Source organism: Cardiocondyla obscurior, linkage group LG05 (genome assembly GCF_019399895.1).
Source record: "Cardiocondyla obscurior isolate alpha-2009 linkage group LG05, Cobs3.1, whole genome shotgun sequence".
NCBI classification, from domain to species: domain Eukaryota; kingdom Metazoa; phylum Arthropoda; class Insecta; order Hymenoptera; family Formicidae; genus Cardiocondyla; species Cardiocondyla obscurior.
In genome coordinates this window covers 903,395-1,943,793 of record NC_091868.1, presented here as the reverse complement: position 1 = coordinate 1,943,793, position 1,040,399 = coordinate 903,395, and the positions used below count along the sequence as shown (strand labels likewise).

General features: G+C 42.2%; 51 protein-coding genes, 3 long non-coding RNA genes and 1 other non-coding gene across 145 annotated transcripts; 31 read left to right on the top strand and 24 right to left on the bottom strand.

Moving 5' to 3' along the window:
* Window positions 1-1,502: 1,502 nt before the first annotated feature.
* On the bottom strand, window positions 1,503-2,366 carry LOC139102753 (ankyrin repeat domain-containing protein 39). Its single transcript, XM_070656877.1, has 2 exons — window positions 2,192-2,366; window positions 1,503-2,044 (listed from the first exon to the last, which is right to left on the bottom strand). The coding sequence occupies exons 1-2, from the start codon at window positions 2,364-2,366 to the stop codon at window positions 1,503-1,505; spliced, it is 717 nt and encodes a 238-aa protein (XP_070512978.1).
* An 80-nt stretch (window positions 2,367-2,446) lies between these two features.
* Window positions 2,447-7,783, bottom strand: LOC139102501 (uncharacterized). 3 transcript variants are annotated; one of them, XR_011545706.1, is made up of 5 exons: window positions 7,507-7,783; window positions 6,676-6,780; window positions 6,165-6,389; window positions 4,807-5,015; window positions 2,447-4,127 (listed from the first exon to the last, which is right to left on the bottom strand). XR_011545706.1 is itself a non-coding variant. In XM_070656431.1 (4 exons), exons 2-4 carry the CDS (start codon window positions 6,755-6,757, stop codon window positions 4,933-4,935), a joined length of 390 nt encoding a protein of 129 aa, XP_070512532.1. In that variant the 5' UTR covers window positions 6,758-6,780; window positions 7,507-7,783; the 3' UTR covers window positions 4,031-4,932. The 3 variants fall into 3 exon arrangements, 2 of the variants coding, with proteins under 2 accessions (XP_070512532.1, XP_070512533.1); XM_070656431.1 differs by having other exon boundaries at window positions 4,031-5,015; XM_070656432.1 differs by having other exon boundaries at window positions 4,031-5,050; window positions 7,507-7,778.
* Window positions 7,784-8,115: 332 nt separating this feature from the next.
* Window positions 8,116-12,254, top strand: Rab14 (RAS oncogene family member Rab14). Its single transcript, XM_070657149.1, has 7 exons — window positions 8,116-8,404; window positions 9,302-9,414; window positions 9,826-9,952; window positions 10,099-10,216; window positions 10,302-10,420; window positions 10,529-10,597; window positions 10,756-12,254. The coding sequence occupies exons 2-7, from the start codon at window positions 9,309-9,311 to the stop codon at window positions 10,871-10,873; spliced, it is 657 nt and encodes a 218-aa protein (XP_070513250.1). The 5' UTR covers window positions 8,116-8,404; window positions 9,302-9,308; the 3' UTR covers window positions 10,874-12,254.
* Window positions 12,255-12,456: 202 nt separating this feature from the next.
* On the top strand, window positions 12,457-15,228 carry LOC139102935 (uncharacterized). The gene is made up of 3 exons (XM_070657144.1): window positions 12,457-13,408; window positions 14,261-14,594; window positions 14,671-15,228. The coding sequence occupies exons 1-3, from the start codon at window positions 12,657-12,659 to the stop codon at window positions 14,878-14,880; spliced, it is 1,296 nt and encodes a 431-aa protein (XP_070513245.1). The 5' UTR covers window positions 12,457-12,656; the 3' UTR covers window positions 14,881-15,228.
* Window positions 15,229-15,259: 31 nt separating this feature from the next.
* LOC139102933 (uncharacterized protein C05D11.1) lies at window positions 15,260-20,084 on the bottom strand. Its single transcript, XM_070657141.1, has 14 exons — window positions 19,809-20,084; window positions 19,421-19,662; window positions 19,144-19,312; window positions 18,898-19,061; window positions 18,160-18,666; window positions 17,824-18,075; window positions 17,540-17,713; window positions 17,166-17,396; window positions 16,910-17,090; window positions 16,553-16,799; window positions 16,237-16,423; window positions 16,023-16,166; window positions 15,597-15,901; window positions 15,260-15,519 (listed from the first exon to the last, which is right to left on the bottom strand). Exons 1-14 carry the CDS (start codon window positions 20,017-20,019, stop codon window positions 15,450-15,452), a joined length of 3,084 nt encoding a protein of 1,027 aa, XP_070513242.1. The 5' UTR covers window positions 20,020-20,084; the 3' UTR covers window positions 15,260-15,449.
* Window positions 20,085-20,090: 6 nt separating this feature from the next.
* On the top strand, window positions 20,091-27,889 carry LOC139102940 (protein N-terminal glutamine amidohydrolase). The gene is made up of 5 exons (XM_070657153.1): window positions 20,091-20,336; window positions 20,676-20,837; window positions 24,414-24,567; window positions 24,648-24,918; window positions 25,044-27,889. Exons 1-5 carry the CDS (start codon window positions 20,242-20,244, stop codon window positions 25,196-25,198), a joined length of 837 nt encoding a protein of 278 aa, XP_070513254.1. The 5' UTR covers window positions 20,091-20,241; the 3' UTR covers window positions 25,199-27,889.
* On the bottom strand, window positions 21,098-22,916 carry LOC139102938 (isochorismatase domain-containing protein 2). Of its 3 annotated transcripts, XM_070657151.1 has the most exons (6): window positions 22,765-22,916; window positions 22,313-22,522; window positions 21,893-22,036; window positions 21,590-21,775; window positions 21,352-21,504; window positions 21,098-21,279 (listed from the first exon to the last, which is right to left on the bottom strand). In XM_070657151.1, the coding sequence occupies exons 2-5, from the start codon at window positions 22,439-22,441 to the stop codon at window positions 21,352-21,354; spliced, it is 612 nt and encodes a 203-aa protein (XP_070513252.1). In that variant the 5' UTR covers window positions 22,442-22,522; window positions 22,765-22,916; the 3' UTR covers window positions 21,098-21,279. The 3 variants fall into 3 exon arrangements, with proteins under 3 accessions (XP_070513252.1, XP_070513253.1, XP_070513251.1); XM_070657152.1 differs by lacking the exon at window positions 22,765-22,916 and having other exon boundaries at window positions 21,098-21,294; window positions 22,313-22,560; XM_070657150.1 differs by lacking the exon at window positions 22,765-22,916 and having other exon boundaries at window positions 22,313-22,559.
* Window positions 27,890-28,114: 225 nt separating the features above from the next.
* Window positions 28,115-42,373, bottom strand: Pcb (Pyruvate carboxylase). Of its 2 annotated transcripts, XM_070657139.1 has the most exons (14): window positions 42,006-42,373; window positions 37,246-37,832; window positions 36,546-36,865; window positions 36,266-36,416; window positions 35,457-35,668; window positions 34,927-35,129; window positions 34,503-34,764; window positions 33,960-34,278; window positions 32,775-32,825; window positions 31,464-31,931; window positions 30,900-31,289; window positions 30,246-30,681; window positions 29,775-30,171; window positions 28,115-29,679 (listed from the first exon to the last, which is right to left on the bottom strand). In XM_070657139.1, the coding sequence occupies exons 2-14, from the start codon at window positions 37,376-37,378 to the stop codon at window positions 29,431-29,433; spliced, it is 3,591 nt and encodes a 1,196-aa protein (XP_070513240.1). In that variant the 5' UTR covers window positions 37,379-37,832; window positions 42,006-42,373; the 3' UTR covers window positions 28,115-29,430. The 2 variants fall into 2 exon arrangements, with proteins under 2 accessions (XP_070513240.1, XP_070513241.1); XM_070657140.1 differs by lacking the exon at window positions 32,775-32,825 and having other exon boundaries at window positions 42,006-42,253.
* Window positions 42,374-42,473: 100 nt separating this feature from the next.
* Window positions 42,474-51,061, bottom strand: LOC139102936 (uncharacterized). Of its 3 annotated transcripts, none has more exons than XM_070657145.1 (4): window positions 50,632-51,061; window positions 49,214-49,666; window positions 48,440-48,855; window positions 42,474-46,530 (listed from the first exon to the last, which is right to left on the bottom strand). In XM_070657145.1, the coding sequence occupies exons 2-4, from the start codon at window positions 49,653-49,655 to the stop codon at window positions 46,327-46,329; spliced, it is 1,062 nt and encodes a 353-aa protein (XP_070513246.1). In that variant the 5' UTR covers window positions 49,656-49,666; window positions 50,632-51,061; the 3' UTR covers window positions 42,474-46,326. The 3 variants fall into 3 exon arrangements, with proteins under 3 accessions (XP_070513246.1, XP_070513247.1, XP_070513249.1); XM_070657146.1 differs by lacking the exon at window positions 50,632-51,061 and adding an exon at window positions 50,369-50,623; XM_070657148.1 differs by lacking the exon at window positions 50,632-51,061 and adding an exon at window positions 50,380-50,623.
* A 210-nt stretch (window positions 51,062-51,271) lies between these two features.
* On the bottom strand, window positions 51,272-57,358 carry LOC139102934 (probable methylmalonate-semialdehyde/malonate-semialdehyde dehydrogenase [acylating], mitochondrial). The gene is made up of 8 exons (XM_070657143.1): window positions 55,932-57,358; window positions 54,030-54,099; window positions 53,709-53,908; window positions 53,538-53,616; window positions 52,859-53,226; window positions 52,299-52,727; window positions 51,849-52,127; window positions 51,272-51,714 (listed from the first exon to the last, which is right to left on the bottom strand). The coding sequence occupies exons 1-8, from the start codon at window positions 55,962-55,964 to the stop codon at window positions 51,613-51,615; spliced, it is 1,560 nt and encodes a 519-aa protein (XP_070513244.1). The 5' UTR covers window positions 55,965-57,358; the 3' UTR covers window positions 51,272-51,612.
* A 25,170-nt stretch (window positions 57,359-82,528) lies between these two features.
* On the bottom strand, window positions 82,529-111,771 carry Tis11 (Tis11 zinc finger protein). Its single transcript, XM_070657154.1, has 2 exons — window positions 111,082-111,771; window positions 82,529-89,906 (listed from the first exon to the last, which is right to left on the bottom strand). The coding sequence occupies exons 1-2, from the start codon at window positions 111,139-111,141 to the stop codon at window positions 88,773-88,775; spliced, it is 1,194 nt and encodes a 397-aa protein (XP_070513255.1). The 5' UTR covers window positions 111,142-111,771; the 3' UTR covers window positions 82,529-88,772.
* Window positions 111,772-111,913: 142 nt separating this feature from the next.
* LOC139102942 (uncharacterized) lies at window positions 111,914-125,382 on the top strand. Its single transcript, XR_011545799.1, has 6 exons — window positions 111,914-112,248; window positions 112,456-112,559; window positions 113,503-113,688; window positions 116,133-116,296; window positions 124,348-124,664; window positions 124,873-125,382. It is a non-coding gene; the product is annotated as an uncharacterized lncRNA (long non-coding RNA).
* A 24,833-nt stretch (window positions 125,383-150,215) lies between these two features.
* On the top strand, window positions 150,216-275,599 carry LOC139102991 (neuroglobin). 5 transcript variants are annotated; one of them, XM_070657277.1, is made up of 11 exons: window positions 150,216-151,450; window positions 151,525-151,629; window positions 151,732-152,024; window positions 152,141-152,183; window positions 211,660-211,705; window positions 222,367-222,683; window positions 222,797-222,836; window positions 235,193-235,802; window positions 236,101-236,141; window positions 269,069-269,300; window positions 272,424-275,599. In XM_070657277.1, the coding sequence occupies exons 9-11, from the start codon at window positions 236,110-236,112 to the stop codon at window positions 272,577-272,579; spliced, it is 420 nt and encodes a 139-aa protein (XP_070513378.1). In that variant the 5' UTR covers window positions 150,216-151,450; window positions 151,525-151,629; window positions 151,732-152,024; window positions 152,141-152,183; window positions 211,660-211,705; window positions 222,367-222,683; window positions 222,797-222,836; window positions 235,193-235,802; window positions 236,101-236,109; the 3' UTR covers window positions 272,580-275,599. The 5 variants fall into 5 exon arrangements, with proteins under 5 accessions (XP_070513378.1, XP_070513379.1, XP_070513380.1 ...); XM_070657278.1 differs by lacking the exons at window positions 150,216-151,450; window positions 151,525-151,629; window positions 151,732-152,024; ... (2 more) ...; window positions 222,367-222,683; window positions 222,797-222,836 and adding an exon at window positions 234,551-234,637; XM_070657279.1 differs by lacking the exons at window positions 150,216-151,450; window positions 151,525-151,629; window positions 151,732-152,024; ... (2 more) ...; window positions 222,367-222,683; window positions 222,797-222,836 and adding an exon at window positions 234,747-235,088.
* LOC139102982 (echinoderm microtubule-associated protein-like 2) lies at window positions 170,164-196,406 on the bottom strand. Of its 12 annotated transcripts, none has more exons than XM_070657235.1 (19): window positions 195,655-196,405; window positions 187,381-187,485; window positions 181,102-181,332; window positions 179,139-179,295; window positions 178,826-178,939; window positions 178,335-178,463; window positions 177,797-177,865; window positions 174,377-174,682; window positions 174,209-174,281; window positions 173,913-174,119; window positions 173,542-173,779; window positions 173,277-173,434; window positions 172,917-173,174; window positions 172,671-172,808; window positions 172,398-172,514; window positions 171,944-171,967; window positions 171,537-171,624; window positions 171,221-171,447; window positions 170,164-171,108 (listed from the first exon to the last, which is right to left on the bottom strand). In XM_070657235.1, the coding sequence occupies exons 1-19, from the start codon at window positions 195,785-195,787 to the stop codon at window positions 170,983-170,985; spliced, it is 2,898 nt and encodes a 965-aa protein (XP_070513336.1). In that variant the 5' UTR covers window positions 195,788-196,405; the 3' UTR covers window positions 170,164-170,982. The 12 variants fall into 12 exon arrangements, with proteins under 12 accessions (XP_070513336.1, XP_070513339.1, XP_070513340.1 ...); XM_070657238.1 differs by lacking the exons at window positions 187,381-187,485; window positions 195,655-196,405 and adding exons at window positions 182,348-182,645; window positions 182,884-185,819; XM_070657239.1 differs by lacking the exons at window positions 187,381-187,485; window positions 195,655-196,405 and adding exons at window positions 182,348-182,645; window positions 183,487-185,819.
* On the top strand, window positions 198,892-198,973 carry Trnas-cga (transfer RNA serine (anticodon CGA)). Its single transcript has one exon. It is a non-coding gene; the product is annotated as a tRNA-Ser (tRNA).
* LOC139102995 (MD-2-related lipid-recognition protein) lies at window positions 199,574-201,562 on the top strand. Its single transcript, XM_070657285.1, has 4 exons — window positions 199,574-199,751; window positions 200,798-200,917; window positions 201,039-201,205; window positions 201,384-201,562. Exons 1-4 carry the CDS (start codon window positions 199,589-199,591, stop codon window positions 201,465-201,467), a joined length of 534 nt encoding a protein of 177 aa, XP_070513386.1. The 5' UTR covers window positions 199,574-199,588; the 3' UTR covers window positions 201,468-201,562.
* On the bottom strand, window positions 203,571-242,504 carry LOC139102981 (uncharacterized). Of its 4 annotated transcripts, none has more exons than XM_070657233.1 (15): window positions 241,575-242,504; window positions 221,276-221,568; window positions 216,441-216,578; window positions 212,178-212,245; window positions 211,267-211,559; window positions 210,049-210,356; window positions 208,933-209,552; window positions 208,263-208,801; window positions 207,821-208,001; window positions 207,169-207,299; window positions 206,907-207,055; window positions 206,579-206,758; window positions 206,389-206,493; window positions 206,106-206,306; window positions 203,571-205,940 (listed from the first exon to the last, which is right to left on the bottom strand). In XM_070657233.1, exons 2-15 carry the CDS (start codon window positions 221,357-221,359, stop codon window positions 205,779-205,781), a joined length of 3,159 nt encoding a protein of 1,052 aa, XP_070513334.1. In that variant the 5' UTR covers window positions 221,360-221,568; window positions 241,575-242,504; the 3' UTR covers window positions 203,571-205,778. The 4 variants fall into 4 exon arrangements, with proteins under 4 accessions (XP_070513334.1, XP_070513335.1, XP_070513332.1 ...); XM_070657234.1 differs by lacking the exon at window positions 241,575-242,504 and adding an exon at window positions 233,981-234,378; XM_070657231.1 differs by lacking the exon at window positions 241,575-242,504 and adding an exon at window positions 223,756-225,719.
* Window positions 275,600-275,721: 122 nt separating the features above from the next.
* On the top strand, window positions 275,722-278,332 carry Brms1 (breast cancer metastasis-suppressor 1-like protein). Of its 2 annotated transcripts, XM_070657284.1 has the most exons (4): window positions 275,722-276,206; window positions 276,612-276,834; window positions 276,904-277,352; window positions 277,926-278,332. In XM_070657284.1, the coding sequence occupies exons 2-4, from the start codon at window positions 276,617-276,619 to the stop codon at window positions 277,928-277,930; spliced, it is 672 nt and encodes a 223-aa protein (XP_070513385.1). In that variant the 5' UTR covers window positions 275,722-276,206; window positions 276,612-276,616; the 3' UTR covers window positions 277,931-278,332. The 2 variants fall into 2 exon arrangements, with proteins under 2 accessions (XP_070513385.1, XP_070513384.1); XM_070657283.1 differs by having other exon boundaries at window positions 276,904-278,277.
* A 672-nt stretch (window positions 278,333-279,004) lies between these two features.
* Window positions 279,005-322,880, top strand: LOC139102996 (multiple coagulation factor deficiency protein 2 homolog). Of its 2 annotated transcripts, XM_070657286.1 has the most exons (10): window positions 279,005-279,112; window positions 279,456-279,751; window positions 280,620-280,667; window positions 312,724-312,851; window positions 313,019-313,334; window positions 313,443-313,486; window positions 321,756-321,918; window positions 321,986-322,072; window positions 322,151-322,263; window positions 322,378-322,880. In XM_070657286.1, the coding sequence occupies exons 6-10, from the start codon at window positions 313,477-313,479 to the stop codon at window positions 322,512-322,514; spliced, it is 510 nt and encodes a 169-aa protein (XP_070513387.1). In that variant the 5' UTR covers window positions 279,005-279,112; window positions 279,456-279,751; window positions 280,620-280,667; window positions 312,724-312,851; window positions 313,019-313,334; window positions 313,443-313,476; the 3' UTR covers window positions 322,515-322,880. The 2 variants fall into 2 exon arrangements, with proteins under 2 accessions (XP_070513387.1, XP_070513388.1); XM_070657287.1 differs by lacking the exons at window positions 279,005-279,112; window positions 279,456-279,751; window positions 280,620-280,667; ... (1 more) ...; window positions 313,019-313,334; window positions 313,443-313,486 and adding an exon at window positions 319,130-319,707.
* Window positions 283,498-301,022, bottom strand: LOC139102465 (homeobox protein unc-42). The gene is made up of 6 exons (XM_070656364.1): window positions 300,507-301,022; window positions 295,239-295,366; window positions 294,886-294,993; window positions 286,527-286,709; window positions 284,905-285,004; window positions 283,498-283,773 (listed from the first exon to the last, which is right to left on the bottom strand). The coding sequence occupies exons 1-6, from the start codon at window positions 300,724-300,726 to the stop codon at window positions 283,667-283,669; spliced, it is 846 nt and encodes a 281-aa protein (XP_070512465.1). The 5' UTR covers window positions 300,727-301,022; the 3' UTR covers window positions 283,498-283,666.
* Window positions 322,656-325,173, bottom strand: No66 (Bifunctional lysine-specific demethylase and histidyl-hydroxylase NO66). Of its 2 annotated transcripts, XM_070657256.1 has the most exons (7): window positions 325,091-325,173; window positions 324,727-324,897; window positions 324,287-324,638; window positions 323,936-324,213; window positions 323,139-323,865; window positions 322,882-323,065; window positions 322,656-322,794 (listed from the first exon to the last, which is right to left on the bottom strand). In XM_070657256.1, exons 2-7 carry the CDS (start codon window positions 324,890-324,892, stop codon window positions 322,732-322,734), a joined length of 1,770 nt encoding a protein of 589 aa, XP_070513357.1. In that variant the 5' UTR covers window positions 324,893-324,897; window positions 325,091-325,173; the 3' UTR covers window positions 322,656-322,731. The 2 variants fall into 2 exon arrangements, with proteins under 2 accessions (XP_070513357.1, XP_070513358.1); XM_070657257.1 differs by lacking the exon at window positions 325,091-325,173 and having other exon boundaries at window positions 324,727-324,907.
* A 188-nt stretch (window positions 325,174-325,361) lies between these two features.
* Window positions 325,362-327,849, top strand: LOC139102992 (mitochondrial nicotinamide adenine dinucleotide transporter SLC25A51). 3 transcript variants are annotated; one of them, XM_070657282.1, is made up of 3 exons: window positions 325,362-325,454; window positions 325,861-326,136; window positions 326,240-327,849. In XM_070657282.1, exons 2-3 carry the CDS (start codon window positions 325,990-325,992, stop codon window positions 326,948-326,950), a joined length of 858 nt encoding a protein of 285 aa, XP_070513383.1. In that variant the 5' UTR covers window positions 325,362-325,454; window positions 325,861-325,989; the 3' UTR covers window positions 326,951-327,849. The 3 variants fall into 3 exon arrangements, with proteins under 3 accessions (XP_070513383.1, XP_070513381.1, XP_070513382.1); XM_070657280.1 differs by having other exon boundaries at window positions 325,380-325,557; XM_070657281.1 differs by having other exon boundaries at window positions 325,380-325,579.
* Window positions 327,850-328,703: 854 nt separating this feature from the next.
* Window positions 328,704-340,104, top strand: Syn2 (Syntrophin-like 2). 2 transcript variants are annotated; one of them, XM_070657267.1, is made up of 11 exons: window positions 328,704-329,016; window positions 329,355-329,616; window positions 333,996-334,100; window positions 334,233-334,431; window positions 334,937-335,062; window positions 335,143-335,304; window positions 335,378-335,562; window positions 335,669-335,827; window positions 335,935-336,159; window positions 336,228-336,431; window positions 336,586-340,104. In XM_070657267.1, the coding sequence occupies exons 2-11, from the start codon at window positions 329,554-329,556 to the stop codon at window positions 336,691-336,693; spliced, it is 1,536 nt and encodes a 511-aa protein (XP_070513368.1). In that variant the 5' UTR covers window positions 328,704-329,016; window positions 329,355-329,553; the 3' UTR covers window positions 336,694-340,104. The 2 variants fall into 2 exon arrangements, with proteins under 2 accessions (XP_070513368.1, XP_070513369.1); XM_070657268.1 differs by having other exon boundaries at window positions 328,705-329,016; window positions 334,236-334,431.
* A 356-nt stretch (window positions 340,105-340,460) lies between these two features.
* LOC139102983 (leukocyte receptor cluster member 8 homolog) lies at window positions 340,461-346,507 on the top strand. 3 transcript variants are annotated; one of them, XM_070657249.1, is made up of 6 exons: window positions 340,461-340,937; window positions 341,646-342,073; window positions 342,189-343,405; window positions 343,538-343,871; window positions 343,960-344,167; window positions 344,843-346,507. In XM_070657249.1, the coding sequence occupies exons 1-6, from the start codon at window positions 340,786-340,788 to the stop codon at window positions 345,003-345,005; spliced, it is 2,502 nt and encodes an 833-aa protein (XP_070513350.1). In that variant the 5' UTR covers window positions 340,461-340,785; the 3' UTR covers window positions 345,006-346,507. The 3 variants fall into 3 exon arrangements, with proteins under 3 accessions (XP_070513350.1, XP_070513349.1, XP_070513351.1); XM_070657248.1 differs by lacking the exon at window positions 344,843-346,507 and having other exon boundaries at window positions 343,960-344,477; XM_070657250.1 differs by lacking the exons at window positions 340,461-340,937; window positions 344,843-346,507 and adding an exon at window positions 340,957-341,349 and having other exon boundaries at window positions 343,960-344,477.
* On the bottom strand, window positions 346,474-357,571 carry Pka-r1 (protein kinase, cAMP-dependent, regulatory subunit type 1). Of its 3 annotated transcripts, XM_070657273.1 has the most exons (6): window positions 357,321-357,571; window positions 356,023-356,051; window positions 349,019-349,256; window positions 348,662-348,928; window positions 348,321-348,524; window positions 346,474-348,223 (listed from the first exon to the last, which is right to left on the bottom strand). In XM_070657273.1, exons 1-6 carry the CDS (start codon window positions 357,553-357,555, stop codon window positions 348,051-348,053), a joined length of 1,146 nt encoding a protein of 381 aa, XP_070513374.1. In that variant the 5' UTR covers window positions 357,556-357,571; the 3' UTR covers window positions 346,474-348,050. The 3 variants fall into 3 exon arrangements, with proteins under 3 accessions (XP_070513374.1, XP_070513372.1, XP_070513373.1); XM_070657271.1 differs by lacking the exon at window positions 356,023-356,051 and having other exon boundaries at window positions 349,019-349,328; window positions 357,391-357,571; XM_070657272.1 differs by lacking the exons at window positions 356,023-356,051; window positions 357,321-357,571 and adding an exon at window positions 353,134-353,583 and having other exon boundaries at window positions 349,019-349,328.
* A 50-nt stretch (window positions 357,572-357,621) lies between these two features.
* On the top strand, window positions 357,622-360,196 carry Cstf64 (cleavage stimulation factor subunit 2 CstF64). 2 transcript variants are annotated; one of them, XM_070657269.1, is made up of 8 exons: window positions 357,622-357,867; window positions 357,960-358,038; window positions 358,138-358,703; window positions 358,800-358,965; window positions 359,031-359,057; window positions 359,136-359,233; window positions 359,375-359,571; window positions 359,960-360,196. In XM_070657269.1, exons 1-8 carry the CDS (start codon window positions 357,807-357,809, stop codon window positions 360,077-360,079), a joined length of 1,314 nt encoding a protein of 437 aa, XP_070513370.1. In that variant the 5' UTR covers window positions 357,622-357,806; the 3' UTR covers window positions 360,080-360,196. The 2 variants fall into 2 exon arrangements, with proteins under 2 accessions (XP_070513370.1, XP_070513371.1); XM_070657270.1 differs by lacking the exon at window positions 359,031-359,057 and having other exon boundaries at window positions 357,624-357,867.
* A 51-nt stretch (window positions 360,197-360,247) lies between these two features.
* On the bottom strand, window positions 360,248-499,675 carry Qin (tudor domain-containing protein qin). Of its 3 annotated transcripts, XM_070657226.1 has the most exons (28): window positions 499,570-499,675; window positions 497,860-498,295; window positions 497,000-497,281; window positions 496,840-496,922; window positions 496,550-496,753; window positions 496,398-496,478; window positions 366,930-367,154; window positions 366,691-366,821; window positions 366,380-366,525; window positions 366,035-366,160; window positions 365,810-365,974; window positions 365,288-365,564; window positions 365,047-365,197; window positions 364,744-364,857; window positions 364,561-364,651; window positions 364,243-364,415; window positions 363,965-364,182; window positions 363,270-363,879; window positions 363,018-363,166; window positions 362,582-362,910; window positions 362,255-362,424; window positions 362,054-362,173; window positions 361,858-361,962; window positions 361,189-361,737; window positions 361,023-361,116; window positions 360,765-360,918; window positions 360,498-360,657; window positions 360,248-360,389 (listed from the first exon to the last, which is right to left on the bottom strand). In XM_070657226.1, the coding sequence occupies exons 2-28, from the start codon at window positions 497,978-497,980 to the stop codon at window positions 360,261-360,263; spliced, it is 5,157 nt and encodes a 1,718-aa protein (XP_070513327.1). In that variant the 5' UTR covers window positions 497,981-498,295; window positions 499,570-499,675; the 3' UTR covers window positions 360,248-360,260. The 3 variants fall into 3 exon arrangements, with proteins under 3 accessions (XP_070513327.1, XP_070513328.1, XP_070513329.1); XM_070657227.1 differs by lacking the exons at window positions 497,860-498,295; window positions 499,570-499,675 and adding an exon at window positions 497,608-497,803; XM_070657228.1 differs by lacking the exons at window positions 496,398-496,478; window positions 496,550-496,753; window positions 496,840-496,922; ... (1 more) ...; window positions 497,860-498,295; window positions 499,570-499,675 and adding an exon at window positions 368,112-368,363.
* LOC139102464 (uncharacterized) lies at window positions 369,230-420,221 on the top strand. Its single transcript, XM_070656363.1, has 7 exons — window positions 369,230-369,280; window positions 369,322-369,373; window positions 369,652-369,785; window positions 370,236-370,422; window positions 370,675-370,716; window positions 408,902-409,093; window positions 419,276-420,221. The coding sequence occupies exons 1-7, from the start codon at window positions 369,230-369,232 to the stop codon at window positions 419,620-419,622; spliced, it is 1,005 nt and encodes a 334-aa protein (XP_070512464.1). The 3' UTR covers window positions 419,623-420,221.
* On the top strand, window positions 443,916-496,138 carry LOC139102985 (uncharacterized). 4 transcript variants are annotated; one of them, XM_070657254.1, is made up of 5 exons: window positions 443,916-444,116; window positions 444,224-444,267; window positions 460,500-460,540; window positions 493,524-495,019; window positions 495,160-496,138. In XM_070657254.1, the coding sequence occupies exons 3-5, from the start codon at window positions 460,504-460,506 to the stop codon at window positions 495,496-495,498; spliced, it is 1,872 nt and encodes a 623-aa protein (XP_070513355.1). In that variant the 5' UTR covers window positions 443,916-444,116; window positions 444,224-444,267; window positions 460,500-460,503; the 3' UTR covers window positions 495,499-496,138. The 4 variants fall into 4 exon arrangements, with proteins under 4 accessions (XP_070513355.1, XP_070513353.1, XP_070513354.1 ...); XM_070657252.1 differs by having other exon boundaries at window positions 443,916-444,267; XM_070657253.1 differs by lacking the exons at window positions 443,916-444,116; window positions 444,224-444,267; window positions 460,500-460,540 and adding an exon at window positions 464,824-465,512.
* Window positions 499,676-501,973: 2,298 nt separating the features above from the next.
* On the top strand, window positions 501,974-571,763 carry LOC139102987 (protein tramtrack, beta isoform-like). 8 transcript variants are annotated; one of them, XM_070657262.1, is made up of 8 exons: window positions 501,977-502,065; window positions 502,156-502,251; window positions 504,926-505,032; window positions 506,570-506,658; window positions 521,912-522,465; window positions 523,311-523,490; window positions 526,539-526,662; window positions 529,981-530,328. In XM_070657262.1, exons 3-8 carry the CDS (start codon window positions 504,959-504,961, stop codon window positions 530,292-530,294), a joined length of 1,335 nt encoding a protein of 444 aa, XP_070513363.1. In that variant the 5' UTR covers window positions 501,977-502,065; window positions 502,156-502,251; window positions 504,926-504,958; the 3' UTR covers window positions 530,295-530,328. The 8 variants fall into 8 exon arrangements, with proteins under 8 accessions (XP_070513359.1, XP_070513363.1, XP_070513365.1 ...); XM_070657264.1 differs by lacking the exon at window positions 529,981-530,328 and adding an exon at window positions 564,913-571,763 and having other exon boundaries at window positions 501,978-502,065; XM_070657266.1 differs by lacking the exon at window positions 529,981-530,328 and adding an exon at window positions 561,117-563,570 and having other exon boundaries at window positions 501,979-502,065.
* Window positions 571,764-574,549: 2,786 nt separating this feature from the next.
* Window positions 574,550-617,357, top strand: Tmod (tropomodulin). 15 transcript variants are annotated; one of them, XM_070656696.1, is made up of 11 exons: window positions 576,041-576,167; window positions 576,272-576,435; window positions 603,102-603,254; window positions 603,328-603,495; window positions 603,650-603,776; window positions 603,859-604,079; window positions 604,163-604,317; window positions 604,404-604,500; window positions 604,629-604,776; window positions 606,745-606,824; window positions 610,439-610,954. In XM_070656696.1, the coding sequence occupies exons 2-10, from the start codon at window positions 576,349-576,351 to the stop codon at window positions 606,819-606,821; spliced, it is 1,233 nt and encodes a 410-aa protein (XP_070512797.1). In that variant the 5' UTR covers window positions 576,041-576,167; window positions 576,272-576,348; the 3' UTR covers window positions 606,822-606,824; window positions 610,439-610,954. The 15 variants fall into 15 exon arrangements, 13 of the variants coding, with proteins under 13 accessions (XP_070512799.1, XP_070512798.1, XP_070512797.1 ...); XM_070656694.1 differs by lacking the exon at window positions 576,041-576,167 and adding an exon at window positions 589,662-589,882 and having other exon boundaries at window positions 576,211-576,435; XR_011545735.1 differs by lacking the exons at window positions 576,041-576,167; window positions 576,272-576,435 and adding exons at window positions 577,086-577,569; window positions 616,122-617,357 and having other exon boundaries at window positions 610,439-610,494.
* On the bottom strand, window positions 617,278-837,988 carry Fas1 (fasciclin 1). Of its 3 annotated transcripts, XM_070656682.1 has the most exons (14): window positions 837,424-837,988; window positions 700,914-701,049; window positions 676,490-676,683; window positions 668,100-668,230; window positions 667,417-667,513; window positions 665,187-665,352; window positions 664,736-664,896; window positions 637,865-638,107; window positions 637,449-637,478; window positions 629,978-630,192; window positions 627,854-628,016; window positions 627,575-627,716; window positions 627,144-627,185; window positions 617,278-624,287 (listed from the first exon to the last, which is right to left on the bottom strand). In XM_070656682.1, exons 1-14 carry the CDS (start codon window positions 837,526-837,528, stop codon window positions 624,097-624,099), a joined length of 2,016 nt encoding a protein of 671 aa, XP_070512783.1. In that variant the 5' UTR covers window positions 837,529-837,988; the 3' UTR covers window positions 617,278-624,096. The 3 variants fall into 3 exon arrangements, with proteins under 3 accessions (XP_070512783.1, XP_070512785.1, XP_070512784.1); XM_070656684.1 differs by lacking the exon at window positions 627,144-627,185 and having other exon boundaries at window positions 837,424-837,987; XM_070656683.1 differs by lacking the exon at window positions 637,449-637,478 and having other exon boundaries at window positions 837,424-837,986.
* Window positions 680,107-685,448, top strand: Orc3 (origin recognition complex subunit 3). Its single transcript, XM_070656685.1, has 14 exons — window positions 680,107-680,456; window positions 680,933-681,064; window positions 681,143-681,263; window positions 681,454-681,626; window positions 681,699-681,856; window positions 681,945-682,053; window positions 682,131-682,295; window positions 682,366-682,563; window positions 682,884-683,000; window positions 683,098-683,382; window positions 683,567-683,800; window positions 684,270-684,389; window positions 684,920-684,987; window positions 685,223-685,448. The coding sequence occupies exons 1-14, from the start codon at window positions 680,433-680,435 to the stop codon at window positions 685,314-685,316; spliced, it is 1,998 nt and encodes a 665-aa protein (XP_070512786.1). The 5' UTR covers window positions 680,107-680,432; the 3' UTR covers window positions 685,317-685,448.
* A 38,291-nt stretch (window positions 837,989-876,279) lies between the features above and the next one.
* On the bottom strand, window positions 876,280-882,231 carry LOC139102542 (sodium-coupled monocarboxylate transporter 1). The gene is given in 16 exon segments (XM_070656507.1): window positions 876,280-876,484; window positions 876,486-876,515; window positions 876,694-876,895; window positions 877,065-877,169; window positions 877,513-877,601; window positions 877,682-877,768; window positions 877,845-878,031; window positions 878,147-878,256; window positions 878,329-878,437; window positions 878,501-878,641; window positions 878,807-878,961; window positions 879,163-879,230; window positions 879,698-879,749; window positions 879,827-880,041; window positions 880,853-881,130; window positions 881,376-882,231. Coding segments are annotated over 15 exon segments (1,878 nt in total). The 5' UTR covers window positions 881,118-881,130; window positions 881,376-882,231; the 3' UTR covers window positions 876,280-876,421.
* A 126-nt stretch (window positions 882,232-882,357) lies between these two features.
* Window positions 882,358-884,293, bottom strand: Prosbeta1 (proteasome beta1 subunit). The gene is made up of 5 exons (XM_070656516.1): window positions 884,099-884,293; window positions 883,343-883,410; window positions 883,140-883,271; window positions 882,799-883,073; window positions 882,358-882,719 (listed from the first exon to the last, which is right to left on the bottom strand). Exons 1-5 carry the CDS (start codon window positions 884,189-884,191, stop codon window positions 882,592-882,594), a joined length of 696 nt encoding a protein of 231 aa, XP_070512617.1. The 5' UTR covers window positions 884,192-884,293; the 3' UTR covers window positions 882,358-882,591.
* Window positions 884,294-884,683: 390 nt separating this feature from the next.
* Wdr62 (WD repeat domain 62) lies at window positions 884,684-901,326 on the top strand. 7 transcript variants are annotated; one of them, XM_070656482.1, is made up of 26 exons: window positions 884,685-884,878; window positions 885,090-885,228; window positions 885,646-885,794; window positions 887,899-887,990; window positions 888,215-888,437; window positions 888,573-888,788; window positions 888,870-889,052; window positions 889,139-889,299; window positions 889,381-889,717; window positions 889,833-889,999; window positions 890,070-890,394; window positions 890,477-890,687; window positions 890,793-891,042; window positions 891,137-891,590; window positions 891,869-891,934; window positions 892,122-892,232; window positions 892,643-892,812; window positions 892,901-893,191; window positions 893,287-893,434; window positions 893,533-895,921; window positions 897,263-897,399; window positions 897,474-897,678; window positions 897,754-897,880; window positions 897,999-898,189; window positions 898,447-898,467; window positions 898,585-901,326. In XM_070656482.1, the coding sequence occupies exons 3-26, from the start codon at window positions 885,714-885,716 to the stop codon at window positions 898,965-898,967; spliced, it is 6,939 nt and encodes a 2,312-aa protein (XP_070512583.1). In that variant the 5' UTR covers window positions 884,685-884,878; window positions 885,090-885,228; window positions 885,646-885,713; the 3' UTR covers window positions 898,968-901,326. The 7 variants fall into 7 exon arrangements, with proteins under 7 accessions (XP_070512586.1, XP_070512583.1, XP_070512580.1 ...); XM_070656479.1 differs by lacking the exon at window positions 885,090-885,228; XM_070656481.1 differs by having other exon boundaries at window positions 884,685-885,228.
* A 152-nt stretch (window positions 901,327-901,478) lies between these two features.
* Window positions 901,479-906,169, bottom strand: Glys (glycogen [starch] synthase). Of its 2 annotated transcripts, XM_070656503.1 has the most exons (12): window positions 905,982-906,169; window positions 905,086-905,232; window positions 904,810-904,994; window positions 904,476-904,672; window positions 904,201-904,393; window positions 903,852-904,114; window positions 903,481-903,691; window positions 903,243-903,379; window positions 903,037-903,169; window positions 902,459-902,845; window positions 902,183-902,383; window positions 901,479-902,109 (listed from the first exon to the last, which is right to left on the bottom strand). In XM_070656503.1, the coding sequence occupies exons 2-12, from the start codon at window positions 905,222-905,224 to the stop codon at window positions 902,077-902,079; spliced, it is 2,079 nt and encodes a 692-aa protein (XP_070512604.1). In that variant the 5' UTR covers window positions 905,225-905,232; window positions 905,982-906,169; the 3' UTR covers window positions 901,479-902,076. The 2 variants fall into 2 exon arrangements, with proteins under 2 accessions (XP_070512604.1, XP_070512603.1); XM_070656502.1 differs by lacking the exon at window positions 905,982-906,169 and having other exon boundaries at window positions 905,086-905,260.
* A 148-nt stretch (window positions 906,170-906,317) lies between these two features.
* On the top strand, window positions 906,318-909,035 carry LOC139102545 (nonsense-mediated mRNA decay factor SMG9). Its single transcript, XM_070656515.1, has 9 exons — window positions 906,318-906,447; window positions 906,628-906,803; window positions 906,877-906,920; window positions 907,087-907,273; window positions 907,352-907,645; window positions 907,911-908,055; window positions 908,313-908,433; window positions 908,524-908,635; window positions 908,905-909,035. The coding sequence occupies exons 1-9, from the start codon at window positions 906,445-906,447 to the stop codon at window positions 908,981-908,983; spliced, it is 1,161 nt and encodes a 386-aa protein (XP_070512616.1). The 5' UTR covers window positions 906,318-906,444; the 3' UTR covers window positions 908,984-909,035.
* Window positions 909,036-909,301: 266 nt separating this feature from the next.
* On the bottom strand, window positions 909,302-913,996 carry Nc2beta (negative cofactor 2beta). 2 transcript variants are annotated; one of them, XM_070656519.1, is made up of 2 exons: window positions 913,804-913,996; window positions 909,302-909,838 (listed from the first exon to the last, which is right to left on the bottom strand). In XM_070656519.1, exon 2 carries the CDS (start codon window positions 909,829-909,831, stop codon window positions 909,328-909,330), a length of 504 nt encoding a protein of 167 aa, XP_070512620.1. In that variant the 5' UTR covers window positions 909,832-909,838; window positions 913,804-913,996; the 3' UTR covers window positions 909,302-909,327. The 2 variants fall into 2 exon arrangements, with proteins under 2 accessions (XP_070512620.1, XP_070512618.1); XM_070656517.1 differs by having other exon boundaries at window positions 913,777-913,967.
* Window positions 909,774-913,247, top strand: LOC139102541 (vascular endothelial growth factor receptor 3). Of its 2 annotated transcripts, XM_070656505.1 has the most exons (9): window positions 909,774-909,858; window positions 910,526-910,788; window positions 910,859-911,081; window positions 911,172-911,335; window positions 911,416-911,659; window positions 911,741-911,841; window positions 911,926-912,025; window positions 912,105-912,689; window positions 912,769-913,247. In XM_070656505.1, exons 2-9 carry the CDS (start codon window positions 910,529-910,531, stop codon window positions 913,183-913,185), a joined length of 2,094 nt encoding a protein of 697 aa, XP_070512606.1. In that variant the 5' UTR covers window positions 909,774-909,858; window positions 910,526-910,528; the 3' UTR covers window positions 913,186-913,247. The 2 variants fall into 2 exon arrangements, with proteins under 2 accessions (XP_070512606.1, XP_070512607.1); XM_070656506.1 differs by lacking the exon at window positions 909,774-909,858 and having other exon boundaries at window positions 910,132-910,788.
* A 280-nt stretch (window positions 913,997-914,276) lies between the features above and the next one.
* Window positions 914,277-929,247, top strand: Hyd (E3 ubiquitin-protein ligase UBR5). 2 transcript variants are annotated; one of them, XM_070656478.1, is made up of 37 exons: window positions 914,277-914,474; window positions 915,564-915,764; window positions 915,861-916,182; window positions 916,406-916,614; window positions 916,883-917,049; window positions 917,140-917,339; window positions 917,430-917,698; window positions 917,974-918,128; window positions 918,242-918,508; window positions 918,610-918,723; window positions 918,807-918,988; window positions 919,067-919,184; window positions 919,338-919,492; window positions 919,569-919,854; window positions 919,950-920,084; window positions 920,213-920,380; window positions 920,485-920,617; window positions 920,798-921,020; window positions 921,162-921,400; window positions 921,493-921,617; window positions 921,786-922,021; window positions 922,133-922,299; window positions 922,432-922,763; window positions 923,065-923,473; window positions 923,546-923,894; window positions 923,988-924,327; window positions 924,632-924,864; window positions 925,097-925,618; window positions 925,756-925,938; window positions 926,033-926,401; window positions 926,588-926,773; window positions 926,875-926,997; window positions 927,080-927,286; window positions 927,420-927,775; window positions 927,886-928,092; window positions 928,261-928,639; window positions 928,755-929,247. In XM_070656478.1, the coding sequence occupies exons 1-37, from the start codon at window positions 914,413-914,415 to the stop codon at window positions 928,965-928,967; spliced, it is 8,541 nt and encodes a 2,846-aa protein (XP_070512579.1). In that variant the 5' UTR covers window positions 914,277-914,412; the 3' UTR covers window positions 928,968-929,247. The 2 variants fall into 2 exon arrangements, with proteins under 2 accessions (XP_070512579.1, XP_070512578.1); XM_070656477.1 differs by having other exon boundaries at window positions 915,840-916,182.
* A 365-nt stretch (window positions 929,248-929,612) lies between these two features.
* Window positions 929,613-933,877, bottom strand: LOC139102539 (protein bunched, class 2/F/G isoform). 3 transcript variants are annotated; one of them, XM_070656501.1, is made up of 4 exons: window positions 933,772-933,877; window positions 930,938-932,866; window positions 930,722-930,773; window positions 929,613-930,644 (listed from the first exon to the last, which is right to left on the bottom strand). In XM_070656501.1, exons 1-4 carry the CDS (start codon window positions 933,780-933,782, stop codon window positions 930,441-930,443), a joined length of 2,196 nt encoding a protein of 731 aa, XP_070512602.1. In that variant the 5' UTR covers window positions 933,783-933,877; the 3' UTR covers window positions 929,613-930,440. The 3 variants fall into 3 exon arrangements, with proteins under 3 accessions (XP_070512602.1, XP_070512601.1, XP_070512600.1); XM_070656500.1 differs by having other exon boundaries at window positions 933,754-933,797; XM_070656499.1 differs by lacking the exon at window positions 933,772-933,877 and adding an exon at window positions 933,637-933,683.
* Window positions 932,796-934,945, top strand: Trmt112 (tRNA methyltransferase subunit 11-2). Its single transcript, XM_070656525.1, has 4 exons — window positions 932,796-933,852; window positions 933,937-934,410; window positions 934,485-934,586; window positions 934,659-934,945. The coding sequence occupies exons 2-4, from the start codon at window positions 934,333-934,335 to the stop codon at window positions 934,851-934,853; spliced, it is 375 nt and encodes a 124-aa protein (XP_070512626.1). The 5' UTR covers window positions 932,796-933,852; window positions 933,937-934,332; the 3' UTR covers window positions 934,854-934,945.
* A 682-nt stretch (window positions 934,946-935,627) lies between these two features.
* On the bottom strand, window positions 935,628-944,218 carry LOC139102543 (uncharacterized). 4 transcript variants are annotated; one of them, XM_070656508.1, is made up of 11 exons: window positions 943,884-944,218; window positions 943,522-943,666; window positions 942,360-942,470; window positions 942,012-942,211; window positions 941,495-941,704; window positions 939,224-939,395; window positions 939,095-939,161; window positions 938,867-939,026; window positions 938,620-938,760; window positions 938,430-938,543; window positions 935,628-938,355 (listed from the first exon to the last, which is right to left on the bottom strand). In XM_070656508.1, the coding sequence occupies exons 1-11, from the start codon at window positions 943,955-943,957 to the stop codon at window positions 938,133-938,135; spliced, it is 1,617 nt and encodes a 538-aa protein (XP_070512609.1). In that variant the 5' UTR covers window positions 943,958-944,218; the 3' UTR covers window positions 935,628-938,132. The 4 variants fall into 4 exon arrangements, with proteins under 4 accessions (XP_070512609.1, XP_070512610.1, XP_070512612.1 ...); XM_070656509.1 differs by having other exon boundaries at window positions 938,620-938,757; XM_070656511.1 differs by lacking the exon at window positions 941,495-941,704.
* A 630-nt stretch (window positions 944,219-944,848) lies between these two features.
* LOC139102752 (uncharacterized protein C9orf85 homolog) lies at window positions 944,849-945,202 on the top strand. The gene has a single exon (XM_070656876.1). It carries the CDS (start codon window positions 944,849-944,851, stop codon window positions 945,200-945,202), a length of 354 nt encoding a protein of 117 aa, XP_070512977.1.
* Window positions 945,203-945,263: 61 nt separating this feature from the next.
* Trpm (transient receptor potential cation channel, subfamily M) lies at window positions 945,264-955,262 on the bottom strand. Of its 5 annotated transcripts, none has more exons than XM_070656489.1 (20): window positions 954,943-955,262; window positions 954,521-954,851; window positions 954,047-954,081; window positions 953,515-953,597; window positions 953,180-953,366; window positions 952,751-952,964; window positions 952,423-952,582; window positions 952,050-952,186; window positions 951,825-951,981; window positions 951,566-951,719; window positions 951,160-951,468; window positions 950,419-950,962; window positions 950,108-950,319; window positions 949,850-950,017; window positions 949,207-949,266; window positions 948,425-948,634; window positions 947,910-948,258; window positions 947,615-947,760; window positions 946,943-947,533; window positions 945,264-946,761 (listed from the first exon to the last, which is right to left on the bottom strand). In XM_070656489.1, the coding sequence occupies exons 3-20, from the start codon at window positions 954,074-954,076 to the stop codon at window positions 945,415-945,417; spliced, it is 5,058 nt and encodes a 1,685-aa protein (XP_070512590.1). In that variant the 5' UTR covers window positions 954,077-954,081; window positions 954,521-954,851; window positions 954,943-955,262; the 3' UTR covers window positions 945,264-945,414. The 5 variants fall into 5 exon arrangements, with proteins under 5 accessions (XP_070512590.1, XP_070512591.1, XP_070512589.1 ...); XM_070656490.1 differs by having other exon boundaries at window positions 954,668-954,851; XM_070656488.1 differs by having other exon boundaries at window positions 954,047-954,217; window positions 954,943-955,261.
* Window positions 955,263-955,371: 109 nt separating this feature from the next.
* Ada2b (Transcriptional adapter 2B) lies at window positions 955,372-962,010 on the top strand. 2 transcript variants are annotated; one of them, XM_070656512.1, is made up of 10 exons: window positions 955,372-955,615; window positions 955,713-955,810; window positions 956,427-956,486; window positions 956,571-956,712; window positions 956,819-957,036; window positions 957,113-957,342; window positions 957,426-957,657; window positions 958,575-958,624; window positions 958,968-959,304; window positions 959,392-962,010. In XM_070656512.1, the coding sequence occupies exons 1-10, from the start codon at window positions 955,609-955,611 to the stop codon at window positions 959,494-959,496; spliced, it is 1,479 nt and encodes a 492-aa protein (XP_070512613.1). In that variant the 5' UTR covers window positions 955,372-955,608; the 3' UTR covers window positions 959,497-962,010. The 2 variants fall into 2 exon arrangements, with proteins under 2 accessions (XP_070512613.1, XP_070512615.1); XM_070656514.1 differs by lacking the exon at window positions 959,392-962,010 and having other exon boundaries at window positions 955,374-955,615; window positions 958,535-958,624; window positions 958,968-959,249.
* A 1,104-nt stretch (window positions 962,011-963,114) lies between these two features.
* On the top strand, window positions 963,115-965,027 carry LOC139102548 (ejaculatory bulb-specific protein 3-like). Its single transcript, XM_070656520.1, has 3 exons — window positions 963,115-963,271; window positions 963,836-964,045; window positions 964,682-965,027. The coding sequence occupies exons 2-3, from the start codon at window positions 963,838-963,840 to the stop codon at window positions 964,876-964,878; spliced, it is 405 nt and encodes a 134-aa protein (XP_070512621.1). The 5' UTR covers window positions 963,115-963,271; window positions 963,836-963,837; the 3' UTR covers window positions 964,879-965,027.
* An 823-nt stretch (window positions 965,028-965,850) lies between these two features.
* LOC139102549 (ejaculatory bulb-specific protein 3-like) lies at window positions 965,851-967,198 on the top strand. 2 transcript variants are annotated; one of them, XM_070656522.1, is made up of 3 exons: window positions 965,851-965,991; window positions 966,100-966,306; window positions 966,897-967,198. In XM_070656522.1, the coding sequence occupies exons 2-3, from the start codon at window positions 966,102-966,104 to the stop codon at window positions 967,091-967,093; spliced, it is 402 nt and encodes a 133-aa protein (XP_070512623.1). In that variant the 5' UTR covers window positions 965,851-965,991; window positions 966,100-966,101; the 3' UTR covers window positions 967,094-967,198. The 2 variants fall into 2 exon arrangements, with proteins under 2 accessions (XP_070512623.1, XP_070512622.1); XM_070656521.1 differs by having other exon boundaries at window positions 965,852-965,991; window positions 966,070-966,306.
* A 27-nt stretch (window positions 967,199-967,225) lies between these two features.
* LOC139102552 (protein sneaky) lies at window positions 967,226-971,116 on the bottom strand. The gene is made up of 8 exons (XM_070656526.1): window positions 970,636-971,116; window positions 969,851-970,066; window positions 969,415-969,716; window positions 969,014-969,201; window positions 968,750-968,921; window positions 968,145-968,499; window positions 967,666-967,994; window positions 967,226-967,591 (listed from the first exon to the last, which is right to left on the bottom strand). Exons 1-8 carry the CDS (start codon window positions 970,924-970,926, stop codon window positions 967,270-967,272), a joined length of 2,175 nt encoding a protein of 724 aa, XP_070512627.1. The 5' UTR covers window positions 970,927-971,116; the 3' UTR covers window positions 967,226-967,269.
* Window positions 971,116-973,367, top strand: LOC139102550 (ejaculatory bulb-specific protein 3-like). Its single transcript, XM_070656524.1, has 2 exons — window positions 971,116-972,160; window positions 972,478-973,367. Exons 1-2 carry the CDS (start codon window positions 971,965-971,967, stop codon window positions 972,675-972,677), a joined length of 396 nt encoding a protein of 131 aa, XP_070512625.1. The 5' UTR covers window positions 971,116-971,964; the 3' UTR covers window positions 972,678-973,367.
* Window positions 973,368-976,217: 2,850 nt separating this feature from the next.
* Window positions 976,218-988,261, bottom strand: LOC139102554 (uncharacterized). The gene is made up of 4 exons (XR_011545716.1): window positions 988,176-988,261; window positions 987,996-988,101; window positions 987,557-987,878; window positions 976,218-987,452 (listed from the first exon to the last, which is right to left on the bottom strand). It is a non-coding gene; the product is annotated as an uncharacterized lncRNA (long non-coding RNA).
* An 808-nt stretch (window positions 988,262-989,069) lies between these two features.
* LOC139102553 (uncharacterized) lies at window positions 989,070-989,699 on the top strand. 2 transcript variants are annotated; one of them, XR_011545715.1, is made up of 3 exons: window positions 989,070-989,185; window positions 989,339-989,514; window positions 989,612-989,699. It is a non-coding gene; the product is annotated as an uncharacterized lncRNA (long non-coding RNA). The 2 variants fall into 2 exon arrangements; XR_011545714.1 differs by having other exon boundaries at window positions 989,339-989,506; window positions 989,612-989,696.
* Window positions 989,700-990,889: 1,190 nt separating this feature from the next.
* Window positions 990,890-1,024,833, top strand: Ptc (protein patched). Its single transcript, XM_070656492.1, has 12 exons — window positions 990,890-993,095; window positions 1,003,224-1,003,416; window positions 1,012,816-1,013,005; window positions 1,013,789-1,013,858; window positions 1,015,919-1,016,016; window positions 1,016,201-1,016,420; window positions 1,019,462-1,019,869; window positions 1,020,094-1,020,738; window positions 1,020,984-1,022,183; window positions 1,022,331-1,022,822; window positions 1,022,961-1,023,084; window positions 1,023,457-1,024,833. Exons 1-12 carry the CDS (start codon window positions 992,895-992,897, stop codon window positions 1,023,594-1,023,596), a joined length of 3,981 nt encoding a protein of 1,326 aa, XP_070512593.1. The 5' UTR covers window positions 990,890-992,894; the 3' UTR covers window positions 1,023,597-1,024,833.
* A 999-nt stretch (window positions 1,024,834-1,025,832) lies between these two features.
* On the top strand, window positions 1,025,833-1,038,667 carry Pbl (epithelial cell transforming 2 pebble). 5 transcript variants are annotated; one of them, XM_070656497.1, is made up of 17 exons: window positions 1,025,833-1,026,308; window positions 1,027,504-1,027,714; window positions 1,027,840-1,027,978; window positions 1,028,075-1,028,284; window positions 1,028,690-1,028,836; window positions 1,028,951-1,030,117; window positions 1,030,649-1,030,783; window positions 1,030,865-1,031,069; window positions 1,031,254-1,031,363; window positions 1,031,446-1,031,845; window positions 1,031,927-1,032,379; window positions 1,032,464-1,032,618; window positions 1,032,839-1,032,924; window positions 1,033,389-1,033,481; window positions 1,034,485-1,034,659; window positions 1,035,013-1,035,042; window positions 1,035,273-1,038,667. In XM_070656497.1, exons 1-16 carry the CDS (start codon window positions 1,026,248-1,026,250, stop codon window positions 1,035,031-1,035,033), a joined length of 3,768 nt encoding a protein of 1,255 aa, XP_070512598.1. In that variant the 5' UTR covers window positions 1,025,833-1,026,247; the 3' UTR covers window positions 1,035,034-1,035,042; window positions 1,035,273-1,038,667. The 5 variants fall into 5 exon arrangements, with proteins under 5 accessions (XP_070512598.1, XP_070512594.1, XP_070512596.1 ...); XM_070656493.1 differs by lacking the exon at window positions 1,035,013-1,035,042; XM_070656495.1 differs by lacking the exon at window positions 1,035,013-1,035,042 and having other exon boundaries at window positions 1,025,834-1,026,308; window positions 1,033,389-1,033,427.
* The last annotated feature ends 1,732 nt before the right edge of the window (window positions 1,038,668-1,040,399 follow it).

The window sequence follows — 1,040,399 nt, the reverse complement described above, 5'->3', positions numbered from 1 at the left end:
TCGTTCCCTTTTCCGACGCTCTCGCTGTCCTTGTCTATCGCGCCCGCTAGTGCCCCGTTTCTCGCGATCTTACAGCGGTGTCTATCCTTCCTCGGTCTCGCTCGGTCTTTCACCACGCACGCAGGAGACACGACCGTGCGATCGCGCCGTTTCCCTCTTCTCTCTCACTCTTTCTCTTCTGTCCCTCCGTGTATTGCGTATAATGACGGAGCGCGCGAGCGGGGACGGAGAAGGCGATGGAGACGTAGCCGACGAACGAAGAGCGCGCGCGCGTGCTGTCCGCTCTGGGTCCGTGTTGAGTTCGGCGCGCGCGCGCTGGTATGTGTGTGTGCGCGCACTTCTCGATTAGCGCGACCCGACGTGCGTGACGTCACAGCGCGGCGACGTTACATCGCCGCTCTCCGCGCGGATGGATTGTCACTCGCGCCGCGAGATCGGCGATCGCCGCGACGGGAAAGCGGAGGCTCTCGCGCGCGGCCGCTCACGACGAAACGGAGCGAAACGGGCGTGGACGAATACGCGGCGGAGACACGAAGGCACCGACGGCCAACGGCGGTGGCGACGACGGCGCGCGAGCGCGCGGGGGCCTCGATTCCGGCCCGCTCAGTAAGTATCCTCGGCGACGGCTGATTATCCGCGGCACTCTGTCACGGCGACGTGTCCCGCCGTGCGCCGTGACGTTACGGGACAATTATACACCGTACGTTTAAATACGCGACGGGACGGGGCGCGAGCGACGCCACGCTTGCTTGACGGCACGCGCAAACAACCCGCGGTTGGTACCACTCGTGAAACGACTGACGACTCCCCGTCGCGCAACGACTGGCGCGGCCGCACCGCGAACGACGACACGGGAGGCGGGCGCGCCGCTAGGTGGCAGCGCCGTTTACCGCCGCGACTTCACTCCGCGATATCCACGACGAGCTTCGCGTTGCCGCGTACCGCAATTCACCAGCACACGAACACTACCGAGTCGCCGGGAACACTCGACCACCACCGGACGCGACCGAAGCGGTGCGAGCCGCTTCAATATCAAGTGCACGACCCTCCGGCTCCGACCGTGCCGTCCGTGCGTCTGACTGTCCGTCCATTCCCCGCAGAGTCTATATACTCCCGGCCTTTCGCCGGCAACTTCGCGCCGTCGCGGCGCTCTAAAAATTCTGTAGTAAACTTTAGATGCATTGAATTTTTCACGAAAACTCAGCGAAACTCGTCAGAATATACTGACAAAGAGAGTCTCTCGCCGGTTATCACAAAACACCTAGCATTAACGGGAAAAAATGTTTTCTTTTCAGGACACGATTTATTAATCACCGTTATTTTTATTACATCAGACTTCGAAGTAATCATCTCGAATTATATAAGTTTTATGTTATTACTCGAACGCGAGTCCTTTTCCAACGACAGTTTCTCTGACACACGTACGATAAAGATTCGCTTTAGTGTATTCGAAAGTACAAAAAGCATTATAAATCTTGCCGCAATTACATATAATTACAAATCTAATCTTTGATGTCGGTATCTCGCGCAATTTCCGATTCTCTCGTAGATATTGATTTCTCGCCGCACCGATGAAACAACGTTTCCATTGTTTTTACTTTTTCGCTATCGCTCTCCGTCTTTTTCCAATGTTCAAACGCATCGTCGACCGTCCACCCATGATTGTCCTTGATACGGCGATCGGTAATCGGCAGCAACATCCTAACGACCTCGAGGCCTTCGGCGGAGCTGGTCGCCGTTAGGATTGCTCGATGTAGGGCTGTCCTGCTGTCTTCATCCTTCAAATTGGACGTCGCGCCGTGGCGCAATAGCAGCTCAACGATCTGGACATGGCCCTTGGAAGCCGCGCGATGCAACGGCGTTGCTTTCATGCCGCGGGTACATGCGTCCACCTTCGCTCCATGGTTCAATAAAATTTCGCATACATCGATATGGCCAGCCCGTGTTGCATAATGCAGCGCCGTGTAGCCGGCGGAATCAGTCGCGTCGACGAAGACGCCCTTCCTTAGCAGCTTATTGACGCGATCGACATCACCCTCCAGCGCTGAAATTGCGCGACCCGCAGAAAAAGAATTAAAAAACCAAAACTTAGAAACCATCGATGTTAACTTTGCGCACCCCGAACGCTTCATTGCATGCTTACTGTTAATTTTAATCAAATCAAACGTTCGCGTGTCACACTTTCGTTTACCTGCTGTCCAAATTCCACGTTCGAAACCAATCTCGTCTACTGTTTGGCAGACGTTGTACCGTGGAACGCTCAATTCGCAACACGTTTTGTGATCACGAGTATGTTCCATTGATTTTCTAAACCTGCAAATAATTGTTAAAAGTTCTACATTGAGTTCGGACCAGCTGGGGTGCATTCATAATTCGTCTTAATTAATTAAAAACGCTTCGATTCGGATACAAAGATTTTTCGACGTGTATAAATTGTACGACAAACTGCACTCTTTAGTGATGTATTTATTTTCTTGCACATTATAACGTACACGATCATGTACAACGTTCAATTATACTACACATATGACTGTTGTACATGCAAAACATAATCTAACATGTGACAGATATTATTGGCTACACATTAATATCAAATTTATCGCATCGATTTAACGCAAACCGCAAATGAATCGTACAAACTACTCAGACTGTCAAATTATAATACTATATACTTTACTCTCGTTCCCATCACCAACTTAGGCCTTTGATTTTTGTACTTATACACAAATTAACATAACTGTCACATCACAAGATAATTGCTCTTTACAATGTTACTTGATTTTCCAATAGATTCAACTTTTAACGAGCACGTAAACCTTCGTTACAATCAAAATAGAGATTTACAATTTGCAGTAAACTTTTCAAGATATCTTTAAACATTTATAATTTTGCAATAAGATTCATAAAACGGTGGCACGAGTAAACAACGGCACAAACTTCATATCAACTGGTTTTTTTTTCTTTTTGATTGGTTTTATACTCTTAAACTCTCTGGACCGTGATCGATCCGGAGGAATATCTCGCATGTAACAACAACAATAATTGCATGGTAGATCACCTATTAAAGCACATGGTGGGAAAAGATATTGCATAGACGCTATTACATAATGCTATCCTATATAAAGATATATATAAATGTATTTGCACATATCGTAGTTTCGTTTTCCATAAATATAAATAGACGGAGCTTGAATCCAGTCTAGGCCAATTTCGTACAAGACTGTGCCAATTTGGCCCAATCTGGATTCTACAAGACTCACGCAGACCCTCAATAAAGCATAAAAAAACCCATTTTCCATGCAACGAGGTAAAGATATCACAAATCATTGTATAATTAATACTTCCGTATTGCATATAATGGACATAATGCAATCGACGCACGTTCCTTTGGTCTGAAACTTCCACGTTCGCAAAATTATTATTGCAACGCCATTAATTTGCACGTCGCTAAAGTATTCACGTGGTTTAATCTTCGAAATCATATCTTCCTCCCTTTCCAACAGTCTTATCGTGATTACAAAATTTTACTGCGTTACTCTTTTAAAAGTTATAAAAGAAGACGTCCGGCATCGCCGCGGTACACAAAATCTCTTACGTTCGATTACGTAAACAACCTTCGATTTCTAACAAATCAGCGTGTTAGTTTCTTTAAAGAAAAATGGAACATCTCGTCCACTATTCTAAGACTACGCTTCATATACGTACCATCCAATTTGGCAAAATACATCGATTTGAAAAATAAAGCCTTTTTAATTGGTCCGCACGTATATAAATGTACATTTTAATGTGTAATAAACTTTTGCCGAAGTACAGTTACAATCGTAGTTTTAAATAAATAGACATTCATATTTTAATATGAAAAAGTTAAATACAAAAGAAATATGATGTTGCAAATCTGATCGAATTATCGATACTAATTTCTAAAGATTCGTAAAGACACACACATGTATTTGTAAGTCGTAAGATAGACATTTAAATATGTATATATTATATCGCTTGCGGTAAGGTCGACTTTTTATAGTGTTAATTTTCCCGCTGTAATGTCCAAAGTGTCTCAGATTCCCCGGCACTACAAATAACTCGATAGCCAAGCTCAGCTAAAGCATTTATGACGGAGAACGGTGCGCCTGAAATCAATAATGTGCGTAATGTAAGTTTTTGAGAGTTATTCTCTCAAGAATTAACATGATTGTTATTACTTTAATTATAAAAAATTTTGTCTAAATTTGACTGATCATTATAATATTTATAAATAATTAAGTTTTATCTGTCATCTCTCATTTTAAATTAATAAAACTTAAATATTCAACAACCAAATCTCAATAAATCGTTTTTTTTTTATCCTTTATGAATCTCCTTGCTACGAAAAACCTTAACGTTTGCGCAATATAATATTTCTTTTCCATTATAAATCACTGATATACAATTTTACAATTACTAATTATGCGTGTTAATAATTGTAATAAAAGTTAATAATTAAAAGTGCCTGCTAATGATTTTATACAATCCAAGCTTTTAATTAAAGCTGATTCACGTTTAAAATCATGACTTTACAAAATTTAATTATGCAGGTTGTACAAATTTCTTGTATTTGTCTGCAAGCGAGTCTATATGAATGACAAATATTTCATAATCAAATTGAATACCACCGTATACTCTCCGACATGCATGTCTCAGCAATGAGTTAACGTTCGTGCGTGAACAAAAATCTATTTCGCAGTCGTGAGAAAGATCTTGCATCTTTTTTGGATATCGCAAAACCGGTCCATGCAATTGTTGGCGACGTTGAAATTCTGGATCATTAACCTTTTATCTTAACTCCATTCAAGATATCTGCGTTAGCGGGGGACAGCGGGAAGCGACTGCGTATAGCCGATACCTCCTTCGGCGACAAACCGAAGACCACACATTCAGGCGCAAACGGGGACGCTTTTACACCGATGTAATAGAAAATGTCGTCTTCTTCGTCGGCGACATCCTGCTTCTTGGATGTTGATGTTGTTGCCATTGTCGCGCTAAAAGTATCGTTATACCTCGTTGTGCTTTACTTCTAGAAGAAAAGCAAACGTGACGCACGTGAGTGACGATCGGAGCCGTTTATCTCGAAAGTGATACAAAAATCACTTCGAGTTGTCGGGCAGTTTCTTTATAGAATTTAATGGAAAAATCAGAAAACTATTGCGATCAGGAGGCACTCTAATTATCGTAAAACCTCCGTTTGTGATATTTTCTCCCTTTTAATAAATATTCTGATAAAATAAGAAGCTTCTTTTCTAAACTAATATTTTAAAAATACGATTAACATAAAAATGGTACTCGAACAAAATATATTGCAAAAATATTAAAATAATTTGTAAAGCTACTTTCAGGATAAATGGCACATTCCGATCAAATGAAACATTGAAGCTGATACATTAACATGAGACATTGTATCTCGATCCAATAGGAAACAAATAAAAGAATAAAGTATTGAAAGAATGATAATGAGAAGACAATTTTTTATCGGAATAACAAGCACTTCGAAACAGAAAAATGAAAACTGATTTAGCTATAAATCCAATTATTCTCTGTTGTCTTTTTGTTCTAAATAAATTTCTTTAAATATTGCAAATAATTTATAAATAATTCTTTTTCTATTAGGAGAAATATAGCACATACAAACGGTACACACAATGCATTAAGCAAGTAATAATGTTAAAACTATGAATTTTTAATGAAAGCTCGTATATTTTCCAATTATGCATAAAATTCTGAATAAAAAATATTACTGGAATCTTATCAAATAATACTAAATAATAAAACAAAATTCAATACATCGCCAAATTATAATTTTATGCATACGTTGGAACTTATGCGAACTGCCGTTATAACTTATAACATAATTAACTGTTAAAGTGCAGAAACCAAATTGTTACGTACACGTGTGCAAATTAAAATAAAGATTTTGTAAATGCCATATAATATACGTAAATCCTTGAATTAATTTTAATATATGCACATGCCGTAACAACTTGTTTACTTTGCGAGAGTGAATTGAGATTATTAAATCAGATAATGAAGTGAGCTTTATCTTAGAAGCATTAGAATGATCGTGCCTAATGAACGTCACACTTATACTACATCAGGTGCTCTTGAAGTAGCAGTATACGAATTTCGAGCCATACCAGCCTTTACGACAGTTTCAGGTTCGGGTTCTGAGAATTCTTTTCTCATAGTCCACATGTACTCATTATAATCCTGCTTAATGCTAGTACTCGAGGATGCGACGACTTTGTAACCGAGTACCTCTAAAGCAGTCAATATTATGCAAGGATGTTGCAAATACACTATCGTCGAGTCATCGCAATATCCAATTGAGGAGAAGCGACTCAACTGCTCTATGTCAGCCGCTACAACATAATTGAATATTACTTTCACCTAAAAAATCTTTATTTACCACGCCTACAGTATTTCTAACTATAATCTAATTTTCCGAGTATATCAATTCAACCGACGCGTATACGTTACGGCCCGCTATCTTACTACGTTTCATTATCTGTGTGTAGAGATTACTAAAAATAGATAACGTAGAGTTCTTTTAAATATGACGTGTCGCGTTATCTAATTGAAAAGATTGAATAAGCAAAAGCGTAACATGTGCATTTGCGTAAAGGCGAATACAGTGGATATTCGTACCTTTGAGCCCTGATACTAAAACCCTCCAGGGATACTTATGACTGTACGATGCTAGGTTACCACGTACTAGAATGTATGGCATCTGTAATAGTCGGCTAAGACAATCTGCAATAGACGACATACTATAGATATATGTAACACGTATTCAAGTAAATGTGTAAATCTCTTTACGACTGTTAACATCTCTCCGATTCCATGTGACGGTGAGAATTATTAAATTCATAGGCGTACAGTAATTAATGTACAACTTTGTAGCGCACTTACACTAGAGCTTAGCTTATCAAAATCGAGCGTTAGAAATATTAAACAAAGTCCAGAGAGTTTAGAAAGATCGTCATATCGCTCCGAACGTCTTTACTGCCGATACTTTATTATTCTTATTGCAAAATTGATTGGGCTAATCGTACTGATCAATATTATTTGTTTTGAACCACACCTGAGTACATATACTCCCATTTTGTAAGAATTAAGCGATGAAAGCTATTACAGAAAATCATCAGGCGAAAACGTGACACAGTGCGCTGTATAAATCGCCATTTCACGGGACAATTATAATTAATAAATTTAAACGTTGTTACAGTTACTTTCCATTTGGATCAGAGCTTATACAGAGATAATTTTTATTTGCGACATCACTCGACCTTTGTTGTTTAATAAACGTTAAATAATGTCGCAAGTGATAATTAATAGGCAGAATAATGTCGCAAGCGATAATTAATATAATTTTCATGTAAATAACAAAGTAATTAATGTGATCTAAGAAAAAAATAGTTTGTCTCGACACATGCGTCGTATGAGTTCTAATTGACATACATGTATATCGATTCTTACCGATAAACGAAGACGAACGAAGAGACTCGAGCCTCGAAAAAATGTGCGGCTTACAAAATTCAACGCCTTCTCAGCGGTACAATTGGAGCAATCGGCCACGTACGTGATGTTGACTCTTTTATCCTGTCCCGGCCTCCGTTTTTCACCTGAACAAAGTATTATTTTACGTTAAAGATCGCTCTAATCGCTACGTGTTTGGATTCACGAAGGAGAATGAACGCAAAAAGTACGCAGTACTCTGCTCGGTGCGCTCGATGCCAGTAATTGGTCATAGACGCAAGAAACGAATTAGATACGGAGCGCGGTGTCAAATGGGGAGCCCTCGTTCTAATTGGTTGCGTCATTTGCGTATATTTTTGTCGACGTAAAATAATTTCGGAACTCGAGAAATTAATTTTACTTCGAGATTTAAATAGCCTCGCTTTAATTTGAAAGGATAGGTAAAGCTTTCTGAAAATTGAAACAAACGGCCTTAATAATTTTATTTCAGACTAACTTTGGAACGTCTCGGCGACTCTGATTCGCTCCCGGTGCTCGCGTGAATTTAGCTGACAGCGCCACGCGGCAGGTGAAGTTACGCGAATGCGCGGTGGATCGAGCGAGGCTAGTTGACGAACGAACGGACGGACTTGTAGCGAGTGACAGGTGGTTTGACGTTTCGCTCGTCGCCATCGTCGGTAACGCGGCCTGCCATATTGCGCGTGATATCTCCGGGGCGAGCGTTACGTCCACGTCGTTGTCGCCGTCGCGACCCGATGACAGAGTAAGCCCGCGCGCGAGGAGCACAAGCCCGCGAACGCGCCGTCAGCCGCGTTCCACTGTTCACACCCCTCGGTCACGGGCCAGCGGTCGCAGGCGAGCAGCCTTCCACTACATACAGCCGTTCCACGAACCGAGCGTGAGTAATCGGAGTAACGACATTGTTGACATCGGTGACTCCCACCGCCAGTTATCGACATCAGCCCCGGTGATCGAATATCGCACGTAACTCGGACACGCCGTCGTTGTCGAATCTCCCACGTATTCTCCGTTGATCGCGTTAATTAGGCGTAACGTAATTATGGGAGTGGGCGGCGCGGGTGCATTGTTGACGCTGCTAGCTCGGCGGATCCGCGTCCGCCGAGGACTCGAATTGTGACAAACGCATATATCCTCGCTTAGGGAATAGTAATCTATTTCGAAACTGAAGTAATTCGACAACGACGGATTTGCTAACGGAGTATCCGGCGTTGAGAATAAAAAAAATAGAAAGAGGAAAAAACTTTTTCCCAGCGATTCGTGAATTATTCATGAATTTGTAAAGGTTTCTCCACGCGTTACAAAGCTCGCTATCGCATATTAGTCTTTTTAACAACTTTTAGACTTTTTGTATACATTTTGTCATATGATATATTAAGGAAACTAACTTGTAAAACTGTATAACTTATTTTACAAAATTAATAACTTTAATGTAACATATATTGATTAACCTAAATTGATATCAAACTTTTGAAGCATTCTTAGAAATTTTCCAATTATGTTGCAAAGCTAGTTGTTGAGATTAATACCATACTTTGAGATATACTGACCTATTGTTGAAGCACTGTGAGTCATGTATCTTATCTCAGGTTAAAAGACACAAAAGGCTGTGGGATATTCTGCAAAGTATGAGATTAATTTAATCTATCTCAGATCTCTCTTGGCAATATTAAGTTTCTAACAATAAGCTGCAAATGCATTGTTTATAAGAACTTTTAGCTTATGAGTAATGATTAAATAAATGCAATAATACTATCATTAAAAATTTTAATTGCAGGTGCAAAATGTCAACCGGTCCATATAATTATTCCTATATCTTTAAGTACATCATTATAGGGGATATGGGAGTGGGCAAGTCATGCCTGCTTCATCAGTTCACAGAAAAAAAATGTGAGTAACAAAAAAGATATATATATACTATATATAGATGTATATATAATTGCATTCATTTGGCCTCAAATAAAATTATTTATAAAATTATGTCACATTAATGCTGTGACTTATCATTGTCTTTTATGACACATCCATAAAGAATGTGCTGTAATCATATGTCTACATAATTTATGACTACAGTGCATCATACTGTATGTACTATTATGCAGTGTGCACAACAAAAAAAACATTTGTAATTGCAGCAGTGAGCTGACTTTGTAAATTTGTAATTAAAAAAAATTATTTTTTAATTAAAAGAATTATTAAATTCTTTATCTTTAGATATAACTATCTCTTTTCAATGCTTGGTTTATTATTAATGATATGTGACGTAATAATGAATAAATTAAATGGTTTTTGAAATTTTAGTCATGGCAGATTGTCCACATACCATTGGCGTCGAATTTGGGACTAGGATCATAGAAGTAGCAGGACAGAAGATAAAATTGCAAATATGGGACACTGCTGGACAAGAACGATTTAGAGCAGTTACTAGGTAATCAATCACTCGCGTTAAAATATACAGTCGGTCTCTTACATTAGGACATCGCCGTATCTCTTGATGACTACAATGTCTTAAGCTATAATTGTATCAAATAAATATAAAATTCCAAATATAAAGTAGAAAATATTTCTTTTCAGATCATATTACCGCGGTGCAGCTGGAGCGTTAATGGTATATGATATTACACGCCGTTCAACATATAATCATCTTAGCAGCTGGTTGACAGACACAAGGAATTTAACAAATCCGAGCACTGTATGTATATTATTGTACTACACAATTTATAATATGTAACTGATATGTAATATAATATGTAACTGAATAACAATTCTGTGTGCAGGTCATATTCTTAATTGGTAATAAGAGTGATCTTGAAGGTCAGCGCGACGTTACCTATGAAGAAGCGAAACAGTTTGCTGACGAACATGGCTTGATGTTCGTCGAAGCTAGCGCAAAGACGTGAGTGCTTTTAATACATTATATTTTTTATCTTTAAATATGTTTAAATAGATAAATGTTAATTTTAAATAATTACAAATGGAATCGTGTATTCTTTTGTTTAAACAGAGGACATAATGTAGAGGAAGCTTTCTTGGAAACTGCAAAGAAAATATTCCAAAGTATACAAGACGGACGGTAAGCCTAACAATATTTTACGATTGCATAAGATAAAAGATATATAGTACAATATATTGAATATAACTTGATTATTTTTAAATTACAAAAAAAAAAAAATTAATACATATTTCGAATAGCATTTATCTATAAATTAGTTTTATATTTCTTGTTGATAGATTGGACCTAAATGCAGCAGAATCTGGTGTACAACATAATCCCAGTCAACCGGGTCGCACCAGTCTCCAAGGTGTAACCAATGAACAGCAGGGAGGAAAAGATTCCTGCTCCTGTTAGGTCTTATTATTTGTTTGTATATAGATATATTAATTGATCGGTACTATTAATGCATATATGATTTGTACTAAGTGTAGTTGACAGATTGTCTCGTAGTCTGTATCCTCCCTTTGATAAGCAAAGTCCACTTGAAGAAAAAGAATGAAATACGTTAAAAATGTTCTTTTTGTTAATTAGCATCAATTTAAAATGTTCAAATATGATAGGTACTCGACACATAAAAATACTGTAAAAATAATTCCGATAATACAACTAACTTTTGACGCGCGAAGAGTCAGTGATTTGTCGATTAAATAGCTTTGTATAATTATTGCAATTTATATACTGTTTTCACGTAGACGTTTTGTATACTTCATGCATTTTTTTTTGTGAAACCAGGTAAAAAAAAGAAAAAAAAAATTTATTTAGAATATACATTTAACGACATATGTAGAAGCACATATGTAGAAGCTGATCAAACTTTCTCATATGTTTGACTGAAAATTTCTATTAGAATGATTTAAAGGCGAACACAAGCGATAGAATTTATATTAAACTAATTTATTTTTGCATGGGAGGATTGCATATTTGTTGTAACATGTGAGTTCTTGCTTAAAAAAATTTAATCAATGAAAATTAAATTATAAGCGGCCAGATTTTTCTCAATCACACTTTTTAAACCTGCTTTACTTTATAAGATATGCACTTTCATGCGCGTTAATTTCAGTTATCTTTCAAACTAATTATAGATGGAAAGAGAAAGTAGGGATCAAAAACTTACTTTTTTTTTAATTAATATATAAGATATATCTCTATTCTTGATGAGACAAGAGTCTATACATATACATACACTCACGCACATATATATGTGTATATATGTGTAAATTTAACATTGTTTTTAGTGACAAATTAAAGATGGAATTATTCATCTTTTATTTGTGATATTAATTAAAAATCCATTTTTGGTTTGTAGAGTTTAAACTAGCAAAAATAGTCGTATATATATGTTACTTGAATGTTACATGAAAAAGAATGTAGCTTAATTAAAATATTGTCACGCGTTTTTTTACATTTTTTATCTGCCCAGAAAATTAGCATTATTGTCTTTTACTAAAAGTTCTTAATGTAATTTTTGGTAGAATCTCTGTTTCGTTAATTAATTAACCTATTATAATCGCATTTAAGACTTGTATAATAAAGGGTTTAAATTTTCGCATTATCATAGACTAGGATAATGTAATTTCTCAAAAAATCTTTTTACTACAATCGATTAACTCTTTATTCTTATAATAAAAAGTATGCATTTGAATGTTAATCAAGTTTTACTTACCAAAAGGGGTAATTAATGATACTTGAAAACATGTATAAGCAAAGCTTCATTAAAAATAAGTTGATAACTGTTCCTTTTATTAGAAATAACTTTCAAAACCAATAATGAAACGATCGATCATTTGCAAATTCGATAAAAGATAATGTAAAAATATTTTATACATACCATAGTCATGTCAGCAAACTTTTTTCTTTTTCTTTCATCAAATAATTTTTTGTAATTATTTATTGTATATAAAACAAACCGATAATTTTTTAATAATTTCAATGCTCTGCTTGAATATAATCACTGTGTCGCAGCGTGTTACGCATATGTGTGTGTGCGTACGTAATTCGCATGCGCACTACGCGGCTAACGCGGCAGCAAAAATGGTGTCTCTCTTGTTGGACTTCTACTGGGTGTAAGTCCTGTAACGGAGTAGCATATTACACGTGACACAGTTTATTTAGCGGGCGTTACAATCGTGATTTCAAGATGCCTCAAATTTTTAACCCACAAATGCGAGGCCGGATCGTCGGGCTCTGGCAGGGAGGGAAAACTGTGCCAGAGATCGCCGCCGCCATCCCGTGTTCCGAACCAACGGTACGACGATGGATAAAGAAATATAGCGCGGGTGGCGATGTTGCTTTATTGGATCACCGTCGGAACAATACGGCCCCACGTAAAACCACGGCGGAGCAAGATGGTGCGCTGATAGCAGCGATTATCGATAAGCCCTTGAGCACCATCCAAGAAATCATCAACGCGACGAACATAAACATATCCCCGAGGACCGTACGACGACGTCTGATTGCCGCCGGGTATCGGCTATCCAAAAAGAAATACGTTACCTCTAAACGAAGGAGATCCAATCATGTAACCGTCAAGAAAATCAAATCCGCCAAAGAACCCAAAAAAAGCGAGAGCACAGAGAAAACTGAACCCGTCAAAGAAGTCACAGAAGCTGAGACAACGGAGGCAGTCGAAAGCACCGAAGAAACTACAGAGACCTTTAAAATAGAGGAAGCCAAAGTCATCGAAGAAGCCCAGAGAACGGAGAACGTCGAAAGCATCGAAGAAGTCGAGGGAACGGAGGCAATCGAAAGCACCGAAGAAACCACAGACGCCTTTAAAATAGAGGAAGCCAAGAGCACCGGAGAAGCCCAGAGAACGGAGAACACCGAAAGCACCGAAGTAGTCAAGAGAACGGAGAAAATCGAAAGCACCGAGGGACTCTATTTTTGCCGGTGCGTTACATACAATTTTCAAACGACTTGCGCGATCACATTATTAACGAAACATCAAATATCCATTGCCCTGCATCATCGAGAAGTGGGCGAACTCTATTTAATTCGCGTCGTCTTCGAGGAAAAAAGACCTAACGCTATCGAAACATGAGTTGTTTGCGAGCGATCGCTACTCTTCTCCTAACCTGTTACCTTGTGAGAGGGTGAGGTGTAAACGTTGCTTCTTTTTTTGCTTTATTGCTTACGAAACGTACGAAAATCATGCGTATAGGTTATGCACAATCACGGGTCCATAAAAGAAGTTGAAAATCGTACGACCAGTGACTTTCAAAAAAAGATATGAGGATTAAAAAATTAATGAGACACCTAACCTCTCCCGCTGCAAATAAACAATAAATTCTCATTCCCTGTTTAGCCTTGCACATTTTAATGCGCGTGATTAACCTTGACGAAGACTTAATCGCGTAATTAAATATTTATTAATTTCAGCCCAATTATCAAAGCCTACATGTAATTCTATTTATAGTTTGATGTGCATTATAACATATATTTTTTAATACACTTTAGCTGTGTTTGTCATGTTCGCTTTTAGACTGTCAGCATTGTAATATATTTTTGTTACTTATTATATAAGCAGAAAAAAAATATATATAATGACACTGATAAGATAAAAGTGAACATGACAGTCTTTATATAAATGCATTTTAATTCTTTTAATATACTTCTGAATTATAAAGCACATAAAATTGTAAGTAAAAGTCTATTCTAAATTTTGAAACAAAAAAAAAATTATTTTTTAAATAAAACTATGAATTATAAATTAACATATGTTAATATTTGGATTTTAATTAGGGATCAAATACTTTTCGATTTCACCACTTTGCAAAATGTGGACGATTGGTATGAGATGTCTGACACTGTGAGGACAGAAGGAAAATCGAAAGCCATCTTAGTGCTCCAAACAACTGAGCTCTTCCAGTTAGCAGTCTTTTTCACACTACTGAATCCACAGCCAAATGGTGCTGGGTTTGCTGGTGTCAGAACATTGACAAATTTGGATCTATCACAATTTAAAGATATCGAGATTACTTGCAGAGCAAAAGGGCAAAACGAGCACTACAAGATCGTCTTGAAACATCGAGGACAAAATTCTCACGAAGACTTTAGCTACGAACAATTCTTCACGGTAAAGCTTCAAAATCTTATTTCTTTTTCTTTCAGTTTCTTTCAGACGAAATATACCAAAAAAATTTTTGTTTTAGATACCAATATCGGATACTGAGTTTTCCAAAATAATCTTACCTTTAAAAGACTTTAAGCCTTATTATCGTGGACGTGAGATAACAGACGGTGAGCCTTTAGATACAGCAAATATTACTATGTTTGAATTTCAAATTTATGGCGGCGTTTATTTACCCATCAAGCAACGTGGTGTGTCGGCGTTAGAAATAAAAATGGTAAAAGTTTCGTAATAATCGTCATCTAATTATGAAAGTAAAAATATAACATTTTTTTCGAATTTTTATTTACGTACAAAGCAAATATTAATAGCAGTACTATGAATGATATATATGTATATATATGAATATATATATAAAATATATGAATAAAATAAAAATAAATGAAATATATATATATATGAATATATATACTATGAATGATATATATATATCTGATATTTTATATTAAAAATAAATAATTATTTCTATATTCTTGCAAGTATCAATAAAATTTAAACTCCTAAAAATTGTAAAGTTTTATGTTTCGATCATCTCGTTGTATATGCAATTATAATAAAAGTATACTATTAAAATAATAAATTACGTTATTAATATTATTTACAGATAATACTGATTGTATTATTACATTATATAAAACACTTGTATATTAAATATAAAATTAGCATGTTCTCACATTAAATAATGTTTCCAAATAAATTTTTCTAAAAACATAATACGCGTTTAAATAAATTAACTATTTTTCAAAATTTTAATTAATTAACCTGTATACCTTTATTTTATTGACGTTTCTCCAAGTGCCTTTACCTTTTTTCAGATAATATTGAATAAGCTTCTTTAAAATTGTTGTATATATTAAAACTGTGATGCATTCTGTGCAAAAAAAATTAATATGTATAATTTTTGTACTTAAAAATAAAAAGAAAAAACAATATAAGAATTTTACTTACTTTTTAAAACCGTCGTCTATTGCCGAAATTTTAGAAATGTGACATACGGTAATCGTCTTACACACTTCCGGATTGAATAATGGCATGATATATTGATTCCCTACGCGAGTCATATCGTCTTTGGTAACGGCAGAGATATGTCGTATCAATGGAAGACAATAATCTAGTGGTATACCGCGACAACATCTTAATAATTCATTCGCTCTACTTCCTACGGCAGTTTTCATTTTTATAATCTGGAAAATCATGAACGATTTGGCCGATTCGCAAAGGTTGTCGACCCAATGACCAGCTACTCGATTTTCCTGCAACAAGAAATTTGTGACGTAAAATATTCTTTTTTTTTATACAGCTTCTACTTTCTTTCATAATTATACATCCATATTATATATTTTATTATTGCGTATAATTTAGTATTGCTCGTACCACATTTGTTTTGACTTTTATGTACGCGCTTATCAAATCTGTAGCGTCATCGATAGCCAGGTACAATAGCCCTTCGTGCAACGATACAAAAAATTCAAAATCTCGTGCACGTTCAGAGTGTCGAATTAATAGCGATAAAGGTCCCTGAAATTATATATCTGTGAAATGGCGACGACTAATTGTGTTTTCGATTCAAAAGTATCTCGGCACTTACATCCATTTGATCGAGGTACATCAAGCACACAAGTAAAGCTGGAAGATCGGGGTTTCGATAGTCGTTTATACATGGATAACTCCGCAAAAAAAATTCCTTTGTTTTGTCTTCTAATCCCACAATACATCCATTAATAGCAACATGATTCGTCAGAGTCATCAATGTCCAATCAGCAGTAAAATTGAGCCTAAAATTTTAATTTTTTTATTATTATATATGTATTACGTATATGTATATTTGAAAAATAGTCCTTTACACATCTTATACTTCAATTCTATAACTTTAAAAAATTGTTTAAAAATATTTAACGATTTACTTGGTCTTTTCTATAACCATTACATCAGAAAAGGACGTTTTCCACGGAACATATACATTTGGAACTTCTTTTATTAATTTTGTGACATTAACAGTCATATGCAATTCCATGTTTTTTAATAATGTTAAAGTTTTTCTGGTTGATTCGATATTTGCGATAATATCATCCGCATCATATTTTAAACGTTCTATGATGTCAGTAAGCAATTCTTCTTGTTCCAATAAACTGAACATGAAAGGATTGCTCTCTGTAAATTAATCGAAAAATATAAATTGCATATATTTTATTTATTTAATATATGTATTTCTATAAAATATATTTACAAAATTAAAAAAAAAATTTAGAAACGAGATTTACCTTCATTATACAGTAATATTTTCATTAAGTCATCTGCAATTTTGTTACCCATTGTCTTCTGTCGAGCAATATCATTTATTTGTCTTGTTGCTACTGCTTTTAATCTGTCGACTGTTAACACAGTGTTATACAAGAGCTCTTTAATCCATTTTACGCCTTTCTCATATTTTTCGTATTCAAGCTATACAGAAAAAAAATGCAATTTGTAAATGAAGAAAATGTAATAATTTAACACCACGTCTAAAATTATACATACTTGAAGCATCAAATAAACACTAGAAGAATTATATGAGAATCCTGTCGGCTTATGAGTACTAATTTTAACAGCAGCCACTACAGTATCTGCTTTTAATTCATCTAATACATCCTCATAAGAAATCATTTGATCATCTCTTTTTATTGGAGATTCCATAATGAGGTCTAACAGTAGTGGAATATATTTTTTGTGCTCCCTATTAATGGAAGTAGTGTCCATGACGACAAACATCTAAATTAAAATACAAAATAGTTAATTATTATATTTAATATGATACAATAACTTAAAATTATCGCAAATATAAAGATATATTTTTATGAATTATGCTTTTAACAGAATTTTATTACAAATATAATGAAAAGTATGATACTCACATAAACGAAATTTGTATCGATGTGATCTAGATAAGTAAACAATGGTAGTTGAGTCACATCTAAATCAGGATGCTGCTCCGGGATTTCCGTACTGTAACTTTTAATGTGATGGAAATCAATGGAATCTGTGCCAGGTACAGGTATACTTTCTAATACTTCGTCGGGTATATGTGACTTAAGAAAAAACATCATCAATAGCAAGAATTGCCAGTGATAAACTTTAGATATAAAATACTTCAGTTAGATAAATATTTTAAATTCTTAATAAAAATATATATACATACATTTTCATTTATCGCTTGGAAAAAGAGTATATCGTTTCTCGCTAAACCAAGCATGCCGAATTCTTGTATTCGATCGAGTTTCGTATTTCTCTCCTCTTCCAAAAATATTTTTAACATTCCACGACTAGGTGTGCCTTTTACCACAATCATTGGCGCACCAACAAAATATTTTTTATAAAGATTTGTCCAGTAAGATTTAGGCTCATTTTCTAATTTTTTTAGATAATGTATAACATTCAATCTATAATCTAGCTGTTAACAAAGATAAATCAATTATAATTAGTATATTCGATAAAACAGCTTACAAATAAATCAATAAATGCACGACATACACACATCTTTGTTTGTTTTCCCATATAACATATGTTTAAATAGTGCAGTTGCGATTGTAGTATGCAGATTATTTTCAAAGTCGCTTAAAACTTTAATAATATATCTGCGAATTACGGTTTTCATATCTTTTAATTCTATCCCAATATCAGATATATGTTCAAGTACTTTCATCACGGACTCCGTGATTAAAGGAACTTTGCTACCTGGCACATTCGGGAACATCAAACTTAAAGCTGAAGTCGAAAATTCGTGTAAATAATACTCGTAGCTTATCTGTTCCTTGACAAATTCTTTTTGCAATGCACCATCGGTTGTGTCAGTTAAATATTGTGAAAGTAAGCAGAAGCCGAAATAATCGTACAGTTTATTAACCGTGGATGGTCCTTGCCACGCAATACGAACATAGGCTCCAGTACGGGAGTAGCAAGGATATTGAAACTCCACGTCTATGCTTTTTGCAAGTGGTTTAATTGGATTCTGCCAGGGTTTTTTGAACACATCTTTCTCTCCCTAAAATATTGAGCCTAAATATTAACATTATTGCCAAAGAAAAAAAAGAAAAAAATAAAGAATATAAAGAATATAATGTTAAACTAACAGCCACCTCTCTAATTCAATCGTAATATATAATAATAATACGACTATATTTTTTTGCTTACTCCTGTTTCTCTCATTTTTAAAATTAACAATTTTAATCTAATTATGATATATTAAAAATAAAACTGAGTATTTATAATTTACCTTTGATATTATTTTCTTTTCCAAAGGCTTTAACACTTCCAAAACTTTTTCGTGTTCTACTTGACCTACTATTAACACAGTTAAGTTTTCTGGTCTGTAATATTTCTCATGATACCGTTTTATATTGTCAAGAGCGAGATATTGCGATATGTACGACGATGTACCTAAAAATTTAAAAATAAATTACGTTTTCGGCAGAATTACGATTCAATAGCATGTTTCTGATATCCATTGTCTTGCATATACCTTGAACGATCGAGCTATAGCCACAATTTTCGGGATACATCGCTTTCATTAATTCGATATAAGTTACATGTTCTCCATCTAATTCTTTATTCTTCGTATTTAAATATAATGTACCCGCGTCATCACCGTATTTAGTGATACGATGTATGTCTACAATATATGCTGCTTCCTAAGACCAAATATAAAAATATAAAAAAATGTTAAACATTTCTCTATATCTAATATAATAATTTATGTATTATTTTTTCTAAAATTGATAAATAATTAATAAGTTTACTTTAAGAGTGGGGTAGAGAATATGATCAAGATATATAGGCAGTAAAAAGAAAAATCCTTCACTCCCACTTGCTTTCATGCTGTAACAAGTATAATCCTGAAACGTATGAGTTTCGGTGCCAAGTGAGAGGCATCTGTAAGACCAGCGGTTTAAAAGATTTGTATAGGGATACTCTTCACTACCAGCAAATAAAATATGTGCTACCGCCTCAGGAAGCCCTTCGTCATTAAGCACTTCTGTAGCTGAAAAAAAAAAAAATTAATATTAATAAAAATGACTGAAAAGGTTTTGGAAGTGGCTGAACGTGGAAATTAAATCATAGACGTAGCAAAGCAGAAAAAAAAAATCGCTGTGCTATCCTCTCCTAACGTAGGTGAACAAATATTACCAAGTGCGAAGTGACAGTTAACAATTGGGCCTTCTACATCCGCGATACAAACTGTCAAACCAGTTCTCGCGGATTTATACATAGAAAACGGAATCGTGTCGTTGATCCTTAACGAGTGCACCAGCCTGAACATCTCCGTGTCTTCCTCCTGCGGATTATCAACGGTCCCCGCGACGCGGGGACCGGGATACATGAGCCTGGCGAGGTTCATTCAGAATTGTTCACAATTTCGGCTCCGTGTACTCTTGTTACGGTTGACTCCCATCAGTACCACGATATGATAAAAGGCAAATAAGGCGGACAGCGGCTGCGCAGCTGTTACCTAATTTAGCGGGAAACCGGCGGGCTAACGTGGTAATGGTATAGCGTGACGTTGTGTCGGGCACTCTGTGAGGCAAGCTGTGAGAAATTCGTGAAAGATAACGATCTCATTATGTCAGGGAGCGTGCTGAAATTCGCGAAGCTGTCGGAAAAGGCTTTCGCGCCGTCGAAGGGCTCGGAATACGCGGCGGGCTACGACTTACGAAGGTAAGGTTGATTTTCCAAATGAGAGCTCATTTTACTTTTACGTTACTTTCTACTAACAATTGCCAGTAGCTATAAATAAATGATATAATTGTAACATTGATTCGTAATTGCTAGATTAGTTACGGACTTTTCGAATGTTGCATATATTACGTATAAATACTTTTAATAAACGATTAAGTAATCTAAGAAACATAGCCAAAAAATTAAGGAATCTGACTTGAATTAATGTTAATTAATGTATGAGCAGTGCAACTTTTCTTCTCTGCCTACGATTATTATAAAAGTTCCATCAAAATTATTTACATTTTTATGATATGTGGTTTCTTTTATGTTACATAGTGCATACAAGTACATTATACCAGCCCATGGAAAAGAATTAATCAAGACTGATTTGCAAATAGAAGTTCCTTTTGGTACATATGGCAGGATTGCACCAAGATCTGGTTTAGCATTAAAAAATCATTTAGATGTTGGTGCAGGAGTCATAGATGCTGATTATCGGTATGTACAGCTGTAGCTTGTGTATTTTTATATCAATATAATATTGAAATATTGTCTTTACTTTATTTTTTTTTTACAGTGGTAATGTTGGTGTAGTACTATTCAATCACAGTAAAGAAGATTTTGAAGTATCACCTGGTGATCGCATCGCCCAATTGATATGTGAAAAGATTACTTACCCCAAAATAGAAGAAGTAGATACTTTAAGTGATACAAATAGAGGTGCAGAAGGATTTGGTTCAACAGGCATGAAGTAAAGATTTTGAGAGAAACTTAATCTTATTCAACTTGTGAAGACCTAATTGAGTTACTTATTATATCTTAAGCCTTTTGATATCTTATATAAATAAAATACAGTGATATTTTGATAAAATACAGCTGTTTTATTTTTTTTAGAGCTCCTTACCATCCATTGATTGCAATATGTTCCCATTATATAAGCCTAGAAACAAATAAACTATATATATTGTAGCTACATAGAAAAAATATAAAAGAATTTCTTTTTTAAGAATACCTAAATCCTTGAAACAGGGACTAGTCCCGTATATGGACTTGGTGTTTTTATGAGACTGAGAATAGTTTTGAATTCTTTGCGGCTTGCATCTCGCATATACTTAAATATAATACTTTCAGAAGTAGCTATGTGACATCCTATGTCTCGCATTCTCTGTGAAAAAATTTTAGAAAATAGACGTAATGATAAAGACCATTAATTTGATATACACGAATATTTAATAATTTATACAACATACCTCTAGAGCTAATAATCTGTCCTCTTGGGTACGCGACGAGCAACAATCTGCCACTGTGTGAACTTCATAACCGTATCGTCTCAAGTCAACAGCTGTGTTTTCTACGCAGACGTGTGTCTCGACGCCTATGAGTATAATAGACTCAGGTCTTTGTCCATCACATAAAGTTTCAAGTTCATTATTGATCTAAAAAAAAAAAAAACCTACACTTATATATCAAAATAATCAATATAAAATTTATATTATATTATAAATATTATTCAGCATTAATGTTATATGTAGAAAAATAAGAAAAATACTTACTTCAGAAGTGCACATACTAAATTGCATCTTTGAGAATGGTCCTTTGGCTCCAGATATATCAAATTCAGGTATGGTTCCTCCCAAGGATTTTGGATTTTGTTCAGAAACCAGCATTGGCACATTGAGAATTTTTAGAGCATTGATCTGTAAGCAATCATTTTATGTTATGACAATAGGTAATGTCCATTTATGTCAAAGCTCAGATAATTTTTACTTCTGACATTGTATTATTTTCTAAATAAAATAATAAATATATAAATAAACAAATTGACATCAGAAGTGAGATTAATCAGTTTTGATGCAAATAAAAAGCAGGAAGTGTAACAATAAAAATAAAAATGTGTACTTATGAAAAAATAATCTAACTTTAACATATATATGATACAATGTAACTCGTAAGTATACAATTTGTAGATTTACCAGTTTCGTTGAGTTTTTAACTATCGTATCGAATTGAAATATAGCCTGTCTGAATTTTTCCTGCACGTCACATATAAACAGGGCGGTTTTTCCTTGCCGAAGTATCGCTCTCGCCGGATTTATAGCCATTTGTGCAATTGTTATTTAACTAATTGTTTTTGGCGTGTGCGAAAGATGTATTAATCCAACGACCGTGCAGAGAGCAAAACACTGAAAAACAAGTATGATATAACGTTTACGTGTTAATATATGTGTGCATGCAGTCATGTGATATCCGGAGTCCAAGGTTTTACCACTATCAACGTTATCAACAAGTGATTTCAACATATTCTGAATAAATAACGAAGGCCAACGGTAGACGTTTTTTTTCTATAAAAAATACATAGCTTGCGATAACGTTTGCCTATTGCAAAAAGCATTAAATAAAAAACAGTAAATTGAAAGTAGCTTACTTTTTATGTTCTCGCTATTTTTGTCTCAGACTTCTCACAATCTGCATTTCGTGGAGGAAAAAATCTACACGCCAGGGAGAACACCTGGCGTATCATCTGCGCTTATCTACAGTAAATCTGATCACTCGTGTGACCTCGTTCCCATCTTCAGAAACCCCTTGCCTAAGCTTTGCCGACTTGCTTTCTGTCTTTTTTAAATCTATCGACCTCTGTCCTCGATTCATATCTGCCGCCGCCTGGCGTTCTGCTTCTGATTGTCGCGCATACTTCGTTCGCCTTCGAGCGACTGCTTTGTGCGCGAATGATTTGCGAACGGGACGTTTGATCTCGTGGCTTTTAGCCAATAAACTACTGGTAATCTTGGCCACAATGGCCGAGGTCCTACCCGGGCGCCATCTCAGGGAATGAGAAGAAGACCGCGCGAAGGTAGCCGAGCCGAGGTTCAGTAGTCAAACAATGCTCCGCCTGGCTGGAAGTGCACGTCGCAGCTAAAGGAACGAAAGCTTTGTCGAAGAGATACGCGAGTCGTTTATCTCGTTATGAGGCGCACGGGGTGTTCGGCGCGGTCCGCTTAACACTTGCGTTTACCCGCGATCCCTGCGTGTGTCTTTGCGCAGTTCTCGGGCAGTCGGCCCGCATTTTATCCCGTACCAGGAACTTCCGTGGAAAGAAGACGCGATGGCTGAGACCCGCGGGAACGCGAAGCCCCTGGTGCCGCTCTTCACGAAGGCGTCCGACTGCGTCAACACCAGCTGCTATTGGTAAGCGTTGACGTTCTTTTTTTCTTTCTTTTTTTTTTTTTTGCACGACCCAGAGTACCCCGACCCGGTCGGCTCGCCAATCGATCCTCGGACAAACAAACTCGCCGTATTGCGGCATGCACCGTGCCCCCTTGCGATCGATACGCGTTGCGACGGTGCGGACAACCGCGCGCGCGGCCATCCTCGCGGCGTGCGCGCGGCGCGTAATTCGAAGCCCGATATTCGTTTCGACATCGATTTCGGAACGGCGCCTTTGTCTCGCGGATGGAACTGATCTCGCGCGATCTTGATGTGTAAGTATTAACACGGACATAATTCTCAATTAAGTGAGAGCTATAAGTATATAGGTCAGATTTAATGAGAGCATCGTATTTCCCGCCCGACTGCTGCTTCTGCGAAATAAATGGTTTTCTTTTTTCTTTTTTTTGGGAGGGGGGGAGGTGGAGGAGGAAAGCAGCCATCGATACACTGGCGGCACACTGACACCGCGTCGTTTGTTGCCGGCAAGCGCTCGTTCACGTGTTGTTTAAGCAGCGCGAAATACACGGAACCTGCTTTTATTACAATTAATAATGCATGCAATAAATAATGTGCACGAAACGCAGCGGCACGCAAAACCCGTTGTCGCGCTTAGCACGAGCGTGATTATGGATCGGTTTCATTTTTCTCTCGTAATTGCACGCGACACGTAACCCGGTTGGAGAAAGAGAGCAATTAACGTGCATAACTCTCATTTCTTCGCCAGCCTATGAAAAATTGTTCCGGTGAATTATCTACTTCAATTTAAAAAGAAATTATGAAAATAGGTTTATCTCTGTAGAATCTTGCACCCAGCGAATGACTCAAGTCGAGTATCACCGATAAATGTTTTAACGTGCTCGATTTCAGTGAGGAGAATATATGGAAACTTTGCCAAGATGTAGCGACCAGGCATCCCTCCGAGCTGCAGCATTGTCACGTCGTTTTTGTGAGCAACCAGCGACGAAGCGTTCCCCTTTGGCGTCAACGCTCTGGAAAAGACGAAGATAAGTTAGTTGTGTGGGTCAGTATCTCAGCGAGACGGTAACGAGACCAAGAACGCAGTCTAACGTTTTACGAGAACTTTGCTCTGTCTCTCTGTAGGACTATCACGCCATTCTCATCTACGCGCCCGACGAAAGGGCGGTGGTGTACGACTTAGAAAGCTGCCTGCCGTTTCCCACGCATTTCTGGAAGTACGCGACCGAGACCTTTCGATCGGACGAGGCATTGCGGCCCGAATATCACAGAAGATTCCGCTTGGTGCCCGCCAGCGTGTACTTGCAGCAGTTTGCATCGAATCGGCATCACATGAAACGCAAGGACGGCACTTGGATCAAGACACCGCCTGATTACCCGCCGATTTCCACGCCAAGTACGTAAAATATCTCACCAAAAAAATCACACCAAGAGCTTCTAAACTACACATATGTATGCGTATAACGAAACAATTTAGTCTCGACATTTTTTTATTCATTAGTTATATTTCATACCTTTCAGCCTGCAAGGATAATCTCGACTCGTTCATCAACATGGAGCCAGGAACTGGACTAGGCGTTGTCTTGAGTTTGAAACAATTAGTTAACCGATTTTATAGGCCAAATGTCAACACACAGGCGCCGACGCCGCCTCAGCCGCAAGCCACAGCGACTTAAATCCCGACATTTGTACGCTTTGAAATTTAAACATCTTGGGAAATCAATTGTATGGCCTAAGGGTATCGGTGCGCGCACCTCCGTGGGCTAAGATATTTGATCGAAAATTTGATAATGTCAGTTAAACGCTGCTAACTACGGCAGAATTTCAAATATAAAGTCGTTGTACTGCTATTTTAGCGGAGTTTGCACGGAGATCGAATTGGAACCGAGGTAGTTTTAGCTAAATTAAATTTGTTATCGTGCTGCGGATACTTTTGTCAAAGTTTCGCCACGTTGTGAGTAAAAGTTTTAGATAATTCAGATAAGTTTGACAATTGTTATTATTTTCTTATTTCTTTAAGAGAAATATTGCGCGAACCTTCGGGTAGCGTAAAACCGACAAGTACATTAAATTATCAGTACAAATATTAATTATTTATCCGTTATTATTAACCGAAATGTCTCGGTTCTAGGTAAAGATTAAAAAAAAAGTCTCGTGTTTTATTCACAATCAAAATCTACGTATATATTGATGATAACAGAATACGCACTTTTTGCAATATGATAACAGGATTGAACGTCTTATTCTCCAGTCGAGTGATTTGGCTTACCGCGCATGAAGAACGATTCTGCTAAGCTGCTTTTTGAATACTCTCGATAAGTGCTTATGCATCGTATTAATGGACTCCATTGAAATCCATTTTCTCTCTTCTACTAAAAATCTCCTTTACGAAATTTACCCGGAGGGGGAATTCCGCTCTCTGACAAACGTAGCACATTGCATTTGATCACCTTTCTGAACTCGAATCGTATTTTATATAAGTACTTTCGTCTTCATGCCATAAAGCGATATTTCTCACGGCTTTATTCTGTCAGTGGTGTTATTATAATTATTGTGTCAAAGACTGATGTATTTACAGAGGATTATCCGACTTGATAGAGATCCCTTTGTCTATTGGCGCGCGTGCTCGAAGCGCGGGACGCGATTAAAAGCGCTTATAATTACTGTGCGATCGATGTAGTAAGGTCAAGAACTTAATCTTTGCGACGTAACGTAATTATTACGATTATTGTAATTCTTGTGATACTTTACACTTTCTACTTTGAATACCTACGCTATACTTACCTACTGTTTATACTAAAAGCCGATTCTTAAGAGATACACGTTCGCTTGTTGAGCGGCTTCCCTAACTGGTGTTTTAACTCGAATGAATATGCGACATCGTCACGCGACCAATTGTTAACATCGAAGAACCTGTTGACTCAACGAACGTCGCTTTAGTGACGATAGGAAGTTTTACAACGAAATGCTTTAGATTCTCTATCCGTTTCGACAAATAAGATTAGCAAAATACGTATATTCTAGAAGAGATTTAAAATACCTTTTCTTTAATATAAAGATATTTAGTACTCATTAAGTCCGTTGAATCTGTTACCTTATATTCTAGATTTTATCAAAAAAAAAAAAAACTTTGTGAATTTACGAATTACTCTTTGCGATACAAGTGTGAATAAGTAATATACGTTTAAACGTTCACGATTACGGAGAAGTGGCCTTGATACATCAGAATAGCCAGCCGACTTTGATATAAGTGCAAAATAAGTGTAAAGTGTTTGCCACCTCCGATCAGCATGATGGAACCTTGGACGCAAAGGGTTAAATCGCGTGTTATGCGCATTTTATCAGATGCGACAACCTTGAAAGTTCAGCCTTTGTGCGGATTTTCTCCCCTCGTGTACTTCGTATTATTTAACAATGGTGACGATGTGGAAAAGTTACGTATTTGAGGAATATACCTATGTCCGTTTTGATTTTACTTTTTATTAATTACTTTATTCGGACAAGTGAAACGGGGAAGCTTATCAACAAGCAATTGTTATCGAACTATCGATTCGACGAGTTGGTTCCACGAGTGGTGTGCCAATCATTCGTGAAAAGACCCACCGGTCGAGTCGATAGTTCTTAAGAGTTCGTCCACTCTTTGCCTTCCAAAGTCTCTTACTAGTTCACTCTACCTTTCTCATTGATACTTATATTTACCTCCGATTCACATATATCATGTTACTACGAGCGTACGTACTTGTAAGTGGAGGAGTTTACGGTTTCAAAGTATCTAGTCACCGAAAATCGCTTTAGTGTAAATTGTATGACAGCAGTCTATGCGACAGGTTTCTTTTAACGGACACGCGACGCGTGAAAAATTCGGGACCGATCTTTTTAGCGAGTAATCTTGAAAAAACTTTATCAAAATACAAAAATACCGTAAAAAAGATTCTCTTTATCGTTCAGACAAGATATTGCTAAATATATCAGAGCAGAATTATTACGATTATGATATATATATATTGTACACATATACATATATATCGATATTTCATATTTATTATACAGATATATTGTAATTATATTGTATCGATTTCGATACGCCGATAAGAGTTTAGTCGGAAATGTTAACTTATACAATGTTTTATATATATACATATATATTATATATATATTTGTCGGCGTTCGGTGACATATTCTCTTACCATTGTCATTTACGACCTGTAAATGCCTAGACTTAAAAATCATAAGTCTATTGCCACGTTTTCGCATATTTGCAGAGATTCATGAAAACTTCTTTACGATCTTCTCCTTTCGAGTATATGATGGGTTATTACAATAAATGGATGCACTCCGTTCGTCTAAGCTTCGAATTTTAAAGAATACTCTCAAGCTTTTTGATTATTTCCTAAACTCCAGTCCTCACCTTTTTCATTACTGGTTTTCTATTAGGATAATTTTATGATACATTATTTTAACCTTTTTATTAAAAATACTTGGGATTAAAATTATAACGAAGAACTTGTGTTATTCCTGCTGAACTTTGGTTAAAGGAAATATCTAAAAATATAAATAATATATTTTTTAGCCCAGGAACAAAATATTATAGATTTTCAAAACGATTAAAGTAGAAATATATTGATACAACAGATATAAAACATTTTACATTTTTATCATATATTAATACAACTTTTTTATTTCGTTGCTTTCTAAGAAAAGCATTTTTTTTATATATATTATATATTAACATTGCATTTACAATAATAAATGTTACAGTAAATGCACACGCATTTATACAATCAAAATATTATATTATCGTTTATGGCACAATTATATACATATTTATAGATTTAATTAATTACACCTTTAGTGTACACATTTCCTAATAAACTTTTATGTTAAGATAAAATAATAACAAAATTTTTTTAGAATTTTAGAACATATTTTATGTTAAAATAATTTTTTTCTTCGATATTTAATTGATATATTAATAGATATACATTTAACATTTGATTTTGATCTCGGGTAAAGACAAAGGTAAAGCCTTTGAGAATTATTCTAGTCTTTGTTCCTTGAATTATTTTTTCCACGCACTTGTTAAATCGTTCGTGAAGGCTCAGCTCGATATTGTAATTAAATTATCATGGTAATCGCTTATATGTACATGCTATAATTAATATAGAATGAAGCTAAGGAAGATACTTCTTTTTTTTTCCATCTTTCTGTACGTTGTTCATAACAGATAAACCAGATCATATCAATATAATTATGTTTGTACAAAAAAGATGCATTTAAATATTGATACAGACGCATCGAAATCAATTTTTTGAAACAACTTTTTTTTTTTTTTTTATTAATACTAATTTTAAGTAAATCGATTTTGAATTTATCACAATTATTTCTATTTATCTTAGAAATTTAATTACGTTTCTACATATTAAAGAAAGTTTTAATGACTTCTACACAATTAAATGTGTGAAAGCGTTTACTAATTGTTTATAAAAATTTCTAGAATGTATTATAGTAAAAAGTTTGTCGTGGTATTATTGTCGATTTTTTTTAACTTTATCGCTTAAAAGAATGCATGCTATACACTTGGTATGATAAATAATGGTATTCTTTTAGGCAAGTTCATTTAGTTGTATCATAGTAATCACATTAGTAATGAATAAATTAAAATTGTAAAGTTTAACAAGTTGATAGATAATAATTATTTCTGTTATTCAAACAATCGATGATTTTAATTAAGATATTAATTATCGAATGTTAAAATAACGTCGAATAAAAAAATCTCAATTCAAGCTCTGTGCGAAAATTGCTGAAGATCTTTGTTTTCCACACGTGCTATCGAATTAAATATAGTAATAAATATTTGGTGTTACCTTAGCATGATTAATTTTTCGATCCATCTTACCAACGTGATAATTTATTCGAACGTCAGAACAAGATCGTCTCCTTCCAATCTCATTCCCAAACTTATGTCAAGACTTTTGATTTTTCCTGCTTTAGGCGCTTGCACAACCATTTCCATTTTCATGGCAGACAGTACGACTAATGCCGCACCTTTCTCTACAGTGTCACCCACTTTTACCCTAATGTCAATCACTTCGCCGGGCATCGGTGCTCCCAATTGATTGAGGTTGCCCTTCTCTGCTTTCGGATGTACATGTAATTCCTGCGAAAAAAATAAGATAGTTTATCTTGCGTTTTGTGTTTGAAATATTAATTTAATCTCAATTTAATCGTTTGATCTAATTAATTTCAATTTACCTTAACAGCCTCTTTATCTTTGATAAACACAGATCTCAATTGACCGTTCATCTCGAAGAACACCTCACGTAAGCCATTTTTCGTGAGATCTTCAGCAACCGCCAGAGTTTTGATACCGAGAGTTTTACCCTTCTCAATCGTCACGTCAAACACCTCGCCTACTTTAGGCCCCGTTAGGAAGATTCTTGTTTCCAATTTATCTACCGGGCCAAACTGTTCCTTGAAGTTCAAGTAGTCTTTTGTTACGCTTGGATACAGTGCAGCCGACATGACGTCCTTCTCGGAAACGTGCGGGTGAGATTCTTTTAACTCTTTCTTAAGGGCATCGAAGTTCAGTGGCGCTAGACTTGCGCCTGGTCTGCCTTGCACGCGTGGCATGTCTTTGAGGACTTTCGACCTGATAAAATTGTAAATGTTAATTTAATTTTAACGAAAAAAAAACTTTACATCTGTACGCACATAAAATCTCACCTAAGAGGCTCAGGGAATCCGCCGTGAGGTTCGCCAATTGCACCTTGAAGAAATTCGACTACCGATTTGGGAAACGATAACTCCTCTGCTCTGTTGAGAACATCATCGGCAGTCAATTTATTTTGAACCATAAATTGCGCTAAATCACCAACAACTTTCGAGCTTGGTGTGACTTTGATAATGTCGCCGAGCAAGAGATTGGCTTGCCGGTACGCTTTCTTCACATCCTCGAAGAACTCACCAAGACCGAGCGAATAAGCTTGAAATTGCAAATTCGTGTACTGACCACCGGGTATTTCGTTGAGATAAACGTCAGCGTTTCCGGATTTCATCGTTGTCGTGCATTCGAAGGGTGCATAAAGCGTTCTCGTTTGCTCCCAATATGCGGAATACTCGGAGATGTCAGAAAGATCCAAATTCGTATCAATGTCTCCTCCTATCACAACATTAATAAAAAATTTGTTTTTAATGTTAATTAAATTATAATGTAATTTTAATTCTTAACGTGTTCAATAAATGTAATCAGAATGACCTGATAAAAAAATTGCGGTGTTATAATAATAAAATTAATAATTGTAAAGCTATCTGTTATTTAAATTGAAATAAAGTTTAGAAATCTTTACATGCAGGTGTTGAAAATTTATTGAACTGTACCTTGAAGAGAAGCAACGATAGCACCCATAGAAGGTTGACTGGTCATGCCGGACATGCTGTCAACGGCAACATCTACGACGTCGGCACCGCTCTTCGCACAAGCCAACATAGAGGCTACTCCGGCTCCGGCAGTATCGTGCGTATGTATATGAAGAGGCACATCTGGATGCTTTTGCCTGATTGCGTCGATCAACATCTCGGCTGCCTTCGGTTTGAGCAATCCAGCCATATCTTTAATTGCCAAGACATGAGTGCCTACTTTGACTAATTCATCCGCCAAATCGGTGTAATATTTTAAATTGTACTTAGTACGACTCGGATCGCTTACGTCGCCCGTGTAAGAAATCGCTGCTTCGACGACACCCCCGGCATTTCCGGCGGCCTCCATACCTGAAAAAAAACACAAAAAATATTGTGTTCAACAAAAGAACTGTACCGAAAATTGACAAGTCAAGCTACTTATTATTTCATAAATGCCTTAAAATTAAAATTAATTAATTACAGAATTTTATTTTATTATTTGTATTAAAGTTAAGTTATACGTTCGAGCCGTTTTATACTCACCGACGATAAGATTCGGTAAATAATTAAGCGAGTCGAATACTCGAAAAATGTCCATTCCCGTTTTCACAGCCAGTTCACAGAACTTAAAGACAACGTTGTCGGGATAATTCGTATACCCGACAGCATTAGCACCTCTTAATAACATTTGGAATGGAATATTAGGGATGGCTTTGCGCATATCTTCCAGCCGTTCCCAAGGGCACTCGTGAAGGAATCTTAAGGCTACGTCGAAGGTCGCACCACCCCAGTTCTCCAGCGAATAAAGATTGCTGAATTTGTGAGCGACGAATGGAGAGATCATCAGTAAATCATGCGATCGTACACGGGTCGCCAAAAGAGACTGATGTGCGTCGCGGAACGTAGTGTCCATTAAAAGTAGACCCTTGTGCTGCCTAATAGCCTTGGCAAAAGCTTCTGGACCTTGCTCTTTATAAATATGACGAAATCCTTGCGGAGGATCCAAAAGATCTGCAAAAGAGCACAGAAAAGAATTAGTAAATGCTTTTAAAAAGAGTGCATTAGCACGTGCTGTTGTTAATAGGCGTGAAAAATGAATTTATGATAAGCGGTGGATTATACATTTATCATTAGTAAAATATAAGAATAAAAAATACCTTTTCTTTTTTTTTTTTTGTTAGTTTTATAATTTAGTATTAATATTTTTATGTAACTACATTTAAAATAAAAAATTTTTTTTATTTTTAAGTTTAAATATTATTTTATGTATTATATAATGTCATTAAATACTTTTTACTTCAAAACAATCTTTTAAAATGTAATAAAAATTTTGTAAGCCAAGCATTTATAAATCAATATATCGCTACAAACTACCTAACTTAATAAATTAATATTTTAATATACTTCATAGCAATATATATTTATATTGTTAATTATATTACTATACACGAGAAATAATCAAATAATTTTTGTTAAAGCTTTAAATAAATTAAAGGTATTTAAAAATAATTTATAGTAATGAACTATCTTTGAATATTTTTAATTTATCTTAATTATCAATTTTAAATAAAAACTTTTTAACGATTTCTTATAACTTGTTCTGTTTTCAAATACTGGCGTATTTAATATATTGAAATAATAGCACGGTTAAATTTAGAAAAAGGAATAAAAAATTCCAATAAATATCTGCCAATCTGAAAGAATAATAACAAATTAAAATTTTATTTATGCACAAAATTTTGTCGTAACATACCGGTGTTCAGCTTTTAGCTTCTCAATCTGCACAATATTAAATCTTTAAAAAATACAAATAAAGAAGGGGCATTATTAATATAACACTGTATGCAATCATACCTGGTATGTCGAGATCATTGGTCTCTTCTGCAGCTGCAAGCTTAGCAAAGTCTAAAAAAATTGCCAAACAAAAAATAAAAGCATGCGATAAAGAGAGAAGTGTGTAGAGGGAAATTAATATTTAAAAATGTAAGTCATTGTACATTATTCAAAAAATGATAATAAGTCGAAGACGTCAAAAATTTTTGAGACTTATTTCGATTGAATTTATCGATTAGATGTATCCCATTTCGTAAACGCACAGCGTATATCAATGACATCTTAAATATTAATGAGTTTTGCATATAAAATGAAATATTGAATTATTGACGAATAATACTAATCGTTAACGTTAAACAGCATGCTGATTTATTATCACTTGTTATTTAAAAAATGATAAGTAGATACGTATGAAGATGTTTCGTAACCCCATTTACGAATTCGCGTAATGTGCAGTGTGCTTGATGTAGCGCAGTGCAATACTCACGGAATTTAGACACAAGAACACACCAAAAATAAAAAGTAAAGTAAAATAAAATAAATAAAAAAATAAAATTTTGTAACGGTTAACCGAGTGTTCCTATAAACCCAGCAGAAAAGCGGAAACGATTTGTTACTTATAAGTAAAAAGGATGTTTACTATTTTTTTCGTAGATATATTTTAATGGATTAAAAATTAATAAAAGATAATATAATTTCCTAATGTATAAAATCACGTATTTCTGACAATGCTTGATAAAATAATGTTATCATACATGTAAAACGGAACAAAAATTAATTTATGTTTTAAATATCTTTTTAATTTATGGTTAATAACTTTTAAAAATTAACACAAACCTTTGAGAAATTGTATTAATACTTAAACATTTACAGGATTAATTTGCAATATTTTCCTGCAAACATTAATTAATTAATATCACTGTACAATTAGTAGACATCCTGTTTACATTAAAAAAAAAAATAAAAGAGAAAAAAAAATCATGACCCCTGTTTTGTTGACCCACGCAGGAAAGTACATCCTCGGTAAGCCTCTGTTCTAATTACGGCTAGAATAATTTTGTTATCTAATGTGGAGATTATCTAATTCAATATTTAATGTCAAAATTCAATTCAAAGGATTCAACTAACAAACTTCTATGGGTATAATTTAAAGGGTGTATTACCCTTGATTATCACCATCATATTAGTTGATAGTCGATCATGTACCTAGAGCAATTTGTGGAATATGTGGCTTGATGTCCGCTGGTTTCAGCTGAGTTGCTAATGGCGTGCTGGGACCGTTCACCAAAACGGTACCAAGGTAATTGAGTAGCTTCTGAGCGCGATTCTGACTCGGTTGTAACTGAAAGAGTTGAGGATTTTCGTCGATGAAGTACGTGTCGACGATACCGTTGAGGAACTTTTGATTTTCCAGGACGTTGAGTAAGAAAGGTATATTCGTCTTTACACCGCGAACCCGAAATTCGCGAAGGGCTCGATTCATCTTGGCGCAAGATGATTGAAGATCTCCGGCATGAGCAATGACCTAAAAAAAAATTGACAATATTATTTGCAGTCTTCGATTGGAGTTGTTATCTCTATGTCAAAATTTAAACATCTTTAAAATAAAAAAAATTGATTAAACCACGTTAAAATTAAAAAATATTATTGGAATAAAAATCTTAACAATTTATACTAAATTTGTTATTTATAAAAGTTAAATGTAACTGATATATGTGTAATAAAAATATTGCTTTGTATAGTTCTCACCTTAACAAGAAGTGAATCATAATACGGTGAGATTATAGCACCGGCAAATGCGGAAGCTCCATCTAATCGGATACCCATACCTTCGCCGGAACGAAAAACTTCTATTCTTCCGGTGTCTGGTTGAAAGTTCTTAGCTGGATCTTCCGTAGTTACTCGACACTGAATCGCAAATCCTTGAGGTATAATTTTTTCTTGCGTCATTCCTAGTTCCGGTAGTGTCATACCTTCGGCAATTCGAATTTGGGATTGTACGAGGTCGATTCTAAAAGATAATAAGTATAGAATAATTGATATTATTACGGTAAAAATCAAATGCGTACGATTAATTATATAATTATTTCATTATTACAAAAAAATATTAAATTAAAATAACAAAGTAATGTAAAAAAAAATTTATTTTTCTTTTAAATATCTGTTTCATTACCCTGTTATTTCTTCGGTTACTGTGTGCTCGACTTGTAATCTGGCGTTGACTTCAATAAAATAGAAATTTCCAGCTTCGTCGACTAAAAATTCTACAGTGCCGGCGTTCGAATAGCCAACGTGTTTTGCTAATTTCACAGCGTATTCAGTCATTTTCTCGCGAACCTTAGGCGATAGTGCTGGAGCTGGCGCAATTTCGACAACCTACGAATATTATAAAAGTTTTGTAAAACAAATCAAACTTACATTCAAACTTATATATTAATTAAATTTTTTTAAGACGAGTCTTAAATTATTATGTAAATTTAAAGATTATAATTATAAACGTCGTATATGGTTGCGTCATTGTCCTTGTTTTCGTCAAGACGAACGAACGCAATCGCGGTGAATGTACTTTCCTTTCAAGCAGCCTTGAGAAAAAATTCTTCTCAAGGAAAAAAAAAAAAAAACTGGTAACTCACAGTTTTTATATTACGTTTGTGTAACGACAATATTTTTATCATATACTTTATATATACGTTAGGTGCTCACTTTTTGATGCCGACGTTGCACGGAACAATCGCGTTCAAATAAATGTACAACATTGCCAGCGTGATCCCCAAGCAATTGAACTTCAATGTGACGTGGTCTCTCGATAAATTTTTCAATAAACATTGCCCCATTTCCAAAAGCGGACGCTGCCTCGGAAGACGCACGATCGAACATTTCACGAACTTCCTCCATCTGCCTTACAACCCTCATACCTAATATGTATAAATTAATTTAATAAAAATTCTAAAATATTTTGTAAGACCTAAATCCATGTACAGTGTTACGTCTAAAAATATCTCTGCATGTTTTATATAACGCTTTTAAGTGCCCATAATTATGTTACTTGTAAGTCGGTTATCTCACAGCTATACATACATATACATATGTCATTTTACAATATTTCTCGCCAGGTAACTTGGCGTAAAATGTAGTTTGAGTGCAAATAATTTGTGCATTGTTTGATAAGAAATAGACGTATTTCCAATATGTGTAAAATGTTATTCGACGAAAGAAACATTCCTTGTCTACGAGATTCATATTTACAACATCCTGTGGCTAGAGCCGATTATACTGTTTCACGGTAAATGTACTTTTATCTCCTATTTAAAGTGTGCATAGCTGGTCGTTAGATGCTTTACGTACGTATGAATAGCATATGTGAAACGGTAAAACCTTTTCCAGTAAATTCGTTAATTTTTGCAGTAAAAAAAGAACTTTAGAATCTTTTTTTAAGTACTTTTAAGCAAGGAAAAATTAAAAATCTAATGTTCTCTTTTTATGATCCAGTTCTTAATATATCTTAAATGTACCTCGTCCTCCACCTCCATAAGCTGCTTTAAAGATAACTGGTAAACCGTGTTTCATACAGAACTCCATTGCCTCGTCAGAACTCGTTACCGGTCCATCTGTTCCTGGAACGATGGGTACTCCGGCTTCAATCGCGGCTTGTCTGGCAGCTACCTATCAATATTAAATCAATAATAAATTATCCTGACGCTATTTTAGAATTTTCATAGTGCTGCGTGTAAGAATTTTTTAAGCACGAAGTATTTACGAATAACGTGCACGTAAATATGTATCAATAATTACCTTGTCGCCCATTTGTCGGACGACTTTAGGACTAGGCCCGATAAATCGAACGCCAGCATTAGTGACCGCTTGAGCAAAGTCCGCCCTTTCGGAAAGAAATCCATACCCAGGATGTATAGCGTCGACATTGTTCTCTTTGGCTACTTGGATAATCTCGGAAATATTTAAGTAAGCCTGAACGGGTGGTAATCCTTTGCCCACTAAATAGCCCTCGTCTGCTTTTTGCCGGTGCATCTGCATTTTATCCTGCTCTGAATAAATTGCCACGGAACGAATGCCGAGTTCCGAACAGGCGCGGAATACACGAATGGCAATTTCTCCTGAAATGTTAGATTTTTCACGTTAAGATTTTATGTACACATCGCGAAACGCGCCGAGATACATCACACGCATAATTTATGGGTTAATTAAGTCGAGTGCTTGAAATGTGCTCTTCACATATTGATTAATCACGCGGTTTCGTCTTACGTAAATCAAGAAGACGCCGGATAGCTGAAATTTATTAGTTCAATATTCGAGTAGTGCCGTTGTATCGTACTCAGCATCAGTGAAAGTAATGACAATTGCTTTTAATGAAAGTAGCAATTACTTAAAATGTGCTAATGCTATTATTCCCACGGCATATTATTAGCGAGATCATGCATGAACTTTATGACTGTTGTATTATCGTATGAAAATTTTTTAATAATATATTACTCACCTCGATTGGCGACAAGAACACTTCTGATCGGTCTGTATTCGACATCTGTACCAAAACTTTTCGAGGCAATTTTCCATATTTGTAAAACAATTTTGTGCTTGTTTAACGCTCGATGAGCACGAATGGAATGCATTTTGGTGATCGCTATGTATTTTTGTTAAGTTCACAATATTTTTCCTTTTTTAGCTCTATTTAAGTTACATATAAAAAAAAAGAAAAAAAAAACCAAAAACAAACTTCCACACTTTTTTTTTACACAAAATGGATCGTTTAAATATTTTTGTGACAAGTGCTCTATGGGCGAGTTCTGGAGCTTTTACTTTTTCTTCGATTATCCCTGCTTTCGTTCGAGTTCAAACTCCAAATGGTCTTGGTATAGGCGCGATAACGATGTCTTCGAAAGTTATCGCTAGACGCAACATCCAATTTCTCAGAACATACGTTCTACGGCATGATAATTTCTATTATTAATTTAAATATCCTTCGTCTGACTTATTTTCTTGGTTCCTTTTGTTTCCTGTTGCTTAGAATACTTCTTTTTGTTTAAGATACCGTTTCGCTATTGCCGTCAAGTATTTCTAATAATTCTGAAACAGAAAAATTTTATTGTAAGTACATATTAAAAAATAAAAAAATAAAAAAAAAACAAACTTTATTGCTAAAGAAATAATATTAATATTTAATAAATTTGCGAGATTAATTCTTGTCGTAACATTAACTAAAATTTATCCGCAAATTGACTCGTTGACGCATTGAGTACTGTTGACATTGAGCGTGAGTCTGGTAAACTGCTAGTGCATCTGAACAGAGAACAGTAGAATAGCGTTCGACTTACTACGCATGATACATCATATGTATAACATTCGTTGACTTCTCTTTTCGGCGTGCAAGCCAACTGTGGGAATTATGTGCAATATTTGCACAATTTATTTTTATAAAAAACACGTGATGCATTCTTGCAAAAATCCCAGACTTTGCGTCAGGCAATTAATAAAAAATTATCGAACGTAAATGTACTTTTTTTTTTTTTTCTTATATATGCATTTTTAGTATTTAGATAAAACTGCACTGATTTACGATGACGATTATCTACATTCTGTTGTAGCATGATCAATGGTCAACGACCATTCAATAAGTCATCAATTGAACTAGCAAACTGCATCAACAGTCTTATATTGTTTCATACCTTCGGCATAGAAACGTTCGTTTAAATTTGTTTTTTTTTTTTTTTAATAAAAAATATATTTATTAATCGGTTGTCGCAGATACGCTCCAACCGAGCGTGTTAATACGTGGACCGTTGCCAATTAAAGATTACAATACGGCAAATTAATTAAATAAATCATGAGAGTACAGAGAAAAAATCGAGACGCAGTTTTTTTTTTTAATAAAACATATCGACATTATATCTTGTAAAACGGTATAAAAATAGGATTTATATTCTCTTCTTTAGACATCGGTAATTTATATTGTCTCGTGTCTGCTCGTTATTCTTACTTGACGTATACGATAAGGAGGGAAAATGGCGTGTAAAACCAAGTATTGTCGGAAAATCATCTGTCACGTTGACAAGACGTACATTTTCACATCGATCGAATCTACGAGCTTAATTGAAATTACTTTGATGTCTCAGCGTGAACGGAAGAGACTCTCAGGATGATAAATATTAAGATGCCATTGTGATAATTAAATATATTCGGGAAACTTCAACCCACGTTTTGTAATAGTGACGACAAGTAAATGCGATTATGTATCATAATATTTTGTTCAATATCCTATTTTTTTTTTAATTTCCTCTTCTAGCATGCGCGATGTAAAAAGAACTTGACGCGATTTATTCCGATAACGTAACTGATATCTGTACCCCGTGCTCGCATACGTTATATTGTACAAGAAATTATAATTAATAATTTACATAAGATAAGATAAAGAAGAATAAAATGTAATATGGTTAACATATACGTTGATAAGACAGTCAAGAAATTTAAGGCATATTGTACACATTTATATAACCTTCAATAATGTCCATCGAGAAAGAGAACGTTTAAAAATACATAAAATAAAAATAAGAAGTTATTTATTAAGAAGAAAAAAAAAAGAAAAAAGGAAAAAAAAAGGAAAAGAAAAAAAATAACTAAGATTTGAATATTAATTATCTTGGAAATATCTAGCAAATAACTTTTTGTTTTACAACCTGTTTTTGCTAATTATTTTTTTAAATGTTTATAACCTTAGATATATATTATCCAAGTATTATAAATATACCCAGAGCGTTTCTATACACGTACGTATAAACTCTAACGTATTGAGAGCACTTTGCGTCATCGACATGGTAGTCGATTTACGAATAAAATCATCTCGCGGGTTACAATTGACATAAATCATATTTTACCACATCCCTAGCGTAACGATTATTGCAGTCACAACTTGCATCCAACAAACCGCGGCGGTATCAATATCTCTTGAATCTTAAATAGCTTCGAACGCTATAAAATAAATGTCTCATCGCTTTGTTATTAGTTATTATTTAAATCAGGGATGCAAACGAATCAGCGGGCAAAGAAATTAATTGTAGCTACAATGACGATGACGACGGAGTACGCGGAATCGTACGATATCTGTTTTTCACCTGCGACATAATTATAGGATAGCGTTCCAATCAGAGAACCGATGGCCGGCTTCATTTTCATCAATCAACCTTTTATGGTTTGGGTAACAGGCTATAATTGAGTTTCTATATGTGTCGACTGTCGTTCAATTACGTACACTCGGTTGCTTCATCGCGTGCTCGTAAAAAAACAAAAAAATTATTATAACGATTATTTTATATTTTAATACGTTTAGCTTTTAATCTAACAATATCGCGGGGGAAGCTCGCGATAGGTATTACATGCTGAACGTGCAAAAACACGAATTGGTTTCGTGATACGTATTACAGGTCAAAGTCGATAAACACGAATCGGACTCGTCACTTATCTGCTCTTAATTTTTTTTTATTCGCTATTTTCCCTGGTCTATCAGAATTTACGCGGCAAAGTATCAACGTGATTGTAGGTAAATGAGAAGAGAGAAGGTAAAAGTAGAATATGCCACAGTTCATTGGCATCATTTCTTGGCAAGTCTTAAAAGAATGATTACATATATATATATCTCACGAGTGGGTCAGTATGTGCGCTGTATTGATTCCACACAATGTAAACCTCGCCCACATAGTTTCTGTCGAAAAAAGCTAATTTATCATCATCTACATACTTTCAACTTATACCAAGATAGCTTGGAAAATATTGTCAAGTAATTACCAAAGATTCATTTAAGTTTTCTCTGGTTAACGCGATAGAAATGTATTTTAAAGTACAGATAGAAAAAAAAATAGTGAATAAAAATATCAAACGATTTGCGTGGACGCAACGTGAGTGTGTGGAGTCATGCACGTGTTGTCTGACATGAGCTGTCTCCTCTTTTTATGACGCGTCAATCGTGCGTACGTGAATCAACGTAATATATTGCGATGAAGGTTATCTTGTTAGATGAACTGATAGTCTACCTTGATTATCTAATTCATTCATCACTTTCATTAAAAAAAAAAAAAGAAAAAAAATACTAATAATAAAAAATAATAAAAAAATAAAATTAAATAAAGATAAAAACTGAATGATTCCATATCTCGTACACTTCGTAATATTTATACATTTTATTTCTAGCACGAGACGCGCGAATAAATAAATTTTTCACCGCAATCTACAGTTAACGAATAAATAAATCAGTTATGCGAATCATTGATCCGACATCGATCATGCGTTCTCAGGTGATTTGTTTTCTTCGCAACACTCGAATACTTTATGAGATGTACGCACGGTAAATATTCAAATCTAAATTTCTATCTTTGACATTAGTATCGGCGCTCTTGAGTGATAAGAACGTTATTCCTTTGATAGCGAAAAGCGCGATCTTTGGACCTGGACTAATACGGCAGGCCACTATGATTGCTTAAGGATTTATACCGTTATCCAGTAATGTGCAGCTTTCGCGACTTTAATCAAATTGTTAACACTTACGCAAATACGCGAGTGATATAACACCCAGTAACGTAGAGCTCAAGGGATTCTTTATCGTGAAAAAAAAAAAATTGTCATTACATTCAACCGCTTTCGCGTTCCTAAAATAAATTAAAATTTTTTTGCAAAAATCATTCCCGAGTCCGAAAAAAATTTATATTCGTTAATAAACTAGAAATGACGTACGTAGAAAATAATTAGCATAATAACACAATAATCAATAAAATTCAAACACGTATTGAATAATAAAAAAGATTTTGTTTTAATTTTCTAAATAATTTTTATCGCCCCGAACGATGTTAATGTTAAATATATTCTATCCGATTGCGAGCCTTATTCATCAATTCCAACTTACTATCGTATTATTAATTAAAGCTGCTACAACAGAAATTATGTAAGCGAATTTAAAAACAGGTTTCATCGCCTTCGTTATGTATTCTGTACGCACGTGATGTCGACGGAGTGTTCGGAAAGAGAAAAGCCATCGCGTGGTTGAAAAACTAGTTTCCTCAATGCGAAATAATATATGTATGTCACATGTTTTTTTTTTTTTTTTTCTTTTCTTTTTCTTCGCGATTACATCGTTCACCGCGCACACCCGAGTGTGAGGTTACACTTCGGTTTCCCTGAACTGTCGTCAGGCACCCAGTCGACCCAGGTGCTAATAACGTGCTGGTCTAGATGACTACCGATGTCTGTACTTACTGTGTCATTCATCAAGAGCGAAGTATAGCCCCAGACTCCGTCCGGCTGAAGTCCAAGCCGCACTGGACACTAAACCACACTGAGCCCCTCTGGCACACGCGCTCGGCGCTTACAGAAATAGAGGCTATTAACAGTTGAACCTGCGCCATGCGCTGTCAGACTGTCCGCTTTGACGCAACGATCGAGTGTGCTGCTGCCATCTTTTGGAAAATACCTGCTAAAGCTATTTTAATTATTATTTAATTTAAATGTTGGCGGGCATAATATGTTCTGACGAATATATTAATATAAATAAAAATTGCGAAATACCTTGCGCTCAACGGGAAGTTACTTCACAGCTCTTGTAAAAATCGTTATTACGATTGACGGTCTGAATTCAATTGAAATTAAGAACAGACGGTAATCGAAATGTACATAAAGCAGCTTAAAAGTAAATTAATCGCCGCGCTCGAACGCGAACACTGGAAATGTTTCTCAATGTTTTATTTGTCTGTATACATTTATAGGCCCTAATTAGGCGTGAGCTAGTCCATTCCCCAACTTCAATTAACAATTCGATTCTCAATAATAAACGGACCACGATCGGTAAGCCGCATCGTGATTGTCGTAGACATACGTGTAGGATCGAGGTGTCCGAGGAGGATTATGGCGGATTAGCACATATGTGGAGTTTTAGCGGATCGATATTAGTTATCCGCCTCGCGAAAAATCACATTTTGCTCGATAACTCTTAATAGAATAAATATATTTGAACGTGCGAAAACGTTCGAATATATCCGCGCGCGTGTATCAGTTTCTTCTAATAAATAAGATTTCTATTTGCTGCCGTCACGAAAATTTCTTCGCTATCCTTAGTTTAATTAAATTTAAATTAATAATTTCGTCATCTGCCATAAGTGTTTTTAGCGGACACTTCGAATCTGCGCATATACAATGTTTATAATATATATATATGTATATATATATACGGAATTATTTTTGGCCTATCTAAGTTAGTTAATTTATATAAACCGCGTAGCGTTGATCCAATATGGACCGTCACATAATAATTTAACACAGCAGCCTTGTAAACAATCTTGTATGCAAATCAGTACACGTGATTGTTTTTTCTAAGCTTGCAATTAGCGCCGGTAAATTAAAGCGATCGAATGCGCCACACAGTTTTATTTAAACTGTTTAAAGTATGCGTGTATATATACATATATATATATACAATAATCCATTACAATTTCATCATATATATATGTATTTTTACATGTATATATACGTGGAAGTCAAAAATTAATAAAGTTAAAAAAATATAATCTTTAAAATAGAAACTATAACCGTTTTTCTCTTCGGCTACAACGCTATTGTGTCACTTATGAAACTCTTGTTTCCTTCAAAAACGCATCGAACATTTTTCTTCTTTTATTTTTTTTTTGTATATATGCTCTACTAGCTAGTGCATACTGCTGTTTATCGACGCAAAGTCCACGGGACATTTGTCTTTCGAAAATCGCACAGTCAAATCTAGAATAAATCCTTTTCCATTTTTATGCAATTTTTACGAAACGACGAAGGTTCTGAAAATTATTCATTTGAGCTTTAATTTTCTTTCATTAATTCTCAAACAGATATTCTAAAAACCGACCTATCACATTTAGATAAATACATGTTCTTGTCTCTATATTGTGAGTATATTTTTCTTTTTCTTTTTTAATTATTTGGTAGGTGCTTTATAAATAATTTTTATAAACTATAAGCTTCTGAAAGTGCCGCAAATAAATATCGCAGTTTGTGCTTGAATAAATATTGTAAGAGTTTGATATATGAAAAATTACGAATAATTAATATGTCATTCAAATTTTAAATTCTTATTTATTTCTTAAATATCCCTCACTGAATTTTTCCCGCTCTTTTATTAATTTGCAACGTAATAATTACAGTTTATTCATAATTTTTACTGCGGGTTTGCAATCTTGTTGTTTACTGTAGAAATAATTTAGTGATAAAACAGATTTTAAAAAACAATAAGTATCTTGCAAGTTAGATAGTTCTTGTTATCGTCATTGTGTAATAAATACATAATAGTTTTTTTTTATGTGCTTGCACAAACATTTCTCTTTATCGAATAGCTAATATCGTCACAATTTTATCTTGTGCGCTTTACTTTGAATGAAATAATATGGTGATATTGACTCTTGGAGTCAATTTTACGGAATGTTCTTTACCAAAACTCGGATAGTTGAGTTTCGTTTTGCGGTACCATTCTAGATCGCTTGACAATGTTTAAAAAATTAAAATTTTACGTTAAAAGAAAAAGCAAAATTAATTATTAAAAAATTTGTCAAGCGTAATTATTGTCAAATTTCAGTTAAAATAAAAAGTTAATTAACATAAATATTAAATAGTTTCTAACGTTGTTAAATCATGTAAAGTAATAATTGTAAATATTAGACAAGAGATTATTACACCTTTCAAAATGTTACTTTAGCAGTGTTAACATGTCCATTTAGCGTAGACACATTATATTTTTAAGCACTTAATATTTTGCGACATATTTCTTTTATGACAATATTAACGAGCACGATGTGTACTCACAAGTGTTTAATTTTCCTCCGTAAAAGATATAATCTATACGAAAATATATATCAATTCCATGAAACAATTCTGTGTCCTGATTCTGCCGTCACATAAATGTCGTTTTATCGAAAAGGATACATTGACGAAACTGCCAGTAATTAAACTTTCAGTTACCACGCAAGATTCGCGATTAATTCAACATTTCTGTTATACAAATATTTCTGGCGTACTTTCCATTGGAAGTATTGCATTCGATATCGTCAATCTACTCGTTACATTTTGCAAAATATGATATTACGTTTCTCCGTGCGACAGATATCACTGAGTAAACGGCGTGCGGGTATCGATTAAACGATACACCTGATAGCACGTTCATCAAACATCACTTTTAATTAAACGGGGGCTAGAAAGCGGGCCCTTTATTGTAGCTGGCAGTACGGCTACTTTTGTACGCAAATAGAATTCGATCGGCGTCAGAAAGTTAAAAAAGCACTTTTGCTTTTTCGAGATTCTAAAAAAGTCGATGACACACATATAATACCTTATAATCGTATATCGTGTATTTATATACGTATATCGTGTACATTATAGAAAGTTTAGCAAATATAGGTGGCCGAATTAAGGAGACATTATTTTTTTTTTTTAGGTTTCAAAATTGTTCACCGGCAACGTGTCTTGATTCTAAGATGCCTTGCGATATGCTCGTTTTTAACATTTACTTTTTCACACTAATGCGCGCACTACGTTTGAAAACTTTCTTCTAAATCTCTTGGTTAATACCTTTCGGCAGTATATAAATTGATTATTATGTAAAATTATTTTCAATTTTTTGCACGTCTCTTTGCACAGAGTTCTTTGAGCAAAAACTGCAGATTTATAATTTTGAAAGTGTCCCTTTTCTCTTTTTTTCTTTTTTAACCTTAATCAAATTTGTAATTTTATAGGAACTTTTAAAGAAATTTATAAAAAGAGTATATTAACAATTTACTACTTTTTAAAAATAGTTTATAAATTTTGGTCTCCTTAACTTGCCAGTGAGATACGTACTTTTTTCTTATTCTTTTTATTTTTTATTTTATTTTTTTTTTATTCTTTTTCTTATTCTTTCTATATATATATATTTATATACTATATATATAGTTTGTTCAACATACACAATTGTGCGCCCGTCATGGCGGGTTTGTAAAACCTGCCGTGCCTCATGGCAAAACTTAAACCTGTAAATAACAATAATATCTTTACATAAGTCCAAGTATCGCAAGATTAATTCTATATCAGTATCGTTACATAATCATGTCTCTAATCGAACTATGGCATAACTGTGACCAACATATAAACAGTCCGTCGCCATAATTTTAACGAAAATATCTTAATATCAGTAAGATAATCAGACACTTTAACGAAAACGTCGTTAACGGTCGTACGGCAGAATTGTTTTTGCTCGTAAGAAGCCTCGTTAAAAAAATTCACCGTGGCAAAGATGAACCTGTGAATTTAACAGCAACGCAGTAGGCAGTTTAACAGAAAATGAATGCAGATTCTTACCTCGTTTCAGGCGGAACGGTTCACGTTGTTCGTGCATTTGTACCGCGATTCTCTACAGCTGGCTACGTTGTACAAAAAATTCCTCTCGCCTACGTTTATCAACTTTCTATCTCTTGACGTGGAAGACGCCTAAGCCTAACCGACGTGTGTTTGTAAAAATAGGCAAGTCTTACGCGCGCTATGTACGGGTGCGTCGTGTTCGTCGCCGGGATTACTCCTTTTCCTCGGTCTCTTGGCCCTCTGCACCCAACAAGGTCGACTCGTGCTCGTCGATCTCTGGCTCCTCGACGTTCTTTCCTGCGCGTTTGAATGCCTTACGTTGCACGTGGATCATCAGAAGGGTGAGGCCACACGCTGTTACGCACATTCCTCCGAAAATTGCATAAGCTGTTATCATCGGGATATGGTTCATGGCCTGCAAATTCAATGAAGCAACGTTATTTCCAAGCCAACATCTTTAATCTGTGACGCTTAATGATAAGTGAAGAAGCATTATTCCATCAGTTTTTTGGACCTTGCTGTTTTTTTTTTTTTTTTATGCATTAAAGAAGTCTTATTCTAAAATGATTGAATACTTCTTTTTTAAACATCTTGCAATTTTTCATGTTGACGGTTATTAAAATATTCTTTAGATCGATTGTTCACCGACTGCTTTAATTTGCTATTAGGTTGAAACCAGCCTGCTGGTTTGCGTGCATGATAATACGTTTTCGCCAACTCCCGTTGGCCATCGGCGCAATAACCTGCTTGAAATTCTGATTTGTGCACCCCGTAATGCACGGAATTCACGATAGTGTTCCGTTTAATACCATTGAGCCTCCCCGTCTGAACAGCTATTTGCGTCTGTCGTTTACGGAATTTGATTTAATATTTCAATCGAGATGTAATTACTAAGCATATGAATGCTTGCGATCAATTCGCTAAATTGAAAGGGCATAAGGAAAATATGTTATATAATAATTTTCTTAAAACACAATTCGTAGCTACATATTTGTAGCAAAAATAATAATTCCACCGTAAATTGAACACTTTGTTCGTAACTGTGGTGCGCAGGATGCATTGTAAAATAGAGCGCATTGTTACACAGCGTGCACAATTTATGAAAATTAGGTGAAATAATAAAATTTTGTTTAACCAGTGGCTGTTGGCTCAATAAGTTCGCTTACATTAATAATGGCATGAAAAAGCGAAAGCTTGAAACATGCAAAAGCCGAGCACGGGAAAATATTTAATAAAAAACAATTTTTGCAAAAAAAAAGAAAAAGTTTCAGTAAAAACGTTGAGAAATCGCTTCTCCCGACGGTGTATGTTTAACAGGAAAATTGTATTTTTTAGTGAATAAATTTTTATTGAAGCTGTAAAATATATTCTGTCAGCAAAAGTAAAAACTTTTTTTTTTTTTTTTTTTTTGCAAAATTATTACCTTTCCAATCCTTTCATAAGCGCGTAACACGTTTTACGCGATTGCTTTTCCCTAATTACGTTCTGTAGTTCGCTAAAAATCTTTAAATGCAGCGCAAGCATTTTCAGGCAACGAGTAAGCATTATCGGCTTAAGGGAGAACACGCGGCTTTTATATTGATTGGCCAGCGAGGTCGACGTTTCAAGAAAGCAACTTCTTTCTCCTCTGTGTGTAACTTTGTTTACGCGAAAATGTGAAAGATAAAAAAAGCGAAGCAAAAAAAAAAGAAAAAAAAAAAGGAAAGAAATATACATCTATATATTCATACAAAAATATAAATATAAATATGAAATATGGCATTGTAAAAAATGTAGAAATCATTATAAAACGTCATGTCCTACAATTCCCCAGGAAGGAAGTAAAAGTACGAGTGGTGTCCCGATGGGAAACACGCGGGGGAAAATAAAGGCTCCGAGCAATTCCTCGTCCGCTTTTAGATTCACGAACATGCTCTGCCTATCGATCGGACAGAGTACTTCAGTTTTAGATATCTTTGGTGCAACGCGATCAATATTTATGCAGGACGCGAAAATTTGAATTGGCGGTCGGGCGATCATTAAAATTAAAAACGTAAAAAAAAAAAAAAAGAAAAAAGAAAAAAAATGTATACAAAAATGGCATGATGAAAGCTGCAAATTAAAGTTAAAAATACATAAAATTAGTTAAAAGAAAGAAAACTTATCAAGGAAGATTTGAGAGACAATTTCGGAACTGGAAAAGTGAGATGTGAAGAGTTAGCAGTTTTTGCGTAGGTGATTCGAGTGATCGATACGCTTTATCAAAATGCAAGGCACTCCAAATCCTCTTAAACGCAACTCCCCTAGAACGTAGGAGCGCTCGATCAAGAAATACGAGCACTTACAAACACTTTCCACGTCTTGACGTCGGAATCGGAGGGCTCGCCGAAGAACCACTTCTGAGACCAGGGTTTTATCGTGCCTTCCGGCGTTTTGAATATCAAACCCTCGAGACTCAGGCGAGGCGCTAGGACGCTGGTGGTGATGTTACCCTTCTTGTAGGAGGCTATTCCCGCCTTCACGTACATCTGCGGTATAGTCTCGTTCTCCCGCAGCTTCAGAGTTACTCTCGGCATTTTCAGCTTTTTAGGTGTGCTTAATACTTTTGTGTCTTCCGTCGTAACGCCCGGGGACGCCTTCGACGTCGTCGACGACGTCGAAAAAATTGTCGTCGCCGGTGGAACGGAAGTTGTTGCCATTTGACGGTCCCTTGTCGACGTTTCTATGCTCGAAATCACTTGTGTGCTGAGTTCCGACGTGTCTGAAAAGAGAAAATTGTCTGTATATTTACGCAATCGACGATGATGTTAGGTCAAGTGTGATATCGGCAACAGAGGTTTTAAATAAATTATATATACATTTATGTAAAGCTGAAAATCTTATTTTACACCCGTTGTTTGTACGCTTTATCACAACCCACTGAATCACTTCTCCGGCAGAAATTAAGTTTCGTGCCCGGTCTCATAATGTTCGTCTTAATTTAAGCAAGTAAACAGAGGAAAGTTTTAGCCAAAAAAAAAAAAAAAAATTATTTACAATCAAAATATTAAAAACTACTGCAATATTTTACTAACATGTAATTATCAAGATTTTCTTTGAAAATTTGAACAAGACAATACCTGATAAAGTGGCATCATCGACTATTGTCTCCTCTTCTTCCTTCTCACCCCGAAGAATTGCGTTGAAGGAGGTCGTGCCGTCTTCGAGGTCTTTTCTTCTTGTCACTTCGATCGCCGATGTCGTGGCAGGTGAAATTCTGCCTCTGCTCTTACCTTCGCTGACGCTTCTCGTTTGGTTTCGCGACGTGTTCCGGACTGGCTCCGCTCGGCTGATAGCTCGCATCGTGCTTGCGAAGAGGTTGTGATCATTCTGGTTCATCAGAAACGGCGTGGCTACGCAGGACAATATGATCAGCACCATTATAGTCGCCATCGTGTACTTGATGATCCTCGGCCGTGGCTTGCCGGAAGCCTGCGGGAATCCGCCGGACGAGAACTGATCTGTCTGTGGCAGTATCGTGTACTGCAGACTGGCATCACCTTTCCGCACCGTTTTGTACATAATTATCCAACCTGTCGGAATAGAGATCTCGTTAGAGATACACGGCGGCGATACCCCAGCTGGCCGGAGATATATGCTTCTGTCAGTTAAACGATTTCTCGTATTTATTTTCGCGAGAGCGGCTATTCAGCACGGGATTCTGCACTGTAATCGAAATATTCAGTTTTATTGAGGGAGAAGAAATAAACCAACAATTTACAGCATATAAATTGAATTTACATCCTGCAAACAAAACGGAAATTAAACGTAAATTTTATACGAGAAATTTAAATAATAATAAAAAAGAAAAAAAAAAATTATAAGCGACAGAAACTTTCAAATTTTACAATTATTTTGTACAAAAATATCTTGCAGAGTGTATACCTAATATATCTGAGTGAGATATTTTCTAAATCAACATCTAAAATATATATCGAGCTCAAAGATGTTAAACGTAGAAACTAAAATCCTTGTAATTAAATATTATATTTAAATTAAAAATTTGTTAATCATAAAACGTATTCAAATTGTACTTTTTTATAGTATTATATATAGCAACAAGTACGCTCGTAGTCGTAACATTAACGCTATTTGTCATCGTGATAAAGTACAAGTCTGCCTAATAAACACGACGTGCCAGAAATTAGAGCCAAAACGGTCAATTACGTTTCCGTTTAAGCCAGTAGCCAGTACCGACGGTGTAAAAAGAAAGAGGCAAAAAAAAATAAAATTACCGAAAAATTACCGTGCTTCAGCTGATGAGAGAGACCAGCGTCAATATTTTTCAATTAATAATTCCCAGCGTTGACGCACGCCGAATATTTAATCGCGAAGAAATTCGATAAAACATCAATAGCCTCTCACGGTAGACGGATAAATTATTCTCGACGCGTCTATCTGTCCATCGGATAAAGCTGACCCTCGCGAAAGGAAACAAAAATAAAGGTTAGATAAGGCCGCGATTGGTATGCGATGGCAAGTGTGCCGATGTACTCACGATATGTGAACGGTGGTTGTGGGTTTTCCCTTGGATTTCCTGCCGGCTGGCCTGTCGGCGAATACACGACAATCCGGGACAGGCAGAACCTCGCCTGTGAGGGAAACTCGACTGGAAAATGCGCAGATGCGGCTCGACGTCGGCGACGACGACGACGACGACGACGGGGGGTTGCGCGCGTCGACGCATATTTTCCTCCCGATTGCCGGAAGTTGATTCGAATATCGCCGAGGAACGAATGTCCGCGCGGGTACCGCGGGGCCAGGGGGTTCAAGGACGAATCAGGAGGTGTCGACCATGAACTTCTTTCGGCTTATGCCATCGAATTTTAGGCGTATTTTCGCCGACCGCCGACTCGCACGTACAAGTTGTTAAGCGAGAGTTAATCAATAAAAGCAAAGCTGCGGATTGTCATTCGACAGTTTATGCTACTTGAATTTATTTTAAAGATACCTAAATTAAATTTAAAATTGTTATTTTTTTTGTACTGCACTTGCGAGGTTGAACGAGATATTTGTATATCAAACATGCATTCAATGGGATAAAAGTTATTAATTTGTTATTTAATTATATACATTATATGTTAAAAGGTTTTCTACTTAATGCCATAAAAGTTTTGTTTCTTGGCATAAATAAAGGATTTATATTTAAATTACATTTTATTGCAGTATAAAAAAAAGTATATATCTACCTATTATGGCCACAAAAATATGCTTAACACTTATAGGAACAGATTTGTACATAGTAATGGAAGACATAGTTTATAACCATGTAATAAATCGCAGAATTAAGTTTTATGTTCTTACTTATAAAAAAGAACATAATAATGTTGAGTATAACGTAAAGTAGTGCATTACCTTTAGTTCCCATCTAAACATGTTTCTATCTTTATCTATTTAAAAAGTAAGATAAAGATAGACATATGATTAATTAATAAGTAAATTTACCACAAAGCCGGAACAATCAGATCTAAATACAGTCTCATTGCATAGTCGGCATCACCGTCGACGATGCGATATTGGTAGCATCATCGGATCTCCACAATTGCGTTATAGTCTTTGTTTGCGTATGGAAGTTCACTCCCTAAAATAAAATTAGAAAAATATATAATATGCACGCAATGTGCAATAATATTATTTTTCGTAAATAATTGTGATTTAAATTTTTTTAAGTTAGAAATATGATTTATTATAATTAAGACACGCGAGATTACTCACGTGTTTCCCATAAAAGTTTATATCGCCGAGGAAGGAGCCCTTGTTACCAGTAAAACTGAACATCGGCAGAGGAACGGGTATGGGAACGTTGACGCCAACTTGGCCGGCTTCGATTCTGTTTACGAATGCCCTGGCTGTCGCGCCATTTGTCGTGAAAATTGCCGTGCCATTGCCGTACGGGTTTTTATTAATGATGTCGACAGCCTCATCGGTAGTATCAGTGAACATGCACGACAAAACGGGGCCGAATATTTCTTCCGTGTAACATCTCATTGTAGGCTGCAACGTAAATTTCAAATAAATTATTTAATAACAAAATTTTTTAAGATATAAAATTTTTTATCGTCGACGAATACTCGTGTAAAAACTTTTCTAAATTTCTAATTTATATTTTAATTTACAAGAACTAAAATAAAAAAAAAAATTTCTTAATTAGCGTAACTATTTTACCTTAACGTCAGTTAACACCGTGGGTCCGACGAAGTTCCCGTTTTCGTAACCGGGCACGACGACACCTCTTCCATCAAGGTCCAATTTCGCACCGTCTTTAACGCCGCATTCTATCAGCTCGCTGATCCTTTGTTTTGCCTGCGGCGATATGACAGGTCCTAAATCCGTGCCAGGTACGTGTCCGGCGTTTACCTTTAACCTTTTCGCCGCTTCCACTAATTCGGGTATCCACTCCTTAGATTTGCCCACAAAAATAGCCACCGAGAGTGCCATACATCGCTGCCCGGCGGCGCCGAAAGCCGCTCCGATGATTTGCGACAACGTTTTGTTCTTATTCGCGTCTGGTAGAACGACGCAATGATTTTTCGCGCCCAGGTTGCATTGCACCCTTTTACCGTGCGCGCTGCTCTGTTTGTAAATGTACTTGCCCTGAAAAAATAAAGAGTCTTTTTATTATTTGCACTATCGAACAATTTTAAAAACCGCAGACTACGAGGCGAATGTCGAATAAATATAGAAGATAATTCCGATTTCTGATTCCGCTTTACGCATTCACTTACCGCCTGATCAGAACCGACGAACGAGACAGCCTTAATGTCGGGATGCTCGCAGATGAAGTCTACGGCTGCATGCTGGCCGTGTATTACATTTAGAAGGCCAGCTGGGGCACCGGCTTTCGTGAAGAGATCAGCGAGGATCATGGACGCACCTGGTACCCGTTCAGACGGCTTCAGGATCGCGGTATTCCCGCACGCGATCGATATTGGAAACGACCAAAGCGGTATCATGGCAGGAAAGTTGAAGGGACAAATAGATGCGGTGATACCGAGAGGCACTTTGTACGAGATAATGTCCATATCCGTAGCGATATTGGCCGAGGATTCGCCCATTTGCAGCATCGGGATCGAGGTGCACATGTCGACGACCTCTGAAATTGTTTAGTTAACAATAATTCGATATCTACGGAAGAGAGCATTAAACACCGGGTGTAATTACAATTTTAATTAGTAATACGTTATTGCATCTTGCGCAATTTCAACGTGACCGTTTCCTTTAAATTATAATTAAAGCAACCTGCGCGCATCAAGGTAATTAACTCCTCTCATATTTATTTATTGTCTCATTATTGTCATCCAACATTTTTGATTAAATCATTAAGGAGCGACGAATGAAATACTAAACTGAAGCTTCGTTAATTTATATGATAATTTATGTGACTGTTCAACGGGATATACTTACGAAGACCTCGGAGCACATCTCCCTCCGCGTCGGCCATCGTCTTACCATTTTCTTTCACGAGGTTCGCCGCGATATCTTTCTGCGAGTGACGCGATAAAAAGAAAAACAAAATATTTAAATACAACAAAACTGTAGCACAAAATATTTCCTGCCGCTAATTAATGTACTAACCGAGTGCTCGCGAATGAGAGCCTGATACTTTAGCATTAAATTTTGTCTCGTTAGCACGCTGGTGTGTCGCCACGTCTCGTATGCCTTTCGTGCACTCTGCACCGCACTTTCCATTTCGTCTCTCGTGCATTTTGGAGTACGACATAACAATTGATTAGTCGCCGGATCATGAACATCCGTGTATTCGGTACCTTTTGACTCTGAAAATTAATTTAGATTAATCAACGTCATTCTTGGGTATTTTTTAGAATAATTCTAAATTCATAAATAATAAATATGTGATTAAATTTTTGTATGACAAATTTTTGCAGCGATAATTACCTACGAATTGTCCATCGATGTACATTTTAACCGTTGAAGCGGCATTGCTATAGGATCTGGTAAAACGTGCCTGGAATATTTTTTTACTAATTGATACACCTAAAATATTATATTTCGTATTTTTGTATCAATTATTTGTTATATACGCTAATCAATGAAATGACACGTACTTGCTATAAATTGGGATATCAACAATATCCTATTAATTAAATCAAATCAAAAGTTAATTGGTGATTACTGAGCCAAGTATAATTAACAAAAATTGTATAAAATCATATATAATATATTGTATGTATTATAAAAGTATATACAGTTAGTCATAAAAGTCTACATACATGATTAAAAGTCGGCGGTGCCTTTTTACATTATTTGAGCTTTTTGTTCCTATGTCCAAAGTGGTGTGCGTTGTTTTTTATGACTAACTGTATATACGTACGTTAAAAAAATTTATATTTAAAACGAATTTACGATACTTTTTTTTCTGTAATTTTATTATACATATTGTACGACCGTATGATCAATATGTATTGATAAGTCAGTGAAGCTACGTCATTCCATGTATTTGAATACCGTTAAATGACAAGCAAATTTACATGATAATACCTGCAGGTTAATAAATTTATGACCGTTCGCTTTTTGCTGGCAACTCATCGTGTATGATACACAAAGTTAAAAAGCTCTACTGCGCCAGAAATTAATAATGGTGTTTTTCCCCTTACAAACGTCATAGTCGTGAGGATCAATTGGTCAATTTGACAATTGTCACTTCGTAAAGTTTATTAACACCCTGATATATCCCAAACAATCAAGACAATAAAAAAAAAAAAAACTTTGCATCCTTAAATTTAATATAACATATTTTAATTTAATAAAATAAAACAATCCAAAGATGCAGATAATTAAATTTTTTTTAGAGTTTTTTAAATATTAAACTCATTATATATAAAATAAGAAAAAGAATATATAATTTAAAAAATTAATAATAATTATTAACCTCGAATAAAAACTGTTTTCTTTTTGGGGGAAAAAAATATATTTTACAATCAATTTCAATATTTGACATTTAAACGTGTTTTTCTAAGTTATCGGATTATAAATGTCTCGGTTGTTATGTACGATCATAAATTGTTGATAAGTGTGCTCGGCGAGATAACGCTTGCAGAAACCACGTTTGATCGTGCCACACACGAAGATTTTCTTTTAAACGTAACATTTATCGTACCAAAATGCTAATGTCTGTAATTTAATTACAACACAATAATTACAAATAAATTAATATATCTAAGAATTTTGATTGAAAAGATCGAGAATATTGTAGCGCAAAAAAAATTATGACATGCGCCAACAACTGTGCACATAACGTTGTTAGTGACATATCATTAATAAATTAGCATCTGACATACTTGCAAATCAACTCACTACTTTTATTCATAGCTCACGGGCATAATAAAAACCGTGATATTTTTTCGATAACATTTGTATATTTTTAGAGAGCGATCCAGTTAATTATTATTATATTAAACCAAAAGAATAATAATAATAACAAATAAAAACAATTATCACATCTCAATTCAAGATCAAATATCTGAATCGATGCGTGAGGACATTCGATATTCGCCGGTACGATTGCGAAAGTAATCGTTTAGATTTAGATGTTTACCAGCGGAATAAAAAAAAAAGAAAAAAAAAAGTATCAAAGCACGAATCTTCGGGATCGATTTTCGCGGTAAGTCGAGCTTTCGCAGTTCGTCGGATATCCACTAGATGGTCCGATTTCCTGCGTGAACACGGTTTAAATGCAGCTTGCAAGCTGCAAGCGCGACGAGGCGAATTTTCGGAGAGCAAGAACGACGATCAGCCGTCAGCGTTTCGGACGCGACGGCGACGTCGTTACTTTCATACCTCATACTTGGCGATTCTAGCGAGGAGCACCATGCTATCAGTCAACACGTACGACGGAGCGGCTTGGAACTGAATGATTCACGTGGAAAAGATGACCCTGCATTTAACTCGCTGAGCAAACGACGTTTTTCGACAAGGTAGTACACGTTTGTTTGGAACGTCCCGTACAGCCGAACGCCATTTTGGATCAACAGCTGAGAAGCCCGCAGCTGTAATTACCCGCTGGTAATGAAAGTGATAACACGATCTTTACCGTCGGATAATATAACACGAGCTTTCCTTTGTCGGTCCAAAGATGGCTCTGCTGGTGATAAGGCACGGCGTCTTATCAATAGTCAGCTGATCGCACGTTCTCTCGCTTCGCTCGCTTAATTAATGATATTAAAATAATCACTTGAAAAAATTAATACGATCGATATCCGAATGTTACATATATATATTATGTATATATATATGTATAATGAAATTAGAGGTGCTCGAGTACCATGCAAGATAAATATACGATAAACTCGTAGATCGCGAATGCGAGATAATTGTGCAGAAAGCTAGAATCCTGCTCCGGAACGGCGACAACCGAACGCGTCCACCGTTTTCGCATCGCGGTCGCGAACTGTCGAACGGAATAATGAAAAGTGAAAAGCACCGGGGCGAAATATGCGTTTCTCGTAAACGGGAGTCGGTTGTCAGGTCGCCGTGTGACATAACGGCGACGATAATCTCGCCGGGCGCCGATCGCCGCGAGCGAAATACGGCGCGTACACGGTTGTTTTCCACGCGTCATTATTGCGTTTCGCTTTGCCGAGAACGATGCCGAAGCCATTAGAGTTCCCTAATCAAGTTGCTTTATCAAATTGGATATTGTCGGAATAACAATTTGCTCGGCGTATCGCGTTAATCCTTTCGGCGACGTTCCCACGATTAATTCCGCGCGACTGCAATGCGATGCGCGTCGAATCCGCGTCCTCTTTGGTGTTTTTATAATAATTCCCTGCGCGAAACAACGGCGCTTAATAAACGGGATATTTTTCGCGAGGCTCGTCGCTATCGCTGATCGATCTAATCTAACCGTATCGATGGGTGGCGGCTAAGATAAATTTACATATTCGCACGCATTTAATATGGTCGCATTCTGGTTCCTTGCGCGCAGATAAAAATTAATAAGATAAATTAAATCGATGATATTAGATATCGCGACGAATGATATTATCGTTTAATTTCATGCGGGTCTTGCTATCGCTGAGAAATAAAATGTAGGACTGCGTACGAGGATCGGTAAAAGATCTTTCAGCCGCGGCGAAGTACTTGTTCTTCGATTCGTAGATCGAGCACGTACGCATTTTACGAACGAAACGAAGATTTCGGGTTTGGAGAGGCTTCGATTCTAGAACGAACCCATAAAGAGACGAACGTGAAAGTTCGTCACCTATCCTAGACAAAGAGTAGAAAGTTTTTTTTTTTTTCCTTTTTCTTTTTTTTTTTCTTCTTCCCTACACTCACACGTAGGAGCCCTCACGTACAGCGGACAGTTCATGACAATTGTGTAAGCGTCGTATTTACGGCTTATCCGCCTTTATGCGCGAGTATTTATAATTCATATCGATATATTTCTCGCTAGACGATAAGGGATCACGTACGCACGCACGTGTGCGATCGAATAACGTATACGTGGGCCGTCGACCAGCCACGTGCGATCCGATTGTCAACGAGAAAATAATTCTTATAATGCTGATCGCGTAGAGAATGCTTCGAAGATTGACTACGGGATATCGTGTGTCATGTTTCTTTTTTTTATTTCTTTTGTTTCTGCAATAATTGATTACTTTTTGAATCATACTTTTTTCGATAAAAGCAAATACCTTGTCGGATCCTGTTATTTTTTTATTATTCCTAATTGATAATATATTATATTTTAGTTGTAACTGCTTATTGCGGTGAAATAAAGCTTGTTTCGTAATGATTTTAATTTTACATGGCTTTAATATTTATTATTTCCTTCGACGATTCATAATTGTTCTCGGAATATGACTTTCCTCGCTACGGCGGAGGGGGGGGGAGGGGGAAATTAATATGTGGAAATGGCATTAAGTTTTATGCGGTTCTTGCGTATGCATTAATTGCACAAATGAGCGTGTGCACGTGCACGTAGGAGGACTCCTGCTTCGCGTGTTCGCGGACAGGACACGAAAACGGTTCGCGTCGCTCTCGCGTAACACCGGCTTTAATATTCAGCGCGACGAAACGGCCCGATTACGAAAGCGTGTTGCAAGACACCTGGTAATTCGATAATAATGCACGTGGGTAAGACGCGTGACATGCCATAAGACGACACCAGCCCGAGGACGACGGGAGCGTTTCGAAATTTCGGTGCGAGAGGCTGCGGCACGCAGCACGATGCGCCGCAGGTGCGTTTTTCCGAGGCGCGCGGCCGTTTCGTGCACGTACATTCGTGCCGATCCGCGACGTCGATCGTTCGTTTCCTTCGATCGAGAAGGACAATTTCGGTGTCGCAATTCATTCGCTCGAAACATCGTTTCAGCCGTTCAAAGACGCGAATTTCCGCACGAGACTTACGGCGGACTCGTAATCTCGAGATCCGCTCCGGCGGACCGTTTCGCGGCTGGTCCCGCACGAATAAAAATACCCGACGGAATATAAATCGCGAAAGTACCGCACTGTAATACACGCGTTCGAGTTAGTCTTAATATGCAACTCGGCGAAGCGATCTAACGATCATCCGAGGCTTGTGACGTCGAAAAACAACGAGCCAGTCGGTGACGTACGAAACGCGTTTCGCGACGTTTACACGGTCCGCGGAAGATTCTCAAGATTCTTGGCGATCGTCCAAACACACAATGAGAGTTAAAAGTCGCTCTTTCTCTCGCGAGCTACTGGCTACTGGCGGCGAGAAATTTGCAAGTTCAATTCGTCGTCGTCGTTGACCCCGAGCCTTCGGTTACCTCAGGTCATTACGAAAGTAATTATCCATTATTAGACCGGACGTTATAAATAATTTCGCGTAAATAAATTTCATAATTGTACAATCGAGAGATTTCCTATTTTTTTTTTTTTTTATGGAAAAATTTACGGACTCATATCTTATTTTTATGTACGTACACTTCTTATTACAATATATCGTCGAGTTTTTTTTCTTAACTACTCGATACTGATTATTGTTATCAAATTTCGATAACCTCGAAATTACTGATAATATTCTCCCTTTATCAGTAATTTATCTATTATTAATATGATTTAACGTTAAGATTTCAATGGTAGAAATAAAAATTGTGTCGCTTAAATAAATGTAGATTAAAAAAAAAAAATAATATTTCTATTTACGCGTATTAAAGCGCATTAACAGCTAGATTGGATTAGAACGCGAAGCTTTAATCGTTTCGAAACAGCTCGGCTTTTAATCGCCGGCTCCGTGCCGACAGTTACTACAACGATTTACCTCGCGAATACGTAATTACGGAAACGCGGAGGTTGAAGTGTAATTATTTCTCCAATTTGCGATCCTAAAAGACGGCGGCGGCCGGCTTATCCCGGTGAGTTATCCGCGCTGCTAAATATTTTTAGAATGCGGAACAGGGAAACCGGCCTCAAGGTCATTACGGCGACGACTGGCGAACCCGGCGCGAAGAACGCAACCTCCGTGACGCGCGACTGGCACCTTTTGGAGAACGATCAAGGGAACGTCCCCGTCGGTGACTTTTATTACGTTCGCCTGCGCACAGCGTCGCGGCCTCGCCTTAATCCCTAGTCGGCGATGAGAGACACCGTCTTCCGGGGTCCGGTTGACCCCGCGTGCACAGTCGATTTATAGCACTCGCAATCAGCGAGCTAGCCTAACGGCTTCGGACTCCAGCATTATTCGGACATTTCTTTCTCGTTCCTAGGTAAGACGCGGCCTCACCTGCAGGAGGCAGAGCGAACGAATTCGCGATCTTATCTGCGCGTGTATCTTATCTCCCATTTAATTACGCGAAAAACGCCGCCGCCTATCGACCTACCGGCATCTGCCAATCTGTTAAATACCAGATTCTTTTAATTACGGCGAATACAGCCTCGTTGCTGAAATATCGCCTGTATTTCTAAACCTCGGAGGGAATCGAGCGTCGAGACGAATGCACGCGGCGTGAATTGTTAATTAAAAACCTTTGAATTATTATCGAATTGAATTCAAGCGAAACTTTCGACCGCCGGCGAAACGGGCGGGACAAAATGGAGCTGTACAAACCTGATCGCGGCCGCGTTATTGTGGCACGATGCAATAAATATCGATAGCGGGACGCTTGTTAGCTATAAATCACGAGGTAACAATGAACGCATAGATGGTCTTCCGGTACCAAGCGCGCCGCACAAAGCCGATGTGCAGTGCCAATTACCGGGCGTTCCAAACTAATTGAAGCACGCAGATTGATACGCGGTATTCATCGCGCGATTAACGCGGCGCGATACTTTAAACGAAAATGTCGCCTATTGACACCGACGACGGCCGATCTCTCTCAACAACCGCGTATTTACACGCGCGGTTAACTGGCGAATATGGAACATGTAAATGAATACCGTAATTGCGCTCTGAGAATAGGATCATCAAGGTGAGTAATGCGCGCGCGCGGAGGGGGAAAAAAAATCGTGGTATTTGTAATTATAATTGCAGCTCCGATCGACCGGTATATTTTGACGCGTTCGAGCGGATCAGAGGCTGCGCCCGTTAATTTTACAAAGTACGGTTAAGCGCGTCAAAAATCAATTCAATGGCCTTTCTGTAAGAGATTAAACCACTTTGCCGCGCGTGCCGTATATGGACGCGGAAGAAATTACACTTCAATCGAGAACGCACGGGCGAGGCCTGGAAGTTTTCGCGCGTTCGAATCGCTCGTTGCTACGGCTCGCAGTCTCATTGTATTTTTAGCATTCTACGAGTGCGTACGCGGATCTATTTTTCCAACTATCGTAACGCCCACGTGTATTCCGCGGCGAGTAATACCCTCCCGTTCAGCTTCGCGACGCCAGTTTCGCCGCCAGTCGCGTTTAAGAAAAATTAAAAGGTCGCTGTTAGTTTTTTGAAATAAAAAGAAAAAAAAATTACACATTATTTGTACGGTATGGCAGGATGATTGGTTAATCGAAATATTCTATTAAAATACTTGGACCGCTTACTCGTACGTCGTACTAATGCGATGTAAATGCCGTCTGTAACAATAGGCTGCACGTAACGAGCTGCAAGAGCAAAACCTACTAACGAAGTCGCTTCAACTTCTGCAAACTAAGTGACTCATTCCTGATTCTTCATTTACACGCGATTCGCATTATACGCGGTAGGAAACGTAATTATAGCCTTCCTGGGAGCCTACAAATTCGCACACGCTCGCGCACCGTTCCCAAACGTCGTAACGCTCCTATTTCGATCAGGTAAGAAACACGGGGCACGCACCAGGCCCCCGCGAGAGGCGCCGGGATACTTCATTTTTATCTCCAACGTAAATACGTACTGTAAATAAAACTTAATCTTCGCAGATGCCTCGCGAGCGATATATATTATCGAGCGTTCAAGGGCGACCCGCCTACCCTCCGAAAAAACCGAGCCGAGCGCAATCCAGTCTACGTTTTATTAGACCGGTCCGCGCGCTGCTATCACTATCGTTAATCCAGAGAATTCGTTTCAACGCCACGGTACGCGGGGACTTTCAAACGCGACTCGTTACAATCGCGGACCACGAAAGTCTTAACAGCGGCGAGGAGTAAGTTTACGCCAACGAGGGCTGCTTGCCAACCGCGTGGCGTTAACCGTTTTTGTCAGCTCGCGGCTGAACGCGAGGCTCCGCTTCTGCGCCTATTGCGAAATACGATTCTACGTGCTATCTCGTATCGGCCGGCAGATTTCGCACCGCGGAGCTGCTCCCCTATCGCGCGTATACGCAATCCCGCGCCGCGCGCACGCACGAAACCGGGCGTTGTTTGCCCACGCATATGCCGCGGACTTTTTCACGCCGCGCCGCACAATATAACTCTCGTCCCGTAGAGCACATGCTTGCGGAGGTCTACTCGGGGCCCGAGCCGGGAGGTTTTGCCCCTCGCGCGGTTTCCTTTTCAGACGAGCCACACCGCCTCTCGATATTTCAGCCCCGTCATTTTCCTCTCGGCTCGGCTCTCGCCGATCTTTTCAGCCTTTCGCGCGCACCGCGACCGGCCACACGCATTTCGGAAGATTTTTACGCCTCTCGGTGCAACTTAATTACATCGCGATGCCTCTCGCACGACCGATCGCTAACGCAATAAATTATCAAGCGCGCTTGAGTAAAAGTGTGAAAAATATGTTTTTACTTTCTCGTCTTTGTTCGCGATAATGGCCAAGTTTTTCCAGCAGCTCGGAAATTGGCGTAATAAGTTGCTCGTGTCGGCGGTGCTACGCTGGTCAGAACAGCCCGAGTATACTGTAGAACAATAATTGCTTAATTACCTCCTCGTTACTGTGCGCCTCTACTCGCTCCGATCGTCCAATTAAACTCCGCCGACTCGAACTTTAATCGTCTCGATTCCCGCCATCGTATGCGGGAGCGTGTAAACGCGAGGGCCTAAAAAACGTCGACGTTACAAGCGAGCTCGTAAATGTCAGTGACAATAGGCGTTTAGCGTGCAAAACGTTAAATCGAGAGCGGCCCTTGACATCCAATTCTCATTCCCCGCGCAATTAACGTGCACGTCGCTCCATCGTTAGCGCTTTCACACAAAACACAATGTCCGTAATAAGCGAAAGCGTTATCCGTTAAAAAAAAAAATTCGTAAGAACGCGGCGGCTAAAAATAAAATAAAAAAAAACCGTAATCTTGAATCAAATATATAATACGCTCGGCATAACGTGACGTACAGCAGCGAGGTAGATATTTATTTTATAAAATAAATAAGAAGCGATTTAAGTAATTTTTCCGGCATTCTCTCCGCGTTCGAGAACTTATTTTATTCTTTCTCCACGCGAGTATAACGCATAAGAAAAGAATGAAAGTTATTTGCTGATATCAAATGGAAAAGAACATCGTTTCAAGGATAACATTATCATTCGTAACGTAACAAGAATTTCGATAGCAACGATAGACCGAGAATATCTTATGTTAGCCGGAAGATTCTCGCTTGACTTTCCGAAGGAAGAATTCACGAGAAGATAAAAAAAAAAAAAACAGAAGAAGAAGAAGAATAAAAGATTTGAAAATGGCGAACGCGTTCTTCCTAACTGGACCCGCCGCTCCGCGTGCGGCACGGCGATTTGAAAATAGAATCAGGGAGCCGCGAAACTCGTCAAGGTCGGCAGGCCGAGAGAGCCGAGGGACGAGAAGAAGCTCGGCGGATTTTTCGTGGCCAGGGCTACGCAGCATCCGGTTGCCCAATGTTTTTGTCGCGTAAACGCGCGCGAGAAAGCGCGCGGAAGAAGACTTTCGCTTTCGAAAGCTGCGCGCCACTTATCGGTCGAACTTTCTTCTCTTCTTGTTCTTTCGGCGAAGAGGCGCCTTTGGTCCTGCCGTGCTCGATTTCCGAACGGGTGGCCCCCGGCGAAAATCTCACTGCCGGTGACGCAAAGAGAGCCAGGTAAGAACACCTTTTTTTTTTTTTTTTTTTTTCCTTTGATATTTGGATACATTTCGAGGTCTACGTGCGCAGGTAGCTTTTTACGGGGCATAAACGGTGCCGTGCCGGTACTCTTAGTTTTCTTTTTTAATCTACTCGGATTCTCGATTCTCTCGCGGGATGCTGCGTTACGTCTGAAAGCCTAAACGAGCCCGCGATCTTTTCGTAAAGCGGGGAGAGAAAGCCTTTGCGCGAGAAACTCCTTTAAAATTCTTAATTGTCGTCTTGTTTAAAATTAAAAGAAAAATTAAGTGAATACGATACAGTGGAGCAAATAAATGTAATGTTCTGATGCTTAAGCCGTGCAAACGAGAAAATTACACAATTGAAACGAGATTTATGATAATTGCGCGTGTTAGCTTTCGCTTTCGAAAACGTGCGTTTTATTGCTAAGCGCTGCTGAAATACTTTTTCTCGAAAGGAGCGTTTAGATGCGGTGCCATAAATGCTGGGTACGAGTGTCATGCAAACATCGAGGGGAAAATCCACCGGAAACATCAGATATACACAATGACTGCACATAACCGAAGACGAAGTAACGCTAGGGTGGCGCGTAGTTGTCTGCGTTTTATTTTTGAACAGACAGAAGTAAATGGCTTTGACTGGCGACTAGTAAATTACTCTTATTACTCCGATTGTTGAACGTCATATGGATACAATTTTCTTTCCCAAAATTTACAGACGCGATAACATTAAATTTTAATAATTAAACTTGACTATTAAATATACAATACGTGAATGTAGTTTCATTAAAAAATACCTTCAACGTAAAAATTTACTTAAAACGATGCCATTAAAATAATTTTCACTTCCTCGTATTTTTATTATAATTTTAACTGTTATGATCTTTAGTTTATAATATCGAAAAATCTTTTTAATTATCAAAATCAAAAGCAAAATAACGTTTGAAGAAAATCCGAGTGATGATAAAAGTGTCCTTTGAAAAACGAAAAATGTTTCACGATAAAACGTAATCTTTCGAATACAATGTGCTCCTGATAGAACACGTATTTGTGCTGGACAATACGATAAAGATACGCAACGTCGAGAAAGGAAAATGATTTTCCGGCGGAGCGAGATATTAATGTGCGTATTTAATATTTTTTTTTTATCGCGAAGCGTGGCCGCCTCATTTATTGATACCGATGTTATTGCTAAGCTAACGTTGGGTGCGTCGCGTATCGCCGGTTATCCAGTGGAAAAACACTCACGTCAATCGAAAGTGCATTAGCCGCACTTCCTTTTCACGCAATCGAAACGGAGCAATTAGAGTCGTTGACGTGATTAAAAGGCTCGTCGCGTGTTTGACACAATGCAAAGAGAGAGAAATAAAAAGAGAAAGAGACACTATTGTGTTCCGTAACAAATATTTGAGGAAAAAAAAAAAAGAAAAAAAAATACAAAAAAAAATACAAATAAAAAAATACAAATCGACAATCAATGTGTACTGAAAATAAGGCGCTTTAGATATAAATCATAGGCAAAGTAGCTTTTATCATTTATTCATCTGCGTGGACACGCGGGACAAGGCTACTCGCGACAAACATATTATGCTAATGCTACCCCAAGTCCTATTTGTGACGAAATGTCACGTGTAATAATCACATGACGAGCTGTAGCAATTTTACACCGTTTAATACGCGGATTTAAAAGTATAATTAAAAGTACAGATGATGCGTACGCCTAACATTTGTTTAACAGCGCCTCGCGTTTAATCTGTTATTTGCATCTCATCAAATAAAGGTAATACAGCGGACTTATTTGCAGCGCGGTAATAATAACATACGACACTTCGAAATTACTATCGTAGACATATAACAGACAATATTATACACGGATAAAGTTACTTCGCTTATTTCCCCGCATTGATATATGCCATTTTGCGTAACAAGGAATTTTATTATTACGAGAGCTGAACGCGCATATAAATTTACAACATGTTACACGCACAATGAGACCCTTCTAATCACAATTTATGTTGCTTTTTATTATGCTTATATTATTAGTAGAATTACGCGAGAATTTATGATCATCGTATTGTAATTTTACTAATTCGCGGTAGTATTTGCAAGAATCATTTTTAAATAAAGATTTCCCTTTTTATCGTCATGTTTTTTTCTCTCTCTTTACATTGGATTCCTCTTCCCGCATAATTTTTACAAATATCTTACACATTATTTATGTCAGAATCAACACGCGCCGCGGCAAAGTCAACTTTTGTAATTTTGCAAGCATATTGACTTGGCACGCTGTAAAAATATTTTTTGAGAAGACTTGTTTCTTTTCTAAGAAAGATTTTTCCGAGATTGCGTTTATATATATATTTATAAAAAAATATATTTCTTTTTTTTTCTTTATTGCGAACGTTCTCTGCGATTTGACAGTTATATAAAATTAATTTATTTTTATCCGCAATCCTACGGTTCCACGGCGATTACGAAATCATGGCGTGAAAGTTTATCGTGATAACATAACGTGGATAATGGATTACCGGAGCGCGTCCACGAACGCTCGTGCATTATCGATTAGTGGAAAAATTATGCTGTGACGCAGCACTGTATCAAATATCTGCAAATGTGATAAAAAGAAAAAAAAGAAGGAAAAAAAAAAAAAAATTGACTACTCGCATTACTCGAAACAAACAAAAATCAAAACGTAATGAATCTTGTCTTTCGATTTGACGGACTTGAGTTTCCTCCATTCTTTCGATTACGTACGCGTGAATTCACGCGGATCAAATGTAATACGAGTGGGTTGCATTTCGCTCTAAGGTGATAATATATTGCGATAAAGTCATTCATCGGTTTAGAGAGAAGCTAAAGAATTAAAGTGAAGGGAAATATTGAGAAAGCGGATAACTAATCGATGATGAACCAGTGCTGGAAAAAAATTTCCCCGATTTTTTTACGAGTTTATTACGAAAAAGACTTATTCGCGTAATGCGCGCTTCAGTGTAAACAGCGTCGAACTGAAAGCACAATGGGTCCGGTTTGAGACGCAGCTGATATTGGCATACCGAGGCCTCTAGGTAATACCTTGCTCTCTTTTGTTGTATGCAAATTAACCGCGAATATGATATCGCGATACAAAGGCTGCCTTGCCACTCCTCGGGCGCGTCTTACGCTCTAAGAGTGGAATTTCTCTCGGCATTAACGCCATGCAAATTTATTCCGTAAACATGTGATTGCAAAAAAAAAAAAAAAATATGATCCGACGCCTGAAAATTTTGCCAACGAAACCGGACACGTCACGGTTTGCGAGCTCGACGAGAAATTGCACTTTGATCGCGCTTGAACCGCGTGTACTCGACTCTTTTACAACGCGAAATATTTCACGTTTCTCGTCGCCGTAAAGAAAAAAAAAATTTTAATTGTGTTCTTTTTTTTTTAATGGGTCGGTGTTTCAAAACTCGAAATAGAAAACTGGTTTCTCAATGCGTTCTGCAACACGTAATACGTTTGAGCGAGGTGCGCGTTACGAGGCTGAGAGGGACTTCCTTGAACTTTAAAAGTTAAATGCAACTTCATACACGGAGCAAGATTTTATTTAAGCTACGTCTAATACGCATCGCTTATTTTTTTCTTTTTTTCTTTTTTTTTTTTTGCTACGTTCTCTCGAGTCTCGCTATTTTAGAACTGTACAGATATCTAGAAGACAGTCTTTTCAATATAATTTGTTACGCGTTTCGTCATTATTAAAGATTACACCTGTACACACCGTAATTTAAAAGTTAAATGCAACTTCATACACGGAGCAAGATTTTATTTAAGACTACGTCTAATACGCATCGCTTATTTTTTTCTTTTTTTATATTTTTTTTTTGCTACGTTCTCTCGAGTCTCGCTATTTTAGAACTGTATAGATATCTAAAAGACAGTCTTTTCAATATAATTTGTTACGCGTTTCGACATTATTAAAGATTACACCTGTACACACCGTAATTCAATTCGATTACACCTGCGCTTGTGTAATAAACATATTTGAAATGTATAAAGGATACCTCAGGATGTCAAAATATATTCTCGTATATTTTACTTGAATTTTAATTCGTAATCGTGTTACTTTATATTACGTAAAATTTTTGTAACGTATATTTGTCTTATAATAACGAAAGAATACTAATTAAATGTTCTTAAAAGCTTCATCTTTTCCATCTACGGTTTGTTAACAGAATGCATTTACGGACCACGATTGCCCCAACGAACGTCGTTTGAAAGATTCATTCTTATCAGCTGTCTTATCGCCCGTGTGCCTTATCGCGTGTTGTTTAATATGGTAAGCTTCATTATCTCGTTATTATGCCGCCAGCGAAGTGAAGTCGACACGAGTCTTGACGTCACTTTTATTTTACTCAACTTAGCGCTATTGTTATTACAATCAAATAAAAAAAAATGCGAATGCAGACTGCGTGCGCGGCAAGAACGGAACGAAATGTACGAATCGAACATCGAGCGAGCCACGATTATCTTAAATCAACTGGTTTTTTTAAACATACAAAAAGAAGGGTATCGAAAAAAATTAATTAAAATCAACGCGGCTGTAAAGTGTAAATTTTATCTTTGTCGTCAGATATGTATCTTCAATCTCACGTCGTGTTATTCTTTATGCCGCGAACGTTATCGTGCTAACTGGGCACGAAGCTATTTATTGCCGCGCGCCGTGATTTAGCGAGCGCGGAGTATCAACTACGATATCCATCTTTTGGTTGCACAACGTTATCGGTTTATTATTAGTTGCGCGAGTTTTATCAGCCACGTTTTACGTAACCCAAGTGCCTGCGTGCCGGTCGTGGGGGATCAACAGTTTTAACAACACCGACTGTTTACAAAGTCGCTTCAGCCGTATCAGCTAGCCGCATTAAAATGCACGCCGAGGCAAAGGTTAAGGCGCTATTAAGAAATCGGTAGTACGCTCGCGTACGCTGCACCGTCGTGTAACGAAACGTATTTATCTACGCCAAAACAACCGGCCGTCGAACACGCGTACGTTGCTGTCGATCGACCCGAGCGCGTTCCGCCAGCAACGAAAGAGCGAGTTAGCGCGAGAGCATTCCGCGGACTGGCAGCTCTCATTAGCGGTTACGTTGTAAAAATAGGACCGTCGCATCTCTAACGTGGAATCCTTTGTCTCCGCGACGCGTGTTTACGAGCGCGTTGCAGTTTCGTTCGGCGCCTCTGACGAATGTGGGTCGATTTCTCCCCGACGAAAGTGTCGAAATGCGTATAACGAATTAAACGAAATTAAAATAAGAGTTTCTTTCGACGGCGCGGGTTCCGTGGTGGATTTATGTTTTATTGTCAGGAGGGACGCACGACGCGGCCGACTAAGTAGCGCACTTGTGCCCGCGAACCGACGCGAACCGACGCAGGAAAACGGAGGGTATTGTTCCGAGACCGTTCGCTGGAAATAGCGCGCGAATTCGACGAACGTGTCCCTTGTTCTCTCAATAACCGCGCTGACGAGCCGCCGCTAAAGCGGACGGCGGGGGAGGGAATGCTTGACTCGCGCGCGTTTCATTAATAGAGTTTATGAAAACACGAGACCGTCCTTGTCGAGTACGTCGCTCCCTCGCGCGCTAAATGACAGCAGCCTTGTTTCCAAGGAGCACTTGCTCTCCAGAACAAATTGAGCTAGCGGTGCTTTTCTCGTCGCAAAAGACACAATTCTTTTTGAAAAAATAAAACCGACAGGAATATTCGCAGCACTAAGATATGTTTCTTTCAATTTTTAATGGAGAAACTTGAAGAAGCCATGCGAGCGCTATTTTCTAAGAAGCTTCAATTGCAAGATACAAAAGAAAAGAAAAGCATGCGACTCACCGATCTGCATGAGCTTCAGCGGAGTTGTAGAATTCTGGCGTTGGCTGAAACATAAAAGAAAATATATTATTGTAGACATTATTATGTAAATTGGTTCATAAAATTAATTAAAAAAAAAAAGGGTAAACGTTTTTATTTTATATTTTATTTTAAGAAATGTATATTCACCTAAGAGTTGCTCCGCCGGTGCAGGATGCCCATCCTGGGCCTGCTCCTCCACTCAGATGGGACGTGACGAGTCATCCCTCCGCGCACATGTAACTCGCGACCGCGCCCGGGTGAAGTTACAATCGCGAAAATTTTTTAACACTGCCGCGCGATACTTCTCGGCACTCCCGCAACAAAATAAACGTTAAAAAAAACGCCCGACAATTGGTGGCACTTCCGAAGCGACCGACGAACCAGCCACGGTTCGTGTAATTACATATCGGCGTGCGGCACTTTTTTCCACTGCACAGCAGCGGAGGTCCTCTTGTTCTGTAACAGAAAAGTAAAAAAATTATTTTGTAAATATTAAATGTAATTAAATAAAATAATAAAAAACAAAAAAACCTTGTGAATAATCTAAGCCATTTAATTATAAATAAAAATTAATATTTACCCCGGGGTTGCTCCGCTGGGGCAGGATACCCTTCCTGGGCCTCCTCCTCCTCTCAGATGTGACGTGTTGGGTCATCCTTCCGCGTACGACATCCGTGATATAGTCCACGAGGCTCCCGTCCGTCAAGTTCTCGATCACGAGACGATGAAGCTGGCCGTCACGTAAAGCGAAGTCACCTCTTGATTCACGCCGGCGGAATGAACGGCGGCCGAAAACTTTTGGCAAGCGTCGAACGAGACGGGCCGCGATAATAAAATGTTCCCCGCGCACTTTGTCTTCTTAAAGTTCCTTAATAATTATTTGCTCGAAACGGATTGTCTGTGCCGCGACGGAGACGACGCGCGAGGTGCAGACTTGACGCTCTCAAAATGGCGATCGCCGGCACTTGACGGGAAAAAAGTTGTAATGGAAGCCGAGAGTCCAAAATGTCCGAGTAATACGCGGCGCAATTCACGTCGGACGCTTCGCAAGCTGTCCGCGGCCGCCACGTAACCTCTTGTCGTTCCGAAGCACTTTTACGACGCCCAAAACGAAGCGCAGAACGACGAATGGAATGAAGCACGAGTACGGAAAATGATCGCCCGTTCCCGACTCGGCTACGCCGACACGTATGCGTATGCGAGACTGTCCTTGTCGCGGTCAAAAGTACGCGTAATTGGGGAGCAATTAACGACACGTCCGCACTCCCGAAGCTCCGCAATAAGACTCACTATGTGAGATATCGGCCCTTAGGTAGAAAGAGACGACCGCATAAAAGAAGTGAGACGGCAATATGTCCGATCGTTGCTGTCCTTCTCGCGCAGAGCAATATACATCGAATGTTCCGTGTCAGCTGTGCCCACTGCGTATCCTTGTCGTTCCGAAGCACTTTTCCGAGGCACAGAACGACGAATGGAATAACGTAGGAGTACGGAGAATGATCGCCCGTTCCCGACTCGACTACGTCGACACGTATGCGTATGTAGGACTGTCCTTGTCGCGGTCAAAAATACGCGTAAATGCAGAGCGATTAACGACACGTCCGCACTCTCGAAGCTCCGCAATAAGACTCACCGTTTGAGAATTCGGCTTTTAGATAGAAAGAGATGACCGTATAAAAGAAGTGAGACGGCAATAGGTCCGATCGTCGCTGTCCTTCTCGCGCAGAGTAATGCACATCGAATGTTCCGTGTCAGCTGTGCCTACTGCGTGTCCTTGTCGTTCCGAAGCACTTTTCCGAGGCACAAGATAACGAATGGAATAACGTAGGAGTACGGAGAATAACCGCCCGTTCCCGACTCGACTACGTCGACACGTATGCACTTGCGAGACTGTCCTTGTCGCGGTCAAAAAAACACGTAATTGCGGAGCAATTAACGACACGTCCGCACGCCCGAAGCTCCGCAATAAGACTCATCGTTAGAGAAATCGGCCCTTAGGTAGAAAGGGACAACCGCGTAACAGAGTGAGCCACCTGCCGTGCTCACGATTCGTCGCCCGACTACAACCACGCGGCATCTATGGCGGCGGAATACAGAACTAATCGATTCACCTTTAGTTGCCCGGTCGAGTGTCGGTAAATGGACAGCGGCGGTGTCCTGTGCAAGGTCCACTGCGTTCTCAGGACGCAGCGAGACGTAGGTGAGCCACAATAAACCGCGGGAGAACACGCGTACATGCCTCTCGACATCTTTTTCTCGAGAGCCGATGCTGACCGCGTGGCCGACGTACCTTCTCGACTGCGCAGCGTGTCGAGCACAAGGAGCGAACAGGCGATCGATAGAGCGCTCTGATTGGTCGGCGCGGTCGGGTCACCCATCTCTTCACGTCAGCACTTTTTTGCCGCTTAACCCGCGTACGATCACTGGCGGTTGCGAGTAAAATTAAATTAAATATTAAAATTCAATCAAAACGCGAATCTCGACCGCGACGAAGAAGCCGCCTACGAGTGCGCGAATCTATTGCGGCGGAATGCAGAACTAATCGATTCATCTTTAATTGCCCCGGTCGAGTGTCAGTAAATGGATAACGGCGGTGTGTCCTGGTGCAAGAAACTGCATTCGTAGGACAAAGCGAGACATAGGTGCACGAGAATAAACCGAAGGAACCGCGAGGGAACGCACGCAGATGCCTGGACGTCCGTTTCGAGAGCCAGAGCTCTCTACGTGGCATCATAGATAAGGTTAGATTTTCCGAGTATATCTCTCGATTTTCTCTCGACGAAGAAAATATATCGTTGCATCAGGCGCAATTTATGCAGCGCTTGCGACACGCTGTATTATTCATCATCTCGTTACAGTTAGTCTCGAAACGGTTGTGAAAATACGCACATATATACGCGATGGTCCAATGAAAAGTACTCTCATTTATTATTGCGACCAAGGAGACTTGAAATTATAAATAACGAACGGGGATAACGTCGACAAGAAATGTTGTAATTACCTTTTTAAAATTCTTCTCGATTAAAATCCTGATTGATGAATACTAATGTCGAAGACTTGTCTACAGTCCGCGCGTATGTGTAACGCATGTCGCACGTTTAATCACTCTTTTCGTCGCGCAGTGCGTTTCCCTACGTTTTCCACGGAGTCATGTCCTCCGCGATCACTGGCATCTTAATGGCTTTTCGTTAGATTTATCGAGGAGCTTAAAGAGGATCCGTTATATTAATTGCGCTGTGTCTCGCAATTATACGAGGCGCGTTATAGCTCGCGCGTTTACGGCCCGCGGCCGCGAGACATTCTAATTAAATTAACCAGTCGGAAAGGTCTGTTCTGTTCCATTCTATTCTACTGCGGATTATAAATTAGATTCTACCGACTGACTGTTTACAAAGTCAAATAATTGAGCGCGATTAACGCGTTAATTACGCACCGGCGGTGCGTACCATACGTTTTTACTTCGCCCAGACGATGAATAATAACTGTGAACTAAACTTTTACGGTCCTTTGATTGTGCGCAGGTGCAATTATCTCGAGATAGAACCCGATAAGAGTCTACTTAATTAATGGCTCGATACTAAGTGTTACTTCCGTCATTATTATTGATATAGCGTTACCAAAATAGTAAATGCAGCGCGCGTATCGAAATCGGTTTGGCGCGCACGTAAGAAAGGCAATTAAAGAGAATTAATTTGTTAAAATTAAATATTGGTACTTTTAGTCGAATGGCTCTTATTATTTATTAATTAAAATTGAAAGTCCCGGAGATTGATAATATTTTTATCCGTGATTAAATTATAATTTGTTTAATTTTTTCTTTTACAAGGGCATAATTTGGAAGATCGCGACACGGTAATCGAGCTCACGTGGAGCGTATCGTACACATCGCACGCACGTCAAACGCATATCGCCCCGCGATAAGCAGTCGCGCGATCGAACGCGGCAAGTGTCGCGTATATTTCGATGCACTCGCGTGCGGTAACAAAAAAATCCTTCTCCGCCTTTGTCGATCTTTTCCCTTTCTTTCCTCCCCCACCGCTTTTCGCCTTCCCTTTTCTTTTCTTTTCCTTCTCTTCCTCCCGTCGTCGGTTGCGTGCACGCGTCTTTTTCCCTCACGAGACGAGCCCGTCCCCTCGTCTTCCCGTTTTCTTGCGAGCACGCACACACCGGCGAACGAAGAGTCGAAGCCACGTACACGGTGGCTTATACGTACAGTGATACTGTTATCTCGCAGCATTTCAGTATATTTTTTTCTCTCTCTATCTCTCTGTCTCTCTTTTTTAGCACAAGTGAAAGTAGTGGATAAAATTAAGTTAGACTTGTTCCTTAAGGTGTTTCTTAAAATACGTATATTTACGACACGCATGTGAACAAACTTGACTCGTAAGCAAAGATAAAACCTTCTCGGATTCGTTGATTTTGTAACATTTTAACCTATGATAACTGCGCGATACTTGCGGTCTCATTAATAAACGCGGCAGAAAACGTTGCGCAAACTTGTTTCCGATTTGGTATTAACGCAGCTTGCACAAGGCTTTATCGTAAAGTATAACTTAATAAATTAGCTAGCATTCCCTCTGATATTATGACACGAGATAGAGAAAGAGATAGACAAGTTATTTCTCAGATAAGTTTGTCCAGCACTTAATAAAGAAGTGAGGAAACCAGGCAGCGCAAACGAATAATGCTTTTACGTTGAACTATTTATATTCGACTTATGTAATGTTGAATGAAATACTTAAAGACAATTACGCAATGTAAAAGCAATGGAAAATAATTATCTTTTTTTTTGTCGCGATTCATTAAGAAACGTCAGAGATAAAATTACATTTTAATTACACCAAAAAAGTTGATCGTTAATTCTATTTACATGCATCCTATGCGCGTACTATATTAACGGATTGAAATAACAAATTATATTTAAACTGAGTTATGTGACGCGTGAAAGATACAGGTAATTACACCAATTAATGTTGCATATTCAGCTTGTAATAATATAAAATAATATAAAATAATATTCGACGGCGACGTTTTTTTTTTCTTTTTTTTTTTAATATCTCACCGTATATACTGTTGCTTCTTTAAACAGGAGATAGAGTCCGTCTACCGTAACCTTGCACGTGGAATCAAGTGTTGCTAACTGCGGTAACTTACCTCGTAACCTAGAACGTCGAAAAATACTGTCGACGAGCGGCATGTACACGCTAAACAGTGTAATTTACCTTGGCGCGTCTTAATCGCGTTAAGATCTCCGATTTGGTCCTTGCGAGGCGACGTTACTCAGGAATTCACGAATGTAGAATCGTGAATCGCAATCTCAGTTGCGCAATGTGCAAATTAATCTCGAAACGATTCCCACAGGCGGTCTGAATATTTCCTGACTCTCTATTAGTCGCTGCTTATAAAAAAAAAATGAAAAAGGGAAACTTACTCGTCGCGACCGTGGCAACGTTAATTTTTAATATTAATACTGTGATTTGAATCCTTCATACTTGAATTGCGCGCGCTACAAAGTATTTCGCGTTTGTAATTAGCCTTATTATGCTCTAATTATATTCAACCGCGATCATTGTCGGCGGGGAAAATAGTCTGGGGGCTCTGCGGCCCGTTATGGGTCTCCGTCAGTAATCATTAATCTCTTGGGGCAACGTATCATTTCATAATTACTTGTTAATTGTTTGCGACACACGCCTTAGACATGACCCTCTAATCGAAATCGATGATAACGATCGGCATCTCCCACGGGAATTAGATTGTACAAATACAGCCGCTATTTTAATGGCACGGAAAAGAATACGACGCGCGCGTACACGCGTGAAGAAAAAAAAAAGAGATAAAGGCACGAAACAATTAGTGGTTTCTTATTAACTACTTATGCGCTTCCTCAATTCACTCTCGAGATCGTTACGAGAGAGGCCTGCAGGAGGTAGTCAGTTCCTTCCACGTGAATATTTTTAATATCAAAAGTAAAAGCGCGTGCGTGTGCTTAGAGGAGAAAGTTTACGACTATTGGAAGTGATAAAGGAAAAGAATAATTTTCGAAACGATTTTGAAAGATCAACGTTAATTATAAATAGGCACCGAAATAAATTGTCCGATCGTTTAGTTCGTAGTCATTTGTGTGACAGAAGAAGCGTGTTTCAATCTTTTTTTTTTTTAATTATCACGGCAATTATAATAAGCCGGTAGGTTAGCGAGCAAAAAAAAAAGATAGCGCTTCTCAAGGCGCGCGTTGATCGTAAGAGGGAAAGAGGTTTTTTTTTCCTAGCTTGACGTAAAAAGATTGGCAATCGTCTCCTTGCGCTCAATGCAAATGCAATCGACGAGCGACGTGGCCGTCAATATGTGCTTTATTAAATATATCACACGTTCGTTCACCCCTCTCAATCTTTTTATCTCGCGTGTCCCATCTCTCGACCTCCGATTGTTTTTCCCAGATACTGTTCTGGTATTATCTGACATCTTTATGGCAGATATCTGACGAGTTTGCGGCAATTTTTTTTTTTTTTTTAAATGATAATACGTATTATTTTATCAGTTTGATTTAAATTTCTAGTCACGTTTGATATTTACCGCAAATTTTGATTTTTCTAAATGCAAGACATCATCGCGATATACAATGTCGGATAAGAGAACCGTCCTCATCTACGTGTTACACAGTCTAATAGCTTTAGTTGCGGTAGTTATTACAAGTGAAATACGGAAGTTACCGAGTCGAGATGTACGTACGCGGAACGTAAAAAGTGGAAAGCTCATTTTCGCATCGGTAAGCTCAATCTAGTCCGGCTCGCGCGGTACGGTGCGGCCCTGACGGAGAAGATGGACCTTGGTGAGATGAGTATGTTTGAAAATGTGACCGAGGAAGTGTAAGGGGGAGCGGGGAGAAGGCAGAAAGGGAGGAGATACTGGCGTCAAGAAGTGAAACGGCAAACGAAGAGACGGAAAGAAAGGTGGAGGTTGAAAGGAGGAAAGCGTGCACGAGAGACGTTCAGACGCACAAGCGCGAAAGGGATGATTGTAGCAACGAACGGCGAAGAGAAGAGGACAACGAGAGATAAAGAGAGAGAGAGAGAGAGAAAGAGAAAGAAAGGAGGAACAGGAATACGGGAGAGAAGAAGAAACAAGGAGAGGAGAGAGCGAGATAAGCGAAGGCGAGTCAAATGTTAGCGAGTGCACGGCGATGGAACGTCTTTAAGACCAAGGAGGGACTTATATAAGAAAGCAAGATGGCAACCGGTTGTCCCTGAGCCGCGACCGGCGTTTATTCGCACATTTTTATCTATTTTTCGAGCAGGCCAAAAAACTTCGCGCAACCAGTTCGGTCAACGGCGCACATGAGCCCGTCCGCCGCGAACGCCGGAGAGATTTTTCTTTTCCACGTTCGTATGCGCTCGCATTGTCAACCGGGAAGAACACGTCCGCCAGTTACAACGAACTAATCATCGATATCAGTATCGAGGATATTACCGTCAGTCTTTTACGATGTTCCTGATTTAATACATTTTTTTTTATTTTTTTTTTTATTTAAAAAATTGAGCACGCGGTGTAACTTAGTGGGCACTTGATACCGGTGCTAATACATTCGAACATATTTTTGTTGAAAGATAAAAGAAAAAAAAGGAAAAAAGAATCACGGCGCTGCACCTATTACGATGGTAAAAAATTTACATTAACGTTAGCGTGAAATGATAATCCGCCGCTAATGACAACGCGCTACTGTTTGCCCATCGCAGATGTCCATTCTCATTTACATGTGCATCTGGGGGTATATCGAGGGTCTCGGTAGTAATTTTCGTACAAATACAAATCACTCGTTCATCTCGTGACGTAATATTGAAATAACCAACGGTCTCACGTCGTACCTTGGTAGGCACACACGTCCGATCGTTTGCTCTGCCTGTTTGCCCACATGTGACGACGCTCGCGCGCTTTTTTGCCGTGCCTATCAACCTGAACGAAGTACGCGGAGCACCGATGCATGCTCCCGATACTTTGGTACGCGATCACCGACCCGCTCGCTGAATTATTGATCGCTATTTTACAAGAGCGCAGCTTAAATACCAGATCAAACTAACATTGAAAGCGACGCCGAAGGTATGCGGTCTACGTTTTAATTCGTTCAACCGTGAAATAATATTATTAATTCCGCCCACTCGCGAACGTGCGTACGAAAATTCCCAGTCATTGTTCAAATGTCGAAATGTTGAAATACTTATCTTAAATGTTATAGATTGCACGGGCAATAATATATTTCGTCATTCCGTAGAGATATAATTATCTGTTACAACGCAATCTCGTTGATTTACCTTCGGCGCTGACTAATTAGTCAGAGTAATTTTTTTTTTATCTATAGCGACTGTGTTACGATACCGATTTTAGCATCTCGTTGGACAAGTATATGATAAATCGTAAAAAAAAAATTGTGAGATCCTTCATCACGAGAAAAGAAAAGCTCGCTATCGAGGGACGATTAAACTGATGCGTAGTAAGATTGTAAAAAAAAAAGAAAAAAAAACCGGGGTGCGTTTTAGAAAAAGATGCAATTTCTGGTACCGATACGGCCGTTATCATTATCTCGGGTAATTCGAATCGTGTCCAGACAATCAAGATACGCGGTTTATGTAATTCTGCCGTTAAGGCGAGGCGTGCACACCCGGACGTTAAAGGCTGCGCATAGATCCGCTTCGCGTCGTGCTGTTACCCGCGGACGTTTTATTCGCCGTATGAAATTAGCCTTTCGTGGAAATTACTCGAATTCGAACTCGCCAGTCCTTTTAAATTAACGGTAGTTTATGACACGTAACCGTCACTCGCCGCACATCGTGCACCGCGCCGCGTAATGCAGCGTGCAATTGCTCTGGAGAACGCAATTGTACACCGTATACGGGTAATCCTAATTTTACAACGAGGTTTCCTAGCAGGACTCGGGAGATTCGTGCTTTATAAGCAGGGAGACTCGTTGCGACGCCAGGAAATGAAAAAAGTTACACCGCAACACGTATAAAACAACAAGTGACTCTTAATAATAATAATAAAAAGAAAAAGAAAAACGTTAATTTCGGACTCTCAAATTAAAACTTGTGCAATAATATAGCTGTCCTTCTGATTATACCCTTTTGCCGAGAGACGCTTGTAATCTTTGTAACGCGAGCTTGAGGATTGCACGTCTGCAAAAATTTGCAATATCGATTAAAAGGGATCCCCGTGATGGGACGATCCATTTCGGAAACCGGACATACTGAAAACGGGAGTGAATTTATTACTCGGTTCTCGACGTTTTTGCGGAGAATAAAAACAAGATACTATTACTCCGCGGGCAATTCCTACGGTGACGGCAATCGGTTTCTTACGCCGACTCCCGCTCGGGCTCCGCGGCACGGCGTAATTATAAATTCTTATTAACTTTATGCCGTAAAAACGCGCGTACGTGTGCGCCTGCCATTAACTTTGGGCAATCAGAAATGCGATAAAGGTAAAAAGACCCGAAGAAATCGGGAGATCCTTTAACGAGGTCATTTATTTAAAAAACGCCGTTCGCGTAAGCGAGCAAAAATGAAGATGGCCTCGTAAATCATTGGTATCTCACTTCAAAAGTTAATACGCGCCGTGACTTTTATACCCAACGAGGCACGGGTTTATGTAACAGATTTTGCAAGAGGTGTTACAGGATTATCTACGCTTTACGCGACGATGAGAATTATGATTTGGTGTTAAACGATATTGCACCGATGATAAATTACGTTACTGAATTATTCAATTACTTTTTTCTTTTTAATGTATATATATTAAAAAAAATTTTTTTTTAATGCTCCGCGAATGGAATCGAAATATTGTAAGTCTCACGTGAATGTATGTATGTACCTTGAGCGGTCAGAGTTTTTAAATTTTTTTTTTTTTCTCCGCGATCTCCGCCGCGGTCTGTAACCGAGTAACCAAGTAACCAAGCGACCAAGTGGCCACGAACTCTCGGGATGAACGAGGGGGAGACCGAGATAAGCGAAGAGACGGGCTGAGCATAGAGAAACTTGGAAGAGAACAGCGCCGGTCTTAGACGAAGGGCTTGCGAAGGGTGGGAAGAGACGCGGAGCGAGCGAAGAAGAGAAGGAAGAAGCGGCGAACGGCAGACGACCGGGCAAAAGCCCGAGAAGAGGAGCACGAGGAAAAAGAGCGATGGAGGAGGTTAACGGCCTTTGGAACACAGCCGTGATAAAGAGCCGGGAGTAACGCAGTAACGGAAACCGCAGGGAATTTGAGCCAACGTGATGTCTACAGCGACTAGTTTCGTATTTTTCTCTCTTTTTTTCTTTTTCTTTTTTTTCCCCGTAGCAAAACAAATCACTGCATTTATAATAAAGTTTCGGTTTCACGCTCGCCCTCGGCAATCTTGTGCGCTGTCCACTTCTCGAATCTCGGCAATTGGATATCGGAAAGGTCGACAACCTGCAGGAGACACGAATGCAGGAACGAGGGATGAAAGCAAAAAATTCAGACCGACCTCTAAAACCGCGAAGACTAATTTTGATATTTAATAATACTCGACATTGAAAGTTGAGGAAAGATATATCGTCCCTACTTAACCCAATTTGCCGGAAATTCTATTAATCCTTTTCGTTTCGAAAGTACGATGTTTAATTACAAGTCCGTTGATTTCCAGATCGTTAAATCCAGCGAATCAGTTTCTGCAAAGTAACGTAGCGTCGTAACAGTCGCTGCTTAGATGCTAATTAGATTTAGAAACGGATCCGTTAATAGAAATCAAGCTAGCGCATTCAGATTCGTTATACATTAATGCACCGTATGGCGTGGCTGAGCACTGCGCCCACGTTAAATGTAACCGGATGTGCAAACCGTACCAGCGAGCCTTGGAACGTGACTCCGCGCGCGACATGTCAGACCGCTCGAGTACCGTTTTCAAAGATGCTTTCAGCTGACACTGACGCCTAAATATAATGACACGCGTGTAACCAGGCTCGAAATCTCGCCTCTTTCGATCACGCATTGTTCAATTAAAACAAATTTCCCTTTTTCTTTTTTTTTTAAACTCGCAAAAAATTTGTCAAGATCCCATCTTGTTCCCGCGTCCGTTGTGTTTTATTATAATTACGTCTAGAAACTAGTATGCGCGCAGCATTGATTAAGACAGTTCATTCAATTAGTTAAGTATCACCGGGTGATAAACTCGCAAATTAGGTCTTTTTCTGCATAATCGTCGGCTGCAGTAAGCAACGAGACCGGAACGGTCAGGGCCGGCGAGCAAAGACCTGATATGATCGAGGATAACACGTCGTTGGTTATAACCACTGACGTGATAACTCGCGACGTGGTTTATGTTTGGTTCAGTTATGTATAATAATGATGTTTAACTCCCTGGCGAATGACGCATCGCGTGGTGCCGCATTGTTAAATAAAACCAAACTTACAGACACGCAAATATCGTTAGTATTAATTAGCTATGTTAATCAATATGATTAATCATTATTAAAAAATACAAAACGCGAAATAAAATTATGTTTCTAAAGCGTAACGTGTAATTACAGAAATGTAATTACATTTAATACGACACGGGAAAGAATAAATCGAGAATATGCCATGCGTTTCGTTATTATTTGGCTAAGTATGCCTTTGCATTTTAGCGTAAATTTAAACGCGCAATTTTTTTTTTTTTTAAGTCACGTATTATTTAATTATCGCGATGCAGAATAAATAATAAATTGAGTAATTTTAATTGTAATAATTTATGTTGCTCGGGTTTCTACGAGAGAAAGGTGCACGCGAGAGGCGGGAAAGGGAGGAGAGATGGAATGCGAATAAATGCTGACTGCAGAACGAGTGCAGCCTTGCTTATACGTGTCACTGATCGAATTCAGTTACTACGTTGTGCATAAAGATTCGTAAAAATGTCTTGACGTAACACGTGACGTTTCTCAGCTTTACATCAGGCACGTTCGGGCTGAAAAATAGAAAAACATAGATGGAAAAAAAAACAATTGTACGGAATGCTGTCCATTACAAAAGCCTGCGCATGACGGTGAGCGCAACTTGTCGCGTCGCTTTCCTCCAACTTCCATTTCACTTACAATCTTATCGTGAAACTTGCACGAGATACTTTCGACGAGAGCAATTTGAATTAACATTTCATCGCCGCGTTACATTTAGAAATGAAGAGAGAATGCGTCTTTTGGTAAGAAATGAGAGAAAATACGTCGCGAATATGAAAGGCGAGACGGTTTCCGTTTGTACGCCTTGCAATCAATTAATTCCTAACGAGGTTCAATAATCTCATTAAATTAATTCGGACATTATTATCCAAATGGGCGAGGTGTGGCAATAAAGACGCTAATGAATGATTGACGAGATAGTATACGAATATAAAACAGATTCGCAATTGATTCACCGGCCAATTTTAACGATGATTTACGTATCGTCGCACTCGTGTGTCCAATCGAATCATTTGGTTGCGCATATTGTCGGCGTGTAAAATATTACTAGACGTCTCGTAGTCGATGGGGCTTACGTCAGGCGGCTGTTCAGCAAGCCGCAAACTAGGAAGCTACGCCGATTGACCTTGTGACGTTATCCAGTTTCAGAATGAGAAAATGAGCTGACGTAGGCAACGCAAATGACGTCGGGGTTAGCACGGAATGATAGATAAATCAATCGGAAGCCAATCAATGTCAAAATGATCAACACGCGATGAGGTACTAAAATGACGAATCGTTCTCTCTTCGATATGACAGTTAATAATCGAGCCAATATTCCATTGTTGACTCCTATTACTATTGCCCATTATAGGAATTATATCTCAGAGAACCATCGCTATTTTTCAAGTATCAAAATACATTTCTCATTTTAAAACTTAAAAAAAAAAAAACATATTTAAAGTAATTGCAATATGAATATCAATGAAATAAAAAATTGCGACAAGGCGATAAAGTAAAAAAAAAATAGAAAAAAAAATTTAATATGTGCAAAATAATGGGAAATATTAAAATAATATGAATTAAAATTAAATTAAAGATCACGCCGCATGTGATTAATATAATTTTTTAGTAACGCTAAAATATAAAAAATAATGTTTAACGTACCTGTTGCTGTGCAATAGGGAAGAAGATCTAAATAACATCGTCGGTCCCATTATTTTGTAATAATAAAATGTATTAAATAGATAGTGTTGGCAATACTTATCAAACTACATTTTACATTTCCGTGTGTTACATGAGACTTCGGCTCTGTATACTTGGCGTATACCGAGCATATTACTTCGCATAACAAAACAAAAGAGAATAATTATCGGGGGAGAGGAAACGACCGGCCGAAGGTCTCGAAGTGGAAAAACCGAAACGGAAAATAAAAAATTCAAATAAAAAAATCGACACACTGTACCCCTCTTTTTCTTCGGGATCTCACTTCGAAACGAACGGCACTTCTCCACTTCCTCTTTCCGTTACAATTTTTTTTTTATTTTTTATTTTTTTTTTTTTATAAGCCCGAGTCCTTTGACAACGAAAATCTAAACGCATTTCACGGTTATCATTGGTTACATGGTCCCATTGTGGATTAGACCGAAGCCGTTCGAGAATACCCGTTATGGAGACGATCTTTTACGGAACTTTCAGCGACCGCCAGTTTTTCTAAATTTTATCAAACAATTCGTTTGTTCATTTAAAATCAATTTTATGTTACGAAAAAGTATATGTCAAATCAAACGAATTTGCACGATTTGCGCAGAACCAAATCGTTTAAATAAAAATCAGGGGAAAAAAGGAAGGGACAGGAGGCAAAGAAAAAAAAAAAAAAAAAAAGAAAGAAACGAAAAGGTGATCGCGACGAAAGTTCGGAAACAATGAATTTCTCTCCGCGCGAGTGAAACTCGAACGACTTCCGCCAGCCTATCAATTGGCTCCCGTTGTTTCATTTCGATTGTCGCACAAATCTATAATATATATTTAGTATGTATCACCGAAGACACTTTTCTTTTCACAGCTAAATACCTTACGTGCAAAAGAGAATACTTTTCTCTCGTGCGCGCGAGGATAATTGGCCGTGTATCACATTTAAGGCGTTAAGTATACGCGAAAAGCTTTCGCTTTCCTCTCTGTTTTTCGCTTTCGCCGTGCCTCCCGGCGGCTATCTTCTTGACGGCCGGGAAAACGAATTGCGCTGGCCGGCGAAAGGAAATCGGAAAAGGGACTCGGAAGCGTTACAAAGGAAGAAACGGGCCGCGAAAACGTACGCGGGATGTTTGTCGCGCATATGTCGTGTGTGTTACGTACGCATGTGTGTGTGTGCTTGCGCGTATGTGTACATATATTTACAATATATACATACACATACACCCTACGCGCGTGTGCGTGTGTATGTTGTGTGTGTGTGCACAGGCGGGATATATCGGTTTCCTCTGAGAGCCAAGAGATCGACCTGTTTCACATTATATCGTAACGCGCATTACATATATAGCGTGTATCTAATCTGTGAAGAGCGCAGTATAAAATATTGTATAAATATATAAATACTTGATTGAAAAAATAAATATATTAAATTAAAAAAGAGACATACACGTAAGGTAGATTATTTGTTATTTTAATTATTTATCCTTAGATATTTATACGCTGAAAAAGTATTAGATATTTGATATGCAAATCAAGTCTATAAGTAGGACAATAAACGCGAGGGGTGGCTGGATACATATGGAGTCCATCCGATGCGTCTTAGCTCGGGTGCAATTAACCCTTTAGTTGCGATACGTGAAACGATATCTTTAAAGTTCACAATAAACGAAATGCACCGGTACGACGTAATATAATAAATTTACTATTTCTCTAGTGGCTAAAATAAAGTAACGCTCTACCAAAAAATTCATAACGAGGAAAAAAATTTAATTCTAAAGTTATGTATTCGTTTTTGTTAAAGAACTTTTCAATTCAAACGTATATTAAATGTATGTACACACGGCAACTAAAAAGTTAATAAATTTAATGGTTGAAATGTTTTGAATAAATCCGAAATAAATCAAAGTTTACAAAAGAAAAAATAAAAGAAAAAAAAAAGGCAAACATAGAGCTTTATTCTAAAAGAAAATAAATTGAAACTTTAATTTAATCTTTTTTTTTTCGCATTAAGCGATGTGAATAAATCTTATTCTATAAGCAAAGAGCGTATGAGAATAAGAGATATCGAATTAAGAAAATAATTTTAATTCGAAAATAATAATGATACATTTAATTTGTAATAAATAAAATTAAGAAAAAAAAATTATATTAAAAATAAAATGTATTAAAAAAAAAAAAAGGAAACATCTGTCTTAGGAACAGAAGTAGCAATGCTTCCCGCTTATTCGCGGGTCTTGCACATTAAAGACAAATAAAGAAACAAAACACTCGTGTGCATGCATTCAATTCTGTAAAAAAAGAATCTTTCAGATCCGATAAGGATTAAAGATGAGCAAATTAATCGGAGAGGATCTGTGAGTTTCGTTTGGGCGATTAGATTCGAACGGGAAATCTGAAAGCGCATTTTCGGGACTCCACGTGATGCGTCCAGCCGCTATGCTTCGACCGGAATGCCGTCGTCGCTTTCACGTATGCCCACCGACGATGTCGCCAAACTTATATCCCGAGCTCGCGACGAGCAACATCGATTTGTATATTTTTTCTACAACTGCCTAGCGGACAAATAATTCCGTGCTTTTTTTTTTCGCGAATCCCTCCGGTCCTCTCCTACGATCTGCGCGAACGTCTTGTAACTTGTCTCGTAAGGAGACTTTCACTCTCCGCGTCTGTCTCAGTCTGTCCTCGTTTCACTCTCTCTTTCTTTCTCTATTTCCGTCCCCGATTTCTAATTGCGCGACTGGCACAACATTGAAGGTGTTACTTTAGCAGCAATTTCAATTGCATTTTCCCTCGAGTAAAGAAATATGCACAACCGTACAAATCACACTGTTAAATCTAAGCGCAATCGGAGCGAGTTCAAAATTACTTTAAAATTAAATTTTGTGCAATCTCTTAATTTTTTTGTTTTTTTTTTTTTGCTTATTTTCGTGAACTTTACTATTCAAGCTTCACCATCATCTTATTATCAGATGTTATTTCATGTCGAAGTAAAAGCATAGTTTAATTACACACGTGCGACAATTAAACCTAACGAGTGTCAGAACAAAAGTCACAATTAAATTATTATCGTTAAAGTATTAATAATACAAATCGTTTACGTTATAAAACGTATTTGTCGTTAATAATTTTATGTAATTAATTATGAAGAACACGGGGCCTTTTTGGTTCGGCGACGACGGCAATGAGATATACATAGAAGTCGATTGATGGAGGAATGATTGCTGCTAACTAGATTAGATGCTTAAATAAAGCAAATACATCGATCAACATAATAATTATGATACATATCAGTAAGACAATATATTAGTTGTGAGACACAATATTAGCGTTACGTTAGAACGCCATTGATATCGCGCTCGCATGTAGATAACGATCAGCTGATGTATTTTGCGGTGGATAAAAAAAGCACTCGCGTTTATTTCTTTAGAAAAAAAAGAAAAAAAGAAACGAAATAAGGAGACAATGAACAGAATCTACTTTTTATAGTTTGCTGTTGGAAGGGAACTGATTATGAAGTGATATTAATTGCGAATAATAATAATATAATGATAGAGCAATAATTATAGAAATTAGTTAATAATTAATAATAAAAATAATTATATTAATAATAATAATAATAATAATATAATAAAGTAAATTTATAATAACAAAGTTGCATCCAAGTATAAATTAAACGAAAACATTTCCTTGTGTAAGCATAAGAAAGAGTGTAGCGCTTATGTACAAAATGATATCGATTTTCGAAAACCACGTCAGTTTGAAGGCCCCTTTTTTATTTTCTTTCTTTTTTTGTAATTGTTAATTCACGTCGAAGCGACACGGCGTCGATGCTCCCCCGCCGAGATTTGCGAACAATCGACTTTTTTTTAGACCTTCCTAATTTAAACTTAAGTCGGTTCTTTTAAAAGAAAAATGCCACAAATGTCTCCTCGAGAAATCACGCGGCCCGCACGAGCGTTTCGACTTCCGCCTCTTACGCTATTTTCTTTCTCTTTCTTTCATTCGTTCACTCATTCATTTAATCAATCTCGTTCATTCTTCTCTCTCACATTTTTATCTTTTGCATTTTCATTATTATAGCATATTTTTTTTTTTTATAATAGTAAATATTTCTATATGCAATAGTTACCACATTTTTTTTTTAATATAATATTACAGTTATCACATTTTTTGTTGGGAAAGGGCAATACATACGAAATAAATCGGCATTACCATAGTTCTGTCGTTCGCGCCAAAGTGAGTCTCTCTCTCTCTCCTCGTCGCGATCACGGGTGCAACATATACCGTTAAATATGTAACATATACATGTGTACGTAAAAAAAAAAAAGAAAAAAAATTGAAAGGTAGAAATCAACGAGCCTCGCGACGAGAAAGAAGTGTTTTCTTTTATCCGAGAAGAAGAGAAACGCCGGACGAGTGCCAGCATTCCAAACAATTCGACAATACGAAATGCGTAATTTTCTTCTTTCTCGGGGTGTATGTGTGCGTTGGTGCGTGGATTTTTTCGTGTATCATGTATATATTTTATAAAATATATACATCTAAAATATATTTCTACTTATTTCTCAATACACTTATTTTAATCAAACGCAATACACACTCAATCATATTTTTCATTATTGATACTTATCAATTTTTGTTCTCTCTCTTTCTCTCACATTATCATCATCCTCTTTCGCACTGCGTAGCCTATTCATTGTAATATGGAAGACAATTGAAGTTTATAAAAGGCACTCACTTGCGCGATCCAACGATCGCTCTTGCACTGGAAACGGCGTCGCGATAATCTTTTCGAATGTTTCATAAAAAGTAAAAGTCAAATCTTTATTCGCCACCTAATTTCTTACTTTTCGCGTGACTGATAAAATAAAAAAATAAAAAAGCAAAAAAAAACGAAAAGAAAAGGGGAGGGGGGAAAAAAAAGAAAAAAAACGACTCTAAACTATTCTACAGTTTAGTCCATTTATGAAAATTGCCAGGAATAAAAACCTTTTGTTCTAAAAAAGAAAAATCGCGACGTTCGTATTTAAAACAGGGTCACGCGTATGTTCGATAAATACAGTCATCGTATTCTCGCGTAGTGCGAAACAAGAAATATATTCTCATAAATTCACGGCGTCGATCTCACTTATCCGCGATGCTCTAATTTTTTTTTTTTTTTCTTTCCTTCGAGATCAATAGGTGATCGCGATAAATCATGTTCAATTGAGAAATGAAATTTTTCCGGCAAACGACGCCGTTCACAGTGCGTTAATTGGCTTCGCGTATATCACTCCTCTTTCTCTTATTCATTTGCTCACTCATACACTCTGTCATGCACTCTCCTTCTTCTATTCTCTCTCTAGTTATTTCGCTCGGTCGCTGGAGTGCTTGTTCTCGCCTTTACTTTCACTCTCGAGACAACTTTCCTCACCCTTCCTCCTCCGAAGAAGAAACTCGACGAAACGTTATCGTATATGTTATTTGGATATTGCAACATTTTACCTGCCCCGGATTTAACGACGCCGCTACGTTCGTAACTCAAAAAACTTAATGGGGGGGAAGAAAAAAAAAAGGGCAACGGAATACGGACTTAGTAGGTTAGTGAGGATCGAACGGCGCAACGAGGATCTACCAAGTGAGATCAATGAACAACTTGCACGGAGGAAAGTCACGTTTCGGAATAAATTTACGCTTGGTATCCTCTGTCGCCTACTGACCCATCCACCAATCCCTTTCCCCTCTTTTTTCTCCGATCATTTTAATTTTCGAGCGTAAGCGAGCGGACTGAGACTTCCGGGCTGATCTCACTTTTCTGCTAAAACGTCATTCGCATCTAACGATAGAATATGAGAAAGAAGAAGAAATAGATAGATTATAAGACGATAAATATGTATTAATAATAATATGATAATATAATATATGTAGTAATATAGTAATATATTACAATAGTACGATGATATATATGAAAAGATTATGGTTATAATAATGTATAAAAAAAGAGGGAAAGGTTCAAGGATAATGAAACCTGACGTGTGTCTAAATTGTTTCTCAGGATTAACGATCGATGATAAGAAATCGCACGCAAACGGTGATACTAGATGTGTAGAAAAAAAAGAAAGAAAAGACGTTAATTCGACCTCGCGAAAATCTGCGGGAAAGTTACCCCGTCTAAACCTCGTGTCAATCCACGTGAAAAATGTCTTTTCTATTCCGAGCGCAAAGACTCGCGCGGACGAATTTCCGTCTTTCTTCTTTACGGTTCGCGGCGCGGCGATCATAAAACCGGCCTAAATTTTCAGGTTCTCGAAACTGTCCAGGGTGCTGCTGATCCTATTGAAAACCGGCAACCTGGACTCCGTGTTCGGTGACAACGGGGAGGGTGTTCTGGGCGCTACCTCGTCGGAAGCGAGCGAATGACATACGGCGTTATTGCGCGGACTCGGGCTCTGTCTCGAGCAGGCGAGCAAACTAAAGTCCTGACCGAAACTGAACGGTGTCGTTTGCAGATTCGTGCATGAAACCGTTTGCTGGCTGCAGTCGTCGCTGAAGAAGCTCGCCATGGAGTTGGTTGGTGACTGACTGAGGCTAGACGACGGTGAAACCGAATCGGCGGAACTGCCAAGTGAAAACGTCGGGCTAAGATTGAGCGGCTTTGGCTTCGTTGCCCCGATCACCGAATTCGCGCAATGATGATGATGGTGTACCTGGTGGTGATGATGATTCGTGGCCAGGCTCAGCGACGATCGTTGCGTAGTAAGAGCAGTAATTGGTAAAGTGAAGGAATTCGTTCGCATGAGGTTTGACGTTGTAGCAGCGGCTGCCGCGGACGACGCCGCGAGTTGCTCGAGCAGGCTGACGCTCACGTTGACGTTGTTGGCATTGACACTGTTGCTCGTGACGGTGCTGTTGCCGGTCGCGGATACTACCGCAGCAGCGGCCGCTGCGCTCATCAGCGGATTTAACCCGACTATGTTAGGCTGCGTCGAGCCAAGCTGAGCGCTCACCTTCTGATTGTGTATACGCGCCTCTTCGAAATTGTGGATAAAGTGGCAACGCGGACCGTACGGGCAAAAGCCAATCGTGTGGAAGGTGCGGCATAGCTCGGTCTTGTACTTCGGATGGCGAGCCAAGTTGCGCAGCTCGCCGTAACCATGCGCGAATTGGCATTTATCGCCGTACTTACACGAGCCACTTTCCTCATACGGACGGCAGAGCTCTGTCTTGTAGCGCGAAGTCGGCTCGCTCACGCTACGGTCCAGTTTTCGATGCTGTTCCATTAGCGTGGTCATCAAGGAGGTATAGGTGCGTTTCAAAGGCGCGTGTCCGTTGCCGACGTTGTTGCCACCGGCGATGCCGCTGTTCGTTGGGTTCGTCGTCGTTGGAGATGACGGAGGCTCCTTCGCCTTAGTCGAGCCAGCATTCTGCAATCAAAAAGAAAGGCGATGGTTCGGTTAGCCATATAATTTTGAAATTCCTGTTATTTACGCGCGATGTCGCGACGACAGACGCGTTATCGTGTAACTGAAATTGCCGCGTGAGTAATTTGATGCTTCAAATGGCGGTGCGGACGATAACTTGAGAATTTCGCGACGGCGAGAGCAGATAGCGTGTCGAGTAGACCGGAGACGAGACATATCGAAACAACTTCTTCAAGAGCCACCGAAAAAAAATATCAAACAAAATTTTTTATTTTTTAAAAGAAACTTTTTACTCTTTATAAACTTTAAAAATTGTCGAGAGTGTGACCCCATGGAGGATTTTCTCGCGTAGATCGCTTCATATCGCGAAAATAATTGTTAACTTTATTTTTTATTACGTTGAATATTTTAATTCGTTTGTAATATTCCGTGTAAAATTGAAGAATATAAAATACAAGCGACTACCTCTTTTATTATCACAATAAGGAACGAATATCTTTATCGGATAAAAATGATAACGCAGTTCAACGGACTAAAATGGGCTTATGAAACATACAGGCGTATGAAAAATCTGAATAAGATTTAATTTACGAGTCTTTATCTCTCTTCACTTCGTAGTCCATAGATAATAGAAAACAAATACAAACAAATAAAATTGTAGTGTATCTGAAGTGATGCCACTTGAATTGCAGCTGCGAATAATTCGTTTAACAATTTTTCGTTGTTTAACCTAGATATTTTCTCGTGCAACTTTTTTTTTTTTCTTTTAATTACATCAACAGCAAAAATTAAGATAAGTTAACTGTAGATTTAAAGAGCGATAAACCTCTTTAAGACTGATAAATTACGATAACTAAACAGCGAACATATGCATTAAGAGTTTTTTTATAATCTTTCAACTTATTCAAAGAAAAAAAAATTTATTAACATTACAAAAACAAATGTTCTACTTCTAATTACAGTATTTTTTTTTTTATATATATATTATCTTGAAAAAGTGCAACATATATACATATAATGGAAGAATAGTGCTCGCTGTTAAACAGTAAGATTAATTTTTACCATAAAGCTGGTTTAATTCTGACACGACATATTTCGCTATTAAGAATGAAATATTAAGACATGCGTGTCTAAGAAATATGAATATTACAATGGAGCGATTCATTCATTATGCCGTTGACTAATTCGATACGGTCTTTCACAAAGATTGATGCGCACGAAGAAGCATCGACGAACCGCCTTGTGCATCCTATTTCCCGGAATCACGTGTAGCTTCTCCGAGGTGTAATTACTATTATTGTCGAGCAACTGGACGTTTCTACAAAGTTATGTTCGAGAAGGCTATTCTGATTCACCGTACGCGAAACGTCCTTTAAATAAAATAAAATGAAAAAACAGAATTGTCATACTTAAGTCATGCGTTTACATCAACGTGACGCGATAAGTCTTGTATTTTAAGAGTATTGGAGAGTCTCGGAGCATACACGTGTTTAAAATTCACGAACAAAATTTTAAAGAAATTTACATCTTAAATTGAATCGACTGAAAATAGGCAGGTGTTTAAATAATCGTATATTATGGAAAATTTTAAAATACTATTAAGTAACCACTAATAACATGAATATTCATATGTTATTGATCTTTTTCAGCATTAATGAAATATTGCGAGCTAATAATGCGATAAGTCACGTAAAGTATACGAGGTATAATAATCATACGTAACTTGACTAAAAAAAAAATAACTTAAGTAAAACGTGACGCGTACAAAAAGCACGTAGCGATAAATAACCGATCAAACATATTGACGAGGCAAGTCTACGTACGCCGAGATCCATCAATTTTTTAAACTTTTTCATAAATAATCTGTAAAAATGCAAATTCGCATAGCTGCAATGCAAGTTTTGCGTCATTTAATTACGTCATTAATCACAGAGAAAATAACATAGTATCTCCCACACCTCTTTTTTTTTTTCTTTTTTTTTGTCGAGTAATAATCACTTTACCGAGCGTAATATTAAATATTTTAAAACGCTTAGATAATATCGCGAAGGTATTATCATCGTAGATTACTCGATCTTTTAATCTTCTTTATATCGCGTAATCGATCAAGGCGTGATTATCGAGATTTTATTGCATCAGAGATCAGGGATCAGCAACTTTGACGATAGTAATTGTCCTTTTTAACCATACTTTACTGCAGAAGACAATGAAAACGGGACTTCCATAGTAAAACATCGTTAAAAAATCGAGCGAGCAGTATAATACGTATTAATCTTTTAAGATTGCTTGGTGAATTATTAGACATTTTATAATAGGTTTGTTCCCATATGAAAGACTATTAGATTATCCTAGACTTCCGCGTTCGCTGCAAAGTTAACGTTTTCTCGTTCTATTTCCGAAGATGTTCAATAAATGTATTATGTACTTTCCTGCTTCTCACAGGGTTATTTCATTTTACTAAATCTTTGTAATCTGTTACAATAAAGTAATTTGTTGCCCGACAAGCGGACGAGCATCGCGACAAACGGCGAGAAAAATACTCACGCAACTTTCTTCCATTCGATCGCGGTACTCTCGACTAATTATTAAGCGCCTGCTCGATGACGTGTGCAGAAAAAATCCGACATTTTTTTTTCTTCTTTTTTTTCCCAAGCGTGAGATCGCATGCGAGGATTCACGAGAGTCTGGAAATTTCCATCAGCACGTGCGCATACGTGCCAGAGCGAATTTGTTTGTTTCATTTGTCAGTATGCGAGCGCGGAGCGCGCGCACGCACACATACGCACGTACGAACGTTACTTCTTCTCGTAATTATGCCCACGTAGCCTCCGTACGTTCGAGTGTGTGTTTATCATAAGCGCACGATCGCCAGTATTCGTTCGCACGCACACGCACGACTGTTTTATCGTTCACGCGTACGCGCGCGTATTCATGATTACGAGTATGCATAAATCTTCGCGCCGCGCGCATGTTACACACCCGACGGGAATATATCGCGTTTCTAAGCGCATCGATTTGCACACTCCGCACACGAGTATTGTCTATTTTCGACGCTATCGGGGAAGCGAATTGAAGTCACGTGTCGAATTTAGGGAATACAACTATTTTAGACAGTAGTTTATTTTTATAAAACTTGGACGAGTATTCCGTACGATTTTCGAATAAAATAATAAGTCTTTCGTAAAATAAGCATGTATTATCATATATTATAATTAATGGGTGCCTTTTAATAGAAAGTTTATTTTAAATTTCAAATAACTATTTAAACGTAGGCGTAAAATCTCTTTATTAAAACGAGAGAAAAGAAGTTTAAGATTGGTTGAAAAATTGTTCCCGGAAATAGATTTGTGCTCATAAAAGAGCCGTGTATGTATGCCTCTAACGCAGACTTTTGACTGTACGTGTTCCAGCATCTATGGCAGGAGGAAGTGCCGCCTGTATTGGTAAGGAAAAAAAAATAAACCGGTTGGATTTTCTTCGTAGATGTTGCGATCCTACGAAGCCAACAGCGTATGGTTACGAGCGAGGCGCTTCCTCCACCACCGTCGTCGACGAATCACGATAATAGACTGACTCGCTCCGAAAAAGCGTGGCGTAAACTGTATTATCAATTATTCAAAGATAAACGCGCAATTCCACGAATTTGATTTTTATGCTACACGTCGCGACACATATGACGAAACCGTTCGTTCATTTCGCTGACGTGAGTCGATAAAAACAGCGTCTATTTTCAAACCTATCCTGAGATACAAAGCCATCTAAACTCGAATTAAAATATTCGTGCACGTAAGAATAACAGTATCGCTTAATAAACGCATTTTATATAATTTTTTTTTTTTTCGTAGGAAAAGTACTTCGATCTTTCGATAGATTTATATTTTATTAATAATTTGAATTTTTTGAGAAAAGAAGGTTGGTATCTGGTTGTCAAGTGTCTCGCGCTTTATCACTTATTTTACATCTACTTTACATATTTATTGATTTTTGCAGCTGGATGAAATAGACTTTGAAGCATTGCTCGCTCGCTCGTGAAGATATAAAAATTTAATCAATTCTGAGTCGATCAACTTAAGACTTGCGATTACATAAAAAAAATATATGTTATATATATGTATGTATATTTTAAGCAAATTAAAAAAATAATTTTTTTTCCTCCGAGAAGATACTATTGTACAAGATACTTTAAAATAAGATATTATAATAAATGTTTTTTTTCTTTAATGAAGCTCCAATGTAATTTTCACTTTGTCCAATTTTATTTATTCCTATCCATCTGCATTCTTCGAACGTTGCTAGTTCAAATGCATACAACGACACCAGCAGTGTGTTCAATTATAGCCGCGCGTGTTACTAGTTCCGCTTTATTTGCCCTCTTACTCACTTAGTGAACTTAATATTCGCATCATGCATCGCGTTCCGCGTATCGAGTGTTGAACAATGACGATTATTTAACAGTCTCTGTTTGTAGATATCGATCTCAACAGTGCGAGGGCAAGTTGATTTTGCGAAAGTGGCGTGATGCGCGCGACACGTCACATGCATGATTCATGAGCATTTATATGCCAGGGCCAACAAAAAGATTATTTTTAATATCATTGCGATAATGGTTTTCAATAGAAAAACGATAATTTTGAAATTCTTTTTATACGCCCATAGTAAGTAATGTAATAAAAAACGCGTAAAAAAAATATATATATATTAACCGACGACTTCTTTTCAATAAATAAAATGTTTCGGAATTAAAAATGCAGATATTGGTCGAGATAAAAAAAAACTTTTGTCAGAGTCGAGCGATAGAACGCGCTTAAGTGTGCTGTAATAACAGCATTGAACGGTTACGTACTTCATTTATTAAATATACATACGTCAATTGCGATATTTAACGCTTTTGTCTTGCAAAGGTTCATCTCTGCGCTACGCGTGAGGCAACCGCGGAATATAATTTTAACGAAAAATTTTTTTTAACTAATAAGATAATTTATCTTCAATATCTATGACGTAAGATAACTAAAATGTTCTATAATTGAAGTGCATTATTGTGCATTATTGTACTCTCCGTTGGATCTCGGTACTGTACGGCTGTAATAATTATAGACGTGTCATAAGTGTCCGTAAGAATTTCGTAATCGCGCGAGGGACGTTAATGACAAAAGATGTTAAAGTAGCGTCTTCGTATGAAAATGACACGTGCCATTTCGAGAGATCAAAATTGTGAATAGAATAGGTCAAAGGTGAACCCTCAACGCGGAGAAAACTTGCCCGTTTCAAATCTTACATAATAAAAATGGTACAAGCGTATTATTTTATTCATTCCTAAAATGCATACAGAATACTCAGATTGTTCGAAAAGAGAGGGGAAAAAAGAAAAAAGAAAAAAAAAATGAAGATGGCTCGTGTGTATTGCACTTTCACTTCGCGGAGATAAAAATGCGCGATGCTCAAAGAGTTAGATATTCAAGGTCGGCCGACAGTGAAAGTACACTCGTGAATTGAAATGTTAACAGACGATTTATTTAAACTACCGTACGATGTATTTTTGGCTATACCATTTTCGCGAAGGTATTTTCGACAAGTATTCCGAAGACGAATGCAAGCGAAAAAAGTAATTTATTCTTTATTATGAAATAAATCACGTTATATAAATTGGGGATTAAATAACTTGAAAAATTTGCGATGTGTTCCACTTAATGAAGATTATCCTATTTAATTGCAAGTTCAAATTGAGGAGGAAGACGTGACCGCGTCAATCGCTTCACGGCGCGTACTCGCGTTAGAAGAAAACCGCGCACGTACCCCGCGGGTTAAGAACGTGGATCCCGAAGGTCAAAGGTGAAAGTAACGTGGAGAACGAGGCAGAAGGCGCGAGATGAAGAAAAAGAGATGGAAAGAGATGGGGAGAAACAGGCTGAAGAACGAGCATGGCGCCGGCCGGTCGACCGACTGAATGGAACAGCGGCGCTTCGCGCACTGATTCTTACGTAAGCACGGCGCGGCGCATCGTCGGGACTTCTAATTATTCTAATTATTCGCTTGTCCGGCATAGAACCGCCCTGACGTCCGTCTTAAATTCCCGCGTTGATCGCCAGCTGCCTGGCCCAAAGGACCTTGCCTTTACAGCCGGCCGAAAAAAAGAAAGAAATTTATTCCCTCCTCGCGCCTCATTATCTCGCGTGCATTAACGGAGCTTCACATAGATTTACATTCATTATCTGAACGTTCTCTCTTTTTAATCGCACGTAGTTGCTCGTAACGTTTATTGATTCAGCCATGATAATTTAGCGGTAACGATTCAACAATAAGTTCACGCGTTTGGATATTTTGAGGTCCGAGAGTTAGTTTTGCGAACCTGATCGCGAATGTAAATAAAATCTCAAGTAATTTATTAATAACGCTTTGCCGCCGTTAAGCTCGTGTGTACAGTTACGTTAAATTTTTTATTTAATCGCACGCGTGAAAGAGAACGTCAAATCAATTATAATGCAGTATGCACACTTTTTGACAGCCGATTAACGTCGTGCTCGACTGCGATTGACCTTTCGATTGGACTTTCAACGATCGGCATGCAATGTATTTTGCACGCGCGAATTGTGCACAGCAATGGATTGTCAATAAGTATTGATCGAGATCAATTATATCGATTTTTATACGTCTTTCTTTTTCCTTTCTTTCATTCATCGAAAAGCGAACGGAAAAAACATGGAAGAACCGACATGGGATTTCGTTTTCCGGCCCAGAAGAGCGTGTCGCCCCTTGAAACTCTCCCGTATATTTTTTTTCTTTTTTTTTGTGAATTTCTCGCGCATAAAGCATGCGAAACGAAAGGAAGTCGCATTACGAGTCTGAGAGATTGCATACAAATTTCATACCAGTAGGCACTTCTGACATATACATAGATTATCTCAGAAATTCTGCGGTTTCTCTGAATCATAATTCGGAGAAGATTATTTTTAACAGATACGACTGACTAGAATAAAAAAAAAATATTCAATACTAATAATTTTCCCAAAACAATGTTCATTTAAACTTATGCTAAAAATTACTTGAAATATACGCCTTAAAACCCATATTTGTAAGTATAAACATTATATTAAAAGTGTTATTATTCATAATTAAACGCAAGGTTTCGCTGATAATACTCAGAGTACGCGCATATTATTAAAAAATGTCGCTCGCTACGCAGTTCATGCTCACGTACTGACTTTATGACGCAGTGGCGAGTTTCGGAAAAAAAAAAATAAAAAAGATTACCAGCATTAACATTCGCCAATACGAGAAGTGCGGCTTTCCACTCTACTTCCTCCGCGAACCTTGCGCGGTGCACGAGCGCAAGACTGGCCGATCGGAGTGCGCGGTGAATAAATGATAAATATGAATCACGTACTCGGTAGCGCGAGTCATAAAGAAACCGCACGCGGAAACCGTGAGTGCGTGTAGCGCGCGCCTCCGTACCGCAACAATGCAACTTTGCGCACTTCGCGCAATTATCCCGCGCGCGAGCGTGTCGTATGCACAACGGCGAAAAGTGAAAGTAGGCACAGTGTGAACTTTAATTTCTTTTTCTCCCCCTCCTTCCTCCCCCTTGTCCCTCCTTCCCACCCTCTTCTCGCGAGCGGGAAAAACACTCCCAGGATCGAAGGCGAGGCGAGAGACGAGAAAACGATTAGGAAACTCGGGATAATGATTGAATCGCATAATTTATGCCTGGATAATCAGAATGTAATAGCACGTTACGGTGCCCGTACGTGTAAGTGTGTTGCATCGTATCGCGTGAAAAAGAAGCCGCGGAAAGAGAGCCGCGCCGGCGAATCGCCGCGGTAACAATGGGAATCGGAGCGGCAGATATACATCCCGCCGGAGTATCGTAACGACAAAACGACGAAAGCATGTAACGCCGAATTTTTTTTTTTTTTTATGAAAGAGAGTATGAATCATCGCGGTGGATTAATCATACGGCAATAAAACGCTTCTCCGAACGCGAATGTATTTTTAGCAACCATCATTTACATCTTTTTTTTTCTTTCCATCGCGTCTTTATGATATCGATGACGTAGCGCCTACTTGTTTAAAAGAAAAAAAAAATTTTTATATAAAAAAATAATAAAAGAAGTGAAGCGATTCGTACAAGTGTAATAATCACTTCCTAGTTTATATTTATACGGACATTCTAGATCGGACAGCTGATGACTGGCACCGCCTTTCCTCTTCGATAGAAACGCGCGAGTGCGCTCGCGAGCGAAATAATCGCGATCCAGTGGCTTTCCGCGAACTTTCCACGTGGCGGCCTTCGCAACACGTTGCGTTTCGCGGAAGCGTTTTCATTGTGCCAGCCTGAATTGGAGAACTGCGGGGCTTTTCGCGCGGTGGTTTTCGCGTTTCGGTCACGGTTCACTCGACTCATCGGCTCGCTTTTTCCCTCGCACGCCGGTAACAGCGAAACGGCATCGGTTGTAAAAGAGACCGGGCAAACGATCGAGACTAAACTCGTTCGCCTACGTTCGGTAAAGAAACGGCGCGTAGAAACTCCGACAAATAAGACAATTGCGCCCGTTGCTATATAATAAAAACGTCGGAAATTAAAAATCCAAAAGAGATAAATGGCGCATCTCTAGAGAACAATTACCGCAGCGTGAAACGGACAAGATGCGCAGGAGAGAGCGGTTCTTATTTTGAAAAGAAGATGTAGAGATCTACTAAACGATGCGCGCGAGGTGCGCTCTGTAATGCCTAGTGTGCTAAAATGAAGACTAGTAGTCGGTAATCGTGTTCGTTAAGTTACGATATGAGATGTGTCAGATTTTATCGGTGATTTAGTGCTCTTAGCTAGACATCCTTCGGTTTATCAGTCGTGAATCTAATATAGTAACGTTTGGTGGTGCTGCTGTACGTTACGTTGTATCAGAACGTATTACCTAATAAAATAGATAAAAAGGAAACGGACTTGTTTGATTAACGGACGGCGTTCGCCTAACAAAGTCCGTGCTACGCGCTTCTATAAGCAATAAATAATATATAAAAATTAAAAAGTAATTGGAGCTTCCTCTTTTTTTTTTTTTTTCTTTTTTCAAGTTCAAACAGAAACAAGTAACAGCTTTATTTTTTAAGAGTTACGAGATAATTATAAACTACCGTAAACTGCGAAGGAAAGCAGCGGAGTTATAGTGATTCAGGAGGACGTGCATTATTTAAATATCTCGTTCCTTTCCAGTCAATAATGAGGAGTAAATCTTTAAGTTATTAAACACTTTTTCGGCACGGGTAATAATTAAAATTGTAGAGTAATAACGCGAATGGGTTATTGCAGGCTGCAGCGGTTGTTGACACTGTCATCGTACCGTCAAGGATCAGTCACGGTTCAGTCGGTCACGACTGCCTGCGCATGCACGTGTAGGACGTGCGCATTTGCGTGTGTAGGACGTTCAATTGGCGAAGCCGAAGCTTCATGAAATACGTTACTGGCGAATAATATACAATCACCGAGCGATCATAATTCACGAGAAAACAATACGGCGGGCAACTCTATTAAACTGCCTCGTCATAAATAACGCTCTTAAAACTGGACGTGAAATTCGCGTCTCGGTGTGTACATATTTTTCTCAACGACGCTTATGCGTTATTTACATACAGCTGTTAAAATGTCTCCCGCACGCCAAGTGCGATTATAATAAAAGAATGTCAGTTTACATTTTTTTTTAAACGGCGGACTAGCGAATGTAAGCGGCTGCGACACGAAAAAAATATTTCGCGATCGAGCTGAATAACGGCGTTGCAGAAAAGTGCGCGTCACGTAAAAGATAATTTTTACGTGTCGTAACTCCGGCATTGGTAACAGCTGATTTTGTATATTACATATATCGTCTCAAAGTTCAAGGGATCGGCATAAATCTGCGACCGGGAAATTTGTAATCACAGTTCCGCGTGTCTCGTTTCACGAGAATCGCTGTACGGCCGACAATGAGCACGCCAGTCACGGTTGAATAATCACGGATCCGGCGACAATTTCTTTCTTTTTTTTTTTTTCTCCGCTGCGTTCCATCGCGCGCCCGCGATAAGGTTTAATTGTTCGCGAAATACGTCGCCGCATGATTCAGACTCATCGGCGTATCGCGCTAATGACTTCAAGGTGCATTAAATCGACGCTCGTACTACGGCAGACACTATAATTTAAGGTACTCTCGACTAAACTCAAGTAAGGGTCATGCTCTGTACAATCCGTCGGCGCTCGTTTCTTCTTCTCGCAATTAGCAGAAAAAACAGACACGGTACGTTCGTTACGCGTTCCACCGTTTTCCCCGTGACTCGTCATTAAGTAGATGAAATGATAGAATTATCGTCGCGCGGGAAACAATGCCTTTCTCCTGTATTATTACACGTTCAATACAAAATGAAGCAAAAGGAAGGATCGTCGACTTTCAGCACGGTCCCGGTACGTAATACTAGAGATTATCCAATCGCAAAAAGACGTAACGCCAATGGAAAAGAAAAAAAAAATTGTGATATAATTATAAAAACAAGCAGTGCGTCTAGCGTATAAAGGAGTAAAATAAATAAATAAACAAATCGGGACCGGCATGCATAATGCATCTGCCACGACTGTTGTGGATTCCCCGGTGAATTCAATTAGTCTCCGCATAGGAGATTTTATCACATGCAAATTAATCGGAAATTAAGCGCCGACATTCCCGAGTTCGCGAGATGTTCGAGATGCGTCGAGCGCACCGGCGCGGCGATTCGCGTGCAGCGCGCATCGCACGCATGATCGTGCGCGCGATGAATAAATAGGCGCGCGTCCGACGTGCGAGGAAAGTGGCATCTTTTTCCTCTTCTGGGTTGGCGAGGAAGTTGCACTCGTGCGCCGATTCGCGATAAAGAACAATGTAATGGAACAATAGAGCGAGGCGGGCTGCGATCGTCGTGCCGACGTTGCACGCTAAATTTATCCCCGTGAACCACGCCGGGCTGACGGCTGCCGAATATACGCGACAAGCCGTCGTTACTGCAATCAGTTTTGATGAGCGAACAAGCAATGAAAGCAGATGACGCGACTTAAGCCCGTATTCACACGTCTATTCGAGTCGTCGAGGAGCAAAGTGGCGTGACTCACTGCCTTAACAATTGTAGCGGCTAGAAATCGTTGAAAAATTATTCGGTGGGACGATAAACAGATCGTAAAAAAAAAGAAAGAAAAAAAAAGAAAGAAAAAAAAAAAGAAAAAATTGCATCAAACGCTTCAAAACCGCTTTCTCGTAAGATAAAGTAATTTCAACCGCGCCGTTGATTGCGTAAGTGAAGATATAGGTTTCTCAAATATGGCCGAGAAATTTAACTATCGCAACCGGTCGAGTGTCAGGCGACATTGATGCTCCCGCGTGTGCGGTGAACACACGCGGATGATATATGGATATACTAAAATACGCGTGTGCAAGGCCCCGGCCGCTCGTAAAATAAGACGCGTGATTCAGGCGTCGGTCGGCCGCGTGACCGCCAAGACTTTCCTGCGCGTAAAAGACGTGCGTGGCGGGCACACGTGCGTTTACGAGCGGCCGTTGCATACACAACGCGCGGGTGCATACGCCATTCGCAATGCGCCGATGCGTCACTGTATTGCGCGTACGTGTGCGTGCGCGTTTACATTCACGAAGAAGGGCTGCGCCTGTTTTCAAGCCGCCGGCTCTCCCTGGGCTCCTTTGTCTCTCGCGTCTCTCGCTCCGCTTCTTTTTTTTTTTTCCTCTCTCTCTCTTTCTCCCCGTCGTGACCCCACGCTCCTACCTCCGTACTCGTACTCTCTCCCGCTTTGCTCTTTTTCGCAGAAAGCCGAGGAAGAAAGAACGTGGGAGACTTTCAAGCCCGCAAACTCCGCGGTTTTTCATCCTCGACGAGCGACACCGAGACGCCACGTCATTATGCGACAAACATCGGACGATCGAAGGCGATCCGCGATTTTTATGCACGATCAAGTCACTTTATACTGGGAAATACGCGATCGGAGGTGGAATCATTCCGAGAACTATTTGTGGTCGTGAAATGAGCGCGTGTGTCGATCAGAGAGGAAATGTCCCTCGTTCTTTTTATACACTTGCGTAAAAGATTAAATATTTTACGATTACCCTCGTACTATTTATTACAAACGTACCAGAAACGAGCCGCTTAATTTCGAATGCATAATCCAGCGATAATAATATAAAAAAAAATTTATAACTGAAATTTATTAATACACGATTGACGATTCAATACTTTGTTGTTGCAATTTCGAAAAGAATGCGCGAAATAAAATAATCGTGAACGTACAAGATTTTATACGTTTGAAAAACTTCCCTGGCGAGAGGAAGAGGAATGCAATTTCGCGTCTCCAAAGAAAAAAAAAATAAATAAAAATAAAAAAACCCCTCGTCGACAGATAAGAAATCTTAATGCTGACGCGTGCAATACCTAAGCTTATATATGTATAAGGAAGCGTATAAAAGACAGCTTCAATTATTTCCGATGATCGTCCGCGACAGAAAAATAACCGAGTTGGCATATCGCCGGTATCACGGAACGAATTAACGGTAATACAGCGTTTCCGGCATCGGTACGAACCGTGGAAAACACTTGATTGCAGTCACGTGCGATCTGGTACTGTAAGTTTCGATGTACGATCATCTCGAAAGCAAACGGTGAATACAGACAATTATTTCGCCAGAAGCGATACACCGATATACATTTCCGTTTCGCATTAATGCATGCGTATTATTTCGCTCTTTACTACTATCGTGGAATTAATGGCGCTTCGACCGTAATAATCGGGACTTTGTCTTACGCTAGCTCGTAAAAGGAAACGCGTCTTTTTACCCGTATGTAAATTCAAATCGCAGACTCACATTTAAGGATGTACAGAGTACATCGCATTACGGATGCACGATTTCAGATTTAACCGACTTAACTTGTTTTGCCAAACACGTCTCGTGCAGAGAGTATATCTTATCTATTTTTTTTTTCTTTTTTTATTTCTTTAACAAAATTGCGATTTCACTGGCCCGTTTAATTTTCAGCGCTTCAATTCCAAGTATCATAAGCATGACCAAGGTGACAGGCAGTGATAATAGTCAATAAATACGTTTACGGATTACTGCTTTTATCTTTTCTTTTGTAAATCGTAATAAAAAGTGTAATAAAAATATGCACGCAACATACTTTTTTTTTTCCTCGAGTTGCCGCAAATTTTCTTTCCTATAACTTTTATAATTCGATCGAAGTAACAGCTGATCAGAAAACACCGAGTTCTGCTTCATGCCGTTTCCCGTTTGGACAGGACAAATTTACAATTATTAACGGTAATTATTAATCGCTTACGTCACACTTTCTCGTCGTGAAATAATTTTTAAATAACGCCGAGCCTCCGCTTTATTACTTCATAAGAAGCACAAGAGAACACACTTCGTAAATCAAAATTGGAGACAGGAAATATACTGTAGCAGGAAATATGAACGCTGTCGTCAAATGACCAAAAATTGGTCAGCGATTTTTTTTTTTTTTTTTTCGTGGAAGAACAGACGAGCTCGAACGAGTAATTTAAGCGAACGGAAACTGCGATGCAATTTAATATTGCAAAAAATCGCAAATATTCACGCGGACGAATCCGTGTAATTTATCATTGATATCTTAACGTTGCCGGCCGCAAGATAAATAGCATCGATAAAATGCAACATATAATAATGGCATATGGAACGGGTGTATACGAAGATTAGCAATTAGCAATTTTAATCAGGAAGAAAGTATAACGGCTGTAAGTCAGGGAAATTTCTTCTAGCCTTAATTAAATTGCGCGTTTGTTAACTCTTCCACGTGGTTCAGCTTAATTCATCGCAGCGTCAAGAGCGAAGAAACAAATTTTATACAGCAGTAATGGATTTTAATTAAATACTTTCAAGCCGACGTGACTTACAATAATAACGTGCCGTATGTAATGGCCTAAATGTTCCTCAGACTTTTTTTTTTCTATTCTCAGTCTTTTTAAAATTAAATTTAAAAGAAAAAGAAATTTATTCTTTTTATTAAATAAATTTAACAGAAGACGTAACGTCTGTGATTGCATTATAATCAGTAAAATAATAATGATTCGGTTTTGCTACGTGCAAGCAGAGACGAAAATTACTTTCGGATTTATCTTAGAGCGTAATAATCAATGGATTGCCGAAACAACTCGTATCGACAACTTGGAGAATCATCGTGTAAATCAAGCGTGAAAGTGAAATCGAGAGCCGTCGAGAGACCCGGTACTCTCGCTTTCTCTCGTATAAGATAAAATTTAACCCTTTGAAACTCAATAATCGATACCAGTGCTTATCATACGATCGTTGCATTAACATTTCACAATTGATACAAAAATATCATAACTCTTATTTTCTTTTTTTTTTTTTTAAAGAAATATAATAAATCAAAGAAAATTAATAATTTTACTTTATGCAAAACGGCACCACTTTATAAATAAAAGAATCTAAAAATTCAAACGTCTCGAACGTAAAATAATTAAAATTACTTTTAATGACTTCCATTCCGCAAGTTTTCAATATTTTTTGATTATATAACGTGTTATTGCACGTAATGAAAAAAAAAATCCATTACGTTACGCAACAGTGACAATGTTGTCGTAAACATAGGGCGTTTAATGTGATATAATTTCTCCAAATTATCTCGGATTGCGAAAGATTAAGCTGACGTTAGAGGAGTAAGCCAACGAAGGCGAGCTAATGCAGAAAGTGCAAGGTGCGCGGAAATGGCTCGTGTCCTTCCTTCTATGTCTTTTGTTCGCTAGTCCCTTTTCATGAATACGGAAAAAGGGTCGGGCTTTATCGTGAAGAGAACCCGTTGCCGTTTGCGTAGCCTGTCACGAATTTACGATGAAAAATAACGACGAATGTAAACCGCTTTGCAACGTTGCGGGCAAATCCCATTGTTACCAATAAAAATTCAAATCTAATTAAAATCTAATTTAAATTAATTTAAAAATGTGATTTAAATATCTTTCGAAGCATTCCACGTGTAAATTAATATTTGTATTTTAATTTTTACAAAATTAATAAAGCCTAACGTCGGCTACGCAATGATTTCGTCAGGATTATCGAACTTTTTACAAACGTATCTGAAACTCGGGCATTTTTGCATCGTGAGAAGTATTCCTGACAGACGAAAACAGGCCATAACCGCCTAAAAGATCGGGATCGCACAGAAATCTCGGTGTAAAAACCGGCCGAACCTGCCTCACAATGCCTCGCGAAAAAGCAGTTTCAGAAGCCGATGCAACGAGTTGCAGAAGAAACGGCCGGGGTTCTTCGCGTTATCCTTTTGTGATCCGTGCAGCGGATCTTTTCAAAAATATGGGAAAATTTGTCGTGCCGAAGGGAAGCCCAGGGAATACAAAAGAGTAGGAGGAGGAGGGCTACGAGAGCACGCTACGCCAATGCTGGTCAGAGTCGGGGCACAGGAGGCACAGGGGCAGATCGGTGCACAAAGAGGGGTTCCCCGGGTGTCCCTCCTTCCTTCTCTGCTCCCTTTCATTCTCTCGATCACTCCTTCACCACTGGCAAACCTGAAGCAACAGGTTCCTACGCCCCTTCTTCATAGCTCGCGTTCACCAAGCGGCTTTTTGTTGCCGCTGCCAATGTACGGGCACGCCGCGCGCTCGGGGCGAGGTTTTCGCTTTTAGAAAAATCTTAAGGATTCTGTTGCCGCGCGTACGTATCTCTGCTCCCGAGAGCCTGCTCCGCGAGAGGGTGTCGAAAGAGGTGCCTATATTAGATACACACGGACTCCGCAAGTCGTATCAATCGGACTGGCCAGGCTGCTCGTAAACGTTAAATACGGAAACGCGTACTTTTCCTAATCTCAGATTTGTTTCATACAAGAACGTTATCGGGAAACGCTTCCTAGCCGTTTCATTTACTTAAAATTATATTGCAGTAAAGTACAGAGCTATTTGCTTCAATTGTTTAGTTTTATTTTTTACGTCTGACTCAACTTCCTGATAATCTAATTGTCTCGCATATATGTATAGTGAGCAATTCGAAGTGACTCATCAGGTCGTTCGGTGTTTCATCGAATGACCGAAACGTCGTTGAGACCTAATTAACATTCGGATTCAAATTAACCGATCGAATTAATCTACGTGGAAACTTACAAAAGGAACTGATTTTTTTTCTTTTTTTTTTTTTTCAGTGGAATAATGAGTCACGCATGGTGTTCTTCCTACCAAAAATTTTCACATCTCGTCAAGATGATTTTGACTGCGCTCGTGGCCATCGAAATATCGAAAGTCGAAAGTCCACCTGATCGAACGAGTTTCGAAATCGAGCCGAGGAGAAATTGCCGAGGAAAGTTACGCGCGGTTATCGTCCAAAAGGGAGAAAAAGAGAGACACATCCGCAGCGAAACACAAGGTTGAAAGGAAAAAGAAAATATCTAAAAAAAAAAAATTTATAGCAAAAACTATCGTCTGGAAACATGTCATAAACTATGAATCTTGCGACCGAATTAAAAACCGAGCGCCGCGATATCCAAACGGGGAAAAAAAAAAAATATTTCCCAGGGACTGCAGAAAGTACCGAGTAATCATATCACGACGGCAGCACGTATCTACAATTGCGAAAGCAATATCGGTAAAATAAATTCTTGCCGTCGCGCATGTGGAAAAAGTACGTATTTTACGTTAAATGACGCATTCGCGCTATCGCAAATAAACAAAGACTGTTTTTGCGCGTTTGCGGTATCGTGATTTGATTTCTCGCAGATTATGCGCGGGCTATCATCATTAACAAAGGTCGACGTGGCAGTGGCATCGCGCGACAATTATTTCCGAGGCAGTCCGTTTCTCTCTCTCTCTCTTTCCTATTTTTCTTTTGCAGAATTCGCGTACGCTTAATCGTATACGAATGATAAGACGGGAAATGACAAGTGAGCCAGCGGCGCGCAGTCGCGGACCGGAAATCGCATGATACCACGTGCGCGCGCGGGCGCCACGCATAATTACGCGACGAAGAGACGCGTAACGACATATGGGTACGCTTGCAAAAAAAAAAAAAATAAAGTTAGCGGTGACACGTCGACAGGATTGTCGCGACGTTCTTTCTGCTTCCGCGCGCTTGATGCAAGATGTTCGAGAACGACTGGACGCCCTTTCAACCGCAAATAAAGTTAAAAGAAACGCCGGTGGCAATGTTTTTCTTTTCTTTTTTTTTCTGTCTTTTTTTTTTGCCAAGAAAGATTGAGAATTCCATGCCGAATGCGCATGCGAACAATCGATTTCCCGTATGCGCGTTACAACGAACCATACGTCGAATTGAATAAGACAAGAGGCTACACAAAGCACCGGCCTGTCGATGTTTCATTCGCTTGAGCCTTTCGAGTATCAGTTACAGCGACGATAACGCACGGGCGATATCGCATCGTATACGCGTCGGGAAAATGGCGGTTTCGCAATACTTCTGCATGAAGCAACGCCGTATCCTTGTATTATTCTCTGTAATGGACGAGCGAAGGATAAACAACGGATGAAAACGATGTTTATGGAGAGATCGTAATCGTTCTTTCGTAATATTATATCGTCTGTTAATTATATGATGTATGTCGGAACATTTTAAAATGCTTCTTACCCAGTATTTACTTTATCGAGTCCTATTCTCTATCTGATTATATTACGCAATTATAACAGACATTTCATTGAATCGGAATAATCCGGATAGAATGTACCGTGCCGGTGGAACGGGCTTATCGTACCGAATTTCGCACAATGGATCACGCAAATGAGGCAAGCAGACAGTTTAGGCCGAGGTCAGATCGGCAGCGTACGTAAATACTCAAAACCGCACACGGTACAAACATGCAAAAACGTATCGCACCATCCACGTGGCACGTGAAACTTGAGAATTACCGAAAGAGAACGCGACTTCAACAGTCTATCTAACCATTTAGATATTGAATTCCAATACAGGAATTTTTTTTATTCAAAGCATCACGCTTATTGCGTTAATTAATCGTTATTTTATTCGTTAAACCGTATAAGCGTGCATGTAATATTTAGAAAGTCCTCAGCAAAAGACTCACCGACGTGCCGGTTGCCGCGAAGAGAAAATAGCAATCCCGATAACAAAAGCATCAGATTGTCATCCCACGTCGCTCCTTTCCTTTTCATTAGTAAAATTACGCTTAATAAGCACGACTCGCGAAACAGTTTGTTAACGACACATTTGCTTTGTTCCGCCAGAGAGCCAAGGCTCGTTTAATGTCGCGTCACCGTTAATGTACATTCGCGTTTTTCCAAGCGAGATATTCATATACATTTGCCGGAACGCTCGAGAGGAACGCTACTGAGCCGGGTCGCGTAATAAATGCAGCTTTTTTTTTCCCCGTCTTCGTCGTGTTCCACGACGGTGCGCGATCGAGAACGCGCGCGGCAAGAACGCAATCGCGAGTGAGACGGAGCGCATTTGTTAATTTAACACGCACCAATACACTCGCATCCGTAAGCGGTACCACCGAGTACCAGTGCGATTCCGCGCGTAAGAATAGCGCGCGAATTCTCATCGTGTGACACGTGCGATACCGATCGCATCCTCCACGTAAAAAAAAAAGAAGGAAAAAAAGAGAAGGAAAAAAAAAAAAAAGAAAAAAGAAAGAAAAAAATTAACACGTAATACGACATTGAAATAATACCTTATTTGCGGATCAAGAACACGGTTCTCTATTTTCTTTATTAATTTTATTTTCAGAGAAACCATCCGCTCGTTAGCGGACTCGTAACAATGTCGCGTCGACGTGCGTCGAAGCGATGTACGAAATCGAAGAAATTGCCTTTACTCTGCATTTCTTTTTAAATCGACGAGAGGCGGTAGTGAGACTCGACGAGAAGGACTGACTTCGCCGTCACACAGAGAAATTCACTCATCGGAGGAGAAACCAAAGAGAGTGTTGTGCCTAGTTCTCTCTAAGGTGAGAGTCTCCTCTAGCTCGACTCGCGATGGCCTTTTATTTACGTCGTGCGAGAACGCGCGACCGCCCGGCCGAATGATGAAGGCCTTTCGACTTATCGACGCGAAACGGAGAATACGGCGCGTGACTGGTAGCGATTACTGTTAATAACATTCGACTGACGATTTGGTTTCGATCTCGCCGGGTAGTAATAAATTCGCGAGCCCCTCAAATTAAATTCAACTCGCCGACACCTCGAATCACGTATGCGCCCTGCGTTCAAACGGTAAATTCAACAATCGCGTTTCGACTATTTTTCCAACAGTGTTTTTTTTTTTTTTTAATTTGCTGCTCGAGAACGGACCTCGTGAACTTGTCATTTAAAATGATCGAGAAAACACTTGAATCGGCAAAGAAAACTCTCGAAAAACACTCGCTATTGTATCGCATTACAATTCGAATGCAGATAGCGATCGATATATATCCGTTAAAAATATTGATACTTCCAGATTATGCATATCTGACAAGATAATACTAATAAACTGATAAGAAAATTTTAACACGATAAATTTTCGAATACATCGTACATGTAATTTGTCATCTCTATTTAACTTATGAGACAATTCCGATAACGGCGTCCAAGCGTTGATCAAAAACGTATTTGCGATTAGGCAACCGCGGTCCCCGATTTAGAGGTTCGTGAATTATCCGTTGCGAAATCCTGTACCACCGGGTACTTCGGCGTTTCGTCTCGCGATTGATAATGCGGTGCAATTGTCGGCAACACCCGGGATGTCGCAAGGCGGAGGGGTACGACGAGGTTGGAAAAAACGATTTATACATCGAGAAACCACCGGCGGTCAATAAGCGTCGCGTTTCAAATCACGATACACCTGCCGATATCCCGGAGAAAATTTCTTTCGCTTTCTAAATGTCGATATTTTCTTGCTGTTTCTAGCGGCGCAGCGCCTATTAGGCACACAAACATAGGCGAGCGTTGGCGCTCTAAGGTTCTCCATTCTCGATCCAGTCACCCGTTGCCCGATATTTTTCCCGCTCGCATGCCCACGCTCTATCTCGGGTTACGAGCGTTTGTTCCCGTGTCACGGTAAGATCTGAAATCGCGCGTGTCGCGGCCTCCTGCCCCTCCCCTCAGAAAACGCAAATGACGGTGCGACATGGAGCTCGAGATTCACTCACCCGGGAACATCGTTCCGAAACGATACGATCAAGGATTTTAATATCCCGTCGGCGGTTATCTTCGCTCCTCATCGCGTGAAATAATCTCCCGCGAAAATAAAACATTAGAAAAAGATCGATAGATCGACGCGGTTCGTATAATTACACGCGTGCGGAAGGACTGGCTACGATCGGCCCTTCAATCCCAAAAAAGAAAGAAAAAAAAGGAAAAAAAAAATTGTGAGAATTTACGATCAATAAGCGTACGTGTAAAATTAAAAAAGTTTTTCTTTTTTTAACGGTGAAAATTTTTAGCTCCGAAAAAAGCAAGTTTATTTTTTTATATTAAAATAATTTAACTGAAAACGATTGATTTGAAAAAAATGTTTTTTTTTCTGCAAAATTCTACTTGATAATAATTTATAAATCGCACGACAAAACCGAGCCATCTACTTTTTCTTTCTCTCCATCTCTTTGTCTCTTTTTCTTTTCGAAAATATATGCGTGCGAGCAAATCAATGCGAGATATGGCTTATTCAACTAAATTTCTTTCTACACCAAGTTCTGCCGAGCGAGCCAATGCATGTTTTGCTGAAATTCGCATTTGTTGCTCGTCCAATGTATACCTGCCGGAGTAGAAAAATCTACCTGCGGATATCCGGCTGCAAGCTACTCTCAAATGGAACGGCACGTGGGACAAAGCGAAGAATAATACATCAAAGAGAATTTTCGAAAGAAAAAAAAAAGAGAAAAAAAAAAAAGTCCAGTAGGGAGTCCTAGTTATATTTATATCCTTCGGTATTGCAAAATATTCTATCCAGTACCCTTCAAGGGTCAACGTTTACAATACGAGAGCCTAGCGTGGCGAAATGTCTACGTCGTCGTTTCTTTGTGCACATTGTTATCAAGCACGCGCAAATGTTTCGAATAATAATCGGGGAAAAGAAAAATAAAATCTGCTTATCGGTGACCGTTGAAGTGACTCGGGCAGCGACGCGCGATAACAAGTTGTAAATAACGCGCGGGAGCGTAGATCGGAATAAATGAGGCATAGTCTTACCTTAAAGAGATGCTCGCTGCACTCGAAGATGGAGGTGTTACTCATGACGGCGGTCGACATGTTCCTCAGGTGTCGCACAAAAACACACTTAGTACTCAGAGCCCGTTTGTCCGATCCTTTTCTCTCCTGTTCACGTCCCTCGGCGACGGTGGCGGCGGCGAAAAAAAGAAACGAAGCGAGGAATCGCGTCGGCGGTTGCGCGCGGGAGACGGCGGGGTGAGGGGAAGGAAACAAAACTCCTCAGAACACAATAAAACTGCCACTGCGACCGTACGCGAACGTCGCCGTCGTAGCTCGCATCTGAAGCACCCACGCGTTAAGAAGCAGGACGTGTCCCGGTCGACACGTGTCCCCGGAGCAGCGATAAAAAAGAACGAACGCGCCCGAACGCGAGTGTGTACGCCTTCTCGAGGTCTGTGCTTCTCTGGCACGGCTTGACCGGCTCTTTCCGTTTGCCTCTCCGTTTCTCCCTTTCCGTGCCGACCTTCCGATAAGCTCCGTCTCCTCGCGTGTTGTCAAATATCACGGCCCGTCCCGTCGATCGTCGTCGCGTACAAATCAGTAGACGACTCTTTCGTATCGAAATAACTAGAACTTGACACTTTTGTTCGTCGCCCGTCTTACGGTGAGGAGAAGATTCTTACCGGGGAGAGTGCGTGCGTTCCGGTATATCTCACCGTAGTTTCACGTTTAAGACAGAGCCTCCCGAAGCTGACTGAGAGCCGACTGAAAGTCGCAGCTAGTACTCCGAGCAAAGTCACGCAGGTCGCAGGCTCGACTGGCCGGGCGGCCGGGGGCTCTCTGCGCTGCAGAGGCGCCGGCCAATCACGGCCCGGCTCGACGGTCACGTGACCGATGGTGGGGGAGCTGGGCCGCTTCGCACTAGCTTGCACTGCTCGTACGGCTGACGCGAAGTAAGGTACGCCGGTCGGCTTTCAATTTTCCATCTACCAAGCCTCATCCACCGTATCGCGCCGTTCCTACCACCCGATCCTGAGCTCCCCCATTGGCCAGGATTCGGGGTCGCATCCCTCCGCAGCGTGAAGCCTCGTCTTGATCCAGAACTGAATCTCGCCGAGACGCGGGGATCCGGGTATGCACGTAATGGCGATGCCGTGCGTTCTCTCATCGAGCGACGAAGCCGGCCCCTCCTCCTCCCCGCGCAAGGTAGAGTATCCCGTGCGACTTAAATATTGCCGATTCTTTTTGCCCTACATGACGATTAGCGGGGCAGAACGGCGAGAGCGCGAGTTACGCCAGTCTTTCTGCAGAAAACGATAATAGGATCGTAACGGCGTAATAGGACGTTACAAAGAAACTAACAACTTTTTATTGAGATTCCGACGACCTCGTTGTAAAAACGTTACGTTTCAGGGAAGTGCTGGGATCCTTCGCGAAAGGGACGGACTCGCAGGAACATCGCGGCGCATATTGTACGAGTTATGAACGAGCGTAATCGGCATTTTATCATATCAAATGTAAGAAAAAAAGACGAAAGTAATAACGTTGAATCAGCGATGATACAGTCCGAAAGGAACGTCCGTTTATTAATGCGACCGCAAAATCAACCATTGCGATATCCTTTTCTTTTTCCTTTTCAACTGACAATATCGTAGGTAGAATCGTTGTGTACGCCGGTAACGGTCCGAGATATCACGTAGCTAAATAATGATATTTGTCTTACACACGTCGGCAAAAACTTGCACGATCAATTTCCAGATCGTCGTTATTTAGTCGTTACTGCAAAGACTCAGCGGGAGAAAATGAGTACGCGTTGAATACAGATACAGAAGACCGTTTTCTTCCTCCTCTATTGCTCCGAAAGCAAAACTATAACTCCAGATACTGCTCTCTCAATCGCCCGACAACTCGAACACATTCCAGCGGTCAAACAGCATGAATGAAATTCATGCTTTTATTCACCTGCGACGTAGACCGCAAGATTCTAAGCAGTAACTGTCTACGTTTGTTATAATTTTTTGTACTGCGATTCACCGTTACGATTTTCCGACCACAAACGTAAATTGCGCCGCCAGCAATTGTTCGTAATTTAATAACGATTCGATTCATTATCTTTTACGTTATGTTAATAACATAGAAATGTAAATGAAACTTTTATATGACGTACGCATAATAATCGGCGTCGACTGCAACTTGTGTATAGGAAATCTTTTCAAGAATGTCTTTTCAAAAATTATTAATGTCAGCTGCCGCGTAAAGTTGACTTGATTCTGTTATCAGCGTGTTTTATATGTAATTTTCGCGTTTAATTATAGAAATGCGTATAACGTGACACGTGAGACAAAAATGTATTTATTGATTTAGGAAGAATGTCACGTATCTGGTCGAGTTAATTATAATCGGCTATTTCTTTTTTTTCTTTTCCTTGGGCGTGTAAAACAGGAACAAACGTTTTTACAGAATTTCACACGTACCAGCAGCGCTGTTAATCGAAGAAGGAAGTGACATTTCGCGAAGGGAAAGCCGGAAGTTTGGCTGCCACGAGGTCGCAAGAGTAGGAAGTGAGACTCCTGCCGATTTCACAGCGGTCCAATGTCAAATCCTGATTGAAATTCTTCCCGACAATGGAAAATTTTTTATTACAAAGTAAGCAATGAATGATAAAAGAAAGAGCCACTTCAGATAAAAAAATGATGTATGAGTTATTAAGAAAAATTATCTTGATCACAATTAATTATTATTTTCAGGATTAACAGAGACTTTTTGTCTAACAAAAATGATTTACTGTGTAACGTTTAACTGATACGTCGGCCACCGTGATTCTCACTCCTTTTATAAAAACTTAAAAGCTCAATACGATAATTAGTTAACGATATCAATGTATTAATCACGCGGTAAGACTCGACTATTTTATTGCTTCATATATAATTGACCATATGTGGTAGCTACTGAGAAGTTTGACTCGCTGTCTAATTAGGGAGTGTCATGATACACGATGTAACATACGGGTCTATGAGGGTGAACTGTCGAATCTCATGGGGAGGTGTTTTCAACCCCGAACAGATTCTCATGGTACTAAATATAACATCTAATGGGAGTCAGTTTCCGTCATGGTGGCCGAACTGTATTCAGAGATATCACCCTGGGGTATGCGGGTTCTTTGTGAGAAGTATACATGAGAGTACAAGAGAGAAAGAGAGCGGCACTCCCATTTCTGCGATAGGTTTATAAGCCGTGTATGATTGAGCGTGAAATTTGAAACTTGATAAGATGTACAATAATTTCTTGCAATTTTTTCCCCGTTAATTGTCATTTTGTTTTTTTTTATAACATATATCAATTTTTTCAGCCTCGGTTATTAAGCTCAAATAATTAAATTTTTTATAGATAATTTTAATATTTTAATAACTATAAGATTGTCGTCATGAAATAGTCTTTGTACGTATTCGTATTCTTTAGGTATACAACTTAATCATGTATTAATGACGTAAGCGAAAAGATATGCATCTTATTGTTGAACATTTTTGAATGAATGTAATTGTCGAAGATAAAGCACTTCAGGTAAACTAGTTGGCTGTAGAATGACTATAAGATTGTACAAAGGAACGGTTACTTCCTTTTTAGCTTCTATGGGTTCTTAAAGTATAGAATATAAAATTAAAAATGTAGAAGTTGTATCCATACAAAGACATTACAATGTTAGGACAGCTTTGCAGCTTTGACACGTGTTCTAAGAACTATCAAAAAGAGAAAATGTCGAAATTTTTTTCATTTGCGGATGTTCGGTATAAAGAATAGAGAAAAATAAAGGGAAAGATAGCGGCAAGTATCCGTCACGTGCGCAGCGTATGTATTCATTATTGCGGGAGAGCACGTGAAATGCGCACGGATGTGACATGTGTTACGCAGAGCAACGTTGTGCTTAACCAGGAACTTTTCTTGCAACTTTGCATCTCTTGTACGTTCGTAATATCTCCGACAGCGAAAGAAGTGTGCGAAGAGAAACAGGCAGCGAGAACGATTGTATTTAATTTTATTAAACTATGTACAATCTGGCGAGCAATTTTAAATTAATTTGTTAATCTTCTTTCTTTTAATTTAATTGGATAAATTTAACAGTATTCGAAGCAGTAACATGTGGAAATACCTTTCATCGAGTCTCGTGACATCATATGATTTTTTTTGCGTTGAATCTTTCTTTGAAGCATCACGTTAAGACACTGCGCTTTTTCTTCTCGCTTGCTCTTTCGTTGACGTCATGGTCTGCATTCTTGCATGAATACAGTAATGACGCATTTAAAAAACTGAACGTCATTCGAATTTTCACCGCACAGGGTTGATAACGTCATTTAGTTGAATGTACGTCACGGGTGTGAGTCAGAACGAATTATGAGTTAAAGAAAATTTACGATAATGTCGACGGAATACAAATGTTTAAACATCAGAGTTTAATGTTAGGATTTTACGGTTTTTTGTTCATGCGTTTTTCAGTTTCTTTTACTTTTATTATTCTCGAGAACAATGTGAAGGTTCTTTCAGCTTTTTCTTTGACCATTTTTGATGTAATATGTATAGGAAGTTTATAGCTTTTTTTTTCTCTTTTCCTACAACTTAGAAGAAAGTTGAAGCTAAAATTTAAATTTAATTTTATTCTTCTCTATTCTTTGTGAAAAAAAACGCGAAAAACGTGAGATATATAAAAAAAATATCGTGGCTGCGATAAAAATTTGTTATGTAATTGGAGAATTACAGACTAAAATGTCACGATGAAAATGTCAGAGCGAGGTGCAGAAGAAGCTGTCGTGGTATTAATCAGCGTTGATTCTGCATCATGTTGCAGTCTATTATACATCATAGTTTAGTCGTGTAGGCGCGACATCAAAAGACTTATTAATATAACTAACGTCTGAATCATTCGCGCGATTAAAGCTGATTATGGTTATCGAAAATGCTATCGACATATTCTCTTATTAAAAATGTTTCTTTGTTATGCGCCATAAATGTTTTAATTTATACAATACATAAGCTTTATAAGAAGCAACTTGGAAAACAGTTAATCTTACATTTTTGAAATATGGTTTATTTTTCAGGTAAAAACTCAGCTGAAGTACCCTCTTAAGCAAACCTTCTGACTGATACCTTTGGCGTCTCTTCGTCATGCCCATGATACCTGCGTAGATCTCAAATCGATAGATCGGTGCAGAAATCGTTCTGGGAATCGCAAAGGCCAAGGTAATGGCAGGCAGGAAAGCAGGTATGTAACGACACGGGTAAATGCACGCGGCTAAACCGGACCGAGCGGAATGACGGCTCATGCTGTACCGGCTTATGGTAGCTCTTCTAGAGTCTGTTTTGCGAAAAAAGTTGTCGTTATTGGCGCGTTATTGGTTTCTTCTCCCACGCCGCGACAGTACCTCGTAAAGCTCTACTTGAAACGAAACACACGCGATTCTTCTCAGATATACGTACAAGTAACATCGAGCTAGCCAAGCTTAAAATCTTTGATTTTGATTTACATCTATTCGACGCAGCACAGTTTAACGACTTAATTTTAATATCGCACATTTAGAAATGTCAGTGCGTGCGAATAACGACGATATTTTTACGTAATGCTAATGTCACAATGCTATTGGGAAGTGAGGAAATTGAGAATTACCCAGAATGACAAGCAAACCAATAACATTTATCTGCATCGTAAGCGCATAAGTTTAATAGCGCCTCTTGACATACTTTTTCGAAACATTTATCATTACGTGTCGTTGTAGCATATGCTTTACATAGTAATTTTACATCTTTACATAATTTACTTAGTAGACATAGCACGCGCTCGCACACCATCCGTACCCAGTAATGGTGCGTATTGTGCGTATACGTGCTTACGTACACTGCAGTTCACGCTCTTACTTTCTTATCCTCCAGTATTTCCGTGGCCAGGCGCCACTCCGATTGGAACTTTCACATTTCACATTAATCTTACAGTAACGACAATCGTGAGGGTTGCATAAATCGCTATAATTTCTCCTGTTGCACGGAGTATAGGCTTACAATTGTACGTTTGACACTTTTATTTTATTTTATTTTTTTTCTTATATATGATAGTCGATAAATGAAATTTTAGCATCATGACCTACGTACTGTTGAAACACGATCGAGAAAAGAACGATTTAAGTTAACGAAATTTATTTAGAAAAAAATTAATAATTAATAATTTATTTTTACGTTAAATCTTATTTAATTTACGCAAGGATTAGAAACGGTAATTATGCATTAGAAACAATTTGTTTGCAACAATCAAAACGGTTTCATCCGACGTAATGCGTTTCGATGGCACGGACAGACTCGCGAGCGCGGATTATTCCGCTCATTGATGCCAATGGGTTAATGACCGCCTGCATCAGTAATGTTGGTTAGGACTAAATGCCATTATTCTATTTCACCAAGCCACAATACGGCTTGGTGAATGGCTGATTTTACGCTATACATCATACACGTGCGCCGAATAAAATACTGTATTTTTTTTAAGTATCATTATTTCAACATTAATAATTTACTTAAATCAGCGAGTAAATTATAGCGAGTAAAGTTTAAAACAAATTCTTTGTCGTTAGACGAGATGCAGATAAATGTTTTTGGTAGGACGTCTATCGTCATATCGCGTTGCAACGAATGATCGGTGTAAGGTATCGCGTAAGGCTCTAAAAGTCATTGCACTTTGAGCTGCAGCGACTAACGAACGGCACTTATATCAGCGACGTGTACGTATACGCGTGACTCTCTCGTTTTCCTACCGGCGACAATGGTTTCGCACTCGAAGAGACCGCCTATCGCTACAGCACGCAAACGCAACGCGAACTTAGCGCAGCCGCAAGGTTTTCCTTCTATCCAATACGCCGGCATGGGTCGTCACGTCTATTGACTTTTGTCCCTGTAATGTACGCGCATCTTGCAAAAAGGGTCATTTTAATGGAGTTTATCGTTATGCAATAAGATGACAAATATTAAGTAGGTTTTCAAACAAGTAAACTTTACGAACGTCTAGATAATTATGAAAATTCGTAATTTAAATAACCAGAGCGTTCATTGCTAAATATGACGTTGAATATTTAACGATATCATATATTTTAACACACAGTTAAACGTAGGTGAAGCACGAGTAAAAAAAAAAAAATAAATGAATAAAAAATCAGACGCAGTAGTCGATGCAAAGTTCACGTTCGAGTATTAACATAAAATATCTACCGAGAGGTTTTGGATATTACCATAAGACCCTCCCACATCCTTTTTTTCTGACTTCTATCGGTTCTTTCCATTCTACTGCCCTTTTTTCCTTCACGAACTTCAAACTCGCGTCTCCGTTCTCTTTGAAAGAACCCGTTGCATGATGCAGCACCATCCGCATCATTCATTAGCACTTGCAACGTTCGCGGGACAGCTCATGTTTAACCATCTCGAATTGTCGGTTTTTTTCTTTTTTTTCTTTTTTTTTTTCACGGTTGTGCACTCAGTGTTTCGAGGCTTTCGACTCGTATGTCTCTACGTTAGAACGGGAAGGAACGAACGACAGATATAGAGAGTTAGATTGAGATAGACGATCTGGTGTGCACTTGATCAAACAACGGAACCTCTATTGGACCGCGCGTTTATTGGCGGTTCTAATTTGGGGGGCGGAAATGGTCGAAAGGCATAGACGAAAACAGGCCTCGCGTATTAAAATAGCCCATAAGGGCAACTGACTTAAGCGCTTTGCATTAATAATTAACGTGATCCATTATTAGCACTTGTGGCTATTCTTGTCTGCAATCTGTCGTTTCCTTTTCGATAGAAAAACACGTTTATTTGCACGGTTACATATAATTTTTGAATAATATTTTATATGCGATATATATTGCAATATTCTTTTCATATATCAATACGATTTTAACTCAAAAAGCAGTAATAAGTAATTTGAAATACTTGTTCAATCAATCAGAGTGCTGACGCAATATAATATTGAAATGACATCATTAATTTTATTTACATCATATTACAAGTTTGCGTTGACGTTATAGGAAATAGTTTTATGCGAAAAATATATGCTTATTGTAGAAATGTAGAATTTTATTATTTACAAGTAATTTATCATTATAATGTGAAATATAATATACTTTGATGCATACTTTGATCATAAGAAGTAAACATATTACATGCCTCGAGAGAACTATTAATTAAAATTCTTGTTGTTATTAACTCTAGCGTTAATGAATATATTTTAAACCGGTTTTTAGTACATTATAATACCCGGCTAGTGTGATATTTATTCACACACGTTTCTAGTGGTGTCACATTCGATGTGCATGCGAGATAAATTCTTTAACGTTTCCTATATTTGGTTTTTTTTTAAATATTTTGGAAAAATTATAATCACGCACAATTATTTTTATTAAAAAAGTTTCCTTCGAATACTTTTGAAAAAGAAATAAAGAAAAACATTTATAAAGAATAAGATCGTTTATCATGTTCGTAAATTGCATTTATCAAATTCATAATTCTAATATTTTTTGATAAATAAATTTTACCATATCATTTCCGTTCGAAATATGACACGGTTTTTTTTTTTTTTTTGATAAAGCATGATAAAGCATGTTGGTTGTGATTACATCTTTAGTCATCTTTTATATTACTTGCGCGGAGAGCATATCACGAGATTACACATATCTAGAAAATTAACACAGTCTAGGAAGACATACACAAATATTACGCAAGAAATTATTCATTCTTAGGAAAATAAAAAAAGGAGGATTATCGATTAATAATTGATAACGTTTCTCGAGTTAAGCAATAAAAGTTATTTTTGTTACAGAATTATAGTTACTGAGTTTTATCTGGCATAGTCTTATCTTTATTTAACGACATAGTCTTATCTGATCTGAATCGCTGGCATGATTAAGAGTTTAATTTTTATGATGAAAATTAACAGAAAATTTTAAGTACCGGTTTTAAACAAAAACATGAAGACAGGTTATTTCGAAAAAGAAAAAAATACATTAAAATATCTCAAACGTTATATAATTTTATGATGGAACAACGTATGCGGTAACTTCTGTGAGACTTGTAGCGATAGAGCTTTCGAATAGCAAAAATAAACGGCCGGGAGATTAATCGCAGGCGCACGCTTGTTGAACGTTGGAATAAAGTATCTTTCTGACATTTAATGCATATATACACGCACACGCGGGCAGGCACGTTTGAAGCTTTCCAGCGTCAATTATCGAATTCTAAATTCGCGGATCATTCGCGAGCACGTGAGCGTAAACAGTCGAGAGACGGCCGTGCGCGATCCGGAAGTGGGCCAACAGATTCTTCCGATGCCAGAAAGAGCAAGCCGGTCAGCCGCGCGTCCAATTACCTCCACTCGCGCCATAGAGAGAAAGGGAAAGTCAATCGGGTGAAAGTCACTCGCGAAGATAGTTTTGCCTCTGTTTATATCCGGTGGAACCTTACGCAGCGAGAGTGTACAGTTGTAAAGCTCGTTACCGGCTTCTTTTTCTTCGTTCCTTCCCGCGCGGCATTTAAAGAGACGGGCGGCTTCATAGAATTTGAATATTTTAAAATCGTACGGAACGAAACCCGTGCGGCGCTATCTGTGTTATCGGGTTGATAAGAGATTAGATACGGGAATGAGTCGAGCGCCTCGCCGAGTATTTTTTTTTTTTTAACGGAGCGAGTAACGCGTTGTAGCAATTTGCGAAGAGACCATTCACGCTCGTTGCTGTAACATTGACCTAAACCTGCGACGTTAATCGCGCCGTTCTACCTAATGACGCATAGTGAAAAGGAGGCTTTCATTAACATAAATTGTTTCTCAGACCTTTGCGATTTTTTTTTAATCGCGTGCCGCCTGCAACGACGGAACGAGCGCGAGCGTGAACGTGTGCACGTTCGCGATCAGAAGGTATATTTACCCGCGTTCATGCCTGCGTTACCTCGTCATCTTCCACTGCCACTATTACAATATTATAATAGCGCGACGCAAGAGGTATATTAGATACCGCTACGCTTTGCAGCCGATTAAAGATTTTACGGACGGGCGTACCACGGCGATATTTATCCGGTCACATTGTACGCGATGTTTTAAGCTCTCAGCTTTTTGCCGTTCGTCCCGCGGGCAGTTTTGATTACGCCTTCCATCCCGACGTTCATGGCTGTAACAGCGTTAAATCTCGCGATTTCTTGCTGAAAAACTATGCATTCTGTAACACGACGTGGCCTGGTCGCGCATGAGAAGTTTATCGTTAAGTAATATCTATTATTCAACGTGATTTAACGTTGCTCAATGTTTACCGTTGAATTTTATCAAAATGTTGTTGCAGCTTTTCAATTCCCTCAGTAGCGATACTCTGCAGACGTTACATTTACGCTTAATTAATTTCTTTTTTTTTTTTGGCGCCTGAGTTTAATTTATTTATCACGAGATAGTTGACACGTAACATTTAATTAAAAAATTATTTTTAACGACGGTACTTAGAATATGACAGGCTCGTGAAAGCGGCAGCGTCGCGTGATTTCTGACGATAGAGTGAACACGCGCTTCGGGCGACATGTATTTTATGCGTGATGCATGAAGAGGGTAGACCCCGCTACGGTGGCGGTTGGAAGATGTTATGGCCCGCGATGCATGGCTGTGAATACACCCCCGTGGCCTCGCTGATATCTGCTCGCGCGTTTCTACGTACGTATGTACACGGAGAGAAAGATATTGCATTTGCCGCGGCGACCGGCGGCTAACGCACGACGCTATCGTGATGCGCGTCGATCCTCACGCGGGAAACCCATAGTTAATAATGTAATGCAAAGCGCCGGCCGGTAAGAACCGCCGAGAACTGAGGGCGAGAACAGTCCCATCGCTTCCTTCCCCCCTCGTCTTCTTGATCCACCACCCTTTAGGCTCGGCTCAGATTAATTCCAGCTAAAAAAAATTTTATATCGATACCAATACTGCCAGTTATCCGTAGCAGTCGTGTATTAGCATGCTCATGTTCATTCCTTGGTATTCTTTTGACAAAATCGAGTCCAAGCGCTTCGTTTCATAGATATTCTAATGGAACCGGTGTTTACGATATTTTTGAATAAAATTTTTAGTTTTATCTCGCCGTACGCATGTCGCAATATTACATTACAATACGCGCTCCCCTTCATTGACTTTAATGACGAGTTAGAATTCCGCTTCTCGGCGAGTCGCCGCATCGGTTTCCGACGCAAACAGCGATCGAATTATTCCCCGTATCGATCATTGCTTCGCGCACTGAGCGGCATCTTTTTTTAACGAGAAGAGGCGGGGAATTGTCAATGCATACTTTCGCCGTTTAAAAAGTCAAATACGCATATCCAATGCGGAGTGGGAAAGGAAGGAAAGAAAAAGAAAAAAGAAAGAAAAAAAAAAAAATAAAAGAAAAAGGAAGAAGAAAAATCGGCAGTTTTATACAAAGCTATGCGCTGGGTTATGTGGGTTAACTTGACGTTACATATGTATGACGGAATACAGAGTGTCGTTTAAACTATACTAACGCATCGCACGAACTATACCTACGCGATAAACTTATCGATGACACATATATTCGCGAGTACGAGGAGAAAAGAATGAATTCGCTAATTATACCGACGGCTTATCACGCTCGCTTCGTAACTAGTATCGGGAACGATAGTATTATTTTTATTAGAACGAAACGTTATAGATCGCGCATTCACTTACGCTTACTTTGTTTCAGAATTCGACATAATGTTCGTTGTAATATTTGGCGCGCGAGTTTTACGTACAGCGCGTTAACCCGCGTACGTTGGGGTAGAGGTGAGGGTGGGAATGATAAACAAAGTCGCCCGGCTCAAGGCCTAGCGCGCAACTTTGTTGTCGAGAGTCCCGCATTCCTTTGCGGTAGTCGAGCGGAACACAACTCGCGGATCTCCGCGTGGACACGTGGCTGTTAAATACTTGTGTATTATTTAATTTTGGGAATAGTACGCGAGTTACGTTCTCGACTCTCTTCGCGTGCGCCGACGAGTAGCAAGCGGAATAGTTTCGGAATTTTCCTTTCGGATAGTTACGCGTAATTAAAAGCGATATACGCTTTGACGAATGACCGCGATTAAGGCTTATTTCCCTCTACGGTTGTTCATCTTTACGTAAGTGCCGCTTCGAGGATCGAAGCCCGGCGCACGATGGCTAATTCACTGTTCTCGCCAAATCGATTCCGTCAGGCAATATCCTTTCATAAACGGTGGTCGCATCCGTGATTCGTCGCGCGCGGTCCGATCGCAATAATAAGCGGTCTCTTACGACGAGCTCGCCTCCGCGATCCCCCAACAAGAAAACTCACCGTCTAATCCTCACGCGCATGTTGCGAGCGTACTTCCGTAAAGAGAAATCGTCACGGCGCTCGGGAAAAACCGTATGATTACCGGAAATTGTTCGCCTAATTAATGTCCGCTGCTCGTAGATTACGCCGTTACGTAAGATGTATTCACATTGACTACCGTCACTTATTGCCGCACGATGCGCGATTTGCGGACCGATTTTCGTCAACGTCTGAGTATACAATAGCGTTGGAGATTGCGAGTAAAACACTCAACGGTCGCTAACATCTCGCGAGGAATAGGTAGAGAAAGCCGGAGCCTGACTTCGGTTGACTATAATATCACGGCGAGTATCTAAGGTAATTAAAATTCCGCGTTACTACAATATTCGGCTTATGTAAAGGAAAAATTGATGAGGCGAGCGAAACACGTAACTCCGCAATACGCGTAATATCCTTAATCCGTCGCGGGAAAAAAGAAGCTTGGCCTTTCGATTATTTTTCTGCACCCTTCGTCTATCTCGTTCGCCGTCTTCTTCGCAATTTTGCACTCCCGTAATGAGATCCTTATCGCGAGATTATCGTGGACCCGCCGTGGCTTCTCGATCGCGCGAGCTCCAAATGGGATAACGATCACGCTAGATGGGTTACCTAGTAGCAATTTTCGGAGCAAATAAATCGTCCATTGGTTTTGCGGACGACAAGGGTGTTATGATCGAGGAAAAATTGCCGGGAAATTAATATCATTATTAGAAGAGGATGAAGCGATAATTCCGGTGCGAGGTAACTACCTCCGTGTCCGCGGTAATTTAATTTCGCCGGGAATAGTTTTTATCGCACGATGCTTCGACGAGGAGAAAATCATAATCGAAAGCATCGCTTCCACTTTGATCGTTACATGTTACAGTTATATCGAGACAATACAGTGTAACTTATTAGACGTTACCGCAATCCATTTTATTTTTTTTTTCTTTTTCAGGAATTTCGTTTAATCGGGCGTTATGATTTGAAATTGATTATTATTATAATCATTAAAACGGGAGTGCCGCACCGCGTCGCGCGGATTTAATTATCCGCGCGAGTCGTAAAAGTAATTTATTAAACGAACTGCAGCCAGTTCGTCGGGCGTATGTTTCGGGAGTGTCGTATTCGCGCGATTATATTTTATTATCCTGGATTGCGACGAGGGTCTTGTACACGAGGATACTTTTGTGGAGAGAGGATTCGACATCTCAGTCACCTGAGAGGAGGAGGCGGCCTAAGACAGGCATCAGGCTTCGGCGGAGCAACTTTAAGGTGAGGGTTATTTTTTTATTTATTTAATAACAGTTTTTCGCTGTTTATTAAGATTATTTTTATAAAAATTAGAAACAATAATTAAAAAAAAATTTTTTACAATTTAAAAAAATTGAATCTATTAGACGTTTAGATATAATAGCTAACTTTAATTTTAATATTAAACTGGACAACTCTACAATTTAAATTATTTATTTGTATGTTACAGTTTCGTCATAACTCCGCCGCTGCGCATCGAACCGGTGAGTGAAAAACTGTTTTACATTTATAACGTTATGAGGTAATGGTATCTGTATAAAGATATAATAATATACAATTATTGTACGCTCTGTAGATTTTATTTTAACAGAAGAAAAAGGGCTTCTCTTTCTTTCTTTCCCCTTTTTTTTTTTTTCTAAAATTTTGAAAACAAAATTTCATTATAAATGCTTAATAAGATAGCTGATGCGTAGATCCGTGACCTCATAACGGCCTTCGTCGTTAGACGTAAACGCCTAGGGGTACTTTTTTGCGCGAACCACATGTGAAAACAGACCTGCGCACCCCCATAGGCAACTATGAACCATCCAACGATCATTGGATGAACGCTGTGGTCGTGGGAAAGACTTTTATGACACGGAATTCTTTAGACCGATCTATCTTCGTGTTGCAAGGGATACGCAATTGAGCTATCGAGTTATAAAAAATCGAGTCGTATAAAGCAGGCACGTTGTTCGACCACATTTCTTTTTCTCTAATTAAAAATATGAGATCGCGATAAAAATCACTAGCGCGTAAAAGCGATAGAAAGCGACGTTAGGCGGCCAATAATTATCCGGTTGAGATGCATACATATGCGTCTTATCCCTAACATGCAAGACGTTAGCAAGGGCGTAGATGTATTTTGAAATAGATCCCTTTGCGACAAACTCCGCGACCGAAATAAATGTTTGCACGAAAATAAACTTGACTCGGGGAACAGTCTGAAGTATGATTTGAAGTATAATATTTGACTGCAGTCTAGGGAGGGAATATCGAGACCGATTAAAAATTTTCCACAAGCATCGGAAGTAAATCATGTATTTTTTTTAAATACGTACTTTTACCAACTTTAATTTTTACTCCGTTAGAATTTTGTGACAAGTAATTAACCGACACTAATGTTATAAAATTATTGATTATATTTAATATTAATAAAAGTAATCGTTTATAATTTTACGATCTAAAAGATATATTTTAATATTATGCGACGATTAAAACATTAGCTTAACCGTCATTTCGCTGCTTGAGATTAAATTGATTATGTATGAAAAAGAAAAAAAGAAAGAAGGATAGGGGATAAGGGTTCTTCTTTCATTTTCTTTCTGTTTGATTTTATATGCACGAACCGTCATCAATCGCGTTACCATAGAAATACCGTGGTCCTTTGGCCACGCCATTGGATAGATACGAGGGGTTAGCTAAGACCGCAGCACCTGCGGCTTTCATCCCTATGTAGGTGGCTGGAGTAAAGTATCACGATAAAAACGAGTGATTTTGATCGAAGAAATCGTTTTAAAGGTCTAATGCGACGGGTTCTACGGTTGATCAAATTTCTCGATTTAATCAATTGATGGCTTTGCAACACAATCGTGAAATGAGGGAGGGACTACTTTATTTATACATATGTTAACCAAGTTAATATTTAAATAATATTAGATATAAAAAAAAACTTTTGCACTCGTAAATTATTTTTTAGTCAAATAAGTTATATTCCACAATTTATTTGAAGCGTTGTACTTGAAGCTTGAAATTTGAAGCACTAACTTTGTGACTTTCTAAAAAATGCCATTTTCTTAGACCTTCGTTTTCCTATGTCATGTATATTTTTCACTTTATATCGAACGTGTCGAAAACTCTTTTCTTTGCGGAAACATATGTGGGAGCGTACGCAATCGAGTAAGACGTGGTAGGGGAAACGTGAAAAGGGATGCAACGGAATATGCTGTGTAGGGAGCCTTAGGGTTTTTCAGGCCTCTTTAAAAAGGAGGATCGTGCTGCGAGCTCTAGTCCCTTGCCAGACCCATTTAGAGATGCTTGCATGTCATTGGTGACGCGCATAACATTCTCCCGTTCCTTTTTTTTTTTTTTTTCCGTTTTCTATGAGACACCTGTGTGCCCGACCGTCTCGTCTATATATTTATTTATCCAGCCGGTAGAATCGACGCGACCAACCTGCATTATGAAACTTGTGAATGCCCCGACCCGACGACGGTGCGTCCCCGCCGAATAAGCATGGCGATTGTCCCGGGGGGAAATGAGACGCCTTCTCGCTCACGTATACGTCGCGATACAATCTGGCGAATTTGATTTTACACTCGAAGATGAACATGCAATAATACGAATTTTAAATGCGCGCGGGAAATCGATAATAATTTTTATAAAATATTACTTTTCGTATAATAATTTTATACACGTGTTGTATGTGCCAGCAGCAGCTTCGATTCTTTTTGTAAATCTGTGGAAAGTTAACGTCTTACAAAAAGGGTTACTATAGAATAGGTTCGATCGAGGAATGCTACTGCAGCATCGTAAAGCAATATATATATATTCTTTTTTTCTTTTTGTTCGGCGACCCTTTTTCCGTCGCGTCGCGCAGGATAACAGCTTAGACTTGGGAATCTTCGGGATTTATTTAACAATTTTCAAATCGTATGTTCCTCCTACGGAAGATTACAGGAACCGAGATCAGACAAGGAACCGGTCCGCATCTCTGGCGCGATGTCATCGTGTCGTTTGCGCGTGTTCCATTCGTATACGGAGAATTATGCATGTCTATTCTCTTTTTTGTAACATTTATTTATATACTTATAAAAATCAAGAATAAAATTATACAGAGCACCGTGATATTCGGAATAACAGTGTTATTTTAAACATTAATTTTTGCTCTTGCGACTTAAACACTTTTTTTTATTTTAATAATTTAATGTGCAGTAAATTTATTTCTATTTTTTTTTTTTTTTTTTCTAAAATCTCGAAAAATATATTTCTTTTTTTCTTCAATATGCTACTTCTCCAAAACCGTCGCGCCTTTCGAAAGAGTCCCGAGAAGAGAGTACTTTCTCCGTTTCAAATATATATAGTATACGTATATACTTACATATACTTCTGCTCGCGATCGCACGAATGAAAGTCGGAAGCGAATCGTAGGAGTTTCTAATTTCGACTTGACCTTCGAGAAGTGGGTTAAATCATAACAAGGCACAATCTTCTCGGACAGTCTCGCTTCCGATTGCCGGATCCCGCGATGACGTACGTAGATGAAAAGAAGCTGCAACGCTGGCACTCAAGACGTCGTGATTTATTAGTCTGACGACTTTCGACTTTGGCGTCAAAGTGAAATAATTATTTTTCTCAGTCATTATTGTCATTGACATTTTTTATTAAAAAGCATGCGACGTATATCGTAAATTACTTTTTTTTTTCTCGCTAGCTTGAGATCACGTTGCATTGTTTTGTATTTTGTGAAGCAGCGCTTCAAGATAATTCATATAAATTTACACGTGATATTTATAGAAGACAGATTTGTAAAATATTTTATCACGTCTTGAATTAAAAAAAGAAGTGACTTTTTGATTTTTTTAAAAATCGATAAAATAAATCAGCGTAGTTTGCGGGTACTATGTATGGCAGATGGTTACACCTCGGTTTTCAACGGTTAATGAAGTCGTAAGTTCTTCCCCTGACGCGGTAAGGATCTAAGTTTCTATTATTACACGAGAAACTCGAGTTTAAGTCGGCGTGCACTTGTTGCGTTCGCGATCGCGGGACAACTCGTTCCCCCCTCCCCCTCTCCCGCGATTCCGCTTAATTAGCATCGCGCTCGATACCCCGTGCGTATTCTCAGCGTCGAGAAACGATCACGAGAAGAACCGGCCGAGCATTTTGAAGCTGGTATCACCAAGTTGATACCGGGCGGCCAAGGTGTTTACGGTCCTCTTAAGCCGTCCGACACTCCTAACTTCTCCCGGTCCATCTCTCTCTATACACACCCGTATATATATCTCTCTCTTTCTCTCTCGTTCCCCGGAGCCGTGGTCCAACGTGGCAGCCATATTGAAGGTCTGACCTTGAAGGGATAAAAAATCTCCCCTGAGATGCCTCAAGGCTCGAGGCACTTTTCCCTCCTCGTCTCGGCCGCTCGGTCTTTCTTTCGCTCGAGCCAGACTTTCCTCCACTCCTTCAATCAGTCACTTCCTCCTCTCTCTTCTTATCGTCTTCGCCTTTTATCTCTCTCTTTCTCTCTCTCTCTTTTCTTCTCCGTGCTGGAGATCTCCCTTGTTCCCTCCGACTCTCTCCATCGTCTCGCAGGATCTTCAGTCTTCGTTCAAGTGTACGTTTTCATTTCTCTCTCTCCTCACTTCGATCCCGCCGAGCGGTGCGTCTCCCTCGATCTGACGGGTCGTTCGTGTCCCTCGTAATCTCATCTTATGGATCCGAGCCTCTCTCTTCCACTCCCGTCGCGCGTCTTTCTCACACGGGTCTATCTCTCCAGCTCGAATCTTACGGTGGGTTTCTGTCCCGCTCGTTCCGACATTATGAGTAGTTAGTCTCCGTCTCTGCCGCTCCTTTCTCGCTCTCGCTCGTTCCCTCTCACTTCCACCCGTATCTGCGATATCAGGCCAGACGCAGGCGGGACTTGGTTACACGTACGCGAAGGGCCCGGTGTGGGTAGGGTTATATCAATTTCTCTGCAATAACAGAACGATAGCAGCGGTACAGCTGCTTCCAAAAATTACGCCCCGCGATCGAAAATACACGGAGCCTTCCTCGCGGTTCGATTAATCGCCGGACGTGTCGAGCGTATAGAGAATAAATTAATCGAGCTCGCAGGAGAGAAGTTATCTTCGCAATTCCGTAGGTATAGATTTGCAACGTTATCAATAAGAGTTAATTGAAATGTATGATCGCGTTGCGTCACGCCGGTCGGGATTCCATTGTGGAAACCGTGTCTACAGTCATATAAATCATATAAACTGACTAGTCATCTACGATACGCGCCTTCACTTTTTGTTAACCCAGGTTAGTAATAAAAGTCTAGCAACTTGTTGCAGCACTTAACCATGAAATGTTCTACTACTCTAATACGACGCGGTCTCATGCAGGATGTCGACGCGTGTGTGTACGCCTCTCACTCTCTTTATGCCCCACAATATAATAACGCTTAGCGTCTCACGCGCGACAATTAAGCCCGAGGACGTCGAAGGGTTAAAAACTTTAGCGAGGAAAACGACAGCGTAATTAAAGTCCTTCCTTTTTTTAGAGAAATTAATAAGCAAGCGCATTTAAGCAACGTTGGACGAATTTTAATTTTGCTCGAGGCTTACCCGCGAAACTTTTATTATAATCGTGATAAGTTTACGTTAAATGTTACAATATTCGGTTGTCGTATCGGTGGAATCGCGGTTTAAAAATTATTACGAAATAAAGAAGTCGCTGCGATAATTTAAATAAAAATAAATTTAAGAATCTGATTAGGTTGATATTAGAAAAGTCGATTCCCCGGCCACGTCTTTCGTGACACACATACCGCGTGGTGATGCAAGGACGCGATTGCAACAAGGCAATTTCGCAAAGATGCGAGCGAGTTTTCGAATTCCATTCGTGAGATCTTCCATTCATATCGCGTGTCATCGGTCGACTCGCGTGGCAGAACTTCTGCGAGCTCATCGATCGCAATCGATCACGTAACCGTGACATTGTTCGTCGCAATCTTATTTCTTTTTCTTCCCTATTTTTTTTTCTTTTTTTTTCTCGCGCAAAGAGTCACACCGAAAGATTCCATTTGTCACATCGAATTCTATTTGTCGCGCGGATCGGACGATTAACGGTAGTAAAATAAAAAAAAATCGAGGACGTCGGTATTTACGAATTGCGTGGAAAAAAAAAAAATGTATCGCGACGGTTCGCGAATGAGTGCGCTGAGCAAACATGATTTTGCAATTGTGAACGAAACGTATTTTGTAGAAACGATCCGAGTATATCTCGCTTCGGGCTCGATTGTATTTTTTATGTGTGCAAGAAATTTTAACGATACGGTAACTGGGTCATTATTTGCTTATCACTTGGGCATTATACGCCGACGTCTTTGAAATACGAACGAACCCGACGTCCAGCTTCTTCGGGATGTCATGTTCGATGGCACTCGTAATACGCAAGAGGTGGCTCGCCGTAGTGCTCCAACCAGGGAAATCCATTATCATACGCGATACTCTATAGGTATACACGCAAAATGCCGTTGTAGTACACGACGAAAGACAGCGAGGAGGATATGAATATAAATCCTTTCTTTTGCGCGTCGGGTCTCTTTGTATTGCAACGATACCGCTGCTTGCAACTTATTTTTCGTCTAAGTTAATATCATGCGATCGATATGTGTTTACACAATGTAAAAAAGATTGCATAAATATTCAATGCTGAGGCAAAAATAAACAACAATGTAAATGGCAGTGATTTAAATAACAGGCTGCAAAGTTTTTGCATTTTTGCAGTTTTTTTTTTAATGAAAGGTCTTCTACATTTTTTATTACATTTAAATAATTTAGTTTCGCATTTGTTGTTCAGCGTTAATTATTATACTTGAAACTCGTCGCAAAATAACAAGAAAGTATATCTTTATTTGATTGTTTAAACGTGAAAGAACGAGAAGTTTAACTTACACTTTCGAGAGTCTTTTGGATAATTTTGATAGTAAATATTCCACTCGTGTTTGTACTAATCTCGGAAAAAGCTATCGAAGGGCTAAGTAATAAAAAATACCTGGGATCATATTTCCGTAAATCATAAGATTGAAATCGCGTTAGGATGTTCGTATATCAGGAAAGTTCGACCATGCGGAATTTTAACGTAGATCGGTGACGCTTTTTGGTCCACCCTGATGGCTCGTTGGCCGGACCGAGAGCTAAAATCCGACGGTCCTGAACCTGTGGGAGATTCATTTTTCAAGGGATCTTAAGGACCTGCTCGTTCGACCCTCCTCACCATTCTTCTCTCTCCCCGAATCTATCCCCTCCAATAATCTCGTTCTATCTTTCTCGGCCTTCTCACTTCGTGAGCGTCTTCCTTTCCTTTATCGGAATGAAAACCTGTTTCTTTTTTACCTCTTTTACCTGTTACCTTCCGTCATAAAATGTAATAAATCGACTGAGATCGAGAAATATGATCCATCGGCATTATTTTTGATAATTTTTTTAATACCGGCGTAAAAAAAAAAAATAAAAAACGAAGCAGCACTTTTGCGTCGAGTTGTACGAGCCAACGTTTCTGTAACTTCTAGCAGGAACTGTACAGTGTACCATGCTCAGTTGTTTACATTTTAACCGATGGCGATGTTGCCAAGTCTACAGACCTGTTGCCGGTTCGACGCCGAAGAGATCTTTCATTAATTAACTCTTTAATGACGCATGCATCCAAATTAATCCGTATCTTACGATGTCCGAGTAATCGACGATCGCTTGTAAAATTTAAATATCAGATTTGTAAGTCTTACCATACGCGTCGCATGCGAATTTACAGAGAGATTCGTCGGTATCAAAATACGTTTTCGATATTCAATCATATTTCACTTATCAATTTTTATTTTACCTAATCTGATCGATAATAATTTTGCAGAGTTACGATTTTAATTTTATTTAATTCTATTATTAGTACCCGTGAGATAATCTGCAACACAATAATAGTTAAAATTTGAACGTATAAATCTAAATCAAGCTGACGAATCTCTCTCGACAAGACTTTTCTATCTTTCGCGGTAAACACTTAACAAACAACGATAAAAAGACTTTTCTGATAACTTCCACCTTCGAAAATTTCGTCTCGTTGCGATAGATAGCGTATCTTACATCATTTTATACTCATAAAGAGAAAAAAAGAAAGAAAAAAAAAGAGAGAAAACGTGAGAGTCGATTACATGTTTATAGGATGCAATTTTTAACGAAGCACAGTAACATTCATGGAAAAACAACGTTCTAATATCGCATAATGGCGTTTAATTAAATAATATGCATATTATAAGGTCGCGTTTAAAAATTAAAATAATCTACTTGGCTCCATCGAGGTTTATAAACTTCGCATATATTTTTCCTACGAGTTATTACTCGCTTGGCAATGTTACGCTATTAATACAAATTGACTAAAGCAATAAGGTAAATCCTCAATTCGTTCCGTTCGAAGTTAAATGACTCGTAACGTTATAAAATTAATGGTATGCGCAACTTTATGCATGAGAGTAACGAAAATACTTAAACATGGAAATGCAAGCAGTAGACCGTCGAAATTTATTTTTTTTTTTCGTCCGACAGATTATTATTTTGCTGCGCGTTATGATATCGATGATACCGAGACAAATATTTTAATTAATTTAATATTTGCCAAATTTGGGAACTTAGTTGACTTTGATTCAATGCTGTTGCTTTGAACGAATGTCTTTTGCGTTGGGACAACTAATATCGCAGACTTTCAAGCACACGCCGGCCGTTGATTATTCGCAGCATGCGTAACGTAACGCAAGTAAAAGAAAAAGGAAAAAAAAAAAAAGAAAAAGAAAAATGTTTGGTTGTTGCGACGGTAAATTTGCATCTTCGCGAATCTCTCTCGGTGCCCGTTGCCCCTTCTTTTACGACGCGACTCCGTCGACCTCTTCGCACCGTGGAAACGTTTTCACGTCCGAAAATATCTCCCAGCCCGTAAACACTTTCCGACGTGCAAAGATATTTCCATACGTAAAGCAAAACAAAGCGGTGCGCGTGGAAAATATTTTCTGAAGCGTGTCGCCTCCGCGAAACTCAAAATAATGAAACATATCGCTTTAAAACATTTTACATGTACTATTACGTTTATCGGGTTGAGAATAAGTAGATACATTAACGGAGAATATAAATCTTCGAAATGCAAGTCGCATTCGTCTTTTAAATAAATTTTTTTTTTTTATCGAATTATATCTCTTTCTTCTCCGATCTCGGTACGTCGGAATCTTTATTAAACTTTTCTCAATCGTTTCTTTCTTTTTTATTTTTTTTTATTTAGAAGTCTTTGAATAATTATGAAACGTATCTCGGGGATTGATAAAGCACCACATTGTTTTTTATCGCTCTTGGTACAATTAGAGCACTTTGAAGGTCTTTTAATATAGAACTCGCATCGAAGTCCAAAGAACTCGTATCGCACCAAGTTTCCCAAGTATATCCGCGGCCAGTGAGATATATCGGGTGTGCGAGCGATAAAGGAGGTCTGTGTACGCCGAGACCTCGTATGTGTGAACCCACCGTCCGTGCCCTCGAACGATAATTCCTTATCGTATCCGGCTCCCCTTACGCGCACGTTGTCAGTTACTGGAACTTAATACGGTACGCTTCGTATGAATCGGCCGAACGACTTCAACGTATCGTCATGTTTTCGTAGAGTTTGCTACCGTTTATGCGACACCGACATCAAAGACGCTTGCAACTCGGAAGAGCTTGAGAAACGCTGATGCAGTCGCACATGGTACTCCGAATTGCTTTCGAGCAGATAGTACCTGCGAATCTGTTTACCGTACCGTTCACCTTGTTTCTTCCTTCTCTTAAGTACAGAAAAATTTAAATTAAATTATAGAATGTTACGTTAAAAAAAATGCCCGAGGGTTTTTTTTTTTTTTCTTAGCAAAATACATAAATGTTATTAATCAATATCGTCGACAAATCGAATTAAAAAGGTAGAAGTGACACATTGAGGTATAGAATGTCGCACGAACAGTTATACGATAGAAATTGCAAGTTATTGCTGTCGGTCACGTGTCGAACGATTAAATGTACAGACAATGGTACACGAGATGCATTTCAAACAATAGCGTCTGCAATCGAGCGATAAATTATCGCAAATCAGCCGGCTTTTTAACGTATCGGCGCATGTCGGAGATTGGCAGTAACGCGATTAGGGAGATGAGATATAGACCGGCATATCGGAGGAGCGGGAATGCGAGGCAGGAGCAACGTCTTCGGCGACCACGCCTTCGATCAGCGCAACGGGCCGCCAACAATAAAGCTGAGGACTAGAAATAAAAATCGCGGCGACCTATGCGTTGCCTCGTAACGCCTCGTTCCCGTTCCCCCGTCCCCGCTCCCGCCTCGCCGCGCCGCGAAACTCATTAAAACCCGCCGAGATACCCCCGGCCACGTTTATGCAGGCACGTAACGACGAACGAGAACAACGTCGGCGCATGCATTTACGAGCGGCATCGTCTTTATGCACCGGCGCGACGCGTTGAACCGGCGACACCGACCGTACCATTCGCACGGCGAAAAGTCGCGACCGCAATCGCGTGAATATCGCCGTCTTAGAATCTCCTATCGTTCAAACATTGACACTTCCGGCTCAAACGTGCCCAGAGAACAACGGTAAATTTTTCTTTTTCTATTTTTCTTTCTTTTTCGTTTCGTTTAAATCTTTAAAAAAAAGCCTCCGACAAATCGGGTTATCTGTGAATTTATTATTTTAGGCGTATGGAACGGTTGTGCCCGTGATACGCAGATTGTAAATTGTTTCCTCGAGACGCGTTGATAAAGTTCCCTTTTATTGTTGCGTTAAAGTCCGCAAAAATAGAATCATTTTCACCGGCTTGCGTAGGCAATCAAGAGACGTAACGAGGAGCGGAATGAAGTATCTCTTACGCGATCTATCCTTCTATTTTTTTTTTCTTTTTTTTTTCCCACATAACAACAAGGCGCTACGGCTCGTGTCCTGTTCACCCATTTTCGAAGGACCTTAACCAACCATGACCGAAGTGGCTCGCGTGGGGCTCACTTTAATTCTATAGTCTTCCACAACGTAGTCTGCATATGTGTGCGTACCACGCAGTTTTCCTTATATACACGGTGTACCTTGATTACCGTGCCCGCCATACATGGCGCTACAATTTCGATGTGCGGATTACTGAGAAATTGCGCTCTCCAAAAGAAGTCGATTTATTAGAAGCACCTAATACGGCGCCGCGGCGAGATTTATCAACAATCTGTTTATTTTATGCAATTTTTCTTCCTTGTCATCGTTATCCAATACCTCGCGCAATGCGAATAGCGTAGCGATAGCAAACGGTCCGCAGGAAATAAATTCTATTTGCGCCGGACGTTCTCGGGATGCTGTTGCTCAGATCGCGGTGCACGCGGATGCGCAATTTGATGTTTAATTTAATCGAAATTCTGTATCGCACCGCGATCGATTAAGCGCGCCGGGTCGGCCGAGCCGGCTGGTATCGCAGCTAAATGCACGGATTTACGGATGTTGAGCACCGAATGCCGGAAATCCTTGAGTGACGTTGACGGCGCGCATCTAGATGGCTGCGCCAAATAAATGCATAACTGCATCGTTACGTGATGAAAACGGTGTCCCCTACGGATTAATAGTCGACAGGACGACGTGGCTGACAGGCCGGCGAATTGAATTACGTTAACTGTGACGATCGCGCAACTCCCGATGCCTCTCGTATCGAGCGCGGAATTTTGCGATAGACTGTGGCGCGTTGGCATAAAGCTCTGCTCGCGACCTTGGAAACTGATGCATTATTCGAGATGAGAAATTGCGAAGGCGGGCACCGCTGAAGTTATGATGAATGAGAAACGTCGGGTTCCTTACGTCGAACAAATCCTTTGATAAAAATAACGGCTGTATTATTTCGTCCCGCAAGATTAATTTCAATCCTATTCATTTAGATTAAAAATCGCTGTATTGTTTAAAGTTTTAAGTTACGCCTTGATGTTCAGTAAATTGAAAAAGAAAAAAAAAAGAAAAAAAAAGGAGAAAAGGGGACCAGCGATATCTATGTGGAGCAACTTACTGTTGCAACAACAAGTTAATTTATCAAATCTTGTTCTAAGAATATTATTTCTAGATTCTTATATCTGTCTGTGTATGCTACAATTATCGGCGCTTTTATCCAACGACAAATATTACGCTTTTTATTCGATAATCTCCCCCTTGAAGTTTGCGAAGTTAAGTTAATAATACATATTTACCGTGCTTAACTTCGAACGAATGCCTATTCTCTTTTTACTCGACAAATATTTTATATTTTGAATCGTTGCTATTAATTCTTTCGTAGACACAAGTCTGTGAAACTGATAAGATATTTCTGCTCTTTTCACCGCGATTAAATATGTACGTAAACAGGCCGTAATCTGTATGCGCATCAAAATATGTTAAGTCACGATGACACAAATATAAATAGAAAATTTTCCACGATTTTCCAAATAAACATCACAGACACCCGCGTGTCGGTTTTGTCGCGGCTATTTATTGTTAGGTAAGACTCTGAACAAGGCGAAAATTTATAATATTCGCAATATTTTATCGCTTGTACTTTTCTCCTTTTTTTTTAATTTTTTTTTACGTTAATTTTGTAGAAAAGATAATATTTTCCGGAAAATCAATTGGCCAGTTGTCCGTGAAAAACGTTTAGCTGTCATTATGTGTATTTTCCGAGGCGATCGCTGCCTCCATCGAGATTCGAAATTACACGTTTGCTCTCGTGGCTCAAGGTTGATCGTCGGAAACCGTGCGTTTCGCGAGAAAAGCGCCCTGTCAGCTAATGACAGGTTTGTCAGGTGAGCGTCGAAGAAATCTCCATATTTCCTTCGAGCTCGGGCAAACGTATCGCCCGTCCTCGCCGATTATTAGTGCAAATGTTTTGTCTTTCGTTCGATCCCCGTGCCCCGCCGCGCCGCTCACGCTTCTGCTGTAAAGTGATAACCACACCAGTTTAACCGAATCTTATATTACAAGTCGTAATCAGGATCGTATGGTCGCTCGGAGTTTAACGACGTCTTGCCCTTTCCACGAAACGCGATATTTTCGGGTGGGTTGATTTATGGAAACAATTCGCTCCTCGAGATTACGCACATATTTAAAAATAAGAATAAAAAATAAAAATAATTATCCAAGTTCGCGCGAGATAATTGTTATCGAGACGCACATGTTTTTCAATCGTCTTTAAAGAACAAATAAAAAAATATGATTTTTTTCTTTCTCGGTTAAAGCGTGAAATATCGTTTTATTTCCGCGTTTCTCGTATTTTTTTGCCTTTGAAATATACTTTTAATCCAGAGAACCACGCGGTCGTGCTCGAGGCACTCCTCGGAGAAAGAAATTGCTCTTCACGAGGGAGAAGAACGGCCCTCTCTTCTTCCCATTCTTTTCTCCTTTTTTTTTTTTCTGGCTACTCCCTGCGTGCCCTGCACTTGCCGCTCAGCATGGGGTCGTTAAAAATGAAAGAATCGCTACACTCTCGTGTCTTCTTTGATTTTATTTAAGCGTCGCAGCTTACCCCCTCACGAATTTTATCATCTATCATTTGCGAATCTATTACTGGTACATTTAAGACGTTAAAAATTCAAGTAAGACTTTCACGAAATTACACGTACCTGTATAAATATCGGGCGAGCGTTTCGCGTAATATAATTACATAATACGGTTGATGAGTCCGTTGTGACATCGAGCTATACATATAGAGACCAACGTAGCGTTGCGTCTGCAACGATTCCTTTTGATTCGTTTGGCGAATAGTATTTCGTACGCGGCGATACGTGACGTGGATACCGAACGGACGGGCGAACCGTTTCTCTTGATTTTGCTTACGATCCAGCCGGTCTCATGTAGTATTAATGTAGCATTAATTTCGCCGATACGTACAATAAAAATTTATGTAATCTTTTGTCCGGGAGATGCATAAAACATCTGCGCGCACGGTGCATCTACTACTTATTACAAGCAGATGCGAGCGAGTCGCGAAACATTTCGTTTGTCGTACGCGTTTAGCGTGCGGTATCGGGTGTAAAACGCTGGTTATAAGATGCAACTTCGTCGTTGGACTTGGATATTTTTTTTTATTCCTTTATGGTGCGCAGCATCCGTGAAACTTCGGTCAAATTCGAAAGCGAATGAGGTAGATTTTTATCTTGAACGATCACGTCGTATAATTTAGCTAGTCGTTACTTCAAAACAAATGCTGTTCTTTTTTTATTTTATTTTATTTTTACCTCTCCGTAAAAATAATAATCTGTTTTATTATCGAATGAATAAAATTGATTTCTAAAGAGGAAACAATTTTATTTTGTTCGTCGAGCAATGCGCCCACGTGATCGATAGGTTTCTTTTCAAGTTCGTACAATAAGTAATTATACATTCATGTAACCGTGACATATCGCGTGGCCGATTAATCAATGAAGACTATTTATACGTGGTTGTATACGTGCGGAGCGTGGCAAAACTCAATGGATTGGCACACGATATTAAGTTTGTTCGTGACTATTGACTCGTTTGCGGAATATCAAAATAGAATTAAATAATTAAACGATGAAATTGATATCAACGTCACGATGTAGGCAATACTGTGAAAGTCGTATTAGAAAGTTTAAAAAGTTTTTGAATCGTTAATAAACGGAAATAGATTTCGTAATTTTTCTATAAAGATCTAATTATAAAAATACATGTATGAAATTTAATTTGGAATCGTAGTTGTCGTTATTGAAAATTATGAACATATTATTCGCGATGATGTGAGAGCGTTTGAAAAATCGGTTGAAGTTAGGTATCGGATTTGGTTTTATTTCGTAAGCAGTATTTAAAAAAATTGCCAGCTAAATGTGAGTCCGCACTCGAGCGGACGGATAAAGAGGGAGGTCTGTAGCGTAAACTCGAGACCGGGTCTCGCATATCCATTCGAGGAATGGTCCAGCCAGGGACTAAGACAACACAGTGGGGTATCCACTCGTTTTAGATGTAGCTCGGCCTCGGAACGACCGGCTAGGATAAAAAACCGGTCCGAGATAGGTTCGGGGTTTGTTTTAGCAGGTCAGAAACCATCTCGACCTGTCACGTCGACCACTTCGAAGTTCCATGCAGGCTAGAAATAACGATCGAGTTTTCCTTGTCGCACTCTGTCTCCCTGGGGATTTCCCTTTTTTCTTTCTCTTTATGGCCCTTAAGGTTCCCTTCAAAACGGTAAAATCCGTGATATGAAGCAGACGCCAGGAATACATTTCTTGTGCATTAAAAAAAAAAAGAAAGAAAGAAAGAAAAAAAAAACTCGAGAGTAGAAGTCGTTTATTAAGCCGTTATCAAGGGACCCCAAATTATTATTTTGTTTCGGTTCTCAGTTTCGGTAGTTTTGACCTTCCAGTAATACAATACACAGTCCTATTTCTTTGTCAGGGTGATTTAACGTTCTCTTATCAAACTTAATACTTTTACAAAAGTAAATTTCGTAATTTCTTTATTCAGAGTTAAATATATAATTTTTTTTTTTTAAATCATTTTTATTTCATAATTATCATGTAAACTTGACGAATCACAAACTTAACAAAGAATCAAGCTCTGACGTTTCAGTGGTCGTTCCATTTTTTTTTCTTCTTCTTCTTTCTTCTACCCAAACAAAACTCTTTTACCTTACTTTGTTTTTTTTTTTTTTTGCGTTCGTGATTTCTTTCTGATCAAGCGATGCTCTCAACCTAGTCCACCATTTGTAGTTCTCCTACGATCTGACTTTTTATTTTATCGAAAAAATAAGACGTAATGATTTATTATTAATGCATATTGATAACGATGTTATTTATACATATAATAATTATTATTGATGTGATAAATTACAATGATTTTGCTTAAGAGATTCTCGATAACTTTTACTGAACAATAACGTTTATATGTATATTATGACTACTGTCTCTTGCAGTAGAAAGGTGTTTTCGAGATGATAGAGAGTGTCCTACGCATGAGAGATGGTCATGATGCAATAAACCGGTTAAAAAAAAAATCGAGGCAGTTATAATGAAAGATAACTGCACGGTAGTCGAAGTATGCGCTACACTAGAGCGATGCTAATTACAGGTTGGCTGCTATATATTAGCGTTTATTCGCTAGATGCGAATTCTTTTTGCCAAACGTTTGCAGAGTCGCTTTCACTATTATAAATTTTGTTACGATTAAACTAATGCACGTCTAGCACGATGTCACTTTTGATAATAATATTTATTAGTCCGCAATTATGCGGTTAAAAATATTTTAAAAGTATCTGAATACACTGAGAGAGAAATGTAGTTAATTTTGGAACCAACTATAATTTGATGATATGTCTAACGATAAATATAATTGGCTGAATCATATTTATCGTTGGAAATAATCTAGGAAATAATATAGAAATTATAAAATTGTGGCCGAGTCAAGAAGCAACTATGTTCTTCTCTCACAATCGGTGCAAGTGAGATTACTGCCAAAAAAAAATATTGAAAACGTGCAGGTGTACCGTAATACGCGGCTAAGATTTTCGCGTGAAAAATAGAGACCTCAGAAACACGCTTGAAAATTTCGAGAGGCTATATGAGGTTTATAAATAGCGATATTCGTTTCCATCCATTTGCGCGGCCACGCACGAGAAAAAAGTCTTTATCTTTCCTATTTTAGCGCGGATTTTGGCGTCCATTCAAATTGGCGAAAACGCTCTCGCGAGGCACCGATGTCGAATGTGTTTTTCCCCCAGCCGAGTCATCGGAAATACGGTGAATATACAGATGCGAACGCGGTCGTTGAGTCACGTGGGCGCTTCGGAAACTCGTTCCGTACTTTTTGATAAGGGCACGGTATTTTTAGAGCCGCGCGTAAGAGGTGGTTTATTCGCGCGACTCGCTGTTTCGCAACGTTCAAAAAAAAAAAAAAAAAATAAAGTTGAGGAGAGGAGGCTTTTAACCATACACGAGAATGAATCTGCGAAACAATGAGCGTAGTACGCATTACCTTGAGCTCCGCGAACGCATTGAAACGGTGCCGCTGCACCACGGCCGGAGAGATCGGGAGATTACAAGCATTGCAAAACGATCTTCGTTATAATCGGCTGTATATCCGCGAAAGGAGAAGCATGCGAAGTAAACGGCATTACCTATGCATGAGACGCAATTACAATAATTGTACTATTATGTATATGTGCGCGCCGCGGATTGATGTTGCAAAACACGCGCGGATGTTCAGGATGCACACGCGTGCGTGCATACGTGCGCGCGTACACGTTTTACACACACGCGTGTCCCCCCCGTGTTTCCCTGAAATAGTTTATCGATTCGTGGGATTTCTAATCGGTAAACAGTCTCATCCCAGCACGAAGAACAAGTCACGTTACCATCTCATCGCCGTCTCATCGGCCTGGCCGTTCTTGCGCGTTCTTTTTGCACATATGCCATGTAAGTTCAACGAAATCGCCCTCCTTCTTAGAACAACTATTTCCAAGTTAAACATATTACGCGGTGTTACGTATGGCGTAGTACCGCCGCTTGATTTTTTATTTACGTTAATTCGCGCGAAAATTGTTCGAGACTTAATAACGCATTACATTAAAAGTTTAATAATTGTATAAAAAGGAAAGAATTATTATTTAAGTATTTATACTTTGCCTAGATTGCGCGATTAATGCGGAAGGATTTCTGTTAAAAGCAAATACGAGATATACCAAAAGAGAGAAAGTTAGAATAGCTGCTTTTAGTACGTCCGATTTGCTTCGCGTCATTACATAGTGATTGCAACTTTTTCGTAAGAGAGGAAATTTTCATCTCGATAGAAATAAATCCTAAATTACTCTTTAATAAACCCGGATGTGATTTCCTGAGTTTTTTTTTTTTTTTTTTTTCTTTTAATTTATAATAATATGCACTGGACAAAACAACTCTATAAAAATGCAAATAAATGTAATTTTCTTAAATAAGTCAAAAAAGTTTTGACGACGGCGGAGTCAAAGTTTGCCGCGCGGAATTAATTTCTTTCCTTAATTTTAATTTTTTACTACAATAAAGTCGTTCTGATTTGCATATATTTGCGCATTAATTATTTTAAATTATTTGTTTTCGAGTCAAGGTTGAAGTTTTTAACGTTTACCGAAGTCTGAATATTTTTTGAAAATGAGGAAATAACATTCGGGCGAAGTATTCCTAAGTTCGCGCATTAATTTCATTATCCCGCCGCAACCGAATGCGCGAGCAGCGCGAATCGAGAGAAATGGAAAGTAAACGTTTTCAACATACGTGAACGGTTTTCGCATTATCCGCGGTAAACGCCGCTCCTTTTTTCTTTTTTTTTTTCTTTCGTTTTTTTTTTTGCAGCGCGCTTTACCACGCAAAAAATTATTGGGAAATGTATGCGTGACATAGCAAACTTGTTCGCTTTATCGAGGAACCAGTTTGCAAAATCCTACGTACGGTTGTATGCGACGCTAGCGAGCATGCTACACGCATCGCGGAGCGCAGGCAGGCTTTTAATGCGTCAAGTCGATCACGCAACCTCACCATGCAAATTGACTATTAATTTCGCTATTAGTTAGCCGTCTAAGTAGAGAATATCGCGAGAAAGCATCGTATTTTACACTCTTAATACCATTAGGAAAAGAAATAAAGAAATAACTGAGGGATTAATATTGTTACATATTAATATAATCGAGAGTTAGAATAAAAATAATTCTAATAAAAAAAAATTAAGACCACTTATTTTATATTTATCGCAATATTTTACTTGAAATACAGTAAAGAATGGAGCACATAAAAATATACGAAATAATAACGGCTTTTATTTACCGATTGTTGTTGCAAGCAATAATTTAAGAAGCTGTTTAGAACAGCTGTCAGCTAGAATAGCCATGATGATATTCGATCCACGATAGAATATCGAACAAAAAAAATCAACCTGCTACTGCAAAAACTTTGAGTGTTTTTCTTAGCCTGACAGTTTTCTCAGAATTTTAGAGTTTGATTACATAACGCGTTTATGGATAAAGTCTGCGCTAAAGAATTAACAATGTGAACAATAAACACTTGATGAGCAATAATATGTTTCACGCTGTGTAATAATGGCGTGTCATCTTCGAGGAAGTCGTGTAATCGTTTTCTAATTTTCACTATTTGACATAAATAATTAATTGCTAATAATTTTCGCAATTATGGCAATTGTAAGAGTAAACTAAATTAAAAAAGAAAAGAATTTAAAATTTGAAGATATCTACATATACTATTACATATTTAAAAAATTCGTATAAGATTACGACATTTAGCTTGAAATTTATATTCAATGAGGAGTTAATGTTGAACAGCGAAAATAATAATTTCCTCGACATTTAGATGTTATAGCATTGTTCAGAGATATTTGTTTCTTTTGATTATAATCAATAACGCTCGGCAGAGCTTTAATCCTAAAATAAATCACGATTTCTTCGATCACGCGACTATGGAAATAATCACAGGGGAATAAAAAAAAATAAAGATCGTTAGACGAACGGGTTTTTCCGCGTTTCTCGAACCTGGTCCTGCCGGACACCGACGGTGTCTGCGTTGTTTTCTCGATCGATTTGTTTGCCGTAACGTTATGGCAAACTGTCAGTAAATTGAGAATAATGTTTTTCACGTTGTTCGCGGTTCTCGTTACGACTAGAGCTGTGGTGAAACTCTCCTCGGTGCAGCGCGGCTCGACGTTCTGCATTGATGCACTCGTCAATTGTCGATCGTGATACAAAGAAGTTATCTCACGTTAGAGTCTTCCTTATTTTTGCATTGATCCTTGAGTGCGTATTGTATAATTTTTGATATCGTTAATAGAGTAATTACGCGTGTCTACGTTACGTTACGTTTATTATTCTATCGTCAAGCTCGGTACTCGCAATTAGATAACTTGTGCGTTATGAGTGCGCTCTGACGTGATTCGTATAATTTAACAGCATAATTTAACAGCAACGACTTGTCGAGGTGCGGACAAAAACGGTCGAGAAACGCAGAAACATGCTTCGGGAAAAAAAAAAAAAAAAAAAACGCCGGGAGATGAGAACGTAGCTGTCCGGGGACGAAGAAAAGGAAGCAAATGAGAGACTCCTTGACGTTTTTCTGTTCGTTGGTTAGGGAGGGTAAAGAGGAGGATTATATGCGCCAGATATGTGACATCATCGTGAGAGAAAAAGCCAACCATTTCAGCTGTTGCGGCATACGACTCGTTGATCGTACACACCTCTTAGATGACTGAGACTAATTAAGTAGTCATAACGTACAGGGTCAAATTAAAATAACGACTGGTCGAATAAATAAAATTGACTTTAAATGTATTTTTGATTTGCCGATTAATAGAGAAGTTATAGTCATAATACTTTCAGAAATAATATCTTGAATTAAATTAATTTAATATTTTGAAAATATTCAAGCCAAAGTTCAAGTAGTATTTTTCTTTAAAGTATTACATATAAAGACGCCTCCATTTTACAGACGAATCTTTTCTATTCTCAGATGATGTCACGCATAAATATACATAAAAAAAAATATTTATATCATACATACATAAAATATAAAAATATATACATACATATATACGTAGGAAATATTGCGAGGGATGCTGCGACATTTCCATTTGTATCTCATTAAAGAATTCATCTCAGACTGAGCCGAAGACGAAGTTCGTGACACCGGCATAAGAATAGCATAGCTTCTGGCGTGGGAGGAAGTCGTACTATTACCAAAGCTTATCGCGCTCTCTTTGTTCGTCAATGACGCCAATGTCGGGCCACGTGTGGCCGCCGTAGGAGGTCGTGCGTATAAGTCGTAAAGCATTGGTTTCTTTCTCGTACGCATATGTTATATATCCGTTATATGCACGCAGGTAGGTGTATCGCGCGTGTCTATGGTCGCCCGGCGAAGCAGATTCTGCTCTTTGTTCGCCGATGAGCGACCACGTGAAACTGGGGTCAGACCCATGTGTGGTCTACTTCGCGTTAATTGCCGTGCCCAGGTCGATGATCGTTAGACCCGAATCGTTTCTGCTTTCTGAAAACATCCACTGGCGAAAATAATTAAGATAAGAAATAAGCACGAGGTTTCTCCTAACGAACCATTATTGTTAAAATTAATTATTACCGGAATAAACGAAACCGAGCGGTACCGGTGCCAGGTTGAAACAATGTATAATGATTTTAAAGTACGTCTTTTGTAATATTAATAACTATTAACTTGAATTTTATCAGTTAATTACCGCGAATAACAAGATGAGCTCCGTTATTTTTAATTGAAACCCATAATCAACCTCCGGCTTTTGCTATTACTTATCTTTATTCTGATGATATCCTTAAATATTTTGAATATCCTTAAAACAATCTAAAGCTACACATGTCTTTATAACATTTCGACGCAGTAAACTCACCTCATGACTTCACCTTTCATCTTTAGATCAGAAACGCAAGTCACGTGTCGAGATATCACTAAATACATATCGTAAACTGCTCATCTAATCTATCTATAGCAGCGAAAACGTTACTTACGTAAAACCGGATGCAAGAAAATACTCGCGTAAATCAGCTGTTTGCGGAAATAAAGCATGCGCTTATCGCGTCAATAGAATAATCATTAATACCGGGAACATCCAATATGCGCATATAAAAACAAAAAAAATAAAAAGAAAAACATTTTTTTCCTTTTTTTTTATATTACACACTTGTATTATTTTGCTCGCATCGGACTCTTTAAAAGTTCGTTCTCAAAGTGGATTCTATTTTACGATGTGATCTCAAGTAAATTTTACTAAACTCCGTACGGCACATATAACAAGGAGCTTGTTTACGCTCAATCAATCGCTGAAAAGACGTCAGCATCACGCGAGGACGCTGCGGGAATGCAATGTAAATGACATTGAGTAATCAGAAAAACTTCTCGGAGTGTGATAATCGTTATTTTTTTAAATTTTTTTTTTCTCTAAACCTCGTTAATAGATAAAAAAAAAAGTATAAAAAGAAAACGATTGATAATGTCTCATGGTTTTTATGAAACTCTTACATTTTTATCCTCTGAATTATTATTCCGCGGAAATCTTTCAATGATTATTAATCTTTTGATAAATTATTGGTTTGATTATTTATTGTTAAAAAATTATGACTTTGTTTGCGTTGGTGAAATTGAATTTACGACGATTGTTTACGATGGTTCGAAGATTATCAAGCTGGTAACAATTATTTTAATAATATATTAAATTTATCAGCGCGCTCGCTGCTAAAATCGGCGGTTGCGGTAAATTGCTGACACATTGTTGTTATGCCTCTACAATGACGCATAATTAAACGCGATAAGGGAACTGGAGACGAGCAATCAACATTTTTTAATTATTCCTACTGCGCTAATTTATGTGATACCGCACGTTAAAGCATAATATATTGCATATATTTATATATCGGAGCACCAAGCTAAATCGTATTCCCACCAGCTTAATTGAGAAATTAACGTAAAATAGTACACGAGCGAGCCCGTCGTTTGTACGGTGAATCCGTATGTAAATGAAAATGCATGAATGTTATGACATTATATCCTGTTAAGCGCCCTTTCGATCGGAGGCTGCGCCCGCTTCGGACAAATGTCACGGCGTTTTATGAAAAATGCATACAGCGGTGCATTATATGATCCTTTAGTAGGAGATCGCGTATCGAATAGGCTTATCAGGATGCAAATAGCCGCTGTTTGGAAAATGACGATGCGAGCCCTTCGAGAAGTCGCCCCGGCCTGTACGCGTCGAACGAACGGCACAAGCCACTCCTTGTCTCTTCCTCTTCGACAGTCCCTTCACGGTTGCGCGGGATCGTCGACACGAAGGGAAAAAAAAAATCCCTTTCATGAATATGCCTCTTTCATGCTGACGCGGACACGGAAATAAAGCAAAAAGGCCGAGCATCGCGCGCGAACGGCGATAGGAAGAGCCGAAGGTGTCGATCGGTTGGAAAACAGGACCGACTTGTTCGTACGTGTCCTTCGCTTCTTTCCCTTTTGATTTTGTCATGTCGCATCAAAATAAATTATAATAATAAAGTATCGTCGCGTGAGATTTCGCAAAGCCGGAGACGCCCGCGGAAAGTGTCGGGGGAGGGCAGAATAATTCGATCGGAGCACGTAATTTGCCGACTTCTTCGTAATCTGCGTAATTAATGGCACACATATTTTTTACGCGGAACAAACACCAGAATTAATTCGACGTTCGGGAAAAAAGTTTGCTGTATAATTTATATCTATACTAAAATTATACTTGCACTTGTCATCAGGCTCATAAATATTTTACTTTATCCGCGTTTTGCACTTACATTAACGTCGCATAAGCGAGTATTTTTTTGTATTTACATAACGCCCATTTTGCATATTGATTATCGGGGTCATCGGTACATTTAAAATTGAAAATTAAAGCCTCGCGCAAGCGAAGGCGTTTTTATTATATATCCACGACTTGCAAATTAAATCATTTTTGCGCTGAAAAAGAAACGAAAAAAAGGAAGACGGTGACGGTGATATTTGATTTATTATCCCGTCGATAACGCGGAGTCGGAATTAATTCATTTAATTCAATAATTGCTTTTAAATTCGCGGCAACGTGCACCGGCCGGTCAGTCGATTCAGCGGCGGTCTAAAATATGGAAAACCCGGGGAATCGGAACCGCGGCGGTCGTGCGTAACAATAGGAAATCCGCAACGGCGCTCGTTTCCTTTTTCACGCGGGCGACCTCCGCGACTCGCTTTGGTCATTCGCCCGCGACCGCCGGCGATGTCAAGGAACTTTCATGAATATGCCCGACTGGTAATGCGCGCATTTCCACTACCAGCCAACCCATCGAGCACCCCCGTTGCCCTCCGCCGTCAGGAACCCCCTTCACTTTTTCCGATGACTGTACGCTTCTCGGAATTACGGATCTCGCATGAGAGCGCGTGTCCTGTGGCGAGCGTGACGCGCGTGTGCGTGTGGGTCTGGGTCCATTGGATGTGAGCGGCAGTGTTTCTCAGACACTAGACGCCGAAGGCTCCGCGTACGCCGGTTTTCTCTCCCTTTTCTCCCCGCGACCGAGTAGAAAGTCCACGGATCCGGACGACTTTAAACAACCAACAGCAATTAAAGATTGCGCAACCGTACGCGTTCGATTTTGCGCGCAAATGTAACTCAGTGTTACGCGTACGTAAGTTTAGTTACCATTAGCGTATAATTTCCGCGAGGTAGGAGAAAGCGAACGGAGGAGAGGGATGGGGAGGAGGGGGAGGGAGAAAGAGAAAAAAAAAAAGAACCCGAGGAATCATGCATGTCTGAGTTGAAAGTCGCTTCGCGCTATCGCCACTCATGTTCATGCATTTCCTTTGTTCTGCTATCAGAGGAAAGGGGTGGACAGCGCCCGTCGTTCTCGCGAGCTCGCTCTTTTAACATGGCACCCCGTCCCGCCATGTAGATGTTTTAGTTATGAACGCCGCTGATAACAGCTCCTCGCTTCAAGACGTCAAGTGGACGCGTACACGTATAAACGTCTTCTTTTCTTACTTACGGCGTAAAAAGTAAATTTCCATGTTTGTAAAATAATAATAGAAATTGCGAAAAGTTAATTGAGCAGGTCGTAGATAAAAATTAATTTCGCGCGTACATTTTATAAATACGCGTCGTTTAATTTCTCGCTTAGATGATGCATAGCTGCAAGTTGACGCGAATATAATCTTTCAACTTCCTGACATTCGATACAGACTTATATTGCCGCTTGCCGCGTACGTATGTTCACGAGTCATGCGTCTCGTACGCGAGTTTGGCTCATTATTAAGCCGGCTCGGGATGCGTTTCCTGGTGGTGCACGTCGCCTTGCTCGCGAACTCGGAATTTTCACGTATCTGATAACGAGCCGTAAGTTTTGATACTTTTTCGACTCGGCACAATGCAAAGATATACTCTCGAATCAGGCCAGGCCAGTTCACAGCTGTATCAACGAGCTTTCCATAACTCGCGAGTCCTCTCGAAACGTTAAAAAGACGTAACTGAAAAATATTCCAGCACCTCCAACCGCGGCGGTCTTTTCACGCGCAAACTTGCGTTGTAGAAACGAAAGTATAAATAATATTTCACAACGATAGGTCGCTAATCTACTTGACACAAAAAGAAATTTTGAAATTCCCTGCTGATAAGGAATGTAAATTACGAAATGTAAATGTCTCGTTGCGCGAAGAAACAATGCAACTGTAAACAAACCGTTAGGCTCAAATTAAAATATAAAAAGAGATAAAATTAAGTCAATTCTATACAGTCTCAAAATGTATTCAGCATGAAGCTCTCTCAGCAAAGTCTTTTATAAGGATAGATGCAAAGTTCAATGACCTTCTTCGACGGTGTGATTTAATTGGCATCGAGATAAAGAAACTTGAATTTCAAATGCGTAACCCTAAAACCAAGAAAGAAACAATTCGGTAAGGTTACCGTTGATGTCATTTCTATCCTACATTTGGCTGGGCCTTTTTCCCTACAATACGGTTAGCATACTGATTGAATGAAGAAACTTGTTATCGCGTGTATAAAGAAAGCGCATTCGATCAACTCCACATTTTTTAATTATATTAATTTATTTTATTACAATACACATTATTAAAGAACAAAAAAATTAAAATCATTTTTATGTACATTTATTTTACGTAGGTAATAGTTGACAATTAATGTAATTGGGTTTTAAATATATGTTCTGGCAAAGGCAGTCGTCGCGAATTTCCCGCGTTTCACCTGCACAGCGCTCGGGAGCGGGGAGCGCGGGGAGGTGAAAGAAGTCCCTAGCGCGCCGACCAATCACAGCGCGCTATCGATCGCCTGATCGCGAGCTCGCAACGGGCCTGCGTGATTCTGCTGCGAACATGGAGATGAGCCAGCCACGTGGAGCCACAGAAATTTCGAGACGAAGATGTCGAGGTATCCGCGTTCTCGTCGTCGTGTACCTATATCGTTCTTTATTCCGCCACGAAATCTATCTATTCAAGTGCCGAAATCTGTAACGATGAGTCAATCTTATTGCGGAGCTTCGGGCGCGAGCACGTGTGCTGATCGCTCCGCATTTCCGCGTATTTTCGGCCGCGAGTAGAACATTTCCGCGTACGAATACGCGTCGACGTCGTCGACTCGGGGACGAACGAACATTTTCCGTACTCGTGTGCTACTCTACTCATCGTTCCGCACTTCGTTTTGTGCGTCGAAAAAGTGCTCCGGAACGACAAGGACATGGCGGACGCAGCGCGCGCGAAGCGTCCGACCTGAATTGTGCTGTGCGTCCGGCAGTACCAACCCGCGTTACTCGCGATCTTCTTCAGCGAGTTCCGGTGACCGCCATCGTCAGAGTTCTTGCGGAGCTTCGGGCGCGAGCACGTATTGCTGATCGCTCCGCATTTCCGCGTACCTATTTTCGACCGCGAATAGAACATTTCCGCGTACGAATACGCGTCGACGTCGTCAACTCGGGGACGAACGAACATTTTCCGTACTCGTGTGCTACTCCACTCATCGCTCCGGACTTTATTTTGTGCCTCGAAAAAGTGCTCCGGAACGACAAGGTTACGGCGGACGCAGCGCACGGAGCGTTCGACTTAAGTTGCGCCGCGTGGTTTGCGTTACCAACCCGCCTCGCTCGTCACCTCCTTCAGCGGCACTCAGCAAGTTCCGGTAACCGCCATTGTTAGAGTGTGAGATCCGCATCTCGCACGTCTTCGTCGTGGCTAAGATTCCCAATCCGATCCGAACAAGTGATTTTTGTGGATCATTCGACACGTCCCATCTATCCTACATCGGCGGAGGAACCTCGAGGAGCACGGGGAAAGGGGGACGGGTCGCTAGCGGCAGTCAGCCGCTGCTTCGCATTGCGTAGGTTCGGGAGTCAACGGCGGTAGGCACGGGGAGCGCGGGGAGCAGGGAAGGGAGACGGTACGCCGCTAGCTTTGCTAGCGCTGGTATTTACGTTCGGTCACCCGCACCAAAACACGGGCGCGGTAAGATAAAAACAATACGCCCTGAATAACACATCGAACGGAATAGAATATTCACTTCAATCTTTTTGTTACAGATAATATTCCACCATCGAAGAAGGACCACCACGACATCCCGCGGACATCCTGAGAGGAGGAGGAGGCCCAGGAAGGGTATCCTGCCCCGGCGGAGCAACCCATGGGTATATATCAATTTTTTCTTTGAATTTTTAATAAAGTTTTTTAATTTTTCATTTAATTAAATTTAATATCTATTAAATAATTGTTTTATTTTTTTGTTTCAGGTCAAGAGAAACTCCGCTGCGTCGCATCGCTCAGTGCCGCTCGCCGATTCGAAATTATACGAACTGCAGCCGGTTCGTCGGTCGTTCGGGGCTGCCGATAGTTACCGGGCGTTTTTTTACGATTTTTTTAAATACGGGAGTGTCGAAAAATTTGTTAAGTAATTTTCGGGATTTTAACTTCACCCGGACGCGGTCGCGAGTGACATGTGCGCGGAAGGATGGCTCGTCACGTCCCATCTGAGAGGAGGAGCAGGCCCGGGATGGGCATCCTGCATCGGCGGAGCAACTCTTAGGTAGATATACATTTTTTAAAATAAAATATTAAATAAAAACTTTTGCCTTTTTTTTTTATTTTATTTTATGAACCAATTTATATATTTACAATAATATATTTTATTTTATGTTACAGCCAACGCCAGAAATCTACAACTCCGCTGTGTTCATGCCGATCGGTAAGTCACAAAATTTATTTTTGGAAACATACGTTTCTGGGATTATTGCGAGACCGAATTTATTGTTAGAAAACAATCTTTCGCGTATAAATACGAGTTTGCGAGAGGCGCGATGAGTCCGCGAAATTCTTTCCGAGCTGAAACGCCCGGATCAAAGGTTCTCGCCTTTCTCGTGCAATCTTGACGCACGCCTTGCTAGAGAGAAGCTTCCTCGATGCCAGGCCATTGATAAACTCCTAGCTATCACGCTTTTATCCCATCTTATCCCGTAGGTTGCGTAAATCCCTACCGCGCGCGGATGATTCGACGTATGACACTGTATCGCGGCTCAGTACGTAATTTACGACGGCTGAAATTAGTCAGTGACCGTCTGAGCGCCGTTCACGTTTCCTTGTGCGAGATCACAGGTGGCAGGTTAATTAATTTTCGCGCCCCGGAAACAGCCAGGATCGCGTGAACTTATTTTCCGCGAGCGCGCCCCTCGACGACTCTCTTCCCACGTTATTATCCCCAACATCTTCGTAATTGCGGATCGAAAACTCGTTGAACGGTCAATCGCTCGGTTTCAGCTTCTGAAAAATCGAGCGTTGGTTCAATAAAAAAATGTCTCGAACTCTTACATTAATTGCTAAATAAAATAAGAGGAGTAACTTAGGTATGAAACAATATAAAATAAATCATCACGTTTATCAAGCTCACGCGTCAAACAATATATTCCGTGGCGTTTACAATTTTCACATAAGATGTACAGAAAGATTGAAAGGCAAACATAGCCTTCCTTGATTTTCTGTAACGTGCGTTATCTTGTCTACAAGGGGTTATCTTCGGTTATCGCAAAATTAATTTGAATAACACCAACCGACATAATCGACTGATCCCCCGTTAAAGCAGACCGATGCCGTTTCTACCGCGAGTTGTAATTATACGTGCACGATAAATCGCGTGTCGTCATCGCTCGGCGATTAACTAACCGCGAGAGTTCCATGCAAACAAAGCTTCCTGCAATGGATGCAACGTGTAATCAATCCGACGCCGAAGTTGTTTCGAGAGGAGTAAAAATAAATAATGACCGGCAGCACGAAGCCGGATTGAAGACGAGTCAGATATATTAAAATATCCTCCGAGAACATTATCGTATTTTCTCAGATTTATACGCGTATAAATTGCACAAAGTATATTAAAAAACAATTTTTTTTTTTAAATAACAAATTACATGTAAAAACTGAAAGCACTAATTGCGCGACGCGAAATTGCAAAGCAATTAAAAAGTTATATGTAGATATCTCGAGACTACACATATATTGTGTACGTTACGTGAATTGAAATAGCGATATAAATACTTATGCGGTACATTCTTGCGTCGGACTTTTCTGACATTTTACAACAAGGCAGGCGACAGCACACATTGCAGGATTATCCTCCGCGTATAGAATAAGAGTAGCGATTGTATAAGCCACGTCGAACTATAGCTTGACCTCTTCGGAGGCTGTCCGATAACTTTTCAACCGACTCCGCAAAAAAAAAAAAAAAAAAAAAAATAAGCATCAACGGTCGTGTTATCGCGCGGCTCGCCTACGTCAATCCGTTATCTTTGCCGCGGATGTATGGCAGGAACTGCCATGGTGGCGTCTGCAACAAAAATCAAGTTCTTCTGCACCCCCGCGTTTGCGATATTGCTATCGTTTTGCTCATCGAGTGTTCCGTGTACTTGTAAGCTGTTCTGTACTTTATCGCGAAACGATGGGTTAATAAATATTATCGCGAGAAGCGTATTATACATCTTCATTTTCTCGACGGACATTTTTATGCGGTATCAACAATTGCGGCTCGCGCTTTTTATATTCGCTGATATAAAAGCTATGATTTATATTGTTCTTAATAGCTCATGATTCGTCATAATCGAAGAGATAATTTATACGTAAAATACAGAACAGAATACAATTTGATAAAAGCGTCATGCGCGCGGAGACCAAGTTGCAGCAGCATCGTAACAAGTAAGATCTGTGCCTTATGAGCCAGACTGTACGTAAATTTGTATCAATTGCCGGTACAGCTGCTTCAATTTATTGTGGGATTAGAAACAATGAGTGGGGTCAAATGGTCCCTTCTTGTCATAATGTACCAACCCTCGTTGGCGTCGGCCATGACGTCACTTTGCCTTTGAAAATTATCAGTCGTTCATTTAATATTTTTGCAATCCCGACGATTCCGTTGCAAAACTTTGTTTAAAATTAGTTAAGGCTAAGTGATAATTTTCGAAACATTAGCGTGACGATACAATGCAGGAAAGAAATCTATTTTATCTGTTGCAACGACGTTAGGGAAAAAGTGACAAAGGTAATAATTAAGAAAGCAAAACAAAACGGTGTAGGTAGTTATCGCATTGGGAACAGGATCACGTCGTACTAGTTAAAAAAAAAAAAAAAAAAAAATACACACAACATTAAAATACGCATTTTCAGCGTGATTGTTTTTTCGTTTAAAAAGCGGGAATTGTAGGCAGCGTGCAGCGCTCGAGCGGGAGCAAAAAGTTCCTTAAGGATGCATTACATATGCAAGAGACAGAACGAGCCGAACGTCTCGTCGCCTCTTGATCGTCGTTTCTTTCCACTGCGCTCTTCTCCCTCGTTTCTTTTTTTCTTTTTCTTTTTATTATCATTTCTCGTTTCTTCGCCCCGGGTTGACATCGCCGTCACGTAGCAGACTTCCTATGAACCGCGCGCTTTCCTGAATACCTAACGCTCGGCCCCGCCGCGCGTCGCGGCGATCCCTCACGGAATCCGGAATGTATATATATATATATATTTTTTCTATAAAACAGGATTATGCGTATGTGTAACGTGCTTTTCTACATGGTACTTTCACGGCGAGTCGTTACAAAGGGCGGGCCGGTGTTAGCGAAAACGGCCGTCACGTACAATTTTTCAACTCTTTCTTGCTCTGATGAGCGTGCCGGCGCGTCGTCTGCGTTTTCACCGGCGGAAGAATAGACGATAGGCGAAAGTATTTTCGATCTGATAAAAAACCGACGGAGCGTGACGTATTACGGAGATACCCATACGGCACCGAGAAATACGAGCCCGATACACATAAGCGCGTAACGAACTGGTATACTCGCGGACGATCTGCTTACCGCGTCCGCTAATTCCTTCGCAATTTACATCCCGCGTCTTCCCGTATCGGAGTGTAAATCCCGCTTGGCGCGCGCATCACGTCGTAAAAGATACCGCTCGCATTTTCGCGGACGACAGGCGATACGTTCGTGCACATTATTATCCTCGCGATCGGGAGTAAGCCTTATCGCGACTTTTATTACCCTCGAAAGTAATCACATTTCCCTGCAGTCTGCGCCTCAATAATTCTGAGCCGGTATACCTCTTCTCGATTTATTTAATTTATTTTTAAATTTATTACTAAAGTGAAAAGTATTTTAAAGAAAAAAAAAAATAGAAACTTGAGATTTTATAAATCTGTCGTATATTTGCGTATCTTTATATAAAAATTGAGGTTGGAATTGAATTCTCTGTCCGCGATTCGATAATAGGCCAGCTTGAAGACGGTAACGTTTAAAATCCCTTGGTCATCGGGACGATCGATCGTCTGGCGGTGATCTGGCAGTAGTCTAGTCGCACTTTTAATCGCCGTCTACCACAATGGTGTTCTCTAACGGTTTCGCGTCTGTAAAAATGCATCTCGTTCGCTTCGCGTCCAACGGCCGCGGTGCGTGTATATGTCGCACACGTTACATTGCGGTGCTGACCGGAGCGGCACGCACAAGACTCTCTTTCGATACTCACTCCTTTTCAAGGTGAGTCCCTCGGTCCATTCACACGCGCGCCGCGCCGTCGTCGTTGCTCGTGTGCTTGCGCGTACGTGCGCACGTCACAAAAACCACAAATTAAGTCTCACACGCGAGCTCCTCACCGACACAATCGAGCACGAACACGGGCTTTCAAAGCGACTTGGGCAAGGTACAGTCTCGCTGACAAGTGCGCCTTCCATTATGGGAAAAAAATGCACGCGTATGTTGATCGTCTCTTTCACCGTTATGCGCATCGAGATTTAACGCAAAGGCTATCGTTTGACGTTCGATCCGAAAATAAAACTAGCAACCGAGTTCCCAAGCAGCTAATCAAATGAAACGTGAAATAACTCGGTATCTCGCTTTGAAAATTAAATATAATTAAATAGCCGTTGTCCGACGCATTAAGAGAGCTAATTACCTAGTAATAATTACCCGGCATTAAAGCGAAGCAAAAATTCGTACCGATCGCGTGATTGTCGGAATAATGAGACGGGATATGTACGCGCTTGTTGCTCGTTATACTACACGTGTCCCGTGAAAAAAACGTTTCCTCGACGAAGGATATGCGCTTGCACGCGGGACAAGCCCGCATTTATATTCTTAAACGGGACATCCTGCGTGTAAAGCCCAGCGGCGGATACGCGCGGTTGTCGCCGACAAGGCGGAGAGCGAGAAGACAAGACCGGGTCCGGCCGCGCGGCGGCGGCTTATTGAATCCGCGGGGCCGCATCGGGGAACAACCGCGGCAACTGCAAATGACAAGATTCGCGGCTGCAAAAATCTTTCTCCCGACCGCATCTCCGCGAAACCCGCGAAAGAACATCGCAGCGATATAGTGTTCAGGAAAGATCGAGCTCTTCCCGTTTTTTTTTACTAATTTATTTATTTATTAATTTTTTTTTTTTCAATGAAATAAATAAAACGCAAATCTTTTCTTCATTAACGAGATGAGGAAACTTATCTTCAACCGCTTACGGTAAAAATACTGAAAACCAGTTTTTTTTGCCTTTTTTCTCTCCTTAACATTTACATAATTTTTTATTTATTCACTTGTTGATCATGTCAGTCGGTCTATTTTTGAAAGAAGGCACTCGGTTCGAACTTCCTGCGTGGATTTTTTTTATCTTTTTTCTTCCTTTCGTACGTCATCGGAATAAGTTTCGCCGCAGCTTGAAATACTCGGAATGCGAATGTGAACTTTGTGATGGCGACACTGCCCTCGAGGAAATTAGATGCCACGCTCATTTTCCTGATTTAACGCGGCTGGCAGATGGAAGCGGGTAATAAGGTAGTTCGCGTCTTGTTCTCTTTCTTCGCGCTAGAAGTTTATGTAAATCAACGGCTCGGTGCAAAGTGCTCGCGACTCGGGAGAGAAATGATTTTCTATCACCATTAAAAGGCGGGTGAAGTACGTTGGTTCCTTGTTACAGAAATAGAGCTGCATGTCAAACGTCTGCTATTACTAAAGTTCGATTAAGTTCTCGCGAGCCTTAAGCGCAAAGCAGAATATGATGTTTCTTCCATTATATATTCAACGTATTCTCATGCCATATATATCACGCAAAAAAAAAAAAATGTACAAATTATAAGTTGCAATCTTGCTTTATTTTATTTTATTTTTATTTATTTTTTTTTTAATAAACAGAATGTCAATCTGCGGCATCAAAATACTTGAACATTTTTAACGAGCTAGCTTGAAAGTTGTTGTAAATATCTCCATTAACGAGCTATCAAATTAATTAGTAAATAAATGAGGCAGGCGTATGCAGATTAAATCTGAAATTATCTTTCGAACGAATAATGCCGTCGTTATTTTTAGTCTACTGTGCAACGAATATTCATCACAAGTATTCTAGAAAACCGCGACCTGACATATACGGCGTCATGATGATTCTTCACTTTTAATCAGTCGTTGATACATATTTATAAATAACCGGCACGTTGTAATATGAGATTAGTGCATTGCTAAATGACCGATGATACGCCATATGTTTATCAAAAAAAGAGACGCGGCTGTGTGCGCGCGTAAGTGGCAAATTTTCCACTAGATTGTGATACACCTATTTTTTTCTCCCCAATCGAACGATTGTACGTACATCGATTTTGCAATGCGCGGCGTAAAATGTCGAAATAACATCCAATAAATAGGGCAGATATCGCATTAGAGAAGCCACCTCAAGAATCATTAAATCAACGCGCGCTGTAATTAATCCCGCGTAAATATCTGCAGCTCTAATGTCGCCGAGAAATTCTTCTCAATTAAATCGCGACGTCTCCTCATCCGCGTAGGTGCCTCTTTAATCAACGAGATTTTTTTCGAAAACGTCTTAGCACCTGTCCGCTCGTTCCCGGAAGAAAGATCAGATAATATTTCGCAAATCCCCTTAATAAAATGCTCCACTATTTACAAAAGGGCGAGAGGCTTGGTACACGCGAAAGGATACGCGCCGCTCTTGGATTTCTTCTTATCGGCCCCCGGTCGCGATTTTCCTTGTGCCCGTGCACGCGTGTGCGCCGCGCGTGTGCGTGTATGCGCGGCTGCGTTCGTCCGTATCGCATTGATATAAGCGAGCGGTGGACTGCAGACACGATGCGATAAAGAGAATTACGATACTCTGCGGGGCTACGATGCTGAACGCCCCGGGTACGACGTTGCACTATTCATAACGCGATCTATATCGGGCGTTGGCGACTGAAAACTTAAATGCGAATCGAAATGAATGAAATTGCGTGCCGGAATGTAGAAGGCGGTCGACAGGTGGAGTTTACGCCGCTCGAGCGAGCCTCGCTACGGCTTTGTTCTATTTATAAACCTTCTCCTATACTTCAACGGAGCCGGTAAAATTGATTTCAACACTTATTTAATTATTGTAAGAATTTCTTTTTTCCCCCCTCGCGTTAATGTCAACGTTCGTCGAGGGCATCGCGGGTTAAAACGCGGTTTTAATCGCCCGTAGTAATTTTAATTGATTTATTTAATTAATTTAATAAAAAATTCTACAGTAATTATCGGTTCGAAAGAAATTGCAGCCGCTTATTTAGGGCTTGTAAAACTTTGCGAAACAAATATAACGCGAAGCGTAAAGCGTTTACGAATGCATTTTATCGTTTTGGCATAGTGTAGGCGCGCGTAAATGTGATTTAGAGTGCGTTTCATTACAAGGCACTTTGCAGCTTGTTATTATTACACGTAACATGTAATTTACGGTAAATATAAATGTAGTGACGAGACGTTAGGTATACAAAATCATTCACACGGAGGAAACCCAGGAAGCGGCTATCCTTGCGGCCTCGAACGGCTACCAATCTAATACCCGACGGCGACAGGCGCGTAGATGAGGATGTTTAATCGCGTTTGCCCGTAACCGGGAGTTAATCGCCCGGCGTAATATCTCACAATCGACGTGAGAATTTCGATGAAGCGGGGCCGCCGCCCCGCGATCGGCGAACTTAAAAATCCGGAAACAAAGTGAAGCAAAAGAGATAGTTGAAACCCCGGGGAACAATTAATCGGTACGACGTGGGGAGGGGAAAGAAAAAGAAAAAGGCTTTTACCGTTGATTAAGGATGCCACACGTGGCATAAACCGCGGGTAAGACGAGCGCGGACGCGCGCCGCGTATTAGAGAATTAGCCGCGCGCACTCGCGCGTTAGACCTCCGGCCAGGACGACGGTCGTATTTACAGGCCGCGATTGGCCGATTCGCTTTAAGCGTGATGGCCTCAAGTGGTTAAGAGTGACGCTGACGTTTAATGACAAGCGCCTGCTGTTGAAAATTGCCGGCTAACAACTGACTACTTACAAAGTCCGCTGCGGGTGACCGTTACATTAAGCGAGTCGTAAAAGCGATCGGCGAAAAAGCACCGCGCATCGCACCGTCGGCGTGGCGTACGACCCGTTAGATCCGCAATCGCGCCGGCGAACCGCGGTTCACTTTATACCGTTCATACGGGTAAAAGTGATGCTAATGCGGAAGATAGGAGCAACATCGGTCAATTTCAAAACCCGAGTTTAATCGGTTTCTCGTCCGCGTATTCGCAGCGACGAAGATTAATCCTACGGGGTGGGATATAGGAATGTATCGCGGGGCCTGGTTGCGGAAAGATCGCCGGAGATATCGCCGGCTTTGAATTTCTCGCGCGCTTCCTTTTACGGTTTCGTAATTGCGCGAATTTACCGGGAAAGACAACGGTGATAGCGATATTATCTTTTCGCGGATGAAAATACGCGCGTGCAAAGTATCGGCGATAACGAATAAGGGTATAATAAGCAATAAGGAAACGGTAAAAATCGCTGCGCTCGCACGCAATAGCCTACGCCTTGCACCGAGCAGTCGATACGATTGACATGCCGTGGCGTGTTCTCTACGACGTCCGTGCATTACAAAGAGCTCGTCCGTGATAGAAAAAAGGGACAATGGATTTTCTACTCGAAAGTGTCATTGAACCTCGGGCAACGTTAAAAATGTTATGTAAGAAAATTGTTAAAGTAGATGCGCCGCTAACGTTTAATCGACAATTTTAATTCAACGTCGAGTGACTTTAATTACGGCTGAAATGTGCCGCAGTCGTATCGACGCCGGTGCGTACGCGCGACGTTTCTGCGACTTCCTCTCGCAACCGGATTAAACAGAAAACGAAGTAAATATACGCGGACAGGCCGCGATTCACCAGGTCCGCGGAAGTTAAGAAACCTCGCGGCGGATCCAAGGCAAACTGGAATGGCGGGCCGTGCTGAAAACTCGCCCGGCTGTTTACTCAATCATACTTACGAGGGGATACGCGAACACGTATCCGATCCTGCTCCGTGTAATGATATGCGGCCGGCGGATGTATGCTGATAAATAATGACACGTCGGATTAAACGAACCAGTCGCGCGCTGGCTTCGGCGCGGCGACTTATAAAACGTGGATGGCCGGCTAATAAACGCTGAGGGATTAGCTTTCGATCGTGGCGATGATCAACGCCGATGCGTCGCCGATTCGATAACGGCGCTCGTCTAAGCGCGAACGACCTAACCATTGAATTGCAATTCCGAGCCGCTTAGTTTCGTCATTAACGAAAAGCTTAATATTTAGTTATTTTATCTGTCGACATAACTATTGCAAGTTTATGCTAATTGATTTTTAATTTCCATTATTTACTTAGATAAATATTTTCAAAGCGACTTATACAAATTGATAAAGGCGATTAGAAATGAAAATGACAACACTAGCAAGATCGAAATCATTTGAAATGAAAAAAGTTTAACCTGTTTGATTAAAATAATTACGAGAAAAAAATGTGTGTTATTTTTTTTTCTTTTTTTTTCGATGTGAGGCAACTTTGTAATTCTAATCTGAATTAATTATTACATATTTATTAGTCAATCGGATACAGAGTTTTTATTCATTTTCATAAATTATAATATGTTTCGACCTTGTTCAACGTGCTACTAATTAATATAGAATGAATTTATAATACGAATCTTATTATATGAGAAAAACGCAACTCTCACTGTAATTAAATATCTAATAAAAATTAAATCAAGGCTTGTAACGATTACTTTTTCTCCGTTGTGAAACTTTGCTTACTTTTTGTGAGAAAATTAATTAATAATTTACTATAAAGTTTACTTTAAAAATCGGATATAAGCAATTTGAGTTTATTTTATATTAATACTGGTGGTACAAAAATAAAAATGAATTTAATAAGTCATTATGTGTAATAACGCAAAATAGGATAATTATGAGAAGGAAGTGAAATAAACTTTTTGTAGGATTGCGTTTAAGGATTAAGGTAGAAAGTTTCCAAAGGTCGCGTTTCCGTTTCGTTGAGTATATACTTCTATCTATTAATTCGATCTTTTATTATCGTAATTTTATTTTATTACTATCGCATCGCAAGAGAAAAAGACTCGCGCGATTCAGTGATTGGAGTAATAATTATCGCGAGATTGGCATTTGTCTGCATAACAGACGAGGCGAATATACAATAAAAAATATAATAATCCAAGATAATTGGCACAGCCGACGTTATTCTCGTATATTTTGACGCACGCGGGACATCCTGTACGCAGAACTTGGAAATTGAAATCCCGTGAGAATCTACGGTAGCTATTCGATTGTGAATTCACGTCGCGCGAAAAACGTCGATCTGCTCGTTTTCTCCGATTTCCCATTATTACTACAGCCCGCATAACGGCGCCACCCCATTTAAATGTGATTCAGAAATTGCCCGCCTCACTCGCGCCCTATCCGTCGAGGACGGGCCACCCTTAAGTTGTATTAATGCCGCGGTACCAGACGGGCCAGGTCGCGTGTTGCTGACATACGGGCTCCTCTCAATTGGTATAAATTGCCTCGGACTGTCGGCGATAAGAGTGTTTTGCCGCGTAGTCCCGTATTGTCGCGATGCCATACGGCCGTATGTATACCCAGTGCGTCACCGAAAGAAAATGAAACTGTCATGCGAGCGAAGTAATAATGTTAGGATTTCACGAATTCCGCGGCTCGAATCCTCGAAAACGCACCGCAACGAAAGCCAGAGCCGAGAGAGTAAAAGAAGGAGGAGGAGGAAGAGGAGTAAAGAAAGAAAGAAAAAAAAAAGAAAAGTAAGGAGAGACGCTCGGGGTCCAGCAAAGCCGAGGGCCGCGAGGGAAGAAGTAAGAGTCGTAAAACGGGTTCTCCTGGCCCGCAGGGGTCGTTTCTTGTTAGCCTTTTTAGACGGGGGCCCCTCCGCGATCTTTCGTGTTAAACATCGCGATGCTTCAACGAGCGCCCGCTCGCGCTGCACAAACGTAGAAAAGCTCGTCGTCCACGCGATTTCCGGTTTCGAGAACGTCGCGGATTTTCTCGTCTTCCGAGATCGAACTCGCGAACGGTGATAATCGACTTGTCGCCGACGACGTGAGACAGGCATTTAATTAGATCGAGACGTTTTTATAAGAAAGATTTAGTCGCGGCACAGTAATTCAAAAAGTGACAAAGTTTTCTGCCTCTCTTTTTTTTTCTTTTGCAAAAAAAAAAAAAAAATACCAGCGATAATTTTGTTGAAAGTAGCTTGAAAAATTACGTGAACTACTGACGTTCTTGAAAGGCGCGAAATGTAGGACTCAGATGACAAACGACAACAATCATGAAGACACATATGAAACGTAAATACAGGCTGCGTGCTGAATTGGTACAAATTGCTCCAAAGTAGATAAAGGCGTTTCACCCGGGTCTACGCGGCTCCGAAGCGCTACGCGCGCATTATGCAGTTACGCACATCGGGAGAGACACGGTCGGCATACGCGGCTCGGCGACGTACCCGACAATTTGCGTTTATGCTAGATTACACCTAGCAATTTCTCGTTACACCAGTCTGAAAACTGGGTGAAAGTCCATTAAACGCAACAGGTGCAGCGGCGTCAAGGTTCCCCGTAGCGCGTAGACAACTGATTTTTATGACGGAGGCGTTATATTTTTATCTTTGAAACGGTCGGTTATTCAATCGCTCGCGCGTCATTATATGCTCTTCAAAATTAAATTAGAAGGAAGGACAGTTGTCGACGAGATAGGAATTAATTCGGTCTGGAGGAATAATAAAATGCGTATCAAACCGAGCGATCACTTTCGTCTTCCTCGTCGTTTCAAGGCTGCGTTGTGCCCGAGACCTTGTACCTCTCGCGAGATGCTGCCCGTTTTCGGCGCTGTCACGGAGCTCGTTCTTTCAAAAGCAACAATAAATGTTTGCATGCGCGCACCGTTACGCCATCGCCGTGCGGGCGATCGGTATGTATCAGCGAGGCGCATTACAATGTGACGGGAACGGAATACGTTATTGCAAACATTAGCGAATAACACAACACGTCGTGTCTGCATTTTTTTTCTTCTTTCCGCGTTTTCTCGCTTTAAACAATTTTTATTGGCTGCCTCGCGCAACATCGTCGACGAGGCGCGGACTTTTCGAATTGTATTCCCGACCGGAAGGAAGCGCCGCGACCGCCGGAAGCCGTTTCCGTGTTGCCGATAATAAGTGGACACGACCGATTGTTAAGGACGTGCGCGACAGACCGCGACATACCCTATATCACATCTAGAGCTTGACCAAGAATCACGTATGTGCAACGAAAATTATTATTCTGAAATAATGCAAGTTCTCCTTTCGATCCCGCAATATCGTGCGACGTGAACGAGATTATTTATTATTTAACCCTGTAATAATTCAGACTCCGAAGAGTTTTACTTGCGCGATCGTTTTAAAAACTATCTGCGCGTCGCGTGAGGACGCACGGTGATTTCAGCTCGTCGTTAAGTTTGAGCTCGCTGATTCTATAACAAGTATATGTTCGCGCGAATCGAATAAAATTGTATAATACGTCGGGACGGGAGACGGGCTGTCAACAATTCCTCTCGCACTTTACGCTGCAGCCTTGCATACGAATTCGAAATAGAATACCTCCTTGGTTATTCCTCTCCGACCATCGCATGATTTCCTTCGGGCGAGGATTTCGAGAGGTAAAGTCCGGTGCGCGATTCCGATCTCGAAAGACACGATCTTGGCGAAACATGCTGCGACGAAGTAAAAGACGCGCGCGTGAGTCTCATTCGCCGCGAAAACAGTCTTTCTCTTTCTCCCGAAGAAGGTGGCTTCGAAAATTTAAATTACCGAGTCATAAGGGAGGGATAAAAAGTTTTGCGCGAGGGGCGGGTCCTTTGCGGAGCAAAAAGCGTTCACGGGAGAGGCGTTTCTCTCTTCCTTCTCCTTAAGGATCCTCGCGCGCGACCCTTGACGGAGTTCGATCACCTGAGCGCGTTTGCGATTCGCAAAAGAAATAAGGCGAGCCTCGCCGCAAGACTCTCACGATCGGGGAAATTGTCCTTTTAAGTGGGCGTGCAACGAATATTCAGCCGAAACAGGACAACGTGACGGGAGGTGTTATTAAAGAAAATTAGGTTTTTTGAGAGGTTTATACTTTGAGGAATATCATACTCTATTGTAAAACGTATAAATTGCATCTGCAAAACGTGTGCATGCAATATAATAATAGCATTAGCAGTTTCGTATTTTACAAAGATTTATAATATTTGCAAGATTAAAAAAAAAAGAAAAAGAATTTTTTTCGATACTTTTAATCTGATTATTAATTTTTCGTAAGCATTGCTTTAATCTTGCAGCAAGCTATGATACGTCTATAGTTACTAATATAAAAAACGGCGGTAAAGTAAAGTAATTTTTTTTTCTTTTTTTTTCTTTTTTAAATTCAGAATATAAAAGATCTAGTTTATTTCTATCAATCGACCGAACCCTCGCGTATCGTTCTGCGAGACTGGATTCTCCGATCCTCTCCTCTCACCTTCCTAGGATAACAACGCGAAGGTCTTGAATCTGGTCCATCTTAGCCGTGACTTTTGGGCATCTCTTGCCTCGAACACCTGCGAGAACCCGGCCGGTAGATGAAAAGAGGGGTCGATGGGGCTATTGGAGTCGTGGGAAGGGGGATGGGCGAAAAGGGAAGGGAGAAAAAGGAAGGATACGCTCGGGGGAAAAAGGAGGCTAAAAGAAAAAAAAAAAAGGGAGGGAAGAAAAAAAAAAAATTACGACGCATCCCGCGGATGGGGGTAGACCGGTTCGTCTGGTCCTTGATTTGAAGCCAAGAGAGTATCCTCCTTGGTGTTTTTTTTTTCTTTATCTTTACACTTCCCCTCTGCCTCGACCCGCATCCCGCCCGCCGTGACGTCCTTTTCCGAGAGAGCCTCTCTTGCCACACTGTCGCCATCACCGTCGTTCTCTCTCCGCTTTTAAGGGCGTTGCCTGCTACCGTCCCGGGTGGTTGCAACGCACATCCCGTGAGATTTATATTTACCCTCGCGACGTATGAAGCTTTTCTCTAATTGGCTCGATGGCCTCCCTTCTCCTCGCGTCGCGCAGTTAAAAATGTCGCCCTCGCCGAGCAGGAGAAATGAAAGGGTTAATATAAGTTCGAAGATAACACGGAATTATTATTATTTTTTTTTCCACATTCAAACTGATTGCGTAAACCGCGTTGAAAAAGCGTCAGGATGGAGACGTTTATAGCAGGAGTCGCTCGCGGTTCAATATTTCGCACGTGAAACCTAACGTTTGGTCCCATCGTACTCCGTAATTATCGCGGCTTTTCGGTGTACAGTTAGTCAATCCGCGTCGCGGAGGAAGAAGCTGCTTAATTGTCACGGCGATTTTATCCTGCATTCTACGTAAATATGCATACCGCGCTGTAAAACGGCTGCAGTGATACGCAATAACTTTACGGCTAGAGAGAGAGAAAGAGAAAGAGAAAAAAAAAGAGGCGCGTTTAAAGGTCTATTAACATTTTATGTATTCGATACGCATCGCGAGATCTCTGCTGTTGAACGCTAATGATATGCATTATAGGACAAAATATTTATAAATACAAACGCGGTATTAACGTCATTAATGGCTATCCGTTTACGAGCGATTGCGTTGCGCCGGATGAAACTTACTGTAACACTGGCCCGTTTTATTTCCCGCAGCCCGTTCCAAGCATAATTAAAATACCGATTTTGCCGGGCATAGAGTCATGCGATTCATTCATGAAATCTTGCGACACATTTACGCCACGTTACACGCTCGATTACATAAAAGCGTGTCCCGAACGAGTGGTACGCATAGGTGCGTTCGCTCGTGACGTTGCAACTACCAGTCTCGCGGTAGTCCTACTCACATTAGCGATGGTAGCGCACTATGGCGCGACGATAGCGAGCGCGGTGTTGTGTCTGTACAACGGTAGTGGGCACACAAGTAGGACAGCACTTTCCCTGAGTAGATTGCTCGGCTCGTTCTTTAAGCGAGATCCGCTCCGACAAATTCGAAAATGATACAATTACAATTCGGAGTCGTTGAAAGTGGCGGGATAATGCCGAAAAAAAAATAAGGAAAAAAAATAAAAGAAACGAAGAGCGGTCGCGAGGCAGGTAAGAGCGATTGTCGGAGGCATTAAAATAATTTTAGCATTAGGCGGATAATGAGGAGAAAATTTCCCGCTGTGAGTATACCCTTAGGTTTTATTACGCGTATACGTATGTGGACACGTCAGCGTGCGCGAGAGTGAGCAAAACATACGTGCGCACGGGCCGAGAACGAGAGTTGCTTTAAAGCTCGAGCGGATTCGATGTAATCGACCCTTCGCCGTGGGAAACGGCTACTTTTTCCTTCTGACTGGCCGGGCGCTACTTCGCACGAGAAGTCATTTTTATCGTTAAACCCGTACGTCGTTAATTGCTTTGTTCTCGATAAATAAATTGAGGTAAGGCGAGGCGTCGGCGGTGCCTCCGGTTGCTAATACGAATTTAAATGCACACACGTTTTCTTCCTTCGATTAAAAAAAAGAACGTAATTTGTCATACGCTGCTAAACTTAGCGTACGCTTAATTTAAAACGCCACGCATTTGATGAATATTTTAATTGCGTTAGAAGAATTATAATTACGTAAGACGAAATTATTGAAATATTATTCAGTGGTTTTTACAAAGCTGTTACGGACTTAGCGTCTTAATTACGTTGAACTTAAGCACTTCCTGGTTTTTTTTTTTCAAGCTATCTGTGTCGCGAATGCCTAAGCGAAGAATTGACGAAACGATAGAATTGTCTTTGCGGCATACACTTTCGTTTGATGGCGTAAGATTTTCACTACCGTTTCCGCTCCAATTCTGTGCGATTCTTTTCGTATCGTTCAGCGTGTGCGTTAGACTTTGTGCGCCCGTAAAACAAAATCCCGCCAGGAACTAATTATTATAATAATTAAAACAATGGAAACGTCGAGCAGTTTTCCCGTGAAAACTTTTGCAAGATAGCTCTACTTTACGAAATGTTAAATGCGAAACATCTTGATAAATGTTTAAACGAAGTAAGTAATTACCGCGTTTTTTTTTCTTTTTTTTTCCGTAACGCCCGATTTATGAATAGCGTTATCGAAATTTTCAATCACTCGCAGCGTCGATTTTTCTTTGTTAAAGACAAGGGGAAACAATGCGTTCCCTTATATAATCGCGCGAATCCCGCTAAGGTATCACGCGATGCGCAAAGCGAGAGAATCCCCGTGCGATAATGAGCTTCTCGGCAGGAATAATTGCGAGTCCGAAACTTGCATAAACCAGGGCGCAATCGTGACATCATCTTTGGTGAGATTTTTTTCGTTGCACTTCTTTCGCAATGCGTCGATTAATTTCACTTCTCTAAATTAGAACAGTCGCTGCCGATAAACGACGGTCGCGTATTTTTTTATTTTTTTAATTTCTTTTTTCAATCTCTTTTTTTTTTCCCCTGCTACGTTATTTGGTTCCCGATCGATAGATGCGCATAATGTATTAGCACATGACAAGGTGATATCGGCGATGCGGCCGATGGACGCAATTAAGCATGATCGATGACTTGAACGGCCGAATGGCCAAGCGGATCCAGAAGTGTTTAACTGCTCGGCGAGACGGCAATGTGTTGTTTCAAAACTGTTCGACAGACCGCCTCGATCGGCTCGAATTAAATCTGAGAAGTACACGTCGTCATTTTTTGTAATGCAATCTCGTTTGCCTCGGGCGGAAAATAAATGATCCTTATTGGCGTAGCGAATTCGAATTTTATCTCGCTGCTCATTCATTTCCAAACCGGGCTCGATATCATTATTACGTCAGGTTGAATAATTAATTTTTGTAAATTTTTTTTTTTTGAAAACAATATTGCGTAATAAAGGTACAATATGGTTTTAGTTATCGAATTATGATTATCGTAGTAGTTCATTTTACAAATGATCGTTCTCGTTATTTTTCTCGGCAACCTCTTCTCGGTGATAGATAAGATTGTTTCGTTAAAAAGAAATCTTCCACGTGCACCGTTCGCACGCGAAGGACTAATTAACGAGTAATTTATCGAGCTGCTCGTCGGCGATGAAAAGTGAACGGCAATGACAATGTGAGACGGCTGCGGCGAACGTAGGGAACAGCTTGCCAGTTCGCGTTCATTCATGGCTGTTGGCGATCCACGCGTCATCGAACAAAGCAGGATTATTTATAAAGCGAACGAATTCGATCCTGCCGTTTCTCGTGAGCGAAGTTATTTTCGAAAGCGACTTCGGGGGTCCCCGTCGAAGTTGAACCCTCCTGAAATCCGCCGTGGCGTTTTCAAACTCTCTCGTGTCACTGTTAGAAATTTATTTTCGTGATCACGTGGAAAAGAAATGTCGACCGACGCCTCGTACGAGCGGCTCCGATCGTTACGCCGACAATATTGTAAATTTCTCTTTCGCGCGAACGTAAATTTTACGACCGTGGATGTCTCGGTCTTGCCGCGCTGTCCCGAGGTTATCTCGTTTTCCCGGCGCATAATTTTAACAGCGCCGGCACGTTAGGAAAAAGGCGTTCGACCGGGGACAAAAACTTTTCGAACGCGAGGCAATTAACTTGGAAAATCCTTTGCGCGAACTGGGATACGCTTTCATTCCCACGCAACCTTGACCTTTTTCGTCGCGTTTCTTTCGGTCCCGCTTACGACCTTGAAGTTTAACGGATCGGTATTAAACGTCTGCACTTTCACCGCTTTCGATGTAAACCGCATTAAGTGCCATCTTTCCCAACGTGTCGCCATAAAACTGCCATTGAGAGATTTATAAAAATTTGAAATTTTATTAAAGACCATTTTCACGTCAGAGATATCAATTTAAAAGTTAACTGCTCGGACGAAAATAGAAACGGGAGACTATTAACATTGCAAATGCAACAGTAATGGATAACAATAAATATTATAATTTTTATTTGCATTTAAAGAAATTATTTTTTTTTTTTTATTTGAGAAGAAAAATTTTTATTGAAATTTAATGAAAAATATTTTTATTTTAGGCAGTCATTAGAATGTAAAATCAAGATATTTTACATTATTTTACTTAGAAAGTTTAAATAATTTTAGACTTAGTGGTATCTTAATTTAAATACTTCCTTATTTTCGAGTTATTTGTGTCACGAATGTCGAGCGAGAATATTAAAGAAATGATAGAATTGTATTCGCGCCAGACACTTTCACTTGGTGATCAAATATTTTTACTCTCGTTTCCGCTCTGATTCATTGCAATTTTTTGTATTATCCACCATGTGGAATTGGACAGTCTACGCCGCTAAAATCAAGGTTCGAAAGTGGTATAGATTGAAGTAATAACATTGCGTAACGTTATTTTAAAGATATTTTATTATCTATTGAAAGTACATGCACATGATGTATACGTATACACGTTACCGTGACATAAATAAAATATATAGGTAATAATATCTTACACGTTGATAAAGAGTGAAAATAAAGTGATTATTCTTGTTCTGTTAGACTTTGGTAAAATAGTTTATACCAAAAGGGAGGTAAATGAGAGAAGGCTTACGTGTATATGTAACGCGTCGAAGACAGACGCTTTATGATGCGAGCTCTTTGCTATGTACATTTCACGTCAGGTATACAGCCGAAAAGTATTTTTCATTTCTTATCCGCTCCTTTCATTACCCTTATTAGTTGTAACAAAATCCGTCGTCGAAAACACTCGTCGTTTCGCGAGTAATGCACTTTTACGTACTTTTCTACTGGACGGTATATTACGGCACTGTGAATCGTGAGAGCGATACGAGGAAACACGCCCGTACATACACACACGGTGCATTTGCGGCACACGAGAATATATATTCGAAAATATCTTGCATCCGATGACATCGGCATTAATTTAATTCCTGACTTTCGAAACGAGCGGACTCCCCTTAAAGCACTCGTGACACTTATCGTAATAAAATACATCACGGAACGAGCATACGGTACGAACGTCGAGAAATTGAGGTGTCGGGAACGATTCCGCCGATCGAGACTCGTTCAAGTACAAAAGCAGCGACATCCGGCCGCGATTAAGTAATCCATGCAATAAGTTAAGCGTCGCGGCATCGGCATTCTTTTATCTCCGTAATTCGATCTTGAAGTGCACTTTTAATAATCACTCGCTCAACAATCGTTCGTTTAGTTTACTATCCATTGAAGAACACTGGTGTCGCCGCCGCCGGTCGACACCAATCGGGAATCATCTTGCAAGAACGAGACATTCGTTACGTGACTCGAGTGGCCGCCGTAAGAATGGTAGAGTGACTGAAATAGAAAATTTTATATTAATACTAACGGTACGTCTTGGCGTTTAGCTCCGAGTTTCGATGATACGAGATAATAGTACGATGGGAAATAATTTAAAATTATTCGTTACCTTCGGCTGACATGCTGGGTGGGAGAACAATTTGACTTTTCCAAAATCGTCACCCGTAGCTAGTAGCTTGCCATCGCCACTTCGCGCGCAATTATTTACGTCAGTCCCATCGGCGCCTTCTGGCCAAATGCCTATTGTCTCGAACGATATCACGCAGGTATGACTCGCCCAATCAACATTCCTTAACATCGAAGACTGCGGTATTTGACGACATACTCCGGGATTCCCTGAAAAAGTCATAAGTGAAATAAATAAAAAATACTGGCTTGTTCTTAAATTTTTTTTTAGTTAAATTATTTAGAATAGATTCGCTTACAGTAAAGCAATTCGTAGTCTCCGCTGTTACTGCGTAAGTACTGGCCATCCACTGACCAATCCAAATGAGTTATAAAACTGGAATGTCCCTGAAATTGAGAAAAATATATGTATTTATTCGGTACGAACATGTCATCGTAACAAGCGATTGCAGATACGTGTCGATACTAGCTATAGAACCTTTTAATGCTTTATGCAAGCGATGCTTAATATGCGTGCGGGTGCTAAAGAGTTAATTGGAATTTAACTACGTAATTAATGTTCTACAGTCACGTATGAGAATAAAGCGGCGGACGTCGCGTTGCCTATGAATTGTACGAAAAATAAAATCCGTAAAAAAAAATAGAATTTCGTGTACAACGCGACATCCTTTCTACGTTTTTCGAGTGGCCGAAACACAAGTCTTACTCCGTGCCTTCGAATCCGCTTTGGCTAGAAATGGAAAAAGAAATTATATTGAATAACATTAAGCTCAAGAGCGCTGATCCAAAGTACTAATAAAACGTATTTTGTTATATTTGTACGATTAGTTTGATAAACTTACTGAGACGGCAAAGAGATTTTCTAATTATTTACAGTTTTAAAGCAAATATTTTAAATACATATCATTTAGTTAATTATTATAATAATATATACAATACATATAATGGAAGAAAAATTGATATTTTTTATCGCAATATCTTTAATTAAACCAATGAATTATTAATGAATATATATTTGAGAATTATTCATTCAAGGAAATAAATATGCACACGCATTTAAGTTTGTTATTTACAACACGTCTATTAATAATATAAAATATGCTACCGCTGAAACGTCAGAATAAAATATTACCGAGTTATTTTCAATCTTTACAACTTACCATACACCGTCCAACTCGGCTATATTTGGTTGCGTCCTCGTTCACTTGATAGATATAAATGTAATTATCTCTGGAGCCAAGTGCGAGCAAAGAACCATCGGGCGAGAATTGAACGACCTGAAAATTATAAGGACGATGTCATAAAGTACAATTATAATATAAAAGCAATTTTTAGTTGTAAATTTCTATGATAGTGTGTCACGCTTTCGAGCAAAGATTTGAATTATTATTTTAAAATTATTAGTTACGTAATTTTATATTAATTAAACGTACCTGAATAGGTTCAGAGCCGTCGCTGTGATGTGTGTATAATTCTCGCGTCTCGCTATCAATTGCCAACCATTTCCCGGACACACAGCCAACGACTATGATATTACCATCCGGCGAAAACGCAATACTTTGTGCTTGTTCCTAATATAGAAAAAAAAGAAGTATTGTTTACGATAAAATCAATTTGTCAAAATTTTCCTTTTCTGCAGAAACAAAAGCAGATTGTACTGTTAGATAATCGATACGTACCCCGATATCTTTGCTCCACACCACGGTATGACTTAAGCTGTCCCACATTTGCAATAATCTGTCGTGTCCCGCGGTAGCGAATTGAGGTAGAGTCGGGTGAGCTGCAAGTCCCCAAACTTCCTCGGCGTGACCTAACATTGCAGGATTGAAACCCATGTCATTTTCGCCGACGAGAATGCAGTTCCTTGTCGTGCCAATTAATAATTGAGTGCCCCTTCCTTCCGAAAGCGTTCGAATTCCACCGAAATGATCTTCAATCTAAGCAGTTTTTTTTTTTTTTAATTGCAAAATACGAATTTAATTATTGACAAAAATTAAAAAAAGAAAATTAAATTAATTTCTTAAATTTCTTCGACTTACTTGAGCTTGTTCTCCCGTCAAATTTAAAGACGCGTCAAAGTACAAAATTTTACCGTCCTTTCCACCTCCCGTGATAATGTTTCCGTTTTTTAGAACACATATAGAGAAAATTGATCCTTCGTGAAGATTTCTCACTAGCCTTGTAATTGTGTTAGTACCTGAAAATGAAAAGAGATACAGTCAAACAAATAACGATCTTTTATTCCGAGAACAAATTAATTTTACCACTTTAGTTTTTTAATTTAATTAATGACGCGTTGATTACCTCGAGCCCAAACGATGATGTTGCCGTTGCTGTCGCCGGTAAGGACGTCGCCGTTCTGATTAAAGGCCACGCAGGTGACGTACCTGGGTTTGTCTCTGCTCTCGAAAATTCCCATACGTTTATATAGCATACCGCTGTTGTCCAAGGACCAAAAAGACACGTGTCCTTTTCCGCAAGAGACGATCTGGTTACGTTCCAGTGGATGCCATTCGGCGCAAACCACCGTGTCGACGGAGCACTACGATCGATAATCACTAGCTGTTAAATCGCCTGCTTCCGACCGGAATACGCGCGAATCATTTGCGATACGTTATAAAATATATGCCGCGTGTTTTAGTAATTTTATGAGCACGTGGCAAATTATCGTTTACCTTCGTTTCGGTCACTTTAGTCCCGCGTTCGCTCTTTTGCCAGTCCCAGATCGATATATTGTGATCGGATGTTTCGTCGATTGCGCATAAATAATTTCCACCATCGGCCTTGGAGAATGACAGGCAACAAATCGATCCGTCGAATTCACCGTTGCCAATTACGCTGAGAGTCGTCAAACTCACGGAGTTCCATATTCTTATGTGCGGCTGAAATTTATATCGAACACATTTTTAGTATTCAGCAATTTTACATCTATGTTTTATTATATGTAATTGCGGCACTTGTTTAATTTTACCATTGCGTCTCGACGATCTGTCCCGCACACCTGCCCGGTCGCGACAACCAATTTGTTAGGGTGGATCGCTATGCTATAAAAAAAAAAAGAGATGGTTTATTTTTTTTTTTTTTCTTACGTTTGTACGGTTTATTACGCTTTATTTTAAATTTTTCACTTTGCACTTACCACTTGACGTCGTCTGTATGACCCAAGTAATGTCTCTGGCTGTGTTCCTCCATGTTGTACAGAACAACGACCGCCGCGACGAAATATACGATCTCACCGGTCGGCAGCAGGTGTAAATTGCTACGGCAATCGCGACCGCGGTAGCCGTAAACCCAGTCGAGCTTCAATTTGCTCTGTGGCGGTGTGCTAACTTTGTGAAGGTCGTAGGACTCCATCATGGACGTAGGGACGTAAAGTAGAACCGGCCGGCCGCGCAAATACATGCGAACGGTGCCTTCCTCGTCGTTATACTGCATGTCTCTAGTGCTGCAAAAAAGATTGCTCATTTATTTTATTGTTCTTATTTTATTATTCAAAATTTTGCAAAATAGATTTCGTTTTATTTTTTTTTTATTACTTAATTTTTTTACGATTCTGCTTATTTCTTGAAATATTTCTGTTGTTTAACGTTTGTACTTAGAAGAATACGGTTCCAAGTTACAAAAGTCAATCGATTAAAGCTGGCCCTGTATGAGCTTTCTCTCACGTGTTGCAAATCGATAAGGATGATAATTTTCACTCTGTACGAACTGCCGAAAGTTTCATTCGAGTTTAGTTTGGATTCGTGTTTTAACCGGCGTACTCTCCGATCGCACTGTTCACACTGTACTGAACGAATTCGCCAAGCTCTCTCTCTCTGGGGTCTAGTAACCGCGACGAATGACTCACGCTAATAATGAGCTCCGACTTTATTACTCCGCGAGGCATGCTGTGTCATTACCTTAATTTATTATTTTTTTTTTCTTTCTATTTTTAATTATTCTGATATCGCACTATCACGCACAAGGTGCTCAAGTCAATCCCGAGTTTGTTCGAAATCCTTGGGCTCGTTTTAATTTAATTTGGCACAAATACGAGAAAGGTTGCTCCATATGGCAACGCGTAAACGGCGTCTTTTTTTTTTTCTTCTCTTTTTTGCACGCAAATTCTAGTCCGTTTATCTCGGTCTTTTAACTTATAAATCGCGCTTCGGCGAAATTACGAATTTCACGAACGGCAACAATTTCTGATTCTTTAACGCGGCGTGAAGCATATTTGAGGAAACGATGCCATGCGGTGAGTAAATGCCGAGTAAAGCGAATCAATGTGGGTACAAAACAAGGTAGCGGAGTATCGTAGCCTTGACCAAATTCTTAGTGGAATGCGAATTCGAAGCCTTCGCTGTTTTTCTCGAATCGTTAGAATTTTTACAAATCTTTATTCACTCGCAAGACGCGCGAAATTATTTATCAAGCGAGGCGATTCTTACCTATTACATTGTATCATTTTACGGTCGAGATAAACGATAATAGGCTGTTATATAAAATTGAGCGTGCACTTTATGATTACGTTGACTCCGTCGGATCAATAAATTCAAATTAAGTACACTCGCTAGCAACAGGGTAACGAGCGGGCGAGGTAGAGTACTTCCTAGTACATTTTTGACATTGAATGATGCAGGGGGAGGGAGGGCAACAGGTATGAAAAAGGAGGACCACGTGGTTAACGGCTCATTTAACGCCGTGGTGCGAAGCGCGGCATTGCGTTATCGAAGAAAGTGAATCACGATTCCTCCTGCTGTTGCACAACCATGCGTGCTGCGTTTCCTGGTGCGCACGACGTCACGGCGTCACGAGCACGCCGGAAACGTCAGCGAAAAAAAAAAAAAAGTAGAAAAAAGAAAGAAAAAAAAAAGACAACGTTGTCTCGAAGCGTTTCCCGGTTCGGTGATTTTTCATTTTCATATGTTTACAGAGAATAAACGATCGCGATTATAATACGCCAATTATAAAAATGCTCCACCGTGTTAAATTAATAAAGCTTGTTTCCGTGACAAAAGTAAATTGAAATAAAATACGCGGATAAAATCGCTTATTCATCTTCTGGCGGCCGTAGAACACGCTTGTCTTTAACATACATTGCACTGCAGAATCGCATTACGACAGAACTCTGTACATGTTTATTATCAAATCGCTCCCACGAACAGTTTCCGTGAAGTATAAATTCTGGTTGTATCCTTCGCCTGTTTTGTTCGCACGAAAATAATTTGCAAGCACGATAAGGCATTTTCCAGTACGCGCAGCAGTTTCCTAAACGACTAATCATGCAGCTTCTATGGGAATGCGATTGAAACGTGCGATTAACTTCGGCCGCGATCCGATCGCGGTGCAAAACTGTCTCAGGCGCGACATTTAAATTTAAAATGCGGCTCTCGTACATACCGTGCGTACGTCCCCTTTCAACTGCGCTTTTGCCAGGCTAGAAGTTCCACAAGCTTCAAGAAAATCCGCGTACCTTTGCATGCGGGATCGAAGGTTGAAACTAACGCGTGCTATGACGATTACCCGAGTGGAAATTAATTCTTAAACATTTTTCACCGCGTACTAGTCTAGTACGATTTGTTCTGATCTTACGCAACTCTCGACTGCCGAATCCGCCGGACCCGCTGACCGCCGCGGTAGTGTGAGTACTTGCGTGTTGTTGACATCTAGCCGGCAGCCTTCGCGTTCCAAGAATCCTAGTTCGCAAGGTGGAGGACGCGCGGTGGCGGACGGCGAGAACCGGTTTGCCCGGCGAATTCGGCAGTCCAGCGAGCGTTGCGTAGGGTCAGCACAACAACAGTAAACAAAGTACGCGGCGAAAAAACGTTTAGACATCTATTTACAAACACGGTCCGGAAAATCAGATAAGCTGGACGAATTTCCACTCGGGTAATAGCGTGCCGATGCGGTGATATATACACAATACGTGCAGCTATACTACGTGCGAGCGCATACGGTGACTTTTTCGTTTAACGGATTGCAATACCGATTGAGAAATCGGCAAATGTTAGAAGACTGATACTTATCAGCGCAAAGCAAACTCCCCTCTCCCTCCCCGCCGCGTTGATAAAAATTAACAGTGCAATAAAATTAGTTGATCTTCATACATCGTCGTAAAAATATTTAAATTTCAATTTATCAGAGTGTTTTACCAAATTATTTGCGATATTTACATTTGCGAGGCCCCTCTTTCAATATTCCTCGGGTTTCCAGCATTCACTTGTAGAGGCGTAAATTGTAATTCGATCGCGTAATCTACGAGGCGAGATCGAGATCAACCGCCTCCGCGATCGCATATCCCGCGGATCGGGTGTCATGCAGATATATATCACGGTGATAGCTTGCAGGAAATTCTACACGTGCGTTTAACGCCCGTGTTTTAAGCGCGGCTCTACCGGGCGAGCTCACCTGCGGAGGGACGAAATTGCATCTTAAAGACCGTTCGACGTGCACGTGCATCGGCGAAGCGCGTGCACGTGCGACCTCGCGAGCGTCGCGCGGCGGGTCGTCTAAACGCGGCATGCGAGGAGAAGCCGGGTATACATATAAGTTCTGTAAAGTAGTCTTGTAGATTATTTACCCGTGCTTGACGTTGTTCATCGCCGGCGGCTTGAACAGGTTGAACAGGGACTTGGTGGACGCAGACAATCTATAATGAACGAAAATGCAAACGAAAACCATGCGGTGCAAAACAAAACGTAATAGAACGAAAGGGAAGAGAAATCGTCTCTTAAGCGATCGGCGCGGTTTTCCCATATGCTCGAAGCTCCGATTCGCGAAGCGATTCTCTGCCGATTCGGCAAAATTAAAATAACGAGTTTCCTCTTTTCTGTTTAATTTTAATTTAATTAAATTTAATGTATCGCGCAGATGTACAAAAAAAAAAATTATATATAGCATCGCGGAAAAGATAAAGTAAATTTTCTAACAAATAAAATATGAGGGACGGCAGGTTCTGTGGGAAAACGCGTTCGATCGCCTCAGAGAGGAAGCAAGAAAACTGGCGGTGATAACAAAAAAAAAAGTTAAACTCGTGTGATCAGTGAAATGTGAACAAAATCACAAATAGCAGGCAAACGGTGCGTTTTACTGTTAACGTTTATTAGCTGCGAGCTAACCTGGTACCGACGAGCTGGGAATTGCTTCCCTGGTTTTGCGGGCAATGTGTAAAATCGCCAGTGGACGACCATCTCTTCGCTCTTCTCAGGCTACTTTGTGGCGGTCCGTTTGATCTCGCTGTGGGCGATCTAAGACATCGAATTCAATTCTCGTACAAAGGCGTCATGCATATATACATTGCATCACGTGACGACGTAATAACGCGCCGGGGGCATTAAATGTATCGCTACTAATTAAGCAGCGAGCGTTCGTTAACGGCAACAATAAGAAAAACATTCATGCGCATATTTATTAAAAATTATACACGCAACGCACAATTAGTAATGCAATGAAAAATTACCTGAGTTCTTGCAATTAGAGCGGAAAGTCTACTAGTTTAAACAGATTTATATTTAATATCGTTATAGCTCCGACTTCTATTCTGCGACATTAAGTACAACATCTATTTTATATCGAGTTGAAAGTTAGTTTGTTTTTTTTATTTCCCTACCTGGCTACAGGCAGTGGCGTAGCTCTAGGGCTTGGCGATGGCACCGGAGAAACACTACTACTACTCGGGCTGTCGGAATGCAGAGATCCCGTTGACTGATAGTGGACGGATCTCCTAAAGCAAAGAATAATTAATTAAAAACGAAGCGCAAATTAAAACTTTGGTTAGAATACTTAATTAATCGAAGGGAGAGGGGGGCATGTAGGAACAGCTGTGAGAACGATTTAGGGCTTTCAGATTGCAAACTGTTCGTCCCAGTTTTTAATTTCTCGAACCGATATCAGTTTACGGTGTTAGTTTTCACGATTCTTACCTTTGAGGAAGCTGGGAGGGATGTACGTAACTGGCAGGCCGTCTCGAGCTGGACGTTGCATCGCGAACGTCCTGCGACGATCCCGAAGACGAGGAATTTCTTAGGCCGCCGGTCTGGCGCAGCCTTAAGTCTTTTTGTGGCACCGAGTTTTGACTACCTGAAAACAGTTCTATCTTTTACATTTGAACTTAAAGCGAATGTAAAAAAAAATATATATATATATATATATTCCGTTGATAAATGCCCATCTGTTTAAAGCGTATAATAATTAATCTTAATTTCGGAAGGCACCGCTTCGAGTTAAACTTTAATAATACAACGTGGCTGCAAATAACGCGATATGACTGCGGAACATGTAGCCCGGCGTGATTAGGTTTCAATAGCAGGCCGTAACGGATCGCGATATTCACGACGCCTTCCGCATGTATTACAGCTAGCTTTTTCTGCGTTCATCAATCGCTGAGAGCCGAGATAAGGATGCTGTCGGTGTAGTAATTTATGCACGTCAGCGATTCTCGTTTTCATTTCCTGCAGATCTGTCAGGCAGGGGTTAAAAGGAACATTCGCGTGCTTTCAATCGCGGGAACGCGGAGAGAACAATTAGGAAACTTCGACGCCTCGATCGCGCGAAAGGAGTTAACGAACGTGAGACAAGGATCCTCACGTCGTCTTAATTACATTACTTTCTCCGCGGAACTTCGACTATAAATTTTAATAACAAATCAAATTAACGAGATTATTTTTAACGCAAGCGGCGGGGTCACGTCTGGAATTTACGACAGTCTTCGGCGTAGATTTTTTTATTTTTTTATTTTCTCCGTTAGCCTTGCGATGAATTTCAATACTCTTTTCGATCATTTTTTGAATTCTCTCTCGTGTAGAATAAAGAATTCTCTTCCAAGGTTTACACGAATATCGAAGACCAGCGAATAATTACGTGAATCCATTCACGTTCGCGAGCAGGTTTCGCGGTCGCGACGGACGAAAACCGACGAACGTGACCTTAAAAAAGCCGTCGCGTGCCAACAGGTACAAAACCCGGCTCGTCCAGATGCTCGAAGACGCTCGTGATACCTCGCGAGGCTTCCTCGCGTCCGCAATTCCCGTCGTAACGTACGAAATTTTAGAGGTAGCCCACGGTAGTCGGCCGGAAATGCACGCCTGACTTGGGTTGCATGTCGTGCACGATCGCCGCCTGCTCTTACGCCGACATATTAATTTGCACTTTGCAATAACATCGCGATGAATCCGTGCCACGATCTCACGATGCGATATTACGTGCCAGGGTAAAATGGTATATCCTTTGTAAACTGCACTGTAGATAATCATTTAATAAAAAAAAAAATAATAAAAAAAGAGCACTTGCATTCCGATTAAAAGCATTGCGATTTGAAAAAGAAGAAGTCTTGATATACCGTACTTGACTTTTCTTATTGCGCGATTATAATATAATTCAATGGTGAAGTAACGAAACAATTGAAAGATTCAATTGGCGATCACGAGAATTAGGGCGTGTATTTTTGACCTGGTTACCGGCGAAGGTGCGGCAAATCCGATGATCGCTTTAAGAGTTACACATTGATAGAATCACGCTTTCCTTTCCTTATCGTGCACGAATGATATGATCTTACAAGTCGTGCCTGCCAGTTATCGATTTAGGTATTATTATCATGAAATCCGAATTATATGCGATTCTCACGAAACGCAATTATCGTTTATTTAATTTAATTTAATTTTTTTTTTATTTCTATTACACCACGGAATTAAAAAAAATTATATAAATTGCCTCTTCAGCAATCTTCACTCCAATAAATAAATATTTTCGTACATCTAGCTACATAATAAAAAATTGATAGTGTCGCTCTTCTGTTTACGTTCGTTGAATTAAATTAGAAATTATTTAAACGGCCCGTACGATCGTTATCGGGCTTCCATAATCAATCGTGCAATTTTGTCAACTTACTTCTGAGAGGTACATGGCCGTTCCTTAAGGGCGAGGACACCAACCTCTCGTTTCTCCTCTCATTCCTGTCATCCTCTCGCTTTTCTCTTGCCTCGAGCTGAGCGATTCGCCTTAGCGCGTCCGCCAGAGTGGCGCGAAGACAAACTATCTCGTCCCTCTGTGCCAAGGATTGCCTTTCGAGGTCCGCCACTCTGCCTAAAAGGGATCCAGTCTCACACTCCAGCATCTCATCTGGAGACATAAAAGGAAATTCCGTTTAGCTGCAGTTACTTGACTCCACTTGAATTTCATCTTTTGAACGATCCGTAATCGACATATTTCTTTTTATTTATCAAAATTTTCTTGGAGCTTCGTTGTCAAAAAAAATTCAGTTTGCAATCAGAAAGCAGTACCGTTTCAAACGGCTTTTTAAAATATATATTTCCGTTACTATTTTCGCGAGTAACTCCGTTAAACACTTTAACATCACTCTTATCAGTCGCACGATAGATACACTAACCAAACTTTCCAGCCAGCGATAACATTCGTATTTTACAATATTGTATATATAAATAGATTTAAATGTTCTAACTTATAAAGTTCAGCTGGCAACGCAGAAAGCACGCGATGCATTCAAGTATCCAGCGTGTTATAATACTGACGGTTTGCGAAAATTTTTTTTTCTTTTTTTTTTATACAGAAATGACGCAAAATTAGGTCACGGTTTACTACGCGGTGCCAAGATAAAAATTAATCTCCTCGGGACGGGCGAACCACGTGGCACCGACTTATGAATTGTGCATGCGTGTGTTGGGCATTTAATTTTGCATGCCTATCGGCTGAATCTTTCGTACTTCATATCCACGAATAGTACGAGTATCTAAAAGAAACGTTGCCGCACAATTTACTGCTGCGCCATGTTACTTGGAGAACGACATTTACCATTCATGGAATATATTAAACGAAAGTCGGCACAGTAGTTCCAATTATTATTTTGCATTTTGTTTTATTATCCGACAAAGTAACGTATCGCTGTAACAAATGCAAGACGATCTATCGAGACTGTTAATAATTGCTCTTTAAAAAAAAAAAATATATATAAGATAAATTTGCTGGTTGTGACTTATAATTTATTTATTTTTAAATATTATTTTGCTACGCCGCGCGCTGTAAAAAATTTTTTGTTTCTGGAAACTTTGACGACTCGAAAATTCCGACGTCTAAAAAAAGAAAAAAAAACAGCTGACCAACTTATTTTTGTACTCACGCCACGCTTGTTCCGCTTCGTCGATGGTGTCCATCGTGTCCGGCGTGGACATTGCGATTAGCTCTCGCGATGACCCCGGAGTATTAATACGTTATTTAATTGAACTGATTACCGAGCGCGAACAGAACCGACGCACTTTCCGCGAGCATGTCGCCGCAGTTGTAGCAATTCTTCTTTAACACTAGTACCCAGAGTTCGTGTTTTGTTTTATTTATTTATTTATTTTTAATTCCTTTTCCGTTTGACGAATCGGCTGGTTTACTCGCGACTAAAGTGGCTAATCGTACCCGCATATTTGCTAGAAGAAGAAGTCAATAAGATTCAGTGTAAGAGGCTGGAGAGTCACGCGCAGCTCGAATGATAGAAAGCCAAAAGAAATGACGCGACGGGAAGAATGTCTTTCGGCTATGCTCACGCGCGAGACATACGTTAATTGTGTGGTGAAGTTTGGTCACGGGACTTCTACGATGTTAATAATTATTCCCAAACAAAGGTGGAACGTCCTGTCTTTGTAGAATTAATTATCGGATAATTACCTCATTATCCATCTGCGACGTCCGCATTTTTAGTAAAATGTAGAAACTATAATAATTATATTTGAACGTACAAACTTCTATAATTTTAATCAGGCAACGCGGAAAAATGTTTTCAAGATTAGAAGTTGCAAAATTATTTTTTATCAATTGGTAGTTTATTAAGAAAAAAAATGAGCTATTTCGAAGAAGGTTATATTGCAGATACGTAGAAGTTTTACGCAAATATAGTATAATTTCACTGCACTAACGAACGCACTGTTATTAAGTAATTTAAGTGCTAATTACCGTCCCGCAATTAGCACAGGAAGAAATATTGAATTAGCGCGTTCCTTTTGTCACCTTTGTGGTAAAAAAAAGGAAAATAAAAAACGGAAGAAATCATAAGAAGCGCAAGGCGGAACGAGCACGGAGTAGAGTATTATTTTCTACTGTCGATACTGTCAAAACTGAAACGCGATAGAATTCCTACATATCAAGCGTGTCACGTCCACGTGACACGCAGTGACGCGTTTTCGAGTCAAACCGGCGGCATCGCCAATTAACGGTTCGTATGTTAAACAGTTGTACTTTAAGAGTAAAATAAAAATTGACATTCACACGTACGATTTTATGTAAATGCACGCCACGTTTCTCTGACACTTATAAATATTCATTTTGTACACACGAGCACGTGAGCATTGTCACGAAACTGTCGCGTCTTCTTTCGGCCGCGAATTCTAAATAAATTTTTCGGCCGATCTCGAATTTACAAATGATATATTCTTAATTTACACGAATGACCCAAAAAAAAGAACTATCGCGAAGCGAGTGATATTTGCGAGAATATCGTCAAAGTTACGTAAGCCCGGGTATCGTAACTTGTACGTTTCGCAGAGAGAGCCCGAGGAAAGGAAACATGGAATTTTTGCTCCTCCCTTCCTCCGCGTCAGTGCTTTCCCCACGAGAAGATGCGATAACCACTCGGCGAGATGAACGATAATCGATCGTAGGCTCTTTACCCTCGCACTTACACGAGCACCGCTTTGTGTCCCGTGCCTTCAACGCTTTTCAGAAAAAGTCCCTGTGATCGATAGAGTACTAACGCGGAAGCAACTTTTTTTTTTTCTCTTTCTCTCTCACTCTCTCTCTTTACGAGAAGGGATATAGCATCGACGGAAATTTCTGTTGGGGTAAATATTCTCGGTATAAAGCATGAAAAATTGGATTTTCCACGGCACGTTTCCCTTTTGTTTGCGATTGAGATAAAAATTTATCGTCAAAAATTATTACACACGAGTTTCACTCGACGAGTACTTTGCACGCTGCGCTCCGTGCATGTGCCGCGACGTTTCTAATTAATTAAACGTGATAAAGTACAGCTGTGTGTACCGATAACCACTGATCACCATCGCTTAAAACAAACGCGACGTGTAATCGGCACTAGAGTCGTTTCCACCAGCGAGTCAGCACAACGAAATCAACCCCGGTCACCGTCGGGAAAACCTTTCACTTCGCGCACGGCACGGTAAGGACTGTAAAAGGGACAAAACGATCCGCGCGATTAGTCTGGCCGAGCAGGATTTCTATGTCCGCGCGCGTTCGAGTAAAAGCGATTGATCAAGCCGTGGAAGGCAGAGCTCATCGAACCTGCTTGCGGCGGGAATTTCCGCGACGCGTTTCACGAGCGACGGAAGCGCTGCGGAGAGACGCTTCCGTCCTGGAGATACGGGAAACGGGAGTCATCCGTGTGATCCGTGCGATCGGTGTGCCGGCACTCGATTTTAACGATTCCGTTCGCCCCTCGTAAGGGACGACGCCGAGTCCGACTCCATTGTAACGCCGCGCGTGTAACACGTGTGTTTTCCGTACGGCTGCCCCAACGTAACTGTCAGACCGACTCCAGCTGCTTAGGCCGCGATCAATACGGTCTAGATAGTCGAGATGATTCAGATGACGGCGGGCCACGCCGTGCCATTGACTGCGGATAAAACACGTCGCGGATTCGCATTGGTGATAAACGGTAAGGTGGCTTACTCGGTTCGAAAAAGTTTAACCGCAAAATAATATTCTAATTAACTAATAAATTAAAATTTTTATTTTATTAAAAAAAATATATATGAATTATATTTACGTTTCTTAGAAAAAAGAAATTTTTTTTTTATTAATGGATATATGTTATTTATCGGTATTTGGACCGTTATATTATTTTGTTAACGAATGTCGTTTATTATCTTTAGTTTTCACTCCGCACGGTTCTCCCTTCGCGATCATTCTAAATAAACGACGTATCATATCCTGTCTAACGGCACGGCGCACCCTCGCAATTCTTCGAAATGGTTCTGTCCTATATCGCCCATATCGAACTAACCCATTAAAAACGTTACATCATCTCCAGATACGATGCTCGCCGGCAAATCGACACGATATATGGTCGGGCGTTGTCCCGGGCTTTTGTTGCAAAATTGCACTACATTCGAAAAGAATTGATAGACGAGGAACGGAAACAAGGGGAGTGAATCGACTTCTATATCGCGTGACTTTGCAACTGCCGTCGATTAAAAAAATCGAAACGGAAGAACGGCTATCGTAGCTGATACCTTTTAATATTCGGAGAAAAAAAAATCTACCGCACGCGTTATAATTATAATCGTTAAATTAACGATCGAAAATTTATAATGCTCTAGTTAGTGTTACGCAATTTTTTTTTTTGGCAAAAGCCAATGGAGGGATTGGAAAAATACTACAAACGTGAAACGACGAAAGTCTATTCGGTTTCCAGGATTACTTCGAGACTTTCGGAATAATAATTTACGTCGAAGACAATGCGAACCTTAATTACATCGAACTTAATTACTGCGTACGTGCATTCTAGCTGTATCTTACTCTCTTTCTCAGTGCTATCGGCTTTCACAAACTTTCAGGTTGTATAATGGCAGCACATACTATTATGAAAGTAACAACAAAAGAAAAAAAAAAAAAGTGATGTACTTTTTGAAACAATATTTTAATTCGTGCATCAAAATTTTTTAATTTGTAAATTACAAAAATAAAAAATTAATATATTAATAACAATTTATAAGTTGTGACTTTTTAAAATGATAATTTCAAGTTTGTATGTTTTATATATATTTTAAATAAATCTTGTTTCCAAGTATTGTGTAAATCGAGAACTGTTGGAGTAATCGACTGAAGGTTTGTTATCGACGATATTTTTAGATAGAATCCGCAAGTCGATACGTGGGTGTAGCGCTTCACTGTCGCTCAATTAAGCGAGTAACGTTAACAACGGAACGAACTCAATTGATGTTCATTACTTATAAACCGCCCACTTTACACTTCCGCATTAAATCAATAAGTTATTGAAACTAAGCGAGTTATTTTTTTTTTTAGAATTTAATTCAGCTTAATATTGTTATGTATAATTACTTGAACTCTCCGCTTCTATTTAATTTCTCTTTATTCTTACTTTTTTTACATCCAAGCAATCTGTTTTACAGATGCGTTATGTTGCTTGCAAAACTCTACAAGTTTTATTTTTCCTACCGTTTCGTTTTCTATATCTACGTATATCTACGCGTACTTTTATTTGTACCTTCACTTTTCAAATCAATGAAATGTAAACGAATTTACTTTGCCTATCGTGTCCGCGTGGGCTGTCAGTATCAGATTTAAAATCAATTTTTCACGATGACGATAGCGAAAAACGGTCTTGGAAGGCAGTCGCGCGTTTGACGAAGCGATTTCCCTTCGGGGAAAACCGATCGCCGTTTTCCGCGCTAGGTGCAATGTAGCGTCGTAATTCCGCGATAAGGGAATCGAGCAGATATCTGAAGCGCATAGGATGCTCGGGGACGAAGGGGAAGGCGAGGTATTTCGTGAAATTCCAGAAGGCACCGTTAGCTACGCCGCGAGAAGCCGGTAGATAGTTATTAATGAAAGAACAGGATGAGCTCTGTGGGCGCACCTTCGAGTAGCGTCATCGTACCACCTTGAATGGCTTATGTAACGAACGCCACCGTGCCGTAGACAATACGTACGTTACGTGACGCGTGTGCGAGCATGCACATCGTCTCGATTTGTCGTCGGGTTTTTTTCTTTTCTTTTTTTTTTTTCCAGTCAAGGCGCGTCCTTGTACGCGAGAGGATTCCATCGAATTCCATATAGCGTCTGCGATTCAGCCGAAGACGATTTATCACTCCGTTAGAAATCAACCGATACATAGGCCACGTTGATAGAGAATCTCGTTCGATTCAGTTAACGTGAAATTATATTGCTTTTAATTTAACAAGCGCGCGTGTTTTTTTTTTAATTTTTTTTTTAATGCATTATTAAGATTCTAATTTTTTAAACTCCTGTCTTTCATCCGAAGTATCTCGCTAACCTCGGGCACTCCGATTGTAACGTGCAATTGGAAATGCGCTCTAATTATCTCAATGAAGGGGACACCGTGAATCTATTGTGATTTTCAATAAGTGATTCGTCACGACAGCGCCGCATTGTACGAAAGCTCGGTCTTACCCATTTCTTGCCTCGCACTCTGTTCCGAATGCCCGTTTACGCGCATCGTTGACTTCGGACTTTCCTTTTCATACTTGTGCAACGCCTTGATTGAGAATCCCTCGTCTGCAATAAGAAAAGAGCGTTATTATTATGCGCGCTTCCACGCATTGCGTGCCGCGTCGTCGTAATGCGGTGCGACGGAATAATATCTCACGCGCTTCCGATCGCGTCTTCCTATTAATTGTTTCCGTAATTACCGGAACAGAGACCGCCATTGTGCGAAATCATTGTTCGAAGACAATGGTCTTAGCCGTAGGTACCGTACTTAGAGATTGCCGATGGCTTGGATGGAAATTATCCGGCGTGAAGACGGATCGTTTTAAAACGACTCGCTACGTGATCGGAAATCGAGCTAGTAAGACGGCGAAGATTCGATTCCTTAACTCCTGCGTATTGCGAATAATATAATAAACTCATACGTACAACTTTCAGGCGAAAGATAAGCGTGCCGGCGCGTTCAGCCTTTACAAAAATCTCTCGACTCTTAAACGGCGCGCGTTTTTCCGCGGCGTGTTTTTACCCGCGAGCACGAATCGCCAGCGAATTTCGCTCGAAAGGAGAAACATCGACGTATAAATGACCTTGGTCAATGAAAACGAATGGCACGGAGTGTGCGTGCATAAAGAATCGCCAGGGAAATGTAGGGCGCGTTGCACCTTTCGTGCTTAGAGTGACCGCGAAAAGAGATCGCAACGAATTTTGATTAAATCCTGTAAATTGTTTCACTAAAGATTCATGCTTTATGGATGGATTTCTGTTACGATTACAAATACAGCAGCCTTCGATTTTGCTTTTGATTATCGGTTCCATATAAGGAAGTACGTCTAAAGAATGCCGGCCTTGAGCGTACGAAATGTCTTCTCTGGTACTCCGGGCTTATGAATACGCGGCGGGTATATATATATTTTTTTTTCGGCATCCTTTCGCAGATCTTTCGCCGCGTTCCGCTTTCGCGCGATTTCTCAATCGCTCGAGAACATCATCTCAACTTGTCCCCCGTCGTCGTCATTGTAACCGGCTCCATTTTTGCGTCTCACGGTACTCCGCTTTTGCGCGTTCCCCCGCGACTATCGATATCCACTCGCGACTCGAGCGGGCTTCAGGCGAATGTGTGTCGGAAACGCAGAGATCTAAAGTGCATTATCGCGAACTGGGACACAGTGAGCATATTACTCGGCGAATATGGTCAGGGATCCAGAGCCGATGGTTTACGATCTCGCTTAATGCAGCCAGACGTCTCGACCGTCGTCTCTCGAATCAAAGAGGCTACCACAGTTTTGATCTCTAGACTCCTTGTGCAATAACGATCCGTAATATATACAAAAAAGAAATTAAAAAAAAAAAAAATAAAATCTTTTTGCCTTAAATTAACGTTATGTAAAAAGACGCCACTGATTTCTAGTAAGCGATGCGTTCTCGGAACGGCCGTTTTTGTATTTCTATTTTATCGAGCGAGATAAGTAATCTGTTATTAACTACCGACGGCTGTCGAAAAGACGAGGCAGGGGAGCGATGGAAAGAGTGAGTCGAAACGCGAAACCAGTAAGCATTGACTCGGCCACAATGCTGCCTTATTGGTGTGTAAGGCCGGACCTCACGGTGCTTATTTTATGAGATCTCGTTGCGCACACTGGATGCGTGCTCGCCGTACGCCGTGACGCCATACGCGGCCTTATACGTATTACATGACATGGGTAATTGGTTCACCGTTCTGTGTCCGTAGGCAGCCCCGCGCTGTTGAGCCAACGTTAAGACTTTCGAGCCGGTCAAGTGACATTAGGTTTACATTAATAGCCGCGCCTATGATCACCATATCGCGTTATATTTCTCCCGGCGTCCACGCAGACTTTGTACATTTGCCGATTTGATCCGAGTCGTGAAGCTGCTAATAAATTTCACGATAATCGCGTAGACCGGTGGAAACATTGGCTGCGTTTATCAGGAAAAAAAAAAGCTCGAGGGTATGGTTCTAAATTAAATCCAAAATTAAGAGCGTACGAAAATCTGATTCGCAACTTTTGCCACAGCATCTTTCTCCGCTGAACGCGGTTATTGTCGCGCTACGTTGGCCTGATAAACCGCGTTTGTTTGACCGAATATGTCTCAGACTCGTAACGGGAACGACTATATAAGGATACTCGAGTCGAAAATAGCGGAGAATGTTTCGTAGGTGAGGGCGATTGCGCTATGACAATGTGAAACGAATTTGCATACGCGCAAATTCATGTCGCGAGACGGAGAACGGCGTCGTCGGAGCGGTAATAGTGCTTAGTTAGCTCGAATGAGACTCGTTAAACACAGCTGGTAGTTAACAGACAATCTGCCAACGAAAGTGGACCAACGTTGAATTTATGGCGGCGAGAACGCTCGCAGTTCTATGACATTTAACTGTTTTATGTTCAGAGTAAAAGTCATAAATCTAGTCGAGACTATTTCTTGTAACGTGACGCTATTTACCGTGTTACCTGACAATTTTGTTGTAATACGCGTGATAATTTCCACACAAACGTGCAAAACTATAAATAGCATTATTTGGTATTTTTTTTGATTTCTTCTAATCTCGTGGAATTTTCATTTTCGCATTACAGCTAATGAAGAAACTCCTTAATTAATCTAGAACGCTTTATGTAAACATGATTCGACTCCATCAAGTTGTACATTATCAATTAGTCTTCTTGAGAATGGCAGCGTGTAATTTCCAACGGGGAAAACACGATTAAGAAAAGTATAAGCGTCAAATATCTTGAGCGAGAATCTCATAAATCTCTGTTCAGTCTCAGCGAACTTGTAAACAACTCATTCGCGCATATTCTTCTTTGCTCGGTATTCATAAAAATGTGAATAATTACAATAATAATTCAATTTGAATTAGAAGGAACTAAGTTTGTACAGGAAAAAATATTTCTTTGCGGCCACAGAAATGTTTTGAGAATATTCATTAATATTTGTCATATCGCGTGCAATATTATATATATTTTTGTTGCCGATGTGCGGCGGGATAATCTCTTCGGCATACTCATTGAAATCTCCTTTCGGGCAGCAATATGTAGGTAGATGTTATGTAAATTTTGGTGGCTCATCCAAAGCGCTAATGGCCGCCCGTGTAGTCACCGCTAAATAAAACAGAACGCTCGGTTCTCTTGTTTCTAGTTTCTAATCACGCGTATCCTTTTACGCACGCTGCATCCACGAGGAGACTCGCTGGATTCCGATGACAATCTTGACCCTAAACTTGACGGCGCGTTGTATATTTGTATCTTCTTTACGATTAAAAGCGTATTAAGCGTATATTAATTTCTAAAATTTTCAAGCCGAGCCACTTCGAGAACATATCGCGGAAAGGGATGAAACAGAATGCGTTGCAACGTAAATTAGCGATTCAGTTTAATTAGCAAACATTACGCCACTGCCAATCAGAAGGAAATGACGTTAAACCACTCGCGTCTCGTGTTTAGAGCTGTTTCCAGTTAACAAGGCGTAGGCGGCTGTTATGCAAATTTTGGCGCAGCATCCTTCGCGTTAATGGCACGATCGTGAGAGCAGCGCGATTCGCATTGAGATAAATAAATAGGAACGGGACACGGAACTGCGGATGTACGTGAAATCGAACATATTCCGTCGCGCGTTTAAATGTCGTCGTGAAAGAGTAAAGAGCAATAAATTAAAAATAGAATAGTAAATTAAATTAGCTAATTAATGATGCCTTCGAGCATTCGGGGTATTTATACGGTCGATTGTAATGCCGAGGGAATGTAAGACCCGTTTTGATTTACAAGGACGACATGGATCGATAACGTTATCGGCCACGAGATCCCGTTGGAGAGAGGCTCTTCATTTCTCCTGGCACTCGAATCTCGCTCGGGATAACAAGTTGCAACAGGATGTTACGCGGAAAATATAGACGCGTATCCTTTATGCAAATTAACGTTCGCGAAGCAGGTTCGGTCTTTTTCTTATCTGACAAACGGCGCGGCAAGCGTTATGTGAGTCGGCGACGATAAGCATTTCTGCGGATAATAATCGCAGATTGAATTTATATTAAACATTGTGATTTCTTAAAATGCAAGCGCGTGATATTAATGGGATCGAAACCGCGTTACGTCTCGCGTGCTTGTTGTCCGAATTGATAAGATAAGGTATCCGGTATTCTATATACGTCATATCAATAAGTTTAAAAAAAAAAAACATTCGGCCATGTGAATTTCTCATGCGATATCTTAATGCCAAGGCTGTGCGACATTTATTCGCGAACTCCTTGTATAGTAAGTGTAGGTGAATGGACGGGAAAGTAAGTCAATTTAAAAGTAGAAGAACGCTCACGCATCTATTTCCATTTGCTTCAAATTATAAGTCATTTTACTTAATAAATATATTGGTTTAATTAAATTGCGACTTTACTGTTTCTTCAGTATTTTTTTTTCTTCTTTTTTTTTTAAAGCAAATTAGAAATCAATTAAAAATGTCGGATAATCTTATTTAATGTGCATAATACCTTGAATGAAACAGAGAATTTGCCTAACCATATCTAAATGTAACTGTATATGTTTATGGAAACGAGCGTGTATCATCTTTCGTAGCCAGCGAAGCATGTAGTTATCATATGCTCGGTCATTATATTTTTCTTGAGGCACCGATATTGAATTTTAATCTACTTTACCTTTTAGATTTAATTACGCGCTCTGCTTTGTGCTTTATACATATTAATATATCGCTTCGAGTAATACATATCAATTAGTTGCAATCTCAGTGATTCTGCACACGAAATGTCGCCGTTTAATGTTCGCGTATAAATTCTGAGCATATTACTTTAAGATCAACTTACGCGCGCGCATTACCTAAGAGTGATTCGTGTATCCTTGCCAAAATATCGCCGATATTCCGAAAGCTGTTTACCGGCAAAGATTTGGTCGCGCGGGAAATAATATTTTAATGAGATGCACGCGCGCTCCTTTGATGTGTGACGCACCGAGCTGTTATTTATTCAGTTTACCGAACGGTTTAATAACGAGAAAGTCGCGGGAGTTGCGTAGGAAAGGTTTACGTGTCAATCCCGCGCATGCAAACGCATACCTTACATCGCGTTGCAGTTGATTGACCTCAATGTCCACTATGCCGCGTAGCCATGACGGCGAGATAGGTGGCACCTATCGAACTCGCGCCAATAATTTGCATATGGAATCTGCGGTTCCATATTACATTTATTTAATTTATATGGCTTTAATAGATTTTTGTAAATTGAGAATATTTTCTATTTTATACGTATATTACTATTTATCGTATTTTCTTTTTTTTTGTTCTTTTTTTATTACGAATTTTTTAAACTTTGTATATTTCTTTCGTAAAAAAATATGCGGTTTGTTCCAAATGCAAATTAATTCCCTCACCTTGGAGAGCTGTTGTACAAAGTTAGAAAGTCGAGAGATGCATTACGATATTTCACACTCGTAGTTTTAAAGTGCAAAAACAAATTTATTGAAACCGCCCATCGACCTGCAATCGCGATCTCGCGGATAATCGAGATGTTCTTGATATGAAATTCAAATGAACGTTTCCAGCGCGTTCGAATATCTGAAACGTACGTGCAGGTAGCGAAGCCTATTAGATGGATATCATATTTTTACAAACCGCTATTGTATATTCAGCTTTGAGGTAACGAATTTGATATCCGGTTGGTCTTCATTTTTTGGAATTGAGTCAGATTCGCAAAAGAAAAAAAAAAGAAAACGCAGAGAAATATTTTTCTTAATTTAAGTTGCTAAATTCAAATTGGCCTTCGCATTTAATAATAGAATCACCCTCAAAGTCTCGTTTTAATGCAAACACTGGTCCAATATATCGTCCCGTGTATTGTGCGTATGCAAAACAGTTGCACGGAGAACCACTGGTAGGGCAGAAGAAATTTCTTTTCTTATACTAAGAAGGTCTAATGTTCTGCATGTGTTTGCCAATGCATGTGGGTTCAGGTTGTGCATAGGATACCGTCGAAGTCTGGGTTTACCTCGAGCGTCGGCAGACATTAAACAGAGCTGAAACAGCCTGAGCAAGGCGGAGGGAAAAATAGGTAGCGAGAAAATATTAATATTTTCGCAATTATAACGGCAGTACAAGGAAAGAGAAAATTGTAAGAAAATTTTTATAGCTTCTACAAAAATATTTTTAATTAAATATCTCAAGACTCCGTCCGGGTTCCCGAATAATATTCCGTCAAAAATCCTCGTGTCATTTTTTAAAGCATGCGACGAGCGTAAATCGTTCGGAGCAGCATAATGCGTGAATATGAATGTATTCAGAATTATCAGTGGACTATATTCGATACATTTCGCGACTTAGTCCTCCGACCTCTTGAGCGTCATAAACATGTCACTCGGGCGTTTGCATATCTCGTTCCACCGAGCATTGCGATACGATGCGAGAATGTGTTTCCTACTCATTCGTACAACCGTCAGCTATAATTAGTCGTTTTGCCCGTCGCATTATCTCGCGCGGGAGCGCGGATAATCGGTCGCGATTGTGTCGCGTCGTCGCTCGCAGGCTCGCAATGACGAGATGCCTATTTCCGTCGCGTCTCGTCGATAATAAAAATCGGACCACGTTCCTCCTCTTCGGCGAGGATTGGAGAGCGCGGAAAAAAAATTCTTTTTTTTTCTTTTTCTTTTTTTTGTCAGCACCGTTATGCCCCCCTTTTTCGTTGCGTTTATGGGAGCCAACACTCTCTATACGCGACTCACGACTTAGACAATGGCGAGAGAAATTACGCCGGTGAATGTCGTGAGAAACCCGGTTGTGCGCGCCGTTGGCTCATATCGTCGGAGCAGGTCGTGTAATTGGCGACTGCGCTCGAGATCTTTGCTTTGCTCATCCCGCGCCAAATACGCAAGCGTACATTACGTGCGAAGCGGAAACGCACACGTGATTTCGCTGCAAAAATACCCCTTCCTCGCTCGCGAATTGAACAAGTGCCAAAGAAATAATCGTCGCTCGGCAGTTTTTTTTTCAATCCGAACTATAAGCAACTCTCGAGGATACATCTCCATCGCGTATTTCTCTATCGTGCGTGATTAGATAACGCGTAAAAGGAACGTTTGCTTATTTTAAAACTTATGTGGATTTCCCTCCGTGAAAGATTTTTACTGCATCGACAACATTGACACTATTCACGCGAATCGGTTTTTATTTTATTTTAGCACTTACGTGATAAAAAAGTGAGCTAATTTTAGTCACAGTCACGTCGGACGAGTATATAAAATACAAGTAAAATTTCATGAAAGTAATTCTTATTATTATTTTCATTTATTTATTCGTTTCTTTTCGATAAAAATTTATTTCTTAAACAACGTTTAAAAAAATGTTTATGCCGTGAATAATTTATAGAAAAATCTTTGTGCTGCATAGAAAGAATTCGCTTTTATACCGCCTATCGGGATATTAGCGGAATAATTATTAAAGGCAAGTTATTGTTTCCCGCAAAGAGTTTCGAAACGCTTGCGTGAGCAGCGAAGTTTTCTCCTCGATCTTATCGAATTATCGCATCGACAGTTTGTAACAACTTTAACATTCCATCTTGTGCGAAGGTCCGTTAAATGATTTCGTGTAAAAAAAATGCAAAGTACGTAAAAGTAATATTAACACACGAAACATATAAAATAGTTGCGTTCTTTTAAATTTTTTACGGAATAATTTGTGCACATTTAAAAAATATTTATAAGACATTATAAATATATATCGAGCGTAATATAATACCCACTGACATCGCTAGTAACATGATCTTTGATAAGTAATAAATAAAAGAGCAATTTTGCAAAAAGTTAAAACGCTTTCATTAAGCGATTTACTTTTTTCTTTTTTAACAATTAAAAGTCGATGCATTTATCTATAATTATCTACGCGATATTGCTGTAATCTTGAAACACAGATTTCCCGTTAATTGCAGAAGAAACGTCGTCCTTAAATAAATGTGACTAAATGAGCCTGCGGCAAATTATGTCATTGTCGAGATTAATTTTTCATGGCGTACTGTACGGCGTCGTGGAAGCATAGTTTTCACATACACGTCACTTTTACTCGTCTCAAGGTAACTTTTCCGAAAGTCAATTCCCGCGGGGGGGTTTTTATTTTTCTCTCCCCTGACGCTTCGACGGATTCACGCGCGGAGGTTCGCGTCGTTATTAGATCTCGTTCGCCGCGAAAATGTCGCACGTACGGGCGGAGGTTGCGCGAATTTGAAATGCATACCTGGGTAAGACGGCGAGAAATCCACATAAGGGGCAGGGCTCTCCCTCGCCCCCTTCCCGCACCGAGAAGGGGTGATCGCGCTCTCCTGGCCGGCAACAACCCGCGGGAGGATGTTTCCGCAAGGTATTTGCATACAATCTGGAGACGGGGGCCGACGGCGGTTCAGGAATCCGCGGAAAGCGGCCGACCGGTTAGCTTCTCCGTCCGCCTTCCCTCCACTTCGTCCGGTCTCCTCGATGCCTCGCGTTCCTTCAGGGCGGATGGGCTTCGTTTCGGAAGAGAGAGAGAGAGAGAGGGGGGTCCCGCCTTCCGGTTCCTTGTTCCGGCGCCGGATGTGTGGACCTCCAGCCGAGGAGAGGCGGCGAATTCGGGTTGCGCGCGCGCTCGCGAGAAAGAATAGAAAGACCGCGCTGGACGACGAAAGAATACTAGGAGAACGTAAGGTCCGTCGCTTCGTCAGCAACGTCGGGCGAAAGGTGCCGCGCGGTCGAGAACCCAGCAAGTACTGCTGAGGCCAACAGGTGAGCCATGCCAGCGGTTTACGGCCAGTGGCGTATCACACTGGTATCCTGCCGAGGGCAACAGGTGTGACGACGCAGCGAGATATCAGGACCGTAACTTGCTCTTTTATCTATTATTTATTGCTTATCTCTTGCCCGCCGCTTCCGACTAATTTAATAAGAGCGCGGGGAGGCAGCGTTGCACCGAACCTTCGCGTCCGCGAACGAAAAGCGGAGGTGCATTACTTGAGGACTTAATTATTTGAGAGGAAACTGCACAATAGAGCGAAATCGCAAACTCATTCTGCGACTGAATATTAATCGAATGCACGTTAATTCTTGCTTTTGTGTTTTTAAGTAATCGTGATTCAGAATTTTTATTAATCGCGTTATTTAATCGCGGTCTCAATTTTCGTAAAAAAAAAAAACAAAGGTATCCGCTAGGATTAATAAAAACTGAACGGCAAGAAGTAACGAATGGGGATAAAAATAACGTTCAGCGGAACATCAAAGTAAATCGCGCGCAATGAAATATTTAATTGGAATCCTTATTGAACCGGCCTTGAATTAAGCTGTAGAGCTTTACGGATGGGAAACCGGTTACCTCCGAATCCGGAAGAAACATATGTTGAGCAAATGTTCTCGGATAATTCACTGACACTCCGCCGGTTCTCATAAATATCGACGAGCGCGGCTTCCGACGCCTAACCTTCTGCATCCGCATTTCTACGTGACACGTGCAGTTTACAATCGCGAGGAAATATCGCGCGAGTATTGCTCGTAACGAGCCTTCGCGGGGAAAAAGAAGTCAAGGGAGAGAAGTGGTAGAGGCAGAATAAAATTAGAATTGCGTGCTTATCTGAAAATTGCGATTTCTTCGTGTTTATGAAAGCATATTGCCTCGACTGCGTTAAAAAGTAATGAGAAATTCAGGCAATTTCTTTTCTTATTAATATGCACATTCTATAGTTCATCTAACAACGCATCGACTGCTGTCTCATTATAGCCGCATCGTGCTCTAATATTAATGTACCGAGAAAGATCTCGAGCGAATGGAGTTTTTCACAGGGAGAAAGATTAAAGCGCGCCGCTTTTTTTTTTTTTTTTTTTAACGCACGAATTCTTATTTAACTCGATTAAATTAAATCTTGAATAAAAGACTTGGAGTAAAAACTTTGACGATGATGGAAAGTAATCCGATACATCGCAACAAGCGTGATTTCAGAATCTAATGCTGGGTTACACATTCACTCGCCTAACACCGGCCGCTTCCTTTAGAGGCTTTTCTTCCCGTGCGAAGTAAAAGTGCTGGCACGAGAGGCGTCGCGCGTGGCCGGCTGCCTTTTTGCACAACATTCTTATTCAAATCATCCGGCCGATTTCGCATTCTTAAGAGCCACCGCTTTATTATAATAGTATCTCCCGGGGAGGGAATTCTCCGATCAATCCGCCTACACCTTCCGCGTAAATAATCTTCGCGAGTCGTTTTTGCTTCCTGCAATAATTATACTGCGTTCCGTGTCATATGCAGACGCAGATTTTTTTTTATTTTTTTTTAGTCGTGGGAGTAGAAATTTTCCTGTGTTTGGACGTGGCGCCACGTGTTTTTTTTATTTTTTTTTATATGTGACGTTTGCGTGAGTTACGTTTACGTAATCCGATTCTTCGCCTCGAGAAATGTTTACAAATGCGCAAAAAATATATTTGCCTATGATTTCGCTTGATTCGTCAATAATGTAAAAATCATGTCACTGATACCGAAGAAAATAACTCAAGTTTAAGTGTACAATCGGTTTTAATCTTTATCTTTTAATATAACTTTGAAATTCGTATTATTCCGCATCGGCGCCTCCGTATCAGAGGTATGTTTATTTGATATCCCCCCACGTCATACGCTTGCTGACGTAATTTATGTCATTGTGAATCATGTCAGTATTGCAAAGATAATATATCAGAGAAGTGACAAACATTGCATTATTGTACAAGTATTTAGCGAAAAATCAAAAGTTACAGCTTGCAAACATTCGTGCTGTATACTTGTAACGATAAATTAAATAGTTTACTACGGAAACGATAAAAAATACGTCAGTAAAGCAATCAATGAAACAGATGTTCTTGTAAAATAATAATATATCGGTTTTTGATATAAATTTATTTTGAACGCCACTAAATTAATATAATCTTGTGTGTATAATACACACATTATTTTTATTATCTTACCGATAGAGTATGACGAGAAGAAACGTTGTCACTTATTTATGTCTGGCCAACAGATGACGCTATCTTGAAAGAATCTTTGTGGTATATTATTGAATTTTTAAATTTATTAAAGTAAATGAATAATTTGTCTGAAAAAAAGATATACAGAAAACGCAAAAAAATATTATAGTTTATACATAAGCAATATTGATTTTTTTTATTTATAATTTTTAATAAAATAATTTTCTTTTTTAATTATAGAATATATTTTACACATTTGTGTATTATGATAAAAATTTAATTGTTAAAGTCAAAACTTTATCTATTTTATCTATTTTATGCGAGTATTATGTACTTATCTTTTGTCGAAATTAATTTATTTGAAATGAGCTGTTACGAGACTGGGTTTGTGTTATTACTAGACAAGTGCATTTATATATATATTATGTCGCAATATCTTTTTTTTGGTTGACTTAATATTGTTGTTGGGATGATCCGAACTTCTCATCTACGATTGTACATACACCTGATACCAACAGCTGCGGTGTCCGAGTGGTTAAGGAGTTGGACTCGAAATCCAATGGGCTTTGCCCGCACAGGTTCGAATCCTGTCCGCAGCGATTTATTTTTTAATATTTTTTTCTTTTAATTATATGCAATATTTAGTTTAAAAAATAGAACCTGCTTAATAAAATTGTAATTATTTTATTTTTATTGCTTAGTTATACTACAGAAAACTTTACTTAAAATTTTGCATTTAATATCGATGAAAGATTTTCTTAATTTTTTAATAGAGAAACTATAAAAACGTTTTATTTATATAATTAGGAAAATTAATTTTGTAATATTCACTTCAATAATTAATATTTTACATTAAATTAACGCCAAGAAAACAATACGTGGATGATGTCAGCTCGTATCGAACAGATATATTATAATATTATTCCGATAAGAAAATTGGATCATCTTCAAAATTGAAAATAAAAAAAAAAATACCACGAATATTAAAATATTATTGAAATATCTCCGTCATCCCGGGATGAACGTGGGTTATCGCGGGACCGTTTAGCTGTTTAGTCATCAGAAACATAAAACGAAATTTCTGTGACGCGATTCCACGGAGAAGGAGACACACGGTCGTCGCGCATATAGGTTCCATCGCGGTTAAGACGCTATCTCAATTGACCTGTGGCCCCACCACCATCCCGCGAGCCCTCCTTCTCATTATTTGTGATATGCATGGACCGACCCTCAAGTCGATCTTCTTTCACTTCGCTACGAACCGTCGTACATCGAAGATGAACCGAAACATCGCGCTTGTCACGGCCGCCGTTTTGGTCCTGGCCCTATCCGCGGTCCACGCGGAAATCGTTCACTGGACCCCGTGTCAGACTTCCTGTAAGTATTCCCCTTTATTTTAAATAGCCGTCGCGATCTGGTTAATTAAATAGCGCGCACGTTATCTTAAAAAAAAAAAAAAGAATCTGGAAACGAGTTCCTTAACAGCGACGGAAGTGACAACGTATTTCTCGCTCGTGATGTTATCAACGATGACCCTTCGCGCCCGTAATCGATAGAAACTGAAAAAAAAAAATTGGGTTAAATCGTTTTATTCGATAAATACGATTAATAGTCTTTATCACCCTCGGAGCGACGAACTCTTGTTTAATGCAATTGCGATGTCTCGACAACGTGTAAATACGCTGGACATATTTGAAACAGGATGAGTTTTATAAATTTACGCACTATTCTTTTTTCTGTAATACGGTTATACATTTGTTAAATGAGGTTATTCATGAATTTGACATTTAATGAAATTTATTTGTTTTTTTTTTTTTTGTGGGAAAGAGAAATTTTGCAAATAAATTACTTCCGAAAGGAACATATTAAATTAATAAAGTAATAAAACCTCGATGTAGCAGAGATATGTTGCATAAGATAGTTTGTTTTATAAATTTTTTTGTTTGCTTATCGGAGAAGTGCCTTTTAATATAATTTGCTCGTTGTAACTTATAACCGAGTTATGTTTAAAGAATAAGTCCAACATCCAGTTTGTAATTTTGCAGAAAATTGTAGAAAGAAAATTAAAATATTCATATCTAACTTCTTTCGGCAGAAATTTCGCAACATCGAATTTTGCATTGATCCGTTAAGATTACAACGTCAGCAGCACGTGTCTCGTCATTGCAAGCGTATTTCTTTCTCTTTTTTTTTTAATTGCTAAAGTTCATATATGTTTATCTTATTAGTTTTAAAATAACGTAAAATAAAAACGAAATTTTTGTAGATTACATAAACACGTGATGATAACTTATCATTTAAATTATTTTAGCTTTAATTTAAAAATAAAAAAATATGAAAACGAATTCTACCGCGCGCTTTGCCGAAATAAATCCTTTTTATCGGTTTGAAATATATTCTACATCTTATTACTTGCATTTTAGCCGAGGTTCAATGCACCGTGCATGAAGTACGTGTCGATCCATGCACAGAAGCCGCAGAGAAAAAACCGTGTTCGCAAAAGAGGGGTCGCAATGCAACGATAAGTTTTGACTACACCTCTCGTACGTGTGCTCGAAATGTTATACTCTTATCTTACTGCTTGATTCTAGAGCCAGAGATATTTTTAAAAAATATATTCTCGGAGCTCAATCACGTAAATTATATAAACATACTTTATTTTAGAATTCGGTGGATCGTTATCCAGTAGGGCATACTGGGCATCTGAAATCGTGGATTTGCCATTTTTAGGCATGTCAACTGACGCCTGCACGTCCACTGTTTGTCCAGGCACACCTGGTCAAAAGCAAACCTATACAAACGTTATTCATATCTCTAAGAAATTCCCTCCGGTAAATAATGTTTCAATCTCTGCTTCGATCTTTCTCTCTCTCTCTTTCTCTCTTTTTTTTCCACAAAAGTTTGTTAATATTCTACGTTTCTGCACTAAAATAATGGGAAAGCTGAAGCTTAAACATAATCGGTTTTAAAATATTTTTTACTCTTTCACGTTTTCTTTTTTTATTACAGCGAACGTATGACGTTAAATGGAAGCTATGGAATGAACAGGAACAGGAGTGCTGTTTCATATTTCAAATTAAATTGATAAAGTAAAACTGTTATTAATAAAAATTTAATATATCTTCCGCAATGATTATAATTTGCAAACTACTAATTTAATAAAATAAAAACTATATTCATATCAGTTATACATATAGTTTTCTATTGCACCCGTCTTATATCAAATACAAGAGCTTATCTCGCTTAATATTTTTTTAAATAAAAATATTACAGTAAATAATAACTTTTAATCAGTTTGCAAGAAATATCTTACGGAACTTATAATATGTTTCATATTAATTTGGTTTGAAAAATGGGCTCTTTTTTTTAATTTAAATTCTTAAAAAATACTATAATTATTTTTAATTACAAAAAAGAAAACTTAATTGCAAATAATATCGTAAAATAGATGCGTATTGCGCAGAGGAAGCGAGATAAATATCTTTAGTCAACGTATTTAAAAATAAATCCACTTTTACACTTGCCAAGTCTATATTCAAGTCTATATAGGGTATTTCGTCAGTAAAAGAGTTAATAATGTCACTGTGTGACTCGGTCTGTATGCAAAACATCCTTGGCCAGACAATGTAAGAGTTCGACACAATGCACGATCGTTCGTTTAATCATACGCGATGACACACGGAGCGTCACAAAGGTTCACAACGTGGCGCGGTCTCAGATGTCCAATCAAAGACGAGACCGCTAGAAAAATAATTGGCCACAATTGTTAAATTGTGCATTTCCTGATAAAAGTGGCCGGAAGGCGGTCTCGCCGTCGATTCTGTCGAAATTTACAATACGTGCTGAGCGACGGCGTGTGGCGAAGTTCATTTAAATCGCGGGGTCCCTTCAAGCCGTTTTAGACTTAATCGCATTGACTCTTTTATCCGCGACAAAAGAGAGGAGAAATGTGGGTCGTTCACCGGACACAATCGGACGAATTATCTTTTTATTCGATCGCGAATTAAATTCGCCGATCCAAGGATTCTTATTTGTCCGCCCATTAGATAATTATTCCCTTTAATCACTTTTCGCGATATTATAAATTTATTCGCTGGCGGGAGAACATATATACCGTATCAGTTTTATTTATCTTCATACCGTTACATCCATCCGCGGTGTCTGCGATAATTATATTCGTGGCTTGCGTAGGATTAGGACACGCAGCAGGTGAGCGACCGAATAAATTGGATTAACGGCGACGAGGTAAAAATGAGATTAATATATATATATATTTTTTTTAATTTTATTTATATTCCTTTGCTGCGAAAAATTTTATTCTCAAAACACTTCAACATTAATTAAAATACAATCAGTTTTAAATACCACTAAGAAGCTGTGTCCTGGCATTTTACTTATCGCTGATGAGGCCATCGTTATAAGTTAAGTAATTATTTCGCCGATTATCACGGCAGCTGTAAGACGCGCGTATATCCGATAATTAAAATCCTCGTTGTGCATAAAGGAGGAATTTCCGGTCCTCGTAACAATCGATCGAGGATAACCGTAAGCGGAATAATTATTGTCCGGAGCGCCGGCACGGGTTGGCGTGGCGCAGCCCGAGGTCAGGGGCCATAATAACAGATCACTTGATTCGACTCGTACAACACGCGTTGTAACAGTTAATGTACAATTATTCAATTGGTGGCGGTTAATTCACGCAGAAACCGGCTACGGCAAAAATTTCAGGAAACGTGTCGCGTAAACCATACGAATTTTCGCGAAGCTAGCTCGAGGACTTTGTCGCGGGGAACTTTGCTCCGTCGACAGAAAATTCTAACAGTTGCATCACAGAACGTGTAACGTGGGAATTTCGTAGGTATTAACAATACTTTAAGTATTATATTTTAACCGTAATTCAAAAGCTGTTACGTTGCACCGGAATTTCTGCTAATAAACTTCGGCTTTAAGTGAAAGGAACAATGCTGGGCGCGAAACGTCCTATTAGTTCTGATATTCCCGACTGTATTGTTAAAACAGCTTCTGCAAGCCGCTTAATATTACTATTGCTAAATGAAAATTTATCAGCACAAAGTAAATCCTGGAAAAGTTTTACCTGCAATAATATTATTTATTAAATATCAAATTTTAACAAAACATGACATATAATAATTATTATAATTATTATTATATTAATAATAATGCAAATATTGTAGTGAAAATAATATCAATAATAGTAATTTAATATTTAAAACATTTGCGGCGAGTTAATTAACTGTACAGTACTCGATATGTCGTCGGAGGATAAATTGAAAATAGAAACACGTAGCACCTGCTAGAAAAAAAAAATAATAATAATAATTTGCCTACCATTCTTAATATATTAATCAGTAATTGTTGTAAGTACAATCTCGCATAATCGGATTTATTAAACAATGATACTTATCGTTCATTAATAACGCTACGCCTACAGTTTACTTACACTCTCGTGTGAGAATACTTTTACTATCAAAGTGGCGTGTCTCTTCGTTTCTGCGGCCTACGATCACAAGTAACGGTTATCGTTGTCGTTGTCGTTGTCGTCGTCGCGACAAGGGAACGGGTATCGATTCTTTGGTATCGACATAATGCGGCGCATGCTGCCATGCGACCGAAATTTCGGATAGTGAAAATAAAGCGAGCAAAAAGTCCTTTATGCCGTGAGATATATGTATATCTAATTGCTCCGTATAAATTATCTACGTCTACTTCGAGAAAAAAAAAAAACAGAATTACTGAAATATCGCGTAACGCCCGATAGAGATATAAAGCTGGTAAAAAAAACAAAAAGAATCTCAATTAATTAGTTCCCCCGTTTCATAAATAACGCGTTTCAGAGGGGAAAATAAGCAGAAAAATAACGTTCTGCAAAATTAGATATCGACTGCTATGCAATAATTGGATATATTGATATTTGGAAACGCGCGATGTTATCGAAAAGAAGATATTGCGATGTATTGGAATGCGTTTAATGGAAAAAATCTCGGCCATGCTACTTCGACGATGTCCGTACGTCTCTTTGGCAAACATTGTGCGAGACTCATTGTTCCCAATGTGCGCGGCTCTCCTCTCGGGGTCTAATTGGTGATTTTTATCAGCGCCACGAATTAACGGGTACGATCGTGCCGTAACATCGGCTTTAACCCGCACGATTTAATCTAAGTCTTAACGTAGTCCTTACAGTAATTTCATTATTAACGGACGATACGAGAGATTAGTTAGGGCCCTCGTGGATCGTCATTGTATCTCTACTCTCCTTTTCTTGTGTAACGCAAGAATGGTGCAAGTCTACGAAATTGCGCTACCGATAGGCATCAGTAGTATCATATTTACATTTTGATTGGTCCTCTCGCGTTGAATTTGCAGTTTACTTTATCTAAACGTTACAGATCGCGACGATACGTTTGAACCCTCGCTTTGCATTTATTTCTATTCTTTCAGCGCAGCAGAAGAATTTTATAAAGCAACGTTAGGTTTGTAACGTAAAGCTGACGACGTCTACGTTTTTCAAATCTCTATTTTAATCCCCCCAAGCGTACGCTTTAGCTTCCACCGTAAGCCAATTATTTCGCAATATTCGAAGAAATGCATTATCGATTTACGATAATGAGAAAATGCGAAATATTCCAGAAACGATGACAATGATAACTGAGTCGCATAAATATATTCGAAACAAATACGGTTTAAAATTAACTTAAAAAACAATCAATATATAATGCATTTTCGACAAATTTGTTTGAAAAGCCAATATATGTATGAATATACAATACTATTAGCATTGCAAAAACATATAAATACCATTTACGTGATAACAATAAAATAAACACTTCAAAAAATTTTTTAACTTTTTGCGTTAGTAGCATTTTTCTATATCAAGTTTTTTTTTTCTTTCTTTTTATTTTTTTCTTTTTATTTAAATGTGCAAATATACATTTTAACAAATTAATTCTTTCAAATTTTAATTTATACCAGATAAAAGTATTTTTACGTTGATCAAATTATCAAAATTTTCTGCACGTTCTTGTACGTATGTATATGTAACATTGCCAGATCTCTTTCTCTTGGAATTAATGCGGCGAACTCACGAAACAAATCTGTCGACCTAAAGTCGTGGCGAAACAATTTCAGCGTTTCAGTAAACGTAGTTTTCGGACAGCCAGTGATTGAGCCGGGAAAAAGAACCGTCGCTCAAACGGACCGTTTTCTACCTCGAAAGTTTGTTCGCGAGAAACGCCTCGAGAAATATCCTAACGCGTACATCGGTCAACGGCACAGAAACAAATATTCCTCGGTAGAATCTTTAATTCTTCGTTTTCTCTTTAATCCGTATTTTATCCGCGATTCCATTTGCTCGCGTCGCAAAACGTTTTCATCCGCCCTAAGGATTTATACTACATAAATCGGATCCTTGCACACGGAGATCCTTGCTTCCTGAAGAATCCTTAGCCTCGGACCCAGGGGAACTCCCATCTTTTGAAGTCTTTCCTCGCTCAGATAAGGCAGCTCCACCATTCCGACTTTTTCTTTCTCGAAGGCGGCCGCGTATTTCTAAAATTAGTTGTCGTTAAAGATAATAATTTTAAAGATTAATGCAGTCTTTTAATTAAAACGTGCATTATTCAGAAAAATGCGATATTATTTCTTTTTAAAAAAAATCGATTTTTAATTTAAAGTTACTATATTAATTTAATCGAATTGAATGGTGGTGCATACCTCATACCCAAGTTCCCTCAGGAACAGTCTGATGAGCGGTGGCTCCGTGCCGAAGAACTTGGTCAGTTTCTTCACCCGTGACGGATTCGAGAGCGCCGGTAGTTCCGAATCCTTGATCAATGGCTGCGACTGCGATCTCACCATCGCCATGCTCGTTTGCGTCCTGAGAGTCGCAATCTCGCACTTTATACTCTCCATTTCCTGCGAAAACCTGATAGTAGTAGAATCTTGGAAATTCCTGCTCGTCTTGGTACCAAAACTATACGTAAATCATTTTTCTTACCTGAATCATTAAATGTTGAGTCCTCATCTCAGAACTCAAGTGAGCCACCGATCTTGCCAATGTCACGACGTGCGACTCCAGTCGCTGAAAACGCTTGTTGATGCTCTAAGAAATTAAATATTAATGAGTATTAATTATCATTAAATTGATTGATGAAAATTAATGTCAAATATGTAGAGGTAAATTTCACCTTAATGTCTTTGGCTTTCTTCATTCTGTCGTCGATCACGTGAGATCTGCGTTTGTCGTGGTGCCTTGTAACAGGCCTTGACGACACGGAAGACGTCGGCAACGATGAAACCGAACCGTAACTGGTGAGTCCTCTCGCCTTCCGCCTCTTTTTCACGCTGCCGCCGAGTAATTTAAGTACCTGCGACAATTTTTTTTCATATGCAAATTGAAATTAATTCAATTAGGCTCCCGCCATCCTGAAAACTTTTCTGCGCACAACGTTCTCGTTAACTTTAGCATAAGGCGTCATTTCTGCGACTCTCAAAAAAAAAAAAAAAAGTACTCACTTCGCTATACATATTTTCCAATCCTTCCAACTGCTTTCTAATTGTTCTCGCATCGGTAGTACTGAGATCGGAATCGCTTCTGTCTAACATAGAATCTAAATCAAGTCCCGTCGTGGTAGACGTTAAATCAGCGGCTTCTACTCCAAACACTAAAAGACGGTTTTGATATAGAGATAAGAAATTTAATATGTATATCTTGCTTAAAAAGAGGCAAATAATAAGAATGATAAGAAAAATATTATAACGGTGCGTATATACTCACGATGGGAAAACTTTTTCGCAGCTTCTTTTTTAGACGTCGAGGCACCGCGATGTTTCGTGCTGCTCGCAAAACCTCTCTTTTCTATAGCCTTGTTATAATCACTGTAATTTGGTTTCGATCCATATGGTAAACTAAAATAAAAGCATTTTTATTAGTACGGCAATCTCGGCGGTGTACGCGGCTCGCGTGCGCGGCGTCTGGTCATCGCCTCGCGCAAGATATTTAATATATAATAAATATATAATAAAGATATAGAATAAAAATTATTTAAAAAAATAATAATAAATATTAAGGGCCGGTTTCATCAATTCTACTTAATTATTTTGACCGGTGTGAAAAACTGCTTCGTAAAAATAATTTATTAAAAATATTGTGTATATGTAAGATAATTTTTTATTAGAATAATGATGCAATTAAAGGCTAACGTTTTATCGAATCAATATCTTGCATCCAACTCTCGCGTGACTAATAATTTAAGAGTTGCAACAGAAAAGTGTTTATTTTTAACGTCGTAGAGGCCACTTTTCGACCAGACACCGATATCGAAATTTCGATACGCGAGAAAGGTAACAGAATCGGAAGTGACTCGAGGCGATGACCGGAAGTAACACCGGTTGCATGAAGAAGAGAAACCTGTTTGAAGTTGGGTTACCTCGTTGAGTATCGATTTCTCGGTGTACGTGGGCTATCATGGGGTGACAACGGTGGTAGAGGCGGTGTTACCGAAGATACACTTTCGGATAAAGTGGAATGCGCCATCGCTGGAACATCTCTAGGCTCTAAAATACTCCTCAACTCTGATTCCACTATGTCCACCCATTCGGAATCTTGTACTGCGAAAGAAAATAGAAATTACAGATTCCGACAGAGCAATCGATATTTTTAACTTTTTAATTAATTTTGAAAATAGAATCATGTGTTATAAATAAAAAGATAATTTTTTTTTTATCGATAGTAAAGGATAACTTTATACGAAATTAAAATAATTTAGCTAGATTTTTATAACGTACAAATTATTATTATTCTTTTACTTTTATGAATTGAAATAGAAGTATTAAAAAAGTAGGTTCAAGTAGAATAAAATTGATTCTTACCTTGCGCCAAAGTTTGATCGTCAGGCGGCGGGCGTCTTCCACTCGAATAGACTGCGGAGCCTCTTCCAGAATCGACATTCGAAGAACTCTGGCCGGCCTTATCGTAATCCGAGCCCGAACCTTGATTCTGGATCTTCAATCGGCCGATACCCTGCTCCAGATCGTCTTTCCTATCTGATTTCATGGCAGGCTCCTTCCCGCTATATTGTCCGCCATCGAGCTTTTTCGATGCTTCGCTAATCATTTTCGTAGCCAGGCCGACCCTTAGGCCGTCCGCGTCGTCCTTTGGCAGCTTGGAGTTAAAATGACCATCCTGCTCGACTCTCTTCTGCAACTCTTCGATTCTCTTTTGTACGGAGTTTCCCTCCATCGTATCTTGACCCATTTCTTGGGCCGATCCTTGCTCTTGATCTCTCTTTGAGGCTCGTGTCTCGTCTTTCCGAATGCCGAAACTGGTTTCCGGACGGTACTCCTCATTTCTTTGTAATCCATTTCTTCCGGGCTCGCATTGACTTCGATCTTCCACTGTAATCTCGTATCTAAAAAATCATATTATTCTTAGTTTTAAGCATAAAAAAAAAAAAAACTCTAGAATATATAATTTTTTTTTTACGTTCATTTTTATTCGTTTAGTCTAAAAAATATTACAGATAATTCTTTAAAGTCCTACCTTTCTTTATCCAGCGGATCCACCGTCAAATTTTTCATATTCTCTGCGGGATTTTTCGAAATCTCAGCGTTTCGCTCGTCCTCGTAACAAAGTTGCGGCTGCGAAGCCGCTTTCTCGATACCCTTCGCAGAGTTCCGCCTCTGAAACTCGGTTTCCTGATTGCTTTCGGTCTTCATGTATACCTGGGGAACGCCATAACGAGGTCTTCCTTGAGCATAATGATAATAGACCTCTTGCCCCGATACCCGGAGCTCTTGCGCTTGTCTTGACGTGCTCGGAAGATCGATCTGCGACCTTGACATCGCCTGCCGCGCCTGCTGGTACTGCTGATAAGACACGCTGTTAGGGAAGTATGACTGCTGCACGTTTCGGGCGTTTGCAGTCTGCGAGTTTTGCTGGCTGGCCATTTGCTGCTGATGCATTTGTTGAATTAACTGCTGACGCTGGTGCATGTTCTGGGCGTGCTGTTGCGCGAACCGCGGACTCTGGTGATGATTCTGGTTCTGATGCAGTAACTGCTGAGAACTCTGGAAGCTCGGACTCGTCGGCGGCATCGCACTGCCCACTTGATGCTGTTGTACGGATAGACCGTGCGGTTTTTGCACTTGCGTGCCTTGCCCCTGAAGCAACGAACCGGCTCGTTAACAATAGCTACCGTTAAGTCGTGAATGCCTATCTACTTTTTTGTAGAATCTAACGTATTGGAAATCTCCTTTAGCTGGACTTTAATTATCCTACACGGACGTGAGAATGGCTTGGCGAATTTACTCATTCTTAAAGTTTAATAACTTTCCTTCTTACGTTTTAAATAGAAAAATTACTAACATTTGTGAGATTCTGTTTCTAAATTTCGAGTCAATAAAAAAATTATTGCTTAAATAATTTGCATATTTTTTTAAATTAATCGAAACGTTTAAACACTAATTTTAAAATAATTTTAATAATAATTTCAAATTTTATTGGCTCGTTTATTTTATAAAACTAATCTCTTTCAAAATCTTAGAAGTAAATTATTTATCTTGGGGAAATTGTTAATTTGTCAAAGACCCGCATCATTTATCCATTTGTCGTGGCTAGATATCGACGTGAACATTCATCTTATCTTGCGAGATATACCTGTGTTTGCGTGGGATTCTGATGGATTCCTTGATGTATTTGCTGTCCGGTCATACTGCCCGGTGTTTGCACCATGTATTCTCTTGTAACATTTTGCACCTGCTGCGCACCTGTCGCGGTTTGGCCGAAAGCAGGAACTTGAGTTTGATGAACTGTTTGAATTCCTCCCGGCGGAGTGTGGTGGGTCACATGAAGCTGAGCGCTCTGTCCGGGTAAATTCGGCTGAATGGTCGCGGTTGGCTGCAGTTGGCCTGGTAAAGGTACATTTTGCTGGTTGCTTTGATAGCCGTACGAATGACCATACTGACCTGAGCAAAAAAAATATTCTATTTAATTTTTATTATAAAAAAAAAAATTTTGAGATATATTACATAATAAGTACGCACCGCGTATTATGTAAAGACTTAAATTACTTTAGGATTTACAAAAAGTAATTTTTTTTTCTTTCCTTTTTCTCTCTTAAAAAGCTTTCAATTATTCCCGCGTTTTATTTGACAGAGATACCGGCGAATTTATTAATTTCACATCCGTTCGAGGAGAAATTTGACCCTTAATCTCGGTTTGAATAAATGATTAGACGGTGAGACGTAACGCGTGTATTACAGCTTACGGTAGATCGCGAAATAATGACGGCGATATTGCGCGTGCGAGACTCTCGTCTCTGCTGTGAATTTATAAGTTTGCACAACAAGCTAGTGCGAATAACACGCCGAGCAAAAAGGAAGAAAGTCACGTTGATCTCACGTCGCGTGCATGTTGTAAGCGACAAGTTGTGAGTTACGAGAATAGCGCGAAGTGGGCTAGCTTATTAAATAAAAATTAAATATATATAATCTAGTAAATTCGTACATCGATCATCAGTTACGACAGATATAATTTTACATTGAACGCCGTTCTTAGAAAACAACTTTAAGATATGAAAGAGAGCTCATCGTTATTTATTCATTTATTAATGTTTTTTATTTTTCTACAAATTAATTTTAAACGCAAGCTCGTGCATCTTGAAAGATACCGGTTGCTATGTAGTCAAGCTATGCACACACGCTGTTTCATATTTATAAAACATGCAATTCCGCCATTTAACATCTCGCTTAACAGGCTCTTTTTTCAAATTAATTCATCAACATTTATGAGTTAATTAACGGCACCTCGCTGAGCATCGCGCCTTAATGCGCTTAATTGCCCGGCCAACATCTTCCTCGGTCGCGTCCAACTTACCGTAAGTATTCTTCGAATATTGCTGCACATTAACCGACGGCTCCTGCACGCGGGGTTTTCCGTAAATTCCTTCCTTTTTCCTGGCCTCGTCATCGTCGATGCTTCTGCTCGACTTTCGCAACTCCTCCGTGACGTTGTTCAAACTGGCTTCCGGTTCCGGCTCGACGTCCTTACGACTTGGCCCGAAACGGCTCGAGATCATGTCTTTAATCGTGTGATAAGTTCTGGAAAGTGACTTTGTCTTTTCCTCGTCGATCTTCGTCGTTCTCGGTACCGCGCCGCTCGACGTTGATCTGATTAACAATAAGAAAAAAATAATAATCTAATATAATATAATAATAATAAGCTTAATACTAACATGTCTACATTAACATGTTTTATTTTATGTTACAGTTGTCCGCAAAACTTTACAACTCCGCTGAAGCTCCGCTGAAGATTGGTAAGTCGCATATATTTTTTTTCTTTCATAGTTTGTAATCGTAATTATCGTACAAATCATTATAATTAATTAATGTCCCCACTTATAACAACGCGCACGAATAGGGACCTATCAAAAAATAGCGCACGCAGAGCGTGCTCATGATTTGTTCTAGTAAGAATAAAAGATTTGATCTCTCGAAGATATATACGCACCGCGGATACGATAATATACTGCTCCGTCATTGATATTGCTAATTTACAAGCAGGAAATGATTTGCTCTTATTTAATTTTATTTTTTAATTTAAATTGCATAAATCGACAATGCGGAAAAGAAACAAAACGTGAAATTAGAGAAAAAAAAGAAAAAGAAAAAAAATTAATAACTAAATAAAGGCTAGGATTTGAGATCGAACGGGAGGCACGCAGAGGCCCTTCTCTTATATCCTCACGCGTAATTCACATGAGCGTAAAATAAGTATGAAGCAATTACGAGTAGGCGTCCTGTGACTGATAGCTCCTCGCTTGGCCGTCCTGTCTTACTTCCTGCATCTGAGTTCCCTGAAAAAAAGGAAAAAAAAAAATTATATTCGCCTGGTGAGCGCACGTCGTTAATGATCGGCACACGTCGTTAATAAAATATCCTTTATAAACGTGCAAATTATATACGGGGCGTGTAACGTTCTACGTAAATCCGCAAACTCCGCAACGGCGGTTTCGTTAGATGCGTCCAATTAAGCCGTCAAACGAGGAGCGCGTAATTATGCACATCGGCGGCATCAAAAACGCGACGGCACTCGCACAACTTACGCATCGAGGAAACTTGTCTTCGGGTTAAAAACGCCTAAATACGAGAGAAGATAAAAGTCTAATTAAAATTGAATAACTTCTCCACCCGGTAGTTAGCGAGTTGATATATTAAATTATTCGCCACTCATGGGCATACATTAATTTGCGTTAAGGGAAAGTTGTTTACGTAGTTTGTTCAATGGGGGAATTGTACATTAGGCTTTCACGATAATCAAAAGTAATCATAAAAGCTTTGGAGTTCGAAAAAAAAAAAAAATAGTTTACACTAGAAATATTTGACCGCGTTGAAAAGAATCGATGGCTAACAAATTTTAATTTTTGTCTGTAGTTTAAAAAAATTATAATTTTATTACGTTAAAAAAATTTTTTTTTATATGTTTAATATGAATTTCGAAATAATAATTCCCCCTCAAGTCACTGTTACAAAATTTGCGAAATATAGTAGCACTTTTCTTTCTGTGCTGCGCAAAATGACTAATAAGGAGCGTCAATCGCGACGTAATACCTTAATTTCGCGCGCGGTTCGTCAGAAATTGTTCTCTTAGAGAGACGATTCATGGCACGAAGCGCGCACTTACGACGTAAGTAGTGTCCCAAAGTCGTCTAACTTCCAGCAAGCGGGACTCATTTGAAGTTTGTTTCTGAAAACGTGTCTCCTCACTAAGAATCGTTTAATAAAAGTGGCGGCACCGGCGAAATAAGCCCTCGCGAATTTTAACGATCGCAATTTGTGACGAACCACCGCTAGATTACGCAAAGTCAAACTATCTCGACTACATAATCACGCAGACAAGTAAAAAGTCAACAGTTACATAGCGACCATAGAAGGGATTCGTAGTTCAAACGGATGTCGTCGGGACGTAATTTGCGGGATTTATCTTTCTTCGCAGAGTGGACTTTCAAACGAGTAACGTTTCGATAAACCGCGTGCTTTAACGAACGCGCCGTTGAAATCAAAGTTTTATAAAGATACCGCCAGTTAAAGCAACTTGAAAATTGAAAACGTACCGTAGGATTAATTAAACGAGGTTTGGGAAAAAAAAAATTAATTATGCATTAGAAAAGCGAACAAACAGAAAAGAAACGATGTTAACCGATCGCTACGACCATAAACTATAAACTTTCCGCTATATTGATCTTCCTAACGCAGCGTCATTAAATTAATATAGTTAACTCTTCGTGTCGCAACGTATGATATTATGGATAAGGTGATGCGATAGGAATATGAGTCGATTCGGTTGTGTAACGACGGCGCGGTGGTCGTAAAATAAAGTAATATGTTATCGACCTTCCCTAGGATAGAATAGAATTTCCTTCGAAAGAGGACATCGGCTAACGGCCACGGTCCCTGGCGTGCGTTGCCTCGGCCGCACGGGGAATTTCAAAGTTAACGCACTGAATTCTACGGTTCTCGGGAAGAGAGAACCGTAGGAAAGATGAGCCTGGAATAACAACGGCCGCGCGCGCGTATAGGGCCCTGCGGACACGCATCGCGCATACGGAAAAGGCTCTCTGACTTATGGCCGCGCTGATACCGTGCCGGGATTACAGCCGTAGAAAAGATAAAAGAGAAGTTTTTCGTACGCGGCGGGCTACCCATCGAAAAGTCACGGCTCCCCGATGACGCGTTCGAAAATTTTTTATTCAGCCGGAGAAGGTTCTTTCAAAGCGGAAAGAGTTTAAGGAAGACAGACGATCGAAAAGATAGTGTTCTCGTATTACATAAAAAAAAAGATTGTCTTATCTTAAAAAGTTGGTGCGTTATGCATGATATAGTTTTTTAATTGTTGCCCAAAGATAGATGAGATAAGGTAGGAAACTAGAACAAACCAGATTTTTTTTTTTTTTTTAATTTAGTATAACATCTTTTGGATTATTTTTCTTTTGGAAAATAAAAATTATATTATATAGAAAAATTATATAGAATTATATATTATATAGAAAAATATCGCGCGCGCAGCACGCGCATGGTTTGTTCTAATACATATATTAAAATCGACGGAATACGTTTAATCCATGTTCATCTTTCGTATCGCTAAAGTAGACAATTGAATTTTTAAAACTCTTCTTTCTCATACTTTACCGAAAGGGAACTGCGATGCAAAGTACACGTATAGAAAAATATTGAAGAAAATAGAGATAGGAAAAAATAAGGTGGAGGGAGAAAAGGAAAAATAACGTTGCATTTTTTACGCGTTTTATTTTATGATCGAACTTTTCAATACGTTTCCACGTTAAAAGAGGAACTTTCACGGGGAACATGTAGCTCCGGAGCGGAGACGTCTCCGTATGTGACGTTGAAAAGAGAAAACAAGGTTGAAAGCTACACGTGGCTTCCACAAAAGTAGAGAAAAATTTATTTATGCGGAATCCTCGAAGTTAGTAACACTCGAGGTTTCTGAGAACGTTCGGAAAGAGGTTTACGAGCTGTGTGAATCTACGACGTGCCTCATATTTGGCACGCCGCCGCGAACATCTTCAGCGTTGATTAAGCGTCGTTTCGCACGATAATGTGTATTATGCAAAATAGGGTTTAAGTAATTCGAAAGGCAACGAAAGTTGGCCATTCTGCACGCCGGAGCGTATCGAGTTTCGTGCGAAATCGCGAAAAGGTGAATCCCTTCGGCGCGCCCGCCGTTATATTCGTATCGCAATCCGCAGCGAGTTACAAATACTTGATTCTCGCCTTTATTAAATTCAACAGCGACGTTTTTCACCAAGATATTTTAAGAAGGAAAAAAAAAAAGAGAGAAAAAAAACAGAGAAAATAACTTAACCGAGAAATTCTTCAAGGGTCGGCTCGTAAAATATAACGTGATAACTTGCGGCGTGGCTCGTTGAATTTCCGAAGAGACGGTGGAAAACTCGTTTATTTCGCCGCGCAGAACGGAATAGTTTGACGACGAAGTTGACTAGTTAATCGTAAAATGGGTGTAATATTCAGGGAGAATACCCTGCATTTATTGCGTCGTTGGGACACGCAACGTACTCGAGCTGCACAATCACTTCAGAATCGCCCGGAGTGTTCTATAAACGAGCCACCATCCCAGGATCAATGAAACCAACCAATGACTATCCGAGGACCGATAACTGCAGTCCGCCCCGCGTGCAAACTCGTAAACAGAGGAGGCCGATTCGCGGCGTACTTGCAGTGCACTATAAGCGTAACTGTTAAAGGCCGTCGTGTTTTTATAACGCACACGGGACTGTCATAACACCCGGCAATGTCGTCTCTCTTTCTCATGGTACGTCGTTAACGCAAATCTTGCTGCCGATCGTGCCGGATGTAATTTACTCGAGCGGACGATCACGAAGACGCTTCGTCCTTAAGTAGTAACGAGTGCGAGGCATGGGGGATGTTAAATAAAAGAAAAAAAAAAGGACTCGGGATTTAATAAAATAATTCGTCGGGGGAGAAATGAAAAGAAAGAAGTAATATATGCTTATCGATCCGGTATCAATTTCTGTACCCATCCCTCAAGTTATTAATACGTAACCGGGAAAAGGAACGCCTGACACGCGTGTCTGACGCCTACTGACGCTCGCTCGTAGGTGGCACGTGTACGTAACGTTGCGCACACGTGACACCCGATTAATCGAGGGATTTCGTAATGATCGTTAGACAATGGAGCCGTTCTCAAAGTGGGACGAAAACTCCGTCGTCCCGGCTACCGTCGGAAGTTTATCGACTTTGACGAGCGCGAAAATCCGTTAAATTATTAACCCGTCGAGGAGGTCGAGGATTTATATTTAAATAATAAGAAAACGCGAGAAATTTAAGAAAAAAGAAAGAGAGAGAAAAAAAAGAAAACGTATTAAAACGGTATTATACAATAGCTTCTCGTTACGCTAGCAACTGTTCTTGAATGGAAAAACGCGAAAAAAGAAAAAAAAAAAAATTATTGCGGTTTATTCACCGTGAGTTATCAAAGAAGATCGGACTTACTTCTTGAACCCAGGCCTGTTGCTTGACCGGCGCATCCGGCGCGATGGCGACCCTTCCGGCAGCTCTCTGTTTGTACTCGTGAAGAATAGGAATCTTAGAATTCTTGTCTCCCGACGACAGGATCAGCTCGCGCTCGATCTGCAATCGCAATGAACAGAGCACATTTATTTAAATTATTAGCATGCCTTCCTGCAAGTGGCATTATTTGGGGAATTATTTATCGAATAATCTATTATTAATAAGCCGTTTATTCATTCAACTATGATATATATAAATAGCTAATTGAGATGAATTAATAGGCAACACCGAAAGATTTATCGTTAATTAATGTAATTAAGCCAGCGCAATATGATCATCGTTATCGGCTCAGGCGTGTTTATCCTCATTCCTTCAGTTTACGATATTTAATAATATAATTTCCGTAGGTGCAATTTTCGCGAGGCTCCCTAGAAATACAAATATAAAATAATCGAAACAAACGGTCGGATCATTATTTTATTTAATTACACTTTTTAGCTCGCGCAAATTAAACGTTCTGCTTTTCCGAGCGCATTTCTTATTTTATTTTCTTTCCTTTTTCTTTTAAATTTTGATACCCTAATTTCCAATCCCGCAATTACTTTCAAATTGCTTTTCCAACGATAACTGACGCGTTAAAGCAAATTAATCCGCAGCCGGGCTTCTTTTCTTAGCTCGCGCGCAACCGAGCGCGCCCCCGAGAGGCGTGCTGTAAATTGTGTCCAGGTAAACAGAGCAAAAACAAACGGACGGTATAGAGTAGCCCGCAGACGGGCGCCGTGCCGAGGGATTTTCCGTGCGGCTTTCTCGTCCACGCCAGGCGGAGCATCCGTGTCGAAGCGAGTTCGCACGCACGGCACGGCGATACGCAAAGTGCGTGCGTGCACGGCCGCGCGCGGCGTACGCGTACGTTGCGTGCGCGTAATAACGCGCCGTGCGCCGAGCAAGGTGTCACTGAACTAAACTGGCTGCAAGCTGCAGCATCGTCCGCGGCAACGGACGGCGGGCATCGCGCTCGGAAGAAAGCAAGCGTGATGAAACGAGCTACTGCCGCGGAAAATAAATGCACGCGGATAGGTAAGCCCCCGTGCATAATCACGCTTGCGGATACATAACGACGCGCCGCGTACGTGCACGTATGTGCGGTCCATGGCGCGCGGCCTCGCGCGAGGATTATTCCCTCGAGACTCGCGGCCGCCGATCGCCACGGCGATCGGGACGCGATACGTTCGCTTGCAAATTACGATCGCGATCTCGACGTGAAAATAAAAATATCCTGTGTGATATTGCGAAAAATACAACAACAGAAAAGAGAAGAAAAGAAAAAAAAATTAGCATGTGTGTATATCCGCGACACGATTTTCTTTATTTAACGATTTCTTCGTACCGCGTGATACGTTCTTTGCTCCGCTCTTTCTCTTGGAAGTCATCCAAATGACTGCGCAATTTTATTTTTCAAAAAGGACACGATAGTTGCATTGGCATCTTCCGCAGGGCGGCCGGCGGTATTGTGACGTCATACGTCGACGAGCGCGCACACAAGTATGCGTGGCGACGTGTTGCGTCATAAAGCTCGATTATAAAAAAAGCTCGAGGCACGACGATGTTTTGCGAAAGAAATAAAGCGTGCTAATAGAGGAACGGCGTTTACGGGAACGCGCGTAACGCGGTGCGTCGGGGCGTAAGCTCGCGTGTAAAAATACCGATCGATTTGCGCCTTCCGGGGGATGATAATAGGACGTGATAGAGCCCCGAACGACTGGACCTGCATCACTGATATTGGATTACCTTCTAACTATCTCTCTTGCGCCCGGCGCTTAAGAGACATTGAATCTTTGATGGAGGCTGATCTTTAACGGGTGGTTCCTTTAGTAGCAATAATCTCGAACGCTACCGCTATTGTTGTTCGGACACGGTCATACATTCCGAAGCCTTTAATCTTGCATCTTCAAGCTTTAATGATACATAAACGTGTGCATGTGCCGCGCTCGAGATGTTCTATAATTAATCCGAGATAAATCTCGCGAAGAATTATTTATGTGTAAAATAAGTTTTTTTTTATTTTTTTTATTAGCCACGGGTGTTTCTTTTTTTCTTTTTTTTTTTTTTTTTTGCATTTTAGTTTACCTCGTGATTAGACGTAAAATAAGAAAGCAGCGGGTCGTTATTTGTATCTCATGTATATTACTCATTAGTTATATCGAAATCTCAATAACCTCACGCGAAGCTCATCTATCAAAGTGCAGAAGTTTGCCTTAATTATTTTTAGTCTATTCAATTCATTAAACAGAATGTTCCGCATTATAATTGAATTTCTGTTATAAAGCACAAAGCAACGATTCAAGCACGAGGATGTAATCACTCTTTCTCTGTCAAAGGAAAATTAATTCGCGAAAGAGTCCGTAGGCTATGCGTCACGCGATAATTAAAACGCTATAAGACAATTGATCGCGGCACGACAACATTTTACGTAGAAAGGATAAATTAATGGATTTGCGATCGGATATTCCGATCAATTAGCATGATGGGTTGCTTTTAGAATTTTCTTTCTTGATTGGATGAATTCGTGAACGGAGACATGCCCCGTGATATACATCGACAGGCAGCCGCGAAGCGCCGGCCGTTGAGAACCACCGAAAATCGAAGGAGAGAACTTTGGGCCCGGCCGAGGGGGTGGTGATCGAGAAGACGAGGGAGGAAGTAGTGAGACTGTTCTCTCTCTTAGTTCTCGGTGGTTCTCAGCGGCCGGCGTTTCGCGGTATATTTAACTAAGAGTTTCTTATGAGGATCGACGCGCGTCACGATTTACCAGCAGCACTGTGAGAATTGATAATAAGGGCACTCGCGAAACAGCAAAGATCGAAAGGTAAGACACTGAATTACCCCGATTTATTCTCACCTGCGGTTGTGCCGATTCTTGCGGAGAAATGCGGTGTGTATCTAAACGGCTATCGCGAGTAAAGCCCCCTTACCCGACTTCCGGCGAACGGTACGCGCGTATGATGCCCCCTTTGTCTCGGTGGGGAACCTCTGAGAACCTTCCCAAGAACAACGTAACTAGCGTACAACGAACTGTTACCGAAGATTTCTCCATGGACCGCGCGCTAATTCCTGACGCCGAAGGCGGAAGATCAACGTGCGCTATTCGTGCCGCGTGATTACACGAGCGCGCTCGGTTAATTAGCGGGAATTGACTGAGGTCGGGCAATGAGAATCGAAAGACAGGCCACCGTAGACAATGGGGAAAATTAGAAATTAAAAATGAGTTACATACGCCAATGGAAAAATAATAATGCGATGATAATTGATGGCCGAGATAAAAATACGTGATAACTGAGCCCGGTTCATCGTATCTAAGAAACCTATAAGTATAATTCTAGAAAGCCTGACCGTTTATACCAAATAAAGCATAACGGAATGAATTCTACTCGTTTCTTCTCGTTGCACTTAATTCCGGCCTCCGGAAAGAAAGAAAAAAAAAACACACGTCTAAATGTACTCCTGGAATTTCCTTATTAAGATAGTCGCGCACATTTGTCGCGTCATTAACGTGACGAGTTGATAATTGCATGAAATCATTGAGAAATGGCAACATTACTGGTGTTTCTATAATTAATTAACATCCGATCGAGAGTGTAAACGATGATGGTTATAAATAACGTTCGGGGGAAAGAAAGTCGAGTTTCGTGTCGCAGATATGTATCTTAAATTTGAAACTTTCGTTTTAATAACGAGTTTATTAATGAAAATGAAATTATTTTCTCCGTAGAAAATTTTAAGTTTTCCATATTTATTAAAAGAATTTTTTTAATTAAATAAAAGTTTTTTTTTCTTTTAATAGTTTATGCGTTAAGCTATTATCAACATTAAATTATATGTGTACGTTTCATTATAAAGCCGTCTGTCATTGGCTCTGATCTATTTTCATCAATTTTGATGAAAACGTTTGAAATTAATGCGCCTGTTAATTACTTTGTTAATAACCATATACAAATTACTATATTTTAACTTATTTAAAATCAGGAAATAATTTAAATTACTGTATAAGAAAAAGCATAGTACTTGCATAATTACCATTAATATTGTTACTTTGATGTAAAAATTATACAGGAATATCTTTTATGCAAATGAGTATAATTAAATGGAAAAAGTTGCGCGAACAATAATTTATTTTCTTTATTTACCAGGCGCAAAAATTAATTTATCAAAAGCAACGTACACGACATTCTTGCAATAGACGCTTTAATTTTTCAACAAGCAAAAATGAACGAGCGTCAGACCGCGACGGCTGCGTATCCGTTATGATAAAAATTTTAACAGAGTAAAAAGCCATACCGTTGAAAGCGGACATAAAGGGGAAAAAAAATTATTGCGAAATGCAAATACATACGAGGAGAACGTGAAAAGATGCATTCAGCACGAGCGTATAAAAAAAAGAAGAAGGAAAAAGAAAAAAGATAATTCATGACAGCAAAGATTTAGAGCCATTATACGCGGCGACTTCGCTCAGTTCTTTTTCGTCTCATTGTCTCTGGTACATACAGGACGACACGAACCGAACAAGGTGTTGTAGTCGCTCTATAGGATAATTAGCAACCTGTTCCTTGAGCGAAGGTGCAGTATGTTCCGAACGAGTTCCGAGCTCAGACGCGATAATATTGAAAGACATAATTTTATTTTTATAACTTGAAAAATTAATAATAAAAATAATAAAAAAAAAAAAACTGCGGGTTTGCAAAGAAACGTCGAGAAACACGGTAGGAAAAATTAAATAACGACGCTTCGATTTCATCGTCGATGCGGATTATCGCACTTACCGGAAACTTGCTACTGTGAGTTTGCAAACTGGCTGCCTGTTGAGCCTGACCCGAGCTCTGCTCCTCGCCGTACAAGGGTGGCATCCTGTATTCCGGTGCGAAGGGCTGCCCGGCTGCACTACGAACCTGCCCGTTCTCCGCGACGTTAGCTCTTTCCGGGCCGGAAGTCGTACGCAATGATAGACGCTCGGCTACCGACTGCTCCCGATGCTCGTTCTGCTGAACATCCTGACTCTTTTGATTGTTCGGCACCGGTTTCGGTGGTGGCACTGGTTTGTAAGGCCCTTCTTCATCTATAAGAAAAAAAAGAAAAAAAATTGCACAATCCCTTTTAACATTTTACCCCCAAAGTTCGATAAATCATTAATTTAAATTGAGACAAAAAGACACTGTGAATTTAATCCTATCTTAAAAATTAATTATTACCGTTTAAAACCGACGCCGATTAGTTCTCTCTCGCTTGGCTTGCATCACGCCAAGCGAGAGTCAACGTTGGATTGTAAAGTCGGCGATTTTCAGGTTGGATTTAATTTTAATATTAAATTAATGCGTACAGGCAAAGACGGAACGAGAGTAACGAATAGATAGCCGCGGAGGGGGGAGCGGGGGAGAGAGCGAGCGCGGAATATTCTCTAGATAGGCGCGGGGTGACGGGGGGAGGAACGGGGTGAGCGGTAAGCGTGAGTCTACGTGCCGCGCGCTAGGTGTATTCCCCCACTACTCCCACTCTCGCTTTGTCCTTCTCCAGCGGTCGGGCGAAGCACACGTACGCATTACGCAGCAACCGCGTGTTCGTGCCGAATTTGCGTTCAACGAAAACGTCGCGATACAAGAACTATATTCTCCTCTCCCATTCTTCGTGTGTGGAGAGCACGTGTGATACTCCGTGTGAGGAGAGCACGTGTAATTCACTGTGTGAGGAGAGCACGTGTGATCCTCCGTGTGAGGAGAGCACGTGTAATTACGTCTCTTTCCTTAGAGTAAGTTATTTCCTTACGCGTTCATCTCCGAAGTAATCTTTTATTTCAGAAGCTAATTAATTGATTCTATTGTTGACGTTTATTAAATTATATGTATTTTTTTTGTTACAGATTAACGCAGCTGCATCCGCTGCTATCGACGAAGAAAGTGTCGTTACCGCCGATATCATTAATTATACGAGCCGCAGCCGGTTCGTCGGTCGTTCCGCGAGCTTCGTACAGTACTCGGTCGTATTTTTTTCGCACGTCTTTATTTTAAACGCGTCGGACAAGAAAGCGCGAAAGTGATTAATAATTTTCGCGATTAGTAAAATCACGGTCGGGGTGTTCGCGAGTTACTTGTGCGCGGAAGGATGACTCGACACGTCCCATCTGAGAGGAGGAGCAGGCCCAGGAAGGGCATCTTGCATCGGCGGAGCAACTCTTAGGTAAGAATAAATTTTTTTAATAAAATCTTTATCAAATAAAAACTGTTATCTTTTTTTTTATTAATTTTATTAATTAATTTACACGTCTACATATTTTTCTTTTTCTGTTACAGTCACCAGCAGAATACATCAACTCCGCTGAAGCTCAGATTGGTGAGTCAAATAATTTTTTTTTTCGTACTTTGCAATTGGGGTCTTAAAAAAAATAGCGCGCGCTCGGTTTTCCTTGTTTAAATTTTTTATGAATTTCTTTACGTAGAATAGAATGGAAATTAATATTAATTATTTTTTAACGCGTATTGACAATTTTTCTGGCTTACTTTAATGCAAAATAAAATTGACAAAGGAAAGATTTTCATGCATATAAGAAGTGTGAAATAAATATTAATATATTCATCACCATGATGCATCCTGAAGTGAGCCTGAATGTGTTAAACGACTTATTTAAATGAAGAGCATGTACCTAGGAAATTCCTATGTATTATACATAAGATTTATTTAAACTGTATTAAAAGTAAAGAATTTATTCGCGAATAGATAGGACAAAGCTACATCTTTATTTAAGGATTATAAAAATCTTGCTCGGCAACATTTGCGTAAGCCGATCGTTTGCTCGATAAAATATCCAAAGCGCGTAAAGTCCGTGAATAAGGTAATTCGATGACTCGCGATAAGACGCTATCTAAATTACGATTATCGCGCGCTAATTGAAGTCTCATAAATACATTACTTCTTCGCTCAGCTCGTCTCTTCTTCGTTTTTCTCAACGTTTCGCGCGCCGAAGTCTCATAATATTTTCAATGCAATTACAGTAGAACGACAGTTATCTGACACGCGCGTGTATGCTCCGTTGTTAATGTCGTATTATATTTCTGCTACATCCTAACTGCTCCACATTAATTCCAAAGGAGGTGCGATACATGCGTTTCGTTGTAACATAACCGCGATGAAGGTTCCCTCGGAGATAAGGTTGTTCAAGTTGCATTATGAATTTACGTTCTTGAAGAGCACCCAGTTCTCCTTTTGTTAACGAGATACCCAACGTTCGCGACTAATATGTATTTACGCGTACCTTGACTCTGATTCTGCCGCCTGAGACGATTTTCCTGCTTAACTTTGCGGACGGTGGTGGCCATCGCGTGTTGGCTGACCATCTCTGACGAGTACTTTCACAAATGCACTTCGAGTCCCCTGTTTTCACCCTCGATGGTCACCCCAGCGAACGAATTATCGGCAACGACAAGCCCCGCGTCTGCTCACGCTTGATACATGTCGCTTTGGATAATGGATATTCTCGGATGAAATCCTTTCGCTCATAGTCGGCGCCGATTACTATAATCGTCGCTTTACGGCGGCATAAACTGGCTCGTAAATTATATACGAAAAAAAAAAAAAACGAGAGTATACCGCGCGACAAAAAGAGTACGGATGATAACTGAGATTTGAGGGCCACCCAAGACGCGATTTCTTGTACAAATTGAAAGTCTTTTCGTCGCGCGTCAGCAAATTCTTTGTTTTACACGAGGAGTCCACGGCGATGACAGACTGCCAGCTGTCGCGTCGGACACGCCGAGAGCACTTTATAAAATTACAAAGTTCATTAGTTCTCCTTCATTAAGACGTTGCAGCAGTTTATCTCAAATTAGTTTCGCTAATTTCTTCGCAGGCTGCTTTACTCGTTGGGATACACTAATTCATATTTATGATTCCGCGCAGTCTTTTTTCTTTTTTTTTTTGTAATTGACGCACGAGACAATGATTTCACTTTAATTAAGGAAACGCCGGGTGATAACACAACGAATTAAAATGTATGCCCGTTTGTTAACGCAACTTCGAGAGGAATTGGGTTAATTAGCATTCTTCGTCGCGACGAACTTCCGCTTCGCACACTAGCTTTTGTCTCGCCCACGAAAATCACATGTATCTTTTCCTTTTTTTTTTTTTTCTCAAAGGCCGTCATCATCTTGTCACTTTCACGCGAAAATGCTTATTGTTCGGCACAGTGAAAACTCCTCTATTTTTCATGCGGCTGCGCACGAAAAGAGAACGCGTTTGAAGTCTTGCGCGGAATAACTTTCCTTCGTTCAGCAGGTTTTATACGTTCCGCGAAAAAAAAATTCACGCTGACGAACCGAAATGTTCAACGTATTCCGCCCCGGGATGAAAACTGCAGAAATTGGCGCCGATCGTTTTCTCTGATTTTCTCGATAAAACCGTGGACAATTTATCATGAACGCTTTCAAATTTTCGCGTACCGACTCCGAAATGGAAGTTAATGTACAAGGTCCCGGAAATTTATCGTTTCTCTTCCTTCTCGCGGAGAGAAAGCTTTTTCTTTGCCACAGCTTAATGGCGACTTTCCTTATGCGTCTTTTTTCCACCTTCCTTTTCCTTTCCCTCCCTCGACGGTTCTTGTAATATCCCCGATCCAATTTATTCAACCGCTGCCTTGATTACTCGACGATGTTATTTGCTGCTCCTCGAGACTTCCGGCGCTTCACAATAAAATGCACTTTGTTTGCCACGATAATGCAACGTCAAATAGGCGCTTCTCCTAGATTTCTTATTTTCCATCAATTCAACAGTTTACACAATTTTTGCGCCCGTAGCGACGAAAAAGAAGACAATAGAAAAATTTAATTAAAGCACTCAACCATTCACTTATTGTTTTCCGAATTAATTATCCGTTCAGCTTCTATTCCGATTCACCGTTCGTTGACATTTCGTCGAATCCCGCGGCACGTACACTAACAAAACGGTACCGAAACTCAACTACTCGCGATTCGGCCTTTTTAACGTCCCGTAGAATTTTTCGAGCTTTCACTCGCGCCGAGTTATCCAACTAGCTTTCTTTGAAACACCACACTTTCGGCGGTACTCCTCGCGGAGGAGATATCGACGCGACTTTTCCTCGGCAGCTGCTCGCGCGTGACTCGCGCTCGCGCGAATGCCGAGCTAGCCGGTCGAAAGAAGCGGATTTTCCTTGGCGCGCACGAGAGAGCGTGTACCAGCCACCTTAGACCAGCCCGCGCCGGTGGAGCTCGAACTTTCCATTGAGTGAACGTCGTGGTTCCGCCGTTCTGACTTCACTTCCGGTATCGTCCCACCACGAGGAGTCATTATAGACGCACCGGCGGTGGGAGCGAGAAAGACGTAAGGACCGAATACGGGGAGCGATCGCGAAGCGGAATGAGATAGGTTCGTCGGTGAGAGAAAGCGCGAGAAAGAGGGAACGGCGCGAGGTAAAAAGGGAGAGAGAGAGGGACACGTTGGGAGATCGCAGGAGTGACCAGACCGAGATAATTTATTCCGCGCTCATACGCGGCCGGGCTCCGCGACGCGCATCCGACGAATATCAAGCTGCCTCGCCTCCGCTACCGCGGCCTCTCGATCGTCGATCGTTAGATTCGCAGCCCGAAGGAACGCACCGGCTCCGCGACAGATTTTCGTACGCCTCCGTTGTAATATCAGTTCCCTTTCGAGCCGCAGGTCGTGTTCTTTAAGTGGATCGATCATTTCTTTCTTCTGCGTGATAACGCAGAGGAAAGAATTATATGTACTTTATTCGACTGAGGTTCCAATAGTTTCTCTTCCACGGTTCGGTGATAAAGTTCGTGTGCACGTGTGGTTTTAAAGATGGTATCTCGCGTAAATATAGTTCATTATGTTAAATCAAGGGGTGGGATCTGAAGTTTCTTGGCCGAATGCTCGGCTTTCGTTTAGGGATTAATAGGAGTTGGTGAGAAAGTTTCTTTTGTAATTCCTTTTATGAGCTTAATAACTTAACGAAGTTATAAAGTATAACGTAAGAAGTTAGTCAAAGTTTAATCATTTCCTGACATGCCGAATTCAATGACGATTCGCTCGGTTTTTAAATAAAAAAATAATTTACCCTTGGCTTTTCGTGCGATAAATCTTAATTGGTCAATTAGGGACTTATTTAATGTGCAATCCTTATTAAAAAAAAATGTAAGAACAGAAAAAAAAGAGTTGTAGAGATTTCATATTTTTCAAATTTTAATTACTATTAATTTTCAACGAGTAATATTTTTTTTTTTCCAAATTTAACATACTTCTCGTCTAGTTTTTATTAATTAAAAAAATTAATTCAATTAGAAGAGATAACTTATAATATGTTTATTTATTGAACGATACAAAATAATCTCATTCGCTTGACGGATCGCTTCCGTTCTTGCAATCTTATATTAACGAAACCCGCATCAATTGCGAGCGACATTTTGAATGGGAGATAACTTAACGTTCGAGACAGCAGTATCGGGGCGAATTAAGACCCGTGATTCGAAGGGAGAAAATAAGGAAAAGTCCAAACATCGAGTACTTGTTTTATGGCTCGGTGAGATTTCTACCGCTGGTAATAACACGCTGCGGTGCACGTCAAAAAAAAAAACAAAACAAAGAAAAATAAAAACACGATCTCGGAGCTCAGATTAGCGGTTGCCGATTGCGTAGAATCATTATCAGAATGTGGGGCACACCGGAGATAAGAGCAAATCGAGCGATCTTTTGCGGTGATCGGGGAAAGTCGGTTCGAAGATGAAGAGGCACCAGCTTGATTCCGCTCCTTTAATTCCTACCTCGATCAAGCCGTGCGCTCAGCGTTCGAGCACTGTTGATTATCGTCTTAATCATGCTTAACACATTCCTCGATACATTTCTAATGTGTGTCGGAATTAAATAGATCTGGTCGCGAGATTCACTCTCGAGATAACAAATTTAATTAATGACTCTACGATCACGCACCGCTTGGTCTCTATCGCTTTTATAAATAATCCATTCGTCAATTAATATTTATAAAAAAAAAATTGCTTGTTCGTCCGGATCTCGATTCCAGCTTTGCCTTTACAATTTGATCGTTAACGTAACGCGTTGATGATTAATACGCACAGTTCCGCAAGTCGATTTCCACGCTGACATCTCGAGAGAGCGTTATCCGCGCCTTCGCTCGCGGGATAAGAAAACGATAAGAGTCTCGTCGCGGTTGAAAAATTTCGCATACATTTGCCTACTACGCTAGCTCTATCCTATCCGTCGAGTTTAACCGCGGTGATGGATCATCGCCTCGACGCGACGGCGTGGATTACCATCTTCCTTCTCGGTGCCTCTCGAGATCAATCGGCGGATAAGGATTCACGGTTGTTATTGGCAGAACGCGGATTTCAGTTTACGCCCACCTGTCAATTCCGCCGCTTCGGTTTAAGAGGGTTCGAAAAATTTCCTCTCGTATAAATTTCCTTTCTCATCGCTCTCAATTCGGAGTCTGCAATTACATTGATCTCGGCGCTCGCAAGCCGCGCCGATCCCGCAAGATCGCCGCATCCGAATACGAAATTTAGATCGACGAAGGTGGACAGCGTGCCGCGCGATTCGATCGAAAGTCGTCAGGCAGATCTCGGTAAACGCCATGCGCTTTAGTCGTTTCCTATTTACTCTCGGCTCTTCCCTTTTCCTTCGCGAACTCGTTTCTCGACGAGCGACGATTCAGCGCGGCGAGAACGCGGTCGAGCCGATCCTTGTCGACGCGGGATTTTTTAGAAAATCACATATACTTGCCGCGTTTACTCGTTTCGCGGTTGAGTTGACGGCCACTCGTCGTAGCCACTATCGATTTCTGCTATCGAGCCTGATTATGCTCGCGCGAAGACGCGTAAAATGCACTCGCGAGATTACACACGTGAGTGAATGATATTTCTAGAAAAGGTTTAAGCGACTCCGTCCGATAATGCGATCGTGAAGCGACATATCACGTTATCGAGAGAAATTAAAAATTTTTTTCTTCTCTTTTTTTTTTTCACCGACTTGTCGCAACTATTGATAAATAATACTTGTTATAAAAATTTTTCTGCGTCGGTGTACGTCACGTTTATTATGCAACACATTTCTCTGAATATAAATTATGGGATATTACAACGGACGAAAATGTATTTTCCATGATAATAATATCGCGTTATTATGCAGATCTTGTACGTATAACTTTCGCAGTCCTGTTATTTCTCCATTTTGTTTACAAGTTTCGCTATTTGTGCTTCATCGTGGAAGAAGTTATCGCTAATAGTCGTTGTAACGTGTTCACGTTGTAATCTCTCTTGGCACGCAAATAGTGTCGTTAGAATGTTAATTAGAATGCTATTAATTAGTATGTTAATTAAAATTGTATTTTACTGATTGCTTAGCAACGTGGAATTCATATCTTTGATAAAAAAAAGAGAAAAAAAAAAAGTAGATTCAAACGTTGATTTAAAGAACGACGATGCACGAAATCTTTATTTAGAAAACACCTCGAAATTAATATTTTTTAATCTTTGAATAAAAAGCTAGGTGCAAAAAATCACGCTGTGCTTGCAAAGTGATGAAATAAGTTTCACGTACGCCTTTCCAATTTACAATCGCATTATTAAAATACCGCTAACACCCTGGATTTCAATGCAAAATCGATCCTCCCGGCATTCCTAACATCTTTCCCGCTGATACTACCATTAGTTTCGCACCGTATCGCTTCTCTCTTCGGGACGTCGCTGGAATTAAACCCCCACACGATTCCCGCTTTCCAGATTCTGACTTGATATCGCGGCAATAGCGTTCCATTTAACCGGTTCGCTATCGGCGACCGATACAACGTCATCGAAAGATTCACCGTGATGTCCGATGACGCCGCTCGTTCCCCGTCGTTCTCTCGGGCCGCTTCGCTATGCGTTTTACGCACTCCCTTCGTCCCTTTATCACCCGCTCGTTACCACGGTACGCGCGACGAATACGTGGGAAATATGCGTCGAACGCACCGGGATGGCGAATTCGTTTGACGCCACCATATGCTGTCGCGCCCGATGTTGACTTTACTTGTCGAAGTTATCGGCGACCCTCGTCGAGTTCCAACTTAAGCTCGTGTTCTATCGCTACGCTCGAAAAAGGGATGCACGGGACAATAAAGAAACGCGAACGCACGCACAATACCGAAAGCCTGAGAGAGATGTTGATAGCTCTTGTGAGAATAAAAGAAAAAAATATTAAGTATAGTTATTTAACTTTATGCGCGTGAAATATAAGTAAAAAATATTTTTTTTTAAAGTGCTATAAATTAAATATTTAGGGGGAACAAAATAATAATAATAAGTTATTTCTTTACGTATTAAATTAATGCTCGGTAATGTATTTTCTGCTCGAAATTTTCATCTCAACGAACGTCTTTAGAAAGTTGAAGTAAATCGTTATTTTAACAAAACAGGAGGAATAGTTTCATTATCGTAATTATGATAAGTTATAACAAGCAAGTTACTTATACTTAAAGTAGAGCAACTTCCATCCATAAATTAAACATATAGTCTGCAGGTATATTTCTTGCCTCTATAATACCTCTATAATAAAGAACCGAGATAAATATTTATTCTACTTTTTTCTCTCTTGTTCCTTTTTTTTTTCTTAATCTGGCACGGCTCATCACTGAATTAAACTTAAACGAAGAACTTGAAAAATTTTCCTCACACTTTTTTTTTAAATTACATTTTCGTCAATCTGTATAATCTATAGTCTAGAGTAAAATAAATTTATCCCTGTAAAGAATCTTGGGCCGGCGATCTGAGTAAGTAATGTATTTGAGAGCTAAGCGTGATCGCAGGATTAAACAGACGGTAATGGAGATTGTATAAAAAGAAAACGCGCGGCACCTGGAATTCAGAAATTTCTTTAATCCCGTTAATGTCGCGTAGGACGATTTATGCGATTAACGACGCCGGGGCGATGCTTAACGTTATTTATTTAGAGATTGATTGGAGATTGGAGTCCTCTACAGAAGTACTGTCGCGCAGGTCTTAAAAAGATATCCTCCACCTGGGTATGCGGCGTGAGCGTTCGCCGTACCGTCCTTTATTCCGGTACGCACAAACGGCTACAGAAACAGCCGCTGTTTACGAATCCCCGTATCGCAGACTCACGTAGGCGATCGCATTCGCCAGCCGCTCGAATGTCCATTGACGACGATAATAACCGACCGTCATAGAAAGAGAAAGGGAAGAAGGAATACATCGTCGTTCTGTGACGCGAAACTAAGCGGCGTCGTGCCGGAGATAGATATTTTGCGTGCCTCGTACCTCGGCGGGTTTTCTCGCCATCATCCGCGTTGGAGGATCGATAGGATACCTTATTGTTGTTCGGCTTTACTCTCGCTTTACTGTCGCGTGGGCGTCCGTGATGCCCGACAAATTTCCCGAGTGGGCGAAGGAATTGCGTTCGGCAGAGCTTGATAGCGGGCTCTCATCTCGGTTACGAGAATGCGTGCAATTTGAAGATTAAAATTATATATTTAAAAGCCATTTAGAAAACGGTTACGTTCGAGAAAAGGGTCGCCGTAAGTTGCCGGGGAATTCAATGGCGGTTACGCGATACGTCTTTACAACGATATTAAAATATATAATACGCGAATCGCGCTGTCACCGTCCTTACTTCGGATCGACGGAACTGTCAATTTTAAATCAACCGCGAACACGAGGAAGCTCGTGCGTGAGCGCGGAGATAACGTCCGATTAAATCTACGGATTGCATATCTGCTCTCCTAACGGTATATCGCTGGTCGCGGAGGAAACGCAGAACGCGGGAAATGTAGCGGTCGCATGGACGTACCGTGGGCAATGGGAAATAAGAGGGTACGGCGACGAGGGAACGGCGGGTCCGTCGCAGGCGGGGTGGATTCCATTGACCGGGGGACACGACGGTGGACACACAACGGTGCTCGTGAGAAAATACGTTTGCGGAGGTGGAGGAAGAAACGGAGGAGGAACCCGATGTGCGCGCGTCACGGTGAGGAGTTTATGTGGTGGGTCGGCCAAGGAACTAGACTTCCATGGGTGCACTTAGGCGACTCAACCATGCGTACTTCCCCGCGCACTCGCGAGCGTCACAGGTGAGCTGAGGGACGCTCGCCGCGGAACGAGTCCCGCCGCGAACGCGCGCGGAAGAGGAGGAAGAAACGCACGGGCGGCCAGATAGGAGAGGAACGAAGCCTCCCGCTCGCTAATCGCCGCTCCGAGATAAGAAAAATACGCGCGCCGGGGACGGTGACTCGGGGTTCATTGCCCACCCCTCGGCGGTTTTTAACTCCCCTCGTCGACGGGGCTTCTACGCGATTTTACATCTCGCGATGACGCAACAGACGTTTCTTTTGTTAGAAAAATTCCGCGGGTCTCAAAAATATTTATCGCCTCCTTCATAACGCTCCTCCTCTCTCTTCTCTCGATTTTCCTTATCGCAGCCTCTTATCGCGCAATATGCGACAAGTGAGCATACACACGCCGGAGCAATAAGAAAATACGAGATTTATGATTAGTCCTCCGACGAGGAGGAAGGCCGCAGCTGGTTCGAGGAAACAGATCGCTCTACGCTACAGTGCACTCGTGCAATCGTTAATCGAACCTCGCAGTCTTTCTTCGCCGCGGGAACGAAACTGTGTCGATACTATCAGTAGGCACCAAAGGCGAGTGAACTGACCGTAACGATGCCAATAACGATTTGCAGAGGTATCGATCGTAACCGTTTTATCAATGCGATAGAAAACACCCTCGAAGATAATTAAATTACCGTTCAGCCATGCAAATCGTAACGAAACCTCGCGAGAGATTTTCGATCGCGGCGTTGCTTATCACTTGAGGCCTGAGCGCGATATAAATATTACATAAATACATTTCTAGTACGTAATATTTTCAATTAACGTCTATAAAATTAACGTTCGTATGAATATTCGATGAGATGCTTTATTTATAAATTCATGATGCAGCTGAGAGAGACAAATAAGATTGACATCGATATTTTATATCGAATTAATAAAACAGATTTATGGAATTAATGAAGGGGGGAGTCCGCGCGGCATTCCGGATATCTAATTAAGACGTATAATATCGTCGATGAGATGACAAGATCGCCTGCCGCGATAGAGAACGCGAGGTTGATAGGACGACGGCATCGGCGGTGGACGCGAAAGTTAAAAAAGCTGCATGAACGGGTATAGGACGTTGATGGTATAACTAAACTCTTTTCCCGGGAGCCGGATCCCGAGCACGTTGTTTTACGTTATATCGCCGTGTTACCAAACCAGTTGACTGAGCTAACCGATACACTTTATAATGCTATTCCGTTCGCTAACGTACTTCATATCACGGGCTTATTATTATGTCGCAGCTTAATGCCGGTCTCTTTATAAATGCACGCAGAAAAATATATATTATTAGAACGTCTTTTGAATATCCAATTTTAACAGGAACCATGCATAAAATATAGCGTAAGTGAGAACTGGGTCAAAGATTTTTAGCACAATTTCCATTCTCCATATATAAGTATAGAAACCGCCGGCGACTTGGACGGTTTTAGCAGTGATAAATTTTTCTTTCTTTGCAAAAGTAGATTATTTGACGAGTAAAGCATTGCTGTCTTAATTTAAAAAAAGAAAAAAAAAAGAAAGAAAAAAAAATACGCGCATGATCAGTTATTTATTATTATACTTGCGAGATTATACAGTAATCAGATTTGAATAGAAGAAAGTTAATTTTTTAACAGCGATGTGTCAAGATATTTTCGATTAGTTGCATATGTTACGTTAAATAAAAAATACCAATAATTTTTAGAAATCTTAATTTAAGTAACGGTAAAAAGGATCTCGTTTTTATTTATTTTTTCTTTCTTTTTTTAATTTTCGCGCGAAGGATTGTCTTTGAGGGTAAAAAAAAGAGATTTTGAGACCGACGACACGTGCGGTCGTTCTCTGCAAAATCATTTTGTCCCGGCTGTCTTAAGATTCATTCTTTTCTCGCCGTGACCAACCTTCCAAGTCGCCTCGACGCACGCATCCGCTTTATTTTACTCCTATTCTACTGGGTGAACGGGCGAGCGAACCCGTCCGTCCTCTTGCTCGCTCATCGGTCCTGCTGCGTGCTACAAACGGCTTTTGAATAGCGTCTAGTTTTTGCCAGGCAACTAGTTTTACCGGCGGTTTTCATTCTTCGCTCTATCCGCAAGGCACGCCGAGCAACCGTGAAAATTAATCTCGTCGGTTCTCTCAACGCCGTAAAATTCGAACGAAAGTGAATGACGTTCCGGAATCAGATAAAAATAAATAAAAAAAAAATGTCACGACTACCAATCACCGTCGATTGATCTACATATTCAATTTATATTGAATTTCTCTAAGTCATTCATTCATATATTATTCAATCTGACCGTAACGCCGCGTAAACGAGTCCACCCAATATAATTGTAGTTTCCTCTTAGAATATACATATAATTAAGCTTTTCGGTACCTTCTACTGGCGACAGCTGTCTCGCGGTTCTGTTACTCCGTTACCGGGCCAAAGGTTCTCTTTCCTTTGCGAGTTGGCGGCTGCGACGTGAGAGAGAGATAAAATAGAAAACGCTTGACGCCAAGTATCCTTCCACGGTCCTAGCTCAATGTTCGTGGTCGTGTATTCTTCCGCGGCTCTTTCATAATCGTGAAACTAGCCGGGACGCAGCGCGGCACTTGTCGTCCGCATACATCTCTTATACACACACACACACGTATACATTAGTATAATAACGTAACGACGTGCCGCAGTTCGTTCGTCGAGATTCGCGAAAAATATATTACTCGAAGTGAAAATATGTAAACGTAACAAGTAATTCGGAACGTACAAAAAGTCGTAACTAGCACGCATACATCCGCACTTGTTTGTGTATGGGCCTGCGACGCGCCGAAAAAATCGAAGCGCCTGAAGCAACCTTGCCGCGCTATTATTCACGCGCGCCCTCTCTTCCCCTCGCCGCGCGACGGCGGTACCGCTCCCGCGCCCCGCGCCCCGCTCTTCCACCGAGAAATGCGAGCCGGCAGCTGCCTCACTCTGTTCGCTTCGCTCCTCGTGCGCGTGAGGTTATCTTTCGGTACGCAGTTCATCCACGACTATCGAATGCCAGTACACGTGGTAATTAAGCTCTCTTCATTAACGATTCCTTATTAACAATACGTATCGAGAGTAAATGCTGGCTTTAATGTGCTCGCCGGTACGTGCATCACGCGACGTTCTTTCGCGACGGATATCGAGACCGCGTATACGTTCGAGGCGTGGAAAGAGACGCAATATTCGAGCAGCTGATGAAATCGGTCGCGTACGGTCGAGAATATTCGATTGTTCTCGTATGCAGTCGAGTAGTTGATCCGCTTACCGCAAAGTTCCGGTACCTTTCCACGCGCCGTGCGCCACGCGGTTGGCGGGGTTCGTAGGTTAGATTGTCGCGGCGTGCTTCTTTTTTTCGGGCGATAATCACGTGTCTAACCACCGCGGTTTGTCGTTCTCGCTCGCAGTCGAGTAGCTGATCTGCTTCCCGCAGGTTCCGGTGCTTTTCCACGCGCCACGCGGTCGGCGAGATTTATAGGTTAGGTTGTCGCGGCGTGTTCCTTCTCGGGCGAAAGGTTCTCGCTCTCTCGCCTACGTGCCTCTTCCGTTTTAACTAACGAGCTCATTGTGTCTTTATTTCAGTGGTAAACCAGTGCGAAGATGAAGCGAGTGCCGAAGTCGAATAGTGCGCGTGACGAACGTAACGAAATATCGAGACTTGCAAAGCGAAACGCGACCGTCGCGTCGGGTTCGGTTCGTGCGTGTCGTGTAAATAACCGGGCGGAAAATCGATGGTATATGATTTTCATTTAACGAAATCTTATAACACCGGGCGAATATCTCTCATTCGGGCGCGAGTATCGTGTAAATAACCGGGCGGAAAATTTATGTTATATGATTTTCGTTTAACGAAACTTTAAAACACCGGGCGAATATCTTTTATTCGGGCGCGAGTATCGTGTAAATAACCGGGCGGAAAATTAATGATATATGATTTTCGTTTATCGAAACTATAACACCGGGCGAATATCTCTTATTCGGGCGCGAGTATCGTGTAAATAACCGGGCGGAAAATTCATGATGTATGATTTTCGTTTATCGAAACCTTATGACACCGGGCGAATGTCTATTATTCGGGCGCGTATCACGCGAGTATCGTGTGCGCAAGAAGAAATGAGCCGACATTCCAGACGTTTCAACAACAGGAGGAGGAGGAAGAGGAGAGGTCTTGCATCAGCGGAGCAACCCGAAGGTGAGAATCATCTCTTATTACATAAAATTAACGGACTTCCTTCTGTTTATCATACTAAATTTGCTGTCTCAATAATAATTCTGAAAACAATTAAGAAATAATTAAAAGAGAAATAGATCTTAACTTTGAGAAAGATTTTAATTCTTAAAAATTTTATTTAGAAAATAAACTATTTTTATCAAGTATTTAATTGAAAACTGAATTAAGAACGCGTTAATATTTTTTTCCTTTTTTTTTTTCAAACTATGGACATTATTTTGAACGTCTTTTTAATTTGAATTTAATTTTTCTGTTACAGTATCATCGTATGTTGCTGAACTCCGCTGTACATCATCTCCGGTGAGTCAGAAACTTTTTTATAAATTTCTATGTTGCGAGAATCCACGTGTACTACACGTGGACGAGTAATATTAACGAGGAAAGTAAAAGCCAAGCGAGCAAATTAGTCATTGTCGCGGAAAAACCACAAATTAAATCTCTACATTCTCTTCATGTCTGTTTAATTATATAATACGTATAATATTACGTTGATAAATGATACGATGGTAGGTGAAGTACTCCGAACAATGTAGGTGAAAGATATTCAAAGTAGGCGTACAATATGTAAATATATATATATATTTTTTTTTTTTTTCGCAAACGTGCGATCATACATAGTCCAAGGCTCAATAATGCCGTCGTATTAAGTTCCAATCCCTCGCGAGTTAAAATCTTGACTTATTGCAAATTAAATTCTAATTCGCACTTCATTTCCCGGGTTCTCCGAGCAATCGCGAGTAAAGGATCCTACTGGGATTAGTCAGCACGTAGGGCCTCTTCATAAATTGCGTATCGTATCCGCAATCGGTGTACCATACGGGATTATAGCCAGATATAAATATAGATGGGTGGAATTCGAATAGGATTACGAGTAAACAAGATAAGGGCACAGGAACGTAATCTAATTTTTACGAAAATAAATGTAGGCTGATGTAATCGGAGTTTTAAAGAGTTACTCGTTAGTCTTTTTTTTTTTTTTTTAATCGGGCGATGTTGTCTTTGTTACAATTGAAGGAGGACTTTTTCTCGCTGTGGCTTGTTAGTTGTATTTATTAGTTTCGCATCGAGTTCTAAAACGTTCTTTCTACTGTTGTTACTCTTCTTTTTCGACCTCGTCAAGGCAGTCGTTCTTATCATCTTATTTATTTCGAAGCGAGCTACATCATTGTCGCTTCGTTAACGCTTTCTAAGCTATGTTTATTTCCACACGAAGGTATTTCTTGCGACTTATACAATTTATATTACCGGTCTAAATAATTCCGATCCTACGTATTAAAATAGAAATTAACTAAAAATTTTAATCGCTCTGTATGAAGTCGAAGTAAAATTATTTTTTTAAACTATAATTTGACGGTATATTAAATTATATATTTTTAATAGTCGGACAAATAAACGTACAAATACTTTTTTTTTCTTTTACGTAAACGACGCAAGAAAGATCGAAAGCATTCTTCGACAATTGAATTAAACGGTAAGACGGCGAGTTGACTCGATCAACTTGCTCTTCCTCGGGAGAGTTTTTTCCCCGTCGTGATATTTTCTAATCCCGAGCCGCTTCGCCACGCGATTACGCGGATTATCCGGAATAATTTACACTCCGCTGCGCGGATGTAATTTATACGACCGGTAGGAAAAACTGGCGTTACCCGCTTGTTGGGCAATAGCATACCAAATTTACGAAGTTGTGGGCGCGTACGTGTCTTATCTTGTTCGGTTTAATCGTATTTACTTTTTTTTATGCTACTGGTAATTTATAAATAAATACGACCGGATGTTAAATATGTTAATTACCATTAAATGGGGTCTGTGACCGGCATTCGCTGGCATTGCATTTACTCAAGCTTACTGCCATTCAACCTGACTCTTGTTTGCACACTACAACCGCATACTGGTTTTCTAACTAATACGCATATTGCACGCACGACGAAGCAAGTGTTCGTGCTATTAGGAATAAACGAAGGTAGCAAGTGTTAATGACTCTTACGACTCTTCCTGCACGTATCCTTCAGTCGCAGTCCCCTCGAATCTCTAATTATTTTTGTCTCCGGCGTTATCAGTTTCCTCGAGAGCTGTAGAATTGATTTTTACTCCCGTTTGCGTTCAAATTAAAAAATCCGACCGAGAGAACTGCTTTCAGAAATTCTTACATACCAAATAATAAATTCTTTATACGTTTCTAATTGAAGAAAACAATGCGCGTTCGTTTCCACGTCCTGGCCGATTTCACACGGCATAATCTCAACGCCTTAACAAGTCGTTCTTGTAAGAACTAGTCAATTATTAATGTCTTTACTACGAGTTTCACGGTTAATGTCTCGTTTCGAATCGCGATCGATTTCACATGTCGCGACTTAATTATTAATCAATTTAAAGCGAAAATGCATTTTTTTTATTTCTTTTCTATTTTATTGTATAATTTGACGAAATAAATTCTGTTGCAGAAAATTGAGATAAATCGCCTGAGCTAATTAAAAAGCATGCAATTAATTTTCGTAATAAAGTTTTTATTTATTTCACTTTCGGCGCTTTGTACGGCACGTAGTTTCAACTTGGTGCGTAGGACCGATGTCCGAATTGTGATCTAGAAATCATTAAGGTATTCGTGTAGCTCATCTCGTAGAATAGCGCTGTACAGTTACTCGAAACGACGCGGTATATGAGAGGTAACCGACAGATGTTCGTACCGTTGAAGAGTCGGGATGAGTCGACATCCTCCTAGAGTGTCCTCGCGAGGAAGTCATCTCCGAGCAATGCGACTTGTTCGTCACAGAAAGGATATGATAAATGCGAAGCGGCGTGTCGGCAGGTGTTGGCAGATCGCGCACGGAATTTTCGCAGATATGAAATGCGCGCAGATATAGGCGAAGCGTAGAAGCGGTTATCAAATGCGGCCTTTAGAAACGCGGACGGTTCTGGGAATAAAAGGAAGCGGAAAAGGTGGGAATATAGGACGCACCTGATGGGAAAATTTATTTACGCGTTCACGTTGAAAAATATCTAAGGAGCGTGGCGGTGGCACTAATATATTTTCGAAAGGTTCTTAAGACTGATTTTTATACCGCGCGTGAAGATTTATTATGAAGACTGCGTTAAGAATGGCCTCGTTCATACGTGTGTGAGCTTGAAAATTTATTCAATTTTATGAAGATTGCTTGAAAATGAAAAACTGAAATATTAATTTTAAGAATAGCTATCTTCTAACTTGCTGACAATTTTTTTTGTCAATTAGTATTTTTAAAATAGAGAAAAATTTTTTTTTTTGTTAGGCATAATTTACATTTTGAATAAAGCCGAAAAGAGGAGTTAATAAACATAAAAATAGATAATCTAGTACGTCTTTTGTAGTTAGCTTGAATTTATCTCGGGTCAAAGATTAAAGCATAGTCTGACGGCATTAAATTAGTAAGCATGTTGCTTACAAAGTTGTTGAACTATATGCTCGGCTTGTCACGACAAAATACATGTTGTGGATGCACCGTCGCACGCTAAAGTACTAACGACGGTACGTTCGCCACTCTATACGGCCGTCTAATTAATTACGAGTGGTAAAGAGCGTCAGCTACCGCGGATAACGACACCAAGAATAGCCGAATAGTATTCGGTACGCGCAAGGGCATCGTGAATTAAGCACCTCGTTGTCTCCCTCGCGACGCCGCGATTCAGAGAATATTCCTACGTTTCCTTCTGGCTTGGAACTTTATTACGACCTACCTTGGTTGTAATAACGGGCGAGTCTAAGAACCTAACCGCGTCCTCGTAATTTTATAGAATTTATGCAAAAAGAGCTAGGTCGTAGCATTGTAATGATTTGACGTGAGGGATACAAATAACATGCGCAGTTTCCGCATTACGCGAATACAAATGTTTTTGGAATTATTACGTGGGAACTAGAGACTCGTTAGTTTACCGAACTCGAATCCAGGTAACTCCAAGCTCGTTCACGTACAGCTAATAAAATTGCAAATTATGAGCTTCTCTGTTTTAATAAATAACTAATTTTTTAGAACACTAGTTTTTTTTTTTTTTTTTTTTAAGTAATTAAGAGGTATAATAAAATTGAATTTTTATTACTTTCTTTCTCTCTCTCCCTCTCTCTCGTTTGGTTTTTTTTTTAAATCAATGAAAAGTTAATAACAAAACATTGCTTTAATATGCCAGCCACAAAGTTGACCGCGACCGGAGTTTGAAAAATTTTAACTAGGAAAAAAAAGCCAACGGGAATTGTCTGGATTTCCAACAATTCAAACGAAACACCGTTTTATTCGCATCAATCGATAGCGATTTTTATGACACAATTCCTCGGTTTAGCACAACGATGATTCGATGATAAATTGAACTATCTAGGAGCTAACTGTACTTGAATTTATCCCACAATGCGATTCAATCGAGTGCGTACCGGGGGCAATAAAGAAAAAACACTCAATTGTGACTCGTGCCATCAAACCGGTTGATTTATGCATTGTTAACGATGTTGTTCCCATACTTGGCATTCTCAATTTTAAGATACTTTAAAGTTTTGCATTAACATTAAACTTAGTTCGTAACTCAATAATAAAACTAAAGCATTTCCAATATTTATTAAAGTAAAAAAAAAAGAAAAAAAATTGGTTATATTTATATAGGACATTAATCTAGTTTTCAACTGAGTGTTGTGTTCCGCAAATACCAGTAACTTTAGCTCCGCGTTTTCGAGGATCAGAAAACGGATGCGTTCCATTACGGGGGCTATCGCATTTCCTTGTCGCGTTAGGCGGCAGGAGCCGCGATCGAAATAACGTCATCGGCACAGGTGATGGAGAAAAACGGATTCTCTCCCGCGGGCAAATATTAATATACCCATAAATCCGAATACGTCCTCGGAACGGGATTTATATAAGTGCTTGATCGAATCGCGGCCAACACATCGCCATTCGGGATTCGTGCCAGTAGATTACGGATAATCGCTACGGGAGAGTCAAAAATATGCTGTCGGCATCCGTGACGGACGTGATAAATATGTATCGCCACATTTTTTTATATTTTTTTTTCCTCGCGACGCATAATTTCCGAGAGAATAATAGCGAGAGAGAGCCTCTGCTAACGTACGTTAACAATTTTACACGCTGAATGGATCGGCAATTCTAGCTAACTGCCTAAATAATAGATAATTGTTTAAATTACTCGAAAGAAATAATATTAAAATGTTTTTCTGCTTATAATATTTTTCCCTACATACAATTATTAATTTAATTTCAGTTTAATTTAGATAAAATTTTCTATATTAATAATAAATTGTAATTATTACGAGCAATTTGCGTTTCTGTAATGGTGATCTATTATTAATTTTAAAGCTACATATTAATTATTTATTTATTTATAATATTAGTGTAATGATTATTTCTTTCATAATTGTTGCACATGTTTATTTTATTTTATTATTATTATTATTTTTTTAATATTTTGTTTTATATCTTTCGGAAGTCGTTTTTGATTAAAAGAAATCGTGAAAAAGAAAGGATTAAAACAGGAGAGTTAGAACAAAAAAATAATTCACTTGCGACCTCTTGTTACAAAGTATAAATTTCCATATTAAAGTTTCTTGTTATTAAAGTTATGTTATTAGAGATCTAAATGTTTAAGCCCCCCTCCCCTTTTTTTTCATCAGAGAAGCATATAATTCCCGCGGTAATAAATGTAAAGATATGTGAGAGTAGGTAAATTATACTTCTTTAAAGGAGAAGTCATTGGACTCACAATGATAATTCCGAGCGGCTGCAATTTCACGTTTTACTCGGTCGTCCTTGAACGCAAGTATGGATAGGCAAGCAGGATTTTCCAGTAGCCGGTGAAGAGGCACCTCCTCTTCCTTTTGCCTCACCTCCCGAGCACGTTCTTCACACGTAAAAATCCGGTTTTCCGAGGCGCAGAGAGTATCTCTCTTTTCGACACACGCGTGAATATCTGGTTTTAACGAGCGGCACCACTTTTATTAAAACCGTCCGCGTCACTCGCGCGTGTGCAGGGTTCCGCCGATGACAAAACTCCGCGATAACAATACTCGATGAGTTCGTTTTAGCGTTCCCTCACTTTTTGCCGCGCGAGTCTCGGCGACATCACGTAGACGGCGAAGTCCTCTTCGAGAACGGCCCGTGCGATGATTCACTGTTCGCGAACGAGAGATCACGTACGGAAAGAACACGTAGAGTCTCGGCCCGTCGCTTGATTCTTTTACGCAGGGTGGGTAGAGAAAAAGATTTTTACCGCGAGATTTTCTCGGGACGACACACGCGCGAGAGCTCGAAGAGAGGACACGCACCGCGCTCGCGGACCGACGCGGTACTTGGGTGTCTGAAGGTGCCTCAGGTGAGACGCCAGGTGGGTACCGGGAGAAAAGGCGCAGCAGGCCTTCTCCTCTCCTTGTCTCGACCGGTCCCACCGCACCCGGCGAGTTACAAGGTTTATGGCGAACGAACGGAATCCAAGCGTTCTCTTCTACGTTCTGGGGAAGGGCGGAGGCGCCTCTGTGTTAGGTCCGATGATCCTCCTCGCGGGGCCCGGGCCCCGTCGAAGTTCCCTGCTTTATCGGTGAAAAGGAGAACCTCGACGAACGCGTAAATTAGGCGCTAAGCAAGCGAACGCTCGGCGAATCGAAGTAAATAATAATTAATAAAAAGTAAATGAGTTTACGGCATCGAACGGTTTAACTTTATCTTAGGGAGCGATTATGTAACTGATTATTAATTTATTTACGAGTAAGCCGTCGGTTGTGATTAATTATATTGTGAGAATAATACGGACGTTACGTCACGTACGAATGTTTCCACATTCCCTATCTGCGCTAATGATGCGACGAATGCTGGCGCCACAATTAACCGGATGTCGATCTATCCCTGTTATTACCGTGATTGCGATAACTGTAATTAAACTCTCGGAATTAAAACGAATTGTTGCAAGAGGCCTCATTTAGATCCCTCGCGTGATCATCGGCAAATTAGAATCATAGTTGAGCAATAATAAGTTTTCGTTCCACCTAAAAATCATCGCCACGGTTTACGGCGAGCGCCTAGGAGGGAGCTCGGTTCTTTTGCACGCATCAGAAACGAAGAGGCCTCTGCCGAGTTCGATGATCTTTACGCGCCGCGAGCCTCGCTTCCGAGATCTCTGCCTTATCGATCACGATATCGAGGTTTCCTCGATCCCTTGCTCTATCTAACGAAAGCCCTAATAGGAAATTATGTGGCGCGAACGCGTTTCACCGACAACAAGTGGCGGCGAGCATGAGTTACGAGCTGCAGCGCAAGCTAATTGCACTCGAATGCTAATTATATCGCGAGTCATTCGCCAGGCCGGACGTCACTTGTGATTTATTTTTTAAATTTCCCTAGTGATAGCGCAAATATTTAATTGCGATACGAATCACGCATGCATAGTAAAATTGCAAATTAAGTGAATGAGTCCGTTGATGAAAAAAAAAAATAGAAAGAAAAAAGAATCAAAAAAAGGTTTGGATAAAATTTCCTTTGAGGCTTTCTACCTTGCCGGTGCTTTATACAACTTTTTTCATTATGGATGAAAATATTCCCCTTTTCGAGGTCTTAAGCAAAATTCTTTAAATAATTTGTTTAAAAAGTTGTCTTAAAAAAAAAGTTAAATTATTTACTTAGTATGTACCTGTAACGTTTCTTTTAACAAACTTGAAGATAACTGTATGAAAACGTGCAATGAGCAGAATTTGTACTTTTTTTTTCTATTTGTTAAAGCAAATTATTAGAGCCTTCCGCTTCTTTTCTGCTTCGTGATTTTTCATGTAACTTTCAAAGATAGAATTGACACAGAAATTTGCTTTCCTCTCGTTTAAGAGGCAGATAGTTTAGCGGATAAAAGCATACTTACTTCCAGTCGGATAATCAAGTTGGCGTTTCTGCAACATATATAGGATAGAACACACGTTAAATTAAAGCGCGAGTGAAAACGTTTGAAAATACAATTTCGCAATAAATTTAATTATAATAATGCATTTGTTAGCACAAGCTGCATTTGTCTCAGCAATAAATAAGAAAGTATCGTAAACAATTAAACTAATTGACATCGGATTAATTTTAATTTCTACGTAAAATAATTTACTCAAATTTACTTAAAAAAAAAAAAAAAGAAAAATACGTACGTCGTAATCGCGCGTTGGAAGATTCACGTTCTTCGTCTGCATACTCTGGAACTACAAGAAAAAGAAAAACGATTGTAAAATTGCATCGAGGTGCATTCTAATTTAAATAACTTGCGAAACAGGTGTTGTCGGGTATTTTTCTGCCCGGGCGTGTTTACAACATACACGATCGATCGTAGCCGTAAAAATGAGAGGCGAACGGTACGCGCGGGGACCGTAGTGAAATTTGCGCAAACAACGGCGAACGACGCCGGATGCTGCACGGGTGGTTGCAACGTGACCAACTGCCATCGCGCGGCACGGTGCGATTTATGAATCAAATTCGCGTCCGACAAACTTTACGTGTAAACAAGGGAGGAGCATACCGCTCTTCCGACCAAGAAAGAGGAGCTTCCTTCGGTTCCGTGACCCGCAGCCATTATGCGCCGGAGCATTTTCTCACGAGATACCCCGCTCTAATTATATGTCTAGCCTCTGCTCCTGAAACCTACGGCTTTATTGCTAAATATGCTCGCGCTACGAAACGGGAGAGAGGGGGGAGGGGTAAGGTGGCCCCCGGAGGAAAAAATCTAATTTCTACTTCGTGGCCCGTACTTAGGGAGCCCCCTGAAGTTTCGCGGGACCAATAGCTGCGAGTTCGAAAAAAAAAAAAAACGCGGCGGCCGGTTCGACCGCGCGGCCCCGGTAGGATTCTCAACGGCGGTATAATCTCGGGGTTAATCGCATAATTCCGACGGCCGCGACATCGTAAACGTGCCCTACCGACGGACGGGGAGAGCGTCGGCCGCTTCTCGTTTCGAAAAGACGCCCGAAAGCGTTTCCAGGTAATTAATCCTTTTGCCCCGTCGGCTATCTATCGTACCAGCGCACTCCAAAAGCAGCCGAAAGCGCTATCCTCTCTCGTGGAATACTACACTCGGATCGCATTATTCCCAAAACACTGGGCCGCGAGATCAATAAATAATAAAATATAATACGCCGCGTGCACTCGTTATATTTTACTTGTAATTAACCGGTTTGTAATCGCAGATCCAACGATATACCCTGAGAATGTTTAAACGTTATCGATAAAACATATTACGAGACATTAAATACAAGCATTATTATCGTTATTATCGATATGAAATTACAATAGAAATAATTGCCACGAGCGTTGCCCGAAACTCATTTACGCTTCGCGTACTGCATGAATTCCTCAATATTGTGGATGATTTATTTTCAATGAGTTTTTAATTAAAATTGATTCTTCTCGTGATTTTTTAAGATTTCATTTTAAATAAGCTCTATTAAAATCTCTATTTGACATCAACATTAAATTAAACTTTTTTTTTTCTTTTTTCTTCTTATATTTTTCAAGTTTATTTCTAGCTTCTAATTGAAAACTCGCACGTAGAATCTTCCTACGCGAAAACGTGATCGTGTATCACATTTGCGACGCACGTTTGCATATACATAATGGAAGGATATAAATTTTGACGGTTTGTACATCGGCGACCGTAAGGTTGACTTCACTTTTGAATGAGATTAGAGTATACGCTGGATGTTTATGGTCCAGGCAATAGCCAATCTATTCCGTCTACGTAAAATGCGTGATGTAGTAAAATATTCGAGTGCCGAGGACTCGGATCTACCTCTTTTCACAGAGGAATCGGGAACGGGCGCTCTTATGTTTATAGAACTTAAACTGGAAACTGGAGTACTACTGTTCTTCCAATAACGGGTTTCGCGTGTGCACGCGCTTGCATGTGTACGTTAGGTATATGAGCACGTATGCACGCACGTATGTTCGAGACCGCTACACGCTCGATAATCAACCGAATTGGTGGAACCGTGCGTTGTGTATCTGACAGGATATCCTCCATCAGCTCCGATCGGGATGCTTCTTTTTTTTTCGCGGCGAAAAAAAATCTGGCGCTACATCCGTTCCCTTGTGAGCCTCTTTCCTCTCGATAATTTCGATTTCGGCCACCCTATCGAGTCTTTCGTCAAACTTAACCCACTCGGTCGGAAATTCAAATCGAAAACTTCGCTATTCTCCTGGCGGGATTATTGGATTATCTAAATCGTTTTTTTTTATTTTGAGATTAAAAAAAAAATCTGACGATTAATAAAATGCGTTGGGTGGGTAAAAAAAATTTATTTCTTTATTTTTAGTTATTTAAAGTTTGATAAAGCGTGCATATGTTTAATATTTATTAGGTATAAAACGTTTTTTTTTTTTTTTAAATAATTATTAGGTACTTGAAACGCATTTTCCTTTCTCTCAAATTTTCTATTCGTTATTAGTGTACGGCGCTGTTTGTGGCCGAGCAAGCGGATCGGTTAATTTTAAACTCGAATCACAACTGTCCCCGAGTCGTGCAAATTTACGCTCGCCTTGGATATCAAAAGTTTAATAGGCTACAGGTCGCGAGATGAAACTCGGCGCTAGTCAAATACGGATATTTTCTCTGTAATGAAACTCCGCGTTTATGTTGGCCGCATGCGCATTTAATTAATTAATTCGTCGGGTGGTCGATTTTCCTAACGTCTTCTAAATTCTCCCACATCACGAGCAAATTGAATTTCCGCTTGCAAATAAACATAATTAAATCGTATGTGCAAACTTGATCAATAGGACGTACGTGTACGTCAACTCATTCTGTTTCTTGCGTTTATAAATATATCAGCTAAATTAATATTTAAAATTGCGTTTGTACTATTTACGATTTGATTTTTTTTTTATATGCAAGTTGTTATTGAATTAATTTACGAGTATCAAAAATTAATTTTTAATAGAAATTAAATAATAGCAGACGTGCAAACGTATGAAAAAAAAAAAAGAAAAAAAAATAGTTAACTCAACGGATCTTTTTTATTCTCGTTAATGCCAGGACACTGAAGTGTTACCTATCCCGAGTTTCGACCTCTCGAGGCCGCGCCTCTGCCTAGAATTATAATTTATCCGGAATGAGGATTCTCGGAAGAATTCCCTAAGCATTCCACCGCCGTCAATCGAGCAAGTACGATACGATCTGCGATAAGAAAGTCACAGACTTGAATTTACTAAAAAAAAACTACTTTTATCCCAAGATCAAAGACCTCTTCGTAAAAATTTTTTTACCTGTATTGCACGAGAACTCGCGGCGATATTAATTTATCGAATAAGCAAACGTAGAATTTTTTTCAAAATTAAAAAAAAAATTTTTTTTTTTCTTAAAACCATCCAGCAAGTCAACAAGCTGGAAGAGATTAAAGAGTTGTTAACAAAAGTGATCTTACACAAGCATCGTAAGAGTTCATGAACGTTGTGCAATTAAGAAGCTTACAGGTATCAAGATACGCTTTTGTACCACGGCGGTATTCATTCAATGATTAACGATCTCGATTATATTTTCGCGTGGCTGTATGCGTTACGGTCGTGAACACGCGGATCGTGCGTCCAGTCGTGCGCTTTAAACCGTGGTTGCAACGCGAGCGCGGGCCGCGCGCGTCGCAAAGTAGACTGTTCTCCACTTAAAGGATGCGTCCGATGGCAGGTATGGTCAATGCAGAGCACGCACCGTAGAGCGTGATACTCGTCGGAAGTAACCGACCCGTTACAATTGCAAATTACATCCACCCGTCGTCGTGACTTTCCTACTCTCGGGTAAACAACAAGGACAAATAGCGTTAGATTGAATATTTGCTCGTCGCGGTATCCCCGCTGCTGTCCGCGCGTGTTTGAATTGTTAATCGAGTTTGCTTAATAAAAATTGCATATCAGTCGTTGGCGCATTGGCGGGTTAGAGCAGAGGCATCGAAAGGGAAAAAAAAAATATAAAAAAATAATAATAATTTGACGGTACGTCCCGCGAGTCCACGATTGACGGACAGTAAACATAATAACGCGACGAAATAAATTGAAGCAATTACGCATTACAGATAATTAAGCCTCTAGTAGGATATTTTATTGGGTGATTATAGTTTATTTGCTAATTAGATTTTCTGCCACTGTTACATATTCATGTCTCAAGTTTTGTTGACTAAATACATATTTTTCTCAATTTTTTATTGGCCTGAAACAGTCATAAGTGCGTTTCAAATTTTTTGAATTAAATAAATATAATCTATTCTTTCTAGATATGAAACTATTTTTTTTTAATAATGTGTGCTACTTTGTTGGCACACATTCGACTAGCGAACAGTTTAATCTTTCTAAAATAGAGGTTATTAATTAAAAAAGTGACCGAGCAAAGATAAGCACTCGGTTGTTACGTAAATGTGATACGGATATAAATGTGAGATATATAAAATTGTGATTTTAACATATAATTTTCTCAGCTTTGAATAAAAATATAAAATAAGGATTAATATTTAATCACCCTCGCGCATCGACGAGCTTCGAAACATGCGTAATTAAAATAACTGCCGCAATTGATAAATTGTCAATTAAGCTAACATTGTTTAGAGCATTAATCGGCCAAATAGATTACATCTGATATAGAAATAGGTGTGGCAGTATATAATTAATTAGCGTTATTTTGAAAATTGGGTTAAAAACTTATCTTGAAAGCTTAAAGACTTTGTGTAATATTTACGTGATATCAGATATTGACTCGATAAAGTCGCAATGAAAAAATTAAAAGGGGAAAGTTTAAGTTGTCCGATGATAGAAAATAAACGGGTGCACCAATCTTGCGCTTTGTATGCTCGTGATGAAACTATTTTAACACTCCGCTCTAGTTCTCCATTCGCGTTTCTAAGCCGTAAAATACAATAGGTATAACGCATCAGCGTCTCCAGACTAAATAAACATTCTTCGCGAATTTCGCCTCGAAAATATTTTGATCATCGGAGGATTCGCCGGCGGACGATGTTAACGTCGAGTCACGAAATTACTCGCATGCATCAAGTAGGTAGAAATTAGAATCGCTATTGCGTGCGGCAACTAATTATGGCGTAATCATTTCAATAGTCCAGGTGCCGGCAAAACCGAGAGGCTTTTCATGCGAAACATTATTATTAAGCGCATAAGTAATTTTACCCGTAATTGCGTATCAAATAACAAAATACATCTTTCCCGTGTAGACTTTTTTCCATGCCGTGAATCTTCTTTCGGCTTTAATATTTCATAGATTTTAAAAGAAGTGAGTCTTGGACACGATGCAATTAAGCACGAGATAATGTAAATAAATATCGTAATGCACTAGGAAGAAAATAGAATGTTTAATGCCATAATCCATTTAGTTCATATAATCCTTTAGTTTAACCTTTTAATGCAATTACGATATATAGTACTGTAAATTTTAATTAATAATTACATGTGTAATTTATTGCGGAGATAATGGAATAGGTAATTTAGCTTTTCTAAATTAGTTTATTTTCATGTTACAATATTAATTCAATGCTCCGATGTTCTGTTTTATATAACTTTTGCATATCCAAAACTGTTTTTAAAGCCCCTATTTTTGAAGCTTTAGCTAGGAAAATGCAGTTCGCGCGTCGCGGCATTCCGCGATGCAATATGGCCGCGATGTAAAAGCAAAGAGATTATGAACCCATTTACCGTAAATTCCGCTGAAAAATTTATGCACCGCTACTTCAGCGGAATGTCGCGGTCAATTATGAGAACGAGCGATTCCTTGCTCTTTTGCTATCTTCGTGAAGCGAATAGAAAGACGCGAGGTAGAATAAGACCGTAATAGAAAAAAAAAAAAATAAAATAAAAAAGAAAAAGGGAGAAACCTGGAAATATTCCGAAGGGTGATTTATCTAGATACTTTTCTTTCATGAATACACCCCGTTTCCGTGGAGAAGTGGAGTGCATTTAAATTAACGTCAAAACCGACTACCAGATTATTTAATCACGATATTTTACAGCTTGTAAATAAATTACGGCAGTAAACGACCGTATTTTTTTTTTTTTTTTTTTAAGCTTTATACGTAATAAAGTAATGTAGATGTATTAAAAATTTTTTTAATTAAAAAAATTTAATTTTAATTTTAATTTTAATTATTTTAGATATAATTAATATCGTTTTAACATGCAACGTCAAAGTTTAATATTACAATAAAAAAATATCTGTTATTGCAGAAATAAATTCAGGTCGTTTTAATTTTGACGAGTTTAATTTTCGATACCGCAGATAAAAAAAAAAAGAAAAAAAATAATTTATCTTGCGTCAAATGTCTGTAAAATCACGATGAGCTCGGGGTAAAAAATATTAAAAACTGGTTACTCGCATTTCCGATGACGAAACCGCGAAAGTAGATAATATGAGAGAAAGGAGAAATGGAATTCATATCAAATTAATTGACATCAAAGCATTTTTATGACGGAAAAATTTTAATGGCATTTTTCTAAGTAAATTACATCGAATGCGAAAAAATAGATTATGGAGAATGTATCCAATGAACGCGCATCATTCTTTCTATGGTTCGTTATAAAAAGAATGAAATATAAAAAAAGAAATAAAATTATTTTCCGAGAGGGAAAATTTGTTTTAAACAATGGACTTACCAATACCACTTCAGGAAATTTCCACAACGCCGCGTTGTACTACACGACATTCAGAACTCGCGCACTCAATGGCGATTATTACGAGACAGAATGTAGCTTGCTCACGCTTCACAGAAAGTATGACTTGTTGAAAACCGTTGGCACGTATCGAAACTTTCAATCGGTGCGACGCAACAAATTCGCGGCGCGGTATTACGTTTGAAATTAATGAACTATGAATATGCATAAAATAAATTACAAAATTATGCAAAATATTACGAAGGTGGTAACGTTCGGGTGGCGCCGCGATGCGTCTTCCAGATTGCGGTTCGTCTGAAGATCCCTCGCGTTATACGAAAACGCGATAAACCTCGGGGTGTTTCGTTTTATTGCGTGACGGATTTACCGGAAAGACTATCGAGACAGCGTCAGTTCGTTCAAACGCGCGCTTCGTGACAAACTGACTTTAAGAACGGGCGTGTGGAGGCAACGGAACCTTGCGGCTTTCGGGCGGGTTAATACGAGTCCTGATTGGAAGTCTGCCTCACGCGTAAGTTCCTTCCCTTCTTTGTTCGACCCTTCTTACTCGGGTTTTAAACCTAAGGGCTCGGACAGTGATCCTCGGTAACGCTGCAGAAGCTATACGCCGGAGGATTACATTCACGTTATATTTTTAATCGTTTATCTTGCGTCTCAAATGTATCTGTCGCTTTCTGAGACATTTGCGTAGTATCTTACGAGTTTTTTTCTTTAGGTAAAATGACTTTTTCTAAAAAAGAAAAAAAAATACTTAAGTTTTATTATTTATTTTTGGCAACAAATTACGTCTTCTTTTTAAATAGCGATTTCTGAAGGTTATACCTGAGAAAGCGAGAATTTTTAGTCTTTCATCATTATATTACAGCACGCGATTTTGAAAATAACTTAGGCTTATATGAGGAACTGGAATTTATGTAACTGATACATATATATCGGAGCTTCGATGAGTCACGAGTGAAGTGAAACGTTATTCATATCTAAAATCATTTTGTATACTCGTAAAGTTCAAACTGATGGATTCAGGTCGACGAAGTTGCGTTGTACGATCCCGACAGGCTTGAAATTTTGAGAAACTTTTCGCGCCGGCTTATAATTCGAGGTTCATTTACAGTATCCGGCAAGGTAGTGCTCTTTTTTTTGAGTTATTTTTTTTTTCTTTATTTTTTTTTTTTTCCTATTTTTGACGTACAATTTACAGACGAACGAAAGTTTGTACTTACCGACGATGAGTTATCTCGTCGGGAATACGTGTCAGAGGAAAATCCACTCTTCGGAGCTTTCGTGATCCTTAAAGCGCTTTTCAAAAGGTCAATCTCAATGGTTGTTCCGAGGTCAGTCATATTACAATTTTGCTCGAGACTTTCTTTTTAATAAGGAAGATGACTTTAAAGAACAAAGAAATTGAAGAGGCTGTTTAGTAAATCCCACTCGTGGATTAAAATTTTCACAGCGATAAAACGAAAACTTTACGAACAAATTAAATAGCTAAATTATTTTTAGAGTATACAAGTAATACCTTGCTTACAAATTAAGGAAAAGAGGAAAGATAATAATAATGAAAAATAAATTAAAATGTTCTCCGATCACGTTTCCGAACCCCGTACATTAGAAATAAGTTTAAGAGCTACAGAATTATGTTGACAATATCATCTCGAGTATATTGGTTCCGCATGTTGATCTCAGAAAGCATTCTGCGATCATGGCAAGTCTGTTAGGCAACTTGCGGCAACTTCCATGACAGCCCTGTCACGTTTAAAGTAAAGTTCGTGAAGTGCTGATAATTCCGAACTAGTCCGATCAAAATGTAACGGTTACGTTAATGCATTTAATGCTTGCGAGCCGCTTTCTCTCTCCTGACACGTTTGTGAAAATGTCTCTCGAGTGTATGCGCGTACGCGATAATACCGCCAGGTAGCTGATCGATATTCGCATCTACGTAGACGGACGTGAATATTATATGTGTGTACGCAAGCGAACTCCTCTCTCACTTTCTCTTTCCGTGGATTAAACTTGCAGAATCTCGCGAAGACACGCGAGTGGACAGCTGGAATAGCATCCGCCGATGGTATAAAAAATTGCTGAATCAAATACGAAGTGTACGCTTAAAAGCGGCCGCGTTTATTTAAACTTTTATCATCGCCGTGTATATTTCACCCCTTAAAAAAAAGGGAAAAAAAGTAATAACATTAAAAAAAAAAAATGAAATTAATTCTCGTCACTTCAAACGTCACGTTCGGTGTACACATCGTGCTACGATTCTGAAATAGCCGCTGCAAAATATTCGTACTCTTTTTGAAGATTATGCCGGGCGCGCTTTGTATGGAATTATATTTTGCATATGAAAATTCATGCTGCATTTATACAAGGATTGAAATTTCTACAATTTTCGTTTAATGAGTTTGCGAGCCCGAGGTTGTAAACACACGAAAATGATATATCTACGGCTGTTTTCTCCCGTGATCTCGCAAACACAGGAGATTATAAGAATTAAAATGACGCGAATATATTTAACTCATAATTTTTAATACTTGGCCCGGGCTTTAGCTAATATTAACCGTGGAGCTGACTTTATGCGCGACTAATAAAAGTTTAAGCTTCCGGGGCGACCGTTATAAGTTCCTACAGAATATTTTTATTTACAAAAAAGAAAAAAAAAATTGTATTACATATTTTAAAGCGACACAAAAAATTGACGATTAACGTATAGTAAAAACACGTGTCATCTGTCAGAGTTTAATCCACGAAATATATATTTGCAAAAATGATTTCCCAAAGTGATTATTATGAACAATTTATTACCTCGAATACGCGAAAAAGATTATCGCCCACCTACGAGGTGAGGAGGAGGGCAAGTTTTCTCGTTCGGTGGTTGAAAGGCGGTCAAAGCATCGCGACATCGCGCACGGAAAAGTGGAAAGTGGCTGATTAATTGTCGATGAGGAGAGAGAAAGGGAGAAAGTCGGAGGAACGACGGTGTGAGAAGGAGAGAGAGAAAGAGAGAAGGATAACAGAAGCCGTGAGGGACAAGAGGAGAACGGAAGCGGAGGAGCGTGTTTGACACGAGAGCGCTTGCGCGTCGTTCTCGGGAACGCTTGTTGTGGAGGCTCAGTCTCGGCTCGCCTGGGCAGTAGGCAACACGGCCGACGTCGGAGTACCGCGGCAAGCATCCGGGGAGCCCCGGGGACGTTCTAAAGATAGAAAAGCGCGCGCTGCGGATGTGCTTCGCGACGAGAAAAGCGCGTCTCGCCGCGCGACAACGTGGGCCGACGCGAGCCACTACCGAGCAACGATGAAGAGGTATCGCGCGTGACCGAAAACGTAGGATTAAGGACGGTGCGGCGTTAAGCAGCGTGAACAAAAGGGCGTTTTGAGATCGTTGATTCCTCGGCACCCCCGGAAACAACACCGGTGCTACGCGGCGAAAACGCGGATGACAGACGCGCGGAATCGATCGGGCGAGACGATACGCGAGTGGAGCTGAAAGTGACGAGAAGGGCCACTCGATCCGCCGCTCGGTGCGAACATCAGTCGACTCGTTTCGAGCCGCGATTAGATAGGGAGACTCCGCAAGAATTATCTAACCGTGCCACCCCGCTGTTCTGGCTTCTTCGGTCCATCTCCAACAAATCACCTCGCGATCCGATAGCTGATCCTCGGGCCGGAACGGAACTCGGGAATGTCGAAATACAGATAACGCTGTCCCGCAACGGAAATTGATAGAGATGCGAAGTTCAGTGATATATCGCGACAACGTGCTAGCGCGTCGCATTGCTCGAACGCGTGACGGGAATCCGCAGCTATAAGCGAAACCAAGTGATTTTCGTCTCGTAAGTTGTTTATCTTCCAATAGTGGCGCGTTTGTTTGCTCTTCTCTTGATTCCTCGGGTATAAATGCGTTCAAGGCTGGATGGGATCGACCGCTATTTCTCACGTTGGCGTTAGTCAAACGAGGCAGCATTTGCGAAATCGGCGTGCGCGATATAGCGCCTTTTCCAAAACATATTGCTAGTAATTTGACGTTGGATGTTTACCTGGTGGGAATCGTGATTGCGGTCTGTTTGTGTAAATCACGTAATTTGATTGAAAACTATACGCGTGTAGAATTATACCGCTAATACTTTGCATTAAATGCGTTAATTGCATTAACGGTCACGTTACGAAAGTATATTGAGTATATAAGTACGTTTTTTTATTTATACAAATTTTTTTTTCTTAGCTATAGATGTTTTAATTAATTAGACTTTTATTTTCGAAAACATAGAAAAATTAATAAATCTTAACGTGTAAATAATTACCGACTTTGACGATACGACTTATAAGGTTACACTTATATAAATGAAAATGAAGAGAAAGATATCAGTAATTTAGTAATGAAGAGCATAAAATATTATGAAAAGATCGATTCCTTCTCCCTCTATACAAAAGAATTTACAGATAAAAGAAAGGTCAAAAGTTCAATACACTAGACATTTAGATGCACTGCTATCTCAAGCGCATAATTTTTAAAACAAATTAATCCAATTTATCATCTCGTCTTTGATATAAATTTTATTAAAAAATGATCGCGTATCCGCAAAACGGTGAAAATTTATATAACGTAAAATACTCGAATTCCCTCTCGAGTTTCTCTTCGGAATAAGTTAAAATACCGACGACAAGACATTGTCGTCGTGTGATTGAGCCAATTTCGGATTTACAACGATTCAATTTGTCCGCTGTTATAATCCCCCTCGAGTCTCATTTTCTAGATGTTGGCATCGATTTTAAACTCCAACGATAACGCTTATCGCGCCGCTCGGTATTGCACACTGTCGTACATATATTCTGACAAAAGGAATAACCGAATGAATACAAGTACAAATGACGAAATTGCACCCCCTTTTTTTTTCTTTCTTTTTTTAACAGTCGCATAAATAATTCCCACCTTTTTTGCAAAATTTCGAATCGATAGAGTGACGCGAGAACGCGCAAGGTAGACAACTTTCAGCTGGCATACGGTTGTAAAAGCCGTGAGGGAAGGGCCGCCGTTCATTGGTATCATCGTACAGCTGCTACGGCGGACTTTCGTTTCAGCGAGACACTACTTATACTTTTTACGTCGGAAACTTGGAAAGCCATCTAAGTTATCCGTGTTACGCCCAATGCGCGTTTCTTACTTACTATGCCACTGCTTAACTTTACTGGCGATGCTTATCAGCGCGCTGAGAACGCTCGACATTTCACGAGACGGACAACTCGAACGTAAAGTTACCGGTGTACAGCCCCCAACGGGACTAACGAACGGGGAAGTCTTCCCCCTCGTTCCAGTCACGCCCGGCTGCCTTATAACGCTTTCATCTACTTATCGCCGCTCTCGCGCTTTGTACCTTCTCCCTGTTATCGAACGCAGGGTGCTACCGCGCGATCTACGGGTTTCGTGGCGCGGGGTGGTGATCATCCCCCGTTGTGGGTCGCCTCGGTTAGTGTCTTCCGCGACTCGCGGGGTCGCGCCTGAGACTCGCCGCCGCAACATGGGCTGCGAACTTACTAAACTGGCCGCCACGAAATCGCGCAATCAAGCCGGAAACGATAGTTCGTCACCGCCGTCGCTACCGGCCTCCACGGATCCTCGGCTTCCGCTCACGGCCAAGCAAAAATATACGGTTATCGCGAGCTGGAAAGCGGTCTCTAGGGCACTGGAGCCCACGGGTATATACATGTTCATAAGGTACGTAACCTTCATTAACGCCGTAATACCATTGCGTGTCAGTGACGTAACATTATATCCGGCAAGATTATACTTGCCAGTTTCAACAATATCGAAAACCGGGATATTAAACAAATTGGAATGTATATTGATTATGTAAAAGCGAACGTGTGGCTGATTTCAGCGAAATAAAATTAAAACTGTTCGCACCGTTCTCAAATTAAAAGCTCACATCCCAATGGCCGGAAAACTTTATTTATCCGGATAGAATTTTAATTTAAAATTATACTTTCAACCTGAACTTAATTCGACGTCTTTTATTAAGATAAGCTCGGTGTAATTTGTCCGCGAATTGAAATCGATCTAAAATGCTGTCTTTAAAAACGAGTTATTAAAAATATTAAAAGAAAAAAAAAAAAAAGAGGTTTTTTAATTATACAGTCTTAAAACATAATTCTATCAACAAAAATGGTCTCGTATCGATCCGTGGTTAGAGTTATATTGAGCGTAATTACTTTTCGGGTTTTATTTCGCTCGTATGGATTAAAAAGACTCCCGCGACATGTCGGGCTAGGTCATCTTTGCGAATAAAAGAAAATCTGACACAATTTTCACGTTGAACCATTTCGGTGTAACCATTGGCTAACTCAGCTTCGCGTTCGTGCTTCGTATATTGTGAAAACGCCAATATCAGGAAATGTATTGCGCACCGACTAGACGGCAGAAATGGCAGAAAGAGCTCGCGCGTGTTTTCAGAGCAGAACTTCAACGAGACTGGTTACAGGTTACTAATTATTCGTGTGTAAAATAAAATGAAAAAAAATATTCACGCGGTCGAAAAGAAAAGCGAGAAGATTAATGGAAATAAAACTGAATATTTAAAATCGAAAGGAAATGAGATCGATGGAGGAATTTAAAGAGAATTACGCTTGTTTGATTTGATCGTGGTCACCGGCGATGGGTTTAATTACAGAATTGAAACGGATTCATATATTCGAAGATAATAACTCATTCTTTCAACCAACTGGTTTATCCCTCGCCTGAAAAGAGAAAGCCACCGTCATCGTTTTCACGTTAAAATATCATATCTACGGGGAGCACGTTCTGTTCTTTCGTCGCGTGTTCTCGGCGTGCCCCAATATCGCGAATCCCGTCATTTGCGCACGAGCAAATAGACGAGACACGGAAGATACCGCCGATGAATACGAAAGAAATGGTATGTTTGCGGGTATACACCGTGAAGTTGATTGAGTTGAGGTATCAGACCAACACGAGATTTATCGCGCTCTGATATTCCCGTTTATCGTTTTATTATTCTCCGCAGAAGAAGAGCATTAATGCGACTTAATTTAAAAAAAAAAAAAAAATCTTACGTAACGTTAATATTTCTAAAAAAAATGATTAAACCAATAAGAATACTTGAACTTGAAAAATTGCATTGAGAAAGCATTCTTATAATTATATTCGAAATCGCAATAATTTTTCTACCCCATTGGTGGGACGTCACACTGTCCTAGGCAGCCTTGAACGTTTTTTTTTTCGCATTATTCCTATTTTAAGCAACCGGAACATTGATCCCGTTCTATTGTTTCTCACTCATCGCCTGTCAGACGCACTCGGTGCGCCTTTGTGTGACAGTCTTTCTCTTCTCATTGGTCAATAATAATAAAAGTGTCCTGGTGTTTTATAGCGAGTGCGATTGCCGCGGAATCTGTCAGACAAAATGTTTTTCCGCGAATCTTCTGTTTTCACGGGCGAAACGCGAAGACACGGAAAACAAAAAGAAAAGAAATGGGTCGTTAGTCGATAAAGAGACATTAATCGCATTTGTTGAAAGAAAACATTGCAACTATGTCATTCTGAAATTTGTACACTTCTATTCAACCTTCAATAAGAAATGGATTTCTATTAATAGCCGTTCCGTTAAAAACTTAATAAGAACGTCGATTGGATCTTCATGTTTTTAATATTGCATATTTGGCTGGAAGTAATCATTTTCGTGATAATATTTTAAAGAATACACGGATAATAGAATAAATAATTAAAACAAAATTCCTCCCAAAAAAAAGAAAAAAAAAATAGATATGAGCTTCGCGAACAAAATAAGGTTATTCTATTTGATGGAATAAATTTTATAGCAACTCTTCGTGAGATTTGCCCCCTTGTATGTACTATGTATCAGAGTTACGTGGATGCTCAGGAGTGCGCCGATACCAGGAAATCCCTTGTTTCCCGAAGGATAACGGAAATGGCAAGACAAAGAAAGGAAGATGGAAGAATGGTCTCTATCAAAACCGACAAGTATAGAAAGAAAATACGAATAACCGGTTGTTTATCCGTAATTCATTGAAATATGAACGTAATATAGAACGTCGAATCGTTCCGATATATCGTCCTGACTTTTAACGGATCATTTATCGTTTCAAATGGAAACTCAAGTACGGAATATACCGAACTTTAATGCGTTCATTTTGCTTTAGTTACCTGTTGTTTGCTCGTTTCATTTCAATAATAATATAAAAAGACAAAAAGAGAAAAAAAAAACAATTGCTACAGCTTATTATTCAATTAGGTTCGAAAGAAAACTTTGAACTGGTAAACGTCACGTTCAATAATTCAGTGCAGGCGCATGTATATAATATCATGTTTGATATTTAGAAAACTTTTCGCAAAAAGCACTTCATAGTTAATTTATGAGCAATTTTCTATCGCAGCAAAGCCAGACGAGAAACGCGTTCTGTGCATTTATATAGAATAGGAAATTGCCGTAGCGTCTGTAAATATTTTATCAGGTTCGTGAGTTACCTACGTTTATATTTCCTCGTCGATTCTACGATTAAAAGAAATTGTTTTATAAAATAGTCCAACAGAGTTTTTAGCGCAGCACAAATTGTATAAATAGCAATAGATAAAATGCGAATAAAGTTAAATTAATTTTTTTTTTATTTAATCTGGGACGAGCTCGAGCAATCGCTGATAAACTGAAATAGATTTAAAACGATCAAATCGCTTAATAAAATTAATTCAGGATATTTAATTAATCTCGTTGTGTAGAAAAATCAAAGCTAGCATCGACTTTAATCGTTTAAATAACATTTCACGCTTTCAACGTCAATTCTTAGTGCAAATTTTCTTTTTTCATGAAATAAATAATGACGATAAAGAGGAAATATCTATAAATTTATCTTTATCTGCTTTATCTTTATGTGTTTGTCGGGAAATTAATTAGTATGAGTTGCGAGGGTTAAATGCAAGAAGTAGCATGACGAAAATTATGTTTGAGTGCAAATTTTGTTTGTTTAATAAATCAAGTGTGGTAGACATTTATTTTAACTAAGAGTCGGCTGCCGAGCTGTATATCTTTTGGTTTCTATTTTATTGAATTAATTCAAATTGAACATTTTATAAATGAAACATACGTTGTTTTTCTTTTCTTTTTTTTCTTACTCTCCCCTTTTTGATTTTCCTTGATTCTATGCTATTAACTGATACTATCCTAGATCATACCGCTGTCACAAACATTCCCCGTTGTATAGCAGACCTCCTTTTGTATCGCGATTTTCTAGAGCTTGTCGGATAACAAAAGTTGTCGTTCAAAGTATGTGTCGCGATATCGACATTCTGTAAGTAGGTGTGTGTGTCAGTTAAACAAAGCGACGGATGGGTCAAGTGTGAGTTCTAGCTTACAAGTTATAATAACAGTTATTGCAAAAATTTTGACGCCTAAAAAAATTTTTTTTTTACGTCTATTTTAATTATAACGATATAACGTTTTTAATGCATGGCGGATCATGCACTCCAACTTCTTAGTTGCATTTTTTTATTTCCTGCCAGATATCCTAAATATCTTTTGCAATAAGATTATTAAAAATGAATAATAAACGTAATATAAACCACTTAGTATCAAACGAGAATAATGGTTGATTTCATTACTTAATGTCGCCATTATAATTTATAATACTCCGTTTTCCCATGATATCCGTTACTGTGATGAAGATCGAACGAATACACGCAATGGAGAGAAAAATTCAGGATGGGGTCAAGTGTCAATTCACCTGATGGAAAAAAAAAAAAAAAAAAAAAGAGAAAACGAGGGGAAGATAAGAGCGGACAGCCTGGGCTATGCTCACCGATTGTTCAGCTTGCTCGCTGTCAATCCAATATCGTTGATGGAAACGGGCACGATCGGGTTCGTACGGAGCTTTGATTTGAAGAACTTTAATCTGACAAGGGTCCACGCACGGCGTCCTCGAGCAGGACGTAATCTCGTTTACGGCATATTACTATTCGATCGATGTCCGATCGTGCCCGTTGAAGGTAAACGTCGCTTTCAGCTGCCCCCTGGCCGTATGCCTCAATTAAAACCGAGAGACCTTCTGGAATTCCGATTATAGCCCATTATAGAATAACGCTTATCGGGACTCCCGAGGATTCCCTTTGTCGACATTACTGCAGTATTGGCGTACTGTGTAGCCAGGAATACAATACGCTCCTTTTGCAACATTGCGGCCGCTAGAATTTACAATTTAATAGAACGACGAAGAGATTTATGCAAAAATGTTTGTTTTTATAATACAACTTTCATTAATTTTATTTTGTTATTATTTCTTTTTTTTTTTAATAAAATTTCTTTGCAACGTCTGCACGTTTCGAATATCGCTGCTACCGTAAGATTAAAAATAGTAATGGAATCGTTTGAAAATTTTGGAGGATTCCGATAATACCGTCTACTTCAGAGCACGCCAATCTGACTTTATTGAACTTGAAGTGCCTTAACGCAAACGAAAAAACTTTCGAACTACAGACTTAAAAACCGTTCGCCGGCAATTCTGCGCGGATACGATCGGCATTTCCGACTTCCTTCAAAAGTTAACGAAAGGCAATCCTTCGTATATATTCAGCGAATAAAATTTAACTCCCTGGACTCGCGATCGAGGGGCAAAAAAATTCGCTTTTTCGCGCTTCTCCATCGTCTTAATAACACTTTTGCGAAGGGTAAATCTACAATATTTCAGATGACTCTCCTAACACCGACTATTGGCTACTTTTGAGGCTTGTTCCGAATTCTAGCAAAAATTAACAGACGGAACTGTCGATTTCTTACGCCAGCACTTAGCAAACTAATCATATCAATGAATTTTCGCAGGCTCAAACTGAGCGTTCTTCGCGAGGATTTTCGCAGCGCAACTAAATTTATTTCCCATCAAAATAATCTCGTTTTTAAGTACTTCAGAGAAAGAAAAGCGTATCTATATTATATTGGGTCAGTTATTTATAGAAGCTTCTTAATTCCAGGTCATTTGCAACATTTATGATAACTAATTTAGCGTTCTTATCGTCGATGATGACGAATCATTTTCTTCTAAAATATAATGCACCGATTTTTTCTTTTTTTTTTTAACTGTTATACGTAAAGGCGATAAAAACAAAAGTCTCCATCATAATAAATAAAAAATAGTATGTATTTTAATTGTTATAAAATGCTGCAAATATAATTCTAATTTATTTTCTTGATTAACGTAACGATAAGCGAAATAATAAAATAATAAAATAATTACGAGTGAAATTATCTCATTTATACGAGCCATAGATTTATGCTTTCGCATATAATCCGCGGTACGGTTTTCTACGATCAAAACAGTTCCTAGAAGGAAGATTATCCCTCAGTTCGTTGCACGAGCGATGACACAGACGACACCCGGTTTACGATCTATCGATAGGCTTTCGCTGTGCAAAGGAACGTCAGTGAAAACGGGCGTGAAGGAGGCGTAAAGATCGACGGGTACATCTACCCTTTCAGGGTTGCGTCTGACGTTGATGACGGCCTTGAAGAGCCTAAACACTCAACTAATCATGTAATGACGCTTGACGCGGGGCGAAGTATACTGCGGCCTAACTTCGGAAAATGCACGAGCTATATCTCCTTACGAAATTCAGCGGGATACCCGCGGCTGAACTTCAGGATATCCCTTTCAGACGCTAAAGACACCCTCGGGAGACAAAAGTGATCTTTGGCGAAATCGCAAGAATGTTACACCGTAATGAAGACTTATTGTCGTGCGGAAACTTCACCTACGCTAACGTATGACACTTGTGGCTTTTACGGTACGAACTTTGTACTATTGCTAGAATCTGAAGAATTACTTTAATAAAAGAAATAAAATAAAATAAAATAAAGTAAAAAGAAAAAAAAAATATAGAGAAAGAAAGAAAAAAAGAATAAAATTAATAAAAACGCAGAAAATAAGATTAAGCTGTTTTCTTTCAAAACTAACGGGTAAAAAAATTACGTCGAACGTTTAGCCGAATATACATATATCGATATGCGTGTCACGTTTTCGCGGGAAGATAAAAATCGTCCGGTCAGCGTCACATGTTCGCTCGTCGTTTTTCTGGTTATTTCGACGAGCCGTAAAACCTTATCGTATACTTGACAATTTAATTATTCGTCCATGCAAGCGAACGCGATGCAAATTTCTACTAAATTTTTCAGATTACTCCGACGTAATACATCGATATAATTAAAGCATTTGATACATTGTTTTAATGCAGAGTGACAAAAATATTATCAGACACGTTAATTGACGTGAATCCGCATCGCTCAGGTAAATTTCAACTTCGCGGAATGCTCAGTTATTTATTCCGCGATAAAAAGCCGAATAAAAACATTTGAATTAACAAATTTATTAACAAACGCATTATAAATGTGGTAAATATTTGCGACGCTTACGCGCGGAATATTTACGAGATAAAATTAAGTAATTAATTAAAGAAATAGAATTTTATTTTTTAATAGAATTAACATACGTTTTAAAAAATGAAAATTTCTACTTTTCACATTTTGTACTTCATAAAGACTTAATGCGCGGAACGGGGGGATCTTCTTCCAATCTTGAAATGCCTATATAGATTGCTCGCGTGTTCAATAAAGCCGAGATGTGACAGTGATTGCCCTCGGATAAGATTAATCTGGGAATTCCATTCTACCTCAACGTTGGCGAATCTGCCACGCTACTATATGCATTCCATGCGAACGTGCGCGTGCCTCGCGCGCAATTTGCATCTAAGGTATAGATGAGCGGAATAGAGGCTGCGTATCTCGTAAAATAAGATAGCGACAGTGACGATCGTATTGGCATATTATCGCAATAAATAGGTTTCATTCATTTTCCAAAATAATCGTTGGTTCCTTTTTCTTTTTTTTTTTTTTTTTTTTTTAATAAATCAGATTCCCCTTGTCGTACTCTTTCTTTTTCTTCGACATACTGCCGGATACTTGTTGCTCGTACAAAAGTAATTTTATCGAAATTATATTCGGAGACGCTTCATATTTTAGAAACCCGGGTGGTGAAGAATTCAAGTAATTTGCTGTAATATTTAAAAAAAAACTATTTAATTAAATATAAGAACTTACGTTTTCTATGTTGATCTTTTGATCTTTTAAAATAAATTATGAAGACTTTTCTTTTAAACACTCAATCAAGTGTTTGTAATATTAACGTTTTATTGCGACGTGTTTTTATCTGTCGCTATATAAAATGATTACAAATTACTTTTTTCCAAGCTAAACAGGTATATGTCGTATTTCCCTACACATTTATGCGTATACATGTATACGTATATACGCGTCCATCGATTCCCGTCGGGCATCCAGCTTTAAGGTAACTTAATTAAGCTCGGTCTAGCTATACATGACATCCTCAACAGCTACGACAGAGAGAGAGAAAGAGAGAGAGAGAGAGAGAGAGAGAGAGAGAGAGAGAGAGAGAGAGAGAGAGAGAAAGGGATGGGAATGAGAGAGAAAGCGGAACCAGAGTAGAGGCCTTTGGTCCAGCAGCAGCCTCGGAAATCAATAAATGACTACAAGCGTGCGATATCGACGCGACGCGTTGATCGCTTTTTTTTTTTTTTAAGTGGCAAATTTTTGCTTCAAATGCATTCATCAATATCTCGTCCCGGTCAGTAAAATATAGGCGTTATGTTTCAGACTGAATGAAATATTTAAATGGAGCAATATAGGTTGTAGCTGATTGTACGTTTAATACATAATAACATTTCTAAATTAATCCCCAGTTGTTTACAGTAGTTCCCATTTATGCGGGTACTCTTTATTATTGAAATCGCAGCGGTTGAAAATTTTTTTTATTGTGTAATAATTTTAAATCTAAAAAAAAAGGTAAAGGATTTTTGTAAATGTCAAAAATATTAATTATTTTAAGTAATTATATGCAAAATAGAAAATAATTATGTGATATTGGATACTAAAAATATCTTTTATTTAGTCATTGAAGAGTTAATAAAGCAGCTACACACGCTGAATGTAGGTATTCGAAAGTAACTTTGATGCTCATGTAAAAATAAACGGCTTTTACAAGTAAAGGTAGTTTTATGTTTTAGTATACATATAACGTGCATAAAAAATACTGCCGTTGCTTTCTGTAGTTAAGTGTCACGCAACAAGATAATAATAATACAATGCGAAATAAACCGCTCTTAAAGATTTATACACGGGGCATGATTATTATCCCATCAAATTAAGGATTGTGTTTACCCGAACGCAGCGCAAGTTAATCAAAAAATAGATAAATGTATAAGCGAAGTGTAATCCATTACATCAAATATTCACTTTGATATTACAGTTCATTATTCGAAAAGAAAAAGAAAAAGAAAAAAAAATTATTTCGTCAAATACAACATATTATATTTACAATCTGTTAAATCTTTCATACGTCAAAAGACAATATCAATCCTTTTATATAAAAAGCTAAAAAAAATTTTATGACTGTGCAATGAATAGTTTATCTTTTCCAATCTTAATAATTAAAAAGAATAAAAAGAAGAAAATGTAGATAGAATATTGAAGCAACACGCTGCTTAACAATTTTCTTTTTTTTCTTTTTTAAAATGGACTTGAAAGTGAAATTCGTTCCCCTAACAAAACGCACCTTTTGGCGCTTGATTTATGTATTGCAATTTGAATATTATTATAAGCTGGTAAAAATGTTAACATATAAATGATGGGATTTGAATTATGCATGTCGGGCGGAATGCATATTCGGGTTCATCCCTGTTGCGGCAAAGTGGAGAATCCTTTGGAAAAAGAGAAGGTTAGGCACGTTTCACCGATTCTTTTGGGGTGGTCGTCAGAGAAACTGGAACACGTAGTACTCTTAAAGAGAATGGATCATATCCGCCGAGCTGGCAACGGCCAAGTGGCAGGCTGTGCATATTAATAGCTTTGCGATGAGTGAAATCGCTCGAGGAAAAAAAAAAAAAAAAAGAAAATTATTTCTCTACGAGACATTGTGCTCTAAACAAAACTCGCGTACTCAAGCGCTTTTATCCGCGCGAATACAAATATGAATTTACGATTGCTGCGATTTAATTGAATGTTTGCGCGACGATAAACGTCGTGCTTCTTAATATCTAACAGCGCGCGTCCCCGCATTTAGTAATCCTGTGCTCTTTCTCAAATGGTTCATTGGCGCAAATTGTTTTTTTTTTTATCGTAATGATTTTAAAGCCCAGTTTTTCTTGGCGTAATTAGAAAATGGTTGTACGTGTCAAACATTCGCGGCTGGATTTCGCCGCGGGGGTACCTTAATGGAAATACAAGGCATTAATTACATCGGGCTCTACTCAAACGTGGTAATATCCGGGCGCGTTTGGTACGTCCTTTGGAGAAGTTTCCTTAATTACTGACTTAAGTCAAATTAATTTTACTATATTCGACCCCCGGCGATAATTGATCCCCGGGGTTACGCGGCAAAATGAAAAGAGCAACCTGTTTCTTCCTTCAAGTATGCGTTTTTTATCCGGCTTTTCATCGTTGAACAAAAGTTATAAGCCATCATGCCATTGTTGGGAAACAGTCGCAGCGTGGCATCGGTATCAATATTCAATGCAATGCTGATAATTACTTGTTGCCGTATCGATCATTAGGGTTGCTTTTTTTTATCAGATTATGGGAGCAGCACGGTGGAAAAGCTGACGTCGCGCGCGCGCGCTGAATCGACGACAGGGATCGTTGTTTCTCGTTGCTTTTAAGTATCTCCTACGGGGAGAGAATATGGATTTCCGATACAAAACTTTTCAATCCGTTCCCAGACGATAAGAACCAGCCGAACTTACCGAGTGGATACTGCCGTACCGTTTATTGCCCGGCGGGGGAGCTGCATTTAAAAATATTTTATCGCACCCGGTCAATACTTGGGCCCGCCGGGAGTGCCTTTCGGTCACGTCGATTTCATTTGCATCGCGGTGACTTACATGCAAATCTGCGTTTACGCGCTCTTTAACCCTCGTCTTCGACCTGAAATTGCTATTTTTGCTTCGTTTAAAGAGCGAGCTATCCACGTTTTCACTGAGGCTCAGGGATAGATAACCATTTTTTTTTATTTTTTATTTTTCTTTATTCTAAAACGTAAAGAAATTAAATTCAAATTAATCGAGAGAATGTTAATCAAGGTTTATTAATTGCTTGTTATTAATTTAATATATTTTGTAGTGCTTTTCTTGCATATTTATTAAGTATTAAGCACAAATGGGACGTACTTAAATAGAAAGTAAAATATATCTCGTTGGACTAGTTTACATTTGCCTTCGTTATTTTCTTGGAAAAATATTTTACGTATACTTAAATTTACGGAGTTTTTAACATTATTGCGATTTCATACGCTTGCGCATTTCTGACTCTTTCCTTGTGGACATTTATCTGCCAGGCTGAAATACATAAAACTTGGCGTTGTAGTCGGCAGTATAACGAGTTTGCATGTCGCAGAAAATCATGACGGACAGGTACCACGCAGAATGCTATTTTCCTTCACGAAAGATAATTCATACGGATTCTATCTAAAAAAAAAAAAAGAAAAGAAAAGAAGAAAAAAGTCGTGTCATATCGTATCGAATTTATTATTGCCGCTTTTCCACGATATTAATTTGTCCTCTCGCTTGGCTTACTTTCTGCCGCAAAAGTAAATCTCAATTTTAATTGTTCTTAATACTTATTATTTTTTTTTAGAAATTTTTATTTTATATCTTTAGTATGTATATTAATTATATATTAAATATCTCGCGCGAGGCGATGATCAGACACCGTGTACGCCGTCGAGATCGCCGTAAGTCCCGCGCTTGTCGCAGATCTTGTCGTGGTCGGCCAGCTGAGCCGGGCGTTGCTCTCGCAACGCGCGCGCGACACGCATACGGCCGTACGGCCCCGTTCCCTCGGTCGCTGGCGTATGTGTAAGAGTAGGTCTCTCGCGCGTTAGTTGACCTACCTCAAGTGCCGCGTGGCCGGCAGTCTCGGGCATCATGCCCGATGTATAAACACGGCGAGCCACGACGCCGGCTACGCAACGTTAGCGCGATAGCAAGCGCGTACGGCTTGTTGTTATTTCTCTAAAATTTCGTGGCCGTAATTTGTTGTTGAAAATTATTCAGTGGAAAATTGTTTCCTTTTACGTAGAAGAAATAAGAGTAAATGATGCACGCGAAGCACGCGTTTCTGTAATATCTAATAGGGAAAAAAAAAAATAATAAAAATGGAATTGCGAGCGCGGAATAATCTTGATGGGATATCGAATCAATTTGAATATCGACGATTTCGTAATTTTCTTTCCTAGAGAATACGTCGAGTTTCTTGGATATCTCAATTAATTTCGTATATGCTTTTCTACTAATATTTTTTTAATTGCGTACATATGTATAAATAAATATGTAACGCGGAGGGAAAACTTTATTAATGTACTTTTTTTTTTATTGTTTATAAAAATATGATTGCATAAAAACAAGCGATATATTTTGTAAGCCGATACCCGAGAAAAGTGAGTGTAGAGGCACTTTACTTGCGTGAAGATTGCGACGTGTACTTATTAACTATTGGAACCGTCAAGGATAGAATAACATAGTTTATATTTTCTCTTGCGCGTACAATTTTTTTTTCTTTTTTTTTTTCCTAAACAGACAAGCGCGAGATTGGAATGCCTCGTTGTATAAAGAGGTATTTCATGAATGGCTGAGAGCAACCTGCCATCCACGGAACGAAAACATTTTTGTCGAGTTGGTATAACGAGACCCACGTGAACTCGTTACTTCAACGAGTACAAAACCTGAAGAGAAAAAAGTTAACCAAATTTTTGCACAGCTCGAAAGAACCGCGAACGAGGTAGGGAAAGAGAAAACTGGGTGCTCGAAGATTGTAACGAAATTTTTTCAATAAATTCCTATTGACTCGCGCGCGTTACACGCTCTTGTTAACGGCTCCGTACGTTGATGCATTCTGACGAACAAGGGATTGTTTCGAGATTCCTTAATGGTTAATAAAACTGGCTGTTATATTTTTATCTATATGTATATTTCGCGTGCAAAAGCGAGGGAAATAAATGTCCCAGAGAAATCAAATAGATTGAGGACGAGTCCAGTTTGCAAAGTGAAAACAAATAACGCATATATTTCCTTAGAAATCGATTCTTTCCTCGAGATGTATCCTCGTAGATATACGCCGACGTTAGATAGCATGAAGTTTAGAATTCGAGATATGTCACCCGGTTTGTCCCTACGCTCATCTTTCGAGCAATGAAAAATAGAATACGTCGCGAGGGAAGGTATCGTGAAAACGTCTTCGAAGGGAATAAATTTTTCTACGCAACTTTTGAGTGCGCGAAACATTCTTGGGGAACTCGAACAATGTTTTTTTGGAAAGTATCGGGAAATATTTATTTCCAAAATCGTCGAGGAAATAAGTTTCAAATTTTACGATTCTTATAGAAGAAATGATTGATAGTTAATAAAAATTATATGCCGTAATGTCTTTTTTTTTTTTTTTTTTTTTTAACACTTGTATTTCGATATATTAATGAATTTTAACGTTTCTAATAATATTATATATTACGTGATTTCAGGTTATTCGAAGAGAATGCGGAATTGCTAAATATGTTCACGAAATTTCGGGAATTAAAGACGAAAGAGCAGCAGAGTTCGAGTATGGAACTGGCCGAGCACGCGAAAACGGTCATGTCCACTCTCGACGAAGGTATCAAGAGCCTGGACGACATGGATGCATTCCTGACGTATCTCCACGAGGTTGGGGCCTCTCACACGAAGATCCCCGGCTTCAACCGGCAATATTTCTGGGTAAGTCCTTCATCAATGGAAACGCAAATCGCCCACGCACGTTCCTTGCTATATTTATACGCGACATATGACATGGTGAAGCATGCGATGAACAGGCGTGTCCCAGTTATCGAACTATTAACTAGAGAAGAAAATAAAGCAATTGTATTATAAGAGGGGAAGAAAATAGGACAATGTACGGAGTACAAGATTAGCTTTATTATACGAACTCCCCTAATAGGATTTCGGTAGATTAAGAAACATTAGCCCAGGTATACGATAAAGATAATGATTCATTTTTGTATCTTTTATTACACGCGCGCAGAGAGTACACGCAAAATGTTCGTGTATGAAATTAAAAATAAAAAAGTTATTCCTAACGATTGAACGAAAAAATATTAATTAAAGATAAATCGTGTATTTACAGCAGTTAGATTAAGTGTTTATTCGATAATAACGCAGGAATAAAATTAGAATATTTAGAACGCTTTTCAAAAATGTATGCTTTTCCGTAAACAAGATGGTCGGATTTGTTTGACAGTTCTAGACGGTTTGCTTTAAACTACCGACGTTAGAGTATCGGTAGTTTACCTCGGGAATATACGAGGGAAACGCGCGAGAATTCCTCACTTGTCAGAGATACGTCTCCCATCTTCTGGCGTACATTTTCTCTTTGTGCCTTGCTTATCTCTCGCCGCATGGAAATCAAAGAGGCTAAAGTGAAAACTTTTAGGAGTAACTGTAAACTATTTCAGTACCGCTGTTTCTGCCCGCATACAAGAGATTTATCCACAATTTATGCACAATTAAAGTATAAGAACGCTCAAACGTAAATACAGAATAAACTTTCGTTACGTTTTCTCATAATCTACGAGCACGTTTTAACTTTTGCACCGCGCTGCACGTTTGATTTCTTCGCTCGTTTAGGTGTTATAGATTTTTTATTAGATTCTTTTTTTTTTTTTTTTTTAATTCCTCGAAATTTATGCCAACTTTTCGCAACGAAGAAAAATTCGCAGCCAGTGACATTGCATAATAAATGTTGAGACTTTATTTCACATGATATAACACGTCCGTGTTTTGCTCGCTTATGGTTCTTTATAATCCGCTACGCAGCTGGTGTCCGTTATTTGTTTTCTACGTTGTGATCCTGTATGATATCTAATAAGGCAATTTTTTTTTCTTTAATTATTTTTACAATTTGAGAACATGTAATGAAATATCATTGCGAAAGATAAAACGTCAAAATCTGATTTAATAACATTTAATATTTGGCAAAGTCATAATTTTGTCGTCGTTAAAAATACGTAACGTAAGCTTCTTTTGATATAAATATTTTTGTAATACGAAAAACTTTGTGATAGAAAAAATAATACTGGACTTTGATTTGATTCTCGCAAAGTACTTGAGAAAAAAAAAGATAGCCGTTGCTCATAGGACTTGTAAATATTTTATAACTTTATTTGCGATCCTATTAGTTGAAAATACTTTGGACGCAGGGCACAAGGATCGATGCAATAATGCTTCGGGCGTCTGCTTCGTGTAGATTGTAACGCGAACATAAATAGTACTGCGAAACATGAATGATTAAACAGCACGAAATCACATTTTTGCGATGAAAGTGTGGAAAATCAGGGGAAGTTTTGACATTTTGTCGAGTATAATCGAACATTATACAGTCAATCGTTCAGCTTGGTTGAATAAATTTGATAGCTACTCATGTACAAACAAATGTCGAATTCATTGAATTAATTACATTTTAATGAGAGAAATGCATTTTCCCAATACGAATGCATTAATATAATCGTGTGTGTTGAATCAACTGGCATTTCGTTACACTGAATGTAATTTTCTCAATAGGTCTGATATTTGTTTGAACGAAAGCACACGTCAGTTTTATTCATCCAATAAATCTGTCTTTTTTATGTATCGATAATTTCACGTATGTATAAATAAGCATCATCAATTTAATCTTGCGCGACCGAAAGGATATAAAAAATTTTAAATGATGTCGCGCGCAACAATAAATTCAATTGGATTTAAAAATATAAGCGACAATATATATTGATAGATGTGGTGGAATACAATTGGTAATAAAAGGTAATAATCCACGTGAAAAGAGCACGTAAGTAAGAAAAGGTGGGAAAAAAAAATATCATTAAAAAAGCATTTCAATACGTAAAAGTAATAACGTTTCCGGACTCTCTCGCATATGCACGCGAGTTTTTATTACTCTTACGACGATCGAAATGGAATTTTCTTTGTGCACGTGAGAAGGAAGCCGTGCTGGAGGCCCTTGCCGTGTCGCTTTATCTTCTCGCCAAAGAAAACGAATAAAGGCATTACGTAGGAAAAGGCAAGCGTAAGAATACTTAAAAAATGTGGTTATAGCGAAAAGAACGTATTTTATTGGAATAAAATACAAGATAAAGGTATCAAAAATTTTTTTTTTCTTTTTTTTTCTTCACGCGATATTATTCCATAATTAAATTCTTATGTGTGAATGTCACATCGCACAAGAGATATTTTTTTTTGGAATTAATTTCAATCGAGGATAGCACGGTTTTGTTATTTATTTCTCTCCTTAAATTGCCTTACGTTCTTTCTGATTTTTTAAATATTTTTTTATAGACAGAAATAAGGTCAAGTTATTTGCGAAGCGCGTGAACGGAAATCGAAGGTTTACATCACGGAATGTCGCATTTATTCACAGTGCGAAATGCTTGTTTACGGTTTCAATCTCTTGGCACGAAATCAAATCTGGTTCGCGTCTTCCTTTCCCATCTAAGTTCCTTAGACTTAGTCACTGTACAGGATTGATAATTCCTGTCGGGCAATCCTAGGAGGTCCATTGTGAACCGTGAACATGACGATGGCAACACAATCGTCCAGTCAATCGCCGGTGCTCGCTTTGTTGGCGACCACGCTGTTAGAGATAGATCGAGACTTAAATATTTGCTGTATCGATATTATTTTATTTTCCATATTCAAGAACGATAGTAGCTTTATATTTTTTTTTTTAATAAATTTAAAACAAAACATAATTCAAAATAATATATTTAATTGCTTTTATCGATCAATTTATACAATTGTTTTAAATTTATTCTAGCGCAAATATATTCACACGCGTTGTTTTGTTCACAGAAAATAGAAAAGCCGTTTCTGGATGCCGTGGAACGCACGTTGGAGGACCGATATTCGGAGAACGTGGAAAATATCTATAAGCTGACGATCAAGTTCATCATCGAGACGCTGATCGACGGCTTCGACAAGGCACAGAGCGACAAGGCTAAGTCCTAGTCGTTCTAGTCCCAAGGATCCGGCACGCACGCGATCGCCCTCGATCCTGCGAGATGTTAATTGCCCGTGGGTCGGCTTAGTCCTCCCGACGCCTGGAACGGAAGAAAACTAGCCGGCGATTCTCGAGAAAATGACGTTCGAGGACAATTGCTGTCCTTGCGTTGATTCGCGCGGCGTCAACACGTCGCTGCAACGTTTCTCCGCGAATTCCTGAGAAACGCGAAATGCGAGCGCGTGGCGTTTTACGTCATTTCACCCTTCGATCGTCAAAAGAGTCGCGCGGCTCCTTCGCATCATAGCGTAGTTTTTGCGAAGAGATCTCACAGGATTCGGAATCGTGTTCTTAATACTCGGAGACGTTCAATGGCGAGACCCGCTCGAAGGGTGCTTTTTTTTTATCCGCTTCATCTTTTTATCAATTTGACAAACAAATGTGATATAAATGTTTGGTAATTTTGTAATTGGTAATTTTGTAATGGTATGATTTTTGGTATGACAATAGTTTAATTCTTAGATTGGTAATGGTTTAATTTTTAAATTTGTAATAGTTTAATTTTTAATTTCGTACCGTCGATCAATTATAAAAAGTTGATCGATCACTTGATAGATTTCTCATTTCCTCGCAGTATCAGTTTGTTCCGTCTTGCTTTTGTTATAAGTCATAGATAAACTACCATCGTGTAAAATCGATCAAGTTTTAAAAATTAAGTTGGATCACAAGATGAGAGTACGAAACCTTCCAGCGTTCACCCTATGTACTCGCGAAAGAGAGAGAAAGAGAGACAGGCTCCTTGTTAAATACTTCTTGCGGTAGCGTGTTTCGAACACGCTAAATATTAATGTCGCGCCAAAGTCGCGTGTGGGGGCGAATGATAATTTAAGTCCAGAATGGAAATTGCCGTTTTGTGCGCGAAACGTGGGAGCTCGGGGCGCCTGGCGTTTACTACAAGTGCGGTATCGCAAAAACACATCCTGTCTTCGTTGGAAAATCGATTTTCGCAACACGTTTCGTTATTTATCGTCGTTTATCGTTACCCGCAGGAAGTTCCTCTGCGCACGACGGTTAGTTTGATTATTCGTGGTACTACGGTTAACGAAGTTAATGACTGATAGGGCGGCCGGTAATGTGTATCGTCCTGAAAGGCAGCTCCATCGCTTAAATGCATCGTCGGTGAAAGAACAAAAATAAATTTCATTATCTTCTTTCTCTCTCGCGGTGCAACCTGGGCTTTTGTTACCATCTATTGGGCTTCTAATTATTCTCGATTAAAGGAGAAAACGCAGGGAATTCCAATGATATATTTTAAGATTAATAGCACAACGCGATGTTAAGTTAGAATCAACATTTCTTTTTTATTTTGCGTTGCATGCACGTCTCTCTTGAAAAAAATGTGGTCTTTAGGGTAACGAGCCCTTCGCACAATTGTCAATTTCCTGGGAGGTCTCGAGAAGGCAGAAGGCCTCCTCGTCTCTGTATCTTCCTCGCCGTCTTTATCTATCTATATTTCTCTCTGAGGACGATTCGCGCCCATGTTACTCTCTCTTTCTCTTTCTCTTTTTTTTCTTTTTTTTTCTCTATACTCGGACTCGAGCGAATCATTACGTACCCTAGAAAAGGGCTGCGACGCGAGCGACCGCAGGGTACGTGACTTACAGGGAGACACATCCCAGAAGCGTGACACGCGATGCGAATTTCATTAGGACTCGCTATATGTAATGGTTTAATTTTTAATTTGGTAATAATTTAATTTTCCTTGGATATTTGTTTTACGGCGTCTGAAAACGAGTTTCATCAATTTGACAAACAGTTGTGATAAAAATGTTTGGTAATTTGTAATTGGTAATTTTGTAACGATTTAATTTTTGGTATGGTAATGGTTTAATTAATTTTTAATTTGGTACCGTCGATCGGTTGTAAAAAGTTGGTTGATCACTCGATAGATTTCAGATAAATCAGATAAACTTCGAATTACAGCGCTTATGGGTTACCAAATTAAAAATTAAGCCCGATTTAAGTAAAAGAGAAGAAACCCTTCTCGTCGAGATCATCGATTTACCGCGTGCCGTGGTACCTTTTTCACAAACGTCGATTAGGGTTAAATCGTTCGGATTTTTAAGCGATTCGTTAATTAAGGGAATGGCAATTTGCGGCACGCGCAATGACGCAAATCTTGTAATGGTTCATTGAATGTTATGCGATTTACGATCTCTCAAAAGCAGGCTATTTTACATCCCGTCGAGTAAAAGCAGCTTAATGTTATTACGAGAATGAATAATCGTTATCCGTAAAAAGCCTTCGGCTTTGGCAGGGAAAGCGCGTAAAAAAAAGAAAGAGGAATGAACGACGGCATCTTTTCTTTTCACGTCTAATACCATAAATTCGTGGATTCATTACGTGGGGTGGTTACGCTTAACGAAAAAAATCGCCGTCTATACGCATTAAGCTGGTTTTATAGCGCATTGGCTAAGTTGATGAGAGTTCTTGCGACGGTAATAGACCCTTAAACCGATATTGTGCGCGACATTAGCGGTTGATCGAACCTTGTTCCGTTTGTAATGGTATCGCAATAAGATTTTTATTATAATTTTATTTCGGCCTATCCTCTCAGAAGCGAGGTGGTATATAGTTGACCGAAGTTATGTTTAGTAATCCTCTTAAGATCGGTCTCTCTGTAAAAGAGAAACTCCTCTCCCACCTTCCACCTTCTAATTTCGTGTCTGATCAATAACGACGTGTGTGTCACTTTTGTGTCATGTGTGTGTACCTTCTTTTCTTGCAAAAATCGAAAGACCTATCTAACCGAAAGTCTTCATGAAACGCGCAGGAAGCACACATGAGAGAAAAATATATATTATTATATAAATATATATGAGATAAAAAAAAAAAAAAAAAAATTGCTAGTATACCTTGCAGTTATACGAATGTTGCATTGTCTAACTGTTTGTTCCATACAAATCCAGATGTATTATTGTATCCGATGGAGTATTATATATCAAAATATATAATATATATATATACATTCTCCCGTGGACCTTCACAGTCAATCCGTTTTCTCCCGATTTCTTGAGCAAGCAAAATAATCTCGAATTGCACTTAAGTTTTAATCTTATATATATTTTGTTAATTTTCTGTAAAACCTAATCTAATTTAATCTCACAATAAGTTACAAAACAGAAAAGTTATATACTGACACTTATCAAGGAAATACGTTTAAAATTTTAAATATTTAAATTGTCGATAAATTGTATTAATTTTTATTAATGTATTATAAGATAATTGCCAAGAACTATTAAAAAAAAATTAGCTTGACTAAATTTCGTACACTTAGCGTCATCTGTCGTTACTAAATAAAACTTTTCTGTAACTAACCTCCATGTGACTTGAATGGATATTTCAAATATTTTTTAAACAATTAATTATATACATATTTGATTTATTTAGAATGCAATGAACGTACGGAATTTTAATGGGACGATTGTTAACATTAATATTTTCACTAAATTAATGTCTTTTTCGTCGCGTAGTTGGTACGACCGCTTTCGCGCCGTCAGCTACTTGTCAACAGTTGTCAAGCGTCCGTCGTTGACACAATCAAAAAGGAGCAACGGATTTAAAGTCATCACATAGTAAGTACAAGTGGCGTCGTGAGAATTTCACTACCTCGTTTGATTTAGCTTTTAGATCTTCGTGATATGCGCCAGTAAATTCTTCGGGAACCTAGAGCATCTCTATTCGACCGTGTCTTAAAATGACATCTAACCTCTCGCTCGACTGTGCGCTCGAATTATTCTGCTTGTACGTTTAAATGAAACACGCGATATACTAACTTCCACGAAGGCCGCTTACAACTGCACACGAAATTATTTCTCAAATTGGAATGCTCCGTGCGCTCCGATTAAATTGTTTATGCATAGGTTATGTTGTAGGTACTCTGTATCTTTTTCTTCTCCTGCCCATAGCATTTCTTTAGAATATTTGTTTCTGTCACGTAAAATGTATATATGTACTAACGGCAAACTCTTTTCTCATAGAATAAATGCCAAGCGTTAAGGATGAATCTGAGAACGAGGGGGAGGAGATGTCTCATGACAGCAACGATAGTAACCAGAGCTCGGCATCGTGTGACAGCAGTGCCGAACACTCGGACAGCGATGACTCGTCCGAGATGGACGAGGACGAGTGCGAAAGGAGGCGCACCGAGTGTATGGAAAATTTACTTGATTTGGAAAGGCAATTTACTTTACTCAAAGAGCAGTAAGTAACACAGTACTTGTTGAAAGATCATTGATCGTTGATATGTTACTAATTGTCATTTATTTTCAGATTATATCGAGAAAGAATTACTCAAGTGGACACGAAGCTCGGAGAAGTTCGCGTTGGAAAATCCGAAGAGTATCTGATACCCCTAGAACGATTAAAAGAAAATATGAAAACGAAAACCGAAGTAGCTGGGATATTGAAGCAATACAGACTACAAAATATCCAGAATAAATTTCTAGCAGAGGAACTCGCTGCATTTCAAAATTTCGAAAGCGAAAAAGGCTTAGTTTGGGATTGTATTCATAACGATTTACAGGATAAGATACGCCGCTTGGAGGAAGATAGAAATAATGTGGATATACATGCGGATTTGTGGCTCAACACGACTGGAAGAAGACGTAGAAACCATTCGGAGAGAAGACGAGCTGTTTCCGTTGCAGGTCCCTACATCGTTTACATGCTCAACGACGCTGACATCCTGGAAGATTGGGCGTTAATAAAAAAAAGTCTAGGTAGTCGTAAAGCGGAAATAATGTAAATTATATTTCGAGTACGTTAAAGAGTCGTTGAAGAAAAAGCTTTTTTATATTACATGTTCATCTTTGATATGAACAAAAAATTACGTCCAATGGGGAAATGATCTAAATTGTACAAGTTAACTATCATCCATTCAGCATTTAATATCTGTACAGTGTGCCTTGATAAAAATAGCGGTAATTATTTTCTAATCTAAATAATTACCGAATTGAAATATCACGTTTGCTGAGAGATGTACTTTTTGCGGTACACTAGTGCAGGAAAATGATGTACAATTGTGTCATTGACAAGGGAACTTAAAAACCAAAATCAGATTTATTGTATATATTAATTTTAGTAAAGAAGAAAATTTACATCGTTAATCGAAAGATTTAATTAATCCATACTGTCAGAAATAATTGACTTTTATATTCGGTGTATGACATTTTCTTCTTCTTTCTTTTCCTTTATCCGTGTACAAACCTATTATCACGCTTGTATTTTTTTTTTTTTATTTTATTATTTCGATAATTCATGATTTATTTCTTGTGTATGTTATTATGATCTAGTCTAAAGAAGTCTATAGTGCTTGAACTGGGCAATCTTGGCATGCGGTGTCAAAAACTGATCGTTGTAGACGAGATAGAGGATAGGACGTCTTCCCGCTGTTCAACATTAGCTTCGCTGCTTGTGAATTGCCACGAGACTCCATGTCTTCTAAAGTATTAATATTGTATTAATATAAAAATATTAGAATCTCATTTAAAGACATTTTAATGCGTGTACTTCGTTTAGTTCATAAAATTTGTATGCGACATAAATAATGAGCAGCGTGGTACATTATCTGAGAAAGAAAAAGAAATTCGTAAACGAGAAAACTTTGTATAATGAATAAAGCGCATTCTAACTTTTTCATAATAATTTCAATATGTTTAATGTTAGAACACTTTAAATAAATAATGCGTTGTTACAGGTATCGGTAAAAATATATTAATGCGGGCGATCGAGCAAGCGAGTGAGGTGCGTACATTAAAAAGCGGATACGGCATTAGATGCGACGACGATATTCAGCGTACGTGACTCTCCGTCTTCATCCCCACTCTCGGCCGCCGAGCGCGGGGAAGTGTAGAGTGGGGAGAGGCCGCGTTCCCCCTTAGTCCTCTCTGACCCGTGCTCCGCAACATATCTACGCGCGCGCTTCGTGTGAGATTCGACGCACACCACGGCAAAATTACGTACGTTGGACGCCGTCGCCGTGGCTACCACCATATCCGCTATTCAATGTACCTTGCATTCCTCGAACATCTACCACTCCGGAGTCTGCGCCACGCTACATTTTCCCTCCGTCCTTTCAACCTCCCCGACGCTCCTGGACACATGTACGTATCTTATTTGGCATGGACAAGACCGAGAGTCGGCCGTGTTTTCTCATAACCCGCATTCCATCCGTACTGTTCCAGTAGGAGCCCGGTAGGATTCCAGTTGGAGTCCAGTAGGAATCTTTTGGCGTAGCGTGATCTCCAAGATTCTCCCTGTGACGTCACGCGATTAGAAATCGCCGGCGGTGCGTGCGTTCGTTCGATTTGTATTTCGTGCACCCGAGCGTCGCCGGCGCTGCGGTCGGCGCTTGAACACCTTCCGCAGCAACTTCATACGTACGCTATCGGGGAAGAAATCATGGCGGCGGACGACGATGTCTCGGAACGTTGCAGATATCGTTCTTCGCACCGGGCTTGGAATTCTTCACCGAGCGCAGGTATTATTTGGGAACTCAAGGTCGCACGATAACCGGCGACTGTTGCGAGTCGCGAACACCTCGCGTAATGGTAAATTATTACGCGATCGATCAATTAAATATTATTTCTATAAAGTTGATTACGGGAAGCATAACTTGCGAAAGATTTACTCGATTACGAGAACTACAAGCAAAGAATTTGTAGCTAGAGGATTCGTTGCGGTATTCGTCGATTAAATCAATCATTTGTATGTAATATTAAAGTATAAAAATATGATTCTTTTTTTTTTCTTGACTTTTTGTCGCAGCGGGTGGGTCTAGTATCGTAGAATAGTTTCTAACTAAAATTTGTTTTCTGTTTCAGGTGGAGATTTGAAGGCAAATACACTTTCGTCGCCGCCATTAATAATTACACAAACTGCAGCCAGCTCGTCGGTCGCGTTCTCGCGAGTACCGTCTAGTAATATCGCGCGAAACGGTTTCAATTTATAAGTTTGTTAATTAACTTTTATGAGTAAATTCATCCCGATCGCGGTTTATCGCGAGTGTTCAGTGTGTGCCTCATGTGTGGAAGGATGGTTCAGCCCCACGTTCTCAACACCCTGAGAGGAGGAGGAGGCCTCGGAGACAGGCATCATGCTTCGGTGGAGCAACGTTTCGGTAAGCATCATTTTTTTATTTTTGTCGAAGTTGAGATTCTTCGCTATTTATCCTGATACACGAGTGGAAATGTATTCAGCTAATCTGACTTTACAGCCAGAGATTAAATCGCGCAGATTAAATGTATTTCTTAACTGTCCAGCGTGGACCATGTATCTAAAAAAATATCTAAACGTTTTTCGCCGCGTACTTGTTTACTGTTGTGTGTTGATCTTACGCTACGCTTGCTCGACTGCCGAATTCGCCGGGCAAACCGGTTCTTGCCGCCCGCCACCGCGCGTCCTCCACCTTGCGAATTTGGAAGTCTTCTTGGAACGCGAAGGTTGCCGGCCAGATGTTGGCACACGCACGTACTTACACTACCGCGGCGATCTGCGGCCCAGAGATCAGCAGTTTCGACAGTCGAACACGCGTTGAATAGGTCAAGACGCGCAGTAGACTCTAGTACGCGGCGAAAAAAAGTTTAGATGTCTAGCTTTTCTCGCTCGTTTTGATGAGTGTTACATTTCTGACTCATTGCTAGACAGTTTTGTTAGACAGCCACGAGATAAATTACGAATTGGCTGTAATAACTAATTATTAGGTAACGGTGGGAATCAATTTCCACTCGGGTAGTTTTATCTCTTTGATAATAATTTAAATAAAAAGTTTAAAAATTAATACAGAAAATAATTTGACATTTACACAATTTTAGAAAATTTTACTTTATTAGAAATTTTGTTTGAATAATAAATAATTTAATTTTTTTCTTCAAAAAAAAAAAAAAAAAAAAAAAAAATAATTTAAGCCTCGTACAATTTTTTTTTAAAAATAATATAGATATTAATCTGAACATCTCTGCAATTAATGTTTTATTTGTATGTTACAGAATCTTCGCAGTTCCGTTGCTGTAACTCCACCGCTGCGCATCGAATCGGTGAGTGACAAATACTTTTTTATAGAACCGTTATCATGTCAGGGTTAATATTAAAATCATATAAAATAATATAAAAAATAATACAATATTATTACAAAATAATAACTCTAAATTAAACCACATAAAAAATATTAACTCGTCGAATTACGACATCGGCACAGTCGTAAGCTGGCGCTGTTTAGAAATTCGGGAGGGAAAGAAAATCTTAAACGGGAGGGGAGAAAGAAGGATAATTTTAAATGTAATTTTTATTTAGGCTATGTACAACACATACGTACAATACGTGACCCTTGCTTAAAACTATGTTACGCTCGTCCGGTATGCATTTCCACTTAATTTTTAATCTTGTCCTCTCGACATAACGCGACGCGTGTAATTCCGTGTGTAGGACGCGCGGACCATGTGCGCGTCCACGCACGCTTATCGTGTATCCTGGACGTGTATATGCGTGCGCGCGTGTATGTATGCGTGCGTGTACGAGTGTACGATATGTTACAAACTTTTTTTTTAGGAACATTTCTCGTGGAATGCCGCGAGCGGTAATAATAAGGTTCGCAGCGAAACTACACGAAAACAATGCGCAGTCGTCTGCAGCTTCATCCTCGAGTCGATATATTGATTAGACAGTTATCGAAAAATGACACCAATATAGACGATTGTTGACTGGACAGACTCCGAATATTTATCAGTGAAAGGCGCCAGGGAAAAGTCACGGGTCGCGCGTTAATTAACCGTTTGCAAAATCCTTCTCCGACGTCCTCGCGGATTACACAATTTGCGATAGGTACTAGAACGAATGGGCGTTTGCGTTTGTCACGAAAGAGTTCAGCAAGCAAAAAGTATGCGCGCGTATGCGGCGTCGTTTCTCAGGATCGAATGCATTAACGGAACAATAGCCTCGCCGACAATGCTTTTTTCCTCTCCTCCTTTATAAGAAAATTGTGCAAAGCCCCGCGCACTTGCAAAACGTATACAATAATAACACTCGTAATGAAATCGATGGGGATTCTCGTCGACGTGAAAGCCCCCCGGTGTGCAAACGGTTAAAGCGACGAAAGCTCCGATTCTGCTTTTACGCGGGAAAGCATCCGGACGACGAACGATCGCAATAATTAACCGGCTTGCGGCAACAGAGTGAATAATGCACGCTCGGCCCAACCGTCTCATCGACGATTTTCACTGCGTGATATTCGCAAATTACCTCGTTAATAACGCATAATCGTCCGACCGTATCGCGCCGTACTCTGGCGACATCGGCCGCGGGGTCGCCCGGCCTGGAATCATTCGCCTGTTGACGCAGTCGGTTTCACTATTACGAGAACAACATTGTTACACGATACGATCTGTTAGCGATAATTACATATTTAACCCTGGATATGGAATGAGATAGAGTGCGGCCACCATCTTTCCCATTAAAATTTCGCGAGCCTCGCGATCGTGGGCCTGCGCGCATCCGTCGGCCTTGCAGGACATATAATACTTACAGTGTAGGCATTTTACATGAAACGCAGGATCGTCACTCGTTAATTTTATTTATTTATTTTTATTTTTATTATTATAATTATCTTTTTTTTTTTCCTTTTCTTTTTCCTTTTTCCCTTAAGTCGACACGGCGTGTGATCTTCGTGTCGATTTGCGCGCGACGTCTGATCCGCGCGAAGGGGTGAGTTTCGGCAGTCCGTTCGTCGCGACGGGGAAACCCTGGCGCCCCTCAAATTTCGAACGCAAAAACATTGTCGGATCCTCACTCCGTCTCCTTCCAACACTCCCCCTCTTCCGCTTTCTTCTTCTTTGATTATCGTGGTCAACATAAGCACACAAATCAATGCCTAATATCATTCACTAAGGGTATGCTTACACTTTTAAAAGGACATTGAAAAATCGCATATGCTAGAGTATCTGCCGATTACGCAATCTCTATGTATCTATCTCTTCCCTTTCATCCGCTTATGTACAGTACCGTCCCCTCTGTTCGCCCCCCCCCTTTTCTCTCGCCTTTCAATTAACGAAGGTGTGGCACGTATCGTTGTTAGGAGATTAACGAAATGCCGCGCGCGGATGCGTTACGTGCTAGTGCGACGCGCCTCACGAACGAAAAGTACCGGCCGCGTTCTGGAAAAGAAACGCGCTTTTTGCCCCTCGCGCGTAACAAAAAGGAAGATAGGTTTAGTTTGTACCGCGAGTCTCGAACGAACCATCTAATTAATAATAATAAAATTCAAATCACTTCTCTTTCGCGTCGTTTAACACGTTTCCGTTCGCGCAATAAGAAATCAAATTAAATGCGATTAAAATTTTAATGCCATTAAAATTAATAAATTCGACAAAAAAAAAAGCTAAAGTTATTGTTAACGCTAATTGAGAGGGGAAAAAAAAATAAAAGAAAAAACAGTGCGATACCAAGGGCAATCTTAAATCGATTATAATCCTAAGCCGCGGCAATTACGCGAGAATCTAAGTGGATTAATTGATATTCTGGAACGCACGTGCGCGTTGAACCGTCGAATAAACGCTCGAGATAAACACAGCCACGCCGATTTATCATCGCGCTTATTACAATCTTTAGCGCCGCGAACGATCTAGCGTTCGGTGCGCTCAAACGGTGACGAAACGCGAGGGCGTCATCAAAGCGAGAGCTTTTTACTTCGCGACATACGTTCGCCGTTGCGCGAGTCGAGCTTGCCCGGTGCAAGCGAGATGCGTGGACGCATCGCGAAATCGGGATGTCTGCGCGCAAGCCGATTAGGCGTTAACGCAAATCGATTCCGCCCCCCATCCCCCTCTTCCCCTCCCCCGTCCCTAAACCCTCTCGTTTCTTTTCTCTCATCCTCGTCCTTTCGCGAAACGGCAAAACGTCGATCGGGTCTCGTCGAGCTCGTCATATAACTTCCCTTCTTTATCTCTCCTTCGCCGATAAGCACCGGGGATCGGCTCGATCATAGGTACGCCATCGGATTCCTGACGAGATCCTCGAGTCGCCCTCTCGCCTCCGTTTACAATTATGTTTGATACTGCAGCATCGGCGCGGCCAGATTCGGGTGGTGGGCTGTGTTCATTCTCAGAGCCGAAATGCTCTTGTTGTACCACTCGTCCTCCGCGGACATTCCTGAAACGTAAAAGAGAACGGGTATGTTCAAGCGAGGGCCCAGAACTTCGGACCCGGATCGCGTTAGCTTTGAACGAAACCGGGGTCGTTCGCGGTTTAACTTCCGTCCATCCTCGAGACACGCGTCCGGTTAAACAGCCAGGCGTCCGATAATGCCAGCTTTAATTAGCGCAGGACGGACCCGCGACGTTTATCGTGATTCCCTTTTCCCTCGATAAGTTAAAGCCGGACGTCACGCGGACGCGGCGATTCGAGAATTTCTTTTCTATCGCGAAAGAATCCCGGAGTGATTCGATTTAACCGACTTTCCGCGGTGCTTTATCGAGTCTCCGCTAATCGGTCGATTTGCTATCGCATTAAGACGTTAAAGAGAGAGGACTTTAAGTCGTTAAGGAGAGTCGGCGAGATTGCAAGCGCGGAGAGTTCGTACAGCAATCGCTCGCTCGCTCGCGCCTCGTGCGACCCCCGGCGAGGTGAGGCAATTCGCGAATAGTCTTGATTCGATTTAAAAGCGATATTCCATCTCGCGCCGGAAATGGTGTAAGACGGCGCTGGGGCGGAAATGGAGAGAAACGTCTTGGAGGCTGGCGGGGACCAGAGAGCGCGCGCGGTGCTCTCTTGCTCTCCCGCACGGGCGTCGGATTCGCGCCATTTCCGCTCCGGATTTTTGCGGAGTCATTCGATAACGTCGGGTCAGCGCCCGAGGACGGCTCGAAAAGTCGCCGCTGGACAAGAAAACGAGGCCGAAAGAAATTAGTTTACGTCCGTTCCGCGTGATCTCGCGAAAGGATAGGAATTTAGAAAATATCAGATACGAATTGAAAGACGATTAATTAAAAGAGTTTCGACGGCACAGCGCGTTTGATATAACAAAAAAAAGAAAAAAAAAAAAGATTCCAAGTAGCCACGAGATTAGTAGAACGATTATGAAATGCAACGCGTGGCCGCAGTTTCGTCCGTCGCGAAAAAGTGAAATTGTCCGAACGCGAGGGCATCAAGGATATTTGCGGGATTAACGGGATTTGCATAACCCTTGACCCAAATGAGCGCAGCCTCGCTTACGAGCCATTCACCGTCGTACTTATTTCACGCACACCGTGAACGCCTGGCGTTGCATTATTTATGACTCACCCATTGCATCTTGTCGCATGCCGGTGACAGCCGACATATTCGACGCTGAATGCGACATGGAGAACGGTTGGGTCATGCTCGGGTAAGACGTCGTGCCCATCTGAAACATACGTTCGTTACAATTAACAACGTTGGCGAGAGTGGCGAACCTCCGATTTCGCGACTCTCGCACGTGGTTCGCCGCGATTCATTGCGTCGTTCCGCAATTTCATCGTACGGCGATATTAATTGCAAACTGTATAAAGTCTGACGCGCTTAAGGAAAAAAAAATTAATAAATAAAGGGGCGGCCACGCGGTGTTAATGTCACGTGTAATTAATTTCCGCGAGCGTAAAATGAGCGAACGAGCGAAAATGGATTCCGCGCGTGATATATCAATGAGATTACGGAGTTACCTGCGCGGTTTGAGCGGCCGAGCTGGAACAACGAGAGGAAAGTAATGCGGTAATTAACGTGTGTGAAACATAATTATCGGCGAGAAACCACTCTTACGTATCCCCGACTCGTCGGCGGCGGCGAACGCGAAATCGAATGCGACGGGTGGTTTCATTATAAAAATTAACCGTGTAATACGTTCGGAACTGATGGAAATTAATAATGCGCCGCGGTATCTATTTCCCGACTGTAATCAATTTTCCAACGTGTTACGTGATTCTACGATGATATCACGATTATTAAGTACAATTCCCGGCGAAGGTACGAATGAAAGAAATCTCTAAATCGTAAAAAAAGCGCGACGGGGTGATATAATTTTATTGTTACTGCGCTTTTAAACATCCATTTCACAATTATTATTATTAATTATTATAGAGTTATCAATTATGAAATAATCATTAAACGTTGGTTTTCCTTATTTCAAATATATTTAACGCCGCTAATGCATTATCAAATATTCGGACCCGCCGTTAGGAAAACGGAAAAATTTTTAGATTACTGTCTCAGATGTTTATGGGTCAAGACTTGAACCTAAAAAATGACGGATATAAATCTCTTCTTTAATTTTTTTTTTTTTTTTTTTTTCAAAGGGGGGAAACCGAAATACGCTTGCGAATTATCGGCTCAATTAAAGCGGTAGGCATTCGGTAATCCGGCCGACCCAACTAATCAGCCGAAATGCAATTTAGCTATATCGACCGATAGCGATGCGCCGGACGTACGCTCAGGTGCACTCCAATTTAATACCTCGGTTAAAATCATTAACGAGAAACGCATCGAATTCATTCCCGATACGCGGGACCTTCGAAACGACAACCGAATCTACGATTGCGCCGAAATCTTTTAATTTCCGGGCTCCGTGTCTGCGCCGCTTTGGCGCGATCGCTATTCACGAGGACCACCGTCGGCTTATCGCGGCTATCGCGCGTACTCGAGAAAGTAATAACGACACGTAACGGCGCGAAATAATAATAGTAATAATTATAATCACGCGTTAGCGCGAAAGCGGAGCGCGAGGAAATAATATTCACATCTTTAGAGCGGCAATTATAATTGTTTATCTTATTTATTTGCCATTATCGAAGATACGCGTCTTCGCGCTGAGTATATTAGTGAGCGTGCAAAGCGGTGGGTATCGATAATAATGAAATTTCGGAAGCGTCCTGCGCGTCGTAAGGGAGCCTCACCTGGGGATAACGATTTATGCCATTTATGCTGTTGTGAGGATGGGGGTAGGGTTGATAACCTCTGCTAGCACCAGGATAGATATTCCTCATCATGGCACCTTGGCAGGCGGGAATTGGTGTCAGAGCTTTCTGCAGCTGCTTCTCCTGCTTCCGGTATTTCGCTCTTCTATTTTGGAACCAAACCTACGGAGAGAGACGAAATGACGTAAACAAACGATCGCGATGCAATTTAATTAGTATATAATTATTCCGATCACTGCGTGATGCGCAATGTTGTTTGCGCGTTTAATATCGCGGGCGAAGTTCGCGTCAGCTTTGCTTCAATTTCTGGACGAGACTTTAGATAGGTTAATCACTATTTTAATTAATTAAGTATATTAGTTATCTGGAGAAATAGGATTTCACCGTACGCTCGCGCGCGAAGCGCGCGTCAAAAAATTTTTTGTACACAGGGAGATGTTTGTAGGAGCAATTGTTTTAAATTTGAAGCAAAATGGCGACTAAAAATTTAATAAAATAGCGTACAGTATAGACGCGTGAGGTACTCGGGAGCATCGAGTTAATGGTTCTCGTCGATGAAAGAAGGGACACGGCCCTCTTGGGCGAAAAATACCCTCTTTTTTTTTTTTTTTTTTAATTCTTTACTCAAACGGGATCCTAAGTTTACCCTCTCTTCTCGGGCTCGACGGTTTCATCCGGCAACCCAGGGCGGTTTACCTATCGCCATTTTGCATCGGGCAATTTCCATTGTTTCGCGGGATTAGTAAACCCATATTGGGGCTTGCCTGAGCCGCCACCGGCGACTCACCCCGGCATCCACACCGGCGCGCGTTTCCGTACCCTCACTCCCCTTATCTGTTCTCCTCTCTCTCATTCCCTCCACCCGTCTCTTCTGTAACCCTCGACAATCTCCACTCCACTCTCGCGCCCCGCCCTGCCGACCGACCCCTCTTTCCAGCGCACCCCCGCCAGAAAGAGAAAAGCCTGCGGCTTCTCGTCCCGGATCGGGGTTGGGTTGTTTCCACCCTCACCGGTGACGTCACCGGCGCCACCCGATTGGCCGATGCCGCCGCGGTGACGTCACATCGGGCTCGCTCATTGGCCGACACGTTTTATCGACATTTCTACTGTACACCCTCTCTCATCGCAGAAGTGGGTGACACGAACCAGGGTGGCTCGAACGAGTCCGTTCTCTCTCAAACTCTCTCTGTTTCTGTCTCTTTCTCTCATACACGTGCTCTTTCCGTCTCTTTCTCTCTCTGAATCTTTCACCCTCTTCTCGGCTCTATCACTCTTTGTGTGGAAGCATGGCGCTTCCGAAGAGTACCTCGTGAAATATCCGCAACGATATTCTCATATCAAAAACCGGGTACGAGAAGAAAAAAATATCCCGCGTATCTATAAGAAAAAAAAAAAAAAGGAATTTTTATTATGAGAACGCATACAAGCGCATCTTTCGTTCATTATTCCTCGAATTTAACAGCTTCGCTTATTTTTTTATATATTTTAAAACTAATTTTTTATTACTTAATTATTAACTTCGTCTGGAATAGCTCAACATCGCGCTTCTTATTTCGTTGAATATTTTTAATCGTTGAGAACGGACGTCGCAAAAAAAAAAGAAACAATACTTTTGATTGTTTCAAGAAGGTTGTGCATTAATTGGTGAGATCTTTATTTTAACGCCTAACGTAAAAAGAGATTTTATAATCATTTTAGTTACTTATCTCAGTTAATTATAGAGTAATCTTTATGCTAATTTATTAATTAGCGCAACGTCAGACGGCGCAAGATAAAGGTCGTCACCTACGTCAAGATCTATTTCGCGTCACCCACGCCGAAGAGATCGACGCCTACACTAGAAATTAATGGTCCATCAACGATGGGATTATTTCCGTTAATGATCGCATATATTACAAAGCGTTACCATATCTCTTGACGTCACGATCAATCTTTACACGCACGTTAATCTGCAAGTTTCAACACACAAAAAATAATAACACATCTAATATGCTAGCAAAGTACTTTACGCGATTTATATTTTAACACGACGCACCGCTGTGAAACAAAAAAAAATAGGAAAGAAAAAGAAAACTAATTATTCTATTAAATTTATCTAGACGAATAAATGTGTACAAGTATGATATTGAGAGCCGAACAAATTAAGCAAGCAATTTCACGCAGGTACAATTGAATTTTATTTAGATTGTCTTGTCGCTACCGAGCCGAGTGCAGTCGTAAGTCGCGGGATCAGCGGATTGGTTTCGATATTAAATTGTTATCTCGAGAAATATACGCGATTCACAACCTGGTTATTTAAATCGAGGATAAATCTACAAGTTTTCAGTTGCTTCTTTTTTTTTTTTTTTTTAATATAAGAAATTTTTTTTTTAACGAGACGATTTTATACCGCGTTAATATTACCGGTCAGATGTAGCATAGAAGCACGATGCAATAAACAAATACATTTTCGCGCGATAATCTTAGAAGATTGCGACGCGTAAAAGTTTTACAGTGGAAATGCCTACACTCGCGCCGCGCCGGGGTAAATGGAGTCTTATTTAGATTAAGTTCTTGCCGCGAAATTGGCTGGAATCCGGAATTACTTAGCCGAGAGAGACAGAGAGAACCCAATTCGGATATGAAATATTATAGAGAATCGGGACGATTATCGAAACGCGAATGATAATCGGAATATTAATTCTGAAGTTGAATTCAAGATCCACGCCGAAGAGGGATCGCTGGGAGCTCGGTGGCTGTGGATTACAGCGGAATTATAGGCATTACCGAGTTTGATACTTCTTTTTAACGGCGTTACATAAATTTGCAAGTAAAGCGAAAGAAATATTCGCGTCGGTCCGCGGCGGAGCGAAACGCGAAGGGGTGGGACGAAAACGTGCGGGTTTCGAAGGTGGCCGGGAACGTTTGAAGGCTCTTAACAAAGGGCTTGATTAACATTTTCGCATGACGAGCGTGCATCGTTCTAACTCACATGTATGGAAATGGCGGTACGTGCAGGGAAGTCACATAATCAATCTCAATCCGCATTGGAATTCACGCCGCGGGACGATTTGCAATTGCATAAAACACGCTCGGCTTTCGAATAAATCTGGCATTACCCGCGTCCGGCGTGTATCAGCCGAGGCTGCCGGCTCTAAATATGCATGCGCATAGAAAATATAGTATCGATACCGAATAACATATGTGATGGATTTTTAAGAGCCCCGAGTACCTATAATGTTCCACACGAGATAAAAAGATAAAAAAAAAATTACGTAAATACAGCACGGCATAATTTTACCAGGTATTTATGAAAGATCGTTGAATAAATATATTTCTCGTAAACTTGTGAATCGTGCAATTTCTTTTTTTTTTTTTTTTAAATATTAATTCTTGCTAAACTAACGAAGTATCTAATTTTCGTGCCCATTGGGTACACGCGAACAGTTCGATTTGATAGATTATTAATATTTTCGCAGCTTTTCTGAAAATTCGCGGCCAAGAACTGTATTTATTCCCGTACGTAAATTCTCTCCAGGAAGTTTTTTTTCGTATACGTGCTTGCATTTTTGCTATGCATATGCAAACGACATTGTCTACACTTCGTTTGGCCCGATACCGCGCGTTCCCCTAAAATCTAAAGCGAAGCGAATCTTCGCTATCGAAAATATCGTTGCGAATAGTCATATAAATATGTATATACGCGCGTAGCGCTTGAGAATTGACAGAAACTAATAGAGAGCCTGGAATTTTCAATTATTATATGTATCACGCGTGTGTGTCGCGGATAATTGTTCTCGAAATGGACCTATTCTTATTTATTTCAGCCTTTTTAACTTATATATTTGGTATTTTTTTTTTCTTTTTTTTTTTTTACGCTGGTTAAATTAATATCAGAATTTTTCGACTCGATACGTGCTCTCTCTTTCGAAAGTTTCAACGATGCCGTTCACTTTCCCAAACGGCGCGCCCCGTTCGTACCTTACGCATTTACGGGCCGGGTAGAACAGGTTGCACGAAGAGATCCGGTAAAAGGGCGATTCCTTTTATTTGCTTCTTCCCTAGAAGAGCTTTTCGCGAACATACTTGCGCGCGCGAGCGAGCGAGCGAGCGCGCCCGCGTCCCTTAAGGCGCGCACTCTGCAAGAACTGGAAAGCTAAGAGTTCGTAATTCAATAACCGCGCTCTCTTCTCCTCCCGCCGTGTTCGCTCATAGAGAAAGATAGACCGGATAGGGTGAAAGAGGGCGAGGAGGAGCGAGACGGCTGTCCCACGGGGATGCGCGGCTCAAAATGTCTGCTACTTTGAGGACCGCGACCGAGAAAACTATCCTCCCGTATGCCTGAGAGAATACTGCACTCTGATAGCTAACCCACATACTAAACCCAGGAAAATGGATACATTCCCAGTAATGGCTTTTTCGTTGAAAAAGATGAGAGGAGGGTAATGTTTGTGTAATATAAGGTTATACTACTTGCGCATTTACTTCGAAAACTATGAGCCAGTTACCACGCACGACAACGTTTGTGGTTGCGCAATTCGAAATTGACAAAGGGATTAATTTAGACCGCATTTTTTTCCTTTTCTTTCTTTCTTTTTTTTCTTGTGAAATTAAGATGCAAGTCTTGAAAGTTTTAATTAATTAAAAAAAAGAGTTAAAAGCGTGATACCTCAAAGTATTTAATAATTCGTATTGAATCATGGAGCTGCGTCGTAAGTAAAATTGAAGAGTACGGTGTACTCGTAGGCTATTTTTACTACTCCCAGAAAATTCCTTGTTTCCTGTCGAATAGGAAGCCGATTTCTTGTAAAACGACCGGCAGGTAGGCTTCGATCGGAAGTCGAATCGAAGTAAAAAGGTCGAATGAAAACTCGGCTAACTCAATATCGCGGAGCTCGGAGCCTCTCCTTTCTTTTTCCTCGGCGTAATGGGATTTCTTGTGCGGTGATTCGAGAATTATTCTCTTACCATTGGGTGTTACCCGATTTTTTACTATTATTATCGTTACCGTCACAAATACTTTGCGCGATCCCTTCGCGTGAATTACAAACGACGTCCCTCACAATGGAACACATCGTGACAGTTAATAATTTTCCTATTCTCCCGTTAAGCACTTTAATTAAAAAATTTATTAAAATAAATCCGCTAAAGAGAAGAGAGAGAGAGAAAGAGAGAGAGAGAGAGAGAGAGAGAGAGAGAAAAAAAAGGAAACCGGAAGAGTGAGGTTCTATCTGCTTAGGAAAATTTTTTTTTTTTAATTCCAAATAATTAAATGGAGTTATAATTATTTCATTTTCATTTGTAGTTGTTAAGCAATCGTGGAAAACATTCGTTCCGACCGAGTTTTGCTTTACCCTCCCATTAAATTTATTTGCATGCCTGTGTATACGAAGCAGCACATTACATCTTCCTACCAAGTTTCCTGCAAACCTCACTCGAAATGACATAAATGGACGGAAACGATCCCGCGCAAGGTGTACCATGTTTCGCCTGGAAAACGCTCATTCAACGCGCACTAATACGTATTTGCGCGTTTAGAGAAATTGCAAATCGCGAGGCGAATTTGTGTTACCGTTAGGGACCGATCTGCATAGAAACTTAAACGCGAGTTCTCGAAAGGAATATTTATTCTTGTCTAAAAATAATTGCTCGGAATGGCGCGACCGTTTAAAGGCGCATGTCACAATTTCAGAAATAATTTAAATAACACTGCAATTAATTAGTAACTCGAAAAGAACTGTTCACAATTTTTATATCTTCATCCCGTTCACGTTTAGCGCATGATTTACGTTGCACGGATCTCGCGGAAGAAAGTTACGCGTGTCTGGGGTGCGGGATCAATGTATTTTTTTCTTTCTTTTTTTTTTTTTTTCGCGAACACCGCCAATCGAGCGACATCGCTGGATGTAGGAGAGAGAGTCGTCCCTTTAAAAGCTACCGCGCTAGTCACGGCATTCTGTTTCCTCAAAGATAGCGACACGGGCCGTGGAGGCGAGGACGAGAGAGAAATAGACGGCGAACGAGGGTGGCAAAGTTGAGATGAGTTGGGCGCGCAGGGGGTTGGGTGACGCTGTACCGGAGGCTGCCATTATATCTGAGCCGCCATTTTAAATTGAATTTTCTCCACCCTAGATAGATCTGAAACGTCTCAGGCTTGCCGGGCTTGCTATTCCTTCCACTACGAGACGAGAGCGACGACGAGGGCGAAATGGCGCCGGGACGCGGGGAGTAGGAGGGCGGGGGGAGTGGGTGGGAGGGTAGGTGGGAGGGTAGGTGGGCGGGACGCGGGGGGGAGGAAGGATGATTCTGGAAAGAACACACCCGGAAAGAGCGAGGGAGACAAGGGCCCCCCTTTTCTTCCACGGGCGTCCGGTCTTTTTCCCTCGTTGAGAACCCCTGCCGTGCGATAGATACCTTCCTAAACCCTAAACCGGCCCTTCGATTCCTCCAGGGGACGGCGAAATTTTCATTCGCCCTTCGCGTCCGAGTACGAAATGGTATATAGAAGGGACGCGGCCTCTCCGAATTTTGCGCGGATACAGTATCAGGTACTGTGTATTGCGGTTCATCGATATTACCTCGTATCGAAATTGATGTGTCCGAATTGGATTACAATCGAACGCCATTTTGCAATAACCGATCGCTATTTTGGGAGATTTTTAACCCCGCGGTCGCGCAGGGCTAATTAAGACCGAGGAACTAATTTTGCTCTAGCGTTATACCCAGAGTAATCAACCGGTTCGCAATCCATTTTAAGTACCTTTTTCGATATTTAATGCGCCGACATTTATCGACGTAATCATTAACAAAACGCAGTTATTCCTTATGCAATTAAACAAAAATTTATATTAGATATTTATAGCCCGCGGAATAGATGGGCGTTTTAAAAACGAACGATCGTTAATTTATCGAGGAGTAAGAAACTAGCAGAATCGAGGGAGAGGAAACAGATAGAGAGAGAGAAAGAGAATTCACCGCTTGAGGTAAAACTGTCGCTGGTCGAAAGTAGTCGAAACGCGCGCAAATCCGCGATGACGCGAGCGTTAATTACGGCGCGCGCTTTGCAGGTTACAGATAATTGGCCGATTCTAGGGCAGCCGCGCGCCGGAAAACCAGCTACTGGAAATGACATTTAAAACTGCGAAATCCACCCTCCCCTTCTCTCCCTCGCTCTCGTTCTCTTTCTCGCGTTTGAGGTCGAAACGAGCACAGGACCAGCCGACGCGGCTCCTCGCGGGCTGCACGGCCCTCGGCGGCGGACACTTTGTGCATCGGTTATAACCAGCGAGCGACGAGCGCAAACCGCGTTTTACTTGGCATCGCAGTTTAACAGGGTTAAGTCGCGGCGGTTCCCGGGCTTTTAACTCAAACAACACCCCGCTGCATTATATATCAAAAGAGCGCAACGCACCGGCGACTGTTTTAATATGTACCACTCGGAATTCGGGGCCCCGGCGTGTACGCGAAACTGGTCCCCGGCATCGTTCCGCTCTCTCTATCTCTCTCCCTATCTTTCTCTTTCGCCCTTTCGCCTCTTCACTCCACATCCTGTCCATTCCACCACCTTCCCGACGACCCCTTTCTACCTCATTACCAAATCCTCCACCCTTAATGTCATCACAAACCGCACTACTGTCGTAGCATTCGCGTTTTCCATGTCGAAGAAATTAAAAATTTGAACGGCATAATTCCTCGTAATGCGCGACGATTTTCTCTTCGTGTAAAAATGTATATACCGTATTAATAATGTATCTCCCGCTTCGATCGAAATCGGGAACGCTGCCCAAATTATATTCACTCAGTTTAGATTCTTCGGCGTACGTCGGGGGAGTGTGTTGAAAAACCTCACCGTCCCTTCTGATCGATTCCGCGACCCTCAAAGAATATAGGGTGTCTTGGACCGACATTTGCGCTCGTAATTTTATTTCGTCGCCCCACATGCGTCTTTGATTCAATTACGCAGTGAGTCACAGTCAAAAAGATAGGCGGGAGATAAGTAGTGTGTCTAAATTTTTTTTTTGTCCGCGACAAAACTTTGGCGAGTGTGTCGCAGCGAAGTTTAAAAATCCACCTTCGACACGAATGTTACATGATAACTGTGACATTCAATTATTTAATATTTTAATCGTAATGTATCAAAATCTACCGTGGTTCGCTTATTAATTTAATCTATTTTGAGTATCGAAAACCAACGATATTTAGATTCTTCCTTCCCTCCCCCTTTTCGAAAAATACGAGAGCGGTATCGTTCATCGAGTTGAACGGCATAAAAATGATTTTTCGGAAACTACGAACGAAAGAGAAAACGGTTTGTTTTTTTTTTTTTTTTTCTCACGGCGGCGAGAAGCGACGCACTCACCTGAATTCTGGCCTCGTTCAATTTGGTAGTCCTCGCCAATTCCTCCCTGCAGTATATGTCCGGGTAATGGGATTTTGCAAACGCCGATTCCAATTCTGCCAGCTGCTCCTGCGAAACAATTGGAAAACCGTGGTAAAGGCCGATTTGAGCTATCCGACAGGAAATTTGTACGCGGTACGAAAGATTGGAGGTAATCAAAACGCCGTTATCGACCAAAGAGCCCGGCGTTTACTAAAGAGACGCACGGCGTTTCTAAAATGTTTCCGAAACGCGTACCGTTAGGGCGAAAGATGTAGGCGAAGTCGATGCGTCGTAAGAATAGTAAGAGAACTTTTGCAAATTTTTTTACCAACCTGAGTGAAGGTGGTCCTGTGCCGCCGTCGGGCGGGTGTTGGACAACTAGCTGTGGTAGGTGTGTGGCCAATGTGAGGACTGGAGGCGCAGGGATCGGGCTTCAACTTCTTGAAAGCGCCTTCGGCTCCTGCGAAAGTAGAAAAGCGACTTTTAAAATTTTTCACGAAATTGACGAATAAGTTGAGACCATCCGCATGTCGTTCGTTGGGTTATAATTATTTCCTTAAAAAAAAAAAAAAAAAAAAAAAAAAGAAATAGAAAAATTAAATTAAATTAAAAAATTGCATCAGCCATTACTTTACGTTAAACTGCGATAATGTCTATGTCAATGACGTCAGATAAATTTCAACTTCATTAACACTGAATTGCACAATTACATTTCGAGTGTATAATTATTTTGCGCATTTCACAAATTAGATTATCCGTCGATTGCGCTTGAAATTATTTTGATGGCGTATTAGTGGCGAGTCAAATAATATATTGAGTTGCAAAATTGCACGTCGATTAGATACCGCAATAACGGCGCGTTAAGTTGCAAGTAATTTCGTTTGGCTTGCAAAAATAATCGTCCCGATAATTCACCTTGCGTAGCTTCACAGTCTGCTGTCTTCTTCTTTAAAGCAGCCGCGATTTGTGTCCTTATAAAAATAAGAACTTTCGTAGATCCGCGAATTCGTAAACAAATCGCGACGTAACTTCACGATCGTCGGTTCGCGTCCACGAGAGACGGAAAATGCGGTAAGCGCAGTGGTACCAGAACGAAAGAGAGAGAACTTTTTTTTTTGCTCCCCCTCCTCTCCCTTCCCCCCCGGGTGAAACAAAGTTACCTGACATTTTCCCAGGCCTCAACGTAATAAACAAACTCCGTTAACGACGTCCGCGCGTAAACGCTTTTCACGCGTGGAAAAGGAGGCTGCGGATCCTCTCGTCGCGGATCTCTCGTGCGTATTGTCCGCCGATAAAGGCGACGAAGGAGCCAAGAACGGCGTCGAAACGGCCGAAACTCGATTTCCCGTATCGCCTTTCATTGCCAGCAAAATTCGATATTCGACGGAAGGCGCGATCCGCCGAACTTTCGACCTCCGACACGAGAACTCCGTGGCCGCCGCCGCCGCCGTCGTCGTCGTCGTCTTCGCCCGCGCGGCACGGCACGGCGTCGCGACGCCGGCTTTATGAACGAACGTAGATACCTACCAGGTCGCACCGACCCGGGGTAAGCGTGGCGAGCGAAGTCCCTCGCACTATGCTAACTTGGTTAGGGCGTTAATGACCTAATCATGTTACATGCTGATTCAATGTTCAAGGATGAATGCTGTCCACTTTACATACCTTGCCCGGTTACCCGATGAACGAGGAAACTCGGTCAAGTTCAGCGAAGAAGGCGAAGGGCCCCGTGCGACCCGCTTCTTCGATTACCCCTTTCCCCCGCGTTTATTACATGTGCGTACGTAGTTTTTTTTTTTTTTTTTTTTAATTTATATTCTTTCACTTCTTTTCTTTTGTTGAGTTTTTCTTCTTGAGATTCCCCTAAACGTTTAACTATCGAGAGCTTGAAGTATAATAAAAATGTAAAGGTACACCGACAAAAAGATAATGAGATAGTTATTTAAGACGGTCTTTTTCGGATTTATTCGATACGAATATGTACGAACGTGGAGAAGAGTAGGAATTGAAAAAGTAACAGTCCGAGAAGTACTCCGCGGAGTATTCGATGATACATAACACGTAATTAAATTCTGAAAGTTGTGATAACGGGAATTGGAATTACTTTGTTCCATTAAAATTATATCCCGTTATAACGCAATTAAAAGCTCATCCTAATTTTTTCGCGCGGGTACAGACTGAAACGTGATTTTCATAAATGATACGAAATAAAATTAATGTCTCATAAAAGGTATTGGCAAAAAAGTGTTTTTCGCGATCTTTATGATGTCGAAATTAATTTTTCTCATTAATTCATATGTGATAATGAGGTGTCCATTATTAAGGCACCGTGTATTTCTCTCTTTTTATTCTTTCACACATTTCACAAAATGTAATATTATAATGTGCAACATATTAAAAAAAAAAAAAAGTATTAAGTCTCGCGTTATCAAAATTCTTTAATTAATATTGACCCGGTCTTATAGAATATATTGATTTTGTATATTTAGTTAAAAAAAAAAAAAAAAATCGAATAGTTTATTATTGGACCGTAAATCTAAATTTGCGAAATATATTTGCGCATTGCCGTTTCCATATATCCGGGATGTGAATCCGCTTTTATGCAATTACGGAGTTTTCGCGATTGCAGAAAATAACCAATTTACGGTCGTCAGTTTTACATCTTTGACATAAAATCTGGTCAAAAATTTTATTCTTGCAAACTACATCTGTTAAAACGAGTACGCTATGAAAATAGAATAAAAATAAGATGCTATTAAAAGAACAATAGATATTATAACGATCGCAAGATTGCTGTAAAAAAAAAAAAAAAAGAAAATTATAACCTTAATAATTATATTCAAACGTTATTACATGAATATTAAAGAAAACAATTAGAAACATGATATAAATCGATTTTCTATAAACGTCACAAATATAAAATATTTTTAATTTATCTTTTGTTGGAATCGAGATGAAAAGAAACTCGAGTTTTTATGAAACCCAATAAACCGGAGAAAATCTTTCGATCTTTGTAATTATCAAAAATATATATTCCGTTCTATTTTCAAGTAATTAAAGATGGGCATTTAAAAACTATAACGCACCTTCGTTACTCGCGACGGTAACAAGCTCACGGATCGAGGGAGGGCAAAATAAAGAGACAATAAAATATCAGCGAAACGGCACGGTGGCCGGCCAGCCGTTCACAGCCGAGTTAACCCTTTGTTAAGGGCGAAGTTACAAGCTGTTCGCCAATCTCGACGAGCGGCACTCGAGAAAGGCACGTCGGGAAAGAAAAATGCGAGGGTGCATTGTAGACAGCGCGATGAACATCTGCCCGCGCGGATTCGTAGACGGCGTAGGGGCTGGAGGTAATTAGCGGTGATTTTAACGCGGTGGGATCTGACACGCGCGACGAACGATACGTTTTACAGGATTACTGGTAATGCGAGCCGCGGTAGCCTCTGACCTACAGCTGCTGTCCGTCGGCATCTGCTGTCACATTAGGACGTATTATCGGGCAAAAGTGATAGGCGCGTTCCCCGAATTTATTCAATATACACCGCGTACCACGAGTTTTATTCATCGTAACGTTGCACCCGTGCGTGCAGATATATTGCGTTAATCTGTCCCTTTTTAATTTAAATAATAACTTCGTAAAGATTTTCACCGGCGATATTACGAGCATTCTACCGTACATATATGATTGAATTTTAAAATATTAACGCGTGGCTTAATTCGTGCAGAAAAAAAAGAAAATTTATAGCGAATTATTTAACGTTAGTTGGAGCAAGAATTTTTTCCGTGAAAAGTTCTTCCAGCTTCCTCTTCGAGAAGTAAGACAGATAAATAAAGGAACTATTTAATTTTGAGTACTTAAAAAAGAGTTTAATTGTAAATTTAGTTATCAAGACGTATCAAACTTTGAAAGTAATAAAATTAATGTAAATAGTAAACTTTCACTGATCATTCCGCTAAGAATTTTTATTAGTTTAAAACAAAAAAAGGAAGAAGGTAAAAATTTAATTTGTTTTCTCGCGACTGTCAAAAATTATGAATCGTGTTATCAGCAACGTGAAAAATGTAATGGGCAAAACAAATTAATTTTTCTGCGAGTTACTGTCGCAGTTGCGGGCCAATGATGTTACGGGTCACTCGACAGGAAGCGAACGCCTCTGTTTTAAGAAGGACACGGGAAACGCGCGCCAGAAGACCGCCGCTCGAGTACTTTTAATACCCGGGAGAACGCGCAAGGGGGTTAACGACATTAATTTTTCCCTCCGCTGCCGTCCCGTTCTCGTTTTATTCCGCTACCTCTTTTTCCTCTCGTCGCGAAGCGGCTGTCGGATTTTCATTTGCATGAGAATCCCGCGGTAGTCTCATTTCGTTTCCGGAAACCCTGACCTTGAAGGGTGCGGCGAAGCGTAGGATATCGCCGTTTGCGGATCGGGATACCGCCGCGCGAAATTCATTTTCGGATATAATGAGGTTGAAAAAAACCCTGATAACCGCCGTTGCGACCGACCTGTTGAACTCCATATTCATCGAACGCCCACGTCTTTTGCGCGAAAAATAAAAGTACACATTTAAAAACTTGTTACAAGAAAACGTGCTTCAATTAAGAATAATTATAATCGACATAATTTAATTAATAATTTAGATAATTGATACAACAGTTTTATGGGAAAGCACTTAAGTCTTCTTGTTCAAAGTTTTATGACCCTACTTCGGATTTATTTACTGAAAAATTTGTAAGAGGATGACGGCAATTTTAATTAACATTGAAAGTAACTTGTAATTGCGATACAGGAGCGCGGCGTGTGTTTCGCGGTAATTCTGCTTTTCACGTAACAAGTGGTAGGATTATCTCGGTGAACGTCAACGCTCGGACTGTATCGCGAGGCGCGTTATATGAAATATGAATGTCACGACTCGTTTATCGGCAGAAGTGAGAGGAAATTGGAGACGAGCCCCTTTTCATTCGATCCCGATTCCACGTCTATCGAATCGTCGAGACCAAGTGCGAGACTCGTCACGCGTTCAGGCTTACGTCCGACGTTTCGGGCCCACCCCATTAGCGGCACCCTTGGTGCTAAGCTCCCTTAAGCCCCACTAGCACATAATAATAGTCCATAGAACAGGTACTACCATATGTCTGGTCCACCCCGATCCATTGTCGACACTTCAGACTGGTCGTGTTGCACCGCGAGCGCGTGCTCGAGGCTCAACAAGCGGAAAATACGTCTATCTCGAGATGACACGATGTCCATTTCTTTCCTAATAGCGCAAAAACGCGACACCTCCGAAATTACAGACGCGCATCGAATTACGTGACTCGAGATTAATTTTATCGCTCTCTTTTATTAAACACTATCCACTTGTTTATCGAAATTATTTATTCCTTTTTATAATAAAATGTTGGAAAATTATTAAAATGTTCGGTATAGTTCTGAAGTCGACAATGAAAAGAATTGCGATTAAAAATTAACATTTATGCTTCGAATTAAGTACGTTTAAACAATCACAAACTTATCGCTTGCCAATTTATTTCCGTGCGCGAAGTCAGCAAAGCAGGAGACAAAACTAGCGAAATTTTCGACGAAATAACGCGCGATACTCACCGACGGTGGTGGTAGCCCCGACGCTGCTTCTACCGGGCGTCGCGGCGGGCGTCGGCGGGCTCGCCTCGAGACCCTGGTGCACCCCGTACAGGCCGAAGTCCTGCTCATTCGAGCTGGCGCTACTGCACTTCCTCTTCTCCTGATTGTGGTTCAGGTGGAAGCTGTCGTTCTCGACCAGGCCGACGCCGAGGAGACCAAGGTTCGGCCTGAGCTCGTCCATCAGCTTGTTCTGGCCGCAATTGGCAGCCGCCGCCGCGGAGAAGTTGAGCTGACGGCTGAAGATCGCCGGGAATATGTTGAACTGTTGGTGGTCGAGGCTGAGAGCGGTCGTCGGCAGAGACGAACCGCCGCCGCCACCGCCGCCGCCGCCGCCGCCGCCGACGGAGGTACCACCGACGGAACCGACGCCGCCCGCACCGGGACCCCCGGTACCTCCGGACAGATCGTTAGCCAGGGTGAAGCCGGGGTGACCTGGTCGAGGTAGCGCGTAGCTGAAAGCACCTGAGCGAGCACTCGGCTACCTACGAAGACATCTTCCGACGCGAGTCTGCGATGAGGGCGCGCCGCGTCCGCCCTGCGGGTACGCACCGTCTTATTCTCCCCCGAGCGCCGAGTAAATATCGAGAAACCCTCGGCGGTTATCCTGGAAACTCGTTATTCCCTGCGTCGACGGTGATTTTAACGAAGGGCTGGGTCGCGAGCTGCGAAAGATTTTTTCGTCGTTCACCCTTGGCGTTTTCTCAATTAGCTCACCCTTGGTATTAATTAATTAGAACGACTCGTTAGAGAGGCGGCTATATTTTGTTTGGATGATTACGCTTTTATAAGTAGTCCAGTGGAACGACTGTGGATACGTTTCTCTTCTTGAGCATTCTTCTCGAAACACTTTTGAGAAACTGCACCGCCTCTGGTATCACTACTATCGCAGATAGTTCTTATTTTTGGCGATACTCGTTATGATAAATTAGATTTTAATACTGAAAAATATTGCTTGTCGATTTAACGTTAAATTAGTCCGAGCTTCAGTTCCTGAGCTTTTTAATTTTCAAAGATATGTTTCGAAGATTTATTGAATATTAAAGAAACTTCGGCAATCTTCGTAAAAATCTACAGGCAACAATAGATTCGTACAGCAGTTATTTTTATTTGCTAGTAACAATTTAGTCCAGGTCCAACTGGCGGTCCATTTTGCATTCAACAAAATGGGCATTGACGTTAAAAAATTATTTAGTAATAAGAGAGAATTAATTATGATATATTTTAGCTATGTTTTTTTTTTTTTTTTTCTTCTTTCTTTTAATAATAGCAGTTCTGACGCACTCTCGATAAAAACAGATACGCGTTTCTTGTATCTTCACTTGAGAACACAATTCTTCTTCTCGTACCTCTGGAAGATGGTTACGTCGGTCTCTTCAAGAACTCTTCAGTTAAGAAATCCAATTTGAAGACACACGTGTAAAATCGTAGACATGCACTTCTCCCTTCGATTATTTTTTTTTTTTTCTCGCCGATCGTCCGTTATTTCAAAGTCTTTTCGATCTTGTTTCTTGATCGTGACACGACGAGTAATCGGAACAGATACACGGTACCAGTTGCTGAACCGACGAGTACACGGGAGGAATACACGAGTCGCGGCAGATGATCGACGCGAATCTGGAATTCGGCCGCGATTCAAATCTGATTATCCCGTCGATCCAATTAGAAGGGTGCGCGGACCCCCGCGTGGGAGGGGGCAGGGTTCGTTTCGCGTCAAACGCGCGATCAGCTGGCCTTGAAAATTCAAATATCGAAGTAATTGGCGAGAAAGGGCTCGGTACGAGGAAATGGCGCGCACCGCGGAACAACAACGACGACGACGAGGACGATGACGAGGACGATGACGACGCCAACGCCAATGGCGAGGACGACGAAGACGACGTGTACGACGCACCCTTCCGTCCTTTCTTCCTTCCTTCCTTCCTTCCTTCTTTTCTTCCTTCCTTCTTGCGAAGGACAACGCGGTGGGAAAACCCGGAGACGACAAGAGCGGAGAGCGAGTCAGAGGGGGCGACTGCTCGCCGTGAGTTCTTGTGGGATTCTGTCCGCGAAATGCAGTTATCCCGGTGACTCCGCGCGGGGGTGAGTGAGCAGAGTACGCGTACGAGGGGGTTGCCTGCCTGCCTCTCAGCCGTCGTCGTCGCTTGTGGTAGGGGTTTGTTGCTCGTAACCGGTCGCTATCACCCGCGCCTCCATCCCTCGTTCTGTCCCCGCGCGCCGCCGCCGTCGCCGCCGCTACCCCCGGCGACGCGAGGGTGCGAAGAGCTTGGCGGACGTGCTGGATTGGCCCGGCAAAGGGTACGTCGCCCGGGCGACGGCCAATCGCGGGGGTTGTCGGGATGCCCGCGGCAACCCCACCGTCGCCGCCAACATGGCGCGCGTACCAATAAAAATTCCTCCAGAAAATAGCCTGCGAGCGATTTTCTTTCCGGGGCTACCAGCGTGTAGCGCTTTTCCGACCACGCACACGCTTCATCCCAGTCACCAATACGCGCGCTAGAAGGGATATGGCGTAGGAGATCCTGCGAGCCATCCCCTGTCCTCGTCATCGTCGTCCTTCCCACCCTCGCACTTTAGTTTGTCTCTCTCGTCTCCATCACCATCTTTGCCGCCGTCTCTATTTCTCTTTTCTCTCCTCTCTCACTATCGCGCGCTGCTCCGCGTTCTCGTCCTTTCTCCCTTGTCCTCCTCTCTTCGCGGTGTCCCTCTGCCTCCGCGCGCGCGCTCGCGGCCGCCCGCGTGCACGTTGCTCTCGTCTTCGTTTTTATTATCTCGCGGCAGATAGCTTTTTTAATTCTTTTCCTCCCCCTTTTTCGGGGATTTGATTGTAATGTACACCCACCCGCCTGTGACCCACCTGCGTGCCGCACGTATATAGCCGCACCGCGCGCGCTGTTGGCGCATCGTTTGCGCCGTGAGATGCATTCGGCGCTAAATGTCTTTGTGTACCTCGCGCCCCGGCTTTTTCGAAGGATTTGTAATTTGGAGACTCGGGCTCCGCTCTCTCTATCTTCCGTTTTCCAACCCTTTCACACCGCTGCACGTTCCGCCCTTTTTTTTTCTTTTTTTTTCTTTTTTTTTTTTCTACGTCGAGTCGTGGTAGATTGCGTTTCTTGATTTCCTTCCTTTTTCGAGATTTTGTCGAGATCGCCCAAGCCTGCCCGTGGTTTTGGTAGTTCTGGCTTGGCAAACCCCCGCGGGCTCGCTAATCCCATTAAAAAAAAATCTTTCTGGATTCCATCGATAACCAATTTTTATTTATTGGAAAGGAGCTCGATTGTTTCAATTATTTTGTGTGTTCCCGGACGTCAGACTTTAGACGATAGGCGGTTTCGTATTTTCCCTAAAATTGACAATCCTCGCGTCTCTCGCGCGCAAACGACGAAGTTTAATTTAATATCATCCAACGTTCAACATTAATAGGAAACTGGCCATTAGTAGAAGAATATCTGTGAAATTCCTAAGGGCGGCAATTATGCCGAGCAGCATGGATCATCTATTCTAGTTGTGCGTTCGCCACGTTCTCATTCCCGGCGTCCCTTCGCGATTTGCATCGTCATAGCTGTCGGCATTTCCATTTTCATTTCTGGCTTTCTTTGCCAGAGCCGGAGCTACCTTCACTTTGTCTCACGGTGGATATCATTTTTAAGTCTCCCACCGTCTCTCGCGCGCGCCTTTGTACGTTTCTGCTTTCCTCTACTCTCGTTTGTTTTATTTTTTTTTATTCTGTTTTTTCTTTTCTCTTTTCCCGAGTGTTTTTTCTTTGTTTTTTCTTTTTTTTTTTCTCTCTACCCTCTCTTGCTTTTCTTCGCGGCGCGCATTTTCTTTTCTCACGAGCGTCGCGGAATATGCGCCCTCGAAAGAGTCGTCGCCTTCTCGCTCTTCGATTTTCTGCGGATCCTTCGTCCTCACAACCTCCTCGAAGCATCCCTTGACGCGCACAGGACGGGACCCGCGAGAGAACGAAGGGATTTCCTCGACCGCGCTGAGGGAAATCGATGAGCTTCGCATCGCGAGATCGAACGGAGAACGACGAAAGGGAGCACGACGACGAAGAAATGTAAAGTTTCGAGAGCTCATTCGGAGCGTCGGCGTCTCAGAAGTTGCGCGGCGCGCTTTCAAAGGCTTGGATGCCGTTTTCATTGAACTGGCAAAAGTCAATTTGCTGGCTTCCCGGAAACTGGGCCACCGACATTGCTACGGCTCGGCCAAAACAAGATAAACAACCAATCCGCGATTTAAAAAAAAAGAAAAAAAAAACGGACCAAATTCTTAAAAAAAATATTTATCCGGAATAGTAGCAATTATAAAAGTATTTTTGACTTTCTTCTTTCACAGTTATGTTTAATCGTAATAAACTGATTAAATAAAACAGTTACGAAAGCGAAAAAAAATTTTGACATAGATATAAAACCGTTGAAATTGCGTTGTGTTCAATTTGCATCTCCGTTGCGGATAAACGTAGGAAATATTTTTCTCTGTTAAGAGTGCATTAAAATAAAAAAAAGTTTTTTTTTTATTTACGCGATAATTTTCGCAATTACGTGTATCCGATTTGACTAAACGACGCCTTGTGTCTTAAGACTTATATCCAGTTTCTTCATACCTTTCGATAATTATCTTTCAGATAAAACATCCATGCATCTTTGTCTAATTCTAAGTATAAATAAAAATCGGCATGTATTTTATCTGGAAGATAAACTGATCTACGAGTGAAGAAACCGGCTCTTAGGCACCCTTGTTAAAGATACATTCAACGTGAAGCGGGACGGAAACATGCGGTGCCGGAAAAGTCGCCACGCTCGGATCAAAGCCAGTAATTTTTCGATGCGTGGATCTAAGGGTAGTTAGACAAGGGGTACCATATCGGCAGGGCGTGGTCGAAATCTGTCACAGTAGCCGCGAATAAACTGCGCCTAGTAAGGAACGATATCGAACTTCAAAATAGAGGGAACATTTTATTCTTCTTCGATTATTTATTCAGCAATTATCGATAGTATTTAGCGACAGTTTGCGATCGCCTAGAATCAGATATCGTGCGTGGCGCAAAACTCCTTGCGAATTCTAAAAAAGAACGGAAGGGACGAATAAAACGCGCCGCTAAAAATAAAAAATAAAAATATATATATGCAAAAAATGCTGCAAATTTATTATAATAAATTTTACATTCGTCACGCTTTCATACATTATTGTATTTCACGTCTGTGATTACAGTTTTTCATAAGCCGACGTGGCGTAACGTTTTTCTAAAAAAAAATGTCCCGAACAAAAGTTATTATCTACACTTTTGTAATTATACATAGATTTATCTACGTGCGCACATGTGCAGCATTTGACATTAGTGGGCGGTTTCCCCATATGGGTAGAGCCCACGATTGCCGCTCGTATCCGATTTCAAACAATGATCAGGAATATTCTTACTAAAAACGTTTTATCAAACGTAATCGAATGTATCTGCATTATTTTCTTTTTTTTCTATTTTTTCTAATGCTCTTCTTTCTTATTTTAAACTACATCCGCTCGCATTGCGTGACTTAAAAATTTATTAATAATCTATGCTCGTATCTGGAGCCGACGTCCTTCATTTTTAATTCTACTTGTAAGTCATCGGGGTGCCGCCAACTACCCTTACAAAGTATCGCATGCATATGGTCCGTGCGATGAGGCTGGCGCTCCATAAAATCTAATCTCGATCATCTACCCTTTGCGAATTAGATCGATCAGACAGCGGTCGTGTACAAACAGTGGTTTGACGTTACATAGAAATCCACGTGGAATTCGTAGTCGGCGCCGAAGCGGCCATTCGCGTGCAACGAGATGCACGCTTGCATTATGAAGGGATGAAATTATCGAGTACTTTGCCTTCGTCCATCTTTCTTCTCTCATCTCACGCACGTTACGGCAATTAATCATTACGCTCCGTTATAATATACGATGCACAAATACAAAATGCAGTGACTTAAAAAAAAAAATTCTCTCTTTTTTTTTTTAAGACAGAAAACTAAAGTATTTTTATTTTTATTTATTAATTTTTTTAATTTTAATTTTATTTTTTTCTCTTTACGGTTTATTCGCATTCTTTGTGATTCTTTGAAACGGATGAACTCGCAGCAAACATTGTGCGACAAACAAAAGAAGTAGCCAATAAACATAGTGGAGGAAGCGGACCGCGAACCATGGGAACGTACATAGACGAAACGTGGCCGTTAAAGCAAATTATTACGGTAACATCGATAGAAACCTCAAAGGGGCCCAAGTCCGGTCTTGAATTGGCCCGCTTTGCCAGAGTTTTAAGCGCTGTCGGAGAAAATTACAGCCCTCGAAAGTGTCGACACGCGTTCGTGGGCGTTCTGTTTTGAAGGAATTGAAAGAGGCGGAATTGCCACGCTACCGGTGCGAAACTTTCCCCTTTGTGCGTCTCTGACAAAGGCTGCGACTTCGAATTTCGTTGACGTTGCACACTTCGCTCGGTATTCGCGGCCGTCGCCGTTGTCTCGCGAAATCGTACAGATACCGCGAAACCTGCTGCAACGCGGTTGAAAAAATTCACGCAGGAAAATTACGTGCTCTTAAGCAGGAGAGCGAGATTTCGGAATTAAAAACTGCGCCTACAAGGTCTCCGCCGTGTAAAGTTTGGGCGTGTTTCGGGTTACGCAGCTTAGTAATTGGCCTATTCAGATCGAGTGCAATATTTTGACGTGGTTTCGTCGGTGACACGTGCGACCGACAAATTGGCAAGCACGTGCCGGTCGACTTGTGCGTAAGGGAGAACCTTTGTCCGATTTAAACGTTACCCCGTCTGCCGCGCGTAATGCGGCCGTAGGTGCGATCGGTTGATTCTTTATATGAGCGTGATTAACTTAATCTTATTAACGCGAACTTAACCGATCGGTCGTTACTGTTGAATCCGGGGGGGGAGCGGTCCCGTTCTTTATAATAAAGAAAAAAAATATAGAAAAAAAAGAAAAACGACAGCGGGGGTCGGAGAGGAGCTTTCCGTCATCAAGAACTCCGTCTCGAATATAGTGTAAGCCGAGAAAGAGCGCGGGGCCCGCGATGGCGCGGCTAGCAAAGGGAATAAACGATGCCAAGAAATATCGGCAAAAATTACGACGCGTAAAAAAAGCAGCAGAGGAGAGAAGGCTCCTCTCTCGAATGCTTTTTCGTTCCCGTCGTCGTCCTCCTCGTCCGAGCCGTGAGATGATCAAGGGTCCGACCTCCCATTCGATCTCTCGATCTTCGACGTGCACCCCCGACCTACCCCGCTATCCTCCTCCGGACGTTTCGCGCGTCCGTTCCTCTCTCGTCGTTTTCGTACCCTCCACCTTACTTGATCTTCTGTTCTTTCTCCTCCGCCTCCTCCCTCCTTCTTACTCTTACTATCTGTTCACTTTCTGTCTCGCACATACATACGCGCACAGCCATACACATTATTTCTCTCCCTCTCCATCGGCGTCTTCTTCTTTTTTCCTCCCTCGCGTGTTTTGCCAAGAGCCCTCACGGGCGGAAGCGTCACGTACTGCTCTGAAACAAAAACGTAGCGACGTCAAATGCGATTACGAGAGCTGCGAGAGCAGCTCCAGAACGCGGATGCTGCGCTAGGTTAGGTGGAGAACGGCGGTGAAGGTGGGCGATGGCAAGGGGGACGAAACGGGGCGAACGGGAGGATGAGGAGACGAGGCCGACGAGGCGAGGGGGACGGTTCGTGTCGAGAGAGGACGGTTACGGGGCGGGAGGGAGACGAGACGATGAGAGGGTCGCGCGCGGGTGAGTGAGAGGGTGGCAGGGGACAGAGGGGGGGAACGCGGACGCTTATCAGGGGGATGGAGAATTGTCGGAAGGGAGGACGGGGAACGAGAGAGCGAGCGAGAGAGAAAGCCGGGGTTGGGCGAGATTCTGCGAGGGCTCAGAGCGATGGCTCGGGTGAAACGTGCACGTGTATATGTGTGCGCTGCACGTGTGCGTGCGTTAGTACACGTACGTGCGCACGTATGCCTGCATGTGTGCACGTACGTGTGTGCAGCACGCACGTAACACCGTGGACCCGACGTTCGCGGGTGTGGGTGCGCGTACGTGCGTGCGAGAAAGTTTAGCGCGCGCGTCCGGATGCGTGCGCGCTCACGCGCGTGCACGCGCGCGAAAAATCGATCCTCGCCGTTCGACGCGTGCAAATCGTGGACACCAGGCTGCGAACCGGTAACTCCGGAGGTCCGTGCGCCGGTTAATTACTATTATCTCGAATTTCGCCGCAGTATTATAGTTAAGCAATTTCTCGCCTCCCCCTTCCCCTGTCCCCGTCTCCGTACTTTTCTTTTTTTCTTCTGTTGTTTTTTTTTCTCCGTGACGGAATAACGTAAAAAAATAATGAACTTGCATATTCTTCGACCCTACCTTCCCATATATTATTTAAAAAATCTGTTCCTTAGCAGTTTTTTTTTTCGTAAATTAAAGGAACGTTCTCTAGAATCAAGAGGGAATCACTAAAATTGTAGAATTTTTTGTAAGAGATAGAGAAAGAGAGAGAGAAGTAAGGGATCAATAATAATTATATATTAGCATATTTTTTTATTACGCTAATAGGTATATCACCTTTGTAAATTTTTTTTTTCACGAGCGCGTATTGAATAATGGATAAAATCTAGCTGAAGTTTATATCGAATTAATATTTTTTTAATATCACCTTTTACATTATTTCTGCAAATTGATATTAATAACAGAAATAAATGCAACGCTTTTTCAACGCAGGATTATTTCATGAATTACTACCAAAATAGATTAGCGGTATACAAGATCGATCGATTTACTTAGAAACTCGTGAAACGCTTTACCGTGGTCTGCGTTTACGCTTGCGTCTCTTTTACGTTGCATCGTAATTAACAATAACGATGGCACGCGATTTCTGAGGCATTTTAATCCGACGACGGCCTCGCGTGTTTCTTTCATTGAAGTGGGACCGGGGGGAGGGAGGGAGCGGGGGGGAAAACGCGTTTTCTCCATTCACGAAAGCGAAACGGAGTAACTTACTTTTCGGCATGACACCCGTTAGAATTAACGTTTCAACGTTGGCGACCGGGGCTGACGATGGTCGCCAAGCCTCCATTAAAAAGTTGTTAAACGCAGCCTGACGGCGCCCCGCGGCAAATTGGAACCCCATCATAAGTCTTCCTTGTATATAATGTACATGGCTATTAGAGCAAGCTATCTACAAGATAGTGAGATCGAAGTAATTAAGTATTCGACGGAGATATTTTGATCAGGCCGAGGAGGCCGACCGATAAATGTGTGTGCGTGAGGGAAAATGAGAATTTCCTCCCTCGCGGCTGGAAAAATACGTTAAAACGGGATCGTTTAATAAGTTCATTACGTGCAATCGGCATTTCCAACGATTTCTTGATCATTGTCTTACGTATACGTTCAATTGCAAATTTTTTTTTATAAAGACAGTATAATTTAAAGCTTTAAAAATTAATAATTTAGGTACAAGGAACTCGCGGTCGATCGGCAAGCATTTTTGCATTTAGAAATTAACAGCGCGTTTATTATTTAAAACGAGAAGAAAAGCATCTATGGTTGTAAGATTCCACGCCGCGAAGACTCAATAAATTTGTTTGACATTTTCCGTTCATTCCTCGCTCAGCGCCACTTCTTTTCCGGGAGAGGAAAAGCTCTCGAACAAGTTCAACGTTTTCTACGTAACGCTGACTGGAAACTCTTGGCCAGGCCAACGGAGAGGTTCAAAATAAGAGAAAAGCACCGCGTAAAAAGCATCGAAGTGGTACGGCGCCTGGCGAGGGAGAGGATGGTTTAAAAGTACATAGGATGGAAAAGGTGTGTAAAGGACGTATAGGTAATACTGTAAAATGTAAAGCTGTGCACGCGCACCAAAATCTACTTCTCGCCTAATGGAAAAGTCACTTATTATAACAAATAATGTACGTAAATTTTGCCAGTTTTTCCCGAATAGTTTGTCGGTGGATTCGCGTAGCGAAGATACGTAAAATTAAGAATAAAACGAAAAGAAAAAAAGTGTACTTTTGATTAATTAGCACTTTACGTCTTCCGTTTCTTCGAAAATCAGTCCAACGATGGTGCGTCCGAATTAATTAAATATTAATTTTAATTTTCACGATCAATGATATTTGATTCAAGCCGAGGAATTATTCCCCAGAAACATGACAATTTAAATAAAATATTATTATATATATTAAAAAATAATAAAATTCGGTTACGTTTCTTTACTCGCAAAAAAAAAAAAAAAATCCCTGATATTACATTATCAGGCTTCGCGGAATGGAAGCGCATAGCAATACTTTAATTACTTATGAGGCTAATCGCTGTCGAAGATTAAGGCGGTCACTCGAGGGAAGCTGACACGTATGTTACATCCACACAAGAAAGTAATCGACGCATGAGGGAGGGAGAAGGGTCTGGAAACCGCGACAAGTCGAAAAACCGCCGTGCGGCATTTCCAATTCTTTTTTTTCCTTCTTCCTCCGGGATAGGCCCTGCACGCGCGTCGGCGCGGCACCGGGTCAGCTTTCAGGCTCCTAACGCGGTTAAGAAAATATTTTTAAAATAATTTTGCACTTAGGTCCCCCCGTGCCGTTGCCCGTCGCCGGACGGAGAAGCAACATACGTAATGTGCCGCGAGAAAGAACGGGAAAGAGAGAACGGGTAAAAGAGTAGTACGGGAGGACGCTTTACAGCTTTACCCCATTCCCACATGTCTCGCCCCCTTACGTGTGTTTAACGAAAAAAAGGAAGCGAGAGAGAGAAAGAGGGAAAAGAGAGCTAGTCGGTGCGGGATGTAACGATATTTCTATCATTTAACACACCGAGTATAATCCGGACGGAATTATGCGGGCCCGTCACGTAGATTAACGCGAATGTTTGCGACCGATTGCGACACGTACAGCTAGGTGTTGTTTAATTACCCGCGAGTGCAGCTGAACCCGTGGACCGGATTGATCGCGCGAAAGTAGTAATTAATATGTAACGCAGCTCGAGATAATCAGATCTGTTTGGGCGATTCGAGCGAATCGAGCCAAATATCAACGATTGAAAAAAAAAAAGAAGAAGGAAAAAAAAAGAAAAAAGAAAATAGAATCAAATTTAATAACGTCCCGAAATTAATTAAAATTATTCATGTCGCGTGTAAGTCGAGAAAGATAAATATCGAAATAATTCTCCAAAGTGAGAAGTATTCTGGCAAATTAATATTATTACGTCTTTTTTTCTTTTTTTCTCGAGACGAACTTTTCACGGAAAGTACAATGCATAATTCCTCATGTATTCATGTGTCTTCGTAAACTTTCTTTGCTATCTCGCACCTGTCGAAAGTTTTGATGTATTATCATTTTTACTGCGAGGCTATAAAGAATTTCACAGGCAACGTAATACTTCTGCAGAATTATCTCATCCTTCTTTTATCTATATAAAACAAATTAATTTCTATTAACAATCAATCGTACTGAAACAATATCTGTATTCGCAAGAACGTCTCTATCAAATCCGCGCGAGTGAGTCGAGCCGAATCGAAAAGAATACTCCTTCAACAAGATTTATTTCTGAAATTGACAATACTTAAATTAAAGACCGATTAGAAATTAACTACGAAGTCAGTCAATTAAAACGATCAGTATCCTATTAAGAAAAAAAAAATACTTCTACCAGATCGTTCTCGATCTCGACGCAAGAAACTAGCCACGATGTAAAGCGAGGTCCTTTTAATTCTTCGGTCGATCCGTAATATTACAATTAAATCGAACGAAAGTAATGGATAGATAGCCGCGCGGGGGGCGGGGCGGGGAGGAGGAAACGGGGTGAGCGGCAAGCGTGAGCCTACGTGCCGCGCGCTAGGTATATTCCTCCCACTACTCCCACTCTCGCTTTGTCCTTCTCCAGCGATCGCGCAAGCACATGTACGTATTACGCACTGTACAGCAACCGCGTGTCCGTGCCGAACCGTAATACGTATTTGCGTATAACGAAACCTCCCGTCGCGAGAACTATCTTCTTCTCATAATTCTCCGTGTGAGGAGAACGCGTGCGATCACTTCTCTTTACCTTAAGTAAGTTATATTCTTACGCGTTCATCTCCGCGAGGTAATCTTTTCGTTTTAGAAGTGTGTTGCGTAGACTCGCGCAGCTTTAACTAATTATTTGGATTTTTTGTTCGCAGGGACCAGTACGAGGACCAAGTTTAAGCGGCTGAGAGGAAGCTAGAACTGTTCACTCTGACGGGAGGATGTTCTGAGAGGAGGAGGAGGCCTCGGATAGGCATCGTGCTTCAACGGAGCAACTCTAGAGGTAAGAATCTCTTTTTTGAAACGCTGAATTAATTACTTGTCGTTATAGAAATACTTTATTTTTAATTATTTATCTGATACGTCGCTTAGAAGCGCGTGCATTCTTTTTTAAAGACTGAATACTTGTAGCATCTTTATACTTTAATTTTATTTTTTTTTTTGTTTCAGATCGACGCAGCTGCATCCATCGCCGTCGACGAAAGTGTCGTTTTCGCCGATATTGAGAATTATACGAACCGCAGCCGGTTCGTCGGTCGGTCCGGGAGTTCGGCATAGTATTCGGGCGTTATTTTTTGGCGTGGCTTTATTTTAATCGCGAGTGCCAGACGGAAATGCGCGACAGTGTTAAAAAATTTTCGCGATTGTAACTTCACCCGGTCGCGTTCGCGAGTTACTTGTGCGCGGAAGGATGACTCGACACGTCCCATCTGAGAGGAGGAGCAGGCTCGGGAAGGGCATCATACATCGGCGGAGCAACTTATAGGTAAGCATGAATTTTAAAAAAATAAAAAAAACTTTTATCTTTTTTTTTATTAATTTTATTAACAAATATACTGGCGTGTCTACATTAATGTTTTATTTTATGTTACAGTCACCGGCAGAATTCTTCAACTCCGCTGAAGCTCATGCAGATTGGTGAGTTGCATGGTTTTCTTTTCCGTAGTTTATTTGGTGGTAATTGGGATCTCTTAAAAAAATAGCGCACACACGGTTTTTTCTAGTAAAATAAAATGAGATAAAGACAAATATTCAATTTCGCAATTACAATCTTTAAAATCTTTACCAACTTCTTGTTTTTCGCACAAACCTCGGCATAAACTTCGTTAAATTATATTCGTACTTCTATTATATATATATTTTTCTCTCTCACTCTCGTTTGTCCTCCCGATCGGTCGCGATTCGTGCACGGTCGATCGAACTAACGAAGGGGGGCACGGTAGAAATTGAGGAGGAAACCTTCGTCCCCTTTTTTTTTCGTCCGATGCGCGATTCCAAGCGGAAGAGAAAGATAGAGAAAAGCAAGGAAGCGGAGAGCGCGAAAATCGCGGAGCACGAAAATCGGGGAGGAAATGCGGAAAATCGCCTTGGTCGTCTGCAATCACGCTGCCGGTGAGAGAAATTGCCGCGGACTATAAGGGAACGCTCCCGTTCTTTCTCTCTCTCTTTCCCTTCCATCCCTTTCGCTCTCCCTGCATTTTCCTCGACGACGAGAAGACAGCCTGATTATCGCAAGAATACACGTGTATGAAGGTGAATCGCACGGAATATTACGTCAGTTGCTTTCCTCCGCGTAGACATTCGTCGAAATGATCCTGTCCCTCTCGAGCCGCATAAATATGTCGATCAGACGTCCGCGGCTATCATCCCTTAGCAATCGCGACGGTGCGCGGCCCGTTATCGATACTCAATATGCGCCAATAGTACACATTAACGAGTTTAATTAGCGCTCTGAGGGCACAATTTGTGCGAGCCCTCGAATCCGGAGCGAAGTTCGCGGGCACCCCGAGCCTCGTCGGCATGCAAGACCGTATGTACATTGAGAAATGACAATTTCGACGGATTTGGGGCTGCACGTTCGTCAACTCTTGCTAATTCGATTTGCACGCTTTACGAGCCCGCTTAGGCAGCTTTGCGCGGATAACAATAGCGGGATAAATATATCAAAAAATAAAAAAAAAAAGAGAAGGGAAAAAAAAGAGAGAAAAATTTGAAATACTTAAACGCTGCGAGCGTGTGAAAAAGTCTGTTGGTCTTTCCATTCGATCTGCAAACCGTTCGCAAAATGCAGCGTATTTGCAGAAGAGATTAACCCGTGCGCGATAGGTTGCCTCGTACGGAAAATGCATACGCGTCCGCGAAATGTCATGCGGAAAATATACACACAAGTCGCCGTTAATTGCCGGCCTGATGGCACACGGCCTTACGCGGGGCACGCGAGATCGAACGGAATGGGGCAATGGCGCGTGAAAAGCTCCAGATAACACAGCGATATTTCGAGCGGCATATCGGCAAAGCTCAAAGAGTTAATCGTATGTCCGCGAGGCAGAGGACAGGACGGGGGAGGCAGGGAAGGGGAGGAGAGGGAAAAAAAAAAGCGCCGCGAGCCGGCCGCGCGTGTATTTTCGATAATTATTCGACAGTCGATTTGCGTGCGGATGGACTGCGCATTGCGGGGAGGACGGGAGGGAAATCGGGCGAAAGGGGGACGCACGGGGGAGTCGAACGAGACCGGACGAGAGCGGTGAGCGGGTTGCCAGGGAGGTTCGAGGGGCCGAGCGGGGGGGTCCGGGGGGGTAGACGCGATTGTGGGGTCGCGGGGGTGGTTTCCGAGAGTCGCGTTCAACCATCCGGAAGCTATGAATATATTATTTGACGGGCAGTTTCGGTAGACTCCGATCGGATGGAGCATCGATCATGGCTGGCGCATCCCTTTGGGCCATTTTCATGCGTCAGAATGCGACACGCCTGTGATCGAGCGATTGCCGCGAAAATAAAAAAAATAAAAAAAATAAAAAAAAAAAGAGTCAAAGAGACGGGAGGAAGACGGGTCGGAGGGGAAAGGGAGAAACGCATACGCGGACGCGTGTCGCGAAAACGCTCGCAAACGCAAACAATGCTGGCCGCGTAACCAGAGCGATATTTTTCTCGGGCAAAATAAAAAGGGAAAAAAAAATAAATCATAGAGAGAGAAAGAAAGGTAATCGCCGAACGGTGCGATGTTAAAAACAAATTAGATGCCGAGCGGCACCCCGATCCCCTCGTTCCTTCGGGACGTAAGACAGTCAACAGGTAAGCGGAGCACGCGAAGCACGCAAATGCACATCTGCGAAGACCGATACGCGAAGATAATCGAAGAGCTACTCCACTGCGACTCCATGCGCCCTCCTTTTACTTTTGTTTCCTTTTACCATTGTTTTCCTACCGTTCAATTGGTAATTAGAATCTATTTTGCACACGTTTCTTTTTTCTTTTTTTTTTAAACTCGGTGATACACATATCGATATTTTCACGCCACACATCGCTTACCACGTTTGTCGTGCAATTGAAATTTGTAGAAACCGATAAACAATCCGCTGATTAAATTAATTCCATTCGTATAATTATTAGAAGAATCTCGTCAAAGGCTACTTGTACCTTTTCTAATTAAATAGTTTGAAACTGCAGTTGTTGGCCGAACTTAAACAATCTCGGGCAATGATAATCGGAATTTTCGCAAAGATAGATTGCCGCTCGGAGAAAGGATGAAGATAATGAGTAATTAAAATTACAACGAAATCTCCGTTCGGCAGAACGTTCCGCTTTCTACAGCACACCGAGAGCTCACATTTAAATGCTATGAAATGTAGTATTCTCTTACTTTGTAAATGACATGGGAACTTCTGAAGTAATCTTTAACAATCGCATGGATTATAGGCTTTGATAAATTAATTTGTGAAACAAATACAATTTTGCAAAATTACAACAAATACAAGTCATTTAATCGATTGATTCGACCGAAATTTTTCTCGGCGAATTTAATAATAATTTTATGCACAATGTAATAAGTTCTTTTTTTTTTTTCTTTTTTAATATCGCGAATGCCGTGAAAATTATCGCGCCATTTTCCGATAATATTACATTTATTATTACAAATAACGGTAGTGATAAAAGAATAGAGGCTCTGCGGAGAAATCGATTTCCGTGCGAAGAGAGATAAATTTACTTAAAGTTATTCCATTATTAAAAACTTTGTTAACGTGATCTAACATTCCGGGAATCGTATGATTAAAACGCATCCGTGGGCGGTAAGCTGTTCATGGAGAAATCACGATGGGTGGTCCTTTCTTCGCAGTAATCGAGTAGAAAATTCAATCGCGATCTGACTTTCGCATGGCTAGTTTCGCTCATTGTTATTGATTCGATTTTCAAAAGATAGCCTCTGCGGGAGGAAGAAAGGAGTGTTTTCCAATCGATCTCTTTCTTCGTTCTGCACTTCGTCGCAGCTGTCAGCATTGGGTTTCGTTCGGCTGCGCATCGATTTACCTTCCGTTTCCCGTCATTTTTCTCTCCGAAATGTCCATGCGTTCCTTGCGCGCGTCAAAATGACGTGGGGAATTATACGAATCCGTAATTTTTTTAGCAAAATTTTAACGCCAGATAATGCGATCTACATGGGTAAAACCACATAAAACGTATGAGAGTAACTCGGTGGAAAAAATTTTTTTTTTTTTAATAATTTAATTACAATTAAATTAAATATGTCTCATTAAAAATGTAGAATAATTCCAACTAAATTTTTTAATAAATTTATTAAGAAATTTTTAGGTTTAGTTCGCGATCATTGATATTTAAGAAAGATCTTCATTAGTTAGGGCTGTTAGGGGTCGAGGGTATAGTACGACACCAGAATTAATTTATCGCAATTGCGAGGGATCATAAGCATAGTGTTAAGCACACGAGGGAGCACGATGACGTGAGGTGCACCCCCGAAAAATTCGGTACCGCGGCGCGCAAAGGGGGGGCGGAAGGGCGGGGGACGGGGGAAGGGGACAAACGCGGAACTGGAAGATGCAGTCCGACGTAACCTTTGACGTCGGGTCGCGTTGCGTTATAGTCAGCGGGGCGCGCTTTGAAGTCGCGTGTATTTTAATGCAACGGCGAACTGTGCATATCGAGAGACTGCTGAATTAATCGCAGGGCACTCTGCGCGGGACGAGGCAGGGCGGGAGGGAGGAAAAGAGAAAGAGAGAGAGAGAGAGAGTGAGAGAGAAAAGGGGATGAAACGGGGAAAACCGACCGGTAGAGTGGGATAAGCGGGGACAGGGGGACGGGGACGGAGGGTGAAGCGCGGACGAGACGGCCCCGCTTTTCTGGGGCACGTGCCCATGGGTATCGGTATTTCGGGGTGCGTTAATACCTCACTATCCAGACGGATAGAGAGAGAACAGAGCGAAACATCCACTCCTGCACATTGTTTGCGGCTTGGAATCAATAAAAGCATAGCTTTAGGCTACGATGGTCGCCATGGCAACCGGAGACCCATCCGTGTACTATCCTACTCGCCTCTCTCTCTCTCTCTCTCACACTCGCTCTCTCACACACTCTCACACTCACTCTCTCTCACTCTCACTCTCTTCCTCGTCCTTTTTCCTCTTCCCCGTCGTTCCTACGTCACCCCCGCGTTGCCCGCAAACCCCCGCAGTTTATCTCCGTCCCTCTTCGATCTTCAAACACGCACACCCTCTGTTCTTCTCTGTTCTTCTCTCTTTTTCTCTCGCACCCCTTTGAACCGTCGCATCTGCGTGATTCTCCCTTTCTCTTTTCTTTCTTTCCACCGACTCCTCAAAAATTCTAGTTCGATCAACAAAAATTCGTAGCCATGAAGCAGTGCCCTTAAACTTGCATCGTTCTTACGATTTTATTACGACGTTAACTGCGATTTAGATTGTATTTCTGATAGACCAATGGCTCGGTGTTCTCTTTGCGTTTATATTCAAAAATAAAATCTTAAACTTTTGTCGCGCGCCTAATATATTTTAATTGAAAAATCTGCGGATTTATTGCCACGAGAATAACGATGAATACAATCCGAAATTACTGTTATCTTTCGCGTAAAATTTGCATTCGTGCAGCAAGTAAATAACGACGACATTAATAAATATTGTCATTATTTGTGTCGTTGCACGAACGTGGACGCATGCAACGGGATATTTTAATATCCCCAAAAATATATATTTACCTGTGCCGGTATGTAGAAACAGTTATGTAACAGCGCATAATAAAAGGCTGAGTTTCCGTACGCGGAGCTTTCAGTTCTTGCCGTGCGGAATGAAGGGGACCGAACCGCAAGTAATAGCAGAAATATTACTGACGGTACCACCGCGAATTTTGTCTATATAAAATTTTCTGTAAATGTAATATTACAGCTTTGCGTAAGTAGTTATTGGCTGCGCCCACATGAAAGGAGTGCGAGGGGGGGAAAAAAAAAAGTCTCTCTTTGAGACTTTCCCAATTTTCAGGCACTGTCGTTCATATTCATTTAGGAAAAATTAAAGCACTTTTGCATGCAAATTTTAGACAGATTTAGTTCACGCAGTGGACCTTGCTGCGTTTACGATCGTGTGGAAAAGAAAGTTAAAAAGTTCACTAAAGTGTTAAATAACGGTATTGAGAAAGGTAAAAAATTTTTATTGAATTAATATTTTTTTTTTTTATTTTAATAAAGTTTAAGAACATATCTAGAATGTATTTGTAATTTTATAAAAATTATTTTAGATACAGATATAGATATATATATACAATATATTTTATATTTCATGAATTTTACATTTAACTTGATCGACCTGCGGTTGCCCTTTTTCTCGCGGAATAAAGGCAAGACCGGCGAAGGGTTGATTTCGACTGAAATTCCCTGAGTTCCGGTAAAATTCCCTGACAATTTCCCGGCTTCTCTGTGAAATTCCCGGGGAATTGTAGACTCCCCGGGTTCTTTTCTGGACGGTGGACGCTGAGCGCGGGCCGAACGAAGTAATCCGCGCTCTTATTCCGCGCGGTAAAAGAAGCGAGATGATCGGATTAGCCGACTTTTCGCAGGGATTTGGACGAAAAACCAAACGAGAGAGCCCGCTCAAAGAGAGCGGCCGTACGTTCGGAGCAACTCGTCTAGCACGCAAACTCCGCTGCAAAAACGTCGATAAGCGCCGCGCGCTTCTCGGTGATCAAGTACGGAGAGCGATAGCGGGGCATTCGTGGAATCGCGCAAAGGGATCGAGAGAACGGAGGGTGGATCGAGCAGTCGATCTTCGCGGGCGGGGTCGGATCCATCACCGGCCGGGTCGATCGGCGCACCACCGCGGGGCATCGAGGACAGGGCAAAGGTAAACGCCGTTCGCCACCTGCGCTGTGAGATTCCGGGGGTGCGCCGAGAGGAACCCAGGTTAAGAGCACCCGATCTGGCGCTCCATCTATGCCGCACGGGGGGTGGCGAAACCGCACTCCGCGAAGGGTAGTTCCGGCCTAGCGAGACGCGCGACACCCGTCGATATAGTCACGGCCAACACCGAATGTCCACCAGGATCGAGTAATACGGAATATATCGGGTTTCGCGACGGCAGTTTTGCGTATTGTTGAGACATATGTCCGATCTCGCTCTCCTCTCTTCCCTCCCCCTTTCCCCAATGACGCTGATAAACTTATCGCGGATGTATAAGCCCACATTCGAATAGCACGTATACACGTGTCGCGATATGCTTGACGTCATCTCACAAGTAATTTTTTAACATTAAAGGTATTTTTTTTTTTTTTTAATTATTAGTTGCATGTTTCTTATTTTTCAATTTTTTTTTTGAGTTAAAATATTAAGCGTGTTCTTTTTCATACCGCGATTTTTATAGGATGACCTAATATGTAATGCAATTAATATGCTATTACATGACGTATAATGAAAATATTATTTATGCGCGCCGGGTAATGACATATTTGCGTTTTATTGTTCCGATTCTAAAGCCGAGAGTTGTATCAGCAGCGAAATAACGATTCCCTCATTTAGATTATTCCAATTAAAATTCTTTCGAAAATTTATACGACCCAGAAATTGTTGATAAATCACGCAAGATGTTAACAAAAAGCAGAGCATATTACTTTAGAAGTAATAGAACATTTTAGTTTACTAATTTTTTCGAAAATCGTGAGATTAAATAAATGAAACGGAAATATAAAAAGAAGAAGTCTATAAAATCAGCGTTATGATCCCGTTAACACCTGTACGTTGCTAATCTCGCTTCACGAGACAGATTACCATCAAATCCGTAGATTCACTCGCATTCACGAGATCGTCATCGGTCTCGACGATCGGAGAGGATTTCGAGTGAGTGCAAGTCCCCTGTAAGGCGACACAGGTACATATGGGCTCTCCCATTGTGAATGGACCAAATGATATAAATTATTTATAGATTTCGACACCCAAAGAAAGAGAGAGACAGAGGCGAGAGCGAAGGGTACGCGGAATTGGGGTGCGTCGGGACGGACCCTCCGGGGGTCCGCTCGCGCATCGGAAACCCCCGGGAGACTCCCCCGCTCTCCCCTTAGCATATGCATTCTCGCTTCGAGATCACCGTAAGCCTATATAAAATTGATTTCTAAGTACCCCATATTCGTGTCGGCCTCGTGTGTCCTTTAACACCTACGTACATCGGTAGTTTGTCCCTTTCGGTCCCTATTTCTTTTTTTTTTTTTTTTTTTTTTTTTTCGACACGCTGCGACCAGAATAAATCGTCTTCGCGACGAATAAATAATTGATTAACAAGAAAAAAATGTTTTAGTGTTTTTCATAAAATGTTAAAGTATTTTAGGCGTTATCGAATAAACATTAAAGTAAAAAAAAAATATCGTGCGGTCGAGAGTTGAGATCTTAGTTTAGTTGTCTTGAGAAAAGTTTGTTGAATGCACGTCGAACACTTTCAAGCCTAGTCTTGTAGCAAATCGGGATGGGCCCGTGATCGTGCAGCTCGGCCCCCTGGGGTCCAATCTAAATCAATGGGCTTGTGGGTAATCGCATAATAATTACCGTGGACCCCCTCTACCGCCCATCTGTCGCTGGTCGACGGGGTGTTCGACCCTCGGAAGAAGCAGGCACTCCACACACGGCGACACACCCGATGAACATGTCCCAGCAGGTCCCATTGTCGATGGGCACCGCTCGGAATGTCGCGGAGTGGAAGACGCCCCTCGGCAGTCGCCGCTCTTTCCGAATTACACACACCCGATCAGTACAAACCACCGTAAAATGCAATTCTCAAACCAATATCTTACTTCAGCTTACAAATTAACTTGGTCAGAAATCGATGCGCAACTTGTAGCATACTCATTGTTTTTACAAAGTACACGTGGTAAAAGATACAACAGCGCTATCAACATATTGTTTCAGTTAGCGAAATGGGAACGATATTCCTAATCAGCATTTACCTCGGCCTAGTGACCGGCCACTTTCGTGGACCCCATCATCCAAGAAGCAGCGTGTCCCACCATCATTACACGCCGCAAAATGATGTGAAATTGACGCAAGACGCCGAACTTCTTCACGATGCAACGTGAGACGATTAAACAAATTAATTTTCTAAATAAATTTAATTTCTCACTAATTAATTTTTTTTTTAGACATCTGCAGGAAGATATGGGTGCCATGGCCGATACACTTGACTTTTCGAAAATGACTGAACAAGAAATAGAGTTCCACTATTTTCAGTACATAAAAATTGCTTTATTTATTCGTGTATATTAAAATCAATTGCGTATTGCTAACTTGGTTTTTTTTTATTTTAGGATTCACGACATTGACAATAATACCAAGTTAGACGGATTAGAAATTTTTCATGCTCTTCAACATACTTTGCACGAAGAAGACGAAATGCAAATGGATTCAGACTTCATTGTTGGTACGTTTAAATAAGATTCAGCATTTAAAAAAGTTATATGTACACTTACGTACTACGGCATTTCGTGCTAAAGTAGGTATGGAATAAAATTGTCGAACGCTCGTTATATTTTAGGACTAATAGATAAAGTACTAGAAGAGGATGATTTAAACAATGACGGATACTTAGAATATGTCGAGTTTGTGCTGGGAAGACAAAGAGATCACGTCGCGCAAGAAAAACGAAATAAGCTCAGAATCGGAACAAATTAAAACTTTTATAAATCCTTAAATCACCGAGAGTGATCTTTAATTATATAAATATTACGACGTACGATTAAAAATATAATGCTAGTATCAGCTTCATGAAAAAGAAAATTAAGAATTTATTTTCAGGGCAAATATATATTTCATACTTGTATATGAATAGCTTTGTATACAGTTCTAGCTTTTGGCTTCTTTACTTTTCCTAAAAATATGAATTTATATATCAGCATAAAGGATGTTCCGTTAAGATTAAACCCTTTTCCCAAAGGTCTTTCATTATTTGAATCTGTAACACATTCGAAGGTACATTAATCGCTAAATCGCACACAACATCTCTCTAAGATATCACAAGCAATATATAATTTATTATTACCTTTTCGTCTTCATTTTGTATTTGCACTTCTTTTACAGATATAAAATCAGGATAGGAATTTATCAGTTGCTTAATCCCAAGAATAAATTTCTCGTCAACTTCGAAAAACTGTGGCTCATATTCGTGAAATTCTTTAGAATTTTCGGTAGAATAATATACCTTATATGTATCTTCCTTTATTAATCTGAAACAGTAATAGTTATTATACTCTTAGTTTAAACACATCTTAAAATTATTTAACTTTTGTTGGAACTCACCTTATACAATGCAGTCTTAACAATCGTATCCTTGTCTCAGGCGTTATTTCTGCATGATTTTGGACACGTCCGTTATTAGTCATAATCTCACCGTCTTCCGCCACCGTACACTTTCGTTCATTTTTAAAAAGGAAAGGTGGCAGAAAATCATGAATATGATTCTTGGCCATCAAGTCAGCCGCGTTATCAATATCAATATGTTCTAACAATAAAGTAATTAAATTTTTAACACGATTCTTAAAAATATCTTTGTGAGAACTCGCGTCATATGCAGCGCCAACGTATGTCAAGTAATCTAAAGGTAGTCCTTCACGAAAACGGCAATCATTTTCAGCAGCTTCTTTTAAAGCTTGTGGAAGCACTTTTTCAAGCAAATCAGTCCAACTATTTTTTTGATATACGCTCAATGTAACATGCAAACTATGAGTATTGTCAACAGTCATTCCTTGGTGAATAGTTCCCCGCGGTAGATACAACAAATCTCCAGCTTTAACAATCGTGTCCAATATAGGCTTTCCAATTTCCGACTGATCAAAATTCTTAGAAGAATACCTCGGTAAATACTCATTCTTATTAAGCGGACGGTACAGCCTCCACCTCTTTTGACCCTCAATTTGCAATATAAATGCCTCTACATCGTCGTAATGTGGTGCGAAACCTTGACTATTAGGTGGTGTGAGATATAAATTGGCACCGACAAAGCATCCAAAGAATTCCTGGAGGGTAGCTGCAAAAAGTAAGAAAAATTAAAATAAAAAAAAAACAAAATTTTTTTATTTTAACATTATATTACTTACCATTTAACGAGTGTATCATGGGTATATATGTTTGAGGATTTAACATTCTCACTGAACATTTATTCTGATAATAATCCCAAACAATGCTTGGCAAGGCACGACCGGGAGGATTGTGAGTCTCTCTTACTCCATTAGAATAGGATGTTATATCGATATTTTTAGTGAATAGAATATGATTGGTTCTCAACATCTTATCTAATAAAGGTGTTGATACAATATGTTTATAATAATTATGTACATCCCTTTTCACATACACTGGAGTCTTTTCCCAATAATTACTGGTTTAAATAAAAGAAGAAAAAATATTAATGTGTAATATAAAATACATGTAATTTTAAAATATCAATTTACCTGAGAAATGTTTCTATATCTATAGGATCCAATATCCACCTGAATAATGCTTGACTATCTTGAATAGGATTTCCATTACTATGGTATTCTTCATTTGTTTCGTTGCTTATGTTATTTAAATGACTTACACAATTTATATCATTTGAATTGTTCTCACTGTCTTCAACCCTTTCTTTTAATATTGTGCCAGTTATCTGAGTAGATTTTTTTTTAGTCTTTTTAACTTTCTTATTTTGCTTTTTCATGATTTTTAATTTTAACTTTTTATGTATATTTCGGCTGTCATTTATCTTACCTTTTAATTTTATTTTGTTATTGGCATTATTTAATTTTTTTATGGATTTTATCTTTTCTGCAACAAACAAAAAATAGACATTTTAATTACTAAATAATCTTGATAACAATACCACTGTCACTCTTTGCAATAGTAATCAAGGTACCTTTAGGTTGTATCTGCAGATTTGCACCTTCAGTTTGTTTCCCAGCTTTCTGTTTTTTACGCTTTTGATTGGAAATTTTCTGCGAGTTTCGTTTCCTTTTCCTTTCGTTCAACTCTTTAGCGTTTTTACACTTTGAGTATGCTGCAAAGGCTGATACTGGCTCCATATTATCTAATATTCGTAACAAACATTAGCATTAATTTAAAACATCTCAGTAGAATTTCTAATACATAAAATATTATTTTAATTCGTTGCTTCTCGTTCGTCAAAGTAATCCGTCAGAAGCAGGTTAGATCATAGCACGTTACATTAAAATAATACAAAAAATTGTTAAACCAGTTAAGTAAATAAATTATTATAAAACCTTAGTTTTCGGGAAAATTACAACGTGCTTTTTTACTGTTGCACACAATAATTTTTATGCACTTCTGTTTTTAATATGCGTCCACGTGAGCACGAGAAATCGCTACTTACTTTTCCGTTTTTCAATCCGCGAACATCTACTACGAGTCGCCACCGTCGTAGGGAATGTAGGAACCTTCGTCGATAACTTAGCTACTTAGTTGACTGGTCGAGAACGAGTCCACGTTGATACGTCATGACTCAAGCCAATCGCACTCTGGCACATTATGGGCCGGCAAACTCGTTCGAACGCACTCTATAGTAAGTGATACAGAAATGGCGTTGATTGAAAACAGAAGTGATAAAATCATAATTTAAAAAATGCCGTGAGTAGCGTTGAGTTGTCGAGAGGAATATCTCCGAATAATACGAGTGTCTCAAATGGGTTGAATGACGAAGTGAATATACGTAGATCGAAAGTAAATGGAAGTACGTGGATACGTGTGAATAGGTTATATAATATTCGTGATTTTTATTGTAATTTTTATCGCGTTGGACATTTTTTTTATCAAATAATACTTTTTAATTTAATCAAGATATGCGATACATCTACATATAATAGATATTTACATAATGAAAATATTATATATGTATGTATTGAAGTAGCTTTTAATTATAATATACATAAGTATTAATTATATTAAAAAAATTATAAATATGTTAATTGACATGCATGCAAAAAGTGAACGTTTTAGATATTTATTATTCATTATTTTACTTTTATTCTTTCAGATAAAGGATGCCTACTCCAATTTACAATATTCAGTAATCTTGAAGAATGATAAAGCACATTTAGAATCAGAACAATTCTTCTAGAATTTATTTTTGAAGGTATTTAGTGCTTGTAAAAGTTATACTAATATGAGTAACATTACATCAGAGAAGATTTCGTTCCATTCAGTCCTAAGAATCAACAATAATGATGTTAAAGAATTTATTTGTGGTTGGGGAGCTGCTGTTATCAATGTTACTGTCACTTTTCCAATTAACAAAATCATATTTAGACAGGTATGTCTTGTTTTAATTTTTTATATAATGTAAATGAAATATAAATGGCACAGAGACATTCAAATATATATGCTAATATAAATGTTTGCATTATGACATGCAGATTTTGGAAGGAGTACCAGTGGATACTGCAGTTGGACAATTATCACAAGAGGGAGTACGTTTACTTTATCGTGGAATATTGCCACCTTTATGTCAAAAAACTCTTTCTCTCAGTCTGATGTTTAGCATGTATGAAGGATGCAAGCAGAGACTTTGCCTATTAACTGGTAATGTCATGCTTGCTAAAATATTAGCTGCAAATATAGCTGGTACAATGGAAGCTATTCTTATGCCACTCGAGAGAGTGCAAACGCTATTACAAGATTGGCGGTATTACAGCAAGTTTAAGAATACATCCCACGCGTTTAGATACCTGCTAACAAATCATGGAATAACGGAGTGTTATCGCGGCATGGTTCCTATAATTTATAGAAACGGTTTGTCCAACCTGATGTTCTTCACGCTGCGGGATCAATCGAAAGTACTGCTGGGCGAGCAAGAGTCACTGCTGACGAACTTTGTCAGCGGCGCCTTGATTGGCGGCTTTACCAGCACGGTGTTCTATCCGATGAACGTAATCAAGATACACATGCAGACGAAGATCGGCGGCGACTTTGAGAAGTTTCTGGCTGTCACTCGCGAGGTATATGTCTCTAGGAATCGAAGTTTAACTTCTTTTTACAAGGGCGTGCACTTAAATTGCATGAGGTCCTTTATCAGTTGGGGTGTGATTAACGCGGCGTATGATTTCTTGAAGAATATTATTTTTTAGATTATTTCGTAATAGGAAAATGCAATTTTATTTAGATTTATCTACAGGATACATTTCTTACTGTGTATATGTACTGAATACTTTAGATGATAATAGGAAATTGTACATACTTGTTTTTAAAAAATTGCGAATGTTGTCATTGCACATATTTCCTGCTGAATATGCAGGATTGCACATTGGAAGAAAGGTTTATTATATATAAAAACTGTGCTGTTATTTAATATGTATTTAAAAATATTAATTGACTGACTTGTTCTTTCTTTTTTTTCTTTTTTTTTAATGAACAAGAGTGAACAAGAATCAATTGTAATAAATTGGTGACTTTTTTTTGTTTATGAAAAAAGTTATAAATAAGCATAATATATTTAAGAAAACTTGATAATATTCTGCCTTTATAGACACATTTGGAAGTCATATAAGTAAATGTATAAACACTTAAAACATATGTAATCAATAAGGCAGAAAAGGAAATAGTAATAGGATTAAATTTAGGTAGACAATTTGTTTTTAATCATGAGTAAAGTGTTACCATAAAATTTTTATTATTTACGTTTATTTTAAAAATAATATATGTATAATCAAATTATCCTGTGAAACATCTTTTAAAATATTAAAAGTTTCAGAATATTTAAAAGCAAATGTTGATATTCAACAATAAATATGAACAATAATACCTGATGTAATATCGCGTCACAAAATATTCAAGTGATTAAAATACAGAAAATGTTTGATATTAATATAGCCTATATATACATATGTGATATTAAAAATGTGTCGAAGACTCGTCTCTTACAAAACGACGTTTTATTGGCACACATAGCGGGGAATCGAAGCAAAGAGATATATGTACATATAATTAATTATTTTAAATATAACAATATTTTTTTATACACCAATAATTTTATATATTATCTGTATAGCAATGAGACTTTTATTTCGAAATGTATGTGAAAGTTTACAATGTTGTAGATATAGTTTGATCAGAATAGGTACAACTCCAAGCGATGTACGATATATTAATTGCGTTATTTAATAAATTATTTTACAGAAAGTAGAAGATACGTTAAAGATCAATACGATACTCGAGACGCTGTGCCGCTACTCGATTGTCGGATAAAATCTGGGACCGAACTCAAGATATCTTAAAGATGAGATGACGATCAATCCCTTTTCTTACGATTTGGGACGACCAAGCCCTGGCGAACTTAATCGGCGATTGATTCAACTAGCGGAATCGTACAAAGCGAAGGCTCGTAATTATAATTCGTCACCCTCGGCGCGGGGATCTTTCCATGTATCCGCCAAACGGTATAATTATTCCGCGTTAACGTAATAATTCGGCTCTCGCCCTGAAAGTTTAATGATCGTTTAGTCAGTCCCGACGCCCTTTACGAATCCAATTTCTGCCTCGAATCCGGGAGGACGTCGTTCCCCGCTCCTCGAGGTAACAAAACGGAGCATTGTGCTGCCGAGGGACGTGTGGTAGAACGTGTTCGTAATTAAAAACGGAGTTATCTCGCGAAAATTTGATTGTCCCGAAATATCCCTCCTGCGTGCGCGCGCGATTCGAGGAAAAGGGCGCGATGGCGAAGGGGAGTGAGAGGGTAAGGGGAAGGGAAGTCCGGGCGACGTAAACCCTCCGCGACAAGGGGGCCCGCGCCGCGGTCCGCGCATGAGCGGGTGCCGCTTATGCGCGGTGCCCCGCGTAAATCGATGCGCGTCCGCCGCGACTTTCAGCCAGCTTGGCGAGCCAGTTCGCGCGATACGTGTGTGCGCCGGCAGCTCGGCAGCAGCTCGGTGCTTTTCGCGTCCGCTCTCTCAGAGCATTTCTCGTCTTATTTCCGCCGTCTGGGCCGCACATCCGCCACGGTTCGCGCCGGCCACTCGGTCACGTCACTTAGATAGGAACTGCGAGACGTCGGAAGGGCCTACGGGAGGTTTCTTTCGCCCAATCTCGCCGCCCGGGACCAGTTCACTTCGCTCCCGCGGTCGTCGTTCCGGCCTAGCCGAGGGATTGAACCCGAAGATCGTTTGGGAGCTCTGGGGAGAAATGATCGAACCGGTAGGTTTGCCGAGGAGCGATAACGGTAGAGCACGAAGAGAGGCTTCGAAAACTAGGCATACTTCCTCGGGGGAAACGATTCTTTCTCCGGCAGGAATTATCTGTCGCGAGTTTCGACTGTTTCCAGGCCTCTTCCGAGTGGCTCCGATGCCGTGCGTTCCGCTCGCGAACCCACGGCATCGTGGCGTCCGAGCTCTCGAGGCCGCTTCCTAGAAAAGGTTCGGCGCGAGAACTCGCGGAGACTGAAAACCGGCCGATCGCGAATCCAACCTTCTTTCGCCAGCTAAGGTGAGCGTCTAACTTCGTTGTCTAATGTCCGGCGCGGTTATTTCTCGCAGGTAGAGCCCGTGCCATGAAGGGACGTCGCCGTCGTCGTCGCGAAGAGTGACTCACCAGGAAGCCGCCGACGGGAAGGCACCTGCCGATGTCACCGGGGGTGGCCGTCACCAGCCTCTACGTCGAGGCCAGCGACAACCGATTAAGTCCTCGAGGCTACGCCGGGCCCAAGGTGCCGTCACCTCACTAATCGCTCGCGAGAATAATGAGAATCAACGCGACGAAGATGAGCACTCCGATCGAGGAGAAGATTGACCAAAAGCTGAAGGTACGAACTTGCTCTGAGAATCAGAAGCGACTGGATTCAATTCCGGTCTTTCTCTGATATCTGCCTTTCTTTATCTGTATTTTATTTTTCACGCACAAATCTGTATCTCTCTTTCTCTTTCTCTCCCTCTCTCTGTCTCCCTTTGTCGATCTTCGATGATCAATAATGCATCTGTATTCGTATTCGCACTCATCCGCATGCTTGAGATGCAGCACGCGTGCATAATCCCGGTCGGGGAAACTCTGCTCGCTATGTGGCGCAGATGTGCGCCGGATATTCCTGGACGCCCCCCCGTGTATTCGGCTTATCGAACACCTCGGACGAAATGAATCGAGAAACCGCCTTGGAATTAACTTGGCAACTACTCCCTAAGGATTGGGTTGAGATCCTCCGATCGATAGAGCTTGTAGGCGCTTGTAAGAACCGAACGCGTATCTGTTTAATTGAAGGATCAAGCGAAAGCCAGAGAGACTCGTTTTTTTTTTTTTTTTTTTTCTTTCTTTTAACAAAAATTAGTCATACATTTTATTGTATTTTTTTTAATGTTTAAACGTTGACCAAAGCTACAATCAAATTATATTACCGCGTTAAAAGAAATATTACATTATTTTTAGTTCTTGGAAAAGTAAATTAAAATGAAGCCACCTGGTTTTTCCAATTTTTCAGGTGACTCATTAATTAATATGTTACTGCTCTAACATATGTAATGTAACATATTTATACGCGTTTACATGTTATTTAATTTCGTTCGTGTCTATCTAGTGTTTTACGTTTTCAGTTTTCGAAGGTTTTCAGTCAACGTTACCGTCTATCATAGTCACGACGGCATTTACCGCTAGGCACGATACATGAACCGAGGGCCTGGGTGTTTTTGCATACGATAAAAGCGGATGAAAGGTCAAAAGAGCCGTGTATGCGAGCGTGGTGCAATTTAGACGGGTCGCGTTGCATGTAATTCGCGACGGTCTCATTACCACCGTCGTTCCCGGCGTAGATACACGCGTGCATACTGATGAAGCAATACCATCGGAATTTCCCATAATTAGGAGGATACGTTTGGATCCATCGGTCATTCGGGCGAAGATAATTTAACGCCGGGAAAGAAAGGGCTCAGCTTAAAATTCGTAGCGCCTTCGGGGAAAAAAAAAACAAAGAAAAACAGATTCAATTTTTAAATACCAATTCCTCTTCATTACACAAATAACTGTTATCTCGCACTACACGTAAAACGGGACACATTCCCCGTGATTCAAAATGCAAATGGATGAATGGATTTTAACATTTCATCGTGTTTTTAGAAGTTAATCGGATGAGAGTCGCGCTGTTCGCGCGCACAAACGGAAGAAACGCTGTTCGGATTTGGAAAATTTGCGGGCCATCGTCCCTTGATGTATCCCGCGCGTACATCATCCCCCGGTCATTCCCGATGAAATTCCCGACGCTACAGGTGCACGAAATGTTTTTCCAATCGCGCGACATTAACGCCGTTAATCTTTCGCGGACGACCGACAGTTCGCCAATTGTCTGAAAATAACGGGGGGATAGCCTCGCGCTCGCTTCCACGGTCTCTTCCACAAAATCAATTGCGGCCTCACCAATTTCCTTCTAAATTGTAGCGACTGCGATATAGATATAGGATGCGATAAACTGCAGGATCGATATTGATAGAAAAGTGCTGACCGACATTGGTAGAATCGACCCGTGAGCCGTTCCCATAAACGCTAGTTAAAGATAAGTGAAGTTTAAGCGACTCCACGTCCCCTTTTCTAAATGTATAACCGGAGAGAGCCGAGAGAATCGGTTAAATCCTTGCTAACTTTAACGAACGCTCGTTAGACAGAAATGCCCCTATGCGTCGAAATTGGCTCTTTCGACGCTTTAATACCGCTGCGATCCTATATGCTGCGTTTTATGGCCTGGAAAACCTCGAATAGCGCTTAATTGATGTCTTCGCAGAAATGAGCCTTATCACGAGCTTTGATAAATGCTCCCGCATACCCCAAATTGGCAGTTCGGTGTCTGCATCGTTTAACACAACTTCGCGGACGAGATCGATATCCCCGTGTCGCGGTACGGTATGTTTAATTACTTCTGCGTTAATAACGAGTAACGTCGTATCGCGTACTTTTGGATTATAAATTTATATAGGCGGCGATATTGCGGCGCGGCGCGTCACGTTACGGAGTTCGCTTTTATCTTCTTGGGAACATTGCGATTTTGTCACCCAGTTCGTTTTACGCGAGGGCGATAACAGTTTGTCACGTCGCGGCAAAGTTCTCGTCTTATAACGAGTGTCGCGCGTTTGTTTCGCCGCGCGAGAAAGAGAAGGGCACGAACGTCGATCATTTTCGCATTGCACTTTCTAATCATTTGTTACTGTAGGAAAATTGCTGTAATGAGAGAAACGCAAAACTGATAATATCGCACGCAACGTGAATCTGCAAGGAAAATGTATGGCGCGAAAAAAAAAAAAGGGTTTTTGCCGAGATTGCAGTCAAACTTCTCTTTGCCATTAATTTTTGCGCGAAATGTAAAATTAACATTTGCAATTAAGAAGGACGCGCATACAGTAGTAACGAGAGATTAAACTTACGATTGTTTTAAAAATATGTAGCTAGGCGTAGAGGAAGAAAAGTTTATTTTATGGATTTCATAAAAATTTATTTCTGTCTCGCGAAAAGTTATTGACTGGTTTTTATACACTTCGATGGAGCGTTGACGCTTCAGCGTTTCCGGTAATAATTAATTAGCCCCCGGATTAATTGGAACGGATGAATTGTTAACGATGATAAATGATGAATTTACTGCGGGCGCTTCGCTAAAAATACGGTACATAATTTGGTTAAAATAGATCTCCCGTGTCCCGTTTGGCCGATTTAATGATTCGAAAATCTCTCGTTTATCGGCCACGTTTCCAATTAACACTATATACACGCTACGCCAAATTGACGAATTTAGCGTCTTTTTCGGAACGTATTCGGGGCCAATCTAGTGCAATTTTCTTTGACACGAGCGAAATCGATCCGTTCGCCGTGAAGCATAGATTTACTTTACTCTTTTTCGCGGATACCTTCGAAATCACTTTTTCATATTCATGGCATATTAAATTCCCATGAAATAAATTTACGTGAAACGAACGCTCTTCCTTCCCCGGTATATTATACACTTTGTATTACCTTATTATCTTCGCGTTTTAATATTTATTTAAAGCGAAACGTTGGCGCACGCATAATAATTATTAATTCGATGACAAAACTGACGATTCTCGCGTGAGAGTCTCTTCACCATTGACGTTCTTACGGAATTCTATTTGGGATTGAAGAACATTAACGAATGATGCCTCGTTGAAATCCCGTCAAGTAACGATACGTCTGCGAACGCTAGCTTCCTTAATCATTTAGTTATTTTTCCTGCCATCACTTATAGTTGTCATCAACGGAGGAGAAAGAGTATAACCGGAGTCAGATTGCGAGCGAATAATTTAAAGGGCCTTCGTTCGCGTATTGAGAAAAGGAAAAATCGATTATTTGAACAAAGAGCACAACGGAGTTGTCACCGAGATGGGGAAATCCTAGCGGATGTATTCAAATCACGGGGACGTGGAGTGGCGGCTGTTTCTCGAGCCGCACGATAAATTGACAAATATGAATTAATTTAAAGCGATCTATTGCGGTCTTGCGGGTTAACTAACAGGGGTGAACGTGTCGTTCCGCTGGGCAACGAACGGGAAAATAACATAATAACGCTAATGCCATTTGGAGTAATTAGGGACGATCGTCGCTCAATGAATACGGATATTCAATTAAGAAAATTTATCGAAATACTTTCTCATGCATAAATGCATGCTACGGCCGTACAATGACTTTACACGGTTTAGTCAATCAATATTGGCATAGCTCGTTATCGTTATCGGCGTTAACGGCAACGTCTTTTTCCTTTAATCTCCGCGCTTGCCTCTGCGCGGAGTGCATTTGCTTCTGAGAACTCTAAAATAACTTTTTATTCCTTCTCTTTGCAATCCCGCCGGGTCTTGCTCTTTCTACTTCAATTTCCTGCTGCAAATGCAAACTGCTTTTTGCACAGAGTTAAAATAGGAAAGATAGTATTTGAAAGATTGTTTAATATGTTAGTTTTTATACAATTTCAATTAAAAATGGTTATATAGAGCGTCTTTAATCGAACGTGATAAGCTGAACGAATTTGTCTAATAATAAAATCAACCGATAATTGGTCTTAATTTGATAAAACTGCACTTCGTATAGCTCCGCTCTTAGATATAAACGCATATTTTATTTTCTTTTTTCTTTTAACATTTTAAGCGAATAAAATAGCAATTTCACGGCAAGTAACTTTTGTCAATTGGATTTTATTCTCGACAGGTACGAACGGGGATGGTGACGGTTAGCGATGGGAAAAGCAAACCCGTGCCGATGCGTCTGCACTTGTCTATGGAGGTATTGAAGCTTCAACGAGAGGATCTTGAGGTAGAGTGCCTTTTGATAATCGTATTATCATATATTTCCCGAACGAATAACGCTTATACGTCTTGCCGGCGTGATGCTTTATCGATTATGGACGCCTGTGAAAAACGTGTCAAAGACAAGAATATATTTTAGCAGGCAGCGAATCACAATAAGCCACCTCTGGACGCTAAAGAACGCATGGTGCAAATTACCAGGCAAAAGGTCGGCGGTTTAGGACTGAGCATAAAGGGTGGAGCGGAACACAAGCTTCCAGTACTCATATCGAGAATTTATAAGGGTCAAGCTGCTGATCAGTGCGGCCAGCTATTCGTAGGAGACGCAATTATCAAAGGTATTTTCAACAAAAAATTTTCACATTAATCTACGGATCCTTATTAATTCTTTTTTACCAATTTGAGATATCTTTTACAGTTTATTTAATGTATCATGTGTATACTTTTGTACGTTGCTTAAAGTATCTTTTTACTTTTTATTGGTTAATTAGAAAAAAAGAAAAAAAAAACATTTTTTAATCTTGCCTGAATTCTTTAAGTTTAATGATATTTCTGTGTAAATTATACTTTGCTAATAAGAGTTATAAAAGTAAGATATCTTCTATTAATATTTGTTTCTCGTTATTTTCACCGATTGCAGTTGCACGACAGTCGACACTTTTACGATAGTTCAACGGCACTATATACAGTTAATGAGTATCGATTTCAACTGTGCCAATGCCTGTTCTTATTGAAGCAAATATTGACTTTATCTCTACTCTATATATTCGAAACCATAAAAATTTATCACGTACGATTCTTTGTTTATTAAATAATTCAATTAATCTGTTATAATTTTTTTAGTGAACGGCGAATATATCACGGCGTGCAACCACGACGACGCCGTCAATATTTTGAGGAATGCCGGTGATATAGTAGTTTTAACGGTCAAACATTATCGAGCAGCCAAGCCATTTCTACAGAAAAATGGTACTGGAATATTATATATTATCGCAAAAACGTAACAATGAGGATATGCATCTCATATATTGATTGATTCTTATCAACAGAAAAAGAAGAAAAGCTGGATAACGTTGCCAATGGTACAACAGAAGATGGATGGATATCGCCTAACAGGCAAGGGGGTAGTCCCAGATGCAGCCATAGCCGTCAAAGTTCCAATGCATCTTCCAGTTCAATGCAATATAAAAGATGGGTGGACGTAATCACAGGTATTATATAATACTTTCTTTTATGAATTCAAAATATATTACTTGTGATTTAAATAAACGTGGTATTTTTCAGTTCCATTAATGATGGCATACGTGACGAGGTACATATTTGGCACTGACAAATTAAGGAGAAATGCATTTGAAGTAAGAGGACTTAACGGGGCACGTACGGGAGTAATACACTGCGACGATAGCGCTATTCTCAGCCAATGGTTAAAATATATAACTGATAACATTACAGGACTGACGCATTTGCAGGTGATACAAATAATGTAACTGTAATATTATCTTGCCTGTTTTCTACGTGGTATTTAATTGTTTCAATAATTAAACTATTTAATGATTAGATGGAATTCAATTTCAGATGAAATTGTACAATCGTAATTTCGGGGTCGGTGAACGCATAGAATACATGGGCTGGGTTAATGAGGCAGTGAGCAATAGTAATCAACCGTGGCAGAGTTACAGACCGAGATTCCTGGCATTAAAAGGACCGGACCTATTGTTATTTGAGACACCTCCTGTATGTATCAATTCGTACGTTTAATTTTATTTATTTTTGCCTTTTAAAATTGTTGGTTTATTCGAAATGTAATTGTCGATTTAAATCGCTCTTATTGCCATTTTTAGTGCAACATAGGCGACTGGTCTCGATGCGCGTTAACTTTTAAAGTATACCAAACGATGTTCCGCGTTATGCGCGAATCGGAAAATGTGGACGAGCGACAACATTGTTTTTTGGCGCAGAGTCCGGGTAAACCGCCGCGTTATTTGAGCGTTGAAACTAGACAAGAACTTCTACGTGTTGAAGCGGCGTGGCACACCGCCATATGTTCAGCTGTTACTCATTTAAAGGTACATTATGTTTCTGCAAAGTATTTTTAATGTCGTTCTTTTCTAATGTCCTTTTTTCCTCGTTACAGAGTAAAACTTTCCCGGTAACTTTCAATAGCAGAAGCGCAGGTTTAACGTTAGAATGGACTCAAGGATTTACGTTGTCGTATGAAGGAATCGGCGAGATTGTATGGCGTTATAAATTTTCTCAATTGAGAGGGTCCAGCGACGATGGTAAAAGTAGGCTTAAATTACATTTCCAAGAACTAGATAGCATCGCTATCGAAACGAAGGTAAACATAAATTTTTTAACGAAGCTGAAAGATGCATTGCAACATATTTCTTAAAAAATTTTTTTTTAGTTAATGTTGCATTCAATTTTTCACCTTTCATTTTTTATATATATGTAGAAAAATATGTATTCACGCTTTGTGTATGTTTCGACAGGAATTGGAGTGTTCCCAGTTACAAAACTTATTGTTCTGTATGCATGCGTTTCTTACCGCGAAGGTAGCCGCGGTAGATCCTACGTTTTTAACGTCGACCACTCCGTAAAGGGATATAATATAGATATAATAACGTTATTGCCGACGAAATACCGACGATTATTTTGTGTTTTATCATCATTGTGCGGATTAGACCGAGTGCGTGCATTGGAAAGTTGCTGGAAGAAACAAGAGAAGAACAGCGAGGAGACAGAAACTAGTCAATATATCCAAAAGGTATTTTTATCATTTACATATAAAAATCACCACGCGGTACTATATACTCCACTCATCCTACCAAAAGCCAATTTCACTAGTATATATATATGAATATAATATATGAATCTAACGGCTATTATCGTATTGTGCGCATCTAGATAAGAATTCTCGTAAGTTTGTAGGATCGGCAGTATGCATTTGCGAATGATTGCCCGATTACGATACGATTATATTATCTGCTTTTGCTACATATATTTAATCGTTTTTGAATTTTTTTTAAGAATAGGTAATCTCAAGTATGCATCGTGTGTGCTTGTAATTAATTTTTTATGTACATTTTAATTATATTGTTCAGTAATATTGTTTTATATATCTTACAATTAAATTGTACTCTTGTAATATAATTTATCTTAAATTTCAAGATAATAATTTTAATTTATATATATTCATAATAGGTTTTTCATTTTTAATTTAATATGCCAATTAATTTCTTAATTATAACAAAGTATATATGTATATTTACATATTGTATTGCGTACCATACATATATCAGGTGCCTTAAAGACCACGAACAAGAAGTAGCTAAATTAATGGAGGCATCAACTTTCCGTTTCTCAATGAGGAGAATCGTATTACATATTCATACATTTAGAGTATTTATAAAAAAGAATAAAAGTTGTTGCATTTCGAAAAAAAAAATATTTCTAATTTGCAACATTAAAGAAATGCTTTAAAGTATGTAATTGAATTGACAGAAATAATACTCGTCCATCCGACAAAACGTCAAACAAATAATTGCTTTTACAGCAATAATTATAAATCTATAATTAGGTGGCTCACTGAAATATTATAATGTCGGACTTGGAAATAGTTTGTTTATCGATGCAGTATTATCGATGGGGGCAATAAGTTTTACAAATTAAGAAGCATGGATTTAGTATCGAGCTACAGTTATTGAAATATTTGTAACTGTTAGCTGTACTTCCCTGTACTAGATGCAATAGTTATATTCTACAAATCGTGTAACGTACTATCCGCGAAAGTTCATCTATATGAATAACTCTGATTGTGAAAGAATGTGCGGGAAGATTATTTGATACGTAATGAATATATAAATGTCATGTTTCGACAGCTCGACAGATCTATAGTGTCTTTAAATATATCAATTATCTCTTTCCAATCACTAGCTATAGCGATATAGACAACACTGTTTATTGTGTGACTATCTTGCATTGATTCGCAATTATATTTAAAGCAATAAATCTTTAATGAACGAACAACTAGAGAGAAATAATGAGAGAGTAGGAGTTATATATATACACACAAATATATATATATATACATACGATAAGAGAATTGTATACAGTAATACAAGATAAGAAAAAAAAGTATGATTCTCGTGTGCGCATGCACGCAATAGCGATTTACAAAATATTACACGTTTTTCAACGCTCGCCTAATTTATATTTTAATTTCCTAAGTGTAAGACGAACGACGACGTTGCGTCGCATAGAGATGATGTGAACTAATTTTAATGTCAGAGGAGACGTTTTGATTTTCATTACGCGTTTCCAGAGTCTCCGGTTACTCGTAGAAAGTGCCTACAAAGTAACATAAAGAAAACATAAAAGAAAGGTCCGCGCTTCTGTTGTATCGCAGCGTATTTAATGCCGATTAATACTTTTCTAGTCTACAAAACGTCAGGGTCTTTTACGTGATATTTACGATCAAGGCATCTAATTATCGCTCGTCTCTCCGACCGCGGGAGCGAGACACTCGGACGAAAAGAACCACCGTATTCTCGAATTTGTTATCGTCGTTGTATGAACGTTTATCATGTAAAAGGATACCTATCTCTGAACGTTTTTTTTTTCACGATCGATATAATCGTATATCGTAGTAATGTAAAATAAGAATTAACGATATCCGATCTTAAATTTAAGTACAGAGCGATATTAGCGATCTAGTCATTGTTTTATGATTTTAAATTCATACAGTTTTTGTCATATAATGATTTTTTTTTTTACATTCTGAATCGTCCATCGATGTAATATTTAATTTTTTAACTTATTAAGATGTTTAATTTACTAAGCTTTTAATATTTAATGATGTTAAAGGACCGTTTCCTTTTCTCGGCAATTTATAATAGTCATCGTGCGTTCTCTGTGCTTAAACTTGAGAGACTTGTCAAAAACTGCACAATTATTCTATATAAGTAAGTTGATTAAGCAAGAATGAAATAGAGCTGGAGAAGATCTGAAGTTCAAATCAGATCAAGCTTATAATCACTTGTCGAAACTACAGGTTGTTCTAAAACTAATGGATCGTTGAACCCCATTGAATCAGTATAATAATACTATATTCTGAATCGATAAGCGAATCGATTAAATTTTCCTTATATTTATTAAAATAAAAGTCCTTTTATTCAGATTAAATTGTATAGGAATAAAAGTTTTTGCGACTACTGTTAACTCGTGGATCGTCTTCGTATCCGTTTAAAGATATATATATATATCTCTTTTCGAAATCTTCACTTTCCTAATTCAGCTTATTTCATAAGTTAAACAAATTAAGAAAAGTAATTGTACTTTGCTATACACTCGCGACGTACTTTGCCTACAAACTCGCTGTGAATATTCAACTATTTTCTTTCGGCGAGTGTTCGCGGATTCCGAGTCCTGTCGATTGTGTCTTCACATTTGTATGTAAGATTTTTTTTTTGAGATTTTTTAAATTTTGTTTTTGTCTTTACGCATGCTTGTATGGGATGGAAGAGCGAATTTGCGACCCCGGCTAACATTCACCATCGGAATCTTAAATTTCGAAATATAGTTTATCTATTATAATGTCTATATCCCCCATTGACAATATGTTCCAAAATATATCATTGTTAGAAGTTACAAACCGGGCGCGTCCTTTTTTAATTATTCCTTTCGCAGATCTTTAATTTATTATAATATTTCATCATAACTTTGTTGCCTTAATAAAAAAAGAAAAAATAAAAGAACACGTAACTTTACGATTCGATGCGACGATATGCATAAAATGAAAATCTATTTTAAATATAATTTTTGCACGCGGTTTTAATTAGATTTTTTAAAGAGCTTTAATTCAATGATATAATGATCTATATTCTTTTTCTTTTCCTTTCAATAATTCTTTAATTAATTATTTTTTGAATAATAAGATTAGTTAAAGAAATAAAAAAAAAAAATTATTACGTTGATAAGGTTAATATAATTAAAAAAGGATATTTACTCAAACGTTGCTCTGTCGATGCCCGATGTTCATCCTGGACCTGCTCTTCCTCTCAGAATTCCAAGTGACTCCAATCCACATGTCACTCCAATTCACACGTCACTCACGACACTCGCGGATTGATAATTAAAATGATTAAAATTATTCGCGCGATACTGACGGCACTCGCGTTCACCAAGTATAAATAATTTTCGGTCACGTGAAAAAGATTGAAGAAATTAACCAATCATATTCATCACTTTCTTTAAGGCTTAAGATTCACTATACGTAAATCGGCCTTTAGATTTCCAATGTAACAAATTCGGAGTAGGTTTTTGAACGCGTTTATGTAAACCGCGTTAGGTTCCGCTCCGTTCCGTTCATTCCAGTCAATCGCCTTTCACGCTTTCCCGAGTGTCGTGCTGCGCTGTAAATCGTGCACGCGTTTATAGAAGCATATTGTGAATACGAGAGCACGAGGACGAGCGGGAAAGCCGCAGGCGGCGAGTTTTTTTTTTCCCTCAAGTGAATTCTCGTTCGAGTTTTCTTTTACCCGATTTCTTTTTTTTTTTCCTTTCCGTTCGAGCACACGCACGCCCGCGACCCTACTCGCGGGTCGACTCGACAACGCGCCACGAGTAGGGAAAGGGGCGGGAGAGGGTAGGTGGCCATCTCCGAGTGATTCTGTTATTTTTTATTCCACGGTATGTCAGAAGGCGAGGCTTTGTCGCAGAAGAAACAGCAGCAGCAACCGTCGTTTCACCCGCAGCAGCCGCCGATCGGAGCAGCTCCGATGGCGAATATGGCATGGCAGTATCCGTCGAACAGCATGCACAACATGTTTCCGCCATACCCAGGGTGAGTCAGGACGCCAAGGTGCTCCGAGCAACAGCACCTTAACAGGGTCGGCCATTTTAGTTGATGTGACAGCCATTCGAAATCCGATCTGCATGCATCAAACAGACTCCTGAGTCACAAATGTAATCGCCCGAAGTACATGATACCATTTCGATTTAAAAAATTGTCCTCGAATTGATTGAAATAACGAATGCAGGCGAGGGGCCTGTTCTCCGATACGCCTATGTATATACAGGATGAATCATTCGTTTATCGCGTCATAAACAAAGTCGAGTCTTGTCTCTGACCTTCTTTTTTTTTTTAGGCAAAATATTAGCTAGAGAAACATCTCATTTCTTTGTAAATGTGTTAGGTGTGATGTTAGTAAGGTAGAATTTGAAAAAACTTTATTTGAGAGGTATATTGTATGTGGGTGAGTGACATTTGTGACCTAGTTCTTTGTCTGAAAGCAATTTGGCCAGGATATTATTTTAATATTACCGACACATTGCTAAATGTACAATAAAAGATACTATGTTACTGAATTGTTAATATAATGCAATAATAATTTTTGTTTTTCAATTTTTTTATTTTTATATCTTGATACATGGTGATAATATAAGTATTTTGTTCAATTAACAAAATGTAATATTTCTCGTTAACGTTATCGAATATTAATATAAAATAAATTTGCTAATTGTAGCCTTTGCATTTTTTTTTTTTTTGCAGCCAAATATATAATCCAGCATACCAAGGAGTGACACATCAAGGACAGATGTACAATTATTATCATATGATGCCAGGATATGGCCAAGCTTTTAATCCTCAACAGATCCAGCAGCATCATCAACAGCAGCAGCAACAGCAGCAGCAGCAGCAACAGCAGCAGCAACCACAACAGCCACAGCAGCCTCAACAGCAGCAGGGAAATAATCAGACAAAACAGCAGCTGCATCAACAGCCTCCTATACCTGGTACCCCAATGCCTCTAGATGATGAATCTGATCTTCCACCATTGCCACCTGGCCCACCACCATCAGTTCCACCAGCTCAACAACATAACAATCACGTACAACAACAGTCGATGGCTTATTCGGGAATGATGTACAATTCATTTCCTTATGGTAACTGGAATGGAATGCACAATGATGGTTCTCGTAAGTGTTACATATTTTTTTTTTTTTTTTTTTTTTTTTAAAGATAAACTAAAATGAGCGAAAAATTTGTCGATTGAATGTATAGCTTTAAAATAAGTATTATTTTTTTTTACAGAATATAATAATCCAAATGCAATCCGTTTCAATTTACCGAACAAGAAAACGGGTCTTGGGTACACGCCATCCGGTAATAGTGGTGCCGCGAAGAAAAAACGTAAGCGGAACAAAAATTTAGCAGCTCAATTCAACAATAGCTTTCAGGGAAATGCTTCTACCACCGGTCCTTTTATACCTAACGGACCGAATGCGAAACCTGCGGAACTACCGCCGCTGCCTCCCACGCAATGCGAAGTGGCGGCTCCTCCGCCACCGAGCGAGGAGCCTCCCAATCCTGTCGTGCCGGTCACCACGGCTGTTAGTAACACAGTTTCCAGTGCTGGTACCGTTTCCTCCATTGCCCACAGCCCGGTCGGAGACTGGCCCGACAGTTTGAAGAATTATGTGAATCGATGCTACGAAAAGTGTAAAACGGCAGTTGATAAGGATCAGGTTGAAATCATATTGAAAGGCAAAATCACACGCGCCGCGAACGACGGCTCGCTTTGGGTGAAGGACTGGGATAAGGAACCTCTACCTAGCATTCACAGCGAACGTATGACCATGACGATCAAGCCTTCGAAGCCGGCATTAAAACTGGCGAATCCTCTGGCGAGCCCACTGGTCAATGCACAGGGAGGCCTGCGCAAGCCTGGCCTTTCCAGCTCGCTCGGGGCTCGGCTTGGCGCGCGTCTCTCTGTGACACACAGCAGGCGTTCGAGGACGAGGTCGAGATCGAGGTCTAGATCAAGATCAAGATCAAGATCCAAATCGAGATCGCGATCCCGGTCGCGGTCACGGTCGCGATCACGTTCAAGGTCGAGATCGAAGTCGACACGTTCGCGTACACGTAGTCCACCGTCGCGCAGGTACAACAACAGGCGCAGCACGTCCTCGTCGTCGAATATTAGCGATCGGGAGCACGATTACAAGGCACTCAAAGTGAAAAAATCCGCGCGCAACAAGGCAAATCACGGCAACAAGAAATCCAAGAAGACTAAGCAGGCTAAATCGCATTTCTATTCCGAATTTGGTTTAGCTACAGGCAACACGGATGAGCTGGGAACGAAGGAGAAGCTACAGCAGCGCGCTGCCAGATTCAACGGCGGAATTTCCAGGACAGTCGTTAGCAGCGTCGTTGTTAGAGACGACTCCAACTCGGAATTTGATTTTACCGGGCTTCACATCGTCGGCACGTGCAAGGATTTAGAGAAACCTTACTTACGTCTCACATCGGTACGTATAAATATTCAAAATTATTTACATTATATTTAGAATATGAAATAATTTATTAAAAACTTTTGTAAAATTAATTATGTCATAATTTGTGATTATATTTTTTAAGAAAATTATGTAATATTGTTTCAGGCTCCTGCCCCTTCTGCAGTTCGACCGGTAAGTGTACTTCAAAATTCTTTGGTCCATGTCAAGAACCGTTGGCTAGCCGATCAGGACTACAGATATGCTTGTGACCAATTAAAATCCATCCGGCAAGATCTTACCGTGCAAGGTATCAGGGATGCGTTTACAGTTCATGTATACGAAACTCACGCTCGTGTAGCTTTAGAACGTGGTGATCATGAAGAATTTAATCAGTGTCAAACACAGCTGAAAATGCTGTATCAGGATCTCGGTGGTGAGAATCGATGCGAATTCATTGCGTATCGAATTCTCTATTATATCTTCACAAAAAATACTCAAGGTTAGTAACGGAGTTAACAATGTAGTAAATTAATATTTCTGGAAATTATATTTTTAGAATATTCTATGATCTATATTTTTTATTTCAGACTTAACAACAATTTTAGCGGCACTTTCTGCAGAGGATAAAAACGACGAGTGTATAAAACATGCATTAAAAATACGATCGGCTTGGTGGTTGGGTAACTTTCACGCTTTCTTCAAACTGTATAGGACAGCGCCGCGTATGTCCGCTTTCTTGATGGACTGGTTTGTTGCAAGAGAGCGAAAGAAGGCATTGAAATTCATGATAAAGTCGTACGTATTAAACATTACTTATAGATATTATTTTAATATGTTTGAATTAATTTTTGTGTTTAAAAATAATATTTTTATTGAAGGATTGTATACTTTTTATGTTAGAAAAAAATTTATACTAATTTTAATTAATGATTTAAATTTGGAATTATTAATTACTTCAATTTGCGTAATATTCATGATCAAAATTATAAAATTCACGAAGTATGCTATTGTATCTCACGATAATGACACAGTAAAAAGTATACAATCGCATAATAGATTTTTTAGAAAGAAATTTCACTCTTAGATGTAAAGAACAACTATATCAGTAAATGCAATTGTACGGATTTTTGTCCGTATATTGCATTTGTTTTCTAAAAGGAAGTTTATTCCTGAATTATGATTTATCATGATAAGTGAACAAGTATATCGAAACTTATTCGGCATACTTTAATCGAGCTGTGATTTCTTTAAATATTTAATTCAATTTCAGCATCATATTTTAACGAATGAAGAGACATGGATTATGTGAACTATAATTACAGATTTCTGTTACAGGACATCGTAGGCGAAAGTTAATTGCATATTTAATTCTTTATTTTTTTTTAATTTTTTTTTTCCTGTTATATGTATTCACTATCATGTTACCATATGCGATCATTGTCTAACATTTGAATTTCTTCTGCTGTTTAGCTACCGGCAAAATTTGGCGGTTCATTTCGTCGTAGCGGAATTGGCCTTTGATTCTTTGGACAAGTTTTATGAATTTGTCAGCGAGTTCAGCTTGGTTTACGCTGATCTCGCTCGACAGCAAATCGACTGCAAGGCAAGCAGTGGTAGTCTAGGTGGTTGGTAGGAGGCAACGCCACTTTACTGTCCCACCTTTACCCTTTGTGGTGGAAGATAATTTAATAATGCGAGAAAGAAGGGCCACACACACACGTACACGAATATATACACATCACATATACACACGCATCTATAAATCTCACGTGTGTCATATTACGTGTATATGCATATGTTTCTGACACGTGCGCTTGTGTGACTCATATGCATATATGCATATATATCCATTTCATTCCGCTAGAGTATACATGTTTCCGTAAATTTCTCTCACTCTCGGAAGTTCCGTGTGCTGGCTTTACTTCTCGCAAATGATCTTCAGATCATCGTTTCACGATGGTGGCATAGTTTCATCACCGTCGAATGCAAAATCAAAAACTTGGGACTTCGACTACAGCTTCGACTGTGAATTTGTACATACACGTTCCCTCGTTCGATTTCCCCACATGCAATTGTACATTATTACAAGAGGACGTACATACGACTCGCCGGGGACTCTTGGAAATTGTACAAAACTCGAGACAGATGATTGTTTCTGTTCATTCGGCGCTACCTCGCTAAAAAGATTAGATGGAAAAAAAAAGCTTGTTATAACATCGAGGATCATATTTTCAACGCAAATGCAGTCGCAGTAGAAAAAAAACTCATCTTTTATTCGTTCTCAACTTGGAACGATTTGTCAACAAGATCGCTCTCTCCTTTTCAATTGTTTGTAGTTGTGATGCGCATGCACGCTTCACTGCTACGATATTTGATCAATTTTCTAAATGTTCTTTCAAGTATTACCACATGACAAACAACCTATAGTTCCAACCGAGCCGCAATGAAAGCTTCTGCAGTTTTGAAGAGAGAAACGCTCCAAAAAGAACGCTGATAAGGATTTCATTTCACAAATTCAGAGGCCGAATCGCGTTTGAAGGGGAACTAACCGTAGTGACTATGCTCGAAAGACCCTTTCCTCGGTCAGCAATGAATAGAACATTCTTGGTCGCGACAAGTGTTATCTCTTGGACAAGCCCGTGACAAACCGATAAGATCAGGCAGAAGGAGGAAGTAGCAGACTTGTTTTCCAGAACATCCGTTACTCGTGGAGTTGCATATCGAAAGAATTTGGGGACGAAGACTGAAAATCAAGAGGAGACAATCTTTACTGCAACATAATCTAACCACGCGACGAGTGATTTATCACCATCGGTTCTTGTCGCGTGTCGAGTGATCTTGTAATTAATTAATTAATTAATTTTAACCAGTGTCTATGCGCAGCGCGCGATGCGACGATACTCCCTTCGACGTTAGAATCACCCCATTCTTATTAGATTCTTTAAGTAGTCGAGATTCTTTAATCCGCTCGTTTTTCTTGCATTCGCGCACGTACGTTTGCTCGCTCGTGTGCGCGCATAGAATGTGAATATATCAGTTTGCATTACACGAATTCGGAAAGGGGAAATGACTATTGTACCATACTTGATCCGAATACGATGTTGTGCATAATAAATTATTTAATTTTCTGACGTACCTCATTTTTGTCTCACATGTCGTACTATAAACCTAGCGCACTTTTAGAGGAGACATAGATTGCGACTCGTTTTGCTTCGACGATGCTTCACTTAATAATAAATACCACGGTCGACAGGCTTCCCGACGTTCGCAACTGCAAATTGCGACCGACATTTACGTTGTCGTTGCTAATTATATATCTAAATATTGGTATCGATTAATAATCGGATAAAAGAATTTAAATGCTAAATAATTTAACAATCCATGAGACAACATAGAACATTTAAAGTATATAACAGTAAACGAGAAAACGTCACACTTTCAAACGCCGATTCTCTCGCTGCTGGATAACATTTACGGCTCCTGGCTCGTCACTGTATATCGGGTTATCAGAAGCGAAAATTTCCATGCATGTTTTACGTAATATTTATACATCATGTTTGCGATAAAGTCAGTTTTTGCATTGCGCTAGTTTTATTTGACAGAACAGGTTTATGAAATTCACTAAAGATTTTCAAAGTAAAAGCTGTGAAAATTTAATTGTGAATCGTGAAACTTTTATTTAAAATTTAAACTATATGAATTCTTTATTATTATAGATGCAAGAGTCATAGAAAAACTTCAGTGTATTTGATCAATCTATTCCATCAAAAGAGGAGGCAGGAATTTATACAATTCTTTTTTTTTCACTTCTGATAAAATAGAAGTCTTAAAAATGGTTTTCGAATAATTTACCGTGATTCAATCACGTTCGCGGATTTGTGTAGTAGCACAAACTTGATGAGCGTCTAAGGCCCGGTTTCATTAACGCGAGTTAATTTAATTGGTATGAAAGTTAATCTACCGATAAGATTTATTCGCGTTGGTGAAACCGGACCTGTCTTGGTGTCAGGATGCAGTTTAAAACCACGTCTCGGGACACACATCGATCATAAATCTATACAATGCACTCGAGTTGTATGCAACGTGCCATTAACCGGATTAACCCGTTAGCGTCCTCAAGCAAAAAGGTACATAATCTCGTAAATAAAAACTTGTCTTTTAACTTGTATAACCGCTAGTATCCAGCTTTGCGGTTTTTTTTCAGATTTAATCGCAATTTCTTTTTTTAAAAATAGAATCTCAGCCCTTCGAAAAAGGTCAGACGTTAACGGATTAATTATTTCTCGCGCACGTGAGAATCTCACACGAGTAGAAACAGATCGCGCGGAAGAGATGAACGTCAATATGAATTCGCGTGCGCGTCGGCATCGAGTCGCGAGCTACACAGTGCGTAAATAGCCTTACGGTAAATATATTAACAGCGTCTCTCTAATGATACAGTTGTGTGTATGATTGTGTGTATGTGTGTGTGTTTGTGTTACATCTGATTGATAGCTGACGTAATACATTAATTCACTTATATATAAATATTAATCAAATTAAAAAAAAAAAGATTTAACTATGATACGGTGAAATAACGTAGCCCTCAGTGGAAACGAATTGGGCATGATTGGCAGCGTTGACTGCAATGATTTGAAGAGGAAGGAGAGAAAAGAGGATGCGGAGAAATAGAGTTCGTTTACACGGAGAGGGACACGAAACTGTTATATTGGGTAATGTTGCGTTTCAGAATATCGGCACACGGACCTAAGACCCGCTCAAACCGTGCCCGATCTAGTTTCACACACTTCAACGGACCTCTGGCTACCACAGTCGCTGCTCGGGGCCTGTCCAGCAGTAGTGCTATTTCTCCTGTATTAGAAAAAAACAATTGTATATATTAATTCTTTTTTTTTTTTTTTTTTTTTTAAATAAGAATTTATCATCGCTCCGAGGCGCTGAATATTACCGAAATAATCCGATGGTCCCAAACGGCCGACCTCTGCGGGTTCATCCCCCTCCGAACGTTGCTGAAGGACAACCGCCGTACCTTCAACGATTATATAAAAATCTTCACCCGGTTCGCCCTGTCGGACTATCGTTTCACCATCGTCGAACGCCACCGGCTCCAGAGCATCTGCCACGGTTAGTCTTTCCCATTTATCCAAAGATTCTGCCAAGTGCATCAGAATAACAAAATTACAAAAATCCTATTATCCTCAATACTCAGATATCAGATATCTCAATTGATTTACACGAGCGAAAAAGAGCAGCAATGCTCCAGAGAATAAAGATTCCGAGCAAACTCACCCAATATTGAAACCCTGGATAAAAATTCCTCGTACATTTTCCTTTTCCTGATAGTGGAGCCCATGAGAATTCTGCGGTAAGAATCCCTGTCGATGCCCCAGAGCTTCACGTCGGTCTTCGCTCTGACCGTGGCCGCGCGCGGAGTACCATAAATTAACGCCAGCTCGCCGAAGCTTCCACCCTCGCCGATCGTCGTCGCCAGTTCGCCGTTGACAAATATTTCGACTTCTCCTTGATCGATTACGTAGAAGTTGTCACCCTCGTCACCTTAAGAAATACGTAATACTCGTTTATTTCACGAATTATCTAACGAGATAAAAACGCAAGACGATGCGCGCTTGATCGGCAATCACACACCTTGACGGATAATCGCCTCGCCGGGTAGAAAGGTCACGGGGAACATCGCATCGAATATGTCGGAGCGCTCGTTCTCGTCCAAGTGCGCGAACAACACATTCTTAGCGATGGCCTTACTCAAGGCAGCCATCGTTTTGTAGTCTTTAGGTACGACTTTCTTGACGTAGCTAGTGGCATCCTCCTCGGAGACCGGCTCCGCTGAGATTCCGCCTCTCCGACGTGGTACCTGCGGACCTTGCTGTCCTGCAGGCATATCCTCCGTGTCCTCGGGACTCGTGGCAATCTGTTGTTTGGCATCGTGAGCTTGTTCCTGCACATGAACGAAAATCTAAGTCATTTATTATAGACGAGCACAAAGCGCGATCGATTAAGCCGCTATTAATGAGGTTTCGAAATCCTAGCTCTCGACTACGAAGAAAATTCATTATTGACGTGCGATAGCGTTTGTTTGTTCCCATGTTCTCTTGAAAATTGTTTTCGGCACTCAATTCATTCAACAACGTGCCTTAAACTGCTTTAGATCTTTGACTGCGCAGTATGAGATTCGTACATGAAATATAATCCTAGCAGATAACATCATTGAGATAAGTTGCACACGGAGAATCTATTCTTTTGTTAAAAACGCAGAAGTGCAACTTAGCATAGACTAATTATTAATCATATAGAATTAAAAACTATTGTTATACGTACATTATTACTCAATTCTTAATACAAAAATAACGTTTACGAAATACATCAATCACATTAAATATATTATCTACCTACTTCTTTAAATGTAATTAATCATATCGATTTCGCAGTCTCGAAGGGATTAACTCGATAAAGATGGAAGCTCCCTGGCCATAATTAATACAGTCAATTAATACAGAAAGAAAAAACGACATAATATATTTCTACGAGAATCGGTTATCGATTGGTCTGATAAATAATATAGAAACCTATCTTGGCAACGAAGGAGTGTACAATAAATTAACACGTTTGTCACGTTAAATATTTTACGCGCTAAATTTGGAACATGTTTCGTTTTTAATTAATGTTTGGTAACTAATTTTCGATTGAGTTATACGCTGCTAGGCACTCTTTCAGTTTGCAATAAAAAAAAAAATGATTGCTGTGTCAGATTCCGTCACGAAGAATAGAGCAACGCGTTAAGGTCATCGTGTGTTGCACAAACGAGTTTCGGAGTACAAAATTACTAAAAAAAGAGAACAGGGTGCAAATTAATAATTCATTAAACACCGGGCTTTTCGCGTCGCTACGTCTATCACGCATATAATTACCGTAAAATTATAAATTATGTAGGTCTTTAGATAAAACCTCATATTACCGCTTATGTACATGGTGCACGGTGCACACACCGCCAGGGCAAGAGAGGTAAGCGAATAATGCCATAGGTCAGCTGGCGTTTTCACGCACGATCGCGCCGTCTCTCTTCGTGGCGAGCCTCGTCGGCGTAGTGCATCGCGCTAACGAGTATATTCAAATCAGTGCAATTCGCAATTCTCCCTTTAATTGCCATGATAATATGCCGGCGCACGCTAGCGCTACTCGCATATGAAAAGCCATCGCGATGGCATCTATTTCAGGGTCTTACGAGCCGAGGAACGGTTTACGAGTGCGACATTTTTATGCATCGTATAAATCACATGTAAAGTAAAAAAGAGAAAAAGAATATTTTCTCGTCAAGTCGTATAAGCAATTCAACTTCTTTAAAAAAAAAATTAAGATGCAATGAAGCGTATCTGTTGTCTAATTATTCGTAAGAAACGCAAAAGTAATACTGGTCATTCTCTAACGAAAAACTTAAGATGATTTTAAAGACGTAGAGTGAATCCTACTCCGATTGTTTGTAATTAATCTGTTTCCCGTAAGTGAAACTCTTCAAGATTATTTTTTAGACGTCGGTGCTCTTAATGAGGAAAGCATTACGAGTTTTAATTTCAAAATAAGTTACTCGACGACGTCACTAGATTTACGAACGGCAATTATCGATGCTACTTAATCTCGATTCATTCATTTAATGATCGTTCAATGTAACGCGGCTTCTAATGAGCCTATAAAACTTGGCGATCCGATAAATTCTCGTCGCTCATCTCTCGCTTGCAAAGACGTGTCTAGGCGTCCGACATGCGCCTCTGTTGTGCATTAAAAATAGAAGAGCAGAACTCCATTTATCGGAATTATCCAACAGATACGCCAGATGAAATCGCATCTCTCAGAACCGCCGTCATTTGTTTGCACTTGTTAATGTTTAAGTTCGTTTCATAAACGATCTTTAAAGCGGCACGAAATCTTATATGTAATTTAATCCGACCGGATTATTGCATTAATATATATAAATTATAAATTAAATAGAAATACTTTTTACGTTTCGTTAATAATAGATTTAGATTACAATTGCATATAAATGTCGCACATGTAGAATTAGATTCATTTATCTGTTCTCTTATCTTTAAAACCGTCTGCACAGCTTATTACTATCGCAGACTGCATTTGCATGCAATAACACAATACGTATTATGTCACCGTTATCACAAACAACATATATACGTGACTGAAATTTCGAATCGCAGACGGTAGTTATTAAACTTGTCAGTTTACCACGCATACCTGGCGTGCGCGCGAGCTTTCGACCCGCAAAAATAGAACTCGTTCTAATTCCGTAGATACAATTCCGATTCCGCAATTCCGTTTTATGTGTTACATCGGAGGCGCAAAATTATGTATAAAACTTTTGTCACGGAGAGGAATTATCGATCGTCTAACTAAAGCGAAGAATTATGCACCCAGATGATCGGAATGAGAAACGCGTGCAAGCGCGAACAACTAAGTAAACTATGCGTACAACTATGTGTAACTTGTGTGCACAATTATACATAACGCGTATTAGATTCCACTCAAAGTCATCAGAATCAGCGAACAGACATACGCTCTCTTTTATACAATCTCCACTCAATGAGGACATATACGTACATATGTATAGTTATCAGCTGCGACTCGTAAGAACTTCCACACATATATTCCTACTACACACACACACATCCGCATCTTCAAGCACACTTTCGTCACGAGAAAATCTTACTCTCGTCATCTCGGCACACAAGTGTTTTTCAAGTTTATATCTTTTTTTTTTCCCCCCCAGTGTGCGAATGGAAATATCTCAAGGATGACTAGAAAATACACAAATTTTATTTCTTAGCGGCTTTCTTTACTTTAGAAGATTTTTCTTTGCTTAAAGAGGGAACTTCTAAAAACGTATGAGTATCTTTTTCGGTGTGTACGACCCAGAAGAAAATGTGCTTGGAACGCTGAGAAAATAAATTAATAAATATATAAAGTACATTCTTGAAAACTTAGTTTGAAATGCGGAAAATGTTGAGAGTTTATATTAGTTATTTCGCGAGATGACTGGACCGTAAGAATTCTTCAGTCGAACGAGTGATCGACGAGCATTCCTCACATTAATTTTCTTCTCTCTTAAAAGCATTTTTTTTTTCTTTTTATTTCAGGATGACGTAAAAGGACTATGTAAATGTCATATTTTTAGAAAATTACTTTTCGTCGAGTAAGGCTTCTCGTGCGAACGCGAGCGGCATAGTAAATAACTAACGTTGCCATTTACGAGCATCTATCTCAGTGTACGAGAGAATATGAGGCGAAATTAAAGAATTCTTTGCAGAATCATAAGTTTCGAAACAAATGTGATACGTTTAACATATTTACTGTTCACACCTATAACTTTTAATTTTAGTCTTTCTCAGTAGTATTTTTTTAAACAATTATAGAATTTTATCAGAAAAATCAATCTTTACTTCAATAAACATAGAACTTTTTATAAAATAAAAATTCACATTTTAAAAACGTTTCTTGAAAGATGAAAATCTTTTAACTCACAAAAAAAAATTCATGAATTCTTTTCTTTTGCTTCACATCACAAGTTTGCAGACGCATAAAATCGTTAACTTTTTTTTAATATAAAAAAAGAGACACGGAACTTTAAGACGCAAAACTCCGTCATCGGTGATCAACATTGATCTAGTGTTCAAGATCAATTATTACGCGCGCGTAAGTTGGACGATTATGGCCGGCGTGTTCATTCTTCCTCTTGCTCGTACCTTATTCATCATTCTTCTCGATCCTCCTCCTGTTTCTTCGCTTTCCTTCTCTCCGTCTGCCCCCGTGTTCTGCTTTATGAGGATACGTTAACACTCGGAAAACAACCGCTTTTCGCGGTAGCGCGTGCCGTAGGTCGGTGATCTCGCGATATGTCGCAAACGCACAAGAAAGCAGATCGTCTCTGCGGTTACCACCGCCGCCGTCGTTGCTGTACACGCGATCTCGCGCCTTCGCCGCCGTCGTCAGCCTCCTTCTCCTCTTTCTCCTTCTTCTCTCGGGCGCCTCGCGATTTTATAAGGCCTCGGACGGAATCCGATTAGAGGTCGGAGGCGATCTAGCACGCGCGCGCGTCCGTCGGCGCGACAGCGTCGGTACGCGTACTGCTGGTGCTCGTTTGCACGCTCGCTTGCCGCCGGACTTGGCGCCCGTCCGACGATTCCTGGACAGAATGGATACGCCGCCGAGATGCTGTCTCGTGGTAGTCGGTAAGTAAGGTCTTCCGCTCGCGTTTACGCGTGAACGTAAGCGGCTGCGGTGCGGATCGATCCACGGCGGCGACGGCGGCGGCGGCGTCGATGATGACGACATTTTTCAAGACCTCTGCTCGTAAACTGCGGGAGTCGTAATACACATACTTGTGTAGAAAACATGTTTCACTGACACTGCTTTACTTTCCATTACTTCACATCCAGCTACATGTATTTATCACTGCCACAGCTGGATCTGCAGTTAAAGAACTAGAGATTAGAGGCCTTAATTTTGTAACCCAGTTGTAAAATTAAGAATCACGTTTGTCTATAATAATCATTTCGTTTACCTTTCGGTTCTTTTCTATTTTACGCGTTTACCTTGTGCAACCAAATGTTAAGTTAAAAACGTCTCTCTGAATTCTGATTTTGCATTCGTCGATACATCAATTTACATCTCCTGTCTCCGAAATTGCCACATAACATCGTCAGTTTCCGGCGATGTATTGTCAAACGGAGATGCTTGAATATTTTATTGTCATAAATTCAGGTGCCGCGACGCCACCACTCCGACGTTCCTGGTGATGACGTCGGAGGAAGATCGGCGCCGTGACGCACAGGAAGAGGACAATCCGATGGCGGCTGAATTCCCCTTGGTCGTGGCATTCCATATTTTTGCCGACTCCTTTCGACGTGCTGCTTCTTTCTCTCTCTTACCTTCTTCTCTCGACTATAAGGTTGCGCCTCGTTATATTTCGAGCGTACTCTATGTTTAGATCAACTGTCCCTATATCGCGCTCTCTTTCTCTCTCCTTTTACGCGCACCACATACACGCGCACACATGTATATACGCATACAATTACAAGTCCTCTCATCCCTCCACAATGTCGCCTTCCTTCTTTTTCTTTCCGCTTTCTCTTACTACGCCCTTCCTGTGGTCAGAATTACTATAAAGGGTGTTTTACGATCTCAGCAAGTTCCTGAGAAAAAAGTTTCTACGATTATTAAAGAAAAATAATTCTTATCCAAGTATTGCGCTACTAGTTCAATTAATGATAAATTATCTGAGATATCTGAAGTCTGTCTTTACCACATGGTGCTCGAAATGCCGTGAAATAATAACAAAATTAACATTTTCACAGAGTTACTAAAAAATTAGGTTTCTTCATACAATTCTCCACTGAAACATATATAGGTTGTTTGCGCGCTTGTTTATTCCCAGGCTTTCTTATATTCGCATCGTAACTTTCGCTCCCGCATTTCTATTACGTCCTCGAATCCTCTCTTCTTGCGGCGTCTTGTGGTTATCGTTATTTTCCGCAGACATCGTATCTGTTGTTACCAAAGAATTTTTAATCCTGAAGGATTTTTATTTCTAAGAAATAGTTCTTACTTTTATTCTCCAGCGCATATTAATGTATGTCACGTATGGTAATACGCACATATACTCTCTCTTTCGCTCTCTCTTTTTCTCTCTCATTGGCGCAGTTTTTTTGCCATGTACACCGCATAAGCACGGAAGGCAAACACGCGAGGCGATGATCCGCCGTCCCGCGCGCGTCTTCGCTTTCCGCTCGACGGCACCGTGTCGCTGCACCGTCACGTTGACTGACGTACGCGATACTCGATCGAAGACACCCTCGCGTGATCCTAGATCTCCGTGGCATTGTGAGAACGGAAACGATCATTCCCAGGCGACTACTCAAAAGAAACAAAGCAACCCGGTTGGGCAAAATGTTAACGATATACTAGCAGCTTGCCAGTGGAACACTGCGACAAATTGATATCATCTGCGCCCGCATTAAATTAATACTTTGCCTATCTTGATTCTGAGCGTTTGTTTTAATTCGGTAGCAGACTTTTGCTAATAATCTCCCGTCAAGATACGCTTTCAATAAATCTAGTTGCTTTTATTCATTTACCTTAAAAAGAAAAACACATATTAATTCTTTATTTTGTTAAAAGAAGCGTAATTGAAAACGACTCGATTAAATCCTAAAATTATACGTAAAACGGATTATATAAAGAGTAAACGCCTGCGAAAAATAAATTTAATACCGTGAGATCAACGTTGGAGGGAATTAACGTCATCGCCTTAACGAAACTTTGTTCACTCATATCGATTCCCTCCGCAACAGCGAAATGCCTCGTCGTCGTATTTTGCTTCCCGTCTCGGTAACGGCCTTCGGCCTACACAGTTCGCATGATAAACATTACGTCATTACATAGATTCCAAATTCTTTGTCCGTGGGTGTCGTTCTTCAACGGGATAAGCTCCACATCAATTTTTTACTTATTTCGTGGCGTCCATCAGCGATCTTGAACGCTTCTATTTCCGCTTTTAAGAGCAACACGCGTCCCTGGGAGTTCCTTGCCGCGTGGGTGGCACGAACGCTTAACGTAATTGCCATGTCGCTTACGTTAAATGGGAAAGGTAACGGTGAAAGGTCTCGACCTGCGGGAACCGTATCAAGGATCACGCCAGAGTGAAGGCATAGCTTCGCCGAATCATTACATCAATGTAAATCTTGTTTACGAGACATTCCTGTTTCGCAAATCCATTTCTAAATCCTTTAATCACGCATAAAAATTAGAATACCTTCGATGATCCTTTGATTAAGCGAAAAACCTTTTTCAAGGCAATACTTACTTTACTTTTGCGAGAAGATCACGCATCTTGTACCTATTCGGTGTCATTTTTAATTTGAGATTTATTCCCTTGTCTCGGAAGCTTCTTTCAGAAATATATTCTTGCGAGAGCGTCGAGCGGAGAGAGTCCATTATGATTTATGTACGTTACAGATTTATTACCATCCACGTCGGTACGTCGGGCACTTGCGTTATCAGTCGCACGAGTTGAAGATGACGGGTACAGATGACGGCACTTGTCACGCCGCGCGTGTCCCACGATGCCGTCATTATAGTAATTAATTACCTCGGCGCATCAACAATACATAATTATTTTATAACTGAATAAATTGAAACAATATTGTATAAAAAAATTATTTTCGCAACATACAAAACGTTCGCTGACCCGCACGAATATCTCGCAAAGTTTTTGCAATGCTTCCAGCTGAGTTTATAAAGTAAACATTCATCTGTCTCATAAAACTTAACCAATATAAAATTCACAATTTCTCTTTACACTAAAAATATTAATAATCTTAAATATTTTAAAGAATAATTTGTTGTTTATTAAAAAAAAAAATTTCTTTAATTCGATACACTAATTTTAACGCGTTGCACAGCTTCGATAACACTTCTGGTTTTTCCGAACAAAAACCGATCTCCGTGGAATCAATGCAAGCACTTTTTGCACTTGGGCTTCGATATTTTTCTAACAATGAATGAGAAATCAGAGGGCAAGAACCTGCCATTACATATCTCTTTGCGCTAAGTAGCTTCTTTGAAGAGAAAGAGAAGGAGAGGGAGAGAGAGAGAGACAGAGGCAGAAACTCTTCACGAAACAAAGTCTGCAGAATTAAAAATCACAGAAACACGATAAGGACTTGAGGGGGAGGGGCGGACGTTTTTCAAGAACAAAGCTGGCTCTGATTACGTCCAGGTCTCGCGCGAATTACGCCGTTGTTGCACCGACGGAGGGTCCGTGTTCTAGCGAGGTTATGTCGCAAAGTTTCGATCCTTCGTCCAAGGTAACCTCGCAAGGTTGCTCGCATGAAAGTGGAGGGTCCTGGACATGCAAATTCGCGGCGTACACCTGCCTCTCTCCTTCTCTTTCCCGCGATCAGGTTAATCGCGGCCGCGCGACGGCCGCGGGGCACACGTACCCTTTCCAGCTTCTGGAAGTACTCCCGCAGGAAGGAGATCGGGTTCTCGGGCCGGCCCACGCACAGTTGCACTATACAGTCTTTCAGGACCTGCTGTATATTGTGCCTCTGCACGTATTCCTCGCACTCGCGTAAACTCTGCTCCTCCTCGAGATTTGCCGCCATATTGATGATGCACGGCGCGCCGCTTTATCGGCGATACGCTCGTCGTCGTGTCCCCTTTCTCCTCCACCGCACGGCGGCAGCAGTATCTCGTGTTTCCTTGCGATTCCCTTGCTCGTAATCTCACTTGCAGCCACGCCGATTCACGTAGCGTGCGTAAACTTTGCCTCTGAGAACGCGTTTTAATCGCGCGTCGCTTTTGAGATCGCTGTCGAGTGCTCTCTCCTTGTTAGGCGAAAACAAAAGGCGCAAAAATGAGTAATTCAACTATTTCGGATCAATCCCTGATGGACAAGTCGATGCGGAGCGTTTTCGGTGGGTGATTCGTCGTATGGGCCAGAGCAGAGCTGCTGCTTACCGCATCGGTATTAACGATGTAATTAATACAAATTCTGTTTCTTTTGCAGTCGGGAATATCCCGTACGAGGCCACAGAGGAAAATCTAAAGGATATCTTTAGCGAGGTTGGGCCGGTGCTTTCCTTCAAGTAAGCCGGCTACTTTTTTTTTTATTTAATTGAATTAAACGATCGTTTAATTAACAAAAGTTTTGAGAATCTTTATACTTAATTCAATCGCAATTGCAGATTGGTATTTGACCGCGAGACTGGAAAGCCCAAAGGGTATGGCTTCTGCGAATATAAAGATCAGGAAACAGCGTTAAGTGCTATGAGAAATCTAAATGGATACGAAATCGGTGGACGAACGCTGCGCGTGGACAACGCTTGTACCGAGAAAAGTCGCATGGAGATGCAAAGTCTTCTACAAGGCCAGAACACAGAGAATCCTTATGGAGAGGCTGTTCAGTCCGACAAAGCACCAGAGGCAATAAGCAAAGCAGTGGCATCTCTACCGCCTGAACAAATGTTCGAATTGATGAAGCAGATGAAGCTCTGTGTGCAAAATAATCCGAACGAGGCACGTCAAATGCTCCTGCAGAATCCGCAGTTGGCCTACGCTCTTCTTCAAGCACAAGTCGTCATGAGAATAGTTGACCCACATACAGCTGTCAGTATGTTGCACAAAGCTAACCCTATCCCGGGTGTTCTTACACCGTCAGAGAAACCGATACCGCAGGTACAACCACGAATTGAAGAGCCGTGGGCACCGAGACCCATGCCACCCGTCAATCCTCCAGCGCCCATTTTCGCAGGTAATTTATTATTATTAAAGGCTTAATTACAATTTTGATTTAAGAATTATATTAGTAAGTATTGTGTAAAATTAAAAATTAAATTTTTTTAAATAGGCCAAGATGTAGATCTTCGATTAGACAGACAGTTAGATCCGCGTGTCGCTCGAATGGATCAAGATTTGAGAGGCTCACCGCAAACACAACCTGCCCCAGTTAGCGCGCCATCGGTAACAACCACTGCCGATCCTAGAGGAGCAAATGCGTTTAACGTTACGGACAGGTAAATACAAATTGCGTTAATAAATAGATTTCTGACCGCATAATTAAACACCTTTTTTTTTATAGCATTCTTCCTGTGGAAGGAATTGAGAGGTTTCATACACATACATATATATTTAAATAGATTTAACTGTACTTTTCTTATATTAAATTATTATTATTACTTTTCAGCTTCTACCGCGATCCGAGAGCTGAAAGATTTAACAGAGATTCAAGAGATCTTAGAGATTCCAGGATGCCCATTGATCCTAGAATTACAAAGTCTAATCGTATGTTTCTTAATTTTTTTTTACACATGTGATTATGTTTGCATTTTATAAGTTTATGAACTTTGTTATATACCTAAACTTAACAAGAATTATTTTTTAATAGAACACACGTTAATTACAATTTTTTTTTTTAATTTTTAGCGACTCCTGTGGCACCACCGATTGTTCCACGACCGGTTGCCGCACCAACTGTGCCAGCATCAAGCGCTGTGACTAGCAACACAACCGGCTCCTCTGCAGTTGCACTTTCACAGTCTGCGAGTTCCGCGACATCGAGATTAATGGCTGGAATGTCTCCAGCGGGAAATATTCCCAGTGGTGCGTCGGATCAGGAAAAGGTATGTAGTAAAATACTTTTTTTTAACAAAGATCAATTTTATTTCTTACGTGTTTTTATCAACAGTGAAAAATTGTTAAGTGATTACATTTTAAACAAAACTTTATAATTCCTATATTTCTTTAAAATAAAAAAATTAAAGTTATACTCGTACAAAAACTAAATAAGCTCGTAATACTTCTGCGTAATACTCTAAAAGACACATGTAACCTTGCACTTTTTACTCATTGTATTTCATTGTACTATTAAAAAATTTGCAGCACAGTGAAATACAAGACATAATTCGTGTGATAAAGTATATCAGTATATAAAATACAATAAACTAAAACATAACTGTTAAATAAAATATCTAACCATATAACTTTGGTGTTTTAAATGATTTTTTACAGGCGGCTTTAATAATGCAAGTTCTACAATTATCAGATGAACAAATTGCAATGTTACCACCAGAACAAAGGCAAAGTATCTTAGTACTAAAGGAACAGATTGCAAAGAGTACACAGCGTTAATAATAATCAAAGACTATACGCTAATGTATAATCTTTAAGTCTTGAATTTAATAAGTATGAAACATAACCGCTGTGATCGTTGCATTTGTATAAAAAATAAATTTTTTATGAACACTTCTCTTATTTTATAATATATCCTAATTCTTATTTATACTAAAAAACAAGTTATGATTATATTTATTTAATGACTATCTTTTTCAGCCTCTTCAAATTTATACAAACCTTCTTCTATTAAATTAGCATAGAAGAGTTCTTCGCACGTTTTATCCTTGTATATTTCGACCACCAGATTATTTCCATTAATAATCTCCTATAACAATTAGTATGTTTTTTTTTTTTCGGGTAACAATAAAATCTCTACATATCCTTTTTAAATAAGGATACTCTTAAAAATAAAGTAAATTTTTAATAGACTTACTTTAATCCGAGCTACAACCACTTGATTGTATATTTCATTTAATCTTGACGCTAATAAAAAAATATCATCGGAAGCAAAATTCAGTCCCCAAAATGTGCATTTAATAGCCATGGCCGGCAATTTTAACCATTCTTCTTTCGGCACGTGTAAATTGTAATTACTAGAATATTTTAGTTTCATGTACTACATATTGTATTTTTGCATTACACAAATAGCACAGAAAATTTAAATAAATAATTTAAAAAATCGATAATATTAATATCTTACTTTGAGAATATGTCGAGCATTATTTCTTCGTGATTGCCGAAATCGACGTAATATAGTGAAATCTTGTCATACTGAGGATTTGAAGTTTCTTCAATATTCGTAATGATGCATCTATACCACGAATCATCGGTAAATTTGGCAATACATGGAGTATCTATAAAAAAAAAAATAAATTAAATATTAGTAATAAAATATCGTGTCGTGTAATCAATTGAATTATATAATTTATTTTAATAATTATGCTTAGGCATTACTTACTCTTTTCAAAATTTTGAATTAATGGTTGACGACAAGTATCGGTTTGTATCTCTGCCATAATATCTGTGTACTGTAGATAATAATTGTGTAATTCCTAAAAGATAGGTACAAATTAACGTTTTTTATGTTATAATAAATTTAATATACTGAACTCGCGTATACCTACATTAGAAAATATATCGTCCTTATTTTCTGCCAATTGTGCGTATGAAGTGATGGGATCTCTATTACAACATAATATTAGTTCTATATATTTTGTTTTCTGGGGAATTATCAATTGTTTATACGAAAAAAGACAATCCTCTTCTTCTGATTCTAATTGCGGTGTTGAACAGATTAGCTTTTTGGGCAAATTAATTGTATCTATTGAAGATATACTTTCGATATCAGATGTCTGCTTATCCTCAAGTGATTTGTCAGTCTTTAAAGATATCATATTGCCACTGATCATGTTCTCGTTCAGTGTAACATTCGACTTGCATGTGTCTAATAAAGATTTATTAGAAGTATCTGCTACATTTGAATTGTCATACTCGCTTAAGGTTTCTTCAACAACAACATCTTTAGTAGTTTCCCAAGATAGTGATATTTTATTCTCGGAATTAATCGAATCATTCCATTCCTTACGGTCAATTATAACATTCGTATCCTTTACGTGATTTGCTACATATACCAGAAAATCGCACTTCCACGGTTGTAATAATGTTATCGCTATCTGTAAGATAATATGCACAACATTATTATAATAAATTAAAATAAAATATTAATTATCGAATTAGGAGTTTCAAATTAAGGATTTGTTTGCTAAACTATTACTAACATAGATGTAACTTACAAGCAAATGTGTATCTTCTCGTTGTAAAACGGTTATTTTACATTCTTTTTCGACGAGAAGTGCGTGGAAGCGGTCTAAATCGTGAATTTGCCATACACTTTTCTCCTGTTATACAAGTTATACGAGATGTTTAAAAATACGTACACACAAATATAATCATACAATAATTTAATATTGAAAAATAAAATAAAATTACCGGTTTTATTCCACTAATTACACACTTTGTGCACTGGATAGGAATACCTGTCAATATAATTTCATCCGTGAGACAATCCATCTCGCATTCTTCCACATTGCCATAATCAACGAATTTTACCTTGATACAGAGAACATGATCAAGAAAACATTAAAGTAAAAATAATACTTAAAAACTACTACCGACATTACTAATTCTTACCTGCACTGTATGTTCTGAAACTTTAACAACTTTACCTCTATACCACTTTTGATTGTAATGATATTTAGCGATACATAACTCTCCTTCTTTCCATTGCTTCTCTTTATTTATTTTAATTTTTTTAGAATAAGTTTGTAATTTGCTCTCTATATATTGTAGTATAATGGCATCTAAAAATATAATGGTAATATAAGTACAGTTTTTCAATAAATAAACTATTCTATTACAATATAAATCATATAGACATAGATAAAGATAAATCAATGAAAATCTGTGCAAGATTCCATTAAGAAGAAAGTTTATATAAATAATTAATAAGCGGCGTACTGTGGTTTTTAGAATGTAAGTGTACGACGCATTGATTATCCACGTATGTTGGTATAGCGTAAAATACTTCTTCCGTTATTTCAATTGGCTGTAACCACTCCGACAATTTTGTGCATTCGTGATGATTTAAAGTAGTCATGTCATTATTTGTATTGCAAAACGTATTATTTTTAAACAACAGTGGATTATCCATTTCGTTCACAGTATCATTCTCGTTCATCACTTTGGGATTCCACTTTACGTCTTCTTCGAACGGCATAAATGAACAATTATTCTCCAATTGTTGTTTAAACTCTGCAGCGAGAGTCGAATCTGCTTCCACAAAGTAGCTATTGAATTAAATTAAAGATACATTATTGAAATATCGCATATAAATTAAGTATGCCTTGTTACATATAAATTAAATACAAAATTGGTGAAACTTCTTTTTTCTTACTTCTTAATAGGTAAGGCCACACCAGCTTCCACCAACATTCGATTGATAGAATTTATTTCCACTTTAGCTGGTGCTAATGGTCCAGGTATTTTTAATTGTCTTACCCAAAGTTCAACAGGTACTGCGTCATCGCAAAATTCTTCTTTAACCTAAATATAAAGTAAATTATATTTTTAAATTTACAGCTTTATGTTTTAGTTACAATAAAATTCATAGATTATCGTTAAAAAGAAAAGAAAAAAAGTTTCTTACCGGTTTAGTAATGTAAAATTTACAACCTGTATTGTTTCGTATAATCTCAGACAGCGTTGAACAGGATAATGATGGCCATATAGATGATCCACCGCACGGTAAAATTCCGGCCAATTTTACTTTGAAACAATACGTTTTTTCCTTGGAAAAGTTTGGATGGAGAGCTTGTATATCATTCAACGTCACAGTTTCCTCGATACCCACATCATAAAAATAGACGTCCACTTGTATCGGAGATTTTATCTTCAATATTTTTGCTCGAAAGTAGGACTTATCTTTTGCAGAATATGCAGTGCACAGTGTGCCTTCATTCCATTTATCGCGCTTTTCGGAGATATAATTATTGTAGAACTTTTGCATCGAATCCAACAAATTTGTAATAGATGTTGCACATTCTGTCTGTGCAACGAAAATGCAGTCCGGCGTAGTCACCCGCTGAATACATACTTCTACTTTGAATGAATCTTTAGATGTCTCGTCTTTTGATTTATTATTCTCTGTTAGCGTATTGTCCAACAAAATGGTAAAATCATTGACAGTTTCAACGGATTTGTCCAGCGATGAATAAACAGGTTTTAATAATTTCTTGTTAGACCGATTTTTAAATTTACTACATTGAAAAATAGACAAAATAATATCCATAAAAAATCGTATATTACATTTCAAGTAACAAGTCTTTTTATATGTATACTCACGGATGATAATAGTTGACAACGCCTACTTCTTTTAAGTAGCGGCTGACGTCCTGATTATCAATATACATTATCCCACTATATCCCCAAATAGTTTTTCTCTGAGGATACACGAAGATACAGTTCGAATTAATTGTCATTGCTTTTATAAGTTCTGTAGCTTCCGGTTTCCAACTTCCATCAGGTTCAGGCATTATATACATTAATGAATATTTTATACTCTAAACAAGAGAAAATTATAAGCCTTTGCGATGCTATGTACAGAAAAGAGATCAACTTACTTGTGCTCTTAACAGAGTGAACTCATACGGAATCTCTTCTAACGTGTCACGATGTTGAATATTGGTTTGACCACAATCCACGAAAAACACTTTAACTTCAGTTTCATTAATTATTTCCGTGATCTCACCACGATACCAATTATTGTCTTTTAATTGTACAGCGCAAGGTAAACCTAATAAATTTACATTAATACTAACGTATATATAAAATATTCAGCTATATAATTAATAGGATTATTAGTATTATTAGTATAATAGTATTGTTGACTAGCAATGAAATAATTATTCGTCAATTAAAAAATATAAATGAAAACTAACCTTCCTGTGGCGTTTTAATTACTGAAGTATTATGTTTATAATACTCAGCTAAGTTATTTTGTAATTTCATCAACTTTCTTTCTCGTTGAGCCTATAAAAATAGTAGAAAGTAGTACTTCTTTTCTTTCTTTAATAATTATGACAAAATAAATATTGTAATAATATTACTATAAATTACTTTACCTTTATAAAATAAATTTCGTTTGGTGATTGAATAACATTTATTTTAACTATTAACTTTTTATTGAAAATAACGTCTTCTTCAGTATAAACGTACGTAGAATTTAATATTTGGTTCTGCAAAAGAATACAAGTATTGCAATCATTGCATGTGACAAAATATAAAAAAAAGTAATTATGATTCAATGGAATGCAAATAATCTCTGACCTTCTAAGAAGGCTTTAAGAAATTAACTAAAAATCAGTATAATAGTAACTTATACATGTATAGAAGAATTAATAATATTAATTCTTAATAATACGTACCGAACTTTGGCAAGTGTTTAAACGTGCATGATCCATAACTATCATAGTGGTACACATCGATTGCGGACCCATGTTACTATTCTTTGGAAGAAAGCAAAGATCGACATATAAAATATCAGAAGTAGATTCAATGACTGACACAGTACAATCGCTGTAACATATAACATTTTAGGAAACTGTTAACAAAGGCATTTACTTTTCTCGAGTGCACTAAGATTCACAAAATCGGCTGATGGCTTACGCTTCGTTTAGCAGTTTCTTAAAGTCGTTCGTGCTCGCGTCTGTCCAGTGAAAACTTTTAGGCGCCACGCCATGCAAACTGCATTGGATTGCTTGCGGTGGCAATACTTCCAAATGCTCAGGGATACGTTGCACTCTCGAAACAGGTATGTTACACTCTTCGTTGCCGTAATCTAGGTAATATACGTTGTACGTTTCGCCATTTTTAGTAGCGTTTACTGCTTTCACGTATCCACGAAACCATTCGCCTTTCATTTGTCTTACAATACATTTGTCATCTGTAAAAAAACATAATAAGCCATTCGCATAATAAGTCATTCGCTTGTCGCTCTTACGCTAGTAAAAAAAGTATACATTAAATTAATTGTTATTGTCTATCCACAAATTACAAGAGTGACATGCAAGACTGGACACTATGCGCACGGTTTTTATACATTGAGAATTTTCTGTGCCTGCCGTGCGCAATTCGAATATAATATATCATACATATGATTGCGAATAATGTTGCCGTGAGCCACTGTACCTTGTTTAATGTTAAGCGACGTCTCTACATCTACAGTCTGATTTTCTCCATAAGTCATTAAGTCTTTCTCCAACTGCAGAAATATCGATTTTGTGGCCGCTTTTCGGATAAAAAATAATGATGGATTATGAATAGACACAATTTCCACCTTGAATTTAGAACAGCCTAAAAAAAAGAAAAAGAATCGTTTAGGTTGAAAATTTAAGATTAGAAAAATTAACTTACTCTGTTGGCTTTCAGGTTCAATTTTGATATTTTGATTTTCTTGATCTTGCACCGCTTCTTTTTCTTCTTTCTTCGTTATTGATGTATCACTTTGTGGCGGTACCAGCAACGGTTGCATGAGTTTCACTATCAATATCATTTTACAATTTAACATTGAGTTTTTTATTTTTCACAAATCATAGTTATATTAATTAATAATAAGCTTGTAATAATACTCTATCAAATTTATCAAAAATATTGGCTCGTAGTTCATACAAAAAAATGTTATATGACGTAAAAGCTTCAAAGTGGAGATGCCACAATTTTAATAATACTATTAAAATTTATAAAATTAATTTTCCTCACTTGCACGTAGTTTTTTTGTGAAAGATGACATTAGATAACTTTCAGGTAGCTCATCTTTTTTTACAAGACTGTAGGACGACACTGATGGCACTTGGACTGAACAATGATTTTCGATGGCTGAGATAATCGAGTCATCAACGTTAAAGCTGTGGAAAAAAATATCTTGTTGTATTAACGAGAAAAATTATTTGCAGGTACTCGTGCTTGTAAAATTAACTCGACGTTTACATATGAAAAAGTCGAAAGTGCTTTTAACTAAAAAGAAAAAAAAAAATACTCTAAAATAAACTCCCTTTAAATAATTCACTTACGTTACATTTTCGTTCTTTGTACACTCGTCTTTGTACATCAGGTGACAAGGAACATTTATCATCTCTTTCAGAATGGTTATCGTGCTTTGTATGTCTATCTTATGGAAGGTGTTCTTTGCATACGTGGCTATCTGCAAATAAATTTTAAAAAGTTTAACTTAAACTATTAAAAAAGCACTGATACAAGTTTCAAGTGCCTATAGTTCTTTATAAAAAAAAAAAAATAAGAAACCATGTACCTGCATCGCCAAATTCAGTTTTTCTTCTTGCATTTGAAGCTGCATTTTGAGGTCGGCTAAATTTTTCTTAATGCCTTCATTTGGTTTGTGCAATTGATTTATCAGGTTCGCTTCCATGTTTTGGAGAATGCCATGTAAGTGAGCAAAATGTTGAGAAATCGACGCCTCGGTGTCGTCTCTGTTTTCTATTTTATCCGTATTGGATGAAATCGCCGATTTTATTTTCTGAAAGAGTACACAAATATATGTTAATGTTATTCGTATTACAAACGAGACTTGTTTTTCGATAAATGAGTGAAATAAAGTTTTCGTTACAAGCTAATCAGAAAACTTTCGTAGAAACAACGTGAAAGTCGAAATAATTTTACAAAGAAAAATGCAACAGGTTCTCGCTATCAAATATGTAAAGTAACAAGATAGATCTTCGATTTAGAGAGTGAGAAATGGAGTTCGGAAGTGTGCAGGATGTGAGAAGGGGTCGGCAAAATGTATGCATGCCCATTTGCGCAAATGGTTCGATATGGAAAAATATTATTATTACGCGAGCGCTTCGGAGTCGCGTAAGAGTCCCTCGTGAAGTATTTTCACGAGTTTCGATTCAGGTTCGTGAGGGAAAAATTTGTCATGTCACTTGACGCCTGTTTTTACCTTTCTTTTTAAAGAAAGGTACTTTCGTACATATTATATAATTAAATAAGTTACTGTCGTAATATTGCTCGTGGTTTGCACACGTCTTTTACTCTCGCTTTTTCTACGTTAAAAAAAAGTATTTTACATTTAATTATTTTCAGTAATAAACTACGGACGGACGTATTTTATACGGTACCCTTAAACGCTTCTCGTTCTTTTAAATGTAATTTATATATACAATTAAACATTAATTATATTCATTTCCTTCGGTTAATTATCTATATTAACTACAAGTAAATGATCTAATCTATCAAATACTGTATCTATTAATTATAGACCCGCGATAGGTATCGTAATTCATCATCTGATTAATGTTTCATATGATATTCTGGGTATAATTTATTTTTGAAAGCATTTTTTAATGGTTAAAATCGACAATCATTGTACTTGCAGGCATGAGCAGCGCGAGCAGCGCATGCGCGGCGGTGCCGTTGGCTGCGAGCAGCGACCGATCCTCATTCCCCCTCTGACCGCCACATGGTTAAGACTTACGCAAGTTACGCTCCGTTTTCGCCGGAAGTTTCGTGCATATCTGGCCAAAGACGATGCAACCCCGTCGAAAAGTATCTTCTCCTGTCTACTCTCTACGTTTTGAGAATCCTCAACATCGAATTCCCCTTGTTTGCAGTAAGCTATTTCCATCTATTTAACGTAAAATATATTCGCTTTTCTAGCCCGGTCCCGTAATCCGAGAGTGATCAGTTCAGATATACTTCGATCGAGCTTCAAGCAAGCTGATCGACGATTAACTTTAATACTGTCGACGACGTTTCTGCTGGCCACAGAATTTCCGTATCACGGCCGATAAAAATATCAGTGGTAGGACTGAAGGTCAATCGTCGATTAGCTCGGGCAGAGCTCGCTCGAAGTAGGATTTTATCTACGATTAATGCGTTTTAGTTAAAAGTTCTTTTCGTATAACATAGTGAGCTGCGTAAAGGGCGAACGACGTGCAAGCGGAGGCGGCGGTGGCGGCGGCGGCGGCGGCGGCGACACGGGCGGCGTGCGTGGCTTACGCAAGGTACGTTGCGTAGCGGGCGAACGACGCATAAACAGCGGCGGCGAAACGGGCGGCGTACGTATAGGCAAGTACGTACATACGTAGTTTGCGTGGCGCCATTTTCATGTAATTGAATCGTGTAAAATGACCGATCATACAGCCGCGCCGCGCCGGCAGACCACCCTGGTTGATATCGCGCGGACTTACGGCAACTTAACGGCGTAGGAAACTCACGCGCGAGTTCACGTTAATTACATCGCGTTGCACGTAATGGCGGAATACGCAGTTAATGTACGCGAGGTCTCTACAGATGCCGTGAAATAATTGTAATTTTTTCTTTCTTAGTATATTCATAGTTGATTAGTTAATAACCAACTAAAATATTTTATTTATTTCAGATCTAGAGGAGAGTAACCCTTCTAGTCGTTGTTACTACTTGGTGGGATCCGGAGCTTAACATCCTAACAGGATAAGCCTCGAAGAAGCATCGTGCAACCCCAAAGTAATTTTAATAAAATTATGTAAATGAAATAAAAATTACGACTTTCCGTGCGCGACATTTATCCTTGTTTTCCCTTTTATCATTTTAAATGTAACACATATACAAGATATGTACAGTAATACACATTACATTCTGTCCTTTCTATTGATTTATAATGTCGTAAGTACTTATAATCTTATAACATGTTAAACTGCTTGCAGGTATCAACGCAAAACATAAACACGGGCGATCAAGCGGTGCCTCGCTCACTGTGTACGTCGCATTTGTCGGAACTCCCGTCCTTCAGCGGTTGTGCAAGCTAGATCACGCAATTGGCATAGCCAGCACCAGCAGCACTACGTAGGAAAGGGCACTCAAGGGAAAAGGCAATCCGTTTGGAACGCCGAAAAGTAATTAATATTCTAATTACAACTACATACTTTTACTACGTCTATTACTCTCGTTTAAAATTATGTATAAAGTCTTTCTCTCCGTTATTACGCTCTTATCGCGGTAAGAATGTTATTAACTAAATATTCTTTTTTTTTCAGATGGAAATCCGGAGCAGCCAGCGTGTTTCGTGCGGAAAGAAGACCGAGGCCGACATCCTAAACCCGATCTTAGACGTTCTGAGAGGAGGAGGAGGTCCAGGAAGGGCATCGTGCCTCGTCGAAGCAACCCCAAGGTGAAGAACAGTTTTATTCCAATAAAATTGAATTTTTTTATATTTATTGGAATTATTTTGTATTTTAATATCAATCCAAAATGAATTTTGTTCATTATTAAGTTCATTATTAAGTTATATTAAGTTATATTAGTAAGGAAATAAAGTTGCGATTCTATAGAAAGATTTAAGTATCTTAGAATTTTAAGTTTAAGTGTTTAAGTAAAAGATAATCTCAATTGTTCTAATTGTTTAACTGAAACATCAATTAGAAGCGCCAAAAAAATTATTTCTTTTTTTTAAACAGTGAAATTTACTTTGATCTCTCTACAATTAAAAATTTATTTGTTTGTTACAGGACAATTGTGGATCTAAAGTGTTCTCGTTCGCCGGTATTACTAATTAAACGAACTGTAGACAGTTCGTCGGTCGGTTCGGAAGTACCGAAGTATAGTAAACGGGCGATGAAATTTTACTGTATTCGATTTTTGCAAACGGGAGTGCCGTAGAGTCACGCGCGGAACAATAATTATTTCTCGCGATTGTAAATTCACGGCCGCGATTATCGGGAGTTTCCTGTGCGCGGAAGGAAGACATCCCAAACTGAGAGGAGGAGGAGGTCCAGGAGGGACTCATGCTTTGGCGAAGCAACGTTCCGGTGAGCATAATTTTCTATTACATAAAATTAACGATCATTGTCATTTCGATTATAATTAGAAGCAATGGTAAATTTAAAAATTAAAAAAATATGTTTCTACATTTTAAATAAGTTAAATGTATGAGATTTTATTTGGATAACTTTCTGTTTTATTATTTATTTGAAAAATTAATTAGAAGCGTGTAAAATTTTTTTTTTTAACGATGGACATTTTGAACGTTGCTACAATTTATATTTTATTTTATGTTACAGTATCTTCACAACAGAGTCACTTCGCCACTGCGCATCGAACCGGTGAGTTTGTAATATTTTTTTATTTGTATGTGCGTGGAAGCGAATTACGTCTAATTGATAATCGCCGATCGTTAGGAAATTAGGCTAGAAATTATATTATCTCTTGGATCAAAGAACCGACTCAGCTATTAACAATGATTCGAAAATCAGTAGTACAAAGACGGGTTAGCTGGTAGTATTTGCCAAGCAAAGGCCTAGGTAGGCAAATTTGCGAAATCTTAGAAAAAAATCACAAAATAAACGTTTCCGTATCGCTGTGGTAAAAGCTAAAAATGCAACGTTCGAGTACACTATCGTTTTTTACACTAAAATTCGGCAGATTCATAGCAAATAAAAAAATACGTGAGTATGTAATGCGTTTAAAAATAAAAAAAAAAACCCAATTAACGGCGCTTTTCCGCGAGAGTAAATGTCAGTCTAAATTTTATTTCTCTTTTTTTTTCGAAATTTAATGAAGGGTGGGTCAACTTTGCAGACATGCTTAAATGAAATAATATAAAATATCTATGAAGTCCCCGTATATTAAACGAAAGCAGAAAGTCGGTTAACGTCGGTCTCCTCGCTCCGAGGAAGATTCCTTCCGGCCGTAGAGTAAAAGAGAGACCTCTCTTGTCGAAGCAAAGAGATTGGAACGGCTGGGAGAGGCCTCGTGCACCCAAGTGGGCCGCAGTGCGAGGCTATTACCACTTGGGCAGCGCGGGCCTTTCCTCAGTCTTTCACGTCCCGAACGGCCGGTCGTACCATCCAGCCGCGAGACGGTTGTGAAGTTAAATTCGCCGGCGCGAGTGAACTCGCGTCCTCGTGCTTTCGCCGTGCCGCGAAGTCAGATCGACTCGACGATGTGTCCGCGATCGTAGATTCTCGTTCTTCGGTGTTAACGCGGAAGGGCACGGGTCAGATCGCGAGTAGGCAACTGTAGAGACGAACAAGCGGAGAAAAGGGACATTGTATATAATATGAAGCTCCTCTGCGTGGCGATTGCCATCGCGAGTGTAGCGTTTCTCTCGACAATTGTCTCAGGTGAGTCTCTTCTCGTCATTTGAACGTTCCGGGCGACTGTCAAGATTTTGCGAGAATACAGGCCGGGTCGCGAGAAAACGAGATAATCTCGGGATGAAAGTTGCGAGCGTTTCTGCTCCGCTTGTTACACCTTAAGCTTCAACTATCTCTTTCGTAATATCTAGTCTCTTTCCTTCTCGATTAAATTTTTACGACGTCGCGCTCACTTCGGGCCCTACGAGCCCGTTAATTTAGACCAGCCGCCACCCGTAATTCATTTAGGCGCTGAATTATTACAAAAGTGAACGGACGTCGAAGACGCTCGCGAAGGCCATCAGCTTCTCTAATTAAACGCGCGTAAACCGTGAATCGATCCACAGACGGTGCATTTTCGTCGGATAAACTTAATTTGCCCCCTCCTCCCCCTCTCCCCCTCCTCTGGCTGTTCTTCGTTTGAGCAAACCGCGCCGATACCCGCTTTCTTCGGGACTACTCTTTGACTGTTTGCGCAGTATAATTAACATCGCACCGTGAAAACGTTAAAGGAAGTTTTCGACGACCGATTTATTAGGTTAAACAAGATCGCGCCGACTTCTAAAGAACGACCCGCGTTCGAGTTACAAATGCCCACCCAAAAAACAGCATTTTACCTTCGGCTAATTTGTTTTTCTCATCCGCCGACAAATTATTCCCATTTAAAATCAACTCTACGAAAAACCGGAAACTTAGCATCTTATCGCGCCGCTTCGGAAACGAATATATTCGTTTCCGAAGCTGGCTGAATATATACATTCAGCCGTTTCCCTTTCTACATTTTTCTCGTGAAAAAAATTTAGAAAATTAAAAGAATTTCTTTCGCCCGAGAAACGTTTGTCCCGAGTTGTTACTCCGACAGTCAATTCCGGTATAGGGATAAGTTGGAAAGACGATAGTCGTAGGGACGTGAACTCATCCCCGGAGGATGTCGCGATAAACGGGGGAGGATTCAATCGGTGACGAGGCAGAAGCTCGAGCCGCATACGAGAGCATCATCGGTCCGCGATCTTTCTTGCTTTTATTTCCGTCGTTCGCGACGGGAATGTCCGTGGGCATCGCGGCGGACCCCCCCTCCTCCCCTGCCGCCCCCGCGATCTATCTATTTATTTATCTACGTGCACCCGAGTATAATGGACAATAAAACCGTTTCATGCGCTAAAAAGCAATAACCGCACGCGTGTCGCAAAAAATCGGCTGGTTAGCGAAGGCAATGGTTTTACGCTCTTTCCCTCGGTCGCGTTCTCCACCTCCGCGTCTACCTCGCGCTCTTTATTTTTATCATCCCTTGGGCACGACATCGATCGAACGGTCGACGCAAAGGATAGCAAAAGGAGAAAGGGGAAGAGCCTCGCGCGGGAGGCTAAGACCCGGAACACGTCGCCGGGGCGGGAGAGAATGGAAGTAACACGGCGGGTTTTTTCTGAAAACAAACCGTCCCCCACCGGACATTGTCTCAATTACCGCTTGAACATCCCTTTCCAAAGGCGGATTCTGCCGGAGAAATTCTCTCTCGTCTGTGTCTCGCGAACGGGATCGCGGGATCCGCTTGTACGACAAAACCCGACGACGGAAATCCCGTGGTATCGCGGGAGAAAGTCGAACGAAACGAGGAAAATTAATGACGGGGGAAAAGGGGCGATAACTGTCATTAGGCATCGTGTTCTTTGAATCGACCTTTAAATGAAATTTTTATTCCATATTCCCCGCGCAGTCGACTGACAAAAGAAATACGAAAGAAAGTAATATGATTGCGATCATTAATATTGTAACATGTCATCCGAGAAAATGAGGGAGGCGGTGAAATAGATTCGCCGGCTTTATTTCGACATTACATCGATGTAATATTTATTCTACCGTCCACGGGTTCCGCGCGCGGCAACTCCCGCGGAAAAAAAATATTAAAAAAAAAAATAAAAAATCAGGGAGATCTGTCCCGCGACTGATTCGAAAGGCGCGTTCTACCTCGAGCCTGTTTACTCGGACGATCTAGATAGAGAAACGCCGTTCAAGGATCTCCCGATCTCTCGCCTCGTTCCCTTCAAGGATGATTGCAGTAGATTCACCTCCGTATACTCGCGACCGACGCGGGGAGGAATAATAATTACAATTAATCAGACCGCGAATGACCGCGATTTTCGCTCGCGGACTTTCACCCGCCTCTGTAAACCTTTTTGGACGACAATCGCGCCGTCGTTCCGCAATTCGCGTTCTCAACTCGCGATTGCGCACATCTCAGGTCTATTCAATAAAAAAAAGAAAAAAAAAATCGCGTGTCTCAAATGTCCAAACGTACGTTGTAATAAACGTTAAAAGCGCGACTGAGCGTTTCTCCGGACAAAACCGGACGACAAACCGTCCCACCTGTTCGATTTGACAAAAACGCGAGTTGCGAAACGCAGGCCGGATCAACACTGGAGATGCTCGTAGGGATAGGAAATATATACGTCCTGATCGTACGTTCGCGACGAGCGCATCCCCGCGATTATTCGACTCGCATTATTTCTTCTTCGTACGCTCCGCGATATGTAATAACGCCCACGTTGATTGCGCGCTGGTCCACGGTACTGAACCGGTTAGAACTTCTACGAAGCGATCGAAGATCCGCAGGCCAGCGAAAGAAACTGAAAGAGTTTCTTTCTGCATTTGTCGATTGTATATTTTAGCATTTATTAAAAAACTTTGCATTTTCTATTAAACTTACAAGTTGCATAGCTTGTAGAAATAAAGAAAAAAAAGAAAAAAAAAAATCGAGCTCGTTAAAATTTTACTCTAGCAAACGATATCATCATTCAATTTCTGCCTCCTATTTGCCTTGCAATTTTGCTCCTTTTTAGTTTCGACAATTTAGCGACAATATTTTGCAATAACGAAATGCATTTACTGCGAATAGCGCGCTTGTTTTAGCAAAGTAATCCGTTGCTTTTAGCTTGCTCGGTAAAAAGTTTCCCTTCTCCCCCAATTTTTTTTTTCGCACGAAATAGATGTCAGCGCAACGTCAAGCATTTAGTTGTCATAGGAAGATTTGTTTCTCTTTCTCCTTTGGATTAAATATACGGTGAGCGGCGGTGATTTTACCACGATGGTTAGATTATCTCTCCCGTGTGGGACGTCCTCGTTTTTCAAGTTACAAAGTCACTCGGTCTGCTTATTACAAATATACCGCTATAGTAATCGCGTTGCTCCGCATAACGCGATCTCGTGCAAGTCTCGCGTCGTGAAAACGTAATGTCTCTTCCGCTCGTGTGTGAAACGCATGCCGACGATAATGAATAGGCGCGTATCACTCGGGAATAACGTATTGCTCGACGATTGTATGTGTGTGCGTCGGTGAGCATTTCGCATGAACAAATTATTCATCCGCGTACGTCGAATTTTTATGTACCTTCATACGAATCATCGCGCTTTCGGCAAGTAGCCTCCAAAACTTTTTCGGCCGCAATCGCAAAAGGTCTCCCTCGAAAATCTTTCGGCAGATTTTTATCGCGGACGTTCTTTACACCCTAAATTTCTGGAAAGCTTTCAGAACGCGTTTGCGATATGAAATATTTTAATTAAAAAAAAAAAAAAATATATTGAAATTAATTGACTTTGAAATCTTGCACTCGCGAAAAGTTAAAATGTAAGAACGTTAGGTTTTGATTGAACTCGGCAACAAATCGCGATAATCCACGGCTAATTTAAAAGACGAGTGATTTTCTTAGTCGTGATGACTCACCGCGGTGGTATCACGGCGTTCAATTACGTTTCGACATCACGGCGGCGACAATAAGGCGCGCGCGAGGCCCTTCGTAATCCGGGCATGTAAACGCGCGTGTACTAATTACGACTTGCGGGCTTGCTCCGCTCGCTTGCGCCACGCTCCAGCCGCGAGATCGTGCATGACAATCAGGAGGAAACCCGCGGTCGTGAGCCGAGTTATGAATTAAATTTCCCCTCCGCGTAGTCTTTGGGTGGGAAAAGAAGGCGCCTTCGCAAGGGCCGTTTCTATTCAGAGTATGTCCACGTGCTCCGCGAACGCGAAATCATCCTCGCTCCGTGGTGCAAGTGCGTTCTCGACGACAGCACAAATATACAGACATCAAATGACCACCCTCCTGTTTTTCGGGGGCAAAGAAATGCTTTTCCCTCGTCTTATTTTCCGGAAAAAATATAAAAAAAAAGAAAAGAAAATATCCGAGATCTTGACGAGTTTATTTCGATGAGACCCGCTGAGAAAACTGAATAGAATCGAGGGTATGACCCTCGTAAAAACGCACCGAGAACAAACGTGGAGCTAACGAGGGAAGAGCATCGCTCTGCCGGTGCGCGAATGTCATTACAGTAATACAGTAATGGTGTTATTAACGGAACGGCAAAAAAAAGAATCCGCTCCAATTATATCTCCCAGGATCTCCGTCGGCGCTACCAAAGAGAAATCTATTTCCATTACAGTCATACCGCGCGCGCATACATATTTCATCTCTTCGCGGGACGAGTCTTTGAGAGAGGCGCGCGATACACGTATACGCAACGCGCGCACACATATATACAAAACGATCGATGACGCCGTTGCAAATATTATTTTATGGGCGTCGACCAGGCGCGCGCAATAGCGCGCGGGCTCCGCCGAAGTGTCGATTCGCGAGATCGATGCCGGGAACCGCGTGATTGCTGTCGAAATCAGTTAGAGAAGTTATTCATTTCGCGCTGCCGCCGCCGCACGCCTAATAAACATATTCACGACGACTTGCCCGGCGTCATTGTGAATATGAACAGGCGAGCGGGCCGCGGTATTATTCATGGTAATTATTAGCAATAATTAATCTGTAATCATAATAGATAATATCCGCGGCTCTCATTACTCGCGCCGGTGTGCGGCCGATACGGAATTTATAATTACCAAGGTTTTTTTTTTTTTCGGGAGGACGGGGCGACACGCGCATTCGCGTCACGCCTTCTTCACCGGCGGCGGTGGATCGATTAATTGAAATCGGTGGTCGGATGCATCGGCGGCGACGACGATGACGAGATGAGCTAAAGACGGGGGGGAGGGGGAGGGCAAGTTTCGAAACGTCCCATCGCGAAGATTAGGTCGCGCTCAAAGAAGCAATTTACGGTTCCCTGCACCTCATTGTTTGTAAAGCAAACTCGAATATGATACGGAAAACAAAAACCAAAGAAAAACCCTAAAACAAAAAAAAAAAAATGAGCGAGCACAAGCTGCAATTTTTCTCACGATTGAATAATGTATTTTTGTTAAAGCTCGAAGAAGATAAGCGAAATTTAGTTATTTATGAGCGCACGTTACTTGGAATAACGATACTGTGAATATTGCATCGACGTTATGTGCTTTTCCACTTCAGTAGTTTAATTCGCCAAGTGTCGTTAAAAATTAATAAAAATAAAAGTATGTCTTTTGCGTAAAAAAAAAAACCGAAGAAAAAAAAATTAAAAAAAAAAAAAAAACTTTGGCCGTTATATCCGAGTTTACTCTAATCCGGCGGTCTTTTTGTTCGGCCGGAGAGAAGTACGAGGTGGTTCGCTTAAATCCTACTTATACGTACTGCGGAGAGAGAGCTTGGCTCTTCTCTAAAGACGAGGGGCGCGAACGCCGAGAGAAGCGAGGTAACAATTTACGGGCGCGGAATAAACGGAGTTAGTTAAAAACACCCGAGTTCTTATCGCTAAATTACACGGTAAAGATTTCATGAACGGTTCGGTGTATAGCAACGAAAAACGAAGAGCGAGGGATGAGGCTGCGGATTAAAATTGTATTGACGTCACTGTCATTGCCGCGCGCCGTCATCGTTAGAGGAGGGTGGTTATTTTTTTTTTTTTTTTACGCGAAAAAAATTGAAAAACACGACCGGATTTTTCCCTCCCCGTATTTTTCTTTTTAATGTACCGCGTTACATATACCGCGACGCGCCCATTGATCTCGCGATGCATTCATCGCGACGAAGTAATTTTATCTCGTCGTACAATCGCCAGGGGAGAATTTCGAGGTAAAAAATTATATCACGTCAAAAATCCCGTAAAAGCCCCGCAGCCGTGAGAGACGCGGCAGGCCGGAAAAGCGGCGTTCCGTCTTTCTTTCCTCGGTCCGAGGCCCGATCTTGGCCGCCGGTCACGTAATCTCGTCGTCGTCCGTCGAGTAAATCCCGTCCGTCAATGACCCTGGCCCGAGTCGTAGCGCCGTATCCGAGATTTACATTGGGAAATCCCGCGAAGGTCGACCGTTCCGGAAAATCAGGTTTGCGCTGGCAGTGGCGGGCGGCGAAGAGCGTCACGCATTAACGAATCCGCGAAAGTAAGCCCCGAGGATGCTTGTGCGGCGCGCGTCGAGCGGGGAAAATTATGCGCGCGTAACAGCGAAGAAGGAAAACAGAAACGAAAGTGTGGCCGTTCGAACGGCCGGCGCGAGAATACGGCGACCGATCTCGGGTTGTAGTTGACGAAAGCGAGCTCCAAGGAGCGCCGCCGCGATCGAGAGGTCCCGCCCGAGTCACGATTTTCATAGAGCCGTTCGTACAACGAACAAAGGCGAGCGTAACGCCGTGTAACGCCACGCGGCGAGCCTCGATAATTTTTTTTATTTTTTTCTCTCTCTCTATCCGAGATTCCTTATCGCTCAACCGCGCGTATATAGCCTAGATACCGTTGGATAGGGCGCAGATCGGGGATTAGCGCGTCGTTTTTCCAGATCTCTCAGGGAGAGCAGCGCGAGCGGCCACGGATGAACGCGCACTTTGGCGTCGTAACGGGGGCTCGCGATCACGCGTTACACATGGTGAAAGGAAAAATGCATTATTTCCCCTCCTACGTAGACGGCGGGCGGCATATTTTTCTGATTGCATCAAGAGGTTACGTGTTTATTCGCGTGTATTGCGCCGCGCGATGCGTTCCAACGGACAATGCGAGACGTAGCGGTAAAGAAAAATTTAGAAGCGACGAGGAAAAGTAACGTCGGGCGGGTAAAGTAATGCGCGGCGGAACGATAGCTGCAGCTGCGATCGGGAGGCACTTTACGGAGTGCGTCAAAGAGCGAGGTGTACCCCGACCGGTTTGCGTCGCCCGGCCGTCTAAAACTGCAAAGCCGTACGACCGATCTCGCGATCGCTTTTATTAATCCGTTCGTTACTCCAGATTAATCGGAGCGTTCGAAGAACACTCGAGCTGACGCAATTACAAATTGCAAGGCTTCGGATAAGGATTTATGGCGCGCAGGCCAATTTTCGCGTTTCGAGTGGCTTTACTCGGCTCTATAAAAGATACACGTGAACGTTACACGAGCGGTTGTATTGTCTACCTCTCTGCCGTTCTACGAGTCAACTAACGACTCGCTCTCTCGCTAGTCATTGTTCATTGTTTTACAACGTTAGTCGCCGCGATCACATCTATCGCAATTTCCCTTTCATCTGGCTTCCCTCCCTCGCTTAAACTCCTCGTCGCGCCCTCGCCGTTCTTTACTCGCTCAAGAGAGTCGAGTAGAAACGCCGTCAAGTTATTACAGAAATAATACGGTGGGGTTTTAATTAACGGAGTGACATTAATTATCGAAAATTATATTCATCAATGAGCCGACAGACGTTCTCCGCTCAACCGTATCCTCGCTTCTTCCTCTTCGAGCTCTGTAGAAGCGGATGGCGATTTTTACGAGCGCGTGACGCCTCGATTCATCGATAATTATCTTCCTTTTCTAGTCCCTCTCCCCTCCACTGGTAATTCTTACAATATAACTCTTGGACGTAGACGTTAACGAAGGTAATTAAATGCTTACAGAGACAACAATGGTATAGAATTTGTTTGCCGGCGCGTGAAAGTTTGTCGCGAGGGGTTTCATATCAATTCGATTCCCTCCCTTTGGCGTTACAAGCGCCGGCGATGGTTCGTGAAAGTTTTCGCAACGTAACACGCGGCTACCGATTGAATTATTGGTCGCGCTCACGTCTCGGGGACAGACGGCGGGATTCGATGGAATTGACAATGCGATCGGGCCAATGATCCTCGCGAGATCGATATCCGTGGAAATAACTCGGTCGCGGGGGTCGTACGGAGGGGGGGATTTAATTTCGCATTCGCGGGTAATGCAACGGGAAAGTACGTCGACGTCACTTTACACGTCGTGTATCCGTGTATAGAGGATGTGGGCGAGGGATTAGCGTATATTGGAACCCAGCTCTTTAACTCACTTCCAAGCCCTGCGGCTTTCGAAGCCGCGTATCTCACCCTTTGCCTCTTCTTTGCTTTCTTCCGTCCGACCGGGGAGGAAGGCCGGGGGTACGCGGCTTTTCCTTCCTTTCGTATTTTCTGCGGCTTTTCTCCGAGGCGCCGCCGCCCGCCTTCCTCCCGTACCCCGCTTCCGGTATTCTTTCGCATTTTCCTTTCAGCTCTCCTTTGCCTCCCTTCGTTTTCCGCTTTCTTCGCCGCGCCACGACAGCTTTGACAAATTTCATCAGAGACACGAACGTTCTCGCGAGACGGCGCCAGAACTCAACGAGATTAGCCACCGTAGAACGTGTACTCGCCAAATTATCTACGGCATCGCGCGAGCCATCTTCATCGTCACGTCGATTCTCTAGATCTCGACGTGGAGTTCTTCGCGCCGCGAAAGATAATCGCCCGAACCCGATCGGGAGAAAACCGTTGCCGATATGACACCGTCGGATAAATCGCGTCACCCCCCCGGGGACCTTTCCCTCGCGCGTCGTTTCCAACTTTCGAACGGCCGTTTACTTCTTCCGACGCGAGCGGACGTTTCGTAACGTCAAGCCGGCATGCGCGATGATGCCGCGGCTCCCTGGATTATCGAAGCGACCCGGGAGTACATTCTGCTCATAAGTAATCCGATTAAGACCGCACTCTCTCAGGTAACCCGGCTCGCCCGCGGATGTTCTTATTAATCCTATGAAACCGAAGCACGTGTAACGAGCGCGCAAACTCTCGGCGAATTAATATCGCTGACGAGGGCGCGCGATAAATCAACGACTTTTACGGCGGAACTCAAATAAACGACGGGACGAAACTTTGAATTAAAACTTGTATAACTCCGAATCACGCCGAACGTCTTCCCCTCGCGTTTTTTTTATTTTTTTTTTTTTTGCGACACCCTCGCGTTTTTTTATATATTTTTTTTGCGACACCCTCGCGCACGCTTTTTACGCGAATGTCAACATTGACGATTTTTCGTTGACTAATCGACCTGTACGGTAGCCTTGGTGGAATTATTCTACCTTTGCGGGGTGTACGGAGAGAAACGGCGATGATATCCCGCCGTCACGATGATAAATCGCCCGGCACAAAGAGAACTTGCCGTTCCCAAAAGTATTAAGTTAAAGGTAATCTGGTATAACGAAGACGTCGTCCTTGATCACGCGATCTGCCCATCCTCGGGCACATCTCGTAGCTATTATTAACCGCGAAGCGGGGCCCCGACGGCGTAACGTTTCGAGGATACATTTCCCCTTTTCGCTCTTAGGAGAGGAACCGTTGACGAAACTCCGCTGTATGCCGCGAAGTCCTTGAACCGAGAGCGCGCCGGTTATACCCGCGATACCGTGGCTGAGAAAGGCTCGATTACGATTGATGGCCGGGCGATCCGGCCACGCTCATTGTCGGTTCCGGCAATAACGCCGCGCCGATATCGCCGTCGTAAAGAGTCATAAACACTCGTGCCGACTCCGATTACTAAATGGAGCGTGTAAATTGCAGAATCGGCCGCGACGCTGCGTAGAAACCGCGCACCGTGAAGCCAACGACTTCTCCCGCCGCGCGAATTCGCCTCCGAACGTCTGCTTCTCGCGAGCCGCGAACGTTGAGAGAAATTAGCCGGGCTCGAAGGAAATCGAAATGATTGTTTAAGATGACGGGGATTCGCCTCGAGATCGAAAACTGGCCCTTGAAGACGCGATTAACTCGGCATTTCGATGCGGCCTTCCTCCAAGCCGCACGCGTTATCACGCGCGAATCGTTAATTATTTAACAGGCGCGTAGGCGGACCGGTATCGCGGAGAGTCGTTCGCGTGCATTATTATTTTGCGAACGTGCTTAAAACATAGGGGACGGGAGGGAGCACCGTCAGCGTATTGTGTCGTTAGCGGCCAATTACAGAGTTCGAGTATCGTTCAATAATATCCTTCGCGTCGGGTTCGGGGGGAGGGAGGGAGGAGCGGTGCATTATGCAGCCGCCATATAGCCACTAACTTGTAAGTAGTAACTGTCAAAGTTATAACGCGAAAATTACAATCCCCGCGGTATGCGGCTGTATAATGTAGCGGCACGCAACGTGAGCGTATTAATTTGCAAAGCGCGCCCACGTACGCTCGTGATTTCCGCCGCGGAGAGCGGCTCGCCCACGCCGGTCTCGTTCGCATGCACGTTTTCTACGGTCCTTCAAACGCCGTCGGTCTCGTATCGAAGTTTATGTCACGCATTCAGCCGACATTAAACGCGTATTCGTCATTTCGCGTTGAACTTGACGACAAATTTTCTCGCGATCTCTCTTTTTTGAATTCAACTGAATCGTTTCCGATTCCTCACAGCGCGCTTTTTTTTTTAACATCGAACATCTTCGGAACACCTTTCGTGTGACTAGCCGACATCGGGGGATATCATCAATTTCTCTCCGGATTTTTAGCGTACTTTTCTTCTTTTCGCGTAGCGGAGTAACAGATGTTACGAAATCGATCGACCTTATCCTACGTACGCCACGAAAGGAGTATTGCGTTGAAATCGATCGGGAATCGAGAGATCGTGAGATCGGGGCGTGCTGGTATCTCCCCGGCTTACCTCGGCTCGCCGAGGAGACAGGCCTTAATGACTTAGAACGATCGACAGATCTCTCAGAACGATCCGTTTCGCTGATCCGGATTGCGATATCTAGATCGGGTCGTTAAGGCGACAATATTTCGGTCTCCGCGAACAGCGCTTAATTATTCAACCCAAAATGCCAATTCGACTGCGCCTTCGTCGTCCCGTTCTTACCGGCAGAATTGTGCAATCGCTTTAGAAACGTGACAGCTTGCGGAAGCGTTGGCGGACGGTTGTATTAGTCGTGCGTGATGGACACGTACCGTGAAAGTTGATAAACGAATTTCGCGAAAATGCCAATCGAAAATTCCTGGCCAGAAGTCTCTCAGTCTTCGCATGTGCCTTACGTCGTGGACCGCCCTTTCGTATATTTCCGTCGGACCGCGCGCGATTTCCACGTGCGACGCAACATCTCCCGATAAATACAAAGCGCGATAAGCGAGCGACGGGCGAGCAGACTGAACCCCCGTGCGATCGTCGAAATAACGTTAATTCCGGCCTGGGCCGGGCAGGCACGTGCAAACCCGGACCGAGAGGCCCTCCCGCGCCGAGAAACGTCGAGGTGCGCGCGAACACGCTTCTTTTCTATCTCAATTTATTTCCTCTATTTTCCCTTCTTTCGGTCGCGCCCGTTCCGCCGGGCTCGGTGCCCGGCTCCCTTTCTCTCTCACTCCGCGCGGGCTCCTTTTATTTTCCCCGTCGAACTTACGAGCAGCAACACAGAAGAAACGGCACGGCATTAAAGAAGAATTTAATCTTCCAACGAGATTATTTCTATCGATTATTTCTCAGCCCGCTCGAGTCAATTTGAAAGTTTAACAATCCAGAGTGTTTCACTCTTGTCCAATTTATAAGAACCAAGGGGTGGGTGGGAGGGGAGGAGAGAGATCTTGGCTGGGAATCAACTTGGTCGCGGGTGTAATTAGGAATATGAATGTCCTGCAAATCTCGTGGAGTTAACTCGAAATTGCGATTAGCAATTTAATATCGCTACGTTTCCAAATCTCACGGCGACGTCTCGGGCACGCGACGCAACGGCTCCTCGAAACGACGCGGTTGAAGATAATAACGGGGGGAGGGAAAGAGAAGTCGCGCAGCGAAATCCGCGCGCGAGTTCCGCGCCGGCGAGTATCGCGCAACCCCACATCCTGCTGCATTAATCTATAATTCTGCCGAATTTAATCTATTATTTCGCGCGGAGAGATCGGCGCGCGGCGAGAAACCGGTTTATTTCAGGTCACCTGCCTTTCCACGAGGCGCGAGCTCGGACGAAAATAAAGCCCGCGCCGGGAATGACGGATGATTAAATGTGACTCATTTTTACGTTCACGCAACAACGAGGAAACGCGCGCCGCGGGCTAGAAGCGAACGGGTTAATTGCGCAAGGCGAGTCGCCGCGCGGCGGCTTATCGGCGAATTCCAGAAGTCCCGGCGCGCCTTTGTCTCCTACTGCGCGTTACATTCGACTGAATTCTAACGACGTGAAAGACGTCATCTCCGCTCGGAAAAGTAAAACGTGAACCCTACGAGAAGATCGTGATTGAAATTCTTCGACCCCGCGGCTCTTTTCTCTTCAACGCGAAATATTCGTAATGAGAGTAACAACGAGAGTGCCGCGACAAAATAACGTTTTTATTTTTTTTTTACATCGTTAACCCGTTTAAACCGGTATCGGCGTTATAGCGAGATTCCTCGTTACACGATCGCATTGATTAATGGCTAGGTTGCAGGCGAGCGGGGAAATAAAACATCGGAATGTTAAGAGAAGGTAATTTAAATCGGCCAATGCGGCAAAAATACTGACGAGCGCAGTTCGGCGGGAAAGAGAGCTCGAAGGTAAAAAAAAAAAATAATAAAAAAAAATGGGAATCTCATTTCAATGAAAACGTCTGCGCTTCATACCGATAAATGCAAAACGTCGTCGAACGTAGTCAATATCGGCGCGTACGAGGAACGGCGGCGCATCGGCATAGCCAGAATATTTCCCGCTCGGTTTCTCATTCATCGCTTCCACCCGTCATCGTAGAAAATTGCCCGCGCGTCGCGTAAAGCAAGTCAATAAATTTCTTGGCAAGTATCCCACCCTCACCTGACTTTAATCACCCGCTGGCCATATCGTTAATTTCCCACCCCGTGTTTATCCGCGCGTTACGGAGGATGAATGAACACGTTCTCTTCGTAGATCCCTTCCTTCTCGAAAACGAGGCGCGAGTCCTCGGTGTTTCCTCAATCGTTACAGACCGGTGGCGTCTACCGTATAAAACCGACGTCGAGCTCGTAATATAAATTGCGGTCCGTGACTTTTGACAAATTACGTATTCGCAGCTCGACTTAATTCGCCAGAAGAGCCGCTCTGTTCGCCTGAACTATATGTAGCACTTTCGTGTCGGTATAAACGAAAGGTCGTAAAGCGAGGGTTTCTATCGACAACTTTGGACGAGTGCAGGGGCAGTCCCTTGTCTTTTTCGCTCCCCTTTTCTCTCCGTTTGACTCTCGGCTGAGCTCGAGAAATAGCGTGCACCGCCTCTTGGACGTACTTCCATGCTTTCCGAGACCCAAGCGCAGGCGTGGTACGCGCGCCGAAGGTTTTATAGTATTAACTGAAATTGCAACAGTCCCCCGTAAAGTAGGAGGCTTTAGTAGCACGGCTCCAGATATGTGTGCACGTGCATATACAGGGTGGCCCGAGAACGAAGGCGCGCCCGCTCGTCCGCATTTCGACGGGAAAATCGATGACTTTCTCCTCGCCGGTAGTCATCGGCCACTTCCGAGCCGGTTGTCATCGCAACAATTCCGGCGATCGTTTTCCTCGCCCGGCGCGGTGGGCCCGGGGATTAGCCCGCGCGATCGATTGTCACCGCTGTTAAATCTAGATGTAAATAATTGATCGTAATTAAGCCGACCGAGTTTGAGGGGGATTTCGATCCGCGGGGGCTTTAGAAAGGGAGTAAGCTTCCGCGAAAGAGCTGTTCGTACAAATCCGCGTGTCTTCCCGTGGCAGTCTTAATAATTCCAATTATTTTTTTTTTTAAGTAGAAAAGGAAATATATCCTTTCGGAGGGGATAATCTCGGATTACGGCCACCGGAGGTGAGCGCGAAATCTGCCCGGTTGCTAGTAATCAAACGAGAACGTCGTCCGATTTTTTTTCTCTCTTTTTTTTTTTTTTTTTTTTTTTCCTGGCCGCCATAACGAATACTACTTGTTTACACGTTTTACGCCGATAATCATCGCGGCGGCGATTGAATTGCGAACGGGCCACCCCGAACGTGAATATCTGCGTCGCCGAGCCGGGAGAGCCCGGGCTTTTTCCAGTGACGAGAGGGGATCAGGGACGCGCGACAGTAAAATCGAAATTGTCAGAGTTGCCGCTTTAGTTTTAGAGCCTTGGGTTACTGCCGCCGTCGAATCCCGCCGCTTCCAATCCCCGTCGGTTTTCGCCGAGCCTTGCCCTCCACCCTTGGCGCCCTTTTCTTTCTCGCGCGGAAGTAATAAGTATCGTCGAGACCGTGCGGCTCGCCCGCTCCGCTCTGCCCCCCCTTCCCCCCCCCTCTTACGAACACGCCGGAATTCAATCAGAGAATTTCGATGTTGGAAGCGAGAGAGGAGCTCGATCGTGCGAGAACGCTGGATGACTTATTCTCAATGCGCGATGATCTAATTTTTATGCCAACGGGGCTACGGCGGAAAGAAAAAGGGGAAAGGAAGCCCTGGACCACGACGGGCGCCTCTTTCTCTCTCCCAAGCGCCTTTCTCTTTATAACTACGTTTTATTGGGCCGTTACGTTTCACGAACGGGAAATTTCAATGCGGCTCTTTAAACCGGGAAAATTTCAAGAAGCGCTCTCCGCCCGATCTCCGTCCGTAGACGCGTCTCGCGGATGGTATTTCCGCCGAACCTCCTAACGAAGCGAGTCTCTCTCGTGGAAGAGTTCACCCGGCAGTTCGAAAAGTATCGCGAGCTATCAAAAATCGACTTCGGCGAGTGGCCTGCAGCTGTACAATTTTCTTTTAAAGCGCACGTCAGAAGTTTCTCCGAATTCTCCTCGAAGCACATTCTCCGCGTTCGCCTTGACGTTTCCCTCGACGACGCGTCGATAATGAGCGGTTAATGAATTCGTTGGCAATTAAAAAAAAAAAATTGAAACGGCCGATCTTTCTCCAGGGAGATACGAGCGATTAACGCGCATTAATTAAAGCCCGCGCGTCGAAGCGATAGAGGAGAGGGCGGGTGGCCTCGGGGGGATTAACAACGTCGTTTTTTTTTTTTCATACTGCAGTAAGGTGATTCGAGGTATCAATTTTGGTTGGGAAAATACTTTAAATAAAAGAGAAACGGCCGGTGGTAATTAAGATAATCGAAAAATTAAAGAGCCGGGCAGTACGTTATCAAAAATTAATACAATTGAATGTCCCCGGCGGGCGCAGATGTAGTCGCGTCGGACGTGTTAAATCCGATTAATGTTGCAGCGGTGAACAAAACTGGGAAACTGGAACCTTTCCGGTACGATTCGGTAAGCCGCTTAAAACTTGATGCGCGAAAAGTACTTGTGTAACTGATCCTCCGCGGGAGGTGGAAAAAAAGAGGGAGGAGGGAGTAATCACAAATTATCTGGGAAACATGATGCCCCGGATTTGTCTATCGCATTCCAGAGCGAATTCGGTAAAAGAGCCGCTTCGCTTTGTCGTCCTCTCGATGGTCACGCTAGCGCCATTAAACGCTGTCATTAGAATTAATTCGAGAGATTTTCTGACGCGCATCCGGCTTTCTAATATTTTTATCGCGTGTAACTCACCGTTTCTCATAAAGTGTCGTTACGAATAAATTGGCGAGAGAAAAAAGAGAGAGAGAGAGAAAGAAAGAGAGAGAAAAACTAAGATTTCTTGTAAGCATCTGTCGCGAAGAGGATATCTTTATTTATTTAATTTGAAAAACTCTCCGTGTGCTCGAAAATATCGGTCAATTTTACACTTTCTCGCTGATTCGCGGTAAAATCGAATCATTACTGTTCACACGCAACGTGATCGTTCTTTTTTTCTTTTTTCTTTTAAACGACCGCCTTTTTAGAAGGCTGCATCAACGTCCTGATAAATGAACACCGATAAAGCTCGTTCCCCGAGGGATCACGTCAGGTGTAATCCGACTCACGCTACGGCGTATCCTGATTGCGTAACACCCGCCCCGAGCAGAAAGAACGAGAAAACGCTCTCGCGCGACATTGACCCCGTTGCCGAATGCTTCGCGTTCGGGCCGATGGCGTGTAGATGCTTATCGTTGCGGATCCTGTTCATTCATACAACCCGCGAGCGTATCGATACTTCGCACTCACGCGTTATACGCGAAGCAAAAAGTCGCCTATTTACGAACGTCTTGCGTCACAGCGTTCGATAGATCCGCCAGCAGGACTTATCGCGAATCACGCGCGCTGGCTTCTCGCTCTCGTTACCAGTTCCTATACGTATGCGCGAGATGAACGAAATCGCGAATGACTCTGCGCGAACGCGGGCACATATCCCGCGGTTAGTAGACGTTTGCAAAGCTAACAACGGCGAGACGTAACGTTACGAGGTCTGAACGCGACGCGGGATATTACAGCTGTGAGTCGCGAAGAGCTAGACAGGCGCGTCGCTCGTTTCGCAAGGAAAAGATCTTTCGCATTCGTCTTTATTCGCACGGGAAACCCGCGATTTCGAGTGCACTTGAAGCGCCGAGATGAAAAATCCTGCCGTGTTCCTCTTCGACGATCAGGCGCGATAGATGCGGGATAATTTTGTTTTTTTTCTTTCTTTTTACGCGAAGTGGACGCTCGCGGCGTGTAACACATCGCCGTTGTGTGCCCGTTTGACGCTCCACGACGACATTATGAGAGCGAGCGCGCGCGATATCGTCCATCAGCCTCGAACTTTCACTTCTCCATGCGCGACCGGCGGCACACGATACGGTGCCGTACGTGTGCACGTTACATACGCCTTCGCTCATCGCCTCCAGATCTCGTTTCACCGCGAGAAGAAACGCGGCCAATTATGCCGCGGCAGAAGCGCGCCGCGTCGTTTTCATTTCGAAAACAAGTCGGCACCGCTCGACTCTCGGTTTCTTTTCTTTCGCACGTTACCCGCCGGCTCGCGAAACGGTGCACTTGACTCGCGGTGATTTAGCTTTACGCAATCGCCGATCCCATCGCAGCTCGTCCCTTACCTCGCACCCGTCGTTTCAGGAACTGTAGAATATGTTAAACGAACGCGAAGAGTTTAGCGTACCCGCCGAAGTTAACAGTTTCAGCAAAAGCTGTTATCGTGAATTTCGGTGTCTCATTCTTTTTTTTTATTTTAATTTTTTATTATTTAAAAAAAAAAAAAAATATTTGCCAGTCACTTTGAAGGGTTTCAGCGTCACAAGTGCACTTGACACAAAGCTCGGAAAAAGTAGTCGGTCTAACAGAATGCCGTTTTCATGTATCAATGAATTTAAATGCGCGGCGTTTGCAATGCAGATGCCCATATTCTCTCTTTGCGAGAACGATCGGTGGACCGAAGTGACAAGCGAAAGGGTTAAGAGCAGGCCTCCGTGAATGAATTCTCGAACCAGGCCCGACGCAATCTCCGGCACGCACGTTCTTTCATTATACCGCCATCCTCGCCGGCGCGGCGTCTCTCCGTGAAATCTCGTAAGGGGACACATTTCCTACTTCGAGTTTTCACGCAACTCCATTCTCTACATCTAGAACCGCGGAAGGCGGCGGCGGCGGTAACGGTAAACTCGGGCAACCAAATCACGTATAGCTAAATTGCAAAAGTAGTATCGCGGAGGTGAGAAACCGGGGGACGAGACTTGAAGATAAATTGAAGATAGGCGCGCGGATAACTGGAGCTCGGTAGATTCGCGCCATTAGAACCGCCGTGTTAACGAACTTTCGGCGTGCATTTTGCCTAACTTGTCAATTTGCAAGTTACGACGTAACGTCTTACGTCAAGTCGCCGTTGCGAGAGCGCCGAGCGTAGTTTCGGACACGTGGGGGAATCAGCTGCCGTTCGCGAGGCAATAAAAATTGAAACAGAAACTGGCGATGGCGGTCGTAATGATCGAGTATGCGGAAATATCGACAGGCGGATGGAGCGGCGTTAAGATGATAGAGCGAGGCGAACTGTAATGTATATTATACAGGGTGTCTCAAACAGCACGTCACTCTTGAAAACTGTGATTAGGAAATTAAAATTGAAGACAAAAAGTATCATAAAAAAAATTTTTTTTTAACAATTATAATTAGAATAGTCGAAAAATTAAATCGACGATCAAACCTAATCAATTTATTTGTAAAAACGAGTTAACTCCGACATCAAGTCGAACAGAATTTTTTTAAATTATTGCCATCGCTAGGAGATTAAAAACTATAATTTTAAATTTAAATATATGATGTAAAAAAAAAGAAAAAAAAATTTGGGACACCCTGTATGATATAAAGTAGCAAAACGTGGTAATGTACGAAATAACATGCCGCGATGGCGTAATGGAGCGCGATAGTCACTCAATTTGTACGTCAGACGTCGCCGCAACCTGATGGATTTTACGAGCTTCTTCGAAGCCGTAGCGATTCGTTCACCATTTTCCACTCTTTTTTTTTTTCTTTTTTTTTTCATCGCGCAGCCACAGCGCGGTATTTTAAGCATTGACCAAGATATCGATCGCCAGGACTCTTTTGGTTTCCTCCCCGATTTCTACTCCATTATGTCCGCCCCGCTCGAATAAAAGACCGCGCTCGTGCGGGAGTAACGACGTGCCAAACAAATGTAGGAGGTTGAAACGTCGATGAGACGTTCGGCGGTCATCGTCGTCGCCCCCTCGGTGACGCAACGACGTCGGCAATGAGCGTTTCTCTCGCAAAACAGCTATGCCTGTAACCTGTTGCTCGCTTCTTGAATTTGTCCGCGTTTAAGCCTTTCATCGGAGCCGACGCGTAAGCGACCGTGAAAACTCGCGCACATAAGTCCATTACTAATCTATTTCCAAGGATTCAGAAATCACCTGGAATCCGATTAGAGTCGCGTCGCGACCGATCCTTCAGCGCCCCGGCGATAATAAAACCTTTCGGGAAGCTCGTCTCGAGCTCAACAGATCGAGACTTCCTACGAAATTTGATAGGTATCGCGGAAATTCAAACATTTTTATTTCCCGTTCTTTTTCTTTTTTATTCTCTTGAATCTCTCGTAAAACTGTGCCTTACGAAACTTTGCGCGCTAATTAAAAACAGGCGAGATAAATAAATACGAAGAATACGTCTACATTCTTTTTGCATAAGAGAATACTGTGGTCTTCCATAATTCAACCAGACAATTGCGCAACATTAAGCGCGCGATATTCTCAGAGTTTCGAAAGTAGAAGGGGGAAGGCTTAAATTGCAAACGGGACTAATTTCCGAGATCTCGGTACGGTATGCAAAGAAGGTTTCTAACTTTAGTGGCGCGCGGGGTTTAAGGTGGCGCAACGAAAAAAGGCTCTATCAGTCTCGCGGAGAGGAGCGGTTACCGTTTTTGGCCACCGTAGGCCTTTTTGGGATATCGGCGCGCGTTCTTGCGAAGTTTCATTGTGGGGAACAAAGTCCGGCTGCGCAAGAAGCCATCGGTTAGCGTTGTGAAACACTGTCACCGTGTCGAGCGACGGAATTCCGATGCGCGCCGGCTCTCTCTCCTCTCTCTATCTCTCTCTTCGTGTTAGCACGGCAGACATAGCTGAGCGAAGTCACGTTTCTTGTCGACCACGAGGAAGAAGACAAAGGAGAGAGATACCGGAAAACCGGAGAAGTTAGAGTCTGAACTCTCTTCACAGACATACGTTCCGATCGAGACTTACGGGACGAGATTTACGTTCACCCTCGACCGAGATTTCCGGCTCTAGAGATGATCCCTTGTAAAAAATTTGAGGTCAAACGACAAGAAACGTTGTCGAGAAATGTGAATTACGAAGTGCCTTAAGCTTTCAATGAACTTTTCTCCTTCCTTTTTTACTTTCTTTCATTTTATTTTACTCTTTAATCCACGTTGCACGTTAAGGACGAGCGATAATTGATTTTACCGAATATCTAATGCGTCTAACGAGAAAGCGTTTTGCCGAGCGAATTCGTACCTGAGCACCCATAAATCACCTGCGCGATCAGCCCGACGAAAAGGATGATGCGCGCAATTTGACCGCCAACGTAATTCCGACGTTCCGTCTAAAAACCCCGGCAATTTATCACTTACGCGGCAAAATAACTAATCGTTCTCTCGCCGTGCGCCGCGCAAAATCTTATCGCGGCGGTGATTACGCAGCGATCAACGTCCATCGTAATGCATAAATAAAGGGGGACCAACGGCGCGAGAGTGACACACGCGGTTACTCTCCCTATATTAATTTTCCCCGCTAATCTCATTATTTCGCTAAATCATCGGATTAACGAACCGAGGCATAAAATGACCAACAGATGTAACCGCGCGATATTCCAGCGAGAAATTCTTACGTCGCGACGCCGAGCCCCGGGGTGAGAGACTGGCTCGGGGCACCCACACCATCGCGCTCGCGCGCTAAAATTTCAAGCACGCTCGCCGAGATCTACGCGGGATATCGCGAATCGGCGCCTTTGCCGCAGACGCGCGGCAGCAATTATGTGACCCGGCGGGGGTCTCGCCGGGCGATATCGAAAAATATCGGTGCGATCGGGATCGTCTGTATCGCAGACGTTGTTGGCCGCTGCGCCTGCAGCGCGTTATTCCACGAGTACCGTGCAACGACTGCGAAGTCGTCTCCTTCGGCGTCCAGAAAGTCATTAAAGGCTACGGGCTACGTGCGCGCAGAAAGGCGCCTCGAGTCTTATATCATCTCGCGATTCTTACGACTTCTACGAAGTTACGCTGTTTACTTTCGCGACCGGGGAGGATTAGGGAAGCTTCGCAGTCGACCGATTGTACCCGTCCACGGGGTGTCCGGAAAATGCCACGGGCGTGAAAACATCGCGTGTATCCGCGACGATTAAGAAAAGAGCAAACGAAAACTGCGGGCGTTTAATAAAGATAGAGATAATGTCGATTTTCTTCGCGAAATTCTCTCGACAAGTAATTTCTGATACATAAATATATATAAAAAAAAAAGAACAAAAAAAAGTTCGAAATAAAAAATCGCGCTCAATACAATTCTTTTTATACCAACAATAATAGTAATAATAACTTGAAAAGAATCCCCACAGACGCTCGGCGGAATAAATCTAAATGGATGCCGTGACGTTTTCACGAGAGAAAGAGCGACAGCTTTTCTTTTAGCCCGCGCAAATCTCCGCGCGGAACAAACGACTCCAATATAGCCCGGCATCGCTGGCCGAAATTTAATAAACGCCGCGTTTCCTACGGGCGTTGTCCCTCGGGTAACTTGTTTCCATCAGCGTCGACAAATTGTTATCCGATCGCCGGGCCATCGCGAACAAATTATCCGCGTCTCGGTTGGGGATAATCGACAACGGCTATCAAACATAACAATTGCACCGCGATTGTCCGAATAATTATCTCGCCGTCAGCCGCTGCTCGTCGCCCTGCAAGGAAGGCGGGTCGGGTGGGTTAATTCGAGACTTTTTCGACGACCAATTAACAACGCCGCGGGAAAAGAAATTCATCAAGACAAACACGGCGATCCGTTGTAATTGTTCCAACAATCGCGTACGAGTAACTCCCGCGTATCCAGGCTGCTCCGTTCGACTCCGTCGGCTATTTACATAATACCTACTAAATTCGGACGAATATCCCCGCGGCCAGCGAACGTCGGCGGAGCCCCTAATTGGCGGTGTAAGCGAAAGTACTTAATACAGGCCGAGATACTCGAGGCCATTATGCTCGTTAACGACGTTCCGCGACTGACCGCTCGGCTAATCCGATATAAGCGTCTCAAGGCACGCGCGTTATCAATCGCGGAGAGAAATTGATCGCTGTATCGTTTCTTCCGCGGAAGTTTGGAGGCGGGATTAAAAGACCGCTGACTTTTTCCGAGGAATCTACTTGGATCGTGCACGGTCCGTGTTAATCGCGATTCGATCCCGTTGTAAGTTACTTATAAATTCGCCGCGAAAAAAAAAAGAAAAAAAAAAAGAATAGGGGGATGAAAAATAAGAATCGCGGCCACCTACGACATGAATTATTTAGGACGCCGCGTATAACGCGGTTTGTCAAATGACACGCGTGGTCAGCGTCGTCCGTCCAAAGTTCTTCTTTGTTATGCATATACAGCGTAATAAGCGCGGCAACTAACAGCACGAGGGTGGTGCTGCATTATGCACGCGTCGCGCGAAAGGAAAAAGAAAAAGAGAGAAGGGAAAAAGGATGCGGCGACGCTTTGCAACCAAATGAAGCCTCGAGACCTCGAGGTGGCCACTTTCATCAAGCTCTATCTATTTATCTTTATATCTCTTCTCTCCGTTTCTTTCTACCTTTTTTTCGGCTCTCCTTCTTCCGCAACGTCATAACGGGGCGATCGTCGTGCTACGCACGGGATCTACGCACGCGTGGAGAACACGCTCGCTGCAGGTACGCGTACGAATTCGCTTACGTCGTGGCTTTCTTTCACCCGGATTGATTCTCGGGAATTTCGGGGGGAAAACGAGCGAGAAAAAGTACGAGGCGAGTCTTGGAGGCGCGAAAGAGGAAGAAATCGCGTACGCACGCACGCACGCATACAAAACGGCTACGCGACGAGATTCCTTCCGTTCGCGCCACGTATTACCGCGTGAATTCGAAGTTAGCTGTGAAAAAAGAAGAAAAGGATAGATATTGCGGCGGCGAGGACCGCAACAGAGAAATAAGACATATCCGTGCGCGAAAGTTTGCTCCTCCTCCCACATTTCCTTCGATATCGCGTGAAAGACACCTTCCTCATGTACCATCGGGTTTTCCAGTACGTTTCCAGGGAATGCGCGTATATTATTATCAAATTGCCGGCAGATTTACGCGTGTGAACGAGTTGACCTTTCGCACCAACGCCCATCTCGAACGCGAACGTAACGGTGGAAACAACGCTAATAATTTACTCCATTATTGTGGAGTAATTAGACGGGAGTCGCCGCAGAATGCGTTGAATGGCTTAATTCCGCGCGAGCGTCAGGAAGCCCCGGTGCGGGATCGGGTGATAAATCACGGCGAGCATTAACGAAACGAGGGAAAACGGTTCGCGCAGATGCCCGGGCGAAGTCGAAGTTCAACAAAAGGCAGAGGAATGTTCATTGAAAGAGAGAGAGAAACGGACCCGCGCTCGGTTACGCTCTCGCGCCGCAACGTCACGAGATCTTTCACCGCGCGCGCTCGCGTCTAACTCCGCCGCCAGATTACGTAAGGCCGCGTTTACGTAAGGTATTAGCCGTCGCCGGTTCGCCGTCAAACGTACCGACCCGATCTCTGTCCTTTTTTACGCGTGCGTCCAGTTTGACCAAAAGAAGAACGAGATCCGCGTCGGTACCGTCCGCGAAAACTTGCCGGATGAAGTGGCGAGACCTACGTACTTCTGCGATCGACGCGGGTCTCGGGATTCCGCATAATACACCCGCACGAATTCGCCGCGGTACACGTAAATTATCTCAACTTTGAGGAGAGCGCCCAGCTTCACCCAGTTAGCACCGCGACGTCGCTAATTTTGGCTAATATTTCCAACCAAGGGACACCTATCTCGTAATTTTCAATGACGTGGGTTGCGGCACGATATGAGTCACGCTGGTGTTTCCCGCTGTCAGGTAGTTGGTGGTAACGCGCGTCGAGACTCTTCCGGAGAGAAACTATCTCGTGCACCTAGCCAGGGTTCCATTTCCCTCGAAAGTGCCTCCAAAATAGCGCTTAACACACCGTTCGGAACGACCGTTGCCAAAACGGGGCTCGTTGCAATGTTCTTCGGTTCGGAGGAAAGAGAGCGCTTGAAATTGCGAATGCACTCGCGTCACTTACGCGTCTCAAATTCGAAAGGCGCAAGAGGCTTAAAAAAAAAAATTACGGTAAATCAATGATACGAAAGTCCGTTCGGCGCAGGTGTAGCGCGAAAATGCATCGCTGGGACAAATCGAGAGTGTATTTCCCCCTCGTTCCCATCCCTCCTCTAAAAAAGTAAAAAAAAAAAAAAAAACATGTACCTTTTTTGCATACGAGAAATACTGCCGCGAAAAACAGAGATTTGCATTACACCTCGTTACCGCGTGACGAGCTGCCTTTGAATTCCGCGATACAATTCCATTTGGAGATGCAGGTAGCTCCATATATTTTTTTTTATTCTCTCTTTCTCTCTCGCTCTCTCGTCCTCCCTCCTCCCTCGACGGGTGGACGCGGACGCGCTTCGCTAATGGACTTCGCACGCGGCACCGCATTCGATGTGTCTGGTGGTATTGTTTCTTTTATGACACTCATTACGCCGCGTATGCGTGAGCCGTGCTACATCATGTACTTAATAACGCTGAGGGAAGTGCATTATACAAAACAGCGGCGGTTATGAGGGAAAAAATCTGCCTCTTTATACAGGTTGTTACATCTTAATCTATCATCGCGCGACAAACACTTAGTCGCGTTCATCGAATCGTTCGTGTTCCACCTTGTCCGTTTCGTTTAACGTAGATTAACGTTTAATTCCGATCGCTCGCGATCTTAATAATCATCGGAACACGTACGCTGATAATTTTAACGCGTTTCGGCGCTAGGTGGTCAATTTCAAGATTTCAAAAGGCCGAACGCCATTCATCGCTTCAATTCGCCGTACCTGCCGAGGTCCCGCGATAAATTAAATCGATACAACGCGGTACGCGCGAGCGTGCGATTCGATCGCGGCGTCGGCCAAATAAAAACACCATTACTACGGAGCGCTGACAAAGGCGCCGCGAGATCTTTTACAGCAACCTCCATTATCCGGCGGCGGGCGAGTTTTCACGCTTGGGAACGGAACGCCCCGTTAAACGCCTTCCCGTATCCTTTGTCCAGAAACTCGTCCTCGTTTCGGGGATACGTGGACGCCGGAATTCCTCGCGTATCGCGCGACAACGTAGCGTTTTCCTCCTCGCGTCTTGCCGCCGGGGCGGAACGTTCGCCAGTTTCGATTTCGCGGTAACGACGATTGCGATTACTCCCACCGGACGTGAAGGTGGGTACCTGTGCTTCTCCGTCGACATTGTCACCCTCCCTTTTCACCCCGTCTCGCTCGGAAGGAGAGGATGCATAATTCGGTAACCGATATTAAGTCTCATTGTTGCCCGGATTCGATAAGCTCGCGAACGTTGGTATACTAGCCGATGGAACGTGCCGATAGAGCGAGAAATATCCGATGTAGGAGAACGTAGTTGAATCGTGCGGCAGGAAGGAAGGAAGGAAGAAAGGAAGGAAGGAAGAAAGGAAGGAATAACGGAAGGAAGGAATAACGGAAGGAAGGAAGGAAGGAAGGAAGGAAGGAAGGAAGCAAGAAAGGAAGGAAGGAAGGAAGGAAAGATAGAAGGATGGATGAATGGATGGAGAAGGAAGGAAGGAAGGAAGGATGGAGAATAGCACTTCGAGAGATGGAAATGACATTTGTATGCATTGCGATTCGTATTACAGTACAACCAACTCGATTCCAACATCTCTTTCTCTCTCCTACTCACGCTCTGTCTCTTCTCTCTATCTTTCTATGCATCGAGTCCTCATCTTCTACAAGTTACTCCATGATTACTGTTTTCCTATGCCGCAGCGGGCGACGCCTTAGTTGTTCCCGCAGAGAAACCGCGTTGTGTAGCGACGTCACGCCGCGTTCCTGTTCACGTTCGCGTGCGAAGATGACAAACACGTGGAGAGCTGACTGACCCCGCGGTGCGATTGTAAATTCAGTCGAGAATTATAACAAGCGCGAGTTCACCTAGTTATAAAAAAAAAAAAATATCTCGATCTTCAATTCTGCGGGACTGGAATGAATTCCGCAGCGGGAAAAATTGACGATATTCAGGTTCGACACACTATCGTATCTTTAAAATAGCATTGAAGTATCGTACCGTGCGCCTAATACATCACTTTTCCTCTTTTCGTATCGTTACTCCGCACTCTCGATACCGTTCTCCAATATCGCGCGGTTCTCTCTCTCTCACTCTCTCTCTTATCGGTGCTGCAAAAGGTCCTCGGCGCCGCCAAGAGGGACGACGCATGAGTATTTGATCCTTGAACTCTTCTCCCGGGCACGCAAGAAGGAAACTGTCGAGACGAATAAGTGTTCGGTGGTCTGGTAGAGCTTACGCGGAGGGGTTTCCTTCGTGCACCGAGCGAGTTCCTGATCTAGAATTTCTATGGAAACTGGCGCGCACAGTAGATGCGAATATAATCCTTAGATAGAAATAATATTCTCCGCAAATTACGCGGTTTGTAAAAAATGCAATTTTCGTAAGGAAAATAAAAGTAATCATCGTGGAAAAAAAAATGCGTCGCTCTATAATTAGTATATTCGGAATGAGGGAGGGTCTCAGAAAAATCATACAAGAACTAAATCTGTTATCCTAAAATAAAATTAAAAAAATAAACCATTTAAATTAAAAGGGAAGAGGTGGAATTAAAATTAAAAGTAGATTTTATGTGCGTTTCGCAAAGAGCATGCAAATAACTGATTTATCTCTGTCGGCTAAAAGAAGTTCGCGGGAGAACGATGATGCGTGACGCTGCGAATCAATTAGTTTTTACTGAAAAGTATGAAAACAGAAGAATGGACTCGAGATTCGCCACAAAAGCAAGAAAAAGAAATAAAAAAAAAAAATATAAAAAAAAAAGAACTCGGATAATGCATCGCGCTGTCGGTCGCATTACAAGCGCGAACTCGTTACAGGAATACCATCTATCAAGCGGTCCGACTGCGGAAGATTTATCTTTGCGATTATCCGGGGATAAATCTTCGTTGGCTCATTTTCGGCGCCCCATAGTAGTGGTAGACGGCCCCGGGGTCAGACGCCGACGTTCATTTTCCACTTTTTCGGTCGCGCTCGCGCGTATGCAGAACGGCTTCTTCGCAAAACAATGACGCAGCTCAAAGTTGATGGACCGACGCTTGCAGAGTCATTCGGTGATCGTTGAAAGAGGGAACCGGTCATTGGCCGCGAAAAGGATGGGAAATCGGGCCGGCGCGACTCCTGCGGGACATCGTAGCCCCGCGACCGCAGAGGCGAGCCTCTGGCTTCTCTCACTTCGAATTCCCTGTACGTTCGGTTTGCGATTGAGCGCGAGGTCACGCACGGCATGCAAACGCAAACGCTGAGAGAGCTCTCGCGCAATCGTCGCGCGAGGCGCGAACGGCGTACGTGAAGAGACTGGCGACAGTTTCTAGTAATCCGGCGCCTGTGGACGGGAAATTAAATGCAATCTTCCAGAGCATTACTCGGTTACGCGTCTATCGAGCGGTGGCCACTTATCGAATGTAATACTTTTTATCTCGAAGATGTAACGCGTGCGGTTAGGGACGAGAGCGGCGGAGGAGGCTCGGCGTTTCCTCTCTCGGACGTATTATTTAATTTAATTAAATTTATTATATTTTAATAAATCGATACGAGAGATTCGTAAAAGTTATTCCACTTAGCGAAGAAACACCGAACGAACGAGGCGCGTTATCGATGTTATTTTTTTAGTAACTAATTTATTTATACATAAATCTTCGTCGCGTTGGCGTCGGTTCGTAGCGTGACGCCAGAGCGAATACCGTCGTGTCTAAACGAACGTACTTTTTAACGATGTCACTCGCAGCGGATCGACGATACCGTTGCGAAACGAAACGAGCAGTGTCTGCAATTCGCATAACGCCCGGATAATGCTCGTCATTATAAAAAGGTTCTTCCTGCTGCTCCTCCGCCGCCGCGCTAGCAGTGCGCCAAGATGTAATCTACTTTATATAATAGGATGAAATTTTTATTGGTACATAATTTGTGACGTACCCGAGCGATTTAACCAGACTGAAATCAACATTAATATGATTTCGCCATCCTGCGAAGCCTCGAACGGCCCTCTTTGCTATATTTATTGAAGTCGGCTGTCGCACAGCTGTCACTAAATCTTACTCTAATAAAGTCGCCTTTGATACTTTTCGGTAAATTGAATTTCTAATGGCACTCGTGACCGTCGATCGATTTCGACGCGCCAAAAAGTTACTTAACTACGAGGATCGCGGTATCAGTTATCCGAGCGACGGGAAACAACTCGAACTCACGGAACAAGATCGTTATAAGAGAAAACGAGGAGACTTTGCGTTAAAAGCCACGGTAGACTTTATATAAAACCGCGTTATTGTACCTGTGACTTCGTCACTGCCGATGCAAATCGAGGCCCTTCCGGCCGTATTTTCGTCAAAAATATTTCTCTCGCACGCGAGACGACCGCGCGCCTCCGCCCCGTTTCCGTCCTTGTCTTCTTTTTTATATAAATTTTACCTTATTGATTTCTACATCGAAAAAAACAGCTCATTCTCTCGTTTGCTTGTTCGCTCGCGCGCCATTCACAGAGCCCCGTTGAATCTCCATGGAAACCGCAAATTAAACACGCGGCGTGGAGTAACGGTAGGCGAATCGGTCCGAAGGGTAAACCGGATTTTAAATTAAAAGCTCGCATGCTGCCTAGCTTTCGCTGAAGGCTTTAACTTACTGTACTTGCCAAAAAGCTTGCTTTTTCATGCTGTGATGCGTAGTTCGATTTGCTTTCAATTATTACAATATTGAGAAAAGAAAGTATAAAGTCTCAGCGATTCTTGCGAAGTAAAAAAAAAAAAAAAAAAAAAGAATTGAAAAACATGCAATGAGTTTTTATTACTATTAAAAAATATGGAAAAATATTTTTTCTCCGCGCTGGATAGAGTAACTTTTAAAAATCATATTAATCATTGCGACGAGTAACAAATATTTTAAATTTTTTAACCAATTTCGAAATTAAATTTGCCAACGCATATCTTTCATTAACAATCACTTTAACAATCACCTCAACGTTTATTAAAAAGTTTTCCCCGCGCTGTCCAGGATCGTTTAAAGACGTTGATAAGCTCGGATCTAATCCCTTGGCTTCTAACTGACTGACGAAAAATGAGACGGCTGTTACAAGAGCTCATTCTGGACGTTAATCCCTCGCGACAGAAATTATGCCCGAGTTTATAAGGAACGTGGCTCTCTCCTCCGCTCAGTAATTCGGTATTTCATCGCGCAATCACGTTTCGGCGTAAAAATATTAATAAACTCACGCGTAATCACGACCAATTTCAAAACGCGGACGTAAATTTCGCGCGGAATGGCGAAAGCAAAAGAATATAAACTCTTACGAAAGGAATTTCTTAAAAATAAACGTCGCCCTTGTTATCGGACGTAGGTGCGTACGAAAGAAGCCGCACGTTATAACATCCACTATTTTCTTTATGGAAATTTCGCTGATTATGATGGCGCCGGGGGAAACTTTTTCCGGTCGCGGAAAAGCGGCGCGGCCGCGCTACCGTGTGCGAGTTAAGTTCGAAATCGTTGAATTGACGTAACTTCGGAACTCTGACTCCGGGCCGGCCTCGTCACTCTTTTCTTTATGGAATAATTAGCAAAACTTTTAGAGCGCCCCTGCGCCCGACAGGGCATCTACCTTGTCATGTTCCGTCGACATGCACATTTTTGCTTTACCGCGTTGCTCCGCGGGACGTGTCCCTCCTAGAAAAAAAACCGTGAGAGGGCCATCGGAACGTCAAGGCGTTTTTGGTAAAACTGTCGAGTCTGCGGTAGCCGTAGTGTGCTAATTTCTAAAACGTATCAGTAACAATTGCGAGTCCAGATTTAAACGAAGGTAAAGATTTGCTTACGAGTTGCCTCGCAATAATCTTCTAAAAAAATATTAAAAAAAAATATTGTGAAAATAATTATTTCGTACGATATAAATTGTATTAAATAAGGAATCACGTTATTATCGAGTTTTATTTGCTGATGGTGATTTACGATCTGAACCAGAAAGGTACCAAGCGGCGAGTTTAAAGAAATGCACACACTCGTATTTCTACCGGCGTTAACGCGACGAGTTGCGGGTTTCGTTATTAAGGATTACGCAAAATAGTGCGCGAACACTTGTATACAAAGGATGTAAAATCTCCTTAGGTATTACCGCCGCGAGATAATAACCGAAATTATAGCGGAGGCAACTTATTTTCTTTCGAGGTACGATCGCGCGGGATATTTTAGGAAACGATACGATAAAAATCCGCGGCTGCGCCCAGCGGTACTCGCCGGTAAATTCGACACGGCGATTACAAGGGTGCCCCCGTGCGAGGTTTATTTCGCTTTACAAACACAGCGCGTGTCTCATTTATTCATACCTGTTGGCGATTAATTATACCGCGTATAATACACAGCGGCGATTAAAAATTAAAATATTGTAATAACTCCCAGTGAAAGAGAGAACGAGAGAGGGAGATCGTGCGCGCAATGAATGTCGACAGACCGCGGGACGTGCCTAGTGCGTTATTCACGATACGCTTGTACATGCAAGTTAATGCGGTTCGGTAGCATTATGCTACTAACCGTGTATTTTAGCGAGATTAATGAGTTCAAAATATAGAGATCATTAATAACAAATCGCACCGCGCACCCACGATGCCACGGTTAAGCGAGGTTTTTTTTTTCCGCTCTCGCAGGTGTGTCCATAAACGTCATTACGCATTTAATAATAATGATGCTATCATTATGCTTTATTATGTGCCGTAAACCGTCAGCTGTTCGTCACGGACGAATTTACGTAACACGAGAGATGGGGAGAAAAAAGAGTCGAGGTCCAGGCTGTAATCATAATGACTACTCATCCCAAAAGATCCGCAGTTTAACCACAAAAAAAAATAAAATAAAAAGAAAAGAGAGGAGGGCGTATTAATAATTTGCGTTTTAATTAAGGGAAAGATTAAAACTCGCGACGGAATTTTAGCGTCGAAAGGATCATTGCGGCGAAGAGTTCAGAAGCGCGAAAATCTAAAAATTTCACAGTCCGAAAGAGAAAGAGAGAGAGAAAGTTTCGCTCATCCTTTGGTCTCGTATCGCGATTTACCTCTGCGGAAGAAAAACGCATTTATCTGCGCTCAATGCGTAAAAGTCATTTCGACTCGTCATCCCGGAAAACCTCAGAAAATGCATCGTTTATGCGGAACCAGGAAAAGGAAGGAATCCTCGGTAGTCGGGTGGTTCGGATCGATTAATTATTTAACGAAACCCCCTCCCGCGCACCGCGCACCTTCTCTTCCTCCTGCTTGCCCACCCCCATCCACTTCCCGTTGCTCTGCCGGCGTTTTAGCCCCGAAGCATCGGCCGCTCGTTCCGTCTATGTTTCCATCCCGTGTACACCCCCTCAGTTTCTCTCTCTTTCTTTCTCTCTCTCTTCCGCTCTGTCTCTCTGTCTTTTACCTTTTGCGCGTCGACACCCTCATCGACCCCGCCGACCGCCCCCGGTCTGAAATTTCATCGTGAACACGAGAATCGTAACTTCGATCGCAGCGTAGCCCTCGACCGTAGTACCCCCCGTCGAATGCACGCGAGGGGGATGTTGCTACAACAGATACGTAATTACGTACCTTTTGACGAGGAATCTTGCGATGTTGCGCTTATACGCGTATATAGAACGACAGTCGACGCAATATTAAGAAAGAGATTGGTAATTAAGTTCGAAATTGTACAACGTGAGTCGTAAGACCATGAAAGGTAAACCTGACAGACGCGGAAAGTGTGCGTTACCGATAAAAAATCGTCGGTACCGTGACTGATGAGTGTAATCAATAAGCGATTGACTTGAATGAACGAAGTACACTTAGAGAGAAAACGCTTGAAGGCGCGAATGTACCGAAAGTGTCGGCGAAGAAATATGAAACTCGAAAGACTCGGATACACGGGGAAACGAAAGAGGGCGAGAAACGAGAGGGCAGCCTAAGGAGGGGATGGTCGGGCGTGATAAGAGGGTAGGGGCGCAAGGATGCACAGACGCACACAGTTAAATGGCTCGATAGCTGGTGGACGAGGCGAGGGTGCACAAAGGCGGCGGATCGTTCTTTGCGCTGTTAAAAGGCCCTCCTTCTAAACGACCATGGCGAAAAGGTTCTTCCTCCTCGTCGTCGTCGTAAACACCGCGCGCGCTGCGACCTCGCCTTCTCTCTCGTTCTATTTTCTCTCCTCATCCCTTATCGCCCGGGCTGCACGTCGCTCCGGCTCGTTCTCGCGGCCGGGAGAGCGAGAAAGAGAGGGAGAAACGCTCCTCCGCTTCTCTCTCTGTCTCCCTTTACTCTTCTCCCCCCTCCCCTCTCCGGCCGCCCCCGTGAATTTCTTCGCGCATCGGAGAGACGACTCCACCTTCCTCCACGGTGTCTCGTTTCCGGGGTGACGTCTTTTAGCAGAGTCAGCGGCGAAGCGCCTGACGTTCGCGGATGCCTACGGACCCGATACGCGCGAGATCATCGTCTTCTCGACCCTGGGATTGGGACGCCGGGATTTTTCAAGGCGCGCGTCGAGAGACCGCCGAGTGATCGAGAGTGGCGGTCCTCGCCCTCGCCCGCGTCGATGCACTTTGAGGGGGATACTTAAAGGAGACCCCCGAAAGGGCGGGCAAACACGTCGGTGGCACGACTATCGGTTAAACAAGCATTACCCCATCCTCCATCGTTTCCCTTATCCACGTACCTGTCTCCTCGTATTTCCTTTGCGGGTTTACCGCCGCTTACTGTTTACCGCGGTATCATATTTACTGCGATTTATCCGTGGCGTTATCGCGCCTGCGGTTTCACCTTCCTTTCACCGCCGGAATATATATTTTACGATTACGAGTTTTTTCGATTTTTTACATATATATATATAATATTCGTAAAATGTTAGAGCCGAAATTTAAATAATACGCTCGAGATGAGGGAAGAAAATAACACGTTATAGAGTAACGCATTCGGCGGTCTTGGAAAAAAGATTCCTTCTCCAACGCTGACTGGAAAGTCCAACTATTTTTTTGCACGAGATTTCACGAACCGGAGGGCAATTTCCAGTGTCACGGTAATCGATAATCACGACGGCCGGTTCGTCAAAGTTTTTCCAAATTCGCTCGACGAGAACGATTCTCGCGGTGAGAGAGCAGGGCAAACTTGAAGTTTTCCGCGTCAATGATTATTCACCCGTTTTTAAGCGCGTCGATCACGGCGTTTCCTCTAATATGAAAGAACGAACAAGGGAATAATTAGGCCACCGAAAATGCAGCGGCTAATGGAGAAGCGGTACGATCAATAGTTAATTATCACACGCAGACAGCTGGCCCCGGGTCGCCGCGGTGCAGCAGCGACGGCATCATATCCCGATTTGTCTTTCGGAAATAGAAACTCCCTCTCCCCCTTTCCCCTCCAGCTTCTCTCTCGCTCTCTCTCTCCTCTATTTTTAATTCAACCATTCGCGCCGTCCTCGGGGCAGGCCGAATCGATTCGCAGCGTCCACGCATCCATGCGTTATTACACACCCCGCTGCGGTAATTTAGTTCGGGTCGAGTACGCTTAATACCTACTTTTGCCGCCGGTACGTATTTGATAATTATTCGGCATCCGACCAGATCGGCCGAATAATTACACCTGTTTGTCCGTGGCATTTAATATAACAAATGTTATTTGATCCCGCGGTCCGATACTTGCATACGAGCGCCCGTATTTTATCATTCGATATCAGGGAGAACGCAGCGCAACGCGGCGCATCTCAGTCACATAAATTCGCGCAAATCCGAAATTCGTCGTTTATTTAAAAAAAAAAAAAAAATCGTGGGATCGCTCGTTTTCGCGCCCGCGGCTTCGCGCGGCCGAAAACCTTTTTCGCGAAACTGAATATTTCGACGTAACCGCGTGGTACCGGATAGCCATTCTCCCCGTATTCCCGGGATCGAACCGCCTCCGGGATCTTCGTGCAAGCTCGTTAGAGTTACCGTACGGAAATATCGGCGACAAGCCACGTTGCAGAGCGGCGAAGATCGATGCGGCGGAGCAAGGGGGGAGGGAGGGGTCAACGCGATTCGACACCGTCATACATATTTAATGTCCTTTAAGCCGGTTCCCCGTCAAGGAAACACGATGTTCGGATAATAGGCGTGGTGCAGCATCGCCGCATGTTGTCTCCGCGCGGGTGATTACTTCTCCCCCCTGCTATGACCTCCGACCCGGCCCGGGCCGGCCACGGTAACCCGCGGTTCGAACAAACCGGACGCGTGCACGATCGGCCTCGCACACGGATAAATACGAGAATTAGCGCGCGATTCGTACCTATGTTTGCGCATCGGCGCTTTTTCCGGCGTGCGCCGCGACGCGGTCGCGAGATTGCGGACGGCCGGCTTTCCCACGCAGCACGCACGCACGCGGGAACGCGCTCGGTGAAAAACGATCGTACTCTTGTTTCTCGTTTCTTTGCATTCTTCGCCGCTCCCCTGTCCCTCTTTTTCCTTTCTTTCTTTTTTTTCTTTTTTTTTTCCTTCGTCGATTCCTTTGCAGTTCTCCCACTGACTAACCCGTCTGCGTCCGTTTCTTTCTTTCTTTCTCGCGCTTTCTCTTTCTCTCGGTTGGGACTCTCTTGGTGAATTTTCATGCAGCAGCGAGATATTAAAGCGCCGTTTCCCTGGGATATTTGCGCGTCGAGTGAAACGCAGAAAATAGTTACGACGCGGGGGCGCACGCGCACGCGACTCTTTTTCTTCCACGCTCCTTTCTGCTCCTTTAATGGGAAACGGAGGAGGACGGACAGATAGACAATATTTATTATACTCCGGAACTCGATCCACCTTTTGCGAGCGGCATAAAGTAAATACGCAGCGAAATGAAGCTACGAGCGACACGGTGGAAATTGTAAAACTAGCTGAAGAAGTAACGATACTTCAAAGAGGCACATCCACGGCACGGATGATATCGTAATAATCTCAGGCGGCTCTGTCATAAAGGGTTATTGAACGAGAAATCGATACCTGACAGAGGGGCGGGAAAAAAAAGACTGCGTTTGTTAAATTATGCAAGGATCCTAACTTTCGAGCGAGCATTTAGCGAACAGCTCGAACGCGATAAGAAACGTGTCAGTCATCCGTGTAAATTCTCGCGATCATAGCGATTACTCATCAATGCTACGAACGCGCCGTTGTCTCGGAAAGAACAAAAAAAAAAAGCCCTCCCCTCGGCAATATTTTATCGTGCACGTTCAAAGCACATTAAACGGCATTCGATTCGTACACGCGGACTGGAAATATTTCGCGATATTTAATAGTGTTTACAGTGAGCATTTTCGGAAACCCTCCCGCGTAACATCGAAATTGTATTTCACGCGCGATCAACAGCGAAATTCACGCACGAAGGAAAGGAGAGGAACGAGAGATAAAAAAAAAAAAGAGAGAGAAAAAAACAGAAAGAAAATCGGCAACATATTATAGCGATCGCAAATCCCGCGCGCGTAAGCACGTATTGTCCGCGAGCGCGAATTAAACCGCAGCGTTTTGACGCATAAAGTTCGGCTTGTCGATGAGCCATTAATTAGCTTCCGCCGCACGGACGCGGCGGTCGGTATCAAATGGGATGAACACGGTATCCCGTCGAGCTTTCGTAAAGCGACGTAACACGTACGCCATCCCCTATTCGCGTTGTGCCCTACTAAGGATTCATAGCGCGATTACGTGGTCGAATTTATCGCATTAATCACGAATTCTCTCGTTTATATTTATCGGCGCGACGCAATAACAAATCGTTTTCGCGCCCGGGGACAAAAATCCGAAGGAAAACCGTTCGCGAAAAAAAAAAAGCTCAACGTCGACGTCGACGCTGAGTTCGGATCGCGAGTTGTATTTTTCATCCTCAATTTTTACGACGACTCCGATCGATCGACGGTTCAGATTAATCAAGGACCGCGCGATAAAATTCTCTTCCGCGTCCGTGATTCCCAAATCTTTGCTCGGAATTTTACTCCGAATTTTCGTTTCCTCACTCGGGTGTGAAGGCTTTTTTTTCTTCGCGGCAGGGCGCGGCAGCCACTTTTATTCGACGAGTGGGAGACTCTGCGAGACACTCGGGGACTTGACCCAGTCCGTCGACGCGGAACTTGGCCCATTCACGCCGGCAGCGTCTAACGACGCGAAAGTTTCGCGAGATACACGTTTGCGGGCCAGAGAGAGAGAGAGAGAGAGGCAACCGCCGAAGTTTCGCGTTGACCCGCGCTTCGCTTCTCAGCCGGCGTTATTCAAAATATATATTTGCGATGTACTGCACGCGGTCGAAGTGATCCGGTCCCGTGCGTTGCCTGGGCACTTGATCGAAATTAACGCGCCTCGGAAGTTCGGAGGGGAGGGGAGCTAATTAATTTTCGAGCGACCAGACCCCGTCGTTAAAATTACCACCGTTATCGTTTCTCACGCGCGCTCGTACTGGGAAAGTTATATGGGAAGTTATTGAATGTTTGACGTGGCGTCGAGAAATTTCAACATTTTACAAAAGACACGTTCGCAAAGCTACTCGCCGCGGCGGCTGTCGTTGAAGCGCGAAACGTTCCGGCGCGCCGTGCTTCACGAAAATCACAGCCCGGGTATTAATATTCAGCGAGAACGTAACAATAAGAGGAATTCACGTACGGTGGGAGGGCGGCGGGATCCGGAACGCAAATACCGTTGTGCATCTGTACCAAAGGTGGAGGAAGAGAAGCCACAGAGCATTAGGCCGGCGGTGTTTCTCCCGGGAGGAAAAACAGCGCGCGGCGATGAACAACATCGATTAAACGTTCCCCCGCATGAATTAAAGAGACTGTAAAAATTTGTTTACCGCCGGGAACCGCGTCGTGACGGCTGGCCGCATTTTCAAATGATTTAAATTTTAGATTGCTCAAATGACCAAAACCCCTCGAGGTTTCGACGGGTGGCGGCGACGCCAACGTTTCTTTCGTTTTCTCACTTCTCTTCGGCCACCACTTTTGTTTCTCCCCTCGCAGAGAGGCGGACTCATCAAGAAGGAAATAACAGTAGACCCGGCACAGCGTTTCAATCATGCGAATTAATAGGAAGAGAAAAGACAGTGCAATTAAAAGGATAACAGAACCATTAGTCTCGAGGCGCATCAGATCGACGCAAACTTTTGTAAATTAAGACGCTCAACCATTTAAACGTTCAAGTAAAAAAGAAAAAAAAAAAGAAAAAAAAATTTAGACTGTCGAATTCTTTCCGACCGCAAAGCGGGTTATATCTACGTGAATTCGTCGCCCTTTCCTTGCGAACTTGACGTCGAAATAAATAATAAAAATTTTAACATCTAAAGTACTAAATTATATAATATTTAAGTTAATCATTTTTACGTCGTTCCCTTTCACGGCTACTTGTATGTTAAAAAAAAATTATTTTTTTAATCTAAGAGTTGGCTTTTGCAGGCGGCGTGCGTGGAGGTCGGGGCAACAAGGTGTCGAAGCGAGCGAAGCCTCTCGATCCCGACGAGGACGACTATTACTACGATGATCCCGTCGACGAGAGGAACAATCCGACGAACGAGGCCCCGGTCGTGCCGCCCGGATTCCTGAGCCCGTCCGTGCGGGAGTACCTCGATCTTGGTAAATCGATACCCGGTACGTAAACAAGATCATCTCGCGCAAAGTTGTCCCTTTGTGAACTGCTTTGTCGGGCAAAGGGTAGAGAGGCAGGACGCGGCGATCCCCGGTGAAAGTGCAACAGTCTCGGATCTATCTCGTCTTACGCCCGTATTTCTACGCGCGCAAGCTTCCCCATCCTTACCCATCAGCCTCATTCGCCTTCTTCTTCCTTCCGTTTTCTCCTCGTTCCGCGCCGAGTGTTGCCTCCTTTGAAATCGAGAGTGGACGGCGTCGCGTAAAAGCCGGTCGATTGTTATTTCTCAACTGGCGAGAAACAGACGGAGGAAGGGGGGCAGAGAATTTTGCGCGCAGGGAAGCGGCGGGTATCGCGAGACGTTCGCGAGAACGATTTCCGCCAAGTAACGGGAAATAATGAGGAAATGGAGAATGCAAGAATATGATGAAACACGGCAGGAGAGGAGACAAGTCGATTGCGTAGAAACTCTCTGTCGAACGCGCCTTTCGTATTCTCGGGTAGAAAATATTTCACGCTCGGCGGTGCCAGACTGCGAGAAATGTCAGAAACGCGTGGAATTGACCCTTTACTTTAAAGTACCGTCTCCGACCATTTATAAGGCGAACACTACCGAATCCGCGAGAAAGACGTAACTGTATATAACGGTTGAGTAATCTAATGCATTCATGGAATCATCATTTCCGAGGGAAGTTTCGTGCGGAAAGATATGCATCCCGGAGGAAAGTTTCATTAATCTTGATCTACTTGCAGCACAATGCTGATATAAGCTTGGCAAAGTATACAGGGTGGCCCGCAAACGCGTAAATGATAACTTAGAATAGAAAATCTCCGTTAAAAATTTTCAAGTCAAAACTTTTCTTGAGGAAAAAAAAAAAAACAAAAAATAAACCAACAATAATATCAAAACTTCGATAATTTAATTGTCAATTAAAAAAAAAAAAAATTCGTAAATAAATATAAAGATTAATTGGAGAGATACTTAATTGTTACAAAGCTAAAAAAAATGGCTAATAATTAATTGAAAGAAAAATCGGTCGTACAATGCTAGAAAGGATTCGCGATCCCTGGCGGTTTCGGGACACCCTGTGCAGCCAATTTGCGAGATGGCGATCATACGAAAACGTACGGCGATATGCCGCTCACGGCGAAGTCGAGCGGCAAGTCGAACGATACGCTTTGTCGGCTGCGATTATACAAGATTTGCTGGCCGGAAATGGATGGGATTTAAATCTAGACGGACGACGCAATACCGCCCAGCGTTCATGAACACCCTTCAGCAGGTAATCCGGCCGACAATAGACGCCGGAATGAAGAGGTAGATGCCGGTGCGAGGCGGAAGTATAAGGAAATACGTAGCCGCATACCTCGACGAGCAATAACTTATCTTCCACCCGCTCCTTACCTTTTCCTCCTCGTTTCCGCAATCGCATAAAGCGCGCCCCGAGCCGGAGAAGGAACTCGTCGAATATGAAACACCGCGTCGCGCCCGTTTTCCGCGGAGATAACGGCAATTTCACTGATATTCCACGTCTCGGATGAGACAAGAAGGGCACACCGCCGACGTAACGATCCCGTTCGCCGCTCGATTTCTCAGCCACGTTTCTTTATTCCCCGGTCTGCAAAAACACCCTCTTAATTGATTCACTAGCTCGAACTTTCGTCGGGGTACTTTACTACGTCGGCAAAAATCGGCCCTTTTTATTAACCCCCACGATTTCGTTCCCAATTATCGAGGTCTATCGGAGATTTTTTAATTGGCTGTTTTCGATATTAACTTAAATATCATAGATTCGTATAATTAAAAAAAAAATATATATATGTACAATTAATATTATACGATAGTGTGTGAACTTGGAGCTCTGTATTCAGTCAGGACGAGGCTTCGTCAACAAGTTTCACGGCATTAGGAGCTTCGACGGGTTAAATCTGCTTGGCTTAAGTAGAAACTGCGACGGATTTGTCGATAAGCGCTTTAACAGATCGACCAGAATTCTCAAAATTGTTCCGCGATATTATCATTATTTTAAATCAATTATAACCGAGCTGAATCGCGCGGCAAAGTGTAGCGAGAGGCTGCGAAGGGACGAAACGAATTTAGGCCATCTGGAAGGGAACACTGTCGCGCGTTCAGTAATTTTTGCAATTAGCGCAAAACAAGTAAACCGCTCACTAATGGGATTCTGTAATTTACACTCTGCGAATTACGCGTGATATATCGTCTCTGGTTTTTTTTTTTCTTTTTTTCCTTTCTCGCGCTATCCCTCCGGCACGAAGTGCAAAGAGAAGCGGTCGCTTTTGGTTTTAAAAATCATTACTTCAACGTGAGAGATAACTGCATTATTAGTAGCATCATAAATTCACGTCAGTGTAACCGAACGAGAAACGCTATTAATCTCGACTTTATCAGCGATGCTTTTTACTCCTCGACACACACCTTTCTATTTCGAGGAAAATTTGTACGATAAATCATAAAAAGATTAAGAATACGATTAGAGAATCAATTTTCGTAAAAGGATACGATGGACAAGTGCGAGACGACACCGCGACGAGTAAAGTTTCGTCACGACCAAACGACGTGCTCCTCCGCGGAAACGGAAAAATTCGCGCTGCCCGAAGGAGGGGCGGGAAATTAGCGGGGGGAGGCATTTTTAAGCGCGGCTTATTCTCAAGTACCACCGTAATAATCTTGTTAGTCATTAAACCCGCGGTTATACCGCATTAAGTGCGATTTATGTCACTTTGTGCCGGCTAATGGGTTCTTTGAAGGCCCGCTTTGAATTTCAACGCTGACCTATCGTAACGCGAGCAGGCGAACGGCATCCGCATCGACTTGCCACGACGGTCGCCCTGCTAAGGGCGAAAACACCCGGCCGGCGGAAGCGCCTCGTTCCCTTTAGTCGATCGATCGTAAAATATTTGCTGCAGCCTTCGCGTATAGGAGGGAAAATTCCTATAATGGAGTTTGCACATCGCGCTACCGGCAAGGGTAGATAGAAGAGGTTGAAGAGAGGCTGCTGTGCGGCAAGGCAACCCCTGCGTGTGCACGTTACACGCGATAGAGAACGTCGGGCGGGCTGATTTATAAGCGGGCAACACGGGAAAGGGCGTTCGGCGCGCATAAAATTCATACACTAAATTAAATACGACCATAAGTACCTGAAGTACTCGCGTGTGCCCGCGTACTCGTGAAACTTTACGGAACCGAAAGCGATCATTTATCTCGGGCTCACGCCCGAAGGGATACGCTCGCCGCCCGCCATGGAAACGCGAATAATATACGTGGTTAATCCTGCCGACCATTGTTCTACTAGATCTGATTATTTGATAACGCGTTAAACGTATTTCGTCGCGCGATTAAATCGATCACGGGCGCGAGCGACCGCGGTGTAACGTGCGATTGTCGCGCTTAATTCCCTGGCTGCTTTATAACCAGAGGCGATAATCGTCTCGCGTTGATAAACGTACGAACGAACATTGGCCGACATGCGAATTTCGGAAAGCAACGCAGCACCGTGCGCGATAAAGACAGGCAACGTCGCGATCGGTAGGTGTACTTTTTAGCCGTGGGGTAATTTAATAATAATTCCTCCGATATTTGAAACATAAAATCGTGGATTATCGGTGCGTCGATTTCCCCCGAGCGATCCGATAAATGTGCAGCGCGACGATCGGGCCCGCGAATTTGAGAAATTTGCGAGGGCGCCGGAGCGAAATTCCGCGAATATCCATCGATGACGAACGAGATCGTAGTCGACGTTGACGTCAATCTTGCAGCGAGGAGCGACAACGATGCGACGGCGACAATGTCGTCGACAACGACGACGTCGGCGCGCCTTTCGCCGACGTGACGAGGACCGATTAGCGCGCGCAAATTCCCAAACAATGCACGAGGAATTTACGACGTCGTCGCTCCATCGTAAACTCCAGTGTGCGGCTAACTGCCGTGACACCCTTCATACAAGGGCTGATTATGCCGCCCCGAAGCGACTGAATCGTTGCAGGGCGAAAAGGGAGCGAAGCCGAGTCGATGGGGATAATTGCGTAGTATAAACGGCGGAGGGCAATGCCTTGGGGAAAATAGCGAAACAGATAAAGAACAGAGAAAGGGGGAGGAAGGAGGATACAGAAATATAGAGAAATAACGAGACAAAACAGATAGCGAATAACGAGAAGAGATTGGAAATAGAAAAAAGCGGATGTGTGCGTAAAACAAAATGTATTTTTAAACAAGGGAAACTAAATCCGAGTTAGTTTTTCGAAACAATCTCGACCGCGTCGTATACAGTTTGTATCGTGGAGATGACATTTAACAGGAACGTTTAGGAAGTACCGCAACGAACTTTAAAACACAAAAAAAAAAAAAAAATTAATAATTAATAACGGAGACGAAATATATTGTATTTTTTTTATTTCTTTTTTTTTACATTAGTTTATTCCGGAGCTTACAGTTTGTGGACCTTTACACCTTCGCCCGATCCATTCACATACCCGAAAAGATTTTAGTTGTTAAAAAAGTAGCTTGCGTAATCACGAAAAAAGTCTGTTTTAGTTTATGGCTCGGGCGAGCGCAATGAGATCATCCCTAAAACGAGATACGCGCAGGAAGGGATAGACCGCGACATTAAATCGATATAATAGCGTAAACTTATCTCATTGACTTAACGGTTCTCAATTCACCCCGAAGGGTCGCGCGGAAGCGGGCGCCCTGCCCGACGTCACCCTCCGCCCCGGGATCTCGGTGTGCCACTCTCGGATAGGATAATGAAATAGTCCGACCCCGGATGAACTCTGCACCGAGCGTGGGTGCTCTCCTCGATGTCACGGCGGTGCGAGAGCAGCGGAGAGAGTCGCGGGTGAAAACGGAACGGGCAGCGCGAGATGCGAGGGAACGGGGGATGGAAATACGGGGGTCCGTTACGCGAGTCTCGCTTTTATTCCCCTCGGCTACCCTCTTTCCCGTCTTTTCTTCCTTTCCCGCTTCGTGTCTCCTCCCTCCTGCCCTCGTGCGAACCTAACCAGGTACGTCTTTACGCGCGTTTCATGACATACGGACAATGGCGGGGAAAACGGGGGCGGTGGTGCCGAGGGTGGCGCGGCAAGGGGAGAGGGTAAGGGTGATATACAAAGGGGCGTACCGCTGAGGGGGAGGGAGGGACGGAGACACGGTAGGAGAGTCGGAGGACGGAGGGCGACGGCGGACCGCGAGTGCATCGGAGAAAGACCGACGGAGGAACAATGCGGGGTGAAGGGTAGTTGTAGCAAACCTCGTCCCGTGCGCCCGGCTGACTTTATGACGATGGCTGAGACGTAAAAGAGAGAAAGACGGATGCCGGACAGGCGGAGGGTAGCGGAAGGGGACGGATCGTGCGCGATCGTGGATCATGCGGACGTCGAAGGCCTTCGCCCTTCGTCCGCGAGACGTGAGCATGAGACTGCGCGGGATGGTTACGTGAAAAGCGAATTTATGCAGAAAGGATATTGGCCGGACGTTACGTACAAGCAGCCGATACGTGTTCAGAAATAGATGCATAATAAATATTTATACGATTAATTTATATAAAACAACCACGGACGTAGACCGCCGTCGTTAAATTTTTTCTAAATCCTTCGCCGCCGCTCTATGATTTACTAATGACCCATCGAAATCGGTTCGTCAATGATTATTAAATTAATTCTGTCGAATAATATATGTATATAATTCCTTCAATATTTGAAATAATGCTAAAAGATTCACGAGCACCAGCACACGCGTATTCCCGAATTTATGAGAGAGACAGGAGAGAGAGACAGCGAGAGAGAAAGAGAGAGAGAGAGAGGAGGGAGAAAGGGAGATGACAGAATCCTCGCATGTGCAATTAATGCCGCGCCACGCCGCGCCGTTCGGTCCGCTGAAAGGATTAATATCCCGCTCGTAGGACAAACGCATCCGAAGTGTAAACGAACAGCTGGATAATCACAGGAAACGGCTGTTTAATCGTGTTCGGTACGATTACCGAAACCCGTATGACCATTTCGGTTCTCCGTCTCATTACGCGCCGCTCGAATCCGCTCGACTCGGCCGTAGTTCGGCGCTGCTCAGCTCCGGAACTATTTTGTTGCACGTGATAACGCTCGGGCATTGCATATCTATTCCAAAAGCGATTCGGTTCCGTCCGCGTGAGTACACTCGCACGCACATGGGAGAGCTTCTCTGAGCAAGAGCCTCCGGACATGTTCCGGATTAATCGAGACGCGCATTCTCGCACGCTCTCTCTCTGTCTCTCTCCTTCTCTCTCTCTTTCTAGCTTGACATCTGGTTGTTATATGCACAAAGCAAACCATCTCTCTCGCCGGATATCGACGTTCGATCATCTGCCAACTGCACAAGGCGCTTAAATATGTACTTGCATCCGCCCAATGCACACGCAAGAAATGTTAGCGCCGAGTCGCGGCGCGCAACGTTGAGGAAGTAACGATCGCGTTATCTCGAACAAGTCGTTAAGCAATTTACGCGTCTTTCATTTAACGGACGGGTCGCTTCGGGGGAAGGTGGGAGACAAAAATCTCTGACGCTGGTGAGCGCGACCCGCTGCTGGCCTTCCATCGCGAACCGCAGCTGCTTCGACGTTGCATTTTTCGCTGCTTGTTAGCCGTCACTTTTACAGCGACGCTAAGAAAAGGAAGTGACGGTCGCTTTATCTCTCGCGAATGGCTCGACTCAGACGAGAGCGAGAAAGGGAAAGACATGACAGCACCGCGGAAATTCGATGTCTTTGTAATTGTCGGCACTAATAATAACGTCAAACGATTGCGAGAGAGAAGAGCGTCTATTATCGGTACTGTGCGTTAAGAACTTGCGCGGCGTAAGAAGCGAGGAAGAAAGGCAGAGTCAAAAAAAAAAAAAAGAAAAAAAAGAAGATGAAGGAGACTAGAGGGAGGGAACTCTGATTCGCGTACGTCCCGTTTTGCTTATTTATTCTGCTTCAATAATTCGAGACAGAAGTTCCCCGACGCGATCCAGTTTTCTACGTGAACTTTTCATCGCATCTCTCCCGATACATCCGAGATAGTTCGCGATTCGCTCGGAAGAAATATCGACTTTGTGAGCGATGCGCGCAACTCGAGCTGCAAAAGGGGATCGCGCTACCAAACAACAGGTAGTACAATAGGCAACAAAGCGAAATGATCGTTTGTACGCGCGGAAGCACGGCGATCTTACATTGTTTAAAATATGAAAGTAGTTAGCGTACCATTAAAGAAATTACGTGCACGATGTCTTCAGACGAGATTTTTCGTATTAAAATAAAATAAAATTAAATTAAATTAAAATTACAATTTTTTCGTAACTCGGTTTGCAAGCTCGGAATCAGCCAACCGAAACTGAAAGATTCGCGTAAAAAGACTTAAGAAAAAGTTAAAGGTCGGAGCCAGAAAACCGCCGTGAATCTCGCGCGTTACCGGATGCAACCGTTCGGCGATGTATAGCCTCGCGATGCGTGTCTGAGTCTTTGATTTTAAGAATTCCTGTTTCACTTCCAAAAGAGAGGAAAAATGCACGACTCTTATAAGATTACACACGGAAGGAAAGAGCATGCTGATCTCTCAACGGGAAAGATAACAAGACCGGTCTCGTCGCCGCGCGGAAAAGACGTTGGTCGCGTGCCAACGCGTAAAATTCGCGCAAAAATGGAATCGCTGAGCCCGCACGGCTTCCTTAAAGTAATACCGGAAAGTATTCGGATAACAAATACGGTGGCGAGCCAGCATTTTCTCTGATTAACGAACCGAATTAAAAATGAGGCCGCTCGCTTATGAAGAAAGTTCCTTCGTTAGCCCCGGGGAAAGATTACACCCTGAATGTAGGGATAAAAAGGTATTCAACATTTTAAATCGTACTTTAAATGTTCGGCTTTGCCTCATTAATTATATCAAAAAATAAATTTAAAAAAAAAATCTTTCATAGCAATATCGCCCGATAACTTAATTTAACGAAAGATATAATTAATCAGTTATATCTCTTTTACTATTAAAAATTGTTCGATCTCAAATTATTTCGCTTTAAAAAAATTTTATCTATAACTCGCCGCGAGCACGTGCGTGTGTTTACATCGGCCGGCGGTCCTCGCGCTCTAAGTTCGCAAGGTGGAGGACGCGCGGGCAGCGGACAGCGAGAACCGGTTTGACCAGCGAATTCGGCAGTCGACCGTCGCGGTAGTATTTAGTACGTGCGTGTATTTACGTCTGGCCGGCAGCCTTCGCGTTCCAAGAATCCTAGTTCGCAAGGTGGAGGACGCGCGGGCGGCGGACAGCGTGAACCGGTTTGACCGGCGATTTCGGCAGTCGAGCGAGCTTTGCGTAAGGTCAGCTCAACAACAGTAAACAAATCACGCGGCGAAAAAAGTTTAGTATTTTTAGACAGCCACGAGAGATAAGCCACGGCGAAGAAAAACGTAGCTACACTTTCCACGCTTAACGGCGGCGTAAAAAAAAACTTCCAACGAGCACCTTTCGACTAAAAGGATCCAGCCGGGTTTGAATTTAACATGCGTTATTATATTGCGTTGTTCGGCGAATCGAGAAATTTCCCGCGTCAGTTTCACTCGGCGGAAGGCCGTTTCACAAGTTAGCTGGAAACAGTGGATTGGCCAGGTTTCATCTCGAGCGCCTGCAGGAATACCGATGCGACACAACGTCGATGGGATGCGACGCGACGGGATGCGATGCGATGTGATACGACGAAATGGACCGGTCTGTACGCGCGCAACAACCCCGGGAACGTATACAGAACGTGCAACCTACCGACGCGGTCGCATAAACTCGACCGTACTTCACCGAGACATCCATATGAAATTCACACCTTGCGTCGCTTGTCCGATCTGTTTTGTCAGCGGAAGAGATTCTGCGTACCCGTACGGAATAAACGCTCACCGTCCCGCTTTCGCCCGCTAAACTACTCGCTTCTGTCCTTTCTCGCTTGCGTCTCTCGCTTTCTCTCTCTCTCTCTCTCGTTTTCATCCCGGTTTGCGGTTTGGTCGCGTAATTATAACTTCGGTAGAATCTACGACAACACCAGCGTCGAACGTATTCTCGTTCTCAAGCTATTCACCCCTTTCGAAGGTGTACCCTATGCTTCGTGCCCGGTCTAATTATTTCGTTTTCCGCCGTGCTACGAACGATGGGGTGAAAAAAGACGGCAACGAGGAGGACAGACAAGTGGCGGTAAGGACGTGAGAAGGGGAGGACCCCGAGGATGCTTTCTCGGGCTATTTTAATGGCGCTTTCGAACCTCTTTCAGCCACGACGTGAACAGCTTCGAGTTGTCTATCCTTTGTTTCCACTTCTCCTTTGATCGCCCTAGGATGATCACTTGTTTACGCTTACCGATATTAAATGGGAAACACTTTAATTTTGATCTCGAGAAAACTTCCGAGTGCGCCATGCAGCATTTTAATAAAGTTAAGAAAAAAAAAAAAGAAATTAATTCACAAAATTAACTTTATACGTACAGAAATTGCTTTCAGTTCCTTTAACAGAGACGTAAGATTTGACAAGTTACTGAGCATTCGAAATATATATATTTTTATCGTTTAACTTCTGCTTTATCTCGGATTTAAATGTCTGATCTAGACAAAATACTCCGTTCTCAGTTTCCGATTACACAATCGCACCATTGCTCGAGAAAGGTATGTGAGAAGCTGCGATTTTCCGATGAAATTCGAATGGCTGCGGCTACAAACGAAGAGATGGAAACGGAAATAGAGAAAAGGCAAAGAACCGTGGTTGCACCGAGTCGTTTAACCCCTCCGCATCCGTTCATTTAAGTAGCTAACTCATCCAAATCGCCCGGCGCTTTATGTGCGCTTGCGGGCTTCACGCAAAGGGAATCCGTGAGCATTGAAATTGCAGCCGGAATAATCCGTGAATTATTTAGTCTCGAATATACGATTGAACGCGATATTAGGGAGATACGATGAAATGCATTCGAACACCAAAAACCGCATTATTAAAATATTAATTATTATTTTTATTCGTTAAATGTAGCCGTTAATAATTAAGAAACATTAGTAATTAAGGAAAAACTCTATGTAACGTGTAATATTAATTACAAACGTCGGTTTAAATTTAGTAAAAATAATTGCAATGTCGCGAACAAAAAAAAAAAAAAAAAAGAAAAAAACTTACGGCAATCAATTCAATTACAGGTCGACCGGGCACGGATTATCCAGTGCTGGGGAAGGTGCCTTACACAAATTTCTATTGCGACGACCAGTCTTTCCCCGGGTTCTTCGCCGACGTGGAGACGAGATGCCAGGCGTGGCATTATTGCGACATAGACGGTCGACAAGCAACATTTCTCTGCCCGAACGGCACGCAATTCAGCCAGGCAGTCTTCGTCTGCGACTGGTGGTTCAACGTGAGGTGCGAGCTCAGCCCGAAGCTCTACGCCATCAACAGTCGACTTTATGGTACGCCCACCGAGAGCCCAACCAGACCTCACCGACTGATCACGAAGGAACTCCTCGAGAACATCTTCGTGCGTAGGAAATGAAGGGGGCGGGCGAGCCGGCACGCGATACTCGTCTCGAAAAACGAAGAGGAAGCGAGGAAATAAGGGAAAGCGGGCGCGATCGTTGTCATCCTGGGAGGAAAGTACTTTTCCTGCGACGCGAGGAATCGCGACGAGGGGCGTTGGATTACCGGCGCGCTTCGAAAAAACATCTCGCGCGTACGCCGGATACGGGGCGCGCAGAAAATTGTCCTTTCTCCTCTTTTAGAGAATCGTGACTCTCGGGCTCTCGGAGTCTTTTCTTCGAAATGCGGAAGCAATCGCAGTCACCTAACTATTCTATCACATCGATCAGGAGGAGAGCCGGCGCGAGACTCGCTCCATGGGCCCTGTCACGGCTGCGGAACTTTCAAAGGAAACGGAGAGACATTCGAGAGCATCCGACGATAGCCGTGGTGTGCTGGTAAGACGGGCGCGATTATCCGCGACAATCGTGGATTTCTGCGGAAGATCGTCGCGTGAGAGAGCATCGCCGCCGACGAAGGCGCACTCGAGGCTCCGCTGAATCGCGCGATGAACGTTCTCGGGAGATTACCGGTGGATAAATCTTTGCCCAATGAATATCGAAGAGATCTCCGCCGAAGGCGAGGAGCGGGCTTTCCCGCTCCGGGAGGGCGGGGGAGGGAGGGAGGAAGATACGTTCGTTGCGATGAGCACCGCTGCGTCAATAAAAAAGGAATCGGTGGTGGAGTTTGACTTCCATCTGCGATCAGTCTTCCCTTCTGACGGAAGGAGCCGCCCGACGCGGGAGAGCATTCCGCACCCTCGATGCGGTTCTTAATCGTTGATGAAATCCCGGGATGGCCAAGGCACCAGGATCTTCTCCTTTACAAATGTCTCTCGCTGACGGGTGTCTTTTCGTCTCTCTTTTTTTTTTTCTACCGCACGACGGAGAAGAGATCTCGGAAATTGATCGTCACGGCGGAAGTGGAAGAGTTAACGACGCGGGCAGTACGTGCCACCAACGCATATACTTGTGAGGAAAGTGAACCGAGCGCTCCATGATCGATCATTGAACCCGGGCACGATCCCGGACGCCTCGACTGCGTTATAATTTATTTGACGGATATATCGCGGCTTCCGTTGCGTTTTTCGACAGTCGCGGCTTTGCACGTTAAATTTTATTCGTCGATCTGTAAAACGGCGACCGACGTCGTTAGATTCTGCTGTGAGGGACTTGACCCGCGCCTTAGTTGCACCCTCTGTTGTCTCGCGGTCTCTTCGCCGAGAAGCGAGTCATCTCGGCGAGCAACGAATAAAAGACGTAATAGTCTGTTATCGCCAAATTATTGTTACTGCGTTATTATAGAAGTAATCGTCGATTGCAAGCGCATAGAAGATTAGTTGAATGTACCGTTAGCTTATTAATATTATACCCAGCTACATCAATAAAATACTAATATTGCGTACTCGTTAGAAGTGTAAGAAGATGATGAGCCTTCGAACGATTATCCGGACAGAAGAAGCAATCGAGTTTTTCGCAATAATGAGACAAAACGTCGCTCGCTCTGCACCGAGCGCCGCGGTGAAGAAAGAAATCGATGTATTTTCATGCGCGGACGGCACCGGCATTGACGAGCGTCCCAAGTCGACGCTTCCCGAAATCGGTAACCGATAATACGATTGTGCATGTCCGCCGATTGTGATACCCGAATAAAGTAGCGCGCAAGCACGCGCGTAAACGTGACAACGGCAGACTTGCCGGCAATTAGCAATGATGCGTCGCGCCGATATTGTTGCGGCCCGTGCGAAAAAAAAAAAAAAAAAAAACTAATAATAATAAAAAAAAAATTAAAAAAAAAAATAAAAAAGTGCCGAACAGTGCGAGCAGCGACAAATGAAAGCGATTTCTGCGACGGAATGACCATGTGCCTTTACCCAACGCCCTTCGCACCCTGTAAATAAGGTATTTACTTAATGATAAGCTATCGCACCGCCGAACGGCGGCTTTTTTGCGCTTAACGTTCGTAAAAACGTGCGAGCTGGATCGACGCGACGTAACGACAAGTCCAACAATTTTCAAGTCAAAATTAATAAGACGGGATAATTGAAAATAAAGACGCGCGATTAAGTAAAGTGTCCCGCCGTGCTTACGGGATAGTTGGCTTTCTTCGATCCTTTGGCGGTATTCGGCGGGGAATGTAATCTTCGCAAATTGGATGCTGTGCAAGAATGCCATTACTGAAAATTTTATTTAATATAAGGAAGGGAAAGAGAGCGAGAGAGCTTTTACGAGAGGAAGTTACGGCAAATTAGTTCGAAAACTTTTCGGTACGGGCACGGTGTATCTTTAATGAGGGATGCCGACTTTTGCTGGCCAATTTGCTAATGAAGAACGGTTAACGGAGACAATCTTCAGTGAAACTAAAGATTACTTTTTAAACGAGTGACGGGATTTAAGCCGAAGAGTCACACTTAATTCGATTATATGCCACAGGGAAGAAAATCTCAAGTAATTCCTTCCGTTCGCGGTTTATACATAGCGCGATTAAGCTTTCGTTTGTTAATTGACAGCGGCGTCTTTAATCGTCTTTTATCGCGTATCGAGCGCTCTGATTTACGTTTAACTCAATTTAAGCATCGCGTCGGTCAGTCTGTTGTCGCAAAAATAAGAAAATATGCGACGACAATTAATTTGGTGCGACATTCGGTCGGATCCATTCTTAGAGTTTCCAAGCTTGAGGAGTTTTGCGTGCTATTGAAATATGTATTTTAAAAGCGAATAAAGTATCGATATTTTAAGTTATCTGACGGGACATCTCGTTGAGATAACGCGTACGTGTAAAGTTTCCCCGCGTAGGTACGATTAAAAAAATATTTATAAAATAAAAATAAAAATAAAAAAAATGATATGAGTCAGACCCAGTGCAAGAGAAAATATTACATGTAAAAATAATTAAATATTGGTACAGCGATTTCGAATAATTTAATTCTAAAATAAGAAAGAGAATAGATTAACGGATATTATGATTAAATAACGTGCCAGGAATAATTCATTCATTTCCACTTTCCCGATTTAAGTGAAGCGGTTTGGAAATCGTTCTATTAATTTATTTAACATTTATTCCGGTTCGCTAACATTTTCTTTTACATATAGAATTGGTCGCGTTGCCGGAACAAGTATTACCTTTGCAACAACGGATTGACGCAAAACAGATCGCATATTGTCGCGTAATGCAACGCGATAGGCTATTAATGGTCGCACCAATGTCGGGGCCATCCTTTTGCGTAACGCGAGAATTGAAAAAAAAAAAAAAAAATAGTCGTGAACATTGTTGGTGGATCGACAGTGGCCAGTGCGGTCGCTGTGACCGCAACTGATTCAACCCTCTACACATCGGTGGACAGTTTTATATAAAATATCAGGTAGCCGCGTTGCGTTAAATGAACCGCAAGCTGCATTCCGCAAAATAATTGGTTTTGCCAGCGTATCAGAATTTTTTTTCCCCCTCCTCTCCCTCCCCCCCGCAAGCTGAGTTAGTACGGCGCTATGGTTTGAGGTTTGTTTCTGGTTTCTGTTTTAATTTCATTTCTCCACTCCCTTCCCTTCCCTCCGATCGTTATTAGATTTGTTTCGAATTGCGCGGCTGACGTTCACGTCCGCCTGTGAACATCCTCGCAATTACGCAATCATCGTGCCTAGGCGTTTCTCTAAACGCGACAATTTACCGTCGGTATCGCGACGTTTCTTATATATACGAAAGTGGTTTTCCCAAATCTTGCCGTTACGGGAAGCTTCGCTCGCCCGCTCGCTTCGCGCGAATGTTGATCTAAAATTATTGTTCCACGTCTCGGCAAACTTTTCGGTTCAATCTGCCCCGATTATCTCGCGCGCCAGGGTTGCGCGCAATTCGCAGACGCAATAGATTCATGCGTTTCGTGCGCTATCACGCGCGGTTCTCATTCGGCGGAAGGTACGCCCGGTGTACCAAAATCATCGATTTATTAAAAAAAAACTGGCCGTAAAGAGCAATCGATCGGTATTGGGGAGCGTTTAGAGCCACTTTCGCGGAGGGTGGACAATCGCGTATCGGAAAAAGCGGGAGGGAGACCGACAACGAGGACCGAGCGGGGTAGTTTTCCGTAAAGAAGGAGAGGAGAGATCTAAGAATCCATCAGCGAAACTGGTAATCAGGTGGAACCAGCACGAACCACTTTCTGAGATCCAATCTCGCTGGGAGTTTTGCCCCTTCCCCTTGCATTTTTCTTCTCACCCCTATTTCGTGCGAATGCAGCACGTGTGTGCGACGTCGTCGTCGTTCGTCCGTTTCTCTAACCCCTTTCCCTCAATCCAGTGCAATGATTCGTCCAATTTTGCGGGCGAGTCTGATTCGAACGGGCCGTTCAACGTGTTTGAGACCGTGCGTTACTCACCGATTTCAAGCCTTTTCGATGCCGGGAGAGAAAAATGGTGTATTAATGAAGTGGTGCAACGCGTATTCAACATCGCGAAAATAACATGCTGCTCGCCGTCACGAGCGTGTGATATCCGATAATCGAGAAAAAAAAAAAAAAAAAAAACCGACTAATTGGCAATTGTTTCAGCGGACGAAGTTAACGATTTTTGAACGTCACGAGATCGAGCGGAGAAGATTTCTGATATCTCTCTACACGGTGGAAACGAACGGGAGATTTTACGAATTGACATCGACGAAAAAATCGACGATGGGGAGAGAGCCAGTATTCGCGAGGACGCGCTACGGCCGCGCCTTTAATTGCAAGATTCTTTTGATAGCACTTTTAAAGCCGGATGCAAATGGGCCATAAAACCGAGCGTCCAGGTGGCTTTCATTTACGAGTGCGGAAAGTTTTTAGGTCCGCCGCCACCGGAGTGAGAGAGGGCCTGTTTTATCGGTCTGCGACTTCGAAAGTAATTCTCTTACTTGACGGTGAAACCAACAGGCCGCGCGAATTCGAGGCTAATTTCGCAGAGAGGTAAGTCTTTCGTTCTCCGTTCACTTTAACTTCTTTACCGATCACGCTCGCTTCAGCGGTACCCCTACTTTGCGTCGGTGCTCGACGTGTGACGCCGCTAAAGCTTTTATATCGGCCACGTCGGGAAAAAAAGAAAGAAAAAAAAAAAAAAGAAAATGCAAAGCCTTAGTTGATCTTTCCAAGATTTAATTCCGTTCATTCAAGATATCACGCAGAGTGTCGAATTTTCGCGAGACTAGGCGACGTTTGTGATACGCCGCCGTGAATTTGCGTACACGTATCCCCGCGCTTATTTTCGCGCCCACGTCGGACGAGGAGACGGACACGCGGACGAATTATTTTCGTCCGCATAAACAAAGCCGCGACTTGAAAGGGGAATTTAAATTGTTCGCTAGTTTTACACGCCCGCGGCGCTCTGTCGCTATCCTACTCGCCCACTCGCTCACCCTCTGTTCGTTTCATCCCTCTGCCCTCTCTCTCCCTCTTTTATCTATCTCTATCTAATTCTCGATATGCATCCTCTTCCCTCCCTATTGTTTCGCTCTTTCCTTCACCTCGCACCCTCCCGCGGGGTGGGCGCGTGTTGTTGCTGCTGTGCCGCTGTCCATCAGGAAAGATCCCGGGATGCGAGCCTGCGCTTGAAGCCCATTGATTAACCGTTGTCTGCCACATGCTGCGAGCAAGAGAGGACGCAGAAAAGCTCTCTCGCGAGGGACGAGGAAAGGTGAGAGAAGAGGAGAGAGAAAAAGAGAAAGAGAGAGAGAGAGACGCGCGCGTTCAGCGTGCCCACGAGCAACGTTTATGAAAACTTTGTGCATCGACTGCGCCGCAGCAACGAATAAAATAACGCCCTGGATTATTCCGCCCGTCTCTGTCTCTCTCTCTTTTTCTCTCTTCCTTCTCTCTTTATCGCACAGTCCATTCCCCTCGCCGTCTCGATCGACCGTGCGGAGGGCTCCACGCTTAAATTATCAACGTTTTCCATTTTGTATCGCCGATTACTTGCCCCGAAGCCCATCGTCGGCGCCGTCGATAAGCAACGTCAAAGAGTTCTCCGAGCTAGCTACGGTCAAACGCTGCGTGTCCACCCCGCGTTATTGATGAAGCGCGCCTCTCTGGCTGCTTGTTATTCAATATTTATATTTCCTATCCTACCAAAATGCAATGCCGATTTTGCGCTAAACGAATCTGCGGCGCTGAATCACGACGCCGATGACAAATGACTCGATCCCGGGACAAAAAACCACGGGAAGAAATTTGTTCCTTTTGTAATTGCGAATAAAATGTAATCCCACTGCCTTCGTTCGCTCTCCGGAACGAGCAGCGAGCTCCGATTAGCTGCTTCTCTTATATAAACTAGCCCCTCGGCATATGCAATGTAAGTACTTTCCTTTCGTACGTTCAGGAAATAGCTTTTCCCTGGTAAACTGCATGGATTTTCAGAGTCCTTATACATAGCATTTACGGCGTTCACGCGGTATTTACGCTGGTCCCGATATTTTCGCTCGTCGCCAAGGATTAACCTAACAATTGGTTCGATCGCGTATATTACGTGAAATCCGACGCGACATGATGTTAACACGCTGGGCTTATGAGAATGACAGGCAAACGATGCTTTTGTGATCGATTAACGGATGAATTTATCCGAATAAATTTTGAACAATTAATTAACCCATTGCATTCCTCGATATAAATATATTAAAAAGCAAGCGGAGAAATAAGAATCAGATGTATCACTCACCAATAAAAGACTGGTTTAAATTATCGTTGCTTACCTGAAACAAAAAAAAGACAGTGGTCAATACTTTTGCAAATACATTTCATAAAAAAAAAAGAAAAAAAACCGAGTCGAGATTGTTGAGCGATATTAAATATCGTACAAAACCTTCGCGCGAAAAGTGGAAAAGTAAGGGCGACTCCGCGAGGTTCGGGGGAAAAAAAGGAGGTTGAAGGAACGCCGTGGAATAATGATACGAGCGCATGAAACGACGGGGGCGGGAAATGCGATAAGAAATATGGCGAGGCGAGTCGTCGCGCAATTAAAACGAATTTCGCGAAATTCCCGAGTATTCCAGTGGGCAAGTAGAAACCTTCGTTTCTATGCCGGCGAGGATGATCGACGTGATTCCGCGTGCAAAAACGGACGAACGTGATACGCAGAGAGAAACGAGAACACAGAACCGCCACCGGCCTTCCAGAGATCGGAGCGAGACGGATGGAAAAAAAAGAGAAAGAGAGAGAGAGAGGGAAAAGAGAGAAGAGAGCGAAGCACCCTCCGATTTTTATTCTCGCCCGCCCGCCCGTCCGACCAACCGACCGACCGACCGACCGACCGACCGGCCGGCCGGTCGACCCATTCGCTCCGCTCGTGCGCTTTCTCCCCATTTCGTTCGGTTTTTTAATTCGCGCGATATTTCCTGGTCGTTCGCATGTTAATTTTCGACGACCAATGACGCGGCAGGCCCGCGAGGCACAGACGCCGATGATATTTCGCGTGTTTCGAGTGCGGGTCGAGAGCAAAATTCCCGATCTGTTGGACGCGCAACCAATCCCTCTCCCCGTTTTGTTCGCCCTCTACCTCTCTTCTCTACCCTCTGTCCACCCTCCGCGCTGCACCCCCTTTTTCTCGTCGATATCGATACGAGCGAATGCGGGCTGGGTCCTTACCGCGCGCGGCAGTGCGCCATCGTGTGCGCGTACGTGCGAAGAAACGTGGAGGGACCGGAATTAACGAAGGGTCCGCGGTAACAATTGCCCGCCCGCGCCAGGGCACTCTTTGATCACGGGGCATTATGGCGTTTTATAACGCACGAAATGTTTTCGAACGGCAAATATTAGTACTGACGCAAATTATGCTTTCCTTCACATATTAGTTATGAAATAAACAATGCTTCGTGCGGGAGCATAATCGCCCGCGCGGTGCAATAGTTTATGCAGCCGACGATAACGCTAGGCCGGAGCCAAATGCAAATTAAATTTTATTCGTTTAATTATTCACGCAGATTCGCATGCCGGTTGTCGTTCCATTAATTAAATAATTAATTAGATATTTATTGAACAGTAATTGCTTACGCGGTGAAAGGCCGACAGGCGCAAACTTATTGCCCACTTATTTTTCCATACGACCATTCAATTTTCCCTCTCGTTCTATAAATATTGATGGAACTCGATTTCAAAGGAACAATCTGCCAAAATAAATAGCGCCCGACGTTTAATCGTGGAATACATTCAAGGCGGGGGAGGTGAATACTTCTCACCCCCGTTATTATTATTGCGGTATTTAACACGGTTCCCATCGCGATACACATTGTGCAATCGATGATGTAATAAGTCATTAACGTAGAATAACGCGTCCGTATGTAAACCTCTGCTGCCTCGGGTGTTTGAAAAATGCAATAACGCGTGATGTTATTACGATTAAAGCGCTGCTGGTAATTAGCTGTCAGTGTTGGGCAAAATTCGAAACAACACTATTATAACTCTTTCGAATATTGAAGGTTTTACGTACGCGAATAAGGTTTCCGGTCGAGAGATGCGACATTTCGGTAGAGAGCAACATAAGACCGGAAATGATTTCGATGTGTCGCCAATACTAAAAAACAAAGCCAAATGGCAGTCGAACTAGTGTTGGAGATTTCGATGCCCGAATACAATCGACAAAGAAGCCCCGGGTGCCAGGCATCGGAGTCGCTCGTTTCTTGTAACACAATTTACATCGACTAATTTCCCATTAAATTTATTAGAGCTCCTAAATTATTTGTAACGAAATATACGACACCTGTCGCGAAGAGAAAACGGCTCTCCGAAATATTCTGCTTAATTAAATCGGATGAATTAAAATACAAACGATACTATTCTCTTAAGAATCCGCAAGGATCAATTAGAGTATTGTCGAAGGATAAAGGATTGCATTATAAAAATTATAAAATTAATTTTTCACGCAATAAATGTATTCCGAATTATATACAAATCGATCCGTATGTTATATGCATGTATAAAAACACGCTGTATTTTATTTTACGTGAAAGTTCTCCTCCAATTTAATTATATGTTATATATATATAAATAATATATGTATATATAATAGTGGCATATATGTAACAAACACGGATTTACGTATAACAATAGTCATTGCAGTCGTGCCCCGATTGCCAAACACGTCGTCAAACAAACATCTATTTCAAAGAGTTGTGCTTGAGCGTGTTATAAATAATCCACGTAGCTAAAAAATCACCATGGTTTATGATTAATCCGGCAGTATTTTTTCTCGTTGATATATTGTTCTCCGGCAGCGCGCACACAATGCGGCTGCACCAAGCTGCAACCCCGCGAAATGGCCGCGTATACCCGCGTGCTTGATTATTCACAGTTATTCCAATGGATTTCGGCTTTCGATTTGACTTTCGAAATTCCATTTTTATGCGTCGCTGCCTGTTCATCGTTCTTCTGCTCTTATAAAAAATTTACGGCAACGTCGAGCGTGTAACATCGGGGAGGGAGGGGAGGGAGGAATCTATTGTGAATTTTTTAGAGGCTAACAAATAGAACGAAATAGAATTGTTCGTATTGTTCGCTTCGATTATTATTTCGCAGGCGCTCAAATACGTTTTAGGAATATCCCATGGTTTAATTCGACGAAGAAAATGTAATAATGACTTACACGAATGTACGTTTTAAAATGACTGAAAATCCCGAGCTCCTTAAACTTATTTTTTACTTTCAATGTCAGATATTCTAAGTTCCGCGCGCAAGAATCTGATTGCATACATTTTTATAAGTCGCGCATAGTAAATCGTGATTTGAAGAGCGAGACAGAGTTCTACTCTACATACATAACTTAAATAGTTTACGGAAGCGAAATAAAACGACGGCGCTGATCGAATAAAAGATAGAAAAACGCGGGACTTTGGGAAAAGTTGGATGTCTAAACGAGAGAAGGCTCTTATTCGCCACCTGTGCATAGCTAATGAATTCTCGCGCGACGAAGAGAAAGCCCGTCGTAACAAGGTTGGCCGACATAAGTCACTGGGTTGCTTTCTTTGTAATAAAATTTTTCGATATGTTCGAACATCCCATAAAGTGTGAGAAGCGACACGAAAGTACGGGACTATTTGTGCGTAAACAAATACGGTGAAAGTGGGTAAAAGCGCGTGATTGCACCTTTCTATTAATTTAGGAAAAAAAATCCTATCTTAAAAAAATAGTATGACGTTTTGGTATGAGTACATTGGTTAATTGTTACCGCTTAAAACCGACTGTCGAGTCGGAGATTTAATGTTCGATTTAATTTGCAACTGGGATCTTTCGAAGCATACGTAAAAAAAAAAACGTGAAGCGTGCGCAAAATTTGTTCTAGTAATTTAAAGAAAAAGATAAGGGTAAGCGGCGTACGTGCCGTGCGCGAGCTACGTTCCCCCACTACCTTCCCTACTACACACTCTCGCTCTGTCCTTCTCTAGCGGTCGAACGCGACGTACGTACGCAGCACGTGCTCCGTACATATTAAAAGTCTACGTAAAATCGACGGGCCAGGGGCACGAAATCTGGCGTGAATAATCTTCCCGGATTAATTATGCGTCCCGGCGACTACATCGTGATACCAAGTAAGTTAAACCTCGTGTACGTGTACGTTAAATTCGCGTATTTTTGTGGCTACGCAGTGATCGAGAATAGAGATCGGTGGGTCGCGCGCGCGGCGGAAGAAGCTCAAGGAGCATGGGGAAAGGGGATGGGTGCTCGCTAGCGGTGGTCAGCGTGCTCGTATCTCATCCGTATTGCGTAGGTTCGGGGCTCGACGGGTGTGGGCGCGAGGAGCGCGGAGAGTAGCGGGGACGGTGCGCGGCTAGCTGTGTCGCTGCTATGTGCGTCCGGACACTCGGCACCAAAACACACGCGCGGCGAGATAATAATACGCGTTGAATAATCATTGAACATTGAACAGAACAGAATATTAACTATGTTTTCTGTTTCAGATAATACTCTATCATCGAAGGACCACCCCGACATCCCGCAGACATCCTGAGAGGAGGAGGAGGCCCAGGAAGGGTGTCCTGCACCAGAGGAACAGCCCCAGGGTAAGTATCAATTTTTCTTCTAAATTAAATAGTTTAGACTTTTGATAACGTTGTTTCATTATTTTATTTAATTAAATTAAATATCTATAATATAATTTTTAATTTATCTGTTACAGATCAGAGAAATTAAAGTACCGTACGCCGAAATCAGATTATACGAACCGCAGCCGGTTCGTCGGTCGCTTCGGGAGTGCCGCTAGTTACCGCGCGTTTTTTCTTACGATTCTTTTTTTACGAAAGTACGTTCGCGAGTTACTTGTGCGCGGAAGGATGACTCGTCACGTCCCATCTGAGAGGATGAGCAGGCCCAGGAGGCATCCTGCCTCGGCGGAGCAACTTTTAAGTAAGCATGAATTTTTTTAAATTAAATCTTAATTAAAAAAAATTATTACCTTTTTTTTTATCAATCTTATTAAGTTTCTAGCACGTCTACATTAATATTTTCGTTTTATGTTACAGACACCGGCAGAATTTTACAACTCCGCTGTATGCAGATTGGGTAAGTCTGTAACTTGTTTTCAGGATTTTCTTTTTACAGCAGTGCCGAAAAGTAACGCGAGCAAGTGATTAATAAATTTCGCGAATGTAAAATCACGGTCGCGTTCGCGAGTGTCCAGTGCGCGAAAAGATGGCTCGTCACGTCCCATCTGAGTGGAGGAGCAGGCCCGGGGGGCATCATACATCGTCGGAGCAACTCTTAGGTAGGCATAATTTTTTTTTATAAAATCTTTATTAAATAAAGACTATAACCTTTTTTTTTACTAATTTTTTAAACAAATATACATGTCTATATTAATATATTTCTTTTTGTTACAGTCACCAGCAGGACTCGATAACTTCGCTCGAGCTCATACAGATCAGTGAGTCATATAATTTTTTTTTTGCGATTTATAATTAGGATCCCTTAAAAAATAGTGCGCGCATGATTTCTTCTAATTAAAAAAAAAAAAAAACCGAGAGAAATACATAAAACGTCAAATAATTAACATTTTAAAATACGAAAGTACCAAATGTACCGCGCCTTGTAGTTGCTTCGACGATTCAAATAAGCAGAGGTTTATGATCTTGGGACAAACGCGAAACGCAACGGGATCGGGAAACGGAACGGGAGTCAAACGAAAAGAGGAACGAGTGAGCGAGGAGAGGAATGATGGAGTTGTACGTTGTTGGTTGGCGTTGCCGTTGTTGCTCCGGTGGCTTAATCGCATTCAAACGCCTGTGAGCACGTCGGAACCCATTTCCCTCCTCGCTCGAACACGTGTTTCTCCGATTTCATCCGATGCTACCCGCCCACCCGCCGCGTGCTACCCGCCGTTGGGTACCGTCTCCCCGTTTTGCGCGTATACGCTTCGCGGGAACGCATCGGGTGCATTTCGTTCGCGCGCGATACGTCCGCGTTGTGCCGCGTGCACGCAACTGTGTCGGAGAGAAGCGAGAAAGGCGCAAATCTTGTTTTGGACCGCTGGATGTATTTGCTCGCTCGCTATATAAAAGAGTATCTGAATATGGCAACTCATTTCGTCCGCGCTCTCGCGCGGCGCCGCTTCGATATTTCTATCCCTTTATCTTGTAAACCGTGAACCCTTCCTCTCTCTTCCTCGGGCGCACGTTAAAACGGAGATCTCTATAAATTCACCAGCGCGCGAGCGATTATTACGCTATCGATGTTGCGTTGTGCCATTACAGGCGTGGTGGCCGCCTGCGCGGTTATCTAACCGGAAATAAATCCGACGCGGTCCGATGAAACGCAACGAAACGATATATAATAATCGATTCTAAACGGCGCGCTCCGCGCGACCAGTAAATAAATCTCCGCGTACGATGAGCGTAGATTTAACAGTCTCCCTCTCTATAATTAGATTACGTGGTAAACAGAGATTTCACGAGGCTCGATAACCGCGAGATAGGAGTGTAATTATTAAAACCGCTGTCAATTCGCGTGCGCGTGTAAAGATATTGCGTGCGTGACGCAATTTTTTTTTTTTTTTCTTAACGTAGCCACAAAGTTTCGCAATCATATTAGGAAACTAATTTTGTAGGAAAGACGCATTTGCAATCGGGCGAGATTACGTTTCGTCTGCTTGCAAGTTGGAATGATAACGACGTCGCCCGTCGACCAATCGCTTAAGAGAGTATTCGTGTTAAAATCTACATAACTAAAGTCCCATGCGAATAAACGTTTCCGTGTCCAGTGCGGGTAAGTTTCAAACCCGCACGAGTGCCGGGGGTCCTTGGAGTCCATGGTTGCTTGGGTATTCGATAACTTCGACAAGAAGGGAATGGTCGGTTGCTTAAATCGGGGTTAATGCTACTCCCTTTATATTTAGATTCAAAAGAAAAAAAAAAAAGGACCTGAGCGGGAGATCCACGAACACATAAAGTCCAATAGATATATTGAATATTAATCGAGTATTATGCAACGTTTATAAAACATACAGATTTATGAAGATCGCGAAATCTCGACTGATCGGGTTATTCGAGAATCGCGTTCGTTCGATTGCTAATTAATTAATTTTTTTTTTCTTGCGTGAAGACTTTCGAAATAAAGACGTCGCGATCACTCGCGCTTACCGATTCACTTACAATTAAATGTTAATTAAATGTTAAACGGCCACATTTCGTGAATGCGTGTGTAATGTGCGGAACAACCTGTTTTTCTGTCCTGCTTTTTAGCGGGTAGCCTCTTTTTTCCCTGTAAACCCGTCGGGTGTCTATTATACTTCCTCGCTTTGCCCTCGTTCGTTTTTTCCACTGTCGGTTCTCTCTTTCGTCCCCTTTTCGCAACGACTCGTTTACATTCTCCCTCCTGTACGACAAACGTGTTCTCGCGAATGCGGTGGGTGCAAGGTGACGATAGCACGGGCAGATTGCAGCGATATATCGAGCAGATGTCGGGCGCGGCAGTGTTGGGCGCACGATGGCCGGTTTTCCGATGCGGATAGTTATTATTTCGTTACATTGCACGCGCGATACACGGCATGCAGCAAAGGATTATTTTATCGGGCACTTCCGCTTCGCCGCACTCGTCTGTGACCGATACAGCGAGGCGGCGTCGGGTATTAATTTTTTTCGACGCTCTAATTGATTATACATTCGCACGGATAAAGGGAAAAATATCTGTCTCTACAGTTGCCATATTACTTTATAAAAGAAGCAGATAACAAATTGTAGATATTAAAAAAAAAAGAGAGAGAGAAAGAGAGAATAAAAAAATTCGAGTTCTTTATTTCCGAAATACGAAACTAATTCGAAAAGAGCTCAACGATTTTCGATTTCACTGTTCGTTTTATTTTATTTTACACGGGCTCCCGTCACTTTTTGATCAAAGACTCGTAATCTCGCGGATTGAATTTTTGTAAATTCCGCACAATCTATCCTGCCGGCCTCTTTTGTACATACCGGGCGCACGGTGGCAATATCGATTTCAGCGACGACGCAGCTTGACGTGGATCTGATAACTTTTATTACGCTCGTACCGCCGTTGTCTCCCACGGATCTGCCGTCGAGTCACTTGTAATTTTAATGACTGACGCTCGGATACCTCGTCGACCAAGGAACGGTCGATGGGGCGTTCCACGAGACCCGGCGACAATCCCTCATACGTACCGTATATCCGCATGTACTCGTCTTTTAAACTTAGAGAAAAAAAAAAAGAAAAAAAAAGAAATTGTTTAAAAAACATCGCTTGCTCGGGCACGAGAGAATGGAGTCATAAATTTAATGCCGAGTATTTTCCTCCCCTTCCCTTTTCCACCCCCGCCGCCGCATATTATATGTTTTCATCACATTGCAAGCACTCAGCCGCGTGTCGATGGAAAACATAAATCCATATTCAGCCAGATTACACGCGCGGCTCCCGGTTTATACATTTGCGACTCTGAGAGATATAATTCTGTGCATTTCCGTCCTGTCTCTCCCATTAAGTCTCCTCTTTTTCCATTTTTAATCCTACGGTTCGTAATGTATTTATACGCGGATAAAAAAGAACAGTGAAAAAGCAGCAGATCGCGCACCGTAAAAGGGGAGAAAAAAAAAAAAAGGTTAAAGAAACGTATTCGCGGGATGTTTCTTCTGTGCTGGAACAAATGAAACTTTCGATAAATCTTGTTATTTTTCCGATTCAATGCGATGTACAGCGCATTCACGCATGCAGGCACGCATGCATTCAGCCGGTTTATATCTCGCCTCGCAAATTTAATCCTTTCGACAAACTCTTGTTAGGGCAAAAATCCGTATGCATTTTTTGAGTCTATTGAACTGTCGCTCATTGAACGATTCGACATTTATTCGTGTATTATGACGCGTTCGCAAACATTTGTGCAATTCCTATCGTACCTGAAAAATAACGCCGCCTAGCACAATACTGCACATCGAATCGAACACTATAATTCCCAAAACGTAGCTCTTTCATCTTTTTTTTCTTCTGTCTTTTTTTTTTATATTTTCGTTATTAAATTAGTCTTTATTTTGTCGGTATTTCCCTGCGCCATTCCCATTTTATAAATCGCATTGCGCGATTCTAGTCCAATTTCAAAAAACATACTGTGTGACGCGTGTTGCGTGCATCAGTTTATCTGATGATTAAAATCGGCCACGGTACCGTGCAGAAATTTTTTTTTTTCCCCTATGTAGCGTCCGCGTATTTGTGAGAGGGAAAAAAAGTAAATTTAACATTTCACTAAGCAAGCAATGTAATAAAAAAAAAAAAAAATTTAGCAGAGTGCGCTTTACATTAACTTTACATTAACTTCGTAATTAATGCGTGCAACGAGATTATCGCCCTGAAAGGTATTCGTATGAATTATTCTGTGACATAAATCTGAATTTTCTATTTGAATTGGGACCGAAAAAAGAGGCGCGTTTTAACATGTATTAAAATCGATTACAGAGTTTGGAAGTGCGAATAAATAGAACGCGCGCGAACAGAAAGTTTGTCTTTATTTCACGTCGACAATCTGACCGCAGGTCGGTTTGAGCTTGCGGGATGTTGGGAGTTTCGAGGCGGGATGAAAGAGTTTCTCCCTGTTGCGTGTGAAGAGGCGTGCAAGGCCGGAATGGTCGGAGGGTGACGGACGGCTAATTAGAGGGTGCCAGCTAAGGTTCGCGAGATATCCCGGGTGGGGTTTGGCCGAGTGGCGGCTGCGCCAGAGTAGGAAAAGTCGCGATTATCGCCGGATAAATGCGGCACTCGTAAATGAGATCCCTCCCTCTTTGGTTCCTCCGATCGAACGCATCCTACGAGAGCGGAACTCGCGAGTCGGCCGTCACCCTCTTTTCCGCGACGGGGTCAACGACATTATCGGGGGCGCGGGTTACGACTCATCAGCCGGGATTCGAGAAAATGAGATTTCAGAAACACTGAGCCACGTAGACCTGGCCTGCGAATTTCAATTCTCCCAGATTATTCTCCCCTTTTTCGCCTTTATCGTGGATCACTTTTCAGTTCTCTCCTCTTTTCCTCCTATCGTAAATTGTGGAACGGTTACCCCGCATTTTTCTCCGCGACGATGAAGTTAAATACCGGTCAATCTCAATTCCCTCGAATCTCGCAATTCGTGGATTTGCTCAAGTTAGTAAAAGAAAATTTTCCGGCTAAAAAGAAAACAAAAAAAAAGAAAAAAAAAACGAAAGAAATAAACAAAAATGATATTTCTCACGAAACGCGAATGTAGCTTGGATAGAAATAACAGTCGGTCGATCTTTCGCTGCGCTTAAAACATCCGTCCGGCTATGTGTGGAAAAATCGCAGACTCACAGCTTCGAGAAATTCTTACGTGCTCACTTTGACGTTGAATAAACGCCCCGGGGGAAAGGTGTATTGCTGGAATTCCTTTTTTCCGACGAAAGAATAGAAGGAAGCGGGGAAGTTGCCGGAGCGACGTGAGTGGGATCGTTGCCGGTTTCGCGCCGCCGTCTCGCGCCCGGACGAATATTCTCGCGCGCCCGTCTCTGTTCTCCGCGCTATGATTACCGTAAATGGTTTAGTTGTCAAGGGGTAGGTGGAGAAACGAGGGACCGGGAGTCGCGGGACGAACGTTACACGCTCGATGTCGGGAATACGACGGGGGTATACCGAGAAGTTAGCTGTGGCCTCCGTCCGGGGTCGTAAGGTTGCGACGCCGTCCCGGGAAAGTGACAGACTGTTAATTAGCGAGACATCGCCGTGTCTCGGAGAGCGCCGTGGAATCCCGGAGGAGATTTCGGCCGGGTTGGGAGCGTGTGGGCGGCTTCGCCGCGCGCTGCCCGTCTAATGTAATCTTAATGCGAATAAATACCCTCGCTAAGCCCCAGGCCGCAGTTGCGCGAAACTCGTGGACGGTCGAACAAGCGCGCCTTACTCGCGCGTCGCCGCCGCGACGCGCGGGGTTGACTTTCGGCCAGAGCCCGGGTTGGACAACGCGACGTAAAGGAACATCCCGAATGTATCATCGCTCCCTTTCTCCCTTCCCCCTCCTACCCTTCTTTACTTTCGCGATCCTTTAGTTACACGTGGACTCTCGGGACACATCGTTTAGTTTGTCAATTTACTTTACGAGCTGGTAACCCTCGGGTGCGCAAGTTTGCGCGCGCTCGCGACGTGATTTCGCAGCGCATTACTCGTGGATTAAATTTTCGTGCCGCTACTTTCACGGTGCGCGCACGCCAAATGTGTGTTCTTTTCAAAACAAAAGGGTAATTGTACGTACGGCGCTCCGGGTCCGCGTAGTACCCCTCGCGTTTTCCTCTTCCGCGAGCGTTTCTGCCTCAATAAACTCGGATTCTACGTCTACGGTGCGTTCTAAAACGTTCGTTTACGAAGGAGCTCGCCTGCGAATCGAATTATTTGCCCACTGCGTTACGCGCAAATGCGAGAGTGGTCTGATTGTAAAGACGAAGATGATTGAAATGCCGGGGAAGCCGGGTGAAGGCTCGCAAGCTCGAATTTTCAACTTCGGCGAAGTTTCGCTCCGACATTTAATTGATATTCAAAGCCGGCGGACGCGAGTCGCAGTCGCGCAGACGACTATCTGCTCCACGCTCATTTAATTAGCCGTAGAATAATAACTCACGTGACTTAAGTCACTCGGTTTACCAGTCCCCGCCGCGCGGAGGCGAGTTACTTAATAAGTATTAAGTAACGCGCCAAGATTTCGTGTCGCGCGGTAGGATAGCTCCCGCACCGAAATGACATGCATGTCCTTTAACGATAAACGCGGTAATAAAACATTGCAAAACGCAGCTGGCCGAAATGTCGCTCGTTACGCCGGGCGAGAGGTGATTTCTCGCAATTTTTCGAGGGACTGGGGAATCAACGCGCGCCGCTGCCTTTCCTCGCCGGGGATAACACCTAATGGAGAACATTAATAATTACCGCGAATTGCAAAAGCGGATTTAGCCGCCGCTGAACGAATCGGCACGTCATACGGTAAGCGGGGGCACGGGGCGAGGAAGTGATCAAATACTTGGAATATTCAAGCGGAATATCTGCGCTAATATCGGCAGCGCGCACGTTGCGCCAGCGCGAAACTATCCCGAAAATCCCGAAATACGGGAAAATAATTAATTATTCCAAGCAAAAGAAACCGGGAATGCGAGCCGCACGCGATATTATAAATCGCCATCGATGTTTTTCAACGCGTTCGCGTCCAGGCAACGTCTCGCATGTGATGACGCGAGCAGCTTAATAGATTCGATGTCTCTTTTTTTTTTTCTCTCGCTCTCTCTATCTCTTTTTTTATTGATTAACTAATATATCCCGAGCAAAATTCGTGAGGGCGGTTTACGACGCGCAGAGGAAGGGTTCCCTCTCTGATTCCGTAATTTTGAATGTGAAAATCGATTAATCGCGCCGCAACGAAAGCCGCCGTTATCGGCCGCGCTTGCCCAGATCCGCTGTTTATCGCACATTTAACGGATAAACAATGAACTGAGGCAAATACGCGGCGCGGGGGAGAATTGGACGATGGCGTGCGCGGGGTGCGGAAATAAAGACTAAACGGAGAGCGGAGGTGGCGGAAAGAGAAGAGGGAAAATGTTAGCCGGCCGCGCGCGGTACTGCCACGTCACGGAATCGTGCTGTACAACAAATCCCATGCATATTTAATCAGTCAGAATTATGGCTCGTCATGTAGCAGTTTTAACGGATCATCCGTTGCTACGCGATCGCCCGCTTTTTCGCGTGGAGGCAGGCGCCACGTACACCGTCCCCTTCGTCGACGAGAGAACGGCAGAAAAAAAAAAAATATATATATATACAAAAAAAAAAATAAAACTTTCTCGTGAAAAACATGTCCGAAAAGTAATGTTCTAAAAAAGAAAAAAAGAAAAAAAGGGGTAAGAAAGAAAGAGAGAGAGAGAGAGAGAAAAAAAAAAAAGAAAAATATGAAGCAAATTTAATTGTTAAATTTCACAATCAAGTAAAATTTCCCGAAATGTTGGGAATTTCGAGAGATAAAAGGGGGGGGGGAGGGATGATCTCGAGACCGCGAAACCCATCGGCGCTTTCTGGAGCACGAAATACGGACTGCTCCCCGGAGTTTCATCGACCGTTCCATTAAAGCGGCCGCAGGAAGATTAAGATACCCGAGAGCTTCGCGAAACCGGGCGGCGAAGGAGGTCTCGAATTCGCGGTGCGCGCACCAGGCAAGTCGGATATAAATAATTAATTCCACGCGCACTTATAGCGACGCAATTATGTATAGCGTCGCAGAAACGCGGTGGCGGCTGCCGCCGCCGGGATGGTCCGTCGACGTCGGCCGGTTACTTTACATCGTCCCGCGGGACGTGGCCGTGGTCTCTTATCTCGGGAATCATCGTGCGCGAACGATGCTGCCTACTCATTTAATTTCGTGGCTGCGAAACCGGGATGGATGTACGATCGCGCAGAGAACCGCCGCGGCTCGCGTGCACGGTCAAGCTCTCGACGTGTCTCTCTCCTCTCTCTTTCTCCACAGAGTCTTTTAATTTCCATTTTTAATTAGTAAATCCAACGGACCGTTTACCCTGTCTCTCTCGCTGTTGGCCTTTCCCCTGTTATAGCTAGCCCTGCGGGGTTTTTCCGTAAAAACGAGAGTATCGTCGTGTCCGGTTGGCTTCGAAAAAACGTACTGCTTGTATCGGCATCCGTATCATTTTGCCAGAAATAAAAAAAAAATAAAAAAAAAATTAAAAAAAAAGTAAAGAGAGAGAAAGAGAAATAAACAAACGGTGGATAGCGCACGGGGCCGATAAAACATGATTTTTCCCGCGCAATGTCCCTGGTAAATGCGCCAGAAACTGTCGGATTTTCGACGAATTTTTTTTTTCTTTTTTTTTCGCCCGAAATTCTCATAAAGTGCACAGGTCCTGGCTTAAAACAATATATTTTGCGCAAAGCTAGTACCGTACGTAATCGACGAACAAAGCGTTCCGAGAAATAGATAGTTCAAACGGGAACAGTTCAGACATCTGCCTAGCCGAATTGATAACGCTCAGATTCGCTTCGATAACGCACATGCGTCACGTTTTATCCACAATTATTTTGCATATTCCTACGCGTAAAGAACTACGAGAACGTCGACAGCCCCGAAGTTTTTTTCCCTCTTCCGATGAAATATTAGAACATTCATAGTAAAACATTCAAGAGTCTCCAATTTCGTTCCTGCCCGAGAAATTAATATGTAACGCTGGAACGCACAACGCGGAGGCTAATTCCGACGCGTTTATATCAGCCCCGACGCGCGAGGCGCCCGAGAAACTTCAGACATATGCCGTTTGTTCCAATCCGCTCCGACGCCGCGAATTAATCAAGGAGCAACGTGCAACCGATACAGCTCGGCCGTTGTTAAGAAATCTCTTATATAACTAATACACGCTTCCCAGAGCGGGGAGGCAAAAATGATCCGGTACAGTTACATAAATCTCTGCGTCGCCGATGAAACGCACAGCGGCATGCATCGGCGGCGTTTTTCGCGCGGCGCGCAATTTGGCTCGCTGAAATTTACGGGTAGCTAACTGAAAAGTGTAAGCCGAGGGTGGCCACCGGCGACAAACGCGCCGCGGAAGGGTAGGAAAGGGGAAGGTGTCATTCGCGATATTTCACTCGCCGCGCTCACCCGATTGCGCCCATACACGAATAAATCCGTCGCGGAGGAATACAGCCAAGGTTGCTACGGTCGCCTCTGAATATTCCAGTTAATTAGACTTTTGCGCTCTCACGCTCCGAAAATAGTCGCCGAGCGCGTTTGTGCCATCGCGCAATAACAAGCTGGGCTCTCGAGGAGAGAAAGGTGGAAGAGAATTCCTCTCCTCGATACCTCGCGACCGGATCCGGTGGCGCTCTGATGTCAAGGAAAACGGTTCTGCCTTGTCATCGGATAACTCCGCGAAGAACGAGAAGTTAAAGAAGGGGCGCTCTGCTCTTGCGCATCGAAGGCGAGGTTGCTCAAACTTTTAATTGGCACGTGGAGAGCGCGAGACACCGACATAAGCATACGTGCGTCGCGACAGAATCGCGGATTTCCGTTATGCGTACAAATAAGTTCCGCGTGAACGGTTGAGCGCACGTCGCGATATCGGTCTCGCAGAGGGGAAATAAAAGAAAAAAAGAAAAAGAAAAAAAAAAGAAAAAAAAACGCGTAGCGCACGTAATAACGAGGGTACCGTAGTGACGCGCGTACACGCACGTTCACTTTCGCGTAAGTTCAATGATGACTTTCGAGTGGAACGCGGCGGCATCGTCCGTCCATTGCGTAAGCGAGGTGAGTCGGTGCAAAAACCTGATCAGCCGTAATGCGAGCGAATACTTTTAACGCTTTCGCGGTAACGAGAAGCGCGAAAGGGCGCGTTATGTCAGTGGAAACGGGCCGCGAGAGGCAGATACCGGCGAATTGCCAGGCGGGACACTTGGATTAGGTGATCGCATTGATGACCGGATCGGAGTCAATCGAATCCGACATTAACTACGCGCTCCTTTCTAAATTACAAACGCGGTAATGCGCGAAGAGTCTAAACAAGACAATGATTTAAATTTCGATTTTATAGTCCGCTATACATAAACGAGAGGAAAAGAAAAAAAAATAATATTAATCTTTAATTTCTAAAGATAATATTTTTGCGGGAAGAAAGAAAGGTAAAGAAAACGAAACGTCGGCAGATCGAAGAGGAATTAGGAAATCTTAGATCGCGTCCGAAAGTGAGAGGCGGAAGGAGCGATATAGTTGCTCGTAGTTACATTCACATCGACGTGCGAAGCGTGGAGAGCTCGTAGAGATCGGACAGCCCGTACCGTGGCGATTAAATTAGGTCTCGGAGTTGCTGCGAGTGGCGTGTTCCTTAAGGCTGTTGTCTACCATCTTCCTCGAGAGCCAAACTTCGTTCAACCACAAGGATGAAGTACTGTTGATTAGACGTATACGCCGAGGAGTACGGCGCATAAGTAAATTTCAAGTTAAATATACAGCTATGCAACGTGTGCAAGCAGATGTAAACGGATATGCATCCGCCGGCGGTTTATCACAAATCTTTACGTGAACGTGATTTAATTAATGCCTAGGAAACTACGTATAATTCTGGGTTGCAGCTAATTTAATCGCAAACATGCTTGCGCTCGCGCGCGCTAAATTTTTATTTCCTATACCTGTATACATATAAAAATAGTTTCCGACCTTTCTAATTTCTTTAACAGACTCAAACAGTATGCCGGAACAAATTTTTTTTTCTTTTTCTCTCTTCTTTTTTTTTGTTCCCAAAAAGAGAAATTTATCGCGGCTTACCGTAATGATAATTGCGACCACTTTTCCGACAATAAACGTTGGCTTCCGACAGCGAGGCCACCCGCGACTTTTATTTCTTTTTTTTTTTTTTTTTTGCACTCGGGATCGACTATTTTAATTTGACCTACCTAATGAATAACGCCTAAACGTCTGACCGTGAGCAAATCAACGGGCGTGGAATCGCAACCGCAGGATCGAATTTGTTCGCTAGCTCTCGAAGTTGCGGCGATTTTCAGAGAGGTGCATAAGCGAGAGGGGAGGGAGCGCGCTCTCGAAGAACGATCGGTGTTGCTGACAGCCCGCCGGCAATTTAGTCGATCAAACTTCCCACCGCAGGGTTGTCGAAGGTAGATTAGTAAGAGGTAGAGGGCAACCATGAGGAGGAGGGCGAATACCCTACGAACCTGCGCTCCGGTGAAGTAAGTTCCTTTCCCACGAGCTATATGCTGCGCGCGTCATCGTGTGCCGTTTGCACGAAGACTGACGGCGTGCGGCTACGAGGACATATTAATTAAGGTCGCGGCAACGCCCGGGCGGACGCGTTCCGTTTTCCGCCTCAAAATACGAGACGAAACGTGACTTTTCGTACGCTCGGCGGCCCCACGCGATCGTTATCGCGTCTCGCTTTCGTTCCATGAAGATTTTTCGAAGCCACGATCTTGCCGCTTTCAAAAGTGCTCCCCGAGCGTGGGTACTTAATAAAATCAGATGAATAAGCAAGGCGATGGAACCAAAGTGGTCGCCGCTTTGTGTTCCCGCGAGTTTCTTTAGCGAGAAGTGCACCGTTATTCAGAAAATCTGGGAAGGCATGTTCGCGAGTAAAAAGACCGCCACACATTTACCTATAAATTATTCCAAGTATTCGGCGATTATCGTCGCGACTCGATCTTTCGTTTTACGACGACAAACACGCGTTATCAATAGATTTCTAGCAATTACGAGCGCATCGAGCTCGCGACTGCTGCATTATTCATCTTTTTTTTTCTTTTTCGTCCCGCTTTAGAAGGCACGACCGCTTACTCTTGGCCAAGACACAGTATTCCTTTTCTGGCCTTCGATTCCCCTCCCGTCTCCTCGTCGCTTACTTCATTTTATGCTTTCTCTGCGGCGCGCTTGTTACGAAAACCTCCACCTTACATCGCAAATAAATTTAGCCTCGACTGACCAAACTGTATTTGCTCCAATTCCCGCGTCCTCTCTCTTTCTCCACGCCGTGCATTCACTTTTCAGTACTTTTCTCTTCACACTATTATAATTAAATCCGAGCTTTCAATAGCTTCTATAGTAAAAAAAAAAAAAAAAAGGAAAAAGAAAATCCTATCTTAAAAAATTGTGTGACTGCGTGTGTGAAGCGTGTGCAACTGCGTTACTTACTTGTAACGCAGTACGTTTAATTTTCGTCATTTTTACTAACAAAATATAATTTTTTTTTGTTTCAGATAAAAATCCAAAGAAAGACTTTCGTCGAAGGAGAAGTCTCGCACGCCAAAATTATACGAATACGAACCGCAGTCGGTTCATCGGTCGCTTCGCAAAGTATTCGGGCTTCATTCTTTTATATTAACATTTTTTTACGGGAGTGTCGCGGACTTAATCGTGCGAATTAATTAATTTTTCTGACAATAATTATTAATTAATCAGGCGCGTTCGCGAGTGTCCAGGATGACTACACGTCCCATCTGAGAGGAGGAGCAGGCTCGGGATGGGCATCCTGCATCGGCGGAGCAACTTATAGGTAAGCAGGAATTTTTAAAAAATAAAAAAAAACTTTTGCCTTTTTCTTTAATTAATTTTATTAACAAATATACTGTCTACATTAATATGTTTTATTTTATGTTACAGTCACCGGCAGGATTCTTCAATTCCGCTGAAGCTCATGCAGATTGGTAAGTCGCATGATTTTTTTTCCGTAGTTTATTTGATGATAATTGTAGTCTCTTAAAAAATAGTGCGCGTATGATTTCTTCTAAAATAAAAAAATAAAAATGAAAAAAAAAATATATAAAAATTATACATGCGCATCGTTCGACACGTATTCACGACGTAGCGTCTTTCGGCTTTCTGGCGTTCAACAGTACCGTGCTTTCCTCAATCGAAATACACTCGGTTTGTTCGACAAATCATTTAAACGTCCGATAATTTTCGCTCTAATCCGCCTCAATCAGCCTTAAACTACATACGACGGATACGCAATTACATTCTCGGCGTTTCCTTCTTCGCGCGCCTCTGCAAGGCTCGCCTTGCCCGAAGGCGAGAATAGACTGTGCTCTCGAGAGAATAAACATTTCTTCTCTTCCCGTCGCCCATTCGCGCGTCGTGCAGCAAACCACCTTAATCGGTCGCTCGTGCAGGTCGATTCTCGATCGACTAGCGGTGTCTTGGCGACGCTTCTCGTAAATAGAACACCATCACTTTCCCGGGTCGCCTTTGCATCAGCGTGCACATCTGACGGGCCGTATGCAGCTCTCCCTGTCCCTTCTCCTCTCCCTCGCCTCCTTGAGCGCGCCTTCACTGGGTGGGTTCTCCTTCGTGTATCGCGCGCGCACATGCAAACACACACGCACAACTTTCCTCGTGCTCCAATAAAAAGGGATGAGGAAACTGATAGCGTGCACCGCGGTTGCATTATACGCGCCTGACCTATAAGGAGAACGTTCTCGCCGGATGAGAAGAGAAACACGAGACGCGTGTTGGAACACCGGCGTTATACATCCTCTCTCGCTCACTCCCCGCCGCCCCTTTATTCCGTTGTTGTTCGTTACGGTGCAGCGGAGGCCTCGCGGTATAATATAGGGAGCTTCTTGTAAAACACCGGCCCGCGTAAAACGTGCCGTTTATCTGGCGTTTATCGTTGCACGTGAAGCCCCCGCGCGTTCCACGCGCGCGACGGGAGTTTCGCAAATCGGTTTCGCGACGACGTCGGCCGCGTACGTTATACTTATACCGTAAACGGTACGTACTAGCGCGGAGACGTCCCTTAAATAATAGCACCGAGCCGACGCACGTCTCTTGGAAAAATGTAAAGTCTGTTTTACTTTGCTCCCGCGGTCGGAATAGTCCCTAGATCCTACGACGGGATATCGAAGGCGGGAACGAGACGGCTCCTCCGTCTTTTCCCTCTTTCCGGTCTACCGCCCGGAACGTCGCCGTGAAAATTAACGCGGCGTAAAAATAAACGCGCGAGCCACTTCGCACGCCGTCTCCATCGCGAGTAATTGAGACGGAATATTTCAAAGGGGGAGGGGAAAAAAAAAATTGTATTATAAATCGAATTCGGCGTAACGCGCGAATGAAATTTCATTCGGTTGGAATTCGTATATTGCATTCTTGCGCGCGACGCTTTAAAAGTTGTCTAATGAAAAACTGACGTAACGTTATCTACCGATCGAATTAAAAAAGAAAAAAAAATATGACACGTTTCGGTTTACTCTTAATTAACGAATGCACGAATTGCGAAACGGTGTAAAATAAAAAATATTAGTTATTTAGTGACTTCCTAGCTAGCGTCTAATCGTTACTTTATAAAATTCAGAAAGTGAGGTTTCGTCGTTTAAAAAAAAAATCTTTCAAAAAAATATCCATCTAGCCACTGTCCAGCGCGAGCCATGTAGCGAGACAATTATTACCGGCTAATAACGAGAAAGAAAGAAATAGAAAAGCGCGCTCGACTGGCGCGTCCGCCGACCGCCGCGAGCACGTGCGTGTGTTTACATCGGCCGGTGGTCATCGCGTTACAAATTCACGTGGCGCCGGCCGCGGGCCTGAGGGTCAGTGACCGCGGCAGTCGAGCGCGCGGTAGCCATAGGTCAGTACGTACAATAGGCTAGTACGTGGCAAAAAATATTTAAATATAAAAATAGTAATAATTCTCTAATATCTAAAAGTTTTCGAGCATTACATTTCTGGCACAGTGCTGAACAGTTTTACTGACAGCCACGGGAAAAACCACGAATTAATTAGCCGGTCATTATACAACGGTTAGGCTCAATTACCACTCGGGCTTTTTTTTTGCGGAGAAGGGTGCGTGAAGCTAAAGGGGTGTGTAAAAAAAAAAATTAATCCCAGAAAAGGACGAGAAAGTAAAGGGTCGAACAAGCGGGAGTGAAATATCGAACTCGAAATGAATAATAAAATTCGGAGACGAAAGAGGTGAGAGTCTCCGTCGAGGGTTTTTAAAAATTTAATCCACACGTCAGGGACACGCGCGTACAACCCGCTCGGCCAGAAACGAAGAGCAAGCCGGCGCGACGCATTAACGCGCTGCTAAAAGCCGAATAAAATCCGGCCGCGAAAATGACACTCAGAGTTTGACGTTTGGTTACGCGGGGCGCTAAAGCGCGGGGGCTTTACTGCCCGCATAACTCGAAGGTGTAAATCCGTTGTCCACTAACGATTCTCGCGACGCCGTCACGGGTTAGATTCCTCGTTCGTGCGCCTAGCTGTGTAACGTAATATCGTGCATAAATATGACGCTACTGAGAAAAGCCACGCTCCGATGCATTCTAATATGCCGCCGGCTCGGTAACAAAGTACGCGAGTCATAATTTATTTTTGAGGAGAGCACGCGAGAAAGAGTCTCTATGCTGGAAAATATATCTCTTGATAAACTGCCTCGAACAATTCCGCATTTCTCGAATAATTTGAAAACAATTCCATTTTCCCACTGTTAAATTTATGGTGTTGTGTTTAACACTTTATATGCTACTTCGCCCACCGAATATGTTAATTAAACTTAAATCTGCGTTAATAACGTCTGCTTAATCGCACGCTTTGTATTAGCGTAATGAACTTTAACGCGAAACAAGTAAAAAAAAAAAATAAGCTGCACGTTTTTAATTATTTAGGAAAAATTAATCAACGCGCGGAAATGAAACCGGCGATTCGAAATAAGTTGAATTGACAGTGCATGTATAACAAGAAAACTAAAATAATTTCTAGATATAGGTTGTTCTATTATCGCTCGGGGAGAACAAAGCTAATTGACAAGTATGCTTCCATAAAATATTTCGGCTAATTGATTTCTGATAATGCTTAATTAATAATGATGCGTGTTGTATAATTTCGTTCATTTATGTGAAGCGCCGGCAAGCGCGACGTTAATTTTGCAAATGTCAATTCGGCTGTCGGCTATAAAATTTGCGCTCGTATAATAGAAGAGCCGGCGAGTATGACAAATGTATTTGTGTCATTATGCAAGAACAATTTTTTTTTTTTTATTTTTTCTTCAGTATTCGCGACGCTCGCGTAAAGAGAGCGGGAACGAACGCACCGCTATTGCGAGCGGATAACGAAGTCAAATCGTGATCGTTCACACGCGACGCAACGATCGTTCTGCATTAAATAGCGTGAACGAGCACCAAGCACGGACCATCGCGCCGAGTTTACCAGCAATAATCGGTTACAGACAGACGGCGTAATGGGCGCGGATTCACGTGTTACCTGATTATCACGGCGCAACGCGTTACGTGCCAGATGTCCCGTAGCTCAGTATAGCGAGCATCGAAATTTCATTAAACGAAACGAAACGCACAGAGATCGGGCGCAGGCGGGGACTCGCGAGCGTGGTTATTAATCACAGACGCGGCGGCGCTCTTTCCGCAATTCTCAAGGAAATCGCTTCGCGAGTGATTCTGCATAAAGACCGATGATAATACGACGTGACACGTAACTCCGTGAGCCGGCGCATCCCGCGAGCGCTTCCCTCTGAGAGCGCCGATGCAGGCTCGGTTTCGAGACATACCGGGACGCCGTAGACAGATTTTAATATAGTCATTCCTTTTCTCGGCGCGCACGGAGCAGTAAAATCCGGAAGGACGGAGTGAGGAGGAGCCGACTGAATTACAGCGATCCTTTATGCGTCGCGTTTGTTGAAGATGCAAAATGCGCGCGGCAGTATCGTCGGCATCGTTACCACCGTATCGTCCGGGCACGCAAACATCGTCGCCGTAATCATATTCCACGTACGTACGAAGTACAGATTTTGCCGAGGATTGTAAACAAAAATATGATCTTGGCACCTGCCCGCAACCGAGAGGGGAGGGGAGGGGGAGTAAGCCGGTCCATCGAGGGGCGCAGGGAGTAACCGGGCGAGGGATGCGCTTCACGCGGAATTGCAGAGGGAGCGCCTCCGCCATTAACTTTGATGCGCTTATAAAACGCAGTAGGTTTGAGCCAACGCGCGGCAGAACGAAAACGCGCAGCACCAGGCGAGCGAGCGGCTGTGACACGTACGTGTGTACGCTCTGCTGGAGGTATAGAGTTTCCAAATTTAATAGCCCTGTGTCGAGTAGAGAGAGAGAGAGAGAATGAGAGAGAAAGAGAGAGAGAGACAAGGGGGAGACGCAGGAATGAGGAATGGGTACACACCAGGTATGGTGGATGGCTCTCGACCATAAATACGGGAGCTGGTTTGATTATATGGAGCCCCATGTCAAACCAACCACTCCCGCCCAACCGTTTCCACCCCCTGCACCGACCCTCTTTCGCCCCCAACCCCTGTCCTCCACCGAGCCAGCTCGGGTCGGGTCGCACGCATCTGCGAACGTGGATGCGCTTTATCTCCCTCTCGTCAAACCCTGCCGCTTCGTCCTGACCGAGATGAGATGTCGCGCGTCCAAGTTTCAACTATTCATGCTTTCCTTTTTCATTTTACTAAACGTTAAAAAAAAATCTCACGTTATTTATTTTTACTTATACGTAAAAGAAAATTTTTGATATTTAATAATTTTTAACAACGAATAATACTTAGCGCGTATTAAAACATCAAATTGATGTCGTTTAATTGCGATGTAATAAAAACAGACGATATAATTACAGCGTCGCCGGTTACTGTATCGGTAGGGGGGAGGAAAAAAAAAAGAGCAAACCTCACGAGACACGCGTACAAACGCAAAGCGTCATCGTCGTCGAATGGTGCTGCATTTACACCCACTTGTGGCCTCTCGTAGATACGCGGCCGTTTCTCGTTATGTGCCGTGGCGGGAAACGGAGCGAAGTGCACGATTACACGAATCGCGGCGGTGTAGAGGCCGGAAAAGAGGCCGGTTGGCAAGCAATTTCGTGCACCAGGCATCCGCGGGTCTCTCCTCCTATTCCGGCTATTACGAGCGACATGCTCTTCGCGTCTATCCGTTCGCATTTCCCGCGCCATGCACCTCGCGCGATAACACCGGCCTTAATCTTTAAAGCTGCGCGTGAATAACTTTACCCCAAATATACAAGCTCTTTAACGCATGTAATTAAAAAAAAAAGAAAAAATAATAATAATTAAAAAAAAAAGTGCGAAAAGAATAGCGAGACAGTCTTGAAAAGTAAAAATCGCTTTCGACGAGTGCCGAGTTTAAATAAAGAAAATTATATTAACAAACTCCGTAATTTAAGTATATCATTAACTATTAATTAATTTCAAACACGAACTCCAATGAATTTTTTTTCCCTCCCCGGGGAAACGTGATTAAGATGCGGAAGGGTGAGGTATCGAGGATCTCGAAGGCGCGGGAGGGTAATCAACCGATTTTACTGCCAGTGCCTGTATTAAACAGGCGCGCCATCGCCGGCAGATTCCGCGTTTGGATGAGACGGGCGGAGGAGAGCCCCAATTTATGCCCTATAATTTTCATGGGAGAACAGCGCTCCCGTTCATGGCGGCCATCGTCGCGCGACGCCTCTACCCGATTCTCAGGAAATCGAGCGAGCTCTTAAATGCGCGCGGTGCAGCGTCGTTACACGAATAGCGAGACTTGAACGGGAAATTAGAACAGCGCCCGGGATTAATCCGACGTCGAAGCGACGTCGGGAGAGAGGCGGGGGGGAAAAGGGTGACCCAGCGTGGCACGGCTTTCGCGTTAGAAATTCAACAATCCGACAACAATCCGATTCGGCATGGCGCAATGATAACGCCGTGTATTCCCGTAGAAATAAACCCTATACCGCTGTTAATGATCCGCTATTATTGTTCCTATTTTCGCGGCCGTACTCCCGCGACTGTCGTCCAATCAGCACCGGGTTTATTGGCTTTTAATTGATTACAAATGACAGTTTGATTGGTCCTCTCGCTCGCGCTCACCTTTCCCTTCTAATGGCGGCGTTTCGAAAAATCGATCGACCGTGTCATCCCGCCCTTACTTTTCTACCTGTTCAGTTACTGTAGAAAAAACATAAAATAAAATAAAATAAAATAAAATAAAAAAAGCGACAGCACCGCGTGCTTCACGTTCCACGTAGACGCGTTGTCCAAGCACGCGATAAAAATCAGTCGCGAGGCCGAGGGAGGGTTTCAGGAAGAGCTTCGAAAGCGGTGTAAAAACACGGTGCGTTAATACCGCCTCTTTAATCTAGCGCGATTTAATCTCGCGTGGATTTCGAGGATTGCTCTTTGAAACATAGCCGAGATACGAGAACCATCTGATACGATTTCAGAGAATGATAATTTAACGGAAAAGAACGCGGAGCAGCCCTCGCTGTTCTGCTGTCCAATATGCGCGTACTTACAGAAAACGCGCTCGTAGATCGCACTCCCGCATATTTCATATTTCGGTTTGTTTTCGCGAGTGTTATCTTCTACAAAATTATATTTAATTTCCCGTTTCCCGCGATGCTATCGTTTACCGCGGGTTATCTAGACGATCGATAAGCGTAAGCGCGCTGCCGAGATCGCGGCAGGATACTCACTACTCACGTTAAAAAAAAAAGTTAACTCACGTTAGCGTTAAGAAAACATGAACGTTGGGCTAATCGCACCGAGAGAAGAAAGAAAAGCGCGCGGAAAAGAAAAACTCTGGCGTGGGCGAGCGTGGCGAGGTGTAATTAATTAATAAGAAGATTGCAGCGTACGAGGAGCGGACGCGACGATCGCCGTGATACGTAATCGTGAATTACCGAGCGGCGTCCTGAAGACGAGAAAGAATTACGCGGCCTGCTTATTGGCCGCACGGATCTTAATCTAATAGAGCGATAAAAGCGCGGCGGAGATGGAAGGCGCACGTGACTCGAGCGAAAGTAGAATTTCGTTCGCGCGCGAAGATGTGTTCGTGATGATAGAGACCTAATCGAAATTCCACGGCGAGATACATCCGCGGAGAAAGCGCCGTGACCAATGCGAGGAGATAGGCAAACACCCAAGCGCTGCGTATCTTCGCCGCGTACACCGCGATAAGTCGCGCGCACGCGGAACCAGAAAATTACAGAATTAACTTCGGCACGCGCGCCTTTCGGGAAATCGCGCGGCGATGTCCGCCGCCGCGGCGGAATTTAATAGCGAGATACGGCCGCGATTGTTGGAAGGCGGCCTCGAATTATCATCGGTAATGACAAGTTACGGTGAACCGCGACACTTTATCTCCGCGTTGCTAATTATTCCTTTCACTTTTCTCTAAATCGCCGTCTCGAAGTTGAAATCAAATTAGAATTTATTTCCTTATTAATCAATTTGCTAAGTAATCTTCTTTACTCGTGTGATGTATCGTGATTGAGTGAAATACATATATCGGCGGCGGTGCTGATGGTTATTAAATTTTTATATAACTTAAACCGTCATCGTTTGGAGAGTCAATTTAGTAATATGTTTTCAATTATATTCGATTGAGTTGCGTAAATATAATATTACAAAAACGACTTGTTTCAACAGCGAAGTATACTCGAGGCGTAATTAAAAATTAACTACCACGCACGGACAAAGTAACGAGATGAATAAGGCATCAGCCTTTAAGAATGAACGTCGGGGTAGACGAATGGATCCTGTTTTGTTGCGGGCGGTCTTGCAACGTATCACATGGCTTTTTCACTCGTGCAACTTTAATCCCCCCTTATTCATCGTTCTAACGTCGCATTTGAAGGCGTGTAAAACTGCGCGGCGATGCAATAAGTGTCGCGTTACCGTACGGTGGAACGAATTATCGGGTCGCGCCGGTCGGTTTCGAAATCCACCGTCTGCGACGATCAGTCCCGTAAGAGCCGATTGAATTTCACTTAGAGGCTCTCGGGGGAGAAACAAAGAACGCGGAAAATGCGGGGATCGCGAATCGCACGCGCGCGCGTGGATCGTGTGCGCCGCGAAATTATACGATCGCGGCGAGTCGAAGTTGATTATAAATTTAATCGCCGCGATTTATCGTGCGGCCGCAAGACAAGCTAAACCGCCGATCTGAAATTACAGGCGAACGAGACGCGCGCTACAATTACATTTCAACATTTATTGCCTCCATGTAAATTAATATATTATTACGCTGTTAAACCTACATCGCCGATTGCTCAAAGCTGCCTACGAAATTGCATTACTCGCCCGCCGTTACTCGAGAAATTATTTTTTCTTTTAATCCGACGATTCTCCCTCCCCTTCCAAACGGATGCTGCTACATACGCCGTTTATCGGCAAAGAGTTAATCCATAATAATTGTCAACGTTGCGCCCGGTGACGTGTCAGGTACGCGTATTAAAGTCATCCAACACGGATTAATATTACGTCTGCACGGTAGATATATTACGCTCGCATTGATGTCATTCTCGCGAGAAAAGGATTGTCAGTCATAACGAGATAATCGAGAATCATTCTATTTCTGGCTTCGGTAGCAGTTACTACGAAATGAATGCGCCCATGAAATTGTCGTATACATAATACCCTTGATCGATTAGCTGAATTTCAAACAATATTGCCGACCTATACACCCGCGCGTGCGAGCTTCATCGATTAAATCGGAAGCGCGTCACTAGTTATCGATTTCAAAACTCCAATATCGTACAACTCCGGCTCATCCGGTGCTTCCCTGCCTCTATCTCTTTCTCTCTCTCTCTCTTTCCGCCCCTCAGGTCTCCCCCGACAGTTGTGTCCATCTCCGTTCGCATTACGTTTCCATGCCTAGCATTTATCTCCTTCCTCGCGTGGTACAGAGCTGTCTCTCTTGCGGGCGAGAATGAACGGCCGCCATTTCGCGGCGATGTTGGCGGTGCCCGCAGTTGAAACGAGAGTGAGACGCCGGGCGTCGCTCCGAAGCAGGACGGATAGCTGACGGATGAAGTAGAGAGACGAGGAGAGAAAAAGAGAGCGAGATAGCGGGAGGGGGAGGAAAAGAGGAGAAGAGAATGAGACACGGACCAAGAGGAACGGGGGATTTAAACGCCAAATTCAGGACCGAACCGCCACCCATTTTCCTCTCTCCTGTCCCTCTTGAGCTCCCTCGCCACCCTCTCGTCGAGTTTTACGTCACTCGATATATGCACGCGAGTTTATGCCGGCGAGCCGGTAATTCCGGCACGGGGCAAGAGTTTCACGTGAACCACCCTCCTGGACCGAGAGCGGACGAGTCGCAGAGGGAAAACGAAAGGAGGCGGCGGACGATCGCGATAGAGAGAACGAGATAGCGACGGGGGGAGAGAGAGGGGGCGCGAGATATTCGCCTTAGGAATTTCTGAAACGTCACTCGTGCGCGTAACTCCGCGGCCGTTTCGAAGGAAATTTAAGTTTCATGGGATCGAGGTGGTACCTGACTACGAGGCGAGCTGGTATACGTAAACGGTCGTTCGTATGCACGGTCGAACGAGCAGACGGATGGTGCACGGCGGCGTGTACCGGCGCGCATATACGTGTGAGCGATACGTCTCTGGAGTCTCTAGACAGATGAGAGAGAAGCCGAAGCCTGGGGCGCGCACGGTCCGGAAACCGGCAACGGGACAAGGTTCGCGCGCCGTCGGGCCACGACCGCGGTTATTAAAAATGACTGGCCGTTGGCAAAAATTGTGGCGCGCGCCGTTCTGTTTAAATAACTCCTCTGAGCCCCGCTCAAAGCGGCGACGAGAGCAAACGCGTTCGGCTGCACCGGTTCGGCAGCCCGGACGACGAGGGAAGGCCGATGCGCCGAAAATAAGGGTGAGCGAGAATGCACCCCCGGGAGAAGTGAACGCCGCGCTCTCCTTTCGTTTGCATTTCGCGTCGCGCCGAGTGGTCTTTTGCCGTTCGCGCGCGAACAAGGAAATTACGATCTCCGTTCCGTGCGGCATCGCGAAACGCCGCTGAAATTGCGCCTTCGAGTAAGTTATCGTTAGCGATTCTAATTTCAACTCTACGAAATTATTTCTCCTTCGCGGGCGGCGCCTCGGCGACCAGCATGGGTTGTACGACCCGGCCGATCGAATTCAAGCGCGACGGAAAGGCAATATTAAGAGACACATCGCGCGGCGGAGTGACAAAAGAAGCAGGCGGACGTTAATAACGCAATTCCGCGGTTCTAGTAACAAAAAACCATTTCCGTCTCGTTGCAACGTATCAGTATGTTTGGGAAAGCAAATTGGTCTGCGTGACAGCAGGATTGACACGTTAAATAGCCTCCGATGTACAAAGTAATGATTGGCGTGCTCGCAATGATAATAAAAACCCCTTTGCGATCTAATAAAAATTAAAACGTAACGCGAAACATGTCCTTTCACTCGCGGCCCCGTCGTATTTCATTTCAGCCCGCAAAGTCGGAAGCTGGCGGGCGGCCGCGCGGTCGGAATTAAAATACAATGAACAAAACTGCCGGGCGTTCGACGGCGGTAGCAAATTAGTTGCCACGTCGTGGTTACGGTAGAAAGAACACGCGCGCGACGACGGACGTGTAAACAAATGCTATGCAAAATTGTTTGCCCGCTGGAGTAATGTCGCGCTGGAAGAGAACAAGCGGCGAGCTGTGAAAGAGGAAAGAGAGCGAAAGAGAGGAAAAAACCGTACGGCAACAATATGTATGAACAATTCTCAAACACAGTGATCCGCGGTATGTTTATACGCGAGTGATTTTCCTGATAACAGACGCGTCTCGCCAGGGAACAAAAGCAAAGAAATACAAAAAAAATAATAAAAAAAAAATAAAAAAATAAAAAAAGCGAAACGCGAGTCACTCTGCTAATAAAACTTTCAATTGCGTTTCTCTCGCGAAATGCGATAATTTTCATACGGTGGCCTTCCGTCACCTTCGCTCGCGGCAAGCTCGTTGGTAATTACACGCGCTTACCGTTCGCAACGCGAGAAAAAAAAAGAAAAAAAAAAATAATAATCATAAAGAAAAAGAAGGCATAAAGGGTGGAGTGGAAGAAAGGAAAGGAAAAATTTTGCGCCGCGCTGAAAGGTCTGTCGCAAAAGCGAGCTCATAGCGTAACTTTTAATTACATTTATCTGCCGGAGATGACGCGTCCCCGCCCTTTTTATCCCGCGGTTACTCTCCGTCCGAGCTTGAGAGCACGTCAACACTCAATTACGGTGATACACGGTCGTCTCTCCGTCCTTTCTATCTATCGCGGATCTTTCGTACGTGTGTAAACGCGACGTTTGCAGACCGCGCGGCTATTTTATATAAATATCCCCGAGAGAAATCACGCGCACGCTATAATTACGTTTAAAATTATTTTAACGGAGATTCTCGGATACGCGTAACTCCTAACGTCTCCAGCGCCAAAACTTTTAAGCTGAATAATATTAACGTATCTCAAATGCCCGGAAGATTACTCGTCCGGATAGCCGAACAGTCGAATTCCACCCGAAATCCGTGAGTAAAAAAATTTTAGTAAAATAAGCGCGTTTATGCATCCGGCTCTCTTTCTCCTTTTCAATTTTGCGCGCCGCGAGTGCCACGGATTCCTCGGGACACTTAATCAAGTAGTATTCTCCAGTGACTAATTGGCAGTCTCAACTCACACGCGCGTACGTGATGAAGTAGCGCGGATGAACATGAAAGGGGTAACCGGCAATGACAGCGGAGAAAAGGGAGGCCTTTTCCTCCCCCTCGCGCAGAATACGTCTGTTCGCGGTCTCGTTATTACATTTCGTGGTTGTCCGTGCTGGTACGGACCACTGACAAACATTGATGCTCGGCATAATGCGCTCGCGAATACGCGGGCGGGCACGTGCGAATGCACGCCGCGCGGAAATTGATCTGTCAATGTCGCCCTTTCGGCGAACGGCTGACAAAACGTTGACTAGCCGACCCCCGCAGTTAAACGTTGCTTTGACCGCGCGATCTGAATTTTCTATTGGACACCTTCGGCGACTTGGAAGGCTTTTGTGTTATCAGGAAATGTCGCTCGCTCGCCAATTAATCCGATCCCAATGGCACGAGGCCGTGCAACATTTACACGCTGTCCCGGCGCAAATATTCTCACGAGTAAACATTTTCGAATTCGAGAAATCAAAGTCAAGAAATGGTTATTAAGAAAATTTAAAAAAAAAAAGAAAAAGACAAGTTAGTTTGTGCAATGGTATCGCGGTTTTAGCAGAGTCTCTCTTACGTTTTCAAATTGAACGATCAGTATTCGGGCGTACGGAAAAAAAGAAAAAAAAAACGTGAGAATTAACAGCAATGAGACGATCTCAGGGGAAATTAATAAATAGAACAGCCGCGGCGCCCGCACGTCTGGCGTTGTGGGTTGTTGAAATTTTGATCAAGCGACTTATGGCGTGTTCGCTCGTTATGGAACATCGAAGGCGCAGCGCTTAATCCTAAGAAGCGTCATAAGCGGATTCGGTTCGTGTCGGAGTGGAAAGAGGAAATTTCCGACTGCATCGACCTCGCTTTTCGAACGGTCGACCGGCGTAGGAGATAAAGTGGAATATATCTCGAGAGGATAAATATCAAGAATGCAGTACAAAGGAATAAAAAAAAAAAAAAAAATCTACGCGCGCACGTTCTAAATATATCTCAAAATAAATGTAATTTCGCGAGGCAAGTCTTTTACTCACTTCGAGCATAGCAAAATAGATTCCGGTCACGAAGCTGCGCCGTATTATGTTCGATCGATCCTGTCTAAAGACAGATTCTTAAAAAAAAAGGAAGCGTAAAAATTATCGCGGATGAGTATGTCTATACAATTTATATCGCCGTCTCAGGAAAGAATATTCTCGTTCTAATAATATAACACTTAATGATGTTATGTTGAAATAAAAAAGCGGGGACATACGTGGCGTAAATTTAATCATACTTTAATTTAAAACATGAACGTACAAAATATGAATATATAAACGACTGAAATTTATGGTTATTAACTAAACGATGTAAATAATATTTAAGAATAAAAATTTCCACGTTATTAACGCGTAGCTTTAGCTCGTTTGCTCGAGTAAACCGATTCGATGGCTGATCTCTCAAGCTAACTTGATCGTGGATAATTTTCTTTTTCTTTTTTTTTTTTTCCCCTCGTGACAAGTGTGGCAACGGAAATCAGATGCGAATTAGTGGCAACAATGACGAATGTTAATCGCGAACGAAGCCGAGCGATTGCAATTAAAATTCCACCCGCGAGAAAATCGTGTGAAGCGCGGAAAATTGTGCGCGCGGTTATCGTGAAAGGGTCCCCGACACACGTATCATTAAGACCTTTTCACTCGCTCTAATTTTCCCACCATTCTGCCCGGGCTCGCCGACGCAAAACCAAAGAGATGGAGATGAGTCCCTGACCGGAATAAACGCACTTCGGGAATAAACTTTCTACGATCTTCGAACGTGTCTTTTTAACTCGCATTTTGTGGGTCAGTATCACTTTGACCGCGATGCCACAACATGCGTCTCGAAAACATCACGAAAGCGGAATTAAACGACAAATTTTATTCGGCGGCATCAAAGATCAATTCGCAATAACTTGATCTTAGATTTTTACGAGCACAATAAGAAAAAAAAAAATTTTAAAGAGTGAAATTAATAATCTAGCTTCTATCGATGCGTTTGCATTAAATTTTTATATAACCAAAATAAAGCGAATATGATAATCTTATTATTGCGTGTAATAAGATTGCCAGTTTAAATGGAAATAATCGCGGAGTTAACGGGATAATCGCGAAATGCGTTGGCCGTTATGTGACTGCGGTTTTTTAACAGAAATCGGTGAAAATCGGCGCATCGGCGATTATAACGCGATCCGCTTTCAGAGAAGCTCATGTAAATTTCAGGAAGATTTCCGAGCGAATATTTCGTGCGATGGTGCCGACGCGAGAAAATCCGGTCGTCGCCGGATAATTCGTTGATGGGTAATGGCCATCCAACCGTAGCGGTGCACGTGCAACGCGAATTTAATTCGATGTACCTGCATATTGCCGTGGCGAGCGATAACACATCCATATCGGCCGCTACCCTGAAGAGCGAGGGTAGTCTCATGCGAAACAGAAATAAATTAATAAACAGCAGTCTATTTCCCGTTGACGAAATGACGGATTCGAGTGCACGTTGAATGCGACGCGAAGTAAAGCGTATTAATTATATTTCGATAATTCATTCCCGAACGACTTAATCCCGAAAGCTAAGCTATGTAAAGCCGTGGATTATTATAGCTACATTAGCCTATCGCGATATACGAAAGCGATAACGTCAAAACGTGAGTATTTTTTTTTTATCAAAAGTGGCGTATCTATTAAAAATATTCTCTTCTTCGTCAAACAATCGAGTTTTCTTTTTAAAGAGCGTAAATTTTTTACCAACACGTATCCGCTGTTTGCAGCCGAGGCGCACGGATTAATAGTCAAAAATAGAAACGTCGGCGGTCGCGCACGTCCCATGAAAATTGAAATGTGGAACGAAAGTAACTCTTCGACAGGGAGAAAGAGAAAAATACGTAATAAATGGCAGATTTTTATATATACGGGATCTGTTTATACCTCGTCCGCGCCAACCATGTGCAGTGGGAACCGTGCACGGTGTTTGTCGTTAAACACGATGCAAGTGAACTAAACGGATAAATGAAAATGAGGAACAATCGCGCGATCAAATGCGTATACTCGGCGCTAAATGATATTCAGCCGGCGATTGAAGTGCCGCGTATGTCATTATCGCATTCGAGGGGGCAGAGCGTATCGCGAAGTATAATGGGAAGTCGGTGCCGGCCCCGCCGCGACGACGAGGATCAGTATTCCTCATATAATTCGCGGCGCAGTGTCATTTTCCTTTTCACGAATGCCACCGCTTTTAAATATTCCCAGGGCAAAACTCAAGCGCCGGTACACGCCGTTTTGAGAGACCCCGCGGACCGTATATAACACGACGTTTCGCAAAATTTTTCCTGGTTGTACGAGGCACTACGCGTGCGGCAGAAAATACTCGCGACAGTTTCGCGCGCGGCAGAAAATACTCGGGACAGTTTTGCGCGCGGGCGTTCTTTTTATTATGAAAAGATGGAAAGCGAGTCCCGGTGGAAAAATAAAGAGCGGTCCCACGGTCCCGCGCGAAAAAAAAATAGGAAAAAAAAAAAAGACGTACCGCGTGGGAGTACCGATCGTTATCTCGCGCGGAAAATTCAAGAGTCACGCGAATTAGCATGAATTCAATTAAAGCCCTGCCCGTCCGGTGAAAAAAATTCGATAAAAATGCGAGCGATGTCTTCGCCGTTCGTCGGCCGAATTAGACTGCATCCGGTTCGTTAGAAAAGTCGATAGATACTCATTTCGTAAGCGTTATCTTTCGGCTTTTTGTGTACAACCGTCTAAAAAAAAAAATATAAGCGGTATTGAGAGCGATAAATATATAGACGTCGTTCAGGACGCGCGCGGTTTGTCAAACATCTCACTGTGAGTAGAAAGTGATGATGGACTCGGTTGCTGATTACGTGATAGACGTAGGACTCGCACTAGCCTTGAAACCGAAATAATTGGAGCTCGGGTGCTTGTGAAAGCAACGCTATGAATATTATAATGAACGCAATTGACTCCTCTTTTTTTTTTCTTTTTTTTCTCTCTTTTAGAACATGCAAAAAATTAGTTTGACAGTACCTCGATTAAAGTCTCGACAGCGTACTTTCTAAAGTATTTTAATTGCGTAAAAACAGATGTTTTAATTAAATAATTTCGTCTTAAAAATACAGAGGGTTCTTTGCTATATAAAGAAAAAAAAAAAATTAAAAAAAAACAATGTAGTACATATAATTCGAAATGACAGTGCTTAAAATCCTATCTAAAAGAAATTAATGGCAAGAATCCTATAGAAGTAAGCGCATAGTTTATTCTATTGAATAATTATACGAACCGCAACCGGTTCATTGATCACTCCGCGAATTCCGTGAAATATTCGGGCATTTTTTAAGTATTATTTTAAGTTTTTTTTTTAAGTATTTTAAGTTTTTTTTTTTAATATTTTCAACATCTCTACAATTAATATTTTTTAATTTTCTGTTACAGTCACATGCTGCATCATCAACTCTGCTGCTGCGCATCGACCGGTGAGTTGCATGATTTTTCTTAAATTATTTAGCGCTTGCATAGGGAAAAAACATTTTTTTTTATTTAAAATATAATAAAAATAAAACGTCCACTCTCGTGGCAAAAAGTGTGCCAAACGAGAGAACAAATCAACGTCGTATAAAAGCGGAAACATACAGATATCTGTAACATCTCTTTTTAAAAACAGAAATACATTCGCGTTATCAGAGAAAAATGCCAAAAAAAGCACATTTTCTATTATATATGTATTAATAATATCGAGATGAATATTAATTGGGACGCGCAAGGTTTGTTCCAGTATTAATATATAAAAAAAAATGAAAAAAAATGATCACTAACTCGTCAAGGCACCATTAATTTTATTAGTATTTACGATGATAAACTGATAAATCTGTTGAACGTTCGCGTAAACGTAAGAGAAAGGGAACGCGACGAAGTTAAATATGATTTGGATCGCATCCAACGTAATCGGAACTGTCGTCGATTCTGCCGTGCGCGAAAGTATCGTATGCAGGAAGTTTCAAGCGGTCGTTTTGTTATGCTCGAGTTCATATCGGAGAAGCGTTACGATGAGCGAGAAACGCGGATGCAGCTTCGCGATACTATAAATAAGCCACTAACGACAGACCGCGTTCTTAATCACTCCGAGATTACTTACGATTTTCTCGTAATTTTTCGTGAATGGAAGGGCTCGGATTAAAATTAACAGTGGTCTCGAGTGAATCTCGGCGCAAGTGCTGCGGAAACGTAAGAGTAAACTGGCCGAGGTACGTTAGAGAAAACCGATGTGTTACAGAATCCTGAGATAACAATTAGGGTAAGCTAAACCTGTTTTGACGCCTCGGGCGATAGGCTGTTTAGCTAGCAGCGTAATTCGATCTTGAACTTGAAGCAGCTGTGTCCACACGTGTGAATACGGGTCGCCTTTCACGTATCGACATTGCATTTCTCAATTAAGATAATTAAATGCAGCTTCAAGCTTCATGTAATATACTTGGCGTTCTCGATCGCGCGTACACATTCAAGATATTTTTCTTACGGTTTTACGGGCGTTATAAAATACGCGGCGCAGACCGGAAAATTCGCAAAAGTTAGTAGTCCAACCGACGATGCGAATGATTAAGAGAGATAAGAAGGTAATTTTTCTAGCGGTAATAAAGACCGTGCAATAAAGCACGCTGCGATGCGCGCGATGAATTGATTACGAATGTATTTTGTACCTAACGAGAATACTTGATTAACGCGCGAAGGAAGGAATAAAGTGCTGCGCTCGGGCTCAGGCGTTCAATTCGTTATTGTTCTTCTAAAACGAGAGAGAACACTCTCGGCGACACGGGCCAAATTAACGGTGCGCGGTGCGTTAAAGCGAAAGAAGGGGGGGGGGGAAGGCAGGGGGGGAGTCTATATACCTCGATATAACGTAGCCGTCTTTTGTGAAACGCCGGAGAAAGTCGGTAAAATGTTTTCCTCGCGCGCGCAAATCGCGAAGACAGTGGAAACGGCGGAGTTGACGGAGTACAACGAGAGGTTAAAATTTGATGCAGCCTCGCCTAGGGTTATACGTGGGAAGCCGTGCTGCTTGAAACAAAAGTCGACGTGACGTAAGCAATTGCAAGCGCGTGCCGTTCCGATCTCGCGTTCTCTCGCGGAGATACATTGTACCGTGATAATGAAAGTAAATTGTAACAAGCGCGCAACAGTTGTACGAAGATAACCGAATCGTACGGGATGTACGTAAGCGTGCTCTCGAAGCTATACACGTGTCGCAGAAATACTAATAATTTTTTAAAATAGATTTTGCGTTATCCCGTTTTAGTTATTTTACACATAAAATTGAGGAGAGAGAGAAAGAGAAAGGGAGCTGAATTATATTTTCGTTATTCCTCGGAAAGTGTGCCTTGCAATATTTTTACGTAAAGAAGCTACAAAGTAAAGATCTTGAATCGCAAATGTGCATATCTCGTTTCTCGAAGTGTCGCTTCGTAACAATTTTTTATTTTTCTTTTTTTTTTTTTCTTTTTCTTTCGCAAGTTTCGAATTTCAGCGCGCGAAACGGTACGGGCGATAATGGGTTAAGTAGCGGCGTGTAAACCGAGACTTTCGTAATACAAGATCTCGCGCGTGTTGCACCGCGGCATTCATCGCTCGCGTCCTTTTGCCGCGACGACTGGGTCGCCGCAGACAACTGGTAAACTGGCAAGTTCCAAGTGTCGTCGGGAGACCGTGGCTCGTCGTTGCTTTCCCCGTCCTTCTCCAGTCGCTCGCGTTAGCATTTCGAAACAGAAGAGACAAAGAGCTCGAAGTCGCGGAACAATGAGACCTGATATCGCTCGGTTCAACTACAGTACTCTCTTTCTCCCTCGCGTTTTCACGCCGACGACGACGACGACGACATTGCTACGTCGACATCGTCCGTATTATTGTGCGCACGTCGGGACAGCTTACCTAATGGCGTACAATTATCGTCCCTAAAAAACTTGCCCCGCCAGACGGTCTCCTTTTTTCCTCGCCACCCCCGTTGCTCGTCCCCCCCCTTTCCCTACGGTTTATGGAATCAACGTTTTAGCGCTCGCGGCTGCTCGAGATGTAATTAATCCTCGGCGCGTTACCCGCTGAAGATGAGGACAGACGTTTATGCGTAAACTCGCGACGGTTTCTTATAACGTCGTGACAGACGGAATCTCGCGGGAGGCGGGCGTTCATCCGTGGGAGACGTAAAAACGCGACGCGATGCAGATCCGGCCGGGGCCGTGCTCCGCATTTTCCCTCGGGTCGGCTGTATTTTCTTACGTTCGCAGCTCGCGGCCGCGCGACGATGACATTATGCAATACTTTCACGGCGACGTAGCCGCGGCGAAAACCACCGAAATTCCGACGGAGTTATATAAGACCGGCTTAATTGTTCCCAGTGCGTGATGTGCTCGTGACGATTTCCGCAATTGCGGGAGCCACGCCGAGGCCAGCCGCAAATCGACTCTTTCGAAGAGAACTGAAATTTTGTCGGTCGAGGCCAAACCGACCGCTGCCCGCGCGCCCGCCCGCGAATTTTGTGCTTTCGTTACGGATGGAAATTTTTGTTTAATTTTACCGGGAGCGCCGCGCCTGAAAAAATATCGCCGATAACGGACCGCGGCGGTAATTGTTGATCGCGCGAAACCGCGACCGCGAATTTGTTGTCCTTCTCCTACGAGGAAACGTTTTGGCCCCATATTTCGTTCGCAGTTTTCTTTCTTTTTTTTTTTTCTCCCCTTATTTCCTCCCGACTAATTTTCGTGCCACCGCCCTCCCAATTATCCGGCGCTCGCGGTAGAAAGAGTCGCCTTCAAGATAGTACGTGCTACCGTATTATAATGCACTCGCGAAACGGCATTTACGACGGGACATCTTCCGCATCGGTTTTAATGATCTGGCGCGAAAGAATGGGGCTCTTTTCTACGAAGAAAGTCTAATTGTAGCGTTCAGAGTACGAGCTCTCTCGTCTCCTTCTGTTTCTCTTAAATATCGCTCTTATGTGCCCGTGCTCGTGCGTAGTTTTTCTGCGTTGGACGCGGCATCGCGGATGTAAAAGACTCGGAAAAGTGCAAGAATAATCTTCGCTGCTAATCTTTAAGCTTTAAGAACGCGGGGATCGTCAAATTGTTCCGTTTGCCGCTTACTTAGCGCACTCGGCGTACTGGGCGAGTCCCGCTTCCTCTTTCGTCGAGATGCTCCCGTCTCTCTCTTCCTCTCTCGCGATAATCGCGCAAATAATTGTAATCGGCCTAATGGAAAGCGCGGGGTTGGCTTGTGAACCGCCTAAAAAGTTCCCTCGGTAGGTAATCAGCTTAATCAGACACAGACAATTACTCGTAATTATGCCAGAGCGCCGCGCAATTTCTCCTTTCGATCCACCCGCGACGCTTCTTTACGAGGTAACGCGCTTAATGCCTGCGAGAGTTTACGCGGGGCGATAAAACCGAAGTTGACGTGCACGAGGAAGGAGGGGTAGAGGGACTCATTGTCAGACTAGAATAAGAGACAGCCTCGCGCGAGGCGCTCGTGCGTCGGACGTTATCTTAATATTTCGCGCGAAAGGCAATGAAACTTAAACGATCGTAGACCCGACTCCGCGTTACGCGTCCTTTACGAGAGACAGACACGGGAACTTGGCTCCTTTATAAGCACGCCACTTACACGCGCTGCCTTTCTCTAATAAAACGTACGCGGACGTTAAATCTCGTACGTTTAACGTAATGAGTATTTGCACGCTCGGGCCTCAACCCGGCTGTCAGCTGATCGACGCCGTGCCGCGTCAATCTCAGTCAACGTGCGAACGAGATTCGGAAAGATGAGTCATTAATAAAATTCACGACTGCGATAAATCGAACGCATTAACGCCGATCTAAACTCTGCGGATATTCCCCTATGATTAACGATATAAATTTAACCGCGTATTTTCGGCCTATTAAGCCGTAGTATTAATTTCTTCCAATTGAAATGCCGAGGTATTTGAGGCAGGAGAGCGCAAAAAAGGGACACTCTTCACTTTCCCCAAAAAAAAAAAAACATATAATCGCGTCAATTAATCGCAATTATTTTCGAGACTCCGAAGCGTGTCGACCGGTCTTTCTCCTCCCCGGTGCTCGCGCTCGTTGGAGGATCGGACTGGCCGTGAGCGTGCAAACGTGAGGCCCCGCTATCTTTCTTCCCACCGCGGCGAAAGGCGACCGCGCGGCAGGCAAAAGCAAGAGTCAACGTACGTACGCGCGGTTCCGCTCCGCGAAGGCGAGGATACTACCGGCAGTGTGCCATCGAAAGGAGTCAGTTTCCGCGTGGTCTCCGTCGCGTCGGTTACGCCAGGTGTAGTTGCCCCGTTTCTACCTGTCCGCTCCGCGTGTCATCGCTCAACACGGCGTGCACGCACGCAAGACGGGGAAATGCGCACGATACTCGGCAATGTTCATCGCGCCCAACTCGCGCTGCTCTCCCTGGGTGAGTACGACAAGATACCGCCAACTCCCGCGGATCCGCCCCCGATTTAGTTATAGGAAGTTACCCCAATCGGTGAATTCGCGCTTCAGTAGGCGCATCGCAGACGCGAAAGTCTAACTATCGACGCCGCGAACTTGGCCGTCGTCTCGCGAGGAAAATGCACGGCCGAAATGCGACAATGTGATTGTTCCGCGGCGTGACGGTACTGTAACGCGACTGACGGCGCGACGTGTCAATACGACGTCCGGGTGCCGAAAAACTTGAGTTACCGGTGTGAATAATTGACGTAATACAGGAATAAAAGTAATTGCCTGAGACAGCTAAGTTGCATAATTTAATAATAATGAAATGAGCGATAATTATCAGAGATAACGATATTACTTCGATTACATCTTACAATCTAACGTTATCGATATTGCGATCAACAACTCGGGAAAATCTCTCGGATGTAATTATACCCCAGTACTGAATACACGGTCGCTCGGTGCGGAGAATATACTCCGCGTAAACACGCATTCCCTGACACGTGCCGAGGTCCCTCCGGGAATCTGGTCGGGAATCGAGGGCAACTGGTTAGCGGCATCTATATATCTGTCCCGAGGAAACTGCGAGTGCCGTGAGTGCTCGGCTGGCATCGTACACCTCGGCTCGTGTCAGGCGTCGTCCTGGCCGCCGTCGCCGACGTCGACAACGGCGCCAATGTTGACGACGACGGTGGCGATGGCAGCGTCGGAACACCACGGGGAAATCAAGCGTTCTCCGCTTTTATTTGCATAAAATGATGGGACTGACCGCGTCACGTTCGAAACGTTGGCCTCACAGATTTTCCCTGCGAATTTCATTATTCTCCGACACATCTACCGCCCGGCGTTCCTCTCCCCGGCCCCGAGACCGCGCCATCCGTACTTCGATTCCGCGTTCGGCAACAACAGACGATAGTCATTAAACCGCATGCAAATGAGGCGCGGAGCAGGCACGCGCAAAGAAATCCCCGGCGTAAATTCGTTCTCTTGTAGCGCGCGCCGCGGAGCGATGACTGGAATCGCAAGTGCGCGAGTGGCTGAATGTCTTGGAGAAGAATGCAATTGCGACGGCAAGAAAATTAACCAACGCCGAATCCGTCGAAGGAATAAAAAGTTTGCCGTAGAAGCAAAAAATTCAGGAGCCCCTCCCAAAACGCGTACCCTTGCCCCCTTTCGCAAATGAGAGATGCTAGCTAGAACAGGTGGCCAATCAAATGTTTTTTTTTCTTTTTTTATATACTCTTCGTTTACGGAACCTCGCTAATTTCCAATAAAAATTTTTTTATCTATTTTCTTTCCGTTCCGAACGCGACGTCTCGCAAAATCCATGACGGTTGAATAGCGGTAGCGCCACACCGCGAAATGGGATTATGTCGAATTCGCGGTAAAGCCCAGCAGTGCAAACTAATTCGTCGCTCGGGTATTTTTAATTCGCGGGGAAAAGCGCGTACCGCGGCACACAGGTCAGCGGGAGAGAAAAAAAAAAAAAAACCCTCCCCCGGTTTTGCCGTCGATTGTAACAGGCGGGCGTAATCGTACGTGCGCCTGTACAAACATCATCGGGCCGATGGCTCGAAATCCCGGTCGTTGCTATCATCCGACTGCTGTCCCAACCCAGCGGTACTTAATCCCGGCAAATATAGACGGAATTCCGCAGCATTGTTGCGCATACGACGAGCAGATTTGAATATTACCGTTGCGCACGCATCACGCTAATCGTTCTGTCGCCCGACTATACTACGATTAATTATCGGCTGAGCGCGTAATCCAGCTCGCGTTCGCACGCGAGCGAGACTTGGGACGAAAATTGATTTCGTCGGATTCAAATCCTAAAAGCGTTATCCGTTGCGATGGTTAACGTGACGTACGTTCTGATCGGATCGCTGGAAATCCCACGAAATGTTAACGCCGCTCAAAACACCAAACGGCGAGAATCTTAACGTGACGAGCGGAGGGATAACTTTCAGCGTGAGGATCTAGATTTGCAGCCTCGTCCCGCGTTAACTCTTATCTATATTAAAGATCCGTAAATTAGCCCGTTCAAAAGGTCCGACGTGAATAAGCGGGCGCGAAAGATAGACCCCTCTCCTTTCGATGCGAATAGTACATCTCGGAGTAACTACAAATTAAATGAAGTAGGTACGCGGGGGCTTGCCGGCGCCAACAGTTAATTTTGAAAGTTTGCCGAAGTCGTAGAAATAAATCCACAAATGGACGAATCAAGAAAATGGAATATTTATGCGGAAGTCTAGACGGGAGATTACGTAAACAGTAGATTTTGCGAATCTTCGAAATCATTCATCGTGGTCTTTAAGTCTCTTTGAAATACGGGCACGAATGTTTGCCGCTTGGCGATACAAAATCCTGTAATATCAGTTAATGCGAATAGGAAAAAGATTTCTTTGGATTTCGCGTCACCGCGATATCTTTCGAGGGGCGTATGTATCCTTTGTGGGGAATCAAACGTCGACAGAACGACGGCGGATTACCGATGAATTTTTCAACGTGCTTAAACCAGAAATCCCCCGCTGCTCGTTGAGCACCGCAGTCGCTCGTGACGTGGTATCAACGGCGATATCGATGCGCTCGAGAGTATCCATTAAATCGGTCGATACCGATGGTATTGTAAATACGATACGTGAGCCAAAGATTCTTACGACCGCTCGTACGGCAAACGCTGACAAAGGTCTTCAGAAAGACTCCACCGCGCGTTTCTCGGTCCCGCGTTTCTTCCCGACTTCGCTGCAGAAAAGACCCGGCCCTCACATGTATGTATGTGCATACATACGTCTATCTAAACGTTTTCTCTCTTTTTATTTCTCTCTCTCTCTTTCCCTCGATCGTGAAACTCTGCGACGGTGTTTCATCGTGTTACGTGCTGGCTTCGGTCGTTTTTCTCCTTACAACGGAATCGGTTTCCGCCGACGAGGCAATCGTAAAATTTAACGACGTTAATTCGGGGCCCGCCAGAGTTCGCACTTACGGTGGAACAGCCGAGTACACGGAGGACGAGTGAAATCGAATCCGTTAATTCGTCGATGGAGCTCGATTTTAGAACTCACTGAGCGTTCTAGGTATAACATTTACGAATATATAATTCGAAAAAGTAGTATTCACTACTTTAGGTTGGGGCTTTGAGGTTCAGAAAGTATAACAACCCTATTGCAAAAAAAAAAAAAAAAAAAACGGGAAAACTATCTGGGATATACAATAAAACATACGTGAGCTTTCCGTTTCGTTTGACGACGCGATCTGAAACTCCTAACAAACACAATCATACCGCACACAGCTTTCGCGCTCTTGGTTATATACCCGGAACAAACGGAAGAGATCTGGACGAGAGACGTATCGCGCGCGAAAGTTTATTAGCTACGCCGGGGGCCACGGCTCCAATCCCGCACGACAAGTAGTAATTTGTATTCGCAACAAGTTTCTCACGTCGGCGGCGAAATATCGGGATACGCGCGCGCGTGTCGCGGGTTTTCTGCCGCGAAGTCCGGCGAGGTCGCCTGCCGCCCGTCGAGTTGCTCTGGCATGCGTTAACAATGAATAACAGAAAAAACGATGAGAAAAAAAGAGAAAAAAAAAAAAAACAGGAAAAAAGGAAAGGGTGTTGGAGGCGGGTCACCCGTTCCTCGACGAAGAACGCGTCGCGTGCGATTTGTACTACGCCGAGACAAAAGGCAGCGCATGCGATATCTCGGAGATCGCGACGGGGCACACGCCAATTTCGCTCGCGTGTCGGCGGGACGTGAAGCGCGCGGGAAATCCCCCCCCCCCATCCTCCCGCGCCCATACGTGGGAAATCCTCGTTAACGCCACGTCGCAATGACTTCTATCGTGCGTTCCGCGGGTATCGTAAATTTTATTTTTATTCACCGCGCCACCGCAGACACTCTCCCGGCCGTCCTCGCGAGATTTAAAGAACCGATTACGTCAACCCTATCAATCTCCCGAATTGCTGCAACCACCACCGTCCCTCGCCCGCTTTTTGCACTTTGGGAAAAGAAGCGAGGCGACGTGACCCATTTAATTGATAATAAAATGCGGGAATCACTTTCTTTCGGCCGACGTACATGTGAATTTTTATTATTTTTTTTTTTTAACAATGCCGCTATTTCTTCGATCGTTCTCCGGGTACCGCACCGAATGTTTCGACGTTTCACAAGCGAGCCGGCGAGCGTGGAAAACGCGACGAGCTGACGGCTCCACAAAATAACAAGCATAATGCATTGAATGGGGAAGGGGGAAAAGGGGGAGGAAGTACGTGTAAAGCGACGTGTTCGGCGAAGATCGAAATTGCGCGACTCGCTGGAGGTTTTTCCCTCCCTATATCCCGACCCCCGGTTCGTATTTCCGCTGCATATAAGGTTTCGCGCGGCAATTGCGGGACGTGTTATTATCCGTACACAAGTTCGCGTCTGCCGCGCGCGAGTTTGCCGCACACGTTCGCCGCCCCCGCGCGTTACCGTCGACGTCGGGAGAAACGTCTCCTTCAGCGAACCACATTTTCTGCATGGCAACGCGCGTTGCAATTTCTATTCCCCTTTGCATTTTTATTTCCGCGATTCTTCGCGCCCTCGTCTCCGCGCGCCATCACCACCCCTTTGGTTTTCAACCGTCGCGGTTCCCAAATGCCCCTTGATGATTTGTAACGCGAACTGATACTCTCGGTTGGTTTCACCTGCCCGGCTGAGCTCGAACAGCACGGAATCCCCGTTGTAATTAACGCAACCCAATTCGGCGTCACGACTATTTCGCTATATTGGCCGCTTTAGCGCGGCGGAATTTGCGTAAACGCCGTTGCGAGTAAGGCAATCGTGCGAGTCGCGGCAACGTGCGAAGAGCGACTCGGGAATCGAATATTTCGTACCGTTGTACACCTTATTCTCACGGAATCGGTTTTATGCGCTTAATGGAAATTTCTCCGTTACTCCGACGCGGTAGAACGAAAGCAGATACGAGCTGCAGAGAGTATGGAGGATGATGCAGAGAAATAGGCAGCCGACGGCGCGCATTCGGTAATATAATTTACGGCCGCGGACGATGGCGTATAAATTTTTATGACGATCAGGTAGGAGCGGCGTTTGATATATCCGTGCGCGATCCAGCATCCGGGATACTCGCCGCTGACGCACAATCGCGAAGGGCGATGTAAAGGCGGTGTAGGCGCGCCGCTGACATGAACGTGGCTCGAATCAAACGAGCAATCTCTATGGCCCACATACGGCCTCGTGCGGAGCCGATGTTAGGTCGGCTTAATCACTTGTAATCAGGCTGCGAGAATAAAATTTAACACGGCGCCGATCGAATTACCCGTCTCTCGTGAACAAGAGGTTTACCTCACTCCGGTCGAGAGAGCATCTTTTAAAGCGCGCTTAAGACTTGGGAAACACCTCGGCACAGGCCACCGCGCGAGAACATTAATCGACACCACGGGAGGAAAAAAAAAAAAAAAAAAAAAAAAAAAAAGAGTTAAAATCTTCCGCGTCGCCGTCGCTCATCGGAAGTTCGAAAATACGCGGAACGACAGGTCGAAGCCGATGTGAAATTTTCAGCCTATTGTTACGCGAGGATTAAGTGGAATAAAACAGCCGGGAGAAAACAATCTCCCCTGGCGTGCTCGCATTCCCACGTCGACCGAGGCCGCGAGTCGTGCCGCGCGGAAGTGGCTTTCCTGCATGCAAATTTCGCGCATTCCTGTTTTATCGAAATTACGTTTCTCTTACAACTTCCTGCTGGGAAGTATTAGCCGAACGAGGAATCCGTTCGGCGCACTGCGGCTCGATATACACGTCCGGTTTCGCGATAGGGCTCGCGCGGACGTGCTCGTTAATAAAGAGAATTCCTGGACGGTGAGCGATCAATAGCTATGAAGGTGGAAACCGGGAACGATAGTTATCGGAGAGTGCTCTACGCGGAAACATTGCCGCGCTATTAGTCAACGGATAAACGGCCCGCCGATTACCGCCGTAAAAATTATTGTCAGTGAGAATGTAATACATTACACTTGCGAACGATGCTGCGAAACGATCGTCGCCGCTTCCATAAATTTACCTATAAATACTCGACGTGATACACCTGTTCGATTTATGGGCGCGCGAGGGAAAAATGCAAGTGTACGTATTGCCATCCCTTTTTTTTTTCTTCTTCCTTTTTTTTTACGTCGAATTAATTAACCACGGAAATCCACACGAAACATCTGGTAGCGCACGCCGCTGTCTAGACACCGTTTATTCGAGAATAATGGTTTCGGCTTTTATCTGAATGATATTTCAATCTCCGAGGCTTATCTCGCTTTCGGAATGACCGATTCAATTACTACGCGAAAGGATTATTTACGCCTGACGCGAGATCGGCGCTCGTCGCGAAAGTTAAAGCTCGATGATCCGGAGTGTCAGCGACGTTCCCGCCAGTCATCGACAGGAAGATTAAACTCGTTTCACCGTGTGTCACTACTGATCGGTATTAATCAAGCGAAGCTCCCCACCCCCCGTCAGATCGCTGCCGGTTAATTAGAAAATTATTCGCGCCGGACACCGCGGTAACGATTTTTATGCCTTTCTAAGCGTCGCTCCTCCACCCACCTTTTCCACGACGTTCGAGGCCTCGGAAAAGCCCGGGGAGGAAATCGTTGACATCATATTTATTACGACGAATGGCAAACGCGACGAGTCTCTCCGAGTATTACTCTCGACGAGCGGCGCAATAACGAACCGTCATTCGCTGGTAAAAGCTGTACTACTTGCCGGCGTTTGTGAGAGCGCACGATATTGATATCCGGACAAATATATTTTCCCAGCATCCAAGTAACTCTATCAAAGTTTACTTAGTAACTTGGTGACGCGCTCACTCCTTGCCCGGCGTTGCTCCTTTCGCTCCGTCGCAGTTCCGGCGTACACCATATCCGTTCCTTAATATTTATAGAAACCAAGGAGAACTCCCTCGCATATTAAGAAAAAAAAAAAAAAAATTATTCGCGCAATAACGTGAAGATTTCGGCGATTTAATTTTTCATTTTTAGAAATTTAGAAAGTGAGATCTGAAGAAAATAGAGATTAGAACTAAAGACTCTAAGATCGCGAGCCGCGTATGGGATTCGGAAATTTAGCGACAACGATGTCTTAAGTTTCTCAAGTGGAAACGGATACGCGATCAAAGGTGTGTACTTTCGCTTCGATCGCGCGCAACGAACGATGACGCTAGTGCGCGATGCGAGAAATGAAACCGAGGTGCGATAATGAGTACGTAATTCTAACGTGACTTTATCAATAATGAATAACGATTGTCGCGAGTCGCGAAAGTGGAGATTTGTTCCGCGGCACGGATCACAGCCTCTCGTATTAAGTAAAACGGATACAGACAGTAATAAATAAGATAGTCGAAAAAAAAAAAAATTAAAAGACGGGCAAGGCCTTGTGCCGGGATATTGAAAAAGCTGCGGCGGGATATGACGAAAAGGTGCAATCGTCACGGCAGGGTAACGTTGCGACCGGTTTCTGTGAGAATTTAATCTTGGCCCATCCGATCAACGCGATTACCAGCGACATGACTTTCTCGCCCTTCACTCGATCCAACTTGAGAGATTACGCGAAACGCTTTTCGAAAAATCCGATAAGAGACTTAATTCCTAAAGCGATTTTTCAGATTGCATTCGCACGAATGAAGACTGAACGAAAATAGATAAATCGATTCGCAAGTATCAGAATTCTGAGTTATGCAAACTTCGTAAACGCAGTTCCGCATAGATTCGGACAAAGGCTATTAACGGAGGACAAACGCCGAGAGATCCATTAGAAAATTGCAGATAAATATAAACAAGCTTTTAACAGTCATGCCTAATATTTGCTGCGCCGCCTGTTATATACCATTAATATTAATTGCTCTCGCCGTGTCCGGCCTATTGTAGTGGAGTTAACGCGCGCTGGCGATCATTTGTCATAATTATCTGTATATCGCCGGCAGAAAAATGGAAAAACGTGTTCGTGTCTTTTTCTTTTTTTGTTCATTTCTTTTTCCCTTTTTTTTTATTTTTTTTTTTTAAATTTATATACTGCGCTTCTGTACTCGCTTTCAACTGCGGACCTACGCCGTCGCCGCGTGTGAAAGTGCAACGAATTCCCGTGATAGATATTTGTTCCGATTTTAGGTATCACCAGAGTTATATACATTTTTCCGTCAACGGACAGCGTGCTTTTACATATACCGACAGCTGTTGAAAACGTATTTGCTCCGGCGAAATGTCGCGCGCGAGCACGCAAAATACGCCTCGCTAGGACGTATCTCCTTTCCAACTGAATTAATTAATTGCATAAAACGTGCACACGCTCGTCGGCACTTCGCGTACATTTTTCATTGCTGTCGAATCAGAATTAATTATTCCGGGACGATTTAAATGTGAACCGCGCGTGACTTTCCGGTCACTCAGCATAAATACAAATTTATATGAGATCGCAGGAGATAGCGGGATGCTGGTATTCCCGGAAATCACGTAGCGTGCATTAAAAGTTCGACGGCGGCTAAAAAAAAAAAAAAAAGAGAGAGAGAATTAATTTTTTATTACCGTTTAGCAGGTAAACGCGTGCTCTCCCGTATTTCCGCGCCTTAAAAGAATGTATTTCGAGCACGCGAAACATCGCGGGGCGAGAACACTGTGCGGCTGCACGCGACGCGAAGTGCCGTGATTATTATTCGCATTTTTATCTTTTCACCGCGCCACTCTCGTCAGAGTGCGCTCAAACATCGCGATACTTATCTTTTCTGAAAATTTCGACAAGTTTTCTGCGTTCGACACGGCAAAGCAAACGAGTCTGCCACTCCTTACGGTCGATTTTTCACGGATATCGACTAGTTTGCGGCAAAATTAAAGTTCGCTAGAAATTCAATACGATTCCGGGGCGTGTGCGCGCGTATATCCGTAGCCCGTCGACACGGTACGAGGAGAGGAAGGCCGGGTTCTGCGGGCATAATATTTCGGATAAAGGATATCGCATGTCGTAAAGCGCGATGTAGTCGTCAAACGGGGCGACGACGTCGCAAAGCGTGGAAACGGGCGAAACAAGGGAGGGAAGCCCCGAAGAAATGGTACAGAAAAAGAAGAATAAGAGGGCGGCGGATGGCGCGACGAAGACGTGGTGGTAGCGACGGCGATGATGGTGTTCGCCGCAACGAATTCATAACTTTGTAGCGTAGAAAATTTTACCGCGGCTCGTAAAGGAGGCACGCCATATACGACGCCGGCCAATCGGCAACGGGCAAATAACGGCGAGGACGGGCGCGTCGTTCGGATGCAAGCGCGTATTTACGGCGAACGCGGCGGCGATAGGGACGATCCATGGATGATCGAGAGTCTGAGCCTCGAGATCTCCTCCCAAACGGGTTACGATCGGCCGCAACCCCTGGGGGCAAAGAGACGGCCCCGATGAATTGCGGCGAAACAATTTTCGTCTTCTTATTCGGTCGATTTAGGCGAATAAACGTGAAGCTTGAACGAAATCGACGAAGAGAATGATAATCAATAAATCGATAGCGGAAACGTGACGCAAATAAATTGCGGAAAAGTAAAACTTCTTTTTTTTTTTATTTTTTTTTAAGACTACGTTCCAGTGACATCGAGTCTAACGTGACGAAGCGAATATCATTTGTTTTACCGACGTTTCGCAACAGGGAAATCTTTCTTGGAAAAGTAACACTTTTATTATTCGCTGAATATTATAATTTTCGAAAAACTGTTCCACAGCTACGTGTCTAAAATTACAGCACGAGCAACAAGCAAAAGTAAAATGCAAAACGATCTCGTTCAAGTAACAGTTTATGGGAAATCGTGAGAGATAAAAACAGGGAGAAAATCGAGCCCGGCGCAAATTACGAAAGATGCAAAAACATAAGCGTGAACATCTTTTCGTGCGGTAATATTACGGACTTCTTCCGCATTTTCGTGAATTGCAAATAGCAGCTAAAATCGGCTCGCATAATTCAGAATTCAGGTATGCTGATGAAATGTGAATCTGACCTCACGTTTGCACATCATTTCCAAATTGATACACGGCGTAAGCCTTGAATTTAAATGCTCGTATTCAAATCATTTTTTTATTCCCAAAACCTTGAATATTAAATACTACCAATAGGTCATGGCCGTAAATTCACGACTGCAAATAAAAATTAATTAAATCGCGCGGCCCGGAACTGTGTGGTTTTTTAAATGAAAAATATGCGGCCGACATTCTCCAGATGCCGAAATTCGCGATATTCCAATCGATATTCCAAATCTCCTTGCACTTTATCTGTTCAATCCCCGATGTAGCGTCAGTCGCGTAAACGTATTCGCGCGCGGCCGTAAAAGACGGGATACCCATGTGCCTGGGCCTCGACCGAGAAATGGCCGTAAAAGTCCATCGCTACTGCTCGAAATTATAGTAATCCGGTGATATACGAGGCGTCCCTGTAACGATCTCTAAACGGAACCATAGACGTCCATATTGAACGCAGTGAAAATACACGCCGGCGTTACGTTTCGTTAATGTCCACGTCGCGCGATCGGTTTTTCAATCAGCCTTCTGGTGAACCCGTTATTATATCAAAGCGTCACGCAAAACCCGCGTTTGTGTTTTTACAATCGCGCTGTAATTTTACGATCAGCGAGCAATCGAGCAAGCCGAGCCGCGCGGTGAGACCGAACACGCTGAAAACCGAAACTGCAATCACCGTGCAGCACATATCTTTTTATTTCCTTTTAAATCTTTTATTCTTCTTTATTTTTTAAACCTAGGAACGATGCTTATCGACAGTCTCAAACAAGCGGCGGTCCGTGGAGAAAGCGGAGAAATAGTACGATAAATATCGTTGACGTTAATCTAAATTTTCGTTCCCATCTCTTGTTCCGCGGCTCGTTTTCCAACGGTTTAAGTGTTTCGTTGAACGTAATGACTCGAGCGAGAAATTTATCTCGGACGAAATGAACGACGTGTTATATCCGAATCGTTTTTCCTTGAAGAAAAATTTAATGAGAGATTACATCGCCGGGATGTCTAAAGTGGTAATCACCTCGTTTAACCGGCATTCCTCGCCGGCCTCGGTTTTCTCGCGCGCTTTTTACAACTCGCTTTGGGTTCGCGCGGGAAAAATCGAACGTTTTCGAGCGCATCGCGATGATTAATCGGCAGCGACGTATAAATGCATACGACGCGTAAGTGTGTAAATGCGTGGGCGAGTATAAGCGGAAACCAAACGTTGAATTCGGTTAATGTCTTGCGGACAGGTGAGCAGATGAGGTTGCTGACGTTGATAGGTTCGAGGGTGGGAGAGAAACGGTGGCCGGACCGAGCCGAGGATCGGAGAGATATCGCGAGGGTGAAGAGCGACGGAGGATAGGGTGGGTTTACAAGCGAGGGGACTGTAAAGTGGTAACCGCAGAGCTCGGTACGGGAGCCATCGGGAACAGATTGCAACTCTCCACCTGCATCAACTATCTCCTCTCCTCTTTCTACCTCCCCCGCTGCTCGTATTTATCTCATTCCCTCATTCTCTCGTTTCCTTTCTCTCTCTCTCTCTCTCTCGCCTCTCTTTTACCTATGTGCTTCGCCCGCTGTTTCTCTAGGCAGCATTCTCCCTCTCGTCGTGTATGCACCCTGCCACCACCGTCTGCTGAACCACCTCTCACCGCGCCAACGACCCTGCTTACCTCACGAGCACAAAATACCTGACAGCCCCATTGTCAGTCCTATTAACAGGTGTTAGAGCGCGCAATTAACTAGGAATCCTATAGTCGCTTTCGGTCCGAGGATCGATCAGGCAACTCGGCTGTTTGCCTTTCCGAGACAGCGTTCGCGAAAAAGGAGAGTCACGCCGTGGCGCGATCGCGAACCGGATCCCAGCGCTAAAATCTCATCGCCCGCGCGGTAGTTTTTGCAAAACGCCGACGTGTCCGATTAGTCACACGCAATTCACGCCGAGAGAACGGCATCTGAGAACGGATTCCACTTGCGACAAATCCTTTCCCACGGAATATAAAGTATGCGCGAATAAAAATAAGTCCTCGCGCAAGGCCAAATAATTGAGTTTAAGGTTTGAGAATGCCCTCCATTATTTATCCCGGTAAGCAGTTTAAAGCGACATTAATTTCTCCTTGTAAACGTTGGCTGATTTAAGAACAGAAAATGAAATAATTGTATAATAAAAGGAACAATGAGGTAGTACCGTTACTCGCGATTATATTTTTCTAAGTGAGTCTATTATTCTTTCTCCGCTTATTATCCCTTTAAGTTCTTTTCTTTTTCTTTTCAGCAAATAATACGAATTATTAAAACACTTAACAAATACGTACTTCTCAGAGTTATATCTGAAAATTTTTTTTTCTTTAATTTCTTTGACTAGCAACACAATTTCATTTCATTTCTGCTCGTATAACTCGCCGTTGACTAAAATCATCCGTATTTCCGTCAATTTCCGACGTACCGAATCCATCCCAGATGCCCGCGTATCTCGGCGTGCTGTAAAAGGGAAAAGGGATAAACAGGCTGCAGTTGCCCCTCTAGCCGGCTTTACGACTGGCACTCAACGCGTTCGAAACAGGCGTCTCTCTCCGGATGCACGTCCGTAAAACTTAATTGCTGCTGCAATACGTATATATCGGGGAGAGAAAGAGAGAGAAAACGGACCCGACATTATATATATGTACATATATATGTACCGTTCCATATACATATATAGAAATCCGTCGTAGAGGGATGTGCACCGCACACATATCCCTCTCGTCACCCTTACTCGTCGCTTTTATCCCCTTCATTTTGACTTCGCGTCTTCTATTTCTATACACGCTCGTTCTTTTCCCAATTCTCGTCCACCCTCTAAAATAGCTTCGTTCAATTCCAAAGAATTGCAAAAAAAAAAAAAAAAAATAAGATCAAGACTTTTTTCAATTTTACATGCTTTCGTTTAGCTATAAAGACGTGTATACATTTAGTGAACAAACACATTTCCAAATAAATCAGTCGCTAAAAAAATAACATATCAAAAACACACGTTAAGAAATGTGCGCGGTCGCTGTGTTTGTTCGGTGCTCGCTCGCCAAGTGTATACGCACTTAGCCGTTCGTTAGAAAACAATTGTCCGCGCGGTACGCGAAGTACGATAGAAAATTACGAATATTAAGAGCTACGCGAGAAACATCCAGGTGTAATTTACTGATTAATGTACTTCCTTAAAGCTTGAGAGCAAGCACAATTGAAAGTGATGTAAAACATAATATTGAACCGTAGCAAGATCAACGGGCGCGCAGAATTTCCATAGACTTCCATAGCTCTCATTTCATGTCGTACTTCAGCCGTGACACAGACGATAGATCGACGGACGTATTATTATATCTCGAAAGCACTAGAATCCGTCGGCGGCATTTGATTGACGACGAGACGTATTGGAGTGTGCGTTATGTCATAGAAATTCCTCTTGACGGCTTCGAAAAGCAAGAAGAAAAGGAGGACGAGAAAGCGAATGAAGAGATGTAGATAAAATATGAAAAGGAGAGCTATAGGCAAATAGAACGTAAAAAGATAAGGAACTGAAATGCACGATGTCATGCGTCACGTTCAAGTCAAAGTATTTTTTTTTTTTTTTTAATAGAAAAACGGCACTGAAAGTCGAATTAATAAGCGACAATGAATGCAGATGATAAAGTCAGAAGTCAAACAGTCGGTAGTTTTTCAAGAAATAACGGGTCGCGACAGATTAACTTTAGTGTTTCAAACTTGATACTTTTCGAGGCGTCCGGCAAACGAATTTTAGAAGCTTGAGTTCTCAAATTGTGAAAATTCGCGAAATGCCCCGCTGCAGTCGCGTAGATAACGTTCTTCTTGTCCGCCGGAAGAAGTTGCCCGCAAAAGGCGAGACAGGACGATAGACAGAACGTTCGATTGCCATGGGAGAATCTTCCACTTCTCCTTCCACCCTCGAGCAATTATGCATAATAGGGGTAGCAGCTGGCCCGTAGCCACATCTACCTGTTGCACGAGAAGAGCCGAATTGCTTGTCGGCGCGAAACTACGGCACCGTTCAAGAGGTCGTTCCCGAGGGTAGGAGGTAGGACACTGTGAAAGAAAGAGGCCACGCGTCGATTTAGGGGTGGATTTCCGGCGCCCGGATGGGGAAGCGCGAACTCGTGTCGGTGGAGGGTCGCCGAGATCGGATTTCAGTTTCGCTCATTCGTACGAAAACGCGGAGGTTTATCGAGCATCGAGCCGCGTCTTATATGTATATGTACGGGAGAAGCCTTGCGATCGCGGTATAAATGAATCTCGCTCGAAAAAAAAAAAAGAAAAGCTCCAGAAAATGCAGCTGAAAGCGTCGCAAAAAATGAACGTTCCTAATGACGCACGGATTTCGATTAACATTGCACAAACCCGGCTAAAGATATCGCGTGAAGCAGGTTGCCGCAAATGAACGACGGTCACAAGCGTACGTGTCAATTAATATATTTTTTTTATTGGCGATACGCGTACAATTCTTCGAATATAACTCAACCTTTGTACGCGTATCAATTTGCGTGTCGGTTACGGTGTAAACGCTTTAATCATAGAGTTGTATCGGCGCAGAAAATATGCGAAGGTTTATTCCATGATCAAACAGATATGCGGGAATAATATCCAACAGCTCATTTCAACATTCGAAAAGAAAACGCCTGAGTGAACACCGAGCAAAGGTTTTAAAAAGTATATAGAAAATTCGAAAGTACCAAAACTACTCCTTAAACTCTCGTTCTTTCGCAATCACGAAAGGTTTCTAAATAACTAAAATAATTACGCTCACAGTTTTCGAAAACATTCGGTTAAATTTAAAATAAAATTTAGTTCGTCTACGAATGACATTAGATGCCAGCTGCCCTTTCCATTTCCACGTGTAATGTCAATGAGATCTCGCACGTAACCCATGTACCTCGAGGCAGAAGTTAAACAAGTCATGGGAGAAATCGAGATTAATGTTAATGAGGGCTAACAAGTTTTCATGACGCGAGTTCCAATAAAATTTATGACGCACTGTGTAATACTTTGCATCCGATACTTTCTAACGTGTGAATTTCCTACAATATATATATATTATATAAAATACTTGAATTATTAATCTATACATCTTACACAATGCAATAATCAAAAATAATTTAAGAAAAAAAAAGAAAGATAAAAACAAGAAACAATTTTATTAATATCTACAACTCGCAGTATTTCACTTTTTCCCGAAATCCGCGCCTCGTTTCGATCATTTCCCAGAGAAATCGCAATTTGCGGTATATTTTTCTTGACATAATATCCGATCTCGTTAGCGATGAAAATGCAAATAACATGATGCACCACTATTGACGTTAGAAACATAGGAATTGTTAACTGCGACCCATTGTGGCATTGCGTGTATAGGAAGCGGAGCAGGAATTTTGCGTAAAGGCGGGTAATAGAGGTTGCCTTTTGTATCGCATCATAGTTCGTAGACGAACTAACATTGTCAGTCGGTTGGACGAACAGGGATATAACAAATTCCTAATACAAAGCCGACGGTATAATTAATTGCCATCGTGCACCGTTTTAATATAATTATGCGCGACTACTGATGTTACTGCTAATTGCGAAAGTTTTCCCGACCACGCGCGGTGCAATGCCGCGTAGCATTTCGTTGATAAAATCCGCACGTACTGTGGAAAGTTCGGTGTGATACGGCTAATATTTTCTGCATTTTCTTTTTCCCGTGGCTCACAATTACGCAAATGCATTACAGCGAGATCGTGATACCCTTGCCGCGCGCGCGGCGGGGGTGGAAGGGAGGGAGAGAGGGGATATCAACTCGATCCCCGAGTTCATATTTCATTACGCTTTTCTGCCGCGGGCTCAGTTTCGCGAAAGTTACGCATCCGAGCATACAACCTCGTTGCGAAAAACACGGCAACCGGTAGAGGGAAAACAAAATGCGAGATGTAATACGCACCGAGGCTAACGAAATATCAGGAAACCCTCTTCTCCCCGCCCCAGCTGTAAACACCGTTTGTTCGATATTAGGGGAATCGATCGTTCCCTCCGGGTGTAAAAATTCGATGAAAAATTTATTACGAGTAACTCTTACACGGCGGCGCGTCACAAAGACGAAAATTCCCACAAACTCATGGCGAAAGAGTTAAGTAATTAATTACCCGGTTACCTCACTCCCCGATTTTACGTAATATCGTTCGATTGCGAGCCCCATTCAGCGTTGGCGGTAATTAAGCATGCGCCCGATAATACCGCTCCCATTTTTCCCCGTTGATAATTGCTTGCCTAGTCAGCGAGATAAATTCACCGATCGGGTTCACATGATTTTCTTCAAGCCGGATGTGCGTGCGATTACTCTCACGTGTACGCGCGGTAAAATTTCCGTGTTTACCTTGCCTCTCTGCCTACCGCCGTCAGTTCCCACCGGCTCTTGAATCTTTTCGAAAACTCAATGAACTCTAATGACGTTCTGATCCGCCGTGGAAAGATTGCTAGGTCTTCCATGGGGTTTTTCGACGTGTTAAACAGCTTTTTCTTTCCCGCGCGTCAGACGACAGAGCCTACTTTGCATTTTCCCCGCAAGACATCATCAAAAACTTGCCCGGGACGAGACGTGACGATGTTTACCCAGACGACGACGTCGTCTCCATAGGCGAATCTCCATAGCGCCTGTTTACATTCCGCGGCCTGTTTACAACGTTAACCTATCGTTCTGGAAAACTTCAATTATTCACACCGTCCAAGTTTTTCCCGACCGTCGACATCGCTGCTTATCCGATCGAGTGACGCCTACCGGTCGGCATCTCTCTTTTTTCTCTTTTTTTTTTATTTTCCCTTCTATCTCTCGTTCGCCGTACGCGGAAATCTCGATAATAATCCAGCGAATCGATCAATTATTCTTTTCCCGAGCTCGCGCGTCCCTTTCCTCACTTTGCTCGTAAAATAATGAATAAATAAATACCGGCGAAATTAAGTCCGAGATACAAACGCAGTGACTGAAACTAAAAAAATAGAAAAAAAAAAAAAGAATTCTCGACGTGGAGTTTATATTCCGCAACGTGCCCCAGAAGGAGAAGCGCTAATTCCGACGCGCGCTTGTCGACGCCGGAGTCGGGGGCGCGGTAACATAATTTTTCTTACGTTCAATCTGCAGTCGAATACGTATGCGCGCGGCGAGACGCGTGTTTTCTCGGCTCTCAACGTGCACCTCCGGCCCGGCGGTACGTGATTTCCGTGTGCACGCGCTACGCGCGCCAATTCGATCCATTATACGGCGGCATCGGGGCAGACAGGCCCGATACACTTCTCGCCGGGTATTTTATAATCACTTACCGCGCGAAGACGCGCGGAAATGAAAAATTCGCCGTTTGTTAACGGAAAAAAAAAAGGGAACGTAAATTCGTAGAACGAGAAAGATTGCAGCGGCAATCTCACGTAAAACGCTGTAGCCGTATGACGATCTTCGTGACTGCGCGTTGAAAGACGAATGCTTTAAGCGCACGTGACACCCGCCCGAGCACCCGTGCACTCTTCCCTCCGACAAATCAAATTTATCGGGAGAACAAACGACGCGCGACGACAGGAATTTACCGAAGAAGCGTCCATTAGTACGCGCTCGTCTTTTACAAAATCGTGAGTTTGGAAATCGGAGTGGATCTTCCGCGAAAAGATCTTGGGCCCTACGCCGTTCGCGAATATATTTTTTATGTTTCCCTCGCGAACTCGATTTAATTGCGAAAGTTTCCTGACGAATCGAACGTGTACACTTCTGGGATTTTTATACGAGATCGCTAGTCCGAAGATGAAATAACGATTCATAAAACACTATCCAGGAAAATAATACGAAACGACAACTCGAGGGTTTATGAGAATGTATAACGAGCTAGGGAATGACAAAGAAGTTTAACGGAAGGTGCTAATTAGCTACTCCTAACGGGTATGTGAGTATAATTAATTGGCAATCTCCACGAGACTGCACGTAGAAAATGCGCGGTTTGTTTAATAGCGAGTAAATGCAATTTCGTATTTTCAACTATTAATACTTTAATATTTTATACCGTGGCGTTTGATTTTATTGACCATCAATTCTGCGAGTTTCGCAAGGTTTTCTTTGCAAATAAAAAAAAGAAAAAAAACCCCTCAGCGAGTCTGAGAAGCTGAAAATCCACGATTTCACGCTAAGAATACGAATAAGTCATTTTGTCGGCGCGTTAATGCGTTATTGAACGATGTCGCGGGTAAAAAAAAAAAAGAAATAATAACGAGGAAGTGATGTAATCCAACACTCGCGATTGGCTATCGTCGTAAAAATCGAGCGACACGGGGAGAAAAATACAGCCCGCTTGAAAAGCCAACGATACGACGGGTGCCGTAAAATCCACGGACCACGACCGTACACACAAACTGGTCGTCGCTTTCTCCAGCAGGTTTGTGTGCTACACCCATAAGTGATAAAGTGGCGAGACGACGCGCGAGTGTTTCGACTTTCTCGATACGCCGCGTGCGCGATGCCCGTGTCAAACAAATCTCATTTGATTAACACATGACAGCCAAAGAATATTTTTATAACGGTATAAAAAAAAAAGAAAAAAAAAAGAGCGGTAATTTATACACTTGCGAGAAACTGTAAACTCGTGAAAAAAAAAGTGCCCAACAGACTTCCGATATTTAAATGAGCAAAAAAAGATCGCTCGATTTGTTTCATAAATCCGAATATTAGTTATAAATTTAATAGCGTTCATCATGGTACACAGGCAAATTTTCAGATAAATTGATAATACAATATAGGCAGGGGTTTCAAATCGGATTTTGCTATGAACAGTTAATGCGTTATATAATCAAAATCGTCAAATTATTATTCACATAATTCCTGTGTATAATTAATATCGCGGCTAATTGAAATCCTAGTAAAGAACAAAGACTATTCGAAAATGTTTAATGGAATTATAAACTAAAGATAGGCCTAGTGATTGGTTGATATTCGCACAAATTTGTATACTAATATGAATCGTCTTGCGGCGTGCTAATTATCGCGTCGGTCATATTCTTTAAATTTTTCTTATTTGCCTCGCATTCGCGTCGAGTATTTTTTTTTTTTTTTTTTAACAAACTTGATATTAACTCTTTATTAAACGCTCATAATTATTTCTAAAAAGGGAGATAATTAATATATGCGACATTCAACAAATTTGTTACACGTATCTGGTTAAATCAATTAAATTGGTCGATTAGCATATGTATAATTTCCGATAGAATTAATCTTTTATCTCTCGATAACAATACAGAGACAAGAGAAAAGATATAATTGTTTTTTCTCTCCTCCTTCCAATATTTAATTGTTTATCTGTCCATGCATTTAAATATCGAAATGGTGAAAGAGTTAAATATTAAAACATCCCCATTTATTCGCCCGCACGCACAATGCTGAACACACGTGTACAGATATAAAATTGTTCAAATGCGTTTTCGTTTCTTTATACCGCACGCATTACGCGCGAGCGTGCAGGACACGGTGCCGAGTCGAACAAATTTTTGCGCCAAATTCTTATTCGCGAAAGCACCCTTTTAAAAGTGCATATCATTTCACCGCGCGGTGAAAATAATTTACGAGTCAAGAGACGCGGTTTAATAGCAAAAGCATTCGGCGAACATTATCGCAAAACAAGGGGGATATCGGTCTCTGTGCCTGTTTTCTTTCGCGTCGTTCCGGTGTCATATTCACTGATGGTTCCAGCAGCAGCCTTTATCGCTCGCGTCGCGTCAACCGTAACCAAGTACGTACGAACGTCGGCGGAACGAAGTTCGAATAGAGAGGCGACGACTAATGTACTTAGCGTAATACCCATCCGAGGATTTTGAGAGCGTATTGAAGCGAGCACGGAAGCGGCGGTGGCCCCGGGTTGTATTGCGGGTGCATCGAGAGCACGTAACCAAGACGGTCCCCGAGACGCGGCGTGGTAAATAAGAGAAACACGGGTGGGTTGAAGAGATATGATTGATAGAGCCGAGACTAGCATGCGGAGGAGAGTCCCGGAGAGAAAGGTGTCCCCGTCGCGCGACTTCGAATTAATAATCGATGCGTACAGAAACGACGACGTGCGAAGTACCGTGACCGTAAAAGTATCCGCGGCAAGATAAAAAAAAAAAATCTCGCTGGCTAAGTAGACTTCCCCCGCGGTCCATCGCGCCCTCTCGCACTCCGAGCTTTCGTTATTCCGCACCGCAGAGATTTCAGCGCGGAGCTTTTGCGCGCCCGTCCGACACTATGAATATCTATGTTCAGTAAACGAGATGGGAGGAGGGCGCGCGATCGGCGGGAGGTTTCCTCCTCGCGTCTGTTGTCTCGTCGCAAACAGATCGAACGGAGTATCAATTCTCGCGAGATGCGCAACCGGGGGATGCCGGCCCGACGTGCCCGGACTCGAATGCGAGCAATACGGTACGCGGCCGGGAACATAAATCGAAATTTCGACGAATGAGATATGCCCCCCCGAGTAATTAATTTTGTCATTCCGCGGGGCGTTTTTCCGCGCGAATTCGTAGCGACGGCTCGAGGCGAGAAGTGGGCCTCTCGTCGTGCCGTGAAAATTAAAACACTTAACGGCGAAATGTAATTAAAAAGTAACACGTCTCCCGTCTCTGAAATATGTCGCGTGTTTAGTTGCCGCTTCTCGCGCATGTATTCTTACTTAACGGCGCGCAAATATTCGCGATCGCTTTTAGAATGTGGAGGTTACCGCACGTTAATTACAGTAATAGATTCGAGCGCAATGTATGCGCGCGCGTGTGTGTTGGATAATCAAGACGATTAATCTGTTATATGTGTATTTTTTCATTCTTGTAATTGCGCCAACCATTTAGCTCTCATTTCGTCTCGCATGCTTGGAAAGGAATGCCTTGCAAAATGCGTTGATGTAATTTATAACCGCCGGCGGATTTCAGATCGTCGTAAGAGACGGAGAAAGGACCGGGTGCATTAATATAAATTAATTGCGATGAGCCTTTACTAATTAAGATGCTTCGCTATGTCAGGGTAACATAAGAGACCGTTTTAAAATACATGACGCGCGCGAATTGCCGTTGCCACATCCCATTTTGTCCACTTTAACGATATTGTAAAGAGCCAACGTACTCCGAAAACAAGTCCGTAAATTTTGTAAAACTAGAAATTATCTACAGAACGCGCGCGTTATTTGCTCTTGTACCTTATTATACATGGTACTTTAAACACCTTTCGTTTTTTATATTTTTTTTGCTTGTAATTTGATTCGACAAATCGATCATGCGTTTTAGATCTAGTTTTAATACATTAAATTGAAGGATATTACACGCAGCTTGACAATGCAATTTTTCAAAATGCTTATATTAGTCTCATGTTTCGTGAAAAGCGTGTACATCCGTCATTCTGATAATACGAAACGGATCGCATCGCGAGTGTTAAAGTCGTTAGATCCGACCTGTGAGATGTCTGCGAGGCGCGAAAGTCATCCCAAAGATCGTAACAAGAGAGGACAAGCCGTCGTTGTTGCGTTTGTAATTTCAACGCTCGAGGCGACGACGTCCGACGTCGTGCCTCGCTGAAACGGGAACTGTTCACTCAAGTGTAAAGAGTTTCCGGTGAAATGTTGTTAGATGCTGAATACCAATATCGAAAAGCACGGGGCGGTTCCTGTACGCGTCGATGTGAAACTTCGGTGGTATAGTTTTATCTATTGAGTGACCGCAAATTTATATACACGATAAACCGATCTCTGACTAAATAAATATAAAATTAACGTTAGATAGCTTTGTAATAAATAAATCGCAGAACGGAAATACTAAATGCCGAAAGTCGGCTGTTTAAAAAAAAAATCACGGGCTTTTATGAAAATCGCCCCACGGCTATCCTAAATTTTTCATAACTAAACTCCGTAAAATCTTATCGATCGAAGGTTTTGCCGTCAAAGTGGTAAAACTATCTCCGCCCTGTATATCGCCTTTCTCTAGCGCAAATTCTTTAGCGAACGCGATATGGAGATGACTTTCAAAGCATTCTGATAGACGAGGGGTATCACGGTTTGCTCGGCAGGTCAAAGGATCGGCGAAGTGGAACTGTCGGGGCAACGTGATCAGGAAAGGTTAAGCGAGCAGGGCGTGTATCATAGATACGAATTGGAAATACACCTGGGGGGGCGGAAAATGCCGGTCGAGGGCTTAATACGATTTATATGAGCCTCGCCACAAATTTAATCTGATTCCTAGAGCGATATCTGCGCAGCTTGATGATGTATACTGTTAATTAAATAGGTATTATCTGAATGGCTACATTCCTATTCCCCTACGCGCGGATTTACCCTCGAGAAAATAATTATATCAACCACAATAATGAAAGACAATCAGTATTTACTGATTAGCATTTGTGTTTATTAGACTACCAGACCAAGCTGCTAACAAGTGCCCATGAAACGTTTGCATTACCCGTGACGAGATAGCATGTACATGTGCGGAAAATTGCCTTAACAATAAGCGAATCGTCCGAGTAAAGACCTCGTCGGAATAAAAAGTAAAAAAAAAATTTTTTTTAATAGGAAAAAAAGGGAAATCTATTCCAAAAGAACCGATTTTCTCTCGCGTATGCCGCTTTATTGTATTATTAAACGTTTTAGTGGAAATTTTATATGAACAGTGGCCAATAAGACTGAACACGCGAAATCGATTTAAATTTACGGAATACTTGGACCGAATAGTTGAAATTATTCGACCAAATGAACGAGTTGCCCGAAAATCCCGAATAATTGCGGTGGTAGATACAGTAGGCGATTCTACTACGTTTCAGTGAACTTGAACAATATTACGGAGTCGTTCATTTTTCTAACCAGTTATGGTACAATTGAAAATTCGCAAATAATGGTACCGCTTGTAATTAAACGCGACACCGTCTAGACCGACGCATTTACAGACGCAGAGATAATTTTTTCGAAATTTTAAAGGACTGAATAAAATCTTTTTAAAGGCAGGCAAACCTGCTATTTAAATTGAAATAATTATATTTGAATATTTTTTTTTTTAATTATTAATTCGCCACAAATTGAAGTTCCAATCCTTGATTTTTCTTTTTTACGAAATCTTGCAGTCTGGTACGCTTGTTAAACCGCGCTCGGGGACTAATTTTTAAAGGTACTAGATTTCAGCAGCGAGACAGACTTTTTTTCATCGCGCGATAAAACGTTTTTCACGCAATACGGTGCAATTTCTATACAACCGGAATCTCTATCGATGCTGGACATCGAATTCCCTCCCCCCCTCGCCCCCGGAAACGCCGCGATGTCCATTGAAACGTTTCCTTTGTGTCGTGGCAAACACAAAGATTTTCAGGTAGACTTGGGTTAATGAATTTAATGCTCCAACCTGAACCCGTGTCTCGCGACGTAGTTTATAGTATACAATGTAAACGTGCACGCAGCCATTCAGGGAGTTCATTAGCGACACATGCGACCTATTACTATTCTTCGGGGTAGCTGCATTTGCAACGCAACAGCGAATCGGTCTTTGACCGGTATCCCGATCCTCGAGGGGAAAGCAGAGGCGTTTCCCCTGAATCGATTGATTTCGCTCGATTGTATAGACGAACAATGCACTAGCGAAAGGCAGGCAAACGAAGATTAATACAATGTACCCGAGGCACACGAACGATAATGGATCGCGTATTTGCTCCCTTTTCTTCAACGTCGGCGTTGTTACGAACACTTTTCCTTCGATAGTTTCCCGTATCCGGGCTCATCCTTTCTTTTCCGCTCGAATCAAAGCTGCAAATTTATTTCGCCCGAAGTGAGAACATATCTCGATTTCACACTATTATTTCGCGATCGTACGCGAACGCCTCGCGACTAGAAGTTACTTCGAAACGTTAAAATTTATCTCGATTAATGAATTATTAAAATTTCAAAGATTTCTTTTTTGTTTTTTGATTTATATTTTTTTCTTTTCCAAAGCAGAACTTTCACAGGGAAGGAAGTGCTTCGAGATTCTCAAAAATTTCCTATTCTATTTCTAATGACACCCATGAGCTCTTTATTAACTTAACTCCCCGTAGTAGAAATCGGCCTCTCGCCATCTCCGGCGCTCCGACTTCCGCATACCACGCCGCGAGGCATCGCGATGATATACGGCATTTCCTATTCCAACTTACATTTCCAGCCGTTCTTGTTCCGTCCAATTTCACACGCTTTGTATCCCCTTAAGGTCCGAGCGCCGGTTACAACCGACCGCAGCGCAATGCGGTGGCGGAGAAGACCGCCCTGAACCGCCGGTATCTGCATCCGCAGAATTCTCCGGTCGAATCGCTCGACTCTGGCAAGGCAGCCTGGCCTGCGGCGTCGAAACGCGACGGAGCCCTCGCGCGCGCCCGAGTGTCATTATGCGGCTCGTTTTCCGGCTTTAATTAAATGACGTGCAAAATGCGACCCAGCAACGCCCACGCGCCTTTTCTAAATTTCCAGAAAGCCCCCTTGCGTTACCGCTTGCGGGGTCAACCGTAAACCAAAAGCTCGCGCCGTGCCTTGCACGCTTAGCACGGCGGTACGTATGTTAATGCGAAACTGGCTTCGGTAGCTTACGCGTGAATTTATAAATACGTTACCGTATTATTCCGAGGCAGCGTCGCCTTGCACCCCGAGTCGAAGGAAGAGCGAGGGAGATTTATGTACGCGACGCAAGGTAGCTGCACGGAAAAAAAAAAAGAAGAGAAAAAAAATACAAAGTTAAATCGAAGAACGATAGGTTTATTAATGTCAGTGAACAACGCGAGTCGCGATATTTCACTCATTGAGAATTTCGAGGGATGAAAAATGGTTTTATTTTCTAGCGCGTACGGCCACCGCTCCGGTAGGCCCTTCGCGTCTCGCGTTCGTGCAATAAATAAAGTGACGCTCGCAATAATTTCGGCCACGCGCGATTGAGAGTTGCTGCTCGGGAAGCGTACTGCCGGTATTAATTATTCGTAGCTGTTAGTTTTCGCTGAATGCAGCGTTCCACATTACGAATGTCGCGAGCGTACCGAACGAGAGTGACGAGCAAGGGTTGCGCGTGTTCATTATTGCTGAAAACTGCATCGCCGCGAAAACATACACGTTTATCTCCCGGATCACGTCGAAGTTCGCAGGCGTAATTCATTGGAAATTAATGAAATATTACACGCGCGGAAGAAAGGAAGAGAAGTATGGATTCTTGCGTAATTAAATTCTAGTATTTTTCTACGTAATATTCGATATCGCCTCGTCCCGGCATTTTGAATAGCGAAAGGCTTAACCGAGAACAATGCGGCGTACATATTCCAGCCGCGTCTGCGTTTCGCGGTTCTCTCCCTCACGTCGCATCCGTCAAGCATCCAAGTCACGCGCGTTCGAAATAACGTAATCCGAGAGACCAATACATGCCAATTAATATTCCGTATCGGGTTACCTATCGACAAATCGGCGCGGGATCTGGCGCGATCGTACTTTCATATGATATCACGGGCGTTGCACAACACGGAGCTCGAGTTAGAATTTCGTCGGTCCGGGCGAACGTCGTCGCGGGGTCAAACGGAGAGAGAGGAAGCACCCAGGGCGGGGAAACTATCGCCGATGACTTGAGAAGAAAGGAGCATCGGGCGTCGCTTCCGTTTGGCTTGGATCCAATTTAAAGATAATTGTTTTTCATTGTGACGAACAGTAAAATTAATAAGTTTTTGTCGCGCCGTTCGACTGCTTTATCGCAAAACAAGATCCGTCTTGTAACAAAACTCCGTGCGTCGACGTAATATATTTTTTATGCCATTTTTACCGGGGGTTTTCAAATTGATACGCTTCAGTTTTTTCGACGATAATTCTCTTTTCGACCTGGAACAACGGAACGAGGTAGACAACGCGACGAGATATTCCATGGATATTTCCCTCGACATGGCTGATTCGTTTGACGGAAGACAGATGATATTTCCTTTGATTCAGGCTTAAATATCTCGAGGCAAATTTGAGCGAAAAATTCAACGTCTCCGTGTCGCTTTGTGTGTAGACATAGAAAATGCATTTCGCGGGCGTATGTCGCTTTGAAAATTTCCAAGACGAGCCCCTCTTAGATCGAGCATACGTGTCTCGCGAATTTTTCAATCACGTTTCGCGCTGACAGGATTAATAAAGCGCGCCGAGCCGTGCTCCGCGGCCGTGCTGTGCCGCGCCGCGCCGCGCCGCGCCGCAACGCAAGCAGAGTTTCCAGACTCATTTCATGCAGAATCGAATTGGATTTCCAGGTCGGGACCGGTGTATATAACTGTGTGTAATTCGAGAGGGAGAAAGAGACAAAGATGAAGATGGATAGAGAGCAAGAGCGGGAAATATGCGGCCGGGATGCACGGGGTCCCTTTGATGTGCGCCGCCGCGGCGCTCTTTTGGCGAGCGCGCTGCACTTTGTTACATCGACGCTAAATAATCGGTTTATAAAAATTCATGGCAAGTCTAGTGAGGCGGGTTTATATCTGGCACCGCGCGGACCACACGGCTCCCTCCGCTATTTCGCATCCCTCGTACTCCCTTCGCATCTCTCGCAGTGCAATATTGCCAGCCAGACGATATGACGAGAGCTCGCAAATTAAAAAAGAACGGGAGGGTGTATTCGTAGAATATTCTATGGGATGAAATTTCTATAAAAGTCGAGAGTTATGTAAAAATGTATGATACGTGCAAATTCTCTTTTCCTTTTAACTGATATTTCTCGGCGAAAGAGCTTCCGGTTTTGTTAATTTAATTTAATATCTTATCCGCGTATGAGGAAATATAACGTTTCATGATGCGAATGCGTAATTAAAAAAAATATTACCGTTCAACGTGTGACGATCGTTGTTATCGTACGTACCGGCAGAAAATGGAACGATATACAATAAAATTATTCAGACAGAATACGCGTGTGCGCGAATACGCGCATAACACGTTGAATAAGATAGCGGGGGGTGACGTAGACCAATTGCTCCCATAGGAGAACGCCGCACTCTTCACGGCAGATAAATAAGGCTCCATTGTTAGTCCCGATAATGCATCCATATTTAAAACATTTTGCGCGGCGCAGAGTTCAGGCTTGATTGATTCCCGATTCACGTCGCGGGGGGGTCTTGCGAGATAAATTTCATCGTCGCCGAGCGAGAGTTGCCTACGTCGAGGCGCAGTGTAATAGAAAAAAATCGGAAGAGAGCTTTGTGACGATCCGCGGTGTATAGAAAATACGAGCGCCTCTAATCGACTCCTCAAAAAGCCACCGTGCATCGTTATAGCCGTATGTGCGATACACCCCCTCTCCCCCCCCTGTTCTCCGCCCCCTCGGAAACGTGCGAGGTAACGCACGCGTACGGCGCGCTCCGCCCGCGTGAAATTAAATTAGAAGGAAAATATTCGGAGAGCCGGCCAGCGCTTTTGTACGTGCGGCAAGATAGCAAGAGATAAAAGCCGCGTGTGTAGACGCGCCGCGCGTACGTGCGTGTATGTATCGGTGTTTCCGCGGCGGAGGATATATTCGCGCTGGCACGTTCGAGTGGCGCAACCGCTAAAAACGTACCAATCCACCCTTTCCTCTTCTTCCACCACCCATGCCGGCTCTATCGTCCGCTCAATCTTCAACCCTCGACCGTATTCCCTTCCCACGATTCGTCTTTGTCGGAACGTTTCAGACATACCGCGTTATCTCTCATTCTCTTTTCGCGTTCTTCCGCGCGCGGTCGTTCGTGCAATCGTGACGACGCATCGGAAAACGCAACGAGACAATGCCGTTTCTCGTGCGAATCTGCAGGCTTGATTCGCATTTTAAATTCCCGGGGGATTAATTTAATTATGACGCGCGGTACAACCCCGCGTTATTTTCTTAGGTACTAAATATGGCGCGTTTTAGCTTTACATCGAAAATTATTTATGCACCGTTAATTTTTTTATCGTTGAATTCGTTTAGAAGAGCAGTATTAAAAAGCGACCTTTTTCTGATTGCAGTTCTCTTGGCGCGCGGCTTCGAAGCGTCAGAGCTAGGGAAGTCGAACGCGACCGGCGCTATTACGGAGGACGACAGCGAGGATTTATTGGAAAACATGAGCCTGGCGACGTTCCGGGAAAGATATCGGAGATTGATTCCCTACATGACTTTCTACGTCGCCAACAATTACCTGAGCACCCAAGGGGCGCCGACGCAAAATTATGCGGATGAGCTGTCGAGCGCTCTGGCCCGGAAACCACCGCAACAACATTCTCTGACTCGACTCGTTAGCGTGCCGAGGCACGGGGGGAATAAGTACCGTGTCAATTTACCTGATCAAGATAAGAAATTTATACCGTCTGTGCAATACGATCCTAGAAACATAGGAGGCGACAATGATTACTTCGCGCCGGTCAAGTATAACACCAAGATTAACTATGCCGAGTACTCGACTCCGGTCTACCAGCTCTATCAGGCGCAAAAGACCTATCCCGAGATCACCACGCCTGCCAGTCACGTTCTGAACAAAGAAAATCGATACTATGTCACCGCGAGACCCCCGCAATCCTCCGGGCCCGTGGTTAAGAAACCGCTGCTCGGAGGCCCGCGGGACGATTACAATCAAGATCACACGTCGAGGCCGAGCGTGGCCATTAATTATCCCCATAAGGAATTCGAAGGGATGAGATACATCCCGTCGCCCGTCCACGCGAGCATACAACAACAGTCCTCAAAGCCGTCGACCGTCTCGCTTTATCGGAAACCGAATCTAAACAATCTGATCGAGAGCTTCCAGCTGTCCGAGCGGCTTCCGGAAACGCTGAACAAGCACAATCTCGACAGCAGTATCAAAACGCTCATAGAGATCCTCAACATTCTGCACAACACGCGCCAGGAAAATTTTCCGCAGTCGCAAGAACCTACGCTAACGCCGTCGTCGCCTAAATTGATCGGCTACGACGTTTACAAACCGAAAGTATACACGCGACCGAAAGTGGTTACCGAGACGAGATTTCAAGTGACGCCGAGTCCTCTGATAATAACGGACGATCCCGAGCGATACAAGGCGGATGACGACGTTCAAATTAAATCACCGCCACAGTCGGATTACAACCTGAACCACCTAAAGGACGAAAAAGTGGAATACTATGTCCCTTACATTCAGGAGATCTCGGACGAGCCTAAGCAGCAGAAATTTAAACCAACCTCGACGCCTAATACATTCACCACCGAGCACACGTATGAAATCACGGAAGACTTGAGCGACGATATCTTGCAAGACGAACGATACACCCTACCGATTTCCACCGAGGCATCTATAAGTCAGGAATACGTGGCGCCGAACGAAGTCGAACGTCCGGGATCGAAAACGCCGCTGCCGGCGTTAAAATACGGTGCAACGCGCGGAAAACCTGGAGTCGATTACCCGGCGTACGCGATTATACCGGACACGAAATTCAGTTGCAAGGATCAAAGATATAAAGGGTTCTTCGGTGACCCGGCGACCGGATGTCAAGTAAATACATTACATTTATTTTATTCTTACAATTAATTATTCGCATGATTACATTATTTAAAATAATCTCTAGTTATTTAATAAAATTTATGTATGTTTAATGATAATATTGATAACGATTATTCTTGTATTGTTCTTAGGTGTGGCATTATTGCGATCTGAACGGCGGCAAATCATCATTTTTATGCCCGAACGGAACGATATTTAGTCAGGTGGCATTGACCTGCGATTGGTGGTTCAATGTAAAATGCGAAACGACTACCCAACTTTATGTACTAAACGAAAGACTGTATAAATACATTCTGCCAATTATGCCTAAATTCCCCGAGGATTTTACCGGCCCGGAAGTAGATCGATATTTGGAGCTCAAGTTTAAGGAAATGGAAGCAAAAATGAAGGAAAAGAAGCTTAAGAAACAGCAAGAAGAGAAGAGCAAGCACAATAAAGGTAAATCGCAAACGGCGAACGACGAAGAGTAAACGCGTTAATTAGAGCGCTATATACTAAATAATTTAGTCTTAATAATACCTGACTCGTTGCCATTGTAATGAAAAACAAAAGGATGTCGCGAATTGCAAGGCCACAACCTCGCAGTCTCGAAAAAGTGCAATATATATATATATGATAAAGAGATGTGATTTAAGTGTAGAGTAAATCACATCGCACGTAAAATAAGTTATTAAATTATCTCATGGTCTTTACGGGTATGAAGCGGCTGATGATACTAGATATTTTTTATATCCCCTCTAGTCATATGCGTACGTTATTGTATATTATTTATCACGAAAAATGAGCCCGCCTGTCACGCGGTTTTTTATTGCTTTCGGTCTACAATAATGGTCTGAATTTATCATAATTTTCAGTCGTAATAAGTCATCACTTTTAAAACGGACTACAGATAATTGTGTCTCTTCAAACAGCGTAAATAATACTATTAATAAATGACATTGTTTCCAATACATATTAATTAGTTGTAATAAATTTAAAATGCATAATTTACCGATAATTATTTACGATTCGATATTATTAACTTTTGATATAAATCTGATATAAAATTCAGTATAAATTTCTGTACAGTTGTGCAATATTTATGGAATAAAATTTGTACATCTCAACAGCAAATAACATTAATACTTGAAATATTGTTATGCATTGAAAATATAATTAATGTTTTCATTGCAAATATCAAGCGTAGAAAAATAGTGAACGATATTGAATTAAATGTCGCAAGATAATGATATATTAATCTTTTTCCTACCGAATGTTTTGTTAAAATAGTAATAAATTAATTTATTTATTTACTGTACTCTGGCATACCTTGCAACAATTAAACAATTTTTCTCACTAGGAATAATATTAAATGAATATATAGACTCACCTCTTTTGTCTCGCAGACTCGCAGCAACGTCTCCTCGATCTGCACGAAAGTTTCGTTGAGCTCCGGCAGCAGGGTCTCGTTCTGCCAATAAAACATAAATTGTTAAACTCTTTCGCAATAATACAACTTTTTATTAGTTGAGTAATACCAACCTTTTGCGATATTGGTACATAATCGTGCATTTTGTGTGAGCATAAAGTACAATTAGAGCAACATGCCATATTACAGTCTTTACAAAAATACTTTAGCATTTCGGAGCATTTTGAGGAACAACGACTGAATATAACACCAGGATTCGACAAGGTCCCATCATATATTGGAATCTGTGTGTGATTTTGTAAAGCCTTTCCATGAATCTGGAAAAATAATAGAATTAAAACGTAAGACATTACAAATATACTTTATCGGGTTAAATATTGTTTGCTTAAGATATGTCATTTACTTTGGAATAGCAGTCGTAACAATAGAGGACCATGCATTGCGGGCAGTTAATATTAGCTTGAGTTCCACATTCATGGCAATTTCCTATAACCAAACACATGTATTAAGTATTCATTGTTCTTAAATTATTTAATTTCAGCTTATGTACAACATTCTCTAACCTTGCTTGGATATCTGACGTGTTTGTGAGCAAGAATTGGGACAAAACAGAAATTGTTCATCATCATATTCCAGAAAACGATTATTTGATGATATAATCAGTCCTAGTCCATATATATTTAATGGGAGATGAAAGTTCTGATTATTGATTACAACATTTTTATTACAGGAAGGACATTTTTTAATTATCTTGATGCTGATACATTTATCACATATTGGATGCCCACAATCCAACAACAAAGGTATCAGGGTCTCATTTGTCATCCCATTGAGATTGGACAGATCTGTAACAATTTTAACAAAAAATGCCACTTTAATTTAACTTTATTTCCATCAGTTTCATTGCAACATCATATAATTCACATCTGCTGTTAAGACAATTTAATATCTATAAGATTTAATATTCTCAGTCTACAATATGTAAAACAATATTCTTTTTATGCAAAAAAAAAAAAAAGTGAAGTTACATACAAAACGCATTTACACATAAAAGGTACAGTCTCTAATTAACTCGCCGTAAATATACATTGAATAATGCTATGTCGAAGCAAATACAAAGAAAAGTAATATTCGAGTCATGAGATTTACAGAAGATATAACGAAACCTAACCTCTTCACCGGCACACGGTTCTTTCTCGCGAGCAAAGTGAAAAAAGGCAGGCTCGCTCGATCCTCGCAAGCACGTCGCGTTCACCGGCATCGTCGGCCTGCGTTAAGCGTCACCTCGCCTCGTCTTTATTTTACACGTTACTGATAATATAATTCCGGTGCCGGCAGTCGTTGCACCGGCGTACGAAATCGATAAGCGCGACACGTTGCGACGATGCGGTGTAGCAGAGTTATACATATCGTGGCACGTTACCTGGGACGTAAAACTTTTTCTTGCAGCAGACGCAAATCACGTTCCTCAGCTTGATGTCGGGGACTCTGTAGCACGGAGGCGCCTGTCTCTTCCTCGACATCTTGACGGACGGTATATCCATGAGTGACACCGATCGCAGCTATAACCCTATAACTGGCCGATCGATAGCGATGCGGTGATGAATGACGACCCAGCCGCGCAAAAAAACTGCGTTCGAAGCGTTGTCCGCTGCTTCTTCGTATGCCGGCTTACCTATGAACACTCGCACGCCCTGGTGCGCAAATCACTTATTTTATCGTCACCTCTCCCGCTCGAGTAGCCATTCGTTCGAAACTGTTCCAGCGTCTTCGCCGAACAACGCGAAGTTAGACGAATGACATCGACGATGGGATCGCGACAAATATCATCGTTGGTCGTCGCTCGGATCAGCAGGGAGCTACGAAGACAAAGAATCGTCTTTCAGTTACGGAGAAGGCCAACGCGGGCTCGAATTACTTTTTGTATAGAGTGCTCTATTCAAAGCAGTCATTTTTTTGTCTGTGCTGCGTTCGCAGATGGTTGAAGAGTTACATATTGACGTTGGTTGTTTATCACTACATGGAAAGCTCCCATTACGGTACCTAAAGTCTAACGTATTCTTTTTTTTCTTTACTTTCTTTTTCCTTTCTTTTGTCTTTTTTATTGCCCGGCATGCAAATGATAAAAATATGTGAGAGTTACGTCGCATGTTAGAATCACGTGTAGTTTGAGAACGGAATAAACGACGGAGAACCAGCGCGAATAAATAAAAAAATATTTCTTTTTTTTATTAAATGAAACTACTGCAGATAAAATTCGAGGTATAATTTTTTTTTTTTTTTTTATTGTCGCCAGTTCTTCATGATTTATTTAAATAAGCCGATAGGTACAGGACACTTAATTTTATTGCAATTTTAAAACGACGAGTCGTTGATAATGTATTATATTTTACACGCAGCTTTAATCTAGAAAATCATATTATTTCCTCATTATTATTTGCATTTAATGAAATTGAAATGCCCATTCGATACGTAAATGTTCAAAGAGAGAAATGAAAAATCAGGCGAACAATTTTTAAGCTTATTTCGCTTTGTCCCCGGCGAGCTTTATCACTTAGATAAATATAGACGCGCTTTTAATCTCGCCAAAATAAATTGATGTAACCGGTTCCTGGCGATTACTCTTTATCACTTAATTATTTTAATCAGGGATTTAATATTGTTTGGGGCTGCTTACATTCTGTTTAATCAACATAAATATGCGCGTTTAATTTAATTACTTATGTTGTATAATTTCAAAAATAAATACGCGTATTTATTTGCCGACGAGAGCATGTTCCGAATACAGGGCCGATTGTTTGAGAAAAACAAGTGTTTATCGAACTGACAATAGCGACCTTTTTACTTTGGCCGCCGCTAATCCAAAATAATAGCACGGCTCGTGAAATAACGCGGAGAGAAAATCTGTAAATTGGCGAAAGGGACTTAACGAATTTTAACGTCCTAGTGTTCAATGATGTCGTTACGTGAAATTTATATGCACGCGAATTCGGGGACTGTACGAAAGTCCGCATCGAAATGCCGAGCTATCGGAAGAGATTCGGCACGGTGTTAGGTTAATCTCTACCCGCGTTATTCGCGTATATCGATCTAGATCGCGCGGCATCGGCTCGCTCAGGCTAATCGGGAATACCTGTCTTTCTAGGCGCTGTGCGACGAAGAACGAGTTCTTATCTAGTGGAGCCAGCAACTTCGGTTACAGAGAGCGGGTGGTCCGATACGCCGGTCTAATCTTCTTTGCGGCCCGTTCGAACGAAATGCTAGACGCGAGTCGGCCGTTAGGCGGCGCCATTTCGATCAACGCCAACGCGACGTCGACTCGGCCGAGGCGCCGCGCGAAGTTAGGCGCATGCTGCGCCCTGCCGGCCGATTCGCGCGGCTCGCGCGGATTCACGCTCGCGCAGCGGAGCTGAAAGGATCAGACCGCGACGATCTTGGATTTGGATTCGCGACGGCAGATGACGTTGCGATCTGATCGGCTTCGCACGGTACGTGAAGGAAAAAGAAGGCGGCTGGAGATGGTGGCTAGGTAAGATGATAATGCGAGCGCGAATCGACGGCTAGGTCGGCTGTATCCGCCTAGGTGCGGCTCGGCCCGGTCGCCATTCCGTTATGATCCCACCCAACGTTCCCGCGCGCCGAGCGATCGCTCCAGCGAGCAGCGAACACGCGCGCCGGAATCCTTTTCTTCTTCCGCGATACCGAGGGGGGTAAAAGGGGGGCCCGGGGCCCGTCCCGTTCGTCCTTCCCGGCTCTTCTTCTTCGCCACGCAACGCCGCGCTTTCGCCGCGCAGCCGCTCGGGATTATCGCCGGCCGAGATGGAAATCGCGCGACCGGGACCGACTTGCGCTCTGAAAACCGCCTGGCGCGCCAATTCCGGGCGTCATTAATAACATCGACGGTCAGAAAACGCAAACGCTTGATTCCCGCTGCCCGCCTGCCGTCTGCGCTTCTCCGGGTGCCCGTTGATCGATCGACCCGTTCCGCGTCTCCCGAGTACGCTTCGCGCCTCCATTTTTTTTCCGAGGCGAGAAAACTTTTAAATTGAACTTTCGACCGACGAATGCCGCCTACCGGTTTGCCGAATCAATTTCCGCCGCGAGCGATTCGTCTTCGGGAAAACGATGTGCGGATTATGGCCGGGATACCAGAGCCGGAATGATCGAACCCGCTCATTTGTTAGGTACGCGCGTCCTCCATATCTTTTCTAGCGTCCGTTCGCTCGTTACGTAAAGGTCCGCTTCAGCGCGATCCCCGCTTCGTGCTCGCGAATAGCGGAAAATGTAGATCCGCCGTGTCCTTTGGGCGACCCGTCTCTTTTACGTAATCGACGCGAAAGAGCGAGACGGTCGATCGCGAGCGAGCAAGTCTACCTCGAGTCGCCGTCGCCGCGCGGCGTGTTGCTTGAAACAACAGTCCCGCGGCCTCTCCGGGCTTAGGCGAAGCGAGCGGAGGCAAGGTCTAGGCTGGCTGGCATTCAAGGTCGCGTGCAGAGCGCAAAGCCCGGATCTATCCCCGCCCCAGATTTCTAGCGCCCTTCGCTCCTCGCTCTGTCACGCCGTGCCGCTCACTCGGTTCCCACTCCCTCGGCGAGGAGACCGAGAGGAGAAATCCTCCTTTTTCCCTCCGTTCCCTCGCGCTTCCGCGTCACCGAACCGCCGTCCTCGCTTCTTCTCGCCTCCGTCGTCCCTCTCTGGTCGCCCGCGAGCCGCGACCCGCGCGCGTGCAACATCGATTTAGCTATAAAAATTCCCTGCGCTCGACTCTATCACTCGGCTATTATTTCCCATGCCCGGGGACCGCCGGTGCGAAGAGAGCACCGGCGTTCCGCTCCCGGAATTCTCCGCTCTGTAAATGCGCGTCGTGGAAGGATCGGAGCTTTACGGGGCCGCGTACGCAGGCGGCCGTCCGCGCGAAGGAACGAGGAAACGCCGCGGACGTCATATGCGTTTCATTCGCGCGTGCATGTGCACAGATACGCGTTCCGCGAACGCCGATAGGATTGAGAGAGAAAGAGATTACGATTGAGCGCGCGCTCCGATAAGGAAGCAAACGGAAGCGAGACAAGTAAGATCCCTAGCCAGCGTCGAAAGTCGGATCTCGCTTCTCTCCGTTCGCTCGCTCGCTCGCTGGCTCGCCGGCTGCGAGGATGAAGGGCGTATCAGCGATTAGGTCCCGTTACGTACCACTACATCGACGAGACATTAGCGGGATTAGTCTTGTTCTACTCTCTGTCTCTGCTGCACATGCCGTTCGATATCGCGCGTCGTACAGCCAGGTTTTGAATCTCCGCGAACGATCGCGCGCTATTAAAAAGATGAAACTGCCGCTGATAAATTGAATGGGGAGCATTCAGAAATGAGATCTTATTTAGGGAGAAATATATAATATTATTTATAAGCGGGAAGGCATATTCTATGATCTAAGCTCGAGCGAACGAATAAAAACGGGATTTGATAGATGCTGATTTTTGCCTAAGTCATAATATATGTTCTTTTTTTTTTTAGATATCTTCGTAAAAATGCGACTCGAACGAACGCACGTTATAAATAGCAGCAGTATTAATGTTCGGACTATCCTTGGATCTGTCAGGATATTGACTAATATTCGCCGTCACACCTATGCTATGTAGGTCAAGCACATGTCCTTTATTTTATTTTTTATATAGAATTGTAATTTATAGTCTATATATTCTTTTCTCTCTCTTTTTTTTTCTAGGTCCAGCTAATCGTGGTCCAGCAAAATCCAAGAGCGATGAAATCTTTTTTAATGTGAACCCGGAAACGCTTTGCCTACACGAAGAGACAACGCCAGGTACCTACCGAGCGGTATATAACTACTATAGCCTGGCTGAGTTCTAAATTCAATTCCGTTGACCTGGATTAGGTGCTACGTGACACGATGGAAGTTCGCAGTTGATTCTCTCTCTTTCTCTCTTTTTCTATTCTTCTCTCGTTTTCACCGGCCTTTCTCTCGCTCCGCGCTCTCTTTCTCTCTTTCTTTCGTTCTCTCTCGAATGAGAGAGCTGGTAAATTCGTTTGGTCGTTGCTCGATGCACGAACCGGCAATTAAAAACGTAAGAGAGGATTATACTTTACTATCAACAGAGTGATATCTGCATGCTGGTGCATTATTATTTCAAAAATTATTAAAAGGAAGTTATTTTGCAAAATCCTGAAAAAATAGATTGTTAATATATGAATATAAATCTAGAGAGAAGAGATAAAAAGGTAGAGAGGAAGGGAAAGAGTGAGAGAGGAAGAGAGGAAACTTTGAGATTTAATACCTTTTCAAGTATGCAGAGAACTGAATCGTTTTAACCAGCGTTTTCCATCTATTCATACTCGCACGCCTCTTTTTGTAACGTTTAAACGACCAAGAGGGATTTCTCCTGCCGGAACTATCATTGTCGTCACCGTCGAGAGTATCGCGACGTGGGGAAGATCGGCGTGGAAGGAGCGCGCGGGTGATCGATGAATAATTTTGGAATAGTGGACGGGCGAAAAGCCATCGATTGAAATTTTCATCAGGCTTTCGCGCGCGCGAGCGCGAGCGTCCGCGCGATTATTTATTCACGGAATAATGAATGGGCGAGCGAGAGCGAGGCGACGAGAGGACCGGGAGATAAAAGGCGATGTCTAGAGTCGTTCGAGACATTATGGGCCGTTTACACGCCTTCGCTGTGAAACTTTAAAACGCATTTAAACCTCGGCACGCTCGGACAGGAATCGAAAGGCGGATGAGGCGGAGGTGAGCGAGGGAGAAGAGCAATCTGTCGCGTCGGCCGCGCGTTCTTTCTGATCGTGCGCTTTTGCCTTTATTTTTCATGCAAAAACGCCGTGCTCGCGAAACACATTCAATAATTAAAAGAAAGGAGAGGAAAAAAAAAGAAAAAAAAAAAAAATAGGAAAACCGAGACCAGCGCGACCAGTGCGGTTGACATTAATTCACATCGTACACCTTTCGCCGTGCAATATTTACCACGCTTGAATATTACCTCGGTGTTCCGATAGGAGAGAGCTTTGGGACACGCTTTAAATTCATGCGGCAAATCGCGAGCTTGGGAAGGGCGATGCATTTTATACGCAGTTCCAAACGGCGAAATCGCTCAGGCTTCGCGTTATATACAGGATTCGTTTTTGGCGAACGGTTTTGAGACTCCTTCGAAGCGAAAGAGCGAAAGAGAGAAGCGGCGACAGCCGCGAGATCCTGCCGACGAACGGTTTTGCGCAATCCCCTGGCCTTCCCGTCCTCCTTTTCAACAAATAGCTACTCGGCAAGAAATCTCCGGCTCCGGATGTTGCGATTACATCTGCGCTCGCTAACGGCTGAATAATTCTTTTATCAACGGCGAATTAAACTCATAGAGAATAAATCGAAACGTATAACTTCTCATGGGAGCTCTTGCGCACTTATTGTCAGACGGGATTATTAGATTTTGTCCCGTGTATTATTTTCCGTTCCGGTGCGCGGGGATCGGAGCGGGATCTTCCGAATCACCTTACGAAGATTGCGTAATTGTTTATCTCGCGGAAGATTAAAGCGCGCGTCACGGAAATGTTAAAAGTCATCTTGGGTCTGAAACTCGGAGTCAACTCTGGGCAATCTTAAAGGCCAACGATATCGGTCAACAGAGGCCCGCGTGAGCGACAAGCGTCCGCAGTGTACAGTAGATTCTTGTCGGTGTAGAGGTCACACACGTGCCGACGCACACTTGCATAATCCGCACACGGTAACCTTCCTCACTATATCTACTCTCCCCTCGGCTCGCTATAACCGAGCCGCGAGCGTTTCCGGGGTAGGCGGCGAGCGTCGGTTGGAGAACCGGTTGAAAATAAGGGGCCGATGAGGGAAGGGTGTGGGTGGCGTTCACGTGTCGCGACGCAGCGGTGTCGGGAGCGAGATAGACGCAGGGAGCGTTGGATTCATCCCTTTTGCGCGCACGAGCCGGAGGTGAGCCGAGGGTGAGCCGCCCCCGCTCGTGGGCTTGCGGGTGGTCAGGTCAGGGATGGAGCTACAAGTGGTGATAAACGAGGCCGAATCCTCGTTATTACCCATTGGGGAAGAGACTCCGGGAATTCCTGCGGAATTCTGAACGCGCCGACTACTTGTCGTGCCGTTTTTCCGGCCCGGCAAACCCAATCGAACTTGCCACGTTCAGTCTTTTTTTTTTTTTTTTTTGCGTATACCCCGTTGCATCGTTTACTTTTAGGCAGTCGCGTTCCTCGCTAATTTCGCCGAATTTTTAACCAACTGGTGGCCGCGAATCTATTTTTCCGATACGCGTATGCTAATTTGCGAGGCTGTAAAAATAAAACTTTCATTCCCCGGTCAAAAGAATATTGGATATTATGATAGGATTAGCCGTAAATCTATTTAAGCCGTTTTGGAGAAGGAAGACAATGAACTGCTAAAATAAATAGATAACTTTTTTATTTTTTCAATACATTGTAAAAAGTCTACAAATTATATTTATCTTGTGTTTTAGAAAGCCCGGCAGCGGAATCTTCGGCGTTCCAGGATGTTTACGAATTTCTTCCCGGCGCATTTAACGGAGGCACGATCCCAGCCTTTTTCATCGGTGACCTTCTTTTTGTAAGTAACGAAGACGACTGAATGCCAAGTAGAATTAAGTGATGATTATTAGTACCAAACTTTTCTTCATGAATAACGAATGGTATGAATAATTGATAAATCACGCGGTGGGCGGCATGATAAATGGAGTGTATAAAAGTCTAAACGAAGTAAAAGACCTTCCGGGTTTTTCTTTTTTTTTTCTCTTCTCTCTTCTCTCGCGTCAAGATTTTATAAACATTTTATTATCGATAGGAAAGCGTGTAAAAATATCTATTAAGCTCGGGGCATTTGGAAAATTGCCATACAGATAAATACGTTTGCGCAAGAAGCACGAAGGGTTTAATCCTTTAACTTCGAATGAAATAAAAAAAACCGGAGCTCTATATACACGATGTCGGGTCGCAGAACGGCTAAACTTGCCGGAATATCTTGCACGATATTATCACGTGCTCCGCATATCAGTAAAAAGCGTCGTTTCCCAGATATTATTTCTTCTTCCGCTATTTTTTTTTTTTTTTTCAAACAAGAGCATTTTAATCGTTTAACATTTATTTCTCTTTCTTTTCTGTTACTCTTACTCGTACTCGTGTGCCCTCGATTTTTTTTTTTTTTCTTTTTAATGTTTGAACTCGGAGCTTGACCGGGAACTTATGTTGTATTTTCACGCGCTGTCGTAAATCAGAAGATGTTTCAGGCAACATTTTTCTGACATGTCGAAAATATGAACGATGGAAAACGAGAAAAATGGTAGGAAAAGTTTGACCGGGCGGCAGCGGAACGGCAAACAAGCGCAAGGAAGGATTGGTTCGGTAAGGGTAGCATAAAGAGAAGACGTGCAGCCGTCATTGCCATTATCGATGGCGTTGTCGCCCGGGCGCGGCGTATAATAGGTATCGTCGCGAAGACGTGCGGATGTCGCGTTAAAGTGTGAAAATCGAGGAAAAGGAGTCGCGAGGAGGTTCCTCGAGTTCGCGCGAGAACGCGACGTCGGAAAGGGAGATGATACAGGACGAATGGCCGAAAAATATGTGAAGTCGATTGACGGTATAGGATATTCGAGAAGAGAAAAAAAAAGAAAAAAAAAAAGTTAGAAGGAGAAACATTCAGAGAGTAATGAGAAAACGAATAAATTTGAAAAAGACGGAGGAAAGTAGGTGTAGTCGCGTAGCTATCGACTACGCTTACTTTGCCTTCGTCACCTCGTATCCTGTCGTATCTCGGTTCTTCGGGTTCCTAGCCTCGCTCAGCAATCCAGAGAACCGACATTCGCTATCCGGTGTCAGGACGAATTTGTCTGCGAGGAGCCAGGAAGTCGCAATAAAATTGACGTTAGAAAAGAAAGAAGATGGAGTTGTTAATTTCCTTTCCAGACTTCTTGTCCGGCTGTTTCTCCCTCTTTCTTTCGTTCTGTCTTTCTTTATCATTTCGTAAAGGTGCGTATTGCAAGCAGACTGTATTCCCGAGCCCCTTGTGTTTCGCGTCGCTTCTTCTTTTCGTTCTCGCGCCGGAAACGACATTACACGGTCCACTTTAAATTCGTTTTTTTTTTTTCTAGATGGAAATCCGGAGAAGTCTTGTGCAGAAAAGGAACCCAGTCCGAGACCTTACACGTCCTGACGAGAGGAGGATGCTGCGCATCGTTTGGTGAGTCGCATGATTTTTTTACAATATTAAAGAAGAACAGCCATTAGGTTTTTTTTTTTTTTTAAATAGGTAATTAATTTGAGATAAATTTTATTTATCCAACGAGTGTGAGATCTCACCTGTCTACGATAGGTAGTTCGTAATAATGAAATCGGAATCTGGCACGCGACCGTGGTGTTGTATATATATGTATAAAACGCTGCGTACACGAAGACTGTCCTGCCAGCGCACGCCGACACTCGAGTCGGCAGGCAGTAAGGCGAGACGCTCCTCCGCGTGCCATAACATCATCCCTCAAAACGCAATTACTTCCTACGATTATTACAATCGAGCCGCGAATAATTAACATCTGTTGACGCGACCTTTGTAATCGGATCGCAGCAAATAGACTCATTTACGTAAAATATAAATTAGAGGAAGCGCATTCGGACTGCGATATATCGACAACGATGAATAATACATATAAGTATTTTTAATTAGCGCGTATAAAATTAATTACATATTTCCAGTAGACCGACTTGTCGCGTCTGGATTTTCATTTTAGTTTAACTTAATGCCGACTTTAGGACAAAGTTGTTTTTGGATTTTCAATCGTTGATGAAATGTCGAGGATACAAATTAAATTCGAACGAAATAGCGTCACGATATCTTTATATATTATATTATTTAAGTTTCTAAATAACTTATTGGGTTAAATCGAGTGACACGAGTTTTGGTGTACGTATATAAGCGAGCTATTAAGATCTTTAGCTATTCAAGATTTATACTTACTCTTTCAGGAATCGCTTTTAGAACAGTCGCGCTAGGTTTTAATAATCGCATCGCGCAACAAAATATGCTCTTGCTTATATCGCTCTTTTATCGCTAAAAAAATATCGGGCTGGACATCACTGAATATCGAGCAATACATACATATGTAACGAGCTACAAATAATTAAGCAGGAAAAGAGTAATATAACTAAAATCTTTATCTTGCACTTACGTTTTAAATTAAACGAACCGTTCCGTTTAATGGATCCGACACGGAGTTGCAATATTTATTTTATATACGAATGTTAATTATTACGTGCTATGAAGTTGCCGTATTTAAAATAAGGAGATTGGTTTCGACTATTTACGATTCGTGTTTGTACTTAGTCTTTCACGAAAGCGTCTCGGGCTGGCAGTACCTAAATGCTCGTCGCTAATTAACGGACCCCTCCCCCCTGATTCCCTCAACCGAAAGAAAGTCAGCGTTATAATCGTGGTTCGGGAAATCGTTTCGCGTGCGACCGGCGATACGGATTACGATGATCAAAGTGCGGGGGCAGTTCTCATTTGCGTGTTCGTGGTCGACTGTTACATTGCGCGAGTCCAAACAGTCCGCATTTACATAATTGAACGATCGCTCTCCGGCGTGCCACTCGTGCGTCATTTTCTCGAATTATTCTGTTTATGCTTTCTTTGGAAGGTTCACGGTTGTTGAACGTAACCGTATCCGCGTCCCGTCGAACCCCGACGTTATATTTACGGCGCACCGCAAGGCCAATGTTTGTGTCCACGTGGACAACGAATTGAGCAATCAGCGAGTGTTTGCGAGCCCTTTCGAAATTCATTAGCGTGTGCCTTTCGTGCGCGCCGGGATGAAAACGCTTTGGCATTTCGATAACGTGGCGCGATTGCGCCGCCCGGGTGGGCCACCGGCGGCCGTAGACGCGATTTTCGCCGCGGTCGAGTAAGAATGGCAGCGGCGGCGGGCGAAATGCGCTAGTTTCTGAACGAGGTCTCTTAAGAACCCTCTCTCGCGCTAGGGAGTAAATGACATACGGAACGAGGAGGAATTGGATCGTGTAATTCTGGCAGGAAACGAGAACGGAGATGGGTCGGGTGCCGCGCGGCGCGGCGCGGAGGGGGCGATCATTACGAACTTCGACGATTCGTGTAATTTGGTTACGCGGGATCGCGAGTTATTCTAGGCGGTCTGGATAAACAGGCGTCAAACTCGGCAGGTGTGCAAAACGGTATCGATCTCACGCGGCCACGGTGCATTTCTGCGGCACCGCGAGGAAGACGGGACCGCGCGCGCTCGGACGATCGGGTCCTGAAACCGAGCCGACGAATAGCACGCGAACGTTCAATTCTTTGATGCGATGCCTGTCGCATTTTTTCCCCCCTCCCCTCTTTTATTTTTTATATTTTTTTCCCCTGAATTTGTTTCGACTCTCCCCTGACAAAGCGATCGTAGCAGTTTACAACGCGACCGGTGCACGCGATTCCCTGTGCGTGCACTCGTTATACCGAATCGCCGCGGGGGTTGGTGCCGCGGACAGAAACGACGGGGGGTGCGACGACAGTTTTATATAGAGACGTCGAACGAATCACGGCTGCATAAATTCATCGTGGAATCGCAATTTCGTGTTGGCCGACCAGTTAGCAAACCGACGAGAACAAATCGATGCCCTCTGGGCCCAACAGCGGCAAATTAATATAGCTCCCGTCAGGCTCCATCGATGATACGCAACAAATTGATGAAATGATTATTGCGCAGACCGATATTATTAGATACTCGAGAGAAACTCTTTCATGTGAAATTCTCATATGAAATTATTTGCGAGAGGTAGCACCATGCTAAATTCTCTTCGAGATTAAATGGGAGGTTTTCGTTTTAAGAGTTACATCTATTACGTGTTAATTTTAATCTGCGTTTTAAATACGCGATAGTAGCATTTTTGCATTATTACCGGAGATTCTGATATTTTGAATTATCATTTATTTATCGTGACTTATTGTATTATATATATATAACCAAATTTATGACGAAACATTGACGTTTCCAGATATATTTGATATTAACAGATATTTCGGACATTTGAGATGTTTAAGAAATGATTGAAGAACGGCAATTAAAAATCGTTATAAATATGCTTATTGAAAAACATAGTTAATATCTAATTAAGACGGCGGGACATTTTTAGCTGTTTAGTTGCAAGTTTGGTAGACGAAAATAAAACTGGGATATACACTCTTGCTTTTAATAAATACGTTCAGATATTGTTTCAAATTTTTCGCGATTGAAAAAGCGCGGAAAGTAATTTATCGTCCGCTTCTCTTAATCTTACTCGCGAACAGTGATAGAGTAGCTTCAGTAGCTGATTTGTTACTGTATGAGGTGCGCCGAGCGGTATGAACTTTCGTTTAATATTCCACCGTCGTTGTGGGGGGATTCATTTGTCCAACTGAGGTTGAATAAAGTCGCCGGTTCATTGTTCATCGTCAGTAAAGTCTACTCCCGTTTTACGCTACGCCTCGATGACGACGTCGACTACGACGTCGAGTATCTGGTGGCAGCGCGGTGTCGAGAGAGGGCTACTAGGTGTTGCGGACTTTCATTTTTCAGTTTTTCCCTATGTAGATCGCACGGCCTGTTTTTTTTTTTTCCCTTTTTTTCTCGCCCTCTCGTCGACGTAGTTTTCTAGGTAGCAGCGAACCGTACTGTTGTCGGCAGGTTGGATCGCGGAATCGCAACGACGGACGTCACGAAGGAAAAAAAAAAAAAAAAAAAAAAACGCACACATACACACAGGTTGGTGGGAGCGGAGGCAGGAAGCACCCTGTTGAGAGAGCGAAGGGTACGAACGCGACGATTAACTGAAAAGCTCGTGCTCAATTTGCGAAAGCTCGCGCACCCTCTCGCTAGCTGGCACTAACTTTTCTTCCGATATATAGGGTGCTCTGTGCAATCACCGTCCCCTTCAAGTACTCGTCATTATGTTGTTATATATATTAACAAATATTCTGAGGCTTTTCATAACTTTTCATATCATCATTCTTGCTTAGAAAGCCTTAACGAAGGATTGTTACTTCGCGGGCTGTTTGTCTCGGGAATCTCGGTGCGCCTCGTATCGTGCTTCTTCCGCCGGTGTTTTGAATTTGAATTTTATAAGAGAAGACGCGATTCTTCGAATCTTTAATTCGCGCAGAGATACGAAGGTTTCCTTAGCTACACGAAATCAGAGTCGGCTCGTAAGCCGTTTTGACACACGGATCACCCTGTACTCGTCCTACGCTTTAGTCGTGCTCGCTCTCTCGTTTTCCTCCCTTTCTCGTGCATACCCTCTGCTACTTCCGCTCTGGTTTATACGTACTTACGAGCTGCTAAGCTTCTAAGCCTGCACTTGACGGCTGGTACATAGGTAGGTACTCGGCCGCCACACGGAAAAACTCGCGAAGTTTATTAAAGCTCGACTCCCAACGGCCAAACGAAAGATTTATTTGCATATATATACTATTAACTTATGCCACTTAAGCCTTTTCCATTGAGAAAGCAACCATTTGTTTCTTCTTACTTGCATTGCGCGGCTTCTGCCTTTCGCCGGCGATTTAGCGATTTTATTGCACATGCATTTAAATAAAGCAATTTAAATAACGAATTAATTAATTAATTTTTGGTCTAGAAATTTTTTTTTTTTTCTTTTTTTTTAATAGACTTTGATTAATAACGAGGGAAGAATTAAATATGCAAATATTGCCTCAATTAATTGTGCCGCACGTAAGCCAATCTTTTTAAAAGGATTACGGTAATAATTTATTTTGTATTTAGTTAAACTATCTGCAAGGGTTTCAAGTGATATTCTAGTTGTTAAGTACTATCTTGCTTACTGCTCGCAAGTTATCCTGGATCAAGGCCCGTAAAAGAGTGATAGCACGCAAAGGGTATCTAACCACTGTAATATTAACGTAAGACAGGGGTTGCTGCCATGCCTCGTTAACGCCAGCCTTTCTGTTAGGCACGTCGTTGTCGCTGCAACGGTGACGAAGACGTAGCGGGGATGAGAGGAACGGTGTGTTCACGGTTTAATTAAAATAATATCATAAAAAGGCGATGTACTCTCGTGATAATTTATCACGCGGCGAGCGCTTTTATATTATGCGATAGCGAGGGAGGGAGGCTAGTTATTGTTAAAAAAAAAAAAAGCGGAGTGCGGAGGTTGAGCAGTATTACGTTTTGTAAGATCGCTGTAGACGTAAGTTAAGTCTTAAGCTGGGGATAATTGCGGCGCGTCCCGACGTGCAACCTCGTTTGGTTTTCACGTTGTAGATCTCTCATTACGAGGCAGCTACGGAGAAGCGTCGGAATTAAATAGACGTCTACGTAAAAAAAAAAAGTTACGTCGCGAATACGAATACCTAGATTTACGCGCAGAAATATATCTTTAATCAGATAATCCGTATTTCGTCTTTAAATGTACGATCTCCATATAATTTTAAAGCTCCGGCGAAACGTTACCCGTGCCGCGATGCCCCGGCGTTTTCACGTCATTCTACAATCGCGTAAACGGTTTTGACGGTCTAACAAGCGCAAAAATGTTTGATGCGGCAAGTACATTTGCCCGTTTGCCGTTATACAATGCGCCAAGTTGTCTGCCACTAAGTGAATTTGTTGCAAAGGCGGAGTTGCTCGGAGTCACAAAGCAAGTCTCAAGCTAACGGAATTACACTCGAAATTGGCGATGCATTACGCTCGAAAAGGCTGAGGCACGTATCGGGTTTCCAGCGAGACTACGGGATCCGCATCCCAGCGCGGATCTTTATAAAATTATTACAGAGTCGACTTTGAGACGAAGAAACTTACTGGAGGCAGCAGCTGTAGCCACACAAGAACATTCGATACGGGCTGAAAGTTGGAGGGAAAAAAAAAAACCGCGGCGTCCGGGAAATTAACGCGAGATCGATCGTAACGACCGTTACATGAAGACTCCTGGGCGACGTTGTGGTTACAGTGCGGAGGATTGATTAATCGATCGGCCTCAGAGAATGCTCCAGTGTGGAACGGCGCGAAATACGTTTCGCGCTCCTTGGAGCCACGGATGTGCGAGGAACTCGGGACCAGCAACCGCCGGTGGACCTCCGCGACGTTCCCGGCGGTTGGCGCGGAATATGCGGCTGCGAGAGCGACGTTCAGATTCGAGTATCGAGAACGCGATTCGATGAAGATAAACGCGCGGACGGGAAGAACGGAGAGCGAGAAACCTGAGCGACGGAGGTGGCGAGCAGGAGGTGAGAGAGACGGTATACGCGAGGGAGAAGAGAGTTAGTGGACAAAACAAGGGGAAGGGGGTGCAGGACGAAAGTTTGCGAAAGGACGAGGGTGTTGCGTGTTCGCCGGGGGTGCGAGAGGGGTATGGACGGAGGGTAAGGACGAGGGGGGTGAGCAATCGTGTGCAGGTGCACAGGAGAGAGGATCCGCGTACGGGCGGATGAGTTGTGCGTACCAATCGGCGGGTGCAGAGTACGTCCGCAGGCACGCAGGAGGAGGCGAAAACCGGGCACAGCCCCAGGAGCGCGGCGGAGGCTTCCGCCATACGGGGCAAAACCGCCCCACGCCGGACCCGGGAACCGGCGCGCGTCTGGTTGCGCTGGGTGGCGGGTGCACTATCGGGTGGCGCGCGAAAAGGGGGTTCAACCCGACTCGGTGCGCCGAGAGCACGGTGCGAGGAACGAGCGAAATAGATAGAGACGGAGTGAGAGAGGTTCGCGGGAGAGGCGAGGTGGAGGACACGTCGGCCAAAGGTGCGGGGGAGGACGCGGAACGAACGAAGGTAGTGTGGGAGGGAAGGTTGGAGAGCGACGGGGGTCGCGGCGGTGGTTCTCGGGTGGTGCCGGTAGTGGAGGGTAAACGGAGGGAAGGCGGCGGTGGCGGTGGCGGCGACGGCGGCGGCGACGGCGGTGAACATAAAATCCCTCGCACATGCCTGGTGCATTCATTAGGGGGGATGTGCCCGTGCAGCGTACACGTCGACCTGCATCCACACCACCCTCTCGCGTTCTCTCGGTGCCACCCCTGGCCTCAGTCGCGCTCCGCGGCCAACTTAGTGCACACGCCACTCCGTTGGTCCTCTCTGACGGACTCGCTTGCCACTGCTTCTCGCTGCGCCGTGACCGTCCCGTCGTCACCCAAGGGTTGCATCGTCGCGCGCGCACCAGCCGTTCTCCGTCATCCGCGACGCGCGGCGCCTTCCCGCGTCTCGAATTCTCCTTCGAGTGAACGGTCGCGTAATCGCCACGCACTTTTTTCGAATTCTTCGATCTCGCTGATCGGTGATCGTGCGCGTGAAAAGCGGTAGACGATGGTCGAGGCGAGCTGAAGGAACTCGGCGTACGTCTCGAGAATACCGCCAGGACGAGTGCGAGTTGTCTGCGATCCGAGTGCGCGAAAGTAAACACACGCACAGGAAGACTTCCGTCAAGCAGGAAGAGCGGAGGTCCCGCAGCGGTCCGGCAACCGCCAGCCGAAAGAGGTGCTCGTCACTCGCTGAAGATCCTCCGCGGAAGATCGTCCACCTGAGCGGCGCCCGAAGAGGATCACGTACGACGACCAGACGGCTCTACGCGCCACGGAAGGCTGCGGGAGGCCGACGGGATTTCATGTTCACGAATTTCAGTAAACCAGGTAACAATGCGTCCGAGACCAGGTCAGCCCTGTCAAGCTGCACGGGATCGACGCGTCGAAATCGTGTTTACCCATCGCCGTGACGGGATGCGCCGCGTCGTGCCGTCCTATGCTCTCGCGTTGCTTTTTATCGCGGCTCGGGAAAGGGCGGGAACGTCGCGATTCCGCGAGAGAAATTCTATCGATCGCGCGATCAACGGCACGCGCGTTTCCGCCGTCCGACTTCTCCCAAGGCGGTAGAGGACAGGCGGGAAAGTGGACGGGAAAACTACCTTGCGTCGTGACGCACAGTTGCACGGAATTCGAAAGATCTGTAAGGTTAAAATCAAACTTCTCAGCCTTTACTCTGTTCTCTAAAATGCACGATATATTGTTTGAAATATCTGTTGGGTAATATGTAACGTTATTTTTTTTTTTACTGACCGCATTAGGATATTTGAAACGACGTATCATGATTTGGAAGCTAAAATAAAAACTGGAAAATTAGACTTTCGACCAAGTTTTTTTCAAATTTTGTACCACTGTGCGACGTCGCGTCACATCAACCGGCTTCGTTCAAAATTGCTCGCCACGAAGCGCTCGCTCGCAGCTCGTTTTTTTTTTTTTTTTTTTTTCTCTCTATCTCCCCGTACTCGGGGTTGAGAGGCGATGCGAATAAATTTTCACAGACGAGAAGCGGCACGCTTGTACCGTGACAAATTTCCCGGATGGCACTCGTCTCCGTGCCACGCGAATGAACAAAATCGCTCTCGCACGTTAAGCACGTGAACGAAAAATTCGGAAAGTGAAATAGAAAATTCGCTTAAATCGAAATCGCCGGCGCTTTAAAATATAATCGTGTTGTGAAAGTACAACGTGAATTCTTCGTGGAGCGGATGAAGATCTGCCAATCTATAATCGAACGATCCCCTGAATATTAATATCGTAACTGCCCTCGATAACGTGGCCCATCGGTATGCAGCCGTCGAACCCCGAAATCGAGCGAGATATTAGCGGACTTATTAACGCTGCAACGTGCGCAAGTTTCGCGTTTACTCGGCAAATCGCGAAAGCAGCTCGCATCCGGATACATGAGCGTGATTATTTGCGGTGAAACAGCGGGGCGGATTTAAATTACCATATTTTCGCTATCAATTCGCGCGAATATTATTACTAGCCCCGCAATAAAAGGTGCATGGGTATTCTCGATGAAATATGTCGCACTTTCAAGGAACGTGCCTCGCGAGACAGTCTTATCTCGTTCTTCCGCTTTCTCGTCCACGCCGCAACGATTGATAATGTAGAATTTACGTAGCGATAGGACACAACCGCTGAAAAATTTAATATCTCAAACATAAATTTTATTCCCGCGTTTGCACATTAACGGTGACCGATATTTTCCGCTTTTACGTCACGTTTTTGAAAGACGTGCCTCAGAAATATTTTATTCCGTTATTCTTGATTTAACGAAAGATAAAATTATATATACGTGAAATAATAATTTGTGAAATAACACGTTATTATGCGACCAGTCCGCGGAAGAGAAAAATATTCGCTCTAGAAGTGTAAGAAAATTTTTTTTAAGTATCTGAATTTAATAGACCATATTAATATAATTTTGTTAAATCGTGCATCTTTAGCATGAACGTCCGCAAGCACAGAAACTGTTAGGTATTAAAAGAAAATAAATCAAAGTTGGTCAGGCGAAGCGTTGGTCAAGTTGTTTTCTTATGAAAATGCACCGTCGTAAATACTCGTGTTTGAGCAACGACATTTTCCGTGTTAGCACTTGGAAAATACAATATTTGACAATCGGTATATAAGAGATATCGGCATCGATCCCCTCGCGATTAATTTCCGTACAGATGTGTCCTTGCGCGGAGATAGCTGGAATTCGTAGTGCGTTAATTGCAAACGCGGGGGGCGGCTGTTGCGAATGCCATGCGATTAATTTCGGTTTCATATTTTAGCGCGGTAGCTGCATTTTTCTCGTACGACCGTGTACGCGGCGTGTTTGCTCGTAGATAGACAGAGAGAGAGACATACTCGTGTGCGGCCCAAAGCCCACGCGACTCTACGTTGAGCTTAATTTTTAATCTACCGCGTAGAGTCGTCGAGAAATAATCCGCCACTTATTATGCAAATTTAATCGCACGTTTATCGCGAGGCGCGCTAATCGCAGATAACTTTCCCGCTCGACTTCGCCATTGCGGTGCGTTCGCTCCTTTTTATTTCCGGCTCGACAAAGAGCGTCCCGGGCCGCTTTGTTTCCCCGTCGCGGCGGATACGCCCGCGTTTTAATCCCTCTGCGATCCTTCTCGACCATTATGCCGTTGCTTGTCGCACCCGCGGTGCTCGTGGTTGCGCGCAGCTTCTAAGCTCGGGCAGTGATTCGGGTCGCGGCCAGACAACGATTCGATCGGACCGTGAAAGACGGGCGCGAAACGTAAGCGCCTCGCGCACCCTTCGCGAGATCTCTCTATCACCTTCGACATGCGGGGGACGAGAAACGGAATTGAACGCGCGAGAGGAGGATTTTTCGCCCGAGGAAACAGGAATGGTGAAATTTCCCTTAATATCGGTCGGAGAGTCTTGTTTTCGCGAGCTGTCTCTCGGCGCAAGGATGTCAGGAGAATCACTCGGAGATTCTAGGTCGATTCGCCGAGCCGGATACCTCGCAAAACGAGTCAAGTAACTCTTCGTGATGGCTTCTCACTCCGGGGTTAGAGACGGGCACTCCCGGGTGAGCTTAGTTCTCCAAAGTTTTCCGACTCCCATCACCTTCTCGAGGGCAGTTACTTGGGACGTTTCGAAGTGTTTCTATTATTCGGAGCGTCACTCGGTCTCCCGAGTCATTTCGAGAGATATTTTGGAGTGAGCTTTCGGGAGAGATACGTTCGTCTTTACCGCGAGATTGAAGCGTGCCCGACGAGCGAAGCGGTACGAGCGAGCGCGACGTGTAGCAAGTAGTTCGACGTACGGTTGACATTTGCTTTCGCGAGAGGAACATCGGGGGACTCGCTGGAAGATCTATGTGCTCAAAGCGCGCGCGTCCGCCCTTCGTCCCGCAGCCGGCGCTTTGACTGCATTGTGGTATGGAAAATGCATCCCCGAGTGCAGCGGCGCGTCCTTTATCGGCGCGGCCGTCCTACATAAAGCTTTTTTCTCCGAGCGTTTCCACATTATCGCTCGTTGTTTGCGTCACGGGCACGAACTTCCGATTCCCAATCGATTTACATCATCGTGCAGAGCAATCGCGAACGTCGACTTTAAACGGAGGAGAAGAGTGACCTCGTCGCGTGTCCCTTTGGACATTTGAAAAGCACTGGGATAGCGGGAGAAGAGAAAGAATCGAATAGCTTCTATTTTTCTAAGCTCGTCGCTCAAGGAGCGGTAAAATACATATATATTTTTTTTTGTCACACCTCGGGAACTGTACTTTGCTCAAGAAGACACCGTACGGCACGGTAAAGCGATCGATGTAGAAAACGCGTTGATCCGTCAATCGAATCGGGTTCGAGGAGGCGCGCACTTGCGATGGCAAAAATCTGCCCGCCAAGATCCACTCGCCGAAGATCAACTAAGGGTTACGTCCGGAAGATAAACGTGCCGATGTGCCGCAAAACCTCGTGTCGGAAACGGGTTTTCCCGGCGCACGGCTCGCTGCGGCTGCGGCACATCGATCGTCGATGCATTTCGACGGACGCCACTTCCGGCGTCGAAAAGCCAAGGTCGGCCTCGTTTAATCGCGAAATGGATGATCGCGGGGACGTCCGTCCTCCCAGCACGCAGAACACCCACAGGTCTGTCTCTCAAGAAAATAAAAAGTATTTTATTTTGTCGCGCAAAGAAAACAGTAGCCTGCGATATTTTAGATATATAATCTAATAAGCGTAGAATTATTTTAGGGAACGTCAGTACATTTAAGCATGCTTATAATTCATGAGTTTAAAAACAAATTATGCCGATAGAGCGATACAATTTTTAAAATCGATACTTAAGCGAATGGAAATTCTATCGTTAGGTGGAAGTCGGCTTTTAAATAAAAATCAGTTCGACTTTTTTGCAATTAATTTTCGCTGTGTCGCGCCGCTTATCAGAAAACGTGCAACGAGATGACAGTTGTCTATCGTCGAACGTCGCGTTGTCCCCAACGCATAGCTCATTAAAGAGCGGGATGCCTGTGAACTAGCTTAATGAAGAAGCGCGTGGCATGGCAGAGGTAATTATCTAGTCCTTATGAAAGTCCGTACGTTGTTATTAAGACGGATCAAAGAAAATCTTTCTATCAGAGTGTCTTTAGCGCACGGGTTTAGTTTAGTTTAGTTTAATAAATGGCGCAGGGAGGAAACTGCGCGACGTGTAATTAAACGGCCTCTCGTAATCGGGATTCATAGTCGAGGTAATTATTCGCCGCGAGATTTGGTCGAGTTACAGACTCAAGTTAGACATGCATGCATAAAGGATGTTGTACCTCCGGCCTCCGATTTTTTAAACCTTTTTGAAGCGATGAAATAATTTTGTCATCGCCGCAGCAGTGGTCTCGTAAATCTCGCACTGATGTCAAAGCCGATGACTCGAATGCGGAGTTTAATTTTTCCCGACCGCGACGTTCTCTGTTATTATTTCTCTTTCATCTCTTCCACGTTTAGTTTGGTATCGAGTGCTTCGCAGGAATCGTTGGAAGTTTCTCGGAAACGGACGACGTTTCCACCAACATAACGCTGACACGTTGCAGTTTAAATTGTTAGCCGAGAACCAGACATATAGTTTTGTATATACCGTGAGTATATATGTGCAGCGTCGGGTGTCCCAGGAGCTCTTTAAACGCGATATTATTCAGTATCTTTCGGACCAACCGAGATGCAGGCTTTTGCGCGCTTCTGTATCCCGGCGATTAATATCTCATTTAAGGGAAAACGGGAAATTACGAAACCGGGTACAATTAGGACATGTCCGTGATTGCGAAATGAATTCCGTCCCGGTCAGGCCATCTGCTGGACCGATGTATTTCGAAATGTAGCGGAAAACGCGAATTCGAATTTAAACGACAGATATTGCCGGGTACAATGATAATTTTCCACGCGAATGCGATTGATTAGGCGTTTTTTCGAGCCGCATTATATTCTCTGCGTTATTAAAAAAAAAAAAAAAAAAAAGAGAAAAGAAAAAAAAGAACTAAAAATGAAAAAGAGAACGCGAGAACATTGAAGTCCATTTATACATCGCGTTTATCGCATCACTGTTTCGACGTGCAAGCGTTTTATATATCGCATTTCTATCTTTGAGCGGAATATGTTCGTAAAACATAATTTTCAGCGAGGCTGATGAAAGCGCGAATTAAACCTGTTAACAACCGCTCGAACCTTGTAAATCCACGCTCGAAACCTCGGTTGAGGAGATTTTCCAATTTTCCTCGGTGCCTATTGATTTCGCGCTGGTAACGCGATTATCGTTTGGCGAGAGAACAGGGGGCAGCGACGGGAGGGAGGGATGGGGGGAAGAGTCAAATTAATATCAGAAACTCTCCGCGATTTGTGCGAATTATCGTTTATTACCACCAAATGAAGCTAAAACGTCTCCGCGCGCGTGTATCGCGATTTTCCATGAAATGAAACGCGCGTGGAAAACGTGATTTCACGGTGTTTTCTCTTCGTCGTATCGAGCAGTGCTCGACATGAGCTATGCAGCTCTTTCAGCAATTACGGCGACGTTGGGAGGAAAGACGTGGAGGGTCGAATCGCACACGCGCACGATTTTTTCTCGCGCTGTTAAGCTCCATGCTTAACTTTAAATGGATGAAAACCGTGAGAATATTCTTTTCTATGCGTTGCGTTGTACCTCGACGTATTTAAACGAAACGCGCTCTCGAAGGTCCCCATGATTTTAATCCGCGTTTTTCAGCTGCAACGAGCGTTCACGTAGTCTTGCATTGGCGAGAAAAATGAGAGAACAAGTGGTCGCAGCGATTCTTTTTCTATCTTTTATACGCTAATTTTTTATTGCGTATTTCACGTGAGGCTTTCACTTCTCTGTAAAATATGAATAGGCAAAATAATCAGACGTAGTGCAGAGTTTTTGAAATTATTATTTATTCACGATTAGGCTTTTGAAGTCTCGGATGAAACAATGAACAATGATAGTGGAATTATAATGACAAAAATAATTAAATAGAAATTGTACAATAATTACTATTTATATTACATAAATAGCCGTTTGTTAAATCTATAATATTTAATTACTAACTTAAAACAATACATTTTGGATCTCTTAATAATGATGTCAGAATAATTTTTCGCAGCTGCTTTTTAATCGATCTCCTGCTGTCTTTTTTTCAAGTAAAAAGAATTATTTTTTTTTATAGAATTTAACGTGTAAAATAAGTAGTTTATTATTTTATTTATTTAGCAAGTTTTTATTAAACAATTTTCTTAATGAATAATTTTTTGGAGAAATTAGTTCCCATGCAATCACTTATTAATAAGAAATAAATAAATTTTCTTTAAATAATTAAATAAAAATTGTAAAAGAGATTATATCTTAACAGATTTATTAATTTTTTTCATTACAAATGTACAATAGAAAATTTGTACTTAACGAATGATAAATTACGAGATAATAAGGAATATTTTGAATTATATAACATTATTTAATTATATTAATTGGTAATATCTGATACTCCGATCGGCGTACATTATTTAAGTTAATCCCATTTGATGCAAAGTCGATTAATTAAAGATAACCGAGGATAATTCTCGCTCGTGGAAACGTGAGGCGTTTGAATAGTGCTCACTAGCGCGCCACTTCGGTCGACTGATGTAAAGCGTGTGCGGTGCGTTATTTGGAAAATAAGAAAGGCCGGCGCACGGGAGATCGATATGGCGTCGAGCGCCGCGCGAGAATTCTCTGTATCCCAGCGCGATATATTTCGGACGGGACACGACGCGTCGTCGGCGCGTAACCGGCGCGACGGATACGTAAATCCCGCACGCGGTCGGCAAGAAGACACGACGCACGCAAAAGCGCATTTGAATCGGAGCGCCCTGGGCGCCATTCCCCGCGGCAGATGCACGAAGGTCAAAAGTATTTTAAAAATAAGGCCGTAGGCATTGGCAGATTGGTATGGCAGTGGACGTTAAGGGTCGGGTGGCGTTGTAATGGCAAAAAGTTTGCGAGAGGTGAGTAATCGACGTGGAGATCCGGGGCGAGGTGTATCGCGCGGTGAGTGATAGGCGCGGCGTCGCGAGACCGCGTAGGCTCCGCGTGAATAAAGCGGTGCGTGTATCTGGTACGGTGCGGCTAGAAAATCGGGCATCAACAAATCGCGTATTCGCGAGGAGGCCCGTGGAAGCTAGACGAGCGACGGCCGACAATGGCGCCCAAGCCTCGCGAATATTGACATTGCCAAAAACATCACCTCGAAATATATCGGATTATTATCGCGTACGTGGGTGGCACGTACTGCGTCGCAATTAGCAATCTAACCTCGCGGGCAGCCCGCGGCCGTGGCCCACCGCGTAGAAATCCGCGCGCAGGTTAGTTCAGTTACGCCGTTAAGGTTATGCGAAAAAATGTTTTCTGCACGTATAGTAGCGCCGCGTGAACCCTGAAGGGTTTTACAGTTATACTGCAATGTGGCACATTTGCAGAAGCGCGGAGGACGTTGTGTGGGTCTAGAGAGCCGCGATTTAATCTGCGGGGAGATATTGTCAGGACGTTAGGAGAGTGCGCGCGGAGGAAGTGTGTGAGTTTAGCGATTTTTTAAGGGTTAGGGATTCATTCGGCCTATAGCCAGGGTGAGCATAGTTTTATGTAGACAGTTCAGGGCATCTAGTTTGGTTGTAGGGTCGGGATTGGAGATAGACAAGATGGACCAGCAGTATTGTCTACGGTGGAACAATCATCCAGCCAACCTCACGGACGTCCTCAGCTCGCTGCTCGCCAGAGAGGCACTCTGTGATGTGACCCTGGCTTGTGTCGGAGAGACCTTCAAGGCGCATCAGACCATACTATCTGCATGCAGTCCGTATTTTGAAAGCATTTTCCTGCAAAACACCCACCCCCATCCGATCATATTCCTTAAGGATGTCAATGACACGGAAATGAAGGCGTTGCTGCACTTTATGTATAAGGGCGAAGTCAATGTTAGTCAGCATCTGCTACCGATGTTCCTTAAAACAGCGGAGGCATTACAGATCAGAGGCCTCACCGATAATAGTGTAAATAACAAGACAGAGGACAAGTGTCCCTCACCAGATCCAGAAACGCAAACTGGAGTCAGACATAGCGACTCGCCTAACCTCCAGTCTCATCATGACAAGAGGAAAAGAAAGAATTCAGGCAGCTACGACGTTTCTCTTTCTGGTCCACCTAGCGAAAGATTCTTGTCCGACTCACAGGTATATAAGCATTGTACATGTTTATATTCTTCTGTATTAAATTTGTCTTTATTACAAGATGGGTGACACACACACACAGACACACATATACACTCATATATATGTGTATTATAATTTTTATTTGTAACATATGTACAACCAACAGTCATCACAACTCATGCTTATTATTTTAGTTTATTTATATTTTATCTTGAAGCTTCAATCAAGGAAAATTATGTACAGACACAGGCAACATAAGTATTTCTTTTCTAAATTTACCATTTATTGTATTCTACTGTCTCCTTAATTTTGATACAGTTTTAATTTTATCTATTGTGTTTGTAATAAGTATTGTACTTTACATTTTAACATATTAATTTTATAAAATAACACATTTATAGAAATAGTATTTTTATAAGTAAGTTACACAAATACTGAGTTCTGTTTATGTATCGGTAAACTTAACCACTACTTAAAATTCTGTTTAATTATGGTCTCATACATTTTTATCAATGAATTACACACACGTGTGCTTGTGATTGCACAGCTTTTCAAATAACTTTACTTGTAACCTTGAAAAGAGTTTAGGCCAAATGCTATTACTGTATAAATCATGAGTGATATTATCATAAGATGCTTTCTTTAGCTTTATACATATTTTGACATAAGAATAATACGTTTAGAAAAAGATGTAACCGGTGTACTTCAAAATATTAAGTGCGAGTTTATTACAAGTATAAGTAAAGGTTTTATTTTAAAAAATGAGATATCTTAATCAAAATCTTAGTATTTGTGTATCTATTAAAGCAATAGATATAATAGCTTACCGAAAAAGATAAGCAAAATTTTTTATTGATTGTTTTCAGACATCCTCGCAGTGTAGTTACAAATCAAGTCCTCCTGTGATTCCAAAGTTAAATAATGCCCTGGGAGTTGAGATGGAAGATGGTGGTCGACCCATGTCACCTGCTTCACAACCGCAGGCCTCTATTAAACAAGAGGTGGATCATCACTTACCCGACTTTCATGACAATATTTCCCTTCCCGTAAGTAATTTTCAATGTTTTTGCATCTCATATTTTAGTTTCGATTTATCATATCCTTCTGTGCCCATGATCTTATACATGTGTACTCAGCACGAATACATACATATATAAGATTATCTTCTTTTGTGAATACACTTGTTGAATGACGCAAAATACTAACTTTGTTTCAATCTCTTTTAACATTGCATGACTAATATTTTTTACATGCAGTTAATAAGATACATGTATATGTAATGCTCTTTATTAATTAGAGCTGGTAATAAATATCTTAATTAATTTGGTAACATTGTTGATGCAATTGAAGGAAATTATATCCTGACTTATCATGATCGCATAAAAGATAAAAATGATAAGACTGTATTTATATTTGTTTCTTTATCTCCTAAAGTCACATAACCTATATATGCACCACTAAAGGCTTGGAAAGATTGATTGTTTTTTATCTTATTAAATTTTACTTGCCTATAAAAACGTACTGTTAGAGTTAATATATTATTAATAGAGTTATCAGATAATGCATTATTTTTGTAAGGTGATTTTTTAAAATGATTCTTTATCTTTTAGAGAAGACTGTTGATTAAATTTCATAATAACGCATGTATTAATTGCTTAAATATTTTATGCTTGCATAACAATCTTAGTACGTATTATTTTTGCATGTATAAATTTTTATTTCGTGTGTCCGTTAAGATATTCTTACTTTCAATCCACAATTTTTTCCGAAGACGCTTCTCCTCGCTTAAAATACTTTGTACAATTGTGAATGAAGTGCAAAGTTCTCGTGATATATCATGAAGATAATTGTCCCTATAACGGAGTTTCGTTACTGTTCCCACAATTGATGACGATTATCTACCGTCGTCCTACAACTACTCAGTCGAAACAAACATGGGAAGGAAGGGATTCTTCAATTAAAAATTGCAGAATTGGCTTTTTATGCTAAAAAAAAGAAAGAATTAAAAAAAAAAATAAAAAAAAAAATTGGTCGAAATGTGTTGATTAAGCACATATCCTTTCCTTCTCTGTTGACAGACTAATGTGGAGTGGGAGGTTCAAAGAGATGGGAAGAGTGACGAAACTATGGATGTACAGAACATGACTTCAAATCATCCAGATTCGGCTGCGGTACAAGTTTCTCGCGAAAGTGCCATCATGGCTGGAGGTTCACTCTATGTCGATATGTCGGGAATTGCGTCTGAATTTTCCGGGAAATCGTATACTCCGCTAAGACACTCCGTATCCATAAACTCGCACCATCAATATAAAAGCAATAGCATTGATCAAACACAATCTTACGAATCGCTATCTGAATATAATCCAAATATAAAAACGTCCGAATGTGACATGCATAGATCGTTATCAGTAAATCAGGAACCGGGAATGTCTGTAATTCGGTCAACGATTAGCGCAAACGTGCAACGTTCTACTCCACAAAGTAGAAAGACTGGTAGATTTAGACTCGGGTGGTTAGACATATATTCCTGGCTGCAGTATGATGAAAGATCGAACCTTATGTTTTGCAAATATTGTAGAAAGTGGAGTGAATCCATACCGGAGATTCGCACTTCGTTTGCCGCGGGAAATGGCAATTTTAGACTCGAAATCGTGAACCATCATGATAAATGTAAAGCACATAATCTATGTGTGGCAAAAGAAAGCGAAGCAAAAAAAAGTCACGCTTATACAACGAAAATATGATAGCTTGGACACCTATCAGATTCTATCCTTGCTTTTTTTAATTCGTAATCAGTTTATTATCGTAATCAAGTTTCGCGCTCAATTGATATTTTAAAGAAATTACGTACAAATATAATATTCTGTGCATATTTGTGCAAGATTTATAATGATTTTAAAAAATTCTTATTAATTACTAAATTGTAAAATTATTTTAATAATTTTTAATTACTCTGAGACAAGTTAAAACTATCTGAATTTGCAATGTAATATGTCTAAACATTATTATTTGTTTAACTGTTACATTTTTTAGGTTTTTTTTTTTAGGTCCTCTAAAGAATCATTTTCTTGATTCTTATATCCTTGTCTCGATTTTTTTTTATTTTTGGATTATATTATATTTTTAATACTTTTAATGCATCAACAATGTTACAAATCAATTTACACTCGTTAAATATAATTTCACAGAAGCACATTTGCATTATCAGACGATTTTATTAATTTTATGTTATTGTTGCATGTAAAATTAAAACAGTTTATGTATGTACAATATTTTATTGTTAAAAAGATGAAATATGCATATATACGTTAATAATATATATCCCGTTGATACATTTTATAAAAATATTTTAAATATGCTATTATAATATGTATATATACATATATTTCTTGCAATCTATAATATACGATCAGACAATTATTATATTTTGTAGCATGTAAAAATATTTATACAATTATTATAGTTTCAAAAATTATGCAACAATTTTACTTTTAAAGTTGATACATATGAATAATAAGTATATTTATCTTGTTAAATATACTTGTTTTTACAATTATTTACAAGAAGTGAATGATTGGAGTTTAAAACAAGAAAAAATTTGCATTTTTTAAAGATATACTTATGAGATATATTGTTAAATATTCATTGTGTAATATATTACAGTAATTACATAATTTTCAACGTGTGAGAAAAAGAGATGCCAAAGTATATATTTTTGAGATCATATTTTGTAACCACTCATATATCTTTGAGAAGCAATAAATTGAATTACTGTAAAAAACGTTTTATTTAGAATTAAAATAATTAGGGTATTTAATCTCCTGATTTTTTTCTCAATTATTATTATTTTAAAATTGCATAAAATATTTAAGGCTCAATTAAATACAATATTTTAAAAAAATTATGAATTTTGTGTCATGTATTATTTTCTATGTGCGTCTATTAATCTTTATCGTTGATCTAAATATGGATAATTATAATGCATTAAAAAATTATGAATTCTTGATATGTTATAATGCGCGGAACAGTTTTTTTTTTTTTTTTAGAATGTCGCCGGATGTTTATTTATGAATATGTGTTTGTGTCGTATACAGGGTCATCCAGTTGGACTGATGGGAGAGGATGGAGGGACCACGGCAGGAGCACTCAGTGATGGTGTTCAAGGGATTGAATCATCTGAACACCATAATCCCCCGGAAATGCTCGACGGACTTGATGGTAAGACCTGCACATATATTTAATTCTACGACCAAAATTTCATTTAGATTTAACATATTTCCCTTTTTTATATATTTTATACTAATCGCACCTTAATCTACGATCAGCTTGTACATTGCACGTGTGCATAGATTACATTCGGTAATTCTCAGACACAACTATTGGACGAGTAGATGTAAATATTGTAAAACGGTGATAAAAAAAAATTTGACAGCACATTATTTAATATTTATTCGTTGTAAAGCGGAAGTTTAACTTTGCGCGAGCGGGAGAATTTTTCTAATCAGCACATGGGAAATATGTTACATCTAAGAAATCGAGGGAGATCTGCATGCACGTTTTTGCAAGGATTTGACACGAGCCGAGTCGTATGTAGGTGTCGTCCGAAGCGAGCATCCCTCTATTTCCAAATCTGGCAAGTGTAGTGAGTGTAACTTTAGAAAATGAAAGACCTCCTTTTTTACATATATATATGTACATATATATGTGTACGTACGTATATATATGCATACACATCGGGGCCAAATCTCTGTGTATGCTTGTATATATTTAATATATATATATCTAATTACATATGTATATTACATGAACCCTTGGTGTTGTGGTGATGGTATCGTGCATTTGCTTTGTCATTGTGGTAGTTTTAATTACGTGTGTTACTACATATACAAAAAAAAAAAAATTAAAACATAACAAAACTCGTTGGTTTGGGACATGGTATCAAGCAAATGGACTGTACTTCTATCTCACATTTTTTTTTATGGTTTTTTTTTTCTTTTTTTTTATTCGTACCCGAGATTGCAATGGTGTGTGGGTGCGACTGGCTGAGTTCATCTCGCTGCTCTTACACGTGCACGTGACGCGTGTGCGTGCGTATGCGTGATGCCACATTAACGAACTTCATTTGCGTGAATGCGTGTAAATGTGTGTCATGTATGCGAGATGACATGTGCATACTTATGTCATATATATATATACGTATACATGCATATATTACATATATGCATGTATACATACACATACATAGCATATATACGTACGCCGCGTGCACGTGCGGACGCGTACGTACGCATATATGCAACTTCCATGGCGGGACTCTCTGTGCATGTCTTTATGTGCTGTTTTTATTTCCTATTTTCTTATATACCCTTTTGCCGTATCTTGCGTCACCGTGCCTGGCGATCTTGATCTTATATTCTCACGTCTCTCTTGCGCTGTTCGTTTCGACCTACACGAGTGAACGAGAATATTAGCAACAAAATGTGCAATCGTTGCGCATCTCGTTGCGCAATCCGTCGTTTGCGTTAATAAAATTGCCGGCCGCGGGGAAAAAAAAAAAAAATCGTTACGTAAGACGTTTCCTATGCTACGTTACTTGATACCACATGATGGATACGAAGGTTAACGCGATTATACAAGAACGGTGGAACTGAAGATCTGATAATCCCGAAAATCTGTTCTAAAATTAGAGATTAACGTGCTCTAATTGAATTTCGAGATTCTGGAATCCGCGGATTCTCTAACTTGAGGATCTCCATGGGATCGGGAGACTGGAAGATCCGAGGATTCGGGTATTTTATATGCGTTATTTATAAAGTCGATTGATAAATTTATGAGGATATAAAGTTTCACTTTTCGCGAAGTATCTTCTAACGTTTGTCCATATTAAATACGTCATGCTTATTTATAGTTACACGATTCTTATTCACTGCGCATCGTCAATGCATTAATAATAGTCTGTAGTGGCGGCAGAAACTGCAGCAGGAAAACTTGCAACCCGTAGGTATCATTTTTCCTTCTAACGATTATTTCTAAAGAAGCATACGCGATTAGACCGCTCATTAAATAGACTCTGTTGCCAATGCTTCGTTTATCTTTCGCATCCTCGACCTCGTAGCGATCTCCGTCGTTGTCGTCATTGTCGTCGTCGTCGTCGTCGTTGTCGCCATCGCCATCGCCGTCGTTGTCACCGTTGTTAATAGTTACCAGATTACGTATTTCTTGATTGCATATTCATATTATATCTAGTTGAAATGATGCACGAGCTGCATTATGCAATAGTTGCCAGTGACCGCGAGATGCGCGCGTTTGATCTTCGTCGGAGCAATTTATGTATGGGTGATGTTTAAGAGCTGGGGACAAAGTCGATAGTCCGTATCGCGATCTCCGCAGGCCGAGTATTTATCGCCGAGACGATTTGGCGAATTTTCTCATTAAGTTCCTCACATTTGGAACATGTTTATTTTATTTTATATTATTTTATTTTATTTTTTTTCTCTTATTCCACTTTCTTTTCGGTATGTTAATTTTGACGTTTTTCTTCTCCTTTTCTTTTCCTTCTATACTGTATTGTGACAGTATCTTTAGTCTCTTGGAACGCGATGAAATGACAGTAGAATTGTGCTTTTTACATGGTATTGACATTTGCTACGAGTAGGTAATTATAGATGAGAAAGAGCAAGGGGCGAAGTTCTTGATGGAACTGATCAATTCTTTCTTGTTTTGATAAATACCAAAAAACTTTATTAACTTAATTTATTTTTGTTTTTTTTTGTTTTAATTATCCTTAGATCTTCTGTAATTTCTTTTTTACATTTATATCATTTTTAGTGCTTATGAAAACAAGAGAGGAACTTTTAGCAATTCCATTAAGTACATTACCCTGTAATAAGTACGAGTTTGGTGTTCGTTATGATATATCTTCGTTGATTATGAACGTAATTAAGAGAATCTCTTCTTCTCTGCAACTATTTGACGTAGAGTGTGATTTATGAGAAGCATAAAGGATGTTCTATTTAACGTTGTCACTTCAAAATTTTTTTTCGCAATGATAATATCTTAAATTTAAATAACAGTAAAATTTTATAAAATGTACGTAAAAATAAATAGCTTAAAATATATCGTAAATTAATAAAAGAAAAAAAGAAAAACTTTTAATAATTAATATCACGGTTTTGTAACATAAATATTAAATTTTTTTAGCGATTAATTAAAGTTTTAAGCTTTGCGTTAAAGAGTAAAATATTTTTTTCACAATATTTGTCGTACAAATTTTCTTTAGAGAAAAATTACATGTTTAAATATTACTTTTTATTTTTATATTTATATATACATTTATTTAAGATAAAAATTTACTTTTTTTTTTTAAATTAAATTGTCTGACAGGTATTACATTACGCATTGCGAAAAGAAATAAGTTATTGAATGTCATAACGTCAGATCGACCATCCTTAGGCATTTTGGGGTGATACCAGTAGACACAGTTGACATCGTGAATGAATTATGACGATTTCATCGATACGGGACCTTGTATTCCAGGAACGACAAGGACTTGCAAAAAAGAAAAGGATATAAGTAAAGACAATCACAATAAGTTAGATCACTCGCAGATCGGTATGGAGTGCTGTAAGCTGTGCGGCAAGAGCGTAGCCAACATAAAAAAGCACATGAAATCACACAACCCCGACAAGCACGTATGTCAAATATGTATGATATCGTTGACCAGGTCTGACAATCTGAAAAGGCATATTAAGCTGAAACACGGCATACGAGAAGGTTCCTTGATATCGCCGTTCATGCGCATGGAGCACAAGCACTTTTTAGCGAAATCCGAGACGGGCTACTTGACTTAGTGATTCTTGCGTCGCGTAAGGATACATTGCGTCCACGTGCAAAGTATACTAACCGCGGTGGATTGTGCGAGGATCTTAGAATCGGCCGAGCTACTTTGAGTCTCGATTACTAGCTTACGCTGAGACACGGCAGTTTAAGATGTAAGAGCACACGGCGGATCGCTTCGCGTGAAAGAGGCGGCAGGTTGTAGAAACCGTAATCTCTCGACAGGGTTCACTCGTCCTTGCATCTTTCCGATATTTTCGACACCGCGGATCCTTCCGATTCATAAAATCCTCGTATACATTCCGCGCACATAATTTATTTTTACGTAATTTATTTTTCTATCATAAAATCAAAGCGTGAGCATTAGATTCGCGAGCGTGCGTTTTTTCAGGGAGTTTGCTTGTGCTTCGTGCCATTTTTTTTTTTTTTAACACGCTAATTGGGATTAATCGCCACGATCGGTACGCCGCACGAAGGATCCCCCTCCTCGTCGCGTATCCATGCGTGCCGATTACGTCGTGTGCATCTTTTTATTTAGACTACTATTTAAACTAAAATTAAATCTATTTATTCTTGTGCGTTTAGTTTCTAAGTATTTAACTCTAATGAGTAAGATTACCGGGGGTCTCTATCTCTTGCTCGGGACAAGCAGATCCCTCTTAGGTATAGCGGAGTGTTCGTAGAATCCATATAGCTGGAGATCTCAATGAAAGTAATGTCGAGTACAAAACTTCATTCCTGTTCTACCTCCCGTTGGATCGGTCCGAACGACGCGTCGTTCTGGAACACGGAATACGAGTTACGTTCCTCTAAGATTACGGATTCATCTCAACGATCTCGTAATCGTCCGCCCTTTCGTCACTTCCGTGCCACGCTCGAATCCGCGGATCGAGAATTCCGCGATCATTCCTTGATTCCCTGCGTTCTCGAACGCTAGGGCTTTCGAACTCTTTTTTTTTTTTTTTTCCGGACTCCAGCATCTTCGGCTATTCGCCTGTAGGCGCGCAGGAAAAATATTTAACTTAAACGATATTAAGTATCTTTTATACGTACGCGTCACGAATGATTTTGCATCGTTCCGCTTACTCCGGAAGTTTTATTATAAAAATTTCGCGCAACGTAAGAGCACGCTCGACGTCTACGTGAAATATAACACAAAATGTGCCAAGTTTTTTTTTATTTTTTATATATATATCTTAACGTATAACATGATAGTGCGTGCGGTGACTGTACGAAAATAACGGTAAATCACGGGATAGCACTCTCTCACCTCAAGCAACGATTAACCTGCGAAAGAAAAAGAAAAAAAAAATTTATTGATGCAAAATATTCTTCGACGCGTGTACATAAAAAAGAATATATATATTTATACGTATATTATATTTATATGACGTAGGTTGTGAATCACGTCGAAGACTGATTTCTGTGTGAGTCGTCGCGGCTCAAAAATAGTCATGATGAAACTAGTCCCGCAGGCCCATAGGCTGTTACGTGAAAAGAAAGAAAACAAAACGAAAAAAAAAAAAAAAAAAATATCAAATAATGAAAGAACAGGCTTCCTACGGAGCTCACTTATGGTGCCTTTCGCTTAAGTACAAGGATAAATCGTTCACGTCGCAAGATGAGTAACGATAATACGATACATAGTAATTACGATAAGCGGATGCGAGATACCTCCCTTAGGCAGTGCATGGTCACACACGCTCGGCCCTTGCCACGTCGTTAGGCGCGACGCGCGCGTCCCTTTTTCCCTTGTCCACGTCACTCTCGCTCGTTGTGGCCCCGGGTAAGAATGGCGTCGAGCCAATTTTTTTTTTATATTTTTTTTTATTCCTATATTCTTTCTCTATTTGCAGATGCGACACTTTTAGCTCCTCGAGCCATTAAATTCGCGCCATTGGCGTAGATCGGGCAAGCGCGTCCAAGTTTTTACCGGAAGGATACTCGTGAGGTTTATAAACGCGGACTACATCGCGCGTTACTCTGCTTTTTAAGAAGCCCTGTTAATTTTTCACCTCGCCGAGACTCGGTTATCTCGAACGGTATTCAGGCCCGACTCGGGACTTGCGGTAGAGAACGTTACGTGGGATTAGCCGAAAGTTTCCACGCAGCTCCGCGGGATTAGGTGTAACAAGGTCGTTCTGGTACTTGCCACATCTCGCAGTTATTGAAATTCTCCGTCCCCCCTCGTCGGCCTTCCGAGGGAATTCCTCGGCGCTCCCACGCGATTTTCCAAAACTTTCTCGCGCGACCGGCACGAGACGAACTTTTACTATCCGTTCACTCGCACAAAGCGACAACGCGGTTTTATGTGGGAGACAACGCGGTTTTTGTTTCTCCTCCTGCGCTCGCACGCGTTATGCAACAAATAAATGTCGTCTCGTTTTGCCCGCCGCGAAGCAAACGCGTTCTGGCAACGTCACGGTTTCCGAAACTGGCAAAAAGCGAAGACGCAAAACTTTTGTGGAACTCGCTTTTATAACCAGACCACTTACTTTGATTGTGGACAGTGATAAAAAAAAATTATATACTCGCACACAAATAGATTTATATATTAGATCATTTTTACTATTCTTTTATTATGAAGACGTCATTCTATTTTCGTTTGGTCGAAAATCTGTCCTTAAAAATTGAAAACTTTCGAAACTTTATTTCTTAACTTCTTTTATTAGACATTTGGTATTTTATAGAAATACCACGTTTTAATATTAAAGCCCGGATTAATTTAAAAACATTAATCACTCAAGGTTTTAAGATTTTTCAACGACGACCTTAAATTCTGACCGTGACGGATCGATTTTTCAGATTTTAAACTTTTATCCTCGTAAAATACGAGCAGTGCTTTTCGTGAGTTAAAGCTGCCACCGATAGGCATCGATTGCCCCGAACGGTAGTAAAAATTGCAGGAGTTCGTAATCACAGTTTTGTCAATGACATATCGACTACTTTTCCGTTTGACAGTTGAGTTAACGAGCGGCAGTCCACGAGCATAATACAACACGGAAACGACGTTGTTCTTGAGATTCGAACAGATTGGAAACCATTCTAATATTCTCTTGCCAAAAATACGCGATCAATCGAGCAACATATTTCGCTCTTCCCACGAATGTTCGATGCCATTTCTTTCAAGTTACTTTCGCTCTTCGTTCATTAATCATATTTGTTCTCTTATGTACCGCCCGCTACAAAGGAGTCATTTCCTTTTCGCCATCGTCTTAGTCCTCGCTAGATCGTAAGTTGAAATTGTCTCTCCGGAGAAACGACCTATAAATATTAAAGGCCTGCACTTCGTATGCATTTGCTGCGCAGTAACGTGAGATTTTAGCTGCGTGACTCGGTACGTTTGTACGCGGGGAATACGGTACTCTCCCGTATGGGATTTACGAGCTGCACGGATTCCTCGGATCCGCGAAATCTGCGTCTTTGTCTTGCCCCGTGACAAAGAGAACACGTAGCCCGGGCGACAATTCGAATTCGGTAATATTAATGCCCCGAAAGTCGGTAGCGACGTTGGCAGCCGTAACGTTTTGAAGCTACGCGTTATATCTCGCGCGAGACGCAAAGAACGTTGTCGTCGTCTTTCGGCGAGACATCTCGGTATTATAACTTTCCGACCTTTAACGGTGGAAAATTGTCTTTCTGGGCGACGTGGTAAAGCGATGGATGGATGGGTAGATGGATGGATGGCGTCGCTGCATTAGCGAACCGAGCCCGGTGACAGAGCCCAAATGGAAATTAGTATCACGCGAGACTTTCTCGCCACAGCACGGTCAAAGGGCTCTCTTTTCCTCTCTTTCTCGCAACATAGTTGAACGATAAAAAGCTCAACAGCATTTTGCATCTCCCCTGCAACAGCTCGGTCCATCGATCCATCGTTGCATCTAATTATACAGCCTGCCCTTCATTACCCTAATTACCCTCGCAGTGTGGCTTCTGTCCTCGATTTTATCGATCCGTTTCTACATTCTCTCTCTCTTTATATATCTATATATATATATTTTTTTTTTTTTTAATTAAATATTGTTATAAGTTTGCCAATTTTCCCAAGTTTATTACATATTCGGATTTATTTAGCTTCACAAATTTTAAGATACTGGGATGAAAAAGATATTTGTGCTTAAATGATATTATGTAACTCAATTGTTGAAAATTTTATTCGGATTTTTATTATGCTTATTATTTTAATATTTAACGGACGCGTTTTAATCATCTCTACCGTGATCAAAGTCTCAATTTTTTTTCAAAGCTTTAAACAGTTTTATAATCAGTTACGTATTATAATTTATACACCCGGGGGGCATTAGTCTCAATTAAGATATGACGGGTCGTTAATTTTCAAATATTATTTTTTTTTATCTACGATCTCTGCGTCGTAAATCTTTTCCGTCGCCACTTGAATGACGCAATTTGTGAAAATCTACAACTCGATTTTGCGCTCGCAGACCCCGCTTTGTTTCTTTTCTCGCGTTAAGCTTTACTTTCTGCCCCGCTCTTTTTCTCGTCATCGCGATCGTTTTCTCTGGCGCGCCTTGATCCCATTGTCGCTTCTAAAATCACATCTTGAGGGACTTCCTTCATCGATAGTTGTTTCGCTCGCTGATACTTATTCTCGACGTTGATCGATCACCGAATAAAGCGGCTTCACCGATGAAACGGCGTATTATAGTTTTCTTTCTGCTCTCGAGGCGCATCGGTTTGTTTAATATTCTTCTGTGGAGAGCGGAAGAGCGGGCACCGGTGCTCGTCCAAGAAGCGCGTCCTTCCCCGACGATAAGCTCCTTACCGGCATATCTTCTCGCCCTTATTACACGAAGGCGTGCTTGTCTCCCGACGGTCGGACGGATGTGGCGGTTCCGAGGATGAAGGCGCAGGATGGTGTCCTGAATAAGAGGATCAGCGGGCGAAGGTACGCCCGAGTGGTACCCCGTTCGCAAAGAGTTTCGTTTCTCGAGAGCGCACGACAAGAGGCTTTTCGTCTTTCCCGCTCGTGCTCGCTTACTTTAAACCTCGGTGGTTGGCTTAACCAATGGAGGAGAAACCAAAGCTACCGCCGCTGGCTTCCACCGATACGTCCTTACGATACGAAAGCTTACTCGAAGGAGCAGAACCTTCGTCTGCCCCGAATCTTCCGAAGGTCTAGTAATCGCACTGGGCTATTAATCACTTTATCGTAGGCTTTTTGACGTAAAAAAAAAATATCTTGGAGATTCTTCCGCAAATGTCCATGTACTAATCTATTTTAATTACATTTTCTTCGTTTTTTATTCCATCATCAATGAAAAATAATTTTTTTTAACGTTCTGCGTTGTGATTATTCTTTGGAAACTTGTCCGTAAAATATTTCCAGTCTCATGGAAAAACATTATCATTTTTGTTACGGTCGTTTTATTTTTTTTTAGATATGCGAGTTATTTATATTTTTTTTTTCTCGTGGTATGCGTTCATCGAATCTTTAATATCTCTTCGCGGTACCTCTTTCGTTGACGTAAAATAATTAAAACAATCTTCGTTTTAAATCATTATTAGTATTGAATGCTCAATTGAATACGGGATCCGCTATCCTCTTTGCGTATATCGTGATGTTCTCGTTATCGCCATTCCTGTGCAGTTCAATCAACCCTCGTCTCCCTTATGTCTTAAGTGGTTACATGTTCGGAGAACGCTGTGGCATTGTCTTCTAACAGACGGTACGTACTCCAACAGATCTGTAGCGGGACTGTTGTATAGCTACTGACAGGAATACTCGAAATGAAGTTCCAGCGTTTCGGTCTTACGAGTGGTACCACTCCGGAAATCAATGGCATTGGGAAAGTTTACTGCGTCGGAATTTCGTTGCTCCTCGAAACTCACGCGACGCAATTTGCGACAAACGATTTCGCCGAGACAATTTAATTACTGGCAATTACTTCTACGTAGAGCAAATTTTGTAATGTATATTGGAACGAAGCTTCGAGTACGTATTAAACATTCTTCATCGTTCTTTAAATTCCGAGATCAATAAAAAATTTATCGCACGGTTAATATTAACTTCGTCACGTTTGATCGTTGAGAAAACTTGAATTTCTCGAGTCGGAGTATCGCTGTTTAGAAGAAAAATTCTTCGATGGAAATACAGCCGGCTGCGGTGTAAAATACTTTTCTTTTCTTTTTTTTTTTTTCTTTTCGGCAGCTACGCGTGAGTTTCGCGCGGCACCTGGTTTAACGATAAATAGGGAGGAAAAAAGGAAGTAGACAGGGAGAGGAGGGAAGACGATGCGAGTGCGTTTCCCGCATATGATCGTCATTCAGCGAGGGAGACGCGAAATCTTGTAGCAATACTATACCGTATGGGCTACTGTGTTGAATCCACGTACATAGATCATGCGACCACACTCCTCAGCATATATGCAGTTTAGTCGAATGTACCGGGAGAGAGAGATAGAGGAGAGGCCACACACAATGGAGGGTGGAAAATACACTGTTCTCTCCTGTTCCCATCGCTGCATTCTCCCCTCACCCTTCTCTCGAGCCACCCTGCTCGTCTCTCTACGGCTGCTGCGTCTCTTCGTCTCTGCCTCCCCTCCTGCATCCCTCCTCTTTGACGGCTCTTTCTGGCACAGCGCGCGGTGATCGATGCCGGTATATGAGAGAGAATATCGGGCTCTACGCGGCGCGAAGATTGGGCGTTGTTAACACGGGCGATTTTTCAGATCGTTCGCTCTCGCCTAATCGGTTTTTACACAAATTTTCGTGATTGCGCGAAATGGAAAAATTAGCCGGTGAATCGTACGGAGAATTCGCACGGTGGAAGCCCAGCGTGTCCTTAATTCGCAACATATTTCGATGCGCCTGTTCTTTATTTATTCGTACGATTTCTTCAAACGAGAAACGTTCTTGGACGGTGAGCAAAATTTACGTCAGGTGTAACCATTTGTTTCGCGGACATGTAAAAAGAGAAAAAAATAATAAAAAAGCCAAGGGCTTAGTAAATTATATTATTCGCATCTGGGTAATAAGATAAGAAGAGATGAAAGTTATGCCGAGATATGCATTCGGATGCATTATTCAGAATATAAACTGGCGTATATTCCTTTCGCGCGTATATCAACGTTGCGGGCCGAAAAATAGAGACAGCTTACGTGCGCAGCGCCCGGTACAAAGTGTGTTAAGCTACGAAAGGGCTCGTGCCCGTTTCTCTTGCTCTCCTCTGCATAATAAATCTCTCCGAGTATCCCTACCGTTATTCTGTCCTTCCCTCAGTCCCCATTTTCTTCCCGTCTCTTTTCCCCTTGTTTACCTCCGCCCTCTGCCTATTCTCTCGCTCCCTCCTTCTCTCCCTGCTGCAAGCATTAGCCGGTGATGTTGGCAGCTGGATGCCACGCTGCTCGCCTCCGCCCTTGCATCCCTTCAAACTGAGGGATGCGCGCGCCAGGGGTAACGGACGGCGGTGACTAGCAGCGGCTGCCAGGTCGAGGCCCCTAACTTCGTGAAGTTTGTAAAGAGGAGATTGTGGAGTATTGATGGCGAGAATTCGATGACCCTTTTAGCTCCCTTGTTCCGCAAGTCAAACTTGCAGACGCGTATTAAAATTAAATGCTCAACCGATCATTAGACTTTTTTACTAGAACGGAGTTGCAGCGCGATGCTGGCGATTCTTTTGAAAAATTATTTTATTGCGATAGGTTGAAAGAGAGAGAGAGAGAGATGAGAGAAAAAAGAAAAAGAAAGTAAGCGTCCACTGGTCGTGCGGGAGTGAAATGCGGCTTCAATGCGAGACAAACGCCAGACGGCAGGAAAAGCGTCGTTGTTCATAAAGTTTCAACGCACTTTAAAACGATTGACTCCGAAGCGCCTCGGAAGAACGGCTTCCTTGTTCATAAATCTCATCGCCTACGGGTACATAAGAGGAATTGCGTCTCGCGTCGCGTGATATGAGATAGAGTTAGCTCTCTCAATAATCCACCTCGTTCGGTCGCGGCTGGGAAAATTGGCATCTCATTTACGGACGGTTCGCGTTGTACAAACAACATCGGGCCCCGTAATTTCCAGGAGGATCTAACCGCATCCGCCCTCATCCGTCTTTGTCTTGGACGCTCGCAGAAATACTTCCACTTCCGACTAAGTGTACTTCCGTGCGACGCCCACCGTCGGCCCGCCGAGCATTTAAATACGTTTCGTGCCTCGCGATTTCGATATAAATCATCATGCGAACCGCGCCTGGCAAGAGCGAGCGCCTGCCAGTGATTGTAAGGGTCGTGTTACGTCCCCCTTCCCCCTTCCCTGCCTGCGATAAGATCAGTTTCGAAGTCTCGGAAATAATCACGCTACCAAATGGACGCTTGCTTGTTACTTTACGCGCAACCCATCTGTCTTTTCCGATTCATCGCTCATATCTACTTTTTTTACGTTCCCCTCTCTGCGAGAGACATGCGAATCCTCAATCGCGACACGAGATAGTAGACATTAATCTCTTCCAGCTAATTTACTTATCATACTCTTATTTATTTTATATTCTTTTTATTTTTCCTTTCGCTTTTCGTTTAGGATTTTATTTTTAATTTATTTATTACTCATCTTATAAATTATATTTTTAATATTTTATTTATTGCCTATTTCGAAGACTTATAATTTTAAGTAATTTAATTTAATTATTACTAGTTTTTTTTTGTAATTTTTTGAGATGTAATTTTTGAAACTTAAAAATTATTTGCGGCATACACTTGTCATGCGAGCAAAAATTAAAATAGTCGTAATGCATTCAACTTTAAGAAATATCTTTTATGAATCATAAACGAAATGTTAGATTGTGACGTAAATTGCTAAAGAGGATTAAAGATCTTCCTGGAAATCCGGGTTTTTATCTGATACGTACGCTTTTACATAATTTCGCTATATATAAACTGCGCAAAATAAGGAAAAAAAAGAAATAAAGAAAAATACGCATATTAGTATGCACTTCAAGAATTCGGACTAAAAGCGACTCGATTTTACGGAAAATCCGGTGCTACTAATACGCTGAAAACACGACGTGATTTCGATAGCTTCGATTTTCTACAAAGTATCGCCGTTAAAAGATTGCACACGCTAAAACGCGACGCTACCGTTTTCGGTAAAAGCAGTTTGACGACCTTGGCGAGCTATTTTCGGGGCGGCTTATTTAATCATTCATCCGATCCGACGTTTCTTCTTTGTTAAAGCCGAAGTTCTGCAACGCCTTCGAAATGCTGAAAAAAAAAAAAAAAGTTTGCGAAACTCGCCGTTGTCACGCGAACAGGAATCGTGTGCACGTACGAGTCTGTTTACGAATGAACGACCCTTTTTACGTTTTCAACGATTTGCACGAATTGCAGATATTAATAAAAACGCCCTGTCGCGTAATAAATAAATAGCTCGGTGTTGTCGGCCAACGTCACTCGCACGTCGCATCCAAATCGAGATAGCCGTATCGATAGTCCGTCGAATCAGATATTGCGCCATCGAACTTCATTTCCGGACGTTAATTTCACAGCTTGAGAATAGTCCGCAGCTATTTCGCGAGGAGAAATATTGGCATTGTCGGTGGCACATCGATTCTCCTGCTCGATAACTAAAATATAACCAGTGTCACGCTACGTACGAGCATGTTATTGTGCTCGGCTAGCATGGCATACCCATAATTATTGAACATTTTTCCTTGTTCTAATCTCGCTATGTTAATCACGCAATTGTACCGCGGAGTTCGCGCCGTAATCGAAATATTTCTGGAGAGACCTGCACTTTTTTTTTTTTTTTTTTTTATCCATTTTGATGAGCTCGAGGAAAAAAATATGCTCTCGATAATGATGCTGTCAGGGCCCACTGCGTTGACCATCGCGCTTGTTGAACCCTCATTCCTTTTTTCTCCTCTCCTTCATATCAAATCGCGTCATAAAAAAAAATGCCTGCCTATGCGCCAACGTAGATTAATGCAACTATTTTAACTATTTAATTAATCACCTTTGAAACTAATGTTTGTGTACTTAGGAGATAGGATTTCTGTGTGCACACGCCAAAGAAAATTTTGTGCTACTCTTTTACGTGCCATTTGATGTACATAGCACATTTATAATTAATTGACTTCAGTATCAAATCACGTCTTTGTAAAGCGTGACGATAATGAATCAATAAATGGGTATGTTCAAACGCGAAGTTAATTTTGATAACTGAATTTTTGCAACACCACATGGCAGAGTTCCAGGATTCGATGATTTTAGCTTGCCGAATTGTTTTACGCCCGCTGTAATCCACGGGAGTTTTTAGAGTTTTAATTTCCCTGTTGAAACTTCAATTCTCAAGCTTCGTTTATCAATTGGCGGGGGAGTATCAGAAAAGAAAAATTTTTTTTTGGCGAGCGCATTTATTTAAAATTTAAGTGAGTAAACGAAGGTGACGAGAAGTTACCAGATCAAATATTGTAATATTTTTGTACCACATGAAGAGAGATTTGTGAAATAATAAACAGTGATTATTTAATCTAACCCACCGCGAATCACGATCGCGTGTGCTTTGCGTTTTTTTTGTCGTTTCAGCCGGAGATCCAGTTACTGTTTTACGTTTTGGTATTCGATTTTTGATTTTTATTCTGTTTCGAAGGAAAGGAGCGGGTTTTTGCCAGAGAAACGAAAGAGAGGGTGCGCGCTTTTGTAAATTTTTTTTCTAATTTCATCTTTTCTATCGTTCTCCTCGTCGCGTAACAAATTGGTTCGTGTCATAGCGTATGTGTAAAAAGCGTCATGTTTTACTTTTCCACTCTAAAGGGGACAGATTCTCGTTTACTTGGAGTACTCTTGGAATTTATCACCTTCCGACACGCAGGTGCTTTGCCCTCCCCCTCGTCATTTTCGGCCTTACTATATTTTCTCTCACATTCATATACTTATCCTCTGTCTTATTTTCTTTCTGTCCTCACTCACTTTCTCTTTTTTTTTTCTTTTTTTTTCTATCCTTCTTTTCTCTGATCTAGCCCTTACACGTCGGCCTTATCTGAATTTATGCGAGCCGCGATACGTAATCGTAACAGCAACTGACGCATTTTTCGCTCCTTCATAAGGGACGTATTTCTAACTCGGTGTTTTTCAACCTCTGTTCCATGTCGTTTCGCAATGCAGTTCAATTCGTGTGAAAACTCGCGCGTGATTATTATTTTTTAAATATTTTATTTTATTTTTTAAATTCTCTTGTATAATAAATTTCAAGTGGCAGTAACACAAGGTGTTCGAGAAAGGGACTTACGAATAGCTGAGTTTGTTTTGGGCGTTTCACGAAGCGATTGCGGGATACGTAATTATGCACCGCGGGTTTGTAAAGTACCTGTCATGTTACGTGTCTGTGTTTTATTGAAATCAAGATCAAAGGGGACTGCCGCGAGCCGTGATTTTGCGCGGAAGAGGTATATCGATGACGTGAGAGAAATTGATTTGGAGATCCTGTTTCTCTTAAACTCGCGCACGCTATGTCGAAATAGTTTGGCAATTAAATCTCCGAGTGGTAATTATCTTGGCTCTCCGACTATTGATATACAACACTTCCGCAGTCGCATCTCGTCGTTGACGCGTCGTCGAGATCTCTCGCACGTCTCGAGGCATTTCTGTCGCGCAAAAAGGGTTGAAAAACACTGCTCTAACCGAATCTAACCGAGGCTGCTGTACTAACCAGAGAGGAAAAAAGAAAATGATACTTATATGTACATGTAAATCTAAAAATAGCTCCCAACCTTGTGCATATGTATAATAAATGAAGGGGAAAAAAAGAAAAAAACCAGCGATCGTGTATAAAGCATTTCTTTCACAGCGTCGGCGGGGCGTCGTTTTCGCGGCTGCATTCCGCGCGCACTCGTCACGGAAACTTGGAAAAGAGAAGATGAAAAAGTAGCGCGGGGGCGAGATCAGGTTTCATTGAAAATCGAACGGTCGACGCGACCGACGAAAGTTTTTTAACTCGTCCGCTTCCTACCCCTCCCATTTCCCCCCCTTGGTTTCTCTTCCTCCGTCGTCCGTCGTGTTTCGCGAACCCTTTCTTGGCGCCGGCCCTCTCATCGATCGGAAGCAGCGGAGTTGACCTTTCACCTTCTTTCTCTGCTCGCCCCCGCGCCGTCACGCGAATATTATTTAAATCGCGCATTAATCGGGAACGGGAAGGTAACGTGAATGCAGCCGATCGATACGACGATACACCGCGACGGCAATCGGCTTGTTGAGGGGGTAGACAGCGATTTAACCCTTTGTGACACCCAACCGTTTCCCCGAGTAGCTGCGTATAAGGTGACGCTTGGAAACACAGGGTGATAGGGGGAAACACGCCCGGACGTAATGTAATTTGCGCAGACACGTGTAAATACAATACGCGTTTATCCTTCTTTTATATTTGTATGCGGTGGTCTTTTTATTTCAATTTTAATTATCTTTTTTTTTTTTATTCTTGCCTTCTTTTTTTGGAAGAGGGTTAGCTAGTTTTTAATCCACTGTACAGAAAGTAAGCTCGGTAATAACGGTGATAATAATACTTTACACAAGATGATTTGTTAAACGTACCGTTTTATTCTTTGCTCGGCAGTACGCCAAATTAATATTATTTGTGCAGTTATTACCGGCGCACTTGCATTTGCCGCGAGTCTACTCGTAAAGTTTCTCTTTCCAGCGGTTTCTTATATTTTTACTTTAAAATGTGCTTCGCTTCGCACGTTGCTGACTTCGCGACGAAATAAAGTGGCACGTGACGGGTAACCATCGCGAAAATAAGGCGGTTTGCAAGGGGTTAACACGCGATATCATGCTTGGGGTATTGCCGGAGTGGAGTCTCCTGCGGGAGTTCAGTCAGCCTATTCGGATCTCGAGATAGTTTCGCTCCGACAAGAAATATGGCATTCTATACCGCCGTTCTGTCACGTTGCACGCGCGTATAAAACTATATAATTTCTTCAATAACCGGAGAGAATATTTTCTTAACATTAACTTCGTTTAACTTTAGATAAAATTCTTTTCCCCGTTGTTTCGACGGCGCAAAATTTCGAAGCTACAAACGTCCTGAATGAATTCAGAGATTCAAGGATTCCGAGGTAGCAATGCGGATAATTGTTTTAAATATGAAGCAAGCCGACGGGTAACGTTCCTCGTTAAATAACTTTCGTTTAAAATAAATTTTTATGCCGTCGGTATTTCTTGCTTTCTTTCTGCCTTACTTTTACATTTTATGCTGCCATTATGATTGTCGGTGGGATATTCCCGGGATACGTGCAAATACGTTAAGTGAGGTACGAATAAAAACGAATATTGATCAGTCCGAATGGCGGCGTGAGCTTTCAGGGACTCCATTTTTCCAGATCATGGAGCACTTCGAGTGTCATTTCCCTGTCGCGCGGAATCTGCTCGGGAATAAATCACTTTCGACTCGCAGTCCGGCGCGCGCCTCTTTCTTAAAAATAAATTAAAATAGTTTTACGCGCAGTTCGAAACGGATGTATAATAGTTCTTGCTCTTGACGTAAATATCGCGTTGTTCCCCGAGACGTCTTTAAGAAACTTTTCGCCAACTCCGCGGTATTTCCTCAAAGATACCGAATTTATTTCAAATATTCCCCGACGTTCGACGAATATTCGTAGCTCGTCGTGTACATTCCTTTTCGATCCGCGTATAAAATCCGGCAAATGCGCTCGTATATTTTTGCTCGGTATTAAGCCGAACGTGTACGCGCGCAGATTGTTTGTTCTAACAACGAATCGTAATACACGGTGGATCCGGCTCGAGGAGAGGGATTTGGCATTCTGAGGTGTTCCGCGTCCCGACGACAGGGAAATTTCACGACATTATTGGGTTTATGCACAACGCAGCGCGCGCATACTCGCGCATATGCAAGCACTTCGCGACGCGGTACGCTGCCCGAACCGCTCGCAGAGTGCTCCATTACGTTTCAGGACTATCTCTTCCGTTCGAGATTTCGGTGCCGGGCACTCGTGCCTTGAGACAGACAGAACCATTTGGCGTCCCTGCATAATACAACGACCTCGTTTCGCTCGTGCATTAGGATATGGAACTATAATTGTTTCGGTCGTCTCGCGTATACGTATCAATTTCAATAATTAATTAAGCCAACCGGTACAATATCGGACACGCGGGGTGTACCGTCTAATTTCTTGGCTCGAAGCTGTCGCCTCGCGGGGATTTAGACTTCTTCGGAGCTACTCGAATCTCGCCGGCGAGACAGGTGCGAAAGGAAAATTATTTCAGTAGCGAATGTAGATCGCCGAGGTTTATTTTATTTTTATTTTATTTTTTTTTCTTTCGTTTTTTTTTTTTTTTTTAATTGATTTACCAATTTATAATTGCTCGTGGCACATTTATCGATTTTACGCACTCGGAGAATTAACGCGGTATCGGAAGAACGAGGAAATCCTTTACAAATCAGCTCGCTTTGCCTACGCACAAATCTTGTACGCCCATTTTACGCTTTTTTTCTCTGATTAATCGCACTGGTTTGGAGTTTGATCGATGTTTAATGAGGACTTACGTGTCTGACGCTTTAATCGCACGTTCTCGTCGTCCGCCTCGAGTGCCTCGCATTTCGATCGCGCCGAGAGAGCCAAGTGTTTGCACTTCGAAGACGCGCGGTGTATATCCTCGACGCGGCTCGTTCGTTATTCGGCGCACATTCCTAAGAGGCATTTTGCACTTTCTTCGTATCGAACGACAATCGCACATTTGGCAATTAACCAACAATTAACACTTAATTATGTCGCCGCGAATAATTGCACGGCCTTTTCGACGCGAGGGCGAAGAAAATCCGAGGGAAAAAGAAAAACGACGAAGACGGGAAAACAAAGCTGCAGCGACATATCGCGCATTTTTCCAACTTTTACGACGCAAGCTGCTCGGTCGCGACATTTCACGGCGTTAATAAATAAAAAATTTTTACCATTTCCTGGTGTGACGTACGGTAGTTTTTTTTTCTTTTTTTTTTATCGTTTTACGAAGGCAGTGCAAAATTCGCGTTAAATACGCGAGACCGGCAGCGTTGCTCATTTAGCTCACTCTCCCCGAAGCGTCGCTTGATTTAATATTTATTCCTTCATTACAGCCACGTTTTTTTAATATCAGATATTTGTGAAAATGGCCTGTAAGAGTCTCGCGCCTCTCACAAAGCGAAATTCCATGTTTTTAAATACGGAATTATTAAGCGCGCCTTTTGCGCATAAAAAGAGGGAAAAAGAGAAAAAGCGTCTCTCGGGCGACGAAGTTATTTGGTATATGAACTCGCGGCTCAATTTATTTAAATTTATTTAAACGATACAATGTCTTACAGTCTATAAAGAACAGCGACGCCTCAAAGGAAACGCCGTGGTAACGAATGATCGATTTTTAATCAAAGACCTCGTATTTCCCCGGTTTATCGTGAAATATAACGACGTTCATTGCGCAAGGCGTTTATTTTAAGAGTAATATAAGCTGCTTTTCTAATAATTTAAGGTAATTTTCTTTTTTTTTCCGTTATTAGCTCACGAAAATTAATTTATTATATTTATCTGGTTATGGAAAATATTTCAAAATTTAATCAATACTTTTTTTTATTATTATCATTTGTGCTTAACGAAAATTTCTCGTTCTGTCTGTCTCTGGCAATTCGACTAATTACGGGTTTAGAATAATGACATGTACACCAATGTAGATGCACACAATTCGCGAGAAGAAAGGGAGGACTTGTAAGATAAAGGAAAAAAAAGTAAAAAACGTAAAGAGGTAGGAAAGCAAGCGACTAAAAAGAACTCGGGGACGACGAACGCGCGAAATTAACGAGAGTGAGATCAGGATCGGAGGATCCAAAGATACGGAGGGATCTTAATTACATCTGCGAGGAGTTAAATGTCGGACGACTCCAGGGGACTCAAGACCTCGGGGATCTTAGAATCCAAGGATTCGAGAAGCTGAGTACCCGTAGGTTCAAGATTCCGACGATCGAACGTCTCAAGATCCTAGGACTCGGCGATCTCGGGATCTCAGAATTTCCAAGATTTCACGAATCCAAAGATTCAAAGACCCAAAATACTAATAATAATAATAAAAAAAAAAAACCGGGGGATTTGAGGATTCTGGACTCGATCCTAGAATCCAAGAGGCTTCCACGGAGTAGAATGCCTTTTGCCCGAGTATCCAAGGATCCGGCGACCCTAGAACACAGCCGCTCTAGAGCCAAACACTAAAAAGTACCCAAGTAAAAATAACACGCAAAGCGAAAGCAGCACAGAACTGGCATAGAAGTAACAGTAACGTAATCAGAGTAACATGACGAAAAAAAAAAAAATTGAATAAAATAAAAACGAAAAAAATATAAAAAAAAGAGAAAGAGAGAAACGAGTCGCGCCGGCGACCGGGTCGACTCGCCGCGTCGTGTCGGGAAGCCAACAGTTGAAAGTGACTTGTCTTGTGTTGATGTTGCAGGTTCAAAAGCCTGGCACATGCGGCTGACCTTTGACCGGGTGCCAGGCGGCTGCAACCTTCACAGGTGCAAGCTGTGCGGCAAGGTCGTGACGCACATCAGGAACCACTACCACGTCCACTTCCCCGGCAGGTTTGAGTGTCCTCTCTGTCGTGCCACGTACACACGTAGCGACAACCTGCGTACGCACTTTAAATTCAAACACCCCGAAGCGAGAAAAATCGATCTTAATGATTTCATGGCGGGCTCGTTGGCGCTCTCAGCAAGCAATGACACCATGAACACGTTATCCTAAAGACGCCGGAGGAGAGAATGAAAGATATATACATTTAATATATATTTAATATATACGCATATATATATTAAATATATATTTTTAAATATGCATATACATATATATTGAAACATAATATATAATACGCGCGCGCCCCAAAAAATTATATATATTACATATAAACAATGAAATATATGAGAGCGCGGGTGGCCGTAGCCACAGGGAGGTTATTCCGCGTTGCGGCGAAAATATGGCCCTGAAGTTACGGCCATTGGGGGGAAAAGGGCCGATCTCTCTCGGCTTTTCTTCTTTCTCGAACACCAAATTTTTTGTAGGTTCTACGCTTAAGGGATTATCGAAAAACCTTTCCTTGTAGGGGTCTTTTTTAACAAACGAAAATCGTAAAAATGGTAAAAAAAAATATATATATATATATAAATGGAACAGGAAAGATTAATATACAGCGATGTTGTACAGTTTAGTGTGCGGTGACTTTTTTTTTTTTGGGAGTGGGCTTGTTGTAGCTAACGTCGAAGCGCTGTGAGGGCTAAGTTCTTTCGTTCTTTTTTTTTTTTTTTTTTTTTTTAATTTTTAATTTTTTCCCCCTTCCACGAGTCGCCGAGGAGCAGAGGTACGCGAGCGCGAAACGTTGCCGTGATCTCGAAGCCGAGGGCTTCGCGTCGCGAGGAACCGAGAGGTCACCAATCGTGAAATTCAATTAACCTCGCCGGATGAACGAGGCTCGTTGGCGTACGACGGTCACGCTGGTGACGGAACGACGACGTGTTGCTCCTTCTAGGACTCTTCAGAAGATCCAGTTGGCTTGACGCTCCCGGTAGCGAGTCGCGTGAAATTATCTCGACGTTCTCGTCTTAAATTCCCGGAGAGATCGCGATCATCTCCTCGAGTCGCGAGGTCGAGACGGAGCAGCTCGAGCGTCGCTTTCGATTGCAGCATTTATTGCCGGCCGATTCATCGATCCGAGATAATCCATATCGCTTAGCGCAGGTCGCTTCTTTTTTTATTTTTTTTTCTCGGCGTTTCTCGCATTCGCACAAAGACGGGAATGGTGGCCTCTTCACCTCGCGCGCGAAAGCCGTCGCGCTTATGTTCGCGTCTCGTCGACGACCTAATGGATCGCGAAGTAGATCGCGACACGTTATTCGCGACGCTCGCGGGCGTCGATCCTCGTGCAACGGCCGCGTTCACGTCGCGACAATGTCCAAAGACCGGGCAGCTTTATCTTTTTTTTTTTTTTTCCCCCCCTTTCCTTTTTCTCGTGGTGAGAAAAACGAGCGCTGCGCCGATTGCCGATACTTTATAGCGAAGTACCGCGGAGAAAATGTCCGCGCGACTGGAATGATGTGAACCGCTCGCGCGGTTAATGCGTGTGTGTGTGTGTCAAGCGCGCGCGCGCGCGCGCTCGCGCCGATTTAATTACATAATTAATATAAATGCATATATAAATATAAAATGGGAGCAAACGTGGTGCCAATTTTCTCCCGTAGATGCTGCTGCCGACCGATCGGAACGGCAAGACGCGGCAGCCGGAAAGAATATTAATGAATCAATTAATTAATTATAATGATATCTATTAATTATTAAGCTGAGTCGCTGGGAGTAATTCATTCGATACGCAGGGTGAGTCGTATAGTTGTTGAAGAGTTTATAGTTGGATTTCATATTAGATTGTAATCGTAATGTATTACCAGCCTTCGGAAAACCAGTAGCAATATTAATATACGCGCGCGCGGATCTACGCAAAAACCCGCGACTTACAGGAAACTTACATGCGCACACGCGTACAGACGGCACACACGGGACCCTCGCGACCCCCGAGCCTTTCGCACGCGATCGCACCAAGCGCATCTCGCGTAAGATCGGTACCGCCGCAGAAAGGACACGCATCCGCAAAACTCACCCGCGAACACACCCCGACACGCAACAGCCTTACACACGTACACGCAATACGCGCCGGCACAGCGACACCCGACATCAAATCGAGCGACAACGAACTCTCTGTCCTTTACGTTCGTGGAATTTTGATAATACGTTTGCGCATCGCGCTTTTGCAGTTCTAATATGAACTTTGACTATAAAACGCACGTTACTTGTTAATTAACACCTAAAGTCTATAATATTATAACGATTAAGCCGCGCGGCGCGCCTACGCGACGCGCCAATTTCGCGGGGCAAACGGTGGAAATCACGAAGACATTCCACGATTCGGGACTTAAGTGCGTAGGCAACAAATAAGGTTTTACTTGTATTGGATGATTTATAGAGTACTATATTTTATACTTTATATAACCTACCACACTAATATTCTACCATTGGTTGGAGATATAGTTACGTTAAAGATTAATTTTACTCAAGGGATGGTCACGATACTCGTTATCGTCGTTGCACATTGATATTTAATTGGTTGGGGTGCAATCTGTTTGTTCTTCTTTCTTCTTTGTTTGTTTTTTTTTTCTTTTTATTTTATTTTATTTTATTTTTTTTTTAAATATTTTCCCTCTCGTACATCATGAAATTTACGTGTAACGTACATATATATATACATATTGTAATCACGGTTTTACAAGGAACACGGATAAATGTACACCGCTCAGAATCAATTGGGAGACTGTTTTCTCCGAGCGTCGGCGTCGTCTGGCAACTTTTCGACGTGTCGAAGCGTCCGAGATTTGTTTTTGGGCTTAGCAAATGTAACCAGCAGTGGTTTTGACGGCACCTAGACGTCCGGTGAGATAATCTCCTAATTATTTTGAGAGAACGATTGCCTTACATATATCATGGACACACGCATACACACACAGGACCGATGAAAGAAGCACACGTTACAGAAACAGAAAGCTTTCATTATCGAAAACGCTAGCGATCCCCTACAGCGTTCAATCGTTCGGGCAGCATGAATATTTCGACGTTCTCTCCCGGAAATTCAAATCGATTGACTAAAGTCCGACGTCGAAATCGCTGCGCTTGAAGACGTTACAATCGTAACGTTGACAACGAAAGCGACTTTCTCTCTGGCAACTTCAGATTTTTTTTTTTTTTTCTTGATCCAAAACTTTTCGCTCGACGCGTTTTTTCATACCGAGTGTAAAAAAATTTTAATCTAAAAACTTTATTGACGCTGACTCTTGTGTAGTTACGGACTACGATAATTGTCTGCTTTATGGGGGTAGCTAAAAAACACACACGCACACATATACAGAGAGAAAGAGAGAGAGAAATACAGAAAGGATTACATACACGTGTACACGTATATGCAGAAACCCATAGCTATTCAAAGAGCCAAACCGCAATATTGTGATGAAATGATATTACCGTCGATCTTCTCTCTTTTTTTTTTTCCTTTTTTTTTCTCTTTGCAAAAGGGGCACTTTGCATAGTTAAGGCTACCGAGAACACGCATATATCTATAATTTAATAATATATAACCAGAATATTAATATATTATTGCAGATTAAGTATAAATATTAATATATTGGATAATTTATTTTATTTTGTTTTATCGTTTTATGATTTTATATATATGTTATTCACTGTTTTACATATACACAGCGCAACATTATATTGCAATACGCGACACACGCAAGGTTTTTATTTATTGATATGGGCGGGTTGAATCGTGTTAAGGTGCACTTGCAGGCCTACCTACTTGGCTGAGAAATCACACGTCGATTGACTTCTCTTCTTTCTCTCTTTGCTTTGCTTTTTTTTTTCCGAATTCTTTCCTATCCACGCTATCTTCGCGCCACGCGCTGTTTTTAAACGTTTTAATTGCGCTCGCCTAACGTTCGCGTTTATTGCCGCAAAAAGTTGATCCTCCAGCTCTGATTAAGTGGACACCAAGCTGTGTGATATTTATCAGATCTATTTAACGTTGATATTCATTTTTTAATATTTTTTAGAATCTGCAGAAAAACTAAAAGAAAAAAAATACACGCGGCATTATATTTGACGCATTAAATTTCTGTAAATGATACGTGAAACCTTTCAACTCTGTGATTAAAAAAGTAGAATATCCCTGGCGTGTGATAATTTCGAAGTTGATTGCAATATCTGCGTGGGTTTTAGCCTTAATAACACGAGATGAATTAGTCTCTGCCGCTCATAGGGCGACGGGGACGAGAGCGCGTGAGAGAAAATCGAAACGCGGATGGAGCAGAGTCTGGAGGAGACTGGGGAACAACTTTTACGGGCAGTGCTGATTTTCTTAATAATTCCGTCCTCGGTTGCGAGAACAGACGTACTCGAATACGGCGCTGTGTAAACGTCAATCAATTATAAAGTGCATAATTCTCACGCGACTATTCGAATCGATCGTTGAAATTACGAGCATTCCGCCAATTGTGTTTTAAATGTTAAGCGTATCTTCCAGCGGATAGCGAGGGGGAGCTGTCGTTATTTATAAGCGTTCACGTCTACGAGCTTTTGCTCCGAGGAATCCGCGATAAAAATACATCGAATCGTTTTCGTTCGATAGCATCTTTCAGTACTCGAAGGGACACCTCCTGCCTGCGAAGGAGCCGCCCGAGGGGTCTCGGTGGGACGCGTTCGCGTAGCCGACGTTCGGGGATATCTTAGGAAACGTCGAAGGCGTGATATTTTGCCGCGCGTTTCCACGATGCTGCTCTCGATACGTCAAATTCGGATAAACGACGGGCGACGGGGCACGGACGCGGCGTAGCGTGGCGGCGGTTTTCGGACTACGCGCACGTGACTCACTCCAGTGCTTTCCTCTCGCGATGCATCTGCCTGCCACGGCTGCACATTGCGGCGAGTCCACCGAGGGACGAGAAAAAGGAAGGGAAGCTTACGCGAGAGAGAGAGAACGCGAGGGAGATGTGCACGGTCGCCGAGGGGATCGATGCTCCATCGTGCGCGCGAAATTATGGCCCGACTTGCAGTCGGAACGCGGTTGTACTTAATTGGTTGACCGCGACAAAGTTTGACGGTGGAGTTTGCTTTTCATCTTTCATCCTAATATTGCGAGAGTCAACTCCGCGCTGCCGCTGTCGCCCTCGCCTCCATTAGAATGCATTCGTCGTTAGCCAGCCGACGTTCGAGAGGAGAGAGCTCCACCCCTCAGAGAAACTTCCGCTTTTTGTAGACGGTCGCCGGGCGAGTGAAATTACCTCTTCCTCCCCCTCCTCCCCCCTCCCTTTCGGAGCATCGGTGTACTCGGTTATATATTTTTTACCCCCCCTTCGTTTTTAAATTTTTCATACGGACTGTCGAATACCGCGCGCGGCGCAATTACGCGAATCGATGGAGAAGTATATTTTAATTTGACACGCGGTCAATCATAATTTATCTCGACAACGTCGATAATTTTTTTTTTTTCCGCTTTCCTCCCTTTCTTTCCCCGTTCGTATTTCCATTTACATCATTTCGCGCTCGCGGCGAGTCCTTCGATTTTTTCGCGACGACAGATACCGCCGCCGGATATCGCGATTTATTTGGCTCGTAACACTTGGACGAAAGATTTGACGGGTCGTTCGTTCATACCGAGACCGTGCCGTACTTCGGAGTTAGCTTTTTATCGGGAGATTCGTTGTTTTACTCGGGACGCGTCAACGCTCCGACAACGCTTCTGCAGCTTCTGTCATTGTCCCGCTCGCGGCTGCAGTGACGCGCCGCGTGGTTTTCCCGTGGAGTTTCTCCGGTATCGCCGTACTTGGTGAGCGGGTTTCACTATTTTTTTTTTTTCCGTGTCACGTTTTAATTTTCTAATGGCCTTTTGAAACGATGTAGTCGCGCGTCCGACGCGTGAGGCAAAAAAAGAAGAAGAAAAAAAAAACAAAGTATCGTGCAAAGAGCGACACTCCAAAATTTAAAATATTTCCCTATTCGCGTTGCTCCGGTGTTTCTTTGAGAGCCTCGCTCTCCACTTTACGTTTCAAAGGCTGCGCCTAATTTGGAGGAGCTCTCGATTCGACGATCGCAACTCGGCTGAATTTACGTGTCGCGCGACGATCTTCTCCGAATTCTCATATAAATTTCGTCGGATTTTTCTTTTTTTTTTTTTTTTAAAGTGTTTGACCGAGCCCGCACGCCTGCTGTCATATATTCAAATTCCGGGTGTCGAAATGCAAAGTCGCGAAAGAGGATCCAGGACAAGGCGCGGATTGCAGGGTGAATAAAGAGGGAGGGTGGGAGGAATAAAATCGTAAGGCAAATCGTTCGCCGGAGTATAAAGCGCGAATAAGTTAGACGACGCTGAGAACAGCGCGATAACCGAAAGGAACCGCGAGAACGCACGTGGCGACGAAGCGAAACGGCGACGTAAAAATCCTCTTCCACGTTGCTGAGAAGCGGCGACGCGGACGGCGGCTAGCTCGTCTGGATTTTGACGTGCAGACGGAACAATTCGCGTCAATTACATCTACGAATCGACGGCGACTCCATTCACGGTTATTTTTCCGATATTGCGTGCGCATTCGCGTTCTCGGTGGATCACCAGTGTTTTTCGAATCGGATTTTTCTTCTCCCTTTTCCCTCTGCCGCGTTTTCGCGCGATGTATTATAGTAGAACCCGAGGAGTATGAAACGTTAAGCCTTCAACGCGGACATTACGCAGCTTAAAAAAGTTCTCTGAAAATATATCTAAAATATACTCGATTCTGACAAATAAAATTGATTGAAGTAAAAAGACAAACCTTTTAAGATAGATACACGATCGCGATGTCTTATCTCGATACTTTTCGTACTTTATATATATGCTGTCGCGTTTCGGCGAGAGTTCGCGATAAGAATTAAAGTCTTGGGCTGAAATTTTTTAAAGAGATTCGAATGATCGCGGTAAAATAGATTTTCGCGATAAACCGATACAAATGTCCGGGATTTCAGGAAAGCCCGATCCGAGGATGGCTCGAAAGACACTGATGATTCACGTGGCTCCGCGATCCTTCACCGATCGAACTCCGCATCGCCTACCACTTGGCTCGGCCATCGCATCCACTCAGCTATTTATCCGTAAATGTTCGAAATACGTGGCGTGCCAAACATCGTGTCTCTCATGTATGCACGCAATCGGCGAGCACTCCGATCGCCGTGAGGGCCGAGCGATCGATACGAGCGTGAAAGCACGCGTTAGATTTCCGACCACGAAACCCCATGATGAAACGCGAAATTACGGCAGCCGGGAGAGCCCAAATCAAATTCTATGGGAAGTCCGCGAGTGAATTCACGGGATTCAAACGGTGGTTTGCGCGACGAACGATATCAAAAACTCCGGAACATTTTCGACGTGCAAAATTTTCAGGCATCACGGTAGAGTCGGGCGAAATTTTTCGCCGAGAGATAACTGTCGCGAGGGGGGATCCGAGACTCGAATCGCACCCCAGGAAATTCGGAGGCTCGATCTTTTCGGAGTTTAATTAACTTCCACTGCAAATCTTTTTTTTTTTTTTTTTTTTTTTTTTTTTACTTTGAATGCCGCACGACGCGTATGATTTTTTTCACCTGCACGCGCCGGAAACCTACGCGGCAAACACATAAATCGTTAACGCGCCGATGGCTGTCTGGTGTTTTGTACGGGCACAGCTATTTGACAGTTTGTGTATGGACAATTCCGGAAATTGACAGTGGCCGGCCGCATTGCCAGCTGAACGTCCGACGTCCGCGGATGATGGCGCGAGTGAAAAGTCACGCGTCTACGAACGCCACTGAATAATAATCGCGTGGGGTACATTAATAAACAGCTATTGTTTATGTAAATATTGCGCGATGGAAAATCGAGTGTTGATTCTGACGTTATTGAATTAATTATTGCGCGCTTTACAGACATAATACTCGCAGATTGGCGGCCGACCTCGCGACGGACTAATGACAACAGTAGAATGATTCGTTACGCAGTGATTAGTTTATTTGCAAATTAAATTTCGCAAAAATTTCGATTAAAAAGGAAAAAGGAAAAAAAAATCTTTGCAAGAACAATTTGAAGAAACGCCGAAATGGAGTCGTCGTAAAAAAAAAAAATAATTAAATGCGCGACTGCACGTAAAAGAGCAATTACGTAGAAATTCCGTCGATTAATATAATATCACGTGTTGCGTGACTTTAAATACCTCCGACTCTTTTCGTCGCGCGTAGTTATCGAGCCGGTCGCTCGCACGGATCCTCTTCTGAATAGTTTATCGTTCTGCGACCACGCGCGCGTCCGAGAGGCAGGCGTCGCGAAATTCGAAGATGCGCCTAGGGAAAACGGATCTCTCGATATAATTTTTCGTTAATAAATAACTGTCCGGCGGAATACGTGCCGCCGGCGATATTCGACGCGACGAAACGTCCCATTTCGTTTCGCGTCGGTCGTCGCCGTCGAAAGCCCGTGTGCGGTTTTTCGCTCTCGACGCGGCTCTTGTATCGACATGTGATTCTCGAAAAGACGGTTCCCGAGGAAAAGCCCCGGCCGCCCACGATAACGGCGTTATGGAAGCGCGAGGCAATAACCTTTGGCGGAAAGTTTATTTTTCTGGGAGTGGCGTGACACGCAAGAAAACGAACAAGACGAATTTCTATAAAGGTTCCTCTTTTTCTAAATCCCCGTGACTTTTGTACGCTCGCCCGCGGAATTCCTTTTTATCTGCGAGCTATATACGCCGAAACTTCTCGCGTTTCGTTTTTCTGCCGGGCCAGAGAGCATAGAGGCGAACGAAAATCATGAGAGTGGAACTGTACGCTTCGGCAGTCTCTGAAGCGACACGTATATACATATGAATCACTGACCGCGCGAGTGTTCCTTGGCAATATGTCTCGTCCAGCCGAAGAGTAATCTTAAGGACTTAAGAATCTAACGCGGAAAAACTTATTAGACGATAATACTTAAATTTTCAGCCATCTAGGTGTCAAGTTTTTATGAGTGTACGTGTCACGTAAGCGCAATATGTAAGAGGAGACTTGGAAGAAATTTCAACCTTCTAGATGTGCGAAAGCTCCTTGCAATTAATCCATAGAGTAAATCGTAGCTTAAGGGGACGCGATTAATCGCGGGTGGGGGGATTTAAGGGACGAGGGAAAAACGGGCGGTCAGTGATTTATTTATGGATATCTCAGGCGCGCCGGAACACCTTAACGCAATCGAAAGCTTCGCGCTCACGTGTCCGATTGCGTATGCATCTGCAGGGACAGATGGAATAATACATCGACGCGCGAAGGAAATAGGAGCTACGAGGGGAATCCGTGAAAAAGAAAGAGAGAAATACTCGGCAACACAATTTCACAAAACATTGAATCGGCCTGCGCGCCGTCGTTTTAATTCGGGGGCCGCGGGTCGCCTGGCTGTTATATCGAAAAAAAACCTTTATTAATTATAAATGGAAATTACTACGATGTACTACTATTACTACCACTACTGCTACTACTACTATTATTACTATGACTACTGCTACTACCACTACTATTACTACTGCTACCACTATTACTACTATTATTACTACATATAGGTATTTATATATTTACAACTGCGTGGTGTGGAGTGGAACATTGTGATATAATAGATTGGTGCTAACACCTTATTGAAATTGAGATGAATTTAATGAAAAAGAAAAAAAATGAAAAAAAAGAAAAAATCGTGCAATATTGCGATAGTAAAAGATTTCGGGGGCACCGGGGGCGTTTTTGTCGCGCGGCGGACACAGTTGCGTTAACTCCGGATACTTTTCGGTACGGAGCGGGGCAAGGGCGACTAGGCGTGCGAGTGGAATAACGTTTCTCTTGAATTTTCTGAAATCCTCGTCGCGCCCGGCGATGTTATCCGATCCCGAAGTGATCGATCGACGATCGAATTCCGCGCCGCGGAGCGCGACGGCTCGACGGGCGGATCCGCGGCGTCTTGCATACGATCGCGGAGCGGGTAACTGACGGAGGGATCGGGTTGTGGACGCCGAGTACTTAAAGAAATTTAACTTCTTCAAAATTGACCTCCTTCAGGTAGAAAGAGAGAGAGAGAGATAGATAGAAGGAGAGAGTCGGGAGGAATCTCGAGTCTTAATTGTTATCGTCTTTCCCGATTACGTCTTTGGATCTTTCCTTGCACCGGGTCTTTCGATTCGAAGTTCCGCTTTGATAGCGCAAGTTTGAAGATGTTCCAGCAGCCGGAGCTTTTCCGTTCGGTCGTCGCGCGCGCGTCCGACTCTATCTCGGCGTCAGCCGGCACGCTGACGACGAGACGGGATGAGTAAAATGCTCGGGATCGCGTGGCTCGCGGGGGGCGATCGAGGAGAACCGTTCTAAACGATCGAGGATTGAGTGAGCGAGAAAAGAAGAAAGAAACTATGGCTGTGCAAGTGAACATTATGAGTGTAGTTAAATAGGCGTTACCTAGGGATTAGGCTTAGCTGATTAGGATAAGGGGCGCGTTTAGGCGTTTTGTTGATTTTTTTCACCGTCGCGCGACAGCCCCCTGGCCCCCTTTGTACATTATTAAACTAAATAAAAAAAAAAAAAAGTACTATTATTAATATCTCTTTATATAATATTATATACAAATTACGGATTAATTATGGATATATATGTATATACACACATGATATATGTATATATATCTATCTTCATATATATATATAAATATATATATATATATATATACATTTTGTTATTTTTCTCGGGGGAAGAATAAACTATAATAATTGTAAATCGTAACAATATAGGGGATCAGTGTTCCCCGCGAGAATACTGAGCGTGTTCTACTCATCATTTAAAACAAAAAGGGAAAACAAGAAATTTAAAAATAAAGTAAAATGCGAATCGGCGCGACTGTCAGACTGAAAGTTGTGATTTTACACGGCGCGTGTAAATATAGAAAACGAGCCTCTAAAATTAGATTCGACATTTTATGAACGAACGGCGAGAGGAAGAAAATCGTTATCGTTTGCATTTTTCGTGTTGTATGTTAACGTATGAGCGCGTACGAGAGAAAGTGTAAGAGATGAAGCGAAAGAGGTGTAGACAGATCGGGAGAGAGGGAGAGAAAAAGAGAGAAAGAGTGAGAAAAAGGGTGCGTGTATGCGTGCGTGCGAGAAAAGAAGGAACCAAATCGCGATCAGCGTCCTTCCTTTTTTCCCAATACGTCGTCTCGCTCTCTTTCGACACACGTCGAAGAAAAATTTGCATCACCGTCCCTGTCGCGTTCAAACGCATCGAAAGCTCAAACGTCCGTAAGTTCGACCGGCGAACTTAAAGAAAAAAAAAAATGAATATAAAAAATAATAATAATTAAAATAAGTAAAGGGAAAAAAAAAATATAGAAATATAAAAAAATTCGTTGACCGAGAAAGCCGATCGTAATTGAGGTGATTGCAAACCTTTCGTCAACGTGTGTATGCCAATTATCCGTACCTTTTCTTCCTGTTACGTTCTTTGGCCTCGAAAACTTTGCGCCTCCTTCCTTTCCGTTCGCCGAACCATTTTTCGGCTCCTAATTTTCCGATCTTTCTTTCCTTTCACCGTTGTCATTCGTTTCTTCTTCGTTTTATTTCTCTCGAAAAGATTTGCAAGCTTTTCTTTCCGACAGTGCAGTTAAATTTACGGGGACACTAGGAATAATGAATGCGATCGCGCGATGAATATTCGGATAAAAAAATAAAAAAGGGAGCAAGGCCCGTCGTCGAGGCCTTTAACGTGTTTGCGAATCGAGCTCGATCGCGTCCACGCGATCGTCGTCGCCGTTGTTCCGGTCTTTCCTGGATCGAGGAACGACGGCGATCGCTACCGTCGTCGATTCTGCGGACACGGCGGGCTGCTTGACGGCAGAGATATCTGAGATTTCAGTTACACGTATAAACTGTCGTTTGGCTCGAAATGTACAATAGCCGTATTTAACAAAAAAAAGGTAAAAAAAAAGAGAGAGAGAGAGAGAAAAAAAAAGAAATTTTCTTCTCAAAGGAACTTCTGACCATGCCGATCGATGGAATGAGATAGTTAAGGGCGTCAACCGGTTTTATCACGAGAAATTATTCTTACTACGATTACTATTTCTCTTATTGTTATTACAATTATATTCTTATCCTTATGATTATTCTAACATAAAGTCTCTTATGTTTACAATTGCATTATTATATACATCTTTAATTCTAGTGTAGATAATACGGATGATAATGATGATGATAAACAAAAAAAAAAGAAAAAGAAAAAAAAAATGGAGAATTAATCACATGTGCATTTAATGTATTTCATACTAATTTTTTGATTAAACATAATTGTGTGTTAACCGAGCCGTCTACCTTTCTTTTTTCTTCCAGATCATATTTCTTCCCCCCTTTTTTTGACAATTGACGCGGTGTCGGCGCCGACCGGTATTCAGCGCGCTCTCGGCCGGGCTTCTCCCAAGATCTCTTCAATTTTTTCGCATAATCCGAGACGCACAGCGTCTCGACAATTTTTACACTTTCCGCAGAAACCGACCGGAGGGGGACCGTAAACGTTGGTGCACGATGACGGAGCGTCGTCGAGCACCTTAGGGGAAGGTCGTAACGTCGATTCCGCGACGACGAACTGGCGAGCGTTTACGAGCGCCAAATTTTATTAGATATTAAGCGGCCGCATATATCAGGGGGATATATTTTCGCGTTTGCACGGAACGAACCGGCCTTCCCCCGGGTGTCACGGCAGCTGCATCAATCGTGGATGCTTCCTGTTGGACCGCCTGAAGGAATAGTAACGTTCAGCGCGGAGGATTGACGATATCTCATGATTAAAGCCGCGCTTAATTATTTCGCCGATTAGCCCGCTCGATAACGCTGTTAGCGCGAAATAATGGAATGCCACCAGCCCCGGCATAAACGTCACCGCGACGAGTATTCTCGTCCGCTTTGCGATCAGATTCCCGCTGCACGGCGGTGTAATAATAACCTTCTATCCCAAGATTGTACGCGATATTTCATAACCTCGATCGCCGGGCGGAGATATGGAAATACGCTACTATATTTGAGGTGAATTTTGGAGGGCCGGGCAGCGCGCGCTGCCGAGCTGCACAAAGCTTAGACTGCAAATCCCAAAGTGTACCGTTCGAAATGGCCTTTCGCAGGACGGCGGTCCCGGGAGCTCTGGGTTTTGAATCCACGAGCCGTAACGCACACAGATTTCGTTGCGCCGCTAACTGGGTCCGAGGACCGTGAACTATCCATTAACACCGTTAAATCTTCGGACGGGGTCCACCGAAACGTGGGACCAAGTCGAGTGTTTTCGGGGCAACGAAAAAGAGAAACCGAGCGTCTGATTTACAGTTCGTACCTCCGATGAACGTGTACTTAGTTTTTACATCAGGATTCTGATTTCGCGTCGGCCGGGCATTCGTCGCGAGTTTCTTACACGGCGTCGCGCTTCGTGATACTTATTGAGAATATACTTTTCGATGTCTCGCCTTTTTTCCCTTTGCCGATAGATTTTTACGCCGTCTTGAAGTTACGCTCCTTCGACCTGTTTCGAGTTTTTTCCCGAGTTCTACGTGTTCTACAGAGATACTGGGCTTAGACGATTTCGTGTTATCGTTTCACTCGCTGCGTTTGACAAAGGAATTATTCTTCTTTCCCTCGCTATCTCTTTGAAGGGGATATTTTTTTAAATCTTAGAACTAAATATTGAGATTTGTTTCTAGGAGAGAAAACGAGAGAGGTGGAAAAGAAAGGGTCTTTGCCGCGCGCTCGAATCATCTCTGTTTTCGAATTCTCCGCATATTTGGAATTTCCGATTCGCTGGCTGTCTTCGTCTTCGATTATTCCAGCGTCCCTTTGATCTCGGCGCCTCCCTCAAACGCGTAGTACGATCTCGCCGTGAACCGCGATCCACGCCTGCACGGTCGATGCCGGTCGCGCGCGCCCGACGGATTCCCTCCAAGATCGTCACGCATCCCTAGCACGCGCACACGCACACGCCGGGAAATAAAAAGAAAAAAATTAAAAAAAAAAAAAGAAAACGGAAGCGAGAGGAGCGACGATGACTCCCGGCGAGAACTCCGAGCTCGGTGTCAGAGGAGGAAAAAAAAAACATTTTTTTCGCGAGGGCAGCGAGGGAACAAAGGGCCCGGTAGATAGAATGTAGAAAGAACAGAGACGGAAATAGAGTGATAGCGCGCAGCGCGCGCGAGCTTATTCGTGGTGCTTTGCTGACGCTGTGGTTTCTGTTGTTGCAGAGCTGAAAAATTGGCGGATATCACAGATATTTGAGAGACAGAGTAACAGCGACGAGAGGAGGCGGTGCTCGTTGTGCGGTAAGGTCGTGACGAACGTGCGCAATCACTATTACGTGCATTTCCCCGGGAAATACGCCTGTCCGCTCTGCCCGGCGGTGTACACGCGCAGCGATACCCTGCTTACGCACACGCGTACCAAGCACGCGCACGCGCAATAGTATCGCATGCACGCGTCGCGATACTTTGAGCGCGCCGCGTATTTCAAGCTACGGATCTAGGGCGCCGCGGGATCGCGCGCGAGGGCATATCCTCCCTTCGCCCTTTCCCCTCCGCCGCGTCAACCATCGCGCCAGGCGATCTTCGAACTTATTCGAACACGCTCTCGCCGTTCTTCCGCTAGATAACCTGGCGACTGGCGAAACTTGACAAAAAACCGACAGATCGTGCGATATAGGGAAGCCCCGCCGTTCGAGGGAAACGAAGATCGAAGGAACGATAGGCCGCGTAACTCACGAGTCCGAGATAGAGCTCGGGATCGAGATTTTAACGTAGGAAGACGTTTGGGAAGTTACTTGGCTCGCGGTGAAGCGTTCGCCATCGGCGCGACACTCTCGGGAACGTCGCAGGCCCGCCCTCGTTTCCTTTCTCGCGAACGTTCCGGATCGGCGGTACTTAAAGGCCTTCGCCAGGCGTGTCTCGAGTAATCGCGAGGACCGTGTAATTCCGTGTAAATATTAGTCCTCGCCGCTTTTCGCCTCGTTGCCTCTCTTTTATCCCGCTCTTTCGCTTACTTCTCCCTTTCTTCGACAGTCGCGGACACCGATTGGGTGCCTGACTAAACTTTTGGTGCTCGAACTCCTCCGCTTCGAGTCTTCGCTGGCTGGTGTTTGCACGACAACATCGTGCTTTTGAGCCGAGCCGAGCACTCGGACTCGTTACTCGCGCGAGCGTGAATTAACTAGAATATGCGACGCGAGCGTGACGCGATTTCGAGGACGCGGCGAAGAGGAAGTAAAAATGATCGAACAGCCGCATCGAGACTCTGTCCCATCCTTCGCTACGTTGTCCGCGATTATTCTTTGTACAAATTAAAAGCGAAATTAAACGAGCGAGGGTCGAGTTACTTTGCGAAGGTGTGTTACACTGGCTTTATTTTGTGGGGGATAAAAACTAATTGGAAAAAAAAATTTTCCAAGGTTTAATTAGGATAAATTAATGATTTTTTGTATTTATTAACTATCACGTTTTATGTACGTAACCCCGATAAGTTGCTTATAAATCCACAGCTGATACACAACCGTCAGCTTTCCCGCATTGATAGATTAATAACGTGTAGTGAGCCAGGGTGCAAGTTTACAGCGCAGTTTATCGTATTGTTAATTGTAATTTTTCTCTCCGGAGGGAAAATAGAATAAGCGAACGAATGCGAATTTCCAAAGAGATAGGCTGACGTTTCTACACTTGTACCTTTCGATTCGTACCGAGAGATTTTCTTTTTTTCCACGAGGAAAAGAGCTCGCGTCGTTTTAAGTACGGGAAGAGCGCGACGAAGCCGTTGGACGATTGCGAGACAAGAGTTCCGATCGGGCATCGATACTTAAGGTGTTGCAGGACTCTTCTCGTTTTCCAACGTTCGTTAGTCGGATAATTAATCGCGCACCGTCGCGATTTGGAGTCTGCTTTAGTGCGTAAATTTCGAATGTGCTAGCGCCAGTTTTAGAGATAAGAAAGATCGACGGGAAGCCTTCGAGGCATGTAGATCTTTTATGAGATTGCGATCGCTGAAAGATGTAATATATATATAATGTACGTGCCAAATAAAAAAAAAAAAATTGTTGTCTTGCAGTAATTTCAAGATTTCGAGTAACGCGAGTGTTATCGTTGATCCCGTTCCGCAAAGCGACCGCTTTGCGGATCTTGTAGTACGGATTATGCTTTGTTTGGAGGTAATCCGTTTTGATAATCGATACGTAGCGCACCTTTGGGAGCGAATCGGCATTTGACGACGCTGCAACGTCTTAATTAAATATCCTGATTACGTCGAGGCGCCAAGGAATACGCTTCACGTTACGTCGACTAATTTATATGCGTCCCGATAGAACCGATGCTTTTCTAATTGCATAGAGACTAGAATGCTCCACCGAAATATCTGTTACGTTTTCCAGATCCCTGTCAACCGCGTTAGAATCGAGCTCGCCCCGCATTTGCATTTACATTTTAATATTATTTTGATTTCACGATTAATCCGCGCGCCGCGGTAAAAAAAGTCGCGCTTCTCGCGATGAAATACAACGCTTTGTGGCGTTTCGAAACATTTATTAATATCGGAGGAGTGCGCGAAGTTCGTTCGGCGCGACGTGAGTTAAATTTCATTTCCTGACCGTCGTCTCTGTACTCGCGCGACTTTTCCGATCGCCTCGCGTACGGCGCGGGTGAAACGGTAAACGTAAACTTCTTTCGCCCGGCGCCGCGCGACGATAAGAACCCGGGCGCGGGAGTGTAAAGTTACCGCATCTTCCGGCACGGATTATCGTAGGCGACGAGGCACCACCTCGGATAATCCTGCAATAACATCGGCAAATGTTCGGTTAAGTATTTTTCTCATTCGCGTACGCCCGCGCCCGCTGGCGATGCCACCTGAAATACGAGCTTATCTCGTAGGATCCCGGAGTGCGTCCGGGAGAAACCGAAAAGTTTCCTGGGACGATCCGATGATCGAGCGATTCCGCGAGCTTTAGCGTATGAATCGCGAATGCGAGAATGCGTATATTCTAGAAACTCGAGGATCCAGGAATCCTGAAATACTCGGGAGTCTCTGGACGTGTGTGGAGAGGCGCGCTATTTTCACTCGACGGCGTGTTCCACGTGTTTCCATGGCGACATCGAGAGAACGTGAGTATATATCCCGTGACGCTTGTGGAATATCTGTGCTTGTGAAAACTGCAAAAGAGAAGTTGAATGGTGATCGTGCGTGTGGATGATGCGTTCACACATGACCGGACACACTCGATCGTTTCGATTCGCTGCCTATACTTGTGACGTCTCTCCCGTTATCCGGGCGCTCAAAAAATTTCTCCAACGGTGGAGCACGAGTGGCGTTTGCAACGAGTCGCGAACGCCCTGGATTTTCATAAAGTCGACGCGGAAATGGAGATTCCGAGGCGCTTTTTAAGAAAGCGCGCTTCTCGGCAGATATTACTCGCAATCGGTTTTAATTATTTATGATTTTTTATCGGCCTTTCGCATAACTGTCTTTATTCTACTTTTCTTAAGTGTAATACGTGTCGATAATTTAAATTCGCACAAGAGGACGTCACTGGCCGCGGTCTCAGCAAACTCATTACATTTCTCGTGGACATTGACACCCGGACATTGCACCAAAAACAAAATCTACACAACCACTCACCGCACCGAAGGGTCCAACAGTATGGAGGTCTTGTAGAACGAACATTTTAGCGATGCCCGGAAGCCCGAAAGCTCGGGATATCGAGATCGAACGGGTCTGAGGAATCGGCGGAAGTTGAGGAGCCTAAACGCGTCGTCGAGTTCTGAAGATCCCGGGGTTTCTTTTTCTTTTTTTTTTTTCTTTTTTTTTCAATTTTCGGATCTTGGAGATTCGGCGAGCGCCAGATGGTCTGGACGCGAAAATACCCGGTACCGTTCGAGGAAATTCTCGAGGCTGACGCGACGAATTCTCAGGGCTCGCCGAATCTTCAGGATCTGATAGCTTCGCGGCTAAACACGACTGGCCGCTGGTTGTGCACGTAGGGCATGTAGATGCTGTTGGGTTTTGCAGGTTCGATGCCGAGCGTGCCGGTCGGCCTCTCTTATCACGAGATGTTCGCCGTGTCGCTTAACAGCCCGGCGTTGTGGAGATGCCGCGCCTGCGGGAAGCAGGTGACCAATCGTTGGCACCACTTCCACATACACACCGCGCAGCGCTCGCTGTGCCCCTATTGCCCGGCCACCTACAGCAGGATCGACACTCTGCGCTCGCACATACGCACCAAGCACAGGGAGATGCTGTTCGCCGGGAAGGGGTCCTTGTAGAGGACGGTGATTGCCCCGCGAAGGAAGCGGCCGCCGCCACTTCCGCCACCGCGTCTGCTCTACGAGCGCCCGATCGCGCCCTTCTTCGGCTTCGGCTTACCCTGACCCCCGTCCCTCGAGTCACCGGGGTACCAGGAACCTAAGTAGTGAGGCGCTCTTAAGGCAGGAGAGCGCGAAGCTCGGACCAGGGTAACTAGTGCTCCATGATTCCGGGATTAAATAGACTCCCGAGATACGTGGACTCTGAAATACGAACGGATCCTCTAGTCACGGGACGCGCGAGAACGAGCTGCGAATTACACGAGGTTTGTCACAAGCGGATTTCAGCGTCCACGGATCTCGAGGAGAGTCCGGGCCGACGTTCTCCCCGTGTGGGAGATGAAGTGCTCCGGAAAGAGTGTTTATCCCGAGTTTTTTCTCGACGGAAGCCGGACTGACGATAGGCGCGACGGTGTAATCGATTCGCGGGGCGAATCCGTTCGACCAATGGCCTCATTAGCGATAATTATTTGCCGGTTAATTCGTTTGCCGCGTCTTTAGGACGAGCCGGCCCGGCCGCTCTACGCGGGAAAGCGGAGGGTTGGCAGGACGGGGCTGGGCGCGAGGGGGAGAGGAGGAGAAGGACGGTTATCGATCATACCGCGCCCTCAAAACTTCCGTCACATCTCGCGAGAGCGGCGAACGAGCGGGCGAACGGGCAGAGAAATAAATAGGGCAAGGGGATCTATCGACGACGTGTTCACGCGCTGACAGTCGGGCTGTATGGCTGGCACGAAGTCAGAATTTTGCGAGGACAATCGATCGACAGTAACACTTCGAATAGTTTTCGCGAAAACGGTGAGCTACGTCTTGTTCAGTTTCCTCTTTCTTTCTCTTTCTCTCTCTCTCTCTCTCTTTCTCTCTATCTTTCTTTCTCTCGTTGGAACGGACCGCGAGAAACGAAGAAAGGCCATTTTTAATATTGTATCGATACCACGCGTCCCTTTCCGACACATTTCCTAAGTTTTATTTCGAAGACTCGATCTATTTTCGACGTTTGATGTCCATTTAACCGGGCATTTTGCGAGAAGACGGTCCCTTTTTTTTTTCTTTTTATTTATAGCACGTTTATTTTTATATAGGCACGTTTCCTTTCGTAGATCACGTAGTTGCGCCGAGGGAAAAGCGAAAAATGGGAGATCGTAACTGTCGTTGACCGTAACGTAAACCGCATTATTGCAATTTATGTTGTCGAAGTCGCGATGCCGTGGAATGCGTTTCTGACGTCCGTTTCCTGAGATGTCACGCAACACATCGCACGCATTGCCATGTCGTTGTCGATCGAATGTTACGTGTACGCGTTTTGTTTTCGTTCGTTGATTTCGATGTAACTTGTCTCTGCGTTTGTCGATTAATCGGAAAATTCGGAGAAGGTGGACGAGCGGGAATAATGCAGAAATGCACAAGAGAATTCGCGTGGCGGCGAGAGCCCGCGCTTTCTCAGTAAGATAAAACGGTCTAATTATTATGCAATGGAAGGCTGAAACGCGCGCTGTGATTTTTGAACACCGAAAAATAAAAAAAATAAAAAAAAAACTAATAAAAAAAATAATAAAGTAAAATTAAATTTTTCAAAAGGTACTACGAATTATTGCGATAGCGACCATTATCATTGTTACAAAGAGGATGTCTTGTTAATCGTAATATTATTTCGCTACGTGCGATCATTAGCGATCATTTCTTGTAATTAATTCGCGTTACGCAAGCGGCTTACGTGTGAGTCGAAGTCATCGAGAATGCGAGGAAGAAAAATAGGTGAGAATATGCACGCAGATGCGCTGCCGATCCTCGATAGAAATGACGGCCAGGAATTTTCATTATAACGAAATTGATCTGTTAAACATATTTTATGAATTTATCGGAAAAATTTGTGTGCAAGAAAAATAAAAATTTAGCACTGTGAGCTAGGAAAATTAGACGTCTATACGTTTATTCGTCGTGTACTGATCTGTGCAACGCGATTACGACTGCCGAATTCGCCAGCCGCCACGGTCAGCTGCGAGCACGTGCACGTGTTTACGTCGGTAGCCATCATTGTCGCACGGCCCACGCAGTGGAGGGCCGCGGGGCCGGCGGACTTGGAGGTCAGTGGCCGTAGCAGCTGAGCGCTTAGATAGATCAGTGCGCGCAGTAGACTAGTACGCGGCGAAAAAACGTTTAGATATCTAGTTTCTCTAACTCGTTAATCAGTAATAATTGTCTAGTACCTCCAGAGAACTTTTGGCGAACGATAATTGACAAGTTAAAAATTCGACTACGTCGGGAAGACCGAGGATGGCAGCGGGTAACGCGCAACGTTCGCGACGATATTGCGTGCACCAAAATATGCCTCTTGCACGATTCGGCGGTGATTAATTGTCACGTAAGGTACGAGGTGTCGGTCGCCGGTCACCGCGCACGTCCCAAAAAAATTTTCTGGGCGTTCTCCGTAACGATAATTCAGATGCGCGCTTGAATTCGAGCTTCCTTGATTTCGCGGGGGCCTCAATCGCAAGTGCTGCTCGATGCATCGCGTAGTCGATCTGTTGCGCGGCGTACGAGTGCGTACGGGCGCCGAAGTGCATCGCGCGCTGGCACATTGACAAGAATGTAATGCGTTTTCGACGTTCGTACGTAACCCTTCGATCGGAACGACGCCGAGAGCCCCTCGAGGTCCAATAACCGCCGTTATCGGAGCAACGTTCCAATAACGGAAAAGAGAATAAATTGTAGGTCCTCAAACTTCGCGATTCGACGCCCGAAAAGTTAAGCGAACGGGGAGGATTCGCGTCTCTCTCGGGATCCGCGGATGCTTGAATTCTTACGGAATCGGACCCCGTGATAATCTCGTTGCGATCGCCACACCGACTTACCGCTTAATTTTTTTACACGACTCGGCATTATTTAAAATCTAATTGTTTAAATTCACGAACGGCGAAGACACGCTTGTACGAAAAATAAAAGAAAAAAAAAACGCGTGAATTTATTGACTGGAAGTAACGTCGCGCAGTTTGACAAACGCCACTGTTTTAGATCGCAATCCGCGAAACGACGTCGGATCCCGAGAGACGTCGGATCATCTCAGATATACCCGAACATTTCTCTTTGGACCAATACTCCTCATGTAATGGACGGTTGTAATCGCTGTCGAGGCTCGCAAAGTACCTAAAGCAAACCTCACGATGAGATGAGAGTTTTTGACCGTGTGGTTCCTAAGTTTTACTCATAGCAAGCCAAGTCACAATGGGAGTTATGTGATACATAATATATATATTATATATATTTAAAGGGTGGCATACCCTAAGGTTAATTTGCAGGGACGGACTGGCCCGATGTCTCGCCGCGGACACGACGTTTATTCGGAAGTAACGATTCGCAAACGTGTGCAAGGAGGGCTTGGAAAGTTTATCGAGGAGCAGTTTATGCGTGTGATAGCGACTGTTTGCGAGAACTCGAGTATCTTGCAGATGTATCAAGCGATTTTATTCGACGTTAGTTTCGACGTGCGACGGTCTGATCGATCGTATAGGTAAATACTCGCCCTGTCTCAGCCAGCCCGTCCGTGTCAATTTACGTGTTGCGTGTAATTAATAAATATTTCACGAGACAGATCGCGCGGTATTCGCGTTAATTTCCGACCGCCGCGCGAGTCGCTCCAGTCTCGGATCATCGCTGTAAAATTCCGTGTAAATAGATCCGGGAAAGGAAGCTATCGTTTCCTAACCTTCCTCCTTTTTCTCTTAGGGTATCGCGCGTGTACCTTAGGAACTCGCTTCAGTATTTTCGGCGGAGTACATAAAGGCGCACCGAGGTCCGCTCGTCTTGAACCTCGGCTAGTCGTGCGAGAGAGCGTTACACTTCCTCGGAAACGCAACCTCTGACGGTCGCAGCTTTAGCAAAGAAACTTCCTTATTTTTATTTTATTTTATTTTATTTTATTTTTTTTTTAATCGCATCTTCGTTCTGTAAAGTCCTTTTCATTTCTATTATCCTTCGCAGACACGTCCCGAGTTTCGCGGGGGAGGGCGGTGATAGGCGATTGTGATAAAAGCGGACGGTGGACCGCGCCGGTTTCCGTTTCCAGGGAAACGGATTTAGGGATCGGCTCGAGCGTTGTCGCCGCCACGGCTGGTATTAATTTCGCGCGGTTAACTGAAAGTTGAATTGGGTTTGGAAACGGGTTAACTCATCCGTGAGGGGACCGGGTAAAGCTCGACTCCCGCATACTTTTTCAATCGCGGGCTCGTCGCGGCCGGCGTGCGCGCGATTTAAAAAGTTCCGTCTCTGACCAAATTATCGGGATCTGAGCTGTTCGAGGAGCGAGGACCGTCCGCTCCGCGGCTGCGAGAGGGATGACGCGGGTGGTATCGGGGAACGGGCTCTCGTGCTATTGTAAATAGGGGAACGCGGCCGCGAGACTGGAGTGGTGTCATCTCGATGATACGTCCAAATGGAATTGTGACGTTTCCTCGATCAGCGCAGATACGTCATGCACGTCGATCCCATCGGAATCCTCCACACGACCAAAATTGAACGAGGCGTACATATGCATAGACATACACTCTCTCGCATACATATATTACATAATACATATATATATTATAAATATATATATATATAATATATAGGTAGCTGCATATGGACGCGCGCCGGGTAGCATACCTTCTCCGAGAAGTGCGTACCGACGATGCGTGGATTTTCAGCTGAAAATATTCCCGACAGTGAGATCTTAGTCGCAAACGGCTTTGCGAATGTTGCCGAGGTGCTCCACGTCCTTTCAATCTGATTTTCATCCCCGTAACGTTTCTGCGATTTTATTTCCGGCCGGGAGTCGATCTCTTTCAGCGTCTCTGATTCGGAGCGGGCGATGAAAGAGGGATTCGTTCGCGGGTCCATCGGTACGCACGCTCTTCGTTAAACGCACGGCGCGCGTGTCTCCCCCCCGCGTCGGTGGTCCAGCGTAGCGGAAATCGGAACTCCGTGTGACGTTTAATTTGCTCAAGCTGCCCGCCGGATTTTTCAAAGCAGCCGAATCGATCACGCCGCGTTAGATGCCCCGAGATAAATATCGGCCTCGTCACCTATGCGCCGACAATTGCAGTCGGATTGCATCGCCCGGCGCGCGGTAGCTTTCTTACTTTCTTCCGGTGCGACAGCGACGGATATCGATCGCGACATCGAACGCCACAAACGGTCGCTTTCTGTCTTTCGCGCACGTTTCTTCCAGCTTTCACATGCTTCCTTCGACGACGATCCGCGGAGACTCGGGCATTCAGAGAAGAGAAAACAAAATTTCTAGCCTCACAAATTCCAAACGAAAAAAAAAAAAAAAACGCGATCGGGTGAACCGCGAAGCTCAAGTCCCGGCGACTTTGGACGTTGTGAATTGCGAAACGCGACACGAAGAATTTTCTCGCGCGATAAAGAACGGAGGTACTTTTGATCTCGTCTCTCTGAATGCCAAGCGAATTTCCGGTCCACGTTGACGAACGTCGATTCCTAATTAATTGTCCTCCATTTACGCCATAATTGTAAAAAAAAAAACAATAAAAAAAAAAGAAATCACTGATCGATGTTACATCTACATCCTACGCGCAGCTCTTTGCTTGGATTGTCAGCATGTTAGGCAATATAATTTTCCTCGCCGATTCATCCCGTCGCATAAAAAGGTTAACCGCGAGCCAGTTTACACTCGCGAGGCGCGTAAACGATCGGGGGCGGCTCTCCCGCCGCCTGTTTTCTCAACGACTACTTGTAATAAAGCGCCAACAGTTCCTAGACGGTGAAGCGATCTCCTGCGCCCGACTACCGACGGTAACCCGACCGAATTATCGCCCCCTTGATACCAAATGTTCCTTAAGTTGCGTCATTGCGAAAATACTCCTGTAAATAGTCAGCGTCTACGATAACGCGTGCGGATATATTGTATGCGAGGTATGGTTGAATTGAAATGTGATAAGATGTACGAGATAAGGGAAGCGCGAGCGCGCGGCGCGCTCCGTCAATCACCGGGATTTAAAAGTTCCAAATTTTACTAAGCTCGAGTTGTTTTTTATCGCTCGATATGCCAGATAAGTTTGTATAATAATCAACGACGATGAAGAAACGTATTCGCCGCGAAGGGAAAATATTCCGTATTAAAGAGAAATACGAATCCGCGATCTTGTTCATTTTTTGGTTTCTTTTTTCTTTCTTTTTCTTTTTTTTTGTTGAGGTCTCCGCATTTTGTAGATATGCGAGATATCGCTGGTCGCGGTGTTCGTTTGCGAAACTCACGGGACTCGTGCTTAGTAAACGTTTGGAACCTGAGTAGGCGAAAGCGCATTCCCGTCACGACGGTCGGGAACCGAAATGCCAGTTATTGCACACACATTCGATGTAATACTGTATAAATATCGATATCAATCTGTCAATCTCGTGTCTCTTCGATGGTACTTAAATCAAGCGGGCCCGTTCGGGGCCCTTTTCCGTATTCAGCGGCGCAAGGTCGATAATATTTCTTTCTAAGCGAAGTAAGTTAATGCAAAAGAAAAAAAGTAAAAAAAAAACCCAAAAAAAAAACAAAAAAAAAACAAGGTATACATATTCATATAAATATAAAAATCTCTTTTTCTCGTAGCACGTTCCTCCTTTGGCCCATCGTGCGACTCGAGCGCGCGTAAACTTTTGTACATAAAGAGAAAGAAAGAAAAGGAAAAAGGAAAAAATAAAAAAAAGAAAAGAGAAAGAGGAAAAACGTTGCGAGTCGTGGATGCGAAGCGCGAAGGGTAATAATTAATTAATTAATTGACGCTCTTGACTCTTGTCGCAAGCCGACCTTGCGTATAAACTCATTGCTCGTTTATATGCGATGTATTTTTGTGAACAGTATTGAAAGTGCTACCGTTGTACAGTTATCACATGATAAGTGTACTAATGATGTACCTATAATGTACATATATATATATAGATATATTTAATTAAAGTGAATATGAATTTGTGTAACCCTCGGCTATTTCTTTCCCGTCTTCCGCCCTCTCGTCTCCTCTCCGCCCCCATTTTTTTCTCTCTCTCTTTCTGTCTCGCGATTTATCTCTCTATTTGCCTTTACATCCCTACTTTTGGTCCGAGTGCTCCGAGAATTTGGAGGTACTCGTCGCCTGCTCTCTCGAACGCGATCCGCGCTGATTAATGTCATTTGTCTCGCCCGCGTCGAGTTAACTTACCAGTAATTCGGTTTCGAGACGCCAAGTAAATTCGTCGCGTTAACTTACCGAAAATTTAGAGACCCCGGCTCACGCGCAAGGTAAACGCGAATTAAATTTCTAAAGGAGACGCTCCACGGCTCATGAATTCGTCTCGTTATCTCGATATACGTTGCCAGCGGCAAGGAGTCGTATCAGCCGTTTCTGCATTTGGCGATTACGTAACTTCGCCGAGTTTACAAGCGACGCGTAATTATCACGCGAGGCCTTTCAAGCGACGCTACTTGAGCTCGCCACGCGAGTCGCTCTGAGGGGACCAGCCGATAAATAACACGCATGTGAAATAAAAAGATAAACCCCGCGAAATGGTAGGAAAAAGAACGAGCGAGGTAGAGAAGAAACTGCATTCGCTCTGGAGGGTGGGCACGGGAGAACATCTCGTTCGGGGCGATCCTTTAAAAAGTCGGACGAAGTCAGGCGGGTCGATAAGAATTTTTATTTCGCGAAATCGCGGAAGATCGGAAATAACGGCGGGCGAGGGAGGAAGGGCCGGGAGGGTTCTCCACGCTTGTCCCCACTTCGGAGATTATGAAATCAATATCGCGGAATACGTTCCTGTCAGTCGCTGTTAATCCGAGCCATTTTTGCTGCGCCGACCGGGCACAAAGGGACCGCGAGTCAGGACCTGCACGTCAGGATCTCTCGAAAGCGGTGCATTGTTGTCGGCGGCAGATAGAATTGACGGTTTTGGTGCAGCCGATTTGAAGGAGGAAAAAAAAAAGAAAAAAAAAATGTACAGTCGAACGCGACAGAAGGCAAAGGTACCCGCGACTGTTCATCGTTACTTACTCGATGCGGGCAAAACGCTCGTGGTCACCGGTCAGCATTTAAAATTCCACCGCGTCCCGATAACGAGCGATAGCGTGCGATTTCGCGCACGCGACGGCGTGAAAAGAGTAATCGAGCGGCGTTCACGCGCGAGAGTTTCCGGGCTGAATCTCTTTCTCTCTTTCTCTCTCTCGTCGTTTAAGCGACTTTACGACGCGCGTGACTTGGAAGCGAAATCATCGACGCCCCACCCGGTTTTTTCACATGTGTCTCACGCGAATTTGCAATTTTTCGCGAGGTAACAGCGAACGCGGAGATTTGCCCCTGATCCCCAGAAATCGTTTAGTGGCGTTTAAAAATCGTTCAGCTTGGGAAAAATTCCTTTCGGTCGAATTATCCGGAATGCTGATACCTATCGCGACACCCGGTCACGTATACTAGATAAGATTACGTTCGAGCCGGCGTGAAAGGTTACGTCAGCCGGTCTGCAGCTAGACAAACTTTTTATAAGTCCTCCGTATTGTTCTTTTCGAGCATTTTTATTTAATTAGCTACTGTGAGCGTAGTTAAAAAAAGTATTCAATAAATTAGAATATGTCTCTTTTTTATTTACCGAGTGGCCATTTCACGGTGCGGGGACTCATCCGCGTAGGACAGGAACGCGAACGGAGGAAGGTTCCGGTTCCGAAACGGTCGGTCACCTTGAGTAGCTGCCTCCAGCCTTTGCCTCAGGCCTTCGTAACGCGACGAGCCTGACGACGGCCGCTCGTCGCTGCTATCAGGATTATGCAACGCGCTCCGAGATAACCGTCACACACTTTTAGGCGCGCGCGAGTGTGCCCGGAAGTGAAGTGGGCGTCACGTTCGCAACCTCCACTGGCAGATGGCGACAGCTACCTGTATGCGCTTGCTCTAATTTTTTTTTTTTTATTCCGTTACGTTCGAAACTGCTGGAAGCAGAAAGCCCAACTCGGAATTGCGGTTTCCTCGCGTTCACATGCAGAGGCTCGTCCGTGTGAAGCCAACGCTTCGGCTGCCGTCGAAGAGAAGAAAAGAACAGAGCTATACACTGTCTGTCCTACTCTTTCGCGACGTCGCCGGCAGTTATCGCAGATCCGCTTCTCGGCGACATCGGCGAGATCAATTATGAATAATGCTTAAACTTAACAGTAAAATAAAAAGATTTTGTAATGAATGTAATTTAATTATTCATAATTGATGTCGCCGAGAAGCGGATCTGCGATAACTGCCGGCGACGTCGCGAAAGAGTAGGACAGACAGTGTAAAGCTCTGTCCTTTTCTTCTATTCGACGGCAGCCGAAGCGCTGGCTTCACACGGACGAGCCTCTGCATGGGAACGCGTGGAAGCCGCGATTCCGAGTTGGGCGCTCTGGCTGGAAGCACGAAACCGGGGACGACTCGACGACCGTCCGCGGCTGTCTCGATCTCAATAGCGCCTAGTTCGGTTAATATACCCGCAGAATTGTCCCGCGATCGATTCATCGGCACGCGATGACGCTGCAGGCGATAAAATGGAGCAGGCCGGACGGGAAACTCGAGATTCTGGACCAAACGCTGCTGCCGGCGACCACTCGCTATATTGAGGTTAAAGGCGTTCGGGACGGATGGGAGGTGATCAACAAGATGCAGGTAGCCGGCGTTAGCATTATTATAAAATCACTATGAACGTGTCCGCATTCGGTAATAAAGCTCGTAAAAAAAGCGTGCTCGTTTAGATTTCTTAGATATTATGTGTGCATGCAGGTACGAGGTGCGCCAGCCATCGCTATTGTAGGCAGCCTTAGTCTGGCGGTGGAGATACTTCGCATGGATTACAAAGACAAGACGATTCTCTGTCAGGACATCGAGGATAACCTAAACTACCTCGTAACGGCACGTCCCACCGCAGTTAACATGAAACTCGCAGCTGACAAGCTCATACGCCTGGCAAAATCTCTCAGCCAACCAAACGCCAAGTATACGCAAGCCGAGATGAAAGACGAGTACGTTTTTACAACTATATAGTTTTCTAAAATCGTATGCAAGCGGTCTGATTTTACACAGTCTTAAAACTTTCGTTGCAGATTCATAAATGAGATAGATTACATGCTGAAGAAGGATATTGCGGATAATACAGCGATCGGGAATCATGGGGCTCAAAGTATTCTGAGCAATTTGTCTGAAGAAAGTAACGCCACGATCTTAACTCACTGTAACACCGGCAGCCTCGCCACTGCGGGATATGGCACAGCTTTAGGCGTCATCAGATCCCTTCACGAGATGGGAAAACTCGGTAAAGTAAACCTGCCTTTCAAAGCGTTTTCTCGGTCGAGAGAGCGAGACACGTTTCTTTAATTGCTACTTATTTGTTTCAGACCGTGTTTATTGCACTGAAACCAGACCCTACAATCAAGGCGCCCGTTTGACAGCGTACGAATTGGTACATGATAAGATACCGGCGACTTTAATTTGCGACGACATGGTCGCTGCGGCTATGAACATGAAGAAAATCACCGCAGTTGTCGTTGGCGCGGACAGAGTTGCGGAAAATGGCGACACCGCGAATAAAATTGGAACTTATCAGGTAGCTTATCAATCACGAGACATATCTTAATTCGAGACTGTTACGAATGAAGTCATAAACGATGATAATGAAAGATAATAATTCTTAAAAAGTATTTATCTTCGACGATATTAGTATACGTTTGCAGTACATTTATCTAACTATTTTACTGTTTGCAGATTGCGATTCTTGCCAAATATCATAACGTGCCTTTCTATGTTGCTGCACCATTAACATCTGTGGACTTTGAAATGCGCGACGGTGGTAACATAATCATCGAGGAACGATCCGAACGAGAAATGACTCACGTGAACGATAAAAGAATCGCAGCAGAAGGCATCGAGTGCTGGAATCCCGCGTTTGACGTGACACCTGCGAGTTTAATCACCGGTATAATCACGGAATTAGGTACATATAAGCCGTCGGAATTAAAAAACGTGCGGACAATTTAATTATACATCCAGATTAATTAAAAATTATGTAAAATTAATCTCGGATTCGAATAATCGCAGGGTTGAACGGTAATCGTGACACCTTGTGTTTCTGCGCGTGATTTGCGATCAACTAGTTTTATCTACGACGCTGTGCAATGGACCAAAGAAATATCATTGATCTGATAGTTAGACGTGTAGAAAAGTTGGCACATGTTCGAGCGAATTTGAAATTCTACATAAAGGTAAGAGAGAACGCACTCGCATATTTTTTGAGAAAACATTTTTACATAGCACATATGCATAAATGTTTTTATATTTATCAAATTGAATATTTTGTTAAGATACGTGGCTATTTAACCCTTTGCACTCAGAGAATTTTCTTTCAGTGCAAAGAGTTAACTTAGCCTCTTGAGAACAGTGCCATAAAAATATTTTTGAGATATAAAAACTCAGGGAAGTTAATAATTGATTATTATACTTCTATATATACGTATATATCATTCCATATTGCTATGCTAAGATATTTTTGGAGATTTATTGGATTTACTAGTCTTTTCGGATAAACAGATATCACACTTTTAGATATGCTGAGGTATTTATACACCCTCTGATAATAAGCGCTTTAAAAGTGACATTAATTAAATAACATTAACACTTGAATAATAAGCAGCAAGAAAGAACTGCTTGAGTTTTGCTGTAATCTTCCTTTCTATATTCTCGAAAGCCTGTAAATCCCCAAAAAGTCCTACCTATTCTCTAAAGTGCAGTCCGACACTTTTTAACATTACTTCGATGTAAACCAACTGCTGCGATGAGTACGCGTTGCCGATATATCGACTCGCTAGCACAAACGTGCGCTCGGGTTCCTGCGGGAAACCACGGGATTCTATTTTCGCTGTCGAAAGACGCGCGCGGGACCTCCTCGTCCGTCGACGGTTTCCGTGGCGCGGTGCTTTAGTACCGCTAGCCTCGCCACTCAGCGCGGAACTTAGACTCCCGGAATAGGTTTCGCGGCGCCGTCAAAGAAAAGAAAGAAAATAGTTTCTCAGCCGCCGCGTTCGAAAGTCAAAGCGAATCCTAGTGTCCGCGCGTCAAGCAGAACGGGCTCGTGTTGGTCGTGCTTCCCGTTCGCAGCGAGATCACCCCCGCGAGACGATCCCAGATCGGCCGGGCAGAGGCGCGTTTCTCGCTTCCCGATGGAGGTGGACACGGAAAACGTCAGGATGGACGAAACGGATACGTTGGTGATGCCTGACGACGGCGGCGTCGTCAACAGCAACGGCAACGACGACGACGATGCGCCTACCGTCGAGGAGACTTACGAGATCACCACCACCAGACGCAAAACCATTCGCACGAGCTACAAGATTCAGGAGGTAAGCCGTGCGACGATCCTCACGGCTGTCGAACCTCGGTCGGCAGCGTGGGCGTCCCCCGCGAGCGAAGGTGCAAATTTAACCAGGCGAAAAAAATAATCGAGAGAACGAGAGTCGACAGGGAACGGCGGAGAGAGAGAGAGAACCTCCCGACTTCAGTTACGATCGTTGTAATTATATTTTAAGACGGATTTTTAAGAGGCTATACTGGCGAACCGACGAGTTAAAAAAGCTCTTCCCTCCCCGTGGACCAATTTACGTTAGAATGGAGTCGGAATGGAGAACGTAGCTTCGACGCGGCGGCTGGTACCTCGCGATTTATTTCTGGATGTTATTCGTATCGTCCAGTTATATCAATAGATTGTCGCAGAAATGTCGAGTTAGTAAACTACTCCGGCGGGTGTTTGTTATTCGTGTATGCTCGCGCGGAGGGTAAAGGAGGGAAGTAGAAAGAGCGCAACGCAAAATTTGCCGGGCAAGTGGCGTAAGCGTACGTGACGCGGTTTGCTTGAAACAACGGGTGCTGTTTGTTTGTCGTTTCACGCCCGTCACGTCGCGGCTTCGCCGATATCTCGTTATTTAGCTCAGACGCGGCTGGAATCGCCGCGCAAAATCACCTCATTCGCGGTCGAATTTCCGCACGATTTCCCGGCGCGGCGATGCGCTCTTCTCGCTACCGGGACAACGAGGGAGAGAGAATCCATCGTCGCGATCGTCGCCCCGCGCGAGATAAACGGTCGCGATCCTACGTCATTGTCAGGACGACGATTTTAGATCTGGCAGCGAACTCGCCACGGGCGCAGAAACGACGTTCGAGCCCGGTGAACGAGAGGCTGCCGCCGATCGGGACTACCCGATGAACGAACGCGATTCTGCGACTCGCATCTTTCCGCTCTTCTTCACGCGTCGCGCGATCTCGTAACTTCTCCTGCTAAATCGGCGCCGCGAACAAGTATCTCATTTATTCAGAGACACAAGCGAGTAACGCTCGAAGATAGATTATTTAAAAGCTCGCCGGAAAAGCGCCCAAATTTTTTTATTCTTATTTCTCTAGCTTGTTATTTTTTTTTATCGAGACACATCGCGCTTAGGAAAAAGAAAGATTATTTCCCCGTGCCAAAAATTCACTTGAAAATCGGGAGGGCATTGATATCGATATGTAATCGTGACACCTGTCGAGAGGCTGCAGTTTCGAAGCGTCAAAATTCGACCGACAACTGTCCGCATACCGAAGAGAATTGCAAAATTCTTGGCTTAAGACCGAATGTCACTTCGGCGACTTTACGCTAAATTAACGAAAGGACTCGTTGAACGTGAATTACGAGAATGTGGACCGTGCTAAATGGATTTTCCTAGTAAATAATGACGAAGGAAAGAAGGGAAAAGAATAATTGACCGCGGAGGAGTTTCTTTTTTTTTATTTTTTTTAGCGAAGTAGATCGCGGAAAGAAAACGCGGCGTGGAGAGATCGCCGCGAGTCTCGTAGGAGCAAAGTCGCGTCGTAAGCTCTCCGGCGATCGTCTTTAGCTTGTAACGTGATTAGCGACTAACGTCGCTACCGCGATTCCGCATTTAAGCGAGAAACGGCGCTTCGTTAAAGCGGAGCGGGCTGAATTGTCGGTCCACTTTGTCGCGAGACGGCACGTGACGGCATAAATTTCACTGGCGATCTGCCTTCGTGAAAGCGGCGATCTGTTTCCGCCGACTCTTGATGAAGACGCCCGCTCTCCGAACACCCTGTCGCGACGCGGCCGAAGAAATTTAATCCGCGTGCACGCTAATTTTGAATTATCGCGAGTTCTGCCAACTACCGGCCACCTATTCGCCTGCTTTACGATATCAAATTTGGAAATAATGCGACAACGCGAGATACGCCGCGCCGTAAGTCACGCGTTTAAAGCCAGCCCCCGCGTAACGTTCTTCTTTTGTCGACGACGTCGTTACGACTTGAAAATTATCGCCGCTGTCTTTCCGACGGGGTCTCGATTTAAATGCCTCGCGCGCGGAGAAAAACCTTGGACTTGATATTTGCAGGCTCCGATCAGCCAAAACGCGCAGTAAGCTCGTCCCACGGTGCGATCCCGCGATCGTTGTTCGACGATCGGCCGTGAAACAGACACGGTCGTCGAAGTTCCCATTTCGACCTTCGGTGCTATTTTCAATGCACGTCAGCGTAACACGTCGATCGTTCCCATCCTATGAAGCCCCCGGCGGTGGGCTGGCGGAAGCGACGATTTATCGAACAAGTGGCTGGAAATCGACGGCGCGCTACTTTTAAGTCGCGAACGCTGGCGCCGAGTCGCTCCGCGGTCTCGCTTTATAAATACGAGAAAATCAATGGGTGTTTTCGCGTTATGAAATTTCTGGCGGCTTCCGGGCTGAGACGACGCCGAAACGAGGGTACGTCTGGGTGAACGGGTGAACGGGTAATATAATGACGGACAGGTGAATAAGCGAATAACGTTGAAGAAACACACCGTCAAGCAGGGGACGCCTCGCGCGGCTGAATGGTTAAGAATTTTGAATCGCACCGGCCTGAGCTTAATTGCGAACGCACGCCCGAGTTTATAAATTTGACACTGACGCTTAAACGACAGACGGGGACCGGCGTTTCGGCCGCCGTGAATCGCCTACGACGCGTTGCAGAGACGGAGAGACGTTTTAACCGAAGGCGACTGTACAGTGAACGAATAAGCAGACGAGTTAGATGAGTTTCTCCGTGGCAGCTGTCGCACATAACGTCTGCAAATCATTCGGGCTCGTAAACGGAACGGAAATCAATTTAGGCGCGCGCGCACCGAAGTTCGAAGTTTGCCGCTGCAATTAGCGCGCTCGGCTTGGGGAAAATTTCTTTTCTTTTTATTTCCCCCGGTTAATTTATGGCGATTAAATTTACGCGCCCAAGTTTCAATTGGACTAAACACTACGCGCGCATTACATAAATTTGCTCCGCGCTTGTATCGAGTTAACGCGACTCGATTAACTCAACGTACAAATTTTAGTCTGGAATTATTACCGAATTACTTAAAGCGCACCGAGACTACTGCGTTATTGTGTTAAAACCTCGTTTAGCTCTACCGTAATGGATGGTTTAACTTCTCGAAAAGAAAGGTTGCCGGCGACCGAGAAATTATTGAAAATTGTTCTCCGTCGAACTCACTTATGACGACGTGCTTTTTAACACGCGTTAACGACTCGTCGCCAATTGATCCGCATCTAGTTCGCGAACGGCTGACGGAAAAGCAGAGATTACTCGAAAAGCCAGATAGGATTGCAGAGGAAACGAAGGAGAGAAAACGAGGGGGAAATGAGTTGCGGATAAACTCGGCGACGTGTTTCCCCGTAGTCCACGAATTTGTCTCGTAAATTATTCGTTCTGCTTCTGACATTCAATTAATCATCGTAATTCTAAGCTGCCCGACTGACCGGCGATACTGGCAGCTGCTGAATTATTTTCGAGCCGCGATCTGAATGAGCTTTCTGTTCCGCCGTGTCTCGCGGAAAAGCCGCGGCGGCGAATAATAATATCTGCGCGTCTCGAACAATATCATCTCTCGACGCCGTTCCGACAAAAACCCCGCGTATCGATAAATAATTTGCGTGGCGATGAAAATTGCCGGCACCCCTCGGTGAGAGGATTGATCAAACGCGTAAATGTCACGCGTGCGATTAAAAAATCGCTCGCACGGTCGGTTTGTGAGAAACGAGTTCATAAATCGGCATTGGCATTTAACGCGACTTCCACCGATCCGGCCGAGGCCGGGCCGCGCGCGTTTCGGCGCGCTGTAATATTTTCGCCGTGTATCGACACGGCAATAATTAAACGCAACTCGACCGACGGTCCCATTGTGACTCCGCCTAGCTAGAGATTACTACGGATACCTGTTGAACACCATTCACAGGTCGAATCCGCCGTTTCACAGTTACACGCGGCTCCGCTTGTTCTCCGCTATGAATGCACGGCCGACTTATTGCCTACGGGCCGCTCGATAGCGTCGAGCGTATACCTGCGTTCGTGCCAGCGCGTAAACTAGGCGTCTAAAACTGCAGGTGTAAATGGGAAAACTAGGCGTTTCTCGCGAAGGATACCGTCGCGTTTCATCGCGACGAGCGCGGCTCGCGCGACGCGGTTTCCATGCAGAGTCGAGTCGGTCCTTAGGAGACTTTAAATTAATTTTTTATTCGATACTTCGCGTCGCGAAATCGTACGAGTAATACCGCACGAGCGTGTAATTCAACGTGCCGAAGCCGGTAAAAGAATGGCGTTCACGCGATAGGGAGGGCTATTTTGATAAGAAATAAGAACGAAGGAGAATGAAAATGTGCAACGCGGGGTTCGAGCTCTCTTGGCACGCGCGGTCGGCGCTCGGGAAAAATTCCTCATTGCTTCGGGTTACCCGACCTTGCACCGGCCAGGTCGCGAGGCTGAGGTGACGGCATTACAGTCCGTAATTAACGACATCGATAAAATTCAAGGCATCCGATCTATCCGCGCGCGGAAGGAAAGCGGCGTAGGTACGCCGTCCGCGTTCCTGCCTGCGATCGAAGCTTCCCCGGGCGTTCCTCGCGTTTTGTGGGATCATCGCGAGCGTTATCAATGCGGGGGAGGAGAATCTGGGACGGCCGCGCGTTATCGGTTTTGGATCGAAAGCGCGAAAAGCGGCTTCGGCCGTTCGGAACGTTTTCTTCTTCGTCGCGGGAGGCCGCGATTTATTTATCGAGTCCGCTTGATGCGCGAACGCAGCTGACACCTCGTTTTCTCGCGTTTGAAACTAGCTGGGGCAACCGAGAGTGCGTTCTAAAATATTTTACTCGGCCGACACGGACCGCCGCCCTGGCCCGTCGTCGCGTTCGCCCGTCGCGCTCGAGTATCTCGCGTAAACGCGCGTCGCGACTTCCACTCCGTCGGGTGTATCGGCTGCTCGGTACGAGGTGCAACAGGTCGAAACAAAGCGGTGCTCCCGCATCCGCGTCGATTCCGCGGCCTCCTTCTTACATCGCGGCGCAAAAATAACCGCGATGACGTAGGGCCGCGGCGCGGTACATTTGGCGATCGACGTCAGAGTTAGACACTGCCGCGCCGTGCACGCGTGTGCACCGCTACAAATTGGTTTCACACTTACGGCCGATATATTTTTAAAGCATTTGAAGCGCGACACGGTGGAATCGACGATGCTCTCGCGAGATATACTTTAAGGAAGGCAGGCCTTCGGGCTTTTCCACCGCGAATCGCGAGCCACTTTAAATCGACCGAACCTCTCTACTGAAATTTATCGCGACTCTTGACTAGGATTTTAGTCGAGATGCAGATATTAGATCGTTGAGTTTATTATACGGCGTCTTAGAGGATCGTTCCTGGAAAAGGGTGGGCTTAGCTGCGTCCGCCTATCGCGCGGTGGAGAGTAATTCTGAATGAAATGTACCACTTGGCAAGGAACGTTACGATAAAGCGCGCGCTAAACGGATACATGCACAAACAAAGTCGCTATGCCGCGACATAACGTGACACGTAGTAACACCAAGAGTCGAGTTAACTCGCTTTGCTCGCGCCGGTCCAGCCTCTCTCGCGAGGCTTTTGTACGAAGCGGCATGTCTTCCTAACTTATCGCGCCGTTTAGAAAGTCAACTCGGTTCAAACAGCCGAGTGTGTCGTCTACAGTTATTTAAAGTACTAGTATTCTCGAGCCTTTTACTCCCGAAATTCGCAAGCAATCTATTTCGATACATCGACGATTTAAACTTCTGCCGCGTATTAATACCTTTTTGAAGCTGTCGATATAAAAAAAAAAAAAAAATATCCACGAAGATTAGGGGCTCCGCGTATGTCGCTGCACTTACTTCATCGACAGGAATCGCCATTCGCCGGTAATATGTACCTTTCAATCTAGCAAGCGGACGTTTGGCAGTCGCCGCTGACTGCCAAAGTCTTCGACGGAGGACAGGGGCTCGCTCGAATATTTTCCGGCGGCAAAAAAAAAAAAAAATAAAAAATGAACGGATCGACGGTGACGGTGACGCGCGCGCGACTTTCCTCCGGATTTCGATTCGCGGCCGCTCGTTCGATCGGTGGTCAAACCGCGCGCGATCGCGTGTGTCAGGTTCGATCCAGAAGCAATTTCGTGTCGTGCGTCGCGTAACGAGCGTCCCTCCCGTCTCCTCCGCTTTCTGGTCGATGCCTACGGCGTTTCAATTAGCGAGGGGGTCCACCGGGTGCCGCCGGTCAGGTCGGTCGATGGGACGTCCCGATCTCTAAATAGATCGAGTTCCTCCCCGCCGGTGTGTCTCGCCCCGTCCACGGATCGCTTCGCGATGCCGACCCTTTTTGCTACCCGTTTTCACGCCCGCGCGATTATCCCGCCGCGGCTTTGTCGCGATTTCGAGCGAGCTTTTCGGGGCGAGCTTCAACAGCTCGTGAACCTTTTACCCTTAAAGTGCCGAGCGCGGCCGTGCTCGGGGTGCTGCAACGGGGGAGGGGTGACCATTCATCGAGCCGGTCGGGTCACGCCGACGTTTCGCTAGAGGCGATCGCGGAAGAAACGGGCCGGATAAAGAGTCGCTATTAATAACCCGATTTTGCTGCGATCAATAGCGGTACTAATCAATTTTTAATATTTGCTCAAAAAATTTTGCAACGGCTCGGACATTTTTAATAAATATAATATATGAAGTTTAGGTGTCAAGTTTGGAGCGCCGTCGAACATATTGCGAGGAGACTTTCCTTTAAATTCACTTAGGGAAAATAATTATACGGCACGAACTGTGATAATATTTAAATAATTTGTACGAGACTGAAGTCGAGTGCGGTAATGAAAACTCGAGACGTCCTAATTGAAGCGTAATTAGGCGCCGACCGTTAATCAATTACTTTGTTATTTTTTATTATCAGGGTCCACGCCGCTCGGTGTTTCATTTAAGAGTGACGTGTGTCTCCATTCTATAGAACGACGTAGACAGGAAAATTGAAAGAAAAATCAATACGTTGTCAAATCAGTGATTCTTGTCTGCAGGTCAGCAAACTCATTGCCACGTCAATCTCGCAGACAAGTCGACGTTACGTTAATTTAAGCGCATAATTTAATTCAGATAAATCCGGAATTTCAAAATAAAATATATTTAATATATATATATGCAGGAGCGATTTTTATTAAAAAAAAAAGAAAAAAAAAGCAGAAGAAAAGAGATCTACATGTAGTTGTCGCGTATTTAAAATTTGATCGATCTATATATTTTATGAAAGGGTATTTTTTTATTTTTACGCGCGTTTAAAGGATTTGTCACTGGCGTTTCCGCGATAATGACACCTTTTTAGGGTAAAATGAACAAAGCGGAGGAACGATTGAGGAAGGTCCGCGTTTCTTCATAGATTCACGGCTCTCCTATTCGTAACGGAAGCTAGCTCAGATTCATCGTGTTGTCGCTGACGTAAGGTCGCTCGGAAGGGAGGAATGGTAGAGTGGACTTAAAAATAACGCACCACTCGAGGTAGCCGTGTCGATGGAAAGTTTCCTCTCGAGATTTCGGGATATACAGAGTACCATCCGACTTACGACGAATCCCGCCCGACTGTTTTAAAACGAGATTTCGTGGGACTTACTAAAAAATACATATTAATAGAATTTCTTTTTTTTCTTTTTTTTTTTTTTTTTGATTATTAAAAGAAGCTTTTATGACGGCGACATGCCGTTTGACAATTATGTCGCGAATATATTCTTCCTATTTTTTTTTATGTATTTTCTCGTCCGCGTCTGAAAGAATTTTAAACTGACAAACAGACGATCGGTGTTTAAACAGCAATCCCACCCGAATCGCGACCGAATTGATTTCACGAACAAAGGGTAATATAATTAGCAGCGCAAATTATCTTGCGCGCGAGAGGAAGTATTATTCTGCGCTGATAATAACGTTTTACCGTCTCTTTGGCAAATCCGCAACCGCATCAGCAGTACCAAACGATACGCTCGAGCTGTTTGTTATTTGCCCGGCGACCGTCCCGGGGTGATTAATTATATTCTGTAATTAGTGTCGCATTCTGTGGATTGTTCTCCCTGTTTTCCCGTCGCCCGAAGGCTTGGTCAACGAGAAAGAGATTTACGTTCGGCTGCCGCGAAGCCCGCGAAAGCGCATCCGCCCTCTTCCACGGCCCTTTTCCTCTTTCGTAATTCCACGCGCGCGGGCTTTCACGAATACGTTTAATCGCGCCGTATATATTCTTCGTTAAAAGAAAGCTCTCCCTCTAAAATTAGATTTATCACGCGGAAGCGCCGTTTCGGACCGCGCGGTTTATTTTTAGCGTAAACAGATGAGCCGATCAATCGCACGTGTCACAACGAGAATATCCGCGCAAATAATTTTCCGCTTTAATTTCGCACTTTCCACCCGCGACTGCTTCGCGGCGCGATCGCAAGCACGTCGCTTCCGTAACTTAACGCGCAGCAGTTTCAGTAATTTCTGTCCGTTTTCATCTTCCCGCGGAAATATAAATGTCTATTTACGCGGCGATTGTGCTTTTCCATGCAGATCGACGGTCAGTTTCGACCGTCTCGCAATTTTCGCAAATAGAACGCTCTCGTAAATAGAAAGCCTCGCATAAAACGTCCGGCAAGATATACGAATTAAAAGAAAAGAAAAAAAATTTTTTTTTTAATTAAATTAAATTAATTTGATCGAATATAATTTTTATTGTTCGAAAATAATGTGGGGTTCAATTTTTCGAGGGCAGGCATCTATCTATGGAGGGATTCGAGATTGAAGTACGCGTTAATTAAAACGTTGCGTTATAGAAAACATGAAGGCTCGCTTCATGTAGAATAAATATCCCTCTGTGTTCATTTTATATTTGCATCGCATTGCAGCGATGCGGGGAATAATTTAATTTTTTTCCCCGGCACAAAAAGGAGACCCTGTCAGAGACGGAATTGCTTATTTTCGCTCGCGATTGTTGTCCGGCGGTACGCATATTGAAACTGGAAAATTCGCACGGACGATCATCGGACAATCGACGTGCGAAATTAGCTCTTTAATCGCGCAGGTGATATCCCCGCGGCGCCAGAGAGAAACGTTTAATCCTCGTCGCATAAATTATTTTCCGAAATAGAATCGATCAATTAAACTTTCACGCTGTGCATGTCTGGCGACGGTTTCTAAATGTGAGTGAAATTTGCATAATGTACCGACATCAAAACGCATGCCTTTGTCGATTTAATTATAAATGTATTTTCTCCGTAAAATATAGGACACAGGAAACCAAAGAAACTTGACAATACACGTCTATATTAATAGCATATTCCGTCGTAAATTAAAATTACGAAAGAGCGAAGCATGTGCGCGCTTCGCGCACGCTGATTTTCGAAAGATCTCAATTACTAACTCCAAAAAAAAATAGAAAAAAAAAGATAAAGAAAAGAAACCATGCGACTCACCAATCTGCATGAGCTTCAGCGGAGTTGTGGAATTCTGCCGGTGACTGTAACATAAAATGAAAAATATTAATGTAGACAGGCTGGTATATTAGTTAACAAAGTTATTAAAAAGGTAAAGCTTTTTTTTAATAAACATTTTAATTAAAAAAAAAATTTATGCCTACCTAAGAGTTGCTCCGCCGATGCAAGATGCCCATCCTGGGCCTGCTCCTCCTCTCAGATGGGACGTGTCGAGTCGTCCTTCCACGCACAAGTCACTCGCGAACGCGCCCGAATTAATTACTATCGCGAAAATTATTTAACACTGTCGCGCGTTATTTTTCGGCACTCCCGTAAAAAAAATTAACGTTAAAAAAAGCGCTCGATAACTGGCGGCACTCCCGAAACGACCGACGAACCGGCTGCGGTTCGTATAATCATTGATATCGGCGTGCGGCACTATTTCTCCTTTGGATTTTTATGCGAGAAGAGTTCTAAATGTCCCTCGAATGTATCGCGGACTCGTCGGTCGAGGGTCGTCCAAGCCTGGGCTGTGTCCATCGGAGCCTCGTTTTTTATACGGCCGAGAAACGCGTATTTAACGTACGCGTGGAAAAAGATGTGGTCACCGGTGCTCTCCGCGCGCGCACAATTAATCGGGGGAGGTGATTCACGCCAGATTTCGTGCCCCCGGGCCGTCGATTGTACGTAGATTTTTTAATACGTACGGAGCACGTGTTGCGTACGTACGTGTTGTTCGACCGCTGGAAAAGGACAGAGCGAGAGTGGGTGTAGTGGGGGAACGCAGCTCGCACGCGGCACGTACACCTTCGCTCAACCTGCCGTCTCCTCCCGGCCACCTGCCCGTCTCCTTCTTGCTTTTTATCATCTCTGCACAATTCAACGCGTTACAAAAAAATTTATATTAATTGTAATATTATATTAATTGCAAAAATATTAATTGCAATAACACTAGGTATTTTTTACATAGATAGGATTCTATATATATAAATATATATATTCAGATTTATATATATACATATATAAATATATATTTATATATAAATCTGAAGACTTATTACACCTTGTATTTTTTAAAAACGTTTCTTGGCCTTTGATATTTTTACGTCTATAAAATATTATAGGCAATTTATTTCAGTATTTCTGTTTTTCTTTTTTTTTATGGTAGCTATCTTTGTCACAAGCTTGTTCTCATTAGCAGTAATTAAGTAATTAAGTACTTCCTCGTTTACGAGTTCCGGAAAACATTCTCAAACCGAGGGTTTTCTGGCAGCTCGACAACCGAGGGTAAAATCGGACACAATGTTTTCTTTGTACTAACGATACGAGCTTGGCAAGCTTTCGCACCATCTGACGGCTCTTCCGGAAGAGTTTTCGCGTGGAAAGCTTTCAAGCTTCGTGCAAAAGCTTCCAAATAGTATCGCCATCTACCAATAGCACGGAGAACAGACGTTGCTGTTATAAATAATCCAGTCCAGCTGAAACAATTCACAAATTATTATTTCTGTCTATTGTAGACATCAGTCGAATTTTTATTGGATTATTTCATTTTCTTACAATTATAATTGCGTCGAAAAGCTTGCGATGCATAATTACTTTGCGTAATCAAGGTCCATTCCGACCTTACCATAAAATTCTCATCGAAAAATTACTGCAAAATATGTTTCGTAAATTTTTTATTTATTCAAATCTTAATTAATTTTATGCGAAAATTATTTCCAATATATTTAGCCGCAAAATTTACTAGAAAAATCTGTTGTTAAAAAAAAAAAGAAAATAATCACTTATTAGACGTATTTGTTCGAAATTATAATTAAATTCCGGATTAATTTTTGGGCGACGATGAAGGGTAGTAATTTTTAATCGCGGGGGGAAAAGAACCACCCCGAGAGAAAGAACCGTGCGAGTACGAAAGAATCGTTTTGGCGTCGCGTCGCGGTATCTTGTATTATGTGCTTTTTACTCGCGGATTGTCGCAGCGGGTGGCGGCGGCGGCCTAATTATACGTGTTTCTCCGTATTTCTGGAAACGGCTCGCGGATGGGGCGCGGTGCGGTTCACTCGTGGCACCGCGGAGACGTGTTTCCCGGCTTCAGTCGCGCGTGGTCCATCTCGTATCGCGCATACCTCGCAGTTGTCCCAGAAGTGTTGTACAAGGCGGCTGGTTGACCCGACCCCGAGTGCCGAAACCATCGGAGATCGTTCTCACCCTCGCGACCTCGCGGCCTCCGCTCGCTGATGAGGCGAGCGCGCGGATATCAAAAGAGCGAGATGGCTCGGATCGATCTTCGGCTCGCCTAGCTATCCCTACTGCAAGTTCTTCTCATTTTGTTTAAGATATTACTTGGGTTCCTATCGATGAAACGTATTATTATAACAGTAGTCTTGGACTATCCGAAGCTTGGAAAACTATTATCCATGTTTTAAGTACGCATTGAGAGGCTATATTTTCTAACTTTGCCGATTAATATTTAGAAAATTAACGATTAGCAAGGGAAACAAAATTTCATATCAATATTCCGAATTGAGTAATTCGAATAGTTCGAAGATTTCAAGCCTGAAACACAGTTATTAATTACAGTTTAAAAAATTAAAAAATAAATAAAAAGAAATTAGTATTTTTTTGTGCGAGAACCGAGAAATTAGGGGGCTATGATCCTGTACGAACTTGCAGAATCTTTTCTGACGAATGGTGGATCGAAAGGATTTTTTGAAAAGTGTCTACCGTGTGAGGAACTTAGATAGCAGTGACGTTTAAATTGCACGAAAGGGAATATAGAGACGAAAACCATGGCGACCACGGAGATCTTTCAGGACTGGGATTCTCCCTACGAGAATCTCAGCGCCATGAGGACCACTACTACCAGAAAAACCACAACTACCACCCGAATAGAGGTAGGAAAAGGATATTATTAACGAAATCGATCAGACTTCGTACATTAGTGAATTTAATGTCTCCTGCTTTTTAATATTTTCCGCTACTATTTCTGAAACGTTCAAAACATTTATTTCCCAAACTTCCACGCATCTTTTTTTATTTCTCTATTAGTTAATTCATTTATAAATATATATTTTTCATTTTTACATTCATACGAATGCGTGATCTTCAAATCTCTAAGTTGCTTATTAAAAAAATGTTATATTTTTAAACGTCCTGTCGAATATTCGGACTTAAACTTCTTTGAGTCTTGCTACTATTTGCGTCGCAATTAAAGACAAAGGCGACATACTTCTGGAATGAAATCTAGCGATCCTGCCAGAATCTGTCGCGCGTTTCTTGCTTGTTCATGCATCATGTCGATCGTGTATCTTCACGCCTGTCAAACGGATCATAAATACGCGAAGGGATAGATATAGAATGGCTGTTTGCGCGGTCAGCTCGCAGATTCACGTCAGTAGATTAGACCGGGAATGGGTGGAAAAGCCAAGAAAGTGTCCTTTTTCTTGGCGCGCGTAGGTCGAGGGTACAAAGTGGCTGCCGCCGCCTGCGATTACTCACCGGGAGTGGTTTGCGATTTTCCGGCTGTTTATCTGCGGGATCAGGTCCATGAAGCAATGGCGGCTTTGCGTCCTGGCAGCCGTTCTGTAAACGAGCGGACGGCTTTACGCTTTGAGACACAATCGTTTTTCACAAAACGTCATCATTCTTCTATCTTTAAAACGAAAAGAAAAAGGAAAAAAAAAAATTAAACGCAACGTGTTAACGTGATGCAGTAGATTATTAAAGATAAAAAAAAGTTGTGCTTATTATTACTTGACGTGAATATATAAAAAGAATGTAGTGAGTGTGAGACAGATAAGCGGATTGGATTTTCGTCCTTGTTATCGTTGCTTTTGCATTGACAACGGCACACGAAATATGCTGCAGCGTTGCGTGTCGACAGCCGCGCTTGGTATGTTGGCATTGAAATCTCGGAACCGATAGATGCATCCGGTCGGGGCACCGTAAAAATACGCCCGATATATAAATAGGGGCTAATGCGACGATAAATAAAAGTAGCACGCTCGAGATTCGGCAGGGCCGCGCCGTCGTGTTTTAAATGGGCTTTTTTTCATTGCCTATAAAAATAATACGGATATCTTTTTGTGTCGTGACTGCAGCACGGCGTGTCTGGCCGCAGGCCAGATGGCGGAATAAAGATCCCGATATAAAAAAAAAAAAAGAGTTATTGCACAATTTGCGACGATTTGATATCCGTAATTTTACTCCCGTATTTATGTGTCATTAACGAGCCGCGTTTCGGCGTCGTACTCCGCGAGCTTGCGGATCGAGGAGGAGAACGGTCAACCGTTCATTCAGAAAACCGAATTGTTAATTGAAAACGTGTCACGTACCAGCCGCCGTTTCCCCGGGCCGTCCAACTTTCCTGAAATATTACGTGCGAAATACACCCAAGTCCAAACGCAGCGCCTCGCGTACGCGTCAAAGGAAATTTGGCGCTCGAGAACTCTAAAACGCGAGCACCATCGGCACCCACGACCCCGCGTGGGTTCTATAAATTTTCCCCGGCGACGTAATAATATCGCGAATTCTCCGAACTCGCCGCCGATACCGTTCTCCTTGAGCAGCAACAATGTGCGTATCGACACCTGGCTCGGTTTCCTTGGCGATGATCAAACGGGCCGCCGCGGCCCTCGCCGCGTTTAAATTCGCGACGCAACTTTTCACCACGTTTTCCGCGCATTTACCCTAGTCTTTGCGATATTTCGGAAACGGCGGCGCCGTTCTCGAAATACCGAATAGCTCGGGGGGATATTTGTTCTTGAGAGGCTCCACCGGAGCGCGTTAGAATTTCACGCGATTCGACGCACCGCTCGTTCTCGCGCGGTCGTGTATTTTTGAGAAGACGCAACCACGGTCGGCCGTGAGCGCGAGACGCGAGAACGAGGGGGCCTTTTCGCCGGAGGTTTTCGCGAGAGGGAACGTCAGCGTGATCGCCGACGGATGCTTTTGATCCGCCCGTTTAAATCGTTGCCAAGACGCGGGCGACTTATAAATTATCTACGAGAGATTAACGCGCGTAGCGTGAAGTATTGCGGCGCGCGATACGAATTGCGCGATGTCGCGCCAACGCGCGGCACGATACGCAACGGCCTCCAGCCCACAATGTGCAATTAGGGCCGCGCTTGAATACAATGCTAATGATAATTGACGGTGCGCCGTGGCAATTTGCGACGGCCTAGCCTCTCGCCGACAACGTCATGCGTGAAAGTGACCAGAAAAGCTGCTGCGAGAGCGCGGGAAAGGCACGCGGCGCCCAGATATGTGTAATAAATTGCGTGTACGTAGAGCTCGTTAGCAGAACGACGGCCCTTGCGACTTTAAGCCCTAAGAACAACCCGACCCCGCTCGTCAGTTCTCGGCTCACGCGGAGTGAGTTACGAGAACGAGCGTGACACCCGGGATCCGCGATAAAGGCGGACTTTCGTTAAGCTGTGCTGGAACACGCCGCGCACTAGCTCGGACTTTATTTACAGCGGATCTATTAATTCTATGCACACACGCCCATACGAACTCTTCCCGTTGTCTCCGTTCTTTATTTCGTACAGCCGGATTCCGCAATGCGCTCGCCGCCCGGCTCTGCCAGGACAATATCGCGAGACGTTGGACCTCGCCGCTAAATCGGAAGTCGTAAACCCGAGATTGTCGAAACGGCGCTCACAATAGAATTCGCGCGATCGACGGCCCCCGTGTCGTTTACCCCGTTCCTTCAGCGAATTTCCGACGGGGAAAAACATGACGAAGCCGCTGCCGTCCGGTTTTCTCACGACGGAGCCGACCGCTTATGAACCTCCTCTGCACCGCGTCGTCTAAAATTAGCCTCAACTTGTTCCGCGACATTTCTTTCTCTCGAGCAGTTCTAATTATAAGGCCCATGTACGTTCTCTGAAAATAGAATCCAAAAGCTCGGCGGTAAATGAGGAGCTTCTAGGGTTTTTGACCCCCGCGCAGTCATTATTCTCTGTCACGCGACGGAAGAAAAAGAATCGAGCACCCTTCTGGGTGCCCTGCCCACGCCGATAAGTGGCCTTGAACTTCGACGAAAAATTCGGGCGAACCACGAAACTTTTCCGCGTCTGATCCGGCGTCTTCTCCTTCGTTCGAGGACTTTGCATCGCGCGACATTTGCCGATGCAAATACCGATGTTGCAGGACGATAAAAAATTAAGGCAATCAAACGCTCGCCGCTCCCGGTCGTCGGGAAAAAGCTCCGCGTGCTCGCGAGCGAGCATGATTTATTTAAAGTGGTTTCTCGTGAAATGCCTCTACGTCTTTCCGTCGCGTTTTGCTTTGAGCCCCTTCCGCGGTAGAAATGCGTTGAAGTATCTTGCCTTTCTCTCCTTGGAAAATCTCCCGGCGAATACTGCGGTTTTGTATGAGTGCCCTGAACAAAGGAGCTATATTTTTTTTCTTTTTTCCTTTATTTTTCTAATTGTAAAGTTTAATTTAATCGACATAACAATGGGGAGTAATTTCAAAGAGAAATGAGAACGAGCAGATCGTGCAGATTAACTCGGAAAATGTGGACCCTCTTCCCTCCCCTTTTCTCTCTCTAGTTTCTCGTAATATCGCGTACGAGGTACGTGGAAATTGTTGGAATTACGCGAATGCCTCGCGCTGGATGATGACTCTTAAGGAGAGAGAGAAAGTTTCCACCTTGGATGCCCATACGCGACGCATTATGGCGTAAGCGAATTTGCTTAGCGCGCGTATCTGCGGCATTTCGTCTGGCGATCTCCCGATCTCTCCGCCGCTCTCGAAAGCGCGCCGGCGAAGAACATTGCGTACAATAGCGAATTTAATCGTGCGAACGAGAATAACTCGCGCTTAATTGATCGGCGAGAAAAGCGCGCGCGGCTCGAGCGAAACGAAAGCGATTCCCCGAGCCATTGTTCTCATCACCGAGCAGTTTAGATTCGCTAACAGAACCCGTTTATCTTTCTTCTATTTTTTTTTTTTTTAACGAGCAAAAGTCGCGTTTCTTACCGATCGCGTCGCGCGTCGGATTATTTCTCGCACAGATCTGGTCTCGAACCTTGAGCGGAAGCAAATTATTTTTTAATCAAGCCGACAGCGCGAACGCTATTTTATCGCGGTAGCCGGATATCGCCGCCGGTGGAGAACGTCGTGGGTTTTCTCGACGCTGGGCCACCTTCGGTTACGTGAGTCGCTCGATTATGCATAACGCGAGGGCGGCTTTTATTACGGCGCGCACGTGCACGCCGATCGCGTATACCAAACGTTACACGCGTCTGACCTTTTCGTTAGCCGTCGCGGGTTTCCCACGCCGGGCCGTGGTCAACCGTTCGTGACTAAGCGGGCCTTCTAAATGCACGACGACACTGCCACGGAATTCGAAGGGACAGTGACGCTGTTCGCGCGGACAATGGTGTCTTTGTGACGCCGTGAACGGAAACTTACGCGCCGTGGATAAAAGTATCTAATCGTTCTCGAGGTTGACGCATCCGACGCGCTAAAAGTGCGTTCGCCAACGTTGTACCGCGTTTCCCTGAAGTCTCCGACGAGCTTTCGCGATTGATCGGAGACCCTCCTCAAGTACGTTTCTCGACTACGAAAGGAGCGCTTTTACGACTTCAATAACGCCCCAGCTAGCTCGCGCCGCGGAATTGCATCTCTACCTGTCAGTTTAACGCCCGTGCGTAAATCGCGAGCGTTTCCGAGCGCCGGCGAGCCTTCATAAAACGGCCGAAAATACGCGCAGTTTTCCTTCGTCCGTGATCGATTTGCGCGTGCACGTCGGAGGTCCGGCCCCGTCGCCCGGTCGGCTTTACGAGCGCGCTAAACTTAGGCCGCATTGACACGCGTGATTATTTACGCACCGCGCCCGGAGATCGCCGGGGAAACAACGTGCACCGAGTATATCCCCCTTGTCGCGGTCGCCTCGTGTCAGCGACCCCGACGACGGACCCTCGTCCAGCGGTGGTGCTTCCGATCGATCACCCGGCTAATAACTCCCCATTTGTCGCCGACGGCGATTTCCCGGCGACCTGTGCCTGTCCGTAGACATCGATATTCGTCTATCGAACACGTGAAACGCGACGATTCCCTCACATTTCATGCCCGGCGCGGAGACTTGATCTGCGAAAGCGACGATTGACGGACGAGGATTAACGTGAATGATCATCGCCGATCGTTGCGGCTGTAAAAATATCGCTGGAAATAAAGTAGAAAAGGCCAATCGGCGTGCTCTGTGGGTATAAAAAAATAAAAGAAAATATTTCTTACCCGTACGGTGATTAAGGTTTAGTTTAATACGACGTATCGCGGTATTTGAATGTCCGCCGAATCTCAAAACATCGCGCAAGTTCAAAGGATATCGTTTAACGATGCCTCGAGAAATTAAACCGGCCATTACGCTTTTATGACACGCCGACTTCGCCGATGATTTCCATATGTTTGCGCAGCCTGGGAATTCGAACGCCGCGGATCCACGATCGCGCCCGGGCGTTACGGAATATTCAATTATATACTCATAAATTATTCTCATTGGTGTCTGCCGCGACGTGAAATTTTGCGTAGCGGCACGTCGAACAATACCACCACCTGCCATTATGCGAGCCGTATGGGAGTTTCGCGATTTAAACACAAAAAAAAGAAGGAAAAAAAAAGAAAAATTCCTCTGGCAGACGATCTTGCCTGCATCTCTAACGGTTGATATGCGGTGATGAGGTCATCCGACGAGCTCGTCAGATGATATCACGCCGACCTCATGCGGCAACGGGCTGTTTACTCGCACAAGCAATCCTCGCGGAGATGAAAATGCCGGCTCGAACAAGGCAATGAATTTATCAAACGTCAGATGATATCTGCATTGTACTTGCAAAAGAAGATGGTGCATTTGGCCGCTTTACCACGTTTATGAAGAAATCCCAGTGGATAAGATCAATGTTCCTCATTACTCGCTTCCTATCTGAACGAGAAGAACATTATTTTACAAACTTTCTTTCCCGAATTAAATTACATATCCGTAATATTCGCGCGAGTGTTTTACAAATTACAGAAGTATATTTTTCAAATAGCGGTCCAGCATCTGCCGAACGTTCGAGGTGGCATTATCTCTGAATTTCGATTTGAAAGATGCGCGAGAACTCGAGATTTAAATTATCTCGATAATACTTAAAATATTAGATCACGTTCTTTTCTTGTAAGAAAGAAGTACCATGCGAGAAATTACTTCCACCTGACATAATCGTCACCTATTTAATCGCCGAGCTATGCGTTTTGGTGGAAAAAAAAAAGGATAAAAGAGAGAAAAGGGAAGTTTGGAAAAACTAGATCCCCCATCTAAGGAAGCGGGTTTCGAAGTGAAAGTCGTTTCGAACGCAAGTCGCCACCGTCTCGTGGACTTCGTTACTCGCGCACAATACCACTCTACTCGCTCCGGTGCTCTCATCAAGGCTCCAGCATAAAACTCGGTTGTTTAGTAGCGCTCCAGCTCCGGGCGACTGTCGTCTCTCGATTTACGTGCCGCTCCTCGCTCGGCTCGGCTCGGCTTCGGCTCATCCTCGGCGTAAACGTGTTCGCGGATTTCACAACCGATTTTCTCGCGAATCTGTGCCGCGTGATTATTTTTCATCGGGCCTCTCTCCGTCTCTTCATTGCGTAAGTACCAGCCTCCATTTGCGGCAATTTCGGACGTGCATGCGACGACTCCGCGACGAGTCGTCACGGTGACAATCTCTCGGCGATGACAATTAGACCGATTGTACGAATGCTCCACTTCGTTCAAGGACTCGACGTCGCGTTTTAAAACGCAGCGCGTTGAAGCGAGTTAAATAAAATCGCACTCGTTTGACAGTTTTGATTTTCTATTCTTTTTTCTTTTTTTTTTTTCTCATTATGTGTGTTTAATTAGAAACGCTCTCCGGGATCGCAAAATATTTTCGCCGGTTTGCATCGCGCGGCTCTGTCGAGTGGCCGTGGTACCTCGATTTCGATAATGTCACCGCGATCAATTTCACATGCGAGCAAATGATGATCATTCGGATAATGCGTGTATTTTGCATGCGGTATTCGGAGAAAATGAACGAGCGCCACTAATTAACGATTCGTCAATATTTGATCAGCCCGCTGCGCATATCGGCGTAGCCGTGGCTCTTCATTATTCTAGTAATCGAAACTGTATAATATCGCGACCGCTTGATTGTTCCGCTAAACATCTGCGTTCGCTAACCATACACACGCCTCCAGCAAACCGCGGTTCTTTTCGCCGAAGTTGATTTGAGCGTTCGATTACGCTACTCGAAATATCTAATTACCTATGAAGCAGAGCGTATCGAACGGAAGTTTATTCGTAGATCTGCTTTTAACCCGCGGACCGTGGAATGGACTTTCTATCCTTTCTTTTTAATTCCGAGAGTGAAGAAAGGAATTTTGAAACTTAAAAAAGAACTCGCGGATAAAAACACCTCGGATTTTAAGCTTTATTTTATTCAAGAGTCAGATTCGCGTGTGAGGGTTCGAAATTTTGGCTCGGAACTCGCGGACGGCGAGGAAAAAAAAAGAAAAAAAAGGACAAAAATCACAGTTTGTCGCGTGTGATAATTGCGCGTTGGCAGCCAAGCCGACAATTTTACATCGAAAATAATTGAAATTAATTCACGCGAGCACTGACCTACGCGAGCGTTTCCGGTGTCGCACGTGCTCACCGAAGACGGATTCTCGCTCAATTTAGCTTCAGTATCCGGCTCGAGTACCGTCGTTTGCGGATCGCATTAAAAATTGCGCCGCTTCGTCGCCGCCGTTGATAATCATTGTAGAAGGGTTTTCACCGGGAAGTCGGCCGACACGACCGTGGATGAATATTCATGCGACACGTCGGTCGTTACAGTACGTGGCATTCGCAAATGGACACATCTGCGCCGCGGTCCTGATTAACTTAGAGCGTGCCGACAGTTTTGTTGAATCCAAACGTATCGCGCGACCGAATAACTAAGCGATCTCTCGAGCACTTATTCAGGTTGCCGACGCGACGTCAAGTATCGGCGGGTCGTTGAAACAAATGGAGAAAGGCTCCGAGAGAATTGTCGAAAGGACACGACGAACTTTACTTGAACTTTACGTACCGCGACTCGCTTCCAGGTAAACGCTCGCCTGAGATTCGTACGCTTTAAATTATAATTCAATTCAATTTGAGTACCCGTTTTGATTCTCACTTAATTTCGTATTGATTTTAATTTAACTCCAAACTTCCGCTCTAATTTAATTCCGAAATTTATCTTTTTTTTTATCCCTCAGATACGCGACCATTGTAATTAAATTCCCATTCAGTTTGACTCTAATAGGTGTCTTTAATCTACATGGACGCTGTCGATCTAATTACCCGCCGTGGTTTCACATCCGCCGGCTTGTCGCCGGCGCTAATTGAAAAGTCGGCACGATAACCCAGTTCGTGGGGTCCATATCAATACACTTTCGTAATCGCGGGGGATCTTCGGCGCTACCGGACGATTTTGCTAATTCTCCGTTCGAGTGCCTGGCGCAACGCCAGCGGAAACTTGTTTGTACACACGTAGAAAGAAAAAGAGAAAGAAGAAGAAAAAAAGAAAGAAAAAAAAAAGAGAAAAAATAATAATAACTGCGGGATAAAAATCTGGATCGAGCGACGAGTCGAGAAATCGAGCGGGCCTCGAATCTTAACCGGATTTCTATGCGGAGAGAAAATAGTCTTTACGTTACGGAATAAGGAGCATAGATCAGCCGCGATGACAGGAGGAATCGCGGAATTGTGTAACCTCGCTTGGCACGCGCGCGTCTCCGTACTCGCGGCAAAATGATTCTGACCGCAGGTGATCGTAAATTCTTGCGTGCCGCGCCAGGTAAATTGTGTCTCGCGAGTTATGATTAGCGTCGCGATCGTGTCATGAGCTGACTTACGAGATCTTCACGCGCGGCGGTTATTATCGCCGTAATTACACGGCGGGGCACGCCGTAATTACACGTAATTTTCGAGATGTGGCGCGCTCGCCGATTGAGGAGTCACGCGAAGACGAGGTAATTGTAATCGCCGACGGTAATTATCGATCATATTAATCCGCGGCGGTCGTTGCATGTCTCGAAGAGGAGGAAGCCCGGCTTCGGGTCATTGAACAATGGTCCCCTCCTCCTCCCCCTCGACATTGTTCGCCAGCTGTTAGACGTGCGTAAATACTGGCGGCGTAACGCCGTGGAAACCGTTGCGGCGGTACGTTACGCCGCATAAAATGATGTTTAACGACCGTTACGCCGCAAACGAACCTCAAAGATCGCTTGATTCGTGCACACTTGGCGTACTCCGGGCGAAGTCAAGCGGAGGAAGCTGCAGCTAAGACGGGGGCGGTACCAGAAATCTTTCCGTCGACGGGCACGAAATCTGATCGATCGCCTGGGAAATTTGTTACGTCGCGGCATCGCGTCGTCGCTCTAACATCGCGAACTTAATTATTTACAAGGATTATTAAAAGGATGCTGTCCGAATAGAATTTTGCTATGAAGAATTTCTCCGCGAGTCGATCGCGTGCGCGTAAAAAAAAATAAAAAAAAGAATCAGCAATCGAATGACCGGCGCAAACAACATTGAGAGTAATCATCTCGTTCGACGAGGCGGATCTCGCGACTCTTCTCGCATCTGCCGGCCGATCAACCGCCGTTAGAAATTAACTCCGGACTCGTCGCCGGCCAGTCAGTTCGCTCGCGAATAACTCGCTTTCTCAGCCGAAAATAAAAACTGCGGATTGCGTTTCCCATCGCGCCGTCACGCAGCATTTTCGTCCTACTTCCTCGTAACGGAGTCTCAGCTTCACTGGAAAGTCTTCGAATTAAACAGATAAACGGCAAATCGGAGAAACGTAATAGAAATCAAGTGAGATCATTACGGACGCTCGGGATGTGACTCTTTTTTTTATTTCAGCTTCCGCCACCTTCGACTGGTTCTGCGTGGTTTCTAAGAAGCGTCCCGCGATATCGCTCGCCGAATATCACCTTAACATTGAAAATGACTAGAGATCTGGACGGAAATATCTCAGACAGACACGGTCTATCGTTGGGTGACTCTTGTATACACCCCGACTTTTTTTTTTCTTTTTTTTTCCGGCTGGTCAGGCGAGGGAAGGAAAATATGGAAACGCATACGGCGTCCCGCGAGAAAGACGACGTATTTTTAGCAGCTCATTCAAATTGCACATTCTCTCCGGAGACCTCTCGGAGGGGCCTCGCCGTTGTTTATAATCCGCTGGTTTCCGCGCTCGTGAATAATCCTCGCCCTGTGCACCGATTCGAAAATAGATCTTGCGCTTCGGAATAGATCTCGCGGTCCAGGATTTAAATCGGCGAAATGCATAAGAGATCAATGGACATGTAATGAAAGTCGAGTCGACGTGACGCGAAGGTGATTAATCATCGCCTCGTTAGCGAGCCTGCGGCAAGTGATAGGCTCGGTTACTCGCGGCTTGGGACCGTATCGCGGAGCCGCGAAATCGCTCAAGGAGCTAAGGATCTCGGCGGCTAGCGAACTAGGTGCCGAGAGACTTAGGGCGAGCCGACAGCCCGAGACGACAGGACCTGTCGGCGGTGAAGTCCGGTAATCGCGATCGAGGCGGCGCGGTGGAAAGGAGCGCGAAGACGCTGACGCCGGGGGGCTACACCCGCCGGGGAGCGCGAGGTGCTTGGTCCCCTCGCGGTCGCGAGGCAAGGGTGGTGCCTCGTTATTAATGCGGGCCTAGGTCACGGGCGGCAGAATGTCTCCTCGGCTTGTAGCCGCGGTCGGTTAGTTCGTAAGAAGGCCAGTGGCCGCGCTCTCGCGCTCACTATAAATAATCGCGTGCGCGGGTATGTCCAAGTATAGCCCGTTGGGAGTGTGCCAGTTTCAGCGAGGAGGCCTCAGCTATTTTTGCGAGCTGTCGCTGCGCTACGACGCGCGACGAGCACACCGAGATCGGGACTGCCGATCCCGAGGTGGTCCCCGCGGGTGGGTCTCTCTCTTTCACCTGACGAATGATCCGCGGACCGAGGGAATCTTAAAGTTTCTGTACCTTCGCCCTTTTATGCTGATTCTTAATTCAACATCCGTGTCTTCTTATCCTCTCGTCCTCTCATCCTCACCCGCTTGAAATCTTTCTCTCGCTGTGACCTTGAGCGGCGGATTTACGCCGATCAGGTCGATTATGCCGATACCAAACTCCCGCGGATTACGTGATCCAAGGGGAGACCGACGGGGACCAGGGTGAGAAAAGTGGAGGACGGGACGAAAGTAGGGGAACACGCCGGTTTTGGCGTGTCGGATTCACGTGCCGGTTTCACGGTCAGTTGTGAAACGAGGACTCCGGCGGAGGGGAAGAGAGGGGCTCGATTAATATGCGGATGACTCGTGCTGCATGGCTTCGCGCGTTACCGGATGCACACCGGGGCGCACGGGTATTTTTATACCGGCTCTCGAAATGCCGAAAAAAGCGACACGTCTTGAGTACACGACGCGCCGATAACAGAGATTGTACATGTATTGATAACCGCGATGCCTGACAGCCGATCGAAGTTCATTGAGACGCGCATCGTCGGGTTCGAGAAACCAGTCGTCAATCGATACCAGTTTTGCTGAAAAAGAAAAAGAGAGAGAGAGAAAAAAAAAGGGAACGAAACCTGCAGTCAGCAGGAAGCACAAAGTCTTGAAATTATTCCTACGGCTTTAACTTCCTATGTCTTTAACATTTTGCGTTTATAATTGGAGGTTTCAACGAAAAAATTTGAAAGCCGATAGAATATTGAAAAAAATTAAATGAATAATTAACAAGAAATAATTAACAAAAAAATAACATTTAAATTTAAACATCTAAAAAATTTCTTAAAAACATAAATGTCCAACAAATAAAATATCTGAAATTGATATAATAAATATTAGAAAACTTATTAATTTTAGAGATGTCTATATATATTTTATGGGATTGAATGTTAAACTCTCGATATTCCGCTTTGGGTCGCATCTCGTGCGGTGCAACGCGTCGTCATGTCACTTCAAATTTCCCGCTTCCGTATCGACGTATATTCCGTTCGGCATAACGCCTTCCAGCGTCGTTCACACGGTAGCGCAGTTGTGCGAAGCGACGTACGGTCAAAATCGCGTCCGTCTCAAGTGGCTGCGTGAATCGGAGAGTGCAGATCTCCTTGTTTACATCTCCTCGAGCGTGATCGGGGCACCGCCCGGCAGAATCTCGAGATCGGAGCGAGCCTTTCGTCCGGAGCGCAGGATCGCACGCGCCGCGCAATCGCGCTGTTGAGGTTGAAGGGCGCTGCCACGATTCACCTGTACAGGTTGGTCGGCGAAGCCGTTTCGCGTTCGTCGAGTGGCAACTTCCTGGAACGCGAGGACCGTGCGAATCGCCCGTCGGAAGCGGGCCCTCGATATCTCGGCGTTCACGGGTGGCGGTAACGCGCCCTACGTCTATCGTCCGTCCGGTGACATCGCGTACGCATCATCGGGTAAGTCCTGGAGCGAGAAAGGCCTGTCGGCCGGGCGGTGGCGATCGGCCGGAGCAACGAGATCGACGCCGCCGTCCGCGATTTGGCACGCGCGACTTGTCAATGAGAATCAATCCCGAATTATCTGGGTCAGAGGGCATCAGCCGCGCGGCTAACGCGTCGCTGAATTTAAACGCGGAGCACGTCGGGGCGATCCGACTAGTTGAACGCGGCCGCACAGCCCAGCGTTACGCCGCGATAACGCTTCTGATAAGGGCAGTCGGCCTGCGAAGCGGGCGCGGTCTCGTGTCGATGGTTCTCGCGCGCGCGGCACGGCCAGCGTCCCAGCGTACCCTTTGAATAATTGATCCGGGCCGGTCGTCGACGGGCGCTGCGATAATCAGCCCGAGACGTCGATACGCACGCGAACGGTCCCTCTTTTCCCCCCTTCTTTGTTCCGCGGTAGCGTCGTTCAGTCACACGCAATTGCATTGTCTGGAGTGTATAGCGATAAATGTTACTTAATTGATTCTTGCGTAAGACTCGAGGCTGAGTTGAAATGATAACACCTCGCTAATAGTGCATCATCGAGCGTATAATTTAGAACGTAGGAAAATGTCGAGGAAACATTCGGTCGTTGACGAACCCTGGGATGATTTGCAGACCTCATCGTCGACCAAGACAACCACCATGACGACGGCAGCCAAGCTGTACGGCAAGGACCTAAGCGAATATGACGACATTGATGTGGATCAGCTGCTGGCAGAGCTTACGCCGGAAGAGCTTAACATATTGGCCAAGGAAGTAGATCCCGATGTAAGTTCACTTACTTGAAACACAAATCCAATAGTTTTCTATTCGTTACTGAGCCTACGTTATGTTTCCACAGGATAGCTTTATGCCACCATCGCAACGTTGCAGCTACGAATGTAATAAAAGCCCTACAGGACCACTGAATCGTAAGAAACTCATTGAGCACATCAACAAGCAGGCTCTAGAGACACCTGATATTCCAGAATTGAAACCATTTGTACCTGGCGTAATTAGAGGCAAAAAGGTGAGTAATAAAGCCGACAGAAGTTTAAGTTCTAAGGCTATAGTTGGAAATTTGAGTGCAGAAAACATTGAAGACAATGACTGATTAAATAAATTTAGTAAAAAATAAACTGCATGAGTCTCAATTTGGATTACAAGCGTTATATTTGTTTCAGTGGGTACCTCCACCACAAGATAATACAAAAGAGAAGGAGGCAGATGAACAGATTGCGATAGATCTAGGGGACGAGTATGAACAAGCGCTTTCTGCCGCCACCCAGGAAGAAATTATTGATCTTGCTGGTAAGAAGATTGATCGTTTCTGAAATTCCGTTATATCAGAGTGGAAAAAATAAATAATTGAGAACCACCACTTTTTCTTCAGCTATTCTTGGATTCCATTCTATGATGAATCAAGACCAGTATCACGCCTCTCTACTGAATTCTGGACAGCCAGTCGGACTCGGTTGGGATGGAGTAACGAAAGCTAGTCAACCGAAAGTTTACCCGATGGAACCGCCTAATGACACAGACGTCGATGCTACCATTAAACAAGTGCGGGACGACGACTCCTCTCTCACCGATTTAAATTGGAACAATATTAAAGTAAAGTTCTAATGGTTATAATTTTGTTTGAAGAAAACGATGCGTCGTAAGCTAAAACTAACATTGGCGATTTGTATTTATAGAACATTTCGGATGAAAAATTCATTCAGTTATTCGAAGGCTTGGAAATGAATACACATCTCGAGTCTCTAAGTTTAACTAACGTTGGACTCAACGATAAGACCGCGCAACGGCTGGCTGATGCTGTGGAGAAAAATTCAACCCTCAGAGTACTCAAGTACATATACATTGATATATTTCTATGCATAGAATTTATATACTAATAATTATTCGTTTAAATAAAAAATACTTTTTATATTTCAGTGTGGAAACGAATTTCATAAGTCCGCCTGTGATAGTAAAACTCATCAGGTCCCTTCTTAAAACAAAATCTATTGAAGAATTCCGATGTTCGAATCAGGTAAGTTAATCAACCGTAATTTAAAGCCCATTATTTATAGTTTCGTAATCAACTTATGGAAATAAATATAATTACGTACGGATGTTATACGTGAATAACGGCAATAAAATCTTTTCACTATTTTTCAGAGGTCACAAGTATTGGGTAACAAGATTGAGATGGAAATCACACAATTGGTAGAACAAAACCCGACGTTGCTAAGACTCGGGCTACATCTTGAATTCAATGATGCTAGACATCGTGTAGCTGCACATCTGCAACGCAATATCGATAGGAGTAAGTACATACAAAGAGTATTACAACACCGGTAGAATTAATAATACTTGTCGCAGTTTAGGTAGCCTACAAAGAAGAATCTATAAGAAATACCATTTCGAAAAATGAAAAGGTGTCTCAAATTAATGTTCGATAGGACATAATTAATATTTACGGATTTTCGAAGCTTATAAACGTAAATAATTCCTATATATAAGTTTTAATGATGTAAATCATTAAAAATCTTAGGCAAAGATATGATAGAGATAAGTAGGGACGCATATCTTTTAGATAGTTGAAATAATTAATGTTCTATACATCAAGTGTAATGTTTCATTCACGGGTCAGCGCACAATAATCTCAGGCAGGTGTCGTACATTACGTTAGCAGTGCAATGAAGCGTTTCACAAACGCATTACGTAAATATCATTGTCTCGACTACGATGATAATTGTACTATTAATTTTTCGTTTAGATGGGAGCAATTGTATGGGGGACTATGGAGACCACGTGACGAAATGCTTCTAACTTTTCCGAATCTGCTTCGTAGTCTCACGTAGCGCTTTACTATAGCACATTTCATCATTCATCCACTCATCCCGCTATATTTATTAATTATTTTTTTAGTTAGTAACATATAGAGGTAATTATGAGACCCCGATTTATTTCTGTGGGACCAAACGATATTTCCTAGCTTGCAATACAGTGTTTTTTAAATCTTTATTGTTGAAAGTTAATTTTAAAACAAGTAAAGAATTTATAAAATGTTATACAAACTCTATATCTAAAAAATTTAATTTTTATTTGAAAAACACTGTTTTTCTTCAAATAGCATAACTACTTTTCACGTTATATTTTAAATTCCCTGTCTTTACCATCTAATTTTATTTTTATTGGTTTTCTATATTTATTTTACTCGTTCAAAAAGTTTTAATACATTGACTTTAAATTATAAATTATACAAATTAACAAAATTCCTCCTTTATTTTATTATTTTTTAAATATTTTATCGAGTCTGTCGAAAGTTCGATCCCGCAGTTCGAACTTTTGATTTAAATTATCCTTAATTTTAATCGAGTAATTTATCTGACTAGTATTTCGTGTGGAACGTACGGGACGAGCTAACTTTGTACCTATCGCTGGTGGTCCTGCAACCTCCACCGTTACTCCTGCAGATGACTTAAAAAAATAAAACGAAGCGCTGTTTCAGCGCAGTGAGTAGCTTTATTGTCCAAAGAGAACTCGTAATTTCCCACTGCTTGACGACTTGTTCTTAATATTACGACTGACCCTTTGTACTGACTCGTATTTTTTTTCCGTAGCGTTAACGTTTTAATGTTCATTCCGCACGATCTCATTTTACGCTGTCGACATCATTTTCCCCTGCTCTCAGTCCTTCGCAATCCGTTTCCACTTTCTTTTCAAAGTTGACTTTCTAACACTTCAATATACTATCACAATACATACGACGTATGAATGACGAGGGTTTAGGTTTTATGATTCAAGCTCGGCGTACCTTGGCGAGATTGCATTTTGCAGAGGCAGGGTTTGATAAATCACCAGTCCCCTTTACTCTGTCATGTATCGCCGGTCCTCTCGTTTATTTATCCAATGCATATGTAGGTGTTCGTCACGAGACGCGCCCGCGTCCCCTTACCAAACGGTGTCGATGTCGCGATATCGCGTTGCAGCGGTCTACCTCGATTTGCAAGACCGATGAAAGCACGTGTGTCGATATTTCAAACGAGTTCGCACACATTTTTTTTTTTTACCTTTTACAAGTTTCTATACGTCGAATATATGTTTCTAATTATTATTATCATCCTATTATTAGCGTCGTTTAAAGTTGAATTATAGATAATTGGTACTCGCGAAGTAGTATCTTGCCGGTCGAGATTTCTCTTATCGCAAACGCACGCACCTCATCCGCGAAAAATCTAAGGCTGCGATGTATTGTTTAATACTCACGATACCTATTCTTTCCCAACAGTACGGAAAGATCTAACGCTGCGACTACAGTTCCGATTCTTTAACATGAACCACAGGAAACCTGCCTTGATTCAATGAAAGGTAGCTACGCGCTGTGTGGTAGACCGTGCACCAGAATGAGCCGCATCCTTTCCCCCTCGCGGGGGAAGGTTTGATTAACGCCAACGCTATCTCTTACAGCTTCACTAACACGCGCTTTTTTAACAGACGCGTCGCGAGATAAGCGCGGAGCATTTATAGGCAACGCGCGATTAGAACAATGCATGACTTTGTGTCATTACGGTTTATTAATTCTTTTTTCTTTTCTTTTTCTTTTTTAATTAAGACGAAGAAAGTAGATCGGCTTTTATTCTGAGATATTATACAATCGCCGGTTTATAACGAAAGCACTTAATTTTTTTTTTTCTCTTTTCCGGAAGTAAAGTAACGGAGTTGTGCTTCGTAATCGTTGCTAAAGTGCTGAGTCAATTGTTAACATTCGCTTATCGAATCGCGTGACTTCTCGTGTATGATACGGTTCGATTTGCGCGCAGCATCATTATTATTAGCCGCGCCGGCCTTGACAAGCGGCGCAATGAGATTTAGACGCATCCTATCAAAACCAATGAAGTCGTGACGCGTTAATTTCCACAGAAGCCGGAGTTTCCTAGGTGCTTTATTCGCCTCGCGTGACGTCCTGTCGGCATTAACCCGTCAGCTGGAAGACAGCCTAACACAAGGCCGACGTTGGCGCAACCGAAAGCTGACTGACGTCTTATATCGAGTGAATCGCGTTCGAGCTATTCGCGCGGGCATAATTTTTGCTCGAGTGCCAGTTGAATTATGCACGCATATCCCGCAGGGAATCTAACTAAGGAGTCTAATCGAGCCTTCTTTGCGTAACGCATGAATAATCCTTCTTCTCTTTCCTTGCAAAATGATTAACATTTGTAAGGAAAAAAAAGCTACGTTATCAATTCGAGAAAATAAAATCTTTGAGTCTAAATTTTTTTTTTTTAATAAAGTTTTAGAGATTCTGTGTAGAACTTCTAAAATTTGCACTTGAATTTACGAGATTTGAGATATTAAACTTGATCGAGCAGAATCTTTTTACTTTAACGTTCTCTTGTTGGATTTTTTTTTCTTTTCTTTTTTGCACCGAGTCTGATTAAAAAAATTTTACTACTAACTCTACGCGTTCGAGTCGCCCGTGAATTATTGGGTTTTACTCCGCGAGATTTTATGAGGTGCTAATGCAGATCGGCGCCGGGTGTCATAACGATGACAAAACGCCCAGGTAGCGCGCGATGGCGTTATTTTTAAAATGCAAATCACGCGGGAGCCGCGAGAGAGCACACAATCCACTTTTTCATCTGGGATTAACGGTGCAAGCCGCGTTAATGAGCCCGCGAACGTTCGCGCGCCCGGCGCAAAATTGCTAATATTTATCCACGGATTGCGTGGTCTTTTAAAATAATATTCCGCTCGCGGTGCTTTCCGCGAAATGTTAATTGTCGATGGGAACGGGAGTTCACGCTATGCGCGGGATTTATACGCGGTGACGGAAAGATTTCGCTCGTAAATCGCACCTTTAGAGATCGTGCCTCGAAACTAGAATAAACTGTAAATAATGGCTATTACACGCTGAGCTTTATTGGTTTTACGGGCTTTTAATTAAGGTAGCGGTCGCTTTACGTTGCTTCGTTGCCGCAAATTTACGCGAAAGAAAAAAAAAAAAAATAGAAAGAAAAAGGGAAAAAATTGCGTCCGCCTGGTATCATTATCAATATCGCTTTTGTTTTGCGCGCCTGAATCGAATGACTTTCCAATCGCCCCGCGCAGATTATCGTATCTGAGGGCTTAATTGCGCGACGAACAATTGCAATAATTTTTGCGATTTGTATTCAAACGGTGCGGCCGTTTATCGGCCATTTAGAAACTCCGCGATGATGGAGTGTCCGCGAATATATGCCCGTGTTATATTCACGATGTACGTGCCATTTATCACGCTTACTACGTATGAACGAAGCATATTAACGTTGGCGATAGTAAGAGCTTTGGCCTCTAACGCTTTTCTAAAAAAAAAAACCTTTTTTCACAGCATCTGAATCGCTATCTTACGCTAACCTGCGAATTTTTTTTTTCCTCCGCTGCGGCGTGAACTAAAACGTAGTTCCTCCTAAAAATAAAGGAGAACTTGTGTGTGCGATTGATTTAATGAATTCTCCGTTTGATGGTTAACAACAACGCTGCGTTGCGTTGCGTCTCTGCCAGTTTCACGAGGAAGAGACTTCTCTTGATTTTTTTTATTTTCCTTTATTTTTATTTTTTTAATTTTTTTTCCGCCACTAACCAAAGTCATAAAATTTACGACGCTATCGAGCTGCTCTTCGCATTTTCGCGCGATTTCGTCGCCGTTCGCAGATGCATATTAAATCTTTAGACGCCACAGGTCCTTTGTTGTCCCGCCTGTGAAGGCACGTTCGGGCAAAAAATTTAATGGAACGCAATCGGGACGAGCGGCGCTTTATGTCCTCGCCGTCGATAAATTACGGGGAGGGGAGGAGGCTTTTAAATTTCCGCTTGGCGCCGGCAGACACGCGAGAATAATTACGAATTGGCGGATTTACCAGCCGCGAAAACGATCCCCGGCGGACAACGGGGTAAATCGCGGAAATTTTCTGCCGCGCGTTCTTTATTTCTCTTCTTTTCTCCCCTTCCGTGGAATATGCGATCGTACATCAGCCGAGGACTCTCAACGTCGATGCGCAAGAGCAGCTCGCGAGACTGATGCATATTGCATGCATTTCGAGGCATGCTACGTCGCTCGAAAACGCGAGATGCAAGAGGTACACGAACGTAGGAGAAAAGATGTTGCGATACTTCCGATTATTATCCTTGTCGGTGTTGCACGCGCTAAATTGAAGGGTGGCATAGGCCACGCGTATACTTGACTCGCGATAGAAATATGTGGACGATAGAAAATTTTCTTTTCTCACGAGATATACGAAGCCCTCGTGGCGGGGGATTTACGTGTTTCTAACTCGACCGCGGGCGGAAAAATTCGGCAAAATCGGCGCCCGTGAAAAAATAAAATCACGATGCCGATGATGAAGTTCGGCCGAAACAATTTGGCGAGGTCCACGCGCGGATGCGTGAGACAATTAAAAAGCGACCGGTGATCCGCGATGGTGTTTCGCGTTTCCGCCACGTTATTTCCACCATGCGGCGGGATTACTATTTTACGACGGCAAGTTACGACGGGGTGTTTTCGGGTGGCGCATATCCCTTCGATCAGGTGACGTACCTCCACCCGGCAATAAATAGCGATCGATCGACGTGTCATCGCGTGAACGCTATTCGCGGATCAACGCTGAAAATCGTCCGACGATCGGTTTTACGAATATCGTTTCTTGTTCTCGGAAAGACGGAAGGATAAATCCGCGAGACGCAATAGGAATTTTTTTCTCCTTTCGAGATATTAATTTATGAATTTAAGCACGTAGTCAGAAATTATTTAAATAAAAATGGAAAAACTGTACCTTTTGCATGCAACGCAGATCGAGCGGCACGTGAAGTTTTTTTAATTTTTTTTTTAATTTTTTACCGGCATGCATTTCGGAACGATAAACTACCTCTATTATTTTTTTTTTCTTTTTTCTTTTTTTCTCAGTTGCTAAACGCATATGATGACATGTTTCGGGTATCTGTTGCAGTACGGCAGTCCCGGCTCGGGGTGGCAACATCTTAACGCGAAGTGGCGTTCGCCTAGGTATTATTTGTACATATATACATATAGACACATATAATACGCACAACATATATATTATGTTATATATAAATATCGTGCACTACCTTCGCGCGTCGACCGATCTCACCGCCGGCTACGTCATCGCTTTAGAGGCTTAATCCCATTTTTATCCTGTCGTTTGCGCGACTGCCAAGAAAACTTGTGTTTCTGTGCGAGGAAATGTGAACGAAAGTGGGACGGCGACGGCGAGATGAGAAACTGCATGCCTATTGTTACTTGGCTCCCTAATATTCGTTGTATGCACACGACAATATACGACGGTGTCTGTAGCTTCAAAACTTGAGAGCTTCCAGGGGATTCCTACTCCCCCTTACCCCCTTCTTCCTCCCCCCAAGTTTTGCGTCAAATCGATCGATTCTCAAGGAAAATGTATTGCGAGTATTTAGAAATAAAAATAAATATGATAACGATGTGGCGTAAATGGTAGGGTTCAGGAGTTGGTGAGATTGTCCCTTCGAAATTTTTTATCTCTCTGAATTACAGCTGACTCGAAAACGGCGTGCACGGGTAACGGCAAGCGCGTAACGTTCTCGACGATCGTTCCCCCTTACGATCCGGGGGGGAAGGCACCGGAGTGCCAAGCGTCTCGCGAGATGACCGCCGCCGGTGCTGACTCCGGAAATGAAATTTGCATGGGATCGACGACCAGAGATAACGTTGGCCGTTGACGTGGAGAGACGCCCCGCATTCGGCAATCGTCGAGATCGAAACGTCGCAACGTTACCGCCGACTACTGTCGCTTAATCGCATTTCTGCGTTTCTCGTTTGCTCGCCGTTACCCCGTTCCTTCGCTCCGCCACCCTCCCCACGATTTTACACCCCCTTTCCCCCCCGCCTTCCACCCGCGACGCTGTACATATTCGCCATTCGTGTTGCATGAGTATCGCCCATGGAGCGCACATATATTTGTGCAATATATATACATTGTGCTATTCTCTCTCTTCCACCCTCCCTCTCTTTCTGTCTCTTTCTCTTATGTGTGCACCGCGGTGGCTCGATTACATTGCAACGCGATTCTCGAAATTGGACGGCGGGGACAATTTCGACGATGCCGTAGCTCGCGTGACGATGCCGAATTAATTGCTGTCCCGAATGGGCGCGCACGCGGGACCAGCGCGAACTTGTTACGAAGCCGCCAATTTCTCCCGGTGCCGAGCCGCCAAAGAAATAAATGATCGGCAAACGTTAATTACGCCTCCCCCCCCCCCGCGCGCATAGTTCACCAATTTCAATTGACGGAATAATTCGTACAAAATCAATCCCAACTGCTTCTCTCACTCGAGTGACTGAGAAATATTTCTTCGCCTTTAAGGACACCCGATCAATCGGCGTTCGATTATTATACACTTACTTGATAGATTTTTAGTTGTTCCCGCCGATGCAGCTTCTTCGAGGCCTCCTCCTCTTTTCAGGATGTGGAGCCGGCTTTCCTTAAACGCTAGACACTCGCGAATAATGAAACTTTGCCAGTATCTTTTTATATTTGATCCCTGTATATAATTCTCACGTTTGCATCCCCGACGTAGTGCACAGTAATACAAATCGTGTATTATAAAATGTAGTTAACATTAGTCACTATAAATATATATATTATATATATATATTTATTTGTATATTAAATGGATAGAATATTGTATGTTTAATGTGTTAACGATACGTGTTAAGTGATAGTATTTTACACACGATTGGCACGAATTGATTCTATTTGAATAATAATGCACAAATTAATGCACTAGTTAATATAATATATTAGAAGCATGAAAGATCGTACTTTTAGTAATCAAGTGAACTAATTCATTACGATTAAATAAAAATAAAACTGATGATCGAATAGCGTGGTACCGGTGCAACGAGAAAAATGTAAAAATAATATATCGAACGTATTATTCCTCGCGAAGTAAAAATATTTCTGGTAGAAATTGCAAGTGCCTTTAATAATGTTATTAAAATCCTAACAGGATCATGGGATTTTTCATTTAAAATCGCCGTGTCGCGGAATTATCGTTAATTATTCGTTTTCTTCTTTCGTGGAAGGTGCCGTCGAGTTTTCCGAATCGGAGCACGGTTTCAAAAGTACTGATCTTTAAAAAAACATATATATATATATATATATATATATATATATATACGTATATAGCATTACGAAACACAGAGAAATGCGGGAAACAAGAGAATCGACTAAAAAAAAAAAAAAAAAGTTGGTTGTACGCAACTCTGCCGGAAAAATAATGGAAGCTTCAATTACCGAATAGATTGCCTCGAATTTCTATCGCCGGGTACTATTCTTCCATTTCGCCGTTTCTTTCTTTCCGCCTCTTTTGGCGGGGGAAATTTTTTTGTTTTCGTTATTTTAGTATCTGTCTATCAATTTTACAAAACATAGTAGCGATTCGTCATACACGCGCCCCAAGCAAATTGCGAGTTTTTCGATACGTATTCATCCAAACGTATGAATTCGCACCTACGCATAAACGTATCGAACCATATATATATATGTATATTTTTTTTTCACCGTCCGCGTATCGCACAGTTTAATTATTGCCTATTATAGTTCGAAAAACATCGACTTTTGTTCATCAAAAATATTCGAACGCGCAAATTCAGCACAGGATCTCCCAAACGTATGAGACGTATCTAATTAGCCACGTTATGTAATATACTTTGTAATAATAACGGTGTTCAAGAATTATTGAGTGGAGGAATCGCTTGGTGGTGTCGTCGAGCGGAATCCTCGTCGTGAGACGGGAAGCGCAGGCTTCTATCGGGGCAGGCTCGAGGCTTTCGTCGGCTTCGCTTATCTCGGCTACATCCCGCGGGTGGATTTCTTCGTGAACGAGAAGACCACCGAAATCGCGGGCGCGCGCGTGCAACTGCAGTGGTAATGATAAAGCGGATTCAGTCGCGACTTCGGAAGTGCGGGAAGACACGAAGACGGGAGGGAAAAGCCTCGTTTTACGGTGCATTAAATTCTGACGAAGTAGCTCGTCCTGTACCGGCGCGGAGGAAAGAGCGATCTGAATTATCCTGGAACAGATAAACAGACCGCTCCGACGAGAGCGGCGCGGAGGAAACGTCGGGGAAGGAAGTGGAAGAGGGTAAATAGGACTGAGCGACATGTCTGAAGAGGCAGCGGCGATATTTCGTGGCCGAGAGGCGAGCGCGAGAAGAGCGGGAACGAGTAAGAGAAAACAGTAAGAAAGTATGATGGAAGTACTTTAGGATTTTCGAGGAGGGAAGATGAAATCTAGGGACGCGTCAGTCGAGCGTGAAAACCTTGATGGCGGCAACTTCGCGAGGGAGTTTCTTCGTCCACCTTTTTTTTGCGAGTTTCATAAAGGAACTGTCATCGCATCGTCGAATAGTCCACGTTTTTTTGTATTTTTTTTTCTTCCTTTTCTCTGTCGATAGTTCGACCGCTCGTAAATGATATCCTCCGCCCGCGATTGCCGATTTACTTGTTGCAATTATTTCCGATCCTTCGAAAACGGTTCTAAAAATAACGAGTCCCATTTCTTTTTTTTTTTCTCGAAAATCGACAAGTTCGCCGGCGAAAGCTCCGGAGAAAGATCGCCCGACCAGCCGAGCTAATTAACGTCAGCGCGCTACGTGGCTCTACGTTGCGTTACGCGGTGCCCGGGGAGACGCCGCGGTAATAACGAATTACGCAACCGATGTTTCGTCCCGTGCCTTCATCGCGCGGCGGAATTCCGCTACAAGCCCCCAGGTCCGCACGTACGCGCGCCGCGATAATTAATTCCCCATTAAACGCGAAGCGCGGTGGCGCGGTAACTTAACACGCGCGCCGTCATGTACGGCAGAAGCCGCCCGCTGATGCTGGGTTATTAACGATCCCGGCGGCGTCGTGGACCGTATCTCGCCGCTGGAGTCACGTATCCACCGGCGCGCCCTATCCCTTATCGGCGCTCTGATAACGAATAACGCCCACGGAGGAGCCCCACGTCTTCCGTGCCGCGACTTCACGTATCTCGCGCGTTATCTGTCGCGAGTAACGCGCCTTTTGTCACGGTCTGCGCCAAGTGCAGACACCTTCGAACGTAGCCGAGGACCGACGATCGGCCTCCCTACGTCGAGAGAGGAAAACTGCTCGCGATTCGCGGCAACTCGAGATCCCCGAACTTCCCTTTCGCGCGAATCGTTTATCTCCGCGTGGCAGACGCAGCCGTTTCCCTAATCGGCAAAAAATTGCGGGACATGCCGCGCCAATAAATCTGATTTTTATCGGGGGTGAGGGTTATTGCCGCGCGCGACTTTGTTCGCGGAGAGCCGGTGAGATTTATCAGGTGCGCCGTGCTCGCTCTCGCCGGCACGGTCTTGAATGAAAATATCGCTCTATAAATACGGAGGGACGACGAATAGGCGACGTGTTAAGCTTCGAAGGCGAGTGTATATCGCGGCGACGAGGAAAAGATTGCGCCAGTTCAAAACTACATTTTACGGGAATAAGCGGCTAATAATATGTTGACGTAATTGCGCCCCGCAATCGCGCAGAAGATGTGACTGCGACGCGAGGAAAAGCTACAATTTTCGTCGCGGCTCCCGTGATTAACGCCGAGGTGACTCGGCCACGAGCTTCAACAGCGGCAACCGGGAGATCACCCGGTGTGATCACGTACGTCGAGACGCGACGTACTCTGGCTTCGTGCGAATTAACGCGGCCGACATGTATTATACATAAATTTCTGACGCGTAAAGCGTTTTGTCGTCGCGGTAGCGGCGCACTATGCGCGTTAATTACTTTTGCTTTACGACCGGGACGGCGGGGGCGCAGGAAAAGAGGAAAGTCCGGGACAAGCGGTGGCGTCGCGAAATGCTCCTGACTGAAAAATTATCGCGGTGCAGATTGCCCATGTCTTTTTTACGTTTACTTTACGAGAGCTTTAATAGTTCCGCCGCGACGTTTCGTAACGAAGCTTCCGCAACGTCCTGCAGGGAGATCCGCGTTACGTTCTGGGACATCCTGTGCAGGTCTCATCTACTTGTCAAATATCACGACACATTTTGTATCGTTAAAGATACTGAAGTCGAAAATTGAGCTCCGCTTTTCAAACACTGATATTACGAAAGAGAAAGGAATTATTATTTTATTTATTTATGAATTAATTAATTTTTCTTTTTTTTACTAAAGCGGCACTTGAAACGAGATCGAAGTCTAACCAATTAAAATCTCATAAAATTATCTCTTCACGGTACGTACACGATTGTTCGATCATCTCTCGACGACCCGCGCGTTCGAAGGATCCGCAAATCCGAAAAGCTCGGTCGATGACACCAATAGTTCGGCCGTGCTACCTTCGAGAGTCACTGGGCTGCGTTCAACGGAAGTCCTGGTCATTTACATTTGCTGCGATAGAACGTTGGAAAAAGAACGTCAGGTTTCGTTGAACTTCTTTTGAACGCAAGCCATCGATCCCGCACGGTTGCGAGGATATCAGACCGCGGAATCGTCGAGGTCTAAGTCTCGAAATTCTCCCAGGCCGATCCTCGGACGATCCTCACGTCAACCGTCAAGCCCCTAGAAACACACCCTCCCATCGTAATGGCTCCCTCGAGCATGTTTCTTTCGACAGATCGCCTGTGCCGCACGGGAAGAGCTTCCCGTAATTACACCATCGGCTGGGCCATGCACTGATGATGATCGCCATGACATTGTTGGCAACGACGACGACGACGATGAAGATGACGACGGCGCTGATAAGCGCGCGCGTGATTTTCTCGCTGCGTTCTCACACACGTACACGCGGTACATGAATATACGTCATTACACAACGCGTCGAAGCTTTGGATTCCTTTATACTCGTAAAACGCGAGCTTCTCTGGCTGCACTCTAATAAAGTCACATTAGCAAAGAGCCGAGACGATTCGGATATATAATATATTATAAATATATATATATTTAGATACGCGGAGAAAAAGTCGGAAGTTTCATATGACAAGTTACACGCGAATGTCTCTCGTGTCTAAATAAATATATATACACACACAAACACATATATATATATACATGAATTTATATAAAAATGTATTGCTGCATTACATACAAAGTTATAGTGCGCGAGAAATACTCCAATAATGCGTTATGATGTAATAAATTTAGCCGTCGAATGAACGTATTAATGTTACTTGATAATATATATATATAGAAAGAGAAATCATAGTTTTCATTTTTTTTTCTTTTTTTTTACGATTACTTCAGAACGATTGTGTGGATATTATTTTGCGCCGAGCTCCCATTGATCGACGGGCAATCTTTGCGTTGCTGTAAAATCGAAAAAATATATATAAAACTTACCTCTCACATGTCGGCATGTTCCCGTCGTTCACATTTACCGTCCGCTTCATCTTCCATCTCATCCAGATCATCGTGTGGCCTGGCCAGTAAACGTTTTCCGATTTGTGTCTTGTAAGGTATTCTTTATTCTTTGTAAAATCATACAGCGAAAGCGATCGGATCTATACAGTGTACCTAGTGAAGCGAGATACAGGTGAAAAGTGAACGTTCGCCGGACGAACAGACGGCAGGGTCTACTAATTTTGTTTTATTAATCTATTGACTGTCGAATCTTTATCCCCGAAGTGGAAAACAAAATTTAGAGCGCTCTTTTGTCACGCTGTAATTAATTGGAATTAAATGTTCGAACCTCATAGATATTGAATCGTTCGTTCGAACATCTTTCCGGAAGAATTTATTTCCTACTTCAACTTCAAGTCTGTAGCTTTGCTTTATTTTATTTTATTTTTTTCTCCCAGTCTTTTGGGTGTCAAGTTCTTTTTAATTTCTTTGGACTCTCATTCCTGGACAGAAAGGGCTGCCGTCGATTCGCCCGCAAACGCGAAGGTACATAACGCTCTCCTCGACTTTTCCCTTTGTAAATTTGATTGACCCGAATAGCGCGAGGTCTTTCCGTAATAAATCGTTTCGCTGGAAGCGCCGGTCTCGCCGTGGGGGGACAAGCGCGCGTGACTTAGAAACTTAATAACTAATTTCGAAATACAGACAATGCAAACATACGTGTACACCTAACGTTTCCTAATAAAAACTAGAAATCCTCTCCGTGATTAATTATCCAAAATATATGTTACCTAAAGTCACCGTCGGCACGGTGAACGACGGCGACGATGATGGGCAATCAAATGTCGCAACAATGACAATCCATGACTCGCGTGATGAAACAAATGCCTTTTATACAAATAGCTCTGTGGTACATAAAATTTGATTTCCCCTACTACAGTATAAGGTATGTATAATATACATATATTTATATCATATACTTTTGTAATAGCTAATAAATAATAATCCTTAATAGTTCGTCAATTAATTTTTCTGTGAAACCCGCCTATCCGGCGCTTAAAATACGAAATCGCTTACAATTTATCTTTATCTTTATATTTATATTTATTTTTATTTATTTATATATATATATATATACGCTCTTCGCATTCGGAATTTTAAAAACCACGATCTCTCCTGCGATCTCCCTCCTTCTCTTACGTCACTTTACATACTCTATACTCTTACATATTAATGATTTACCGTAATGGTATGTGGCGTGCTTAAGTTACTGGTTGCACTTACCGGTATCACCTGCCGCCAGCCGGGGCGGGAGATGAGGGGATGTCACGCTCCCCCCCGGCGGCCGTAACTTTAAAAAGCTTAAAAACCCCGTGCTTAGGCTAACGCGAACGTTAAACGTCGGCGGCGAGCCGCGCCGCGTTTCGCCAAGCCTGCTCTAAAAAGCGCGCCGCCGTCCTCGGCCACGCGCGTAAATGCAATCAGTAGCGTTTCCTCGCGGTCCACGGATTCTCAGGTCGGCGGGTCGCGGATCCTGAGGGAGCCTCGTGCCGCCGAGACAACTTGCGAGCCTCGCCACCCAGGAACCGCTCCCGAGAGCCTCGGATCCTAGGGATCCCAGAGTCGTCGAGTCCTCAAATAATCGGATACGAGTGCGAAGCATGTTCACAACATGCAGCCCGAAATGATCGTGCGACGACGAGGACAGAGGGACCGTCTGCCTTCGTGAGAAACTCCTAAAAATGCGCGCACGTATGCGTGTATCTGTGTATGCATGTGTGTGTGTTGAGTATGTATACAGGAAAACGCGTGAACGCGAAACGTCAGTACTGGACGTTCGTAATTGCCAGTTCTCGCGGAAATAGAACAGCGAAGGAGCGACAATAGGGCATTAAAAAAAAAAAAGAAAAAAAGACGATAGCAGAGACTGTGATCGATGCCGCGATTAACGTCACATTCGCTGGCGATGGCGTGCTAATGATTTTACGATTAACGCCTTCACTGGGACGTTCCTATAAGGCTGGAATGTATGCGAATACCGTGGAGATTTTGATCTTACGTAAATGCCGGACCCCGAATACCCGCAAATCCGCCGAAATTATTTCGTCTATCGCGCTTTCGGTTATCGCGCACACCCGAGATCTCAAAAGTCAGCTGGCTGACCCACCTCCGTCAGGTATTCAGATATCCAGCGAACGATACGTGCAATCGTCTGTCCACTTCTAACGAGGATCACGGCTCTGGTCCTATTCGTAATCCTATAATTAATAACTATTCGTAAGGTAATAAACTTAGCTGCATTTATTCACCGTAGCGTCACTCGCGAATTGAAAATCATAAATTCACTTTTTCTAATTTCTTAATAATCCTTTTCTCTTTCTCTCTTTATTTTTTAATTTTAATTTTTGCTTTTCTTTTCTTTTTTGTGGAATTAATCGACCACCGTCTGCAAAACTCGGATGAGAAGTAATTTAAATTCTACAACCAATCAGGAGACTTTCGATTCGGGTCGAATCTTTATACTCCAGTGATGCTTCGCGCTTTGAGAATATTTCTTTTTTTTTTTTTTCTGCAAAAGATATTAACCGAGATCTCGAAAAATACAAAGTTTTGCGATGCGTGACGAAACGCTGGCGTCCTCTCAAAGTGTTTCATACGTGAATGCGATGTTTTTCTATGAAAACGCAATTTGTTTGACTTGTCGCGGACGATGGTCGATTTTTCCGCTCGACAATTTACGGCCCTTTCGTAACGTTCGTAACAACATTGGCGGCGTGCGTGAATCTTTTTTTTTTTTTTTTCCCGTACGACGTGCTCTACGAGTGTAAAGATTTTTAAGTCTCGCATGGCAGTCCATTTGATCTCGTCTCCCGCGTACCGACTCGAACACCCCTTTCGACCTATGGCAGCCCCGAAACCAGCTCACTGTCGGCCGCGTGGCTGCCGAACAAGCTGAACATTAAGACACATCTACACGGAGAAATAGAGTTTCGCTATTTTATTTTTATTTTTTTATTTTTTTCATTTTTTTTTTTTATCTTTTTCTTGGTTCATCTAACGAGCAAACAGTGTTAATTAGAGTTTATGTATATTTTATATAGGTAATAATTGTAATAATAATAATAATTCGTAATATCAATTCATCCCAACAACAAGTTTAAGTTTATCCTCTGATAGTATTTTGTCCTCTTAGCTATTTCTCATTCCTTTCCTTTCCTATTACCACCCATCTCACGCTTCTCCTCTCGGCTCGTTCTTTGATCGATACTTTCTTCCTCATTAATATATATCTCTGTTAATTATATATATCTTTATTTATCTGTTTTATATATATATATATGTATAGACTGATATCAACACGAATAACATCGACGGTTTTTTTTTATTTTTTTATTTTTTCTTTTATTTCATCGTTAAATCAAGTTCTCGCGGAGAAGGTTGTGGCTGCTCCGATTACGCGCCCGCTAACTACAATCTCTTACTCTCTCTCTCTCTTTTTTTTTTTTTAATACGTGATTAACGGCAAACAAGTTACTGGACCGCGTTGCGAGCCTAAACGACGGATCCGATCAGTCAATTGTCTTTCATTAAGGTTTCGGCGTTTTATCAGTTGAGTGTAAACCATCTTGCGCCTCTCGCCGCATTACCCTCCGTATTACTCGTATTCAAGGAGGACACGAAATTTCGAGGCTTTATACTCTTCCCCTTCGAGCTTCGAACGTGCTCTGTGCTCCGAACCGCTGCGTTTTCCCCTTTTTTCACTGCGACTCGTTCGCGCTGCAAACGCGAGTGGTGCGGCACGATTTTATTTGCGAGAGAAATGCGAAATTGATTTTTTTTTTCTTCTTTTTTTTCTTTTTTTTTCCTTCGCGAAAACGGCTAATTGAAAAGCTCAGTTTATTCCTTAATATCCATTATTTCTTAATATTCAATTCCACGGTAGATAAGCTTGCGCGAGAATGCTCGCTAAGGGAACATTCGATTAATTGACGAATAAAGTTCTGCTTCTCTTTCCCGCGTCTCAGATCGTGTTCAGGAAGTGCAGGTATTTAAAGTTTTAATAATCTATAATCGCAATATACTTCAAAACGGTGTATAAGCTGTTATATAATTACTACGCGACCCTTCGCGTACACAAGACAGAGTGAATTGAATTAAATGGGGGAGGGGAAGCATCTTTTTGCTTGACCGCGCGAGCAGTTGGTTTTCATTAGTTAATGTTACTTTATTAGTTACTAAGAAGCTCGCGAAACAGTAAAGGACCGCCCCTGTCTAGTTCAACTTTCTCTACCTATGAGAGGAGAGTTATTAAACGCCCTACATGTGAGAAATATATCTGCACGTATCAAAGATCAATATATACGTCTATTAAAAGAGCGTTCGATAAAGCGCTCACTTACCCTTTCCACGTAGGAGCGAGTAGCTAGAGATTTTGACCGGCGGAAGAGTTAATCCTCGTCTCTTTCGGTCTCACGAGGCTTTCGTTCACGAGCCTATATTTCCGGGTTCCCTTTCAGCCGCGTCCTCCGAACTTTCTCACCGTTATTACTCGCGTACGGCTAAGATCTCGATGATAAGTTCTCTATTCGACGGGCAGGATGTGCGTGTACATGTGTGTCTGTAATGACGCGATGAGCGATGGATGGCGGAGAGAAAAAGGAAAAAAAAAATAAAAAAAAAAGAGTTCGTCGGGGTTGTGGTTTATCACGATGGGACGATAGCGCGTGCCCTGAACTGAGAGTGGATGGTCGCGGAGTGTCCTTACGTTCCCGCGAAAAAGAGGAAAGAAAAATAGGCGAATTAAAGGAGATTAATAGAAACTCCTCTCCGCGGATGAATTTCTCCGACGGGAATTAATTCAGCGACTTTCCCGCCAGTTTTCTCCTCGCAATTTAATTTTCTAACAAGTATTAAGATACGTATAGATGCTACGCGAACCCCTAACTCCCATCCCTCCCCCCCTTTTTCCCCCCTGTATATTATCTCCGTGTCTCGCTCCGTGAAATTCCTGTCTGTTTCTTCGGAAAAGTTACCGTGTCTCATTACACAGGAAAATTAAGGGGAAATACTGCTTTGTTACAAATTTACAAAACTAACAGAAGCAGAGTGCGCTAAAATTTCCTTTCAGCTCCATGGCGCGTCCACGATTCGAAGTACTTCATTTCTTCGCGCCGCTGGATTCGCGTAATAGCTCGACGCGTTAATTTCTTTTTTTTTTTTTCTTTTTTGTTCTTTTTTTTTTCCCCGTCAGAAATCGGCGGTTTCGAGATGAAGCGGATCTCTCGCTATTTTTCGTTGACCTTCTTTCGCTATCCGTCTGGGTAATAATTATCGTACAAAAACTCGTTGGCAAGCTCGTCGGCGAGCTCGTCGGCAAGCCCGCGTGCATGGCAGTATTCTCAGTAAGTAGACAGCGTAAATACGATATGATATATAGCGGGGTATCGTGCGAGGCTGTCCCTGAGCGGCCCACGACAGCCGTTAACCCTTTCGCGGCGACGACAGGCTCGAGAGCGTGTGTCTCAAAGGGAACAAACCGTGCCTAAATCTCCGGGTTAAACAGGAAGATGAGGAAGCTTAAACGTTTACCTCGTTCGGGCTCGGCGCCCGAAATACGCTCGCCGTATCGTCATACCGAGATGACGTGTTTTACGCGTCCGTCTGCATCGGCGTAATTCGTCCGATTTCGTCGTAAGGCTGTTACGATTCGATATGACAACGTTGATTAGTGGCAATGATTGTTGAATTGACCGAGGCGGCTTACCGAGTCGAAAAACCGCGGACTCGGAAAATCTCAGCTTTGGAGTCCGATAATCCGCGGGGTTTCCGTCCGAATAGCCGAATAATCGAAGGATTTCACGTATTTACGAATTTAAAGATCTACAAGCGTCCTAAGGCTTGACAGATCGAGCTGTCCTGCATTTCGAGGCAGTTCAAGGATCCAAAAAAAAAAAAAAAAATTGCACGAGTCGCGAAATCCGCGAGTATCGAAATTGAAAGACTCTTTTCTTTTTCTTTTTTTTTTAATCTTTCAAGTGTTTACTTACTTTCATCGTTTATTAATCGGTGATCGATGACTGTATTTCAGTTCTATTGCGGTTGGTAATTCAAAGGGCTGACCAGCGTTGCGCTTTATTACCGTCGTGTCGCTTTGGAGGGAAAGGATTATTGGGACTTCGCGATTAGCGTGTAGTAAAAAATCGTAGGGTTCCACGAGAAAGTGGAAGTGTTGTTCTAAGCGAAACGTCTCGGTGCGTTATTACGTTCTTATCAGTTCTACGGAACGACGCGTGAGATATGCAATTAAATCGCTCAGTCTCTGATCGGTCGATCACCTTTCAGTTGAATGGTAAAATTTCCACGACCGGCAAAAGGCGTGAAATCAAGTGCTTTAGTCAGTACGAGACAGGTGATAGCGCGAAGAACGATCTGCGGTTAAAGCGCGATTCTATTTGCATACTTGTGTCACTCGTCGTTTGCCGAAAGGCGATCGCGCGACTCCACGGGATGCAGTTTCGTCGTCGCCCTTGCACTCGAAGTAGGTTCCTCGAAATCTCTCCTTTGCGCCTCCACGTCCTCCACTCGACTCCCCCCCCCTCTCGATAAATTTATTTAGATTACTTGGTACGAGATTAACCATTTATTATTTGGTACGATTAACGCTCCTAACCCGTAAAATTGTCCCGCTATTTCCACAGACGATTACTCAATAAATAATAGGCTATCCTGGCGTTCTGAGGCCGTGCGGTCGCGAGTACTCGGTCGTCCTCTCGTCGTTTCCCTCGGTGAGAACTGCGTTGCCTTCGCTATTCATAACGTAAACCGATCGAACACACTTTTTCTTCCCGCTCCCGTTTCCCTCCCCATTTTCATTTTTCGCGATTGCGGATCAGCGATTCCGCTTGAACCACCGCGCGCGCGAACGAATTCCTCGATCCTCGGATGCCCGCGAATCCCCGACGTATTTACTTCAGATCTCTACGGATCTCCCTCGCGGATTCTCGGCCGTCACCGGATCTTCGGATTTGCACGATTATTTTCTCCCCTCGCCCTACCCCCGTGTTTAATAAATGTCCTTTCGGAGGGTGCGATCGAACGTGAGACGGTCGACCGTGCCTACCCGCCGTGCCTCCCCGCGTTGCGTCGTTCCCGTCGCCGCTCGCGCGAGGACGATCGGTGACGGTGCCCGAGGAGAATCCCTACAGACGCATCCGCTGCAGACGCGAGACGATGCGACGCGACGATGACGGTTTTTACAGATGCCACTTAGCTATCAGTATCATGATTAGGTGGGGCGCGAGGGTGGCCAGAGACGCGCCGCCCGTCACCCGAACGTCGCTATCCTTGAGAAACACGGCGTTAATCACGTGGATGATGCCGTTGGTGCACTCAACGTCCGGACGGATCACTCGGATCCTCTTGCCCTCCCACTCCAACTGGTAACCTGAAAAAGAGAAAAGCTCGTCAGTGATATTTTTGGGACATGGAACCGTGGCAGCGTAACCGCGTGATGCGTTAGTGAAGCGGCACTGAAATGCAGAATACAAAGCTCTCTCTTTCTTTTTTTCTCTCGGCGATCGCCAAGCCTCGAATAAAAAATTTGATGACGAGAGAAATTGTCCAGAGACCCTAAAATAAACACTGGTGAGATGATAGAAAAAAAAACTCGATGGATTAAAGTAATAAAATAAAAAAGAAAAAAAGAAAATTAATAATCGGCAAATTATATACAGCGACGATATTTAATAAAAGTTATTAAAAAAAGAGACCGCGAACAAAGCTTCCGCCTCGCGTGTCGTCGCCGCTACATTTCGGCGAGCGCGGAAGCGATACTTTCGCTGCCTTTTCACGTCGATTTCCGGGTCTTCGCATCGCTTAACAAAGTGTCCCGCCGAACTCAATCTTTTTCTCGCCCGCGGTCCGCCGTCGCAGGATTGTAAAACAGGTCGGCTAGAGCGACAATCGCGAGCCGGGGAACGCCTCGGAAATTTGCTCGTAGGCGAGAGCGAATAACCGGGCGGGCACGTAGCAATTAGCGCCGAGGGTAATCAAGGAATTTGCATTTAAATGGCGGTCGAAAGGTGCATAATAAATCGCCCTGTGGGTTCCGGGCGCATAATGGTGCGCGCGTTCGTTTCCGGCTTCCGCGTTCGAGGGGCGACATATTTTTCGCGAGAGCAACGAACCACCGTGTCTCATTTTCGATAACGCGCAAAAATCCCAGCGCTCGGCCAGATATCCATCATACTTCGCCGCCAGAATGCGAGAACGTGAAAGGAACCGTTTGCCGCGCTGAAATTCGCTTGGAAACTTCTTGAACGTCGCGCGGCTTTACGCGCCGAGTGTCGAAAGAGCGACTCGTACCGAAACGAAGTTCTATCCGCGTACCTTTTTTTTTTTTCTTTTCTTTTTACATAGCGTGGCAATTACACGTCGAAATAACCAAACTAATTTGCCAATTGTTACGCGTTACCTCTATTGTCCGAATAGAATTTTCAATTTAAACCAACCGGCGTGGTACTGCAAATCACTTTTACACAGTTAAAATCGTCTCGGTTACTTAATGGATTCATTAATATCTGCGGATGTCATTCTGTTTCTCCCGTAGGTGAATTTGTTGAAACAACACACGACTAAATAGAAAGTAATTAGCATTGACCCCCGATATATATTATATAAACAAATTACTGTCGCTCTAATGTTAACGCGATGGCGGGTATCTGGTCAAACGGCTTAATGTAACGCCACTGGACATTAAGCTTACAATTAGTATTTCTGGTTTTAATTGACCGCGCGTCATTTATCTACTTTATCAGTCAGCCGGCGTTCCTCGGATCGCGCACGATACGTCGGACGTCGCTCGCGTGATCCCGCGCTACTCCGTGCTCCTTATTCTCACCTCCACGTGTCGCGGGGATATGTTTGCGCACGCGGGGGGTTGTCTCTGCGCGCTGGGGCACGATAAATAGTAACCGCGAAACCGGAGGCGGCGCGAGGGAGCCCCCCTCGCCACGACAAAGGTAATGATATCCTATTGCCGCTGTTGTCGCAATTAATTTACGTGCAACAATGAGCGTTCTGCTCGTCGTAATTAATTCCGCCGTTCACAATGAGTATTGTTGCCCTCGACGCAATTAATACGCTTTTGTTTCTCGCGCACCGCGCGCGCTTCGCTCTCTCCGCGCTGTCGCTCTTCTCCCCCTTTCCCTGACACTTTTTTTTTTTTTTTTTTTTTTATCTTCCCTCTTTATCCCTTTTTTTTCCCTCCTTCCCCCCTGCTTTGATTCAGTGACTTTCGACCCCTGCGCTAAGCTGCCCCGGGATCCCACCTAGGAATGTAATGAAAATTGCTGCGTCTCGCAAGATTGAGAGTCCAGGTCCTAATTGATTGTGAACATCGGAACGATCTTGATTTACCCGTGCCGCTCGTCGTCTCTCGTATTACTTAAGAGCGGGCTCAATCTCGCGGTGCCGCTAAGACAGACTCTCAAACACCACGGAAGCAACGGAGGGGAGAAACAAACAAAACATCCGGGATGGTAACAGGATTGCGCGGTTCGAGAACGCCCCGCGACGTACAGATGCAATGTATAATTTAACTGCGACGAACGATATTTCAAATAATACAAACTAATTAAACGAAGCATCGACGGCTTGTCGCTAATCTCTCGTGCGAGCGAGGTATATGCAGTCTCGGCGCGCCAGGCGAAGTTCGTCTTTCATTCCCGATAAGATTTCACCGCGATTTCCTTCCGCGCTCGATCCCTCGTATGCGAAAAGCGTAAGCGTCAGCGTAAGCGCACAAGCTACGGCGTACAATCGTACAGAAAACAATCGGAATCGTCGCACGAAGGTGGCACCCGGAAGGATCTGAATGCACCGGAACGTAGTTTCAATAGATCATCGGGGATTCACGGCTTTTGGGACGCGCCCCTTCGCGCGAATGACCCGCGGAGTGTATCCGCACGAAACTCGTACAAAATTATCCCTAGCTTAGAGATCAGAGATTCGAGATCGCTAATCTTCCGGAGTATTGGCGTCCCAAAGCCGACGAATCCCGGCGCACGGAAAAACGAACTTCGCCCGGGGGCGCGAATAGTTACGCGCGAGTTTCATCCGCCCGCGCGCACATCGACGTATTTCGGCACGGCATGTACGCGCGAGTGCGTAACGCGGTGCGTAATGAAGGGTGCACTCTTTCGGATACTCGCAATCAGTAACTGTGCTGCTCGTACAAAGTGAAAGCGCTCGTGTCGTGTCGCGCGTCGGCGACGCTTAAACAACACTTAAGCTCACTCACCGGATGCCTCTGGACGGATTGCGTTTTCGTCGTACCTCTCAGCTACATGTAATCAGACAGCACCAGGTTTGAGAGTGTCGATGACAGGCGCCCCGCCGCGCTCTGACGGCCCCGCGTCCCGCTCGCGAGAACGTTCGCGAGCGCGTCGCGGGACGAACGCCGATGGCACGGCCGAGTAAGTTCGCTCTCGGTAACGAAAAAGCTCGAGCGAGGAAACGCGTCGGCGAGGAAAATTTGTCCCTGCGTTTTCTCCAAAGTAGCCGCCGAATTTTCGCGCGTCTAGATTGCGGCCGCGTGAACGCGCGCAATTTCCGACGCTGTCTTGCACGCCGGTGCGAAACTTCCGCGAGAGATCCCGGACACCCCGAGGTGACGTTAAGATATATTCCGCGCGGTGGTAAATGACAGCGAAATGAAACTTATCTACTCACTTTCGCCGTACTCCTTGACGCGAAGCTTCAGAACGTCCCTCGCCGCTGGGAGATAGATCGTGTCGTTGTTCATCTCTTTCAGCTTCGCCATCGTGTACGCTTGGTCCGCTATCACGAGGTGTCGTTCCAGTATCTGCTTCGTCTGCGGGCATAAAGAGGTGCGATTTCGAAGCCCAATGGTTTAACGAGAAAATTAAGAGACGCGTGGCTTTAAGTAACGATAATAATCTCGGATCCGAATGCCCGAGGCTACCTCGCGTATCTAACAGGTTTACTCACGTGATAACTGTACTCGGGCATGAAGAGCTTCTTGGTGGTTGACGGATAGTTATTCGCCGCGTCTTTCCAGGCGTAGTCAAGCGGAGCGAAGTACGTGAATCGCTTCGTCGTGTCGTTGAGTTGATCGTTGAATCCGCGTCGCTGGCCGAGCAAGTAGGTCGAGCTGAAAAGGACAGTGAGAAATATCGGCGATCAGTTTCGGCGATAAACGCCGACAGTTTTGCAAGGAATCTTAAAAACGTGCGGCGAACGGGGTATAAATAACGCCTGACAATGCCTCGTCCGAGCTGCCTGAATCGTTTTAATTGAATCGGGGCGAAGAGGAAGAGGCGGGTCGCGTTAAGCACCGACGAGGAAAATTTTTCAACGGGCCAGGATTGCAAGAGTAGATCGTGGTAACACAACGCGATGTTTACTCTAGTCTTTCTCTCGCCTACCCTCGGGAGACTCTCACCTTCGCGCTATCTCTTACGGGATTTAATCCGCCCTCTACTACGAGGGTTGATCTCTCCTCTCTTTATAAAGCCGCCGTGACCGTTTTCGCCGTATCTCCCGAGTCTCTTTACTTGCGAACTCTTCCACGCCTCCTCCCCCTTCCCCCCTTCATTCCACCGTCCGCGGGTTATCAATTATAATTTTAAATCAGAAGATAATCCACAGCTTTCTTCGCGCGGAAAGCCGCCGACGATATGACGGGGCACGATTGTTGGCCGGTTTATTGGGATCAGCGTACATAAACAATCTTCCGCGAGAATACCGTGGTCCGTTGTTGCATTTCAGACCCCACGGGCCGTGAAAATCTTAATGGACGGGATCCCCGACCAGCGGAGATCCTCGCTCCCACGGATCTGTCAAGTTAGCTGCGGTTCGTGATGAATTCTTACGATCGTCCGTTTGCGAATGCTCCGTCGGCGTACATTTTTTTAAAATTTCGTGAAGTTTACTCTCGGTATCGATCCCCGCCTTCCCCCCCTGCCGATTCCCGATACCTTCATCCCCCGGATTAATCGTTTCCGGAAGATCCCACGACTCTCAGGGGTTTTTCCTAATCTTTTCGGATTTTAAGAACGACGCTTGGAGCTAAACGCGAGCGAGAGAGCAGCCGAGAGCGCGGAGACCAGTATGTTCCAACCGGGTAATCCAACCGAGTGAGTTTATTTGCTTTTTCCACGGCGCTACGAGTGCCGACCGTTAAATTGGACAAGGAGGCAATATCGGCGCGCGGCGGAGGGAAGGGCGCGGCCCGGCTACGAATTTAATAGGTACAACGTGGTGCCCTGCGGAACTATGCAATTCCGAGCGTAAGACACACTCCACGGTTATAGTTTTTTATCCCCGGCCGACGGTATCGGCGGGGGCTCGCGGTAATTGGAATGGGGATTTGTTGCGTTATTTTAATTAAATTCGAACGAGAGCGGGAGGTAAAGAGGGGAGACCGAATCGTGCGGAAGAAAGGTTCGCGTCGGGCTCGCGCGCGGATAAGATTCTCTTTCAGGACTGGATAAGGCGTGGCGGTGATGGTGCGTCTTGCGAAGATCGTATCTACACGTGGGTGGAAGCTCGCACGTGTTCGCGTGACCGCGCCCACGTGCACCTAAGGACGACAGAAAGAGAAAGAGAGAGAGAGACCTTTCTTCCTGCAATTACCGAGATAGAGATGCTTTTCTTCACAGAAATAAATCGTCCGGGTATATCATTTCGTCGCGCGAATAGAAAATCACGGTGTCCCTGCACTTTATGCCTACGGCAGGAGAGAATGCAAAATGGAGCGGAAACTCCGGGCGGCGCCGTGGCGATTTACATAATTCCTGTTCACATTGCTCTCTGTGAAGCGTACGTAAAATTAAAGATTTAAACACAACGAAAACGCGAGCTCTCGTAAAATTAAACGGAATCGCAAGTTTACTCTCCATCGTGATACGCGTAATGGATGCCTCTTACACGCTTGTCCGCCTTTTATTTTCTATTTTTTTTTCCCCTCTTTTCTTCTATTTTTTTTTTTATTACTTTTTTTTTCTTTAATGCAACGACGCTCGCGATCTTTCATAAAACCGGAGAGTCGATGATCCGAGTCGCTTTGCATAAAAATGAATAAAGATGAAGGGCGGGGAAAGGGGGACTTACTTGAGCATCGGATCGGTCCTGAGTTTGTCGAGGACGGTGGTGTAGGGCACCCCGAGAAGCCTGTCGATTATATGGATAATCCCGTTGGTGGCGGCGATGTTGGGGGTGATGATGGTAGCGTTCACGCCGCCACCCTCCACGGTGACAGTCTGGTTCTCCCTCGGCCCCTGCACCACGTTGAAGTAGAGCTTCTTCTTATCAGCTGCGGTTGGCACCTGCAAGAATTCGATCGGGGCTTCGTGAGCAAAAATGTTTCACGGATTGCGTCGCACACGTTGCACACCAAAGAACGAGAGAGGGAATAAAAAAAAAAAGGAAAATGAGTGAAGTAAAACATGTAACTTCTGGCGCGTAAAGAAGATGCAGAGAAAATAGATGCCGGGCGCTGCACAGCGAACGGATCGATTCGCCGAGGACATGATTCTTGCCGCTCGAATCTAGCCGCTTCATTTAATCTAGATTTTAATTCGCGATCTTGATTATTAAAAAAATATAAAAAAAAGATGTTTCACGTAAAGGACGAAAAGCGAGAACGTGAGATCCGAGCGTGGAGATCCGTTCGACAGAATCGAGTCCGCAGCGCCTTCGAAGAATTGCCACACCAAGTCGATTTCGTGCACGGGAGCTATAACACAGTGTGCGGACTTGGATTCGCATACAGTCGGATAGGAAGCGGGAATTAAAAGTTATGCGCGTTTCTATTTTTCACCCACACAAAAACATACGAACATATAAAGTTTAATGTAAAGCTAAGCAATTAGAAAACGTAAGTTTTGCATAGAGTTACGTACACGCGATAACGGATACAACAGAGTCACGATAATAAATATCGACAAAGGAACGGAAACTCGACGAGGAAAGCCTGAGCAGATTAGCGAATCATGCTTTAAATGGTTATTTATTCTTCGCGTTTATCGCGCGGCCGCGCTATTTCTTTTTTATTATCCTCGACGGAGCGTTTTTTCCATAATCAGAGGATAGAGATCGGCTCTCGTCGAAGCTGTGCGTTTATGTCACGTTAAAAATAACACGGCCCGTGCTTTGTAAAGGCAAGCCCGTCTATTGTATCGCAATTACGACGTCAAAGAGGCGCCATCGGCGTGACAATCTCCGGGTGAAAATCGCGGGGCCACGGAACGTCCCGGAGCACTTCCGCGATCCGCTTTCTCGGCCGGATGCGAAATTTGATCTCGAAAAGGCGGGATTCCGCGGTGGCGACGGCGCGGCGAAACGAATCCGTTCGATCCGCGAGATTATCCGGACGACGCGGCCGTACGTCGTGCTTCAACCGGCGGCGCGAGTCTTTAACTTGCAAATATCGTCCGGATTGCAAATCGACACCCTCTCGCTCCGACCTGCCCGTCTCCCTCTTTCACCCACGCTCCCGTCTTTTTCTCTTCCCGCCTCGCTCCGCCGTCGTTGACGCCAAAATGGAAAAGCTCGGTACGGAGGGCGCCAAGAGGCAACGATCCCTTTTCCGGCTGATCCTAGCTCTCATGAATTTCCCGGCGTGCACTCAGAGCTACTTCCGGTTACTTTCCTGACGTTCATCCGCGCCCGAGACCTCGCCGTTTCGAGGGGGCCGAGATACTGTGTACGAGACGTTTCAAAAGAAGCGATCGCGAGCACGTTTTTTAAAAATTGCAACGCGAGCACGGAGATTCTAATGCACCGAGTACGAAAATAAGCAGTCTCGCGGAACGTTACCAAATCCGGCAGGTCTTCGAAGAGCAAGTTGAATCCTTAGATCACCGTCGCTGCATTTCAGATTGGAAACGGTCGTTAAAATATGTTTGGATCCGCGCGAGAATAGATTTCAACCGAAATATATCATCCCCGGACGCAATGTTATCGCGTACGATAATCTATACTTTTCAATTTTTAAACGCTGCCTGTTATGTTTCTGTTCGCAAAAATGTAGAGCATGCGATTAAAATTTAATTCCCAAATTTGATCGGTTTTCTTACGACGGAAACATCTCGCAAATAAATAAATAAAATATCTCGCGCGACCGACTTAGCATTTTAAGCCGCTTTCCGCTTTAAGATGAAATGCTTTTAATTTTATCGCGGTGTAAAAAGAAGGGAGCTTTTAAAGGACTCGCGCGACCGTACTTGATAAGCGCTCGCCACTTCTGATACGCCTACGCAATTAATTTCTTATCCGCGGCAGTTCGGTCTTTCGACGCTCGGTCGCTATCAATTAGCCGCGCGTAAAAGCGCGGCTTTTATTTGCGCGAGACGCGACGTCGAATAAATTAATTACGAATGTGTAGGTCATAGCAGAATAAATCGTGCCGGCCGAAGCGGGAGAAAGAAAAGCGGCCGCGACACTGGGGAGACTGGAGCTGATTTATCCGCCTTTCTCCGAACTCGTTTTTCTTTTTTCTTTTTTTTTATTTCCTTTTTTTTCACCCGCTCGAAATTTATATGCATATTTTATGAATATCGGGGAATCAAAGTCATCTTCGCGAGTCAGATTTATCCAGGAACATAAAACAAGGGATCCGATTTAACCGGATTACTCGCGCGATTAAAATATTCAACTACGAATATTCAAGAATCTCCAGAAAGCTGGGTATTCTTAAATTATGAGGAAATAATATTTAATAAAATCTTATAATATTTTAAGCGACGTTTCCAAAATAAATTAACTCTCATCGTCTACTTAAGCCCGACAGTTTGGGACGAAGTGACAGATCTCACAGCGACCGGCGGTGGGAAGGAGCGACGACAAGAGAGACAACGTTTGACCTGATAAACTTTAAATAACGCAGAGTTAAATTATGGACGTGTGAAACGAGAATGGGACGGCGCGGGCGACGGGAAAGCGCGGCGAGATCGCGAATAAAATTGAATTTTACGTCGCGGTTCAATCCGACACGTTTTGCGGAGCCTTCTCTGCCGGGAGTGCTTTATCATTTCATCAGCGGGCGAGCGTACTCTTCCGAGGCGCGGTGGCACCGGGTATAAAAGCGGTGTAAAACATATCTCGACGATAAATTAGTGTGCGTGCGGTGCTTAATGCAAATAGGACCGGATAAAAAAAAAAGAAAAAAAGAAAGAAAGATAGCATTGAAGGAAATACGCGTACGACTGATGCGACGCGCGAATAGCATCGTGCGTGCGTGCGTGCGTGCGTGCGTGCGCGAGTTGACCGCAGGGCATAATCCATTCTTCTTTTTTTTTTTTTTTTCGCAGCGCTTGCCTGCTTATCGTACTCCCTCGGACGGTGATTATTAATTATTTTCCCTTTCGGTTCTGACACGACCGGCTTAATACAAGTCGATCTTGTCGCGAGCGGAGAGCGCCGTATACATTTTTCGCTCCCCCGAGCCGAGCGGCGACCGAGTTCGAACGGCGCGTTTCCACGTCGCGTTGAATTCAGGCTCAGCGGAGGCGAAGGGAAGGTTTTGAAACGTCCTAATCAACGGGCGGTCACGCGGCGGCGGCCATGCGAAAATGTCATGCCGCTCCGGTGCCGCCACGTTGTTTCCGATTAAGGGCGATTTACCCTTTGTTTACCATGATTAATATATACAGCGTTGCGCAGTGCATGAGGCTCGGCAGAGTTAATATTGGTACGCACGTCCGTGCAGTGCGTGCGCCGCGGTAAATAACAACGATATTGCCGATCGATGCGTCGTATAACTACCAGCAATTAGCAAATCGGCATTAGCGCACCTGTATATCGCGCTCGCGCCGGCCGCTTTTACGATAATCCATTCGCAAATTAATTAATAACGCCGCCGCGATCCTCCGCCGACCGCTTTCCCTTGTCGCGCGCGGTCGGCACTGCAATCGTATTAAATCGCATCGTTTCGCCGTTTCTCATTTTCCCGCGGATTCAATGATGAGATTTAGAAACCCGACCGCGCCCGGCCGCGCAGTGATTTTTCCCACCGTACCGCAACGGCGACGGTACGCGTAGAAGAGTGAATACGCAACCGCGTCGCGTTTTACGACCGTCATACATCCTCCGCGCGATGCAACCCACCATCGAATGTTTATTTATACCGATCGAACGTTAATTTATTAACGAGCGGATGGAGTAATTAAAGCCAACATCCAGTATTGGCGTTGCTGAATGATTGAAGCGGCTCGATGGATATTGAAGTGTAATTAGCTGTATCGGAGATTTCGCGTAATTGCGCCTGCGGCACGGGGGAGTACGGGCAGTACGGCGCGATCGAGATATCGGCGAACTGGAACGCGTTAGATTTGTAGTCGCCACTAGTTGTAATTATTAATTTTACCATGTACCAGCATTCTCTCTCTCTATCTCTCTCTCTTACTCTCTTTTTCTCTGACTATTGTCGAGCTCGTAAGTCACCGCTGCTTTCCCATGAAGCCGATCCAACTCTAAAATTAATGCGAAAGCGTTACCGCGCTGAAAACTCTCGTTTCGCGCGGCTATTCATCGGCGAACCCAATGAAGAGAGAAAAGGAGAGAAAGGGAGAGAAATAAAGATTTCGATATCCGCGAACACGAAGTCGCGATCGATGGTGCCGCGCTACTTGGGGAAAGAAATTTCCGCGACGTTCTCTCTATAACTTAAACGCGAAAAAGGGCCTTGTTCCACTTTATTCTGTCCACTTGTCGGAGGTTCGTCAAATATTCCGGGGGAGGGGAGGAGGGGGGGGGGGGGTTTCTCGCGTCGCGACCGCTTTTCCAACAAAAACCCGCCTCCGCGGGGCATCTTCCGCGAGCTTTCGTTCCGTCGATTCGTGCTCCGTGAATCGCGGCCTCATTAATATTCATTGTTATTTGAAGCTCGGCAACAGCGAAACGAATTGGATTGCCCTCGTCGGGCGCGAACCAGCCGGGAAACGCCGGCGAAAAGGCAGCATTTTCTCCGGGCCGTCCGTCGCGAAGTTCGTGCATCGAAATCGAATTCCCCGCGACCATCCGGACGCGGAAGTTCCCGGAAACTTAACCGTGAAAAGGCGCGGACGAACGGGAGTTTTGAAAATAATACGGAAACGCGAGCTGACGACCAGGATACCCTGGACAGCGAAGACGTGTACCGACAACGAGAAAGGCGGAGGGCAGCGAGAAGGAAAACGCGGAAAAGCGCGGGACGTAACGCTGCTTTACATTTCTTTCGCTCCACGAGTTTTCCCGCAGGATATTAGACCGCCGTCTTGTTTCCAGCCGCTCGCAGAACCGCGCTTCGCGAAGTAATACGCGGTTATTACGATTTCCTACTTACGACAACGGCAAAAGTATAGCGAGTAATTCGGAGAATCTTGAAGAAATAACGTTCCGCGGACGAAGAAATTCATTACGTAATCGGCGTACCTTATTGAAGTAGCCAAGCCTACGATCTAATTATTATTATAGAATTAATCTCAACGACAGAGATATATCCGTCGATTTAATTCAAAAACGATTTTCCGCCGGGAACAATTGTGAACGGATATCGGGAGCCGCTTTAATTAGAAATGGCCTTGCTCTTTTATGGTATTATTACACGTGAATATTAGCGACGTGGATTACTGCTTTTAAATCCGATCCCCGCGTTCGTTCGAAAGCTGTAAAGCGATATTACGCGCGAGTTTTCATCGCGATACCACCATCGGCGTATTTTCCGGCCGAGCATTCGCGTGATGCGATTCGCCCGCGATTCTCCCCGTGCTTTCATTTCGCGCGCGCTCCTTTTTTTTTTTTTATTTTTTTTTACAAGCCCGCGAGGCGCAATCGGCCGGGTATGATTTTTCACCGCGGATTTGCGAGGTGCGTCGCACTGGCGGCACCCTATAAATTCGACAGTGCGTACAGATAACGGGCAAATCTGCAAACAATGTCGCAAAGCCAATAAACTCGTCCGGGCGCCATACGAGGGGCGTTTTCAGGAAGGAATTTATCGGTTTCGCGCGAGAATTATTTCGATTGTCCGTCGGCTTTTCTCGCGAAAGGCGTACCGCGTGCTTCCTCTCGGGTTTCGCGCCGTTACGCGCGGATATATCCCGCGCGCGAGCGTCGACAATGCCGTTAATACGCCAACGATAAGATTATTATAACCGTGCGTGTCGGTAAAGATCTACGCAGCGTATGAGCGATTACACGTCCCGTTGTTGATTTTCCCGGCGCATCGCGATTACCGGTATTTGCCGGTTCTATCCCGTGTAATTGAGTTTTCGCGTGCGTTAACGAGACCCTTTCGGTCCGCGCGGAAAACCCTACGCGCCACGTATGATTGATAACGCGGATAACGTTCTACGTGCCATTTTATTTAGAGAACGTCGATGCGAAAAGAACGATGATAAGCCGCTCGAAAGATAATGAAGCAACTACAAAATCAATTAAAAGTAAAAAAAAAAAGACACACACAGGCACACACATGCATTTAATCGCGTCGCGATTATCTCGGATATAAGCAGCGCGCTTGGAGCAAATGGAGTTCACGGATCGCTTATTCCGTTTCCGGTGAAGACGTTCTAAATTTCGTAAAAATAAACGAGGCCAGATGCGAGGAAAGAAAGGAAAAAAAAACTAAATTGTCGGAGGGACGAAGAGGGAAAACACGAAAGCCGGTGGAAAATTGCCGCGAGCTTTTTGTTATTCCAACGAAAAGTTCTGCCATGCTGATTGGATGATAATGAGCCTCGAAAAGTGCGAAAACGAACCGGCAGCGTGCCGGTCGACTTCGGGCGAAAGTTTTAGAAGCGGAACAGCCCCGGCGCGCGCTGTTATGACGTCAGCCGCGTCTCTCCGACCGAACTTTTTTATCTTCCAATCCACTTAATCCGAGGAAGCCGAGTTTCCTTATCGCGCACGGCCAGGTGAGCCTTCGCTTACGCTCGTTTTTCCGCCCGCGCCGCTGTCGCCTGAGGAGGCGGGTAACTCGGGGCACCGCGCAAAAATTTGCAATTATCGTTACATCCCATTGTCGGCGAAACGCCAGAAATCCATTCCGCGGACCGTCGAACCTCCCCCACGATTTCATTCTACTCGTGCGTTTCTAGTTATACGGGGTGCCGGAAAGTCAGTTTCTCATCGGAACGTTTTCCAAACTGTCCACGGATTCATGCGGTTTCGCTTTTTCGCGACGCACTGAAGATTTACAGGATCAAGGAAATTGTGAAGAAAAAAAAAATTTACTCCTCGACGAGCGACGATCCGTCGAATCTAGCCTGTTAAATTGCAGCGTGACTTCCCGGCCACCTCGTATACCGTGTATCGCGGCAAGAATAGAAATCTCTTTGGCGTTCGATTACTAAAGCTATTGGCGGGCCGAGATTTATTGACGCTATCGATTGCCGAATGCCGTGGCGCGGCGCGTTAGCGTTGAAAATGTTAGCTCGCATTCGTTTCGCCCTCGTAATACGTTCAACATCGAGAAACGCATGAAAGCGGACAGTGCGAATAAATGCAGATAAAGAGTTTGCGAACAGTTTACGCAGAAAAAAAAAACAAAAAAACAAAAAAGAGAGGGAACACACTGAAAGCTGTATGAATCTGTAATTACCCCGACGTGCGGCTTCCCGCCGAATGATTTCTTTGAAAAAAAAAATAAAAAGACTGGGTTAATCAAATGCGGTAATATACGTGAGTGAATATTGATGGTCGAGCTTCTGTTCTGATAATGAGAGTTCGCGGAAAATTCTTAAAATAAAATAACGTACATCTACGTTAAAAAAAAAAAACTGTAAGCAAGATTGCGACGTTAGATGAATTTTATATTATATCCTAATTGTGTAATTATATTAATTAAATATATATTTGAAAGGTTTAAAACATACATGTATACGCAAAATTAATATGTCACGTGCGACATTTTATTTAAAATGTAAGTCCTTTGAAAGTAGAAGCCCGATATATTTTTAATCAGTTAATTACAATTTTATGTTAATTGAAAAATAAATAAATATGAGAAAGACTTACCTGGCTGACGCTCTTGTCTTTGATCTTTTCGAGGGTCAAGCGTTCCTTCACGTAGTGGAGCTTGAGGATTTCCTTCATGCGGTTCTTGTCTTGCAGCATCTGCTTGACGCCCGGCTCGTTCAGTGCCTCGTTGCTGGGCGCGAAGAGGGTAACATCAGTCAGGTGATTGATGGAGGCCATAATCTCGTCCCCGAAATCGCGAATCGTCTCGTAAAACTTGTACACTGGCCCATCCTCCTTTTCCTACACGGAGAGAAGATACTTCTGTCGATCGGTTACGCATTACTCGCCGCGCCTCGATTTTACGAGGAGCCATGTCGAGAAAAAAAAAATAAAAATAAAAATAAAAAACCCACGAGACGCAAATAAGAGAAGCAAGATTTAAAAAAAAAAGAAAAAAAAAGAAGGAAAGAGAGAGAATGGAGAAACTTAAAGACAACATCGAAATCATTTATGAAACAAGTCAATGGCGTTCAATTTCGGTGAGATTTACGGTCCGTTACGTGTTAATCTAAGCGGAAGCGACACCCTCCCTCAGATTGAGGCGTAACGGAATTTTACGTAAACCGCACAGATACTCCAGACGCCATTTACTCACCAGAGAGAAACATTGGTAAGCCAGAAAAATCAAAAAGAGTTGGAGCGAATTCGGGAAGAAAAGTTGGAGGGAATGGTAGAATCGGGTCGACGCGGAGTTCACGGAGTTCTTCCGACTTTTCGTCGCTTTCGAAATACTTCCTGTCGCATCCGCGAGTCTCGTTCTACGTTTAATCGGCCATTATTCTCGGCAAATCGCACTCGAAACCAGAAGATTTCTGTTCAAACGAAAGCTTATAGAAACTGATTACCGGCTCCGATGAGGAACGAACGGACCTGAAAGCCGCATAATCTTGAAAAATAAAATCCTTTGTTGAGCGGAGATGATTGCGCCGGAAGGGCGTTAAAGAGATCCCCAAGAGATCGCTTAAAATGAAAAATACTTGAAATTCAGTGAGTTGGTTGCGGGACAGAAACGGTCGCAATTAGATCGACGTAACGAACTTGAAACTCCGTGGAACTCGCGCCGGGAAGACAAGACGGAATGAACTACTTACGAGGGAAGAGACGAGGTATAAGGGAAAAGAAAGCGTGACTGAAACGTGACCGTTAGTGGTACACGAAGGCGGCAACATTACGTGACATACATAATTTACGTATTTCATCCGAATTGCTCGGGGTTGTCGATCGCGCAGGATTCCACGACGCGGCATTTCCTACAGTAAATTTTAATAACCCTGATAACTCTTCGAATAGAAACGAAATTAATTAAAGGCGAAATGTTAATTAGTCCCGAATGAAAATTTATCTACCTATTCTGATTTTTCAGCCAGTGATTAGATCGCGGAGACTATCTAGCTGGTATCTAGTCATTGCTGTATAGAATTAAACAAAAAAAATCTGTCCACTACCCGTCCAGCGCGAATCATGTAACAAAACAATTATTTCTGATTATTAACGAGTTAGAAATGCTAAATATCTAAACGTTTTTCGCCGCGTGCTAGTTCACTGCGCGGACGGACTTAGCAGACGCACGCTCGACCACATCGTGTCCGCCGGCCGCCGCGAGCACGTGCGCGTGTTTACAACGGCCAGCGGTCATTGCACTGCACTCCACGTGGCGCGGGACGCGGACGGCGGACTCGACTGGCCCGACGGACCGACAGTCGAGCGCGCGTTGACATAAGTCAATAAGCGCAGTAGACGCGTGTAGTATTAGTACGGGGCAAAAATGTTTGGCTATCCAGCTCTCTAGCTCGTTATTAACCAGCAATAATTGTCTGGTATCTAGACGTTTTGAGTGCCTCAATTTCCACTCGAGGTACCGTGCCGTTTTCCAATAATATCACCGATAAGAAATCGAAAATATCGCAAACGCGAATAGCGATATACCAATACCGCGTTAATATCGAAATGCTTTCGTTTTTTCTTTTTTTTTCTTTTTTCAGAAATGTCAAAGTGTCATATTCTAAAAGGGATATTATCGTAAACTATTAATTTGCCTCTCCTTTATTGCACTGTACGATAAGACGAATCTAAGGTAATTTAAAAAAAAAATGTCTTAAGGGAAAGTAGAGGTAAGTCGCAAATGGCTCGGAACTTGGCAAGTTCTCGTTTTACTGCATATGCTGTTGTTTTGATAAATCTCGGCTGGAGGTTGTACATTTTCTGATAGAATATGTGACTTACACGAGACATTTTGGGAGAAATGAAAAATTCAGACGTGTAACTCAACGAAGAATGGCGAGGAGATAGATTTTTCCCCTTAAAGATCTCGGCGAGAGAAATGCGAAAGGTCTTACGGGTATTTCTCGTGAAAGGCGCGCTTTACGAGATATCGTAAAGAAACTGCTGGATGTTAAAAATCTCGCAAAGTCGAGGAGAGTAACACACGAGAGTTAAAACGGACACCGCTGTATCCTCGTACAACTCCTGGTCGGATCGCGTTACAATGCGCGTTCGAAAAGAGGAAAATAAAAAAAAAAAGAAAAAAAAAGAAAAAAAAAGGGGGAAGAACCGGGAAGGTAATTAACGAGGCGGTAGTTAGCTATTCACGAGCCCGCAGCTTCGATGTGGTTCCGGGTGTCCATAGACGAGCTTAATGAGAGAGAATGACCGGAAAAGAGAAGCGAAAGGGGAGGACTTTCGGCGTGAGATGAATAGCAGAGGGGGGAATCGAGGAAACAATGGAGAGAATACAGGAAATCCGATCATCGTGCCGGAAAATCACTTTCGGGCGTTCCTGATTTACGCGTACGACGTGTGAGGGAGAATATAAATCCCCGCGAAATTTTCTCTCGACTCGGGGACGGGCGCGCGCGTAACTGTTAATATAAAGGGAAGCAAGAATATTCATTATAATACCGAAATCAAGAAGCAAAGTCGGAGGGAAATGTTTGAAATTGTATATTTACCTCGAGAGAAGTTCTCGACTTCGATCGTTACGATCCCTCTCGGCACGTACGCGAGTGCAAAATTACAATGATTCTCGTGCCAGTCGGGTAATATTACTAAAAGGATGGAGTTTATGTACCCCCGGGTTAGAACAACATCGACTTTCGAGCGGGAAAAATCCGCGGAAGTCATTTCTCCCCTTTCCCATGTCCGCCAAACGCTGCCGGCATTTCCCTCGTGGCACGAATCTTTCCTCTTTCCCGTTTCGTCTCTTCCCCGCGCCTCTTTGCTTATTTATTTCACCCCCCTTTCCCTACTTTTCCTTTCGTTTCTTTTGCTCGTCGCTCGTTAATCTCTCTTTTGCCAGGTTCGTGGCTCGAGGCCGACGGGGAGGTTAGGGAGTAACGAAAAGGAGAATTAACTAGGCATCTGAAGGCGTTGGGGGAGAAAAAAGAAAAATATTGATAAAGAACTAGAAAAGAGAGATGAAATATATCGATAGACAAAGACAGAGAGGGGTATACAAGGAAGTGGGCAAAATCGTAATAAAAGTTGATCGGCGGTCGTTAGCCGAGTTATTTATCTGTACGAACGAACAGGGGCGAGTTTGATAACGATACATGGCTACTGCTAAGGTTTTCTATGCCGGGATAAATTAATAAAAATATAGGGGCGAGAACGCGCCCCCCCGACAAGGCTCGCCCGTGTGGCGGAAGAGAATTCTTTTCCGCAACTTGAAATCGTATCGATCGGCGAAGTCTCGTTCTTCTTTTTTTTTTTTTTTTTTTTCCCCCATTCGCCGACTCCGTTCTTTTGTATTCAGAGCATCGGACCATGAAGTTATATACATGCCGACGAACTTTCCGTTCTGGCGTAAAAATACACATCTCGCGATAGCGCGAGTTGTAGTAGTAAATAGCACGTAGCTGAGATTCTCGATGATCCTGAAAGTGCTCTGTAAGACTTTAATTATCTTAAGAATATTAAGTGCTCGAGGCTTGAAAAATTTAACATATTGAAATTATATAAAATCGCGCTATCTATTTTCATTTTATTTCTTTAAAAGAACGGATTAGTGGAACGAGATTCCTCGATCGCATTTAATATAAATGGCGTCGATTCGGTCGTAGAATTTTACTACTTGTGTATAAGGATCTAAATATTCGAAAGGATCGAATGATCCATCAGCTGTTCCTGAATGTCAGAGCCCAAGGATTCTCGATACCGATCGTCCGAATCCAGGGATCGGGAGAAGCCACGTTCCCGAGATCCGAGAATTCGAAGTTTCGGGGATCTTCGGACTTGTGGAACATCCAGGGATCGGGCGGTCCGCGAATCCGGGAGATCCTGTGGCGCACGCAGGCATTTTCGTAGAGCTCCGTGGTATCCCGCGCGCGTCCAGAGGACCACCGACGGATTCGCGGATTCGCCCGTCCTCCGGGCGACGAAGATTTCGAGTCTGAAAAGTGTCGTGTGTATTTAGGTCTCATGACGAGTTCATTTAGTAAGTACTTACGATGCCCTATACGACATGCAGAGTCCAATAGAGACATGCAAAGCACCACAGAATAACATCATTGAGTCAATATAAAGGTAATAAACATGTACACAATTGAATTAACAGGGAAAAAATATATATATATAAAAAAAATAAAAAAAAGAGGAGTGACCGTTCGACGACACAGACAAGGGGATCACGCGCGGAGACTCTCTTTTTATCCCGGAGCACGCGCGGCTCCTCGCGCGACTTCTTTCCGAAGGAGAAATCGATCCTCTCCTTCGCTCGTTTCTTCCGAAGACGCGAGATCGTTTGAGGCGCACGTTTTCTTCCCCGTCAGCGGAAAAGATTGATCGCGCCACCGCTATTAGTTTCAATTTCTTTTTTTTTTTTTTTTTTTTTTTTTTATCGCCACTATTATTCGGGAATTAATATCGCTTGTAAATTGATCGAATGACCGCAGGAAAGCAAGTTATTTTACCACGCCGCGACGGCGAATCGCGCAGGTTTAATTAGTCACTGATCACAACGATCAGTCATTTGCAACTGCGATTAATCGGGCGATTCATTCCGCGGTCGAATTGGCCCCGCCGTGAACGCGACGGCGCGATTTTTCGATGGTGGATCCTCCGGCGTATTGTAAATTACAAGTCGAGATTATCAGGCGGTAATTAATAGAGGGACGCGCCGTGGAAATTTAGTGCGCTCAATGCGCCCGGACGGGCAATTACGATAAACGTCATTTCGCATGAAAACGACGGTATCGCTGCGCCGTCGCGATATCATCGTGAGTAATGGCAAGACGACGACGCCGCGAGTTTCGCGTTACGCGGAAAATTCCGTTTCACTCGCGACGCGCGGGGGACTAATTGTGATCTACGGGGTGTCCCACCGGGGAAGGGAATTTCTATCGGGACGCATCGCCGTTTCGCAATTAACATCTTCGGCTAAATCTACAAGACAAACGGACGGAGGCTGCGGCTGTCCGGCAGACATTCTCGCAAGCCAGTCGATCGCACGGGATTATCCGGCGGGGACGATCCGTGGACTGTCGAGCCCCGGAACGTGCCGGCCGGCGGCACGCCCGGGCACCCGAAGATCCCGAAATCTGTATTTAATTCCCTAGTTAGACTATGCATTAATTGTAATTGCGGGGCGCCCCGAGGGAGATGTATACCGGTACGGCGAGAGTTGTTTTCTCAAGGAATTTAGCGTCGACTTTTCTTTAGCAAGAATTTAATTCAAGAGCGCTTACCGCGAGCGCTCTTTAATTTTCATTTTCTTGAAGAGCCCGGGAATTAAGTCCGAGATTATGCCCCTCCCCCACCATTCTGCTAAAGAAAAATGGACTGAAAGTTGCCCGGAAGATAATATACTTCCCCCCTCCGTTCGATACGCATCTCTCTCTCGCGGGGCATCCTGTAATAACGATACAGCGGATAGATTAGGCGTGATGAGATGATTCGAAAAAGGCAGATGGATGGTAAACTGCGTTTGTGATCGAATGCGCTGATAAAATATGTCACGTGAAATCGTGGGTATGCCGCTATGTGGCGATGCGAATGTCGCGGAGGGAGACGTATCATGATCTGTGAGAATCATGGGAAACGCGGCTTCCCCAAGTTATACACCTTCGCTACGCGCGCACACACACGCTGAAGGAAGTTTCGCCCCGCTTCGCTTATAAATCTTCAGTATCGCATGCGACGAAGTAAGCGAAGCGAAGTAATCTGTCTATAAATAACGGCGAAAGATCCCCCGCGTTTTTCTCCTCACGAAAGCTTTGTTTCCGCGTATTCCGAGCCCGTTTAAGCCTCCTTTCGGAGACACCCGCGTTTTCGAATAGCTTAAAAAAATCCTATCGTACGTACGCACTTTTGGCAATCTCCTTGCTGAAGCGCGCGTAATTGATATCCCGTCCCGCAACGTCTTGCACGATTCTTGAATTCTTTCGCGGTACTCACGGCGATAAATCTCCCCGGGGTACCTTCCGACAGAGAACTGGCTCGACGTGTGCGTACGTCGCGTTTTCACATTTCGGCGTTTTTGTTCTCGATGCGGCATGCGGGATTCTCAAGGTGTAACAATCAGCCTAGAACTAACAAACAGCAGTGCAACGTGCAGCGTGTGCTGTGCCGCTAAACACCGTTCTCTCAACAAGAGAGATCTCGTCCGCGTCACATCGTAAAGCGCGCGTTGTACCGGCCGTAACTGTAAAACTGCTCTCGGCGTCGCGCGAGCAATGCGTCGGATAATACGCATGGAAAATGAAATTTTTTTTACGGCACATCCGAAGTGCACTAACTTCTTAGGCGGCAAGAGCGGCGCGTGGAAAAGAGAAGGAAAGAAAAAATAATAAAATTACGCCTCCGAGCAACGATTATGGGAACGGAGATGCGATCGGCTCGCGAAAACGTCTACGCTGTCTCGCTATGGCTCTCCGAAAATTGCGGCTGCTTTACAAAGCGCGGCGGCGTCGAAGAGCGACGATTTCCCCGAACGTAACGAGTACCACGGCGGTTCCGAGTGCGTCGCGTGAAGAGAGATGTTCAGCTTCGTACGTAATACGCAATCGTGCGATTACTAGAGTAGTAATAATCGTGTGCATGCGATCGTATCTCGAGTGCGCTCGCGTGCTCGCTGTATCAATTTTCCTTAGGAGATAAGGACGGTGCGTTTCCCCAGGCGGTAGCTGGTAAATTCGTACAAGTACCGTTTCCAAGTCATCAGTCTGAGCATGAAAGTGTGACCTCACCCCGCATCCGAGCGCTCCCATCGTTCCCGTCGAATCGCCGATTTAACTTGACGCTCGCCCCCGAAAAACTCCCTCCCCGATTTGTCTACCCAAACAAAGAGACGTTTTTAAACGGCGGTCTTACGGTCTCTTATCGATTGCAAAAAGACGAAACGAAGAAACGAGGAGGGGGAGGGCTTGAAGACCCCGACGTTCGAAAAGCGCCGGAAGGGCCGAATTCAATCTTCATCAGGAAAGCCATTACAACCGCGGGGAACGAAATTCCACTCGTAAATCCTTTATCGTCGCCGCAACGCCGGACGGAGGAGATTCTCTTCCCCCTTCGCCTCTAAATCCCACTCGATCTCGCGTTAGAAATCCGAGTTCGATATATCACGGCGGCCTTCGTGCATTATTAGACGCGTTCGAGATCGCTGGCGGTTTCGCGGTTACATCGATTTACGGTTACGAGGGGAGGGAGGGAATTCGATCGCGATGTCTCTTGTCAAACCTCGTCAGGTCGGAGTTGGCGTCGTAATGGCGCCGACGGTGGGCCGAAAATTTAGCGGTAACGCCGCCGGATGAGCGTTTCAAAGTCCACTTTTGAGGGCCTCGTAAAAGCCGCCCACGTACGGCCTTTCTCCAGCCATGTAACTCTTTACTAGTCGGCCGAATGACTGTATTACGAGTTTGATAGTCCCTGTTACGTCCGCGAGGTACGCTCGACTTACACCTCGCGACGTCGAGCCACCCCCGCGAGCTCCCAGCGCGATTTTACGACGTTTCGCTCTCCTTTCACCCCCCCTCGCGTCCAATTCTCCTCGGAAACTTTCGTCGTCGTTTTATCGCGAACGGAAAGTTGGAGGTAATTTCTATTTTGACCGTCGTAAAGGCGCACTTGCCGGATCCGAAGGATAACATGATCGAAAGTCACGCAACTCGCGTAAACTCTTTTTACGGTCGAGAGAGTGGCAATACGATTGAGATAGCTCCTCAATACGGAGAGAGAGAGAGAGAGAGAGAGCAGAGCTGTAAATTTTTTTTATCAATATCCTTCGCGCGTTTAAATCCACGAGGAGGCGAATAATATTTCAGCGCGGCGAAAGCCAAAGGGTCCCCGGCCAGATAATGAAGGATAATAACTCGGTGTTCGATAAAACCCGGGGAGGGATTCAGCGATTTGCGCCGCGTTTTAATATCGGAAGTGACTAATGCGTCACGCCTTGTCGGCTTTGACTAGGATAAAAATAGCCTTTTAAACCCGGATACGTTTGTGTCAGCGCTCGCGTTTTCCAGATTATTAACGCGTCATTAGTGTCAGTGTACATTGTTCCGGGCCGACACGGGTAACATGCATCTACGATAAAAACGACCGCGGAGCTCTGAATTGGCCGTGTGATTGATCGCGAATAAAGTTATTAATGACGCAGTCGAATGTCGAGCATTTATGTCACCGAAACGCACGACGCGTTATTCTGTTTAACAAGCATTCGGATTTAATTGCGTATTTGTACCGCCGTCCGTATAAACTTCAATTAAAAAAATCGTTGCGGAGGACTCTCCCTCTTTCTCTTTCTCTGCGAATCGAAGCGACGATTAAAAATAAAGTATCTCGTTTCGTTCGATTTTCGACGCGAGCGCGACGTGACGTTTTTCGCGTTTCGAAACGCGAGAGAATCCCGCGGGCTATTGTACGTGATATTAAAAAAAAAAAAATCCGGAGCAGGCACCGTCGCGATTCCGCTTCCGTCACCGAGAAGGCACGGAGCGAACGCCCCGGAAACTCCTCACCAACTTTCTTCGACCGGACGCCTTTCTGCCGAGATAAAGCCACTGTCGACACGCGGCGGCAAGGAAAGCTTGCATTCCCTTTCTCGATGAGGTACGATTCTCTCGAGGCGGGACGCTGAAATTTACGACGCTTGTTTGGCGCGAGCGACCGAGTCTCGTCTTCTCTTACGCTTCTCGCAACGAGTGCACGCGAGGGGCTGGACGAACGTCGAAAGAGAGAGAGAGAGAGAAAAGGGAGAGCCTTCCGCACGACTATTTTTTTTTTTTTTTTCTTCGTCGCGGCATATTTCATTTCCCCGAGACTTCCCGTTTCTTTTACGCGCCGCGCGTCGGAACTCGGGCTTTCCTTTCCTTAGGATTGTAAATGGCGGACGACCGCGCTGAGTAATGAATCCAGAAGGATCCTTGTTTTGGGTGGCAGACAATCACTCAGCGCCGAGACGCCGGAAGGGAGAAACTTTAGAAATCTCGAAACACGGGAACGCGAGCGCAAGGGGTTGTCCGCGACGGGTGATCCGAGGGCTCTCGGATGCTGCGGATCTGTTTGGCGAGCTGCTCGGCGAAAGTAAAGCCCTGTACGAGTCAACAATTTCACCCTCGCAACGACTACGGTCTTTTCCTACGATTATTCAGTGGGAAATGGGAGCTTTATCGTCGAGTGTCGCTGAAATCATGCACGTTCTATGTCGCGTATGCACGTACGTGTGTGTCGTGTATGTTGGTACGTCTAATTATACGACTGTGGCTTCATTAACGCGCACGCATACACATAACAATCTATCAGGCATGCTTTTTCTAATACGAGGCTAAGTCGACGGGACTAAAATCGCTCTCTCGGCGAGGCTCGCAGCTGTGCCGGTGCAATCAAGCGCGAGGCGTGATTTCCTTCTTCTGGATCTTCGAGGGATTGGATTTAGGATCGATCTGGTGTACTTCAGGGTTCCCGAGAGCGTCGCGGTCGGTTGTACGCGATGCCCCATAATGCTCGCTTTTATCAAGTTTTAATATAGTAGATAAAAAAAAAATTCGTCTCTGAGGGATAAACTATTTATAGTTTAATTATAATTTCGAACGTTGTTCGACGTTCCCGTTCTGCGCTTGTAATAAAATAAAAAAAATTGTAATTATAAAAAATAAAATATTTACGATGTTTATACTTTGTCTGTTGCATAATTAATTCCTATTTCTCCTTCTCTAATTACGAATTAAAGGACCCCCGATCGATATCTCCGCGATAAAAATTTTATCAAGCACATTAGCTCGCTTGTAGATTATTTGCAACGTGAAAAATTTAAGTATCAATAATTAAGCCACTGAATTGTAAAATTTTAATATAATAATTGCAACTGTGTATTGCTATTGAATTTGTCGAGTAGACTTCAGAAACTTTAATTAACATTCGCGGAATATTGATCGCGAAATTCTAAAAGCAATGATCAAGTAAATAAGTAAACTACATCGTCCAAAAATTCACACATTAAAAAAAAATCACTGCTCTGAATAAATTCTCTACGAGATACCTTTGAGAGCCTCGTGCGGATGCACGGGTGGGTTCAACAACCTGGTTTTCTGAATCGCTAATTGTCCGGCACAGGGTTGCGCCATAAAAAAAGGTGGGGGAGGGTTAAAGAGAAGGGGGTCCGCTTTGATTTGCATCGTAAATAGCGGCGGATAAACAGGAAAAGGGCCTCAAAAATCACGCTGGGCTGCAGCATATAGCGCATGTCGTGCAAAAAAAGGAGGGCAAAAAATATACGATTTTTTTTTTTTTTCGTTAACCGGGCGCGTCAAGCGTGAGGAAGGACGAAGTGTATATGTGATCCCGAGGGCTGGGGTGGGTGGAAAGGGTGCTGAAAAAGAGAGGCAATAGGACGCATAAAAAAATACACTGACACCGACTACAAAATGCAAAGTCAGCGGCCGTTCTACGATCGCGAATGCGGACGAGTGCGGGTGCGTGCATGTGCGTTCTTTCCTTTCCCTTTGTTCTTCTTCGCCTCTTCTCTCCTTTCTTTTACACTCCGCGTTCTTGCCTCCTTCAGCAACGCGTACAGCGCGTAGGATATGTACACACGCACGCGCCCGCCTCTTTCGTTTCTTCGCTCGTGCTGCTCTACAAGTGCGTACGGTGCACGACGGACGCGGAAAAGACACGCGTTAAGCTCTTCACGGCGGCTCGCAGTTTGCATAGCCCGACGACGTCGTGTAATGCGCGCCGGTGTCCGCATTTATGGGCGAACGCTGCTTGCGAAACGGTGGATCGATGGAACGTGAAGGTACTCTTTCTTATTTTTCCGCGAGATACGCACGTGGCAAAAAAGAAAAAAAAAGAAAAGAAAAAAAGAAGCTTAGAGTCGTCTTTTTCGCTGAGGAACGAAGGGTGGCTTTTCGTACAACGAGGCGAGATAGGAGAGCACCGGGAAGTAACGTCCTCCTTCGCACGTCAATACCTTCTTCGTTACATCGATTTCAAGAACGTTTCGCGGGAATAAGATCAGACATCGGCGCGCAATGAAGATAACGACGATGAGCGAGAAGTTATGGCGGGCGCACGAGAAAAGGCACAATGAAAAAACGAAACTATTGAAAAGACATGAAATGCTTATGGAAACGGAAAGAGAGAGAGAGAAAAAACGGAGAGAGATATCGTACGAGACAGCTAACGAAAAAGGTGATAGAAAAAAGAAAGAAAAAAAAGCGGAAAACAGGAATATGTACTGCGAAAAACGGAAGATTGAAAATGCGGCACGAATGAACAGTGTATGAGCGTGTGGATGATGTATGTGATGTGTATGTATGTGCCACGCATCACCATAAAGTAAAAAATACGAAACGACTCGAAATGCAACTCGCATTTCTTCCACTTTCCCCGCGTCGTTAGACTTCAATTAACCGATAAAATAATTTTAATAATGCGCTCTTCTCTTCCCGCGGAAGTCAGAGACGTCGACTTCTCTCGCGGAGAATCACCGACGGGTAGTTACAGGCGGATTTGCAACGAATGGAACTCACGGGGTCAATACGAATTTCCTTTTCTTTTTTTTTTTTTAAATCGTTTTGCACAATTATGGTGACACGTTGACGTGACGGCGATCCGAATGAACGTTTCTGAGCGGTAGAGAAAAAGAGAGAGAGAAAGAGAGAGATATAAAGGCGGAAATAGAGAGTCTAGAAAAAGGCGGTGGTGAATTACCTTGAAGGACTGCACAGAGAAACCGGAAACCAGGGTCGGTCCATAACATAAGAAGCGAACAGAAAACAGAAAAAAGGTAAACTTGTAATTAGGTCGTTCGCTGTAAGACACTGTAAGCATGTAATTTTCTGCCGAGAGGGTGGGCTGCTTGTGAGAGAGCTAGAGCAAAAGGGAGACGGGGGCGGGGGGCGAGAGTGAATGGAGTCTTATCGTGTATTTCTGTTGATCGATGGATCCAACGTGTGCTACTGAGTGCTGGAAGAACTTATGCTACAGGATGACACGAATGTCGCAACAACATAATGCGCTGAGCTAATTCGGAATAAAAATAAAAAAAAAAAAACATTTACGAGTCTCTCGCTCGTTACATCAAACAGCGCTGCGTAAAAAAAAAAGGGAGGAAAAAAACAATAAAACAAACGGTCAATGTTAATGAACAAGCTCGGGTGACGTTTCGCGATCATCCTGTAAATTAGAAGGATATGTAAAAAGTTTTATATACAAAAGTATCAGGCGTTGTAATCGAGAGAAACGCTCGGCGAGACACGTTTTATTTTTCAGCACCGATTCCATTTCGGTAGCGACGCCGCTTTGAAATATTCAGCTGGGCGAAATTTAAAAGTGTTTGAACCCGCGGCAGATAATGATTCACTCCGAGATCCTTTAACAGTCGCGACATAAAACGACTATTAGCGACTATCAGAATAGGGGACACCTGGTGCCGCCGCGGTGAACGAGTTTTAATATTAATACCGCGGCGAGTGATGCAGCACTATTGTTAACTTATTATTATTGAGCAGCCTAGTAGCCAATTAACTCACGAGGCGTGCATTGTCGATTCCCGGCGTATATGACGTGCAAATATTTACCACGCAATTTCTCTCGGTTACACGGCCGCAAGTACCGGCGTAATTTCGGATAAACGCGCGCGGCCAGATCGTCAGACATTGTCGTTACCGTATTACTCGGCAACGATTATGTCATGCGATTCAACTGAAACGCGGACACGACAAATTCGTCGCTAATTAACGACTGCCCGGGTTTAATTACGCCGGTGCGATACACTGTCGCATATTTCCACAGTCTGCGCGAGAGATTCCTGCGATTCAGCTGTCGGCTCGACAAAACTGCGGAAAAAAGAAAAAAAAAGAGGGAAAAAAAAAAAGAAAAAAAAAATAGAAAGCAAAAACGTGCCGGGTATGATGCCCGTGTAATGCCGGAATTTTTAAGTCCTCGTGTGAATCGAAACGATTCTGCCGCGCGAGATCGCGAAAATATGGACACAATCGCGTAATCTGTGGAATGCGAAATATGAGTATAGGGTAGAGTAGTATCGGGCGGTAGTATACTGTAAAAGTGCGATCTTTGCAAATGTTAGAGTACCAATCGCAAGGCATAGACATCCCTCAGATGTTTTACAGCTATCGTAAAATCATATCGCGCGCAGGTTGCGCAGTCTGCTGCAGTGATAGTAAAATACAGGCGAGAGGTAATGTATCGAATATGGGTGAGTGAGCGGCGATCTTGCCTCAACCGCTGAAGGAACGAGCGCCGTAAGTGCAATCGCTCGAGAGTAATTCACTTCCGAGAAATTTCCAACTATCAAAGTCATACTTTAGTGCGTCTAGCTTTTTTTTTTTTTTCCTAATCAAATATTTTATAATTATTCACGCGCTCGGTGAATAAATACGCGAAGATGTCCGAAACGCGTCCCCCGGGACGAGGCCCGGGCTTGACGTCGACGGCGCGGAATTACACGTCGATTTCTAATTTCTGCCGAAGACAGAATTCGCGCCGACCGTCACCCGTCGGCCGGCACGCGAAAATCCCGCTCGAGTGAGCGGCTGTCTATTTTGGTCGCGACGAACCCGATAATTAATTACGACACGAGGACCCGGAAAACACGAAAATGTCAACCCGGTCGGGTCGGCCGCGCCCGCGATTGTCATAGCCGCCCCGTAGACAAGTTCTCCGCGGCGCGCATCTCGCGTGTCAGATGCACCCGTATACGCTGCATATAATATGCACACGCGGGATATGTCCCGGTTTAACTTTTCAAGGGAATTACGCGTGAAACGCGCCACGGCGACGCGGCGTTATCCCATTTGAAATGCGAGAAGGTTCCTCGGATGCACCGGATACTCGCAGAATCCTCCGCACCGATGTTTAAATCCGCAAAGCTGGTAACGCAGGCCCGAGTAAGCACTCGGATTTTAAAGCCTCCCGAGATGTCCGACTAATCGATCTATCTTTTATTTTTCTTTGACGAAAAAAAAAATTAATAAATAAATTAATAAAACTACAGTGACACTCTCTTAATTGCAATCTGACAAGACTTTTATCACTTGCAATTTGCGATTTACAGATAAAATAATTTTAACCGAATGACATTTTCCCCTTCCACGTGCGCGCACCCGCGCGTAACGCGCTTCATTTCCATTCGAAACGTTATTTTCTATGCCAACGAGCGGTCAATTAGCGGACAATTCGCAAATGTCGATTTTCGTTCTCGCGTCGGTCGCCCGATCGCCATCGTTTGGCTTTTAGCTTTCCTTCCCTTGTGAAACGGTGCGGGATATAGGCACGTGCGTGATACATTCGGCCGGCGTAATTCGATTTCGAGGGCGGTTGAATTAAACAATAATACGCTAAAGGATCGCTCGTACGAGGCGCGCGTTGCATCGGGCGCGCGACGATTTTTACGTTATTATTTTTATTTCTCGTCGGTCTCTCATCGGAGACGGCTACGTCGAAAATAGAATCGATGACCCTTGTTGATCGCGTCAAAATACCATTCTGAAATTTCGGACAAATATTTTGCTACTTTTTTTCCTCCCCCGATAGAGGGGGGAGGGAAAAAAATCCCTCCCCAAAACATTCTGCACGTGAAATCAATATTTTCTCCGTTCTCGCGATATAACATGATTTTTGTTCACTTTGTGTCAACAGATTTTTTTTCCGTTGCATGTTTGCGCGCAGTAACGGTTATCTAAAAAGTTTGCGTAACACGATAAAACCTTTACTGTATATCGATTATTTCATTATTTTACTTTTCTTTTTTTTTTTCTGTTACGTCGCCGAAACATAAGTTGAAGAGCGTTATAAATTTCAAGCTTGTCTTCGAGTGTCGAACGTGCGCCAAGTCTGACAAATGTTTTAAAAAAATACGCGGCACTTAATCGCGCGCGACGGTGCATGCATTTTAAACCGCGGTATTGCCGAATCAAATAATAACCGCGAAACGGGCTGGGGAATCGTTTATGTTCACACCTGACTGTCATCAAATCCGATCAATTTTCCATTACTTTCCCTTTCGTCACTTTGTGGTCCATTTCGTCGCCTCATTCGCGAAAATCGCTCGCGCCGGCCTGATGCGTATTACCCGAATTTTTTTATACGCGGGATGCATTTTATAAGCGCGTTAATTTTTTTTTTTCTTTCACCGTATCGAGGAAGTGCAATCTATAATATTATAAAAATATAAACGTATACAATTTTATATCAACACGCGCGGTTTACTGCCTGCAATTCTACACAATATTATATTCACGGACAACGCATAAATGTTAATTTTATTCCAGATAATTGTTTTCCTTTCGCGGAGATTAAAAAAAGTGATTGTAAAAATTCGCGTACAACAGGACTTTGAACAATTCTGTACGCGCTTTTCGTATCTCGAGCTAGCAAACGTTGCGGCTAAAATTATTTCCTGTTTTGCCGTATTATCTTAACATTCTCGCGTCCGACGTTACAACGTTTACTCGCCACTTTCATTATTCGCGCGCGAAAGCAACATTCGCAATTTTCTTGAAAATTATGCGCACCGCCTCTCGCGCTAAGATTAGGAAAATAATTTTGCCATTCAAAAGTCGTTCCGCGAGATAATTTCGCGGTATCGCGCGTGCGTCGGGCGATCTCAGACAGAGGATATGAAATTGCGCGGAGGATTATCAACCGTAGTACACGTCTGTTCAGCGAAATTTTCCGCGCGATCGTGCTGAGACTGCGAGCCCCGGCGAATTTATACGGCGGGGTGATGCGACCCGAAACGACTGCGCGATTCCGCGTACATTCGTGTCTCTTCCTGTCGATTCTCTATTATTCACGTAGGGGAGAAATCGCGACTTTCTTGGTAAATTTCGCTGCCGGGAAATCCGACAGCTGCGCGACCCACTTTTGCGGCAGTCATTGACAATTTGACGAGAGACGGGCCGCGGACGTCACTCTAATGAAATACTTAACGTAATGCCGGTCATGACGGGATCGATAACCGCCTGCCACGAAAGATCTCACAATCGTCACAATGAAATATTTTAGGAACGTGGCCGATTGGATTAGTCTTGAATTTATTTTAATACAGAGCGTCATTAGATCCGGATATTGATTAATTATATTTAATTCTTTAAGATATATATATACAACAATTGAGTGACCTACGTCGTTACAAAGCTTCTGTTCTAACAAGCTCCAAAAATAATCTAATAATCCGTTTTATCGATTACATCAAGATTCTTTCTATTCAAATCCCTAGTGAAAGACCGTCAGTTTTTCGTAAAATTCCTCTCGCGCACCGCCGCGGGTTTTCGTCGTTACGTTTACGAATCGGTACATCGACTTTAAGGAAATAATTCACCGCGGCGCATTTTATGCAAGCGAGAAGGTAACTTTCCCTCTTCCCGATAAAAAAAGTTTCGCCGGCGTGCGCGAGTACCGCAATTCGATTCCACCTCATTCTTAATTCCCACTCTTTTTCTACCTTCGGTGACGTTAAAGCACGTTACCGCCGCGTAGCTTTTGCCCGATGGTTACGCTCGTTTGCTGCAAACTAAACTGATCCCGTGCGTTAACTGTGTGCGCAGCCATGGAAGCGCAATAATTCAATGAGCAAGTACGGGTACCTGAATCCCGTCGTGAACGAGCAAGTAGGCCGTTTTGAAGTGGCTCGTTGTACCGGAAGGCCATAATGAAACCGCCCGCACATACTCCGCCGCGGCAGTGAAATCTTTAACCGCCGAATTAACGCTGTTAGGGAGACGCGCGATACGACGTGCCGCGCGAGGTAGCTACGATGACTTCTTCATTGCGAAGTGAATTAAAGAGAAAGAGAGAGAGAGGGAAAAAAAAATTAATCGAGTCTGCAACCCTACACGATTGTAATTTTTCTCCGCACATTCTCACGTTCCTCCAGACCTCGTCGCATTCAAATACTTTCGTATTTACGAATTCTCGAAAAAAAAAAAACTTGATACTCGCGAAACTCGAAGCGTTAAAATTTCATATTTCGAAACGCGCAACTCTTGAGCCATCAAATATTTATGAAATTTCACGGAATCCTTTCCGTACGCCGACTCGTCGGGATCTTCGAAAACGTTTCAAAGTACGTAGCTTCAAAGCAATCGCGGACAAATTCCGCGATCCGAGGCATTCGGATATTCGGATATCTCGGAAAAGATGCGGCCTCTCGACGGCGACGGGGTTGCCAATGCATAGCGTATCGGAGCCGAGGCACTTTTGCGAGCGGCGGACTACGCGGGGGAGGATCGAGCGTCTCGCTTCGTTTCGATTTTTCGACGGGCGGAATTTCACTTCCCGCGCGGAAGGGATTGATAACGCGATTGGGAAGATTACGGTGGCGGAGAAGACGAGACGCGAAGACGATCGGCTCCCGATGGGGAGAGGGAGGGATCGCGGTGGATCGCAAGCGACCGAGGGTCGAACCGGGAATCGAAGTGGCTTTGGATGCCCGGACGCCGTGAAACTCGAATTGTTCTGCATAATTTCCGATTAGTGTCTCGTCCCGAGGAATTACAGTTACTAAGCCCCTCTCCGCCCTCGATGGAATTTCGCCGACCGTCTTTCGCTACTCCTGTGAGCGCCGCCGAGCTTTCCGCGGCGCCGTCGTTCGCATTCTCTTAAAGGAGAATTCCGTTCCGCGCGAATCCTTAAAGGCTCTCCTACCCGAGCGGCGCCGGTAATCTCAAAGTGTTTAGCGAGCTTTTCGCCAGCGTTTACAACGCGATTCCCTTTGTTTAGCTCCACGAGAGAAATGAAATTATTCGTAACGTCGAAGTTCCGTGATCTTAACGTCTCGGGGAACGTTTTCGTCGTGCTAAAAGCTCATAGAGACGTCTCGCATCAGTAAAGTTACTTTCAGATGCAATTATCACAAGTATTTAAATTCACCAACGTTCGCAGGATAAACAACAGATGAGCGCAAACAAGAAAACTGCCTACGCGACGTAACAAAGTTCAACAAATACTTCGATATTTTCACGGCGATTAATTGAAACGGTGATATTAAATCCAAACGCGACCGATACTTTTTCCGTCAATAATCCAATTCGCGAGAGTCCGATATCGTTAAACTGTTTTATACAAGTATAAGAAAAAGTTTTTTTTTTTTTTAAGAAAAAAAAAAGAAAAGATACACCCAGAAATCCAGAACTTAAAAAGTTTTTCGTAATCGTTTCATCGGCCGCATTTTTTCCACGTATTTCATAAGTGTGCCGAAAAGAAAAAGCGATAAAAAAAAAAAAAAAAAGAGAAATAAGACGAAGGAGAGAGAGAGCTACTTAGCGCACGCTCGAATGGTTAAAGTTGCATCTTCGTCTGGCGAAAGCTTTCGGTCTCGTTCTCGAGGGAGAGCCGCGGCGACCGCGAACACGTCCGACAACGTAAAACTTTCCGACACCTCGTAGCGCGTTTTCTACCACCACTTCCCTCCCTCCCCCCCGCTCCCCCTTTCCCTCTCACGTCCAAGTACGGTCTCTCTTTTTTCGGGAAACGCGGGGGAGAGCTTAAAGATTTAACGCCGGGGAAAAAGTTGTCGGCCGAAGCGACCGTGCAGCACGCGCTCATAAACGACCAACTTTGTCGGACGCCGGTTTTCCGCGATACTTTTCTTTTTTTTTTTTTTTTTTTACCCCGCAAGACTTCCGCCGATTTTCCTTTTTCCGCGAGGAAGAGGGGAAACTTCGCGGAGCAACATCGGGCGCGATTCGTCGCGACTTACTTTCGCGTCACGCCGTGAACGATCACCGGGGACGTTTGTATTATTGCGATAGTTAGATGGCGGAAATGGCACCGCGAGGACGAAGTGCTTTCGACAGCGTTCTCGTTATCCCCGAAGAAACGCTGGATCGAGATTAGAAGTGTTCGACAGAAAAACCCACCCTTTTTCCCGACGAAACTGTCGGGTGATAAACGTTGTACTTTTGTTGTATTTATGATATACCTTTCTATTTCTCGAAATAAAATTATTCTTCTTACTTTCACTATAATACGTCTTAATTATTTTCCTTTTTCTTTTTTAATCGCAGCTTATGATATTTTTTTTTATTTGATTTTTTTAATACACTGCGCACGAACTTGGGGAATCTCAAGAATGCCTTGCGATTGATACTGTGTCAATTATCTTTGCTCTATAATTCGATATGCACGTGCAAGGCGATCGATACCAATAATTAAATCAAACCAATAAAATATCTTAATTACTTTTGATCCGCAAAGTCTGGAATTTTTTTTTTCTCTTTTTCTTTTTTTAACAGGCGAAACCAGTGAGCTTTTACAAAGGTCATTATTTATAAAAAGCGCCTGCTGAAAGGGAAAGTTCGAGTGTGAATTGACTATAAATAAAATGATAATTAAAGACTATCGAGCGCAGAATTCCTTTGACACTTCGCTCGAAGAAACCTCGTTGCTCGGTGCAAGATAAACCGGTGCGGTATATTTATAATATTCGCTATAAATGATCAGCGCGTTTTCGCAAAGATGCTCGGCTCTTTGGTACGATGCAGCGCGGTGTTTCAATCGCCTTGCTACGCACCGTGTATGTACAAATACGCACGCGGGCGGAAGAGCGTGTGTAACTTCCGGGGTGACGTGAACAATGTAAGAAGGGGAGAGCTGCTGGGGCGTAGAACGGGGGTTTCGGAGTCTAATCGCAACTCGGCAAAGTACAAGGAGCGAATAGACTCACAATCAGGGGTTCTATGAGCATAAGATGCTTGCCAAAGTAGCAAGGTGAGCGAGTTCACTGTGTGGATACAGGCGAGATAGACAGACAGTGAGAAAGAGAAAGATGAGGGAGGGGCAAAGGGGAGGAAGATTGCAACGAGATTCAAAGCACGAGATAACGCCGGAGTACAGTACCTCGTATTCCCGATGTGGCGGGTGGATGTGTGGTACGCTGAAAGGCAGATATGATGCCAGCTACGGCGACGGCGGCAAGCGTAAGTGACTCCCAAGCGTAGTATGCGTCGAATATCACACGAAGCGCGCGCGCAGATGTGTTACGGAGTGCCGGTCACTCTGTGAGGACTGAGGGAAAACGCGCCCTACCCCCCTCGTTCTCGGCGGCCGAGGGAGGAGACAGAGACGGAAAAAAATCACGTACGCCAGCCGCTGCCGCCGCGGCAAAATGCCATATCTGTCTTTAAATGTACGAATCATATATAATATATTATATATCATATATGCTCGTATGTATCCATTATATACAGATGTGCTGTGTTGTGCGTGACAATTGGTGTGTCGTTATTACTATGAGCGGAAACGCGGAGCGGAAGGGCGAAAACGACCGGCTCTCCGTCTCGCGAAGCGAAATATGAGGTGGATGAATAAACGAGATAATAGTATATTCGTGTCGCGACCAATGTATCGCGTGAATCAAACGCTATTCGTACAACTGTTAAAACCGTGTAAACGAAGCGTACGACAAAACTATCGTAAATAGCGTCACGGGCATATATCTGTTTGAAGCAGTAATCTCGTTCGATTGTTTTACCGTACGTTTTGTTCGTTCCACTGTAGTGGCCGCTTTGATTAAAAATTATACTTTTAATTCGCTAATTAAATTACCGCTGTATGCGCTTTGGAAAATCGTGCGCCGCGCGAACCGTCTCCTTCCGTTCCTGCTTCCGCAATGATGTGATTGCCGGGACGTCGAAGATCGTGCCTGTTTCAATTCGATTCAGTCCTCGAGCGGACGAAATCGTATCAAAGAAAGTCCGAGGAAAAAGAAGAGGGCTACCTCGGAGGTTCCGGCTGCGCCGGATCGCGTCCGGTGAAAACGGAAGCTCCTGAATAGCCTCCTCTTCTGAAACGCGCCGCGATGTGTGCAGGACTTTGATTCGACGTGCCCGGGCATGTAACGAGTACAATTATGCTTAATTATGACTCGGCGCGCGTGAGACGCGTTGTCCCTCTTTCGCAGAGAAGTGTAAATCAAAAGGCAAGAGAGCACAGTAAGAGATCAAAGACGGGGGAGAGTCTGCGGGAAATGGACGGCGAAAAGGTCTGCGGTGTGAGACACACACGAGGCGCGCGGTGCAGTGATGGCAGAACATGGAACTCTGTGCTCCCCTACACACCAATCGGCACTTTGTCTTTGCTGTCTTTCAATTATCGAGTTTTCCTGCCTGTCTTCTCATTCTCAGTGTCTATGCGAGTAAACCTGGAAGTAAGTGATTAGTACCCCGCGCAACTACGCCGACCGTCGATGACGCACCTCAGCATTCTTTGATTAACTCCGCGATCGTCTGTGCCGATTCATTTAACGAACGCGGCTTCGCGATCCGCGCGCGTAATAATCGCACGCCCGCGAGAGAGGCCGCGAAATCTCTCGGAACCATTCGGAACAATTTCAAGTATTTATTCGAACGTTCGTTCAACGATTCGAAATTTAACAAGTCGTGAATTTTCAAAGCGCATTTCAACTTTAATCGAGTTATATATCGTCCGCGTGCGCTTTAAGTATTTTATTCGCTTTAATTGCTCGTAATTTAATTACGGCGACGGTCATCGGCGCTCGGGACGTTTTTTTCGAGCACAATTACACAACATATATGAGCCCCTTGGATCAAAGGTCGCTATGAGTACGACTAAATACGTCCGATGGGACGTAATCGGTCGAGACGTTTCCTATTAAGAAAAGTCCCGTTGCCTTTGATCCAAACTACGAGCCAAGAGGGTTCTGGTGCAGACAGTAGGCGAGACGTGCCGAGGATCATTGCTGAAAACAGTCGATATCGCATGTGACAACAGCTGTCACGTGAACATTCCATTTTTATCCTGTGTACAAAACGTTCCTATATATAGATATATATATATTATACATATGTGGCACACACATAGAAAGAGTACCACAAGATGGCCCGCTCGGGCACGTTTACTTTCAAGGAGCTTGCGGCTTCGTCAAGAGTGAAAAGAATGGCAATAAAAAAATCGTAAAAAAATTTCACACATAATTCCGCGCGAAGGAGGGCGTCAATGTATTTTTAGTCACGTTTGCATTTTGATTTATACGTCTATCTCGGATATCTCTATTATCACGTTTCGACGAAGCCGTAATTATGCCCCAACAAGCCCTTGCTCGCGCGCGTCATCCTGTGTACACGCATATAGATAATGTGGCACGTATTGCAAGAGGCGAGGCCGCGGGATAGATGCGCTTGTTGTACGTAGAACAGCGTTGTGTGTTCCGATATCGTTCATGTAGACAACGTATACACGTGTGGCGGTATATATCGTAAGGTGAAATAATGTTTCAGCGACGTTTTTCCCCGCGAGAAGTGGAACAGCTGTCGATGAACGAGAAGCGTCCCGAGGGATAGCCGGCGAGCGCGTCGATGCGTTTCCATCGGAAAAGACGGAGCTGCATCGGGGAGCGCCTTCGCACAACGCTAGACGATGTTAACTAGAAACCGATCTCGTATAATAGATACCGCTATCAAACAACGCCTTGCATTATCGCGCTAAAATTTCGTTATAACATCGAGTCTGTATCTCTTGCGTATTTAATTGCGACTCGGTAAGAAACACAAGCTGACTCAATGTTGAAAATAGAAATAGAGATCCGAGTATTTGTATCCAGAAGTTCGCCAGAGAATTATTAAACGATTGTGACAAGCGGCGGATATAAATGTAAATGATTTTTAATTAACATCGTCTCGCAGCGCCGTGACACCGGCATTTATACCGCCGTGGTGAATGTATAAATATCGAATAAATATGTTTCCTCGACAAGAAGGCGTTCTTGTGAAGAGTGATACTGTAATCTAGTTGTAGTTGTGCTTGAGGGTGCCACCTATACGACTAATGAAATTGTTATTGTCTTAAATAAAGTAGATTCAATTAATTGGCTTGTTGTTCTCGCATCTGTGATTAACAGGTTTCAGCCATCCGAGCGGCGCTGTTATCAAAAGTGGAGTAATTGTGCTTAAGTATATCAAGTATAAGTTATATAAATGCTGTACGTGTGTTACAAAAAATAAAATAAAAAGATGCGAGTATGTTTCCTGTAAATAGAGTGTTTTCGGCACGTGTTGCTGTTTAATGTAAAAAATGATTAGCAGAATATACCATGTAATAAATCACTTTCCAATAGATATCCCATACGTCGCGTAATGACGACCTCATCAAAGAACACACTGTTGTATGCGTTTCGCTAAATAAAACTCTTTCTTTTCTTTCGGCTGCATTTCGTATAAAAAAAGAAAATATTTTATTTCAAGTTCCAAAAACTATTTTTTAATTGTTAAAATAATGAAAGCTAAAATTCGATTTTTTAATTCGCTTGAAATACTTTCTTCGTGCCTCGAGATTTGTTGGTAGAAAGTCGTTTATCTATTTCGATTTAATAAAAAATTGTGATCCGAGAGTCTTCAAAATTGACTGTTGAACTCGTAACATGTCACAGAACTTGAATGCGACGCGTTTCATCGCGGGAGGTTTACTCCGTTGCCGCACGTACGCGTATAATCGGGGCGTAACATTATCACGAAGCCGTTTCGGGTACACGCGCGTGCTTCGCGCGAGCTCCAACTAAAACGGCTGCGAATCCGCCGAGATTAGAATCATTACGCTGCACGGGGACGACGCAACAACGCCCGGTCGGATAGAATCTTTATGATCGCCGTAAAGCTCGTTCTCTTTCTCATTTCCGCGCAATTCCCGGCTTCACGAGTACACACACGCCACCAGTTATCGCGATGCGAGGGCGCCGACGCCTCTCGTCTGCGCTACAAATTGCGGATTGCCTCTTCACACATCTTTAAACGGCCGATATTACGACGGGCGTCCAATAGCGTTCTACATCGCGAATATCCCGAAGAGCCGTCGTAACACCGTTATGAGCTATCTAAAATAATATCGTCGCCCGTCGCACGAGCTCGAGAAGGGACAAAAAAAAAAAGTCGTCTGACTCTCGTTGATAAAATATCAAAATCTTTTTCTGGAATTGTGAAATAAAGTTCTAAAAAAAAAAAAGAAAAAAGAAAAGAAAAAAAGAGACATGCACTTTGGTGGCTCACAGTTGTCGAGACTCCTCGCGTTGCTCTAAGTCACATCACGCGGTCTCGGAAAATGCGTTGTGCGTACCTAACTACGGAAGCGATTACGCGACAGCGGACGTAGCGGAGACGGCGTGTTATCATCTCGCGTGGTCCGTGCACAATGCCGAGGGTCTTTTGAGGGCGGCATCCCCCGAGTTCCGTGAAACACGTCACGTCGGAATATACGTATCGAGACTGCGAATACTAATGTCCCTCTAATGCATCGCGCGGCCTGAATTCGTAATAGACGCCAGGCGTCGCGTCGCGCCGCGTCGACGAGATGAAACACCCGGGCAGAAATTTCCACGGATTTGAGACGTGTAGGTCACGCACGTGAGTGCGTGCATTCGCCCCGGAACCGCGATTTATCGCGAGCGCGTGCAGACCTGCATTTCACGCGCCCTTTTGTCTTCGTGGGATGGGTGGAAATTATTATCTCGGCTCCCTCGCCCGCGCCAAGTACCCAAAAGCTGTGTATTCGGAGGAGACGCGAGCGTCTTACGCGAAAAAGGATTACCCGTTTGTTTTACGCGCTCGACCATCTTAGCGCACCGCGTGCGCAACATGTAAAGATCGTTCTTGGCGAGGTAGGATATCTCTTGTCGAAAATTGGATACGTCTCCCTTGTATCAACATTTAATCGTGCGGCTTGTGTTTTCTCACGGATTCTGAAGTTTGAACGCTGTGTAACTTGGCACGGCGGAGTTTCTAGTTGGATGGGATATATTTCTGAAATAACAGATCCGGCCGCAATGTTCGCGTTTGGAATTTCTCGTATTTCATCACGCTTTATGTCTCTCATTATTATCGCGATGTTTTCTCTGCGTACGTCGCGGCTCAAAGGTGGACGACACGCAGAGAGGAAGGTGCTCGTCCCCTCGCGACGAAATCGAGATAAAGAATCAACTCACCCGCTGCAAGAGCTCTCACGTGTAGAGATATAAAAGTGGTTCGTGAAAGAAAAAAAAAAGAAAAAAAAAAGAAAATGGGGATTGACACTGACGGACGAACGTCGTCGCGCGTTTACAGTCCTCGCGAATGAGGCTGCAAAGGGAAACGAGCTCGAAACAAAGACCGCGCGCCTTCAATTCCGTAGAGAGCTCCGGAAATAAGGAGATTTAAACGAAGTTATAAATTTCGACTTTTTCTTCGGCACTCGTCGCGAATGGTATAAACCGGACCGGTCACAATGCTTTTACGAGCAGACCGCTCTCCAGGTCAATCGCCGTCGCTTTTTCGCCCCACGTACGTGTCGTTTGCATTAACCGAGTTTCACGGAATGATTGAAGACTCGCGGAAAACTCAATTTTAGCGAGAATTTTTCAGGCACCGCGCATTCCAAATATTTTTCAGCTTAATACCTTCTGATCGGCGCACCTGCTAAAATTCCAAACAATTGTTCCCGACCCCACCGTGATTTTTCACATTTGAATTTTTATCTCTTTATCGAGGAACACGAAGATAATATCGCGTGAAAATGTCGGTCAAATTTAATACGCCTACGAAATTTTTGGAAAATAAATACATTGCCGTTCGGAATGCAAATGCGGAGGTATTTGCATCCCGAAATATGAAGATAGCATTGCCTCTCTTTTTTTTTTCTAAATGCAAATCTGTTTACATCTGCATCGCAAATGCTAAAATAATATTTCTGCACGTTGGAACTACGTTGTGAGTAAACGCATTTATATTTGATGTGTAAGACAAAATTATTTATCTTATTATCGGCGAAAATGAAATGTAGAGTACATTTATATCATCCGATTTAACATACACGCGTGCGATGGAAATCGCTTTAATGTAAAAGGTAAAAAAAAAATAAATAAAAAATTAATAATAATAACAACGGCTATCTTGCGCCCGGAAAATCGTATCTGCATTAAAATTATTATACGTGCTCTTTGCAGCGTGTTCTTCGTAATACGAAACAATTTGTTTCGACGAAATGCAGCCGTGTTTCAACGTAATCACTTTAATGAATAGGGAACAAAATGACGTCGATGATGAGGCCGCGCAAACCCAACATGACGCGAAATTGTGACGCGTGCACATTATAATTCATTACATTTGCCGTCTATTAAGCTGACCAACATTATTTTCATTATTCCCAACATCTAGTAATTGAGCATCAAACGGTGTTATCGATTAACGCGCTAATTGCCGCAGGATTTATTTTACCGTGAAAACGATTTTATAAATAAATCAAATAGATTGTGTGTGATATCTCTGATCGGAGTATTACTAATTTCGACGTTTACAATTCGGCTGCCACCGGTGTTTACGTTTCGGGAATCCGCACGACTGACCGTGGCGGCCGAATGCATTAATATCAACAAACTTTCGCACGATGCTCATAGAATCGGACTTGAAACAATTGAAATCGTGCACTGACCTCGAGGAAATCCTTGACGGTGCTGTCGACGACCATGAGCGGGCGTTGTATCAGATGAACGACGCCGTTGCGCACCGGGATGTTTGCCTTGACTATTTCTGCCAGTACCACGCCGGCCGGGTGATTCGCGTCGCCCACTTGCGTGTCCGATTGAACGTAGACTGAAAATTGAATGTCAATTAGTTATCGGAATACAATACATTCGGGGAAGCTACATCGTTCTAGAGCGGACACGCGTCTTTCGGAGCACGAGTGCTTTATTAAACGCGCAGCTCCCCTCGCCGTCGAGCGTAATAGCGCGTAATAATAACGGACAATAGCGTCGTCAATCTCTCGATAATGGAGTTCTCGATCGCATTACGTTATCGCTCTCCGAATCGTATATCAACGGTCGAAAATACGTTTCCCGGATGTATCGAAATGTAGGGCGAGCAGGCCCGTTGATTATTACCTTTATTTTGCTGCTTCAGAAAGCTCACGACGACTCGCAGATTGTCGGAGAATACGAGGGTCGGATACGGCACTTTCTCCGGCGTCGGTGCGGTGAAGAGTACCTCGTTGGGTAGAACGTGCCCGTCGATCACCAGCTGATCAATCTTTTGCGGCCTCGGCTCCGGCTGTAACATTAAGAGGCGGGTAAATGACGAGGAACTCCATCGGGCTGAGAAGAATATAAATTATGCAATCATTACAGATCACGTCGTAATTCGCGAGGGAAAGAAATCGATCGAGGATCGATGGGCCGCGTAATTTTTTTCACGCTCTTAGGAGACAATTGCTAGAAAATATAACGTTCACATACGGTAAATTTATATCTCTCGGAAAACGTCGTGTAATTTGGGACTCTATTTTTTTTTTTCCTTTCTTCTTCTTCTTCTTCTTCTCGAACTGCGAACATTCTCGAGTTGCACGCCGTTCTCGTTACCCGGACACACCGCGTCCTTTTATACGACACCTCAGCTTCCGCACAAAGACAGGGCTGCCAACCGCGTTGTCGCGGCAACTCGATTTTCACGCGGCGGCCACGAACTTTAGATCCCGTTCTCAACGCGGAAGGGCCGACTTTGAGGAAAGAGACGAAAAGTGACGCGGGGGAGGGGGAGAGGGGGAGGAGGAGGAGGATCTCGATGCCAGCCGTGGAATTCTCGGCGAGGCGACGACCTCGTTGGAAACGGAAGTTTTCGAGAGATCGAGTCGTACGCCGTCGTTACACACCCTTTCACACCCACCTTCGCGAGCCTCAATTTTCTTTGCTTTTCGTCGGGCTTCTTTTTTTTTCCCCCTCCTTTTCTTTCTTTCTTTTCTTTTCCCTCGCCTCCCTCCTCGTCTTCTTCTTTCTTTATTTTTTTTCTTTTTTTCGAATCCCAGCCTCGACACGTCGTATGTACAGGCGCGAAACTTTCGGTAATTTCTGACGCGATGGCTCGTTTAACTCCGGCTCGTTTTTACGCTCCAAGTTGGATTACGTGCGCGCGAACATCTATTGTGTGTACGCGCGGCGAGCTTCGCGTTGAAAATTGGAGAAAAAGGCGGAATTCCGCGCCGAAGTGCTGCGATGCGGGCATAATGAAACACGAGGGGAGGCGGGCGGCCGCCGGCTGAATGGGCGCGGGAATCGTACAACGAAATTCATAATTTTTAATTGTCCTTATTTCCGCGCGAGATTAATGAACGTGTCTTGAAACCTGGGCGGACGAAAAAAAAAAAGAGAGGAGCCAAGCGCACGATTTTTTAGCGCGTGAAATTTGTACCGCGGCGCCTTCAGACAAGCGCCTGTTAAAAAGCTTTCGCGATGATAAAACGTTCGTTTAGATTCTCTATCGTAACAGTTTAGATTCTCCATCACGGGCCATTTTGTTAATTCCGTGACGCTCAACATCGTTACAGTGACACACGTAATTATATATGCATACATACACGTACATGCGCAACGAACATTACGATTCAATTATAAATCATTAGAATTAAACAAATATATTACTTATTCCTGCTAGAGTCCTCGCCACGCAGAAAAAGCACTCGGTGAAGGGCCGATAACGCTTCGTCCGACCGGCCGCAACGAGTTTCGAACTATTCCGACTAGCCATAAACAACTAGGTAGAAAGAAATCGCTCGTTTCGGAACGCGGCGGTCGGTCATGTAAACTCGCTGGCGTAATGGCTGGCGCGCCGCCATTTAAGCGCTACTTAACGCCGGCTATGAGCTGCCGAACGCTTTTTAATCGGTTCGCACGGCGCGTCTACTGATGCGAGTGGTGCATGATTGATTTTCGATCGCTTCGTACTTTCGCGAGTGCCTCCGCGTTTGCTCATCCCCGACGAATTTCGTACCCGGAAGAAAGCCAGGAAGCACCGGATCTCGCCGCACATTGTCGGCGGCGAACATCGAGGATTAATTGGGAAAGAAAAAGCGAAGGACGATCGCCTATTAAACTCCCTACGGCTAACTCGCGCAAAGGTAAATCTTTCGGCTTTATTCTCGCGATATTCTACAAGCTTTTTCCATGCCGTCATATCAAAGACGCGATTAAACTTTCGATTGCTTTATTTCGAGCGAAATACGATAAACGCAATTGCTTTTGGATTTTCTAAAAATAAAAAAAGCGCGCGGCGGGAAGAAAGTTTTGAATTATCTCTTCGGGGAGGGATCGACTCGCGAAACGAACGGTAAAAGTTCCTCACCTTGAATCCCTCGTCGACGGGGATGAAGAAGGTGAAGCGACCCTCGGCCTTGAATATCGGTTCCTTCTTCTCGATGACGATCCGCTGTCGGAAGGTGCTGAAAGAGAAAGAGAAAGAGAGAGTTAAAAAAAGGGGTTAAGCACGAAGACGTGGTGCGCCAGACGCACCGACGTTAATAAGACAAACGAGAAAAGTTCGTGCATTTATTTACGTTATTTAAATGTGCCAAGTTTTTGTATTTATATTTAAATTAGGGGGTCTGCATTAATTGATGAGCTCGCGTAATAATGCGCTCGGAACGGCCCGTGGAATTGCGGGTGAGAATCAAAGTATGCGAGATATGCGACGTATCTCTCTTACCGCCGTTGATCACACGGCCGGAACTCGCGAATCGAACGGTTCGACGATAAATGGCAATTACGATCGGAGGAACTATCCGAATTCTCGAAAGTGTCCCTTTAAAAGCGGCGCCTCGAGTGTATATACGCGTATTATATAGGGCGGATTACCGCGCCGCGACTACGAAAGCGTGAAAAGCGCCCTTCTCTGCCCGGTTTGCCGGTCGCAATAAATGTCCTCGTTACTCTTTTATATCCGCCGAGACACTCCCACCGCCGGGAACGATCGCCGCGTAAATAGCGAAGAAGGACCCTTCGAATTCAGCGGCCCTCGGGTTCACTTACCGCACGCGATGATCGCCCAAATTGAGATTCTCGCTCTGGTTCAGAAATTGAAAGGCGTTCGGATTGTAAATCGGCGATTCCGCCGAGTTGGATCGCACCGGCTCCAAGACCTCGTTTATGATATGCAGGACCTGAAATCACAAAGATACCGCGATGGTTACTCACGAGAGAAGAGATGTAGCATTTTTTATTTTTTTTATATTTTTTTTCCTAAAATAATATATTCGATTTATATCTGTTTGTCGAAATCAAGTGAAGTAACGTTAGTCGAAATATTTATATCGACTGAAATAAACGTGGCATTTAAGAAGGGTATTAAAATTCGCATTTGGCGAGGATCTTCTTTAGAAATCACGTAATTGGTAGGTGTAGGGATAAACTGAGGAAGCCCGGGATTAAGGTTTAGAGTCTCTAGTTCTGACTTGCGCGAGGACCAGGTTAATCTCGCCAAGTCGAACGGATCCACGAATCCGACCGCGGTGGCAAAGATGAAGTGAGACAAACCGACGTCAAGCTCATGACGCGAGTTCGCGGCGGGAACGGGAACAGCGCGAGAGACACGAAGATAAACCTCCGAAGTGGAGGAAGCGGAAGCGAATAAATAGGAGACAGAGAGAGAGAGAGAAGGAGAGAACGGTAGGTGCACGTCGGGAGTATTTATCCTGTAGCGACGAACGTCGGCTATATCGAGCCTGTCAGAAACCACTGACGCGCGTTTTAATAGTAAACTCATGAAGGAGAGAAAAACATATTTATTTGCGTGCGGGTGTCTTTCGGTAATGCGCCGTGAAATTCTCTTCAGCCTTCCTTCGAAGATAACGCCTCGATGTAGAGTTCCCTCAGTTTTACTTGACACGGTAAATCGCGGGGAAGCTTTTACAGAAAACACGTCGCTCGTATCAATTCTTTAAATACAGAGAACGTGTCGCGCGATGATTCGGTGCCGAGGGAATCCGCCGTCGCGCCCTTTTTTCCGCCGCCCGCCCTTCGCCGTCACGTGCGCGCTATTTCGCAAAGGGTACGTAGTCACCGAGACACGATAAGATGTAGAAACTGTTACCCTTTTGCGCATCCCCATCGGGTGGGCGTCATCGTTTATCCGGGAAAGAGAAAAAGTTCGCGGCTGAAACCTCGCCGCCGCTATTTATTCGCTCTCGTCCCGGTCCCCCTTTTATCTCGCGAGGGATATCCCAAGCGCGGCCGTTCGACTTTCATCGGAAGGAAAATGGGGAAACGTAGACGGAACAAGAGCGCTGGGAAACGTAAGCGTCGAAGTTGCAACGTCCCGGGAGAATCCGTCCGCGGAATAGCAAGGCGCAGCTTACCGCGCTCTCCGCGTCGGCAGATAGAATCGCGTCACCCCCTTCGCCAGAATTTTGTTTAATATCCATCTTTTTGCTGCCACGGTTCCGCGGCAACATCTCTAATAAATATAATTAAATTCAGAGGACAAGGGGGAGGGAGAAGGGGGGCGAGAGCGGGCGAGCGGAGAAAACTAATTGGAACGCTGAGAAACTGTATTAATAAGCGACGTTGATAATAGAACTGAGTTAACATAATAATTCCATCAGAAGCTGTTTTTCCCCGCTGCTCCCGTAGCCACCGTTGAATTATTATTATGGCAACCGTTCGGTATGCCAGGTCACCGAACGCGTCGTGCTTATAATCGCAAAATGTCCCTCCAAGTAAAACGCGGAAAAAAAAAATAAAAAAATAAAAAAAGAGTGTTTAAAAGTGTCTGAAAACGTTTGAAGATTTCGAAACGCAGTAGATCTAACCACGGGACGCTCATGGAGTAGATAATTAAATATCCCTGCGATCCATCGTGGCTGCGCCGACAGTTTTAATACGAAACATCCATCACGATGTCTGTAAGAGTGGAGGATAGGAAAAGGGGGGAGGAAAAAAAGAAGAGCTGGTCGCACGGTCGTACGGAAAGTTGGTGCCTATGAGCTTTCCCGGGGAGAAGAGCGAGCGCGGGTATCGTGGAAGATCGCATGATAAGAGGAGAAAAAGGAAGACTGCGAGGGAGCGTGTCCCATTTATCCGGCGTAGTCGCAGAAAAAGACAGCGACGGGGAAGGCAGAGGGGGGTACAGCGGTTGGCTAGAAATGAATCGTTTTACTCACCGGGAATGAGAGAGGAAAGCGAAGTTTGTGTGCTCCTTACGGGATAAGACGAGCCGAGCCAGGACGCCCATTTATCTTGCTTGCGGTCGCGAGTCATCGGGAGGAGAGGGAAGGGCAGGGAGAGATCGAACGTTCGCCAGCGCGGGATGAATCCTTAACTTTTCGCACGATTATCCACTCCGCGTATCCGATTTTTCGCGCGGACGTCGAGGGAACGTTAGAAGTCGCGAAGTACTCCCGAAAGGATTTTCGCAAAAGCTCTTGAGAGCGGTCGTTAAGGGCTCCCGAAGATTTCTCGGCGAGAGGGAGAGAGCGAGAGAGAGCATCGTATCGATCTACTCGTTGCGAGCCGCCCTTCGATCGTATTAATTTCGGCCAAGCTTCTTTGTTGCCGTCTAATTTTGCGCGAGCGGGAAGTGCGACGACCAGCAGCAGAGCGGGTCGGCCTACCGCGGAGTATCGTAAAGTTAACGCTAATTAAACTTTACCGATAGTTGCGCCGAGCCATTCGCGACCTCTCCGAGCGGGCTGCTTCTTAATCAGCCCGGCCGCCCGTATTCGCGGTTGGGGATGGTACACGCGGGTACGAGTTATCATCTCGATACACAGCAGCCCGTGCTCGTTTATTTCTCTTGGGCACCCCCGCCGCGAGATAATCACGATCTGCGCGTGGTTAACGATGAATTATAGTGCGTATGTACCTTTTACGATAAACTCGCGTGGACGTGTATTCAAGATTAAAATCGAATTTCGCCGAAAAATTCATCGCCGCCGATCCATCCAAACGCCACCGACGCGTTGTCGTTATCCAAATTGTCTACGCTCTCTCGCAACACGTAGCAGTATCTTTAAACGCATAAAAACGTTTTTCCAAGCCGTTAACATTTAACACCTGGCGCGCTCGTCACATTTTTTTCGGGAAAAGCTCTTTAATGAAGCACTTAACATTTCCGTAAATTTAGAAAATAGCGGACCACGTCTCCGGTTAAAACCTTCCTGGTTTTCAATTAGCGCGAAGAGGAGAGGCGCGAGAGAAGAGGGAGAAGAACAGCGGAGCGTTTAAGTTTGCAGTTGACGTACGTTAATAATTTTATACGCGCGGCGAGTCGTGGCTATTAAGTAATCAAATGCATTCTTTCCGCATGAATATTCAAGGCAAGGAGGGAAAGAGCGAGCGCGAGGGTAATTCCATGCAAAGCGAGGAATTCCGAATTATGTAGCTGCTCCACGCTCCGCGACGGCGAGTCATCGCCGGTATAGAAATCGCGCTAATTTTCATCCATCGCCCGGTCTCTTAAGAAAAGCCGTCCCCTCCCCTTTCCTCCCCGCGCACCCCCGTCGTTCAATTATCATCGAGATTTATGAAAAAGAAAGTGTACAGCGGGAGGAGGGCCGGCCGAGTCTGCGACTGCGATCTTTCGACTTGCAAATGTTATTGTTAATGTAAATTAGTACGGACGGCTAGCGCGCACTTGTACTTTAACTTTACGATCGGCGTAGCTACGTGGGAATCAAAATCGAATATTACTAATCTTTAAAACATGAGGCCTTCTCCCTTTTTTTTTTGTCGGTCGGGGGTCCAGTCAGGGATTCGTTAATACGCGACGAGTCAATGCACGATCGAGAAATTGCAAACGGAAATTGGATTATCTCCTTTAAGGTCACTCCGAGATTCATTGAATCGAGCGAGGCGGAAGAAAGAGAAGAGAAGGATGGACGTGTAGCTGGCCTCTCGTACGAAATGGTGCGATTTTTGCGTTATATCCCTACTCCGGCAACTTTTATTTTCACCGGCACTTCCCCCTCGTTTCCCTCGCTCTTTACTTTCCACGATGAATGACCCTTTCTTCCGGCCCTTTTTCTTCCATGTCTTTGCAGCACTTCGCTTTCTTGTTTCCCGGTGAAGTTTCGTCGGCCGAATCTACCCCGAATGCATTTTTAACAGGATACTGATCTCACTTTTATTTTTAACACGCGACAGATACAGGTGGTTGCTCAGCGCCCAAATTTTTTTTTTTCGCGTTAATAAAAGATTTACGTAACTGAATTAAGATCGAGCGAATTAATTTCCCCGTCAATTTTAAGAAATATTAATTTTTATCGTCGCCTCGCTTCGCAAATGCTCAACCTATTATTTATCGTTCGTGACTTCGGACAAACAACGTCTATCGCTTTAAATCTTGTTGTCACGGCAGAATCGCTCGCGTGATATATGCTTTATTCAACTTTAAGGCCACCCGCCGTTATTTTAATATGTATTTTTGTGCACCCGCTACTCGGGTTTACGAGAATTTCTTTTCTGGACGGCAACATGAACTTCCCGGGCGAGCGACTGGCATCTTTATTTCCCGCGAAGTCCGATACGAAACGCGGCTCCAATCTTGCGCTCGGCGGCTTCTCCCCCCCGCGACCCGCGAAAAACTTCATCCCTCTCTCGCAACTATGTTGCCGAGCACCCACCTTTCGCGGTGGCTGATTTTCAATTCTCTTCTCCGCGGACAAACTGCTCGCACCACCGGCTTCTCGGTGCACTCAAGTACCGCCGACGTCTCCTTTTCTCTCTCTTTCTCCTTCTCGCGGCAATCCTTCTCGTCATTCCACCCTGGTATTTTTCCCCTCCATTAACCGTAACTCTTTAGGCGATCTCCTGCCGGCGTCGGTGTAGTTATTCGGACTGGAATTTCTTTAGATTGTTAGAAAACAGGAGCGAGGAGCTGACTCGAGGGGGTGGCTGCGTTCCAGAGACGTATAATGAGATCAAAACCCACACCGTCTTTTGAGATTAAAAACACCACTCTCTCTCTCTCTCTCTGTCTTTCTCTCTCACGTTCTCTTCTTCCTCTCTTCCGCCCTTCGCGCAATGCGGTGCGCGCCCGTTTTCCCTTTGCAGCACGACAAAACTTTGCTAAAATTCGACATTCGCCACCGTGATCTACAAATTTCCTATTTTATTAAAGCGCGGATGTGGATTACGGAATAAGTCTGCGAATAAAGTGGAGCGAAACAGTTTTTGCAGCTCCCTAAGAGAGCAGGTCTTGATAACGAGATTCGTGCAGAGACTGCGGGGCGATCTGTGTTCGCGAGAAACCGAACAGAACACCGTTTGATCGACAGGAAGTAATATATATTGTATCTTCCGGGGACAGGCCGGGGAAGAAGGGGGGAGGGGGCGACAACAAATCTGCGAATATATTCCCAAATTGGATCGGAACCTCTCGAATTCCTCTCGTTCTTACGATCAGGCTGGCGTAATAAAACCGGCCATAACTCCAGGGATGAAGAGTCTCCACCTTCTCACGTTTTCCCCTTTTATCTCGACTTCCTGTGCGTCCGTCAGGAAATCGAAGCTTGGGAGAGGATTTCTTAAGACGTCGTAAAATTCATATCTTCTTAAAAATAACGCGATAAAGCAACTCCGAAAAAGAAAGGGTGAGAGAGGGGACAATTTAAACCTCCGCGAGTATCTCGTCGTGAATCGAAATTAAATCTTACGCTGAAACGCACCGTGAAAATTAATAATCGTTGAGTAATCAATTTGTAGATCGATTCGATCGAGCGTTTTAAAAAAGGATCGTCTCGGATAAGAAGTCAAAGAATGCGAGCCACGTTTTCGCCAATAAAACATTAATCCGGCGGTATAAGGGATAAGGTGGGATTATCTATAAGTTATTGACGGCGGACTTAAAATGCGTATCAGCCCGGACTATATTTCTAATCCGGTGTATCGTAAATACAGTGTCCATAATCATAAAACGTCGGAACGGACAGGAACGAGAGAGCCATTCGCTGAATTGCAACGCGATCGGGACGAACGGCGGGTTGCGTCGGTTCGACGAACGGAGAGACCGTTTTTGCGCGAAGCTCTCGCGAGGGTAATGCAACACGGCGACAGTGCCAAATTTGCCGAAATCAAATTTAGCGAGGGCGCTCGACGTGCATTATGACGATCTCGAGTAATTCCTCCCGGTGAATCGATAAGAAGCAAATCGCGATAAAGCGGGATGAGATTCCGACGGAATATTTCCCCTGTAAAACTCGAGCGAGACTCCCCAGCTCCGATCTGAGACACGACAGATAATGGAATACGTATGTCTATCGGGTATACGTAAGAGGACAATGCGCATAAATCTATTCTCGAGTTGATAGATATGCAACGCGCTCGTGGGAGCGAGCGCCAACTGAAAACGGATCGCTGACCCGTTCTATTGTTGAGACATTTTCTATTATAGTTACACACGCCGAAAAGGGGTTTGCAACATTTTTATGTTTTCGCGGGTCTTTAAAAAAAAAAGAATTACATATAATTTCGCCTAGAAATTAAATTTGGATTAGATTCTCAAAGATTTCTAATAATAAATTTATATTGTTTTCCTTCTTTTTTTTTTTTTTTTACACCCTGGCGGACGTCGATTGTGATTATTTCACTTTCATCTAGCTTTTACCTATCAATCATGCATTATTGAATCATCGTGCAATTAATAATTACGGATGATTAATGTAAGTTATTGCAGCGTATCGTCGCCATCCGGTGGCTAATTGGCGCACTCGCAATTATTAATGATAATGTCACAATCAATCATTATCACTAATTCTCGCGGAATGTATAACACGGAAATTATAGTTTTTACGTCAAATTCGCAGGGTACAATTATTTAGCTCTTCGCCGCTATCCTTGTCACGAGCATTTCCAATGTAATAAATACATTAACAAAGCAATTTTAGCTCTGAATTAAATCTAAATTAAATCTGATGATAATTATCTGCTTCGAAACTGAATCATAACGCACTTTTACAGTTCGTCTCCTATTTCCGTAAAATAATAATAAATAAAGCGCAAGGAATACCATGAACCTCTACTTTATAAAATTTTATATTTCTTTTAAATTATTTTATTAAAAGCGCGTGGCAAAATTTTTACTAAGATAAAGAAAGAACGGCAGTTTCTGCATGTCGTAGTTTGAACTCGCATCTATTATAAACTGGGAGGAAAGACGCGATTTATAGACCGATATTTTCATACGCTGGTAACGAGCGGGAAGTAACCGAGGCAATGGAACTTGCGGGTTAAGTGGATGAGAAAAGTTTTCCTAATATTACCGGGGAGGCGAGAGATTGATCTGCAAGCGAGCTCGTCGAAGGGATTAGTCGTAGCCCGGCTAGTCCCGTGCGATTTTCATCAGGTGATGGTACTTTAACTATAGATTAAAGGATTCGTCTGGCAACCTGAAATGAGATCCTGCCTTCCCTGCGAGACCGAAAACCCAAATCAGTCGGGGCGATACGCTGAAAAGAGGGATACCCCGCCATTGACGACGAATTTACGGATATTTGAAAAAGATTCCGGCTTGATAGAGTCCTCTCCCCCTCTCCCCCTCCCCCTTTGAGCCACCGGCAAATTTATCTCGGCCGCAATCGCGACAAAACACTGCGGAGGACATCGAATTGCGTCGCTCGTCTTTTTAAAAACGGATTTATGCGAAATTCCAAAGTACTTGTAAATCGTAACGTCGTCTCCGGTCGCCGAGTTCGCACCGCGGGGAAATTTTACTTTCTCGGGTGAGTCTCGCATTTCTAATCGGCGAGGGGGGTTTTCGCGGCTCGATTGACGAGGGAGCGTGAGGTCGTAATTATTAATTACCGTACGGTTCGGCGCGCTGATTATTATAAATCGGATATTAACACATCGGGGGCTTAATTTGCGCGGAGCGCCGTGAAAACGCCGGACGTTCCATCGATAACCGGAGCTGATGACTCTCGCGAGAGAGCGCCGAATGCCAGAAAGTGCCGTTCGACATTATCGAGGCCCGCGATATCCATCAGCCTAATGGTTCTCGCGGCTAAGGCGAACGTGTAAAGCTCATTAAAAGCTCGTTAGAAAGCCGCCACCGACACGCCGCGCCGGCACGGTCGAAGTGGCTGTTGGGAAATCGGTCAGAAAAGTGGCGGCCGAACGTGAGGAGAATAAAAACGATTGAGATAAACTCGCGATTTGCCGAGTCTGTACACGAAACGGGCGTCTATCTGTATTTCTCGCGCAACTATGGCAGTCGTCGCCTCTTAATTTACATCCGCGAGAGCATTTGAAAGTTCTGTGTACGCCTAATCTTATCTGATTTTTTTTTTCTCTCCTTCTACTTTTTTTTTTTTTTTTAATTCCAATTTTGCGCGTGGAATTCTTTCCGAGGTGTCGTTAAAAAATAATTAATGACGTGAAATATCGCGTGAAAACGTCACTCGAAAATAATAAGTATTATTACTTACTTGGGTCATGGTGTCGCCGTTGACTTTCAGTTTCGATTGGAAGTTGCTTTGCTCCAGATAGATCTTCGCGTTGTTAATGTACACGTCCACGCCGCTGTACTTCCCTGGTCTCCTGGTGATCCATAAGGGTGGGTTGCCCTCCAATTCGGAGGATATTGAATCCCTCAGCTCCTCGATTGCCAAAGGACGATTCGCTGCAATTGAAAACGGTATCTTGTCAGTTTTTTGTATTTCCGGGAAATACTTTGGACACTTAAAGTGATACTTTTCCCTTTTTCTTTTTTTTTTCTTTTTTTATTATTGCACGGATAAATGCGCTTCCGAAAAGCTACTTGAGTTCAGACTGTTGCAAAGATCACGATTTAGTTCTTTGAGACTTGAAAGTTTTTAGCTTCTGGAGATTTTTATTCTCGCTTTGTGAAAAGAGACAAAGAGGAGAATGGTGAAGAAGGGAATGGAGAGGACACGCGAAGAAAAACGTAAACGCTGAAAATAACGTAAATGGCGAGCGGGACGGAAAAGCTGGAGATAGAGCAACTTCAAAAAGTCCACGGCGAAGCTACAATGCTCGTCGCTTTATTATCCCGTTACCGGAGAACGTCCTCGTAATCTTGAGGTTTTTTCTTCTCATGTGGATAGCGAAGAAACGAAAGACAGAGACACATTCCCGGTATTGTTATTTGATGCCACGTGAAAGTCACAGCTATAATAAAAGCTTAATCGAATTTTTAACTAGAAGTAGAATATTTCCTTTCGGATCCTTACTTCTTTTTTTTTTTTTTTCGAATTTCGCAACTTTTCTTGCCTTCTTTTCTTCTCATTCACTCTCGCAATGTACTTTAAATTTTTTTTTCTTAAATAAGAATTCCGGAACCAATTTTCCACGGAGGGTAATTTCACATTGCGCAAATATCAATCTCTCGTGGAAACGTGGAGTAAAAAAAAAAAAGAAGACAAAAAGAAAAAAAACTAAGAAAACATTTCCAAATAGAAATTCTTATTTGTATTTTACTTTATTGACGTGGCAATCAAATAAATCGTCTCTCGCTTTAAGTTTTCCGCATTTTTCCGAACAAAGTGGGAATTGCGCCGCGGCGTACGAACGAACGGAAATTATTCCGCCCTATCTTACTCTAATCTTAGCATGAGAATGTACATGCCTCCCTCGAGTGCGACCTATCGAATATCGTGGGCATTGTAGTTTCCAAGAACAGCCCTGCTCACGACATACAGACGAGAGAGCAACCACCCCCTCGCGCCGTTCTCTCGCAACCGCCCGGGAAGTCCAATCTCCGCGAGGAAGAAAGCAGACTGGGCCGGTAGCACCGCCAACAATGACGCTCATTACGAACGCCAGGAATTGAGTCCCCGTTTCGTAAACCACCGGCCGTTCCACCCGCGAAAGTTTTCAGAACAAGAAAGCGGCTGACGCTGTAAAACCGCGTTCTCCCCGACAGTCTCAGCGACGACTCGAGCGGCCGTCTCTTTCGGCGGCGAAAAATAATTTTTTTTCCCGGTGGAATCGCGCGACGAAAGCGACGATTCGCAAATGTCTTTCGCGCCGATGCCCGACGAATGTTTCTCCTTCGTATATCCGAGACATTCACGGCTGCGCTTCGATATTTTTAATTCCCCGGCGAAATTTTAATGACCGTCGTTCGCTCGCAGATGAAACGGCGTGATAACTTTATTTTTTAAATGCGCGTACCACGGTAATTCGCACGCGAGTACACTCCGGTTTCTCGCCGATTCGCGCGTAGAGCGTAGTAAAAATTCCACGCGGTATGGTACTCGTAAAGTTTATGATCTGCCGCGATAGGACACACATATATACATCACCCGGGCGATTACGACATCGAGAGAAGTCGCTCGTCGTATTGTCGAGAGCAGCGGTTGATAGCTGCGATTCGAGGCGTAAAAGTCAAAGCCACGTAGTTACGGCGTGTGTTTTTCTGATATATAACAATGCACTTACTATGATACAGGCGAGTCAATCGGCGCAGAAATATTTTTCTCCAGGCAGAGAGAGAGGAAGAGAGAGGCCATTCATGATACGCGTATTGCGAGCACAAATAATTGATAGATAGAAATGAGTATTCAGTATAAAGTTCAACGCGTAATATAATATTCGGCACGTGAATTCTTTGTGTGTGTTCACTGCGTAGAGGTGAGGGACACTGCGGGCGTTGGTGAAACGAGGAGCGCGGACGAGGACGTGGGTGGGGGTAAGAGTCGAGGAGCGAGGGGGGTGCGGACGGGAGTATTTTTCGCTGGCTGTTAGATCGCAGGACGTACACAGAAGACGCTTTTTAACCTTACCAATAATAATACGCGCATTTAGTGAGCAAATGCAACCGGTGAGTCGTACGTTTTCATACAATACACTATTAAAAGAAAAATTTACTGCTCGCAAAAAAATAAGAGCAGTTCTTCAAACTTAAGAAATAAAAAAATTAAAGTTGGCAAAATAAGAAAAATTAACCTAACCCTTGCTCTCGCGGGACGGATAAATCCGAATCGTAGAAAAGCGGATGTAATAAATTCGATTAGATTTAACACGGCTCTTTCAAGATATGATATGTATGAATATCTCGCATTTATTTCAATGAACTTGGCTGCAATGAACGGCCGGTGAATTTATCTCGCGAATTGATGCCGACTGAATATATACGCCGGATCCTCGCGCGGGTGCGGAATTTTCGCGGATCGCCGATAACCCGCCCCGCGTCGTAGAAATGCGGGGCACGTACGGAAACTGGTTAGGAGCCGTGATCGTATTATCGCGGGTCAGACGAGTAGAGCTTTATTCGCGCCGGTTGGATTTTTATAGCGCGTCTCCCGACGAATTTTTCTTGTTGCACCGACGGAGTGCTTTATGCGGTCGTGATCGAGTCGCGCGGAGAGCGTATGTACGCCTTTCACAGGGCAATATCTCCCCGGCTTCGAGCCTCAGGTTCGAAGGGAGGCTCGGGCGAGTGTATTTTGTCCCGGCGGCTCGTGCCTTTCCGCCGGCTCTTTCAGCGAGAGGGAGACGCGGCGGAAGGGACGCTGCCCCGAATGATTAAGCTGCCGATCGATTCGCATTTATTTTCCGCCACCCTCCGCCCCCCCCGCCCGTCGCAAACGCCACCCACGCGATAGCGGGCGATGCGGTGCACAGGTGCTACGGCCGACCGCAAAACGAGAACAACTCGCGCAAAGCTGCTTGCGCATCGATTTATATCCCTCTCCCTCCGCTACCCCCCCGGGCCCTGTTCCCTTCAGCCCTGATGTCTCGTCTCTCTTTCGCTCTGTCCCCTTTCGACGTGGCCAAAATCCGGCTTCCGAACGTGCACGTCAGTTGCGTCTGATGAGGAAGAGCCGCGCGCGCTCGTTGCTCTATCAGATGTTTGTTCAGACCGCGGTGGAAACGACGATCGCGAATCCCGGAGAAAAACAGTTTTTTCGAATGTACGAAATAATTGCAACAAATTATAAAAATACGTAAAACACAAACTAAGTTCGTTAGTGACGTCCGAACAAATTAAAAGAAAACAAAAAAAATTAAAGATCTTACGTTCTTTAATTAATTAAAATTCAAAGGCTATCTTTTTAAGTCTATTATTTTTACAAATATATTTTTAATCGTTTCGCTTTGTTCTGCTGAGCCTTTGCGATCTCGTCGCGGGTGAGTACTTAAATCGTTTTAGCGGGAAGCGAGAGGCTTCGGCAATTGTTGTATCGATACATGGCGCCAGCTAGCGGCGCAAGATTATTTTCGTGCCGCGTGAACAGCTGCTGCCGTGCTGCTTGCCGCGTTAAGTTGGTCAGTTGTGGCCGCGCTATAACAGTGCGTGCGTTTACGCAGCGACTATCTCGCCTATCTTTCTCTATCTACGCGGTGAAGCCGCGCCGGTTTTAAGTGAATGTGCACCTGAAGTGTCCCGCTGATATCAATCGCAGAATGGAGAACGTTTCTCTGTCCAAAGTAAGTGATACGACACGTGCAACCTGTTGCTATCGTCGGCCTAACCTCAAAGTGCGAAAGTTGGCGCGCGGAAACGCCGAATGATGATTTATAGGCTGTCACTTTTGCACGTTTTGAAAATTTATCGGGAAACGCTCGTCGCCGCTCTCCCGCACCGATATCTATTCTTGTCTCCGATTACGTTGGTTCCTATTTATTTTTTGTTTTATTTTTTTTCTTTTAACATCGCCGGCAATTTTTTTTAAGACTTTAAAGTATTTATTTTTATTTTGCAATTGCAAATTGTAGATTAAATTTAATAAGAAATTATAATTAATTGTCGGAACGATTAATGCACGCAGGTTAGTTTGATTTTAATATTTTTTTTATTATTCGGCGTTTGTGGTAGTTTTTGTATAATTAATATTAATGCAGTTTAAAAATTGTGACGTAATAAAAAATTGAGAGATAATTGGAATATTGATTGTAATTTTTAGGGTGTGTTTGTTCACAAAGGAAGTTACAAAATTGGAAAGAAAAAAAGGAAAGTTAAGTCTCCGGATTATATTAATGAGCCCTGGTACATTGCATATAACGAAACTTGGGAATGTATCGAGCAGGCTACAGAGGTACAATTGCCAGTGTGTTATCCGGCTATAAATCTCAATGAAAGGCAAAATATCTAACAAAATATATTAATATTTCAGAATGTCAGATTGCAAATGTTCCAACAAGTTATATCGAATTTGGAGTCTTTCGTGTTGAAAATAAAAGCGACCCCGTTAGACGTATCGTCCCACGAAATAGCCACCGGTATTTTGTTAACAGGTGAAAATAAACGTTGTGTATTTTTGCAAAAGATCATATTTGTTTTTCCGAACGAAACGGATAACAGAATTTAATGAAAAGTTAAAATAAATGAAATAATTTTTCGAGGACGCGTTCTTTGATGGATTTTGACCACCGAGGGACTTCTCGTTTTGACAAATGTTGACGTTTAAACTCGTTAAATTTTTAGGAGTAAATGTACCCGATCACACGACACTTTTCGACACGATAGTGTCCAAGCTTGATGAAATAACGTCGTATGTAGCGGTGGTTTGGAGCAGAAATTGTAACAACTTGAAAAGTATAATCGAAGATACCGTGTATCAACTTATTCGTCAGAACGCAGCTAACAAATCAGAATTGGTAAGTCTTTCAATCGCGGTGCAACAAAGATAGGTGGTGTGATAATATTTTAAATAAATTTTTTGTTTGTAGGATGACGCTCCCGAAGTACGTAAAAGTCAGTGCACTATGCGTGTTTTGAAAAATTATTTTGCGGATCGTCATGATTTCGACGATCCCTTGGTTATTATTCTGCCGGATTTCGAAAGCTTTTCTACCAGTGTGTTGCACGACTTTATTTTGGTGTTGAGGTATTTTTGACCGGCATTTACCTTTAAAATTCGTTAAAACCTCGCGTTATGGACCTTGAAAAAATATCATGTGATAAATAATTTTCAGCTCGTACAGGAGTACATTGAAGTTCGTACTAATTTTCGGTGTCGCGACCACGTTGCACATTGTGCATAAATCATTGACGTATGACGTAACGTCGAAGTTGGTGGTTCAGGCAAGTTAAACAAAAACGTTTTCAGCGCAAATGTTTGCGCGAGATGATTTTAAATTATTCGCCGTTCATTTGTTTAGGTATTCTACACACAAACGCAAGTTAAAACATTAGCCAATGTATTGGAAAGCACGGTTTTCTCCACAAAGATTCCATTTAAATTAATCGGCCGCGCGTTTCAATTGCTGACCGACATTTTTCTGTTCTACGACTTTTCAGTGGACAACTTTATGCAGAATTACAAGGTAACGAACGATCGATAAAACTTGACAAATGAGCTGACATTCATTGATATAAATTACGAATGATTTTCAGATATGTATGATACAACATTTTTATGAGAACAATACGAGTTCTCTTTGCTGCCAGCCAAAAGATATAAAGGAGAGATTATCTGAACTCACTGACGAAAATATCGCCGACATCAAAAGTTTACCGTCCATTGCTAAATATTTGAAAGCGTCCACTGCAGTGAATGATGAGAATAAAGAGCTCAGCAACGAAAAATTCATGGTTCGCAATTAATTAACGGGAATTAAATAAAGCCAAAAAATTTATAGCTATTGAAAACTAAAGTAACTGAGGGAAACAAGCTTTTTAATTACTAGTTAATTTACGGTGGTAAACAAAAATTTAATATTAAGCTCATTGAGTTTTTTAATATGAAATGAAAACAGAAGAACAAACAATTTTTGATAGAAGTAAAATTTTTATAATATATTTTTGTAACTTTTTAAATGCGTTTCTCTTTGAAAGGAATTACTGACGTGTATAATTTTTCATACCTCATGCATTTCTGGATTTTCGTCTTTTAAAAGCTTTATTTGTTGCAGAAACTGTTGGAACAATTGCTAAATAAATTTCATAAATTTATGGATCAATTTTTAATTATTTTGAGATGTTTACACTGCCTGATTGATTCATTACCAGGGGCACCGATGGGCAAACAGGTATTATGGTGTTTTATTGATGCGAAATAAAATATAATTCGCAAGAAAGCGATATGCTGAATTAGAAATCGAAACAATGTGACAAATCATTTTCCAGTTACGAGAAGTTTATACCAAAGCAGTTTACACAAACGATCTCACTGAATGCCCCGAGTACAAAGAATGTTTGAAATTACTGGGATTTTTATCGAAGGAGGAACTTCTCCAGAAACTCGAATCCGTTCTGAAAATCGTTGAGGAATCCTACGATCCGGAAATAAAGAAAATTAAGACCAATCTCAACAATCACGTAGAAACGATTCGAGAAGCCAGTTTAAGTGCCGCAACGACTTCCGAAATTATCAGTGTGGAAGAGAAGCTTAGTCGTATGCAACTAAAGGAGGTTTGTGCGGAATCGAATTTTCTCAACTGCTCTTATTAACTTCTTATATCATCCAAGAAGTAAATATTTCCTAATCTTACGAGATTACGATAAAATGCAAAAGATATTCGCGATTTAAATATAAGAATCGTCTGTAAGATAATTCCTGGCTTTGGTTTAGCTTTTCAAGTATCCCTCTTTTCAGAAATTGCTCAAAATGAGCCAGCAACAATCGCGTTCTGCTTACAAGCAGGCGCAGCTCGACCTGATCGATTATCTGGACCGAAAAGTATTCTCCGTTTATCTGATCGATCCGAGTCGCGTGACGGCTCACGAGATATTTTGCTACAGCGATGGGAACCAGGCGAAACATCACATTCGCGGCTCTTTGCGGGCCGCCGTACACACAGGATTGAGCGATCCGCAGATGTATCTGGACGTGAGTGAAGAAGCTTTACACGAAACTTGTGCACGCGATTTCAGCTGGTTTTTCCGTTGCGCGCGTTTATCAAAGAAATGTACTCGAAAAATCGCACAATTAACTTGGACTTGTAAAATAAAATTTTTAATTAATACAAAGAGATAAATGCATGAAATATTTATGCTACTTTAGGCGCTGAATTAATATTGAATTTATAAAACACTTTGCGCCTCGAATTTACGAAACATACATGTAAATTTAATTGTTTTTTCTTTTTATTTAATTATGTTTCTTTCTCCGATCTATTTTTTGTCTATAGTTGCTCAGACTTCTTAATGCGGATATTCGTTATTATCTTTTTCTCTTTCTCGTGACACTTAATCTTTTATTATATGTGCGATTTATCGACGACTGCGAAAAAAAAATTTAGACTTATACGACTTTCGGTAGACCACGCGGTGCGGTTAATTGGCGACGTATATTTCAGTGCGACTGCTGCAAATTGGAAAACGACGACGACATTCCATGCACGCTCCCCGATCTGAGTATAATTTATAAGCTGCACTTGGAGTCCAGGAAGCTGATCAATATGTACGACTGGCTGCAGGTAACAATCCGGCCTGTGCTCATGTTTACAGGTTAATTCCTGTTACATTTATGGTCACGCACCCGGCCGGCCGTCTCGTGATTTTAATCGCCGCCGCCGCCGCCGCGAGTGATTCACGCGAGCACGTCATTGTAAGCAAGGTGCACACGAGGGGTGCCGAGTGCTTTATCGCCGGGCAGTTGTTAGGAACCCGGTAAAACGCTTCTCATGAAAATTGCACCGGCGAAAACCGTGCTCTCAGGTAACCCGAGAGAGGTTCAACGACGCCGATCGGAGATCTCGAGATATATTACTGGTCGCGTAATGCAGGAGAAATTAAAAATTTTCTGGGAGCTCGAAAAACTTTATAAAATTCTCCTTGATATGAAATTTAATACTCGCTTTTTTTTTATTTTTTAGGTCTCTAAGAGCTTGGTTTGTTAAAAATACTTTTTAATATATTTAATATATTATTCGAGTTTTCGTCGTTTGAATTTTAAGCATCGAGCGTAAGAATTAAAGAGTGCTTCACTTGATATATTTTCTCGTAGGCGTTCCTGACGATCGTTGATCCGCGGGCTCAGGCTACGGAGCAGCGCGACGTGGATCCGCAACTGCAGTATCCTTTACAAAAGTTTACGCGAGCGAGGTAGCGGCATTCGACGCGATTGGTACTCGTTGAGATTTGTCTTACCTGTGCCATGCCTTTGAAATTCATATCACGCCTTCTAACGCGAGGATCGTACCTTCCGCAGACGTAACTTCCGCGAACTAGATACCTCCGTAGTTTGAATAATTCGCACGTGTTATCTCGCATTTCATCATGTAGTAACTTATCCTTAACGGAGATTCAGAGCTCGGTTTACTCAAGCGGTCGCCGCTTTGCAGTTCCTCGGCTTCATCAAGACTTCTCGAAGGAAGACGGATCATGTAAAGCGCCTTACTTAGCAATAATATCGAGCGTTTGATTGTTTGTACAGCCCGCCTGCGCGACTCGTTTATGTGCGCGTCCTGTATATTTCTGAGCTTGCTCCATTTTTGTACCATTTGTATTAATAAATAAATTTATATTGAAATAAATGTGTATTAAAATGTGTTTCTACCCTGAAATTTAACTTCTTCAGTACACTACATATGTATGAATGCTTAATTTTTAAATTTTAATATCGCTGGCGAATAAAAAATTTTCGTCACAATAGTTGAAATTTTAAAGACTCTTGTTTGTTTAATCGCGCTGCGGATTTTAACCGAAATAAAATATGACTAAACTAAAAATTAAATCACTTTTTCAATTTTGAATACTCCGCGAAAAGATTTAATATTTATTCGTTGTTGCCGCGAATATTAATTTAACTATTAAAATATGAATTGCAACATTTTATGTATGCAACCAAACTCATAAAAAGAAAAAAAAAGAGAAAGAACAATGCACTGGGAATACATAGTGTACTTAAAAGTTTAATTAGAAATTTAAATCGAAACAATTAAAAATATATTATGCATCTAGAAATATATTACGCATCTAGAGTAGAACAAGCACATCTTTTTATTCGACTGAATATTTGTTATCGTTTTTTACGATTTTCCTGTGATCGCCGTACGATCGAGGCTTCCGTGTCCCGCATATTGATTCCGCCGTCTCTCAGAATCCACGGCGGAAGTTGTTACACGCCGAATCCATAGTGGAATAATTTAACGGCTTGCACGCATATTGATGATACCGCGTCCCGTATCTGCATAAGTTCCCCCAGCTGTTGCGATCTTGAGATACTTAAATCGCGGACAGATAGACACGCGGCTCTCCTCTCATTTCTCTCCGCCGGCATCCCGGGCTTTTGAAAATCCGCAATATCGATTACGCCGTCTTTGTGGCGGGGCGTTGAGCGTGCCGCGCGTTCCACGGGGGTGGTTGGGAAAAAAAAAGAAAGGGGGGAAAAAAAAAAAAAAAAAAAAAAAAATTTGGCCGTGAGCGCGCGTGGCAATCGTTTCCGCATTTTAACGTGGACGAATATCGATTAATTGGATTCCCGCTACGGCCTTTTTCTCGCCCGACGAGACACGGGTGGAAGTTAACATTCCGTGGCGACGACCTTTACTCTATCACTCTATGACGAGCAAAATTCATTGGCGCGTAAAAGAAATTCAGACCGTAAATTCTTGCGAGACTTTTAAAACGAGATCGCAGGCGTTCCTGCAATTGTCCCGGGTAATTAATTTCACCGGGACGAAGAAGAAGCGCGTCTTCTCGACGACGAATCGCGATTGACCGTAGTTACGCGATGCTGTTAGTTGATCTCCGTATTCAACGCGCATCGGGGACCCTTCGGTTTCTATTGCCCTCGCGAATGCGGCGATACTATCGGCTCTCGTTACACGTGCCATTACGTTGCCTCCAAGCACCTGTATCAATCTATTATCAGAAGTGCCGCGACGTAAGGGCGTTTATAGCGCGGGCGTTGCGGGAGAATGTTCGGACAAAGTCAAACAGAGATCTTGCGTGTCGTGGCCAATCGTAGAATAATACCGCATTCAAAGGGGAGTAACGGTGCATGAGAGAGGAGATTCGGCAAAGGTTATCGTTTGTGTCTTGATAGGGATGCTGCTCTTGGCATACAGCAAGTACGTTAACCCTTCGCCCACCTTTGACCTTTAGCAAGAGAGGCCGGGCCCAGGAAAGGGACGAGCTCGTCTGTGCACAGTATCCTTCGCTGTACCGATAGTAATGCTCGAGGATATAAGGTAGCTCCGGTGTCAAAGCAACGAGAGGGTGCGTGACGTATCTCGTAAGATTCCCCGGGAGGTATTCGCACGTGAAATTTTTTTTCGAAAATCAATTTTTAAAACGCGACAAATAATGACCAAGGTGCAACTATTCGAACGTCCCCCGCAGATCGTTATATAAATATTTAAAGAAATGTTTTTTAGATTCGGTAAAATCTAAAAATTAAGACTGATATCCGACGCGCCAAGATCCATATTAAAAAGCGACGCGGTATTCAAATTATAGGATACGAAATATTCAAAGAACGTTAAGATTCTCGAACGACCAGCGCGGAATCTGTATATACGATACAGTCAAAAAATTATATGATAAATACTTTAAAGCGAGAGAGAAAGAGAAGGAGAGAGAGAGAAGAATTTCGTTAAGTTCTAGAACAAAGGCAATAAAATTCAAATGCCACCGGTTCATACCGGAGAGCGTCAGAACACAATAATTCCAATGTCAAAGGAGCAGGAGTTCCACGAGTCGATTCCGCGGAGATTCCGAGGACTCAGTCTATTGGCCTCCGTGGAGGACTTGGGCTCGTATGCAGATGAATGGAGATACGGGCGCAGCCGCTTGCATATCCACTTTGCCTTTCACGTTGAGCATGAAGGCGGGATCGGACGACGACCCTATCGATTCGACGGTATACCGAAGGCCTCGCTCGGATTTGACGGCTGTCTTACATCAAACGAAACAACAAGCGAGATGGAACGGACTAGACCGGACGTACGTCGAAGATTATATAGATTCACGACCGTAACGTACGAAATGAAAGAAAAGAAACGGGAGATGAGCACGAGTTTTTATTCAGATCGATGGCTGAATTCGTTCGCAACATGTACGCTCTTTCAAAATCAAACCCAATCAATCTAAATCAAATTAAAAAAAAAAATAAAAAAAAAATAAAAAAGAAAAAGTTTAAACGTCAGATTGCTCGCGACATTAAAATGAACTCGAGTGCTTCGAGCCGCATGAATATTTTATTTTCTACGCGACTTACGCCCGACGTGAGACGACTCTTAGTAAGAGATAAATCTTTAAATAAGCCTTATGTTTCAATAACGCGAAATACGTAAAGTCTGTTCCTTCCTTCTTCCTCGCTTTTTCGCGTCTCGTGCGCTCGATCTTATCCGCGTCTCTTTTCTCACGGCTATCGATCGTCGCGCGGCGCTTCCGCGTTAGCCCCGAAGAAAAATCTATTTGCAAGAAAAATCTACGAGAGTCCACTTCTCTAACTCGACCGAACTGCAGATACGGGCCGGGAATCACTTTCCCGGGTCGAGGCTGCCTAACCTTTCTCGTAACCTTCGTGCTCAATCGACGGCGCGACCCCCGATATCCTTTCGGCATCCTCTTTAACTTGTCGCTATCGTTATATCGGATCTGACCCGGCGACGATCTACGGAGAAACTAAGTCTATCCTTTATCCCGGCTGCGCGCGCGAATCGGGTGTATATATTTTCCACGTCGCAGCGATTTCTTCCGTTTGAAGCGCGCAGTCCCTCCGGCGGGACGAAGCGAACGAAACTTTACGCCGGGCTTTTACTCGGCGAAATAACTCCTCCTTCTTCTCCATCATCTCTAAAAAATTACACGACTTCCTCTCCATCTGCTTTGGGTGGGTAAACGAATTAAAATAAGTTGACGGATTTTGCACTGCGTACACAATCCGTATAATTAAATTACTTATCTCTCTTTGAGATCGACGACCGGCTTTTTAAACATATTACTCTCGGTTCTCGTATTATTTAACGTTAATTTTATTAAACTTCTCGAAAAATTTTAATGCATTTTACGTTAAAAAAAAAGTTTCTCACGCTGCCGAATGGCGAGATCTCAATTAACGACGTGCAAGCCCGTACGAGGTTGCGGTTATTTTTATTTCGACGTGGCGAACAACGTGGCCGAAAATTTATGTAACACGCGAGAGTATCTTGGCAGGGGTGGGTATCTCGCGGATAAACGACGCCGAAGGGAGGGTTGCGGCGCCGCGGCCAACGGTGGCTGGTGAATACCTGCAATTACCAATTATAATTGCACGCGGGTTAATTGGTAAATACTGATAATAATCAACGCGCACTCGTCGATCAGCAGCTTGGGAGTCGACCGCATCGCGCGGCAATAAGCGTCGTTTTCCGCGTGCTCGATATTATGTATAGCCCGCCCTACGTATCGTATTTTTAACTCGTTTTCGCTGTGAAATGCAAACGTTATAAATATCAGACTTGGCAAGTTCTTTTTACGCGAGCTCCTCCCGGATGATTAGCTGATGTAACATTATTACGCAGAACATTCGTATTTATGTGACCGGATAAAAATATTCGTCTACGCTCGTGAACGTCGAGTACGAGAGGGAAAATAGAACGTCGGTGTAAATATCCATTTTTTGCATTAATTCTTAAATACGATTCTCAAACAGGCCATCATACCTTTAATACATGCATTCTCTACGTCTATAATATATGAACGCCAGACTTTTGTTTCATGTGCATTATTCAGCCACGCAGGTTTTTCAAATTAAACAATTCAAATCCATTTACCGGGCTTAGCTTTCGGTATGATTTTTATATGAATGTATATTGCTTTTCCAAATCATTAATATCAATATGCATAGTTTTCTTAATTTTTTTTTTTAATTTAATTAATTTAAATTAACTAAAATATTTATCTTCTTTTTAATCAATTTTTAATGCGAACTTCTCGCACATATGTTTTTTCGTGTATTCTTAACGACTGATTAATATAACTCCTACAGAATTATATTTAGGTAAAATTAAGTTTCGAGTAATTAAGGATTAATGCACGCGTAGTATATCTCGTAGAACAAATTTATACGTCGCAAGACTTTTATCTCACTTCGGCTTCTAAAGTGCTGCGACACACGGGCTTCCTCCGAGATCCGCGAATACCGTAGAAAACTACCCTCGGGTATCTCGAAATTTCTCGGCGCAGATGACTACATTTCCCACGGGAAGCGGTCCTCTTTCTCGGACTTATTTTCGTCCAAGATGAAAGGAAGCTGCGGTGGTCATAGAGCGTCGCGGGGAGTCTACGGGATCCTTAAGGGATCCTCGGCCGCCCAGCCGTTTTCCGACACGGAAATCAATCTCAACAGCTTCTCGTATCAATCTCCCATCGTACCTGAAGCACCCAATCACGTCGGTTGTCGGGGTGTCGTCCGCCGCTCGTCCATTTGGGAGGAAGTTCGCTTGAAAATCCTCGTGAGACACGAGAGACTACCCGATGACGGGAAGGAAGAACAATGTCTCCGCTTGAACCGTTTCCCGTCCGGACGAGCGGCGAATATATTGATTTTTGAATGAACCGGCCGTCCGAACAAATTTTCCACCGTTCAAAAGAGGAGAGAAGGGAGGGAAAAATGACAAAAAAATGTCGATTAAAAATACATTTGTTTCGCAAAATAGCTATTCCGCCGCGTTTTTTCCCTTCGGTGAAAAGAATTAAAATGGAATTTGAAAATATTCGTGAACTTAAAATGCGAAATCTTTTTATAAAGATTGATTCAAAGCCCGTCCGTAAATACGGGGGCACGTGAATGCAAATTGCGTGGTTGCAAGAATACCGAGCAATTTATTGAATCTTTGTCCGATAATTATCGATTACCGTTGTACAATGAGGGAATCAAAGAAATTGAATGCAATCTTAATAGGATGTCATAAACGTTACGTAATAAGAGGATTAGGGGCTCATTTTGCATGTGATTTCATATAAAGAGCAATCGCCGGATGATAACATTTATCATGAATGTATCATCAAAGGTAGCCACATTGCAGCATGTGCTCATTTGGTAATAGAATCAAACATTTAAACTCGTCAATTTGTATATGTAAATCGCATGAGATTAATACAAAATAAACGGAAGTAAACGAATGCGTTGAATATAAAAGCATACGTGTCTATAAATCGCATTAAAAAAAAAGAAAGAAAAAATTTAACATTAGAAAAACACACGAAACTTACTTTTACTAATTTTAATTATTATTAATTAATTAACTGTAGGTATATTATCCAACGTAGTACTCCGACGATGTTATCGAAGGTTTAGTTACTACTTCATACTCGCGTTTTGCAATGTCCTGCTTTATCGCATTCTCATTTATCACGCGTAATTAGATGCAAAACAGTGACGTAAAAAATGATCCGGCAATATTAATGTGACAGTTATGAATATGTCCTGCTCTGATTAAGTCGCTAATCGATCTACTAATCTACTATAAAATTAATAAATCCCGACGTGATGCACGCGCGGCGAAATGAATGGAGCGTCATAATTTAAAATCGATACCGGCATCGGAGTTCGCGGGTCACAAAATAGATTCGTAACATTACAAGCTGCGCTAATTAATGTCAACCGCTCGTAAATTGTGTCGCGTTTTATCGCAACTTCTCGCGACGCTCAATTAAATTTTCGCAGACGCGCAAACAAATTGCCGGCAACGTAAAAATACGCCCGCACGTGTAAAAAATATGCGTCGAAATGCACGTCGTAATTTGAGACAAACGTGTGTTTTTGCACGCCTATTCTCGCAATTTATATTTAATAAATACGAACAAATATATTCGCTTTCATACTACCGTACGTACGGGGAAAAAAAACCAGGAGAAAGATCCTTTATTTATATGAAATTTTTCTCTCTCTCTCCCTCTTTCTCTGCAAAATACGATCGAACGGATCGCAGTTTACGGCGATAAGCGCGATATTTCTTTAATAATCGCAATTTATATGACACGAGCACGTATTTGCGCGAAAGGGTTAAATCTGCCGTTACTCCACACGAGGAATAAACATATGTCACGACGATTACACGTTATCTCGCGGTAGGGGGAGAAGGGGTAGGGGAGGATCGTTTCATGAACGTAAATCCTGATAGAAGTCCCTGTGCTCCGAACCCGACCCCTCACGCTTGTCGCCACCCACATCACCCCTTCGCGAACCCCGTTATTGCGATTGAGTGCGGCCGACTACCCTCGTGTCGATCCTCAAGCGTGTCAGAGACTACGACGTTAATGCACGTTGTCACGCGTAATTATGACTCAGAGCCGAATAATAATGCGGCTATATACGCCGTGGGGGTCGCAAGGAAAATGCAGGATCGAATGCGGGCCGAGTAAATATTACCGTGTTCGCGGTTCACGGTGAAAGTGAGACCCTCGAGATGCGGCGATTCTTCGGCAAGATTTTCGGTAATGCGATCGGCGATATTGCGAAATAATTTGCCGTTATTACGGGCGCTCGATGTTACCGCGCGGCGGAGTCCAATAATTTTCTCCATTTAATTTCGGACGGATTTGCAAGCGCGTCAAGCTGGGACCGGCGTTTATCACAATCACGGGTACGCGCGCTGATGAGATTCCATGTATTCTGTCATACGATAATTTCCGCGAAACAGTAATGCACAGAAGTATCCGGGCTCCGGTGTAAAATAGAGAGATAATCCTTACTGTACATCATAATGCAGATATTATCGCCCGTTCATTTGCGCGGCCGGGTATTTTCAAACGGAATCGCTTTGTTGCACCTCGCATAGAACGTCACAATGTAGGGCATGGTCTTTCGAATTTGCATGTAATAATCGCAAGTGGCAATCAGCGGAATTGTACCGCGAAATGCAAATAATAATTAAATGTTGCGCGTGATATTTTTCTTTCTTCCAATTTATTAAATTCTCGTTATTAACGGTATATACTTCGGCTGCTGCCGTTTATCGCGGCGCCGATAAAATAATAATCGTGCACTTCTTCCAAATTCAATCGCTTGAAAGCACGATAAAGGCGCTTACGCTTACCAATCGATCGCGAAACATATAAAATACGTAATCGTTTCCGTCCGAGCTGCCAGCCGTCATCTTGTCCTCGATCAGCTTTGCGGACTAAGTTTCCCCGCGGTGCACGAGTAATTTGCAATTGGCTCGGCTCGATTCCCCGCGCGCGGGCCCTTTCGGCTAATTTCAATTAGGGATAATTGATTGCTTTACACCCATCGTTCCGTGCTCGGCCCGTCCTCTTTGTCCGCGCACGACGGGAGGACCATTTCGCGACGGAGGCGCTCGTCGAGAATCGAAAGACGGAGCGAGATACCAGGTTTAAAGAAAAGAGAGACAGAGAGGGAGGAGGCGTGACGGGGACAGAGCGAGCGGGGGATATCTCCTTCAACAATTGAGGGTCCGAGCGGATGAGGAATGTAGGTGGAGAAGGAATCTAATCGCATGCGGTCCATCCCCATTCAGCCGTCCGATTCAACTACCATCGCGCAACCGGCCACCGTGAAGGATACCGGCTCCTCTAATTGTCGGTCATCGATCACTCGATGATCGAGCGTACGCGGATAGGTGGAGGATTAAGATATCTCGGTCTAATTCGTGATCTCTTTCTTGCTCCTCGCGAGGTTTAAATGTTTTCGCGTGCGAGCGCTTTAAGAATGTAAGCCTCGAGTTCGCCTAACCGTAGTCACCCCGAGGACGAGTTTCTATATCCGGCTGCGACACCCCTTCAAAGCCCGCGGCGCTCTCGCGATTGCAATGAAGAAAATGTTTGCGCGAAGGAAACAAGGAATTAAGGGGGGCGGCGCCGCTTTATGCGAAAACTCCCCTTTCTTCCGCGTATGCAAGTCGCCCTCGGCGAGAAGAGGGTAGATTGCTCCGACTCGGCGCGGCGGAATAAAATTTTATTCTGATAAGGGACGAGGAGAATTTTTAATATCTCTATACATCTATATTGTCGAAATATTTTCAGATATTCGTTTAATTTTTATGTCTTTGATTGGGTTTTTTTTTTTTTGATAGCCGTGGGCCTTTATAAATATTACGCTATGTCTCCCTCGTTACCTCTTTCAAATACTCGTTTTATTTATTTTCCTAATCCCCCGCGTCATTCGACGAGCGTGTCGGAGATTTTATTTATATTGCCGCTGTGTTATTGCCGCCGTGCGCCATCGGGAGACGCGCAAGAGGGCTGGCAGCCTTCATTAGGTCTTCTTCGCATCTAATCCAACTTGAATGCCGGCGTCGTGGGGTAGAGGCAGGATTGTACTTCCCGCACGATACCCCTGGGTATTTTGTAGTTATCCTAGACACGAACTACCTCGAGCCGCTGACAGATAAGCGTCGTTCGCGCGCGCGACGCTCTCTCCGTTTCACTGGTTGATTAATTGAACAGCCTAGAAATGACGCCCGGTAATGCTTCAGCCGACCTTTTCGTCGAGTGCGTTAAAGCAGATACTTCAACGTAGAAAAAAAAAAAAAAAAGAGCGACGTTCGTGAGGTTATCAGTGCAGACGAGACGTCGTCCGCACCGTATCAGCGCCCGGTGATAACAAATGCGCGAGCAGATTTCTGTTGCGAAAATGCGGCCAATTTATTTCCGTCGTCGCGACACGAACGCGCAGCCTCTGTACGTGAGCGCGATGATATCGTCGGCTCCGGGCGTTTGCAAAGAGAAGAAAAAAAAAAAAGAACTTTACCATAATTACGCCGTTCCAAGCGCGGGTTGTCGTAGCCGCGCGTGAAAATACACGATGCACCGATTGCATTCTGCGTATAATCAAAGCAATTAAAGTAACACGAGTATTACCCGATTTGTCTCTTTCGTTCAAGACGATGGTTCAATTATTTTATTTTATTTTATTTTTTTTTAAGTCAGCTGCTTATGGCTTCAATCACGCTTACGCGAAACGAGCTTTATCAACGGTGGATGAATATTTTTTTTTCTTTTTTCACGGCAACTCGTTAGAATTCGCAGGCACACGGCGGCGCTTGGCCGGTTAGGTTACTTAATTATAACGTAAATCGCGCGGCCGCGTCCGTAACAACCGACATTAGATGCGAAAGCAATTAGGAAGAAGTTTACGGGTGGTGCGACGTCCCGCGTGGCGTACTCCTCTCGGAAAGATTTTAATTACAATCCGTAAACGCGGCGAACGGCCCGTTGCATTTAAGTCCCGTTTCATTATCGCGCCCGACTCGAATGTAACTTTTTCGCCGTCTTGGCATTTATATGACATAATTAAGGTTTTTCCGACACGACCTGCTACGACGCTAACACTCCGACCTTTTTTCGCGCCTCGCCTCCCGTCGTCGTCGACGTGTTCTCGCATTTTGCCCGGCCCGCCAGGAGAAAGAGACGCGCCTTCGTTTCGCCCGACGCGAGAAACGTGAATTCTTGCATTTGAAAAATTATTACACGAGACGATTCATCCCGTGACCCTTATCTTAATTGGTTTAAACTCGGCCGCCGCCACGAGGAACAGATTGGAATTTCTGGCGGCGCATGCACGATTATGCCGGAAGCGTACACGCGATAAAACGTTGCGGAATTAAACGAGATTAAAATCTGTAGGATTACCGCCACATCAAAGCGACCTTTTCTTTTTGCTGAATCCGCGGTACATTGAAATCTGTCGCAATTTTAATCTCCCTCTCTAATGAAAATATGCAGATAAAGCGGTATAATATACTTGCAAATATTATGAAAAGTATAATGACGTATAATTATATATATACTGAACATGTATGAGAAATTTTTTTTTATCACAAAGTACCAAACGTTGCCCGCAAACGTGCTACGTCTCTCACAGCGGACAGATCGAGGGACGAAGATTAAAAGTGCGAAATTACCGCGGCACTTTAAAGGCACGTGTCCAAATGTGAATCTCGATTAAACGGCAATACGGTCGGGGTAGAGAAATATATTATATTTCTTTAATCTAATCGACCGCTATTCTCAGAAAGTTATCGGAACAGATTATCGGATCTGTTCGGAAATCAAGCGGCTTCTCCCTCACCTCGGAATGCACGCCGCGCGTCTCCCTCCATTAATTCTCACGACCGACACTCCGGCGTGATTCAATAACAGGTCAATAATAAACTCGATCAACGGGAGGAAGCGGCGGCGAGGTCTCTCACCCTCGTCGCTCGCGGATTCCAACAGTCTCCGACAAGACAAACGAAGGCCGCCCCTTTCCTGGCCTGTGGCTACGAGATGTGTCGCAGACGCCTGAGCGGCTTGTACCTCCGGCACGTAGAGTACAGTGTAACCAGCCCTCCCCCTCGCCTCCTCGTTGGGACTCGCTCAAAGTTGTCGGCACAGACACGAGCATACGGTCGCGCGCGCGTACACACACACAATTTTGGATCCCGTCGTCCGCCGCCATCGCCATACCCGGGCTATACGGCGTCTTTAAGTTTCGCACAAAGACCGGAGGAGCAGTTAAGTTACCTAGAAGCCAGAGTTCGCACCGTCCTCCTTTGTCATGCCTCCCCCTCGACCCACCCAACCCCGGCCGATTCGCAGGCAAGCCACTGCCTCTCCTCCGAGTCCTCCTCGCTCGCTCCACCGTCGACTTCTCCCGTCCCCAAGGCGGCGAAGTCTTTAACTTTCCGCGACTAAATTTACCGGTAGTCGAAATACCCACTATTGTCACCGTCGCGTGTCACGGCGCGGATGAAGAAAAGTGCCGGCGATATCTCTGTGCGCTCGACGAGGAACGTTTCGCGAAGATAATAACGCGTGTCCCAATGAGAAAAATTCTACGCGGCACACGTGCGAGATCGGGAGATCAAAAGTCTAGCGGAAAGTCGAAGATGATCTGAAATTTGTCCCGTTTTCTTTTTTATTTTTTTATTTCGATCGAATTTCAATTTTTATCGGGGAAAATTCAACGGAATCACTTCGCTGAACGTGTGTCACGTAGAAATGCTCTCTGCTAACTTCGCGCGACTTCACCAACACCGTTTTGCAGGGCATTATCTCGCCACAAATGTAACTTTACGGCGGCGTGCGAGTAGCCCGCGCTGCCTCTGCGCGCCGCAACTGTGGTTGACCTGCACGCCTTAACTCTTTGCCCAGCCGTCCCACGTATTTAATAGGATAATGCCAAGCGGTTGCTCAGCTATTGTTTTCGCAGTTGCATTCATATACCCGTACGCGCTACATCCCTTTCGCGTTCTCTCACGTGAATTTGTCGTCGCAAACCACTTCCATCCAAATCTTACGATAAGCCCGAAGCGAACTCGGATCGCTCTACGAGTCGCACTGATTTCATCGGGCTATTTCAATATGCATTTTATCGCGGAATCAATTTTTCTGCGCAAGATGTTGCACGTCTCTCAAATATAAAAATCTCGTTAGGAGCGGTAAATTAAAAGTGCCTCAAGAATGCACAAGTAAGACGCGGATTACGTTTCGTTCAGTCGTACCTAATCGTAGAATAAGTTCTCATTAAAACGCTTCGCTTCCGAGATTCGACTCGGGGGGCGAGAGATCGGCCGCGGGATGAACGAGAACGAACGCGGGCGAAGGGGGCGCATTCGGGACGGAGCTGAGTGGAGGCCGACGAGACGGCCGGGCGAGAAGTGAAATGATAAATTAAACCGACCGCAGTAACGCTCGGCCGCAAAACAACCCGGGTTAAGCTGCGGAATTATGAAAGTTCCAAGACTAATTGTGAAACTTTTCGCGATGTACAAAATTGCCACAGACCCTCGGACGGGAGACGAACGCGGCGAAGGGGTCAGTCATTTTCGTTGCCGGCTGAAGGAGAAGTGGGTGCGATGGGCGCCGACTTGACGAGATAAAGAGAGCTTACCCCGCTCGGTACTCGGCCGAGAAATAAAGGGGGACGGTATTCGACCTCTCGAGTTTCCCCGTCTGTCTGAAATCTTCGCGCGAAAGAAGGAAACCCGAATCGCGCGTTTGTCCGAAGTTACTGTCGAGTAAATTGTGCCCAAAGTCAATTCGCTGTGAATTTGACTTGGGTTTATTACCGCGAGTCGACAAGAAAGAGAGCGAGAGAAAGAGAGAGAGCGCGTTAAAGAAGTGTCTGAAATGTGCGGAGACTAAAGGCGCGGATTTAAAACGTCGGAAACTTAAGCGGCTAAGAAGTTGCGAGCGCAAATATCTCGGACCGCGCGAAATTCTTCTTTGTAAGACTGCAACAAGCGGTTTGCGACGCACGACGATAAAAGGGGGCGTGATAAAAGCGTCATTTTCCGAAAGCGAGGAAGAGGATCGCGCGATTATCGTTTTCTCGCTGGTTATCATCGAGCAAACACGTAATTTCGAACAGCAAATCAATGCAGTTCGCAGGGTCTCGCGTAACTATCGCCCGTCGCTTTCTCGGGGAAATCGCAAGCCGACGTCCTTTATTTACGCATCACGGCAGCGAGCGAGCAAGGGGGCGTATAGCGGAGCGAAGGGTAGGATAATGTAATTCTTGACAATCTCTTTCAAGACGCGTCTCGTAAAAAGTCTTTTGCACGCGGTAATCTCGTTCGAGCTGTTTGCTCTTCAATACGTCGCTCGGGCGTAGACAAAAAAAAAAAAAAAAAAAGAAAGATGAGAGAAGGGTAAGGCGCAGCGATTCGACGAACAGTCGACGAGGAATAAAAGTAGCGGCTCGTCATCGCGGCCGCCGCTTCTTCCTACATTCTTCCGCCGTCGTTGCAGCTTCGCGAGAAAAAAACGCCCCGGGCCGAATAACATTGATCCACTGGCGGCTCGTGTCAACGGAGTCGACGACCTGACGACCTTTGATTATTTAGTTCGAATGGTTCTCACGGTGGTCTCCGAGGTAATTCGACGGGGTAGCTCGCGACGATGTGTCCTCCCCCGCGGGGAGACGGATTTAAAGAATAAGTAAGAATACATTGTTGATATCTGCGGAAGGAGCGCGTCATTTTTATACTTTTATCGCGACGGGCGTGATTTTATCCCTCGAAAAAGAAGCTTCTCCACCCGGCGTTATTCCGCTCAGCAACGAGCCTTCAATCAACGATTTCCGAAGTGAGGCATTAATTAATTTCTTTTAAAATTCCGCATATTCTTGCGCCGCCGAACGGGCGATAACGACCGTCACTTGACGAGGCCGCCGCAAAGCTCGCGTAATGTTGCTACCGTCGTTGCAGTATGAAACGCTCGTTTGCCAGGCGCGAGGGTCCGCGTGCGGTTTAGCCGCGCAAATCGGATTAATTATTTCCCGACGTGGCCGGCTGCGGCCGAAGGCGCGGCCCTTTCTTATCGCTGAGTTTAGCGTAAGCGCCCACAAGGCACGGCAAGCGCGCGTCGCCCTGTATGGGACGTGTTTGCCTTCGGGGTCTTCGTCAAGATCGATGGCGCCGTGCCACGGCGCGGCGCCGATGCGACTATCCGTGTAAGCGGCTGCCACCGGTGCCATCCCGCGCGGCAGCGCAAACATTGCACGTCGAAATTACACACCGCGCGACATCGCAAACACAACGCGGACGCGAAGACGACGCGGGGCGGGACGGGGCGAGACGAACGAGGGTGCGCCTAACGAGGCCCGTCGTCGCGTTTACCATAACCCGCTAAGGATAATAAGGATTTTGATTGAGCGGCCTGTTTGCCACGTCCCCATTGATTAAAGACGATCCCGCGATACGCTTTTCACGACGCGGCTAAGCGAGATAAAAAGCGCGCGCGCCATCACACACTGGCACTGCTAGGTTCTCTTTTATTATTTTATTTCTTTTTTATTTTTTATTTTAATTTAAAGCGCGAAGAATTTATTAAAATTAAAATTCTACCTTAAAGTCTTGATTAACGAAACAGCTGAATGGAAAATACGGTAAGCTGTTCACTGCTAATGATCTTCACTCTTAGCTCTACGTGCTTTTTATTCAGCGCGACAATTCCTCTTGCCGAGGCTCAATTTAGAAGTCCGTGTACTTTGATACTTATCGATGAAATAATAACCGAACGCTGGAAGAGGGTCTATCTCCGAGTCTCCTCGGAATGAGAGCAATTTCGCGAGAATGCAGCCGCTGTGCGCGAACTCGCTTCGATTTCCGTTTGGCGCACGATAAAGTGCAACAGGATGCATTAACGTGAACAGATTCTGACGCATTGGCTTGCTGACGCCGCGCGATATTAGTCAGCCGCGTTCAATCGCAATAACGCCCTTCCACCCCGCCTTTCTGCCGGAGATCTACATCGATGAATGCCCAGCGGACGTTGAACGGTCGTAAATGCGGATACGTTGATAACGGATTGCCGACTATCGCTCTCCCTCTCTCTCTCTCTCTCCCTCTTTCTGTCCCTCTCTCTGTTACAGTCGCGATCATCGAAGAAGCTCTGAACAACGAAAGTGCGTAAACGTCCGGCGTGTATCGAATATATCTTTCCGATCTGACGCGGCTTTGCAGCATCATTCTAACGACGGATGCATTACGGATGCATGCGCGCTCGTCCGTTTGTCGGAGATCAAAGGGTGTAATATTGAAACCCGACTCGGCGGAGTTAATGCACTCCGGCGCGCGGAAACTGGACGGAGGAAGAAAATAATGCAGATGCGGGGCGGCGGTCCTCCGCCAAACCGTGGAAATTGAGTTTTTCCGCGGCCGTGTCGAGAGAATTTTTCCCTGCGCGGGAGGAACAGCCACGGGTCCGGTTTCCCGGGGAAATGCCGCGCGATGAAATAGCGCGGAGGCAACAAAATTTTCCCGATTGTTTGCCAGTCGTTCGTAATTTTTTTCAACGGTACTTTAATGTCGCGTGACGCTAATTTCTTCCCTTTGTTAGGCTTTATCAAAAGCCAATTTGTGAAACGCGCTTTCAGACGTATCTCCAGTTTTTCGTTGCAAAGAATATAGATTTACTTTGATTATTAATATTTTATAATTATTAGTATCATTCCATGGCAATAAATTGTTACTTTTATATTGTTTTAAATCGCTCCCGAAATAATTAAAAATGTATATCTACTTCTACTTAAGCTGTCAAAGTAAATGTAACGTTCTACTCACACATGTGGTACAGAACCAAATTCTTCGTGCTCCCGTTGTACTTCTGGAACGCTCGGTTGGTGGGTGCAAACACGGTCACGTGGCGGTACGTGAGGGTGGTGTTCGCCACTTGACTGGCTTCGAGAAGCTGATAAAACTGTAACAGAAAGAAAATACCGTTTTATAATCTGTTCGGCTCTCGTGTCTCTGCTAATCGGCGCCGCCAATTAACGGACATGCGGCGGAGAAAGCGAGCGGGACTCGCGATATGACGTTCCACGTTTCGCGCACCCTTCGCAAAATCAAACAATCTCTCGCCGCGCACAAAAGGGCCGGGGCTCGCAGGCGGTCGTTAAATTAATAATCATCTCTGCATGATAAAGCAGGAAACGAGCCCGGAACGGGCGATCGATTCCGCTCTTCTGACGTCGAGGCTCTTACGCGAACCCTTCTCCCGCGCGGCGTACAAAGATAAGAAGAAAAAAGAAAATCTAAACCCCAGCGGGAACATGCCCCGAGCAATTCGCATCAACAGGGATTAAAGTCGTAGTTCACATCGAGTTGCGAGCCCGGGGTTCGACGAGCACGCGCGCTAAAGCATTTAATCCAACGTGTCGGTTGAAATTTTCCGAGGACTTTCATCTCCCGCGGTAGCCGCGGCACAAAGGAACCTCGTTAGTTATCAATGGTTAATTAGCCGGATGTAAAGTCCGATCTACCGGAGGGTATTACGAAGTCACCCCTCCTGTTGTACCGGGTTCGCCTCTTTCAGCTGGGCATCTCGTCGCCTGGGAGTTCAACTGGGAGAAGGGAACAAGGGAGAAGGGGGGAGGGAGGGAAGAAGGTAAAAAGCATATCGCGAAAAACCGAAAACTACTTGGCTGCTTAGCGCGATATTTTCGTATTTCTCGAAGCGCGCAATAAATTACCGCGTAATTGTAAGAATTGCTTTGTCGATTTTGTGCCAATTAACAATAAATTTTTAGCGTATCGTAATAAATTTATAAACCTACGATAATTCCCGTTGGCATTTACATGTAACGTTTTTTTTTTTTTTTTTTTCGAACGCGCACAATTCGCTTCTGGATAGCAGTGAAATAAACTCGTCTGCATTAGACGCGGAAAGTATGCCGAATAGTATGATAAAACCTTGCGCCGCCGTCCGGCTTTGTCGATTTTATGATGCGTATGGTATTCGAACAAGTTTCACCGCACAAAAGCGTCGCCGAGGCTTCCGATTCTCGTAAAACTCGGCGCGAGTATCGTAAAAACGCGATTATTTCGTCCCATTGGTTGAAACTCCTGCACTGCCGAGAGAACTATGTCCGCACTCGGCTATAATAAACTGCTAAAGTTTCGTACGCAGAAGAGGGCTCCCCCGTTTTCCTTGCCGGTAATTTTTCCGCCGCGTACACGACCGCTGTAATACGCTCAATCTTTCTTCAAGTCATCCAACTTTGCAGGGAGTTAATAGAGTCATTTCGCATTTCGTATTTCTCCGCGTCTGCAATCCACATTCAAATTATCTTACATTTGGCTCGGCATTAAACGCACTTTGTATACCATTCATCTTCTGCAATGCCGTTTTTACAATTTATTAAAGAAAAAAAAAATTACTAAAAAAAATGTTTGGTTTCGACAAGGAAATCAATTTCTTTCAATACTGATCTCGTCTCTAAATCGCACAAGGCTTCAAAGCGTTACTTGTGCCGCCGGTCGTGGACCGGTTTGGCGGATTTACGAATTATTGAAGCCGTAAGTTTCCCTAAGTCTGTGAACGGCATTGTCGGAGGCGGGAAACTTTGTTACCACGGTCATATATGCTAATTAGTACACGTTGGGATAATTGGTAGGGAGATTCGGAGCAGGGTCTATTAGTTGCATCGGCCGGCCGACGGTGCCGGCAGGAAATTTCTGATTAATTAATTTAAGCAGTACGCGAAGGTGCGGTCCATTTAGTTTCTATATTCCATGGTGATCGACGTCGCGATGTATAAATTAAGACCGAAGTCAAATACGGCGCGACGCAGCCAGGATCTTACGTTCGAGGATTCAATAAACACCGAACGAAATTCGCGAAGACGATAAACAGGACATCTTTTTTCATTTCTTGGGCGATAAGGAGGGGAAGGGGCCTAGTTCAATTCTCATTAAGGATAACGGCGACGCGAGCCCAATTTGTGAAAAATAATGGTGAAACATGGTTGCGACCTCCTTTCTCTCCCCTCGCCTCTTATCCTCGCGGCGCTCTCTTATCCCCTTCGCCTCCCTTTAACGAAGCTCTTGAGTAATGGAGACATGTCGTGACTCCCGGCAATTAATGCGAGCTGCCTCGTCGAGGCGAGCCCGGTAGACCGACGGGATTGGTCGGATGTAGTAGACAAAAGGAGAAAGGAACCGGGCGAAAACAGCCCCGTGGGTAGAAAAAGGTATCCGCTACGGTAATCGAGACGGTGTGTCGATTATTCCAGTAGACAGACATTTTGTCGAATTAAATTAAATACAAACCGTTCTGTGATTCTTAACAACTCAAATTACGTAAAATAAAAAAAAACTACGTTAAGATCATTAATTTTAATACTCGACTTCTTGGGACCGCCTCGCCGCGAAGGATTAACGAACGCTTTTAAAAATATTTAAAGCACCTTCCGTCCTCATCGCAATACTTTTTTTTTTTTCTTTTTTACGCTCGGACAGAGTCCTTAATTCCTAAAAAGAAAAAACAACTTCTGCGCGCTTTGACGGTCAAAATAAACCGTTTCGTGAAGCATTTCCATATATGTATTCGCGCTCGAGTATATTTATCACTTTTACTAACGAGGCTCTCGGTACCTACGCAAAAGCGGCGTTTAACGAGCGCACGTCGGGTACATGGTACGATATTATGTATTATTAATACAGACAAACATTCGCATTAGTAAATGTTCCGTTTTCGCGTTTGTGCCTCGACGAATAAAAATGATGGCGCGACGTCACAGCGCGCGTTGACGGGTTAAACAGGGAGATAAACGGATTCTGGTGAAGCGTGGCCGCGCCGAGTCGGGAAGCCCGTAGCATCGGAGCGAATCTGAACTATGGAAATTAAATTAAATCGCACACCAAGATATATTTTCTATTTTATCTCCTCCTTTTTCCACCCCGGCACTATTTTATCGCATTCACGTGCTTTCGAAATATCGCGCGCGATCAGAAGATAAATTCGCAGCGACGTTTGCCGTCCCGTAACAAACGCAATATTGTTATCCCCGTGCTTTATTTTCCAACCCCTTCACTCTGCAGCGGTACCACCCGAGAGCAAAGTTCGCCGAAGGGTCCGCCGTTAAATCCAAATCCCCTGTATTCTTTTTTTTTTTTTTTTTTATTTGAAATCACAAATCGGCCCACGAAAATCCAGCTTTTGGCGTAGATTTATGCCGCCGCGCTGAAATTACGCGTAATAAATAAGCGAGACAGGAATCTTAATGCTCCACGTCTTAATTCATGTCTACGTTTCAACTCTCGAGGCGTTTTATCTCACGACACGTATCAGCGGGGTATTATGTTACCGGTTATATTCGCTTAAGCTGCGCGTGCTCGCTATTTTTACTATGGCAAAATATTTAATGAACACCGGCCGTATCTCGCTTGTATTGTAGTTATTACGGGGCGCTTATCGGTGGACACTGATGTAACGCAGCGAAAAGAATAATAATTACTTTAACTCTCGTACACCGCGTCATTACATCGCGTAACAATAAGCGTTGCTCGGTAATCTGACGATCAGCCGGATACAAGCCACCGAAATTGGTGATTTCCTCGAGTGGCGTCGATTCTCGAACTCTCGGACTATGCGACATTTTCCCTCTCCCTCGTAATTTAACGTAATTTTTCTCCTTTCGTCATCGTTCACGGTTCCCAATCTCGTTCGTACGCAACGCCGTTGGTCCGTCACGTCGTTTCGAGTCTTCGCCGCGTACGCAATGAAGACTCCCAGGTTACGCGCGTTCGCGTAATTACTTTTGATTATAATCAACGTGGAGAACGTGGAATAAGGGAAGAAACGCGGAGTGGCGCTCCGCGTTTTTACGAGCGCGGTTTTAATGCGGCCGGGGATCGAGTTGCGCTCCACCGTAAGGTAGAGAGAACGGAATTTAATTAACGTGAACACATGTCGAAAACTTGTCCCGCTTCGTTTCGCCGAAATGACGGCTTAAAAAAAATTATTCACAGCCGTGGAAACAAGGGGACGGATTTCGATTCGCGGCAGGCGGCAAAAAGCGAGGAAATATCGCCCGGAAAGCGTTGATCAAGAGCGCTGGACCGTAAACCGTGCATCATCCCCGAATCCATTACGATAATAAGATGTATCGGGGGATGATTCTTAAACCTCGTGCGTCTCTGATCGCGCGGGTAGCTTATCGCCGCTTCTCTCCCTTTTATTGTCCGTGCACCCTCGACGAATAACTGAACGTTTATACGAACGACTGAACTTTCATTCGCCGCGGGAAGTAGACGCGCCTCGTCGTTTACGAGTCAACGATATCGTCATTCAGGCGAGAGCCTCGCGAATTACACTCACGCGCCGAAGAGTCGCGATTAATCTGCATATTATTATGTCAGCTCGTCCGTACGGGCGCGCTTTAGTGCCTTTCGTAAGTTCACCGAGTTATAACGCTCGGAATATATTTCCACGAGCGGAGGATCAGCGTGACGACAGGTAGTAAAGGTCGCTCGAGCCTCCGCAAGTTTTCTCGGGTATCTTCCAGCGCGATCGAAGACTTGACGCGAATGCATTTTGATACCCGCGACTGAGCGTTAAATATTTATAGACTGACTCATTAACAACGACGTGTGCCCGTTATCCATATTTATTCCCCGTACGGAGAGAAGTGATTCATCCGTGATTCACGGAGGCGACGCGGCTCGGATGCGGCTCTCGATCGCATGCAGATTAATCGCCCCGCGCGCTTCTCCGCGTTTCTCTTTTCTCCCCCCCTTTTAAAATATTCAATCTAAAAGCATTTGATGCACGCGCGGCGAAGGAGAATACCGCGTCGAATGTGCTCGGGGACGACTACCGGAGGCAATATCATTTTGACGCGGCAATCGAGACCAATATCGTGTACGAGACCCCGACGCATCCCGTCGCGGAGCCAAGAACAACACCTTGGCGGCCATGCCGGCGGGCCTCTCTTTGATACAAACCCGCGCCATTACTACGTGCAAATTACTTCTCGACTCGATTCTCGATTCGATATCGGTGGCCCGTTAAGCGGCTCCCGGCTTGCTTCGCCCGATAACGCCTTTGTTATCCGTTGCATTATGCACGTGTGCACGCGTTTACATTTCTAGACCTTCGTCGGGTGGCATTAAAATTATTCGATAAATATCAAACTCCTCGTTTATTTTCGACGCGACGTTAGATAACTGGGAAAATAATTCCGGTCGACGCGGTAAATTATCGAAGTTCCCGAACGGATTTATTTTAGTAAGGATATTTTTTGAAGATTTGCGACTTCAATTTGGATCGTTAAAACGTTAATCTCACAGGCGTGCTCGTCAAGACGGTGAATGTTAAAAGTAGACGGACTGCGAGTAAAGATGATAGACGTCGAACGACAAGTTGATTCTATTATATAGAAACGAGAGCGATCCCTGTAAGCGACGTCGCAAGTTTCAGAGCGCTCTGTATATGGAATGCACGATGCCTTATGCATATCGAAAGCGCTCCATAGATGCATTATTGGACGCATTATACGGAATGGCCTGTTGAAGCGATTCCATTGTAAATAAGTGCGCGCGCGTCGGTACGAAAACGAGCGCGTCGGTCGCTCGGAAGGAAGGAGCTCGACTTTGCCACGGGCGGCGAAAAGGATACTATGAAAACCGGCAAGGGAAAGGGGAGGCAGGGGGCTTTCGCCTCCGGAAGCGTGAGCCGGTAAAAGCCCTTATATTGAATACGTGGGTCACATCTCAATATCTCGATGCACTTACTCGCGCCACCGATATTTCGCCTCCGGGAGGGGAGGAGGGTTGCCTGAGAGCGTGACGTGTGACGCGAAACAGGGGAAAGGGGGTCGAACGATGAGTGTAGAAACGTTTAAAAAGATTGGCACGCCGGGGACGCGGAAAGCGGCGACGAAATCACGAGTTTTTTCCTACGATCCCGAGTAGTTACACGAGCTTCCTCTCGGCTGTTGAGTTTCTTGAACTTCCCGATTGCCGGCGGGAGGCGTGAATAAAATAACTGACCCGCTAAACAAATGGAGTTCACTTTAAAGCGTCGTTCTACTTGGCGGAGTTTTATAATATACGTGCGCGCTAACTCAAAACGCATATATACGAAGGTGCGAATGATATCAGGGGATTTACGAGATTTCCAATTAATACGGTGAATAATAATTCATCGCGGCGCTTATATTTATATGATAAAATTACGAGCCGCGATAAACGCGAATGCCATTACGTTAAAATATTAAACGTCGCTCATTAAACTTTCATATGGCTCACGTAATTTTGCGATCGTCGCGCACTTCTGAGTCGTAATTTCCCACGGAACGGCCGGGGACGTATTTCACGTACCTCTGACTCATCGTCGCGGCATCGTCCCCTTATAAATAACCTGGAGAAATGAATTTCGGGTAACGAGGGAGAGGCTGGCCGACTGGCGCCATCGAGACGACCCCTCGAAACCGACCCCAACGCACAGGGTCCTCAATTTTCTCGGACCTTCGCGACCGCCGCGCGTAAATGCCGCCTCGTTCACATTACAGATACTTATTCCGCAACTTTTCCTATTTTTATTACTGAATCGTGACCCTACTCCGCGCTCGGATACACTTCAGCGGGGATATCTTAACAAAAAGAATCGGATCGGCATATAATACAACGGTAACAAAGTCGAAAACGGAAAGTAAATTCGGTAAAGTGCAAGCCCTGGTCGTGTTTAATCGGAAAAAAGTTCAGTCGCGTGGAATCCGGCGACTGTCGTCGATGAAAGTAAGCAGGAAAAAAAAAAAGACAAAAAAACTAAACCTGATCGATTCATACATATTTCATGTCGCGGTGATAAACATTCATCACGGACCATTCCGGCGATAACGTTATTTATGTTATGTATATCTCGAAACGCGGATGGCGCGCTGGTTACTTAGCGATATGAAAATTCTTGAATTACCATCGTCGAGTCGGGTCGAGTCATCTAGCCGCCACCGTCTCCCGCGACTTTCCGTCTCCGTCGATCGATCATCCGACCCCCTTATTCGCGAAGCGTTTTTCGTATCGGCGACTGCGAAAGAGACTGATGCACGATGATGTAAGACGATCTATTCATCTCCCCCGTGACTTGGCAAACCGAGTGTTTTTGAATAGCCATTTAACTGTTAAATTTCTTCTTGATTTTCGATGCATGACGGTCCGAAATGTATTTAAAAAATTTATTTAACTCTATTTAATTAAAACTACGATTGGACTTCAATAGATTTTCAAAGTACACGTATTATACGTAAACAGCTTAGACGCGAAGACCTGAAAAATCCGAGAGAAGGTTTTGGAAAACGTTAAATAATTCTTCGGGTCTAAAAACACGCGCGCTGATTAATCATCGCGATTGAATATCGATTGAAATTAATTAAATTCTCCATGGGTCAATCTACTCGCGATAACAAGGTAACGAAAAATTTATTCGAATGCAATGTAACGATAATAATTAATTGCCATCAATATTCGCGGCGATTGCATAATAATATCGCGCTGTCGGATCAATTGAACGGGAATGACCTGCAGAGGATTTCAGTAATATCGCGACGTACGTCCTTAAGGGGTTAATCCGCCGGCGAGGTAATTTATGTCGCGACCACGTCGGAGCGGAAGCGACGTACGCGGGACGCGAAATAATTTAACGCGCATCCCGCGACGACGCGTCGCGGGGAAGCTAAAAACAAGGAAGCGGTTGTTAATCCAACCCGGACATTATCCGGTCGCGTGTTACCGTCCCTTCTTCCCTCCCCCCTTCCGCCCCGGTCTGTGTCCCGTCGCGCGGGTTCGCACGCCGCAGTCCCAGACCTCATTAACAATTAGAATTGGCGGTGATTATGCCGCTAATTGGTAATCAATATTCAGTATAACCATTAAAGGCAACCGGCTCGACTGAATATCGATAGAACCGGCAGCCACCGCGGAGTCCGCCACTGGGTAATGTAAGCGATACAACGGAAGGGAACTGAATCGGGAAGTAACAATGGTCACGACCTCATCCGGTGGCGTCGAATGGGCTACGACTTGGCGAGCACCCCGTCGGGAAGTTCTTCGCGGTCTCGCATTAATTCACGGAAAACCGTGCGAGCTGGAAGATGCTTCCGATGTACGTCCACTGAATCGAACGCGGCCGGGTTTGCGTTTTCGCGCCGCGTGCCAGCACTGAATCCCCGGGATCGTTCGACGCGCGATTATGCATGATGCATGAGGCCGCGAGACGTCGCAAATAGAACCGAACGAGATTTAAGAAACTTAATCGCGAATTAAAACATCCGTTCGTCGATCCTCGGCGACGTTCTTCGCGCGGACTTTCCCGCGGTAAGTTTGATTGAGTGAGTTTACTGCAAAGTTAGTCTATAACCCGCCTACTTTTTGGATGCCTACGGTGCAAGAAGAGGAGGCACCCGCGCGTCGGGAAAGCGAAAGAGAGAGGGAGAGAGAGAGCGAGAGTAAGAACGAAAGGGAGAGAGAGAAAGAAAAAAAAAAAAAATTTTACCCACACCTCACCTCGCCCTCCGATCGGCTCGCGATCAATTAAAACTTCACTGAGTTTGATTTATCGAACGACTTTGATTGCGGCACCGTTAAAAGAGGGATGCACGTACGCCGACACCAATTCCTTCCTCCCAGGAACTCTGAAACTTTCCGAGAACAGTCTAGCCGCTTCAACTAGTCCTCCACTTTATTTGATTACGGCGCGCGCCACGTTTCTCCTACTCCGTCGCATATTATTGAAACTAATAAACCAAATACGCGTAAAAAAAAATCTACGTGCATTAGAGTCTTCTTGCGCGTTTAATTACACCTGGTATTAGACGAGGGATCTTACCTAATAATTAAGTTAGCCAATTCGTGGCTCATCTAAACGTTTTTCGCCGCGTATTAGAGTCTACTGCGCGTCTTGACCTATCCAACACGTGCTCGACTGCCGAAACCGCTGGTCACCGAGCCCGCAGATCGCCGCGGTAGTGTGAGTACGTGCGTGTGTTGACATCTGGACCGGCAATCTTCGCGCTCCAAGTTCGCAAGGTGGAGGACGCGCGGACAGCGGACGGCGAGAACCGGTTTTGGTCCGGCAAATTCGGCGAATTCGGCAGTCGAGCGAGCGTTGCGTAAGATCAACACGCAACAGTAAACAAATGCGCGACGAAAACGTTTAGATATCTGTTAAGATACATGGTCCGCGGAGAGGCCATCTCGGACAGGAGGCCGATCTATATGCGTTTCGTCGAGTCAACAAACCCCGGATTCCGACGGAACTAGTTTCGGCCGAAGTAGGTGGCAATTTCACGGCTGCAGCCGTCGCCCATCCGATTTACCCAACCGGGCCAGTATCGGGCGCGATCTGCTATTCCCACGAGGAACTTCGCTCCTCGTTTATCTTCATTATCGCCGTATCTGTCCACGGTCACGGCAAACGCGGGTCTGGACGCGGCGGCCTCGCGCGCCCGCTAAACGGCCGTTCTCTGTCCACCGCGGCGGTGTGGGCGCATATAAACACTTGAATATTTATGAAACGTTTATCAGAATCGCGCCGCGGACGACCGACGGGGAGGTCCGACGGGCTATCGATTCCGCTTTCCGGGATCGCGTTTCGAAGCGCGTTTGATTTTCGACGGCCGGGTCCCTGTGTCGTCCGGCGATACCGTCGACGTTTCGCTCCGCCACGTACAACGTTTTTCCATTTATCCGCGACACCGGTGTTTGCTATACCACGCGCCAGCGCTTTATTTTTCCACCATTTCTCCTTTGGCCGACGATGGGCCGCGTAAACGGTCCACTGTCTCGCTTTCTTTCTCGTTTCGGCACGAGCTCGTCCCCGCTTTTGTTTCCCCGCCCGCTCCCTTTATTTTCCGTATTCTTTGTCTTTTCGTTTCCGTTACGCGCTCTCTTTCTCTTCCTCGATTTTTTTTTTCTTTCTTTCTTTTGCGTTCTATTTTTCTTTTTTTTTTTTTACCTTTTCGATAATTTTTCGCATTGGGGAACGAACTATATTTTTCTACATGGATGTTAATTTAATGGACATAGTTTTTATATAAATACGGGTTAAGTATATAAAGCTCTAGTTAATATTTCGCGATTTTAACGACAAAAATAGTATAGAGCACATTCTAGAATCTGTCATTTTAAACGAAATTTATTCGATAAATAGAATTTAGATTTAATATTTAATATTTTTATTTAAAATATTTTACATCGCAATTAAAATTCATTTCGCGCGGCAGGCTGCGATGAGAATAACGAGGGAACGTTTTAATTTCCACCGCGTGCTATTTTGACGCCTAATAATCGCGACTGACGGTCGCCGCTGATAAAGCGCGCCGGGCACTTCGGTCTTTCGGCGTATTTTACGACGAAATTGATTTAAAGAGTTTCTACATTTTGCGAGCGCGGGTCCGTTTAAAAGCCGGGAAAATAAGCGTACCTTATGCACGACGACGACGACGTTGCCGCGAATCCACGCGAGAGGCTCGTGGGGAAATACGGCGGAGCTTTGAAACCTCTCAACGGGATGAAACTTGATTTACTTCGGAGCCAACAGAACGGGGAAAGAATCCTTAGGAGCGGTAAACAGGAGACCGAAGCCTGCGCGTAAACCTCCTCCGCGGTCGACGACGTTAACCTTGTCGTGTTCGACAAGTCCATTTCGCTGCGAAGACCCCGCGGTCGAACGTACCTCGTGGATTACGAAAATCATGCGGGATATGCCGGGCGAGCTAAAGAGCTCAAACGCGAAGGAATTCAAATTATCCAAATGTTTTCCATTACCGACGGAACGTACAATTATACGTGCATAATTGTGTAACCGGTTGGAATCATGCGTGCGCGCGATGACGAAAAGAGAACGAGGGGGAAGGGAAAGAGGGAAGAGAAAGGGGAAGATAACAAAATAAACTGCGAGCGATAAAGCGGCGTATGTAACGTGCAATTTAGCGGTATGTAATTAAACAAAAGCACTGTTTCAAAAGGCACCCACCGGGGAGACGATTAGGATTTCAATACGGCCGCATTCCGCGGTATATTCGAGATGAGTCTGTAAAAAGCGCATTTGCAATCCAAAGAGCGGCGTGAAGTGGGAGGGGGAGGAGCGCCCGAATTCACATGCGAAATAATACCGTAAATTGGTACAAGATAATTAGATTAAACGATACGTTCTCGCGATCCATTAGCTAATTAAATCGCAGGGATTACGCTTATGGTAATTAACAATCGTGCAATAACGGCGCGGTCGTTTGTCCGCCCCGACGGAGCGCGCAGCGATAAGAATGATACCGCCATCGATCGCGGAACAATAAACAATTAGCGGAGCTCGAGTCCTTGATTAATTCCTCTCATCCGCACGAAGAGATTTTAGGCGCGCGGCTTGATTTATAGTTCCCCGTTTACTCCGAATGAAAATCTCGCCGCGGCACCCTTCCTGCCTTCAGACTTGAACGACGAAAGGGCAAGGGATCTTTCGCTGAAAGGTTGCTTTACCCTTTTCAGGGGCACCGTTGCGCAACACTGGGAGACTCTGTGACAATGTCTTTGTCTCCCTGAAAAAAAAAAAAAAAAAATTCTCGTCCCTTTTTAGCCGGTCTGCACGCACGACTTGTCGCGTCCTCGGAGACGATGCTCTTCGTACAGTGTAATAATGTTGTAAAAACCGTTTCTTTTTTTTTTTTTAAAGGAAAATATTAAGATAATAATAATTAACGATTTGCAGGAGATCGTAAAAAAATTCTAGAAATAGCGCACGACTTTTTAAATATGACTCAAGACGTTAAAATTTGAACGAAAGTAATTTTCGTATGCACTTACGGATCGGACGGTTCTAACTTTACCAGCTCTCGAACCTGGCAGCGGCAGAGAATCAATATCATTTTCGTTTGCTCTACAAACCTACCAAAACTCCATCAGAGAGCGAGCGGAGACTGTTAGCAAGGGTTTCTTGTAAGGGCGAAAGGCAAAGCTATTTCCCTTCACTCCGCCGGTGAGTGTTTGGCTATTACCGTGAGACTTGTCGTGCCGAAAGGTGCTCGAAGGAGTCGTCGGGACGCCGGGGTCTGTGGGTCGCGATAAAATAAAACTCGAGGCTTCCGCGAACTCTCGAGTGGCGGCGAGAGGGTGGCCGAAGGGAGGAGGGAGGGATTGATCGCCGGTAACGTAGCGTATCGCGAAATCTATCCTCTCATCTCGCGCGCACCGGCATCGGAACGGACGGGGCGCGTGCACTTTAACCCTACTCACTTCGCGTTTTCTTTGTGCGAAAAAGCTATCGGCAACGAGGCGTGTCGGAGTGGCTGTTTGTAGCGTCAAAACGTCGGGCGAAATCGACGCTCGAGAGATCGTCGAGCTGTCGGGCGATGTCTTCGGACGTCGAATCGGATCGCACTTCGCGCGACTTCGCGTTGCGAACGGTAGGAAGCGGCGCGGATGACTTCCGCTTTCTGGACGGGACGTTTTATACTCGTAAAAGCGCCGATTTTTGTCACCAGTCGTAAACGTCGAAGTAAAGTATTTTTTTTTTTATTCTCGAGAACTTATTTTTAATTTATATACGTGAGCGTCGAGATAAATAATTCCGTCTCTTGCGGCGATGCGTCCGATACAGCATCAATGTAATTAACGGACGCCCCGATCATCTATCTCGGCATCGGGACGCCTCCGTCTGCGTATTGCGTAATAAACGACCATCTGGCCCAGGGGTTCTCAGTAGTAACGAAGTCCCGAAATTATTCACGGGTTTGCGCGCACCCCGGTCCCTCGCCGAGAATAAAGCTGTTGATTTTCAAATGGGATTAGGGTCAAACGTTAAACAAATATAGCACTTACTGACAACTCGCAAAAATTTGCGTCTCCCCCTTTTCCGCGCCGTCATTAAACAACGGGGGGTGGTAACATCGGTTGCTCGAACATCCCTCGTAATCCCGGCGACGATTAAAGGACAACTGTCGCGAGCGAAATCCCCGGACTATCCGTATTGCATCTGCGCGTTTTTTTTTTGTCTTTTTCTTTCGGACGACCTCGTTCAATAAAACCATTCTCTTTTTATCGCTTCGCCGATCGTAGAAAAGGAAAGTTGGCGCGATGGACAGATTATGATGCGATAACCTTGGAAAAACAGCTTCCGGGATCGACTGACCTCGTTTCAACGTCGGACTCAGCTGGTGACCAGCGAGATTGCTTAAGGGGGTTCTACTGATCGAATACTCGAGGGCGAAAAGATCCTCGGAAAATAAAATAGACCGCCAGTGAAACCTCGGCAGATAATAAAATCAGTAGCAAAAAAAAGAAAAAATAACGAGAGAAAAAAAAACGGATCTTTTATTTCGTAGCATGTCTTTATATTCGCGTGGATAACGTCGCGGAAATTTTTCCAAAAATATATTTATTAAAGAAACGATTCCTTCTAATTAAAAGCTTTTAAGCCGTTTAGAAACTTATTTGTACGTCCTTTTGATATAAAAATCCGACTTCGCTTGCGCCGCGTGTTCCGACGCAAACGCTAAATGTTGTTACGTGAGAAACTTCTTCGTATTGTTCGAGGGGAAAAAAAAAATTCACAAAGTTTGCATTACGTGCATCACGGGAGATTGGTTCGGCGTAACGTAGTGTTCCAACGGACATTTATTCGACCATGTAACAACGCGCTTTGTCGGGGGAGAATGCCCCTTAGCGACGTACTTTACCAATGAACGCTCTTTTCGGAAACCAGGCGCAATGGCCGTAGGCAAGTTTAGCAAATGTCGCCGGCGCCGAATTTCAAAGGCGACCCCGTGCAGCCCGATACAACCCTTTTTTTTTTAACCCCGCAAAAAAAAAAAAAAAGAAATTGAAAATTGCGCGCACCGCGAGGACGACTAGCGTCGTTGCATCGTCGTCGGTGACTCTCCTTTGAAACGGGATATAAAACGCACGCGTTTCCCCGTTCTCTTTTTCTCGAATCCATACATGTAACCAGCGCGAGCAATCCGCGGTAAAAAAATAAAAAAATAAAATAGAAATAAAAATAAAAAACCCCGCGAGAGCAGACCTCGCGGTTCTGTTCTTGGACGCGGAACAGGAAGCGGTAAGGGAGATGGTGCACGCGCGCGTCCTTTTATAATTTTCCTGGGTGTGAATCTTCCATGCGGCCTGCATAAATTTTCGGTGCGCGAACGAATAAAGAGAGCTTTAAAAAGCTTCGCGGGTTTAGTGGATGACGGTTGCGAGTACATGTACCAAGGAAAACAGAAGTTTTAAAGCTTAAGCAACGGTAAAAAAAAAGAACACGGAGGAAGAAACGGTCGTTTCAATTTTAAAGTTTCCAAGATTAAATAATTGCGAGATGTAACGCGAGGAAAGAATATTTTACGTAATTCGTGACCTCCGGCAGGATGGCAGAAAGAGGAGGAGAAGAACCCTCGGCCGGGCACGTGAATCAATATTTTCTAATTCGAAGGGGTCTAATGAAACGTGTCTATTAATTAGCACCTAAGTGTTATGCCGCATATCCATTAGTGATAATCACGTTAACTAAAATCAGGGAATCAGCGAGCGGCGCGCTTGATAGTGTTTAACGCGGCCGGGCTGAATTATCGGATGTCTCTGGTAATTATCAGATAAATATTACACGGCGTATCCATTAGCGACGATCGTGCTCTCGCCGGCTGGATGCCGGATTCATAAACCGCGCGCGCGGCCCCCTCGATTTATGCGCCAATACGCTATAAATACAAGCGGAATCCGCGAGGCACCAACTCGCCCGCCGCGTTTACACATGTTCGATCGTAATTATAGATGCATTATGTTACATCGCGCTGAAATATCTGCGGCATGCGAAACCCGGCGCTCTTGTCCTTTTTTTTTTTTTTTCTTTTGCCGACGTATCGGTGTAATCTATTACTCGACGCAGCAGCGTTACACAGGCGCGTCGGAAACAGAGACCTATTGCCGGTGATAGATCCCGCTGTGTTATTCCGCTAACGCGAACCAATCGCGATCGTGATTTCGATATATCCGACTTTTCTTTTCGTTGGCGTTCGATTTCGTCCTACGATCCGCGCGTGCGGAAACTTTTTTCGTTCAGCGCCCGCCGGGGTTTGCAGTACGGTCGGAAACGATTACGTGATCGGTACTCGTGGACGGTCGGCCCCTTTCATCGTGACCCTTCGCAGATTTCATTCCGCGGAGGACAAAAGGGCGACGCCGGCTACGTCGCCGTCGGCGAAAATGGCGCACGAACGAAGACGCGGAAACGTAATAAAGCCGATATGGCCCAGGGATGGCGGGGACAGATTGGAAAGTAACCGAACGGCTGGCTCCGCCGAAAGGAATCGAATAACACCGGGCAGGGATGAAAGGAAACGAATGAACGGAAAGAGAAACGGGCGGCGGCGGCGAACGGTAGCGCGTGGAGGCGGCAAATTGAAGCTCGCGTAAGTGGAAAGCCAATTTGGTGTTTCTTGTTGTGAAAATAAGATCATGGGAAATTATTGGGTGTCGTAACGACGGCGCGCACGGCACGTTCCCATCTCGAGTCCCCGCCGCGCAACGCGAGAGAAGACACGGCCGCGTGCGGGATGGATAGGATTCTCTTCCCCCGGGTAACGAGAAAATTGGAAACCGCTTTGTCGACGTATTACGAGGAGATCCGTAGGTACCGGCCACGCCGGTGTTCCACGGCGCCGACGTGTCAATACGTAGCGAGGAGTGTCGACACGTTCGGGCTTCCAGAAGTCGACCAGGCGGAAAGTTCATAATCATCGGATCGTCCGTTTATTCCATCGGACTGACGCAAAATAATTTCCGCGCGCGATGGTAATCGCGGATGTGTGTCGTTTCGAGGGTGGATTACCGTGTGTGCATGCGGCGCGAATGAAACGGCTCGCCGATACGTTGACGAGCGTGTCTGCTCGCACGTCCGCAGAGGCAATCTGCATTTTTGAATATCGCATATAATATTGTGAAACCTGACCGCGCGCAAACTACGACGGTGCCCGGCGCTGGTCCGCGCACGTTTTTAATTAAAACGCGACGTTTAATGAAGAATTTCGATAGACGCGAAGCCGAACGATTATATCCCTCCCCTCGCCGATTCCGCCACCGCGCCGGCGGACAAATGATCGGCCGCGGAGCGGCATTTACACAGCTCGCGCGTATACGTTTTGCAGTCGTCGCAGCAGGACGTTTAATTTATTTTCCCCTGTTAGAGCCGCGGCGAAATTAAATTTAGGCATTTGTTTACGCGCGCGGCGTACTGCGCGCGACGAGATTATCGGCCATCGGCCACCCGGCCGGCGTCGCTCTGTCGAAAATGTCCGGCTGCGAAAATGAAAGCGGACGTGTCGCGCTTTCAGACATTTCGTAAATTTGCGTGCCGCGCTCGCGGTCCAATTAAGTTAACAAATTTTATGCCGCCGCCGTGGCGATCACCCTCACCCCCCTTCGCTTCGGCCTGACTGCGATGTGAAAGTAATAATGATCGGAAAAAGGAGGGAACAGTCGTCGGAAGCTCGAGAAACGAAGTCCTTTCCTTCCCTTCTTCGACTAACGTCACGATCCTCCAACGTCGGCGATCAATTTACCGTCCCAACTACATTAATAATGTCAACATCTTGGTTCACACTCCCGAAGAATAATATTGTCCCGCAATTACTCGTCGGTTCCGCAGAGCCAAACGGAGGCGAGAGAGTACCCGGCAGTGGCCTTAGGGTTTTCCCGAGTGTTTGTACACGCCGGGACAATAAATTCCGGCCGCCTCTCAACCGCGGGCGGTTGCAAACGGAGATGCAAACGTGGAGGAGAGCGCTCATTTTCGCGTTCTTAAAATAATTCTCGAGGAAATAATTTTACCGTCGTCTCGGAGCCGGGCGTATGAATAACGTAACGGGCGCACGAGCGGCACTTGACGCTCGTGAATTTTCGAACGAGCCGCAGACCGATGTTTTGCATTTTGAGATTCCCTACTTATCGCACAGCGGGAAACCACCGTGGAAGCCTCGAGGGAGCTATACCATCTTCTCGAAACTTACCGAAAGTGCCCCCTTAATCGCCGTGAATACAAGAAGGTGCTCCATCGGCGATCGTATATCGAATTAGGTCATACCTTGTATGCGCGCGCCCTTGTGCTCGCGCTATAAGTACGGTCGCAAAAGCGTGCAACGTGTGCACATGAAAGCGCCGTTCTCCCTCATTCGTTACTAACGTGTACCGTGTAGCTGAGGTAACTTCGCGTCGCCCAGGATATTTACCGGTTAATTTTCCGAGTCGCGTTACGGCCGGCGCACGGGAAAATCGTGCAAGGCGATGCGGAAAATTCTTATAGATCGGGGCACTTAACATCGTGATTTACGTATATACGCCTTTGACATCCCTTCGATATCTCGCTTCGCTGCGACGTCTTAGACACGCATCGGGGGAGCTTATTTGCGCGCGAGATCGAGAAGAATTTCAGATAAAAATTCGTAAGCGCGCGATGATGTTCGTAACTTTACGTGGCCGATCCTCGCGAGCAAGATCCCTCGGACGCGCGATAAGTTTTTAGGGAACAACGATCGAAAGGCAAAGCATCCCTCGTGTAGACAACGTAGACGTAATAAACCGTAATTTCCGCTAATGAAATATAATCATTGTTTCCGCGCTACCGGCATTCTATATTAAAGCGATCCTGGAACTTTGTTTTTGAGTTATTTATGAAATTAACGTGTAATGAAATATAGTCTCGTTTATGGCAAATATGCCCGCCGGCGCTAAGAGATATATACAGCGGAAGTTTATACACGTATAAATTCCACCGTTGACCGAATTAATTACTATTTCGAATGGCAAGTATTACGAGCTGGTTGTTGAGCGTGGAAAATCGTACGCATCGCGCGATAAATAACACCTGGATCGATACGCGAGAATTTATCAGTTTTCCATCCACCTCCCCCCCGCGCTTTTATTATTCTTTTTCTTTTTTTTTTCGTTTTTTTTTTGTTTTTATTTCGTTTATTCGATTCCGCACGCGGACGGTGGACTCTCATCGGGGAAAACGCCTGACAAATTTATCTGCCACTACCGCCCGGCTCTGAGGGACAGCCAGTACGTGTACCACGTACATCGTCTATTGATCCCGTTGAGTGTGTGAGGACACGTTTCTGCTTTTCGGGGCGATAGTATCGAGCGAGAGAGCGCACGTTTGCGTTATCGTGAATCTTGAATGGCCGATAGACGTCGGGCCGGGGAATGCCGAAAATGTTAATGCCGGTGTCACGTGAAAACGAAACGCGGCGACGGAACGCCGCCGTAAGCAATTGAGATCCCACGCGCTCCGTTGAAGTCCGGCGTATCGCGAGGTGTATATCTCAAGTCCAGGCCGGATTAAGCGAGAGCGTAAGAGTCACGGATTAATCCGGAAATTATGCGATACTCACTCAGCGCCCGTCTTTTCGAATCTCGTGACGCACGCGATTAATCTCCCCCGTCCGTTTAATTATCCTTCACCGTCGACGTAATTATTCTAACGAATTTATTTCATTATCGGCTTAATTTTCACTGGTGCCCGCTGCCGTGCCGTACTTTGATAGCAAAAACAAAAAAACAAGATAACTCCCCCCGTCCCTGAAACAAAACAGCGGTAATCCTGATCCGATCCTGATAATCGTTCGTTCGCACTTGGGACCGCACGCACGACTAGTGTCGAGAATATCCGGCTTATCGGATAAACCGTAACGAATCGTCCATCCCGTCGCCTTCGATTCTTTCGGCCATCGGGGGGAGGGGGGAAAAAAAACCCCCCGCGGTTGACCGGTGCGATTGTTGTCACTCACAACAGATGAATTCGAGAGGGTCGCGGAAAATCTCGTGATCCGCGGAAGCTGAACCTCGGGCGGATCAAACGGTCGCCGTGATTCCCAACGATTAATGCCGGCCCACGGAACGAGCAAACGCGCGCGGGCATGAGATTCCGAGTGTTCTTTGATCATTCGGCAACTACGGTTAACTAGGAATAATGAAACCGGCGCTTACGCTCGCACTTCGACTCGCCTTAATTAGTGTCGCAATTAAATGGAAGTTCGAGAAGCCGAGCGTCGGCTCGCTCCAGCGCTCCGCGTCCTCGTCCACGAAGATCTACGAGAGCCGCTGCGATTCCGCGTTTTCTTCCCCGGGTTACTTCTTCTACGCACGACTTCATTCTCCATCGAACTTTCCCGTACGGTATTAAATTCCGCCGCGACTCTATATATCTATTCGGCTGTAGTCTCGCGTAACGTAAAGTGCATCTTTAGGTAGTTTTCAGGATTTTCCTATTTTCGGTACATACCGATTCGCCTAGTCTACGATCTTTATTTCTGTTCTGTCGGTGTCTAAAATGGTAAAAATCAATGGGGAGGGATCGCTTGAAATATCGCTCGTGAAATTGGCACGGTGAGAGTGTATCGTGAACAAGAAGGGAATCCAAATATCGCACTGGTGTGACTCACGAGATCTTGTAAGATCGAGAATCCAATTTCGTAAAATAAATCCTCATCAATTCCCGCCGTGACGTCCTCTCCCCTTTTTTTTCCCCTCTTTTTTTTCTTTTTTTTTCTCTTTTGTTCGTCTTTCGCCACGTTAAAATGTAGATGAGACTCGAATACATACATCACAGGCGGATAAATATGTAGAGTGCCCGCGAGCTTGTATACAGATATGCATTTTATATAAGATATAGCCTCTGAAAGTAGCTTTTGTTATTCTCTCGCTCTTGCGCGTAAAGTCAACGATATACGCGGATGCGGCTCCCTTTGCGGTGAAGCTGGGAAGGGTTCCCTGAACAACGCGGCAACAAATGTCTCACCCTCTCCTTCTGTCGCGCTCACGTCCCCGGTTTTCCTCACGGAGCAAACTTCTCCTTAGGATCGAACAAATCGCGTGAGCACCTGAGAAAACGCGTCGGCTGGCGGTAACCGGACGGCGTCGGCGACTGGAAGAGAAGCTCGTTAATGGCGAAAGTTCCCCGCACGGGGAGGATCGATCGTCCGAGAAAACAGCCGTCCACCGTCACCGATAACGGTCGGGGAGGAGAAAACGTGACGCGTGGCCGGAAAGCGTCGATAGGTCACAGTCGAATCGCCAGCCCGTAATGTATTTTTGATACTCCACGGCTACGCGATTGTCAGGTCTAAACGACTCGGATCGATCAACGGTCCGCGGCGAGTAGAATTGACCGTGAGTTGAGCTAAAGCAGCTCTATAATCGAGCCCTATATTATTAACGTTGCTCTCAAATTTTAAAAGCTAAACTCCGCGACGAGCTACGAATTTATCTTTTTATATTTTTCGTCGTGCGTTAATAAAGTTACCAGACCCTTGGAAGTTACGCTCGCTCTCGCTCTCCGAAATAATTTCGTTGTCTGTCGCGGTACAGCGAGAAAATCGAACGGGCGGGTCTACGAGTGTCGGAGATAAATTTCAAGGACTCGGGGCACTCCCCCCGTTATCTTATTCGACTCCGCGAGTGAGCTGTATTAGAAGTGGAAACCGGGAAAACTTTTCTGACACGCGCGATCTGCTCGCGCGTATTAAGGTCGCTCTCGCGGGCGAGCAGAACGAGGGAGCGCCGTGACGAGGAACGTGGCACGGAACGCCCTTTTGATATTCTCCTTACGAACATCTACGTGATCGCTCGTGATCGAAGGCCGACGCGAAACTGCGCACGCTACCATCGGCTGCACCATTACATCTCACATGTAAGACGGCGGGGAAAGCGGGGGGAAGGGGAGGGAGAGATCTCCGGGGAGGCTGGCAATGCTCGATTTCCACCGTCGTCTCGCGAAACGACCCTGGGTACCGCTACCTCCCGTCACCGCGGTTTCTCACGACTCACATCCTCTTTCCCGAGGAGCATCGCAACCTCGGAACGACGACGATCCCCGGCGCGCACCCGCCTCTCCGCCGAGCCATTCCGACCGTTGCACTCGCAAGCGTGCGAGCTCGTCGAGCAAATGGCCTCGGAAGTGCATCCCCCGCCGACCTCGCCGGTGAATTGCCACCCTGGGAGAACGGTTACGGTCTTGGGCTTCGATCCGTTGATAATTCCACTAATCGTGAATGAGCGCGCGGACCCAGGAGTAACTGCCGCGTAAAACCGCAACGGCGCGTTCTGCGGGGAATGAACGCCGCCGCGAAGACGTGTACATCGCGAACACGGAGATGGATATAGATCCTTTTCCTCCTTTCCCTTCGTTGCACCGCGCCACCCCCTGAGCATTTAGATCCCAGTCTCGTAAAATCCTTGCATACTCGGATCCCGGGATCCTTCAATCTTTATATGCTAGAATCCCCGACGTTCCGAGATCTCCAGTTTTGTCTTCCCGCTCGGGGATCCTCGAGATCCCCGGGATTTTCTCCGCGCTCGACGATCGCGCGCGAAACGCGCTATCCTTCCTCAGATTTCATGTAAATCGGTAAAAGAGTAACAACGCTTGTGCGCGCGCGCATAATTTCTTAGAGACATTTTTGTCCTGTGAAAACTTTGCTACGTTTTTTTCTAACTGCGCAAAAAGAAGAAGATATAAAAAAAAGAAAAGAAAAAAAAAGAAAGACAGAGATATCACTGTCCTTCGGGGACTGTCGAGATACGCGCTTCTCAAGTACCAATTCCACGTCTTCGTGCCGCAACATCCGGGCAATTGCTAATTGTAGACCGGCGAATAACTATTATTCCAGTAAGTGGTGCGCTAGAACTTTCAGCATTAACGATCTACCGGCGCGGAACGACCGGGGGGAGTAGTCGCTTGCATTTCAATGCATCGGTTTCAACGTCACGGTTTCCGCAATCGAAAAACTTGGCCATTAGCAAAATCGATCCGGCCGCTTCGGCCATGACGAAGTTACCCCCGAATAAGGACCAATTGCGAGTAACAATGCAACGACGAGGGTCCAGAGACCAGCGCGAACATATAGAGACCCGCCGAATGCAGGGAGCCGGCTCGGCTCGCGCGGAAGCTGATAAATCGCCCGCCAACGAGGCCCACGGTGCGTCCCCAATTTAACGTTAAATTATTACAAGCCGCGTAAAAGTGAACACGAGATTATCCGTCGGCCGAAGCGTGACGTCGCTCGTCACAAGCCCGAACGGTTTTAACGTTTAATTTCACGTCGCGATCTTAAATAATACGGCTGTAAATTTTCAATTTACCGGGAGAATCGCGCGAGATAATCACATTTTACGAGCGTTTGACTGGCGAAGCGGCAGCTCATATTTCATCGTGGCCGCGCATTGCGAAACGTGATTGGAGATGAATAAAAAAATAGCACCGGCGCGCGAGCGCGAATGATCGCGTGCCGTCGCTGCCATAGCGCGGCATTTTTGCGCGAAAGGAACGGGGGGGAAAGGGAGAAAAATGCGCGACGTTATGCATTCCGGATAATCGCTATCTCGTTTTTATCGAATTAGTTGCGCGAGTTCGTATTTCATGCGGCGTGCGTACCGCGCGGGCGGCCCTTTTTCCACCATTTTTTCCCACTCCTCCTCTCCCCGAGTGCTGCAATTTTTTCCTTTCATTTTTTTTTTTTTACGGGGCATTTGTTTATTTGAAGCTCCGCAATATACTGTGTCATGCACGCGACAACATTGAGAGAGTGCATGCTCCGTATTTTTATGCAATAAAAGATCATAAAAAAAAGGCTATTTTAGTTTAGTTGCTTTATCGATGGAGTCTTTTATCTTCCCCGCTTTCTCGTAAAAAACATTTAAAAAAAACATTTTTATCGCGTTACCGTTCAAAAGTAAAGTGTTGAAAAAAAATATCATTGTTCTATCTACATTAAATTATTTCTTTATATTAAAAAATTTCATTGTTATAAAATTTATACGAATGTATAACACAATATGTGCACCGCAGATTTTATTTGTCGTATTAATAATAATATTCTCTTTCTTTTTCAAAGAACCTATTAGTGTATCTTAAAAATATTCAGCCTGCACTTTCTGTATCTCGTGTCCGTAATTACTTTCTCGAATTAAAGTTTGTTTCGTTACACGTGAATATATTTTTAGACTTAGCTTCGGATTCTTTCTCTAAATAAATTATATCGATTCCACCATTGAATAACGTGCAAAATTAGAGAATACATCAGAAAAGATACTCGCCGTGTGATATTTATACCTGGAAAATGTATTTGCGCTAAGTTCGTTACTGAAATTTATTCCGTGCGCTCGCGTGGCAAGCACCCTTCATATTTCCCTTAGCCCACGGTCTTAAATAATGATGCGCGATGTTCTAGAGCACTCGCACCGTCGTATCCTAGACGTTGAAAAATCTTGTGAAATAATCGCGCGGCACGATCGGTGCATCTGCCGGGAAGCGCGCCGGGGAAGGGCAAGATCATATTTCATCACACGCAATGAACGTATTTAACGTGACAAATTGCCGCCGTATCACACATCCGCGATCAGTATTTTCCATATGTAATGGACCATCAATTAGGTACGGCAGTCGTATTTCACTATCAATGCAGTCAAAATCGGGAGATAATTAATACTGTGCGTGCGCGCGCGCGTACGCGCTCGTAACCGAAAAACTGGACAATTAAACGAAATGCTTCTATAAATTTCCAAATTAACACCTACGTCAATTTCACGAGCGCGAGAGGTCCCGGGCATATTTACATTTATTGCCGAGCATTGCGCCAGTATTGTTCCATTTTTCAATAAAAACGTGCGAGGGAATTAATAAAGGGTATTATTAATGCCGCGAGATTCTCAGATAAACAAGCTTTTAGCGCGACGTATGGGAGAGAGCGTGGGCATCCGATGGACCATATTTTTTTTTTTTCCGTATTCGCATGCGAGCAACGTCATACAAAATGCATGCACATTGAATATTTAGAAATATTTTGTTCCGCGCGGGGGGTTTATGCACCGCTTGTAATAACCGTTCTATTGGGCGGTATGACACCAAACGCGCCAGTAGCGAAACCGGTCAATAACGCATAGTTAACAATAAGCTCTATTCTACGAGCTCTTTATGTGTGCGCATTCTTGTGTGCACAATGGATCAATAGGCGGTTATGCACATGCTTCTGGGTTAAACATTTGCGCTAATCAGTCCCTTCGGTTCATCCATTTCAAGACAATGGATCCGCAATACGCCGTACGTATCTTGTTGTAACACTCGGAGATCCATTATCTCGGATTAAAATTAAAAAGAAAAAAAAAAAAATTATACGATAATTCCACCGATGTAACACGCAGCGGCGTGATTTTATTTTACACCGGTCTGCGGTACATAATTCGTGCAATGTACACAATTCCATATATTCAGCGTGCACAATAAATAATATTTAGGAGCTTAATTATTGAATTCTTTAATGAAATAATTATGACCCACGGGAAGGATAATTCTCCGCGAAAGGTTTTATGAACGAGAATATATTTTTTTAATTATACTATATTATAGTGATGAATTATGTACGCAATGAAGCAGACCGAAGTACGCGATTTTAAATCCACACGTAAGAAACAAGGTACAAGTAATAAATTATCCCGTGGTTGTTGGTCGGCGTTTAATAGATCGCTTCTTCTTATCAAACTCCTCGTAGTCGCAAGAGGAAAGCTTTAGGATTGTTTTCTTTAACGTTTTCTGGCATTTATTTATGTAATATTTTTCTACCAGCTTGAATGCACGACCATTTCTTTCCCGCAAATTGTTCTTTTCAGATTGAAAGCGCGGCGCGATTTAACGGATCGTGTAATACGTCAAAAATTCTATGCAGATTGTAATTTTAGTTCTATTGTATTGTGTACGCAATATTCTGCATAGAATAGTAGAATGTAGAGATATACCTATCTCGGTCGCGTTGTACATGTACAAAATTAGCTAATTGTAAGCAATGGAAATCAATATCACCTGAGTTGCGAAAATCAATAATACGTGACTAATCAGTGCGCGCGTAAACGTAAATTACAGGCCCGACTGGGCGTAAAATTTACGAGGCATTACTAATTACGTTTCGTCGTTTGTATAAATAAATCAAAATATCGCAGCCGCGATACTTTTGAACCAAGCTCCGTCGGCTTCGGTTGATCTTCCGGCAATGTTAAAGTATTGCAAAACGCGGTAGCAGGTTTTTATATCTAAAGCCTCATAACCCAGATTTATAAATGTGAAAATAAATTAATTGTAATTTAAAGGGTGGTCACCTAAATTCCTCGTTAAAACATCTATTCAGCCTGACGACACGAAAATTATATTGTATCTTTATCTCTCGTTTCTGGCGAAACTCCTACGTACGGCAATATCGTTGGCACGAATACTAGCGTTGAATGCGGGCTTCGATAAATTTCGCCGCAACGAGATACGCCGTTTACCGCAAAAAAAAAAAAAAAAGAAAAAACGAGCTGGAAATAATTCGAAGGAGACCGGCCACGCGCCAAATTGCAAATTCACTCGCGTACGCACGTCGAAAATTGTTTTTACCACGTGGCTTGTATTGCGCAGCGAAATGTTGTCCACCGAAGGACAGATAATGCGTTTTCTGCGGCGACAGCGGCTAACGTACGTAATCCTAAGCGACAGAGGCAGAGGGTGAGAGAACGGGAAGAAATCAGTCATCGGCAAACCGGCCGGCGCGGTATATACATGCGGTACACGTGGAACTTGACGCAAACGACGCTAAAGTCACGTTCGCAAGCTGCCGGTCATATCTGCCTTTCAACGTACGCGTAATCGTATATTGTATCCGGCAATAAAGAGAAAGAGAGAGAGAAAGAGATCGATGAAAGAGGAAGCGAGAGGGAACGCTGTCTGCATTTGAAAATTATAGCGCCGCACTCGTTTCACCGCGCAGTAACTCGCTGCATACACAAGCGGAAGAGTAAAAAAAAAAATATCGCATTCTCGAGCCCGCGGGATGGCCGGCTTTATTTCGACGGCGACGACTGAAGGGTATCTGAAATTATCTCGGGGACGAGTAGGTACCTCGCGTCACCTTTTAATCCCGACATCGCTCGCGTAATCTTCTTCTCGATAATTATATTTCGATGAGGTGACTTATACGTTCCACACTCGCTACGCGTCCGCGAATGCAATAACTCTCCCACCCCCCCGTGCATTTTTAAGAGGATACCGGCGATCCGCTTATTTATTCCGTTTGCCGCGTAATTATTATATTTTTCGAGATTTTAATTTGTGGAATCGATCGGATTCCCGCTAATCGCCACTTTCGGCGAAATGTAAAGTGACGTCTCTGGATAAGCTTCGCAAAATACTCGGCGACGCTTGAACGCGCGACCTCGCCGGCTCTTATTTCAGCAAATAAAAGAGGAACTGAATTTCAAACGTAATAATTAATCGTCCCAATATGATTTAATTAAAGTTTGAATGCGATCTCAAATATTCGTACGTTTCTGTCTCGTGCAAATGGAGCGATCGAACATTCGCCCACCTGTAGAGTCGTTTTTGCGCGACACTCGCGAGTTTCTTACTTTTCGTGGTCTCGCATACAAATTTACGATTTTATTTTTATTTTTTCTTTTTATTCTTATTTCTTTTTACTATGTTAATGCGTATATTACTGTAATCAGAGTCGTATTATACGCTTAAAGCGTTCAATCATTGTAGAAGAAGCAAAATTAAATAACGCGTGCGCTCTGTAATATTCAGTTTAATAAACAGATGAAAAAAAAGATTGTTTTTTTATTGCGTAAAATAATCTAATATGATGGTGGTTTACTCGCGTAAATAAACATCACGTTGAAACGAGACACGAGGAAATAAATAGGATATAAAAATTATGGAAACGCGGAGAGAAGCTCGACTCGACGCGAAGATCTATCTCGATACTCCACCCACCGTGAGACAATCGGAGGCCGGAAAGGAAAGCTCTTTTGAAACGTGAAAAATACTTCCGCGCAATGAAAGTTTTCCTTCAAATCGCTCGCGAGACCGCGTCTACACGCGAACAGGAACTTTTTGGAAATGAGGTGGATTCGTATAATCTGCGGCCGCGAGCGTTTATCACGAGCGGCGTGAGATATTCGAGGGGATTAATACGATTTCGCGGTAATTGGAAGCGCGAGCATACCGGACGGAATTACATTTCTGCCATCGTGCACGGGACACGAAACGTTGGGCCACGAAACCCGAAGGCGCTAACCCGAGAGGGGAAGCTTCGCCGTCTCGTATATAAATATAGTATCGCAAGCGCTCGGCGTTAATTATCGAAAGGGATAAACCACTCCGTTGCGGAGAATGGAGTTTGCCGGATAAATCGCGAGCACGTGGCAGCCCAGATCGAAGATATTTTCCCCGATAACTCGCGAACGGCCAGCCAATATGCTTTTGCGAACTTACCTCGAGTCGCCAAGTTAAATCGAACAAAAAAGAGAGAGAGAATAAAAAAAAAAATGCGATTAAAAATTCTTTTAATTTTTATAATGTATAATAACTGCCTCGTTAAAGCTTTCGACTCTCTCGATACTTCTTATCGCGTTATCTTACGCGTGTAGATGTGTGTTACACGACGGCGTTTTATGTCTCGCGACCTGAAAGATTGACGTTCGCATTACGCGAAATCCGGGCCGATGAATCTTCCTGAGAGAGCGCGAGGAACGAGATGGGGGTAAAAATTGAATCACTTACTGCCGCTATTAGTCACCGCTAACTCAACCGTCGCATGGCGGTTTAATATACCGGGGGAAAGACGCCGAGGTGACGAAGGGAGGCAAACAAATTAATATCTCGTCCGTGGCGCTGTACCTGTCTTATCTTTTCCGCAACGGTACGGCCACCATCCCGATACTCCACGTCCCGTTTTCTCTCGTCCCGGTATCGCCGGGCTCCCCCGCCGTCTCGAGTAATTTGCCAAGGGCTGAAACACCTGTCGACCCCGGCAACCTTCATCCACCCCGGAGCGCCTCTTTGGCATATTACTTTCCGTTTTATCCAGGCAAGACGAGAGCGAGCGCGCTTTCTCATCCCACGTCCGCGACAAGGGACGCTTAAAGCGTTTTAGCGAGGCGACCTCGTCGGCTGCAGCTCGACGACCCTATCTATCTCGTTTCCCAAAATTCTCCGAAAATCCGAATCGAAATTTGCAAAGCTCGGCGGACGCCGAACGTCAGTAGAGGGCTAAATTAATCTAACGCAACGTGGACTCGTCACGTTCGCCGGAATCGAAAGGTACAAACGGAATCGCGATTTATTCCCGCGCGCGTAAACCGTCGCTTTATCCGTCTGCCCGATCGTTCGTCTCGCTCTCATCAATTATTCCGGCCGATGAATTTTACGCTCGTTAAACCGACACCCTGCGGACGGTTCTCCTCGTCGTTCGAGCACCATTAAAAAGTTCACACTGTCGACGGTGTCCCGTGGAGCGATCACTTATCGACACTTACGTCGACATCGTTTTCCCGCTTCATTCGAGAACGTGCCCGCGCGCCGACGTAGCCGTTCGGTCCGACGAATTTAAGGCGGCGCGCATTACAAGACAAAATTAACTGAAAGGCCGCTCGACGCTCGCGGAAACTTAGAGCGGAATCAGAATTAAAAGACGAGTGTCCGAAAGGCTAAAGTTTCGGGCCTTGGAAGGACTCTCGTGTCTGAAAGCGTCTAAAAGTTTTCCCAAAAGGCATAAGTAATGTTAAAGAGCGAGATCGGGGGACTCGGGCCGGCGATTTCAAGCGTCCCGAAATTTCAGGGCTTTCAATCTCCATAGAATTCAAGTATCCCACGCTACAAAGTTTGACGCGGCTAACAGATCCCGATCGTCGGGCGTCCCCGCGGGGAAAAAGAAAAATTGATTTCAATATTTTCATCGAGGAATTTTCGGTACGTTCTATTAGTCGGAGAAGAGTGCAATTAAAACTTGCGAAGCGGGTCGCCAGTCGCGGCGGGAAGGGCGACGATCGCTTAATAACTTCGCGAAGGTGGAAGTTGGTCGCGAAGGCTTGCGCGGAAACCCAGTGCGTCGTCTCGCAGGGGCTCGCGCACCCAAACGACGACTTTTAATTCACTTCGCAATTTGTCTTTAATTAACTCTAAGTTCGTAATGCATATTAATCGGCCGACCTTAGTAGTTGGGTCACGTGCCGGCATCTCGCGAACTTGCATCTTGTTCGATACGGCCGGGGGATAATACCGTCCCCCACGCTCGAGCGAGCTTATCTAAAATCAGCCGGTAACTTGCAATTAGTAATTCTTCCGGCGATATCTTCGTACATAAAATAATTTCCGTTCGCTGTCGCTCGGTAAAATCGACGGAGGGGCGGACCTTCGAAAGAGTTTTCCGCGGGATATTTCCCACTTCGGCCCGTCGGACGTAATAAATTCTCAACAAGGATTCGCGGGAAAATCGCGATCTTATTCGATTGAGTAGATTCGTAGCTCGAGTGCGACAGCCGTTCCGCGATTCGCCCTGCGGCTGCAGTCCCAAGAATAACGTTGATTCGAAACCGCGTACGGAGACCGGGGAGAGAGTCTGGCAGATTGTTTGCAGGAGGGACGGGCAAATAGTGAAAATGGACCAACGCACGTGCGGGTTCTCGATTGTGTGCGAGCCCACGAGTGGCTCCGACGGGGCTATTCGTACGAAATCCACTGCCCTGCGAGAGAGAAAGAGAGAGAGAGAGAAAGGGGAAAGAGAGTACCGCAGGGGGAGCCTTGCACCCTTAGGGACGTGAATTACGAGACGAGGGATGATTTCTCTGACGTACGATTAAAGCGACGGATATTTGCACATTTCGTGACGCGACTACGCCTCGCCTATCCCCGAACGGTCGATGCCCGTCACGTTCGCAGATCGATCATGTTTTTATTTGTAACATCTTTGCCGCGATGCACCGGAAGTAATTGTAACACCTAACCACCTGTCACGGAGCAGCCACGGCGAAATGCGCCAAGATGTTTCTTTATTAAGACGAGACGTCAGCAGAAGCGATGATGTAAGATATTTTGCGCGATACATCTTCGGGATTATAAATCATCTCCATCGGTCTCTTAGGATCATTAAGGGAGACAAGTTAGACGGCGCTCGATGCTTACACTCGAATTCCGTAGTGATTGCTGCCAACAATTCACGTCGAGAGGAGGCGAGAGAAATCGAACAAAGAGAGACGGGAAGGAAGACCTGAGCGAAGGAAGAATGAAAGAATACGTCGCGGCGCTGAAAGGGATAGACAGAGAAGCGGATGCGCGGGAGAGGTAGCTTCCTCGGAAAGCCGGGGTTTCCCATAATTTCCCGAGGGTAAAGCCGTAGGAACGTGCGGGTCTCGCCGTCGACGAATGTCGTCTTCGTCGCCGGAGACGACGAGGTCGCTAATCTCACGAGTTGCAGCGCGAGAAATCCAGGCCGAAGAAAGAGGGGAAATGGGAAACCACGCCGGTGGACAGCTGCTAGATCTGGGCGAGGGGTCAACGACGGGGGGGGGGGAAAGCGAAGGACCCGGGACTCTCGAGATACCGATAATTTCCGCATAAAGCGTTCGAATGGCCCCAATTTTTACATCGCCGACGGAGAGACGGCGTCCTGAGAGACCCTCAGATCTTGAAATTCTTGATTTTTCGGAACACATTCCGTCAGCGTGTAACGCTTGATCTTGAATATTTTTTTATTTTTATCAGCTGCTCGGGCCCTTATTTCCGCGGAAATTCGTTTTCGGCTTACCTCACATATTCATGGATATTCGGGATCCCGTCGACATTGATGCAAAATAAATAACGCGATTTGACGGTTTTGAATTGATCCGGATTTTTGCCGGATGCCGGAACTAACGGCGTTTAGCGGAAATTCGCGCCCGTATCTCAATCGCGCCTCTGTCTCCTTCCGCCGCGAGTTGTCCTTTACGATTTCCATTCCGCGCGAGTAACGACGAGCCCGAATTTCCGAGACACGGCTGCATTTCCCCGCGCCTAATTTAACCCTCGGCTGTGCCTCTCAACCTTCCGTGCGATTTCTCTCGAATAGGTGAAGCCAGCCTGCTCGCGACAGTTCGCCGGAGGAGAATAACCGCGAAGCTTCGACCGTGTTAAGGCGGTTACCGGATATGCCCGAGTCATCTGCCGCGAGTAAATTTCGCGACGTCTCCCTTCCACCCCGGGGAGGACGAGGTCGACATGGCCGTGGCACGGCAGTCACGGATCCGCTTTTGCGGTTGATCGAGTTGTAGTACGACAAGACGGCAAGATATTGGACCGCGGCCAACACAATTTTCAAGTTCTTATTCCTTCCGCCGCTTTGACTCGGTGTAAACAGCGAGGCACGATCGTGAAGAACATACGTGACGCCGCGCACCATGATCGAAGGTGACTGTCGTTCGCGTTACTCGGCGAGAGAACAAAAGGGGGACACGGTGGCGTCTCCGATATCGGGTTTCGATAATTTGAAGATTTAAGAACAGCGGCGGTCTCGGAATCCGAACGTATATACGATTTTTCGGAGCGAAACTTTTCGGAAGAGACAGACGACACCGAGTAACACGACCGAGAGGTTATACGCGATCGCTGTCGCCGTGGAACCGTAGTAAACGAAACGGAGTATTCGTTGAATTCTTTAGGAGTCGCGAATACGAAAAAGGAGGATTTATAAAGTCGGAGGGTCTGAAAATTAAAAATCTTTCCCGCGGATTCCGTAAAGTTTCGACGATCCTTGAGCGTTCAAGGGTTTCGGGTAAGCAGGTCGTCTATAGATTGAAGAGGTCCTACGGCGTTCGTTTACATCTATACGTACAACGAGGCTTATCCCGCTCGGATAAGTCGAGCGAGGTAGGTAGGTAGGTAGGTAGGTAGGTAGGTAATCTCGGTCGGGTCAGATTTTGAAATGGATTCCACGAGATCGGTTAGCGCCGCCTCGGCTTCTCGAGGCGCAGCCATCGCGAGTCTACAGAATCGCAGGAATTGCCTCGTCGACTAAGCCCGCCGAGATTGCTTCCTGTTTCCCGGGCGACACGTACTTATTTCTCGAAAAAAAAAAAAAAGGTGGGGAAAAAAAAAGACGAACAAACGAGCGATAAACCTCGACGAGTAGCGCAACGCCACGTAACTTCCTGAAGTTAGAAGAGACGAGAAGGTAAAGGCGAACAATTCGCGTGTCAGCGAGGAGTGGCAATTCAGGAATTCTCGTATTCTGGAATATTTAAGTCCCGCGATCCCTTGAATCCTTAGATTCTTACATCATGGATTTCTTGTAACTTCAGATTCACGCTCCGTTTAGTGACACGTAAGCAATAAAAGCTCCGCTTTCTTTTATTTTTTTTATATTTTTTTTTTCCCTCTTTTTTTGTTTTTCTTTTCCGTGAGACGAAACGACGCTCGTCCTTTCGGCGAGAGCGACGGCGACGCCACAGCTCGTCATTAAATTAAATTAATCTTAAATGAAATTTATCCCGCGAGGAAAATCATGATATATCGACTCGTCATAATGAGACCCACGTTCTGCAAAACGAACGTGGAGAATAACGACGTCGTGTCGCCCCGAGATGCCCTCGGATGTTGCCCCGGCGGTCTTAAGTTCAATTGCGAGACAATAGCCGCCACCGGGTAACTGTATTAAAGAGATTACCGGGGAAGAATCACGCGCGACAGAGGCACGCTTGTACAAGTAAGGCGTAATCGCAATCCTCGAGGTACCATTTTATCGCAATAACCGAAGATCTATAGCGGGGCGGGAAGGCGAGGTAAGCTTACAATTTGCAAGAACGTGCTTTAAAATTGCATTCGGCGCGAGAATTCTAAAAGGGAAAAATAACGAAGATACGTTTCCGTAAAAGCGGATCTGAAAAAAAAAGTAGGCAACAGCAAAGAGCTTAGTTAAATATGAAACTCGATTTGATATTACCTTCTGCAAATCACGGGGACTTTGTTTGCCGCGCTTTCAGCTCCGATACCGTGCCCGGCGCCGATTAAATATTACGGCCGGGAAAACTTTCCGAATCGATATCATTAATATGTTTGCGCGTAACTCTGCGAAATGTTCGTCACGGCTCGCCTCGCTGCCGTGCGTTTCTTCGTTGTTCGGGCCGTATGAATTTCTATCGCGTATTACTCACGTGAGTTAAGTGCTGTTTGAGTCGCGCCGGGGATGAAAAAGTCGCTCGTTTGCAAGAGGAAATCGAGCGACCGGTCTGGAAGCGCGCCAAATGCGGGCATTGTTTTACGGCCGGAAAATTTCGCGGAGCGGCATCCAGCTCGGATCCCGCGATCGCTGAAATTTCGAATTCCCTCCCCAGAATCTTCCGCGAATATTCGATCGTTTCGGGTATCTAAATGAGTAATGCGAACATTACTGGGTATAAAAAACCAAAGGGTCTGAAAAATTATTTTTATCTTAATTGAAGCGCGATATATTCGAATTATCTTCGAGCGTCGGTAAATTACGTAACGCGCAATAATCGCCGCGCGAGTTCCCGCCGTTCGCCACAGTATCAACTGCTGCAATTTATTCAAGCCCGTTTCGAAATTACGGATTTTTCATCTTCCACGTGGTTGAGTTTTTACAAAGCGGTGGACACAGCGCGCTTTTGTATTATTAGAAAATTGAGCTCGGCTCTTTTTACGCGTCGCGCGTCGGACGGGCGCGAACGAGTGAACGTACGCTGCGGATCACGCACGTTGAATAAATTGAGCGTATATTGAGCGCGGCTCCCGTATCGCACTTCGCGCTATTAACGGCTGTATAAAGCGAAATCGTCGGTGCCGTAAGTGTGCCACTGTGCCAGAGATATGGTCGATATATCGCTTGGCAGCCGGCGCGACGGGTGAGGCGGTGCGAAGGGCAAAGGGACGCTTCATCAAGAATCTCGTCGTGGCTTTATGGACGTCGTCGGACGACGATTGCTGGGGGATACGTCTCAAGTTTCCGAACGATTCGTCGCCACAATGCGAAACGGCAATCCGAATTTTCCACGAGACCGTAGTGGCGCGACGGCCAAATCGCATCGCGGAAGCTCGTTATATATCAGATTTTTATTTTTTTTTATTTTTTTTTTTTTCGTCCTTCTCCGATTCGCGGCGAATGGATGCCGCCACCCGCGTCGTCGTGCTCGTTATTTTTGCGAAACTGCGCTTCGTTATTGTGCCCGAATACGTAGATCCGCAATATATCGAGGCTCTACATCCAGGAATATTGTCGGATATCGACGCGTTCTGTATCTCGGAACGTATGTACATAAATGTAGGACACGCGCATATTTTTTCTTTTTCGGAACGTCTCTCTCTCTTTTTCCCCAACGGTTCCGCGAAATTTTTTATAGCACCGCTTGCGAGACCGGGAAAGAATCGTTAAACTTAAAGAATACCGGCGATGGAAACGGTACGAGATGCAATTTCAAGATGCATCCTTTCGGGGATCTAAATACCGTTGCGCGCGAATTATCCCTGGTTCGTGGAAGGCTTGAAAAGGAAGTTAACCGCGCGGAGAGTACCTCCTTCCGGCCTCAGCCATCACGTAAATATCCGTATCCATTTACATCGTACCATTCCGACGATTTACACCGCCGTTTTCTCCCATCCAGCGCAACAATTATCGCCGGTCTAAATTACACGAGCCGAGCTGAGATCGATCGGCGCATCCCGGGGGCTGGCGTTCCCCGCGTTCCCGGCGCCGCATTCCAACGCGAGAGCGAGAAACGCCGCCCGCCACCGCAATATTTCGTTACGCGATATATCGCAGCATCTACGGGATGCCGGCGCGCTCGCTTAGATCTCGTTGACCCCGTTCGATCGCGAGGTCGCGATTAATCCGACGAGGGGGGAAATCGGCCGACCGAGCCGAGGTTTTAAACGCGCCCCGAAACTAGGCCGGCACTCGGGGATACCCTGGTTATCTTCGACGTAGCACCTCGCGATTCGACTCGCAATTACCGCCGTTCCGTCTGCCCGTCGATATACGGCCCCGGTAATTGCCGGTTACGTCGCCCGCAACGAACGCCCGTTCGAGCTGAAACATCGAGAGCCGTATCGCTGCCGCACGCGATCAGGCGGGCACCGAGTGGGCTTCTCCGGGTTAACCTTGAATTTTTTGGATATCAGATCCCGCAAGCTTTTTAATTATACAACGCCTATATCCTTGTATCTTTCAATTTCTTTCTTTGAGTTCTTTTTTTTAATTTTTTTTTATTATTAGACAGATGATTATCGTAATACTATATCTATGTACGTTAATTTTAATTTTTTTTTTTACTGCGGCTGCGATATTCTAACCATACGAAATACGTATAATACGCACACAAGAACCTATGGAAGAGTTAATGCAAAATGTGTATCAAGCCGGATAGCCAGCAAATTAACCGTTTCGAATTAATTGCGCCACCGTTCTCCTCAAAATGCGCGCGACGCTCCAATTAGTTTCTCACCGGGGTTTTTCGTCGATTGATGAGTTAATTAAATTGGCAAAAGACAATTACGCTAATAGCAAACGGTTGCCAAGGCGGCACGCGTTCCGACTTCGCGAACGTGTGGGACCCACTCAAATAACAGTTGACAGGAAAGCTGCCCGGTGCTTTACCGCAGTGTTGACTATAGGCGAGTTCGGCGGTGAAGAGGAGGCGGTAACTAGGTTGCCGCAGAGTGACGTCACAATCGCTCCAACCTAACCCACTTGGAGTGCGATGGCGTGGCCCACCTCGGTGCCACGGTATTGCGCAAATACTGTTCCAAAATTACGTTTCCCTGGTACATCCGGGCGGCGACGAGACGTATGTCGCCCGGATTCCGATACGGCTGACCTTGCAGCAGCCGCTTCGCGCGCTCCGTACCGCACGTCGCGAGGAACGACGGGCCGACCCGGGGAAGAATAAGAAATTAAATGAATAATCCAAGGCCGCGCGAGAATCTGGGGCGATTCGCGAACGCGTGCACCCGCGCGTCCTAGAATCCCACGAGTATGCCGGAAAGGGGCGGGGGTGAAAGATGAGCAGACAATCGCGAAATCGATAATAAAAACTTCCGCGATAAACAGCGGAGGAACGTATCAGATGTTTATTAGCGTTGGACGACTTTCCGTAACCACGGATGAATTTACGCGCGCTCGTTACACGAGGGTGGGAGGGAGGGAGAACGAGGGGGTAAAAAAAAAACGAAGAGATACTATAAGCGGCGTCATTATGGACGTCGCGACGCCGGCCATTTCCGGCGCAGCCGGCGAAGCAAACACAATTACGTCGGATAATGCGACGTGTAACGAGGTGACTAGAACTCGCATCGACGACCCCGGCCCGACCTATTGTTCCGGGTCTCTTCTTCTCCCTGTAAGATGTAGGTCAACGCGACGGTTCGCGTGCGAGCCTGCAGTTCCTTGGAAAGTGGCGGGAGGGGACTCTGATCGTCGCCGACCGGACGCCGCCCTCCGTCCTCCGACTTCATCCCGTAACTTTAACGACGATCTTCCGCTAGTCTCGCCCTTCGACCCGACAGGCGAAGGTGGCGTTTTAACAGGGTGCTTTCGTCGCTCCGGCCAAGATCCCTCACGGGTCCGACGTATGGCGCGAGCTCGCGGAACTATGTCCGGCATCAGGAAAATCCGTACAAGGGTGCCTCGCAATTTCCGCGGCACGCGATCGACCGGGGCGCGCGGGTCTCGGATCTTATTCTCCAGACGGAGAGAATGTGTGTTCCGTTAAACGTTTCCGCGAGCCCTGTTATTTATTTCCCACTTAATTAAATCCACCGAGAAAATATCGAATAATAATTCTTCACACTCGTGAAGAAAGCGTAATATTTCAAACCCCCTGCTCGAGCGATATAAAATCGATTATCAGAAATGAATAATTCAATATTTACGCAAATCTTTCGCGGAATCTTATCGTCATTCCGCCGACACTGGAAAATCCTGTCGTCGGAAGGTATTTGTTTTTAAATATTTTTATTTCGCGGGAGGATATGCAGCATCGCCCGAAGCCGCTCGGCGATAAAAATATCAAAGAAAACGCGAGCGTTCGTCTCGGGCGTTTATCGTTGCTTTTATGTCGAGGATGGAGCTGCAGCGAATTTGTCGCGCGATCGGCAACACTTGGATAACACGCGGCGAGCGGTAAAATAAATACGCGGGGAGAGTTCCACCGGTGGCGCTTTCGCCGGCGAGGCAGCGAGGGATTTGTCGCTAGGGATTAAGCGAAATTTATAAAGTTCGCCTCGCACTAAATACCGTTATTAAGTCGCCTGCGCCCTCCCAACCTCCACCGACTTCACCGTGGGCTCGGAGTCGCCTTTCACGTCGGCTCCCGCGCGCCGTTTCATCTATTCAATTCGGCCGTCTTTCGAACACCAGTAAACTGCGGATAAAGCGGAAAGCAACTTGTTTCACCCCCCCGTGACCTCGCCCCCTCCTCCACCGTCCACTTGGCACTTGGTATCTTGATTCATCGTGCCACCGAAGGCAACGAAGCCTGTCGCCCATCTCCGACGTTGACTGAGATTCGTTCCAGCGGCGGCAAACGTCGAGCACCTTTTACGCGAGTTCCTTTACGCGATCGCGAAATTTATTCGCTACAAAGTAACGTTAAACTTTCTTAAATCTGTCGTTACGGAGTACAGAAAAATTGATGATAAATACTATAAAATCCCAGCACGATATAACTATTCTGTTAATAACGCCCGATCGATTTTTTTAATCCGCGTCTAGTTTCCAATCTCTCTTTATTACATTAATTGCGCTCTTATCTAAAAAAAAAGAAAGAAAAAAAACAATCTATTCTATGTTTAGAAAAATTACGCCACAACTTAACGAGCATGAGCTTATCGCCGGCATCGGCTAAGGTCACGTACGGCCACGGAAAACCGACACGCCGCTCTCTTCGGCCTGTATTAATTAGACTAGCGATACATATCGTCCAAGGTGTTGAACCCCTGTCGGGTGACAGGCCCCCCGACTCTACGCCGGCTCGCCGGTGGGCTTAGGTCGCGTTAACACGCGAGATAACGGCCGGGTCGCGCGTCATCGCTTCTGGGAAGGAAGGCCGTGGCGCGAAGTCACGCGTGGTGTACGCAGCAATTCGGCACTGGCCGTACTGAATGCGGCCATGCGCGGGCCATTACACGCTGTAATACAGCCGGACCGTAATGCGAGATATCGTGCGAAATTGTACGCGACTGCGTTCCACTTGCTCGCCATCGTCGCGGCGTGTAGCATGGCCATTAAGCCACCGGATGCACTCCACGATCGCGAGAGTCGATAGATACTTGATTGTATCCCTCGCACGATCTCCCCTTCTCTCTCTCTCTCTCTCTCTCTCTTTCCTCTTGTTGTTTCTCACGTCGCCATCGGTTCGTGTTGCACGACTTCTCGATTAATAACGCGGACATTGCAGGGTGCAGAAATTTTAATAATCGAAAAATAAAAACAACAAAAACGCGAGTATTTTTTTTAGCCAGGCTTATGAACGTAAGAAAATTCTATTAAGACCGTGAAATTGATTTGGAAAAATTATTAAGTTAAAAAAAAAAAAAACATAATAGGTTAATTTATTCCGTACTGTACTGTTTGTCGAGGAAACGAATCTACAACCGGGATAATTATTAAATACCTTAACTAATCGTAGTCGAATTATTTTATTTTAAAAACAGATTTTTCGCGAACGGTACCGGAAGTGCATCTAAAAGTACGAGAGCGCTCTGCGAGAGTCAAGATGCCGGAGATCGTGTGTTTTAATCCCCGCGTTCAGGAAGCTGGGGAATTCAGCTGATTCACGATTCTCTTAATCCTATCAACGTGGAAGAAGGTTGAAGGGGGGCGGAAGGGGAGGGAGGGAAAAGCTTTGCCAAGTTACCGAGGCGGATTAATTTGATGTAAGAAAGTTCTTTTAATATTCTAACCTAATGAGTCCCGCCACCGCGGAGCTTAATGTATCCTCGGCAAAGATCGCGGATACGATCACGTTCCACAATTTACATGTCGGACGAGCGTCAACATTCGATACCGCGAAAAACGGGGTCGTGGAAGCCACTCCACGGCACCCGTCCCCCTCGCGCCGCGTCTTGAAATTGCCGCCTGCACTTCCTGTTTTCCGTTTGAGCCAGGCGGAGGAGAGTGCTTTCTACTTCGTTACTCCGTACAATCAAGCGCGAGAGCAAACGCCCGACCGGTACATCGTGGGGTAACTGCGACCATCGCGCGTCACGGCGACCTCCATTTTATCTCCCTTTCGCCTCCTCCTCGGTACGGTACCACCGCCGTCCATTTCGCCGGCAAATTTCCGTTCCAATTTACTGGGACATCGTCTCCGGCAGACGATGCCCCGCAAGAGCCGCCATGCCGTTCCTTCTGCCCGGCACAAATGGATACTTGAATCTTTCGATCTTTCACCGCCGGAGCCCCTTGTTCTCCGCGACGATTGCACGAACAATTTCCCTCTCGTTTCATTGTTGACGATAATCGAAAAAGCTTTTTAATTTAAAATTAGTTATTGAACAAGATGTAAAAACCCGAGTGGAAATTCATCACGGTTATTCTGATTCTCGCAGCTGGTGGTTAGATTGCGCGGATTGATATATCTCTTGAGCTAATGACTGGCTGCTTGATACGCGTTGGCGTAAATCGGTACGCGCAGTAGACTAGTATGCGGCGAAAAACGTTCAAATTTCTAACTTTTCTAATTCGTTATCAGCCGGTAATAATTATCTAGTACTTAGACGTTTACGAGCGTTACATTTCTGATCGATAGAAATACCGTCTGTTAAAGTAGAACTGAAATTTATGAATAACTTACAGCGAGGTTACATATAAATAATTATACTCTTAACCACGTTTAATTACAATTCCGAATATCCAGCGGATTTTACCTTCGTGATCCGAGGTGAACAATTTTTTGTTTTGACGAGATTATTTTCAACGTTCCTTACCCCGAATCTTTCATGAACTCCAATGGAATATGAAGTATCGAAAAAGTGGAAATGTCTACGAGCTGGCACGAGCTGCTACGCTTGCCGGCGACGTTTTCAAAGCGCTTGGGGCGAAATTTATTCATAGCCGTAGCTCACCGTCCCATTCGTTTCGCTCGCGATTAGCTCGCTCCCTTACCGCCGCTTCCTCTCCCCCCCATATTTTTTTTTTTTTTTTTTAACCGCCGCGATGTCCCGAGGGATGACTAAATAATAAACGGGTAGCGAAACGCGAACGCGTCGTATGGCACGTCGCTGCGGGGCGAAATGGGAAGAAATTATGAATGGATGACGGCGATACTTCTAAGTAATCTTTTCTGATGCTCGCGGTAGGGCCGCTTTAAGCAACGTTCTGAAATTGCGCGCCCGCCTGCAACTCCGGATCTATCATCCGCCGGGATAATAATCCTTGATGCGGCCGTGTCCTCGAGAGACCTATCGTTGATGGCAGACGCTGCTAAATGCATCACCGTACGCATAATGCATGATAAATGTCACGGAGTCGCGTAACTTCTATTAATATACGTAATACACTTTGACTCGTCAGATTTCTGAGTATCTAAATGTACGTAAACGAATTTTACTCGTAAATGTGCATATATTTTTATTTTTTTTTTTTTTCTTTTTTTTTTTTTTCTTATCGCGTTATCACGCTATTCGAGGAAAAAAATTAAATGTATTTTCCTTTTTATTTATATAGCGGAACGTGACCGTAAAGTTACAATTAAATAGTGTACTCCAAATGCGAGCAATAATGTTTAAACGGCGTTCATTAATTTGAAAGCACGGACGATATTTGTGGTACATACTGGCAGTATTTGCATTGCAGCGTGTAACTAGTGTTTGTACGTTTGAATTACGTACGGATTTTTTTGCTCGCTCAGTGCGGCGTGCGGTACTTTTAAACCTCGGACAGCTGACGCCGTGCAGCGACTTCCAAGACATCGCGGAGAGGGAATACGGTTCATAAAAATCCTTGATCCGTGGCTGATCCACGGAGAGGTCTTTGACTTTCCCGGATCCACTCGAGTTCGCGCAAAGAGGGTGCACAGAGTTCTCGACAGTTAACAATTGAGGTATTTGTCCCGAAATGAAAAGGATGTAAAAGGGGCGCGATAGGAAGTCATAAAATTTTACAAGCCGCAAAACGTGACTGCCAATAAGGATTTCGGTCCTTAAAGAAATAAAAAGAAAAAAGAAAAAGAAAAAAAATGGAGAAAAAAAAAGGGTCGGTTTTAAACGACAATCAAGACGTCGAATGTCTTGATTACAAGTTGTATTAAAAAAAATTAAATGTAATAAGAACTAACTGTTTTCATCTAAGTTACTTTTTGCAAAACTGAAAAAATTATAATTACATATACAAAGATAATGCAAGAAATAAAAAACGTTTCGATATACTTGTCAATGCGTTGCAATTTAGCGGCGAATAAAGTCCTTTCAAGTTTAATGTAAGTTACGTTTCGCGGCCTGTCAAGTGTATACCTCGCGGTACGCAGATAAGCGGTAAAACGCAGAGTTTTACGATTTCTCTGAGAGACGATCGTCTTTATACCAAATCCACGTGCATCCAACGATTTTCTACGCGCGCGGATATATTCGCGGGATAGATCTCGCGGGCGAAAAGCGCGGATCGTGCCGATACGGGAAAGCATTAAATTTATTCATATGCCCGCGAAGACTAAGGTAACAAATTCGCCGAGCCATGCATTATTCATAGACGCGGCATTCTGTCGGATCTCGCCGGATCCCCGTCGCAACGGAGTTTTCGCGCCGGCATGCGAGTCAAAGGGAGTCTCTCTAATGAAAAGTAACGCCGGTGTCGTTACGCGCTCACGCCGGGATGGCTAATATCGTTTATACAAGATGGTACCGTGCAATTATCTTTGATTTAAAAAATCTCTTAAAAAGAAATTGTTCCGAATCAGTTCATATATGTTTTTTTTCTTTTTTTTTGGTGCAGTTCTTTATCGCGAAATTTTCACGTTAAATTTTGAAAGAGCATCCCGCGATGTTTTGACGCAAATGATAATCTCTCCCGATTAATAAAATAATATAATTAAATAATAATTAAATGTAAATTTGCAAGTATGCAGTCGTTTATAATAATGATCGTATAAAGTACTTTCAATGTGAGGAAGAAAAAAAAATCCTGATTTGCAGAGAGAGTACGCGGATAATAAAATCTGTGGTGTACACGCACATACTTTTTCGTAGCGTTTTTATTTTCGTGGCTTTGCGCCAGAATAATGGTTATTCTTTCTCGCGATTTTTTTTTATCTTTTTTTTTTTCTTTTCCTCTTTAAGCTAACAACGTGAATTACATCCGCGCTCTCAGAAGAATTCATGGCCCCTATGACCCGCAGACTCCTGACTCACTCCGCAGGATGGGACAATTAACTCGACTGAATTGTCCGTTAAAAGGTCTCGACACTGACGGCTCAAGGCGATCTCCCTTTTAACGAATACAAAGCCCGTGCCTCTCGTGCCGTGCGCGCTCCTCCAGGCGCCATCGCTTAAAGTGTCAGAATCGACCTAAGTGACTCGCTCGAATATCGAAGTAGTCAAATAATGGCGTCGTGGAAAGTTAAATAACGGCGCCCCGATCATCCGCGAGTCACGCGAAAACGGCGACGGGGAAAATCCGCGAAAATTCAACTTCACGCGCGATTGCGCTAAACAGACCCGATTAATAATTTAGACGTAACTTCGTTCGGTGAATTTAAACAGGTTTTCGCAGACTCGACGCCGCTCCACGTCGATGCTAACGAACTTCGTGTCGCCGTCGTGCTTCTTCTCACCGGCGAATCAATAACGGAGCTTTCATCTCCGAGAGGCCGATGACGAAGAGGCACTGGCGCGCGGCGCGCCGGGCGCGATAGACGTGTATCAATCTTGCAAATCGCATCGGGTGGGGAGGATTAGCGGGACCCGGTATCCACCTGCGCAGCTCGTGAAATTACGAAAGTCCCTTTACTTTTTGCTTACGTCCGCTAACGAGGAAATATCCACGAAGCGTTTCGAATTAAATGCAAAATTAACGCGGCGACTCGGCTCTAATTGCGAGGAGCAGCGATTTCGAGCACTCCTCAGCCTCAGAGCCGGGCGAGCATCTACTAATTATCTCCGCGACAGTTATCCGACAAGAAAATAAGCAGAGGCTACTCCTCCTCTCTTTCTCTCTATATATAGATATATATATATATATTGTATATATATTTCTCTCTCTCTTTTCCCTTCGCTCCTCCAGTTACGTTAATGCGTTTCTTCGCGGGGATTTTTGCCAGTCGCTTGCAACAAACACCCAAAGACGAGTAATTTCCGTCGCTGTCCTGCCTTTCCCCGAAAACCCGGCGCCGCCCACGAGCAGACACGATGACGCTTCCGCGCGCGCTGCGAGAGAGCTTGCAGACGCCCGCGGAAGACCGATTCGAGGGAAAACGGAGGCGCCGGATCCCCTCGAACACCATATATCTTGTTGATGGATGTTGTTAGGGTCCGGCGATTGTGTGCGCCGTTTCTCTCTATCGCCACGGTACCTTTCTCGTCTTAATCTCATAACGTCGCGCCCCTTAGTGGCTGAGTTTGCATTTCTGTCGTCCGTAATTGCTCTTGAGACGGTCGTGAATGTCCCCTGAATTGGAGCAAGGCAACGAACGGACGCTTTCAGACGAGATGTCGATGTCAGATATCAAAAGCCGAATTAAAGCCGATTTGACCGGAGTGTAACATTTTGATCCGCGCGCGCGTATTTGATTCATGCCGCATACAGGCGTCTTTCGGGGAGAAATCTTGTAATCTCAATTATTAAGAGACTTCCCATAGCGCAGAATGTGTACCGCGCCGTTAAATATTGAGTTAACGAGCAACGCGAGCACGGTGAACGCGCGCGAGTTACGCGCGCGATAAACAATATTAACGATGTCCGTTCAACGTGCGGAGAAAATAATTTCAATCTCAATCCGAATTTCAACACTCGCGAAATTTCCGCCCGTTTAATTCTCCACCGATACTTGATAATTCCTAAAGTTTTCGTCTTACTGCAGCGCAAAGTTACCCCCCTTTTGTCCATGCAATATAAGCTCATCTTCGGGTAAGTTGAGTTCCCTCGGACGTCAGAGTATTCACGGAAGTTCCTCGGGGCGGGTAAGTTTCACTTCGGTCAAGCGAAGCTCCCTTCCACGGTTGATCAATCAAACGATCGATGCCTACAAGGGCGGTCAACCCGTGCTTGTACCGTGGGGATTCGCGGGCAGGGATTTCATGATTTTCGAGGGTGCGGTTCGCCGACAGCCGCGTCTGGTAAACCCATATCTCTATCCCTACGGGTTTTCGCCAAAAAGTAACGTCGTAAAGATCGAGATAATCCGGCACTATGTTTCTCGGGTAACCCGCTTCGGCCCTCGGTACGTTCGCCGCGCACAATCCCGATGCACAACTCGCAACTGGATATTTATCCGCCGTTGTCGTCCGGCAAAAGAGAGCGCGACGCGAAAGGGGAGCGACCGGGGCCGAAAAGAAGCGGAGTCGGCTTACGGTCAGTCCTGGTTTTACGTCGCCGTTTCAGTTTCGTCGTTATCTCGCGCGCCACTGGCTCGTCTGTAAAAGTTGGCGCGCGTTTCTCATCTTTGGAAACCCGACGGAAAGCAGCTCCTCGGTACGTGCTTCTCGAGAGGTAATTCCCAAAACCACGACGCGATCGTGTAAGTTTACGATGTAGTAACGACGGTTTCGCGCCCGTGCTCTTCGTTGCACGCCGCAGTAAATCTTTTTAGGCACCCGTACGAACTCCGCCGTCGCGACCTCGGGTGCGTCGAACCGCGACGATTCCCACGAACGACAACGTCGACCCGTAAATCCGACCGACGTCTGATCAATCGAGCTTTTCGGCTCGCGGACTGATTAGATCATTAGCCGCGGTGATCTTTCTATTTTTATTCCCGATCAATTACTCTTCGCCGCGCCGCGTCTCTCATTTCATCCCGGTAGTAACAATGATCCTGCATCTCGGAAAGAGGCTTCCGCGCCGGTACCATCGAAAGGCTGTGATTTACGAGGTCGGCCAGGCGCAATAAGTTCCCGCGTCGATAAATCTAGGCCGAAACGGAAGGCGATAACTTGTTTTGGCGTTTTCCTTTCGCTGAAACTTGGGATTTTGCCCGGCGGCGCCGTGATCGAAAGCAAAATCAACCCCGACGTCGGTTCTAACAACGTGGTATACTCGCGAGACTTTAATTCCGTATCCATTTTTTTTTTTTTAACTCTTCGTTTATACTCGATAATCAACTCGGTCGCAAGAAGCTCCCCGAGAAACCTACGACGTTTTAAAATTTATAAGAATCAAACGCCTAACCGAGCTATCATTCTTTTAGCGGAAATCTGCTTGTTAAAATAAGTCTCGACTTTTTTCACATCGCAACTAATTTAATAAAAGTTACCGGGAAGTTTGCGGGGCCATTAAATTCCTTCGAACCACCAAATTAATTTTCTCCTCTCATCGCCGAGTCTCTATCTCTCTCATTCTCTCTCCTTCTTGCCTGACTCATGTCGTGGCAGTTGCGAATTAAGCTTCTCTTCAGCTCGCCGGGAACGTTCAGGCTGAACAAACGGCCGGGCAATTATGAATTCTCTCTTTCGGCGCGGCGCGCTACTCGCGTACTATTTTAGCGTAGCCCGGGCCCAGCCCTTTTCCCGACCGCTATCCAGTTAACTTGACCCTGCGCGTGGACGCTCTCGACGGAATGGCTAATTAGAACGAGGAATTTGCATCTGCGGCAAGAAGCCATCCGAATGCCGATAAATCGCCGAAAACGACAGGGCATATGCTCCCTTCCTCGAGCCGCAGCGTAGCGCGTGATATATCGACCTGCAGATTGAATGTCCCAGTTTCAATCGCGTGGCGATTAACAATCGGGTGATACCGGTAGAGAGAGAACGACGTAACCGGCTGCGCGGCGCGTTAAGTTGAAACGAGCGATAAGGCTATCGGACAGCATCGCGCTTTATCTTAGATTTATACCTGGATGTACTCGAATTTATAACCGTACGAGTCGTGGCTCTCTACGCGAGAGCGGACGTTATTCTTCTTCACGGTGCGAGTTTTAAAACGAGAACGGATAATACGGTTTCGTTATCTCGCGATATCTCGGAACTCGTGTGAATATATACTGTGATTTTCGAATCTACATACATCTCGAAAGGGTGTACGGAACCACGGAACTCGTGCGAGCCCGCGTGCCTGAAACGTGAAACGTGAACGATGAAGCCGTTCCGGAGCGTTTCGGTCCCTCGAGCAGCTTCTCTTCCGGAACGCTCCGGTCCCGCAGTTCGAGAGCTCGTCCGTCGCCTCGAAACGCGATGCATCCCGCGCGCGCCGCTCTTTGCGCGCGTACCGCGCCGGATAATCCGGGACGATCGGACGTCGATGCGCGTGACGAGGATTAAAAATTCATAACCCGTGGGGTATGTAAACCAGTAAACCGCCGGCGGATAATTTCCGTCACCGCGAAACCGCCGCGCGCGCCCATCGGTGGGCCCTGCGTTACGCCGCGTATTACGCCCGGTGGTCCCCCGTAATCTTCTTCTTAGCAGGCGCTCGTGAACGCGCCCATATGCCGCACCTCGCCTCGGGTAATGTTTAACAAAACGGTCCTACCACCCGGGGGTGAAATGCAAATTTATCGCCACCTGGCGAAAAAGGAAATAAAAAAAAAAGAAAAAAAAAAAAAAAAACCCTACGGGCGGAGAGAAAATAAAAAAGGCGGTCCTCCCGCTGCGCGCTCGCCCGGAGGTCGACATCCGGAGAGAATTAGGAGAGAAGAGGACAGGTAGCGAACGAGTACGCGAGAAAGCGAGTGAGAAAGAGAGAAGATGAGCGAGAACTATGCCGGATGTAAAGGTGGCTTATGGTGTCGAGGCTCTTGGACTGTGAAACGGTGCGGAAAGCGTACGGAAAATTTTTTGGAAAAAAAAGAAAGAAGAAAAAAAAAGAATAGAAATTCTCGCACGCGTTACGCAACGAGTATGATTATTGCCGGCGTACCTAATTACCTTCGAAATTGAACCGAAAACGTAATTAATAACGTGTAACAAAAGAATAATCGAGGGCGGGTTACGATATCGCGACGTGTTTAATTTAAATTCGCGTATACATTTCGAAGTCGGCGGAAAACTGAAAAATCGATACCGCCCGGGGAATTTATACGACTCATTAAAAATTCGATTCGCGCCGTCAATAGCAAGTTGCGAAGAGAAAATATTAGTCTAAGGCCTTTGGAACTCTCTCGCGGCCCGCGCCGCTGAATGTCGGAGGGGGAAGTTAATGCCTGAATATTAATTATGACGGTCCAGCTGGCTGCGCGCCGGCCAATGTTTTGTTTCCGTCTCGTTGTTTTGTTCGGCCGCGCTGGTTACGCGCGCGCTGGGCGCCGCTTCGAAGCGCCGTATGGTCGTTTTCCCCGGTTGCGCGGCCCGGTAAAGCGTTAAACTCGCCCATTGTTCCGTTCGCGAAGCACGTATGCATGACCCGGAAACGCGGCTTTTCCCAACCCACGGTCGCCGATCTTATACTCCGCGTTCCTCCGATAGTAAACGGCGCCGGTGCCGCATGGCATCGACTTGTCGACCCGCGCTGGAGGCGCAAGAACGCTCAGATGCATCGAGATAATATGTATTACACGCGTCATATAATTCTTGCGCTGTTTTTTTTTCGTCGGAGGGGCGCAATGATAATTTACGGTGCGTTGGAAAAACGGTGGATTTCGCGAGAAGAGATTCGGGTCGGTCCAAATTTTCGCGAGAGGGGGTAATAAAAAAGAAAAGGATCCCGAGTGGAAATTTATCTAGCTAATTTGATTTTGTAGCTAATTATTAGATCGCGTAGATTAAATATATTTCTAACTAGTGACTTCAAAAAATAAAACTCATTTAAAAAGAAAAAAACAAAATCTGTCTGTTATCGACCGTCTAGTCACTGTTCTCTGCGGACTATGTATCTGAACAGATATCTAAACGTTTTTTGTCGCGTATTTGTTTACTGTTGCGTGTTTATCTTACGCAACGCTCGCTCGACTGCCGAATTCGCCGAATTTGCCGGACCAAAACCGGTTCTCGCCGGCTGCTGCCCGCGCGTCCTCCACTTGCGAGCTTGGAGCGCGAAGACTGCCGGCCAGATGTAAACACACGCACGTACTAACACTACCGCGGCGATCTGCGGGCTCGGCGACCAGCGGTTTCGGCAGTCGAGCACGTGTTGGATAGGTCAAGACACGGTAGACTCTAGTACGCGGCGAAAAATGTTTAGATGAGCCACGAATTGACTAGCTTAATTATTAAGTAACGGTGGGAAATCAATTTCCACTCGAGATAAAGGCGAGTCTCGAGCGGTCGGGACCCACCGTCAAACGATGTAAGAATACCGTGACTTTTGCGTTGTGCAGCGTAATAAAAATCTCGGTGGCCGCTCCTCCGTCGTCGTCATTTATTGCCGATTACCTTTACGAGGCGGGCAACATAATCACCGTCGTAATATCACGGTCGGTGAGACCGCGTCCGGCATATAAGGAGAGGAGTAGATAGAGGAAGAAAGAAAAGAAAAAGAAAAAAAAAAAAAAAGAAAGAAAAAAAAAAGAAAAGAGGTTTATTGGTCGTTTGCACGGACGCGCGCGGCATTATGGCAACGACTACGCGCGCCGTCCCGCGATTTCGTTTACAGAGACGATCGCGGATCTCATCTCGCGCGGCGGACGAAGACGAGGAATTTCCCCGGGATTTCCACGGGGATAATGCGCCCGGCAGAAAGGATAATGCACCGGGGAATACGGGACGGGAAGGGCATGATTACCCGCGTTGCCGTTCCTTTCCCTACCGGGTGTCGCGGAGTCACTCCGGACGGGATTTACGAGGCAGCTCGTAAAGCAGCCGATGAAATTTGAATTTTTGCCGGCCGCTTTATGGCCGCTGCCTCAAGAAGTGCCGGGGGATGCGAGCGTTAGAATTAATGCGCCATCGTCCGAGAGTAAATACCGGATTATTGTACAAATCGCCGGTAGCCCTCCACCTCCCATCTCAGTTTCCCTTTTTTTTTTTTTTAACGACGGAGCTTTATTCTTCGAAGGCTCGTAACGCGCTCGAGATATCGGCTACGCGGCGCGCCAATTGAGCTTCACCGAAAAATTATTTTCAATTACGGATAAGAGTTTTTATTTTCCCCGATCGATCTTCGAAGGCGAAAGAAAAAGAACCGGACAAGAGAGAGGGCGAGATATTATACGAAAGCTCGCAAAAAGCCGCGCATTACGTTTTACCCGCGATTCACGATTAAAGCCACGGCGACTGGAGATTAAATCGCGCGTCGCAATTGCCGACGGTTCAACGAGGGATGATATTAAAAATTGGTATTTACCCCTGATTAAACGTGCCGGTTAAGTGGTCGAAATATCCGGACGGGCTCGCCAAACTTTATGCAAATGTTGGCGCAATTCTGACGGCGTAATCGGGCAGCTGGTGACGGCGGTCTCCATCCCCCCCCCCTCCCACCCCCTCCGGGCAAATTGACGCATTTGTCGAATCAACGCGAGGCGGAAGCGGACGCATTTCCGCCGCCCGTAAAATCGCCGCCGCCGCTGCGGAGCTTTTTGCCAGAACGTTCCGGGTTATAAGGGGGGCATTTCCATAGGAAATTGCGCCCGGCGTGCTTTGTGCGACGCGCTATTAGCACCGACTTCTCATTACTTCTTTCACGGAATGTCGCGGGCGCGTCGCGACGCCCGTGTTTTATAAACCTTTGTAGCTGGAATTGCATAGAGCGTCCGCTGTCACCTCTTCGCGCCGGCACGAGGGGCCCCACGGCTTATCACGAAAATTAAATTACAACGGAATAAATAACGGTTCCGAGGCTACTAAAAAAGAAATGAATCGCGGAATGAGTGACTGCCGCGCGCAATTTTACGTCAATTTTAGTTTCAATTCGCTGGTGGCGCGATGACCATCGGCGCGAAAGAATCGAATTAAATCACTCGATGAAATGCAGATTAAATTCAAATGTAATTATTTAATACCGGACGCGCGACCGGCGGCGTAGGGATTATTTTTTAAACGTTTTTATCTATTTTTATTTACGCACTTTTCACCTACGCGCCCCGCTCTTTCTGTGTGCGCGCGAAAATACTAGGTGGTCAATTTCATTGGCCGATACATGCGGGGAACATACATGAGCACAAAGTAACATTATTGTGAATCAATTGGCGACGTGACGTAGCTTGAAACGCGGTAAAGTTAAACAACGCAGCAGGACAGTTCGTTTTAATCCGTTTCCAATGTGTCCGCGCGTTTATTAGCTCGCCTGTGTGTTCCAATTTATTAACGTGTTTATTAGATCGCCAGCGGCAATCTGGCGAAATCAAAATGCATGTTTCGTCGTCCGAAGATAACCCGAAAAAGATTAAAAATATATAAAATTACACGCGAAAATAATTTCATTATTTACGTTGGTAAAGAATCCGTGCAAGTATCACCAAACGCGAAATTTACTTCCGATTAAAAATAAAAAAGAAAAAAAAAACCACAAAAATGCGTATCATAACGTTGCAATATTACAACGGTAAGAAAATCAAAGTCCGCAAATTAATTTATAAATAAATTAATAAATTTCAACGCGATCAATAATTATACAATTATTATTAATCGTATCGGGCGTTGCATTGCTTTTTTATTTGCTCGTTCCTTATTCTATTTCCCTCGCGAATTTTTGCGTCGCCGAGACGCGGGGTCGCTTTGATTATTCCTTCCTCCTCTATCCGCTCTTTCAGCCCGGGCGGGCGGGACAGACGCCGAAGAAACGCGATTGTTACACTCATTTGCATGACAGAAGAGTAAACAGGGGTAACGAGATTTGCGGGGTGGCGACGTCCGTATTCACAAAACAACCGCGGTCGGGATGTCGACCAAACACCGAGCGCTAATGTGACCTCATGTGTACGCCGGCACATACGAAGGGATGGGCACGGATAAAGAACGACGAGTGGGTACCTTTCTGAGTGACAAGGGGTGGAAAAACCGAAGGGCGGAGGAGGGACGTCGGTCTATCGCCCCGCTCGCGATATTCCGATAGTCGCCGAGATGATTAAAACGAAATGTAATATTTAAATTCCTAATATTAGAGAGATTTTTCCGGAGAGATAATACCTCGGTACCTGCTTGCTATTTGTAATATGATAATTCAACGCCGCGGCGCACCTGTAACGCTTTAACGTTATTAAAAAGCTCCTATTCGCCGGATAATAAAACGCAACGACAAAAAGATAGATATCCGGGTCCTATAAACATCCGTCTGTCTATTATGTATCTTCGAGGAGATTGTTTCGAGTTGAATCCTCGTTCAAAAGGAGTAGATAGAGATCCCGCATGATCAGGTATCTCTCACATAAATCGTGATATTTAACAAAGCGATGAGAAGGGCTGGCGCACGAAAACTCGTCGCTCCAGTAACCCGCTGATGGATGGAGCTGATGGATTTCAATGTGCGCGTTGAATTCATTAAGGTAACGACGGTTGACGGGGTGTTGCCCAAACACAGCGGCACTGTATACTTATACGAGGGAGATTAAGGGTTAAGGAACACACGAGGGGGCTGCTCTTGAATGACAGAAAAAAAACTGGTTCACGTTCGCCTATCGTCGCTCGTGTTTTCGTCGACTAATACCGGTGGTTACTAGACTACCATTTGGCAAAACACTTAGGGAAAAGTTAAAGGGAGAAGCTCGGATTAAAGCTGTCGAAATCTCTTTACATTTTTCTACGCGGAGCGCAAATGTATTTCAAAATCACGTCCGCTCGATAATTAAATGATAAATATTTAAGAAGCTTAAATAAATTTTGTCAATTTACAACGAATTTAATATTTAGAACTTTGACTACTTTTAATGCAAAAATTAAATTAATCCGATTATTTTCGCTTGAGATTATTTCAATCTAAATATTTTCGTAATTAAGCACGCATTCGCGTACGAGCGCGTAAGTTGCGCATGAATAATGAAGTAGATTATTCTGTTTGTTTGCGCTGCCCGGTCTACTGGAAAGACTTTTGCAAAGATTTAGGAAAAGAATAACAGGCGCGGAAACTCGCAAGATCCGCTGGGTGCGCTGCGTCTATTGTGGGCTTCGACAAAGCGGGGCAGGAAAGGGGTGTTGTGGATTAAATTTCATCCCTGCGTACTTGAACGGCGAACCTTTGTGCACGCGGCGAACCGCAACGTGAAATCGAAATGTTGCGCTTACGTTCGATTGGCTGCGGCCACGAGGGGTGACGCGTCCCCTTCGTACCCTCGCGGGGTGTAAACGCCGCAGGACCGCCTCTTTTTTCCCCAAGATCGAGATAGAGCCTCGGCGAGATGAAATCATCGCGATCACGCATCCTGGCTTTGGTGGCCATATTCTAAAGCCCGACTGTTCCGACTTTGTGATAAATTTACTTATCAAGTAATCACATCAATCTTTATTTTTATTTTTAAGTAGATAAAAAAAAATATGTTTATTTGACAAGTAAATTTGCCAGGAAGTTGGAACAAACAACTTTAAGACGGAAGCGGCGTGTCAATCACTTTTACGTATAACGCTCGCTCAATAACGCATCTCGCACGAAGTATTTTGTGCACTCTCTCAGTTGTAAAAAAAAAAGTTCGCACAAAAGCTTATGAAATACAAAAAAGTTTATGAATTGAATACCGCAACGGTGTTCTCTATGACTTCAAACCCGAATTTCTTACCGCACCCGACTTTAAATCTAAATTCGCTTTTGAAACCTTCCGAAAGAAAATACTTCGATAACGTTTAACTTCGCGTACGTAGGTGCTTCGCGGGATGGAATAAAAACACGGTGAAACCGCCCAGTCGCAGTTAGTCAGCCGAGTTGTGTAAGGAAAGATCTTTTTTCGAGGCGAAGCCGCAACCTCCTGACGAAAGGAGCACGAAGATCGAGAGGCCTCGCATCGGATGAGAGCGAAAAAGCGGTCGTCAAGGTGAAAGCTGCCTTCGCCCCCTTTTCAGAGATTTTTCTCTCCTTATTCAAAGATGCCTTCCCTTATTTATTCGCGTGCGTGTACTTTTCAGGATGTTTTTACACTTTTCAGTAGCAAGATATATTTCGAACATAACGTAACTAGAGTAATCTCGCCTAATTTAATTCCTACGAAATTAAAATAAAAAAAATTTTCTTTCTTAAATTATCTATTAAAAAAAAAGAAGAAAAAAAAAAGAGTAATATAATAAATACTAAAATGCAGCGCTATAATATTTTAATACAAATTTACACATCTTGAATTTTAAAGAAGCGAAGTAGCTTTAGATTAAATTTTCACAGAGGCGGATTTCGCAGGGAAAGGACACGCGGGATGGAAGTGCGAAGGGGTTGAAACGGAGTCGTTGACTGGAAGAGGGGTGTAACGGAATTTAGCAGGCGATGTGGTAAAAGCGAAATGCGTCCTGCTCGGGAGCGTTATTATCGTCGCACGCATATGCACGCTAATGCGTAATCACGCGTGAAGGCATGCGTGGCGCAGCGTAAAACGGGGCGGGAGGAGACAAGAGGGGAAGTGCGGTGAGTTTCTGTTTAAGCAATTCCCGAGTATAACGCGGCGACGCTCCCGGGCATTTGGCCAGCTTTATGAACTTTACATTTTCCATTTGGCTTCCCGAGGGTGTCCTCAAGTTCGCAGATTTTCCTATTTTCCGACGTCGAAATTGTTTACCGCCTTGTGTCGCACGGTAATGAATAATGGCCGGCCTAGCTATACCTTCGGCCGCGAGTAAATAATAATCTTATTTCAGTTACGATAAAAGGAGAAGCAGCTCGCGATTCCCTGCAGTTCATATTTCACGTCGAAATTCGCTTGTTCTGCTAATTTATTTCAACAGTTTTTAGCTTACTCGAAATATTTAATTAAACAGTACCGCGGAATCGCAGTCGCATTTATATTTTTTTTGTACCGATTCAATATTCGACGTATGCGCGACACTCGCGTCGATTATTAAAAACATATTTCTACTAATATTTTTATATTCCTTTTTTAGTAAAATATTTATCGGTGGGTATATACCCGAGTATCGATTTTTCTATTTCTTTTTCGTTACTTCACGCCATCGTTATCTTAGAAGAACTGCAACCAATCCTTCCATCAACGTCCACTTGTCAAAGCCACATCCGTAAGAAATCTCGCTTTCCTTCTTTGCCCGACTCGACGAATCAAAGACGAAAAGGTGCTTTATCGTACCGGGACCTTTTTTATTCCACCGTTCTTAGACACAGTCGTTCGATAATTTCCGCGCAAGAACGGAATCTAGCTGTTCCACGCCGGATGCAGTCACCCTCTCGCACCGGGCTCATTGTTCGAAACAAAGAAAAGAGTAATGGCGTCCCGATTCTCCCGGCTAGTTTTATTTCGTTCAGAATGGCGAAGCGATTTTCTACCCGCGGCGCAAGAGCAAACGTGCAGACGCATGTTTATTATACTTTTAATTTTATATATAAAATTAGATTTATAAAATCGTAAGTACTATCGTCGTGCAAATAATATTAAATCGCTGAATAATTATTAGATACAAATACGCTTCGAGCGAAATCTGAGGAAAAAGATAAAGCACGAAATTCACGGCAACGTTTTAAGAAAGAAAAGAGAGAGAGAAAAGAAGAGAGAGAGAAGTGATTTCTTTTTAATTTATGCGTATAGAGAATCGTGTTCTGAATCGTTCCGATAGGCAAGACAGACAGAATGATTCATCGTCGCACGATACATTCCGCGCGCGCAAAAAAAAAAAAGACCAACTTCCGACGAAGCGCAGTCACTATTCGTCGGCTGTCACCGACCGTCACGTGGAATGCGAATTGATCGGGACGCGAAGCGATTCGTTTCAGCATTCGTTACGGATATGATTCACTGGGATTAAAAATTGCGGCGCCCGCCTATCGCGAGGAAGCCGGCCGTTTCCTTTAGACTGCGTCCGTGAGTCATTCGTTTGCGGTTTCGAATGCATTTCATTGGCTCCACCGTGTCCAATGCAATATTCATTCGCTGCGTATCGCGGATCTTAATTTAAAGAAAAAATAAAATAAAATAAAATAAAATAGAAAAAAGAAAGAAAAAGAACCCTTCTACTTTATTTCGAATATTTGACGCTCCGAAAATTACGTAATTCAAAACTACGGTGAAAGTTAAAACGAAAATTTAGAAGAATCCTAGCAATTTAAAACCCGTTGTAACTCGAAGATCTTTCTTCTTGTTCGCTGGCACGTCACCTTCATTTACATCGCAATTATCATTTTCTTACGGGAACTGCGTTGACGCTGCAACGACGACGTCTGCGTCGTTTGTCTAGATCTTAAGGGAAGGGGGAGGGGGGGAAACTTCGAGATCGCCGTGCATACAGAGGGAGAAAATTTATTAGCTATTACCGGAAGACCTGAACAGGAGGGTGATCGATAGTCTAGGGCGCTCGACGACCTTGGAGATCCGACGCGATGGATGGATTGATGGATGCGTCGATGGATATGCGCTCGCACGGTCTCGCTCGCTTGTTGCCGCTATTCACGTCCGCAGAAATTTACGACGAGAGGACGCACCTTGACGTATTCGTAATCACCAGGAAATTCGTACGACCGGTCGAAGGGGAGAAAGAAAGAAAGAAACGAAGATATTCACGATTCGAGTCCCTATTGGACTTCCCTATTCAAATATAGACCGTAATTAAAAAAAGAAAACTGAAAAGTTGAAAGCGATGCTCGAGAGACGTTTAAAGTTAAACGATTAATCCTCCCGGCTGTTTGACTTAAGCGCGCAGTTTTGCGTAATTCCGATAATTTGCAATAAGTATTCCGCGGAGGCATTATGCCGGCGATAATGATACCTGACTCCCGCCTGTCTGTAATTACGTAAGGTGCAATGTAATGGTCTCGCGGCTCTCCAAGTCAAACATTATAATTTTCAACGTTATTACATGTTATTTGATTCTCGTCGTTATCACCTCACGCAGAAGTCTGATCAAGCGCGACGCGGGCTCGCCTTCGTTCTTTCCATTAGCCGCGCCGCGCTCGTTTCGTTCGCAACTTCATAATCGATATTTCAATTAGTGTGCGCGCCGAGGAGGCGCGGGGGCAGCGCGCTAAAAGGAAGTAACGAGCCGGGTTGTAAATGCACACGATGCGCCCCAGACATGGAAGGTCTTTATGTAGTCGGAGGATAGACCGGAGGGAGGACGTGGGGGAAGGGAATTGCCGGCCGCCGTGCCGAGGCAGGTAGGGTACCTGTACCTACTTTAGCCGATCTCCGCGTAATTAATGTCCTCGCTTGTCAGGGCTAATGACGTTTAACACGTGTCTGATGGGAGTAAATGTCGATCGGTTCGATGTACGCCGGCGTAATAAGCATGACGCGCCTATCGGCGACGGCGCCACACTGGATTAATTAACCTGGCTCAAGAATGTTTAACGTTATTAACGCTAATTCGTAAATGCAACAATACGCACGTGCGCGTCTAGCGCGAGAGCGCTCTTACGCGAAATTAATTGCTTCGCCGCTCCGACTTCAGACGTGGGCGCGAAACCGTTCGATTCCTTCCCGCTGGCAACGGGGGCGACGCGTGTGTGTAAAATTTAATCAACCTTCGCGTGGATTTTTCTCTTTCCCCTTGCGTAAATTTACGTATATTCAACGCGCCCGGCGAAACGTGGAAGAGAAGGATGTTAAAATGGAGAATTAATTAAGGGCCCCCGTAAGTAATTCTGCGGATTAAGTGCGCGCGGTGGTTCTCTTCTCCCGGAAAGGAGACCATTACCGTTATTTTTCCTTTACACCGTTTCGGAGTCTCCGAAAGAGCGCGCCGCGATGTACGTATTCCGCGGCGTTTCTCGCTCAACGCGGCGTGTGGCACACGCGTGCCTAACTTTGAAGCGCGAAGGAACTTCAAAGACGATAACGCGACGTCTCTCGGTACGCTCGTACGCGGCTTGCCCGACTGTTTCGTACTCAATAAATCTCTCGGTCCTCTCTCTATCTCTCTGTTTCCGTCGGACAGAGGCTCTCCAATTTTGGCGGCAGGGGGAACGATCGATAAATCATGGCCCAGCCTCTCGAAAACTCGACGGCCGACGGGATGTATCGATGGGCTATCGCGTCACGTTCCCGGGTAATGCCCTTTGGCGTTGCGTACGTCGCTCGGTTTAATGAAGGCACGTATCGAAGCCGGCGTTTGTGCATCGGTGACCTTATGCGCCGTGCCGGCCGTCACAGCCGAGTTTAATTCGTCCAATCGCGTTAACCGCGCGATAAGCAGCTAAACCGCGCTCGAGCTGAATCATCCATCGCCGGTCGCCGCCGCCCCGAGCTGAAAGTCGCGCTGCTGATTCATCGTCGATCGGGAGATGGCCAAAGAGGCTTTCGACAAGCGCGGGATCAATTAGCGCCGGGAACGACGATGGCATTTCGCTGTGGAAATTGCGCATCGAGGATAAAGCCGGCGAAACGCACCGACGCCCTTTCGATAGACTGAACTTCGGGAGACCGTGATGTTAATTCACCGTTTCACGCGCATCTTCGCGAGATTCAAACTCTTATCTCTTTCGTGATATTAATCGTTCGAAATAAAATACATTATTTTGCGATACTCATAACCGTGAAGTATAATTATTTCCAAGCGCTTGCAGCTTTTATCCAGCCGTTAGAAAATACAGATATATATATTTGTAATCATAACGCAAATGAATCTCGCTATTGGCGTCCGAGAACAATGTTCCACTATACTTCTCGTAATGATACCGAGCGCGGAAGACAATCGCGCCCGTTTATCCGCGGGGCTAATTCGGGTAAAGCCCGTCCGAGGACCACGGCGTTATTATCAACGAGGGAGAGGCCGCGAAATCCTTTATTCCGCGAAACACTCGTTCCAACGACGAACACCGGGGGATCATGCAGGCGCGTCTAGTCGACCGAGCGGATGCCGGGTACGGGGGTAAAGCGAGGTAAAACGCAGTCTTTTGTGCTCCCTTTGAGTTAACAATTATCCGAGCATGAAGGGGGCGTCGTCCTATGCCAAAAAGACGGCTTTTCCCCGGGAGACAGAGTCGCGTGTCTCTCTGTGCCGGCCCGCAAGGAACAAGAGTGGACCCGGTTGAATAGACGCGATAGGAGAAGCGCAAGAGAAGGAGGAAAGAGGTGATCCCTTTCATCAGATTTTACGTCGACCCTCTTCCCCGTATTTCCCCTCCCCCTTCCTTCTCTCCCCCACCCCCGCCGGCCCCGCGCCTCATGTCCCGGATTCGTTTCTATCTCTGTTCTTCTGCCGCGACGCCAACTTCTTCCTGTCCGCGTCCACCGACCTCTGTACAATGGGAGCCGTGAGTCTCAGATGGCAATATACGCTTCATTAGTTCCTCGACGATCGCGCTTCGTCCGCTACCTCGGCGTCTCTACCCGCGAGGGGAGGCGGGGGAGGAGAAAGAGGGGGGTGGTTACAAGCGAGCTCGATCCTTTCGATTAAGTACGATCTGATTCATCGGATGATTAGCCCGCGCACGTAATCTCGGCGATCGAGACTCCACCGGTTCGATCATAAAGCGAGCGTATTTTCAAACACAATCAACCCCATTCGCTCGCAATCAGCTTCATTCTATTCCGCCCCTCGTCGTATTTGCGATACAAGCTGTTTGGCGGCTTAACGAGGCCGAGAGGAGGAGGCGGAGGATGGGTTCGTTGAACTCCCACGGCTTGGAATCGCAAAGTGAAAAATATCACGTTTCAGAACGCTTATTTCTTCTGACAACGCGTTCCCGCACGACACACGCGCTCGCGTCTAATGCATGTTTTAATTAGAGAATACCGCTTGACGGACGTGTTTCGTGTAATTTTGATAGCGCCGCTGAAAAAAAAAAAAAAAAGGCACGATTCCTCCCTTCGTCGAGGAATATTTTCGAAAGGGGTTGGACTCCTCATTCAATCCCGCAAGCTTGTTTACGTTAAATCAACACGGGAATACAAATTTTGAGAACGCGGAAGTTCGTCGGGGCCGGGGGAAGTAAAAAGGGGACACCTTTCCTCCTTTTGTATTTTTAAAAATATTATAAAATTTAAGAGTCCCGGATATAACCGAGGATTCGAGCACGCTCCACGTTTACGATTCAAATATCCCCGGACGGATCTCGGGGGCTTCCCGAGTTTTTATTCGCCAGACCGTGTAAAGTTGCGCTGGCACGCACACATCGATTGTCTTTCGGTTTCACATCGCGTGGCCGCCGATTTTTCGCCTCCTCCCCCGACATTACTCCCCGCTACGCTTCTTTAGCCGGGCTTTTTTCCCCTGGCGCGCGTTCGTCGCGATTTCCGCGCGCGCTTCCGCTATTTCTCACGCCGATTTAAGCCCGACGCGTCGCGCCGCTGCCGCGGGTAAACGGCGATCCGATTTACGCAGAACACGCGCGGCAAAGCCGTCTTAATGACTTTACGAGGGGGCGTTTGCGTGCGGACCGGCAAATCGCCTATTTATTTTATTTTATTTTTTTTTTTCCGCTCGGAAATAACAACGGCGCGTTATTAGCTTTTAATCTTGGCCGCACTCCGTAAAACCCGGGGGTGAAATGAGAGAGAGAGAGAGAAACAGAGAAAGTCACGGTCCAGTGTCGGAAAGGATTTCTCGATTTTTACGACGCGCTGCCTCGTGGAAGAGAAAGCAAAGGGAGGCGAAGTCAGTCTTTCCCTATTTTTTTCCCCGTCGCCGTTTACGCAACTGCAGTTTAAGCCAACTTAAAATCCGGTATCCAAGGGCTGTCCATACGTCATACATTCGCGGAAGCGGAAGCGGAAGCGGTAATAACAGGCGAAGGTTCGCCGGGGACCACGGAAATTCGGCCCGATGCCTCGTCGATATTTCACGCGAATAAATCTGAACTCTCATATCCAGACGTGGCGGCAGTCGCGTTCGCTCTTGTCACGGGGCCGACCTTAAATTTCCTTAATGCGCCACGCGTATATTACCGGGTCCCGATAGCGACCACGGAGGGCGGAGGATGACTTTTGTGCCCCGACACGGAAATTCCTGGCGGTACGTACCGCCGCTACGCTTGTAGATAGCGCATATCTACAATTTATCCAAGCGTTCGCGAGGATTTGCCCGTCCGACGAAATATTCCCAAGCCGAAAATCGGCGGGAGTAAAACAGGAAAAAAAAAAAAAAAAAACATCACGCGCGTCTTGGAATCTGAATCTCAAATTCTCAGGAGCTCGACGCCGAAGCGAGGATTTATCGAAGGAATCCGAAAATAGCCAATGTACAGCGATTTAAGATTTTGAACTATTCGACTTTAAGAACCGCCGGAAGACTGTTTTTCTTTTTTTTTTTTTTTTCTTCTTTTTTCCGGTCTACAAAATCGAAATTTCGAATTAAAGCACATGGCACAGTTCCATGAGAGCTCGCGGACGCTTCGCGTAAGGAAAGTATCTGGAGATCAGTGGTACGGAAACGCATTCGTCTTTCGAAACGCCGATTCTGTCGGCCAAGCTCGGCGGCGGCCAATCCTACGAAAGAGAGATATTAAACCGATAAAAACCCCCCGCGGAATTTTACGGTCCGACCTTCCCCTCCCGGGAACGATTTACGACCGTCGCCTCTTTTTTATTCCTCCCCCTCACCTTCTCCCTCGCGCTCGTCGCTCGCGCGACTTTCGCTCGAGCGCGCATTTTCTCTTTATTAACCCTTTCAGAAACGGTACGATTTCCCATTATAAAATTAGTACGCGTTATCCAAATGTGCACCACGGTGGAATTTCGATATCGGCGAATGCATTCTCGATCGCGGTAATCGGCTCGGGCTGATGGAGCGAGCGAGCACGCTCGCCGGATCGTTACTTTCCGAGCCAAGGTATCTCGATGAACACGCAGCTCGCGTAATTTTAACGTAAGGGGATTAACGCGACGATGCTGTGGACAAACAGCGATTACCCATGCTCCGCGATAAGGTACCCGGCTTAATGCACGGAGAGCGTTCGGATTACACCCGCCGGAGGCCGTGGGGTTACCTGGAGAAAAGACAACGTCGATGCGCCGACGATAGCGATGTGAGAACCTAATTGAAGTGGGCGCGGACGATAACAGCTCGACTATACGAGGCACGGCCACGCGAACTCCTCGTTCACACGGACACGCTGGTCTGGGGAGATTAATTCGATATACGGACGTTAGTATCTATAAGGCACTTCGGATACAGTAAACGAAGGGAATCGAGTAACGTCTACGTGAGAATTAAAAAAAAAAATAAGAAAAAAAAAAAGAAAAAGAAAAAATGTCGAGACGTCTTACGGAAATTTAAATACGAAAAATTTAATACGCCATGTGTTAATTTCGAATAGCGATATAAAATATCGGATAAAGATTGAATCTTTTATTTTTGTATAATATAACTTTGGGTTCTCATTACCAGGTGATTTAAAGAATTCAAGATGTTTGACAAGCTGCATGGGCAAAAAAAAAAATTTTACGAATGGCCGGAGGCACGCCTGTCAATGTTGAGAAATCGCGAATAGAAGGCCCAAAACGTACCGAGGCAGGCATCGTTGACAGGGCTCGCCGGCAGATGTACTTCACACGATAACGACTTTAGTCACGGTGTCACTCCTTGGTAACCCTTGTGACATCTGGTAGGCCGCTCGCATAATGGAACCCTTAGCCGCGCGGTGCTGCGGGACCGAGGGGGGGGTTTTCGACGGGAAATCGCCGTCGCGGCCGGCCCGGGGCGGATCATACGAAACCGAGATGAGCGTGTAATTTTTGTTGCGCCTGGTATTGTCCGCGTTTCGTGAATGGTGGACCCCGGGGATATCGATGTCTCGGAGAAAGAAAGAGAGAGAGAGAGAAAGAGAGAACGAAGCGCGGCGCGGCTGCCCGAGGGGTATTCATCAAACCGTAATTCCTTTCCGCTTTTGTCGCGTGGCAGGCGGTCCGTACGTGATGAAAAGTCGAATCTGTGGGCTGCTTTTCCACGGGCCGTTCACCAGGGAAGCGCGAAAACAGCGTTATTTTTCCTCCGACAGGGAGCCACGCCCGCCGGAAGGGCGTTTGTTTACGACGGAAATGTAACCGTGAAGCGCAATCGACGAACTTATCGTGATAAGGGCAGCGTGAGAAACGTTCGATTACGTTAAATAGAAGTAAATTAAAAAAAAAAAAATATATATATATCTATACGATAAATGTTTGCGTTGTTAATAACAGCAACGTTGCTGTGAAGTTTACTATACAGTTCGCTATGCAGTTTGTCCGCTTCTTTCGCTCTTTGATAATTTTCTTCGTTTCTTTAGATTTAAGCGTTGAAGTAGAAAGACGGGGGGAAAGGGATAACTCCGACGCTACTTCCGGCAAGAAAGTCCAAAGTCGTTCTCCCGTAGGGAATCGTATCCCGCTTCAACCGCGGTACTTATGGGAGTCGTTAAGAGGCGGATTCAATGGGAAAGTCCCTCCGTTCGTTCATTACGGCCACGAGAGACCAGCCCTTGCGGATTACGTCGCCACTTTGGCCTTTTCGCCGGGGACGTTACACCGAACGGGACGAGCAAACCGAACGGGAACAATAAACATTTTCTAAAACGACTGCAAAGTGAGCGAGAACTTCCACGAAAATACGCTACCTCGCAAAAGAGACTCGCTGAGTAAGCGATTAATTTCGAATGAGGGTTTGAAATACGTCATTTCGAATCGCATGTACGAATATCGGGCGATTTTCACCCAAGTGTCGATATTCATCGTATGCTCCCGTATAGAACGCGAGGAGGGGGGAGGGCGACCGATGCCACGTTTTTATGATCGAATATCGATTCCGAATGTCGTGTTGCGTGCCGACGTTACGGCGCGTTATATGTAACGTCGAAAAGAAACGCTCCCGCGCGCATAATACATCGCCGTAGAAACACCCGTCAACCAACTAACTCGTCTTTTCTCGATTCGTTCCAAATGCTTTATATATGACAAAATGGCATGCCGTTTGTCGCTCTTGCGGACGCGTTATTAGGTCTTTTTCTGCGAAAGAAAGAAAAAGACGGGGAGGGAGAGGGAGAGAGGTGTTATTTTTCAAGCGGCGCATTGTCCCTATCGTTTCCTTTTCGACCGTCTGTCACGCGTAACACCCCGTTATTCCGTATATACGGCAAAAAGATAAAGGTAAGAGATTTCCGACGAGCTTATTGATTCCCCGCGGGAGAAGAAATAGGCGAGAGCTGTTTCGAAAGGATTAAAATATCCCTGAGCTTATCGCGCGGTCATCGATTGCGCGAAACTAAATAATTAAGATTATAAAAATCTGAAGAGATAAAATTATATTAATCCGGCATAATTTTATATATTTGTAATATTCATCGTACTTCGGTTAAAATTAAATTTTATGCTTAATGAATATCGACGCGTTGATACGAAGCTCAAGAACCGGCGCCTTCGACGAGGTACGCGCGCGTTTTCCACGGATCCTAGTGCTCGAGAGATCCGGTGGACAAATCTCGAGACTTGTGCGAAGAAAGAGGAGGAAATCATCAAATGATAAACGATAATGATGCGCCTTTGAAAAATCGTTCTTTCCGTTTCTTGCGGGGAAAGCCAATGGCGCGTTCGCGAGAGTGACAGATGGCGAGTCGTTCGTCCAGGCGCACACATACCCTCGCACAGGCCACTCCGAAGGGTAAGGCGAAGGAGCGAAAGGAAACGGGTTGCGAGGATACTCTTTGACTCCGTTCGTTCGCAGCAAATATAAATCAGTTCCGTGGAACCTCACCCTCCGCCGTTACGACGTCTCATTCTTACGCGATGCACCCCGTAAGGTATCGAATGCACGCCGCCGACTTGTCGAAGGGTACGTCGTGTTTCCCATCGCCGCGTCACGTCGCGACGTCGATTTTCTATTTCCTTTATGTGTTCCTGCGACTCGGAAAATTATCATTTTACGAACGATGAAATATGATGCGAACGTTCGGCTGGAATTCCACCTCGGTACGTCTCTCCGTTATATTTCTCTCAGTCCTCCATCCGAAAGCGTTTTACGTTAAATTTATAGCGCGATAAGGGTAACGAAAAAAGAAAGAAAGATGAAAAGGGACAGAAAGAAAAAAAATAAAATAAAATAAAATAGAATAAAAAATAGGACGATCCGACGCGAAAGACGGGCAATGAAATATTTACGATTACAATTCAGATCAAAGCTGTTGACCTCTGATATCGCGAGATTTCGCAGACCGTCGCCTCGCAGGAAGTGCACGCTCTCTCGTAAAGAAGTATTTCGCAAAGAGGAATATCTAAAAGCCGCTTCTGCACGCGGGCAGAATAACGCCGCCGCGTCGCACACGCTCCAAATAATTCACCGCCCGGTCCAGAGATCATTGATGCTCGCCGAGGTTGCTACTCGGATATTCAAAGAACTCGCGCGGTCCACGGTACCGCTGCTCGAAGCCTCAAGGATCCGAAAGCCTCGAGGATCCAGCTTGAGCACAGAAATAATATGAAACTCGACACGGAGACACCTACCTGAGAGCCGCGTACGCGAATTCAAAGCTAACCCCTTTGGTCAAACCGCGCGGTGGTTTTTTTTTCCCTTCCCCGTCTTTTGCTCTGACCGCGAACGAACGGAGGAGTGAGGCGAGGATCTACCGCGGCGGCAGGATGGTCCGCGAGTACTTTTATCACGTAAATACCATTGTGCGCGGATTAAATCGCGCGGCTTCCTCTCGTTTCCGACGATCGGATATCGCGGGCGCCGTATGCGGAATTTTAATATTGATGAGTATTTCTCTTGATTAATTCGCAATGGGAATTATTCCTCAACGGAAATTGCAATTAGCATTGCCATCGCTGCTCCGAATTAATTATTAGGTAGAACCAGACTCGATTATTAAGCGGCGACGGCGAAGCACGTCACGGTCTGCCTAATTCTATATTTTCCATGCCGATAATTTACCTCTGCCGGCGCTTGGCTCCGGGCGATATTCCGACTGAGAACGCGAGAACGCGGCGCAAGAACGTGCGCGTCCGTGGGTAAAGTGGTTCATTTAGTATGCGGCTTTTCGATTAAGTGGCGCGAGAGCGCAACGCCGAACTGGGACCGCGGCGCGTGTATCGAAGACGCGCGGAATGCGGTACATCGGTGACGACAAAACGAGCCCGGGGGCCCTCCCCCTTCCCCTCGAAATCCACAACAAGGATATCCGGCCAGCGTATCCACTGGCGTATCCAGTAACGTTTACGCCGGATATATTCGCGCGCGGGCATCCACCCGCATACGTGAAATGCCTGGCGCGCCGACAACCACCCTCCCGGCTCGCGAACCGAAGAGGGGCTCGCTCCGCAAACGATCCATGTAAACGTTGCCGGTAAATGGAACTGATTGCTTCTCTCGAATCTCCTCGTGCAGTCCGCCGGGACGGACGTCACATATGGACCCGCCGATGGCGGCGTGTGCGCGCGCCCGGACACGACACGGAGCGACACAGACGTCCCCGGCGAGGAATTCCGCGCGATCAGATTAGCCCGCCGCGCGACAGGATTCTTCCCTCGATCGGACCAAGTGAGATGAAACCCATACTCGCGTACTTCGCCCTATCCCGCGCGCCCGCGATATTGAAATATCTGCTGTACGGCGAATCATTTCGGAGCTTGCGGACTCTCGCTATCCCGGCCGCACGTATCCTCGAATAATCGGAATATTTTAGCCGTTTATCGAGAATTCCCGTGTCTTTCGGTAACCGGATCTTTCCTCGGTCCACGGATGGAGAATCCGTGGGGGTCTGGCGATTTTTAGACTCGTGACGTCTTCCATTCTAATATTCGATTAATTATTCGGATCTTTATTCAGTTCGCTCAGACGCTCTTCGTATTTTTAAATATTAAAGAAATCTTTTTTTCTCTTCTTTTTTTTTTTTTTAATTTTTTTATCAAGGTTGAGGAAGTCTATATATCGATTTTATTTCGAATAATACTTGAATTTAATACCTGAATTGAACGCGAAATGAAATTTCGAGTATCAGCCAGACGGGTCGTATGCATTTTTACGCGATTAAGACGCGACACGAATTCGCTTGTTTGGTAAGCTGACGCCACCGTACTCGACACGATGATAAATCGTCGCGCGACGCCACCGGCGGCAAATGTTTTTCCTCCCTCGCGTTGCATTATCGGGAAACAATTTAAGAGCAGCAACATTTATGTAGAGAGCAATAAGTGCATCGTCTAATACGGTTTAATGGTTCCGCGTGTGGGAGGTGTGTCGTCCTACCGTCCCATTTTTCTCGCTTAGCAAAATCTTTTCCGGGGTAAAACGGGAAGTTCGAGCAAATATTTTAAACAAAAGCGCACGACAGATTTAATGGCCGTTTTCTGCAACGAAATTAAGTAGGCTAAGTAAATAACTTCCCGGCAAAGTTCCTTCAGCGGGATGTAAATTACGCGGTACAATAACATTCACCTGTCTGTACAGCGTCCCAGAATCCGCGGACTTTAATTTTCGCGCTTGGCGTCTTTGAATAATTTGCGAAAAATCGATTCCGCGTTCAAGCAAAAAAAAAAAAAAACATGTCCACGTTTATCAGAAATTCACGAAGGCGCGCAATAATTATTAAGTAATATCAATTTTTGCCCTTTTGATATTCACTCGATATTATTATTAGATCGTCCTATTCGAGCACGGTCCCCTGCCGAAGGGAAGTGAAAGAAGGATGGGGACTGTTCGGAATAGTCAGGGATAATTGTTAGACGACGCACAATATTCCGTAATACAAGACCATTGTCGTCAATAGCCGGTGGATAATCGGTAATAATTGGCCCGCGATCGAATCGATGATAAATTTCCCATTACCAGAGCTTTGGAGTCGGAAAAAGAAAGCGCGGATCCTGCGGTAAAAGCGGGGAACGAAATAATCGGTAACGCGGGGACGACAGTGACACCCTTGAAAAATCGCTCCGTTGTGCCCTTTTTTTTTTTTTTTTTTTGCGGAAATCTGAGATATCGAGATGACAGATGGCGAGACACTAGCGAAGGGAAGGCCCGTCGAAATTTATTAGATACTTTAATAACGAAAAGATGGACAATATTCTATTCCATTAATAAAAACATGTGACGCGATAATTAATTCGAGAACTCGAATCTCTAAATTGATACAGACCGTTGAAAAGTTTTTTTTTCTTTTTTTTTTCTTTCTTGATAACAGATTATAATATTCGCGGAGTTTCTCTTTCCGAAGAACGCGACACGCTCGAAGGACGCGGGAGAGATATTTGTTTCCGACTTTTTCAGACTCGAAAAATCATAACTTACGCGAATTCTGGAGGATATTGCGGCGTCAGGGGCGCCGGTGATCTGAAAGTTCGCGCGACGTTCACGCCCGTCAGGGACATCTTCGTTTAATCTTCCGCGCGAGTTCGCGCGGCCGTTCGGAAGAAATTAATAGGCCGCGACCGGTACGTGCGGCCATCCGTACTCTCGGTCGCCCCGGGTACGTCAACGCCGAGGAAAATAAACGACGTAGGTAGCGTGCCGCCACCCGACTGTCTCGAGAGACGTTTAATTACGTACGGCGAGTAATTGTCGGCTCGAGAGTGAAAGCGGCTGCCGAGTCTGGTGTGCATACACGACGCTGACCGTATCCACGAGGGGATGACTATCTCGTCGATCTCGTATAACAATGATAATTGATTCCATCAGAACCGTCGGGCCGCGAAATTGCACCCAATGTACACGTCGAAACGCATACGTCTAATTCACCGAAGTGTGCGCTACGCTATGACGAAGTTAAACTCAACGCCAATACAGATATTCCGTGCTTTATCAGAGAAATGTTATTTCCCATTTACTTTAATGCCTCGCTGGCGTATTCATTTTATCTGATTCTTTCTTTTTTTTTTTTTTTTTTTTTTTTACCCTCTCCTGCCTCGCTGCCGTTTGTTACAAAGAGTCGCGGGTTAACGCGTTACTTTTCAACCCGCTGGAAAATAAAACCGCGACGCGGCGACCCGGTGTTTATTTTACAGAATGACACTCGGCAACGTTGAATGCATTACCAAAAATTTAATCGCAGCCTGCTACGGATTAATGAGGTAGAATATCTAATAAAACATTTATCGAATAATACACTCGCAGCGTATAAAATATTTCTGGCGACTGCAGCGAACGCACCCCGCCGTGACCTGATAAACAATGCACACGATTAAGTTTTCCATTTGCACGCCGGCGCAATTCGAGCGAATGAAAAATTCAGCGACGGCAATTTTCAGGATGCCCGCACACTTCAATTACTGCCTATCTTTCTCTTGTATTAATCTATGCAAATGAAAGCGCCACTTGCGTTACGCATTGCGCAACATGCGACCGGCTTAACATAAATAAGATTTTTTTTTTCTATTTTTTTTTTCGGTAAACTCGAGGCGAGCAGGTAACGGAGCAATCGCAGTAATTGATACCAAACGAATTTCAACGTTAAATTTAACAAGTACATTTTAACATCTCGTTTATCTCAATATTTACATTATTTCTTTAACGTCTTGAATATTTAATAAAATCATTCTTAATTAAATGAAACAAAAAAACAAAAAAAAAAAAATCTTGATAAAATAAAATATAAACAAGTAAGAACATTTTTCAATAATTATTTACATATTACCCGCCACGTGCCCGAGAGCGAATAAAGTACACTATCCCTCGCGAGCGATTCCATCTCTCCTCCCGATGCTCGCCGACATTTCCAATTTGCGAGTAATGTCATTATTTAATTACTCTCGTCCGAACGCGCGCGCGAGCGCGATCGATTATGCAAGCCTTACGAGGCTATTATCATTTAAAATACGGGACTTAATTAGAGACCCGGCGGCGAGGCGATTGATCGTTCCCGTTGCCCCGACACCCGGGGATCTCCGAAGGCCGAGTTTCATGACGCGCGCCGCCGGGGCGGTTATCGATTCTGCCAGATGACGCGAAGGAACGGCTTAATCGCATCAATGACGCGTCGCCGGCTCGACATAGAGAGACGGTAGGGTCCATCGGTTCGTCGTGGAGCGCGTTCCACGCCCGGGTTTGCGAAAGCGGGCGCATTCATCGCCGCGCGTTATTGCTCCCGCAACCGTTTGGGTAGGCGACTGCGGCCCGCTATGAATAGGCGGCAAGTTTAAGGGTACGACATGCGCGCGTACGTGGGTGCACGCACGCAATAACGGCGGATCTCGCTCACCTTGACAAGATTTACGCGCGATATTTCGACGCGTACACGATCCGCACGGCGCGGTTTCCGCGTCCCCGGGGGGTGGGAGGAAGTATTTCGGTACGCGAGGAATTCGATCGTTTCGCTGCTCCGATCGATCGCGGCTACGTTGATGGAATTGCGACGCCCGAGTACGGCTTTGCGCTGCTAATTGAGGCGAACAGAAATCGTACAGAAAAAAAAAAGAAAAAAAAAAATATCTCACGTGTCTATCTTGTTTTTCGTTACTTTCCGTTGATCGGGGAGGAAGCGCGGTATTTTTTAACGTGTCAAAACAAGCCAGGCAAGGCATCTATATGCAAGTGCATTCGTTCAGCATCTGGAGGAAGGCGCGCACGTAGCGTGGCAAGAAGAGTACGCGCTGCGATTTTTCCGTTTTCTACCTCGCCGTCCATGTATTTATCGCGGCGCGCCGAATAAACGAGCCGCTCCCGCTCGTAATTTACGACAAACAAATGTATCCCACCCGAGTGCATCTCGCGCCCCGGAATGATCTTGTTTGCATGTCACCTCCCGCACGTCGACCCGGTCGAGTTTAAGCGGAGGCTTCTCTCCGTTTTTTTTTTCTATTTTTTTCTTTCCCCTTCGTTTCTCTGCATCGTTTGTTTCTCGTTCACGATCGGTCGCCCGAGGTGAAAACTCCGCATTGAAAACGAAAGACTCCGCGAATATCGCGAGAATCCGCGCGCTTCGATACGATTGCGTGTGATCGCGGTGAAACGCGATAAAAAAAAGAAAAAAAAAAAAGTGTAACCATCATTTTTACACGAGCGATCGCGTCCGCCTAAATTTCCGCGACGTTTTCCTTTCGCGATCGATATATTCCGCTGATTAAGCGTCAAAACTAATTTTTTTTTTTAATGTAATTAAACTACAGATGTTAATTTGACAAGTAAAACATTGAGTGTCCCAAAGATACATGTTACATAATTAAAATCTGCTCCACTTCTATAGATAAACCGTAAAATTACGTCCGCGTGAAAACATACTTAAATTTAAGTAAATTTATTAATGTGATATTTATACGTATTATTAAAGCACGCTGTTGTGGAAGTCACGTGTATTAATAAATTAATACTGTAATTTAATTTATTTAAACGTATTTGGAATCTGAGTTCTGGAACTCATCAATTATTTTACTTACAAGAGATTACGGAACGCTCGCTTCGAGAGCGTTATTAAATTTATACAATTGATTATATTCATTTCTTTAATATATATGTACAATTGAATGATCTACAACTAACGTGTTGCCGGTTCACTTACTTGTATCTTCCGGTTGGGTTAGGTTGCTTTCCGTCTTTGCGTCCTTCCTTCCTTCCTTCCTTCCTTCCTCCCGTGGCAGTTCCTGGATTAATCCTGACGTGTTGCAGCACTTCACATCACACGACACTATATTACACTGCTCTGCTTTTATTTTTTAATAAACACTATCGCTCATCACTGACACCATCACTCGAGAGACGACCGACCGAAAGGACGACGGTATTTTATCGCGGCGATTTTTTACGATTGAAATTAAAAGACGCGACGAACGATCGTTTGTTGTAAAAGTTTGCAGTCCCGATATTCGCGGCGATGCTTACTTTTCCCCAGGTCTTCACTCAAGTCCTCGATGTCGGCGCGAAACTGGCCGGGATGTAAGCGCGGTGTCCAAGAGTCATCTTTCCTCGTCGGCGGGATGAACGAAGCCGAAGAATTTACATCACCTGCCGAATGAGACAAGCCGCGGTTACGTCGAGCACCACGTCCAAGCGAACTGGTCCCCGCGCACTTTGTGTCCTTCAAGGTCCTCAAGAATCACCTGCCGGATACGGGATGACGACATCGGCCGCGACGAGGAAGACGGGCGAGGTGCGGATCTCACATCCTGGTAATGGCGGCTGCTGGAACCCGCTGAACGTCGCCGAAGAAGATGGCGAGTGAAGCGGGTCGGTAATGTCGAACGCTGCGCTATTCACGTTGAACGCTCCGCGCGCGCTGCGCCTGCCGTAACCTTGTCGTTCCGGAGCACTTTTTCGCTGTCCGAAACGAAGCACAAAACGATGTGTGGAATGGCACACGAGTATAGATAACGATCGTTCGTACCCGAGTCGACAACTTCGACACATATTCGGATGCGGAAGCTTCCTAATCGCGGTAGAAAATACGCGTAATTGCGGAGCGATTATCAACACGTCTTCACGCCCGAGGCTCCGCGACTAGACTAAAGATGGCCGTTAAAGATTTCGGCCCTTGGAGTAAGAGAGAGAACCGCGGTGTGCAAGTGAGAGAGTCGATATGGCTCGATCATCGCTTGACCGTTGTTTTTCTCGCTCTGAATTCTCGGAAGCGAGCTCGACGCCGAGCTGGACTGTTTACATTTTTTATGTACTCGCCGAGCTCGAGGCAGCTTACCTCAAAACAAATCGTTCTGCTCGACGCATATTTATGTTCTATTCAAAGCACAATCGGTACTTTCTAGCTCCCAAATCGTCGTCGTAATAAAACTCTCACTCGAGCAAGCTTATAAAATAATCTAATAATACGAATAGTTTTTTGTTTCGCAGTATATTTTAAAGAACCACACACGGTAATATTAATAGCTGACGCTTATTCTCGCTTGGCGTGAATTAAACCAAGCGAGAGAACCAATCTTTATTATTGTCATCAATTTTTTTTTTCTTTTTTATTTTAGACATAATTAAATTTCGATTAATGTGATAAGACAAATTTAAAACTCGTTTCCGGGAATCGTATAGAAATACGATATTAAAAATTTAAAAGAATTAAAGATCCGATATATCCCACGTTCGTGAGTTTTTGTCGGTCACATAAAAAGGTTGGCGAACGGACGAAAAACTTGGAGAAGAGAGAAAAAAAAAACGAAAAGAAAAACGAAAGAGAGAAGCCAAAATTAAGCCCCGCGGTTCGGTCATTCCGGGGTTAAGAGCGTCCAGAATGTCGAGGATGTTCCTAAAGGTCTCAGAAATTCGAAAGTGTCGAAGTTGGTCCCTACACTACGACTCCCACGTAATGGCGACCCCTCTGGGTTACTCTGATGGTTGTTCGGAAAGTTTAACCAGCTTCCGAATGGATCCCTGGTCAAACTCGTAACCTTGTAAAGTGAGATTTAAATCTGCCGCGGAGGCATTTTTCTGGAAGTTAACGATTCGGATATTTATCGCCGCGAGGGGAACGCAGTTCGCGTCGTCAAACACCCGTAATTGATTTCGCGTCGCTTGTCCTAATTTTTCTCCATTCGTTTCGCTCGCTAAATTTTCTTTATCTTTCTTTCGTCCACGTTCACGCAGACACAAGCGCGCTTCGTCCGTTTATACCTGCATGCGCGTGTGTCTCAATTTCTGTCAACCCGATTCGCCGGTTTCACGCGTAGTTCTCTCATTTCAAGATTTTTCTTCTTTTTAAATGCGCGGGACAAAACTTTGCGCGCAAAATCCATTGTAACCCATAATCCCACTGTCCGAGCTCTTGTGTTTCTCTATTAGCGCGAATAATGGCAGCCTTGTTGTGTATAAGCCGAGGGCTTAAGTGACCGAGTCTGTTTCGATCGGCGGATAGAAGCCGAAATAACCGCGGTATTGTGCGCGATTGTCGCCGTCCAGCGATTTCTCTCCCTCGATCACGCCCGCCGGCTCAACGCGGACGATACAATGGTAGTTACCGGCGCATTTTAACGACGCTTCGCCAGATACTCCGGGATCTATTCGCGTCTATTTTCCCTCGTCGAGCACGCAGCGAAGGGAAAATTTCATTCGTCTCTGCTGCTTTTTCCTCCCCGCTCCTCTTTACCCTCCCGCTGCTCCCGGGATTTCATTAAACGCGTCTACGAGTATGAGTTACATCGTCGTTGATTAGTCGGATGCGATACGGCCGAGTAATTCTGCATTATCCGAACGTCGGACTTTGATTCGACCGAAAAAAGACCAGAGGGAAAAATCGCGAAAATGAAAAATCGACTTGTAACAAGTACCTACAGGATAATCTCAGTGGATCAAAAATTTCTCCCCCCTTTCCCACCCGTTCCTATTAAAGAATTAAAGCCGAAGTAATCGGTGGGTGCTCAGGAGTTGAAACTAAATAAACGGTTACTCCGAGAAATACCTGTAAATGACAGAGATTTCGCGTAGACGCGGCCGCAGCTCGTGTACTCGCCGCATCGCGAATTCGTCCTCTCGTTTACGTACCTGAAACACAGAAAAGCAGACATGTATTATACGTTATGCACTTCACTTTCGCGACGTTAATACAAAGTGCGTTTGTGCAATTGAATTATAAACCGTTCGCGTCGCGGAAAGCGTTTGCAGTTACCGCGCGCGGCGGATCCTCATCTGCGGCGCGTATCTTAAGCGCGATATAATACATTTTTGCGACGCGGCACCCGCTGCTCGCTATTGTGCGGCTGTCCGAGTGACTTACACCACTCCGGCTTTGAACAGCCATGTGTTATTCTGTCAAAAGCAATGAACCGACTGCGGAATTCCGTCGACCCACGCGGCGCTCCTTCGCGAAACAATGACGTTTCGCCATAAATAGCGCCGTGCACCGGCACGCGCAATTGCGAGTCGTCGCTGGCGGTCGGCGATGATGTCGACGCGTGTACATTCCAACCGTAAAGTAAACGCGTGAGTCGCCCTTTTACGACGGTACGTCGCCGTTTTATTTTCTCGCCGGTTAAGGCGAAACAACCCCCGTGAGGAGAAACGGGGGAGGGTGAGAGGCCAACGCCACTCGACTAAAAAGACTGTAAATTCTTAATGCACGCTCAAATTGGCTCAGGTGCAACCGCGCGACTACAAACGTGCGATACCTCATAACGATGTCTACGTTTTGTATTTTTTTTTTTTTTTCTTCCTTTTCCCCTTATTTTCCGCCGGTTTTTTTAACATGGAATTTTTACATCTCGAAAAACGGCGCGTATTTTACGAGAAACGGAAATTTCGACGACGTGATATTCTTTAAATATTTCCGTGCCAATTTTCGATAGGGAAATGTTTGCGCGGAAAACTCGCGCGACTTGCGAGGGAAATAATTTTTTTTTTTTAACCCGCCCAAAGCAAGAATGAGAAAAAATCTGGGCAGAGCAACTGCCCCGTCCGTTACCTATCTTATGTACTCTTGCTTCATTTCATTTTGATTGGAGGAAACATTTTTCTTTTTTTTTTTTTTCGTACGCTTCCTATATAAATACACGCGTATGATACGTACGGTGCATAAATACGCTTTTGCAGGGTCGACAGGCGAGCACATACATATATCCGTGCCGCTGCGTGGCATTTCAAGCGGCCCCCGTAATTCTGCAAATCGATACGCAGCGCGTTGTGCGCGGCGCGCTGCACATTCGATAAAAATAAGTTGACATTTCTCCGGTCCGCGAGATCTTCGACAACGGCGGAAAGAAAGCAATTCCCGGTTCGCGGGCGAAGTTAACGGGCGCTCGTTTTCCCGCGGCCCCGGCCCGGCGGCCAGATGTGCGGAAAACTTCGTATTCTTGCGGGAACGTTTTTGAAACAAGGTTTCCGCGCGCTTCGTCGGCGCCCGTCCGCGCGAATTCGCCAGAAGTCTGCGAATATAAACGCGCGACATCCGCCGCTAGAATATTTTTACTGGCCGAGCGGATACCCTTTTTTTTTTTCTTTTTTTTTTGCGCGCCCGTACACATATGGCTCGAAGGGGAGATCAGAGGGACACACGTGCGCGCGGTGACGCGCGAGCTGGAAGGCCGGAAGAGCATCCTTCAGAATGACGATTCGTTTGCGTTGCACATCGCCGCGTCGATGGGCGAAATTATCGAGCGAGCTCGTACACGCGCGACGTGCCATCCGCTAATTTTCCCGCGGGGCACAGAATTTACCATGATGGCTTTTTCACCATCGAGTGCCCGCGCGAGAGATCTCTGCGAATGCGTTCAATATTTAACATCCCTATTCACGGCCGCGTTGCATGCGAAAAAAAGCGGGCTCATTGTGTCTTTTTAAAACCCCGGCGCGCTGATAAAGTTTTGTAAGCTTCTGTTAACGTATCGCTTTCGCCGGCAACGCATCGCGAATTACAATTATTATTTTACACCACGTGTGAACCGGCGCGAGTTGCGCGCGAGCCTGGAGAACGACACGGAGATGAGCTTGGCCAATGCCCGAATTACACGATGGAGGAAAAATCAAGCGTTGATAAGCTATCAGCGATACGTCTGTTCACCCGCTGCCTAACGTAACCGGGAATAATTACCGTAATCTGTAATCCCTGCATACGGGTTATTGAAATAAACTGTTTATCTGGGAGCCTTCATTTAATTCCACGATGATATCATATAGAATTATGACGTACCGTCGGTGAACGCGGTGGGTAACTTTCGCGCGCGTATGTGCTCGCGTGTGTGCGTTGCGCGCGCGTGGGTGCGAGGGTACAGAGCCCTCACTCCATTCGCTTTAACTGATACACCGCCGCCGCTCATTCGAAGCTGGCGATGAGCCAGATGGACGATATTAATGTACATCGCGCACGTACTTCGTAACGGCGCGTCGGCAAACACTATTTTAACGGCGATCACGTTGCCTACGCGATATCAGCTTTCTGTTTGCCGGCGGTTGATGGTTTTTCGGGGTTTTCCGTTCCTCCTCTCGCCGTCGGCCTAACGCCGGACGCGCGCTGCGATTAATGGAACCGAAAACTAGAGAGACGGATCAACCGGGAGTATTTGCGATCGACGCCACGAACGATTGCCTGCTAAAGATTAAATTTTGATTTAAAAAATAAAAAGAAAGAAAAAAAAAAAAAAGAGCTTTTCGCGACGTGTTTCCCAAGCACGGAGTTCGTTAAGATTTTTTTACCGCTGGCGATTTCAACGAGTATAAAGTAATTTTATTAATTTTGTATGTAAAAAAAACTGACCGGTTACGCGGAAGACGAATTATATTTCCTTCCCCCGTAAAAATCAGGTGGTTGCGCTCGGTGGCCTATGCATGAAACGTCATGACTACGTTTAAGCTCGCCGACCGCGGTGCATTCGGCAGTCGGGGGATAACAAATGGCACGGCGGAGACCGCTACAATGGCGAGCCGAATATCGCGGCATTTTTCTCCGCGGCTCTCTCGCACACCGCCGTTCGTCGCCGGTGGCGGAGGGAGCCGCGCGGGGACGGCGAATTTATTCGATCGCCGCGTCGACGGACATCCGCCTCTCCCCAGGTCGCAGAGAGATACGAGCAGCGCACAATTCTCCGCACAATTCCGCGCTTAGATTTAAGCGACATCGGGCTGGACCGGTCAGCCACAATAGCGATGATTGCCGAAATTAGCTTGCGCCCGTGTGCTTTTCCCTCCGATCTGCAGGAGCAGAGAACGGCGTTCAATTTAACGCGAGAAATAGGCGATCCGGGCTGCGGACGCGGCGGCGAGGGAGGGCAAACTACGAGCGCACGTTCCGCATGGCGTACGAATTGCGGAGACAATTGCGACTTCCTCTCTGCAAGCCCGGTCGGCTGTATCAGTAACGCGAGCGCCGCGCTACCGTCGTTAAATCACTTTAATTCCCGGGCGCGGACCAGCCGCGTCTAAAATCAACGCGCTTCTGCCTCGCGGGCAGCTCTTTTCGCGAGGAAAACTGTGCTCAGACCAAGGGCACTCGAGATCGAGTGGCGAAGGATCCGCTTAAAATCGTGCCCTCGAAACGAGATCCCGCGCGTATTAATATCGCGGTAAATGGAGGATCCGCGGAAAGCCGACGGCGCAAATGACACGGGTAATTAAAGATGCCGGGTCCACCGAAGATTAAGGGATTCCACAATTTTAATTCAATTTGCGAGAATCGTAAGGAATTAAATACGGCGAAATTACGGTGGCGGTCCGACGCCGCGGGAATAACACGAGAGGAGGGGGGGGAGGTGGGGGTCCGCCGCTCGTCCCAGGTCGGGTTAATACAATTAATTTAATCCTGCAATGTTTCACGTTCGCGCCCTTTTGAATTCCAAGTAGCCATTCCAACAGGTAGGAATTCAAGCAGGTATTCATTTACAACCGGCGGTTTTATTTCAGCTTCCCGAAGGGAGTACCGTGGAATATATTAAGGCCCCTCCTTAGCGTTAGAACACGCGGAAAGACGCGCCTCGCGCCCGCGCAATTTCCAGGCGACTTCTTTTTAACGACGTCGGGCGTAAAAAAAAAAAAAAAGAAAGAGAGAGAGAAAAAAAAAAACTTTTCTCCACCGCTCGTGTTGCGCCGTTACGGAAGTTTGTCCTTACATAATTGCATTCTGCGCTCGCCCCGTCTCGCGCTATCCCCCCATCCTCCCTCCCTCGCCACCCCCCCGAAGAGTCGCAATCCATACGACCGGCGGGGATAACAAAAGGATACATCTCGCAATCCTCGCGATCTCCGCGTATCTCGCGGGAGGAATAAATTAAACTTGACATTTTCTCTCTCGCGCGGGCGCGCGACGCAAAAGTATTTATAGAAACGCGAATGTCAGACGGATCAGGGCGAAGTACTTTTCAGATTAATTCGAACTCGGAGGGGTAGCCAATCTGTCGAAATCAAAGCAGGACTTTGAGAACTCTTCGAATCTCTTTTTACTTATTTATCTTTTTTTATACTTTATTCCGAGGCGTTTAGTCCCGTCGGATTTAAATCGCGTCTTCGGGAGCCTTTGACGCTGGATTTGGCTCGAAATTTAAAATTACGGATTAATGCTCCGTGCCATTGATGTTTAATGCATCGGGACACGCGCGACCACATCACGGGGCTCGGCGCCTGCTTCCTTCGCGGGAGGGAAAAGGGGGGATCTCATTAATAATTTTGTCGCGCCTTATAAATATCCATAAAATGAAATGCTACCGGGGCCTACCGTCTTTATGGCGCAGAAGGAGTCGTATAGTAGCGGATGTGGGTTACGGCCGTTTCTCTCGCGCTGAATATTCCAGGCTTCATACGCGACTGTATCATTTTTACTCCCGGCGTGGAAGATCTAAACCACGGCAAACGCGCCGCCGCACCGGAATGTTAAATCTCTTCGCTCGCTCGTACACACATAAGCGAGCACGGGCGCTCCCGAGCGCGGTGGAATCGACCGACTGCATTAAGGCGAGGGGGAAGAATCAATAAACGCTAACTGCAATATGAAACGAGGGAAGCGCAATACGGTGTGAACTGTATGCGACACGTTTATGCGCTCGATCAAAGCGGGAACATGCTGTTAATTCGCAAAAGTGAGAAATTCAGAGGTAGCGCGGCGCGATCGGAAAATAAGAAAAAGAGAAAGAAAAAAGAAAATAAAAAAAAAAACACGCAGCAAGGGTTTCCTGTTGTTCGGAGTGACAGCAATAAACGCGCGAATAATTAAAATGCAAGGAAGAAAAGAGGAAATAATAAAGCGGTGGAAATTAATGAAGCAAACGCGCGAGGGAACTCTCAAATCCTCGGCCATGACAATCTCGTTTTCTTCTGAAAACTTGCTCGACGCGCGATTAATTTCGTCGTCAAGATACGAGTCGATTGTTAGCCACGCGATAACGTGAGCAGGCGACGTAAAGCGTACTGCCACGCATATGGTGCACTCTCGCGCCGGTGCATTGTTCCGCGAACGTCCGCTATAAATATTCGCCCGCGGTGCACGCTAGAGCCGTGCTTTCTGCGCGTTCGCGGGAGCCGTGTGCGAGGCCCCTCGCAAGAAATCGCGAAGAGAAACGACGACGTCGCATATTTTTCCGGCGATACACCTGCCTCGTCGGATTAGAATCAAAAATTAAAGGCGGCCGCGCGCGGGCGGCGCGATATCTTAATGGAAGGGAAGGAGGGCTGTTAATTATTAACCACGGTCGTTAATCAGTCCGCTCGTGAAGGCTCATTTGTCCGGTCTCTGTGTTACGGGCGCGGAAATAAAAACCAAGAGGGGAGTTTTTGACGGCCGAAAGTAAGAAGAGTTAAGAGATATGAGTCCTCGTCGTCAAAGGGCCAGATATCAACGTGTACTTCATAACGAAGCGTACGCCATAGGTAGTGCTCTTTTTTTTTTTTTTTTTGTATTGTTTTACGAAAGGAGATGATACTGCATTGCGGCAGAAGTAACGGGAAGCCAAGTTGAACGAAAAAAAAAAAAAACTTCGAACGGGAAACGGCCAAGTTAGAACACGGATGATTATTGTTTCGCATAAATTGAAGCAGCCCGAGACGACTCGGGAAAATTTGATTTTAAAGGAGAGATAAAACCGACCGCGTTTCTTGCCCGTCTCGCACGAAATGCGACCTTTGTGAATTAATCAGAGGAGAATGTTCAGGTTCAAAGAGAAGAAACTGACGATAACTTTGTACGACATGTCATACACTTTTTAGTCCCGCGGGCCCTTTAATATTCTCGGACCGTGGAATCCTCCAGATATTTAAGCTCAAATTACGTGGACTTAATTTAAACATCTCTACACGTATATACGTATGTATAATGTTCGCGAATGTTAAACTAGCACGATTAAAAAAATTTTGATACCTAACGTTTTTTAATCCACGAGAATAAAGACCTTTTTGTAGACCGCTGGATTCGAATCTAGCGAGATGAGTCTGGTTATCTGATGAGTAAGTTCTATGTCGCAAATTTACTCTCCGTAGAATCTTGGAGGGGCAGAAGGAGGAAAAAAAAAAAAAGTAAAAAGAAAAAAACAAAATCGACCGCCCCGGAGAAATGAACACATCACTGCCGGTGAGAGGAAATTTTCTTCGCGGCATACAAAGTAGCCCGCGGGACGTCAGTTACGAAGGAAGTCGCAAGCCGGTTACTTCTTTCCCTATCTTTTCGTCCCGTCCGCCACCGTGCCGCGGACGTGGAGGACCCGTAGAGAGAGCTTCCTCCGTCTGCAGCGTCCCCTTAGCGCTTCCGCGCTAAAACCCTCTCTCGTTTTCTATCCGCAGCCATCAGCAGCCGAGACGCTCGCCAAGGAGAGGACCACACCGAATACGAATGACCCAGACAAATTAGGTCTCTCTCACTCGAAGCGGTCCCGTCCACGTGCGGACGTGCTCGTCCTGCGATAGCTAGCTGCGACTCGAACGCGTTCCGGGCATTCGTCAACATTGCGACCGAGTTAATTAAAAAGCTCGGCGTCCAGCGCGGAGCACCTATAAGTCGCTCGCGTTTCCCTCATTCGCGAAAGTGGGTCGCGATAACGCGATGTTTTGCAATTAGACACGCAGCCCGCGGGTTTTGCGTGAATTTCGCGGGCGGGTTAGTCTCACGAGGGGAAAAGTCAACGTCGATCATTCGCGGAGATTCCGAAGCGGTGTCTTCCGCCGCTGAGCGCGAGGGCGGCTTGTTGCGCGAATGTCAACGATGGTGAACGATCGACGAATCCGACGTGCACGATCGAGACGTAACGCGTAAGGGCCGAGTGTTTCCTTGACGTTCCGCGCCGGTGAGTGGCTTTGGGATTTGACGTGAGAGACAACCTCGTTTCTCTAAGTAGGCGTGAGTGCACTCTGGGGGACGAAAGTACGCGGCGGCGACGAGAGGAACGGCGCCGGAGGAATCGAGGCGCCGTGTCAGCGGTAAAGACAGCCGTGACGCAGCCGGAAAAGATTCGAAGACGCATCGGTGCTCTGACGCAAACGAAACGTCGACGTTAACGGCGCGAACGACAAACAAACGACCGCAAGTTAAACAGCCGTTCGTTATCAAACAATTGCATTCCGGAGCAAATAAATTCGTGCCGTCTTGCGTAACAATAGCGCAACAATCAACAATGTTGAATTGTTTCGTTTAACTTTATATATTTTTCTTTGTTAAATTTCGTTATGCTGTTGTAATATTTGCGGTATTAATAAATACTCTTTTTATTACTGTGAAGAGCAATAAATGTAATTTGCATTGTTTAATGCGCTCCTGTTTGTTCTCCCTTCCCTGTTTTTTTTTTTTTCTATTTCTTTTTATTATTTTACTTTATTCTGCGGTAATTACAATTTGAAAATAAAACTATTACATAAGCAAATTAGAATTTTTCTTAAATATGTATAGACTTTTTCATGCAGTTTGATTTCCCCCGCGCTTGATTCCTTGAAACTTGAACTGTTGTTTCCACGTCGAGTGTCATATTTTTTCATTGTTGGATATGCAATTGCCCGGACTTTTTGATGTCAGAAATTAGATTTAATATTTAAAACTCCTAAGAGAAAGTATACTAAGCTAACATTTGCCAGACTTCGAGACGCCCTTCGAGTAATGAATATTCATGCTGGTGCGTTTTTAACACTCGGTACGAGAGGGGGAGAAAAAAAAAAAGAGAGAAAAGAAAGCGAGAAAGATAGGAAGTATGAGAAGTCAAAGAGCTCGTGTCAGCGAAATAACCGAGTAGGACTCCGTCGAGAGAAACGCCTCTTGGAAAAACACCCCCTAGAGCAACGAGAAACCTGACCCCCCCGACCGGACAGGTCAGCGTCACGAACTGCTATTATCTTGTTCCGATAAGTTCGCGAAGGCACGGAGTTTTCCAAGTCGGCGAGCCGGTACTACTGATTAACAACGTCGCTCGGGGAGTTAACGAGCGCACTTTTGCTCGCGCGTGATAAACGAAAGGACTAAATGCAATCTGGCGTGTAAGTTGCAAATAATCGAACCCTCCCGCCGTCCGGGTGTCTTCGCAATAGAGAACGTTACACCCAGTCCGACCGGCCGAAGTTCGAACACGCTTGTAATTCTCGCGAGCCGACGTCGTGAAAGATACACGGATCCAGATAGGGCCGAGCGGCACGGATCCATGTAAATACGTATACGCGAGTGTATCACTTTCCGGACAGTTAGATAACTCGCCCGGGCTCGGATTTTTATACCCTCGGACTTTTATAACCTGCGGATCTAACGGCCCGCGGATCCCTAAACTTGTACACGGTACCCAAGGCGCTTCCATTATATTAGAGGCGCGCATTTTTCTGATTTACGAGCGCGAGCCATTGGGAGAGGGAAGCGAGTTTTCTAGACTTATAGCTGGCTATCCGAGCTAACGCGGCTCACTTCGGCTTTCCCGGTTTTCTTACGTTTCTCTACCCTCGGAGCGACCGCCTCGTCCTTCCTTTTTCCTCCCCCCCCCCTGTCCTTCGATCCCTCGTTCGTGTCCCACCGCGTCTGTCGCGTTGCGCGAATATCCTCGGGTACCGTAGTCGCCGTTGAAATGCTTCTCGCCTCGGACACCGTCCCTTCCACTGGCATGTCTGTATAATCCGGGGAATGCTATTTTCCCTCGCAGGCGTCGACGCCACCCCTTTCTTCGTACGTACGCGATAGAGGCGAGGGTGCGACAGTCGATGGCGATGGCGGTGGGATCCCACCGGCGCTCCTGCCGGTCGTTTCCGGAGCTTTATCGAAAAATCCGTCGGAGAAACGGAAGGCTCTTGTGGACGTCGTCGTCTCTTGCGGAACGTCGGAGGGTCGGAAAAAGACTCGGGCAAGATGGCGCGTCCGAGACGAGGCGGGGGAGTGAGCGAAAGAAAAGGGGTGGAGACCGGGGGGAGAGACCATCTACCGATTTCTTCGCCGGAAAAGAGAAGCCCTCTATCTCGCCGAGCAAGATGACCATTAGGCGAGGGTGGCTTGGCAAGCGTCTTTTTATTGTACACATCGAAAGAAGTGCCGAGCGCGCGCCCGCGCGCTTGTATACGTCCCGTACTGAATTCGATGAAGCGAGGAACGCGACACAACTTACGTAGAAACAAGAAATCCCTTTACAAAAATTGTAACATACATTCGAAACGTATTCTTTCCGCGGATCCCGTTGTTTGTAGATCACAGAAACGTTGCCGCTTTTAAGTCCCGACAGATCCCTTTCAACGACCTCGTAAACAATTGTCGTCCATCTAATAGAAAAGCGGTTTCCAGAGCGCGGGCGGAAAATCCAGGCTCCCGCGTCGCCCTTTGACACGTGGAATAAATCTTCTAAAGAGGGTGGATTTGCCCGGGGTGCGGCGTATATCAATATATCCCGCGGAATACAAATAAGTGGGGAAGACGGACGATAGTACGTATCGTGTCACGAGGCGGCACCGACCGATAGGCAGGGAAAAGGGGAGACCTAAAGGTATCGAGTTCATCGTACCACTCTCTCGCCTCCCTCCCCCCTCCCCCTTGCGATACTTTCTGATTCGGTCACGCAGAAAACGACGTCGTGCCGATAATAAATTTAAGAACGTTTTCCCTTTCGCTTGACGTCGTATTGTGTCATCTGTCGATATCCGAGGCTGAATTGAAGAAATTTATTGTTACCCGGACGAGATCGCGAGCCTCGTCCCATAAAGTTTTACATAAAGTACGCGTACGTGACGGCGTTATCGAATCCACAGCGAACCGCACTTATCTGCTCCGTCGAATCGCTCACCTCGTTTCGTCCGGAACGAAATGCGTCGCGCGACCGTGGAGCAAATCGAAATTGGCTCAGAGATATTTCTCCCTTGCCTCCTCCTCCTCCTCCTCCCCCTGTCTCCCACTGAACGCGAAAATCGTCGTCGTGGCACCGAGAGCCGCAGAATGAGGTAAATGATCATAATGGATCTCGCGGAGAATTTATGCGCGTCACGAAAGCCTCGTTGTCTTCCCCCCCACGGAAACAAACGGTAAACATCCCTCTGGTTGTCGAAGAACGGAAAAGTAATGAGTGAAGCACTCACTGTAAAGAATTCAGAGATTTGAGGAGTCAGAAAAATGTATTTCAAGAACTCGTTAAAGCGCCGTCAGCGAAACTCAAAAATATATATCGCAAAGAATTTGTCCAGTAAAAAATTCAGAAAGAAGAAGGTGCGTTCCGTAATATATCTCACAAAGAATTCGTACGAGAAACCTTTGTATTTATTTCAAGGCGAGAGAGAGACCTTTATCGAAAATAAAGAATTTTCGAGTTAAAGACTGGAAATTATTATAAAAGAAATTAACGAGGATGGAATTAACAGTTCGTAAAAAAAAAATTTTTTTTGTTAATATCCACGGATATTAAAGTACAATGTTATCAGCTTTTAGAATAGTTTATCTGACTTTGCATATTCGATATCGAGACGATAAAAGTAAATCTGCAGCTTTTACGATAATATCGATTTAACTTAAGAGTGTCGGCTGAGCTAACCGCAGGGATCAATCGTGTTTTTATTTTCTCAGGTTAGGTCACGGTTAATTAAAAAAAAAAAAAAGAGGTCTTCGGTCGATCGGCTCAATGTACGCTATTGTCCGTCCACGCTGTCCAATTCGCGGATTTGACGTTATTTCAATTAAAACGATCGAGTGGCACGTAACGGGACGTAACAGTTGCATGTAATTGAAAACGAACTACACCGATTTCCAGTATCAATTGCTTCGAGATACAACGCCGCACGTGTATGTTCGTCAACTCTTATTATATTAGTGGCGAACATTTGAAACTGTAATCGATTCAAGTTAGACCAAATGCCCTCCGCGTTCGAAATAACAATAGTTCCCGTATAATTTTCTTAAAAACATTCAGATATTTCTAAAACGATATCAGGTGACTGTTGATGAATTTCGTTCACGCAGCATAATTTTAATTAACTTAAATAATTATGATAACCAGAGCTGTAATAATAAAATTTAATTTTCTCGACGAAAAATTTTGATGAAAATATTTTTCCAATCTACCCTCCGCTACCCGAATGTACCTACTTTTGTAAGATATTACAGATAGAGCTACCGTTCGTGCCGGGCACTGATAAGTTCCGGTTTAACACTCGATTACAGTTAGATGCGATCGATGCACCCGATTCCGCCGGTGGGTCGAGATGTTTCCGGCGGAACTTCGACACGAAGCAAATCCGAAATCCGGGATAACGAGGTCTCACCGCGGTATTTGTCCGGCGAGCGTCCGGTATACCTGGGAACATTTCGGTTTCTGTAACTACGTAGCAAGGTCGTAAGTGGCTGCGTCCTTTCTTGCCGCCGGGTCACTCTACACGATATTGCACTTTGGGATCTTCTCTGACATCTCGGCGCTCGCGCTAGTATCGAAAATACCTTTGAAAGCGATCAAACGGCGTCTTCCCACCCACGGCAGGTCCGCGGCACCTGCGCCCGCGATCCATTTTGCAACAACTTTCGTCGAGAACATGACCATTTTAAAATTTCAGTATCGCCGATGAGAGCGAGTTACGAATTTATATCGCCGATGCCTTTTCCCCGAGAAAAGTATCAAATCTCCCTAATGGATTTTACACGTTTCATGAATTCTTGAATTATATATATGTCGGATCGGACATATATTATTCCGACGAAATCTTTTCAATGTGATGGAATTTAGTAAAATATCGTTTAACGAAACACGGCGTTAGCGAGTTAGTGAATTCCTAAGCTCTTCGCGCGGATGAAAACGACGATCGTTTAGATCTTCGAAGAAATTGAAATTCAGGAAGCGAAGCTAACTCTCTCTCCACGAGAGACTAAAGTGTTGACGCGCGGACGTTGGCAAACTGGCACACGGCAAATTATTCGCGTTTCTTTTATTTTACTTTTTATTATTTTTCTTTTTTTTTTTTTTTTTTTTTTTTCCTCCACCTCCGTTCTTTTCGCATAGCGCGCGAAAAGACGACATCGATCGACATCTAATAAGGAAGCCCGTCATTCACCGCGCCTAGCAGAGTTCAATATAGCGAGCTTCAACGGTTTCCAGATTATTTGACACGATCGATTCGCAGTGGCACGCGTCGCGAGACTGCGATCATAATGGAAACGTTTGTCGCGGCACCCAGTGCTTGTTCTTTACTTCAATCGTACAAACCCGTTTACCAGCATTCTCTGCGGCAGCGGCGAACGAGAGCGGCCGCGTTTACGATCGTGTTTCCCGGAGCTTTTAGAAACTTGTCGATCCCCCCTTGTTGTACGAGAACGGCTGACTCACCGAAACCCAATTTCATCAAGTAGTCAATTTGCACGCAAATGCATACCGTTTCCGGAAAATTCTGCCCTTCAATATGCATATATCTGTCTGACTATATGTATCTTAATAAAATTAGATACTCTCTAAAGCCGACTTTATCGACTTCAATGCTTGAAATTTGACAAGTGATAACTTAATTCGATTAAAATATTCGAGTTTTAAATTAAATTAAATTGATTATAGCAAAATTATCCGCGGGTATTCGATTTCAAAATTAGCCGTAAATAAATTCAATAAATTCAATTCACGCCTCTTCGATTGATAAATTTATCGTTGCGCTTAATGCGGGTTTCACGCGTATAAGATTGACCCTCTCCCCCCTTCTCTATTATCGGCAATTCGTGAAACAAAGCGGAGCTCTTTGCGCAGAGATGCGATTGTCGAGCGTAAAAGAAATGAGTCGATAAAACCAGATTGGATAACCGCATTTATCAGACGCCGTGGTAACGCCGACGTATTCTCGGCGGAGGGAGAGCGCGGCCAGAAAATACGGGGGAGATCAGCAGATTCCTGCCGCGATCATCATTCTCCTCGCGGGGGAGAAAGGGGGAGGGAGGAGTTTTCTCGCCCCGGGGAAACCGTCCGCGGGAGACCGGGAAAGCTTTCGTCGGCGGCAAAAACAGGGGACGATCAATTATCCTTCGAAGTTTTCCGGTCGCGGCCAGCCTCCGCGCGCGCGCTGAGTGGATTAAGCGATTGCCCGATGGATCGTTGGCGGCTTAGAGGGAAGGAAGAAGTGGAAGAAGCTCGCGGCAGACGGGGCGGATTCATTTTCTCGCTCTCGCGATCGCCTCGCGAGAATGAGCACGGTCCCGAACTTCGATCCGAGGTCGACAGGGCCAACTAATCGGCTAAAGTTAATTTTGAGAAAGAATAGCGGACCGGACGACAGCGTTCTCGTTTCCACCGCGAATGAAAGATACCGGAAACGAGAGAATAAAAGAGAAGGACATTGAGCGCGCCCCCGATCGATTCATAGATTTTTTTATTCTCGTGTATCGCTTCAGCTTCGACATTCAATTTTTTTTTTAATTTGTGAATAACTCTCTTTTCTTATTTTTATTATTTTATTATCTCTTTTAGTTTCGTTTATTTTATGCACGATTGTAATATCTCAAGTTTTCGTTGATGAAAACAGCCTCGAGTTCCTCATTTTGCGAAGACACGTGCGCTATTCGTACAACCCTCAATCGAAAATTAAATAATGCAGCCGGGAATTAATTTCAGACTGCAGCACGGCGCCGATTGTGCACGTCGCTGCAAAGGTATTTACGTCAAAAGTCCAGAACACGAGGGACACCACCCCGGTCCGCGCGGCAGACCCAGGAAAGAAACGGGTTTTCACAATCGCGAACATAAAAGCGTTCTCGAACATTTATTCTCGAACAAAGTACGTTAGAGTAATACGTTTTCCCTGTCTATAGAAATAGCTGTCAACTCAGCACATCTACCGTACCATTGTTCGCGGATTGAGACCCTTCGCGAATGCGGTAAGTGTCGATGTAGCCAAGATGAACGATCCGCCGTTTTTCAAAAAGGATTCGCAGCACGTTTACGGAGAGGGTAGCCGTGTGCCATGGTGTCGTTGATCAATGCGACCTGTAGTTAACAGAATGTACCGGAATTGATCCCACTGCGACCCTAACCGCTGTCGCATTGACGGATCAACGCGCGGAAAAGTCGATTTTAAAGTACATAAATTTTTCGCACATTAAACTTTCACGTTTTTTTTTCTTTTTATCTCTTTTTGCTATATCATACTTTTATTAAAATAAAAAATTATTAATTATTAACTATTAGATATATTTAATTTAAACTTTTTTTTTAATATTTTTTATTCTACCGAATTATATAATCCTGCAAGATATAAGACTCGACTCTCGCAAGAAACATATCATTTATAACGTAATATAAAAACTCGATCGGTCTGGCTCGCAAGAACGTAGCATCGTTAAAGTATCTAACCCGTCCGATAGCCACGAAATCAGGGCGGCGTCGTTTCGCGTCGCGTCGCGTCGTGTTGCATCGCGCTGCGGACGTGACGCGAATTCGCCGCCGCGTGGCGAGAAAAAAGCCACGCCGCGTACAGCCCGATTTCCCTGCGCACAAAAGCCGGAAAGAGAAGGGTGGAGGAAAGGGTGAGGTCGCAGTACCGTTCGCCATACAACCCCTCGCAAACCACCGATCCCTCGACCGCCATGGTAAACCGCTCGCGCATACGAGCTTGTATCTGATCGGGGACCGTCCGTGCACAATCATCCCTCTCCATCCGCGAAAACACGCATCAGTGGCTGACCATGTAACGCGCGGCGCAGCGCGGAATGGTTTTGCGGCGGGTTAGCGCAGCGCTGCAGATTTCCGACCGCGAAGCGCCCGATCTCGCGAAATAACGCGTGATTTATTCGACTCGCCGTGATTTACCGACGATTTACGACGCCGCCGTTTGGCGTCCTCGCGGCCTCCTTCTCCCCCCACCTGCTCGCGAGCTCCTCGCGCAACAGACGGCATTGTTTACCCGCGGATAAAAGAGAAGATGGAAAAATTGCAACGTGCCCGGCGTCCGACCTCCGCTTTAAAAATGAACGTAATTTATAATACGAATACTTAATGTCCACCGAGCGAGGGATATAAAATGTAAATGTCGCACGTAATATTAAAGGTCGGATGGTACGGTTCGACTGCTGGGGACTATCTAAAATTACCCGCGGCGGCGGGGCGACGCGATTTCGTTCGGTAAATGTCGACGGCAACTTTTCCGACGTTACGTGCTCCTATCTCCGATACGCGATGGAAGGCCTCCCCCGCGAAACTATCCGTCGACGCTGAAATAGGATTCACACGGAGCAGATTACACGTGGACTATGCGCGCGTTTGCGGACGAATAACCCGCGCGGGCGTTTCGTGGGTTCGTCTCTCGTGAATAAGACATTTATGATAATGTCAGCCTCGCGCGGAGCTTGCGGAAAATTTAGCAACAGCCGCGAGAAAAATTCCACGCGTGTCTTTCTTTCCCTCTCTTATACGCCGTCTTGTCTCCAAAATTTTTACTTCTCAACATTTCCACCTCGCTCTCTCTCTATCTCTCTTTTTCTTTTCGTTCCTACCGTCTTTGCGAGCACCCACCGACCTTCCGTCGTTCATTCTCATTTCCTCTGGTGGAAATAGGATATAAGGTTTATTTAGGTCAAGTCTGCGCGAACTCTATTCCACAATCTCAAGATACAAAATTATATTCGTTCTCTTCCCGACTGTTCAAATAATCTCAACACTTCTCCAAAACTATTTTATAATTAGATAGTATTCAAGTGTCTAGAGAAAGCTCGTCGATCAATCTCTTGAAAGGGAAATTAAATGGTTCGTTTCGTGGTTGTCTAGTAAAACTATCCAATACTGAGCCAGAAGTGTAAGAAATAATTGTTTCGCTAACATGTGATCCGCGCTAGACAGTAGCTAGACGGATACTAGACAGATTTTTTTATTAAATAATAACTGTACTTTTTTTTTATTCTATAGAGGAACGGCTAAACGCTAACTAGATAGTCGATAAATAATAATTATTTTCTTATAAATTATAGAGAGTACCAAAGCAAGTCACTAGTTATAAAGGATATATTTAATATCCGCGATCCAACTACTGTCTAGCTGCAAAATCAGAATAGTTATCATGAATTTTCACTCGGGAAGTTTTAGCGGAAAAGTGCGTCGGCATCAAGTGCCGCGCCGCGTGTCGTCGCGTCAACAATACGTCAGGGCACCTCATTTGACGGCGTTAAATTTTTGCGGTGTCGGGTAACGCGCCGGCTCAACGCGGCGCGGCACGGCGTATAAATTTTAATGGGCGACAACGCGTAGCCACCGGAATGAAAAACGTAATCGCCACGGCGATATGCTCTCGCCGCAGTTTAAAAATGCTCGCATTTTAGCACCGTACGTCCTGCGGATGGGTTTTTTTTTTTTATTTTACTTTTTCACGAAAGCCGCGCGCCGCGCGAAACGCGCGTCCCCTAATGGGGAAACGATAATTAATAGCTGACGCGAAAATTATAAAATCACTCGGTAACGGCCGTATCGCGCGGTCGAACGATTGAAAATAATTAACCGCGATTAATTTCGCGCCGACCGTCGCCGGGAGCCGCGCCGCTGCCCGCCCCGTTTGGGAAATAATGAAATTACGGGCGCGACAAGCGAGCGTCTCGTTCCCGGCGGCCATAAATCTATGGCCACGGTAAAAGAAAGTAAAAGTTATAGAGGACGGGGCGCGCAACGAGTCGAGAGGGTTGATTTACGCGGCGTTTGAAAATCCTCGCTCTACGCTTTTAAGATACGTCCTCGCAATAATCCGCTAGATCGATCCGTTGGAATCTCGCGAAAGCTGTTCTCCGAAAATTCGTCAAAGGTGTCGCTTCAAATATTAATTTCGCGTCTCGCGGGCTTAAAAATTTTAATCGCACATTTTTCTAAAATTCTCAAAAGGATTTTTAAATAAATCCGTAGATGTTTGTTCTCAAGATGCAAGATCTCTGATCTCGCGGAAGCTTTGTCCGTCAGCAGGTTGTCTCTGCCTAAAAACTCATTTCTCATATGAAACACGCGAACGCGAGAGCTGCAAACGCAGATGAAGAGGTCAAATGCCGCCGAGATATCTTCACCCCTGAAATACACCGTTCTTTTGGACGGTTTGTCATACGCGCAAAAGTAAATCTGACTGAGTTTTCTATTCAGAGATGGCACGTGAAAAAGAAAAGCGCTCCCTCGCGCGCAGATAGAAAGAGGATGCACTTGTCGGGGAAATAAATTTCATCCAAGAGATCCACTGTTTCTCACGTACATTCGGCATTATATTCTTTCAGCTTTCGCATATCGATGGTCGAAAATATTTATCGGAACTACTGGCGTGTCTTGAAACTTTGCGCGATTTTAATTTTAATATTCTTTTAATTATATCTCAAATTAAAATTAAAATCAGGAAAGCATAATAAATGCGATAAAAGAGAAAATGTATATATAAATAAATAATAATTTTCACGACTTAATTGAATTTCAAATTATATAGCTTCATAAATATCCATACAGGGTGTCCGAAACCAGTTTCCTACCCATAGTTTGCAAGAGCGACATGTCGTTCGGAACATCCCGTATATTAATTATAAAGCTCTACTTTTAATTAATCCAATTGTTTCGCCATGCAACATTTTAATATATAAAAAAAAAAAAAAAAAAATTGATTTTAAATTGATTAAAGAACTACTTATTAAAATTAAAGAAAAATATATTTAAACAAGTCTTTTGCTTTTCAAAAGCAAATGCAAACTGCATAATTTATAAAATATATTGTAATCCTATAAAAAGTCTTTTCATTTCGAGGAAACGTGGTTTAATAAATTTAATGATTGGCACGGACGTAAAACGCATAATAAAGACGGTTCTCTAGAAGGCGGTTTTTTTGTATCGGGTTCCCTTTTTACGCTTGAGCCACTTCCCTAATAAAGATGCGAATTAAAAGGATGCGTGGGTAACCTAAGAAGTGCACATCCCGCCGTGCGTTTTATCGCGCGGGTGTACTTTTACCACTAATCGGCTTGGTCGTAGGTAAAGGTGCACGGTTCGTAAATGCGAGCGAATAACTAACGAGGGCTCGCGCAAGGGCGACTTTTACGAACAGCCGCCATTTATTTTACCTCTCCTTGATACACAAAGAAAAGATCCTAACGTCTCAACCAGCGCGCTTTCAACAAGCTCGAGGAAACTCCGAATTGGAAACCTCGTTTTCCAAACAATGCTTCGTCGCGACCGGCTGCTTTGCAAAAAATAATTTATTACTCGAGAATGTACGCGCGACCGATTTAAAAATCTACAAATCCCTAGATCGCAATATTCCGACAGTTTGAACGTGTAAATTTATGCGAACTCAATATCTAATATTCGGAAAACGTTCGGTTTCGAGTATCCAGAGTTCGCGCGCAGCTCTGTGGATTTTTACGTCTATTCAACTATCCGCGAAACTAACGACAGTAAAAAGAAATTGAGAAGGGGAGAGAAGAAGGGTACAAAAGCTCGCGTAGCAAGGCGAAAATGAGAGAAGCCGCGTAGGAGAGTGGAGTGGAGAGAAAAATAAAAAAAGTTTAGGTATATTTATGAACACGCCGCGACTGCTTTTGACAGCCATTGAATTTCGCGGCTTCCTACAGAACTACACATAGGCGAGTTATGCATTATCTACGGCAATTATGAAACCAAGGTTCTATCAAAAATTTGCTCACGTCGTTGGATCTTCGACTCTTTCTCATAATTGCATTGTTAATATAAAAAAAAAAGAAAAAAAAATGGAAGGAAAGAGATATGAAAAGAGGCGCAGGACGCTTTCTCGGCGACAGAAATACCAGTTTGCAACGACTGAATACCGAGAATGCGTAACGCTAAGAAAATGTCAATTTATAGAGATCCCATCGCGCATTTCTGTAGGTTACTCGCGGGGTGAGTGACAGTCTGCTTTGTACGTATTTATTACCGACTTCGCATACATCGCGCGCTCAGCACGGGTGAATACGTTCGCGGCAGGTGCGCGAGAAGGAGGAGAGGGGTGGTGGGGCGGAGGAGGACAAGGGGGATGAAATGCAACGAGGTATTTCAGGCGACGCGGAAACTTCTCCGTCGATTCCCCCGGCGTCGACGATTTTCCGACAGATTCCTTCGGCGAGTCGTACCCCACCGGCACTTCGTACGTACCGCCCGCGTGGTCAGGACGCCGCGAAATTTCCTCTATGGAAATCAACGTACGTTCGACAAGGTGTAACCGGGTAGCCCGCGCGCTCGTTTTCGCACCGTGCGCGTCAAGCGTAATACGCCTGTGCACCTTCGATCGCTCGGGAGACGCGGTAAATATGCTGATTTATTGACGAAGAGTAAGGTTCGAATACGCGCAGGTGCCTGGCAAAGGGACAACATGCGATTTCTCCGAGACTCGTTCTACCGGATGACTGGTGCCGTTCGCCGATACGTCGATTGTCGTCGCGGAGTTAAATATCGATTTTTTTTCGTCTGAAAAAATTTTTTTAGGGAAGCAAATAGCTTCACCTCCCCCAATATAAAATTAAAGGCTTCCTAAAATAAAAAGTTTGAATTTAACACACCGTCGAGTGCCTACGTTGAAACCTATTTCGATAAACCCGCCCATTCTGCCTCGTTCTGCCTTTTCGAGCTCTCCACGGGCTGTCGATCACGCTTGAATTATTAAGCGCGTAAATATAACGTTTTATTTATCGCCGCCGACGGAAGAGGCTCGTGTGTTGCGCGCAATTAAATCAAGTCACTTACGAAATGTAGCCCCCGCAAAAAGCGCGTCCTTCAAAATTACGCGAATTGATATTGATGACAGTTCACGCGCCAGACAGAATGTAATTTCAACGTCTTTAACGCGAATCCTATCGCGAGAATATTAAACCTGCCAGGGGGCGGAGGGGAAATTAGAATTTGAATCCGCCAAGGGCGCTCGTCAATTTCTCACGAGATTGCGAAATCTGTAAATCGAGAAACTTTTGACGCGTCATTAAATTCTGGTTGACGACTTTGCCTCGATATGGAGTCAAAGATCCCGGCCGGAACTTCGCTACGTTCTTGATAAGATTCTTGCTGACGCTATGAAATAATAATTCTCGCCGGCGAACGATTTGCTAATTCAATTACACCGGAGTCGCGCGAGGACTCGTCGGGCTCCCGAGTTCTAAGCATCTCGCTCGAGCATCAAAGATTAAGTAAATTCAAATTGTAAGAAGATCGGTCAACAGCTGAAAGGATTTGAAAGTTCGACGGTGAAAAACTTTAATATTAAAAGAGAGAATATTACAGATTTGACGTTAAACTTCACGTTAAATACCCAGGTATATCCAAGTGTGTGTGTATAATTTTTTTTTTAATTTCTGACGTTCGGACAAATTTAATTATATACCGGCGGTATTATTAATTTCGATCCTGACGCACGGGATTAATTTCTTTTACGCCTGTGCGTTTCTACACGGCTACGAACTGTTCGGCATGTCCGTCTCGCGTGCACCGAGCACGCAGCGGATATGTACAATCGAAAATCCGCTTAGCGAAACGCGTGACGGTAGTTTCGGACGTTTCACCGTTGATCGTAACGTCCTAATTCGGAGCACACGGTTCTCATGGCCCTCCTCGCTCGCGGGTAGGAGGGAAACGCTCGGCCACACGGTTACTATAACGAGCCGGATGTGCGAGTGGAGCGTTATGCCTGTTCTCGGTATGCCAGCTGGCGCGACCGGCAAAAGTAAATAAATGAACGCGTAAAATTTGACTAAATTTCCAAGTTCCATCGACTCCGCCGTGTCGAAACAGCGGCACGGTCGAGCGCCCGCGTTTTCCGTTTACGCCCGGCGGCTGCAATCTCGCGTATTACGAGAATCCGCGTAACCCGCACCGACCGCCGCATGAAATAATGCGCAATGTCTAAATCCATTAAACACACAACGCGATGTCAAGGATTACGGTTATCATCTCTCTGTGTCGCAGCGTGCGCGTTATGGAATTACGCCCGGTCTCGCGCGCGGTCACGAAGCATTAACAATCGTAGACGAGCAAGAAGAACTTTCGCGTCGTGCACTCGCATTCGATTTCCAATTCGTATTCGATTTCCAAGTGGCTTGTCGCTGCGGCTTGTTCCCTTTGCCGAAGACCTCACATAACCCGGGCGTCTTTGATACCCCTTTATGTACTCGCGAGAACGACACGGCGAGTCGGCGGAAGCTCTCCTCCCCCCTCCTCCCTCGCCCCCTTCCAGCGGAAACCGCGACGAGCTTTTTCCGATGCCATTCGTATAAAGGATCCCATGTTTACGCGCACCTGGAGTTCAGAAACGACCGCGACGCACAATGCCCGCAACAATAGAGGCTGCACTAGCGTCTCTTCGGCGCACCCGCGCACCTTCGTCGCGCCAACGATCCGCCGGGAACGCGGAGAGTTTTATGCAAATGATACAAACGTACTCGGGGCTTTATGAAAGCGAAATAAACTTGTTTAAAGAAAAACCAATGTTGTTACCTTTAATAGCACGAACGTAAGCCTGATATTTTCGAATTCGCTTAAATATTGAGGAGGATCTTTTAAATTTCGTCCTAAAACAATTACTATGTTGCCTTAAAAATATCCATGTAGTGGAGAAGGTTTCAAACTGCAACATTATTTACTCGGTTGCAGTAAAAAAAAAAAAAGAAAGAGAGAGAGAGAAAGCAAAAAAATTTCAACCTCAAAACTCTATTATGCTGCACAAATTATTTTACAATTAAAGAGCAACTCTTTTATACTTTTTTTCTGAAAATATATACAGAATACTATCAACTTTTATCTAATTATAAACTATCAGAGTAAATAATAAAAATTGAAATAACATTCGGACGAGTAAAATAATCCGGCGGAAAGTAATTACGTTAAAAATATCACGGGAATAATGCAAAGATTAAAAAATAAAAATTCAATCATTCGAAACGTGCGGTTGGACATTGCATTGCAATTTTCCCCGAATATCTCGAAGTCTGAAAGTATCCGTAGATATTTTTTTTTCATTTTTTTTTTTTTTTTTTTGCGAATATTGGATTTCGAGATATTCAGATCGGTCGGGTTTCTTCGAATCTTTTAGCCGCACGGTGGTCGACCGACAACGAGGTCGAGGAATTTTATTGAAGCGAAACATACGATGCAAACGCGGACAAAGTAATAAAAGAAAAATATCGTTTGCTCGGCGTGCGCAATTAAACGCGGAATTAGTCCGCAGGCAAGGAGGGGAAGGTTAAAAAAAAATAAAAAATAAAAAGTACGCCAGAGAAAGAGAGAGAGAGAGAGAGAGGGGGGGTAGGTGGGAATGCTCGTTGGAAACACACGCGCGCACGTAAAGTTCTCGCATCGTTGCAACGTTCGCGCTATCCGCGGGGACACTGCAAATCCGGTTAAGCTCGCTTCTGATTTCAACGTGTATCCCGTGCGCTGCACTCCCTTGTGATCTCTCCCTGCTGCGTCTCTTTGTCTACCGTACACTTTTCTTTCCCTCCCCGGTCCGCCGTCTCGTTTTCCTCCATTCACCGCCGGCCCTTTCGTAATAAAATAAATTCTGATGATCTTGTAACCGGGAGGGGAAAAAAAAAGACAACGCTTTTGCGTTCAGATTGTAACCTACGTTTACCGAACCGATATGTTCATTGAATGCCGAATCCGCGTCACGGTGAATCGGGTGATTAAGTCGCGACGTTGGATTATTTAAATTAAAAGATAAAATACTACGGCAGAAATTCGCAATGATAAGTTTCTGTTACTGCTGCGGCAACATGTCGCAAGATCAAACGTTCGGTGCTTTTAGAAGAATGCATTTCTTGTTCCTTAACGATGGGCGAACAAAGGCGAGCTCGTCAACGTTTCTCAGCGCTACAGTTTTTCATTCCGTCGCATACCAAGAAGCGCTACTCGCCCAAGGCGAGGGTGTACCGCGGAATGCCATTAGCGGTCGGTCGCAATACCGCCGCAAGTAATATTGGAAATATCGATAGACAGACTTCGTTCCGCGCTGTCCGGCGCCTCGATAACTCTCGCAGAAAATGCCGAGGTAACGGCGAAGGCTTAATTAAAAAATACTTGCAGTCTTCTATAATTACGCGGAGGACTCGTCGGGTACTTGCCCGCACGAAAGAGAAAACGAGAGAGTGAGAGAGTAAGAGAGAGATAGAGGGAGTAAAATAAAGACAGGGGATAGAAAGGCGCCCGTGAGATCTTGTCAAGTCTGCCATTCGTCCGTTCCAGTATTGTGCCTCTCTTTCTTTCGCGCTTGCTTTTATCCTACATTTTTTTTTCTTTTTTTTTCCCTCCATTTTCTCCTCTTCCGAGTGCCCCATCGACCAACGGCCCTTGTCGTCTGGGGGGTACGAGCGCCGTAAACAAGTAGACGCGGTGGAAAAGTAATTAACGTATGTGCGTTTGAAACACGAATGCGAGTGAAAATGAAAAACCGCACGTTACCCGACGCCCAGGCGTAAGAGCAACGAGGGAGACGGAAGTCGCGGACGGCAGCGAGAGGGATAACTCGGTCTCGTTGGCGGTGCACCAGTTTATGCATTTTTTAACTCCGACTGCCCAGTTAATTCCCGAAGAGACTCGCGTCGGTAAAATGGGTTTTTATATCATCGCGCGCCCCTCGCCGGTGATATTAACGTGATTAAAAGGTGCCGAGCCCGGGAGAGAGAAAGCGAGAGGGAGATCGAGAACGAGAAAGCGAGAGGCGACGATCCAAGTGGTCGAAAGTTTCCCCGAGCCGCGCCGGAGCTCCAAGTTATCACGGCGGGCGTGACTCCGCGGCTGTTCCGCAGCTTCCTAAGAACATCACGAACGAACGCGCGCCGGGAATGTTGACATCTGTCGTGTCGATGATTACGATCATTAGGCATTCGCTCGCGAAGTCGGCGCCAAGTTGCAATTTCGCGGGCGGATACGATTGTCCTCGGAGACAATGGGGCCGACGACTGCGACGACGGAAAGATAGAAGGAGCCGAGCCGTTCGCGGCGAGCGAAGGGATCCGTCACGAGCAGCGACGTCGCCCGCACGCGTGAATCGTCCAAGTTCGCCACCCCGAGAATCGTCACCGTTGCAAGCTCCGTGGAAGTTATGATTAACGTTAATTTGCGAGAGCGAACGAGCGCGCGTCTAAGTCGAGACCACCGCGATCGCGCTTCCCGACTCCCGCCGCGAGAGCACCCCCTATATTCGGCTGTCCCGTAGATATTTCATGCGCCGCCTCTCGCCCCTCGTATATCATTCCCGTAACACATGGCGCCATCCCCAGAGGTAGAGCACCCGCCCGGACCCCGCCGCACGCTTGCGGGGACGAGGCGACGCAGACGGCATAGTGTCTCGTCCCGAAAAGCGAAGACGAAGGAAAGCGGGTTCTGCGCGCTTGCACGGCTGGCTTGGCTGACTAGAAGAAGGAAGGGACGGTCTGATGCCTTAATTTATCACCGTGACCCACGTCTCTTGGAGACGTCGCCGCGAGGAGACGACGTCCATCCCCGTCGTTCGCCGTGTCCCGTCACCCCCGCTTGTCCAGCAGAATGGCTCTTAATCAGCCCCGATACAGCCGTCTGTTGTCGGTAAACGGCGGTCTATTGTAAAGCGGATTCCGTGCTCTGAGTCGCAGAGGTCAACGCTCGCCTTTGAAGAACGTCGCTCAGCGTGAGATTCGTTCGTTGAAGACGCAAAAAAGGTACCCTCGCGATTTCGCGATCGGGCGGTGCTCAACGAAATTCTGCTGTCAATTGCCGAAAAAACGTTCTTAAATAATTGGAGAACGCGCGAGACGAGGAGGCGCGTGAGTATTAATTTTCCAGAGGTGGAATATATCGCGAGCGAAGTTGATCCGTGCAATTAAATTAATGAAACTAATTAAAACATTATCCGGATTTTTTTTTACATCGGTTCTGGCGCTGATTTTTTCATTACTTTGCCCACCCGAAGATGTTAGCGCGGAAAATAAATATCGAATTAATTTTGTAGCGTATCAAATTATTTTCGTGTCTGTATGGAAATCAAATATTCCCTCTGTTGACGAAAAAGAAACTCGCAAAAAAAAAAAAAAAAAAGGAAAAAAAATGAACTAGCCGCGAGAGTAATGAGTAACTCGAACCAGCGCATAACGAGAAGCGAAGGTAATGCTTGCTCACCGTGCGCGCCGTAACGCGAAATTCTCTTTCCCACCGGAAAGGGCGTTTTCTAGGCGCAGTCTGCCGCTAATTGCCGATGCACCTGTCCCTACTCGCGTTCACGCAGCAGTCGCGTTGCGCCACGCGATTAAACAACCGGAGCGTGTTGTGTCGCAGCTCGCAAATTTATGCTCCCGCTTTCTCCGCCTAAGACGCCCCGGATCGATAGATTAGCCCGCGAGAATCCCATTTGATTCTCAAGTGCGCGGCTTTGTCGGTTGAGAGCTCTCGTTCGATTACGCCACCCAATCGACCGTGAACAGTTCCTCGATTGCGTTTCAGGTAACGAGAAAAACAGTCGACCCGTACCCTTCCCCGAACACATGTTAAGCAATCGGCTCTAGTCGAGCGTGAGAAAGAAACTGAACAATTACGAGTAGCCCGGCGGACGATAACGAGATTCGACTACTAGAAATGAGTATTGTTTCTTGGACTACAGACTCCGTTTGCGTCCTACGAAATAAACTTTCGCACGTCTTAGATCGTGCGTCTTAGATCTTAAAACCAATACGTGCAAATTTAGAATTACAGAAATAAAAAAAATATATTTTCTTTTTTTTTTAACTGAGAATATTGTGATTTTCCTTTTTAAATCCGATTAGTAATGCAGTAACGCGAACTGATAACGCTTCGACGCGATAACGCGTCCGCATAATGGATGAAGATCGCAAGCAGCCCAACTTGTGCGCGCGCGATTAAGTTACGCGCATTATACGCCTTTGCTACGCTCGTGGCTAGCGATAATTTCGATCGCGAGAGAACTTTTCCCGTAAAACATCATCAAAGCCATATACACGCGCCGGGAAATCAAGTGGAAGGCGCCGCCACCGGAAGTGCTTCAGGTATTTTCGCATTCACCGCGCGAACTGGATAACTTGCCGGCGAAAGGGATAAATCTGCATGACTGGTAACGAGTCCACGCGTCCTCTTTCTCCATTTCCTCTGGTTACGCCCGAGCGCCCAGGAACTTCTTGAGATACCTAATCGCCCGAGGACCCGCGGAAAACTCGAGGAAGTGAAATAAACGAACGAAAATATAATTTTACAAAAAAAAAAAAAAAAAAAATTAAAATATCGATAAACAAAGAAATTTAAAAATTACAGGTGAAAAATCGATAATGATAAAACCTTAAAAGGTCGACGAGGCTTCGAGCGTATAACGAACGTAAGCTTCGGAGAGAGAAAATTCGGGGCGTCTATGGGGACGTTTAGATTAGAATATCGTGAGAGAGGAATACGCGAATCGAGGAACGCGGGGTTTCGCGGATCCGGGAAGCAGAGCGGAGTATTTCCGCCGCCGCCGATACTCGCCCCGGCGCGCCGAGAAACCGGGGCGGACGAAGTTGTTGGGCGAGCTGAAGTAATCCGCGCGACTGGTAACAAATCCACGCGCGTCCCCTTACCTCCGTCTTCTCGTTACGCCCGGGAACACGCGACAAGCTTCAACCGTACCTCCGTTACCGTACGTACGATGTTTGGCCACATTTACATAACAAAATAACAAACAGCAAGCACAGTTAATTTTAGGCATTATTAACTCTTAATCCAAGATAAACCTGCGGTTCGCTGCTCCGGTTAAGTTCGCTTTAGATTTCCGCGTTAATGCCTAGTAACGCGCTCCTCGCGCTCATTAACCCTGTCGATGGTACCAGCCGTTCCGTCAAATTGGACTTTTAATGAGGCACGCTCCGAAAGTTCCATTCGGTCGTATTACAGAAGACAAAACATTGTCGCGGAATATCACGAGGCAAAGGCCAGCGCGACGTGGACAGCGGGCAAAGTTGCGCGTTATTGATCCGAGGTAACTAGTTGGGTTTGGTCGCTCATTAATACGGTATTTCAACCGCTACTTCGTTACGCGCCGGGAGAACGTGCACGAGGAATTCATTTCTTTTACATCCGTATTATAAACTATTCCAAATACCGTATCGCGTAGGGATGATTTTTGATACCCAGACGCGGGAAAGCGCCTCTTAATAAATACCGGCAAATTAAACGTGCGGCTTTACAGTGAATTTTCTCGTAATTTACGCGACGTATAATTAGCCGAGTAATTAAACTACGAACAAAATTCTCAGCGAGGAAAAGTGCAATGCAAATTGCTTCGGGAATAAATTCTTCCCGTCACGTTTAGTGCACGACCCTCCGGCCTCGAAACCATGTCGGTACCTCGAGTCACTTCGCGAGTAGTTCGGCAATCCGACAAGATGAACGTGCCGCCGACAGAATTCCCCTAAGCCGCCGTCGGGCGCATCGTATCCGGCGGACAAATTTCGCATAAAATTACCGGGGACGAAGATTCATCCGCGCTTACCGCGGGGCAATATTTTTAACGTACGCGCCACGCGTGAGAGACGCGCGCCGTCGAAACCGCGCCGGCGAAAGAAAACCCCCCGGTTTTCGCGGAAGGCAGTAACGTAATCCTTGGCAATTTGTCATTCCCCGTGTACGCCGTTTCTTATTTTACCCGGCTCGTGGACATGACGCCGGCGTGCACAGCACCACCCCTCGCGGGAGAGTAAATTATGTGCGGAGGGGGTGGTGACTCGAGGCGGTTCGGTACCGCCGCTAGAACCCGCGCAAGACGAAACTACAGCGATAAAGTAATACAAAGGTACCGAGGGATCCCTGGCGTTTTGCGATAAATACTTGGGCTTTTCAGCTTCGCAAATTTTAATACACGTTTTAAATACCCCCGCTGGCCCTGAGTCGCGCGAGTCCACGACTTTACCTCGCGTCGATCTTAAATTCCTGCGAAATTCGCAAGCCGTTCGCATTTCCGGATCCGCGACGAAGTCTAAGCTATTATAATATTGTTAGAATTAAAGCTCGCGCGATATAGATATCAGTCATCGTCGGGAAATAATGTTCCCGACGGGGACACGGCACGTGTCTCGACACCCGCGCGTCTCCGACCCCTTTACGCGAGAAACGACCTGCTTTCCGCCGTGTCACTCCCTATCGTTCGGGAAGAGCTCGACGGCGGCGGAACATCGACGTCGACGTCGGCGCACGTCTTCATTATAAAGACGCCGCCTCGTCCGTCGGTGATTCCGCCGTCGGGGCGAACGTCGCCCGTGTCCGATCTAGGTGAGTCACGTCCCGCGCGTGATATGATAGATTGCACCTTCGAGATGCATCCGCAGGTAGCCGGAATGGAGAGGCGCATATATCTACGGGCTGATGCCGCGCGCAAATGGCAGCGATGTCGCCTCGCAATGCGCCTGCGGCATCAACCGGGGATATTCGGATACGTTACGGCCGTTCCACGAGCTATTCCGGCTGAAAGCGACGAAGTTAGTTGGCCGAGCAATGTAGCGCGATCGTCGAACTAATCCCTCACGATCTACACGCCGCTCGGTAGACATCCGATCGATCCTCGTCACCTACGCCGAGAGGCTGTATCGATCTCGACGCGCCGGGCCGGACCGGTCGGCTCGACAATCGCGATCGTCGTGATGGACTGGGGCGCGGAATAATATAGAGCTCTTAGTACTTATCGCGAGCTGTAATAACATCACGGCGAAGATGATGCGTTTGATCATCACGGGCCTACGACGCGAATAATATGACCGAGAGTAAGAAGAATAGCGATTTCATCCGAGTCGAAAGACGACGTCCTTTCGCTCTAATGAAAATTTATTTCGATGCTTCGTTACGAGAACACTGGGAATTAAATCACAACTTAGGCTCTCCATTAAATTTACTAAAGAAAAGCGACGTCGGGTATCATCAGAGCTGATTTCGCCGAAGATTACGATCTTTCAGGTAGATTAGAATTTATCATTGTCGTTTATAAGAATTTTCAGGTATTAAAAAAAAAAGAAAAAAAAGAAAAAAAGGAAAAAAAAAAAAGAAAAATAAAAAAAAGAGCAGGGGATCTTTATCAAGCTTCGCGGTGCACCGCGGAAGAAAAAGAACCGGAATCTCGGATGTAGCCGGGCTCGGAAGAAGGTGGACGTATTCCCGGGGTAGGCAGATGGTGGATCGTAAACAACGTTCAACGATCAGCGGTACGGACCCCGACGACTATGGCGGCAAACCGAGAGCGCGCTCGTTTCAACCCTTCGTCACCGCTCGCCGCGCGTGCAGCACCCTCTCTACTGCCGGCATAAATCACCGCGCAAGTTATATTAACGGTATTTCGCACCGCGGCGTTTCGCGGCACGCTACCAACCCGGGTTGAGAAAAGTAAAGCGGTTGGGCTAGGTCGAGGTGCTCACCACCCGGGAGGAGGGACGAGATAGAGAGTTGCTCGGATGGGTTTCCCAAGGAAGATTGCGTCTCACCTTTACAAAATCACCCCCGCTATCTCTCCCAAAGCCACCGCTCCCGCATATAATTCACTTTCCGCGGTGAAAGAAGCCGGGAATGGCGGAATGGAGAGCGCGAAACGCGAGGAAGCTGCTGCGGGGGTGTAGCAAATAACGATCGATAATCTAACGGGATTTTGAGAGACCACGATGTCACGGCGCTCACGGCGATTAAAACGCCGAGAAACCTTAATCGTCTCGGCTGCTAAACGTCCCCGGGTGACGTCTCGGCGGAAGAAAAATGGGGACGCGAGTTACTCGAAGATAAAGTTGCCGCTACTTGTACACGCTTTTCTCGTGGCACTTCGGAGAACGACACTTTCGTAACCGTTTTATGAGAAGGAATATTTTAAGTGACATCAAAGAAGGTTCATCCTCCGGGGGACCTGGAACTTTCCCGTTGATCGACAAAGTTCCGTAAATCGCACTATAAATGTGAGACGAATGTCGCTTGAGCGCAAGATTCTTACGATCGCGTGCAGGATCAAATTTTGACTCGTTCTCGCGAGGGGATGTATCATAAAGCGAACGTCGCCGAATGTATATTTCTCCGCCTAAACGACATCGCAATTTAATTCGAACACAATTTCGTCGGATTCCGTAGTTTTCATCAAAATTCCGTATTTTCCGGATAAATTGAGTAACGTTTCATAACTGAATTAAACATTAAAATACCGCATTCGGGGCCAATATAAATAAAGATGTGAAAATATTTAATATCGAAGCGCGCGATCAATTTAATATCGTAATGTTTTAATAATTTAATCCAAAATATAACCTGACTCTCTATGTTAATCAGGCATATTAATATCGTGAAAATTATTTAATTAAAAGACCGGGGCCGCCGCCGGCATTCGCTTTTCCATCATTTTTCCGTTAAATGATTTAAACAAATTAGCTTGTTTGCGCGCTGCGGATGGGGAAGTTAGCGCGGGGGAGGGTGAGGGGGGAGGGGGCGGAAACGTCGCGGTGTCACATCAGTTGCGGCCGCGCACCGACCGAATTTCCCGCTGACGAAAGATACTTCCGATGACTTGGCATGCGAACCGCATGATTTTCCGTCTGTTGCGGCTACAGCAGGTGGCCGGTAACAACTTCATGAAATACAAAGTTAGTTGCAGCTTTGCGCGGTATTTGCGTCAGACTATCTAACGTCGGGGCAAAACATTCTGCCCGGCTTGTTTTAGATGTTATACCAACTTCCCCCGCTTCGAGCGTGGGGAGGGTCTCAACTTTCCGGCGGCTCCGTTACAATTTCAGAATCACAACGAATAATTTTGCGTCACGGGGGCGAAATTATGCCGGGTGCACGCGCGCCGAAAGTAACTCAGTTTAATCGTTATAATCCGCGGGACGAGTCTCGCTCTAATTTCAAAGTTGCGTCACGGTTATAGCGGCGCAACGACGAAAACGACTGCGCGTAACTCTCCGCGGCAAGATTATCATGTTTACGATGAATTAACGCTAATTGAGGAACTGTTATCTGTTTCGGTGGAAAGCGCGGAGTAGAGAGGCTGCGTGCGAGTCGCGGAGCGGCAGTTTCACGCGCATCGATTACAACTCCCCTCCCGGCTCGGTTAATTGGCTTTTTAATTTCCGTATAGAAATCTTCGAGGAAAATCGACCGACCTGCCGGCGGGTCTTGCAAATAGCACGCGTCGTCAATTATCGTTTTAACCGGATACATGACGTCGAGGAAAATCTAGAGTTATAAATTACGCGTCGTAACTTTGTAAGTTTTTTTTTTCTCCCCCTTTTTTTCCCCTTTTTTTTTCCTTTTAATCCCCGCAAGGGGCCGAGCGACTATGACTCCCGCGAGACGTTCGACCTGCTGGCGACATTCGTCGCTTGTTATTTTTAGATAACATCGAGACACGAATACGTGCGTGAGCGACGTGCGTGTGTCACGTGCAACGCGCGGTGCGTACGTAGGTGCGTGCGGACACTTGCTAAATAAACAGGCCTGCCTCGAAAGGGAAAGACACCTGACTGCGCCACGCGAATATTTTCGCCGATGAAATAGCTAAGTATATTCATTATCAATTAAAGTGTAAACCTAATTACTAACGAAGAGGAAAAAAGAAAAGACAAACGCTAAGCGTGCGAGCCCCGATATCTCGAGCGCATTGTTTTCTCGCGTATCACCGCTGGCGTTACGCAAATCTCAGGATTTCTGAATACGTTCCCAAGTTCGCAACATCTGTTCTTAATTCTAAAAACTAAGCTTTTAATTCGCAGCTCCTTTCGCAGCGAGTTTCGTTACGAGTTTCGCCTCGCCTAAGAGTTGTTAATCCCAGCTGCGCAAATAAAGTTCGCGATCGAAATGGAAAGAATGGCGGCGGGGATCTAACACGTCGGATCCGGCGTTCGGGAATGGCAATTACAGGCTTCATTTCGCTGCAGCTCCAATTATCGTCACCATTCTTTGTTCGATGGACCGTCAATTCCGAGCGACGGACATGCCGCCCGGACAAGCCGAAGTGGATGATGCATCCTCTCCTCTCCCGGATCGTTTAATTAAATTTCCCGAAGACTGCCGTTCTCGTTAGGATGAAAAATTCTGTTTCGCGCTCGCAAGTCCCGTTGTCTCGGCGCCGCGCGCTAATGTGATAATTACAATTACTTTATCGCCGCGCCTCGCAAAGGGCGACCGGGCAACGTCGGGCGAAGGGAAAGAAAGTAAACGGACTGCGCGATCGATGAAAGGGCGACATTCGATTAAAGAAATTATCCCCATTAACGTGCCGCTCAAAGCTACACGTTGATAATCTTTCAGCTAAAACGCAAAGTTCTTCATGCAAAATTTGATCGTTTGACGTTAATAATCGTGACTCTTTGTATAATATTTTAAAGTTATTTTAATTTCTCAAGGGATAAAAGAAAAGAGGGTTCGAGCAGAGTAAAGAAACTTTAGCCGCAGTATGTAAAACGGAATAAATAACAGCGCTCTCGTTATACTTTAAGTTTTCGATATAATCCTAATTAAAAAAAAAAAAAAAGAAATAAAAATAATTATGTGTGCAATGTGTCATGGAAGTTTTTTTTTTTTTTCTACTTCGTTATAATTTTTCCGATTCGGTTTTTGTACTCGTACTGAAGTGCCCATCGATCGACCCATCTCTCTCTTTTTTAATTTCCATCCAAGTTTCCCGCGCCGACGACTCGAGGAGAGACAGCAACGGCTGTTATTGCGTTTGAAGCGCCCCGGCCTGATTGATGGATTGATCGGTAAACGGAAACGACTCTACTGAATTTTATGCCGTATCCGGGCAGAGACAAAAAAGACGGTCGTCCGTTCCGTCGAACTACTCGCAGTGGGAACGATGCATTTATCGAGATGCGGCTTATAAAAAATGAAAAACTCTCAATTGAATGAATGAAATCGTTTCCCGGAGACATGCGATTGAGAGCCTCGCAAAAAAAAAGAGAGAAAAAAAAAAATTGAAATTTGTACGTTGCGATCTTAACTATCGATGTCTAATTTGTTATGCGTGCTTTAAATATGCACCCTTTTTTAATATTCGCGTTTGTCCTGCTTCCGAAAACCTTTATCGCGCGGCGCACAAAGAGCGAACGTATACAAAAGGTGTACGAAAGAGATGAAGAGGAACGGGAAAACAATCAAGTTCCGTCCGACGAATCATTCGAACGCGCATAGATGGAGAACAGCAATAATAATCATCAGTTGCACCGACGATGCCCGATAACAAATCCCGAAGAGGTGATGACAAAAAGAGAGAGGGAGAGAGAAAGAGAGAACAAGAGAAAGAGAGAGGAAAACGCCGATAATAAAAATAAAATTGACGCTGCTTCGACGGGAATCGAGCGATTTTTCGCTTTCCCCCTCGCGGAATCGTCGCCATCCCCCTGTCGCGTGCATTCTTTTTATTCCGTTCTATTTTCCGACGCGCCGCGTCGGTTGCTCATCCGTCAACGAATCGAAGAGGAGGCGCGTTGTCACGCCGACGCGTCGCGTCGCCGGAAACGGTAAAGCTTCCGGCGTTATTTTTGACTTTTCGCCATGTCCTCGGGTCGTAAATCAGCGTCGCGCTGGCGCGCGCAATTCTTCCAAAATTCATCCCGAATTCCCCGGCGCCGCCCTAGGGCAGGGTTAAAAAAAAAAAAAAAAGAAACGTCCGAGAACGAGAGAGTCGCGTGTCTCTCGCGGACCTCCGATGACAAGTGTTCCCCTCGCGCGCGATTAATGAGATTTCCGACGTGCAAAATGCACAAAGCGCGCGCGGAAGCTGCCCCGAAACAGCCGCGGTTTGATATTCGATTATTACAAGTTTCCGTCGACTCGTAACGCCCATCCCTCCGATTGAATTAATTCGGCCCTTTCATGCAATTACAGTCGCGGGCGTTCGATTAAACCGCGAGAGCCACGCGCGAATAAACCGTAAACGCGTAATTAATCACCCTCGTATTCGAATTGCGATTCCACGGTCGAGTGCCCGCGTACAAAGGGTGTCGCAAGTTAATCATTGTTATTCAAGAAAAATCGCCGATGCTCCCCGTCGACGAAGACCCAGGCAGAAACTTCTTCGTCTGCGTTGTGAATTTAAAACGAGCGACGTAATGCGCGCGAGCTTGTCACGGCCTCGAAAACTAGTAATTTAATATAGACAACACCGAGAAAACCGGATATTTAAGTAACAAAGGTACTCCTCGTCGATGTACTCCGGTGCTTTTAATTGCGCAACCATCGCGCGCTTTAATCTTTAAATTAAAAAATTATCAGATTGAACGTTTGCGACGGTTGTACCAGTAAAAAAAAAAAAAAAAAAAAAAAAAAGAAAAGAAGAAAAAAATAATAATAGAACAAATAATCACAATAATTTTAACAGCCGTGAGCTTCTAACTTTTTTTTATTTTTTCACGTCAAATACCCTTTTTCTCGTTGACTCTCAAAAGATCATAAAGCCTTTCCAGCGCGATGAATATAAAACAAGCGGCACAACGCGTTTCGTCGGACTTAATAATTCAAGCGGAGGAGCCGAGGCGTCTGGTAAAATCGCAACGATTCAATGTTTCTTTCCACCCCGGAGCCCCTCGTTGATTCCCTCTTGTTTCTCTCCTTTATGTCTCCACCTAGCTCCGAGATTTTTACGGGTGCCTCGTGGAAAAAGAGCAGAGCGGACGAGAAAGACAGAGAGAGGGCTGGTTGCCGCGAGCCTGCACGAGCGAGGCGTACGAGCAAAGGGGGTATGAAATTGAACCACCGCGCACTTGCAACTCGCGCTCTTTGAACCAAGACTAATTAACCGGACTTCCCTTCAACAAGGTCAACAGCAAGAACGATGCGCGGACGGAGCCGGGCACTTTTGAGGTTAATTCAAGGCTGCACGCTGCTAAGCAGCGACTACGACTCGCGCGGACGTAATTTCTGCTTTATTTTCTGGAGAATGGTAGCGACCGCCCCGCACGTCGTCACGCGAAGCTTCTGACGGCGAACGGAGCCCTCGCAACCCCGGATATGTTTACTGTCTAGAAAACGCTTCGTTTAAATCCTCTTTTGCGAAGGGATGCGCTCGCGGATCACGTACAGAATCATCGCGCGCTTTTAGAACGAGTTTCCTTACAGTGGAACAGTCCCGGTAAATTTTCAAGCGCGATGCTGGGACGCGGGTATAAATGGGCAATACGTGTAGAATAAAGTAAATTAAAAGCGAATCATATACGAGTGTGTGGCGTTATAAAACCTCTCGTCTATTGAAATAGAATTTTGAGGGAATAGTTCGGGGGGAGGAAAACAAAAAAAAAACAAAAAAAACGAAAAAAAGAAAAATAAATTCTACCGCAACTGGGAAATAAAAGTGACAAATGTGAATCGATCAAAAAATTTCTGGCGTGATCGATATATTCGAGAATCTGTAAAGATTACAGTGCATCTCGCGCGATTAAATTCTTAAGTTATTCGACTCTTAATTACGAAACTGAGGCGAAACTCGAACGGGGAATATTTGCATTGTCGCAGAGCGGGGATCTTTGGATACCGGAGCACCGTGTCCGCAAATGAAGTTCCGACAGTGTCCTCGCCACGTATTCCGGAGTGAAACCGCACGTGCCCGCGGCAGTGCCCCGTAACAAGCATTTCCCTAGGGTCCGTCCGAGCTTACCCTTCACAGCATCCGGCAGAAGGGAAGCCGATTGCTCACGGCAAATCCCAATATTTATGCGGGCAATGAGGCGCACCGCCATAAATATTTTATGCCCCGCCACTTTTCGAATTCAGCGCGCGCTCGGGCGAGGAGTATGCGAGAAAGAAATATACAATGGAACACAATCCTAGAAAGCTCGTTCGTCTTCGTACCGTCACGAATGATGCCTTTCCCTTCCCGGAACCGATAGACCCTTGGATTTCTATGGGGATCCCGAATGGACCAATAAAAGTATTACGAGACCCGATCCGCTCTAATCTGCCGATACCATTATGTAAAATATTTAAATAGCGCAATCTTTTCTCTGAACCGTTACAATTAAAATATTCGTGCCTGAGGCCTTCGCAAACTTTTATGGAGCGCTTCGAATTTGCAACGTCAAGCTTTAAAAATAAATATATTTCCCTCCCTTAAATAATTCGCTCGGTAATATCGAATCGTGAAACTTGCATGCAGCTTCCGGGGAACGAGCGTTGTGTTTTAAGCCGTGCGAGAGCGTGGGACGTAAAACACGACACGGATCATTGCGAAAAGTGCCAACTTCACTTTTGTCGGTGACATTGTTGGAGGGATCATTACCTCTGAATTGCTTGCACCAACTATGATCACTTACGACCGCGCGTATAACGCGCGCAACGTGTAACTGGGTTACGGAGCGCTGACAGCTACCGCTGATTTGATTGGTCAATTACTCGAGTTTGTTCGTTACAAAGTAGCAGCGCGTACCTGATAATTTACGGAAATGATAGCTGAAAGGATTAAAAAAAAAAAAAAAAAAAAAAGAAAAAAAAAAGAAGGGACTTACGAAATAATAATTTGATGTTTGTTCTTACATTCGTGATAAAATATAAAAATTTTTTTCCGAAGTTAAAATAAAAGTTTTTATTTCCGGTAAAAAAATCTATTTAAAAAAAATTTTTTTTTTTTTCCTCCAAACATGAGTTAATGAGATAAATTTATTATTAATTTAATAACAAAGGGATAGTTTCGGTCGATTTGCAATACGGTAATGACAGTAATATTATCAGTAATACGATTTGCTATTATTATCGTAACAAACTAATTGCTTGCGTCAAGTAATATTAACCTGGACCACTTTATTCGCGATCAGCATGCATTATTGCCTAGCGATCAAGAGGAGCATTTAGCATCTAGTAATTCTGTTACATATGCATGCGTACAAGGGGATTAATAAAGCAGATAGCTTATGTCAAGTATTGATTCTATTTTTTTGGAGCTTTGAAATGCTCGAATTCAATGATTGAAGAAAAACTAGAGAGAGAGAAAAAAAAAAAAATAAAGTTTAAATTTGCCAGATTATTTAATATAAACGAATAACCAGATTTTTAGATTATCGAATCCCGATAAATCTTCATGGACCGTTTAATTAAGTCCGTGCGTACGTTACGTAATTGTTGCCAGATTATAATTAAATTCAATTTTATATATATCTATATTGGCCGTTTCAGTTTTCAATACGTTTAAACTCAAAGCGCTTATAAAATACGTGAACACCCCTCGTCCTTCGGGACCGTGGATTAGCGTACTTTCTCTTTGAAGTTCCACGTCTTAAATATGCCCCGCACGTCGAGGCACCGTGAGATACTCGCATCGATATATCCTACCGGTAGCACGGCAAAATGGCACCCGAGTTTCGCGCAGAGTCCATGATTCATCGAGCGGTGAGGCAGTCCATCGGTTATGCCAATGCTGCAGTCTCTCATCCGCGGCTTACCCTTCCCCTAGCACCCACCCGCGGCCGCTGCCTAACCGTCCTCTCGTGTTCGGACAAAACGTGCCACCCTCCGCGACATATTGCGTATGATCCCGACCGAACGGCCGAGAAGACAAATGGCCCGGATGCCGAGGCATCTTCGAGCCACTCCGGCCAGGATTATTTCGAGATGAAGAAGACAGCGCCGGGGCTTCCTGCATCCAGAAACCGATGCAGCCGCCGCAAAAGGTGGAGAAAATAAGAGGGTGGCGCGCGGCGAGAAATACAGAGAAAGAGAGAGAATATGAAGCTAACTTTGGGAAGTCGGCGGGGGCGGACTTGAAGTACTATCTACCGGCGAAAACTTATATTTTAAAGCTAGTTTTGGCGGCGGGCAAACTTCACGCGAAAATGTCTTTCCGTGTAATGTAGAGTGCACAGAACGTAATAATAAATACGAGACATCGTATAACTACATTACGGAGAGATCGTGAATCTCCGTATTATAATTAGACAAATTCTCGGACAGATTTATGAGTTGCGGAAATTCATGAAACTTTCGTCCTCAAAATCTCAAACTCCTTGGGATATCCGCAGATTGTACGTTCGCTGAAACTTCTCCTCCTACTCCCTACTTTTTCCTCGTTCCGAGAGAAATTTCAAGATCCCGATGATCTCTCTGGTCTCTGAAAATTTCAGCTACTTTTCTCGCAGCTTCCCCCCCCCCGAGCTCGCGACACATATTGTTTTCCGCGATTCTGACTTCATCGCCGACGGTTTTACGGCGCCGAAAAATTTTCAGGTCGACGGGGGGAGGGGGACTGCAGTGGAATCACTGCGGAGAATATAACGGGCGAGCTTAAAATGGCTCAAGGTCAGTCGGTATCGATTGCGAGACCTCAAAGGTTCACGAGGTCGGTGCCGATTTGCGTCAGAGTTGCCGTTCTATAGAGGCGCCCGGCCTCGACACGAAAACGCTCCGAATTCTTAAAGGGTAGAGTTTAGAGTGCAACTGCATCGTCCCTTACGCTCGCGACTTACCGATCGACGACGCGAGTGGAGAACCAAGACGTTCTACTTTTCGAAGCGAGTCACGTGTTAGATGTAATATGTAATTCCCCCCCGTACCGTTGTACGCGGCGGAAGATCGTCGTCGACGACGGAAAATGCGCCGCGGTTCTCTTTTACGGTATATTATGAAGCTTCGAGTTTAATGACGACGGGAGTTTGTTGGTCGACGGCGGATCGGGGAGCTCCCTGTGAATAGAGAGAGCTGTCGTTGTCTATTCACCTTTCGAATATTCCACGGCTTTAAACACGTATCGCATTTATGCAAGTTAAATTTGTATCGAGTTGAAAACTCCCTTCTCGCGAAACCTGAAGATTCCGCGCGCGACGCGAGGACTTCGTTGCAATTCTAGGGACCTGATAATCCGTACTCCTGCAAACTACCGAGATCTTACTTCGCGATGCCTTTGAGCTCCGCGGACTTTTCGTTCCACTTTCGAGTATCTGAAAGCGCGATCTTGCCGGCACGGGACAGGCTGGAGCGCCGACGTACGGCTCATTTTTCGCGCGGCCTTCGTATCGGAGAACAAAAATGTATGTGCGCGACGAACATATGAGCGATCTCGAAAGGGGGAAGCACTCTAAGTCTTCTCCGCAGAGCGTAACTCGATATTGCATTAATGCGATATACGGAGGATTTTGATGGCGGACGAAGGCCAAGTCGGCTGCAATATTTCGTCGTTCCAGTGTCATATGGTGAGGCGCTCAGGGGTATTGCGTTTCCGCCAAGGGTTAGCGGTGGATTAAAGGGGATACGTTATTAAGAAATAGCCGTGGGTGTCGTTTTTCATAAAATATCTTGAGCTCGACTTACGAGAAACGCGTGACAAAGTAGGCTGTGCGCGTTAACCACCTGCGATCTTTCACGCTATCGGGCGGATAATTATTTTTTAATTTAAAATTTTTTTACTTTGTCGAGCCTTCGTCGGAGATACGGTTAAGCGTCTGAAAAACATATTTCAACGATCGAATTTCTTTACGGCCGGCGAAAATATTGCCCGGTGCATCGAAAGACGAGGCACTTGGATTCCCGGATGGCTCACCCCGAAGCCGGATTCGCGCGAGGTATCGAAAATCCTCGCGCGGGCATAAAATCGAACGTCCAGCGCGGCGCGCTACGTGGACACTAACCGACGCGCGGAGGGAATAATTCATAATGCGCGTCCGTCCCCCTTATACCTCGTATCAAAACGTGATCCATCGGCAAGTCGGCCGCATGACTACTTCATTACAACGTAATAAGCGTATAGCCGGTCCCGGTCGATGCTCCACTAAACCAGAACCAGAAACAGTGAACTCAAACGGAGTGGAGTCGATATAGAAGCCCCGATGCCGGCGAACGAGCAACGGCGAGATGAGTTCGGGCGTAGGGCCGCATAAAGGATGAAAGGACGACTCTCCGAAACTCTGAAGCGCTACCGTTCTCGTATAAGCCTCGGCCGTATTGTGTCTTTGGCGCCGGCAATGATATTGGCACTACGGCATTAGCGTATCGAGCCAACTTTGACGACCTGTATCAATGTCGGCGGCTCCTCTCGACTAGCGCCGGCTATGTATTTACGCGACAAATTAGTTTACTTGTTCTTAGAACGAGACAGACATCGTGCCTGCCATTTACAGCTGCTTGTAATTTACGGTCAATTAAATCAGCTTTGCATTCGGAGATATTAGACTCGCGCAATCTAAACGCCGTTGCGGCAACACTTCTCGAGAGAAAATTCTTTAGGCAACGATTTCCTCGAATAACATTAAAATTTTGTCAAATGTAAAAAAAAAACATAAAAAAAAAGAAACACTAATTGTTAATTTACACGAACCGTTTAAGACCGGTCACCACCTCGCGAAAAAATTTCTTTCTCCACGGAAATCCGTTTCACGTCGTTGATATTTAAATTCCATGCGGCACAAAGAGATAAATCGCGGCGTAATTACCTCATTTATGCAGCCGACCTTTGTACGGAACATGTCGCGCCAGAAAACGCGCTCCCCCTCTCGCAATTACGCTAGTCCCGAGGTATTTTTTATCGCGTTAAACCAAACTGAAGACGCGACGGGAGTGGAGAAAGCAAAATTCCGTCTCGGGGACTCGGCGAACTTTCTCACTCTTCGGGAATCTAGGCGACGCACGCCCCGCGACTAAATATAAGCGGAGGGAAGTATAATTGGGGTAGAACGATTGATCGATGACGGCCATTTTCGTCGAACCGGACAATGATATATCTCGTGCAGGCGCGGTCATTGATCTAATTAATACCGTTCGCTGTACCACTAGTGCGCTGTAGCAGCGGCGCGGTCGAACGCAGCTCGAACTTAATCAGCGAATGTCTGCGCGACGATGCGGATACGATGCGGCGCTAATTGGGACAATGCCCGAGCCGGGCTCGGTCGGCGATCGCGCGTGCTGAGAAACAGGAAATTCCTATTCTTAGTCGCTCACAGATAAATAATGAAGAACGCAACGCAGGGTGAAGGGGGGAAAGAAGGAGGGTAGCGCTACCATCCGCGGGATACATCTTATCCTCGCACGAGAAACGCGCAGTTAGTCCACGCGGAAGTTTTATTATACGCGGAAGAGTAATGTCGACAGGCAACGCCGACGAGGCGGTAATAAGATATATTTTTCAGCGTCCGCTCTCGTGCAGGTTTCGGCGGCGCCGAGTGCTAGCGATTTTATTTACGACGGCTGTCTAGTAACCCTAGCAGATACTGCCATGCACGTGCCCTCTGAGACAGTCTATAATATAGTTACGTATGAACGTTTCCGTAAATCATAAATATAACGATCGATGGATATACTAGCATACAAAATTCATCTCCGACAAGCGTGTTTCGTTTCAATGAAACTCTATGCTTTTTGTAAGATGCAGCAGTCTTTTACTATTAAGCGAGAAAATTTTAAAACGTTTCGGGGGGGAAAAAAAAAAGAAAAAAGAAATCATCGCTTATCGCGCTTATCGAGACATAAAGAAAAAAAAAGCAATGTTATATGCATCTTAAAATTACGTTTTACCGAAAAATGATATTATGGATATTCCGTGATTAATTCAAGGATTTATTAGGGACACGAAGCTTTTAGCAGTGGAAGCGTTTACATACCAGACAAGCCGGTAAATCTAGAGACCGGCTAGCTAGACAGCTGGTCGAAAGCAAAGCTGTTAGTAAAGCAAACTTCACCGGGTTGAATTAAATTAATGCGCAGCACGGCGCTGGTGCACGGCGTGGAGTGTACTGCAGTAACGAGCGTGCCCCAAAACGCCGGCGATTATGTGTAAAACTTCGGATTAAGATGTAACACTGCGCTAAGGAACCATCTTCCCGGCCACCCTCCATTTTTAAGGCATGAATAATTACTTGAATAACTCCGCGAGCACTGCGCTTAATGCGAAACAGCGAGGTGCCCGGGAGTGTTCCTCCTCATTCGCGAGCTAATCTACAAGACGCGGTAAATTTATCAGCGAGCGAAAATGAGTCTGTTGATAGTGACGAGTGAGGGGAGCCGTTTTAAACGAGTCGTTTAGTCAAACGCCCTCGGACCTCCGAACTTTTCTCATTCTTTTCGCCGATAGTGTCGCCATCGTCGAACCCCTCCGCTCGTTTCAGCCCTAATATCCTGGATATTAAATACTCCTGCCCGAGCAGATAACGCATCGCCCCAAAATTCCCCGGCGTAGGCGAAATTCCTTACTCGCCCGGCCGGAAAAGAGACTACGAAGTGAGAAACGAGAGAGGTTTGTCCTTAATTTCCGTTACGTTCTTATCGTGATTTTAACTACGTAGCGATCGCAGTATCGCGTTATTAATACGACGGATTATCGTACGCGAATGAGCGTGAATGATAATAAAATTCCATTTATTTTTTGCTGGACCGCGAGTCGCGTGACTAATCGGCGCGACAACGGATTGTAGTGTTTCATAGAATGCGGATTTCTCGTCGATAACGATAAGTAAAAAGTTTCCAAATTTAGGAACGTTAATACTCGTATAGCGACTCGATCTACCGCGAAGTCGCGTCGAATGATTCGCGCCGCTGTCGTTACTTCTGAAAGCAACCTCGCGACTTTTTAGCGAGGCAGTGGTGAGCAAGCGGCGTATGCCGCCAATAGACGAAATGTTAATAAGATTAAATGGAGTAGATCACGCACTTAACCCGGTGCATCTTCGAGACACGCCACCGACATTCCTACAGCGATACAATGACGACATCTGGAAGTATACGTGGCATGCGCTCCGCGGGTCTTAATCGCATTTGAGGATTGCGTATGACATATGACATTTTTCGTGTTGCAAGTCGAGAAGAAACCGTAAAATTTCGTAATTACGTAATGTAACGCACAAGTGTGCGCGAAGTTTTACGTAAAGCAGCCATGAAAGTAACGAAATATAATAGAATTATTAGCCCTAATAAATGAAAACCGACGTGAACGATAAAATAAGACAAAGCTGTGTAAAAAAATTCTTTTACAAAACTGTACTGTATATATTTTTAAAAAGCGCAGTTAAAATGTTAAGACTCGATTAAAATTGCATAAAGTTCTAGGTTGATAGGACGCGAAACTAATTACGAGTTTAACGAACGTAGATCGCGCGCCCGCGCGCGGTATATTAACGAGAATCGTTAATAAAGACAAGAATGTGATTTCGTAGATAAAAGACCGTGGGGAATGACGAGCGTAGAGGTTTGCGAAAAGTGTTTCGCGCTATGTCGGTAGTGCGGTTCATCGTTTACCCCTCGCGCTCGATGCCAGTGGGAACTCCCGAGTCACGTTTCCCGTTCCTGGGGACAGAAATCTTCTCCCGGGCTCTAGACACGTACGACATATAACCAACGTTTCGCCGGTTCCAACTTCGAGGAACGGGCGAAAGGGGATCACGCAAGGGCCGAGCTATAACCGGACGAGGATCCTTATCGCGATCGTAGAAAGGAGGCCAGGCCCCTTTTCTACCGTTAGGCGAAAACCCTACCGAGACTCTTTTGCTCTCCGTAACCCCGTAACCCTTCTGTCATTACGACGCATTGGGGATGCTAAATTCTTCCGGGACGTCTGGCCCGCATTTGTTCTCTCGTAGTCGTGCAACTTACAGCGGGGCGCTCTTTCTCTACTCTCTTGACTCTCCTCCCCTCCCTCCCGCCGAAAGTCAAGCGTTATTTGCATTCGTCTATCGCGCTTGTTTCAACTCTTTTATTTACGCTACTTGTCAACTTTCGCGTTCAGATATATACTCGAATCGTAAACTATTTATTTGCAGTACCTCGTACAATTTTCCATCGCGAAGCGTGTCCCTCTCTTTTTGCAATAAGATTTTTTTTTTTACTTTTTTTTCTTTTTTTTTTTTTTAAACAAACAGAATGGTTCAAATAAGTCGGTGCGTTTTGCTGACGGAATATAATACGCGTGGTTCGACGAAAAATGTTTCCTTCGATTGGATACGCGAATTTACGCAGAAAATGCGCGGCACGTCGACAAACCATGACACATGTACCGCTCGACTTTAGCGAAGTGATCGCTCCTCTCTTTTGTTTCGTCAAAACCGTTTATTCGCGGAACATTCACCGCAAAGCATTTCCGAAGTGTTTTCAAGGAAAACTATTACGCCCTAGATACTCGACTACCTTCTTTTCTCAAGTAAACGCGTTATAACGTGTCCCGAGAATTATGAAACCGTCAAGCAAGTGTTTTTATAACCGGCAGAATCTTCTTTTCCTTTTTAATACAGATTTTGCTAACGTGTTTAAATTTTATACACGAGCGTTTTTAGATCGAGATATTATTAATTAGTAATTAAAAAATTTAAATGGACTTGCAGTCTTAGGATCAGTCGAGTCCGCGGCATTTTTCTATCCCGCGGAAGTGCTTTGCGCCCAACGGATTCGCGTTACGGACATGCAATTGCGGCGAATGTCGCATTTTCGCAAAATTGCGGATCACTTAATCTCGCAGACGTATACGAGGAGCGAAGAAAGATGGAAGAGAGCGCGCTGGGCGACGTGAAATCCTATTAAGCGATCTCCCGGCCTCTATCTTCATCCGACGCGTCTGATGCGGCTGACGTCTCGAAACGGCCAGGAAATGGAACGGATGCATAGGAGCAACAGCGACGATGTCGTGGAAACAGAAAGGAGGCGGCGGCCGAGAGAGAAGGAAGCGCGGAAGTGAAAAGGCTCCAAAATGGAGCGGAGCCGAAACGTCTGTCGGTGAAGACCGAATTCTCATTCGTGGAATGGAGGATCATCGTTACCGGAAGCCTTTCGACCGGAAATCTAGCTGGCCGACCCGGGCGGGGTGTTACCACCCCTCTCCGCTAAGCTCACCCGCGCCGGTGTGTTTTCGGTCGTCATTCAATTTACACTTTTCCCCAGTTTGTCCAGTTAAAGCGAACGCGCCAGGGATCGCGAGGGAAAAAATGACACGGGCGCGGATATAATTAAATAAAATTTCAAGAGAGAAGAGGTAATGAATTCGAGCCGAGTAAATTAAATAAGGGAATATAAATGTAGAGGCAGGGGGGAGGGGAAGGGGGGAGAGGCGCCATCTCTCAACGTCATTAAATTTTCACGTGTTTCCGAAGCAGTGTTTGCAACAATGTTATTCCCGCGTGTATATATGAACGTTTTCGTAGGTGCATGAATTTTCCCAGGATAGATTGTATTTTTAGGCGTTAGACATCGTTTTTCTAGTTCGTCGGGGAAGGAGGGGAGAGAAGGAAAATGGTTGAGCGCGCGGAATCTAAACATTTCGAATGCATAACATTTTAAATCCAACCCCCCCGGAGCGTGGGATTACATACATGCCATAAACCCTCGGCGAGATTAACGCTTTTTCCGGGGCTACTTCGTCCGGCCGCGATTCGATTCGACAGTCGATAAGGAATATGTGTTTGCACAGCACACATCGCCGGTTTGCGGATGCTTTATGGTGTTTGCATTGATTTCCATCGATGACAGAGCCACGGTAAATATTATCGGAGGCAACTACACCGTGGAACGAACCGTGAATTTAGACGCCCGTGGTTTATTTTCGCGGTACACGCAGACATACGAGCCTGAGGACGGAATAATAAACTGCCTCCGTCCCTGTCTGCTTCTGGAGCGACAGGCGGAATGCACACGCCGCCGGAGATTCACTATTTATGTATAAAAAGAAATATAATCGTACCGCACGCTGTTACTTCAGCCGTACGGTCTCTCCTACGCCGGGCACTTTCGTACCCTCCGGGCAATTAACGCTTTAACCAACAGACCTGGAGTGTATAAACCATGGTCAAGATTCGTTGCGTCTCTCTTTTTATTAAAAATTATGTTGCACATTGTTTGCGCGCGCAAACGAATAATAAAATATTATTTCTCAATTAACTCGCCTTAATTTCCCTCCGGGCACAGCTCGATTCTCGCAATTTGTCAAAAAAAAAACCAAAAAAAAAAAAAAAAGAACTGTTCGATATAAAAAAATAAAATGTAGTACGTTAAATAAAATTGTGTCTGTTCAAAAGTCTTATTCAAAATTTAATCCGTTGATCACGTCGCTATATCATTTCGTAATTTAAAGTCGCCGCGATATTTCTACCATCAATTTTGTCTTTATGCATGTTTCTTATTTTTTTTTTTTTTTTTAAATAAACATAAGGAAAAAAAAAACGCGGAGACGTCGTCTCGACATGATATTATCCGAGGCTAGTCCCTCTCGAGAAAAGAAGTCATAAGTATTCAATTTCTGCTCTATCCGGAATCAGCTGGCATACCGCCACAGCGGGAACGAGCGGGGCTGCTCTTTTGTGCCCGACGATTCTCTAGAAAGATATTTGTCAGTCGGCGCTACCTGAACCCAAACTGCACTTGACTCTAAACCGCCGGGGAATTGACCTGCGCACGAACGCGCTTCCTTTTCCCCGCATATTCGCTACCAAAAGCCAAATGTCACGGCGTAACATAATCCACGTAAGACGTAGCGTGAGACGTAGGCGCATATAGCGCAAATGCGGAAAATATGAAACGCGAAAGGTGTAAAGCATGAGATATGCGGAATACAAAACACGGGGACAATGTAGAAGATAAAAGGAAAGCGTAGTATAATGTAGCAAATTTCTTTTCCTTTTTTATTTTTTTTTTTTATTTTATCGACGGTATTCCGACAAATCGTTACATCCTCGAGCGCACCGTCCGAATTGAAACGCGTGCAATTAACCTACTTGCGATTATTCAAGTCGTGCCGAAGTAGGCCCGCTTTGTCTCTACTCGTTGAAGTGCATTTAGCAGGATCACCGGCGTCGGCGATTGCCCGGCTTGGTTTGTTAAACGATCGGCGTAATGGACAATCGGGGGAATCCGGAGCTTAATCCGAAAATGCCGAAACTTGCTTCGACTCCGCTCGCCGGAAGCTGGCTTACTTAATTGCTGGCTTTTCTCCTTCAGCGGACTCTTTGTATCGCCCCGATAATTTCCTACGAACACCGCTTATTTCTCGTCTCTCGTCGCGAGCGCATTCGATCGTTTCGTGTATAGAAAAGTGATCACGCCGTCCATTATCCTTTCGGTACGATTAATCCGAATAGCCCCGTCTCTTTGTCGGAATAACGCGAGTCGCGCCGTATTTCATTGTGGTGTACGGCACTCCACAGCGCGATATTTCCGCGCACGTTGGTCGTGACAAATAATAGCACTTTGGGGCACTTAACGGGTGGAAAAATGAAAAAGTCCCTCAATCGCGTTCACGTAAGTACACTTAATAATTCCATCAGGCGCGATGCGGTATCAATATCCCTCTTCCAATATATGTATGTATATATATCATTCAAATATAATATGTACAAAAGAATACATATACGTTTTGCTTTTCGTACAAGTAGCGTGGAATTATATTATAATAGAGACGCGTGCTAATTTTTATTTCGTTCTTTTACGGGTGCCCTCCAATACGTTCAACGAGGAAAAAAAACGCGTTAAATTCCGCGTACTATGAAGTTACGCGTGCCGCTTTTTTTTTTTTTTCTCTTTCTTCTATTTTATTGAACGAGGTTGTTGCCCTGGTCGGTTTCGGAAGAGGTTAACGACTGGCGAGTTAATGAGTTTACATTAATGAGTGTGATTCGCGTAAAGCGCGCGTATGCTTCGTTTATTCCGCCGCGCGTTTTTACATCTTGCGTACCGTAAGTATCGTCATTTTTTCTTTTTGATATCGTTGAATCTCTCGTTATTTTCGAGCGCAGAAGTATTTCATTTATTCGCGTAATGGAAAATAGCATCTTCCCTCCTCGTTTCGCGAATTGTAAAATCTCACCACTTTGTCGTGCATTTTAAAATCAATTGAATTGCACGTGCAAATATACTATTTATTTCCCCATTTCGATGCATCTTTATAAGAGCGTGTTTTATTCCCGCCGCGAAATGTCCGAGAATATAAATAAATTGATTTTAGAGGTTTACTGTCTCTGATAAATTTAAACACGCTTTTATTTATTTCTTCCCCGGCTATTCATAGTTTTCCGATTTTGCGGACAATTTTAGAATCCCATTATCGTCTCGTCGAATTTTGCATAAAGGGAAAACTGCACGGGCTGATAAATTTTTTGCCCTTACGACGAGCTTGTCATATATTAATACTACACCGGAAAAATCTACCAGTTAACAGTTTTCTTTTTTTTTCCTTCCTTTTTTTTACATGAAAAATAGAAATAAGCATCTTGACGCGAGCACGCGATCTTACGTGGATTCTGGTTAGCGCAGAATGTCGCGTATCGATCAACCGCTAGTCTACGTGGTGTCTCACATGACAATATGTCGCGTGACAGTGATCAAGGGTGAGCGGCGTGGTGGATGGAGGAATACAAATATATCAGGCTATAAATTGCGGCTCATTCCGGCATCGGCCATTATTTACAATCCTCCATATCGAATTACTTCTCCTAGCATTATTTATGGCGATTCGAACTTATACGAGGTTTTCCGAGCTTTGCTTTTGTTCGAATCTTGTGCGTCGAGCGCGAGACGGGTGATCGATGCCAAGTGCATGGCATTGTTACACGAGATTGTTACACGGGAAAAACTCGCGAGGAAACTTCGCGTCCGCGCGCCACGCGGTAACGACCGAACTATCGCGGATAACAAAAGTTGGGCGCGAATCGGAAATTCTCCAAACGTGATATCTCTCTTTATTTGAATCCTTAGACGCGAAAAATCTCCGCATATTTACTTCGAGCTCCAGCTCTCTTAAATGAAGGAAAGAACGCGTTCTCGTGGACTCAAAGTTCACCCGCGACACTCGAGCGAACTTAGTATACGTTTTCTTTCTTTTTTTTTTTATTTATTTTACGTCACAAATTTCGGCGATCAAAAATGGTTCGTTGCGGGTAATAATAAGTCGGCGTATTTGCGGTTGGATGGAAAATTTCAAAACGATTATTTACAGTTCAGCAGTAAAAGCTCGCCGCGATTGTGCCACGAATGCATTCGCGGGCGCGGTCGCGCCCACCGAAATGATTAATGACGATCACGCACGATATAGACGGCCGTTGAGACGATACGCGTCGTCGTGAATCAACATTCCGTTGTAATACATCAAAAAATTAATGCTGCTCCGCGACTACGGCGGAGAAAAAGAATACCGCGGAAACGTGCATCATGAGCAGAAGCACGCCGCCATTTACTATGGAAATGTATTCCGCGGCCGTACAGTAGATCGCCAGTAATTCCGCAGAAGTCGCGGTGCTTGATAAGTAAACGAAATTATTTTTGCGCTTAAACATTAATCAAAGATGCGTCTGCTTGAGGGAGAAAAAAAAAAGAAAAAAAAAATCGTGGCCAGCAATAACTTCTATTTCCTTACATTTACATGTAAAAAATATGCAGCGCGTCCTGAGAGACGCAAACTTTATGAACCATGCATAACGACCGTGCCACGCGAAAAATAAAGATTAAAAAAAAATATGAAATTTAAGTTGCAGCCAGTACAGGTTACGTATACTTTACTGAATTAAACTTACGCGACGTACGTAGATAATATTATTTTTCTCCAATCGGAATTTTGATCGCGCGAGCCAAGAAGAGCGAATGCATATATGTGGCTAAAAAAGTATTTCAACGGCGAATAAAATTTTTACTATCAGATACATGATCGATAAAAAGTACAGCGCAACGTATATATTTTAAATAAAAGTGTTTCACGTGTTTCGTGCAATTCAACTATCGTACGAACATCGTTACGGCTACATCGTTTGCTGTCCGCGCCTATCGAAAATTCCTGACTAAATCTGTTTAAGCTAGTCGTCGTACTTTTACAGCCTCGAGCTTCAATTGCGACTGGCTCTTTTATTTTGGCACTTTAATATTCGATACTTCGTGGTTTCACGTAAAACGAACGCTATCGTTCATACTATCGCTATCGGGCGCGGTGCTTCTGATAAAAAAAAAAAAAAAAAGAGGTGTGCTCGTAGTTTTCGGCGTGATATCTGATACCGCGTGGCGCGAGATTGAATTTAATGTGTATTTTTTTCGCGTTTCGGTAAAAAAAAGAAAAAAAAAATTGAATATATACAGGGTGTCCCTACCCGTTCTCCCGACATTCGAGAGCACGACGCCGAACAGATTTTTCTCGACAGCTGTTTTCCATGCCATCGAAATTCTACCGTATCGATCACCGACGAGGTTGCAAAATTTCCCCGAGGTCCCGTTTCCTCCCTCCCCCTCCCCTTCGTCTCTTTCTTTTTTAATCGCCGCCACACGCTTTGTGCTACGAAAATTTGATATTGCACAACGGCCGATGGGCGCGCCTTTGTCAGTTAACGTACCCGGCTCCCTATTGAAATCGTCACTGTTTTAATTAAAACAATAACGTGCACCGTTTGCCTCCACGCACCTAAATCTTCTTCGCAAATTTTGAATGCACCCTGAGAAAATCTTATCTCTCAACAAATTGACATATTGGAAAATTAAACGGAGGTAGAAGACAAAAAACGGAAAGGGTGAGAAAGAATTAAGAAAAAAAAAGCAAAATAAAAGAATCCAGAAGAGAAAAAAAATGAAGGAAAAATGTAATTCTTCGGTAATTAATGTAGTAGTCGAGTAGAAGTTCCGTCTAGCCGCGGGCGGCTATCTTCCTCATTTCTTTACGTTACATGTGCGAAAGGCGAGAAAGACTTGATACTCTTTCTTGTGCAACTATCTCGGACAAGGTCTTTAATTAACTCCGCTCTGTCCAGGTCAATTGTCCTCTACGGAAGGGAAAAAGAAATGGCGGGTACTTTATAAGCGCGCAAAACTTAGACTTGACGACGATCGACGACGTAAAATTATTTAACGGGAATGACCTTTATTACAATTTTACTTGCCAGTTGCTTGAAAAACGAAGAGAATAAAAAATAGAGTCTAATCCCTCGTGTTACATTATATGCGGCTGTATCGTATTATGGTATTACGTTAATTAAAATGCATTATGTTACACGATAATAATCCACTTTTCCATCTCTCTATTAATTTCGTAAGAACCTGTTCATACATTTATTCTGTTAATAACGTAATCGCGCGGCTTTGCGCCGCTATCATAAATTTATAGTGAAATACCGGCTTACTAAACTGTTAAACTTTATAAATACTATTTTTAAACGCGATTTATCTGAGCCACCGTTGTAATTGGCCGCTGAAGCCCGACCTAAAAGATATTCGACCGTCGCGAGTTCCAAACGCAAATGGATCGCGTGACTTTTCAGTCACCCCATAGCTCCTGGTACGCCGAAAGAATTATAGGCGCTTTAATAGCGACGACTACAAAGGCCCGCCATCCGTTTTTCTTATCCGCAGAGAGTTTAGGAGAGAAAGTCTCGTAACGAGTTCCACGGAGGCGGTCGATGCGTTTAATTAACGCGAAAGTCGCGTGAAATAGATTCAACTTTGCGGCTCGTTTGCAGCCTATTCTTCGCCAGTTATTCGAATCCGACATCAATATATTTTATAGCATTCGAAGTGAATATTATAGCTTTCTCCACTACCCACCCTCGCATTCTGTGATATTTCAAATAAACGCGGTAAAAGATATATATAAATATATTTACTGATAATTAAATAAAATACGTATTGTTCGGGGAAAAACATGGCCGGCATCAAGGTGTACACGCGACTTTTACAACACCCTATGCAGATTCGATCAATGGGGGGTAAATGCACTCCGAACCGAGAATAAACGAGATAGATCGTCTCGCTATCATGGGATATTTAAGAGTCTAGACTAAATAATTCAGAAATCATTACTTCCTATCGCACGCATGTTCAAGCCCTTCCTATTTCGCGCTACGTATCGCGTGCGACACAACGGGTGTCCCCCCCCGGTAGCGAAATACGATACAATCGCTGATTTCTGATCGTCATATTTAAATACGCTGTCGTCCTAACGAGCTCCACGGCCTAATTCCCCTCCCCCTTTCTTCCGTTAAATTTATTTTTTCTTTTTTTCCTCTGCTGTAATGAATTCTTCACGGCGCGTTGTTTCATCGGCGCGTCAATTACACGCGCTAGGAGCTTGTAATTCTTTCGTTGAATAAATTATTCGTACGTTCGTCAATTTTTCATTGCCCGTTTCGCTACGGAGATTGCAGAAAAATTCCTGTATCGCTTTCGCCGGCCGCGGGAAATTATATCGGCATTTCTCGCCGGCGCCGCGAAAAAAAATACGTTCGCGCGGAGAAAAAATTGCGCGTCGTAAGTTTAATTGGCGAGAACGAGCTGTGACCTACGAGCAGGGACGTCGATGGCACGACGACATGTGGAACGGTTACCGCGGTGTGGGTGAGGATGAGACATGATTACCTCCTCAATTACCACTCAATGCTGTCCTCTACACATAATTCATACGTGTATAACGTTATACGTGCACTACGAGGGAAGTTCACTCGTACGTGGACTCTGCGCCGCGACCGCGGAGCCGAAATTCCGACGTCGAACTCGAAATTTATGTGATTTCGCTGAAGGGCGGTAGACAATGGCCCGTGCCGCGTGAATTATTTCTACCGCACGCGTTTACGCCAAGGATTCCCTTTCCCCGGTAAAAAGTAATTCGGTATACGGGGGAGCCTCTTCCCTTCTGCGAATTATTAAATATGTAGGGAGCCGGAATCTTTTTTCGAAACCAGAGATTCCGGGAGTCATTTGAATTGCAAATGCGAATCGGAAATTCTAGCGCGCGCAAACACATTTAAGCGTGTGCATGAATTAGAAATATAAATTAAATTTTAAATTTTAATAAGAAAGCCGCGATAAAAAATAATTAAAGCCCGCGTCGCATGTCGACCGGGCGGAAGGGAGGGGAGGAAAAGAAGGAGGGACACCTCTTATGTAATTGAAAGATAACTGTGACTGTGAGTTTCGCGACCGTCAAGTATGCAGGTTTCCTTTTTCATTATTCGCATACCAAGTGATACCGGCCCTACGTTTCCTCACGACGAGCTCCGTCTCGCGGCATCCGTCGGATCGCTTAAGTGCTATAATTAGACGAACGTACAAAGTGCGCCATTAAGCGACGTGGCGAGCAGAAAAGTCCGCTAGGTACGATCGCCGGGAATAAAACTACCGCGAGGTGGAATAGCGATTTTCACAAACCGTCGCATTCTTAATGGCGCTATCGCCGAACGACCGTTTCGGCCGCGTTTGAAAGTCGAGACGAGACCCGGCCGTAAGTAATTCCTCGTTGCTATTAACATTTTCACGGACGGCTTTTATTCGACGCGGCTAACGGCGAAGTAATAAAGACCGCGGTAACCATCGGAGGGAGGAGGGCACGGGCTAATGGACAATATTATTTCAAATAATCCGTCCAACAATATACGCTGAATGTCGCGCTGCAAATGACACGTTATTTTCGCAAATATTATTTCATAAATATTATTCCGAAGCGTGATACGCTTGTATCGGCACAAACAGAATAATGACGCATCGCTTGTTTTCACTCGTATTGGCCCTGTCAATTACTCGCACACTCGGCATAATTGCGGGAGATACACGCTAGCTGTCGGCGCAACTGCGCTTTGCCTTTAAACGAAGTCTTTGAGAAGATTAAATCGCACGAAGAAACAATTAAAATTCAACGCCGCGCGAGAGATTGGAGCGCAGCTGTTCGCGCGCAGCTGATATTTAAAAGCTAGGTCGCGAGTAGTCGCAGCACCGTGGAATCCGGATGATCATCGACGTGGCCGCATCTCCGATAAAAATTACGTGACGAGACTTCGGACACGCGCCGGGCACATAATTTTCGCGTGGAGAGGCAGAAAGACACTCCGCCGTATTTTTCAAAGGAAAAGAGAAAGAGAAAAAGCAGAGAACGTAAAAATTCGAAGACAGAAGTGGAAAGCTGCTTTAAAAGAAAGAAAGAAAAAAAAAGAGAAAAAAGAAAAAGATAAAAGAAGCTTAGACCTTTATAAAATCTGTTTAATACTTGAAACTTCTAACTCCTCGATCGTTTAGTATTTTATTTTTCCGAGTGTCATTTGTGCCTGAATTATCGGATGCTCGGTGAAACGAAGTTTTATATTTCTGGTCTTTGACCTTTTGCGTTCGACCGCAAACCTCAGACGTTTAGATTACGTTCCCTAGTCTCAAGACGCTTGGTCTACCCCTTTCAAACAGTCCGTAACATCTTGTCAAGCGGAACGGCGCCTCACTATGTAACGAGGGGAATCCTTCCGGGACCTTAAATTAAAAAAAAAAAAAAAAGGGAGAGAGAGAGAGAAAGAGACAAGAGCGGACCCTTGATGCCCCGCCGTAGGGTCAAATCCGCCTCCGTTCAAACTGCGTTTCTCCGGCCGCGGATCCCTTTGCTACTTTTGCGCATCGTGCTCCAGCGTAATTTATATACCGCGCTCGTCTCGCGAAACCGGTAACAAGTACGAGTACCACGCTCGAAAACCAAAGCAAATATTTTTCCGAAGGAAATCCCCGTGATTCGCGCAGGATGGGAGGCTCGCTCGTTCGCGTGCCTCCCAGGCAAAAGAGTAGAATTGAATCATCGAGCACGATGATTCTCGCGATGGTGAACGAACACTGTCGGCGTGTGGTCTCCACGTCTCCTCCTCCTCTCTCTCTCGTTCCTTTCGATAGTTCGCTCTTATTTTTCCTTTAACTCCGACCGGATATTTTTAACAAGCCGTTCGTGCCGAGATGGAACAATGTGCATCGCGCCTATGCGCGCGCGTGCGATACCGTGCTTCGTTGCGGAGAACGCGCTTTCTCACGAAGAGCCGCCGCGGAAAAGAAACACGTTTTTTTTTTGTGGATCACACTACGGGGCTCTTTTAAAACTTCGCATCGACAATTCGCGCCTCCTCGGATCCCAACTTCGCATCGAGAAGACCGTCAACTCGCAGTGCAAAATTCTTTTCATTTATTCCCCAGAGTCACGAAAAGTTTTCCTTTTTTTTTTCTCTTTCCTTTTTTTTTTCTTTTTCTATTTTTCCTTTTTTTCCTCTCCACTTCTGATTCACCGAGAATATGAAAGCGGTATTCGCGACGTAGCGACGCCCACGTCGGCGTTCTGAATTCCGCGTGCGAAATAAAAGCGGCGCGACGAAAATCGTCCGGGAAACCCGACGGTGGAAGCACCCTGCAGCCGATCTATCGCTTCGCTGCGTCGAGATCCCGATGCATCCGGGATCTGGATGCAGCTGCGAGAGAAGAAACGTGCGCGAGAACGGAAACGAGAAAAAAAGATAAAGAAGAGCAGGAAAAAAAAAAGAGAGAGAGTAAGGAGGCCGTAAACGCGGCCGTTTCGACTACAGCGGGATCGAAGCGACAGCGAGCGGACGCGCCGTTTTCTCGAAAACCGGAACAATACGTCGTGCGGATGCCTCCGTAGGCAGCGGGGAAGAAAAAGCCGGCAGGGGTGAGAACGTGTGTTACTCGTAAAATATGGAGCCCCATAAAGACCAGAACCGTGTGCCGCGTCGGCGAAAAGACGCCGGCGACGATCGTGACTCCGGAATTTCTTCCGTCGTCCTCTTGCGCCGCAACTTCTCCTTTACCCCGATTCGCGATTTCCTTTCTCCATCTTTACAATCCCGAAGGTCGAGGATCCTCGAAATGGACCCTTTATTCTACGAGCCTCCGAATTTTAGCTCCGCACTTCGAGGCCATGAATTTATTTATTATCCGTTCGCGGTCGATAATCGTATTAAACGCGACATGAGAGAACGTCATCGCAAATCGCTCCAAACGAATGGCCTCTGGCCGTTGCCGGGGGAAGTCCGCGCTTTGAGCAACGAACCGACGCGACGAGCACGCGCGACATTCGATCACGCAAAGTGCGGAAGTGTAGATGGTCGAGTCGAGTTTGAAAGCACCGACGGCCAAGTATATCCGCGTGTAAACCCTTTCGCACTTCGAGACCGACTAGCTTCCCATTTCGTCTCAATTTCCAGCAAGAATCAAACTTGAGCCGCCGAAATTCCTAGGATATCTGATCAATTTTCGGGGAACACCCGCCGGCTAAAGGACACGTCCTTTCTGGCACAGAAACCGCGCCCGGCGATGCACAGAGAGCGGTCAGACGCATTGGCAGTTTAAGATAGTTAGGCTGCCACGTCGAAAGTAGCGGTAGTTTGAGATAGTTAGCGACCACGATGAATTTCCGCGCCGAGCCAATGGCTATATAGACGTACATGGGAACGACAGTCCTCGGAGAGGTAAAAGTTAGGCGTGCTTGAGACAATTCTGCGATTTATTAGCGTTCAATTATACGCAAAGTGTGATCCCCCAGAGTCTCGCGATTTTCAATTAAAGGTCAAGAAATTAAAGAAAAAAAAAAAAAAAAATTAAAGACTAAAAATCTAAATCAAAATAAAATTAATATTCAAAGGACTCGGCTGTCCGTCGTCGGTCCGGTCGCGCCGATCGGCGGGAACTCGCCGATGTAATTACGAGGTCCTTTCTACGTAGTCCGTGCAATCAAATCCGCATCGTCTATAATTAAATGCGATACGTCGCGCGACGTGATGCGCGGGGCTGCGGTGCCGAAATAATCTATCGCCTACGTATATAGATCCGCATGCCGTACCGAGCTGTTTTCGCGATTATCTAAGGGACACGCTTGGGAGGCGGCAAGAAACCCGCACCGCATGTAATTGAATTCGCTAGAATGCGGCCCGCTACGTTGGCCCGACTCGGGACTGTCTCGCGCGCCGTGCACCACCACGGATTAATTTTGCCTGTTAATGAGAATTGATCGCTCGCCTATCCACCGCATACACACACACACACAGTAACTATCGGATTTTTCCGCTATCAAGAAGGGCATCGGATTACGTAAAATATGTTTTGATACTCTATGGCGAACCGTTGATAGAAATAATTTATATGCAGAAATATAATCGTGTCATTTGTATATGTATCATCGTACGATAATAAATTATCAATATTACTCAATTATGAAATATCAGTTACCAGAATATCACTGCAATTATATTATTTGGAAATTAATATTAAAAAAAAAATTTAAGAACAATTATTTTATTCATCAATTATGTAACTCGACGACCACGAGAAGCAAAGTATTTATCTTTATTTTTCTTTTCTTCTTTTTATTTTTTTATTTCTTTTTTTTTTAAGGCATTTAAAACAATTCGAGCTAAATAGATTTGACATTTTAATACTTTCCGACAATCTTCCTCGCAATATTTTTAAATTGCAGTTTAATTTATTCTAGTCGACATTGGTACGCGACCAACTACCAGTTCTATCTGTACGTCATGCGAACTGTTTTCGAGACTATCTCAAGTCATGCTGGTCTCGAATACAGATTTGCATCGAGCGTAATTGGATCCTATACACTGTTGCTTGCTAAGGCCAACAGCTATCGACGCCAGTGTCCACAAACACGACGCAATCGACCTATCACCACGACCTTCGGCGCACTTAGATCAATACATATTACTACATACCTATTCGATCGCGAAGACCTAGATATAATTATATCCGTGAGAAAGACTTAGCTTGATTCTGCTTTACAAAATAAAAGTATACAGTTATCAAATTCTAAAGAAGCTCTTAGACAAATTGTGCTCGCGATTGTGAAAACTGACGTGGTACTCGATAGGAGATAAAAAAAAAAAAAGTTTTTCATGTCGCGAAAAAAAAAGAAAAAAGAAAAAAAAAAGGAATCTATCTCCGAGCGGGATTAATAGTCGTTGGAATACAAATGCATCCGGGATATAAACGAGCAGGAATCAGTTCAGGATTGGATAATGAAGGTGCAGAGAGGCATCTCATTGAAAGAGGAATCGAGCGCAAATTACACGAAAAACGAGCGTCTGCTATTACCTATGGATCTCTGCCCTATTATCTATAAATGCGGCGCTCTTCGCGATTTGGAGCAGCTCGCAGGGTTTCCACCGAGTATTTGACAAGCGGCGACTATTACGAGCAAAGATTATCCGTAAATATTTTCACGAGGTAGTCAGCTGCTCTCCGAGGCGCCGTCCGGTTTTCTATTAGCTGTCGTTTCTCGGTTCATCAGCTCGCCGAAATTGGAAACGGTCGTCGATGGCACCGGCGCTCTTAATTCCTCGGGTCTTTTACTCGACGAAACCGGTTATTTGCAGCCTTCGCAACGGCCGTTGGGCGAAGGGTACATATTCGCGTAGCGCGCTGATTTCCGATTATTTCCAAGACGAGCCGGCGGCCCAATTACGTGATTCACGGAAGCTAAGTATCCGCAGCAAAATAAGGGCAATGCGAACCCGCTGTTCCCTTCCCCCGTTTCTTTATTCCCGATCCGTTCCATTCGTCTCCGAGGGATTCCTTTCATTTTCGTAGGCTTTTGACTAAACGTGAAATACTCTCCGCTCAGAGAGATCTGAATCAGTGAGATTTTCTCGGAACTCTAAACCGCAACACGCTAATGGCAAAACTGCGAAACTAACGTTTGATGATAGTGATTACGTTATCGATTTAAGAGAAAGAAAATACGGGTTCGTCGATATTTCGTATAATTCGCTTGGAGTATCGTTAGTCGTTTGCGAATATACGTTCAACTTTTATTGTACAAAAATTTATTGGTGCGAGAAGGCACACATTAGACGATGAATACGAGGTATTACGGACCTCCGTTGACCTGCGAGTCGTAAAATTTTATTTCGACGGCCGAATGCGCCGAGCCATACGTCTGGGCTCGTAAAAAAGTGGCCGATCGATCGACCGACTAAATAAAGTCTGCGAAAATGGGCCTCGATATCTCGGTGTTTGGGAATAGTTTGTCGAATCGATTGGAACTAAAACTAACCCCCCCTTCCTCCCCTTCGGCGAGAGCCGTCCCGGCGATTTTTGTCGCAGCAACAAGTTGCCGGGCGGAATCGTTCGCCCCTTCGCGCCACGGAGAGAGAAGCAAGAAACGCATTATTGTAATGTCGTCGACGGGGACGAGCGTCAGCTTTCATTCAATACTGACATCGGAAAGTGTACGCGGAGCTAATGTCCCCCTGATGAAGAATTTTTTCGTCGCGCTATGCACAGAAAGGCGCGATATAAAATCAGGTTGTTCCGCGAGTTACCCAACCAAGCGCCCTGTGGTCTCCCCTCCCCTCCCCCCGCAAGAAGCCACTGCGTCACCTCGACCGATCGATTCTCCTTGAAAAATCTAATTTCGTAAATTATCGGATAATTAATCACAATATTATAAAATTCTTCTCACGAGCGGCTATTACTTTTAAAAATAAATCCCCCCCCGGAAAGAATAATCACGTTTTTCATTGTACTTTATCGAAGTTTCCTGACGGAATTATTACGTAATGTATATTGATAGTCCAAATATTAACTTAATGTCCTTACTGAGAACACTTCTTTAAATAGACGTAGGACATGCGGGTGACCGGCGGCTGGCCGTCGCCGTACGCGGCGGCACGGCGAGTACGATTGACCATGGCGGAATGCAAGAGTCGATCGGAACCATTGACAGTAACGTTCACGCGCCAGTTCCGATAATAATCCCGGCAGAGCCTTCATTAAACGAGGCCGCGTTATTCAAAGGCGAGCGAGCGACGTTATTTTCTCGACGCCTGCAGGCTCTCACGCTCGGTTTCTTCCGCGCGGCAGCAAGCCGCAGGTCTCGCTTTTCTCTCTCTCTCTCTCTTTTTTTTTTTTTTTTTTTTTTATGCAATATTCACGCTAAGTCCCGTTAAACCTCCATTCATGTCGGCGCGGCAACGGCGTTGGCAGGTGTTACCGGCGCGGTAGATATAAATACGGATCGCACGCGCGTAAGTATTACATCCAAGGGCTCTTAACCTATGGATTATGACCTACACCCGTGGGTCGACACGATCTTTTAATAGAGTGGAGTTTCCTTCCTACGCACCGGCGGCCGTCGTGATTCAGCACGTCGAGCCGGTCGACGTGATGAAAAATCCTGATCCGATCCGGGCTCGCGAAGCTAATCCCGCTGGCTCTTTCGGAGCCTGTACGTCAAGGTTCACCGGGAAGGAGCTATGAATCACCGATCAAAGACGTTTAAGAGAAATTGTAATTACGAGGATAGCGCTTAAAATTCATCCGGGAAACGATCCGAGAATCGCCGAGGGGGGAGGGGGGACATGGAGGCGCCTCCGTGCTTTGTCTAACTGAAATCACGTCATTGACCGGGAAGAGACGTGTCGCTTCTACCGTGTCACGCATCGCGTGCACGCGCACGTCCCACGCGTGTGCGTGAGAGTGTTTCATAGCGTAGACGTCGCGGCGGACCGCACAGTTCCCTCGGCCGAGCGGGGGCGAGGTAATGAGAAAGAACATGTGGATGGAATATACCATGTGTGAGCTAACTTCAGAATCATTTATTTACGACCTTCGAAAATAATAAAAAAAAAGGAAGAAAAAAAAAGACAGCACCCTGCTAAACGAGCCCGTGTTGCGAGAACAATGAGCCTCTTCTCACCGATCTTCAATTAATATTTTCGAAATAACGACGTGACTCATTCCGCACGAGGAAACCACGGAGATAAATAGAAGACGACAGTTCATCGATAGTTCTAATGATTCACATCACGATGATTCACAGAGAACAATCCGTCGCGGCGAAGACTGGTCCCGGCTTGCAGCTCCGCGCTCGCAATGCAACGTAAGATAACGCGTTCCTTCTTTCTTATTTTGCTCGGATCGTTAAATTGTAATAGCTTTTCGCACTGTCGCGGCGTTTACGACTGAATTTCCACGATGGCATCAGCATTATCGCGTTAATTAATGACGCTGTAAAAAAAAAAAAAAAAAAAGAAAAAAAAAATACGCGTTGCAGCGACGACGCCCCGCGTTCGCTCTCCGGTGATTTTCTCTCGCTCGCCCATTATCTGCGATTTATTAAGTATCCGAACGTTATTTAACGTTATCGCGCCGTCAATTTTTCTTTTCTCCTTTACGCGTTTACGCCGATACGATAATCAAGATTCAAAGCATCTGTCGGGAAGATCGTGACATTTTCCTTCTCGAAATGCGCAAAATTAATCAATCCATAAGAAAGATTCGTAGAACGAGAACGCGGGCGATGCGCAACTTTGCGATCGCTATGAATTTCGGATAAGCATGAAAAAGAAAAGAAAGAAAAAAAAAAATTGCGGTCTAATGAGAGTTAGGCGCCGTTTTGCAACTTTCTGTTCGCGCAATTTAATTACAGCCACGTGGAAGAAGTTAATGAAGTAAATAACCGCCGGTTTCATACATTATTCAGCCGAGTTAGAAACATCTCGCACGCCCGATTTACGAACTTTTCTGCCCTTCTCCGCCTGTTCCCACCCGGAAAAGTTCTCACGACTGCATACATACAGGCCGGTTGAGCCCGGCGATCGGTTTACCACCTGGACGAAATGCAACTTGCCGTGCCCGTCGACCGTTCACGCAAATCGCTTTGAAATTTCGAGCACACAAAAAGGAAATGCGAAGCGCCGTTCGATATTCTCAAACTTTCGATTGCCGGAAGAGTGTTTACGTAGCCGTGCAAGGTGAGATCGGAATCGAGGTTCTTTTATAATTTTTGCTACGTCTCGTCAACACTTGAAATCTTTTCTCTCTCTTTCTCTCTCTTCAGTTTTCCGCCTTTTAAACAATTCGCTTTTCTAATTCTTACCACCTGTTCGGTTCATTGAAATTTTTTTTCAATTCGCATCCGTAATGCTAGACGATTAATTGCATTCGAGGAGAAAATAAATAAGAGCCGAACAGGAAATGACAACAGATTCCAACCCCCTTCGACACGAAAAATTGGATTTGCAATCATCGCCGATCTCGTGCTCGATATGGAAGGATTAAATGACGTTGAAGTGAACAAGTATCGCCGAGTGGGCAGGTCCACCGATCATGTCGAACGGTGAATCCTGACGCGGAAAAAAATCGAGCGACGTGACGTATGACAGAAGTGTCACTCCGAAACATAATCGATTTTCCGCGGTTCTCTAAAATATAAAAAAAAAATAATAATAAAAAAAAAAGGGAAAAAAAAGAATTGTGGGAGCGACAGTTGTAATAATGGAGTTGGCGCGTAATTCCGAAAACGTTGAAAAATTAAATTTCGACAAAATGCAGCAGAAAACTTACGGAACAAGCGGGTCTAATTAACATTCATTTTTTCGTATGTTACCATTTTAACCCCTTTCAGCGATTGAATAATTTATAATAGCAAAAATATATTCGTGTAAATAAAATCATTTATATGATGTATGTACGCATGCCTTTTTTTTCCACAATTTTTGAAAATTCATTGTGCCAGCATCGTTATTTTATTCATCGTTAAAATTAAAACTTGATATATGCAGAGGGAATGTCAAAAAAATATATCGCCGATATATCTGACAGTTCGACATTTCCGATGATTCGGACAGTAACATTAACGAATGCTTTTTTTGTCTCGTTAGGAAAATCATTGAAAAGTAACATCGTCTGCAACGTCGATCGCGTTTTTTTCCCTCTTTTTTTTTTTTAATTAGTCAGTTTATTTCAATAACTCACGTAAATATTTCCGGTGTTAATCGGGATTTTAATCGTTATCGAATGTTTCTCGATAAAAATAGTAGGCGGTGCGCAGAGAGCAGTGCGAAAGAATGTCGAGTGAGAAAGTCAACGAGGCAGGATAATCGCGGCTGATTCTCGCTCAGAGAACTCTTAACAACGGGCAATCGGCTGCGTTCGTGACGCCGGAATCGTTGCACAACCGTCGCGCGGCTGCGACGAAGCGATCGCTGCATTGAATTTTTCCGTCGCATTCATATTATTGTAGGTTTGTTTAATTCTCGCGGCGCGCGCTCGTTCCTGCGTAACGATTCAAGGACGCCGCGCGTCACGCATCCGTTGGATAACAGGCGAACCGACGTAAATGCGAAGATTCTCTCACCTGGGATAAATCGGAGTCGTCGCGTATCTTAGCGTCCATGGTCACCTGGCTGGCATGGATTTTCACGACGGCGAGCGCCGCAGCGAACAGGAATGATAGTATCATTTTATTTTTCTTTTTTTTTTCGCAGCTCTCTCGGACTAAGCACACGGGAAAAAATTTCACCAATCACTCGCGAGTGCTACGTTCACCACGCGGACGATCCGAAACGATCTACGGCGGACGTTCGATCACCGGCGAACCATCGAGCGCACACGAGGCGAGAGTCAGCGCGCGCGCGCGCGCGCGTTTACTTGATCGCGTAACTTATCCGGAACGATCGCGGGGCCGGAAGTTCTCCACAGACAGGGCCACCGTACACGGAGGAGTGATTACTCACGCACGATAATTACGCAAAAAACGGACGACGCGGGTACGGATTAACGTGCGGTCGCGTGTAGCCGCGCGAATTCGTCCCCTTTCTCTTTCTAATATTATTCCTCGCCTCGACCTTTCTCCTTCTCGCCGCACTCTTTCCGCTCGACGTGTCAACGATACGGAGGATAGCGCGGTACTGCGCCCTCTCCATGCCTGGACCCCTCTTACACCCCACCACCCGCAACGAGTCTTATAGCTTGCCCGCAGCCGAGTTGCCCCCTCCAGTTACGCACATCCCTCCCACGTGACGTCACCCGCCTTTTCCTACGCCGGGCGATCGCGCCACGCGCTCGTGGATCATGACACTTTAATTCGGCCTGATACAGCTGCTCCGATTTTCGCGGAGATAAAATTCCGAACGGAAATTGAATATCAAGCAGGTCGCGTGTGGTAATGGGCGCACATTTGGCGTGCGTGTCGAAAGCCGATACCGGCTCCTTTACCCACCCAAGAATAACTTTAAGTTCGTATAAAAAAACAAGCTGCCTTTCATATATTATATCCAGTTTAACTTTGAACGCGGCTCGTTTCAGTGAAAGTTTTGAATTATTAAGATATAATTAGCGAAAAGCTCGAAATCTCTTTTTTTTTTTCTTTCCTTTTTTTTTATGGAAAATTATAATTAAATTTAGATAAAAAGAGAGTGGGGAAAAGTATCATCTCGACTTTAAATAAAACACATCGTCGAATAAATTTTCATTTTGCGCCGCTCGCGAATCGGCGATGAAAAGAGAAAAGTAGGTCAAATAGTAAGAGATAAAGTTCTTGATTACTATTCAGGAATTAATACGATTCGTTGTTTGAGCCGACGATGGCCGAATAAAGTTTCTCGCGATCGTTGATGGGGAACGCTTTTCTTCGCGGTGCCCGCAGTAAAGATAATGGTGGCTACATTCTTTAGTCTAGACGAGTTAAGTAAGTGAATTGAATTACGTTTTTCAGGGCGTAAGCTGAGCTGTAAGCCCTATAACTTATAATTTAAAGGGACCACCGCTACCGGATAGAATGGTTAACTCGAGGATTGTACTCTATGTACCCGGGTAAACTTGTCACTTTTTGCGCTTTCAAGTAAATTCTGTACACGGATATAAACAAATTCGCGCGGCGCGAACAAAGGCACGAGAATCGCACAAAACGGTATATCAGTTTCGTTAAAAGTTCAGGAATAAACTTTAAGATGAATAACGTTATTCGTCGCGGAGTAGATTATTACCAAGAATATATTAGCTTGCGATTTAATGGCTAACTGTAAGTTCCTTATGTCGTCTTGTATCGCGGAATGAGAACGAGAGAGGAAAATAGAGAGACAGGCAAAGCAAGAGAGAGAGAGTGAGAAATGGAACGCGATCGAATTCGGAGCGATATAATTGCCAACTTCAACAGAAGTTCATGGGGTATTTGCCAAGTGAAGTGGACTTGGACCAATTCTCAAAACCACTTGAGGCACACGGGGGCGGATTAAGGAAAGATCCTGATCACGAATATAAACGCGAAGGTTTGCCGGAACTTCCGTATTGTCCCGTTCTCTCCGGTTCTATAAGCGGACTCGCGCTAAGTTCGTCCCAATCCTCCCTGGTAATTAGAACAGTCCGAATACGCCTCCTGCGCCTCTTCAATTGGCTCAAGGTACGCCAGGAACACGTGTACGTTTATCAGCGGCACGTACTTCCCCACCGGAACATATTTTTCGAGATACGACGCGCGCGCGTCTCGCGCTCAGCTTCGCCGGAGTTTTCAACAAATTTCATCGCCGATACAGAATTAATCGGCTAGAAATATGTTTTCCCACTTGGAGTTTCGCAAATGTTTGACTAACGAATAACGACTTGTTTGTACGGGGGAGAAATGTTTAGTTATTAATACGCAAACGCACGCGTCGCATTTGCCGTAGCGGGAATAATACGTAATGAAAGTGTCGCGGAAAATAGATCGGATTACAGTTTTAACCGAGCGCGAATATCAAATTCTTCGATATAACAGGCTCGCGTCAGACGTCGGTTTCCGCGTACAAATGCCCAATGGTCCCACAAATGCGAATAGTAATTCTAACGTCGCGACTTACGTATTCCGTAATCGAAGGATCGCGTAATTTGAGGCGCCAAGGTTGGGGAAAGTACTGGTACACGGAGTCTCGAGGTCCCTAAGGGCGTCAACCCTCAATTACGACTCACACACACTCCATCGAATTTCTCGTGCACGACTATCGCCAAGAAAGCGTGCTCCCTTAAAGACGAAACAAACTCGGCCACGAGAAGAAAAGTTAAGTGCTTGTGACGCTCCCCTCGCGCTCACCATTTTTCTACTCCGGTTATTTCAGAAAAATCTTAATTAAATTAAAACAAAATCTCTTTGTTTAAAAAATATAAAAAAGTATTCTTCTTTTTTTTTTTTTTAATATTATATGTACATACTTTTTTAAAATATAAAATTGAATAAATAGCCTTTATATTTTACAGATTTAATCGCGCAATTAATTTGGCATTGAATAGCGTTCTAATAGCTATCTCGGTGTCATTTCCGTTTTCTATTATATCAGTCGTATACCGCGGATATATTCGTGAGAAATGGTGAACGCGTTTTATCATCGTTTTATCACTGCCGCGACCGGCTATTTTTTTCTTTCTTTCTTTTTTTTTTTTTAACATTGTGTCCTTCGCGCAAAAGGGTTCCGCCGCTTTTGTTTTCGCTAACTAGAGCGGTCGGCTCGATTAACTGTCTGTCACCCACCGATTTCAACCTCAACAAAAAAAAAAGTCAAATAAATCTCATTCTCTTTTTCTATCTTTTTCTTGATGCAAACAAATTTAGAAAACGTAAACGACTATAACGCGGAACAATTTCGATAAAGCGCGAAATTATCCGTATTATTTTAGTATAAAATTCGCGATGTCTGACTTTATGATTCCTTTGAAGAATAAAAACTGATTTCGTAAGCGTTTTACTCAACCGTTTTTCAATTAACGGGGTTAAGTTTACCTATTCGATAATGCATAACGAGCTCTAATTCAGCGTCGAATTTGAGGAAAGCTTAGCGGTACCAAAGTGGTACAAAACTATCCCCGACATGCTCCGTACCCCACCGGCGCACTAAAGGTCACTAGCAGCCGCTTCTGAAACGCATACCGGAAACCAGGTCGGATCTACTAAGACGCGGCTAGTCTAAGTTTGCCTGTTCGCCACTTCCGCCGACAAAAGCCACCTACTGCGCGCGTGCAGGATGAACGCGCGTTAGCGGCGAACGCGAGCAGATGGAGGCAAGTCGGGGGTGGCGGCACACGTTGAGAAACGCATTTGTAAACATACATCCTATCCTACGGGGCTCGAGCAGCCGTGTCGCAGTAAATCCCGGTACATTAATATTAATGCGTCTTCGGCATGTACCGGTCCGCTATCTCTCTCTCTCTCTAGCTCCTTCTATCCCGCTCCTCGATGTCGGTCCTCCGCGACGCAGAAAGCAGGGGAGTTCGGCGGAGTTTACAACGCGAAGTGCATACAGAACCTAGGGCTCTTTACAATACCAAGGCACCCTCTTGCTCGTTTTCCCTCCGCGTGTCTGTCACGCCTTCTTTCTCTCTCTCTCTCTCCCTCCCTAAGTATGCGTGCGGATAGATACGTGTACCATGAGGTACGTGCATTTTACGGTACGGAATTCCAGGATCTCTGGATCCTCTGATCTTCGGTCCAGAGTTCCGAATGCGCGCTGCATAACGCGAGTGAATCTTTTAGCAGAGGTCTACATTCGTAAAAAAGGCGTCTTTACTACCGACCCGAGAGCATTTCGCGACTTGCAAATTTTTTAAATCAGAAAAAAAAAAAAAGTAACACAGATTCTTCGCGATAGCAGTCGCCTTGTCACTGACGTGTTGCGTAATATTAATAACATGAATTCCCGCCAGCGTATACGGTTAAATAATGATTATTTGACTATAATATATACTGAGACACGCTGCGTGAAATAATGACCGCTGATTGATCATCGCAAGGGACAGATCGCCGCCTTTTCCGCAGCTCTGCGGTTGGCCATAACGATCTCTCGTTAGCGCAGCTAATTACTTCAGTAGTGTGCAGTGAACCGTGAAAGGTCGTTAGTCAGTTAGTACCATGGGTTAGAACCTAAAGTGATGGGATCTTCGTTCTCCTCTCTCTCTCTCTCTTTCCCTTTTCTATATATATCTACCATTGTCTTACAAAACTGTCGCGGTGACGTTCTCCAAATGTTCTTAAAGATATCAACAGTTTTTAGATCTCTTAATTTTTATCTACTCGAAATTTTTCTAGAATTATCTAGAATTTTTTAATAAATTTAAATGCGAAAGCAGAAATTTTCCTTATTTTCTTTACGCGGATCTAGAATTAATAGACTTTTTAAATTTTAATTATCTCTAAATACTTTGAATTTTAGAACATTTTAATTCTTTACGTACACGTATTCAAATTAGTTTAATATTAAAAAAAAAAAGTACCTACTAAATTTAATTTAAAAAATTCTTTAATTATTAAACTGTTAATTACACGTGCTTATATTTCAACGAGATTGAATGCTAACAAGACTACAACATTTGGTGGAATTTTAAACGTCGGGGAATAAGTTATGTACATTTTCGAATACTTACATGGGTGATACAAGTAACTCCCACCCCTTTTGAGTATATTTACTCTTCTTGTAGTAACTGAAAGGCGCGCTGAACGCAAGCTGGATATCGCGGAAGGTTTTTGTGGAGAAGCAGGAAGGACGGAAAAGCCAGGGGAGAGGGTGGGCTTTGCTCCGGATTCTGCATGCTCGTAAATAGTCCCGATAACGTGCCTTCTACGCGGGATACCCGATATTCAACGGCGCTGTTCATTGAATTTAGTCGCGGGGCGGTCGACATCGCGGTTTCGCTTCTTGATTTTTATATGAGTAACGAAGGATCTTTTTGCTGATTTTTTTTTTTTTCTTTCTTTTTTTTTCTTTTTTTATTTTATTCTGAAACCTGAGCCCTTCTGGATCCTCATATTTTTCCTATCTCTTCGTCTTTTTATAATTCTAATGGAAAGGAGTTGCAAAACATCTTTTTATTGCGCTTCACGGACGGACTACTCATAATTCTCCAACCTCAACGACTATATAATTGTTCAGACGAGTATCAAAAGATAAATTTCTGAAAGCAAGACACAATGATCCCTCAACTGAAGCAAATGTTCGCAATCAGAGCGCGGAATGAGATTACCGAGCGATGTGGCGAATTAGCGGACATTTGTAATCTGACGTCACGCTCGCAATTCTAAATTTTATCTCGCGTTTATTTCTATCTACATCGCGAGCGAAAGGAGAAAATGCACACGAGAGGAAGGTGCAGCAGCGAACGTAGAGCGATGAAAGAATGATTAACAGCAAATTGAATTCGATGGTTACGCGTTTGTTTAAAACAAGAGGATCGAGTGTTTACAAGTGTCGGGTAACATATTCCAGCCGAATAAATTGCTCGCGAGCACCCTTGATTATATTAATATTACCAAGCGAAACAATGTCTTCAAACAAATACATTTTCGCGCCACCCTCGCGGCCCCGAAATGGAAAATTATCAACTGCGCGTGCAACCAAGATTGAAACTTTATTCACGGCAATATTAAAAACGATGCATTAATGTTCCCTGCATCTCATGCATATTATAATGTCTCACATCGGAATATATTTCGGTGAGGTGCGATATCAACCTTGCATATATATTGTATATACCTCAGTGTTTGGAATATTGTGCATTTTGATAGATACAACACGTAGATACTAAATTTAACATACCGTTATTCTATAACTTCTGTGACCGGGGACCGAGTTCTACTTATATTAATATTTTACGAGGATGAAACATCTGCGACTTTTAACGGGGGAAAAATTTGTTTGGAAAATTTTCCGCGACCCAGTTGGGACTGGGCTCCGCGTGTTCTTTTAATTGCGTATGAAAACGCATCGAGACAATTCTGACAAAGAAGGATGGAAGAAGGATGTTGCTATTATGTGATAGCTCAATTTAACGTAATGTCAAGACCCACCTGCGCTTTCATGTCTTCCCGTTAAATTTATTTCAACCGAGGCATAATTTCCGCACTTCGTGTGCGAGCGTGTACTTACACACACTCGTCTCCGGGAGGGGTCTCGCTAATTTGTACCGAGATAATGTCAGTATGTACGCTCCACGCTTCTGCCATTGATGGTGCGTGCATTCGTGGCGCTATTATTAATACAAAGTAGACAGCGATGCGTACACAACGCGGGCCCGTATGCGCTTTGAAACGCGCCAGGATCGTTTCGACATGAAATAATTTCGTGTCTGCGTCGTCGCGAAATTACGCGCGACATTAGCGAGTACCATCATCGTCACGTTTATTTCAATAATACCGCCACGCGGTGGATACCGAATGTCATATTCGTTAAAAAATTAATTCCTATAATTGTGTCTCTTCTTTTTTTTTTTTTTAAACTAATCCTCCGAATAAATACATACTCGAATCTTTTACGGATGCTTTATGAATATGGGCCATGGAGTGAATTATCTAATGCTTCAACACCCTTCGACACGATTCGATTATTCACGTTTCTGATAAATGTCGATTAGACATCTTGTTCGAACGTTTTTCTTGTCACGAGTATCGCCGGCCGGAAATATTGTCCCTCTTATTAAGATGACGTCAGGATTGGAAACGGGCTAGCTCTTTCGGTTGACGGATGTGCAAATCGCGTGCGACGCCTGCGTAAATCGCATTCTCGATGCAAGAGAAGCATAAGCGAACGGAAATCGCGTGTCACGGGCAAACGCTCCGCTTTATTCGAGCGCGCACGGCTCTCTCTCCGCAAATTTTGATTTTTCCCCGATACGTTGTATTGCTTCATTAATCCCTGGATGCGATCGTCACGATGCCCGGGTGCGAATTCGCTCTCGTTGCCCGAATTATTCAAGTCCGTGCGTACAAAAAGAAAATTAATACCTCGCGCCGTATCTTTTAACTTTTATACGAATGACGTAGCGTCCGTTTCGATAAACGAATAACAGGAATTTTTTTTTTCCACGTCGCCCTAGGATTTGATTCGGCTCTAATTTGAATGCAATAGACGTCGGCAAAAATCCGTGACAACTGGATCCCCACAATATTTCAAATCGCTGGAAAATTACCATCACGATCGAAAAATTAAAAGAGGTTGGTGGTCGGAGCAAATCAGTTTACCGAGAGCTTTTACGGGCGCTTTTATCGTAAGCGGCAGATGAAAATTGAACTAGCACGTAAAATTCACACGACGACAAATGGATCTACCTCGCTTGTGTAGCTCGCTGAATATGTAATGTATTTACGAATATCCCTTGATTTTCTTACGATCTTCGACTATTTAATCATAATGTTGCTCTCGTGCCTCGATGATGAAAAATTTCGTCAAAAGCGTCATTTAAATTTGGAGATTAATTAAGTTTAAGTTTAAAAAGTTTAATCAAACTTTTGATCCGCAAAGTTACTACTTTCAGTTGTTCTTTTTTTTTTCTTTTTCTTTTTTGACGTTTTATATTTTCTACAGAAGGCTACGTTGATGAATAAAATAAATAATAATTGAGCTCTTTGATTTCTCAGATTGATTTTCCCGCGAGTTCTTATTCATAACCTTGCCAACGAATCTTTAATATTTTTTGTAAAGAATCTTGGAATGACTCGGTGCGTCACGCAATCGGGTGATTGATGCAACACTAAATGAGCCTACTCTTAAATAATTGAGACGCTTCATTTGAATAATTGATTGATGGTAATTGCAAGAACGACATCGGCAACCGACTATACCACCAGCGGCCGGCACAGGCGCGTCTGCCAGTTTAATAATTTATTGTCGTTAATAATTGGCGAATAATTAGCGTGCCGCGCTGACGTAATGTTTATTCATGGAGCATCGTGTCGGGGTAAAATTTAACCGGCAGAAACGAATGGGCACCCTCCCCCCCCTATTTTTTTGATAAACGACTCGTCCGTGACGACGCGGAATATCGATGGCGATCCGCAGATATCGATTCCCTCGAGGGTAACACGCTTAAGATAGACGTGATAAAGTCTGCATCTTGTATCGGGGCTTAATCATTCGATGCAGTATTTAGAACAATCAGAAATCTGCATTTTTTATGGCAGTTCCTAATCTAAGTTTTCAAATAATTAAATCTCTACAAATTCTCATTGTTTAAATAAAAAAAAATTATATAAAAAAATGATTGCTTATATGCTTTCGTTACGAGATCTCCAAAAAAAAAAAAAAAAAAAATATACAATCGTTTCTCGAGCAACTGGAGAAAATTCTCTATGCCTTGATCGAGCGTTGAGGGATGCGCCTCTGTATTTCCCTCGCAATACCGTAACATCTCTCCCGTCACGATATCCAGAACGAAGATGGACCGCGGCACGTGAAATATGGTAATTCGTCTGATAATGCACTCCATCTCCCCGGCGTCCGCCTGTGCACCGCGCGATGCGGCGCGTTCGCTCGCAGCAATACGATCAAACCGGTACTGAAATTTGAAGAGGGTATCCGTGTTTCGCGAGACGTTTCGTTATTGTCGTGGCGGTTTGTCGCCCGCGGCAGGTACTACTGTGTTTTTCACAACTGTCAGTCACCTCCCCGGAGAACTGCCACCAAGATCGGAAAATATATGCCGCAGTATTTGGAAATTCGAAAGGTGAAAACTTCCTCCCCTCCCCTCCCTTTCCCCCGAGGATATTTTTTAAAATTCATAAATAAAGCGTAAACGCGACTATTACAATGATATAAAATTATACAATCCCGTGAGAAAATATAAATACGCAAAAAACGATCAATGTATTTTTTTTTATTTCTTATATTTTTTTTTTATATCCCGTAATCCCGTAGCTTACTCGTTTCTGATCGTTCGAGACCGTATGTTATTTATATCGTTTGATCGATAAACTGATTTCAAAATTTCTGATTGCAGGGATCGCACGTTCAAGCGGAACGGCGACCGCGCGCGGAAAACGCAGTTTCATTATCGACACACCGGTGCACCGAGGAGGGTCTCGATCTCGAGGGCTCGGGGTACGTACACCATATACCGTAGACGAGAGAAGGACGCTAACGATAGCCGGCCGACGTGATTGGAATTGAGAAAGTTCCGGTCAACCGCGGCCAGACCGTCTCCGAAAGTCGAAATACCGGTTACGAACTCGGAAATCGATTCCTGTCCGGAATATATATCACCGACGTGTCACCCCTCCCTGTAACGAGGAGCTTTCGACGGAATAATGAAGTTTTCTCCGGGAAAAATTGGGTCGCGCGCACGCGAATTTTCTTTCCTTCCGCCGCCTCGCTTCCGGTCGATACCTTCGTTCGATTGCACCGATGCGATCGCGGTATTCGCGCACCTGGACCGCGTGAAAGAAATATCCTGCGCGCGGCGAAACAAATTTCGCGCTAACAACCCTCGGGGCAGATTTCGCTGCTCGAGACGAGCTCGGGTAATCTATTAAGGGATGGCCGTGCGCTTTACTTTCCGCGCGAATGAACGAGATCGCGGCCGATTGCGTTACGAAAGATATTTATTGCGCTAATAAAGACGTATCATAATGACGCGTGTACGCGGCGTTTAACGTTTATTTACGCGGCGATATTATCGGACGCGCGAAAACTTTAGTTTTACACGAGGCGCGCGAACGTCAGGTGTTCTGTTGGGATTGTTCGAGATTGCCCGGGCAGCTAGTACAATTTGAATGGAAGAAGTTACGTGCTCATAAGCCCGATGTAATCAGAATTTATATGTGTTGTCCGCAGAATTGCGGAGCACCATGTTCGCCACATACATTTCCTACGTTCAACTGAATCTTTAGAATCGCGAGCCATTAACATTATAAACTGCATAAGTTTCGTGGAAACTGACACGGCCGAATTGTTACGCGAGTCAAAGTGTCGTGAATAAATTGCGAATAAAAAAAAAAAATAATAATAATAATAAAAAATTTTATCTCTCTTAAAAACAAACTCGCGCCCGAAGATATATTAATATACTTTTTCAAGTACCTATATTAATTATTTTTAGCCCCGCCCAAAAACGATTACAGCTTTCATTTGTAGTAGGACGATTTTCGATTTTAATTAATCTCTAGAATATTGTACGGTGCGGTCGAGGGATCGTATCAGTTACATACGCAGTCAAATCAAGCTACAGGTATGAAACGATTAACGTCGGTTAACAAAGGCTTTCACTTGTAATTGAAATGCAAAACTTGTAATAGAGTACACATTTTGCTTCGGTGTTTCACAACTTTGTGTTTTTAATTTAAAACTAAGCGGCAATGCGCCGCTCATTTATTTATTCTGTTTTCGATTTTAAATTGACTATGGAAATTTGTATTTATCTCCCTCAATCTGTCACGTCAAAAAAAAACAAAAAAAAACAACAAAAAAAAAAACGAAAAAAAAAGTTGTCGAAGCGAGTCGCCGTCCCGAAATAAACCCTGCGGTCTCTCGATTCGCGCATGTACGCGCGTAAAACGTGCGTCCCATAGATAAGGCAGACCTCCGGTCAATTTGCACTTTTTCAGCAACACCACCGTGGGTCCGAAAGTAGAGCGCGGACGCGAATGGCATGGCGGCGCTGCGAATTTTTCTCTCGTAAGCGAAAAGCTGCTCCCCTCCTCCCCTCTCCGCGACGGATGAAATTGCATTCTCTTCGATGGAGTAACAGCCGCCGCAGTCAGCAGGAATGAGAAACGCGTTTCAACGACCGGCAGCCGAGACGCCGCGAATAAATTCAAGCGAGCTCGGTCGATTCTGGCACGCTCGAATTTCAACGCCGATGCCTCGCCATCGTAAGCATCTAGTTTAATTACGAAGCTATTCGGTATCGAGCACAGCATAGAGGGATGGATGAAGGAAAGATACGAAAGCCGGCGAACATGTAACCGTTGTTTCCCCCCCCCCCTCATTTCGACAAACACGCTACCCGCTTCCGCGATTTTTGCGAACGCTCGACTCGAATGCCGAAGGGGTCGTCTTCCTTCGCGCCGCTCGCGGCGCATCTCTCACGTTCCGCACCCAGCGATTCCACGCGGCGTCAAATTTTATCTTTGTCCCGGACCTTCCCTCGTATCTCTTAGATCACCGAGACCCTGATATTCTCAAGACTGGCCGGTAGGTACCGACGGACCTTATGTCACGTTCGAAAAAGTGGCGTTCAGAGCGGCGCCTGGAAATGCCGTCGCGCTTTTGTTCGTCGACCCACTCGAATTCCAGGAGTTCCGACAAAATTCTCCCGCGAATTCCCGCCTTGCGAACGTAGACCGTTCCCTCTACGAAAACCGGGTGGACAACGTACGACGAAGGGCTGATTACGTAGCTCTCGTGCGCAGGAGAAGGGCGGGGAAGGGTAATAAAATGGTATAAAGGTAACGGGTACTTTTTTTTTTTTTTTCACGGTTAATTACCAGCGTTCTCGAAAATATGAAGGTTGTTCTGCGCGATAAAGTTACGGCCGTGAGCGTAATGAACCATGGTGTCGGTCATTTTGCAGAAATGACGATACTTGGGACCGCGGGTGTCAAAATTAATGTTATACGAAGGGACATCTTTACGACGAACAGTTTCTCGCGTGCGCAAAATAACTTTTTGAAAGAAAAACCTAAACAGCAAGTTTTTTTTTTTTTTTTTTTTTTCCACATTACTTCTTGTCGCGTTAGAAAAATTTTTCCCGGCAATTTATCCTTTTATTAAAAAGTATTAAATTATTTTCTTGCGTGGATCACTCTGTCATTAACGTTTCATAAGATCTTATCGTTCCTCAAACAATAAATCCACATTATCCGTAATATTAATTCGGCACTTCTTTGAATATTTGCAGTCGCGAATGTATTTTCGAGATAACGAGATATCATCAAATATATGTATAATTTATAAATTTCTATTTAATTTCCGTTAGGATTATCCCCCTATTATAATGCGCATTCAATATTTATTATTCATCGTCGGCCGGCAGTTATTATTTTAAATCGCGATAAAAGCTCGGGACTCTTTCCGATTAAAAAATAATCGCAACGTGACGAGAGATTTAAATCAACACGCGAATAAACTTCGTCGAGTGTGTTTGCGATTGCACGCGGCTCGAATCTGGCACTTAAGTGTCAAGCATGCCTATCAACGTTACAGCATCGGCCTACTGTTATGTCACGGCAACAGCCGGTTGTAAAACAAATCCTCGACGGGGCAACAGTTTACGCATTATGCGCCTCGTGGCGCAGTCTGCGCTGTGATACAATAACAAATACGGCGCAAATACAGGGTCCAGGCATCCGTGCCGAAACCCTCCGCTTCCTCCTGGGATCTCCAATTACGCGGCTATTACTTCGGTAATTAATAACCGATATCCCTTGATATCCAACCCCGTTCGATGGGCATCCGAATAGCCAGAAATTCTGTGAAGCGACGCATAATGTCCGACGAGTAACCGACACCGAACTAAGTATTAACGAGTGAAACAATAAGAAGAAGCGAAAAGAAAACGAAAAAAAAAAAGATTCAAGAAGTGTATGCATAATAAAATATTGAGTAAGAATATAATTATTTAAATGTCTTAGTAAATTAAAAAAAAAATGGAAAAAGAAATTTGATTGATAAAAATTTAAATACAAAAAAATGACGACTTATTGCATATTATATTAATAAAATTATTAAATATAAAAGTTGGTAGGTTTTAATGATTCGTAATAATTTTAGAAAATCATGTACGTAATTTTAGCGATCGTATATACTTTATAAATATTAACTGTATTGCGATGAAAAATTCAGACAATTGTCGAGTATTATGCTAAGAATGTATAACTGTATTAAATCTATCGATAATGGGAGATTCTTTCCGCGACGCTATGTCCACCTGATTTTAATCAAGTAACTTAAACTCTCGCGGGCTATTGTCCGACAAGCTGACAACTGACGTTTTGTATGGCTTCGCGGAGAGTAATAAGACTCCGATTGCAGAATGAGCCGGGGAAAACGGGAAGTAGAGCCGGAAAAGAGCATAGCAACGACGACAAGTCGGAGGGAACCTAATAAAGCCAATATCGGGTTGCCGGATGCCGGATTGGAAAATAACCGCTTGGCGACACGCCGTAAAAGAACAATAGCCTGTTGCAGGCAGGGGGTTGGGTTTGATAAAAAGAAATAGAGTAAAGGGATTTGCACGGACACCGCGCCACGAGGACGATCGCGAAACGCTCTCGAAGTTTCGTGGATATCAGTGTTATTGATCACCCCGCGCGCAGAGCCGGGCTTCAAAGAGAAAATAAATGGGACAACGTCCACGTATTAATAAATAGAAAAAGAAGAAAAAAAATAAAAAATAATAGATTGCGTTCTTTTATTTCAGACGGCGATCTCGATTATATTTTTATTCCGCCGATCGCTGGAGCCGTAAACGCCGGATTTCCGTCGGGTATCGTGAATTTCATATCTTCGAAATTATGCAATTTCGCTTTTAAATCCTTCGACTAGCCGAGCGCCGAGATCGTCGCATCTTCGAGTCCTTCGGCGAACTCTCGAGCGAAGTTACGCTACCGGGAAGCAACGTTTTCCACAATTAATCGGCAGCCGCAAGTTCGTAAGAGCACTTGCACTCGCCGCGGCAAGCCGGCGGAACGAGTGGCTTTCGTCTGCGCGACGGTGAAACGACGTTCGATGTCGTGGTGGAGTTCCTATTCCGCGAGTCGTTTCTCAGGGGCGAAATACCGCTGACGTCACCGAGTATTGTTCGCCGGAATTCTCGCCGCGGTGCATAATTTCGCGGTGTTTGTTCAGGACCGTGTCCTTCCTCTCAACGGCAGCGCGATACTCCTCTTTTTAGACGTTTCGAAACTTTCGAGTGGTTCGTCTCCAGTATTTTACCACGTTTATCTCGAAAGATGCTCGGGATTTAGATGCTTCCTATCAACGTACGCAAATATCGAACGAAATCGTATCATCTACGAAGTTTTGAATCGAAACGTTAAATGTCTGTATTATATTCGCGAAGTGCTAAGCGTCCGACAAACAAAAAGGAAAAAAAAAAAAAAGAAAAAAAAAGAAAGAAAAAAAAAGAAGAAAAAAAAAAAAACTGAATATTTATAAAGCCACGTAGTTTGTAATATGCATCTAATATATTGCGTTTAAATTATTAATAAATGTACAGGTATCTAATCTCTTATCAAGTAGCTAGGTTACCGGGGGGATAATGAGGATTAAAGGATTAAACTTTAAATGTATAAAGAGAAAGAATCGATAAATTCAATTTACGTTATATTAATTAATTACCTCATAAAACTCAGCGTAAACCGGCTATCTTCGCCGAGGATAAATTTTATTTAAATTAATCATTTATCGAATGCAGTCGCCATTCTTTTATTTTCGATCGCGGGGCACAAGTGATCTTGGAAACTCGTAATAGTCGAGTAATTGCGGAAAGCGCGGCATCCCGGCATTCGCGATTTCGCTTCAAGAGCACAACCGATTAATATTTTTAATAGCCCTGTCGGAGATTGGCGGTTTGTAAACCGTAATTGGTTTCAATTTTGCCGTCACTTGATTCCGTGGAATCGCGGCAGGTTATCGGGTCGCTCCGACAGGGCGCTATTAATCTTCCTTGTTAATAAAACGCGCTTTTATCCCTGCTAGGTTGCCGGGAAAATGCATGACGCATGAAATTGTTATTTTACGAGGCCCACCCCCTCCTCGAAAAGTCAAAGGCGAGCGTACCGATAAGTATGATCGCCGCTCTATCCGTTAAATTTTTCAACATGATCACGGTGCAACCGAATTACCAAGCGCTCAGCTGAAATATATCACGAGCACGTAAGTTTTAAAATAGTTTTTAATAATGAAGGCGCAACGTATTCGAAGCGATTCATGGATGATTATTATAAATTGAACGTAAATTTAATTAAAGGCGAACCGGCGCGATTCGGCGAATACTGAATAATGAATTTAGTGACAAATGGATTCTCTCCGTCAAAGATTAACCCACTATCGATCTCGGTACAAGTTCGCTGATCCGATAGCATCTGAAGCCCGTGATGTCGTGACCTGGCAAGTAATTAATATCAGTCTTCTGGCTGCTGGGACTCCGTAATGCACAACCAAAACGCATCCGCCTTCGGAGGGGCATATTGCGATATTAGTCGCGTCAAGCTGGCGGTATTAGGAATCCCGATAGTGCTCATGCGTATGCAGATTGATTAGACGCATGCACGCGTTTAACGGCGCGGATGCGCGCGAATCGCGCAAATTCACGAGGGATTTCCACGTGTTACATCTAAGAGAGACGTTAACAGTTTATCGTACACGGTATACGCGCGCGATCAACCCCGCGTAGAAACTGGGCTAATACCCGCGCGATAACATTAAACTCCTATTTAATAACTATCGTTTAATGAGGTAACGTCAAAAACGAAATCTGATACCGAGATCTTCGAAGTTCGGGAGCTGCAAAATTTCGTTAGATCTATGAATTTTTATATCTTTGTTATAAATTTATTTATATTTATTTATATATCTTGACTCTTTTCTCCTTCAGTTCCCTCCGCAGTTTTACAAATAATGATAATGCGAATTAAAAATTAAATTAACTAAATCATCTTTTTAACGAAATTACAATCCGAGTGGAAATTAATTCCCACCGTTACCTAATAATTAGCTGGCAAATTTGTGGACCATCTCGTGGCTAACAACACTGACCAGGACTGAGCCAAAAATGTAACGCTCAAAACGTATTAATAACGAGCTAGAAAAGCTAGATATCTAAACGTTTTCCACCGCGTACTAGAGTCTACCGCGTCTTGACCTACCCAACGCGTGCTCGACTGCCGAATCCGCTGGTCATCGAGCCCGCAGATCGCCGCGGTGGTGTAAATACGTGCGTGTGTCAACATCTGGCCGGCGGCCTTCGTGTTCCAAGAAGACTTCCAAATTCGCAGGGTGGAGGACGCGCGGGCAGCGGACGGCAAGAACCGGTTTGCCCGGCGAATTTGGCAGTCGACCGTCGCGATAGTGTTTAGTACGTGCGTGTGTTTTCATCGGCCGGCAGCCTTCGCGTTCTAAGTTCGCAAGGTGGACGACGCGTGGACAGAAGACGGCGAGAACCGGTTTTAGCCCGGCGAATTCGACAGTCGAGCGAGCGTTGCTCAACAACAGTAAACAAAGTACGCGGCGAGAAACGTTTAGATATATCTATTCAAGTAAGTACATGGTCCGCGCTGAACAATGACTAGACGACCGATATCAGATCAGATTAGCCGGAAAAAAAATTGCACTCGAGATGCTAAACTAGTTTCGATAACACGCACGTTTCGTTCCTTAATTTTTAAGTCCCTCTCTCTTTCGTCTTTAGACTCTTATGAATTTCCCGAGTGCGAGTCGTTTTAACGATTTGCTAAACGAAGTTGCTACTGCGCGGTGATATTTTAATGCGACCCCCCCTTCCTTCCTTCCTTTTCCTCGCGGCATTCTCTCGCCGGCGATGCAAAACGTGCGCGGAAAAATACACTCGCACGTATCTGAAAAATGCTTTGACGTGCGCCTCGGCGGGTGCATTCTTCGTCCTCGGCGGGGACAAGTTGCAGACATGCTTAAGCGGGCGCACATTGTCCTGTTCCAACAGCCGGCACCCGAAACTATTTCCCACATTATGCTCGCGGTAGTCACGGAAGGATGACTAAGGAAGCGCGAGGCAAGTCGAGTAAGAAAGCGGACGAGAACGGGAGGGACGCGGGAAGCTGCCGCGAGCAAACAGACTTCCTTCCAAAATTTAACCGTAATTCAGTTGTTCATTGTACGCGGCTGTAAGGCGAATTTCGAACCCCCTGGAATGGAATCGCGACGAGAAACAGAAGCTCTCGTTTTTCTTTTTCTTTCCTTTTTTTCTTTTTCCTCTCTTTCATTTTGATTACGCGAGCGCGCATGCAAATTGGAACGTTTCTAGACCGTGTATCCCCCGCACACTAATTCGCACACGTTATAACGAGAAAACGGTAAGCGAAAGAAGAGAGCCGCGTCGACGACAATAGAGCACGTTTAAGACGAAAAAGAAGCGATTATGGCAGCGCGGGACATACTTCCTCGTCCCGCGGCACTTTGTAACTGGAATGGATGCGGGCGGGGCCCGGGAAACACGACGTCGCTTAAAGTTGAAACAAAGTTTTCCCCCATGGCGAAGGGAAACTGACTTCGAAACGGAACGGGGTGACCCATAATTCCCGGTCATTGTTCTACGTACGGTTTCCTCGCGAGATACGGACGGGATACGTCGACTCTTTACACCGTTCCCCGTCATATGGCGTTAACGATACGTAATGCGGACAGTTTGAGAAACGTGACGTCTACCTGTCGCGCCACTGCCCGTAAAGATCCACGTGTTTGAAGACCGTTAAAATCGGATGCCGACGTTGGAAACAAAGGGTGATACGCTCGGGGATTCACGGGCACAAAAGTTCGCGAATTGTAATTTTACATCCGAGTCGAGTGGGGTGAAAAGGGAGAGAGGAGGGGGAGGCTACGAAACGGCAATGCAGAAATTTCGCATGCGGCGTAGGCGAAAAAGCATATTCGGGATGCCGATAACTGCAGTTTTCTTGCGCGAAATCATTGAATACCCTGCGACGAGTGCGCGCCGCATACCGAATGAAACGAGCATGCACTGAAATTTTATATCCAGCGCATCGCGCCGCGGTAAGAACGAAATCGGGACGAGGTGGAAAATTGCAGGAAGCCGTGTAACTTGCCTAACTTTTCGGGATTTTCCACGGCGGTTGACCATCGAAATAAAACGAAACGGCAATTGCATCGTAGGAAACGGTGAGCTCTATTTTCAACTTTTGTAGAACCAAACGTATGAATCGGCGTAAGTTATTAACCATGCACTGCGCTTTCGTATTTAATTAAATTATGCAACGACATATTCTAATTTTAATAACTCTTAGTTTGAACATTACGGAATACTCAATATTTTCTTATCTAATTCTCTCTTTTTTTCTTTCTTTTTCTTTTTTTTTAATTTGCGATATTAATTTGCCCTCGGTATGCAATGTTAAATTATTGTACGGATAACGCCAGACAATCTTTATCTACAAATGTAATCGTATCACGTTTATCCTATTAATAGCTTCATTGACGCCACTTCGTTACGCCTGGCGTAACATTTTCTAAAGGAAAACCGTGACTTCATTTGCGCAGTTCATTTTCAGTAGGAAACTGAATCGCGGCGAAACTACCGCGACGGTCGCGTTTGAACAACGCCGTGAAATGAATTTCAAGTCACGTTCGTCATTTCGCAAGTAAGAACACAGATACGAATATTTAAAGATCGGGGAAACTCTTAGCCGCCCGCCGGTAGTAACGTTGAACACGGCGAGAAATAATGTGGAGCAAAGTCGAGTTGAAATCAGAATCGAGTTTAGTTAACCCTTTCTCCCCGGCGGCCCCGCCGTGCGCGAAGTTCGACTGCATTGTTACTGAAGTGCGGCGATTTATTTTTCCACGAATAACTCCCTACGCCAAGTAATTTCTGTTCCAGATATTTGCTCGCAATGTGCACAAAGTCACGTTGTTACAAATTGAAATGAAATTTATATCATGATTTTACCGGGAAAAAATAAAAAGAAAAAAAAAAAGAGCGATGGAGAAAGGTCGAGAGAGAGAGAGAAAGAAAAAGAGAGAGAGAGAGAGGGAAAGAGAAAGAGAGAAAATGAGAGACAAATAATACACGCGTTTACGATAAAACATTTCCGAAAGCGTAAATTTGCAACTTTATAGATAAAGTTAACGAACAATTCTGCGGAATGCGAAACACGTGCGCGGGCACCGAGGGCGAGATTAAAATTGCAAGTAGCCGGGAATTTCAATCAAAAATTTATCCGCCTTACCACCGGCATTCCGTTACATCGCGGTAAGCGATACCGCGCTATTACGCGACTGACTACGGCCGGAAAAGGAACCGATAAAACGACTATTAATAATCTCATCCGCCCTCTCAATAAGATCTCACGATTTCTCGTGCCGACGATCAAAGGGGAGAAAAAACTCATCCCTTACTTTGCCATAAGCAAAAATATCGACGTACCCCCGCGGGGCACACCGATATTTTTGCTCGCAGTAAGTAAGAGATAAGTATCACGAGCATATGCTCGAGATAGAAATATAAGCTGTTGCGAGACTGAATTAACGCTCGAGAATATCAACGTGCAAGAATCTCAAATTTATTTAAATGCGCGACGCGTTGAAAAATTTAAGATCAATAAGATCGATAAAATTAATAATTCCGTAATGTCCAAAAATTAATTCGGCTTCTTTCAAGATATATAACAACTCTAAAGTTAGTAAAAAACAAAAATATGCGAGCCTCACTTTTATTTTAATTTCGAGAAATATAAAAAGTATTAGTTAATTTACGAATAGATAAATTTTATAACTGCAAAGTTTTCGCGTAATACATTTAAGTCACCACGTTGATCAACGTCCTTCTAACTACGACCAATGGAAGCTACGGTGAAGGTGGGTGTCAGAGATCGTTAAGGGAATTACGTAATTCGTTGTGAGCATCCCTAAAGTTACACGAAGCTCGATGTACTCAGATTTGCTACACGAACACGGAAGTCGCTAAATCCACGCAGTTTAAAATAAACGTTAAAACGTCCCACCCGCAAAGACTCACAGAAATTTTCAGATTAATTCAACAGATAATATATATATTTCACAATAATATTTCCAGACTGCCTCATAATTTTTATCTCGCGAAATTTATCTTAAGAATCAACGAGAAACTTGTTAAAATTATCAGATTTTTTTTTTTTCCTCGTCTATTAAACGAAAGTCGGGGAAAGCATTTCTCGACCGTGGAAACAGAAAAGGAGCTTTCGAAAAATACCGCTATTCGACATAACTGTATCCTTGACATTTCGCTTATTGGATTGGGAACATTGGTTGAAAATACCAGATATGCGAGAACTTGCAGAACACGCGAAACTGATGACACAGATGCGCGTAATGACAAAGTGAATCTGTACATCCGATGCTAAACGGCTTTTGCCTCCTTTGCGGAGTAAGTTTGTAACGCTCGAAAGGAAAAGCGCGGCGAAAGTGAGCCGATTACCGTTGGACTTTATGTGACTTTTGCGACTGCGACTGAAAACGATCGATTCCTACAAGACGAGGCTATAAATAAAGCCGAAATCAGATTGAATCCCATTTCGGGGTCGTATCATATTGGCCGCCTTCCAATAGCAGTAACGCACGTAGGATCCAAGCCGACGGGGTAAATCCAATCCATTTGGTGTGACCCAGAATTCTCTACTCACATCCGTCTACGTATTCATATACCGCCCTCTTTTGCATGTGCAAGTACGCCGTGCGCGAGCAAAACAAATTACTGACACGAGTGCGAATTAACAATTTACGTGGAAAATGTCTAGACTCATTTAATTTAAAAAAGGGAATGTATAGATTTGATTGTACGCTTTTTCGCGATGTTAACTGTCTCGCTTGACTAATTTCGTGAATTTTATATAATTAATTAATATTTAATAATTTAATTTAGACGTTAAAGGTATTACAGGAATTATGCGAATTTTTTTTCGCGTTACTATTATTTTATATATTTATATTATTTCTTTCGCCGTCCAATGTTCAGTTCCCTCCCTAATTATTTTCCCCCCGCAATAGCGCAGCGCAAGCATTAATAAAAAAATACTTTTGACTCACCTTTTTTCGATGCGCAGCGGCTGAGTTATACAGCGTCGTAGACTCGATGAAACTGAAACATAAATATAAAATATACATTGTAGAGTCTCATAATGAAGTCCAGGATTTAATAAAAAAAAAAGGGTCACGCATTTCCAATTACTTTTTCAATTATTAAAAGTAAAATTAAACAAGATCTCTGAATAAAATTTTCTTTTTCCTAATTAAATTTTCTATTATATTTAATTGTCATTGAAACAATAAAGTCATCTCGATAACTAGGCAAGAAACTAATTTTGTGAAAATAAAAAAAATAATACATACCGAAACGTTGCTCAGCCGAAGCCCGAAGTCTGTCCGAGACCTGCTCCTCCTCTCAGATGGGACGTGAAGTCATCCTTCCATGAACTTGCTTCCGCTTTCCACTTCCACTCGCGACCGCGACCGTGACTCTAAAATCCCGAAAGCTAATTAAGAAAAAAAATTAAAAAAAAAGACTGGGACTCGCGGTTAAAAATTTTTCGTGGCAAAATCCGACCGATTACTCTTTAGCGAGACTCCCGAAAGAACGACCGAGCTTGCGTATTCGATACCGACGAAAAGGCACTCCTCTTCGGTTCCTGTCTGAAACAGAAAAAGATTTATTTAACTAGTGTTACAATTAACAATCTCAATAGAATGTGCCTATCCTGCGTACCTACGCACGTGCCTGTGTGCCTACACACGTGCCTGTGTGCCTGCGTACGTTCCCACGTGCCTACGCGACGAGATTTCACGGTCGTAACGCAAGGTGATCTTTCGGTGCGTATCTAACAGCGCGTCGTCTTCGACTAGTACGCAGCGGTCGTCACAGCAGCTACCGATCACGTGAACACCGCGCGAGCACTGCGCTGCAGAGTCACGTAGGCAGGCCTGCTCGGTGGTCACGTGACATGGTCTGATTGCGCGCACCGTCTGCGCGGTAACATCTACCGTCCCCTTCCCGACCAGAGATTACGTCACAGTGTTCCCGCTAAGCAGCTACGACACGGCACGTAGAGGTTATACCGAATATTATACATATCGTACCGAATGTGTCGTCGAAATCACGAGGCAGTTTCAATCAACGGAAACAATTAATTCAAGACGAGAATCAACGTACCCAAGAGCTGCTTCGACGTCGCACGATGCCTCTCCTAGGCCGGCTTCTCCTCTCAGGACGTCTGGCTTCTCTCCGCGGACAGGACACTCGCGAACGCGGCGAATCATCTGCGGCTCGTACACTCCACATCACCGACGACGGCAGGACGCGGGCTGGCTTCACGACTCGTCAAGGTAAGTGAGAACAAAAATAGGTTATGTGCTACTATGATCGTCGCGTAGTGAGTAACGAGAAAGGTATTCTGCGCGCCATGCGCGCTTTACAAATGTTCTCCGTGTACAGATTAATAATCGGGGAAACTAATACGCGATAGCCGATACGTTTATTCGCGAGATATGTACCTATTTTACGGTTCTCCGGCTCACCACGCGCGGCCCGCTCGACCTCTGCCTGTGGAGTACAACGGACTAGTGATAAGAGGGGAGGGTGGTAGGCTCGCGCGATCCTATGCTCTCCCCCCTGCTCCCCCCGCACCCTCTCGTCTGCCTGCTCGTAGAAATTCACAGACCCGTTCTTTATACACTTCGATACATATTTCTACATACTTAAATACGTTTTAAAAAATTTACACAACTAAAATGTATCACGAATTTAGAACTGACGGACACGTTGCGATATTCGTTAGTTAAATTAGTTACTTGCGACTCACGTAATTATTTTAAAGAATACAATATAATTAATTAGAAAGAAATAAATATATTTAATATCTGATTTTATTTTTGATTTATATTTAAAGACATAAGAAGCGTTCAAAGTCCTACGTAAAGTAACAGTGAATAATTTATTTGCTGAAATTGATAAAAACGATTTTCTTTAACGTAGAAAAGGCAAAAGAAAAATGATAATTATAGTACATTATAATTACATTACGTTGTGAAATATATTAATTCAAATTAATAATTATTAAAGCTTTATTAAATTGTTCCTTTAAAAAGATTATTAATTGTAATTCGACACATATCATAATCATTAAATTATATTAATTAATGAGTAAAGTTGTGATCTTTTAAAACATTATAATTTAATATCATAATTTTTATCTTTATTAATTTGCAAAAGTTTTGCTAGCAATTCCTTTATTAATTCCGTAATATATTCTAAATGTCGAATAAAAAAAAAATTAAAATAAAATCAAAAAATCGAAAAGTAAAATGTGTTAAGATAGCGAAAGTCGTGGTTGTGCTCATCGATAGCGGATAGGCAGGTAGATCGTACAACGTTATCCCTAAATAATAAGTGTTCGGGGAGAAGACAAAAGCGGCGCATAATAAAACGAGAAGCTTGAACGGCGACTACTTTAAAGTTTAAAGGCTGGATACACGGGAGCTTTCAAGAGTCATTTTCAGCGCATAATTCGACGCTTTTATTCGATAAAATCTCAGACGGTAGCCCGCCCGTCGTTGCGTCGTATATTTTCACGATGCCACAAAACTTTTCTCGTCGCAGGACGCGGTTTCCGCGAATGATTAATATATTCCGAATAATTGACTTCGCATTCATGTTTCGAGCATTCATATTAAGCAAATGAAAGTGGAATGTATTACAATAATAATATTCACTCGTGGCGATAATTGATTCCATTCACGCTTTAGAGAATAAGGACTTTATCGGATGCTTCGTAAAAAGAAAAAGAAGGAAAAAATAAAAAGGAAAAAAAAAAAAAGAAAGAAAGGAAAAGGCGCATAACAATCCGATTCAATTTGAATATACAAAGTCAGCATAAAATATCAATGCTCTTAACACAACCGTGACAAATCCTTCAGCCAGTTACTCCCGGCATTGAATCACTAAGACCGTTGGCAGCGGATTCGTTATACGTCATAACGCGATTAAAACATTGTTTCGCAAAGCAGGCATTAATCAAAGAAGGATACGAGCGATAACGAGCGAGATAAATGCAACAGTTTTAATTGCTCGTAGATCGTACTAAGTAACATTACGCGCCAACTTTTCCCCGTAAACTCATTTAAAAACGAATTAAGCCGGAATGTTCATGCACGTTTACGTCTACCCGACGGCACGTTAACACGAGCAAGACTAATCAGAATGGTATTACACCGTAAAGTTTCACTTTGCTAATGTACACGTCGTAAGGGATGTATGTACTTAAAATTATTTCTCGCGCTAATAAAAAAAGTGAAATGTCGAATACCGACTGTCGTCTTCATTAATTAATTTCACTCGTTAACGATTTAATTCCCTGTTAATTGAATTGTAGCGTTGACAAGTTGAAAAATTAATTTGCAACTTGTTCTTTTTCTTTTTTTATTCGTAAATTGTAATTGGGGGTCTCTTAAAAAATAGCTCGCGCATAGATTTTTTTCTAATATATATAAATAAGCGAAGCGGCACACCAGCCGCACACTGACTTAGCATGATAATGAAATAGCGGGGTAAAGGTGCTGGCACCGACGTTGAATTAATTCGTCCACAACGGAGCCGCGACGGTAGGCAGACCGACTGTTAGCACAGGTCCTGAAATAATAATTCTCGTCGGCTGTTTGCTAACGAGGTTACCGCGGCCGAGATTATTCCGCGAGAAGACGCCGCCCGGTGACTGGGCCTGAGAGCAAGGCCGAGGAAAGACAATAGGATGGATGGCACGATGATGAAAGGAAGCGCGGGATCAAGTAGGATGCGAAATGTTCGGCGCGACAACCGCTAGATAGATGTTAGAACGCCGCGAATGAAATTGCGACGAAAGGCGGGCGTATGCAAAGCTAAAGCTTCGGGGGGGGGTATCTAGAAAAAATCTGAATTAATAATCATTTCATTGAGGATCGGTTAAATAATACATAATTTAACGTCTTCCCACATTAATAATGATATAAATCTTTATCTACGAATTCTCATCAAATCCCTAATTACGTGTCTTCTTGTTACGCTAATCTACGAGCAGAACTGACGTGCTCGGAATTACAAAACACGATATTCTATATATAAATGCATATATGCGTTTCTCCTCTCTAATAAGATAAATAATTATTACGGCACGGCTGTGTAATACGAATTCTGTTGTATGTACTAACGCGGTAGTGAGTTAGCCCGCTATTCATAGTCACGCGTTAGGTAACGTTACGTACGCCCGTACACACGTTCGTATATTCCGACTGTGAATTATTTCACCCGGCCGTTCTCCTTCGTGACGGCGCGGGGGGTTGAACGGTACAGATTTATCCGGGGGTCTGACTTCTGGCCGACGCTCCGGCTCTGTGCCGCCAGTAGTGTGACCGAGGCTTGAGCCGGACAGAGAAGGGTCCCTTCCCCTGAACAAGAGTCCCTCGCCTTATACCGTAACGCCAGGACGGAGGTAATAAAGAGTGTCATCGTTTAGCAAAGCCGCTGGAAAGGTCGGCGATAAAGCCTCGCCTGGCTCCGTAAACGTAACTCAAGGCAGACGGGCGTTAAACCGCCGGCAGAAGTACCCGCGACGATAAAAGCACCCGGGGTATATCCCACCGTATGCAGGATTATTCCGGAACACAATGTGGCGGAGCGTTATAGCAGGTGCTACGTCAAACGCAGCGGCGGACGATTCGCGAGCGGCTCTTCGCGATTTTTTTTTGACACGGCTGCGCGGCGGTTTTTCCAATCCGCGCGAGTATTGATAGACAGACGTAGATTTCGCGTACAATTAACGTGCCGAGGGTATGTCGTTGGACGTGTCGTACGACTTTTGTGTCGTATACCATGCGCGAGGATTGTAATTGACTGCGTGTACGCGAGCGTTGCGCTGTGCGGGTACAGGCGATGGAAGCTGGGAATAAAAGACGGCCTTAGGGAGACATCGGGCAAAAGCAGAGCTGCAGTTCTGAACTGTAGCTCAAGTAAAATGAGCGACGTATCATGCGCTAGATTTTTTTTTTTTTTTTTTTAACCTTCCTACAAAGATAATTGTATATGTACATCATTTGTTCGCGAATTACGGCAGTATCGAAATCGACTATGCGTCTACTTTAACTATTATATCTTTTGATATTTATTAAATTGCTTAAAACGCTTAAGCTAAAATTAAAGCGAGCGACGAGGAAAGGGGCAAACGTATCGAAATATCATAGATGAATAATAATCGTATTGAATTTCCTCTCAAGCGAGATGCGTATGTCACAAATGAATTACCAAAGGCGTGTTAAATTACATTTTATAAATTGACTCAATTCGCACGATCGCACGCGCGACAGCGGAATTTCCCTCTCTCGTTTCCCGGCTTTACGAGGCCTGGTAACTCCAGATTACGCGAAAAGAAATTTATTGCGCTTCTATGATTTTTGACACCTCATTAATCTCGACGAGAGACAATCAATGAATAGAGATAATGCCTTGTCGAACGTTTTCGTGCTCTAACGGTTTCTGCCAACAATTTTACCGTCAATCGTGCAATTTCTAACGGAAAAATTACGGAGAACCTACATTAAAAATGACAGTCGTCGCTCGAGAATATTTCAGAACAAAAGTAATAATAATAATAACGATTCTCGTACCTTGACACAAAAAATCAATGATGTTTCTTCAGCCTGCAAATTATCCAACATTCGAGATTATATGCGCGAACTTCTATAATGAAAAGTTAACGGCATTAAACATCGCCGCTGTATGCACGCGGGATATTCCAACGTGCACTTACATGCGCTTATTTATGCTCGGGGCTAAATCATCCGTACCATAGCGGCGTTAGGCGTTCGTGTTCGCCAGCAGACAAAGTTTAAACGTCGTTCCCTATCACGTGGGGAAAATCCCGCTGGAAACGACGGATAGAAATTTCGGATATCTAACGTTCGCGATAATAGCGCCGATTAATCGGCTATTTTTTTCCCCGGTTTTAATAATTGATACTGCGATCAGATGGCGGAGTTATTTCGCGATACATGCAGAATGCAGATACAGACGGTTTCACATGGCTTGACACGGAGATAGATAATTGAGAGAGTAAATGGTCATTGCAGATAGCCGTTGCACATGTAGATAGTTAGCGATGTAAATAACCGGATGCGTATATTATGTGTTAGGAAACATCGATGATTAAGTGCACAAGTGCACGGACGTCAATATTTAAACGTATATATAGATAATGGATAATGACAGATTTTACAATTAAATTAAGGGAGAAATACTGGCCGGACGATTTAAATTAAATTAAATCGTTCGCAAATATTTCTTCCTTAATGGGATTAAAAGCGCACAAATATACACGGGCTCGAAAATTGGCTCGCTGCGCTAAAGAAATAGTGATATTATATTCCCAAGTACAAGCTTACGACAATGTCCCGGCAAAGAAACGACGTACCGTATTTCTCAGACTTCACTTACGTTTCTGCGACCCGTAAAGACCACTTATCCTTTACGATAACGGCGAACATAGCTGTTCACGTCGATTATTATTTCCATCCGTCGCGTTTTAGCTTCCAATATTTTCAAGCGATTTTTTTAAACATTCCGTTATAAGGCATATCGTTAATATATCAATATCAGGAATTTTTTGCAGATAAAGATAATTTTGGGAAATTATAAATGTGACAATGCGTTTGTAGACCATTTAACGTCATTAATGTACTCTTGACAAGAAAATATTTATCACATCATACAGTAGAAATTTATATTTCCGTTTTCTTAATAAAAAAAATAAAAAGGAACTAGAACTGAAATTTATGATCAATTTCAAATTTGAGAGACGATAAAAATATTGGCATTACATTCTACACGACAGCAGCTTGGCAGTACTTTCATATTTTTATCACACTGTCGGTGTTTTGTCTCGAATGTGATCATAAATTTAAAAACATGAAACGTTTTTCAACAGCAAAAAAAAAAGAAAGAAAAACAAACAGAATCAGAATAAGATTTAATATCTTTTTTTTTATCACGAGAGATAAAATTTTCCCTTTTAAAAAATTAATTATAATAAAATATTAACGTTATGTTATAACGGTTGATTCATTGTGTTAACGTTGACTTCAATTTTTATACGCTAATTTACGAACGAGTTATCGCGTTTGAATCTTTCGTAATTCAGCCGCGAGAATTCAAAGACCACGATTGCCGCGGTGCATCATAAAAGAAAAAATACGAGTAACCTTTCATCTCACGAACATCGATCAGACAGTGCTAATTAAGGTAACCTCTGAAAACAAAAAGAAAAAGAAAAAAAAACGCCCAGTGCTTGAATGCCAGCGGCTAGAACAGTACAAAAAAAATACGACTCTCTGTACGGGATCGCTCCGACGAATTAAAAATAAAACAGCCGGAACAAAGACATGCTCTCGCGGAAAGTTCATCATAGAGAAAATAGAATAAACGCACTTGCATTTCGGGCGTCGGCCTGCCGCAAGGTGAAACAGAATCCTGTAAATCAGAAATTTTTATTCGCGGAAATTTCAGTCAATTTGCAATTCAATTTCTGCATGTCTCTGCTGATGATTCGCTTTTTTTTTTTTATCAAGCTTTATTCATTCCAAATCCGTATTTTTTGACGGTAAAAAAAAGGAAAAAAAAAAAAAATCCAAATATCAAATAATCCGACGGAAGCTTCGAGTTTTAAAAGAGTTTAAAGTTTAACAACTCGAAAACTCAAATACGCTTTTTAAATAAAACTGTACATTACAGAGTGCGAATTAGATTCTCTACATCTACTTTTTTTTTTTTTAAGCGAGATTTGAGATTGAATGAAGTTACGGTTAGTTCTTCAAGGATTACTTTCACCGGGATGCTGTTCGACGATATGCCGCGTACTAATCTAATAAATTGTACAACATGAGTTTACGAAAATGATAGTAGGTGTCGATGTCCTAATTGCATTGGAAATTTGAATACGCTCATAAATTGGAGCTTTATTGGTCAAAGGTCAAGAGATGCAACGGGCACGTCAGGAAATGCGCCTGGACCTCTCAACGGGATAATAGATGCAAATATAATCTGGCGGGCTTTCACGGTGCATTTAATGTTTCACGAGCGTACAAAATGGATAGTGTATGCCGGTGCAGCTGCATCAGTGTTGCCGCGAAGTTCCCTGCCGCACGTTGTATCGAAAATCGAAAGTGAAGTTTACGGATATCTCAAATGTTGTAAACCTTTTTATTCCCCTCTACATCGTTTACAATTTATGTATGCAAGGTTACTTTTCAATATTCCAATCTTTTTAATTGTTAACATTAACGATTTTGTCAGCATGCAGTAATTTAAATGCACCTACATCGCCCCAATTTAAATTATTCGAGTTATCAATTAAGCTCAATCAATATATATTGAGAAAGGTGGATATTCCCGTAATTTTATTGCATTAATAGTGCATAATGTGTATTTTTCATTCAAACGCAGAATGAAGTTTCGATAAACAATATCTTTTTGAACTATAGCTCGCCATAACTATATTTAATATCGCTCGAAGCACGATAGATATGCATATGAAATAATTTTATTTCCTACATTTCCCTCCCCCCTCCCCCGTCGTTGATTTCTTCGCATTGCACGCGTTCTTTTCTGCGAATATCAGATGTGTACATGCGCGAGAGTATATAAATGCACTCTATTGCGTACTAAGATTAAATTCCATTTGGAAACGAAATGGTCTGTGTAATAGTCGAGGTAAAATACAGTCGTAAGATATTGCAACGTCTTGCAAAAAGCCAGCGACTGTCGACAGCTTCTACGAGTTAATTAAATGTTAATTATAAATTATTATATCGTACCTTCTGCAGCGTTCGCCGATAAACAATTTAGCCCTCGCCGTTCGAGGGAAAGCCATCTCGAGTCGCCGTTTAATTTGAAGTAATGGATCGATGAATATTAAAGTTTACAACATTTCGTATATCCGTTGTCTTGCGATCGAATTGCGATGACAGGGCAAACATTTGTATTGCGATGTCATATCGGCGATTATCGATCTCGATCAATTATACTTGGCCGCGGCAGTAAACGGTGCAGGAAGAGAACTTCGGCATTCCGTTACTGTACGATATTACAGTGGCGAACAATAAACCGCGTCATGTATTATTTGGCGGGAGCCGCGGCTATGAATCTTTCATGATATCGTCGAGAACGAACGGAGAGAGTAGCAGAGCATCGCAGTAGAGGATAAAAAGAAGTTTCAGAATGCACCTTAACAAACATATATTTACATATTGATTTATTCATTTAAAATGACTTTCCCGACATTCTGATCTAGCAACCGTCGGTCTCGTGAATTTCAAAGATTCTGAAACTTTGGAAACTTACAGCAATAATATGCTAAATTACACGATGAATGTCCGCGCGACGCTCTTATATTTTTTTCTAATTCTTTTCTTTTTTCTTTTTTATTTTTTCTTTTTTTTTCTTATTCGATTACGCTCGGTAACGTATTCGCGTATTTTTTATAGAAAATCATATTAAACGAAAAATCCAACAGTTATAAGAAACGTAGGTATATCACATGTTACATTGAAATTTTTACATTTCAAATATTTCGGTTTGATTAATGAAATTATATTGACATCACGGTAGCAAAATAAAAAGATATAAAAATAAATAAACAAATATTAAACCGTAAATCGAATGCAAACAAGAAATTTAAATTACGGGAATATAAATATCACAATTAAAGTCTCGCGAATATCCGAGGCATGCCGAATAAAATCAATTCTCCCGCGGTGGAAAAAAGAAGTAAATTAAAAAATTTATCGCGGCATTAAAGAACGTACGGCGTCGGGGAGAGAGATAGGGAGGCTACGCGGGGAACGTTACAATCAGTTTCACAAGCCGAACGAGAATTACATAAATATAAGATACGCGTTGCCAGCGTGCAGTAGAGGCAGCGCGGTGCTGGTCAGACGTAGGATGGGGTCGAGAGCGGTACACGAGAGAGGATTTCAATGTAGAAGCGGTGGAACGAGGGTCGACGTGCCACCGCCACCGAAAGTCAGAGCCGGAGATTAGTACGTACACGGGCGAAGCCCACATGGTCGGGAGATAATGGATTATCAGACGGTGAAATTAGTAAGTGGCTTTGTCGTAATTGCGTGAAAGCGTCGCGTCGCGTAGCGTTCGTTTGTCAGCGACCGGTCTCTTTTAATGCCCGCAAGAACTCACCAAAGACAGGGGGCAACGGGGATTCCGCAATAAACCGCATTCCGGAGGTGGGCTCACGTGGATGAAAAATCGTCCCTTTTCCCGCCCGAAGGGACATTACGATAACGAGGGGAAACGGCAGGACGAGCGCCGCATTCGCGCATGCTGTTAACACGTGTTTGTACTAACCCTCCGCATAGTTATGATTATACTGCACTGCTAGAAACTACACGATGTCGGGGTGCACGAAGTAATTCCGAATTCGTGTATACGCGCGCTCTTAATTGAGCAAATATAACACCGCGATGTTTAACGAAGGGATACGGCAACACGAAGGATACGTTGCGGATCCACCTACTGAAATTCCCGTCCCTGTGTGCTCGCCTAAAATACGACTGTCAATTTCACGCGTTTCAATTTCTGGAGCTCGCGATTCCGCGTCGTAGTCGCGATCTCGTTTCGAAAACTTGAAGTCAGCTTCTCGGTTCGACCTTTTTTTCTTCCTCCTCCGGTAGAGTAAATTTTTCTTTCTTTTTTTTTTTTTTTTTTCTTTCTTTCGCGAATAATACACTTGCCGAGATTGTTTGGAGCGATGATAAAGATATCGAGAATCTTTAATGTGGCTTCGAGTACAGTAGTGAATGACGAGAGCGACGTTAGCACCGCCATAATCCGGCATGCTATCGGAAAATCCAGTACTAACCCCCTGACAAGCTTATCTACCTCGTTAGCACGCGGGATTCCTAGAATAATTTTTCTTCCTTCGAAAGGAAGGAAGATCCAGCGATGCAAATTCGTTATCCGCGCGATACCCGAGGCAATTAAAGTAAAAGCGATTCAAGTTAATGATGCTAACCCGATTATATCGGCGCGAAGTTAGCACTCACGGTGGCAGTACGCTACTCGTGCCCGACTTCTTAACATCGCGACCATCAGCTTTAATTTCCTCGAGGCGAAAGCTGTTAATTGAATTCGCAACTTTTTTGTTTTTTTTTTTTTGTTTTTTGCAATCGGTTTTTTGGATGCTCAAACAGTCGTGAGTGCCCGCTCGCTCAAGTTTTCCTCGTCTCCCGTTTGATTATCCGTTTTCGTTAATTCTGTTAAATTTGGGCTATTGACATTTTCCAACACGCAAAGTTTGGGAACTTAGAAAATCAGCGCTTCTAAATTCGCGGCGCATCGCTGTCTACACATAACTGCTTTTACACTTACCGAAGTGAGTTTATCAACGGAAATATTACGTTATAAAATAAGCGAGGCGAATGAGATGGCGAGAAAGTAATTGCGACAGCGTCGACGGCGCGCTTCCTTTTTACTAGAAATTATATCGAGTACCGCAAAGCTAGGGAACAAACATTTGGAACACCGTGGATAAATCTCCGGCAACCTCGTGGACATAATGCAACACAAAGTTGCCTCCGCCGTACCGTATTGTTTTCCTTGCCTTCGCCGTTCTCCAAGGGTGATATTACATTCGTCGACAAATTTTTTAAGCGTATTGACTAGCTACAAAATAGAAAAATTTCTCGAAACTCGAGAACTTTTCTACCTCGCAGCGAATCAACACGAAAAATTTGTGTCGCGTGACAAATAAAATATTACTCCAAGTTTGTTTTCTCTTTCTATTATAATATTTAGTAAGTTTTTTTTTTATTTCGTCCCGTTCTTTTTTTTACATCAGCGTTACATTAGAGAAAAAGAAAAAAAAAATCAATCGAGCATCGTCTCGATTCGATCTCATTTCGAAAAGAGTTTGCGATAATGGGGTATCGCCTCACCGGATAGCTTACCGTCGACGCGAAGCTATACTTTACCGAACATTATCATTAAGATAAAAATGCCTGCGATAAAAAAAAAAGATGAGACGCCGGGGAGTCCGTCGGACGATAACCTTTGGCTCGCGTTTAGTACGGCGAAACCTGAAGGTTACAAGGGCGAGTGGAACGCAAAATCAATAGCGCAGCTAATAATAAGCACCGAATCCCCTAAAGTGATGACGTTACATCCAATTTGTACCCCATTCTCCCAGCGAGACATAAAGGCTTCGGCTTTGTAGATTTTAAAGGTGATCGCCTGGAAGTAAGAGCTCAGGACGGTGAAATACGATACTGCCGTCGATTTTCTTTTCTTTTTTTTTTTTTCCTTATTTTCTAATCTTACCTTTTACCCTTTTATCACTCGCGGCCTTTATTCCGCGGGAAAATTTATAAGTAATCGCGATACACGTCGCCCGAGACTTTCCAAATAAATCCCAGCCCGATTACGAAAATCCGTATTACAACGAATACGTAATACGTAATCTTCTTATTGTGTGGGAGGCTTTAATCGAGTACGGACGAGCGATCGCGCCAATATACGCTTAACAGCTTTCGCGCTTAACTGACGCCCTAAACAAATGACTCCGACCGCGAGGAGCGATAGTTTTCGCCGTTCGCATAGTTCCGACCTCGCATACCGGCGGCCGACCGAAAATTTACGCTTCCCGAAATCCCTCAGAATTTCGTGATCGCCCGTACATCTATTTAGACGCGTGTGCGCCAGCACAAAAGTTTTCCCTCTCCCCCCCCGGTTCTCCTTTGACAACTTTTCGCCGTGCGCTGAGTTACGCCGCGAGAGAAACTGGAGATCGTAAGTCCTTCAAAGAATGGAGAACTACAGAAGTGATGAGATTCGCCGTTCAAGGAAGCCGAGAAGCAAACTGTGAAAAGTGACGTTCTTCCGAGATTCATGACGTGCAATTTGCATCAATGAATCCCGCATTTAGGATTTCTATGTTACTTTTTTGTGCTAGAATACACTTAATTCTTACGATCTCCGAACGGCTTTACCGAATTTCCGCATTAAATTATTCAGACCGTGATATTCCTCACAATGCAAAACTTCGCGTTTTACGATCGCCATAATTTTTTTTTTTTTTTTTTTTTTCCTTGAGTATGTCTCTACTGGTAAGAAAAATATCCTTTCCAGTCTCGTAAAGAAGTTTATCGTCGCGTAGAAAAATAGAAATAAACGCCGGGTGATACTAAGAGTGTAAAGTAAATTTCCACCCTGAACGAGACTTATGATCATTGTGTGGACTTAAAAAATTTTTACCCGAATGAGAGAAGTCCTAGGCTCCTAGAAAATGGAAGGCGGCTGAAAAACGTTTAGATATAACGGGTGGATTATTTCGCGTTAAAAAAAAAAAAAAAAAAAAAAGAAAGAAAATATAAAGATGTAAAGACATCGAGGCTATCCTTGCTAAACGTCCTCTAATCATTCATATAAAATTAAAGAAGAAATTCATGCTCCTAACGCTCGCAACAACGCGCCAACTTCCCACCGGCAATTCCTTAACCAATATTAAACCCCTTAATAAATCAAGTTATAAATTTCAATCAGGAATTTCTCGGAAACTTTCATTTCTCCCTTCCTTCGAGCTCCTTTCATCAGTCAAAGAATTTAACGTCGATTAACTACGCTACTAGTAATTAGCGTCAATATATCGACAGAGATGAATCCCGGGAGCGCAAGGAAAATCTCAACAGGAACTTTGACAGAGACCGAGCTGGAAACTTTCGACTTTTTGATCTCGGTTTAGATCTTAAAAATTGCAGGAAACTCCCGCGCGAGGGGGGAATATCCCTCGAGGACTTACGATTTCTTTCCCGGCCGACCCGACCTCTTGCAAGAAGGGAAGAAGTAACGAGCGAGTAGATAGAAGAACGAATGGACAGATAGGAAAATAGTACGCTACATCGACAGTCTATAAAGTTGTACGATCGGAAAGAAGTACAGATGATCAGCGAAACAATGTGATAACATAATGTACCTTTCAAAAAAACGATTCCTTTGATCAAACAATTATTAATTAATTAATTTATCGCGTTCAACCTCTTCTGATGAATATTATTAATGTAAAATATTGAGTTTCGTAATAAGATTCGTTGCAGCGATCGCGATTTCGACGTTCTCGAATTAATCTCTTTAAACGCGCCGGTGGTGAGTTACCTTAAAATGTAATTTATATTTGGTTACAAAGCACACCGTCTTTATCAATAACGTTTGAGGAAATATAAATTATTTTATCAAAGGTATTTTATAAATTATTTCATTATACAATTCAACGGGTAGGGGAGTCTCTTCCTTTCTCTACGCGACGCGCGGCGCGGAGCCGACGATGCGGCCATTCGAAAGCGTCGGCCCTTTAAATCAAAAGTTCTTCATCGACATTCCGATCGAGTGGACACGAAAGCGCGGAAAGAGCTGCTCGATTATTCTCATTTCGTTCCGCCGCCATCACTTTAATGGCGTTGTTTCGTATCGGACATAGGCCTTTGTGCGGAATATCGAATAGCGACGCTTTGAATCCTCTCGCGCTAAAAAGTTTCTCATCGACATAACGTTCCGAAGTATCGGCGATAATTTTCCTCGGCGTCATTTGCGGAATATATCTATCCCCGAATCAAAATGTCGCGCGCAATTTTAACGAAAAAGAGAGATAATGATTTCACCGTTATACCTTTGTCGCGTTAACATTTTTTAACACTGTGAATGACACATTTTGTTTTTTATTTAATTTAAAATATTATTTCTTAATCCCTTTTATCGCATTGCTTTTATTGAATTAAAGCGGAAAAAAAATTAAAATTTACGTTTTTTATAAAACTCATTTTTTAAAATATTTAGAGAAGAGTTCGCTGTTATACATAGAATTTATTCTATATTTGTAAAAATTTGGTGTGACGCCAGAATTAGCTGATAATCGGTGCTATTGTATGCCGTTTATTAAATTATATATATTTCTTTTTGTTACAAAATGGATACCGTACAGTATGAATTGTATAGAGATGAGAAAGAGAGAGAGAGACGGACAGGTAGCCGGAGGGAGTGGGGTAAGGGTGAGCGACGTATGTGTCGCGTGCGAGTTTTTTTTTCTCTCTCTGTCCTTCTCCAGCGGTCAAACGAAACGCACGTGTACAAGAGCCGCGTTACGCACATATGTACGTAGCAGCCGCGCTGTCTGCATAAGTAAATTATATTCTTACATATACGATCATGATTTTCTGAGGCGAAGTGTTATGCAGATAATTTTAATAATTAATTATTCGGATTTTTGTTGCAGGTGACGCAGCGCGAGGACGAAAGTCAGAGTCTCTGAAAAGAAGCTCGACACTTTGATAAGGAGATCTGATATTCTGAGAGGAGGAGGAGGCCTCGGAAAGGCATCGGGCACCAGCGGATCATCCCCAAGGGTAAGAATCATTCTTTTGATACACAAAACTAGTAACTTGTCGTAATGGAAAATTTTATTTTTAATTAAGTATGTGTAGCATTTCTACAATTAAATTATACATTTTTTTTTGTTGCAGATTAGCGTAGCTGCGTTCACCGCCGTCATCGAAAGTGCCGTCTCCGCCGGTTTTAATAATATTATACGAACCGCAGCCGGTTCGTCGGGCGTTCTCGCGAATTCGTTAAGTAATCGGGCGTGTGATTTGCTACGCGATTTTGATAAACGGGAGTGTCGTAGATTGTCGTGCGAATCTGTGTTAAATTCTTAGTGCTTGCGATTGTAACTTCACCCGGTCGCGTTCGCGAGTTACATGTGCGCGGGAAGGATGACTCGTCACGTCCCATCTGAGAGGAGGAGCAGGCTCGGGACGGGCATCCTGCATCGGCGGAGCAACTCTTAGGTGAATATACATTTTTTAAAATAAAATATTAAATAAAAACTTTTACCTTTTTTTTTTTTAATTAATTTTATAAACCAATTTACACGTCTACAATAATATATTTTATTTTATGTTACAGCCAACGCCAGAATTCTACAACTCCGCTGAAGCTCATGCAGATTGGTGAGTCGCATGATTTTTTTTTTTTTCGTAATATGTAATTGGGCTCTGTTAAAAAATAGCGCGAGCATGGTTTTTTTCTAGTACATATAAAAATGGTGTTGGGGTTCTGTAACATGATTTCCGCTGAAACAACTATTCTTGTATTGGACACGTTGCGAAAATTGCTCAAAAGCCTGTGTTTTGTGGTTTGAAAAGTTATCCATCACCACGCACTAAAAACTATAAATTCCGTTTCAATGGACGGCCATTGAAACTGTAGCGCATTCGAGCGATGTCGCCCGTAGCGTCGTGTTTGCATGCGCAACGTCGGTTTTAGCCGGCCAAAAACACATTGCCTCTATCTATTTGAAATATTTTAATCGGACAGTTGTAAAGACAAAGGGTCCGCGCGTCAAAAAATCATTTTTTTCCGATCCTTTCGTCTCAAAGCGAATATTGAATCGGCGTTACAAAAAATATTTATCACCGCTCTTTCGCGACAGTTCTTTTTTATTCCGAACACTTTAAAAGAGAAATTATTGATTTGCGAACAGATTTGAGGAAAATGTTAAAGTTGTCAGCAGCATTTTTCAATGACCAAAATATTTTAACATTTAAAACTGAAAGCTTATTGCATCTTAAAGAATTCAGAAATTAATCTTGCAAATATTACTGGGATATCGCAAACGTTTTGGCAAAGAACACAACTTTTAAAACGAAAAAGGGAACTCTTTATATCGGAAATATTGCAGCGTGATACTTTAGCTTTTACAAAACTATTTGTTCTTATTTTTAACACTCGATGCAGTTAAGAAAATTTTCGTAAAACATTTCTAATAAATGTTTCTAAAAGAATTTTAATTATTCTATAATTATTTTGATAAATACGATGAAATATGTGAGAAAGTGAGATAAAAGGAATCTGACGGGGTACTCGACATAATAAACTCTTATACTTTTCATATAAAGCTATTGAATGTTCTCCATTGAGAGATCAAAGGCGCCGCGACTGCCCATAAACTAGAAAGTTATCAACATTGTTTCCAACAAGAATGTAATAACCATAATATAAATTATTCTACGAAAGTAAGAGCGTGTAATAGCAATTATCTGTTAATGAAACTGTATAATTTTGTTGGACGTATTCAATGTGACGGATGTTGCAGCGCAATGCCGTGAATAAATTCGATACATTAAATGCGAAAACATGCAGATAAATTCTTCAAAGATAAATTCTCAATAAATAAATATTATGCGCGTGCATGCGATATTTTCAATTTAACAAAAAAAATATATATATATATTAAAAAAATGAAAAAAAAAAATCCAGCTACAATATTCGCGCTGATCGATAATCTCAAAGTCCGACTTCCGCTTCCTGCGGCCACGAGTTGACACGTATGGCCTCACGGTGAGTCCACTTCGCAATTAACGAACTTATAATTAGCGCACACCACGCGCTGACAACTTTCCTCAGTTCGGATTACGGCCCTTCCTGTCAGCGACAAACGCGTGTTAGCGTGTTACTTCGCCGGGCAGTGTCAGACGTTCTTTCTGTTTATATAGATCTCGATTTGCAGCTCCCGAATCTGAAGTAATTGAAAAGTTTTCTATTTCTTTTTCGTACGAATTTTAGTTTTAATTCTGCGTCTTTTTATTTCTTTCGAGCCGCGAGATGCTTTTTTGAGATAAGTTGTAAGTGATACTGTATGAAATTGGAAAGCAGTCTTACGTAAAGTAAATGGAAAGCATTCTCAAAACTTTAATTTACAGTATTGAATACATTACAAATATATAATTTTTTATCCAAGTTTTATACAAAATTTTTTTCGTATTTTAGTATATATATATATATATTTAATAACTACTTATTTATTACATCATGTTGAGAGCAAGATGTTTCTTCTGATAGTAATTTATCATCTTCATTGATAATACAAGTCGCCACTTTTTCATTTGATTTTGCCACCTAATAGTAAATAAAAAATCAAATATATTAACAATATCTTAACAAACGGTTAAATAATATAACTTATAATAAAACTTATTTTTAACTGTTTTGTAATAAAAAATCTTATTTAAATAGATAAAAAAAGTTTAACAAAATAATAAGATTTGAAAGAAATTTATGAGAATAATAATAAAACCTTAAGCTGCTGTAGCTCGGCGTCAGCATTTTTCTTTGAACTCTTTAAATATTTTCTTACAAATGGTGCTACAAGCATCGGATCTAATTTTTCAACATCTTCAGAGGTGATTAGAGTTACGATAAGACTGACAATTACAGTCACTAAGGCACCGGTCATAGTATACCATAGGTAACTGAGGCGGTATAATGCCCATGGTTCCCTATCAAAATTTTAATGACTGTTATTATGAATATTATTAATATTACTTAATATATTCCATAAAAATTTGCAGCACTGTAGACTATAAATTAAATTTTTAATGCAGTTCATGCGGGGGTAAAGCAAATTCTATAATTAGAATCTGTAAAATTAACATTATTTTAACTTACTCTCCATTATTTGAAAATGAATCTGGTGGCACAGATAATAATAAATTTTCTACTTGTGGGAATGAGTACGTGCATCCTTCTGTAGTAACAGGTTTCGTATCAAATCTATAAAAAAGTAGTAATGTTATTCGTAATTGCGTTAAATTTTTTTTAATGTAATTTTGTATTAGATCGCATTGTATACATATACAGAATGTCTCGCGCCATATAACAACGTTTATAAGGATAGGTAGGTCTTTTTGAGGCAAGTAAAAATGTCCTATACCATTTTATAAAATTGTTGACCGTCGTTGACAAAACATTTTAATTTTTTTCTCAATAACAGTCAACAATTTTGTAAAATAATCCAGGACTTTTCTACTTGTCTCTAAAAAAAAACCTATCTACTCCTAAACTCAGTCATACTACACGGGACATCCTGTATATTTCCAAACTTTATAATACCAACTTAATTTGCCCAGCACTGATGGCTGCTTCGGCAGAAAGGCCAAGCCATCCCATGAAAGTTAAACCTGCAATTCCTCCGATTAAAGCACCCTGTTAAATTTAATTAAACTGTTTTTTATTCTTTATAAATTAAAAAATAATGTTCGGCTAAGTTTATCTTTGACACATACCTTGGCATTAATCCATGGTAATAGCATTCCCATGTTGAAAATGCCAAAAGATGGTCCATTAGTGATAGCGCCTAGACTTATTGACAACTGCAACATTTATTTACATATAAATACAATTTTTAAGAATTACTTTGCACTTATCGATTTATGTTATAACATTTACCTGCAGCACATGAGTGCCTGCTTGTTCAACGACAAATACGAGTGCAGCGCAAATTGTTCCTAAAATAACAACTGTCAGCTTCATAAAAATGTCAGCATTCTTATGCGTAAAAGGAGTCTTAATAAAGGGCTTGACAAAATCTTGAAGCACTACAGCTGCCATAGAATTTAAACCAGTTGATAATGAACTAAAAAAGAAATATTAAATTAATTTTAATTCTAATATTTTTACGTCTAAATAGATAAGAGTAAATAATACTTAATTTTTGTATTTATATAATTATATTAATATGTAGATATTACCTAAGTGCAGCGCTAAATATACCAGCCACAAATAGACCAGGCAAGCCTGGAAAGTCTCCTAAAACGTTCATAACTAACAGCGGTAATAGTTGATCCTTAGCTCGCGCCAGCTGTGTTATAAATGCAATGAATAGATCGTATTTTTAATATTCAATACGCTAAATATTAAAAAAATATTTTACCTTAGTCGTAAGTGGATCGCAATCATGATACCAAGCGTAAATTAGCATACCAGCATATCCACATATTCCAATCAGCATTATAACTCCGGTCATAAAACACCAAAGTGCTCTGAAATACACGAGTGTTGAATAAAAAAAATTAATTTCACAATAATTATATTTATTATAATACCTTCTAGCTGATTTCAAAGTAGGAAGTGCTAGATATCGTTGAATCATATTTTGATTAATGGCAGTAATTTGTAACCAATGTACAAAGCCGCCTATAGCAAGAGCCCAAAATGTGTGTCGTGTTAAAGGACTCCAATCTAATCTATAAAATAATAATCACATTATAATAAATCTTTGTAATCGTATTCTAAGAAATTCACACACACACGCGCGCACACATACTCTTTCGCTCTTTTATTAGATTTATTATTTATAAGATTTATTATTACATCGCTGTTAGTTAAAAAATACCGTTTAATACACGCACGTAGGTAATTCGAGTCTTCCAGATTCCAAATTTCTTCGAATTACTACTGAAAATCCACCAACGTCTGCCGTCCCCTTAATTGTAATTAACAACATAGAGCCAAACATAATGAAAGTCTGAAAAAAGTCTGTCCATACTACAGCTTTTAGTCCACCCTAAATAAAATAAAAAACTTTTTTCAACAAAATTGCTTAAATTAGAAATTATTTTAATTATTTTTTAAATATAACTAAATTAATCTGATAAAATAACACGTAACTTATGTAAAATTAAATGCCTTTTTAGGCGTCTATATCGCTTCCTTATATTTTTTACTTGGTTCCTTTAATACGTTTAAAATTAATTAATGTCCTTACCACACAAGTGTAAAATATGCAAACAATGCATACAAAGGGAGTAACAATGTGTACATTTACTCCAGTGACTAAAAATAAAAAAAAGCTAAAATTAATTTTACATAATATTATATCGCAGGTTTTATTTCTGCAGAATATATTTTCAAACAAATTCAAAATTATACACGTACGGACATGTATAATTAATTAACCCCTTGCCGTACTTTCACGAGTCAGACTTGTGATAATAATTTTGAACCAAATATGAATATCACGAGTCACACTCGTGGAAACAAATATCACCAGGAGCCAAACATCACAAGTCTGACTCGAGAGACAATTTTTCCCGGTTTGTTCACGGTGGGGTGTTACAGAAAATAAACACTTATTATCTCTAACCGCTCGAGCACGGATTTTATCAAATTAATTAGTTCGGCAAAAGGTCAAAGAATTAGAACACTATGCCATTCAGAAATTAATTACAACAGAAAATTAAATTAAATCGTCTATAATTTTTAATATGTTTAAACATGTGTTTAAAAAATATATAATATACCTTGATTGAAGGCCAATGCAGGTACATAAATGACAATTGGAAGCCAGGTAATCTAAAAAGATATCGCGTATAATATTATTTAAAATTCTTATAAATTCCATACAAATAAAATTGTTTTATCTTACTCACAATATTGATAGCAAAGAGGATTGAACCCAACAATCTCATTTTTCTATCAAAACGCTTTTCGAGATATTCATAAGTGCTGGTAAGTTTCAGCTCGTGAAATACTGGCAGATATACGATAGATATGACAAAAGTAATAAAAAAGGCTGTTATACAGATAAATAGGTAACTTGTGCCATGTACATAAATCTCCGTCGGTGTGCCCAACAACGAGATACCTACAACATATTATTTAATTTTAAATTAAAATGAAAAAGATCATAATAAGCCTATCAAGAAATCAAATTATTTCATTTTATTACACAAATGTATTTTTGAAAAGCGTGTTAAATGATTGAATTACATGGCAGTAAATTTTCCTTGCAGAATATTTATCATTCCTGTTTAATTTCCCTATCTATTTGCTATCACCTTATGTCGGAAAATTTTCCCCTTTTGCTCTTATTTTACAAATAGCAAGTTTTGTAAGTAAAACACAAGTGTGATAAAAGCACAAGATTTGATTTTAATAGAAAGCTCAGATTAAATTAAGTAATTTGCATTTATACCGCTATTATTTTATTTTATTATACTTTATTATGACTTTAAAGTTATTATATACATTCAATGTATAATAAAAGTTTCTTTAGACATATATAAAAAAATATGTATTACTTGTGTTTTATTTTATGTAACACAATTAATCTAATGTAAATCTTATTACATTTGAAACATAAGTATATGTAGCTTTGTAAATAACAGGATATTTATTACCCCTTTATCTTTTTATCTAATCTAGTGATTTATCACCATCTTAAAATAGTAACGATTTCGTAGTAGAAATAATGATTTCACGGAAAGTTCCCATAAATATATGTAACAAAAATTAATAAAACTAACTAAACTTATTATACAATTTAATGTAAACATATAAACGCGCGTATCTATACAGATTCTACATACGCACATGCATACATACGCATGCCTTATCCTTACAAATAATTTATAATCCAAAAAGTAATAGAGAAATTATATAAAATAGAGTTATACCTGATATAAAACTGGCTAGCAGACTAAGACTGACTGGAAATGAACTCATATTCCTTCCGCCAACTAAATATTCATCTTCACCAGAGGACTTTTTTACGAAGCCAAAGTAAATACCGATAATACCGCAAATGACCAGCATTGCAGCAAATACAGTGTAGTCTGGCATACCAAAATTCTGCATAGATTTGCTGATTTGCTGGACAGTCGGCATTTCTGGTGCCCATTTCGTTAAATCCAAATCGTCTACGGTGCCCTCCGAAGTCATCTTGTTTATAAAACTAAATTTATTAAGTTATGCATGTTATTTTATCAATTATTGTAGTAAATTGCATTGCAGAATGTTATAAAAATCAGATCAATAATAGAATTTTTCAAGGAGTCAATCACTATAGTTGATGGGAATTATTGCATGTTTTTCTATAAATATATTGCGGCAGTACAACAATACGAGCAAACGCTATTCTTAGAGAACTACTTATATTTTTTTTTAATTAAATTTTTATCATAATATTTAAGTATTTACCTTCTGATATAAATTTGAACTTAAAGAGTCATCACACAGATAAATTATTTTAACGTATAAATCAAAAGGAGTAAATTAATTGAAATGGTAAATTACCACTTGTATCGCGGATAATATTGATTAGAAGAGCTATTTCACCTAAGTATAAAAATGTTAATAATGCAAGTACATTACAATGAAAATAATTGCCACACGCCGCACGCCACACGACAAGTATGATGAAACTATCGTGGAAGACAAGAAACGACTACCTTAACGAGCATCACGCGAACTGTACCGGGACCTGAGAAAGAGTAGAGCGTCGCTTCGTGATTATGCGCATCATGATAGTGTCACTGTGACAATCTTCTAATTAAACTGACAATAGGCACAAAGTATGAAGTACAAAATGACTGATAGATATACCTCACAGTTAGAAGAACCGCAAGTGGATAATATGACCTAAATTTAGTCTGTGATATGGATATATGTTTAGTTAAATTGAAAGCCCTATAATTCTAGGATGAATCATTATGTTTAGTTTCCCTCCTTCACTCTCTCTCCCTATCTCTTATAAAAATAGTATCTCATAAAGAGAACATAGAATTATCTATTACCACTTTTAAGCCACTCGCACTAATTATCCGACAATATCTTACACTTTTAAACATTTTCATTCTTTTATCTTCTTTCTTCTTTCTCTTTAAATACTCTTCCTTTTTAAATACTGTAAACTAAATTTTAAAAATATATTGTCAAACTGAATAGCGGTAAGACAAACGATTTTATATAGAATTTCCTTAATTAGAGATTACCAAAAAATAACTTAAAATGCTCGCTAGCAAGACATACATGTAAGCATTCACTTATATTAAAAAATTACTTAGACCCACTTTGACAAAGTTTCGATTAAACTAATCGTTAGGCCAAAATGAGCTTTAGGATAGTATATACTGTATAGGATAGGTGTGTTTAAGACAGTTATATATATGTAAATTAAAACTTTCCATTCGAAATCAATATATTTTATTACATTGCCAGAATAAGAATATTTTTTATATTTCTAGGATAAATTAAAAAAAAAAGAATACATAAAAAACATCGAGTTATTTTTCTTTTAATTTTTTTAATTAATAAATGCGACATGTATGTCGCATAAATATATATATATATATATTTTTAGAAATAGATACCTTACATTAAACATTGTGATAAGCAAAATTTTGCTAAACAAACTTCACCCTTCATAAAAGCGTGGCAATTCATTGCCCAGTATGACTTTTCTTTCAATTCCCTTCTCTGTAATCACGCCAGTTCGTATTACACCACCGCTACTGCCATCACGAGCCATGGCTAATGCAAGTGCTAAAAAAAATCAAAATGTTATATGTAAATTGCAAAATCATCTTTTATACCTGTTAAACTTTTTTAAAGGGATATTTACTATTTTCCACCAGCTTAAGACAGTCATTTTTAGACATATTGGGTTTGTATTGTGAATCCACATAGCCATACACATATGTTGAGCCAGAACCACCGATTGAAATTGGTTGTCTCACACACATACCACCGATGGGAATGCTATAAACTTGACCACCTTTCTGTTTATCCCATCCTGCAACCAGAATCCCAGCCATTAAGGAATCTCGATAATTATAGCATATTTCACGAAATACGTTGGCAGCAGTTTCCACCAGTGGTTGCATTCCAAGCTCCATTCTGTAAAGATAGTATGTCTTATCATTAACAAATAAATGCATTTACAGATGTTGTTTGATATCTTACTGATGCAATCCTAAGTGATAAGCTACAACGTCAGCAATTGCTTGAGTATCTGCTGCCGAGCCTGAACGGCAGCAATAAATATAATCTGTCACTCTTGTCAATTTGTCGGCAAAGCGATTAGAAATGTAAGCTCTGAAAACAATTAAATTTATGTAAGAAGATATGGTAGCTTCAAATTACTTTATCAAACAATTATACTTTACCCTGTTGTACCCCGGGAATCAGCACCTATTACCACGCCACCATTAAACTCACATGCCATGATTGATGTCTGCAAATAGATCATAAAACACCTTTAAACATTGCATCACTTAACACAAAAAAGTAATTATAAATTCATAAATTAAGATAAGGTAACATGTAATAAATTCATATTCTTCTTTACAGAGCTTTAAATAAAATAAAAGTTGTAAAAATATGAATATATCTTGCTTACAAGTACACATTAATACATAAAATATTTAACTTGTAAATAAAATATATCTTGTAAAAAATATATCTTGTAAAAGTTATCAATTTTATTAATTTAATTAATTTAATATATCTTGTAAAAGTTGTCAATTTTATTAATTTATTCAATTATTTATTGTTTTCGTCATTTTTTCTTACAATTTTATATTAATTCGTGTTACACACGTGCATGCGCATATAAATAAAATATAGAAAATTATATTTGTTCGGTCTTTTTAAATATATACATTTACTAATTATAAATTAATTTAATTAATTAAATGCTTTACGATACACACGTGCTTCAAAATATATGTAAAAATAAAAACTTGAAAACATTAGCCGGACTAAAATTAACTTTTTAAAACAAATAAATACATTTTAATTATTTGACAAACTGAAACTTCAGTTAAAATAAAATTTTATAAAACTATTCCGCATCTCATCTTAAACTAGCTCGACTTTGCCATGTCATTATAACCTAAAGCCGCGTCATTCCAGCAACTTACCCCTGTGCTTTGCTCCGAATTAATCCAATCCGGTGTCATATATTCTGAAACAGCAGCTGACTGCGGTTCAATAGTATTATGTATATAATCCATCTTTTGTAATGTCTAACAATTTTAACTATCAAAATTTGTTAGAAGCTTTGCGAAACTCCAGCCACAATTACAAACAATCTTCTTCTCCTTTTTATTGGTTAGTAACGCACGAATTCAACCAAACTCTATAGTCTCTATACGGCCAAGCTTACTCAAAATTTTATGTCTGGAAGCCACGCGAGCGAGATCTGGTGAGTCGCATCATGAGACTCTAGAAGTGAGCCAAAATGTCGTCCCAAAAGGCGGAAAACACAAATGAGCAATTAAAAAACAGCAATGAGAAACAAATAGATCGAAGTTAGCGGATTAAAAAAAAGCGAAAAGTAAGGCCGGATTTTTCTCTTGAAATTTATAATATGATTGCTTTCCAGTAGCTCTCTTGCGTTGAGCCTTCGAAAGTGGCGGAATTTATTGGCGGAATCTATATGAATTTATACTACGTTAGGTTTCGACGATCGACGCGTCCTCTGGACCGTGTTCGCTTGATCGTCGTCGTCCTGGTGGTTCTCGTATTCGGTGTGTTGGGTGATTTGTGTCAATTTATGTATGTTTGTGTATATGATTGTATTATGTTATCGTGCCGTCGTTAAATTTCCGTCGTTTTATTGGTTCTTCGCAATTTTACTGGTTAACCCACCGTCGCAAAAGTATGGTACATACGCGGATCTCCTTGAAAAACGTCGATAGGTGAGTTTTGTTTGTGGCGATCGTCATTATTCGTAAAATGTAACCTCTAAGCCTTGCGGAGTACGTGTTGAAGTGTTCCACGTTGGACATTTGTATTTTTCTTTACGCGTCTTACCCGTTCGTTTCTCTTCTCTATTTATCAGTCTCGTTGTTCGAACCAGCATTCGCCGACGTTCGCGTGTCTCACTTTTCTCGTTACGTCGTATTTTAGATTCTGAAAGCATTGTCGGTCACGTAGCTGACGCTTCCGAACGTTTCTACGACGACGAAGCGAATTGCTTGATCGATCGAAAGCGTATTGAAAGGATAAACAAAGCTGCCAACGATTAGTGAAAGATACTTTTCGTAAAGTACTGTTAAAAATATATGATTTCAAATTTTATATAAGTACATACACACATATGTATAGCGTTTCTTTATATAAATTAATAATGAATAACATATTTAACGATTTTTGAGTATCTAATTGTTTGTGAGAAACGTTTTTATTTTTTTCTTTTTTTTTGTCACGTAATAACTGATTTAAAGTAATTTTTTTTAAATATAGTTTAAACATATTTGTAATATTATATTGAAACATTTTTTAATTTTATTTTTTCTCAACAGGATATTGCTGTGTATCATTTAATTAAACACAACGTTTACATTATCGTTAATATTTCCTTGACACGTTCTAATACTTTTTACTTTTGTGCAAAAGCTAAAATTAAGAAGTACTTTTTCTTTATTTAATGGTTCTATTGAATTAAAACATTTTTTTGTTGTAGAAAATGAAATAAAATTGGTGTTTTATTGAAAATGGAAACTTAGCGAAGGAAGGGAATTTGCTGTTACAATGGAACCGCCACTCTCAAGCAAAGTTCTTCGGGCTCCGAGTTTAAAAAGGGGCCAAGAAAATATTAGAGTACAGGACAGAGTAAGTAAATTATAAATCTTGTAACATTTTACTGATTTTGTATCTTACTGTTTTTCATTTTAATAATATATTTGGAAATTAAAATAACTTATTATCGACACATTTTGCATAATCAGACAAGACTGTTATGTCTCCTTGTTGTAAGAAGCTTCTTAATAGTATCTTGAAGGAGGGAAAAATATAAATTATATATATACACATAAGAAATTATATATATGTAGTCAAATTTATATATATATTAAACTTATATATATATTAAATTTATATATAAAATTTATATATAAAAATATAAAAGAAAAATACAAGAAAAAAAATTATATATATATATATAATTATAAAAAATTATTAAAAAATTATATATATATATATAATTTTTTTTTTTATATTTTTCTTTATTTCCAATTAATTTTATTACACATGAAGAAATAGTTTTTAATATGTTGAGACATATGTATCTTAACATATTAAGTCTTGCAGAATTAGAAAAAATTCTTATAATTGTAGTAAGATCCGATATATTCTTACCATCGTTGAATACATACACACACAAACATGTGTTGTCTTACTTATACTAAAAAAGGCGTGTGATGACGAAACACACGCACGTAGTATGGAAAGGAAAAAAAGTGCAGTAAGTATGGCAGATAAACGTGAGAATGAGTGGGGATTGTAGTCGAATGGCAAGAACCGTTGGTGTAACTTAGTGTAGAGTTAGACATCCGTCGTCACTTTATCGTCGTCTTTCTATTTCATTCCTTTTATATTTCCGCTACAGATATGGAGATTTGATTTCTTTTTTCGCGACATTATGTAGAATTAAAAATTGTATCGACAACGAGTGTCACATTTTTTTTTCAAGCAGTGATTTTTTTTTCTCTCTCTATTAAAATTTTTTTTTTAATTAGCAGGATAATAAGTAGTGATTGTGTGATTATGTATTTAAAACTTGTGCCGATACAATTTTACTTGAGCAGCAACAAGCACGCAATTGCAGAAATGTTCTTATTCGTTCTCACAGCTAGAGATGCATATTAAGGAAAAATATGAGCTCATCGATATACACAGTAAGGAGTTGAATATCTTTCTTACGTGTCTCGAACTACAATAAAAAAACAGCTCTGAAAAAAAAGTTTAATAATTTTTACATAATAGTTGACTTCATAAAAAATTTCTTCTATTTGCAGATTAAAAAAAAAATCGGTGTTTAGATATCTCGGACAAACTTTGAGATGTCAATGTTTGAATGGTTAAATAACAAAAAATAACAATCGCTTGTTTAATGAATTTTTGTAATGTTCTGGGAGGCTTAGATTAAAATTAATAATTTTTATATTTTTTTTACTAAGACGAGCAATGTATTTTATCGACTATCTATTTCATCCTTGAATTCTCGCGATGTGTCTCCCTCCTACTTCTGTCATTTAAATACGACAAAATCTTTTGTGTTACGTAATATACCAAGTAACATACGAAAAAGGTATTTTCCTCTACAATGTTTTATCATTGTAGTACCGCTGTATTATGTCATAATATGCATAGCCTACGTTGACATTGTGCTAAGTAAAAATATAGATTAGGAAACCTTGAAAAGAATATTTTTTTCAACATAAAATAATTTTTTAGGTCGCAAATTCAAATAAAAAACATTGTTTTTTTTTAATTGCAAGAGCACTTATAAATTAAATAATAATTTGACAATTTAGATTCGTATCCGTCGAACTTGAAGAAATATATTTGCGTATATATAGATTACCATATTTGGTGCGTGTTGTCTACGCACGCATGTCCTATGTCGCACTGCGTACGCGTATAAGAGTGTAGTGACATTGCACGCGCTGAGCAACGTATCCTCTAATTTTCTTTATTTTTAATGAAACTCATTATTTAAGCTATTAAAAATAGTTTTAAAATTTAATTATCTGTATCCATTTTTAAACATAACTCGTATAGCGATTAAAAGTAGCGATAAAGTCACTCGTTTCTTTAATCGCGTAATTGATGGATTAAGAATATTTACGATTATAATGCAATGGAATATACGATAGTTAATGTAAAAATTAATTGTTAACAATATATCTATACACTCTATGTTTATATATTTTAGATCAAGTTGGAACGAGTGCTGGGTGTAACTGTTTCCAGCAATGCAGCTCTCGATTGCGATGAGACCAGTGAATTGGTTGCATATCCTGCTGGGTAATTTGTCTTTTTTTCTGCTTAATTTCTTTAACTAAATACACGGAGCACTTCTAATAAGGGAACATTGCAAAGTAAAGAATTTCCAAAATTTTAAAACAAAAAGACTGAAAAAATTTTTTGAATTTTTTACTTTGCGATGTTCTCTTGTAAGTTAAAAAATAATCACTCTTTCTTAAAATAGTCTTGATTACACTTCACTAATTAATATTCGTTTGTTACAGCTGCACCGTCGTGCTGTTTAATCCACGACGAAATAGTCAATCGCACGTATTGAATGCCTGCCGGAAAACTGTAACTTCTCTGGCATTAGCAGGGGACGGTAAACTCCTAGTCACTGGTGAATGTGGTCATATGCCTAACGTCCGTATCTGGGATATTACCGATCCACAGAATGCCGTGCAAATTGCGGAATTTGCGGGACACAAATATGGAATCAACTGCGTGGTATTTACTCATGATTAATTTATTAAAGTGCAAAAGTGTAAATTCAATTTTTTAGGATTAAGTTATTGTAGAAAAATAATTACTAAAACGATGACTAAATTGAGATACATTAAAAAAGTATTCTTTTAATTTTAGGCGTTCTCGCCCAGCAACAAGTATGTTGTGTCAATCGGTTCGCAGCACGACATGATCGTGAATGTGTGGGATTGGCGAAATAATGTCAAAGTAGCGTCGAATAAAGTCTCGAGCAAGGTGAAAGCCATCTGCTTTGCGGAGAATGGCAATTACTTCGTTACCGTGGGCAACAGACACGTCAAGTTTTGGTACTTGGAGTATTCGCGCAGCGCCAAGGTAAACTTTTAGTTCCGTTTTATATATTTTTGCATTTTGATATATTAGAAGAATAGTAAAAATGTTTTTTTTGTTACGCAGTATAAGGAACCTGTGCCTTTGATGGGTCGGTCGGCTATATTAGGAGAGCAAAGAAATAATGATTTCGTCGACGTAACTTGCGGTAAGGGTGAAATGGCAGATGCTACGTATGCGATAACAAAGACTGGCTTGTTGTGCGAATTTAATAACAGGAGGCTTTTGGACAAATGGGTCGAACTTCGAGTAAGTAACCTCAAGTAATAGGCTCTGTTTTTTGTACGGTGTGAAGCTGTATGAAGTGAAAAATATGAATAAATCTTTTTTTCCAGACGAGTAGTGCGAATTGCATGGCGATCGGAGATAAATATATTTTTATTGGATGCGCTGAAGGTATTGTAAGGTGTTTCAGCCCTAGTACACTTCAATTTATCACTACGTTACCAAGGACGCACTACTTGGGAGTGGACGTTGCGCAAGGATTATCTATTAGGTTCGTATTTTATAGCGAAAATGTCTTTTAATAATTTTTCATTGCAACGCATAGATATACCGCTGTGCTGTTCATTTTTAGCCATATGTCTCAACATCCGCCTAATGCGAGGTATCCAGATGCGATTGCGTTAACATTCGACGAGCGAAATAACAAAGTAACTTGCGTGTACAACGATCATAGTATTTACGTTTGGGATGTAAGAGACATTAAGCGGATTGGCAAATCGTACTCATTTCTCTACCATTCGGCCTGCATCTGGGGCGTTGAGATGTATCCTACGGATCCAGAATCTATCTGCGCAATGCCGTCTGGAAGTTTTATTACCTGCTCCAGCGACGACACGATTAGAGTTTGGAACCTCGAAAAAGACGATACGCCGAACGATACCTTGTACAAACGGAATATCTACAGCAACGTTAGTATCTTTGGGTCCTATGATAATATTTAACGAAATAAAAGTGAAATATGTCAAATTAACATTTTCCTTTCTTTGCGATTACTAATTTTTTTTTTTTTTTTTTCGCTCGTAGGAGTTGCTCAAGGTGTTGTACGTAGATCCAGAATTGACTTATCTAAAGGATTTGGATCTGGCCGCTGTAGGATCTACTGAAAAAAGCGATGCCTCCTACGACGGTCGCAATGGTGTGAGATCCATAAAGGTCTCTCCTGATGGCAAACATCTTGCTTCGGGGGATAGGTAATGTGAGAAAGAACTCGCTTGACGAATGATTGAGAAAGGGTACGATATTCGTTTGTTATTTTGACAGATCTGGCAACATTAGGATCCATGACATTTCTTCATTGGAAGAATTATGCCTGATAGAAGCGCATGACGCAGAAGTGCTGTGTTTGGAGTATTCTAGATTCTCGCGACATTCCCTGGATGCACCCAGGTTACTGGCAAGTGCCTCACGCGACAGATTGATTCACGTTTTTAGTGTTGATCAAGGATACAATTTTCTTCAAACGCTCGACGATCACAGCTCTTCCATTACCGCAGTTAGATTTTTTAATCAATCGAATCAAGATAATCAGATACAGATGGTATCCTGCGGCGCGGATAAAAGTATTATTTTTAGGCAGCTGCAATCGGTGAGTGATCTTTTTTTTTATTATCGCTTTCGAATTTTTAACGTTTATTAAAACCCTCTGCGATTCTCTTTTGCATTTCTAGATGCCGAGCGGAATGCCGCAATTTGCTAGGGGTCGCAACGCTCAGGGAAAAACCACCCTGTACGACATGGAAGTCGATTCCGGACAGAAGCATGTATTAACCGCTTGTCAGGATAGAAATATTCGGGTTTACAATGTTACTACGGGCAAACATAGTAAAACTTTCAAAGGTTCCATTAGTGATGATGGCTCGCTGATTAAAATTGTTCTAGGTAAGAAAAATATCTATATATAAATCGATCAAGTTGGAACAAATGGAGAAATAATATTTAAAGAGATCGCTGCCACAAATTATAAATTACTTGTCATATTTTCAGATGCATCTGGAATTTATGTAGCTACTTCGTGTACAGACAAAACATTATGCGTGTATGATTATTATAGTGGCGAATGTATGGCCACTATGGTTGGCCACTCGGAGCTGGTGACAGGTTTGAGGTTCAGTCCGGACTGTCGGCATCTTGTGTCTGCGAGTGGTGACGGCTGCGTCTTTGTGTGGCGTGTTCCGCACGATATGGTCGTAACTATGCAAGCTCGTCTCGCTCAGCAAGCGATGCGCACCGGCAAGTGAGTAGCTTCTTTTTTTTTTGCTATTCGCGAGCACTGGCAATTTTAAAATATTTTAATTTATTAAAATAACATTTCTATATACGTTTTACAGGAGATCGGTTCAAGTCAACGATGGGGGAATCGACGTACGATTGGATAATGAAACCTTTGGATCGCCTCCACCGGATCTTTTAAATCCGAACTTAAATCAAACGCCACAAAGTGTTGATTACAGATTCAGCGTTGGTCAATTACCACTATGGGCGAAGAAGCAAATAAATACTGCGAGTACAGACGATAGCGCTACCATAGACACGAATGTCAGATCTCTTGGCGTCGATCTACCAAAAGGGCGGTGGGCGCAAAGAGTTCAACAAGGCGACGGTATCACTGTCAAATCTGTCTATGACAGCGACGAAGTTATACCGTTCCCTCTGTCGCGTGGTGTCACTGACTCGAATTGCGGTGGTGGTGGCGGAGGTGGTTCAAAGGACAGCTCCATCGACAGTGGTACGGAAACAAAATGTAGCAGCGACTATCGTCGAGAAACGATAATTATTAAAAGGGTTAGTAGAAAAAGATTTTCTGTGAAATTAATTTACGAATTCATTCAATGACTTGAAATATTCAAATTGTAAGTTAAAAAAAAAAGCTGCAATTATGAAAGTCCAAACTCGTATTTGTCCTTATTTTTTAATTTTTTTTTATTACTATTTATATATTTAAAACATTTTTTAAACAGATTATCTGAATTTTAGATTTAATTTAATAAAAAAAACCACTTGTTTAATCAATCGCTAATTGTTACTAGGAACAAAATATTAACGTTTAATTACGATTTTAGGAAGAAGAGGAAAATGTGTTTCAATCTTCCCAAACTTATAGAGAAATAGAAAATGAAACAAAACAGGTATTAACAAAGTAGTGTTGTTTCGTATATTTAATGTTTTTTTTTTTTTTTTAATTACAAAGTTTGTTGTTTATTAACTTGTTTTGCTTTTGCTTTTTTAATTATCTGTCTTTTTTTTCCTAAATTGCATTATATTAATTTGAACCTGTGTTTAATGCGTTATATATTATTTCAATTATTGACATAGGCAATTGACGATAAGGTGACAGTAAGAAATAACAATTTTATGGAATTGACACGTCAGTCGAGGAATCGTCATCACACGGATGATAGCAGTCTTGGCAGCTTCAAATTTGAGGTATATCGTTGGGGAAAAAAAAACGTGAAACATTCTGCAAAAATTATTGCATATTATATCTCTGGGAGAAAATTAAAAATAATTAATACTAAACAAAGTGAATATTGAGAGACAAGCGCGGTTAGTTCAGTTTATGTTCAGTGAGACGCTTAAATTTTTACTTCGTAATTATAATTTATATGTGTCAATGCTGCTTTGGGTTATTTTTAATAAAACTAATTTACATAAAATGACGTGTGATACTAACTAAAATATATAATTACCGTTAGTCAATTTTAATACATCTTGAGTTCTTATTTAATTAAACGTTATACTATTTTTTTTATTTTTTACGGTTTATGTATTATTTGTATTTTTATTTTTAACGTTAATTAAAAATGAGTAAATAATATATATAAAATGAATTTCAGGATCACGAGAGTACCGAACATGATGGAGATGTCGAAGATTGTTCTGAAGGAGAAAACGGAACAACAGGTTCTGAAAAGTCACATCATAGATTGATATATTATCCCCCACCGGAAGATATTGTATCGAATCAGTTTACTGTTAATGCGATGAACGTTGAGGAACTTCGAAGGTTTATTCTTGATTTAATATATCTACGATTTGTTGTCGTTTGTATGTTTCTTTGTTAAATAATGTGTAGTGACATTTTGTATGTGCAGATCGCAAAGGCGTCAAAAGAAATTGAAAAACGTAGATGGTAATCGAACGAATGAGTTGACAGCGTCTGGCAGTCAAGATGAATCTGATTCGGAAGGTGGAGCATCGACTCCTAGCGCTGAGAGAAATCCATTGTCTATATTGTCCGAAGCTAGTTCGGAAGGTTTTGATCAGCTCGCGAAACAGAGTCACAGAGAAAAATATTTAAAGAATGCCTTTGAATCGCTTAGCGGCACAGAGGAGCCGCTAAATCGTGTGAAAGCAACAAGTATCAGTTCTCAGTTTCATGGAAGGTAAAACAAAAGTCGAAGTAAAGTTTTGTAACGCCGCTAATGCCCCTGCCGTTTTAAGCTTGGTGCTGATTATTAATTAATTAAAATTTTTGTAGGTTAAGTGGCAATGAGAGTAACGCTCCTGCCAAAACACGTAGTGGAACAATAACTGCGACTAAGTATGCGAGAGGCGACGTTGATGTTGCGAAAAAACGGGAAGAGTTGCAGAGGAGGATAGAGGAAACCAGAAGAAAACTACAAAGTGTAAGTAATTATATTCTCATGAAGGAAAAGAGGAGAGGAAGGCAAAATAATTCGCGCTAGAGTTAATTTTTGTAAATTTTGTTTTTTTATTTTCGCAGGTTAGTTACAGATCGTTATTAAAATCCAGCCAAAGTATATCGGACTTGAGCAGTCATGCACAGGAAAAGCATCATCGTTTAAACAGGTTCAGCACAGGTAACAGATCCAGTCAAAAGCAATTTTCAAAGCCAATTAATCCCTGTAAACCTATACTAAATCCAAAACCTAAAACATTAAAATCCCAACGGTCCATTAACAAGGTTCAAGGTATGAGGAATGCGTTACCTAAGCTAGAAACACCAAGTGAGAACTGCTTGTCAAAAAGTCCAACTATGTTGTGCGTCAATGAGAAAGCGAAAAAACCTGTCGTTAACCGTCCGTTAACGTTGACGTTAAAAAAAACTGAAAAGTATAAGCTGTCTTTGAACAAGACTAATCAATCCTTGCCCGAATCTCCCGTATGCGAGGAATTAAAATTGTTGAAAGAGCGGTGTAAGAAGAACGCTAATCGGTTTGCGAGATTCGCTCAGAAGAGAAAATCTTGCAGTTATTTTATCGGTCTGAATGATAATGAGGATGATGTAGACAACGTTGCGAAATCTTTCGAAAGCTTGCCTGCTATGAACGAGCGTAATACGCAAAATTTCCAAGAAACTATCGACGACGCTGAAGGAAACGGCAATTTTAGTGACGATTCTCTGGAAGGAGATTTCAAAAATCCACCTCGGCGCTGCGTCAGTGATTATCAGATAAACGTCCACATGAATGACTACAATAGTTATTCGAGTTATCAGAATGTTATCCAGAGGAAGATTTTAACTGGATCTCAAGAGAGTATACTTTCGGATGCTTCTGTCGAGTCGTTCTCCAAGGAAAGTGCTGAGATTCTGGATTATGATTACGACAGACACTCGAGCGCGAGCTTCTTTCTATCTCGACGTAAAATGCAGGAGGGAAGAAGTCAAGAGAGTATATTAACCGATGAATCAGACTACCAGATGTTTCCCTTACGCGAGAACGTTGATCATCAAAGTACCGAGAGTGTGTTAACTGACGATTCCGATTCCATGGTGAAATCAGCGCCTCTGGAAATGTTATTCGATTCGCATTACAAGCGAAAGAGACAAAATTCAGAGACCTATAGCGGAGGTGTTAATAACGTCACTGAAACTGTCACGAATAATGCACAAAGTTCTGCCGATGAAAATTCGCTGTACAGGACTGTGTTCAGATCCAAATCATTGCAAGATACTAGAATCAGTAAAGTGAAAGACAACGTGAATTTTACAGAGGATAACGCGTCGTTGAAAACTCACGTTTATTGTGAATTTAATTTCGATAACGATCACACAGGTGATGCTAATACGGCGACGGCTTGCAGCACATCGGAAACTATCCCGCGTAGTAGTAGCTTAAAAACGGAATCAATGACGATGATTTTAAATGATTTTGTTGCTCACAAACCACCGAAGCCCAAGAGAAATTCATCCCGCACTCAAAGTATGCGCAACCGTTCCGGATCAACTTGGAAGTACATTGACGCGCAGCCTATATCGTCTCGTGTTAAAGTCGCTGATTCCGATATGGCTTCTTCTATTAGTGCGATTTGTTCTGAATATCGAATTGCATTAAGCGATAAGGATACCAAGCAAGATTTGATTGATTCCGAAGCGAGACAACCGTTTTTACAATCAGCTGATAGTACCCTGCGATCGGACGATAATAAAAATAGTAGAAGCGAATTCTACAGTCTGCAAACCTGCGCCGATCAAAATGATGCTTTAAGGAATAAGCTGTACGATAGCGACGACTTTTCTCGCTTTCTGACGAAGACTCGTGACACGAAGGAAGAGCAATGCGCGTCATACAGTGAGGAACGAGTAAATTTATTCGAAAACGATCTCCCAACAAGAGACACGAGCGAAACTTACGACTCGTTGGAGCCCGAGGTGCAAAAAGAAGAGTCGTCGTTTGCCAGTGAAAATTTGCAATCTACTAACGGATGTGTCGACAATCTCAGCGTAGATCTTCGAATAACTCGCGCGATCGAAGGCACCGTGAAACTACTTTCGAAGGAGTTCGAAAATCTGATGAGACAAAAGCGATACCTGACGAAAGAAAGATGCTTGCGACAACTGACGCATGGTCAAGAGGCGAGTGAGAATTTTGTCAAGTTGAAGGCTGAACGAGATAGTAGACTTGGCCCGGTCAGGCGCGAGATGCGGCTACAATCGTGCGGCGAGGATAGCGACTGTGCCGACGTATCAGCAATAGACAAGTCGCTAATGGAAAGCGGCTCTTCCACATCCGCCTCGAGTTGCACTAATTCGCCCAAAAGAATGTGGCCACCAGCATTGCGCTGTCCGACAAGTCACACAAGTTACAAGTGGACGAAAACTCTGCCGACAATCAATCAAACAATTTTTCCCGCGAAAGCCCCTTATGCAGGTATCGATAACGCATTAAATATATTTGCATTATACGTATATCTTCTACGTGTCTATGCATTGTCTGTGTCAGTGTCGCAAAATCAGACGTAGATATTTACGTTACAACGTTGAGCTTTACGGTAGAGATGCCTTCCCTGCGTATGAATTGCGTTAAATTTTATGTTAAAACGACAGCATTTTACTTTTCAGTTTGAATATTTTTCAAATCGTACAAAGATTTTTATTAATCCCTCCAGGACGGAAGCTTTTGAATAAGAATAAAACAGAATTCTTTTCTCTATCTTCTTATTATTAAAAAAAATATATATATATTAGTCAATTAGTCAATAAAATAAAAAACCTAATTTCTAAAGAGATCAATCCGTCCTGAAAGGGATCTTTAATCATTTTTATTTTGTCATTTTGTACAGAATTTAGTCGCATGTTTTTCTCATTTAGTTACAACGTTATCCTTCTTCCTCTCATCGCTCTCCTGCTTTTTTTTAATGCCTTATTTTATTATATATGAGATATATCTTTTTATATTTCTTTCGTCAGTGAAAAAACAGTGATTCTTGATTGTAATTTTCATTGATAAAACTTAAAGAAATACAATCTTTACACAGCCAAGCGGACTGAGTTAGTCCCAAGTGACGTTAGATCGATTTTAAATTAATTTTTTTTGTCGATCTTTTACGCTCCATTAAAGAAAATAAAAAAAAATATCTTTGTTAATAAATTAAAAAGAAAAAAACCTTCGTTTCGTTAATTTTTCATAAAAACTTTACAATTTAAAGTCATTTGGAGTTGGCTGTGTAAAGTTCTATATTTTGCAAATAAAGGTAAGCTTAAATACGAATATTAAAATTTAAAAAAAAATATATATATATTGTACAAATATATATATTGTACAAATAGTAGTCATTAGTGCATGCGTTGTGTGCGTGCGTGTCAACAGCTGGCAGTAATGGGGGGCGAATCTCGTCAAAAATTATTGACAGCGAAGAAGAAGAAAATGGCATGAGACGCGCCTGTTCATTGAGTGATCTTTCCATCAATTCTTCAAATAGGTTGTTGCATGGCCCTTTACAAGGTATTTCTTATCGTTCTATATGGTTATTAAATATTATATTTTTACACGCTTCTACACGATAAATTGCATCTGAAGAACCATTTCGTTGAATTTTATATTTAATGTTTTTTGATTGTAATTAATTTAAATTTAAATATTGATCCAAGTCTTTGCTAAACATTTTATAATTATTTTTCTCGAGCTTTGTGCGTCGTATATCAAACTGTAAAATTTTTGATTAAATCTTTTATTTTAATTGACAATTAAATGACATTTAAATGACGACAGTTTCAGGAAAATTAGGAAGTAAGAATGTAAACGTTACCTCGAAATTGGGTGGCGCCAGTCCTAGCAGCCAATTTAGGTATGCTGTAGGAAAAAGTCATTCTATGACGAGAAGCAGCAGCGTTGGTGTTTTGAACCAAGTAAGTTTTTTGATGCGTGCAATAAAAGCTTTGTCGAACGTTATATTTAAAATAATAATTATTGTAATTTACAGAGTGATTCGGAATCGGATGTTGGTGTAACAGGAGGAAACAAAGGATGGACTGGTCAATATAATGCCAGTAGGGCAATGAGCGGTCTGATGAGACCGACGATTAGTTCTCAAAATAAGATCAATCATCAAAATAAATCGAGTTCTTCTGGCAACAACGTTTCGTCGATGTTTAGAAGACGAGGAATGCAAGGAGCTTTTTCGATTGGTATTTAAATTTTTATATTTAGTCAGACACAAAAATAAAACGCTATTTGTCTAAGATACATTTTGTTATTCACAGTTAATCTAAGTCAAGTTGGAAATCAAGAAGATTCGAGTTCAGAAGATACTTCGTCGAATGGAAACGGAGGAAAGCCTGCTCTACCACCACGACCTAGAAGCGTCAGTATTGATCATTCTTCTGTCAGGTAATAATTTTATGTTTTTATAACTTTACAACGTTACGATGCGTTAAAGCATGCATTTATCTAACTTTTAGAATATCGATATTAAATCCAAGTGTAAAATAATATATATTTTAATTAGTTTAAGTTTACCTGGTACAACAGTAAGAAGATCTGGATCAGCGATTATTACAAATGGTCGAAGCCATAGCAGTGTCATAGGACAAAATGGAAATAAAATGTCTGTGGCGAACAAAAATCAATTGGAGCCTAGTCCGCATGATCTACCAGTTAAAGACACTTATCGTGCTATTGATGTAACTGATGTCGAACGTAAGTATATCTAAATTAAACATGCTATAATTATAATTATTTCTGTTTGAAAATTTAAATGTGGCAAAAATTATAATTTTTTTTAATTGGTGTAATTGCAGATATTTATAAATGTAATCGATATATTTTGATTTTAATTCATATGTTTGTGTGTGTGTGTGCGCACGTGTTTAGTATATATGTAATATGTTAAACTTTAATCTGACTTTTATTCTAACTTTTTCTAACTTTTCTAATGTTATCTTTTATTATTGCAGTAGGCACAGATAAATCATTAGGTAATCTAATAACGATTTATTACCTTATATTATGAATATAGTATTTTATTGTATTAAAAAAATTTATTGTACGATTAAATTTGTTTTAAACAATTTAACATATTTTTTTTTTTACAGTGTCCACGCAACTATGCAACATTATCACAAACGAGCTTACACGCACCGCTGACAACGTCGTGCAATTGTACAAACGTTTGACGATAAATAACGACGATGATTCTGTAGGAGCGATTGACCGGGATACGATGTTACGTGGATTGGAGTCATCCGTTAATGAAACTATGCGAACTTTACGATTGGTCGTAGCTGGCAGCGACGACATTGATAATGATGGAAATAGTGGAGGCGGCGCCGTCAGCAACGAAGCGAAAGCAAAGTTTCAAGAATTACTCACGGGTCAGGATCAAGGTAAAGTGGTCAATATGATGCAGCAGTATTCTGAACTGCTCTTAACTATGATGCAACAGAAAATGGAAAATAATATGTCAAATCACATGTAAATCCGTCCATCTGAGAATCGATAAAGAAACATGATAATCATCATTATTTATTATACCAATATTCACGAGATGATATAAAAAAATCTCGAATAATCTGTTTTCCAGCATTGTGTTACAAGTTTAATCCTTTGATTTAAAAGATTTGGGAGAAGAGCATCTTGTTTTATAAAAATGAAAGAAATAAGTTTCCGCGTGTGAAACATAGTATACATATCGTATAACTGTGCAAAGATTTTCTATTCGTTTTATCAATTACGGATCGTATCAACGGGCACAGAGTCCATTTAGTAACTTGAACAAATTTCAGAACGTATGGACAAAGTAAAAGTATCACAAATTGATCACGCCTATAAAGCCAATCACATTGACAGCAACCATTTGTACTTCGCTATTATCGCTATATCGTAATATGCCAATTAATTAAGAATAAGTAGAACAATTTTCAAACAAGTGTATGTGTGTACGAGTGTCACCCGCGCGCGTGTATGTGTGTATGTATATAGAAGATCTGATAATTATTAACAAAACGCTCGTGTGCAGATATGACATACTGAAAACAGTCGAAAGTACTTTTGCAGTTTTACTTTTACAAAAAACACTCTTTGGTTCGATTTAGTATTTAGTTTGTTACACCTGCACGCGAACATTTTGATATATGTATACAGAGTATAAAAAATAAAATTGTCATACTAGAAAGCTAGAGGTAAGATTATACAAAACAGAGACAAATAATCCACCTCCCGCTTTCGGCATAATAATTTAATTCTTTACACTCTATATATGTATACACGTATATGTGTAACCGATACAGTGAATAATAGTTAACGTTAATATAGTGCTAGTGATTTATTACATAACCAAAGGTTATCTGTATCAGTGGTTTAAAAAAAAAGAGAAAGAGTTGTCTATTATGATTAATAAAAGCTGTGCGTGAAGTCATAATTGAAACAAGTAATAATAATAATAAGCAACATAAAGCTTGCCAATATAAAACAATATAAATGTCTAACTATATAGTTATTGTATAAAGTATCAAATCAGGCTATTGAAGCCTACTGACGACAGAAATTTGCCAATAAATTTTTAATAAGTATTTTGATGTCTTTAAAACATAAATAATAATTTATATTTAATATTATCAATTACCTATTGATTATAAATTATATAATTTTAATATAAAGATATCTTAATCTTTTTTTTCAATAATAGACTGCATTGAATAAAGATTATAATTGACACTCAATTATAACGATACTGTCTTACTGTAACTAATTATAGAAATTAATATGCTTGCGTATTCTTTTACGTAAATATAATAATAAGAGACACTGCAGTTTTATGAAATCGTCAGTTTTAAACGTAATTACCATTTTTATAAAATTTTATTTAACAAGTGCCATTTAAGTTAACATGTTCAATGGTACGTATGTGTTAATAATTGTTATTTTCGTTTTATTAACTTATCGCCGACACTAATATTCGAGATGCGTTAATATAATTATCTGAGTTTTATCTTATATATCGTACTATGATGTCTGGAAATTGATATTCTGAAATTTACGGTATATGTAGTGATGTTTGTTAATTATTTTTCTCTTGCGAATACAATACAAACGCTGCTATTTATATTTAAGGAAACAATTTTTAATTTTTATTTAACTCTTCTAAATACTAATGTATTTAGTAATTGTACATTAATATGTACACCGAAGTGCAGATATGGCATTTTTTGCGGTGACAGCGGCTAACGTTGCTTAGGCGGCAGAGGCAGGAGATGAGAGAACAGGGAGATATCAGTCTTCGGCAATCGGCCGGCGCGGTATATACATGTGAAACTCGACACACACAACGCTAAAGTTACGTTCGCTAGCTGCCGTCGCTATATCTGCCTTTCAGCGTACAATACATTATACAAACTGAGACTAAAAAGAAACTAAAATATTAGTAATAATATTTTTAATTTAATTATTTACTGCACGGACAAAATATAGGTGGTTAATGGAAATACAGTATAGAATCTCATAAAATGATAATTAACTAGCATCGTGCGATAAAAAAAATCATTCCGAATTGATTATTATTGTAATTACTTCAATGCATGTACAACTTCACTTTATCTAAATCGCGATAATTTTGTATACACAGTTACAGTAAACTATAACTATTATTATCAGTTATATAATATGTTATGCTACTTCCATAATGTGTAGATATTTATTCAAAATTAGATAACATTAGAAAATAATTTGGTGTTAAAAGTGCCAAATTCGCCGTAATAGTATAAAAAAATGTAACTTAGTCATTTCATTTTGTATATTATGTTAATAGTATAAAGTAAAATATTTGATTATCGTTAAAATGTTTTTTTTTTTTAATTTATTGCAGCAATATTGTTATTAATCTTTTTTACAGATTTTTCTTTACAATATTATGTACATAGTAATGTCGAAGTGCTATGTATGAATGTGTGTGTGTGTGAACGATGTGAATAATGTTGCAAGGATTAAATAATTCAAGGTAGCTGAAACATTTATTCAAAATGATAATTCTAATAAAAATATAATTATTTCTATACAACGAATAACATTCTGTATAATTACATGTATATTAAATTCATTCATTATACGCCTATATTATTGTAATATGCAAACACAACAGACACGCAATGTGATATGCGAATACGTGTACGTACATACATATATTTGTACGCGCACATTTTTTTTATCTTTCTTTTTATACGTTTAATTTTTAATTTTAATTTTAGTATATTTAAATATATACTACGACGCATGGGAAATAAAATTTGCTTAATAGACTAAATTGCACATAACAGTAAATAAGTTCAAGCAAAAAAAAAAAAGAAAGAATATCTCCATTCTGTGTTTTGCACGGCAGTGACAGACGTTAAAGATGAATTCAAAATTCAGGACTTAGGTATTCACGTTTTTTTTTCTTTTCTTTTTTTTTCTTTTAACACGAAAACTCGTACTTTGCGTAAAAATTGCAATTAGTATTTTGGCACTGCTACGTTACATGCACATTTAAAAAATGATTTTGAAATGTACTGCACACGTTTACTTACTGTTGTTAACACTTGTGGTATCTTTCTTTATCTACCATTTGATTGACGTAATTCTTCCAGCTACGGAATGAATAAGCGTAGTGATAAATTGCACAATTTTTTTTTTTTTTTAGCTAAACTTTGAACAATATACCTCTTTTTCATCGTCAACCTCATCTTCGTCATCTGAACCATGTACAGAAGCGGCTGGTGTTGTGTGTCGTGAAGATGACGGAGATGGAGGCTCGCTAATTGGCCTGGGATAATTAAATCGGCCAATTCCACCCTCTGCGTATTCTGATCTCAGCTCTGGATACACAGTGGTCAATGCTTTTATTCTTGCTTGACGATAATACTGTAAAAAACCAACATAGTAATGAAATACGGTCGATCTAAAATCCATATACTTAATTAATGCATTTTTTCTTACAATGCCAAGGTTTCGCCAATCTAAAAGATCGCTGAGTCGCTCTGTGCGATTTCTTTGAATAATACGTTGACGACGGCTTAATCGTGCAAAATCGAACATGTATTGAGCGAGCTGTTGAACGCTCGCTTCTAAACCGATGTAACGCCTGTCAACGATGTAGATACCGTAGCTCATTGGGTCCGCTATGTATTCCTGCATAAAACATCCAAAGCCAGATAAGTTAGTGGTAATGCTGGGTATACCCATAACTGTACACTCAGCTGGAGTGTAACCCCATGGTTCGTAGTATGAAGGAAATACACCTAAATGGCATCCTCTAACAAACTCTTCGTAATCCAGACCAAATAATGGATTTGTCGAAGATAAAAATTCCGGATGAAACACCATCTATAAATAATGCACATTAATTTCAACTTAACGTAATGTGTATCATGTATATACTACTGGACAGCATTCGAGAACGACACCCGAATGCGCCGGGTATCATTTTATTCTTGTTTATCAAACGTTAAACAAGAATAGAATGATACACTCGGGCACTCGAGTAACGTTCTTGAACGCAGCAAATGTCATTTTACCTTGACGCGATCGTGAACGGTATTAAAAAGATTACATCTTCTTATGGCATTTAACACTGGATCGTTCCAATCATCGACAACGTTGTGTGTCGTAATAGGTGGTAATCCATTTCTTTGCAAAGCGTACAAACATCTGTGGAACGAAATAAAATGTCAGTAAATAAAAAAAATTAACTATAAAATATTAAATATTTTCTTGGATATACCGTTTTATTTTTATAGTGTCATCTTTCTGCAGTAAATCTTGAGCGTCAGGCATACGACCGGAAAGACACAATTCATACATTCGTTTCCCAATTTTCTGTTGAATATCGTCGATAGTATCTCGCAGAGATTTTGTTACCTGAAAATAATAATTGACATTGAATTAAATATTATAATTGTTTATAATAATTATTTTAAGTATTAAAATGATATACAAGATATTAATATTAATATACTTACAGCGTGCCCGCGAAGAGATTCGACATTAAAGTTATTAGTCTTTGCGGGAAAAATGAGGAAAGCAACTACTGTTAAATCAGGCCTAGATGATTTTAGATAATGATTTAATCTAGCCAGAGCTTCTATAAATATGTCAGCTCCTTTATTTCCAAATTCATATCGCCCAGCGGTGAAAAAATATAACGTTTTGTCTAAATCAAAATCATAATGTCTGCAAACATACATAAATTTGGATATTTTATTAGATGTACAACACACACATACACGTGCGCGCAGAATAAATTATAAAATTACACTGAATATCTTCGTTAAAAAAAAAAAAAAAAAAAAAAATATGTACAATAATACGAGAAAATTAATTTTATACGAACCCATAAAAGTGTCCTCGTACAAACTCGTGTATTTTTTCTTTACTAATAGCGTGTAAATTCTGAAATTCGTGCAGTGCTGCAAACTTTTTTACATTTAATCCATTGGGCGTAATAATATCAGGTTTGCGTTTGAGCAAATGTTCGGCTTCGAAGCCAGTGATATCAGAAACGGTCGTAAATACATGTGCTAAATGTGAAGCTGCACGCTCCATGCAATATCTATGATATATCTGGCGCTTTCCTGCTTCTTCATCAACACTGAACTACAAAAAGTATATTTGGCATATTATTAAACACATATAAAAAAAAATATATTTTTAGATAAAGATAGAAACAAAGTTTCACGTGCCTTATCTAAATTGTTGTAAAAATCAGTCTTTCCTGCACAAAGATATCTACCCAAAAGGGTAGCATGAGTAGTGAATACAGTAGCCACATCTACATGCCTTGTTCTCAAAGCAATTAAACCAACTCCTGCTTGCCATTCGTGACAGTGTACAACTACTCGCGGTGGAATGCTCGAATATCCTTCAGCTGCTTTTCTATTAATTTATCATTGTAGAAAAAAAAAATTAACAGTTATATAAACAGTTGTAGAATAAAAAAAAATTAACATTAATTTACCTAAACTCTGAAATAAATTGACAGACTAAATATCCTAAAATAACAGCATCGTTGGCTTCGATATCGAGATGAGGTATTCCAAGATTGCAAGTACTCCATAATTCTTGTTTATATTCGTCTAGTTTCCAAGCGGCACTTCCAATGTCAAATAGAATTATTTGAGGATTTCCATCCACCAGCCACGTTCCCGTTATTACCTTAATAACACCATTTTATAATATACTTAAAAAAAAAGTCTTGCATACAAAACTGTTATTATTATATATTAATATAGGAAAAAATTAAAACTGTAAGACATCCTAAAAATATAAATGCAAGTTTTTAAAAGATTTACTCTATATCCTTGATCGCGTAAAACTTGTACTGCTTGATGCAAAGGGTTGTGAACAGGAAAGTCTGCTTCCTCAACCTCAGTACGTGCTGATTGCTCTTTATATGGGCCAATAAGACAATACTGATCACCCATTTCTTCTGTTGAGACATAAGCTTTAGATCTAATTACAGTGTAGATACCACCAACTGAAAAAGAGAATTATTAATATATTATTCGAAATATATATCATAAAGAAGCACATACATAAAACTGTATATACATAAAATAAAATTATACCTTTATTGGCAGCTTCCCAAGCAACTTCAAAGTTCCACCGGTTTTCATGTTGGGCTGAATAACCGCGATCCATGAATTCAAACAAATCATTAGTACTTTCTACACGGTAAAATCTTCTTGAAGCACGTTCTCTTGACATTTTGTAATCTGTAATCAACATTTTATTTATAAAATGTTTTAAAATAAAACAAACTAATTCTGCAATAATTATAAAAAAAAGAAAAAACAATTTAATGCTTAATTAAAATGTTTTTATTCATCACTATAAAAAAGAAGAATTACATATCTATATATTTTGTCTTTAACAAGTCAATCATATTTTTATTAGGTAATATTATCACATTTATTAATCAAGCACAAGGTAACATAACATCCAATCGAGGGTACAATTTTCAACTTAGGAATGACTGTGATGTAACTTGCCTCATAAATATATGTAGTTACATCGCTGAATGAAAAACTGTAACACTAACGTTACGTCACTGTTATCTTGTGCTTGGTGTTAGTCGTCTGAATATGTCGAAGTCACGAAAGGTCGTTGATCGAGCCCGACAAAGTCGCGGTATCTAATCGCTCTTATACCAAATATAGTACAACGTACACGTGGTATAACTCGCTTTATTTCTTCAAAAAATCGTAATAAATGTTTTCTCTCCCAATTACTTCTGTCTGGAGACATCGTTTGTTACTCGATTTAAGTTAAATGACACAGGCCATGATTACAGGCCAAGATCCTCGAGTCGCAGATATTCTGCCTGCAGATCAGTGGTAAACGTTCGCAGTATAAATTAATACCCGGATTCCGATTAAGAGATTAATAAAAGAGTAAAAAACGATGTACGTACGTATAACATGTATGCATATAGGTAAGAGGCGTACTTAAATTGTTCACTTACCGTTCAGAATTTCTCACGTGCGATAATGAAAACCAATGTTAACTGCCGGATATTGGCTTTACTTTCCAGTTGAACAAGCGTGGATAAATGTAATTCCACGGTCAGGTTCAAACGAAAGTCACCACAGACCAAGCGCAAGGTCAACGAGACTCGGAGTTCGAGCGCGGCTACTTCGAATCGTGGCAGAAAAATGGTCCCACGATAAGCGCTACCATTTACTGGTTGACTCTTGCGACATAAGAGCCCCACCAAATCGCGAGAGATTTGTATGAAAAAAAAAGCCAAGGGAACGCTAGATTAAACCTGTTTTGGTTGCTTCGCGAGAGATTAGAACGCAAAAATGATTACGATCGTACCACGTGATTTGCTACTGTGAGGTCCGGCTCCGGAGCCGAGTTAAAAGTTCAGCCGGTAGAAGCGCTAGGGCTCCGGAAATTGAGAGCGCGATCTGTATCAAGAACAGATGGTGAGTCGTGCACAGTCGTGTGCAATCGTGAATCGTCGTTCATGTGGCGCGAGGCCACAAGCGAGAGTATTTTTATTAAAATTTCTGACAAATTCTGCAAATAAAACATTTATTTATACCTATCTATATATATACCTACACGCACACACACATATATATATTTGTTTTATTATATTGTAGGAAGACTATATTGTTTTAAGTGTAAGAGTGATGTTGCCAACAATGTCAAAAGAATCAGAGGTTAAGGATGGAGAAAATAAAAATTTAATAAAAATTGTAGAACGGCCAACATTTATATTAAAAACTAGAGAAGGAGAAAATAGAGCTGTTTCTCCCAACCAACGTAACGGCCAGAAGTATGGGGTTATTAAATTATATATGTGCTTTATTGTATCTGTTAAACAAAATAACATTTTTTTTTTTTTTTAGAAAAGAAATTGATACATCTTCATCAATAGTAAAAATTCAAGATTGTAAGTAAATTATTTATTTTACAGAATAATTTATATTACAAGTATTATATTACAAGTATTAAATAATTAGTAAACTTTTAGAGACTTTACACATCATATAGTTTATAGCAACACTTCAAAATATTAGTACATTAATACATTATGATAGTGACCATTAATATTTTAGCAATTCGTGTTCTTTCTATATGCCCTGAAATGAATACATGTATCAAATTCATGGATGAGAATATGCAATTATGTGAGAATACTATAGATTATTTATATGATCAGCAAGACTTTTTAGTTGTTGGATGCCTAGGTGCACAAGGTGTTGGCAAATCAACAATTATGTCATTACTAACATCACATTATTCGTATGTATTATGTTTGCAATATATTATGGCATCAATCCTTTCACTAAAATTAATATTAATATCTGTTTTTTTTTTCAGATCCAACATTTTTCAAATTCAAGACCTGTCACATTATGAAAATAGTACAAATTGTACCACTGGAATAGATCTATTTATAACTAAAAATAGAGTGATGTATTTGGATACTCAACCCATTCTCTCTGGATTTGGAATTGATTCTACATCTTCTGATCAAAAAAAAGGTGCACCTGATTTTGTGAATAGTGATTCTAATTTAGAATTACAATCACTGCAATTTGCAGCGTTCCTATTTTCGATATGTCATGTTATTGTATTTATCCAAGATTGGTTTGTTGATCCGAATGTAGTAAGGTAATTATGTTAAAATACTAATTAATATAATCACTTTTTATCGTAAACGAGTTTACAGTATTACAGACTGATATATAATGTATTTTTATAATAAATAAACACCTTACAGGTTGTTTAATTATTTATTTTATTAATTTTTTTCTTATTAAAATTATTAAAAGGATTATTAATAATCCTTTTAAATAGTTTTCAATTTTTATGATGCTGCAAATAATTACCTTTTCGATCCTTCTAGCACATAACGAAATATTTTTTCCTTTCCTAGATTTTTACAGACTGCTGAAATGTTGAAACCGTCTTCAACAACTATCATAGATCAAGATTACGTTGAGTATTATCCACATATGGTATTTTTACATAACAAAGCGGAATTGCAAGATTTTACACCTGCTATTATTGGCGAAATTAAGGTATTTCTATTTATATGTATTAAATTAATTATTAGAATATTGTTAAAATAGCTTAAATACAGAGCAAAAAATACATGGATCAAAATAATGAGCTAGATTTAACAAAGGATTAACTTAAAATGTGCAGGGAATATTTTCCAGATGCTAGACTCGAGAGGAATATATAAAACAGAAAATTAATTTTTTCGACGTTGCAGAATTTGATCTCTCGATTACTATTTTATAATAAATATTTTTTTAATTTTATTTTGTTTCAGGATTTTTATAATAAAATATTTTCTATCTCTCGTTTGCAAACTCACAGCGGTATAGATATGAGTCATTGCTCGAAAGAAAATAATTTAAATTTATTTTTAATACCCTCAAGAACTAAAGAAGGTAAAAAAATTTTCTAAATTATTAACAGAATATTGCATGCATGAACGCAAGCTCACTGAGCATATACTTAATTGTACTTTCTTATTGTAGAAGACAAAATTTTTTGCGAAAATGAAGAATTTCTTATAGACAAATTACGAACAAAGATACATGGAGTACCTAGGAACTCAATTGCGTCATCTGTATTAACAGAAAAAAATTGGTAAGTGATATTTATATATATGTATGTATGTATACCGGTATAATACTGGTATATATACTGTGTATTTAAGATATAAACTTGTGATATCGACTACCAAAATTCAAACTCTTATTAAAAGAACAATTAAGATTTTCATGCCAAATTTTTTTTTATAAAACAAAAAAAAAGAAAAAGACAGAACAAATAAATTATCATTATTTTAATAAGAAATAAAGTTTATTTCTAGTAATCTTAGACGTTCAATAAAATAATGTTAATATTATCGTTAGGTATCATTACGTTTCGAAAATATTAGAAGTCATAAAGAAAAGCCACTTATCTTCAGAATATGGAAGACTAATGCCTTAAAATGTAGGTTAATAAAAAAGTGGTATAAAAAAACCTAATTTACTTACAAAATACATAATTTTAATTAACTATAATATAAAGCTAATTAAGGAGTATAAAAATGTTCAATATGCAGTATTGTAATACGATATAAAAATAAAGAGTTTCCAAAAGTAAAGAAATTTGCCTTTATTTGTAATTTTTTGAAATTAATTGTTCACTGTATCACCATTAATTTTATCGTTATCAGTTTTTTTTAACTCTTCTCTCTATACGGGCGTTTGTGTTCTTTTTCAATCTTTTTTTTAAACCAAATAAAAAAACTGTCTTATTAATCAATTTTTATCATTAACATTTTTTATTTTTTAGGAATAATCTTCTTGTTCACTGTCACCTTGCTGCATGGATGCCATTTGTGTAACGGCTTGTAATTGTTGCCACTGTTGTTGTTCTGCGACCGCTTGCTCTTCTCTTGCTTTAGCGAATAACTCTTGTTGCTGTCGCAATAACTCCTCCTCTGGAATTCCCAAGTTCTCTAATCTAGTGCTTTGGCGTCTTCTCTTGGCGGCAACAGCTTTACAATCTCGTAATACAGCTTCTGCCTCTGCATTATAATCGCCAAATCCTAACTTTTCGAGCGCTTGTAAAACATGTTCTGCATTTATAGTTTTCTTTTGTTGTTGATTGCAAATTTCATTTGCCTCAGAAGACAGCAGATGAATGAATTCCGTACAGCAGTTTAAAATGAGCTCTCTGGATTCGTTTGCAACTCGCACATGAGGCAAGATTTCTTTGATTATTTTATTAATCGATGCACGAGGAAGGGTGAGCTCATCATCGTCAGTTGGTGACATTGCAGCCGAGGCCATTTGATTTCTGAAATATTTAAAATAAAGGTAACGATTCAAATTGAATTATTATAAATTAAAAATATATAATTTAATACGTACGTATTAATTTTTATTATCGATTAAAATAAATCTGATACTTTTTCGTTTTGCTATAACTATTATTCGACTTGTAAAATTAACTTGACACTAAATTGAATAGTGTCGAGTCAGTTTTTGTTACGGAGGTAAGAATATTCGCCATAGACGGACAGTATTTAGCTCGCTAAATGTATTTTAAATAATCAACAAAAATCTTGGAATCAAAAGATAACTCGACACTTTTCGATTTGCATTTATCTCCTGCATTTGATAGCATATTGTACATGCTTTTCTTCTTTCTTTCTCGTTATGTTCTACATATTTCTAACATTTTTTTTTCACTTTTCTATTACCATTCCATTGTATATATATTATTACATAACCGTATAAAATATTTCGTTTTTCTACGCGCTTATATTATCAGATAAGTATTACTTGGATATCTATTCACAGATATCTCTGAGAGATAAATATTATTTATGAACTTCAAAATAAGTAAAGCTCAGTATTACTGACTGAAGCGGACATCTTGTTGCTCAATGGATTATAAGAAGCATATTAAAGAACAATAAAAATTCTAGTATATCTAAACTAGTTTTGTGGCCTTCACGGCCATTGGCTTCTGACTGTTTAGATAATGATTACACTGCAAAATGAGTTTATACTATACAAATGGATTTTAATATATGATATAGTTACTCTGTTACTCTTACACACTGATACAATATGTGCGATAAATGCCGAAGACGTAAAAAAATTTGCTGGCGTTGTGGAAAATATTACCGTGCATGTTGTAGAAGATAGCGATTATTTCATAAACGATAATGCAACAAAATCATTGAAATTGAATATATCTTGGATGCCGCCAAACGAAGGAAAACAGCCTTCTTCGTACAGGTATATTAATTAACACAGTCTGATATTAAAAAATAATAACTAACGATTTTAGCACGTATTATGATTACAGTGTGATAATTACAAGCGTTTTAAAAGAAACCAACGTTAATAAGACGGAATGCACAGAAGGTCTAGCGTACTATCCTGCGTTAGATAAAAATTTACTCAGCGTACTGATACCACGAAATAAATTATTGTACGACATGACGGAAGTACAAATACATCCAAATTGTACGTATAAAATAAGTGTGTACGCTAACCCGAGAAGTAAACGCACAGAGAAGTCGCCAGAGGTAAAAATTATCAATTACATTGATATTAACATTGTGAATTAATAGATCTGAAATGTTTAATTTTTTATAACAATTTCTTATCACGTGTAGATCCTCTACACAGTTCCGGAATGTATTGGAAACAAGTGCAACTGCGCGAATGCAAAGTTTACCTTGCCGGTTCCAAAAGTGGAAGTAATACAAGCGAAAAAAAGAATTGCTATTAATTGGAGCGTTATGTCAAATAGTTCTCAAATTCGTTCTTATATAATTAGGTGAGAATTTATTTTATTTTAGTCGATTGTGTGCCTTAAAAAGTAAGCAGCCGCCTATGTCGTAATATGTAATATTCTAGCATTGGCTTACCGTTGTTCGTATCAAAAGCAGGGTATTCTGTATACAATATCACGAAGATAAGTAATGTGACCTCCGCAACGAATACTTTTAGTTGGGATATGAAAATTAATGGTCAGCATATAAGCATAAAAAATGGATATAAAATATTAATAGCACCGATGGATCACCAAGGTTGCATAGGAACGCAAGGCTTTGTTATTGTCAGCACAAATAGAACTGAAATATCGAATAAGAGCACTATGGTATACACTTAAAAAAAACCATTAAACCAACAGAAGCCTTAATGTATAACATAAAGTTTATATGACATAATTATGTTACAGTGGCTACTATTTACGGGTGTCGTCATTTGTGTTATATTAGGCTTTACCAGTATTATGGCGATATATAATAAAAATGGGTACCAACTTGTGTCGACTAAATGGTAAGATAAATTTTACAGCAATTATCGTATATGAATAGTAAATATAAAATTTTTATTAGTATTTTTTTTTCTTTATAATTATAGGAGAAAAAAAGTGATAAATCCTCCTGTTTGTAAGCTGGCTCAATGGCGAAATTTAGTTTTTCAAAGACATAATATCGATGTATACGCTGGAAAGTTTGAGGTAAATAAAAAAGCATCAAATATATATATAAAAAAAAGAAAAAAAGGGGGAAACTAGCATAACATGATATTTGTTATAGGAAATACATTATAAAGCGTCGAGAGATAAATTTGAAGTGCCATATGAAAACATAATTCTAAAACATGAATTAGGAAAAGGCCAGTTTGGCAAAGTATATCTAGGTAGTTTAAGCCAAGATAAAAGCACATTAGTAGCTGTTAAAATGTTACAATGTTCCGATACATGCAACGAATCTGAAGCCAGGCATCAATTATTGGAAGAAATCAAAATAATGAAAGCAGCTGGTTCTCATAGAAATTTAGTAAACCTCGTAGGTTGCTGCACTTTGCCGAATAATCCTATGTGCATACTTTTAGAATACATGGAAAATGGAGATTTGCTCGATTATTTACATTGCACAAGAAGAATAAATTCGGATATAATATCTTCGTGCAGTTTTGAAAAAACTGCATTAAAATATGAAAGTATTATCGAAAGAAATAAAAATACCGATGGAAAACTATATAATATAATTAAGAAACAACAATTTATGAATTTTGCGCTTGATATCGCAAGAGGAATGGAACATTTGGAAGCTAAAGGAATTACACATAGAGATTTGGCGGCAAGAAATATTCTCGTAACTTCCGATCTAACATTAAAGGTAGATATTTACATTATGTCTATAAAAAATAATTTTTACAGATAGTACAAATATAACTTTATCGTTTTTTATTATTTAGATTTCTGATTTTGGACTGTCACGAAATGGAATATATGTAATAAATGCAGGCAAAGTTCGCCAACTTCCAATTCGCTGGATGTCGCCAGAAGCTATAAGTGAACATGTTTTCTCTTCTAAAAGCGATGTCTGGTCGTTTGGTATTGTGCTATGGGAAATTGGAACCTTAGGTTCTTTTCCATATGCTAGTATACAGGACGACAAACTGTTGGGTTATTTAATTCGTGACAAATGTCGCCTGGCATGCCCAAATATGATTCCCCAGGATATATATAAAATTATGTGTTCCTGTTGGAATACAGATCCACAAGACAGGCCTAACTTTGCTCAACTTGTTTTAGATTTTAATATACTAAATAATTCTGTACATTCAAAGTATGAAATAAGTAATCCTTGTTATGAGTTGCTATCCCATTAGCAATATCTTGAGATTAGTGAACAAATGTGAAAGATATATAAATATATGTGCTTTTTATAAAACTATAATTTTATACTCCACCAGATATCATGTATTTAGTAAAAGAATATCTGTACAGTTTAATTATAGAGCTTTAATTTTATGAAATTTATAGATATTGGAAGGAAAATGTTTAGAATAAAAAAAATGTAAATTTAATAATAATATATTACCGAAACTAAGAGGAACATTCAATTATAAAAAAAGGTCCAACTGCAAAATGAGAAAAACTGAGAATCAGCTTGAAGGAAAGTTCACTATATATATATATATATATATATATATATATTTCTTTCGCATGTAAAATAATAAATTAAAAAATTAATTATGCTTTACGTAGTTCGGAAATATATTACAAAAAAAGAATTAATAAAATTAATCGTTCGAAAATAAGTAACAATAAACACCTTGGCCTGCAATGATACCTTACTATGTTACATGTAAGTATAAATACCAAAATACTTCGTTATGTGTAGACAATTAAATGCTATTATTTACATATTATACAATTTACTTATTATTTAAGCCGTAAGTAATGTAATATAATCTTACTATAATTATGTATGTGATTGTTGGCACCTGATTTTCTTCTGACTTTGTGGCTTACAGTGGCTTCTTTTTCTTTTCTTTTTATTTTTTTATTAATTTTTTTTGGTTAGTGGTTTCCAAGTCCGAACCTGTGGTCATAGGATGGTGTTATAGGGTGCATTGAGAAGCGCAACCGCTCAGTGAGCAGCAAAGCCCGATCTACATTATACTATAGTAAGCTTTAAGCCGTAAGATATGCCAATCATATTAAAAATTCCAAGAGAATTATTTAATATGATTGGCTAATTATTTACGGTTTAAAGCTGACTATAGTAATGCATAAAAAAGGTGCATACAGAAGCGCATTGCTCAGTGAGCTCTTGCATCTGATTGAAAGATATTTTCAGATCTTAAAGAATGTTCCAATCAGATGTAAGAACTCACTGAGCGGTTGCTCGCTGAACGCATCCATTTTTTTATCAAAGAAACTATGGCGATGTATTTATGAACGCGAAGCACGACACGCCATGTTTGTATCCGAGGCGTGTAACTGGATGTTTCATTGAAAAACATGGCTGAGTTATCGTTTTGTCGTTCAGTGAAATTTTGTGTATACTGAGGGAACGATTCGACGTTGCACACTTATGAGTTGAAATCATTATGACTTCGATTCATCTTGTGGTACATCCTTTGCCAGGAACTGATGATCAACTCAATGATAGGCAAGGAATTTCATCTGCTATCGGGTTTGCCATATACCACCCTAATTTATGTGTCCTATGTCAGAAAAAGATACTTTACTCGTCTTATTTCTTAAAATTCGATATAATTTACGACATATTACGACACGGCTTTATACGTCGTTGTATGCTTCACGTACGATTATTTCCATTGCTTCACGTAATTCCACGTAATTTTGCACAATGAACATGCGTCTCTCTTGACGATGTCTTCGCCATATTTTAATGGCCAACCTATAAAACTGTGATATCTACCGATTGCTAAATGACGAAATAGTTCTCGTTTTAAGTACAGTTTTAGATTTAAGTCTTACTTTTCATCTCACGTGTACCTTGATGAAAAATGCCAAGATTTTAAAACAGTTCTTTAGGTTTAATTAATTTGAGATTATTTATTAATGTATGGCAAAACTTCTTGCTTTCATAAAATTTCAAGCACGTATTTTTTTTATATTAAATGTAGGAAGTTTTTATTGTTTTGTACATTAAAAAAAAAAACGAAAGAAAGAGCTCTTGTAGTAATAATTTTTAATATAAAATCTCACGTGTATTTTGATGAAAAATACCATGATTTTAAAACAGTTCTTTAGGTTTAATTAATTTGAGATTATTAATTATTGTATGGCAAAACTTCTTGCTTTCATAAAATTTCAAGCTTGTATTTTTTTATATTAAATGTAGGAACTTTTTATTGTTTTGTACATTAAAAAAAAAAAAAGAAAGAAAATGCTCTTGTAGTAATAATTTTTAATATAAAATCTCATGTGTATCTTGATGAAAAATACCAAGATTTTAAAACAGTTCTTTAGGTTTAATTAATTTAAGATTATTTATTATTGTATGGCAAAATTTCTTGCTTTTATAAAATTTTAAGCATGTATTTTTTTATATTAAATGTAGGAAGTTTTTATTGTTTTGTACATTAAAAAAAAAAGAACGAAAAAGCTCTTGTAGTAATAATTTTCGATATAAAATATTAAGATCTGCTTTTAAAATTCGAGTATTTAGTCATTCTTTAGTTAGCTATTAAAAAAAAGATATTTGTATTACATTTTATATTTTGTATTTTAGATTGAAGGAAATAGCAGACAAAATTAATAGATATGGATTTGTAACACCATCAGCTTTTAATTCTTTAAAAGCTTCTATAAAGCGTATTGTAGTTGGACCAACCCATATTGCTCTTCTTACGGATGACAATAGAATAGCTAGAATTGCATTTACAGTATTACCAGATAGATTGGATTTGAGTAAAAATGAACCGAATAGAAAGTAAGTATTAAAAAGAAGAAAGAAAAAAAAGAAAAGAAGAGGAACAGGCATGGAAAAGGCCAATTTAATAATAAGAAATTGTCTATCTTACTGTAGCACAAATAAAAATCATGTTGGAAGCTCTAATTCTGCACCAAATGGAAATGGAAGTAGTAGTAGTGGTAATAGAACAGGAATGTCACGATCGCGCGCAAGGATTATGCGTAATAGTTCCGCAATACGCGGAGGTAGTAACAGTGGAGGAAGTAACAGTGGTGGACGTATAGGGCCACCTGGAGTTATTATGGGAGGAGGAAGTGGTAGCAGTTCTCGTCCTATTGCCTCTGTGCCAGCACCATTTGTACCAGAAGATCTAATTTCTCAGGCACAAGTTGTACTACAAGGAAAAAGTCGCAATCTTATTATCAGAGAGTTACAGGTATAATATTAATTTTATTAGAAATAAAATATATACCGAGTGTTTTATTTGTACATTAAAAAAGCTAGGGGTGGGATTCTGTAAAAAAAAATTTTTGCTAACATTTTTTTACAAAATCGAATCCCTAGCTTTTAATCGAGATATATGGGTAATTTGGAACACTCTGCATATACAAATTAATTTATGAAGAATGTGTAACTTAATAAAAATTTTAATATTGTAGCGTACAAATCTAGATGTAAATTTAGCAGTAAACAATCTTTTATCGCGAGAAGATGAAGAAGGTGATGATGCAGAGGATGCAGCAGACAGTTATGTCCCAGAAGATCTTATCTCTTTATTAGATGGTGGCTTCAGTAACGAGCATTCAGTTATAATAGACGCAGATTCTATGTTTTCTGAAGATGTATTTGGATACACTGGAATAAGACAGTAATTTATTTTTTATAACTTTTACAAAATAATATATGTAGTAGAAAAATTTTTTTTTTATAACAAAAAAAAGGCGAAGTTACTGCCGTATGATTTTGAAGAATATACCTATCCTCAATTAAAATTTAAAATTATCTTTTCCCTGTTTAAAATTGAAACGTTAATTTTATTTTAGTTTTTGAGATTTATTTGATTTATTTAAACTGGGTATTCTGTATACACGCGTGTATGTATGTGGAACTTTTCTAAGGAAATTTTTTATTTTTAGTCGCGGAAATTCTTCACGTCGTTTAGGTAATGACAGAGAAAGTGAACGTTCATCTCATGAAAGAGAGCGAGATCGTGATAGTTTTAGTAGATGGAGAGATCGTCAATATTACGGACCGCGACGTTGGCTGGAAACTGCTCTTAAAGATTCGTGGGAAAAAGATTCAGGTAACTTAAGACAAAGTTTAAGTATATATTTTTTTATTAAATAAAATTGTAGATTTTTATGTTTTAAAATACAATTTAATTATATTTTAGACAACAAGAAAAAAGAATTGGCTTCGCAGAGTCCACTATGGATATCTGAAGAATTAGAATGGTGGCATGAACGCAGTAGCGATCCAGTACCCCGCTTTGTACAAATAGCATCGCTTTACAGTGAACTAATTGCTGTTTCTGTATCAGGACAATTATACCAATGGAAATGGACAGAATCAGAACCGTTTAAAAATACAGAAGTATTTATGCAAATGTAGCATTGTGATTATATAAAGTTATAGTACACTTGTAATGTATAATTATATTTTTTTTTTCTTTAATTTGTATAGAATCCGAATGTTCATCATCCAAAAACTATTCCTTTGGCATTGACGACAGAAAAAATAGTTAATATATCTGCTACAGCAATTCGATGTTCCGTTAGCACGGAAAGTGGAAGAGTAGCGACTTGGCTCGATGAACTTTTGGGACATGTCGCTTCTCGCCTTGAACATCCAGCTCAAGCTTTTACTGAATTTACGTTGGATAAAATTGTGTCCCTTCATACATGTGCTTTATACACTGTTGCAAGACTTGAAAGTGGAACGTTATATTGGTGGTATGATTTTGTTTAACTTTATATATTTTTTTATTTTGAATTTTTTCTTAAATAGATACGCTTCCGATATTTTACTTTTCTTTTTTAATAATGTATGTTTTAGTCTTAGTGCAATAGCAGATTTACTTATAATACGCTCATTCAGTGTTAAATAAATAAGAATTCGTACGTTTTAAGAATTTCTCAAAACAATATACAGTTGAAACTGAGTTTTAATTGTCAATATAATTATCTAAATCTTGTACATAACTAACATTTTTTATTCTATTTTTAAGGGGTGTTTTACCATTTGCACAACGCAAGAAATTATGGGAAAAATATAAAGCTAAATCACGTAAGCATAGACCATCTACAGTATTGTCAAGTGACATTAGTTATGGGACACATGTATGTATGAAAAATAGCCCGGTTTATCAGCCAGGAGCTATCGGTAAGATATTGCCATTTTGTACTTTTTTAATATTTTTTTTAACGATTTAACCATATTATTGTGTATGTATGTAATCCTTATTAAGTGATTGTAATATTTAATTTATTTTTTAGGATTTACGATAGCTAACGGTATACCGAAAGTGGGGCAATTACTTTCGGCAGCATGGAATGTGGATGCCACTTGTAGATTCAAAATATTGCCTGCTGGCACTTATATGTCTAATACGAGTACTGATAAACGTGAATCTAATGGAAATGGAAACACAGGAATTGTGAATAAATCGAATCACAAGGAAACAGCTGACAGACTTGATATGCCTCCTCCACCGTCTCCAGCTTCAAGTACTTGCAGTGATACTGGAATTACGACAAATCATAGTAAGATATATATTAAAATTATAAGATAAACGTCACAGTTACACAATATTTAACTTTATACGTTTAGCAATATAAATTTTTACAAAATCATATAATTTTAGAACGACAGAAACGTATGGCACCTCGCTGTGAAGGAGAATCTGAAAGAAAAGATGAAGAGGATTGGCAATTAAAAGACGTTGTTTTCGTTGAAGATGTTAAGACTGTACCTATTGGTATGATTATTCCTATATAAAAAAAAATATGCCGAGAATTAATTATTGTATAAGATTTACATTTTGTACTTTTTTATCGATAGGAAAAGTTATAAAAGTTGACGGCTGCTACGTCGCGGTCAAATTTTTTTCAAAGGATTCAAAAGAAAAAGAGAAAGAGATTAAAGAAAAGGATTTCAGTACATCAGACTTTAAAGACTTTACTACGGAAGAACCAATGAAGTTATTAGCAGATTGTAGACTTTTGCGTAAAGATGAATTACAGGTAATATTGTAATTATATATTTATTGTATACAATAGATAATTATGAATTTAAAAAAAATTATATTCGCATATTTATAGGTAATTAAATCTTCATTAAATCCACGAGCTCCAGATTGTTTTCAAAGAACACCTAGAAGGGTCAATATAGTGGAGAGTTCAAATGATAGTCTATTAACTATATCTACTGACGGACAAGGTATTTTTAAAGAACTATTTTTTACGTATGATAATTTTTGCATTTTAATATGGATTTTTATTCTCAAAATAAAAGCACATAATTAATTGATGAGAAATATATATTTTTATTGTGATTAATTCATAACAAATTCATTTATGTATTTATTTTTAGGGATACATGCTATTTTGAAAACTGGTAATAAATTAAGCTATGTCGTATATAATTTAAGCACGGGACGATATGTTCAAGATTGTTATATTCCATCTGATATTTCATCATTTTTGGGGTTACAACCTCAAAATATTAATCTTACGAGCGCAGGAGAGGTATATTTTATTAATACAACGGTATTTTATATTTTATGTACATGCATGTATAAAAACAAGTATTATTTTATTTTAGAATATCGAGTGTTCTATGATTTTACGAGACGGTAATAATACCATTTATCCAATCGCAAAAGATTGTGCTGACGCTATACGTGACCCAAGCTGGTTGGATTTGGTTCCGGTAAATTGTATTGGCGCGGCAACCATTCCTATTCTTAGTTGTTCCAATTCAACTAATTTGAAAAATCAAGTTGCTGTTATTGCACTAGTATTTGACAATCTTTTGCTTATGCCGCGTATATTACGATGCGATTATGAGAGTGTAAAACAAGTATTTTGTAATTTGGAACAGGATTTAAGTAAGTGTAACAAATATTTTATTTCTTATAAATTATATGTTATAATAAATTTGACAAAACACGTACGATATTTAACATGTTTTTGCGTGTTGTAGAGAATAATTTAACATATTCAAATGCAAATTCACAAATTCAAATGATATTGAAAGAACGTTGTGATGGCAATCGCAATATTCTTCACGCTTGTGTCAACATGTGTTCACCTACTTCTAATAAGGAAACTGAACAAGGTAACAGATTGGTATAATAATTTTTTTAAATTATATTTTAATTGCAAAATATTAAAATATTATAAATTTGGATATATTATATTATAGTACATTCGATCACATACTTAATTTAATTTATTTTGTTAAAGTTATCGAACGTGAGTTAGTGTCAAATGCGGTAGACGGAACGTCTGCGCCTATCGAAGAGCCAATTCCAACATTAAGTTGGCCGCCAGAAGCATTTGACAATACATCAGGAGAGGAGGATAGTTTATTAAGCATAGGTGCTGCTAGCATATCTATGATGAATAAGTCCGGTAAGTGGCATTTGTATGCGATTGCCACATACAAAGTTAAGAATTTTGATTTTACACGTAAATATTTGATATTTTAATTATGATTAATAATATTATTATTTCAGGTGTTGGGGCTACATCCAACAATACCTATATCATAGATTCCGTTGAAAGACGACATAATGCATTGCTCATACTGAAATGCATGTGTGAAAATAATATTCTGACGCCATATCTAAGAGAATTATTAACAGCAAAGTACGATTAAAATTTAGACATTTTATTAGCATATTAAAAATAATTATTAATTTTATTAATTATTCTCAAAGGATTAAAAACATACTATTAATACTATTTGACATTAAGCTCCTTTAATGTTAACATTACATAATTTTTATATTAACTCTAACAATTTTTTCTTTTTTCCATATGATAAAGAGATGCTCAAGGACAAACACCACTTATGCTCGCTGTATCGGTTCGTGCGTATCACGCAGCTCTTATTCTGCTAGATACCATACAAAGAGTTGGCAAAGATACGAAAGACACATCAGCCATGATATTACCAACGGATGCCAGTCTAGATCTATCTCCGTTATTTGTTACTTGTTGCAATGATACGTGTAGTTTTACGTGGACTGGAGCCGAACATATTAATCAAGTATTGAATATACGAATATATAAAATATAATAAAATAATATAAAATAAAATAGAAATAAAATAAAAATATAAAAGATTACACACAAAAGATATATTGTATGTACAAAAAAAAAATCTTAAATTCAATTATTTCTTTTTAAGGATATTTTCGAATGCAGAACGTGTGGTTTAACGGGATCTTTGTGTTGCTGCACTGAATGCGCTCGTGTCTGTCACCGAGGACATGATTGTAAGCTCAAAAGAACTTCACCAACAGCCTATTGTGATTGTTGGGAAAAGTGTAAATGTCGTGCTCTCATTGCTGGTCATCAAGGTGCAAGATACGACTTGCTATGTCGCCTCGTAAATAGCACTGATCTCGCTACAAAAATTAATTCACGGTAAATTATATATTTAATATATAAATTTATATATGTAACATAGCGAATATTTGGTTCAAATAATTAAATTATTCATACATTTTTTTATTCAGAGGTGAGAGTATCTTGTTATTCCTAGTACAAACGGTTGGAAGGCAATTAGTTGAACAACGTCAGTTTAGATCGGCACCTCGACAACGATCAACTTCGGCTAGTCGTAAAGCACCTACTTCGGATGGTATATTTTCTACAATCTTTTCATATTGTAATTTTGTAGAAATTGGAAATTTTTACCTCGATTTGGAAAAATTATTCCATAACGAGCAGTCTATCTTTATATATATACGTATTTACATGTAATTGACGTAATTGTGAAACTAAAAGTATATAGTTTTTTATTTTATAGGTTTAGGCGCTGATTCAGATATGCCGGAACATGATTTGGAACCTCCTCGGTTCAGTCGAAAAGCTCTTGAAAGATTATTGAACGATTGGCCAGCTGTTCAATGTATGATTATGTCAGGCGTTTCTGAAAATGGCGTTGATCAATTGTTTGGCGATCAAGGGCAATTATGTCGGCAAAGTGGAACTGCATTACTAGACAAGTTTACTCATTCCTTGCTTGTGAAATGTAGCGCTGAAGTAAGTGGAGTGATACGTATAGAATAATAGAGCAGAATACTCATATTCTTTTTTTTTATGCAGATTTCAATATACAAATTACATGTTAATAAATGTTTTCAATATTTACAGATGCTCGATACATTGCTAACTACTCTGATTAGAGAATTACAAGACGAATCTATACCTGGTCGACAAGAAGAAGCGAATAATGTAGCACGCCGGTTTGTGAGATCTGTGGCACGCATATTTGTTATTTTCACTATAGAAATGGCACCAAATACAACAAAGAGACGAAGGTAAATTATTAATATTCATTGTATATGACTAATTTTATTATTTATTCATTAATTATAATATAAGCATGTGCGTGTAAAATTTTATACTTTATATAAAATAATTTTAAAAAATTAACATTTTCTTACTTTCAGTACAAATCAAGCTTCGCAGCCTCTAATGAAGTGTCGAAAAGTTTTCCAAGCACTGATTAAATTAGCAGTAGAAGAATTATGCGAAACTGCAGATTCATTAATCGCACCAGTCAGGCTGGGTGTTGCACGTCCAACCGCGCCATTTACGCTAACAAGTTCTGCCATCGAAGTGATTAATGGTTCAGAGGAACTATTTTCTATAGAGCCTTTAATACCTCACAGTGGTGTCAATTCGCAAACGCTGGACGCAGCATTACAAACGCAGCAAGGAAATAATATAACTATGTCAAGAGGAGATGTTTCTGCTGTAGATGAAGCGGAAGGTGGAGAAGGTATAAATTGATCATTAAATTTGAGTTTTTTTAAAGTTGATAATACACGGTGTCACGCTTACATAAAATTATAAATTATACGGATTGGAAAGATGTAAAAAAATTACAAAGTTAAATTCTTGTGACAATATATTTATTTATTTTTTTTTTTTCTTAAAATAGTATTAATTTTAATTTAGTAACTGTTAAACACGTTATTTAAACGCAAATCTTTTTGTGAAATATAATTTTTATTTTACCGATATTGATGATACATATTGTATTTTTAATCGTAATAAAAATGCACAATTATTTAATGTAGAAGTTCCTATGGATATGGACGGTGATATAAGTGAACATGAAGAATCTGGAGTCTCCGGGACTGTCACGGGTCAACCACTCGGTGAAGTCGACTCAAATGTCGGAGGTGTAGGCGAAGAGCAAGCGGGAGATGGTGAATCAGACACGGAGTTGGACCTCTTGGCAGAAGCAGAAACTGAATCCGATTCAGATGATAATCATAGCAATCAGGACGCTGCATCGGCGCAACGTAGCGTGCAGACAGGTGCAACCGCAGGTTCCGACGGCGGAATGGGATCGATATTATTATTTCCCGAAGACGAGTCGGGAGAATCGAGTCAACAGGAAGACGACGAAAGCGAAGCGGGAGAAACGGATGAGCAAGATAACGAAGAATTTCAAATTGGTGACGAACAATTGGAGCGCAGAAGGTAAATTTAAATATTTCAGATATTCCGGATACAGTGGAGCATGCTAAATCTAACGTTGCTTACTCGTTTCAGTGGGTCCTCTGGTCATTTGCATCGAAATAATCTCGCACCCGTGTACATGCAGTGGGCGATACGTAATCGTGAATCAAATACACGTACAGCGGGATTACGAGTGACGGGTGGCAGTAATCTAGTATTTATAGACCCGGCGTCTCTGAGACGCACCACTGCCACGTCGGCCGTAGCGACTGCACAGGAACCTATTACTATGGGAACTACCGTTAGTTGTTTGGCGCGAGCTTTCGGAATTGTTATTCGACAGATCGCTGATTTATTGGTTATGATGCAAGACTATAAAAACTTGGCGCCTGCTTTACCACGTTTAATGGAAATTACTTTTCAAGACGCTTTAAATTTACAGGTATATATACGTAATTCGTTAAAAATTTCATCGTAGCGGCACATGAAACTACAAAATGAATGTTAACGAAACGCACTATTTTTTCTGTCACAGTCATACTTAGAAGCGCATTTGAAGCCCACTTGGGACTGGCTGCTTACGGTAATGGACGCTACAGAAGCACAGCTGAGATTTGGCGTGTCTCTGACGCGCAGTGCGGATCCTGCTCATCCCGAACATCCTCTCAATAACGCACCGTCTCTGTCGGGCAGTAATTTTAGTGGTTTGCTAAACACAGCTGCGCTTTCATTGACTTTACAAGGAAATGCAGGTCGGAATCCTCGCAGTGGTATCGCCACCAGCTCGAACATCTCTACTCCTCAAGCTTCGACACGACTCACTGTTGGTTTTGCAGGCGTTGGCGAGCCTCCGAGAAACACGAGAGAACGTGAAGGTTTGCATTCTAATTACATTTTATTAGACGATTTAAGTAGACCTTAATTTATATTTTTAAATTGCAAGGAACAATCTTAACACCGAAATTTTCCTGTTTTTTTTTTTTTTTTTTTTTTTTTTTTTTTTTTTTTTTTTTTATAATATATGTATATAATGGACTGGCGCCGTCGCCTGTCGCGCTCACTTACAGCAGCTTTCTTGTCTTTCTTACGCTAGACATTACCTACTTAACTTTCAAAATTACCTTTATTTAATCGCGGACACTCTTTATACATGTAAAAAAAAAATATTATATGTTTCAGGTGGAGACGCACATTCAGCGAGACGTGAATTCTTATCGTATTGTCTATCTTTAATGCGTGCTCATAATAGCGAGCATAGAGATAGTTTGCCAGTTTTAGATGTTTCCGCTTTAAGACACGTCGCTTACGTGTTTGATGCACTTGTGTACTACATGCGCTCTTTATCTGAACCGCTCGCTTTGCGAGGAGAAACTCAGAAAGAATCGACCAGTTATTCTAGTTGGAATGACCAGGTAAAAATTTCATCGCTTTGTACAACTATATTTCATCTTTTTGGGAAACAATCGTGATACTTAAAGTAAGAGAAAAATTATTTTAATTTATAATAATAATTTTGATTTTCTACGTCTCGATTTCTAAAAAAAAAAAAAGACGATGTAAAAATTTCGTTTCCGGATTCAAATTCAGCGATAAATAAATTTATAGAAAATATTAATGTAATTACATTGAACTTTATCTTTGTAGGATGAGAACGATAATGATGAAGGTGAAGAATATAACTCGCCAACGCCAACTGCCATGGAAACTGATTCTGTAGATTATCCAGATTTACTTCAAGTACCTATATGCGGAACTGGAAATCAGAGTACTTCAACGCCGAAAGGGAGAAAGCATCCTTTTCTGCAAAGATCAGATTCCACTTTATGCCTTGGTTGCCCGCCGCTAGATCCGTTCGATACTGTAATGAGTGAAGCCTTGCCATTAGCTGATCAGCCACATTTATTGCAGCCACACTCGAGACGTGAAGATTTATTTGGTATTCCAAGACAACCAACTTGTTCTAATACAGGTGGATCTAGTCAAAACCCTTTAGAAGGTTTACCAACGAAATTAGGTCTCTCTGCACGCGGTATGGACTGTCAAAATAATTCGACTACTCCAACATTTAGTCAGATTGTACAAGGACCACTTTCAAATTCTAATTTGGAATCAAGACGAAATTCCATTTCACCTGGCGATTTAAGTTCAAGTTCTATCAAATACGCGGTAATAATTTTTACTATTTTTTACTATAATATAAATCTTTTAAAGTATATTTCTACGCTGTTCTAATATTTTATTAACGACACAGTTGTATTTGTAAAAAAAAAAAAAGAGTTATTAATTCAGGCATTATATTCCAGGAAAAATTAAAGTTGTCGAATCACGCTAACGAAGGACATTCGTCTCTCGTAGCGGAGCAAATAATTGACAGAGCACCAATTATAGTATCTACGAATAATCAAAGTGATGCGACAACGAGCACCAAAGGCAAAGACGTATGCAAAAATAATAGAAGCGTTATAGTTCGAGCTGGAACTATGTCGGTAATATAATTTTCACGATACGGATTATAATTTTCACGATACTATTTTCAGCATATATTAAATGTCGATAATTAATATTTATCATTTTGTAAAGGAATCAAACACAAGTAAAGTTGGCGCACCGGAAATACTAGTTGTTCCAACTGTCGAAAGCCAAAATGTATCCGAAGAAGTCGATCCAGCTGTAACAAGCCATGAAATATCTGCTCACGAAACTGTTGAAACGAGTCCAGTTGAATCTGCCAGAACGGTATCATCAATCGGGACGAATATCTCTCATAATATTTTGCTAGGACGATGGCGATTATCATTAGATTTATTTGGACGAGTTTTTATGGAAGATGTAGGTTTAGAGGCTGGATCTGTAGTATCCGAATTAGGAGGATTTCCCGTAAAGGAAGCTAAATTTCGCAGAGATATGGAAAAACTTCGAAATTCGCAACAAAAAGATATTACCATAAAGGTAATATATAATTTAAAATAAAATTTAAATAAAATAATAAAATAAAAAACAGTAACAAATAATTAAAATAAAAAACAGTGATTTATTTATGAAAAATGGTAAAAGATTAATGCATTAAACATTTGCAAATACATTTCCTACAAGTTTTAAGTGCAAACTAAAGCGTATTAAATAATTATTTAACAGGTGGAACGAGATAGAACACAATTACTCGTGCAGACGATGAAAGAGTTAAATACGCAGTATAATATATATAATAGAAGAGCTTCGAATACTCCACCTTTGGCAGTCAATCGTGTTAAAGTCTTTTTTAAAGACGAACCTGGCGAGGGAGCCGGCGTTACTCGCAGTTTTTACACCGCGATTGCAGAAGTACGTAACATCCAAAATAAAAAATAACTATTAAATCAATTTTAGTCATAGGAAGATTGTACTATTTATTTATTTGTTAATTTTTTATATATTTTTTTTAGGCATTGCTCGCAAATGAGAAACTCCCGAATCTCGAGGCGGCGCAAGTAGGATCAAAGTATACACAATATAACGTTCTGCAAAAACTGAAAAGCAGAGATCGTGATCGTGATTTTAGAAGACAAGTATATGTCACAGAAATAAGCCAGTACAAGATTTGTTACTTAATTGTAAAATTTCTTGATTCTAATGTTACTTTGATTTCAGAATACACGTTCTTCTGGAAAGTGTCGCGAAACGCGACGCGCTTTATCCTTTGACGCTCGTTCTTTTCACCCTTCGAACGTGATTGAAGGAAGTAATAGTTCGACACCTGGTAGCTCATCTAGCACTCATCCCTTACCAGTTAATCACCCAAATAACGATCATTTGACTATGCACCAGCAACAACTTGGTGATAGATTATACCCTAAGGTACAGACACTCATTAAAATATTTTGAAGTTAAATTTGATCTTTTGCTAAGTAAAATTAAAAAAATTTATTTTTTATTTTTCCATCTTTTTCTTTTTTACATTGTGTGTACATGTACCGTTTGCTTATTGCAGGTGCATGCTTTACGACCAACGTTGGCCGAAAAAATAACTGGTATGTTGCTGGAATTATCACCAGCTCAGTTATTAATGCTGTTAGCTTCGGAAGACGCTCTTAGACAAAAAGTGGACGAAGCATTTGAACTAATTCATAATCACACTCAAGATTTAACCAGCGAAATGTTGGATCTTGATGTATTTAGCTTAACTGAACGATGTGCAGCAAGTAAAAAGAAAATGGAAAACAGTATTCTGGATGATACGGAGGACAATGCCCCGCTTTTCTATTCCCCTGGCAAACGCGGTTTTTATACACCGAGGCAGGGCAGAGGTAGTTACGAACGGATAAATGCATTTAGAAACGTAGGCAGGTGAGTTCGAAATGTTGTAATAATAATATAATCTGCGTAATGTAATTTCGTTTTTAATCTATAGTTTTATTAGTAAGAAATAAACGAAAATTTGCTTATTTTGTTTCCAGACTTATAGGATTATGTCTCTTGCAAAATGAGCTTTGTCCACTATTTTTGAATCGTCACGTAATTAAATATATCTTAGGAAGGCCTATACGTTTCCACGACCTTGCATTTTTTGATTCTGTCATTTACGAAAGCTTGCGACAATTAGTTATTGATGCTGAAACGAAAGATAGTAACAGCTTATTTTCTGCGTTGGATCTTACATTCAGGTAATAAATATATAACATTTTTTTTTTTTCCATTTTTCGGTGATTTTAATACTCTCACACAAAAAATACCAAAGTGATTAAATCGATACTTAAGAATTTCTACATTTTTTTCTCTACAAATGTTTTACGTACGACAATTAAAATATCTAACAATATTTTATATTTCAGTATCGACTTATGCTCCGAGGAAGGAGGAGGCTCGATCGAGCTTATACCTAATGGTCGCGATGTTGAAGTAACGGCGAGCAACGTATACGATTATGTACGCAAATACGCAGAAGTTCGCATGATCAAAGTGCAAGAGAAAGCTTTACATTCTATGCGCGAAGGAGTTTTTGATGTCCTTCCCGAAGGTGCGCTCGATGGCTTGACCTCGGAAGATTTGCGACTCCTTTTGAACGGAGTTGGCGACATCAACGTGTCAGTTTTAATATCGTATACGTCATTTAATGACGAATCTGGCGAATCGACAGAGAGATTAGTTAAATTTAAACGCTGGTTATGGTCAATTGTTGAAAAAATGTCGCACGTGGAAAGGCAAGATTTGGTAAGCTGTTCTTACTGATTACTCGTTTTATATATTTTTTTTTTTTGCAAAACATATAAATCTTTGTAAATTGGCAGGTCTGTTAAATTAATACCTACATCCATATTTGTCGCAGGTATATTTTTGGACTGGCTCTCCCGCATTACCAGCGAGCGAAGATGGTTTTCAACCGATGCCAACAGTGACGATTCGACCAGCGGATGATGCACATCTACCAACCGCGAATACATGTATCTCCCGATTATACGTTCCACTGTACAGCTCCCGTCATGTCTTGCGCCACAAATTACTTCTCGCTATTAAATCAAAGAACTTCGGATTTGTATGAACTTAATTTTGTGACTGTACTTGTATATATACAAGATTAAGTCACATTAATAACGATAAAAAAATCCGGGGTTATATGTTGTTAATTTTTTTTCTCCCTTAGACAGTTTTTAACATTTATAAATTTATAAAGTGTAATTATGGATTATGATTTTTCTGTTCCTGAAAAAAATTTTTACCTTCGTAAAACTTTATGTTATATAAAATATCTTTCTCCTTTCTTCCCTCTATCCCACTCCCTTCCATCTGACTATAGCAAACAAATAAAGTTTTTAAAAGCATTCTGTGTGGAATCTTATCTGTCTATTTTAAACTTTAATTTACACATTGTTCATTTGTCTCTATCCATTTTATATTGCGTTTTAAATAAATGTAACTAATTTACGCAATGTTAATTGTATCTTTTTTATTTAGAGGATGATTCAAGTCAAGACGGAAAAAAAAAGTTTCTGTTATTTTATCTTTAATTCTGTTGAATCTAATTTTAATCGGAGCTTAGTCGAAGTGGGTCTAAACTATCTGGAGTTGATCGGAGTAGCTCCAAAATATGTTTCTTAAATTAACGAAAGATTTTACCAAAAATTTTTACAGTTCTTATACAAGTAAAAATTTTTATTAGGCACGTTTAAAATATAGAATAAGATGATACGAAATAGTAGACTTTCTTTATGCATATCAATAAATTTCTTAGATATTGGTACATCAGGGTACGGTAAAATAAATCGACATTTTTTTTTTGCGTGATCAATAATCAAAGACAATTCTATTACAACACAATAGAAGCACGGCAAGAGAATTATGTCTCTGATTATTGATTACGTGGAAAATATCAGTTTAGCAGCCGTAGCCTCAATTTGAATTATATGTGCAAGTGTGTGTACGTCATTAAATATTAATCTTTATTCTTCTCGGTAAATATATTTGATCAATCTGCAATTTAAATAAACTAAACATTAAAATGATGGGTAAAGTAACTTAGAAATGTCAAACCACCCATTTTATCTCTTACTTTTCTTTCGACATAATTACTTTTTAATATTGAAAATCATGTTTCTAATGTAAAATGTCTACAATCCATCGTATTTAACGTTGCTTTTATAGTTTTGGCACGCACCCCTATTATATATTTTATCTTCTGGCTAGATTCAATAGAGAGATCTATTGATCTAATATCTTCAAAACGATTTGTCACTTAAAAAAAAATTTGAATGTACGATTTTAAATATATTTCCTAAACGGTAAACTGAAATAGTAAAAAATAATCCATTATCTTTAATTCACTAAAAAAAAAAGTGTGTGTGTGTATGTGTGAGAGCGCGCGCGCGCGCGCGCGCGTGTTTCTAATGTTAATATATATTTATATATAATAAATCTCATTATTTATAAATTTCTAAAAATCGTAGTTATATACAATAATTATATTATCCATTATTACTTGACAAAGTATCGATAGAAATTTATGTACAATGGTTACCTATTGACCACTTCCTGAATTATTTTGCGATAATTTTGCTGCCGACTGGCTCAATTGAGCCAACGTATCTGAAGTTGCATGTGCTTTTAATATTGAATTTTCTGCTTCTAGTTGATTGATACGATCCATAAGTTCAGCAATCTTCTCTTTCAATACTTCGACTTCTTCTCGTACCGCGAACATTAAATGGCTTTTAACTAAATCCTAAAAAAAAAAAAAAAAGGATTACAATTAAATTTACTCGTCGAAACACAAGTTATTATATTGCCGCAGTTTCTTACCATTGCCTGCTCGATTTTGTTATCAATCGCCACAGCGCTCGTTCCTGACACACTGTAATACAGATTTATACATATTAATTAATTAATTTGTACAAAATTATATCGGTAAAAGAAAGATATGAATTTACGAAATATTCAAGGCTTGTCAAATACTTGTAATTGCATACGTATGTCTAATGATAAAAATTAATTTTTTTACAAGTCTGCCATAAGTACCTTTCGTTATCTTCGAGAGTACGATGCTCATCGCTGCTCTGTGTAACTTCGGCTAATGACTCGAGAAGCGTCGTATCCGCTGATTGAACCGTAACGTTAGGAACGATGCCGGAGATGGATTCTTGCTCTGGATCAGTCTGATGGAACGCGATGTTTCCTTGCTGCAAACCACCGACAACATTCTGACAACCGGCTGTTACTTGCGTGATTTGCACGGAAGCATTGCCATTAGACGTTTGCGGCTGCATCTGTTGCGTCGTAGATGCCATCACCTGTGACTGCACGGCCGCTCCAGAGGAATGAATTGTCGAGGACGTTTGCTGCGGGGACCCAGCCGATTGAGAGACCTTGTGGACATTTTGCATCGTGGATATTTTGCCTTGTACTGCGGTCAATGGATCAGAAATTTGCGTCGATAAAGATTGTTGACAGGAAGTCGGCTCCGATTGATGCTGCGTAACATGAATGTTCGGAGTTTGTGAAGTGGCCGATGCTTGCTGCACCGTCGACTGGCAGACATTCTGCACCGGCAAGGATTGACTTTGCGTGCTTACTGTCACATAAGTTTCCTCCTTGGAGTGAGATATACTCGGCTGAGATGTCACCGCGCTATTGCTAGTCTGTGTTATAATAGGAATAGAACCTTGGGGCATGCTTTGTGGCTGTCCCAAATTGTTCGGATGAGTGACCTGCAAATTCGAGGGTAATGTAGAACTCTGACTGCTTTGCGATGTCTGTGACGGCTGCTGTTGCTGTTGTGGCTGTTTTTGCTGTGACTGAGTAGCTATTGATTGAGTTTGAGATTGAAAATATTGCGTGGATGGCTGTTGCACTTTAGTTTGGGATTGAGTTTGAGTCTGGGCTTGGTTCTGGGTCTGGGTCTGACTTTGGCCCTGATTCGGAGACTGAGTCTGAGTTTGGGGCTGGGGCTGGGGCTGGGGCTGGGTTTGGGACTGAGTCTGAGTCTGACTTTGGCTCTGGTTCGCAGTCTGAGCCTGAACTTGAGTAGAAGTTGCGTTATGTTGTACATTGGGAGATATTGAGTTATTTACTGTATAGGTTGCACTTGAAATTGATTGTGTGGAATTATTTGACACTGCAATTGATGGGTGTGCTACATCTGAATGAGATGACACTGGTCCATTGGCATCAATACTAATCCCTTTATCTTCAGTCACTATAGATTGCTTTGCAACTTCAGGTATAACAATTCCACTGTCTGTCACCCCGTAAGATATACACACCTCGTTTGGATCAGACACTTTCGAAGTACCGATAACTGTAGGCTGATTAACAGATGTGTGATCAAGGTAATCCATACAGGTCCACCGTCCTCTCTTAAAAGGTTCGGTACTTTCTATTTTTACCACCTTAAACCTTTCGTTCCTGCCATGCGAGTGTACATCGCGTAAATCAGCGTCCTGTTTGTCAGTCACAGATGTAATGTCCAAAGTATTAATATTGCTATCGTTCACTGAATTATTAATATTGCCACCCTCGGAAGGTACAATGGCCAGACCATATTGCGAACTAGTGGGAATCACCGGAGCTGTGCTGAGGGCGGCGGTGCTCGTGTTGAAAAACACGTCTTCCTTGGAGAACGTCTCCTCGGAATAGCTTGGCGTCTCGATATCGAGATCGGTGATGCGTGAGTGCTCCATAGAATTATCCTCCGTGTGCGACTCGTCCAGATCGTCATTGGAATCTTCGCCAGCGTCATTGCTCATGCGGCAGCCTACGGTGACACTGGTTATCTGGAACGACGACGTTTTCTTCCGATTGCACTGATTGCCACTCACAGCTTGCACACTGTTCGGCGTAACAACCGGCTGGTAATGCCTATCTATTTCGCCCAGGCGAATCGTCTCCGTGGTCGTACGGTGCACGGGGTTGGATGTCTTCTTACTACCATCTGACAGTCTGTGCGACCTTTTGTGCACATTATCTGCCATTATTATGAGAACTTAACATACGAGAGACACGATTGCTGCATTCGTCCTCTCGCATGTTAGAATCAACATCGTCGTGCACGTGCTTAGGATACTTCCGTGTACCTTTCAGACTTCTCTCTCTCTTTCTCTCTTTCTTTCTCTCTCTCTCCCCTCCACACATTCAACACACACATACGCTTTCTCTTCACCACACACATACACACACAAACGCGTAAGCGCGTACTCTCTCTCTCTCTCTTTCTTTCTCTTTTTCTCTCTCTCTATCTCGCCGATTCAATTTTAATGCGACCGATAGTAATTGACCACGACACACGTTTTTTGTGAAACTCCCAGGACAAACACTCAAAGATATTTCGTGCAGAGTTGGATGTGACAGTTATTTATTACGATATTAATTTCGCAGGGAAAAATCATGTTTGCTGCAAATGTCGTCTGTTCGTTCGTTCGGTCAAACTGTCATGAAATAACGAGGTTTGATCGCGCTGATACCCGTGTATTCGTTCGTTAACACAGTGACAGCAACGGCGACGACGACGACGACGACGGCGACGGCGACGACGACGGCGACGGCGACGACGACGACGACGACGACGACGACGGCGACGACGACGGCGACGACGGCGACGACGACGACGACGACGACGACGACGGCGACGGCGACGACGGCGACGACGACGACGACGACGACGTTCACGATCACATCACATCGTAACGTTATATCTTTACTTTTTTCTATTTCTTGCTTACTCTTTCTTTCTGTCTTTCTCTCTCTCTTTCATACACACATACACACACACGCGCGCGTAATATCCTTGCTCCTTCTCGCTAATCACGTTCCATTTAATCTCATTCATTTAAAATTACTGTCTCGTAACACGAGACCTATTATCCATATCCTTTTTATACACTGCATAGTAAGTGAATAGTTTAGAAATGGCTGCCGATTCATTCTCGACACCAGAGGTATGTTCTTTAAAGCAAAGTTGGCTACACCTAACCCTACGTTAGTTAGTTCAGAGGTTATCTTTCGGGATTTGTTCTTTGCAGCAGAACCAGCTGCGAGCTCTCCTGCGATGGACGCGATAAGCGATATCCAATAACAGCTAGCTCTACTTTTGTCTCGCGACTGACGTAAGGTTTAAAAAAGCGGTGCCCTCATTGGATATCGTTTGTCACTCATCGCGGCAGTGTGGAACAACCTTATGGAATCTAGGGGGTGACAGAACCTCTAACGCTATCGCTATCAGTATTCGAGTGTATTTCGGACCGCAGCCGAAATACTTTCACATTCGTAGTATAATCATATCATGAGCTCACCGATTTCGCGTTATTTACATTGCATTTGCGGTAGCAACTGTGTGCACTTAGTTTCGTATACTTCGGTATATTTTACGTTGGAATAAATAATTACGTGCCAATTACAATTTCCCATTGCAAAAGAACATGAAGCTTCTCACGCATAATATGTTAACGTCCAAAGCTATAAAGGACGTGACAACCGGCTACCCTTTGAAAATTATTGTAAGTTTTAATTATATATTAAAAAAAAAAAATATATATATATATGTGTATGTAATATTCATAAAAATTTATAGGCTCGAGATATCAGGGTATCCGAGGTAGATTTTAATCCAGAATACATCGCTAGAATAATTCCAAAACTGAATTGGACGGTACTATGGAAAGCAGCTGAGAGTGTAAGACATTCTAAACCTTTTTATATTAGATATAAAAATAATATTTCGTTGTATATTAACATTTTATTACAGATAGGGCATGTTGGAGAATTGCCTGAAATTCTAATAAAAGACTTTGAGACAAATGAAGACTTTTTGAAAAAGGCCCATCATGTTTTATTAGAAGTTGAAGTAATAAATGGAGATTTATTGTGTCCTGAATCAGGTAGAAAATTTCCAATCAACGACGGCATTCCAAACATGCTTTTAAAGGAAGATGAAGTTTAAGTGATGAAACCAAATATTCTAAAAATATTATTTGTCATATTTTTACAATTGTTCTGCAATACTGTTCCTTTGAATACATCTAGTTGTATATATTGTATCATTTACATTATACCTACATTAAACCTACACGTTTACACTCATATAATATATGTAAACGTTACGTACACATATTTATACAATTTTTTTTTTCTTTACAGTAATACAAAATGTTGAAAAAAAAGGTAAAAATTATTTTATACATAACATTGAATTAATGCATATGTATAAAGCTTTATAAGTTTCTATATTTAACTAAAAATGCAGCATAGAAAGTACAATAGTATTCTTAATAAAAAAATTATTTTGTTTGGTTATGTTAAACGTAAAGTTTTTTTTATTTTATATCTGTATGTTGGTGAATATTAAATATTACTTAAAAAAAAGAAAAAAACAAGTACAAAATAAAATATAGAGTAATGCTGCAGGTACAAAAAAAGAAGCAAAATGTAAAAACTTATTGCAAAACAAAATGTACATTAGAAATTATTAAACATCTCGTACTTATATACAAGGTATCATATAATTTTATAAATTATATATAATTTTTCGTTTTCGATTCTAATTTCCCACTCACAGTTTTCAAAAGCGATATGTTGTTTGAAACATCCTGTTTAACGTACTGCATAAATTATAAAACTTCCAATAAAAATTAAAACCAATTGTGTTTCGGCAATTTGTCGTTACCTTTGGATGAAAAAAATTTTTTGTCTTAGACGGTAACTTATAAAATAGTAATTCATCGTATATACATAATTTAATTTAATTTATACATTATTGCATATATAATATACATTTCAAATGTTTCATTGCACAGATATGTTAAAGATAAGATAATTTTTTATATCATTTGTAATGTTTAACATACAACATTTTTTTACTTACATTTATATTGCTACTTAAATTATTTGCTCGAGTATTATCTACATAAATGTTACCTTCTTGTTCTTATCAGAGCGAGTTAGAAATAACATTTTGATACAATTGTTTTGCTACACTTAAAAAACATAGGAAACCTCTAACAATATTACGATAAAATACATTAAATTATAAATGACGTAAAATGTATCCTAACACATCTATTCAGATCTATTCAGATCAGATTACTGATTAATATACAAAAGTAATACATATATCTACCGACAAAGTATTGATCTTTATGTGTAATATACCATAGTATATAAGTTACTCTGGACTTAAATTTAAATTATCAAGTAAAATTATTTGCCTAAACTATTACAAAATTATTGTATTTCTATTGTACATTAAAAAAAAAAAAAACAACAATTTATTAATCAATGAATATACTTTTAGAGATTAAATTCTTAAAATACATATGTTACAACATCATAAAGCAAATATATAAGATTTGTTGCACAAAATTTTTCGTATTATCTAAGTTAATTTTTTTTTATTAATAATTTTTATTTAAATTAATGATTTAAATACTTTTAATTAAAAGTATTGTTACTATTTCTCGTTTATAAATCAATGCATATTTCAAATACACAGATTTGACATCAATATATAATTTTCTTATTTAATGTATAATATATTATAACATAAAAGTGCTTTAAAATGCACTTATGAATAAAAGAATTTTAGTTGCTAATACCGAAGGTGGATTAATGTTATCTATTCGTAGTTTTCTGTACATATTGGTTTTCTATACCAATGACAAAATATATGCTCAAAATATAGCAAAATATATTACTTCATTTCTTGTAATTTACTTTTATTTAAAGTTAAAAAGCTATAAAAATAGCTCTCAACTAACATTTCAGCCACAGCCCGACTATTATTTATATTTTAATTGTATCTTAAATATTTATAAAATTGGATTATTTTTTAATAAAGCTATGAAAATATTTTTATTTGGTTATGGCATATATAAATATTAATTTATACATATATATACATAAATATATCGTTATTATTGGAAATTGTAATTTGACTTATTTTGCACATTGATTAATGTAAAGTTTTTTTTTCTATTTTTCTATATATATGTATATATTCATACGTATATATTTATATACATATATATAGAATGTATGTAAGCATACATGTATGCATGTACGTATAAGTGTGCACACACGCAAACACACGCACATTTTATGATTAAAATATATTATAATACTGTATATTTGGCTTTAGAGTTTAGCTAAAATTTTTACCTTGAGTACGACTACTATAAACATTACATTTGAAAAGGAAGTCCATGTTATTAGCAAGGAATTTAGATACGAATTTGCTCTTTAAATTATAAAAACTAAAAATCTAGAAGAGACTTGCTACTTTTCTTAAAAGTTCAAAATTTTTTTAAGAAATTCTAATCTGATTATATGGAAGGAAATAAGTTTTCTATGTCGCGTTAATTTTTTTTTTTTTAAGATTTTAGTTTTAAAGAAGTTCGTATTGTACGTTAATCTAAAATAAAACTAGAAATTGTTTTTCTATTGCAAAAATAGTGACATTTAATAATTTTTTCATATTAATAGCTTACTAAAAATTATCATTAGGTATATGTATATAAAACTATCTCAATGATTTGTCATAGAAAAATTGATTTTAAATGAGTAAAATAATATAGTTCACAGAATTATTTGAATAATTTGGAAACATCTATATATTTAACTACATTTCTTTTTAATAGTTATGTTTGGCATAATTATTTTTAAAGGTAAAAAAAGGACGGGTCTAAATGTGCACGAGCCGGCTGGACGAGAAAGACTATTCAGCGGAAAAGTCTTTAGCTTTCTTTTAATAAGGTGTTCAGTTACCTGACATTTTTAGCGTTTAAAACATGTTAAATGATAATCCTAATCAGTTAAAATCATATAACTTTTTAAGCACGTATTATATAAAATCTTTAAGTTCTTAATATAAATTGTATTATTGTGTGTATAAAACTATTCGTTTTATTTATTACAATATTTTTTGTAAATCGGAAAAAAAGGAAAAAAAAAAGTTTTCTTTTACATTTACTTTCTTTTTTTTTATCGGGTATCCGTATATGTCTGTTATAAACTTCTCTCAGTCTTTATTTTGATTCTAATATATGTATACTTTTTCATAAAACAATTTTACGTGCTCAAAATGTTGTTTTGACCATTCTTATTTTATGCATTCATTGTTAATATTATTCATAGAGTTTTGTTTCCTCCATTTTAGTTGTCACATTTTTCTATCTAATTATTTAACAAATGCAGAAAAATCAAAAAAGAAACACTTACACATATTTCATTTACCACGACTCTCAGTATTGGCTATATTCCTTTGTGAATAAATGGAGCCTTGAGCTAATCCCCTTAAAGGTCCTTTTCGTAATTCGGACTGAGAACCCTTAGCAACATAGTCACGGGTAGAAATTAGACTCGCATCATGTCCTATTGCAAGCGATCTTAAAAATGGTTGCTTCGCCAACAAATTTGGATCCGGCCCCGACCATGGTGCGTAATCTGGCCTATAATTTTAAATCACATAATGTTTAAAAAGATATTGCGGTAAGTAGTTCAATAATATTCTTTTTCAACGTACAATAGCAGATCGTTATTCGCTCCCTTTGCTATATCAGAGTTTGATCCTATTGGTTTCGTCAAGTACGGTGATTTATATTCTTTATCCTCTGTAGTACTGGTTCCACGTGAAACTCTAATATAAAATATAGACGAATTTTACCAAAATAGCAATGCGATTAAAAAAATTTGATCTTAAATAAATGTCTTACTTCGGTATCTCAGTCTTATTTTTTGATCGCTTCAATTTTTCGGTCTCCGCCTCGTTATTTATCTTTTTAATTGGTGAAGCACTTAATTTTATCGCTTCTGTCACCGGCGGACTATATTTCCTTTCGTCGCTTTTACTACTACTTGATAACATAAATATCATACAGAGAAATAGAGATATTAGAAATAGAGAGATTTATGTTTTTAATAATTTTATTTTTTATACTTTGATAAAAACTGAGCTATTACCTCTGGCTGCTAGAAGCACATAGTGGTCGAGTAGCTTCTTCTGCCATTACTATATTTAATATGTGTATTGCTTTTTCTTCGTCATAATCTACACTATCCATGGCAAGCATCACAATTCGATCCGGTAAATTCTTATATTTTTCCATTAAACGTGTTTTCACTGTAATATTTAAATTTTCTTTTATAGTATAATATTCACCAATAAAATAAATTAATATAAATACAAACACTTATTCTTTTCTTCTAGACTTTTTATGCGCGGAGGAGGAGTGGGTGCACTTTGGTCGTCATGTATCTAAAACACAATATTTTGTATGCAATAAATGTTATTTTGTAAATGGTAAAAAAATATATTACCTCTTCCTCTTCGTTTTTCTTTGGTATAATTTTGGCAGGAACAATAGGATTTCGTTTTTCGTATCCTAAATCAATTAACTTTTCGGATGCTTTCTGCACATTATTATCGCTTTGCTCTAATATATCCAGTAATATTGTTTCATCCACTTTTGGAAAAACATTTTTCAGGTACCTGTACATACATTTTGAACATATAAGTATTTAATACAACTATATTACTGTAATATTCATAACATAGAAACATAGTACATTGCATATCATATGGACTTAATATTCTTGTTAACACGTTTCGTGCCAAGTGTACTACCGATGTGCACATTTCAAGTGTGCAAAAACGGCTTGGCATAAAACATGTTAATATATGCACAAATTGAACCATATTGTTAAGACAAACGATAATATAACATAATCTTATCTAAATGTGACTTGTGTACGTACATAGCATCAATATGTGCCGTCTAGTATGCGCGTATTTAATGAATAAATGTTAATATTTGTAAAATTGATCTTACTGCTTAAATTATTAATAATATTAATCATCTTACTAATTTGATATAAAAAGCTGATAGATTACAGATTAAGATCTAAAATACGTATTGATAACATGAATGGTTCCAATCTCACTATGCCTTAGTAAATTAACACAACATAAAATATTAATATTATTCATAATATGTACATGTGATCGTCACTTAAAATTTCATAACGTTTCTTATTTTTTTTTTTTTTTTTTATGACAACGTACTACTCGATATTATAATTTTTATCTGAATTTCTTTATGATAAAATACACATGCACATACTATCATGCTTAAATTTTATCTCATTTTGGGATAAACGAGTTTTACTTTTTCTTTCTTTTTCATTATATATATCTATGAAACAATTGAAAAAAATATTGTTTAAAATAATTAATTTATAATACGTAAAACTATTAATATATTTTTGTGCAAAATATATAAAAAACTCTTTTATTCCTAGAAAAATCTTTTAACGATACAGCTAACATAACAATTACATTTAATATTAATATAAGCTTCATTTTGTGCCATTAAAACGATAAATAACAAAATAAAAAACATGAAAAAGGAAAAAAAACTAACCTATTCTAGATAGCATAAATTTGATACTATCCAACATGTATCTTATAGCAAACCAGGAAGAAACTGAAAAATTTTTTAATTTAAATAAAATATTGCAAAACTGAATCGTATGTATGTGTGTAAGCGCGCGAGCGCGCGTGTGTGAGTGTTATTAATGACCGCGTTCAACGAAAAAAGCTGCTTTGCAATTGTTGTAAAAATAGTGAATATGATTAGCGTATGCTTTTAGATTCAACCAAAATTAAGAGCACATAAACCAAATTCACGATTTTTACAACAGTTGCAAAGTAACATTTTCCGCTAGACGCGGCCAATGTCACAAAATAATTTCAAAAGTAATAGAAATATAAAATAAATAAGATTAATAAAAAGAACCTATTAAACTACATTACATAATATTTGCTACCGTGCACGATTAATTATGATTAAAAATTGCTCTGTATACAGAGTGTCCCGTTTTAATTTAAACAATTAAAAAAAAATTGAGATCTTGCAGGACACCCTGCATGCACATACAATGTGAATCTTAATGGATAAATTAGTTTCTTGTTCACGGAAGAAAAGCTATCGAGTGCAACTCTAATTTATTCAACACTGAATGAATGATAGATGCTTAGAGCGTTTATATACCATGGACATTAAAGTATGACGTACAAGCAAAAATACCGTAGATTAATTTATATATTAATATAATTTTATATTATATTAAAGTAACTCAATGTACAGTTTACTTACTCATACGTCAGACGTTTAGTATACACGGACAGTTCAAGCAATTATCATTCATGTACCGTTGAATAAATCGGAATTGCAGTCGAGTGCAGAATTAACTTATCTCCCGTGAGAAGAAAGGTCGTTCATCCATTCTCTCTGTATGCACGCACATGCACACATGCTGGCGCAAACGCCACAATTGTATTTTAATACTTCAGGTATTTAATATTTAAATATAATATGATAAAAAAAATATCTATGATTCCATACATGCTATCGCTACGTAATGTTGTGTGTATATGTGTGAAATATACCAGTTATAACAATACAAAAAAAAAAAAGCAGTGATTCTTGACTGGTATACTTTCATGAAACTATCACAAAATACAATATCAACATTTAGCATCCAGGCTGGGTGAAAAAGACTGAAAACTATGAATATTTAGGGTAAAACCTAAGTTTCATTTTCGGGGAGTTAGGCGCTGGCCGAACTCCGCGAGGCGGACTCAATGTTAATGTTGCATGTATAGAATGAGCTGGTAGACGCCATCTCGGGATTGCATAATTTGAATGCACTCCCACAGGTGTACACGGTCCTGGGGCGCAAAGGGGATTCTTTTCCACTTGAAGAGCACTCATGACCAAAGCTGCTCTGTTATGGTATCTGAAAGATATCGGCTCTCGACTTAGCACCAAACCTGATACAGTGCTAATTTAAAAAGAACAGACAGGAAGCTCGGATAAAATCGAATTAAAAAAACAAAAAAACAAAATCGTTATTTCTTGTATACGTGTACTTGTAATAGTTTTATCTTCTGTGTTAATACTAATCTTAATTAACAGTAAAAATTAATAATTAACAGTACTAATAATAATATTAATATTAAAATTTATTTTTATAAAGCGTGAATACTAAACTTCAAGTAAAAAAATTTTGTTAGTAAGTAATTTGCATGAGGTAAGGAACTTACTTCTTGAGTAAAAGACGAATATGCGTGTCCGAGACTGTTGGAAATACAGCGTTGATTTTTGCTACTTGTGATTCAGAGTCGGAATTTTGGGTAAAACTTGTCTCCGTATTCCTTACTGGAGTTGGGGATCCTAAAGTCAAGTCACCAAACCGAGTTGTCATCGCACTGGTGGATTTAAATGACAGAGGCGTTTTTAAATCCTGCACATACATATGAGTTGGATTGTATAACAGTTAAACAAGTGTGTAAGCGCGTGTGCGTTCACGCATACAGATGTATTGCGATGCATCTATCTCATTGATAGGAAGCGTGCACGATGAACGAGGATTGTTTAGAATATCTACTTACCTGAGCGCTGGGAGGTAAAAATGCGAGTTGTGGATTATGGTAAGGGGATGGTGTTGGATAAATTTGTGGAACTCTATGATTTAAGTGCCCACCACTTCCGCTCCCTCCGGTCTATTTTTTTGTGGTGTATGTGTTATCCAAATGCAGCATGTACACATCATAGAAATATATACATTTAAAGTTTAACATTGTACATATGTGTACACTCTACACATGCACGCGCGTGCAACACGCATACTCATTTAATGTACCAAGATCAAACATCTTTGTACGTGGAATGAAACATATAGTTTTGCGTACATCGAAGAACAGATACGGCGTTTTCTGCGGCGACAGCGGTTAGCGTACGTAATCCTAGACGGCAGAGGCAGGGGATGAAAAAACGGGGAGAATTCTGTCCGGCAATCTGGCCGGCGCAGTATATACATACGGTACATGTGAAACTCGACGCACACGACGCTAAAATTACGTTCGCTAGCTGCCGTCGTCATATCTGCTTTTCAGTGTACAATAATAATTACATAAAATAATGTTATGCTTTGAGACTGTTTCATAAAAAATTGGACATCATGATTACATGTAACCAAAAAATTATTAACTTACCGAAAACATACACACACACAAAAAAAACAAACGCGCGCGCGTAAAATGTTACACTTAAAATAAGGCAGCCCAATAATTAAAAAAAAAAAAATTAAATTTATTAGATTAAAATTAAAGAAATAAATTTTAGATTTCCCAATAGCAGACATTCAAAATGAACTTGGGCCTTGTTATTTAAACACCAAGACTTAAATTAAAATTTAACCATTCTATCAAATAGTAATTTTTTTACAATTTTTTAAATTTATATTTGTTTTTTCAAAGAACATTTTCCTTCAAAAATTTTAATATTAAAGTTAAAATGTAACACCTATTATATGATTAATATTATAATAGTCCATTTTTATAAGGTTGTCTTAAATAATGATTTAAGATGTCATTAAATGTTTAGTGACAGTTATGTATAGCCCATTTTTACTTCAAAATTGTTCTAATGTTTTAAAATGTCAATGTGATTCTACAATTGAATGACAGCTATGTGAAACAATGTTAAACCTAAAAATGGACTAGTTTTAATTTATATACATGTATGTAAATGCAATCAAGTTTTCTAACTGACCTGCATAGGAATATCTTGAGAAATAGTGGTTGCAGCTGAGCTCAGTGCCATTGAGTTTTGTGACTGTATATACTGAGAATATTGCCAATATCTCACTCTTGGATCCTCCCATGTGGTAGTACGATTGAAGTGATTTATGAAATATCTAGAAAGATATTTCACCAGTCAGAACAGTTACTTAATTCATCATATAAAACAAAAATTAACATACTATATAATTTTCTGTATGGTTTTTTAACCAAAAGTATGAATACTTTCGTTGAAAAAAAACTTTATTAGGATATATTATTTTAAATAATTAAAATAAAATAAAAGTAAAAAGAAAAAAGTTTTAACGACAAAAGGAAAGATGCTATACGTACGGACGACCGCTTCGAATATCATATCTGCATTCCCAGCCCGGTGGTAATTGACTCCTGTCATTTTCATCCGCCATTTTTCGCTCTATGTTATTTTGATAATCGCAGCGAAAATATCACGTAGATTACACTCCCTCAGGTCTGCCGGCGATTCGTTACAATTTATCTAATCTCCTTATAGCGTGTGAGAGGCGAGACAGCAAAATCAAATAAAACAGTACGATACGGAAGTAACATGAAACAAGATTGAATCGCTTCTTCCGATTGAATACAGTCGATTCGTACATACATATAACGGGTGCATTCGGGGTAGTAATACTATCAGGTAGCTGCGTAAAGCAGAGGGACGTCTTCGGATACGTTTGCACTGACATCTTAAGCCTCGTCTACAATGGACGCAGTAATGTGGCGCTATTTACCAGCCGCATTCGCAAGCTCGGCTCTCAGCGGCACAGGAGATGATCCTCTGGACAACAGCTACTCCATGAAACTTCTATTTCTACGGAAAAACAGAGCTCTCATTGGACAGAGAGCCCAACTCGGAATCGCGGCTTCATCCAGCATTCGGCGACCAAGCAGCTTTTTTCTAGACTGCCTCGGCGGCCCCTAATCTTTAATGTTATAACCTGTTTTCAGTAGAAACAAGAACATATTAGAAACATATTACTTGTTTAATCGTTTAGTTCGAACAAATTCGCATGTGATATTTCCAGATTTAACGGTTTAAACTTAAGCTAGGTTATTGCGATCGTATACTCGGTACACTGTTAAAGTTATATGAATAAAAAATCAATGTAATTCTTTATCTGAGGCATTGAAATGTAAAACTTTTCTTATTACGATCGGTGTGGTAAGAGCTCAAAAATTCTGTATTCATGTTATCGAACATATATCTTATATACTTTATAAATCTCAAAATTATTTTCAGACAAAGTCCACAATTTCAGAACCGTTTCGCTTACAGAAATATGAGTTGCCAAAAGGGAAACGCGTGTCGCTCGAGGCCTCAAAAGTATCAAAATCAAACGTCATTTAAAAATAATTTACATGACAATTCGCACAAAATGAAGTTAATTAACAATATGGAGGTTACCGATGTATGCGAGCGTTGCAAAAAGATAATAGAATGGAAGATTAAATATAAGAAATATAAAATACTTAAAGCTCCGATGAAATGCATCAAGTGCGAACAGAAAGCTGTAAAACATTCGTATCACAACATCTGTTTGCCTTGTGCTAAACAGCAAGGGATCTGTTCGAAATGTGGACAAAAGTTAGAAGTGGAAGAAAAATCTAGCAAGGAGAAAGCTGAATTAAACTGAACGGCATACTTGAAGCAATTCTCTAATTATTATTAAGGTAATTAAAAAAAAGATAGAGTAATTAAAAAAAAAGAAGAAAAACAAAACTTTATTGTATATGAATCAACAACCAAGCATACGATTTGCTTGCATTAATAAAGATTTTTATGATACAGTGATAAGTGTCGAGCAACTGAAATTCATAGGTGTAATATATTTTCTTGTTTTCCTGTTTAACACATAGTTTCAGAAGCGGGGGCAGGTACGATACTCAGATCCTTGTTATTCGGATCGATCACCTTTGAATCGCGGATCGGCGGTAGCGCGAGTGTTTGCTCGATTTCGTGAGTGACGCTGATTGTCGGACGACGATCTTCTTTGATCGTAGCGGAGTGAGACAGCTGACGGTGCTCGTTGGACACGTTCAAGAAACATGTGATATCGTTTGTCTCGTCAATATGTATGTTCGAAGGCCCGTTGTCTTCATCGTCGACGCTGTCGTCGCGATAACGTCGCTGAATTAGATCTTCCATCTGCTGATAATCGCATTCTTCCGCGTCGCGCAAGTGTTCGTTCTCGATTTGCCATGCCATCTCCGGATTTGACAATTCTGACATATTGTTCATTCGCGACGGCGGCGACGAGATCGGTGGCGTTCTCGGCGGACTTAACAGACCGCAGTAGCTTTCCAGTTCATCCGTGATGCTGGTGTATTCGGCGCGCATCGTCAACAAAATTGATCTCTGTCCACTGCTAGCCGAGTTAACGGACGACGGAATCACGGCTATGCGAGGCTCTGCCCATGTTACTCTCTGAATACTGGATGGCGCAGGTATGAAGTCGTCCGATTCCGAACGAGTTCTGCTATTCTGTCTAAGTGTACCGCGTTCGACAGAATCTTGCCTGAACGTGCGCTCTATCGAGTCCTGCCTCATATCCGAAGGTGGATTCTCACTGCTAGTTTCCTTGCTAACTTCTCTGCTGGTTTCCCTGCTGACTTCCCTGCTGACTTCTCTGCTGACTTCTCTGCTGATTTCCCTGCTGACTTCCTTGCTGACGGCCTCGATACTAATTTCTTTGCTCGTTTCTCTGCTGGTGTCCGGGCTAATTTTCTTCTCGGACAGTGCTTCATTTTTATCAATCGATTTACTTTCGAGGACGTCTTTACTGCCGTCAGTTTCTAAGCTAGTAATCGTCTTTACGTCGTCCTGGCCAATTTGAGCATCCACGCTTACGGAGGAATCGTGCCTACTAAGATTTTCACGAGAAGTCATGGGCTCGGACATCTTGAGAACGTCGTCCACCGGGTGGCCAGCATTCAGAAAAGCGGCGTCAGTAAAAGCTCGCAAAAACTTTTTGCGCCGCGCGGCCGCTGGCAACTGCGTGTGAGAATCCGCCTCCGACAGAATCGACAGTTCCGACCGTTCTGATACCCGACGCTGGCGGACGTTATCAAATGCCTCTAAATGAACTAGTTCTTCATTCGGCATATACGTCGCCATGAAACGATGAATGACTCCGAGATGCGCCAGTGTCTGCTGATTCAACTCCTCCAGTTTTCGGATACGAAATTCGACGGTCTGTAAGAAACAAAGAATGGACTTTTACGTTAAACGTACGGATAATAACGCGATGTAGCGTAGTGTGAAATAAATATTTCTTAAAATTATTATTTCTAAGTTCTTTTAGATATTTGTATAATTAGTTATTATATTTTCTTATATTCGCGATGCGAAAACTAAACTTAAACATTTATTGTACCTGTAGAGACACGTTTTGATTGCTTTCTTTCTTATCGATATCCTCGATCTTCTGATGCATATTCTCTACTCGATCCGTCGTAATTTTTACACGCTCTTCCGTAGACATTTGCAATTTGAGTTCCTGTTCGCGGAAATAACCTTCGACGCAATCCTCCTCAAAATCGTACAGTCTTTCCATGTCGTCGGCCTCCAGAAATAATTTCAGCCCGTTATCACAGGTCTCGCCGGTGCCACTTTTGCCTTGCGTAATATGTCTTAGCAAATATCTGAACAATAAATATACATGGCAAATCGCTATAAGCGGCGGTGGTAATACTGGTTTCTGCTCATATTCCATAACAACGGTGAATCGTTGAAACATCCAGACTTGATGAGCTACAGCATTTACCTCGTTAAAAATATTGTTAAATACCGCGATTAACAAATTTATCAGCAAAATATTGGCAACTAAAAGATATATGGACATTACAGCAGGCGTGATCCAATGGCCCGGAAGGCACTGGTCCATTCCTGGCTCATTTCCACAATCAGGATCTATACTATCCGCGTACACTTCTCCATATAACATAAAATATGGCTCCATAAATATCTGTCGAAAAGAAATGTAATAATTATATGTGCAGAAATTTTAAATTCAAAAATATGCAAATTAAATAATGTGCGTACTTACATCTCGTATGATGCGCCACTTTGGATCAGAATAAGGATTTAATATAGCTTGCCTGGTCACGCCAAAACTCAGAAGTACAACCAGTAAAAGTACCACGAAGTATATCATATTTTTGACCATTTTTCCCATCATGGTCACCAGAGGACCTATTAAATACAAATTATCGAGCGTAATATATCAAATTATTATACGAAATTGAAGTGTGTAACAAAATCTACTGTTTACCTACATTTTCATTTACAGTTTAGTTAAAGAGCAGATTGAGATATTTTTTAACTTAATATTTTAAACGTACCAAAATACTTGTTAACACCAAGGATGTTGAGTATTCGTAAGTACCAGTAAATGCAATCAACACAATATATAACACGACCTACGTCTAGAGTTGAATATCGAAAACGTAACGCTAATCCAATTTGAAAAAATATAATAGCGGCAGCGTCACAGGGATTCCACATGTTCCAGGCCCATACACTGAATTTGTGCGATAGAGTCGCAGGTTCTGAAGTCGCTATCTCGCGTACTTTTTCACATCCGAGAGTGCATATGTACGCGATCGCGTATATTTCGGCTATCGACGGAGAATTATCCATGCGCACCAAAATGCAATAAGAGAAGAAAACTAAGAAGATAATATAGGCTACCTGTAAATTAAAGAATATCGCATTATTTTGTCGATTAGAAAAATTGGTAACAATAAGAATGTGGACTTTTCTTGTAAGACTAGTAGTTTATACTCACATTTAATTTTTTTTTTAAATACTGTTCAGTAATTCATGATGAATGTACTTAATAATTATTTTTACTTACAGCATTTGCCCAAAATTTTGTTATTGGAGCAGTGTAGAATTCATATAATTTCTTCCTTAATTTTAATGGCCTGGTTGTTTTATTATCGTAATATTCGGATCGAAGACCGTAAGCACGATGTATCCCATCATCAATATCCATTAGTACTTTTCCATTTTCTTGGACAATCGTCTCCTTGATTATTGCACTATGTTCACTGTTAATTAAAGCCTATAGAAAAACATAAAGAATTTAGAACTATTTTGATAAACTGTTTAAATTAGAACAAATGTCACATATATTTTTTTTTTAATTTAATAAATTACGCGTCAATTATTTGTGAGTCTTTTAAATTTATTTTTTTACTAGAACAATAAATAAGAGTTTAAATTAATTAATTATTTATTGCGAAAAATGTCATTTTAATCGAAGGTTGAGATGTTTTTATTTTTGTATTATTTAAATTTTACATTTTATGTTGTTTAAAACGTAGATTTTTTATAAAAAAAAATCATAAAATTTTATTAATTAATTAAAAATTAACTGATTATTTAATTCAATTAAGAATTAAGAATTTACTTATATCCCCCCAAACAACAAAAAATTTTACGAGTTTTACACTGCTAGTAGTAGATATTATGATTAAATATAGCATACGAAACAGTTATTGCGATTGTGAAATACGACTGTTGAAAACTAAAAAATAAAAAAATAATTAATATGTCAAAAGTGCACCAAAGATTGTGATTATTGTTATAGGATTATTGAATAGGGGACTGCGTTTAAGCCAATATAATGTGTACCTTAACACTTTGTTGGTTACTGGATTTGTTGCATATGCTCAGGCTCCTGCGCAGATGTTTCTAAAAAATAATTAATACGCGTACCTACATACTCTATATGTTATAAGTAATGCGATGTGCCTTTAATAAAAAAAAAAATCTTTTTGTGCTGTGTATTGCTTAATCCAGCAATTATGACATGGTGCAACACATTAATATTGTGAATACTACCAAGTAAGCAAAAGATACAGCCAAAAGCGAGACTAATGCTTTCATTTTTAATCATATATAAGAATGGAATAATGCGTAATTATGTTAAAATAAAAAATATATATTAGTCGTAATTGGAAAAAAAGAAAGTTTTAAAACGGAGTTATCTCTTAAGGCTAGCAACGGTATACTTTATTAAATGTATAAGTTAAAAGAAATTTTTTATGTTTTACATACAATACGATTAAGTATTGCTTTTGCATTTTTTATATGTCGAACAAAGCTTGTTCATAATTTTATTAAAATGTTAGTAAGTTCGAATAAACGTTTTCGTAGAAAATATTACGCGGCTAGAACATGTCTTAAAATATTAAAAACTTTTTAACAATTGTTTATCATTATTTTAACAATTGTTTATCGTAATATTGTAATTTATAAAATACAAGATAATCACCTCAACGTCTGGTCCTGCTGGAACACTATGTTCGGAATCGCTATCTTCTTTCTCATCCTCCAAAGCAATTAAATGCTCCTCCTGCGTTTGAGGCATCAATTGTAATTCTTCTCTACTCTTGAACTCCAATCGTGTTATATAAAAAGGACAAAATAATCCCAAAACTACCTAAGGATATATTTAAATATGTGTAAGTTTTAAATGCTAAGTATTTTATTAGTCAACTGACACCGGGCTAATGACAGATTGATTTGTTACCTTTAAGTTTGTGTTTTTACGTGTACGAAGACCCCCCATCCATAAATCGGCTAAAATAATTTGACTACAAGGATGCGCCAACAGCGGCCGATGATTCGCTGTAACCGCAAGTGACAGACACGTCTGCCCTGACCAATTTTGAAGTTCCGAAGTTAATAGTTGCTGCGTTTGATCGTCATCTTGTCGGTAACAATAGTCCAATAATTCGAGTGCTATGTGAAATAATTCATAGTTATTTGTATAACTATGCCTTGTATCCTGTATAATTATGTAGTTACGTTAAATAAAATTTATTTTATGTTTATATATACCGATGTTTTCAAATTCTTTGCCGTAACCACGCAACTCATCGTAAACTTCAGTTTCTAAATCATCCTCTGCCGCCTCGTGCGCCATCGCCTTGTACAGTTTTAGCGCAACAAGTGCCTTCGCTAACGCTTCTTCTCCGTGCTGCCACATTAACAAAGCCATTTGTTGACGCTTCGTTAGCACAGCCCAAATAAGTAACTCGTTAAAAGGATAATCGAAAAGAGGAGTATCGCGATTAGCCGGTAACGTCTCAGCAAGCAGGCTCATAGTTAAATTATCAGATTTTCCACTGGCGCCCGTGGAAAAGCGCGTATTGCAATTAAGAGCATAGCTGTTTCGATGCATATGTTGGCCACCGCCAGATCTCTTCATTACCTTCGTATAAATCATACGGAATCTTCGTCGCGTATATTGGGAACGATATGCACCGCCCATCAGTTTGTTAATCACGAGCCCGATGTCATGTAACGTATACATGTAACCCCGTGGAATGTTCGGTCGTACATCGCGCAAAATGTAGCCCAACGTGTTTGATGGGCCCTCTTTCTAATTAAATAATAAAAAATGTCTTATCAGTTGTCACATAAATTATAATATTACAAAATTTCTAGTCAGTGATTTATATATATATATATGAATAATTTATAAATTTATGTAATATTATAATAATAGTCTGCTCGGTTTATCCATATTTAATATGTTTACCAAGGAAATTTATCGTTACAAAAATAAAATTGACCTACTGTATTATATAGCTCCTCAAGACGAGGTATCGATAAAAATTTCCGCATGGATACTCCATTTTCCAATAGAAGTTTTACAAAGTCTATCCTGTCGTGCTGAAGCGCTTGCATCATAGCTTGTTCTAAAGCACCAGGCGGCCACTTTTGACCGTAAATAAAGATTTCACTTCGAGCGATATCCACGCGGTTCCATATTAGAGAAAGCGACAACTGTTCGGCCGGCGATAGTTGCTTGGACTTAAACAAGGCTGTCAATATCGTTTGATCGAGTTCTTGCGGTCTGTCCTGCGATATTCTGAACACAGTAATCTATAAAAATATAACTTTTATTTAGAAAAACCTTTTTAATTCAATATTTCCATAAAACTTAATTTAATTTTTTATAGAAATATTGAGTGATACATACTAAATGTTTTTTTCGTGTACATTGCAAGAGTTCTGAACAAAGTTGACCCGCTTGCTCGGCAGAAACTTGAAACGTACGCTTAATAGTTTCCAAAACCTGTTCTTTAACACCGTCTAGCGGTCCTTCTCCTTCACCAGTCTGCCCGTCTCTCCACCTAAAAATATATTTCTTAAAAATAAATAATATATAAGTAGAATGTGAGTTAAATGTTTTTTAACTTATATGTGGATGTGTGAATACTATTTAAACGTGCTGTTACTTGTGCATAAAAGCAATTAGATCAGCTGCACGTCCCGAACCATCGCAAACCACCACAGGTACAGGCGGATCATCGGTCACGTATTCTAAAACTGCACGAATTGTACTTGTTCCACCTTCGATGACTAGCGCGACTACTGGTATGCTACTATGTGTATCTGAAACCATCGATAAGTTAGAGTTTTAAATTATAAAATGATAGTATATACAAATTGTAACAGCTTACATGGTTGTAATTTTAGATTTGAAATATATTTTTCTAATCTTCTGCGTAAAACAATCTCTGCGCCATATCGGCCACCAGTGCCATTGTCCACCAATAAAAAGTAAGCGTGCCGATTGTTTAATACTGTATACTTAGTCCTGTAAAATTATATATAAATATATTTTAGCCTTTTGCACATAATGTTTTAATAATAGTTGGTTCCCATTTACATTAAAACTTAGATATCTAATTTTCACTTGTGACGTCATTCTATCTTCTCTTAACATTTATTAAATAACGAAAATAGAATAATAACGTCATCAATGAGAATTATATGCGCTTTGATGTAAATAGAAAGCAGCATATATTTTTGTATTATAAAGAATAATATTACCATGGTGAAGAGACGCAATCGTATGATACTTCTCCACCACGACGAATTAATTCGTGGCCTTTATCCAAAACTCCCCACGGAGCAATACCTATGCTTACTACGCGACCCTGTCGTTGAGAACGTTCCAACAACAGTGCATCACCGACCTGTCGTGTAACACCTAAAACACGTAAACGATTAATACAAAAATTAACACTATTTAATACACTCGGCATGTAAAGAGAAATGAAAATCTATAGTGACTAGTATGTTATTAACATTTTAGAATTTTATCGATACAATGTACAGAAAATAAATTATAAAGTATGCTTTTTTCACATTTTATTACCTGTGTTCGTTCCCCCCGTGAATATCCAGGCTCCTGTCGTTTTAGCAGCTTTCAATAAACCTTTGCGTAAAACTTTCTTTAAACTTGGCTGAAGCTCAAAATTAGATCGACCACCATGGACCGTAATTAATAATTTAGGCAATCCTAAATTCCATTCTCGGCAAAGGAGTTGTACAATCGGTTCTGGTCGTGTATCATGAGCCAATCGGACATACTGTAGACAATACATAATAAATAATACTTTTTTTATTCATAAATATAACAATAAATTAAATTGAGAGTTAAATGCATTTGACTTTTACAGCCTAATTACACTTTTTCTCATTTTTCCTAATATCGGGAGTCTTTAATGAATTATTAAGAATCCGTATAATAAAGAATTACTTTAACAATGTACGATAAAACAATATTAAAACATCAAATATATACTTGTGCTTTTGTAGGATGCGGACCACCTTGGAACTCTATGGTGCCATATGCATCGGTGGGAAAAGAACGAGTATTTTTTACTGGAGACCATTGTTCGCGTTCCTTCTCCTTATTTTCGCCTAAATTGTAACTTTGAACGTCCGCCCCAGTTCCACAATGATGGGTATACGAATAACCACAGCAACATCTATAATTATAAAATACGTCATGTGTAATACAAGACTTTTTGTCTTGAATTTTTGTCCATCCGTAATTTTTGAGGAGCGACGCTTTGTTTCGGACACTCTGTAAATACAGGATATACTTTTATTGTATTTCATATTAAAATTTCCTACCTGTGCTCGTCTTCGATGCTTGGAATAAATTTTGCACATTCTCTTTTTTGAAATGTTGCCTCTATCCAGCTGCGCTCAGTTGTCTATAATTTGAAAAATTAAGACATAAATATAAAACAGTGCGTAATTAAGAGGCACAATCCCGTCAAGGGTTATCAAACTTACGCGTAGCGAGAGTGAATTAATTAAATTCCGAGTAGACTTAAAAAAAAGTTTTAATTTTTGTTCATATAAAAAAATGTTTTTATAATTTCTCGATATATTCTACAAGAGAAAATACAGCGATGTAAAGTTTACGTGTTATAAATTTTTATAAACTTTACATGTGATGGTACCGGGTATTGATTGCCACTCTCGAGTCTCTTTCATTTTCACAACATACTATTTAGAATTTAATAAAGATGAATAACTTGATATTTTTCCGATACATTATTAAATATACTCTACATGGATTCCCATAGTTATTTATAAATTATATTGATTAACTTTTCAAACATCTAGCTGTAGGTGCTTTCGAAAAATAATTACTCACCATACGACTAGATTTGTTCTTGATAACCATTTCTCCTACAATTCAGTAATAAATGTAAATCGTGTTGAAAAATATATTATTTAAACACAATCACAATTGTCTCTACTGCATTGATGTATCGAAAAACACCGTATATTACTTCGTTGTATTCATTTTGTTAAATTATACCAACTGAAAGAAAAGTTAATAAAAGTTATGAAACTTTAGATTTTAAGTGACACAGAAAATTAATTAAATTTTAGGAGCCAGAAGCGTTAAAGTATAATTACCAGTAAAGTAAAAAAAATATATTACATGAGTAAATTTAAATCTGGTATTGTTTCAGAATTGAAAGAACATTTTATTAATAAAAAAGTCAGATAAATACGAGTGTTAACTCCAAGTGAACTCAAATTTAATATATTAAGGAAAATTCTGAAGTCAAAAGTAAAAAAGAAAATTATAATTGCTAGTAACAATCATTCTCTGAATTACCAAAAATATATGCATGCAAAATGCACTCAGGGAGACATTTTAAATGTATTCTATTTCCTTATCACTTGTTAGACACCCAGCAAATTTTGTTTTATTATTTTTTTCCTAACAAATAACGCCACTTTTCCACAAATCTGTTATTCTTACACGCGAGGCACTGCAGTTTTTTCACCATTTTGCATCTGAATTGCACGTATATAAACGTGTCAAATTTTGCAAAGATTAATTTTTTCCTTGATTATATTGAATGACGCAACCTCTTTGTTAATCATCGTTACCGTTATTTCATCGTTGCGAATATGAAATATACGGGAAAACGTTCGACGACGATCTGGAAAAGACATGGGAATAATTGCATGATGAAAAGATACTCGAATTTCGTGTTAAATCGTCAAGAAATCTACCTCATTTTGTGCACTTACATGGTATGTACTTGTTACATTTTTTTTAATCGTTTTTTTATATTGATAATTACGTGTATGTATGTACATACATGCGTATGTACTCAGTTTTAATTTATTTTACCTCGAACGTTCCGCGGTTTAAAAAGTCTACATCAAAGAGTGATCGGAGACTATCGGAGACGGAGCACGGAGCACGGAGCAGAGCCCAATGGAGCCCAAATCGAGTCTGCGTATAATTGTGTATAGCACGGAGTCATGGACGTAAGATCCATGATCGAAACCCATGGACACCGTCTATAAATTTTCTATCCCGTAGCCAATCGCTACGTCCGACGATGTCGCTGACGAAGGTACCAACCTTAGCCCTCGATAGAAACTAAGTCATATAGAGATTTATGGTACAGCGGAGGTAGAGAGAACGGCAGCACCATCGGCGGTCATATTGCAACGGTTGTTGAATAAGCCGCTGCAGTGCTGCATACGGGCGAACGGTAGGCTTTGCAAGGGGGTGAGAGAAAGAGAGAATCGCGGTTTCGCGCGAATTCACGCGTGCGGGGAGATGACGATCGTGGCGACGACGTCGCGTTTTATTATCTCGTGATACCGCGGAATTCACCCGGGAGCCTCGATGGTATGCGGTGACGTCATCCCGAGTCTTCTCTGGAAGGATCCAGCAGAGCAATCATGGCGGGTGCGTATACCGTTGTTGGCGTTGAGCGCGCTTCCGCGCCCACGCCCTATGATCGTGTCCCTTTCGCACGTCATGTTCATGCGTCTTGCTTTTTCAGATCTGTACGCCAAGTACAATTGTACCTATTGCCAGGAGGACATCGCAGGGCTGCGCGTCAAGTGCATCGAGTGCCCAGAATTCGACCTTTGCCTGCAGGTGGGTCGACCGTTCGAATAACCATTTTCGATCACGCGACACCCTTTCCTCCCGCCTCCTTCCCCCTAACCTTTCAGCATTCTCGCTCTCTTCTCTTCCGTGTCACGTTTCCTTCTTCGTTTAATTTTTCTCTTATTTATTTAAATTATTTATCTTTTTATTATATATTTTCTACGTTATTTTTTTAATTGCGTTTGCATTCCCTTTACGTTTTCCATGTTCCTCACTCTTTATTTCTTTTTTAATGATTTTTACTGATTTTTTTATCTGCTTCTAAATCTATGAATAAATACGTAGCAATTTAAAATACACGCGCGAGCATATCGGCGAATATTTAAATATCTTAAATTTGATGTAATCTTATGGTAATATAAATTATTTAAATAAATTATTTCTTTTATAATTAAGGTTTTAGAATATTGTTTGACAATCAATATAACATACACTTGTAAAAATTAATAATGTAATACTAAAAAGAGTACACCAAGAGCATATTTATCAAATTGGCAATATTAATAGTTTTTTTTTTTATGTTATATAATTATGTTATAAAATTTATCAAAAACAGTTATCTTTTAACTTTATAAAAATTTATATACAATACATGTACTTTCAGTGTTTTTCTGCTGGTGCTGAAATAGGTCAACATAAAAATAATCATGCCTATCAATTTATGGTATGTATTATTTCTAAACAAAGATAATTTGCAAATTATGTGCTGCAACAGCAAATTAATATACTTTTGGATATGTTAATTTAGGACTCTGGTACAATTAGCATATTCAATGGCCGTGGCAATTGGACAGCTAGAGAGCAGCTGAGACTTTTGGATGCTATTGAACAATTTGGCTTTGGAAACTGGGAGGATATAAGTAAACACATTGAGACACGTACGCCAGAAGGTGATTTCAGTATATTATTTTATAAATAATTATAAAATATAAAACCAGCTAACTCTATTTTATTATTGAGCTATCGGCAATATATTATTATTTTTTTATATTACAGAAGCGAAAGAAGAATATATAGCTAGGTATCTCAATGGTAACATTGGAAAGCACACATGGCCACCTACAGATAGCTACGTACCAAATATTACAGATCAGACAAAATCTGATCATGGTCCTCTATCGCCTGACCTCACATCTAAATTACCACCACTAGACATTACCCCAGAAGAAGCTGCGCAATTGGGGTACATGCCCCAACGAGATGATTTTGAGAGGGTAAAATTAGACATTCTTTGAATTTTAATCTAACTTACCTTAGAAATGCGGTTTTATAATTATAATACTTTTTTAGGATTACAATCACGAGGCAGAGTCTCTTGTCTCTTCATTGTTCCTGAATCCTGCCGAAGACGATGATCTTGATATAGCACTTAAACTAGCACAAGTTGATATGTATACCAGTAATCTTAGAGAGCGAGCCAGACGAAAACGCGTCGTAAGAGATTACCAACTTGTATCTGCTTTCTTTGCATCATCTAGAAAAGATAAAGGAGTAAAGAAAAAGTGGACGAAAGAGGAAAAGTACGCTTTATACAAATTAATTTTGTTTTACTTCTGTTTGTCTTTGTTCAATGTATTAAGCATTTTTTTTTTATTTAATACAGAGAATTTAGGGACAGAATGCGTGTATTCGCACAATTTTACACAGCCCAAGAGCACGAACAGTTCCTAACGAATCTTGAGAGAGAAAGAGAATTGCGCTTACGGCTCTCGGAGCTTTATCGGTATCGCGAGAATGGCATTACAAGGCACGAGGAATGTGCTCATTTCGAGCAGGTTCTTGCACAAACTCAAAAACAAAACGATACAGTGGATCATTGGACTGAAAAAAAATCTGTAAGTATACATTTCTATTTTTATAATATTTTATTACAACACTGAACGTAGAATGGGAATTTTGTTATATTTCGTTATATATATAAAAGATAGTCACATATTTAATTAATATAAACGTGACAAATTATCGTAGTTTTTTTTTTTTTTACCAAATGCTAAGGTTTCTGGTCACTCATCATTATTATCTCTAAATTGTATTTAATAATCTGAGATAGTAATGAATAACCAAGAAATTTAACGCATGCAAAAGCTAAGTATATATCAATGTATTTACATTGTCACTTAAAATATAAAATAATATTAAACAGTAATATTTTTGTGCTTTTTATCGATTGATATATTTATTATATTTTAATTCTGTTAATTTATAAATATTAAATAAAAAAAAAAATTTGTTTTACATATACTAGAAGAAACTATACGCGCGCTGTTTTTTTAGAAGATTCCAATTTGCGCGCGTTATTACATTCGGGGACATTAGTTAATTATAATAATTTGTAATAATTACAATTGAGTGATTTACGGCCGACGGCGTATTACCGGTTCACTTACATTTATATTTTCCAGTTAGATTAGGTTACGTTATTTATCATCCTTCCTTTCTTGCTTCTGTGGCAGTACTTTAAAGTCCTCGCGTCCGAGCCTCCGCATTTAGACCGAAATGATTTTTAGAGACTTTTTATAAAATTTTAACGGATATGTAAAAGAAATTATTAACAGTACTTGCAATTGTATTCTACATATATTTAGTTTTCACTCTTCGTATATTTATATAAAAATAAATTTTAAAAGAAGAACTAAGATTTTTAATTATATTGTATAAACTAGCTTTTGCTTCTTTTCAACTAATTCTACTGTTTGTGATGCGTGTTGCCAGGCATTTGTGAACAGATTGTATCAGTTTGCATTTCACTTAGGGCAGCAGTGGGCCGTCCACACCAATACACCGCAGCACCTCAAAAAGAAGGTGAGATATTATATTTATATAGTTAAATGATATATGTTATATAAATTTTATAAATATCTTTTTTTTATTTTTTTTTTTATCGTTACACGCATATTTTCATTTATTTTGTGTTTATATGTTTAATAAAAATTTTGTCTGCTTTGTCGTTTCTCTGTTTAGTATTGGTTCCTCTGTTAAGTATTGCAAAGCTCTTTTATTTTATAGCAATAAATTAATACTGTTAATTATTTGTTTATTAGTACATTAAACTCGTCAGATTTTTAAAATGCTAAAATTAAATATTAAGTGTGTTTATATATAATTAAAAGAATTGTACGCATTTTCCTTCTCTTTTTTCTTTTAGAGAAGAAGAAAAAAGTTACTCTTCCATCGACCGAAAATACACTATAAAGCAAGACTTAGCCAGTTCCACAGTCAGTCAAACCAGTCACAATCGGACGACGACTCCAGCCAATCAATGGGCGGAGTCGGATAGCAATCCAAGTACTTCCAATCAATCGACTTCCAGCCCCAATTCTTTACAAGAAAAAGGTTACAGCGGTGGAAACACTTCTATTTCAGAGCGGGATATGGAATTGGAGGCTGCGTCTCATCTTTTAACGAAACAAGAAAAATCTTTATGTATTCAACTTGATCTAAAACCAACTCAGTATTTGACTCAAAAAACGTTGTTACTGCAAGTAAGTGATGGACGTCAATTATAATTTGCTTTTTTTTTTTGTAGATGTAACAATTATAATTTAATAATATCTTTTTTAATGTCCCAGGAATATTTAAACGGTAATAGAAGATCGAGTATTATACCTCAATCAGAACCAGAAAGCAAAATTCTTCATTATCTAGTAGCTAACGGCTGGATTACAGCTAATTGATCAAACATGTAAGCATTCACCATTATTTTTTCACTCTAAGTCATCTTTAATCTTAGCTATGACTAAAATCTTTAAGTCTGATTTAGTTAAAATAAGGTAGATACAAAGAAAAAAAAAGAAAAAAAAATATACATATATAAATAAAAATTGCATACGTACATATGTTATATTGTTGTCGATTCTTTCACTTGGAGATATTGCTACAATATAACACGATAAATTATTCAAGGTAGGATCAGATACATTTATCAGGCGCAATTTATTTTTTGTGATAAGTCTATAAAAAGAACCAATTCTACAATAATAAATTCGGAATATCTTGTTTTTTTGTTCTTTTGCTTTTAAAAGCTGGTTCTTCTAGTAGTGTTTCTTATAGGCTGGCTATAAGTTTAAAATATTTTACTTATTATTTTCAATAAAATATTTGAAAGAATTTCTTAGCACTGACTACGTAGAGCCAGAACACGTATTGCTCAATTAATTCTTCCTCTGTGTTGTTTCCATGTGTATGATAATGCTTTTCGCGTATTATTATTATTTTTTTTTTTTTTTTTTTAATATTAATAAGGAAATATCAAAATTATTTGGGTATTGTTCTAGTTATTAATAAAATGTCGATGCATAAAGCAACATACTAAGATACATATGAAACTTTGTTTAAAATCAGTATAATTTCATGAAGTTATTGAAATTAACTGCTTTATTATAATAATAATTATTAGATAAATTGCTATTAGAATACTTATACACGAAGGCTAATGATATAATATGTAGAAGAAATTTATTATTTTACCTAAAAATTTCTTCTAATATACCGAATTTTGCTTAAGATTTCATGAAAAATTTGTGTTATTAAAATATGTTATAATACACATCGTAAATACCATACCAAGTATATGTAAGCCATGATTATACGTATAATTACATATGTACGTAATGCTGTATACTTTATTTGATAATTGAAGGATTCTTTCATTTAGTTTAAAATTCCTTATTGACGAAGAATGGTATATTGACATGTTTAATTAATGTTCAGTATTTGATAAGATGTCTATTATAATTGTATAATATTTGTATATATGACAAGAAAAAATATCTTCTTAACATAATATGCTTTAGGCACAAAAAATTACAATTTTGTGACACATAAACTCTCTCTTTCATTATTGCTATCATTATTACAATACAAAATTTTTAACTAAATTTTTAAGAACGAAAAAAACATTCAATAAATGTTTTAAGAGCATAATTATTTTTTATTATTGTAAAAATCAGAATCCACAAAATAACTTTAATTGTTATTATGCCTGGTAAATTTTGTGATATAATGAAAACTGCCTTTGTAACAAGCATAAAGAAATTTATTTCAAAGCTGGTGTGTAGAAATTTCTGTAATATATGTAGAAATAATCGAGGAAAATTATCTTTATTTTCACTTTAATGCATTCATATTTTCTTTTATCTAAGATATAACAGTAATTTATCAATGAATATTATCAAACGTTTAAAAAAAAATAAGTCTTTGAAGGAATCTCATGAAATATGTTTTCAATAGATAATTTCAATAATTTTAAAGAGGTCCAGATTATTTATGATCTTTTTGGATTCGATCGTTAAGATGCAGATAAAAAATATAAGAAAATTATTGGTAAATCAGGGCTTTCAGAGTTTTTATTCGAGGAATGAATAGACACTCTGATAAAATTTGTGCTCGTATGATGACTTATTAAATATTAAAATTGATTGTCTCTCGAAATCTTCATACATGTTTATTAAATGTTAACGTAAGTTTAAATAGTGTTACTCGGTAAAGTGTATATATAAAATCTAATTATTTAGATGTAAAAGAGAATCTATTTGTACATAATACGAAGACCTACTCAGGTTTAACTAGATAGACAAATGTTATATCCAGAGTTTCTCTTTGTGTGCATATACCTGAACGCGTTTGTGCGTGTATGTCTATGTGATATGTGTTGCAAAGAGAAAAATGTTCATATGATAGGGCGACGCCGTATAGACATTCGCTCGTATTTTGTATAGATACTAAATGAATAGCCCTTTATCGTTTATTCGACTATATGTAGTGGTACATAATCGTATCATTGGGATAACATTTTTTTAATAAGCGTTATGCGTAGAAGTAATAGAGATCAATGATTAAAAATGTCGTTTTCTCGCGATATGTGTATAAAATCGATATATTAGCTATATATATATATATATATGTATATATAATATTTCAACATCGAAATTCTCATCTCGTCATAGAAAATATTTATGGAACAACTGTAGTCGGATAAAAAAAAAATGACATATAAAGTACCGGCTTCAGCCAGAATAAATTGTACGATATTTGACATGCATCTTACATTGTGCACACTATTTTCTCAATTGAACAACACAGAAAAAAAAAAATTAGCTCTTTACAACTTACTACGATGTACCCCGACATAGATTCTTGTCGAACATATTGTGCTAAATAAATTATGCGATATTTTTATTTAAGAAAAACTCGTATGACGATTTCTGTAAACACTACACCTTGTTTCCACTTCCAGACGCGAAATTAATTAACATTGATCCTAACAACAAGAAAGATAAAGCTTTATGTGAGTCATGCGTGTGGTAATAATTATTATTTTAATAAGTCTCAGTTGGCTTGAAACATCAAAGGATCAACTAGTCGTAGCTAATCAAGCTGTTAAATTAAAAACGTGTGACGTTTTTGTGATGTTTTTTTTCTAATTACCTGATATCCTTCAATTATATTTTTCTCGCTTATTACGTTTCTTTGAATCAGCGCAGTAATTATACTTCTATAACACTCATTTCAGTTCGAACGCAATTACACGAATTTGTGTGTGAATGTGTTGTGTGCGCGCGCGAGCTTGAGATACTGCATTGCTTTTGTTAACGATATAATGAAGAAATGAACTATTGTATCGAATCTTGAAAAAAACTATAATTGTCCGGTAACGTTACTTAAAAAAATAGAAATAAAAAATTGGATATTTTATTCGAAAATAACATTGACGATGGTTATAAGCACGTGACTCGAAAAACAAGTATTCTCTGAAAGTGTGAGTTATTCATTTAATTTTTGTAAAATATTGAATATTAATTTCGTTTAGTTTTTCAATAAGCTGTATTTAATTATCATATTAATTATTTATTCGAATAACAATTTTAATGCGTTCAAGTAACATTTCTTTTATCAGCGAAGAAAATGTTTTAAAGACAAGAAAAACGTAAATGGATAGTCGATCTTCGATTATACCGCAATTATTTAAGTAATTCGTACGCAAATGCGACAAATAAAACTATGTATTACATCGATTATGGATTTTTTTCGGTGAAAAAATTTTTCTTTTTATTTACCTATATGTAACGCATGATTACTCAGAAAACGAGTAATGAATTATGCGCATAGAATATGTTATAGGGGCAATTTTATTGTAAAAGATTTTATTATAAGAAACAACCGTTGTGGTAATGACATTTCGTTGGTAAATCACCTTACGTTTTTAAGTTCAAGTTTTTTATTGTTCAGCGACAAAAGGAAAGAATAATAATGCGTCATTGAAGCTCATGATGACGCGGGTGAGCATTTTCCACTGTGGGTACGAAGGTGAAGGTGCTTGGCGGATGATAGACTTCGGAGAACAAATTCATGCTATTCCCACCCTACCGTTCGTCTCTTTGCGCGTATATAAACTCAAGTCACTCGTATGTACCTGTACAATTACGTCAGATTGCGAATAATACGTGTTAGGTGAGCATTTATCGTGCGTCTACCGAAGCTGCTGCGGTGCGGTTGTTTTGTTAGCATTTCGCTTCAAAAATTAAACGCGACCACGCAGTAATTTAATCACTGAACTCCTTTGAGTCCGCGCCATCGATCAGTGTTTTTCAAATAAAATTAAAGAAAAAAAAAAAAGAAAAGAAAAAAAACATTACACCGATTATTAACACCTGTGAAAATTTCTTTGTGACACTCCTCCAAAAATCCAAGCATAATAAGGAGTGCAAACTGATTTAATTGAAATGGTATTAAAGCGATCATTTTGGAGACACTTTCATGTCATTTTCAACATCATGTTGACTCCTTGTTCTGCTTGAGGAAAAATTACGCGTGTTCTAAGAATCCATTCCTCGCGCAAGTGCGTTTAATCAAAATGCGAATATTAATGCGTCACACGTCATTCGATATTTTTTGTCATCGTAGCATTTTAGTATCGTTTTTATCATTAATTAATTTTTTTTTTACACAATCCTTTAAGAAAGACAGCTCATTAATCTTTCATTAATCGTTCGTTTTCGTTTTTCCGTGTTGCAGTCATGAAACTCGCAATATTTTGTTTGGTCGTTGCTATTTCCGTCATATGCGTGTACGCAGATGACGAAGCGACGGACGAGTACACGCACAAATTTGACAATATAGATGTAGACGAAATTCTTAATAATGAACGATTGCTGAAGCGATACATTGACTGCATTCTGGACAAGCCTAACGTTAGGTGCCCCGCAGAAGCCACTGAATTAAAGAGTAAGTACGCGTGTAACTCTATCTCACCGAAACAGAGTCACTTGGCTTTTTTTTTTTTTCATCCAATCGTAACAAAACGCAATGCAGGTTTTTATCTATGTTTATAAATATATGTTGAATCTAATTAGATTATTCATCTTTAATAGTTTGCGTGGCATTGATTTCAATGTTGATTATATCTAGTCGAAAGATCTTATAATTATTTCTCTTAAGACGCCGGAAGAGCATTAATAAAATGTACGCAAGAAGAAAAAAAAATTGTTCTTTTAGAAGCGGTTTTAAAAGCATAATGTATCTTACGTGCACGGGAAACTTTGTAACACCTGTGACGTAAGGTGCAAAAAATTTATTTACGATTGTGTAAATTATCTTCATGAAATGTGCTCAAAAAAAGTTTTTCCTCAACAGAGAGAAAGAGTAATATTTAGTCATATATTCAACGAATTACACTTTACTGATACATATTTAATTTGTTAAAAAGAACATTTTAATCATGTTTCATTATACTTTTTTTATTAAGTATATTTTTTGATAGCTAATTATATCCTGTATTAAAGGTTTATTCTGACGTTATCAAGACCAAGCATTGGCCAAAATTATATTTAACATTATTAATTAAATAATTATTTATTGCAGAACACATAACTGAAGGGCTAGAAACTGAATGTGCAAAATGCTCAGAAAACCAGAAAAAGACGGTCAGGAAGGTAATAAGATTCTTAATAAAGAATAAGAACGACATGTGGACCCAATTGAAGGCAAAATACGATCCGAACGGAACCTTTGCGAAGAAGTATGAAGATATGGCGAAGAATGAAGGCGTTCAGATCTAATCGAGAATCGACGCGGAGGAAAATGAGCGCGAAAACACGCTGCAAAACTATTATGACGCAATGCTAATTGCCTTATCGTCCTTCTAGTTGAGATTCTACGATAAAATATGCAGATGTACGTGTATGCAAATAAAATATTGTTCATAATACACATGTGTTTTGATATATATTATACGTGCCTTTTTTCGATCATTTTGTTAGTTTAAATTTTATAGCCCTGTGACATATGAAATCCCGTAATTCCTTGAATTTTAATTGTACTACTCTGATACGGAACAAATTCTCAACGAAATAATTATGATAAAAAATAAATTTGACTCGTAATAAAACTAATTTAAGTTCAAGATAATGTTGCGACGAAAGATGCATAATAAAAAAATCAACTAATAATTGTATTATGTTTTTAGAGTTTATGTAGAATTAAAAAAAAAGTGATGAAACTAATTGCATTTATAAAATCGGAAGTTTAAAGTTTAGGAAAATTATAAACAATAGTCAAATTTACGCAGAGATCGCGTAAAAAATTAAATGTTCTTTAAAGAAAATTTTCCATTTCATTTGACGAGCTATTAGCAAAAAATAAATTTTAAAATATGTGCATAAACAGTTTAATTCAGTATACTACAGTATACTGCTTACACATTTTTTTTTTTTTTAATCGGCGGCTATCAATTACGTTGCACTAATAGCTGTGCTCGAAAGGAGTGCTACATTTGCAACTGTTGTAAAATTTAAAATTTTAATTAATATTTACTTTTAAAGTCAACCAAGATGAAGTGCATAGCATCTTTGTAGAACGAAATCAGTCTCTCACGTTTTTTTTTCAACTCCAGCATTTAGTAAAAAAAAAAAAAAAAAAAAGTACTGTATCATTAAAATTGATGATGCTAATAAGTATTTCTACAAGAATATTTGGATTTCATGGAATTAATGAGCTTTATTCCCACTCTACTATTTGCTTCCTCGTATATAAAGACAAGTTGCACGCATATATCCGTGCAATTATCCATCGGAAAGTGAATAATAATATCGAGTGACTATCGATCGTGCAACAATTGGCTTGAAGCAGTCATAACGCGATTTCTTATGAACTGTCTAAACGTCGATCTGAAGGTAAGTTTCGTGAGTGATAATTGGCAATTTTTTTTTCATTGAAATCTAAAGCACGTTCTAATATCGTTGAAATTAAAGGGAAGATAATTATTTCACCGTGTGCTGCAGTCATGAAGCTCACAGTAATTTACTTGGTCGTTATCATTTCTGTCATTTGTGTGCACGTAAAAAGCACACTGGGTTTAAACAGAAATATATATGATAGCATAGACATAGATGAAGTTCTTAGCAATGACCGATTACTGAAACGATACACCGATTGCGTACTGGATAAAGTCACAGTTAGATGCCCCAAGGAATCTCGTGAAATGAAAAGTGAGTATATACACGTACCTCTTATAGTTAAAAAGTTAAATATAAAAACCAAATTTTATTTTTTGTAAAAAAAAAAATAAATAACGTTTAGCTTAATATTATAAAAATCGAATTTTTATACTAATTATACTTATATAATTGTACTTATAAATATAATTAAAAAGTCTTATAATTATTCCTGTAAATTCAGGCACTAGAGGAATGTAAATATATTTTATTTAAAACTATCCTGTTTCTTTTCTTCTCAGAAGCAGCCTTAAAAACATATATTTTAACGACATGGAACATTTTATAATATTTATGACGCAAAACGAAAAAAAAAGACCTTACTTGCTGATATAAAAATTCATTTTATTCAAACAAACTTGATAATCGTCTTAAAGAGAAAAATTATTTAATTGTCCGCTCGCTAAATTACACTTGACTAATAAATATTTAATATGTTAAAAAAAAAAAGTTTTAATTACATGTTAGCATTTTTAATAGTTAATTTGCATCATGCGTCAAAGATGAATTCTAACATTATCAAAACAAAGTATCAGTGTTCGTTAGTATTTAATATCGTTTACCAAATAATTTTTATATTACAGAGGACATTACCATAACGCTAGAAAGCAAATGTGGAGATTGTACGGATGGTGACAAGAAGAAACTCAAGAAAGTGATAGAATTTTTAATAAAAAATAAGAAAGAGACGTGGGACGAGTTGAAGGCGAAATTCGATCCTAACGACAAGTATATGAAACAGTACGAGGATATGGTCAAAGAAGGAGGCGTTACGTTCTAATTAAATCCACCGCTAGAAACAATCGATATTAATTCTGTAATACTTAAACTTCAATAATAAAACATGCGCATACGTGTTTATTCAAATAAAATATTATCTACAATACACATGCGTAATATGCTGCGTGTCTTTCATTTATAGTTAGTATAATTAATTAAATTGTATAATTACCCAGTCTATTTCTCTATAAAAGTGTCAAATGCATCCGTGTCGTCGTCCGTTTCGTCGATGTCTGCACAGGCATAGCAAATCTTACCGATATCGTCCCAGCACTCCGGGCAATAGACGAAGGGACAATTTGGTGTCGTGCATCTATGAAACTGCGAACCTTTCTTCGGTTCCACCTCGTCGCAGACGAGGCACTTATAACGCGCTCGGGCAAAGATCACTAACCAGCCGCAGAGCTTCGGCCAGCGCAGCCTCAGGGCGATCCACGGATCGATGTCGTATTCTAACCGATGAGTCCTAATCAGAGTTTTAATCCTGGCTCGCATAAACCTGGACGTCGTGGACAAAATTAAAATCGAATTTGATTGTAAAATACTCAATTCTCGATTGTAAAATATATTCACCTAACTTGACCGAGCCTGCGTCTCAAACTCTCGTTGTAGAGATACAATATCCGTCTCTTTTCGCGCTTTCTGTAGAAGAACGAGCAGATGACGCGCCTTAGGCGCTGGGTGTAAGCAGTGATAAACAGAAACATCCAAATGGTCAAATACATCGAGTAGATTTTGAGAATTATGTAATTCGGTACTCGGCTGGCTCTCGGTAAGCACGCGCTATTAGATACCACGGTTTTCACTCGTCTCTTCACGTTGAATCCGTTGATAACGCTGCGTATTAAAGAAGCTATTACTCCGATTCCGCGAATCTCCAAAGTCATATCGTGATGACCCGCCTAAAAGAAATTTTAAGTTCACGTTAGATCAAAAATATTAAATAAAGTTTGGCAATTAATTAATTTACAAAATTTTTAATTAAAACGTAAGCAATTGAACTTAGAATGGAATAACGAGGATTGATTAAGCGCACTTCGCGAATGTGGAACCTGAATGTATTCCATTTCGGAGTGTCTTCTGACTAAGTCAAGCGCTTCAAAGAAAAGTCTGTCCAGCAGGATAAATGCCGTCACGCTGAGCATCTCGAGGATCAACTTCACCGTTTGACCAGCTAAATGCACCCGTTCGATTTTGCCCGCCCGGAGGCTGTACGGATCCACGAATTTCGATCTCTCGATCTTTTTCAGAGGCAATAAAGTCATACTACCGCGAGCTTTTCGTCTCGCATCAATCTTCCGGAAGTATGAAGTGACATACACGTTATCATGCTCGATATCGGTTACATATTTCTCATGATACGTCTGAGCGTTCATAATGACTCTTAAGAAGATGAAGGATAGACATCTGTATAAATATTTAAAACGTAATTTGTATATAATGAATTTGAGAAATTTCTTCACGTACAAATTGTAAAAAATAAAATGACGGCTGTAAAATAATTGTATTATAACGTTAATAAGATTCTATAAAAAAAAAAAAAAAAATAGAAATAAGTGTTGTTAAATTATGCAAAACTTATCCGACTAACTTTTATCTATTTTTACTTTACGGAGAGTGAAATTTATTCTTAAAATCGTCTACAATCCTGATATACCTTTTGATAATCGTCATTACTGACTCGAATACTTTTTTGCGTGCATTGAATTCATATGTCACAGCCTTGACAATATCCGTGGCGTCGTGAAAGTCTAAGATTACCGGCATTTTTTTTACTTTGTACTGAAGCTTCGCATCCTTGAGACTTTTGCCGAACGTATCCCTAGCTCCTTGATTAAGAGGAAACAATATCTCGCGAGAACGTAGAGAAGTTCAATGTGTTGATTCCTAAATTTTTATCAAACTATCGAACGATATTCACTTTTCAAAGCGACGTAGCCTTCCCCGATGCCAGAATCTATTTTTCCTTCGGGATCACATATATTAGAACCGCCGAGAGCCTGCACCAGATTGCACACGAAGCTGAGTTTCATAGGCCAGCACAGCAGCCAGGCCGCGAAAACCGACACCTTGTCGTAACATTTATCATAAGCATCGCTAAACATATCTCTGAAAAATTTTATTTTACATTAATTCAAAACGTAAAAAAAAAAAAAATTAATAAATGCCACGCACTTGTTAAGACAGTGATATTTTATTTAATTATTGCAAAAAAAAAAAGCGAGAGTGTAACGATCGAATAAATAGGAATTAATTTTATATTCAATATCGAATTTCTCGAAAGCTATTTATGTTAGATAAAGTCCTAATTAAATATCTTGCCTGCACCGTTCGGTGCCGTGGGTGAGCTGCTCTTCGCACCGCGCCTCGATCTTCCTCTTGTACTTCGCCTCGTAAACATCCGCCTTGGACCTAGCGTTCGCGATTTCTTTCTCATGTTTCTCCTCGATCTCGTCACTCCTCTTCGTATCGTCCTGAAGCTCGTCCAAATAGTCGTTCTCCTCTTTCAGTCTCCTCATTTCCTCTTCGCCCTCGATTTCCTCGACTATCGGACTCATCAAATCTCTCACGGAGGATAAAGTATCCTTCAGCTCGTTTGCATCCGCTTTCATGGCGAGCACCGCCTGCATATTATTAGACATTTCGGTCACGTCGGTAATTTCCGGTCACGTTTTGTCGTGAAAACAAAAATCTAATCCCCCTACGAAATTCCGCGCTTACCGCCGCGTTGCATTATCATTTTGATAGGCATATACACCTGCTGGAACGGCCTGAACATGAGATCGAAGCGCGTCTGCGTGAGATTGTACGTCAGCTGCGTCGTGCAAGCGAAAGTCCTCACCACTTCCTTACAGTTATACGTTAAATTGAATATCGGTCCTGCTATTATATATCCAAGAATGAAAGCCCTTAAAACGCTGCGCCCGGATCGGCCGAGAAAGATCGGAATCGTAAGAAGACTGATGCATCTAATCTATTGGAAGCAACAGAACTTTAAGTTTGATACACTTTTCGAGCAAGAATTCTTTGAACTACAACAAAAACTGTACAGAGTTCAACATTTATTGCTCAGATTTTTTTTTTCCCTTCTAATGTAGCTAATTGAATAAAAGTACCATCTTGTTTCGCAATTTACATACAATTGTAATTACATGGCAATTTCTTATTATCGTTGATAATCATGTTAAATTGCGCCGTTATTCGACAAATATTCGTAATATGATATAATAAGAATTAAATTGCGCGGACAAGTCCGACGTGCGTGACGCGACTATAATGCAGTGCACGATGCGACGCAATTGTATTCACGGAAACATTGCAAGTTTTGATTCAAGTATGTATTTAGCAAGGCGAATACGTGGTTACATTCTGGCTCCATTCAGAATTTTTCCCAATATGATCAGCATGGAGCGAAATAATTATGCATTTATTAATTTTAAAAGGAACCTATCCAAGGCACACGCATTCTGGACGATAGAAAACACGAAGGTACGCAGGAGAAAATAATGAGCTAAATTGAGTGAAGTTATTAAAAGAGATTACCTGTATCGATGATGCACATCCTATCGATAGCATCGCGACAAGGATGACTCCCAGAGAGAGGCTAGTATACGTGTCAAATTGTAGATCGACGATAATGCCCTCGTACAACACGACAGCCGCGACAAATCCGAAGAGAAATCCGATGAAGGCCCTCGCTTTACGATGGGCGCCGATCGGATCGTAGCAAATGTGAAATAGGGTCGGGCATTTTTTCAGATAATATTTCAGGAAATCCCTTCGCGCGCCCTCGATCAGGCGGCCGCAGCGATTAATCCGCTCTAAGCCCGGCATCGTCTTCTTCTTTCGCGAAATCAAAAAAGTCCACGGCTGATAAGCTACTTTGTCCTGGATTATGAAACGCGAGACTTTCGAGTTGATCTCTGAAATTAGACGAATGTCCGGAGGAATCGATTTTTTTCCCTGCGCGTGAGTTCTTTTTTTTTTTTTTCCTTTTTTTTTACGAACAGTTTACCACGAGTATTTACGCGTCTCAAAAATTATTGCGTGTATTAATGTATCACGTGTCGCAAAAAGTTACCAAAGTAGCAGCAATTACAGACTTCCACGAAACAATTTTGCCTACGATAGGACAATATTGCAATACAATTGCCGATAATTTATACAAGGTCAAAATGTATCGAGCAAGGAATTTAAATTTATGAATTAAAGAGGTTTTACTTGAATAAATAACGAGACGATGATATAACTGTCCTTTACGCGAATAGTTTAAAACTCGAGGTCGCATACACGTAATACATCGCCTATGGAATACAAAAAAGAATTAAAACGCGAGAATTCATCTCACATACGACACATCAATTCTTTTTATCGCTATACTTTAAACTATGTGCTGTTTATGCACTTTTATACTTAATGCAAGTGCGACATCGCATAAAATTTACCTTTTACACTCGTCAGATTGTTAAACACCCATAAAGTTTCATGTAAAAAAATATTATATATCTTCCTCTAACGAGAAAACCTTGTAACATTTTTTTAATAGCTGCGATATATTAATAATTTATATAATTTCAAAAATAAGACTAACTTAACGATAATAACTTAATGACTTTATAGTTAAATAATTATATTATTGTTCGTTTAACATTTTTACAAAAGAACCTTACGAGAAGTTCTACATTCAAATATCTGTTGCATCGACAGGAAATAGCTTCGTCGTATGTACTTTTCTAGATAAATTATGGCAAGGACACACGAAGACGATTTTGTGCGACTAACGAACCGTGTCGAGACCCCTTATAAGACATCCGAAATAATGAGCTGCATCAGCAGTGAATCGGAAACAGCGTATCGCTCTTGTCCGTTACGATGAGGCACCTAGTCGTCGCCCTTATCACCGTGTGCGCCCTTTCGTCTACCTCCGTCCACGCCGAGGAGGAGTACACCACGAAATTCGACAATGTAGACGTGGACGCGATAATAAACAACGAGCGGCTATTAAACGGATACGTGGGTTGTCTTCTCGAGCGAAACCCCTGCACTCCGGATGCGGCGGAGCTCAAAAGTAAGTATGCTAACACCCTCATTCTTCACAGTTCGTTAATTTCTCATCCCCTTTTTTTATTTTTTTTTTTCTTTTTCTAAAATATAATTCTAGCAGCTCATAGATTTGAAACCTCGAAGGTGTTCTCGGTAGTAACGAGTAAGATTTTGAAACTTTTATACATGCAGTTTCTTTCAAATACGAGCTTCTTGAAATAAAAATTTGAAAAATCTAAGTATACCTATCGAAGCACGTTCCTATTTCGTCGCTACGTTTTTTTTTTTTTTCAATCTACAAGAGAATAAATAATACAGATGCGTGAAAAATTTTCTCTTCAGAGAATTTGCCGGATGCGTTGGAACACGACTGCGCCAAGTGTAGCGAGACGCAGAAGAACGCAGCCGACAAGATCTCTCATCATCTGATCGACAACAAGCCGGACGACTGGAAACTGTTGGAGGACAAGTACGACCCTACCGGGGCGTATCGTCGGCGCTACCTCGAGAACAAGTCCAGGGAGGGTGACAGACTTGACTAAAACCGTTTGCCGTAAAGAACACCGTAAATGCCGACCTTGGCTTTATCCTCGGAATTTGATTGCTCACCTCGTAATCCTTGTCACACGCGGAGGTTTTACTTTACGTAACAATTGCGCAACGGAAAACCCTGTCGCGTTTCCATCATCTTTCGGAGCATGGAAGTTTCCGTGTATACTGAGACAGGATATATAAAAAAAAAAAGAAAAAAGAAACAATAAAATAAACGCTTGAATTTTACATTGTATTTTTGCACTAACGCGAAGTACTTCTTTTTTTTTTGCCGTAGATCAATTTAATCTTCTAGCTGACAGAATACGTGCTTGAATATTCAAATGTGCGGTTACTTCATTGATTTATTGTACTGACGTCTTCAACAAAAAACGCATGTTTTATATAACAAAAAGAAATTCGCTGGAGTGTATTTTGTTTCACTATCTAGAATACAAGGGCGAGGATTTATTCTGATCGTTTATCAAAATCAATTAATTAAAAAAAAAGGTTCTAGTATTGTAATTAAAGTTTTACAGTTAGTGTCGCAATAAATATTATTTATGCACATCACAGACAGAAGGAGAAATAATTATAAAATATAATTTGCTGTAAATAATCATAATTTTGCACGTAGAAATAGGTGAAATAATCTCGGTACAATTATCCTTCTTGCATAACGACAAAAAAAAAAAAAAGAACGATCGTATCTAACTTTATAGTGTTGAGATATATATCTACAACAATAAATTGACAAGAAAAATACATTTTTTTGCAAATGTTTTTTTTTTAATACCGTATACTACAAAACGCGTTATTTGCTACTTATTTCTTTCTAAAAAAAAAAAAGAAAAAAAAAAAGCTTTTCTTTTTAAATTTAATAATTTTCGGCATCAAACTACGGATTTATGTATCTAACATCTTAGTAATTTGGTATTATATTGGGATAACAATTATATTCGTTTTCTTAATGAGCCAAACGAGATAACGTGCAATATTTTATACGAAAAATATCTGTTTATCATTTAGACATACTACTATATGTCTCCCGTGTCCGTCTGATCGTTTGATTATTGGCGCGTTGACTCGTACTACTTGCACGAGTCGCAAGTGACGACGGTGGTGGCTCGTAGCGAATTATCTCGGTACTAAAAAAATTAATTAATATCTTTTAGTTTCGATAAAATCCGCTACGAGCCCCCACCGTCACCATTGGCGACTCGAGGTAGCGTTGGGAGTCGACTGATACCATACTGATACGAAAGTCAAACATAAAGAAATATATATTGCGTTCATTATCTTATTATTTTAATTATTATTTTAATTACAGCCTGCTTCCCTCACTCGTGTGTTTATGTATGCGTAAACTTCGCTCAAGTTTACACGGCATATTCTGTAATGTTTCTGTAATACTTTAATAAATGTAGCTGCATTCGATATTGAGTGTTTTGTTAAAATACTTGAGATATAACGAGAGTAATTAAAAGCATTTATAAGATATTTCTTATTTAATTAATATCTACTCTTTTTTATTGATAAACTGAACGATAAGTCCTGGTGTCTGTAAGTAGATTCCGCTTTGTGATTTTAATTTAGCTGACTTTTATTTGCTCGTCTTAAAATTATTAATAATTTTATTTTATAATTTCTTTTTTAATAGACTATTAATTATTTTTAAAATTGCGACAAATACTTTTTTTACCGCGTTACTTATGTTATCTTTTTGATCATTAAAAGAACTAAAAAAACATATTTTATAAAATTTTTATTAATATAATTTTACTTATTGATAAAAAAAATTATTCTTTTCTATTTGATTTTAGCATCATCTATGTTTCTTCTTCTTCTTCTTTTTTTTTTTTAATTGTTAATCAGTCTCATATATCAGTTGTCACAATTGCGGTGCAAATGCCGTACTCTGCCGTAATCTATATCGTGATAATTGTTCATGAAAGTCACAACAGTAACTACGTGTGGGACGAGTTGGTGTTCGAAGCACGTTAGGGGACAATGACGCTGAACGATGCTTAATCGCTCGGAAAGACTTCCTCGTGCTACCAACAGAAACGCAGACGAAGGGCGGCCGAGATCTCCCAAGCGATCTTTTTTTGTAAGTTTCGGATTACTAAAAATATATCTCACAGCTCGGATATTCGGCAGTTAACGCGGGTGGTCATCACGCTAGAGCAGCCCTTTGCGTGATTCCCAGAAGCTCGGGGATCAGTAATAAAAAAAAAAAAAAAAAAAAAAAACTAAGACGAGGGAAAAAAAATAGAAGAGACGGGAAAAGAGAAGAGGGGAGCGGATCGCGTAATAAACCGCGGGGAAAAAAGGGAAATGTCGTAGCGCTACGAGCAACCGTGCAGGGGGAATTACGACGTGGAGATAGAGCGACTCGACTCCCGGGTCGCGGTGCCGTGGAAAAAAAAAAAAAAGAAGATCGACGTGCGATTATAAGAGAAGTCTTCGTGGATTCGAAAGAGGCGAGACGGACAATCGCTGGTGCAATTTATCAAGCTTTCCTGAACGACGTACCGAACGACGTCTTCAAGGGGGACCGGATCGATCGGGGAGCGAACGACTCGACAATTACCGGAAATTACACACCGATCCCCCTGTCCGGTCGAGCGACGTCATCCTACGAAAGCTCGAAAACGATTTGGATCGAGAGAGAAAGAGAGACGCGAGCGAGCCACTCTTGCGATTTGATCCAGTATACTGCACGCGTATGTACAGAGCGAAAGAGAAGAGAGAGAGAGAGAGAAGAGGGGGAGAGAAGGAGGAGGGGGAGGAGGAAAAAAAGAGAGAGAAGCGCCTGCACACCTTCTCGCACGGTAACAGGCAGGCTATCGTGGTTATTAAGGAAACAGACGAAGGAACGAAACGAAGGAACAAGCGCGTTGGGTGGTCTCGCCCCGCTGTTTATGGGGCACTGCATCTGCTGGCCCCGTGTAACCCTCCGCGCGCGCGCGCGCGCGAGCAAGCGAGCGAGCAAACGCGACCTGTGTGGTCCCACCTTACGTCCGACTTTGCATTCGATTCACTACTTGCTAATGGTAGCCGCATTAGCATTAGGTTGCCCTGGCCCTGTCTCTCTTATATGATATGCCGCGACGAACGAAACCTGCTGTTGTGCAATTTTTCGTCGCCGGCGACGAGTACCGAAGCCCGGGAGGCCGGGGCACCCATCGGCTCTTGCGCGATCGAGATCGAAATCGAGATCGGGATCGAGGTCGGATGGCGGTAGTCCCCACGGCGTTCGGGCGTGTGCGTTCCGCGCTTCCCACGTGCCGTCGTACGTGCTGTTCGTACTCGGCAAAATTTCAGGGCGAACGAGCACGCGCCTTGCCTTCGAATTACATCGAGGTTTGAAAATGACGTTGCGCGATCGAGAGCCGACTCTTTCCTTTTCTTTTCCGTTGTAAATCAAAGTAGTCGTTAAAGTTCTTTTTTTTTTTTTTTTTTTCCTTCAGAGTTTGAAACATACTGCGATTTTTCACTACAAGATAGTGTCAAATATCAAGCATTTTGTCGATAATTGCTATATTACAAATTCGTGAATTCTTGCAGATGTTCGGAAACGAACCTGATTGTATGGGATAATTGACGATAATTATATGCCGATTTGATATCGAATCTTATAGATAGAAATCTCTCTTTCGCTTCTCTCTCTCTCTCTCCGTCTCTCCCAATATCTTCATTCATTCGGAGAATGCAAACGAGCGTTTTAAGCGGGGTTTCACGTCGCGTGTGTAGGTACGCCGTTTAAAACCGTGTTGGTAGATGCGTGCGGTGCGGTGAACGATGTCCGATATGACCGTGTTAGCGATTGGTCACGGGTGTGGGTGCGCCATATGTGCGACCGTTTTAAGCAGGCTACCTGTCTTTAGGGTCGTAACACCGGATCGGCTTTTGACGAGCGATAATGATTTCGAGAATCGAACACCCTCGTTATGCGAACGGAGGCGCGTTAGGATTCATAACGCACGCACGAAGACGAATATGCATCTGAAGCGGACGGTGCGTACGAACGTTGGCACGTTTCTCTCCCTCTGCCTTCTCGTTTAAAAATATATTTTCCCATCAAAGGTTACAGATGCATCGGCGAACGTCTCGACGATACGCGAATAAACGATGAATTTACTTTCCCATTAATTGATTTATACATATATTTGTCACGATTATAATAAAATATCTGACAAGCAACGTTAAGTAGCGCTGAGTTTTTTAATTGAATAAAAATATATTTTAATCCTCCCGAAAAATTACTATTTTCGCTAGCGTCGTCGTTGCGAAATCCTTGATAATTCAGAAAGTCGAATCATATCGCTGATCCAGCCAAGCGGTCGCCGCCGTCGCCACCGCCTGCGGGGTGAAAAATACTTGCGCGGCCAAGCATGCCGCGATACTCGGTCGGTCGGCCGAAGGAGGCATCGATCTCGCCATTGATCGATTGGTCGACCGGTGCCTCGGATAAGATACTGTCGTCGTTCTGGTCCTGTCCTACTCATCGTCGGCCGTCCGACGGACCACACGCGTCTTGTCGCCTTTCTCCCGTGCCTCTCGCAATAAATCCACCCGAACCCGCGTGTTCTATCCTTCGCGATATCGCTGCCTCGCCGCGTATAAAGCATCGATCGTCGATTAAGGACTTTCCACGCCTTCGTCCTTTTTCCCGTGCTCTTCCATTTAAACTTAGAGAATGTATTAATTTCTCAGACACGCGATCGATAAACGCCGACTAAAATCATCGACAAAAAAAGACGACGGGAAAATTAGTTGATCGCTCGATCGAACGCTATCAATTTTGATCCATTAAATCTTGTAATTTCGTCGTTCGTCGACCGTCGCGTAGATTCGCGGTACCGAGACGAGGGAAAGAGATAGCGCACGTGCGCCTTATTTCTCATCGCGTCGCGATCGTGTTTGCAGAATCGATTCCCGGAATAAAAGGCGTTTGCGCGCCGCGTTAAGATGAAAATTTCGGTCGCCACCGCCGACCATCGCCTTCGAGGAACGAGGACAAGAGACAACTTGTGACTTCTTCGGAGCGAAGGGGCAAACGGGAGGGAGGGTGTGAGAGGAGAGGGGAATTCCCCTCTGCCAGCAGCGAGAGGGCCACCCACGTCGTGGGCGCAAAGGCGATATTTAGCGGAAGGCAAATCTCTCCTGGACCACCCACATCGGCTCTTCGACGCCGGAGCCTGGGCTACCTTATTTCAGGGTGCGCACTGTGTCGTTGTGTGGGTCCCGCAGCACGAAACCGAGACCGGGCCTTTCTAGCGTGATGTACACGTATAATATATCGATATATAATCATATATATAAATATTTTTTTTTTTTTTTAATTGCAAGGGTAGCAAAGATACGTGTGCATTTTTAACCCTAAGCTTTCATAGTTTTTTTTTCTTTCTTTCTTGGAAGACGTTTAGTAATTGAATAGACTTAGAATTAAATCCCTTCTAATAATATCAAATTACTGATTGACTATTAAATAAATGTAACGCGTTGAATTGAATAAAATTTGATTTTTGTTCGATTTCGCAATATTAACTATATTTGCAATCTTGGAAAGGTGGGGCCGAGCCTAACCGAGCGTTCCTGCATGCGCACAAGGACGTGACGCACAGAGGAACGTGAAAAACATTTATGCGATCCGCAAGGCTTGCCATCACGAATTTATGACGTAACGCATTCTGTGCGTCCGCGGCGATTTTGGTGGGCTCGAGCGTCACATCCCGGAAGACCCGGCCGTGTAAACGCTATCATAAAGGCACCGAGAAATTTTATAAGGCCATTCTGCTTACACTACTGCGACTTGTTCCGAGCGATTTCCAGATCGCCTCGCGATAGCCGGGACGCCGCGTACGATACTCGTTCGCGATAAACACGTGTGAGCATAAAACTCTCTCGAAAGAGAGGACCTAACTGCCACAAAACGTCCGATAGAATTAGATAACAAAAGCTGATACAATCGAATCACGTTTTTGCCCCGTAAATATAATGTTTCCCCTTTGGCTTCGCTCAATAAACTCTCCGCCGTTTCTTGTCTCGTTTCGTAAACGTGTATGGAAGGTTATCGCCGAAAGAATGATTTACTTCTCAATTTCTAGCTTTGAAATTACGTTCTCAAGCGACAGGATTGTTTAAGCGCTCGCGAAAAAAACACACACGCTGAAAGTAATTTTATGACAAAAATAATCGTTAATGACCGAAACGGAAAAAAAAAAAAAAAAAAAAAAAAAAAAAGGGAAAAAGTCATAATCTTTAAACATCTCGATGGCCCTTTTTTTTACGTCGCAATTCAATTACGCGCGACAGTTTTACAGATCCCGCCGTAAGAAAGAAAGAGGGAGAAAAGCAGAGGATCTCTTTTTGGATACGATACGCTCGCAGGACCCCGAGTATCCTGCCCACATCACACGCACGCACATCATACGCGGCACTACGTTCCACGGAGTATCACGACGTAGCAGTATTCTCGTTCTCTCTCCAGCCTCTTTCTCCTCTCGCTATCTTTTTTCTCACTCTCCTTTCTACGAAGGAAAGAAAGACGAGGGCTGCACGAACCAAAGGCTTGAATCGAGAGAGGGAGAAAGAGAGCAGAGGACAAGAGCGAGAGTGATATACCGCCAGATAGAAGAGGAAAGAGAGAGAGATAAAGTGAAAAGAGGAGAGAGAGGAAGGTGGAGAGAGAGAAAGAGAGAGAGAAAGATTGGGAGGGAGAGAGAAATCGACTACTTCCTTACGCAAGACGACTGCGTTCAACGGTGCGTGCACACGAGAGATGCTATCGGCCACCAAGACGGCACTCCGGACTTCTCTGGACCACCCACCGACAAAATAATAAACACGGAATGCGACATACGCGTCCGTCCGTTCGTCTGTCAGTCCATCGCCCAGATACGTTCACCGGTTTGTCCGCTCGCTTTCTATTTCGCAGATATACCATTTGAATTGAAACCTACTTGGGACCGCGATCCGCCCCGAGCCTGCCTCTCAATTATTGTCATTACAGCGGAAAGACGTCATTTTTTTTCTTTTCCTTTCTTTTTTTTTTTTCGGCGATCTTTCACCGATGATTGACTAACGTCCGCAAATTGACACGTCCAAAACTGTCGTGCTTTATTACGCTGTTACTACTTATAAAAAAAGAAGACAAAAGGAAAAAGATTTTTACTCGGCGAGGAAGAAACGAAATAAAGCAGAGGAACGGTTTACTTTATCAATCGTAATTGCTACGTAGGCTTTTTCATTTAATTCATATTTTTAAAACAGGTTGTTAAGATAAAATAATAAGAGCGTCGAAGAGAAATCAATCTGTGTAGACGTATAGTTGTGAAGATGGCCTAATGATCGAGGTACGAGCATTTATTCGTAAAAATTCTCTTAGGCACCCAGCGCGACCCACGCTGATAAATCATGTAGTTACAGGGCGTTCGCGTTTGGACACGCAGCTTTGCTCTGGCTATGGTGGGTTGGTGCGCAAACGAGTTGCCGGTGACGTGCGGAAAGCGAAGAGAATTTACGCGAGATGGTATAAGGTCGATGATACAATACGCGCGACGATCATCGTTTGCGACTTAAACGCGCAAGATTATTTACGCGATTCGTAAAACGCGCGAGTTGCCGACGTGACGGTCGAGAGCGAAATACTTTAATCCATAAGGAATCGCTACACACGACGATTAATTGTTCTCAACTTTTTCGTTCGCCGAAGATCGGCAACGTGACTAAATTTTTATAATTAAATATAATTCACGGTGATTGAATAGAGAGAGAAAGAGCGACAGAAATAGGAACGGAGAATCTTTAAAACACATTAAAAAATAAAATTAAGAGGAGAAAGTAATTTAAATGCAGAACGATCGGCATCTCGGGGGATTTTTATCTTCTATTCTGGTCTGTCATAAATGACAAACGCTGTTTCCATTAATATTCGCGGGCCCCGAAAGGATAGATCGATGAATCGGCGGGATCGGATATTCCTACAAGATCGATCACCAGATACCCTGAAATGCGCTGAGTCAACGAAGATAATGGCGATTACCGTAGAAGATAGGGAACGTCCTGACGCGGTTCAGCGCCGGAAGTCACGACCTATCGTTCTTTCGAAGGCTGATAAACGCTCGTAGATAATCGGCCGAGTGTTCCGGTAGCTGGTGCAGAGATGCAGATAGCGCAGGACGTTTTAATTTCGTGCGTGATAGCGCATAGAGCTAGTTTTATCCGATGTAATTCAAAATATTCAATTTAAGAGGCGGAACTCGAAAAAAAATTTCCACTTCCATTTCAGCCGGAAATCGCAGCACGTGTCGCGACAATTTTCGAAATAGATTTTAAACGGGATTGCTTATTTCATTACTTCTCGGAAAAACGAAATAAATCCATTTCGAAAAGTAATACGTGCCCGTAACGACTTGCACTCTCGCGAGATTTGCCTAATTCGATCGTTTCTACGCGGTTCTCTCGCGCCCACGTGTGATCGGCAGAAATCGTAAAAAAATCGCAAAAGTCGCCCAATTCCGACCGATACCTCGCCCGCGCGAACGATCGCCGTACGATAAACTCGTGTGATAAATTTGCATTTTTAAACATTCCCCGTTGGTGTTTTAATAGCGCTATTTTTCTAAGCTGACATCCCCGATAGCGTTGTCAGGGACTTTCTTCGCGCCGTATATCGACGATTGCTCGCAGACTAATTCGGAATTTATGGCTCACAACCGTTGACGAATCTCGATAAAACGTATGAAACATTTTTATAAAAAAATAAGTTTCATATTAATAAAGTCTACGATAGAATAATAATTTTTTTCAGTATGCAGTTTCACTAAAAAAATTTTCTTTTCTTCCACGCTCCTCGTTACAAGTGATAGAAAAATTTTCGCGTACGTGGGAAAAGGCGCGAGTCTCTCGAATATATCGCGAGCCTATCTCATATCCATTCTCAAAGCTTCCGCTTATCCCGCTATCGTCCCAACTGCATATTTAATCCGTGGAGTAGGAATCGGCATTGCGTTTTGCAGGCGGATCGTACCGTCCGTGCTGGGCGTGCCGACGCAGTCCGTCGAAAACGTTCCAATTATTAATTTACCTCGCTCACAATGTTCAACGCGTATGCAAGGTACGAGTGCAACATGTTATTTCGCGTATAATGACGCTGCTGTGCACGCAAACGCGCGTAACCACCCCGGGGACGACATTAAGCGGGACGGCCGCCGCCGCCACCCCCGGAGGCGACCCGCGTCGAGCGGGGCTGTCTTGCGTTCCCCCGTTGCACCGGACACGGCAGGAGAAAAACGTAGGGGCAAGCAAAAGAAGAAAATATGGACCGTCCCTTATTCCTCGTGGGATCGCGATGCTAAAAGGGACGAGCAAAAATTCCCGGGAAAACGACTTACACACCGTGGGATTGATTACCGTCCCTGGAAAAAACGAGTTCGTCCCTCTTTAACGCGACAACGACACGCCAAATGTGAAAATCGTCGTAATTGGACATGGGTATTATCGATAAACGTACGTAATAATGGGCGCCGAAGCCGAGCGACAGAACGGGAGCGGAAGGGATCGTAATCAGGGGCTGAAAAGTGAAGATAAAGTAAAGACGGTTTTTAATGACGGTCGCAAGAGAACCGGAGATCGGCGAGCGTTCCGATCGACGCGATCTTTTTTTCGGGAAAGCGGCGCGTCGAGGTGTCCAGCGGGCCGTTTCATAATGAATCGACAAAATTAAATGATAAAACGGAGGGAAAAAGGCACGGAATATTCGCGGAGCAATAACTTTCAGGTGATTCGCGATTTAATGCAGGTGTTGAGAAAAGTAAGCTTTAGGGGAGAGAGATTCTATGGGAAACGACTTAATGGTCTGGTTTGCGTCTCTGTTTATCGCTGAACACCCCGTATATCCCGCCGGTGCCGCACGCGCATACGTGCGCGTGCGTGCAAATCGTGCGTGCGTACTTCCGCGGTGGACTAGCTGGGTGGTCCACGATCGCGGAATATCAGGCTTAGATAGGGACTCGTCCCGCGTACGCTCTCGAGAGGTTGCATGCGCGCATACGCACACGCACACGCAACGCCGTTTCACGCGCTCGTCCGTGAGCGCGCTTATTGATTTCTAATGACGTGCGTGTAAACGCTGATTTGCGCGCGGACCGCTTCTCCTCCGTATTTTGCAAATCTTTATCCCGGCCTTTCCTCTGCGCGTGGAAGCCGTGAATCAGCCTGAAGGCGGATTCCACGATCATGGAAAATCTCGGGATGATTTGAGGCTTCGGAAAAGTTAATAAAAAAAAAATAAAAATAAAAAAAAATCTCGTAATTAATTGCTAATTTCAACGGGCGCGTGAAAAATATAAGAGAGGAATGTGCAGACTCGAGATTAATACGGGATGATTTTATACGATTTTATACGGCTTTAAACGATTTTATACGGACGAGATTAATATACGGTTTAATTACGAGTAGATCGATATTTCATTGAATTGTCCCATTTTACGATCCCCGTTGAGAACGACGGGCGGGAGGAGAGGAAAGAAACGACTCGTCCTAGTGTCCTCGAGCAAACTCCGTTAGAAGTGAGTAGGGCTGGCTGTCTGCTGTGTTAAAAGGTTAAAGGAGAACGGCGGTTGAAGTAAAGTGCGAAGTGGAGACGGGCCCCTTATAATAGCGCGTCTCATTAGGTGGTCCCTCGGTTTCGCCGTGGGTGGCCCGTCACTAACACTGTTTTGATATTAAGCATAGGACCGCGTAACCGTAAGTTACGCGTACACCGTCCGTGATATACGCGCATACGAGACCCGCTTAAACCGGTGAGTATCACGTGTTATTTAGCGCCAACGCGCCAACGGTGTTTGGCGCAATATATACTTTTTTTTTCTTTTCTTTTTTTTTTTTTTTTGTGAATTCCTATCAACGGAAAGTATCCAAATAGAAATACTTGCGCCAGGGATCGATTATCGTAGGATATATTTTCGGCTAATAAAAGGAAACAAAAAGGGTCGTGAGCGAACGAACGTTTCGCATTCCAGTTTTCGCATATTCGCGCTTACGTTACAAACTACAAAACAGGATCGGACAGAGATATATTGTGCGCACGATGGGTGGCATCAAACTGAATAGACAGTCTGGGGCGTTTGACACGCTAATTTCCCAAAGCTTTCCTCGTTGTGCGATGGAGACGTCTGTGCATCCATCACCGAGCGTTCAAGAATCATCGCGGGGAGTCGCGATCCTTGTAGTTTGGACACAATGGGATGAAAAATAACGTATTGGGCCAGCTTAAAACTTTCGTAGCCTTGCGTCAGGGACGGATTGTAATACTTACTAGGAAAACTACCCTACCGTGCCTAAAAAAACATTCGATAATGCAACAACCCTAGATGAAAAATATATGATGGTCCTATGTCATAAAATATCGGTTCGAATTTTTTAGTTATTCCCTAATACGACGAAAAAGTGGATTCTTATAACATCTGCGGTTGATTGGTGAATTTCTAACAATTTTTTTTTAACAATTGAAAATTTAAATACCAATGCGACAGAGATATATATTCTAAAACTTTGATATTCTTTATAAAAATAAATTATTCAATTCTGACTATAACCCTGTCGATAAGAAACAATTTGCAATAAACTCTGAAATAATAATATGCAATTCTACGTTTCAGCTGATGCAGAAAAGAAATAATTATTTAAAAAAAAAGAAAAAGAAAAACCATTCACGTACATTTTGGCAATCTATGGAACTCAACGACAGGGTTGGGCGCAGATAATTAATTTGTCTCAATGTACCGACACGCATGACAGAGAATAAAAGTCGGGGCGGCCTTTTGTCCCGACGGCTTTTCGACTTTCTGACGTCATAATCCGATGCGTGCTTCAAACACGGAATTTCGTGGTCGGTGCGCCCCTGCCTTACGTACGTCGCCTTCGCTCCGCTCCGCTCCGCTCGGCGAAGCGAAGGATTCCGCCAAGTTGGATCCACCAGGCGGACAGAGGCGTCGGCCCCGACCTGGGTGGTCCCCGTCCTACGCAAACAGAGCGTACGTAGTGCCCGTGCGTACGTCCTACCTCCCGTCCCGGACAGGTATAATTCCCTGGCGCGACGTCCGGGAAATTTACTGACTTTCCGGATTTCAGGAGTGCGCTGGGGCGATACAATACCGGCTTGCCTCATCGGACGACGCGTCCCGGTAAATTCGTCGACCACCATTTCGACCGTTTGCGGCTTTACTCCCGGGGCCTTTACGGCCCGTTTAACAGCCCCCGGAATCGAAATGAACCGTAACTACGCCTGTACTACAGGGTGCCCGTCAAGTCTCAATCTATTTCCTGTGGAACGTCTCCATTTGCGGGAACGACCGTTGCACGGTCGCCTTCATGGCTACTAATCGATCCGCTTTCTAACGTCTTTCTTACGCTCACGCAAAGGTACGATCGTCAATGGAAACGTTAATCTATTGTCGATTATTACGCACGACCGATCATCGTAATTTATTGCGCTTTCTTCGGCATTACGGAAAGTACGTGGGATTCGTGAAGCTTTTAGATAATCAATTCACGAGTTAAATGTTTAAAATGTATGTTTTAAGATTAAAGTTCGTCTGAATGAAGAGATACGCACTGTTTCCACCCCTCTCTCTCTCCCTCTGTCTTTCTCTATGACTTGCTCTAAAGAAGATTAAAAAAACCAATTGCTTTTCGAAGATTCGCCCGTGACGCGTACCATGCTTTAAAGTCGAATGCGGCGCCGCTACAAATCCTTCGGGCCGGATTTACGATTTTAATTCGGGATAGTCACCGAGATGAGTCCGAGCGGATCCGTACCATGTATCCTGACCATATTGCTTTTCATTATGGCCCGCGGTGTGCCTTTGGACCACCGACGTCGTTGCAATTAGTAAGTCGGATATCTTCCTCTCCAACTCTTTCCCTTTCTCTCCCTTTCTGTCTTTCTCGTTCTATCTCCCCCTTCTTTCTTTCGCGTCCTATCCTACTTCTTACTTTTTTTTACTTTACACTAAATAGAGAGGCAGTTTTCGGATAATTCTAAAGATTAAGTCGGACGGACTTAATAAAGAGTCTAGAGGAAGAAAGGAGAGGAAAGTACTTTGTATTTGATTTTTCTTTTTTTTTGGAGATTAGTGTACTAAATCTTAATCACGTTATGATAAATTTTAGGAGACTTTATATCCCTTTTATGCTAGTTATTTGTTAGAAAAGACTTTATATATTTTTATATTAATATCCTTTGTAAAGAATTATATATAAGTTATGTTTCTTCAAACTTTAGTTATGTGTAGTATGCGAGATTTACGTCCTTGCGATTTTTAATTTTTTTTTTTTTACAAGTAACGGCAGCTGAGGATGCCGATCGCGCCTGGACCTGTGCAACACAATGTGCATCCGTGTACCAACGGCAACCGGATGTAGACTTACAAGCAGTCGAGAGTACGCGCGCCCGCGCGCTGACTCAACCGCGCTATCTCGCTCCCGCACTCATTAAGCCGATACACCGGGCGTCGGCGAAGATCAAAGCCCGTCTCCTACGGTGGACCGCTTAATACCGGGTGGCGAGTTAAGAGTGTCATAAAAATTATTAACGGTTCCTCGGCGCGCGCGTTCCCTTATCGCCGATCGACGGCGCGACCGCGGGGAGCATCCGTCAAAAGAGACAATACGCAAAGATCTCTCCTTCATCTCCTCTCTTCCCGTTTTCTGCCCACCCTTTCTTTTCTCTTTTCCTTTTACTGAGCATGTGGAGCATTCCGTACTTTTTTCTTTTTTTTTTTTTCCTATCTCTTATTGAGAGCCTCCGCGTGTGAATTAAATCCTCTCGAATGCAGAACGTCGAAAAAAAAAAAAATGTTGGCGCAGGACGATAATTTTAACATTGTTTTTTAGAAATACTAAAACAAACTATGAGCACGCTTCACGTGCGTTATTTTTTTAAAAGATCCTGATTCACGAGCGTTATTATAATTGGAGAAATTAATTAATTGTAATAATTGTAATTGAGTAATCTACGGCCGACGTGTTGCTAGTTCACTTACTTGTAGCTTTATTTTCCCACCCGTAACCGACATGGCGAATCGACAAGTTTAATTATAGTTCAACTATAGAAACATATATGTTTCGCGATTTACAATTTCATTTACATGTGAGCCGATGTATCACATTTTTTATTTTTTATTTAACACACGCGTCTTGTGTTTCTGGCTTTAATAAAGTAGTGACGTATTAATATTGGGAAAACGCGGGATAACTCGCACGGGGAAATGGACCAAGAAGAGTCCAAGCGACAGCAGAAAAAACGCATTGATGGTCAACCGAGTAGAACGAGTCGGGATTGTGTCAGATGGAAGAAAAGTCGTTTACGTCAGCCGGCTGAGCCGTGACTTCTAATACACGCGAGAGACGGTAACAGTTGTTCTATTTGCTTCGCGTATATACGACGGTTCCTATCTTACGGTCAATAGTGTCAGAGTCACGTTTCAATGCGCCGAATAGCCCGATGCACTCGTGCAACTTGAACGGATAAATAATCTCGATTTAATTCGAAGCGCGATAAATTTTATTCTTCGAACTCCCGTATTCCTGCCTTGAACACAATTGGACTTCCGATCCTTTCTCGGTATTACGCCAAAAGTTAACGAGTTAAAAGAGGAAAAGAATAACCAGCGAGAAGAAAGATTTTTAGAAAAGTCCCAATTACCATAAAAACAAAACCATGCGACTCACCGATCTGCATGAGCTTCAGCGGAGTTGTGGAATTCAGGCGTTGACTGTAACATAAAAAAGAAAATATTAATTTAAATATGTCAGTTAATTAATGAGATTATTAAAAAAAAATATATATATATTTTTTATTTAAGAAATTTATACTTACTTAAAAGTTGCTCCGCCGATGCAGGATGCCCATCCTGAGCCTGCTCCTCCTCTCAGATGGGACGTGACGAGCCATCCTTCCGCGCACAAGAAACACGCGAACGCGACCGGGTGAAGTTATATTCGCAAGCACTAAGTATTTAACACAGATTCGCACGACAATCTACGACACTCCCGTTTATTAAAATCGCGTAGCAAATCACACGCCCGATTACTTAAACGAATTCGCGAGAACGCCCGACGAACCGGCTATGGTTCGTATGATGTGATTATCGGCGTGCGGCACTTTTTTCCCACTGCACAGCAGCGGAGGTCCTCTTCATCTGTAACAGAAAAATAAAAAAATTATTTTGTAAATATTAAATCTAATTGAATTTAATAAAAAAAAAATTTTATAAAAAATCTGAATCATTCATTTACGAAGAAAAATTAATACTTACCCCGGGGTTGCTCCGCTGGGGCAGGATACCCTTCCTGGGCCTCCTCCTCCTCTCAGGATGTCCGCGGGATGTCGGGGTGATCCTTCTTTGATGGTGGAGTATTCATCTGAAACATAAAAAATAAAGTGAATATTCTATTCTGTTTGATGTGTTGTTTAGCGCGTATTGTTTTTATCTTACCGCGCGCGTGTTTTTGTGCGGGTGACCGGACGCAAGTTCCAGCGCTAGCACAGCTAGCGGCGCACCGTTCCCCCTGCTCTCCGTGCTCCCCGCGCCTACACTGTTGAATCCCGAACCTACGCAATGCGAAGCAGCAGCTGACTGCCGCTGGCGAGCACCCGTCCCCTTGCCCCGCGCTCCTTGAGGTTGCATCGCCGATATATGATAGACGGGACGTGTCGAGACATCTTCAAAAATCACTTGTTCGAACCGGGTTGGCAATCTGAGCCGCGACGGAGAAGACGCTCGAGACGCGGATCTCGCACTCTGACGATGGCGGTTACCGGAACTCGCTGAATGCCGTTGAAGAAGATCGCGAGTGACGCGAGTTGGTACTACCGAACGCACAGCACAATTCAGGTCGGACGCTCCGCGCGCGCTGCGCCCACCGTGACTTTGTCGTCCCGAGCACTCTTTCGCGGCACAAAATAAAGTACAGAAGGATGAGTGGAATGATGCAGGAGCACAGAAAACGAATGTTCTTTCCCGAGTCGACACTTGTTCGTACGCGAGACTGTCCTCACTGCGGTCGAAATTACGCGTGATTGCGGAGCGATTAGCAACGCGTGCTCACGCCCGAAGCTCCGCAATAAGACTGACCGTTCGAGATTTCGGCTCTTCGATAGAAATATTTCGATGCCGTATCGTCGCCCGACTACAAATACGTAAAGCACACGTAGATAGGTACCTTGATATCCGTCTCGAAAACCGATGCACTTCTCCGCGTAGCTGGCGTAACTGTGCAATGGGTCGCGTACATCGCTAGTGATCAGGCGATCCATGGAGCGCTGTGATTAGTCGGCGCGCTAGGGTCTTCTAGTGGAGGCGCGGGTGAGGCGCATGCGCGGGGATGGAAAGCTGCGAAGACCGTCTTTGTCTGGAAAAAATAATTAAGTATTAAAATTAATCTGAATCTGAATCTGAAAATCGCCGACCTGATAGTGAACGCATTAAGTCTCGTTTGGCACGAAGTAAGCCAAAAAAGAACCAATCGGCGTCGGCTTTTAATTAGGATATTTGCAGAAAATTTAATTTCATAACCTATTTAATTATATCTTTAATATATTATTTCGTGAAGCACGTCGGTCTTCCTTTCGCCCGTTTTAATTCGTAACACGAAACAGTTGCAGGTTGCCTAATGAAGTCACATCGTTATGCAGATATTATGACGACGGTGTAATCCTGGTGTATGTTAATCTTGGTATTCGTTCGTGGCACGCGGCTTAATGAGTGGCATCACGAACAGCCGGCTTTCACTCCCACGCATTTATACATATATCGAAGATAATATTGTACGTAGGTAATTATATTTTTTTTTTTCTATTTTCTCATCTTCCTATTTACATTAGAAGTTTACTTAAAAAAAAATAATAATGCAATTTATTTGCAATTCGCAGATGCGGAGGAAACGGAGAAATTAAATGGGTAGAAACTACTTGGAGCTAATCAAAAGATAAAATTACGTAAACGTTGCCGCAAAAATGTTTCAGGCGAACGATCGGCGGCGTATCTAAGACCGTGAAAACTCGCATACGCGAATGTTTGTTGCAAAAAGCAACCTTTGAAATCGCATGCTCGCCTCGCACGATGATTCGAGCCTGAGAGTCGGATGACCACATTCAGCGATGAATGTGGGTTATGAATATTAATTCGGTTCCTCGGCGGCGCCGCGGCATTGGCACCCCGGTGATTCTCTCTTCTCAAATGAGTATGCAGGTAAACAAACAAATGTACGGCACGCGCATAAACGGAGCGTGGAGCAACGTGGAGGGCCAGGAACGTGGTGAAACGAGAGGAGCAGAAAGAAAGACCTGGCGCACAGTGGTGCCTAAAAGGGATTTTATGAACCGAACATTCTGGCTTGTTACAGAAAATTCGCTTGGAACAAAAAGAAGAAAGATATATCAGCGAAAAGCCGTGCATATTGATAGAAAGTTCGTTCTTTCCTGCTTCCGAATCTTAACAGGAGATTCTATTATCTCACGAGACTACTTTTGCCCAGGATGGAAATGGTACGCATACTTACGCTTTACTTGAGACATTAGAAAGATAATGAGAGACGATCGCGTTCCTCATTCCGATATTATGCGCTTCAACGTTAATAGAAATTACGACGAAGCGAGACGTAACTTTCCTCACCTGTAAATCATGCTAGAAAATGTCGCAAAGGAGACGTCTCGACCGCTAATCGCTTCTAAGTATTTCAAACTCGACCTGTTAAAAAATTCACTCCGTTCTCTCGCACGAATACGCACACGCGTACGCGTCGTTAGGTCTGCGGATAGATCGGGACGAACGCCAAGCTGTCAAAAATGTTATTCTAACTATCTGTAAAATCGCTTTTCGCCTGCATCCGTCTGGATAAATAAGACGCTCTGACGTCTCGTCGCGTTAAAATTAGAGGCCGCGCGAAGCGAGAAAAATCTAACGTTTTCTAAGCCCGGCCTGCGAGTTTCAGATCCGTTTCGGAGGCGGGTTAGCCGAGAAGAAAATTGCCGCGTCTCGCCGCGATTCGAGAGAACGCTTTCAAAGAAATTCCGCGATTTCCCGCTTCGGGCGATTCTCCCCGACGAAGATGGGCGCCGCGTCTACGCTGGCGAATTGAAATTACGCGGAGAGCGCGTTCGGGTGTCTTTCTAGATAAGACTTTCGTAGAAAGAAGAAAAAAAAAAAAAAAAGTTCAGGTTTTACCTGCGCCTAGGCACCACTGCGGGCCGCAGCTGTGAGCATCCATCGTGCGTGCGGGCGTGTGCGTGCGCGCGTGTGTCGCCCGTGCTTCTCGGTGTGGGTAATGTTTTTGCTCCAGGGAAAATGGGAACGCGTGTGTGGTCTAGAGTCGACTCCCCTCGCTAGTCCCCGAGTATCCTAGCAACGTGAACGCCAAGGCGCCTCCGCCAATCGTCTCCCAGTCTCCGGTGCTTCGGTCCTCCTCGGCTTCGCTCGGCGCGACGTTACTTCTGGTCGCAGTAGCGCATCGATCGGCGGGCAAATTCATCCGCTCCCCCGATCGATCAATCGAACGCGTACAACGACACCCTGATTAACAGGACGTTAAAACAATGAACTTTGGAGGTTATTAATGTGATTCCTGGACAGTCGATGCAAGGTTTGTAATCCTTTTTTTTTTGGCATCTTTTTGGAACTCTTACTTTAATATTTATCAATTCGTTTCTAGTATTTTGTGTTCTCTTAATTTTGATGAAGTTGAACATATTGGATCATCATACATGTCGAGCTTTGTAACATTGAAATAAATGTGGATGATAAATCCAAATTAAAATTGGCGAGGATAAAAAAGACTTATATATACATACGTTGCAGCAGTAATTACAGCAAACGGCGCCAGAATGCTGCAAGAATTATTTAAGCCGGAGCCGGGAAGAGCCGTTTGAGAGGGATGACCGGGCCCGGCGTGGGCGCGATACGGGGGCCCGCGGCTACACACGAGCCTGAATGTTTGCGCATCCGATCCGAGAGTCCGAGCGCCAGCGAGAAAGAGGGGAGTGGTCGTCAACTATGGCCGGCGCGGCAGGCAGGCCACGAAGGAAATGTGGCAGCGCGTTTCGCTTAGTACCGACTTAGACTGCTCTAAGTGGCGGTCGCGTGAACGCCGGTGTCCGTCGTTGCACTTGCACGCAGGAGCACGCACTACCAAGACGTCCCAGAGGCCCGCGCAGAGGGCCCGTCGTAAGCTTTGCGGACGCGACAACGGCGGTGGCGACGACGACGCCGACGCCGGCGGTGACGACAACGACGACGGCGGCGACGACGACGACGACGGCGACGATTCTCGGTGGTGACAGTGCGACAACGCGCGGCGAGCCGGGTCCCGGAGCGGGCTCAGCCGGAGTCTCGTCGATTCGCTCGGCGCGGCACGTGAACGTCGAACGCGGAGTTTACAACGTGCGGAGGAGAAAAAAGAGAAGACGTCTACGGCGTCGCGGCGGCACGATTTTTCTTTACCCGCGCGGGCGCGCGCACCTTCGCCTCTCGCGCCCTCGCCTGGCCGCTTTCGTGGTGCATCGCGAGCGAGAGGGTAGAGTGAGATAGATAGGGAGTGCAACGAAGAGGGACGTATCTACGTGCGGCGCGGGTAACCTAAAAACCGATCTCCCGTGGCCGGCGTAGCGCGGATACATCGGCTGGACGCGAGCGCATGCGCGTCGCGGGCTCGCTGTCCCTCGTGTGCGAATTTCGAGCTGAAGGCGCGGGGGCTCACGTGCCGCTTGTCGCGCGTTTTCACGCGAGGCGAGCCTCCGCACCGCGGGCGCGCAGTGTCAGTGAAGAAGTGCTCCGAATAAGGTGCTGCGAAGTCCCCCCTCCCCCTTTCCACCCCATCCCCGCCCCGCGAGCGCGCGGGCAGTGCGAGTGCGAGAACGTCGTATAGGACGCCGTGATCCGCTTTAGAACCAGATCGTTCGATCTCTTTTCTCCGTCCTTCGCTTTTCTTCTACTCCCATCCTCCGAAACGGACCGATATCAGAACGTCGAACTTGTTGCCTCGAAGGTGGTCGGAATTTCAGCTGGAACGCCGCGAAAGATCGATGAGAACCTAAAGGATCCGTCACCCATCGAGAGAAAAAGCTAGAAAGAGAGAGAGAGAGAGAGAGAGAGGAGAACCAAGGGCAGCCGAGTTCGGAAAGTTGTAATCGCGCGCGGCGGGCGGATGCATGACGGATCATGGTTTCCGTGTCCGGACCCATATCCACAGGGATCCTAGCGGGACGACCTTCTGGATCGCAGGGCCCGCGGCAGAATGGTGACGCGGAGGGCGACAAGGACTCGAGGGCGGCGGAACGCGCCAGGATCCGGCACGAGTCGGATCTTTACGTCAGGCCCAGCTGGACGGACGCCGCGATAGCGTTGGATCAGCTTGAGAAGGTAAGAACCGAATTTCTATTCATTCTTCATCATTAATTCTCATCTTGGTTTCGTCATTAATTCTCATCTTGGTTTCAATAATTATTTTAATGGGACACAAATTAACAAATTAATGAGGAAGGATCCGCTTTCTATTTATTGCAATGTAATAATCCGATGGGTCGTTTCTTTGTAAAAATTATCACGAGAACGTACAATAGACATACAGGTAATACGACGCGATAACGCCAGTGAATCTAAAACAAGAAAAAATAAAAGAAATTATTTGTAGAATTAAGCGTTTCTTGCACGGACATTTAAATCGCCAACAGTTTCAAAGGCATCGTTCGCAATTAAAAAAAAAAAAAAAAAAAAAAAAAAGGATACAAGCACGTTCGTGCGATGTACCGGAACTAAGCCTGTCCAATTAGGAGCGAACGGGCGAGTAATTCGATAAGAAAATTCGAAATCGTAGATACGCTCGAAAAGAAAAAAAAAAACGCGGCAGGGAAGAAGATAAAGCCAGAGTCCGGCTCGGCCATCTGCCGCTTATCTCCTTCGTTATTTACGCGTGAAACATTACGTTAACGGTCGTATTTACGTTCCTAGATTACGGCAACCGGCTAATTAAGACGGCGAGGTAATTTCCCTATTACCGGTGCCGCGTCGCGGAAGAGGGGCAAAGGGGACAAGGGAACGGATCTGTTCAAGTCTCGTTGCGAACAGATAATAGCGAAATAGTATCGAACCGATAACAGCGCGACGCAGCCCTTTTGGTGGCCCGCGTGTCGAGATCCAGTTCGATGTAAATTATATTGACCGCGCGCGAAAACGGCGCCGTTATTTCCTACCGGGCGTCGCGCGCTATCTTCGATCGCCGATTAACAAGGCGCACTTGAACGATCGAAAATGCGTTTTAACGGCGGTTAGCGGCGCACCCCGGCCCCCTTATCGTTTCTTCATCGGAAAGGGGGGTTCGAGTGCGGCATTACCGACGATGACTCCCGTTGCCGCCGCTATAAAATCATACTTCTCCCACGAGATCGTTGGATCGCCCGCCGTTTCCCCCTCGCTTCGTCGCGAACCGCTTAATTACGTCATGGGAAAAAATCTAGAACTGGGTGGTCCGTTACGGTTCTCGCCGAAAGAAACGCGACTCCGTGCGCGACGGTTGAAGGAAACGTTTTGCAACTCGGGAGCTTCCCGGTGGAGGGAAACTTTAACTGACGGTCCTTCGAGATCGACGAGTCGTATAATAGAAATTATTTATTTAGGACCGCTGGCTCTTTAAGATCTCTAGTTTTTTTTTCTTTTTTTTCTCCTTTAAACGTAACGCAATTTTATCTGCGAGCATCGGCACTTTCCGGCGCAACCGGAAATCGCGGGACGCCGACGCGCCGAGTCTCTCGGGATCCGAGATCAACTTTTTTTACGCGGGTGGTCCGTCGAGACGTGAGTGCGTCTTTCGGGCGTACCGAGTCGAAGGGTAGACTTCCTGCCGAGGCTCAGACGCGGCCATCCCTGGCATTTCTTCTGTAACGAGAGGAATCTCTTGGGACCTGTCGCGCGCGGGGCCGTTGGGAGATCGGGCCCCGAGATCCTTGCCGCGAACGAAAATGTGCGTGGCACGTGAAGCGGACGGTATGGCGATGTGCCTTTCGAGGATGCCCGCTTCGATCCGGAACGATCGAATCGATTCGCTTTCCTTCATCGATCGGTCTTCTGAAAGTTCTCCACCGAGACTGCCGCGTCTTTCCCTTAACTGTGTTGTCTCTCGTATTATTTTTTTTTTTTTTTAATTCGCAAAAGATATTATTCTAGCCAGCTGACGGAAAATGTTGGATTTTTTTCTTCTTTTTCTATTTCTTTTTTCTTTTTGAACGATAAATTGTGGATAGATAACTAGTTATCGCTTCGCCTCTTTGTACTTTTCTTCTGGCAGAACCGCCACATTTCTGAAATGCGATGAAGATGTAGCTGGCGGTGATTCATCTCTCGTTACTGAGCTGCCAAGTTTTTTTACAGTCCCATTTTTATTTTCCATCTGTCCGCGTCTTTAATTTATATGTGCCTACTGTGACGAAGGATGTCATGTTGAAATCCACGTTGGTGCTATTTTCAATTGCGTTCGACGTATCCCGGCCGATGGTCTGAGAAACGCGCACCTATAATAAGAGGCGAAGCGAGTAGCAAGCCTCGCAAACTTTTTGCTCGTGATAGTCGCGCTGGGTGGTCGCACGAGCGATTTCCACATCGCGGATGTACCGGGTCGTCCCGTTGAAATCGCGTATTTTCGCTCGTGTTCGTTGCATACCGAATGAACGTCTATCCGCTAAAATATCGGCTGGAACAACTATTAATCGTTTAAAAAAAAAAAAAAAGAAAAAATAGCGCAATATATTAAATGACATTATGTTTGCTCCAGCTCTCGTCAAGTTGACAATTTTCAAGTCGACATCTCGGCCTCGCGTTAGAATTGAAATCCCGCGCGACTTCGCGGTGGAAAAACCAAACTCGTCCTAGCGTCGGTTTAAATTTCGACGAACGGAGGGGGTCACGAAATCTCGTGCTAGATCGAAAAGAGTTGGGAAAGTTTTTTTTTTTTAAACTCGGCGGCAGCACGATTGTGCAATCGAGAGCGCCGATCGTCGGCAAGGGAGAAGTAGTAGCGGTGACAGTCGGCGAAAGGGCAAAAAGGCTGAAATTCGAGGTCGATGCTCCACTTTTCTTCCTCGACGAGGCGGCTCGGACGAAGAGGAGCCTCTTCGTGCCTCGCGTTTATGCCGAATGAGTCAGTGAGTCAGTGGCCCCGGCCTCCACAAGGCGAGCGTGAGCGCGTGTGCGTGCGGAGACGCATGCATACGGGCCCGCTTCCTTTTCTTCGTCTTTTTCTCCTCGCCGCTCGACAAAGAAGGGAGAAGACCGACTCCCCTGGGAGAATTTATGTGCGGGATGATAATGGAACGTGATGAATTAGTTTTGTCGGTGCCGGGGAGTATCGAAGGGCGCGCGAGCGCGCGTGTGCGAGCGTGTGGCGGTGTTCCGTCGGAAATAATGCTATCAACCCAGTTTTTGACGTTCCCACCGTGTACCTCGCCCTCGCGAGAAGCAGACTTAATTTAGAGCGACCCGGCTCGATAAGACACCTATTTAATTCGATACAGGGAGTAATACAAACGCCGAGGGAAAAAGATACATTTATCGCGATTGTACGCCGCCGCTCATTAACCAAGAACCGATACTTTTAGCTACGATAATTTTACGTTTTACTATATTATTCGTATCTTACACCGTCTTGCTTTACGCGTCGACATTTTCCTAACGTGATAAAAATTTTTTTAATGATCATTATATGTTATTCGTGGCGATAACTTTTGATTAATAGGGGAACTGATTATCGCGACAGAAAGAATTGATGATCGCGCTCTCGAATTTGCGCGTGTATCTATTTTTCTCGATTACGTTCGTCGTTCGAGTCCGGCGGTGCGGTTTCACTTTTAACGGAACGGTCCAAACGCGCCGGGCGCGCTGATCAAAATTGATTTATTCTCATTGAGACTGCAACTTGATCGCATCGGATCAACCTTGGCCTTGCACCGCACCCACACGTATTCATGCGTGCGTCCACGCAACCCGAATGTTTACAGAATACTTGGATCCGTTATCAACACCGCGTCACACACACGCGTTCTCGCTCACCAGAGTTCATTTACTTCAATTTGTTTACGTTCCCCGGGAACGATTCAACCATGAAGTACTGATCTCCACCTGCTCCATTATCTCGACGTCCGTATATTTTGCGCGTGGAGAAACGCTTTTCATTGCGGATAAGTTATTGGATCGATGTAAAAAAAAAAAAAATGTTTTATTATTTTGATTATTCCAACATCACTCTTAGAGGAAGAATCATTAATTATTATTATCTTTATTAAAAGGTAAAAGAAACGCTTTTTTTTTGGCAAAAAATAATTCGTTACGAAGAGCTGACGCTAATTTTTAATTATTAATAAAGTAGAGTTAATAAAATAGAAAAATTGACGCGGAAAAACTTTTTTATCGTTTTCTTTTTATAAAGATAATTTTGTACATTTATTAATATACTTTTTTTCTGAGATCTCACGCTTAAAGATTGTGCAAAAAATTTCATACGTTTCGACGTCGACTTTAGAATTTACAATAATTACCAAAAATATATTTTCCTTAATCGAGTTTCTTATTCGAAGAGAAGTTTTTATTACGTACGAGAAAAAAGTTTACTTACAATAAAATTCGTAATAAAATTTCGGTAATGGCATACCTGTCGTTTAATGACCTAACAGGATCTTCTCGATTCCGAATGTCGTCGATCGAACGCGGTGTTTACGACGGAAATCTATCGATGCCGGGGCTCTCGACGCACGCATCGCGCGTTGCCACCGTTGATCCGAGACGATCGCCCGTAAAGATCACGATCGAAGATAAATGCTGAATTCCAGCGGCACGAAATAGCGTACGGGCGCACTATTCCGTAATCTGTGTCTTAATTTCTGGCAGCTGAAAGCGGTCGTCTTCGGTGCGGCTCCACAATACCGGGCATTCACGCACGCGTGTATGTGTGAGAGTGAGATTAAAGGGCGCCGACACTACGTGTGAGAGACTTCCAACACTAATAATACCTACGAGAGGGTGGAGGCGTGCAGCGCGTACGCCGCCTCGAAGGCGACCCATGGAAACTTGTGTATAGGGTGTCTCGGAACGTTCCATCTTGCACGTTAAAGCGGGCTGAACTTAATTTTTACAATATCGAAAATTGCTGCTCGACGTAACAAAAACGACCGATAAAGGGTTGAGGAATTAATCTTTGAAAATAACACGGATTTAAAGCGCGACGTATTTCTTTTTAAACAATCTCTCCCCTCGAGATAAATTAACTCTAAAATATTTTTACTTAGAAGAAAAAAAGAAAAAGAAACAGCATTCAATTTATACTTGACATAAATGTTATCTATTTTTTATTATTTTTTTTTATGTTTGTACGTATTTTACTTGATTGAAAAATATTCGTAATTTATTTCGTTGAAGTTAATAAAAATTAAAAGTGATTTTGAAATTTTATACAAACCGCATCCCTTTAAAACTTTCGTCAAATAAAGTCGCAATTTTGTTGCCGAACGGACACACGGTAGTTCTAAAATACCGTGTGTGCAGCGTGAGTCACGGAACTGGGACAGGCGAGGTCCCTCTTTCCTCTGGAAACAACTCAAGGACGGGGAGGGAAGAGAAGGCATACAGTTTAATTCTACTTTTCCGAGAAGTTTACCCCTCTGCAGTCTGACTGTCGTGGAATGCGGTTGCATCTTCTTTTAGGTAAAAACGTACCGTACGCGCAACACGTGTGGTCCGTGTTTACTTTAGGATTGTCTAGGCACGTTATCCGCCTGATACAAAACTTATTATCAACTTACGCACACATAAAGATTCTCATTGATGCTTGCATCATACGCTTCGTTATCTAACGAGAATTCAAGCTCGATTCAATCTAGCCAACAATCTATAATCGGAAAGTTTTATAATAAATTATAATAAAAATGGATTATTCAAAAAAGAAAAAAAATTGTTTAACGAAAAATTACCCGATTTAAAATAATTGCATACAAGGATATTTTAATTTTTCCGAGCAAGGGAGTACCATGACGAAGGTTTAATATACATATAACGTACGATTATAGGAAATTATCTGTTGGAGAATACAGGATTATCTCACGTGAATTATAGCATGCGAAAGATCATTCAAATGGTAGACTATCTCTAAATCGACATTTACGTTGATTTTAATTGCATGTTAATGCACTTTGAGCGTTTTCGTTTTTCTTCCCTTTTTCTTTTCATCTCCAACAAGCTTTACGAAACCAAAAATAGCCATCGAACAGTCAGATCAGATCTCTGTAATTAAACAATTGATTAGACTCGTCTTTACCGCACTCTTCTCTTCTTTCCGCAAAAATAAAGAAAGACAAGACCGATGAATTAGCTATCGTGATTTCGTTGAATCCTGCAAATTAGAAACTCCGAGCTCGCCACGTCCAACGGGAGTACAATTTATTTTTTTTTCGCCGAAGGATCGCGATAGGAGAGGCTGGCCGGATTTAGGTTCACACGGGTGCAAAATGACAGCTTTCACGAGCTGCTCCTCCGCGAGTTTGACTTTCGTGAAACGGCAGGAAGCTTTCACGCGTCCTTAACACGTGGAAAATCTTAAAGACACCGACGGTCACGCTTTTCCTCGAGTTTCGTAAGGAACGACCGAGGAGGAGTGTGCCGGACACCGATGCGCCCAAGGGTCGGTCCGTCCCTTTCATCCTTGCTGAAGGATACACGCCCACACGAGCTGGCGCAGTTTTCGGACGCCTTTCATCTTCGGCCCGTCGTGCTCGTCCTGTACCTGGCTCCCGTTGTGTATGCGTGCACACACGTGTGCGCATCCCCCAAGTCTCCGGAAAGTTCAAATAGAGTTCTCCTCGCGTTGACGTCTTCTCCCAAATGATCGTTTCAACGAAATCATTTCTTCCTCCAATATTTTTGACATCTTTTTCTTTTTTTTTTTATCTCGTTTTAACTTTTTTTTCTTTTTTTTTTTAATTTGTGTCGAGTGCTTTAGAGTTCTTTAATGCGATACCGAAATACATAGTGTAATTTTTAAAACAAAGATGAGACTTTGATACAAAGTTAGTCACGGGGTTGAAATGCAAAGAGAGCGAGTGCTTAAAAGTTCGTTACCGCAATTCGACCTTTGGATTTCCCTTTCGAATAGACATCGCCGTGGAATTCCTCGGTCGATTAGAGCGCCGGCCGGATCGAGTTTCTTGCGGACACTTTCGAGCCGTACCTACCGCAAGAATCTCTTCGTTTATCCGGCATAGCGTATCGCGGTGAGTTACGTGAACACGCGCACACAGAGTAGTATTCTGAAATTCACGATGCGACTAAAAAAAAAAAATATATATATGTATTTATTCAAGCTCGCAGTTTTACTAATCGTGTTAATTTCCGGTAGCCGTAATTAGGTTTTTTTTTTCAGCTTTATAAATTTAAAAACCTCTTTAATATTTTTTTTTTCGAGAAAACGAAACGCGATCTGCTACTTGTCGTCTTTATTAGTTTTCGCGCAAGTAATTCGACGATCGTGGATCTGTCGGCGGTGTAATCGACGAACAATGAGATAAAGAAAGTCGCCGCGCAACGAGAACGGAGGGATGGCGCAAGGATCCCGGCGAGAAGAGGGCGAGAGGGTGCTGGAGCGAACAATCAGCACTCAAGAAGGGCACTCTCGCGGAGAGGAGCGAGGCAACTGCCGTCCGCCGCGTTTAACGAATTTATGTTACTCGTACTTTTAATGTTTTTTATGGCGCGACACGAGCTGCGCCGAGAGATAGCAGACAGCATAACAGGATCTTATGTCAACGACGGTGGTCTCCGCGCCGCGAGCTTGTAATATGTAGATACTGCCCACCACCGGGAGAAACCCCATAAGGCCCGCGGTGAGAGAGACCACTTACGGGAAAAAGGGGGGAACCATCTTTGTCCCCCTTCGGCTCTCCCTCCCTTTCCCTCGTTCCCTCCGCGTGTGTGGACGCTATATAGACGTCTCGAGAGCGACTCGTGGCGTCTCGACTTCCTTTTACTTCTTCTTCTTCTTCTTCTTCTTCGTCCTTTCGGTTTCTTTCTCGAAACGGTCGGTGAAAATACCGGTGTGTGCTCTCTCGACGGTATACAGGGTGTCCCGCATTTCTCGATCGTTCCTTTGAGATACCGAAGTTACGAGTTAATTTCTGATCGAGGGTGATATCACGCGCTGATTTTTCCTGGCTCGCGAATATCTTTGCCTCGGCGCTCGTTCACGAGACGGGCGGATTGTACACCGATTTCTCTTACGCGTCTTTTTAGTTCTTATTGCGCTGTTACCGCGCGATAGAAAGGAACCGGGAGGAAAGAGGAAAAAAATTATATTGTTGATACATTCTCGTTGCGCGCGTTTACGAAAGTTCTCGTTAAGCACCACGTTGGGAGGTAAAAAAAAAAAAATTATTAAATATCTTTCAACGCGACAGCTTTCAAAATAGCACCAGGTGTGTCGGCACACCGAGAGAATAACGTAATTACTATGACGATGGGAATGGTTGAATTAACTGTATTTATTCGTTAATGGGAACGTAATTATAGCTGAAGCCAAAGAGTAACTATATTTCTCCGAGTGTCTCGAGGGGCATCGCCGGGTATCACGGTCCCCTCGAGCCGTAAGTCTCTCTTCGAGGGAAACGCTGCGGAGGGCAAAAGTCACGCGGAAACGCGAAACTCGCGATGGACCCGCTGACGCGCGGCGCACCATGTGGCGGACGCGGATTGTCCGCTGCGTCTAGAATTACCCGGGGTCTCCTCCTCTCGTTTCCCCCCTCCTCCTGCGCTACTACCCTCGTCGGGGTCCGTCGAGTCACGGGCCCCCGCGCGCCACGAAGAGTTAATTGGCTGGAAAACCCTGCTATCCGATACCCGGCACGGCGGCTACCGCCCCGGGATACGTGCCTACCGCGTGCAATCCATATTTTCGCCCGTCAGCCGCGCGCGCGTTACTCTCTTAAAACGTAACTGTAACCGCGGCGCGAAGGGAGTGGCGTTACAGATCCTTTCGCCCTCTCCCGCGATACGCACACGGGCACACGGCGGGCCGCGGGCTCGCGATCATAAATAATTTTATGACTATCGCGCGCTCTTATATCTCGCGTTACGCATTCCCACAGCGTTCCACGTGGCTAAGTGACACTCCGCCGAGAAAGAAGGCGCGATCGCGCTTTCTTTTTTATTTTATTTTATTTTTTTTTAATTTTCTTTTTAAATCGTGGTTTCGATAGTTTCGTCGGAGCTAAAAGATTGCGCAACGGCGCGAAGGGGTAGGACTGTGATTGCAGCACCCGCTGGCACGTGCAACTGGAGGCCCCGGGTCGGCCACCTACAACTAAACGCTTGTTTGTCACAAATCGAGCCGTGTTTGTTTATTTAGGCGTCGAACGAGACGGCGGAGGTGTACGCGCGGCGGAACTCCAGCTGACTTCTTTCTCGCTCTCCTCGTCCTTTTCTGAATTAGGCATCTCTCTCCCTTCTACCCGGACTCGAAAGATAGGTATTGTTGTGGGTGGTCCACGGTACATATTGTCAGAGTGGCCACCAGGTAGTGTGCAACGTTGCCGTCTGCAATGTTGCAAGCGCGGATTTCCTTCCCTCCTCTCCTCCCCCTTGAGGTCCCGGCTCTCCTTGCACGATTATCCCTCTCTTTGTACCTTCTCTTTTCCTCCCCGTAGTCCTTTCTCCCTCGTGCTCTCGCGCTCTCTCCTCTCTTTTCCTTTTTTTTTTTTTTTTCTCTCGGTTTCGTTTAAGCAGCCGTAACCTCGCTCTAAAAGCCCGGACCGCCATCCTCACCCTCTTCCCCTTCTGGTCCACGTTTCTCCTTCACTGACCTTCTCTGTCTCACTCTCGCTTTTTCTTATTTCCGCCGCTTGTCACTCCACAAGCCCACGCGTCGAATTTAAAGATCCCGATGCACTTGCCCTCCCTTCTTTCCTCTTTTCGATCGTACCCTCGTACGACGAGTGCGCTCGCTGATTTTTCTTCCCTCAAAAAAAAAAAAAGAACCAGTCGCACCCGCCTGTTATCTCGCCGGAATTATTCTCGAACATAGGCCGCCTCAAAATCGTCGGCGCAATCTCGCGGGAGATTGCAATGCGCGACGACGCCCGATATCCATTTTCAAAGATAAATTTGATCCGCTCTTTTGGAAAGAAGCTACGTGGTGCGCTCGACGATGTTATCGTCACAGACCCGCGCGAAAACGCGACACGCACGAGCGTCTTGTTCGGTACGCGCGCACTCGGCGATCAAATTTCTTCGCGATATTTAAGAAACGTACATTTCCGCCTACGGGCAGTTAACGTAACTCATCCGCTTTGCTTTGCGAAAGAGGAGAAACGCGTCGATTATTGTTGAAAAAGATTTCTGATACTTGAGACTTTTATTTTATTTTATATTTTTTTTTAATTTTTTCTATCGTTGGTTTTCGATTGTGCGCAATTTTTTTTTATGTCACGCACAAAAATCACGAGTCCTCGCTTTTATTTTCAGGGGAAGGCGGATGGCCAGAGGTCAGCAGTGTGGATCAGAGCGCGACTACAGGATCAACTTAGCCAGTTGGGCTACTTCTTGCAGAGGCATGCCGGAAAGGTGCTCTTCGTTGCGATCCTCGCGCTGGCGATTCTCTGCGTTGCCCTTAAATCCGCGCAAATCAACAGCAAGATCGAACAGCTATGGGTGCAAGGTAAGTGACCAATCGGTTCATTTATTCTCTCTCTTTTTTCTTTTAAATTTCTTTGTTTTTTTCGGGGAAATATTTTATAAAGAAGATAGTAAAAAAATGATATAAATATCAAATTAAAATTTTTTTAATACTTAGTGCATTATATTGTTAGAAATGGATATTACGCGGGGTATCGCGTACTCGATGTGTCCCTCGGTTTCGAAACGAATATCTTCTGTAGCGAATTTCGCGTCAGTGACAGAAGACGAGTCGACAGGGCGAACGGACATTCCGTTCATTCGAGCTAGAGCGAAGTGCCTTCGTCGATGCCACGGGTAACTGTATAGAGATTCTTTCGACGCGCTCGACTTAGCACGAAGAAACGGCGAGTCGTGTCCTGGTTTTCGATCGGATGGTAGATATCGCGGACCTCCTAGATCGCGTCGGGGACTAATCCTTCCGTGACACTTGACCCCGTGAAACTTGACACCGAGGACAAGTGTTTTTCCTTGTCGACGTTTGCGGTAATAACGGCGGGACAATTCGATATAACGCGGATGGACCGATCGAGAAGACGTACGAAAATTCCACGAAAATCACGCGGATTAATTCCGTTTGATAATTCTCGATTATTTCACTGACGTGTTTGCGGGCGAATATCTTTCGGCGATTTTTCTACAAATTAAAAAACCCGCTGCGGGGTGTTGACAAGTAGATATATGCATAGCGATGACCGGAGCAAATTTATTTCGAACGTAATTAATGATAGAGTTAATTAAAAAATATTTTAAAAAAATCGCGAATGGCACGATTGAAATTTTTCCGACGCAACGCGTCACTTCGCGGAAATATGCTTGACGGTAAAACATTCGGAAACCATTCTTTCCACCTTTCACGAGCGACGATCGTTCGGTATGCGCCCGATTGGTTCCCGCAACTACGAAAGTCGCAACCCGATCGCCGCCGGCAGTCACGGCGATAAACCCGCCGCTGTTAAGGATTTATAAGGATCGTTAAAGGAGGCGCGGAACGTTGGATTTGCGATCTGGCCCGAGGCTCGCCTCGTCTCTTTCGGCCTTTTTCTTGCGCCATTGCGCGATTGTGTGGCTTAACGTTTATTGCCTTCGAGGAATTTATATTATTATTAATATTGTGTGACGTACTATTACGCACTTCTGTTACGCGGCTTTCACGCGCGGAGTTTTATACGCGGCTTTGAAAGTCGTCTTAAAAACTTGATAACTCGAATGCTTCCGATGGCGAAAGGTGCTTAATATAAGTTTAACGTTGGAATTCTTGTAAAAAAAAAAAAAGAAAAAGAAAAGGAAAAAGTGGGAAGCGGATGCGCGTTTCGTGCTTGATCGGCCCTTCTAAAAAGACTGCGCCCGCATATTCCGACCGAATACGACGCGCGGCGCAAGTCACCTCGCGGATATCCGGTACCGATACAGGCGCGCGTACACGCACATCTTTACGCACGTCGACCGTCCCGTAGCATCTGCCTCTGCTGGAGGTGTTATATCCCTTTACCGCCCTTCGACCTTCCGCACTGTACGCTATGTCGCATAACTCTTCCTCGACTTTTTTTTTGCCGGTATCTTCATCAGTAAATAACTCAACCGTCCGACGTACCCGAGTACGTTCTCCGATAACGTATTATTAAAATTATTTTTTTAATTAAATTAAATAATTATAAAATTGTATGACGTAACAAAAGTTCCTTAATTATATCGCAACCTTCGCGGTGTCGTTTAAATTTATAGCGGCTAGAACGCCCGGTACTTTGGCGTTCTAAAATGACGTCTTGTCAACGCGAGTTTTGCTAGACGCGACCTTTTTATCGATTAAAAAAAAAATTTCTCGAGAGACGACGGGGCAGGAATTTAATCGTAACCGTGGCGAGAGACCGTCGCCGAGGTAGAGAAAAATTTTGGCACTGATACGGTATTACCTGACGCCCTTGGGAGCCGAGCGATGGGATCGGTACCGTGCAACTGCGTCTGGTGCTACAAGCTCGGAGTATCGGCTTTCAATCACCTGCACTCGGTGCCTGCGACCGCCGCGCTTTCTTTCCTTCCGAAATCTGTTGCGCTATTTTTCGACGCGAGGAAAAACGACGCGTTACCAATCGTAGCGAAAAACGTAACTTATTTTTTAATAAACTACGCAACCGATAAAAGTCCAAGAGACGAACCGTCGAAGTTCGAAGAGACGAAGATTCGACTACGTGAAAAACGTGTTCCGAAGGACAGAAATCGTTCGCGATTACTGTTGAGCCGAGCCGTTATTGAATCCCCGTTCATCTTTACCTGGGGAAGAGCACGTTGGGCTTCCTACTGAATCTTGGAATTCGTACGTGCACTCTGCAAACGTGATTGCCGGAAGGTTAAACCGAAACGTGAATGGCACACGCGCCAATATCCGTTTTCTTTTTCTCCATCGACCGTGTGTGTGGCAGGGAGCGTTTAGCATTCGCAGGGGGACGAGAGAACAGCGCGATGGAAAAAGACGAGAATAACTTATTTTACGTTCACCCTATCGTAGGAACAACAATGTGTACGAGACGTTGCGAGAATAATCTGCCGCGAATCGTTATAGCTCGCGCAACAAATTTGCCTCGACACATTTATGCAGCGAACGATTCAATAACAGCTTAAATTACATCGAACCATCGATTGAGAAATAAAAACGAAACGTTGAGGTTTTAATTTTGACTTTGGGGAATTAGAATTTAATTTTGAAAAATTATTAATAAAAATTAATTTTCGTTGGTTTTTGTTTTATTCGTATTTTTAGTTGCTCGAGTATATGACTTTAGAATCAAAGATCTGAGTTTAGTAAATCGTTAATTAATTCTTCTTACGGTTAAAACATTTATCTTATTGGCTAACTCATTTTGCACGATACGGAGTTGCTCTCTTCGGGTTTTATTAACGCTGTACTGGATAGCTTTACCCTATAAATTACAACTTCTTAACGCTCGTAACATGCCCATTAAGTCGTAATTTGCATTTACTGCTACTAACTACAGGATGCGAAGTCGAAATGAGCGCTAGGATAACACTCGGCCGGTTTCTTCCGAGCGGTTCGATATCCAATACAATTTAGAATTAAAACGAAAATAGAAAATTAATCCAGAATAAAAATCGACAAAGACCAAGGTACTACGCGTGCCTTGATTCTAGAAAAATAAAAATAACATTCCTCGACGGTATCGAGCCAGAAGAATGAAGACGCGCGCTCCCTCGCGTTCTGAAATCATTCAGATTTTTTAAACGTTCGGCGTTTCGGTAACGAGAGAATCGCTGCCCGGGTTGTAATAAAAACTAGAGAGAACGAGGTCAAATTAAGTCAAGATTGAAGTTAATCTGCACGGCAGAAATGGACACGGAGATAGCCGTGATTAAAGAGCCAACTGGTTCCTCTTCCGCGGCGGCTATCGTCCGTGCGTCTCGTGCGGCCGGCTTTCGCGCGTGTGTGCGTGTCGGGGGGAGGGGGAGGAGGGAGAAATAAAAACGCGCCTCCGCATCACGCGTCGCGCCGCGATCTCGAGCGCCTTTGCCTGTCCTTTCGCGCGATAGCCGATATCGTCGCGCTTCGCGTAGCGGGTCCGCGGGTGTTTGCGCGCGTGCACAATGCACGGCGAGTAAACAGAAGATGAGATCCTCTGTTTATGCGGCCGGCCGTCCGTCCGTCCCGTCCGTCCGTCCGTTCGTTCGTCGGTGCAACAACAACAGATTCCCGGTAGGTCTTTGGACGACGATCTTGTAGCTCGCTCTCGCCGGCCTTTCTCGCTTCATCCACCTCCCATCCCGCATCGTGCCCTTTTTCTTCCTCTTGCTTCTCCTCTCCGATCTTTCTTCTCTATCTCACTCTCTCCCTTTTTCTCTTGCTCTCCCCCCATCGCTTTCAGCCTCGCTCTCTCGCGCGTCCACCTTTCTCTCTCTTTCTGTCTCTTTCTCCGTCTTTCTTCTCGCTCTCTCGCTCGGTGGAAGGCATGGAGGCCTAATGAAGATGTAAGCACTCGGGCCGACCCTCGTGCATGGTCGTGCTTTCGTCCTCCGTCCATCCTCGTCGCACTAACGACAAGGCGGCTTCCTTGGCCCTGTACAGGCCGTTTCAAGTACGTCGGAACGATCGGGCTACTTTTGTAATTTCCGATCGTTCAAATTCCGAATTTCGCGAATCAACGAGGAAAAGAGCGAAGTTCCTTGAAACTAAATCATTTTCTGCCTTACGATCGAAATATAACTTAAAAAAAATGTTACATTGCAATTTCGTGGAATAAAAAAAAATTCAGGAGACCCGGTTTCATCTCTAGATTTTTTATCTTTCATATTTGACTTTCGAAACTATTCTGCAAAACGTCGGGAGTTGAAATTTTTACTCTGACGTACTTTATTAACGTTGAAATTCTAAAAATGAGATGATAACTTCACAGATCATCACCGTCACGATATTATTGTATCACCGGCAACGGACCACCCTGTAACAAGATAATAGCGTCCTGCTATTAGAGAGCCGTGATCTCTCAAGTCGCTACCGCATGAAGCTAATTATGTTAACCCTCCACTACTGGCACGCAATAGACTTTCATTTTTTACCAATTACTATATATACCTTCGGAGCTACGACACACGCTCGTTTCTATTCATTTCCAAGACCCGTGCCTTCTGGGAAAGCGCCGATTAATTTCAGCCGGCTTATCTTTAGCGTGCGTATCGTGCGTTGCGCGTTTATCAGATCTCGAAATTAATTTGAGTCCCGCGAGAGCAAATTGTCCGCTGAAAGATTTGTCGAATTCTATGGAAACGTTTCGCGGGCGAATAGCTGACGTTGTGCTCTCTCTCTCGCTCCGTCGTGCGATTGATGCGCGCTAGCTGGACGGATGGCAGAGAGGAACCCGCGAAGATGGAGAAAGGAAACGGCGTGCGGCGTGGTACGCGCCCGAGAGAGGGTGGGCCAGCGGCTACTCGATATAGGAACTCTCTTGTGGCCCCTTTTACCGACTATTCCTGACGGAGCGTGTCGGGAGTGCGACGAAGAGCGAGCGAGCGACCGCGGCGGAAGGGATCGGACTCGGCAAGGGGGCGAAAGCTACGGGGCCCGACGACGACGACGACGACGACGAAGTTCTCTGCTCTTGCCCGACTCGGCTTGGCTCGACTCTACTCTCCGGAGAGAAGATCCGAGACTCGGGCTCAGCTCAGGCACGCAGGCCCACCGCTGGTTGGTCGGCTGGCTGGCTGGCTGGCTGGGTTGGCTTGGCGCACAGAGCCCACCGGGCCACCCACCGCGACCATTCACCGGAACCGAGCCCCATCCAATCCCAGTGACTCTCATTCACCCGAGTACTGACTCGCGACCTCGATGAGCGCAAGGAGGGAAAGGGGGAGTGAAGAGGCAGGAAGACAGGGAGAAAACGAAGTCCAGGGAACCCATCTGCGGCTCACGTCTTTTTTTTTTTTTTTTTTTTTTACGAGATGCGTTATCGCGAAATAATTGACGGAGGCTGTCTCGACTTGAGAATCGTGGTCCGTTCCACGTGGTACCGTCTATCCGTAAATACGCTTTTTCCCTACGAAGTGAATTGAAAATTCACTTCGAATTGAAATTTGGAAGTCGACTCGACCCTTTTTGCCGACCGATATTCCCGGGGTTGCTGAAGACGGGCAGAGACGGCGGGGAATGGTACCGGCCGGATTTCGTTGTAGGAAACGTGAAATTGAACGCCGCCGCGAAGAACCGCCCATCAATCTCACGGAAAGCGGCCGAGCACGCTCTTCTCGCACGCAGGAATTTCTAAGCATTTCCTCGAAGATTCGAACGCAGCCAGCCGGGGCGTGTCGCAGGAACAAGGACCCCTAACGAGGCTACGGCCACGTGGTCCTTACGTTTTCACATGCCATAAAGCTGTCGGCACTTGCGCACCGGCCGGAGATGAATAGATCCAACTCTGACGAGGAGCGCCGATCGATCCAGAATAAATAATTTGAATAATAACAACGCGAAGGATATTTTTAAGCCGAGACCCGCTTACGTCATCGTAAAGAGGCTCCTCGTTCTCCGTTAGAAACTGTCGTTGCTAGTTTATCCTAGATACCGATTCTGCGAGTCGAATAAATTTACATTTCGTTGATTGAAAATTCTGTACAAGTCGAACATTTCCGGTGAATTAAATCCAACGATTAAAATCGTATTATATGAAGACCTCTTATGCAAATTTCCAACCGCGCTCATTGAAACAGATCTAATTAACACCGATGTAAGCTCCGGCGATATTTGTTTAATCTGATTAGCTTTCGAAGGCGAGATCGCAGCGAGGTGGGAACGGAAAATCGCCCGAAATATAAACGAAGGGGATCAGCGCGCACCTGCTTCCCTCTCTTCGAGAGACGGAGGGCGGAACTCCAGCGCGGTCCCCTTCGTTTTCCTCTTCCTGGAGAACCCTCGCATCTCCGCATTGAACATAAACGTCATTTCACTATCAGGTATGTCGATCGCCTGCCCAGCGGTCGGAGAATAGTGCAATCGTTATATTCCCGGCTTAATAGAGCCCTTTCCTTCTCACAATTGGAAGACGTGATCGTGATATCGTATTAGCGTCGACGGCTGACCCTTCGGTTTGACCCTGCAGTACTTGTAGGAGTGAAAAAGAGAAAGAGAGAGAGAAAAAAAAAAATGAAGAAACGCTAACCCTCGAGATTTTCACAGCGTCGCGCGAAAGAAAGTTCGAAGACATTGTCGTCGTCGGCAGATGCAGCCCCGCGCGAATTCCACCCTCGTTCTGCCGCTCGCGGGAAGTTCGCGGAAACAATAGGGGAGAGGAATGGTGAATGAGGCGCGCCGACAGAACTGAAAGACGACGCGGCCATTCAAGGGTGCCCCGGAGCGAGCGGGACCGATGCGCGGGGAGACGCGAGCGCGCGACCGCAATCACGGTAGCCGGAAGGGTGCAGATAGACGGGTTTAAGGGAGGAGGGCGGGGGGGTAAAGGGCGAGGGGGCGCAAGAGAGCCGCTCGCTCCCGAGAGTTGGACGAGACGGAGACGGAGAAATAATTACAGAGACGCCTCGTCGATAAATCAAGCCCGGTGCCCTCGTCCCGTCTTTTTCTCTCTATCACCCTTGTTCTCTCCGTCTCGCTCTCTCTTCCTCGCGAGTGTATCCTGCCTGCTAGTCCCCCTCTGAGCGTCCCCTCCGTTGGCGGTGCTGCCCTTTTTCACTATCTCTCTCCGTCTCTCTCTTTTTGTCTCTTTTCCTCCACCTCTTTCCTCTCCTCCGCTTTCCACCGTTAAGCCACGTTTCTTGCTTCGTAGAGCAGAGAGTAGTGTCTTTATTACGCTCAGTGCCCGACCGCATTCTACAGGCCGGCTCACAAACGCATAAGCTCGCCTGTCATCGTCGCGGCAATTACATCATACGAGTTTCTTAGCGGCTGAAAAAAAATTGATCGGCATATTTGATCATGCCCACGGATAAATTACCGCTCAAATTGTACTACTCATTTGTGCGCAGTCTATGTTTCTTGGTGGATAAAACTGAACAGAGTTACGTAAATTATAAAATAGTCATTATAAGAAATCTGTACAATTAATTTAATTATTTTGAAAATGTTAAATTTTAAAATTGTTTACAATAAAGTTTAATAAAAAAAATAAAAAAACAAAGATAAGTTTTTTTGATTTAAGTTAACAATTTTTATAATTTTTGATGGAGAGTTAAGCTGAAGATCCGGTTTTTTTGGAGTATTCATCATGTTTTTTTTTTTTTTTTTTACTGGAAAGGAGAGAGGTTATTTGATCCCGGATGTAGAAGAAACGAAAGAAAATCTTATAATATCGCGATTTATTTCTATTCCTACGTTGTTTTTTCTTTTTATTTCTTTTTTTTTCTTTTAAATAATATTTTTAGTCTTAACTAACGAAAATGTTCTAGTTGCGTGCTATTTAGGTATATATTTTTCATAAATTTATGTCGAAATAATTATGATTGTTAAATACAATTATAATAAATGTTTTAAAATTATTATCGTTATATATTACTGTAAATTTTTTTAATTGATCTCTCCTTACAATTAGATATATCTAAATTGATGAATTTTACACAATTTCAAGACCAAATAATGTAGTACATTCCTATTATTTATACCATAATTTCTTTAATTAGTAAAAAAAGAGAATAAAGCACCTATACGTACGTACCTACGAAAAAAAAAAATGATATATCCCCATAAATTCACAGTGTCCATGCACGAGCTATTTCTGCTTTCAGTAAGTTAGCCAATTAATTTCTAAATTCGGACTTCCACATTCGCACATCGTCGATTCGTACTTTTTCCAGATTACGGGGACGTGGTTCGTTTTCGTTTCTTTATATTCGCGCCGTTGTCCTTTTCCACGAGTGCCGTTTGAGAACCACTTTCGCGTGGCGAGCAATACGGGTGGTCCACGGCGACCGCGTCGTGGCGGAACGAGCAAATACGCCGTCGGCATTTTTGACGGTGAAATCTGACTAGGTGGGATACCAGGGTATACCCCGCGCGCGCGCACAACGGCCATCATCCTCGTGTTGCCCCTCGTCCATTACTACTGCTCGCCGTATATACGGCGTATGCTCCTTTAAATCGCGGCGCGTCCTCCGCACAGAGACTGCTTTAGGCTCCTTGTCGCTCTTCTTGCTTCCTCAAACGGCTGGTAAAAAAAGCGAGATTAATCCCCTTTCCCCCACGCAAAAGGCGCTTCGTACATGCACGCGCACTTTCGAAATATTTCGCCTTCTTTCCTTTTTACGAGATCGCTCTCGGAGATCTCCTCTTCCGCAAGGTCTTTCCTTTCTGCAGAAAGATGGAGATGTCGAACGTTTCTCGCGATGGAATCCTCTTAAATCTTTCAGACTACGTCGTCGGAGGTGGAGTTTTTTAATGAGATCCTCTACGTTGAAAATATATTGGGTTTCTTTCCGACACGCACCTTTCGCTCGTTCAGCGTTGCGCTTTCTTGCTAAAACGTTCGAAGCAAAGCCTGCAGCACGCTCGGATAGGAAGCCACGGGTCGCGAACGCTGGCCGGGGAACGAACCGCGGTAGCCGGATCGCGAATCTTTCTCTCCTACCGCGTTTCGATCCGCTATTTTGCACGTCCGTTTCTGGGAACGTTTTATTGATGGTCTGCCAGGAATTTTTGCCGGTACAAAGACGCGGAGAAACGTGTGTGTTGCGACACTGTCTCGGCCAATATATCTCTTCGGGGAACCTCGCCGATCGCAAACGTCATTCGCCGAAAGACTTTGCGAAGTCAAGACCGAAAGAGCATATGAATGCTCGTGACACTGGTTTCATATTAAACTTTCGCAACGAGTCCAGCTTGTTGGCGAGTATCGTTGATAAGTAAAGTTAACGACGATTGAACTTTTGTTTGCAGAAGGTGGAAGGTTACAAAAGGAGCTTACCTACGCGTCGGAGGTGCTCGGCGAGGCATCAGCCTCGACGCACCAGCTTGTCATCCAGACACCGAGGCACGCAGGAGCGAATATCCTGCACCCGGCCGCGCTCAGGGAACACTTGGCGGTGCTGGAGGCTGCGATGAATATAGAAGTGCACCTGTTCGATCTGTAAGTCCTTTCTTCCGCGCACCGCGCTTTCTCATTTGTATACGGACTCTATACGGAAAGGGAACGTCCGGCGTTTAATTCGAAAGGCGAATTAATTTGAAAAAGAGAGAGGGAGACTAGGCCCGTCTGGCGGCATAATTAATCCTCACGTTGAGAGGTTATTCGAGACGACTTGTTACCGGTGATACTAATCGGGAGAAAGATAATTGAGCGCAAAAGAAATGACGAACTGAGAATGAGAAATAATGTTGCTTTTTTTTATTTTTTTTTTTTTTTTTTTTTTTTTTTTGATGGAGAAGAATCGAAAGGTTGATAGTGTTTACTCTATTTTGAGTTCGCGTATACATATAATAAGATGCCGCATCATCCCGACGGATTCGTTTCATCGGCATGAGAATATAGATAATTTTGATATCCTAAGAAAATAGAGATGATTTTTATATTTTGTAAATCGCTTGTTTGAAAAAAACTTTAAATAATATTTATTTTTGTTTAAATACCTTGTTAAATTTTCTTTATACAAAAAAAAAACTTTTCTTCTCTGCTTCGAAAAAATTATTTCACGTGGATTAATTTAATTTATTTTTTTTTGTTTGTTTCTTAATTTTTATTCGCGCGGTTTAAATGTGACGAAGGTAATCAACTTATATCGCTGTCTCGCTAACACGCTGATAAAAATAATCTCGGTTGATACGCCCGACCGATCTTTATGTGGATCGTCTTCGCTTTAAGAATGAAATGACGCAAAGCCCCGTAGTCACGAATGCAATGTGTCGTTTGCAGCACGTGGAAGCTGAAGGACTTGTGTTACGCGCCGAGCATACCCAACTTCGACATGCACTACATCGATCAGGTAATATAGCCGGCACACATATATGTAATTGTACATATATATATATTTTTTTTTTATATATACATATATATGTATATATATATTACACATACGCATCATACGCACCAGAGAGGATGTGCGCTCGCGCACGTGCAGCATGAATGGTGAGCGCGCGAGCACGTGTTTACGCACCGTCTCCCAGTCCCATTAGACCCCTAGTGAAGGCATCAATGCGCGCACGTGACACATGCACGACGTGTCCGCGTAATAAGCCATCGATAGCCGTCGTTAGCGAAATGATATAGCGTATAATACGTCTGACATGAAAATTTTTTCGAGCGCGATAACACGTTTATTAATTGGAAAATAAACGTGGTAAACGATAGCAGTACCGAAAATCGATTTAATCACACGAGTAACGGCATAATTACTTTTAATAAAACATACGAGTTATGCGAACGGTTAAAGATTCTTACGAGCTTCGACACATTTGTCGTTCGTCGTACGTTACACGACTGTCGGAAGATTAATTAACATGACGTATATGTCATCGGGCAGGCATTTCGTTTTTTTTTTTTTCTCCGGAGAAATGTCATACAAAGGTGTTTAAAAATTTCTAACGACCCGAGCCGATATCCGCATCGTCGAAGAGAGATCGGCGTGCGCGGTTACATCACTTCGCGCGCAGGCTAACGAGTAAACGCGTTAGAGAATGGCGGTGGCTGCGGTATCCCGAGGGCGGAAAAAATGCACGTCTCTCGAGATCTCACCGCGAACGCCGATCCACCGCTTCCGGGACATTATAAACGTGTTTCGCGCGAGAGGACTTCTTTTTTTTTTTTTTTTTTATGCGCCGTCGAAAACTTATGCATGGCCATGAATCTGGTTGTCTCTTTCTCTCTCTTTTTCGCTCTCTGCTTCTTCCCTTCGCTTTCTCTCTTAACGTTACGTAATACGTACGGCTCTATTATCGTTTAACTTTAACGAGAAGCAGGAAGATCCGATTACCTTCCATTTGCACCGCCAATACGCTGGTAATCGCAGCCTGAGCGGGAACTTAAGGAAATGCCTGGATGGCTCGCTATTTTTTTGCGGTCCGGCAGTCTCAACAATTAGCGAGAAATAGGGGAGCAAGCGAGAACGGTGTTTCTCCGTATAGTGAGCGGTAAACAAAATCCGATCCGACTAAAGCCCGACTCCGACATTAACGATCGTCATACGGGTTTTCTGGGTACTAGGCCATTACCGAGGGGCCCACCTCTGAGTTCCAGGAAACTCGAATAGGGCGGTCCGCGCATTACGTTCTTTCGTAACCCTCGCCTTACGCCCGACGGTGGGACGTAAGAGATGACACATCTTAGATTACACCCTGTGCAGTATCGTATCGAAGCTGCTCGCTCAAAACAGAGCTCTCGGCCGCGACGCGTTTACCCGTGTGACGCTCGAAAAGCGGTCGCAACAAACTCGTTATCTGCATTCAATCGGGCTAAGTTAATCCCATTCGTGGGACCGACGTTGATCTCATCGTCATCTCGACGCATTCCGCAGCATTTTATCAATACGACGCGAATCGTTATTTGGACCTGGCGTCCCTTACTCCGTAAATTTCGGTCGAGCCAAAATATTAATTCGTGCAATGGAAAATTTCGCACTACGCGTTCCTCCTCCTTCTCCGACGCGTACAACAATTGTGCACGCACCGTATCGGTTGCACACGCACGCGGCAAGGTTGCGAAGGGTTCCGGACGAGAGAATGAGCAATTAGCGTTGAATAATGACGCTGACGTCCCGCTGCGGTATGCAGCATCATGTTAGGTCTGGTTCGCCGTTCCACGCGAAAACGATCGGTTTTCAGAAACGCAGGAAGTAACTAACCCACCGCATTTTAATCACCCTGAAATTACAGAAATTTTCGAGACCGTTCAAATACGTGCCTGTACATTTTTTTAGTTCCGGAATATATCATCTGTTGCGGAAAAAAAAAACAAAACGTTCAACTAATTCGCTATTACTCGTTCATTAGCGATATTAAATTCTGTTCTTTCGTTTACGAGGTGTTCTCATTTATTTTTTATTTGCAGATCTTCGACAGTATTATTCCTTGCGCCATTATCACTCCACTCGACTGTTTCTGGGAAGGTAGCAAACTTTTGGGTCCGGAGTTTCCCGTTCACATACCGTAAGTATTGTTAATCTCCCGTGATCTATGATAAATGACGAAGAAGTACCGTTCTTCATTAATTCGCGATCTGTCGTGGATTTGTTTAATCGATTTCCCTTACGAATTTTTTACTTTTCGAAAACTACTAAATTCGTTATATCGGTGACATTAAAATTTCTATTTTTTTTTTTTCATTAAACAGCGGCGTGAAAAGCAACAAGCGCGTCAAGTGGACGAATCTCAATCCCTCGACATTGTTGGACGAGATAAAGAACTTGGTCGAGTCCAACAAGTTTCCCTTTAAAACACTCGAGGACTACATGAGAAGGGCCGGAATAACGAACGGTTATCAGAGCAAGCCCTGTCTGAATCCAGCGGATCCAGAGTGCCCGGAAACCGCGCCTAACAAACAATCCCAAAAGGTAAAAACCCGTTACTGCGGTTCTTTGCGCCCGAGTCGTTAAAAGTCGGCTCATCATGCCCCATAAGATCGCTAATAAATAGGTAGATGGAACCGCCGGAGGGAATTTATAATACAATTTGCAGCGCAGAGAGCATGATAAATAAGTACGTGCCCCGACTAGAAGTAGATTTCGGAAACGAGTTGAAGACGGGATGGTGACTGTGACTCGACGTACGCACGCGAGCGTTGGACGAGGAGAAAAAGAAAAAAAGAGAAAGAAAGAAAGAAAGAAAGAAAAAAAAGAAAAAAAAAAGCAGACGCTGCGACAAGATAATATAAAGACTGTCACCGGCGAGACATTCGTCCGTGCCACTCGCGTCGAGAATAACAAGCGATCGTTTGAAATTCTCTACCGGATACGACTTGGCCAGTTGTGCGCACGTATGTATACGCGGACCCGGTGGGCGCTTTTGATGTTCAACCCGCGGAATGACGACGATGAATACTTAACCGCGCGTCACCGCGCAGATTAAGATCGCTGAATTTCTTTCGCCCGCGAAAGACCCGGCGCGCCGTTGCCCTCATTACGGCTCGATTTAGATTACACGCACGTGCTAGGGAATAGTTTATGCTAATTCCCGCGATCCGTTTGATCTTCGATGAATATTTTCATCGCGGCTGAATGGACGACAACGGTAGACGAATCGAATCGACGGGGGAGGGAGAGGAAAATTGATCTCCCGATTCGTTTCGCGCCTTTCCTAGGTAGACTATAAGGTTTTAATTAAAAGATGCGTCCGATTGCGACTGAATCCGATCGAGATCGGTCCGGCTCCGTTTGCGCGATAAAAAGGGACGAGGCTCGGTCTGAATGAACCGCGCGCGAAAATGACGCGATGAGTATGCGAGTCGCGTGGGCCGCGGCGCGGCGTGGCGGGCCCCATTAAAATAATAAAATCGAGTGACGTGCGTCATTATTGCGCTACGCCGGTGGTCGCGGCGGTGCATGCCCCGGCCCGGCCCGGCCGGGCCCGGCCGGGCCGGGCTCGGGGGCCCAGCAGCGGTCCTCGCACACATACGCACACGCGCGCGTGCACCGGCGCATCGCATTACGCGGCCGTCATTTCGGTGTCATTAACATACGCACGGCCGGCGTGCTCTGACACGTGCACAACGTGAATCGCATCTCTACGCGCCCGTATGCGTATATTAGCATCAACCAAGAAGATCCCTTTCTCTTTCTCTACCTCTCTCTTCGGCTTCTTTTTCCTCCCCTTGGTCCTTTTCTCTTTTTCTCTCTCTCCTTTCCGCCCCTCTTGTCTCTTCTCTCTCTTTCTCTCGGACGCACACCTATTTCTATTTTCATAACGGGTATGCGCGCTCTCGTACTTAAAGTAATTGCACTTAATGGCTACGCGGCGCGGCCGCGCGGCATGCATGCGCTTCGGAATATTTCGAGTGTAGCTGCAGGCGGGGCACGTTGATCGGGTGTTTAAGTCAAGAACCCGGCATCGCGTGTTCCGCGTATGCACGGGGCGTCCCGTGAAGAGTCGCGCTCCGGCGTACATTGCACACGCGTCTCTCTTTTTTTTTTTTTTCTCCCGGCTAATTCAACGTAATTAACTGCCGCGCTGTTGATTCGTTATAGGATACACCGCTGTTCTCGCATTCGATTAAGATTCGAAATAATAAATTTCAGTTTTCTTCCCTATTCTTTTTTTTTTCTCACCTTTTATCGCGACCGTGAGCTCGATGATATGTTAATAAAACGTCTTTATTTCCGCGTCGAGCGTATTTTGCTTTTACACGCCACGCATTAACGCCGGAAAGACGATCGGAACCGTACGTCGCGAGCGGCAAGTAAAAAGCACGTAAAAGCGTGCCAGCGGTTCGGCTACATTCTATACGCTTCTTCGTGGAATTGCATAACGTCGGGCCAGGTGTGAGGTAACCGATTTCAATTACACGCGCGATCGCGAGCGGTTACGTGGCTTTATTTGGCATGGCTTTTCTACATACCTCTATCCGTACACTTCCGTGATACATCGACACCGGATAATTAAATAAAAATAAATTAGTTGTCAATTCAATTAATGTAGATTACAATTATATTAAGTATCGATTGAAAAAAAAAACCCTTGGTCTCCTCGTGAATTTATTATCCGGAATTTTCTCCTTTCCAAGAAAGCAAATTTTTTTTTTCTTTGATCGCTTTATAATACAAGGAGTCACGAGTGCTTTTGATATCTTTGTAAAAGAAAAATCGCGATTGAGATCGGTCAGAGGCCGCAATTCAAAAGGAAAACGATGGGCGCACAGCGTTTGTATTTCTATACGCGCGAAAAGGGAAGGAAAGTCTTGCTTGAGGTACATGCAGCCGAGATACAGTAATAATCTCCTTCGTTGAGATCCTATTCTTCGTGCCGCGTCGTAGCGGGCGTTCATCTGTTCTGGTATGATATAAAGGACAGTGGACAAGGCAGCTTGGTCGTCTAAAAGTCACGGCCGGCGTGCCCTTTTATAGGATCCTATAAAGTCACTCGGTGTGGGGTCCACGACACCCCCGGTTACCCTATAAGAAAGAACGTCGCCCGTACCCCCTGTAATAATTCTTTACCATAGGAATTCCTGGCGTGACTTGACACGGTTCTGCCTTCGGTCACGCTTGAGAAATTCATAGATGAAAAACAAAATGTTGCGGAAGGGCTTGAGGTAGCGAAGCGGGAAAAGAAATACATTTCTATCCAGTCCCTTGTACTCGAAATGGTTTTCGTTAGTAAAACAGAAAAAAAAAAAGAGAGAGAGAAAAAGAAAGAAGAAATTATGACTGAAATTAAATTGATAAACGGAGTTATTACTTTGCATAAAATTGAATATTCCATTATTTTATACTTTTAAATTTCGAATAAAATTTTTACTTTTTAAAAAAGAAATTATTGTTTAATTCAAGAATTTTTTTTAGAGCTTCCTGTTTGTATTATTATTTGCTGTAATAAAATTTTTACCGAAAGAGGTTCTCGTTTTATCGTTTTTCTAAATGACGTTGCTTTCTGTAAACAGGTACCTGACGTGGGAGCCGAATTGACAGGTGGCTGTTATGGATTCGCGGCTAAATACATGCATTGGCCGGAGGAGCTGATGGTCGGCGGCGCCAAGCACAACAAGACGGGCCATTTGACTCGCGCGGCCGCGTTGCAGACTGTGGTGCAACTGATGGGCGAACGCGAGCTGTACGATTTCCTAGCCAACACCTACAGGGTTCATCATATCGATTGGACGCAGGAGAAAGCAGCTGAGGTTCTAGAGACCTGGCAGAGAGGGTTTAGCAACGCAGTGAAAAAGTTGGTGGAAGTCAACGGATCGGCACCGTACAATTTATACGCTTTCAGTACGACGACCATGAATGACATCCTTGGAAAATACAGCGAGGTGTCAATTACGAAGATCGCGATCGGTGGCGTGCTTATGGTTAGAAATAGTTACATAATTAATTATCACGTTCTCGTCTCTTCCCTCAATTTGCTATTCTACCCTCTCTTTTCTCCTCTTTCTTTTTTTTTTCTAGTCCTCTCAAGCATTTCTCTCCCTCCCCTTCCTCTCCCAGCAATTACTCCACCGCTTTCTGACATTTACTTTCCTCTCTCCTCCTCCATACAATTTTATTAATATAATTTTGCATTATTTTTTTTTAGTTGGTGTATGCTGCTGTAGTGCTTTTTCGTTGGAAAGATCCAGTACGCTCGCAGTCTGGAGTAGGAATGGTTGGCGTGATACTGATTTGCACGACAATAGCCGCAGGACTGGGCTTCTGCGCGCTTCTAGGGATTCCGTTTAATGCCACGACGACGCAAATAGTGCCGTTTCTTGCCCTCGGTTTGGCCGTATACGACATGTTCCTACTGACGCATACGTATGCCGAATTGTCGGTAAACGAAGTGCCTAGCAGCGAGCAAACAGGACTCGTTCTAAAGCGAACCGGCTTATCGGTACTATTGACAGACTTCAGCACCGTCGCTGCCTTCTTTGCTGCCGCGATAATTCCGATCCCGGCACTTCGAACGTTCTGTATGCAAGCCGGTATTTTACAATTGTTCAATCTGGCTGCCATGCTACTAATATTCCCCGCGATAATTAGCCTGGATTTGCGACGTAGACGTTCCGGCAGGAAGGATATTCTCTGCTGTTGCTTACCGGTGTCAGCGAATTTAAAAAAAAATAGATACTCTGTGAGGAACAACGGCACAGTTAAGCAGACAGTCACCAGAGCGATACCACCTGAGAGACGGGAAACCTGCACGCAAATCTTAACAACGCAGAATGCGCAAAACGAATCCTGGGTATGAAATGATATACATGTATGCATACACATCGTATATGTATACTGATTTAAATTTTAAACTAAGCTCCGCTTTAAATTGCGGATATCATCCTTTCAACGTTTAACTTATTAGAGAAAAAAAATTAATTTTTATTACTCTTGGCTAGAATTCATTAATAATATAAAATTAATTAACGGTTTTTATGTATTTGCATTAAGTTGAGATTATCAGAATCATCTATAAGTACCCCGTTTATGTTGCAGATAGGTGGAAACATTATTGATACGGAACTAGATAAACACTGCACCGAGGAGGATGCGTTAACCGGTTGTTCACAAGATGACTGTCTGAGCTTTTCTTTGACGCAGCTTGCAGCTCGGCATTACGCGCCTTTCATCAGTCGACCGGCCACCAAAGTACTTGGCATGATATTTCTGATAGTCATGCTAACTGGTAGCATATGGGAGGCGATACGGTTACGTGATGGTCTGGATCTGACGGATTTGGTGCCGCAAAACTCAAACGAGCACGCATTCTTGTCTGCCCAAGCGAAGCATTTCGGCTTCTACAATATGTACGCGGTTACCGGTCGTGATTTTGAATATCCGAATAATCAGCGATTATTGTACGAGTATCATGATGCCTTTATGCGGATCAAAAACGTAATCAAGAACGACAATGGTGGGCTGCCCGAATTTTGGCTTGGTTTATTCCGCGACTGGCTAAAAGGTCTGCAGATGGCATTCGACAAGGACTACGAAAACGGTTGTATCACCCAAGAAAGATGGTTTTCAAATGCGAGCGACGAAGCGATTCTAGCATATAAGCTACTCGTTCAGACTGGTTATGTAGACAATCCGATTGACAAGACATTGATTACTCAAGTGCGACTGGTTGATTCGGAGGGTATCATCAATCCACGAGCTTTTTATAATTATTTGAGCGCATGGGCATCCAACGACGCACTCGCTTATGGTGCCTCGCAGGCAAATCTAAGGCCTGAACCGCGCCAGTGGATTTATATTAGTGACCACGAACTCAAGATCCCTAAGAGCATGCCACTTATGTACGCACAAATGCCGTTTTACTTGCACAAGCTGACAGATACGCAAGATATTACACAATTGATCGGTAGCGTTCGGGAGTTATGTAAAAAATTTGAAGAACGCGGTTTGCCGAATTTTCCGTCCGGTATTCTGTTTCTTTTCTGGGAACAATATATGGATCTAAGAAGCTCTATGGGTATTGCTCTCATAGCTGCATTGGGCGTTAGCATCTTTGTAGTCGGATTGCTACTGTTGAATATATGGGCTGCTGCGCTGATCGGCATCTCTCTTCTCGCTGTTATCGCCCAACTATTAGGCATCATGGGTCTATTTGACATCAAATTGAGCGCGGTGTCTGCCGTTCTGCTAGTGGTTAGCGTGGGCATAGCTGTTCGTTTCACGGTGCACATTTGCCTCGTAAGTAATATTCAGAAAACTTCCTTAATTTATTAACAGTCATCATTACTGATATATTTATGTAACTTTTTTTTAAATTAATTTTTTAATTAAATTTTCTTTTTATCTCTTATAATCTAATTCTACTAACATGTGATTTTTTTTCAGGGTTTTGTCACCAGTGTGGGCAGCAGAGATCGTAGAGTGCGTTTAGCCTTGAAACATATGTTTGCTCCGGTTATTCACAGTGCGCTCACCACATTACTCGCCGTGATCATGCTCGCTTTCTCGGAGTTCAATTTTATAGTAAATTATTTTTTCCTCGTATTACTCTGCGTGATCGGCATCAGTCTTGTGAACGGCGTCTTCTTCTTCCCTATACTGTTGTCTCTGATCGGTCCGTCGGCGGAAGTGATTCCGAATGATCATCCGGATCGTATATCTACGCCAACGCCGCCGGCGTCGCCTGTCGTGAGAAGATCATCCAAGCCGCCCACACCACCGAGGAGATCTCACAAAATCGATAATGCCCGGTTGCATGCGGAGCCATCGCTCACGACTATCAGCGAGGAGCCTAATTCGTGGCACAGCACGCAGGAATCCTGCATTATTGTTCAACCGGAACTCAAAGTGGAGACTACGTCTACATGTGGCAATCAGGTGCGTTGAGATTTTCGTAATAGATCGATTGTTAATCGGCATGAGAACGTATATATATATATATATAATTTTTCCAATAAATTTATTGCGTTTCTCTGAGCATGACTAACGAGCGTGTTCTTTCATTTTTACTAACAGAACTGTAGCGGATCGGATACGAGTGGGTCTAGTCGAACGTCACCGGTTCCGCCTACATCACACATCACCACTAAGGTTACAGCAACGGCGAACATCAAAGTCGAAGTTCACACACCGTTATCTAGTGAGTTTCTATTTTGAAATGATTTTAAAGTTACTTTAAAATATTCTCCTGTTATGTTATTCGAGATTTTAAACTAATTTAAAAGCTTTTGTAACGCATGCATTTAATTGCGATTAAAACATCTCAAGAATGAATATTTGCTTTTAAAGTATTTTTGAGAGATTGCAAATTTCGATAATGTCCTTAATAAAATTAAAAAAAAAAAAAAATTTGTATACAATCGTTTTGCTACAGTTTATGCTGTGAAATTTATATTTTTTAAATTTTCTATACTACTTTTATGCTGTATGTATTTAGTAATTATTTTATTATATTTTTTTTCAAGCCGGTCGAAAGGATGATATAAAATATTAATTTACATAAAATTTGTAGGTGGAATGGATCGTAGTGAAAAATGCCGACACTCGGGTAGCAGTAGTCGAAGAAGCTCGCGCTGCAGTGCGAACATTAATGCTGGGGAATCTTCCGGTTCGAGTTCTGAGCCCGATTCAGACTCTAACGCAAAACATTAAAAACAAGTACCGGGGGGACCGGCAGCTACTGCTCAAGTACCACGCAAAGCGGGAAAATACAGAAGGCTGACTAGGATAGATTAATAGATTTTCCATTATCTCTTCTTGTTTTCTGTTCCTCCCTCATCCTTACTCAACTCCTTAATTCTCAGTTTCATTTTTTCTCTGTCTCAAATGAGTAATACAGCATGAGTTGTCCTTACTCAATTTTTTTAAGTAAAAGTATTATAAATCGCATCGTTATAATATATATAATTATTTTCGGAAACAACTTTAGTACGCATTTAATATCTTGTGTTCTGTACATCGATTTTTTTCAAGTTCTGTTTTTTAATCGATTTCTGTTTGTAAGAACCGACGTTGTATTTTTTAAATTGGGACTCGACATTAGAAGCGGAATATATTTACGCTTTATGTGTATGTTAATGCGTGAATTATTGGTTTTAAGTAAATTGTTAAAATCTTTAATGTACAAGAAGTTTTAATCTAAATGATATAAAACAGCAATATGCTACTTGAATATTTCAACAGCGTAATAATATTCAATTGCTTAATACTACCAAGGATATTAATGTGTACAACATAACAAATCAATATAGTAGATTATTTTAAATAAATACTATCTAAAATATGTATATTTTAGATAATTTTATTTAATTGATGACTGCGGCGTCACAAGAATAGTTGCGTCATGTATTACTGACAAGCACATGAGGATATTGTATAATTTATATTTTTTTGAAAGCAAGAGAAGACAATAAATGTCGGTGTGCCTTTGTTTATAAGAGACTGGCACTAATGCGTCCGTGTCGGTGAACGTATTCGTAAATTTGCGTAATGCATAACGAGAAAAAGCATTTATTAAGATGTATATATACATACTCGTTATTTAATTAGAAGACTAAAGATTTTACTGTAATTAAGGTGCGACGTCTATTTTTTTTTTTTTTTTTTTTAATGTTATAATTGTGAAATTTTGCGAAAACGACGGTTCATTGTGCGCGACAAAATTTGCAGATATTACTATTTATTTTATTTTCTACATTAATTATATGTAACGCGCAGTGTGTATGTATGTGATTAAGAGCGACTACGATACTGAATCTTTGAGATTTATTTATTATTTATTTTAATAGTATTCCTTGATGGTTTTTTTGCGGGTGTGTGTGCGCGAGCGCAATATTTTATACGCACAAACATATGACTTTCTTGTAAAAAAATAATTATTTATATCGGACTATACGAGAATTTTTTATTTTCATTGCCTACGACAATAACGGTACTTAATTTAATAAAGTATATATTCCTATTTTGATATTCATACCTCTAATGTGTACAAAGTTGTAATATATAGTACTAGCGATCAATGTAATGCGGCATAATTACGGCACGCATTATCATGAAATGTGACTCGTGAAATTATGTATAATATAAGCGAGAAGTATTTCTTATGCCAAGTCAATTTTGTATACATATGCGAGACTCGAGGTGTGTATTTAAAGTGTACGAAAAGCCGTCCTGCGAGACGGATTTTGCATTTTGTATAAAGTTCATGTTGTATAAGCTCGGATGGGAAAAATAGTCAATATACCTCTAAATATACATACAAATTGTGTCTCTTTATTTCATTTTTTTTTTTTTTCCGCAAACTTTATTGTAAGAAATTAATTCTTTTTTTTTCTTTTTTATGTAAGGAATGGATAGGAGTTACAACTTGTGCAATTTATAATCTCATTTTTTAAATTAATGTAAAGGTAATTTATGTATATTTATATATCTTTATATATATTTGTACTAAATGGTGTGGAATTCATCAAAAATTTTTAACCACACCGGTTGTATTAAAGGAAAATATTAAAAGTATGTGCAACCGACAGTCCGCAGTCTGTTTAAGTGGGACGGAAAATTTTTGTTATATTGCACATTAAAAATTTACATTACATTATTTATCCTATCTTAAAAAATTGGTAAGCTATTGGTAAACCATTTGAAGCCACCGCGATTTGCCATTTTGCCCTCGGCGACGATGCCGCGACTCAAAGCGGATTTCCTCGCAACTAAAATACCTCAAATCCAGGTTGGTCGATATTCCCGTCTGTATTACCATGCAATTTTCAAAACGTTCACGGTAAAACAGACGGAATGGTGGCAGTCGAAGCGCAGAAGTGGCGCGCAAGCGTGCGTACGAGAGGGAAAGAGACGACGCGAGAAGTTTCGGCAGATCTTGAACGAAAAAGCCCGGATAGTGGGGTGGACAACACTAGAACGGAGACGCATGCGGGAGGGCCGGGAGAGAAGGACGAGGCCAAATCAAATCGTGGACTGCCTCTGGTGCCGTTGGTCGATGGTCGTCGTTCGACGCCGACGCCGCGTTGTTGGTTGTGCGATTTTCGGGTGAAACGTGATAACTGAGTGACCCGGAGGAAAGCGTTACATGCCGGACGCGAGGGTGGCGCGCGGAGGACCTCGCGGCCGTGTCGCCCCTTTGCACGATAGCCTTTTTTAAATGATCGGGGACGGGACGGCGGGGCGAGTGTCGCTACACGTCGGAGACGGGTGGACACGCACGGCGTGATTTTTGCGCGCACCCAACAAAGGGAGGAAGCGGGCACCGATGGTGTAACGCCGCCACCGGGGAAAGAAGCGCCAAGATGGAAGAGCGTAGCGTCCACGGCAGTATCGGCGATATAAATAGTGCAGAGACGACCAAAAGTAAGCGCAAATCTGTCAACGTTAAATCGTTTCGCGGCGCCCCGTCTGGCGGGCAGGGAGAGCCCGGGGAGGCGACGTTCGTCGCCTCTCCGACCGTGTCGCCTCGTCGTGCGTATTTTTTTAATCCTCGAGAGCCCGTCGCGTGGCCAACGACTTCGCGTACCCTGTTTATGAGCACCCGGCACGTGAGAAACGAAAACGGCTGGCAACTTCTGCGCGCACTCGCCTAACGGACCGACTCATCCTTCGCTTTCGAACTTTGCATCATTTTCTAGATCCCGTGCTTTGGTATATTAATCAGCGTCACAGCAGTCTTTAGGCTTCAAAGCGAGCCGGTAGCTAAGATAACGCTTTTCCGAGTAAAGAGATTGGGGGAAGAAGGGAGGGGTATGAAAGTTTTGATATCCTCGTCCGTTAACTGTCGTAAGCTTGGCTTTTAGCTTCTTGAAATAACGTCGGGAGACGAACGATTTTTATCCGTGACAAATGTCCTTAAGGAGCTGCTTAAAATTTACAACGACGTTTCTCGCAGTAATTCGTGACTGTTCGTTTCTGTCTGCCTGTTATCTCTCTCTTCCCTCCACCTCTCTCTTTCTCTCTCTCTCTTTCTCTCTCGCTCCCTCGCCTTCCGTCCTTCGTGCTTTTCGCGAGTTAATTATCTCACGCCGAGCACGTGAATGGAGAGTACAGATGTACATACACGTATACGCGACTTCCCGTTGCCTATGATACGAGATAGAGCTTGTGTATTTAAGTATAAGAGTGTTTAAATTTTACAGGAACGCACTGACACGACTAAAAATAGCATTTTCTAGCAAATCTTTTTGCAAGTTTGTCGAAACTCCAGGCACTAGTGATTTATTAGTGGACGAAGATTTCTTATTTATGCACGTGTACATAATCAACATGCGAGTACGTGTGTATAAATAAAAAAATTCTCGTTCACGAAAAAATAACTAATTGTCGCTCTCTCGAATACTTTTTGCCATCAAATAAAATTATTGTCTAATTATTATTGTATCACAATAAGATATAGAATGAGATTTATTTATATAACGATTGTAAAAACTTTAATCTTTTCAAGATAAATTGCTATGATAAAAAAAAAAAAAAAATGTAAAATTTGAACGTGCATCAAAGACAGCGTGAATGTTAAACAGATTGATAACAAAACACTTTTTTTTGTTTTAATTAGCTTTAATAATACCGCGTAAGAAGAGGATATGCTTAGTTGGCGCAGCCTGTAACGATCCGGCGCTTAATACTGCTGCTCAACAATTCAAAGTGCCTGTACTTAAGTCTGAAACTGGCACGGAATATGTTGAAGACACTATTTACAATACTTATTTTATACTCAAGCAGTTCGAAGGGCCTGAATATGATGCTTTATGCAAAAGTGCTCATAGGTTTGTACCAAATGATGTAATTATATAATGCATGTAAAAACAATTAAATTGTACGATATTTATAATTTAAATACGAAAAGAAATCCAGAGGCTGTTACTATTCTGATCTGTGCTTTCTTTTTTAGAGTACTGGGACCGACAGCTTTGCTGCAACTGGCAGAGAAGAAAGAGCCTTTACCTAGTATTAAAAGACCAATGTACACGCAAGCTATGGTAGGCACAATAGTGATGTTCAGTGGCTTTCGGTCGAGAGAGGACGAACTGGTGAGTTCATTATGTAATATAATATGTTATATTTATGATCTTCGATGATTTTGATTTCTGGATATTTTTAATAATACAATACAAATTTCTTAACAGCGCAAGTTAGCCAACATGATTCTTAACATGGGAGGTAGTATTCGAAAGGAGGTGGGCATTAAAGTGACGCATCTTATTGCAAATCATTGCAGTGGAGAGAAGTATAGATATGCCGATACATTTGGATTGCCTATCATGTCGATAGACTGGGTTATAGCATTGTGGAATGCCAAAGACGATACTTCTATATATGCAAAAAATGAAAAATTGGTAAGTGTTATAAATGTGAAAAAAAAAATATGACTTTGTTTCATGTATCAAAAATGTATTGAACAAAATAATTATAATATTAACAGTTTATATTTATTTATAATTATTTCGTTACGTTTAGCACATTTTTATAAGTCTAATTTATTAACCAAAGTCTTTAATAAAATGCAAACGCTTCATTGAGTACCACTGAAATAAGTAAAGAGATAGAGAAAATACGCATGTATATTTATGTGAGCATACAATCGTAATGCACAATCTGCGTTGCATTTTTTATCTCTCCATTGTTATCTCTAAACGTTTAGCGCGATAGCAAAGTAGCGTGGTGTTCTCATTCAGATTCTAGTAGTAACATACCAGAAAGGATTTTCTTTTTCTTAAAAATACATTTAATTTTATTTGCAGATTGCAACATATAAACTGAAGCCATTTTATGGAGCAAAGGTATGTTTTTCGGGTTTTCCTGAAGAAGAAAAAAAGCATATGTCCGAAATTTTGGAACAACAGGGTGGCGAACCCACCGAGATTGACGATCCAAATTGTACCCATGTCGTAAGTAGATAATATATCTTTTACATTATTTATAATTTTTTTTTTTTATATACACATTCATACGACACTACATCACACAGCTTATGCATTACGTGAACGATACACATGCTTTAGGTGATAGATATACCTGGCCTTTTCTACAAGAGAGCCAACAACATGGACTTATATCTTAAAAATACATCCAATAGTTCACTTTCCAAGAGTCCACTTTCCTCTTCTCTTTATAACATTCATTCGGACATTATTTCTGATAAAAATCTGATAGATTACAGTAATTTATCGAGTAATGGTTTATCAAAAAACAATTCGTTAATCTCGCATACGTACGATGTAGATAATAACCAAGGGACCGATCTCGTTTCTATATATAATATTAGTCAAGATTCTGCTATTAATATAAAAGATAATTATGTTGATATGCAAAATTTATTTAGTAAAACTGAGAACTTTCATTCTTTCACGGAACAAAGTGATTCTGGTGTAGACATAACCACATCGTCTAATTCGTCTTCCGCGATTATATCAAGTAGACATTTAATTCCAACAACGTCAACGATGCTAAGTAATAAAAATGTCCAATTTTATATTTCTGAAAAATCTTTGTTCGATAATGAAGTATCGCTTTCTGAACCTATATTAAACGTTTCGGATAAATCAGATAGTTTTAAATCGTTGTCGCCATGTAATGAAAAAAATAACGAATCCAATTCTTGTATATCAACGATGAGTAATAATACATTATCTTTAAAAAATCGAAAAAATATTTGTTATATACAGAATAATACGTCACAAACTAAAATAATTCCCAGACGATATGTAAAGTGGAAAAAAACGAATTCTTGCTCAATTATCCATAAAAAGGCGACATTTGAAAAGCGTAAATTTACGAAGACACGTTCGTATCCGAATATATTAAAACTTAATGAAGAACAATATAGCGATACATTTTTACACAATGCATTAAACGAAAAGAACAAGCATTTATTTAAATCGCACACATCTTTTTTTGCAAAAATCAGTCATTTGTCTTTCTGTTCAATATTTTCCGATAATAAGCAAGATACCTTCATAAGTTCATGCTATTGTCCTCCTGAAAAAACCTTTTTTAAAAAAAAATATACGTCTTTGTCCAAATCTTTTCCAATACCTACGAAAACTTCAAATAGTAAACGTGACTTACAAAAAGCTACATTTGATGGCAAAAGTAAGAATATATCATCTACATCGCATGACATGAAAACCGACTGCACAAATCTGAAGACGTTGAAGGATAAATCATTGGTATTTACTTTTTTTTTTTTCTTTTAATGTGGAAAACAGAGGTTTTGGTTATTGTCTTTATGAAGTAAAATTATTTAATATAATTTTGTTTATGTGTAATGTTGAAGATAAACGATTTAAGGGACAAGTGCTATTTTTTTATTTAAATTTTAACCAAGAATGTATAATAATTATACATATACATACACACACATTCATACACAAACACTCGCCTGCTCAACAAGTTGATTTCGGTAATATAATTTTGCTTGTGAGTCTGTAAACGTCCTGTATACTTATATTTTGTTAACATTTTTGTATATTATGTATATCGTGGTGTAAAAGTTATTTTATAAATTTATGTCAGATTATATGTATAATTGTTTTGTGATTCTATTGTTTATTGCGTTATGTGGTCAGCATGTATGTATTATCAGCATACATGTACCACTTATGAAAATTTATTTCTAATGCTACTTATACAAAGTTATACAGAGTGGGTGTCTGATTGCATAGACATTCTTAACAAAATTGATATTTTGTACATTACAGGTTGTAGACGAGTCGAGTGTAAATGTTCGTCCAAATTTAGTTTCATTATCTGCTTTTATAGTCAAAACTGGATGGTTTTGGACGTCTGTACAAAATGAGGCAGCAGCTGATGAAAAAGAGTATTTATTTCAACATGTAAGTTAAATATATATATATATTTTTTTTTTTTTTTTAATATTCTAGTTACTACTTAATATTAAAAATGATGTTATTTAGTATCTAGAAACAGTTCTGTCCCCTACTGCGACGGGTAGGCGAGACAGTCAACAGATTGTACAACAGAATGTGACATTGGCAAAGCACCCTTGTTGGTTAGACGGTCCATTATCTAATTTATTACAAAACGGAGCGGATTCACCAGCTAGTGTGAGCGGAAGTTTTCTGGATTGCACAGCAAGTCCAGATAAACAGTTACTGGACGGTATGTATTTAACGTTGTATAATTTTATATATGTAGCTTTATTGAAATAATAATGTTTTAATATTATTGAATTGTTGGAAAAATTAATATTTAAAACACAATAGATGCATTTACCTAACTATTAAACTCGTAAAATAAATTATATAAAATTTATTTATTACTAATTTAAATTATAATGTTACAGAACGTTTACCACAGATAGTTCATGAAAACTTGTCGCAACGACATAAGGTTTTTCTTGAATTAGTTGAAACCGAGAGTAACTACGTTGGTATTCTCAATACAATTATGACAGTAAATATTTATTATATGTTACATTATTTCATATTTTTTAATTAATTTTAAGAATTTATATTCATATATTTCATGGTTACAGCTATTCAAACTGCCACTAGAAGACCTTATAGGTAAAAGTGGGAAAGAGTTGTTAAATAGTACAGAAGTTAAAATTATATTTGGTAATTTCCCACCAATTTACGAAGTTCACAAACAATTATTGGAAGCATTACGTTGTAGTGCTGCTCACTGGACAGAAGATATCAGTATCGGTGAAATTTTTTTAAAGTTTGAACCAGATTTAGTAAAAGCATATCCATCATATGTCAACTTTTTTGAAAATACGAAACAAATGTTAGAAGAATGTGATCAAAATAAGCCAAGGTTTCACGCCTTTTTAAAAAATTGCCAGACAATACCAGAATGTGGGAGGCAAAGTTTAAAAGAGCTGTTGATTAAACCGATACAAAGGTTACCCAGTATTAGCTTACTGTTAAGTGGTAAGATTAATTACTTCCAAACATTGTTAATGCTTTAATTCGTATAAATTTTTTGACGTTAACAGAATGTCGTTTTTGTAGATATTCTTAAACATACGGACAAAAATAATCCAGACTACAGCGCGCTGGAGGCTTCTATTAGCTGTATTAAGAAAGTTATGACGCACATTAACGAGGATAAAAGAAAAACGGAAAGTCAATTAGCCATGTTTGATATCTTTAATGAGATTGATAACTGCCCACCAGATTTAGTTTCCTCACATAGGTCGTTTATTAGTAAATGCCATGTAATGGAAGTTACATCACACGAAAAGGAAGGTCTTAGTGGTCGCGGTGATCACTTAGTATTGTTTCTGTTTACTGATACTCTCGAAATATGTAAGATAAGATCGAAAGCTTTTAACTCGTTAAAGAGTCCTAATACTATAAATGGCTTGCAATCAATGAAATTAAATCAAGGAAAAAAATATAAGCATATCAAAATGTTATCGTTAAGTACCATCAGGAAAGTCGTGGATATACGAGAATCGGATGGTAGGTTGCTATGTTAAGTGCGTCTTTCTATTTCTTTTTTTCTCTTTTAAAAACGTTACATTTAATCGAATAATTCTTTTACAGAATGCCATAAAGTATTTGCACTCGTAGTACGAGGCACTCAAGAATTGAAAGAAAAAATCTTTTGCTTTATAATTACTGATGAGGATGTGAACAAAACAAGTTATCTACAGACTTTATGTAGACACACGGCTCTTACTGTTTGTGTAGCTGATGCTGTAAGTTAGGCTAGGGTGTCCTAGACCCACGTATCTTATTTTTTATGGTAAAAAAGCGGTCGTATGTTTTAACTTTGCTAGTATTCATGACGAAACTTAAGGCGAATATAAATCTGTTGCAATTTTTGCTTATATGTGGTAGCAAACTATTAATAATTTGTATTAAGTATCAATTAATAGACTTTGTATATTAATTTACGTTATTTTTTCTGTTTACCAGGATACGTTACTCATTAGATATGATTCGCATCAGCTTGCTGTTAATACTAGCGATGGTGCATCAGGAACGTTAAAAAAAACACTTAAGTAAGTACGCTCTGTAACTACATAATTAAATTTTTTGACAATTTAGAATCTTAATATTATAAATACATCGCAAATAAATAATAGTACATCTTATCTTTTTACATTAGAATGTAAGAAAAAGTAGAAAATTGTTATGTAGGAATTTTTCTTATTTTGGGATATATTTTTCAAATATTGTATAAGGTGTGAAGGTTGACTTCTTTCTTTCAGTCTATTTGTAGTTGGATAAGTTTTATTATTAGACTAGATACTACAAAACGCGCGCTTCGCGAGTGTTATTTATTCTTGCTTTCTCTACTGTAAAGAAAACTACTATACATTTAATAATTTTCACCAATGAACTCTAGATCGTACATATCTTACGTGGTACTTTAAATTTATTATACGGATTTATTATATCAGTGTACATATTTTATTTTACTGCATGATGTAAAGAAATAATAGGGCAACCCGTTTGGTTACAGGAGCCTATTTCATAATTTTTACCTGGAGTATATGGATCCGTATGTCTTCCTTCTCAATAGCATGTGTGAAACCACGTTACATGTCCCACTACCGTTAGTTTTCGCACCAAGGCTGATTATATTTTTTTACTAGCTTTTTATTTTCATTCTTTACTCAGTGGCGTAATTATTATAAATACCTAATATTTAATATTATATTCATGAATCTTTTAAAATAATTTTAAAATTAAAATATTTACATATATTTTTTGTTAAAAGATTGAAAATTTGTAATTACGCCGCTGAAAACTTTTGCCTTAGAAATTTTATTTTATGTGGTGTGTATGTGATAATTAATTACTTTATTTAGAAATAATTCTTCAGCTAACCCTGATTCGCTAAAGTGTAATGTAATATAATTGTAAGCTCTTTATTTAAAAGCTTATATTTTTTTTTAAGCTAAGACAAAGTGTTGTATATTATTTGTGTCTTAAATATATACACACTTTTTAATTTATAATTTAATTGCCATAATTGGATGAATTATTCTGCTTTATAATTTAATTTGCTTTTTGATCATCAATAACACTACTTAATGGTTTTTACTTATAATATACACATAATTTTTTGGGGAATATTTCTGTTATCTTTGTATGTATATGTATGCGTGCACATATAGATACATACATACAAAAGAAAATACAAGAAAATACACAATGTACATTTTTATTCCTTTTTATAGATATTATTTCTTACATTCAGCCGTGGTGCAACTTTTATTATTTCTAATTACCATTTGTATGATTGAATGTATCTGTACAAATTCTGCATGTGTATTTTATATTTTCTTTGTATCGTAATTGATATTCTTTCTGTTTGAAGTGATGTTCTTAATACGACAATAACGTTACTTCGTAGATTTATAAAGTTTCTGTTTGTCTGCAAACTTTTTTTCTCCGAGTAAAATAATAAAATAAACTTTTTACCGTGTTATTAGTGTTATTTTAAGTTGTATAAAAAAAGTTTAAATTATAATTTAAAAGGAGGAAAAAAGTTTTAAATGTCTTATTTAGTTAATCTTTATAAAAAAAATTTTTTTATTGTATTTTTTCTGCAGATTTGCATCTCGTACAAGAGCGAGAGTTGGGCGAGCGTTTAGTTTCAATAAAACGCCGAACAAACTAAATAGAGCGATGTCTACGATTATGTCTCCACTTGGGGTGACGCATAATCTTCCTTCAACAAATCAACAAATAGCTCAGATGCGGCTAGGGAGTTGCAACAATATCAGCGTTAGTTGACAATCTTTTTTTATATAAAATTGTTTTCTATTTTTTTTTTGCTTTACATCTATCACATACATATAACAGCTATTACTTTATACTAATCTTATTTTTATGTTAATTATACAATAACTGAATGGTAATATATTTTCTTTGATAATATATATTTTTTAACTAAATATTAATTAAATTAACTTTATCAAATATAATATCTTCATACATTTTTCATTTATAAGTTGTTCTGAATTTCTATCTTATCTTAAAATACTGCTCTTACTTGCAACATTTATGCAATTTATTTTGATTATTTTGTTAAAGAGAGCATATTAATAATTATAATAAATTTTCATGCTGACTTAAAGTCAATGGATGAACTATATTAAGGATTTCATGTAAGTACGTTAATAATTAGTAACTATATTTCATTAGCACCATCTTCTATACTGTCTATTGTCAACGCATATGTATATTAATAATTCAACATAGTAATAATGACAAAATAAAAAAAATTATCTTCTCAAAATAATTAAAATGTCAAAGTATTGGCTGCTATATTTTTCATATTTATATTTCGAAAGAGATAATAAATATATTAATTCAAAATTTTTTTTTTTTTTTCCAGGAGCTGGATAATGGTGGTACAAGTTCTCCAAATAAAGAGGATGTCTTAGTAGCACCAATGTCAGACCAACCGACCCGAAAGGCCCTCAGTATGGCTTCGCTGCGAAGGTTGTAATTAATATGCAAGAAGTCATATGTGCTTTTGTTACAGTCATTAGTATTTTCAACAAAGAGATATGCATTTTTAACAAACCACTGTGGTATGTTAAACTAATATATATCTTTTATAATGATTAAGACATTTATTATATCGGAAAAGGCTCGAAATGTGCTGTAACATTTTTAACCGTCAATTTTTTTTTTTTTTTTTTTTAAATAATTATAATTTCTTCATTTTTCATCATTACTATTTTTTGTAACAGAATTCAGTACAATTTCTTAAATATCGCCTTATCCTTGGTTACATCATTATGAAAATGATATTACTGTTGTTAGTGCCAATAATGACTAGTTATTGTTATATTACTATTATTAACATCTTTTATTTATTTTATATATTACTGTAATTATTGTATATGCCTTCTTAGCTTCCGCTCTAACTCGCCAATAAGATACGCTAAAGAATTATCATCCTTTCGTATAAATGCATATCGCTCTTCGTATTGAACTATTCTGTAGAAGATAAAATCATACTGATTCTGAGACCATTTTTCTAATCGTTATTTTAATGACAAACAAAGCCAGACTTATACCGATAGACACTGCAGGCATGTGCAAAAATTTAATAAACGTATCAATAATTCGTAAAAAATAACATTAATGTTTTATTAATACATCCTATTACAGTCGCAATCTCAATACAAAAAATAGATAAATTTCTTTATTTAAGAATAAATTAAGCACGTATGCTAATAACTATTTACAGTATAAAATAAAAAAAAACACGTTCTCCAATTAGTAAGAATAATAATTTTTATGTTTTTGACATTAAAATTATTTGTAATTTCAACATTTCTCTCATTTTTATCTATTTTTTCTATTTATTAGCAATTGTTCAGTGGAAATTATACAAAGAATATCTAATCTTTGAGTTATGTCAAAATTTACATGCAACTATTTTACTTTGAACATTTATTAATAAAGATACTAATGTTGTAGATTTTTAAGATTTAAAAATATTCGTATTTTTAAGAAAATTAAGTTTTGGAATAAAGTCTGGCGTGTGTGTAAAAAATTATTCATATTCGGCAAGGAAAGCATTGTTAAACACTGATAATCAAACGCATACTTGCTATGTGCCAATATTGTAATGTAGCCACTATACTTATAAAAATATTGTCAATTGTTAAGAGTTTGATAAGTTTCCTTAGATAATATTATATTTCAATGACCTGTGATTTGATTGGGTTTATCACGAGGAGAGACAATGCAATTTATTAATATTTTATACGACCAAAATTTATTACTGATAAACGCACAAACGAATAGAAAATTCGTGACGTAAATATGAAATTACGTACAAATTCTAAAAATTTTATTTAATATTTACATGTATACACATTTTTGTATCTTTGTACTTTTTCCTAATTCTAAATAATTGACTGTATCAAGGAAAAAAAGAAAGATTTGTCAATGTCAAAATTGGAAATAAGGATTTAAACAACGAGAAACATATTGCTTTTTTCTGTACAGTTAATTATATGCTTATAAGATATATAAGTATATAATATATATATACATATATATATATATATATATATAATAAAGAAAATAATAGTACATTAAGTATAAATAATAATATTCTTTAAATAATATGCAAACATGTTTTCAAATTTTCTGTGCTCTATCTGACAATTATTAATTTCTATTATACACAACAAAATGCAACTTTTTCTATTTATTTTATGCACTAGTTTTCATAAATTCTTTACGCAATTAATTTACATATAAAAATAGCAGATCAATAATAATTTGCTTTCTTCTAGCATTGATTATTCATTATAAGGCTTAATTTGTAAAACTTTGAATTGCAAGTGGTTTAAAATATTATTAACTATGAGTCAAAAGTATATTACTTGTAAATAAAATAATAAGTAAATGAAAAATAATTATGATGTAATAAATACACTTAGCAGTTAGTACGCTCCTCTTGAAAATTCAATGATTAATATTATATCGTGATAAATATAAATTAAAAAAAAAATACAGGTGTACATCATTATTCTTGATGTCTTCACAGCGCTATAAATGAGTATTAAATTTTTTTACATATGCATATTCTCTTCTTTTTATTATAAACGCGATTTCATGCAACATTAACAGTTAATTATTAACGTTGCAGAACTTGCGTTGCCTACAGGAACATCTTACCATTGTAACATTGTAAAATTGAAAACAGGCCGCATATGTGTAGGATTGTTTTCCGCACATAATTGCTATTGTATTGTAATACCAATATTCCTGTGTTTTGTTTAACCATGATTCCAAACTCTACGTATTAGCATTTTTTGATAATCCATTATTCGAAGAGCAATTAAAAATTATATTCCAATCGTTAACACGAGAACGGAGAATAATTTACTTGCAGAACGATCGATTATGAAATTATACTTAGCGCGCGAAATCTGATAGGTCTAGAATAACTTCTTCTCCTGCAATCTTTTATAGATTTTAATCAATCAATATATCTTCTGCCTTTTTTTTTTACAGAATAATAGTGATAAAATAAATGAACAAAACGTTGAGCTAAATTACGCTAAATATTAAATTTTCACAACCATTATCGCTCGTTAATCGCAAGAGAATATATGATATAACTTTTACTTATATACCGATTGATTAAAACTAGCCATAAATAAAAAAGACTGCAGAGAAAGTAGAAGAAAGTACTTTGGCCACTGCTTATAAGAGTTAATATAATTTTATATTATATTCTCTCTTGTTATCTTATAATAAATATTAGTGCCTTGAGTATGATAACGAATACAAATAAAACTTGCATGAATAAAATGTACTTTGTGCCTGATTCACGAAAGAGATAAATTGAAGACGTATTGTTCTCTCGATTTTGTCTTTCGTATCCTTTAACATTTTGTGCCTCTTGGTTTAGGCTGTCTTATTTGAAACCAGTAAGAACTGTGGTACCTTATACTTTTTAATAACTAAATGTGTCTCGTAATAACGAAAATGTGTCAATTTCATATGCCATATATTTATGGCATGTTTGAAATCGGCACATTGCCTACTTATAATAATATTATTAATAATAATATTATAAAAACTGCTAAAAATAGAAATAGCACGAATCACGAGGAAAATGAAGTTTCTACACATATCAGTTAGTTAATGTAATCTGATATTGCGTAGTCGGTTTGACATAATATAAAATTTTAAATCTTAAATAATTGCTGCAATTTTTTTTCAACGTAAGAATCGATATAAAATATATATATATATCATTCTCGCGAATCCTCTTGTGACACGTAGAAGTTTCGGAATATCTATACTCGGACACCTGTCTTGCGCGTATTTTCCATTTTTCCGTAAAAATATTTGAAAATGTAGCGGGTCAGCTGCATCGGTACGCGTCGGCTACGCTTCATGCTTAATTGATTTATCTCTCAAGTTTCTTTTGTCATTGTGAAAAGTTACTAGATAATGAAAGTCGTGTGGTAATATGCCAAAACAAGTGTCCTTGATTTAGGTGCGTTGTAAATAGTAAAGTTAAATATTTCATAACTAATATAATGTAAGAAACATTTTTTTACTATACGCCTGAGATTATATCGTCTTACAATTCTTGCGCAGTTATTTATACATTATTATTACTGTAATTGAATGTATAAATTTAATACATATATATATATATATATATATATATATATATATATATATATATATTATATGTATATATAATGTAAACTGAAACCGGTGTTTTCTCATTCTCATATCACCTTTCCCATTGCTGTTTGCAAAAAAATGCATTCCTCGAAAACGATACAGAATGTACAAAATACCTCTTTTTTTTATGAAAGTACGAAAATCCATAGCAGGTATGGTAATACTACACTGCAGTGATTAATTATTGAAATTACGTTATTAAATTAGCGTACCGTTGTTCTTTTATAATGTCATTCTTCTATCATTATTCATAAATTATTTTTGCGCAGGTAGCATTCGTATATCATCACGACCTGACGTTAATGAGATTTTTTAGCTACGAATAACAGAAGCGTTTCGCATTTTTCTTTAATTTACATGCGTCAGTTTGTGGATTAAATGAAGATGTAAGATACACGCGAAAAAAATTTTAAACCTTAAGAAATTATTTTTTTAATTAAACTTCAACGATTCGTCATAAATATATTTGTCAGCCTTCTAAAATATTTTCCTCGCACATTTTTTGCGTATACGTTTACCTAGATTATGAATACGATGAGGGGATAAAATAAATGGACATTGCATTAAATATTTGAATCTACTGTCTGATCTAGGTTTATTCGATTTCGGCAAACGTAGAATTAAATACGATTACTTGCCTAAATCAGCAAGTTGAGGGCGAGATCGAACATCAACAAAGGCGTAATGCGGTTGGAATCGCTGATGCAAGGTCTTCATCGCGGAAATAGACTACGAAACAGCAAACTCGGTTAACAGTGATGCGTTTCGCGCCCCTATTCCCCCGATACAAATTACAACTTGGCAATTGGCAGAATCGATATCGCCCTTTTGCTCTTTACGAAGCATTCACCTCTCATTTCTCCGATACTATTAACTTTTGATTGCCTCGCCAGGCGAGAAGTTTAAGTATACTTAATGAAAGATACTTTCGCGATAGATAAATCCGATAAAAAAGGTATGTGTCTCTCGATGGGTTCTGTCAAGAATTTCACCGGACAATACACTTCGCGAAGCGAGATTGGAGAACCTGCAGTTTCAACGAGATATCTCGTTAGAAAATCATGATATCGCCTGCGCGGGAGCGCGTAACGTCGGTGGAATATTTTTTAAAGGGCATGCTAGAATTTATTATTGCCTGTCTTAATGTGTCTGGTAAATTGATTAACTCCGCGGAATGAGAAGCGGAATAAAATAGACGATAACTTCCTTTTTTTTTTTTTTTCCTTTCCTCAAATGATTCGTCTTTCGCATTTCTCGTGTTGCTTGACGAGGACCGTCGCACGCTCGT

Excerpts from the sequence above, each read along its gene's own strand:
- LOC139102464 (XM_070656363.1), top strand. The coding sequence starts at position 369,230 with ATGTACAGTAATACACATTACATTCTGTCCTTTCTATTGATTTATAAT. Across the intron at positions 369,281-369,321 it reads TTCTATTGATTTATAATGTC|GTATCAACGCAAAACATAAA; the intron begins GTAAGTACTTAT and ends AACTGCTTGCAG. Across the intron at positions 409,094-419,275 it reads TCTTGGTAAATCGATACCCG|GTCGACCGGGCACGGATTAT; the intron begins GTACGTAAACAA and ends ATTCAATTACAG.
- No66 (XM_070657256.1), bottom strand. The coding sequence starts at position 324,892 with ATGGAGCCAGTATCAGCCTTTGCAGCATACTCAAAGTGTAAAAACGCT. Across the intron at positions 324,639-324,726 it reads TCTGCAGATACAACCTAAAG|AAAAGATAAAATCCATAAAA; the intron begins GTACCTTGATTA and ends TGTTTGTTGCAG. Across the intron at positions 323,066-323,138 it reads TTAAGACTGCATTGTATAAG|ATTAATAAAGGAAGATACAT; the intron begins GTGAGTTCCAAC and ends TTACTGTTTCAG.
- Prosbeta1 (XM_070656516.1), bottom strand. The coding sequence starts at position 884,191 with ATGGATTATATACATAATACTATTGAACCGCAGTCAGCTGCTGTTTCA. Across the intron at positions 883,411-884,098 it reads ATTCGGAGCAAAGCACAGGG|ACATCAATCATGGCATGTGA; the intron begins GTAAGTTGCTGG and ends ATCTATTTGCAG. Across the intron at positions 883,074-883,139 it reads TATCACTTAGGATTGCATCA|AATGGAGCTTGGAATGCAAC; the intron begins GTAAGATATCAA and ends CTATCTTTACAG.
- Glys (XM_070656502.1), bottom strand. The coding sequence starts at position 905,245 with ATGTTGATTACAGATTACAAAATGTCAAGAGAACGTGCTTCAAGAAGA. Across the intron at positions 904,115-904,200 it reads TTTACAACAATTTAGATAAG|TTCAGTGTTGATGAAGAAGC; the intron begins GCACGTGAAACT and ends TACTTTTTGTAG. Across the intron at positions 902,110-902,182 it reads AGGTTGACGATGAAAAAGAG|CTGGAAGAATTACGTCAATC; the intron begins GTATATTGTTCA and ends TTCATTCCGTAG.
- LOC139102549 (XM_070656522.1), top strand. The coding sequence starts at position 966,102 with ATGAAGCTCACAGTAATTTACTTGGTCGTTATCATTTCTGTCATTTGT. Across the intron at positions 966,307-966,896 it reads GGAATCTCGTGAAATGAAAA|AGGACATTACCATAACGCTA; the intron begins GTGAGTATATAC and ends TTTATATTACAG.
- Orc3 (XM_070656685.1), top strand. The coding sequence starts at position 680,433 with ATGGAGAACGTTTCTCTGTCCAAA. Across the intron at positions 681,065-681,142 it reads GTATCGAGCAGGCTACAGAG|AATGTCAGATTGCAAATGTT; the intron begins GTACAATTGCCA and ends TTAATATTTCAG. Across the intron at positions 684,390-684,919 it reads ATATGTACGACTGGCTGCAG|GCGTTCCTGACGATCGTTGA; the intron begins GTAACAATCCGG and ends ATTTTCTCGTAG.
- Qin (XM_070657226.1), bottom strand. The coding sequence starts at position 497,980 with ATGGATATACCGTCCGTCAAGATGTCGAGGAAGAGACAGGCGCCTCCG. Across the intron at positions 364,183-364,242 it reads TCACTCTGTTAAGAGCACAA|AGTATAAAATATTCATTAAT; the intron begins GTAAGTTGATCT and ends TCTCTTGTTTAG. Across the intron at positions 362,425-362,581 it reads CTTACATTCTAAAAACCACA|ATGCCATTATACTACAATAT; the intron begins GTACGCCGCTTA and ends TTATATTTTTAG.
- Cstf64 (XM_070657269.1), top strand. The coding sequence starts at position 357,807 with ATGAGTAATTCAACTATTTCGGATCAATCCCTGATGGACAAGTCGATG. Across the intron at positions 357,868-357,959 it reads GTCGATGCGGAGCGTTTTCG|TCGGGAATATCCCGTACGAG; the intron begins GTGGGTGATTCG and ends TTTCTTTTGCAG. Across the intron at positions 358,039-358,137 it reads GGGCCGGTGCTTTCCTTCAA|ATTGGTATTTGACCGCGAGA; the intron begins GTAAGCCGGCTA and ends TCGCAATTGCAG.
- Trmt112 (XM_070656525.1), top strand. The coding sequence starts at position 934,333 with ATGAAGCTTCTCACGCATAATATGTTAACGTCCAAAGCTATAAAGGAC. Across the intron at positions 934,411-934,484 it reads GCTACCCTTTGAAAATTATT|GCTCGAGATATCAGGGTATC; the intron begins GTAAGTTTTAAT and ends AAAAATTTATAG. Across the intron at positions 934,587-934,658 it reads TATGGAAAGCAGCTGAGAGT|ATAGGGCATGTTGGAGAATT; the intron begins GTAAGACATTCT and ends ATTTTATTACAG.
- LOC139102985 (XM_070657251.1), top strand. The coding sequence starts at position 493,415 with ATGGCGCGTTTTAGCTTTACATCGAAAATTATTTATGCACCGTTAATT. Across the intron at positions 495,020-495,159 it reads ACCCGGCGACCGGATGTCAA|GTGTGGCATTATTGCGATCT; the intron begins GTAAATACATTA and ends TATTGTTCTTAG.
- LOC139102992 (XM_070657282.1), top strand. The coding sequence starts at position 325,990 with ATGAGTAACATTACATCAGAGAAGATTTCGTTCCATTCAGTCCTAAGA. Across the intron at positions 326,137-326,239 it reads ACAAAATCATATTTAGACAG|ATTTTGGAAGGAGTACCAGT; the intron begins GTATGTCTTGTT and ends TATGACATGCAG.
- LOC139102753 (XM_070656877.1), bottom strand. The coding sequence starts at position 2,366 with ATGCACCCCAGCTGGTCCGAACTCAATGTAGAACTTTTAACAATTATT. Across the intron at positions 2,045-2,191 it reads ACGTGGAATTTGGACAGCAG|CGCTGGAGGGTGATGTCGAT; the intron begins GTAAACGAAAGT and ends GCGCAATTTCAG.
- Fas1 (XM_070656682.1), bottom strand. The coding sequence starts at position 837,528 with ATGATACTATCATTCCTGTTCGCTGCGGCGCTCGCCGTCGTGAAAATC. Across the intron at positions 668,231-676,489 it reads ACGGCGACACCATGACCCAA|GTCCTGCATATCATAAACGA; the intron begins GTAAGTAATAAT and ends TTGTGATTTCAG. Across the intron at positions 624,288-627,143 it reads AATCCGTCCAGAGGCATCCG|GTTACCAGTTGGAGTGGGAG; the intron begins GTGAGTGAGCTT and ends TCTCTTTTTCAG.
- Pcb (XM_070657139.1), bottom strand. The coding sequence starts at position 37,378 with ATGCATTCCATTCGTGCTCATCGAGCGTTAAACAAGCACAAAATTGTT. Across the intron at positions 35,130-35,456 it reads TGCAACGTCGGCATCAAAAA|GTTGTCGAAATTGCGCCAGC; the intron begins GTGAGCACCTAA and ends TAATATTCGTAG. Across the intron at positions 34,765-34,926 it reads GTAACCGAAGAAATAACAGG|AATCGACCTCGTACAATCCC; the intron begins GTAATGAAACAG and ends ATTATCTTTTAG.
- Tmod (XM_070656699.1), top strand. The coding sequence starts at position 577,390 with ATGGAGGTGGACACGGAAAACGTCAGGATGGACGAAACGGATACGTTG. Across the intron at positions 603,777-603,858 it reads AGAAATTATTGATCTTGCTG|CTATTCTTGGATTCCATTCT; the intron begins GTAAGAAGATTG and ends CTTTTTCTTCAG. Across the intron at positions 604,777-605,848 it reads GCAACGCAATATCGATAGGA|TATTTCGTGTGGAACGTACG; the intron begins GTAAGTACATAC and ends TTATCTGACTAG.
- LOC139102933 (XM_070657141.1), bottom strand. The coding sequence starts at position 20,019 with ATGAACCTCGCCAGGCTCATGTATCCCGGTCCCCGCGTCGCGGGGACC. Across the intron at positions 16,424-16,552 it reads ATGGTTATAGAAAAGACCAA|GCTCAATTTTACTGCTGATT; the intron begins GTAAATCGTTAA and ends TTAAAATTTTAG. Across the intron at positions 16,167-16,236 it reads TGTACCTCGATCAAATGGAT|GGACCTTTATCGCTATTAAT; the intron begins GTAAGTGCCGAG and ends ATATAATTTCAG.
- LOC139102981 (XM_070657231.1), bottom strand. The coding sequence starts at position 223,837 with ATGGTCAGCCAACACGCGATGGCCACCACCGTCCGCAAAGTTAAGCAG. Across the intron at positions 212,246-216,440 it reads AACAGGCCTGGGTTCAAGAA|GGAACTCAGATGCAGGAAGT; the intron begins GTAAGTCCGATC and ends CCTTTTTTTCAG. Across the intron at positions 205,941-206,105 it reads TGAGGGAACTTGGGTATGAG|AAATACGCGGCCGCCTTCGA; the intron begins GTATGCACCACC and ends AACTAATTTTAG.
- LOC139102987 (XM_070657258.1), top strand. The coding sequence starts at position 504,959 with ATGTTTACGAATTTCTTCCCGGCGCATTTAACGGAGGCACGATCCCAG. Across the intron at positions 506,659-521,911 it reads AGGATGCTGCGCATCGTTTG|GGTCGGGATTGGAGATAGAC; the intron begins GTGAGTCGCATG and ends GTTTGGTTGTAG. Across the intron at positions 522,466-523,310 it reads GATTCTTGTCCGACTCACAG|ACATCCTCGCAGTGTAGTTA; the intron begins GTATATAAGCAT and ends GATTGTTTTCAG.
- Syn2 (XM_070657267.1), top strand. The coding sequence starts at position 329,554 with ATGAGAATCAACGCGACGAAGATGAGCACTCCGATCGAGGAGAAGATT. Across the intron at positions 334,101-334,232 it reads TTCAACGAGAGGATCTTGAG|CAGGCAGCGAATCACAATAA; the intron begins GTAGAGTGCCTT and ends AATATATTTTAG. Across the intron at positions 335,828-335,934 it reads TGTTATTTGAGACACCTCCT|TGCAACATAGGCGACTGGTC; the intron begins GTATGTATCAAT and ends TGCCATTTTTAG.
- LOC139102991 (XM_070657276.1), top strand. The coding sequence starts at position 255,625 with ATGCGCGTTTCTTACTTACTATGCCACTGCTTAACTTTACTGGCGATG. Across the intron at positions 256,191-269,068 it reads GGTATATACATGTTCATAAG|GTTATTCGAAGAGAATGCGG; the intron begins GTACGTAACCTT and ends ACGTGATTTCAG. Across the intron at positions 269,301-272,423 it reads TCAACCGGCAATATTTCTGG|AAAATAGAAAAGCCGTTTCT; the intron begins GTAAGTCCTTCA and ends TTTTGTTCACAG.
- Pbl (XM_070656493.1), top strand. The coding sequence starts at position 1,026,248 with ATGGAAGAGCGTAGCGTCCACGGCAGTATCGGCGATATAAATAGTGCA. Across the intron at positions 1,031,070-1,031,253 it reads AGATAAACAGTTACTGGACG|AACGTTTACCACAGATAGTT; the intron begins GTATGTATTTAA and ends ATAATGTTACAG. Across the intron at positions 1,032,925-1,033,388 it reads ACGTTAAAAAAAACACTTAA|GAGCCTATTTCATAATTTTT; the intron begins GTAAGTACGCTC and ends GTTTGGTTACAG.
- LOC139102935 (XM_070657144.1), top strand. The coding sequence starts at position 12,657 with ATGCCTCAAATTTTTAACCCACAAATGCGAGGCCGGATCGTCGGGCTC. Across the intron at positions 13,409-14,260 it reads GAGGGACTCTATTTTTGCCG|GGATCAAATACTTTTCGATT; the intron begins GTGCGTTACATA and ends GATTTTAATTAG. Across the intron at positions 14,595-14,670 it reads GCTACGAACAATTCTTCACG|ATACCAATATCGGATACTGA; the intron begins GTAAAGCTTCAA and ends TTTTTGTTTTAG.
- Brms1 (XM_070657283.1), top strand. The coding sequence starts at position 276,617 with ATGCCAAGCGTTAAGGATGAATCTGAGAACGAGGGGGAGGAGATGTCT. Across the intron at positions 276,835-276,903 it reads TTTACTTTACTCAAAGAGCA|ATTATATCGAGAAAGAATTA; the intron begins GTAAGTAACACA and ends ATTTATTTTCAG.
- LOC139102982 (XM_070657235.1), bottom strand. The coding sequence starts at position 195,787 with ATGCAAATACCTTGCGGAAACATCCTCCCGCGGGTTGTTGCCGGCCAG. Across the intron at positions 179,296-181,101 it reads CGGCCATGTACCTCTCAGAA|GTAGTCAAAACTCGGTGCCA; the intron begins GTAAGTTGACAA and ends AACTGTTTTCAG. Across the intron at positions 171,448-171,536 it reads AGACTACGAATTGCTTTACT|GGAATCCCGGAGTATGTCGT; the intron begins GTAAGCGAATCT and ends TGACTTTTTCAG.
- LOC139102539 (XM_070656499.1), bottom strand. The coding sequence starts at position 933,668 with ATGAAAGAGAGAGAGAAAGACAGAAAGAAAGA. Across the intron at positions 930,774-930,937 it reads ACTCTCGAAGATAACGAAAG|TGTGTCAGGAACGAGCGCTG; the intron begins GTACTTATGGCA and ends TCTGTATTACAG. Across the intron at positions 930,645-930,721 it reads ACAAAATCGAGCAGGCAATG|GATTTAGTTAAAAGCCATTT; the intron begins GTAAGAAACTGC and ends TTTTTTTTTTAG.
- LOC139102983 (XM_070657248.1), top strand. The coding sequence starts at position 340,786 with ATGTCAGAAGGCGAGGCTTTGTCGCAGAAGAAACAGCAGCAGCAACCG. Across the intron at positions 340,938-341,645 it reads ATGTTTCCGCCATACCCAGG|CCAAATATATAATCCAGCAT; the intron begins GTGAGTCAGGAC and ends TTTTTTTTGCAG. Across the intron at positions 343,406-343,537 it reads CTTACTTACGTCTCACATCG|GCTCCTGCCCCTTCTGCAGT; the intron begins GTACGTATAAAT and ends ATATTGTTTCAG.
- LOC139102940 (XM_070657153.1), top strand. The coding sequence starts at position 20,242 with ATGTCAGGGAGCGTGCTGAAATTCGCGAAGCTGTCGGAAAAGGCTTTC. Across the intron at positions 20,337-20,675 it reads GCGGGCTACGACTTACGAAG|TGCATACAAGTACATTATAC; the intron begins GTAAGGTTGATT and ends TATGTTACATAG. Across the intron at positions 24,568-24,647 it reads AAGATAAGTTAGTTGTGTGG|GACTATCACGCCATTCTCAT; the intron begins GTCAGTATCTCA and ends GTCTCTCTGTAG.
- LOC139102465 (XM_070656364.1), bottom strand. The coding sequence starts at position 300,726 with ATGGACGAGCTCAGGCCGAACCTTGGTCTCCTCGGCGTCGGCCTGGTC. Across the intron at positions 295,367-300,506 it reads CGGGGCTACCACCACCGTCG|GAGCCGAAGGCGCTTTCAAG; the intron begins GTGAGTATCGCG and ends CTACTTTCGCAG. Across the intron at positions 286,710-294,885 it reads TGAACGAGGCCAGAATTCAG|GTTTGGTTCCAAAATAGAAG; the intron begins GTGAGTGCGTCG and ends CTCTCTCCGTAG.
- LOC139102541 (XM_070656505.1), top strand. The coding sequence starts at position 910,529 with ATGATTACACTGCAAAATGAGTTTATACTATACAAATGGATTTTAATA. Across the intron at positions 910,789-910,858 it reads AAACAGCCTTCTTCGTACAG|TGTGATAATTACAAGCGTTT; the intron begins GTATATTAATTA and ends TTATGATTACAG. Across the intron at positions 911,660-911,740 it reads TATCGAATAAGAGCACTATG|TGGCTACTATTTACGGGTGT; the intron begins GTATACACTTAA and ends ATTATGTTACAG.
- LOC139102752 (XM_070656876.1), top strand. The coding sequence starts at position 944,849 with ATGAGTTGCCAAAAGGGAAACGCGTGTCGCTCGAGGCCTCAAAAGTAT.
- Wdr62 (XM_070656479.1), top strand. The coding sequence starts at position 885,714 with ATGGAACCGCCACTCTCAAGCAAAGTTCTTCGGGCTCCGAGTTTAAAA. Across the intron at positions 888,438-888,572 it reads AATATGGAATCAACTGCGTG|GCGTTCTCGCCCAGCAACAA; the intron begins GTATTTACTCAT and ends TTTTAATTTTAG. Across the intron at positions 890,000-890,069 it reads CATCTTGCTTCGGGGGATAG|ATCTGGCAACATTAGGATCC; the intron begins GTAATGTGAGAA and ends TTATTTTGACAG.
- LOC139102548 (XM_070656520.1), top strand. The coding sequence starts at position 963,838 with ATGAAACTCGCAATATTTTGTTTGGTCGTTGCTATTTCCGTCATATGC. Across the intron at positions 964,046-964,681 it reads AGAAGCCACTGAATTAAAGA|AACACATAACTGAAGGGCTA; the intron begins GTAAGTACGCGT and ends TATTTATTGCAG.
- Pka-r1 (XM_070657273.1), bottom strand. The coding sequence starts at position 357,555 with ATGGCGGCAAATCTCGAGGAGGAGCAGAGTTTACGCGAGTGCGAGGAA. Across the intron at positions 356,052-357,320 it reads AAAGAGAAGGAGAGAGGCAG|ACCTTTCACCGTTACCTTTC; the intron begins GTGTACGCCGCG and ends CCGCAGGTCGAG. Across the intron at positions 348,525-348,661 it reads ATCCAGGGTTTCAATATTGG|AATCTTTGGATAAATGGGAA; the intron begins GTGAGTTTGCTC and ends TGCACTTGGCAG.
- Trpm (XM_070656489.1), bottom strand. The coding sequence starts at position 954,076 with ATGGTTATCAAGAACAAATCTAGTCGTATG. Across the intron at positions 953,367-953,514 it reads AGCATCGAAGACGAGCACAG|ATGTTGCTGTGGTTATTCGT; the intron begins GTAGGAAATTTT and ends TTATAATTATAG. Across the intron at positions 950,963-951,159 it reads TTGAGGAGCTATATAATACA|AAAGAGGGCCCATCAAACAC; the intron begins GTAGGTCAATTT and ends TTATTTAATTAG.
- LOC139102996 (XM_070657286.1), top strand. Across the intron at positions 322,073-322,150 it reads ATAGAGTTCCACTATTTTCA|GATTCACGACATTGACAATA; the intron begins GTACATAAAAAT and ends TTTTTATTTTAG. Across the intron at positions 322,264-322,377 it reads GGATTCAGACTTCATTGTTG|GACTAATAGATAAAGTACTA; the intron begins GTACGTTTAAAT and ends GTTATATTTTAG.
- LOC139102934 (XM_070657143.1), bottom strand. The coding sequence starts at position 55,964 with ATGGTGCTCCTCGCTAGAATCGCCAAGTATGAG. Across the intron at positions 53,909-54,029 it reads CATCGATGGACAATTCGTAG|AGTCAAAAGGTACCGAATAC; the intron begins GTAATTATCGCT and ends ATTAATTTTCAG. Across the intron at positions 53,227-53,537 it reads AGATGTGCTCCGAGGTCTTC|AGGTCGTCGACATGTGCACC; the intron begins GTAAGTATATCC and ends AAACAATTTCAG.
- LOC139102545 (XM_070656515.1), top strand. Across the intron at positions 906,804-906,876 it reads AACCAACGTAACGGCCAGAA|AAAAGAAATTGATACATCTT; the intron begins GTATGGGGTTAT and ends TTTTTTTTTTAG. Across the intron at positions 907,274-907,351 it reads TTACTAACATCACATTATTC|ATCCAACATTTTTCAAATTC; the intron begins GTATGTATTATG and ends TTTTTTTTTCAG.
- LOC139102501 (XM_070656431.1), bottom strand. The coding sequence starts at position 6,757 with ATGCCATACATTCTAGTACGTGGTAACCTAGCATCGTACAGTCATAAG. Across the intron at positions 6,390-6,675 it reads TTTAGTATCAGGGCTCAAAG|CGGCTGACATAGAGCAGTTG; the intron begins GTACGAATATCC and ends ATTATGTTGTAG. Across the intron at positions 5,016-6,164 it reads TGAAACTGTCGTAAAGGCTG|CGCGACAATGGCAACAACAT; the intron begins GTATGGCTCGAA and ends CGATACTTTTAG.
- LOC139102936 (XM_070657145.1), bottom strand. The coding sequence starts at position 49,655 with ATGTACAAAACGGTGCGGAAAGGTGATGCCAGTCTGCAGTACACGATA. Across the intron at positions 48,856-49,213 it reads CGATGATGCCACTTTATCAG|ACACGTCGGAACTCAGCACA; the intron begins GTATTGTCTTGT and ends TTCTCTTTTCAG. Across the intron at positions 46,531-48,439 it reads TCAAGACGTGGAAAGTGTTT|GCCATGAACCATATCCCGAT; the intron begins GTAAGTGCTCGT and ends TTGAATTTGCAG.
- Nc2beta (XM_070656519.1), bottom strand. The coding sequence starts at position 909,831 with ATGGCCTCGGCTGCAATGTCACCAACTGACGATGATGAGCTCACCCTT.
- LOC139102552 (XM_070656526.1), bottom strand. The coding sequence starts at position 970,926 with ATGCCGGGCTTAGAGCGGATTAATCGCTGCGGCCGCCTGATCGAGGGC. Across the intron at positions 969,717-969,850 it reads TGTTCAGGCCGTTCCAGCAG|GCGGTGCTCGCCATGAAAGC; the intron begins GTGTATATGCCT and ends AATAATATGCAG. Across the intron at positions 968,500-968,749 it reads GTAATGACGATTATCAAAAG|ATGTCTATCCTTCATCTTCT; the intron begins GTATATCAGGAT and ends ATATTTATACAG.
- LOC139102938 (XM_070657151.1), bottom strand. The coding sequence starts at position 22,441 with ATGGCTATAAATCCGGCGAGAGCGATACTTCGGCAAGGAAAAACCGCC. Across the intron at positions 22,037-22,312 it reads TTAAAAACTCAACGAAACTG|ATCAATGCTCTAAAAATTCT; the intron begins GTAAATCTACAA and ends GATTGCTTACAG. Across the intron at positions 21,776-21,892 it reads TTAGTATGTGCACTTCTGAA|ATCAATAATGAACTTGAAAC; the intron begins GTAAGTATTTTT and ends TTTTTTTTTTAG.
- LOC139102543 (XM_070656508.1), bottom strand. The coding sequence starts at position 943,957 with ATGGCGGATGAAAATGACAGGAGTCAATTACCACCGGGCTGGGAATGC. Across the intron at positions 939,162-939,223 it reads AGAAAAACGAAGAGGAAGAG|ATACATGACGACCAAAGTGC; the intron begins GTAATATATTTT and ends ATTGTGTTTTAG. Across the intron at positions 938,761-938,866 it reads TGTGCTTCTAGCAGCCAGAG|TAGTAGTAAAAGCGACGAAA; the intron begins GTAATAGCTCAG and ends TATGTTATCAAG.
- Hyd (XM_070656477.1), top strand. The coding sequence starts at position 914,413 with ATGACTTCGATTCATCTTGTGGTACATCCTTTGCCAGGAACTGATGAT. Across the intron at positions 920,085-920,212 it reads TAATAAGGAAACTGAACAAG|TTATCGAACGTGAGTTAGTG; the intron begins GTAACAGATTGG and ends ATTTTGTTAAAG. Across the intron at positions 923,474-923,545 it reads GAACAATTGGAGCGCAGAAG|TGGGTCCTCTGGTCATTTGC; the intron begins GTAAATTTAAAT and ends TACTCGTTTCAG.
- Ptc (XM_070656492.1), top strand. The coding sequence starts at position 992,895 with ATGGTTTCCGTGTCCGGACCCATATCCACAGGGATCCTAGCGGGACGA. Across the intron at positions 993,096-1,003,223 it reads CGTTGGATCAGCTTGAGAAG|GGGAAGGCGGATGGCCAGAG; the intron begins GTAAGAACCGAA and ends TTTTATTTTCAG. Across the intron at positions 1,019,870-1,020,093 it reads CGATCGGTGGCGTGCTTATG|TTGGTGTATGCTGCTGTAGT; the intron begins GTTAGAAATAGT and ends ATTTTTTTTTAG.
- Rab14 (XM_070657149.1), top strand. The coding sequence starts at position 9,309 with ATGTCAACCGGTCCATATAATTATTCCTATATCTTTAAGTACATCATT. Across the intron at positions 9,415-9,825 it reads TCAGTTCACAGAAAAAAAAT|TCATGGCAGATTGTCCACAT; the intron begins GTGAGTAACAAA and ends TTGAAATTTTAG. Across the intron at positions 10,421-10,528 it reads GTCGAAGCTAGCGCAAAGAC|AGGACATAATGTAGAGGAAG; the intron begins GTGAGTGCTTTT and ends TTGTTTAAACAG.
- LOC139102550 (XM_070656524.1), top strand. The coding sequence starts at position 971,965 with ATGAGGCACCTAGTCGTCGCCCTTATCACCGTGTGCGCCCTTTCGTCT. Across the intron at positions 972,161-972,477 it reads GGATGCGGCGGAGCTCAAAA|AGAATTTGCCGGATGCGTTG; the intron begins GTAAGTATGCTA and ends TTTTCTCTTCAG.
- Tis11 (XM_070657154.1), bottom strand. The coding sequence starts at position 111,141 with ATGTCGACCGCCGTCATGAGTAACACCTCCATCTTCGAGTGCAGCGAG. Across the intron at positions 89,907-111,081 it reads GCAGCGAGCATCTCTTTAAG|AATGCTGGCTCGACTAAGGC; the intron begins GTAAGACTATGC and ends TTTTGATTGCAG.
- LOC139102995 (XM_070657285.1), top strand. The coding sequence starts at position 199,589 with ATGCATGGACCGACCCTCAAGTCGATCTTCTTTCACTTCGCTACGAAC. Across the intron at positions 199,752-200,797 it reads GACCCCGTGTCAGACTTCCT|CCGAGGTTCAATGCACCGTG; the intron begins GTAAGTATTCCC and ends CTTGCATTTTAG. Across the intron at positions 200,918-201,038 it reads AAGTTTTGACTACACCTCTC|AATTCGGTGGATCGTTATCC; the intron begins GTACGTGTGCTC and ends ACTTTATTTTAG.
- Ada2b (XM_070656512.1), top strand. Across the intron at positions 955,811-956,426 it reads AATTCGACCTTTGCCTGCAG|TGTTTTTCTGCTGGTGCTGA; the intron begins GTGGGTCGACCG and ends ATGTACTTTCAG. Across the intron at positions 959,305-959,391 it reads AAAAAACGTTGTTACTGCAA|GAATATTTAAACGGTAATAG; the intron begins GTAAGTGATGGA and ends TTAATGTCCCAG.